This window comes from Engystomops pustulosus, chromosome 3 (genome assembly GCF_040894005.1).
Source record: "Engystomops pustulosus chromosome 3, aEngPut4.maternal, whole genome shotgun sequence".
NCBI classification, from domain to species: Eukaryota; Metazoa; Chordata; class Amphibia; order Anura; family Leptodactylidae; genus Engystomops; species Engystomops pustulosus.
In genome coordinates, this window is record NC_092413.1 from 132401247 (window position 1) to 133351820 (window position 950574).

At 39.9% G+C, this 950574-nt stretch overlaps 4 protein-coding genes and 2 long non-coding RNA genes across 13 annotated transcripts; 3 read left to right on the plus strand and 3 right to left on the minus strand.

Moving 5' to 3' along the window:
- Positions 1-6394: 6394 nt before the first annotated feature.
- Positions 6395-14733, minus strand: SDHAF4 (succinate dehydrogenase complex assembly factor 4). Its single transcript, XM_072142174.1, has 3 exons — positions 14577-14733; positions 12881-13033; positions 6395-7866 (listed from the first exon to the last, which is right to left on the minus strand). The coding sequence occupies exons 1-3, from the start codon at positions 14635-14637 to the stop codon at positions 7757-7759; spliced, it is 324 nt and encodes a 107-aa protein (XP_071998275.1). The 5' UTR covers positions 14638-14733; the 3' UTR covers positions 6395-7756.
- Positions 14734-22003: 7270 nt separating this feature from the next.
- FAM135A (family with sequence similarity 135 member A) lies at positions 22004-95571 on the minus strand. Of its 5 annotated transcripts, XM_072142179.1 has the most exons (23): positions 95373-95568; positions 67409-67482; positions 65148-65252; positions 56393-56472; positions 53157-53296; positions 51782-51852; positions 49348-49521; positions 47852-47978; positions 47413-47566; positions 45246-45323; positions 43435-43484; positions 43088-43243; positions 41983-42056; positions 40574-40728; positions 38787-38945; positions 36626-38354; positions 34106-34266; positions 33382-33473; positions 32298-32395; positions 31041-31192; positions 30640-30750; positions 28198-28311; positions 22004-26209 (listed from the first exon to the last, which is right to left on the minus strand). In XM_072142179.1, the coding sequence occupies exons 3-23, from the start codon at positions 65222-65224 to the stop codon at positions 26004-26006; spliced, it is 4158 nt and encodes a 1385-aa protein (XP_071998280.1). In that variant the 5' UTR covers positions 65225-65252; positions 67409-67482; positions 95373-95568; the 3' UTR covers positions 22004-26003. The 5 variants fall into 5 exon arrangements, with proteins under 5 accessions (XP_071998280.1, XP_071998278.1, XP_071998277.1 ...); XM_072142177.1 differs by having other exon boundaries at positions 36626-38945; positions 67409-67476; positions 95373-95569; XM_072142176.1 differs by having other exon boundaries at positions 36626-38945; positions 95373-95569.
- A 42066-nt stretch (positions 95572-137637) lies between these two features.
- On the plus strand, positions 137638-242303 carry COL9A1 (collagen type IX alpha 1 chain). Its single transcript, XM_072142181.1, has 38 exons — positions 137638-137706; positions 137951-138024; positions 139297-139374; positions 140757-140889; positions 141778-142174; positions 159082-159165; positions 161535-161555; positions 162698-162772; positions 162946-162981; positions 163064-163126; positions 170797-170850; positions 171372-171407; positions 176788-176811; positions 177354-177407; positions 182571-182624; positions 183483-183515; positions 183606-183662; positions 186244-186297; positions 187649-187702; positions 187795-187848; positions 191361-191414; positions 191965-192018; positions 192401-192454; positions 193747-193800; positions 195715-195768; positions 200730-200774; positions 203661-203714; positions 203905-203958; positions 205611-205664; positions 206122-206193; positions 225220-225255; positions 226113-226157; positions 228945-228977; positions 233072-233218; positions 233315-233369; positions 233991-234179; positions 237712-237789; positions 241237-242303. The coding sequence occupies exons 1-38, from the start codon at positions 137693-137695 to the stop codon at positions 241431-241433; spliced, it is 2778 nt and encodes a 925-aa protein (XP_071998282.1). The 5' UTR covers positions 137638-137692; the 3' UTR covers positions 241434-242303.
- Positions 242304-270758: 28455 nt separating this feature from the next.
- On the minus strand, positions 270759-823816 carry COL19A1 (collagen type XIX alpha 1 chain). Of its 4 annotated transcripts, XM_072142182.1 has the most exons (53): positions 823686-823816; positions 806243-806359; positions 757221-757289; positions 753114-753213; positions 707377-707500; positions 705705-705977; positions 703014-703094; positions 698933-699046; positions 694600-694662; positions 688572-688625; positions 676403-676447; positions 664047-664091; positions 646022-646075; positions 640830-640874; positions 638519-638554; positions 619069-619098; positions 618469-618513; positions 555051-555104; positions 482034-482078; positions 473541-473582; positions 465217-465252; positions 456830-456865; positions 455447-455482; positions 454252-454305; positions 452291-452344; positions 449310-449363; positions 448571-448660; positions 447691-447735; positions 444619-444696; positions 444049-444084; positions 443660-443704; positions 440790-440843; positions 440048-440089; positions 435325-435420; positions 432834-432887; positions 431993-432046; positions 430598-430651; positions 413722-413775; positions 411220-411264; positions 374976-375026; positions 371546-371590; positions 367869-367895; positions 356795-356848; positions 353256-353300; positions 346029-346073; positions 341247-341309; positions 324939-324974; positions 324772-324816; positions 318720-318890; positions 313731-313797; positions 303682-303813; positions 283812-283889; positions 270759-278737 (listed from the first exon to the last, which is right to left on the minus strand). In XM_072142182.1, the coding sequence occupies exons 2-53, from the start codon at positions 806319-806321 to the stop codon at positions 278616-278618; spliced, it is 3396 nt and encodes a 1131-aa protein (XP_071998283.1). In that variant the 5' UTR covers positions 806322-806359; positions 823686-823816; the 3' UTR covers positions 270759-278615. The 4 variants fall into 4 exon arrangements, with proteins under 4 accessions (XP_071998283.1, XP_071998285.1, XP_071998284.1 ...); XM_072142184.1 differs by lacking the exon at positions 698933-699046; XM_072142183.1 differs by lacking the exon at positions 456830-456865.
- Positions 362045-371437, plus strand: LOC140121951 (uncharacterized). Its single transcript, XR_011854226.1, has 3 exons — positions 362045-362821; positions 364375-364472; positions 370834-371437. It is a non-coding gene; the product is annotated as an uncharacterized lncRNA (long non-coding RNA).
- On the plus strand, positions 659350-688667 carry LOC140121952 (uncharacterized). Its single transcript, XR_011854227.1, has 3 exons — positions 659350-659425; positions 664833-664934; positions 688592-688667. It is a non-coding gene; the product is annotated as an uncharacterized lncRNA (long non-coding RNA).
- Positions 823817-950574: the final 126758 nt, after the last annotated feature.

The window sequence follows — 950574 nt, forward strand, 5'->3', positions numbered from 1 at the left end:
TTACTTGTGGCCTTCAGCATTAATTACAGCTTGACAATAAAGTCTCATGCTTTTCACAAGTCAACTAAGTGTCTGCTGAGGAATGGCATCTTTTTGAAAGGTGGCTCTTGTAATGGCCCACCAGATGGGTCACTTTTGGACCTTTATTGCCTTATGTGATCTTTAGTTATGTAGGTTAAGAACAGCCGACTATATCCTATAGTCTAAATAGTTCTATATGAAGTTTCTTTCAAAGGAAATCTACCATTTGATTTCATGCATTATGAACCAAACATATTTTGAAAATGCTGTAGGTACAGTGATGTGGGCACATATTTTGTTTAATCCCTGTGCTGAGTGGTGTTGCTGAAAAAACAATTATAAAATTCAGGATAATGAGGATCTTTCGCTCCATTGCCTGGCTCCACGCATCTCCCCTCACATTAAGTATGCACTTCTCCAGAGAATTATGGAATCACTGTGTTGTGCCTGACAGGCACACATAATCAATCGCTACAGCTGCTGTGTATGAGTCATCCAGCTCAGGTTGATTAGTCCTGTCTGAACAGTTCAGAAAACTACATGTAATGTATTTATCAACGGTAGGCTGAAGCAATCCATCTTTTCTAAGGCCTTGAATGTTATAATTGTTTTTTTTTTCAGCAAAACCACTCACCTCTGGGATTAAACAAGATATGTGCCTGCATCAGTGTAGCTACAGCATTCTCAAGGTATGTTTTGTTCACAATGCATGAAATGAAGTAATAGGTTTCCTTTAATGATATTTTTTTCTTCTAATGATTAATTCCTTGGTATGGATGCCATTTACTGACCATAACTGGTAATGCATATAATCATGTTATATGCCTGGAAAGGAGGATCTGTTTGTTAACCAATTAAAAGTCCATATATACTCCCTCTGGCTGGAAGTTCTAAAACAATCTGAGAAAAGTCTGAGACTCCAGTGAAGATTCTTAGAGTTCTTCCAGGGAGGACATAAGGTCTGCAGACAGATGCCTGCTGCTGTTGTCTCATACCTGAGGATAATCTCCCTCCTTTAGGCCTGCAGGACTCTACAGTACATAGCTTGCTCTAACCTTGCTGCCAAAGCAGCTTCAACTTTCTTTAGCTCAAAGTTCCTGAATCTGGACTGTTATTTTATTTAACCAGACACCAGAGTGTAAGTTTCATGTTCTACATCTTGTCTCCATGTGTGATTCCTGGCTGCAGCTATCATCACAAGCCTCCCCTTTAACAACTCCCAGGGATGCTTACATCATGCCAGAAGCTCCCCAGGGGAAACCTTCCATCTTGTCCCGACCTCCCCCTCTTCTTGCACCTCCTTGCTAGGTTGCGCTTAAGTCAGCCAGTCAGGGGAATCCAGCTGCTCCCAAGCCATTAGGACAGGAGCCAGTGTGAGGACGTTCCACTCTCAGATCATTAAAGTTCTGGGTTACAATTCCTAATGGCACCCCTCACCCCTAACCATGATCATCACAACAATGAAAAGACAAAAACTATTTGCTCGCTAAACACCAAAGATCTGACACTTACCTTACATCTACCATGTCATTCCATTTCCATAGGTGTTTTAGGATCCTGACAGAAGGATGGAAGAATGATTTCTTGGGCCTTAGGAAAGTTCAAAGACAACTTTTGAATAAAATTGGAGTCAATAGTCAAAGAAATTCTGTCATCTAGAATTTTACATACTCGATTACAACTCGATTCAGAAATAGGTTCTTTATTAGAGCATTTACAACCAAAGAAAGATCCCAGGATGGGGTATGTTATAGAACTTGGGGTCTAAGTCTAGAAGAAACAGTAATAAAACTTCTTGCCCATCTATGACCAGCCAGAGAGCTATCACTGCAGATACCTGGACCTTCAAAGTGTTTGTTGATAGCCCTATTTCCAGACCAGCCTATAGGAATTCTAAGACCTTAGATGGAGGTTTATCTTTACAGAAGGAAACAAAACTCTTCCAGATCTTATGATACATAGCACAATCAACAGGTTTTCTGCTTCCTTTCAAGGTTTTAATTACCTTTATAAAAAGATCTAGAAACTTTAGGAATTAACCTTCAGGATCCATACTGAGATGTCCCATTTGTGATGAAATGTATCCAGAATCTCTTTGCGCTCCCAAGCGTCTAGCAAAACGAAATGATGACACTTTGAATTCTTCCTTGACACAAATAGGTCTACTTGCGGTTTTCACCATAGGGAAATTAAATCTTTCTGCTTAGGAAATCTGCTGTAACATTCTCTATACCCGAAAGATGAGTGGCAGGTAGTATTTTGGTTTCTGCCTAAAGAAAGATTGTGTGTAAGAGAGAAGCGAGCATGATTTTGTCCCCTCTTGTCTTCTTATATAGGACACTGCTGTAGTGGTGTCTGAAAGAATGTGGATGTGGTGCTTCTTTATGAAGTAAGCATTTAACTTCAATGCTTCCCAGACAGCTCAATGTTCTTGATAATTCAACTATTTCTCTCTGATATTGTCTGGCCAAGTCCCCTGAATGAGTTGGTTCAGGAACTGTGCTCCTTTACGGACTGTCCCAGGTCACTCCAGTGCCCTTGCTTGCCTTTCCCCTTGAAGGAGTCTTTTTGCTCTCTGAAGTTCTCAAAGGAACTTTCCTTCTGATTTCCTTTAATATCTGGGAACCCTTTCTTTTTTATCTGCTGCTTTCTCTAGAAAAGCAACTTATTCTGGTCCACAGATGTATTTAAAAGAGAGAGATACTGCAGTGTTTGTCCTTAGAACGGAAATCACGTCCCCACTGTTTTAGAAGAGGGCATCTTTCACTCTGAAGATGCATCTGCTAGGAAGGCAGTTGCTGATATGAGAAGAAGAAGGTTTTCTAGAATGATGTCCTTAAAAGTATCTTACATTTCTGTAAGATATGGCACCTTTTTATAATGCCCCCTTTTTATAATACACCCTCTCCTTATCCCCTCTATACATAGTCCCCCCGGTCCTTATGCCCCCATATATAGTGCCCCCTCCCCTTATGCCCATCATATATATTGTCCCCTCTCCATACGCCCCCCTATATATTGCGCCCTCATTCCTTATGCCCCCTTATATAGTTTCTTTTACAGTGCCCTCTCCATTATCCCCCATTTGTAGTGCCCCTTCTTATAATGCCCTCTCCTCCCCATAATGTCCCCTCACTTAGCTGACCTCAGCCCTGCAATAAGGCGCCCAGCTCTGATGACAGCATTATGCTACTGGTGATGGGAGCCATGCTGTCCATAATGGCAGAACAGGGAGTGTATTCCCTGCTCTGCCACTGCACGAACACCAGTCAACTACAGCACATTAGCGGGAAGCCCTACTACTGTGTGGTACCTGCATAGTATGTTGCCTCCACTATGTGGCAATAGTGGTCACAGGTGATGCAATTGTGACAGGCTGTCACACAGGCTGCACAAAAATAATCAGCGGGGCGGATGTGGCCTGCGGGACACACACTGACTGGTCCTGATCTAAGTAATTGATAGAGAACAAGTATTTTGTTTCAAAATCCTGTGCATATTCCCGAGGGTTATCCTGTTCATTAAAATCCCTAAATGAACAGGAGGGGGCTTCCGATTCCACATCAGACTCAGAGTCTGAATCCACATTATATATGCAGGGTCTTTTGCATGGAGGAGCCGGAGCTGAAGCTGCCAAAGACGCCACCTTATCCTCTATACAGGATTTCAATGCATCCATAAGGAGGTCTTTTCCTCTCATTATATTGGCAATACAGGGTTTACAAATAGGCTTTTTATAGGTGCAACATCCCCAACCGGGGCCTAGCCATTTCTTGGGGCCTGGAGGCAGCAGGGGCCCAGAATACAGGAGTGGCTGGCGATTGCGGCCTAGGGTGCGCTGATGTCACAGCTCTTGGTATGGGGACCGGAGGGCTGTCATACAGCCTGGCAGGTCTCCAGCAGGTGGAAATATGGAGAGAGAGAGGCTGATGTACTGGTTCCCCCCAGGGCAACCACTGAGTGTCTGTAAAGTCCCTGGGAATGGGGAGCCCATGGTGGTAGACAGCCGTATCCAGGGACCAGGCGGAGGCAACGTTATGCAAATTAACTTGCGGATCTTTATTGAGAAACCGGTAGCAGGCAATGGGCCTAAACAGTCAACAGCAGATCTGGTACTGGAGTGGTCTTGGAGAGGGTCCTCAGGAATAATGCACCAGCCTGGAAGTGGATGTAGGCTGGTAGAATTTGGATGGAGCTGTGTCCAAACTGTGGAAGCTGCAGCTCTGGATTAGAGTCTCCTGACCCTGGGATTAGGTTCTGTATCAGTACTGAAGGTGTACTGAACCCTGTCTCTCTCTTCACTCAGACTATGTGGTTTGAACTGTTGGCAGACTCTAAAAAGACCTGTGTTCCCACTGCCCAGAAGTTTTATGCTTCCCCTGGTCAGGTGGTAACACCTCTCCAATCCCACTCCAGTTTACAATACAGCCACATAATTGGATCACATCTTATACCCACTTAACTGGCTGTCCAGGCAGAATCTGCAGCTGCTATTACACACTGACCCAGTGCTAGAAACTTACTAAAGGGTTTTTGACTCCCTCCGACAGCTCCTAACAGCTGTTCGCAACTACCAGCCTGCCTATGTATTGGCAGGGATGTTTCATAACAAACCGCCTATGGTCGTAAGCCTGCGGTCAGGATTTAACAAAGATAAAAGGCGTTCCAAAACCGTCTTGGCTATATACCTGAAAGACCTAACAAAAAGGTTACATGCAAACTGACATATGGTATAAACACCATAGTTGTGCAAACATATAAATCACATTGGCTTAGACAGCCCAATGGGTGCAGAGTTTGAAACTTTATATAACGTTACTTGAAGCAACATAACTACCTTGGATAGCGAAATATCAATGTCCATTTTCATGTGGAAGAATAGGCACACAATGCATACAGAATGTCCATTTTCTAAAAAGAAATGCATTAAGTGCAAACATAAGAAATTTTTTCCTTAGGGTAACCGACCATAAGTCTCTCAGAGAGCTCTTGTGGTTACAGTCCATTCTCTGGGCACAGTCCTTGATGCAGGAAAAAGGATATTAACAACAAAGGGTCTCCTTTTCAGATGAAGGACACAGTCCTATCATAGCACAACTCAGGAAAAGTTCAGGAAAGTTTGACTTTTGAATAAATAAGGGTTAAGTCCCAGAAAAGTTTCTGGCTCTTAGGCAAGGGTAGGTGGGCGCAGCCTAACTTGGAGTAAAAAAACTAAATATATAAACAAGGCAGCAAAGTACTTGATTGTGGGCTTCAGCCCATCAGGGGATTACTCACAGTCGGAGTCCGCGACAGGGGTGAGGACCTCAGGGTCTGAGTAGCGTACCCGTTTGGGGTTACGACCCTTGTGCTGGGACAGCTGGTACTCCTGCAGGTATGCAGGAGTCTTCCCTCTTGTCTCCTGTTGAGACCTCCAGAGTACCTGTTGGGAAAAGATCACAGTCTCGTCTTTGTCATCTTTTGAATCAGGCACTGGAGCTGGAGTCGAAGGTCCCTGAGATGCGATGAGGGCAACAGGCTCCTCTACGGGCAGCAGTATCGGGGACTGCTGCAGGGATGGTGGCCTCTCTGGAGTAGCTCTCATCAGGATCAGTTGCGATGACAGGACAGCTCCGGTGCATGATGATCTTTTTTCCCAATGCTCTCTTCCGGTGGCAGGACACGTGCCTCGGCACTCTGGCTTGTGCGCACACAGTCGGTCACCCCTGGTCAGGTGTAAGCACCTTTCCAATCACACTACAGTTTACAACACAGCCACATAATTGGATAACATCTTACATCTTGCCCGCTACAAGGACAGACTGGTGGGAGAATACTTTTAACCTCTCTTCTGCTTCCTGTGTCTACAGAGGTTGAAGGGCACCCTCCCGTTGGCTGTCAAGGGGGTGCTTTGGAAATCAATAGTAGTAGTAAAGGATGACAGATTCATTGTCCCCTGACCAAGATCACATTGCTATGTTGTTCTGTTTTCAATAATTTGTCCAATGAACTACATCATTACTGTGAATGGCAAGATTGACACAAGGAAAGACACCAAAATAAAATTATATACTTTTATTGTACATTGTTAAAAACACAACACAGAAAATAGTAAAAATTAGGCAGTACAGAATACCACAACTAGAGGACTGCAAGGCAGGAAAGCAATGGATATCAGATTAATATCAATCAACTGTGAAGCATCACTCCATAAGATGAAAAAGTCAAGTTTTTTTATTCCACCATAGTGATTGCGACATTTCGCCTGTTCAATCAAGGCATTCTCAAGCAGAGCGAATAGGAAGTCGACAGACCTAGCGTCCTCTCATAACTCCATGTGCTGTCTTGACTGTTTCATCTTATGGGGTGCTGCTTCACAGTTGATTGATATTGATGTTTGGGACCCTCGTCAGAAGACTTGCACCCATTGTTGTTGTTTTTTTTTTTTTTTTTTACACGGTACCGCCCAACTGCATCTTTTTTAGATATCAGATTAAAGTGCTTATGGCAAATATGCACCGTTGCTGAAGTAGTTGCATAGTTAGAATACTATGTCAGAATACCCATTAACATAGCATTATGATAGCATTATGACAAATGTGCAAACAATTGTGTATAAAAATATACATCAGGTAATGTTGATAATTATTCAAATGCGGCATGGAGCAAGTGCAATACAAGCTAATCCTAATGTGCCAAATGTAATTCACAAGAATCATCGTAAGCAAAGTAATGACCAAGTTAATAATATGCACAGAGAAAAGCCAAGCTGCCCAGCGTCCGTCCCAACACGTGTTTTGGTAGCAAACATTTTTCATAGAATTACTTTGTCCAATGTGTATAAAAATGTGTTCTATTCAGATGTCTTACAGCATGTTTGATGAAGAGACCTGGGTAGTTTGTCTCGAAAGCTTTCAACTGCAATCACATTTTTAGTAAATAGCCGTAAAAGGTAACAACTGGGGGTGCAATACAGTCACACACACAATATATACACATAGAATATACACAGATACAGCACCGTATTGGCTGTGTTCTGTCCAGACATGCAGCATATATACATCACATCGACGCACACATACAGACATATATACAATACAAGATACAGAAAATAGAAAAGAAAAACCTGCAGCACAGCAGGTGATGGTCTGGGTGCTATCCTAAGGGTGATGCCACACGTTTCCATTTTGATTCTGTTTTGTAACAGAATCAAAACACCCTGGGGCGGTGTGCAGACGAGCACATATAACTTTCCATGCAAATGGACGCAATCTGGAATTGGGGCCAAGTGTCTTATATTGAGTAAATGCAAGACACCGGGTTCTGATCGCTGATCGCATGCATTTGCATACAAACGCATATGCAATCGTCCATGGGCCATCCCAGTGCGCTTTGATTCCATTACAAAATGGAATCAAGTTGCTAACGTGCGACACCACCCTTAGGAGTAATCCAGAAATCCTCTGTAGTATAGTAGAAAGCAGGGGCAGCACTCCAATAGCAGCAAGAAGCAACAGAAGCAACAAGTGTTACTAACAAAGCCACCATGCAGCTCTAACCCATGATTGTACAGCTCTGAACATCTTTATACATGTGTTCTTATTGAAGGAACAGAATTGATAGAGCTCTTTAGTTGTTTTAAGAAATATTTATTACAATCTATACAATTCTGACAATTTCTTATATTTCATTATTTTCTTGCTGCTTCAACAACTGATTTATTTACAAGTGGTACAAAACATTTATAATAATTTCACTAGAAGTCTATACATCTCCCTTTCCTCTCCCAATCTCCATATCGAGTAGGTTCTGGTCCCCTAGGGCCACCTTTCTCTTTTGTGATGGGGTTAATATCGTCAGGGAATCCTAGAAAAGAATGTAAATTAATCAGATTGTATAATATTGGTTTTATTGATAATCAGAAGCACAATTAAGTGGTTTTAATAAAACTAACATTAAAGCACAGTATTCCATAGTTTAAATTATATCAACCACCAGGATGAAGGACTGCAATCAAGTACATGCTGATGTGTTCCCCCTCTGGCAGGATCTGCTTTTCTTTTAGCTACTTATGCCCTTTTCTTCACAAAATAGCATTAGAAAATATGCAAATGAGTCTGAGAGACTATTTTTTTTTTTTCAGACAACCATGTAGTGTTGCACAATGCTTCGGAATCTCGGTACTTATACAATAATTTCAAAGCCAGAAGGTTCAATACCAGGTTTCAGTTACTTGCAGTACTGAATGACTTCCACAGACTCCTTGCATCTATCTGCAGAGCAGACATTGGGCAGGGAATCCTTTTGAGAGATGTGTCAGGTTAGTGCAGAGCAGGAACCACGTCATCAGGGAGACATCACTATCTGTCCACATATGGCGTCTACATCTCCCAGGGCTTCCCCAGACACAATGTCTCTATTTAAAGGACACCTGTCATCAGGTCTGTGTCACTAGTCCTGTCACCACTACTTGTTGGAGCAACTCACAAGGATCCATCCCAGCCTTTATCTAGTCAATTCATACATTAATCATTGTAAAATCATCTTTTCTTTATTATGTAAATGAGGCTGGTCACATGGTCAGAGGCAGTGATGTCACCCCTGTTCCCCCTCTCCTCCCCCTGCTCACTTCTGTGTGTAATGTATAGTAAAGCATTGCTAGTGTGTGTGCTGCATCTGCTGACATGCTGCATCCTCCTAATACATATGTGACATCCGACATCAGCTACACAAGTACCTGACATGCTCTGCTATAACATGGCTGCCTGGAGCTGTTGTATCTCTCCTATACACACACACAGGCTGCAGAGGGGCGTGGCCACCAGCTGATGTCTGTGTCTCTGTGTATTAGGATGATGCAGCATGTCAGCAGATGCAGCACACACACCAGCAATGCAGTACTATACATTACACACAGACATGAGCAGGGGGAGGAGAGAGGAGGGGTAACAGGAGTGACATCACTGCCTCTGACCATGTGACCGGCCTCATTTACATAATAAAGAAAATATGATTTTATAATGATTAATGTATGAATTGACTAGATTAAGGCTGGGATGGGATCCTTGTGAGCTGCTCCAACAGTTAGTATTGACAGAAATAGTGACAGATCTGATAACAGGAGTCCTTTAATTTTCCTGATGGGTTCTCTTTAATTCAATTAAATAATATTTTGTCCAGCTTGGGATTTGAACCTACAACCTCCACACTCTACCTGCCATAGAGGATGATTTTTATTATTAAGGAGATTATTATGAAGATAATGATGATTATTATTACAGTATATACTTGTGTATAAGCCAAGTTTTTCAGCGCAAAAAAATTTGCTGAAAAACCTCACCTCAGCTTATACACGAGTCAATAAAAATAATAAACTTATATACTCACCCTCAATGCACCCCCTTCTGGCTTCCCCGTGGCTCCTCTTCTGTCTTCTGTAACAACCTGCAGGGTGCGGGAAATTATCTCCCGGCCGGCGCATACTATGACGTCAGCAGCGGCCGTGCCATAGTATGCGCCTGCTGGCAGATAACATGGGCGCGCCCTGCAGGCTGTTACAGAAGACAGAAGAGGAGCCACGCCGACATCAGGGAGCAGCGCTGCGCATCGGGGCCACCGGAGGGTGAGTATATAAGTTTATTATTTTTTAAGTGCTGGGCTGGCTGTATACTACGGGGGGCAGGCTGGCTGTATACTACGGGGGGCAGGCTGGCTGTAAACTACGGGGGGCAGGCTGGCTGTAAACTACGGGGGGCAGGCTGGCTGTAAACTACGGGGGGCAGGCTGGCTGTAAACTACGGGGGGCAGGCTGGCTGTATACTACGGGGGGCAGGCTGGCTGTATACTACGGGGGGCAGGCTGGCTGTATACTACGGGGGGCAGGCTGGCTGTATACTACGGGGGGCAGGCTGGCTGTATACTACGGGGGGCAGGCTGGCTGTATACTACGGGGGGCAGGCTGGCTGTATACTACGGGGGGCAGGCTGGCTGTATACTACGGGGGGCAGGCTGGCTGTATACTACGGGGGGCAGGCTGGCTGTATACTACGGGGGGCAGGCTGGCTGTATACTACGGGGGGCAGGCTGGCTGTATACTACGGGGGGCAGGCTGGCTGTATACTACGGGGGGCAGGCTGGCTGTATACTACGGGGGGCAGGCTGGCTGTATACTACGGGGGGCAGGCTGGCTGTATACTACGGGGGGCAGGCTGGCTGTAAACTGGGGGGGGCGGAGGGGGGTGTCTGGGACCAATGCATTTCCCACCCTTGGCATTTACTCAAGTCAATAGGTTTTCCCAGTTTTTGGTGGTATAATTAGGGGTCTCGGCTTATACTCGAGTATATACAATACTAAGAAGATTATTATTATTATTTTTATGGAGATTATAATATTTTAAGCATAGAATACAGTTAAATTAAATGCATAAACGTGTGAAAGACAAAAAATAAGAGCTCATTCAGACGGGCGTGTCTGCTGCTCATCTGCAAAAAATGCGGAAGTGATGTACACCATCTGTTTTTTTTTTTTACATATGCAAAAGAAAAAAAAAAACTGATGGGTTTCTAATCTACTTCTTGCCCAGTTGGTTGCATCACAACATTTGAGAAGCAAACACTCTGCATATGGATGTCATGCATGTGCCGTCTCCTATGGATGTACGTGATCCACATGCGAGAGAAAATAAGCCCATCCGTGAAAAAATGGACATGTGAACAGACCCATAGGAAACAGTGGGTCCGTTTGCCATCCACAAAAAAAGGATAGCACATGGACATCAAAACACCTGTCTACATGAGCCCTAAATTATACTATTTAGTATACTATTTTATATTAACACCAGGACAACCTTTACAATACGTACATATAATACACTGTCATAAAACATTAAATGTGCATGTGTTTCATGGAAATGCAAATGTGATTAGGCTGAGACCTGCCCCAGACGTTTGTATTGTATTTCTAAATGCAATTTAAACGCCCCATGTGACCGCACCCTAAACATTCAGATAAACCTTTTTCATTTTTTGAAAGTATCAGTATCGCAATACTTTTCTGGGTATCGTATCGAACTCAAAATTCTGGTATCGGTGCAACCCTACAACCATGCAGAGTCCTGTTTTTCAGATGGACTCCATACATTATAGTTATATATGATGCAAGGAGTCCCTTATTCCCTGTGGAACTGTGCAACATACATGATGACGAAAGCGTGAAAGAAGGCACTCCTTGTCCCAATTATTACTGTGATGCATAGATTCCTCTCCTTTGCATGGTTAACTGAAAATGCCCTAATATTTATCAAGCCTTAACTACATCAAGAGCTAAAATCTTGCTGCCTAAATGTTATAGGATGCTTTTCAAAATCAGTGGATCCCATCTATGACATGAACACCGCATAGAAACAGAATGAAAACTTAGAATGTAGCCTCAGCATTAAACTGACCATTATTCTCCTTCTTCTAAGTCAGGTGAGTAAATAAATGGCTCTGTGGTGTGACATTATACAAGTCATGTATTCTGCCAAGAAGCTGCTGAAGGATGTTCTCTCCTTGAAGTGGATGCTGAATAATTGAAATAGGTTGAGCTGATGAAACTACAGCTCTGTTCCTCTCTAAGACATAGATCAAGAAGCTGCCATGCGCCATGTGGATGTCAGGCCTGTTTAGCCACATATCTCATTCCTGGGTGACTTGGAATAGAACATACAGACATATGGTCATACATGTTAAGGAGTGTACAATCAGGAAGAAAACAAATCATGTTTTCTCTCAAAGGACAATTATACACGTGATCTACGTGACACATGGATCATATATGCCAATGAGTGCCAAGACCGTTCCACCCAATGCGCTCTAGACGATCTCCATAATATATAGCAAGAAAACGTCTATAAAACTAACAAGTTATCCTGAATACCTCATGTGAATGGATTGCTTGACCAGCGCTTCATTCCCTTTTTTTTCTGGATGCCATTTTTACGAGACTTTCAGAAATGAATGTAGCACTACATGTGCACTACCAATTAACTGACATGGGGCACACTAGGGTAAGATCAGTTGTGACCAGACAGTTATCTGCCATCCAGTAGAAAGGGGAAAAAGTTACTACCGTATATACTCGAGTATAAGCCGATGTACCTAACTGGAAAAACATATTGACTCAAGTATAAGCCGAGGGCGGGAAATGCATTTGTTGCAGCATCCAGCCAGTATACAGCGAGCCCCCTGTCCTCCACTATATAGCCCCTGCCCACTGTGTATAGCCATTCATCCCCTGCCCACTGTATATAGCCATTCAGCCCTCAGAAAAGCGAGTAAAGTGTTTATTTTTTTTATTGACTCGAGTATAAGCACATTTTTTGTGCCGGAAAACCCAGCTTTTACTCAAATTTATATGGTAGTAAATGCACACTTTGTGTTGTCGCTCCTGTGTGAGATCACGTGATTGGGTCGCCATGACTACCACACTCACACTGGATCATGTGACTCCCAAGCTGATCGCAACATTGTATCCGGTTGTCCGATTGGAACACACGCCCCCCCCCCAAGGCGTGGTTCACACTTTACTCATGTCCTGCTTTCACTATAAATTGTTTGATGTCACTGTGTCAGATTGTCCATGATTAAGGGCACAACTGGCGCCTGAAACGCGTTGGATATTACACAATGTTTGTCCATTAACTATTTTTACATGAATCTAATAAAGAAAGAAACTTTTATCTGAAAACAACGTCTGATTCTGGTGGATGGCAGCCGGATTAACACGATTGCTACCAACAGAAACACATTAAAGCCCCCACTTGAGGAAACGCAGCACATAACAGCATAAAGGTACTGCCTGCAGTAGTCTGCACTGTTTGGTGACCATTGATGCACTCACTTTCTAGTGGTTCTTTCTCCTTTGAAGCCGCTTCAGTTTCATCAAAACGTCCTTGAGGGGTCTTTGGTTTTTTCAGAGGAAGTTTGGTAGAGCTATTACTTTGAGTGGGACTATTGCTACCTGCTCTTACCCAGTCCAATCCTCCAGCATATGCTACAATACGAACAGAAAAAGTTATCGTACATTTCCTTTTATATGTAACTTGTTAACTAAAAGAACATAAGTAATCAGGTCTCTGTAACTAATTCTGTCACCAATTCCTGTTAGAGCAGCTCATAATCAACTTTTCTTTATTATGTAAATGAGTATGGGCACATGGAGAGAGAAAGTGATGTCACCCTTGTTACCCCTCCCCTCTCCGCCCCCTGCTCATGTCTGTGTGTAATGTATAGTAAAGCATTGCTGGTGTCTGTGCTTTATCTGCTGACATGCTCTCTCCTCCCATACACATGTGTGAGACACAGACATCAGCCAGACAAGTACATGTCATGCTGTGTTTTCCTATACATCCTGGAGCAGTTGAATACACAAACAGGATGAAGGGGGCGCCAGCACCAAGAAACACATAGAGGAGCCAGTACCAGGAGTATCACATCATTATACAGGCTATCATTCATGTGTATAGGAGTATCTCATACACACACAGGCTGCGGGGTGTGGCCACCAGCACCAGGAAGCACAAAGTGTCAGCTAACACCCGGAGTGTCACATCATTATACAGGCTGTCAGTCATGTGTATAGGACTACCTTATTTTAATACAAAAAATGGACCTATTGTCACGGCAGGGAGTTTATTGCTCAAGAGAACACAAAGCTGCCACTGGCAGAAAAAGATTACCCATATCCGGACAGAAATGTATATAATAACACGTCATAAGACATCACTTTTATTTTTCACAAAACTAAAAAAATGTGTAGTAGCATTGCTACAAAGTGCTCTATGGGAAATATGCTAAAAGCACAGTAGGGGTACTCAGTGAGTCAAAGATTAATAATATTTTTCTGACAGTGGCAGCTTTGTGTTCTCTAGGACTACCTTATACACACAGGCTGCAGGGAGCCGCCAGCACTAGGAAGCACATGGAGGAGCCATTACCCCATTATACAGGCTGTCAGTCATGAGTTTAGGAGTATCTTATACACACAGGCTGCAGGGGTGTGGCCACCAGAACCAGGAAGCACAAAGAGGCAGCTAACACCAGGAGTGTGACATCATTATACAGGCTGTCAGTGATGTGTACAGGAGTATCTCATACACACACAGACTGCAAGGGGTCCCAGCACCAGGAGTGTCACATCATTATACAAGCTGTCAGTCATGTGTATAGGAGTATCTCATACACACAGACTGCAGGGGGTGCCAGCACCAGGAAGCACAGAGGAGGCAGCACTAGGAGTGTCACATCATTTGCAGTTACTAAACAGCGCATGCATTAACATTGCATTAACAAATGTAAACAGTAATGCAATTAGGCAGTTCATCTCAGCTGCGTTTCAAAACGCGATGAAAATGCAATGTGTAAACACGCTCTAAAGGGTGCTATCCCTGCAGGGGGCAGAATGGCAGGTAGTGTGGGGAGGAGTATAACTGCTCATCAGTACGGAGCTCTGGGCCGGTGTGCGCTGTGCTCGACTGCCTCTGTACGGGTCACACTATGCTACACGCAGCGCCCTCCTCCAGGCCCGGGTAACTCACTGGGGTGAGGGCGCAGCAAGAGCCGGGCCGCTCCGCTCCATCTGCTCAGCATGGCCGTCATACTGCTCCGGGTACTCCACAGGACCTTCTGTAAGGTTAAGTATCTGTCATGTGATCAGTCACGTGGTGGGAGGAGTCAGAGTCTCCGCCGCGGTCATGAGAGTTCTATGTATTCTTAATATGAGACGGCGCCCCCTGGTGGAGATGTCATAGAAGCACAGCTGTCTGTACAGTGACAGTCACTCTGTCTCACCCTGTTTTCTGCGAGGGCATCAGGTTGTGGGCGAGACGCTGCAGAGAGAGCTGGCATCCTACTGGGAGGAGCTTCATTATTAATAACCTCAGCGCTGCAGAATGTTCTCTAATTGTGTTACTGAACTACTATTCCCTATGTCCAGGGCGGCTGTCACCACAACAGCAGTGGCTGTCATGTCTGCCCATAAGATCCCCAACATTGTGTAATCTAGGAAAGGGAAATAGCAGAACAAGGAGAAGGGCGCCCCCTAGTGTGCAAGAGGAAATGTATAGGACCTCGGGGTGAAAGTGCTCACCTTGTTCTACAGCAGGCACACAACACTCTAGCAAATTCTGTACATGTTCCAAATGCTTGCAATAGTGCCATGTGCAGACAGACCTGACAAAGAAAAACAAACCAATTCTATTGGGTTTATAAATATTATTGATATCTTTAATTGATTCAATAAAAGAAGTTGGCATCTAGTAAACTATTATCCATTGAAGCCATCTCTGATGCGTCAACGCCCTTTTCTGTAAAAAGAACCCGCCAAGGACAGAGGGACACATAGCCCATAGCAACCAATTACAGCAAAGCTTTCATTTTAATGTAAACTGTGCTGTGATTGGTTGTTAACATCATAGACAAAGGGGGGGGGGGTGCATGAAGTGGAGCTTGATGAACTCTCATCAACCTGCCGCAGCAGTGTACAAGGACGGAGCACATGAATAAGAACACTGCTGCAGTTATGATGGTCATAAATGGTACAATATGTATAAGTTCGAAACCTGCTCCATCTTGTGGCACTTGATCAAAACAAGTTCAAGAATGTAGCTCTTCACAGAAAGGGCTAATGAAATGAAACACCTGTTCTTAGGATAAGTGACCAGTGCCAACACCTGGCACCACTGCCAATCCATTGACCACAGCAGTGATCCAGGGAAATCCCTAAGATGTCTGGAATTATCCTATGGTACATAGAGAAGTAGATGTTGTGTAATAAAATATACCATATATACTCGAGTATAAGCCGACCCGAGTATAAGCCGAGACCCCTAATTTTACCACAAAAAACTGGGAAAACCTATTGACTCGAGTATAAGCCGAGTGTGGGAAATGCATTGGTCACAGACCCAGCCAAGTATATAGCCAGCCAGCCCCCTATAATATACAGCTTGCCCCCAGTAGTATACAGCCTGACCCAGCCTGCCCCCAGTACTATACAGCCTGCCCCAGTAGTAAACAGCCTGCCCCCAGTAGTATACAGCCACCCCAGCCTGCCCCCAGTTGTATACAGCCACCCCAGCCTGCCCCCAGAAGGGAAGCCAGAAGAGGAGCCGCGATGACATCAGGGGAGCAGCGCTGCGCATCGGGGCCACCGGAGGGTGAGTAAATAGTTGGGTTTTTTTTAGTATTGACTCGTGTATAAGCCGAGGGGACGTTTTTCAGCACATTTTTTGTGCTGAAAAACTCAGCTTATACACGAGTATATAAGGTACGTTCATTATAATTGTGTGTTGGATATTGTTCTTGAGCTGTGGTGGTGATGACTTACAGGAGGGTGTTTCTGCTGCATTCTCAACACCTCCTGTACATATTTAGTATGATCATAATCTTATAGTGCTCATAAACATTCAATGGAGTCGGTTGGACATTCTATAGAATAGACCTATACCTGCCGCCTATTGGTTCCTCACTCTCTTCAGATTTTGGGGTACAACACCCAGCATGTTGGATTTCAGCATAGGTTATACTCTGTTCCCACTGACTATTCTCTTCTTCCCCACCGAAAGAAGAGAAATGTATGTGAGGAAGTTAGAAGGCATCTGCATCTTTAAGACCCAGACACTACTAACCATGTGAGTGCGACATCGCCAGGACCCTTTTCCTGGGGCACATCTCACTGGACGGTGTGAAGAATCGCATCGCAGACGCTTGGCATAAACAACACAAACCCTGCTCGGCTGAGCAATAACTAATATGGGTACCTGGTTCCCAGGCTGTGCTCTTGGCCAGCAGGATATTAAGGCACTTAGTTACCTTTTCTGTATTAATACAGTCCGGCATTCAGCACCCCAGGAGGTTCCTCACCTACAGATTCTGTCATGAAGAGTGGTCCTAACTAGTCGCAACACCCCTGCCAACGTAAAGGCAAGGGGATAGTTGCATATGGGACCCTCTACCTGTCAGGATCTGAAACACCCCTGCCAATACATAGGTAAGCTGGTAATTGCGAATAGCGCCCTCTCCAGCTTAGGAGCTGTCGGGGGAGTCATGAACTCTTTAGTAAGTTTCTAGCACTGGGTCAGTGTGTAATAGCAACTGTAGAACAGGCAACAGTTAAATGGATGTAAGGTGTTATCCGATTATGTGGCTGTATTGTAAAGTGTGATTGGAGAGGTGTTACCACCTGACCAGGGGGAGTATAAAACCCCTGGGCAGGAAGGAGCACATGGTCTTTGAGCACATGCTTTTTACCAGAAGGTCCAGTCCAGACTACAGGAGTCTGAGAGTGTGCAGAGAGACAGTGTTCAGTACACCTTCAGTACTGATACAGAACCTAATCCCAGGGTCAGGAGACTCTAATCCAGAGCTGCTGCTTCCACAGTTTGGACACAGCTCCATCCAAATTCTACCAGCCTACATCCACTTCCAGTCTGGTGCATTATTCCTGAGGATCCTCTCCATGACCACTCCAGTACCAGATCTGCTGTTGACCGTTTAGGCCCATTGCCTGCTACTGGTTGCTCAATAAAGAACCATGGGTTCATTTGCACAATGTTGCCTCTGTCTGATCCCTAGATACAGCTGTCTACCACCACAGGCTCCCCATCCATTACCCAGGGAACTATATTACATTCAGGGGTTGCGCCAGGGAGAACCAGTACATCAGCCTCTCCCTCCATATTTCTTGCACACACCACCTGCTGGAGACCTGCCAGGCTGTAGGACATCCCTCTGGTCCCCATACCAAGCACCGTGACATCAGCGCGCCTAGGCCGCAACAGCTAGCCACTCCGGTATTCTGGGCCCCGGCTGCCTCCAGGCCCCAAGAAAAGGCTAGGCCCCGGTGGGGGATGTTGCAGATCCATCTGGTGAGCCTGCGCAACTCAACCAAGGGATATTGCAGGGAGAACTCTAGTAATCTGCAGCTGTAGCCTATGCCTGGAAAGGCAATAGTTAAATGGGTGTAAGATGTTATCCAATTATGTGGCTATATTGTAAACTGGAGTGTGATTGGAGATGTGCTACCACCTGATTAGGGGGGAGTATAAAACCCCGGTGCAGTGGGAGCACATGGTATTTGAGCACCTGGACAGAGTGAAGAGAGAGACAGTGTTCAGTACACCTGTAGTGCTGTCACAGAAACCAATCCCAGGAACTGAGTCAGGAGACTCTAACCCAGAGCTGCAGCTTCCACAGTCTGGACACAGCTCCATCTCAATTATCCCAGCCTGCATCTACTACCAGGCTGGTGCTTTATTTCTGAGGACCACTCTCCATGACCACTCCAGTACCAGAATCTGCTGTTTGACCGTTTAGGCCCGTTGCCTGCTACCTGTTGTTCAATAAAGAACCACAAGTTGATTTGCACAACGTTGTATCCGTCTGATCCCTGGATATGTCTGTCTACCAGCACGGGCTTTCCCATCCATTACCCAGGGACCTATATTACAGACACTCTGGGGTTGCCCCAGGGAGAACCAGTACTTCAGCCTCTCCATCCATATTTCTTGCACACACCACCTGCTGGAGACCTGCCAGGCTGTAGGACAGCCCTCCGGTCCCCATACCAAGAGCTGTGACATCAGCGCACTCTAGGCCGCAATCGCCAGCCACTCCGGTATTCTGAGCCCCAGGTCCCTCCAGGCCCCAAGAAAAGGCTAGGCCCAGATGGGGGATGTTGCATAGTCCTGTGACCTCCACCTGTGGGCTATACAAACAGAGGACTGAGCATGGATAGAGTAGGCATCCCACTACCTGCACCTATTCCATAGTAAGCAGGCCCAGGACAGACTTTAATAAGGATCCACACTGGCTAAGCCAACATGAACAATCAAACCGCTCCTGCTTACCATATGTCTGCATTAACCCTTAGGCTACTGCAGACAAGCCCAGACCTTTTACCAAAAACCCTTCAACTGCCTGTACAGCAGATACCTGTGATCCCAAATTAAACCTTTCACTTTGTCACAGTGCGCATCATGTTCCTGGTAAGATCCAGAGGATGCTGGAACGCTGCTATAGTTGAGTACATGATTTTTTTTTTATTTTAATGGCCACAGTTTATGGGACCTCCTATTATCTAAATTAATTATTTGGGGCCACTATCTCAGAAATAATAATTGGGATGGACTCTATATAATACAATAACAGAATTATGTGGGGGGGACTCTATGTAAAATAATAAGTTGCAGGAGCTTTATATAAATCTATAATATTAGGGCCATTATTTGTGAATAATTCATTTGGAGGGGATTATATATAATAATTTAAAACGAGCTGTCCGGTCACCACATATTCCCGAAATTAATAATTGTTAGTAATTGTACATAAGAGCATCTAATAGCTATGAAGGCTTCAAAATGTTTAAAGATTGCCTTAACCATTTACATATTTAAAGGGAACCTGTCACCAGGAGCACCCCCCCCCCCCACTCCCCATAGAGCATAGTATATACACTGCCAAAGAATGTTTGTATAAAAAAATAGGTGTTACAGAACAAAAGATATGTTATATAGTACCTTTCAATTCCATGTGCTCTGTAACTAGGCCATTTGTCAACTGGGAGAGGCTATAGAGGAGCGGTATCCCCCCATCCACGGGAAACCACTCCTTCGGGTGTAGTCACACGTTGCAGTTAAATCGGCATCACAATCAGCTTTGAGGTGGTTTTAGGTGCAGTTTTGTCAATTTAACAGGTGAAAGACATGAATTGAACAAGTAATTTTGATTTTGAAGGAGAAACCTGCTACACAAATGTCATTCAGTTCATGTCTTCCACCTGTTAAATTGACAAAACTGCACCTAAAACCACCCAAAGCTGATTGCGATGCAGTTTTAACTGCAACGTGTGACTGCACCCTCCTTTCAAAGATATAAATGCCATCACCCGACTTAGCAACACCCCCTGCAGTATTCCCCCTGTGGACATCTTGAAGCGATGTTCCGCCCGCTGTCATCAACTCTCGCTGACCGAGTCCAGTATCCTCTGTTATGGCAGTGCAGTAACAGACACCATAAAGGAACCGGTCACCAAAAATGGACCTAATTAACCATTACTTGTTTGTTGTGAGGGGTTATGAGGTAGAGTGCCAGTATTTTGGTCGCGCTGCTTAAACGGCAACTAGGTAGTTAATGTACACATACATTTGATTGGTACATATTTAAAACATTTATTGCATATTCAAAACAGTAAAGCTTCAAAGGTCAACAATAAGATTTGGACAATGCGTTTCAGGGCGGAATGACCCTTCTTCTGGTCCACAAGGTTCTTTCTATGTGCAGGGGTTGCATATGAAGCGTTCTAGAAAGAAACTGTCTTATAGATGCACTTAATGCTGGAGTTGATATATGAGCCGGAGGACAGAGTTTTGATCGGCAGGAGTATCTGGTCCGGTCAGCCAAATGGCTCGCTGCTGCTGACCGGACCAGACAACTTAACAATGCCACAGCTACTCCTGCCGATCAAAACTCTGTCCTCCGGCTCATATATCAACTCTACCTCATAACCCATTGTAATATCAGGTTTATCCTGCAAGCCAGAAGCAGCAGCTTCAGGTATATATTCCTGTGGGAATTAAAAGAACCCATACCTCTCAGAGGAACATATACTCTTACATCATTCACGATTTCCTTCCAGTCCCATGGAGCGCGGTGTAACTGCATAAAGAACCATTGTATGTTGTGAAGCACATAAACATGATACATGTAACACATTACAACAGCTGAGGAGAGGTGATTTGCCTAATTATATTACCGTTAACATTTACAAAGCGCAATGTAAGCCGGATGTTAACATATGCATTAACAACGTGTCAACACTTGCATTTTTTTGCATGCTTTTTGTAAACGCAATGTAAACAGTAAATGTAATTAGACAAACCACCTCTCCAAATCCTTGTCCCCATGATATCCCAAGGCTATGAAAATCCTATTGTCACAGGGTCTCAGTGTGTTATGCCTCTAGCAGGGTGTAATGTAAGTACCAGTATGGCAGGCACGAGGGCCTGCCTCTGCTGACATGGAGACCCATAGACACATGAACATGGGGTACTAATAGGTAATATTAGGTATCTTCCTCCATTGGCCTCTAACCTGGGATGTACATAGCTCTAGTATGTATAACTGATAAGGCCAAATGGTAAAGGGGTTGGCCACTCTTTAACATAAATGTGCCTTTACTGCCTTAATAATAATCCCTGAATGTTCACCAATTCATTCATCATCCCTGATGCTTCCTTTATTGCAGTAGGCAGACTCTCTGTGCACTCTACATAGACATGTAAAGAAAGCTACAACACTGATAAATAGGAAGGACCTGTAGCAGGAGATGATTACTCATCCAGCTGCTTCCCCTCCCACCTCCCTGTATATGTCAGTGAGGGAGGGAAAATAGACACACTGGAGGCTGCCATTAGGACCGGCTGAAGGAGCGAGTAACAGGAAGTGTTGTAGATACAGAGTGCAGCATGGACAGAACAGGGAAAGGCTACATGCATATGAACATTTGACCGCCCGGCCATAGCTGTGCGCCATAAAGAGGAGGAGGGGTGACCCCCTCCACTTTCCATAGAGATCCACGGCCTCCGGGCCGTAACACGGGAAAGATAGGACATGTCCTATCAGTTTTTCAGATGCCCAAACAAATGGACAAAAAGTGACGTGAAAAAAAGAGGAGGAATAGGTTCTCTCAATTAAGTGTTCTCACCCATTGGGGCACATATACTATGGTGTTTCTATCAGTTGGCTGCACATCTTGCAGTTGGAACCTGCATTTTTCTTACATTTATGAAACATTTGGCCCAGATTTAAGGGGTTTTTCCCAGAAAGTAACCCAACTTGCTGATCAGTGGGGGTCTCAGGCATGACCTGAACAACCTGGTGCTACTAAATATGCAATTGTGTGCATTTGTGATATATTTCTATTAAAGATTAACAAATGTCCAACTTGTTAATGAAAACAATAACACGGATAAAAAGAGTGAAATATTTTATTAGGATGATGAAATATCTAGTAGGATGTTAAAACGAATAATGATTTCACTATTTGATCACAGTAAACCATAAAAGGATTATACCGCTACGCTCAATTTCAAAAAAATCAGCTTCAAAATGTTAAAAAAAGGAACATACAAATGCAATTAAATTACAAAACAATGTTAAACATATAATAGACAATGGCAATATGTCCACTGCTCCCAACCCTGCAGCTTTCTGCATTACATGCCAGCAGTGCCCACATTGTGAGACCGCACAGAGGAAAGTAAATGGGTCAAACACTCAATGTTTGCAGATGCAGCAACTTCGCATTGTTCATATTTCTTAGTGTAAAAGCCTTTGGCAAATGGTTGAAAGACTATTTCGGCATATAAACATTTCCTTGTGCCCTTAGATACCTGCTAGATGTGCTTCTATTCAGCTGGATCTGTTACCTAACTTAAAGGTGAGGTTTTGGAAAACTTTACTTGGCTACAGCAATAGTTTCATATAAATGATGCGACAATCATGTAGATCTTCCATCATCATTTTGTTCAAGAAACATTGGAGAGCTGCAGGAGATTTACCAGGTAGGTACCTGTCCCAGATAATTTTATTCCATGTTTGCAATACCTAAACACCTCTATAATAATGTCTGCATCAATTCATGAACATTTACATTGAACGTTAAAAAAAACAGGAGGAAAAAAAAATCCAACAGTTCAAAGTAAGTGATGTATGTATCCATATAAACCAGATTGGGGAACAGAACAATACCTCGAAACATGCATGAGTTTTACACAGATTTATATTACAATTCATAAGTACACAGCTCAATCCTCAGTGCAATTATTCCCAAACACTAGCATGAAAATATTGTTCTCCAATGCTATTAAGCACCAATAGTAAGTCAACAGACCGATAACATTCTTCAATATGAAAAAAGACATTTTATCCAATTCACCAAACAAGTTGTTATTGTTCTGCACAATCCTAATATTTACAATGCCACAGGAATCATAAGCCCAGAAAAGTATTGCAGGAGGGGAGGGGATGGGCTGATGATGGACATGGAAAATAATGCACAAATGTCACAAAAGTGTGAAGTTCCAGGTGTATGTGCCGTCTACACTGGGGAGCTCCACGTCATGTATTATACCCTCAACAGGAGCAAGAGATCTTCACTTGTGACAGCCAAGAATGCAGCAATAAAGGTTTCCAGTTTCAGAAAGATATTGATTTTTTCCTCTTACTTGAAATAATTGTTAAGAAGGTTTTAGATGATTTATTTCACATCAGTACCAGTACCCAGCCTAGAAGTGGAGGACATGACAAATGTACAAAAAAAGACCAATGATGTGTATTTCTCTATCAAAATGTGGAGCTGAAAACACAAATGTAGCAGATAGAGATGAACGTGAATCATTGATTGGAAATGCACTGTCTAACATCAGGGAATGAATGAGAGAGACCTGGCAAGACCACATTACCTTTATGATGATGTAGGGTGTGACGCAGGATATTACTACTGTACTCTACTGCTGGAGTAGCAAACACAGGAGAAGCAAAGGTAGTAATAGCATCCAATGGGAAAATAGATTGTATAATCCTTAATCCCTTCTCCACTCCATGTATATAGGGGAAATGGAAACAACTAAGTGCTGTACTTACCCATCTCTGTCAGCTAAAAAAAAACTTTAAACTGAGCAACTACTTGCAATCTTAAAAGGGAACTTGTCACCTGGGACCCAATCCCATTACAAATATGTCTTTTAGCTTTCTCTAAGCATTTGCCTTACAATATTATTGTGCGTTTTTACTTTCCTGTCTTTCTGACAGAATCCTCTGTGTAGTCTCATGGGTTGGTCTTTGGTAAAAAAAAAATGGTAACTGAATGGTAAAAAAAAAACATTTGACTTGTCTGTGCTGCAGACTGCTCAGCTCCCATCTTTGTGCTCCTGTACAGCTCCCCCCTCCTGCTCCTTTATAGAGCTCACAGCCTGGTGAGCTGACATCAGTGGGAAAGGGAGGAGCTGCACAGGAGCACAAGGGTGGGGGCTGAGAGCTGAGCAGTCTGCATCACAGACAAGTCACATGTTGTTTTTTTTTAAATGCATCCAAACCAAAGCCCAAACCCTGGGACTACACAGAGGGTCTGGGACTACAGATGATTCTGTCATGAAGCCAGGCAAGTTAAAACACACACTTATATTTTAATGCAAATGCTTAGAGAAGGCAGAAAGACCACTTTGCAATGCAGGCGTGATGGGCTCCTGCAACCTGTCTTTAGTGAAAATGTTCTTAACCTATCAAGTTGTAATGTTCTTAACTCATTGAGCAGAAAATAAAGTTTGAAAATGGCTCACTGCCAATGAAGCTCTTGAGTCATGGGGGGGGTGCTCATTAGGTGTGTGTATCCCATCCTTTGAATTCTTTTGCTCGTCTCCTTCCTCTACCCCTCCCTGTTAAAATCCAGCATGTGTGTTGAGTGTATGGAGACAGTACATGCCTCATGCTGATTTGAAAAGTGAGGGGGAAAATTCAGAGAACCCATACACCCTGTGGGCGGCCCTATGACTCGGGTTCTTCGTTGGCAATGAGCCAATTTTTGCTACATAACAGTAGAGGGAATTTTATGAGTAAACTGGTTTTGCTTTCTTGCGGTTGTAAGTTATAGGAACCAGTCATTAGATTGATGGGTGAAAACCCGATGACAGGTTCCCTTTAAACAACCTCTCTATATGCTGGGATGAGAAATGGTGAACTGCAGGAAATGACTGTGGGTTCTCAATATTCATCACTTATCTATTGGATAAGTGATAACTGTCTACTTTGGGAAAATGCCTTTAAAGCCAATTTCCACAAAAAAAATTTCTACAGGTAGAACAGATTTTAATAACTAAAGCAAGCTTCTCTTGCACCATCCAGCCGTTTATGGCAGAATGTGAACTTGGGTAGGCTGTCTTCTCCACAATCTAGATAACCAAGACTAATATGTACATACTGATCATACTGGAATAAACATGCTGCCAGTTACCAACTAGTGTGAATAGGATTTTATCTTATTCACTACAATGGTAACTCTCGCATCATTATAAAAGCAATAGTGAGTGCTGCCAAGTCTGGTTTCGTATATGTAGATCTACAATATCATTTATAAATGGTTTAATACACAACCAAATCTAGACTGGTGGAAAAATATCACTGAATTAGTGCAACATTTGTCTACGAGTATAAGCTCCTGCTCTCACCGTCTTTAGTGGAGAATGTTCTGCAGGTAAATGTGGGGACATGCAAGCTTCATCATCAGCAGTCCTTAAAGCCTTATTTACAGAGTAAGCACGTGAGTAACTTTGGTACACGAAGGACAGCTGCATACTGTCACGCTGGTTGAATCTCAACAGTGTTTATCGTGGCTCAGACAAATGGTCTTTATCAACCAGGCCCGCATCACATAGTCGTTCAATGTGAAAAAGAAATAGTTTAAGACCATACATGTGAAAGCCAGCATTACATGGAGGTGAAAAATAATGTTCAACAATACATGTTATTATGTGGCCAGGCCAGCTGACCATAACCATCGTGTCAGGGTCTGGATCTAAGCAGCTTGCTACATAAACTGACAGAGATGGTACACCTAGTTGATGGTGCAGACTTAACAGCATGAAGAATCCATAAAAATCATGGCCTAGGAGAGTTACAAATTTCAATAGAATTCATTTTGGGGGGAAAATAGGAATTAAACTGTAGGAATCTGATGAGGTGGCAGATTTTTCCATAAATATAAATAACAAATCTACACTGCATTTGTACTCACAAATTGGATGATATAAATTATTTTCCAGTAAAAGAAAAAAAAAAAGGAAAAAAATTAAAACCCAAAAACATATAAATACAGCTCAAAATACAATGGCAGCTAACACTTTATAACCACATACTTTGAGATTTATTGTCAATGAGGTATTACAAAGATGTCTGGCAATGTCCTATCTCTACTGGAAATATCTAAGGCCAGCAACCAGAAAGAACTTCTCCAAAAAGACTTCAGAGTCAAGGACCGCAATGTGGGCTGCTCGACCGATAAGAGAATTTGCTGTGTTGGGTAATGCGTGAATGACGTCATATCGCACTAGATTGCAGTCCTTATTCTGCAGAACGGGTAAGAGGAGGTTCTGAATCATTTCAGCATACACTGGCCCTAAGAGAAAGATAATAATAGTCAGACATGACTGCAAACAAGTCTCCTGAATCGGTTTATCAATAAAATGCTAAAATCTATATTCATTAAAGGAAATCTTCCATCAAAATTGAGCATGCTAAACTAGGGGCACATACTTATAGATTCAGGTACTGTAACTGTGGTAATCTTCTACCAGGTGTTATCCATGTTATTCTTTCAAAAATCTACTTCTAAAATTATGCTAATAAACCAGAAGGATCTTGGGTTGTTACCAGAGCACCTCTGTACTGTAGGACTGAAAGACTGTCTTCCCCTCACACTCTCACCCTCAGTACTTACCCCTCCCTCTGCCTGATGTAATCTCACTGCAGAGGAGGTTTTGGCACAGAGTTGGAGAGGGAGGTCCTCCTGCATACTGTAACAGCCTGCAAAGCTACAGCATGGAGGGGGTCTGGTAACACCCCGCAGAGCCCTTCTGCCTAAATACCATAATTTTAAAAATTGGTATGTGAAGGAAGGAGGGCATTGATAACAAATATAAGAAGATTACCACAGTCACAGTGCCTGGGTCTATCAGCAAGTGTCTCTGGTCTATTCACACTTCATTTTGATGGTAGATTTCCTTTAGACTGTTGCCACACGCAGCGCTTTTTCTGCGTTTGAAAACGCAAGCGCAGACAAAACCTCGCCTACCGGGGCGGTCCGCGGCCCAATCGCATCGGTGTTTTTGCGATCGGGAACATGCCGCTGGTGCTTTGCATTAAATTAACGCAAAACATTGGCGGCTCGTTCCTGATTGCAGGCGTTTCCAAAGAAACGCTGATGCGATCGGGCCACGGCCCGCCCCGGTAGGCGAGGCTTTGTCTGCGCTTGCGTTTTCAAACACAGACAAAGCGGTGCGTGCGGCACTGGCCTTAGGCTGCGTATACACGTTGCGTTTTGTTTGCATTTAATGCATGCGATTACAAACAGATGAAAAGGAGATTTGCCCGACGAGATTGTTGTGAACATTGTGTTTACAAAACTTGAATGTGTTGTTAACACACATGTTAACATTTTGTTAATGCATGTGTTTACATTTAGTTAACACACACGTTAATGTCAGGTTTGCCTGACAGCACTTACTGCCAAAAATATCCCATATACTTAAATATCAGATTGTGGAGGGTATAGGAAACCTAGGAAATCCCCCAATTCGTTATTCCCAACTGCCTTGGCAGAATGATCACCACAAATGGATTCACATGAGAACAGAGAACAGCACTGTGCTTATTACTCCATTCTCTACTATAGTTCTGGTACAGGCGGAGATTATTTGATTGGAACCCACAAGTATCTGATACTGATGATTAATGCTACACAACAAGATAGCAATAGATATTAATAACCATTTAACCCCCTTTATAGAAATCAGGCTCTGAAATGCACACCTGACAATGAGCTGCTGTGTATAGTTCATACTATACGGTACTATATTGCAAGGCTGTGTTCAGCTCTTGTTTTACTGTATGTTAGGATTCCTGATGTATCCTTACTACAGAGGGCAGCAGTACACTGTTCATACAGTGCACACATCCTTCATTAGCAGCTGTCTCCTGAGTGAGCTAACTGTACATATCTGGAAGTTGCATCACTGGGGAAGCAGCATAAGCTCTGAAGAGGCCGGGAATGGATGCTATTATGGCCTCTGCTGAGTGTATACTGCGATCTCTACAAGGAAGAAGAATGAAAAAATGAAAAACTTATATTGAACAAAAAGGGTTCAGGGCATGGACATGCTCAGCGCGACAATAGCAACTATTACACAGCAGCATCACATGGTCAGCTCATCAGTCCACAGAAGAGCAAATCTGTGCATCATTCTTATCCTTTGTGAAGATTCAACTCTTTGTTTTGGATAACAAAAAGTGATGCAATATATAGTAAATACTGACTGCTTGATAGGGCATAAAATATTCCCAAGATACTACAAAAAATATACAGAGGTAACACCAGGAATATCATACCTGACTGTTTGTCCTTCACAGCAGTTTTGCACATTTCAATACGGGCCGAGTGGTACGGTACATATCGATCCTGTAATGAACTGACCAGAACAACATTTCTAAAGTATTCCAGCCCTGAAAAAAGACAACATAGAGTATAAAAACAGAGATAAGAGCATGTATAAAAAGGTTTTCTGGCTCGTACCTATTAATGATGGGTGGGGAGAAGACAGCTGAGTGCAGCCAGGAGCCACTACAATATGGCCGGAGAAGGAGGCAGACAACCATGTCCATAGTGTAGGGGTTGTCAGGGCTCACGGCAGGCTCCTCTCTCATTCCCCTATAAAGGCAGATACACTACAGACAGAGCAGTCTCCTTCCTGCAGTCGTCACCGCTGGACCCTACTGATCAGCCTCATGTAGGAAATCGCACTCCAAATGATCACCTACTGATGACCTTATCCGTGGATAGGTCATCAATAAGTTAGGGCTGGAAAGCCCCCTCCCCAGACAGAAATAATGAGGTACTGTAAAAATTGTCATATCTGAATTGTAAAGAAGTGCCTGTAAAGGAGTGCCATTTTGTACTAAACTGTATTGTTTAACAATGTGCATTTTCCATTGTATACAATCCACATGTGCCGGAGGGTCATTGGGTATTGTAGTTGAGTTTCGTAGATTTTAGGTTACAGCTATTCCCGATGCTGTCTATGCCCCAGTGATCCAAGGAACAGGGAGTCCTGTTTTTACTAATGGGAGGAAGAACGCTGAGGATAAGGGAAATGTATAAACTTGCGGCAAACCCTTAAATTTTACTTTATTGTACAAATCACCAGTCTTTGCCATAGACTTCATCTGAATGAAGGCCAGACAGCCTATGCCAATATACAAAGGGTCTGCCCAATATGCAGATACAGATGTGCCACTGCAAAATGCTGACATGAACTGCTTAAACTGCTTTCAGAAAGGACAAACCCAGGACTTCTACCCCTCCTTATGTCACCAGCCTCAGATGTCACCATGGTACCTAATAATAATCATTTATTTAGAGTCTATGTTTATAGACCAACGGTGGAAGTTCATAGGTTAACAGATACAATTCTAAAGCCACCTGCTAATGACTAATGTGTGCTCTCAGGCCGAGCTAGAGGTCTGAGGTCCGCTCACACACCGTTGACACTAGAAAAGGTATACCCGAGTCAAAAAAATCAGGTAGGAATAGGAGATGCTATAAAATTTGCGGCTCATGCACAGGGATGTGGGAAACCAAAATGTGGGTATGAGCACATAGAAATTCATAGCATCTAGCAATTGTTCCCAATATACGGTTGTGTACATGACAACCCTAGGTTGTCTGATCGATCCTATCATATACTGCCATACTACTGTATGGCAGTATAAGCCGCCGGCAGCAATCGGCAGGTTAACATCCGCCCGCAATCTGTGCTAGCACCGACCGCAGGTGTTACCGGTAAGCCTTTGCTGCAATATACAGCAAATACTTACCGCCTATGGAGAGGACTCAGCCCGTGAGCCCTCTCCATGCACCCGCACCTGGCATGTGACGTAATTCTACGTCACATGTCGGTAAGGGGTTAATGAAGATCTTAAAATATCAAAAATAAAAATATAAATGTATACAAGATTATTTTAATATACATATATACTGATTATAGTAGATATGCTGCTGCAGCAACAGTAGGTTTTGCAGACACTGTAGGATAAAATTCTCATTGTACCAAAATAAATAAAACTATAAAACAATATTGCACTGACCCTGTAACAATGTGCAATAAACCAACATTGCAGTGACCAGTAAAAATAAAACAATATAATCTTATAAACAACTGTGCTCCAGATATAACTATCTTGTATCAAAGATGAATGTCAAGTTTATTAGTTAAAAAAGTGAAAAATGTGACATGACTTGTCGCCATGAGCATCTGTAAATCAACTGAGCTATACACGTTTCAGAGCATCTATCTCCTTCCTCAGTAGCAATATTGGTTCTATTGCACATTGTTACAGGGTCCTAAAATGTTATAATTGTTTTGTCAGCAAAACCACTCAACTCAGGGAATAAACAAGATATGCTTCTGCATCAGTGTAGTTACAGCATTATCAAGGTATGTTTGCTTCATAATGCATGAAATAGATTTCCTTTAAGTATTGTATGGCAATGCCACTCAAAGAAACGGGTTTCCTTAAAGAGGATTCCCCACATAGCAACAGAGCAGTAATACAGGATAGGTGATCATTGTGGAAATCCTCACAGAACACAACAAAAGGGGTACCTCATGTTGCATAGGTCAAATAATCACTTATATCATATGTTGCTATAGGGAAATTCCAAAAATTGCTAGCTTTTTGAACTTTTATTTTGTTCCATATATCTATATCTATATGTATGTATATCTATAGATTTCTCCAAGCAAAACATTTTATTTTATGAAGACTTTATACCCGGTTTCTTGCTAAGCTTGTACAGGAAAGTCTGACGGGGATCAGAGTGGTCTCTGCAAGTAAGTTGTAGAAGAGAACCAGACTTTTTCCACTTCTGCATGAACCACAAGCCTAGAATACAAAAAGTTACTTTTGAGAAATAAAAAAATACTAGACTTAAGCTCTTGTTTTTAAGAGTCTTTTAATGCCACATTCAAAATACAGTAAAATTATTTCTTTGGAAAGGATTGGCATCCAATGCAGATATGGACATATTGATAAACCATTAAAAAAACAAAAAATGAAAGACACTATGCTAAATATTGCTAGAAAACGTGTTGTTTGTATTAATGAACATATTGATCATAGACTATTTAACAATCTGAGGACAATCTTATGGCCAGTGACATGAGAAGACTCACCTGTATTGACAAGTGCACTGCTGTTGTACAGGGTACCTAAATGTGGACCAGATAAGGAGAGGAAAGTGTGCAGCTTGCCAAGGTAGCACTTGAATCTCGGTCTTGAAAGAACTGATCGTATGATTAGGTTTCCTAAGGAGTGACCTATAAAACTAAAACAGGATAAAACACATGAACACAGAAAGCTGTTATACTATAAATCTATTTTTCCCCCAAGTGTGGATGTTAGAAGTAGGTGGTAAATGACTTCACAGTGGGATCATATCATCCCTGGATACCATGTGAATACATATCTGGCTTTTATGTGGGACTCACGTCTTATAAAGTACAGGCACATTGCTAGGATATGTTCAACTTCTTGATCCTCTACAAAACTAAACCTGTGGTGGACCTAATATTCAGACTCATTATGCATATATGCATCTATGTACACACACATGCTTTCCAGCCACTTATCAAGGTAAGTCTGTTTGTGATACAGAGCACTTCACCTATAAGGCAATATGTATAATTTATAAGTGACCCAGAAACTGACAGTCTTCCTTTTGTGCACATACCCGTGCAGATAGCACATGTGCATAGACATCAAGAAAGTGGCCAACTTCAAACAGTTATATCTTCTGAACCCTGACACTCACCATTAATATCATATGTAAATAAATGTTTCTAGGTGCCACAGAACTGGAGATACGCACTGTTGAAGTTGCTGTAAAAAAGCGGTTGTAACCGCAGCCAGAATTTTTTTGGTCTCTGCGACAATTGCATTTTAAAAATGTTGGGTTGTCATAAGAACCAGGATTAACAATAAAGTTTAATTACAGACATTATTGATAACTGCTTTAGCTGTTTATTGTAGCCTAGGACTAAAGTACAGTAAATTACCAAAATCCATAAGTCTGTTTGTAACTAGGAGTCGCCTGTAAGCCTGGAGTTCTTAAGTAGGGGACCGTCTGTATCTACTTTATTATTTCAATTGCCCAGTATTCATTTATAGAAAGTTTAACAGCATGATAAAAAAAAGATAATTCTAAGAATAACGTTATAATAATTATATATTATGTTATTCTGAATATTGCTGGGTGTTGTCTTTACTAATGTAACTTTTCAGCATTTTCTTACCGAACTTACAGTCAGAGGGACGATTAAGCCAATTAATTCATGTCAATAAATTACATCCCATTGCTGACTATGACAAACAATCTAAATGGCAGAAGATAAATAGAGCTATATAGGCCGAGATCACAACCCGTCTCTTACCTGATCCTGGAAATAGCTAGATTGTATATCTGGATATACTGTATGATTTCATCCAGGAGACGATCAGTCATTGAATCAAAGTCGGCAAAGGTATCATTCTGCGGGGAGAAAGTAAATGATTAATGTACTCTCCCACTTTTTACCTGGGATCTTTCACCACCTCCATCCTCTCTGTTGATTTTAAATTTATAATCAATGGTATTATATTCAGTTCTGTACTGTCAGAGCAAAGTCCAAACTCTCTCATTATACAGCAGAGAACCGAATGTGCATATCATCTACTTAAACACTTAGAGAGGTTGCCCCAAGTATTTAAGTCATCCCCTATCTACAGCTAGGGTATAACTCTGATCAATGAGGGTTCATAAAAAGTACAGAAACAGCTGCAGCTTTAAACGGGTTGTACCAGGATAGCTAACTGGTGAGGGTCCAACTGGCCAACCAATCACAAGAACAGGACCTCTAATGCTCAAGAAAATTGGGATCCCATTCTCACTCATGGGTGGAGCAGTAGGACAAACATGCAGCCTGCAGCTCCATTCACCGTCTATGGGGGCTGCTGGGGATAGCAGATTGCTGTATTCCATCGTTCACAACGGAAAGGAGTGGAGACTGGAAAGTGTGGGCATGGACAAAGGATCCAGGAGCTTAGGTAAGCGATGGGTAGCAGCAAGTTAAGCCTGTGTGAGGAAGAAGGAGGGACTGGACGGTGCGGGCATGGACGAGGGATCCAGGAGCTGACAGCAGTTGGGATTTGAAATGTTTGAATATTACTATTTGAAGCAGTTTTTTCCACACAAAATTCTACACTGTGTAGTTTTACTTTTTTTTTCCAGGAAATACAAATTATATTTAACAGGATCTATAGGACTCACCATATCAGTGAGGCTATGCCACCTCCTCTGTAGTTTGCATATAGTTCCAGGACGTGGGGAGTGGTGTTGGGTCACTGATCTACTAGAGAAACCTTTTCAATATAATTTTTATTGTCTGGGAAATCACTTCTAAAAATTAAGACATAGCCCTCTTTATCCTCCTTGTACAATGAAATAAAATCTGTAAATAAGACTGTTGAATACACCACCTGATTCCTCTCCGACATAAGGAAATCTTTTCGCCCACCCGGAAGTCCAAGTTCAATGTATGTCCTTACTAACCGGAGGTCAGCACTATTACCTGCCATACAAATAGAGAAGGGAAAAAGCGAAATCAATTTTCATGTACATATTGTTCCCGTGAAAGGGTTCAGCACATCACAGCATCAAAAACAAGTAAAGAGGTTCATCTGCGGGAACTTTCGCCAGAGCTCCATTTACTTCAGGAAATTACAGACAATCAGAGAGCAATCAGTTGTTGGTATCATTCTCTCCTATTCTTATATCTCACTGGCCTCCTACCAGGGGAAAGATGTTGTGTAAGCACTTGCCAGGGTCTGAACATACTAGACCCCGGAGCTGAGGAGGATGATTTGTGGGAACATCAAGGTGTATGCTTCTCTGAATTAAGAAGTGTCAAGACGCAAGAAACAAAAGCACGGTCTCAAATACTGAATTTCTTGCGGATATTTTGATAACTTGTACTTTGCACCCCCTATTAGTTGTTCTAGATTGCTGCACCACAATATTCAACTTTCTGGCGCACAGGAATTTCAAGTGCAAATTACTACAGTTCTCCAGGCATAGACAGATTGATGCATCTCCCCCAATGATTAATCTGGCACAGTAGAGAACTGTCTAGTTCTACTCAGCACTTGTCCAAAGACCAACACATCAATACATCTCCCTCATAAACTACAACATAGCATTTACCATCCAATCCATGAACACAAACAATCAGATGGATTCCATCATCGGAGTTGTCATCTTCCTCCATGCTAAAGTATGGGACTGTAGAGGCCAACTGAGGCACATCGCTATACAAAAAACCTGGGAGTCTCAGCTGCTTTAGTTCTTCTTTGGCCTGGAGGAATCTGTAAAGTACACAAATATAAATATATAGTACATCAAAATGTCTTAATATTAACAGAGAAAGGATAAGAAAATCTAGAGAGGAATAGTGTAAAATAAATAAAATGGATCCACTTCCGCCTTCAACTTGACAATAGCAAGAAAGAAGTGGTGACGGAAAAAAAAAAAACCCTGGAAGACCTATTTATGTAAAGCTTTTGAGGTGGTGTGTAGTTTCTAGTTTGGGAATAATTGCAGCAAACAGCTAGAACATTGTCCCAGGCTATTCACATCAGATCCTGAATGGAGACTGAATAGGGTAGCAATGTCCTCCAATATTGGAATGACAGGGCACCATGTTAGATATGGGGTCCCACAGTTGGACCCCCCCAATCTAGCAGTTGTTACTTACCAAGTCAATAGGTTAGAACTTCTTATTAGTGAAAAGCAATGAAAGCCCTGTGTAAGAAATAGACTTAGACAACAAAAGGAAATGCACAGATAATCATATTTTAATGGATATGTAAATTTGCCAGTGAGTACATTAGGGGTGGGCCTCACGTGCACACTCCTCTACCTGCCTCATAGCTGTCTTTAGGCAAATTGGGACTTTGTACCATGTGAATTTATAGATCTATGAAAAGATAATCTCTGCATCCACCTACATATACTTCTGATCCTATAAAAAGGGAAGAGTTTTATCATTCGCTGTGCAAGGAGCCCACAAAGATCATTTAAAAATAAGGGGCGGGTCAGAAAACAGGAGATGATCCTTCTTTATACACAAAATTCTTCCAGATAGTTTAAGGAGTAATTGAGAACACAATGGGACACATTTACTAAGAACAGGGCAAACCACACTATGTCCAGTCTGCCTGCGTAGTGTACAGGATGAATCTGGTGCTCCCTGCACTGCCCGACAGAGTGCTTCAACTTTTTTTTTTGTGCACCTTTAACATGAGGTGTGTGACACAATTCTGTCATACTTTGCATGATAAATCTGGTGCACTGTCTGACTGAGCACCAGAACACCCCCTAATGTGTGTCGCATAATGCTTAGTGCAGCCGCTCCACAAAAGGGATAACTGCGCAAGAAGTTTACACCTAAAAAAACATGCAAAGTCTGCCAGAAAACTGGCACAAGGGCCTTTGTGCCCCATCACATCGGGAAAGCGCTCCCGATAATACACTGCCCTAGTAAAATGTTAGAGAACATAGGGACATTAAATAAAGTGTCATATTAAAAGCATTCATAATTTAAAGTTCACTTTTTAACTGTGTGGACTGTCCCTATGATTAACCTAGTGTGAGCTGTGCCTTTGTGTGGCCAAGTAATAGCCATGTCACAGCCGCCACTTATAGCAGCTATCATTTAGTCAGTCACTGAAGCGTAATACTGACAACTCTCCTTTTTCTTTTATAGATGAGGCCATGTATTGAATCACATGTAAGAGTTAAAGTATAACAGATACAGGACTCAAAGGATAGAATTGTCATCACATGATCACATGCACACCCCAATAAACTACAAGCCCCCTCAAGTAGGGATTTCTAAATTTCATGTGAAATCTCACCCATTTACTCATAAAAAATCTGTTCCAAATGAAAATGAACAGAGAATAGTCATATTCGCTTGAGATGTGTCAAGTCTAGAGTCTGCAGCGTGCAGGTCGCTTCAGACACCCCTATCTTCAGTTCTATAGCACCTAAAAACATTTCTTTTGGTGACATATTAAAAGAATCTCATCTTTAAGATAGTATAAGGCGTGTGGTGTTGGGAACTAGAGAACCAGAGACACAAGCAGTTAAATAGTTAGAAATCTGAGCTGCAGATAAAGATCCAGATCCCACCTATTTATTTAACAGTTTGGATCTCTGGTTTAATATGACACCAAATGCATGTTTAAAGGCACTATAGAACCAATGATAAAGGCATCTAAAGTGACCAATCCCCCAGAGCTCATTTCACAAAAAAATATGACTCTTCTCTGTTCACATGCCTTTGAAGTAATTCTTTTAGGTAAACAGACAAGATTTTACATAATTTAGGAAAACCTAGAAATTACATTTCATAACCTACCTTAGGGGATTAGTAGTCTAATGGGGTAAAATCTGGTAAGAGTTTCCCTTTAACACACAGGTTTTAAGACTGGCATTAAAAACACTAGTCTTAATGAGTTCCCCACATTGTATTTTAATGGCAATAATTTGTCTATCCAAACAATGGTTCCACTCACCAAAACTTACAGCACCATAAACCCCTGTGGTGCTGTTAGTTTAGGTAATTCAATCCGGTGTGGCATCTTGTTATGCAGCCAATATATAAATAGTATGATGTAGACACAGTGCAGTATATGTCAGGCTGAGATGAATAATACTCACGCTAGCATTAATGGTTTTGGAGAACTCTCATACCAAGCAAGAGACGTTGATGGGTCAAGCATGGCACCACCTGGTTGCTTTGTAATAGTGTCAAATGTGCTCCTTGGAGAATATGCAGTGCCACAAGGGGAGTCTTTTAATGTATAGGAAAATGATAAACAGCTGGTCGTGCAGACGCCTGGCATAGTTACGGCATCTTTAAAATATTCAGGACCAAGGCGTTCAGATCTTAAACACTTGTCAGTAGCTGAATCATGGATAACTTCACATTCGGGATCTTCTGACTTGTACAGGGGGCCGTCGGTTTCCTCATAATAGCCATTTTCAATCATTTCTTCATCCTGTTCCTCTTCATCATCATCTTGTAGAAGTGGGGCAGCCGACTGCAACTTTGAAAGTTCTTTTTCAGGACTTGGGTATCTCAGGTCGTCTGCGGGGCTTATGTCAGAAATATCAGTGCTACTTTGAGAGCCAAAATAATTTTCTACCAAGCCTTGTTTTACAATGTCGGTGCTGGTTGTAGAAGTAGGTATAGCAGCAGAAGGACTTCTACTCACAGCCTCAGGTAAGCCCTGGCTAGTCTCTTTTGGTTCCATGCCAACTTTGTCTTTCTGTGGACCAACCTCATCATCCAAAACAACAGAGCCAGAAACTACAGACTTTTCCCCTACTACAATAACTTCTGGATCAAGCGCAACATGGGAGCTAAGGCGTTGAGTTTCTGGAATTTGAGGTTCTCTAAAAGTGGTTATGGTGCCTGGTTGTGGAATAGGAATACTCTTCACTTCATTTGGAGTTTCCTCATCAGAAATCGCAAACTGGAAGAGGTCTCTTATGCTTGAAAGGGAGGAATGCACTGGAACATTTTCACTTTCTGAAAATACAACACATTGAGGCTGGGCAAAAATATTGGACTTTTTAAGATCGAACTTTGGCACATCAACAGTTCCCAAGTCGAGGGTAGTTTTACTATCTTTAACCTGGCCCTCAGGTACAACTGAAATTTTCGAACTTTCATCTGGTGAAAGTTCATCATCATCAGAAGGCAAGGAATTAATAGATGTCAAAGACGACTGGATCTCACTCAGAGCACTGGTGCTTTCCGTACAGTGGCTCTCGACTGTAGTTTTCCGGTTTGATTCTGGTTTTAGCAATAATTGTGAAAAGGCTTTCTCATTTGATACACGGTCAGGCTCAGTTACATTTTCCAAGCAGCATTCTGGATTTGGATGAGTTGCAAAAGAACTGGGTTCGCTTTCTACACCAGAATCTGAAAATCTTGAAGAAGCGCAGGTAACACTAACATCAGGTAACTTTATTGTGTCCGCACTCACTACAATGTGAACCTCTTTTGAGCTGAGATGTGGCTGGTTTTTCAGCTTGAGCAGAGAGTCTCCATTTCCGGTTAATTTTATATTCATGCCCACAGCAACATCTTTTTCAAACACTGAATCTGTTTCTAGTAATGGAGTTACTCCAACAGGCACAGCCGATAAACCATGTCCCTGAATACCATCCTTAGCACTTACATCTCTAGAAACTTCAGACTTGGATGGAAACATAACAGTTACTTTTTCACCTTCATAGGAGTTCTTGGTTTTTGGTTTAACCTCTATTGTCCTTACTCCAGAAGGTCCTGTGGACTGACCACCACTGCACCTTTCACCTTCTTGAGGTACTCTATCCATTTGCGTAACCACAGTACCTGACTGCTGCGTGTTGGGAGTACCTGAAATAGTGGAGAAAGGGATTAGATTACCAGAATCCAAGGGGTTACTGTGGCTTCCCTTGGAACTCTCACCACTTACAGAAAGTGGCTTGTTTGTGACAGTGTTTGAAGACAAAGAGTTATGTCCCTTTTGCCATGTGTGGAAGCCAGATGACTTGGCGTCACTTGGTGGAAACCCTTGACTAGAATAAACTCCATCCTTATGGCAATGTGAAGGCCTGCCTTCAAATGGTTTAGACATAACCTCTGCTGTAGCAGCTTTTAAACATTTGTAGCTCACTAAAACCACAGAGTCTTTTGAGTTCTGCTTAACTATCTTTTTGGGATTTTCAGTTTTCATTGTCCTCATCAATTTATTTACTTTAGCTTTTGACTTATTGTCATCTTCATTTTTAGACTTTAGAGACAGCATTTTACTTTGATGCTTTTCACCTTCAATACACCAATGCGGACCAGAAACGCCTTCAGCAGCGACTTTTAGTTCTGGGCTGATCGGACCATACACATATCCATCTTCATTTTCAGGCTTCTCCATTTTATTAGAATCTGATTTTTGCAAGTTATTAACACCCAGCCATGGTCCATCCAGATCTGCAGTATGGAAAAAAGAAGCATCAAGATTTTTCAACTACTTTTTTTTTTTTTGTTTTGCTCAATCATAAACCTACCCATAGCAGATGAAAACAGTTCTAACAATATTTCTAAACTACAATAGAATCTACATTTGTATTAAAGTTCAACTCCAGAGTAACGTGGCCAAAAATAGTTTTAGCACAGCTGGAGAGTCTTTAAGGACAATTCCAACAATGCCTGTATCATGCTGCTGACTTCTTCCTACCCGGAGATCCGGCCTAATACATCCATCATCCCTTCTTATACAATCATGTCCAGCTTCTCCTGAAGTGGGCAGGTACTTCCTGGTTGTGACCTCAGCTAAGAGGGCACTGAGGCCAGAGAAACTTCCCACACTTCCCATAATGCTGAGCTGTCCTCTAATGAATTATCAGTAGAATCTCAGGCTGAAGCTTCTCTTTGTCATTACTGTTGAGGCATCTAGGGCAGAGCAAGGCAAGGGAAACACAGAGCTAGCAGCACAGATCACTGGATTCCTAAATCTTTCACTGCGAATACAGCAATTAAATAAATCAAATCTCCTTATTGTGTCCCCAGCACAGATGTCACAGATGTGTATGTCAGTTTTACATATTCACATATATACTAACATACTGTAGTGTTACTGTAACCTAAACGTGCTGATTATTACACACACTCACACATATACACCTGTGCACTTTTACACAGAAAAAGACTCTATTAAGATACATACATGACTGCTCTGCTCACTCCCTGCTATGATGGTTGTGTCAGCCAGGTTGTTCAAATCTGTGAGGGATTTTCTTATGGCTTTTACTGTGCGGTCCAAATGATTCTAAATTATTATTTTGGTCATTGAAATCATGGAGAAACCCAAATTTATATAGTATTTTTTTTTATTAGCTTCCAAACAATTCTAAACTTTTTCAAACTGTTTATGGAGCAGAGTAAGATGGTAATTTTCATTCATAGAAATTTGGGAACTGTATGTCAATTTCATACATTTTAAAGATTTTTATTGGTGGAGAGGTGGACGAAAATGCTTCACAGCTTGCAAGTCTTAGAAGCAGGTGTCGTGTTGTATAATACAGAGGTGGCTCGGCCCCTACATCGATAAAATGTTAAACAATAAGTGACAATGTCATATGTTATTTCATAAATTAACACCTCCATGAATAACTTAACATTCATCCTTAAACAACTACTAAGTTTTACATGTATTGTCCTCTGCTGGAAAAAAACAGTCTAGATAAATGCTCAGCCTGAAGTCTAGGGGAGTAGTGAGAAATGATCAGCAGTTGTCTAAAAACATGGCTAGATGGGACATATCACATGCTACAGATGTGTTGCAGAAATTTCATCATTGATACAATTGAGGGCAGTAGACGTCCAGGTGCTTGCCACTAACAACCACACTGAGATTTATGGGACAGATTTTCCAGCAATAATTTCTTCATCATCATCCTGCTGTACAAAGCTATGCAACATCTTCCGTCTGCCCGTCCTCCTTATAAGAACCTTATTAGTACACATTTCATGGCAGAATGCAGGTCCAGACAGCCTGTCCAACACAGAGAGAGGAGACGTAATACATAGTTTTGTGCACGCTTATAACCTGTACTTACCTTCTGTAATGTAATCTAAATACCGATCTTCAAAAATAATAGGCAGAGAGTTAAAGTCTCCATCTAGCTCACAGCACTCTATGGGCAGAGGAGGAAGAGAACTGAAGTAGGTGGAATTCTTTATAGCTGTGGACATTTGGAGATGACTTTGGGCGCTGTGGAAATACAAACAGCTTCAATAATGACATATTTCATTCAGGTGCATATTACCTTTGAAATGTGAAAATACTCATACTAGTAGAAAACAAACTACACTATAGTAGGTATCTGAAAAACTGTTTATCCCTTACTGCTGAGCATTTAATTACATTTTTCATTGTAACAACTTTTTAATTTTTTTCTGTTCTCCATGCTGTATGAGGGGATGTTTCTTTTTGCAGGACTAGTTTGTGTTTAGTGGTACTTCTCTGGATGTTGGTAACTTACTGTATTTTAGTCCCAGGTTACAATGATCAGCTGTTATCATTGCCAAAGGTTTCTGCATTTAATGCTGGTTCTTAAGACAACCCAAGATTTTTAATATACAATTGTCAGAGACCCAAACATTTTTTACTGCTAGTACAATTATAAAATATACAGTTCCAACTTACATACAAATTCCATTTAAGAACAAACCTACAAAACCAATCTTGTACGTAACTTAGGTAACACCTGTATTCTGTTTTTTTAATTTATTTTTTGTTACTTTATTCCCATCTGGGCATTCATATTTAATGTAATTCATTTGCCATATGTAAACATTTCTTTAAAAAAAAAAAAAATGTTCCTGTGTGAAGATAATTTCTCATAAATGAGATAGCTTCCTTGGATACGACCTCCCCGCACTCTGGCAGCGGTGGCCAGACATGGGCTATTGATTCCTGTCTGACCTCCTGAATTCAGCGATGATTACCACAGGACGGCAGTGGGACATGCAGCAACTCCCGGACATTTCATATACAAAAACTTTTTGTTTCTTTGTGCAATCACTTAGCAGAGATGGTTGTATAAAAGACACAGTCTTGTTTCTAAGGGACCATATCGCTACATTTATGAGATATTATCTTCATACAGGTAAAAATTTTAATAACATCTAATTGAAGAAATCTATATACATGGCAGATTAATGAAACTGAATGTGACTGCCCAGATGAGAATACTCCTTTAAGTTAGACAATGCCTTTCATAGGACAGGTCAGTGTACAATATACAGTACTCAGCCCTTTAACCCAGATAAAAGAAATTTCTATTACTATAAAAGTGATACAATATTCTTTAGTCCCCTGCCAATTAACTAAATTAATTAAATAGGAATGAATAATTGAAACCAGTCTTATTACAAGAATTGCATATTTATAATTGCTTGCATTCCAAGCTGATAACTGAGAAGAAATCTTACAAGCTATTACTTGCATAATTTGCATACTCACTGTAGTTCTTGGTATGCCAGGGCTGCTTGTCTAGGATGCTCAAGGCAAAAGAAAGCTTCTGCAAATCTACGTACCTACCAAACAGACAGACAAGGAGACAAGTAGTGAAAGACAAGAAGCTGCAGGGTAACTTTTAGCTATCTTAACCCCTATATGACTAGACTTACTTGGGCATAAGGAACTCTACTTGGAGCCCTGTATAAGGCTGTCTTCACACAAACAAATGTGAAGTGTGTGAAAATGGGCCTTTAAGTCGGCCTGATGCCAAGGACTGCACACATTGCACAGAATGGGAGCCTCTGCATTACACAGAAATATAATACAATGATTCCTGTCCTGTGCAAGGTGTGCAGTCCGTGGGATCGGACCAACATACAGGCCCATCACCTCAAGCTGCACACAATCCTATGAAGACAGAAAGCTGATAAATCCAACTTTTCACTACAGGGAGGAGTAGGGACAGAATACAGCTAGTTACCCTGCTCCGACTCCTGATTGCTCCGTGGTAGTGAAACTATGCCACGGGTGACAAAGGTGGCACTCAGACTCTCAGGCTGTTGCCCCATGGAAGAGTTCGCCAGACAGGGAATCTCCTGCAGTCCCAGGACTTGCCATGCTTAGCATTATTTTAATATGAAGCATCCTGGTCTACCTGAGACTGCAGGAAGAGAGAGGAGGTATGGATAGGGTCAGGTTATCATTGGAGCTCCTTCTTTGTGATGCCTGAATCTTCCTGTTCAGGGTGCTGTAAAGGGAAGCTCCAATGGCAATCCAGATTTCTTCTCCTTCTAACAAAGATATTGGTGCCCTCAGGCCCATTGAAAGCTGTGGTACAGCACGGGGCTAGATGATTGCAATAAGTTACTGCATTGCTGTGAATTGCTGTATTGGCACTTTGCAAAAAATATGCAGGTTTTGGGTTGGAGTTTCGGCATTTGACCTCTAAAAGGTTCGCCATCACTGTCATAGATAGTAGATATCATGCTAAATCCGAAACAAGCATTAGGAAACTTTATAGAAAGATCTACATAATAATTGCTATCATATTTACCCTAGTGATAAAAAGCTACTGATCAATAAGACAAGACATAATATGACTGCTCACCCTAAGCGTATGATGTTCCTGTGCAACAATGCTTGTGATTTCATCCTGTAAAACTATGATTTCAAGAAACTGTCCCCAAAGTGCCATCAGCAGTGAACAAAGCTGTGCCAGGTTCATGTTAATCAGTTCTGCCAGTTCATCGGGATTATCGATTTTCTGATGAAAGATGGAACATGTTATTATTCGGTATTTATTTCTACTACAGATATCAGATGCATGGCCAGTAATCTATGAGGAGGACTATTACAACAGTGATATTGATGGATGGGAAATAATGATCTTCGTGGCAGACCAAAGGGCGTGCACAAATGAAGCAGTAAAGAATTTACATGTATATAGATATATACCTTAACATCTTCACACAGTTCTGCGAGACGAGCATCCACATCAATTTTTTCTGAAGAAATAACATATGATGTATAAGATCTTGTGACTTCTGCTCAATAGTTTTACTATGAACCACATTCACATTACAGCAGATATGATGATGACATGATATGATGAATATGTAATGATTGAACACTAGATGCATTGAACATGGTGGGCAGTGGTACACCTTTAATGACTACATATAACTATAAGGTTCACATATATTTCAGGATTATCAGACATCATACAAAACAGTTACATGTTAAAATACAGATTAATGACTTATGAAAAAGGAAGTCTTATAGATGTCATAAGATGTTGTATAAGAATAATAAACATGCAACTCTTCTTAAAAGGGCAGAGCCAGTAAGCCTTCTAGACTCTAAGTTCTTAAAGGACATCTACCATCAGGATCAAGGATTGTAAAGCAAGCACACTTACATGCAGGATCTGCTCTTCTTTAAGCTTTCTATTCCCCTGCCCTTAATAACAAAAAGGCTTTGAAAATTATGCAAATTACCCTGAGGAGCTCCAGGCTCCATAGATGTTAAAACATTAGAGGCTAAGAGATCCTGCCAGGGAGGGGGGGGGGCACACACCTGCATGTAAGTGTGCTTGCTTTACAAACCTTTATCCTGGTGGTTGATGTCCTTTAATTCTTTCTGGGAGTATATAAATAAACTGTCAACTGGGAGTTACCATTCTCTTGTTGATATAGCGTGTCCTGCTATAGTTTATCTAGTAGTGTCAGCGCTCACTGCATTTATAGCAAACAAAATAAACTTTGCTCAATTGAGTAAAAACTCCTCTTCTATACAAAAAAGAAAGGCCTAATGCCAGGTTCATTTAGCTTACACTGCTCTTAGGTTACAGACACTGGGCAAACTTCATATAGAATCACTAGTAATATAACAGAAAAGATTCTTCTAGTCAGTCATTTCACTATAGGCGCCACATTATTACTGTGTTTGTGCTGCAAGTTTTTTCTTTCCACAACCACAAGTAAGCATGAAAATGCCCTCACTGGCAACATATAAAAGAGTTGGGTATTGTACCCACCTCAGTAAATTTGTGTGCCCATTGGGTCTGTGTTAAAGTACACAACGGGCTAACTCCCATAAATAATCCTATAGAAATGGGTTTATTGTCTCACAATTCATTTAGAAATAAAAAAAAAAAAAAAGACTCCCCAACAAACAATTCATCCAGATGGTCCATATGACAGTGCTTATGCAGCATAGGAACATCTAATGTAAAGAAAAGAGTATCCAGTACATCTATTTATAAAGGTTTAAAAAACCATAGATCCATGACTTTTTCTATATGACCCATATGGTGCCGGATACTACAAACTGAGAGTTACAGCAATTTTGTTTAAAACTGTAATAGAAAATGCATCACACAGGAAAAATACACATATGGCGGAGTCATCATAGCCCGCCATAAATAATATAGTTGTTAAATAAGTGTAGCATAAATATTGGCCATAGGTCATTTACACCCATGAATTTTTAACCCACAAACAAAAGTTGACCCTTTTGTATCAGAAGAACTATACAACTATACTGAATACATAAAGCAGCAGAGATACATTTTAATCTACTCAAGCATTAAATCCATAGCCATGGTGGACAGTGGAGCATTGAGCAGGAAACCCTCTTTTCTTCTGCCCTTGCTAAAACGGGGAAAAATGTTGCAGTGCGTAGATGGCTACACAAGGCTAAGGTATCCATAAAGAAAGAAAACACTTATGTACAATATCAGATCCTTCATACATGATGAAACATACCGAGAGCGTCGTCTCTTGTGGGCCACGGATATTTTCTTCTGAGAAGACGTTCATAAAGGACCTGCATGCGGGGCTTGGCTGATTGTAAGGATGGCACACATATGTACTTATTACACTCCTGTCATATCTGTGCTTTATGACTTAACTTTGTGTTAGTGCGAAGACTGACAGCAAGTGAAAGAAAGTTGTCAAGTAAAGCACAGAGATCTAGTAGATTTAGACAGCTTCTCTATGATGTACATTGAAGGACTTCTGTATTTAGTACACTCCAACCAGACTGCATAGTAAGGGGTGGATATCGGTTTAGAAGGTTAGGTACAGGACCGTGCTCGACAAATGCACTTTATAGTTTCATTTTTTCATGTTGCATGGTGAGATGGTTAAATGACACAGAAAGACAAATGTACATCATAATTAAGCATGGAAAAACAAAAGAGGAAAGAAAAGAGATACTGATAAACTAAGAGGAAAAAAAAGGACAGAAAAGTCTGTGAAAGGTCTACCCTCCGCTACACTGGCCGACTACATGCACAATCCCTGAAATGTGATTGGAAGAGCTCAGGCGTGTTCCCACTGTGGCCTATAGTAAGAGGACACCCAACCACCAGGGTCTCAATATGAGCAATGTTAGTAATTAGTATAAATGAAGGCACCATTTTCCCAAACCAGAGGTTATTTTCAGCTCTATCCTAAAAAATATCCAAGCAACATTATGAGACAAGCAAATGTCTACTATCAAAATATTACAATTTCATAAATTATAGAAGTATATACATGGGTGCTACAGAGTTTGAAAGTCCTTAAGAATTATATGAAATTCTGCATAAATATAATAAAATATTAAAGGGGTTTTCGGGGACACAGCAGTATTTGGCACCAGTGGTTACAAGCTGTGGACGTGAAATCACCCATGTATCCTCTGTAAATAGAGACTGGGAACTACAGGAGCTTTTTCTACCGTATGTTGTACCATTCCCCTGTGATCTCACCTGCAAATGTTCACACGGCCGTTGGGGGGCGTATATACGCCCCCCATAGGCTGGCAATAGGCACACAGCGCCGTATGGAGCAGCACACGTATGGTACCGTACCATTCCGTACATGAGAGAAAGTCCTATCTTTCCCCGGAATACGGTGCCGTGCGCCATACATCGCTATGTAGAGAGGCAGGGGTGAGCTCCCGGGCACCGATGTGTACCCGCCATGCTACAGTACGGCAGGCACACGTTCATGTCAATGTAGCCTTAGTCATATTTTTATAAACTGAGGAGTCTGTTTAAAATACAATTTCAGCTACAAAGTACAAATCATGTAAAAGGGAGTCTGTCAGCAGTTTTGACCATACAAAGCTGTAGACAGTGTTAGTAAGCATCCGTGGACATCTGTGTAATCATATCTTTGTGTGTGAAAAATGAAGTTATGATCCAGCTCTGCAGCTCTTGCCAGGGCTGTCTTTCAGCCCGAAGAGCTTCCTGCTCTCTGCTTAGAGTCGGAGCTGTATCAGGATTTTTGTTGGACACAGCAGAGGGGAGGGGCTGTGGAACAGTTAATTACAAAAAGCAGAAAGCTCTTCAGACTGAAATACCCGCCCTGAGCACTTGTAGGACCTGCAAACCATGTATAAAATGTCCCTTTTCACAGTCCTGCTGCTACTTACTACACACACAAAAAGGAATGATTACACAGCTCTCCAGCACCTATAGCTAGCGCTGTCTGCAGCTTTGTACGATCAAAACTATTGAAGGATTCCCTTTAAGATTCCCTTCATTCTTCTCATTTTCTCCAACATTATTTTCCTCCATACATTCGCATTTAAATAATTTCAGGCAATGCTCCATGGGACAGCAAGTATACATATTAACCAATAACAGACAAACAGGAGACACTTATTTAAACAGAAATTCAGATAATTCTATAAGGATCACAAAAGTTCCTAGGACCACTATATATGTATAAAATGATTTTATAAAAAATGACACAAGCCAAAAGTAACAAAATATCAAATTAGATGCAGACTGTGTATTGACTACTGGATTTAGGTCTATAGCATTAACAATACTTCCCAAGTGAGTGAAGAGAGACAATGATTGATTCCAGAAGCAAAGCAGGTAAATGAAGAAGACAGCAAAAGCCTCATATGCAAAGAGTAGGTCATTATCATACTTACCCAACTCCAGCTTTAGTGAGGAGGGCAGCTCCTTGGATACAGCCATGAAATAACTGTATAATCCCTTAAAAGACGACAGCAAACAGGCACAGAGTGTATAGTGAAAGTTGTAGGCATGCTGTAGGAAACATTCTTGGATCACAAAGCTGTTACCCTGAAAGATATATAAACATATTACCCCAAGTAGTGTAAAACGGAATACATGATGGTAATATACAGGCCAACTAAATAGTAAGTCGCTTCCCCATTGCTGCTACAATCCGTTTCCCCCTTACAGTGTAGCCTGAAATCCAACACACATCCAGGAACTTAACACGACTAAATGTTATATTTACTATCACATCTATATTGTCATATTTATTTCCATCCTAAAATGACATCATCATGTAAGAGTAGATCGGGTGGGGGAGACGGGATGAGAACCGGTAGCATTTCTTACATCTGCAGACAGCTGCTTTGTGTAGTTGCTGCCAAACACTACACTTTCTAGAGTTGGGATTGCTGACTCCTTGTTCTGGGCTGGGGCATTTCTGTTCAGCCAAGTGTTCTTCATTGCACGGTGAAAGCTGGAGGTAACCGATAAAGAAGAGTGAAGATATGCAAGACATATTAAACATGAAACAGAACTGAAGTAAAAGAATAGAAGGAATTTTCATAACATACTGCACACTTCTGTAAGTACTAATCAGCAGCTATATTTTAGGCATTGTAGACAGTTTTTTGTGTTGTGAAGTGATTGATTACTAGGTCCCATTGTGGCACATCTTAAAGATAATAGAAATATGTAGGTTAAATGTTTAGACATTAAACCAATTATAAAGAATCTACTACTAAATATTCGTACAGTAGTAGGGTTATACTTTAAAGGACATCTACCACCAGGATGACAGATTGTAAATCAAGCACACTGACATACTGGGGTGTGCCCTGTTCAACAAGATCTGCTCTTCTTTTAGCTTCTTATGCTGTGGTTTTAAAAAAGGCTTTAAAAATTGTGCAAATGAACAAGAGGGGCTGCAGGCTCCATTAAAGGGGTTATCCGGGTTTAAAAAATTTCTTATGGCCGGGCTGGGGAGGACTATTTAAACACAATAAACATGTAATTACCTCCTTCGGTGCTGCCGATGTCCCGCGCCGCGGCTGGTCTTCTCTGTGCGCTGGTTTCATTACACCGGCGCACAGGGAGCTTCCGGCCGGCCGGATGCTCCCATGCGCACCATCTCCCAGCGCTTCCAACGCTGAGAGATAGGGACGCATGGGAGGAGCCGTCCACATCGCGGACTGGAGGCTCCCTGTGCGCGGCTTCCATGCCCCTGTAAACAAACAGGGGCACGGATCGAAGATCCCTGTGCGCGGGACATTGGCGGCGCCGGAGGAGGTAAGTACATGTTTATTATGTTTAACTAGCCCTCCCCAGCCCGGCCATAAGAAATTTTTTAAACCCAGATAACCCCTTTAACACTTATGGATCCTGGTGCCCCTCAGGCTCCTTTGCATAATTTAAAAAATCCTTATATTCCATATACTAAAGCACACTATAGAGCACTATAATCCTTATATTTCCTTTACTAGAGCACGAGTCTTTACAAAAGCTCAAGACAGGACAAAAATGTGCAGATTGCAAAGACTTTAATGTAAAGGGCAGTGTTAAAAAATAAGCAGATGTTGATCTCTCTCATGACTCCCTGTTACACACACACATAATGAATGGAGAATATTTTCAGGATATCCCTAAAACAGGCAATTGAATTTCTACTTGGCTGATACTCTGCTGTTGAATGAAAGTTGGGACACGTATTAGAAAGTGGAAAGTGACTAAATATGATGTTTTTTTACATCATTGATCTTCGTTCCTTCTTATATTTTAAATGTTCTATAAAAAAAAAAAACACACATGCACACAGACACCAAAGTAGATTTTTTTTAGATACTCACCTGATGAGTGGCTGATGCAACGCAACCAAGGAGCCATGAACTACGACAGATATGACTGAGAGGTGAAAGTAATCAAACATTAAATTGATGTGGTGATGAAGGCCTCTATGGAGGTTAAAGTGCAACTTCAGATTTCGACTACTAATTAGTTGCAAGGCGTTAGGGTCATTTGGTCTGTAAAAAGAGAAACAAATGTTTTACTTTATGAAATGGTTTATTTATTTAAAATACGTTGGGGGAATTTATGGGGACCAGTGTTTTAAATACCAGTCTTACCAATCAACTTAGAAGCTCTGGCCTCTCAGTACATCCGGATGCAATCCCCACCAGGTTGTACCTGTTTAGACCAGATATGACCATGCAGAGATTTCAGCTATAATCTTTGGGGAGATTTTAATGTTTTCTGGTGCATAAGTCATAGTAAATCTCCCTCATGATATTTACCCACCTCCCTCAAAATGTAAATTTTGAATTGTTCCGCCCCCTCCCCCCAAAAAAAAGATTTTGAAAACGAGATTGCAGATGGGTGTTTGGAAGAAGCATCACTTTATCACAGCAGCAGGTCCTTTCAGTGCACAGGTTACATATGCAACATAATCTAGTGCAGAGTTCTTTAATAAATGATAATGTGTTCATTTAAATAGGGAAGACGTTTTCTCGGTGCCACTTTTTGGATTTTTCTTCTTGCATATTTTATGTTGGGTCCTCAGACTCTCCCATGTCTTATCATGAGCAAAATCCAACAGTCACTAAGAAACAACACAGTTCAGCACAAACAGGAATTGTGAAAAAATGACCCTTCACATAGAAAACAAAATGTGACTCGATGTAAACCGTCAACAGAACAAGTGCTCTCTGTCCTACTTCAGATGATTGTGCAGCTTTATTCAATTCCCCCATAGTGTTTCTGAGTATTTGGAAATTAAGGGGGTTTCCCTAAGTATTTAAAGGGAAATTAACCTGTCACCAGGGACCTCATTTTCACTGAAGACAGGTTGCTGAAGCCCATCACACCTGCAGTGCAAATATGCCTTTTCTAAGCATTTGCATTACAATATAATTGTGTGTTATAACTTACGTTGCATCCTGACAAAATTCTGGGGTGGTCACAGGGGTTGGGCCTTGGCTTGGATGCATTTCAAAGAACAACACATGGCTTGTCTGTGTTGTAGACTGCTCAGCTTAGCCCCAGGAGCACAAAGGTGGAGACTAAGCTGAGGAGTGAGTAACAAAGACAAGTCACATGTTATTTGAAATGCATTCAAACCAAAGCCCAGACCCAAAATTTTGGTCAGGGTGCAAGGTAAGTTATAACATACAATTATATTGTAATGCAAATGCTTGGAAAAGGCAAAGTGCATTTTTGCACTTCAGGTGTGATGGGCTTTTTCAACCTGTCTTTAGTGAAAATGAGGTCCCTGATGACAGGTTCCTTTTAAGTTATCCTCTATCCATAGAGGCCTGACTACTGGAACTCCACTGATCACTGGAACGGGACCCTATTCTTATACAAGCATGCGCTCTGACACTCTATTGACTGTATGGGAGTGGTCTGAGAGAACCTAGCACTGTGGACGGATATTATCCATAATTTCCATACAACTGAATGCAGTCAGGTCACATGCTCATCCAGCTGCTCCAAACATGAGTAGGAGCAAGACCTGAGTTTTCCGGACAATTTGGGGTCCTATTCTTGTAATCGGTGGAGATCCCAGCAGTCAGACCCTCACCAATCAGCTAGTTATCCCTAATCCTGAAAATACATACTTGGGACAACCCAAGGGTAAACCATAGTGTACCTTATAGGAAATATGTTGCCAGCAAATGACCAAACAAGGTACAGTATTATGTGCGCTCAAAAATAAACATACATTTTGGCTTTCATGGTCTTTTTTGGATTGGATGGATCATTTGCAATTTTTTGTTGTGTTTTGGTTGTCATTACGATTTAAAAAGAAAAAAGCAGTAGTTTGACACCAAATGGCTTTATCCAACCACTAACCATGAGTGGGGGGAAAAAGATTTTATGTTATCAGTCATATTCTCTAAAAAAAAAAAAAAAAAAAATGCTCAAGTGCATATATAAATGAATTTAAAAAAGTACTCTATCCTGCAAATTATACTACGTCCACTAAGCCTACTAATAGATTCACTTTTGATAACCCTATAGGGCTATTTATGCGGCAGTCATTACATTTACATATAGAAGATAACACCTCTATAGAAAACACTAACATTACATCAATAATGACAGTAGAGATGTCATAGCCATTACTGGACAATTTGGCAGCACTCATAATCATGGACAGAAAAGAGAGGGAAAATATCTTCAATAAATAAAAAACTCATTATAAAAGGTTAGACTTTTTGTTATATTTTTTTAATCAGTCTAAACAAGCATTAGAGATACATTTCCTTTATGTTCTGTACTTACGAATAGTCTGTGTCTGTGAAGTACAGGTCAACAGAAAGTTGAAACATCAGCTCATTTAACGTTTCCTCAATCTGTGAACAAGACATTTTGTTAGAAGTATGTTCCCAAGTAGATATAATATATTCTCGAGTATAAGCCGGAGGAACACAGAGCCGGATGGGGGGTATATACTGGGGGGGCAGGGGGCTGGCTGCCCTCATACTGGGGGGGCAGGGGGCTGGCTGCCCTCATACTGGGGGGGCAGGGGGCTGGCTGCCCTCATACTGGGGGGGCAGGGGGCTGGCTGCCCTCATACTGGGGGGGCAGGGGGCTGGCTGCCCTCATACTGGGGGGGCAGGGGGCTGGCTGCCCTCATACTGGGGGGGCAGGGGGCTGGCTGCCCTCATACTGGGGGGGCAGGGGGCTGGCTGCCCTCATACTGGGGGGGCAGGGGGCTGGCTGCCCTCATACTGGGGGGGCAGGGGGCTGGCTGCCCTCATACTGGGGGGGCAGGGGGCTGGCTGCCCTCATACTGGGGGGGCAGGGGGCTGGCTGCCCTCATACTGGGGGGGCAGGGGGCTGGCTGCCCTCATACTGGGGGGGCAGGGGGCTGGCTGCCCTCATACTGGGGGGGCAGGGGGCTGGCTGCCCTCATACTGGGGGGGCAGGGGGCTGGCTGCCCTCATACTGGGGGGGCAGGGGGCTGGCTGCCCTCATACTGGGGGGGCAGGGGGCTGGCTGCCCTCATACTGGGGGGGCAGGGGGCTGGCTGCCCTCATACTGGGGGGGCAGGGGGCTGGCTGCCCTCATACTGGGGGGGCAGGGGGCTGGCTGCCCTCATACTGGGGGGGCAGGGGGCTGGCTGCCCTCATTCTGGGGGGGCAGGGGGCTGGCTGCCCTCATTCTGGGGGCAGGGGGCTGGCTGCCCTCATTCTGGGGACAGTGGCTGCTGCCCTCATTCTGGAGACAGTGGCTGCTGCCCTCATTCTGGGGACAGTGGCTGCTGCCCTCATTCTGGGGACAGTGGCTGCTGCCCTCATTCTGGGGACAGTGGCTGCTGTCCTCATTCTGGGGACAGTGGCTGCTGCCCTCATTCTGGGGACAGTGGCTGCTGGCTATACACTGGGGGACAGGAGCTGGCAGGCTATATACTGGGGGGCAGGGGCTGGTAGGCTATATACTGGGGGGCAGGGGCTGGTAGGCTATATACTGGGGGATATCGGGTGGTCAGCTTTATACTGGCCGGAGGCTGTGACAAAAGCATTTCCCACCCTAGGCTTATACTCAAGTCAAAAGGTTTTCCCAGTTTTTCAGTTAAAATTAGGTAGTTCGGCTTATACTCCAGTATATATGGTAAGTCTGCTTAAAATATTCTTCATAAGAGTAAGCCTCTTACCTTCCTTTCATCCAGAAGCATCTTTACTTTAAAATTCATCACATCGTTGACGGCTACCTCCTCATTTTTGTACAAAATTTGGAAAATTTTACTGCAGATGACAGTATCTTGTACTGATGCTGGGAAGGCCAAGTCATCGCCTATAAAATAACAGTGATTTACATTATTTTCTATTGAGGAAATAGACTACAGAGTGAAGAGAATGTAAACATTGCTACACGTTTGTAAAAAATAAAAAATAAAAAATGTTATCACTTCCAGATGCCAATGTCTCAACAAATTTTAAGCAAGTTCTTGTATAGTAATAATAACTTTAAAAAAGTGGTGAAATGTATAATTGTTGCTTTACTTTATTCATCTAATTTTTTTTTTAATTTTACAAATGACAAAAATGAACACTCAGCAATAACAGGCACTTTGTGCTGCTGCTGGAGACTGTTTGTGGACTTTGAGAAGTTCTCTCAGATTTTGAAGGTAGTTTTGTAACCCAGTGGGGTCTGTCTGACATCATCAGGACCCACTGTACAATAAACAGTGTTACTGGCTCTAGGAGATGTGCAAGGGCCTTTCCATAGAAGCCTCTGTTTATTTGAGTCATAGTCTAGCAGATTGCCCATTAAACATCATGAGGATGGTTTATTACAATTGAGGTTTCATATACTACTCGTAATGCTAATTGTAAAGAGTTGCAGGGGGGAAAGAATGTAGGAAATTAAAGCAGAAATATGGTATGAAGGAGTCACTATGAAAAATCTGCCCCCCATGTGCCTTAACATCATCGTTTACTCAATGCTTCATTGAACTTGATCTCATAGAAAACAGCTGCAGGAATGTTAATAAATAATCTCTATCAAGTTTTTGATTGAAAGGATCACAGATAACAAGACAGCTCTAACCGTAGACTATGCAGCATCATAAAATAACATATGCTATGATTGTAAATGATACACTCATCAAAAGCAAGGATTGCTATTTACACAAGACTCTGAAATAGTTTTTAACGTGTCTCCAAAAATCAGTTAAAGGGGTATTCCAGGAATATGACAACTGCTACAAAAACATGTGCTATAAATAAGTGAATACAACATAACTCAATGTCATTAATCACAAAATGGAGCTTTAAAGATTCACAAAATGTTATGGGCTTTCTAAACTAGGCAGAATTATATTCAAGATGGCCGCCACTGGAAACTACAACTACATGATGATGTAACACACTCTCTTGCTCTGTTACCATAGTAATGATGTGTGTAACTACCATCACTGCTTATTACTTCATTGAGATGGGTCTCACCACAACACTGGTCATACGGAATGCACTGCAACCAACCGACTACAGCCAAACTTAGTGATGATCACATGACATGGCCAGGCAGGTGCAGGACACGTGATGTGGACATGTCTTCGGTCCTGTGTCTTCTCTCAAAGGGTCACAGGACTGATTAAAGGGCCAGTAGCATTTTAATTCTTCATTACAGTGTATGTCCACAGCATTTTCTGCTGAGGGGAGCAAAATTTTACAACTTATTACACATTAGCTTATCTTTTAATGACCCATTTGAATATTAATTATGCTTATTCCTGGAATACCTCATTAACTTGTCTTGCCTTTAAATAGGAGAAAAGAGCTAATGAAATCCTACAAGAACTCAATTTCAAGCTCCCATTCTGTCCTCACAATCTATTTCAGATCAGATGCAAAATACAATCCCGTCACCCGGTGGTCTGCTGTATTACTCTGTACACAGAAGCTTGGGTTGTATCTGCAGCTGGCAGTGTACAGCTATTCCAGGCATCCCGAATATCATTCTGTAAAGCTTGACTGGCTGCGAGGAAGCTGCTGGAAGGCATGTACTGTCTGAAGTCCTGTAATTCCCCGATTTGATTATTATTGTTGTTTTCTAGAATAGATATGCCTTGGGTTTTTTTACAAACCGCTGAACCAGACCAGAATCAATGATAATCCCAGCATTCTTGCTTTTATATGATGTTTATGTCCATACTGCTTCTGTCTGATATAAAGCTACATGTAACACTTTATTGCATCGGGATCGGGAAACTCCAATCTGAGATGCATATACAGGATATCAATGTGGCCTTGTCAGGGAAGAGAGAGAATGCGTTTGCTGGAGGTGCATGTTATCCAGAGTGTAAATCATCAACACAATAATCAAATGCTGCCGACCTCTGTCCAATAGATCATATCCCACTTAGCAGAAACAAAAGTGCAAAACATATTGCGCTCTCTAGTATCTATCAGTCACTAGGAGTATATGGACCCATTTACAAGCAAATTAACAAGAAGCTGAGGAGACTGTACATGGTGTCCTACCTGCAGATAGCATGTTATAGAGCAGACTATACATCAGGTTATAGAGCAGAAGGCACTGAGCAGATTAAACATGGTATAGATCAGGAGGAGCTGAGCAGATTATACATAAATTCTTACTTGTAGGCAGCAGAATCATTTCCCAGAAAACTACATATCAATTTGCTAACCTACCCCTGCTCCATAACATGCTACCTGCAGAAAGGACATGAAATATGTAAGGGAAAGGAGACTGTGGTGATTCCGTTTAATACATAAATCTAGTTAATAACTTTCATGACAGATGAATAGAGTTACACCTTCCCCACCTTAGCTTTATGACATGGCTATTTTCACATATATTAGCATTGTGTAAGGCTATGGTTGTTGATGTCCCCGATGAACTCCGATATAGAAACCATAGTGTACTGTACTAAGTGTGTCTAAGATATAAGATATTGGGTAGTGCTAAACTGGAACACTTTATTTTAGGGCATGTTGGCATCCTGTCAATCTGGCCCTTTAAACTTAAAATGTTAAACTATCTTAGTTATGGATCAATTATTAGAAGGAGTATTAAAGGTTAATGAAACATAAAGCTATGTCTGAAGCGCTACAAGAGGGCAGGTATCATTCCAAAGACTCCAACAAGGGTGCTGTCAGGTTAGAACACTAAACTTACCATAGAGAGAAAAGAAAAGTATAACTAAGAGATGCACATCGTGATTAAACACAAGATGTAGAGTACAGATATTCTATTGAACAATGTAAACAAACACTACAGCGGTCATAAAATATGACACTTAAAACAGGTTATGTTTTTCTTTCCTCTCGCTTTATTATACGATTATTAGATATTTGTTGTAGATCTGAGACTACAGAGAAGAAAGCTGAGCAGTCACAACATATGTAACATGTACATACACACCTGTGACACGCTGAAGACTGGCTTCTATCTTGTTAGGAATTCGTGGTGGAATTTTCATAGATGCTCGGAGCTGGTAGAATCTGAAGTAACACACAAAGTACAATTTATTATTAGAAAAAGTTTAATAGATTTGAATCCCTACAAAAGGTAATGGCTATAATGTTGCCTACTCTATATCCCAAATTATGATGGGATTGAACTGTGTAGAAGAGGGAATGTTCTGTATTATAATAAACTAATTTCATTATTTAAAGTCCTCTATTCACTTGTATAGAGCATACATGTAAAGCTGCCTGAAAAGATTGCTGCTTCTGTAGGACTGCTCTATAACAAGCTACCTGCAGTATTTTCTAGGTCACCAGTTCGCTTTAAGGGAAGGCCACAAAGAAGTGCAATGACATTCTAACAATAAAGCTAAAAAATTTCACATGCGCTTTTCAAATGGCCATTTTTATTTTAACCCTCCAGCAAAAGCAGAGAAAATATGCTGGACAATGGACACTATAATAAAGGCAACTTGAAAAGTACCAGGAAGCATTTAAAAAAAAAAATGAACATGTGAGTAACCAAATAGGAAGCGGAGAGAAATATTCTAAAGGTTAGTGAGAACACATGAGACTTATGAGATGGGTCGGTATCTCATTCACAACTAACAATCACTAGTAGTTAACAAGACATAGTTAAAATACATTAAAGGGGTTGTCAATAATAATATATAATGGGATTTATATCTACATCCTACATCCGTTCTCACAAATAGTTCATGGACTGTTTAATGACAGGAAGCTGCTTATGGATTCTGGAGGGCAGGAGGGTCCTGGAAGGGCATTTACATTCTTCAGATTTAACCTAATGAATGGAACAGCAGGTCGATCACACACCTTGTCATAACTCATCATATAATGGCTCTAAGTGATATGCTAATAAGTGAATCAATATGTACTTATTCAGCCTCTTCAGTTTTATTAGCCATACTAGACAATATAATATGATAAACTCTATAAAGTAAGCCAATACCGGTATATATGCTAATGGAATATAAAGGCTACCCATACTTTGCCCTAAACAATGGGGCAGATTTATCAAGCTGTCTGAAACTCAGAATGCTCCTAGATGCCCATGGCAACCAATCACAGCTCCCCTTTAAAATATTCATGAGCACTGGTAAAATGGAAGCTGAGCTGTTATATTCTGACTTTCAGACAGCTTGATAAATCTGCCCCAATGTCTCACCCAACCCCCTGCTCTCACCCTCCTCCAAGTGTAATCTAGTGGCAGCCGGAATTGTGGGAGGGGTGGGGGCAGAGACTTGCTCTGCTCCTTGTAACTGCCTGTGAAGCTACAGCACTGAAGGCTGATTAGCATAATTATAGAAGTTGATTTTAGAAGAAGAGAGGCCATGGATAACAAATTAAAGAATTTAAGAAAAATTGCCACAGTCACAGTGCCTAGATCTATGAGCAAGTGGTTTATGCTGGATTTTGATGATAGATTTTCTTTAATTACATTGTAAGCGTAAAGTAACCGTCATTCTGAGCAAAAAAAAAAAAAAATAAAAAACATAATTCTGCTCCAGGTGTCCCAGGGAATCATTCCTCAAAGTATTTTGCCTCTCAGTCCTCATTTAGTACCTCTTTTGGCCGATAGCAACCATGGTTTCCAGCTCTCAAAAAAACTACAATCAGCAAGAAGGAGGGGTGAGGCCTGACTCCTGTCACCTCACAAGCGCCTGCTGACCAATCAGACCGCAGCTATCTATCTATCTCTCGTATCTAATTATCTATCCATCTATCTCATATCTATGTATCTAAGTAAAACTCCAGCACAGCACATGAGGGCACAGAACATGAGAGGACAGCTTGGAAAGTGACTCTTGCCACTTCCTTGTGTGAGGCGATGGGGGGAGGGGAGGCTGTAGTTTCTGTATATGTGGATTATTTATTTATACACAAGTGTAGGGAAAGCTGAGGGAGAGATAAGAGTTCAGGTGTTTGGTTATTACATTAGTCAGTGTTCCTGTCAGCACATAACTGCTGGAGCACTAAGCCATGAGGTGAACAGCTGACTGCAGGGAAGGGGATGGGGCATGTCTCTAGCTCCCTAGTCTGCTCCACTGTGAAGACAGAATGTGCCTAGCAACAGCCATACAAGAGATCACTGACATCTAGGGGAAATGTGCAGAATACAAGATGAAGGAGCAAAATTCGGGTGACTAATCCAATTGCAAAAGGGCTTAAAATTACCTGCCCTACAACATATCAAGAGTTTTTTTTTAAAATGGTTACACTTTAAAACGAACCTGTCATCAGGATTGTAATTTTTAGCTGGTGTCAGGTACAATAGCCTATGTTTTGCTGATTTTGAAAAAGCCTTTGTCAGCATTCTGAATAATTTCAGTACTTTATAACAGTTTATTTTACATTACCTGTCTCGTGCCAGCAGCACGTGGTGAGCCTAGGGGGAGGGGCAGCTGCAGTCTGTGTTTGCCTGTGTCTCCTTATATTCTTCTTCTTCTCTTCCACACCCTCCCCCCACCTGCTGAATGCAGATGACAGGAAGTGGGGAGGGAGTTGGATGAGTGTGGAGGAAAGGAGCCTGATATGAACACACACAGGCTGCAGCTTCCCCCTCCCCCGAGACTCATCACATGCAGCTGGCAGGGAACCAGGTAATGCAAATTAAACTTTTATAAACTACTGAAATTATTCAGAATGCTGACAAAGGCACTTTTAAATCTGCAAAAGCATAGGCCAGTAGTGTTGAACCATTGGCACGCAGAGCCCTCTCTGTGGGCATTTGCCCTATCACCCTTGTCTTCTCTATATTCAGCATTGGAGCTCAGGCCAGGCAGGAAATTCCTGCTCTGTGCTCACTAGTGCTGTCTTGGAGAAAAAGCAGCAGGTCAGTGCCTGCCCTTCTACTCCCTCCCTCCTTCCCCCTCCTCCTCCTCTGCAGCCTGGGAGGAGCATGAGGCGGAACTGCGGGATCTGCGGAGTACAGATAAGTCATAAGTGCAGTCACTCAGTAGGAGGGAGGGAAAAGGAGCTGCTCTGTGTGTTTTTCACAGGCTGCAGTTCAGTGTTCAAAGCTGTAAATTCTTAAAGGGGACCTGTCAGGTGGCTTTATTGTTTGGTGTCCCAAATTGCCCTGTATGATAGCTTTCCATGGCCACATATATGTTCAGTGTGTGTGTGTTGTGCGTGTGTGTGTGGCCAAAGACGGCTGTCAAATGTGGTGATTTGATCCAAAATTCACAAGACTGGTTCCTTGTAGCTTTCCTGCCCACATCCTCCATCCCACAACACACACTTTACTCCACACACCCCCTGCCAAATAGATTCCCAAATTCTTCATGTTGCCCCTGATACTGGTAATATTTGACCTATTAGCAGCTAACAGCATCACTGTATTCGTGCAAGATTAATAAAGGTATGGTGGTAATAATATAGCAGAAAATTATTCACGGTAAGGTTAAAATACATCATGGTATGGTGGTAACACTCCTCACAGTATGGCGGTAACACTCCTCACAGTATGGCGGTAACACTCCTCACAGTATGGCGGTAACACTCCTCACAGTATGGCGGTAACACTCCTCACAGTATGGCGGTAATACTCCTCACAGTATGGCGGTAATACTCCTCACAGTATGGCGGTAATACGGTACTCCTCACTGTATGCAGGGAATGTTCCTTACAGTATGCAGGTAATATTCCTCACAGTATGCAGGTAATATTCCTCACAGTATGGCGGTAACATTTCTTGCTGTATTTGCTTCTACCTAGAGATATTATTGGTGATGTTGGCCTTTCTATGGGGTTCTGTTTATTATCAATGTGATTGTATCAGTAATTATATTTACCTTGTTGTACTGGTAATACAGCAGTATTGTATGTCCCTTATAGATTGGTATTGTCGATAATTTAGGTTAAATAGTCTTGATGGTACTTTGCGATAATTACATGGACTTTGATTTGGGCACTTGATCTCTAAAATGCACTGGCATAGGTTATTGGAACCTGTCACCAATGAAAAAAATCACATTTCTTGTGACAGGTTTACATTAATAATGCTGATGACAGGTTCCCTTTATCACTAAACTGACAACACCCTCAGGTAGAGTATAAAGTATTTACTAGGATGAGGAAACTTATTCTACACAGGAGAGCTCAGGTCTATTCATTTTCTTTAATGGTTAATTTTCTTTAATCCATGTCTTATGAATGAAGATTTACTACACGTGTTCCCTTTTAAGATTACATATGTTGGCATTTAGTGTGTTAGCAGACCCTTGGTTATTTGAGTTTTGCCCCATTCTGACACCAATAACCCACTCTTCCATACTTTTGTGGGCACAGGGCTGGGTAAAAAGTGTAATTTTCTGCAAGATTAGCTGATGTTTTCATTATTAGCGTTTTGGTGGCTATACAAACTTTTGATCACTATTATTTAAATTTTAATGTATGTTGAAATTAACATTTGGATGTTTTATTTCCGTTAAGAGTGCACCATACGTGATAATCATTTTTAGTTCATTTTTAGTTCATATAGGTTGCCTAGGGTACTAGAGCCCAGGGAGGTTTGATCGTTGGAACAATGTACTGCACTGAAGAATGTTAGCAATTCACTAGATCTATATTAGTGCATTATGCAGCAGACACCCGCAATGTATGGAGAGGTCATTATGTTTCCACCGCTAAAGGTGGTTGGTTGTTTTTTACATAAAGCACCCGTATATACCGGCGTACAAGACGACTTTTGAAGACAGAAAAATCTTCTGTCTTCTCTGGGGTCGTCTTATACGCCGGTAATCGTCTTATACGCCGGTAATGACGGCGTATAAGACGATCGCGGTCGGATCGCGCTGCATGGAGAGGGCTCACGGGCTGAGCCCTCTCCATAGCCGGTAAGTCTTTGCTGCATATTGCAGCAAAGGCTTACCGGTAACACCCGCGATCGGTGCTAGCACCGATCGCGGGTGTTTTCACAGCGATGGCTGCCGGCTAAGCTGCCGGCAGCCTCAAAAAGATGCGCATGGGACATACTCACCGCGCCGTCTTCTTTCTTCTGCTAGGCGCGGAACACTGAAGACGAGCCGTGCGAACATCGGGGCCACCGGAGGGTGAGTATATAAGTTTATTTATTTTTTAATGCTGTGCTGTATACTACTGGGGGCAGTGCTGTATACTACTGGGGGCTGTGCTGTATACTACTGGGGGCTGTGCTGTATACTACTGGGGGCAGTGCTGTATACTACTGGGGGCAGTGCTGTATACTACTGGTGGCAGTGCTGTATACTACTGGGGGCAGTGCTGTATACTACTGGGGGCAGTGCTGTATACTACTGGGGGCAGTGCTGTATACTACTGGGGGCAGTGCTGTATACTACTGGGGGCAGTGCTGTATACTACTGGGGGCTGTGCTGTATACTACTAGGGGCAGTGCTGTATACTACTAGGGGCAGTGCTGTATACTACTGGGGGCTGTGCTGTATACTACTGGGGGCAGTGCTGTATACTACTGGGGGCTGTGCTGTATACTACTGGGGGCAGTGCTGTATACTACTGGGGGCAGTGCTGTATACTACTGGGGGCTGTGCTGTATACTACTGTATGCGTTGGAAAAGGGGTAGTCTTATATGGTGAATATTTCTTAAACTCTATATTTTAAACAGGAAAGTAGGGCGGTCGTCTTATACACCAGGTCGTCTTATACGCCGGAATATACGGTATTGAAACCACCATACATTATTACTGTATGAACACATAAATACTAAAAACTAATGATTCAACAGATGGTTTTTCATTTACTTTCCTGACAAATGTTTGATGATTTGATTACCAAATGTATTTGTAATTCTATCTTTCCTTTCAGACTAAATAACATCTCATATAGAGTGGGGCCTGTTAAAATGAAAGCTGATCCAAGCAAGAGGACAAATAGCTATCATTTCCAAGAGTCTTTCCAGCTACCATTTTAGCAGCACACATGATAGTTATAATTAAGTTATGTCTTCTGCAACGTTACACCTGTCCTGACATTTAACAGTTGTTTCATAATTTACAACAATCTCAAGTAATACATATAATGTAACATGCCAGACAGCATCTGAATATGGGAAACAACCAAGCGGCTGGAGTAAGAAAGAACCACTCCGCACCCCTGGTTGCTTAAATACTTCCGGTTTTGGGCCCTGCGTCTTACCAGATGTTCTTGGGGATCACAGGACCCGCTTCATCCAATGACTGGCACAGAACGTCCATCATTGGAAGAGGTGGGTACCGCGACCCCTTGCTACAGGATCCAGAAACAAAAGTACTGGAGAGACGTGGGAACCAATAGCCGAAGCAGGGTAACCCCCCACACCCCTGGGGTTATTCATATTCATACTCATGTAAAACCCCCTTTAAGAATTACTGCTATTTAATGGGGTTACCCTCATGGGACAACAATTTTAGATTCGTGGAGGTCCAACTCCAAGTATTCCTTATCACAGTCATGGTGATAAGGAACACTAAAAGATATGGAGATAAACAGTGAAGATTAACTACTTTTTTATTTCCCAGTTTAAAAAGAGCCTATTAAGGCAATTTGGGGCACTAAATCAACTATAGTTCTTTAGTGTCCTAAATTTGAGGTCCCTCCATCTCTGCTATAAAAAACCTTTAGGGTGGGGTTACATTTTAGAAAAGCAATACAAAAGCCTGGGGCTAGGCCTTGGAGGGAAAACTACAGGGTGACGCTAAACCATCGGTCAATAAGCACCAGTGGGTAGTTTAGTGTCAGGAATTGCTCTGGCAGGTTCTCTTTGAAGAGCTGTATGAGCACTAGACAAATTGTACTTCCCAAGGCCTCATTCACACAACCGTGTGCTCACCTGGGCCAGAACCCCAGCATAGAACATGTCTAGGTGGAAAAGGGGGTTTGGGGGAAGTGCTGCATTTCTCTCTCTCCACATGATGTATGTAAGATTTGCTGAAAATTTGCTGTATAAACATTATGTGGACAGACTTGTCAGAACTAAACAGACACAAACTGCTTGGTCACAAAAAGATAAGAAAAATAAACCAGTTCAGTAAACCTGTTCATTTTACATAAGCATCTAATAACAACAAATACGTAGAATAGAACATCTCAGACTTGAGAAGTTCATCAGAGTTCTCCATAGAGTATATTCAGGCAGTCACAGTGAGGTACATCAACATTATGATCTCTCCAACATTATACTTCTATATCGACTGAATATACCATTATTTATATGCTGGGCATGTTCTATGGGTCTAGTCACACCTTCTACAAATTGGGGATTACATTATAAAACTACTCCAGCACTGAGTCATATTACAGATATGTGTACAGGTCATACGATTGCTGACTACTTTTTATTCCACATAACATCCTTCAAAACTTGTCACGCAATCAGGGTGACATCATCCAAGGTACTTGGGCCTCCTAACATTAGCAAACTGTTCCCCATGCATATACCTGATCACATAAAATCACAGCATATGCCTACATGGAATTCTATTCCTCCCCAAGCCTCAATGGAGGCAGCTGTGATTTCATGTGATCAAATATATGCACGGGCTACAGTTTGCTAATGTTAGAAGGCTAAAGGACCTTAGATGGATGAAGTCACCCTGGTCACGGGACATTACGTGCTGAATGCTGAGAAGGGATGGGGAATGCCCTGCCATGCCCCCTCTGACTCACTGTAGATTTGACTATATTTATGCAAGGCAAGTTTATAAAGTTGTGTTTATGGGGTCTGAGGAAAACAATTTTTAGCTAAAAGAAGGGTGTTAGTTAGTTATATGGGCTCTATAGGGAGCTGCCACTAGCTGTATTTGTGAAAAATGGGGCGTCAGGTTCCGTTTGAAGAATCCAAAGTGGGGAGGTATAGTATTAATATATTTGCTATACTGTGGATCTTACATTTCATCAGCACATTAAATAAATGTATTGCAAACATAAATGGTAATCTAAAAAGAGAAGTGAAAAAAAGCACAGCAGTAAGCAAGCCGCTTGAGGTGTTCCTGATTTAGATTTGATTCTTTGCGGCCAATTATGTTTTCCAGTTACTATGTAAAGCCAAGAATATTACAATAGAAGAATTAACTAAACCTACACCTCTGTGACTGCAGGACAGGTCTGGCAAAAGATTAACAGTCACAGGGAAACTGCATTTCTCCTTCTGCCTCTAATGCAATTATTTTATTCTAAGAAATCAGCTTGTGTTATTTTTATTTTTTGATGCTGTTTATTCCTAATCTTAAAAAGATTTACTTCATGGTTTCTAAAATGTTATGTACATTTTAAACAAGATACTTTACATGTGCATTAAAACACACATTAAAACAAACATACAACGGCACATAAATGGGAAATGAATGGCAATATCACAGTACAACAAAGGTGTCGGGCTGGCCATATTTTAATTAACAACCAGCGTTCTTGCCAGAAACAAAGAACCAAATACAGGAAATGCATTTCTTGTGTTAATCTCTTCATGACTGTGCTGCCACGCTTGTTGTTATATTTGTGAAATAATCTCAATAAAAAAATTTGGAACCAAAAAAAAAAAAATAGTTAGCTGGGGAAATCAAGTATATTAAGAGAACTTATGCAATGTAAAAATGTTGCAATTTCGCAACCACGTGCCGGAAGGCGCATTCTCATATAGGCAATAAGCACAGAACTAAACATACAAAAAACAGGAAATAAACCAGATTACAAACCAGAGTATGATACTCACCCTCTCTGAAATAGATCCACATTATAAAACTTTTGGAGCTCCACTGAAAATTCCACAGTTGCCTGAACATCACTCATTTTGATTCCAGATAAGATTCGCTATTCACTAAATGAGAGTGAGAACACATCAGTGAATAACATCATAATTTTACCTATAACATTTATATGCAAGAATTACAAGATAAAGACCTGGATTGATGCGATTAACGTGATGTTAACACATGCATTAACATAGTGTTAACGCATGCGTTTTATATAAGCAATTTTGACAGCAAAGTAATTAGGCAAATCTCTTCTCAGCTGCTCTGATGCGTTTGAAAACGCATGTGTTACGGCCATGTGTGAATGCAGCCTCATGACTGTGACTATTGTCCTCTTCTTATATTTGTTATTCATGGCCTCCTTCCTGCTAAAATCAACTGTAACATTATGCTAATGAGCCTAAAAGCCTACTGGGAGTGTTACCAGAGCCCCTCCATGCTTCAGACTCATAGGCTGTTACAGGGTTCTAGGAGCACTTCCCTCCTCCCACTGTTTGCTGAAACTTCCTGTGCTGCAGTGAGATCGCATCAGGCAGAGGAAGGGGAGAAGAGCTGCGGGAGCAGAGGCAGTTTATCAGCCTGTGAATCTGCAGAAAGGAGACGATCAGGGAACCATCCCAGTATCCCTTCTGGCTCATTTGGATAATTTTCCCATTCAATTTTAGAAGGAAGGAGGCCATGGATAACAAATATAAGAAGATGACCACAGTCAAGTTGCCTGGATCTAACAGTATGGTTTATTCATGCTTCATTTTGAGGATAGCTTTCCTAAAAGATATAGATGATAAAAAAACACACACACCTCCTACCATGAAAGTCAGGTAAATGAAATTAGGGTGTTTCAGAAATTATGCCCAGACTGCACATGAAAACAATCTAGGTATGTTTCAAAGGTCATCTACCACCAGGATGAAGGACTGTATGCAAATGAGCCAGAGGGGCTCCATAGGCGTCAATCTCAGAGGCTCATTTGCATACAATCCTTCATCCTGGTGGTAGATGCCCTTTAATAACATACGGCAATTACACAGTGTATTTGGACTGCTGCCCGGGATCAAAGGACATAATGTGCTCCCCAGTGGTTAACAGACAATAATAACATATATAACTCTACAAGCAGAAGCAAAACCCCAGAAAAACAATTCCATGAAAATTTGTGTCCTTCATTGTGTAAACTAACTGCAACTCTGAGAACTCAGCAGCCGCCAAATGCTGTAGGGACCATCTTTCCTCCATGGCTACACATCTGCCAGGAAGGAAATGGGGGTTTTATGTTTGTTTTTTTCCCACTAACATCCCTCTCCTATGTCAACATAGACTTGTTATATGTGCTGTCCTACACAACTGGTTAGTAAAAGTTATGTTTCTTCTCTTAGATACTGTAAAAGCAGAGTGGAAAATCACTAAGCTAAATACATATGATAGGCTGACCACTCCTGTGCTCTATTCAGCTTTACTGTGTAGACTGCGGTTACATTATCACAGACGGAGGTGATAACCCTGCCGCTAACTCATGGGACAATCAGCAATAAGAGAATATCGCCAGAGAATGTAGCATTACGTGTTAGGCATGAATCAGGAATACAAGGCCTACCCATGTCCATCTGCTTGAGAGGCACTAAATCAGAGCAGCACCCTTCTCAAAAAGAAAAGTGTATGGACAGGAGACACCCTCCCCAATGATAAATGGAGGCCCATAAAAAGCTCAAGTAATGCAGTGCACTTCCTCTTGTAACCAGCAGACAATGATCACTCATGTGCCAGGAAACTGGGATAGATCCAGGACACGACTCACTGTGTGTACTATGCCCTGATAGTTCTACTGGGCTGCAAAAGGTAAAGCCTCATTAAGTATACGTTTCTGTAAAGATATTATTTCAACGAAAAAGCTGCTTTCATACCAAAAAATGACATTTTTATAAATCTAATCTGAGACATATTTCAAGAAAATAACTGAAAAAACCTTTCATCGGAAGACATAAAATACTTTTGTATCTTCTATAATAGCTTGTGGTAAAGTTTACTACCACTAGCTTACTATTATATAGTCAGCCAGCTGAATGCATGGTGTTACATATACTAGTAAATGGATATCCTTGGCTGGTCTGCGTCACTGCACCAGCTACTACATGTAGTGACCTAGTGTGACAGGAGCCCAACGTGTTAGGTTAACATCTCAGAAGGTTTAGCTACATACAGATACATTATTAAGCAGTCTTACCTCTGACAAAGGAGTTTCCATTGCAGCTCATTTCCAATTATCCATGCTTGCTGCCATGAGCACATTGTCTGCACCTCCAAAGGAAAAACAGGAATTCCTTACTATTAATATTTCAGGACGCATGCACACACTGATCAATGAACACTAAAAGCTTCCTGCCTTTCCCTCCCATTCGCTCCACATCTCTACTGTCTGTGCTGGGATAGCCAGAAATGACCAATAGCCCAGGCCATCACAGGTTCATTGCTATTAGGACCTTGCAGCATACACTTCAGTAAACACGGATTCTGGGCATTATGTGATTTATAATATTTATTTTCTAGCACTTCCCACCTCTGAAGTGTCTGTGAGTTTGCTGTACTCTCACAGTTTGTGGGAGGAGACTGCTCCCATCATTTACTGCTCGCCCTGCATACAGCTTCTATGTAATGTCACCTCGGGGATTCAGGATTCAGGGTAATGAAATGAGGGAAGAGGAGAATAATGCGCTATGCTGTGATAATATATACAATAAAGCTTCTTATACTCATTTATGCACAGTTTGTTGAAAAGTTATTTTCAATAAGAAATTGTATCAAGAAAAATTTATGTACCCGGGTAGAAATATAGAATTTGTTAAAAAGAGAGCGCCCATAGGGGCATTAGCCAATAATAAAGCAGACATATGAAATTGCAAGAAGCTTAAAGTACATCTACCACCAGGATGAAAGACTGTATGCAAATGAGCCGGAGGGGCTCCAGGCTCCATTAACATCTGTGGAGCATGGAGCCCCTCTATATGCAAATGAGCTAGAGGGGCTCCAGGCTCCATTAACACCTGTGGAGCACGGAGACCCTCTATATGCAAATGAGCCAGAGGGGCTCCAGGCTCCATTAACACCTGTGGAGCACGGAGCCCCTCAGGCTCATTTGCATACAGTCTTTCATCTTGGTGGTAGATGCCCTTTAACATCCTACTTCTGATGATCTAACTCCTTACAAAAGGGAATTATTAGTAGAATCCTTTCCTATCTATCCACTGTGTACACACTTTTAGACAGCTTTTACAAACACTTTTTTACACAGGGAAGAGGGGAGTATCAGCCAGTGAGATTTTTAGATTTTTCAATGCCAGAAAACTAGAGTAATTTGCACCTGAAATGCCATGCGCTACATTTACTGAGACCAATTTTAGGCTGTTTTCCAACACCTACAAAAAAGGGGAGTCCCCTCGGTAAAAGGAGGTGTGTCTGCGCCAGAATATTCAGTAAGTGCGTCAGAAAATTCAATATTGTGGCGCAGCAAACTAGACAAACTAAGGCTACATTCCCACGAACGTATGGGGGACGTGTATGTATGGTCAGACTGTATGTCCATTCGGGCCGAGGACTGCCCCCTGTTTGCTAGCATCGCGTTATGAATGGACGCCTAGCGGATTGTGTTACCGTGGCCTTAAGGCCCTTTTGATAAATCTGCCCCGTTGTGTGGTGAACATGCTACTAGTTTAGAGCTCAGGAGGAGTAGTATATAAGGATGCTGGCCAGCAGAAGGTGTAATAGAGAGATGGGCGTCTGTTTATCCCCAGCATCTATGAACACATGCTCGCTTCACTGAGAATACAACGTAAGCATTTCAGCCTACAATATGTGATAAATGGAACTAAGGGGAAGTATTTAAGGCTCCTGCAATGAAGCCAACACAATTATTATAATCTATGCAGCTGTCAAGGCACAGCAGACTGTGAAACAAGACTAGAGACGGTAACCGTTCTGTAGAAATTACACGTTGTAGGACTGGAAATGGCTTCTGAAAGCAGAGGTTCTTACGGGATATGGATGAGCATCATAGCACAAGGTAGTCACTAAAAAAGGAATTACTGATGAAATAATCCATTACATCCCAACAGTATAGGGCCACACATCAGGGTTTTCAGGATTGGCTTCTTCTGTGACAGTTGTCATGAGGGTCTGGGCTTGCATTGAAGGAATGCAGATCTGTCCTCAAACATGAATTACTATGATTGACAGCACCTGACTTCCACATAAGGGCACATTCACTTTGTCTCTATTTTGCCTCCATGCCCACAAAAATAAAAATGAACCAATTAACATTGTTTGAAAATATAACACCTGATTTTTCCAGCCTTAAAGGACACCTGTCATCAGGTCTGTGTCACTAGTCCCGTCACTACAACCTGTTGGAGCAGCTCACAAGGATCCCATCCCAGCCTTTATCTGGTCAATTCATACATTAATCATTGCAAAATCATATTTTCTTTATTATGTAAATGAGGCTGGTCACATGGTCAGAGGCAGTGATGTCACCCGTTACCCCTCCCCTCTCCTCCCCCTGCTCATGTCTTTGTGTAATGTATAGTAAAGTATTGCTGGTATCAGTGCTGCATCTGCTGACATTCTGCATCCTCCTAATACACATGTGAGAGACACAGACATCAGCTACACAAGGTACCTGACATGTTCTGCCATACACATGGCTGCATCCTGGAGCTGTTGTATCTCTCCTATACACACACACAGGCACACACAGGCTGCAGGGGGCGCCAGCACCAGGAAGCACATCATTATACAGCCTCACATCATTATACAGGCTGTCAGTCATGCACTGGGGGTGTGGCTGTGCCTCCCACTCATGAATAAGCTGGACAGCTTGAATATGCTAATGACTCATTGGACATTTCACAGGTCATTTGCATACAGCTTTAGGACCTCATTGCTTAGGTTTACAGGCATGTAGAGGGACAATGAAGAGATAGGGGCTCTCTAATGGCAGTTTATGGAAATATATTTAGTTTAGGGGGTTATTTTAACAATGGGGAAAAAAAACGGACCTGTCATTTATTTATTTTTTGTGCAAACCCATAGACTTCCATGATCTGCAGCCATGAATAAAAAATAGGACAGGTTTCAAATTTATTTTTCCACAGGCCAACGGAATAAAAAACAGCCAGCATGAAAACACACCCATGAAAAATCACTGAACCACAGACTGGAAAAACAATGCCAGTGTGAAAGAGCCCTAAGACCAGACTTTTCAATAGAGCTGATGGCCTTCAGAAAATGGTATAAATCCACATGCTTTGTTTCCTGAAATCTGTTGTGTATGTCAAGCTTTATTTTGAGCTGAATGTAGGTGTACACTTTTTTTGTTTTTGTGTACAGTCACACAGTGTGTTTTTGAAGCGTTTTTAAAAATGCATTAACCCCTTCACGCTCCGTGACGGATATATCCGCCACGGAGCGCAGTGACTTAGCGCTCAGTGGCGGATATATCCGCAACGGCGCTTATGCCGGCTCGGCTCTGGATCAGAGCCAAACCGGCATCGGGAAACACGGGGTGCCGGCTGTAACTAATAGCCGGCACCCCAGTGTAACACCCGCGATCGGAGTTGTCTCCGATCGCGGGTGCTTAACCCGTTAAATGCCGCGGTCAGCGTGACCGCTGCATCTAACATGCATCTGGGGGGTCTTTCCCCCACGATCGCCCCCCCCCCCCCGAACCTTTTTCGGGGGGCACCGATCGTTGCTATAGCAACTCTGGGGTCCGATCTGGACCCCAGAGTTACTTGCAAGAATTGCCGGTAAGATGGCGTCTGTGACGTCATCTTACTGGCACAGTGCCAGCCTATGCAAGTGTATAGGCTGACACTGATAATACTCTGCAATACATCAGTATTGCAGAATATTATCATGAACAAGAAATCAGATGATTGCTTGTTCATGTCCCATGGTATAAAAGTGAAAAAGTAAAAAAAAAAGTTATTCAATAAAAAAAGAAAGTCATAAATCACTAAAAATGCCCCAAACCCCCAAAACATATCAAGAGACATATAACTCAAAATAAAAGTCTAAATCATAACACAAACCCCACATATATAGTATCACCGCGTCCGTAACAACCCGTAGAATAAAAGTAAATCATTATTGAACCCCCACGATAAACGCCGTAAAAAAGTACAACATGTCCCGCAAAAAACAAGCCATCAACCAGCTCCGTAGCCAAAAAAGTAACAATGTCATGCCACTTGGAAGACGGCAATACATAAATGATAGATTTTTCCCCACATTAGGGTTTTGTTTGACAAATTTAGTAAAACGTAGGAAAATATATTCATGTCTGGTATCCCCGTAATCGTATCAACCCATAGAATAAAGATAACATGATTATTAGGCTATACGGTGAACACCCAAAAAAAAAAAAAAAAAAAGTAAAAAATCCGGTACAGAATTGATGCTTTTCTACTCCTGCCCTCAAAAAAAGTTCCTAAATTTTCAACAATAGGTGTTACCAACCCCAAAATGGTAACAATGGAAAAAGCATCTCATCCCGCAAAAAAAATGCCGTCACATGGCCCCAATAACGAAAAAGCGAAAATTTTATAGCCTTCAAAAGGGGGCAACGAGAAAACTAAAATCCTGGCCGCTGCAGGGCTCTCCTTCCCTTCTGCACCTCGCTGTGCGCCCATAAAACAAGTCACAGCCACATGTGGGGGGTCTTTGTACTCAGGAGAAATTGCAGAACAAATTGTATGGTGGGTTTTCTCTTTTTATATTTTGGAAATGTGTAAATTTTAGTGCTAAATTAACGTATAAGGGAACAATATGACCATTCTAAATTTCACCTCCATTTTGATTCAATTACTATGAAGATCTCAAGGGGTTAACAATCTTCGTAAAAGCTGTTTCTGATAGCTTGAGGGGTGCAGATTTGAAAATGGGTAGATTATATAGGGGGTTTTGATGCTAAATATGTAAAATTTCATTCACAACTGTATTTATCCCCAAAATAGTCAATATTCCGGAAAAGCAATATTCTATTTGTAAGCCGCGTGACATCAAAATAAATTATCCAGAGATTTCAGAAATTATGAAAATGTAAAGTAGACAAATGGGAAATGTTATTCAGCAACTTATTTAGGTGGTACATCTATCTGCCTGAAAACGCAATGATTTAGAATTTCGAAAATGGCAAATTTTTCATATTTTCATATTTTCTTTTTTTTTGTAAGTAAACGCAAAACTTATCAGCCAAAATTTACCACGAAAATGAAGTACAACATGTGGGGAAAAAACAATCTCAGAATCGCTTTGATAAGTAACAGTGTTCAAAAGTTATAACCATATAAAGCGACGCAGGTCAGAATCCAAAAAATCGGGCTGAGCCTTAAGCTACAAAATGGCTGCGTCCTTAAGGGGTTAAAAACAAATGTGTTTTTGTAAGTTTACTATGCAACTGGCTCCGTTTGCATCAGTTTCTCTTTAATTCTCTTTAAAAATGAATAAAAGCGGATTCAAAGCAGCTAAACCCAACAAGACCCTCTGAAAAAATTACATTTTTTTTATTGCGCTAGAGAAAATTCATAACGTTTGTGAAAGAAGCCTAAGGGGGGTGACACACATGGCGTTTTTAGGCAGTTTTTAGCTTAGTGCATTTTCAGATCGTAAAAAACACATGCATTAAAAAACGCATGCGTTTTTGGCCAGTTTGAATTAAGATAATTGGCCAAACCTGTCAAAAACGCATGCGTTTTTTACAATCTGAAAATGCACTAACCAAAAACGGCCCAAAAACACCATGGGGGACACTTACTATGGTGTTTCCGCCAGTTTTGTGGTGCTTTCACCGCATCTTCTGCTCTCCTACCTATTTATTAGCTGTCGGGGACAGAAAAAATGACTTTTTCCGCCTGCTCCGACTCTTCTCTGAAAAGGGGCGTGGCTTTGGCGGAGTGGAAACTCAGACACAATATGTGTCACAGCCATTTTTGGACGCTGTAAACTGGCGTTAAGTAGACCAAAAGAAATTTGGTCTAGCAGGGACACAAATCAGTGCTATTGCACTGTTGCCTGTTCTCTGACTGTTGGACGCATTTCTGGTTCTCGGGACAGATTTTGGTCCCAGGGACAGAAAATGGTCTCGGCGCCAGAAATTTATCTGCACAGCTCCACAATATTAAATGTGTATCTTCTTACCGAGAGCAGGTTGGTAACAAAGCCAATGCAGACACCATCACTTTATGTAAATGTCCCCCCATGTGTGTCACCACCCTAAGGCCGGCGGCACACGTGGCGCTTTGAACCTGTTTTTGGGCCGTTTTTAAGCAGTCCATTAAAAAACGGATGAGTTTTCAAAAACGTATGCGTTTTTTAATGGACTGCTAAAAAACGGCCCATAAATGGGTTCAAAACGCCACATGTGCCGCCGGCCTCACTGCTTTTGCCTCGTTTGCAGTGAATGCACACTTCTTGGGTTCATTAGTGTATTGAATTCTGGTAGGCTACCCGCACACAATTGTTTTATTAAGTCCACAATCTACTCCTGCAAATTCAGTATTTGTGGGCTGTGTTTAATCCGTATTATACCTGTGTTACAGCTGTATGTCCACAAAGTTGTGTTTCCATGATTGAGCTTGGCCAGCCTATAAGGCCATGTGATTTTTGCCCAGCAACCAACCACAAACTCGTCAAAAAAACCTAGTACAACCGTGTGCAATCAGTTATTTTGCAGCCCATTGACTTCTATGTGACTGTGAGCCACAAAACAGATTAGAATAGGACTTGCTCCGAGTTCTTCCTCAGAAGCACTAGGCTCAGACCTGGTGCTGAGGAGCCCATTGATATACATTGTGGGAGATTTGTCCCAGTAGAGACTGTGGTAGCGGGGTGCTGTGATGCAGTTCACGACAGTGACACCAAAGTACAGTCCAAAACAGGTCTAGCCTGCGTTTATTTCAGCAGGAATCCAAATAAAACAGCCTTCACATTCAGGCATCAAAACAAAATAATATCCTACCCGTCAGGGTGCTAACTAAACAATGGTTCTCTGACTCACCACTAACAAAATCACTTGGCTGCTCCAGGCACAGAGGTCAGTGCTGTGTGCTCTCCAGCCTCCTTCCAGAGAGAGACAACATTCTGAGCACTACTGAGCGGCTTTATTAGCCTGATTGGCTGTTCCCACCACCTGTGTCCAAGGTGCTGGACAACACAACCTCAGCACTAAGGCCTTGCATAATAGCAAAACCTAGGGGAAACATACCGCCCATCCACAGTTAACCCCTTCAGTTTCTCACATACCCTCCCCCTCTGTTTGACCCTGTGGGGGCGAACACTTTTGGCCATCAGACAGTGGGTACGAGACAGGGCATCGGCATTCCCATGCAGCTTTCCTGCTCGATGTTCCACCGTGAACTTGAAATTCTGCAGCATTAGGAACCACCTTGTGACCCTGGCGTTCCTCTCTTTGGCCTGACTCATCCAGGTGAGGGGAGAGTGATCGGTCACTAGTGTAAACTGTCGCCCTATCAAGTAGTATCTCAGGGATTCCAGAGCCCATTTTATCGCCAAGCACTCCCTCTCAACTATACTATAGTTCTTCTCAGGGGGTGTGAGCTTGCGGCTCAGGAATGTCACAGAATGTTCCTCACCCTCCACTACTTGGGACAGGACAGCCCCTAAGCCCACGTCAGAAGCGTCAGTCTGCACAATAAAGGTCTTGGTGAAGTCAGGGGTGATCAGTACCGGTCCCTCGCATAAAACCGTCTTAAGTCGCTGAAACGCCCCCTCAGCCTCTTCACTCCACTTTACCATCACCGCCCTGCTACCCTTGGTCAGGTCAGTCAGGGGTGCCGCTATGGTAGCAAAATCGGGGATAAATCGGCGATAATAGCCCACTATGCCTAGGAAAGCCCTCACTTGCTTCTTGCTCATAGGTCGTGGCCACTGCTGGATCGCCTCCACTTTATTTACTTGGGGTTTGATGACACCTCGCCCAATACGGTACCCCAGGTAACGGGCCTCTTCCAGACCCAGTGCACATTTTTGGGGGTTCGCTGTCAACCCTGCTGCCCTCAGGGAGTCTACCACTGCTTGCACCTTGGCCAGGTGACTCTCCCAATCGTTACTATAAACTATGATGTCATCCAGGTAGGCCGAGGCATATCTCCGGTGAGGTTTTAGCACGAGATCCATTAACTTCTGGAATGTGGCAGGAGCCCCATGTAGCCCAAAGGGAAGTACCACGTACTGAAAAAGCCCATCAGGGGTAACAAAAGCGGTCTTCTCTTTGGCCCTGTCAGTAAGGGGTACCTGCCAATACCCTTTCGTCAGGTCAAGGGTGGAGAAGAACCTAGCCTGTCCAAGTCGTTCTATCAACTCGTCAACCCTGGGCATGGGATAAGAATCAAATTTGGACACCTCGTTCAACTTCCTAAAATCATTGCAGAACCGTAGGGAACGATCAGGTTTGGGAATCAACACAATAGGACTCGACCAGTCACTTTTAGACTCCTCGATAACCCCCAGGTCTAACATCTGCCTGACTTCTTCGGATATGGCAAGCTGGCGCGCTTCAGGGACCCGGTAGGGTTTTTGGTGTACCCGGATGTGGGGTTCGGTTATGATGTCATGCTTGATGACTGAAGTACGTCCCGGTAACTTAGAGAACACATTCACATTTCGGAGCACAAACTCCTTCGCTTCCTGAATCTGGGCCCTGGAGAGGGACTTCGAGATCCGTACTTCAGGCACCTTGGCATCGGGTACACCTACCTCCGGTGTCCCCTTCTTGGGGACAGACGCTTTTTCTACTCCCACGGCCATCAGGGACTCTCTTTCCCTCCATGGCTTTAGGAGGTTCACGTGGTATATCTGTTCGGGTTTCCTCCTCCCCGGCTGAGATACCTTGTAGGTTACCTCCCCCACTTTCTCCATGACCTCATATGGTCCTTGCCATTTTGCCAAGAACTTGCTCTCAACGGTGGGCACCAGAACTAGCACTCTGTCGCCTGGGTTAAAGGTCCTGAGTCTGGCTGACCTATTGTAGACCCTAGACTGGGCCTCTTGTGCCCTTGTCATGTGCTCCTTTACAAGGGGCATTACCGCCGCTATGCGGTCCTGCATAAGGGAGACATGTTCTATCACACTACGGTTGGGGGTCCTCTCCTGTTCCCAGGTCTCCTTGGCTACATCCAAAAGCCCACGTGGGGAACGGCCATATAACAGATCAAAGGGTGAGAAACCCGTGGAGGACTGGGGAACTTCACGTATGGCAAACATCAAATAGGGCAACAAACAATCCCAGTCCTTCCCATCTTTGCTGACCACCCTCTTTAGCATCCCCTTCAATGTCTTGTTAAACCTCTCGACCAGGCCATCTGTCTGAGGATGATACACAGAGGTGCAGAGCTGTTTAACCTGCAGTAACTTACACATCTCCTTCATTACCCTAGACATGAATGGGGTACCCTGGTCAGTCAAGATTTCCTTGGGGAGGCCTGTGCGTGAGAATACCTGGAACAGCTCCCTAGCAATATTTTTGGAGGAGGTGTTCCTTAATGGAATCGCCTCGGGATACCGCGTAGCGTAGTCCAGGATAACCAGGATGTATTGGTGCCCCCTTGAGGATTTGACTATGGGGCCAACCAGATCCATGGCAATCCGTTCAAATGGCACCTCTATGATTGGTAGTGGGACCAAAGGACTCCTGAAGTGGGACACCGGGGCAGTAAGTTGACACTCAGGGCAGGAGCTACAATACCAGTTTACCTCCTCCCACACCCTGGGCCAGAAAAATCTCTGCAGGATCCTCTCTCGGGTCTTCTCAGCACCTAAGTGCCCTCCCAGCACATGTTTGTGTGCCAACTCTAGCACCAGCCTACGGTGAGATTGGGGTACTACAAGTTGCTCAACCTCCTCACCCCGTATCTGGTCGACCCTGTACAACAGTTCCCCAACAATCACCATTCGGGGGTATATTTTGTCAGCCCCTGGTATTTGGAGTACCCCATTTATCACCTTAACATTCTCCCGTGCTTTAAACAAGGTAGGGTCCTGTAGCTGTGCAGCCCCAAAATTTTCACGGGAGATCTCAAGGTCCGGCATGTCGGCCACCTCCTCGTGGCCCTCGACCTCACCAGCTAGGACCTCTAGGGGAGAGAATTCATCACATGGGGTCACCCCTACTGCTGGCGTGGGTACATTGGCCTCAAAGGGTTCAGGGGCCAAGGCCGGACACACGTGATGTCCATTATCTGCAACAGCACCTGCGGTGGGTCTTCGTCTCCAGAGGTCCCAAAACACCGGTAAGTCTCTGCCGATAATAGCCTCATGAAACAGGGTCCCCACCACCCCCACTTCATGGGTAATAGTACCACAAGGGGTACATAGGATGATGACAGCAGTGGGATATTCGCGAGTGTCCCCATGTATACACAACACTCCCACTTTCCGCCCACTGTATAGTCCAGGATCAACCAAAGTTCCCCGCACCAGGGTGACCAGACTCCCTGAGTCTAGCAAGGCTTCCACTGTGTGACCCCCGATTGTGACCATACACACTTGGGGTTCTGCATCCGTGATCGACTCGGCTGCCAGAACCGGCCGGGCAAACAGTGACACTCGCGGGGTCTGGTTGCAGTCCATCGGCTCCACTGACAGTGGACAGTTGGCAGCAATATGGCCCATTTCATGGCATCGCCAGCACTGGATACGGCTATGACCTCTGTCACGAGCCTCACTGGGTTTCTGGGAATCCACGCCCCCCAATGAACCCCCTCCCAACCTGACATGTCTCCCCTTTTCCGCAGTAGCAGTCTTACCAGATGGTTTGGTGACCCTGTCACTGGCACTGCTTCGCATGGGAGAGGTAAGTAGAAGGTCCTCCGTAGCCCGATACCTCTCTACAAGGGACACGAGTTCCTCAGCTTTTGTGGGACCGGCCTGTCCAACTCACCGCTGGAGCCGAGAGGGCAGAGAACGGGTGAACTTGTCGAGAACCACTCTCTCTACCATCTGTGCTGGGGTGCAGTCCTTTGGTTGTAGCCACTTCCGGACAAGATGGATCAGGTCATGCATTTGGGAGCGTGGGGGTAGTTTTTCTGAGTAAGCCCACTGGTGGACCCGACTGGAACGAACTTGAACGGTGACCCCAAGACGAGCCAGAATCTCGGCCTTTAGCTGGGGGTACTCACGAGCTTCCGTTTCACTCAGGTCGTAGTAAGCCTTCTGCGATTCGCCTGTCAGGAACGGTGCCAGGACATCTGCCCACTGCTCAGCAGGTAACTCCTCTCGCTCAGCTACTCACTCGAACACCGCGAGATACGCCTCCACGTCGTCAGTCGTCGTCATTTTTTGTAAAGCCTTTTGTACTGCAGCCCGTGCGGAACGCTGGACAACCGGGTACCCTTGCAAACCAGTATGGGACCCCTCAGTAGTCGTCGCTTGTGGTGCTGCCATAACGCCAGAAAATGTTTCCATCATCAGCTGGAACATGGCTCGGGACTCTTCCTGTTGTTGCTGAAGCATGGCTTGCTGCTGGCGGGACCTCTCCTGCTGCTGGAGCATGGCTTGCTGCAGCTGTCGATTAGCCTGGGACTCTTCCTGCTGCTGGCGGGACCTCTCCTCCTGCTGCTGGAGCATGGCTTGCTGCAGCTGTCGATTAGCCTGGGACTCTTCCTGCTGCTGGCGGGACCTCTCCTCCTGCTGCTGGAGCATGGCCTGCTGCTGCTGCCGATTAGCTCTGGCCTCCTCTTGCAGGTATTTAATAAAGTCCTCCATCTTGGCTTTAGCCTGCTGCTTTCACCCAGGCCATGCAATGTTGCAGGATGTAGCCAGCCTTTCAGGTGTGTGTCTTTTTTGAACTGCCCGCAATCCGAAGCACCATATGTGGGAGATTTGGCCCAGTAGAGACCGTGGTAGCGGGGTGCTGTGATGCAGTTCACGACAGTGACACCAAAGTACAGTCCAAAACAGGTCTAGCCTGCGTTTATTTCAGCAGGAATCCAAATAAAACAGCCTTCACATTCAGGCATCAAAACAAAATAATATCCTACCCGTCAGGGTGCTAACTAAACAATGGTTCTCTGACTCACCACTAACAAAATCACTTGGCTGCTCCAGGCACAGAGGTCAGTGCTGTGTGCTCTCCAGCCTCCTTCCAGAGAGAGACACAACATTCTGAGCTCTGCTGAGCGGCTTTATTAGCCTGATTGGCTGTTCCCACCACCTGTGTCCAAGGTGCTGGACAACACAACCTCAGCACTAAGGCCTTGCATAATAGCAAAACCTAGGGGAAACATACCGCCCATCCACAGTTAACCCCTTCAGTGTCTCACAACATGGAGCCGTGTTACAGCCGCTAAAAAAACCTCCGTAGCACGATTGTATGCAGGAAGGCTTCAGCCAAGTTCTTCCATACCATGGCGAGCACCCAATGTTTTGCATTGTTTTACACATAAAGCACCGGGTGCACGTTTCCTATTGCATGTGGAACATTGTCCCTCTCTGTTCCATATTAAAATACATATACGATTGGGCCAAGCCCTGTCTGGAACGTGAGAACGCAGCCTTAGGGTGATGTCACACATGGTGCTTTTTAGGCCGTTTAAAAAACGCATGCGTTTTCTAACTAAAACGGACCAAAAACGGTCTAAAAACGCCATGTGTGACATCACCCTTACTGTCACATTACAAACTTAATCACACACACCACCAGTAAACGCATTCTGTTTCTTTACATGGTCGCATTAATGAGCTTTCAATGGATTTATTTAAGGATAACCTGGAAGTCATTTTGTTGGCCTAAAAGTGCATGCTCCAACATATGTAACATATGAATAAAAGTGGATAAGCTGAATGATTTCAGCCCGATTTAGCATTTTGCCAGAAACTAACAATTATTATAAATAACAATAATAATGAATGGGGGAGCTACAGTAGTATAAAGAGTAAATGTGCTTCCCCCAATTAACCAAGCATATAAAATAATACACCAAGTAGTAATGTTGGCACTGCAAGTCCTATTTAGTGATCCTTCATATAGAAATAGCTGTCAATCATCTAGTACACTGGACTCCAGCCCACTCCTGCTCTATACCACGCTGCCTGCAGGACAGGTTCCCTTAACCAGCTGCTATGGTTTCTGCTCAGTGATGCAGACCGCCTCATTAGAACCACAGGAACAATATAAAAATAGAGCCAATAACATTGAATGCATCAGTATGAAAAATATCTCCTCTTCATAATGCAATGCATCAAGGATTGGAAGTGTTTCTAAATATTTCTACATGCACCAATTAAAACATGAGTTTTAGGACTACGGTACACAGATTTGTGTGCGCTATATAAAGGAATTATTATTACGGTGTAAAAATCCCAGGCAATTAAAAAAACTAATTTCCAAAAATAAGATGCATAGTGAAGGGTCAAAGAACTACTGAGATGTGTTCTGCTTTCTACTTGCAGAAATCCTTTCCATGCCTTGCAGGGGCCCATACATGTCACATAGGTCAGTGGAGGCAAACCTGTGCCACTCAAAGCACTTTCTGTGGGCGTCCAGGCTTTCAACCCAGCACAGAGTTTACCAGACAAGACTCAAGGTCTCCTTCTGCAGTCCCAGGCGCGCCCAGGATGGGCTATTTTAAAGTGACACATTGATTGCAGTCTGGGACTACAGAAGGAGCGAGATGATGTAGACAGAGCTGGATCAATGGAGCTTCCGCGCTGGGCCCCACAATTGGAGAGAGGCTGCAATAATAATTAAACTTTCTCCTCCTCCTTTCTACTGTATTGGTGTCCTCAGGATACCAATACGATTGAAAGCTGTAACAAAGAAGGGAGCAATAAGTTGCTGCTTAAATTGCCATGTTGGCACTTTGCGATAAATAAGGGGATTTTTCTTGTAGTATGGACACTGTCTGTAAAAGGTTCACCACCACTGATATACTGTAGGTGTTGTCTCTTGTCTCAAGCTTTATAAGCCAGAGACACAGATGTTCTCACATTTTGGGGCAGGCGGTGGCCTGTTCATATGCATATCAAAATCATTTACAAGTGCCTAAACTTACCTGCAGTATATACATTGAAATCACACAGTCCCCTAAAGAAGCTGCAGCTTAGAGAGGGATATAAGCAGGGCAGGAGGCAATGCCTGTCTGCCTTCCATCTGTCACACTGGGGGGGGGGCGGGGGCTGCCAGGCCATATACTGGGGGCAGGGGCTGCCAGGCCATATACTGGGGGCAGGGGCTGCCAGGCCATATACTGGGGGCAGGGGCTGCCAGGCCATATACTGGGGGCAGGGGCTGCCAGGCCATATACTGGGGGCAGGGGCTGCCAGGCCATATACTGGGGGCAGGGGCTGCCAGGCCATATACTGGGGGCAGGGGCTGCCAGGCCATACACTGGGGGCAGGGGCTGCCAGGCCATACACTGGGGGCAGGGGCTGCCAGGCCATATACTGGGGGCAAGGGCTGCCAGGCCATACACTGGGGGGGGGGGCAAGGGCTGCCAGGCCATACACTGGGGGGCATAGGGGCTGCCAGGCCATACACTGGGGGGCATAGGGGCTGCCAGGCCATACACTGGGGGGCATAGGGGCTGCCAGGCCATACACTGGGGGGCATAGGGGCTGCCAGGCCATATACTGGGGGGGCAGGTGCTGCCAAGCCATATACTGGGGGGGCAGGTGCTGCCAAGCCATATACTGGGGGGGCAGGTGCTGCCAAGCCATATACTGGGGGGGGGGCAAGGTGCTGCCAAGCCATATACTGGGGGGGGGGGGGCAGGTGCTGCCAAGCCATATACTGGGGGGGGGGGGCAGGGGCTGCCAGGCCATATACTGGGGGGGGGGGGGGTGGCAGGTGCTGTCAGGCCATACTCAGATGGTGCTGCCAGGCCAACCTGGGGGGGAAGGGGGGTGAGCAGGGGGCTGGCATGCCATTTACTGGGGGGGCAGGGGCTGCTTTATACTGACTGGAGGCTTTGACCAATGCATTTCCCACCCCAGGCTTATACTCGAGTCAATAGGTTTTCCCAGTTTTTTGTGTTAAAACTAGGTACCTCAGCTTATACTTGGGTGAGCTTATACTCAAGTATATACAACATGCAATTTATGGTGTAGAACTGTCGAGAAAATTGAACACAAAGGCAAAAAGTATCGGAGTCATCCGTGTGAGAATATTGTGCAGTATTTCAGAGAAAACTAGCAAAGAGTATGGAAAAGAGGCATAAGGGCAACCTCCCACAGGAAGGGAAGCAGCCAAATCTAGTAGTCCCCCTTAAGACACCATGAATTATCTGACAGGACCACTTTAATAAGATATGACCTTACTGAGGTCAGACAGCTTCTTTACTATGGATAACTTAAGGAGGAATATAACATGTGATAGCAGCTGAGGATGTGAAGTGTTGCTTTATGAACCTCAACCACATGGACATGAAAGCAGGAAAGAAAACGGATGCCTTTGTATCTATCAGAGCATCTGCTGTTTACACATAAATCCATCCATAAAATGATCATGTTGTTGTGCATGTGATCAGCACCCGTATAATAGGTTATGTATTTGCCTGTGTAACAAGTCTGGCTGTGTAGCTCACACAAGCAGTTCTTCACCAGTGATCTGGCTTATCCAGCATATGACCATCAGCTCTTCTCCAAATCATACCGGTGCACAGCACCCAATCATACACTTTCTGGATCAGTTCCTCAGTTAAAATTAAAATAAATTTAAAAAAATAAAATAAAAATTCTAATTACCCCCCTTTCCCTAAAACACTTCTAAAAATAAACAAGTACAGGGGGTCCCCTACTTAAGAACACCCGACATACAGACGACCCCTAGTTACAAACGGACCTCTGGATTTTGGTAATTTGCTGTACTTTAGTCCTAGGCTACATTATTGTTAATCCTGGTTCTTATGACAATCCAACATTTTTAAAATGTCACAGAGAGCCAAAACATTTTGGCTGTGTTTACAATTATAAAGTATACAGTTCTGACTTACATACAAATTCAACTTAAGAACAAACCTACAGACCCTATCTTGTACGTAACCCGGGGAGTGCCTGTACAATAATAAACAGGTTAGGTATTGCTGCATTCCATAATTTTCGACCAACGTATAAAACAGTTATTCCCAGCAGTGAACCCCTTAACGGATACCCTGTTTCCCCAAAAATAAGACAGTGTCTTATATTAATTTTTGCTCCTAAAGAGGCACTGGGTCTTATTTTCAGGGGATGTCTTATTTTTCCATGAACAAGAATTTACATTTATCATTGAACAAAAAAAAATCGACTTCTCTAACATCATTATGACTCTCCAAACTCTGAATTTCATGCTGTATTTCTTGTGACTTCATTTTTATTAGAATCAGTGGCCCCAATCTCTCATGTTTAGTAAAAGCACTTTCCATAAATGACCCTTCTAATCCTGGTAGCTGCTGGTATCACATTTACAGCACAACAGCCAGTGATTTACTTCCATGAATTCTTCCCCATGTCACAACCTTCTGCCGCATCTAAAAGATTTCCATATACTAATGTATGGCGTGGGGGGAGCTGCTGCAATGACTGCCGCTAGGTCTTATTTTCAGGGGAGGCCTTATATTTCTAAGCCCGAACAAAATTGTACTAGGTCTTATTTTCGGGGGATGTCTTATTTTAGGGGAAACAAGGTAGTAGTTCCTTAATGCCCAAGTCACCACTTTTTTTTGCCATTTTGCCACCAATAGGTCATCCCATCCCATATACAGTGATACCGTACACTAGGGATGCAAAATGCATCAAAACTTCAATACATTTTCGGTTTTCAAAAAGGCAAAACTGTTCAATACCAGGATTTCTTGCAGCTCGATATCCCACGTGATCCCTGCTCCACCAATCATAGGAAAATGACATGCTAAGCGAGTGTGGCAAAGGACACAGCAGGGAGATATAGAGCTGTGGAAGGTATTTAACCCCTCCTTTAACTCCTTCCCGCAATCTCCCTTCACCCCTAGTGATGGCAGTGTAACACTTGCCGACAAGTTTAACCTGTTAAATGCGGTGGTCAGCCCGACGGCACCATTTAAATTACTTCTGGGGTGTCCCCCTTCATGAAAAAGCCCATCACAATATGAAGCAATATTCCACATTTGAAATTTTTTCTAGCTTCCAAGTATAGCTCAGAATATTAAATGCCCGCAAATAAAATTCCCTTGTATCGGTGGTTCCAAATTCAGAAAACCTGACTTACCGACGACCCCTAATTACAGATGGGCCTCTCTGCCCAATGTGGAAGGACAGGGAGAAAAAATAAAAATGCAAAAAAAACAAAAAAAAACCTTGGTCTTGAAGAGGAACCTGTGACCACATTTTTCACAAATACAGGTAGTGGCAGGTTCCTAGAGAGCTCTAGTAACTATCTGACAAACCTGCTTTTAGCTAAACATAGTTCTCCTCAGATCCCCGTAAAATCAGAGTTATAATCTTGCCAGGGATCTATGCAACCTTGTCGAGGGGCGTGACCTAATGTCATGTGACCAGGGTGACATCATCACAGTTCCTTAAGCTACTTAACATTAGCAAACTGTACCACATGTACATATCTGACCACATAAAACAATCACAGCTTGCCTGCAAGGACTCCTCTCCATGCAGGCTGCTGTGATTTCATGTGATACAATATGTTGTGATTTCATGAGATATGTGCTTGATGTACAGTTTTCTACTGCTAAAAATCTAAAGGACCTGCGATGATGTCACCCTGGTCACATGACATTACAGTTGCATACAGAGAGAGAATGGAGAGGAGCTACTGGATTCAGCCCGAGGAGGCCACACCCATCTCGACTCGCAATAGCCATGCTTAGATACTAGGTAAAACTATAAAGTTGAATATATGGGAATCTCGGGGGAATCATTTTTAGCTAAAAGAAAGATTACTAGGGCTCTATAGGAACCTGCCACTAGCTCTATATGTGAAAAATGTGGTGACAGGTTCCCTTTAAAGAAGTTGTCTGAGCTTGTAAAATGAAAAGACTTCACCACTGGTAACCTTTTTTTAAGTTGTAAACCTCAATTGGTTACATGTGCAAAGAGTTTCAGAAAGTTTGAGAGTGTGGTCACACGGTGCATTCTTGAGGCATTTCTTAACGCATATTTGCATGTTCACCATGCGTTTGGCTGGTTTGAGTCCATTATTCTTCATTTGCGGAAGTTTAATCACCTGTGAAAATGTTAATATAGCTGCTCACACTCCCGCTATAAAGAAAAACTAATTCACACCAGCCAAACGCATGGTAAGCAACGAAAACCTCACACCTTTTAAGTGTGTTTAAAAACCCACCAAGAACGGTCTAAGAACTGACCAAGAATGCACCATGTGACCGCACCCCAAGATGTAGCTAGCAAGCCACTTCAGAGACCTGTGTTGGGAATTTCCCAAAAAGTGCAGAGTTAGGCAAGGCTAGTCTTTTGCAGTGCTAGATTTAACTGTGATTTCAATTGTGGTGCAGTGTGAGGTCATGTTCATACACAGCATTTCCATACCATTTACATTGTGTTAAGACACTGGGGGAGGTGTATTATTGTGGGCGTCTTTAGACCAGTGCAGAGTAGATCTCTGCTGTGCCAGATTAATCATTGTGTCTGCTGGATGATTAATCTGGTGCAGAATAAGACTCGCGGTTGTACTTTGCACCTGCTGTTGATTCATACTTTAGACCTTTTATTTAGAGAATCCGGTGTGTGTGCCTTGATTTTTAGCTCACGCCATCATTTTTCTTGGCCAAACCAATATCTTTAAAACAAAAAATGTTTTAAAAAAATTTTATTCCATTCCAGTGACTATTTCTTGGTGTGTTAATTTTTATTAAAGGACATTTGCCACCAGTCTATCGGTGGTAGTCTGTCCTATAATGTCTGCTTGTTACCTCTAGGGCAGTGGTGGCGAACCTATGGCACGGGTACCAGAGGTGACACTCAGAGCCCTTTCTGCGGGCACCCAGGACTTCACCCTGACACAGAGTTTGCCAGCTAGGACTCAAGGCTTTCTCCTGTGGTCCAATACATCCCAGGACGTGCCAAGCTCAGCGCTATTTTAAAGCAACATCCTTGACTGTCAGGACTACAGGAGAAAGAACGTATGGACAGAGATGGATTGTCATTGAAGCTCCTGCTCTGGGTCCCCTGATTCTTCCTCTTTAGGGGACCCTGGAGGGAAGCTACAATTCAAATTTTTCCATCATCTTTCTATTGTATTGGTGAACTCAGGACGCCAATACAATTAAAACCTGTGATACAGCTGGGATCAATAAGTTACTGCTTAAATTGTCAGGTTGGCACTTTACGACATATAAGTGGATTTTGGTTTTAGCTTGGGCACTCTGTCTCCAAAAGGTTCGCCATCACTGCTCTGGGGGATGATGATCCCGTTTTCAGCTATTTCCTGAGGGTCTGTATAATGCAGAAAAGAAGGTTTTAAAAATATGCAAATTAGTCTGAGGCTAAGCACCTCATAGATCCTCCTGAGCGCCTCATAGCTCCTCCGCTACTTAATTTATGCATGCCCCCCCCCCCATACATTAATATCACCCCTCCTACTGCTAGCTCTGGCCAGACAGTCGCTGTTTGGACATCTCAATGGATTCCTTGTGCAGCCGCATCTGAAACCTTCAGGCTACGCAAGGTTTTTTTTGCAATTCTTTTTGCAACTTAGGCCACTCTCTTTAAACTGTGACCATTCCCCGTTTTGGTGAGCCAGGCGCAAAAACTGTCTGAAAGATTTTGATAAACATGGGGAAAAGTGTTTTGGTACAAATTGAGACAGAATTAAAGCACAGTTTGATAAGTCTGGCACAGTGACTGTAGAAAAAGAGGTGCTGGGCAACAGTTATTCAACACCTTGAAAAAAAAAAAAAAAAAACAACTAAGCAAAAAGAAATTCACATATCCACACACAGTTGCATTAGTTATTGTCCTTACAATTTATATTGCCTTTGATTGCATATAATGCACTAAAACATTTTGGTAAATTCTTTTCTTTTTTCCTTACTGAAAACCAAAAAATTAAAAGAAATTCTAATAAATTATAAAAGAATTATCATAAAATACAATGTTCATAAAGCCAGTGTGAACAGAGCCTAGTGGGGTTTGACAACTGAACATTACACAATAAGATTACCTGTGCTTATTCTCCAGTGTCACACTACCTGCAGACTTGGCTGTACAATCACCCATTTTAAGCCCCCTGACACCTATTATTTCTCGTCTTTGAAGAGAATGTTGCACACTCCTGAGTCCAATGCGTGTAAACAACATTTCTAATATGTAACTGTAAGGACCCGAGGAAAGAAATTAGTATCAGGTAACTTAAATACATCCACAAAGGGAAATCTAGGGCCGGATCCCAACAATATAATATTTGTAAATTATAGAAAACCCTTTTATGCTTCTATATGTAGTTGACTAAGGACAGAAGGAAAACCTACTGGAATAGACGGCATGATAAATAAAACCCAATTGTTTTATTTGTTTGTGGCTTTACACTTTAAAGGAATCCATTGACTGAAAAGTGCACTTTTAATCCAGGTCTGCAGCTCCAGCAAGCGCTTTGGTGCAGTTCCCTTAACCCAGTGATTTTCAACCGCGGCACACTTTTTATACTTAGGAAATCCTGGGGCACACCACCAACCAAAATAACACAAAATTACACCAAAACAGTCATATTATACATATAGTTAATAATATAAATTCTACATTTATTTTACTCACTCAGTGTGAACCCTGGGCCTGTTTCGATGAACACAAAAGGGATATCCTGGCAGGAATGGTGGCCATGAGGCCAGAGTACAAGTGCCAGCTCGTATACTCAGCATATGAGCTGGTACTTGTAGTACTCCAGCCTCATGACTATAGTATTTCTCATTTTACATTTCTTATTGTTATATGCAGTATACAGCTGGAGTACTAAAAGTACCAGCAGTATAGAGTATTCTGCCAACAGTTCATATACTCAGGCAAAAGCTCATATAGTCAGCATTATTGGTGGGCATTACCTTGGCGGTGGGCAAATGCGAGAGTCTCTCTGCTCTCAGGATGATGTGCCGGCCTCGGTGACGTCATTTTGTCGCATGAGGTTCAAAGCTTGCGCATGTGTTATTGTACACGTCTCCTACATTGTAAGAAGCCGTGACTGCGCATCACTGTGCATTGCCGGGAAACAAAACACGGGGGGCACCATAGTTTGGGGAACTTTCCCCGCGGCACACCCGACCATGTTTCGCGGCACACTGGTTGAAAATCACTGTCTTATCCTGGCTTATACTAGTCAGCTGGCTATGAGTGTGAGGGTAGATATATCGTCCCCCCGCCTTGCCACAGCACACACCCCCTTGAGGAAGCGACGGCGAAACGCGCGTCGGGGTGCTGTGGTGGTGGTCTGGGGCTAATCTGATCTGAGGCACAGGTATATTACTTTGACACTTGTGTTTTAATTGAGATAGAGTTTATATTTTCTGTGCCCGGTATAGCCCTTGTTTTTACACTTATGGATTGATGTTGTATAGTATTATGACGTGGTACTCTTTACTATGGTTAATGGATTGACCACCACCATGCTGTTTGTTCTTGTGGTTTTAATGTGTATGTTTTTAATGTCCAATTTTGATTGTCTATATGAATTAATAAAGATTTATATTTTGAATTAATTTTCGGTACTTGTAGTATGACTTATGGTCTCATATGTTTTCTGTTGGTATTTATTATCCTGAAGAGCTTTCTGCTCATTGCAATTAACTGTCCCACAACCCATCACGTCACGTCACTGCCCCTCAATTAACTGTCCCACAGCCCCGCTCCTACATGTAATAGAGGGAAAGGTCTGTAGAGCAGCACAGTGCAGAGAGCAGAAAGGTTTTCAGGGTGATATACTTCTGTTGTGGTAGTCTGATTACACAGCTCTTCTGGCCTGCTCCCTACCACTTTCTGTAGCTTAGTATGGCCATAACTGCTGACAGTTTCCCTTTAAAGGAGTTGTACCGAATTATCCCTAACCCTAAACTTGGCTTATATTCGAGTCTGTTAAATGAAAAAAGGGTACTCACCTTCCGACGACCCTCCGGCAGGTCCTCTTCTATACATCAATGCTCCGGCATTGGCACCGTGTCAGCGGCTGACGTCATGGTGTGTGCGACGGACCACGCAAGAACACGGAACCGATGACAGAACATCGATATATAGAAGAGGACCTGCCGGGGGGCAGGAGCTGCAGGCTATATACTGGGGGGGGGGGGGGCAGGGAAAGCAACCAATATACTGGGGGGGGGCAGGAGCTGCAGGCTATATACTGGGGGGGGGGCAGGAGCTGCAGGCTATATACTGGGGGGGGGCAGGAGCTGCAGGCTATATACTGGGGGGGGGGCAGGAGCTGCAGGCTATATACTGGGGGGGGGGCAGGAGCTGCAGGCTATATACTGGGGGGGGGGCAGGAGCTGCAGGCTATATACTGGGGGGGGCAGGAGCTGCAGGCTATATACTGGGGGGGGGCAGGAGCTCCAGGCTATATACTGGGGGGGGCAGGAGCTGCAGGCTATATACTGGGGGGGGGGGGGCAGGAGCTGCAGGCTATATACTGGGGGGGGGGCAGGGGCTGCAGGCTATATACTGGGGGGGGCAGGAGCTGCAGGCTATATACTGGGGGGGGGGCAGGAGCTGCAGGCTATATACTGGGGGGGGGGGCAGGAGCTGCAGGCTATATACTGGGGGGGGCAGGAGCTGCAGGTTATATACTGGGGGGGGGCAGGAGCTGCAGGCTATATACTGGGTGGGCAGGGGAAGTAGGCTATATACTGGGTGGGCAGGGGAAGTAGGCTATATACTGGGTGGGCTGCTGGACATATACTGGGGGGGGGCTTTGAGCAATGCATTTCCCACCCTCAGTTTATACTTGAGTAAATAATTTTTCCCAGTTTTTTGTGTTAAAATTAGGGGTCTTACAATCTCAGACAATCCCCTAATAATGAATGGCAGGATGCATGCTCCCTTGTCACTCAACCCATTAGTAAAAATGGGAAACCTGTCCTCCGAATAAGCTGATTGTATTGCCTTCACTGATCAATTTACTATCCACTTGTATAGGAGAAAACTTGTTAACTTTGTTCCAGCCCTTTAAAAAGGACCTGTCACCCCCAATACGACCCCACCAAATATCCACCCCAATAATCCCCACCAGCCCCTTTCTATTGGTCTTGATAAACAGGAAATTCAGCCATTTTAATTGTGATGACATTAAAAACTTTAAGCTATTTTATACAAGCCACATACAAAAAACAGGATAACCACAGGATAACCACACCGGATGAAAAGTCAATTTGTAGTGGTTTGCAAAGTAGTTGCGGTTGTTAACAGAAAATTACTCTTAATTACGTTAAGCCTTTAGCCACAGCATGCATTGAGCCTAAATATCCAAGCACTTTTTGTTGTTTTTTTCAGCTCATATTTCAAAGGTCGTAAAATTAAAAATTGTACTTGATCAAAGCAATATGAGGGCTTGCTTTTTGTGTGTTGAGTTGAATTTATTAAGTGGCACCTTCCTGGGGTACATAAAACATAATGAAGCTATATTAACCCTGTTTGGAGAAAAATACATTTTATGGTTGCAAATTTAATGTCCATTTTGAGCTAAAAATATCATAACTTCTGGGTCAGTACAACTTTGGCGAAAAAAAAAAAAATACCGTAAGTAGATTTTTAAAAATTGCATATTCAATTTACTTTTCATAAAAATGATTTAGCTTTTTATGGTACAGTTTTTATTAGTGCCATATGGGGACTTGAACAAGCATTCATTTTGTCTCCTGTATAAAACACTGCACTTCTGATTTCCAGTAATTGATTATACCTATCAGTACTGATAGGCAGACTAAAGCAGGGTATAATAAGCATGTGGAAAGGACAGATTTGGTCACTTGCTGTTCGAAGAATGCAGCACCCTATAAACGCAATGTGGTGTGCTAACCGAAAATGTACTTACCTCTGCCTTTTACATGCTTAGCACAAAATGGGGTTAGAAAACCAAGAAAAAGGCTGGCACGGCGCTATTATGGAGAGAGTCTTCTGGTAAGTTTAAATTATTTATTCCAAAATAAACAATTTAAACTTACCAGAAGACTCTCTCCATCTCTAACCCCATTTTATGCTTGTGACACCGGTTCAGCCTTTGCATAAAGCGAATACCGGCAAGCTGTTGGGCAGCTTTTGGAGCATCTCTACGCACGATTTAAGCTATTTAAGGTGAGCGCGATTCTCAGGGGGGGGTACTGTCCATACCCTCCCTCTCTATACATATCCCTTGGATATTTTAATTTCAATTTAATTTACTTTTTCCCCATTTATCCTATGATAATACACAAGGTGCCGTCCTCTTGTTTTGCCTCTTTTTTTTGTTTTCGTTATAGTATTTTACATGCTTAGATCCTGCAGTAGAAACTGAAGAGATCTGTGGCCTGCACTCTCCTACTTGCCTCACTGCCTGCTCCTTGCAAGTAAGAAGTTTGAAAGACTTCATCTAAGGCCAAGGTCACACGTTCCGCTAGGCGTCCGTTCATAAGGTGATGCTAGCGCACAGGGGGCGGTCCTCGGCCTGAATACACTTGCATTTCCAGGGAAACGTATGCGATCAGCTTATCAATTGTATGTGTTTGCCTGGAAACGCATGTGAGTTAGGGCCGAGGACCACACCCTGTGTGCTAGCGTCGCTAGTTTAAAAACATTTTTTGGGGGATGTTGCCTTTTTACATTATAAATGGCACAAGTGTTAGGATGTTAAAGAGGAGCTTACAGGGCGGTCCGTCGTTTTCAAGTGTACAGCGCTGCAGTGTTTGTTAGTGTTATCGGAGGTTTCCAATAACGCTAGCAGTGTAACACAGCCCAATTTTTCAAATCTGCCCTGTGTCACTATAAATGGTTAGAACTTTGAAACGCTTTAACATATCCAAGTGATTTTGAAATTGTTTTCTCGTGACACTTCACGTTACTTCATGTTAGTTGAAAAATTTTGGTGGTATGTTTTGCATTTATTTATGAGAAAATCAGATACTTGGTGAAATTTTTTTAACGTCAAAATGTTCTACTTTTTCCACATATAGTCATAATCGCAAAAAAACTTGATAACTAACATTCACCAAATGTCTGCATTCTCTCATTTTTGTAGGACGTTATGGGGCTTTGCATGCTAGGTGCGATTTTTCACATTTTCATAAAAAACTCAAAATCCTGCTATTGAGGGACCTGTTCAGGTCAAGTCACTTAGGCCTTAATAAAAGTAAAACCCAACGTATGTAAAACAACTTTCATGAAGTTTGTTAACCCTTTAATTGTTTTACAGGGGTTAAAAACATAATCGGATGCAGTTTTGAAAGTAAAATTTTTTTTGGTTAACATCCGCAATCGTAGAAATCTCCGATCGTGGGTGCTAGAGGCGGGTGACAGCTATAATATACAGCCGACACCCGCAGCCTCTGGCGCCGGTTCCGCCATGCACACAAATCCAGTTTCACTAGTTACACACACATAACAATAGGTTAGAGGTAGCGGTGACTGACAATACTCTCACTATTCGGGAAAATTTCTGTACAATCCGAGACCAAAACTCCAGACGGAAGGCCATGCAAGACACGGTATACTGAGACTCTGGCACATAAGAAAACAAGCAGGCCTTCTTATTCCCACCAGACACCTAGGTCACCATAGCCACAATGAAGGGAGAATATCCTTTACTTGTGCTTACACATAAGTGGCCCTGGCGACCTCTGGAGGTGAAAGCTACAGGGAGTCAGGGGGCATACCATTAATTCCAAAATGTGTTAATGTCCCTTTTGAGACACGGATGATCCAGGGACATTGTTCTCTTTTGGCTAATATACATGTGACTATGGGCTACTGTGGCCTCACAAGTGTTAAAGATAAGAACATATCATGTGGCCATACCGGATGGAGCTGTCACTTAAAAGAGGGAGTGCGTCTTTACAGGGAAACAATTCAGCAAAGAGATTGATTTGTAAGCCTTATATTATTCATTTATATAGTTTGTATTGTGAATTACGATGAATGTTACTCAATGGGCCACTTTCTGTACATAGGATAATGTATGTCATCTACTTTTATCACTGACTGAGAGGAATGGATGAGCCCCTTCACGGCTTCTGAATTCTGCAAAGTTCTGTTTACCCTAGGATTTTGCCTGTCAAAAAAGGATAACATCTGATGATCTAGTACAGTGGTGGTGAACCTATGACACGGGTTCCCGAGGTGGCACTCAAAGCTGTCTCTGTGGGCACCCAGCCAATTGCCCCAGTGCAGTTCAACAGACAAGACTCATAGATAAGACTTGTCCAGATGTTGCTTTCAGTGCAACTGTAAAGCGACAATTCCTCTGTTGCTTGGGACTGCAGGAAGAGTGAGAAGGTGTGGACAGGGCCTATTTATATTTGGAGTCCCTCCTGCTGACCCCTTGAGTCTTCCTGTGCAGAATGACCCTCGGAGAAGCTACAATAATAGCTCCTTTGTTTCAACTTTGTTGGTGTCCTCAATGCCGATATGATTGAAAGTTGAACAAGAAGCAATAAGTTACTGCTTAACATCCTATGTTTCCATTTTGCAAAAAGTAAGTGAGATTTGGGTTGCAGTTTGAGCACTCGGTACTTCAAAGGTTCGCCATCAGTGATCTAGTACTTAGAAACTACAAGCCCCCTCTGGTAGGGAATGAAATTTCCTTCCTATAATTCACTCTTTTTTTGTCCAATTTCATCCGTTTACCTATAAAAGAATCTCTCCCAAAGTCAGACAAATATGACTCTTGTCTCCTCATCAGAGGGGTTAAAGGGGTTTTCCAAAAGCACAAAGTATAGGGCCCAACTTGCTGATTGGTGGGGGCCTCAGTGATGCGACCCCAAAGATCATTAGAACGAGGGTTCCGGTGAGGTCTGATGTCCCCCAGTCGGACCCCTTGTTGCTCCCCAAAATGAGCGGTGCAGTTGGGTGCGTGTATTAGGGTTTCCCCATTCATCCCTATGGTGCTGACTGTGACCGCCGAGTACAGCGCGCAGCAATCTCTGTCCGCTCTGTAGAGATCAATGGGGCAGCCCAGACACGTGCGACTGGCTGCTATGCGGATCTCTTGTTGCTCCCTGAGATGAGACTGGGGTCCATTAAATGCCCTGTTCTTGTGAAGATCTCATCTCTGAGACCCCCACGATCATCCTGTTGATAGGGCCTAACTTATTTTGTGGGAAAACCCATTCAAGTTTAGTGGTTGCAGGGGTAGTGTCACTTCAGAAGACCCTTCCATCTGGTTTTGTGAGCTACAGAGATACAGGCTGCTAAAGACATAGTTGGAAATGCAAGCTGCATATGAAGATACAGTTCTCACCTATTTTAATTGCCTGTAAGTCCAGTTGTGTATCTCACAGAACCATAAGAACCATGATACAAAACACATGTTCTCAGTACTATAGAACAGAAGACATGTTATGGATAAACAAGTGAGATTTCACATTCATGAGGGAATTCTAGAAGCCATTTCATACTCTTCCTGATCCCTTTAAGGGGGTTATAAAAAGAACATGACAACATCTGTATTGTGGTATTATACACCATGAAATGAGTGGAAATCCGGCCCTGTGATCGTCCTAGTGATTGTGAATTCTTCCTAGAAGTTATAGCCGGAGATTTTCTGTGGTTGGGAAAGTTGGACTCTTTGTGACCTGCAAGATATCCATGAGATTTTGTAGGTGCATAGACAGAGTGAGTGATGGTCCTCACAGGAGACATGGGAGGGCTGAGGGGTCTGAGGCATATGACTGGACCACAATTCAGAAATCATTTCCCCAGAGCAGGTGCCTACTAGGGATCACTGTGCTCCAGAGACAGGGACATGGGCTTACAGGTGGCACTGCTCATTGTGCCCGACATGGAGGGGGAGATGTACAACTCGTGACATGGCACAGGGACCTGCCTTGCCTATAGTGGGTGCACTCAGCAGTAGTGCCAGTTCCAGCGCTGCCCCCTATATACACATGGCTCCTGGCAGTGGGCACAGGTCCTGTCACACCCTGCACACACATAGTACGCACAGCTGTGTGTCCCGCCAGGCCTGGTGCCGGGCCTACTCACCCCAAGCCCTCGTACACACACACACACACAACTCTTACCGGCCGCCGGTGATCGGGAATCCACAAGCCGCTGATACCCGGCCAAAGCCCCGGCCTGGAGTAGGACATCCATCCGGCCGGCCACGGACACACGGAGAGGAGGAGAGAAGCACAGAGCTCCGCCTCTGGATGACAGCCGGGAGGAGGGAGCAGCCGCCACACTGACCCGCACCGAGGGCGCCCACACACTGCAGGGCACACAGATGCACAACACCGGGGGAGGCTGAGGGGCCATATCCAGGCTCGTGCCTGGTCACTAACCGGGAGCTCACGATAAGCCCCGCTGTCATCATCAGTGTGAACAGAACCATAGATCCCTATAGACACATTGACAGTGTAGAAAACATTGAATCCAGCCTGTGTGACCAGGGATAGTTTATTTATTGTGAATACATAGTCCGTTCCATAAAAACCGCTTCATTATTGTCAGGTGCTTGCTACAGGCTGCATGGTATAGTCTCATACAAGATAGGGTCCGGAGGTTTGTTCTTAAGTTGAATTTGTATGTAAGTCGAAACTGTATATTTTATAATTGTAGATACAGACAAAAAATTTTTTTGCCACAGTGACAATTGGAGATTAAACATTTTTTGCTGTAATGGGACAAAGGATTATCTATAAAGCTTCATTATAGACATATTACAGCTGATCATTGCAGTCTGGGACTATAGTAACATCCAGAGAGCTTCACCAGAGGTCACAGTGGACAGGGGGGGTCGTCTGTACGTCGGGGACCACCTGTACTGCAATGACTATTCACATCTCCAGACATTTCCACATAAATGTGGTTGTCAACAGTAATGACGGTTGAGCGACTCGGTCACATGAACGTCAGGAGTCTGGTTCCTTCATTGAGCTGGTAGCTCACTTAACCCTGCCCTAATTTGCTCTTCACCCCCCCCCCTTTATTCTGATAAAATTGGGTTAAAAGTGGCGTGGAGTTTGGTGACTGACTGGCCTAAGGCCGGCGCCACACAGGGCGCTTTGTCTGCGCTTGCAAACGCAAACGCAGACAAAGTCGCGCCCACCGGGGTGGGCCTCGGCCCGATCGCATCGGCGTTTCTATGGAAACGCCTGCGATCGGGAACAAGCCGCCGGTGTTTTGCGTAAATTTAACGCGAAACACCGGCGGCTCGTTCCCGATCGCAGGCGTTTCCATAGAAACGCCGATGCGATCGGGCCGAGGCCCGCCCCGGTGGGCGCGACTTTGTCTGCGTTTGCAAGCGCAGACAAAGCGCCCTGTGTGGCGCCGGCCTAAGGCTCCCTATTATACATTTAATAGAGAGCCAGAAGAGCCGTCTCTTCTTAGTGAGCAGAGCCTAACGATCCAGCACACTGAGGGTGATGCCACACGTGGCGTTTTGAACCCATTTTTGGTCCATTTTTAAGCAGTCCGTTAAAAAAAACGCATGCATTTTTGAAAGGTTTTACCAATTATCTTAATTAAAACTGGTCAAAAACACATGCGTTTTTTGCAGTTTTAATGCATGTGTTTTTTGATGGACTGCTTAAAAACAGACCAAAACGGGTTCAAAACGCCATGTGTGGCATCACCCTCAGTGTGCTGGATCGTTAGGCTCTGCTCACTAAGAAGAGACGGCTCTTCTGGCTCTCTATTAAATGTATAATAGGGAGTCCGCGGCCTCTTGTGTGGGCGCCCACTGACTGAGTCTCAAATTTTAGAGCAGGTCCTATTCCTGCCCTTTTTGCAGCTCTAAAGTCATTGGCGTATGTGTGGACCTCACAAGTGGATGACAGATGGGTTGCAGATAAGGGACCCCTTGTCAGTCTGTGAGCAATCGTCTGGCCTTGGACTGAGGCCACATTCATGTATTTCAATGGGGAGGGGCTCAGGCCAATCACATATGTGTTTCCTTGCAAACAAGCGGATGCTACTTTGGCTGGGTTCACATGTGGCATTTACATTGTGTTTTGAAGCGCAATGCAACAACTAAGGAGACTTACCTAATTAAGGTGTTAACATTACGTTAACAATTGTATTTTGGAAACACAAATGTAATCAGGCAAATCTCCTCTGCTGAATTGTTGTTTTGCGTTTCAAAACGTAATGTGAATGCTACTGTAAATGCAGTCTCACGACCACCCAGTGTTTTGCTTGTAAACAATGAAAAACAGCAGGTACTACTTACCGATCGCATGCGTTGAACTTGAAACGCACGTATGAACAGGCCCAAACCTCCCAATGTACATATGCATTGATTACTAAACACAATGCAAGCAGAACTTGTGAATGCACATGAACAAAGCCGATTTTTTTACGTCTTCTTGTGTTGTGGTTGTGGCAACATTGGGGTTACGATTCCACCGTATTTGGTTATATGACACTTTAGAGCTCATCAGCACAGTGTAGGGACTGGTTTTGCTAAGTGAGAGGCAGGTAGCTTTGAGTATCAAAGTTCTTTATCGCACCCTGGGAAACAGTTGCATATTTCCCTGAATCCCCAGCAGAGCATGCATGGCCTTTAAGTCTCTGTTCACTGACAAACAGAGCCGGATTATCATTGGCACTCTTGGCCCCCAGCATCGGTTCCAGTGATCTGGATCGTCTTGAGGGATCCCCGGACTGGAACTCCAAGGCCTCCAATCCTAATCCAACTCAGGGTTCAGTGTTTGATAACTTGCATGCAGTGGGCCCCTGTCTATTAAATTAAGGGGATCCCTGTTTAATGAATTAAGGGGGTCATCTAAGACCCTATGAAAAATAGATGTGGCTGGGGGCTCCTTAAAAAAATAAACCTGTACTTACCTCCGCAGTCCCTCTCAGTTCTGCCTTCTCTCCGGGGCACGTTAGCTGTGCTGAGACCAGTTTACGGTCAGCCGCGCCACCTGACACCACTCCCAGTGCTGTATCAGGCTCTGAGATATGGGGACGGGTGGGTGTGATGGCCACATTGGCCAGCCGGAAACTGTTCTCTGTTCTCTCGGACAATCCCTTTAAGGGGGTCCCTGCCTAATGGATGATTAAATGGGATCCCTGACTAATGGATTATGTGGGCACAGTGTGGTTAGTTGTGCTGTGAGGGAAATATGTTTGCTGGGCCAACATAGACCAAACAGACTATTCCTGCTAACCACATGTCTGCATTAACCCTTTGGTTACTGCAGACAAATCAAGGGACTTTACCAAGCACCTTTCATCTAACTGTATGACAGATAGAGGTTCTCCCAAACAAAACCTCTCACTTTCTGACACTGATCAGTCAAAATATAAAAGAGGTTATTCCCGGCAGTAAACCCCATAATGGAAAATAGCGCCCAAATGTCCAAAACACCATTTTTATTCCATTTTACTTTATATAAAAATGTAATAAAAAGTGATCAACAGGTCACACAGCAATGGTAGCAATGAAAGCATCATCATTTTACACAGCTCCATACACCAAAGTATGAAAAAGTTACTAGCGTCATAACTACCACACCAAAGAATAAAGTAGATCTATCATTTGGAACGCAAAGTAAAAGCTATAAAATCTTAGCTCACAAGAAAGTGATGCAATTTCAGCCCATATGTAATTTTTCCTAGTACATTGCATGGAATAATAAATAACATCACCGAGAAGTTCAATTTGTTACACAGAATATAAACCCTCACACAGCTCTGTACATGGAAAAATGTGTACAGAGGAAAAGAAATTCCAGTTAGTTGGATGATACCACCTCCTGGGCAGTAATCAATTCACAAACACCACTTAACCCCTACGGGACTCAGCCTCTTTTGGCCTAAAGGACGCGGCCCCATTTTTCAAATCTGACCTGTGTCACTATAAGTGGTTATAGCTTTGGAACGCTATGAGATTTCCAGGTGATTTTGAGATTGTTTTCTCGTGACACATTGTACTTCAAACTAGTTTAAAAATTTGGATGAAATCTTTTGCATTTAGTTATGAAAAAAAACAAAATTTGGCAAAAATTTTGAAAAATTCTTTATTTTCAACGTTCTAAATTCTCTACTTTTGATGCAGATAGTCAAAGCTCCCAAATAAATTCATAACTTACATTTCCCAAATGTCTGCTTTATGTTGGATGGTTTTTTAAGATTCCACATATTTTACTAGAATGTTATGAGGCTCAGAATTTAGGTATCATTTTTCACATTTTTTGTAAAATTACCAAAACCCGTATTTAGATGGACCTGCTCAACTTCTAATTGACACTGAGAGACCTAAATAATAGCTAGATTCATAAATTACCCCATTGTGGAAACTACACACCTCAACGTATGAAAAACCACTTTTAAGAAGTTTGTTAACGCTTTACGTGTTATATAGGGGTTAAAACAAAATGGAGGTGCAGTCTGCAAATTGTTATATTTTTTCACAATACACTCATTTTGGGTGGAAAATTAAACATTTACAATGGATTAAATGAAAAAAGGCTCCACAAAGTTTGATACCCAATTTCTCCCGAGTACACCGATACCCCATGTGTGGTGGTAACCTGCTGTATGGGCACACGGCCGGGCATAGAAGGGAAGGAGGCGCCATCCAGATCAGATTAGCTATGTCACATTGTACAAGCTATAATTTTTTTCTTTTTTTTTATTGTGCACCTATAGGAGCTTATTTCTTTTGCCACATGAGATGCACTTTTCTGGTACGTAATTTTGGGGCATCTATAGCTAATTGGTGAGATTTAATTAACTCTTTGTTGGTGGAGGAAATGAAAATCATCAATTTTTAGTAAAATTTTTATGTGGGTTTTTTTTTTGCCGTTAACCATACCATGAAAATAGTATATTATTTTTATTCTATGGGTTGCCACGATTACGAAAATACTTCATTTATATATATTTTTTATTTTTTCCCATTTTTACTGAATAAAAAGTAATTTGGCAAAATTGTTGTTAATTTTAGCATCACCGTCTTTCATATGTATAATTTTTTTATTTTTCACCTCACAAATCTGTTTAAGGGCTTATTTTTTGCAAGAATGATAGCTCTTTTTAGTGGTCTTATTTTAGATTGCGTAACTTTTTAAAATTAATAAAAAATCATCTTTTTTTCAGAGAGAGTTTTTTGAGGTTGTTTTTTACGGAGTTCACTTGCGGAACTAATAACGATTCAGTTTTTTTATGCAGATTGTTACGGACGCAGGGATACCAAATATGTGGGGGATTTGTGTATTTTATTCAATTGTACTGAATAAAAACTAATTTAGAGAAAATCTTATTCATTTTAGCATCACCATCTTTTCATATGCATAACTTTTTTATTTTTGGGCTGACAAATCTGGTTAGGGGCTTATTCTTTGCGAGAACAGTTGTTCTTTTTAGTGGGCTTATTTTGGAGTGCATAAAATTTTTAAATCACTTTTTAGAGCATTTTTTATAGGGTATTAATTAAAAATTATCTTGTTTTTCTGAACATTTTTTGCGTTGTTTTCCTCCGGCGTTTACCGTGCGGGTCCAGTAACAATATCAATTTTATTATGCAGATAGTTACGGATGCGGCAATACCAAATATGCAGGGTTTTTTTGTGTTTTTATGTTTTTTTATACTTTATTAAGTGTTTTTATGGGAAAGTGACATTTTAGGGGCTTATATTTTTATGTATTTATTTTTTATTAATTATAATGTGTAGTGTTAAGTGTTTTTGCATATTTTTACTTGTACATACTTGAACTTAAACCAGTGATGCTCTGATCGCTGGTTTAAGTTCAATACACTGCTCTACAATACTATTTTATTGTAGAGCATGCTCAGACAGTTTACAGTCAGACCCGGAAGGGGTCTGACTGCCATGGAGAGCGGGCAGCTCCGGGGCACATGCCAGTCCTCGGAGCTGCCCAGAAGAGGATCGGATCCCCCGTTAAGCGGCACGGGGGATCCGATCCATAGGGGGAAGACCCTTACACGCCGCGGTGTCAGCTGTGATAGCTGAGAGCCGCTGCTTCTGGTACCGGCTCCGTTCGTGAGCAGGTCCCAGAAGCTGGATGTTATACTACATCCCGGTGCGCTAAGCATCTAGCCCCGGGACGTAGTATAACGTCGTGGTGCGCCTAGGGGTTAAATATTGAACTGTTTACCTAGTTATTGTAGCCAATTTTTGCAGTGCTGAACAATATCCCTTCTATTATCAGTGGGCGTAATGGGGCATAGGGCAGGCTGGTGCGGGGATACCAGAATCCTGGTGCTGGGTGCAGCTGAATTCAACACCAGGCTGCTGTTTAGCATCATTTTACCCATGTCCACTGCACTGTGCTTGGTTTGTGGGATCTGACCAACACTCAGGTCCATGTCCACAGACTGTGCACATTTACAGGCGGTCCCCTACTTAAGTACACCCGACTTACAGACTGACCCCTCTGCCCACTGTGATCTCTGGTGAAGCTCTCGAGATGCTTTACTTTAGTCCCAGACTGCAATGATTATCTGTAAGGTGTCTGTAATGAAGATTTATTGATAATCTTTGATCACATTTCCCCATCTTGTATGTAATCTGGGGACTGTCTGTATATGGAGGGGGCCTTAAATAGATTTTTTGTTCATCATTGCACACTTTAATAAATCCAATGCAGTTTAAATCTGGCTGTCTAACTTAGATACTGTTAATAAATTTGCCCTGCTTTTAACCCCTTCCTGACGTTCGCCGTACTAGTACGGCGCCCGCCGGGTCCCGGTGCATGGAGAGGGCTCGCGGGCCGAGCCCTCTCCATAGCCGGTAAGTCTTTGCTGCATATTGCAGCAAAGGCTCACCGGTAACCTCCCCCGATCGGTGCTAGCACCGATCGCGGGTGCTTTCACAGCGATCGCCGCCGGCAATGCTGCCGGAGGCTTCAAAGAGATGGCGCCGCATGGGCGCCGCCATCTTGCCGCGGATCGCCGCTCCCCGATGACGTCACGGAGAGCGGTGATCCGTTGCCATGACAGCATCGGGTCTCACGATGGCCCGATGCTGTCTCGTTTTAAACCATTCATTACAATGTGCTATCATATTGCAGTATGGCAGTATATGGTAGGATCGATCAGACAACCTAGGGATAAAGTACCCTAGGGAGTCTGAAAAATAGTTAAAGTAAAAGTAAAAAAAAGTTAAAAAAAAAAAATTATATTAAAAAAACCTAAAAATTCAAATCACCCCCCTTTCCCTAGAACTGATATTAATATTAATAAACAGTAAAAATCATAAACACATTAGGTACCGCCGCATCCGAAAATGTCCAATCTATCAAAATATAATAACGTTTTTTCACTGCGTTTAACCCCGTAACAGAAAATAGCGTCCAAAGTCAAAAATATAAAACATTAATAAAAAGTGATGAAAAGGTCGTACAGTCCTAACAATGATAGCAATGAAAACGCCATCAAAAGTCGCAAAAAATGACACCACCCACAGCTCTGTACACCAAAGTATGAAAAAGTTATTAGCGCCAGAAGATGGCAAAATGAAAAAAAAAATTTTTGTACAGGAGGTTTTAATTTTTTTAAATGTATGAAAACATTATAAAACCTGTACAAATGTGGTATCCCTGTGATCGTAGCAACCCAAAGAATAAAATAGACCTGTCATTTGGGGCACACAGTGAAAGCTGTAAAATCCAAGCCCACAAGAAAACGTCGCAAATGTGTTTTTTCACCATTTTCACTGCATTTGGAATTTTTTTCCTGCTTCCCAGTACGCGCCATGGAATATTAAATACCGCCACTACGAAGTGCAATTTGTTACGCAGAAAATAAGCCATAACAGAGCCCTTTATGTGGAAAAATAAAAAAGTTATAGATTTTTGAAGGTGGGGAGTGAAAAATGGAAGTGAAAAAACGAAAAAAGGCCAAGTCGTTAAGGGGTTAAATTTAAATAATAAATTTTAATAATTATGAACGCAGCTCTAAACCATTATGGAAACCATAACACGGATTCCTTTTTATATCACCACGTGAGCCTTTAGTCTTTAAATAGGAGAAATAGTGAAATAGTGTTTTCTGTGCCATTTGACTTCACTCGTTAAAAAGCTTCTATTGCACTTCATTAACAGATATTTTAATAACATTTTCTAGAACTGGTTCATTGCTGCAAATTCCACATTATTTACTTGCGGTAACAAGGCCCAAGGGCACATTAACGCTGAGAATTTTTCATAACACGTAAGGTTTTCAATGGCCACAGACAGAAGTACTTCTTTCTAGCCATCCATCCATCCATGTTAAGCCATCTTTCTGTCCATATAACAAAGTCACTCGAGGCAGCAGAAAATGCATGAAATGAGGGTTTTTCCCTGGAGCTGAATATTAATACATAAGCTGGCAGAAAGCTGGGGGATGAAATGTTGCTTTAATCATCGTTGCTTACATGATTTTGCGAAATATCTGACAGTACTGGCAGTCATTGGGTAAAATGTTTAAACAATAATAAAAAAATGCAGGTCGAACATCTAATCCCCACTGCTTATCTGACAAAATCATGACCACGAAAGATGAAAGAAGACTGTGAAAAATAAATGCTCTCTGTATCCTCACATTAGGTAACCGTGTTGTAAATCAAATCCAACATTTAGTACTGTAATAGTAATTCCTGGTTACAGACAGAACCCAATCATATGCACATAACACTTTCCCTTCTTCATTACTGCCACGGGTTTCTGAATCGCCAGCCTCCTTTACATAGTGAAAAAAAAATCAATTTTTAACTTTTTTATCCTTGTATCAATGCAATATTATAAATATAACTAAATTATTAGGACAGAAGTGTTTGCTCTGTTTAAGGCCCCATGCACAGAAACATAGTGGGTCCCCTTAGAAGTCTATGGCGCCCTTGCAGGGCAGTGAGCACACTTTCGTGTGCATGGAGCCTTAATGGCAGTTTTATCAGAGAAAGGGTATGTGCAAACTAGCTTTGGACGATGATGGGCAGCACACAATGGGGCACATTTACTTACCCGGTCCTGTCGCGATTCCCGCAGTGCGTTCCCCAATGAGGATGAAGTCCAGCGCGATTCACTAAGATCCCGTGCCCGAGATCCTGCATGTGTCACTTCCCCGCTGAGGTCCCCAGAGTTCACCTTCTTCTTCCTGGTGCAAGTGAGTGCATGTATTGCGACACAATTTAAATGTTAAATCCTGCGGTTTGTCCGAATCAGTCGGGTTGTCCGGCGGCCACGCCCCCCAATTTGTGTCGCGTCAAAATCCGGACACGTGCGCCAAAAACCCCAGTTAAATGCGTCGCAAAACGGAAAAAGTCGGGAAAACCGGTGAAAATGTGGTTTGCGGACCCTAAGTAAATGTGCCCCAATGGGATTGTGGTCCTTGTTTGCAGCTCTGTAAGTGGTGTGTGAGGTGAGCTCACACACCAACGACAGTGGAAGAGACTGCTGAGCTGCAAACTCATCCCTGAGATATCTCTACGAGATTTAGTTTTTAGATTATGGTCAGTTCTGCAGGATATTTTCTTCTGTTTGTTATATCTGTACAAAAGTAAATTCAGGAATGTGTTCTATGTTTTCTTAAGCAATGGATCAGTTGAAAAAAGTTTTTTCGCTGACTCAAAGGCATGAATAGAGCAACCCATTGATTTGTTGAGTTGTACAAAAAAATTAAACCTCTACCTACATTTTCAGGTGTTCCCGGTGTCCCGCGCCGCCGTCCCTTGGTGCCGTGCTCCTGGGTGTTCACCTCGTCGCCAATAACTTCTGGCTGCTTGGCACGACGACCCATCTCCTGTTCCAGTTCTGTATCAGGAAGTTTGTTAATCCTTTACATAGTTAAGATGTCATTAAGAAATTTAAATTAAAGTATTTTTAACAAATGTAAAAATTCATAATGGATGAGATGCCTAAAAACTTCACAAAGTTTGACACCCAATTTCTCCCGTGTATGCAAATACCCCATATGTGTATGGCCAAACAACTGGGTATTGAAGGGAAGAAGCGACATTGCAGAGCAAATTTGCATTGTCACATTGAACAGGCTATATGTGGACATATGAGAGCTGATTTTTTTGCAGGATGAGATGCACTTTACAGATATACTTCATTTTGGGGGCATCATTAGCTTATTGATGAGATTTTATTAACTCTTTCCTGGTGGGGAAAAAAATCAATTCTACTCAACTTTTGGATATTAGCATCTTTTCTTGGAATTGTGGGACACGGTCCGACTAAGAGCACTAAAACAACCTTTTGCTGCACATTGTTTTCTATACAGGAGGTCCCCTACTTAAGAAGACCTGACTTACAGACGACCCCTAGTTACAAATAGACCTCTGGATGTTAGTAATTTAGTGTACTTTAGCCCGAGGCTTCAATGATCATCTGTAACCGTTATCAAAGGTGTCTGCAATCCTGGTTGTTATGGCAATCCAACATTTTTAAACTCCAATTGTCATAGAGACAAAAAAATTCTGAGTGGGGTTACAATTATAAAATATACAGCTTCGACTTATATACAAACTCAACTTAAGAACAAACCTACAGAACCTATTTTGTACGTAACCCGGGAACTGCCTGTATTGTCGAACACAGTGGAGCCGCAACATTGGCGCAGACACTTTCTAAATACATGTGCAATCAGTTTGCACATTCCTTTCAGTGCAAAGTGGACAGAAAACATTAAAGTGGACTTTAAAGTGTAAACACTTTAATAAATATGGGCCTACTGTATATGTGTTATATATGTAATGGTTATGTTTGGTGTAATTTATTTATTTTTATTTACGTTTTTAACTTCTTTTTTTTTCTCACAGTTTGGCTTAAAGGAAACCTACCACTTAAAAGTGGTATGTTTAGACACATATACATGGCACCAGCTCAGGGTAAGCTGGTGCCAGATCAAATTTTTGTTAGGGGAATAAAGCCCCTATCGCCGTTTTATAAGTTATATTAACTTATAACTCGGCGCACCGCACTTGGGCACGGCGCACCATGCGCGTGCCTGTGCGTGCGCCGGATTCTAACGTGCTGGAGAGGCGGTGACGTCACCGATCTCCCCGGCACACGGGGAAACAGGCCGTGCTAAGTTGCGCAGGCGCGCGTGTGCCAGAGAGCTCGGTGACGTCACCGGCTCTCCAGCACTTTAGAATCCGGTGCACGCACGGGCACGCGCCTGGTGCGCCGTGCCCAAGTGCGGTGCGCCGAGTTATAAGTTAATATAACTTATAAAACGGCGATAGGGGCTTTGTTCCCCTAACAAAAATATGATATGTGTCTAAACCTACCACTTGTAAGTGGTAGGTTTCCTTTAAAGACAACCTGTCATCAGTAATTGGTGACATTGTCATATTGTAGTATATTGTCAGGCAGTGTAACACCTCCTCGTTTTCGTTCTTTCATGGTCCAATGAGGTGGAATCATTCAGAAAATCAACTTTGAAGTGAGATGTAAATTGGTTGAATAAAGTCAAGGATGAGGAGAGTTTAACACTGAAGTCAAGGTGGGGAGCTCTGAACGCCTCTGTGATTGATATCATGCATAGGACTTCAAGAGATCTGGTTAGTGGTGTCTCTGGATGCAGGACCATCAATTACAGTGAGGAGAAAAGCAAGAGCTTGAAGTCACTGTTAAACTATCCACCTCCTTGGCTTTATACAGCCAAGTAGCATCTCACTTCAAAGTAGATTTTCTGATGCCACCACACTGGGTCACGAAAGAAACGTGATCTGGAATGTGTTCAGCTGCTTAATGACTGGTAGTAGGTTATTAGATCAATTTCAGCTTCCCTTTAAACAAGCGATTCACTAATACTTATACTACAATACTAATACTAACGCATGCTCAGTTAGTTACAGTCAGGAAGTAGGACCTGATGTCACAAAGCCTTGGGCCTCATCGGCCTGTGGCTGCCACAGGAAAGATCAAATTCGTCCTGGTAAGCTCACATGGGAAAATTAGGCACAATCCCCTTAGACGCCATGGCCATGCTTGACCATGGCATGTAAGTGGTTAAGAATTAGAATGTGCTTAGTTGCCCATGGCAACCAAACTCTGCTGAATACTGGTTTTAGAATGTACACAGCAAAGGTTTTCCCAAATTTCCAATGCAAATGTGAGGCTCTGTACAAAATTGCATAGTGAACTTTCCTATCAGCAGAGACTAGGACGCATAGCCATATTCGTGGACACCAATTCATATAATGCTATTCCTTTTGTTAAATCTGCTGTGACCCCTGACAATGCCTTTATAAAAGAATGGTCAGTTCAAACCGTATAAAACAGGCTATGAAGTCACTACCCCAAAAGTATTTGTATTTATTAAGACTCCTTGATCAAGAATATTTGAAATAGACATATTTCATCACTATAAGGCTACATTCACACGATGTATGCCCGCCATACTGTAGTACAGCGGGCATACATCGGCCCCGGGGAGAGGAGGAGGGGGTGAGCGCTGCTCACCTCGCCCGTCACCATAGAGATATATAGCGCACGGTGCCGTATTCCAGGGAAAGATAGGACATGTCCTATCCCGTATGGTGCCGTGTGCCCATTGCGTGTATAGGGGACGTACATACGCCGTATATACGTCAGCCATATATATGCCCCCATACGTTTGCGTGAATGTAGCCTAAGATTGTAAAACCTCCTTAATGCACTCGCAAGTGACAATACAATAGAACAAAAACAACCTAAAATGGCCAAGTGATTGCACTGAAAGAAGCTTAATTTGTCATAGTAACTAGGAAATACCTCACAATCATTCTGGATTCAGTGGAAAAGTCCTGGATATTTAAGTTTGTTGTGAGCGGGAGAAGTTTTATTGCATTATGAAATCTTGGCAAGCAAACTAGGTGGCATGAAATTTGTGAAATTTCATATATATCTTATCGCCTTATCTCCCATAATGTACAATTTTCAGGTAAATATGTAAAAGTAATTGACTGCACAAATGTTACAGGTAAAGAAAATTGTCTGCCATGAATAGTACTTTAGTCGCCACCTAGAGGTTAAAATACAAAACTGCAGTAGTGCTAATATTACATGAGACAATATTACAAATCGGATGCAATTTTGAAAGTGACATTTTTTTGGCTAAATGAATGTATTTTTCAAAAAATGTACAAATTTTCAGTGGATAACATACCAAAACACTCCACAAAATTTGATACCCAATCCCTCCCGCTTTTAACAATACCCCAAATGTGGTGGTAACCTGCTGTATGGGCACACGCCAGGGCATTGAGGGGGGAGCTGCGCCATTCAGAGCAGATTATGCATTGTCACATTTAATTGGCTATACAATCTTTATTTTTTTGGCAATTGGCACACATAAGGGCTTATTTTTTGCGACATGAGATGCACTTTACAAATACTTCATTTTATTGGGTCATTAGCTTTTTGATGAGATTTTATTAACTCTTGAATGTATGGATGAAAAGAAAATTGTCAATTTTGGTTTATTTTCTTTTTGTATTTTTGGGGGGTCGTATACACAGTACACTAAAAATACTATATTATCTTTATTCTACAGATTACTACGATTATGGTGATACCTCATTTATATAGTTTTTCATTTATTTTTTACAATTTTACTGGATAAAAACTAATATAGTGGAAATCTCATTTGCTTTTGCATCGCCATCTTTTCGGAGACGTAACTTTAATATTTTTTTGGTTGACAGAGTTAGTTTAGGGCTTATTTTTTACGTGTTGAGTTGTTCTTTTCAGTGGTACCATTTTGGCGCACATAACTTTTTTTGATCACTTTTTAGAACATTTTTGTGCAGAGATTTTATGAAAAATTTACATTTTTGCCATGTTTTTCGGGTTTTGTTTTTACGGCGCTCACCGTGCAGGTCCAATAATGTTTCTGAGTTATTGGATGGATTGTTACGGACGTGACGATACCAAATATGTGGGGGTTTTTGGCGATTTTGTGTTTTTCTCACTTTATTGCATGTGTATTGGGAATATTTGTGTTTAGGGGACTTTCTTTTTATTAAAAAATGTTTTTATTTAATGTTTTTAACTTTTTTTATTTACTTTTACAGGTAAGCGATCCACTGATGTATACAGATACAGATGTATTACACTGTGTAATGTAACACACATATAGCCGACACCCGCAGCTTCTGGCCAGAAGTTTGCAGGAATGCACCTCCCGCGATGCAGTACTATTACGTCAAATGTCGGGAAGGGGTTAATAGTACCATGATTGCATTGGACAAGTTCAATAACATTGGCATCTTTAAGATGCCGGGATCTGTCTGGCTCACGTCACACTCTGACCCCGTATACACGGCTGCGCCGTGCCATCATCACGTGGCCGCATCATGATGTCACCACGCGGCCTCGCATCAATTTCCAGCCTGTATGCAGCAGCAAAAATAGGACGCGGCAGAACAAATGGAGATACTGTACAGGTGAGTAATTTTTTTTTCAAAGCTACAGGGGGCTTAGAAGTCATTGAGACTTATCTACTAAGGGTCCCACGGCCGCATTTTCGTCGGGTTTTCCGCGCTGGGGGTTGTGTCGGGTTTTGGTGCATCGACGCCGCCTTTCATGCGACAGAAATCGGGGGGCGGGCCATCGGACGATCCGATGGATTCAGACAAACCACAGGGTTTAACTTCGAATTTGTATCGCAAGATCAAGCACTTACAGGCACCCAGAAGAAGAAGGTGAACTCGCAGCAGCTGTGCATTGGAGTCGGGGTACGCACCTCGGGGATCGCGCAGGGATGGTTAAGTAAATCTGCCCCAATGTGTTTAATTATTATTATTGAAGGGGCCCATTGTATTTATTTAATAAAGGGGGCCCATTGTATATAATTAATGAGGATGGGGCCCATTGTATATGATTAATGAGGGGAAGGCATTATATATAATTAATGAGGGGGTCCCCTTGTATATAACAAATGAGGGGGCTTAGTATGTATATTTCATAAGAAGGGGCCTAGATTGGAAAATGCAAAGGGATAACATTTATTAAAGAGAACCCGTCATGCAAAATAACCCCCCTAAACTAAATATATTTTCATAAACTGCCATTAGAGAGCATTGCCTCTATCCCTTTATTGTCCCTCTACATGCCTGTAAACCTAAGCAATGAGGTCCTAAAGCTGTATGCAAATGACCTGTGAAATGTCCAATGAAGCATTAGCATATTCAAGCTGTCCACTCTATTCATCAGAGCACATAAAGAGGGGGGAGGGGCTCCAGTGCTCAGTCAGGCTGTGCGCCACACTTATCATGCCGTCTGACGTGTTGCTATAGAAGTGCTATAGATATAGAAGAAGCAAGTGAAGGTGATGTATGTCAAATTGCAAAGGTGCACATGCTCATTTAACCATTTCATTAACAGGTCATTTCCACTAGCCATATCTTTTTGTACTTACCATTTACAGAGACATAGGAGGGCTTGTTACCTGTAGAACAAATTGTAGCATATTTTTTTATTATTTTCATTGTGCAAAAACACAGGTGCACAATATTCTTATAGGATTTTTTAAAATATCTTTTTCTGTGCGGTCCAAATAACACCTCACCTTTATTCGTTGGGTTGGTACCATCACAGTGATACCAAATTTGTGCAGGTTTTATTATTATTAAGATATTATAAAAAATCTTAGTTTAGCCATATTCTCACAGCAATTACTTTTTCATACTATGGTGTCCAGGACTGTATTTTCATTTATATAATTTTGGGGATGGTAACATTTTTTATGTGTTACAAAATGGCAAAAAAGTGGCGATCTAGGCATTTGGGCACCTGTTTCCGTTAGGGGTTCACCATCAGGAAAAATTATTTTTCTATTACAAGCAGTCCCCGGAATACGTACAAGATAGGTTCTGTAGGTTTGTTCTTAAGTTGAGTTTGGATGTAAGTCGGAACTGTATATTTTACAATTGTAACCCCAGCCAAATATTTTTGGTCTCTGTGACAATTGGATTTTAAAAATGTGGGGATTGCCATAAGAACCAGGATTAACAATAAAGCTTAACTGCAGACACATTTGATAGCTGTTATAGCTGATTATTGTAGCCTAAGGCTAAAGTACAGTAAATTACTATTTACCAGAGGTCCATTTGTAACTAGGGGTTGTCTGTAAGTCGGTGTTCTTAAGTAGGGGACCACCTGTATTATAGATTAGGTATCTTGAGATGCTGCGATACCCAACATGTTTATGATTTGACTTATTTATTTTTATATGTGTTCTAGGGAAAGGGGGGGGGTGATTTGAATTTTTATATTTTTAAATATTGTTTTAAACTTTTAAAGACAATTTTTACTGACCTCCTAGGGTAATTTAACCCCAGTGCGTCTGATCACTCATACAGTATTCATACAGTATATGTGATTTAAGTGATTTCATCTGAGACATCAGTGTTTGCCTAGAACTGAAATTGTGTGGTTAGGGGATGTGGGAGGAAATATCTTAAGTATTGACACCTTGTCAGAGCAAATACTTGGTTAGAGCTCTAAATGCAGTCATATATACATATGCAAAAACTTGGCAGTGAAAAATCTATAGAAAATGAAAAAAAAACAGACAAAAATGTCTCATTTGGGTATAATTGTACCCCATATATATAAATGTCTGCACTATTTCAAAAAGTGTAAGTGATGTTTTGTAATCGCTAAGACCTGAATCCTCCCTAGGGTCCTAGCTAAAATAGTTACTGCTATTAATGCTAAGAAAGATGGTACATTTACAGCACCCAAGCCATTCACAAGGTACCTTTACACATTGACACATGTTCTCCCAGACTCATAAAATACTAGTAATGGAGAATTTCTGTCCAAACCTCATCTATAAAAATATTTATGTTTAAAAGGAGAGACAAAAATCTGGGACAGTCTATTGCTAATATTAAACTGAAATGGCATGGGATTAAAGAATACTCAAGACAAAACGGTTTTATAGAGTTTCAAAAATGTGTAAACTGTATATGACTTTCACCCGCAACAATGTTCGTAATTCTGTGATAAATAAGACTTTATTTTTATGCCATTTGTATTAGAACTTTTAGTGAAAACTGTAATTAGAATGTTACAACATTGAACCCATCTTTCCATTAAGGTCTTTAACCCCTTAGTGACGTGGTCTGTAAAAGCTCTAGTGACAGGGAATTTTTAGCAATTTTTTTGTAACCAGCGGTTTAAGTGCCATAACTTTTTTTTTTAAGCGTGCTACCTGAAAAAATGTTGCTGTGTTTCTTTTGGAACACATAAAGCAAGTTAAAACATAATAAAAATGTTAAATATTTTTTATTTTATATTCTTGTTTGGGATTACAAGTGGAAAAAAGTATTTTTTTGCAATTAATAGTACATTTTTTTTAAATGAACTCAAAATTAACATTATTAATGAATCCCCTATTTTATTCTGGTCCTTTTGAAATTTTATGTATAGTTTTGGGTAAACAGGGCGGCTATGGAGGTGTTTTTTGTAGCGGGGGGGATTTTTTTTTTAGTATATGGGGAAATGTGGATGTATTTTTATGAATATTTATGAATATTTTTTGTGTATGTGTGTTTTTACTTTATATGTCCCCCATGAGGTCATAAAAGACCCCTGGGGGACATTTTCACTTTTTTTTTCCCTAAGCTTACTTTTCTTTTACAAGTTTTCACCTATAACTGGGGCATCTATAAGAGCGGTAATAAACCACATCTCCCCTCTCCCTTGGGTTTACTGGTGTCTCTGGCACTTCTAAAGACGTCACTGCAGACTCCAGACCTGTGCCCGCTGAGGTCAGCGCGTGATCCGAGAAACGTTAATTATGTAAGGAGATTTATATTTTTTGGTCATCGTTAAGCAGTGCTAGAAAATGCATTTACGCTTAGAGGGGCTTTTTATATGTTTGTTTTATATTTTTTTGCTTCTATTTATTTTATTTCCCATATAACTATGCAACATCCCCCACCGGGGCCTAGCCTTCTTTTGGGGCCTGGAGGCAGCCGGGACCCAGAATACCGGAGTGGCTGGCAGTTGCGGCCTTGGTATGGGGATCGGAGGACTGTCCTACAGCCTGGCTGGTCCATCACCGACTGCGGGTAGGTCCGCATGACGGAGGCTCGGGTCAATCCGCGACGCAGACAGTGCCCAGCATAATGCCAGGGGGAGGAGTCCAAGCCTTTCCCGCCAAGAGCTGTGGAGCTTGATGAGTCATCTGGTTTTCCCACCAGTCAAGGTTTTGGCGGGCAGGAAATACTTGCTGCGCCACAATCTCGTGAGGTAACCGCTTCAGGCACTGCAGGGCCGGATGTAGCAGAGCTGGTAAAGTTCTGTGTCAGAGATTAACCTCCAGAGCACTGGAGCGATGCTTCGACAGCACATGGTAATGCAGTATAACACAGTCAATGTGGAAAATAGCACAGAGTCACTTGGGTCTAACCCGGATGGCAGCAGGGTTAGGCAGCACAGTAGTTTTTCAATAAAGTACAGTCTATAGTGCTAGTATAAGGCAAAGAAGTAGAAATCCTGGTCGTGACGCCACTTGCAACATCCCCCACCGGGGCCTAGCCTTCTCTTGGGGCCTGGAGAAGGGGCCTACAGCCTGGCAGGTCTCCAGCAGGTGGTGTTGGCAGCTGCCTTGCATTGACAGGGATGTTGCAACTATATCTAGTTTCAGGAAAATTGTAGCCTTTTGAGAAATACTGTGAAGTCAGTCTTGTTCTAGCGGTTCAATGAGATACCAGATACACAATGAGGGAGATATATAACAAGTGTTGGTGATTAGATCAGTGAAGTCATACTGTGGAGTTCTTCTTTAGACCAGCTATTAGTCAGTCTAGTTTATGTCAGAATTTCTTCACATTCAGCTGGAATATTCTGGGGTGGACTGGATAGGAAATTTTCCAAGGTCACTCTCCCTTTTGGACAAGTCTTAAAACAGCCCACAAATGGTAGAAGACTCCCAATAAATGTTGTGCACAGCAAAGGTGGAAATCAGCCCAGAATTATGGCAGATACAGGTTGCTGAAGGCCCCCCCCCCCAATGTTTATATGATTGCCGGTACTACAGCGGGAAGTGTCATTGCTGTATCCTGATCTCCGCAGATGGCACTTAGTAATGTGTAGCATTGTTTACCTAGAGAGACACAGTAATAGACTTTTTCCCTCTTTTCTATAGTCTTCCACCTATACTGCCCTTTTTACTATAGCCTTACCGATTGCCCCCTTTTCTTTTTGCTGCAAACATTTCTCTTACATTGCACCTCCCACACTCCGAGCTGCAAACATCATCATGGATGACTGAAGAGCAGAGCACAATAGATTTAGAGTTGAAATCCAGAACATACCTCAAGCTTTCCAGGGAATCCAAAATCGAAATTGTACTGCCCAACATAGGATGGTTGGAAGGTATATGAGAGGGACTATGTAGGAAGAATGAAGTGATGGTGTCTTAAACCCATGTCATGGGCCTTGTACAGTGGAATTGTCCTTGTTGGTGTTTGTTCAATTACAGTAGGGCGGTAATATTTAGTAATTTCCATGTAAAGTGTTTTTTTATTTAAATAAAATTGGTCTGTGTACTATGTTTTTGTTATCAGTATAGTACAGGTCATTGTGTGGCAATCAAAGGTAAAACCAGTTATCATAGTTCCTCTGCTACTTAACAACCTACCCTAAGGTATTATCATCATGTATCAATTTCTTGGGGTGTGTTCCCACATATTGGAAAGAATGATAACGATTCTTGGGGTTGATCCCTAAGTGTCATCCTCTATATGGACGGCAGGAGCCATACAGGAATTCTCTATATTTAGAGGATAAGATCTATGCCTGCGACCCCATGTCCCCTGCCTATTTCTCACATCGCTTGTACCGTGATATCTCCTTCAACCATACATAACCTGCATCCTCATGCATTCTCCTCCTAATACAGCCACCAGACTCTAGTTTACTCCTCACTCTTCCCCTCTTTACACCCAGTCAGCACTCCCATATACTCCTCCTAACACCCTCAGGTCCTCTTCTCACACAGCCATCACCCCATGGCAGCCTCTTTACAGAGCCAGCACCTTCAGGTCCCTCCATAAACTTGTGTGTCCCTCCATGACGTTGTATATATTCCCTCGTAGGTGGAAGGACCAGCAATAATGTCATCACAGGTCCTGGAGAGCAATTCTGTGTGCTTACTGCACAAAAGCTTTATTGCGTTTTTGTACCAAATTAAATGCGATTAGCCCATTCCCTCTTCAATGGAAAGCATGGTTGCATTCCATTCATGCACTTACCCTTGTCAAACCCACATTCTTGCCCTGCAAAATAGAATTGAATATGAAATACTAAAAAACAAAGACTCATTCTTATATTTCCTGTATACTGTGGAATTCAGAAGTCATCTTATCAGTTCTTAGATACTTCAGCTGCTGTTTGCTCTTCTCTTCAAATAGAATTCTGGTTTTATGTTTACTGCGTTCAAATGAAAAGAGCTGTTTGTTGCAATGTGCAATGAATGGGACACCTTAAAAATAACACACGGTCTGCAGACATTCTACAGCTTGTAAAAAGACGCATTTCATTCTATCATAAACCAAATTCCTCAAAACAGTGAGTAACCTGTCAACTACCACAAATCTGCAAGTCTGCTTACTATTGCAAACATAAAGTTCTTTGTTAGGTCATTTTTAAGCTGACCATGTATATCTGTATATACCTATTCAATCTGGTTAAACTTTTTGTGGTCATATGTTGTGATTTCAGCACAGGAGTTGTGATATAAATATGGCAAGAGGACATTCCAATTTTTCTTCCAATAATGTGGATATAACTTTTGGTTAACCCACTTAAATCTGCGGGTAGTGTCCGACTGGAGTATCCTGGGCCCACCAGAGGAAATTATTCTTGGGGACCACCCTTCAACTACTGTATATACTTGTGTATTAGCCGACCAGGAGAGTAAGTTGGAGAGGCAGGGCCCCACAGCAGTTTTCTGAATGGGGCCCCCCTTTCACCTTTTAAAAACACATGTGAATTACAATCACACATGTATAAACTCATGCGCATGTATAGAGCATATACACACAGTGCAAACTGCTTGCAGTGCGTCCGTGCCACCCTTTTGCAGTGTGTACGCGCCACCCTTTTGAATCTCGACTGCACTATTCATCACTGAAATAAGTGTTTGGGTGCACATTCGGACCGTGTGCCACTTTTAACATGAAAAGTCTGACTGATGAAAAGTGTGTCGCACACCCCAAAACTTGGTGGACTCTGTCAGGGCAGTGCATGGAGTGCCATATTCATGATGAATGGGCCCCATAATTCATGAATCTGGTGCCCTCTGCACACTACACAGGCAAACTGGACAGTTTGCACTGCTTTTAGTAAATGTGCCCCATTATACTGTACAGGACGAGGGCTGAGTGCATGGACCCATTCCTGTGCGTGCTTTTACACATAAAAACGAGAGAGAAGAGGAGCTATGGGGAGCAGAGGCAACTACTAAGTTAATTTCTTTATATATACTCAAATATAAGCATACTATAATTGTGCTGAAAAACTTGATTAAACTCAAATATATATGGTATATAGAAAGAATGCATCATTGATTTGTTTAAAAATAAATAACTTGATAAATAAATAGATCCCAAATCATTATAGAAAACGGCAAAGTGCCATTAGACCAGCTTCACAGACATACGGCTTACAAACTAATTACATACAAATTACATGTGCACTGCAAAAACAAAGAGTGCCAAAGAGAGGATAAATTTAGCAAGACATGTATACCTAATGGAGAAATAGAAGGTACCTGGGGTACATGGGGTACCTAACTACTTAGGGGCAGCCTGTGGCTACCTGGAGGCAGCCTATGACTTTTGGGGGTAACCTGTGCCAGGGGGCAGCATTATGGCTACTTTGGCACAGCACTATTGCTACTTGTGGGCAGCCTGTCACTAATGGGGGCAGCCTGTGACTATTGGGGTAGAACTGTCTACTAGGGCATGGGGGTAATGCTGTGATTACTTGGGAGCAGCACTGGCTACTGGGGCATGGGGGCAGCGCTGTGGCTACTTGGAGGCAGCACAGGCTACTGGAGCATAGGTGCAGCCCTGGCTATGGTGCATGGGGCAGGGCTGTGACTACTTTGGGCAGCACGGTGAATACTTGAGGCTGCTCTTTGACTACTGGCTACTGAAGCATTAGTGGCTACTTCTGGGCAGCCCTGTGACTACTTGGCGGAAGCTCTGTGACTACTGACCACTGGAGCATTATTGGCTACTGGGAGCAGCCCTCTAACTAATTGAGAACAAGTCCTGTGACTGTTGCCACTGTAGGGGTATTATTGTGATATCTAAGGGAACCACCAAATGATATTAAATTTGTCATAAGAAGGTGGAGGAGATTATGATAAAATGACAAACCTCGTATCCTATCCGCCAGAGTAAGTGCTGGTATTATTATCTCACAATTCTGTACTCACTACACAACGCTAAGCTTGGTTTTGGTTCTGTTTTTGTGTACTTATACTGTACATGTCTATATATGTACATGTACAGTATACTTATACATGTCTATAGATATATATACATACACACACATGGCCTTCATGAATAAAGGGGTTCGGAATGGGGAGGATGCAAAAACAAGAAAGCAGTGGTACTTACCCTCTCTGGTGCTCTGATCCACCGCTATGCTTCCCATCTATATATAAATACAGACCAGGGGTGACTGGACTGGACTGGAGTACCAGAAGGGGGGTAAGTATAGCTGCTTTCTTGTTTTGACACCCCCTCAGCTCAGAATAAATTATAATTATAACATCTTTTTTGTGACTATACTATCGTTTTTTGTCCTTAACCAAACAATGTGCTGGGATCAGTAGTACAGAACCTGGAGGGTGCTGTGCTCATGTCATTTAAGCCTGGTAGTGGTAGATTTCCTTTATAGAAGAGAGAATTCGGCACTCATATGTTGATCAAATTGATTCCATCCAAGTAAATACAATCCACTTAGTTTTGATGTTTCGGTCAATTCATGACCTTCCTCAGAAAAATGTGGAATGTATACACATAGTACTGTAAGTACAAAAGTATCAACAGGGTATGAGAAAGATACACAAACTGGACACACTAGCCCCCAGGGGACTCAATAGGAAATATGAACTTCACAACCTTGTTTTAAGAATAACATTTTTTATTCATGATGGTCATATGAATTTTGTCATCAGCAGCTTTGTAACATATTTTTTCTTTATTTTCAGAATTGATGATGACCCCACACTGCCTTGTGTACAGATTCTCTGGAGTGGTATATTCTCCTCCTCCTGTCCTTTTCACTTTACCTCTTATATCATTATCTCTTTTTGTATCATGGTACTTTCATGACAATACCCATACCTCTCCTTTCCATACAGGACATAACCTACATCTCTTATTTTCATTCAGATCTTATTCCAGATCATCCTTGCCCTTTTTTCCAGTTTCATCCCTTTTTTCCATTTCATTTGTTTTTCTGCTCATTCTCCACAGATCTGTCTTCTTTTTCACCTTTTCCTATTTCTTATTATAATATTTTCCATACTATCTTCAGATCTGTAGTTTTACATCCTTTCTTCTTTTATTCTTACCTTCCAGGCTCAAATGTTGTCCTCCGCTTGACTTCTCCCTCCCTTTCTATCCCGCCTACTACATTCTCAATCGTCGCTCCATCAACCGGAAGTAAGTGATAGTTGGCATGACCTCACATCCAGATAATGGATGCCCATGATGCTCAAACCTCCAGTGACGACTTCCTGTTCTCTGCTCTTTTATTTCTGGTCTGATGCCCGTACTGACAGCGTTTTTCACACACGGTGAGCCACGCTACCCACCACGCTGTATACTCAAACTGAGCCACGTAGTGGCCTATATCTCTTTATCACCTCATTCATCCTATTTGCCCTCCAGAAGTCCGTTAGGTGTTCCATTATCCCATCCTATGCATGTATACATATATAGTAGATTTCTTTTAGACACCGGTGGCCCACCATCTTGAGTCAAATCTTCACTCCTGTGACGTCTCTGGGAAACAGCTATCTGTGTCCATTACAACCAGGTATCTATTTGACTCTCCAAGACCTGTCATATGCAGATCTGTAATAGCATTCCTGTGGCAGGCTGTTACAGATCATTAGCAAATCTACCATATACTGCAATATATGGTAGATAAAATAAATAAAAACAAAAGTTGAAATCACCTCCTTTCCTTAGAACTTACAAAAAATGTAAACATGTTACTTTATTGCCAGAATAAAAAGTGATCAAAAGGTAGTACAGTCAAATGCAAAGAAATGACATATTACACAGATATATATATATTAAATATGTGGTCAGTTATTGGCGTCAGATTTTAATGAAATGAAGACATTTTTTCATACAAAAAGTTTTAATTTTTAAAACCTAATAAAACCTGTATACCTTTGGTATCTACATAGCTCCCAACCGTCCCGATTTTGCCGGGAAAGTCCCGTTTTTCTTACCTCTGCCCCGCGTCACGGGCAGCTATGAGATTGTCATGGATTTTCCCCCCAGGTCCCGCTGCTGTGTCCGCATAGTAAATACTTTGAAAGCCAGAACTGATAGTACAGAATGGCTTCTACAGACATCGGGCAGGGAATCCTTTTCAGAGAAGTGTCGGGCTTAGCGGAGAGCAGGGACCACATCATCAGCTTCAGATCAGCATCTGTCCATATATGGTCACTGCATCTCCTAGGGTTCCCCAGAGCAGACATCGGGCAGAGAATCCTTTTCAGAGAAGTGTCGGCTTAGCGGAGAGAGCAGGGACCACGTCATCAGGTCAGATCAGCATCTGTCCATATATGGTCACTGCATCTCCTAGGGTTCCCCAGAGCAGACATCGGGCAGGGAATCCTTTTCAGAGAAGTGTCGGCTTAGCGGAGAGCAGGGACCACGTCATCAGCTTCAGATCAGCATCTGTCCATATATGGTCACTGCATCTCCTAGGGTTCCCCAGAGCAGACATCACGCAGGGAATTCTTTTCAGAGAAGTGTCGGCTTAGCGGAGAGAGCAGGGACCACGTCATCAGGTCAGATCAGCATCTGTCCATATATGGTCTCCAGGGCTTCCCCAGACACAAGCTCTTTATTTAATTAAATTAAAGTTTTGCCCAGGCTGAGATTCAAACCTGGGACCCTCTGCACTGTAGACAGGAGCTTAACTAACTGAGCTATAAACCCAGTGATACAGAGCTGAGGATTTCTGGTAACTAAGAAGTGTTATCTGCCAGTTACACTGTGACACAGACTTACTGCACTGATATATAGAGAGGGATCTTCTCAGAGATTATTTATGTTAATTATTGAAACTATTATTATTATTATAAATTTTATTATTTTTATTATTATGGAGACGATTATTAATAATAGTAAAAATAATAATAATCATCTCAATAATAATAATAATCTCCATAATAATAATAATAATAGTCTCAATAATTACAATAATCTCTGAGAAGATCCCTCCCTATATACCAAAGCAGTAAATCTGTGTCACAGTGTAACAGTAGTCATAGTTCTTAGTTACCAAAATTTTAGACCTAGATAATCACAGAGGTCATAGCTCAGTTGTTTGAGGCGCTGTGACATTATTGTTCATGGACACTGCAGGTTCTGGGTTCAAATCCCAATGAGGATAATTTTTTTTTTATTATTATAATATGGCTAAAATTTGGGGCGTGGCCAGGGAGTGATTAGGGGTGTGGCTTAGGGGGATCGCCCCTCTATCCCTTTCACAAATGTTGGGAGGTATGTATCTATGTTATCCTAGTGATCCAGACAATAAAGGAGAGGTGTCATTTGGAGCTCACAGTAAAATCCATAAAAAAGAGCCCACAAAAAAAAAAGTACAGATGCGTTTTTGTCAAATTCACCGCATTTGGTATGTATTAAGCAGGACAGGAAGCTTGTTAGGTGGGGCTGTAGGACCTTTAGTGATGTCACAAGCATGTGACTCATCACATGCTTCAGGTTGTCCAATTATAAACCTGCTGCTCTGCATCATTTGAAAGTACTTAGTGTTCTGGCAATAGTCCTTCAGTGATTCCACAACCATATAACCCGTCACATGCTTCAATTCGGCCAATTACAAACATGCTGTCCTGTTTTGGATTCAGTGCCCTGAGCTGATGTCATAATCTGAAAGTGCCCACCCACATCAGCAATAGCTGAATCTGATTTAATAAGAAATAACGTTAAATTTACCAGCTATATCTCAGGCTAGGAAGAAGCCAACAGCATGATACAGATATCATTGTAATTGTTACCATGGAAAGAATCACTATAGGGCAGTGATGGCAAACCTTTTAGAGACCGAGTGCCCAAACAACAACAAAAATCCACTTATTTAAAGTGCCAACATGGCATTTTAAGCAGTAACTTATTGCTACCTGTTTTTCAACATCTTTCAATTGTATTGGCCGCCTGAGGCCACCAATACAGTTAAAAGAAGGAGGGCAAATTCAGACTCTCATTTTAGCTTCTCTCCCAGGTCTCTCTGTACAGGAAGAATGCTGGACCACAGGAGGACGTCCAGAGATAATCCAGTTCTGTCAGCACCTTCTCACTTTTCCTGCAGTTCCAAAGAAACAATGAAGTGTCGCTTTAAAATAGCGCTCAGAACAGCATCTTTTATGTTGCCTGGGACTGCAGGAAGATTCAGCTCAACCAAAGTCCATGTAAAAAAGTCAAATAGAAAAAAATGGCAGGCAACAGGCCGTTTCGCGCACCCGTGTGCTTTCTCAAGCCAGTTCCTGAGACCAGGTATAAAAACCTCCCGAAACAAGTGTAGTCATAGCAACCATTAAGCAAATGTGTGGGTGTCCTCCAGAATACTCATAAAGTGCAAAAGTTGCAGTAAAAAGAACATACAATGGTTGAAACACATAAGTTTAAAACAATAATGCACATGGCAATACATCTTACATCAATTAAGCCTAACTTTAACTCACATCGTGTATCATGAGCCTAACTCATCTAAGATGACGAGACAAGGAAAGATGGAAGAGCTAGTGCAAGGTAAGCTGCATATTCACAAAAATACAGATAAGTCATTACGATCATTTAAACCCATAGTCCCTAGAGCAGTGGTGGCGAACCTATGGCACGGGTGCCAGAGGTGGCACTCAGAGCCATTTCTGTGGGCACTCAGGCCATCACAGGACAGAGGTCATCAGATAGGAACAAATCCACCTAATCTTCCTGCAGTCCCAGGCAACTTAAGAGATGCTGCTCTTAGCGATATTTTAAAGCGACACTTCATTGGCTGTTTGGAATGGTGGGAAAAGTGAGAAGGTGTGGACAGGGCTGCATTATCTTTGAAAGTCATCCTGCTGGACCCACCGTTCTTCTTCTACAGACCATAGAGAGAAGCTGCAATGATAATCGGAATTTGCCCTCCTTCTTTCAACTGTATTGGTGGCCTCAGGGGCTGATACAATTGAAAGATGTGGAAGAACATGTAGCAATAAGTTACTGCTTAAAATACTATGTTGGCACTTCGTGAAATATAAGTGGGTTTTTTTGTATTAGTCTGGGCACTTGGTCTGTAAAAGGTTTGCCATCACTGCCCTAGAGCATCACTGGTGCTTTCATTTGAAGGAAATTAAGGGTCTATTTAACACTACATATCCCACATGGGTCTCCTCATGTAAAAATGTATTGCTGTCCTAAAGGGTCCTTCATAAGGGCTAAAAGCAAACGTAAAGGATAATATTTTCCCTTGTATAGAACTATCCTTTTTTCTCTTTCTTTCATGACCTTCAACTTTAAATAGGTGGAAACAATTATAATTCAACAGTGAATAGGTTGCTGTTGGTATTCTGAAGGCAGTAGTATGTAGACAGCCATTGCTAATAAATACCTGGAAATCTAGGAACTTAAGGCTATCTCCCCTAAACACTGAAGTAAAGCACATATTTAAAGAGTTCACTGTGTTAAGATGTTCTACAAAATCTGAAAAGTCCTGTTGAGTACCCTCCCAAATCATTAAGATGTAGCGGCTCTCAAAGCTGTCCAAGTAGAGATTGTCTAAGGTGCGAGCTACCGGAGTGCCCATACCCACGCCAACTCTCTGAATAAACCATGATTTGCCAAACATAAACACATTATGGGACAAAACAAAAGAAGGTCCATCACAAACAAAATCAATAAACTATCCATCTCCATTGGCATTCATGAGTATGTGCCTTACACTCTCAACCCTTTGGTCGTAAGGTATACAGGTGTATAAACTCTTCATATTGAAGGAAACCAAGCTGCCTTCCCTCCAGTCAAATCCTTGGATGGAGGACAGGAAAGAGACAGTATCCTTCAAATATGATGTGATATCTGAGAGTAAGGGGCAGAGTAGCCAATGTAAATACTGGGATAAAGGCTCGGTAAGAGAGCCCACACAAAAGAGACACAATCGGATGACCTGGGGGGCCGAGAGTGTTTTATGCACTTTTGGTAAAAAATACCAACACAGATATTTAGGATGGAGAAGATAAAGCTTTGTGGCGGTCTTTTTGTAAACAGTACCTAATTCTACATTCATCCTAAAAAATAATTGAAGGAGAGATTGGAACCTGTAGATTGGATTCTCTAAAAGGGAATAGTACGTGAAGCTATCACTGAGTTGCTGTGCAGCTTCTGCAACATAATATTCACGGCTCATCAAAACCACATTGCCCCGTTTGTCGGCCGGCTTAATCATAATCTCTTTCCTGGAATGTAGCCAGTCTAGTGCTTTTTTCTCACCAATGGTGATATTGTCAGGGGCCTGTAGATACAACAGCACCCTGACATCATCCAATACCGTTAGTAAAAGTTGTCAATAGGTGAGCCGTCCGGCATGAGGGGACAAAAGGTGGAACGCAGACCACCTCTGAAGTCGTCGTAATTGTTGTCAAAGGCTCTCTCCAGCTGTGCTAAAACTATTTTTTGTCAGTAACTTTACAGTTACGCTTAAATACTGTCACCTCATACAGCTTATACATATGGTTTTTTAAAAGGGGGAGTGTGAAAAAAATAGAAACACAAAAAAGGGCATCAGCAGGAAGGGGTTTGAACTGATTCTTTAAAACATCTACTATTGGTTACCATTAAGATCTTAGCACAGCTCTACATACACCCATAAATACAGTGCCTTGCAAAAGTATTTGCCCCCTTGAACATTTCTACCTTGTGCCACATTTCAGGCTTCAAACATAAAGATATAAAATTGTCATTTTTTGGTGAAGAATCAACAATAAGTGGGACATAATTGTGAAGTGGAATGAAATTTATTGGATATTTTCAACTGTTGTAAAAGTGCGATATTATTCGGCCCCCTTAAGTTAATAATTTGTAACACCACCATTTGCTGTGATTACAGCTGAAAGTCGCTTGGGGTAGGTCTCTATCAGTTTTGCACAATGAGAGACTGAAATTCTTGCCCATTCTTCCTTGGAACCCATATATACGGTAATACAAATAACTAATATAGGACCCTACTGTTCTATGGGATATCAATCCTATATCAGTTAATTTTCAAGATGCCCTACGGACAATATACAAAACACACAAATAAAAAATGAATGTGAATGCTATTATATCTAGGGCATAGTTAAATCCATATAGACCAATATTTTTATAATGTGCTTTATTAATGTACTACTTGTATCTTCCACAACTTGATATGAAATGTATCCTCCTTATGCAATTGCAACTCTATCCTTATTAACTTTAATTAACAAAATATCAAGTCCCGGAATATCAATGTCTTTGTGATTGCCGTAAGCACTCAAAGCAGCAATAATCCACAAATTGCACAAAAGGCAGTAAAAACAGGATAAATATCCACTTTACAATGCCAAATGTTTTAGATATTTAACTTAGTTATACTTGCCACTTGGTAATAATATCTTCATAAATAACCGTCAGACCGGACATTCCAACCTTTTTAACACTTTCAACAAGACATAACTGGTAGTTGCTCATCAAACGCGTTTCGGAAGTATCTTGCTTGCTTCCTTAGTGGTAGCTACTGTTCTTTTTGGCTTTTCTTTATATAGTTTATCAAAAAAGGTGCTACACAAAACCCGGCCTGGGTACTTCAGAAAAACCTGGTAATAGGAAAAGAAATCTGACCTGAATACTTAAAAAAATTTTCTTTTGTTCATATGAATCTTTGCTGTCTATATAACTAGAAAGAGTTTATCTCATATGTACAAGGGATCATGTTCACATTAAAAAGAATAAAAATATTAATAATATAAAATATATAATTAAAACAAAATATATCTATAATATCTATCCCGGCATCGTCCTCTGTCTGCAGAATTTGGCTGCTAATGTCTGTTTGGGTTTTCTTCCAGGATCTGCCTTATATATCTGCCATCAGACCTTGTTTGTTATAGGTTTACCTCAGCTCTGTATCTCCGTGTACTATTATGCTCTTGCTTACTCTGGTTATCTGATCTCGGTATCTAGTTGTGACCCAGACCACTGACCTCGTTTTTTGTGTTGTTTGTTTGTCAGTCTCTTTTTGTGTCTGCACTGTGGCTTAGAGAGGGATCAGCGCCCAGTTACTGCCCACTGCTTCGGGTGAGGCCAGTAAGTAAGGAGGTGACAGTTTGGGGCACTCAGTTATGGGCTCATTATCCTGTCTATACTTTTGCACTCTCTTTCCACCCTAATAATATTACTAACTCATAGACACATATTAAATGGATTATATAAACATCATAACATTTTCAAATATAATAAGATAGAATGGACTCATAAGAGGTATAATCTCCTCAAGGAATAAGCACTCGGTCTAACTCCATAGCTTGTAAAGCATGAAACAGACTGTTGCTTGTAATGCTTTCCCCTACTCCTACTCCACCTGATCGGCTGCTGTTTTTCATGGAGGACTTTTGATTAAAGATTATGGACTTTTAATCAATACTTTATAGCAGCCTGGTGGCCATAGACAGCAATGGTCTAGAGACGATTTATTTAGGTCTTGTGTTTCGGAGAGTGTTCCGAACATGCTCTGGGAGCATAATGGTCGTAAACAATGATATAATTTCTTGCCTGTATTGGGGGTAATAATGGAGTTTTCTATAGAAATGCTATCTTCTGTAGTGGGGGTAATAGAGAAGTTTTCTATAGAGATGTTATCTTCTGTTGTACTGTAGTCTGGGATGTAAATGAGATGAATGCTGCATAGAAAAGCCCTACAGAATCAGGAAATATTTATTATATTTCTTTTATTGAAGAACCATTAAAAAGTCCTTATGCTTCGTGTAAAAACTTGGTTAAAAGAATAGGTCATTTATATAGCTACATATCTTCACCATTCACATTGTTTAGTAGATAAAGGATGCAACGCATAGCCTGCTAGTACATGCTTGTGAGGTACGAGTATTAGGAAGACAGCTCTGTTTGCAGTGCTTCTCTGTCATGCATGTAAAATATGTTTTCTTAAGGTTTTCAGGAAGGAAAGGAAATTAGTTTTACATAGTGCCATCATGTTGACGCATTACATCTCACAGCAAAGAAAGCATTCAGTGGACGGCAGGCTAGGAGTGTGTTGACAACATTGATATTTTCACAACTTGTAATGTAATGAAATTGAAGCTTGGCTGCAAACACTAGGTGTCTTTATACGCACTATTAACAAAACATGGAGATTTCAGAATCTATCTTGAGTAATGGTTTTCATGAACATAATGCTAAAATGTTAGACAAACTGTCTACTCGTACAAAATGTACACAGAAATATCAGACTGGTAGTAGAACTTACACAGAGAAAAGGTATAAAGGAAAGTTCTGCATCTCTTCTGTGTTTTTGCTTTTGCTTAGAATTACTGATGCAAAATACTGAACAAATGCTGACTGTGTGAAAGTGGCCTTAGATATCTGTGTAAATACTGTAATATTTATATATATGAAATTCTGTATACAATAATATCATTTGTGTAGTTATACCGACAGCTTCAGGTGTAAGGGTCAATGATTGTACTATTAATTCAAAGCTTATTGTAAATATTAATATTAAATAGGTGTTCTAACCAATACAATAGGGGGAATGTATAAAGCCATTTTTTCCAGATTTGCACTGAAAAATGCTTTCTGCCACATTTATCAAGACTTTTTTTCAACACTTTTACGACTTTTACGACTAAGGGAGCATGACCTGTGAAAGAGACGTGATCTTTGAAAAGGGTGCGAGGTTTGTGGAAAATAAGCTGTGCGCAAAGTTTAGTCCAACTCTAAAGAGGTGGAAAAAAGTTTGACTATGCACTGGAGGACACTGTGCCACATTGATACATCGCCTAAAACAAAGAGTAAGTACAAGAGGGTGTCCATGATACAGTTTCATAAATCTTTATTAGATAAGTCATGATTAAAAACCATTAAAAAGCACTTATAGTGCATAAGACAAAAGACAAAACAATAGTCTCGGTATATGTAAAGAAGTCGGTCAGGAAATATAGTAACAAGGCAAAAAATCGAGTTCAAATGGGTAATATGAGCATACATTCATCTCCAATAATATAGATTGAATAATAAGGGGGATTCCCTCTTAGTCCCTGGCTTTCATGACCAACCAACTTTGATTATGTAGGTAACATTGGCAATATGACTGTCCCTATACTTATTATTTAATCTATATTATTGGAGATGAATTTATGCTCATATTACCTATTTGATCTCAACTTTGGACATACCATCTATTTTTTGCCTTGTTACTATATTTCCTGACCGACTTGTTTACATATACCGGGACTATTGTTTTATCTTATGCACTATGAGTGCTTTTTAATGGCTTTTAACCATGTTACCGACTTATCCAATAAAGATTTATGAAATTGTATCATGGACACCCTCTTTTACTTAATTTGTTTTAGGATTCATACCGGGTGTTACTCAGTTACTTTTTTGGCCCTTCATCCTTTTCCTTTGTAAGATTGATACATCCCCTCCAATGTATCAACTTTCAGTAGCAAGACACAATTCTCCCATTGGCAATGTCAGGCTCCAGAGGTAGGGGACCCACTGGACCACCACAGACTGTATCTAAGTGGCACCCGGTTTTCACCAGAGCCCGCCGGGTGAGGCTTGCTGCGGCGTGATACCACCAGTTCATTCCACAGGTGGGACTTTGTGCACGGTGGCAGCCAAGGCGAGGTACACAGGCAGGATGCCAGGATAGGCAGCTTGGGATCGGAGTCGGAGACGACCGAACAGGTTAGGGCAGGCAGAACAGGATCAAAGTCTAATACAGAACCGGGGTCACAACGGGAAATGAAAACACAGGAACAAGGCAGGGACACTAGCTTTCTCAACGGCATAAGCACGAAAATCTGTCAGGGTATGCTGGGAGAAGCCGGCTTTTAACCATATCCTGGAATGGCCACCACCAAACAGCGGTGCACGGGCCCTTTAAATCTTCGCGAGCTGGTGGCACACACATCCACGGGAGCCAGAGCAGGAACGGGGTGAGTGGCGCGAACATTGCGCTGGTGGGGCAAGAGGGGCATGTCTGAGCCCGTGACCCACGATAAAAATATGCCATATGATCTTATCCCTAATACCATTGTGTTTCTTAGTCAGGGAATACCAAATTTTGCTTTTTATGTTTAAATGGAAACTGTCTGAACCAAATAATTCACAGTTTCACCTATTGAGACACAGGTAACTTTAGTATACTTCCATGTGCAGAGTTGTATTTTCATTACTACTGATTTGGGACCTGTTTATCAATATGTATTCAAAGTGTTCTGGGTCGTCTAAACAAATTGGACATGGCTTCACAGGCAGTAGTAGAAATGATTGAAATACATTGATGGGAGCCTTTAAGAGGTTTCAAGTTGTCTCTAAGAGGCTCTAAGTTGTCAGCCAGCAGAATCACAGAAACTACTATGGGGGAAAAGTCTGGTCATTATAGCTTATTTTTTTTTTCTTTACCCTTGCCCTGGAATCTCGGGGGTTTGCCCTTTAACTATTAAGTAGAAACTGTGGCCCTGTACCTCCTGACCGCATCCCCTGCCATCTGGTTATTTGTAGCTACCTTGCCCAAACCTGTCTCTGCAAGCCCCTGACTTGTACTCATCCTTCATCTCTGGATCTGCAAGCACACTCTCTCCATTTTAATGGGCCAACATGTGTTGCCTGCATCAATCCTCTGCTTGTCTCCTGGCTTTGCTAGTATACTGCATGCCATGACTTATAATTGTACTATTCTTTGAATTTTTCTTTAGTGCCGTGCATAGGTCTCTCCAGGCTTTCTGGGTTAGCTTGTATTTACAAATGGACCTCCACAAGAGGTAGTGGCCTTGTGCTGTCTCTGCAGCAGAGACCATGTCCCTGTATAAGGCTAGAAGGGTGAAAATTAGAGACTTGCATAAATAATTGGGGACATTCATTATGCCTTTTGTGTCAGGGCACGTCAGGGCAGAAAGCAGGGCAGGTTAAGGGTGGGTAGGGGCACCAGCCAGATTTACTATAGTCTCTGCAGAACTCTACTAGTTGTGACCAGGTCTACAGGTCAGAGCTGAAGGATTTTACACCTGTATCCACTATCCTTAGTGGATACAGGCATCAGAGCTTCAGCGAGAGGAATTTTCAGACTTGTTGGATAGTGGTCCACATCCACTGGGTATAACACATACAACAGATTTCATTCAATTAGACTACATGTGTTGCAGAATTGTTGCAGAATTGCAAAAAGTCACATTATCCCTGGCCGAAGAAATGAAGAAGAATGAGCAGTAGTATAAGACGAGCACCAGGGACCAACACTGGAGATAAAACCTCTTCTTACTGCTTTATAATCTTTGGTAAAATGATTTTCATCTTCAGCACAATAATACTATTATGTAACGTTTTCTTTTATCCATTGAAACAGAGAATTTTATGAACTTAAGATGAATTCTGTAATTTAGTGTTATTTTAAGACACAGCGGTGCTACCAACTCCCTAAGTTGATATTTTATAATTATCTGTTCCAAACAATATTAATAAAGCAGCATATCTGTTTGCATTGTAGAACATTTAGGTCCTCAAAAGGCAATTTGTTCTGTATAATTGTATATCAAATTGAATATTAAATTGTAATTGAAATTTTATTTGAGATTTTTGAATAAACCTGTTTTACGGATAATATCTAACACAGCGGCTAAATAAAGAGTTTGCATTGAAATAAATATCACACCTTTATTTCTTCAATCATTATACATTACATTTCTTCTATTATTATCTCTAGGGAATGCTTACATACACTGTAACTCTAGAATAAAACATATAGCTTTTTGCATATAGGGCACATTTGTTAGATATGTACAGTATGTGAGCATGTACAGTAGATTTGGATTGTTGATGATAGAGATCTAGAGCCAAAAGCACACATACAATTTCCTGCCATTAACCATCTTAAAATATCCTCCTCCTTTACCCTAAATGACTTATTAGTGTACAGAGGAACAATGCAACGCTGTATCCCAGAGTGTTTACACTGAAAACTTCACTGAGATTAAGCTGTAACTTATAGTTGGCATGCTACAATTACAATTTTAATTGAATTCTTTATTTAGCACAGAGGCAGATAAACAAAGGCGTACAAAGAAGCCCCCAAATATCCATGGCATTAAAGTGTACATATGGTAATAAAAATGATTAATAAGTAACAATTAAGTGAAATAAAAAAAACAATGGTGCTCAGCTTAAAGCAAAGGCTTTTATAGAAAAATAATTAACTTAATGCTAGAAAAAAGGTCAAAATAGCTTTTCTGGACAACCTACTGTTGAGATGAAAAAAAGAAAGAAAAAAAGAATTTCTAGAAGAAAGGGAAAGGGTGAAGCAATTATTTGTACCCCTCACAGCAGTAAAAGGCAAAGAGGCCAGAAGTGAACCTATGCCGTATTTATCAGAAAAAAAACTTGGCACAAAAGTTGGAACTTCATCAAATAATACCAAATCTTTTAAATGGCGTAATGTATTGTGTTATAAGAATGCAAAAGATTATGGATTTCAGAGATTCAGCAAAACTAAGAGATTGTCTTGCTGTTTCCTGCAGCAGATAGATCCACACCCAAGTCACAGTTTCCAAGCTTTATGAATGTCCACAGATGAGTATAGGAATCTCTCAATGATGGAAAAGGAGGAATGGTGCAGCCCTTTGGTCCAGTGTAAAATCTATAACCCTAAAAAATACTTTACATGACCATTAGCGAGCATTTTCCACTTCTAAATTACAGTGAAAGAACATCTGAAATGTGAGAATTTGGATGTGATAACACCCAGAGCAACTGATTGCCACTTCAATTGAGATCACAAGGAGCTGCCATCAAATCCAAAATGTGCTGATGTTAAGTGCTATGGTTTGGTTCAACTTCATTAAATGGTTAATTCCAGCACCAACCATGCTATGTAATACAGTTGTCACCGACCCCACCTAGCCCTTGTACCCTCTCCATACAGACTTAAAGGAAATTTACCATTAACCATCCAAAATCCATCATAAAAAACCAGGGACACTCACTTATAGATTCGGGCATCATGACTGTGGCAATCTTCTTATGTTTGTTATCCATTACCTTGCTTCCTTCTAAAAGCAACTTTTATAATTATGCTAATGAGCCCGGGTGTTTTCAGAGCTACTCAGTCCTGTATCTTCCTAAGCTTCTACAATAAGCAGAGCAGGTGTCCCCTCTCTCCCTGCACTTTCTTCTGCTACTAGATTATACAGACAAGGGGAGGAGGGAGAGAGCGGGGGGCTGGGTCAGACATGTTTTGTTTATTGTAACAACAAGTAAAAAGAGATCACTGAAGGGCTCTGGTAACTCCCAAAGAGCCATTCAAGCTCCTTAACATAGTATTAAAAGTTGATTTTAGAAGGAAGGAGACCATGGATAACAACTATAAGAAGATAACCACAGTCACAATGCCTGGATCTATAAGTAAGTGTCCCTGGTTTATAATGCTTTATTTTGATGGTAGATTTTCTTTAAATGGGTTTTCCCATCAACACTATTTAAAACGTAGCTACAGGATATGTCATAAATAGATGAAAGATGCAGGTCCTATCCCTGGGACCCATACCTATCTTGAGTATTGAGGTCCGCTGAACATCATTTTGCTGCTGGGTTGAACAGAAAGTGAGCATATAGCCCCAGCTTTTTTCTTTGCTGCCATAGAGTTGAATGGAGAGAGGTCACATATGTGTTGCAAACTCTGTGTTTAGGAAGAATTTCAGCAGACCACCATTTCTAAGATAGGTGCGGGTGCCAGAGGTAGGACCCGCATCTATCATCTATTAATGACAAAAGACTAAGAAAATCTTATTATAACAGTCATGGAGTTATGGTCCATCTCAGCCAGAGGACAAATCCATATCTGGAATCAGGACAGCGAGACAAAAGCTTAAATGGGTCATAGTAGCTGGTTATGGCAGTCAGGGAAAAGGAGTTATAGATAACTCTCAATGGGAGCATAGTAAGTGGTGCATGTCTGGTCTCAATGTAGACTTAAAGCGGATGAGGTCAGCACTGACTTGTCCATGAATAATCACAAATCCTTTATTGGTAAAGGTAAAGCATGGTAAAGCATGGTAAGAACAGCAGTTACAGACTCATACACATGAGTAAAATGTCAAGCATAACTGACGCGTTTCAGACCTGTTAGTTTTTAGTCATAGATAGCAATCATAAATTCAGTCTGAGCAAATATACCCTGTTCACCAGAAATAATCTGAGAAAATTCTAGGTCAGTACTGGTGAGCAGATATTTACCTCTTAACAATGCATACCATTACATAAGAAAAAGTCATATATTAAAAACATAAAAATCTGTAATTCACAAGCAGATTATTGTGAATCATTGAAACCTTTGGGATGCATACAAGCTTTGGTGAGGATCCAAAATCCTTCACGATTGAGTAGTTTTTTTTTCTTATGTCTCCTTCCCTATTGTTAAGTTTACCCTTTTCCAGACCGCAAAATAAAAAACTGGACAAATCCCTGTTATGACATTTTATAAAATGTTTGGCTGCATTAAATGGATTGTTATGTTCTATATTAGTAAACCCATTAAGATGTTGAGTTTAACCCTTTCAGGACCTGGCCCTTTTTTGTTTTTTCATTTTTTACTCCCCATGATCAAAAATCCATAACTTTTTTATTTTTCCATGTACAGAGCTGTGTGACGGCTTATTTTCTGCGTAACAAATTGCACTTCATAGAGATGGTATTGAATATTCCATGCCGTGTACTAGGAAGCGGGAAAAAAATTCCAAATGCAGTGAAATTGGTAAAAAAATGCATTTGTGCCGCCTTCTTGTGGGCTTGGATCTTACGGATTTCACTGTGCGCCCCAAATGACATGTCTACTTTATTCTTTGGGTCGGTATGATTACGGGGATGCCAAATTTGTATAGGTTTTATAATGTTTTCATACATTTAAAAAAATTAAAACCTCCTGTACAAAAATTTTTTTGGGGATTTTGCCATCTTCTGGCGCTAATAACTTTTTTATACTTTGGTGTACTGAGCTGTGGGTGGTGTCGTTTTTTGCGGATTTTGATGACGTTTACAATGTTATCAATTTTAGGACTGTACGACCTTGTGATCACTTTTTATTGAATTTTTTAATTTTTTTAAATGACAAAAAAAGTGCCATTTTCGAATTTGGGCGCGATTTTCCGTTACGGTATTAAACGCAGTGAAAAACCGTTATCATATTTTGATAGATCGGGCATTTTCGGACGCGGCGATACCTGATGTGTTTATGATTTTTACTGTTTATTTATATTTATATCAGTTCTAGGGAAAGGGGGGTGATTTGAGTTTTTAGGGTTTTTTATTATAATTTTTTTTTTTTTAACTTTTTTTTATTTTTATTTTTAGTACTTTTCAGACTCCCTAGGGTACTTTAACCCTAGGGGGTCTGCACGATCCTATCATATACTGCCATACTACAGTATGGCAGTATATGGGGATTTTACTCCTCATACATTACAATGTGCTGATAGCACATTGTAATGCATGGGTTAACCAAAAGTAGCCTCGGGTCTTCGCGAGACCCGAGGTTACCATGGCGACGGATCGCCGCTCCCCGATGACGTCACGGGGAGCGGCGATCCTCGAAAAGATGGCGGCGCCCACGCGCCGCCATGCTTTTGAAGCCGCCGGCAGCATTGCGATCGAGGTGAAAACACCCGCGATCGGTGCTAGCAATATGCAGCAAAGACTTACCGGCTATGGAGAGGGCTCAGCGCGTGAGCCCTCTCCATGCACCCGCGGCCGACCCGTGACGTGCTATTACGTCACGGGTCGTGAAAGGGTTAAGAAGAAGGTGGATCTTATCGAAAACATGCTAAAAAAAACAATGACATACAAGATGGAATCTAAATAGAGCTAAGAAAATTTGCTCAGATCGATCCAGAAAAGACTTTCTTTCCATTTCTGATAAACCTTCTTCTATACACACACAGAAATCTAGACCCACCTTTGTTACCACCTACAGTGAAGAACTCAAATACATACAAAATATTATTAGAACACACTTATCAATTTTTCATCAGGACGATGAATTGTGTGAAATTTTACAGGAAGACTGTTCTTTCTTCACCAGAAGAGCTCCCACCAAGTAATGTAGGCAAAACACAGTTCAAACGTACGTGGCTAAAGAACAGGGATTTCTTCAAATGTAGAGCCAACATCTGTAGGTGTTGCCACTTTGCATGAAAATGTAAATTTACTCTCATCAAAATAGATAACACAGAATTGGCCATCCGTGACCTCATTAACGCAACACTAAAAATGTGGTATATTGCATTACTTGCACGATATGCGATCAAGATTATGTAGGTTGCACTAGTAGGATGCTCAAAGAAAGTATTCGAGAACATCTTGATGGGGTTACTAGTATATAACATAACAATCCATCTAATGCAGCCAAACTTTTTATACAATGTCCAATTTGACATGCTTTGTGCAGCGCTGGGTAATCTGTGTGCGCTATATAAATAAAGAATTATTATTATTATTATTATAACAGGGATTTGTTCAGTTTTTCGTTTTGCAGTCTGGAAAAGGTTAACTAAACAATAGGGGAGGAGACATAAGAAAAAAACTACTTGGATCCTCACCAAAGATTGTATACATCCCAAGGGTTTCAATGTCAGAAACGATCTACCTGTGAATTACTGATATATGACTTTTTTCTTATGTAATGGTATGCAATGTTAGGAGTTAAATATATGCTCACCTGCACTGACCTAGAATTTTCTGAGGTCATTTCCGGTGAACAGGGTATATTTCTGAATGCTATCTATGACTAAAGACCAACAGGTTTGAAATGGGTCAGATAAGCTTTACCATTTTACTCATGTGTACGAGTCTGTAACTACTGTCCTTACCATGGACCAATAAAGGATTCACATTTATTCATGAACAAGTAAGTGCTGACCTCATCAGCTTTAAGTGTATGTTACTTGGGAAAAGAAAGGCGTTCCTGGAGGATTGTGCATCTGGAGCTGAGCGGGTATATTGGTGTGTGTACATACACATTAGTGGCTGGTCTCAATGTAATCCAGGGATTTATCTGGATCCAATGAGACCAGAACTCTGACACTATAACTTCCCATTGATAAGCTACAACTCCTCCAAGGAGATCCAGATCGTGGATCTGTTACAAGGTAGAAAGGTTCCTAGAGCATTCTCATGGGTGTGAATGGGTGTGTTTGCACCTAATATAATCAGGACACCCCTTGTGTATATTGTGCTGCTCTGTGAGATATTTTTACCATTTAAGGCAGCACAAGGTGACTAACTCACTGCTTGCTGATACTTGTAGTCCTACACTTGTAATTTGTATTGCTAACCTGTATAAATATATATATAAGGCAATTAAATATAAAATGTTACCTGCATTGATCTTTTATATCATCTCGATCTACGGATCCCCATGTCAGTTTCTTCGGGTATATTCAGGGAGTGTCTATAAAAACAGTAATTAATTGACCTTGTGTACCCTTCTAGGGTCTGGAAAACTTCAGACCTGTATATACATAAATAAAGAATATTATATTTATAGAACAATAATCCATATTTCTAACATTATACATGACTTATTGTCAGAAAAGATGGATTATTGATTTGACAGTCAATATTTAGCCAAAAGCTTTTGCAAATGTTTCCAGGAGGTAAATGAACTGTCCTAGTGATGGCCACCAGAGATGTCTCAACTAAACCAAGCATTTTTGTAAGAATGGCATAAGAGAATCAATATTTTTCTTGGATTATAAATTAATATCATTTATAGATTTTCTAGCCAGCAACAATGAGCTGAAGGATGGCACCTGGAGGTCAAATCTCAGTTCCACGGATACAATCTAGCATGTGATTGCCAATATTTGAAAGAATGGCTAGAAGGAAAAGAAAGAACATATACCATAGCTGGTGAGGAAAATACTTATAAAATACCTAACATTAGGAGCTTATTGCACAAAATTAATCCAGCAAAAAATGCAACTTCTCGGATTTTATACTACTAAATGACACCATAGTTGCATGGCAAACCATACAGAAAGTATATGCAAAAAAGCTATCCTCCTGCAATGCCTAGAAAGAGAAGCCCCCAAGATGGATCAGGTTGTCAAATTATACAAGACATTAGAGGAATTAGAAACAGAATAGGTTAAAACATACTATTATCACCAAGACACAAAAGATTTGTTAGATGCCGTAGCAATAAGGGGGTGGAGGACAGGAATGGGGGGCAGGGGGATGAACTCATTTGCTATTATCTTGTGCTGGATCTACTGCTGCTTATTTACCAGATATTATAATTTATGTATGTATTATCTCTGCACAATAAATAAATAAAAATAAATCCGTCAGTTCCAAGTTATCAGTTTGGCTAGAAATTGACTGACCTTTTTTATTTGTATAAACTCTATTCTATGTATCATGTGATTTAACTGTTCTTATTGAATGTATTTGACAATCTGATGAGTGAAGTAATGGATATCACACTCTTGTGTTTACTTATCACTTGCATTGTTACAATTCATTATCTCATCTTTTTGCAAGATGACTATTAGAAACAAAAGTTTTGTATTTCTTTTTCAGTTCTTGTGAAATAAAATAAATGTCCATCTACATCAATTCACTCCATAAGCACAGGCACAATGGGCAAATGTCAGTAACAATAAGTTAGAAGCAACAGGGAAGAACCCATACTCCCATAACCTTCACAGAAGCTCTTTAGTGTGCAGACCCCTGGCTGAGCCTCCTGCACTACACAAGCTGTACACTGTACACATGCAGAGGTGGAGCCCAGGGCTAACCAAACATTTTCTCATTGGCGTGGAAATGCTAAAGAATTATGCTGCCTATAAATAATTAGATCCCCTCTGAAAAATCTCAGTGCCCTTGGATAGCAGGAAGCTAATGCCAAGGAAAAAGGAACCATGAAGGGCATCTGGTAAGTAACATGATGTTATAACCAATGTAGAGTAGTAGAAGTACCATTGCCACTATAGTAAATAACAATTATGTGTGATTTTAAAGTGAAAACAACTTGTAAACAGCTGCAGAGGTCCAAATACAGGGGCTACATTTAAGGCAGGAGCTGTTGAACTATTTTGCAATATATATATATATATATATATATATATATATATATATATACAGCAGCATTTGTCATCTAATAAACTTTCTTTTAATAGGAGCTTTCCACTTGCCCTGTATACAATCAGCTGCCTGGGAACCCTGGTATATGGCACAATTGAACACTACACAAGTAAGTGATCTCAACTTATGTTTACATGAAGCAGCATGTAACTATGACAAAAGATAAAGACAGCAATAATACAAATTAAAAAACCTGACATGAAATGATATGTAAAGAAATTATGAATAGACAGATAGATAATGGACTGATAGTGAGATAGACCCATGTGTATAGATGAGACAAAAATACAGGTGTAGTCAAGCTAGTTTTTTATTTAATTGGCTTCTATTGAACATAATTTGTTTCAAAAATTTCTGTCTGTGCTTTACAGAAAAATAGGAAATTTTTGAACCAAAAGCTGTTGTACAGTTAGTATGGATAGGTATAGTATAAGTATATAATATAAGCACCTATCTATTCAGAATATTCGTGTCTTTTTGTTTTATTTTTGTATCTATTATATATATGAAAGATAAGACTGTTCAGTTTAGAGATGGATATGACAGATTGATAAGATGTTAGATGGATACTGAATGTATAGAATTGATGATGTTAAGAAATATCAGAACTTCCATTACCTGTGAATTGAAAGTTAGAAACCATTTAGATTTTTTCTAGCGTTTAGCTTTTATCAAACACATTTTCTTGGGAGTTTCTCCTGTCAACTACCAACCCGTGCCTAGAATACACTGGCATGAATTGCCCTTTGATCCTATATAGATGGCTTGTAGCCAAATAACTGTAATTGCAGATACAGTACATGTTACATCGGGACTGAAAGGGTTTTCTTTTGCACTGCTAATGTATAAAGCAAAGACCTGCACAGACTAGGCCACTGTGTGAAAAAAGAGCCCTCTGTGTAAAAGTGGGTGCTCTGCCCAGAGGCCACATCTCAAGCCCCTGTACTCACAAACCAGACCTGAGTAACATTTTCCAAAATGTTCTTTAGTCATATTGAACTCGTTTGTAAAGAAAAATGTTTATTTTTCCTGCACACAGCGAGTGCTTTCAGAAAAGCAGAGCATTGAGTGTTTAGATTAAGGTGGTCGTCTATTTGATCTCCCCTCTCTACTTCTTGTAAATGTCAATAAACCACAACCTGCCTGCAGCAAAGCCACAATCCCTCCAGACATTCCTTCCAATAATGAGGGAGGGGTGACGACTGGCTCCCCCCTTCCAGTCTAGGCCTTAACAGTCCTACTGTAATGGATGTGGTTACAGTATGAGTTCTACAAATACAATAAGGCCTGTTCTTCTTTGACAAATGATTAATGTCACAGATACACATCTCTAGAATATATTCATATTGAGAATTTACATTGAATTTGTGTTTCTTTTTAGGATTTCCATTTAGCTTAAAATTCAACAATGTCCAGCACAAATGTCCACCCATCAATAATGGACAGGATGACCTACCAGGTAAAAGTGACAACTTTTCATCAAAACCCTTAAACCCCATGTGTAGATATATGAAACAGCAATAACAGAGTTATTGACAATTAAACTTTTTGGGGGCTTCTATATACTATCATGCTATGATATCAGGGGGCTGGTTGGATAACACTTGTTCTATTTCAATATAAGTTCTGATATTGTCTTCTCTAAAGTTGATGATTTTGTTTAGATGATATCCGGGGTTTCCCTTTTTTTGCAGTACTCACCTATCTTTCCCAGATTTTGCTGTGACAAATCAGCTTACTGGTACCATTCTCCACTATTGCTAAATTAAAGGGGTTTGCCCATGAAAGCAAATTCTCATTTTTCAATCATCTAGTGATGTTTACACAATAAAGATAATAAAATCAGTTTTATTGCTGTTTAAGATCCTATTACTCCCTAGGCTGGTCAGTGTGGGCAGGGACTCTCTAAACAGACACTTCATGATTCCTGTGTGCTGAAAGTGTGGTTAGAATATCAGGGCACAAGGTTTATATACATTTTCATTTAGCTTCTGAACATCTGACAACTTTGAAAGAGAGATGAGGCAGATCAGAGATGAGAGATGATGAGATCCATGAGATGCATATTACACACGACGTTCTCCCCTCTATAACAACCATTACATACTTCAGCTCTACTATGTACATCCCTCCCTCTCCCCTGGATAAAGATCTTGCCTGAATCTTTACTCTCCTCGAGATGCTGCTGTTGTTTGCGACAGGAAGTCAGTGTGTGAACTCGTCCTTGAATGTAAGGGTGGGGGCTAGAGGCAGAGAGGAGCTCAGCTCAGTGCAGCGTAAGACAGGACTACAATATGTCCTCCTGTCCCTAAACCAGAAGATCCAAGGTCGGATCCAGTGGCAACCTAAATTGTGTACACCAGGACTGATAGAGACAGGTTGGAATTATATCTGTGAAATTCTGTATTTTTGTTAATAACATTGAATTAGAGAATGTGTTATTTTGTTATCCTGAGTACAATTAAGAATCTTGTCTACGTGGGAATACCCCTTTAATAACCAACCAATGCACTATTCAGAAGTGTGGGAAAGCTGGGTGATGGGCCTTTTAAAGGTTCAATAGTGGCCTTTTCTTTTATTCTTGCAGAAACATAATACAAAAATAAATTATCTAAACTGATGCATTGGTACATATTGATTATATTAATTGTTTCCAACAACTTTTGATACACTTTTGAACTTTTGAATGCTTGTACTGCAAACTTGCCATTCCCCAGGAGCACACCACAGTTTACCTTTCTCCTGTTTAGAGAGCTAGCGATATGTGCAAGAGCTCATTCACCTCACTTGAGTTGTTTATCCTCTCCTCAATTAACAAGTGCTTCTCATTTCCTGGAATAGGCTTTGATCTGATTTCCAAGTTTCAGATAGACAAAGCGGCTTCAGTGGGAGCTATACAGACTGTGGTGGGGACATCACCTTTCCAAGTGGCCTATCAGTTGGGACCAAATGTTGACTTCAGGATTCTGACCAGGTGAGTTTCCTATAAATTGGCTGTGAGTATATATGTGTGTTATAGTACAGTTTATATGACAAGGGTGAATAAATAGAAATATTTGCTGTGTATTCCTTTAGTGATGTGGTTACACTTCAAATTGTTTCCTGCTGACACAAACTACTTCTGTTCTGTTTATGTTTAGAGCAAGTTTGTAGATACAAAGGGCAGTATAAACAAATGCAAAGGCACATAGATGACTGTAAAATGTGTTGGTGGGCAAACAAAGACAGCATTCGTTTAATTCTCCCATTAAATGTATTCGGTTTTAAAATATTAGCAATTGGCTTCCCCTTGTGTCATAACAGAAACAATACAGGCGCTGTTCTATGGGAATGGTACTGAAATTGATTGGAAAGATATAGTTTCAAAATTATTGCTGTAATATTATTACTATAGTTACTAATTTTATTGTAAAGAAGAATAACAATGTTAATAGTAATGATATTATCATCATGATCTGGTGAGCAGTGCTGTTATGTCAGTGGTTGGGAGTTGTCTTCCCTGCATACTAAAGACATCCAGAATATGGTCATAATTAGCGCAAGTTCTGATCACTCACTTGACTGTGGCGCCTCCATCAACTATGAGAGGGGGCAATTAATGTGAACAGCAGTTTTCTAGATTGGACGAATTAATAAAGGTAATTGGGCCAATTTACAATCTGTACAGAATAAGAAGTCTTTTATGTCTAATTGCTCTCAAACTTGTTAAGAGTGCTAAAACAAGTTGTTCATTTATGAGAGTAAATTCACAGTTTTGATGCTCAGTATTAAAGCACATTAGGAAATATATTAGTAGAGTATTTTCTAGATTGGTTTCTTGGGCATGGAATAGTTTACAACCACTATCATGTTATGGTTCCAGGCACATTTATGGCAGTGGGCTACCAGAGGAATATTCCTTTATGTTTACTTTCCGGATGAAAGACAGCACAAAGAACAAATACTGGAGTATCTGGCAAATTGTAGACTCGGAGGGAAAGCAACAAGCAGCTATCAATTTCAATGGTCCTAAAAAAGCCCTTGAGTTCTCTTACAAAGGAGTAGATGGAAGATTGAACACTCTCACCTTTGCCCGTCTCCCCTTCCTGTTTGATACCAATTTCCATAAAGTTCTGTTTAGCGTCCAAAAGGATAAAATCACACTTTATATTGATTGTATTAAAGTGGATTCATTCAAGCTGGTTCCAAGAGGCAAAATTAGTGTTGATGGCTATACTATCATTGGGAAGCTGAAGAGTAATAATGAAATTTCTGTGCCGGTAAGTGCATTTTACTTCTGTTTTAACTTTATATCATGTAAGGATTATTTAATGTTACTATGTATTTTATGTTTTGCTTACATGTCTAAACTCATGGGAATTACACTATCATTCTCTCCTGCTAAGGCTCCTATCAAAGGCAGGCCCTTAAAGTAGACAGCTATTTTTCAAGCAGTGTTTGTGGGTCCCCATGACACATTATTCAGATTTTTGCAGCATACATGTCAGACATACAGACATACCAGAAAAGTATAGAACACACAAGGACATGGCAGCTCATGGCAGCCTTTCGATGAATCCTGCGGCCACCTGCACAGTGTATATATTTCTACGTCAAGCCCATTTTGGCATAGTAATGAATGCAGCTGGGAAATTTTCACATATGACAGAAACGCCCCGCGCTGGCCCACTAGCCACTTTCCGCACCCACCTCTTTGAGAACACATGTAAGCTTTCTCAGTACATGTGTAAGGGCTATTGGAAGCAACAGTAGAGAGCTGAGTGTTGGTTAGGCTGACAGATATTGAAGGTGGCCACATACATAAGACATGTATCTGCACATAATCAGTAGATCCTGTTTTTTATGAGATCTGCTAACTATTTCTCTTCAATTCCACGCAAACTTCACAGAAAAGGGAATATGTATTCAGGACCCCTAAGTCAATACTTTATACAATTAACTTCAGCTGCAATGAAATGCAAGTCTTTTCACATGGGGTCTGTGGCACCTGGTCCTGGTGCAGTGAGGACAATGAGTGCCGGTGTATGATAGAGGCCATGACCCCCATCATCCCGCTGGATACTTCTAGAGGCTTATGCCTCTTGATGTATCAGGTGGGCAGCCTTACCACTCGGCAAAACTATGGATGCCAAGTGCCCGCCTACTCCGCCAGAAGCCGGGCCCCTCTACACCCCCTCCATGCCCACATGGCATGGAGGTAGAATAGTCTCGTAAAAATCACAAATTCTCCAAGTGAGCAAGAATTTGTGATTATCTCACTGCTTCTATGCCAATCGTACTTACAATGTCCTCATGTAGGTTAAGTTGTCTGTACAGTGGGGACAGGCTATAAAAATCATGTATATAAAATGGTAGTAAATATTGATTCCAGTGTCCTGAATTCCACATAAGGGTTGTTAATGAGGAGCTTAATAAGTAGGGTTTGAGGATCTAACCCATTTGTTTTCATGATTTGAAATAAGAACAAAAAAGTGAAAAAAGCTATACTGTGATGTTCACATTTTGCTTTTAATAAGAAGACTGAACAATTTCCTTACAGGCAATAATAATTGTTGATAAAGATTTTGTTAAAGGGGTTTAAAATAAAAAATGGAATGTATGATGGCAGATTCATGATAACAATCTAAATACACTTCTTAAACAAAAAATGCTCATTCTTCGAGAGAAGTCATCACTTTTTAAGTATTATATCACCAGGCTTCAAGGTGCCCAAAATCTTTGTAGAGGAGTTGGACATAAGGTTGATGTTACCATGCTCATCACTCCTGTTGGACTGAATGACAGAGAGCCCGGGCATGGCTGCATGGATATTTGGGGCAGTGTAGGGAACCCATCAGCTGCTGATGCTGAAGCTGCTGTCTCCAACATCCACGCAGACTGACTGTGCACCACAGGCACACTCAGATATGCTGCTAGCTAGCCTTACACAAATGATGAACAGAGACATGACCACTTAGATAGATTTTAAATGGCAAGTCAGAATGACCTCTCCTAGTTACACTCCTGCATGGGTTACTAACTGCTAGGCCAGATAGCAGCCCTTTGAAGTAAGGAAAGCGATGTTAATTTGCATTAAGAATTATGGTTTTATTTACTTATTTTTTGTTGGAGAACACTTTTTAAGGAAAAGTCTTACTATGTTTCTGGGTGATGGTAGTGCAAGCTGGATTTCTGCTGTAGTCTCTGCTGGTCTATAGCATACATGGCCTGACCATCTCCCTGTCCCAACCCTCCCACTGGAGGGTGGGAGAGTTTCAATATCACCAGGAATTGCATATTTTTCCCTCCTGTGTTTCTAATCTTGGTTTTGGTTTTATCTGATACATCCAAAAACCTGACCATGGGTCCTTATCATTTGCTTATTCTTTTTTAGTATGATTTGCTGATATATGATCCAGGATGGGGCAATCAGAACATGCACCTTTTAGCTGGTGGTCAGAGAGGGTGTTGACAAGTCGCGTTTATTAAGATGGCACACGCCGGCCAAACTTCATTGACCGATAACGGTGACATTTGGGAAACACTCTAAGCCTCGGAAGCAGCCAATCACCAGCCGTTGCCCATGTTCACTCCTCCCCCACATTCAGTTAGGATAAGAAGGCAACAAGCAATGTTTACCACTGCATATGCCCCACATGTCTTAACAATGTAGGGAAAAAAAAGAGATGTGAATGTAACCTTATAGAGGACCTTTCACACAACATTCTAAATAAAATCCCCCATTTGGCTGCTGCAAAGGGCTGATCAATTCTGTATTCATAATAAATCCATCCATCTTTCCAAAATATGGATTTAGCTGATACAATAAATAGGCGTGTAACCTTTCATTTTCTCTAAGGGTGTGTCCCTGTGTGGTGTATGAAAAGCAAAGGTTTGAACCCCTGGTCTACCATTTCACATATAAACATTTGGGTACCATATTTTTCATACAACCCCTTAATCTTCAAAAGTGCAATGCTCAAGCATAAAGAACTACTGTCGCAGGCAGAAGTGATCCTTTGTGGTAGATTATTGGTGAGGCGCAGGGAGAAACTACAAGATATTGCTAGTTAGATGTTCATACCACATACATGATGGGATAGGAAATATTCATACATAAGGGGAGATTTATCAGTGCTTCTACTCCAGTTTTCTGGGGTAGAAGCGCTGAAATAATCACAATTTTTTGCAATACACAAAAAATAGTGATTATTTCAGTTAATTATGTGACTATGCCATCTCCATGCCATGTGGGCGTAGAGGGGGGCGTGGAGGGGGCATGGCCGCTGGCAGAGTTGGCCCTGCACCTGCGCATTCAGATCGCCTGTGAACATTCAGGGCTCCTCAGTTTGCTAGTTCTTACTCAAAACTATCTGCTGCCAGATACATACGGAGGTCAAAGCCTCCCGATATATCCACCATGGCACTGGGGGGGAAGATGGGGAAGGGCTTCTTCATACATTGATGTATGATAAATCTGTTCAATAATATCTGTCTGCTTTTGACCAAGTCAATGTAAACTCAGGATTCAGGATTTTGGCACTGTAGCAAACTTTATTTCCTCTTCCTGGAAGACCTGACAACTCTTTCCTCTGTGTTTGTGCAACATCTCCCACCAGGGCCTGACCATTTTCGGGTGGCTGGAGGAAGTCTGGGTCCTGATTACCCAAGCGGCTGACATTGCGGCTTTGTCTGCTAGCAATGATCATGGGGCTTGGTATCAGGAGCGGAGGCCTTGTCCACAGCCTGGCAGGTCTCCAGCAGGTGGAGTCTGCAAGAAAATGGAGGGGGAGGCTGACAGAGTAGGTTTCTCCCTGGGGCAGCACTGATGTGCAGAAGGAATCTCTGGTGGTGGAAGATGGGGGCCCCCTTGGTGGTGTACACCAGATCCAGGGATCATAAAGAGACAAGTTGGTGAAGAATAACTTCATAATAATAACAGTTCTTTATTCAGTAAACAGGCAATGGTCTTAACATCAGCAAAGTTTCAGCTCGTTAGAGGTAGCTGATTGCAGCAGGTCCGCAGGAAGGTGATTGCTCACAGCCTGGTAATGTATCTTCAGGTTGGATGGTTGTGGACCTCGGTTCTCGTCTGGTGTCAGGGCAGCTTGCCTCAGTTATTAGTTCTTCCTGGGCTGAATTCATGTGCTGACTGAGACTAGCTTTGATCAAACAGCACTTCTGTGTCATCTACTAGCCTGATGGCACCATAACAAAACCAAATTGATTTAATACATGTTACATTTTCAGGCCTGTGCAACAAAGCAAGTTTTTATCAAAGACAAACTGTGGATGGCTTGATTATTGTATACTAGACTTGAGACATACTGAAGTAATTTTGGGCAATTAGCTTTTCTTCTGTCTGGGCTACACCACTTCCACAAGTCTAGGCTAATTCTTTAAGTTTACATTTCTTCCCTGCCTGCAGGGTGAAGTCGATCTGGCTACCTGCAATATGCTTTGTACACGTTATTGCCCCCTGAAGCCACCCTGCTGCATGGATCCTAGCAGTGCCTTCTACATTATAGGCCACTGCCTAGACTGCACCAGTCTATCTCTCTTTCACAAAGGCTATGTACAGCTGTGACAATATTATTTTTTATCTTTATAAAGTGATAGAAATAGTTCACTAGTATGGGTATGTTACACATTCACAACCCTTTGTGCCAGACAGTTTGCATGAATGACTGTCCATTTTTAACTAAAGATTTTTTAACTAATCTACAGAGATGTAACTCCTGAGCCCTAACGTAACAGAGCCAGGTATCAGGTGCTATTCATATTATGTTATCTTATTATCTATGTGGTAGAGCAGCCACTCTTTTTATGATATTCCCCCCATTAAAAATGCAACCCTGAGAATGGGTTCAGATATGTCATTGTTCCCCAACACCAGCCTGTGGTGCAATGCCAGCCCTGGCCATAGGAGTGGCTGCTATGTTATTTCCTTTGTAGGGATGGGGATGATCTTTTTTTAAAGATTTTTTTTGCATACTCTCATAACTGACCCCCATTTGGAAATATACTGGATCTGCGTCAGACCTGTGACAACTATGGGAGCCTTGGATAGTCATAGCGATAGACTACTGACCTAGTGACATCACAGGGAGCAACAGCGAAATGGTGGTGGAGCATGCCCTGGTCGAGCACTTAAACAGTGTATGGATGGCCTGTGAGTCCTTTCCATACACCCTTAATGTTGTTGCACCATGCTATTATGGCATACAAAGTTAAGGGGTTGAAGTATTTCTGCCTGATATAAAGAAAATAAAATATGAAAAATTATCAACCTCCTGCATTAGGCAGAGGCACCTTCCAAGCTCATTAACTTTTAATCAGGTTTTTATATTCATAGAGGCACATGTATGATGATTTCTGCTGCCACTTTTTCAAGTTTCCTGATGTAGGCCTACTTAAAGTGTAACCGTCATTTCAGATGATTTTTGATATTGTGGGGAGGGGCGATTGTGAACATTTGTCTTGTATACTTCATTAACAAAATTCTCCTTAGTTTGTAAAGTAACAGGCTCTAAAGTACCCCTCGTTACAATATTACTTCGTTGCTAGGGAAAATCTGTCTACAGGATTGAAGACAGATCTCTCTCTTCTCTCCTGTTTTCTACATAGCTCTGTTACCCCTACATAGAGTGTTAACCCTTTCTGCTCTCTCCTTGACTGCAGTATGCTTTGACCATAATTTTCAAACATCAAGATGAAAGTGAAGGGGTTAATCCTCACTGCCTGAGCTGTTTACCAAAGACACGGATATTAGAGGTGCCTTCATGAGCCCCCATTGACACACACTGTACAGGCTGAAATCCACATCTCTATGGGAGGGAGTAGTTTGCTTTTTTACAAAGTAAAATTTGTTAATAAAGTGTATTAGAAAAATGTGTACTACATTACACTACGGTTACACTTTAATTCTTACATTATACATGTCAGGAAGCTGTATATTGATTTTTACTCTTTAATATTCAAATCACAGTTCCACAAGTGGAACTGACAAAGTCACTTGAGATTTATTATAATGATGATTTTTAGTGCAGACCCTAGAGCACATTTACTAAGAACAGTGCATACCTCACTACATGCAGTTTGTCTGTGTAGTGTTCACAGGGCGCCAGATTCAGGAATTATGGCGCACATTCTTAATGAATCTGATGCCCTCTGCACTGCTCCGACAGAGTTCCCCCCATTTTTTTTGGTGCACCTTTAACATGAGATGTACAACACATTTTTGTTGGACTTTGCATGTTAAATCTAGCGCCCGGTCTGATTGAGCAAAAGAAGTTTCCCTTGGTGCAGAAGTTTGTGTCGCGTGAAGACTAGTGCAGCCATGCCACAAAAGGGTTGTGTGCTACACAAATGTGACGCAGGTAAAGAAAGGTAAAGAATGGTAAAGAAAGGTTAAACCAAAGCAGAATTTAGGAAATGAGTTGAGAAGCTACTACATGAAATTATCATTCTTTACAGTGTAAACTAAAACAGAGCTCTGCATCTTTGGCTGAATAATTAGTCTATACAGTATTTTTTAAAATTGCTAAAAACTGAAGGTAATAACTTTCTCAAAAATATTGGTTTCATATTAAATTGAGCATAGTAAAGGGTCGAAAGAAATAACTATTTTTAATGCTGCATCCTCTAAAAAGGCCAGTAGATGGCGACCATCATTAAGCAGTGCAGCTTTTTTTTTTTTTGCTATTTTTGGGAGTCAAGGGAATACAAGGCTAATTTTGTCTTTAAGATTCTAAAAATATTTTACAATAAACTTGTTTCGGCTATTATTAAATAAATAAAAACCCTAAAAAATAGTTTGTGTTGAATGTAGTATTCCAAGTAGATGTTGTCACAATAGTTGGATGTCTTTATACCCAGTTAGTTTTCTGCCATGACATTGTCACGTTAGTCTGTCTTTATACCCAGTTAGTTTTCTGCTATGACATTGTCACGGTAGTCAGTCTTTATACCCACGTTGTGTTCTATTATAAACAATGTGGCAATTTTATTTCCTATGCAATGTTAATGATGTCACAATTGAGTATTGGATTAAGATGATATAATTTTTATTCCTTAGATGTTCTCATTTGATGTAACATGTTTGCCAGGGCTTACTAGGCAATGGCCAATTTTCTGGCCAAGCGGTGAGTGGTGTCAGTGCTAGGTCTAGCTAGGTGGTCAGGGCCGATTCTAGCATATTTGCTGCCTGAGGCGAATATTAAAATGCTGCCCCCCCCCCCTCTACCTGTTAAGTAAATCCTTAAACTTTACTAACAATTAACAACCCTACAGACAGCTCCCTGACACTGTGTGACTGACTACAGGATCTGAGAGGCATTAGTGACATCTAGTACCTTATAGATGACAATCTCTTCCATCAGGAGAACTTTATTCTGGTTTCTCCAATCCATGATGTATCACTGCTGAGGTCACGGCCGGATATCTTCAGCTCCGTGCAGCATCTCCACCCGGCGTCCCTAAAAATACCACAGTCACTTACAGTATGCCCCTCACAACACAACTGTCCGCACGCTCCACACATAAAACATCCCTTCATTATCCCTGCTCTCATATATTTAAAGGCCTCGTTATTCACCACCCAATTAAATTATATACAGCTCCCATATACAGATCCCCTACAGCTTAAATAAAATCTTGCCCCACATATGCAGCCCCCCAGCTTAGTAATGTACTGTATCCCATATACAGCCCCCCAGCTTAGTAATATACTGTATCCCATATACATCCCCCCAGCTTAGTAATATACTGTATCCCATATACATCCCCCCAGCTTAGTAATATATGTATCCCATATACAACCCCCCAGCTTAGTAATATACTGTATCCCATATACAGCCCCCCAGCTTAGTAATATACTGTATCCCATATACAGCCCCCTCCCAGCTTAGTAATATACTGTACCCCATATACAGCCCCCCAGCCTAGTAATATACTGTATCCCATATACATCCCCCAGCTTAGTAATATACTGTATCCCACATACAGCCCCCCCAGCTTAGTAATATACTGTATCCCATATACATCCCCCCAGCTTAGTAATATACTGTATCCCATATACAGCACCCCAGCTTAGTAATATACTGTATCCCATATACAGCCCCCCAGCTTAGTAATATACTGTATCCCACATACAGCCCCCCAGCTTAGTAATATACTGTATCCCATATACCCATATATCCCATATACAGCCCCCAGCTTAGTGATATATAATATATAGCATCCCCCCCAGTATAAAATAATTATGGCCCCATATAATATATATAGCATCCCCCCAGTATAAAATAATTATAGCCCCAAATCCCCAAATAAAATATAGCATCCCCTCCCCCTAGTATAAAATAATTATGGCCCCAAATAATACATATAGCACCCCCCCCCTAGTATAAAATAATTATGGCCCCAAATAATACATATAGCACCCCCCCCCTAGTATAAAATAATTATGGCCCCATATGATATCTATAGCGTCCCCCCCCCAGTATTAAACGTTTTCTAGCCCTATATAGTACCCCCCCTCCCAGTATAACATGAAACCTCCCCACATTTAATTAAAGTACATGAAAAATAATAAAATCATACTCACCTGCAGGCAGCTGCTCCCTCGGCGCGGCTCCGGTCTTCACGCGGCTCTCCTGTGAGCCGCGGCTCCGCACAGTGACACAGGCGCATGATGTCATGACACCTGTGTCACTGCTTAGGACGGAGCGACGCAGCTGCCGGAAAGGCGCTGCGTCGCTCCGCATATAAATCGCGCCTGTGTCTTAATGAGACAGGCGCGATTTATTTAGCTGGTGGGCGATCCATTAACGCCCGAATCGTCCACTTTAGAGCAGAAAATTTCGCCGCCCTTTACAGGGACCCGCATTCTGCCGCCTCATGGCAGATGCGGCCCTGTACATGGTTACGGTGACTCTTTCCTGGCAGATGGCACTTTCTCATCTATTGGGGCTATCAGGGATGAAGCAAGAAGGGGCCGTACGGCAGTAATGGGCTTTAGTTTAAGATCTGCTGAGCTACCCTGTAGCTATTAAAGGGGTTTACCCATGAAAGAAAGTTCACAAATTTTAAGCCCTTGGGATGTTTACACAATAAAGACAAGTTTTAACCCCTTAACCTTATCTTGCCTGTAGTTTATAGAACACCACAAAAAAGGGGAAACAAAAACCAAAATGTAGAATGCATAAAATTACACTTTATTAGATCAATTAAAATAACATGCATAGAAAAGGTCCACCAATGGTCAAAATAACTAACATAAAATAACTATACATAAAAATAAATCACAATAAGCTTGAATATAAGGTACAGTCCTCAGAACTAGTGGAGGGATCCGATTACAAATAAGTATTGCACATTACCCAGAGGAATAACAGAGGGCAAGGAACACATATACAGTTATATATAGACCAATAGTGTTACAAAAATGTTACCAGGTAATAGAACAACCAACAGGTTGTGGTACATATCATATGTGCAGTTAATAATGCTATTAGTCCTGAGCTGTGCCTCACAACTGACACATGGGGGGGGGGGGGTAATTTACTAAGGGCCAGAATCGTGCATGCATACGACGGAAATTGGGGGGGGGGCGTGGCAGTTGGAAAACCCGACGGATTCGGAAAAAACGTTGTATTTTTTTTTTTTTAAAAAGTGTCACTTACCTGCACCCAGGATAGGATAGTGAACTTCCCAGAACTCCAGCGGACGTCAGCGCAGCAGCGACACCTGGTGGACATTGGGGGCACTACCTTGGTGAATCCCGGTCGGACCCGAATCAGCATCGGAGAACCTGCCGCTGGACCAGTAAGTAAATGTGCCCCATGGACCAGTAAGCATGGCAGTAAGCATGGACAGGAACATTAAATCTCCTTATATGTCCCCACCCAGATTGCCTCTTCTTCCTACTCAACTTCATCCTATTGTGCTTCCTCATCCATTCAGTGCAGTTCCCACACCACCAATTTTAGCAAAGCCATGGGGAAACGGCAGTAGACCATGCTAAATATCATCTTCCTGGGTGACAGATCAAATATTGATAGGGATCTGTGGACTGGGATCCCGGAGCAGACTGATGAGTGGTTGATACTGCTGAACCTCAAGCTTGCCAAGGTGGTGTGCGACAACTGCTGGGAACTTGTAGCAGCTTTGGGCCAAGCCAGGTTGATGCATATCCCATGTTTTACTTATTTGCTCAACCATGGTGGTGCAAAGGTTCATGGCCACTTATAGACCTGCCAGAGCTGCTGCTAAGGTGTGTACCATGTGTTCACATTTTCAGCGTTCCTGCTGCTGCCCATCTATCTACATTGCTGAGGAGATATGTCATGCCCAGCCACCCCTTCATATGTGATGTACCATCTAGGTGGAATTCTACTTTACATATATAGGAAAGGGTATGTCTGCAGCAGCAGGGAATGGTGGAATTCCAGCTCCAGAACGCCCAGGTGAGTCGAAATAGTGACCAGCAGAACTTCCAATATGCCACCAAAAAGGTCAGTGCCGATAACTCTATTGTCAACTGTACCAACCCCATCTTTCGCATGCGTGAAATAGCTCTTCAAGCTGGATCTACACATACTGTGGGTCCCTTTAAGGGCCGCCCCTATAATCTGGCCCTGGAGTTCCCATAACACATTGAGAGCACAGTGGCAGCATGAGCAGGAGGATGTGCACCACCATCAGATGTAGTACCAGGAAGCATGTTATGTAACTTGACGGTTGACTTGTCTCCTGGTACTAAAGTAAGGGCCCTTCCTGTTCCTTTTCTGGGTGGGAAAATTGGACGTGTTGCCAGAGCAGGTGCTGTCTTGCTCTGCAGCTAGTGTGGTGTTAGAGGACATGTTTAGCACCGGCATGTTCACCTACAAGAGGATCCACCACTTTACAGCCAACATGGACATCCCAACATTCAATAAGATAAACAGAGCATGGATAGCAAGCAACTTGGTTTTGCCAGGGTCTGAATACGTCCCACATTCCCGGGAACTGCAACTTGAAAATTTTCACTTCCGCATTTCCTGAAAATCAATAAAAAAATTTTCAATTCTACATTCTTGGAGCACCTTTAACTGCAGGGAGAGGAAGGGTCTGTGGTTTTCCCATTGCTTCTTTTACCACAGAGAGATTAGAGGGGTTTAAACACCCAGGACACCTTTAACCGCAGTGAGAGGAAAGGTGTGTGGTTTTTTCATTGCTTCTTTAATCCTTATGTCACATGTCACCGCGATCCATGCCGCGGATCGCTGGCACACCTGTGTCCCTGTCGGTCCCCGCTGTCACTGTCGTTCCACTGTCCCGCTCCCCGGCCCAGACCCACCTCTCCACGCTCCTGGCTGTGCTCCTGGTTCCCAACTAGGAGGTGTACTCCTGCTCCTAGGGCGTGCGCCAGCTCTCCTGGACTTAAAGGGCCAGTGTCCTTCTGATTGGAGTTCGTTAATCCGGCTCGCCCTTATAATGTGGCACCTCCCTTCCTGCCTTGCCGGATCTTCAGCATCATTTCCTGCTAAGTGAAAGCCCTCCAGCATTCCCTGCGTTACCAGTGTACCTCTGTGTCTCTGGTTGCCAGTTTTCCTCCATGTTCCTGCCATTCCTGTGTGCTGCTGTGCCTTCCAGGGTTCCTGTCCTGCTGTGCCTTCCAGGATTTCTGTCCTGCTGTGCCTCCCACGGTTCCTGTCCAGCAGAATCTACAGTCCGTGCCAGCGTTACCAGTGTTCCTCTGTGTGCCAGCGTTACCAGTGTTCCTCTGTGTTTCTTGCTGTCATTATTGGACCGTTTGGTTTGGACTGTTGCCTGCATTTCCTGCCGTACTACCTTGGCTGCCGCTGCATTCCTAGTCGCACCCGTGGAATGACCTGGTGGCACACCGCCACAGCAAGACCATTGGCGGCTCTGGTGAAGACCAGGTGCCACTTAGACTCCGGTCCCGGGTTGCGGCTAGCTCCATTACCTTCCACTGTGGTCCAGAGGGTCCACAGCTCTCTCCCAAAGAGACTCTCAGACAGTACATCCCCTCCAAACTGTGATACCTTAATGTAAATAACTGGGTCTGAACACCCAGTGAGCCTCTAACCGATGCAACAACTTTTTAAGTATATTTTTTTATTATTTATTTTTAAAATGTTATATTATTTCAAGTACTTTAACTAGCCTACCATTTTCAGCCCTATAGCTCCTACTAGCATAGCACAAAGGAATCAGGGAGTGTCTGCTCTGCAAGTGCCTACCCACAGAGCTGAATTTTACTGCTAATGCAGTGATAAGATCAAACGCAGTAATGTGAGTGAAATGTTATCTTTGTCATGTTAGCATCACTAAGGGATTGAGATTTGAGGACCTTCTTTTACGGGAAAACCTGTTTAACTAAAAGAGGCTGGGCCCCACTGCAGACTTCTGGATAAGCCCCCCCCCCTTCCCCTTATACACGCACACACCACATAGGGGCACATTTACTAAGGGTCCGAACAGCGCATTTTCTTCGGGTTTCCCAACTTTTTACCATTTAGCGCTGAATTGCCCCAGGTTTTTGGCACACGCGATCTGATTGTGGCACATCGGTGCCACCTTGCATGCGACACAAATGGGGGGTGGGGTGTGGCGGGGGGGGGGGTTGGACGTCGGACAAACGGCGGAATTTAAAAACTAAATTGTGTCGCAAGATCAGCACTCACATGCGGACAACTCTTTCATACATCTATACACATATACAGCATACCCATACATACAGCACATATTCACCATATACACACAGTATACACACATACAGTATATACTCACATACATCAAATACACACATACAGCATATATTCACACCATATTTACACACATACATTATATACACACCATATACACAAATACAGCATAGGCACATGATATTTACAATATACAGTAAACATGTAGTACGTGCACATCCATACAATTATACACAGACATATTTATACACTCATATACTCATATGTATTTATAGATTCACTGTCCGACCATCTTCTTATCAATGCTCCCATCTTCTTACAACAGGAAGTTACAGGCCACAGATAAGAAAGCAGTCCAGTAGCTGCTAACCACATTGAGGAATTTTGAGATTTTAGAGATTCCTGGTCCTGCTGTCCCCTCCTCCTCTCTGAGAATTTCTACTGGCTCAGCTGTGTACTGTGGAGGATGTGCATCATAATATGTGATAAGGCACATCTTCCATTCTTTAGTTTGTCAGGTCAGATGGCTAGGCCCTCTGACACCATGGGCCCTATCGCATCTGCTATGATTGCTATGGTGGTAGTTACTCTAATTTGCCGTTTTAACTCTCGTTCTGATTGGTTTTGCAGCCACAGTGAATAGAAATTACTTTTTTGGCTACAAGAATATTGTTGACCTTCTTTGGTTGTTGGATAATGTAGCTTTATAAAAGTGCTATATTTAGAGCATAACTAAATGTTTAAAACATGTTATAAATTAATAGTGCAAATGATTATGGTACACTTTGTCAAAGACTTAAAAAGGCTTATAATATGAGAATGTCTTTTTCCAACATCCACACATCATACAATGATCTATTGCCGCTAGGCTACATTTTCAAAACTAAATTGAGGTTCTTAGTTACATTTTGATCCAGTTCTATAAACCACTTCATGGTAACCTTGTTGTAGTGGGTCCATACGCTATTGTGCACGGCATCACATGGCATCCACCACCGCTGTAACACAGCACCAGCAGGGACCAAGACCCAGTTGCCCCCTAGCACCCATACTGGCAGGCATAGCCCCCATGGCCCTGGACCCTGAGTCCCCACTAGTACCACACCACAGAAGCAGCAGATGTCATGCATCATCATTAGGCTATATTCACACTGCCGTTGCCCGCCGTACCGTAGCACAGCAGGCACACGGCAGCGCGCGGGGAGAGGAGGAGGAAGTGAGCGCTGCTAACCCCTGCCCCTCTCTATAGGCATGTATGGCGCACGGCGCCGTAATACTGAGAAGATAGGACATGTCCTATCTTTTTCCCGGGTACGGAGCGGTACCATACCGCACCGTACCGCTCTCGTAGGGCGCCGTGCGCCCATTGCCGTCTATGGGGGACGTAAACCGGCCGCATATACATCGGCCGTATATACGTCCCCCTTGTGGCAGTGTGAATATAGCCTTAGTCTACATTACTTATCTGTGTGCTTTGTACAGGACTTCAGACTGCAGCATCAAGAAGCTGTGCCAAAAATCAGAGAAGCTGCTTTACTTATTGAAAAATATTATGGTACAAAGTTTACTGTTATCACCTGTACTATTTACTTCTGCAATTAAAAAAAAGAATTCAAAGTTTAGTTACTCTTGTTTTTTGAGCAATGATTCAAAGGAAGGATTGGTTTAGAAGAATGGAACAAGAATGCATGGAATGTATTTGACATTATCATGTAGGTGAGTAAAAAGAAGCTATACCACACAGCGCAAATTATATGCAAACATATAAGGGAAGGTTTTAATGTAGTGAAGTAGTTAATTTGCTAAAGGGTTTGCTAATAACGCTCCAAATATTCCACTTTGAAGATTTCCATAACATTCTGACATTTGAGAAATATTTGCTTATCGTTATGGTATGAAATATTGGTATCTGTTTTATGATCATCAAATATTTATCCTTGTTCGGTTGCTAATATGACAAAAGGTAACACTGAAAATGATCCTATACTGATGATTCTTGACATTGGCCAAGGGCCAAGGTTAATAAGTGCACTATTAGTCTACTGTTCACAAATCCTGGACTCCAAGCTTAACATTAAGACAAATAAGTCATTCCCTGGAGTTCTGGAGTACAAGTCCAGCTTATTGAGGCTTAACATGATACATAAATGTGAAAGTGTCTCGGACTGATCTTTGTTTCAATAAAGTAATTTCCATAATATTTGAAATCATAACTTTCTTTTCTTATACTACCATGAGAGGATGAATTTGTAAATGTCAATTAGGCTAGCCCAAGTGAAGAGCGATGAAGCATGGCTCTCTGGCATGCCGAGCAATGGAGGGCAGCCCATTACATTGCACTGCTGATTTCCTATGTGGAAATCCGAATAACCATCATGCACACAGAGGGCAGCAAAGTCTCAGTTTAATGACCATGATTTTGCAGAATGATCCTGTCTGGTCGCATAAATGTATTTTTCCTGAGCATTCCGTTCTCTGTAGAAATAATGTGCACGCCATTTTCAACTGCAGTGTGTTCAGTCTTCTAGTTTCCATAGCAATGATCATTTATGTATGAAAGGAATTCATTATCTCCCATAGCAGTTACCGTACAGCAGGCAGTTGCAAGAGACTTTAGCTCTTCATCATAGGTCACATTATAGAGGCCAGTCTACATATCTCACAGTGGTGAAACATTTCACAGGATCATAGCAGTCAGTCACAGAGAGCCCCTTGTGAGTCTGCCTGCATGCAATGCATTCCACCCGCACAGTCTGTAAGCCTTCCATACAGCAGTGTCCTTCCTATAGCTAATCCAATGTACATGCTGCTTGTAAGGCAATGCGGGCTAAATGGATGCAAACATTTTACAGCAGATATATTTATATTTATATGTATATATAGAGTAGCTTACAATCTGAATCCAAATAGCTTAAAGGGAAACTGTTAGGTTGTTTGGGGGTCATTAAACCACCTAAATGCCTCTAAAGAGATGGAGCTTTCGCTCACAAACAGTACTCGTCATTAGAATGTGAACACAGCAGAGAGGAAAGTTGCTGAGGGTCTGCCGACTTGAGTTCACATCAGTCCCCTGGTGCATTTAAAGTGAAGCAAAAAGTATTGACCTTAGGCACACCTAACGCAATGTGCATGCACCAGTGGATGGACCCATACTTCATTCAGTGGACCTCTGGCACCTCTACCCTCTACCTTAGATTCTGGAGACTGGTGGTGATATATTGAATAGGTGAGGGACCCTAAATCTCAGCCTCAGAAAGACATGATGGTATGGTCCCAGATAACTTGGCACGTTTCCCTTTAAATTAAGCCTAACCTTTTAATAACCTTTGCTTAAGTCAAAAGTACAGTGTATGAACATAATGATCGACATTATTATTTTGGGTAATAGATGGACACAGGCTGTTATGGTGTCTCCCATAGACAGCACACAAAGGAAAAGTGAATATGCACCATAACCCTGTCTTGCTCTCTAGTTTCTGTATTTGCCTTTGTTTTTCCTCTCTCATGTTAACTTCTCTATAATCTCAGATCTCTATGAAGTGCAGTCTATCATGCCGTTGAAGATGGATTCAGTTTAGGTTTAGTTTAGTTGAGATGTCAGTTGAGGTGGGAGAGTGGGGTTGGGGGGTGGTAGCGGTGGAAATGCAAAGCAACAGATAAGAATAGGAATAAGCCCTTATCTTTGAAAAGACATATGACATAGTTTGGGCCCTTAAACCAAGGTGATTCACAAGCTGCTGTACAACACTTTGATCTCTTTGGAGGTCTATCAATTTAAAAGACATCTACCATTACATTTAGGAGTGGTAGACTGTCCCCAAACGGATACTTGTTATCTTAAGGATGATGGGGGACTCCTGCTGGCATGCTCCGGGCCGTCTTCTATAATGAAATACCGACTTATAAAATATATGCAAATGAGCTGGAGGCGCTAACCGCTCTACTAGCTGAGCGCCTCCTGGCTCCATCGGAATCTAATTTAGTCATGCCCCTTCTGTTTTCCCCTCCCATGTAGGCCACAAGCGCAGCAGACAGCCGGTGATGTCATCCGCCTGCACGAGGAAGGTAGCTACTGCACATGCGCGAGATTAGCAGACAGTCATGTGACGTCACCGGTTGTCTGCTGCCCTTGCGGCCAGCCTACATGGGGGGAGGAAAACAGAAGGGGCATGAATAAATTAGATTCCGAAGGAACTAGGAGGTGCTCAGCTAGCCGAGTGGTGAGCACCTCTGGCTCATTTGCATAGGTTTTATGCATTCATGATTATGGTTTAGTTAAACTTTTGATACTTTATTTGTATTTAGGCTGCAGACTTGAAAAGACCTGGTATTTTGTTGTTGGTGTGGCTTTATATGACTAGATGCTTAGAAATGTGTAAAGTTCAGACACTTGATTTGCTTCCATTCATCAAGACTTGTTTAGCATAGCAAATATTACATAGCAACTAAACCTGATACACATTGGTTTTCTCCAACAGTTTGACCTTCAGTGGATGTTAATTCATTGTGACCCTCTAAGGCCTGAGAGAGAGTCCTGCACAGAGCTAGAAGCCATACGAGGGGTAAGTGTAAGTTGTAAGATCCTTAATGGGTATAATAAGACCAACCACAAGTATGTGAGCAGGGGTTGGGCTGAGTATTAATTAAATAAACAATCTAATGCATTTATGTGTGGGCAAATGTGTTTGAACATATGCATTATTTTACCTACTGTTCTCAAATAAAAGACTTTCCTTAAAGTTCCTTACCATTGCTTCAAAGTTGCTTCTCCTGTCAGAAAGCTAGTTTTAAACTTAACAGCTGAGTGGGCAATGAATATCAAGATTTAGTGGATGTATTGGAGATGAATTTTAATATATACATTAAAAATGGTGGGCCACATTTACTAAAGCCCCCGTGCCAGTTATCTGTCAGATTTTGCATGTTTTGTATGTGCAACCTGCCTGCACATGTCTTTAAGAAGTGTTAGTGCCACATTTGTGTAGCTCGTGACTCATTTGTGTCTCAGCTGCACTATACCCGATGTGACACATTATTTTGCACTGAAAGGGTGTTCTGGTCAGGGACCGTGCACCACATTTAACATGCAGAGTCTGACAGAATTGTGTTGCATGCCCCATTGTTAACGGTGCACAAAAAAAGTTGGTGTTCTCTGTCGGAGCAGTGCAGAGGGCGCCAGATTCATGAGGAATGGGTGCCACAATTCGCGAATCTGGCGCCCTCTGTTCAGTACACAGCCAAACTACACATAGCATGTTATAGCTATTGTGCAGGTGAGGGACAGCCTACTCTGCTTCTAGGCATACCCCTCTTCAAACCTCTCCACACCCACTCTGCGTGGAGGTAGGATAAACAGGAAATAACTGCAATTCCTGGTAATTTGCAAGTAATTGTGATTATTTTGGGTAACAAGCCCTGATAAATGCCCCCAAATAAGTACAATTCAGTAAAAAATGTGTAGTATGCTAGATTCATTCATAGTTTTAGATGTGTTTGCACCTAGAGGTTTCTAAGCAATGCGAGGGGAAGGGGCCGGGTGAGGACACAGCCATGTTGGCCAAATGTATCATTAAGTTCACCTGTTTTCTGGCGAGCATGATGAGTGAATTCCATGACAACTTTGAGTTGCACAGGTTGTCAGAGCCTAATTTATTGAAGGAATTTACCATATAATAAATGAATCTAATGGCTCAGACAGCGCAAAATAATCAAGGACAATGTACAAAATATTATAATATTACAAAATATACCAATCTGGTAAGCTTGCTAAGTACATCACACTAAGTTTAAGTGCTAAGTTCTGTTCGCATCATATCCATGGCTTACATGTAACACATACATTTGATCTATGCCACTGAACGTATGATCCTTACCACATAGTTAAAAAGATCTGCCGCTAATGTTGATTGTTGAAAAAGCTAACTATATTTTTAATTACAGAAAATATAATATATACTAGCATGTGCTTTATTTTGTCAGACAGGTTTGTTTAATAAAGGTCTATGGGCAGGTCAAAGGTCAGACCAGTTTCTTCCTGCATTATTGTTGAATGCATAGAAAATGTAAAGTGAAGAGAGCTTTATGAAAATGCATTGATTGTAGAACTCATTGAAATTCCATGTTCACATCAAGTTTTGTTAGGTGTGGACTTCATATGGGAATGAGCACAACTTTCATTGTCTCTACTGTCAACCATTATTTATGAATGGGAGGGGGGAAATTTATCAGTTGGGATACAAGGCAGAGTTGAAGGACCCCTTATTTTTAGTTCAGAGAGGAGTCATTGTAACCCAGCTTTGCTATATAAAGATATAAATAAAACTGCAGTGAACTTTCCCTGAGAGGACAATTTGTATAAGTGACAATGTCCGCTAAATGTGCATAAGTAGAGGGTCTGGTCATGTAAATTCATAGAAGCGGTGGCTTCCTGATAACATGTGGGTTACAAGGTGACTGCGTGGGAATTTCATATTGGGCCAATAAAAATGAAGTATTATACCTGAGTGAAGATGTTTTTCTGGGAGGTCAGTAACCCTTTCCAGGCAGTAATATGTAAATGTATTAGTAGTATTGAATTACAGTTCAAGCTTAGAGAGGAAGGGTTAAGGGATCTTCACCATCCCACAGCAAAGGAATCCTCCAATCATTACTGCCCTCCTCCCAGAACATTAATAAACATAAGGATGTGAGTCTTCTCCTGGGCTTACCTTGCTACTTGTGTTAGCTCATTCACTTGGGGGATTTACTTGTGGGTCCTAATATTGGACAAGAGCTAAGGATACTGCGTTTTCTTCCCTGGCCATAGGTCCCACTATGGCTAAAAGTGTCAGGGATAGCAGTGCCCTTCTGCTGGTGCTAGTGTTACACCTCATCAGCATCTCCTTAGCTCAAGTAAGTGTTAACTAACTTCCTTCATTTGTCTTCCTTCCAGGTTACCCAGGTATTGATACAGGTAAGAGATAGCTTTACTTTAGTTGTAGAGGGCTAGTGTTTCCAGATGTATCAGTGAGTCGGTATTGTGTACTTCCAGCAAGGAAAGTGTTAACTGATGTGTCTGGCTACTTTGTAGAAAGTTTACAAAACTGTATACCTGCATTATGCATGTGCTGACTGCTGTGTAAATGATACAATGTATGTGTAAGGGATTGATATTACACAGTGTTGTTCACTTATTAACAATCATTACTGGTTAAGTAGACTAAAACATTTAGCTAGTCTCCCCCATGAGCATGCCAATTACATGCTAATTAAACACAAGTTTCCTAACTGGGACAGTGATGAATCTAACATGGATAGCCTTACAATATACACCAAGTTATAGGAGTACAGTACAGGGATTTATGTGAGCAAGGGGTTAAATAGAGGCAGAGAGAAATGAAGGTGCAATAGGTTAACAAGAGGGCAGGGGGTTAAGGTATGGCAGGGTTTATATAGACACAGAACAGGAGGCTTACTTATACAGGGTGAAGAACAGATAAAGGGTACAGTATGGGGTTACATTAATACCTGGTGAAGGGAGGTGCATGAGCAGGTTCAGGTGGTAATAAACGCTTAATAGGGAAGCACAACATAGGATTTCAGGGATGTAGTGAGAGTGCAGTGTGTAGTGCAGAAGTTCAGTCAGTTCACATCCAAGGGGATGGACTTTCAGTCACCCACCCCCTGCTTTCCTGCATACAGAAGAGGGAGGCACAGGAGAGACCTCCACCTCACAATGCCCTCTTTGTAGAGCCCCTCACAGCCACTGTAAAAATAGATGGAGAAAAAAAAGAAGTTGAAAACAAGAAAGCACATTCATCCTGCCTGCAGAGGCTGAATCCTGAACACACCTCACTAGCAGAATATTTATTAAAATATCATATGTAACCTGTAAATGATCCCTATTTAACATGCTGCCATAATGAACTATTCCAGATTCCATATGAAGATAAATATCCTACAGTGCAACAACAGCTGTCAATCAAATGATGAAGAATTATTAAACTATGACGCTAGAATGCATTAGATGTCATCTGATGCATGCATTGTAGCAATCTACCAATAGTTGTATATATACAACTATACAATACCTAATTCTTCCTATTGTTTTATCAGAGAGGGCCCCCAGGACCCCCTGGACCAGTAGGACCACCTGGGACTTCTGGAGTTCCTGGCATAGATGGCATTGATGTGAGTATCATCAGGTTATATTCTATCATTTAGAAACAGGGATCACCTGTAATTCCTTTTAGTAGAAGTAGTTACATCAATAGTAAGACTCATTTTTTTCCTGTAATCTTTTGCCTCTCCTCTTGAATATATTTGTCAATAGAAATGAATTTTCTGTTCTTCTTTTGCAACAGGGAGATAGAGGTCCAGATGGTCCTCCAGGCCCTCCAGTAAGTTTTCTAAATGTCTAAATTTGCTTTTTAATATTCTGTGTCTTTTCCAGTTGCTAATTGTGATATTTTCTCTTATGAGGGTTTAGATGGGGATGCAGGCAAACCAGGATCTCCCGGGTTACCAGGCGAGCCAGGAGCCGATGTGAGTACAATCTGTGTTACAAGGTGTTTATGGAGATGTAGAGGCTGTATTAGGGGGAGGGAGGTCCCTGTAGACATCTCCTCTAAGTCGATTAAGGATAGAGGGCTTGTTGTCTGCATATAGTGTTGGAGAGGATGACGGGCTCTTATAACATGGCAGAGAGTGTGTGAGCTCCATTCACCAAGAAGAACAGTCACAGTGTTCTCTTAGACTTACGTTAATGACCAGGTAGTAAGATCGCAGTGCCTATATAGATTTTCTAATCCAGGGAATGCCATGTGTTATTTTTATGTTGCACATACAGAGCAGAATCTGTCATTTGGTACAGACACTGAAGACTATTCTACACTTGGCAGTTGCTGATACTGTATAGTATGTCTGGAGCACTATGAAAGTTTTGTTTCTGATAACTATTTCCAGATAAGATGTACATTGCAAGAGAAATAACTTATACCTGGTATTCTTCTGTATTTGAGAAACTTGTAAATGGCCTGGGTCATTGGGTTGTCCTCTTCTGTCTAGTTGCTAGTTGTCAGTTTTATTCTTCTGATACTTGAATGGTTGTGCACACAAATACTGTGTTATGGATGCATCTTGCCTGTTTTTTCTGGCCCCAACATATGGTTTATGGGAAAGCTGGGTGGCAACAATAGTAGCCCTTGGAGATAACTAAAGAAACTGAGGGACACGTACTACCTACCTGTACTTGGTGCTGTCATTATAATGACCAGGCAGTTTTGTGATGATGCCCATATTAGTTGTCACACAGCTTTCCAGGAAATGATGCTGACTATAAATGCTTTGTTGCAGGCTATGTGATTATCCATTAGTATACTGATGGCTGTCTAGTCATGTACATTCTGATGTATAAGGAATCCTGTCTTACACATGATGCATTTACATATGAATGACAATATTCTCTGTATCATAGCAGACATTTCTATGTGACTTTATTTGAGAAGTCGTACAGCTTCCAGCATGACAGCGTCATGTTTGTCATGTTGTGCTGATGGAGTAGCTTTATACAGGATATGTTAGGCCTGCGGCTGGCTGTAATTATTACAATTACAAGTTATGGATACACAAGGTTGATAGTATGTGAAACCTTAATGGCTTGTAGCCTGAATATGTTTCTTCAGTGGCTTTTATGATCGGGAACAAAATTTAAACATCATTTTTTCATGAGTCTTTGGTATTTTTGTGAGCTCCAAGAAAGAACGTCCTTGGAAACTACTGTTCTAGATATAAAAGTACACATATAGCAGGGCTGAATTTGTTGCTCACCTTCTGGGTTCCACCTTTTTCACATATTAAGCTCTGCCATACTTATATGATAAGGAGAAGCATTTATAATGTTCCGGTTTTGTTAATTAGGACTAAAAGTTCATAAAACAAATCCCTGGATAGAATAAAAACATTTCCCAGAATCACATGGAACACAATTAAAATTCCCAGCATGTTGTAACACTGTGCAGTGCCCGTTAAGAGACTGACCCTGGCCTTGTCATTTCTAATATGTCCCATTTTCAGCACTTTGGCCTTTAGTAGTATGTTACTTCCTGTTACCTGTTGTGGGTCACAGTGTTCCCATTCTTTGATGTCTAATAAAGCTTCAGCCCCATGGAGGGAATGTATTTGTACAATGAATCACTTATAAAGCTTCAGTAGTAGATTCAGAAATGCACAAACTATTGTTTACTCCATGCTCTGAAGTTGTAAATATTCTCCAGGAATGTGTTAGTCTTCACATGTTTAAAGAAAGGCACTGTGCTGCCCCTATGTGATATAGTGTCCCCCTAGAGAGATTTCACCATTGAGAAACAAGCAAAAAATTGTTGAACTTACATGATACATAGCAAAGCATATCAAAATCTCTCAATCATAAGCAAAAGTTAGGGTTTTCATAAAACAAAGTATAGATTGTATTAAATGAGTTAAAAGGGTAAAATATTGCTAACGTACCCTTAGGATGGGTTATCATCAATTTCAGATTGGTGACTTTCCAATACTGAGCACTCCCCAGCCCGCCACTTCTCATTTACTGATAATCAGGAAATGCTACAGGAAGAAGACAACTCAGTTCTGAGATTAGTGGCTGAGACTTAAAGGGGCTTTCCCATTATATCCCCTAACTAATCCCCTAAACACATGAATCTTTGATCATACAGAGAGAGAGACTACTGGAAACTCCTCTATTTTCAACTTAATGGGTGACTATAGGTACCCCTTAGTGGCCATGTGATGCAGACATCTGTCGTTGTCCTATGAGCTGTACTGAATGTCCCATTAAAGTCAATGGATAACGGAATTAGTTTCTTTCTATCCTCCATAGAATGCTATGGGACACTGGATACAGCTCAAAGGATGTTTTTAATGTTGCAACTCCATTTCACAGGGCAGACAAGGGGGACAAGGGGGACTTATAGTATTTGCATAGGGATCCCAGATTAAAAATGATTACAGAAACAATGTAATTGTACAGAAATAAAGACAGAAACAATCAGTCCCTAATTGTCCTTTATACAAGCTTCTTAAATGGTCTTGTATAAATCTATGAAAACGAAAATAGCAATGACCATTCTCATGTTGTTTCTCCATTTGTGAGAGGTGGGGCTTATTTATAGGGGCAGGGCTTTGAATCATGCACAGTTAAAGTAATCTACAACTGAAGTATAAATATGGAATTTGTGGACTTCTAATGAGGAGCCACTTTGCTGTCAAATGGTCATTATTTGTTCTTCTGCCTTTCTTTTGCATATGTTGTCATTCATTTTATACCAATCTTCACTTATGTAGAAAATTGTCTGATTCTTTCTCTTTGTTATAGTATCTTAGTTTCACTAATGCAGTATACTGGAAAGATACGAGAATGGGAAAGGAACAGAAGAAAAACACAAAACTTTGTATTTTTGAATATTATGTTGCATGTAAAGATTATGTACATGTTTGATCAATATGATAACATGCTGTCTGAAAAGAAACACAGGGTAACACATTATGAAGGCACAAAGTACCTTCGGATATAACTCAACACTGCCACTTCATATATATTGATGTTTTAACAGCTGCAAGTAACTAAGTAAAGCCATATGGTGTCAGCAAAAGCTAAATCTACTAAGGATATGAGCTAGTAAACTAAACAGAGAGAATTCTTCTAGTGCTTCTTACATCTGATGCTCATGTTTACAAAATTATTTCAGGAGGGACTTTTAAGGGAATTTTTCAGTGCAAAAGAAAAGTACTTTATCCTGTAGTTTTAACTCTGAAAGTTAGATCTTTTAAATCAGGATATAATAGAAGATAACATGGCTACAGAAAATACCTCCAATACCTCCACTACTGACAATAGATAGTTATCGGTTATCGGCATCTCTTAACTGCAAGGAACATGCCAAAAAGCTCTCCATAGGCCTCAATGAGAATATTGCTGCCCATGGCCATGACACCGCTGTAAATTGCTCTAAATGCTATTACTAGGTCAGCCCCTATAATCATAGAAAGAAAACACAAAAAAAAATAATACAAAAAGAAAAAAATAAGCATTAAGGATTATTTTGATCTGGTTTTCAATTAGGTCTAGAACTAAAAATGGTGACACTTTTTTTCTCTAAAACAAAATGCTCTTCTATTGGGCTTCTATAGTACATTTATGCAGCAATTAAACTAAAATTAGGCAGAGCTTGGTTGGTATGAACAACTTAGATGGTCACTAACTTTTCAACTACACCCTAATTGTTCAATACCTAACCCTAAACTAGTCCCACCTTTTTGCTAGCCCCCATTTATAGTGCCCCCTTGTCTATAGCCCCCTCCTTATAGTCTCCCTTTTTCCATAGCCCCTCCCTTTTCTATTACCTCCTTTATAGTGTCACCTTTTATAGCCACCTACCTTTTCTGTACCACCCTTTACAGTGTCCCTTTTACTGAAGCCCCTCCTTATAGTGCTTCCTTTACTGTAGCCCCTTTATGGTGCCATCTTTTCTGTGGCCAACTTAAACTGCCCCAATTCCTTCAGCCCCCTTCCTTATAATGCCCCCTTTTCTGTGTTCTGTCTTTTAAGAATGGGCTATATAAAAAGGGACCTGATAATACTTTTTTAAATAGCCCAGTACACACAGATATATTGGTAAGCCTCAGAAAGGTATCACCTGATTTCTTCATTCTTCTTCTGCTCTCTATGGCTAACATGGTTCAAGTCTACACATAAGTGGGGGTAGTGAGCCACCACAGCTAGACTTCCACCCTACAGTTCAGACAGAGAGTATGAAATATTTAAGACACAGAGTACATGAAGAAACTACTAGAAAATGAATACAAGGTCTGAAATAATATGATCTCATGGTCACAACATTGATGGGTTGGGGTCAGACTCTCTACCCAGTCTCAATGTGATCTGTTGGGAATCAGCATACTGTTAAATGCAATATCCATCCTTGTTGGTTGTGTTACAAGAATGAAGTGCAGACTAGTTGCAGATATTTTATGAACAGATTTGTAGTTAAAGATGCACTGCAGATGATGCATGTCCTGGATTCTTTGTACTTCAAAGTGTATCATTTCTTCAGAGCTTAATTTGTGTGTAGTGTCTTCATTTTCCATTAGATGGCACTCAGGTTGTACGCTTCCCTGTTCCCTATTGCTCGGTTTGTTCTAGTCTTGTCCATGGTAACTGGTCTTTTGAGACTCTTCATGTTACTCATCTAGATTATAGATATTTCAGTTTTTAGACAACAGTGATATTTGTTATTTTTTTAGCCGAGTTCTCTTACTTGTGAGTTATTTTTAAAGTTTATTTGATGACCTTGAGCTTGTGTCAGGAATACACACAATGTGGTATAGATATGCTTGACATTTGGGCTATTTTGGCCATATTTTTCTCGAACTGTTGTTCACTGCTCTTCTACTGTTGACTTTTTTTTCCACAAATATTATATTTGATTGGTCAATGTTAGCATTCTTTGCATTATTAATGTCTATTTTACCTGCAGTCCCAGTAAATTTATGTGCAATTTTGTGCAAATACAATCTATTTCTCTGAATGCAGTCGGCAATGTAAACACAGACTATTTCCATCCTGGTTGCCATGGCAAAGTCACATGTATACCCCTCTATTGTATTTTTTTCTTTTATCCTTAGTGCTATCTAGGTGTTTTCTATTATGTAATATAGTAGATGCATGTAAAGATACATTGACTCCACGTCTTAATATGGTTAGAGAGCTTTCATTTTGGGCCAGGCAGGTTCCTTCTCAGCACCAAGGCCAACTCTAAACTCTTAGGTTGGCGTTACTGCAACTCTGAGCAATGATCATTTTGTTGAACTTTGTTAGGATCATTGTAGCAAGGCTTGGACTGCCCATAGGTGAATAGGTGGATCCTTGGTGGGCCCTGGAGCTAGGTTGTTGCCCAGTCCTTATATGAGTAGTACATGACAAGATATCATCTCTGTACTCCATACAGATATACAGAATTTCAACTTTCCTAAGTGTTCATATTATTATATGGATAGATAATGTAACAAACTACCCGGATTATTTTTATACACTGTAGATGGATGACTGAGCTTACGTGTACATTTACCAAGCATTGGCATATTGTGCACCCACACTTGTTATTAACCCCATCCCCCAAATAGCACCAGGCTCCAGTCACCTTGCAGCATCTTTTTGTTGCCTGAGGTATTCCTACCTCACAGAACAATAAGCCTTAGTTAAAGGCAAGAGACATCAGGTTAGTGACATGACTCCTAAGACCAGAGCTGACTGTGGCAAGGACTAGGAAGCAAGCAATTATCACATGACCAAATTTTCCTGGTTGAACCTTGGCAGATTGCAGGGGCGTACCTTGAGGGGGTGCAGAGGTTGCGATCGCACCCGGGCCCAAGAGGTTTAGGGGGCCCTTATGGTGTCACTTTCCCATATGAAAAGACTATTACTATAAACAAAAAATTAAAGTCGGGGGCCTGGCACAGAATTTGCACTGGGGCCCATCAGCTTCAAGTTACACCACTGGCAGAGTGTAATACGACCCCTATAAGGGCAATTACATTTATAAGGCTAGGTCCTCAAGGAGTCTTCCTTGAAATAAACAGGATACTATGGCAAGGCATACAGTAATTTTTTTTTCAGAGAAACTGGCAAAAAAATGAAAGACTCCATTTTAGTCATAAAGGCTTCCATGCCGTTGCAATGGATGTGTCATTAGCTTGTTTTTTATTCTTGCTCCTACAATTCAACTGAGAATATAACCATAGAGGAATAAACTAGTATGCTGTATATTATATTCTCAGAGCTGAGTTTAGGGATACTGTTTATCACTACCTACAGTAATTGGGCATTTTATACTGATAAAGGCTTTGTCACTGGTTCATTCTAATCAGTATAGATAAGAATTCTTTGGTTTTGGCAGAGGGGCTACAAAAATTTTATCTTTCAAGCTCAGTAAAACTCCGTAATAACTTTTTATATCAAAATTAATTTACGAAAAAATGTATACAAATATTTAAAATATTCACACATTCCATAGTATTTGCTAAAAATATAAATAAAGTTAAAGAAATCCCCAAATTCTTCTCATTTTTTAGCATTATTTTTACACCACTGGCACGTTGAAGCATTCATTATGACACATTAAAATTTCCTTTTGCAGAAAAAGAGAATTGTCTAATTTATGTAGGTTGTTGGTGCACCCAGAACATTGGCTTCACTCCTGGACACCCTCCCTAGCGTATCTCCCCCTACCATCCTTGTTTAGTGTTACCCCCTCTTTGATACTAACCCTCACTCACTTTACCTCACATTGCAATGCTATGTATTGAAATCCGTCGTATGCATGACTTGCCAGCACATGCACACTGAGCCAGTACTCATGTGCTGACTCATAACTAGTGGGCATAGCAGTTGCCCCGTTGGCTAGTAGTTGAATTCTTGTGTATTGGAAGTAGTTTACTGCTGCACAGGCATGACCTGTGCTGGATTTCAACATTCAGACTTGCAATTTCACGGCTAAAAGAGTGAGGATGATTTACAGGGCAACGCTGTAAAGAGATAGAAGTAAAGAGTTGCACCAATGAGATGCTCCAGCAGCAAATCCAAAGGCTCAAGTGTAAAAACGAATTTACATAACCACATTGCCAGAGGCTTAAAGCATTGTGTGGCACGGTAGCCTCATTTCAAAGGGATTTTTTAGTCATTAAAAAGTGTATCTAATAGAAATTTACATTCCATTTTTTACTTTTTTCAATAAAGTTTTATTTTATGTTACAGGGCTTTTTTTTTACAGAAATTTAAAACATATAAGCAAATTATGATGTTCAATTTTCAAGATCTACCAACAAACCTCTATTGATAAACGTCTAAAAATGTAATCTTCTACTAAAGATAGGCAAAAAATGTCCCTGTTGAATCTTTTGCCAACCACTTCCTTCTACTGGGGTTAAGTTTCCAGATCTAATGCTGGAATAAAAGGTGTAAATACACTGTGAGTCAGTGTCAGTGGTGAAGGCAATAAGGTGTTTTCTGCAAAAAATATCAGGTTATTTACCTAATTGTGATTTTCTCTATATATTTAATTCTGTTTACTACCCTAAAACTTTATTCATGATTTCTTCAGGTCTAAATGATGGAGGCCATAACTTACATGTGATATGGTTATTCTTGTTTTTAATTACAGGGACTGACCGGACCTGAGGGAAACTCAGGCCCACCTGGACAAAGAGGTCAAAAGGTAGGTATATTTGGATTCTATTCTGAAGGAATTAAAGACATTTAGTTAATAGGGTCCAGTGAACATGATTACCTTTCATCATGGGGCAGATTTGTCAGAGCACTGAATTCAGTTTATCAGAACTGAAAAATTGTCACCATAGATGTAAAACTAGAATTTATATGAATTTACTGCAGTGCAAATTGAAGTAAGCCAATGTTACATACAAGTGATTAGTGTTAAGTAGGATAGTCTCAAATTATTTGTATTTATTTCCATTCTCCCTTTAGGAGTAGAACATGAAAATAATAGAATTAATGCGATAGTGATGCTACAGTCCGTTGGGCTTGCGTTCTGGTGTCTATTATTTTACTGGGAAAAACAAACTTTAAAGAGCATTTAAATGGCTTCAAATATATTCTGGTAGTGACAGTTTATTAGGTGATTGTCATTTTTGAGGAAACATTACACCTGTTGTTATGTTGTGTTGTTTTTATTCATTACTTTGTACTGTAACTAAATACTTTTTTAATGTTTTTTAGGGTGAGCCTGGATTGCCGGGTTCTCGCGGTTTGTCAGTAAGTTACATTCCAGCAATTAACTTTATCATTCCATGTCTAAAAACACCTTAACATGATTCAGGGTAAACTGGGAAATGATGACTGCATGTATAGGAATAGGAATCTATTAATACTATATTATCCACCATGGTATTTCTGCAGCCCTTCTTAGTAGATCTGGAAGTGATCTCCTCCTGGTCAGAACAGTTTAGATTATGTCTGATCTGGCAGAGATTTCAGATATAGTCTCTGGGGTTTTCTGGCATAGTAGTCCCCACAGTTAATTTTTTTTTATTACTGTACAAAACAGGCAATGTAGAATATGTGTAGTTTATCACTTGTTGAAGTCATTATCTTACAATGAGTACAAAGCACACAGTACAATGTGGTTGTCTAATAATGGCGGTGAATTTGGAATGAGTGTTAATATGCAGCAGTAGACACATAGATGTCTGTCAGAAAGTGACAGTATAATGCATTGCATTACATTGGGACATTTTTTAATAATCCATCACAGATGTTCATAAATGTGAACAAATGCATACTACAGGTCTTTACACAAAAAAATCATAAGACGCTTGGAAGGCAATGATGGAAAATGTTTTCTTTTCCCAAAAGGCTTTACTTATGCCAATGTGGGTCATTTAAAAAGAAAAACCATATAAAATTGGTATCACTGTGTGTATTGACCCAGAGAGAAAGATTTGTATGTTATTTAGGTTCCACAATAAATTCAGAATCTTTTTATTAAAAAAGAAACAATGACAGATTTGCATTCTTTTTTAAATATACTGCACAGAAAGGATGAATAAAAGTTAAACATTACAACATATAAAACTTCAAATTGTGCTACTAAAAACTACATTTTGTCCCCAAAAAACAAGACCCCATGTAGCTATGGTGACCGGAAAATAAGAAAGTTATAGCTTGTAGATGGTGTCATCAAAATAGCTTGGCATTTACATGGAAAATAGGTGCGGAGATAAGGGGTTAAACATCACCCAGTAATGTTTTCTTTTTTTCTTAGTTTGATTTAATCACCACTCTTATTTGGTCCTTGCTTGTCTAAAAATATCTTTAGATATTTCAGCGGTTATAATTAATATGTAAAATGTTTTTCATCATTGTTTCTCTGGTAACAAACCTTTGTGGCCATTGGAATCTATTATTGTTTAATTCTTTGTAAATACTGTAGTATTTTCATATACCTGTTCAATTTATTTACATATCAACTCTAAATAATCATCAGAAAAATATATTTTTCTACTAAACCTTCTTCATATAATTAACTAAACACACATTTGCAGACAACACATGGCTGAGCTAAGTGCAATACTTTTTAATGGATCAGTCCCCACGGAATGAACTGTGTGACCGATCTGTCAAAAAGTAGACCATATCCTAGTCAGAACCTTTTGTCAAGGATCACTTATAGACTATAGTTAACAAAGATTTTTTGAAAAAGTATAATCAGACTGATGCAAATGGAGTGCAAAAAAAGGACTTTAATGTCCGTCTATCACTGCTGATTTTGCAACGTATGTGTGCAGATACCCTGGAAGTCACAATATAGGAAAAACAGGGGTACCGCAAAAGTTGTACGGTGGTGCTCTTTTTGGGTTCTCAGCCCAAGTATCAAAAGTAAAAAACATAGCACACACCTGTTAAAATCTTTTGAATTCTTCTTTTCTTTTTTAAATTCAAATTCTATATCATATGCATCTGTAACGCATAATAAATACATTTTGAAATAGAGAAAACAGATCACATTGTACTTAGGCACGTTTCAGTCGTCCCGACCTTTAACAAGCTAGATCTGTATTGTGTCTGAATAGAAGAGGTAGCATGATGAAGTAAAGACCATGCTGCTACCATGCTACCTCTTCTATTCAGACTCAATAGAGATCTAGCTTTATAATGGTTCGGGACGACTGAAACGTCACAAAGTACAATGTGATCTGTTTTCTATATTACTGAAGTTTTTATTATGCGGTGCAGAAGTAAATGATACAGCATTTGAATTTACAGTCACAGACATGGCAAGAAGTTTTTTCTTCTATCCCTTATTGCTCATTTCTTTTAAATGCTTACATATTGCACTGAGATGCTTGTATTGGACAGAGCATAATAACCGTCATAGTCCTCTGTCTTTGTCAGTATTCTGTTTGACAGATTTTTATACTTGACTCAAAGGCCATTGTGAGGTATCCAGTCAACCTTAACAACCATTGACACCTTATAGTAGCTTCAGGCAGTGTGCCATAGGGAGTTCTTTTGCTGCCTAAGATGCAATGGAAGCTATTAAGTAAAGCATCTAAGAGGGAAATAGCTAAATGTTCTGATCCCAGATATTGCAGTGAGAACCCATCTGTATGTGGTAGTCAGATCTTGCTCCTGGTTTCATGGGCATGGCTGTTTTGCAATGCTAACCTGCCAATACAGCTGTATGCAGACAGATGATATTTATCCTTACCATGACATACAGTTATGCAATAGCCCACAAAGAGGTTTTTGGTAAATCATGTTTATCCTTGGAAAACCCTTCTAATACTATGGTGAAAAATCCTTTTTTTAACATAAAAGCTTAATATCATGAAAAAAAAACCTTTCTCAATTGATCTGATAAGTTAAGGAGAAGGAAACACCTACATTTCCATTTAGAAGATGATTTGCTGTTCCACTTCAGTCTGTTTTAATTTGCTAAATCCTTCTTAATTGGATAAAGGTAGAAATTTTAGTGTCTGCTTTAGACAAAAGCTGATCAGCTATGTCTCATAATTTAATTTTGCTTCAGTTTTAACTTTAAATGAAAATGAAATGTAGTGTGAATGTCAAGGTATATATAAAGCTGATGAGAACTATACATTATATTAACAAATGAACTATGTGTTGGTTCAGTAATTCCTTAAAAATAATACAATAAGATAACTTATTAAACATGTGCTATTATTAAACATAGACTCTTATTAGCTAGTCCTGAAGTATGGAGTTCCCTCCTGATTGTATAGACAACCTTAATGGGGTATTCTCATGTGGGCATTCACATTAAATTCAGTTCACCTGGCATATAGATACATTTCTTCAATTGGATATTAGTAAAAAAAAATTGACCTGTGTAAATATAATTGCCCATAAATTTAGCCATGTTGTCCATTAGAAATTAGATTATTGTTCTTGGATATGACCACCACTGCTGGAGTGATTGCTCAAAAAAGCAAATTTGCATACAAAATGGCCAAAAGATACTCCATGACTCATAGCCGTCATGTGGTAATGAACGCTGAGTGCAGGTGGTTTTGTGGTCATATCCAGGGACAGCTATCTTGTTTGCGAGGGACAACATGGTCACATTTATGGGACTTTATCTTCACACATATTTATCTTCACACATATTTTTAGTAACATGCAATGCATATGTTCCAGTATATGTTCCAGTATATTTCAAATGTTCCACAGAAATGTAATGCACATGTCCTTAGAAATAACAACTGGTAGTAAAGTGTTGCATATAGTCTATATTGGAGGCCACTCATTGCATATACAGTACATTTGCTACTACCAATAAAGGGGTTTCTGTTGCTTGCAAAACGATTCACATTGCTTACAAATTATTAAAAAAATGTAACATACAGTACCTATGTCTTCTCAATCTTTAGCCATCCCTACATGCTGCCGGGAGAGCATACATCCATGTGAAGGCTTAATGATAGCACTGGCATCTTGTCAGAAGTGATCTATTCCTAGTTGTTTAAGTTCTGTGATGTTGGGATAGAATATAACATTTATTTGTAAAGAACAGCCATACATATTGATAAACCATAACCATAACACCCCTGGTGCAGTTAGGAGGAAAATTTAATAACAAACTTAACCCCTTAACAACTTTAACCCCTTATGTGACTTAATAGTACGTCAGATGTCAGTTGTGGGTGTATGGAGAGGGCTCACGGGCTGACAAAAAACAAAAAAGGGCCTCAGTGTTAAGGGGTTAAACTTCACTTCACTAGTGGTTGCAACACTTAATGGTTACATTACAAGGCACGAAAAATTTTGCAATTAAAGTCACATATGGGTGAAAATCCTCGAATCTACATTCCCAAAAGGAAAAAAGGCTTGACACAGTCTATGGAAGTCATAGAGCATAGCAGTCACAGTTTGAGATGGGCACAATGGGCACATAACCAATGTAATGGCTGCAGTTTCTGACAAAGTACTGGTTACAGTTTCCAGTAGGCACACAGTGTAATGGTTACCTTCTTTGGGAGGTATAAAGATGAATCGCTGCAGTATGAATAAGCCCCATTGTGTTGACACATCCTCAGTTTCTAGTCTGAGAAATCCACATCTGTCTTAAAAAAACAGATTACAAAAATGCATATTTGTAATTTCAATTATTAGTATTTCCAAAAAAATCGTTATAGGGTCAAAGGTGTTACAGTAGTCAGCACACAATAATGATAAGTGACGGACACAGTATTTCTGTATACAGCACTGCCATCACAGTCCTCACCTTACAGCATGAACATCTGGTCAAGTAGACAACATTCAGGTGCCCTTTATATATGTTTCATCCTTGTGAAGGTAAATCTATGTGAATTAGTGCTAGATTCTAGGCTGTATCCATGCTGAATATTTTTTATTTAGTAGGCACAGCCTGGCAACTAGTGGTAATTCATGTACATATACTACTGCAGTGCTTCACATGGCAGACATGTAACACTGTGGGCTTCAGCCTGTGATGTTCGTAGTGATGTGTAGGGAGACCTAACACATTTTTGATATAGGATCTAGCCTTTATAAGTTATAACCCTGCCCGAAAGTTTATGTGTTAGATCCCTTACATGCTTGATTCAGAGGCACATGTTTTACTTTTGTGTTCTACATTACTCTCCTAATATATGTGACTGTTCTAATCAACTTTGGAGAGTGCTGTGTAGTTCCTTCAGTTTTGAATGCGCTTTTCATCTTGATCATGTACATCTTACATCAGATTAATGTTTTTTTTTCTTTTGCACCTGATGGTCTGTACATGCTGCACTGCTCAGTCCACAACTACCACAAGTTTTGTGAAACAGGCCCATTATACAGTAGAGTTACCCTTCGTAAAGAACCCTTGTGGCACCATGTCGCCCACCTGTGATGAGGCACAGTGCCAACAAGGAAACAGTCCTCACTGCATGACTTGGTTTGTCAAGAAAACAACAAAACATGACAACGATATAACATTGAGCAAATAACTTCACTGGTTTGTAACAGAATAAGAAATGCTATTCACCTACCACCTCTAAAGCACAATACACAAGACTATAAATGACTAATAGAACATTTTCCATGGCATTGTCTTCAATTTGTAAAAACATATAGAATGTAATTATGATTTGTGTCCTTTTTTTCGCAGGGTGGAGGAGTTTCAGGGCCACGGGTAAGCACATTGATTCTGAAATATTGTCATGAATTAAGTATTGTATTGCACAAAGTAATTTTGTTTGTAGCTAGAAATACTTTATTAAAACATTGTATATGAATAGAAATCCTGCTGCCTCTTGTACATTTAGCTGCCTGTCTATACATCATCAACGCTCTGTTGCTGTATTCATGTAGATGATAATGTATGTGATTTTCTGCTGCATGGTATTATGCCAGAATGAGTTCTATTCATAGTTCAAGCATAGTAATAACCTGTCATGTAGCACAAGGTATACTATTCCTCAGTTTTAAACAAAGATTTTAGCTGACTGCGATTCATAGCGCAATCCTTTTGTTAATGAAAATTAGACACTAACCATTTTTTGGAGCTTTTTAAAAATATTTTAATGTAAATATAAAAGCAACAAATTTATTTCTGCACAAAACATAGGAAAACTGACTAACTCTTTTTTTTATTTGCTCCACTAAGAGGAGTGAAAGTAGAGGTTATATATGCTCAGTTACCAACATCATGTAATTTTCTAATTCTCATTACAGGGCGCACCTGGTCCTTCTGGGCTTCCAGGAGAGTTGGGTCGGGCAGGTCCAGTGGTAAGAATCTCTAGACATATATATGATGAAAATGATAGAAAATATATTTTCTGAAATGTTTTACTCAGAGCATTGACAGCTTTGTTTTCAGTCATGCTGGCATTTTTCTCCATGCACTCCGCTCAGCTCACTTCAATAGCAAAAATTACATCAAAACAACATGCTGCCTCCATTAGCATCTTTCTGTTAAAAACTAATCTCATATATAAAGTTGAGTCTATGTATGTGTGTGTGTATGTATGTATGTATGTATGTGTGTGTGTGTGTATGTATGTATGTATGTGTGTGTGTATGTATGTATGTCCGCTAAAGGAATCTGAACTGTCACATTTATAATCACCAAATATTGCACAGCCACTCTCTGTGACTCAGGAAACATCATAGACTAGGTTTTAGCCGAAATTTTCACCCTGTGCTATACAATATCTACTTATAAACCACAATTCAAAATCCAAGACAGGGAAGCAGCACTCCGTGAAAACTAGTGTTTTATTTCACCAGTGAGAAAAGTACAACGTTTCAGCTATCTCAATGTAGCCATTTTCAACTTTTCTCACTGGTGAAATAAAACACTAGTTTTCACAGAGTGCTGCTTCCCTGTCTTGGATTTTGGATTGTGGACCTTGGGATCGTGAGTTGGACCCCTAGAAGCCTGCACCCACACGGATTTGAATCCGATTTTCACAGTGCTGCTCTACTCTTGTGTTGTACTTATAAACCACCATATATAGGAGCTATTTTCTGCTGCCTGCTGTGGCAGTTAGAAGCTGAGCTGTGATTAGTTGCTGTTCTGCCACAAGTCATTAATATTAGCTCCGAGCTTTGATTGGTTACTATAGGCATTGAGTATAAGACACTTATGTGTGAGGTAAGATAGTATAGGGATACAGAAAAAGGGGGAGATTTATCAGAAATGTCTGAGGTTAAACTGTTCCAGTTGCCCATGGAGCCAATCAGAGAACAGCTGTAATCTGCTGTGGGAAAATGAGAGTCAGAGACAAAGACAGAGACAGTGACAGAGAAAACTGGAGTCAGAGACAGAGATAGTAATACACAGACAGAGGCACAGTCAGAGGCAGAGATAGTCAGAGGCAGAGACAGTTGGAGACAATCAAAGACAGGCAGAGATAGTCAGATACAGACAGAGATAGAGACAGATAGAGACAGTCAGAGAGAGAGAGAGAGAGAGAGTCAGAGACAACCAGAGACAGTCAGAGATAGAGACAGTAAGAGAAAATCAAAGTCAGAGACAGTCAGAGATAGAGACAGTAAGAGAAAACCAAAGTCAGATACAGACAGAGATAGTCAGAGACAGACATAGACAGTCAGAGACAGAGACAGTCAGAGAAATCAGAGATAGTCAGAAACAGTCAGAGACAGTCAGAGACAGACAGAGAAAAGCAAAGTCAGAGACAGTCAGACAGACACAGTTAGAGACACTGAGAGACATAAACGGTCAGAGACAGTCAAAGACAGAGACAGTCAGATTCAGAGAGCTGAAAACGACAGACATGATCAGAGACAGTCAGAGACAAGTAAACACAGAGAGAGAATGTCACATACACTTAGAAACAGAAATGGTCACTGAGACAGTCAGAAACAGCCAGAGACGGTCAGTCAGAGACACAGAGACAGTCAGAGAGGAAGATAGATACATATAAAATATTTTTTGTTAACCCATACCTAGAGTAGTTATTTACTATCCTGTGCAATGTCAGCACAACTAGTATATAAATAAAGGGAACCTGTCAGGGCAATTTGGGACACTAACCTTTATGGACTGGTTGTTTAGTGTCCCAAATCGCCCTGTATCAGTTTTCTATGTAGGTGTATAAAAAAAACAAATATTTATACCAACCTAGTTCAGGAACTATCAGCACCTGTGCTTTGCAGCAAGTGGAGCCATTGTGGTGCCATGATCTTCAGTTGTGAGTCCAATGTGCCTCATCGGACACACATCTAAGTGTTTATCAATGTTTTGTTTTTTTTTAATTGCACCCACGGATTGCTGTCACACAGATCGATTTGGACCTTTAACCACAGGTTTGTATGGACTTGTAGTTGGTTTGGAGCCTCAAATGGACCAATCAAGATGTATGTCAACAAAATTGATCCATAAGGCTATAACTACATTGCGGTTTTTCAGTAACAGATCACACAAAGCGAAAGCTTGTAATGGTCAACTACATAATTTGCATCTAATAGAATGGAATATTGTTGCACTGCAACCCACAAGTTGACTGCAACATCTCAGTCATCACAAATCCAAATCTTCTGGATTTCTGTTAATTTTCAAAGTTTCTCTCTGTGCTTATCCCTAATGAATCTTTGTGAACTTCATTGGTAGCTAGGCCACGACTGCTACAACTAAAGATTTTAGGGTACCTGTCACCATGGACCTCATTTTAACTAAAGACAGGTTACATTACATCTGCATTGCATTACATCTGCATTGCAAAGCTGCCTTTGTCAATTCTCTGAGCATGATTGAGTAGAAAGGAGGGATTGAGAGCTGAGGAGTGTGGAACTTGGAGGCTGGATTGAGCCGAGACAAGACAAGTATTTATTTTTGAAATGCATCCAAACCATAGCCCCCCACCCCTCCGGGACTCAGCACAGGATTCTGGCAGGGAGCCAGGTGAGTTAAAATACACAATATATTGAAATAAAACTGCTCAGAGAATGGACAAAGGCATTTTTACAATGCAGGTGTAATGAGCATTTGCAATCTGTCTTTCGTGAAAATGAAGTCCCTGGAGACAGGTTTCCTTTAAAGATTATATACAATATTGTAAAACAAAATATAATATATTAAAGTTGTAATATAGCTACTATATTTATGCTCTTTTTGTCTCATTCAACCCAACCTCAGAAGATAAGACAGAGGTTATGTTTTGCATTCTTCATTATCTTGGGTCACTGAATTAAACACCCAGGAAACATTCACTTCAAATTTTATTGGTTGGCACCATTAAAAAAATTTAAAGGCTGCATAAAATCCTGCAATAAAAAGTAACTTTTTGGTAAACTCAGGTAGAGTTTACATTTGTTTATTACTTACTGTCCCTTTCTTCTCAGTGGTAAGCTTATCTCTATGCACATCTCTTTAACAAGAGTGTTCAATCACGGCTCAGCTACAAATACTGTAGCCATGGGAGTAATTGTTGGAAAATAAAAGATGGAGCTGATGCACTTGTTAATGAAGTGGTCTGCTTGGAAAATATAACCTATTGACATTACAAGCACAACCTGAATGCCCACAAAGGTTATTTTCAATGCGGCATTGAGCTATTGATTAAATTGTTCAATATAAACTGAGACTAAACAAGGCTGAGAACATCAATGTGTCTAGAAAGACTGACTATTTTGCAAGCAGGCAGCATTTCAGATTGCAACTTTCCCTAACGGACGCTGGAAAACACAAGAAAAATCACAGAATTGCAAATTGACAAGTACTGGCATTGTTGAATAGAGTCTCCTCTGCTGCTGTTGGCCATTCAGTGCTGAATTATATTCCATTCACAATTAAAGGTTGTCTGAGAATTCAAAATTCTTTTTGAAACACAAACAAATTTTGTAATAAATCCAAATCTTGACAGATCTCTTTCATTCAGTAAGGGATAATGGAGGGCTGTAAATTGCACAGAAAAGTGCAGAAGTTTGTATTAATCTGTTCATGTTGGACTTGAAGTACTGTAAGTTTTCATTTCTTCATTGTTCAAAACTTCTTATATTTAAGGGGTATTCCCATTTCAGCAAATAAAAGTTATTATTTGTATGATGAATAGTTATGCAGTTATCCACTATACTTTCTGTATCAATCTCTGCTTGCTGTCATTCTATAGGAAGCTTCTATGTTTACTTATTGTGGATAGAAATCAGTCCCTGGTCATGTGATGTCACACAAGTGCACGGCTCATTTCATCACAGAGAGTAATCATAGCTGTGTGTTATATGATCATGGATAGATTCTTATCCACTATAAGAAAGCATAGAAAATCTAGAAAACCATGAGGAATTTATACAGAAAGTAAAATTGTAATTGTAATGTAATTGGAAAACTGCTTCACTTTTCATTATACAATAATATTTATTTTCTGAAATGAGAAAAACAACCTTTGAAGAATATCTACCATCAGATTCACTAGTCCTACTGGCCGGCTTAGAGGTTGTGGATCCTCTTAACCACTGCGGACAATGACACAAGCCACTACCTGGGAGTCTGAGTGGCACCCGGTTTACATCAGAGCCTGCTGCAAAGCGGGTTAGACTTGCTGCAGCGTGGTATGCCAAGGTCGTTCCACAGGTGTGACTTGTCCGCAGTGGCAGCCAAGGTCGAGGTACAGAAACGGCAGGCAATCTCGTAATTGGGGGCAGGCAGGGGGTCAGGACGGGCAGCACAGGATCGGAGTTGGAGACGTAGCAACAGGTCAGGGCGGGCAGCAAAGGAGCGAAGTCAGAAATGGAACCAGGGTCACAACGGGAATTCACATAGCACAAGGCATAGACACAGCTTTCTCTAAGGCTCTACACCCGAAGATCCAGCAAGGGTAACAGGAAGAGGCAGGGTTATATAGTTTACCATAGAAAGGCCAGCGCCAATTAGTGGCGCGGTGGTCCTCTAAATATGCAGAAGCCAGTGCGTGCACCCTAGGGGTCGGGAACACGCGCACACAACCGTGGAGGATGGAGCAGCAGCAACCAGAACCGGACAGGATGGAGCAGGAGCCCGGACCCGTAAGTTGGGCGTGGGTGAGAGGCACGGGTGAGCGGGACCACCCATGGCACCAACCGATATGGGTCGCAGGTCCACCCGTGACAGCTACAAGTCTACACTGGAACTGGAAGAGTGATGAGGAGTGAAGAAATTATAAGCTGAGGGGCTCAGAGGTGTTAAGAGTCGGAGCACCTCAAACTGATTAGCATCATTTTTACAACTCTATATCAGTGAAATTGTAGTGCACAGGGTTATAATAAAAGTGTGTAATTTCTAATATATAGAAACATAAACTTGTATTTTTACAAATAGGAATAAGCCTGCAGATGATAAACCTAATCCTTGCAGATGAGATTTTATTTATTTTACATTAATTCCCTGATACAGTTTAAGGAATGGTTCACATGTAATTTAATAAAGCGATAATTAATCTTTGTCTCATTTAGGGAGATGTCGGTGGAAGAGGACTTCCAGGACCACCAGGACCACCAGGACCACCAGTATGTTTTCATTTAAAAAAATACAACTCCAATGGGAGTTTTATCATTATGATGTATAGCCTTTATTTGTACATGGTTACATTACACAAAGTTATATAGGAAATGTTTAGCTTGCACTTTTCTATGAAATGGATGGGTAACAACTACTCCCTTTATACCACAGCCATAAGTCCATGGCAAGGAGGAGTTGAATGGGTGTGGTGATTGAGCATTCATAATGCTGTTTCATTAAATCTTAGACAGCTAAGTCTAATGATTGGCTCTCTTCATCATGCTCATAGGTTGGGAAGTAACCTATAAGGACACATTACTATTAAAAGCCACCTCTGCATCATGTTATAGACCTTAAATCGAGTAATAAGACACATGCAAGACTGATGCTTTATTTAATTTCTCCCGGCCATGTTCATGCCACTGGGGCCCGTGTTTTAAAACAGTTAGACCAAATAAAAATTTTTAGTGGTTACATTCCAGTAGAGGAACTACAAAAGAACATTGATTATCTTGAACTAGATGTTTCTACACTTGTGTAAAATAAATTATGAATCATACCCTGGAAGTCTTAAAACAGCATAAATAACATAAACATGAGGGAGCCACCTCACAAAGTAATTTATGTTCTACATTATGTCAATATAATTATTCCACCGCTTTTTCTATATAAATGGACACGGTTTTGATATCTTATCTGGTGGTGGAAGAGAAAAAGTTTTCAGAGCTTTAATAATATGACTGGACAAGAAACATTGAGAGAATTTTATTTTCTACAGAATTGCAATTACAATTGATTTCCTTGTGTTTTCTCATGTGATGTGTTTCTGACTGACTACAGAAAATGCCTATTTTTGTTTTCAACAGGGGACAGTTGCTCTGCCTGAAGGAGAGCCCCTGGTGAGCTCTGCGTGAAAAACATTAACAGTTGTAGCCATGTTCTCCTCTCTTTCAATTTGTTATTTATCAAAACTGTGATTTTATTTTCAGTGCCCTAATGCATGCCCACCAGGCCGTCCAGGATATCCAGGTTTGGCTGGAATGAAGGTAAAGTAATGTCCTGGAATAGTTTCTTCAATTTTTAAAGTTACAAATTAAAAGACTTTTGAGAATGAATATGAAGCCAGAAAGATAATTTGTTCCTAGCTGTAGAAAGGTACAGATGTTTGCCCTGACTCACATTTGATTAAAGTCTTTCACATATAACCAATTCAGTAAAATATTGTAACCAACAATTTAAAACACTGCTACTTTCCCATGTACTTGTTTTAGAATTCTGGTTCCATTTGCTCCAAAATGGCTTTGTACCATTTTTGACAATTTTCCAATGAGTACAACAAAGGGGACTGAGCCTCTGAAAAGATGGTGAGGCCTCAAGGCAAAAAGTCATTGAGCAAAAAAAAATGAAGTTTCTGCTCCAAAATGGGGTGCAATAAACTAGAATAAACTAAGTACAACTTGACAGTGTTAAACTATGTCAGTTTACTGTCCCAGCATCAGAAACAGTGATACATCCGGTACAGCAGAAGACTGGTTTAGCCATATTCTGCACTGGTCTAATGTGTAAAACTTTGATAAATCTCCCCCACATACGGGGAGATTTATCATGCCCCTCTGGCACCACCTCATACATAAAAGCTTAGTTCTCTTGATGTATTTGGGAGGGCAGCTGCACAGTGTATATTTATATACCAGGTCCTACCTGCCATAGAAATATGCAGCATCCTGCTAACTTTCACTTGTGTCCTTCTGGTGGAACTGACATAAGGGAGATATTAATCCCAATGCCTTAGGAGTCACCAGGCATTGCGATTATTTCAGGACATTATTTCAGGACATTTATAATAGTGTTCTGGTGTAAAAGCACTGATAATGTTCCTCATAGACACATTTAGAATAGGCATTGTGAGACAGTATCAAGAAAACTTGTGGTTTCAAAGTGCCACTCTTGTGACTTGGGTATCTGAACAGTTTAAAATGTATCAAAAATAACTTAGTGCAAATACTCAGGGTTGAACTACAGCTACATGAAAATATGAAATGCACACTATTAGGCCATGCTAAAACAGTGAAATGTATTTATTTTTTTAAAATGCACTGAAAACACATCAGGCACAAAAGCATTATTAATGATGGTAAGAACACAGATGTGTTTTGATTTGAGTTTTTTCCATTGTGTTTGCAGTGTGTTTTAGTGTCCAGTGCAAACACATAGTGAGCGCTGCATAAGCTTGTGTTCACAAGATTTGACTGATATGCATTTTGAGACATTTTTCAAGGGTTTCCAGAATAACCCTTCCCTGAACACAGATCTGTCTAGACCTAAAGGCTTGCATCCAGTAAATAAAAAGCAAGTGTTTTTTTTTAACTTGGAAAAACATGTTACTTCTTACCGAAAACAAATGTTTAGGTTTAAAACAAATCTAATTGAAATATGTTTCAACCCACAATTCAATCATATCTCGTGTACAAGGTCAAACATAAAGCAGGGCCTTTTATTAAAGGACATTTGTGCCTCCCCAACCCCCCCCTCATATTCTGGCCCCTCTCATGCTGGAGCCAGAGGCTGTGGGGTCACTTGTGCATACATGGATATACCGGTAGGAAAAAAAAGTGAAGCGTATCTGGTCAAATAAAATTCATTTACATAATAGGAGGAATTGACGGAACAAATTATTTAATACTCTGTAAAGGGTAAAGATAAATATATTAACATTTAAACTCCCAGTCAGATTTCAAGCTTACATATAAAAACATGGGGCTCATTTAATAGATATGTGACAATATATGACTCATTGTGCTTTTTTTTTTTCACTTGTTTGGTTTATTATAGGGGGTGACATATCAGGCATGTCAGTCTGTTGGTTTTTAGCACCTTTTTATTTTTAAAGTCACACAAAAAGTTGCAAAATCTTTTCCTACGCATGCTCACTAATGGAGTTTGTGTGCATTTGTTTTACTGTGATTTGTAGCAAAGTTAAAACTTTTTTTTATCTGTACACATCCTGATTCTAACGATATCAGGTGCAAAACTGTGCTAGGCAAGTGCAAAAGTCGCAAATTTTGGCGCAAATATGCATATGTTCCAAAAGAAGCTGCAAATATAAAAGGCACAAAGAGAAAAGACTAAAATAAATGACCACATTGTCTATAGAGAAGATACATTTCTTAAAGCTGAAGCATGAGTCCATGAAGGCAGAAAGCCGTATCAATGTGTGATCTATGCTATTAAAGTAAAACTGGTTTCTGCATTGGATATTTAGAAACTGATAAATGTAGCCTGGCTGTGTTTCGTACAGAGATAGTTTTCTTTCTATTTTTTTCATGAAATAAGCCATGAAATAACTAAAATCTGCTGAGAAATGGAAACATTTTAATATGTTTAAATTAAGCTGTTTAATATATTATTAATATATTCTTATATAGTTTTGATATAAAAATTAACGGTAAAACCTTTTTCTAACCTTGGGACTTTCTTATTTTTCATTTTCCTGTGGTCACAACAAAATTACTAGATCTGAAAAGGGAAGAGCTTGATGACATGAAAGCAACATGTATAACCATTAAAAATTTCGTTTTCATTTAACCTCTATACTAATTTTTGGGTGTATTATGTTTCAAATCTTAGGGCCATAAAGGTGTTAAGGGAGAAGCTGGTGAACCTGGAAAACAAGGTCATAAGGTAATTATTCATTTTAAGTTGGATGACTATATTGAGTTTAAGATTTTGGATCCAGCAAATAAGTAGAAAATTGTGTGATTTTTAATGGTGAAATAAAATAACAGAATAATTTTCTGGGATTATATCTCAAAGACTTATTGTAGTACACTGTATGGGGTTAGCACTCTCCCATACAAGGCAAGTGTCTGCTATATTATACAGCACCCTCCATTAACATCTTTGATCAGTTCTTGAACAGATAGTCTCACATGCATTCCTGTGAACTTTTGAATTCTCAAATATTTTATGGTGAGGAAATTTGAATAGATCTTTGTTTTTTCCCACAGTGGGACAGGGAGAGGCAAGGGCTGCTGGGTGGGACCTGTGGGTACTAGTGGGCAGTGTGGCAGCTGGGAGAGCACTGTGGCAGCTTGGTGGCCACTGGGTGCCCTGTGGCTACTCAGGGAGCACTGTGGCTGCTGGAGAGGCACTGGGAGCCCTGTGGCTGCTGGGGGCACAGTGGGGGTACTGTGTGGGTACTGTGGCTATTGGGGGGCACTGTTTGGTCACTGTGGCTTCTGAGAGGAGACTGTGGCTACTGGGCCACTGTGGATGCTGCGGTGTGGCACTCTGACTATTGGTTGCTGTGGGTACACATACAGGCCATGCAAGTGTCTCAAGTTATTGTTACTGCCTGCTGCCTCAACGATCACTCCAGCAGCCTCTGAATAAAAAGGAATCCAAAGTTTGCCCATTTCCCAAAATGGTATAAATGAAACAACAGCTGGTTCCGCAAAAAATAACATATTACCCAGCCCTACACACCTATGAAAATATATGGTTGCCTAAGTATGAACATAAAGATATTGGGGCATATTTACCATACGCTGGCGCTGCATGTTTGCAGCGGGATACATCAAGAGGCTTCCGCCTCTTGATGTATCGGGGCAGCCAGCCGCGTAGCGTTTATCGACGCCAGGCAGGGCCTGGCATAGAAAAAAGCGCATATGTGAAAAGTCGCCGGCAGCAGCGAGTGCGCCGGCGTGGGGACAGTAACACCCTGTGCAGGCCCACTCGCAGTCGGCCATGCCCTCTGCAAGGCCGGTCGCTCCCCCCCTTCACGCCGCTTTGTAAAAAAGTTGGAGAAAATGGTGCTATTTCATGGTGCTTTTTATTTTATTAGCAACGATAAATGATGATAGCACAACACCACAACACAATGCTATCTATTGCTAATCTATTTCTCTACATGTGGTATTCCCTACACACTATAGAAATATGTGAAGGGTGCCCTATTCTACTAGTTTCTACACTTTAACTTTGTTTTATTCTTTGAATCACTCTAATCTTGTGTATTATTATTTAATTTTAGGGGGAAGAAGGTGAACAAGGCGTGATTGGTGAAATTGGTGCCCAAGGACCTCCAGTAATGCTCTTTTATTTGCATTTTTTCTAAGTAAGACATCTAAATACATGTACAATTGATATTATTAATATGTATATTTATTTGTCTTTTAGGGACCTCAAGGCTTAAGAGGAATCACTGGCATAGTGGGACCAAAGGGTGGAAAGGTATATTTTTATCTAGGATTTTGATATGGATGACCTATCTTTAGAATAGGTAATCAGCATTCGATTGTGGGTGTCCGGTGCCTACCAGAGCCACCAATCAGCTAGTAAGAGGTGCAGTTTTGGCAAATAGTTTATGTTGCTGGAAATGTATCAGTTTGATACAGTATGATTGGGAATAAACAATCCTTATTGTGAGCTTCCCTACTATTCTCCTACAGTGAGATAAAAGCTACAGTGGATCTCTACTAACACAATGACAGTAGGTGAATTAAATAACATATTAGGAGCTAAATCTTAGGGTGCTGTTTGTGAATGGTGGGTGCTATGGAAAATAATTCCAGCTATGCTTTAATCTGTGGAGTTTCAGGTTTCAGGTGTAAGTAGTAAAAGTCTAAATGAATTAAATAATGCATTTATTTTTAATGCAGAAATCTAAACTTGTATGTTGGTTTAAGTTAAATAAGAATAATCGCAAAATGACCCAGTTATCTTTGTAAAATAAATGCCTTGGGAATCACCAAAGCTCCTGCAATTCTAATGTTTGGGAATGGGAAATAAGATGGAAAACAAAAGAGAATACATTGATAGTGAGCCCTAAAGCTAAACCTACTCAGCTGTGCCTATCCTGCCCTAGACGGTACCCATCGGGTCGATGTTCCCTTCCTGTAAGAACATCAAGACAAACACAACAAACACAGAAGAATGTTTTTTCAAATTTGGGTCAAAACCAAGAGGACAGAGCAGTACAGGATAAAGAGACAAATGGATGGTCAGAAGACATGGGTCAAAAAGTAAAAAAATTCGGAAGTCCAGAAAATTCTTTCAAGCTCCGAAGAAGATTTATAGCAAGTACTTGGCAGTGAGCAGAAAATTCTCTTATGAGATATCACAGTCCTGGTACAAAGGCAGATTAAACAAGTTCCCTACATCCAGACAAACCGGAATGCTAATGCAAACCAGTGGAGGAGGCATCTGCTCATCACAGCTCTACAGTTTACAGCCCAGAACAAAGTCAACAGGAAAGTAGAGTAGAGGTCTTGATACAGAGGCAATCAGTGACTGCTATGTGGCCCTCTAGAGTCTAGATATGTGGCCCTCTAGAGCTGTGATATGTGGACTACGAATTGCACAGCATCACCGGTAAAAGGGAAGCATGTGATTTCTGAGATGAGGGCAGTTTTTTAAAATTTTATTTTACCTGAACAATCTTTAAAGGTAATCTACTATCAAAATCAAGCAGGTCTCTGGAGGGGAGTGCTACCAGAGCCCCCTCATGCTCTAGCTTCACAGACTGTTACACTGTGTCACCCTCCCCCTGCACCTCCTCCATGATCTGCTTTCTTTAATCATACAGTGGGAGGGGAAAGTGTAAGGCCCCTTCCACACTAGCGTTGCATTTCACGTCAGGGTGCAATGCGTGAAAAACTGACGTTTTTGGCTGCGTTTTTGTTCCATTTGTCCTTGGAGTAATTAGCGTTTTTGCGTTTTTCACGCGCGCGTTGTTCGCGTTTCTTTGCGTTTTCGGTGCGTTTTTCACACGCGTTTTTTTAAGTCAATTGGACTTTTTCAAAGGGACCATGGTTCGGGAATATTTTTTACATTTTTTATTTAATTGAAAAAGAATGTCTTCAGATAAGTTAGCAGATGTATGCAAACATCTACAATCTTTTCTTCACTATTCCGCGCGTATGTTATCTCCCGACAAGTTAGCAGATGTGAAGAACAGTGAAGAATAGAATAAAAACAGTGAACACAGTGAACACAGTGAACACAGGATCATTTAAGAGAAAAACACAGTGCAGAACACAGTGCAGAATAGATTAAAGATATTCGGCACATCTGCTTACTTGTTACAATATATATGTGTGAAGAACACATTGCAGATGTATTTAAACATCTGCAATTTGTTCTTCACACACATATATATTGTTCTTCACATGCTATTTTGGGCGCACCGTTCCGCGCGTATCTCCCGACAAGTCAGCAGATGTGCCGAACATCTGTAATCTATTCTGCACTGTGTTCTGCACTGTGTTTTTATCTTAAATGATCCTGTGTTCACTGTGTTCACTGTTTTTATTCTATTCTTCACTGTTCTTCACTGTGTTTTTTAAATTAAATGCGCGATCGCGAGCAGGGGAATTATTCATGTCACCTAGCAACCCATACATTTAAAACGCATTGCACTCGCATTGCACTTGCAATGCTTGCGAGTGCAATGCATTTTTGATGCGTCTCCATAGACTTGAATGGGGTGGGAAAAAGGTGCGTGAAACGCAAAAGTAGAGCATGCTGCGATTTTGACGCGCGTCAAAACAAACGCAAGCACGCGCGTGCAAAACAACGCAGATGAGGAAAGACCCATTGGAAACAATGGGACAGAGTGCAATGCAAGTTCTGCGCGTCAAAAGCGCGCGCAAAACTCGCGCGTGAAAAACGCTAGTGTGGAAGGGGCCTAAGAGCCTGGAGGGGCTCTGGTAATACCTAATTTTAAACATTGATTCAATAAGGAAGAAAGCCATGAATAACAACAATAAGAAGATTACTGAGTTAGTGCCCTTGGTTTATCCATGATTGAGTTTGATGGTAGATTTCCTCAATCACCAGAGCATTGGGATAGGTTGTGTAAGTGCTCTGAACTAATTTGTTCCATGGAGCTATATGTGGTTAAGCTGAAGGTTGAAGGCTAAGGTGGACACTATTAAAAGTGGGATATATTCCTGTGACAGGCTTCTGTGTTTCTTTTCATTTATTCAATGGAAGGGCACACATTTACTGGCTTTAATACATAAACCGTGCATGTATGGCATCTCCTTCAAGCTTGGTTAGTCAACATCTCTCTATATCTCTAGAGAAAAATATAAGAAAACGTTCAGATTTCGGATAATGATATTGTTTTAGCAGATTTCCTGTGCTTTATTTTTCTCTGTCAGTCTGAATATGTAGCTATATTTTTCTCTGTAATTGCTTTTTTGTTGTATTTCTCACATGCAAGCAAGTAAGGAGCAGTGGATATATGCACTTGTTTCTTTCTCATTTCCCAAATATACGCATGAAGAACACATTATACATGAACATTTCAATGGGATATTCTGTATGTGTGAAAAACTTTTTACAATTAGTTTGGCCAAAAACATAAAAAAGGTAACAGGAGGCGATAACTAAAGAATAAATAACCTTATAGTAAATAATTGTGTAAACCTGTATCTCATTCCCTATAATTTATGAAATGTTATCTCACAATACTTTGTACATTATATGACAATGGCTTTGTGCTGCTTGAAGGTTATAGTATAATGAGCAACTTGAAGGGGTGCAGAGGGCATGTTGCATCTACGCCCTGGAGATTTAGGGTACCAATAAAACATCTAATCCCTATAGAAAGATACCAGGACTATAAACAACACATTATAGTATGGGAGGTTGGTACAAATTTTGCATTGAGACCCAGCAGCAATATGTTAAGTTATAGTTTATTACCGTAAGTTTGATATTACTTTTCTCTTTTTTAGGGCGGTCGTGGAACAGATGGAGAGCCTGGTCCTCGAGGCGTTGCTGGTGCCCCTGTGAGTTCTCCCGTCTATTAGATGATTGCAAAGACTGTGAATATTTATAGTTTACGTACCTGATTTACCATACTTTTTGGACTATTAGACATCTTGTTCTTTAAATCTGTGAGACAAGAATGTCCTACTTCAAAGATCTTTGGGGATTCAGTCATGGTCAGGGGGCACTGTTACATTTTGGTGTTATGGCTGAGATTCTTTTCTTTTATGCTTCTAATCCATCAAGTGTGTCCTATAGTCCATAAAATATAGTATATTGCTGTTGAAGAACTTTTTGGAGTCTTTTCTTAGAAACACACGTAAATGATTAAATACTTAAGTTACAATATACATGTAAATAGTTTTAATAATTCATAAAGGTCAGATTAATGTATTCAACATTATAAAATAATAACATTGGTTTCATTTTAACTTCTTATTTTTAATATATTACGTTATTAAAAAACATCCTATATTTTAATATCATAAAGGTAAAGTGCCATCATACACTTTCATATTTAGCATGTTGGTTAACATGCAATCTGTATCTAAGCTTCTCTTTTCTCTCTAGGGTGACGTAGGTCAGAGAGGTTCATTGGGAGAAGCTGGACCAAAAGGTGAAAGGGTAAGCATATTATCACTATATGTATCTCTTATAATACAGCTGAAACTAAAACTTTTGCAGATTTATCCAACAAACATTTCATCCACCCCCCGGCACATACAGCTGACTGACCTGGGGAATACTGCTTCCATTTCCATTGTAGTAGCTTGACAGGGAAATAATAGTATTGCATTGTAGCTAGTCATGTGAATGGCTGACCTTATATACCTGGTTTGCACAAGTCTGCCATAAAAGGCTCCCTCAGAATGGTCTTGTTTTCTGGTTAATTGAAGAAGGGAGGTTTACAGTAGAGAACATCCAAAATGCCATAACAAAACACCTTAATATATTTAAAAAAGTGTTTCAGTCATTTTTTCTAATATCTCTTAATATAATCCTGCAGGGACCTGTTGGACCAAGAGGTATCACTGGAATGCCAGGATCAAAGGGGGAATCGGTATGTGCTTCATGGTTTTACATTAAAATACAGTACATGGTGGAAATTGTTTGTAAACCTGTCATTGTTTTAGTTGTTCCAACCACTCCTGTTGCTAAAAAGTTAATAAAATGAAGCATACATTTTCTATAGACATCAGCAACAGAGTAGATCACACTTAGTTTCTTTGAAGATGGAACTATCATAGAATATCATGATCCCTACCAATATTTTCATTTAATATTTTACCAGCTAGCGGTTATTAGTGAAACAATGAGCACTTAAAACTCAAGTTTTCATGGTATCCAAAAAGCCTTTGTTAGAAATTGTGCACAAGAGGTCTTAAGGAAGTCATTGAGCTTTTGTGGAATAGCAGCCTCCCTTAGCAGATCAATGCAGTTGTGTGTCCTTCATGATCTTATATTTTATCATTGATCACTGTGGGGAGTAGCTTTATGGTCACCCTCCCCCTTCAGCTACAGATTTCCTGCTTATTAGACGATCCATGTTTCCATCTTTCTCAACTTATCTGGCTGCCCCCTCCTTTACTCAAATAACATTCCATTTGAGGTCTCCCCTGAATAAAGCAATTTATATCTTAATATATGCATCTTAAGGTGAGTATCAGCTGAATAATAGAGGAAATACAAAGAGTCGGCTGCTGCTAAAAACAAAGTTTCTAACTGTTTTATTTACATCAGTACAGTCAGTGCTTTTCTATAATGCACTTGATGACAGCTCAGATGTAGAGATAATGCCTCCAGAGAACTGGTAGAAAAACAAAACTATATAATGATAAAAATAGTTTTACTTATTATTTACTTATAAATAAACACTATACTATTTATTTATGAGGCGTTTTCTAATGTTTTTGAGAAATGATTTAAGACTGAAACCTTAAAGGGAAATGGTAATATGGAAATGCTATCAAAACTGGTTGCAGTACGTTATAGAGCAGCAGAGGCCAAGCAGATTCATATTTAAATTGTCATCAGAAGCCCTTTTTTGGCTTCCCCAAGTCCCCTGGGAGTGGCCAGTGAAGAGTCGTTTACCCCCACACCCTCGGGAAACTGCTCTGTCATTCAATTTTCCAAAAAACTTCCCATGTTCCCCATATTTCTTCACTCCTAAAAGGCACTGTACTGCTTGGTTAAACTATTTCCTTTTCCTTTGGATCTTATGTACTAGTGTGAACCCACTCAGGGAATGAGACGAGTAATTCATAACTCAAGTTTCTTAAATTGAATACACATGACTGCTTATACAGTAGTCTAGGAAATTACCTGTGCTCTAAGAACTTGTGTTTCCACTAGGGATTGCCAGGAGTTGATGGCCGCGATGGAATCCCAGGAATGCCAGGATCAAAGGTAATGATGAACAATGAACACTCAGTATGGTTTTACTGGCGTATGAATAAAGCCTTCATCTGTCCACCTTCTTGCCTATGGTAATGGTATTGAGATCCACTAGAAGAAGATAATCTGTGCACAGTTTGTTAAATTACATGTTTGTTTTTTCACACATTACAGAAACAAAAAGCAAAAATGATATGGATATTGTTTGATAATTTACAGTGACACGAAGGGAATTCATTGAGTGGCACTTATCCTCTGAGCACCTCGTTGCAGTCAGTGATAATAATGCTGTCATATATCAAGTACACAGCATTAATGTCATGAAACACATGACTTATTTAATATCCCATTCTATAATGCTTATGCCAAATGAAATGAGTGTTATAAAGTGTGGAACGTTTGATGCGGATTTCTAAAACTGACAAGGTTAATGACAGCTTCGAAGTGTCACTAGTCTATGAATAGAACTTGATTGATCCTTCCCATTATTATACCATTAGAACCTATTCTGGCATTACGAACTGATGATAATGACTTAAAAGAGGTATAAAACACTTTGATACAATGATCTTACAGGCCAATAACCAATATGATACCTAACACCATTAGCATAATTAAATGTGCATGTTTTGCATTGATTCATGTTAATGAGCTCTTAATTATTCAGATATAATTTGCACATTTATAAATATGGTGGTGCAAACCCTAAACACCATATCCTGCAAACTGTCACTTGTTTAGGTGCTTGTAAACTCAAACCATCATAGGTCAATTAATCTCAATGTTGTACAAGCGTGAGTAATTTGCCTTGTGTTATACAAAGAACAGAAAGTCCAGAGCAGCACAGTGGCCTTATAAGAATGGTTGTTACGCCACGTGGTTTGTGGCAACAATAGTAGTATAGTAATGTAGATTCCAGCACAATTCATTGACAGTATTCAAATTTACAAAACTGATGAAGATCTATGACTTCTACAAACAAACCCATCTACCCCTATTTGAGATTATCAATTCTGACCATTTATTACACAACCAAACTGTTCTCCAAAATCCCTTAGCAAAACCTCTTGTCAATACCCCACATTTATTCAAAACTGATGCACGTTCTTCATTAATCTTGGGCCCCCTGCACTTATTTGGAATTCTGCACCATTTTTTGGTGCATTTTGTTCATGCTGCAGAACTGTGGTGCAGACTGAATTGTGGCGCTTGTCAGTAATAAATGTGTTGCAGACTAAGCACTACCGCGCCCCTTTAGGTGCACATTTTTTCTGACTTGTCTGACACTGCAGCCGCGGCACAAAACTGGCGCAGACTCTTTATACATAAACAAGCAAGCAGTTTGGACATTCTTTTCAGTCCAAAGTCATACAGAAAACTGCTGCAAATGCTTTAATAATTGTAGTAAATATGTTATATATAAGAAGAATGGGAGAAAAGTATTATTGTAAGTACAGCAGTTTTCTGTTGTTTGATTATGGCAGAATTGTTTCATTGGCTGATTTGCACCATATTTTTGCATTTTCTTCGAAGTTTGCTTACCTTTTCCACTTTCCACTTCTTTGTTCTAATGCCAAACTTATCAAGGAAATCCATATGTGCACGTCAGATTTATGTAGTATAGTACCAGTTGCACCTAAATCTGCATCTTTTGTGCAACTTTTCAATAAAAAAGTAAACCGCAGACCTTAACACCTCATATGCCAGGTTTATCAATCAGTCACAGCCACTGTGATAAATCAAAGGTTCGACACAGCTCCTAAAACCTGGTGCACAATGTCTGCCTAATGATACTCAATTGAGTTTTAAGGCACAAAGTATGTTTAAAAATGGTTTTAACCACATGGACCTTTTTTGGCACCTAGGTACTAATGCATTGTGTATGCATATTTATTTCACATGATCATCTTCTCTATTTATTCTTAGGGTGACTCTGGAGAACCTGGAGCCCCAGGAGAAGCAGGTCTTCAAGGATTACCAGTAAGTTTGATGTGTATATATATATATATATATATGTATATATATATATATATATTTAAGATTTTTGGAAATATCAACTTATTGTGATAAAAAAGAAAACCCTTAAGGTGTATTGCACCCTCTAGTAAGTCACAGGATGCATAGTAGGAATAATATGGCCTTCTTTAGATGTCAGACCTAGAGACCATTGCCCTTAACTGTAGTATGCGGTTAGTAGTAATTGGAGGATCCCGTACAAACAATTCATGGCTGCAAAATGATTATCACACAATATATTCATGAAGTAATTCAGAAGTGTAATACATTTTGATATATAATTAGTGGTAAGCATTCCCTAACGGCAAAGTTCAGGTACGTTCTGAACTTCACAAGTACAGGTTTACCAGACCCGAACTTTGTTAGACTCTGTTAACTCTTTTAATGCTGCTAGCAAAGTCATCAGCAGCACTTAAATTGCTGTTGCCATGCACGACCACCAGCATGTTGTTGCTGACATGTACACTGCAACAATTTTAACCCCATAGCGCAATAAGACGTACCCTTACGTCTTACTGCGCATGGGGGAGTATGAAGAGGGCTCACAGGCTGAGCCCTCTTCATACTCACCGGGCATTTGCTTCATAATGAAGCAAACGCCCGTCGCTAACACCCGCGATCGGTGCTTGCACCGATCGCGGGTGTTAACCCTTTGATTGCCGCCGGCAAAGCTGCCGGCGGCATTAAAGAGCCGGCGGCGCGTGGGCGCCGCCATCTTGGCTCCGATCGTCACTCCCCGTGACGTCACCGGGGAGCGGCGATCCGTTGCCATGACAGCCTGGGATCACACAAAGATCCCAGGCTGTCATGATCGAGGCTATCTATTATAATGTGCGATCTGCACATTATAATAGATGGTATGCAAAATCCCCATATACTGCCATACTGTAGTATGGCAGTATATGGTAGGATCAATCAGACAACCTAGGGTTAAAGTACCCTAGGGAGTCTGTAAAATAGTAAAAAAAATAAATAAAAAAAAGTAAAAAAAAAAAAATTATATTAAAAAAACATAAAAATTCAGTAAATCATAAACACAATAGGTATCGCCGCGTCCGAAAATGCCCGATCTATCAAAATATAATAACCGTTTTTCACTGCGTTAAACCCCGTAGCGGAAAATAGCGCCTGAAGTCGCAAATGGCATTTTTTTGCCATTTTGAAAAATAGAAAAAATTCTATAAAAAGTGATCAAAATGTCGAACAGTCCTAAAAAGAGAAGCATTGAAAACGTCATCAGAAGTCGCAAAAAATGACACCACCCACAGCTCCATACACCAAAGTATGAAAAAGTTATTAGCGCAAGAACACGGCAAAATTAAAAATTTTTTTTCTGTACAGGAGGTTTTAATTTTTGTAAATGTATGAAAACATTATAAAACCTATACAAATTTGGTATCCCCGTGATCGTATTGACCCAATGAATGAAATAGACATGTCATTTAGGGTGCACAGTGAAAGCTGTAAAAACCAAGCCCACAAGAAATGGTGCAAATGTGTTTTTTCATCATTTTCACTGCATTTAGAATTTTTTTCCCGCTTCCCAGTACACGGCATGGAATATTTAATACCATCACTACGAAGTGCAATTTGTTACGCAGAAAATAAGCCGTCACACAGCTCTGTACATGGAAAAATAAAAAAGTTATAGATTTTTGAAGGTGGGGAGTGAAAAATAAAAACGCAAAAACGAAAAAGGGCCTGGTCCTTAAGGGGTTAATGTCACTGCCAACTTTACACGGTGCAGTTAAATAGCTACTGATCACGGTTGTTACTGGTGGCTCCGGTTGCAGTGCAATAGAAAACATATTAGAGAATATTTCTAGAATGACATTGTGTTTGTTGGTTACCAATAACCCAGTTGCTGGATATTTGTATAAAATCTGTATAATAATAACGATACATCTTTATTTACATAGTGCCATCATATTCGGTGCACTTAACAAGTTATGGGGGCCACATATAAGAATAAAATAAGAGATCTGTATGTAATATTGTGGCAAGTTATGGTCAATGTAAATGAATATGTACTTTCTAGTTGAGTTACGTTGATGTTTAATTATCTGCTTTAACATGTTACATTAAGGTACATAGGGACACACTAGCTTAATAGTATGTATTTTGTCTGATAAATTGAAAGTGTATGAGCTTCTGCAGTAGCTATAAGAGCATTTTAGACAGTAATCTGAACATCTTCCAAATAAAAATGCTGTTTACTCTGATGGAGATCATTATAGTCATGTACAATAAAACCTTAATACTTTGACAGGTACTTGTGACATAGTCTAAATAATTTTCACAGAAGAATAATTATCACCTGTCTCTTGGTACACATCACTTCCCACTGTCGTCACCTCATAAGCAATAATTATCTGCCTCTCTGTGACAGGGGTCCAGTTGGCAGCTATTGTATCGGCTGAAGAAAATAGACACGCACAAACAAGTTTTCAATTATACGTTCTTTATTTTTAGATTTATGGCTCATAATGAGTAAACACATGGGTACTTTAATATGTATAGAAGTTTATTTAAGACAGTGATTTCCACAGGCTGAGGTTTACGAAGGATGTTGCAAGCCTATGCCAGTATCTCAGACATACAAATTATAGACATATAGGAACATATAGACAAATTAGAATGGTGAAAATTATAGAAACATATGTAGGGACCTGCAGGAATTGGGGTTCTGTTACCTTAAATGGTCAATTAAAAACGGCTGAAGGAAGCCATAAGTCTATTATAAATTCAAAGTCAGTAGACATTGGCTTACAAATGTTTCTGTAGTGAAAGAGCAACAAAAACTTGGTAGTCACTATAATACAGATACTCCCTTATTGATGGAGAATGGAGAAGTGATGTTCTGCGCACATTATGGCTTTTGTGTGAACTCTTACAGCTACTTTATGATTGGTCCACTTTCAATCAGATACCAACAAATTCTGACTGAAGTCATTCTGTTCAGTCAGCCAATAAAGCATCAGAAGCCAAAATGTAATTGTTGTGCACTTTTTACCAATATGTATTGAAAATTCAAAACCAAGTTCATTTATAGATTATATTATATAAGAATATTATGATTATCGGAGGATAATCTATAATTTTTCACTCATCTCTGCACTCATCTTTACTTGTAGAACAATGTTACAATCTGTTTTAAGAATATCATTAAAACCACTTATCATTTCTCACTTCAACTGCTCCAAAATGTTCCTATTTGGCAACTGAATGAACCTTATGTTCCCACTTGTGTCTATTAAAAACATTGCTTCTGTGCTCATCCATCTACAGCACCACAAGAATCATGTCAGCCCACCATAGAAATGTGTGCAGTAGTTTCCAGTTATCTTCTACGTTACAATTCACATCCACTTTTTATTTGCAAATGTAAAGTACTGGAATATGAAATTGCAACCTGTAATTTTAGTAAACATCACCGGTATCCAGGTGAAGGTCTAGTATTTACATTCAAGCATTTCAGGTTTAAACATATACCATTAACTTATCCTACTTATATTAAGTTATATTACTTTTCATCTCTATACGTAACTGAAAAATTCTTAATTACATTTTCAAGGAAATTTTGAGAACATTTTAAATGCAAGAGATTTTTTTTAAATGATTAGAATACTAATAATTATCTACCATACAGTGGCAGATGAACTGTGATTGTGACATAGGAATTTGTATCCAAAATTTGTATACAAACAGGCTGGAGGCAATGGCCTTCATTACGTTAAAAAAAAATGTAAATCAAAACATACAGTATTTATATAGGTGTTTTCATGTTCATAATAACCTGAACTATAAATATATAAAATTAATTTATGTAATGTAATGCTGTTTTTTGGTCATCTGACTTACACATACAACTAAATAAATAGTAAAGTAAAAATTGTTGGGGCCTCACAATAGTTAAATGAAAATTAAAGCTCATCCTGCAAAAAAAAAAGCCTAAAAATAAAAAGAACATTTCAAAAGAAAGAGTTAAAAGGGATTGGCCAATCTTTTACATAAGTTGAACATATGCCTTTACTGTCTTAAAAAAATAATTCCTGAATGTTCATCAAGTGATTCAGCAGTCATGCTACTTACTTTAGTGCTTTCTGCAAACTCTCCATGGATATTTGTTTACATGTCTGAACACTGATGCATAGGAGCAGGCCTGCAACATGAGTATGTCAGCGAGATGGACTGTGAGGGAAAGAGGCACAGTGGGTGATGCCATTAGGATGGACTGAAAGAGTCAGAAACAGGAAGTTATGTTTATCTGCAGAGGGCAGCATGAGGCTGAAGATGAAGCATAGCAGGCAAATGTACATGCAGAGATATGTCTAATGGAACACATTTATATATAAGTTGCCAACCCCGTTAATAGAATTCAATCAATAAGTTATAAGAACTTCAAATGGAGACCATAAAAAGTAACAACCTGCCTGGCAAAAAAAAAGACATTAAAGGGGTTATCCTGGATTAGAAAATTTTATACATGTGGACTGTGGAAGAGGGTTTTCCTTCTGTGTTTATACACAGAGATTGACAGTAATATCAGGTTGACAGTGCCCATGCCTTCTACCTGTAACTACTGCTTTAGTATAATATTAGTATACAAGCAGTCAGAGGATGGTAGTAATGGATGGTTGCGCAGCTGAACAGGAGTAATAAGGTAAACATAAAATTTATGTACAGTAAATATAAAGTTTAACATACAAATACATTTGGGACAGCTTCTAGATCTCAGAGTAATAAAATTGAAAGAATTGTTCTGTGCTTAAGGACAAAATTGGGCAAAATTGGCTGCAACCTTCTAGTGAATAATAAAACTTTGATTTAACTTTGCTTAGGACTAACAATGCTGGTTTTATTTTATGTTTTTAACACAAGTGACCAAAAGTATAACCTTTCCTTTTAATTTTCGTTTTTTTTAGGGATTACCAGGCAACCCAGGAGCAAAAGGATTATCTGGAGAGAAGGTAAGAATGTCTCTCTTTATAACTAGACTTAAAGCGTAACTGTAAAGTTATAATGATTTTACTAAATTATTATATGTGATTCCCCTTTTGAAAACAAACAAAACAATGCCTACTTTGTGCTGTTCACCTTTTTCTTTCCAAAGTTATGGCATTTACTGTTCTGAAAGAGTTTGACAAAAATCTTTCTCACTACAGGTGAAGTGGAAAGAAACTACTGTCTGTCAGTCTATGCCCTCAAGTTGAGGCCAGTTAGCTTGCCCACAGATCCCATGATGCCTTGTGTTAAAGTAATATAGCATTAAATCCATTTAGTTTCCCACAAGTAAATCCACTGAACACTGCAAAGTGCACATACAGGATGCATATGGTGACAGCCTGGCACCTTCCATCACATGCAAGAGCAGGGAACATGTAATATGTAAGAAATTATTAGTACATGAAGTCACAGCCTGTGCTGTGTGACCACTAAGGGTTAATAGCTTATTTGCAAAGAACTGAAACTGCTGATGACAAGGTGGAGGAAGTGAGCAGCATGAGGTGCTGACAGAGACAGAGAAAGTTCTGTAGAATCACAGACTGGGATGGAGGGACTGATAGGGACCAGGGGGGATCTTGTATCTCACTATTCTGTGCAGGAGACATTTGCATTCACACATCCAGCTCTGCTTCATGCACAGAGAGAGCTCTGTCACATTGAGCAGGGAGCAGCAGCTCCTCTCCTCCCATGAAACGGTCAGATAAGCAAATCTACGTTGGCTTATCAGCAGAGGGAGAGGAGGCAGCTACTGCAGCACTGAGATAAAATGAGGGATATAGCAAAGAAACTATTGTATATAGGTAAGAAAGATAATAGTCAAAATTGTTTTACATCCCAAGAGCTATTGATTTGTGGAACAAACCCTTTATAGTTACTCTTTAATGTTCATTTCAAAATTTCATTTGGAAAGATTTTTTCCCGTGCATTTTGTATGTTACTTCTGGCAGATCACTCTTGTAATCTGCATTTCACATGCAATTTGTCTTCTGTTGATAGTTTGTTAGCTAGAAATGTTTTGGACATTATTTTTTGTGGAGGCAAAGATTTTCAGTCATTAGGGTTCATGAATATTACTGCAGAAAGTAATAATGTAGCCAATAAAATAAATTATTCAGAGATAAAAATGTAATGTATTCATCCATTTTGAATGATGTTATTTTAAACATGTCAGGCAGATTGGCAGAGAGAAGCAATATCCGGTTGTTACATATGCCTGTAAATTAGATGCTGAATGTTTGATTTAGACAACTCATAGCCTGCGTCAGATTTCCAAATAGCCTTAACCATTAGTATTATTGTTGAGACTTTTATAGAAGTGTATTATATGCTAAATTAATTGCATTGCCATTTACATTGTGTTGTCTCTATTCACTACCCTATGTTGCCAGCTACAACATGACATGCTACTCAAATAGTGTAACATGCTGTTCATCATGTTAGCAACTGTTGCATCTGTATTTCTGTTGTATAGCATGTTATTGTTGTCTACTTTTAGCACGTTACAGCAAATAATTAATATTGTTTGTGTAATGAAAAGTTAATCAGTTTTCCAAAATTTTTTTAAATCTCTGCTTGCCGTTTTCTTGCTGTCATGCAACAGGAAGCTTCATTGTTTACTTCCTGTAGATAAACACTGGTGAACGCCTCATTATAACACACAGCTCTTATTACTCTCTGTGACTTAACAAGTCGTTAATCTGTGTGACGTCACATGACCAAGGACCGGTGTTTATCTACAGGAAGTAAACAATGAAGCTTCCTTTAGAATGACAGCAAGCAGAGATCTAGAAACCTGCGAGGAATTGATACATAGACTATATTGGAAAATTGTATGCATTTTATTTACACAAACAATATCAATTATTTGCTGAAATGTGCTGAAAGTCGACAACGCCTTTACGGGAGTGCTGTAGGTCTCTGCTAGGCTCTTAAGACACAACAGTTGTGTGTCCAGAGGGTTTATAAAGTTACACCATGCACCATTGAGGCACTCAATGTATTGATTCACAGTACAATGTATGACATCATTCTATATGACATGTCTGTATGACATCAAGTGTATATATCTGTGATATACCACCTGATAAATTCCATACTGTATAAGGCTACATTCACACTGCCGTGGGGGACATATGTACCGCCGACTTATACATGGTATATTTACGTCCCCCATAGATGGCATTGGGTGCACGGCGCAATGTGGGAGCAGTACGGTGCGGCACCATACCGATCCATAGCCTGGAGAGAGAGATAGGACATGTCCTATCCATCCCCGGAATACGGTGTAGTCCCCCATGTTTCTCTATAGAGAGGGGAGGCGGCGCTCACCCCCTCCTCCTCTTCCCAGCGCCAACTTGTGCCTGCCGTGCTGTGGTACGATGGGCACACGTTAGTGTGAATATAGCCTAATTTTAAACCTTGAACAAAAGAGGGTTTATGGGCTCCACCTATGGCTGTATGTATCCATTCCACTTGGAACAATAATCCTTAATTAGGCATCATGATATAACTAGTTTGTAATTATACATGAGGACTAAAACTGTATGGTAAGAAAGCAAGTCCAAATATTGAAAAGAAAAAGAGAGTTTTAATTCATTTGCATTGAAACCATGGGAACTAAAGTGTAGATTTGTGTGATTTTGCTGTGTGCTGGAATTTTCCTCTAAATATTCTCTTTTATTTTCTATGTTTTATCTATAGATGTGAGTGACCTCCTTTATTATGCTCATTTGTATTGCGCTTTGAATTACCTTGAATATTGTTGAAATAATATTGTACTCTTTTTTTTATAAATATTACAAATTATTGAAACATTGCAGCTTCTGATTTCCAATTCTTTGCTTTCTTAGGGAAACTCTGGTGCTCCAGGTGTAGCTGGATTAATGGGAAAATCTGGTAAACCTGTAAGATTTAATTTTATTTTCATTTTCATTTCATTTTTTTAAAATAAATTTTACATTGACCAAATGAAGTATGGACCTTGGATATCCTTGGATAATAATATGCAAAAATTACTGTAGTAAAAACTTTGAGTAGTTTTGTTAAATGTTACATATAAGGTCAATGACTTCCTGCTTTTAATTACTTTTACAGGGTGATCAAGGACCTCAAGGGGAAGTTGGCCCAAGAGGACCTACTGGACCTTCAGTAAGTACAGCTAAGTGGTTCTTCATGTGTTGTATTGGGTAGAGCAAATGAAGCCATTGTTATGAATACAGTATATGGTACACTGATCTGAAGGCACCAACACGTTTCTACCAGCTGTATGTATTCAGGCACATTCTAAGTGTACAAGGTCAAACTGATAGTGGTTTGTCTCAAGCATTCTTTTTTAGATATATTGGGGGAGCTTTACTGTGTGCCCCAGCTTCCCCTCACCTCTCCTTTGCGTGCATCCCGGTTGTTGTAGGTAGATACCCTCATTTATTTTCCATATATTCTTTCATTGTATTTTTTTTACAGATATTTCTGTGGCATGGTTGTTGTTTAAACATTTATGGGGGTCCCCTTCCGGGATTCAATGTTTTGATTACATTTATTGGCATGACTTTTCAGCATTCATCATTATATCTATTTTTCTATTTTGTGCAGCTAGGGGAGTGTTATTCTAGTAGGGGGAGCTGGAGGTTTGTAGGGATGACCAGCACTATCATATGCTAGGTCTCCCTGCTGGATTGGTTTTGTGTGTTGTTCACACTTTTAAATGTTTTTATTGTCTTTTTGTGTCGTGGTGTATTATAGTACCAATAAAATTTGTTTATATTTCATTTTGGGTCCTATAGCATACTTCTTGTTTTCTTGTGAGTTCATTATAAACCAGTAAAACAGGCACTAATAAAAATGAAAAATGTTTCCCTACTTATATATAAATGCTGATAGGACATAGGAAGATAGGACATCAATAGCAGATCATGTGGGTCACGCTTTGGCCCCTCATCAGATTTTGGCTGCCTTCAGCACTTAATGCAACACAGACAAGAGATCCAGAAGTATATTTTTATTCTCTGTGTAGTTGCTGGGTTGTATAAATGCAGTTCAGTTCCCATTCACCACCACTACAAAAAATTCCTTTTATTTGCCACATGCTGTGATTTTTTAACATAGCTGGATTTATTAAAGTATTTTTTTGTGTAAACAGTGTATCTCTCTTTTTATCTCTCATACTATTTTTAAAATCTCATTTATGCATAATCTATTTATGGGATTTATGGGATGTTCAGTATCAGATCATAGGGACCTGATGCTCAATCCCCAGCAAAAAGCTGATTCTGGAGTTGGTGGGTCCCTGACAATCTGATATTGATGAGTCATATTATATTGAATTATCATTTATATAAAGCTAGAAAACCCTTTTAAGCGTGACAGTAAGAATGATATACAGGAAATAGAAAAAATAATAGCCAGAATAAACAGATTATACTGGTGGAACACCATAGCCCTCTATATAGGCCCTGTAACTCTAAAAACATATATATTTCCCCTTTCGTACTGGGCTTGTCTGCATGTTCTGATTGTCTGTTGCGCACAGTTCTCCTCAGTCCATAGATGAGAGTTGCACCATGTAGAGAAAATATTTAGCTGCCCTTGTTCCTTTTCTGGTATTTTGGGTCTACTGGCTATTTTGGGTCTACTGGCCAATGGCCCACCATTGATCAGCACGTATTCGCACATCCTACTGATCTACTGATTTGAAAGCACATGGCAAAATGTGAAATGATATTTTATTTAGTCACTTGTATGACTTTTGACTATGTAATGTGTCATTATGGCTTATTTATATCATGTCTCTTTCAATTAAGGGTGACAGGGGAGAAACAGGTCCTTCGGGTCCACCAGGACCACCTGGAAAGCAAGTAAGTAAAAATATATTTTTTTTGTTAGCAGAAACGAAATAATATTCTGTTAATATACTAAGATATTTGTAAAAATCTGAGAAAAACTGAAACTGATAGAGATAAAAGCCGCTTGGAATAATTACCTAAAGCATTGAACTTTCTTTAAGGAATTGCAAGTTTCTGAGCAGGAATGTGAGAAGATGTTCTCTGTCTGGAAGTAATGAGCAGGGCTATGAATGCCCTCTTTCTGTGCAGACTAGCCATTATTTACATAGAGAGGGTCCTGTGTGAAAGAATGCACTGTTCATAAGGAATGTAAACCTCGGGAATTGTAGCTCACAGAGGATGCCAAGAGTAAACACTGCTCGCTGTCATTTCCTTTTTGCTTATTTAAAATAATATCATTTGCATGTGAAGAACAACACAGTATCCACTGTATGTGAGTGTTCACTCATGTGCTTGTGATTTTTTTAAGGGTCCAAGAGGTGATCCTGGATTTTTAGGTCTGCCTGGCCCCCCTGGTCTTCCAGGACTTAAAGGTGACAGGGTAAGTAATAAATAAATAATTAAAAATTTAATTGTAGCATTGTAGTTACAAAAATATATTGCAATTATGTGATCTGCTAAAATCAAGATTTTTTTATAATGAAGAATAATCACAATGTTAGTCTTCCATTTATTTGATAGGAGAGGTCGCTGCAGATTATGACCTATGACAGTTTACACTACAGTATGTGGCAAATGCAAAATAAAATCTGTCTCTGACATTTATAAGAAAGGGGATATCTTCCTGCTGGCTAGACAGCAAGTAACAACTAGGGCATGTAATTAAGAGAATGAGAAGGAGCACTTCTTGGCCAGAAATGTATAATTGAGGTAGAACTGGAACATTTGCAAATTATGCAGAAATAATGATAACGGTGAACATAACCATTGAATTCCTTCCAATTATGTGTCTATGTACATCAAGACAGAGGAACTTAAGTATTTGGAAAAAAAACACATTTTAAGCCTTCAGCTTGATATGCCACTTTGCATGATGAAAATGATGATAGCTGGACTTAATATTTTCATAGCAGTCAATTTGGCATCTTATTATATGATAAGAACTGGGTTTATCTGAATTTTTAATTAGCATTTTTCATCTAAAAGCACTGACCATTATGTCCAGTTTTTACACCACTAAACATACATACTTTATGGTCACTACTTTCTTGTGTTAATAATTTTTGTACAGGATTAGAAAATACTTCATATCCGGATAAAACCATTTAAAATATGTATGAGGCATGTATTATAAATGATTCTTAAAATATGACTTGCATTTAATAACATTTTTCAATATACCTTTTACAATCAGTTCTTCATTGTTCCTAGATCACCGCTTCCTGTCATTAAATAGGAAGATTAATTGATAGCTTCCAGTGGATACAAATCCGTCCACAGTCATGTGAGGTCACACAGGTTCATGGGGTAATCAGAGCTGTGTGCCATAACGAACCATGCACCTGTGTGACACCTTAACAGCTGTAGTGGGTTCATGTAAGACCCTCAAGCTCTGCCCACCCATAGACACTTGGTGATCGTGTGTTCGTTGGGTCCAATTTGATGCAGCACCATATAGTGACAATAGAAAACATAAGCAGTAATGAACTGTTCCTGTCCACTCTCACAGACCTAACCTGTTCCTGCCATCTATGCAGGAGCAGAAGAGAAACATGGACCCATATGTATAAAAACTGCTGCACTATGCCTAGTTTTAGCTTGCACTTTCTTTGTGAAAGTTGTTCCACATTACAAATAATGTCTCAGGCTCTTAGTTGAACTGGTCAGTTTTTAGGATGTGCAAACACTCTTACTTGCACGGGGTCATGAAGTAAGAGTTCTCCTTACGGAGACTCCCAATTAAGGCCACAATGTAGGCATGTGGAGTCTTACAGCCATGGATAATCCACTAGGGTAATTCTGGGAAAATATGCAAAGTTTTCCTAGATGGGATAAGGAAATCCATGCCTCTTTTAGCTACCTTGTAAGGCAGCTCCCTTGACATCAAGCATGACCTACAAGAAGCCTAATGTCATGATGCAGGATTAAAAACAAACCAGTATGAGAAAAACTAAATAAAAATACAGTTAAATTAAAAAAAAACAGTTTATCTTTTCCAGATATAGCAGGAAAACCAGGAACTGGTTTGGTTTTAATCCTGCATCATGTCATAAGGCCTCTTGTAAGTCATGTCTTATGTCAAGGGAGCTGCCTTACAACTTAGCTAAAAGAGGCGTGGTTTTCCTTATCCATCAGGGAAAACTTTGCATATTTTCCCAAACAGTTGCACCTACACTCACCGGCCACTTTATTAGGTACACCATGCTAGTAATGGGTTGGACCCCCTTTTGCCTTCAGAACTGCCTCAATTCTTCGTGGCATAGATTCAACAAGGTGCTGGAAGCATTCCTCAGAGATTTTGGTCCATATTGACATGATGGCATCACACAGTTGCCGTAGATTTGTCGGCTGCACATCCATGATGCGAATCTCCCGTTCCACCACATCCCAAAGATGCTCTATTGGATTGAGATCTGGTGACTGTGGAGGCCATTTGAGTACAGTGTACTCATTGTCATGTTCAAGAAACCAGTCTGAAATGATTCCAGCTTTATGACATGGCGCATTATCCTGCTGAAAGTAGCCATCAGATGTTGGGTACATTGTGGTCATAAAGGGATGGACATGGTCAGCAACAATACTCAGGTAGGCTGTGGCGTTGCAACGATGCTCAATTGCTACCAAGGGGCCCAAAGAGTGCCAAGAAAATATTCCCCACACCATGACACCCCCACCACCAGCCTGAACCGTTGATACAAGGCAGGATGGATTCATGCTTTCATGTTGTTGACGCTAAATTCTTACCCTACCATCCGAATGTCGCAGCAGAAATCGAGACTCATCAGACCAGGCAACGTTTTTCCAATCTTCTACTGTCCAATTTCGATGAGCTTGTGCAAATTGTAGCCTCAGTTTCCTGTTCTTAGCTGAAAGGAGTGGCACCCGGTGTGGTCTTCTGCTGCTGTAGCCCATCTGCCTCAAAGTTCGACGTACTGTGCATTCAGAGATGCTCTTATGCCTACCTTGGTTGTAACGGGTGGCGATTTGAGTCACTTTTGCCTTTCTATCAGCTCGAACCAGTCTGCCCATTCTCCTCTGACCTCTGGCATCAACAAGGCATTTCCGCCCACAGAACTGCCGCTCACTGGATGTTTTTTCTTTTTCGGACCATTCTCTGTAAACCCTAGAGAGGGTTGTGCGTGAAAATCCCAGTATACCAGCAGTTTCTGAAATACTCAGACCAGCCCTTCTGGCACCAACAACCATGCCACGTTCAAAGGCACTCAAATCACCTTTCTTCCCCATACTGATGCTCGGTCTGAACTGCAGGAGATTGTCTTGACCATGTCTACATGCCTAAATGCACTGAGTTGCCGCCATGTGATTGGCTGATTAGAAATTAAGTGTTAACGAGCAGTTGGACAGGTGTACCTAATAAAGTGGTCGGTAAGTGTATATTTTCTTGGTTCACTTTGTTTCATGCTGCAACAGAATTGTGTTTCATCTTAGCAATAAACATGGGGCAAACTAGGAACACACACTACCATGCTGTTTTTGGTGCACATTTTTAAAAAGTGTTGGACAAAATGCAACCGTGACGCAATTGTGATGCATGAACAAAAATACATCTGTAAGATCCAAAAACACCTTTTTCCTGCAAATGTGGACAGAATCATGGACATAATATATATAGGCCACTGTGTGGTTCTAATCAGGATAAAAATATATACTGAACAGTTTAGTTTTTACCACCTTAGACATGAGTGAAACAAAATTTCTGTACCCAATGTAGGTTTCTAGAAGGGCTACAAAGCAACTTATAATTAATGACTAGAGATGAGCGAACACACTCGTCCGAGCTTGATGCTCGTTCGAGCATTAGCGTACTCGCAACTGCTCGTTACTCGGATGAATATTTTGCCTGCTCAAGAAAATGGCATCTCCTGCCGTTTTGATTTTTGGCGGCCAGAAACAGAGCCAATCACAAGCCAGGAGACTCTGCACTCCACCCAGCATGACGTGGTACACTTACACGTCGATAGCAGTGGTTGGCTGGCCTGATCAGGTGACCCTGGAATAGACTAGCCCCTGCCCGCGCTGCTCGCATCATTCTCTGTCTGGATGCCATTAGGGAGAGAGCTGCTGCAGGGATAGCGTTAGGGTGTTATATTAGCTTACTGTTAGGCAGGAGTGAGTCTACAAGAACCCAACAGCCCTTGTTAGGGCTAGAATATATTTTTTTTTCTTTGCTTGTGGCTGGGCTTGCTGGCACTAGTAGTGCAGCTAGTACCATATTGTGAGGAATTTGCAGGGAGACTTGCGAACGTTATATTTAGCTCTTAGTGACACACATATCCATCTCAAACACCTAAATGGGACAATTTATTAGGGGTTTGATTGAATTAGGCACAGTCTGACGATTTTTTTTTTTTTTCACAACTTAAAGTGACTTAAAATCCAGTTGTGTGCTGTCAGTGTAGGTTAGAAACTAGGCATACAAGAACCCAACCGGCTTTCTTAGGGCTACAATAGCGTTATATATATATTTTGTTAGGAGTCTGCTGATTTTTTTATTTATTTTTTTTCAAAACTTAACCCCTAGGCGCACCTGGACGTTATAGTACGTCCCCGGGGCTAGATGCTTAGCGCACGGGGACGTTCTATAACGTCCTGCTTCTGGCACCGGCTCACGAACGGAGCCGGTACCAGAAGCAGCGGCTGTCAGCTGTCTAGTACAGCTGACAGCCTGCGCTAACACCCGCGATCGGAGCCGGCTCCGATCGCGGGTGTTAACCCCTTACACGCCGCGGTCAAACATGACTGCGGCGTGTAAGTGTGTTTGAGCTGTGGATCGGATCCCCCGTGCCGCTTACCGGGGGATCCGATCCACTTCTGGGCAGCTCCGAGGACTGGCATGTGCCCCGGAGCTGCCCGGTCTCCATGGCAGCCAGACCCCTTCCGGGTCTGGCTGTAAACTGTCTGAGCATGCGCAAGCTTGCTCAGACAGTTTACACTGCTCTACAATAAAATAGTATTGTAGAGCAGTGTATTGAACTTAAACCAGTGATCAGAGCATCACTGGTTTAAGTTCAAGTATGTATAATTAAAAAAAGTCAAAAACACTAAAGTTAACACATTAGAATAAATAAAAAATAAATACATAAAATATAAGCCCCTAAAATGTCACTTTCCCATAAAAAAACTTAATAAAGTATAAAAAACATAAAAACACAAAAAAAACCCGCATATTTGGTATTGCCGCGTCCGTAACAATCTGCATAATAAAACAGAATTGTTACTGGACCCGCACGGTAAACGCCGGAGGAAAAAAACGCAAAAAACATTCCGAAAAAAAGATAATTTTTAATTAATACCCTATAAAAAATGCTCTAAAAAGTGATTTAAAAAATGTTATGCACTCCAAAATAAGCCCACTAAAAAGAACAACTGTTCTCGCAAAAAATAAGCCCCTAACAAGATTTATCTGCCAAAAAATAAAAAAGTTATGCATATAAAAAGATGGTGATGCTAAAATGAATTAGATTTTCTCCAAATTAGTTTTTATTCAGTACAATTGAATAAAATACACAAAACCCCCACATATTTGGTATCCCTGCGTCCGTAACAATCTGCATAATAAAACAGAATCGTTATTAGATCCGCAAAGTTAACCCCGTAAAAAACAAAACAAAAAAAAGCTCCAGAAAAAAGATCATTTTCAATTAATACCCTATAAAAATGCTCTAAAAAGGGATTTAAAAAATGTTATGCACTAAAAAGAACAATCCTTCTCGCAAAAAATAAGCCCTTAAACAGATTTGTGAGGCGAAAAATAAAAAAGTTATGCATATGAAAGACGGTGATGCTAAAAGTAACAACATTTTTGCCAAATTACTTTTTATGCACTAAAAATGGGGAAAAAATAAAAAATCTATATAAATGAGGTCTTTTTGTAATCGTGGCGACCCATAGAATAAAAATAATATACTATTTTTATGGTATGGTAAACAGCCAAAAAAAAACCCCATAAAAATCTTCCTGAAAAGTGATGATTTTCATTTCCTCCACCAACAAAGAGTTAATAAAATCTCACCAATTAGCCTATAGATTCCCCCAATTTACGTACCAGAAAAGTGCATCTCATGGCAAAAGAAATAAGCCCCTATAGGTCCACATTAAAAAAAAAGAAAAAAATTATAGCCTGTACAATGTGACATGGCAAATCTGATCTGGATGGCGCCTCCTTCCCTTCTATGCCCGGCCGTGCGCCCATACAGCAGGTTACCACCACATGTAGAGTATCCGTGTACTCGGGAGAAATTGGGTAACAAACTTTGTGGAGCCTTTATTCATTTAATCCATTGTAAATGTTTAATTTTCCACCCAAAATGAGTGTATTGTGAAAAAATATTACAATTTGCAGACTGCACCTCCATTTTGTTTTAACCCCTATAAAACACGTAAAGCGTTAACAAACTTCTTAAAAGTGGTTTTTCATACGTTGAGGGGTGTAGTTTCCATAATGGGGTAATTTATGAGTCTCGCTATTATTTAGGCCTCTCAGTGTCAATTAGAAGTTGAGCAGGTCCATCTAAATACAGGTTTTGGTGATTTTACAAAAAATTTGAAAAATGATACCTAAATTCTGAGCCTCATAACATTCTAGTAAAATATGTGGAATCTTAAAAAACCATGCCAACATAAAGCAGACATTTGGGAAATGTAAGTTATGAATTTATTTGGGAGCTATGACTATCTGCATCAAAAGTAGAGAATTTAGAACGTTGAAAATAAAGAATTTTTCCAAATTTTTGCCAAATTTAGTTTTTTTTCATAACTAAACACAAAAGATATCATCCAAATTTTTAAACTAATTTGAAGTACAATGTGTCACGAGAAAACAATCTCAAAATCCCCTGGATATCTCATAGCGTTCCAAAACTATAACCACTTATAGTGACACAGGTCAGATTTGAAGAATGGGGCCGCGTCCTTAAGGCCAAAATAGGCTGTGTCCCCTAGGGGTTAAAGTGACAGGCACACCACAAAATCCAGTTGTGTGCTGTCAGTGTAGGTTAGAAACTAGCCATAGCAATCATCATCATCTTTTGTGGTTGCTATGTGTTTTTCTTAATTGTTTTGTTAAAAAAAAAACAAACACAAAAAAACACAAAAAAACCACAAACATTTTTTACAGTTTACACTTTAATTTTGAAAATGTTGAACCCGAGGGCTAGGGGTTGGGTAGAGGACAAGGGTGTGGGTGTCCAACTACTGCAGGGGTCAGAGTCTGTGGTCCTGGGCGGGGTGAGACACCACCTGCTGATGAGGGAGCAGGTGAATGCTGCAGAGCTACACTCCCTAGGTTCATGTCTCAAGTTACTGGGACTCATGGTAGAGCACTGTTGAGGCCAGAACAGTGCGAACAGGTGATGTCGTGGATTGCGGGCAATGATTCTAGCCATTTGTCCACCAGTCAGTCTTCCACGCAGTCCACCCATGTCACCGAAATCAGCACTCCTCCAGCTCCTCCACCTCAGCCTCCTTCCCCCCAGTCTGCCCCCTCCCAGGAAAATTTGGCATTTGAACCGGCATACTCTGAGGAACTGTTTTCTGGACCCTTCCCAGAGTCACAAACCACTTGTCCGGTTGCTGCTGAGCTCTTTCCTGATGCCCAGGTTTTCCACTGGTCGCAGTCTGTGGGTGATGATGACATTGTTGACGTAGTGGAAGAAGTGTGTAAAGAGGTGTCGGACGATGAGGAGACACGGTTGTCAGATAGTGGTGAAGTTGTTGTCAGGGCAGGAAGTCCGAGGGGGGAGCAGACTGAGGGATCGGAGGATGATGAGGTGGCAGACCCAAGCTGGGTTGATAGGCCGGGTGAACACAGTGCTTCTGAGATGGAGGTGAGTCCTCGATGAGAACAGGTTGGACGAGGCAGTGGTGGGGCCAGACGAAGAGGCAGGGCCAGAGTTGGTGCATCAGCGCCAAATGTTTCACGGAGTGAAGCTCCCGTGGCGAGGGCTAGATATTCGGAAGTCTGGAGGTTCTTTAAAGAAACACCGGATGACCGACGGACTGTGGTCTGCAACCTGTGCCACACCAGGATCAGCAGGGGTTCCACCACTACCAGCTTAACCACCACCAGTATGCGCAGGCATATGAATGCTAAACACCCCACTCAATGGAAACCAAGGCCGTTCACCTCCGGCCGGGCACACCACTGCTCCTTTCCTTGTGTCATCTGCTGCCTCTGCTAGTCAGCCCCCTGGCCAGGACCCCGGCCCAAACACCTCCCGTGCGAAAACCACACCTTTGCCTCCACGATCCTCCACAGCATCCACCAATGTCTCCATGCACAGCGTCCAGCTCTCTATACCCCAGACGCTGGAGCGCAAGAGGAAATACAGTGCAACTCACCCACACGCCCAAGCCCTCAACGTCCACATCTCCAAATTACTGAGCCTGGAGATGGTAGAGACCGAGGCCTTTCACAACCTCATGGCGGCCGCCCCTCGGTATTTGGTCCCCAGCCGCCGCTACTTTTCCAGATGTGCCGTCCCAGCCCTGCACCAGCACATGTCAGACAACATCATCCGTGCCCTGACCAACAACATTTCTGACAAGGTCCACCTGACCACGGACACGTGGACGAGCGTTGCCGGGCAGGGCCACTATATATCGCTGACGGCACATCGGGTTAACTTGGTGGAGGCTGGGACCGAGTCTGACCCTGGGGCTGGTCATATACTGCCAACGCCGAGGATTGCAGGGCCTACCTCGGTCCTGGTCTCTCAGGCCTACTATGCCTCCTCCTCCTCCCACCCCTCCTCCACCTCCTCCTCTGAATTACCATTCCTGGGCATGGCGCCATCAGTCGGTAGCTCTAGGCACAGCAGCAGTGCTGTTGCTTACCGACAGCAGGCGGTGCTCAAACTGCTGAGCCTAGGCGATAAAAGCCAAAGAGCTATTACAGGGCATCACGGCGCAGACTGATCTGTGGCTGGCACCGCTGAACCTGAAGCCAGGCAAGGTTGTGTGTGACAACGGCCGTAACCTGGTGGTGGCTCTGCAACTCGGCAGACTGACACATGTGCCATGCCTGGCCCATGTGTTAAATCTCATAGTTCAGCGGTTCCTCAAGACATACCCCAATCTTACAAAAGAAAAAGTGTTTTTGTGATGCATACTATCCCCTATAGGAGCTGCCAAACAGTCACAGATGGATCCCACATCTAGCAATTAGTAAAAATAAAACAGTCTGACCGGAGCTCCTTGTGTGTCCTTTTATATATCTTTTGATAAATCGACGATTTCACTCCTTTCCCAACTATGTTCCAAATTCTTCAGTACACTTCCACACAAACGGTATTTGGATGGGAATAGATCGCTATTCAGACAGTTTTAAGCTGCGTTTTCTTGCATCCTGTAGCCAAATAGTGTACAGCTACTATAGAAGAGATTAAGCAGCAGATAGGGTAGTATGTTCAAATATATGGAATTTATTTTATTAAAACATAGTCATAAAATAGAATAAAATCATGCGCATATAAAATCCACCATGTGGACGCCAGACTCGCTAGTTCGCCCGACCCAGGGTTTCGCTACCACGGCTTCTTCCGGGGCGTTCCAACTAAACTATTAAAAATAGAACCGCTATGCTATTCCATTATTCCTAGATGAAATATTCAAACGACCCCGCCTGCTTTGAAAATTATAATTTTTTCAAAGTAAATGCTTCTGGCCCCCAGGCCCATTTTGGGTGGGGAGGTGCCGAGAGACAGGGGCTTGGACAGGCGAAAGCTCACCTGGCAGCGGACCGCCAGCTCCATCCCAAGATTAGGCAGCCTCAGAGGCATCCATGCATACTGCCCCTGCTGTTTTCTCTCCATTTCGCCTCCACGATCCTCCACAGCGTCCACCAATGTCTCCATGCGCAACTTTCAACTATCTATACCCCAGATGCTGGAGCGCGAGAGGAAATACAGCACATCATCCCCTTATCAAACGAGCTGTGTCAGGCAGAATTTTCAGGTGTTTCACCAGATACATAATGGAACTCGGCGCATCTGTCACCACCATGCTGGAGACCTGAAGTTGCAATCATAGCAGCGCAATATGGATGCCCCATACTGTCACTCTTAATCATGGAAGTCGTCTCCATGGCTGCCTCCACATGTTGACCCCTTATCAAACGAGCTGTGTCAGGCTCATTTTTCAGGTGTTTCACTAGATACGTTATGGAACTTGGTCACTATGTCGCCACCATGCTGTGTTACCTTTTGTTCACATAGGAAATCATTTCAGCGCTTCTTGCTCACCTCCGTTGGTTTCTCTCTGCCACCTTAACCATTGAAAAGCAGAAAGTGGCTGTGTTAAAATATAACTTTTAATAGGTCAACCAATAAAAAAATAGGACGTACAGATCACACACACAAATAACATTGAATGACGCCGCTCAGCCATAGGCCACCATTACTAGATAGAATGTAATCGTGTATAGCCAAAACATGAGTCACAAAGATTAGTACTCATATACACAGGACATAACTAGACCAGCCATTAAACACTACTCTTAGACTTATGGTCGTATATAACGAAACCAATTGTGTATAGTCAGAAGAAGAGTAGCATAAATTAGTATTCATATAGACAGGGCACAGTTGGTTAAACCATTTCATGAAACAATATTGTTACACGATGCTCTTATAATACAGAGAGTGGATCACTAGAGCCTTGCGTATATAACCACGAATTACATAGAAATGAAAAGATGGAATGGTCTCACCCAGTCATGCAGCTTGATGGACAATGGCTCGATTGTGGTGATGGGATGACACGGGACAAGTAGCTCCGATGGAGAGGTATCCCTATTCTTCACTTCTCCTGTCACCCCTTTGCTCCCGCCCTGACAAGGGCGGTCCCACACTTGCCCTGGTGTCTATGCTGTCCCTAGATGTCCATAGGGTGTTGAAGGACCTTTCAGGCAGTTGTCTTTAAATCCCTTTCAGGCAGTTGTCTTTAAATCCCAACGCGTTTCCCCCCGTTTCTTACGGGGTTCATCAGGGGATATCAAGCACGTGATGACTCGGCACCGGATAAGGTTACCGGAGTCAATGTCTGACAGATGCTTCCCCGAGTGCAGACATTCAGACATTGACTCCGGTAACCTTATCCGGTGCCGAGTCATCACGTGCTTGATATCCCCTGATGAACCTCGTAAGAAACGGGGGGAAACGCGTTGGGATTTAAAGACAACTGCCTGAAAGGGATTTAAAGACAACTGCCTGAAAGGTCCTTCAACACCCTATGGACATCTAAGGACAGCATAGACACCAGGGCAAGTGTGGGACCGCCCTTGTCAGGGCGGGAGCAAAGGGGTGACAGGAGAAGTGAAGACTAGGGATACCTCTCCATCGGAGCTACTTGTCCCGTGTCATCCCATCACCACAATCGAGCCATTGTCCATCAAGCTGCATGACTGGGTGACACCATTCCATCTTTTCATTTCTATGTCATTCGTGGTTATATACGCAAGGCTCTAGTGATCCACTCTCTGTATTATAAGAGCATCGTGTAACAATATTGTTTCATGAAATGGTTTAACCAACTGTGCCCTGTCTATATGAATACTAATTTATGCTACTCTTGTTCTGACTATACACAATTGGTTTCGTTATATACGACCATAAGTCTAAGAGTAGTGTTTAATGGCTGGTCTAGTTATGTCCTGTGTATATGAGTACTAATCTTTGTGACTCTTGTTTTGGCTATACACGATTACATTCTATCTAGTAATAGTGGCCTATGGCTGAGCGGCGTCATTCAATGTTATTTGTGTGTGTCATCTGTACATCCTATTTTTTTATTGGTTGACCTATTAAAAGTTATATTTTAACATAGCCACTTTCTGCTTTTCAATATTTGAATTATAGTGGTCAGTACTTTGCAATCTTTTGGTATCCGCTAAAATACCAATTCAGGTCTACAAACTGCGGTACCAATTAGAGATTACCTGGTGCATACAGTTGACTATCTACCTTGGTGTCTCCTTAGTGGATTGTTTTTGTTGCTTATATTGCCACCTTAACCAGGCAAAATACTGATACATACAGTGCTACACGTTATCCTCGCCAAAAGGATTTTTTAAAATTGGTTTGAAGCCTGAGTCCATTTGGGGTATGTCGCCCTGCCACTCTCTTGCCTTTTGCTGCTGCCACTGCCTCTGCATGCCGTCTTCTATAGTGTCAGGGTCAATTATTGGATGTTTTAGATGCTATCTAGCCTCATTCGGTCACTCTGTCATCGCCATGCTGTTGCCCATAATTTTGGCATAATGGTGCGATTAAGCAGCCTCAGAGGCATCCATGCATGCTGCCCATGCTGTTTCCTGTCCATTTCTGTGGTGTTTCCATAATTTTCTGAGGTTTCCAGGTGTTTGGCCAAGCTTCCCTGTGCACACCCTTGGTCTCCTTGAAAAATGCTCGAGTCTTCCATTGACTTCAATGGGGTTCATTATTCGAGACGAGCAATCGAGCATCGGGAGAAGTTTGTCTCGAATAACGAGCACCCGAGCATTTTAGTGCTCGCTCATCTCTATTCATGACATATAAAATACACAACATGCCAAAATATTGAGACTTTGTACCTTCTGTTGGTGGAGGGAAAACTGTTTTAGGTGCCCATGGAAACCAATCAGAGCTTAGATTTAATTTTATAAACAGCTGAGGAAAAACAGTAAAAACGAAAGTTGAGTTCTGATTGGTTGCCATGTGCAACTAGAACAGTTTTGCTCTAAGACAATCCTGGTGAAACTCCCCTATTGTGTCACAGCTGTCAGCCGAGTCACTATTGATGAAAGTAGTTCCATCAGTGATTCAAAGACAGAGCCTGAAAGGCCTTTGATTTTTCAGAATACAAATTATTATCTTTTTATAATTCTTTTAAATAAATCAGTAATGTAAGTGATGATATAAAACTTTCTTTTATATCATATTTTCCCACATTGTCCACTTACCAGCCTCTTCTTCTACAAGTGCCTCCTTCTATACAATGCCTCCCATTATACAGCAGCCTCTTCTGACCCCCTCTATCATACAGCATTACAATACAGATGACCCCTAGAGGAAGCAGAGCATCTGTAGTGGCAAAGCGGCTGTAGGGTTTAATAAGGCACAATAGAAATCACACTATATGTATGTTTGTCTGTATGTTTTATAATTTAATAAAAGTTACATTTTACTTGCCACTTTCCTTTCTCACACCTTTCCCCCTTTGTTTACATTAATGTTTCCCAATGGTGGTGTACACCCTAGCAAGTGAATACTCCCCTGTCCCCTATTCTATTTACCTCCCCTCCCCAGCTATACTGTGACCCTCATACTGCCCCTTTTACTCATCACTCCCCAGCTATACTGTTCCCCTATTTTTCCCCCTTCTATACTACACCCCCAGCTATATACAGCTATACTATGCTTCCCCATCCTGCCCTCTTTTTAAGCCCCCCCTTTAATATAAATTAACCCCCACCATACAGCCACACAGCCATACAATAGCTCTGTATCAGGCAGGGCCTAGCGTAGAAATAAATGCAGCCAGTGACTTTTCACATGTGAAAACTCGCTTTCAGTAGCAAGTTCGCCTGTGCGGGGACAGTAACGTCCCCACTCCCAGCTGGCCGTGCCTCCCTCTTCACGCCCCAATGGTGTGAAGGTGGCAGATTGGGGCAAATAATTATCGTTTTGGACTTTCACACCATCAGCCAACATATCACAGATTCTTAGAACTCATCCTTCAATAATGTTTAGCCATTTGCAGAAAGGCTTATCAAGCCAAACTATTAAATTAAGATTATTTTCTACAATTTTTCTAGGTACTGAAGTGTGTTAGGGCTTTTCTTCTGTGTAATAAATTGTACTTCATAGTTATGGTAACTTAAGAGCACCTGTCAGTAAATTGAACCCCCAAAAAGTAAATATATTTTCAGAAACTGCCATTAGAAAACATTGTTCCTATCCCTACATTGTCCCTCTACATCCCATCCCTAAAGCTGTATGCAAATGACCTAAGACTTTTCTTCAGTAGTCCAGATTACTCATAAATCTTAGGCACAGCCACATCCCCCAGTTCTTGACTGACAGCCTGTATAATGATGTGACACTCCTGGTGCTGGCTCCTCTATGTGCTTCCTGGTGCTGGCTCCCCCTGCAGCCTGTGTGTATGAGATACACCTATACACATGACTGACAGTATGTATAAGGATGTGATACACCTGGTACTGGCTCCTCTATATACTTCCTGGTGGTGGGGCCCCCTACAGCCTGTGCGTGTATGAGAGATACAACTGCTACAGGATACATTCATGTGTATGGGAGAACAGAGCATGTCAAGTACTTGTGTATAATATGATTTTAGAATGATTAATGTATGAATTAACTAGATAAAGATTGGGATGAAATTCTTGTAAGATGCTCTAACAGGTAGTGGTGACAGTGGTGGCCCATGTATAAGAATGGAACAAAATGAGTTGTGCTGTAGTGCTTGAAAACTCATTTTGTGATCACTGTTTCCGTGTGAACAATTAAAAAACTTGTCAGATTTGTTTTCAGACTTCTTCAATGACTATCAACAACACTTTGCCTGTTTGGGAGTATTTCTAAAGTAAATCATGTGATGCATGTAATGCTTGCACTTTAACAAATCTGCCGTAAAATGATGGGTTGAGATGAATAAATCAAATATTCACAGTCAATGCTGTTATTAGCTATCAGCAAACTGATTGATTTTGGGATTTGCTTTTCTGACTTTGAGCTTTGAAACCGTTGTGTAAATGTGAACTGTAAATTAAAACTTGAATTGATCTGTTCATCCGAGGCTTCTTGTAGTACTCTTATGTTTGATGTCACAATACTGCAAAAAACTTGCTTATTATATGTTGATTTCAAGTTTATACTTGAAATCAACAAGGATGTATACTTTTCTTTAAGATTTTTTAGAAATAATATTTTAGGTGTACATTTTGATCTTTGGGGCTGACACTAGTAAGCGGAATTATGGGTATCACAGACAACAAAACCTGGCATTACCAGCTCTAGACTTTTATCCACAGTGTTGCCCATGTACAATAAATTTTGCACTGTCATACTATGACAAGGGAGCACCGGTCACTAGAGATGAGAGATTTTATATGTATGTTTTAAGATAATAAAGAACGTAAACCTCCTAAAAAACGAGTCAATTCAAAATGTTCAAGACTTTTTCCAAGTGAATCCTTAAAATGACCAAAACCATATGAGGCTATATAGAATGAATGTAATGCCTTCTTTTTTTTTTTTAGTTTTGATAGCGAAAACAGGGGGACTAGCTAAAGGGTGATTTGGGACACTAAACCACTGGTTGATAAGGTGGTCGGTTTATCACTTCATAATGTAATGAAAAGCTCAAAGACATTATCAAGCGCTGGTGCTTTGTGCGTCACGACTTGATGTTGGTCCCACCTCTTGGCCTGTTGTGGTGGGCACACTATTGTTCACCTGGCACAGTTCTGCACGAGGTCCTGCCTGGCATAGAATTGTGCTAAATTCTGTGCCTGAACCTGGTGCAAGCAATAGCTACTGCACAGGTGTGTGGTGTAACTGCACCAGTGCAATCCTCTGCCCGTTAAAGTCGTGCCTAGTTCACGCCCCAGGAGTTGCAACAATGTCATGGCTTGCACGCCACAATACTGGTAAATTCCCCCTATTATTTCCACATAAATTTCTTCACGGCAGGCTGTGTGGACATGCTTTCTACATAGAATTTAATACCTTGTCTTTGCCAAAAGGCTTAGATGTGTGAAAGTGTGTGTACAAATACATATATCTATTGGGGTTTGATTTCTGCTGAACATACATCTTATAACTCAACAGTTTTGTCAGTGAATCATTTGAGAATGAATTATTAATCTTTAAGAAGCCCCTTTAAGGGATGAACTAGTGCTACTCTGGCAGTCACATTCCTTTTTGGTATAATTGGGTCATAAAAACAGGTGAAACACAAATGCAGAAAATGTCAGTTTAATAGAAAAAGAGCTTGTACTGCCTGCTGTGCCAGCCTCCAACAGCACATGTGTACGTCTGTTTCTACAGTCTGTGGCAAACAGCAGGCTGTCTACTAGACATCCACATACATATCAGACATGAATAGACTCCTCAGAGACTGCAGTCTTGAGAACTTCATCTCTGTTTTCTCTGTATGAGGGAATTATGTATGTCACTCTAAAAGCTGGTAATAGGTGGCATAAGCAATTATTGTACATTGAAGGGAAAGTGACATTCTCCATGGGTGTTGGGCATCATATTTTAGAATTAGCAACCCTAAGAAGAGGAAATGTTTCACCTGTATTTGATGTTGGCAGTTCCTTTTTCTTTTGACATTTTTTTTGCCAGCACTATAAATGGGGACTAGAAGAAACACAAAGCATTAACAAGGGAAAATACCGGGACTAAGGTTATCTCTAAACATTTATGCCAACCTATAGTAGACTTGAGAAATGACAGACTGCAAGTACCAGGCTTGATACTTTTCAAAGTTTTAAAATCTCCATAGAAATGTAAATTTTGTTGTGCTTACTGTGTGAAGTACAGGAAGGAATCCAACACCACTTTCTTAAAGTTGTCTATACAGGCGGTCCCCTACTTAAAAACACCCGACTTACAGACGACCCATAGTTACAAACGGACCTCTGGATTTTGGTAATTTACCGTACTTTAGCCTATATCTACAATAAACAGCTCTAACAGTTATCAAAGGTTTCAGCAATTAAAACTTATTGTTAATCCTGGTTCAATTTAAAATCCAATTGTCACAGAGCCCCAAAAACATTTGTCTGGGGTTACAATTATAAAATATACAGTTCCGACTTACATACAAATTCAACTTAAGAACAAACCTACAGAACCTATGTTGTACGGAACCCAGGGACTACCTGTAAATACAATTTAATGAACACCTTAAATGCAAAATTAGCCATATTTAAAATCTTCCAGAATAACATATTATATGGTACTAGTTTTAAAAAAGTTAAAATCATTAGTTTTAATGATAAAGCCTTATATAGAAAAATGCTGCCATTAACGTTGGTGTTTTAACCTGTAGCATTTCAAAACCTCTGCATTCAGAGTATGTGTCAAGTTTTAGTGCAGTTGACCCAACTTGAGTGAAGTTGCCCCCCCCCCCCAACTTGTTCAAATCAAACAAAATTGGTGTCAAACATTTGTGCTGGTTTGTGCTGCTCAAATTTTTGTTTGTGCTGCTTTTGTTTTGAATATATGAACAAAAAATGAAAGGTCAAAAGTTCAACAAGCCCCCCCACATTAACCGAATCGAACGAAACTGGTGTCAAATGTTAGTGCTACGTTTGTGCCGCTATCATTTTTAATATATTCATACTTTTTCCAGAGGTCATCAGAGTTCATTTCTTCCAAAGTATAATGTGTTTGCTAGCTCCCCCTGGTGATCAAACCAGGGAAGTGTCACTTGGTTTGTTTTTTACCAGTTCATACTTAACACTTTTAACTTATGTAAACACCTGAACATACCTTAAAAATTATAGCTGCACAAACGAAAATTTTTGCTGCACAAACCAGCACAAACGTAGCAATAACATTTGACACCAGTTTTCTTTATTCGGTTGATGTGGGGGGCTAGTTGAACTTTTGACCTTTCATTTTTTGTTCATTTAGTCAAAACAAAAATTTGAGCAGCACAAACCAGCCAAAATGTAGGCAAATTGTTCGGCACCAGTTTGGTTTGGGCAATGTGTGTGTGTGGGGGGGGGGCTGGTGGACCTCTGATGACCTCTGGAAACTTTCATCAATATCTAAAAAACGATAGTGGCACAAATGAAAATTTCTTCTGCACAAACCAGCACAAATGTTGCACAATCGTTTGACACCAATTTTGTTTGATTTGAACAAGGAGGGGGGGCAACTTCACTCAGGTGTTGACCAAGTCTAAGTTATACTATCATCTGTGAACTAAACAAAGCAGCAACACAAATCCCTCTCTGGGTCTGAGCTAAATGTTATAAGATAATAACAAAAATAAAACAATATTCATTTCTACCATCTGTCACTGTTTCAGCACAAAATCTTTGATGGAGCTAAATATGGCCCAAGAACATAAACACAATTCTCCAATTGGCTAATCAATGGTGCTATTGGGTATCTGTTTAAAATTGTGTGGGACCTGTATTTGTAGCATCCTGACTCCAATTGGTGAATAGTGACAGTTATGTTGTTAGACTGCTAAGACTATGGATTGACTGAAGCGGTTATGAGTGTACATGTTATTTCAGTTCGACAGCATGGTAATTTTGTAGCAGCACATTCATGATTTTGTAGCAGAAAACTGAAAACTGAATATGAAAAGAAACTTTACAACACCAAAACGGAGCACACTTGGTGCAGATGATTCTAAAGACTATGTTTATCTGTTCCAACTGTTCCATCTGTTCTCATTCAGGTTGGGTGTGTTGTCTATTCCAGTAAAGTACATGCTTTGTATTTCTATGCCACCTGTAGATGTTTTCTATTTTATAGATACACATTTTGTTATATTTAATGGGCAGTAAAATCTGATTGCCGTTATCCATGCTTCATATGACCCAAATCTCTAGTGACAAAAATGATTTTGTTTATAGCTTCACATCTTATAGTCGTTTGTTTACTTAGTGTCAGATCACGCTCTCTCTATGTAATTATTCTGACAGGTCTTTTTTTCCAATTTATTTGCCATAGTTTGTTTAATTCTCTATTACCTTTTCAAACCGTCTTGAAGTTTCTTCTATGCAGCTGCAAGGCAACATGGGATTTGTAATAAAATTACATTTGTTTGATTTGCAGAATTCAGACTGTTGTAGCTTTAATCCAGCACTGGCAATTCCTGACTGCTCTGATTAGTAAACATATGCAAATACATGCTTAAAACATCTCCTTGTAATTGTAGGATGCTTGGGATATTTTCAAAAGTAGCTTAACTCCCGGGATTTAATCCAGTTATCTCAACTGAATCTTATGATATTCTCTGACTCCTTCTCAGTTCTTTTTATGTGTGTTTATTTGCATACAGTCGCTGGAAAGAGATATTTTCTGCACCAAACAAACATGGTAAACAAATACTGTCTCAAACCCAGAATAATACTTGCAGCCTACAACCTGTCAGCAATTACTTAAATGTATCTAGCTGTGCCACATTTAGAAAATAATATTTGCTACAAGCTATGGATTCATGAATGCTTGTAATGCAAGAGCAAAATGCTCAGCTACAGACCCTGACAGGTATAGATCTGCAGAATGGTCACTTCGGTCTTGGATAAAGATGTGGGTTTGTGAGATTAGTCATGAAATGGGAAATCTAAGCGTCTCTTGGCATATTTGTCTTACAATGTTCATCTAGTTATAATAATGCCTCCTTTCTATTCTTTTAGGGTGGTGTCGGTGAGACTGGACCAAAAGGAGAACAGGTAAAATTGTAGTATATTTGTATAAAAACATATACATAACTGTGAAATAGCACTACCAACAATGATAAGTATATAAACTGAATAATGATATACACATCTTCGTAAATCCCGCATCCTCCCACCCTACTGACAAGAGGGAGAGGAGAGAAATAAAAAAGCACATACCATGATTGTATACAGAACCACCAGACTCCTATCCTAGAAACATATCAACTCTGCAAATCTACATCCACTTTTATCAGGTTTTGGCCCATTTCCCTAAAGTGCACTTCTAATTTGCTTGAAGTTTTTCATACTGCCTGATGGCTATACCAATTTTTCAGATTTGGAGTCTTTCTATTACCCCAATCCCTAATAATAAGTTCCTTAGTTATCCTCAGAAGACTGAGGGGGGATTTATCATTGCCAGAAAACTGGCGTAGAAGCAGTGGGATAATCACAAATTCTTGCGTAGTGCAAGAATTTGCGACTAAAATTGTGAATACGCCACCTCATGTGGGCATGGAGGGCATGTGGCAGGGTGGAAGAGGTGTTCCCGCCCGTGCCTGCGTTATTTTGCAAAACCAGCAAACTTTTGTTTGCTGTTTTTAACGCAAAACTATGTAAGGTCCAACCTGGTGTATTTTTGATTGCTGTGCCGCCCACCGGATACATTAAGAGGCAGGGGCGCCGTCGTATGATAAATCTCCCCCTGATACTCTATAACAATTTCCCTAGCGTGTAACATGCTAACAATTGGAAGGGGTCAGAGACAGACCCAAAATTCTACACAGGTAAATTTGTAGTATAAAAATACTGTATTGGTTATAAATTGGAAGAATTATGCAGGGTGTTTTATGGTATGCTTTTTAATTCAGGGTGGATCAGGAGAAGAAGGATTTGGTGGAGAAAAGGGTGAACAGGTAAGAGGTTACACTATCAATATTCTGAAGTACCACACATGCAACATTTGACTTTTAATTTCAGTCTTTTTCTATATTTTTATTTACTGTTTATAACAGATAGATACTTTTCCAAGGTTGTAAAGTAGATATATATGCTGTATACACCCTGTTACTGAACCAGCATAGGCATTATAGCCACGCTATAGCCATCTATGGTCCATATGCTGACACTGAGATCCAGAAGCACTACACTTGCTGAGTCAGGTGCCATCAAGTGCATCATTAATAAGAGGTAACACTATGGTGCACATTTTTTTACCCTTAAAAATGATTTAAGGACATATTTCCTTTTTATGTGACTCTAGGCATGGGGTACAAAAGACTTGCATGTTTAAATAGGCACAATCGATACATTAACTCTAGGGATAAACTATGGTCACTTTTTTATTTGCCAACCTGCTCCAAAATAGGTACAAATCAATCCGAATTTTGGAGCAAGCGGTAAATAACACATCCTATTAATGTGCATGACTATCTATATGGCCATACAGTGCTACATTGTAACTTGTAGACTTTGTTGTAAAATTATTCTTAGAATTGATTGGATTGGTCCATTGCAGGTTTTCAAATGTATTCAAGCTCACATACATAGATTTACACATAGAACAACCATTTACTTGCATATTATTAAAAAATAGCCATATTGAAGACCATTGCCCAAGTGTTTGAGAAGTCATTTATGGCAAGGATGAATATACTTGACCTATGGATACTGTGTAGAGAAAAAGTGACTTTTACCTGTGACATGGGGTTTGACTACTGATAAATACAACAAATAACCATGTCCTGCTCAAGCTAAGTGTATGTGTGTGTGTGTGTGTGTGCATGTATACCCACTAAACATGTTTACAATCAACAAATTTTGCAATGCCGCTCTCTGTAACTCAGGGAACATCATAGACTAGGTTTAAAACCGAAATTTTCACCTTGCACTTTCCAAAATCCACTTATTAATCACCATATACAGGAGCCATTGTCTTCTGCTGCTGGGGCAATGAGTTCTAAGCTTTGATTGGTTACTATAAGCAATGAGTATAAGATACTTATGTGTGAAATAATATGGATATAGGCAGGGAGACCTTTATATATGGAGAGACAAAGAAAGAAAGAGACAAAGACTGACACAGAAAGCCATTGGCAGAGACAAGCAGTTACAGAGAATGACAAACACAGGCAGTAACATACACTGACAGAAACAACCTTTGACAGAGGCTGAATGGCAGTCTGTGACAGAGACTGACAGAGACAGCCAGTGAAAGAGATTGACAGAGACAGGCAGTAACATGGACTGTCAGAAACAGCCTGTGACAGAGACTTACAGTCAGTGACAGAGACTGACAGTCAGTGACAGAAACTGACAGAGACAGGCAGTGACAGAGTTTGATCGTCTGTGTCAGAGACTGACAGAGACAGGCAGTGACAGAGACTGAAAAAGACAGTCTGTGACAGAGACTGGCAGACACAGCCTGTGACAGGACATAGAAAGTCAGTGACAGAGACTGACAAAGAGAGTCAATGATAGAGACTGACAGAGACAGTCAGTAGAGACAGTAGGTGACAGATACTGACAGAAACAGTCAGTGACAGACACTGACAAAGACAGCCTTTGCCACTGACTGTCTCTGTCAGTCTTTGCCACAGACTCTCTTTATCAGTCTGTAGTTGACTAACAAAAACAGTCAATGACAGACACAGACAGAGGCAGTCAGTAGAGACAGTTAGTGACAGAGACTGGCAGAGGCAGTCAATGACAGAGACTGACAGACAGTCAGTGACACAGACTGACTGACAGACAGTCAGTGACAAAGACAGTTAGTCAGTGACAGAAATTGACAAGGACAGTCAGTCAGTGACAGACTGACAGAGAGAGTCATTCAGTCAGTGACAGAGACTGATAGACAGTCAGTGACAGAGACTGATAGACAGTCAGTGACAGAGACTGACTGAGACAGTGAGGGACAGAGACTGACTGAGACAGTCAGGGACAGAGACTGACAAAGACAGTCAGTGACAGAGACTGACAGTCAGTGATAGAGACTGACTGACAGTCTGTGACAGAGACTGACAGTCAGTGATAAGGACAGTCAGTAAAAGAGACTGCCAGAGATAATTTGTGACAGAGACTGACAGTGAATGAAAGGGACAGACATAGACGGTCTGAGACTGACTATGAAAGTCAGTGACCGAGACTGACTATGAAAGACAGTCCGACAGTCATAGACAGTCAGTTAGTCACAGAGACAGTCAGTGACAGATAAAATATTTTTAGTTTAACCCATTCTATTTTGTTATAGCTAAGAGCAGTTATATACTATCCTGGAAAACGCCGGGAGCTACAGCTAGTACTATATTAAAATGTATTCAGAGGATTTGAAGGAGTTTGTTTGCCTCAAATTCGAATCAGTTTATCAATCAGATGTGAATTAAACATCATCTTCCAGTATTTATGGCTTATGTATCTATAATTGCTTCATTCCTCATACATTATTTATGGCAACATGAAAACTAAATTTCAGACTTCCTCTGCAAGGCTTTTCTATGTGCTGTGACTGTGCCAATTTACTAACAAGACGGATAAGTTTGTAGGCGACTCTCTAATTGTTATAATTAATGAGTAGTAGTACAGTGGAAGTCATATGTCAAAGAATGAGGACAATTCTACTGGGGTCATTATCCATTTAAGTTATTATGATATAATTCGGGCGGCTGATAGTTTACTGTGTCTGTTTGATGTCTTTTATTTAGGGTGAACCTGGAAATCCAGGACCAAAGGGATCGGTAAGTAGCAATGTTCATACTTACAAATACCATAGTAAAGTAATACTACTTCATAGAGAAAGAGTGGTAGATTCATCATTTGTTTTAAATAAGTGTTATATCCTGCAACAGTTTTGATGAGTTTTTACTAACAATTACATTTATTCATACACAATGATTTCCAGCAATTTAAACCCTTATATATAAAAATCTTGCAGTGTGTTTGTAGTTTAATTTCTAGAGTTTTAAATGCAGTATTATGTGTAGGGAGCATATTATAGAGCAGGCATATATAGGTTTCCTGGATTTGATATAAAGTGACATTTTTTCATTTAGATTTAGTTTCTAGATTTAGGTGTCCAGTAGGCAGTCCTAAACCTTATTTGGCTGCTATACTTCATCATATTGTACTAAGGAAATAAAAATAACTATTTTATCACCTGAAGCTTTTACTAAAGCTATTGTAGAGCATCCACTCTATTGCTCCGTTCAGTCAATTCCTGCACAGGGCTCTTTCTACGACTCTCATACTGCATTTCATTGTGGGATGGACCAGGTTTATCAAGTCTCATACACCATTGATACATTATGGACAACATTTGGTACATTTGGCATCCAACAACATTATTAATAAGCTTTCTCCAATAATTTCAATCTCAATGGCACCCTTTATTTCTGTAAAACTCACTTTATAGAGTTTTTCATATTGAGGTAGAGGCTCAGTTATTGAAATACATAAATTAGATATATTTTAATGTGATGGATATGAAATTTTAAGAATCCCGTTGACGTTGTTCCTTCTTCAAGTATTTGAACAGATTTTATTAAAGATTCTAAAGATATCACTTTTCTTACCTGCGCAATATTCTGAGAGCTCCATCTGTTTGTATCATGATGTATCCTGTGACATTTTACACAATACAATAATTAGTGGTCAGATTTCATCTAAATCTTATGTTTCAAAGGCAACATAAAACCAAAATTACTATCATTCCATTATGTTAAATGTATCCACAGTAGTAGACTGTTCAGAACAGTATAGAGAATCTGTAGTACAACCTACTATTAAATACATGACCTCCTAGATACCTGACTATAAGGGCTCTTTCACATTGGCGTTGGTGGTCAGCGTCAGTTGTGCATCGATTGCGTTTTGTCTCCGTTGTGTCTCAGTTTTCTTTGGTTTTGTCTCTGAGTCCGCAAAAAAAAAAAACCTGAAGGTTTAACATTGCTTTGAAAACATCACACCTGGTTTTTCAGCCTCATCAGTGATAAAAAACCCTAATGTTTCATGAGGTTTTTTTTGCAGACTTCTATTGCCTTCCATCATCTGCATCTGTGAAAATACAAACCAATGTGAAAACACCCATTGAAAACAATAGCTTTGAGAGGCATCCATGGAAATCACTGAACCACGGCATGAAAAACAACCCCCATGTTAGAGAGCCATTTGTCTTTAACCAAAATACAAGTGGTTCCCTACTTACAGACGACACTTCACTTACAGACGACCCCTAGTTACAGACAGACATCTCTGCCCACTTTGATTTCTAGTGAAGCTCTCTGGATGCATTACTTTAGTCCCAGGCTGCAATGATCAGCTGTAAGGTCTGTAATGCAGTTTTATTGCTAATCCTTGCTCAGATTACAGCAAAAAATTTTGAAAATCCAATTGTCACTGGGAATAAACAAAAATTTGTCTGGGGCTACAATTATTTAATATACAGTTCCGACTTACATACAAATTCAACTTAAGTACAAACCCAAGGAAGTTATCTTGCCTGTATTATCAATTATACTCAATATAAAAATGGAAAGGATACTTAACAATTAACTATGGAATACATTATTTGTGAATCTAATATTTATACAAATTATAAACGCACATACATATTAATAGGAAAAATAAAATAAATTGATTTAATTAAACCAATAAATTGTAGTAGGGTCCTGCAGTGCTGTGTTTGATGCATTTCTTAAGATATTAATTAATCCCTTCGTAATTATGTGATAACAATCATTGAGTTTTATGACTCATATAACTCCTATGTTTTTAAAACTGGTGAATCACTAGGGCTCATTCTCCTCATTATATCTGAGACAAAACATTGTAATAGTTTTTACTTCATGGTGATTACTAATCTCTACATTATAATCATTCTACCTATGCAAAAATACTGTATAAATCAGCTCTCCATGTGATGACTTCCCTGTGAGCTTATGATAGACTTATACAAGCATCCAATCTGGAGAGACAGAGCTGCAGGGGAAGGAGGTAACAGAAGCCTTAACCAATCATAGGGAAGAAGGTGTGTCTTAGACTACGTAAGGCTTTCAGTACTACTATAACTGTAGTTATCAATTACAGCTCTGTCCCAATGGAACATAAAAGTAGTAGATCATCAACATCTGACAAAAATAATGCAGAAACATTTCTTCTAGTTAGTAACAATTACATTGTAACAGTTTTTGAGCTTATGACTCAGCAGTCTCTGTAAACTACCTTACCAGAGTTACCAGAAGATTAAGTGACTGCAGCCAACATTTATACAATTGCATTAATTAAACATTCTCTAGTGAAAATGTATTGCATATACTCGAGTATAAGCCGACCCAAGTATAAGCCGAGACCTCTAATTTTTACCACTAAAAACTGAGAAAAACTATTGACTCAAGTATAAGCTGAGGTCGGGAAATGCATTGGTCACAGTCCCCCCACATTATATAGCCAGAAAGCCCCCAGTAGTATATAATCAGCCAGCTCCCAGTAGTATACAGCCTGCCAGCCCCTAGTAGTATACAGCCACCAGCCCCCTGTAGTATATAGCTAGCCAGTCCCTAGCAGCATACAGCCAGCCAGCCCCCAGTAGTATACAGGCAGCCTGCCCCCATGCAGTATACAGCCTGCCCCCCAGCAGTATACAGCCAGCCTGCCTTCAGTAGTATATAGCCAGCCTGCCCCCAGCAGTATACATCCTGCCAGCCCCCAGCAGTATACAGCCTGCCTGCCCCCAGTAGTATACAACCAGCCTGCCCCCAGTAGTATACGGCCAGCCAGCCCCTAGTAGTATACAGCCAGCCAGCCCCTAGTAGTATACAGCCAGCCCCTAGTAGTATACAGCCTGCCAGTCCCCAGTAGTATACAGCCAGCCCCTAGTAGTATACAGCCTGCTCCCCAGCACTTAAAAAAAATAAACTTATATACTCACCCTCCGATGTCGGCACGGCTTCCCGATGTCCCCGATGTCTGCGCGTCCCTTCTTATTTCTTCTCCGCAACTCTTCTTCTTTCTTCTGTCATGGACGCGGCCATGTTTTCTTCCTGCAGGCGCATCTATGACGCGGCCCCTGCTGACGTCATAGATGCGCCAGCCAGGAAGAAAACATGGCCGTGTCCATAACAGAAGAAAGAAGAAGAGCCTCGTAGAAGAAAGAATACAGGACACGCCAACATCGGGGACATTGGGGAGCCACGCCGACATCGGAGGGTGAGTGTACAAGTTTTTTTTTTTTAATTGGCGAATTTTTTTGTAAAACACTCGTGTATAAGCCGAGGGGACGTTTTTCAGCAAATTTTTGTGCTGAAAAACTCTGCTTATACACAAGTATATACGCTAAGTTCCCCTTTGAGAGAAATGCTGCTTGCCTAGGCAACCATTGTTATATTATGCCATGGAAATAATTGGGCATGCATTTCCAGTTTTTTGCTACTTCTGTAAGATATAGTGATATGGAAAATTATGTAAATGTTTTCTTTTTGTAATTATTTAGTTAATTTTTTCAATTTTATAAACACTCTCCATAACAAGTGGAGAGTAAACAAGGAAAAGGGAAGGAGGAAAGAGGATGAAAGTGTAGGAGGGTATAGGCAGGGGATCAAGAAAGAGTCATATGTTACAATGATGGATGATTCTTATACATATATTATGCTAGACAGCCCTGATTATTCACAAAGAGCCATTCTCCAAGATAGGCCGACATATCTTAGCAATCTTGACGGCAATTCCAAAAGAAACACAGGTGGATGTTGGGTTTTGATTTTGAACATTTTTGTCACTTGGTATACATGTATGTAGATATTTATCTAAACAAATAGAGATGTAACTTAATGTCTAGACTGGAAGTCCTGGAGAACCTGGTAATCGTGGTCCTGAAGGAATTCGTGGTATCCCAGGTGTAGAAGGTCCTCAAGGTTCCCCTGGTCCTCGTGGTATGCAAGGTGAACAGGGTGCACCTGGATTACCTGGAAGTCAAGGCCCAGCAGTAAGTGCTTATTTGTTTCTTTGAATTGGTGTTGCTTTGACAGTTTAGAAATTATATTCTTATTTTTTAATGTACTTTACCTGTTTCTTTTCGTAGGGTAGAGAACCAACAGATCAGCATATTAAACAAGTCTGCATGAGAGTTTTGCAAGGTACGTTAAGTCTTAATGTTAAACCAGGCATATCCGATATCCTGTAGTCCTGGCAGCGAAGGATGTGTTGCTTGAGAATAGCACTGAACATGGCATGCCCTGGGCTGTCTCAGATTTCTGCCTTGATTCCAGTCTGGCAAACTCTATGCTGGGTTGAATACCTGGGTTCACCACCACTGGCATAACGCTTAAGGGCTCCTTCAGGTACCAGGATCTTAATGCAGCTGTTATGCCTATGGCATAGCAAAATATTAAGCAAACATAGATCAAGTTATCAATTCAATATATTTAACAAATGAGACTGGCCAGTCTTTTATTATCATGGCAAATGATAGTAAAACGGATACACTGATGCTGATTTGAGGATATAAAATATAGTGCAACTGATGTCATATGAAATATGTAAGTGCAATCTTATAAGAAAATGCTACATGTATTGCTACACCTCCTACACCACCCCACTCTCCTGTGCCATGACTGTAGCAGCCAATCAGTACATGATCATTCCTGTGCTATATATAATGTCTATACAATGTATATTGATCACTATATATCTACTTCTCTAAATGAAAATGGAAATTATTGTGTAACAACTTTTTATTTTATATATTTTTCTCACAGAACAGTTAGCTAGCTTAGCAGCAAGTCTTCGAAGGCCAGAATCTGGCGCTGTTGGTTTACCAGGAAGACCGGGTCCACCAGGACCACCTGGACCACCTGGAGATAATGGTGTCCCTGGACATGTTGGAACAAGAGGTCTTCCTGGCCTCAAAGGTCCTCCTGGAGAAATTGGTCTGAAAGGTCCCAAAGGTAGGAAATTAAACTCAACTTATTTCGATTGACCTTGTCTCATCAGTTTATGCCAGTAAAGGGGTCATGTATACTTTGGTTTTCCATGAAGTTCCATACTCTACTCATAATTGTTTAAAATGCTGAACATGGCAACAACTTTACAAGTGAGACTAACTTTACATGCCCATTTATAGAGTATATACCTCTTTAAAGAGGAACTGTTCCCCTTTACCCCCTCCAAATATGTTCCCCACAACCCTCTCCCCTGCCCCTTTTTTATTTTTTAAAATTTAGTTTGGCAGAGTTAGTTTTAATCGATCTGACCTCTTACCATATAAGAGGTCGGATCCTCGTATACTGTCCCCTGGCAGTCAGCCGTGTTCATGAGGGGGCTGGCCAACACACCCCCTCTATGCCCCTGTCAGTGGGGACCTGAAAGAATAGCCTGCAGCAGCGCATATATTGCACAATTGCTGCCGGCTCTCTGTGATGCAGCCCTGCCGTGCTTATTCAAAACACCGTCAAAATGCTATATATATTTGGCCGGCGCTGTCAAAAAGCATGGCGAGGCCGCTGTCAGTGCAGCCGCAACGCAGAGAGCCGGCAGCGATTGTGCAATATATGTGCTGCTGCTTGCTATTCTTACAGGCCCCCGCTGACAGGGGCGTGGAGAAGGTGTGTCGGCCGGCCCCCTTATAAATACTGCCGACTGACAGGGGACAGGATACCAGGATCCAACCTCTTATTTGATAAGAGGTCGGATCAATTAATACTGACTTTGCCAACCTACATTTTTAAAAAAATGTCATTGCCAGAAAGGGGTTGGGGAGAGGATTATGGCGGACATATTTGGTGGCCACAGGTCCTCTTTACCATCCGTTAGGCAATTGCCAAATTCCTGGTTCGTGCCTGATGAAAGTGACAAAAAGATGTAATAAATATAATAATGAAAACACCTGGAAGTTGCAGATGTGTTACTTTCTTATCTCTCTTAGCTTCTACTCAAAATTACAAAGAAATCTAGCAGGAAAAAAAAATTCTATGTCTAGCAGCTTTATAATAGTGAGCTTGGTGCGCTCTGATGCTTTTAATTATTTCTAGTGGAGGAGTCTGGCTGACATTAGCACAATCTTCTGAAATGTACCACTTCTGTCAGTGAGAATTACTATGCTGTGAGTGATTGTGCAAGTATGTCATTACATAATAGAAGTTTTCAGGGTTATTAAGAAAAAAAAATAAACACATGTTTAGAACAAAGCTTTTTAACACCTATTGTTAATTTTAGCAAGGTTATTTATTAGCTGTTTAATGGCATTATCCTGGGGGTTTCTCGCTGTTGCTCAAAATGCACGTACTACTTCTGTGTTAAATATCCAAGATGATTATTACAACGCACCTGTTGCCTAGTAACATTGACAATCTGCCAAGGGCATCAGAAGCAGTTGCTAGAATGATTTTGTTAGAACCTATTACCTGTGCAACTGGACTTGGCAATTTCCATGCTTCTTTGTGCCAGCAGAACAAAGCTGGAAGAGTTATACAATATTAATACATATGTTTATTCATAACTGTATCACTAAACTACTACGGGTGTATGAGAAAGTTCTTCACAATGAATATATTAATATTCAGTTCCTATCTTTGTTATTCAAACAAAACTATTTTAAATGACTGAATCCCAAACACATGTATGGATACACAGTGCTTGGGGCTTCATACTTCAGAGCCATAGGCACTTCATATGGTTCTTCCACTTGATAATTCAGCTTTAAGTAGATAAGTCAATCTGGGAGAAGTTAAGTTATTAGAAACTTTTCCTTATCTATCTGCTGTGTGTTCTGCTGTGTGGGGAGAAAGCTGTTTTACTGATAAGTGGAAGAAGAAATGGTTTAAGATTCTTACTGTGTGTTCCAATTACCATTTATGCACCTATAACACCTGAATGACAGTCACCAGTAGTTTGATAGAATTTTCACTGGGTGTTTTAACTTATTAGTCTTAAATAGTTAGAATTACCTTAATTTCCATAATTGTGTAAACACAATATAAGCTCTTTTTCCACCTGCTCCATCAATTGGGTGCAGATCTTTACAACTCCCAGTTTTTGCTGTACAGGTTTTCTCCCCATACGTTTTAGGGTTTTGTAGATCTTCTCCAAGGAATTACTAGAATAAGTATACCCTACACTGTGCTCCAAGATAATATGTATCCCACAAAACACAACTGTCCCCCACATGTATGAGAGAGTACAATGTTCACTGTGGGGCCTTGTCATGGATGCCCCTGTGACCCATATCCTGGGTCCCTGACGAATCTTCGTGCCTTGTGCCTTAGAGAAAGCTTTGTTCCTATGCCCTGTGCTCCTAGCGCTACCCCATTATTAGCAGTGTTAAACTGCTAGTTTATCAGAACCTGCAGTACCGTACCCTGGGAACACTGGACCGACCTTACATCAGTCAGGCATATTCATGAGGGAGTGGGACCAGACTGTTGTGAGCTTTGAGTTATGAGTGTATGGCAGTGCAGTGTTCGCTAGCTTTATTGGAAGGTTCGGATAAAGCTAGCAGTTTAACACTGCTAATAGTGGGGTATCGCTAGGAGCTGCTTACATTAGTAAGCAGCAACAAGAGCATTTTTTTAGGGTGACAGGTCCTCTTTAAGAGCACGCTGAAAATGGCTGACAGATTTTTATTAGGCACTTTGACATCTATGTTGTTAGTTCTCTCTTTCTGTATAATTATTTCATCATGATTTTTATTTTAATAAAAAAATCCACTGTAAGGGTATCTGCATAGTCCTAATAATATATGCAGACTGTAAGACTGATGTGAACGGGGACAAGCTCTTTATGGCACCACGGCATATGTACAGGCGAAAGGACATAAATATAAACTTAAAACCCTTTATAAAATCTTGTTGATACTAGAAATGTCTTTCAACTCATCATAATATATGGGATATCCTATTAGCATAAAGGAGTTACATGCTGTACATCAGCTTAGCAGCACAGTAAAATTGGCATTATTGTGTCAGTCTGTGGACAGCATCAGGCATTAAAATGCAAGCTTAAAAGGTTTGATCTCTTTTCTGTCTGACACTTCCGTGCACCATCTTAAAAGTGTCAATACATCATCAGAATCCTATTTTCATTCATCAGGCAGCAAGAAACACACAGAGCGAATATTTGTTGTCAGGCTATTTACAAAGCTGAGGGATGGAGAGGATCAGAATATATTTCCTTTTCAACATGATTCTTAATTTGTATTTTAACCTCTGCTATATTTATTGTGTGAAAGGAGAATCTAATTTTTCATATTTATATTCTAGCACTGCTTTCATGGCTGCTTTGCATAATTGCATAAATGGCATATGATTCATATTTCCAGATCTCCAGGGAAGAGTCATGCGGTGCAAGCTATTGTGTGTGCGAAATACAAAAAGCGTTTTATAGTAGAAAAAAAAGGCCATATTTTCCTGCTATAAGAGGAGTGAATAAAGGACACTGTACTGTAACTGTACCATCCATTTAAATGCTACCATTTGCTTTTAGGTGATTCTGGTGAACGAGGAGAAAGAGGATTACCAGGAAGAGGTCCAAAGGGATTGCCAGGAATACAAGGACTTACAGGTATGAAACCATAGTTTGTTTCTATTGGGCATATCGTAAACATTATGATGGAATTGTGTGTATTAGAAGGAAACAGATAGACCATGGATAACATATGGAGAAAACATAAGGTAAAGGAGACATTGTCAATACCCAGACGACAAGCAGAGGATTGCTGGGCAGAGCTACTGCCAATGTTAAGATGAATATTGATCCGCGTAACAGGGAGTTCTCCATTTGTTAGAATGTATCCCACTTCTGAGGCTCCATTATTGTAGGCTACATCCACATATAAGATAGAATTTATGAATTACATATCAGAAACGAACAAGATGGAAACCTTTTAAAAACTAATTAGGAGTTTCTTGTTTTTGGACACTCATCTTGCTGGAAAAATGTTATGCATGTAGACATTTATTATACTCATTGGTGATAATTTTCAGAATGTTGTATTAACACAAAAATATCATATTAAACCACTTTTAATATTCATTACACTTCAACAGAAAAGCTATCTGCACTTGACTTGCTGCTCTTTATAGTTTGGAAACATTCCCTTTACAGACAGAATCATCTCATAAAATAGCTGGTCTATCTGTGACAGAAAGAAATGTTGTTTCAGGCGGAAGGTCTGATGAGGTTATGCCTGAATGATTCAACAAATCAATACTGCTCCCTCGTGGACAAGTATTTAAGTCATCAGCAAACACAACATTAAGGGCAGATGGCTTAAGAGCAGAGAAGTTTTCTCCTCCTTGACCATACCACCAGAATGAATATCTGCCTCTGATGGCACACTTCCTATTTCTTTTCTTAAAAGAGAAAATATCTGAAATGATGGAATAGTGCTATATTTCAGGAAATCTTCTATACTAAGATACTCATATACAAATGAAATTGATAAAACATTTTAAATTCCACATATATGCTTATTTTTAGCTGTATATTTATTATTACAATTATTATTTACAAATTATCATTAATTGCTCATTTTCATATTTATTGTGGTGGGTTTTGATCAGTTAATTATGAAATATTACTCATAAAATCCATACATAATACAGTACTTACCACTTGTCCCATTAACTACCATTCTTAAAACTACCAACATATGTATAACCTCCTTATATCCTGGAAAGGTATAAAATGAAATGGGACACTCAGTGGCCTACAGTGCTCCACTACAGCAGTGTGTACCAATTTCTTTCCTTCCAGTCACGGCCCGACCATGGTGAGGCAAGATCACATGCACAAGCATGGTTTAAACAGTGACATCTTCATTCTTGCACATATGGGGAAAGATTTTCTGTGGCGTATGATGAACCCCCACCCCTCTGTAGTTCTCGGACACATTCTGGTACAAAGGTGAACTTTGACATGGTCTACGTAGTGCACAGGAAAGCCCTATGCTGCCATACTCTGCCCCCGGCTGTGCCCCCTTCATGCCCCTCTACGTCCCTTTGGTAGTTTTCTGGTGTAGAAGCCCTGATAAATATCCCCCATGGTCTTTGAGGCTATTGTGCGGCTTCAACAGGCACAGGAGCCTAAGCATTTTAAAACTTCTTCATTCATTGTAAATGTACCAATGATACTTCATCATATTGGGAAAACATAATTGGTATATTATGAAGTTACTACTTAACAACCATACTATTACACCTCAGTACCTTTAAATGTGTATCAAGGGTGCTCGGGAGCTGAATTTACTTCATATGCAGTTAATAGCTACAATCAATGCAAGCACCAGTTGCAGGTTTGCAGGATTTAACATGTTAGATGCCAATGTCAAATGTTGCCATGGCACTTATTGGGCCGTGTTTTAATGAGGCCACCAGATAAGCAGCATTTCCCATCCACCTGAACATATTAGAAGCCAGCAATCAGTTGACATGAGAAGAGTCTCTCAAAGGCTCCCAAGCCAGTCATTCTAGTTTTCTCCTGCGTGATGCAACTCTCCATATTCGGACAGCTTCATCACTGGAGAAACACTCTCCACACTCTCTACTCTCAGCGGAAGCAAGGAATGGATGCCATACTGCTCAGCATATATAGCAGGAAGCAGGATGAAGAAGTGTAGACTGTTGTCCTTTTTTTTTAGTGTTTCCTGCTAAATGTGATGCATACCGAGCAGACGGAGGCAATAAGGATGCCTCTGTCACCAGTATAAGTCTGTGGACTTGTTCTTTGTGCATGTCGGCAGCATTTTCTGGTGTATATATGCTTAATGTTTGCCTACAATGAGGTGTGAAAGTAACCTTACAATGATCAAAGAATTACAAATGCAGCATGAATGAAGTAAAGGTAATGTTAAGGCAAGTGCCACAGATTAACAAAAGCAATAATAGGTCAGACTGTACAGAAAAATTGCATTTAGACCAACCATTGCATGAACATTTTACCTTGAGTGAGTGCCGGCTGAATTTGTAATAAATTGATCATTGTAATTGGGAACACATTTGGGCATTATGATGATTGTTACACATTTCACTTATGATTTACTTTTGCCATGTATTCTTGACCACGCTCCCTGGGTAACAGTTTCATCACTGAAGTCTTTGTCTTTTTTAATGATTTTAGTGATTTTAATGATATTTAATATTTTCTCTTTTGGTAATTTTTAGCTTAAATTGTTGTTTTTTTGGTATTTAGTATCTGGATATGAAAATGAAAACTCAATATGTCCTCCATAATCTGATATTTAAAACTGCGTCCCTTTCAAACAGTTCCAGACTTTTTGCTAAATAGATGTATAGTAGCAGTTGGTGATCATTTTCTTTTGGACACCATGAATACATAATACAGGCGGTCCCCTACTTAAGAACACTCGACTTACATACGACCCCTAGTTACAAACGGACCTCTGGATATTGGTAATTTACTGTACTTTAGCCCTAGGCTACAATAAACAGCTATAACAGTTATCAGAGGTGTCTGTAATGAAGATTTATTGTTAATCCTGATTCTTATGACAACCCAACATTTTTAAACTCCAATTGTCACAGAGACCAAAAAAGTTCTGGCTGGGATTACAATGATAAAATATACAGCTCCGACTTACATACAAATTCAACTTAAGAACAAACCTACAGACCCTATCTTGTATGTAACCCGGGGACTGCCTGTACTTGTGTTCACTTTTTATTGGAAATATCTGTAAAATACATGAAGATTTCATTGCAGGCTTTTAATATACATGAGAAATAAGTTCCTGTAATTATGTTGGACTTAAGCTTCCAAGACCTAGCTAATATATATAATAATGTTAAGATTAGCTAGATTTTGTACTCAAGGTATAATAAACTGTATGTACTGGTGAAATATAGCAAATTTAAAGCAAGGGAGAGATCACAGCACGATATTGAATTATAATGTCACTCACCAAAGAATATAATTGTCACCGTATTTTTGCAGCCCTTCTGTACTGTCAAAAATAGCTTGAATTCTGATTAATCTTTTTCTTCCTTCAAGGTGAGCCAGGAAAGCCGAGCTATGGGCGAGAAGGTCGTGATGGAGAGAGAGGTCCACCCGGCCCTGCTGGACAACCTGGAATTCCAGGACCACCAGGTCCTCCTGGACAAGCGGGATTCTGTGATCCTTCCTCTTGCAGCCTTCAGGCCATTGCTGCTCCCCAGTCTGCTAAAGATTCCAACATGAAAGGACCTTGAACAACTAATGCAATGTTACTGCCTGCAATTACATCCAACATGAAAGAGTGGATTGAACGGGAGAAATTGTAACTAAAGCTCTTTTGCATTCTACACGGCAGACATTAGCAAACTGTGACATTTATAATTTAAATGAAATAACTACCAAAATTGGAAAAGAAAGATGGTGCTAAAAATACTCAGTGAAGATCTCTATAAACAGCCTTGAAAAGTCAGAAATATAGCAACCTAATAAATGTGTAATTGGCCACTACCAGTGCGTGCAGGTGATTCCATGGATGAAGAAATGCCTTGTATATAACTCAAGTATTAGTCACCATCATAGTTATTGTTTATAGCCCAGCTGACGACATAAGGGTATACAACAGTGACATATGGTACAATATTAAATGCATCAAAATCTAAAACAAGTTAATGTGATAGCACTGTAAAGCCCCAGACCAAAGACCTCAGAAACTGCTCTCTGATCTATGATCAGTCCTTTGTGTGTTTTGTATGTGGTTCACAGTATATCCATGGAGAGAAATTGTTCCTGTACAAAATGTGGTACACTGAGTACACAACATGTGCTGTAAATCTCTGTAAATGTGCTATAGGTGACTCTGACAGCCAGTGTGCCTTCAACATGCATTGTAATTAAAAGTAATTGATGTTTTCCTTCCTGATTTTATGTTTTTTTCATGCATTGTGGGTAAGACAGATTCGATTTGACTCCACCTTTATGTGACATCATCTCCTCAATGTCATGAAAGCAAATCACAGATTTTAATATCCAGAAATAAAGTTGTTTTATAACTGAGAATATTTATTTTCATGTGGCATCTCTGGTTGTTTGAGGAAAAAAAAGGAAGAATAAATTCTGTTTCGTAACCCTGTGCTTTTTTTCAATGTATACTTTAATTAAGTTAAATGAGGAAATTGAACCGGACCCCTGAGGAGACATCTGGCTTCCAGTTTCAAACATTTATTCTGCAAATGGGATAATTCAAAGTTTAGATGTATGCTTAATTTATCAAACGCTATATAGAAACTACAGGGGTTATATATCAAAGTAATGGCACTGACTTTAATTAATGTTAGGAGACCTATTATAAACATATGGTAGATTGTTTTGTGTCAGTCTTCTCTCATGTTCTCTGAATGACTTGCAGGTAGCTACAAAGATCAATAGTGTATCTAAGAAATAGACAAACTTTGGAAAATTTTACTTCTATAGGTTTATAAACTGGATGAGATATCACACAACACTTAAAAAGGCTCTCTTATCTTTCCCTAATAGGACCTACCAGGAGTCCTCTTAAACCTTTTTTGATAAAGTAAATTGAGAGGGCTCCTGGCCTGTCTAAGTATTATATATTACAGGCATTCATTTTGTTTGTCAAAATATTGGATATTTTTCTGTGCCAGCTGCTGTATGCCAAGTGACACCTTAAAGTAACAGTAGCAGCTGAAAGCCAAAAGTTTCTGAAGCTTTCGGAGTTTATTACTTTATGGGAACATGCCATTTGGCATACAGAAGCTAGCACAGGGAAAATGTAAAAATCTACATGTTAGAACCTTCTTTTGGAAAACCTTTCCTCGTAATTTTACATTTTACCTACTAGCAGTACATAATTTCTGAAAATGTTTTTAGAAATGTATAAATACATTGCCAAAAAGATGTTACTATTTTCCTAGTTGAAAGGGTGTTCTTTTACAGTCAACAGCGATTGGACAATGTCACATTGTTTCATAATATCATTGTTTATAATGCCAAACTATTTCCTGTTCCTTTTCTGTTTCATTCTCTGATAGTCAAAGGGATGATTTGTTGGAACATGCGCAATCTGAAATTGACAATCTGTTCTGTAGATATTTTATCAATAATTTTAGCCTGGAAACCCCTCGAAAGATATACCTTCAAATGGTAGCAATGAGTCATCAATGTATCCATACACTTGTAGAAATAATAATAGGGCAACAGCACAAAATAAAGTTTCTTAAGGGAGGCTCCATAAGGAAAACCTCCCAGGACACATGCAAGTTAAAAATATGTTACAATAATCCTAGATAAAAAGTTGCATGCTGCATACTTTGCGTAGCACTTTTATTAGGTGCAAAATGCCCGCTAAGTAGGGTTTGGCCACTTATCTCATTTTTTTGTGTGTGTAAGTGTAGGGGGCAAAATATAAGGTAATTTTCCATTACATATCTATTAAACATTCTGTTGATATGCAAAATAGATCTCCTGTTTTGGAATGTCTTTTTAAAAAATTTCCAATTTCCTCACAAATAACGCATGGCTGAATAGTGTCCAAGAAATTACCATGAAACTTATTCAAAAATTATTCATCATTTTACTTCATAGATTAGTTTTCATATACAACTCTTCCATTCACAAAAACATGTAATTGCTCCCATAGCGACAAACTCAATAGTTTAGCTTGCAGATCTTATACTTTGAAAAAGTTCCTTTAGTAATTATTTTTAGTTGATCGCCAATGACATATGTCTTATGTGACATAAGACTCTGTGATGATAATAATAATAATAATATAACTTTATTATGATGTGTCTCGAGTGTGTGGTCTCTGCCCGAGGTAAAGACATGTGAGTTTCACCTTTCTCATTAATTTTGTTCAAACCAGTCATTGGCAATAAAATAAAGAAATTTACTAAAGGAACTTTCTCAAACAGCTATATTCACATGGACTATGGTTTATAAGATCAGTAAGCTATACTATTGTCAGAAACCCAAATAAAAGCATCAAATAAACTCGAAAGGCAAGGCCCATCACATGAAAAGCCTCCTCACAAATACCACAGACCAACTCTGTGCACTGTTTTTGGGGCTAAAACTGTTTGCACATGTATTTAAGAAGTGTGTGCGCTGGGATTGTGGCGCATGTGACCCTTTTTGTGGTGCAGCTGCACTGACTTCCATGCAACACAAATTAGAGGGTGTGCCATCGGATGGTCCGACTGGTTCGAACTGAGCGCGGGATTTAACTTTCAAATTGTGTCGCAAACCCAAGCACTTAGATGCACCACTAAAAAGATGGAGAACTCTGTGGGACCAGAGCGGGGAAGCGACACAGGATATCGGACACAGTGCATTATTGACAGAGTTCTGTGAATTCCAGAGGCATTGTAAGTTAATATACCCCACTGTATTGATCATGAGGCCATGGAGGAGAGGCACCCGGCGTGCATTTCACGTGTTCACGCTTCCTCAAGGGGATGACATCCTCTTTGTAATTTGGGAACCTGATGGTAACTCCATTTTTTTGATTGATTTTGAAGCTATACTATTGTGTTTGTCGCTATGGGAGCAATTACATGTTTTTGTGAATGACGGAGTTGTATATGAAAACTAAACTATGTAGTAAATTGATGAATCATTTTTGAATACATTTCTTTTCTTGGACACTGTTCAGTCAGCAATGTCTTTTACTTAACTGGCTGCCATTCCTGTCCATAAAAAGGCCAAATTCGGAGGGCCATGTGATCATTACTGTCCATGACTAATCACTATTCCACGAGCTTGAGTTTGAATTCGTTAAAGCTGTCATAAGGTCCTGGAAGGTAGATTTAACAAGGACAACGCCTCTTCTTCCAGAGCAGGGAAAATGACCTGTGAATGTATCATGATGGTGGAAGAGCCAGGTTGCAGCAACCAGATCAGCACAGTTCGTTGTTCTGCATCTTATGTTTTCAAAATTTCATCACTTGGTTTCAGGAGAACAAAAGAAGAACACTCACATCATCAAAGGTCCTTTCCATTTTTGATATAATCACTTTTTTTCAACTTTGTGGCATTGTACAAGTACACAGAGAATGTTACCGCTATCCAGCAATTATTATATACATATGAAGTAAAAAAAAAGGGAAGGTTAAAAAATAACTTTCTTTTAGCGTCTGTTGGGAAAGGGAAGGAGCAAACATGTGTAGAGCACTGGGCCAGTAAGCTGCACCACAACACATGAATGAGAGGACTTGAACAGTTGTCAAGGTGTCCATGCCATCTCTTTTATTTGTGTTATTAGTTTACGTTAGAACAGAATGTAATGGGGAAAATTATAGTTTATGCTCATTTATGCTTAGTTTTATGTCATATGTTATAAAATCTTACATAGCTTGGGCATGAAACACATAAAGTCATTTCTGTTTTTTGCTCCCAAAATCCAGAAATTGTTTTCCATTTAAAGAGCTGTATAAGGGCTAGTATTCTGTGTAACTAACTGGTGGATGGTGGCGACTCTGGCCAATCACAGGCATAGCTAGTAGGTAGGGGTGTCAATTTTCATGATTGGCTGCATGTCCGCCAATCCAACAATATGTCCGGATCACGCGCTTGTTAACTATTTAATTATCTAACATAAAATAAAACTTGAGGTTCCAAATTTTGACTGTAAAATGTTTATTTAACCCTAAAATTTTAATGTTCATTCAGTATAAAATGAGAAAACACATTTTAGATTTTTTGTGCAGTGCAGAGTATGGCAATACCCCACATGTGGAAGTAAACCACTTTATGAACCCATAACAAAGCGCTGAAATTGGGCAAATTTAGCTGAGACAAATTTCAACTAGGTGTAAAGTCAGACTAGACAGTTTTTTACACTACTTGATGTATCATTCAGTATTACACGGGTTAATATGGCACAGTACAGGACTCTCTAATCTAACTGTGTACTGCCGTTCTTTAAATGGAACCTGTAATCACATTTTTACAAATACAGCTAGTAAAAGGTTCCCAAAGAGCCCTGTTAACTGACATCCTTCCTTTAGCTAAAAATATTATCTAAGTACCGTTAGCCTCCTTTCATTAGCAAACTGTTCCCCATGCAAATGTCTGATTGTATGAAATGACAGCATGCCTCCATGAAGGCATTGGGAGAAGTAGAAGTCCACGGAGGCTGCTGTGATTTCATGTGATCAAATATATGCATGGGGTACACTTTGCTAATGTTAGGAGGCTAAAGGACCTTATATGATGTTCTCTGGTTACATGAAATGCATTGCTGATGCTGAGAAGGCTTGGAGAGGAGCTGCTAGATTCAGCCAAAACAGACCAGGCCGTCCCTGACTCAACCACTAGCTGTATTTGTGAAAAATGTAGTGACTCTATGACTAAGAGTCATAATGACTCAAAACACGTAAGACCTGTAAATCTTTGTAGTTATATTTGTATGGTTTTATTAAGGCTAAATGAAGGATTCGTCTATTTTTTTTTAACTTCCCCAGTGGTTTTTCTGGTCCATTTCCTGTGCTGACAGGCTTCCTTTAATAAAATTTTCATAAATCTGCCCAATGTTCCTTTGTTAAGAAAATATTTTTAATTTCTAGCCCTCCACCCCTAGTAGCACACGTGACAATAGTTTTAATTTACAATATTTTAACAATTTGTTTAAAGTTCATTTATGATAAAAAAAAAACTACACCAAAAAGACCACATCGTAAACCTGCTTCATTTGGTTTAGCATGATAAGATTCACAAATAATTGATACAGTTTCGTGCAGCATCTGGCTTATCTCCACCAAACATAATTAGTCCCACTAACATGTGCTTAAGCTCACTATGTGAGAAATGAGAGCTGTCCCAGGTGTTTACCTTATTTCTTGCTCAATCACTTATGTTAATAATGACTGACAATTGTTTTGACAGCTTTTCAAGTCTTCTCAATTATCCGCAGGCCATTCCATTTCCATAGACTGTGCTGTCTGCCTTAAACAAGGGAAAAAATGAAGAAAGTAATTTAAATGAGTGTTAAGAAAGGTCTATAAGCACTAATAATTCTCTTCCTATTCTTAGTTTATTATAATGTTTATAATACTGTATATACTTGAGTATACTTTTTTCAGCCCAAAATAAGATGGTGAAAAATCCTAACATGACTTATACTCGAGTCTATGAAAAAAACTCTGTACTCACCTTTCCACGCCCCCTACATATCCTTTTCTGTCTTCAGCACCATCTGCGGCTCCCCACTCAGTCCCATTGCATACACCATGACATCAGCTGCTTGCCAAAATCATAGTGTGTACGCTGTCATCGGCACACACTATGATGTCAGCAAACTGCTGACGTCATGGTGTATGCACTGGGACAGCATGAGGAGCTGAGCCGGAGTTGAACTCGAAGCTGAAGACAGAAGAGTTCTTTGTTTTTGTTTAGGCTGGGTATTGGGCTGTTGGCTATATAGTAAGGGGGCAGGCATTGGCTATATACTGGGGTGTCTGGCACTGGCTATATACTAAGGGGGCAGAAACTAGCTATATATGAGGGGGTGCACTGGACATATACAAGGGAACTGCTAGCTGTTTATTAGGGGGAAGGGGGCTGGCTATATACTAGGGGGCAGGCTATATACTAGGGGGTTGCTGGCTATATACTGGGGCAAAAAGCTGCTGGCTATATATTGGGAGGCATGTGCTTGCTGGTTATATTATACTGGGTTGGCTGTGACCAATGCAACCCAAGGCTTATACTCGAGTCAATAGGCTTTCCCAGTTTTTTAACTCAACTATATATTTGGATATGCATTCTATACCACTATTCTGGCATAGATTGCACATAAATACATGTGCAAACTGGCAAACTGCACGCCGAGACACAAACCAGTGCACAGAAAGCAGCATTCCAGTTGTGCAACAGACACAGTCATAAATTTGGCTTATCAGAGAACTGTCTAGTTCTACTCTGCATTGGTCTAAAGATGGACACATTAATACACCTCCTCCAATATGGTATGAGAATCGTCTGTGTGCAGCTAGCCTTAATCTGGGTTTTTCGTCATTTTAGAAAACACAAGTGTGACTATTGAGGGTCCGAGAGGGGCTATGAAGAGCAATTTAGGACACTGCTTGAAGTGACTAACAATTCTAGGAATGCTAAAATGTCTCATCTCTCAGATAAGGTTACACTGACAGAGCTTTGCATGCAGTTGTGTAGCATCAGCATTCAGCGATCACTCAGCATTGAACACCACACTTATTGTACGAGGAATAATAGGAGAACTGTGCCATATATTTATCTGTGATTTATTTGATAATTCTCAGGCTAATCATCTCATCCTGGGCTATAGGTATGGTTATAATTTACACATTTTTCACACTCTGGTAATCTAAAGCTGAGCCGCATGGAGAGAATCAGCTCTCAATGACGTGATCCAACAATGGCATCACAAACTAATGAGGAACCTGTCAGAAGTACTGCAGTGTGTGGGAGGAATAATATGTTTCGATCACCAGATGAGATGAAAGCAAATCAGAAAAGTTCTTTTTGACATATGGCTATTAGTTCCTCTGGTATGTCAAGAGGTCTGTGTTTATCCAGTGAAAGGTACAGTCTGCAGCACAATCCAATTCTTAGGCCCTATTCATTTAACATAGCCGGTATGTTCTAAAGCTTAGTTCTCAGTAGGTCAATATCAAATATAATGAGGGGAACATAGGAATAAGCCAAAATGAAATGTTCAGGACTCTCTTTAGGACAATGTCTCTCTACCTGCAGTGCTTATTGCTAGGTGCAAATTACTTTTCATGAATAGTATACATCTGAAAAAGTAATACCTAGCATTCTATGGTGCTTGTTAATGGAGATTTGAAAGACGTTGACATAAGTAGACACAAGATTTGCATATTGTACTAACATACTTGCTTGCGACATGAAATGGTTCAACCTCCTGCCAGCCTGAGAGCTCTTAATTATCTCCGAAAAGATCTCAGCAGGCTATTTATACCAACATGATCCCGTCAGGTATCATGGGATAAAAAGAAGTTTGTGTGCTCTTTCAAAACTAAAGTCACTTGAGCTAAATCATTCCAGATATGCTATAGTAAATTATTATCAAGAACCAGAATGTAATAGCATATATAATGAGATGTTTTTTGAAGCTTTATTAAAGGAAAAACTAGCCAACATGCTATATATATATATATATATATATATATATATATATATATATATATATATATACATATATGAAAATTACATTTTTTAGGATGTCTGTGATCTTACATTTTGGCAGCAGTTTACTATACAATAGATCTTGTGTCAGGGTTCGGGGTCAGTGGACCCTCTGGACCACCACGGGAGATGGTACTAGCTGATACCTGCGACTGGAATCTAAGTGGCACCTGTTCTTCACCAGAGCCCGCCGCAAAGCAAGATGGTCTTGCTGCGGCGGTGTGCCACCAGGTCGTTCCACAGGTGCAACTAGCCCATGGTGGCAGCCAAGCATACAGTACCAAATCGTAGTACAGGCTCAGGGTCAGAAGCAGGCTGGTAGTCAGGGCAGGCGGCACAGATGCAAAGTCTAAGTCCATGTCTGGGGTCAGCAAAAGGAGATCACGTAGGAGGTATGGGGAACACAGGAACACTGGAACAGGAACGCAGGAACGCAGGAACAGGAACACAGGAAAGCTTTCTCTATGGCGTAAAGCTCATAGATCCGATGGGGAGTCATGGAAGCTGCCGGTTTAAGTAGGAAACTCAGAAGTGCCAGTGCCAATCAGCGATGCGCTGCCCCTTTAAATCTCAGAGAGCCGGTGTGGCCTAGACCGGATGGGAGCAGTACCCTGAAGAGATGAATTCAGGCTGGGGGGAGCCGCGCCATGGAGACCGGCACAAGACATGGATTGTGGGGGCACCCGTGACATCCTGTAATGTGGGGACCTGAGGTTGCTGCTGCTGCACTTATGGGGAACTAAACATGCCTGGGGAAGAAATTTCACAGATGACTGATGATGAGGAGAAGTCCTTATGGTGGTCTTTATTGGATAAAGCAATAAAAGGAAAGGGTATAACTCTATCCAGGATAGTATCAGAATTAGCAATACCGAAAGAGGAAGGAAAATGAGCACCAATGGTAATAGTAAAACCACAATTTTATTAGGTATGATTAAAAGAGTAACATATAACAAGACAAGGTAACGTTTCGGCTGGCTCAATGCAGCCATCTTCAAGCCTGCATTGAGCCAGCCGAAACGTTGCACTGTACTTTCCACTTGTGAATAAATTTTGAAAACCAAGGAGTGCTGCTCTTCTGCTTCAATTTTCTGGATATCCGCTGGGGTTTTAAGTTGAATCCCTGGAGCTTGCACCCACTTTGGATTACAATCCTTCAGTCTCACTGTGCCACCTGTATTTGTTTATTGGTAACAAGACAAGGTGATTACAAAGCAAGCATATGTGGGTGCTGAGCAGCAGGAAGCGTTCAGTGAGCTATGAAATTATAAATATATAATAAGCAAAGTGCCAAAGTGCATAGAACTGAACATAAAATAAAGGAGTATCATTGGATCACAAATATTAGTGGTACAGAAACCTAGTGGTAATACCTCAGATCCAGTGACAATAAAGTGCATAGAGGAGCCGATGCTCAGCACCTCCCCGACACGTGTTTCGTCCTCTCAGGACTTTGTCAAGGGGTGGTGCCAGATAGGTGTGAACAGATTAAAAACTGGAACTGACCAATAGGGATTAAGAAGCATCTGTACAAAATAAGGAGATGAAAAGACGTAGGAGGTGGTGAGATATATGGGGCATGTCCGGAGGCTTGTGCGCCAGGACGAGGACGGGGGGTGGGACAAGCGCATCCTCCGGAACAGTCATGTGATCCGGACGATGCGATGGCCGGCCGGCCGCCCGCCCATGCATACGCACAACCACCTGTAGAAGTGGGCGCCATCTTGGGAATGGGCATAAGGTGATGTCATTTTGGCTGCAGCATCGTTGCATTGGAAGAGGACATTCTCAAGCTCAAACCCATTCCCCGCCACTTCAGGCAAGTCCACAACTCAGATCCGTCTGGGTTCAAAGTTACTGGGATTGATCATGTAAGGTTGGACCTCCGGGGGGCTTTAAAACGTAAATTGCTGCAGCTCGAGTCCAAATGGATTTGGACATTACAAACTGTGTCACCCCAGGGATTAAATGAAAACTTTGGGTTCTCTGCTTTTCACTGATTTGATCTCTTATTCACTGGGTCTATCTGTTGGTCTCTGCATTCTCTACCTGTGGTGCAGTCCTTGTTTTTATTCTTTTATATATGATTTTACTAACATTTTTTCTTCTCTTTTTCATAGAATAGTATTGTTTTTGGATGAGCTGATCTATATACCACGCATTCTATCTGTCTCCGAATTGGTATCCGTATTGCCATTACATGGCCGTCCACTTATTACGGGTAGCACTCTTGTCCTATATATGCTCCGACACACAGCACTTTATTATTATCACACAGTTTATTATTACCATGCATTATTGTTCTTGTAGATGTATACACTTGCTATTTTGTTATTTTGTATTCTAATGTGGCTATTTTTTAACCAACATATAGATATATATTTTTTTAGTGGATTAGTATTTTCTTTTTCTGGCAATATATTGACTTACCTGTATTTTTCACGTTTGTTTTGCACTTTATATTTGCATTGCATCTCTTGTGTTTCTGAAAACCAAAAAGAAGGGGGGGACATGGGATCATGCGCTGATGACTGTGGCCCTTAGAAGAACCCAGCGAAACACGTGTCGGGACACTATCAGTTTATCCTTAGTCACAGCTTAGGGATAGATTTACTTAGGGACAGCAGTAATCAATACTCACAGAGATACAATACAGTCATCAGCGCACGATCCAACCGATAACAAAATAGCTGACAGTCTTAGCGGCGTGGACGCACGCCAGCTGAGACAATCGTACTCACGCTGCGGCAGTGAAGGGAGACGCGGCGTATGCTCCTCAGAGCCGTGATCCCATCACTAAGTGAAGAGCCGACGCAACACGGTGTCACTAGTCAGGGAGCAATAAACCTTACTGTTCATCACGATCGCTCCCCTGACAGTGGCAGCAGACATGATCACAGTACTGTATCATGCTGCCAAGTAACGCTGGGACTGATTATTCTTAAATCCCTATCTCTAATTCCTCAATTCCCACAACAGAGTAACGTGGGAAAGAACTCGGGAGGGCACAATAAATTATAAGGGCACCCATACCCGAGCGTAAATCCCAGGGTGTCTTTATATCACCCATGTGACAAGGATGAAAGTACGGCAGCTAAAATCACTGCCATACTAGAACTTTTTACACATCAGTATGAGAATACACTCAAGATTTTAAGAAATTAATAAAAGTTAATTTTTTTTGTTACACTCACATTTTCTTTTTCCAATCCCTTCTTCTTTTCCCATGTCCCCCCTTCTTTTTGGTTTTCATAAATTTCAATAGGTGGTGCACATTGTGAGTGTTTGTAAATTGGAACACTATAACAATCCAATCTCTTGTGTTGGAAAAGGACAAATATTGTGGTGCCACACTAAAAAAGCAGCAACAGACATAGCTGGGGCAACAAGGCAGCCCCCCCCCCTCAGTTTTCTTGTGGAAAGTCAATAATCAATACCCCCATAGTATGTGTGGAGTACGTGTGGAGGTGTCTACCACTACGGTTTATGGAGGTAATACTGGTCTTTGTAAGATACAATTTCAAGATTATGTTTGGTTGGTCATAATGTAATAATGGTCATGCCATGGAGCATGTGACCTCGTAGTTTTTACAACTCAATGAGGTGCATATCTGGCTTTGTACACCTTCTTTTTCTTTTTTTGTTTGCCTTTTCTTCTGTTCAGATGTATCTAAGAGGTTTTTACTTATTAATACATGTGGTATTTGAGGGGTAAAGGTCTTTAGTGTGTTTGAGACTTTTATCTTAACAAAGGCCACCAAAAGTTGCAAACAGCTCTATGCTATTTTCTATGCCTGGCAAGGGGCAGAAATGGAGTTGCACAAAAAATTTGAACTTAAAAAATTCACAACTTTCATATCTGGAAATGGGTGATAACTCTGAGAACACTGCAGATAACTTCGAACTTTGAACGGAGATTGTCTTGGGGCAAAACAAATTTGCAAAAGTGCACATACACCATGAAAAGTCGCAAACGAAGGAAAAGCCAATCCAAAAATTAAATACATGGGCCTCAATGTCAATACAATTCATTCTTATAATGAATTATATCAAGTTGAGAATAACCATTTTTTACCTTGTGTCAGGGCTGGGAGTCTGTGGACCCTCTGGACCACTGCGGGAGATGGTACTAGCCGACCTGGGACTCGGTCTTCACCAGAGCCCCCCACAAACGCAGGAATCACAGGAACGAACTGGCACACGGGAATCATAGGAACGCAGGATTCACAGGAACGCAGGAATCACAGGAACGCAGGAATCACAGGAGTGCTTTCTCTTCAGGGGAAGACTTGAAGATCCGGCAAGGGTCACAGGAAGAGGCAGGCACTTATAGCAGGCCACCACCAATTATCGGCACGCTGGGCCTTTAAAACCCATGCGAGCTGTCGCGCGTGCGCCCTAGGAGACAGGGACAGGTGCGCCGAGCCGCGGGAGCATGAGAGGCCACCACTGGAGCCAGGGATGGTAAGAAATGCGGAGCTCCAGGGGCACCCTGAGGGACACGGGTGTTCCCACGATCGGAGACAGGGATTGCGGGAGCACCAGTGACACCTTGGAACTTTCCGAGTAATACAATTATTAAATATAGGACCAGTATTAGCTACATGATGTATATATTTTTGGCCTTCTGTGTGCCTTAGGTTTTCAGTCTAGAGATAACACAGATTTTATAAAAATGCAACAGATAATTCATGAATTAATTTCAGTGTAGTACTCCCTCAGTTTCCATAATGGCTTGACCATTCATATGGCACTTGATTGTATACTTGTGTCATTAAAGGAAATCTACAACCAGATTCACTGATAGTAGATCCCTAACACTCACCTGACATGTAGGTTTGATGAAGTGGAGTCCAGTTCTGCTTTTCTTATATCCAGTGCTAATCAGCCGGCGGCATAACAGACATTGTATGCACAAGATTTACAGAGAACCGGTTAACGTCTTTGGCTCTCTGCACTTAGTGTGGGTGGGACCAGGCAGGAGTGAAAAAAGTAGAAGATTACCGAGCATTACCAAGCATGAAAACTATTTTTTTTCATATAGTGGGAATTGCTGGATATAAGAAAGTTAGTACTGTATGGCATGTTAGTGATTGAGAGGGATCTACCATCAGTGATTCTGATGGTAGACTTCCTTTAAACTTCAGCATGATTGAAATATGAAAAGGTATTAAATTTTGTTTATTAAAGGTGTTTTCCAAAATAATGATACTGATAATTTTATACATTGATGTATCTGCTCTTTCTTTGCTGTGAAGTGATATTGAAAGTTTAGCTTGGCAGCTATTTCTGAGCATAGACTCATACATTTAGGGATGTAAGTTTGATAGGACTGACTCATGATATCACAGTCTAAAAAGAACAGAGATTTAAGCAGGGATGCTTGGCCTGGCCCCATATTGATATATTTGGGCCGAGAAACCCTTTACATAATAATGAACATCATAGGCTGAAACCCACAACATTCTAAGTCAGTGTGCCCCCGCAGTAATAAATACATAAGGACTACTACTTATTGCTAGACTGTACCTGATATTCATACCATAATCTGGTAAATAGCAATAATTTCCATGCATTTAACTCTACAAAGAAATATTGTACACAGGCACCAAGTTGTGTTAAAAATAACCTACATTATTGTCTTCTTGATCACCTTCATAGATGTATATGCTGGAAGAAGAGAACTGAGGAGGAAGTGATGTATAGAGCAATTTTGTGCATATTTTACTTCTGACTACTGTGCACTACCTCTTTTGAACTACGGGTCCCCTGACACTGTGGGCCTCATAGAAGCCACTATGGATTTAAAACAAAATAAATAAATAAATAAAAATAAACACAAATACATATGAGTAGATGTATATTGAGTAGTAATAATAATAATAATAATAATCTTTGTTTATATAGCACCATCATATTCCATAGCACTTTAAAAATTAAACAGTTCCGCATAAAAGGTTGGTACATAAAATGAGAATGCTGAGACTAAGAGAGAATCGGTGTGCTAGTGAAAGAAAACAAAGGGTTGTCATCAACAGCACATTGTCAGATTTGGTTGAAGTTACCAGTGGGGTGCCACAGGGGTGAGTATTGGAACCACTCCTTTTTATTATTTTTATTAATGACCTCTTGAAGGGTTTGCAAAGTAGAATTTCTATATTTGCTGATGACACTAAGCTCTGTAAAGTAATTAATATAGAGGAATATAATATAACATTACAGAGGGATTTGTGGAAAGTGGAGGAATGGGTGGAGAAATGGTTGATGAGGTTTAATGTAGATAAATGTAAACTTATGCACTTGGGTCGAGGAAATGAAAATTATAATCAAAGAGGACCTGTCAACAGAGCTTTTATAATGGTCCAGCAATTTTTTTTATAAGGGAACATAGTCAAATAATGTATTAAATAAAGATGCTGCTGCTTTAATATGGAATCAGTCGCCATCTTATATACAAAGTCCAAGTTCAATGGAACTTTAGAGAAGCCTTGAGCTTGGTATCTGGTGTTTGCTGTAAACACAGGATGGATAACTAATAATAATAATCTTTATTTATATAGCACCATCATATTCCATAGCACATTACAGATTCTGGGAAACATATACAAATAAAATAAGACATTACAGAGTAATAACAGTCATATGAAATCATGGGAATGAGGGCCCTGCTCACAAGAAAAAGCAAGTCTATCAACTTCTAACCCCTTCATGAATGTGGGTTGTCAATTGTTCTGGCTGTACACCAAATATAAAATTACATTGCAAAGCACATCAAATATTAGGCACCACAAAAGAGACCCTGTGACGCCCATTAATAAATGTGCCCAAATGTATACATTTAATGGCATGGAAAGACTTAGAAGCAAGAGCGATGGTACAAATTCAGCTTAAATATTGACATATTTACATATGAGCAAACCTATGCTCACAACATTGAAATAACAAGCCAGGAACAGATGCTCAATGCATTGTCTGAAAAAAACTACTAAAATATATTTTAAAAAATAAACATAATTCTGTAATAGAAAACATTTGTGATAAATTCACAGAGGATCTGTTACTTAGCTGAGCTGACATTTGTTCTAGTGCATGCTAGGTAGTAGGAGGAAAACTCCTACCCCAGTAACTTGGGGTCCTATGGGCAACGTATTCCACTGTATCCCTCTGCATCACATGATTTTTTTTGATTCAGTAGTGATGAATCTGTAGGTTTAGGAGCCAGTACATCTCTTATCAGTAGCCTACTAGCTATAATTAGTATGTGCTTACTTTACTTTTCCTGTAATTATAAGTTCTCAAAGAAGAATAAAAGAAGAAAACATTTATATATTACTTCAGCTATTTGTGCAGATCTCAGGAAAAAAGGGGAAATGATATCAGCACATAGAATATGCGCGTTCTAAGCAAAATCGTGAAACCACCAGATGGCAATGTTCTCTTGAGAATCACTAAATGCTTTTATATTCTAATACAACCAAAGGCATTTGCTCATGTCCTCAAAGGATATGAAGGGCTGATTAAATTGAAACAACTACAGTTCTTTCTAAAAGATGCTGATTTGCAGGCATTAATAAATAAGCAGTTCGTGTTTCCTTTCCAAGCTACCACCAAGCTGAAAACAATATGACAACTTGGAAGAGCGTTATTTGCTAGATGAACCCAGACACAAAATGAACACAGACCATTTGTCAGTGGAAAACATACTTGCCGGAAATGCATTGGGGAATGAGAATGTCTTCATAGATGCAATATGGATATTCATACTCATATTCTATTAAAGGATAGAAAAGAGTCTGCATTGCCTAAAGATAAAGAGCCTTAGTATGGATATCAATGCTACTTGGATGCCAAATGTTATGTTTTTGGATGCCACTTATCAGACCATATTACCGTATTTTATCTTTGAGAATGTATTGTCCATGTTGTGTTCACTCTCAAGTATTTTCCAAGTTGAGGAAAGGTGTTCTAAACTTTGAATAAATCAATAGTACAATGTGTATATACACCGGTTCTGGACTTTATGCAACTTGTGTTCTGCGTTTCTTAGCAGTTTTCTCTTAGGCTCTCTTCTTCTTATTCTCAATGAAATCTCACACTTTAGGAAGTTTCTTTACATGAAATATAATACAGATTTTGAAGAACACCCAATTTTATCAGTTAGGAAGGGAACATGAAATGCTAAATTATAAAGTTTATTATATACCGATGTGCACTATTGATGTATGTAAAGTTTGTGGAAACCTATGAACTATCTTTGCAGAGTAATAGATATTTCAGAGTAAAAGTTTTTTGTAAGCTTTTAAAAGAAAAGAGGAATGTGAAAAAGCACTACACTGGGTCCCCTGCATCCCCTGGGTTACAAGCAGGATAGATTTGTATGTTCGTTCTTAAGTTGAATTTGTATGTAAATAGAACAGTTATATATTAAATTGCAACACCAGACAACATTTTATATTGTCCCTGTGTCAATTGGATTTTCAAAATTTTGGTTTGTCATGGGAACAAGGATTAACAATAAGGCCCCTTCCACACTAGCGAGTGTGATGCGATGAACTCGCATCACACTCGCAACGCAAGCTGCCGGGAACGCACGGCCCGAACGCTGCACCGCGGGAGTGAACTGACATGCTGAGTTCACTCCCGCGGTGCAGCGTTCGGGCCGTGCGTTCCCGGCAGCTTGCGTTGCGAGTGTGATGCGAGTTCATCGCATCACACTCGCTAGTGTGGAAGGGGCCTAAAGCTACACTGCAACACCTTTAATAACTTTTACATCTGCCTAGGGCTACAGTTCAGTAGCATCAGAGAGTTTCACCAGAGGTCACTTTGGACAGAGAGGGCCTTCTATACCTGGGAGTAGAGATGAGAGGAGCTGTACTTTCAGTTCGGGTTCTACTGCAAACCACGTGTGAAGTACTACTGTATGATTAATACTGTATAATAATTATTATAATTAATAAAAATGCTTTTATTTTTTACATGCTTGCTAAATGCTTGAACTAAGATGGTGCCTGCCTGTGGATTGACCCTCAGTATGTGCCTTATAGTAGCAGCACATTTCCTGGAATAGATGGATGTCTTGTACCCAGACAGTTCCTGGAAACCACAGAGAAGTTCTGCTACCAACGTCAAAGATCCACTGAGCATGATCGGAACTTTAACAGCCATATTTGGACTATGCGGAAATAATGCTACAGTGCTACGTGCATGTGATAATCAGACAACCAATCAGCTATGTAGTCACTCCTTACTAACTGAAGTCCCCCTCTCCAAAGTAGTTTGTACTGTATATAATGTTATGTGTTGGCAATAAAGCACATAACTACTTCCTCTTTTGGTTGGTACCACTTCCTGCTCAGGAAGATCTTTATACCATACTCCAGTTTTAGTGTGATTTCTTTGAGTAGCGTATATGTAAATTGTGAGAATACCTGATGTTATGTAAGAAAGGGAAACCTGACACATGTGAGTAGAGGCAGATTGCTGAATAGGCGGCCAAAAACCAATCCAGCAAAATGACACCCCTGGCCAACAAGCCATGGCTGTGATTGGCCAGGCTGGACAGCAACAATTTATGGTTTGGCAGCTGAATTCGACATTATTCCCTTTCTTACTTTTGTTTAGGTTGCTGGGCAGTTAATTAACCTATTTGAAGGTTTGTACAGCAATTGAGTTGAGTGAATCATTTTGACATGGATCACTTTCAACCTAAAATTACCAAAGAGTTGTTTGATTACATGACCTCAGGTGGCAACCAGATAAGGGTTCCCATAGTGCCTTGCAGACACAATAAAGCTGCTTAAACTGGGAACCCTGTCATTTTGTGGGGATTTGGAGAGAAACTAGATGTTTTTATAAAAATGGCACAAAGAAAGTTGCATAAAAGTCACAGATTTGGTGCAAAAACTCATCTGGTCCCCACCAGGCATAGGAAATAGCATGGAGTAGATTGTGACTTCTGTGTGACTTTTAAACAAAAAGTCTCAATTTAAGTAAGACTCTGACCAGCAGTAAAGCAGGAAACAAAAGCAGGGGTACAATCCCAGACTAACGATACATGTGTCCTCATGTTTCTTTTGGGAACAGTCAATTTTGGGATTGTGATGAGGATGATCAGGCAAAGATAAAGAAGGAGATTTTGGTGATGGTATTAACACATGGGGCCGCAATTACCAAAAACAGTGCAAACTGCACTAGTTGCAGTTTGCTTGTGAAGCGTCAGATTCAGGAATTGTGGCGCATGTTCTGCATGAATCTGGTGCTCCCTGAACTGTTCCCACAGAATGAACCAACTTTTTCTTAACATATGGTGTGTGAAACACTTCTGTTTAGCTCAACATTATAAATGTGACGCACGTTCTGACTGCAGACTTCAACGACCCTTTTTTGAGCAGAGATTTGTGTTGCATCAGGTATGGTACAGCCACGACACAAGTGTGTGAAACTTATGTGGTGCTGATACTTCTTAAATATATGTGCAAGCAGATTGCACATAAAAGAATGTGCAAAGTCCGACAGAAAACTGGCATAGGGTCCTTAGTAAATGTGCCCAATGGTGTGCTGTGGTACTAGTGCAAATCTATAGGAAATCATCAGTTCTGCAACCATGGTTTATTTACCTGAGGGCTCATTCACACTGCCGTCTGCGGGGCCGTACATGCGGCCGCAAATTTGCGGCCGCATGTACGTCCCCAAAGACGGCAATAGCAGCACGGCGGGGATCCGGTGCCACACATGTGTAGCACCGATCCGGGCCGCACACCGCAAAAAGATAGAGCAAGCTCTATCTTTCGGCGGATGTGCGGCCGTGTGCCGCTATTTCCTATGGAGGGAGGAGGGGTCACCAGTTTCCAACAGCAGCGGGGCACAGTTTTTCATGGGCAAGAAGACATCAGAGAAATTGCCTTTTTGCGTTGAGCAGAAAATTTTCCACTAGATAGGGAAGATTTATCAAGCTGTATGAAAGTCAGAATATTTCTAGTTGCGCATTGCAACCAATCCCAGCTCCCCTTTATAATATTCATGAGCACTGGTAAAATGAAAGCAAAGCTGTGATTTGTTGCCATGGGCAACTAGAAATATTCTGACTTTCAGACAGCTTGATAAATCTCCCCCAATGTTTTCCCAATAGCTACAACCAAGCAACCCAGTAAACAAAAATGTCAGAATCATACCAAGTCATTTATGAATTTGGGTGCAGGGTCTGTGTTTTTGTCAGACGAATCATGCTATGTTTTGCATCTGGATGCAAGGTTGTGACGCAAGTGATTAATGAATTGGTGCAAAAATGAGGTGCACTAACTCCATATTCATGAAGGTGAAATAGAACGGCGTAGCTCTAAGTGTGCACCAAAAATTGTGCCAAAAACATGTCAGAAAACTAGAAGCGCAGGAAAAGTATGTGAAAAGCACCAATATTGTGGCACCAACAGTTCATAAATAAGGCGGAACGGGCAATCTTAGGCAGACTTCATCATCACTCTGATATAGTGACTACTCTCCAGGGCCAGTTTATGTTTTTTAATCAGGGAATGTTTTTCTTTTTTTCAAATATTATAATAAAATGTATGTTTTAATTGGTGTTGAATAAGCATGTTTTTGTCACTTTAGGGTGATTTATGTATACCCTTGTACCAATCCTATTTAGTAGTATGTCTTTGCGGTTGTTTTAGTCTTTGTGATAAACGTAGTTTTTTTGGGCTATATAAACAAATTAAAATTTGAACTCCTGTCGCATGTACTGTACATCCTTTTTATTATCCTCTCATCTATATCTGAGGGCAGCAGTTATTTATTTAAACCAGAATTAACTGGATTAATGCATACTCACTTTTAATGTGCTTGTGGTAAATATAATGCTATCAGAACGAATGAAATAAATGGAAGAGCAGTAAATCAAAACAAATGTTGTATTTAATCAGAATATACCAAGTCAGTGGCACAGGACTAAATACCAAGGGCAATGTTCAGCTAAAAAATAAAAGTGACACTTAATAGGGAGAAGATTTTGCAGTACATTTTGTTCCAAACACTGAGGAGAGTCTCACATTAGCATGCTGATTCCTAGCTACGCTTCTTAAAATCACTTATTAAAATTCATTAAGTCAAAGTCTCCTATCTTGCCTGAACTCACATAATTTTTTACTTTCATTGTTTTCGGTGAGTTGTGCTGATTTTTAATGTGCATGTAATAACATTTATGCTTTATGTATTTGGAAATGAGCTGCAGCTTATTTCATTATTTGTGCAGCCAATTCATCTTCTAAACAACTTTAGGGCTTTTCCCAATCGTTCACATGAAATATACAAGGCAGAGTTCATTTATTCATATTACACTGAGATTTACTTTGTTATAGCTTCTGTATTTTTAATAAAGCCTAACAGTAGACTAATAGCTGTGTCACTGATGAAGAATATCATTAGGTCAACACAGCAAGTTCATGTTTTGTTGCAAATGGCCAAATGGTCCATACCACATTGTTCTATTCACATATTTTGCATAAAAATAAAATTCTTTATTTATATATTAACATAAACCTGGTCAGATTTATTACCATGAATTGCTGAACGACAGATAGCCAAGAATTTGCTTTAGACATGAGAATACCATAATTAAGAAAATTAACAGTTTTAAAGGAACATATAAGACAATTATTCATTGTTTAAAAATGTAGGATGGGACACACCAACTTCAAACCCTAAAGTTAAGCTTTGTGGTTGTTAGGGTGAAAATCATTAATTTATTCCATTTTGCCCCATTTCTCCACTTATTCTGAGGATCCATGAATATGGTCTGTAAATGTAGTAGAATTTTGCATAATTCTTGCAGGAAATCTGCTGCAGATTATAGAATTACAATCACAGTAGGATTTCACAATTTTACAATCCACAAAAGGTCAATTAAATTTTTTGTGGAAAATCTACAGTATAATACTTTATGTTAAAATTATCAAGTTCGCTGCAAGAACTTTCCTTCAAAGAAATGCACATGACATGCGGATCTTAAAAATCCCCAATAACTCAGATTTTACCACCTTCAAAGAGCGAGGTAAAATTGGCACTAAAATTAACAGTCAAATAGAAATCATTTCACTTTTCTTGAGCTTCTAGGTTCCTGACACTTTTTTGGCACAATTTTTGTCGCGCATATACATGAGCTAAAAGGTGCTCTCCCAAGTTTTATTTCACCTTCAAGAATGTGAAGACATTGGAGGTCATTTACTAAGGGCCCGATTCACCTTTTCCGGATGTGTTACCCGAATATTTCCGTTTTGCGCCGATTTCCCCTGAATTGCCCCGGGATTTTGGCGCATGCGATCAGATTGTGGCGCATCAGCGCTGGCATGCACGCGACGGAAATCTGGGGGCGTGGCCAGACAAAAACCCGACGGATTTGGAAAAACCGCCGCATTTTTAAAAAAAAGTGTCGCTAAACTTGCACTTACCTTCACTAGGAATAGGCCGGTGAACTTGAGTGCATTTCAGCGGACTTTAGCGCAGCAGTGCCACCTTTTGGAAGTCGGAGGAACTGCCTTAGTGAATCCCGGCCGGACCTGAATCCACCGCAGAGAACGCGCCGCTGGATCGCGAATGGACCGGGTAAGTAAATCTGCCCCATTAACTTCTTGAGTCACAATCTTACATGCAAGTGTAAACTACTGCACAATTTGTGTGGACCTTACACCACAATCGATGAATGCCCCCCACTGTGTCTTCAGGTGTCTTCAAGTGGGGCATCACATCCCTTGACATGTGAGTGCTCCATCTAGCTTTCACTGGACCAAACATTTAGAACAGTCATGTATGAAAAATGCATAATGGCCCAGTTTTACTTTGCCCTCCTAGTCAGTTTATTACCATCCCCATCCGAGCCACTTTTTAAGCTTTGCAGCCCCACATGCCACTTTGGTCCTGTTGGGGCAATGAGCGAGTTTAGCAGGAGGCTCTCTTAACAGGTCTAACCTGCTGTATGAGGTTTCCGGATCTAATAAGAGGTCAGTATCAATTAGTAGATATAGGCTGGGTGGTGTATGGAGAATGTGTTTCGTACATTACTCTTTGTAGGATTTGTTACTCTTTGTAGGGTTATCCTCCAGTCACACTAAATATTTCTGGTTTCCCTGGTCATTGTAATATCTGTGCTGGCAATGTCCTCTGTCCGCAGATTGCGGCTAGGAAGACATTAACATCTGTTGGTGTCACCTTATGTGCACTGTGGTTTAGCCTGTTTGTTTATTCAGCCACACCAAGCCCCCTCTAGCTTAGTGCTGTCCAGCAAAGGGTTACTGGTGTGATGGACAGCTCCTCCACTCTGCTGTGGGAGCTGTGTGCGGCAGTTCCTTTATGTACCTGCCCAGTCCCATCAGACCTTGCTGGTTATAGGTTATACCTCAGTTCCGTATGTGTTTGCTATTGCTCATCTATCATTTATTCAGGTTATCGATCTCGGATATGTACCCAGGACTATCCTTTTTGGACTCCTGCTATCTTGCTGTGACCCGGACCGCTTGTGATTCTTCTGTGTTTGTACGACTTGTTCTATGTCTGCACAGTGGCTTTAGGAAGGACCATCCTCATGGTTGTCCTGTGCCATCGTTAGGGCACGTGAGGCAAGTAGGTAGGTGACAGCTTTTGGGGGCTTACTCAGCTTAGGGCTCACTGTCCTATCTGTTCTCACTGCCCCCTTGCCTCCATCCTAATAGTCATTGATTGCAATGTTTCCTGTAATATAATTATTTTCCTATAAAATAACTATTAATTAGATGTCTTAAATTGAATAAAATTATGAGCCACTTTAATGCAAGCTTTATTAGTTTTGGTTGAAATATTTAATGCTCATTTTGTTTTAAATATAGATATAACAATAATGAAAACATTCAAACATCCAAATAAGAAATAGTTGTGTAATGAAATGTATTTACTATGGCTACGGATTAAACATATTTCTCCTTAAATATCAATTTTTATAAAACCAGTTTATGGTATATTTTGCTAAAACCTTTTCAACATTTGTCACTTACTTTAAAAAGTAAAATAAATAAATAAAAGTCAATTGAACATAATACAAACATTGAGATTGGTTTCTAAATGAAATGCAACGTGCTGCTGTGCCTTTAAAGTAATAACGTACTACTAGGTTGGAATTGAAAGTCGCAGAAGAACCTCAGCATCAAAAGAATTTCTGTAGCATATACAAACACATCAGACCATTCACTACAGCTTGTAAGCAGAATAGTTACCGCTCTATGGATAGCATTGCACTAAGGAATGGCGGCCAGATAAGATGCAAAGGAATTCCATTCACATTGTATAGAAGCACAGAATGCTTCTAGGTACCTGAATTAGATAAGTGACCTTGGTGTTGGATGTCTCGATTGCATGCACACTTAGAACTTCAGGGGGGACTTGAGGCTTTTCATATATACCACTGGCAGTACAACAAGCATGTGCTGTTCATCTTGTAGCATTTGCAGGGACAGACGGTTCTACTGTAGGTAGGTCTGTATGTGAACATATTGAGGGAATGCCTGTATGATTAACCAGCTTTCTAATGCTTGGAACTTGTCTCATTTAGAACAACATTTTTGCAAAGATTAAAATAGATAAAACTGCTAAGGGGATTTATTCTGCTGACTTATTTGCACATTGATTATTGACCCAAGCTAACTTACAGTACTGGTTATTGCTTATTAACAACTTCTTGACAGTTAACTGGTTACATAGTAGATGCTATGTTGACACAAGGGGATCAACACAAGGAATTCAATTTTAATTCCCTATTTTCTTAAAATAAAAATAATTCAGGGAAAGCTGCAGTTCATATTGGTATCAGTTTGGGGAAAGTATAATGCTTGGAAACAGCTATAAGAACAGATTTAATCCCTGCTACAATGTCATACTTATATGAAACTACATTTTTTGTATATTAATGCATTTGGTATTTTTGGATGCAAGGGCAGGTTTATCAATCTGTTAACTGACACACCACTATGACTTATATTTCTAATTGCTTTCTATCCGGGGCGGATTAAGGGCTCTCTAACATTGCTAAATACACTGGCTTGTATTTTCACTGATCCATTGTCTGTGGGAAAAATTATGAAACATGTCCTTCGGAAGGCAATAGAAGTCTATGGGGGACATGTATCATTATTTCTGCTAGTCAAATTGTCTAATCTTAACGACTTTTGGCAGAATTTTTTGACTTTTCACTTGTTGTTTTTCAAGTACGCCTTGGTCTGCACCTTGTGCAGTGCGCCTTATGTATCTTAGTTTTCCAGATGTTCTGTGCGACTTTTCACTTATATATTACTTTTTTTGCTTATTTTTGCTACTTTTTAGGCTCAAATCTGTACCTGGTCCAGGGCAGGTGCAAAGGAAGAATTTTTTCCATGGACCCTATTTTAACATGTAAATTGGAATTATTCAACATGCTTTAAATGTTTAAAATTTAGCACAGTAACCTGTTTTTTGAAAATTCAGAAATTTTTACATTTACATTTTTAAAAAATGTATTGGTTACTTCTAAGGGTGCGGTCACACGTTGCGTTTTGATTACGTTTTGAAACCTATTACAACAGAGAGGTGATTTGCCTAATTACATTACTGTTAACATTTGCATTTACAAAACACCATATAAACGTGATGTTAACACATGTGGTAACATCACGATTACTATGCGTTTTGTAAATGCAAATGTTAACAGTAATTAGGCAAATCACCTCTCCTCAGCTGTTGTAATAGGTTTCAAAATGCAATCAAAACACAACGTACCCTTAATACCACGTGTGACCGCAGCCTCCTGTGTTGTCATCTCCCTGGGGTATGACTAGAGTGCTTAAAAATGCAGGACACAGCCTCAAATCACAATAGTGTCCACTCCTGCATGTAGTCCTCTCTCATGGCTTGTGTCCATGTGGATTTGAGACATTTGCAACAAAAAGTCTCAAAAAGAAGCCAAAATTTGCGCCCGCCAGGATAGGAAAAACTGAACGTGTATCGTAAATAAGGGTGATGGCACACGTGGCGTTTTGTACGCATTTATGGCCCATTTTTTTGCAGTCCTTTAAAAAACGCATGTGTTTTTTGAAAACACTGCATTTTTGACCAGTTTGAATTAAGAAAATTGGTCAAACCTGTCAAAAACAGAGGTGTTTTCAAAAAATGCATGCGTTTTTCGAAAACACATGCATTTTTTAATGGACTGCTTGAAAATGTTAAAAACACCACATGCGCCATCACCCTAAAAAGACATGATCATACATAGGGCATAAAAAAGAGCTTCCAAGTGGCTAAAAAATTCACCACAGAGAGACGAAACTAAGATACATGTCCCCCTATGTTTCCATGGAATCGCCTGCGATCGGGAACGAGCTACCGTTGTTTTGCATTAAATTAACGCAAAACACCGGTGGCTTGTTCCCGATCGCAGGCGTTACCATAGAAACGCTGATGCGTTCGGGCCGCAGCCCGCCCCAGTGGGTGCGGCTTGGTCTGCATTTGCGTTTGCAAACACAGCCAAAACGGCATGTGTGCCACCACTCTATGGGTCCACAAAAAATTGAAAAGACATCTGTTTTTTCACTGATGAGGCTGAAAAACCAGATGTGATGTTTTCAAAGCAATGTTAAACCTTCAGTTTCTTTGCGGACACAGAGACAAAATGGAAGAAAAACAGAAACACAATGGAGACAAAACGCAATGGATGCGCAACTGAAACTGAGCACCAATGCCAATGAGAAAGAGGCCTGAGGCTACTTTCATGCAGCGATTGTGGTTAGATATACATCCCCACAAATGATTATGGCACCAGATGGTGCTGTACAATATCATGGGAAAAAGACTGTGCATGCTGTATCTTTTCCTGTGGCCGGGTGCCATGACTCACTTTGGAGAGAGAAGGGTTGACAGCCCAGGATGTCATGGGTGAAAGCCCTTTGCCGTATATAATTTGGTTTGGGTGGCCATAGGCCCCCTTGAAAGCTTGGGCCCCAGGTACCACCTATATTATAATCCACTACTGCTTTCTGTTCCACCATCCTGATGTACTAATAAATCACGTAGCAGCAAAGAGTAAAAGACAAACACGCAGACAAAATATTATAATCTCAGTACAGCTTAAAAGATACCTGACATAAATGCAATCCTATTTTTCTTGACTGGTCCACAGCTGTGTCATGTGACCAGCAATCAAACTCTCCACAGACACAGCCTGGGCCGGCGATCAGTTGTTTGCAATTATCTATCTTCTATCTACATCTGTGCCTGAAAGTCTGAACGTTTTTGTGCACGTTTTTCTTAAAGGAGCAGTATTTGTGACATAAAAGGCAATAGGAGGGGGATAAGAAGTTAGAGTAGAGGCCATTATTTCATCTTCTATCATCTCATTTTTTATAGTGTAGAATTCTGGATGAAAATGTATTTGATTTTTTCCAGTTTCAGACTGTGGTGCTGGGCCTGCAATAAAATTAATTCAGAGCCCACTCTATTGTGGGTTCTTTATCAGATGGTGTTGGTAGGTGCACCCCTCTGGCAAGACAGATTTATCAGTAGGCCCTGGCTTCCTGATGTATCTGTCGGGTGACTTTGTGTGCAGCCATGTCAGTCGGAAATTGTTGAATCAATTGAATTACTTGCTGCTTATTGGGTCCCCCAATAGACTTTTATCCCCTTCCATGATACACATCCATGAAAAAAATAGGACGTCTTTCATAATTTCTTCCACAGACAAGGGATCAATAAAATACAAACCAATCTGAAAACATCCGTAGAAATCAATGGCCTTGTGAGGCATCCATGGAAATCACTGAACCACAGAAATGAAAAACAACCATAATGTGAAAGAGCCCTAACTGGTTCAACACTTTGCCCCTATTACACACATTCCTCCTGCTGTATTAAAATCTACACTCACCGGCCACTTTATTAGGTACACCATGCTAGTAACGGGTTGGACCCCCTTTTGCCTTCAGAACTGCCTCAATTATTTGTGGCATAGATTCAACAAGGTGCTGGAAGCATTCCTCAGAGATTTTGTTCCATATTGACATAATGGCATCACACAGTTGCCGCAGATTTGTCGGGTGCACATCCATGATGCGAATTTCCCGTTCCACCACATCCCAAAGATGATCTATTGGATTGAGATCTGGTGACTGTGGAGTCCATTTGCGTACAGTGAACTCATTGTCATGTTCAAGAAACCAGTCTGAGATGATTCCAGCTTTATGACATGGCGCATTATCCTGCTGAAAGTAGCCATCAGATGTTGGGTACATTGTGGTCATAAAGGGATGGACATGGTCAGCAACAATACTCAGGTAGGCTGTGGCCTTGCAACGATGCTCAATTGGCACCAAGGGGCCCAAAGAGTTCCAAGAAAATATTCCCCACACCATGACACCACCACCACCAGCCTGAACCGTTGATACAAGGCAGGATGGATCCATGCTTTCATGTTGTTGATGCCAAATTCTGACCCTACCATCCGAATGTCGCAGCAGAAATCGAGACTCATCAGACCAGGCAACGTTTTTCCAATCTTCTACTGTCCAATTTCGATGAGCTTGTGCAAATTGTAGCCTCAGTTTCCTGTTCTTAGCTGAAAGGAGTGGCACCCGGTGTGGTCTTCTGCTGCTGTAGCCCATCTGCCTCAAAGTTCGACGTACTGTGCATTCAGAGATGCTCTTCTCCCTACCTTGGTTGTAACGGGTGGCGATTTGAGTCACTGTTGCCTTTCTAACAGCTCGAACCAGTCTGCCCATTCTCCTCTGACCTCTGGCATCAACAAGGCATTTCCGCCCACAGAACTGCCGCTCACTGGATGTTTTTTCTTTTTTGGACCATTCTCTGTAAACCCTAGAGATGGTTGTGCGTGAAAATCCCAGTAGATCAGCAGTTTCTGAAATACTCAGACCAGTCCTTCTGGCACCAACAACCATGCCATGTTCAAAGGCACTCAAATCACCTTTCTTCCCCATACTGATGCTCGGTTTGAACTGCAGGAGATTGTCTTGACCATGTCTACATGCCTAAATGCACTGTGAGTTGCCGCCATGTGATTGGCTGATTAGAAATGAAGTGTTAACGAGCATTTGGACAGGTGTACCTAATAAAGTGGCCGCAGAGTGTATAATAGCTCCCGTGACATTTCGCAACCTAACATGGCACCCTCAGGACTAGCGGAGGCTAAAGATGGCACATGACCACTTGACATTACTTAACACTGGGCTCACAGTCACTTAGATATTGTTAAGTGCGACCCCTTTAGGGATAATACTAAGCCATGGAATAAATTAATCAATTAATGTGATGCTTTAACCACTTTAATGAAATTGGCCCTTTTTTATTTTTTGTGTTTTTCACTATAACTTTTTTTCCATGTATAGAATTGCGGGAGGCCTTGTTATCTGCTTAATAAATTGTACTTCATAGGGGCAGTATTTATTATTACTAGGAAGTAGGAAAAAATCTAAATGCAGTAAAATTGGTTAACCAACATGCAGCATCTCATTCAGGTATCTAAAAAGTCATGCTTAATATTAAGGGGGATAGGATTAGAGACATTGGGGATCATTTACTAAGGGGCCGATTCGCAGTTTCCCGACGTGTTACCCGAATATTTCCGTTTTGCGGCGATTTCCCCTGAATTGCCCCGGGATTTTGGCGCACGTGATCGGATTTTGGCGCATCGGCGCTGGCATGCACGCAACGGAAATCGGGGGCGTGGCCAAACGAAAACCCGATGGATTCGGAAAAACCGCCGCATTTAAAAAAAAAATGTGTTGCGAAAATTTGCACTTACCTTCACTCAGCCCAGCTCGGTGTATTCCAGTGCGTTCCAGGGAACTTCAGCGCAGCAGCGCCACCTGGTCGACATCGGAGGAACTACCTTAATATATCCCGGCCGGACCCGAATCCAGCGCAGAGAACGCGCCGCTGGATCGTGAATGGGCCGGGTATGTAAATCTGCCCCATTGTTTTACTTATCCCATCCTGGAAAATGTATATAAAGTATGTGCCACATCTAGTCATGTGTCTACGTTAACATAAATTTTTAATGTTTTTTAGAGTGTGAGGAAATATTAAAGTTGCAGCATCAATTGTGGTATTACTGCAATTGTTATTGCAAATACATGTAGCAAGCCCTCTTTTCTGGATGTAACATTAATAATTGTAATAATTATATCTTCATAATTTGCTTGACATTGACTATTGTTGTTACACAAGACTAGTTTGACGGTACATTATATTCATTTTATTGTACCAGTCAAATTAATTCATAAAATCTGCTACACACAGTACAATCATCTATTATTAATTATGTGATTTTATTTTAGATTTGGCCTGCTTTTAAATAAGAATAAAGCCCATCACAATTTTGTAGTAAAATTATTTTATTGAAACAAAACTTCAAATTGAATACAAATGAAGGAAAAAAACACAACATAAATATACAATATTGCATTTCTTACATAACAAACAATAATAAAATATGAAATATCAACAATAAATGTGTATTACTATGATCATTAAAGGGAACCTAACAGCAGGATTAAGCACTTTAAAGATTTACTAAAGTAAATCCCATGGACTTTAAGCAAATCTCCACCTTGCAGACATATTATATTAAGTGTCACTGTCTGTTTCCCCCACCACACCCAAGCTACATCATGTGCATGTTCCAGACATGTACATTTTGGCAATGGACAATGTATCACAGCTGAGGTCATCATACATAGTACATGCCCTGCAGCGCAGGTGCTTGGAGCATTTGCAGGATTTGATTTTGGTGCAGAAGAAGTTAATAGGCAAGACATATACAGGGATATGTTGTGTCTGGCATGGAGAGCTAGGGTTAATAAGGTGCAAGGTTGTGTTTGAAGTGACAAAGATGGGGTGCAGAGCATCCTGCCGATGCTTCAAAATCCTCATTTATATAAAGAATAAAAATGCTATTTCCTGTTTTAGTGGAGTCAACCTGCAAAAAAAAGAAAAATGCCTGCACTCAGTAGAAGGAGAGATAAAAGAAAATGGAATTAGTTTGGGGTGCTTGAGCCTGCTGTCAGATCACTTATCTGCTAATAATCCAGAATTCCACATTTACCACATCTGAATCACAGCAGCTATATGAAACAATAGTATGACCTGCTCTTCTAGTTTACATATTCTCACCAATTACAGTACCACTGTTCTGCATATTTTTAAGCAGGTCAAGTAACAAACAGTAAGTAAAAATAGTGTGACTTTGTCAACAGGAATCTTGTTCATTTTAAATTTCGAGGTACATAACACTCAGAAATAATTTGTGCTTTGAATACGGATGTCCTAGATAAAGCAAACAAATGTATTTATATACTGTATACTTATACTCACAGAAGACTATAAAGCAAGAGAAAACAATAAAGATGTAATGTTTGGAACATTTTTATTGCATTGCTCTAAAGGAAAGTAATTGTAAAAGCGAGACCATATTTTAGAAACCATTGTGGTCTACAAGGGATACAGTACATGAAAACAAGAGAGCAAATTCAAAATCACAGTTTGGCACTTTCACTCATGGTTTAGCAAGAGGCATTAAACTATTGTACCAGGGAATGAGATAAATCAGTAAGAAAGGAACCCATTCAGCTAGATTTTGCACCTGGGAAATGTGAAAGATTATTAATAGTGCATTAACATTGCTCTGCTGATGGATGGTTGACATGAAGCTACCTGTTGCAGACAGATAGTACGTCAGAAAGACAATTGAATTTAAACCAAAAACTACACCTTTCTTTGTCTTTGCTTCCAACTGCTCTATTTCTAGTTTTATATATTGCTGGAAATGCCTAAGTTTATTTTTAGGAAGGAAAATAAACTGTATTCCTTCAACAACATACTGTAAATGGGTGGTGAAAAGAACCTAATTAGCAATAATTATAATAAAACAAAGAACCACTCAAATAATTTACTATTTGTGTTATAAATAACTGCTCAATGAGTGGTCTTTTGGAACAAAATACCTCATGTTCTATGACTATGAAACTTGCAGATGTACAGAGCCAAAGTTTAGCTTGAATTCAATGAGTTTCTGTAGAAAAATATCCCAGAACAAAAGTACCGTAACTGAAACTGATGCCAAACACATGTACTTCCAACAATCTGTTTCAATGGTACAGCCCTTTTCCCTCTGCACCCTGCTCTTGTGAGCCTTATGACCAATATCTGGCCTCAGCAGTCACGTATAGAAGTGACTACACTACTGATGAAATGCTGTTGGTGCACATGTAGCCACTTATATATGTATGTATAGCCAGTAATGTAACAAGAAGAAATGTGGGCTTTATGTGAAATGTACACTGAGGGTATGCTTCTGAGAATGTCTTTATTTCACATCCCCAGAAGGTCTTCTGGTTAGCCCAAATATCCTTTAAATATTTCCTAACCAACTGGTTCAGGTAATCTATGGATACCAGGATAAACATAACTGGGTGGTAGTTGATTACTGTGGGGCATATACCAAAATCCAAAAGAGGTCATTAACTCTAGACTATACAACAAAGAGTAGTAATAGTGCCCAATGACAGCAAACAGCTGTACTAAGTCACCCTGCAATAATATATAGCTAATATTATACAACCAAATGTAGCCTGAACAGTATCAATAAATATACTACTACAAAAATTAAAGAAAAATTGAAACATGATTAGTGTCATGCATATAGTCATATTGCAGCTCCATATAAATCATTGGGGTCAAATAACTGTGTGCATTTAGGTGCTTTCATCTGGAATCCAACAAAATGTTGGAATGTTTCATTGGATCCCTTATTTTGCCTTAGAATCAAATAGCTATCTGCATCAGATAGCAGGTAACATCTGCATAACATATACAAGCATCCTACAGCAGCTCAAGTAAAGGCTAGAGCAATGAAGTGCATAGCCATAAAGAAGTTTTTAACTTTCTGCACGTTATTTAGACACATCTGAACCACATAAAGCTTAAAAATAAAGCAGTAGTAAAATAAAATGAAGGATAATGGGTAGGTCATACCTCAATAAAAAAATAAAACTAAAGAAAGTGAAAAATGCTCAAACTTATAGTTGGAAAAAAACACTAACATTAATAGAAAGCAAAAAAAGAGCAATGCCAGTACTAGTAGGTTTTGCCAATTACCGGCACATGTTACGTATGAGTCATCTTGATTAGAGAAAATGAAAAACAACCTCATACCCTCCCATACACTGTAATTACTGGAGTCGTTGAACTCCCGCTGGAGTAAGCAGATTGCAGAAGAAGATGGACAGAGTTGTAGGGACAATATTGGTTGACATTGTCAGTAAATCCACAGAGAAAACTCACAATTATAACAGGACGTGTCATATACACCTATTGCCCTGGAGCTAAACAAGGGATATAGTAATAACACTAACTACACACATATGTGCACACACATAGCACAATGTAACAACTCTGCTATCTCTCCCTACAACATTCACTCAGTCTACTAAGACATCTGGCCACGAGCCAGCAGACTCATTTGTCTGAGATCCTAAACAAGTGTGTGTATTTGAATTCCAGTTTATAGATTTTCCCAATGGTGTAATTAATTAAGTGTCCATAAATAAACACGTAGGAGGTAGGCATTTTCTTAACCGGTGCAGGAAACAAATACAAGCTCCTGATAGACAAAGCTCAACATATTGCTAGCAATTCCTATGTTAAGCTTTTAGCAAGCCGTTAAGTGGATGACTTGAATTTACACTGCTGGAGCACTTCTGCAAATATCAGCAATAAAAGCTTTGCTAGTAATACTCTGTAAAGATTTATACAAGCATTTGGTTACAGTGTATAGTCCTTTCCTAGCACAAGTAAAAGCATTTTTGCCATTTCTTTCTATAAGTAAAATAATGCTTGCTGTGTTATTTTACTTTTACACACAAAAGGGTAATAAGAGTTTTGTTTTTACTGCGCCTACTGTCTCAACTGGTATGTTAATAGACAAAAAATAGAAGTCTGGTGAATTTGAAAGTACACACTTGACCATGATTGTGATTACTGGGTCAAAGGAGGGAGTATTGGCTTTGTCCACAGTTGAACAATATCTTTAAAGATTCATTGTGCTACTTTTATCATCTTGTTATCCTCAATGTGTGTTATTATTGTAGCTTATGGAGACATGAAGGCCTAATAACAGATGTTTTATCAAATAACAAAAGTGCAATAGGTATAAAAAAAACTGGAGAACAATGAAAATAGAGCAAACAAAGACTCTAGAATAATCTGTGAAAGTGACTTACGTCCAAGAAAACTGCCAATGTAAAGATTGTTAAAAGAAACTCTTTTGTAGTCAGCAAAAGAAAAACTACATGTCTTTAAACTTTTAAATCTCAAAGAAATTTTCTTCATATAGGCAGCCCCTGTCTATAGTCCTAACAGGGCATGAAGATATCATAAAATGGAGTGGTTGACTTTGAATTGTTCTGGCAGACTTGACTGCCATTAAAGGGAACCTGTCACATTTTTACAAATACAGCTAGTGACAGGTTCCCATCCTTCTTTTAGCTAAATCAACTTTATCTTATATTACCGGGCATCAGAGGGGGCTTGTCCTGCTCAGCCAGTGCCTCTTATCTACTCCACCCCATGACCCGTGCCTCTTCGAAGCTTTCTATGTGACCAGGGTGATGTCATCTAAGGTCCTTTAACCTAGTTACGTCTACCCCATGTATGAATGTGATCACATGAAATCACAGTGTGCCTCCATGGAGCAGAGAGCCAGGTACTGGGAATTAAACTTTTATAAACTTTTGTCAACAATCAGAATTCTGGCAAAGGCATTTTGAAAATGCAAGCATAGCATTTGTTTGGCAAATTGCTCTGATTTGCAAGATTATGGCCTACTACAAAAATAAAGCTTTAATTGATATTGTTTGTGTAAGAAAAAGTTATACAATTTTCCAATATACTGTTTGTAGCAATCCCTCATGGTTTTCTAGATCTCTGCTTGCTGTTCTGCTAAAGAAAGCTTCTATGTTTACTTCCAGTGGATATAATCTGTCCATGGTCATGTGAGGGACATGCAGGCACGAGCCATGATTATCACACAGCTCTGATTACTCTCAGTGATAATAACAGTTTGTGCATTGGGTGTCCATGACATCACATGGACAGAAATAAACATAGAAGTTTTCTATAGTAGGACAACATGCAGAGATATACAAAACCATGAGGAATTGATACAGAAAGTATATTGAAAAATTGTATAGCTTTTCCTCACACATCCAATATCAACTGAAAGTGGACAACAGTTTTAACAAAACATAGTGTTATTAATAAGCTAAATATATTCAAACACAAATTATATGCTACATTTACCAAGTTTTAATACTGAAAATAAAAAACATACAGAAAATTCTTTACAATATTTATGTACACTCCCTGCACTCATGCAACGTGCAGCATAACATTTCCTGATTGTGAATATAAACTCAAGATAAAAGGAAAACATTTATAATTAAGACTTTAGTAAGAGAATACAGTTTGACCATGTCAATAGTTAAACACACAGCTATAGTGATTCTAACTTTAAACCTGAAACAAAACTTTATGAACTTTAAATTTTCTGTACACTAAAACATTTACAACAAATTATATTTTTCATTTCAGTTTCAATCGGGAAAAATCAGTCTTGTATAAAATTTAAGATATTTCCTCTATGTTGTCCATTATCTTGTTTTCTACTGATGCTTTTTACTTGAAACCCTGAGCGAGACAGTTTGTTCCCCCCCACCCACCCCCTAATGCTCTTTGTTGTACTAAACAGGCTTAGAAGGTTACCAAAGAGCCCGCAGAAATGGAGAGAGAAACTAAGGTAAGGATGATGACACTATAACCTAATAGGACATATAGTTTAAGTTCAGGATTAATGCAGATCCATATAATAAAATTGATCTTAAAGAAAGTTACAACAAAAATAAAACTCCCTACACTACCTCTACACTACTTCATTACTAAATTAATAATATCTTATGTGTTGATGTTAATTCTGTAATAAATTGTACTTTCTATCTGAAATATATGAAGAATTTGTCTATATGTGTCACAGGAGATAAGCCATTTGCTATCCTCCTCTGAGCAAACCTGTATCTGCCTGTAAAACAAAAAACGGCCACATTTATCAAAGCTAGTGCAGTCTGTACTATGTGCAGTTTACCTGTGGAGTGTGCAGAATGCAACAGATTAATCAAAACTGATGCATGTTCTTCATTATTCTGGTGCCTGCACTGCTCTAGAAGTCTGCACCATTTTTTTGGTGCACTTTGTTCATGCTGCAGAATTGTGGTGAGCGTCAGTAAGAAATATGGCACAAACACCGACTAAGCACAAACACACCCATTTAGGTGGACATTTTTCTGTCGTGTTGGATACAGTGCACAAAAACTAAACTGGCACAGACGGTTTATAAATACAGGTGCAAGCAGTTTGACATTCAGTACAAAGTCAGACAGAAAAACTGGCACAAACACTTAAATAGATGTGGGCCAGAGAGTTTCTTCTATTGTTATTTCTTTAATAGAAGATCCAAAATTGTAAGCATCTATCCTATTGACTAGATCCAGCCATCTCAACTGAAGCCACCAAAAATGGAAGAGATTGCTAGGACATTAACATTTGTGCTCTATGCAATGTCTCAAGCTATAGACAAAAATGATATCCTATGGGGGAAAATCATCACAAAATAGGGGTTTAAGGAAAAATTTTACATAACTTAGTACGGTTTTAAAAAAAATGGGTTGGAAAGCTGGTGTAGTGTAGGTAGTTTGACCAGATCATCAACTTAGACAATTTTTAAAGATCAATTAAACTCCAGTAGAGGTGCACTAAATTTATAAAACCGTTATCTTTGAAGCATTATACATTTACCATATATACTCGAGTATAAGCCTAGTTTTTCAGCACAAAAATGTGCTGAAAACCCAAGCTCGGCTTATACTCGAGTAAAAAAAAATATAGGTTTTACCAGGTTTTTGTGGTAAAATTAGGGGCCTCAGCTTATACTTGGGTCGGCTTATACTCGAGTATATATGGTAATTTAATTTCTAGACTTAACGTCCCTTTATGGTTGTTTCGCTATTATTTAAGTATCTGTTAATTTCAAATGCAAAACTAACACTATTAGCTAAATGTCAATGATTATTATATTTGCCAATGCTTCAGCCATATGAAATATTTAAAAATCATTAAAACACAATAATGAAATTGCTGTAGTATATCAATGCTGTGAAATACTATGCATGGACAAACAGTTCAGAAAAATCAAAGGCTTAAGACTCAATAATATCTCAATGTGCAATGAAGAAAAACAGTAAAATACACAAATGCAAATTAATCACTGTCTTAAAATTAAAATATTTTCTTATGTATATGAAAATAGATATGTGCACAGTATAAAAACTGCAAATCAATTACATTAAATTATTTATATGTACACCAAGAAGGTCAGCAACATTGGCATCAGTGCAAGCTTTATTAAAACTTGGTATATGAATTATCTCAAGCGGTTGCTGACCTTGCAGCTCGTGGCTCCAGTGTTTTGCAATAAAATAAACAGTGTTAAAGATCCACATTTCCTTGACCATCAAACTGTATGTAGACTTCACACCACTCTTCTCAATGAAAGTCTACTTACAACTTTTTCTGGAAATTTCTTAAAACATTTTACAATATAACTGTTTAAAATGCAATAAGTAGACCATATGATATATGTAATAAATTTGCAAAAAATTAACATTAGTGAAATGAGCATCTGGGAGCGATTCTGAAATTACAATAAAATGTTTCATTCTTGTGTGGATCAACGAAAAAATGGTAAGAAAATATTGTATAGCTAGGGACAATGCATGGAACCTTGCTGAGGTGTACAGTATTCACATTTCTATGAATTTTTCTTCTGTGTAGTTACAAAAATCTAAACTTAAACAAAGTTTGTGCTATCAGAATCTTAATCTGATTCTCATCCTGATCATGCAATTATTTTTAATGAAACAACTGTCCTTCTTGATTTGAGCTTTACTGTGTAATGAATTACAAGATATGTAACATTTCTTAAAAAGAAATAAATGTCCCAGGACCAAATAATGTTCTGTTTTACCACCCAGTGAGGACAGCTTTCTAAAGTGTTTTCCATATCTTCACTGTGCCACATTCAAGGGACAGAACTGGTATGTTCAATACATATTGAGGAAGTGAAACTATCTTCCATTCAATCTTGCTCGACCATGTGCAGTGGGATAATAACAATCCGTGGGGCTACACCGTCCACTTATACCAGGAGTACCAGGCAGTCCTTGATCTCCTGGTGGACCTGGGTCACCTAAGAAAACAAAAGTAATTAACTTATGGTACTTACTAAAAAGTATATTCGAAAAGTTGTAATGGAGTCAATGGAATCATAAAATGGAGATCACATATGCTATATGTTGTTATAGATGACAAAGAACCTTAAAAGGGGACCCGTCACCCTAAAAAACCCTTGAGGAGCTGCTTACTAAAGTAAGTATCACATATGCTATATGTTGTTATAGCTGACAACGAGCCCTTAAAGATGACCCGTTACCCTAAAAAACCCTTGAGGAGCTGCTTACTAAAGTAAGTATCACCCTAGCCCTACCCCAGTAATAACAGTGTTAAACTACTAGCTTTATTGGAACATACCGATAAAGCTCGCAAACACTACAGTGCATAGCCCTCCAAACACCGGACCAAGCTTACAGTGGTCTGGCATATTCATGAGGGGGTGGTACTAGGAGACGGTGACTGCCACATGAAGCCTGGCAGTCACCGCCGGCAAATGGTGTGGGAGGGTAAGCTTGGAACGGAGTTTGGAGTTGAAGCATCGATGGACAGAAGAGGACCTTCCGGGAGGCGTCGGAAGGTGAGTACACTTTTTTTTCCCTTATAGACCCGAGTATAAGCCGAGTTAGGGTTTTTTAGCACATTTTTTGTGTTGAAAAACTCGGCTTATACTCGAATATATACGGTATATCAAAAAGCAATTCTACAATTTGTCTGATTTTATTTTTACTGCAATAATCATGGCATATGGTGTATTACTAAATGTAATGTATTTTCCATTTTGTGGCCATATTGTGATGGAGGTTAACTTTTTGATTACTTTTATAACATTCAATAGCAATTAGCAACATTACCGTTTAACCTTTTTTTACTGCAACATTAACTATGACAGGTACATTTTGTGATTGTATGGTTCCAGCTGTTATAGACATGTTGATAACAATTATGTATGTTTTTCTTTCCAATAATAAGGCAATTTTGTTCTTTGGATTTTTTTTAAAACTCTAACTTTTCTTATCGTTATCATTATAACTGTTACATAATATATGTGCTTCTGCGCTTCAGCGTATTTTACATGCCTGTAAGATTCTGTTTGGTGTTTTAACCCTTCCCCTCTGACATACCTCTAACAGGCAAAAGTTACCTTCAATCTTAAAGGGGTTATGCCACAAAACTAATTACTTCAAAAAGCTCCCAAAGAGGTTAAAATATTTCAAAAATCTATTCATAATGGTTACCTGGAATTATAAATACTTTTTTATTTGTTATTTTGATGCTTGTGCAGCATCTATTCTGTGTCACAGAAAAGCAGATGTGGGAGGGGCCTAGCCAGGCACATGCACGGCACTGACAGCGGCAGTTCAACCACAAGTCCTATAATGCTTTACAGGTGTCTCTCTCTCATAGGGTATGCTTCCACCTGATGTGTTAAAGTAGTCCCTAGACTTACTACAGCTGATTCTGCTAAAGAAACGCCATGACTCCTCCACCAAAGCCATTACACTGTTTCGTTCACCTTTCATCACTGCATATGTGAGATACATAACAGCTAAGATATACGTTTTTCAAACACATATAAAAAAATTAAATATGAGCTAGGATTGACTGCGAGGGGCAATATAGACAGCTTTTATAAATATTTTTTCTCATAAAATATAACAAACTTGTGATATATATACACACACACTATGGGGGGTGGGAATAAAGAGGAGGTGTTATTTGGAGCGCACAGTGAAAGTCGTAAAAACGGACCCCTCAAGAAAGTGAGGCAAATGCAAAAGTGGTGCATTTTTTTTTCTAATTTCACCACATTTGGAATTCTGGCAGTACACAGAAAAATAAGCCATCACACAGATCTGTACACAGAAAAATTAAAAAGTTATGGATTTTTGAAGGTGGAGAGTGCCTGTGTCTGTATAATGATACCAAACGTGTGTGAATAGGAAATCAGAATAGGTAATGATAGGAGATTCCACTACCATCTACCATCTTAATCCATCCTGATAAACCATAGACATTACTCATAGATCCAGGCACCGGGACTGTGGTATCTTCTTATATTTGTCATCCATGGCCTCCTTCCTTCTAATATCAACTTTTAAAATGATGTTAATGAGCCTGAAGGGTTCTATGGGGTGTTACCAGGATTCCCCCGTGCCTCAGATTCATAGGTTAGATGCATAGATAGATAGATATGAGATAGATAAATAGATAGATAGATATAGGAGATGGGTAGATAGATATAGGAGATAGACAGACAGATAGACAGACAGACAGACAGACAGACAGATAGATAGATATGAGATAGATAGATAGATAGATAGATAGATATAGAAGATGGATGGGTAGATAGATAGATAGATAGATAGATAGATAGATAGATATAGGAGATAGATATGAGATAGATAGATAGATAGATAGATAGATAGATAGATAGAAGATAGACAGATGGATAGATATAGGAGATAGATAGAAGATAGACAGATAGATAGATAGATAGATAGATAGATAGATAGATAGATATAGGAGATGGATGGATAGATAGATAGATAGATAGATAGATAGATAGATAGATAGATAGATAGATAGATAGATAGATAGATATAGGAGATGGATAGATAGATAGATAGATAGATAGATAGATAGATAGATAGATAGATAGATAGATAGATATATAGATAGATAGATAGATGGATGGTCTCCTGCTAGTCAGGGACAGGGGTTCTTTGTAGGACAGCAGGGTAGTAGAGAGGGATGCTCAGTAGTCAGGACTTATAGGAGGAGGGTTGCAGGACATGTGTGAGATGAAGTGAGGTCAGGGCTCAGCTCCTTTACTTGTTTTGACTAATGGTGGCTACATGGGGAGGGGAAGGGAAGGGCTGCTACACTGTAATATGTTAGATCTACAGCCATGTTAGGGGCAGTCTGTGATCTGGATGGACCCTCTGTATTCCTGGGTGTATTTACCTTTAACCCCTTAAGGACGGAGGGTTTTTCGTCTCATTTCTCGCTCTCCAACTTCAAAAATCCATAACTTTTTCATTTTTCCGTGTACAGACCTGTGTGAGGGCTTATTTTGTGCGTAACAAATTTTACTTTTCCGTAATGTTATTTATTTTAACATGCCGTGTACTGCGAAGCTGAAAAAAAATTCCAAATGTGGAAAAATTGAAAAAAAAACGCATGTGGGCTCAGTTTTTACGACTTTCACTCTTCGCTCCAAATAACACGCCTACTTTATTCTTTGGTTCGGTGTGATCGTGGTGATACCAAATTTATACAGGTTTTATTGTGTTTTAATACATTTTCAAAAATTAAACGAATGTGTACAAAAAGAAAAAAATTTTTTTGCCATCTTCTGAGGCTAATAACTTTTTCATACTTTGGCGCACGGAGATGTGTGAGGGGTCATTTTTTGCGAAATGAGGCAACGTTTTCATTGCTACCATTTTGAGGTCTGTTCGACATTTTGATCATTTTTTATTTCATTTTTTATGTTATGTAAAAAGGTGTAAAAGTCGCATTTCGGACATTTGGGCGCCATTTCCTGCCTCGGAGGTCACCGCCGCCTGTAACCGTTTTTATATTTTGATAGATCGGGCATTTTGGGAGGCGGCGATACCTAATATGTTTGTGATTTTTACTGTTTATTATGTTTTATATCCGTTCTAGGGAAAGGGGGGTGATTTGAACTTTTAATATTTTATTAATTTTTTTTATTTTTTAAACTTTTTTTTTTCTTTTTTTTTCACTATCTTTTAGACCATCTAGGGTACATTAACCCTAGATGGTCAGTTCGCTCCTACCATATACTGCAATACTTCTGTATTGCAATATATGGCATTTTTGCAGCACATTCATTACAATGAGCCACTGGCTCATTGTAACGAATCTGCAGCTGCCAGATAGCCTCGTGTCAAAAGAAGACACGAGGCTACCATGGCAACCGATCGCCGCCCCCCGATGACGTTCGGGGCGTGGCGATCGATAAAAAGATGGCGGCGGCAACGGGGGGGTTAATAGCCGCGATCGGTGCTAGCACCGACCGCGGTTATTAGCGGTGGGGGTTTTATGCATTATGCAAAAACCCCCACCTTTGTATGAAGAGGACTCAGCCCGTGAGCCCTCTTCATACATCCCTTATACCTCTGCGCCGTAGAGCTACGGCGCAGAGCGTTAAGGGGTTAATGTGCCCCTGTTTGCACTGGTGGAGCCTGATGTTATCACTGAGACATTCAGTACAGACCACACTGCACTCGGCGGCACAGCTCATTCGGCCCATCCCCTTCACTCCCATTGGCTGCTCCCTGTCAGCTGGTCTCCTTCAGTCTGAGGCAGTGGAGGAATCTGCAGTCAGATATGTAAACAGACGAGCAGAAGGTGATTCCTTCTGCGCAGACTCGACCAGGGGAGAAGGCAGGCAGGACGGGACACAGCTACCAGCAGGGGGAGCCAGCAGTCACCTTACAGCAGAATAGCTCAGTAAGACTGCATATTTTCTAATAACAGTAAATGGTGAAATTATAGCTTACAGTGCACTGAGCTAGAATATGTCTTTCTGCTATGGTGACACAACCCCTTTAACCACTATAACATGGTGTTACAGCTAAGGTTTTTCCATCAGCACGTTGTTCATGAACAGCCATTTACCAGCTAAGGCTACATTCAGATGACCACCCGTGGGACGTATGAACAGCCGCAAGCTTGGGGTCACGTATGTTCCCATAGATGGCAATACAGTGCCGCACACGTACGCCACTGCGTACACGGGGAAAAGATAGAACATGTCCTATCATTGCATCTTGGGTGTAAGTCCATGTGGATGTAGCCTAACTCTGCATAACTTGATTTATATCCTTTTTAATATATATCCTTTTTAATAAACAAATTTAATTCATGTATGGTTTAATTCCTAATAGAATAAGTAAAATACTATTGATTTTAGATAAATTTCATTAAAATAAATGAACTAGATTTGTTCACATTCCTTGAAATATCTGACTCACATAATAAAACATCACTTAAGAGAGGCCAACAGAACTATTTTAGTAAAGAAATACAGAAAAACACAGAAGGCAATGGGAAGTGATTACCTGTAGGCCCTGTGGGGCCTGGACTCCCTGGAAGACCAATTCCAAATTCACCTCTTTCACCTTTCTGTCCTCGTAAACCTATTAAAAAGAAGAAACAAATAATACATGAACACCAAATGTGCACAGAATGCCTCTTTAACTGCTTCCATATAAATGCAATGCAACTGGATGCCAACAATAGAAAGTAAGAGACAGTAAATAAAATAAATGGAAAGCAGCAATATCCAATGATTGAATGACTGACATACAAACAAAGCAATAACATTTAAGAAGCTGAGTATTGCACTATGCTTTATAATTTAACCTTTTAGCAACACTGGTCATCATAAAGTGCCAATTTATACTGAATGTTAAAAGTCTTCAGGGAGCAACATAATATTATACTTTACACACATAAGGTTTTCCTTGTGTGTTTATTGCTGTATTATTACTCATATATTTCATGGCCAATGTTATGCAAACAATAAACTTGTAATAACAAAACTGACAAAATACTGTAACATAAATATATTACGACATCTGCAACCATAAAACATATAAAATCTTACTAGTACAACAGTGCACAATACAATGCTTATAGTCATGTATTTTCAGCTTATGGTACAGTGCCTATTAAAAAGTATTCACCCACTTTATTTATGATTTACATATACGGATATATTGGGGACCATTAATTATTTATGGTGGTGTTTTTGGCACCCGAATTTAGCAGTGTTTTGCACTGTGATTTTATATTGTGACACACCCCTTTAATTTATTTGCCCCCCCCCATAAGATGAACCACATTCAAAAAGGGGTCTAGAAGTTGGTAGACTTGCATTTTCTTGGTATGCTTGTGCGCCTAGAGTTATATAAAATTGTTGAGTAACTAGAAGTGCAGAAAGAGAAAAAATTGTGATTTTCGGAAAGCTGAGGGTTTTGTGGCACTGACGCTCTGTAAATCTGTTAAGACAGTATCAAAAGAAAAAATCCTGAGATTAATTTAATCAACAAAGACAAAATCATTAATAAATGTACCCCATTCTTCAAATACCATTTTTTCTAAACTTAAAGAGTAACTGTAAAGGTTTTTTTATTTTTTACAAATTAATAGCTCTTGGGATGTGAAACAACTACTTGCAGTAGAGTTATATGCAGTAGTTTCTTTGCTATTCCTCTCATACTACCTCACTGCTGCAGTGGCTGCCTCCTCTCCATATGCTGATAAGCCTTATGAAACTGTATGTTGTTTACACTACAGATTCATAGGAGGGGATTTGCTGCTACAGTATATAAAGATATTGAAAAATGAGTGACAATAGATGACTAAGGAATTCATAGGTCTGTCTGAAGCTATTGGTTATAACAGCATGTTTGAAGCTATGGTGGTTGGGTATTATTCTGATAGTCCTGCATAGAGCATTCCAGAGAATCAGTACTGCTCAGGAGAAGTCCTGGAGACGTGCAGGGTAGGTTTGAATTAAAGAAGACAATAATCTAAGATCACTGGAAGATTGAAGAGCATAGGTTGGGTGATAGATTGAGATGAGGTAGGGAAGGTAGGGATAGTCTGATGCCACAGACAGAAATGAACATGTCAGTATTGGGTTGGTTAGTAGATGGTGGAAAAACAAGAAGTGGAGAGTTCAGGGTTGGGTCAGTTAGTAAGTGGAAACATGATGTTAGAAACAGCAGAGATACAATCACTGCTGTCCTGCATAATGTAGGGGGATGTTATATGCAGAATTTTATAGTTGGGTAATATCAGCATAAAGATGATACTAAAAACCAAATCTGATGGTTTGTCCAATGGGGCTCTGTAGAGTGAAAAGAGAAGATGACCTAGTATTGAGCTTTGAAGAGCCCCATCAGTAAGAGGAGGAGGGGTGAGAGAGATCCAGAGAAGGAGAGGAAAAAAAAGAGAGTACATTGTCTTTCAGGCCAATATGAAGCATCCTGCGGAGGAGCTGGTGGTCCATAGTATGAAAGAGAAGAATTATGAAGAAGAATTAGGAAAGAGTCACCTTTAGATTTAGCACTAAGATAGTTGGAGACTTTAGAAAGAGAAGTTTCAGTGGGGTGCACAGTGTGGAAATCAAATTGTAGGCCATCAAGAAGTCAGTTAGCAGAGAGATTAACGGGGGTAAGGGGATATTGGATAACTAATATTAGAGGCTGGTTGGTAGTTAACAGCACTAGACAGATCCGAGGAAATTTTTTTTTTATTAATGGAGTTACAACAGCTTGTCTGAAAGAAGAGGGAAACACACCAGAAGAAAGAGAGAGGTTAAAGAATTTAGTGAGGTGAGAAGTGACTGCTGTGGGGAGAGACTACCCAAGATGTGAGGGGATGGGGTATGGGGATGCATGTAGCAGGGCAAGAGGTGGAGAGGAGCCCGGACACTTCTTCCTCTATGAATGGCTTAAAGGAACAGAGCAAACAGTGGGCCAGGTCCTCCACCCAAAGGCCAGGTGTGCACCTTTTTGTGTTGGTAAGGAGTGAAGGGAGCCTTCTAGGATTATTAGGGATAGAAGATATTAGATTGGTGTTCATGTTTAACTAGGTGAAGGGCAGAGTTATAGGTTCTGAACATAAATTTATATTGAAAAATGTGTACTGATCTTCAGTATTTTCTCCACAGAAGTTTGCAACTCCTAGGATACTGCCAAAGGAAACAAGTTTGGGGTGTGTACCAAGGTTGCTGATGTCTATGTGGAGATGTTTGGTCTGAGGGTGGAAAATTGTTGTGGTTAGTAGCCAAGTTAGGACAGGTGAAGGATGCGATAGGGGATAATGATGACTGCAATGTTTCTGTGAGATGATGAATATTAATGGCATGTGCGTTCTGGTTTGTTTGATAAGTGGGCATATTCTTTAAAGGAGAGAAACTATTAGCTGTTAAAAAGAGAAGCTTATGGTCTGAGAGTGGAAAAAAGTATTATTGAAGATAGAAACTAAGAGAGCTATAGAGTCCTACAGAGGTAGTTAGTGATAAAAGCTGAGAGGCGGGAGGGAAGATGGGAGTGTAAATAGTGATGTGAAACTCTCCCATAATGAGAGATGGAATATCACAGGATAGAAAGGGAGGAAGCCAAGAAGCAAAGTTGGGTTTGTATAAGTCACAAATTACTCTAATGCATCAAAAAAGAGACAGCAACAGCAAAAGCGGAAGAAAAGCGGGTGCACACAAATGGGGCTTTGACATACCCCTGGAACATAAAAAGCAAAAAAAGGCAACAAAGCAATATAAAATACCAAATAAATATAAGGGGGTAATGTTTTAAAAAAAGTTTTTTGGAAGTGTTCAAACCTGTGTGAAATAAAGAAATAAACGGAAGTAAAACACGCTGCAGTACACACTTTCTCTAAATGTGCCGATACTAAAGATTAACTTAAAAGTGAGAATTATCCATTAATTTATTTCATCTCACAAAGCTGTTTTTATACAAAATCACATGAAACACAAGTCTAAGGTGGAGGTAAGAAAGGATGGTTCATTTTACAACCTTCAGAAAACAAAATGCTTAAAATGACAGGGAAAGAAGCAAAACTAGTTTTATCTATTATCACAATGACTAAGTCTATAGGTGCAAGTTCTTTTTATGTCCTTACAGATGAACTGGTGGCAGAGTTTAATGAGGTAGTCCTTGATACCAGCTCTTTGATACCTCAATACAACTAGAGCAAAAAACTGATTGCTCTTAGTGAAAATATGTTGAGGTTAACTCATGGCACATCATTTCTGTATCTGCAGGTACTAGCAGTGACTTGTAGTCTGTTTGGACCACTGTTAAAGGAAATGCAGCAAGGATTTAATTTTAGTTTCATTAATTAGACATAAGTTTGTAGGAAGAAATTGTGGGTGAATATTCAGTAATTATGGTAACAGCTGAATCATATAGTATTAATTATTATTTTTAGATACACTAAATGAAACTTTCAAATAGTAAAACAATTCTTGTTTTTTTCTGGTTTCAACTATAAAGTTTTCTCAAGAGCATAGTCAACTAAAATGGTCAACTTTAATGAACAGAAAGAATATATAACTCTTGGATTCTTGCCGAACTGCGCTTTCTACCTGTTTCCTCACACCACAGAAAACACTAGAGGAGGCCACTCAGTGGTTGGAGCAGTGACCTGTGATCATCTTCACCTAGAGTTTCCTGTTGTGTCAGCAGACACCCAGGAGGTGCAGTGCAGCAGGGACTAGGAACATCCATGTAGGGTGACAGGTGAGCGGTAAGTACAGTTTTATTATGTTAGTAACTCTCACCATAACCTTTCTACTTATAATTTCAGTTTGCTAAGGCTTTCTAAAGCTTTCAAGTATTTTAAAAAATTTGTACTTTAAAATTTTTACATTTCTTTTAATGTTCATAAGACATCGGACATCAAACGGAAGGTAGGTATGGACTCTCTGAGGAGAAATCACTGATGATTGATCCGATCCAGATCCAGATCAACATTGGGTATCAACACACAAAAGCTCAAAAGGAAACTGCAATCTTAACATCAATTCACCATGATGTGTGTCCCCTTTCATTCTAATCGCATGTGGAGGTTAGTTACAGCCTTGGTAGTCCTAATAGGGCTATTTTTGACACACGTGTATTATATTATTATTGTTTAATGTATTCCCTTAAAGTACTGTCACAGCATTTATTCTGCAACCACAAAGTGACCTCGTAATCCAAGCAGTCAATTCATGTCACATTTTTCCCAGTTTAGAAATCTTTAAAACATCACATCTTGTTACTGAAATTCAGGTCTCCATAAATCTTTTTTTTCCCCCCAAATAAAAAAGTAAAGTTTCAGGCCTTTGGAGCACTTGCTCAGTGAATAGATAAAAATTGAAAGTGAAAGACTGTGAGTGACCATGCGGTGCAGTCAATTCATGTAACTTGAACTAAAATGTGCTCTGGCAGATTTCTGTCAAGTGAAGCCCGCAGCAGCATAGCCTGCATTCCCAGTGTGACTCTACCAGGGAAGAAGAAAGCTTGGATATTGACGATCTAAGACAAGTGCTAATGTCTGAAGAATATCTACATTCCTGCTATTTACAGTAATACAACCGTGCCTGATGCAAGCATGCTAAACGTGTAAATCTGATTATCTTATCACGATGGAAGCTCGTGCAGGTTATAAGCCACAACCACATACTCCCCAATATCATGCTGAAGTTGGCAGTTTACATCACTGTGTACAGAAATTGACCATGTTTTTATATGCATACACAATGCAGCCACAATATCGCATTTACAGCAGCTGCATTTCCACAATACATTCTCCAGTACATATTATCAACTACAGCAAAACATAGAATAAAGAGAATACTAATTTTATTCCCAGACACCATTTTATTGCCCACAGCACTCGTGGGCCCCATTATTGGTAATGTGGTAACATGTTATGTATGCAGAGACTGGTGAGTGATGATTTTTATTATTTAGGTTAAACCCTTTAATGAAGCTTGGGAGATTGAATTTATACTCAGCAGGGTTGTTGACAAAATTTTAGAGACCCTTAGATGAAAACTAAGGTTTAAAGAAATCCATGCAGATGCAACAGAAACAAACAACACTATATACTTTCTGCTAAATCTGCTGAATGTGGATATATGCCTAAAAGTAGCTTGCCTGGGTAACTCATACATAGCACACCATAGACATTAAATATTTGCAGATTTGGTATCTATCTTGTAGCAGTATCCTCCAATGCCTGCTTTATAGATTCAATACTTTCCCATCCTGCACTCATGGGGCATAAAACTGTTGTCAAAATAAGTGTGAGAAACTATACACTCAGGGACAAATTATAGGGAGGGCTCCAGTGGTGCATGCCCCCGGCCACCACTACCTTACGCATAATGGGGTTCCCACCAGAAACATATGTGAGCTGTGAGCTGGCTGTCTCTAGGAGTGATGGGCAGCAGCAGTGCATGCGCTGCACATGCGCCTGCTTTCTAGCTACTACAGTGATTCAGTACCGACCCAGTTACACTCAATCGCATTCTGCATTCAGTGTGCTTTTCAGGAGCTGTGCTCATGCAGATTGACACCTGATACCCCCCTTAGTACTTAACACTGGTTGGCTGAACTACTTGCCAGACAAGTCCTAGCCAGTCAATGTTAGGTTTACTTCCTCACAGATCACTTGGCTAAATCTGTGAGAGAAGGATAGAGAACTTTCAGAGAAGTAGTGGTGTGCGGGGCTGGCGTAGGAACTAAGTCTAGTGGTACTACTGCCACTGTGCCTGTTAGGCCAGCAGATAGGCCAACATGTAAGTATGAGAAAGTTTAGAATATTAATGATAATTTAGAATATCAATGTGTACCACTGTCTGGGCTACATTCAGTGGGGGGCCCCACCAACCTAAATCTGGCCCTGTATACACTAGTGGTTCTGACTGCATACTAGGCCACAGAATTTACTGTATGTATTTAGTAATCATTCTATAGGATAGATAATTGTATCAATATATTGAATGCAAACACTTTCTAATGTTCGATGGCCCTCCTGAGTTTTTACTGAAACTACTAAATCTAAATTGGGAAAATATAAACTAGGCATAGATGAGTTTTTCTTCTGATTTAATTGATTTATTCCCCTGAGTTAAGCACCAATGGATGTGTCTGGAGACCCCTAATTTTCTGTAGCCATAGTAATGAATGTACCTTTTGGGTTTGCACTTTGAGTTGTGAGCTGTACAGCAGCAAACTTAATAAATAACATAATTTGCTAAATAGATTTGACTAAATGCATGAACATCCAGGAAACCAGTTACATCAAAGCATTCAAACTTTATTTATTGAATCGGAGATATACACTTCATTTTAGGCAAGAATTTCTTTAAAACAAAACAGCAAGTTCAACACACATTTAATATTCTTTTCCCATTCATTAAGCTACACTACTCATAGTAAAACATTTAAAGGGTATTATCACCAGATCAAGGATTATAAATCAAACATTCAGACATACTGATGTTTGCCCCCTCTGGCACGATCTGCTGCTCTTTTTAAAAAAAGTGCTAACTTGCATAATTGTAAAAGCCTTTAAAAAAAGAAGCTAAAAAAAGAGCAGATCCTGCTAGACAGGGCACATGCCAGTATATCAAAGTGCTTGTTTACAATCCTTGATCTAGTGATAGATGTCCTTTACACTGACTGGCAAGTGCAGGGGGCCAAGGCTGCTGAGGGGGCCCACATAAGGCTGTACATAAGGAATCCATGGGGGTGAGGGGGGTAGTTATATAAAATAACCATGTGGGGGCTTTACATAAAATAATCATAAGGGGGTTGTTACAGGGATTTTTAATTCTGCCATGTGAGTTCCCTGCAAATGGGCCCACTGAGGCTCTGTCTCTGAAATCTGGGGCTGGCCCTGAGTAGATCATTATTAACAGTACATTCTTACACTGTTGGATTAAGAATATAAAATACAAAACAACATGCTAGAAAATGAACACCATCTTATGATTTGCACACCGGTAACCAATATTGTAAAAGCACACATTTATTAATAAATCTAGAGTGAAAATGTAAACAGAATCAACTATGAAAGTAAAAGGAATATCATGTATTATTATGAATTTCTTAATTTTCATTTTCATATATATATATATATATATATATATATATATACATTTAACTGTTACATGAGTTACTGGCAAAGGGCATGTCCGGACAAGTGCCAACTGCTGGCAATGGAATAAATCTTTTAAGGTCACTAAAGATACTTGGACTAACAGCTGCAACTTAAACAGTGTAGTTAAGGCTAGGAACTGACAGGACATAACCTGACATTGCATAGTGGTTGTGAGAGCAGCATAAAAAACTGAGGGGGAGAACAGTGGCTGAACACTACAACAGTGCAGCTTCTTTACTGCTTATAGTAGAAGTAGAGGTAGGGATGTAGATCAATGAAAAACTTTAGTAGTTTAAACTACTACTACTCAACTTAAAGGGGTTGACCACTTTCAGAAAATGATTGATATGGTTTGTAAAAGGACTAGTTATACAATTTCCAATATACTTTCTGCATCAATTCCTTACAGTTTTCTTGATCTCTGCTTGCTGTCCTGCTATAGAAAGCTTCTATGTTACTTCCAATTGATAGAAATCTGTCCATCGTCATGTGATGTCACACAGGTGCACAAGCCAATATGATCACAGAGAGTAATCAGAGACATGTGATACTAACAGTTAGTGCCTCATGGATGCAGTGGAAGTTAACATAGAAGCTTTCTATAGTAGGACAGCAAGCAGAGATCTAGAAAACCATGAGGAATTGTGAAAGAAAGTATATTGGAAAATTGTATAACATTTTCTTTTCTTTTATTATTTTTTTAAACATTTCAGAATTTTTAACAGAAGCTACAAATGGTGGAGTCAATGTGAAAGAGAAAAAAACTCCAATGTGGTAGGGGAACAAAACACAGGTCTCGTATTGTAGATCTTTGCCTCTGAAAATTTTTGGTATTTCATAGTCCTTTGCATATTTCCTTGGATGAACATTATTCACATCCACTTCAACATTGTAACTGTTTTCCTATTTGATGCTACACAATCCAATATATATTTTTACATGCTTGTCTATTAAAAGTATAGCATATTGTGGAAAGATCATTTGTTTAGAAAAATACAATTACAAGCTATTGTCACAACTTTTGAAAAATATGGATTTGATTTTCCTTGTGAGTATTTAATAATTCAAGAGAATGTGATACAGATAACAAGCAAAACTAGAGGAGTAGGCAATCGCAGAAGAGATTAATTTGTTTGTAGCCAAAAACACAATTTTCTTCCTCTGTATAGTATACATAGGCTGCATTTACATATAAAGAATGCATGCTGCTTTTGTTTTTAAATCCTGACCTTGAGGTGATAAAATGTGTTTAGTTTTGGTTATGTACTTTGTCACACTGCTTGCCCACATTTCATGAGAAAATAAACTCTTCCAAACAATACAACAGGAACCAAGTAAAAATAAGTATATGGAAAATAATGTGACATTTACTTAGCCAACAACCTGACATTTGGATCCCGCAGCTATATAGGAACCATGCTAAAATGCAGCGTTAAATAAAGGATTTGTTTTATTGCAACAAGTACCAGCATGGTTCTAAGAGTACCGCAAACCTGCCACATTTTTTTACATTCTGGATTGTGTGTGTCAAGGATTTGGCAGCCTGCACCACCAAAAAGATGGATTGGAGGATAACAGGCTACGGGTGATTGGGTGAGCTAACCTATTTGTATCTACCTATTGACATTTATCTATGGTACCGCTCTGGCCCTAGAAAGTCTTCAAGGCTTCATCCTCCTAATCATATTCTGGACTATAAGTAATTTTGCTCCTCACTGCTTTTTTTTCACATACAGTATCACTTATAAACCCTTCATGACTATGGTTGAATTAATGTTCAGTTGTTCATAGGGCAACTGATTATGGATGTAAAAGATTAGGATTCTTTGCTCAAGATCACCCTCTATTTGGTGGTTCTCAAGATAAGTATGCCAGTGGAAGAGGTCACGCGTTTTTGCTCGGTGTCTTCCTCTAGCAATTTTGTAAGCCTTGCAAAATTTTGAGTTTAACTTGGACATAAAATGGCCAACAGCTATATTTCAAACCTCATCATAAACAAGCAAAGTAGGCTTGGTTAAGGACACCCATTTATTTAAATAGAACGATATGACATCTCTAGTATCATACATACCTGAATCTATACTTGAACTTTCTTTTTCTTGATACATATCTTCAGTTTAGAATCAGGAGATCCCCACACTTATGTGTATAAATGAGTGAACCTATTAGTTGGCTTGTAGATACTGTAGAAAATGTTAATGTTTATAAAAAAGTTACTAAACTATTTTGTTTTAATAAAAATATGAGTTTTAGAGGACTAAAGGGGGTTATTTAGCAATTTCTAGGACAATTGAAGCAATTAGTTTGGACAAATTTGATTCAGACACCAAGGGCCATATGTATCACAGTTGTGCTGCACTTGTTCTGTTTTTGTGCCTAAATGAGGCACCTGAATTATCACAAGCTACTACAATCAGTGATGAGTTGAGTTCATGCCTCTCATTTATCACTTGTGAGACTTGTGATTTTGCGGCTGCACTTTACTTTTGGTGCAATATAGATTTGAGCTGCATCCAGTGATCCTCCTCAGCAGTGGCTCCTATCATCTCCTGGAGGAGATCCTCCAGTTCTTATCTTCTGCTGCTCTCCTGTAATTCAGGCCAGTCCACCCCAGACACTGCTTCACGGGGACACTTCTCTGTACTGTCTGTCCCGCACACACTTCTTTTCTATCCTGCTCTGGGCTGCTACTTTCGCAGATTATTTGTAAATAGAAGATCATGAACTATAAACAGAGGCAGAGGTAGTGTAAACACTGGCTGAGCTCTGCTGCTGTGATATACAGATACTACATTGCTCTGCAAAAGAACTCCCAGTCTACACCCCCTTCGGGCTGGAGTGTTTTTGCACCAAAATTGCACCTAAATCAAAAAGTTGCTAGTTATGAATCATTAGTAGACGCAGCAAAATATCTGGATTGATAGAATAAATAAGTAAAACATGGTTATTTTTGTAACGCTGCCAGTTGGGTGTTTGGGTGCAAAATGACTCCAACAAAATGAAATGTTGCTAAAACAACAAAATAAAGTGATGCATCTAGCCTCAAATCTTTTAAAAAATTAAAAAAAGATGCTATGAATCACAGCTTTGGTTATTTCCTTATCTCTACACATGTGTCTTGTCAGTTTGCTAAACAAACATTTAGTAAGGGTCACAGATCGCACTTTCGTCGGACTGTGCACCATTTTCAGGGATTGCAAGGCTTTGACAGCTATTTGACAGGTGTCTCTGTTGGAATTGTGTCACACACGATCGTTTTCTGGCTTCCATACAACAGAAATTGGGGGGAGTACCGTCGGATGATCCGACTGATTCACACTGAGCGCAAGATTTCACTTTCAAATTGTGTCGGAATTAGATATGGGTGAATTTAGGTAAATTCAAATCGACCCAGTTTGGCGAATTTTCACAGAAGATTAGTTTCGAACCGAATTGAATCATGGCATGTGACATAACGTACATCACATGCCGGTTGTGGGTACATGGAGCTCACGGGCTGAATCCTCTCCACAGCCGGTAAATCTTTGCTACATATTGCAGGCTGACTGGTAAAACCCCTGTCAGTGCAAGCACAGACCGCATGGGCGCCACCATCTTGCCAAGGATCGTCGCTCGGGGAGCGGTGATCCATCGACATGACAGCCTCTGGACTTCCAAAAACCTAAAAATTCTAATCACCCCCCCTTTCCCTAGATCCTTTGAAAACTATGAAAAATTCAATAAAAAGTGATTAAAAGGTTGTACAGTCTTTAATGTGATAGCATTGAAAATGTCATAAAAAGTCGCACAAATTGACATCACCCACAGCTCTGTACACCAAAGTATAAAAAAGTTATTAGCACCAGAAGATGGCAAAATACATTTTTCTGTACAGGAGGTTTTACATTTTTGTAAATGTATGAAAACATTATAAAACCTATACATATTTGGTATCCCTACCGCCATACAGTGAGGAACACTACCGCCATACATTGAGGAACACTACCCCCATACAGTGAGGAACAGTACCACCATACAGTGAGGAACACTACCGCCACACAGTGAGGGACACTACCTCCATACAGTGAGGAATACTACCACCATACAGTGAGGGACACTACCGCCACACAGTGAGGGATACTACCGCCATACAGTGAGGAACACTACCACAATACAGTGAGGAACACTACCCCCATACAGTGAGGAATACTACCACCTTTCAGTGAGGGACACTACCGCCACACAGTGAGGGATACTACCGCCATACAGTGAGGAACACTACCACAATACAGTGAGGGACACTACCTCCATACAGTGAGGAATACTACCACCATACAGTGAGGAACACTACCGCCACACAGTGAGGGACACTACCTCCATACAGTGAGGAACACTACCACAATACAGTGAGGAACACTACCCCCATACAGTGAGGAATACTACCACCATACAGTGAGGGACACTACCGCCACACAGTGAGGGATACTACCGCCATACAGTGAGGAACACTACCACAATACAGTGAGGAACACTACCCCCATACAGTGAGGAATACTACCACCATACAGTGAGGGACACTACCGCCACACAGTGAGGGATACTACCGCCATACAGTGAGGAACACTACCGCCACACAGTGAGGGATACTACCGCCATACAGTGAGGAACACTACCACAATACAGTGAGGAACACTACCCCCATACAGTGAGGAATACTACCACCATACAGTGAGGGACACTACCGCCACACAGTGAGGAATACTACCACCATACAGTGAGGAACACTACCGCCATACAGTGAGGAACACTACCACAATACAGTGAGGGACACTACCTCCATACAGTGAGGAATACTACCACCATACAGTGAGGAACACTAGCGCCACACAGTGAGGGACACTACCTCCATACAGTGAGGAACACTATCACAATACAGTGAGGAACACTACCCCCATACAGTGAGGAATACTACCCCTATACAGTGAGGAACACTACCACCATACAGTGAGGGACACTACCGCCACACAGTGAGGGATACTACCACAATACAGTGAGGAACACTACCACAATACAGTGAGGGACACTACCTCCATACAGTGAGGAATACTACCACCATACAGTGAGGAACACTACCACCACACAGTGAGGGACACTACCTCCATACAGTGAGGAACACTACCACAATACAGTGAGGAACATTACCGCCATGAAGTAAGGAATACAGCCATACAGTGAGGAACACTACCCCCATACAGTGAGGGACACTACCCCCATACAGAGAGGGACACAACCCCATACAGTGAGGGACACTACCCCCATACAGTGAGGGACACTATCGCCATACAGTGAGGAATACTACCCACATACAGTGAGGAATACTACCGCCATACAGTGATGAATACTACCCCCATACAGTGAGGAACACTACCCCCATACAGTGAGGGACACTACCCCCATACAGCGAGGGACACTGCCCCCATACAGTGAGGAACACTACCCCCATACAGTGAGGAACACTACCGCCATACAGTGAGGGACACTACCCCCATACAGTGAGGGACACTACCTCCATACAGTGAAGAATACAGCCATACAGTGAGGGACACTACCCCCATACATTGAGGAACACTACCCCCTCTACTTCCATACAGTGAAGAATACAGCCATACAGTGAGGAATACAGCCATTCAGTGAGGAACACTACCCCCACACAGTGAGGAACAGTACAACCATGTTCCTTTCTTCTTCCCAAAATTTGTTCCCACGAATCACTGTAAATCGATTTTTTCTTGAAATTATAAACAAATTTAGAATTGTTAGAATTTCCATTATATCTTACCATTATATAGTTTCCAGAAAGACTTGAACCTGGACTGGGTGTAGGTGTGTGTAAATAACTTAAAAACCTAGAGGAGATGTGAACTGGGCCTTAGTTCCATGCTCTCCTAATCTCTCCATTGATAAGGTGCATATTGTTGGTATATTACAACATGTAACAGATCACTTCTTAAAGTCTACAATGAATAAACCTTTCAAGACCAGGGAGGGATAGGTGGTGGTAGAAGCTCAACATAATTATTTGATCACCTGTATGTCACTATCTATGGAAACCATAAGTTACAAACAGGTGCACCGGTTAAAATGCCTCAATAGTGACCACCATCTGCTAATTTATTTCAGGTACAAAATGAATTGTGTTTTATTTGGTTTGCAGTACATTTTTACTTTATTTTGGCAATTCTATAGATGTTGAACAACCTTCTTAAATTGTGAAGTTCCCTGGGCTTACAATCATGTCTGACAAAATTTGCATTTTTAATTAAAAATTTTGTATGATTCCTGTTTGGTTTTACAGTATATCTACAATCCCAACCACATATCTTTCTGTTATTATGTGCAGTAATTTACTGAATATGTGGCTTTCAATCATGAAACTAAGTTGAACTTATTTCACAAGATCAAAAAGGTTATACCTCTTCCTTATGTGCTCAACCTGGCACAGGCTGATGAGGGAAAGAGAAGAGCAGGTAAGTGGCCACTAAATACATTAGAAACCATAGAACCAATAAAGATTTATCACTGTGTTTGGTTCGTTTTTGTTGTTTTTTCCTGACTGATCTAAGCAAAGTGTACTCCCCCTCATTACTTGTTACAGTAATCACTGGTCTTTGGGCCTATAATGTTGCAAATTAAATCTCGCAAGCAGGGGATATTAACAATGTTTTTGGTGCATTTTTGTGGTAAAATGTACAACTTTTGGGGGAAAAAGTCACTATTCACACTCTCTACATGCATACGTTGACACAAGCCAAGTGCAAGAAAGCACTCAACAAACCCAAAAAGTGATAAATTCCCCTAAAGTTTAGTAACATCCTTTGGAAGAACAAATGCTTGAATACAATTTCAATACAAAACCCCCCATAGTAGCAGGACTCAGCCTCTCACTCAGTGGGCACCAACCAAAACTTCAGTTAAATGAGCAACCTTCATTTTAGATTATTATTGATAGTGTGTATGTAGGGGGATGTTTTGAACATTTTCATTATTTAAAGGGGTATTCTCGTCTGGGCATTCACATTTAGTTTCATTAATGTTCCATAAACATTTCTTAAATTAATGTTATTAAAAAAATGTACATGTAGATAATTTCTCATTAATGTAGTCACATGGTCCCTAAGAAACAAGACTGTGTCCTTGGATACAACCACCTCTGTTGGAGGAATTGCACAAAGAAACAAAAGTATTTTGTATATGAAATGTCTGCAAGATACTGCAGGTCTGACAGCCGTCTTTGGTAATGATCGCTGAATCCAGGTGGTTTGGCAGGGCAACATGGCTATATTAATGAGAAATTATCATCATACAAGAACATTTTTTTTAATAACATCCAATTAAAGAAAAGTTAACATATGGCAAATGAATTAAATTAAATTTAAAACCCCAGATGAGAATACCCTTTTAATTAAGTCGTGTCAATGACCTTTGACCTACGTGTGGCGGTAAAACCTTTAACATAAAATATTTTTGCACTCATCCCTCCACCATTCCATCCTACATGTGGGCCGGGGACACATGTAGCATCCTTTTTTTTTTACAATCTAAGCAGAATTTATTAATGAAGTATATTGGAAAAATGTTCAGCACATTCCCCAGGGCATGCTTTAAGCTCAGTATAATGGTTTAGGCTCTTTAATGTGCAATCACTAGAAGAGCTAATGGTTTAATGCAATTTTATACTAAACATAGCAACATAGCAGCAATTTTATACTAAACATAGCAGCAGGTTTTTCCATCCTGCTAACTACAAAGTCTATATAGAGATGGTTAAACCTTCTACTAGGTATAGCTTGATATTAAAATTTGGATGTTACCAGTATTTAACTATGTGTTTCTCAAAAGTATTTAAATTGGAAATCCTAATTGTAATATAACACATGGACATATATAGGAGCTGCCTTCTTAAATCATGTAACTACACTACACATCATCATAGCCAGTGTCTAATCCAATCCCATCATTTATGTGCAGTAACTTTAGAATAGCCATGCCTGGGTCACTCATTGTAATAATTAAGATGAGATGCACAGCACACATTTATTTTAATAAATGGGTTATGAACCTCTTTCATTTTCTATTTTTATTTTTCTGTATTTTTAAAGGAATGAAAAAAATGATCACATATGAAAAGGTCTTCAATACAAAGCACCAAATTCCTACATTCTTAGCTAGAAGGTAAAACGGTATCTCTACAAGGGTACTATTCAATAGTACATGTACATGTAAACATAAGCACCTGATCCTGAATTAATGATGAATGTGAAATTAGCGGAAATTTGTTATTACTTAGTTATTCATTTAATAATGTGTATTCAAACTAATACTATCAGAATTGTAGTAGAAAGTAGCAATTAGAGTTTAGTTTCCACATTTTGGTGAATTCAATGAGAGCTCAGTAAGCAAAATTAAACTGGGAAGGTACATAACTACAAATGCAGTGGCAACTATGGTAAAACCTAATTTAAGGGGGGTTCCAAGCTCATAGAATAGTCTTAGAATAGTCTATCGGTATCAAATTGGTGGGGAATCATCATCTAGCACTTACCCAATTCAGCTATTTTCAGCAGATGATAAATAAAGATTGGAAGAAGAAGCAGGCAGATTTTTCTCAATGTAGCAGTCAAATCAGGTTATTATAGATCATCTCACATGAATATCAATGGATGCTAAGCTGCAGTGGGTCAATCCAGCCACTGCAATGAAAAAGGGGCTGCCTGCTTCCTGTTCCACTTTCTGTGAAGCTAATCTGAGGGCTGCCTGGCTTTGAATCTCGCCAATCTGATATTGATGACTTGTCTTAGGGATAGTAGCTGTGGTATATAGTAGCACATAGAAAATCCCTTCATATACAGTCATCAGGTATCCCCACAGTCTTGACACATTGGTAATATGAAGTCTTTATTCTAACATAATGCAGAGATGTTGTTATAATATTAGTACCTGTCAAGATACAACATCTTTCCTATTCCTATTATTGATTTTAAAGTATAGCCCGCCATGTTTTTAGGATCAACCGGGGCAAGAGTACAGTGATCTATACTAGCCAAGAATCATCATGGCATAGTGATGACAGCCTTTGACTATACAAGAAATAATGACCACACAACATTATCAGTGCCTTAGCTTAGTGAATAAACTATGTAGGGTTAAAAAAACCTTTAAGAAGTAGGTTATTACCATGGTCCATCTAAGTGTATATAGAGACTTAAAGTAGACCTCCATGCTTGAAGATTACTTGTAACTACTAAGAGTAAATGTAACTACAAAAAAAGCTTTAGTTTACTAATAATGATGTTTTGTTAAGGTGGAAATGTCCATTAATTATGTTTTTTTTAAAGATCTTCAACTTCGTTATAATGATTATAATGTAACTATAATGGTCATCATAATCCACTTTGTAACAAGATAATGAATGATTTAGAGGGAGTAAGATAAATCATTTAGCAGCATATAGCACACTATCTCCTAACAAGAATGTTTTTTTTTATTATTGGTATGCCTAAATTCCATTTGTCTCTTCATCTCAACTAGTGTTGAGTTGAGTTTTCTATGGAAACTACATAACATTGCTTGCTTTTAAGCATCCAGCCAAATCATAAAAGAATACAGTACTAAAAGTGATGCACAAAACACTGCATTAACAGATAACATCACATTAGAAGGAACCTTTGGTAAGTGCAGATTAATATTTTTTAAAACTTTTACTTCCAATAGAATTGGTTATCTTCCCATGTCAGTGTCAGGATTTTGGTGAGTCCCGCACAACCAGAACATATTTCCAGGTTGGCTGCCACACAGCCGATACAGCATATTAACACCCCTAGCTATGGCGTTAATTGGCCAGGGGCTGGCTGGTAACTAGGGGCATTAATTTGACACATTGGCTGTTCTACAGCCAATCCGGCAATATGTCTGGTTCGTACGGGAAGTTTGGGTCCGTAATATACTGTACAATATGTTGTCTCTTCTTAAGAGAATTGTGTAATTAACCTTTAAAAAAATACACATTCACGGGATTTGTAAACAAGTATAAAGAAATTATATTAATATATGCAAACAATAGAAATAATAAAAACACACACACACGTTTATGCAAAAGAGAATTCTGTCAAATACTATCAACTAAGTTCTGGATCTTAAAAGTTTTCTAAGGAGATCAATACATTTGAGCATCAGCAGAACTGAACTTGGGCTTGTACACAGGTAGCACTGGATAACATGAACTAATGGTGTATGCATGTTTCATGCTTGTGGAAGGTCCTAATACGTTATAAATATATGAATAGTTTGATTAATCTTTAACCAGACATATTCTGTGATAAGTCATGTTAAACAGCTGCATCTGTACTTCAACACATCACAAACTTTACTGGTGTTAGGTTTAGGCAAGTTTTAATTTTTTTATTTTTCTAGTTTCCTCTGCTGCTTGCCAAAATGTATTTATCGCAGACAACCCCTAAAAGGTGGGCAAATACATACTAAAGTGGACCTATCTTGCCCATTTCAGTGGGACCACTCCATCCTTCCAAGTGACTTACTCCATCCTTCCCATACACTGCTGAACAAAGAATGTATGTGTATGGTGTGGGCAGGAGAAATAGTTGTCAGCCTAACAGACAATCCAACATTTCACCAACAGATAATTAATGTGTATTATCTTTAGAAGACTCCAAGAATCCTTACTTTGACATTAACCATTCATTGTTAGAAACATTAATCACATGATGCTCATACAGTACATAATTTAATTCACAGTAACATTATTGAGTAAACACCTTGTTAAAAAATTAACACAACTATTGTCCAGAACATGTCTAATAATAAGCTTTCAGCCCATAGTTGTTTACATGATCTTTTTCATTTTCATATCAGTAGATTTCTTTTAAACATTGTAATTGTGTTTTTTGCATTTTTTTTTTGTTTCTTTCCCAAGTAAGACTCCATACGTCTTCTAGGAACCTTTGCGGTGTCTTCATTCCAGTCTTATTCTGATTCCACAGAAGACCAAACTACCGGAAAAAAATAATAGATAGGAACCACCTATCAAGAAACTACCAAAAGACTGGCATTCTCATGTTCATCAAACCAGCTAAACACATTCTAAATCACTCCATAACTATGGGCAAAAATGGAGTTGTCTATAGCAAGTAATCAGATTGCTGTTCCCACCAAACCCTTGGAAAATGAAAACAGCAATCTTGTTGCTATGGGCAATCCTATGATAAAAATTCATCATAGCCATGTACTGTATATAACACGTACATGACAGTCCTGTATCACACACGTTAGGATGCAAGAGGGATGTAGGCAAATTATAGTATAAATTGCAGTCTAAAAATTATTGAAACACCTTCCGTGCACCTCTTGAACAAAGTTGAATACTTTAAACAGAATAATGTTTGTTCACCATTTATTTCCATGTCCTAGATTTTCTCATTAATTTTGGATAAGCTTTTTTGTCAGTAGAAAAGCTTTGTGTTAATGTCAATTAAGTATCTGCATATCATATTCTTACTTTGTTAATTATTCAAAAGCATATGACTTAGCATACACATATTGAAATATTAGTACTTAGCATGGTAATGCACAAATACAATGTAGCTAGAAACAAAAGCCAAGGTCAAAAATGTCTAATTTTCAGATGAATAACAAACTGTTGTTAGATCTATTGTTAGTGCTGTCTTCCTTTTAAATGGAAATGAGTCATTTTAGAGTTTGATGCAAAGTTTTCTAGAGTTGTTTAAGATGTGTGACTCATACTTAGTGCTGTATCAGTTGTTTTATTATATCAGTAATGAGGATCTCATATATGTCTACATGTTGTATAAAGTCATTCATTGTTTCTCTAAGGACAAAATTAAGCATAAAATTTCATATTTTTCAAAGCATTATAAATTTAAAAACTATATACAGTATATACTGTGTCATTTTGCTTGATGCATTCCATCCAGGAAAAAAGTCCCATAGAAATGTGTGCATATAAACACAAGAATAAACAGTGCAGGAAACCTTGGCAGTTGTATGTCTGGACTACATTGGTTAGACATTGCACCTTCTGAAATACTGCAATGTATAAGTGCCTTGTATGTATAATATACAATGTATAATATAAGCAGCAATGTAGAAAATATAAAGTCCTTTTCCGTAGTTAAGCCTTAGATCCACAGAGAGATATTTTTGAATTATGACTCGCATTATTCTGTTTACCTTGAGGACCAGGAGGACCAGGATCTCCAGGTGGTCCCGGAAGCCCATCTTTTCCTGGTGGACCTGGTTTTCCTTGAGCAGCGAGTAAAGCAGCTGGTGTTTTCAGTTGAGAGAGGAAATCACTCATTTTCTCTGAAGGAATTAAGTGTAAAATGTTTAATAGAAGCATTAAAAGGGGTTCTTCACAGAAAGTCACAGCTTGTTCAGTGAAAAAAGTCATTAAAATAGTTTTTTATTCAGTAAATTCCTTAATCTATTTCATAATCTACATACAATTTGTCCATTGTACGAATCTGAAATTTCAATATAATAGACGACTACTGACCCAGTAAAGCAATATGTAAGTAAAACTATAAAAATTACCAAAGATAAAGATAACAATGAAGGCTTCACTCTGTGGGACTGGGTTATTGAATTCTACAATGCATCCAAAATTAAATTACAACTTTTTGTAACAACTCTTTCTTTATAGCTTGTTGATGGAAATGGTGAGTTGTCTGCAATTTAGCCTTAGCCCAACTTGTTGTACTCTAAATGATTACAACTTTATACATTTAATAAAAAAATATTCGTTGATATTCTAGAGAGCAGACTTCCTATCCACATTTCGAGAAGATTCTATTAGCTTTGTGCAGAAACTGTCTGCTATCAGTATGTGTAGTACTTTGTATTCCCTGATTGTCGACAGCTTAAAAATAGGTTATCATTATATAAATAATCAATAATATTAATTAACCTGATATACACATAATCTAAGTAGACAGCCAGCGCTAGAGAAAAGACATGGGAGCTTTATGAAAAATGAAGTACAGTGCCTCTCCCCATATGTTTCAAGGTGCTGGTAGATTATGTATGCAGCAGCAACAGCATCAATAATTAATGCTTGGGTAAAAATTTCTCTCTCTAAGGATCGTTTCCTTAAACTCAGTTATGATTTTAATAAGTAATTCCACAAACACTTATCTCTTCATGGAATTAGCTATATGGAAAGTGATGAGATACAATATCACATTCAGAACATATGGCCTTCTCAGTGACAGCTAATCAAGTAGTCCATGTTGTGTAGATAGGGAAGGAAAATATGCATAAAAAGTCCATCAAAAAGATAATACTTTATTGAGACCCTTCTTTTTCTATTTTATTTTTTTAGTGGAAACTTCCAAATTTAAAGGTGCTTGACTATAGAATATATATATATATATATATATATATATATGGAACAATTTGTGTAGAAATTAAGCATTAGGCTTTAGTTGAATGCAGGTTACCATTTTTCTTAAATGTATGACTTGTGTATTTGCAAATGTTTCCATGTTACACTACGATTGTTGCACTTCATTGGTTTGTCAAGATAAAAAGCTCTCTTGGTTCTTGTAAGAGATAAATCAAATGTTTTGTGACAACAAAAATTATAATTATTTTAATCACTCAACGACTTCAATGACCATGCCATTTTAAACATGAAATTAGAATGTGTAGTAGAGCAAAACAGTGAACTTGTCACATGTGCTATGATTCTGCGCTAAAAATACAGATTCAATTCATTCATGGAATTCAAAAAGAAACAGAAGTTATAGCCTTCGAAACCTAAACATCTAACCAGCTACATTAAAATGAGAAAATAAGAGGTTTTTTACCATGTTAATCAAGAAAAAAAATGATATTTGTGTCATGTATGTTTTATTGGAAAAATATGAATAAAAACGACTGAAAAAAAATTGAGGTCCATTTACAACCCTGATCACCGCTGTAATGTGCTACATTGAGATACTGTACCTTTATACAATCTTTGTATATGGTTGTATATGTGTCACGGTTCGCGGGCACACCAGTGCCCCTCTCCGTGGTGCTGACCCAGCTCCAAACTTACCTCTCCACACTCCCATCCGGCCTGGGGCCCGAGCACTTCCTCGCTAGGGTGCATGTTCACCGGCACTCGGAGACTTAAAGGGCCAGCGCACAGGTGATTGGTGCTGGTCTCTTCCGGGCTTGCTATATAATCCGGTGGCTTCCATCATTCCCCGCCGGATCTTCAAGCTATTCCCTGTGAAGTGAAAGTCCTCCTGCGTTCCGGTGTTCCTGTGCTCCTTTGTGATCCTGCTCCTGTGTTCCTGTTCCTGTGTTCCAGTCTGTTTTTGCATTTCTGTTCTGTGTGCCTGCTCCTGTGTTCCTGCCGTGAGTTCCAGTGTTTCTTCCAGCGCTGTTCTCCCGCTGTCTCCCCAGGCCCGGACTGTGTCCTGCATTACTACCTTGGCTGCCACCGCGGGCTAGTCACACCTGTGGAATGACCTGGTGGCACTCTGGTGAAGACCAGGTGTCACTTAGACTCCGGTCCCAGGTGTCGGCTAGGTCCAGAGGGTCCACAGACCCAGAACCCTGACTGTTAGATCCGGCCATGGACCGCACCAAGGAGCCACTCGGTTACGTTGTCCCCCGACAGTCTCAAAAGATTGCTTTTCAATGAGAACTACTAGGTCAAGTTGCTGCCATGCTACAACAGCTGCTTGACTCCCAGCACCAGCATCAGGCTCCTGTGACTACTCCTGTGGCAGTTCCCGTGACCACTCCTGCGATTTCTCCAGTCATCCCAGCTTGTCCACCGCCAGCAGAACCAAGGCTCAGACTTTCTATGCCTGATAAATATGATGGCGACCCCAAACTGTGCAGGGGCTTCATTACACAGTGCTCTCTGAATATACTGCTGATGACATCTCAGTTTGTCACTGAACGATCCCAGGTGGCATTCATCAGCAGCCTTCTTTCCGGGAAAGGCCTAGCCTGGGCTATCCCTCCATGGGACAGAAACGATACAATCATGACTACCCTTAATACCTTTCTGGCTGCATTCCACTCTGTGTTTGAGGAACCCGTACAAGCCTCCTCAGATGAAACAGTGCTGCTGAACCTGCGCCAAGGAGACTCATCTGTGGGCGAATACGCTATCAAGTTCTGCACCCTAGCTTCTGACCTCTCCTGGAATAACACAGCCTCATCAACAACCTTTAAAAAGGGACTTTCTTCATGGGTCAAAGGGGCACTCCCCGCCCGTGACCTGCCGGCTACTCTGGGTGGTCTCATCACCCTGGTCATTCAGATAATCTCTACTCCTGGGTCTTCAATGGCTGCAACTCCATGCTCCGGTCCATAATTGGAGAACTGGTGAGATCCTGCGTTGGGGCCCTGAATGCCACTCTTGTTGCATGGCGGCACCACTTCCGGTCCTGGCTTCTTCGGTGTCTCTTAAGTCTCTGGAGGGTCTGCCAGCTTGTTTCCGGGACTTTGCGGATGTTTTATCCAAAAAAAAAGCAGAGACTTTGCCATTGCATCGTTCCTATGATTGCCCTGTGGATCTCCTATCAGGTGCCTCTCCTCCCAGAGGCCGTGTTTATCCTCTTTCTGTTCCTGAGACAGCTGCCATGTCTGAGTACATCAAAGAGAGCCTTCAAAGGGGTTTCATACGCAAGTCCTCCACTCCAGCTGGCGCAGGTTTACTTCTTTGTCACCAAGAAGGAGGGCTCTTTACGTCCCTGCATTGACGGGCTGAACAAGGTCACGGTTAAAAACTGCTACCCCCTGCCGTTTATTACAGAACTCTTTGATCGCCTGCACGGTTCCAGGGTATTCTCCAAGTTGGATCTCCTGATGCTTATAATCTCATTCACAGGTGACGAGTGGAAGATGGAAGATGGACTGTGTAATGCCCCTGCTGTTTTTCAGGAGTTTGTTCATGACATTTTCCGAGACCTTCTCTATACTTGTGTTGTGGTCTACCTAGATGACATCTTAGTGTATTCTCCAGACCCTGAGTCCCACCAGGCACATGTACATCAAGTTCTTAGCCGACTCCATGCCAACCGTCTCTACGCCAAACTGGAAAAATGTCAGTTTCACAAACGCAGCCTTCCTTTCCTCGGCTACATAATTTCTGACAGAGGTCAGATGGATCCTGCGAAGCTGTCTGCAGTTCTACAGTGGCCACACCCAAAAGGTCTACGTGCCATACTGAGGTTCCTGGGTTTTGCAAACTATTATTGGCAGTTTATTCCTCATTTCTCATTTCTCTCCCATCGCGGCAAGAAAGGTGCCAATCCACGTGCCTGGTCTCCTGCAGCTGAAGAGGCCTTCTCCAGTTTGAAATCTGCTTTTGCCTCAGCTCCCATGCTCACTAGGCCTGACATGAATAAACCCTTTCACCTTGAGGTGGATGCATCCTCCGTAGCAGCTGAAACGGTGCTCACCCAGAAAGGGCCTAAAGGCTGAACTCTCTTTTGGGGCTTCTTTTCAAAGACTTTTTCGAGAAATTATTCAATTCGTGACAGAGAACTGTTAGCCATCAAACTTGCTCTGGAAGAATGGTGGTTTCTAGTGGAAGGAGCTCTCCATCCTGTTTGTGTGAATAGAGACCACAAGAACTTACTGTACCTCCAGACAGCCCAGCGCCTGAATACCAGGCAAGCCCGTTGGTAATTGTTTTTCTCTCACTTCAACCTGCTGATTTATTTCTGTCCTGCAGACAAAAATGTCAAGGCTGATGCACTGTCCCATCTGTTGGATATTGATGGAGAAGAACCAGCTCCTCGGCACATCATATCTCCTGACCAGCTTGCTGTTGCAGCTCCGGTGGATCTTCGGCAGCTACCTCCTGGCAAGACGTATGTTAGACCAGCTCTCCGGAAAAGGATTCTGTCTTGGGGACATTTTCCATTTATGGCTGGCCACCCAGGGGTGCAACGTTCCGTGGCCCTCATCTTCCGCTATTACTGGTGGCCAGACCTGTTCAAAGATGTTTGGTAGTTTGTGGGATCCTGCTCCTCTAGTCTCAAACCGGCTGGACTGCTACTTCCGTTGCCAATACCCAATCGCCCGTGGTCTCACGTGGCAATGGACTTTATCACTGATCTGCCTGTCTCCTTTGGCAATACTGTCATCTTGGTGGTGACTGACCGGTTTTCCAAGATGTCCCATTTTGTTCCCCTTCCAGGTCTACTGTCTTCTCCATAGCTTGCTAGGTTATTCTTCAGACATATCTTCCGGCTGCATGGTCTTCCACTACACATCGTGCCCGACCAAGGTGTCCAATTTGTGTACAAATTCTGGCGTTCCCTGTGTAACCAGCTGCAAGTCAACTTTTGCCTATCACCCTCAGTTGAATGGTCAAGTAGGGTGATAGGCAGACTTTGGGCTGTTACCTCCGCCACTTTGTCTCTGCCCATCAAGATAACTGGGCTTATCTGCTACCATGGGCTGAGTTCTCCTACAATTCCCCCGACTCTGGGTCTTCCGGCTCAGCTCCGTTCTTTGTGTTCTTCGGACGAATCCCTTGTCCTCCTCTTCCGCTGGCTACTCCTTCTGATGTCCCTGCGGTAGAGGATCTAATGCAGGACCTCAAATCAATTTGGGACCAGATCCGCCAGTCTCACTTCAGAGGAACAGACCGCACCAAGACCCAGGCTGATAAGAAACCTCAAGCTCCTCCTGTCTTCTATCCAGGTGACAAAGTGTGGTTACCCTCCAGATACGTCCGGCTGGAGATACCCAGCTAGAAAACTTGGTCCCTGGTTCTTTGGTCCCTTTGAGGTAATCAAGCGCATCAATCAAGTGGCTTACCAGCTCCGCCTCCATCAATGCGCATCCTGAACTCCCTCCATGTCTCCCTCCTCCAGCTAGTCACCTTGAACCGCTTATCTCAGCAATCTCCTCCTCCTGCTCCTGAGGCTGACTCTCCTGTTGTCTATGTAGTTAAGGAGGTCCTGGACATGAAGACTGTGAGGGGTAAGTGGTTCTTCCTAGTAGACTGGAAGGGGTTCGGGCCTCAGGAGAGATCCTGGAAGCCCGAGTAGAACATTTTGGATCATACTCTCCTGTAGAACCAAAAAGAAGAGGGGGAGGCCGGAAGGGGGGGGGGGCTGGGTACTGTCATGGGTGCACGGCACACCCGTGTCCCTCTCCGTGGCGCTGCCCCAGCTCTGAACGTACCTCTCCACGCTCCCGCTCTTGCCTGATCTAGGCCCCGCAGGCGTCTACGCTCCCTTGGGTGCACGCGCATAGATTTAAAAGGCCTGCGCACAGGTGATTGCCGCTGGTCACTTCTGGGTTTGCTATATAATCCAGTGGCATTCCCCGTCGGATCTTCAAGCTATTCCCTGTGTGTGAAAGCCCTCCTGCATTCCAGTGTTCTTGTGCTCCTGAGTGTTCCGTTCCTGTGTTCCAGGAACTGCTCTGGGTTCCCGTGATCCTGCTCCTGTGTTCCTGTTCCCATGTTCCAGTCTGTTCCTGCATTCCTGTTCCATGTGCCTGCCATGAGTTCCAGTGTTCCTTCCAGTGCTGTTCTCCTGCTGTCACCCCAGGCTCAGACTGTGTCCTGCATTACTACCTTGGCTGCCACCGTGGGCTAGTTGCACCTGTGAAACAACATGGTGGCACCCCAACGCAGCAAGACCATCCTGCTTTGCCACAGGCTCTGGTGAAGACCAGGTGCCATTTAGACCTCGGTCTCAGGTGTTGGCTAGTACCATCTCCTAGGGTGGTCCAGAGGGTCCACAGACCAAGAACCCTGACAATATGTGTTTGAGACTTTAAGGTCAGAAGATATTATATTCTTAATTCTATCCCACATAAGTCTGATGTACTCACACCTATATTCTATACCTTGTGTCAGATACTCTTGTACATAGAAGTTACATTGGAATCATTAGTTATTGGCATAAGAATTACATTATAATTGTTTGGTTGACGTTGTACAGAACTTAAGCTCATCTGTCCAAGAATATCCTATAGAGTTGTCAGGGTAATGTAAAAAATCTAATTGCAAATTGACCTAGGGCAATCAACATTATCCAAAAAGATGGCTTTATTCAGAAATCATACATGTATTCAATGGTTAAATGCTACGATCAACAATGTTTGTATGTGCATTGTCATTTAGGTAAGTTATTGTTTATTAAGTTAATGGGGTTCTCCAGTAACAACAAAGTAGCCCCTATCCACCCTATGGATAGGGGCTAACTTGCTGGTAGGTGGGGGTATCAGTGATGGGACTCCCACGGATAATGAGAATGGGGTCCACTGTACCTCATATGAACAAAGCAGCCAGTCACTCATCTGCTCTATCCATCTCTATGGTGCTGACGGAGATAGTGGAGTAGCGCATGTGTGACTGGCTGCTCTGTTCATCAGGGGTACAACCCTGTTTTCATAATGAATGGGGTCCCATCACTGAGACACCTACCAATCAGCAAGTTAGCCCCTATCCTGTGGTCAGCGGCTAACTTTTTGCAACTGGAGAACCTGTTTAAGCTGTACAGAAAGTAGAAATGTGAGAAATGTGTGAAGAATACAAGATTAAATTGCAGAAGCTTTCTGCTTCAAAACAAAGTTTTTCCATTTTTCCAAGAAATTGTAATCTAACTCCACCTAGTCCTTTCATACAAAAACTTTTCATACAAAACTCTTTTCTTGTAAGTTTTTTTTAAACAATCTTTTAAAATTTTCCCTCACTCCTGGGTGATTGACAGCATTTACCTGAAGTGAATGAATTTTTACAGATAAGATAATCTATTTATTGGTGGGTAGATTAGGTATGAATCTATCAGACTACTCAGGTGTGCACCTGCATGTACATACAACTAGGAACTTACAATACTTGAGCAAAAGCATGTAAAAATGGGTAAATATAATACTGATTTATGGAGTTTATTGAAAGGTTAGGTACATTTTAATCTCTAATAATTCATCACTCCTGTACAATGATATAGCAGCAGTAAAATTCTTATGATAACAATTAAAAGCTGGTGATTATAATATGTTTAAATAAAAAAAGGATAGATTGTCAATAGAGGTCTATAAGAAAACTATTGACAGGGGATCTACCAGGAAAAATAAATGAGTGATCAGTACAAAGATCTCTTCCCTTTAAACATATGACAAGAATGACATTACAAGTCCGTCATTTTTATATTTAGTTTGTTGGCTGACTACAGTAAGGTATAAGAGCAATTGATTTCTGTTAATTTACTCAAAACTGGTTTTGAGCAACATTCATTAAATCAATGCCTGAAGCAGTAATTACCTGCTATTAAAATGCTTTTAGAGATAACTGTTTAGCACTTGGCTCTGCATTATTGAGTTATTTCTTTAATGTGCTATCAGAGTTGTCAATTAGTTGTACTAAGCTATGGGTTTCACAGACTACACAAATGAGCTGCAATCGGAGGCTTTTAAAACCCCTTTGTAGCCCAATGCTTTGACCACACACAGTAATTGATTGTACCACTACAGCATCTCGTACAAAAGACAAATTATTTCCACTTCATTTTTATTCAAATTTGGAATATAAAATCCTGCAGGGCAACACGAATGGATGCTTTGAGCGGCAACAACCCAGTTTTGATATTAAATGATTATATGCACAATGATGCAAGAAATTGTATTTAGCTAAAGACGTGCTTTTAGCTTTTAAAAATAGGTTATAACATGCATCAACCAATAATTTCTCAGGTTACTCAATTAAATGTAGAGCAAAATGAACTGGCTATATATTTATTTATTTCTACATGGCATACTCTGGCATTTATCTATTGTAGATATAAGGGATTTGGGTAAGATTATGAAACCATACATGCTTCACTACATGCATAAATTTAAGGTTGCTGATTTACGCAGAAATTTTTCTATTTCTGGGCCTGCTCTGGTTAGAAATAGGTGCACTTATCGCTGTGTTTTTTACCCCCTGAGATATGATTAATTTTGGAGAAAATAAAAAAGACAGAACATTAAAGACAGTGTGCCACTTCCCAAGTCATCTACAAGTCAAAGCAGCATTATGCACAGAAATTCCCACACACGTGCTACATTTGTAGTTTTGTTTGCTTTCACATTTCCTTCCAGTTCATACCAAACTTGTTCATTGGTTTTTGAATGTGGGGAATGAGCAGATCATTTTGTTCTTTGGAGTCTATTGGCTTTATTTTATCTTTGAGGTAGTTCTGATATAACCAAAAAGTGTTTTGGGATTACTGTCTTGCTTTTTGGGTCTATAATGAGAAGCTCTATATGTCTTGTGATTATATATCTTTCTCAGCTAGTTTAATGAGATTAATTTAAGAGTGATGTCCACTTTCAGCAAATAATTGTGTAAGCAAAAGTTATACAATATACAACTTTTCAATATACTGAATCAATTCCTCACAGTTTTCTAGATCTCTGCTTGCTGTCCTTCTATAGAAAGCTTTTATGTTTACTTCCAGTGGATAGAAATCTGTCCCTGGTCATGTGATGTCACAAAGGTGCACAGCTTGTTATCATCACAGAAAGTAATCAGAGCTAACACCTACGTCCATCACATGACCATGGAGAGATTTCTATCCACTGGAAGTAAACATAGAAGCTTTGTATAGAAGGACAGAAAGCAGAGATCTAGAAAACCACAAGGAAGTGATACAAAAGGTATATTGGAAAATTGTATAAAATATACAAATATACAAATATAGATATCAAATATTTGCTGAAACTGGACAATCCATTTAAACTGACATTTTTAGATATATAGATTGATTTTTGGTTTATGAACTAACATCTGCTGATTTATTAGGTGATGAAGTGTGAATATCAAGAGAAATACAGGCCTGGTTTGCAGCTATGAGGATTTTAAAATAAGTGTTGGTTATCATTTATATCTTACATTATTAATGCATATTTAATTGAATTGATGTAGAAATAATTGTCATAAAATTACATACATATAATGCATAAATGGTAGGAATTGTAGGTTAAATACATGTCATACACTACATATAGGCTAATATGCTACTGTGAATACAGTTAAATAGTTTCTTAGAAATCTGAAAGATTGGGGAAATTCAGACTTATTTTATGTAACAATTGATAAAACCGCTTACAGAGTAAAACTAACACAGTATGGTATATAATAACTCAGGACGTATGTGAGGAATAGCCTAACTAATGGCAGCATACAGAGACTGCATGAATAAAGGATGTAATGATAGGTAGCTCAGAATAGTTATTCTTTGCTTACATGAGCTCTTTCTTACCTTCAAATATTCTTAAAACTTCAGTTCTAATATATTTTTTCATTTCTTCAAATGAAATATCTCCTGTCTGTGGAGAAAGTTATTGTGGTTATTTGCATAATTGCAAAAGAAAAGCATAAAATACAATATATCTTTGTATCTGAGATGGCATAGTGGTATCTTTAAAAGTTAATATATCCATACTACATTTAGATTTCTAACAGTTCATTCATGGACCTGTTTATTAACTACTCTACATGAATGAATTTACCTGACAATGCCCGCCCCACTACATAACAGCAGTCCATTAAAGGAGTCCTATCAAATCAGATTTAACCTGTGACTGACTTTGACCATCTTAATTGTTTGTGGGGGAGATGTGTCCAGACTGTCACCCAATGGCAACTGCCAGAGGTAAGATGATTATGGCATACTGAATTTCAACATTGTTATATGTCCTTGTTATATGAATGTTCTAGCGGTACCTGGCAGTGGCTTAGTCTGCTCTTGGTACTGAAAACATAAATGCTTGGCTGACCCCTAAGAAACATATATAACTTAGGGATATGTAGCTGTTGAAACCACCACTACTGCTTCACAGGCAATATAATAATGATGGCAGGTAGGTGGAAGCATTGCACAGTGATGTTGTCTCTATTTTCCTGAAATATCCAAAAACCAAGCCAGCAAGATGGCGGAGATAACAAAGGTATGTCCCGGCTCTCTTCTTTCCCAATTCTGCTACTAAGAACCTCCTTTGTGGCAGGTAGGTGGAAGCATTGCACAGTGATGTTGTCTCTATTTTCCTGAAATATCCAAAAACCAAGCCAGCAAGATGGCGGAGATAACAAAGGTATGTCCCGGCTCTCTTCTTTCCCAATTCTGCTACTAAGAACCTCCTTTGTGGCAGGTAGGTGGAAGCATTGCACAGTGATGTTGTCTCTATTTTCCTGAAATATCCAAAAACCAAGCCAGCAAGATGGCGGAGATAACAAAGGTATGTCCCGGCTCTCTTCTTTCCCAATTCTGCTACTAAGAACCTCCTTTAACTCTGATATACTTTAGTGGTGAGCTTACTTCTCATATTTGTATACTATAGTTACTTTTTGGTGATGCTATAGAGTGAGAGGGGTTGTGGATTCATTTACTCATTGGGAGCGTGTCTAATGGTCATAAAAATCCATGTTGAAATCTGCTAGAACCTGCTTCCCATTTATTAAAATAAACATATTTCAGCAGCCTATGTCATTTGCCATTATAAAAAACTGAAATAACCATACAGAAATAACCTTCTTTGCATATAATGCTAAGGGAAACCTTGGTTTTCATTATGCTTTTACAATGGAGAAACATTACAAGAATATGAACAGATGTAAACTGGGCCTAACATTGCACAATGGACTAATGTAAACTTGGTGACCCTCTTTCTTTTACTTTCAATAATCCTTCACCTTCTCAGAATCCTTCCACCCATTGTACCAGAACTCGCGTGCCATTGATACTCACCAAGTCACAGAAACCTTGCAGTCTTAACTGTCCCCCATCTCCTTTTTCACCTGAACAAACCTGGCTACTACCCATTATAATCATACTGTCAGAAGTGCCCTAGGTGAGATGGCACCACTGAAATTTTTGAAATTTTTAACACAGACACAGGTAACCTTAGCACATGGAAAAAACGTGCTTCCTTCGGCAGTGCTCCAGGAGTGCTGAACGTCTGCGGAGGAAATTGCGCACATCTACAGACTTTCTGCTCTTCAAATTTATGTTCAAATCCTATAACTCTTCCCTTTACCTTGCTAAACAGGTCTATTTCACTAATCTAATATCTAACATCACCCTTGCCTTACTCCCGAACACTATTGACTGTCTCTAACATCATGTCCTCTCTCTTCTTGAAGCTTAATCTTTCTAAAAATAATAACCTCATCCACAAAGCTCTGCATATTGCTGCATCTCCTTTTCTCTGTTCTCTCATCCCAGTCTATCACCCAACCCAACCCAAATCTTCGCTCTGCCAGTGATATTAGATCAATCTATACTTTAATTCTCATACACGTCTCCAAGATCTCCTGAATTGCACCAATTTTCTGGAACGACCTTCCCCAGACTATCAGATTAATATCCAACCTCCAAAGTTTCAATCATGCTCTTAAAACCCATCCCTTAAGGCGGGCCTATAACACTAGCTAACTGCATGATATCTCTCTTTACTACTCCATCATATGTCCGCATCTTGTCAGTTATGCAATAAACACCTATATACAAAGCTCCAGGCTTCTCAGCAGTCACTTTCACCTTGGACTTCGTACATAAGATGGCGGATGATGGCTGGTTGAAGCAGCAGAGTTTTTATTTATTAAATTATTTTATACTGTTCCCTTTTTTAAAAAAAAGGCCAGACCATTATACAAGCTCTTATACCTCTTGTGTCACCCCCTACATACACTTACAAAGACAGTAAGCTTTTGTAAGCAGGGTCCTCACTCCTATTGTTCCATTTGACTCTAATGTAATACTATATTTTTATATGTTCTCTATGAATAAATTATGATTATTATTATTGGTTCAGGAATTGCATCTGTAATTTGTAGGATTCTAGTTCTGGTTCTGTATATACAGTCATATAAAAAGTTTGAGCACCCCTATTAATCTTAATCATTTTTAGTTAGAAAAAATTGTTTTTTCTGCAACAGCTATTTCAGTTTGATATATCTAATAACTGATTTTTACTGACTTACTGGAGCACTAAATTGGTTTAGTAACCTCATTGAGCTTTGAACTTCATAGCCAGGTGTATCCAATCATGAGAAAAGGTATTTAAGGTGGCCACTTGCCTCCTATTTGAATTTCCTCTGAGGAGTGGCATCATGGGCTCCTCAAAACAACTCTCAAATGATCTGAAAACAAAGATTGTTCAACATAGTAAAGAAATGGAAGACCACATGGACAGTCCCTGTTAAGCCCAGAAGTGGCAGGTCAAGAAAAATATCAGAAAGGCAGAGAAGAAGAATGGTGACAACAGTCAAGGACAATCCACAGACCACATCCAAAGACCTGCAGAATCATCTTGCTGCAGATGGTGTCACTGTGCATCTGGCAACAATATAGCACACTTTGCACAAGGAGAAGCTGTATGGACAAGTGATGCAAAAGAAGTCGTTTCTGCAAGCACACCACAAACAGAGTCGCCTGAGGTATGCAAAAGCACATTTGGACAAGCCAGTTTCATTTTGGAAGTAGGTCCTGTGGACTGATGAAACAAAGATTGAGTTGTTCGATCATTCAAAAAGGCGTTATGCATGGCAGCCAAAAAACACAGCATTCCAAGAAAAACACCTGCTACCCACTGTAAAATTTGGTGGAGGTTCCATGATGCTTTGGGGCTGCGTGGCCAATGCTGGCACCGATAATCTTGTTAAAGTTGGGGGTCACATGGATTCCTCTCTGTATCAGCAGATTCTTGAGAATAATGTTGAAGAATCAGTGACGAAGTTGAAGTTACGCCGGGGATGGATATTTCAGAAAGACAATGATCCAAAACACCGCTCCAAATCTACCCAGGCATTCATGCAGAGGAACAATTATAATGTTCTGGAATGGCCATCCCAGTCCCCAGACTTGAATATCATTGAACATCTGTGGGATGATGTGAAGCGGGCTGTCCATGCTCGGCGACCATCAAACTTAACTGAACTGGAATTGTTTTGTAAAGAGGAATGGTCAAAAATACCTTCATCCAGGATCCAGGAACTCATTAAAAGCTACAGGAAGCGAATAGAGGCGGTTATTTTTGCAAAAGGAGGATCTACTAAATATTAATGTCACTTTTCTGTTGAGTTGCCCATACTTTTGCGCCTGTCAAATGTTGTTTTAATGCATATTGCACATTTTCTGTTTCTTTTTCTGTACAATAAACCTCATTTCAATTCTGAAATATTACTGTGTCCATCAGTTATTAGATATATCAAACTGAAATAGCTGTTGCAAAAACCCAAATTTTGATAACTAAAAATGAATAAGATTAATAGTGGTGCCCAAACTTTTTCATATGGTAAGGTTGGCTCTAGTACTGAACCTATGTAGCATGCTGGATTTGCTAGTCTATGTCCATAGTTAGCCTGTTTCTGGTACTATCTCTTTGTAGTAAGTTTGATTCTGGTATTGTATTTTTGTAATACGTTTGATTTTATTTCTGCAAGGCATGAGAAAAGTAGAAGTTTCCAGCGCACAACATGAAAATTTCAACACTTTGGCTTTTTGAGTCTTGCTTGCCCTTTTAGTGAAGAGTAGGTAGAGTAGTGGAGGGCTATGCGAGCCATGAAAAGTATGTCCTGTCTCAACAGATCCATTATAATCTGTGCCAGAAAACTATTTATTGCTGAAATCTGGATTTTAATTCTGATGCAAGTGATGCACCAGAATAATTAAAGGTCGGAACCTCTTCTTCAAATGTCTTGCAACAGCAGGTCACGTAGTTAGTAGGCTTCCATGTAGGTTTACTCACTTGCAAAACCTTCTCAATAGGATTAAATTCTGATTTGATTTAGTGAAACTTAGGTAAAGTAAGAAAATAATAATCCTAACAAGTATTGCTTTAGTTTTCTTTGGTTAAAAACATCACTGCTTAGAACATAATGTCTTGTTCCGTAACTACAATGCTTTGTGCAATTCAGTCATCCTCCTATACATACATATATTATTTCAATTGAAGACATATTACCATAGCAACAAAATACTAGAAAATTTGTAGCAGGTACCATCTACTATATCACACTTTTCCTTTTGAAAAAGCATTTTGCAGTTAAAATCTGAAGTAAATATGCAGTATCCCCGTAGGCACTCATTATAATGTTTATCATTTTTTCCAATGGTGCTTTTATATATATTTCTATGACAGTATGGCTTATCTTTGACTGTATCATTGTCATTTGAGCTTCTGTACTGTCCTCAAGAATTCAACACAAATAAAAAATACAGATTATATTATGTGATATACAGGTAACTAACCATTATTCCTGGTGGTCCAGGGGGTCCAGGTTGACCATCATTGCCTGGGTAACCAGGGTAACCTCTGTCTCCAGGTGCTCCATGTGGTCCAGCAGGTCCCATATCTCCCTTTTCTCCTGGTGAACCTGTTTTTCCTCTGGGACCTTGATCTCCAGGAATACCAGGATCACCCTTAAAATATATAGTATTTAGACAGCTGAGTCAGTACCTACAAACTTTTCATTGCCTTCATATATATTTGACACGGGGGAATCAAAGAAAAGATTTACATGAACAATTGACATATTTTAATGATACATTTAATTTGATGCATACTTTTTTTCATGTTATGTTCATGGAAAGCAGTGCAGTGTGATAAATTCATTGTGAACACAGTTTTATTTAAGTATCACAATAAAACAATGCTTCTATAAAATGTGTTGTAATAAGAACAATAGAGGAAACTGACCTTAACAGCCTCTTCCAGAAGAATTTTTCTGGTTGCTATAAATGATTAATCACTTTGCATGTATCTCATTGTAATTCAATAGAAGCCTAAAACTACACAATAGATACACATATGGCTAATAAATAGAGCTGTGTAGCGTCTAAGCTGCAAGCCTCAAAATGTTATTTATCTTGTGACAGAGTTTGTGCTGCAGTACATCTTGAACAGCGCTTTTCCTATAATTAGCTGTGGGAGCAACTGGTTTCCAGGATATTTACCGGACCAGTGTTGTTGCTGGCAGGTCTTACTGGGTTTTCAGAGATGACACTGCTATCAGCTAATAGGCTGCTTCAGTAGCATTCCCACATGAGGCTGCAGCATCCTTATTGACCAGCAGGATCCATATTCTTGGGTAAATATTTGCAGATTTATTTCTAAATGAAAGTCTGCAATTCCTACTCCAAATTTTGCATACATTATTGTATGTACAAGGAATATATCAAATAACTTAAAGTGTAGTTTTTACAGCACAAATGTAAATAGCTATGGATTCCATGGACATCTATAATAGGAAGAAGCTAGTCAAGACAATGAAAAAAGCAAAACATAAAAGTGGAAGATAATTGGATTCAATACCACCGGAATTTTTCAAACACATCAGAACACAATGGAGAATACATTGTAAGTCATAACAAATCCTTTATTACCGAGCATTGCTGCTCCTATGTGTGGCTGAATCAGCCTGTGTTGTCATTGGTGGCTGGGAATTTGGCTTAAACAAATTGCCAGAGCGATTTGCTATATGGTTAGGAAAGACAGTAATAGTTCTGTAGTTAATAAACCCATGTTTCTTTCAAATATACCAGTTTAAATGCTTGTCTATGGACTTATAGCATATTGTACATTTTGTAATGTAGACATAAGCCCAGAAAGAGGCAAACAGAAATATAAGAATTCATTTTACATTCAACTGTAAATAAACAAAAAGCACAGATCACCATTCAACATAAACGAGGACAATTGACTGGAGACCTTGAGGAGCCAGAGCATGAGGGAAAGGTTTTGGGACATGATTCGCCATCATGACAGTGTGACTAGTTAAATGTTTGTAATAGTGTTTCTATGATTGGCTTTGGGACATAGTGATGGCTGCTTGAATGGCCTGACAGGTTGTCTTTAAAGACATTACCTCACGTCTCCTTTACCAGAAGTCTAATATATATAATAGCACATGGATTGGCAGTTACTGTATATGCATAGCATTCAGTTATTACTTTCACAAGACACTTACAGTTGACATTTGTTTCCTGTATCTAACAGAGGAAAACCCCCTTTGTGTTTTTAATGTAAATGCCTATTTAAATTAATCTATTATAATATACGTGATAAGTATGTAACACCTGAAATATACTTGCCCCTGTGACTGGTGTCCCATTTTGTGCAGTCTAAAATGGCTATTGTGGCTTATACTTTTGCTTTTTAAAGTATGAATATTAGGTTTGTGTGTACGGGATTTTCCTTACTGTTGTATCCAGATGAAAACCTGATGTAAATCATCAAGGCTGCTTAGGATATGTCCCATACGTCAGAACTCTACCTGCATAGGAAATAATCACACCACTTCTGCATCATTGCTTTATTCTCTCAGCACTTATTGACATAGCCACTTAGAAAGCTTTCTATGGAAACCTGATCATTTACGTCAGCATCTTAAGCTGCAGTAGTGAAGAACTTATTTATCTTTAGAGTGTTTCCCCTGGATCCTAGAAGGAAGATTATAACATGGGAAACAACGTGTCTCATCTATTAATGAATCTGATGTAAAGGTCATATAATAAAGAGTTAAGATAATATGATATTTGAAAGGCATAGGCATTTCTGCACATAGGACATAGTAAGTAAATGGGAATATGGACATGTAAGCCTCCAATGTGTTTTACAGCAATTTTAAATGGGTTCATTTTTAGTTACTGCCAAAGAAATCTTTTCAGGAATGAACATAACATAAGAAAACCCTCACAAGTAAAGTTATGACTTATAAGTGACTGTTTCCTGTTCCTAAAGTCGTTAATTATCGGTGAAGCAATTGCAATGTTTTTTTATTCTACTTGGAAGGCACTTAAATGGCACACAAGCCTTTACTTTGAGACTTTGCGGTGTTTTATGTTCTGCACAGAACATTGTGCTCTTACCCTGGTGATCTATAGTTCATTCTGTCTTTATGGAATGTTACATTTGGTCAACAACTTTGTTATTGCTGAGCTTGGTTGAAAAAACGGTTTCATAGTTCTATATTTTGTCGGATTATACTTATGAATGGCCATCTGACTGCAAAATAACCATTCAGTTCAGATGTGAATAGACATTGCGGCATCAATATGATCAATATATAAACTAATGAAAATTACAATGGACAAAAGTGTATCAGATTTCTGTGTGATATAACACAAGTGATCTTGTGCACACTCATGGCTTAAAGATGAATCACTTCTTTATAATCATTGTACACATAAGTATACAATAATTATTATCAAGACTGTTCCCATGGTGTGCCAGTATTGACAGTCCACCTGCAAGTGCACAACGTGCCACATATACTAAGGGGCTCCAGCCTTTCAGTACATATGGAGCACAAGTATGCATCCGGATAAATTTTACGCCAAGTCCTGCCTAGGGTACAGTTCATGTACAAACTGAACCAGGATCCTGGGCAGGCTAATATAACTTGGACCTGTCACACCCATTTGGCATGATGTTGGTTTAAGGGGAGGGATGAATTAATAATTTCTCACCATGTGTGAGAAGTTGTGACTTTTTCGTGCTTTGTATACCAGAAAACTGGTGTACGAGGTACGATAATGCCCCACAGAATTATGTTTCAGGCCTCTCCTTTCTGCTCTGAGTAATGGCTGAAGTCCCTTCCTGAGTAAATACAACAGCTGTCAATCAAAGCAGAGGATGGGAACTTTGGAGATGCTTAAAGCAGGATGAGGAAGTGGCATTTTGTTATCAGCATTACAAAATGTATATTAAACCACATCACCCTTGCTGCTAACCGATGCTGCCAGCATTTCTGCATGGCCATATAGCTGCCATCAGACTCCCTTTGACGGTTTTCTACCAACGTCTAACACTACACAGTACATTTCACTAAATGTGCTGCAGATCTGATTAAACATCTAAATTTGGCAGAGCATCATAACATTTAATAATGAGGAGCACACTGCATATAGGTTTATATATTTAATCTCACCCTATGCTTTTTAAGAGGCTTTAAGCGAGAGGAGCAATACCTGTGGTTATCTCATTCCCTGGCAGAGACATGTAAGTCTGGATCCTATGATGAAGCAAAGAGTATTTATCGAGGAGAGCACTGTGTACAAAGGCTAGCAGAACCACAGCCACCAGGGATACACAAACACTGCTAATTACACATGCATCAGCGTGCTCAATGTCATGAATTAATGAGTCATGAATTGGAGCCCAGGGAGTCACTAAGCTTTCTAATTTGGAGCATCCATCTCTACCAGCTTCATTGTCAATAATGAAAGAAATCAGACAACTCAAACAACACTTCTATAGAAAAATGGAGCACAACAGAAATAAAACTTGAAAGCCCCCTTTAAAATTACACTAATTAAATAAAGCAGTTTCATATTCATTTACATTTGTAGCTACAGACAAACGGTCATCTAATGAGACCACATCTCCTGGAACTGAACATACAAATTATTCACAGCAGGCCTGCTCATCGCCCTATTTACTGAAATCTAACCTACTATGAATTTTGCATGAATTTATCTGGAATCAACTGTCCCATAAACATTTCAGTTAATATTGTATACAACTAGAGCGTGATAGAAATAGAGTAGAGTATATTATAGAGAGGCTGAAGACCGTTAATCATTCATATATACTCTTCCCTACATATTGCTACTAGATACAGTACATCAAAGACTTTGCCACTAATTCTAAATCTCAAATGTAAAACACTACTAAACATATGCCCAATTGAGATGCAAGATATTTAACTAAAATTACCTTTTTTATTGATAAATAAATTAAAAAAATATAAGTCAAGGCACCAAATGAATATTGGTGTTTCTGAGGATCAGACCGACCTACTCAATTCTTGCGCATTGCCAATACAGTAGAAGGAGGGGGTAGGATGTGAAACAACTGCTGCCTATTTGATCCTTAGAGGTTTTGGAGCAGCTAGTTAGATTTGAATAGGTAGCATAGTAGGCGCAAGTGGATAAAAAGTGCTTGTCACTAAATGATGCACCTCATTTGATTGGCGCCATGGTCATGATTAATTCGACGGCTATTTTATAAAATCCTTCCAATCCTTATTTCTCTGAAGACATTTGTGGGTATGCTATATGGTATGTATCTGCTTATTCATATAATTATAAACCCGGGGCAATAAAATGAAGTAAATTCACCATCTTTTCTAACAAACTTTTTTTTTCTCATTGTATTTAAATTTTTACATGGCCAAAGCCACCATTTTCAGTGTGTTCAGTTGACCATCTTACATGTACAGTATGGTCACTTAAGGTGTCTCCTATTCATATGTGTAGTGTAAGATGGCATAGAAGGTATATTAGTCTGTACAATACATGTGAATTGAAGCAGTTGGCTGTTCCTGAGCTGATGTGAATCAGGCTACAACACCCCCTTCCTCCTCTGTCCTCCTGTAAACTCGCCCCCAGGCTTAGCGGGAAGTGTGTGCAAAGGCCGTGTTTACAAGTGGACAGAGGAGGAAGGGGGTGTTGTAGTCAACTCACATCAACTCAGGAACACCTAGCTGACTCAATTCACAGGATTGCATTGCAGAATAGGGAGTTCATTTTATAATTCACAGGAGCTGCTGACTTATTTCAATATCATCATGCAAATCAACTCAGTACAGTAAATGAGGTAGGACTTTGGTTTGGGGGCATGATGTGCCTAACAGGTTCCCTTTAAAGACCTCCTTTTTCCCAAACTGTGTATATTTGCTACCAACATAGAAAATATACAAATATATAATATGCAAAACACCTGTGCTGATTAAAAGCAATAAAACTGATAGTATCACAGTGGTGGTACTAGAGATAGTTCAGGTCTAAGACCCCTTTTACACATGCCATGTGGGGTCGGATTTCTGGCCTCAAGTTTGCGTCTACATATATGTCTCCATAGGCGGCTATAGTGACACGATGGCACTTGTGTGGCACTGTACTACACTGTACACAGGGAAAAGATAGAGCATGCTTTACCTAACTCCGGCGCTGCTTCCTATAGAGAGGGGAGCGCACTGCTGTATGCTACAGTGTGCTGCTGCATGCTCCCCCCGTATGCACTGTACTATGTTCAATTGGTGCAATAGAAAGTCAAATTTGCACCACAACTACACCAAAGCAACACCATAGATAGATAAAAAAATAATGATATATCACCGCACTGTTCCTGTATTAGACCTAAGCTCCCATGAGTACTACTACTAGGTATATTTTCTAAAGTAACTAGAAACTAAAAAGTAATTAGAGCTAATTTTATTTTATGTCAATTGTGTCAATACTGTGCTAGAATCTCTGCTGGTTGTTGGTATTAGTGGAGAAAATCATTTTAAAAACTTACACGCTCTCCTTTTGGACCTCTGTCACCTGGCCGTCCTGGGGCTCCCTGACAAATAGAAAGAGTCATTTATTTAAAAGATTTTGGAGAAAAAAAAGGAAAATTGCAACAGAAATGTTATTGTTTGTTCACTGAAGTTATTACAAGCAATGAAATTAAACATGACTCACCGGTGAACCTGGTAATCCATCATTTCCGTTTCTTCCCTAGAAATGATATATGGAATTTTAGTTGTTGAATTGCATTGCATAGCCGCACATGAGTTTTAGATCATCAGTTCTCCTTCCTCATCAAGCTATGAAAAAGCGCACACTGTGTACCCAGTAAGGGTGATTATAGGGACTATTCATCAAAGTCTGCAAGTTGCAAAACTGATAGAAATCTTGTTCAACAAACAAAATAGAATTTATCAAAAAATGTATTTTTTTTCCCATGGAAATAATTCAGCAACTGTTACTTTATTTAGTAAACAGAAAAAGCTTACAGTTGAAAAAATGGATTGGATATAAAATGTTTCCTTTAGACTTTGGAAACTCCATTAAGTGTACTTCACTAAACGCTTGTTACCATGACAAAGTCCATTTTTTGCTGCTGTTTCAGAAGCATTTCCCAAATGTTTTTTTAGAAGTTCAAATATATATTACTAGATCTGTATTAGTAAAATGTTTTATTACATTGTATTTTTCCTTTCTATACAAAAGAGGTTGTCCCACTATAATTTAATGTCCCCTATTATAGAATAGGTAAGAGATTGCAATCATATGGCACGGGTGTCAGAGGTGGCATTCCGAGCCTTCTATGCAGGCATCCAGGGCCTGACCCCATCGAAGAGTTTGCTCAGCTGGGATTGCAGCAAGAGTGAGACAGTACAGAGAGGATTAGGCCCCTTCCACACTAGCGAGTGTGATGCGATGAACTCGCATCACACTCGCAACGCAAGCTGCCGGGAACGCACGGCCCGAACGCTGCACCGCGGGAGTGAACTGACATGCTGAGTTCACTCCCGCGGTGCAGCGTTCGGGCCGTGCGTTCCCGGCAGCTTGCGTTGCGAGTGTGATGCGAGTTCATCGCATCACACTCGCTAGTGTGGAAGGGGCCTTAGATTATTAATGGAGTCTCCTCCTTAAGGTCCCGGGATTCTAGGTGTTTGGAGGCCCCAGAGAGAAGCATCAATCAGAATTTGGATTCCTTTCCTGAGAGAAAATTTGCCTATTTTAGTATATTTGTGAATAAATGTTGCTCAATTTAAAATTAAATTAAAGGGGTTTTCCCATTTCAGCAAGTAATTGATTTTTTTTGAATAATGAAAAGTTACACAAATTTCCAATATACTTTCTGTATAAATATCTCACAGTTTTCTAGATCTCTGATCTCTGTGATTCTATAGGAAGCTTCATTGTTTATTTCCAGTGGATAGAAATCTGACCATGGTCACACAGGTGCACGGCTCGTTATACCACACAGCTCTGATTACCCTCTGTGATACTAACGAGCTATGCACCTGTGTGACCATGGTCAGATTTCTGTCCACTGGAATAAAACATAGAAGCTTTCTTTTGAAAGACAGCAAGCAGAGATCTAGAAAACCGTGAGGAATTCATACAAATTGTATCATTTTCCATCATACAAACAATAACAATAATTTGCCGAAGTGGGAATACCCCTTTAACTGAAACTGTAACAACATGCAGAATAGTTAGGCGAAAAAGGACTTATATGCCCTTTTTCTATATTTGTTCCAAAAATCTAGAAGTGATAGGGCTTTCAGACTCCATCCATTCCCAATAAAAATTCCTTCTTAGAAAGGTTGTAAATGGGAAATATACATAGAATAAATATAGTATAAAGCCTCCACTTGTTTAAAATTTAGGCAAAAGTTGAATAAATAATGTTTAATAACTGTAAATATAGGCTATCAAAGTTGTGGTTTAACATGTTACTGGGAAACATACTTACTGATATAAAGTTAAATAGTTATCATTTGCAAGTAAAATTGATGCATAACTGATCAATTATTGTTCACTGTATGTGAGCAATTCTTAGATACAATGGAGGACATAAAAGAATAATAAAAAAGGTATCCAAGACCCCCTAAGTTAATAAGAATGCTCGGGGTGGGAGTCTAGCACCAGTAAATCTGGTGGTAAATTTCCTTTCATTAAATAGTTTTCATTGTTCATACAAAATGGTCAAATGGGCAATGGTCTGTCAGTCTACACATATTGATGACCTATGTTGGTAGTTCCATGATTTGTTTGTGGGAGTGTGGCACCATGCCCCAGCTAATTTGCCTTTTCAAGGGCCTCTTCTGGCATCTGTAACACATCATCACAGTGGGTATTGGATGTGCTTAGCTCAGCACCCATTACCTAGCTCTTAAGATCTACACTTACACTTTCAAATTTTTTTTATTTTTATTTTTCATCATAGTCCCCTTTTAGAAAGATACACTTCTCCCAACGTTCCTGCCATTTTTTTGACCTCTCCAAAAAATAGGATTTTTCAAACTCTCCAAAATATGCCTCTGTCTCAGCGATGACTTCCTCGTTTGACAACTCCATGCAAAAACTCCTTCGGATGTCGCTTAAATTGCTCCAAACACTGCTTCGAAGTTAACAGCCACATTTGCTAGTTGTCCATTGTGAGCAATCACGGCACCCATCGGGCCATCAATTTTTTCATCGCCATCATGTAAAATATTAATTGCCGTTCCAGTCGATACACGTATGGCCTCTGCTACTTCACGCACTTTCGTTTGTCGATCAGCGAGTATCATGTCGTGTATCATGATTTCCTCGGTTACCACGTCTGCCGGGCGTCCTGGTCACTCCTCATCAAAAAGGATGCTCGCCAAGATTTAAATTCGTTGAACCAATATCTAACTGTGGTCATAGATGGCAAAGTGTCCCCATAAAGAGAATGCAACTTTTCTCCTTGCATTTTTTCCCATCCAAAAACAAAAAGCGAATTACTGAATGATACTGCTATTTTTCCATCTTAACGAGAATCGTGAAACACGTCTTACTCAAATGGCTGCCAAATCCATACTAACCTATCAATCAGTCTGCAATTTGTTTTGCCGTCGTTTGATAGATGGCAGCACATGATGATAACACCAACTTCCCCTCTGTCGTCAAACACGGGTAGTTATTGACCCGCCCTTGTTTGTGTCCAGTTTGTTATAGGCACATGCAGATCATCTCCTGATGTTTGACAGAGGAAGTGCAGGTTTGGGAATTTCAAGCATGTTTTGATTTATATCAATTCTTTTCATACATGTATATGTTATTTCTTTGTTTCAAAACAGCTTGCCTTTATTTGTAAAGCTCCAATTAACATACATAAGAAAAGCTGTATTCTAATCCTTTTTTGTTTTAAAGCTTTTGACAGTTCTCTTTTCATTGAAACATTGCACTCCCTGGATACTGCCACAGAGACGCTTCTTGGATCGTTTACAGTGTGGTTTAGTGTTTTCTTTTGTTGGCCTAAATACTTGCTTCCTCGTCCATGGAGATAATCTCAGGCTCCATATTATCTTCTTTGCTTCCCTTGCAGACTGTCTCCAGGAGACTCCATGTGTTCATTTAGATTATTTGTATAGAGACCAGTAGACACCTTTAATTGCTTTCACTACATAAAACATCCCTCCACAAGATCAGTAACTACGTATGATTTCTCCTGGCAAGGATGATACTTAACTGCTTGAAATCAAAGCGAACTTCCAATCCTTTGGTATAAAACACAATTCCTAACATTATGGTCTCTGTCAGTGAATCAGAGGTAACTGCAGTGGTACTTTGATACCATACTATATATGGATTAGACTTGACTTCTTTTTTTCTGTTTTTACTTAATCTGCCACACTGTGCCCAGAAGAGTCAAGTCTATTACCAACATTTCTTATATAGTTATTGTCTTCACTAGAATCTTCAACTGCAGACTTCACTGCCTGGATCCATAATACTCTTCATTATTTCTACAGAGCTACAGATCAGATGTAACATTCTCTGGCTATTGTGAAGTATGAAAACCTTCATTACATGTTTTCTGCATTTCAAAACACCAGCTAATATATAAAGCGGAATGTATGTGTGTGTGTGTATGTATGTATGTATGTATGTATGTATGTATGTCCGCTAAAGGAATCTGTACCGTTGTGTTTACAATCACCAAACTTTGCAAAGTTGCTGCCTGTGACTCAGGGAATGTCTTATACTAGGGTTTGAGCCAAAATTTTCACCACACGCTTTCCAAAAATCACTTATTAACCACCATATACAGAAGCCATTGTCTAATGCTGCTGCTGTGGCAGTTTGCAGCTGAGCCGTGATTTGTTGCTGTTCTGCCACAATTCATTAATATTAGCTCTGAGCCGTGATTGGTTACTATAGGCAATGAGTATAAGACACTTATGTGTAAGGTAAAATGGATAGGGATACAGAGATAGATGGAGATTTATCAGAAATGTCTGAGGCAAAACTGTTCTAGTTTCCCATGGAAACCAATCAGAGATCAGCTGTAATTTTATAAAAAGCTGTGCAAAAATGAAACTTGAGCTCTCAGACAGTCAGTCAACAGTCACTGAAAGAGACTGCTTGCAACAGTCAGTCACTGAAAGAGACTGCCAGCGACAGGCAGACAGTCACTGAAAGAGGCTGCTGCTGACAGGCAGACAGTCACTGAAAGACTGCCACCAACAGGCAGACAGTCACTGAAACCGACTGCCACGGACAGGCAGACAGTCACTGAAAGAGACAGTCTGAGGCAGTATATAGATACATATAAAATATTTTTTGTCAACCCATTCTATTTTGTTGTAGCTAAAAGCAGTTATTTACTTTCCTAGACAATGTGGGGAGCTACAGCTAGTAATAAATAATTCTCAGTGGCTTGTTAAAAAGAAAACTATTTAAGCTATTTTCTAAATAATAAATGTAGAGCTAAAATGATATTTACCAAATTGTCAAATTATGTGATTTCCCCTTTTATAACAAACAGACTGATACCGATATTCTGTTGCTCACACCTTTCTCAAAAATCTCATAGCAGCACTGCAGTAGCCAGTGACTAATCTCTTCCTATATCTGCCCTGAAATGAGGCAAAAATTGTCTGCCCCCTGTCCCCATGATCCTTGTGTTCTCTCAAGTAATTTAGCAGCAGATCCTGTGAAATTCCCACAGGATCCATTTAGTGACTAGCCTAGCAGCATTCATCACATGAAGGCACATGTAGTATGTAATAAGTAGTAGAAACCCAAAGTGAAACAGTTACATAAAGTGTATAGTCCCTGCTGTGTGAGCACTAAGGTTTAATAGCTCCTTCATGTGCAGAAACTGCCAGCTTGAGGTGCTGAGAGAAATTTCTGCAGAAACACAAGGATGGAGGATCTGATGATGGAGAGGGGAGATCATTTACCTTAGTTTTGTGTGTAGAAGATTTACAGCACTTAACATAATCAGCTACATATAGAGAGCACCGTCACATGACTTGAAGGAGTTTTAAAGGAGACACGGCTAGCGGGTTCAGGGTGTTTCTGCCTTGTGTATGCGAAGTAGCTATAGTCTGTGAAAATGTTTACACTCACTACAAATGGAATACAGAGGTAAATTAAGCTTCTCCTCACTCATAAACCACAGACTAAGGATGATGCGGATAATACTAGACAATGTTGTTCTACATTCCAAGCTACATTCCGAGCTATTGATTTGTGAAAAAAAATATCCTTTTAGTTGCCCTTTAATTTCAATTGGGTTGTAGGTAAGTCGATGCACAGCCAAGAGTGCTTTTTCTCCATGTCAACATGCTGTTCTTCAGTATTTAATAAATATAATATATGATAATATCTATAAAACTTGTTTATCTATTCTTATCTTGTACACTTTTAGCTTTTTTACATGATAAACCATACATTCCTCATGGATTAAATTGTTATCTTTGTTGCACACTCCCTTATCACTGGTCCTGCCTGGTAATCTCAAAAAAGTAGGACAAACAGCACAGGTGCCACATGTGTGAAATCTCTGAATGTAATGATAATCAATTATGCTCACCTTATTGGGTTATTCAGTTGGTAAAGCACAGATACTACTCTGCATGGTTTAGGCAGCTCTTCATGGGTTGCTCAGTGTGTATGTCGTGGGAATATAGATGAATTAACAGTGTTTCAGGGGCGTAACACCACCAATCACTTGAAAATCCTTTGTTATAAAATAGGCTTCTTGCATTTATTAAAACGTTTTTCAGCCAAATAAAGTGCATTTCGAGTCCGGTCCAGACTCTTCATCAGTCACATACAGCATATAGTTTAAGCATAAAAGAGTGGCTTAAATGCATGTACGTTTGGCTGGAAAATGGCCCCACATCATCTTCAACACGAAATGTATGACAAGCAACCTATCACAATGCATAGATCTGTTCTTACAGAAATATGTAATAAAAATACACATTTGCCTCATAGACTCCTCCCAGCTTATAAACATTCTGAATGGGCTGACCTGGGAAGGAGACTATACACCAGCCACCCTTGATGTTACAGTCCTGTACGCCAATACTGTACATCACTGAGTGCTAACATGTATATAGGTTATTCTGGAGGGGGAGCCAAATATCTTACATTTACAAAGGCTTCTTTTATTTGAAGAGCTATCTTTTATTTTGAAAAATAATTTTTTCACATATGGCAATTGCATAATTCACCAACAGAAGGGGACTGCAATGAAGACAAAAGTGGCTCCATCTTATGAAAATTTGTTCATGCAAATATTTGAAAATACCTGAAAACAGACATTTAGGAAGATTAAGATTGAACAGATTAAAATGATTGGGGTCTCACTTTCACTCTAAGCTGCTGTATAGAAAGACTTTAATTTTTAGATCTCATAGTAAGACACAACGTGGACAGATTCACCACAGAAACATTTTTTAAAAATGTAGATGTCAATAGGTATCTGGATTATAGAAGCAACCATCAAAAAAAAACAGAACATCCCATATAGCCAATTCAGACATTTAAGGAGGAATTGCTCCGATACCCATTGATTTAACAAACAAAGCCTTCCCCTGAATGAAAGATTTAAAGAGAAGAAATATCTGCAAAAATAGATTTTTGATGCAAATGAGAGAGCGAGCCATTGTAGCCAATCTGAGAGCCATAAACCAAAAGAAGTTGCAGAAGAGCAATTACATCAGCTTAAGTTTATCACCACATATAGTAAGAATAGTAATAGTATCCTCAGATCCTGAAAAAACATTGGGATATTATAAAATCAGATCTGATTCTAACCAACATCGTACCGGATAACATATCTTGCATATATAGGTATAGATAGCTCCAGCGCTAAAAAATGTATTTGCTCCAAGTATACCTAGGCAGCACAAGAAAAAAATTAGGTAACACTGATTTCCAAAAAAGTTGTTGCAAATATGGGATCCCACAGTGCCTTTGTTGCAAGATAATAAGAACATCACAAACTTTCTGATCAAATACTACAGGTGAAGCCATCTTAAATCCATCTTAAATCCAACCTAAATTGCCACAAATATGTCATCTATCTGATTGAATGTCAATGCAATTTACAGTGTATAGGCAGGACAACTCAAGCTTTACACTGTGGGGTGAACCAACACAGGTACATTATTAAACATAAGATCCTAAAACTTTTTAATAAATGCAAGAAGCCTATTTTCTATGAAGGATTTCTGAGTGATGCCATTATGCCCTGGGAACACTGTTCATTGATGGTCCTACCTGGTACTACAGCATTGGTGAGTAAAGAAGTCTATTGTGGATCTTTAGCTCTCTCCCTTCACTCTTTAAAACAACAGGCAATTAGTGAGGCTAAAGTTACAAAAAGTAGAAAAAGTCTCTTTCATTGTAAAAGTCCTCTTAGTAGATATAAGAAGCTTTTTCCACCAAATTGGACCTGTTTACCTGTAGACAGAAAAGCTCAAAAAGTGGTGGCGATGGGACTTATTACATGCCTTTACCTTCAAATATCTTGCAGAGAAGGTATAGTAAAATCCACCCATTGTCATAAAAAGCTAAGAATGATTAAAAATTAAAGGTAAGAAAGGATGCCCTTTCTGTATGTATGTATACAAATGCATACAGAGATAAAGAGTAGTCTCCCATCAAAACTGCCCCATTTGAATAACAATTGTATATAATATCAGCTACTCCTGTTACCTACTCACTGTTACCTTCAGAGCCTGGCATATCCATTTTCACCAGAAATTCTTATTCCCAGAAAACCACAACATACATAATCCTATATTATTTTAGGGACTCATTTTTTGCTCATTAATGTATATTCTGCACCCCATCTCGGCAGAAAAAAACTGAAATGTAGATATTTTTGCTAATTTAGTAAACAAGAAAAACTGAAATATCACATGGTCATATGTATTCAGATCTATTGCTCAGTATTGTGTATTGAGTAGAAGCAGCTTTTGAGCTAGTACAGCCATGAGTCTTCTTGGAAATGATGCAACAAGTTTTTCACACATGGATTTGGGGATTCTCTGCCTCTTCCTGGCAGATCTTCTCCAGTTCTCTCAGCTTGGATGGTGAATGTTCCTCTCCAGAGATGCTCAATTGGGTTTAGGTCAGGGCTTTGGCTTTACCCAGTTATGGTGAAAAAAAAACATTTGTTTAATTCTGAAAGGTTGGACTTGATGGACTTGCATCTTTTTCCAGCCTTATATACTATGATACTATGAAGAATGGTCACAGAGTTGTTCTGAAGCCTGTGCCTTATTTTAGCTGTGTGCATAGGGTCACTGTCTTGTATTTGGCAGGTGATTAGCATTTCCTGGGAGTCCTTCAAGTGTTGTATTGCAAACTGTATGCAGGTTTGTGTATATCTTGCACTGAGGAGAAGACTCTGTCAGCAGACTCTGCCATAAAGCACCAACTGGTGGAGGGCTGTAGTGAAATTTGACTTTGTGGAGATTTCTCCCATCTCTCTATTGCATCTCTAGAACTCAGCCACATTGATATTGGGGTTCTTCTTTACCTCCCTCACCAGGGCTCTTCTCCCACATTTGCTTAGTTTTGCTGGATAGCCAGGTCTAGGAAAAGTTGTGGTTGTCCCAAACTTCTTCCATTTAGGCATTAAGGAGACCACTGAGTTCTTAGGAACTTTGAGCGATGCAGAAATTATTTTGTTACCTTAGCCAGATCTATGCCTTGCTACAATTCTGTCTCTGAGTTCATTGGGCAGTTCCTTAGACCTCATGATTCTCATGTGCTGTGAGGTCTTATATAGACAGGTGTGTGCCTTTTCTAATCAAGTCCAATCAGTTTAGTTAAACACAGCTGGACTGAATGAAGGAGTAGAGCCATCTCAAGGAGAATCAGAAGGACAGAGTAACAGCAAAGAGCCAGAATACTTTTGGTCATATTTCAGTTTTTCTTGTTTAATAAATTATCAAAAATATCTACATTTTGTTTTTTTTCTGTCAAGATGGGGTGCAGTGTGTACATTATTAAGCTGGACATTCTGGCTGGACTTTAATTACAATAGCTTTGTAGTTACCAAGTATATACATTAGTTATGTCCTGTCACTACTAGAACAGTGTTCTCAAAGCATAAAACAGTTTGTGAGATCAGCCAAGAACACTGTAAACGGAAAACTGCATTGTGGGTGCCAGTAGAGAATAACAGGATTGTGTCAAAATCTCCAATCTGGTGCATTATATAACATCCTTTTCATATGTACATAGAAAGCCACTAGATGGTAGTGTTGGATATATGAATAAAATTACTCTGTGAATTGAAAGCAATGAATGTCTGCAATGGCTAGAATACCGTGGAATCAAAGTTCATTGCAACTTTCTCCTATTAAATCATCAATTGATACGCTTGTGGGCTAAATAAGAAGTGTAAGGTCCCTGCGTTTTAGAGTTTTCTATAGTTAAGCGGCTGAGGATTACTGCATCACTGTTACATTGCCTGCAATTTTGCAGCTGCAGAATCCAGCCCCTGAAATTCTATTTTTTCACTCCTATAGAAGGAACAACATTCAGTGCAGTTCATGTTTTCAGCCTCTCATCTGTTGGTAACTATGGCTGACAGGAAAATAATAGCATTTGCTGTGGCCTATAATACATTACTAATGTTTACATCTCTGTCACACAAGTAAATGCTTTATAAAGTGCTCCGACCATAATGTACAACACTTAACACAATAAAACATAGATAATTGCCCTTAAAAGCCAGATAGTTCATGACACCGGGAAGATTACACAATTAGGCTTAGAAATGTGTCTTCCTCACTCTTCATTATATAGCAGAAATGAAATGATCAATTAACCCTTTGAATCGCCAGTATTCTTACATTTAGAATATTGCAGTATAATGAGTTTGGTTATAAACTGGAGCATGAAACTTAACAGATCACTGAAGGATCATATTAAGCCTCATTATAGAAAAAATATCAACATTTCTGTCTAAAAAAGACCACTATCACATAAAAAGGGCTTTGCTGAGTATATGCACAGAACAACACGTCCTGACCGAGACCAAACAGGAAATAAGGTGATGTAAGATTGTTCCCGCCTGACAGAATGTCAGATGGGATCAACAAAGAGATTAGAGGGAAACAAACTGGGATGTCAGCCAAAAGTCTGCTGATGGAGCAGGGAGGATTCACCGGATTTTGGATTGGAAGGCGCAGGACTAGAGGAGGCCTGTGTAAATGAATGTCATTTCAGGAGACTAAGTGTAGACATCATTTCAAAAAACAATAAGAGGACAATTTATCATAGACTTGCGGCTGCATAGCTGGTAACACTGATAAAAAAAAAAGCACATCGCTCTGCTGGCTGGACTGTTTTCGTGCAATTTGCGCACCTGCTTCCCAGCTGGGAGAACGTGTTGCTTTGTGCTGCCTAATTGAAATGTGATATTGATCTGTGCTCGGCGTAATAATGTTTTTCATACTATATCTATACATGGAGCATACAATCTGGCACACTTGCTTGTTTGTTTCAACAGGAAAACAAATGACCCACATAGACCGGGATGATGGGTAATGAAGCAAATCCAGAGCTGTTTCAACAGAGGGGCGAATTTCACAAAGTAAACAAGCACATTTAATGGAATATTCAAATAAGACAAGGGAGAACAGGAAGCATTGGGAAAAAGCAATCTCCAACAAGGATAGGAATGCATCTGGCCTTCTATTTGTAGATTGCCATTTGAGTCTAGGTAAAATGTGCATGTATTATACATGTATATCAATATACTGTATGTTTATATATCCCCCTCTTGGATGTATTCAATTTCAGGAGAAATAGAAATTAATGACCCATGGTCAATATGACCAGGTATTCTTACACTGTATAAAAAAAATAGAGAATATTCTGGCTACAGTAGAGATACTAAAGAATCTGGCCTTCTATCATGAACGCGAAAAAAAGTAGCCATGACCAAAAGTACCCAAACAGAAATCACAGATAGATGGGTTCTTATGCAGTATACACAGGAAATGTCAAACACATAATAAGTGCAGGATCCATCTCTAGGATCCACACCTATCTTTTGAATAGAAAAAAAATGTTTAAGGTTTCTGGAACTCTGAGCTCTGAGTTGGGTTGTGTTCACACGTGACGTTTACATTGCATTTTCAAACGCAATACAACAGTTGCGGAGAGGAGATTTGCCTAATCACATTGCTTTCGACATTAGGGTTTACAAAACACAAATGTTAACACAACATTAACAAATATGCCAACATTACGTTAACAAAATGCATGCATTAACGTGATTTTTACATCGCTTTCACATTGCATTTTGAAAATGCAAACAGCAATACAATTAGGCAAATCTCCTTTTCTCAGCTGTGGTATTGCTTCTCAAAATGCAATGTAAACATCACATGTGAACACAACCCCAGAAACCTATTACATTAGAATTAGCAGGCAGTAAGAGCTAAGTAGATATTTACATAGTTAGTGGAATTAATTCAGTACTATATATAAAATTATGTTAAAGATGCACCACACAAAAGATGGTGAACTCTGTTGGACCTGTGCGGGGAAGCGAAACATTCATTATTTCAAGCGCACGTTCTTAGTGTATCGCCGCACGCTGCATTATAGACGGACAATTCATACTGCAGACACAACACAATGCTGGTGCAAACTGTTTAAATACATGTGCAAAGTCAGAAAGAAAACTGGCACAAACACTTTAATAAGTGTTGTCCAGAGTTTGTGTGTACAGATGGCACTGTTTACACACTTGGGGTTGATTTATCCTAGGTCTGGCTTCTATTGATTAAGTTTAACACGCTTGGGTTTGATTTATCCTAGGTCTGGCTTCCATTGATTAAGTCTAACTTTTATTGTTGTGGCACTCTGTGGGGGTACAAAAACTGGTAGGTTAGTTAGCTTATCTCTAAGGGTTTTATTGTATAACTGGCACAAGCAGAAGTTCATGCTAATACATAATGGCAATATATGATGGTCTTAAAATGGCACAAGTATAAGTGCATTAGCTGCCCATATGTATGGAAAACTATGTATGTGGGGGGGGGGGTGTTGTTGTATGGCTTTGAGATCTTTGAGTCTTTTTATTTGGTTATAATGTTGCTGAAGGTGAGGTAGATTAGGGGGATAGGCTATGACTGTTTACGTATGGGTGCATGTGTAATTGTCGATGGTGTAGTTGGCAGAAAATATGCATGTTGAAAAAATAGTATAAAGAAATAGTATGGTTAGAGTAGTATAATATAGTTAGGAAGAGAGTGTGGGTTATATTGTTTATTATAGGGTAATTTATGGTAAATGTGGATGGAGTTGGGTTGGATGTACATTAGGTAGGGATGTGGTATAGGTTAAAGTGTTGCTCTTAAGTCAAAGATGTGGTATGAAATCGAGAAGGCAGGGGCTGGGGGAAGGTGAGAAGATGTGGGGGGATTTCTGTGGATTTATATAATGGATTTATCAAAAGGGGAAGGTCGTCAGGGATTGTTTATATTGGGCTGAAGGTTTTTATCATGGTAATGGGAGATATTTTGAAATGCTGTGGCCATTCTCTCAGTTTGTGGTTTTTCACCCATGTTTGTCCATTCTCTGTCCTAGAGATTGGGCAGTTATCCCTATGTAATGTGAACCACATGGGCATTCAAAGAAGTACTACATAACATGAGACACAGGTCATTCAGCTCTTGATTTCGAAGATTTATTTAGTAATATCACTACGAATGGATCTTGTAACTTTAATCAAGTGTGTGCAGAAAAGGCATTTGCTACATCCCCAGTTGTATTCCCCTGTCCTTGTAGTGTTGCCTCCATGGCTGGAGAGTGTTGTCTGTTTCCATGAGATGGATAGATCTACTTGGTTTTCCCTTTTCTGAAGGTCAATTGAGATCTTGGTGGTAAATTGACATGGTTAGGGTCTTTTTGGAGGATACGCCTGTCTTTGGTCATGTTGGTACGGATTTGTGAGGGTGCCACTTTGTAGCTTGTGATAAGGTTACATTTCCTCCTTTGACTTACTGTTTCTTTTTAATTTGTTTTCTCTGTAGGGGTGACCAAGATTTTTGTGTAAGTAAGCTCATACGCTCTCTTTTTGGCTTCTTGAATTAATTTTGTTGAATATCTTTGCTGTTTGAAGTAGGTAGAGAGTACTGTTGTTTGGACGTTTAAGTTTACAGCAGTGGTGCAGTTCTTTCATACTCTATGAAATTGATTAAATGATATGTTAGTAAGCCAGAGTTTATTTGCACAGTTTTAAAATGGATTTGGTGTTTTGTTCTTCATGAAATACAACAACATCCAGATATTCTTCCTCCTTTTCTGATATCATGTGCGTAAATGAAAAGCCTCTAAAATTCTGGTTTAGGTATTGTACAAAATGTCTAGCTTCTTCTTTTGTACCTTTCCATATAAAATAGATATTATGATGAATCTTCAATATGATGGCGTTTGAGAATGTTGAACTCTTCAGGATGATTTTCAATGCAATGGTAAAGGAAGTATGAAGTCTTGGTTATGGGGAATGTTGGAGTAAAAGGCACTTACATCTAAATTGAGGAGATGACATGTTTCCTTCCACTGTATTTACGTATCAGCACATAAAAACATTATTACAGTTTTCTCCATGTTAATAGCTGTAAATGCTATTTTCATTAAACACTAAGATATATCTATGGGATTTGTTAAATATCTGAGTAGTATCCATTTAAAGAAAATTGTTATATCCTGCTGACAATCAAATAAGGTAAGGTAAGTTGGATTGCATTTGTGGCTAAAATGGGAACAATATCATAAAGCACAAATAGAAGTCTGATATCAGCTAAAAGATACATAATGATGCAGTAAAATATGAGTCAGTCTAAAGTTTGTATGACAAGAGGCTCTTTTGTAGACGTTGGTGTACGTGGGTGGGCAATATGTCCGTGAAGACAAGCTTTGTGCACACACTGCTAACATTCTTGTTTATCTCAGGTTCTGCACAAAAGAGTTTTATTTTATAACCTAATTTTAGAAATGAGTCATACAATGCTCGATATTCACTGCTCAAGAATGATAGCTGTACTTCATCTATTTTATTAACTTAGTCTCCCAGAGGAGGTTTACCAAGTCGTGATATAAAGGTGCCTGACACTTTCACTCCAGTGCTCAGGGGTCTCTCGATGCATAGATTCCACTGACTACGCCTTCCATCAAATTACTTATTATTTTTCCTTATATATGCTTTATATAGAACCATACAGAAACATCATTTTCAGCAACATATTAAAAAAGACAGCAGTCTGTGAAAGAATGTTACCAATATCTGTGAAACCCATGGAATATCAGTGAATATCAGGTAGCTTGTCCAGAATGAGATTCAGAGAACCATACCACTTTAACTTATTGTCAGTTGGTTAAGCCCCATAATGCATGCTCAGTAGCATAGAGCAGACCAGAACAGTAAAGTTTGAGTTCATAGTTTGGGTCTCCAGGACCCTGAACTTCTTTAGGACCCCCACTGTTTACACCTGCGGTTGGGGAAGATGTTGACGTCATAAGAAATGCGTTGGGCAGCTCCGTCTGCAGGTTAGCGATGGCATGTGCATGGCTGCAGGTAATTTAAATCCTACTGGTGACTTTGCAATCAGAATTTAAACAGTTAAAACCTGCAATTACTGTCAACATCCATTGCAGGTGTTACTGTTTGAGGTCCAGGTTTGATACCCAAACCTCGAAAGCTTTCTTAAATTTTAGTTTGGCTGAAGAGTGATGCAAATATACATACTCCTGAATCCATGAAATTAAAGATTGAGAAGTTAAAATCCAACTAGTACTTTTCATTAGAAAACATCTACCTCAAGGTGAAAATCAGGATGCATCTATACAAATTAGATGAGGTAGGTCAGTTCTGCAGAATTGGTAGGTTCAGAATGCATGTTTAATTTGCATGTGCAACATCCCCCACCGGGGCCAAGCCTTTTCTTGGGGCCTGGAGTCAGCCGGGGCCCGCAGTACCTGAGTGGCTGGCGGTTGCGGCCTAGGCACGCTAGTGTCACGGTGCTTGGTATGGGGAACCGGAGGGCTGTCCTACAGCCTGGCAGGTCTCCAGCAGGGTGGTGTTGGCAAGAAATGATGAGGGAGAGGCTGCTATAGCTGTTCTCCCTGGGGCAACCCTTTGGTGTCTAGAGTATGAGTCTCTGTGTGGTGGACAGGGTGCCTGTGATGGTGACAGCCGTAGTAGCAGGGACCAGACGGAGGCAGACGTTGAACAAAAATAACTTACAGTTCTTTATTGGAACTGACAGGAACAGTAGCAACGTGCCTCAACAGGATGGTGGAGTGCTGGAGATGTAGTTGGAGGGAGCCACAGGATGTAGATCATCAGCCTGGATGCAAAGGGCAGGCTGGGAGGTAGCTGTGTCCTGGAAGGATGCTTCAGCTTTATCCTGGATTGCTTCAGGTATCACCCTTAAAGGTAGGATGATAACCCTTCCCTCACTAACTAGCTATTAGCTCCACTCTTCAGGCAGGGAGCTGGCTCACCTGCTCTTGGTCTGGTATGCTGGCTGCACAGACTCCTCAGAGTCTGTACTGGATTAACTCCAGTCTGCTTCTGAGCTACTGCTCAGCTAACTGCTCTCTAGAACTTTCCTAACCAGGGGGTTTTGTTACTCCCACTGGTCAGGTGGTGGCTACTCCTCCAATTACATCTCAGCTCACAGAAACAGAATGTAACACATGTGATTGGCTGAAACATATGACATCACACAAAACACTTAACTCCTGCCTTACCAGGCAGGTTCTACCACTGCAGTGTTCCCCTGTGTTATCTAGGGACTATGTAGTGACATGCTGTGGGGCTAGCCAGACCCTATACAGGCTGCAAGCTACATGATGGGACGTATTCGCAAACACAACTCTGCCTTGCATTGGCAAGGGTGTTGCACATGCACTGATGCAATTTAGGGCTGAAGAAGATTATTCTTAAAAAACAAGTAAAGTATAAACACTTACTGTTGGGCCTGGAGGTCCTTCAGGTCCTGGAAAACCAATATCTCCCACTTGGCCTCTTTCACCCTAAAACATATATCACTTCATGTTAAACTAACTTTGATCAAATACTTTGAAGTAAAGAATGAACATTGTCTGTTTGACACAGTTTATAGGTTAAGGGCAACATTAACCACACCCATTTTTACCTAGGTCACACCCATTTTGTCTTAACAGTTGCAAAAGTGATTAAAAAACTGTCTAAAACCCTTGATAAATAAGCTGCAAATTCAATAGTTAATGGATTGATAAAGTAAGACAGCTAAGAAGTGGTATAAACTGAGGTTAGACATCCTAGATTTATTATCCAGCATCAGTCATTGATAAATCCAGTACATTTTTAGACTGTCTAGTGTCAGCTTTAGTCCTGAAGACAACTGCATGTACACTACTTGTGAGGCTTTTTTATTTAATACCATACATATTGTTTCTATGGCAACAGTTCTAATGTAAAGTCATCTCAATCACAAAAAAAGTACAAGTCAAACATCAATTTATTGCTCTATTGTGTTTTGTGCAGTTCGTAACTGTTCTACAATCGCTGTGTGCGAACCTGTCTATAAAAAAAAGAGCATGAAAAATATAACATTAAATACAAAATCACTTTACACTTTAAATAGTGATGTATATATCTATAATACTCCTTAATGTGAATAATATAACAAGAGCTAAACTGCATCTGAAAAGTGGTATGTAATTGAGCAGATATTCTGCTGCAGTATTCAGAAATCAGGTCATGACTCATTAGTAATTGCAGTCAGATTGTCAATTTATTGCATCCCTGTAGCTTAGCTAAATTAACCAGAAACATAGAGGTATTAAAGGACAAAGTACCTTACAAATCTATCATAAAATGTAACGTTACTTTAAATATAGAAACTTATCTGACTATTATGTAAAGGAAAGCAGAAACATGAATAATCTCCCATAATACATAGAATGGACTCTTACTTAAAGTGTAACAAATTATTTTTATTTAAAAAATGAATAGAGCAGATTATAATAGTAGTTTGTAATAAACTTCATTAAAGAAAACAGATTTTCTGTGTCTTTATTCTGCTTCTTTCTCCTATAGTGGGCAGTTTATTTGAGAGCCTTCTGAGGTCCCTCCACTTCAGACAGATAAGGAGGCTAATGATTTACTCTTTCATACCTAAAAAATATTTTCCTTAAAGATTTGGATCTATGAAGAGATTCGGCTATTCAGTGACTGCCTATATAGAGTGAAGTCAATGCAAACTTATCAGGATTCTTAAACTCTCAGGAAATCAGAGAGAGAGAGAGCTGATTTACACAAAATTCTTAATTACAGGGAACCACTGATGCCCCCCCCCCAAATCCCTTACTTTTATTGATTTCATCTGGTTCTAAAGATAAAGTCAAGAAGGCAGGGTAACTAAGTCATTAAATCAACCCCCCCGCCCCTCTCTACTGACATCATCCTACTCTTGGACAAATAGTTGTGCATGATCAGCAAGTCTGTGAGCTTTGTCACCCTCACAGACACACTATGCCCACTACAGTATGCATCAAAAAAGCACTTTAAGAACCACATGAATGTTCAGGGGTGGTGCACATATGAAGTCAGCAAGAAATGGCAAGCCCAGTGCTGGGCTCACAGGTCCACTGTGTTTTTGGAAGCAGTGGAAGATGATAGTGGGCAACGAAGGACAGGGTTAGGAATGTTAGCAGCCAAGATGAGTCAGAAGAGCTTGACTGCATATCTGAGCTCCCCCACATCATTGACTTTATCTTTAGAACCAAAGGGCGTCAAGAAAAAGTCATTTTCACAAGAAAAGTGTCTGGAAACCAAATATATACGGCATCAATGGAACACTTATAAAGTGAACTAAAAGATAGCCCTTGTGCACACAACCATATATGACCCATAGAGCAGTGAGTACACAGTGTTTTACCACATTATGCCTAAACCATATGGCTGCTCAGCTCCTGTGGAGCACACCCATCTCCACCAGGCCGAACACACATGTGAGGTTTGTGGTGACAAGTTCCCTTTAATGAAGAAATACAGCAGAATGACAGACAAAGAAGCCTATGTCTTTAAGAAAGTATAATACGAATTTTAATGTATAAAATGCTTTTGCTTGTTTTTGATCCTTTTTTTTGTTTGCTTGTTTTTGTACCCCTACTGGTAGAGATATCTGTTGAGTAGCCCCAAATTTCTTATCTTTCATAATACAAATTTTACTATTATCATCTGCTCTCATGATTTATGCAAGTTCGTCAAAATTTTAGTTAAGCTTAGTTAAGGTTTAGTTAAGGGCTTACAGTATTTGCTATATTTTTTCTTCCTGAGCAATATCATTATTTCTCTTGAGTGTATGTGGAAATACAAAGATGTAGGTATTGCAGCACATTATCTTATTCTTAATCTTAGTCTTTTATTTTTCTCTTCCATTTGCTCCTTTATTTGACCTATATTTTTGCCACATTTTTGCTAATTTTTGCTACTTTTCCATTTGCCTTACAAAATTTGCTAGATATTTTCAGCATTGGACCTGATATATCTTTAGAAACCAGATGATGTTCCAATTTTCTCTGAAAATGGGGTAGACAAAAGTTTTGATGGGGTTGCAGAAGAGTTTGACTTTTGTGCGATTTAAAAAATAAATGACCACAATGTATTACATGTTAGAGGCATAATTTAAATAGAAGAAATTGAGGATATACCACAATTCGGTCCATTGATGTTTATAGTTTATTCTAGGACAAAATAATGAGTGTTCCCTATTAAAGTGGTCAACTTGCTATAATAAATTAGGTTAAATACATGACTAGTGATTATATATGACAATGAAAGTTTTGTAAAAATAAGTTCTCCCTGTTAATAAGAAGCACTTTTATATGGTTTAGTTCCACTAGGATAATGTATACACTGTATTCTGTCTAAACAGGAGAACCCTTCTAGCAACCACTAAGATACTATGTGCATCATTGATAGAAGCATCTAGGGGGTTAAACAGTTGTGATCAGTGGTAACACACACCATGGCCTTTAGAAGAAAATTCTGAAGAGCAATCTGTTAGTTTTAGGCTCCTGCTGTGATCAAGTAGGCATAACTTTTGTGCTTGCACATTCACCAAGATCTAGCCATATGTTCTCATGTAGAAAATACCTCCTCTACCCCTAGGTGAGCCAAGGGGTGAAAATTTGAATATTATCTGGATATTCTATCTCTGCATGTAAAGTACATTTTCTACATCCCATATACATGCATTTACCTTTTTGTTCTTTTATAATTTAGTATGGATTTGCAATAACCGAATCTGCCATGTGTGCAGATGACCTCAAAAGATGGCTCCATCTTGGAATCAGTCATAACTGGGATTAGATTGGACGGGAAATGAAACAAAGGTAAATCACTGCCAAACCATTGAAGAACAGGCTGTCTGTAGACAGCACCTCTGGCAAGGGCTAATCTGCCTTCAGAACAAAGTATTTGGCACTCTGAATTTCAACACGTTTTCTATGACATCTGCCTAACAAACATTGTCTGAACATCTACTCCAAAACACATAGCATGGTTGTTCTGTCTGGCGATAATTTGCCTAGGTATACAGTGTAACTTTTTCATTACTCACAATGACAGCCCTGTATGATGAATCAATATGATGTTTCAATGGACTCTTCTGGTTAATGTTAGTTTTACACTGATTTTATATTTCATCTATTAGGTCCAACCTTTAAATCTCTGTCTTAACATTTAAGATTCTCCATACTTTTACAAAATGTGTAGTTGAGCACTGGCCATTTCACACATTGCTTCTAGTTTGATACTTCCATTTATTGAGTATATAGTATTTGTTTCTGTATTTTATAACTTAAGCCAAGTTGTCACTGAGAGTAAATACCATTACCCAGCAGAATTTTGGATGGTGTCCATTTGTTGACATGAATATTTAACAAAATTTCTACTCGCAAAAGCAAAGAAGAAGTAAAGAAAATAGCCATTCAGGCTTTTGTCATAGCATTGTACACATAATTGTGTAAACAGTTGATTAAGATGAATGTTGCTACCTGTTGTTTTTGTTTAGCGTTACCCAGAATGTATGAATAATAAACACGGTTTCTACACAATACCAGACCTGTAAAGTATGGTTGTATAACAAGCCTTCATAAAACACAAATAACTAAATAATGTCATAATCACAACAATGGAGTACTGCAGGCAAAAGCCTTTAAAACCCATTTACCTAGTATCAGTAGTTAAGCTGCTCACAAGAGGTGAACAACTATATAATTATATTTTATTTCAATTTAACCACATTTTATTATGTAATACCAGGGGGCAATGCAATTTGAACATTTTCCATTTGGAGCTTACGAAATGAATTCTGCATGGTAAAAATTGAGTCTTTGACTTACCTGACAGGAGAGGGGTTAATTAAGACACAGCACTTAACGTAAACTTTGCCTTTCTGGAATTAGCGTAATAAATAAGTATTTATTTGTGCTCGGTGTTAATGCTGTAGTAAGGGTCCATTAACATGCAGCACAAGCAGAAACATATGGTGTGCCTCCCCTGAGCCTCTTCAGTTATACTGGAAAAAGCGTGTCGGAAATTTCCTGGGATTCCTAGGTCTCCAGTCACCTATACTTTGTACCTTAGGGAAGCACAGCTACCAAATTGAGATCAGAAATGACAGTTCTTAGGGCTTTGAAATGTCTATCTTCTCAATTCTGTAGAATATTCAGTAGCAAAGCACATTTAGTATGCATACTTACCGGTTCACCTGGAATTCCTGGAGGACCTGGGGCTCCGTTCCTTCCCTTTTGAAATGAAGAAATATGTTTTAATCAAATTGTATGATCCAACAGAAAGCACATTCAGTTGTTTCTGATTTCTAATGCAATTGCTTTACTGACCAGAATAACATTAAACAGCATGCTCCAATGCAATAAAAGGACTTGTAAATCATGTTTGCCTTTAAATCAGAATAACAAGGTTTTTAAGTAGAATAAACATTGATGGATTGATATAGACAGTTTTTGCAGTGTTCAAGTACAAGTACATCTTCCCTGAATACTATGGCACAATGTTTAATTTACATAATTATTGGTGTGGGTGTAGATTTAGTCACAGTGGAAACCAGGTAATATGCTTCATTTCATGAACAGATTTACTAAATGTCCAAACACTCCTCAAACAATGCCATCAATGTTCTCCACCAAATAATAGAATCCTGTTTTGGAACGTTCCGTTTTGTTTCAATCAATGCTTAACTGCTGAACAGAGCATTGTTCATGCTACTCCACACATCCAGCATACTTATCTAGACATCATAATCTAGAGGACAGATTTCAAAACATCACATATTTTGCTGCAACCGATACTTTTTACTTTTATTTACTTTTTGTTTACTTTTGAATATTTTCTTTTAAAATAAACTGTTTAACCCCTTATTTCAGCACCGGTTTTCCATGTTAATGGTTGGGCAAGTTTTATGTTTTATTGTCAATTCCTCTTACAAGCTACAACTTTTTAATGTTTTTGACACTATAGCTGTATTGGGTCTTGTTTTTTGGGATAAAATGTAGTATTGAACTATTGAACTTTTATCAACACTTTCTGTCCAGTATATAAAAAATGCATATCTGATATAGTTTTTTCTGCCTTTTCTGCCTTTATCATCAAACCTAAATAACATTATAACCTTTCTCTCTGGGTCAGTGCGCATACAGTGATACCAAACCTTTAGTATCTTTTTAAATGACCTTTGCATAAGAAAAAACTTTAAAAACTTTTTGCAATACCACCTTCCAAGCACCATAACTTTTGAAATATTTGTCATATGGCTGTGTGAGGGTTTATATCATGCAAAAAGACCTGCAGATTTTATTTGTGCACACTAGAGGCAGGGCCACGGGAGCAGCAGGACCCGATGTCCTGCAAACTTCTGTTGATGCAAGGCCATAGAAAGGCAGCATAGATACACAAAAATAATAGTGGAAGTCTCTGCAGTATCTGGATAAACAATATTACATGGCCAGCACACTAAATCCAATTTATATTCATAACAAGGAACAAGCCAGTGTGCATAGGCTAACTCTTAAATTACTTTATTTCATATACAAAAAAATTGTCAAGCATAGAAAATAATGCATGAAATCAATTAGAAATGTGAAAACATGTGGCTCAAAGCCAGGTCCCAACGAATTACAAACAGCCACAAGTGGACAAAAGGACATTCTCCTATCAATAAATAAACAGTGATAGTAAGAAATGTTAAGATTAGCCCCGAGAAACCCACATGCAAAAGATAAAACATATGGCCTCACACAGAGACCACAAATAATCTCCAAAAGGAAAATTCTGGGGACTGAAAGAGGTAATGCAAGTCAAGTGAGCTCCCCTCGGGACCAAATCTTTACAATGGTAGGAAATCAATATAGGACTAGTGTCGGAAAAAGGTTAACCAGAGTCCTACACTTGCGGCCGGAGACACCCCACATGTACCGTCGCTGTCCTTCTTACCCCAGTCAAAACTTGTCTGGAACACCACATCTCACTGATCTCAATTATTCCAGTTCATAAAACATCTGTATTCCTTACAAAGCATGATAATTCGGAGAGTTTTATTATATTAAGTAATACATTTAGCAGTAATATAATAATATATATATATATATATATATATATATATATATATATATATATATATATTCTTGTTTTTCTTTTTTTTCTACTATTCTTTGACTGCTGTTTATCCTGTTGACTGGGTGAGGAGAATGTGCAGTAAAAGCTTGTTTTGAAGATTTTCTTGAAGAGGTTCATAGGTTCTTTGCCACTGACAAGCTTTGAAGAGTCAATTGTGGGTCATCTAACAATCTATTTTGATTATTTGGTGTTTTGACAACTGCTACTTGAAAGCCTATGTACTGTGTGTTTACTCATTATGTAGTCTTTTTGTTCAATCCTTACAAAAAATGTGGTGATAAATTTAGAGTTTACAGAGCCAAAGTAAAAAGAAACACGTCTTAGGTTTTGATGAAGATTTCAGAGCTTCTGCTCTTATCACATTTATGTAGATGAGATTGAGTCTGATTTTGTCATTTTCCTAACCTGAAGAAAGAGAAGTGAATTTGAGCGCAATAGTCTTGATACTGTGTCATGTAATAGAAATTGCAACACTTTATTTGTGCTTGTTTTGTTCCGGATGATGGATTAAAGGATTGTAGTTGATAATTTATCAGCACCATGACTATACTCGCTTGAGACTGTGTTGCTAATATTATCAACTCCACTATTGAATAAAATAATTCATAGTTCAGATGGAAACTCTCCTGGAGACCTAGATGGGAAGTTGTAGTATTGAGTATACCTAGTAATAACATTTTTCCCTTATTTTCCACAATATTGATGTTCCAAAATACTGAAAGAATTTTGTTTTTAATCGAATCTAGGTCTACTGACACTAGTGCTCTAACTCCACAATAAAATGTTAAAATTGAGAGTTCCACAGAATGGTCTCACCCAGTTCCTTATAGATCGGAGATTGAAGAAATTTCCTCACTAATTCCTCCTGTCACGATGTTCACTTCTCTATACTGGATCCTTTGGCAGACCACGCTACACTGTTCTGCACGCGATCACAGCACAGGTCCTGTATCAGGAAGAATGTGGACAGATGGTGCAGATCACCAAGGATAAGAGTAAAAACAATTTTATTCCAGCATACTCACAAACAATATTAAAAGCGTGCATATCACAATGATTAAAAATGGAGGCCCCAGATGAAGCTGAAAGAGCTAAACCTAGGTCGGGCATGAGGTCCTCTGGCGTTTTTTAACCATTGTGATATGTGCGCTTTTAATATTGTTTGTGAGTATGCTAGAATAAAATTGTTTTTACTCTCATCCTTGGTGATCTGCACCATCTGTCCACATTCTTCCTGATACAGGACCTGTGCTGTGATCGCGTGCACAACAGTATAGTGTGGTCTCCCACAGGATCCAGTATAGAGAAGTGAACATCATGACAGGAGGAATTACTGAGGAAATTTCTTCAATCTCTGATCTATAAGGAACTGGGTGAGACCGTTCTGTGGAACTCTCAATTTTAACATTTTATTGTGGAGTTAGAGCACTAACATCGTTTTTTTATGTGTGTTTTTTTGACTAATTTGGGAGTTTTGCCAAGTTAGTAGCTCCTCCAGTATTTGCCTCCCTTTTTCCGGATACTGCAAACCAATTTTTTAATGATATAAAAGTGTAACGGTAAAATATAAAAACTTTTGCATTGCTCTGCACTAAGCCAAATAAGCAATTTTCTAATTTACACTCATTAGCTATCTGCACCCATTTGTCAGCTAGAAGGCAGGAAGCTAGTAGTACCTTATCTCTATGACTGTTTTTGTGTGGATTAGTTGCCATGTCATTCTGTAGCTAGAAGGAGCAGAGGAGAGGAGGCTAGGGGGAGGGGTTACTTGCACATGCACAATCCTTATCAGTAAAATCTCCCAGCAGTTCCAGGACCTGCCATGATGTCATAAACATGTGACTGATCACATGCTTCAGGTTATTCAATTACATATCAGGGATGGTATGTAGCAGTGCTGTTTGTTTTTGAAAGTATTGATATAGTAGAAAAGTGCATGTATGAAAGTGTGAATGCACAAAGAAAGCCATAGTTCTGGCTCCACATCAGTTCTAATGACTGGCATCAGATCCTGCACACACAGCACAGTGTATATGCAGTGCAAACTCTGTGAGCAGGAAAGTGGTGGTCTGCAGATAGGAGGCCGCTTCCATAGTGTATATTGGCAAAAAAAGAAAAAAATCAGTGATTGAATAAAAAAAGGATTTTTGGGAGCGTGTGCTTTCAGAGAGATGTTCTTCTGGAGGTGTTTCTGTGTGTGTGTATCTATATATGTACACATATTGTGATGCTGCCATGTGTTCATCTTTTTATTCCTTTGTAGGTGATTTATAGTGTAGGTGGACATATATTAGGGTGCGTTCACATGTGGCAGTAGCACATGTGATACAGAATCAGTGCTACTGCTTGTACAGAGATCTAGTGCAGGTCAGGCAGGTAAGACAGATCACTGGAGCTCTGCATCACAAAGTTATCTACTACATCAAAGAAAAGTTATATTAAGTATGTTTTCACATGTGGCAGTAACCCATGCTTTTTTAAATGCATCAGAACAACTGATAAAAATGCCTATTAACGTCATGTTAACACCATGCTAAAATATGTTAACATTAACACGTGTTTTCATAGTGTTAACAAACACATATGTTAACTCTTCAGGAAAAGCTGAGAAGATATAACAGACAGCCTCATATACCTAAGAGCCCCATATCTTAGGATAGGAAGAAGCTAGAAGCATGAAACATGTATTGTTGGAATTGTTCTCAAAGGCTGTGCTTAAACTATTTTTTGTCAGTAACTTTACAGTTACCCTACTGGGATAAAGTGGGATATCTAAATTCATGCACTGAAATGGAACATGACTACCCTGACCAGTGATTTGCTTCAGTGCTCAAATCTATGATGAACATGACTTCATTGATGGTGGACCAGAATTGCATAACTGCAGCGATGGGGGTTTAACAGGTAAGTATTGATTACTCCTTACTATAATTTCCTAGAGACAGTTTTTAAAATCTACACGAAATAAAAAAGGTATACTATCAACATGGAGCTACCATGAAACTAGACTGAAGTGCTGGACTGAAGTGCTTCCATCTCCAGTGAACAGATAGGGAAAGCTGTTACTCTACAAATTAAGTATCACATGAATCCCATTCAAATAAATGGATGACCATGTAACAATGATGCTGTGCCTCCCAAAGCACAAATGATATGAGTAGGCTCCTTTCAGATAAGTGACCACAAACTAATGATGCAAAGGAGAGAAAGTTATACTTTATGGGTATATAAATCAGCCTGCAAGTGTATTGTGTCAAGCCTGATTGGCTTAGGGACAGACATAAGTGCCCCATTCATCCTCTGGAATTAGATCTTTTTAAGCCTTGATTGACTTTTCACTCTGCATAATCTCATATGGTTGTTAACAAAATGGAATGTTTAAACATGGAGATGTTTTGGTCCTGATAGAGTTCCTTTTAATGGAAAATATCACCTTAATTAATAACGAAAAAAGATAATCTTAACCTGAACTTTAATTTTTAATCTGTTAACAATAAACTATTGCCAGACAATATATTCAGTTCAAAGTACTGAATTAAAGGACATCTACCACCAGAATGAAGGATTATAAACCAAGCAAACTGACATACTGGTGTGTGCCCCTCCTGGCAGGATCTACTGCTCTTCATTAAGCTTTCTATGCCCTTGTTTGTAATAAAAAAAGTTTTTAAAAATTGTGAAAATGAGCCTGAGGGGCTCCAGGTTCCATTAACACCTAAAGAGCCCGCAGCCACTGAGGCTCATTTGCATAATTTTAAAAGCTCTTTTTAAAGCCTTTAACTACACAATTCATAATGAGTACAGTCACATGTGGCATTTGCATTGTATTTTGAAATGCAATTCTACAGCTCCGAAGAGGAAATTTGCTGCATGGTGTTAACATTTTATTAACATTACATTTTAAAAAGACACAATGTTAACACTGGTGCATTTTTTCCCCTCTTTATCTTGTTTCTTCTACTACTATTTTTGTAGTCTCACCTGAGACAAATATGCATCAACCGAGATTAAAAAGCCTCAACAAGCAGTAGAATAAACTACCACTGATAAAGTGGTAATAATTCCCACCATTGTGTTTACATTGCATTAGCACTGTATTTACATACATGCTATGCTAACACAATTTTAACACAATTTTTTTCGATCCTAAATCTAGAAAGCCCTTTTTAGTAAATACAGGATGCCCAGCACTGATTGAGGTTGTGTATGGCCAAATGCCAAATTTGGTGTTGCCCACTATTATGGCACTACATCAGGGGTAAATGAAAGGAATTATACAATACTTTGTATTCTCCATCAATATCATTATTAAAAATATTGTTTTGGCTTCTAAGAAGCCACTTCTTTCTTCCCCATCATGAGCACTTCTAGTGAGTAGTTTGAAGTAGTTTCAAAACTTTCAAGAGCTATTTATTATATATGACTGTTCAATGGAGAAGTTTAATTAGCAATAAAGCCAAGGTATGGTGACAATAAACATGCTAGGACATGGAAATGACAAAAAAATAGACTGTTGAATTTACGGCATAGGAGAAGAGCAGACATTGGTCTTGCTGCCTTTTGAGGATGTAAAAATTATGTAATATCCACCCCTTCTCCCATGCAACCTTTTCTTGGGTTCATCAATGACATTTTGTAGTGAGTGATGAGCTGTTTGGGTCACATCTTAGTGTGGAAAAATTGGAGCAGCGAGTACAAGGACAAGCAGGGGAACCAGGAAGATGCAGGAGTGTTGGGGTACTAGAAAGCTATTAGTTTTTTAATACAATATGCAATAGGATATTTTAGTAAATGATTACTTATTGTGTAAAAAGACAGTCACTGATTTGCAATAAACCCAGAAATCAATACTAAATATCCAATTAACTAACCAAACAAACAGAATGTGCCAGGAAATTACCATTTAGCAAAATAAATTACAATGTTTATTTTTTTGGACATTGAATTAGTGCCTAAATCTTGTATGGACGCATTTAGATGATTTTTCATCTTACAATATTAGTAAGACTATTGAATACTGAGCTGGGCTTATAAATTAACGTAAAATCTTTTATAGATTATGTTACCATTGTGTGCCTCATGTGTTTAGACTTATAAATATCACAAGCAATTTTCATAGAATTCAAGAAACAAAATTTAGGTAATAAACCGCAAACTGGAATAACTCATTGTATATTTAAACAATACATATTTTCCTCGATATAGCTTGGTGAATTTAAGTTAGAATAAGCGTCATTTAAATGTGTTTCAGCATTGTTCACTATTGAATTGTAAAAGCTGCCAAATCTACTCACCGGTATCCCAGCAATTCCCGGTGGACCAATTTGTCCTCGATCTCCCTAGGACACAAATAATATACACAATCCTGTTTAGCTATACAAAGCATGCCTTATTTATGAAACAAGAGAGACAAATGATATATTTATGGCTCAAAGAACAGCAGTTTGTCTTATACATTTTGTCAATGCTTAGTCAAGAATATAATTCATTAGCTAATCCAGCTGACACTTCTAATCTCTCCAGTCGGAATCCTCTATCATGTCTTTGTTCTACAGATATGTAAACATTATTGCATGAGGATAAGTGAACCTCAGGGGAAGGAATGCAGCTCTGAATCAATTTAACATGCCAAAAGGTACTATTGCGGTGGATGCGCTCCATTATAATGCAGACTAGTACAGTGGAAAATAGACTCTGCATTGTGCATGTTCAATTATAATGTAATAAACAACCAAGTGCCACATCTATATCTTTAAGGAGCCCTCAGGTCATAATATGTTGCTTAAGGGATAGCTTCAGGATAAAAAGATTGACTTATAGTAACAATTCCTATTTCAGTTTATGATTATTAATACTGAATAGGAATGAAAGTGTGTTTGCATATATCTACTCTATGTCTGTCCAGTATAAATCGATTGATTATGCAATAGTGTGCAAAATGTATCTATACCCTAGTGCAGTGATGGCGAACCTTTTAGAGACCGAGTGCCCAAACTACAACCAAAATCCACTTATTTAAAATGAAGTGCCAACATGGCATTTCAAGCAGTAACTTATTGCTAACTGTTCTACAACAACATTCAATTGTATTGGCTCTCTTAAGGCCACCAATAGAGTTGAAAGAAAGTGGGCAAATTTAGACCATCATTGTAGCTTCTCTCTAGGAAGAATGGTCGGTCCAGCAAGAGGACCTCCAAAGACAATGGAGTTCTGTCCAATGACCACCTCAATTTTTCGGCAGTTCAAGCTGCCAATGAAATGTCGCTTTAAAATAGCTCTGAGGGCAGTATCTTTTAAGTTGCTTGGGGCTGCAGGAACATTTGGTGGATTTGGTCCTGTTTGGTGAATGTGGGATAATGGCCTGAGTGCCCACAGAAAGTGCTCTGAGTGCCACCTCTGGCACCCGTGCCATAGGTTCGCCACCACTGCCCTAGTGCCTGATAAACAAGGATTAACAAAGGAAAAAACTGTCAAAAAGTGTGAATGATACATGCCCCCAGTATATTAAATATACCATCTATGTCATGGTTGCCAGACATCAAGACCTTGGCCTTCAACCAGAGCATCATAAGTTCTTACTGTAGACATTCAACACACTACAAACTTTTCACAATTTAATCATGAAATATGTTGATGGGATGTGAAGTTGACTTCATTTTGATAATTCTGCTGCTATAAAAAATATTCTAATCTTCTGACAGAACCTCTTGATGATTTGATTAATTTTGGTTCAGCGCTTTGGATGTGGGAAATTGTTTAGTGGCCTTGGAGATTATCCATTCTTTGCAACATAAGCTACTAAAACATTCATTTTTGCATTTTATCTAACTTATTATCATTTATTATTGTTATACATCACTTATCACATAGAATTAGACAGTCATTTATGTATAGACATTGGGGCTTATTTACTTAGGGTTCAGCGGAATCCACTTTAGTTGGATTTTAGAAACTTTCGGATTTTGCGCAGCTGTGACAAGTATTTAGCATGGGATTATGTTGCACGCGATCGGATTTTGGCACAACTGCACTGGCTTTCATGTAACAGAAATGGGGGGGGGGGCGGCGGCGGACGATCCGACTGATTCGGACTAAGCGCGGGATTTAATAGTCAAATTGTATCACAACCAAGGCACTTACATGCACCAGGAAGAAAAAGGTGAACTCCGATGGACATGAGCGGGGAGCGACACATGCAGGATATCGGGCGCACGGTGTTAGTGAATCGCGGCACAATCCATGATCGTTGGACATTCCGGATCGTGAATCACGACGTGGACAGGTAAGTAACTGTGCCCCATTATCTACTAATATGAGAATATTTGTTGTATATGAAAATATATTATGGAAATACATGTACACTTCACAGAAAACAAACAGATTTGCTTAGTGTATGCTGATGTGTCATCTTCTACTTTTTCCCTTGGCTGGATATGTCCAGATATATGTGTCAACAGACAATACTTTCATGTGACATTGCTTCACATAGAATATTTTGTGTTTCTTTTTGATTTGCAGTATAGGTTTTATTAGCATATTGTACTTTTGTAGATAATTGGTTTAAAGAAAAATGCAAATCTTATACTAAACTTAAAGGGTGTTTTTCGTGTTGCAGCAAATAATTGATATGGTTTGGGTACTGAAAACTTATATCATTTTCCAAAATACTTTCTGTATCAATTCTGTAACAATGCTTGTTATCATGCTATAGAAAGCTTCTATGTTTACTTCCGCTGCATAGAAATCCACCCATGGTCATGTGATATCACACAGGAGCACAAGCCATTATTATCATAGAGAGTAATCAGATCCACCTGATACTAACACCTCGTGCACCTACATCCATTAGATGACCATGGAGAGATTTCTACCCACTGGAAGTAAACATAGAAGCTTTCTATAGCAGGACAGCAAGCAGAGATCTAGAAAACAGTGAGGAATGGATACAGAACATATATTTGGAAATTGCATAACTCTTCATTACACAAACCATATCAATTATTTGCTGAAAGTGGACAACCCTTTTAATATAGGTTTTTATAATGTCTTTTAATGTATTTGAAGGGGTTTTCCATGTTGCCAAGTCATCACCTATCCATAGGAAAGGAGATAAATAGCTGATCAGAAAAAGTTCGATTGCTACAACCCTAAACAATCAAGACAATACAGAAACCATGTTAAGATTTAGGTCTAGCATATGGACTGCTGCTTATTTTCTCACCCAGGGACAGCAGAACATAGGCAAGTACTACACTTGGCAACACTCTGCCAATCTATTGTTCTCATTGGGACTGTCAATGTGCCACAAGTGACCGTACACCCCATTTTGTGGGATATTCCCGGCCAAGCAGAGAGGTGTGGAATGATACAGCTTTTGTTTGTTGATAATGTGGGAGCATGTTGGATTTTGATGCAGCTGTGATGTGGTGACAGATTAATTTTAAACCTCTGTAGAAACTATTTTACCTCCCCTAAAATCATTAATATATAGTGTTCACTGAAACATACTATATAACGATTAATTCAGTCTGCACCTATACATCTGTTTGAATCAAAGTCATCAAAATTATTTTATATACAGAGGCAATAAGAGGTTGTAATAGGATTATGGAAATATGGAAATTGGGTGCAGCTTTTTAACTTTCTTCAATTGGCTGAGAGATAGATTTGTTGATATAAGTTACAATATGGCTGCATTAAAGACTATACTAATAGGCATGCAGCCTGTAATATTTCTCTGTAGCACTAAAAGAACGTGTCACTTTTATGAAAAAAAAAAGCTAGAAAGATGCAAGACAATAATACTGTGAGAGCAAGGAAAGAATTCACATACCTTCTCCCCTGGGAGACCTTCAAGCCCTGGCAGTCCCATCGGTCCAGGCTCGCCCTAGGATAAAAGAGACTTTTACAGTGTAACCTGCATGACATTATTCCAAACAAAGAGAGATAATTGTACACTTACAAGGTACCTAATAAATCTGCCACTTTTGTGTCACTGTACATAATTTAAACATCCGCAGTTCACTCTTTTTGCTATTGTTAGAGATGCCTGAGTGACGGTTTTAATTATCCTCCTACATGTTTATTTCACAATAAAGTTTAAAGAAAGGTTATCTGAAGCAAAATATAATTGCTGTAAAAGTCCTATTTTCTGATACTGCATCTGAAGATCCCAAATTTATGGGCCCAGGCAACATCTATGAATAATTTTCACATTGGCCCAATAAAAGGTACCAAACATATAAAGGGTTCACTTTTCCTCTGGACAAATAGGTATAATAAAACACGGTAATAATGCAGTGTTAAAATACTACATTACCCAAAGCGTAGGATAAGAGGGCATCAAAGTTGCTTGAAATATGATATGAACACAAGCACCTCCAGACAGAGAATATAGAAAAGGCTATGAAGCGTGAATTCATTTTTATCTCTAGCTAAGCAAAGCAATCGTTAAGGGCTAATTTTTCCTATTTATTTTCTCATGGAAATATAGTAAAGTTAAATCAAGTCTACAAGACTCCTGCTTGTAAGTAAAATGGGAAGGATTTTACTCAATATAAACATACAATTAAGATCATTTTACAAGAAAATAAAGGAGGTTTGTATTTTGTTTAACACCCAATTTATTTCTAATGTTGGAGAAATGTAGAGGAATAGCTGTTAATAAAATAAAGGCTGCTTCTTGGTGGACATCATGTAAACACTGTCGGGTTTTATATAGGTCATGTATGATACACTTAACACTTTTGGCATTTTTGGAATTGTAGCTTATCTCTTTTCACTTAACCTCTTAACGCTCAGCGTCCGATATATCGGACGCTGAGCTCAGTGACTTAGCGCTCAGCGTCCGATATATCGGACGCTGAGCCGATGCCGGTTCAGCTCAAGATCTGAGCCGAACCGGCATCGGGAAACACCCCAGTGTAACACCCGCGATCGGAGTCGTCTCTGATCGCGGGTGATTAACCCGTTAAATGCCGCGGTCATCGCGACCGCGGCATCTAACATGCATCTGGGGTGTCTTTCCCCCACGATCGCCCCCCCCCGAATCATTTTCGGGGGGCACCGATCATTGCTACGGTATCACTGGGGTCCGATCTGGACCCCAGTGTTACCTGCAGGAACTGCCGGTAAGATGGTGTCTATGACGTCATCTTACTGGCAGAGTGCCACCCTATGCAAGTGCATAGGCTGACACTGATAATGCCCTGCAATACATCAGTATTGCAGGGTATTATTATGAACAAGCAATCAGATGATTGCTTGTTCATTTCCCATGGTGGAAAAAGTGAAAAAGTAAAAAAAAAAAATTATTCAATAAAAAAATAAAGTAATAAATCACCAAAAATGCCCAAAAGCCCCAAAACATATAAAGAGACATATGACTAAAAAAAAAGTCAAAATCATAACACAAACCCCACATATATAGTATCACCGCGTCCGTAACAACCCGTAGAATAAAAATAAATAATTATTGAACCCGCACGATGAACGCCGTAAAAGAAAACTGTTATAAACCCTCCAAAAATTATGATTTTTACCTATTCAATCCCACAAAAAATGCTATAAAAAGTGATCAAAAAAACATATGTACTCTAGAATGATATTGGTGCAAAGTACAACGTGTCCCGCAAAAAAACAAGCCATCAACCAGCTCTGTAGCCAAAAACGTAACAAAGTTATGCCACTTGGAAGATGGCAATACAAAAATGATAGATTTTTCCCCACAATAGGGTTTTATTTTACAAATTTAGTAAAACGCAAGAAAATATATTCGTGTCTGGTATCCCCGTTATCGTATCGACCCATAGAATGAAGATAATATGATTATTAGTCTATACGGTGAACACCACAAAAAAAAAGTAAAAAAACCAGTAGAGAATTGATGCTTTTCTACTCCTGCTCTCAAAAAGAAGTTCCTAAATTTTCAACAATAGGTGATACCAACCCCAAAATGGTAACATTGGAAAAAGCATCTCATCCCGCAAAAAAAATGCCATCACATGGCCCTAATAGCGCAAAATCGAAAATTTTACAGCCTTCAAAAGAGGCCAATGAGGAAAGTAAAATCCTGGCAGCTGCAGGGCGCTCCTTCCCTTCTGCGCCTCACTGTGTGCCCATAAAACAAGTCACGGCCATATGTGGGGGGTCTCTGCACTCGGGAGAAATTGTAGAACAAATTGTATGGTGGGTTTTGTATTTTTATCTTTTGGAAATGTGTAAATTTTAGGGCTAAATGAACGTATAACCGGCACAATTTGACTATTCTAAATTTCGCCTCCATTTTGATGTAATTACTATGAAGATCTCAATGGGTTAACAATCTTCGTAAAATCTGTTTCTGATAGCTTGAGGGGTGCAGATTTGAAATTGGGTTGGTTATATGGGGGGTTTTGATGCTAAATATGTAAATTTTCATTCAAAACTGTATTTATCCCCAAAATAGTCAATTCTGAAAATCCGGAAAAGCGCTATTCGATTTGTAAGCCGCGTGACATCAAAATAAATTATCCAGACAATTCAAAAATGGTGAAAATGTAAAGTAGACACATGGGAAATGTTATTCGGCAAGTTATTTAGGTGGTACATCTATCTTCCTGAAAACGCAATGATTTCAAATTTCAAAAATGGTAAATTTTTCAGAAAATTCATCATATTTTCTTTTTTTTTGTAAATAAACGCAAAACTTATCAGCCAAAATTTACCACTAAAATGAAGTACAACATGTGGGTAAAAAACAATCTCAGAATCGTTTTGATAAGTAACAGTGTTCAAAAGTTATAACCATATAAAGAGACGCAAGTCAGAATCCAAAAAATGGGACTGAGCCTTAAGCTGTAAAATGGCTGCGTCCTTAAGGGGTTAATGTTACTTAAAGAGAACCTATTACCACATTTTTACAAATACAGCTAGTGACAGGTTCCTATACAGCCCTATCAACACCATTCTTTTAGCTAAATTTTTTCCCTTACATCCACTTTAATTAACCTTATCTTATATTCCCTGGTATCAGAGAAGGTTTGTACTGCTCAGCCAGCCCCTCTTATCTATACCTCCCCATGTCCCATGCCTCTTTTCAGCAAGTCATGTAACCAGGGTGACATCATCACAGGTCCTTTCGCCTCCTAACATTAGCAAACTGTACACCATGCATATATCTGCTAACATGATATCACAGAAGAATCCATGAACTTCTACTTCACACCATCCTCCATGGAATTCTTCTTCTCCCCATCCTAAATGGAGTTTTACTCCTCTCCTTCCTCCATGGCGGCATGAAGTGTAACCCCATACATACATGGGGTTAATGTTGTAGATAAAACATGACCGAAGATGATGATGATGTTATCTTGGTCACATGACTTTAAATGCCCAATGATTTAACAGAGATCTCTTAATGTTTCACATATCAAAATATCCTAGCACTCAGAGCTGTCAACCAGGAGCAAGAAGGCAGGGCAAGGCAAATACATTTTAATATGCATTACTCAATTATTATGAAAAACCTACATCGGGTTATTTGCATAAAAGTTTACAAACTGATTTTTGTTACATTGCAGCCACATAAAGGAACCATTTGGGGATAAGGGCAATGTTTTTTAAACATAGTGTTTGATGAAGTAGGTTAATTTGCATAATAGGTTCTCTTTGAAGGGTAACTGTAAAGTTTACAAAGTTTTTCCTAGAGCTGCAATAGATGAAAACTGCCATTTTTACAACATACGTTCACTACTTTATTCCAGTTATGTTTCTGATAATTCTCCGGTTTTTGTCTCTACAAACTGTCCTTAGCAACCAAAATGCTTAGAAAAAGGTAGAGTAAAACTTTATGGACCTGAGGATCAGGAAAGGGTGAGGGGTTGGAGCTATGCAGTGTTCTCCTCTGTCTCTGCTCACCCCATCGTGTCTGCTCTGTGTACACTCTGCTCTTATATACCCACAAACAGCCCACCTCCTTCCCCTGCAGATTTAATAATCTAGTGTGCACATAATATCATCCAAACACCTGCTCTTCATAGTTGGGTCTGTGAAGAAAAGGGGTACGATCAGCACAGCAGTCTGTTACATAGGACGAAGACTCCTTACTTCTGTGTGTACTATTTCTTTCCTGCGATGAAGGGACAGTGATAGAATTTGCTGAAAAGCCTGGCTGACACATCCATACATCATAGCAGGTAGAGTGTATAGTAGTCATAAGGCTGTAATAGATCAGAGATCAGTCTATAGATCAGTCTACCTGTATAACATTTCATATATGTATAAGTAAGTGGGTATGTGACTTGTTTGTATAGGTCACTGTAACTGTAATGCAAATTAGTATGGATGCGAGGATGGAATTTATCTGTCAGTTGTTGTGTCCTGATTGTCAAGGATGCTAGTGGTAGAGAGGAGACCTCAACCTTAAAAGGGTTTTCCCATGAACTAAAGTTAGACCCTATCCACAGAGACCCCCACAGATCCATTAGACTAATGAAGGAGATGGCTGAGCATTCTGCTCCATTAATCTCTATGGAGCTGACGGAGATCGGTGTTGGGGATGACACATCCTTTTTTAGCTTCCTCCAGGGCCTCCTCCAGGGCCTCCTCCAGGGTCTCTGTCAAGGCCAGAAAATAAGATTATAAAAATATTCAAATGGGCTGGAGGCACTCAAGGTTGTGTCTGCCGAGCTCCTCCTCCGATACCCAATTTATGCACGCCCCCACACTTCATTGTTATGCACCCCTCCAAGCCCTCTTTATGGCCGGACAGCCGGGTGATATCACTGGCCGATATACATGTGACTGATCACATGGTCATGACATCACTAAAGGTCTTTTAGCCTACTAGTGGCTACAGAGTGTTCTGCTGTGCGGCAGCCTCTGCTTATGTGTACTGGAAGCTACGGCTGTCCGCACATCCTCTAATATAATAATCCTAGCATCCCTCCCAGCGCTCTCCCGTGACAGTTGGCTGCCGCACAGCAGAACACACTGTGCCACTAGTAGGCTAAAGGACCTTTACTGACGTCACAACCATGTGATCAGTCACATGCATGTCAGCTGATGAAGTCACCCAGCTGTCTGGACGCAGAAAGGGCTGGGAGGAGTGCATAACAATGAAGTGGGGGGCATGCATAAATTAGGTATGGCAGGAGACAGGAGGTGCTTGGCAGTCGCGACCCTGAGCTGAAATTCACACATTTTTCATTTTTGTATTAATGGAACTTGAAATTCAAAAATTTTAACTTCAAAAATGTAAAAAGGTAAAATGATCAGCTGGGCTAACACACTGAGAGTGCCTTTGACCTGTGCCCCTCTCCGTGGCCCCGCTGCAGTATCCCTGGGCCTATAATCACCACTCTACGCTCCTGCTCCGGATCCAACTAAGCTGTGCGCGTTCCCACTCTCTAGGGCGTGTGCGCGCCAGGTCTTCGAGGTTTAAGGGGCCAGCATACTGGTGATTGGCACTGGCTAATCCTGCTCGGCCTTATAATCCAGCACCTCCCTTCCTGCTGTGTTCACATTTCTGCTGTGTTCCCGTCATCCATTCCTGTTCCGTGTGCTAGTCCGTTCCTGCCTGCCTGTACCAAGTGCCAGCTCCTGTTTTCCTGCTGTGAGTTCCAGTGCATCTTCCTAAGCTGTTCTCCTGGTGTCACCCCAGGCTCGGACTGTCTCCTGCATATCCAGCCGTACTACCGCGGGCCTAGTCGCACCTGAGGAACGTCCTGGTGGCACCCCACCGCAGCAAGACCATCCAGCTTTGCGGCAGGCTCTGGTGAAGATCAGGTCCCAGGTGTCAGCTAGTACCATCATCTCCCGCGGTGGTCCAGAGGGTCCATAGACTCTGTCTCCAGACCTAGTACCCCGAGAACTGTGACAGGTATGTGGTTGTTCCCATTGCTTATTTTACCAATATGAGAATAAATATAACACTTACTAGCTAAGCAATCAATTTAGGTGATTCCATGCGCATGGAATCATTAGAACACAAAAATTATCTTATTAAATTGAAGTTTAAAAGGAAATCTATCTCCAGGACCAACTATTGCAAACCAAGCACACTGACATCTTGGTGTGTGCCCCCACATTAAAAACTATGCAAATGAATTAACAAAAGTTTTAAAATTATGCAAATGAACCTGAGGGGCTCCAGGGTCCATTAACTCCTATGCAGCACAGAGCCGCTTAGGCTCATTTGCATAATTGTAAAGGCCTTTTTGGAAAAAACAGGGCATAGTAAGCTAAATGAAGAGCTGATCCTGCCAGAAGGGGCCCAGACCAGCAAGTAAGTGTTCTTGGTTTGCAATCCTTGATCAATGTGGTAGATGTTCTTTAAAGGAAATCTACCACTGCTTGCATGATGAAATCATGCGAGCACACCACCCTGTAGGCTATTCAATACTGATTTCATTTCATACTTTGGTTAGGGACAAAAACCTTTAGTTTAGCTTAAAAAAAAATCGATTTACTTACATATGCAAATGAGCCTTCGATGCTACCCCTACATCACTGGCCACCTTTCCTTCCCTTCTGAACGTTAATTATGCATACCTCCGTCTTATGCGCCCACCTTCTGGTGCCGAGAGCTGTGATGTCACATTGCTCTCAGCACTTATTGTGCATGCGCAGAGACAAACTATCGCACAGCCTACCACTTCTTACTGCACATGGGCAATAAGTGCCGAGAGCAATGTGACATCACAGCTCTCAGCACCAGAAGGAGGGCGCATAAGAAGATGGAGGCATGCATAATTAAAGTTCGGAAGGGAAGGAAAGCTGGCCAGTGATGTAGCATTGAAGGCTCATTTGCATATGTAAGTAAATCGATTTTTTTTAAGCTAAACTAAAGGTTGATGTCCCTAACCAAAGTATGTCCTGTAATCAGTATGGAATAGCCTACAGGGTGGTGTGCTCGCATGATTTCATCATGCAAGCAGAGGTAGATTTCCTTTAATCCTTTAATATTTAGGATAACAAAGGGGTTATCCTACAAAAAGGTAACACAAAATAAATAGACTTCTGAAGTTATCAAGGGGGGATGGGGTGTCTACTTCTACTCATAATTTTGATATTTCTCTATCTTTATTACCACATGTACATGTCTGCAGGTGAAAACCAGTGGTCTGAAGCCACTTCTATTTCTGTAGAGTATATAACTATAAATATATACATCTGTCCATCAAGCTGGTAAATGTAAGGTGAAAATCATCATCACCTCCTTGTTAAGTTTATTACCTAATAATGGTCAATGACATAAACATAATCTTGAAGGTACGATATAGAAGTGGATTGACAAAGAAGTACCTTGACCTTGCAGAGAAATGTTTTGATGAACAAAGCTTTGTGTGATGCATGGCGTCATTTTACAAGGCATTTCCTTTAATGTTACCACACAAAACCCTCCATGTATCTTCTTTTTATGTATGTATAAAGAGTACAGCAAAAGAGTCTAGGCTGAGAAAAGCAGACGTACTTGCACTAAAAATAAACTTACCAGTGGCTATAAGACTGAAATAACAGATCATCAAACTGTAAGTGTTCTTTTAATTATTTTTATGCTTTGCTTGCCTGTGTGTTCAATTGCTCAGATTTTTCATTTTAATTTGCAAGAACACCATGTGCCTCCAGGTTGCTATTCTGAAGCAAGCTGGATATGATTTACACTTCATCAGATGGCTAACGTGATACACATCTAATGCCTACAAACAATTCGAAAAGTGAGGAATTTTTCCCCTTTAGAAAGACACTTTCTTAGATGTAAAGGAACATTAGTATTATAACTGCTGGTGGGAAATAAAAGCTTTTCAAGGTAAAAATGGTCAAAGGTGGATTATTGATTACATTTCTTGATGTCCCTGAACTAAAAATATAAAAAAAAAACAGAGAATTGTCAGAAATTCTAGTGCAGCAGAAAACGGGGGAAAATATAGCACACATCATTGAGTGTTCCTAATGTTATTATTGACTGTTAATTTAACAGTTTGACTGTTTTATTTCTGTGGAACAAATTGTACATAATTTAAAGGGGTATTCCGGGAATAAACATAATTCATATTCAAATGGGTCATGAAAATATAAGCTTACATGTAATTAGTTGTAATTAACAGAAAAATGTTGTGGACTCCATAATGATGAATTAAAATGCAACCAGCCATTTAATTAGTCCTGTGGATTTTTCCCAGTGTAGCAGGTACAGAACTGAAGATGACTGCCCTATGAGCTGGACACATCACGTGCCCTGCAACTGCCTGAGCAGGTCATGTGATCATCTCTATTATTGGCTGTAGTCAGTTACTTGCAAAGGGCTTCATGTCACAAAGGGTACAGGGCCTAACGTGATTAGGAAGCATAGCCATCATCAAGGAGAAGAGAAGCCTCCGATATCTGTGAAGACAGTTCAGTTCATGAAGGAGAGAAGTAAAGGTGTGTGTGGCAGGACAGCACAGTGTGTGCATGTGTTAGAAGGGAAGATATGAGGCAGGAGCAGTGTGTGCATAAGTCACAAGTGAAAGTGTATGTAGAAGAATGGGATGGGATATGTAAGGGGAATGGACAAAAGTGTCATTTATTTGTGGCTGGAGGGACAAGAGGGGTGTATTTACATGGGGCTGCATGTTAGGGGCTGAAAAAAATGTAATTACATAGCACTCAATTAGAAAGCTGGAGGGACAGGAGGGATGCATTTACATGGGACTGCATGTTAGGAGGCTGGGGGGAGGGGCAGGAGGGATGCATTTGCCTCATATGTTCTAGGGTATGTTGACCAGGTGAATTTATTTTTTTTAACTTTGCTTGTTGGTGGATTTAAAGGATTTGAAAAATGTGTGTTTCCTTCCAAAAACAGATAAAGCTCAGTTACATTAATTTAGCTACAGATGAGCTGCAATACCAGCACAAACTGTAATCAAACAAACAGCGTGGCACTGTTTGTGGAAGAAAGTACTCATGCTAAAAGCCAGAGAGAACATTTTAACCCTTTCCCTGCAAAGGACATATTCCATGCAACATCACATGGTCAAAGATGTATGAGATAAGTACTCGATACTAGGATCCCTAGAATCTCACAATTTGTCTCTTAAAGAGGACAATCTCATAGAAAATTGTGTTTCAAGGCAGAAATATTCATGTTTAACCCTTTAAGGACCTCGCCCTTTTTTGTTTTTTCATTTCCATTTTTCACTCCATATAATTAAAAATCTATAACTTTTATTTTTACACGTAAAGAGCTCTGTGACTTCATCAAACCAGAGGGGCGGGCACAGCACCAATACAGTAGTAATGTATCAAAACTAATTATCAATACAACAAGAGAAAAAAAACGATGCAGCATGAGACCAAAAATGAAACAATATTTAACAATCTTTATTAAACATGTTACACCACACACAAAAGATTAAAACCACTTAAAAAGTGCAACTAGTATGTTGCAACAATTACTGGGCACGTGACGGTACAAAGCCGTGTGGTTTTAATATTTTGTGTGTGGTGTAACATGTTTAATAAAGATTGTTAAAGATTGTTTAATTTTTGGTCTTATGCTGCATCGTTTTTTTTCTCTTGTTAAATTGCACTTCATAGTGACGGTATTTATTCTTCCATGCCGTGTACTGGGAAGCAGGAAAAAAATTTATGCTGTAATTTTAGTTTTATGTGAGATATTTGTGTCAAAATTGTAAAAATTGCTCTGGACAATATCACCGCAACATTTTCAGAAATGCCTGGCAGTGACTGTTACATGGGACTGTATGTGGAGTGGAGAGATTGCTTTTAAAACAGATTGGACTGGACCTGCTGCCTTTGCCAATTAAACCGTTAGAAACCCTGTATACATGCACATACACATTCTGCAAATGGATGCAGAACGCCTATACACTTTACACATACATGAACACACTTGTTCACAAAGAAGTAACAATGTACCGTATATACTCGAGTATAAGCCGAGTTTTTCAGCATAAAAAAGAGCTGAAAAGAGCTGGTGTCTCTGCGCAGCACTGCATAATCTGTGTGTACTATATAAATAAAACAATTATTATTAGCATTATTATACTGGTAGGTTGATTAGATTGTGAGCCCCATTGGGGACAGGGACCGTTTTGGCAACCTCCGTGCAGCGCTGCGTAATCTGTGTGTGCTATATAAATAAAGGAATTATTATTACTATTCATCAGGTCCATGCCTCCCCATGTATCTGTTTATTTTTTGCTCAATAGAGTAGAAGACATTTTAGAAGACATAGTAAGCTACATGGACCTGTTAGTAGGTTGATAGGCCAAAACCCGATGACAGGTGCATTTTAAATAGCACTAGTTATTTGCAGTACTCAAAGCTACATTATAAATCTGGTATAGTTTAACACTGCACAGTCTACATTTTTTGGTGGCTAGGTTTGTTTCTGAAAAAGCACAAACATGAGAAAGCCTAAAAAAAGTATATTGCTTTTGGAATGCATAAAGGGAAAATGGAAACGCAAACACAGATAAGAGCCTGGTCCTGCAGGGGTTAATGATGTTGCATGATTTTAAAATCTATGTATTTCTATAAATTCACAATGTAAATATTAGATTAATAACAATAACATGATTGCATCTTCTTTTCCGCATTTTAATTTCCTTTTTGGAGCTTTTTTATGGAAGCTCTAAGAGTCTTGTGCTCTATCAGTTACTTACTCAATAGAACAGTTAATGCATGCAACAGCTAAATGAACATGTCAGTGGGAAAAGAAGCTACTTACACATAATCTATTAATGTGCAAATAGCAAATAACATGTAGTTTGTAATTTGTGCATTTATTTGTTTAATAGTATAGCTCCTTAATCTTACCCATTTAGATTTCTAATTAGATATTGCGCCTTTACATATTTATCTATTATCAAAATGGTTTTATAATTATGACAAACTCAGATCTTCATTTTGAATTTACATACCATTGGGCCTTGTTCACCTTTTGGTCCCTGAAAATAAAATGCATGTATAATTACAGACATACTATTATGCATTTATTTATTCTACAATTTTCACATGGTGTCAGATTGCTAAATGAGATTTACTATTAACATCCTAGTGTAAGTGCATTACTACTGTTATGTACTGGCTTCAAATGTTACGGTGTACAGATTCAACATGGCATCAGCAATCATATGTATGAAAGTGTTAGCAACCATATGTATGAAAGTATTATCTCCTCAAGGCTTTATTTTATAGGAAAAATATCTTTGGAGCCAGTGGGATTCATAAAGCGAACCTGATACCACATTTTTCACAAATACCGCTAGTGGCAAGTTCTTATAGGGCCCTAGTAGCTCTACCAGCCTTTTCTTAGCTACTTTTTCCCTCAGATCCCCATATAATCAGGGTTATAACTTTCCTGGTATCCATGTATCTTCAGAGTGATTTAAGGGGCGTGGCCTAATGTCATGTGACCAAGTTGACATAATCACAGGTCCTTTAGCCTTTGAACATTAGAATACTGTAAACCATGCATATATCTGACCACATAAATCACAGCAACCTACATGGACTTCTACTCCTCTCCATGTAGGCTGGTAACATGAAATTTCTGCTGCATGTAGAGATAGCAAGGGGAGAAGCTGCTGGATTTAGCCTGAGGAGGCCACGCCAACCTCAATTTGCTATAGATATGCTTGGACACCAGGAAAAATTATAAAGTTTAATATATGGGAATCTGTGGGGAACAATTTTAAGCTAAAAGAAGGGTGTCACTTAGTTACTAGTCAGAACCTTCCAATAAAACTAGCAAACACTTCAGTGCCATACCTTGAGAACGCCAGACCAAGCTTACAGTGGTCCAGCGTATTCATGAGGTGACTGTCCGAGTCACACCCCTCTTCTCTGCTTCTCCCTCGGACCGCAACTCCCATACCATAGGCCTGCAGTGACTGCCATGCGACAGTCACCGCCTCCTAGTACCACCCCCCTCATGAATACGCCAGACCCCTGTAAGCTCGGTCCGGTGTTCTCTGGGCATGGCACTGCAGTGTTTGTTAGCGTTATCGGAAGGTTCTGATAAAGCTAGCAGTTTAACACTGCTACATCTGGGGTAGCGTGTTTTTTAGGGTGACATGTCCTCTTTAATGCTTTTTAGAACTTAAAATTAAAGGATGATGTGTATAAAAATGTTTGTACCTCCCATGTGTATTATGTTTATATCCCCCATTTTTACTTTCAAGATGAAAAAAATCAGTCAATTAATACATAAATAATAAAACCTTGAACAAATAACCAAACATATGTATGTGAATGATTCCTGTTACATGTTGCATTTCACAAACATGTAAATATGTTCCAGAAAATAGAGAATGCTATATCCTGTGCTGGTAACATTCACATATTTTATCATTTTTACAGTGTTTAAGCCATCTACAATCAATGCTGGACATTTACTAACCTTTATTTCAAAGAGGAAAACTGAAACCTAATACATTGCTTCTGCAACATATGTAACTGAATTTGTAATGTTCTGCCAACCGGTCTTTCAATGCATAAGTGCTCTGCATGATTTATATAGGACTGTTAGAAGGCTATGGCAGTACTGACAATCAGTTTGGGAAAAAAACTGAAAATCTTTGAAAATTGCTCATTTAAATGTCTGTAGGAGAAATGTTCTCTGATCTTGACATTCATTTTACACACAGTGAGAAAAATTATCTTTGGGGTAAAAAATGGCACGTCATAAAATATTGTAATTAAAAATGTCTGTGGTGGGAATATTAATACCCATGATATCTTAGTGTAGAAAGTTTAAGTATCTGCACTATGAAGGAGAATGTATTAAAGAGGTTGTCCACTTTCAGCACATAATTGATATTGTTTATTTAATAAAAAGTTATAGAATTTTCCAATATACTTTCTGCATCAATTCCTCATGGTTTCTCTGCTTGCTGTCCTGCTATAGGAAGCTTCATTGTTTACTTCCAGTGGACAGAAACCTGAACATGGTCATGTGATGTCACACATCTGAAGAGAGTAATCAGAGCTGTTGGCTTTAACGAGCCAGGTACCAGTGTGACATCACATGACCAGGGACAGATTTCTATCAACTGGAAGTAAACATAGAAGCTTCCTATTGCAGGACAGCAAGCAGAGATATGGAAAACTGTGAGGAATCGATACAGACGCTATATTAGAAAATTGTATAACTTCTCATTATATGAAAAATGTTAAATATTTGCTGAAAGTAGACAACCCCATTAACCATGACTAGCATGTGGTATTGTATTTCCCTCAGACGTCCTGTTGGAGAGTTAGCACAACAATAAGTAATGATTTCTTTTCAATAATGCCAAAGCTACATAGTGTCTATATGAGAAGGCTTTTGTAGATGTTTGAAAGAGGAAAATATCATTTTGTTGTCAAGACTAGTGATGGGGTGCTGCTGTTTGGGATCTGGGTCCATGGTTGGACCCAGACTTGTCCTCTGTAGGAATGACTGTGATTGCCCAGCCTGGACATGTGACTGTTTCATAATATCAGGCTCACCTATCCAAACATCATTACACAGAGTAGCCAGACTAGGGAGAGGTTGCTGCTTTGGCCTGCCTATCCACTGTCTCAAATTTTGACTTTCCACATTCCTGTAACTTGAAATTTTTGAATTCTGTATTCCCAGAACTTGAACTTTTGACAATCCTTATATCCGGAACTTGAACTTGTAATTTTGACAGTCCATATACCCGGAACTTGAACTTTTGACCATCAGCATTACCAGAATTTTAAATGCAGTGAGAGGAAGGGTGTCTGTTTTTTTCAATTTCACTTAAACATCTAAGTAAATACCACTAAAGTCAGAGGTCAGAAAACAGACCTTGTACCGCAAATGCATACATTTCCTCCAATATGTCTATTTAAGCTTTTCAATATTTCAAATTTCAGGGACATCATTTTGCCAGATCCAGCATGGCCGCCAATCCAGCATGGCTGATGATCCAGCATGGCCGCCGATCCAGCAACATTTCCGGGTAGCATGGGATGCACCCGAACTATGGACCCCAGAAAAAAGAATCCTGCTCATCTCTAGTCATTTATAAAATGAGCTAAACAAGCAATGCATCCAACAAACACAACACATTGAATAGACCCCTTTTCTGAAAAAGATATGCAATGGAAGTACAGTAATATTGAGGCCTTCCAAATGTATATTGTATGCAATATCAGTTAGAGGGGAATACAAATACAAGCGATGGTGTTTCTATAAAACTGCGAACATTTTTAAGGCACAGCCAAAATAACACACATTGTAAGTTAAAAGCTAAAATTGTAGATGGAGTTCCGGGGCATGGTTATGGTAAAGATCTCTTATGTATGTGATAACTGAGGACATTGAACATTTTATAGTTGTCACTAGAACAGAGAAAAAAGCGTCAGGCCTATGAACGCCTTGATGAAGGAAGTATGGCTTCCTGCTGCAGCACTTAGTTAATAGAGCATGCCATGTTATGCAATTACCTGCAGGCATTGTTTTTACAGACTCAATAAAAAGACATTCATTAAACAAACTTAATATGTTATGTGTTGAATGGAAATGAATAACATCTTCTACATTGTAAATTACAAAATGAGAATGACTTTCAAGTTGAATACAAACCTGAGGGCCAGGTTGTCCGGATGTCACAGCAGCAGAGGTAGCACCCTGAAAAAAGTGTGATATGTATTTTGGAATCAATACATAGAATTGAAGTGAACAAAAGTTTAGTGTACTTTACCCAATATTTTCATTTACATTTCTAACTTAAAGTATCTTAGTAGTTAAACAGCTCTACAGATAAAAAATATATATCATATTTTAGGACTATTATCATCCAAAAAGAGGAATTATATATCTCTGACACAGCTCTGCTACATCTATACACTCACACACAGTACTGCTAAAACCATTCACTCACACACAGATCTGATAGAACCATTTACTCACTCAAATGAACACACTCAGAATGGCTCCATCTGTTCACAAACACATACCTCTTCCTCATAACTAGTTCCAGACACAATTTCTTCTTAACTTGTCTGGTCCCATCTCCTGGCAGCAAGAAAGGGCTTTAGGACCTTGGAGTGATGCAGGATCATATATTAAGTTGCATGCTTCTGACATCACGCCAGATCCTGCAGCTCTGTGCCAGAACTTCACCAGATCTCCAGAACAGTGGAATGTGTGGAGACAGAGGCATTTTTAGCAATTTTTTCTTGCTTAAAGTGTGTCTTAATAGTCCGAAAAATAGTTATATAAAAAAGAGAGAGAGATGTAATCACTGAAGTAACCATGATTGTGGCTACAATGATTGTTACTATAAGAGTGCATTCCAGTACTCTGGGAATTGTTTTATATTATAAAGATTAGTTTTGTTTCATATGTCTTTAGAGTCTCATTGGAGAGAAACTCTTTAGATAGGTGGATATGCTCTCTGCCAGTCTCTCCACTGGTTACCCATAGCACAGTGAATTTAATTTAAAATAGTAACCACGAATTATGAAGCCGTCCACTAGCTGTCCCCTCCATATATCTCTGCCCCACACATAATCTCTGTTCCTCTAAGGACATTCAGCTTCACTCTATACCCATCCACTCTTCTCACAACCGTATCCAGGACTGTGTCAAACTGTCCCCACTTCCCAAACCGTCAAGCGTAATATGAAAATCCACCTATTGGAGATCGCCTACAATGCACAACAACTGGACTGCTCTGCTCCCTCACCTCCTGTCTACATCTTCGCTCCCATTTAGATGTGAGCCCTCTCAGGCAGGGTTTTCCTGACACTTGTCTCCTGATCACTGTAGTTTTGTACTTTAATTTGTTCTTGTCTTTATGTAATGTATGTGAACCCCTTACTGATTGTACAGCACCATGGAATTAATGGTGCTCTATAAACAGATAATAATAATAATTAATAGTAATAATAATAACACTAAGAGGCTCCAGACCAGTTTACACCAGGTCTAGCCAGAAAACCGACGGACAAGCCATTTTAAATTTCCCATTGTATTTCTGCTGGTGAGATGAACCAGAAAGTCTAATAATATCCAAGTTTATACTATACGTAATATGAACTATAGTAGTGCCTGCTGCAATTTATTGCAAGTAGTGCTGTGAATAGCTGACTATGTGAGGTCTAATTTACACTGAGAATATTGGTCTATTAGGCCTATTGCTGCAAGAATAATTTGATGATATGAAAATACATTGAAATCTTCATACTTTATGCTGAAGTGAATAGATATATCTGGAAACATTACATTATTTCAATCTTAGAAATTAGTTTAAATTAACCAATTAAACCAATTAAATTTTAACTAATATCATGAAAGCAGAAGAGATTATCTAGAACTTTGAATGCATTTATATTAAGTCTGAACAAAGCAATATATAGCAAACTAAGCTCTAAATACTGTTAATAAATGTACAACATAAAACATATCATACAAATGTCTTTTTATCTTTGCTTTAATTTGGTAAAATTATTCATCAAAGGTCTTGTCCAGAATCAAACTTTTTTTTGGTTATTTGTCCCAGGTGGTATAAAAATAATAAAGTACTAACTTACCTACTTGCCTCTCCTGTTACCTCTGGTCCGACACAGTATTTAAGTCAGACTTTGGCTGCTACAGGTACAGGTCTGTAGCTGCTTCATGAGCCTTCTGAGCCTTTGTATCCCAACAAAAGCTGGCCCTGATGGGAGACAGCTTCCTGGATCGGGGGTCAAATTTAAAAGGGTATTCCCAACTCACTATATGCCTTTTATTTAATTTCTAAACTGTAGACATAAATTTCTTCAATTGGTGGTCATTTTTAAAAAAGTACCTATTTGGTGATTATTTACTGTATATGTGGCTTATATACCTTAGTTGCAGCCTCCGCCACACACCAGTAGAGGTGGCCGTTCAGGCGCACTGAGAGTAGGTTTTCTCACTGGTACTGGCAGGGATTATGTGAACGCGCCTAACTCACGCATGCACCATTCACATTTTCCCAACATCCTCGCTTCTGCTTGCTTACTAGATAAGAGAGGCTGCTATGGAGTGCACTGTAGCGTCTCAGAAGCGTTTAAGCAGGACTGCTGCATTGAGACCTGGATAGCTGCAGCTAGTTGCCGGGGCACAGTACAGCAGCAATCAGGTTGGCTAGGAGGTGAACTGGTGTCTCAGCCAAACAGGACAGCGAAGAAGCTACAGCAACCCCCCCCCCCTCCCAGCCTCTCTTATCTAGTGAGCAAGCAGAAGCGAGGATATCAAATGAGGATGTGAACGGCGCATGCATGAGTTAGGTACGTTCACATAATCCCGGCCAGTGCCAGTCAGAAAACCCACTATCTGTGCGCCTGCGCAGCCACCTCTGCTGGTGTGTGGTGGAGGCATTATCTAAAGATAAATGGAGGCTGCAACTAGGAAATATAAGCCCCATTTACAGTAAATAATTACCATATAGGTACATTTTTTTTAAAATTATAACCAATTTATATCTACAGTTAAATAAAAGGGATTTAATGAGTTGGGAATACCCCTTTAAGCTGTTAGTTCTTTATTATTTTTAAATAATCTTTGGGCCTATAGTAAAAAAAAATGACCCTGGCAACCCTTTTTAACAAATTTTAATAAAACATTTTAACAAACAATAGCCTTGACAGGTGGCATATTATGTCAAATCCACTAATGGTTCTAACATAGACACTCATTCTTTTAGAATGTCTAGTAGGATATTAGAATATCTCACCAATTCTGTAAATTGAGTAGATAAAGGTTTGTACCCATATCATTTGTAAAATGTTAATGTCCTAATTTGGAATCAATTGCTGCAAGATGTAAATTTAAGGAGCTAAGATAGGGTAGCTTACTGTAGGGACACTGAATTCCAGAAGGTAAGTAATACCAAATACACAGCAACACTAGTAGGCACATGATATGTGTTTAATTTGTTTTAAATATTTTTTTTTTAATTTACATGCAACAGAATATGACTTTGAGATACAAAGTACATTTAACATTTTTATTATCCTGACACATGGCACTCTAATTTCTGAAATACCTTGTACATGTACAGGCTGCCCATCCCATTTCCTTCAGAGAGTGGTGCTCCCTTAAAAAAAATAAAGTTTCCATCAGATGACAAGCCTTGGTTTTATATTTTTTCATATGCTCATTAAGAAGTGTCAAAATGGTACAAATTCATTGGCGGGTTGGAAAACAGTTTAGGCAAATAACATATCAGCAATATTTATTTTAGTGAAACCTTTTGTATATCAAGTCCCAGAACAATAGTATCTATTTATGAATTTTAATCTGCATACTTTACAGTGTTTAGTGATGCATTAAAATACATGGGTTTATGGTTCTATGGCAAATCCAGGGGCATAACTAGGAGAGGCAGGGCCCCATAGCAGACTCCTGAAACTTCTATATACATAAAACTTACATTTCTTCACTTATACACACACATTTATACAATCTTACATACATTTACACATGCATACATATAGAGCTTGTGCACATCACATATGAACACATACATTGCCATATAGAGATATAAAGCATATAAACAGTATATACACCATATACACCATATACACATCACAGATACACACACACACAAAAACAGCATGTATACATCACATATATGTTATATAAAAATTATGATGTGGAATATATAATGGTGCACATCCTACTTTCTTTAGTGTCAGATCAGATGACAGGGCCCCCTAACACTGTGAGCTCCGCTATGGCTGTTACCACTGTAGTTACGCCTGTGGGCAAATCCATTGAATATTTTACTGCAGGGTCCATGCCTTGTCAATATCACATAGAAATGCCTGTATAAAAAGCAATAAGAACCACTAACAACATACCAAAAGATACAAGATATTATACGCCACCACTCATTCACCAAGTGCGCAGGCGTGGGGATAGTAACACTCCGCTCCGGCCCACTCCCAGCTCGCCTGGCTGCACCCCCTCTTCTTCACGCTCCTTCATGCCCCACTGGCGTGAAGGTGGCAGTTTGGGGGAAATCATCGCAAGTGCTAGCAATAAGCTAGCATTTGCGATTATTTCAGGGCTTCTACACCATTGGTGCAGAGGCCCTTATAAATATTCCCCAAGGAGTCTGTCTTTATACCAATAATGTTTTTATTCTGTACAAAAATCTAGTATGATAATAATCAGGACAATTTATAATTGAGGACACAGAGCCCAAGATGGTAAAGGCTTATAAGAAATATACAAGCCCCCTCCAATGTCTGAACACTAAAATCACATCATGTAAAATAAATATCCTCATCAATACTTAATAATGTTTAATATTAGTAAAGTACTAGGAAAGTACTAGTAAAGGTGAGTCCTGATGGTCATATACTAGTCAAAAATCCCACAGAGGTAGCTTCTGGTCTGTACATAAATTCTCATAACAGCTAATATGCACAAGTAGACATGATGGAGGGTTAGGAGTAGACTCGCAAGGTCATTAAGACACACCTTGACGTGAGTTTCGTGGCAACTGCTTTGTCAGGATGCAGTATGTTTATGTCGTTTCCAGATTTATATATCCGCCAACTCAGACATCACTTACTGGCATGTCCCCCACATGACGTGCTCAAACCATGAGGTTGCACATAGGAAGCACGTCATCTGAGTGCGCGTACCCATGTCACATGAGTGGGAAGAAGCTACCAAGGAGATGCATCCCATCAATTGCGCTTCCACATAGACGAGCGTGGCGCACGCGCTAAGGTGTGCTAAGGTCTAAAAATAATGTTAATTCATGGGAAAGTATTTGTCACATAAACATGGTGATTAAAAATTCCCTATGTAGAGGTAGTCTTAGCAATAGTGACTCTAATAGCTATCCTGTAGAATTTTACCAGTGACATTATGGTACAGTTACACATATATCCAAGTGAGCTGTTCTTATACATAATTCACATAAATAATGCAATTGGATATCATGATTATCGTGCAGTAGGTCTATATACATATTAAATAAATAAATAAATACATACATTGATACATAAATATGTATATAAATAAATACATAAATGGATACATAAATATTTAAATAGATACATTATCAATAAGAGTAGTGCATTGACTGTGCTTGTATAAAAACTTATAAAAGATATGTCTTAAATAGAGATGAGCGAACACTAAAATGCTCGGGTACTCGTTATTCGAGACGAACTTTTCCCGATGCTCGAGTGCTCGTCTCGAATAACGAACCCCATTGAAGTCAATGGGAGACTCGAGCATTTTTCAAGGGGACCAAGGCTCTGCACAGGGAAGCTTGGCCAAACACCTGGGAACCTCAGAAAAGGATGGAAACACCACGGAAATGGACAGGAAACAGCAGGGGCAGCATGCATGGATGCCTCTGAGGCTGCTTAATCGCACCATTATGCCGAAATTATGGGCAACAGCATGGCCATGACAGAGTGACAGAATGAAGCTAGATAGCATGTAAAACATCCAATAATTGACCCTGACACTATAGGGGACGGCATGCAGAGGCAGAGGCAGCGGCAGCAGGCTAGAGAGTGGCATGGCGACATACCCTAATTGGACTCAGGCTTCAAACCAATGGGTGTCAGAGAGGAACCAAAGGAGGTGAGCAAGAAGCGCTCAAATAATATCGGTACATGATAAAAGTTTGCCAGTATATTTTGTGGATTACACAGCAGGGTGGCGACAAAGTTAACATGGAAGCCATGAAAACAACCCAAAATTCTGCCTGACACAGCTCGTTTGATAAGGGGACCATGTATGCTTACAGTTCATGCCAGTCGCTGCACTGGCTGCCAGTCTCCTTTCGAATACAGTTTAAAATAATAATAACCCTCATCCATAAAGCTCTGTATAATGCTGCACCCCCCTACCTCTCCTCTCTTATCTCAGTCTATCGCCCAACCCGTGCTCTTAGATCCGCCAGTGATCTTAGATTAACCTCTACCCTAGTGCGGACCTCCCACTCGCGTCTCCAAGACTTCTCTAGAGCTGCACCAATTCTATGGAATGCTCTGCCCTGGACTATCAGACTAATACCTAACCTCCAAAGTTTCAAACGTGCTCTTAAAACCCATTTCTTTAGGCAAGCCTATAACACTCATTAACTGCATGAAGTTTTAACTCTTCTACTAACCCGTCCTGTGTCGTCCTCCCATCTGTTATCCAGCAACCAACAGGCACCAGACTTCTCTGCAGTCCCATTCACCCTGGACCTGGTATATAAGATGACGGCTGAGTGGTTCAAGCGACAGCAATTCCATTTATTATATTTTGTTCTATTCCCTAAGAAGAATGGCTTGACCGTTAAATATTCTTTTACCTCGTGTTACCCCATCATCTTCATAAACCGTAAGCTCTGGCGAGCAGGGACCTCACTCCTGTTGTTCCATACAAATGTTGTGCTCTGTTACAATACATTTGTATTTGTTTCCTATGATTTGTAAAGCGCTACGGAATATGATGGCGCTATATAAATAAAGATTATTATTATTATTATTATGGAGGCAGTGAACTAGTAGTAGATTAAAGGTGCTGCAACTATGTTAGTTGGATCTTGGGATGGAGCTGGCGCTCTGCAGCCAGGCGAGCTTTTGCCAATCCAAGCCCCTGTCTCTAGGCTACTCCCCAAACAGCACTTCTAAGAACCTTTTGTATAAGATCAAGTGTAGTAGCGTTCTTATAAGTTTAGGATATGGCGGGTGAGGGGAATGTAAACAGATGCGCAAGAAGCGCTGAAATAATATCCCTAAATGGTAAAAGTTTGCAAGTATATTTTGTGGATTACACAGCAGGGTGGCGACAAAGTTAACAACTTTGATGTGGAATGCCCTGTAATAGCTCTTGGGCGGTGTGCCTTTTATCGCCTAGGCTCAGCAGTTTCAGCACCGCCTGCTGTCGCTTAGCGACGGCACTGCTGCTGTGCCTAGAGCTACCGACTGATGGCGCCATGGCCACGGATGGTAATTCGGAGGAGGAGGAGGTGGAGGAGGGGTGGGAGGAGGTATAGTAGGCCTTTGAGACCTGGACCGAGGTAGGCCCCGCAATTCTCTGCGTCGGCAGTATATGACCAGCCCCAGGGTCAGACTCGGTCCCAGCCTGCACCAAGTTAAGTGTAGTAGCGTTCTTATAAGTTTGGGATATGGCGGGTGAGGGGAATGTAAACAGATGCGCAAGAAGCGCATGATGCGCATGGAGCTGGCGCTCCGCTGCCAGGCGAGCTTTCGCCAATTCAAGCCCCTGTCTCTAGGCTACTCCCCAAACAGCACTTCTAAGAACCTTTTGTATAAGATCAAGTGTAGTAGCGTTCTTATAAGTTTAGGATATGCCGGGTGAGGGGAATGTAAACAGATGCGCAAGAAGCGCATGATGCGCATGGAGCTGGCGCTCCGCTGCCAGGCGAGCTTTCGCCAATTCAAGCCCCTGTCTCTAGGCTACTCCTCAAACAGCACTTCTAAGAACCTTTTGTATAAGATCAAGTGTAGTAGCGTTCTTATAAGTTTAGGATATGCCGGGTGAGGGGAATGTAAACAGATGCGCAAGAAGCGCTGAAATAATATCCCTAAATGGTAAAAGTTTGCCAGTATATTTTGTGGATAACACAGCAGGGTGGCGACAAAGTTAACAACTTTGATGTGGAATCCATGAAAACAACCCAAATTTCTGCCTGACACACCTCGTTTGATAAAGGGACGATGTATGGAGGCAGCTATATGGACGACTTTTGGAGGTAGCAATGGAGACAACGTGTGGAGGCTGCTATGGAGACAATTTAATTTGGATAGTGCCTGTATGTGGCAGTCCCAAACATTTTTCAAACCAGAGGAGCAGGTAGGTGGCCCTCCAGTAAAATGGAATAGATTGAGTGCCTGTATGTGGCAGTCCCAAAAATGTTTCAAACCAGAGGAGCAGGTAGGTGGCCCTGCAGTAAAATGGAATAGATTGAGTGCCTGTATGTGGCAGTCCCAAAAATTTTTCAAACCAGAGGAGCAGGTAGGTGGCCCTCCAGTAAAATGGAATAGATTGAGTGCCTGTATGTGGCAGTCCCAAAAATGTTTCAAACCAGAGGAGCAGGTAGGTGGCCCTGCAGTAAAATGGAATAGATTGAGTGCCTGTATGTGGCAGTCCCAAAAATGTTTCAAACCAGAGGAGCAGGTAGGTGGCCCTGCAGTAAAATGGAATAGATTGAGTGCCTGTATGTGGCAGTCCCAAAAATTTTTCAAACCAGAGGAGCAGGTAGGTGGCCCTCCAGTAAAATGGAATAGATTGAGTGCCTGTATGTGGCAGTCCCAAAAATGTTTCAAACCAGAGGAGCAGGTAGGTGGCCCTGCAGTAAAATGGAATAGATTGAGTGCCTGTATGTGGCACTCACAAAAATTGTTTCAAACAGAGGACCGGGTAGGTGGCCCTCCAGAAAAATTAAATGCATGAAGTACTATAGCAAGAGCCAGTGGGCCCTGTCAAAAAATAGCCATTTTCCTCTGCTTTACTGTACAAAGAGGAGGAGAAGGAGGAAAATGAGGAGGAGGAGGAGTGGATCAATTATTCAGGTTGAGCTTCCTTCACCTGGTGGAGATTGGAAATTCTGAGAAATCCAGCCTTTATTCATTTTAATAAGCGTCAGCCTGTCAGCGCTGTCAGTCGACAGGCGTGTACGCTTATCGGTGATGATGCCACCAGCTGCACTGAAAACCCGCTCGGACAAGACGCTAGCGGCAGGGCAGGCAAGAACCTCCAAGGCGTACAGCGCCAGTTCGTGCCACATGTCCAGCTTTGAAACCCAGTAGTTGTAGGGAGCTGTGTGATCATTTAGGACGATGGTATGGTCAGCTACGTACTCCCTCACCATCTTTCTGTAAAGATCAGCCCTACTCTGCCGAGACTGGGGACAGGTGACAGTGTCTTGCTGGGGTGACATAAAGCTGGCAAAAGCCTTGTAAAGCGTACCCTTGCCAGTGCTGGACAAGCTGCCTGCTCGCCTACTCTCCCTCGCTACTTGTCCCGCAGAACTACGCACTCTGCCGCTAGCGCTGTCAGAAGGGAAATACTGTTTCAGCTTGTGCACCAGGGCCTGCTGGTATTCATGCATTCTCACACTCCTTTCCTCTGCAGGGATGAGAGTGGAAAGATTTTGCTTGTACCGTGGGTCCAGGAGAGTGAACACCCAGTAATCGGTGCTGGAATAAATTCTTTGAACGCGAGGGTCACGGGATAGGCAGCCTAGCATGAAATCTGCCATATGCGCCAGAGTACCAACGCGTAAGAATTCACTCCCCTCACTGGCCTGACTGTCCATTTCCTCCTCCTCCAACTCCTCCAACTCCTCTTCTTCTGCCCATACACGCTGAACAGTAAAGGACTCAACAATGGTCCCCTCTTGTGTCTCACCAACATTCTCCTCCTCTTCCTCCTCATCCTCCTCCACCTCCACCTCCTCCGATATGCGCTGAGAAACAGACCTGAGGGTGCTTTGGCTATCAACAAGGGAATATTCTTCCCCTGTCTCTTGTGACGAGCGCAAAGCTTCCGACTTCATGCTGACCAGAGAGTTTTTCAACAGGCCAAGCAGCGGGATGGTGAGGCTGATGATGGCGGCATCGCCACTGACCATCTGTGTTGACTCCTCAAAGTTACTCAGCACCTGACAGATATCAGACATCCACGTCCACTCCTCATTGTAGACTTGAGGAAGCTGACTGACCTGACTACCAGTTCTGGTGGAAGTTGACATCTGGCAGTCTACAATCGCTCTGCGCTGCTGGTAAACTCTGGATAACATGGTCAGTGTTGAATTCCACCTCGTGGGCACGTCGCACAACAGTCGGTGAGCGGGCAGTTGGAGGCGGCGCTGCGCTGCCCTGAGAGTGGCAGCATCTGGGCTGGACTTCCTGAAATGCGCACAGATGCGGCGCACCTTCGTGAGCAAATCAGACAGATTGGGGTATGTCTTGAGGAAACGCTGAACTATCAGATTTAACACATGGGCCAGGCATGGCACATGTGTCAGTCTGCCGAGTTGCAGAGCCGCCACCAGGTTACGGCCGTTGTCACACACAACCATTCCCGGCTTGAGGTTCAGCGGTGCCAGCCACAGATCAGTCTGCGCCGTGATGCCCTGTAATAGCTCTTGGGCGGTGTGCCTTTTGTCGCCTAGGCTCAGCAGTTTGAGCACCGCCTGCTGTCGCTTAGCGACGGCACTGCTGCTGTGCCTAGAGCTACCGACTGATGGCGCCGTGCCCACGGATGGTAGTTCGGAGGAGGAGGTGGAGGAGGGGTGGGAGGAGGAGGAGGCATAGTAGGCCTGAAACACCTGGACCGAGGTAGGCCCCGCAATCCTCGGCATCGGCAGTATATGAGCAGCCCCAGTGTCAGACTCGGTCCCAGCCTCCACCAAGTTAACCCAATGTGCCGTCAGCGATATATAGTGGCCCTGCCCGGCAGCACTCGTCCACGTGTCCGTGGTCAGGTGGACCTTGTCAGAAACGGCGTTGGTCAGGGCACGGATGATGTTGTCTGACACGTGCTGGTGCAGGGCTGGGACGGCACATCGGGAAAAGTAGTGGCGGCTGGGGACCGAATACCGAGGGGCGGCCGCCGCCATGAGGTTGCGAAAGGCCTCGGTCTCTACTAGCCTATAGGGCAGCATCTCCAGGCTAAGCAATCTGGAGATGTGCACATTAAGGGCTTGGGCGTGCGGGTGGGTTGCACTATATTTGCGTTTCCGCTCCAGCGTCTGGGGTATGGAGAGCTGAACGCTGGTGGATGCTGTGGAGGATCGTGGAGGCGACGATGGGGTTTTTGTGGCAGGGTCCTGGGCAGGGGGCTGACTAGCAGCTGACACAGGGGAAGGAGCAGTGGTGTGCACGGCCGGAGGTGAACGGGCTTGTTGCCACTGAGTGGGGTGTTTAGCATTCATATGCCTGCGCATACTGGTGGTAGTTAAGCTAGTAGTGGTGGAACCCCTGCTGAGCCTGGTTTGGCAAATGTTGCACACCACAGTCCGTCGGTCATCCGGTGTTTCCTTAAAGAACCTCCAGACTTCTGAAGATCTAGCCCTCGCCGCAGGAGCCCTCGCCACGGGAGCTTCACTAGTTGACACATTTGGCGCTGATGCACCAGCTCTGGCCCTGCCTCTCCGTCTGGCCCCACCACTGCCTCTTCCAACCTGTTCTCGTCGAGGACTCTCCTCCGTCTCAGAAGCACTGTGTTCACCCGGCCTCTCAACCCAGCTTGGGTCTGTCACCTCATCATCCTCCGATCCCTCAGTCTGCTCCCCCCTCGGACTTCCTGCCCTGACAACAACTTCCCCACTGTCTGACAACCGTGTCTCCTCATCGTCGGACACCTCTTTACACACTTCCACTACGTCAAGAAGGTCATCATCACCCACAGACTGTGACTGTTGGAAAACCTGGGCATCGGAAAATTGCTCAGCAGCAACCGGACAAGTGGTTTGTGACTGTGGGAAGGGTCCAGAAAACAGTTCCTCAGAGTATGCCGGTTCAAATGCCAAATTTTCCTGGGAGGGGGCAGACTGGGGGGGAGGAGGCTGAGGTGCAGGAGCTGGAGGAGTGGCGATTTCGGTGACATGGGTGGACTGCGTGGAAGACTGACTGGTGGTGGACAAATTGCTCGAAGCATTGTCAGCAATCCACGACATCACCTGTTCGCACTGTTCTGGCCTCAACAGTGCTCTACCACGAGTCCCAGTAACTTCAGACATGAACCTAGGGAGTGTAGCTCTGCGGCGTTCCCCTGCTCCCTCATCAGCAGGTGGTGTCTCACCCCGCCCAGGACCACGGCCTCTGACCCCTGCAGTAGTTGGACGCCCACGTCCCCGCCCTCGTCCTCTACCCCTAGCCCTCGGGTTAAACATTTTTAAAATGAGAGTTATAACTTTATTTTTTTTTTACTTTTTTTTGTTTTTTTTTGTGTTTTTTTTTTTTTTTGTGTTTTTTGTTTTTTTTTGAGTTTTTAAAACCAAACAATGCTATCCTATTGCTATGGCTATTTTCTAGCCAAGTATCAAAGCACACTACTATGCCAGATGAGATGACACTGAGTTAGTGCCTAATTGAAATCCAACCGCTACTAAATTTTCCCACTTCGGTCTTTGCTATGGATATGTGCGTCACTAAGCGCAGAACACAGCGGTCGCAAGTCTCACTACAAATTGCTCAGAATTGGCTAGTACATGCACTGCAGAAAGTACAGCCACCAGCAGATCAACCAGAAATCAAATATATAGAACGCTACTGTATGCGTAAGTAAGCTCTTTGTATTCTCCTATGGCTATTTTCTAGCCAAGTATCAAAGCACACTACTATGCCAGATGAGATGACACTGAGTTAGTGCCTAATTGAAATCCAACCCCTACTAAATTTTCCCACTTCGGTCTTTGCTATGGATATGTGCGTCACTAAGCGCAGAACACAGCGGTCGCAAGTCTCACTACAAATTGCTCAGAATTGGCTAGTACATGCACTGCAGAAAGTACAGCCACCAGCAGATCAACCAGAAATCAAATATATAGAACGCTACTGTATGCGTAAGTAAGCTCTTTGTATTCTCCTATGGCTATTTTCTAGCCAAGTATCAAAGCACACTACTATGCCAGATGAGATGACACTGAGTTAGTGCCTAATTGAAATCCAACCCCTACTAAATTTTCCCACTTCGGTCTTTGCTATGGATATGTGCGTCACTAAGCGCAGAACACAGCGGTCGCAAGTCTCACTACAAATTGCTCAGAATTGGCTAGTACATGCACTGCAGAAAGTACAGCCACCAGCAGATCAACCAGAAATCAAATATATAGAACGCTACTGTATGCGTAAGTAAGCTCTTTGTATTCTCCTATGGCTATTTTCTAGCCAAGTATCAAAGCACACTACTATGCCAGATGAGATGACACTGAGTTAGTGCCTAATTGAAATCCAACCCCTACTAAATTTTCCCACTTCGGTCTTTGCTATGGATATGTGCGTCACTAAGCGCAGAACACAGCGGTCGCAAGTCTCACTACAAATTGCTCAGAATTGGCTAGTACATGCACTGCAGAAAGTACAGCCACCAGCAGATCAACCAGAAATCAAATATATAGAACGCTACTGTATGCGTAAGTAAGCTCTTTGTATTCTCCTATGGCTATTTTCTAGCCAAGTATCAAAGCACACTACTATGCCAGATGAGATGACACTGAGTTAGTGCCTAATTGAAATCCAACCCCTACTAAATTTTCCCACTTCGGTCTTTGCTATGGATATGTGCGTCACTAAGCGCAGAACACAGCGGTCGCAAGTCTCACTACAAATTGCTCAGAATTGGCTAGTACATGCACTGCAGAAAGTACAGCCACCAGCAGATCAACCAGAAATCAAATATATAGAACGCTACTGTATGCGTAAGTAAGCTCTTTGTATTCTCCTATGGCTATTTTCTAGCCAAGTATCAAAGCACACTACTATGCCAGATGAGATGACACTGAGTTAGTGCCTAATTGAAATCCAACCCCTACTAAATTTTCCCACTTCGGTCTTTGCTATGGATATGTGCGTCACTAAGCGCAGAACACAGCGGTCGCAAGTCTCACTACAAATTGCTCAGAATTGGCTAGTACATGCACTGCAGAAAGTACAGCCACCAGCAGATCAACCAGAAATCAAATATATAGAACGCTACTGTATGCGTAAGTAAGCTCTTTGTATTCTCCTATGGCTATTTTCTAGCCAAGTATCAAAGCACACTACTATGCCAGATGAGATGACACTGAGTTAGTGCCTAATTGAAATCCAACCCCTACTAAATTTTCCCACTTCGGTCTTTGCTATGGATATGTGTGCCACTAAGAGCTAAACACAACGGTAGCAAGTCCCCCTGCTAATTCCTCACAAAATGGTACTAGATGCAAATTAAAATAAAAAAAGTAGAACGTTATTGTAGCCCTAAGAAGGGCTGTTGGGTTCTTTGAGAATCACTCCTGCCTAACAGTAAGCTAATAGAACACCCTAACGCTTTCCCTGACCAGCAGCAGCTCTCTCCCTAGCGGCATCCAGACACAGAATGATCCGAGCAGCGCGGGCAGCGGCTAGTCTATCCCAGGGTCACCTGATCTGGCCAGCCAACCACTGCTATCGACGTGTAAGGGTACCACGTCATGCTGGGTGGAGTGCAGAGTCTCCTGGCTTGTGATTGGCTCTGTTTCTGGCCGCCAAAAAGCAAAACGGCGGGAGCTGCCATTTTCTCGAGCGGGCGAAGTATTCGTCCGAGCAACGAGCAGTTTCGAGTACCCTAATGCTCGACCGAGCATCAAGCTCGGACGAGCATGTTCGCTCATCTCTAGTCTTAAACAATATATGTATATATAACAGGTAATCAATTTGTTATATAAATGGAAAAAAGAGTGGGATTTGTATTTGGGGATCAAACAGTCCGTTTGAGACATTGCTTTGATCCTACGGTAGGTGCTTTTTAAGATGTGAGAGGGGTAACCCTTTTCTTTGAAGCTTTTCTGTAGGATTCCTGCTTGGGAGATACATGTAGAGTTGTCTGTACAGTTTATGCTAACTCTCCTGCAATGACTAAAGGGGACATTGTCCTTTCACCTCTGTAAGTGTGAGCTCTTACAGTCTAGGTAACTGTTTGTATCTACCTTTTTGAAGTGGGTGGATGTAATTGTACCATAATGTCACAGGTAAAACTCTACAGGATAGCTATTAGAATCACTTTAACTAGGATTACCTCTACATAGGGAATTTGGAATCACCATGTTTATGTGACAAATGATAAATTATCATTATTTTTAGACCTGAGGAAGCACCAAAAGCAGGTGCAAAATGCAGTGTCTTGTTTTTGCTTGTCTATGTCATGAAGAAAAACGGATTCTACTGTGAAAGAACGGACCTTGCCAGCATCATCTATATACATACGTTTTTCCAAATATTGGTACGTCATAAGACGCACCACTATACATTGGTTTTGGTCTCTTTTTCTCTATGTCAGATACTAGTGGAATCTTCAGAATCTAAATAAATGTGTAGATAGACCTATACGCACATTTTCAGCACACAGCATCTCATAGCACAGAAGAATCATGAAGTGTCTGCTTAGAGAGTCCCTACTTACACTATGGAATTTTACAATGATCATCACTGAGTTATAGGAGGTAAAACAGGAATAAAACTGATTAAAATTTTCAAGTAAGGGGATTAAAACTTACCTTAATTGTGTAAACATCACTAAGGGATTCAAATTTGAGAACTTTCTTTTATGGGCAAACCCCTTTAACACTTTAAGTCAAACATAACTTCATGATGGTTTGATTAATTGCATTTCTCCCAGACCCTTTTCTTGCAGATTGTGCATTTCTATCTCTTTTGACAACATTTTTTATGCATATCACGTAAGCCTCTGGATGGTTAATTTCTCTTTTAGGTACTGGAAAGCTGCCACGACCAGTCCTGAGCAACCGACAGTCTTTGATTTACTCTTCTTTAGATACATGAACAAATTGGCTTTGGATAAAAATGCATCCAACTGTTCACTGCTTTAAGCATAAAAATGAATATTCTGTAAACCTGACGCCAAAGATGGATTCCCTGCATTTCAGTCTCAAGATAGATTTATAAAGTAAATTGTTTGTAAGAATATGTCAGTATGCCTTATTCCACATACCACGGCTAAGCCTGGCAGCTAGCAGAACTACAAAGCCATTTTTCTAAATTTTATCTATAGTCAACAAAGCATCTCAACATTTTTAGTCTTCTGACTGAATTCCTTTTTGTTACAGTTTTAATACAAGATAGAAAGGGGTCATAAATAAACCAAACATTTTTCCTTCCATGTCATCAGTGGATTTCACACATTATATTTTGCATAAGATAGGAATTTATACATAGTTCATGCAACATGTGCTTGATAGCAGGTCGTATTACTATCTACGATGTGTGAAAACTAACGATTCAACCCACACTGTTCCAAGATACATATGGAACAAACGTATGACTTGTTTTCATCAAAAAAGATAGTGACCACTTTTTATTCTAAGGAGCACAGATCTCATAATCTTATTTTAATTAGTTGTCTAAAGTGCAGTTAAATAAAACAACATATGGCTAGTAACAAAGCCAATAGCACTTTTCATGTGCTATACTAAACAAGGTCTATATGATTGATCTCATCTCTAAAGGAAGCCACGGGCAGACAGTTCTGTCCAATCAATACTCTAGTGATGACCACACATAACTCTAGAGGCTTCTATATTGCATCTGGTGGATGGCAAAGTTCATGTGACAGTAAAATATGCACAGCACAGGTTAGAATTTCTAGTATTTTTACAACTCGCAATAAAATAGTGCTTCATGAAGAAATTAAAAATCTAAAAGTACAACAGATAGTTTTCATCAAAATAATTACATCTTTACAGGAAACTAAATGTCAAGAAGACAACATAAAATATAGTAAAGTGAACAAAATTTCTCCAGACATATGCCAAGCATCAACAGCAGCTCTCTGGTTTATAAATAAGATTTCTTTAATAATGGTTGTAATATAATTGTTCATTGTTTTCTTTATTTTATATAATACATTGCTTTGATGCATCATTATGACTACCTTATTATGCATCATTGTGACAATCTTTGCTCAGCTTTCAGATCTTCGCAGCTACAGTATATTGATATATATCTACATGTCTCCATATGGCTCTCTATTCCTATTACTTTAGGTGTACCTCTCACTCTCCTATTTTACTCTCTTTCAAACATCACTCACTGTTTACCCCTCTCCTTAACGTGATACCAATATACAGCACAAGTAACTCTACAGGCTCATGCACCTTAAGCTCTGGAAACATAGTATGGGGCTGGACCATTCCAGGAATAAGCATAATTCATGTTCGACTGGGTCATACAAATGTAGCTTCCCTTAGCAGAAGAATGTTGTTGACATACACTATTATGGAGAATTAAAATGCTACTAGTCTTTTTATTCAGGCCTGTGTTGAGGAGACACAGGACAAGAGATGGCTGTTAGTCACATGTCCACATCACATGTCCCGCACCGGCCTGTGCAGGTAATGTGATCATCTCTATGTTTGGCTGTAGTCGGTTAGTTGCAGTTCATCCAATATGGCCAGTGTTGAGGTGAGATGCCATCTAAGTTACACATCATTAGTATGGTAACAGCGCAAGACAGTCTGTTACATCATCACTGGGAGCAAAGCCTGAGAGGGAGGAGCTGTTACTGAGAACTGGAATTTGTAGTTGTAGATGGCTGCCATTTTGCAGAAAACTCCGCCTACTATATTAATTTATTCATAGCATGAAGATTTTTTTTGTATCAGAAGGTCATATTCCTGGCATGCCCCTTCAATTATTTTAAAATCTTATAGTCTATTGTACAAACACGTTTAACTCCTGTGTTAGCCATTCTTCTTTTTATACTAGTGTGCCTATAATGGTGAATATTTCTATTGGGTCTTTTAGGCTAAAACTATCCTCTCTTTGGTAACAGGGGAGTTTGGGGCTTACCATGTTATGTTGCTGCCTCAAATACTATGGCCCTTTATTCATTAACAATTTACCTGTAATATTCATAGGTGTTGTAAGTGGAGCCTTTCCACAATGTCAACATTGTCAGCTCTTTTACTTTGTAGCTGAAGTTTATCTCAGCTGGGTTAGGCCTTATGCCATGTACTGCCATGGATAGGATTCCGGGTGCACAACCGGATCTCACCCATCCCCACTCCATTAAAAGCCAAGTGTCAGCTCAGCAAATACAGCAAAATATAGGACATGTTTTTATTTTGCAGTGCGCCTGTTTAGCTCTGTCATGGTGCAGTGAGACACTGGGGCAAATTTCATAAGAACTTTGCCTCGCACTTCTGTCGGACTTTGTAGATTCTTGCAGTACGGCTTGCACAGGTATTTAAGAAGTGTCGCAAGCAACCCTTTTGTGGTGCAGCTGCGCTTGCCTCCATACGACACAAATTAGAGGGCTTGCCGGGGCTCGTTCAATCTAAGGCACACTGAGCACCGTATTTAACTTGTAAATTGTGTTTCACGCCCTATATTAAGGGTGCATCACAAAGTTGGGCCAGTGCAGGGAAGCAACAAATTCATGATTTCTGGTGCACGTTTTTAATGAATTGGTTGCATCCAGCATTATACACAGAAAGTACACTTTTTTTTTTTTAACAAACTTTATTTTACAACATTTACAAAATATTAAAATCACATACATATATCTTCATGCAGATGTCAATACATGACAGAATATACATATAAACTTCTTCATATAAGTGCAAAATTTCAAAAATTCGCTATCCACATGTGATTACATATATTATCTGCGGATATTCGCAAGAGTGTCCCCTACCTCCCACCTCTCCCCCCCTCCTCCCTAATTGATCCGCTGGAGAACGCAGAAGAAAGAGAAAAAAAAAAAAAAAAAAAAGGATAACAGTATGAACCCCTCTTCACTCCCATTTTGCCCATATCTTTTCCCATTTACCCAGGGCACCGTTCTTCCTAGATATATTCTTCTCAAAATTTTTAATACGAAGAATGTAACTATGCCAAGCTTCATTCGAAGGAGGATTTTCCGAGCCCCATTTTTGTGCTAAGCAAACACAGGCCACGTTCATTAGTCTAAGAATCAATCTTCCGTATTTCCTTTCTATTTCTGGGTTCTCTATTAATCCAAATATGGCCGTTGAGAAGGACCTAGTTAGATTAATTTCCAACCTACCAGAAATGTTCCTAAAAATTCCTTCCCAAAATTCCCCTATTAGCTGACATCCCCACACCAAGTGATAAAAATCAGCATCCAATGCCCTGCATTTCCAGCATCTGGAATTCGATTTTACTCCCATTTTTGACAAACTTAGTGGTGTATAATAAATCTGATATACTATTTTAAAGTGAATAATCCTATGATTAGCATTAATTGACCCTTTTTTTGTGTTTTTTTGGATTTTTATCAAGTCTGCTCCTTCAATATTACCTACTACTCTTTCCCATTTATTTCTTGCTTTACATTTTTCCATTTGTGCTATCCCCACTACCACGTGTCTGTATATTTTTGATACCATCTTTCTATTAGACCCTCCCTTCCTTATCAACTCAATCCCTGCATGTGTTTCAAATCTTATTATTAATCTGCGTGCCTCCTCTTTTAGTGCATGTGAAAGTTGCAAGTAACGAATCCAATCTTTATCTTTTAACCCGTATGTGTCCCGTAATCTACTAAATGATTCTACCCTATTATCCTTCCAAACTTGTGCAACCTGTCTAATCCCCAGGTTCCCCCAGAATATTCTATCCGGAATTTTGTCTGCTTCTGTTAATTTCCTATTGAACCAGATAGGGGTCTCTTCTATAAAGCCACGTATATTTAGGAGTTCTTTATATAACTTCCAGGATTTTATTAATGCTCCACAGAGTGCCCATCTGTCAAAAGGTTCTTCCATACCTATATAACTTTCTAGAAACTCCAGGACGGATTTCACCTTGCCCTGTGAACTTAGTACCATCTTATTTAACCAGTATGTCTCTTTCCATTTTGCAAGGCGAGCGATCTGTGAAGCAATAAAATATCCTTTGAAATAGGGGATCCCCAACCCTCCTTCTCCAACTGGGCTATACAGGAATTTCATTTTCATTCTCACCTTCTTTCTACCCCATATAAGTTCATTCAAGATGGATTCCATTAATTTGAAGAAAGAGTCTTCAATCCATATGGGGGAAGAGGATAGAACATACAAAACTTGTGGCAACACTATCATCTTCACAATCCCAATTCTGTCCGCCTGCGAAAAAGAGAGCTTGCTCCAGCATTTAATTTTTGCCCTCATGGACCCAATCAGAGGATGCAGGTTCAGCTTATAAAATTCTGATATGTCTCCAGATATTTCAACCCCTAAATAACGGAATTTATCCCTGCACTGTATTTCAAAGTTCTCCTTCGCCCACTCTTTGGTTTCCGAGTCTAGGGGCATAATAACGGATTTACTCCAGTTTATCTCCAATCCCGATAAACCCCCATATTCTTCTACCACTTGAATGGCTTTGGGTACCGAGGTTGGGGATTTACTCAGATACAAAACTAAATCATCTGCATATAAACATATTTTGTCTTGGGGGTCCCCACATCCCCCCGCCCACACGCCCTCCTCGCTTCTGATTTTAATAGCTAGGGGTTCTATATAAATGGCAAACAGAAGGGGGGATAGGGGGCATCCCTGCCTAGTACCCCGGGATAGTGAGAAGGCATCCGATTCTCTTCCCATTGCTCTTATTCTGGCTAATGGTGCGTTATATAGGCATTTTATATATCTGATAAAGGCAGGGCCCACTCCAAACCCTTCAAGGGCCTCCCAAAGGAAGCTCCACTCCACCCTGTCAAAGGCTTTAACCGCATCCAAGGACAGGATGGAGCGGAGCTCCCCCTCCCCCATTTCAATGACAGAGTGCATCCTCTGGATGCAGTCCCCCGTGCTTCTGCCAGGAATAAATCCATTCTGGTCCTGATGTATAATGTCCTTAATTACCTTTTGCAGTCTTATCGCCAATACTTTAGCCAGAAGTTTCACATCGGTGTTCAACAAAGAAATAGGGCGATAGGAGGCTGCATCCAGAGGATCCTTATCTTGCTTTGGTATCAATATAATACCTGCCTCAGCCATCGACCTCGATACTGACCCTCTTTGGAATATCTCCCTGCAAACCTTCTCCAATTTTGGAAGTAGAAAGCCATGATATTTTTTATACAGAGCAAATGGTATTCCGTCTGAACCCGGGGAGGAATCTTTGCTAAACGAAAAAAGTGCTACCTTTAATTCCTCCTCTGATATTGGGGCATCCATACTTTCCCTGTTTTCTTGTGAGATCCTTTGCCCCTGTATCTTACTCAGGTATTCCTTAATCCTTTCACTCGGAGCTTCAGTTTTAGAATGATATAATTCTTCGTAAAATTTCCTCAAAGTTTGTACTATTTCAGAAGAGTCCCTTGTTACTTTTCCATCCTGTCCCCTAAGCGCGTTTATCGTTTTGTTTTTCCCATTCTGCTGGATCATCCTAGCTAGATTTCTACCGGATTTCCCCTGTTCTAAAAACTGGTTCTGATCCCTAAAAAAGGACTTGTGTTGCGCTTTTTGTGATAAAAAACTATTAAGGGCTTCCCTGCTTTTAGATGCTTTTTCCCTGAGGCTCTCCGTTGGTGATATCAGTAATTCCTGCTCAGCTGCCCGCATTTCCTCTTTCAGTTTCCGCTCTTCTAGCCCAAATTGTATTTTTGCGTGTTTGATGTTTTTCGAGTATATACCCTTTAGATATAGTTTATAAGTGTCCCAAACCGTTAATAGGTCTGCTGTACCTAAGTTCTTCTCCCAGAACCATTCCGACTTCCCAACCATGTCCAACTTGGGCTCTAATAATGTTATCCAATATGGGTTTAATTTAAACCGTCTGGCGCACACTTCCGGGTTTTTTAATATGATCATAACTAAAGCGTGGTCAGAGACCACAATTTCCTCATATACCATTTTTCTAATAAGCCTTAGGAATTCACTATTCACTAGGCACAAATCAATTCTGGAGAGAGTGTGGTATGTCTTACTCATACATGAGAATGCTCTCTTATTCCCGTAAAGTGATCGCCAGACGTCCACCCATCCCAGGCTCTCACATAAGTAGCTGAGTTTGCCTTTCTTACTTAATGCCGGTTGTAGCCCCCGTGAGAGGTTAAACCGATCTTTATATTCATCCATTACCAGATTAAAATCACCCATAACCATAAGTGGAGCGTCATCTAGGTTTTCCAAGAACTTTACCAGAAGGTGGAATACCTCCAAGGATGCTGGCGGTGGGAGATATACAAAAGCCAAAGTCGTTTTTCTTCCTTTTAGGCTACCATGGAGGAAAATAAACCTACCTTCTTTATCTATTCGTTGCTTTTCTATCCTAAAGTCAATGTTCCTGTGTATAAGAACTGAGACCCCTCTTGAAAAAATATTACCAAAGGAATGAAATTCCTCCCCTACCCAGCTCTTCCTAAATCTGAAAACGTGTTCTTCTGTAAGATGAGTCTCTATCAGTGAGACAATTGCTGGCTGATGTTTACTGATAATGTCAAATATCTGGCATCTTTTAAGCTTTTCGCTACACCCTCTAATATTGCATGCTATTATTTTAACCTCGGTCGAGTATAGCGCAGACTCGATGTCCACACACGTAGTCCACGCCAGCTAATACTGGAATACTGGAGGTCAGCGATCCAGCGCACCCCAACAGACAACGGCAGGAACACACCAAGACCCCGACGGCAGCGGGAGTTTCGACCTGAGGTGAGGGGAAATCGAGGATCAGATGGCCATCTGAAAAATCGCGGGCTGGAGGAAAAACAGGCTGTGCACTGCCGTGTCAGTGTGAGGAAGCCAGAGGAAAAGAGGAATCAACGCTGTAGAAGAACGGTGGATGACCGTATATGCGTGAGTTCTCTGCCCCCCTGAGATGGCTGATTTAACCCCTCTTATGCTTCCCGTCTGGTCCCGCTATGTTGTAATCTGTTGCCTTACATCCATCTAACCCACTAACTTGCATGGTGGTGTCTTGAGCTGGCTGCTTCACGTCTACTTAACCCACTCTCTGCTTAATGCTTTTGTCTGCTGTATGTTGGTCACCATATGATCGTAGAACCGACTGGTCCTTGTCTGCTACCCACGTGTTTAAAAACATCACTTCGGTGGAGCTAAATAGCGGAATTATGGAAGGAGAGGCCGGTCTAAACTGCAGTGAGTAGTGGAAAAGGAGCCTTTTGGCTTTGGCTTATATTGACTAACTGGCTAAATAACCCACTAAATACTGCCTTTGCACAGTGTGTAAGAGAATACAAGGCGCAGCACGCTTTGGAAGATAAATACCTGGCCTATCGCTTGTTTGCAGACAAGAGGGTAGGAATTGCTTGGCGATACCAACTTTCTAACCTACCTGATACTGCGGCTGTTGGAAAGGACTAACTGCCTTTTACTACTAGAGAGCAACTCATTGGTAATGCTCCGTGATTTGAATGAACGCAATCCAAGTACGGAGCTCTCCCTCAATAATAGCGGGAAGCATAAAGGATTGTTTGTCCTATGTCTGTTGGCAATTAACCCAGTAAAGTCGCTCTGAGTTTGCTATAATTGTTGTGTCGGCTCCGGGCCTGTGTTAGAGGTATAGCTAGAAGGACGCAAGAATTGGACTCTTTTATCGCAGTTGAACCTGGAGATTCTGCATTTTGATATTAGTTACTGCAGGGTACCCGTATGGTGAACTGGTATATCTGCACATCTAACAACTCTTAGAGGGGGCCTGCCTTGTATGTCATTAACATCTATTGTGCGCTGGATATTATTTACTCCACAGGTCTTGCGGTGTTAAACTGTGTCTCCTAGTGTTATACCTCACAGGTTACCAAAATATATTGCTTATTAGACAAATTCAAGACAGTATATTGTATTGCTATTGTTTTCTGTATTTAGTTTGCAATATAGTAGTTTGGCACATGATTAAATATTGAGATCATACATAGTGCTGAGAAGAAGCATCGAAGCAGGGGAAAGACCCCAGTTGATCTGTGCCTGCGAGCGAGCCCCTGGAAAGGGCGAGGGAAGGACAATGGGTCCCAAATCCGCTCAGCGGAAATCAGGGGGGGGATTGACAAACTATGGAAAGGATCCCCTGCAAAAACTAGACAAAACCCCAAAGAATCGGAGGGAGGAGCAGAAGGGGGCTCAAGGTTTATGGCTCTGCAGGTGGAGGAATTACCAGGGGATCTGAAAGAGACCCTACAAGAGATTTTGGTAGCAGTTAAGGAAACAAAGGTGGCAGTAGAAGAATCGAAGGGGGCAATAGGAGAGCTAAGTCAACAATTGGGCTCCTTGCAGTCAGAGGTAATGGTTATAAGAGATGAAATGAGTAAGTTAAGGGAAAAATCCAAAGAGATGGAAAAGGAATGCAATAACCTGGCCCACCAGATGCAAGACCTAAAAAAGGAGATGGAGTTGAGTAAACAGAAAAATAAGAGTATGCAGGAAAAAATAACAGATTTGGAGGACAGATCTAGAAGAAGCAATATTCGCATAGTCGGTATCCCGGAGGATGAAAACAATAGAGAATTGCCCCAGATTATACAAAAAGGTCTAATAGAATCCTTTGGTAGCGAATGCCTCTCATCTGTTTTTGGGGTGGAAAGAGCACATCGTATACCCCTGCATAAACCCCCACCTGGCCTACCCCCTAGAGCAGTGCTGGTGAAATTGATTAACTCACAAGATAGGGACAGAATTTTGCATGAAAGTCGTAAGAAAACTGAAACCGTCCTAAACGGAGTTAAGGTTTCCATCTATCCAGATTTCTCCAGGGAAACTCAACTGCAAAGGGCTAGATTTAAAGGGGTGAAAAAAAGGTTGGCTGAAGCACAACTAAAATATGCATTATTATTCCCTTTCAAGTTACGGGTTATTTATAAAGACAAAGCATTGTTTTTCTCCACACCAGAAGAAGTGGGAAAATGGCTGGATCAGGAGGGTGTGAAATAACAGTTAGGGCTGTAACAATGGAAAGGACACCGAAAATGAAATGCAGATGAAATATGGTTTAGGTCGAGGGTGGGGCGGGGTATTCGTGGAAGGGGGGGGATGGCGTTAGGAGGAAAATTAGAGACCCGGAGTAGTAGGAGGAGGTATGAAATCGGGTCAGTTGGGGAAGGGGGGGGGGGGGGTTGGGTGTCCGCTGGAGGTTTTTTTTTTTTTTTTTTTCTTCTTCTCTTTCTTTCCTCTCCTTCTCTCCCTCTTTCCGTTTTTTTACTTTCCCTTCCCTTCTTTCCCAGAAAGTACACTTTTAGTGAAGTTTGTGCTCACTGCATCGTGACTGGGTGCCATAGATATCTATGGGCGATGTGATGTGACCACATATTATGTGTCAGGATCTCGGGTCCCCATACGGTTGTTTGCATGAAACCTTTATGTCAGAAGTTTGTACAAAACTTTCGATATAACACTGTTGCATCTTGCAAAGCTATTGCAAAAATTCCCTACTAAATTACTCCTCATGTAAATGTTCCTAAAGCCCAAAACAAATGTGCGGAACAGCATGTAGGTAAATTAGCATAGCAAATCTCCGTCAATGTTTCATTATTATAAAAAGGTGTGGGTGGCTTTTTAAACGGTTTTCTGTTTGAAAGACTGACATGAGAAAAGAAAATAGAAAAAAGATTTGGGAAGGTTTCATAGACTGCTAGAAAATCACAATTGTGCTGCAGACAAAAGGAAGATATAAGTGAAAATAATACAAATACGTACCAGCCAATATTTATGAACAAGTAATCTTCTTTTATACAAGGACTGCACCATGTAACTTAGGGCATCTGACAGCATCAAGAAATAAGTATGGAGTATGTTATATAATAAGCATATTCCATATTTTTGCTATTGTTGCTGTTTGTAAACTGTAAAGCTGCAGAGTGACTGCCTTTAGTTTGGGTTCACAAAGCAGTTTTGGATTTTGAAAATAATTTTCTGACTTACATTCTTATTAAAAAAAATGAAACGCCCCTTGTTTCTGTGTCAGAAGACCAATGCAGTGTCTCACCAGAATTGGCCCTGGCACTGGTTTAAATGCAGTCACCTGGTATTCTACCATTGAGACTGTGACAAGATGGGGCCATGTCTGATTCCCACGGGAAAGAATTAGAAATCGAGGCCTGTCTGGTTTAGTCTAAGATTCTCTACCAGAACATCTTATATTAAAAGTCCAGTGTATTCATATCTTTAGATATCTTATTAAGTGTTTAGTAGAAGAATTTCAAGCTCCGGCTCATGAGTTTTGTTAATCCTGCGGTGGGCATCATAGCTATTGTGTCGAGATATGCTTTTGGAACATAACATTTCTTTGATCAAGACCACTTCAAAAGATACTTTTTTAGCTTCTTATTCTTAACCCCTTAGTGACTGGGCATTTCTAGCAACTTTTCATAAGCGGCAGTTTAAGGGCAATATTATTTTGCATTCTACTCACTAGTGGTGCTGATCAGATTTGTACTGGGTCTAATTAGACCCAGCAGCTCTGATTAACTATATAGTTACCCACAACTCCCAACTGCCCCCTCCCCCTGGCCACATATCTATTTTTCACAGGTCTCAGACAACCCCTTTAATTTTCAAAGTTTGAAATGTTCTGCTTTCCAGACAGATAGTCAGACCGCCAAATGGCTTGATAACTAACATTTCCAGAATGTCTACTTTATGATGATTTGGTTTTTTTTATGCGTCCTTTCATTTTTAGGCGGCTTAGAACTTTAGGTGCAATTTTTTGAAAATCGCCAAGACGTTTTGAAGGACAACTCAGCTATCAAGTGATTTTGAAAGCCCTCTGTAAATTACCCTACACTATAGAAACTATGCCCCTCAACATATGTAAAAGAATGTTTACTGTCTGTTAACCCTTTAAGTGTTTCACAGGGGACTGTACTCTTTTGGAAAATAATTTCATTAAGGCCAAAAATTACACTTTCACAATGGATTAAATGATAAAATGCTCTGCAAAGTTTGGTAACCAATTTTTTTTGATAACCAACTTTTTAACCAAAGTTTGATAACCAATACAAAATGTATTGCAGTGTGTAATGCAAGTAACTGAGCATGTTGACGCATGATAAATTAGTCACAGCCAGGTTCTGTCAGGAAGCAGAACCCAGCTTGTAAGTGACCCGACATCCTTTGGACACACACAAATCTTGAGGCTGCTGCAGGACAAATGAATCCCCTGGTAAGCTCATGGGGGAACTGATCCAGGGGGGGTTACACTTACACTACACGGTCATGCTTAAAAACCCAGGATCAGAAGATTATGATCTCAGGTGTTAGCGCTGGATCTGGGCTGTGATTAAACGGCCTGGATCAGCCTTGCAGAACATTAGGTCCTGCAATTTTCTTCTGACTTTCAGATGAAGGACCCTCAATGATCTCCGTAAAAATACGATACAACGATCATTTAGGGGTTAAATAGTCATGTTATAATGCTATTAATACAGTATTAATATTTAATATGTTAATTCAACCTTTAGTGCATTTAGCAAGCTATATATTTTAGTGCAAGGTAATATTTTGCTGTTACCTTTAAGAACGCTGTATTGTAAAGCAGTACAGACGCATACCCTGTTCTTTGCCCTTGGGCATAAGAAAAAAATATTGTAGACCGAATATTTAATTTGCTTGGCAAAATACTACCATTGTAGTGGGCATAATCTACAAGGTAATCTATACTGAAGTTCATGTTAAAGTTTGGAGACTGCTTTATTCTTTTGAACAAAACCAGATAAAAGCCTATACACAGCTAAGATCCGTTGAGATTTTTTCCCATCCTGACTTCCTACATGCCCAGCATAAATTTTCTGTTGAATGTGAAATGTAGACAGGAAAGAAAAATGCAAAAGGACTTTGTATGAAGTGGAGAATAATTAGGCATGAACAAAGTACATATTTAACCAAAGAATTAACAATATGCAAGTTATGGAACACCAGCTGTTTCAGTAATTTTCATTTCTGGAGACAGGCATTGTTATCGTTATGAATTTTTGTTTTCTTTTTATGAAAGAATGTGTCATACTTTTCACTCATATACATCAGTGCCATGTAAAAAGAATGAATTCATCAATTACAAAATCTAAAGAAAAATTAACAGTGACTTAAATATTATGATTTAAGATTAATTTTAAAATAAAGTTTTGTTACTAAGTCTCTTTGAAACAAATGCAGCATTTTGACACATTATTTTGCGATTATGTAAAACATGAAAAGTTCACAAAAAAGTGGGTGGGTCAGGGTTGCCTCAGCCCATAAGATGTACCATAACCTGCCCAAATAGAACCTGTTCTATTTTTTTCCATTGACTGTACAATTCTATAGGTTCATTAAAAAAGCTAATGACATTTGTGTGCTGTCAGTTTTTTTCACTGATGATGGTGGGAAACCAGGCATTTTGTCTTCTAATCAATGTAAACTTTCACACAATCCTTAATAAAGTCACAATTTAATGGACATGGACTGGGCCTTGCACAGGTTAAAGCATGATTATACACCAGGGCCTGGTGTAAAATTATCCATCTAGAGATATACAGTCTGTCAGATATCCTGAGAGGCTATAGTCGCAAGAAAAGGTGTGGGGGTACCATCAAGTGCTTGCCCAAAGAATTATATTGTCATCAGTAAACAAAATAGAATAGGCTCCAAATTGTTTTCCACAGACCACGGATCAGTGGAATACAACAGACTTTCCGAAAATCACATAGAAAGGAATTTCAGTATTATCAGTGAAAATCACTGAAGCCAAGGAGAGAAAACAAACCTCAGGTATGAATAAGCCCTTATTCACAAATGATTACCTCTTAATAATTCTTAATAATTGTTACCCTTAAAAGGGGTATTCCAAAGGGCCAGTATTTGAGAGTACATAGAAACTGTTCTTCAACTGGGGACTATTTGTTAGCCGCAAAAGATCTTCAAAGGAGGTTTGCTGATAAGAGATATCCACCTCAATTATTAAAAGAGACACATCATAATGCATTGAATAGACAAAGAAATAGATTGTTTAATCCTAAAATACGAATGGACGGAGACCAAAAATTATGGAAGTACGGCAAATTCTCAGGTACAATTGGGGAATTTTAAAGATGATAGGGACATTGGTGATGCGATCAATGACTATCCATCAATCACATACAAGAAGGGCTACAATATCAAAGACATGGTTGCCATAGCCATCATGGGAACATGGCTCCCTGAGAAATCTAAGGGTATGTTTCAGTGTAGGGACTGTAAGGCCTGAAAGTACATTCTGCCAGGCAAATCTTTTCGGAATATCACTACAGGTAAAGTCTTTTGGATATGCCATTACAAGTACTGGAGTTATTTACCTGATGATTTGCTATGTGGCATCTTCTCAGTCCTCTATGTATACGCAATTTTGTGTCTATTCTATTGAGGATACAATATCCCTTGTTTAACGTGTGATTATTCAAATTAATACACATGTTTTCTATAGTTTATTCTGCAGAAAAATTACAATTTCTTGATACATTGATAAAAACGTGTAATGTTAGTTTGGAAACTGAGTTAAATCAAAAACCTACATACAGGAACATTTTGTTGGATTTCCACAGTGGACATCCTAGGAGTATGATACGCAGTCTCCCTAAAAGTCAAATGATGAGCGTACAGAGGATAGTAAGGGAGAAACTGAATTTTGAAGAAGCCATGAGTAAAATTTGAGCGACTTCTTTTAGAGCAAAAAGAGTTAGTGAAGAACATGGACAGACAGGAGCTGATTAATGATAATTAAAAAAAGAGAGACAGGTGGGTTTAAACGAATTTCACTGATGAGTACCTATACTGAGGACATTAATCAATTTGTGAAAAAACACTGGCCTATATTGGGAAGCAATTATACTGATGTATCAGAATTCAGAGAACCACCATTATTCTCATACCGGAGGGCGAAAAACATCTCAGATAGGGTAGTAAAAGCAGATTTGGGGCCTGGTAAAAAAAAGTCATCAGACGTTCCTGAGTAAACCGAAAATGGGAAGCTTCCCCTGTGTGAATTGCGTCAACTGTAGTTTGATGTTGAAAGGAAGTACCTTTGAACATCCCTTAGGTGTATTTAATATATACCATTTTTTAACATGTTCCTCTGAGTATATTATATAAGCCCTTTATATTATATATGGCCTTGTAAACTGTTATATGTTGGTGAGGCAATTAATGAGTTTAAAGAAAGAATTAACCAGCACAGATATACCATCAGAAAAGGAAAAGCAGATTTACCAGTTTCATGTGACTTTAAAGAAGCGAAACACAAAGAGAGAAATTTGAGGTTTATGCCTATAGACCACGTCCCACCCCTGAGGAGAGGAGGGGATAGAGAGAAAATAATAAAAGAAAAAGAGTTACAATGGATTAAGAGACTAGGAACTTTGAAACAAGGTGGACTGAATGTAGAGTATTCATTCATACCAGTCCTGTAAGATCTCCCTCATACACTAAACCAGTGATACCAATGTTAGCCTCCTCTAATCAGTATAGCCATTTGATAAATCTAAAAGAGATGTACCAAAGTTTTTTATGAAAAGTTCTTGGAAAATGGTAATTGATACTTTTAATTTTGTTTTTAACAGACATCACTTGAAGAGAAGTCACATTTATACAGAACACTTATGGGTTATTCACTAGGAACACACATTAATATCTCCAATGGCCTATATTGGTCTATATATTTTTTTTAAGATGGGGGCTATGTACTTTGTAATCCATTCCATGATTTTCTAGAGAAATAACCCCTCCTTGAGGATGTATGTTGGAGGAGCGGAGGGTCATAGTTTGTTTCCGCTGTGTAAGATTAGATACCCAGCTGTTTAATAGAGAGCACAGAAGGTTGTATGAAAGTACGACACACTGTGCATAACTCTAAAGTTGCAATGTGCCTTTTGGCTATAAGCCATAAAATAAATGGGCAAGGTGGACTTAAGTAAAATGGCGGTGTTAGAAATGATCAGGTGATCTTGACCCATTGAAACTGCTTGGTATTGGAGGCGGAGAATGAATAAATGTATGCACCGGAAAAAAGTGGCACATGCGTCGAAAATTTCCTGTTTTGTGTTGAAGGAAGGAGGTGGTTTAGCACTATGTGGGGTAAATGATAGGTGAATGGCTCCCTGACATCATAGGGATCTGCGCACATGCGCACCTTTTATCATTGAATGCAGAGGAAGATAAGAATATTGTTACTAAGTCAGAAAGGTAAATAAAGGGGTTATTACACATGAATATATTTAATAGACAGATGGATGTTGTTCACTCTATTATATATGTTTGTTTTGAAGTGTAATTTGGTTTTAAAAATACACCTGAAATGATCACATGATTAATGTGATCATTAATCTAATGATGATCTAATTTAATTTATTTATTTATCACATTGCTTGAAAAAGGATCCTGAAACATTGCATTGGGTAAATAAAGCACCCATCCATTTTTTTCACATTGAATTTGGAGGGCAGTCTTATTTTTTGGAGTACATTTGCCTGGTGTGTCAAGACCAGTTTTGGGGTTTGCATCCACAAAGTTTTTTAGCTATTGCTTTAGTGCTGCTGGACTTTCTAATGTTTTTATATACATATTTCCATGTGCTAATATATATACCGTATATACTCGTGTATATACAAAAAATGTGCTAAAAAACCTCACCTCGGCTTATACACGAGGCAATTAAAAAAAAAAAACTTACATACTCACTCTCCGGCGCCACGATGATCATTGTGGCTCCCGGTCCTCATTGCGGCTCCTCGTGGCTCCTCCTCGGTCTTCTCTCTGCTCCGTTAGCCAGCAGAGATGCTTCCTTGCAATCTGTACCGGGCGGCAGATTGTAAGGGCGTCTCTGCCGGCTAATAGAGCAGAGAGAAGACCAAAGAGGAGCCGCCAGGAGTCGCAACGAGGACCGGAAGCCATAACAAGCATCGGGGCGCCGGAGGGTGAATATGTAAGTTTGATTTTCTTTATGTTCTGGGCGGGCTGGCTGTACACTACTGGGGGCAGGCTGGTTGTATGCTACTAGGGGCTGGCTGTATACTACATGGGGCTGGCTGACATGGAGCCTGGCTGTATACTACATGGGGGATGGATGTATACTGCATGGTGCTGGCTGGCTGTATACTGCATGGGGACTGGCTGTATACTACATTGGGGCTGGCTGTATACTACATGGGGGGTGGCTGTATACAACATGGGGGCTGGCTGTATACTTCATGGGGGCTGGCTATATACTACATGGGGGCTAGCAGGCTGTATGCTACTTTGGTCTGGCAGGCTTTATACTACTGGGGGCTGGCTGGCTATGTACTATAGGGGGATGGCTATATACTACTGGGGGCTGGCTATATACTACAGGGGGCTGGCTCGCTATATACTGGGAGACTGTGACCAATGCATTTCCCATCCTTGGCTTATACTCGAGTCAATAGGTTTTCACAGTTTTAGGTGGTAAAATTAGGGGTCTCGCTCGTATATATGAGTATAATTAAAAAATGAAAAAAAAATATTGATGGTTACATTCAGAACAAAGGATTGATACCAGGTCAACTCATTAGGCACAACATCCTTGATATTATATCAGCATTGTATCAGTGTGTTTATTCTGGATGAAGGCTTGGAATTCTACAGTAGAATTCTACAGTACTGACATATATCAGTTTTTTTATATACTTATAATCTATTAATTAATGTTATATTTATTTATAAACTGTGTGAAAGATCTAAAAATATAGGGGGGCAACAAGGACAAGTATTTTGTGCAAAATTATTACACAACTTAAAAACAATAAAGGAAACACTAAAATAGCTTAATAGTCACACTTCTGTGGAATAAAACTGTCCAGTTATGAATAAAAACATTGTGAAATAAATTACCATGTTTATACTATTTGCTGTGTTGTGGAACAGACAACAGTTGGAAATGACAAGCAATTAGCAAGACAATATATATATAAAATATGTATAATAATAATCTTTGTTTATATAGCGCCATCAAATTCATTAGCGCTTTATGTATATACATAAAAAAGGAGTGGTTATACATGTGGTGATCAGAGACCATTTCTCTGTTCTCATCCAATTTGCTGTTGCTTTATATTTACTTATACCTTCAAAAGTAATAGACATTGCACTTCCATATGCTCAATGATGTTGTTGCCCTCTCTCCCACATGCTTCCAATGTATTGAAGGTACCTTGAAGACTAAGAGCTCTAGATGACCTTTACAAGTTTATATGATTTGCTCCTGGCCCATTAACGATAACAGAATCAGTTGACCATCATAAGCCTTTATACAATTTGCCACTAATGGTAGCAGGTACATTTAAACACAGGCAAAGAAACAATCTTCTCAGTTTTGTATGGAACCCAGAAGGGAGATAGCAATTCTTAGTGGTCTGACATTACAGCTCACAACTGCTTCTTCCTACTTTGGGGTCCTGATCTACTACTTGACCACAACTGTAGGTAGTTGAGAGAGTGAAGGTGATCTTGAGAAAGCAAAGTGTATCTTTAGGTCTATTTCAAAGTAGGATACATGAGACATAGGTTTACGTAATTGGGGACAAAAAATATTAACTCATCTGCAAATGAATGTACACGGGAGCTGAGCGGTAGAATGCAGTCTCTGACCTCGGTATAGTTTGCAGAAAGCAGCCAGAACAGCTGATAACCTGTCCTGTGGTCATCGGTATAAAAACCATTAAACTTTAGGCTTGATTTAAGAAAACATTTCTTTGTACAATTATTTAGACAACAAATGAGAAAGATAATATTATTTTTTGATGTAAGCAGAATTTCACTGTATTTGATACCTATACCAAAGAGTCGGTACATTTCAAAATAAAATAAAGAAGTGCTGCACTTAATGGTCTAACCTGAAATTCCTGTATCCTAACCCTTCTAGATTAAGACATTTTCTTTTACTTTATGTGCCATGTATCACATTATTTTCCTCTGTTGTTGTTGTAAAGGAATCATTGGATCAAAATAACTAAATTATAAACTGCTCAATTGCTGAACATATATTTTTAATCTTTTTTTGCTTACCCCATTTAAGTGACCAGGCTATCTTGACAGAATACATGATGTCACAACATTAAAAGTCTATAATGAAGAAGCAGCACATGCATGACAGTGACAATCACGTAGAGCAGGCACTGAGTTTGTTGGAGGAATCTCACTGTGTCTTCATGCCACCATCCAAAGGATCTTAGAGACTCCTTGTGGTGAGGCAGTAATAACTAATAAAAGCAATGTTTACCATTAAAAGCATATTCACTTTATTCCCTTTCCATTAAAAACAGAGGAAAATAGAGAAAGTACTGCTATGCCACAAAAAAGCTGTTATTTGTGATACAGTCTCCCTTGGCTGCCTTGAGTTTTCAATTGACATAGAATTAGGTGAAGATATTTTTTTTTTTTTTTTTAAAGAAGAAATTCTTTATTCAGTAATTAACATGTTACATAAAAACATAGACATCTATACAATATAACTTCCACTGGTTGTTACTCGTACAAAAATTCTCCTCAGATAATCCTTATACAGACAATTATCCCAACAGCCGTCATTACATCCTTCTTACATTGCATAACTGTCTTTTTACCCAAAATGTTGATGCAAAAACCACTTAGAACGGCTTGTCCCCCTGGTTATCAACAACCGGGGACACAACCTTGTGCAACCATAATTCCTCTAACCCCCACACCCCCCCACCCAACCCTCCAGCAGGAGAGAGGAAAAAAAAAAAAAAAAAAAAAAAAAAAAAAAAAAGAACCTAATGCCACTTGGACCAAGTTTTTTCCCATTTGATTCTCCGACCTTCAACCTTAGACCGTATTTTCTCGTATTGAGCCACTTTTAATGTTAAATTGTACCAAAGAGTTTTGGAAGGAGGTTCCTTGGCTCCCCACTTGCGGGCTACACAAACTAGTGCTAGATTCATCACCTTCGCTATTAAATTTCTTTCGGCGCTGTCGACCCCCTCGTGGTCAATTACCCCTAGCATAGCAGTCCTGACTGATGGAACACATTGCCAGCCCAAGTTAGCAGATGTATATTCAAAGACTTCTAGCCAAAATACCCTCATCTCTGGGCATTCCCAGGCGACATGAAGGAAACCAGCGTCCAGCCCATTACACTTATAGCAGCCTGAATCTTCACGGACTTTCATTCGGTGTAGTGACCTCGGAGTGTAGTAAATTCTATAAACCATACTGAACTGTATCACCCTAAAATTCCAATTGAGTGAACAACCCTTCATATTCCTATAAATCTTCGCCCAATCAGTGCATTCAAGTGTCCCAATCTCCTTCTGCCATTTTACTCTCGACCCATGAACAAATTTATTTGAGTACTCCTTAGTGACGTGTCTATAAATTTTAGATACTATTTTACTAGTGCTCGTGGCTGTTCTAATCAGCTCTAAACACTCGTGTGTTTGTTTCCTTAGTTTAATCCCGTGTTTGCCCCTCTTAAGTGCATGAGCCAACTGCATATACCTAAATATATGGTTCCCTTGCAACCCGTGTTTAATCTTTAATTCTTCAAACGTAATCACTTTATCCTCGAATACCACTTGTGATATGTGCTTCACACCTCTTTTAACCCAAAACCCACTATCCGGTAGAGATTTCAACTCTGGCAAATTGTTATTGAGCCACAATGGTGATTCATCTAGAAAGCCTTGGATGCCTAGCATCTCTTTTACTGATACCCAAGATTTATGAAAGGAACTACAGATATCCCATTTAGAAAACGGTGCCTCGAGAAACAAAGAGGACTCCAGTAGCTCAAAAATGCTGCCAATTTTACCCTCCGTCAGATCTACCAAATTCACCAAGGTAGAGCTCTTCTCCCATCTGACGAAATTAGCTAACTGGGCTGACAAATAATATCCCTTAAAGAACGGGAGACCTAAACCCCCTTCTCCTATTGCTTTGTATAAATAGCTCATCTTTATCCTAACTCGTTTCCTGCCCCACATCAGATCGTTCAGTATGGCCTCCAGTAGCTTAAAAAAAGTTTCATCTATCCAAATTGGACAGGCAGTAAGTGTAAACAAGATCTTGGGGAGCAAAATCATCTTGATTAACCCTATCTTGTCGGCTTTGGTAAATGGCATTTTACTCCAAGTCCCAACCTTGCGCCTAACCTCCTGAAGTAACGGCCCAAGGTTGGCGCTCTCAAAGTCTCTTAATTTCCTGGTAACCGTCACGCCCAAGTATTTAAACTGTTCCCTGCACAGTAATAACTTATTGCTGGAGAAATATTCCTGGACCTCTGGGCTTAGTGGCAGGAGTATCGACTTCTGCCAATTAATATCCAGCCCTGAATATCTGCCAAATTCTTTAATTAAATCGAATACTCTCGGGACCGACCGCAACGAGTCGCTCAGATATAGTACCATATCGTCTGCATAAAGACAAATTTTGTCCCCCATGCCACAAGCCCCACCCCCCTTTATCCCAGGGTCCTTCCTAATCATAATTGCCAGGGGTTCTATGTACAAAGCGAACAAGAGTGGGGATAATGGGCACCCCTGGCGGGTGCCTCTAGATAGCGAAAAAAATTCAGAAAAAAAATCCCCCACTTTTATTCTGGCTATAGGACAACTGTGCATGCTTTTAACGAACCCAATGAAACCCCCCCCTATGCCAAACCTGGCCAACACCTTCCAGAGGAAACTCCACTCCACCCTGTCAAACGCCTTAACCGCGTCTAAAGACAGGATGGAGCGGAGATCCCCCCGGCCCATATCTATAGCTGAAAAAATCCTAAGCATACATTCACTAATCCTTCTATTGGGGATGAACCCTTTCTGATCGATGTGGACAATATCCTGGACTACCTTCTGTAATCTGCATGCCAAGGCCTTCGCCAATATCTTCAAGTCAGTATTTAATAACGATATTGGACGGAACGAGCCCACTTCCAGCTCATCTTTGCCCTTCTTGGGAATTAATATAATATTGGCCTCCGTCATCGTCCTAGATACTGAACCAGAAAGGAACCCTGCCTTGAAGGTATCCAGCAACCGTGGCAGCAGTGCTTTCTCATGTTTCCTATAGAAACTAAAGGGAAGCCCATCGGGGCCTGGGGTAGAATCTCTGACGCATAAATTTAATGCCGCAGAGATCTCCCCCAGCGTTAACTCAGAATCCAAATAGTCCCTTTGGGCTTGGGTTATTGATGGAAATGACACCTTTCCTAAAAAGTTGTCTATTTCTGCCCCTTGTGCTGCTGTCTGTGTAGTATATAAGTTAGAATAGAACTCACTGAACACCCGTGCAATCTGACCCGAGGTATTCTTTATGGTGCCATCCTGATCCCTAATAGCCGTAATAACTCTGCCACCAGCCCCAGAGGCTTGCACCATACCTGCCAGCAATTTACCGGGTCTACTTCCATCCACAAAGTGTTTCTGGCCCTGGAAAAAGATTCTATGCTGGGCTTTTTGATCCAAAAACTCCTGTAGTTGCGCCCTTGCCTCGTTAACCTTTACTCTATTTGCTTCCCCAGGTAGATAGATAACCGCTTGTTCTGCCACCGCCAGAGCTTCCTTTAACCTTTTTTCCTTAGCTCCAAAGGTCTTCCTGGCGTAGCTGATCTTATTGCTATACACTCCCCTAATATATGCTTTAAAAGCATCCCATACCACTCTACTGTCCTGCTCTTGCGAGTTTCTGGACCAGAATTCCTGGGCGATGGTCTCCATATCTATCTGTGATTCCAAAACCGGAATCCAATAAGGATTCAGCCTAAAACTGCGTATTTTATCTCCTTCATGTGCCTTAACGGAGATCATAACGGGACTGTGATCTGATATGGGGCAGGCCTCATATGACATTTTTAATATCCGCTTATAGAAGCCTGAGTTGACTATACACAGGTCAATACGGGATAAGGTACCATAAGAACGGCTCATGCAGGAGAAGGCCCTGCGATTCCCATAAAGACTGCGCCAAACATCTATCCACTCCAACTCGTCACAAAACCTAGCCAGTGGAGCCCTACACTCAATCCCAGTAGTTAACTGACTATCCAGTGTCAACTTATCTCGACTTTTATCCATAACGGCATTAAAATCACCCATGATCATTAGGGCACAATTTCCTTTGTCTTCAATAAAACCCAGAAGGTCTTTTAGCACGTTAAAGGAAAAGGGGGGCGGGATATAAATAAATGCCAATGTAAAGTTTCCCAAACAAAAAAATATATCTACCCTCTTTATCCACCCTTTGCTGATATATGTCAAAGTCGATACTTGCGTGGATCAAGACTGTGACCCCTCTGGAGTAAATACTGCCAAAGGAATGAAATTCACGAATTGCCCATTTCTTCTTAAATCTATACGAATATTTTTTAATTAAATGTGTTTCTAATAGACAAATAATAGCCGGCAAGTGTTTATTCACCATATCAAAAATTTGACATCTTTTGACCCTGTCACTGGCTCCCCGGATATTCCACGCCACTATCCTAAAAGTGTCAGCCATTCAAGAACAAACAAACAAAAAAAAAAAAAAAAAAAAAAAAAAGGAAAAAACCCTCCCTCTCCTGCTGGACACCCCCCCCCACCCTTTTCCCCATATCCCCCACCATGACCCATCCAACATCTTCTCAATGGGTCTCTTTACACCTCGACGCCTACCTCCCGCACCCTTCCAACCTCCCAGCATGTTGGTATCTCCTTAGCTTCGAATGCCTTGTCTGTCTAACCATTCAGATGTTTCCTCTGGGCTGGTAAAGAACCAGGTGCGCTCCTTAAAAATGACTTTCAGTTTGGAGGGGAACAAAAGAGCATATTGTATCTCAGCCTCTGCCAGTCTTTTCTTAACTGTTTTGAAGTTTGCCCTTGCCTTCTGGGTCACGGTCTTGAGAGCTAATTAGCTTGGCCAGTATAGCTCTAGGAGGAGAGCCTGGCGCCAATTTTTTAAAAGGAATCCTGTGTGCCCTCTCAACACCGAAGACTGAAGAAAAGTCTCCTTTCCCAAAGGTGTCCTCCAGCCATTTCTGTATCGTTTTGGATAGGTCCCTAGGTTCATCTCCTTCCGGATAGCCCACTATTCTTATGTTCGACCTCCTAGACCTATCCTCCAGATCTGTTAGTTTTGACTGTAGGCCTATGTTTTCCTTTTTAATTATGTCTAGATCAGTTTTAAGATCTTTAACCTGTACCTCCAATTTCTTATAGCTGTGGACCATGTCTTTGCTCTTTTCGTTTATTTTATTAATTTCTTCACGAATCAATTTAATATCTATATTTAAACTGCTGATCTGTTCGTTAACACTTTCTATCGCCACCTTTGATTCATCCACTGAGCTTTTAGTGTCTCTGACCGTTGTCAAAATTTCAGTCAGCAGCACATTTAATTCTTGAGGGAGACCTTCCCTCTGCATGGTCTCCAGGGTAAGACACCCCTCCCCTCCTGTAGCCCCATCTCTCACTGTGTCCTTTGCCCCTTGCTTAGTTTTAGAGGGGGGTGATTTCCATATTTTATCCAGACTCCCTCCAGGTGAAGATATTTTTAATCGTGAAGGCCTATTGATTCCTCTATTTTTACATTTTTCTGTACAGACCCCTTACTTTAATTTGTAAAACAATGGAAACTATTTACATCTGTATTGTACTTTTAAACATTAGTGCATTATACTTACAGGTGGGCCGGGTGGTCCTGGTCTTCCTGGTGGACCTTCATTACCCTATAAAGGAGAATGACAAAGATCATTTACTTTAGGATTATCCAACTATCTTTTATAACATTTTCTAAGGTATATAGTGATGAGTAAAAGGGTTTTGAACTATTGACTTTCAGGTTACATAGCTCAGGTCATTGACCCTACTGGAACACCAAGTACAAAGTAAATTTTGTAGGATACTAAAATATAGCTCCGTACGGAGACCACCTGGTCAAGTTTCCAATGCCTTTGGCAGTAAAGCAACTTAACATCATTGGGTTTCCTCCACAGAACGTCACAGTTCTTTAAATTTCTGGATTTGTTAGTCCCCTCTTCCCTTGATTGTTCCAGTTCCATTTGGACCTATCAGGGCCAAGTCTTTTAAATTGTGTTTCATCACTCCAAATCAACAATTTCCATTCTTCTACTGTTTAATTTGCAAGTGGACCTTCATATGACGGTATTGAAGTCTAGGTTTCTCCATACTTTTTTCAAACCACTATTCCTATATTGCTTGGTGCTTGCATGGGTGTCTGTGATCTTACTATTACAAAGTATACAAGCCACCACAACTGAGTGACCTTCCTGACTCTGATATTTTCCTAGAAGTCCACCTTGGCTTTGGAATAGATGGACTTCATTTTGTATTCTTTTAACTCTCTCTGATGCAGTTTGTCAATTTGCTTGGCTGAGAGATTGCTATCAATGAGTTGAATAATTGGCTGTTTCTTTTATCTTGGGAAGTCCTCTTCATGCCACTTGTTTCAAACCAGTGACTTTTTGTTAGGGAATCAAAATATATAGCTATAAGGAAACGGGAAAACAGGTTGTAATTTGTAGCAATAAGGGATTTTTTTCCAGATCCAGGTGTAAAACAGTAACAATGCAGTTACATGATAGGAACCTGCTTACCTAAGCATATGCTCAATAGTAGCAAGTCAAATTTAACAATAATATAACCAAGATAATTGTCTATACAACAATGGTAGTCCAAGGTTCAAAGATATGGAGCATGACACTCTTATACAGAGTAGACTTTGTAGTACTTTTGCTTATAAGTGTACACTTAGTTGATCTGGCAGCATTGTACACAGTATCTAAACCCAGCTCTAAACATTTTTTTGTGAATGCTGTAAATACTTACTGTTCTTCCAAAGTGAGAAGAAATCTTTTTCCAGCATCCCGTGCAAATAAAGTAAGTAAAAGTGGAGTGCATTTTGATATGTCAGATCATTCAAAGAGCACAGTGGGACAATAAATCACTGTGCCTTGGCTGCCAATGCAGTCGGGAAGTTCCACTTAGTAAATGAGATGCAGCAAGGAGAAAGGAAAACTCCAATTTACTTGTTGTGTGTCATAAGACACTGCTTGGGGGCAGGTACACTGCCATATGAATATATGAGTACAGGAAGTCCCCTGGTTACGTACAAGATAGGGTCAACAGGTTTGTTCTTAAGTTGAATTTGTATGTAAGTCAAAACTGTATATTTTACAATTGTAGTTCTGGCCCCTTTTTTTTTTGTCCCAGTGACAATTGGAGTTTCACATTTTGTTGCTGTAATGGGACCAACGATTACCAATAAAGCTTTATTACAGACACCTTACAGCTGATCATTGCAGTCTGGGACTATAGTAAGGCATTCAGAGACTTCACCGGAGGTCACAATGGGCAGATGGTCCGTCTTTAACTAGGGGTCGTCTGTAAGTTGGGTGTCCTTAAGTAGGGGACCGACTGTATATGTATCAATAGGGCACTTGAAAGTGAAGACAATGACTTGGACAGACAGTCCAGCTGTCAGTGCCTTGCTGGAATATTGGTCCTGGATGTATTTGACACCACATGAGGATGGAGACAAAATAGTGTCAAATTGATTCCTCCAGACACCAACAGAAGCTTGAATTCATAAAAGTGTCATAAAAGAGCAGTTTGGTTGAGACAGCCAGAGGAGGAGGACACAGTCATAGACAGAAGTGGGATTATAAAAGGAATGAGAGACAGTCTAAGGAATACTCATATATAATTTATTATACAACTCAAAGAGCACCCTATAATATTAAGAAAACTTTATATTGTGGTCAAGTGCATTAAATTTATCCCTGCAATAAAACAAACAAGTGTCTTGTTGGACAATTATTAAATTGTGGATTACAGTTTGGGCAATACATCCTCTGCATTAGAAGTAAATCAGTCTCCTGGGCTATTATAAAAACAGTAAAGGAGCAATGTGGGCTATTGTAAAGTATCTATGTAAATTGGTAAATTGGTTAAGCTAGATTAAATATAGATTCAAAATGTCAATGTATACATGTATAATACATGGAAACAATGCAACATTGACTTGCATGGATATTAATACAAAAGTTAAATAGTAAGCCTATAATACATGATCTAATGTAAACAATGAAAATAAACAATGGTTACTTTTTATTTTAGTAACATAAACGCTGTATTTCCTGAATGAAGACATGGTTTTTCTATACCTTTTCTCCCTTTGCCCCTGTAGGTCCTGGATGTCCAGTTCGTCCAAAATGCCCCTGTGAAAAGTAAAAATGTTTGATTAGTAAACAACAATAAAAAGCTTTCCGCAACACATTTGCTTTGAAAAATGCACTTTCGAGGTCAGCCTAACCAAATTAAGTCTTCCAAGAAGCATCTTCTCTTCTGACTGATAAAACAGCTGCATCCCACTGATAAGCAGGCAAACTGAGAGGATACAATGCTGCTAGTGGTTGCTTTTTCACCTTGGCAGATCAAATGGAAAGACCCTACCTGTTGTATATTAATACAGTGACACATTCATTTTGCTGCTTCAGTTGAAATCTGCATATCATTATCAATTTATTTTGCATAAATATCTGTACAGGAATTGGAACAGGTAGAACAAGTAAAAAGTTTGAAACACAGTATAATATGGAATAAAACTATCTACATGTACTTTTAATATACTATAGTAACTAAAAAGAGTACTAGACCATATTTTGTTCTTATACAAAGTGTAATTAAGACAACTTGTATAGAAATAGTGTTTTGTATAGAAATACTGTATTTAGAACTGTCACGGGGAGTGAACACAATGGGGCAGATTTATCAAGCTGTCTGAAAGTCAGAATATTTCTAGTTGCCCAATTTCCCCATTTTAAATTATATACAGTTATGGTTACAGTTCAGGAATCTTTTCACTTTTTAATTGAATAAAAATGAAAATCTAAATTTATGGATATACTGTGTAGTTCATAAATAACTTCTGGGTGTTCATGGTTAAATAACGACTAGTTTAGGAACAAGGGACTAGCTAATAAGCTTAAAAGCAGCAGTTCCTATGTACAGTCGAGATAGCTACTGTAAGATGAACAACACACACACTATGTAGCAAGTGTTGCAGTATTTTGTAGAGGTTATTTCTGGCCATTACTCCTCATATTGTAATAACAGACATGTCAAAAACAAAAGAAAGGGTACCGACTTTCATCATTAAGTGATGTCTAAAGAGCCGCTGCAGAGTACATTTTACAGGTAGGTAACAACATCAAGGACGTTTCATGGAGCTTCACTCTCTCTAATGCATTTTCCATTGTTAATCTGTTTAGTTAGGATAGAGTATGCTACTGCACAATACAGAACTGACTGCAATGTGATTCCATTAGTGAGGTAAATAGGGAAGCAAACTTGAAGGCATCATTTGTACTGGAGGAAGACATTTCACATATAGAACTCTCTAACCTTTCATTTAATCCTAGTTTTCAGGACACACGAATGTCCCTAGACTCTAACTCTGAACTAAAAGCAGTTTTTCTTTTCAGCCTTTATAAAGGCACAATTTAAAGTGTCTCTAGGCATTATGTGTGGACCCTTTAATGTTGGGTTTTATTTTTTTTTTTATTTTGTTTTATATTCCTTTTTTAAAAAAATAAAAAGCATGACTTTTTTTCTTAGTTGCTTTTGAACACATAACATTATCATATGTGTTTCTAAAGAAAGCATACTAGTATAATAGGATTTGATAATGATCAGTCTAATAATAAATTGATCTTGCGGAGACGTACAAAGATTTTGAGACAAGGGGATAGGGCATTCGTCTCAGGTCTCTGGTTGATCGGGTCCTATACACGGTGAGACATCCAGCAGTGTGACCTACTACACATGGGTAGGCTGCAGCACATCTTCGTAAAGCCCTGCTTCACTGCATATCATCCCCCCTCAAAGGAACAACAAATGTAGAGTCTGCCACAGTGTCAGATAGCCTCAGTGGCTACCAGAAAGGTGAGAGACATCTCTAACCTAGCATATAGCTCTGCTGCTGCTAGATCCCAGTTTCACTGGCCTTGTCTTAAAGGGATAGCGCCACCATCCACCTTACTCCCTGTTCTTCAGATAATGGATCACTTTGCCTGATCTGTCTATCCATTTGCTTAGTGATTTTGTACTGCATTACCGTCTTGATTCTGACCTGTATTTGATGACTATCATTTGCACTGTCTGCGCCTTATGTCCGTGTTTGCACTTTGGCACAGTAATGGGAATATCAACCAGTTGTCTTGTATTGCTTAGGATAGGCTAGGCAATTAGGTAGGGACAGTCAGGAAAGGGGTTTAGTCTCAAGGCCCACTGTCTGTCTGTTTCCTGACCCTGCATAACACCAACCAACATAATCTATTTCATGTGTGTAAACCAAGAACTACCTAAAGGATGGATATAATTAATGCCATGCTCCAATAGACTTTAATCTTTTAAACAATTAGAAAAAAACCTTAGTAAAATTTATGTAATCGTCATTAGAATTATTTTAAGAAATTCCCAACTCAAGAAGTCATAAATAATATAACTTATAATATGATTAGCATATAAGGAAAAATACATAGAAGTTGAAAATGGTCCAGCACAAGGTACTGTATTATGTTATAAAAAAAAGACCAAGCTGTCTAAAAGAGAAGTAAGGTGCACAGCACTAGAGGGTTAGTAAAATTTGTATTCTACAAATTTGAACATATACAATAAAAATATCTAGTTCAAAATATTTGGTAAAACTTAAAATTAATGTCTTATAAATTACAGGAAGCATGGGTGTTAATCATGTGAAAAAGCTAGATGCAAATAGATAGCGATGCAAACCCTTCAAATTCCTATGTAAAAACATATACCGATAGACACAATTCGTGCTAGAACACACAACGCTAATGCACATTTAAGCATTTGAAAACCTTCTTCGAAGGAAAAATAATAATAATAATAAAAATACCTTGTACTGAACACATTTTACTTGCTATGTGGATTGCCTATATTTTGATAATTATTTATGGCATCTTGTGTATTAAGTTTTCAAATTATTTTAAGAAAAACTGTGTATTTCAATGTATATACTGTATACAGTTTGTATATCAATGTTATTTTAGCTGGTGACAGGTTCTAATAGCCTATGCTATCCTAATTTTAAAAAATGCCTTTGTCAGAATTCTGAATCATTTTGGTAGTTTAGAATAATTTATTTAACATTACCTGGCTCCCTGTCAGCAGCATGTGGTGAGTCCCAGGATGGGGTAAATTGCAGCCTGTGTATGTCTGTGTAATTAACTCATCCAACTCCCAATACCCTCCTCACTTCCTGACATGTGCATTGAGTAGGCAGGGGTGGGGGATGGTGTGGAGTAGAGGAAGCATGCATGAGCAGACACAGGCACACACAGGCTGCAGTTTCCCCCACCCCTTCCACCAGGACTTACCACACACATCTTGCAATAAACTATGATAAATTAATGAAATGATTCAGAATGCTGACATTTTTATAATCAGCGCAGCATAAACTATTGGAACCTGTCATCAGCTAAAAATCACATTCCGGGTCACTTTAACTACAAATACTTCTAACAGAAGCAAAGCATTTTATTATAAATATTTCCCCTCACAAATATAGAAACTTGTTGCTCTTCCGACAGTGTTGCTCTTCCGACACATACAAATTTAGTGAAGCAACTAACTTAATAGATATCGGCCTTTTGTCAGCAACATATAAGATAAGAAGGAACTGACATCCTAAATTGCAGATAGAGCTTTACAGAGATTTCACAATGCTCTTAGAAAAAAGAGCAACTGTTGTGCTGCCAAAAATGAGTAACTACACCAAGAGACTGTTAAGTGAAATTGCATTTGCCAGTAAAATAAATTACCCATACATCCTTAATTCTAGAAGGCATTTAGCAATTTCAGTGTTTCTTAGAATAAATGTAACCTTCCTATTGGCACCTTTTAAAATTGAGGTCCTGAATAAAACACACATCAAGGAGCAGCCAGCAACATAGCATTAGAGAGCTGATTTATCATGGGTGTCTTATCATTTGAATTAAACACATTAAAAAAGAAATTAATTAGTATTTGCTTTAATAACATAACGTGAACATTGTTCAGAAAAGTGCCAAGTTAATTATCAGAACCCATTGATCATTTGGTTTGCATTTGATTTTCATCCACCCTTGAAATAAATAGCAAAGCAAGAGTTTCAAGCAGAGCTGTTCAAACGCATCCTACTGTAGGGTCTAGAATTATCAAAGGACTCATTTCTAACTCCGTCTATTGTCCTTTGTGGTTTTATCAATGAAGGCTGCATAATAATGAGTACAGGCTTACAAGTGGTCAATTGTCTTTAACTCAAAAGAGGGACAGTTGGGAGCTAAGCAAAGAAGATAATAAAACACCCTGAAACACTTACATTCCCAACATTATAATGATCACAATGGAGAATCACAGAAGAGGTCTCACTTTTGAAATCCAAATATTGAACATAGAGACATGCTCAAAATCAGATTCATGATGAATTTAAATTGAACAATAAACTTTTATTTCCTACATCAATTACAAAGGAATGAAGATGGTCAAAATGACTAATGGCATCAAATTTTAAGTATCTCTACTTAAAGAAGAGATCACTTCTAGTGTGAGGGTCAAAGTAATGATTATGTGTCCATAATAATTATATGCTTTATGATTGTATACATGTGCCCTTTGCCCTTTATTTTTGTACACTGTTCGATATGAAATACAGAGCTTTTCCCTTACATCAGTTTTAACCAGACATGCAACTATCAGCGAAACTCAAGTCTTGTGATGGAAAGCAGAAGATGGAAGAGCAGATGTTACTCCAAAGATAGTACCAGGTTTTTGGAGTGAAGGTTAACTTCCTAATCTTCAGGCTGCAGAAGATGACGCCTGCATGGCAACCATAATCTAAGTTGGAAGACCAATCAGCAAGAGCTGAGGGCCAGACATATATGCTTAGCTATAACCAATTATAATGATTTAAATGTATGTAACCACACCTTTCCCTGTGGGTATAAGAAGCTATGTAATCAGGAAATAAACACAGTTCATTTCTCTTTTCTGTACGGCAAGTTAAGAGCATGAACTTAGGATAAAACAGAATCTCAGTCTTCTGTCTTTTCTTACCAAAACGTGCACGCATGCTCAACCAATTTGGGGTGTCTGAGAGAAGAGTGTAAGGCGGTCTTAAGCCTGCCCCGAAAATTTGGCGCCCGAACAGGGACCATCCCCGCTGATACCGTACACCCGAGGACCCGAACCAGAGGACGGAGGACGAACGCTTGTCCACACCAATAGAGGACCGCGGCCTCACTGAATCACGGTAAGTTGATGCATATTATATATGTGTTGGACTTCCCTGTGATCATTGGTGTGGAATAAGTTAGTAGCTTCTGATACTTTTCGGGTCTAAGGGCTGATTGTCTGAGTGGTGAGACTCATTTTCTTTACGGTGATCGCTGGGGTGGTTCAGAACTGATGTATAGTGACACTTCCCTATGGTGTGTCACTGAATCACCACGCCTCATTCTCTCAGGCACTGAGTCAGACCTCTGGGTGGAAAGTGAAAGAAAAAGGCTTCATTGTGACATATAGAGTCTCTGCCCCCCTTCTGTAGGAGCTGGGGAGGAAGTTTGCGGACTGAGAATAGTACAGATTGACATCCTCTGTTCTGTGGACACTGGCTATTAGGTGTCCGGGGATTGTTTTTATTATTTTATACGGGGGGAGGGAAAAAGGGGAAGTAAGGCGGTCTGGGTTAGAGACCGTGAAGATAAGCATTGGCTCACTAGGAGACCGGCTGATTGGGGTACCGAGGGAAGCACGGTTTTTGAACTTTAAATAAGTTCTAACGGGTGTGTGTTCAGTGGTTTTTGGTAGGTTAGGGACTTTGTTATTTTGCTGGCACACGACGGTGAGCTGGGGCCCCTGCGTTGAGTGAGTAGCTACACCAACGTGTACCTTGTGGAACATGATGGTAAGTGTGTTTAAGAAAGTGCATACCCTCCCCGAGGGGGCAGAGACTGCAGTCAGGCTTGTTGAAAAAAGGGAAGGAAAAAAGTACGTTAATAATTGTGCGAGGTTGTACAAGTATGTTGATATGCCCTCAAAGGGAAGGCTACAGCCTTCAGTGTGGAAGCAAATTCTAACCACAAGTAGAGGTGAGTTAGAAGATAAGGGCATACTGGAAGCTGCTCAGGCCCACTACAGAGTGTCCAGAGCATTGCAAGATGAAGGATGGTTAGAAATGCAGGGAGATGGCGGTTCAGCAAAAGCGGAAGTGCTATATGGATATGTGAAGCTTTTAGAAAGAGATGTGAAATGCGGAACCAAAATGGCGACAGTGCCATGTGCCCAGCCACAGCCCTATAATGGCGGCCAGCCCGGTCCGGAAGGGTGGACCTGTAGAGTGTGTGGTTTACAAAACCTGGAATGGGCGGAGTCATGATAAGAATTAGAAGAATTAGAATTAAAAGGACGGTGAGAGGAAAAAAAAAAAAAAAAAAACTTGATTAGATTGTTAAATAGACACTTAGAGCCTCTGACTTTGACAGACGGACACCAGGACAGAGTGACAGGAATTTTTCAGAGTGCCCGTTGAGAAAGAGACAGGTGATAAGGGACATTTTAGAGATTTTGATGTGTAGAGAATTTGAGAAAAAGAGATTTTATTCCTTGATGACTAAATTTCTCCATAGCTGCTTGCAATCTGTGTCTGAGAACTGGTCTTGGAGCGATCTGTGCTGTGCTTGGGAGAAGAACAGACAGTGACTTTGCAAGTGCAAGTTTACAAGGGGGGGGGGATAGAGGGAACTGTGATTGAAAGACAGAGGGAAACAGAGACTAGTGTTTCACAGACCACACCAAAGTATGACTGACAAAAGTTTCGATTCCGGAGGAGCCCAGTTCAAGGGGGCGTGCTTCCACTTGCTGGGAGGAGACATTACTGAAGTGACTAAAGTGAGTGGCCATATTCTAATAGGGGGGCGGTAACTAACGAGGACGTCAGCAAGTACATCCCCCCCCAGACAGCTTCTCTTATTGTCAAACCCTCCCCTGCTAGCCCAGTGATGATTTTAACCCATTCACAGTCAAGAAAAAGACCCAGAAAGAACAACATACATGTAGGATGGTCCATGATCTCCAAGCTGCCAATGAGTGTCCCACACTGGCAGCAGCCCCCGAGAGTGACAAATTATTCACTGTTATTGATTTGGCAAATGTTCTACTTTCTGTGCCCCTGCATGAAAATTGCAAGGACCTATTTGCCTTTACCAGTTCAGTATTCCAGAACACCTGATGTAGACTCCCACAAGGGGGGGTAAAACTCACCCAGCCAGTACCCCACGGCCCTACAGGGAGTAGACTGACAGACTAGCCCCTTACTGGATGTTCTCCTTTTCAGTATGCGGATGACCTACTGTTTTTGTTTGCCAGGATGCATTTATTGACCTTATGTGTTTTCTGTTCCAGAAGGGTTGCAAAGTTTCCAGAGATAAACTGCCAGGAGAAGGTGGTCTTCCTAGGCCACTGCCTCTCAGCCACAGGCAGACACCTGACAGAGGGAAGAAAGCTGGCAGTCCAGAATGTGCCCCTGTCCTGAGGCCCTGAGCCTCTTTACATGTTTCTAGGACTGGCCAGCTCCTAGAGGCCTAGGATAAGGTCTGCTGCCTCCAGCCTGATGTTGCCCCTTGATAAACTGAATTGCCTCTTCCCCATTTGCCCTTAGTCAGGAGGCAATTGATGCATTCCATAGCCCTAAGCTGGTAAATCCTGTCTGCCCCGGCCCTAGGCACATTCCACTGAACCAGACATTTTATTTTATTTCGCTTTGAGTATCCAGTCCATGCCATAGATGTTTTAGCCCAGGAATATGGTGGCCTCCCCAGTGGCCCACTATTAGGCCCGGTTAGACTCCGTTGTGAGGGGGGCCCCTCATGTGTCAGTAGCTGCAGCCAGCAATCTGCTTAGCAAGGCCAGTGAGCTGATCCTAGACCCTAGATCACTCAGTTACAGTGCAAACCCCACATGACTTGCACAGTGTCCTTACCCAAGTACAGCCCAAGCATCTGAAGAAAGGAATCACAGCTCAGACTCCAATGTGCACTCCTGATGCCCCAGGACACACTGATAAGGTGCACAGCTCTGAATCCTGCCGTTCTGTCGCCAGTCTTCCAGGATTCAGAGAGGGGGGGGGGAGAAGGGTGATTAACCCAGATGTTGAGTTTTTCTCATAGATGGCTCCAGGTCTGCAGGAGAAGACAGACGGTTCTACACTGGATATACAGTGGTCAGTGGTGCACATGAGGTAGTACAAGCAGAACCACTCCCTCCACACAGGTCAGCGCAGGAGGTGAAGTGACGGCACTCAGGGAAGTGCTACAGCTGGTGGAAGGTAAAAGGGCAAACATCTATACTCAAGGTATAGTCCTGGGGTCTAAACACGACTATGAACCCTTATGGAAGGCTAGAGATTTCCTCACCTCTGCAGGGACCCCCTTTAAGCATGGCACGCTGGTTATAGAGCTCATGGATGCTCTCTTACTTCCAAAAGAGGTGGGGATAGTAAAAGCAAAAGCACACACAATTTGGTAACTCCACAAGCCAAGGGCAAGGATGTGACTGACGGGATGGTGAAGGCAGCTGCACAGATGGAGCCCAGAGACTGTCCTGAAGTCTCAGCGGTGAGTTCTGAGCTAAAAGTTTGATCCACAGGTGTTCCAGTCCCTGGTGGCCCGAGAGTCATCAGAAGTGAAGGAAGTGTGGAGGAAAGCTGGAGCCCAGATGACGATGGGACCTGGATGCTGGGAGAGAGGGTGTGCCTGCCAGGAGCCCTGCACCCGACAGTAAGTCAAGTAGCCCACGGAAACACACACATATCTAAAATGGCCATGCTAGTGCTCATAAACCATAAGTGGTTTGCCCGGGCGTTACTACCTGTCACTAGACTAGTGAAAGCCTTTATAGTCTGTGCCCGCCACAACCCGGGTAAGGTGGTAAAGACCCCATGGAAGGTGACACCCAAGCTGCTGTATCCCTTCCAAAGACTGCAGATGGATTTTATCCAGCTACCAAAAAGTGGTACGTAGGAGTACGTGCTTGTGTGCATTGATCTCTTTCCAGGGTGTCCAGAAGCTTCTGCCATGACCAAGGCTATTGCCAGAGCCGCAGCCAAGAAGTTGGTGAGTGAGATTTTTCTGCAGGTTTGGACTTCCAGAGACCATAGAGTCCGGTCTCAGAACCCACTTCACTGGACAGGTAAAGACCTGAAACCTTGTCCCTCCTGGGTGTAGAACAGGCGAGTGCTTTCCTGCTGCCCACCATTCAGTTAAGACCACCTCCAACAGAAAGATGGGATTGCCCCCTTTGAAGTACTTTTTGGCTGCGCACCCAGACTAGGCCCCTACTTTCCCACAGACCCTATAGCTGATGGCAGGAAACCAGGTGGAACAAGCCACACAGTTGAGCCAGGCCTTGGAAAAGGTCCGCAAAAGTGTTTCTGATTCCTTTTTCAGATCCAGACAGAGACCTCAGGATGCATAACCTGGAGCCTGGAGACTATGAGGTGGTAAAGAGACACCAGAGAGAGAGTCTGGAGCCTCGCTACGACGGTTCTTTCCAAGTCCTGCTGACCAGTGCCACGTCTGTGAAGCAGGAGGGAAGCCAGCATGCTGCCACGTTTTTTTATTGCAAACTTACTTATTCTTCCTGCTAGCTGGTCTCTACCATGACTATCACTGTATCTGTAGGGCTGACCACGATGCCCCCAGGGTAGGAGACTTTACCTACGGTTGGTGCAACAAGACAATGACCTTTTTTTAACATTGACAGCACAGGTAACCCTGTATTAGCAGTGTCTGATGTGTACAGGATTTGTGGGGATAGGAGAGTCAGGTCAGGCCTAGAGGCTGGGAAGGTGAGTGTACGGTGATAAGATTTGTGCATTCCTTCCTCGTGATCCCCAGGGATAAGGTTGATCAGACACATAAGAAAAGGTAGAGAATCCCAAAGGATTCTGAAGGTCTAAGAGAAGCACCTAGATGACAACGTTTATATAGATACACCAAGGGAGCCACACATCGGGGAAAGAACTAAGCTTACGCCTGCATCCAGAGAATCTATTACGCCCCAGGAATCACACCTGCCATTGCTGCATACAATCAGGCCTGTACTGTATGCGCCACCTGCAATCCCGCCCCTACAGCAAAAGTACCCCAACAGCACCTAGCCAAGCCGGAGTACCCATTTCAAAGGATCCAAGTGGATCACATCCAGTTACCCAAGGAAGGAAAACATGAATATGTACTTGTAGTAGTAGACATGTTCTCCGGATGGCCTGAGGCGTACCCAGTAGCTAACATGACATCAAAAACTACGGCAAAGAAACTGATCACTGAGACAGTCTGCAGATTTGGAGTGCCACAAGTTATAGAGTCAGACCAGGGCCCTGCTTTTTCTTCTCAGATATTCAGAGAATTATGGAACATGTTGGGAGTAGATTTGGGTCTACACACACCATACCACCCACAGAGTTCAGGAAAGGTAGAGAGGATGAATGGTACCCTAAAGAACAAGTTACTCAAAATGACCCAGGATAGTCCCCTCCCCTGGCCAGAATTGCTCCCCATTGCTCTGTATCATGTTCGACACACTGCCCAGGCCAAACACGGTCTCACCCCCTATGAGATTTTGTTTGGCAAACCACCAGTTTTTCCCGCGATAAGTAAGCAGGAATTGTCTGAAAGTCATGATAAGACTGTACAATATGTAATTGAATTGTCCAAGGAATTAACTAATCTGCATGCTGCAGTTGTTGCTTCTCTTCCAGAGTCATCAGGTGACATAGTTCACAACTTCCAACCAGGTGATCAAGTGTATGTGAAGAAGCATATTAGGAAAGACTGCTTCCAACCCAGGTTTGAGGGACCCTACACAGTGGTCCTGGTAACGCCTACAGCGGTGAAACTTGAAGGGAAACCCACCTGGATACACGCGTCACACTGCAAGGGGAAGACAAAATGAAGTTCTATATCCTTTTCTGTCTAAGTTGCTTAATAATCACAGATAATTGCCAAATCACAACTTTTTGGGTACACACCACAGCCCCATATGAAGAGTATTTCTTTGATTTTTGTGATGTTGTAGATTGTCGGGGGACAGAGGACATTAGATGGGATCCATCATATCAGTATAAGGGCGAAGCACAGTTCTATATTTGCGTAACCCGACCCGGAAATGAGAACTGCAATTCATGGTCAGATGTAGGGTGGAACACAGGGAAAAAGTGGGGATACCAACCCCGAGAAGGGTTAGAAAAGAAAGACAAACATGGTAGATCCCTCCTGGATCGGATGACTATGTATTTAGGGGGGTTTCCGACCAGGACATGTACATACCCAGGTAACTGTCTCCCTTTGTTTATAAGAATTATAATGCCTTCCCCAGGAGATTTGGGGAAATATGTGTTGGGATGCCACAGGGGGATATTAAATGGGAAGCTTGGGATATTTGAATTGCGGGACGCTAAATTGAGACCCACAAGTGCCCCAGTAAACTACATAGCAGGAGCAGATCAAGAACTACAGAAAGTAGTAAGCGAGGTAATACCAGTTCCCGGGTTAAAATGGGAAGAGGTTTTCTCTATGGAAACTCAAGTCGTCCCAAGAAAGAACTTATGGCTAGAATGGGTAAGGTATACTGTAAAAGCACACAACATGTCAGTCGGATGCATAGCTTGTGCAGGGGCGAATCCTCATCTAACCACTCAACCTTATGTGATCCCACACATAGATAAACTGACCTGTTTGATGAAACTCTTAAAGGGCCAGAATACCTCTGATTGTTTGGAATATCTACCTTTAGTTCATGTTAAGTCTAAGGTAAGACCCCCAGGTGAAATCTGGGTGGAGCAGGGGAACTATACCTGTGTATCCTCTGACATCATTAATGCCAAAACTCCCCTGGGGGTGTTTGAAAAAGGTTTCTGCCAAGAGATTGTCACCATAGACTCAGATTTATTGTCCGACCATACTTCTTTCCTTTATGATGTCTTTTGGCTTTGTGGGAACGGTAAGCTGAGGAACCGCCTCCCCCAATCATGGAGGGGTCAATGTGCCCTAGTTAAATTAGTCCTGCCTTTCTTGATGTTACCCTGGGATCCGACTCATAAAAATAAACAGGTAAAGATAAAAAGGTCACTAAGTAACACTGTTTATGGACAAGACCCTGATGTTTACATAGATAGTATTGGTGTCCCAAGGGGGGTCCCAGACCGATACAAGGCTCAGGATCAGATTGCAGCCGGATTTGCTTCCATAATTCCCCAAGTGCAAATCAATAAAAATGTGGACTGGATAAATTACGTTTACTATAAGGAACAGAGGTTTGTAAATTATAGTAGGGATGCTTTCACTAGTATTGTGGAAGAACTGGGCCCCAATACTAGAATGCCTTTACAAAATAGAATGACCCTAGATATGATACTCGCAGAAAAAGGTGGAGTGTGTGGAATGATAGGAGAAGACTGTTGCACTTACATCCCTCAGAATTCAGGTGCTGGTGGTAAGACACTGATAGCAATAAAGAAAATTACAGCATTGGCGGCCGAGATGAAGGAAAATGCAGGGGTAGATACCTCCTGGGCAGCATGGTTTACTAGCTGGGCAGGGGGGTGGAAGGCCCTTTTCCAACAGATAGGATTGGTACTACTCGGGATGTTCATCCTGGCTCTATTTCTTTTATGTTGTTGTATACCATTGTACAAGAGGTTGGCCAAGAAAATTGCGAAGAACAAGGCTAAAGGAGTTTTTCCGAATATCGATAAACATTCTGTTTGTTATATGTCCATGAGGAATAGAAATCTGCCCGATTTGCCTGAGATCTCAGTTCTGTCAGAACAGCCTGATGTTCCAGTTCTGGAACACCCAAATTCTTCCCCGATAGATGACCTACCTACCATTGTGATCTCGGAATACTCAGCCCCCTCCCCAATAGTGGAAGCTTTAGTGTAAGGGAAAGAAGGAGGACTCCATGTGTCAGTAAGGTTAGTGCTGGGAAATTGATCCTGGTGTCACAAGGGCACGTTGGGTCAATGACTCAGTGAAGCAATCCACTCCCCTCTCCCACCACATGGACAGCCTATAGGAAAAACGAATTGCAGCGAAGTGTAGGGAAAAGCTCAGTATTTAGGAAGGAATTGTGAGGGTCAAAGTAATGATTATGTGTCCATAATAATTATATGCTTTATGATTGTATACATGTGCCCTTTGCCCTTTATTTTTGTACACTGTTCGTTATGAAATACAGAGCTTTTCCCTTACATCAGTTTTAACCAGACATGCAACTATCAGCGAAACTCAAGTCTTGTGATGGAAAGCAGAAGATGGAAGAGCAGATGTTACTCCAAAGATAGTACCAGGTTTTTGGAGTGAAGGTTAACTTCCTAATCTTCAGGCTGCAGAAGATGACGCCTGCATGGCAACCATAATCTAAGTTGGAAGACCAATCAGCAAGAGCTGAGGGCCAGACATATATGCTTAGCTATAACCAATTATAATGATTTTAATGTATGTAACCACACCTTTCCCTGTGGGTATAAGAAGCTATATAATCAGGAAATAAACACAGTTCATTTCTCTTTTCTGTACGGCAAGTTAAGAGCATGAACTTAGGATAAAACAGAATCTCAGTCTTCTGTCTTTTCTTACCAAAACGTGCACGCATGCTCAACCAATTTGGGGTGTCTGAGAGAAGAGTGTAAGGCGGTCTTAAGCCTGCCCCGAAACTAGTGTCTGCTTGTCAGTTGGGAAAGCAATACAACTGTGTCTACTAGTTTAACTTTGAACTTTTACTGAATTCTCCCTTTCATGCATCAGCTATATTTCTCCAGTTCTCACATATAATCCAGGGGGAACGGGAATCTACCATCAAAGTCATGCATGATAAACCAGGGAGACTTACTCATAGATCCAGAGACTGTGACTGTCGTAATCTTGTTATATTTATTATCCATGGCCTCCTTTCTTCTAATGAAGAACGTTTATAAATATGCTGATGAGCCTGAAGGGCTATGGGTGTTGTTTAGAAGCCCCCTGTGCTCTGGATGCAACAGTATCTCTCACCATCCTTCTCCTCACTTTTTGTCATCTCAGCAGCAGTGAGCACACATTGCGAAAAGGGGAAGTGCTCCATTAGAACGTAACAGCCTGTAGCACGGTCAGCCTTTCTGGTTCATAGTCATAATTTTAAAAGTTGATTTTAGAAGGAAGAAGGAGATGGATAACAAATATAAGGAGATTACCCCAGTCACACTGCCTGGATCTATGAGTAAGTGCCCCTGGTTTATGCATGTTTGATTTTCATGGTAGATTTTTTTAAAGAATGCATATTAACAGGTCTACACACTTGAAGGGTGCTTTCCATCTCCTAAATTCCCCCACTAGTAATGACAGCATTGTGTATGGCAAGAAAGAAGATTGTCACCTCAATCTATATTTGAATGAGGTTTTCTGTGCACTAGGGGTATAGCAATGCTTCTTTTACTTTACAAGTCTCCTTCCATTGAGGGAATGTAAGTCATTGTGTAAAGTAGTGATGACAATTGACATACTATTATTCATTAAAAAAAGAAAATAGGTATATCAGCCGGCATGGCCACACCTCTGGTGCACTGAAATATTACTCCTAATGTGGGTGTTTACTTCTAAAAAAATATAAAACTTATATGTAATTAACTTTTCTTGTTAAAGAACACATATAATAAATATATATATAGGGTTGAGGTTAGGGGACACCATGAGATTCTCTCCTTTTATGCCTATAGCAGATAGGTATTCTTTGCATGAAGATGCATGAAGATGGTTTTGCTCCGGAAGGCATGATTCTTCTTTTTGTACCATAGAAGAAAGTGGTCACTATATAATTTGTTGAGGTCATTTTCACACCTTCAGGAACCCTAAAGGGGCCTATCAGCTCTTTCGCCATGATTCCATCCCAAAACATGACTCCTCCTTGCTGACGTTGCAGCCTTGTTGGGACATGGTTGCCTTCACCAACCATCCATTACTCCATCCATCTGGACCATCCAGGGTTGAACGACATTCATCAGTAAACAAGACTGTTTGAAAATTAGTGTTCATGCATGTCTGGGCCCACTGCAACCGTTTCCGCTTGTGAGTACTGGTTAGGGGTGGCCGAATAGTAGGTTTATGCACCAACAGCTTCAAATATCTGTTTTCTGGTCTGTAATGGCATTTTCGCAGCTGCTCTCTTACATTCACTACATATAGCATTTCAATTTGGTTCCAGTACAATTAAAACTAATTTTAAATGGATAAACATGGGGGTCCTAATATATTTATATGCGGACCCTAACCTGTAAATATTCTCATGTACCAGTGTAAACAATGCCCACTTCCCTGCTGTTGTTTGCTTTCTGGTTTCATCTCAAAGTTCCCTATGTTAAGCCACTTTAACTATATTTTTTAACAGATTGAAAATAAAAACTTTATCATTTCATATTCTGCTGCTTTCTCATTTTAAGACACAGATTAATTAGTTTGTTAAAATGGTCATAAATACAAGTGATTCCTCCAATGTAAAGAATGTTGAGCTCACAGCTAAACTCTAGCAGGTGTGTTAAGACATCCACAGTATAAACACATCAGTTGGAAAGAAAGACATAATGACAGTACATCACATAAAGCTGCTAAAAAGACATGCAACAAGACAAAACTGACATATCACAGCTGCTATAAATGTGCCATCACAGCACCTTGAAGTATCTGCTTATCTATTTAACTAGTACAACATTAATATTTACAGTGTATTAATTGCCAAATCTGATCGTCTGCTCACAGCTACCATTTACAGAGAAGTTTTCATGGTTGTAGCAAAGTTTAAGTAAAGAAAGTTGAGCTTTGAATTAGGGCAAGTTTACATCTCTGTTTCATCTATCTTGAGTTATTTGATTCAGTTATTTTGTGTCTAAGCCAGGAGTGGTGGAATATGCAGAATAGGTGCAAGTCTTTTCAGTGACTATGCATAGTGAATTCACAAAGAAGTGTGTGTTACATGTTTCTTGTGTGTTGTCTCCGTTTTGATTCCCCTTTGTCTTTGTGTCCATGAAAAAAACGAAATATTTCACACTGATTAGAACGCACAACACCAGGTTTCCCAGCCTCATCAGTGGAAAAAACTCAAAAAGGACAAATCATCATTTTTTTGCAGACCAATAGACTTCTACTGCCTTCTGTGGTCCACATCTGTGAAAAAAATAGGACATGTTTCATGGTCAATGTGAAAATTTGTGTCCATATGTCCATGACAGAATTCTGTCGTAGTTTGCACTAAAAAACTGTCTGCACCACATTTTTAAAGGGTTTTAGACAGTTTTCTAACTCTCCTACGACTATCTCCACAAAAGGGGCATGGCCTACAAAAGGGGACGTGGCCTCATGCCAAAAATGTCTGTGTGCCAGAAATACAGCTAACCCGGCAGAATTGTGTCCTAACTTTCTGGCGTAAAGTAAGATAACTAATAGGAGGTGCAGAGTGTGACTAGACAGTCTTCTACTAGGACAGATTTATAATCCAGCATTAGAAACTTTTATAAATCTGGTACAGAAAACATCTGTCTAGTCTAACTTTGCACTGACCTTAGGACACTTTTTATAAATCTGCCCAAATTCCTCAGTAAGCCTTCAGTGAGAATAACGGAACATGAAAATAACTGAAGTATTAAAGAGCCTTTGAGGTACACCTGTTCTGTGTGTTTGATCATTCCTGGTTTTAGATCAAAATAACTGAAGGAAATAATTGAAGACTTAACAGAGATGTGAACTAGCTTGTAGTTGTAATCCAGTTTAATACATACTTTAAATGAGTTTTTAGTTAAGTTAAACCTGAGGAAGTCAAAAACCAGTAATTTGTGCACAACAATGTTGGGAAGCACCCACAGTCTTCTCCATTGTGAAAGAGCAATTAATAACGTTATTTTTGTTAACCTTAAAAATACTATATAAAATATAAATTGTTAAGTAAAAATCTTACAGGGGGTCCAGAAGAACCTGTGAGTCCAGGTGTTCCAGGAATTCCAGGTACTCCCTACAAAAAAACAAAACAAAAACAACAACATACATTTACATACGTTTTACATTTTGTAAAATTGAAATAAGATGGGTAGTGAGAAGTAAAAAAAAATTATATTACAAATCAAACCCCACATTTAACAAGAATTAATAGATTACATGGAATCTACCTGCAGTTTTGACAAGGCTTAAAACAATGTTAGGGAGCAGCCCTGGAGAACAAAGAAGAGGAGATTCATCCAATGTTCCAAGTCCCGTTATAATTCTGGAATATACAGGCAGACCCCTACTTAAGAACACCTGACTTACAGACGACCGCTAGTTACAAACAGACCTCTTGATGTTGGTAATTTACTGTACTTTAGCCCTAGGCTATAATAATCAGCTGTAACAGTTATCAAAGGTTTTTGAAATTAAGCCTTATTGTTAAACCTGCTTTTTATGACAATAAAACGTTTTTAAAATGCAATTGTCAGGGAGACCAAAAAAATTCTGGCTGGGGTTACAATAATAAACTATACAGTTCCGACTTACATACAAATTCATCTTAAGAACAAACCTATAGAAGCTATCTTGTACGTAACCCGGGGACTGCCTGTAAATTCATTTTTCACTGTCCTGTTGCTATACACAAAGGTCTCCGGGACTGCTACCTAACCCTATCCGCAGCTCTCTAAGGTCAAAACTGCAGTCAGACTTCTTTTATCTTACAGTGAATATAAGCTCATTTCACTGAAAATAAGACTTGCACTAAAAACTTTTCTGTGTAGTTTTAAGCTGAGGTGTTAAAATGTTGCTTTAAAATAACATATTTTCAGGTCTTAAGTTTGCATTATCACATTTATACTTATTTTGGTATGGTATAACATCGTGACCTATTTTTTATAATCTATAATTTGTATTTTTGTTTAATTATTGTAACTCGTAAACTATGGTATATGTAGTAAGGTCAAATGTTTTTTATTTTGTTTTTACAGCCTGGTTTCAATGAGGTGGCTTGATAATCATATGAAGTATTAATAACCTGAATCGATGCTGTCACTCCCCTTCGATGTCTACAACAGGTCACAATAGTCAGCAACAGTTTTGTCCCCTTATTGCAGTCTATATCATGGCAATTATTTTAATTATATACAATAGTTAAATTTGCAGAGACATAATGCACACTTTGTTTGGTTCATAAACGCCCATGATTGGAAAAATGCAATTATATTCTCTACGGTGGTTACAAAATAATTTCTGTATTTTTTCTCTGCTCCATTGGGCCCAATGAGACTAGTTCCTATTTACAGTACAAACAAACTCTTGATGTTCATTGCAGTAAGAATATTTAGATGAAAGAATGAAACATCAGTACCTGGTCACCTTTCTCTCCAGACAAGCCCGGAAAGCCACGTTCACCTTTGATACCCTAGAAAGAAAATCCAACAGCCAAGCAATCATTGTATTTCATTTCAAGCTCTGCTAACTGTATTGCTTCAAATGAACTATGCAATTCATTTTTAGTAGCACGCAGAGTTACTAGGGAATCTGTCATATAGTATTCATACGCATAAAACCTTTGGACCAAAAATGTTTTTAGCTGTATTTTTTCAGTTATGCTATAAAAAACATCTAGGGTCTAAAACTGATATTTTAGCATGGATTGTACATTCAATTCAAACAATATTATTTATGAAGCACAGTTACTCATGACAACAAGAAATGTCAATGTGTATTTACATGACCAAACACTTCAGCATAAAAATCAAGGAAAGCTAAGACGTCTGAGTATATACTGTATATTTGTTGATATATATACACAATAGGATGAAGCTGTGATTCATTATTGCCCAGACATCTGGATTAGAATCTGCATTCTGCAATCTGAGTCAATGTCTTCCTGAACCGGATACACTGTATGATAGATTTTCATGCTGTCTTGTGTGATCAACAATCTGTTTTTTATTCTCCTCACATTTTTCTTTTTATCTTTGTAGAATAAATGCATTGCAACTGAACTGCTGTCAGTGTCATTACAAGTCCCTGACAACCTGTTTATTTTACAAATGGTGATCACTTCATTGGAACTGATCGCTAAGATTTGTTTTTAAGGTGAAATTCATTTAAGGTATTCATAAAATTTTCTTTATAACTTTGGAATACAATGATATATGTGAGAATATTACTTCTGGTTAGTACTCACTTTGTCAACTTACCTTTGGCCCTTCTTTGCCAGGAATTCCAGGTGGGCCTCTTGGACCTGGATCACCCTGTTAAAGATACAAATCATATATTTATATGTAAATAGATAGATATTGAAGCAATTGATCATCAATGTGTGGATCTCTTGCCTATGTCAAGCATTAATAAGAGAAACAGGACACGTCATCACCTATTGCCCTACACCTTCAACTGTTGCTAAGTCCTTAGTGATGATTCACCCTGAGATAGTCACAGGGGCATGAGTGTGAAACTATGAGTAGAACCACTGCAAGCAATGACGTAAGCCGACACCTGGGAGGGGAGTCTAAGTGGCTGCAGAGCCCGCAGACAGAGTCAGAGTCAAAGTCAGGCAGGAGGTCAGGACCATCGGCACAGGATCAGAGTTGGGAACGTAGCAGAAGGTCAAGGCAGGCGGCAGAGAATCAAGGTCAGGAAACGAAGCAGAGGTCACAACGGATAAATCACAAGAGTTTCAATAACAATGATTTTTCTAAGGCAACTGGGCACAAATAACCATCAGGAGTCATAGGAAGAGGCAAGCTATATAACAGGGCAGCGGCTTGCCAACAGCAATTAGCGGGGCACTGGCCATTTAAATTTCACAGACTCAATGCAAGCAGAGCCTACGAGACGGGGATGCATGCACTGGACCACAGGCGCCATCGCTGAAGCGCGAATGAGTGAGTAAGCCTGCAGCTGCCAAGATTAGGTACTGCAGCACAGGGGTACACGTGTGCATCTGCGACCCAAGACATGGGTTGCAGGAGCAAGCGTGACAGGTGCCATTTCACAAGCATAGCTCCATAGTCATTTATTGTGACAGGATGGCCATATTAATGACAAAGCCTAATGACTTCTGAAATTTTGTGACTAAAATGTATACAGTACATCAACTTTCGTAAAATTGCATCACAAGTTATTAAAATTCTGTGGCTATTCTTAAAAAACTTGCAATCATGGAAAAATCATATAAAACATATAAGCAGGTTGACTGATCTATTAAAAAGTGATGTAAAGAAAAAAGGTAGTTAATCCCTTTAACGAAAGCTGTAAGCTGATTCATGCTTTAGCTCTGAGTGCCAGAGGAAACCAGTCTTCAAAAGATCCCTGTTGAGAGCTACAAGCAATTTTGTTTTACGCTCATTTTGTCGTCAGTATAACTTTAGCCATGGCAAGAAGGATTTCATCTGGATACTGGATTGTAGCAAAAGATGAAGTCACAATATCTCGTTTCTTTAAATCCAGCTTTGAGAAAGTAAAGGCACAGAAGGGTAGATATTCTCCAGAAAGGAAACAACCAACAATATGTGTTCAAACTGGGTATTAAATATGAAAGTTGTTCAAGTTTAAAGTGTGGTTAAAATATTGAGATTTGATATATATAATGGCAGGAGTCCGGCTCTTCTACTTTAAACTGTTTTTGTAGGTATGAACGCATGGAAAATATTGTGTACACCATGAAAAGCAAAACGCTTTGCAACCGTTTTATTTTTATAAAATACAGTCAAGCAGAGGTTACATTAAAGCCTGCAAATGCATCATACAGGCAATATTGTATATAATATACAATGTAATGTATATTATATACATTAGTATGTAATATTGTACAGTCAGTCAGTGTGACAACCTCATTCTTTACTATGACAGGGGAACGATAAAATTACTTCCCTATCACAAAAACCCTTGATTACAGTGCATGACTGCTGTGCTCCTGAATGCCAGGGGATCCCATGATGTCATTTGTGATGTCACTGTGATTCCTGGAGCAGAGGGGGCTCCAAGACATCCAGAGGAGAGGCTATGTGGAACTTCTCTGCATGTCTGTATACAGATCACTGATAATATTGATCCAATGGTGTAGATCACTGTTATATGTGATCTGTATATAGAAACCACAGAGTACACATATATAATCTATAAATATATGATGTGCCCCCTGTATGTAAAAACTACAAGTAAAATAAAAGAAAAAGAAAATTTAAAAGAAAAAAACGTATCCAACAGTGGGGTGGGATCCTTGGTAGCAGTCACCATCTCGTCTTTGGCGTTTGCAGTGGCAGATATTGCAAGGTGTTCGGCCTGTGGCGACAATCACTGCAAGGTGAGGCGGTCTATGTTGGCAGTTGCTGTCTGGTCTGCTGGGTTCTGCAGCTGCAGTCACCACCTGGTCTGTGTGGGGGGCCTGTGGGGACAGTCATTGCAATTTCTGCAAGATCTGTGGCACACTTGCTGTCTGGTCTGGTGTGGTCTGTGGCGGCACTCGCTGCCTGTTCTGGAGTTGTCTGTGGCAGCACTTGCTGTCTGGTCTGATGGTGTCGGTGGTAGCCATGTGCACCCCATGTTTAATGCTTCATGATAGATTACTTAAATTACTGGCTATATTATTGGTAAAACCTGGTAAAATAAAAACCTGGTAATGATTATTTTCTTGCAAAAATTGCTATCTTTCATCAATAATTTTATTCTACTTTCTTAAATGTGTACCTTAATACTGACTTGTCCAGCAATACCAGCTGTGCCTTCCTCTCCCTTGGTGCCTGCAGATCCTGGACCACCAGAATTACATTGACCACACACATTCTTAAAAAGAAAACATAAAGAATTCAAATTTGTTATTTGTTTAACTGAAGGGGTTAACTACATGCAAAAATGACATTTTGATTATTGCCAAATGCCATCTTGAAAAGCTATGAAAGAGAAATCTGTAGACACGCATGATACTGGGTTCCTGTAGTAAAAATGGTTGCACCTTGCATACATTGCACTGAGATGTCCTTGTCATGCATTCAGGTTTTGGCTGTGGGGTGTTTCCTAGCACTGGTCATGTGTTCTCTTCTGCCTGTTTGTATCTCAGATGAACTAGCCTAGGCCCTGCGCTGCTCTCCCTTCATTTATTACATGCAAACTGACTGGCACAAAAGTTTCGAAATTTTTAATACATCCCTATTGGTGAAATAATTTCAGTATCTATAAATAAATTGACAGAAAAGAAAAAGAAATTAGCAAAAGATGTACATAGCCTTAAAACCCTGTATTACCTCCATATAGCAGTATGTACCCTTAATAAATTCGTGCACCGTGCTATTTAACCATAGCTGAAAAATTGGCCAGCGTTTTTCCCCATACATATTTCTAAATTTGTGCCACCTTTAGGGTTTACTAGGTGTAAAGGGTTTGGTTGCGGTTGCCAAAGGGGTAGATCTGGAGAATTTAACACATTATATCCCAGATGCAATATACAGGCAGTGTATTTGTTTAAAGAAAAACAGCAGGAAACACTTCATAATCATATGTATTTATAGAAATGCTTTCCAGAAATTGTCATATTCTGCTGTCCCAAGGATTTGTCTCCACAGGCTTGTATTAAGCACCCAGCAGTAACCCCCACATTCTCTTGTTATCAAGGGAAGAAAATCCTGGAGTTTCATAAATACATAATAATGGTGAGCTACTGAATGTAAGCTATATAGAAGTCATTCCCTGTGATATGTGGTAATGCATAAAGTAAGTGATAGGTGAAAATGTGGAATATAAAAAGTGTTGTCATTTATACAGCCTTTTTCTATTGCGAGCTGTTAAAGTTATTTCTGAATTTAGCCTGCTAAAACATTTGTTCAATAATAATATAAGGATTAAAGCAGGATCTTTTAATTCAGGAATCAGCACCAATATGATCTGCACAGTGTATGCTTAAAACACACAGGTAAATTCCAAATCTGATGGTTGGAAATGTTAATTAAACAATCGTTCTGAGGACTATTGTAATCAATTGTCTAACTCAATAAATCCTCTGACCTGACAAACACTTGTAATACAGAAGACTGTTTTATCGTGTTTAAGTTACTCGTGGTTCTGGTTGGCTGGCAATTATTGCATTCAGAAAAATAAACTGATGTGTGTTGCCTTTATTAACCTTGATGGATCGATACAGTAATAGCTGAACTGGCTTTTATTCATTGCTAAACACACGTTGTATATATTGCCAAATTGTCCAGTATGAAGCTAAGTGAAGTGAAATAGTTCCTTACCGGTTGCAGTTTATGTACTAAATTTGTTGTTCCTTTCCTATTGCCTTAAAATGTTGAATTGCTGACATAGCTGTAAGAAGTGGAACCAAAACTAATAGCCTGGGAAAAGAGTCTATCATGTTCTTGCCTGCTATGTGGACAAAAGTTACACTGTGGATATAATGTAGCATTGTAATGGAAGCACACTTTCCTGGAGTGAGGTGAAAACCCCTGCCAGTCAGGGTAGCTCTGATGTAAGTAACTAACTGGGCTTTTTCAAATATAATACTATTGAAGTTGTGTTTGTATGGATGTTGTGATTTTCCTTTACTAGAATACATAGAAAGGAGACCCATTGCAAAGATCAATCTGAGTGCCCATCACACTACAGGTTATGCTACATTAAATTATACCACTGGTGCCAATGTGGAAGGTCTCCACTGCTAAAACAAGACATATTTCAAAAAGGATGGGGGTCTGGACATTAGACTGGATGAAGGGAAATTTCCTTTGGGGAGGGTCATGTTAAGATTTAGGTTTAGGTCTAGGTTCATTAAGTATGTTAATTGTATGGGGCACCTGTACAATCAGAATTGTATCAGAGCTGGGCCAGAGTTTCTGATTTATTTCATTTATCACAAGGCACCATACAGGGTTGACCTCTGTCCCCACACTTGTTAGTGAGCCCTTGGCTTTAAGGATTAGTAATGTGGTAGATATCCAAGGAGGAGAATGGGTTCAATAATAAAATTTGCCTTTATGCCAATAAACTAAGTCATTCGGATTGGGGTGATCACACTTTGATGCCCAGAGACATGGAAGTTAAGGATGTTTATTTGGAAGATAGGAATTTGGCTTATACAGATCAGTTTCAGTATTTAGGGATAGTGGTGTCTGATAAGATAGGGGAATTTTATAGATTGCATCTTCTTCCCCTGATAGAGGCCTTTAAGGGGAACTTGTCCTTCTGGAGTATGTTACCATTCTCTAGGGCAGATAAATTGGACTGGTAAAGTGTATTCCCATTAGAACAATAGACTTCATATGTGGCAATGCTACACAGTGTACATCCTGTGCCATGTTTGCTTTCCTTAAGCATTAAGCATTTCCTTAAGCAGTTCGAGGGGGAATACTGCTGTGTGGGATGTGTGAAAATTGCTCATCTGGAAATCCAGATTCTGGTTCTAAATAAGCAAGTTTCAAAACTTCAGGCAAATGACAATATGGCGCAGAGTTTGCTGCTCCTTGAGAATTAATTCACTGGGGAAAATGGGTGTGGGATGGTAGTGTGGAAGTTCAGATTTAGGGGGCAGCTAGTTGGGTAACATGTAGAACATGCAGTAGAGGAAAGAGTTGCAGGGAGTCTACTCCTGATCTGGTGCACCTCAATAAGTTTGCCAAGCTGGTGGATAAGAGAGTTAGCGATGCTGCAGCAAGACATGCCCTCGAGAAACCAGGGACTGTCTGCAACAGTAAGAAGGTGAATGGGAGCACATGCAAGGTCAGTGCACAAAGATTGTGTTTTCCAGGTGCTCGAGTTCGGCATGCTGCGGATCAGATTGACAGATTACTGGGAGGGGCTGGTGAGGAACTAGTGGTTATGGTCCACATTGGCACCAAAGACAAAGTAAGAGGTAGCTGGAAGGTCCTCAAAAATTATTTTATGGACTTATGCAATAAGTTCAGGGCAAGGACCTCAAAAGCCAATTTTCTATGAAATACTGTTGGTGTAGGAAGAAGGGGTTTGGTTTCATGGAGAACTTAGCTCACATTGCTGTAGGCTACAGGCTCTATAGTAGGGATGGCTCCAAATATAATAGAGGCAGCAGAGGAACTGCTGATAATTAAAATAAATGCAGACTCAAAGCATGGTGAAGTACTTATCATGGGGGACTTCAAATAACCCAATATTGACAGGCAGCAGGTTTTTATCAACAAAAGACAATTACTTCTTGCAACAAGTACTCGAGCCACTTAGGCCATGGAAACAAAAAGTACAATTATGTTCTAAACTGTCAATTAACTTAAAACTTAATTTTAGTGATCAAAGCCAGGCAGCTGCTAATAAAGCAAATAGAATTATGTATCAAGAGAGGAATAGATTATTAGGACATAGTTTTTCCCTTACAAAAAAAATCATTGGTCAGGCCACACATCGAATATTGTGTACAGTTTTGGTCACTAGTATATAAAAAGGACATAGGAGAACTAGAACGGGTGCAGAGGAGAGCAACCAAGATTAGTAGGGGAATGAGGACATCCTCTGTGTCTAGAGGAAAGGCAGTTCTACCATTACCATACACAGGGATTCTTTACTGTAAGAGCAGTGAGACTATGGAGCGCTCTACCACAGGAGGTTGTTTATGGTGGATAATTTGTACATGATCAAGAGAGGCCTGGATGCCTTTCTGGAGAACAAGAATATCATTGGTTATGGGAAAAAAACATTTGCTTAATTCTTAAAGGTTGAACTACATCGACTTTTGTCTTTTTCCAAACTTACATACTATGAAATAATTATTTCCCTCAAGTTTTCCACGTATTCCCCCCATATGGATTGATCAGACGTTATTTAGGTTGGAGGAAGCAATTTTTAATGATTTGATTTGCGGCAGGAAAAAAGTGAGGATGAAGATGCTGTATTTGTACATGTACAGGCCTGTTGGGGATGGAGGATATGGCTTACCTTTCTTCCAGGGCTATTATTCGGCTACCCAATTGACTAGTTTTAGATTGGTTGATTGATCATAATGAATACTGCAACTGTATAGCACGTAAACGGGGAGTAAATGAGAAAAAGATGGCTACTTTGGAAGCAGATAATTGTGTTTTTACTTTATCACTGCCAGGGGAGGGGGGAGTAAGAACATAGTGTTATAATTATGTAATTCTATGTAGACATATTGTTCAGGTATAATGGAAAACATTTATAAGGGCAGTGCTCCAGTTTTCTTTCGGACTTTGCAAATTCTGATATTGTGATCTTTTTTATATGTGGACAATTTTTCACGTATAATATATATTTAATATTGTGATTTTATTGTATTTTTGGTATGATAAAGGATTTATTTAAATAAAATACGTCACTGACAATTGTGGCACCTAATGTGTATTTTCATCTGTATTATCTCCTTGTTCCTTTAAATGTTATATAGTTATAGAAACACACAAAATAATGTATGAAATAAGATTATCTGTACCTTAAGAATTGCTCCTATATCCCCAAGAAGTGGAAGGGCAATCTACAAGTGCAAAAAATAACAACGATTAGAAAATGTAAATAGAAAGATTGGATAAAATTCTATCCATTATTATATTTACCTTTGATTGGAATACCCTCCCTTTTGGTATTTTAAAAGACATTAGAGAATTATAGTAAATTAAACAATACTGTACATAAATGGGGATGAGCAGACTCAATTAAGTATGGGTTTGTTGAGTTTAGCCGAACCTTCAAAAAGTTTTGTGTGGGTTCCTGAACACACCACTAACACCACTGTCTCTCATAGTTGAGGTCTACCTATGATGTCAAACACAGACCTCTCTCATCTTTTTAAGTGGGAGAACCCACATAATTAATGTCTGACTAAATCCCCCCCCCACTGTATATATTCAATACACAATTGTGCTGTACCAGTAAAACCCAGAAAAAAATTCACAAATCATAACTAGTAGATGGCCAAATATAGAAACATATAAAACAAACATCTCAGGGAGAGGATATCAACAGGGTTATTTTTTCTTCACTGCTTAGCTTAGGATATTTAGAGCAGTGAGGAAAAGTAAGGGAGAACACATATATAGTGTCTTTCCTAAAACAAACACTTCTTGTGATGGTTACAGTTAAGAACTGGTAGAAAAAAATTTTTTCAGCTAAATGAATCAAGCTAATTGTTGATTTTAAGAAATATTGATGGCCACAATGTCCATGCTTTCACATACTGGGTCACCTGGTGGACCTGGAAGTCCTGGTCTGCCATCTCTGCCTGGGACACCCTGTTGAAACAAATCATGATATGGTGGCTTGAACAACAATACAAATCCATAAATTAATATATCACTGTTAAATTAAGTATTTAAAACTTAACCCCTTCCCACTAATGACATTTTTCAATTTTGTATTTCCATTTTTTATTCCCCTTCTTTAAAAATCCAATTTCTTAATTTTGACATATTCTGACACTAATAACTGTTGCATACTTTGGCGTATGGAACTGTGTAAGGTGTCATTTTTTGAGGGACATGTAAATGTTTTTGTTGCTATCGTTTTGGGGTTTGTACATGCTTGTAATCACTTTTTATGAAAAAAAAATTGTTTTGCAGAATTACAAAAAAGTCGCTTTTCTGACATGTGGGCACCTTTTTTGTTACAGGGTTCACCAATTAGAATAACTGTTTTTATATACTGATGGGCGAGGCAAGAGTTAACATGTTTATGAATTTTATTCAAAGATATAAAATTAGTGCTCTAGTCCTTATATTGTTTGTCAAATGGCGAGAGCCTCTCACCACCTCTTCATGGACTGGAAATCAGACAGTAGGTGTTCTCCTTAAGGAGACAATGCCAATTAAGGCCACCTTAAAGGCGTGTGGAGACTTAAAGCCATAGATGCTCCACTAGGGAATTCTGGGAAGAATGCAAATAAGTTTTCCAAGATGTTAAATGGAAAACAATACCTCCTTTTGCTACCTTGAAAGGCAGCCCCCTTAACATCAAGTATGACTTACAAGAAGTCTAAAAACATGATGTGGGATTAAGCCAAACCAGTATATCTATTCTATAAGGAACAGACTCCCAACTGTAGACAGCACTGTTTCAACCTGTTGTAGGTCATACTTGATGTTAAGGGGGCTGCCTTTCAAGCTAGCAAAAGGAGGTATTGTTTTCCATTTAACACCTTGGAAATTGGCATTGTCTCCTTAAGGAGAACACCTACTGTCTGACCCTAGTCAATAGCCTCTCACATAGCCAAATCAGTTCCCTACGCTGTACTGAGGAGACCCACCAGGTCGAAACAGTGGTGTCTACAGTTGGGAGTCTGTTCCTTATGGAATAGATATACTGGTTTGGCTTAATCCCACATCATGTTTTTAGACTTCTTGTAGGTCATACTTGATGTTAAGGGGGCTGCCTTTCAAGGTAGCAAAAGGAGGTATTGTTTTCCATTTAACACCTTGGAAAACTTATTTGCATTCTTCCCTGGACTGGAAATAAAAGATATCCCTGACTCCTTGCATCGCCAATCGTCCTCCTTTAGTGGGTTGAAACACAATCCTCGTCTTGTTACAGTGTCCGCGGTGTGTTCCCGATCCTACATCAGGAGGTATGCAAAAGGATAGTGCAGATTGGGAAATAGTATTTATTATATATACTCACACATTCCAATTTAAAAGCGCGCATATAGTAAAAGCATAAGACGCCTTAAACACCTTGCCCGACTTATGCTTTTACTATATAGGAGAACAATCCGCGATGCAAGGAATCGCGGATATCTTTTATTTCCAGTCCATGGAGAGGTGGTGAGAGGCTCTCGCCATTTGAAAAACAGTATAAGGAGTAGAGCACTAATTTTATATCTTTGACTCTGTGACTTTGTGGCGTATACGGGAGTATGCCATATTAGTGTCTCCTCCATATTTTGTATGTTACATTTTCCATCTTTCCCGGATATTTAATTATTTATTTCTGTGTACTTATGATTTTTATTGTTTATTTATTTTTATATAACTTGCAGGGAAAGGGGATTTGACCTTTTAGCTTTTTTTTTTATTTTTGGCAATGTCCCTTGAACTTCAGTCTAGATGGAGTAATGATAGCCCAGAAAAGCTGCAGCTTTCTGTATTTCTATGGGTCAGCTAGAGATAACCATTTAATATCAGAAATAAGGAATAAGAAGCATATATAGGCAAATCCCTTAAAGGACACCTACCATTCATTCTACTTTGAGCTTCTTATGCCCAGGATTTTTTCCTTTTTTTAAGTTTTTTTTTAATTTTGCAAATGAGTTTGAGGGGTTGTGGGCTCTCTAGTTGTTAATAGAGCCTGGAGGCCATCAGACTTTTTTGTTCCTTGATGGTAGATCATTGATCGTGCTAGAAGGGACACACACCAGTATGTCAGTGTGCTTGATTTACAGTCCTTGATCCAAATGTTAGGTGTTCTTTAACCTACATTTTTATGCCGAGTATTGAAGATAGTCTTGTTTAGATGTCTATCATAGATTTAACTTTTTATTTTTAACAATACATATTTGAGATGCAAAAGAAAATGCCATTTTAGCAACTGTCCCTCTCTATGCAAATAAATATCTACAACAGATTGCTGATCTTATTCAATGTGTCATCCTTGCAGACGATGCTTTTTAATTGTGCCATTTTTATTTAGAATTACAGATGTTATCAAACTAATTAGTGGCTTTTATGTAAAAGGGAGTATGTAAGCTAGCAAGCTGCAAATACAGTATATCTTATTAATGCCAGTTCTAAAAAGCTTTGTTTGCAGTGACGCAATCTTACCATAGCCAAATAGTCCTTTCATTATCAAAGACCATATTATTTAAATTAATATGGATGAAAATTGAGCTTGGTATGTATATATAGTACACTATATACCATTATGTGAAAGGTCCTACTGTACAGTTTAGTGATTTCATTAGTAAACATTTTAACTGTATTTGTTCTATAGTCTATAAATTTCTCTATGTGTACAGTGGTATGGAATCAAAGGTGCACAAAAACAAAATAATCTAATACAAATGAAGTTAAAAGCAAAGTACATGTTTTAAAAATTTAAATTTAATGCTGCTACTTACGTGTGGACCAGGAGGGCCTGGCAACCCTGGAAGACCCTGTGGACCCTAAAAACAATACAAACATATTTTAAACTTTTCAGACTTTTGAAATCCTTGGTGTTAGAATGTTAAAAAAGAGCATGAATAAGTTGTCTGAACATACACTGTAATATAATGCATTCTTGTGTACTACTATGGAAATGAAATTTTCAACAGTTATTTACAGACTCGTCAGCAAGTATAAAATGATGAATGACAATTCTCTGTTGATTATTGCTGTGCCATAAGTAATGTAATTTAGCGATTTATTTTTACTTTGTGGCAGGTCTAAAATGTACCAATAGTGAAGGCATGAACTTTATTGTTGCTAAAACCTATACATTGTATATATTCAAATGTTTCATACTAACCTGTATACCTGGGGGACCTGGTGGTCCTAGTGGACCCTATAAATAATAGAAAAAAAATCTGAGAAATTAAGTAGTTACAGTTCCTTTTATATAGTTTTTTTATGATACATTCTTGATTCTACAAAGAAAAATACATATTCTGCCATTCTTATACTGCCGGAGCAAAACAAGAAGCCTATAGCTGTTATAGTATGACAATCATCGGGAAGTTTCGAATAAATGCTGATTGGTTCATATATTTCAATATAGTTGTCTAAAACAATTATCTATTTGTAAAAAAAGGAAAAGATTTACTTTTACACAGATTCTCTGAACCTCTGTATTGTCAACAACAAACTTCTCAGATTCTGTTCAGTTATACTTAGTTGGATAGTTTTGCTTTGTGTTAGAGTTTCCACTGCAAAAAAAGCAGTTAAAACTGAGCTGTTTGGGGCTCAGTATAGCACACTCACAAATCAAAAATCTACCTTTTAAAAGAAAAAAAGCAGCAAAAGAATTTCACCATCAATTTGTAAAAAAAAAACTTTGAGAACATTCTTCAACATACAGAGATATATGGACTTCCTGTACCTGGGGACCTTCTGTTAGTGTTCCAGGTAACCCTGGCTCTCCTGGGGACCCTTGCACACCTGGTAAACCTCTTTCTCCCTGTTACAGTAAAGAGATGAAAGGTAAATCAACGTCTGCGGTAGTATTAGAGAAAATATACAATGTTTTAACATTTAAGTCCACCTTTTGTAGTACAATCCTAATTTGCAAATTCTAATGATACTTTAGGGCCCAGGCATAGATTTGTCATAAAGAAAACCTTGGTCTGGTTCCTGCAGACCCCATGGGTCAAGCTTCATTCCAGCACAACAAAAGCAGTAAAAGTTGAGACAACAGAAAATATGTATTTTTCCATAACAGTTAAAACATAAATAGTAGTTATTAGCCCCCACCAACAGGATATGGTAAGGCAAAATTATCCCACATTTCTCCCAAACCTGGTCAGATCACATAACCCCCTTGATTTTAAGCGTAGTACTCCTGACTTATGGGGTGGTAGAGAATGATGTACCCGCTAATTAAAGATGGTTGCAACATTGTAACCATTTTCTGTGAAGAGTTATGAGTTTTTAACACAATTCACTTACAAGATGTACCTCACTGAAGGACAACTAAGTTAAAATAAGCAAACTAACATCCCTCATTCAGCGACATCACAAGCAGTAAAATCCATATGTTCTTGTAATCATTTTTTATTTGACAGCTAAATGTTTTTTGTATGCACTGCACATCTGTGTATTACATATTTAAAACTTAATGGGGCAGATTTACTTACCCGGTCCAGTTGCGATCCAGCGACGCGTTCTCTGACGCTGATTCGGGTTCTGCCAGTATTCACTAAGGTCATGCGCCCGATGTCCACTAGGTGTCGCTGCTGTGTAGAAGTCCGCTGGAATTCACCTCCTCCGTCTCGTTGTATGTGAGTGCTATTTTTGCAACACATTTTTTAAAAAAATTCTGCGTTTTTTCCGAGTCCGTCAGGTTTCCCGAAGGCCACGCTACCCCATTTCTGTCGCGTGAAAGCCGGCGGTGATGCGTCACAATCTGATCGCATGCCCCAAAATCCCGGGGCAATTCGGTGCAAATTGGAAAAATTGGGAGACCCGGCAAAAAAAAAACGTGATTCGGACCCTTAGTAAATGTATAAGTCTCAGCTTGTCGCCCTAAAGAACTTTAGTTTTTGAAGAGAAAGTGTTACCTATATTAATCATAAGGAATTGGATAGCTAATTGGCTAATGTGTAATTTGGGTTTCCAAATTGTTGAGGGATTTATGTAAACACCTATTTGCCTACTTATTGTAATAAATAAGTAAATTAATTATAGGTGGTAGCAGTGAAAGATTTGAGTAAGTGTCAGAGATAGGAGATTAGAATTTAGTGTAAAAGCGCCATATGCATGGGTGGGCGGGACGTTTTTCCTAAAATGTGAGGCTCTCTAGCATTGGTCCACCTTGTGATGTGACTTGGGAACGGGGGTTCATCACAATGTCCATTAAAGGAAAAATGCAGTTGTGTTTGAAAATTTTTTTTCAGACATATTAATTACTGTTATGGGTTGCTGCATTGTAGTTCTTTTCCATTAATGCAATGAATTACAATGAGAAATTGCAATGGTGGATATTAGTAACCTGACCTATAAAATTTATGTTATGTTAAAAAAAGGCAAAATCATACATTCTGTATAAGGACAGGAGGCTGCATTCCTTAACAAGTCTAGTGGCGGACAGGTTATACATTAAAGGTATATAATAGTATAAATGTAAAATAGGAAAATTGAAATATTTTATCCAAAACCCCATGGAGAACTTACATTAGAAAAAAATTATTTATGACAACCTCAGTATCTCTTCTCTGTTGTTTCATAGACTATTGTTGAATAGCTCACTCCTGAGGTCAGAGATTATAAACATTGTGGGTCTTTGGCTAACTTGAATAATGACATGCAGAAAATGCCCTAGTGCCCAAAACCGGCTATACTTCTGGTCACATATTTGTTTGGCAGGCCTATACTGTTTTCCCTTTGCCAGCTTTATACAAATTTTTGGTAAAAAATTCATGTGTTCTAAATCGGGAGTGAAAAGTAAGGCACCCCAATACACAGACAAATTTTTTATCTAGTGGTCTATAAAATTTATGTCAATAAAACGTCTATAGATGTAGGGTCATGTGATCCCTAGCTGTTCACGAGTAATGACTCTTTAAGCACCTTATTATAGCATTCATGAATATAAAATTAAGGTTAAATTGGTTGATGTGTGTTTGGGATGATTATTTTGCTGAAATGCCCACCCTAATTTTATAATCATTTTTTCTGTGTACAGAGCTTTGTGTTCTCCAAAATGATGGTATTAAATATTCTATGCTGTGTACTGGAAAGTGGCAAAAAAATCCAAATTGTGTGAAATTAGTGAAAACTCGTTTGCAGCATTTTCTTGTAGGCATGCTTTTTTAAGTTTTTCATTGTGTGCCCCAAATGACACATCTACTTTATTCTTTGGGTCGGTACGATCACAGGGAGTGCCAAATTTATATAGGATTAATTATGTTTTAATACATTCTAAAAATGAAAATCTGTATCAAAAAGTGCCTTTTTGTATATTTGGCTTCTATTTCATTGCTGGGAATAACCAAGACACTGTAACAGATCTTCAGAAATAACACAGCTTATAATGAGACATTATATATATATATATACACTCATATTTTTGTTGTACTATTTATAACAATAGTTACTTAAAGGCGATTTTTTTCTGTGGTTTTTCTATTACCCTATATTCCTGTGCACTGCATCACTTTGCTCTCTATCTCTCAAAATCTTAAGAGGCTACAACTATGTGCTCATGTCCCACTTTGGGTACATTAACAAAAGCTTTCAGGCAAGACAAAGAAAGTAGCTTGATAAATGATGAGGAGGATATAATTTTTTATACATTATGATACATGTAAAAAAACGTTTTTTCTTTTTGTTATGTTAGAAAAAATAAGTAACCCTAAATATAATATCATTAAACAAAGACATGCTTTTTATTTTTGCACATAACTATATGATCAAACACAAGTTATAAAAACAAATCTCCTTAATTTACACTTACCTTGGGGCCCCGCGGACCAGGCACACCAGCTATCCCAATTGGTCCCTAATGAAAAACAGTAAGAAAGAAATTCTTAAGAAGGTTTATAATGCATCAGCTTTGTTATTCAGAAATTCTCAGAAACGATAATATTATGTTATCAAGTTTATGCAAAGTATTCCTGCCATTATGAAATATTACTAAGTCAGAGAGAAGCTCATTCCAGCTTATCCAAGACATTTTGGTGATTAACAAATACAGATCTCCCAAAATGTCAGGTATTTGAAATTGAACACCTGTGTAAACTACATATAGGGGCACATACACACACCTCGCCGCTGGAGTTCACCGAAAGTGCATTGTCCATCTATAATGCACTGTGCTGCGATTAATTAAGATTGTGCGCCCAATATCCTTCAGGTGTCATTTCCCCGCTCAGGTCCAACAGAGTTCACCATCTTTTTAGTGGTGCATGTAAGTGCTTGGGTTTGCGACACAATTTGAAAGTCCGACGGCACGCCCCCTAAAATGTGTCACATGGAAGCCAGCGCAGCTGTGCCAAAAAGGGATCGCGTGTGCCAAAATCCCAGTGCATGCACGTGTTAAATATCTGTGCATGCTGTGTAAACCCCGACAAAAAAATGCACAGTCTGACGAAAGTGAGCAGCGCGCCCCTTAGTAAATGAGCCCCATAGAGTCAAACATTTTTTATTTGGCAATCAGTTTACTATTTTACCAATATGCATAGTCTAAAGTAAAGAATTAATAGATTCATAATTTCGTGCCAAAAGAATTGTGTTGGAGAGTTATGATATAATAGTGCACGTGTAAAGTGTAAGGCAGCATATGAGTTAATCTATTGTTGTATATAGACACTTTGATAGTAGGGTAGGATGCTTACTGGTTCCCCAGGTAATCCGTATCCTGGTGGTCCTGGATCTCCTTTTGGACCTGGGCTACCAGAAGGTCCTATAGGGCCACCTGAATCTCCCTTTGAAATAAAAAACACTTTTGCAAGGTCATCATATTTCACACTACATATTTTACCTTTACCTTAGGTTGATTGAAAGGACTCCAATAACTCATAAAATCTATTACTACAATATCACAACATTTTAGCAAAGTTCTTAACAGTTTGAATATTGCAGAAAAACATAAACAAATTTAAGATAGGCATCTTTTGAAAAATATACTGAAACAATGTTGTTTTGAGAAGCTTATCTACCATATATTTATTAAAAATGTTTTTGTTGACTACTTCAGTAGTGGTTTATTAAATATTTACAGAGCTAGTAAATAGCATATAACCACCATGGAAGAAAAGGTAACCAGGCAAAATAAATATTTATCTGAAACTTTAATCCATCTGGCAGGTTGTGTGATAAAAAGAACAAATCAGTCATTGTTTTAAGACAAGTGGGTGTTAAATGTGAAACAAATATTTCTGAGCAACTATTTCTATTTATTCCACTTGTAATTACATCTTACTCACACAGTTCAGGGCTCTATTCTTAAATTTCTTTGTTTTAAAATATATCAATGAATCACTAAGCTAGAAAATGTTATATGAAATGATTCATCAAATTCAAAAGTAACTTCAAAAAATTTCATAAAATAAAGTTAATTTAAAAGGAACGTACCTTGTCTCCTTTGGTGCCTGGTTTTCCAGGTATTCCGTGTTCTCCAGGTAATCCCTATTGCAACAGTACATAAAAACATAGCCACGTTGATTTATCACACACATACATTTTTAAAGCTCTCACGAAAACGTAAAATTACAAAAAAAGTAAAATTTTTAGGTAATACATTAAGTCCAGCAATCGAACCAAATCATATCAGTTTAAGCAAATGGTGTATTTTGTTATTTAGTGGTGTTATCTTAAGCCTTGTGTTTCTATGTTCTAGTCTAGAAAACCTATTTTTAAGGAGGGTGTTGTTCAGTTACCAAATAGTGGTTCATTGATGGCTCTATCATTACGAACCTTTTGAAGAGTAGCCACACCAGTATTCACTTAGACAAAGTCACCTACTTCCAGGTATGGCAGTTTTGTAGTTGCAGTGAGCTGATATTGATGACTTATCCTAAGCAAAAACCCCATTAAAGGAAATAAATTATCATACCATCAAGCATGTTACACCAGGGGCATTCATTCATAGATCCAGTCACTGTGATGACCCTCTTATATTTGTTATCCATGGCCTCCTTCTTTCTAAAATCAAATTTCAACGAGTCAGAAGTGTGCCTCCATGCAGTAGTCTCTTACACTGTGCAGGGAGGGGCTCTGGTAAAATTCCCATAGTATTTCTGTATCGTTAGCATAATTTAAAAAGGTAGTTTATAAGATAGGAGGCCATGGATAACAAACATAAGAAGAATACCATAGTCTGGTAAGACCGTGCCTGGATCTATGAGAAAGCATCCCTGGTTTAACATGCTGGAGTTTGGTAATAGATTTGCGTTATACAACCCTAGGGCTGTCCATAGTTAGAGCTAATACGATCCTGTCACATAGAAATTATCTTACAGGTACTGCAAGACAGTATCACTGAAAAATGCATCTCATCCCATAAAAAAATAAGCATTCACACGGTGAAAAATCTGATATTTTAAAGCTTACAAACGTAAGCCATTGAAAAAACTTAAAATCTCTGTGTCTCTATAGAAATTGGATTACTAATTTTAAGATGGGGTATATTCTTTTATTTTTTGCAAATGTGTAAATGAACATATAACAGACAAAATTTGACAATTCTAAATTCCAGCTCCATTTTGTTCCAGTTATTATGCAGCTCTGAAAGGGTTAACAAGTCTTGTAAAAGCTGTTTCTAATAGGTTGAGGGGTTCAGTTTTGAAAATTGGTCGATTCATAGGGGTTTTCTATTTTTATTTATTTCAAAACTCATTAAAAACAAAAATGATCTCCAAAAATTCAATACTGAAACTTCCATGAAGATCTGGTAAATCACTGTTCACTGTTTTAAGCTGTGTAATAAAATATGAAGACATTTTTAAAAAAATCATCTAAATATAAATCAGACACATGAGAAATGTAAGTTAGTAACCAATTTGGGTGATAAAACTATCTTTTTTGAAAGGAGATAATTTGGAATGTTTAAAATGGGAATATTTCTATTTTTTTGTCAAATTTTTATTTTTTTTATCAATAAATGCCAGAAATATAAACCAAAATTTACCACTAATGTGAAGTACAATGATGCCTCACAAAACTATTTCAAGTTTACTTTAACAGCAAGTTAAACTGTTTAGAAGTCATATAAAGCGACACATATCAGATTACAAAAAATGGGGCTAAGTCTTAATGAACAATCCTTCCCCTATCTCCTTTATATTTCGACTCACATGCATTCCCCCTTTTTATTTTTCGACTCAGGCTCAGGTTCAGGCTGATGCATAGATTGTAGACTTCTAAGCTTGTGTCATATAATGGAGATGATGGCTTTGACAGTATTCAATAAATTAAACTCTTGTGAGCAGACAGCTGGGAAATACAATTTTTTATTGAAGTGTTTTTAAACACCTGTAAATCTGTAACATTGTAGGCGTAAAACTGTAGGTGTAAATTATATAGTCCAAAAAACCTTCAAAAGGCTATTAATGATGCCAGGTGCCCAGTGTACATCCCAGCAGAAGTAATACAGTTTTATCTGTTTAAAACTAAAATTAACTAAAGGAAAAAAATGAAGTGAGCCCAAGCAACTTCAGTAAGAGCAATAAAGTTTTAATAGCTGTTTTGATAGAACTGCCTGGTCTCATACACCAGGCAAGAAACCACCTTTGGTCTTCTTAAACTAGAAATGGCTGACCAAAAGTGCCACACCTGCATGAAATTTACTTACTTTTATGCAACTGTTATATTGCTATTTTCATGTAATAACAACTGCAAACACACCATATGCATACAAGACTATGATCTGATTCCAATGTTTATATACTTAGACTTTCCAACAAAATGCAATTCTTTTGACAACTATTTTGCAGCATGTTTGTCCATCATACTACAACCCAATATACTACAATTCTCGGACAATACTATAAGTATACACGTTACACCTATCATCAATAATAGCCTTTTGGAGGATTTTTGGATTGTATTCACCTATTAAGAAGAGATGTACAGATTTTTATCAACATCTGATTAAAGCATAACATCATAATGATTTTTACCAAATTCTCATGTGTTCCGCCTTTAAAAAATAGAACAATGCCCATTTTGTGTTTCTCACTTGAGATATATGGCATTTTCTGCTCTGAAGATACTTGTCAGAAATATTTTCCAGCAGAAATGAAGTGGGTGGAGATTAACCTCTACCTGTATCTGCCCTGAAATTTAGGCAGCCCACAGTTCCCATGATACTTTGTATAAAACCAGTGCGATTCCTACAAGTAAATCGACTGAGCTCAGCATATTGCATGCAGTATAAATGATCTATATAGTGACTATCTTGACAGCTTTTATCACATGGAGTAGCATGGTGAAATGTAACAGGTCTGCTCATCACTAAAGATAACCAAAACCCAAAACACATGGATCAAACATGAACAATGATACAGCATGTAACCTATATAGGAAAAGAATGGAACTTGTAAAACTATACATACGACTTCTCCTGGTGAGCCTTGTGGTCCTGTGGATCCAGGTTCCCCTTTTGGCCCCTAAAGCATTCAAACCATATTAACAAAGGTTAATTAAGGGAAAATAATGCATTAATACTGTACCTTGTGACATGCTACACATACACAGTGCAGAGGTAAAAACTCTTTTACCTTTGCATTATGAAACTGGGTGATTTTTATTACCAATGATAATAAAGAAACTTAGAACTTAAAGGGGTATTCCCATTTCAGCAGATTAATGTAACTGTTTGTATGATGAAAAGTTACCGTGTATACTCGAATATAAGCTGACCCAGGTATAAGCCGAGTTACCTAATTTTAACACAAAAAACTGGGAAAACCTAATGACTAGAGTATAAGCCGAGAGTGGGAAATGCATTGATCACAGCCCCCCCCCAGTATATAGCCTGCCTACCACCCAGTATATAGCTTGCCAGCCCCTGTACTATTTAGCCTGACAGCCCCTGTAGTATACAGCCTGCCAGCCCCTGTAGTATATAACCTGACAGCCCCTGTAGTATATAGCCTGCCAGCCCCTGTAGTATATAGCATGCAAGCCCCTGTAGTATATAGCATGCAAGCCCCTGTAGTATATAACATGCCAGCCTCTCTAGAATATAGCCTGTTAGCTCCTCTAGAATATAGCCTGCCAGCCCCTCTATTATATTACCTGCCAGCCACTGTAATATATAGCCTGCAGGCCCTGTAGTATATAGCCTGCCAGGCCCTGTAGCCTCCCGTAGGTCCTCTTCTTTTTTGAGATCCTCTTTGGGTCCTTCGGATCCTCTTCCGGTCCATTGGTCTTCTTTGGCTCCTCTTTGGGTCGTTCATCTCTCTTTAGGTCTTCGTGCTCGGCTGGCACACACAATTACGTCAGCTGCTTGCCGACATAATTGTTTGAGAGCTGCTGGCATCCCGAAGAGACCCTAAGAGGAGCCAAACGGCCTGAAGAGGAGCTGAAGAGGAGTGGAAGGACCTGAAGGACCCAAAGAGGCACCGGAGCATCGGAAACAAAAAGAAGACCTTTGGATGGCACCGGAAAGGTGAGTACTGTGTTAATTTTTTTAAAGTACAAGCTGAGTTTTGTGCTAAAAAAAACTTACTCACGTATATATGGTATCCGATTTTCTAATTTCCTTCCGGTGTTAATTCCTCATGGTTTTCTAGAATTAAGCTTACTATCATTTTATTGGAAGCTTCTTTGTTTACTCCCAGTGGACACCATTTTCACATAGATGCATAACTCATTAAAAAAACAATATTGACTTGCTGAAATGAGAACACCCCTTCAACTTAGTTTTTTTTAATTTTCAGAAGCAAAAAATTATTACTTATTGTTCCAGGCTCTCCATTCCAATATTGCCCTGTTGTTCTGCTATGTGACCATTGCTGTAGTGTAAACATATACAAAACTTTTGGCCTCAAAATGTCATTTGTGATTTGCTGATCATGCATTCCCTATTTGGAGTATGCATTCCCTATACATTCCCTATACATAAGAAGCATAAGAAATTAGGCACCATCAGAATGCAGCTGCTAGGGATTTATAGAGGGGAGCAGTGTTTTTTATGCTTCCATGATCAATTTTTTAAAGGATTTTCAAACTGAAAGAAAATATTGTGGCCAAAATGGGTGCAGGGGAAAAAAATTGAATTCTCAAGCTTTCTGCCTCCACCAGTTGTGTGGGAAGTGTTGATGGTCATGTGTTTACTGAAGTCACATGAATGAGTCAGTTACATGCAATTGTAACATAGTACTTTTCTCCAAAGGAGTTGGTGACTGGCTATGGCATTCATGTGACCGCCAACACATTTGGCTCAGCTGGAGGGGTATAGAGAAGTGTCACAGAAACATAAACACACAGAATGAGGTATTTTTTTAAATTTCTCCTTGCTTTCTCTAGAAAGTATTTTTCACTACAAAATATTTACATAATAACACATTACCTGAATACCAGGAGCTCCCGCAAATCCCGGTAATCCAGGATGTCCTGGTTCACCCTGGATAAAAAAATAAAAATTAGCATTAGAACTTGTGTTGCTCAAAATATTGGATGTAAAGCAGGTAGAATATCTAATGTAGTTTACAAATACAACTTCCCAACAGCTTGTTTTTTATGTACCCCTAAAATGAGTTCTTCTCCCCACACAGTGCTCAGTGGTGGTGTATTTCCAATGGAGTCAGATCACACCACTTTGTTACAGTGGACCCAAGTACAGAGCTGCCAAATACCATAGGCAGGTCTGCAACCCCATAACCCATCAATCTGTATTTTAAAGATGAAGATATCATTGATTTAGAGAACATTGCATAAAGTTCCCCTTGCATTCACACACTTTATAACACAGGCAGTGCAATAATGTCATCATGCCGCCTGCATCTCTATAGATGCTTAATTTTATTAAGAAATCTTGTGTAAAAAGAAACTTAAGATTAAGTACGTCACTTAATCAGGTGGCACTTTTCATAAATTCATCATGTTATAGACCACTAGTTAACAAGTTAAGCTAATGATGTCTACCAGTGCTACATTGGTATAAATTCTTTATGGGGAACACTATATATAAATTTATCATGAGGTGCCATATAAATTCATTATGAAGCAATGTATATACATACACCACTGGGGGTCGCTTTATATAAATAAAGGCCACATTTTCTAAATTCAATACATTGGAAAAGAGAATACTGTTAACTTGGTTTTTGGGAGAAGGGGACTTACCTAACTTTAACCATGGGGTTCAATGAATTCTATGTATACCACTGGCATTTAGTATGGCAAATTGGTTAAACTGTGCACAACATTTGGAGGAGATTTATCAGAAGTGTCTAAGGTAAAACTGTTCTAGTTACCCATGGAAACCAACAACATGATAATGATAAATCTCCCCCTTAGTATAAGACAGGTCTAACAGCTACATGTATAACCCATTTTTCTCAGTTCACACTGGTGTCATGGTTGCTAATTTTAAAGGTTAATTGAGTTCAAAGATCAAACCCATTGAAATATTATTCAATGAGTCAGGTTTTCTGTGTTAATTTTTTTCTTTTAAATGGCTTTAGAGTTTAGCATTAATGTACAACGTGGTATTCATCATGTCAAGTGTAAAATTCAACAACACATTATGCACATTGTATTACCTTTACACCATGTTCTCCTTTAGCTCCAGGCTCTCCCTTTCCAAGAAAGCAAAAGTTATGTTCCAAGTTCTAATTATTAAGACTTTTTCAAGAGAAATAACTTGAATTACATTGACAGTATACTTAATATACAATAGAGAGCCACAAAACATTTCATAGGCAAATATATTCTATTTGATACTTGCCATTAATATAACATAATGAAAAAATATTATGATATATTTTGTGAACCTTAAATGGTTTAAAATCTTTGTCTAGAAGCATAAATCTGATATATTGATATTTAACCAATGCCACCATTTATAATGTTCTGAAAAATTATGCCTATTTGCCTGTAGTTTTCTTCAATCAGCACTGTTATTAATCATGATGACACAGCTCAAACTAAAGCTTTTTACTTTCATTCTCTTCTCAATTTTAGTCTAGTCTGTGCTAGAATTTCTGTATTGGTACTTTGTGATAAAATGTAAAATGTTTTATATACTCGAGTATAAGCCTAGCCTATAAGCCAAAAAATGTGCTGAAAACCCAAACTCGGCTTGTACTTGAGTAAAAAAAATATATATCAAAACTTACTTTTCCGGCTTCCCCCGCTGCTGGCTATATACTGGGGCAGGGGGCTGGCTATATACTGAGGGATATGGGCTGGCAGGCTATATACTGGGAGGCAGGTGCTGGCTATATACTATGGGGCAGGGTCCAGCAGGCTTTATACTGGGGAGGCTGTGACCAATGCATTTAACACTCTTGGCTTATACTCGAGTCAATAGGTATTCCCAGGTTTTTGTGGTAAAATTAGGGGCCTCGGCTTATACTTTGGTCAGCTTATACTCGAGTATATACGGTAATTGACATCTATTTACATTTTTGGGCCACTAAATGGATAGGAGAGTTTTGAAAGTCTTTTGGGTTTATGTTATATCCTGTTAATTTTGTAGGGTAACCCCATCTAAAACCAAATAAAGCTATTGATATTTATAACGTTTTTCTTAAAGCAAAATTGCTCTCAAAATTTATATATTCAATTATGGTACCAGCATTCTGTGTGCAGATAAACACACAAATTACTAAGCAGGGTGGTAATAATTCTCCTCTCATAATAAACATGGACTGGCTTTACCAGATTCTTCTAAACACTTAATAAAAAAGCTACATCCATCCTTTGCGGTTGGGGAAAAGAATTTGTGTGTTTGGAACTGATTATTTCCTAATCAAACAATCTCAGAGTTATATTAATTCAATCGTATTCTTATATCAGTGCAGCTGTTATAAAATACTTGCAAGTAAAGCCAATAATCAATAAAAACAAATTACAATTTGAAACAGATTAATTGATTCACTTTCAATGCCAAAAACTAACTGATGTGTCTCAGCCTTACTCACAGGGTCACCTCTTTCTCCTTTTGTGTCTGATGTAGTCTGTAGAAGAAATGTGATGAAAAATTATTACATAGAAATTTCAAACTATAACATAAACCAAAAATAAATAGATCTTTACAGTTTGTACTCTCCAGCCTCTTGACAATTCTCAGGTTATAGAAAGTCTGTTAGGCTGATAAATTCTTTCTCTGATTCACCCAATTTTTATGAGTCATGAGCAGATTGAAATATGTCTTATATTCTTGGCATGTTTTAGAAATTGCAACATTTTACATAGCTTACTTACCAGGTTTCTGGTGTGCAAGGTATGATATATTGGTCTTATTATTTGCAACAAAACCATATTGCCATTGTAATATTAGCTACTTTACATGGTTTCTGGATTACTACAAATATTCAGCCTCTTAGAAACTGAACATGGTACATGTAGGTCCTTAAGAAGTTGTGGTTGTATGAATAGATCTCATGTTGAAGCAAACACCCGTAACTAACAGATTGGTGCTGGCACATATAGCAGCTTTTAACCATTTAAATGTCACAGCCCACATTTAAATGCAGGCGGTGCATTAGAGCCACCATCTTGGGCTGGGTTGTCATCCACTGTCATCGGGAGCTGTTGTGACTGCCAGAAGTCTATTACCGTATTTTCCGGACTATAAGGCGCACTTAAAAGCATTGGATTTCCGTGGAAATCCAAAGTGCGCCTTATAGTCCGGTGCGCCCTATGTATGGCGCTGGGCACAGGGCAGCGGACCATACTTACATAGGTCCCCGCTACCGGAGATCTCCAGCGGGAGATCTGCTGTCTCCGGTAGCGGGGACCTATGTAAGTATGGTCCGCTGCCCTCCTCCACCTCCCCCTCACCTTCCCCGCTCACCTTCCCCGCTCACCTTCCCCGCGTTCCCCGTCGCGTCTCGGCGTCGCGTCCCGTCGCTGCGTCCCGTCGCCGCGTCACGTCATGTCGGCTCTCCGCCACGCCTCCGCCAAGCCCCCGCCACGCCCCCGCCACGCCCCCGGCCCCCGGACCCCGCGCCTTATAGTCCGATGCGCCTTATATATGTAATTATTACATATATAAGGCGCATCGGACTAATGCGCCTTATAGTCCGGTGCGCCCTATAGGGCAGAAAATACGGTAGATACTCCCAGGCCTGTTATATAACATGATCTATCTGTATGGAACTCCCAAAATATTGCAACACTGTAGTATTAAGTATACTAGTATAAGTTTAGATCAGACCCACTAGGGTTCACTTAGGGGGGTCTAAAAATACAATAAAAAATAAAAAAGGTTTTAAAAAAAAATTAAAATCTAATAAAAGCCTAAAATTTTAATTCACCCCCTCCTTTCCTTACAACTGATCTAAAAATAAATAAACAAATAAAATCATAAACGTTTAAGGTATCACCACATCCCAAAAATGCCAGATCTAATAAAATATATCTATTAATATTCCCAGTGATAATGGAAAATAGTGCCCAAATGTCTGAATCACCACATTTTGCCATTTCACAACACATCATAATGGTAATAATGAAAACTTCAGATTGTCCTGCAACAAAGGACACCTTACAGAGCTCTGGATACTGAAGTATGAAAAACGTATTGGTATCAGAATAGGGCAAAATGGATTTTTTAAAAAAACCTATTAAAACCTAATAAAATATATATTAATTTGGTATCTCCTTGATTGTACAGAACCAGAGAAAGGGAAGATGTGATTTGGAATGCACAATGAAATCTGTAAAAGCAGAACGCACAATAAAATGACATAAATGCGTTTGTTTGTTAATGTCGCCGCATCTGGAATTTTTTTCCTGCTTCCTAGTACATGACATGGAACAAAAAATACTGGCACTAGGAAGCACAATTTGTTACTGAGAAAAAAAGCTCTGTACATGGAAAAGAAAAAAAGTTATAGATTTTTAAAACGGGGAGATAAACATGGAAATACAAAATATATCTGTAAATAACTTCATAACCAGTAATATTTGCAACCTGGTGTTTCTTTTAATTTCATGTTAGTCTTAAACAACATATTGAGTAAATTCCTAACCCCTGCAGAGATGACAGTGGGTATATTACATAGAATCTGCTACCTGCTCATTACTAAAAATGTAATTGCAGTTACTATAATAGTTACCGTGGAGAATTGAAAATAGAATAGGCTGCTTTACTAACTGTGATCTGGAACCCCATGGTTTCATAGTAAGACATTACTACGTGTATTATAATTCTACTGTTGAATATGTTTTTGGATTGTTGCCTTTTTCTAAAAAAGTAATAAAAGTAATAAAAAAGAGGAGTCCACAGAACTCTAAGTATTCTCAATTTTATGTCTCTTGATTTAAACACTCCCTACAGCTTTGTAACTGGGATATGGCTAGCAAGATTAGTGGTATGCTCCAGTGCACACTCTGCTGTATGTATACACTGGTGTAGCAGGAGTTCCAGGTTGAATACCGCTGCAACAGGTGTGCCCATATTTTTCTCCTGAAAGCTTGAATTAGAGATCTGGAGGAAGATATTGCACGTCTGTGAGCAATCGACAATCTTGAGAGGAGCATTCTGCTCACTGTGCAAACAATAAGTGGAGGGTAAAGAAATAAGCCAGGAGGACCTGGTAGGTAGCTGGGTTACTGTAAATAGAGCGGGTAGAAAGGGGTCCAAGAAAAGGAAGGCCGCCTTCTGACTCTGAACGACCGAGCAAAAATGAAAAATTGTGCAATGATGTAAGGAAGTCAGTGTCAGAAATGGCAGCCCTACCAGATGTTGCTCTCTGCTTGTAGTAGGGGGGTCGGTAGTGCAGGTAAGCCAAGTCAGCTAGCGGTTGTCGGGAACTATATAATCAGAAGGACGGATAAAGTAATTGGTCGCCAAGACTGCCTCAAGCGAATGGTTTGCTGTCTCCCTGGTACAAGGGTTCAGCATGTGATGGAAGGGGTAGAAAAATTACTTGTAGGGGCAGGGGATCACCCAGCTTTCGTGGTCCATGTTGGAACCAATGACAGAAAAGATGGCAGGTGGAGAAGCCTAAAGAATAGTTTTAAAGAATTAGGTTCAAAGCTTAAGGGAAGGACCTCCAAGGTAGTATTCTCTGGAATACTACCTATGCCATGCGGTACACAGAGAAGACAGCGGGAGCTCAGGGAGTTAAATGCGTGGCTCAGATACTGGTGTAGAGCAGAGGGATTTGGGTTCCTAGAGCACTATCTGACTTTTAATTGGGGTACAAGCAGTTTTCCGCAGAGAACTTGCACCTAAATGGAAAGGGGGCTGCTGTGCTGGGAGAGAAGAACCTAGTAGAGGCGGCGAAGTATTCAAACTAGGATTGGTGGAGGAGGAAAAGGAAGACACTAAGGGGTAGACAGGTAAGATAGGTGGCAGCCTATGTTGATGGGTACAATACACAATAAGAGAAAGCTGAACAGCTCAATACCAAAAAAGTAGTGTGTCATATAGTATAAACAGACCAACACACTAAAACAACTCCTGAACCATTAACAAGAAAGACAAAGAGCAGTTGTATAGTATAACCAGCATGGGTTTACTAAGGATAGAAGTTGTCAGACTAACCTGATCTGCTTCTATGAAGAGATGAGCAGATCCCTGGATTGAGGAGCTGTTGTGGATATTGTTTTCTTGGATTTTGCAAAGGCATTTGACACTGTACCTTATGGATGCCTGAGAGCTGTGGTCAATGATTCCTACTCAGAATGGTCACCAGTTATAAGTGGTGTACCCCACGGTTCTGTGCTTGGCCTACTACTATTTAATTTATTTATTCATGACATAGATGTAGTAATTAATAGAACTGTGTCTATTTTTGCAGATGACACCAAGCTGTGGATTCAAATACAGTCTGTGGAGGATGTTCATAGGGTGACAAACTGAGTGTTTGGTCATGCACATGGCAAATGAGGTACAATGTTGATAAATGTAAGTTTATGCACCGTTGGGGCTAATAATCCACAGGCAACATATGTCCTTGTTGGAGTAAATCTGGGAGAGTCCCTTCTTGATAATGACCTATGTGTACTAGTAGATCATAAATAAAATAACAGCACGCAATGTCAATCAGCTGCCTCTAAAGCCAGAAAGATCTTGTCATGTATCAAAAGCGGTATGGATTCTCTGATAGGGATGTAATATTACTACTGTACAAGGCATTGGTGTACGCTGCCCAGTTCTGGCCACCGGTCAATAAAAAGGATGCCCTGGAGCTGGAGAGCATTCAACAAAGAGCCACAAAAATGAGGGGTATGGAGGGTCTCAGTTATGAGGAGAGATTAAAACAGCTAAATTTATTTAGTCTGGAAAACAGATGACTATGACGGGACATGATTAATTTATATAAATATATAAATAGTTCATACCAAAAATATGGTGGAAAGTTGTTTCAGATTAAATCAAATCAAAAGACGAGGGGGCACTGTCTCCGTTTGGAGAAATCAAGGTTTAATCACCGGGGACTACAGGGCTTTTTTACTATGAGAATCGTCAATCTGTGGAATAGATTGCCTCAGGTGCTGGTCACAGCAGGGACAGCGGAGAGCTTCAAGAAGGGTCTAGATGCCTTTTTTACACCTAAATAACATTGATGGTTATGTTATATAGAATTGTTTCTCCTACATCTTTTCCTTATCCAATCCCTTCCCTTTCTTGTTTGAACTTGATGGACATGTGTCTTTTTTCAACCGTATAAACTATGATACTATGATACATGCCTGTGTGTTATGTTGTTACTGTGGCATCACTGTGTTTATTATCATGTTTAGATGTTACACGCCATTGTGTGATGAGATATTAAATTAAAATACTTGCTGATTGGTCAGCTATTGGGCATTTAGCTGCTTTGGAGCTGTAAGAACTGTTTATGACAGGATTGTGGGATAACCTGTGAAATCAAGCCTGGTTTCAGTAAACTTGAAACAGACGCATAGACATCTCTTCACCAACCCACCTACCCTTCCTCTATCAGTACTTAGAGACAAAAAAACATTTACATATTACTTGACTCTCCCCCTTCATTAATTCTTTGTCCAACACTTTTTACTAATTATATAATTGGTTGTCCTTAAATCTTAACTAAACACAAAACATATAATTTAATGTTTCATAGTTGAATACTTTGTTCACATACTAGAGGCAGCAAAGCTGCCCTGTTTCTCCCACCTCTGGGGAAATCTAAATTTATTTTACTTTGTAAGTTTCTGTTATTTTTCTCCCTTTTTATTTAGGTACAGCTTTGCTGTGTAATTTAATTTTGTAAGTTTTTAACATCTTTTTAGAAGCACTGAATTCCTTTAAGGTTGATTCTTATATGCTTAAAGAATCCATAGCCTTGTAAAGTGTGGTTAGCTGCGTGACTGCTAGAGTGCTGGGCGTGCATGTCTAGTGTGGTGACAAGATGAGTGCTTGAGAGGCAAGAGCGGATGTAGAGTGGGGGTACTAATGATCCTTGTTTTAATCCGATAGGTGGTGGCAGCATACACTCAAATTTAGAGTGTAAGGACGGTTTGGGGTTTACTTTTTTCTCAATTTGTGTCCGGGGTGAAATGTGAACCCAAGATTGAGTGAGCTAAATAAATAAACTAAGTCATGTGACGAGGCAGCATGTCTCCGCGACATAAAGTATGTTATCTTATCACAAATTTTATCCTCAAAATACAATTAAACTAGAAATAATTTTGAGCTAAATCTTGATGGAGTAAGCACAACACTGACCAGACTGCATTAAAAAACCATAAGGACATGCCTCTCTTGAAATATGCTTTGTAGGATTAATGAAAAAAAATTGGCAGGTTGTACAGTCATCCAAAAATTAACAACACCTCAATATGCACTTTCAGTGGGGAAAATATAAAGTTTAACACTTTTGGTTAAAATCCATAGAAATTGAGGTCTGCTAAGCTTCATATAACTTTGTAATTATTATGCAATGATATATCTACAGGGACCAATTTACATTTTGCCTCTAAATAAGCCTGACTATGGAATTGGATAGTAGACTTGTTAACACCATTTTAAACAGAAGAGATCTCAATAATGGATTTTGTAGGAGATTTGATGCCAGAAGGAAAGTGCATGAAATACAGAAAAGCTTAACATATCACTATTGGAGACTGGCATTCTGCTCTTACTGCCAATTTGGCCTACTCTTTGTTTAAATATTTTCTTCAGTTCAGATAATTACCTTATCCTTATTACTCAAACTTTTAAAAATGATTTTCTTCTACTTTTCTTCCTAATGTTTATATCTCCATTTCAAATGATACTATATTAGGAGTATATATTGATTACTTAGACCTTATTGGAGGTTTCCTCAATCTAAGAGGGTGTAGTGAAGTCTACACTGTATGTAAAATAATATAACTGAAAGCATCACATACAGTTTCAGATCCATGTCACCTTTTTAGATGTGGAGGATTTAGCACGGTATCACTATTGGTTTATCAGTTGAAGCACAACTTGTTTTCACAAATCAATATCGCTTGTCATGTAGGATAACCTTGTCAATTACTTGCATTACCAGTTTACTTTCAGTCCTCCTCAGCTTAGCTGAAGCCTATCGTTCTTATTCCCTTTCCCTCTGCTGATCTCTTTGAGTCTGTAAATTGTTTACACAAAAGATACAGGACAGTTTCTTAGAGGGGAGGGCTACTGCTCCTCACTCACTCTGGAGGGAGTGGGAGATAATGAAAGGCTTCTTTGTCTAGCTAACAGGAGAATAGTGTGTCAGTGTCTCTCTGTGGATGCAGAAATCTCCTGCAAAGAATAGTGTGGTAGAAGGGCTCCAGTGTCAGTCCCTCTATCCAGTCTGTGATTCTGCAGATCTTTCAATGTCTCTCTCTGCACCTCAAACTGTGTCATAGGTCCCTCCTCCATTCAACCCTCCCCCTGCCTCTGCTTTTAGAACACTATCTCCACAGCAGTGAAGCTATTAACCCTTAGTGCTCACACAGCACTATACACTTCATGTAACTATTTAAGTGCTGGTTTCTACTACTTATTTCATGCTCCCTGCTCCTCCATGTGATAAAAGTTCATAGGTTAGTCACTATGTAGATCCTGTGTGTACACATTATGCAGTGTTTAGTGGATTTACTTGTTCAAATATCATTGGAATTATGAGAGAACACAAGGTAAGGAGTATGTGGGCAGCTTTTAAATGAATCAACTGTAGAGCAAAGGCAGAAAGAGGTAGGTCTCAGCCTACATTACTGCTGCTGAGAAGGATTTCTGACAAGTAGATTTAGAAAAGAAAAATGTCAGAGCTTTGGAAATGGATATACAACATTCTGGGTTGCAACAGAGATATTGAATCAGTACAGAATCAGAGATCCAAAGTCACAGAAAAAAAACAAAATCGGATAACTTGAAATACAGAATAGCTGAACATATCTCTTACATAACCTGGGAACGTCCTATATCAGTAAAACTATTAAAATATTATTTCTTATGCAACACTTCCTAATATGAACTATATCATCCCAATATGATGTCTTTCATTTGGGCTATGGGGTCAACTGGAAATCCATAGCATCTTTTTGATTGCATACAGAGACTGTTCAATGAAATAGCGGGCATCATATCTAAATGAGCATCAATTCAAAAATGTTGCCCATAATTAGCAAAAAAAGAATCTGCTCTATTTCCAGAAACATTACCGTTTTTGTATAAAGGCTGCAACTAGAACCTCAGCCCAATTCACTTATACTGGGGAGGCTGTGACCAATGCATTTAACACTCTTGGCTTATACTCGAGTCAATAGGTATTCCCAGGTTTTTGTGGTAAAATTAGGGGCCTCGGCTTATACTTTGGTCAGCTTATACTCGAGTATATACGGTAATTGACATCTATTTACATTTTTGGGCCACTAAATGGATAGGGGAGTTTTGAAAGTCTTTTGGGTTTATGTTATATCCTGTTAATTTTGTAGGGTAACCCCATCTAAAACCAAATAAAGCTATTGATATTTATAACGTTTTTCTTAAAGCAAAATTGCTCTCAAAATTTATATATTCAATTATGGTACCAGCATTCTGTGTGCAGATAAACACACAAATTACTAAGCAGGGTGGTAATAATTCTCCTCTCATAATAAACATGGACTGGCTTTACCAGATTCTTCTAAACACTTAATAAAAAAGCTACATCCATCCTTTGCGGTTGGGGAAAAGAATTTGTGTGTTTGGAACTGATTATTTCCTAATCAAACAATCTCAGAGTTATATTAATTCAATCGTATTCTTATATCAGTGCAGCTGTTATAAAATACTTGCAAGTAAAGCCAATAATCAATAAAAACAAATTACAATTTGAAACAGATTAATTGATTCACTTTCAATGCCAAAAACTAACTGATGTGTCTCAGCCTTACTCACAGGGTCACCTCTTTCTCCTTTTGTGTCTGATGTAGTCTGTAGAAGAAATGTGATGAAAAATTATTACATAGAAATTTCAAACTATAACATAAACCAAAAATAAATAGATCTTTACAGTTTGTACTCTCCAGCCTCTTGACAATTCTCAGGTTATAGAAAGTCTGTTAGGCTGATAAATTCTTTCTCTGATTCACCCAATTTTTATGAGTCATGAGCAGATTGAAATATGTCTTATATTCTTGGCATGTTTTAGAAATTGCAACATTTTACATAGCTTACTTACCAGGTTTCTGGTGTGCAAGGTATGATATATTGGTCTTATTATTTGCAACAAAACCATATTGCCATTGTAATATTAGCTACTTTACATGGTTTCTGGATTACTACAAATATTCAGCCTCTTAGAAACTGAACATGGTACATGTAGGTCCTTAAGAAGTTGTGGTTGTATGAATAGATCTCATGTTGAAGCAAACACCCGTAACTAACAGATTGGTGCTGGCACATATAGCAGCTTTTAACCATTTAAATGTCACAGCCCACATTTAAATGCAGGCGGTGCATTAGAGCCACCATCTTGGGCTGGGTTGTCATCCACTGTCATCGGGAGCTGTTGTGACTGCCAGAAGTCTATTACCGTATTTTCCGGACTATAAGGCGCACTTAAAAGCATTGGATTTCCGTGGAAATCCAAAGTGCGCCTTATAGTCCGGTGCGCCCTATGTATGGCGCTGGGCACAGGGCAGCGGACCATACTTACATAGGTCCCCGCTACCGGAGATCTCCAGCGGGAGATCTGCTGTCTCCGGTAGCGGGGACCTATGTAAGTATGGTCCGCTGCCCTCCTCCACCTCCCCCTCACCTTCCCCGCTCACCTTCCCCGCTCACCTTCCCCGCGTTCCCCGTCGCGTCTCGGCGTCGCGTCCCGTCGCTGCGTCCCGTCGCCGCGTCACGTCATGTCGGCTCTCCGCCACGCCTCCGCCAAGCCCCCGCCACGCCCCCGCCACGCCCCCGGACCCCGCGCCTTATAGTCCGATGCGCCTTATATATGTAATTATTACATATATAAGGCGCATCGGACTAATGCGCCTTATAGTCCGGTGCGCCCTATAGGGCAGAAAATACGGTAGATACTCCCAGGCCTGTTATATAACATGATCTATCTGTATGGAACTCCCAAAATATTGCAACACTGTAGTATTAAGTATACTAGTATAAGTTTAGATCAGACCCACTAGGGTTCACTTAGGGGGGTCTAAAAATACAATAAAAAATAAAAAAGGTTTTAAAAAAAAATTAAAATCTAATAAAAGCCTAAAATTTTAATTCACCCCCTCCTTTCCTTACAACTGATCTAAAAATAAATAAACAAATAAAATCATAAACGTTTAAGGTATCACCACATCCCAAAAATGCCAGATCTAATAAAATATATCTATTAATATTCCCAGTGATAATGGAAAATAGTGCCCAAATGTCTGAATCACCACATTTTGCCATTTCACAACACATCATAATGGTAATAATGAAAACTTCAGATTGTCCTGCAACAAAGGACACCTTACAGAGCTCTGGATACTGAAGTATGAAAAACGTATTGGTATCAGAATAGGGCAAAATGGATTTTTTAAAAAAACCTATTAAAACCTAATAAAATATATATTAATTTGGTATCTCCTTGATTGTACAGAACCAGAGAAAGGGAAGATGTGATTTGGAATGCACAATGAAATCTGTAAAAGCAGAACGCACAATAAAATGACATAAATGCGTTTGTTTGTTAATGTCGCCGCATCTGGAATTTTTTTCCTGCTTCCTAGTACATGACATGGAACAAAAAATACTGGCACTAGGAAGCACAATTTGTTACTGAGAAAAAAAGCTCTGTACATGGAAAAGAAAAAAAGTTATAGATTTTTAAAACGGGGAGATAAACATGGAAATACAAAATATATCTGTAAATAACTTCATAACCAGTAATATTTGCAACCTGGTGTTTCTTTTAATTTCATGTTAGTCTTAAACAACATATTGAGTAAATTCCTAACCCCTGCAGAGATGACAGTGGGTATATTACATAGAATCTGCTACCTGCTCATTACTAAAAATGTAATTGCAGTTACTATAATAGTTACCGTGGAGAATTGAAAATAGAATAGGCTGCTTTACTAACTGTGATCTGGAACCCCATGGTTTCATAGTAAGACATTACTACGTGTATTATAATTCTACTGTTGAATATGTTTTTGGATTGTTGCCTTTTTCTAAAAAAGTAATAAAAGTAATAAAAAAGAGGAGTCCACAGAACTCTAAGTATTCTCAATTTTATGTCTCTTGATTTAAACACTCCCTACAGCTTTGTAACTGGGATATGGCTAGCAAGATTAGTGGTATGCTCCAGTGCACACTCTGCTGTATGTATACACTGGTGTAGCAGGAGTTCCAGGTTGAATACCGCTGCAACAGGTGTGCCCATATTTTTCTCCTGAAAGCTTGAATTAGAGATCTGGAGGAAGATATTGCACGTCTGTGAGCAATCGACAATCTTGAGAGGAGCATTCTGCTCACTGTGCAAACAATAAGTGGAGGGTAAAGAAATAAGCCAGGAGGACCTGGTAGGTAGCTGGGTTACTGTAAATAGAGCGGGTAGAAAGGGGTCCAAGAAAAGGAAGGCCGCCTTCTGACTCTGAACGACCGAGCAAAAATGAAAAATTGTGCAATGATGTAAGGAAGTCAGTGTCAGAAATGGCAGCCCTACCAGATGTTGCTCTCTGCTTGTAGTAGGGGGGTCGGTAGTGCAGGTAAGCCAAGTCAGCTAGCGGTTGTCGGGAACTATATAATCAGAAGGACGGATAAAGTAATTGGTCGCCAAGACTGCCTCAAGCGAATGGTTTGCTGTCTCCCTGGTACAAGGGTTCAGCATGTGATGGAAGGGGTAGAAAAATTACTTGTAGGGGCAGGGGATCACCCAGCTTTCGTGGTCCATGTTGGAACCAATGACAGAAAAGATGGCAGGTGGAGAAGCCTAAAGAATAGTTTTAAAGAATTAGGTTCAAAGCTTAAGGGAAGGACCTCCAAGGTAGTATTCTCTGGAATACTACCTATGCCATGCGGTACACAGAGAAGACAGCGGGAGCTCAGGGAGTTAAATGCGTGGCTCAGATACTGGTGTAGAGCAGAGGGATTTGGGTTCCTAGAGCACTATCTGACTTTTAATTGGGGTACAAGCAGTTTTCCGCAGAGAACTTGCACCTAAATGGAAAGGGGGCTGCTGTGCTGGGAGAGAAGAACCTAGTAGAGGCGGCGAAGTATTCAAACTAGGATTGGTGGAGGAGGAAAAGGAAGACACTAAGGGGTAGACAGGTAAGATAGGTGGCAGCCTATGTTGATGGGTACAATACACAATAAGAGAAAGCTGAACAGCTCAATACCAAAAAAGTAGTGTGTCATATAGTATAAACAGACCAACACACTAAAACAACTCCTGAACCATTAACAAGAAAGACAAAGAGCAGTTGTATAGTATAACCAGCATGGGTTTACTAAGGATAGAAGTTGTCAGACTAACCTGATCTGCTTCTATGAAGAGATGAGCAGATCCCTGGATTGAGGAGCTGTTGTGGATATTGTTTTCTTGGATTTTGCAAAGGCATTTGACACTGTACCTTATGGATGCCTGAGAGCTGTGGTCAATGATTCCTACTCAGAATGGTCACCAGTTATAAGTGGTGTACCCCACGGTTCTGTGCTTGGCCTACTACTATTTAATTTATTTATTCATGACATAGATGTAGTAATTAATAGAACTGTGTCTATTTTTGCAGATGACACCAAGCTGTGGATTCAAATACAGTCTGTGGAGGATGTTCATAGGGTGACAAACTGAGTGTTTGGTCATGCACATGGCAAATGAGGTACAATGTTGATAAATGTAAGTTTATGCACCGTTGGGGCTAATAATCCACAGGCAACATATGTCCTTGTTGGAGTAAATCTGGGAGAGTCCCTTCTTGATAATGACCTATGTGTACTAGTAGATCATAAATAAAATAACAGCACGCAATGTCAATCAGCTGCCTCTAAAGCCAGAAAGATCTTGTCATGTATCAAAAGCGGTATGGATTCTCTGATAGGGATGTAATATTACTACTGTACAAGGCATTGGTGTACGCTGCCCAGTTCTGGCCACCGGTCAATAAAAAGGATGCCCTGGAGCTGGAGAGCATTCAACAAAGAGCCACAAAAATGAGGGGTATGGAGGGTCTCAGTTATGAGGAGAGATTAAAACAGCTAAATTTATTTAGTCTGGAAAACAGATGACTATGACGGGACATGATTAATTTATATAAATATATAAATAGTTCATACCAAAAATATGGTGGAAAGTTGTTTCAGATTAAATCAAATCAAAAGACGAGGGGGCACTGTCTCCGTTTGGAGAAATCAAGGTTTAATCACCGGGGACTACAGGGCTTTTTTACTATGAGAATCGTCAATCTGTGGAATAGATTGCCTCAGGTGCTGGTCACAGCAGGGACAGCGGAGAGCTTCAAGAAGGGTCTAGATGCCTTTTTTACACCTAAATAACATTGATGGTTATGTTATATAGAATTGTTTCTCCTACATCTTTTCCTTATCCAATCCCTTCCCTTTCTTGTTTGAACTTGATGGACATGTGTCTTTTTTCAACCGTATAAACTATGATACTATGATACATGCCTGTGTGTTATGTTGTTACTGTGGCATCACTGTGTTTATTATCATGTTTAGATGTTACACGCCATTGTGTGATGAGATATTAAATTAAAATACTTGCTGATTGGTCAGCTATTGGGCATTTAGCTGCTTTGGAGCTGTAAGAACTGTTTATGACAGGATTGTGGGATAACCTGTGAAATCAAGCCTGGTTTCAGTAAACTTGAAACAGACGCATAGACATCTCTTCACCAACCCACCTACCCTTCCTCTATCAGTACTTAGAGACAAAAAAACATTTACATATTACTTGACTCTCCCCCTTCATTAATTCTTTGTCCAACACTTTTTACTAATTATATAATTGGTTGTCCTTAAATCTTAACTAAACACAAAACATATAATTTAATGTTTCATAGTTGAATACTTTGTTCACATACTAGAGGCAGCAAAGCTGCCCTGTTTCTCCCACCTCTGGGGAAATCTAAATTTATTTTACTTTGTAAGTTTCTGTTATTTTTCTCCCTTTTTATTTAGGTACAGCTTTGCTGTGTAATTTAATTTTGTAAGTTTTTAACATCTTTTTAGAAGCACTGAATTCCTTTAAGGTTGATTCTTATATGCTTAAAGAATCCATAGCCTTGTAAAGTGTGGTTAGCTGCGTGACTGCTAGAGTGCTGGGCGTGCATGTCTAGTGTGGTGACAAGATGAGTGCTTGAGAGGCAAGAGCGGATGTAGAGTGGGGGTACTAATGATCCTTGTTTTAATCCGATAGGTGGTGGCAGCATACACTCAAATTTAGAGTGTAAGGACGGTTTGGGGTTTACTTTTTTCTCAATTTGTGTCCGGGGTGAAATGTGAACCCAAGATTGAGTGAGCTAAATAAATAAACTAAGTCATGTGACGAGGCAGCATGTCTCCGCGACATAAAGTATGTTATCTTATCACAAATTTTATCCTCAAAATACAATTAAACTAGAAATAATTTTGAGCTAAATCTTGATGGAGTAAGCACAACACTGACCAGACTGCATTAAAAAACCATAAGGACATGCCTCTCTTGAAATATGCTTTGTAGGATTAATGAAAAAAAATTGGCAGGTTGTACAGTCATCCAAAAATTAACAACACCTCAATATGCACTTTCAGTGGGGAAAATATAAAGTTTAACACTTTTGGTTAAAATCCATAGAAATTGAGGTCTGCTAAGCTTCATATAACTTTGTAATTATTATGCAATGATATATCTACAGGGACCAATTTACATTTTGCCTCTAAATAAGCCTGACTATGGAATTGGATAGTAGACTTGTTAACACCATTTTAAACAGAAGAGATCTCAATAATGGATTTTGTAGGAGATTTGATGCCAGAAGGAAAGTGCATGAAATACAGAAAAGCTTAACATATCACTATTGGAGACTGGCATTCTGCTCTTACTGCCAATTTGGCCTACTCTTTGTTTAAATATTTTCTTCAGTTCAGATAATTACCTTATCCTTATTACTCAAACTTTTAAAAATGATTTTCTTCTACTTTTCTTCCTAATGTTTATATCTCCATTTCAAATGATACTATATTAGGAGTATATATTGATTACTTAGACCTTATTGGAGGTTTCCTCAATCTAAGAGGGTGTAGTGAAGTCTACACTGTATGTAAAATAATATAACTGAAAGCATCACATACAGTTTCAGATCCATGTCACCTTTTTAGATGTGGAGGATTTAGCACGGTATCACTATTGGTTTATCAGTTGAAGCACAACTTGTTTTCACAAATCAATATCGCTTGTCATGTAGGATAACCTTGTCAATTACTTGCATTACCAGTTTACTTTCAGTCCTCCTCAGCTTAGCTGAAGCCTATCGTTCTTATTCCCTTTCCCTCTGCTGATCTCTTTGAGTCTGTAAATTGTTTACACAAAAGATACAGGACAGTTTCTTAGAGGGGAGGGCTACTGCTCCTCACTCACTCTGGAGGGAGTGGGAGATAATGAAAGGCTTCTTTGTCTAGCTAACAGGAGAATAGTGTGTCAGTGTCTCTCTGTGGATGCAGAAATCTCCTGCAAAGAATAGTGTGGTAGAAGGGCTCCAGTGTCAGTCCCTCTATCCAGTCTGTGATTCTGCAGATCTTTCAATGTCTCTCTCTGCACCTCAAACTGTGTCATAGGTCCCTCCTCCATTCAACCCTCCCCCTGCCTCTGCTTTTAGAACACTATCTCCACAGCAGTGAAGCTATTAACCCTTAGTGCTCACACAGCACTATACACTTCATGTAACTATTTAAGTGCTGGTTTCTACTACTTATTTCATGCTCCCTGCTCCTCCATGTGATAAAAGTTCATAGGTTAGTCACTATGTAGATCCTGTGTGTACACATTATGCAGTGTTTAGTGGATTTACTTGTTCAAATATCATTGGAATTATGAGAGAACACAAGGTAAGGAGTATGTGGGCAGCTTTTAAATGAATCAACTGTAGAGCAAAGGCAGAAAGAGGTAGGTCTCAGCCTACATTACTGCTGCTGAGAAGGATTTCTGACAAGTAGATTTAGAAAAGAAAAATGTCAGAGCTTTGGAAATGGATATACAACATTCTGGGTTGCAACAGAGATATTGAATCAGTACAGAATCAGAGATCCAAAGTCACAGAAAAAAAACAAAATCGGATAACTTGAAATACAGAATAGCTGAACATATCTCTTACATAACCTGGGAACGTCCTATATCAGTAAAACTATTAAAATATTATTTCTTATGCAACACTTCCTAATATGAACTATATCATCCCAATATGATGTCTTTCATTTGGGCTATGGGGTCAACTGGAAATCCATAGCATCTTTTTGATTGCATACAGAGACTGTTCAATGAAATAGCGGGCATCATATCTAAATGAGCATCAATTCAAAAATGTTGCCCATAATTAGCAAAAAAAGAATCTGCTCTATTTCCAGAAACATTACCGTTTTTGTATAAAGGCTGCAACTAGAACCTCAGCCCAATTCACTTATATGAGGATTTATTGCAGTACTAGACACAGTCATTGTACAAACAATGAACTATTTCAAGAATAGACACAGATATTTTATGCAATCCCAAAGAACCCCTGGTATAAATTATTTTGTTTTTAATTTAGATGATAATTATAGGTTCAAACATTCTAATTGTTGTAATACACACGTCTTGTACTGTTAATTTATAGATGTTTATTATGGGTATCTGTATACTGCAGTGTGGATAGCTAATGATAAAGCAGAAGTTGTACAATGTTATAATAAAAGTTCCTGACAACACTAACTGTCTGAGAAGCAGTGTGCTATAGAGAAAGGCAGGAGAAGGATAGAGTTTTATTGGAAATCCTGACAACTGTAGATTTACTCATTTAGACTTCTTGAGAAACAACACCGTTTTTTTAGATGGTTTTATGATCATGAACCATGCAGAACAGCATCCACACTAGACTATTTTGTTTCAAAATAATGATTTTACAGAAAGCCATTTGCCTGTATTTATTAGCTTTGTTCCTGCCTGCTCTGCTGGCTAGGCACTAAACCTTATGGATTTTATGGCACCTACTTCACATGCTGTACAATTTGAAACCTAATTTGCGCTGTTATATAATTACCAATCCTGGCAGGCCCGGCAATCCTCTTGGACCGACGTCCCCCTACAAATCAAAACAATAAGAAAACAACTGGAATAAACCTTGTAAAAAAAGAAAAAAACATTTACCAAGTCACGGCAAGCGTAGGGGAAAAAACATCAAACTAATGTATTTGGAGCAGGGATGATAAGAGCTGTAATTTCTATAATGAGGATGGGTTGACTGTACAAAACAAGAATAAACGACACATTAAACACTAATCAAGTTCTTGCATTGGACAAATTAGAATTCATCATAAATGTGCATTTGTTATGAAAGAGCAGTAAATGTAATAAGGAAGAGCCTGATAAGATCATTATTCTTCCCGGCAGCATTCTCCATTGTATTTACTTATCTTGTATTGCTTTAAATCCACACGTTACTCACGGACATATAGCACCAGTGATAAATTATACATAAAGCAAGCGATTCAAGTTAAAACACTGTGTGAAGGGCTTTGTGTGAGGGGCACGTGACAAATCAAAGCAGCAAAAAGTAATTTGTGGTCTTCGACAAGCACTTTATTTTTTCATGTAAAGTACATTATTTTGCTGACACATCCATACACCTCGGGTCTGAACAGAACAAATGACAACATGTTTGGAAAACAATTTATCAAAAGTAGCTTACTGTAGTTATTTTAAAATGCAAATGAGACTCTTGCATCAAATGCTTTGAGATGGAAAGCAGACATGTCTCAAAGTAAAAAATGCAATATCATTTGTCAAGTTGCATTTGCATTATCACAGAAAATCATGCTTCTGCAAAAAAAAATTTAGATTTCTAATCTGAAAATGCTGTTTTCAAAGCTTTTCACCTGTGTTTCCCGTGATATGTTATTCTCATGGTATAACATTTCAGAAAAGCAAGCCTATTTATTCTCTGAACATTAACATCCTAATAATAATATGTCATTCATTTTTTACACTTAGATCTGTTACAGTATATATAAATAAAATAGCAGGTACAGTGTGTGTGTGTGTGTGTGTGGGGGGGGAGGGGGTTGATACATGGCTGGTTTTACAAGATTTTCCACCTACAAAGAATTGAGAGGCCTGTTATTTTTATTGTTGGTACACATCAACTGTGAGAGACTGGATCTAAAGAGAGTATCCAGTAACATTGTATGAGTTTTAAATAATTCATTTGCATTTTTGTTGCATGAAATTCTTCCTCTCATACTTGTTAGATTTTGATGAAGAAGCTCCTCCTCCTCTGCACTGATTACCTGTATTCATTGTTTTTGTCTGAACTCATTTTCAGCATAAAATGCACTTTTCCATACACTCAATCATACGACAACCTCTCGACCATAACCAGACTAAAGAGCTGTCTAAGAACACCAGAGACAAATTTGTAGCCCTTTACAGAGCCACATGGGATACAGGACAAAATGCATGCAGCTTGGTGGAATTAGTAGAAAATGGAAGAAACACAAGATGGCTTTCAATCTTCCTTTGTCTGGGGCACCCAGCAAGATCTCGATTAATAGGGTACAGAAGGGTCAGCCCAAAAATACAATGGACTGGTGAAACAAAGAGTCGGGAATCAGCCCAGAACTGAATTGAACTGTCAATGACTTTAAGCAAACTGGGACCACAGTATCAAAGATAACTGCTAAGGACTAAAATCCTGCCGGCTACACAAGCACATGTCCAGGCCCTTTTGAAGATTGCTAATGACCATCTGGAACATTCAGAGAAGGTATGGGAGGAGGTCATGTGATCAGATGACGACCAAAATAGTACTTTTTGGTATCAACTCCACTCACTGTGGAGAAATAAAGAAGACATGTCCAACCCCAAGGGGGACATCTTACTTTGGGGTATATTTCTGCAAAGGGGACATGAGGTCTGTGTCTTAATGAAGGGAGGCTTGATGAGACCATGTAATGCAAGATTTCAGCCAACAGCCTTCTTTTCTCCATTAGAGCATTTCAGATGACTAAAAGTTACAAATGTTGTTGTAAATCTACACCTACCAATACCAGTTGTAGGAGAATGCTTGGAGCTGTTTGCAACTTTTTGGAGACATTTTTCCCTAAAGTCACTAAAGACCTTAACCCCTTAAATGCCATATGTATTAATAAGAAAAACACTAACATACATCTGTAGAAAAGTCAAACAATAGCAGACGTGATAAACCAAATTTAACCCCTTCGGGATTAAAATATTTTAGGGTTTTAGGAACAACCCTGATTTTTTAAACCTACCTTGTGACAGTATAAGAATTTATAACTTTGAAACGCTTTAATATATCCGGGGTATTTTGAGAAGTAAACATTGTACTTCAAAGTAGTTGAAAAATTTGGATGATATTTTTTATGTGAAAAAAAATTTGGCAAACATTCTAAAAATTCTTCTTTTTAAAAGTTCTAAATTTTTTGCTTTTCAGGCAGATAACTAAAGCAGCCAAACAACTTAATAACTAATATTTCCCAAATGTCTTTATATTAGCAAGGCTTCTCTTCATGGGGAATGAGCTGGAAGCATAACTCAGTAGAAAGGACATTAATATGCCAGACACAGCTCAGAGGAAAGATGATGATTGGACTCACATGGGGTCATTTGCATAGAAGGTGAGTCTGCTGTATAAGCAGACTGTGTGCCTTTATATGGATATCTACACTGCTGAAATAGCAGTTTACAAAGATATGCTAGGTTAGTTCAAGTAACAGGTTCCCTTCAAACTTAAATACAATGCTGTAAGTAAACTCAATTAACCCTGCATCATAATAAACCACTAGGCATAAGGTTGGTAACATTATAATTCTATTTTTCAAATTCACCAGCCTTCCACAATAGTGAAAGAGGGTTCTGGCCAACACCCTCTGTCACAGATAAACAGTATAGCAAAAGAAATAGCAAGAAAAATATAGAGGGGATTAACAAAACCGGTGTAATAGAACTAGGCAGGTACTTGAAGGAGTTCCTGGATGCCACCCACAGCGGCTGACTGGAACTGCCATCCATCACTCAAGTCACGGGTGATACACAGCTGAGCTTCAAAATTACAGCATATAGCTTTCCCAGGCAAAAGACACTGCAAGGCAGTTGTCAATCAAAGCTTCCAACAAACCGTCCTGGGTGTGGCTAAACTCACAACACTGCAGCAACATTGGCAAGTTCTGACAAGAGGCTGTTTTCCATCTCCACTACAGCACCAAAACGTTTAGTAAAAAAAATGCAAAAATTCATATTTTTTTCTCTCATTCAGCAAGTTTGGTTAGTGTTATATTGATAACACCCAACTGGTAAAACCTTATTAAATATGGACAAACTGCAATTATTTATTTATACTGTGGTACTATGGGAATATGAAAATCCGATTTAAAAAGCCATAATACTATAAATAAATGAATACAACAAACTCAATGTCATTAATCACTAAATGGAGCTTCAAGGGGTTGTCCACTTTCAGCAAATAATTTATATTTTCCAATTTCTAGATCTCTGCTTGATGTCCTGCTTTAGAATGCTTCTATGTTTACTTCCACTGGATAGAAACCTGCCCATGGTCATGTGATGGAAACGCAGGTGCATGAGCCATTATTATCTCAGAGAGTAATAGGAGCTGTGTGATTCTAATGGCTTGTGCACCTGCGTGTCTATCACATCACCATGGACACGTTTCTATCTGTTGGAAGCAAACATTTGATCTTTCTATAACGAAAGCAAACTGAGATCTGGACAACTGTAAGGAATTGATACAGAAAGTATATTTCCTTCCACAAACCATATCAATTATCTGCTGAAAGTGGACAACCCCTTTAAATAGAATAGATGTTGTACTGGATGATACAACTCCCTTAAACACTCAGTTCTTAGTAATAGCTCCTCCCTCTAATGCTCTGCTCCCAGTGATGACCAACCAACAGACTGTCCTGCTCAGTTACCATGGTAATGATGTGTAACTGCCATCACTGCACATTGCTCCAGTAAATTCTCACCCTAACACTGGTGATGCTGAATGTGATACTTTAACTCCTTAACGCTCTGCGCCGTAGCTCTACGGCGCAGAGGTATAAGGAGTGTATGAAGAGGGCTCACGGGCTGAGTCCTCTTCATACAAAGGTGGGGGTTTTTGCAAAATGCATAAAACCCCCACCGCTAATAACCGCGGTCGGTGCTTGCACCGATCGCGGCTATTAACCCCCTAAACGCCGCCTGCAAAGTCGCAGGCGGCGTTTAAAAGACGGCGGCGCGTGGGCGCCGCCATCTTTTTTTTGATCGCCACGCCCCCGAACGTCATCGGGGGGTGGCGATCAGTTGCCATGGTAGCCTCGTGTCTTCTCTTGACACGAGGCTATCTGGCAGCTGCATATTCGTTACAATGAGCCAGTGGCTCATTGTAATGAATGTGCTGCAAAAATGCCATATATTGCAATACAGAAGTATTGCAGTATATGGTAGCAGCGATCTGACCATCTAGGGTTAATGTACCCTAGATGGTCTAAAAGATAGTGAAAAAAAAAAGAAAAAAAAAAGTTTAAAAAATAAAAAAAATTAATAAAATATTAAAAGTTCAAATCACCCCCCTTTCCCTAGAACGGATATAAAACATAACAAACAGTAAAAATCACAGACATATTAGGTATCGCCGCGTCCCAAAATGCCCGATCTATCAAAATATAAAAACGGTTACGGCCGGCGGTGACCTCCGAGGCGGGAAATGGCGCCCAAATGTCCGAAATGCGACTTTTACACCTTTTTACATAACATAAAAAATGAAATAAAAAATGATCAAAATGTCGCACAGACCTCAAAACGGTAGCAATGAAAACGTCGCCTCATTTCGCAAAAAATGACCCCTCACACATTTCCGTGCGCCAAAGTATGAAAAAGTTATTAGCGTCAGAAGATGGCAAAAAATTTTTTTTCTTTTTTGTACACATTCGTTTAATTTTTGAAAATGTATTAAAACACAATAAAACCTGTATAAATTTGGTATCACCGCGATCGCACCGAACCAAAGAATAAAGTAGGCGTGTTATTTGGAGCGAAGAGTGAAAGTCGTAAAAACTGAGCCCACAAGAACGTGACGCACGTGCGTTTTTTTTTCAATTTTTCCACATTTGGAATTTTTTTTCAGCTTCGCAGTACACGGCATGTTAAAATAAATAACATTACGGGAAAGTAAAATTTGTTACGCACAAAATAAGCCCTCACACAGGTCTGTACACGGAAAAATGAAAAAGTTATGGATTTTTGAAGTTGGAGAGCGAGAAATGAGGCGAAAAACCCTGCGTCCTTAAGGGGTTAATGATGTACCAGCAGGTGGTATATCTCCATCTAAATCAGTATGACCTGCCATGTACATCGTTATTCATACCTCTCCATGTCAAATCTTTCTCTTCCATCCAACATACAGTCCCATGTAAAGCAACCCACTCATCTGTTTAAAGGTTCTTTCTGGCATTTTACATGGCTACTTTCTTCTATAAACGGAGTCACAGCAGTTGGAAACAGTTTGTGCTGTAGAAAAGTTAAAGGACATCTACCACCAGATTACAACAGATTACTGGTGGTAGAGTGTGCCAATTAGGCTGCTCGTACCGCCTAGGGCAGTGATGGATAACCTTTTAGAGCCTGAGTGCCCAAACACAGCAATTTAAGCAGTAATTTATTTATCCTTGTTCATTGTCAACTTTCAATCCTTCACCCTCCTAAGGACACCAATGCAGTTGAAAGGGGGAGGGCAAATTTGCCTATCATTGTAGGAAGATTCTTTGAGTCCTGTCTGGTGAACTTCATTCTTGGGTGATTGCCTGGGTGCCCATAGAAAGGGCTCTGAGTACCGCCTCTGGCACGCATGCCATAGGTTCGGCACCACTGGCCAAGGGGAAGGGGGAGGGTTTTTTAGGCATTTTTAATGAAAAACTATTAACTTTATAAAACAGCCAGAGGCGCTCAGGCTGACGGCGCCCAAGCATCTTTTGGGTTCCTTTGGCTTTTAATTTATGCATGCCCCCACCAAAAGCCTCCTCCTGCTTCCAGCTCGGGAACGCGGAAAGAGCACACACCCCGCTCTCTCCACGCCCCGGCTCTGTCATCACTGGCCAGATCCAATTACCCAGCCGGGATCAGAAGGAGGCTTGCAGTGGGGGGCAAGCATAAATTAAAAGTCAGGGAAACCAAGGTGCAATCGGGCGCCATCAGCCTAAGCGCCTCTGGTTTTTTTACAAAGTTAATATTTTGTTATTAAAGATGCCAGAAAACATCTAAAAACCAGTCCCCCATTCCCTAGGTGGAAGGAGCAGCCTAATTAGGGCACTTTTCCGGTAGATGTCCTTTTATGTAGCTGAGCTGCAATACCATGTATTACCTGTTCATGGAAAGTGTTTCAAATCTGAGACAACCCCTTTAAATCCACAAATAAGCAAAGTAAAAAAACACACCCACCAAACATGCAGTGCTACATATAAGGCCTGAATCCTTTCAATATAAACCCACATGAATGCATCCCTCTTGTCTCCCCAGCCTCCTAAAATGCAGTTCCATGCAAATATATAATTCCTGTTCCTACAGCCTTCTAACATACAGACCCATGTAAATGTATCCGCCCAAGCCCCCCCCTATTAATATGCAGTCCCATGTAACTACATCCATCCATTGTCCATTGCACCTCAATAAATTACATCACTATTGTCCATTCACCCTGCATATACAGTCCTGTCATGCCTAACGCACCTGTGCATTTTTCTTCATGAAGTGACCAGTCAGGTGGTGTATGCCCAGAACATTTATTTGTTAGGGGGGCCAAAATTTTAAATAACATATCAGCTAATATTTTAATGAACCATTTGAAGATTAATTATGCTTTTTCCTGGAATACCCCTTTAAGAATATGCAGATTAACTGCTACCAGAGCATAGTGCATGGTGGGAGTTGAGATGTTACAGAACTCTAAGCACTTATCTAACAAAAGAATCAAGCTAAATCTCTGTTTCTAAGGGTAACCAGCATTTCAGAAAACAAGCTACTTTATGTGTGGCATCTGAGAAAGAAAAAAAAACACACCAGAAAAACATTTATTTGTATTATTTTCCTAGAACCAAATTGAAAATATGTAAAGATTATTGTGATAGATATAAACACTTTGCTTTAGTATTTTTCCTTTTCTTTTTGTTTTGATTTGGCTTTAGAAAAAATAGCATCTTAAATTTTTGTTATAGAAAGTTGCAAAGACACAAGCTGCTATTGATATTATATGTGTGATTTGATCCCCTAGGGAGCCATCTGCCAATCTGGCCTCAAACACTGACAAATTTGTTTTCTGACACTACTGACTAGAAGCGGAGATTCCTAGGTAAGTGGTATAATGCTCTGTAACTAGTAATGGCATTCCATTTGGCAGTGAATAGAAACTACTGTCAAATGGTAATTTCTAAGAAGTAGAAATGATATTCCATTTACTAAGGATAAGAATAGAATATAATAAGTTGGATAGAACTATCATACTTTACATCACCTATAGGTATAAATAGGGTTAGGGCTTCCTAAATACATACTGAATTAAAATGCTGGATTTATCAGGAGGCCGGAGCTTCCTCGTGTACCTGGTACAACAGGAGTTGCGGGGTTGGGTGGGGGGGATAATGCATTTTGTGCAAGCAACTTCTATTTCAAAGTGAATTTATTTGGCACAATGGAAAGTGGACAAACAGCAAATGAACCACAACTGCATCAAATATATATATATATATATATATATATATATATATATATATATATATATATATATAGTTTATTCATTTGGAAATTATTGGTGCATTCCTTTCTATTGTGCTTGATGTGATGTGTGTATCACTAGGGAATTAGAATATGGTCCAGATATTTCACTGCGATGATTTTCTACCTAATTCAGGGGTTATTTGGTTTACTTTGCGAGCCCATAGTATAAAATTAAATATAACTGTACAATCCCTTTAAGGGTAGATGGGGCTTTATTCAGCCTTGCACAAACTCTATTACATGTTATTCATAATGTGTACTGTGTAGCAACAGCTTATGTATACTGTTATAGTGTATTATACAAAACACAGGGGGGGGGCTACGTATTGATACCACAGCTTTATCATATATATGAGGAAAACAGTCCAACTTATTTACAAAAGTATTTCAAAAACTGAGTGATGTTCCCAGGGCAGTGGGGAAAGACAAGTTCTCAAAATGTGACCAGTTGTTAATAAAGAAAATTAGCACAAAACAATTTGCCTCTAAGATAACAAGTCTATGAAAAACACTATAAAGTTTAAAACAGCTGTATCCACATGGTGTTTTAATGTTACAGTGATTTACAGAGTGACTTTATAGACTAGAAAAGAGTCACCCGTGGAGTAAACTGCTGCCAGGAGAAGACAGCACATTAACAAATAAGCTAAACACAATTACTAGACATTTGTAACAACAGAACAGGGGAAAACAGTGGAAAACTAAGACTGTGCTTTGTCATACGTGTGATGTGTAGTTTTACCTTATCTCCTTTTTCTCCAGGTGGTCCATCCTTTCCCTGTGATCCCTGAATAGAAAAAAAAAATCAATATTAGTGCCATGCATTTTATATTTTTTAATTGGAGAAAATGTATATTCCTTGCCTATAACAAGATTGGAACATTTTTTTACAGCATTTATCTAGATATGATCACTTCACACCCTTATTATGACGGTTTTATGGTAGCCTATTAATTGTCATTTGTGTTGCTTGGAAGATCTATGACTCTTTTGTAACACCAAAATTCTGATGTAAACATGACATTTGATATAGCAAGTTGACATTATTCATCTTGTCAATACTTGTACAGTACATTTACATGACATGGTTATCCAAGTTTTAAAAGATTCGCTGTCAATGTCTATCAAAGCATATGGTTCACTTAAACTCTGCAGTAAGTCATCCCTTAGGTGACCGTCGTTTAAAAAAAAAATGTATGCATAAAATTACATCTGGGTGTTTCCATTCCTCTCAAATGGGTGTCCCCACTACTGTCAGCTTATATCGGAGCAATAGTAGAGTAACTTCACAACACAGAGATGCTTCAGGATTACCATTTCAAGATAAATTCAGACAATTACTAAAACTCCTTTTACCATAGTGAAATACCCTTTGTAAAGTTAGGGTATCAATACAGGCAGTCCTCAGGTTATGTACAAGATAGGTTCTTTAGGTTTGTACTTAAGTTGAATTTGTGTCAGGTTCGTTCTCCGACCTCCGGCGCGTATCCGCACAAACTCCATCTCTAGTCCGCTACCAGCGGTCTCTGGCGTGCGCCCTGGGCAGCGGCTGCTAAGATCTTGCGCTGTCTAGGAGTTGTGTTCGGAACTGCTGGGACTTGTAGTACCTCTGCATGGTGCCTGCTATTGTGCTTGGTTATTCTGCACCAAGAGGGGTTACCACAAGTCCCATCAGTTCCGAACACAACTCCTAGACAGCGCGAGATCTTAGTAGCCACTGCGGAGAACGCTGCTAGCACCACCTGAAGAACCAGAAGCCCCAGCATTCTCCCTAGCGAACCTGACAGTACCCCCCTGTGGAGAACGCTGCTAGCACCACCAGAAGAACCATTAGTCCCAGCATTCTCCCTAGTGAACCTGACAATTTGTTTGTATATTGGAACTGGTATATTTGATAATTTTAGCTCCAGGCAAAAAAAAAGATGTTTGGTCTCTGTGACAGTTGGATTCTTAAAATCTTTTGCTGTTATGGGAACAAGAGCTCACAGTCGGCAAAGAGGTCTATCTTTAACTAGGGGTCATCTGTAAGCCGGGTGTCTTTAAGTCAGGGATCAACTGTATTCCATTGGTGGCACTCCGACTCTCACATGTTTGAATCAATCTTTATGCTTGCAGAAGATCGTCTTACATTGGTCAGTATCTAAAAGAAAGAATCTATTTCTGCAAATCTGTGTTTTTGTAATTCAAAACAAAATTATGGATTTTGGACTGGTCCTATCCCTATAGAACTTAATTTGAGGTCAAAGTGCATGTGGAGGAAAAGGTCTCCATCTGCTGTTGTGATTAGATTTCATAATATGGAGGTCAATGGATGACATATCTGAAAACTGATGCAAACTGTTTTGGTTTTAATCATTTTGGAACAGTTTCAGAGCAAATATGTGTGCCTGGCTTAATCTCAGTTGCAATCTAGAAGTATTTTTCATCAAATAACATTTTCAGTTAGCAACAAACACAATGCAGAATACACAATACTTGCATCTTGCATTTCTCTGCACTATGTTTAGCTTTAATAAATAGGTCATCAATATCACATGAAACCACTTAAAGTAAAAAGAATTCAGCTTTGCAATATAAATTTGAGCTATAGTTAAACTATTCACAGTTAGATTTGGAACTGTATTCCTGGCAGGTCTGGTATAAATAATTTGAGGAATGATAATTTTGAAGCTCTTTTGAGTAAATGTGCAAAGCCATTTATAACAGTTGTTCTAAATTTACAAGCACCAACTCAATGAAACATACCTGGAAGTCTGCAATCTACTGTACATGATCATTTTCATAACAGTCATTTGTATAATCATTTCCATTTATAGCAGGCCATTAATTGGCAGAAGTTTAGTGACGGGTCTAAAAATTGTTCTTTATAACTTAAGGCTTAAAAAAATTCTCAATTAATCACTTTCACAGTTCTTTGCGCATAAATAGTAAACATGTAACTAAAAGAAAACTTGTGTTGGTGTCCAACAAATGAGAAAAAAGAGACTTGTCAAAGATATCTGCTTCTCTGTGCTTGGTTTTAGTGGGAAATATTAAATACATCTTCCAAGATGTCATAAGGAAAACTGACGAGAAGTAAAGACAAAACAGTGCTAACTACACTTGGGAATTTGTTCTTTACGGAATAAATACACTGATTTAGCTTTTTTCCTGCATCATGTCATAAGGTTTTCCGAAAAAGCCATGCTTGATGATAAAGGGGCTGTCTTTCAAAGTATCCAAGAGGCAATGTTTTCCTTATCCTATCCTGGAAAACATATTTGCATATTTACCAGAATCCCCGAGTGGAGCAGGTCAGGAAAGACGCCGCAGGTGTATTGCCTGTCAAGAGGTCTCTGGCTAACCATATACAGGTTTCTGGCTAACCATATACATGTTTCTGGCTGGCTAGCCATATTAGGTAATACATTTTGTACACTGTATGTAGGCATTCTATTCTCATTGTTATTAAATTGCTTTAACAGCAGCCTGTAGATATTCACAAATGTATCCTCACCTATTTAGGCCATTATACGTTAATGTCCCCACACTAAGGCTATATTCACACTGCCGTTGCCCGCCCGTACCGTACCGTAGCGGGCAACGGCAGTGTACGGGGAGAGCAGGAGGAGGTGAGCGCAGCTCACCCCCGCCCCTCTCCATAGGAATTAATGGCGCATGGCGCCGTACTACGGAGAAAGATAGGACAGGTCCTATCTTTTTCCGGGTACGGAGCAGTACAGTGCCGCACGTGTGCTGCACTGTACCGCTCCCGTAGGGCGCCGTGCGCCCATTGACGTCTATGGAGGACGTATATCGGACGTATATACGTCCTCCATACGTCAGTGTGAATGTAGCCTAATGCCTCCATATTGCCTATTGTACTCTATGTATCATTACAATTTTCCTTGCCAAACCAGTGGGATGAAGGTTGTTTGCATAAAACCATAGTCCTCCATTTTTGTGTGTTTTTAAATTGTGTTTTTATGAATAAAAATATACCGTTTCTTATATTAAGCCAATCTACTTGAGACATTTTTGCCTTTTGGTGTTTTGTGGTGGAATTTTTGTGGTGTGTTGTTTGGAGTAGATTGGGGCAGTCTGAAAAGTAGCACGAAAACCCACAGAGAACATAGCTTTAAAAAACAAGACATATCAAAAAAAGGTAAATCAGACTCCTCACTGGCTCGTTTGGTGTGGTCAGTTTTAAAAGGTGCATTACTCTTAAACTTATGAGACAAATTGAACAACAGCAGTACAACATTTCAGATTAAACAGAAAAGTAAAATGCTTAAAAGTGACTTAAAAAGGTAACCTTGATGATACATCAGCCCCTACTTATTTTTTAAATTCAATTTTGTTTTTGACTTTGTCCTGTGTATGATTATGGAGGAAGTAATATTCTCTGTCAAAAGTCGTTCAGAGATAAGTTTTACAATAGCATGGAGCTTGTAGTATGGATATGACATCTTGGAAATGTTGTGTACATGTAAAGGCAGTCCCCGGGTTACATACAAGTTTGTATGTAAGTGGGAACTGTATACTTTATTATTGTAACCCCAGTCAAAATTTTTTTGGTCTCTGTGACAATTAGATTTAAAAAATGTTGGATTCTCATAAGAACAAGGATTAACAATAAAGCTTCATTGCAGCCTCCACTGATAAATATTAAAGCTGTTTATTATAGCATAGGACTAGTGCAGTAAATTACCAAAATCCAGAGGTCTGTTTGTAACTAGGGGTCATATGTAAGTCAGGTGTTCTTAAGTAGGGGACCACCTGTACTTGTATTTGAGTTCTTTCTGTAAGGGGAGGGAATAGGTGACCAATCACCATACCTCACAGTCTATCGTGGATTCTGTGTCATCATTGGGACCTTATTTAACAAAATTCTTATCACCCAATGAGAGTTCAGGTTTAAGTTATAAAACTGCCATGTAATATGTAACATTTCATTGCAAGTGGAAATTATAGGTAATAAGATTATTTTTATTTTGACAAATGAAAGCAACATTAAAAAAGGTTGTTGATAATAACAATACACATATAGTTTTTCCAGCTTTCCTTTCCTCTCCCTGCCCAATAACTTAAAGGCAGGTGCTTCGGCACTGTCAGTCATTAGTAATGAGAAGTGTAGGGAGCGATGGGCTTATGGATATAGCAAACTCATCAACTTCCATTGTATTGCTTCTTCATTTTCACCTATACTTCTCATTTGTTCCAGCCAATTAGGTCAAACTATGTTATATTAATTCTCTACTCATATATAACTCAGGGCCCAAGGATCTTAATTGCTGCTTAAGAGTGAGGATATAGGGAATGATGTGACAGATGAACAGAGGCAAGAATTATATCTCACAAGGAACTTCTTCATACCAATAAATCTGCGGAAGTCAATAAGACTATACAGGTCCATTAACTTCTATGGAGCTAACCAGCTAATCTACATGAAAAAGACAACCACATTCAATGCATTGGTAACAGAATTGGTTTTCAATTAATCACTTATCCCTACCAGTCACTAATAAGACCATAAAAGCAACAACATGACATTGTAAGAAAATGGCAATCCACAATTATGTTTGTGTATTTAGTCATTTCTTTCTGTATTTTTAGGCTTTAGAAAAATGAAGCATCTGTGCGTGACTATATCTATACACTAAGGGTGAACTCCATCTGTGCCACCTGAAATATGCAGCTATGACAGGGATCATTTAACTCTGCAAGGTGCCTTTGCCTGTCCATGCATTCAAGGGCTAAATCACAGCTACCAATCTGCCAAAGCCTAAATAGTGCACGCATGATCTATAGTGCAGACAGGAGACTTTCTGTTAAAGGACTCATACATTTTTGGTTGGTTGGAAAGGAGGTCAGGGAACAGACAACCGATAAACTGTATAAAATATATCCATGTAGATGGTGTCTATGAAATGCCCTAGGCAAATAAATAGCAGGCTGGCATTGAACTATGTGTCTGTAAATATAATACTTTGATGATTTATCATCGCTAGCTTTTCTTCATACTGCCAGTAAGTGTTCTAGTCATATTAAATAGTCAAATAAAGTATCTAAGTATGGATACCTTATTAGTAAAGTTATGAGGTCATGTGTATATTATAAAGGGTTTAGAACAATTTAGAAGCTAACATTAGTGATGCCACTGTGAAAGGAGAAAGAATGACGACTAACAATTGTTTCATATAATATTTAATATAAAAGCAATATATTTTAACTCAAGGATCTGTTACTAACATCCTAACTTGTATTTCTGGAGTTATATTTAAGCAGTTGGCACTACTTACACATTGCCAGACTGCAGTTGTATGGAGCTAGGGGGTATGCAATACATAGGAAAAATGGTATTTATGGGATGGTCATAAAAACTACCGTATTTTTCGGATGATAAGGCGCATCGGAATATAAGGCGCATTATGAATAAAGGCCAGCTATGACGTCTAGGTGCATATATAAGGCGCACCGTACTATAAGGTGCAGGTTCCTGTCCGCGGACCGTATTCGGCACCATCCTCCCAAAGCAGCAGCAAGGACACAGAAAGCAGAGGTGCAACAAGGAAGATGGTTAGAAGGGTGTCCGTGCACGCGGCAGAAGTTGGTTCGCGCTATGGTGCCTGTTGTTCGTGCCCCGCATGGTCTGCAGTTCCCGCTTGAGATCTTCTGTGAAGGGTCTCCGGTAGCGGGGACCTATGTAAGTAGGGTCCACTGCCCTCCTCCGCCTTGCCTCCTCCAGTCACTGCCGAGTTCCCCTCTGGTACTGCCGGCCATGCAGGGCTGCAGCCGTGGCTCTGGGGCACGATGTTGTTATCGCGGTGCCAGGGCACTGATGTGGGGTATTGTGCCCTTGTGCAGGGTGTTGGCAGGATATTGCTGGCGTGGCCCGGAGCTTGTTTCATATATAAGGCACACCGGACTATAAGGGGTGCTTTGGATTTCTAAGAAAATCTTAGGTTTTTATGTGTGCCTTATAGTCCCAAAAATACGGTAGTCTATTGTGATATATAGTAAGACAACACCTATATACTGATATTATACAGGGAATTCCAGATTTAACATACCGATTGTTGTTTTAGGTAGGGGATGGGTGCCAAGCACATCAACTGGGGTGCTCTAAGATGGTCTGCTATATGGGGCTATAGACTATTTGAAAATCAAAGATACATGCATTTCCCATGTTACGTACAAGATAGGTTCTGTAGGTTTGTTCTTAAGTTGAATTTGGATGTAAGTTGGAACTGTATAGTTTATAATTGTAACTCCAGACAAATTTTTTTGGTCTCTGTGACAATTGAATTTTTAAAATGTTGGATTGTCATAAGAACCAGGATTAATAATAATTCTTAATTGCAGATACCTTCAATAACTGTTATAGCTGTTTATTGTAGCCTAGGGCTAAATTATAGCAAATTACCAATTACCAGAGGTCCGTTTGTAACTAGGGGTCGTCTGTATGTCGGGTGTTCTTAAGTAGGGGACCGCCTGTATAGGCTTCAGGTCAGGTGATGGTTGGGTAAGAGTAAGTGAGCCCTGATACAAATCTCGTCTTAAGAGGTTTTATACCTAGCTAATGTTTTATACCTACCCAAGAAGACTCATGGCTCTACTAGCTCAAAAAGTGTGTCTACTCAATACTGGGCAAAGGGTCTAAATACTTATGACCATGTGATATTTAAGTTTTTCTTGTTTTATAAATTAACAAAAATATCTAGATTTCAGTTTTTTTCTGTCCATATGGGTGCATAGTTTAAATTAAACCATGAGTGGTTTTACTCAGCTGCCACTCATTTACATTTGTTTTTTTATGTCAAAAAGGCGTACAGAGTGTACAGTAAGGCTACAGTCACACGAACATATGGGAGACGTATATACGGCGTATATAGTCCCCCCTACATATCTATGGGCTCTCGACCCTGTATGGGAGCGGTGCTGCACACATGCGGCACCGTACCGCTCCGTAGCCCATAGAAAGATAGGACATGTCCTATCTTTCTATGTAATACAGCGCCGTGCACTGTATATTCCTATGGAGAGGGGCAGGGGTGAGCTGTGCTCATCACCTGCTCCTCTCTCCGCAGCGCCGATGTATGCCCTCTGTACGGTGGGCATACATCATGTGGCTGTAACTACTGACTTTAATGCTATGCAAAAACTCAACATAAATGTCTACAGTACATTACAGGTTAAAATGGAACGTTAGATAGAAAAATACCTCTCATTTGTCTGAATTCGGTGCATGAATTCAAACACTGGCTCCAAAATACAGTTTTTAATTACAGCAATTTAGCATCCATTTTTATCTTTCTCTCTTTTTAGAAAGTGACAATAAGAATCTTTTATTCGTAGTAAATTTTTGTGTACCTTCAAAATCTAGTTACTTCAGAAAGGCTCACCATGTAGCCACTTTGCAATTGCTCGCTTTTCATTGTTCACACATGAGCAACCTTTTTAAAGGCTCAAAAGATACATCCCCAATTATTCTTTGCAAATTCTGCATCTTATTTGATTTAGCTCATTTTGTTACAGGTCTCTAAATTATGTCTCTCTTTTAACAAGTCTCCAAATCATCACACATCCATGATGACAATGACCTATGCTTTGTACCAATCAATCAAGCGCGGTAACTCATAATCACTACTGCATTATTTAAAAGACTAGACCACAAAATGATAATTCTATATAAATGTGCACATTGCACTGACTCATTCTACATGCAGTAAATCAAAATGATGTTATAAAAAATACATCTATCTAGTCTCTGCAGTGACGAGAAAGAGTTAATGAGTACTCTTAAAATGCAGAAATAGATATATAATTTATAGACATGGCTTAAATTCATCACAAAAATGTACAAAGTATCAAGTTTAAATGTTGGATGAGGCAATACTAAAACATAAAGCAATCATCACTATTTGCTGATATGTTCTGCAGGCTGTAATGCCAAGCTGTGACAGGGAGCATGAATTCTAATGATTTTTTTGAGTTAAAAGAGAAACTCATCCAGGCTGGTCATATTTTCCCTGTCTCCTTCCTGTCCACACTTTAGTTTTGCCAACAATTACAGCAACCATTAAAGCGAATGTCTAGCCAGGAGCTGAAAAACAAGCTGTTTATTATACTCAGGTCTTTGCCTTTTTGTTGCTTTTTAGCTCATCTCTATATGGGAAGAGCTGTGATGAGTGACACCAGTTTTACTAAAGTACCTATAGAGGGTCTTATGTTGTCCTAGACACACCTCCTGTCTCTTTTCTTTCTCTCGTTTCTCCTCTAATTCACTGTTTTGAATTTGTCAGTAAATGGAGAACTGTTATCTATTATAAGAGAGAACAAATGATAATAAAATACAGACTACGACTGACAGCACATGTCCATGGTCGGTTTGTGAAAAATGGACCAGGTACAGATTTTATTGATTGTTCACAGTGCAGAGACAGGACCTTATACATAATTTTAATGTGTAATATACCATAAGGAGACCCTAATTACACACAAAAGAACAGCACTGTACTGTAAACATGATTAAATTTCAGTACTGCTGCTCCACAGGGAAGAAGGGATTCCTTGCATCATATATCTTTATGATTCATGGAGTTTCATCTTCTGCATTGTGGTTTATCCGTCAAACCCTGCTGGTGCGCAGTTTTTTTATGGACCGACCATGGTCGTGTGTAGAGAGCCTAATAAGCTACCAATGAGTCTAAAATTAACATGGAAAAATTAACAAAGTCACATAAAGCTGAAAAGGGAGTATATGGAAGATTACTCTAAAGTTATCATTTGAGCGCAGGATACGATAAATCTTTCCCATAATATTGAGTGGACCTGGTCAAGGGCAAACTGTTTAAATGCTGCTGGGATTTAAATTTGTGTGGCTGTGATTGTTAGTGCATGCCAGCGGTGCAGGGTGCCGCCACTTTGGAGAGGATCGTTGCTCCCCAATGACATGTGCATGCCTGCAGTAATTTACATGTTTTTGGTAACTTTGTCATTTAAATAGTAAACACCCGCAATCGGTGCCAGCAGTGATCACAGATGATACCGGTGGAGGTTCATGGCCAGGTTCGGTACTCAGATCTGAACAGATTTTCAAAATTGGGGTTTGGCTATCACTATAGACAATTTCAAGATTTTGAAATCCTCAGCATGCCAAAACAGATTGTTTTGGTCTTCATGGATAGGGTGTTGAGAACTATTTTCACAATTTACTCTATAAATCCTTTGATTTTCGGAATGATTTTCGGAATGATGATATGGTAATTCAACCATATCTGAACATACAGAACAGCATTCAAAACAAGACACATGTACAATAATAATGGAAAAATATGAATCCTGTAGTTTTGGTTGAATATTGCTGAATGAGTGTTAGCTACATCTATAGGTTTGTGTTATCAAATCAAACAAATCTGAAAATAATCCAACATACTCAGATACTTAATTTAAAATGCAGGAACAGTCACCACTCTTCATGTGTATTAGAGCTAAGCAATTGGAGGCTGTACTGAGACACATGGGGTCTCCAGAGAGCAACTCAGAGGTTGTAAGAGCTACGCGACCATGAAACACATAAAGGAAGGTAATGTCTGGATAGGATGCTCTCATAATATCATCCAGGCAGCTAAAAGAGAAGTTGACACTGCAAAACCTCCAATGTGACCTGAATATCCATTCCATTACTGAAGGGACCTGGCCTGGTAACAGGCAAGTAAAAAAGAGATTTGCTAATAGAAGATGTAAAATCATCATCATCATCATAAGTTTTTTCATCTAAGTTACTCTGAAACCAACAGGTCATGGCATATCTCCTTTGATATTAGGTATGATAGATATAACAGCAGTGCCTTCTGAATTAAGTCATATTTCCTTTCAAAGATACTGTGGGTAAACCTTGTATGAGTATTTCTGGGACTGATACTGGAGTGATAATGCTGCATGGAAAGTTGTGAAGGGTTAAAGAAGACAACAGTTTACATTGATAGAAAGTTTAATTTGTGCTCTGCTTTAGGCAATTAATGTTAGTATTTCCTCCATGTCACCTTCTTGCTAAAATTTGTTCTCTCCAAACACATTTTTTTGGAACTTTACTTTGAGAACAATGACACAATGTCAGCCAGTAATTGCAAAGTAAACAGGAAAAAAACGTGCACCTTGACATCTATGTCATTTATAACTGATATTTTTATTTCATTGTACACAGCTAGTCAAAAAGAAAGCTTTCAAGCGCAGACACTGCGTACATGTATTTTAATGTTGCTGTATGGTTTGGGCTGCACTATATTTTTTCTAAAATATAATTTCAAAGAAACTGCTATTGCAATAACAGCAATACTCACATAGTAAATAATATTATTTTCTCACTCACAAATAATAACCAGACAAAAAAGATAGTTACATTCAATGAACAATTGCACTTACCAGAAATTACAGTTTGCCTCTAACCACCACTGCTGTTATGATTTTATTCAGTAGTACTACATGTACAAACATGAATCTTTCTAAGGCAGATGGGACCAGCTTTATTAGGGTTGTCCGAGAGTTATGAAAATAAACTAAAGGTGGCCAGAGGGGGCTGCTTTAAAAAATAAAGATCTACTTACCTTCCGGTGTCCCTTCGCTGCTGTCGCTCCGGTCCGGGTGCCATATAAACAAACATGGCCGCCGGAGCAGCGCTGGACTCCCGACAACCTTCCGGCCCGCATTCACAATGGTAGGCGTAGGACGGATAGGCGTGGCCGGCCACGGCTGGCTGGAAGCTGAGTCCAGTGTTGCTTAGGCAGCCATGTTTGTTTACATGGCGCCTGGACCGGAGCGTGGGACACCCGGAGGGCACTGGAAGGTAAGTAGATCTTTATTTTTTTAAAAGTAGAGATGTAGGGGAGACAAGGAGAGACAAAAGAGCACTCCTATAGTTTGTTACCCTCGTTAAATTTGGATTTATTGTGATGTAGTGATACACTCACCTTTTGGAGTTGTGCAAGTAGGGCACAACTCCTATTGATGCTTGGTATGAGACTCAATGCCGCTGCCCCGTTCCCCCGCTGGCTCCCCAAAGGTCCATATGCAGTAACTTGAAGAATAAACAAATAGCATCCAGAAAGGGTGCGGGCAGGCGTGGCCGGCCACGGCCGGCTGGAAGCTGAGTCCAGCGTTGCTCAGGCGGCCATGTTTGTTTACATTGCGCCTGGACCGGAGCGACAGCAGCGTGGGACACCCGGAGGGCACCGGAAGGTAAGTAGATCTTTATTTTTTTTAAAGTAGAGATGTAGGGGAGACAAGGAGAGACAAAAGAGCGCTCCTATAGTGTGTTACTCTCGTTAAAATTTGGATTTATTGTGATGTAGTGATACACTCACCTTTTGGAGTTGTGCAAGTAGGGCACAACTCCTATTGATGCTTGGTATGAGACTCAATGCCGCTGCCCCGTTCCACCGCTGGCTCCCCAAAGGTCCATATGCAGTAACTTGAAGAATAAACGAATAGCATCCAGAAAGGGTGCGTTGCTCTCATATTTGGAACCTTTGTAAAGGAATCGGCGCTGGCTTGCTCAAAAAGGACATTTTTTTAGAATAAAAAGTTTCTTTTATTTAAGCCAATTATGGCAATAAAATATGAAAGAATTATAACAATAAAAGGAATGACGCATTGCGCGCTCGCGCTGAGCGCTTCATCAGATTCAAGAACGCACCCTTTCTGGATGCTATTCGTTTATTTTTTTTAAGCAGCCCCCTCTGGCCACCTTTAGTTTATTTTAGAGGAGAGGTTAGAGGAGACGGCAGGAGGAGACAGCAGGCGCAGACGTGACACTTATACTCCATTCTCCAATACTCCCTTCTGCCGTGGCACCGTGGTTTGATGAAGCGTCACCACCTACCTTCTGTATGCAAATACAGCTGATCCACAGCAGAATGGGACCAACAGAGAATTTGAGTATAAGCTATAAAGCCATATACAAAACCTTTTTTTTAAAATCTTGGTCAACCCTATTAGCACATTTTGGTTAAGTTAAAGCTTCAGTGAGTTTAGCTCTTTATTCTGCAATGATCAGATTGTTGCTCACAGGGCATACTAAAATATTGTGAGATATTACATGACCATATTCTTTGAAAAAGCTGGTTATCTTGTGAAAACATATGTCTGGAAATGTCAAGCCAAGAGGAGAAGTGTGGAAGGAAACATCTCAATGGTAGATTAGGGTAACCCTGCAGGATCATAGTATATTGTTTTGATGTTTCATTCACCTCTAAAAATCCATCTGCAGCAATGTAGTAGTAATACGGTAAGTAGAAGGCAAGATAGTAAGAGAGTTAAATCAGAAGGGATGTGTTCTGAATAATCAGCATGACACCGCATGTTCAGCCTGTTCTGCTCCACTATTGCCCAGGGAGTACAGAAAGGGATCAGTTACAGAAAAACACAAATTCTTGCTCATGGGTTGTCAAACACCCCAGAAAGTGCCCATCCACTGTATAGGCACTGAGCCAGAAAATAAGCATTTTCAGGATACATACAGGATAAATACTACAAAACACAAATAAGCCATACAATTTCTGGTTGCACTAGATTTTAAGATAATAAGAGTTAGGAGTAATGTTGACCTTCATGAAATCACCTATCCAAATAATACTATAGTGTAATGACGATTCTGCACCAGGGAAGGGCAGACAGAACATTGAGCCCTAAACTGAGCCCCTCCAAACTTTTACATGCCTGCCTTTACGTATCCTAAGTTTATATGGTACAAGTCGTTCCTGCCCTATGCCAAGTTGCCAACACAAAACAAAATAGGCACATGGAAAACACCATAACGTATGGTCATAGGTTCAAGTCACAGCAGTAAAGGTACAGAATAGCACAGGCAAAAGGAGAGTCAAAATATGAAAGCCTAGATCAGAAAACCAGAAATGAATGAGGATGGAAACAAACCCCTCTAAGTATACTATTCCAGGTGATTACATTCTGCAGACAGAGGAAGACTTTGGTACAGATATTACAAATGATGATACAAAACCGTAGCAATTAATAATCAACTGCATTGATGACTCCTGCAAAAATTTAATCTGCATTTTCCCCTTCAGTTGTTAAGACCTTTACCCTATGAAACTCAATTTTTGTTATGCCTCTGAGCCTTGAAAGTATGGTATCGGTACAGGGAAATTAGCTCTTCAATTGTAAATTAGAACATTCTAAAGAAAATAAAAGAAAAGAATTGATTACAGAGACTTGAAAACATTTCACAGACAAGATGAAAGTATACATCTCGAAATGACTTGTTTTTTTTCACAAAACAGTAGGAACACCTTGCTATTTATGTCAGTGAAATGAACAAGATATTTCCAATGTCTGTATAAATGTCATCAAGATGTTACTTCCACGGGTCTGCAAACTTCTTATTATTCATGCTGCGCAAAAGTCAAATGGTCAAACATGTAACACTTTAGAAAAGCAAACACAAAAAGTTGACAAGAAATTGTTGTAAGTTTGTCTTCAAACTTTATCTGTATATTCTTGTTATTTTACTGTCTCTTTACCCCTAAAGATGGCTTATTCATTGACAAATGTGATTTTATTTAATATTTCCACATATGAAGATGTCTGACTTGATTGTACCATCATACTTAAAGGAAACTGACCATTTGCTTTTATGCATTATGAACTAAACATACCTTGAGAATGCTGTAGCTACACTGATGCAGAAATATATCTTGTTTAATCCCTGAACCGAGTGGTTTGGCTTAAAAAACAATCATAACATTTTGCTAATGCGGCTCTCCTGCTCCTGTGGCTGTCTGAATACTTCTCTTTACCCTAATGAACTTATTCAGCCTTGTCCTGCCATTCATAAGCCAAGAATACATCATCACTGTGTTGTCACTTACAGGCAGAAGTCATCAATCACTGCACCATCGCCCAACTGCTGTGTATGAGTCATCCAGCTCAGGTTGATTCTGTCCTTTCTGGACAGTTCTGGAAGCTCAATGTAATGTGTTTACATAGGCACCCAGCTTTCCCAAGGTCTTGATTTCCTATAAAAAAAATTTTTTTGAGCAAAACCACTCAGTTCAGGGAATAAACAAGATATGTTTCTGTATCAGCGTAGTTACAGCATTATCAATATATGTTTGGTTCATAATGCATAAAAACAAATGGTAGATTTATTTTAAAGGGTTGTCACCACAATTTACCTACCCAAACTAACTGCTAAGTTATGTTGGGCTATGCCAGCCAAAACTTCACTTTAAAAATATGCAAATAAGGCTGAAGTGCTTCAGGCGACAATGGCAGAGTTGTTCAGGAATACAGCTCCACATCTCGCTAAACCTAGGAATGATGTTGGTGACAGGAGACAGATGAGAGAAAGTGCAGGATGATGGAAGTGCATTTGTTATTATGGTGAAGATGGTCTCTCCTAATGCCCCCAAAAGGAATGCACATTTCTAATATTTCATAACTTTTCGTACAGAGGGAGCAGTTAGAAAATAAAAAGAAAGATATAGGGGCATGTGTGCGCATCTACACTCACCGGCCACTTTATTAGGTACACCATGCTAGTAACGGGTTGGACCCCCTTTTGCTTTCAGAACTGCCTCAATTCTTTGTGGCATAGATTCAACAAGGTGCTGGAAGCATTCCTCAGAGATTTTGGTCCATATTGACATGATGGCATCACACAGTTGCCGCAGATTTGTCGGCTGCACATCCATGATGCAAATCTCCCGTTCCACCACATCCCAAAGATGCTCTATTGGATTGAGATCTGGTGACTGTGGAGGCAATTTGAGTACAGTGAACTCATTGTCATGTTCAAGAAACCAGTCTGAGATGATTCCAGCTTTATGACATGGCGCATTATCCTGCTGAAAATAGCCATCAGATGTTGGGCACATTGGGGATGGACATGGTCAGCAACAATACTCAGGTAGGATGTGGCATTGCAACAATGCTCAATTGGTACCAAGGGGCCCAAAGAGTGCCAAGAAAATATTCCCCACACCATGACACCACCACCACCAGCCTGAACCATTGATACAAGGCAGGATGGATCCATGCTTTCATGTTATTGACACCGAATTCTGACCCTACCATCCGAATGTCGCAGCAGAAATCGAGACTCATCAGACCAGGCAACGTTTTTACAATCCTCTACTGTCCAATTTCGATGAGCTTGTGCAAATTGTAGCCTCAGTTTCCTGTTCTTAGCTGAAAGGAGTGGCACCCGGTGTGGTCTTCTGCTGCTGTAGCCCATCTGCCTCAAAGTTCGATGTACTGTGCGTTCAGAGATGCTCTTCTGCCTACCTTGGTTGTAACGGGTGGCGATTTGAGTCACTGTTGCCTTTCTATCAGCTCGAACCAGTCTGCCCATTCTCTTCTGACCTCTGGCATCAACAAGGAATTTCCGCCCACAGAATTGCCGCTCACTGGATGTTTTTTCTTTTTCGGACCATTCTCTGTAAACCCTAGAGATGGTTGTGCGTGAAAATCCCAGTAGATCAGCAGTTTCTGAAATACTCAGACCAGCCCTTCTGGCACCAACAACCATGCCACGTTCAAAGGCACTCAAATCACCTTTCTTCCCCATACTGATGCTCGGTTTGAACTGCAGGAGATTGTCTTGACCATGTCTACATGCCTAAATGCACTGAGCTGCCGCCATGTGATTGGCTGATTAGAAATTAAGTGTTAACGAACAGTTGGACAGGTGTAATAAAGTGGCCGGTGAGTGTACATAACATAGCAGTTAGTTATCTACTTAGTAGGAAGGTAAATCATGTATGTATTATAAAAAGTTATACAACCTTCCAATATACTTTCTGTATTGATTCCTCACGGTTTTCTAGAACTCTGCTTGCTGTCATTCTATAAAAAGCTTCTAGGTTTTCTTTGAGTGGACAGAAATCTGACCATGGTTACACAGGTGCACGGCTCATTACATCGCACAGCTCTAATTACCGTGTTTGACACTAACGATCTGCACCTGTGTGACTATGGGCAGATTTATGTCTACTCAAAAGTAAACCTAGAAGCTTTCTATAGAATGTCAGCAATCAGAGTTCTAGAAAACCGTGAAGAATTGATACAGAAAGTATATTGGAAAATTGTATAACTTTTTATAATACATACAATAACATTAATTTGCTGAAATGGGAACACCCCTTTAATTTGAACTAAATGCATATAAAGGTGCAGAAGGGCCATTGTGTGTGGTCTTGTTGCTAAGTGTGACAATATCTCTAAGACTAACCACAGTCCAATATCTATAAAACTAAGCTCTGATGTAAACTTGTTTCTAACATCCCAAATAATTAGGAGCAAATTAAGCTTGATTACTAATAGTGGTTTACATAGAGATATATTAGGAAATCTCTGGCCCATTGTATGCGGAATTAAAAGTAGTGAGCGGACAATGCTAAACCTGCTTTTTGCTCTTATTAGATGGCAAAAAAACACGAATGATTGTCCTCATTAATGTCTTTCGACAGAAAATCAATATAGCAGCATCTTCCTGCAGCCTCTGGCAAATAAAATGATTGCATAGCTGAAGAGATTAGGGAAATCTGATTATATGCTCTTCCCTCAACAAAGTCTCCTGCATCTTTATGTTGAAATGGATTCCTACTTTCTTACTAACCATTTAATGTTACCATTGTAAGCAGTTAGAACAGTTTTCATGTATTTTACATGTAAAGAAAAATGAATCCAGTGCCCATAGGTCATTTCTTTTCTTCTGTGGGAAGCATTTATAGTAGGATTGTGTGACTTCTGCAAGGAATGTAAATCCATTTAACCAATTTCAAATTTTTTTAAGGTTGAATATAGGATTTATTATGGTCTGTTCCAATTTGTAGCTAGTTTTTACATAAAGAAATTACTTATAGGAATAACTGACTATAGTTTATATATAGGTTGGAAGTATTGCTAAGCTTGGATAGTGAGAATCTATGGTTAGAATCTGGGCTGGGGGAATGTGGATGGCAGCTCATAAAATTTGTAATTATGACACATTTTGGAAACTCTTGAAGCCATATTCACATTTTCCTGGTACTCTTATAGTATTTAGTACAGAAAATAAAACTACAATGGTTCTTTGAGGTGGTACATGAGTATATTAACATTAAGAAAAAGTCAATGTTATACATTCATCATACATCTGTGTGCTATAACATAATATACAATAATGAACACCATGGGGGAATGTATCATATTTTTGGCTTTTTTCCTGTTCATTTTGTGGACAGACTTTGCATTTTGTCCAGGTTTGTGCCTTATTTGCCTGGTTCTAGTGGAAATCACCTACTAGATAAAACTAATGAGCTGAAAAGCTCACCAATAAAAAAAAAAGAGGTGCACAGCTCCTGGCTAAAGATAAATCACCCCCAAGCCACAACCAATAGCTTTGTAAAAAATTGAGAAGAAAACATAGGGTCAGGAATTCAGACAAGATAGTACAGTTTTAACAACATATATCAAATGTGTGTCTGTAGAAGATGCTGAAACACAAAAACCAATGTATACTAATTGGTTGAGTGGTCCATGTTTGTTTTTTAATTATTGGTAGTAAAATCAGTGATGTGAAAACTGTATTTTTCTTATTAATAGAAGATTATTTACCACCAACTACCTGCCTAGTTTGTCCTTAGTTGGTGCCCCTTTGCTTTTTTTTTTTCACACTAACTCATAATAATGGACAAGGATAGCAGATGACAACTACATCTTCCATAGTCTTCTCTAAAGCAACAAGCTTTTTATTTTCGATATCACAAACCATAAAATTTGCTGTTGTAGTAATAGTCTGGGATTGCACTTAGAGGACTACCTGTAGTCAAATGCTTGTAGCATCCTAGAGTTTCTTAGAGGTGTGTAGGTCTGGAGTTTAGAGTGCTGTTTCAAGTGCTCACCCCAAAATAGACTGGACACTACAGCGTGGTTAGTTCAAGTGCAAAAAAATCATAGGGAGGAGCACCCCTGTAGAAAATGGGATCTTATTCAACTATTGCTTTAAGGAGTAGCTGAAACGTTTTACTGGACCATGAGTGAATAAAAATCTCACTTTCTTCAGGAGTGTCACTTGGATTTTCTACAGTTTTGCTGCAGAAAGAGCTTGAGTCTTATAAATGAGAATAACTACAGGCTGTAGAAGATGAACAAAAACACATTGTTAATTTTTTAAAAAACTTAGAAAACGCCTTTTCTAAGAATGTACCTAACATACTACATTCCATACAGTTCCATACAATCCTGAATCTAAAATGATAAAATAACATATCCTAATAATAATGATAGTAATAATAATAATAAAAACAATAATAACCTTTATTTATATAGCGCCATCAAATGGGGGCATATACAAATATAATATTACATTATAGGAACAATAGTTGTGAGTGAGCAAGAGCTTACAGTCTATGAGGATGAAGGGGGTGAAACAAGAGGTAAAAGATATTGTGCAATGGTCCAGCCATTCTTTATAAGGGAACAGTATAAAATAATGTAAGAATAATAAATGATAATAATAAATAATGTGATAAATAAAAATTCTGCTGCTTGAACCAGCCATCAGCCGCCATCTTATTTACTAGGTCCAAGGTGAAAGAGACTACTAAGAATCCTGGATAACAGATGTGAGGAGGACACAGGATGTGTTAGTAAAGGGAGAGTTGACATTTCAAGCAGTTAGCGAGTGTGATAGGCTTGCCTAAAGAGATGGATTTTAAGAGCACGTTTGAAACTTTGGAGGCTGAGTATCAGTCTAAGAGTCCACGGAAGGTCATTCCGGAGAATTTGTGCAACTCGGGATAAGTCTTAAAACATAAATATTTATGGCGCATGGTTTAGGTTAAATAATGTAGAGCGCAGATTTTGGTTATCCTAGGATTGGGTTCTTAATGTGGTTTAGTAGTAAAGCTAAGGGATATGATTATTTTTTTTATGCTTCTTTGATGTTCACAGCTTGGAAAGGTGAATAAAGAGAAATCCTCTAGCATTGATCTATATTCTATAACAAGACATTCTCTTGAGTAAACATATTTACTTAATACAATTCAGAAGGCTTTGTCAAGTTACTTTCAATCCAGGAGCAATATTGTAGCAATCCACATTTCATACATATCATTCAAACGTGTGCTTTGAAAAAAATTGCATTAAAGTCTTTCATTCAATAAAATTGTAAAGCAATGTTACTTAGGATGACAACAATGAGACAAAATCATTATCAACTGTGACAGTGAAAAGCTTTCCTTTCTGTACACTGACTGTATAGATCAATGTTAGCAGGATAACACATACATGCTAAATTATTACTGTTTAAACTGGGACGATCACCTTGAAAAGGAGCGCAAATAAAATACTTGATTGGATTTTGGAAAGTTTATAGACTCTACCTGGAGAAAATTCTAGGTTCAATATTTGAATCTCTGGAGACTTTTCAACTAATATTTTAACTTATGAACTGAGTCTAATTTCACTCAAACATTTTGGTAAGAAAATGGATATGTATGGATACTATATTTGTGTCCAGATACTCAATCCTTTACTAAAGTAACAAAAGCAGGTCACCATGAATTGAGGAATTCAATAGTTTTAACACATGATTTTAAATAGTATTCCCTAAAAAAGAAAAAGACATTTCACACATACTGGGGCATATTTACTAAGACTAGTGCAAACAGTTTACCTGTGTAGTGTGCAGGGGGCACCATATTCACGAATTGTAGCACCCATTCTTTATGAATCTGGCGCCTTCTGCACTGCCCCGACAGAGTCCACCACCTTTTTTGATGCATCTTTAACATTGTGCATGTAACACATTTATGTTGGACTTTGCATGTTAAATGTGGCACACGGTCTCACTGAGCACCGGAACGCCCATTTCAGTGCAGGAATTTGTGTTGCACAGGAATAGATGGAAAAGGGTTGCGTGCTACGCACTTGTGGCGCAGGCACTTCTTAAATACACATGCAAGCAGTTTGCACTACAAAGAATGTCTACCGATACAAGTAATAGAGAGCACAGACACAATGGGGCTCATTTACTAAGGGTCTGCGGACCGCACTATCGTTGGAATATCCGACAATTTCCGATATGCACCGCATTTAGAAGGGCCGGCTTTCACGCGACACAAATTGGGGGACGGGCCATCAGACAATCCAACGGATCCGGACAACGCTCGGGTTTTAACATGTCAAATCCCGGTGTATGCACTCAAATACACCAGGAAGAAGAAGGTGAACTCCTCAGCAGGAAAGCGACACATGCAGGATATGAGGCGCATGATCTTGATGAATCGCGCCGGACTTCATCATTGTTGGACAGTCCGGATCAGGGATCGCCACAGGACCCGGTAAGTAAATGTGCCCCAACTCATCCCCATCAAATCAAATGGGTTGCTACCAAAATCAATTATTTTTATTAGTTATTTATTTTATATCTTTATTAGATCAAGTAAAATAAATCAATTAATGAAAAACAACATACAAAGAAAAGGTCCACCAATGGTCAAAATAACAAAATATACCTAATATAACTTATAAATCACAATAAGCATGAATATAAGGTCCTCAGAACTAGTGGAGGGATCCGATTACAAATAAGTATTGCACATTACCCAGAGGAATAAAAGAGGACAAGGAACATATATATAGTTATTACAGACCAAAGTTTTTATTTTGTCAAATGTTTTGCTATTATAATATTTTCTGATTTGTAATTGGAGTCGAAAGAGTGGACATTTCTATCCATTTTTCAAAAGTGCAGCTGTTTGAAAAGTTGATTTAATTGTAAAGAAGATTTATCTATTAAATTACTATGTGATAAAATAGAACATTTTGCTTTAAAAAGTCACATGCACATGACTGCATTGTAGCAGTAGTGGAGATGCATTAGCAGAAATATCACAGTCTGCTTTTCTAAGAATTTTCTACAAAATTGTTATTTTTTTTCTTTAAAAAATTTTATTGAGTAAAAAAAAAGGACATACAAATTACATAATGTAACAGTAAACTTGCAACCGAGCAGAAAACAAGGACGCATTAAATTATTACACATTACTTATTGCATATCTGCAAAATACAGCCTTTCATAACATTCATGTTGCCCCTCTGAATCAGGGGACCTTATCTGATCAACAAATTATTACTATCTGTTTCTTCTATGCAGGTTCACGTGACTATCTTACACAACTCCGAATACCCTACTTCTTCCATCCCCCCTCCGGCTGCTAGTGGCGATGTTCCTCATACACATATGGTTCCAATCTCATTGAGCGTAAATTTGCCCCTATTTCCCTACATCTTAAGATTCCTAATAATTAAATTATATCATCATTCACTCCATTGACTCCACATTTCACTGGCTTCTAATACTAGCATATAATTTATTCTATCTTTCCAGGCTTGCATGCTAGGTGGATTATTATTTTTCCAGTTATAAATAATTAATATATGACCCTTCATAGCATAGATAATATTTTTTGAACCCCTTATGCCAATTTTGGTACCCAAAATGCAATGCTTAATTTCATATGGGATGGTACAACCATACAATACCCTTATACATTCTAATATTTCATCCCAAAAACGGTGCAATTTTGGGCACCTACAAATCATATGGATCAGGTCCACATTCACCAAATCACATCTGAGGCATTTTTCTTTTCTATGACGCCCAAACATATTCATTATTTTAGGGGTATAATGCACTCTGTGTACCAAGAACAACTAGGATACTATATAAGACAACTTCTTTGTAATTTGCCTAATCATACCCAGCAAATCATCCCATTCCTCCAATTGAATTGTTAAGTCCTGTATATCTTTTTTCCATTTTTCATAGCAGTATGGGGCATAACACTCCCTTGCATCGTTATGTAGCAGCTTATAAATTTTTGACAATGTACCCTTCCGATTCCCTTGCGTTCTGAGAAGGCTGAGCAAAGGGTGCTGTACTTCTCTGAGGTTACCATGAATCAATAATGCACCGAAGGCATATCCAATCTGGGCATAGAATAACCAGTCCCTTTGCTGAATTCCAGATTGTTGTCTCATTTCTCATTTCTTTGTGATTTTAATCTATTCCCATTTACTATCTGGTGCACACACACAACCCCTCTATCATACAAAATTGTTATTATAAGAACCAAAAACATCTCAGGTTTTCTTTTACCCAGAGCAGAGATACAATTTGGTGTCTCTTCCATGCAAAATAATCCATGCAAATGCCTATATACTGATGGAGATACAGATGTTTGTAGAACAGTGGCTCAATCTTCCGCCTGCTCACATCACTATGTTTTTATTTAATCTAAAAATCATCAATGACAAATAAAATGAATTTTGACACAAAGCACAAAGCTTTCAGTATTTGAGGTTCCCATTAGAACCTTAATGGATTAGGGTTGTTATTGTTTGTTCTGATGAAGAGCTGATGTTGACTGATGTCTACAATGAATGTGAAACTCATTGTGAGTACCTCACACTTCTGATACCTACTACAATTACAATGTAATATTTTATTACATACTCGGAACTATAACATTACATTTTGAGCACATCTACATCAGTAATGTGTAGTATAAATTTTGGTTTTATTTAATCTTTATTGTTCACTCCAAGAATATGCAGTATTACCTTGATTAGTTAGCATTATGTTTTACACATAGGGGAGATTTGTCAGGGCTTCTATGCCATTATATCCCCCTATATGTTATCTCTAAGCCAAGGGGACGTGAAAGAGATGCGGCCTGTGGAGGTGGGGCCCTGCGTTCAGTGTGCCCGCCCCCTTGCCTGCACATTAGCTATAGCAGACAAACTTTTACAAATGCTGCATATAAATGCTTCACAGCCTGGCTCGATAGATACTTTAAGAGGTAGAAACCTCTTGATTTATGCAAGGGCACGGAGGGACGTGGATTTTATCATATGCCAGCACACGAGCGCCAGCATATGATAAATCCCCCCATAGAAACAATTGGATTTTTTTTACAAGCACCCCCTCAAAAAGATTAAAAAGATATATTAAGAGGGACCTGTCTTCTGACCTGTGTTCGACCCATTGTTGCTTTCACTATTCTGACACAGTTTTCTATTTTCCAAATATTACATGTGATAATTACTTGCAATTTTTTATTTTTTCTCAATTTTTTTCTTCTGGGGAGGAATACATCATTGTAATTAATTAAGTTTTCTGCAAGACTAGTCACTCTAGTCTACCTATGGCTCAGGAAAAACTGGCTGAGGACATGAGAATGAAGTATGCATCAAAGTGAAACCAAATTTAAAAAGTTGTTTAAGCCACTATAATAACTCTGACCTACAGTATATACAAAAAGAGCTCCAAAGGCAAGATGTTCCATTGTGCATTATGTTAGTTGAAAAATGTGGATTTTTCTATGAAGACAATGACTATTTGGAAAAAAAATGTGGGAATAATGACTCTCTTCCAAAATTCATAATTTTTTTTTAGTTAGAAAGTCAGCCAAATTACTTGATTACTAAAATTACCCACTATGACCATTAGTTGTGTTGTTCCCTTCTTTTTACAGCAAAGGAATTCCCTGCACAGTATGATTAAGACTCAGGTGAGTGTAGGAACCAACAGCTACCAAAAGCTCATTAAAAAAAAATATGGAAGTATTGATGAATACAACTAAACTTTTAATGTCTTCTAATAAAAAGATTATGACTGTCATGTTTTTGATTTTACCCTGCCTCTGCCAAACACAAGAGAGAAACAGAACATTGGTAGTTGTCCTCAGAGAAATCTTTGTTCTGAGTTACATTGGCTCTCAGTGTATTCTTCAGGAGATGCTAACACTGAGGTACTAAGATTCTGAATACTCCTGTGAGATGCCTTCAGGCTGACCCAGTAAGATAGTAGGTTTCACTCAACCAATGCTGATAAAATCTGTCACTACATTTTATCATCCGCTATGTTGCATCAGTACATTATAGCCATCTGAAGGAAAACCTTTGTTCTGGTACTGGTGCATGCATATTGAATCATCTGCCATGATAGGCAATGGCCCTTGTTTATCAAAAGAGTGGACCCCATTTTTAAATACTGGCACACAGTCTTCATTAATCTGGTGCACCTTGCACTACTTGCAAACTTTTTTTGGTGCACCTTAAATATAGAGTGCGACACAATTCTGTCGAGTCACAGCAATAAATGTGGTGCACGGTCTGAATAAGCACCAGAACACCCCTTTAGATGCATTAAGACGCAGTGAAGCTGTGACACAATGCTGGCGCAAACACTTCCTAAATACATGTGCAAGCAGTTTCTACGTTCTGTTCAGAGCAAAGTTTGACAGGATACTGGTGTACTGACTCTTCTTTTGGCAGTGCATTGCTCATGGTCTCAAGCAATAACCCAGTATACATTTTTTTGTCATTGTCAAGGCAAGTAAGATGTATGAGCCTGTGGTTCCTCCAAACTCTGTCCCTACCTACTTACTGGGGACTGCGGTAAGAAAAAGGTGACAACTTGGCGGCAAGACATATATAGTAACAAGCAAAGTTAGACAACCAAAGTAGGAACCAAGATGACTGAGAGATAGAAATAAATTATAATAAATTACAAGAACAAATTTAAAAGTCCTTTAACCCCTTAAGGACGCAGGGTTTTTCGGCTCATTTCTCGCTCTCCAACTTCAAAAATCCATAACTTTTTAATTTTTCCGTGTACAGACCTGTGTGAGGGCTTATTTTGTGCGTAACAAATTTTTCTTTCCCATAATGTTATTTATTTTAACATGCCGTGTACCGCGAAGCTGAAAAAAAATTCCAAATGTGGAAAAATTGAAAAAAAAACGCATGTGCGTCACGTTCTTGTGGGCTCAGTTTTTACGACTTTTACTCTTCGCTCCAAGTAACATGCCTACTTTATTCTTTGGTTCGGTGCGATCGCGGTGATACCAAATTTATATAGGTTTTATTGTGTTTTAATACTTTTTCAAAAATTAAACGAATGTGTACAAAAAAGAAAAAAATTTTTTTGCCATCTTCTGATGCTAACAACTTTTTCATACTTTGGCGCACGGAGCTGTGTGAGGGGTCATTTTTTGCGAAATGAGGCGACGTTTTCATTGCTACCATTTTGAGGTCTGTGCGACATTTTGATCATTTTTTATTTCATTTTTTATGTTATGTAAAAAGGTGTAAAAGTCGCATTTCGGACGTTTGGGCGCCATTTCCCGTCTCGGAGGTCACCGCCGCCCGTAACCGTTTTTATATTTTGATAGATCGGGCATTTTTTTCTTTTTTTTTTCACTATCTTTTAGACCAACTAGGGTACATTAACCCTAGATGGTCAGATCGCTGCTACCATATACTGCAATACTTCTGTATTGCAATATATGGCATTTTTGCAGCACATTCATTACAATGAGCCACTGGCTCATTGTAACGAATCTGCAGCTGCCAGATAGCCTCGTGTCAAAAGAAGACATGGGGGGGTTAATAGCGGTGGGGGTTTTATGCATTATGCAAAAACCCCCACCTTTGTATGAAGAGGACTCAGCCCGTGAGCCCTCTTCATACATCCCTTATACCTCTGCGCCATAGAGCTACGGCGCAGAGCGTTAAGGGGTTAAAAATTAAACTGGATATCAATTTTTATATACTGATGTTAAGTACGGGTTACGTACAGGATAGGTTCTGTAGGTTTGCTTTAAAGTTGAATTTGTATGTAAGTCGGAAGTGTATATTTTATAATTGTAACCCCAGGCAGATTTTTTTTGTTTTTTGTGAGAATTGGATTTTTAAAATGCTGGGTTGTCATAAGAACTAGGATAAACAATAAAGCTTAATTGCAGACTCCTTTGATAACTGTTAGAGCTGATCATTTAAGCCTAGGGCTAAAATACAGTAAATTACCAACATCCAGAGTTCCGTTTGTAACTAGGGGTCGTCTGTAAGACGGGTGTACTTAAGTAGGGGACTGCCTGTTTATAAATATTTAATAGCTTAACAAATGGGCGTGGCTTCTGAAAATGATGTAAGGCCTCAGTGTGCCAAAAAATTAAGTCTGAACTAAAATTTAGACCAATTAACACATGGTTAACAACAATTGCATTTTCTTGTGCCAATCTAATGTGGGCTAGATTACTAATCATAAACCTCCCATCATAAATATGTACCTACTCTTACAAAATATATTTCACCAACAAATGGAGTCAGAAGTACATTTTATTACAATATCTAAAAGTTAGTGTAAAACAGTATCAAGATTCCAATACAAAAACGCCATCAGGTGGATGCCTCATAAATTTGGGAAGGATATGGACCGATTCTATGAATCAAAGAGAGAAGGGAAGATTCGGGGCGCTACGACTTAGGTGTAGTATTAGATTACGGCTATCTTGTAGCCTAGCATGTAGTCCGATGGATGTGGAGTGCTGCCTGTGGAAGAATGAGTCCACGAAGATTAGGCGACGAGTAGCTAATCCCGCGGCTAGAAGAATTTCTTGTTGGCAAGGCTGAAATATCCACAAAAATGGCGCATCTTCACTTAAAAAGCGTCTTTATTATTGTAAAAAATAAACTACGCGTTTCTGCGCTGAACTAGCGCCTTCATCAGGTTCGGAGACAATAAAAAGATTTTTTTATTGTCTCTGAACCTGACGAAGGCGCTAGTTCAGCGCCGAAACGCGTAGTTCATTTTATACAATAATAAAGTTGCTTTTTAAGTGAAGATGCGCCTTTTTTGTGGATATTTTAGCCTTGCCAACAAGAAATTCAAACATTTGGGTAATAACATAAAGATATTAATAATGAGTGCAAAGTTGCAGCCAACTGTGCGCAACGCTGTGGTCCTATCAATAGGTTCTCACTATTTCCACTCATACCTTAATCTCACATTGTAAGGAACACACGTGGCAAAAGAGTAACATCCTTACCCATATTTGAATTACAGCACCACCAAGCGCCCTAACACATAGTGTAAAGTATAACCAATTTATCTTATGCTTTCCTTTATTTTATATTTGCACATTTACATGTTTGCATATTTGCACCAATATATGCACCAATATTTGCAAATTTTCACTCGGATAGTAAAGTTCACTGTTCCTAAGTTTTTAAGGGTTCTGTCTCTATAAGTGAACATATGAAAAAGTCACACTTTTTGAGCCAATCATGGTACAACTATGGCACAAATAAATTCCATTTACGAGTAGGCATAGGCAAAATTTTAGAAGGGGTTGCACTTTTTTTTAAGAAAAGCCGCAAAAAAAAAAAAAACAGACTCCGTTTCCTCATATAACACCTTCTAAGATAAATCAACAAAGTCCAAAACCCAGACAAAACAAAAAAAGACACAAACAAATGCCTAAATATAAATAACCCGTCTAAGGGGGTCATTTATTTTTACGTAATTTTTAGGGAATTTAAATATTTAATAAACCACATTGCTTGAGAATGTAGATTGCATTTCATCTTGTATTATTTATTGCACTAATCAACATGGACATTAAAGGAAGACAGCATGTTAAAAATATTATTGTAAGGGAGACAAAATATATGATAGGAGATTCTAACGTAACCTCCGCTGGTGTGGTGTTAATACATAGCAGCTTAAAATGCCCTTTTGAGTCAGTAGAATGTCAGATACATGAATGATCCTTTTAATCTCAGAAAGTCACATAATGAGGACGACAGGACAATGTCTTAGCTAACGAACGATATTAACAAATGAAGGAGATATGATACATTGTGAGGGAGGCATATTTAACAGGAAGCGGAGACTGTATCACTAGCATGATTTAACATTTATATTCCAGAGGTTATAATACAGTCTGAACTTTTTCTTAATAACCATCAGTCGGGTGAGGTTTCAGCTGAATAGTAAAGTGAGGGTTCATCTCGTGCAGTAAATGTTAGTCATCTTGATTCATATTCATATGTTTCCAGGACATTAGGTATTCATTTACCTCCAGGGACAATATAAAAGACATGTAAAGTAAAATATGTTAATGTATGTGGCTCCTATAGCCTGAAGCAAAAAAAAAATCTGTTAAGTGATAGAAAGCACATACACGTGTAAGCTCAAAAGGTCGCAAGCATGTGCATGCATTTTTAGTTCTTGTTTTTGTCACTGGAGGCAAAAATACAGGTGACAATATATTAAGAATATGTTCACACTGTCAATGCCTGTCATTTGTTCTGATTCGTCAAAACAGTGGAGGGGAAAGTTTCCATAATTAATGAGTACAAATACTAAAGTTTGTGTTTGTATCTATGATTGATATTAATGTTCAATTAATAACAGATGGTCTCTCATTTGGTTTCCATTCACTTTTTTAATGCATGTGACACTATATACAGTAAATATTATTTTCTTGTTAGTTTCACACTAAACAATTGATGGGGTGTATTTTGTTGTCAAACCTTTCATGGCGTCCTGCTATGCATTTTTCTATGCACGTGTGTACTGCAATCTTTTTAATGGATATCTAATAAAATTATTATTTTATTCTAAATGTGATCCGGCTTTTTTGAAAAAAAATTTTGGACTTCCTCGATATGCCAGACGCCGTAGAAGCACTACCTTGAAAGGATCCATCCCGTAGACAAGCCAAAGGGTATGTGAATCTTTTTTCTCACTACATATATGCATTATGCATATATGCAATTACACTATATTTAACTATAATTAATATAATTGCTAAATTGTACAATGAGAAATGTATGAAATTTGCTTTTATGCATTATGAACCAAACATACCTTGAGAATGTTGTAGCAACACTGATGCAGAAATATATCTTTTTAATCCCTGTGCTGAGTGGTTTTGCTGAAAAAACAATTATAAAATTATGATAATGAGGCTCTGTCGCTCCTGTGGTGCTCTCCACTTACCCTTACTATACACTGCTTCAGCCTTGTCCTGCCCAGCATAAGCCAATAATACATCATCATTGTGTAGTTCCTGACAGGCAGAAGTAATCAATCGCTGCACCATTCCCCAGCTACTGTGTATGAGTTATCCAGCTCTGGTTGATTAGTCCTCTCTAGTCAGTTCAGGCAGCTGAATGTACGGAAGCCAGTCTGCACCCAGAATTTCCAAGGTCCTGAATTTTATTGTTTTTTTTCAATTTTTTTTTAGCAAAATCACTCCATTCAGGGATTAAACAAGTTATGTGTCTGCATTAGTGTAGCTACAGCATTCTCAAGGTATATTTGGTTCAGAATGCATAAAAACAATGGCTGAAGAATACTATGTAAACTGTGCAGATGGAAATATTATCATCATGAAAGATATGGTATATTATTTTCAAGTGATATTCTGAGAATATTTTGCTCTTGGTTGTCAACATGTGCCTGCTTTGGGTTCCTGCAATGTCTGTATTTGTGTAGAGAAAGTACTCTGGGAAGAATCTTTTGATAAAAAAATATGTCTATATATGTCAGGTGCTTTCAAATAACTTCGATCTCTCCATTAAAGTAGTTTTTTAAAGCTAGCAAAAAATATTTTGCTCCTTTTTACCAAAAACACCAAAACATCTATCTATGGTAAGTGTCTGGTATCTCATCTCATTCCTGAGCAAAAATAGCAGACCCCTTTTTCTAGTTCTGTACAATGTTTTTATCTTTCCTACAGACAATTGGTGTTTTTTTAGATATCACTTCTAAGAAATCATCTTATTGTCATCCGAGGCAGGATTTCAATAAAAGATAACATGCAATGATATAGCCCAGGATCCACCTAAGGCAATCATTGAAGGTCGCAGCTCCCCTACACACAGACATCTATAAAGGTCACAGAGCATTCTTAAAATATCTGCACGTTGGAATCAATAGGTTATCCTCCTACTGGTGATTTTACTAACATATGGTTGCTGTGAAGCAAATATTGGATTTAATGTTCAAAGCTCATTAATTGACAAAAAGAGTAAAGAAATTCTTTATAAATTTTTCATTTTTAACAAATAATATATTGTATGCAACCATTTCTATAAAGGATTATTTCCCCACGTTCATTCTAATGGTGTCTATGAAGAGCAAACAATCAGAGCATGTGGCCTTCTCATCAATAGCCGTCAATTCTTCAATTCTCAAAAAACAATTGAAGTGTTGCATAGTGGTCCCAAAGGAGGCGTACCCATATGCTTTGTTGTTTTCAAATTGTATACTTCAATAATAACACATTTAAAACAGAATGTACCATAGCAAGACAAATCTCTAGAGACAACGTAATATTAACTGAAAATGGAGAGAGAAGATCCGGATACATTTTTTTTCACTTCTATGGTTGCAAATTATTGTTTATAATTTATCACCTATAACAACAAATGTGAAAAAACACAAGCTATTCTGGTGATTTGTCTCAATTAGTGGTGAGCAGACCCATTAAAATGTTGGTTCACTCATCACGGAATTTTGAAAATCTATTTTGAAACCAGTTACACCTGCTATCAGTGCTGGCATGCAGGGATTTAAATGCCACTGGCGACACTGCCCGCTGATGGAGGGCATTTACAGTCGGGGGAAGGGGGAACCAATCCTGGATCCGAACTCCTAACCTAGGGGACCCAAATGTGCAAAGTTCAGTACCAAACGCAGCTTTGGGGGTTCCGATCCACTCAACACTAGTCTTAATATAAATTTAAAGAAAGTATAGCAAAATTATAATGACGAACAGAAGAATATTGATATGTATATACAAATCCAATCATCAGTTTATACCGACCAACAAAAGATCATAAATGTTAAATAAATGTTAAACAGAGGTTAAATTATTTCTGAGTAAATAAATGTTCTAAGAGAGAACTTTTTTTCTGGGATCCAGTCCCATTTTGGTGGCAAAAACAGAAGGATGATGATGTTAAGCATCATGATCTAGCAGAGAATGTTCACACATAAAATAATAAATAATTAGTAATCCAAGAGGGGTTATGAAGTTTTTTTTAATATATTTAAGGTCCCAAAATGTATTTAGATAACATAATTAAGTGTACTTAACATGTTTTCCTCTTTTGATCCAGCACTGAAACTCCAGTGGGGCTCCCAGTCCTTATTATAAACCAGATAGCAGATGACTGCTGCAGCCAATTCATAGCTCAGCCATAAGGGGGCATATTTATCTGAAGCGATGCGCCAGTGTTGTTTTTATGATGCTTCTTTTTACACTTTCTTTGCTGCATTTTTGTGAGTTTTCTGGTGAAATATGATACATTTGAAATTATTTATTAAATTGTGCGCCAACATCTGGATGCAGGCAACGGATTCAGACAAATACACCGTAAGCCTGGTTTACTGGTGCACTTCTAACTTGGAGGTGTGCACAAAAAAAGTTGCCAAAAATACTGTAAACAATCATCTGCGCCAAAAAAGTCCTAAAAAACTATGATTTGAGTATATAATAATATCACTCAACCACTGATTGGCTGCAGCGATCAGGCGCCACTTGGTTTATAACTGTTAAGGCTGCAGTGCTGGACAGACAGGAGAAAAGGGTGAAGGGTGAGAACTTATTTTTGGTCATTACAGAAAAACTTCCACTACCTTCACTACTTTATAGCTGTTTTCAACATGAATTATAAAACATCTCTTAAGCCACTTTATACTCATTTCTTTCCTACTCCAGCCTATTTTAGAAAAATTTGTTTGTCTTTGTGTGTTTATCTTTCTCTGCTCTTTTGCTCCTGCTGCCTAGAAAAACCTTTGTCTATGTCCACAATTATTACTACAAATTGATACAGAATTGCCTGCATCTTAGCGGGTTGAGGGGGAGGGTCATTTATCTTTAGTCAGAACATTTGTGTGCATATTTTCTTGCTTTTTTATGGGTATTGGACTTGTTTGATTTATCTTACAGGTTTATATATCAGGCAGCTGAGTCTATAGGGTGTTGCGACGTTTTAATAAAACGTTGTATAAAAGTTTTCAAACTCTTCTGCAACTTCTTCTAAAGTCTCTCCTACATCTAGTCACGACTGGAGTTTATCTGCGACTTTGTGACTTTCATACGTTGACATCTGGATTTTAAAGATATATTAGGACAACACTGAACTAGCTAGGCGAGTGGTCAAGTCACAAATTTAGGCTCAAAAATATATCATATGCGGCAAAAAAGTTGCAAAAATAGAGAAAATTCCCAGGAGTGTGGAAATAGTAGAATATTTAATGACCTTTGTGTACATAGAGTTGCTCTAGTTCATAGTGTCGGAGCTGACTATAGGGGTAGCTGCAACCTGACCCCTGAATTGCCGCATTTTGTTGATCTCTATGTTTTGTTTATTTTTGCTGTAATAAACATGAGCCTTTTTTAACCAGAAGCCTGGGTGATGACTTTTAAGAATGGCAGAAATCCAAGTTGCTTAAAAGGAAAATTTCCAGGAGGTTAAATAAATCCCCCCCCCCCTGTATTTTCTCCAAACTACTTTTTAGAATATAACATTTTTCATTGTATTCAGAAAACCAGACCATATTTCATTTAGCCCGTTAGTGCAGTGGTATATAACTACGTTTCTTTAATATAATGGCACATACATTGCATAATTAATGGTAAGAATTGCTGTATTATATAAGCCATAAGTTATAATATACAAGCTCTACAGATCAGTAAGACTCAAGGTTGTTTCTTTTTATCGATATGTACACAAACATTTATATATATATATATATATATATATATATATATATATATATATATATATACACTCACCGGCCACTTTAGTAGGTACACCTGTCCAACTGCTCGTTAACACTTAATTTCTAATCAGCCAATCACATGGCGGCAACTTAGTGCATTTAGGCATGTAGACATGGGCAAGACAATCTCCTGCAGTTCAAACCGAGCATCAGTATGGGGAAGAAAGGTGATTTGAGTGCCTTTGAACGTGGCATGGTTGTTGGTGCCAGAAGGGCTGGTCTGAGTATTTCAGAAACTGCTGATCTACTGGGATTTTCACGCACAACCATCTCTAGGGTTTACAGAGAATTGTCCGAAAAAGAAAAAACATCCAGTGAGCGGCAGTTCTGTGGGCAGAAATGCCTTGTTGATGCCAAAGGTCAGAGGAGAATGGGCAGACTGGTTCGAGCTGATAGAAAGGCAACTGTGACTCAAATCGCCACCCGTTACAACCAAGGTAGGCAGAAGAGCATCTCTGAACGCACAGTACGTCCAACTTTGAAGCAGATGGGCTACAGCAGCAGAAGACCACACCGGGTGCCACTCCTTTCAGCTAAGAACAGGAAACTGTGGCTACAATTTGCACAAGCTCATCGAAATTGGACAGTAGAAGATTGGAAAAACCTTGCCTGGTCTGATGAGTCTCGATTTCTGCTGTGACATTTGGATGGTAGGGTCAGAATTTGGCGTCAACAACATGAAAGCATGGATCCAACCTGCCTTGTATCAACGGTTCAGGCTGGTGGTGGTGGTGTCATGGTGTGGGGAATATTTTCTTGGCACTCTTTGGGCCCCTTGGTACCAACTGAGCATGGTTGCAATGCCACAGCCTACCTGAGTATTGTTGCTGACCATGTCCATCCCTTTATGACCACAATGTACCCAACATCTGATGGCTACTTTCAGCAGGATAATGTGCCATGTCATAACGCTGGAATCATCTCAGACTGGTTTCTTGAACATGACAATGAGTTCACTGTGCTCAAATGGCCTCCACAGTCACCAGATCTCAATCCAATAGAGCATCTTTGGGATGTGGTGGAACGGGAGATTCGCATCATGGATGTGCAGCCGACAAATCTGCGGCAACTGTGTGATGCCATCATGTCAATATGGACCAAAATCTCTGAGGAATGCTTCCAGCACCTTGTTGAATCTATGCCATGAAGAATTGAGGCAGTTCTGAAGGCAAAAGGGGGTCCAACCCGTTACTAGCATGGTGTACCTAATAAAGTGGCCGGTGAGTGTATATATATATATATATATATATATACACACATTACTGTATTATCATCATTCCTTATTTGCTAAGAATGCATTGGAATCCATATCACTTAGCGTTATGCTTCCGTTAATAAATGCCTGATTAAACATCCTAGGAGCCTAAATCTCAGAATCCTTTATTCTATTCCAAAATCAGTACCGGTACAGTCCACAGGTGCCAGAGTAAATTCCACTTTACATGTCTGACAGTCTCCTGCAGCACTTCTACCTGCTTTTTCATGGAGCAAGCCTTTGGCCTGTATAATATGAAGTGCTGAAGAATACCTTTGATGGCATTTCATCATGTCATTCTTTTACCCGGTTGTCAAAGGTTCTTCTCTGTGAATAATGGGATTCGTTGCAGCTAGGCTTGTTTGTTTTAAGCTGGCACACTAAGATTACTAAATAAGAATAACCGGAGCTGCGAGTCAGTGCATGAATAATACAAGCTTTCTGCTGCAGAATTAGTCATATCATAGTGAACCTGGGAACCAATGGCTGCTAAGCAATTCTTTAAAGATGCATATGTTTTCAGGAATTATTTAGAGGAGCATTAAAAGTGTCAGCTTTGTAATAATTCAGGGCGTAGAAGCTATAAAGCTATACTCTGTTATGTATGAGAAGCATAAAAACACATATTACTCAGTAATTGTATGATAACTTTCTTTTCCGAGGATAAGGGAATAGTGTTAACAGATGGGAATAATTGGAGTGGCTGCCAAATCATTATACCATTTTGATATATTGCCAAATATCAAGGCCGACTTGGCAGACATGAAAAGCTTTTCTTGCTATTGGCAAAAGTTCATCATACTGAAATTTTCAGGTATAATATTTTATTTACAACCTCCAGACAGATAATGAACCGCTGGAATTTTGTCAGATTTGTTTCAATGTCTTATAATGAGTAAATTTACATGTTGCATTTACCAACGCTATTAATTCATCTGTAACAGACCATCATTAAGTTTAATGTTTGCTCCGTGGGCCAGTAGTCCACAGAAAAACTAATAAGGGAATAAAATGAAAAATGATTTCTTACTTCAAACATTTATGAATCTGGCATTTATTCTCCAGGTGAAGAAGTAAGGAGATACTGAGATTCAAAGCTATCATTTACACCAAAGCAACAACACAGCCAGATGTTACATGCAACCAAATGGGATTTTAGAAAATCCCATTCACACTAAGTAGTTGTGAACAACATGAGTTTCTGTTTTTTTCACATTTATGATCTATATTTTACGTAAATTTTATCCATATTGACTTTTATTGGGGGAAGGAATGCATTATAAATATTGCATTTTTTATGGTATGGGATTGAGAAATAAAACATATTTGGAATGATTTTTAGAATTGCCTTAGAAATGCTATACAACTTTTTCCTTTTAAAAAGCAAATGCCAAAAAAAATGTTTTGAATATATTTTCCAAAGCTTAAAACCTTGAATAAATTAAGGTAAATGGGAGATAAGGCCACCGCCCCCCAAAACTCCGGTGCAGTTTAAGATTCTTTATCAAATGCTGGCACTGAATTCGGGATGGTGACTGCACTGGGGTACAATTCTATGTCAGGCCTTGTCTGGCATAGAATTAACCAATTACCATCAACCGGTCAAGCTTGATAAATGTTCCTCATTGCCTTTATCCTACACTATGTTTCATGCAGCATCTTGTAAGGGGTAGTATCCTATTAGAAGTTTATTTTGCTCAACTACTATCTTTTGTAAAGCAATTGGTATATAAACTTGGTAGTAACTGTCATTACTGGTTGAATAATACATTTGAAGAAACTGATGTTTAGCTGGTAGTAGGCTACTGTATCTGGAAGACTAGCCCTTCATAGACTTCTACTGACAAAGCATCAGCCATTTGCTTTAAGATTTATGACACCCAGGATGCAGTTGCTTCTTTTCATACTTGTCAAACCAGAAAAGAAAGTGAGGGGCACACAAATTAAGGGACACGCAGGGAGAGACATACAAGTGCTTATGAATTAGGGGCCCTAACACTGTCTGTAACTTATAAAAGTATTCAATTTAGTAACCTTATCTACATGCTGATTGACAATTAGAATGAACTCTTAAACTCAATTTAAGTTTAAGAGTCCAAAATAACTTTACTATCTTCTTGTATTTATAAATAGACAAACCCCACAGACTCATTTGCATCTATGTGAAATGTTTTTAAAAACCTCCAACAGGATGTATCAAATTAAGTAACAGCATTAAACTGACTCGCCAAGAGGATTTATAATTGAAAGATGATGATTGATCCTCTTAACATCTTAATATTTTGTCAGCATTTGTTACACTTTATAAAATCAACTAGAAAGGATAAAACATTTTCATTATATGTTTTAGCTCAGGGAATTAATTTTTTTTATTGAAACATTGAGATACAACTTAAAGGACCTGTCTATAATACATACTTTATGAAGAAAATATTTATGAGCTAAATATACTGTACGTGTATGTATTTCTAAGCCTCTAAGCAAAGTTTTATGGTTACCATCAATGCACAATTCTGCCTATAATGACAGACAGGGAGCTATCTTAGTTTTATAGTTGGCGTCCCGTGATCATCTTTAAAGCACACTGTGAGAATTCCAGTAAGCATCCAACTTACTTTATTAACTAATTTGAGATAATTGGATGTATTCTCTTTATATAGAATATATATATAAAACAGCAGAAGCACGGAGTGCTATCCAAATACTGTCACCAGAATCCAACACAGCTTCAAAATGGTGCTGCCTGTGTACTTACTCTAACCTCCCTCTTCTCATTTCCCCCTATTCCCCGATGTTTTTTCCATGATCTGGTCAGCTTCTAATTGAGGTGCCATGTTCTCATTCACTCCAACCAGCTTTGAAAGTCCAGGCCACAAAATGCAAAGGAGCAGCATAGAAGCAACAGGAACAAGTTGTGCTCAAGTTCACAGCTTTACTGTGGACCCAGTAAGCAGCTCCCCATTGGCCCATCGGACATCACTCAGATACCACTACACCACCTGGATGCATTCAACACCACCACGACACTCCCGACAACCACCGTCTGTGTCCACAACCCAATGTCATCACAGCCAGGCAGGTCGGAAATGTGGCCCACTGATCTGGATGAATAGCCGTTAGATAAGGTGCTGGAGCTGCCTGTAATCTCCTTCGATCACCCCACCAGTGCCATACCTGCCAGGATTTGAACCAGCGTCCTGTTGCCTTTCTAGTCAGTTCTCTACGACTGTGCAATGTAGCCTGATTGTTTTTACCTGTCTTTTTGTTGCTGGTGTTTCTGCATTACCTGCTGGTGTTAAGTCTCAGCTGTGTTAATTTTTTTATTCTTTCAGGAGTGGCAAGGCTCCATTTAATCTCTGGTTAGAGATTTTGTGAAGTTTGTCTTTTCTCTTGTATTCACTCACCACTTTCGTGTCTGTTCCCCTTTGTCTGTGTTTATTTTCAAGTGAGTGTTTTTTGGACCTGCTATGGTTGCTACCCGCTATTTCTGCCCACTGTATTACCCTTCTTCCTGCATTCAGTCTCAGTTGTGTGTTTGTGTGCACGATGGGATTGCTTGTTCCATAAGTTTTACTTGCAGCAATTGTTTTGTTAGTGGGACCCAGATTTAGTACACCACACCCTAGTATCCTTAAGTCCTTTTCCCAACTATGCGGAAAGGTCTTCATGTTCAGAGAGAGAAGTTGTCGGGTATGGAGCTAGCCAGAAGTTGACCATCACCTGCAGGAAGGGAGTAGCTTAGCCTAGATAGTTTTCCCTTCCTGGTCTCCTTATTTCTTGCTGCTATCTTTATATGGTTTCCTTTTTCCTTGTAAACCATAACAGCAATGACCAGCTGCATGTTTGTTGCAGTTTACAGCAGCTCACCTCCTGATGCCGCCAGACTGCCTCCAAATGTGCTCTGATGCCAGTGCAGCTGGGAGCAACATGTGTGGCATACCAAGTGGGGTCGGCAGCCCACTCAGTGGTAATGAACATGAACCACTGGTGTAGGCCAGAAGTCCATGGAGTCCATGCCCACATGGATGTAGGTCTATTTCCAAACTGGGTATGGAAGAAGAGACACCGCTGCTGCTTTATAAGGCTACCAGTACCTTCACCATTCAGGTACCCCCACTTGCCACCGCTATTTTAGCCCTGCACCCCACAACCAGGCTCCCCCTCCGTTACCAACCCATGTCGGCACCCATTTTGTCACCAGCACTGGGCAGCTTTGGGTCACCACACTGTGCTCTGCACAGGCAGCCAGTGCCGTTGATACCAAAGAACTCAGATGAGGGTGAACCCAGCACATGGAGCTTGTACCCAGTGCCAAGCAGCTTAAGCACCGGTAGCGGCACCATTGAGACTGTGCATCGCACCTCCAGCTATTTAGCAATCTACAAGAACCGGCATATAACATTGGAACCCATGATGTATATCGGGTCTATTGGAATGTTTCATGTAAATCCCATAGTATGCTTTCAAACTCATTTTGTTTGTAATAAGTAACCAGTAAAATGGGAAAGTGCCTATGTCTAGTGACCAGTATGGTTTTCCCAATACTTGATGGCTAAACGCCTGTATTTTTATATCTGCGCTAAACATCTTGTATTATAGTGTATGTCAGTTTTTTGACATGGACTCTATGCACAAAATAATTTCCCTTTCAGGGAATCAATAAAGTTGCATTGTATCATATCACATGGTATCGTAGATATATATTCCGATGAAAAATGGCAGCACTCCAAAATAGTGAAAAATGTGCAACAATGTCAAGTAAAGCTGTTTATCAGCTGAAAAGTCGCTGAAAATGGAATAAACACTTTTGCATTTTTCCCAATTTCTTATTGCTGCCTTTTTTCATTGGAATATATGTATGCAGGGGTGTAACTAGGAGAAGCAGGGTCCCATATTAGACTTCTGAATGGACCCCCACTACCACCTCATAAAATAAACATATTTGTAAACTCACTCTTACGCACACATTTATGCTCTGATATATAAATTTATACACTTACACAAATATGTCCCAGTAGCCGCTGACCATATGGGGAAAGTAGACGTCACAAGTTAGAGATGAGAGATCTTGCCTTTTTCTTTTCCCCCAACATTTCTTACCTGAGTTGTCGATGTGCTGTAAAGTTGTCATGCTGTGTACTGTAGAAGACACATATTATGCTGTACAATGTGCTGCATAATACATATACAGGCAGACCCCTACTTAAGAACACTCGACTTACAGACGACCCCATAATTACAGATGGACCCCTCTGTCCACTGTATTCTCTGGTGAAGTCTCTGGATGCTATTACTTTACTCCCAGGCTGCAATGATCAGCTGTAAGGTGTCTGTAACAATGTTTTATTGATAATCCTTGGTCCCATTACAGCAAAAAATTTTGAAACTCCAATTGTAACAAAAGAAGTTACAATTGTCTGACGTTACAATTATAAAATATACAGTTTCGACTTAATACAAATGCAACTTAAGAACAAACCTATGGAACCTATCTTGTACGTAACCTGGGGACTGCCTGTATAATGGTCACATCCTCCATTCTTCAGTGTGCCAGGTCGGATGCTGGTGCCTCCTGACACTGCAGGCCCCATAGAAGCTGCTATGGCTGCTACTGTTATTTTAACGCCCTTGTATATATGTATATAAATTGTTGAATATCCACTAAACAGAAGTGTGATGTTCATAACTGTGATACAAATAAGGAAATCTGGGAAATAGCTCAGTCTCAAATTCCCCAAGACTCAGCAGTTTTGAAATCACCATAGTAATTGGACTTAAAAATCCCACAAATGAAACTAGCAACTTTGGGAGATAAAACATATGTGGTGACTGTGAACATAAAGAATATGACCTACATCCATATTTTATTGATTAGAAAAGTCTCCAGCTGCAGTTAGCAGTAGATACACATTTCATTCATAGAAAGATAGATGAATTGTGAACATAAGAGAGATGTGCTTATTTGTCACCCACAACACAAATAATAGCCATTTTTGGACAATTAATCTTTTATACTAGTAGTCCCTGGCAGGAGAACATAGGATTGATACTAACTGCATTGGTTTATATATTTGCACATATACTGCAAGAAGCTTTGTTCAGAAAGGCTTTATGTATGAACATAAATGTGTTTTCTTGGATGTTAATTGGATGACTATAATCATTAGGAGATTGGTGGGTCCCCCCACCATTCAACTTCATAGGAGGAAGCTTCTGTACCAATTTCAATAACTTATAACTGCACAATATATAACGTTGTGCTTGTTGTGAACAGCTTTGGTCCTTTTAATGAATGTTTTGTATTATGCAGTTTCTATAGTGAAAGAGCATTAAACCTGAAACTTGACCTAAGGACCTAAAATGACCTGTAAAGTTTGCCAGGTTATGAACGGTGCAGGCAGTTCCTGAGTTACGTACAAGATAGGTTCTGTAGGTTTGTTCTTAAGTTTAATTTTTATGTAAGTCGTAACTTTATATTTTATAATTGTAACCCTAGCCAAAATGCGTTTGGTCTCTGTGACAACTGGATATAAAAACTTTTGGGTTGCCATAAGAACCAGGATTAACAATAAATATTAATTGCAAACACCTTTAATAACTGTTATTGCTGATAATTGTTGTCTAAGTCTAAAATACAGTAAATGACCAACATCCAGAGGGCCGTTTGTAACTAGGGGTCGTATGTAAGCCAGGTGTTCTTAAGTAGGGGATCCCCTTTTTTTCTTAAAAGTAAAAGGAATGAATTGCCTAAAAAGCGTCTTTCATCAAACTGATGGTTTTATGTGCGACAATTCGATTTCGATTGTAAATTTTGAACTTTTTACATTATTTTCAGGTGTTCTTATGCATCTGTTGCATTTGCACATTTTTGAGCGACTATTCCCTACCCATGCCACTTTTCAATTCACCTACCATGCACCTTATTTATCGCTAGGGTACAGATGTTAAAGTCTGATTTATGACATAAGTGAAAAACAAAAAAAAAAGTCCATTTAGCTCACCTACTCAGCTGTCCCAATGAGCTTCCACATGCTATGGTGTCATAACTTTTTAACCTTATGAATTGAACTGTTTTTTTTTTAAACCACGATTTTTCCACAAGGATTTGGCTATGTGCTGGATATCTTCACCTTCCATACTGATTTATGACATGCAACATTTCATGTAAATTTAGGCGCAAAACCACTCCATTCGCCTCCTGGGATGAACACTTTTGTGAAAAATTGTGCGATTTAGACAAGCTGTCTTAGCCACTATGATAAATCTCATGTGCAGAAGGGCTCCCAGGACAGTCAAAAAACTGACGCACTTATCCTGCCAAATGTTAAATTCCCCTCTATGCGTTCTGTGACACCATTGATAGATTTCCACACTGCCCTGGTAATACAATTGTGGAGATATATGTGTAATCTTATATGAAATAATCTATAGTGCTAACATTAAGATAAAATTGAAATAGTAGTAGTGAAATTGGACTTGCCAGCTAATAGCAGTGTTATGGATGTTGATGTGTACTGTAGCCTGTGTTTGATTGTAAGGTGTTGATTAGATAGCCTCTGTGTTTTGTGCATAAGCTGTCTGCCTTTGCTTGTCTTCACAGTATTCTTGTTGGGACAAGCTATTACTGTGCTGAGCAAAGCCTTAAAGTGTCTGCAGTTAAAGACGGCAGTGCTGCAGAGGGGAGATAATTACACAGACGTTGGAGTTGCTAGACAACCAAGACACCAGGCACCGGTGTGTGCATCCCACTGGCAAGTCTTCAGTTGGTACCCAGTTAACACTTTTCATGCAGCCCAACCTTCTGCTGGGAATGCAGCCAACAGGACATGACACAATTATGGAATATGTGCCAGCAAGATGGAGAAATGAAAATGTTGCCGTTGTTTATGAAGTAAAATAGCCCACTTTAATTACTGCTTATGTGTGACTATAAATGTTTAAGATTGCATGATTTTATTACAATATTAAACAAAAGAAGAATCAGAAAACATGGATACATCTATCAAATATTGCATTTCACAACTATATTGCAGTATATCTGATTTCTATTAACTGCAGATAATGTACAGATATCATAAATGCTGTACATTATTTATAGAATTCATGCTTCACATAGAAATGGTCTGATTCTTGAATCCTATAGAATCCTGCTAAGAATTAAGAATCTCAATTCTTCAAGACACAAATCATGTAGGTACAAGTGTAAATTTGGAGAATGTTGTACCATATACCATATCATTATCTAGAGACTTATAAGTGAAATCTTGCCTAATCTTGTTGCCCAAACCACTGTATAACTTTGTTCAGTTACAACTATTCTTTTCAGGTTCTGCTGCAAAACATCTTGGGTTAATTATTATATTTTATTAAGCTCACCAACTACTGAACACAAACTCCCCATCATTGGGCAATAACAATGTCATTGCTTCTCCTCGTATGTCCACATTGTCACATAATGGTCTACTTGGAAAGGAAATGTCTACTTGGTAGGCTATTTTTAATTTGAGCAAGAGGGGGCTAACTAGCCCTAAGGCACCATAAACAAGGAGTAAAACTTAACCTTTATTAGTATTAAATAATAAATGATGACCAAAAACTGTAATTTAAAAGCACAGGGTTGCGCCGATGCCGCGTGTGAAAGTATCCCAGCGCTGGTTTACTGGATTCCCCAGACTGGGTGTCATATATGCCACATAAATGTTAATGGGGCGAACTATAGTTGTGGGTAGTAGATTTGCAATGTCAGGTGAGACTCCAATGTGGGTTATATATACGTAATCTATGCAGGTAGATGAACTCAGGAGGGTGCAGTCCGCACCTCCTGGTCAGATCAACAGGCTTTATTTCACCATATTGCCCAGATGGGTTACTGTGGAAACCTTTCTTTTGCGTTATGATATTGCATAGGTCCTGATAGTGTGACCCAATGTCTCATGTTTCAACTGTAGGATTTTAGGGAAAGGTGAAAAGATGGTCCCCAGTTATACAATCACTAAGATGGGCTGCTTTATTAGCATCTATGCGGTGATGCCATGTTGTTAAATCACTCTACATATTTTGATTATCAGTTGACCCAGTCGTCCCATACACCTAGAGAAATTCATTCACACCACACACTACTAGTATTGATTCTATACTGCCTCCTTATGTAGTTATATATTAAATTGAACACTGGATTGGCGTGCCCTGCTGACTAAAATTTAGCTACCAAAGCCCCCAAGGGGCTTTCAGTATACAATACAATCTAGAATAGAATAGTGAACACAGTGGGGGGAGAGGGGGGATTTAATAATGTGTCTTAGGTTCCACCAGTTTCTAGCTGGAAAACAGTAGTCTTTTGCTGCGCCAGATTTATCACTGTGATAATGAATTCTGGTGCAATATGAGACTGTCGGTACCTACTTTTAGTTGGTCTAAACTTTGCGCCAGAATTTTGAGCGCACGGACAGTTTCTTGCAGGCCATGCCCTGTCTCGCAAGGCCACTCCCATTTTGTCTAGGACCACGCCCCCTAAATTGGAAAAGTCCGAAAAGTGCTAAAAAAGGTCTAAAAGCCCTGATAACTGTGGTGAAAGGCATTTTAATCAGTGTTTTTGGCGCAAAACCACCAGAATTGTAGTGCAAGTGGGTCTATAAATCCCCCCAGTATGCCACTAAATAAGCTTAAGGGGTTGTCCAGCCTTTAAAATAAATGATTTATCCGGCTGGGATAAACTTAAACTTATGCTTACCTTCTCCATAGCTCCCGATGTCCCGTGCCATGACCTTGTTTGTTTACAGGCGTTGCCATCTGACTACTTTTGCTTGCCTTAAATTCAGTGCTGTTGCAGGTGCACATCATTGGATGGGTGGGCATGGCTGCCCCTGTGAACAATCAGTGGCAGAGCACTTAAGAGCAGCGGTCAATGGGTGCAACAAAAATATACCCTTTTTTGTTTTTACAGTCCCCCCAACTGGATATATCAATTTTTAAAGGCTGGACAACTTCTATAATGCCCCACACACTGCCACCAACAATTATAGTGCAAACAGATAATGCTATTTCTGACATTTGAAATAGAATAGTCCGTTATACAATTCTCTATGGAAAAAAAAGCAGATATGACAAATAGGATCTAATTAGAGATGAGCGAACATACTCGTCCGAGCTTGATGCTCGATCGAGCATTAGTGTACTCGTAACTGCTCGTTGCTCGGACGAGTATTTCGCCCGCTCGAGAAAATGGCAGCTCCCGCCGTTTTGCTTTTTGGCGGCCAGAAACAGAGCCAATCACAAGCCAGGAGACTCTGCACTCCACCCAGCATGACGTGGTACCCTTACACGTAGATAGCAGTGGTTGGCTGGCCAGATCAGGTGACCCTGGGATAGACTAGCCGCTGCCCGCGCTGCTCGGATCATTCTCTGTCTGGATGCCGCTAGGGAGAGAGCTGCTGCTGGTCAGGGAAAGCGTTAGGGTGTTCTATTAGCTTACTGTTAGGCAGGAGTGATTCTAAAAGAACCCAACAGCCCTTCTTAGGGCTACAATAACGTTATAATTTTTTTTTTTTTTTTTTTTTGCAGCTAGTACCATATTGTGAGGAATTAGCAGGGGGACTTGCTACCGTTGTGTTTAGCTCTTAGTGACACACATATCCACCTCAAACACCAAAGTGGGAAAATTTATTAGGGGTTTGAGTAGAATTAGGCACAGTCTGCCAGTTTCTTTTTATTTTACGTTTATTGTTTTAATAACTCAGTGTCATCTCATCTGGCATAGTAGTGTGCTGTAATACTTGGCTAGAAAATAGCCATAGGAGAATACAAACGGCTTAATTACGCCTACAGTAGCGTTATATATATTTGATTTCTGGTTGATCTGCTGGTGGCTGTAGTTGTTGCAGTGCATCTACTAGTAAATTGTGAGCAATTTGGAGTCAGACTTGCGACCACTGTGTTTTAGTGACGCACATATCCATCGCAAAGACCGAAGTGGGAAAATTTATTAGGGCCCGGGGTTGTATTTCAATTAGGCACAGTCTGCCATTTCCTTTTTTATTTTACGTTTATTTTTTTCATAACTCAGCGTCATCTCATCTGGCATAGTAGTGTGCTGTAATACTTGGCTAGAAAATAGCCATAGGAGAATACAAACGGCTTAATTACGCCTACAGTAGCGTTATATATATTTGATTTCTGGTTGATCTGCTGGTGGCTGTAGTTGTTGCAGTGCATCTACTAGTAAATTGTGAGCAATTTGGAGTCAGACTTGCGACCACTGTGTTTTAGTGACGCACATATCCATCGCAAAGACCGAAGTGGGAAAATTTATTAGGGCCCGGGGTTGTATTTCAATTAGGCACAGTCTGCCATTTCCTTTTTTATTTTACGTTTATTTTTTTCATAACTCAGCGTCATCTCATCTGGCATAGTAGTGTGCTGTAATACTTGGCTAGAAAATAGCCATAGGAGAATACAAACGGCTTAATTACGCCTACAGTAGCGTTATATATATTTGATTTCTGGTTGATCTGCTGGTGGCTGTAGTTGTTGCAGTGCATCTACTAGTAAATTGTGAGCAATTTGGAGTCAGACTTGCGACCACTGTGTTTTAGTGACGCACATATCCATCGCAAAGACCGAAGTGGGAAAATTTATTAGGGCCCGGGGTTGTATTTCAATTAGGCACAGTCTGCCATTTCCTTTTTTATTTTACGTTTATTTTTTTCATAACTCAGCGTCATCTCATCTGGCATAGTAGTGTGCTGTAATACTTGGCTAGAAAATAGCCATAGGAGAATACAAACGGCTTAATTACGCCTACAGTACCGTTATATATATTTGATTTCTGGTTGATCTGCTGGTGGCTGTAGTTGTTGCAGTGCATCTACTAGCAAATTGTGAGCAATTTGGAGTCAGACTTGCGACCACTGTGTTTTGCGCTTAGTGACGCACATATCCATCGCAAAGACCGAAGTGGGAAAATTTATTAGGGCCCGGGGTTGTATTTCAATTAGGCACAGTCTGCCATTTCCTTTTTTATTTTACGTTTATTTTTTTCATAACTCAGCGTCATCTCATCTGGCATAGCAGTGTGCTTTCATACTTGGCTATAAAATAGCCATAGCAATAGGATAGCATCGTTTGGTTTTAAAAACTAAAAAACACAAAAAAAAACAAAAAACAAAAAAAAAAGTTAAAAAAAAAATACAAGTTATAACTCTCATTTTCAAAATGTTTAACCCGAGGGCTAGGGGTAGAGGACGAGGGCGGGGACGTGGGCGTCCAACTACTGCAGGGGTCAGAGGCCGTGGTCCTGGGCGGGGTGAGACACCACCTGCTTATGAGGGAGCAGGGGAACGCCGCAGAGCTACACTCCCTAGGTTCATGTCTGAAGTTACTGGGACTCGTGGTAGAGCACTGTTGAGGCCAGAACAGTGCGAACAGGTGATGTCGTGGATTGCCGACAATGCTTCGAGCAATTTGTCCACCAGTCAGTCTTCCACGCAGTCCACCCATGTCACCGAAATCGGCACTCCTCCAGCTCCTGCACCTCAGCCTCCTCCCCCCCAGTCTGCCCCCTTCCAGCAAAATTTGCCATTTGAACCGGCATACTCTGAGGAACTGTTTTCTGGACCATTCCCACAGTCACAAACCACTTGTCCGGTTGCTGATGAGCAATTTTCCGATGCCCAGGTTTTCCACCAGTCGCAGTCTGTGGGTGATGATGACCTTGTTGACGTACTGGAAGAAGTGTGTAAAGAGGTGTCCGACGATGAGGAGACACGGTTGTCAGACAGTGGGGAAGTTGTTGTCAGGGCAGGAAGTCCTAGGGGGGAGCAGACTGAGGGATCGGAGGATGATGAGGTGACAGACCCAAGCTGGGTTGAGAGGCCGGGTGAACACAGTGCTTCTGAGACGGAGGAGAGTCCTCGACCAGAACAGGTTGGAAGAGGCAGTGGTGGGGCTAGACGGAGAGGCAGGGCCAGAGCTGGTGCATCAGCGCCAAATGTGTCAACTAGTGAAGCTCCCGTGGCGAGGGCTCCTGCGGCGAGGGCTAGATTTTCAGAAGTCTGGAGGTTCTTTAAGGAAACACCGGATGACCGACGGACTGTGGTGTGCCACATTTGCCAAACCAGGATCAGCAGGGGTTCCACCACTACTAGCTTAACTACCACCAGTATGCGCAGGCATATGAATGCTAAACACCCCACTCAGTGGCAACAAGCGCGTTCACCTCCGGCCGTGCACACCACTGCTCCTTCCCCTTTTTCAGCTGATAGTCAGCCCCCTGCCCAGGACCCTGCCACAAAAACCCCATCGTCGCCTCCACGATCCTCCACAGCATCCACCAGCGTTCAGCTCTCCATACCCCAGACGCTGGAGCGGAAACGCAAATATAGTGCAACCCACCCGCACGCCCAAGCCCTTAATGTGCACATCTCCAGATTGCTAAGCCTGGAGATGCTGCCCTATAGGCTAGTAGAGACCGAGGCCTTTCGCAGCCTCATGGCGGCGGCCGCCCCTCGGTATTCGGTCCCCAGCCGCCACTACTTTTCCCGATGTGCCGTCCCAGCCCTGCACCAGCACGTGTCAGACAACATAATCCGTGCCCTGACCAACGCCGTTTCTGACAAGGTCCACCTGACCACGGACACGTGGACGAGTGCTGCCGGGCAGGGCCACTATATATCGCTGACGGCACATTGGGTTAACTTGGTGGAGGCTGGGACCGAGTCTGACCCTGCGGCTGGTCATATACTGCCGACGCCGAGGATTGCGGGGCCTACCTCGGTCCAGGTGTTTCAGGCCTACTATGCCTCCTCCTCCTCCCACCCCTCCTCCACCTCCTCCTCCGAACGACCATCCGTGGGCATGGCGCCATCAGTCGGTAGCTCTAGGCACAGCAGCAGTGCCGTCGCTAAGCGACAGCAGGCGGTGCTGAAACTGCTGAGCCTAGGCGATAAAAGGCACACCGCCCAAGAACTATTACAGGGCATCACGGCGCAGACTGATCTGTGGCTGGCACCGCTGAACCTGAAGCCAGGCATGGTTGTGTGTGACAACGGCCGTAACCTGGTGGCGGCTCTGCAACTCGGCAGACTGACACATGTGCCATGCCTGGCCCATGTGTTAAATCTGATAGTTCAGCATTTCCTCAAGACATACCCCAATCTGTCTGATTTGCTCACGAAGGTGCGCCGCATCTGTGCGCATTTCAGGAAGTCCAGCACAGATGCTGCCACTCTCAGGGCAGCGCAGCGCCGCCTCCAACTGCCCGCTCACCGACTGTTGTACGACGTGCCCACGAGGTGGAATTCAACACTGACCATGTTATCCAGAGTTTACCAGCAGCGCCGAGCGATTGTAGACTGCCAGATGTCAACTTCCACCAGAACTGGTAGTCAGGTCAGTCAGCTTCCTCAAGTCTACAATGAGGAGTGGACGTGGATGTCTGATATCTGTCAGGTGCTGAGTAACTTTGAGGAGTCAACACAGATGGTCAGTGGCGATGCCGCCATCATCAGCCTCACCATCCCGCTGCTTGGCCTGTTGAAAAACTCTCTGGTCAGCATGAAGTCGGAAGCTTTGCGCTCCTCACAAGAGACGGGGGAAGAAGATTCCCTTGTTGATAGCCAAAGCACCCTTAGGTCTGTTTCTCAGCGCATATCGGAGGAGGTGGAGGTGGAGGAGGATGACGAGGAAGAGGAGGAGAATGTTGGCGAGACACAAGAGGGGACCATTGTTGAGTCCTTCACTGTTGAGCGTGTATGGGCAGAAGAAGAGGAATTGGAGGAGTTGGAGGAGGAGGAAATGGATAGTCAGGCCAGTGAGGGGAGCGAATTCTTACGCGTTGGTACTCTGGCGCATATGGCAGATTTCATGCTAGGCTGCCTATCCCGTGACCCTCGCGTTCAAAGAATTTATTCCAGCACCGATTACTGGGTGTTCACTCTCCTGGACCCACGGTACAAGCAAAATCTTTCCACTCTCATCCCTGAGGAAAGGAGTGTGAGAATGCATGAATACCAGCAGGCCCTGGTGCACAAGCTGAAACAGTATTTCCCTTCTGACAGCGCTAGCGGCAGAGTGCGTAGTTCTGCGGGACAAGTAGCGAGGGAGAGTAGGCGAGCAGGCAGCTTGTCCAGCACTGGCAAGGGTACGCTTTACAAGGCTTTTGCCAGCTTTATGTCACCCCAGCAAGACACTGTCACCTGTCCCCAGTCTCGGCAGAGTAGGGCTGATCTTTACAGAAAGATGGTGAGGGAGTACGTAGCTGACCATACCATCGTCCTAAATGATCACACAGCTCCCTACAACTACTGGGTTTCAAAGCTGGACATGTGGCACGAACTGGCGCTGTACGCCTTGGAGGTTCTTGCCTGCCCTGCCGCTAGCGTCTTGTCCGAGCGGGTTTTCAGTGCAGCTGGTGGCATCATCACCGATAAGCGTACACGCCTGTCGACTGACAGCGCTGACAGGCTGACGCTTATCAAGATGAATAAAGCATGGATTTCTCCTAATTTCCAATCTTCAGCAGGTGAAGGAAGCTCAACCTGAATAATTTATCCACTCCTCCTCCTCCTCCTCCTCATTTTCCTCCTTCTCCTGCTCTTTGTACAGTAAAGCAGAGGAAACTGGCTATTTTTTGACAGGGCCCACTGGCTCTACCTATAGTACTTTATGCATTTAATTTTTCTGGAGGGCAACCGACCCGGTCCTCTGTTTTAAACAATTTTTGGGAGTGCCACATACAGGCACTCAATCTATTCAATTTTTCTGGAGCTCCACCTACCTGCTCCTCTGGTTTGAAAAATTTTTTGGACTGCCACATACAGGCACTCAATCTATTCCATTTTTCTGGAGGGCCACCTACCTGCTCCTCTGGTTTGAAAACTTTTTTGGACTGCCACATACAGGCACTCAATCTATTCAATTTTTCTGGAGGGCCACCTACCTGCTCCTCTGGTTTAAAAACTTTTTTGGACTGCCACATACAGGCACTCAATCTATTCCATTTTTCTGGAGGGCCACCTACCTGCTCCTCTGGTTTAAAAACTTTTTTGGACTGCCACATACAGGCACTCAATCTATTCCATTTTTCTGGAGGGCCACCTACCTGCTCCTCTGGTTTAAAAACTTTTTTGGACTGCCACATACAGGCACTCAATCTATTCCATTTTTCTGGAGGGCCACCTACCTGCTCCTCTGGTTTGAAAAATTTTTTGGACTGCCACATACAGGCACTATCCAAATTGAATTGTCTCCATAGCAGCCTCCACACGTTGTCTCCATTGCTACCTCCAAAAGTCGTCCATATAGCTGCCTCCATACATCGTCCCTTTATCAAACGAGGTTTGTCAGGCCGAAATTTGGGTTGTTTTCATGGATTCCACGTCAAAGTTGTTAACTTTGTCGCCACCCTGCTGTGTTATCCACAAAATACACTGGCAAACTTTTACCATTTACGGATATTATTTCAGCGCTTCTTGCGCATCTGTTTACATTCCCCTCACCCGCCATATCCCAAACTTATAAGAACGCTACTACACTTGATCTTATACAAAAGGTTCTTAGAAGTGCTGTTTGGGGAGTAGCCTAGAGACAGGGGCTTGGATTGGCGAAAGCTCGCCTGGCAGCGGAGCGGCAGCTCCATGCCAAGAACCAACTAACATAGTTTTAACTGCAGCACCTTTAATCTACTACTAGTTCACTGCCTCCATACATGCCCGCCTTATCAAACGTGCTGTGTCAGGCAGAATTTTGGGTTGTTTTCATGGCTTCCACAACAAACTTGTTAACTTTGTCGCCACCCTGCTGTGTAATCCACAAAATATACTGGCAAACTTTTACCATTTACGGATATTATTTCAGCGCTTCTTGCGCATCTGTTTACATTCCCCTCACCCGCCATATCCCAAACTTATAAGAACGCTACTACACTTGATCTTATACAAAAGGTTCTTAGAAGTGCTGTTTGGGGAGTAGCCTAGAGACAGGGGCTTGGATTGGCGAAAGCTCGCCTGGCAGCGGAGCGGCAGCTCCATGCTAAGAACCAACTAACATAGTTTTAACTGCAGCACCTTTAATCTACTACTAGTTCACTGCCTCCATACATGCCCGCCTTATCAAACGTGCTGTGTCAGGCAGAATTTTGGGTTGTTTTCATGGCTTCCACAACAAACTTGTTAACTTTGTCGCCACCCTGCTGTGTAATCCACAAAATATACTGGCAAACTTTTACCATTTACGGATATTATTTCAGCGCTTCTTGCGCATCTGTTTACATTCCCCTCACCCGCCATATCCCAAACTTATAAGAACGCTACTACACTTAACTTGGTGCAGGCTGGGACCGAGTCTGACCCTGGGGCTGGTCATATACTGCCTACGCAGAGGATTGCGGGGCCTACCTCGGTCCAGGTCTCAAAGGCCTACTATACCTCCAAATCCTCCCACCCCTCCTCCACCTCCTCCTCCTCCGAATTACCATCCGTGGGCATGGCGCCATCAGTCGGTAGCTCTAGGCACAGCAGCAGTGCCGTCGCTAAGCGACAGCAGGCGGTGCTCAAACTGCTGAGCCTAGGTGATAAAAGGCACACCGCCCAAGAGCTATTGCAGGGCATTCCACATCAAACTTGTTAACTTTGTCGCCACCCTGCTGTGTAAGCCACAAAATATACTGGAAAACTTTTTTCATTTACGGATATTATTTCAGCGCTTCTTGCGCAGATGTTTACATTCCCCTCACCCGCCATATCCCAAACTTATAAGAACGCTACTACACTTGATCTTATCCGAAAGGTTCTTAGAAGTGCTGTTTGGGGAGTAGCCTAGAGACAGGGGCTTGGATTGGCGAAAGCTCGCCTGGCAGCGGAGCGCCAGCTCCATGCCAAGAAACAACTAACATAGTTTTAACTGCAGCACCTTTAATCTACTACTAGTTCACTGCCTCCATACATCATCCCCTTATCAAACGAGCTGTGTCAGGCTGAATTTTGGATTGTTTTCATGGCTTCCATGTTAACTTTGTCGCCACCCTGCTGTGTAATCCACAAAATATACTGGCAAACTTTTATCATGTACCGATATTATTTGAGCGCTTCTTGCTCACCTCCTTTGGTTCCTCTCTGCTACCCATTGGTTTGAAGCCTGAGTCCATTTAGGGTATGTCGCCATGCCACTCTCTAGCCTTCCGCTGCTGCTGCTGCCTCTGCATGCCGTCCCCTATAGTGTCAGGGTCAATTATTGGATGTTTTAGATGCTATCTAGCTTCATTCTGTCACTCTGTCATGGCCATGCTGTTGCCCATAATTTTGGCATAATGGTGCATTTAAGCAGCCTCAGAGGCATCCATGCATGCTGCCCCTGCTGTTTCCTGTCCATTTCCGTGGTGTTTCCATCCTTTTCTGAGGTTCCCAGGTGTTTGGCCAAGCTTCCCTGTGCAGAGCCTTGGTCACCTTGAAAAATGCTCGAGTCTCCCATTGACTTCAATGGGGCTCGTTACTCGAAACGAGCACTCGAGCATCGGGAAAAGTTTGTCTCGAATAACGAGTACCCGAGCATTTTAGTGCTCGCTCATCTCTAGATCTAATAGAATCAATTTCTATTGATTGAAGACTAATCTGATCTGTGTTGAGATCTATCAGAGACAGAATGCTTGCCACAGATTTGAAAAGACTTTCATTGGATAATTATGATAATTATCATTATCACTCTGAAATTAGTAACCCTGAAAAGTAAACTAAAGCCTTCCAATGATGAGGGTCATTCAGAAAACAAAATGACATTGCAACCCATTCTGACAATTTGAGGATCATATCCTAACTAGGTACTACAGTACTCTGTGTGACGGTAATGAAAAAGGAATATCATTGGAAGATGAGTCATATGTGTTAGTTCTGTTAAAGGGCAGCCTCCGGCATATAAACATGCAGTCAGAATGTTTAGTATTGTGTGATTACAATGGTTTAGCCAAATGGCTCACTTATAATATGAAACTAAAATGATACTTATAAAATGTTTATATATATATATATATATATATAATTATAAATGTTTATATATCATATTCCGCAGCACTTACCAAACCATACATACACATATATATATATATATATACACACAAATGTCATATGAAACAATATGAGTGGAACTCACAAGAGATAACCATCTATGAGGACAAAGAATGACAAATGAGGTGACATTTATTCCAGGAATAAACAGAAAAATGCTGTGGACATATATTGTGAAAAAAATTCTACTGGCCCTTTAGTTCCTCATGTGCCTTGACCCACTGTAGTAGGCACAGTACAGAAGATGTCTGCTCTCTGAGTTGGTCACATGTCCACGTCAAATGTGCTGCGCAGGTCATGTTATCACTAAGTTTGGCTTTAGTTGGTTGCTTTCAGTAGAGCTCATGTCACTGAGGGGACAGAGACCATCACAATTTTGGGGTGAAGCGATACAAAGGTGCAGAGAAGCCTGAAAGATCTGCATACCGGCCACTTTACAGAGAAGAGAAGGACAGGAAATGTTTTTATTATTATCAATTATGTTTAGGGCTGGAAGGATCTTTCTACTATCTACATTCTGCATGTGCATGGCCTCTCTACTTTCTACATTCTGCATGTGCATGGCCTCTCTACTTTCTACATTCTGCACATGCATGGCCTCTCTACAATCTACATTCTGCATGTGCATGGCCTCTCTACTATCTACATTATGCATGTGCATGGCCTCTCTGCTATCTACATTCTGCACATGCATGGCCTCTCTACTATCTACATTCTGTACATGCATGGCCTCTCTACTATCTACATTCTGTACATGCATGGCCTCTCTACTATCTACATTCTGCACATGCATGGCCTCTCTACTATCTACATTCTGCACGTGCATGGCCTCTCTACTATCTACATTCTACATGTGCATGGCCTCTCTGCTATCTACATTATGCATGTGCATGGCCTCTCTACTATCTACATTCTGCATGTGCATGGCCTCTCTGCTATCTACATTCTGCACATGCATGGCCTCTCTACTTCCTACATTCTGCACATGCATGGCCTCTCTACTATCTACATTCTGCATGTGCATGGCCTTTCTACTATCTACATTCTGCATGTGCATGGCCTCTCTACTATCTACATTCTGCACATGCATGGCCTCTCTACTATATATATTTGCACCTGCATGGCCTCTTTACTTTCTACATTCTGCACATGCATGGCCTCTCTACTATCTACATTCTGCATGTGCATGGCCTTTCTACTATCTACATTCTGCATGTGCATGGCCTCTCTACTATCTACATTCTGCACATGCATGGCCTCTCTACTATATATATTCTGCACCTGCATGGCCTCTCTACTATCTACATTATGCACATGCATGGCCCCTCTACTATCTACATTCTGCACATGCATGGCCTCTCTACTATCTACATTCTGCACTTGCATGGCCTCTCTACTATCTACATTCTGCTCTTGCATGGCCTCTCTACTATATATATTCTGCTCCTGCATGGCCTCTCTACTATCTACATTCTGCACATGCATGGCCTCTATACTATATACATTCTGCACGTGCATGGCCTCTCTACTATCTACATTCTGCACATGCATGGCCTCTCTAGTATCTATATTTTGCATGTGCATGGCCTCTCTACTATCTACATTATGCACGTACATGGCCTCTCTACTATCTACATTCTGCACATGCATGGCCTCTCTACTTTCTACATTCTGCATGTGCATGGCCTCTCTACTTTATACATTCTGCACATGCATGGCCTCTCTACTATCTACATTCTGCATGTGCATGGCCTCTCTACTATCTACATTATGCATGTGCATGGCCTCTCTACTATCTACATTCTGCACATGCATGGCCTCTCTACTATCTACATTCTGCACGTGCATGGCCTCTCTACTATCTACATTCTGCATGTGCATGGCCTCTCTACTATCTACATTATGCATGTGCATGGCCTCTCTACTATCTACATTCTGCATGTGCATGGCCTCTCTACTATCTACATTCTGCACATGCATGGGCTCTCTACTTTCTACATTCTGCACATGCATGGCCTCTCTACTATCTACATTCTGGATGTGCATGGCCTTTCTACTATCTACATTCTGCATGTGCATGGCCTCTCTACTATCTACATTCTGCACATGCATGGCCTCTCTACTATATATATTCTGCACCTGCATGGCCTCTCTACTATCTACATTCTGCACATGCATGGCCTCTCTACTATCTACATTCTGCACATGCATGGCCTCTCTACTATCTACATTCTGCATGTGCATGGCCTCTCTACTATCTACATTCTGCACTTGCATGGCCTCTCTACTATCTACATTCTGCTCTTGCATGGCCTCTCTACTATATATATTCTGCACCTGCATGGCCTCTCTACTATCTACATTCTGCACATGCATGGCCTCTATACTATATACATTCTGCATGTGCATTCTGCACTTGCATGGCCTCTCTACTATCTACATTCTGCACATGCATGGCCTCTCTACTATCTACATTCTGCATGTGCATGGCCTCTCTACTTTCTACATTCTGCATGTGCATGGCCTCTCTACTTTCTACATTCTGCACATGCATGGCCTCTCTACTATCTACATTCTACATGTGCATGGTCTCTCTACTATCCACATTATGCACGTGCATGGCCTCTCTACTATCTACATTCTGGATGTGCATGGCCTTTCTACTATCTACATTCTGCATGTGCATGGCCTCTCTACTTTCTACATTCTGCACATGCATGGCCTCTCTACTATCTACATTCTACATGTGCATGGTCTCTCTACTATCCACATTATGCACATGCATGGCCTCTCTACTATCTACATTCTGGATGTGCATGGCCTTTCTACTATCTACATTCTGCACATGCATGGCCTCTCTACTATCTACATTCTGCACATGCATGGCCTCTCTACTATATATATTCTGCACCTGCATGGCCTCTCTACTATCTACATTCTGCACATGCATGGCCTCTCTACTATCTACATTCTGCATGTGCATGGCCTCTCTACTATCTACATTCTGCACTTGCATGGCCTCTCTACTATCTACATTCTGCTCTTGCATGGCCTCTCTACTATATATATTCTGCACCTGCATGGCCTCTCTACTATCTACATTCTGCACATGCATGGCCTCTATACTATATACATTCTGCATGTGCATTCTGCACTTGCATGGCCTCTCTACTATCTACATTCTGCACATGCACATGCACATGGCCTCTCTAGTATCTATATTTTGCATGTGCATGGCCTCTCTACTATCTACATTTTGCATGTGCATGGCCTCTCTACTATCTACATTCTGCATGTGCATGGCCTCTCTACTTTCTACATTCTGCATGTGCATGGCCTCTCTACTTTCTACATTCTGCACATGCATGGCCTCTCTACTATCTACATTCTACATGTGCATGGTCTCTCTACTATCCACATTATGCACGTGCATGGCCTCTCTACTATCTACATTCTGCACATGCATGGCCTCTCTACTATCTACATTCTGCACATGCATGTCCTCTCTACTATCTACATTCTGCATATGCATGGCCTCTCTACTATCTACATTATGCACGTGCATGGCCTCTCTACTATCTACATTCTGCACATGCATGGCCTCTCTACTATCTACATTCTGCATGTGCATGGCCTCTCTACTATCTACATTCTGCACATGCATGGCCTCTCTACTTTCTACATTCTGCACATGCATGGCCTCTCTACTATCTACATTCTGCATGTGCATGGCCTCTCTACTATCTACATTCTGCATGTGCATGGCCTCTCTACTATCTACATTCTGCATGTGCATGGCCTCTCTACTATATACATTCTGAACGTGCATGGCCTCCCTACTATCTACATTCTGCACATGCATAACCTCTCTACTATCTACATTCAGCATGTGCATGGCCTCTCTACTATATACATTCTGAACATGCATGGCCTCCCTACTATATACATTCTGAACGTGCATGGCCTCTCTACTATCTACATTCTGCACATGCATGACCTCTCTACTATCTACATTCTGCACATGCATGGCCTCTATACTATATACATTCTGCATGTGCATGGCCTCACTACTATGTACATTCTACATGTGCCATAAGCCATTGGCTTTAGTGAGAAATGTAAAAAAAACTAGTAACCTAATACCGCATATCTAATACTAGAAAATCTGTATACATCTGTGTATACACTCTTCCACATATAGGGGGGTATTTATCTGGGCTAATGCGCCTAAACACTGCTGTTGAAACCCTGAAATAATCCGAAATGGAAGCTTATAGCTAGCACTTGCGATTATTTTCCCCAATCCGACAAACTCAAGGTGTCCGTAAGGTGTTCTTGTCCCCGCATCTGTGCACTTGCTGCAACCAGCAACTTTTCATATATGACTTATTTCTAGTGTTGAACTCTGCGCAGAACGCCGCCAGATACATCACAAAGATGAAGGCTCTTGATGTATCCGACGGTGCCAGAGCAGCGGCAGGGCACAAGCACCAGCATATATAAATAACACCCATAGACTGAATTTAAAGCTTTGGTAGTTTGCTATTAGTCTCATAGTCTAGGAAAGATTAGTGGGAGATGTAACATATCGTGGCAGATCATAGATCAGGGGATGAGTGATAGACTGAGATGAGAGAGGATAGGTAGGGAGGTGCAACAAAGTGCAGAAGTTTATGGAGGACAGGCAACCAGTGCAGTAATAGACTGAAGGCATTCATGTAGTGGATTGCAGAACAAGGTGGGATACAATCCCACTGAATAGATTGTAGAGAAGAGCGTTTAATATTTAGTAGACTGATAAGCCAGAAGTTACAGGAGTTGAAGTAAATAAGAGTGAAAATAAGTATTTACAGTTTTCCAATGTAAAAAATGGACACAATCTGGAAATATTTTGAGGTGCATGTGGCAGGAGCTTACATGTGATTAAATGTTCTGTGCAAAAGAATAGTCAATGCAAATTCAGAAAATCCTCCGGCACAATGGTTCTGATGCAGTATAAAGTCTTTTTTGGAGCTTAAAATTCATATGCATATCACAAAAGGTATAGGACTGATGCATTTTGAGCTAACCGCTCTTAATCATAGTCACAAGAAAATAAAATAAAACACTGACATTTAACATACAATGGAAAAATTCTTGACCAATAGACAAGGGGCATTGGTTGACATCACTTCCTTCTCACATTCCGATAAAGGTTTTGCTTGTAATCCTCAAGTTAGCAATCCATTGGCAGTGTCCAAACATTTTTTACAGGTTCACAATGGAGATACTAGAGGTTTTAGGTACAGGGGTATCGGAAGGGTTATTCGCTAATAAAGATATTTGTATACAAATTTTATAATTATGTGAATCTAACTGCGTTTCATATCTGAACTGTGGCGTATTACTTACCATTCCATTTCATGTCTTCCAACTTATGAGAAAACCTTTATCGGAATGTGAGAAGGAAGTGATGTCAACCAATGCCCCAATGTCTATTGGTCAAGAATTTTCCCATTGAATGTTAAATGTCAGTGTCTTATTTTATTTTCTTGTGACTATGATTAAGAGCGGTTAGCTCGAAACGCGTTAGTCCTATACCTTTTGTGATATGCATTTGGATTTTAAGCTTTAATAAAGACTTTATACTGTATCAGAACCATTGTGCCAGAGGATTTTATGAATTTGTATTGATATTTACGCTTCCCTGGTGAGCCTGCTGTGAACATAGTTTTTGCATTGCCTTGATTTGAACTGGCTTTGGAGCTATATGCTCTAACTGTGTAAAAGAATAGTCCGGGTTCAGCACAACCCCAAGACAGTGGGGTCTGCTACCTTGGGAATATGGTGATAACACAGACAGAAATGGAGAGATCAGTGTTGGGTTGGTTAGTAGATGGTTTTAACAAAATGAATGCCAGTAAATTGCTCAACAATATGCACTGTAATGATCCCTCCAGGGGAAGGGGAAGATAAACAGTTTTCTAATATACTATGCCAGTATGTTTTTTTATAGGTGAGCCTATAAGCAATGTTGTATGCCCATTCAGTGGGCAATGTAGAACAATATGATATCATGTTATATTCACATGCTGTTGAACCTAAGCATAATTTGAATTCTCTTCAGTTGCCCTATTCTGTGTATGCAGCAGGATTAATTTAGATAATAAAACATTAGGACATCACAAAAAGAAGATGAAGAGTATACCTTAAGACTTCACACAGCCCTAGATGTGTGTTACTATGCATTGAGATGAGGACTGTGTATTCAAGACATGTGGATGTCTGGACTGTCTGATTTCAGAAGAAGATCCTGTATATTATGAGGCTATTATTTGGCTTTTACCATTTCAAATTGCAGAAAAAGACTTGCTTATCCAGATAAGCACATTGCTATCTTCCTGCAGTACTTTCATTTCACATGTAAGCTTTGCTGTATGTTGAGATATGGTAGAAAGTAGCAATTTGTGAACGCTGGCTGTAGTGTTTGCATTTGTCAGAATGATGTAAAGGAGGACGTAATTATAACACTAATGCTAATGAATTACTAGAGACAAAATTGAGTGATCTGTTCATCATATGGATTGCAAAATATGGAACGAGAATAATAAAGAAAACCACAGCCGGTAGTTGTGTGTTGACATTGTCTGATTATACAGGGGAATTGGAGAAATTCCCAGTTGTAGACGATGCGGGTTGACATTTGTACCAGTATGCCTATGAGAATAGCTGAGCGCTGTGAAGTTAATCATTATAACCCCAATTTAATGATGCTTAATAAAAACCTTTTAGGACAGGAGGGGTTAAAAGTAATATGTTGCAGCTAATTGGTTGATCAGTTTTATTTAATGTAGAAAACAAGTAGTCATATCAAAAGGGCAATATTTTACATTGTCTGGCAGGAAGGTTCAGAGAATACTGCAAGAAGCACAGAGGAGACATACAGATACAACTGCAGCAATTCTGTCCTCCAGGTTCACATGGGGCACTTTGGAGCCCGGTCAGTGCAGGAGCCTTCATGAGATGGAAGGTTTGTTTTTTTATTTTTTCAGTTTAGATTGAGTAGAGCACTCAGAAATGAGAGATGGAGGGTTGATCCAAAATAAGAAACCGATATCTAATAACGCAAATCACATTGCAGAGATTTCATTCTGCTCAATTTAAATAACAATGGATGGCTTGTTTCATAACATGGAGATGTCCCAAGTTATTTATTCATTAAAAAATTTTTTGTTGATGACCTACATAATCCATATTGGATCAATGGGGTTCAAGGCTCTGGTAATTTTACCCATTAGCTGTTTGAGACATCTCTGAGTTCTGAAAGTAACAAAGAGGAGGCAGTGCTAAATGACTCGTGACCCCACTAATCTAATCTGACTTATCCACGGCCATCAACTTCAATACGCTCTCTCTGAAAATTCTAATGGAAAACTAGAAATTTCTGAAATTCAAGTTATGTGCTGTCATTGACAATGAAATGGGGGGGGGGGGGAGTCAAGCAGCTGCCTTTAGCAACCAATCAAATTAAAATAATGTTCATTATTTTATATTTCAGAAGGCCTGTGGAAATGAAAACAATAGTGTGTTTGATTTCAATAGATAACTAGATTAATAATAATAATTAAGGAATAATGCATAAATAGATAAACATGCTTCATTTCTCTCTTACCAGTTTTGATATATTCTTCCACTGTGAAATAAGGTTTCCAATAGCATTGGAAACAAATACAGTGTATTTCATAATACAGGCAGTCTCCGGGTTATGTACAGGATAGGTTCTTTAGGTTGAATTTGTATGTAAGTCAGAACTTTTCATTGTTCAACTAACTCCAGACAGTTTTTTTTGTCCCAGTGACAATTGGATGTTCATCATTTTTTACTGTAATGGGACTAAGGATTATCAATAAAACTTAATTGCAGACACCATTCAGATGATCATTGCTGTCTGTGACTATAGTAATAGCATCCAGAGAGCTTCACCAGAGGTCACAGTGGGCAGAGAGGTCCATCTGTAACTAGGGGTTGTCTGTAAGTCGGGTGTCCTTAAGTAAGGGACACCTGTATTAAGGGGCAATTTCTTAATTTAAGACTTTTATAAGTCAGAAATGTCATGCTAGTTGTCATTTACCTAGTCCGTTAACATTATACTATTCAACATTAGGAACATGAATTTTTTTTCCCACATTCTCCATTCTCTTTCACTACTCCATTTCCTGTGAAATTTGATAACAATTTCTTAATTCATTTCCAGATTTACTTCAATACTATTCATAATATTTCTATATGACAAGGTCAAACCTAATACAATCATATTTTGGGGCTCTTTAATATCTGTGTGTAATAAGTTGATCATGCAGATTCTGGTTGCATGATACATGTATGTACGTCTCTGATGTCTGTATTGTGTATGCTGGCACACAGAGAACACCAAAAAAGCACTAGAGGGAGCTGTTGTCCGCGTAATAACTAGAATCCTAGCTTTATTGTTCTCTTTTTAAATTGCAGTGCATTCAAGTGTATCAAGTGCAGGTAGTAAAGCAATGGCAGCAAGAGAAGGAAACAATGTGGACACCAACACAAAAAATAAAGAGTTGCAAAGTCAACAAATGTTAGACAAGTTTAGTACATAGTGGACATGTGGAGAAGCATCATTGATGGGGAAACATCATGCAGATAATATAAAACAAATCATGTATTTCCTGATGGTAATAGAAACTGTCTACAGTATTTAGTGTTTAACCTGACAAGAAGGAAGTGACATATTATATAGCACATTTCCTGAGAACTATCAACCTGTCAAGTTCATGTCAGTTGAAGATCTCAATAAGTAGTTAACGAAATTGAAACTGTAAGGGAAGGATCACTGAATGACTTATTAACGTCATGGAAGATGGTATAAACTCTTACAACTAAAGGCTCATCCGCTATTCTGTTACAATGTCACACATGGTGGATATGTCATATGCTCTAACAAAAAGTAGACCATGGTCCAGATATATGAAAACTGGTGCAATCTGCCTTAGTGCAGTTTGCACTTTCTTTGTGCAAGTTGAAAGACATTATTTAATAATGTCTCCGACTCTTAGTTGATCGGGTCAGTTTACAGGATGTGTAAACAGTTGCACCTTTTTTTCTTGGTGCACTTTTCTTAATCCTGTTGTGACACAATGGTGTTGGACTCTAAACATAAATATGGAGCAAACTAAGAACACACACCACCACGTTCATTTAGGCGTTCCTTCTCTTGTGGCGCACGGATACAATAAATACTGTACATCTGAGAGCTACAAACACACTTTTTTTCATGCAAACGGAGACAAAATATTGGCGCAGACCCAATAAAGTATCTGGGCCCATTTATTTGGTGAAAAGGTCCCAGAGGAAGCTGAAATAGAAGTAAAGGGGTTTAGATAAATGAAGTTCTTTGTATAATAAAAAGTTATCTAACTGTCAATGCTTTTAATTTTTCACCCAACAAGAGACTGTGGAAGAGGAGTCTCCATTGTGCGTATGTCCTAAGGCAATAGTGGACTTCAAAGACAGCAGAAAATAACATGGAGCTTGCAATGCAACAAATAATTTCTCTGTTTCTTATAGACTGACACACATGTAACGTTAAGTGTTTGGACCTAGAGTCTGAAAACATATCCTGATCATGTCCAATGGTCCAATTCAATCAATATGGCTGTACCTCTTGATGAAATGCCCTCCCCCCCCCAAAAAAAAAAAAATCTATATCACTCTATAAAGTTGAGGTCGGTGTTAATGTCCCTCCTACTAAACTTAGTAAACTAAGCAATCAATTGTCTAAGATTCCTTTGGAGTTTGTAGCAATCACATTACCCAGTGATAAGAGACCTAGACCAAACCCTGTAAAACATCATTCCATTCTCATTCTATTATCACTACTACATCAAATTTAAGTGACAGATTTCTTTTGATTCTTCAAGGCTTCAGTTTGACATTCTGCATGTTAATTTTAAGTTGATTTCCAAATGTTCAACCAAATTCATTTAAGAGTCTGTTATCTGGCAAACACTAAATACCAAGCTCCAGGCCTCTCTGCAGTCAAATTGACCTTGGACTCCGTCTATACGATGGCAGCTGATGACTGGATCAAGCAGCAGCATTTTTTTTAATTAAAATATTTTATTCTGTTCCCTTATATATAATAATGGCTGGACCATTATACAAGCTCTTATGCCTCTTGTGTCCTGCCCCTTACTCCTCATAAACTTTAAACTCTTGCAAGCAGGGTTCTCACTCCTATTGTTCCATACGACAGTTTTTACTTTGTAATGTCTTTTTTTATTTCTATGTGTCCCCTCCCCCCACAATCTGTAAAGTGCTACAGAATATCATGGTGCTTTATAAATAAAGATTACTATTATTATTACAGATTTTTTTACATTACATTTGCTTACTTGTGTGTGCTGTGCATGTCCATATACTGTATATTCTGCATGATTTATATAAAGCTTTTATAGTTTTAACTTAATCAGGATTTTAGTTGGGTTTTCCTTAACTGTAGGAAAGGATGCAAAATAAGGATGCATTGACCTTAATGAGCTGGACTGTTTCACATATTTACTAAACTGATGGGTCGCGATTGAATTCAAGCAAAATACTGGAGTAGCCGTGCTACATTTTAGCACTAAAACAAAAGTCTGCCTGTTTTACTCAACTATAAAATTCATGCTTTTAAATGTAGATACTAATTCTTCATGTTCTGACAATTACATCTAGCATTTGCATATTTCTTCTCATAATTCTTTAATAAATTAATCTCATTTACAGCTGAGTGGCTCTCCTTGTTATTTCATAGTCTAAGCTTGGGCATAATCCTTTTTTCTGTTCAGCTCAGGCAGTCCTTTATCTTTCAAATTAATTAGATAAAAAAAGTTATCCTATCTTAAATACTGGCTCATTTAGCCTATGTCAACCTTTGCAGTCTGTCCTTGTTTAAAGAGCTGTGCAATATCGCCTGATGCTAATGGGCTTTATGGTGATTTGGATTTTCGCTTTTCATTTAAATCATGTTACCTATTCTTTAGAAGTTATGTTAGGTATTCTGAACACCTTTTTGTCCAATCATAATTACAGAAGTCAACTACAGTGGCTGACTACTCTTCTGACCTGAAGGAAGAGGAGAAATAGTTGACACTCATTAGTCACCTTTCACTTTAATTAAACCCTCCAATTATTTATTTTTAGCAATTCTATGCCCTAAACATGGATGTAGTTTCTGTTATGTTAACCCTTATTTACATTTAAAAGCTCAAAGCAAAATTACATTTTATTTTGATGTGTTTCTGACTTGTCTACTAATGAGAAAGAACATTTAGACTTTATACTAACCCATATGCGATATGTAGAACTATGCCTGACTACATATAACTACAATGTGTACCTGCATTGTATGTTATCTATTAGCAAAATTTGGAAACAATAGTTATTGGCTTAGAGAAGCTCAATAACACCACTGCACACTTATCATTCTTTACCTATCCTCTCTCTTGCACACTCATTACTTAAGGTTATCTCTTCTTCCGGTTGCAGTATATTCTAACAGTTTCTTGGAAAACATCCAATTAACTTCTTCACCTTATATATGCAGAGTACAGGGTCACATATGACCTTGATTTCTTATTTGTATCTTATATTTCCACTCTACACATCCTTTGCATACTCCCAATGAAAACTTATTTCCCATAAAAACTTGATACAAATTGACTATTTCATTGCATTTCATTAAACATGTTTCATGCAAGTAGTCATAGCTGTAGACTATTTTGAGATATTATTATTTTTTTTTAAAAAGACAAATGTCTCCCTAACCTGATATATGTAATAAAGATTAAGTAGAATTTAGAAGTTGAAGATTGCATATGACTTTTCATTGTAAAATCTAAAGAGTTCTTATATTATCATGAACTATTATGTAACTTAGAAATGTTTAAGAAACAATGTTTTTCACCATCAAGGTTACACATTAATAGACAATAACAGATTAAAATATAAAAGTCAGTTGTATTGTAAAGCACAATGGAAAAGCTTATTATCTAACTTTTATATAAAATATAAGAACATTGTGGTGCTTTCCTGCTAGCAAGACATGTCTATTGTTATCTACAATACACAAAGCCTAAGAAAATAGTAGACTGCCTTCATAATATACCGTATTTTCCGGACTATAAGGCGCACTTAAAAGCCTTGGATTTCCGTGGAAATCCAAAGTGCGCCTTATAGTCCGGTGCGCCCTATCTATGGCACAGGGCACAGGGCAGCGGGCCATACTTACATAGGTCCCCGCTACCGGAGACCGGAGATCTCCAGCGGGAACTGCAGACCACGCGGCATGAACAACTTCTGCCGCGTGGTCTGCAGTTCCCGCTGGAGATCTGCTGTCTCCGGTAGCGGGGACCTATGTAAGTATGGTCCGCTGCCCTCCTCCACCTCCCCCTCACCTTCCCCGCTCACCTTCCCCGCGTTCCCCGTCGCGTTCCCCGTCGCGTCTCGGCATCGCGTCCCGTCGCGTCCCGTCGGGTCTCCGCCACGCCCCCGGACCTCCGCCACGCCCCCGGACCCCGCGCCTTATAGTCCGATGCGCCTTATATATGTAATTATTACATATATAAGGCGCATCGGACTAATGCGCCTTATAGTCCGGTGCGGCTTATAAGGCGCAAAATACGGTACATGTTTAATGGCCTTTAACTTAAAGGAAATTTGTTAGAAGTAAATCATTAAAGGAAAACAGGCCTAGAAAAAAACTTAACAGGCCAGAGCGTAGAGACAAGATGTCTGGCACTCTGGGCCACTAACTATGTATGCCCCACACCTAGGGAAGTGCAGGGGAGTGCATATTGTCCCAGCGCTCCGGCCTGCTAATTATAACATTTTTTCTAGGTGATCCCAGCATGACAACATAAAAGAAGACCAGCAGCGGGATGGGAATAAAAATGAGCACAGGTGAGTATGTCTGAGTTTTTTTGCTTAACAAAATAGTGGTTTTCCTTTTAACCTCTTCAGTACCGATGGTCATTGGTGCCAAAAAGACCAGGTCGTTTTTTGACATTCTGCTATGTACTTCTTTAAAGCTTTACATATGATAACAAATTCAACCTTGTTTTTTTTCAAGACATACCATAGTTTTAATAATTACATATTTTATATTTGCCAATAATAGACTACAAATGTACATTTTTTTTATTTTCTATAATTTTTTCAATTAAAGCATTTTTTAAAAAGTAGTACCTTTCACCAAACTGTGTTATAAATATGCACAGCAGTATTCCATCACCTTTTCCCAGGTTCAGATACACATGCAGAGGGTGCATGTAGATCGGCAATAATGCAGCTTCTTCTATATTCTGCCTTCTGATGAGCGTCTGGGGATGAGGAGGGTACTGCAAACGCCTATATCTCCTGAACCCTTGCACCTAGAAACAAAACTCTCCTGTCATATTAAACAGGCAAGTTAACCCTTTCATAAGATTTATATGGATTGTGTATGCATGCTCAACAGAACCAGAGCTATCCACTCTTAAAGTTACAATCAGCAATAAAAAGCTGTACATAAAAATCAACTTTTTTAGTACAAATTTAAGGGTGGATATCTCTGGCTCTGTGAAGCATGCATACACAATCCATATAACATATTAAAGGGGAGATTCTCCTGTTCAATTTGACACCAGAATTGTGTTGCCAGGTTTCAGGAGATATAGCTGTTTGAAGTTGGGTAATATCTTGTTGTAAATTTACGTACCTTCTGCAATCTGTCACATTAAATGCTTCAGTATATTTACATGGTGTGGTACTGAAGGGGTTAAATTACTGATTCTTAAAATCAAGGTTCATGAACACGGTTCAGTATTTTGTTGCTCGCTCTGATTAATTGTTTCTATGTGGAGAGGCAGGTTTTATATATTTTCATCTACATTATTGTAGGAAAACAAAAGTAAAATTTCAGCATCAAGACATTCTTCTGTAACTAGGAGCCATCTGTGAGTCAGATGTACTGAAGTTGGGGACTGCCTACAACATTGCCTCTTTTATGTGAAGTCCTTGCTGTTTACCTATAAAAAAGCTCCTACAAATTTCGATAAAAATGAGCAGAAAATTGTCATCTTTTTTCAGAGATGAGTCGGACTGAAAGTCTGGAGGAGAACATTGCTGAAGACACCAATATCTTGGCTTCTATAGCAGCTAGAACCATAGTATTAAAGACGAGAATGTCGTCTTTAAAACCTCGTCAGGCTTGTGGTTCTGGAATCTACAAAACCGGAGATAGAGACAGGTAGTGTCATAGTTGGAAATGCAAGCTGTAGTTAAAAGTTCCTATCAATTTCATTAAAGTGCAAATCTTGTTTTGCATCAAGCTGAAGGTTTTTTTTGGGCTACCGATCTCAGCTTCAAATTGTAGAAGACCTGTGATATTGGCTTTGGACTACAGAACATTAGGCAGCAAGTATCTGCAGCTTGAATGTTCAATGACATTCCTTGCCCATATCAAAAGAAACTACAAGTCAGATGTGGTTTAAAAAAATGAAATTATCTTTTTAATACAACACTAGAGTCGAAATGGTTCTAGTTGCTGCAGAGCCAAATATATCAACATGTAAGTAATGTTCCCCTCCAGCCTCTGTGGCAGTAGATGATAGTTTTCTGCTGATTTCACATAAAAGAGGCCGAAAGAACATATCATACTCTGCTGCTAGTTTAGTGGGGGTAAAAACTGGTGACAGGTTCCCTTTAAGCAACTGCATTTCCATCAAAAGCAGTGTTTTGCTCCTCGTTTTATCACCATTACTTATTATACTGCATGTGAACGATAGGAGATGAGCAGATTACCAAGAACGGTGTCATACATTCTGTACTGCCCATGATATTGAAGCATATCTACTAGAGCAGTGATGGCGAACCTATGGCACTAGTGCCAGAGGTGGCACTCAGAGCCCTTTCTGTGGGCACTCAGGCCATCAGCCTAAATCTGAGTTCACCAAACAGGAACAAATCCATGAAATCTTCCTGCAGTCCTGGACAATTTATGAGATGCTGCACTCAGCACTATTTTACAGCAACACTTCATTGGCTGTTTGGAACTGCTTGAAAATTGAGAAGGTGTTGAAAGAAGTGCATTATCTTTGGAGGTCTTCCTGCTGGACCCACCATTCTCCCTCTACAGAGAGACCCTGGAGAAAAGCTATAATGAGAGATTGATTTGGCCACTTTCTTTAAACTGTATTGGTGGCCTCAGGCGGCCGATATAATTAAAGAAGTGGAAGAATAGGTAGCAATAAGTTACTGCTTAAAATTGCACATCAGATTAAATAAGTGGGTTTTGGTTGTAGTTTGGGCACTCAGTCTATAAAAGGTTCGTCATCACTGTACTAGAGACTGAGCTGCAAACAGGTCACAAAACCAAGATATGTGACATCACAGGCCTGTAAAGTGGCAGCACTCGCTGGAGTATGTTGACTACTTCAAGCAGCTGATTGGCTGGATCATCAGGTGTTGGACCCCAATATCCTACTGATATTGATTACCTATTCTAGACATAGGTGATAAAAAGAAAAGGCCCGGGAACATCTCTTTATATATTAGAGGTGAACAGCCGTACTACAGAAAAGATTTTCTTTATATGTTCATGAGTGGTATAAACATTTCTGAAACAGATCCGTTATTTTAATGAAGTAACACTTTACTTTTCTCCTGTTCATATTCTCCTTCACCCATGACATGCTGTCCATTTTACAGGCAGTTTTGTTTTGAGTTACAAGTTTCTGTACTGTAAAAGTGATTTTTTTCTGTAGCAGTAAATTCCTTCTAGGATTATATATCCTCATTCTGAGCTTCAGGATTTCTGAGAACAGAATTCTTCAGGTTTAAGTCTTATAGGTAGGTAAATGAGCTTATTCATGCCTTAGAAAGATGCTACTTTACAACTTGAACTATATCGCATTAGTCTCCAAAGAAAAAGTGCCCCAGTTTCTCATATATTAAGCAGCTAATATTTTGCTGTTATTGCTTTTTTAATAATTCAAGATATATTTTTTACATTTAATCAGTAGGTACCTTTTTATTAGTCTCATGTGCAGAAAGTAGTCTCACTTTATCATGTTCAGAGCTATAATTCATTGACCAAATATGCTGAAAAGCCTCTAGGTGCTAAAGTGATCAATTCCATGATGGCTTTAGTGTTTCTTCATCGAATATATTTCCTTACTCAATGTTAAAGCACAGATTTTCTGTTTGATTTACTGCTTGTATTTCTCAGAGATCTGAGAGAGTCACTGATTTTGTCTCGATATTATAACACAACTATAATATACCTCCAAAATACATGGAGATACCATAAAAACACAGAACAATATTACTTAAGTTAAATAGATGGTTTAAGTTAAGGAAACTGACCTGTAAAAAATAAATCTGAATCTTGTGCTCTATTATTAGGTTTATATACAATCTATCTTAGTCATATCAAGGATGAGCTGTAACATATCCAGTCTGGCTACAATTACAGCTCCCACAGGACCTCTCATTTGGCTTTCCAAGATTACTAAATGCCAAATATGCCTCATTGACTGCTACAGGCAAATTGACTCCTACATGGCTTTCAAAGAAACATATATACGCTTGAAATGACATATGCATGCAATATTTCCACTGAATGATATTCATCCTACATAAACTCTTCTGTGGGATAGTCACTTTAGATAAATGATATCAGAAACTAGCTTCATCCTGGTGGCTATGGAGAAAATGAGAAAAAATATGAATGCATCATTCCCAGTGATTCTAGAGTGGTAGCTGCAAACAAAGTGTTGTATTGTGTATCCCCCCAGTGATAAAAAGGATTATACAGATTACAATAAAGAATAATAATAGCCTAAAATAAAAGAATGTATACATATCTGTGCATCCCCCCAAGTATCCAACATTGCTTTCTGTAGGTCCACCTAACATACTGTTAAGGTAAACAATGAACTCAAGATGGCGCCGAGATCTTAGACCGCAAGTCAAAGTTTTGAGGCTATGTGGAATGTGAGTGTGATGTCAATGTGCGACAGCAAAAAACTCTCCAATCAAGAGAAGATGTCTGATATTCTTATGCTTTATAAGCTCCTCCTTTTCTACTTTTTTCCTACTTTTCTGTATAGATTTGTGAAACCTGTGCAGTGCTGATTTTTGCCCAGGGCAATAGCATTAGCAAGTCTTGCATCAGCAGTCATTTTCAGATGACGACTGCATCTGCTTATTGGCTACCTAGACTAGGAGGACCAACACTGATTGCAGATAGGATGGGCAGTAGGTGTGAGAGAACAGAATCCATTATCTGTATGTGTTCTTTATCTTGTCTCTACATCTCAAATATTAAAGAGGACTTGTCACCCGAAATAATGACTCAAGTAGCTGCTTACTAAAGTAAGCAGCTCCCTAGTCCTACCCCAGTAAAAGTTACTGGGGTAGGGAAAATAAAGAGATGAGGGAAGGGAAAAGTCGTGAGTGTCTACCCCAGTAATAGCAGTGTTAAACCGCTCTATCGGAACATACCGATAAAGCTAGAAAGCACTGCACTACATAGCACTCTGAACATCGGACCAAGTTTACATTGGTATGGTGTATTCATGAGGGGGCGCCACTCCCACGGCATATGCCAGCAGTGACTGACAGGCTTCATGCGCCAGTCACCGCCTCCTCGTATCACCCCCTAATGAATACACCAAACTGCTGCAAGCTTGGTCTGGTGTTCATAGTGCTATGTAGTGCAGTGTTTACTATATTTATCACTATGTTCGAATAAAGCTAGCGGTTTAACACTGTTATTACTTTAGTAAGCTGCTCCTTGAATCATCAAGGACACTGACAGGTCCTCTTTAATGTGCAAGCTACAACGGTGTATTGGCCCTTCCCCAACACATTCCAGAGTTGTCTCAGAGCACACATTCCTGTTCAATGAAAAGAAATGTGAAAAGTAGCACTAAAGCACAGTTTTAGTTCTTATTCAGAGTGTATAAAAGCCACCCCCCAGTGCAAATAAAGGGGAATCATCTTGGGAGACACAAGTGTGTGTGTGTTCAATCATGATTTCCCAAGCAGTTCCCTATATAGACCTATTTTGACTCACATCACATTAGAGTTATAGACAATGGGGCATATTTATCAGGGCCTCTGCACCACGTCAGCTTTTTGCTAGCACTTGTGAGTATTTGCCCCAATCCGCCACCTTTACGGCACACGTTACTGTCCCTGCGCCGACACACTCGCTGACGGTAATTTTTCACATGTGGCCTGGTGTAGAATAAACGCTGCACAGCGCACTGCCCTATACATCAAGAGAAAAAGGAAGGCAGACAAGGACAGACCGAATAGGGCTCATACGGTAGTCTTGTTAAAGTATAATATGGTGGTATTAAAGATATACGATCAGAGGCTCACCAGATCTGGTTGTGCTGAATTAGGCACAACACTATTTGTCGCTTGTTAGGGTCTGGTGAGGGCATCTTAGGTGCTGCCATAAGACCAGGATGGTCTGGATCGAAATCTAATGGAGTGTGTGGGGGACTGTCAGGGAGGGTGCACACAGTGAATCGAAAGCTTCACATCATAAGGTTTGGTGAAACACCTTTCAGAGTCATAAAGACTCCTTTATGAAGTGAAATGAGACTGCAGCGTGGGAGAAATCAAGATTTCAATACAACAAGAGGCTAAAGCCTCTGACTGAGGCTGAAGCTGAAAATGCAGCAGCGGGGCTATCATACGCCGTGCACGTCGGCGTATGACAAATATCCCCCAATTTCTCTAACATAGGTAGCATCTTTCCTTCCTTACTTCCATTTTTATTTTTATTTTAAAGAATTTTCAATGCAACCAGAACAACCCTTCAACTTATTTTATAGGGAGTTCTACAGTAGTTGCATAAATACTACCACTTAGCATGTAACACATGGCAAAAGTAATGATAACCAATATAGAAGTGAACAAATGGTACTATAGTATTGTCCTTACTATTTTGTACATTTCCACTGAAATAATAGAACCAAACTTATGAATTTAAGAAATGGCATTAAAATATAAAAGGCAGAGCTACCAGGAAAAATAGGGAAACAGAGGGCAAGACCACGGCCAGGCTAAGCATTTCAATAGAAATAACTTAGTCATGGCTTGGTGTAGGTTACACCAGGCAGACATTTAAAAGATCCACATATAGGAACACGTGAGATCCATACCCAATCAACTTGGATCATTGGGTTTCACGTATTCCTGTGGATCAACTTCTGTGGATCCCAAAACACCAGTACAATTTTTATCACAATATTATCATTATATACAGGTGTATTAGGAATAACACATGCTATGATGCGCATGAATACGACTTAACATATCTAATAAAAACAAATCACATCTTGTTTTCTATTTAAACCATGTGGGTTACGAGGTTTCAAAGAAAAAATCCAAAAAGTTCAGTTTGATTTCAATACAGCACAAACTGTAAGTGAACTGGTATCATTTTTGTGTGTATCGCGGAAATGTTTACTGCATTATGATTTGTAATGTCCGATAAATGTTGCCTAATTCTTGTCTTTATGGAGTTAGTGGTGCAGCCTACATATTGGAGTCTGCATGTGTTACATGAAATTAAATAAACCACATATGTTGTGTTACAATTGATATATTGTTTGATATTAAATTGCTGACTTGTAACAAGTGATATAAAAGTTTTGGTTGGAACAACATGTTTGCAACACTTACAAATATCGTGTCCACATTTAAATAAACCTATCTTGATGTCCAGGTGAGCTGACTCTCTGTAACTTTTTTATATATACTTACTGGAGGTCCAGCTAGGCCATTTTGCCCAGGAGGTCCTGGTTTTCCTCGTCTACCCTGTAAAATAAAAGAAATACTAATTAGAAATTCCCCAAAAATAATTGTATTGTATGGAAGATAACAAATTAGAAGAATAAATTAAAATCCATTCATTTTATAAATTGATTGATTTAATGAATCAATTATATGAGTAACTATAATCCTAACTCAGAAAACAATATAATTCAAAGAACTGTAGAATGCAAGTTCCTAAGAAAGTTCCTAAGTTATTAGTTGCATTAATAGCGTTTCAATGTAGTATTATCAATTGACAAAGATTTTAAAAATAAACCTTACTGAGCATGGTAACCCTCTCCCTTATAATGATGAAACTAAACAATATCAGTTAAAAAGTATCTCTGCTATTTAATAGTCATTGAATTATCAAAGAAAGGGATCATTTTCTGACACAATCGACCTGAAATACATATTTTCTGTTATCTGATGTCCAAATTATCTTGGCTAATTTCACAACACAGTCACTGGCGATATACTGAACAGAAGACCTGGCTGAAGCAAATGTTCTAAATCCAGATGGTATTCTGATATCTGTGGTTAACTTCTGGCCGTGACAAGGTAGATGTCCATAGGGAGAACAAAGAGCACAACAATGCAATGTACCAGAGTTTCTATGCTTTGTCACTAAATGGTACAGCCTTTGTAGATGGGAAATGTGATTAGATACATTTTTTTGTTGTAAAATATAATTAAAATGATTAAAAAAAGCTATGATCATAATTGTGCTCACGCATATAACAAATTTATCATTTAATTTAAGTGAAAACTTCATTAAATTCCAAATTATCCTACTAATAATAAGGAAAATTTCAAACAAAACTGGCTGTAGTTTTAGGGGTTTTAAATGTATAAAAAAATTAAAAATAAATGTGGTCAGTTTCACGCGGCTGTCTTTTGTTAAGTATGGGCATCAGTTTTTGGAAAGTAAAATCAGAAATGGAGCCCTTACACAGAAGGAGACATTATACTTTTCTATACCCTTTACTCCTGGTTTTGGCTTACTGTTACTGATGATAAATATTGACCACAATACTGCAAAGGAAACTGCTCCTAGCTAGAGAATTTCAGATAGATGCATCCTTTATGCATCTATCAGATCAATTTACATTGTTTACTGTGGAAAATAAAGAATTGAAAGACACAAAAACTTGAAAATTGAAAGATGGAAAAATTACATCTTCCATCCTCCTCTCTTCTGCTGAGTGACACATAATTCCCCAGTCATGTCACTGTCCATTTGAGGACAGTGATGTCACTGCAGAAATCACCATGAAGATCACAAGCAACCAATTACCGGCTTCTGCTGATATTCCCTCCTCCCACTTTCAGAGAGGAGGGGTAGGAACAGGATGACATATCCCGCTGTACATGCAAGAAACGAGATGCGTCTTTACTCTCTGTTGTATAAAAACCATCCGACAAATCCTTCCAACAGATTCCAAAATGAAATGTGAATGAAGCCTTACTTTTGAGACTTAAAGGAAATCTACCACAAAGATTGAGGATTGTAAACCAAGCACACTTACATGCTGGTGTGTGACCCCCTCTGTCAGGATCTGCTCTTCTTTTAGCGAACTTGTTTTTATTAAAAAAAAAGTTTTTAAAAATCATGCAAATGAGTCTGAGAGGCTCAGTTGACATCCATGGAGCCTGGAGCCTTTCAGGCTCATTTGCATAGTTTGCATAAAAACAAGGGCATAAGAAGCTAAAAGAAGAGCAGATACAAACACAGCATATACGTGTGCTGGGTTTACAGTCCTTCATCTTTGTGGTAGATTTCCTTTAACCCTCTCTACATTTACAATATATGTATTAGAAGGCATGTATATGGCATTAGAATGAGCTTTATAGAGGATACATATTTGTAAAATATGCCATAATATGCCATAAGCTGTCCTAAACCAACAGTTATTTTATGTCTATGGGGGAGATTTATCATCTGTTTTCATCTGCTTTTTTTCATACCACATTTTTTGTGACTTTCCACTGTCAAAAACTTGAGTGAGGTATTTTACAAAAGCACATTGGGACAAAGATATTTATTTGGCGCAATGTGTAAGGCTTTGCGAGGCCAAAGTGCTACTTTTAAAAAAGTCACAAAAATGTTGCAATGCCACTCCAGTCCCCCCAAATGCACCAAAAAACAATACAATGCCCTATGGTGGAAATCGTGATAATTTAGTGGACGATTATATAAATTTTGTGACTCGCTTTACTCTTGAATATGTTTTAGACGCATTGTTAACAAAGCAGTGCTGTAGAAGGAAAGCCTGATTTGCGTGAATTCATCAGCAGCTGCAGACCTGAACACAGCAAGTTTCCATTAATGTTTCAGATTCTGTTTCTGCTGCCTAATTAAAACCACTAGTATTTGAGATCCTGCTGCCTCTAAAAAATATGCCAGAAGTTAAAGTATTACTGCTCCATGGAATATTTTCATTAGGAGAAATAATAACAAGAGACTGAATAAAGTAATTGGATAATAAGGGTTTTTTTTTTGTATCAATCAAAGTATGTGGGAATTAAGCATATTTAATAAATGCATTCACTAGTCTATCATCTGTATTTAGAAAATATGTTATCTACTACGGACTCTTCATATTTAATCAACAGGGTTTACATAGAACTTATATGTAACCCAACAACTCTTATAAACTTCTGTCCATCTTGCTACTAACAATGGGAGTATATAGGATGCCTCAGTAACTGAACATAATTAATTCAAAATTCCAATATAGCTTTATTTAATCGGCCATCAAAAAAACATACAGTTAAAAAACACACACTTAAAAACCACAAAAGATGTGATGGTGGTCATAAATAATGCAGTACATGTTAAATACATCCAAAATTGCAAACACCAGTATATACACAATCAGGCTATAACCAATAGTATTACCCACCAGTGTGTAATGAGCAGCCAACAATTGTAAAGGTAGTAAGTCTGACCACCGCCACAGCACCCCGACGCGCGTTTCGCCGTCGCTTCCTCTAGGGGGTGCGCGTCGGTGTTTGCAATTTTGGATGTATTTAACATGTACTGCATTATTTATGACCACCGCCACATCTTTTGTGGTTTTTATGTCAGCACACCCCCTAGAGGAAGCGACGGCGAAACGCGCGTCGGGGTGCTGTGGCGGTGGTCAGACTTACTACCTTTACAATTGTTGGCTGCTCATTACACACTGGTGGGTAATACTATTGGTTATAGCCTGATTGTGTATATACTGGTGTTTGCAATTTTGGATGTATTTAACATGTACTGCATTATTTATGACCACCGCCACATCTTTTGTGGTTTTTATGTGTGTGTTTTTTTAACTGTATGTTTTTTTGATGGCCGATTAAATAAAGCTATATTGGAATTTTGAATTAATTATGTTCAGTTACTGAGGCATCCTATATACTCCCATTGGTATTGCTGGTTTATTTGTTAGTAGTAGGACGAGTACATAGGGGACTGGGATATCTTATGTTGGTATTCATCATCTTGCTACTAAGACAGGTTCCAATAGCCTGTGCTATGCTGGTTTTAAAAATGTTTTATTTAACATTACCTCTCTTCCTGCCAGCAGCATGTGGTGAGTCCCAGGGAAGGGGCATTCTCCTCATGCATTCTTACTCACCTCAACACTATCCTCTCCTCCACATATCCTGCCTGCTCAATGCACATGGTAAGGGGTGAAGGAGTTGGATGACTGTGGAGGAGAGGAGATGGGTTATGGGGAAAAACATTATTATAGGTTGGACCTGATGGACATGTGTCTTTTTCCAGCCTTATGTACTATGATACTATGAGACAGGCACCGGCTGCAGCTGCCTCCGCCTCCCCTCCGGAGACTCACCACATGCTGCTGGCAGGGAACCAAGTAAAGTAAAACAAACTATTATAAACTACTGAAATGATTCAGAAGGACATAGAAAGAGAGATGAGACTGAGATGAGAGATGATGAGATCCATTAGATGCATATTAAACATGACATTCTCCCCTCTGCTATCACAGCCATTTGATTCTGTCATCTCTACTATATTTCTCCCTCCCTCTCCCCTGGATAAAGAACTTATCTGCCTGTGGTTTGTGGGCCACGCTGCCAGCCACAATGGAATACATACCCTGGTGCCAGAAAAAACAGTTTTATAGTATTTCTATTTAGCTTTATTTTCAGCTGTATCCTATTTCACTGGTGTGTGATTAGAATATGATATGAAATAAATACACTGAAGGAAACTTATGAGCTCCAAGTAGACCCCAATAACATTATCTGAAATGAGGGCATACACATTTTTAATTTGAAGCTTTGGACCACATAAAGGCACAAAATTTACTCAACGGGTTATATAACGTGTCATATGCAATGACAAGTAATACTAATGAAATATACAAATAATGGTAGCATGACATGAAAAAACACTCAAAAATAAGTAACATTTTGAAAAATAATTGTTTTTTTTTTCTTTCTTTTGAAAAGTCAATATATAGAACTCACTTTTAACATGTATTCAACTTACTGTCTCTAGTAGATGTTTGAACACAAGAAAAAGAAAAGCTTAATGCTTAGGAGATATAACTATTGTAAAATGTTGTATTGTTCCCATTAGGATCTAGAGTAATTTGGTTTAGTAGAGAAAATGTGTCAGATATAATTTGAAATATAATACATCTTTACCTAGTAGCCGACATCTTCCAATTTGATGTCATGTTTTAACTTTAAGTACCAAGAACTTCACTGCATTATTTCAGAGAGAAGCTATTATCCTCACACTGTGCATCAAAAGTAACTACCTGCAGATAGAGCATCCACCCTTTGTTAGATGCAAACATCTTTCGAGCAGCACTAGAGAGATCAGTTCAGTGACAGGGTAGGGACAAATCCGAGACAAATTACATATGTTCAGTGATGCTCCTGGCGTTATCATTTGCTTGTGCATGCTATTAAAATGAAAAGAACACTCTGGTATTATGCTGCACACCAGGCTGGAGTCTGACTCCGTCACTTTATCTGTAATCTGTTGATGTCTCTTTACATAGAGGACACTGTAAACAACAGGAGATTAAATCAATCAAGTGACCAGTTTATGCAAAAAGAAAGAACATGGTACAGTCTCAATTCATATTCATCAAAATTGATTACAGCCGCTTTCAACTGGTTATGTAAAATCTGCAAAGACGACTGGATGCCAACAGCAGTGATGTGCAAGGGTGATTTTGCCAAGACATAATATATGTACATGGTTAATACCCTGAATAATATTTGTAGGTCATTTTATGATGGAGGGATTGCAATTTGTTAATTTATTTATTTTTATGCTTATATAGCACCATGATATTCTGCAGTTCTTTGAAAAGTGAGAACATTCAAACCCAAGCAGGTATAGTCCTGTATCTGATAGGAACCTAAAACCCTCAAGGTTGTACAGCAACAATTCTTGCTGTTGAACCTGAAACCAACATAACCAATACATGGTATTTCTGAATTAGAATTGACTAAATTAAATTAATAGCCTATAACCTTAATAGTCACTATAACCTCAAGTCCATACCAGTTGCTCAAACAGTTTACTGTTGTTTGTAGCCTCATGTCACTTATGCCCATACATAAAAAGAGTTTCTCCCACCAAGCATCCCTGAAGAATTTCCATTTAAAAAGGAAAGTAATATGTTGGTATGTTCATATAGAAATAATAGGTTGAGATACTAAGAGGCAGGTAGGTACTGCCCTTGTAAGGGTGAGAGCCCTATAAATGGTTGAAGAGAGAGTGGTCACTTCTCTAGGGCCTAATAAGGTATTGGTGTCACGTTGCTATTGGCACCTTGGACAGATTATGTGTAAAAGTGCTATATACTGCTATGCTGTAGGATGGTAGGAGGGGTGAGGGGGAAATGTTTTCTAAAGCATGAGTTGGACTACATGGCAGAGTGAATGCAGGTGTGTATCAGAACCTTCTTCAACAAAACATGGTTCTTTCTTTGCGTTCCTCACACAATTGGTCGGCAATTTTCATACAGCAAATCAGGTAAAGCAATTCCTTAAAATAAAAAACTTTAAACAATGACATAACCAGCCCACTGTCCTGATATAAACCCGGTAGCAAACCTATGGAAAATCCTTGATGACAAAGGTATGGCCAAGAAACCCCCAACATTCACAGAACTGTGGAAGACACTGGAAGAAGAGTGGACCAAAATCCCACCAGAGCAGTGTGACCAGCAATGTCCTGTGGCAGCAGATGTGCTCATGTCATTCAAAGGAAAGGCTTGTGCATGTCCTACTGAATAGTTACCTTCATAAAAGGTTTCTCTGCTACAGTCATTACTGTTCTCTAATTATGATCATCACTAGAGATGAGCGAACATGCTCGTCCGAGCTTGATGCTCGGTCGAGCATTAGGGTACTCGAAACTGCTCGTTACTCGGACGAATACTTCGCCCGCTCGAGAAAATGGCAGCTCCCGCCGTTTTGCTTTTTGGCGGCCAGAAACAGAGCCAATCACAAGCCAGGAGACTCTGCACTCCACCCAGCATGACGTGGTACCCTTACACGTCGATAGCAGTGGTTGGCTGGCCAGATCAGGTGACCCTGGGATAGACTAGCCGCTGGCCGCGCTGCTCGGATCATTCTGTCTCTGGATGCCGCTAGGGAGAGAGCTGCTGCTGGTCAGGGAAAGCGTTAGGGTGTTCTATTAGCTTACTGTTAGGCAGGAGTGATTCTCAAAGAACCCAACAGCCCTTCTTAGGGCTACAATAACGTTCTACTTTTTTTATTTTAATTTGCATCTTTTACCATTTTGTGAGGAATTAGCAGGGGGACTTGCTACCGTTGTGTTTAGCTCTTAGTGGCACACATATCCATAGCAAAGGCCGAAGTGGCAAAATTCAGTAGGGGTTGGATTTCTATTAGGCAATAACTCAGTGTCATCTCATCTGGCATAGTAGTGTGCTTCCTTTGATACTTGGCTAGAAAATAGCCATAGGAGAATACAAACAGCTTCTTGAAGCCTACAGTAGCGTTCTATATATTTGATTTCTGGTTGATCTGCTGGTGGCTGTAGTTTCTGCAGTGCATGTACTTGCCAATTCTGAGCAATTTGTAGTGAGACTTGCGACCGCTGTGTTCTGCGCTTAGTGGCGCACATATCCATAGCAAAGGCCGAAGTGGCAAAATTCAGTAGGGGTTGGATTTCTATTAGGCAATAACTCAGTGTCATCTCATCTGGCATAGTAGTGTGCTTCCTTTGATACTTGGCTAGAAAATAGCCATAGGAGAATACAAACAGCTTCTTGAAGCCTACAGTAGCGTTCTATATATTTGATTTCTGGTTGATCTGCTGGTGGCTGTAGTTTCTGCAGTGCATGTACTTGCCAATTCTGAGCAATTTGTAGTGAGACTTGCGACCGCTGTGTTCTGCGCTTAGTGGCGCACATATCCATAGCAAAGGCCGAAGTGGCAAAATTCAGTAGGGGTTGGATTTCTATTAGGCAATAACTCAGTGTCATCTCATCTGGCATAGTAGTGTGCTTCCTTTGATACTTGGCTAGAAAATAGCCATAGGAGAATACAAACAGCTTCTTGAAGCCTACAGTAGCGTTCTATATATTTGATTTCTGGTTGATCTGCTGGTGGCTGTAGTTTCTGCAGTGCATGTACTTGCCAATTCTGAGCAATTTGTAGTGAGACTTGCGACCGCTGTGTTCTGCGCTTAGTGGCGCACATATCCATAGCAAAGGCCGAAGTGGCAAAATTCAGTAGGGGTTGGATTTCTATTAGGCAATAACTCAGTGTCATCTCATCTGGCATAGTAGTGTGCTTCCTTTGATACTTGGCTAGAAAATAGCCATAGGAGAATACAAACAGCTTCTTGAAGCCTACAGTAGCGTTCTATATATTTGATTTCTGGTTGATCTGCTGGTGGCTGTAGTTTCTGCAGTGCATGTACTTGCCAATTCTGAGCAATTTGTAGTGAGACTTGCGACCGCTGTGTTCTGCGCTTAGTGGCGCACATATCCATAGCAAAGGCCGAAGTGGCAAAATTCAGTAGGGGTTGGATTTCTATTAGGCAATAACTCAGTGTCATCTCATCTGGCATAGTAGTGTGCTTCCTTTGATACTTGGCTAGAAAATAGCCATAGGAGAATACAAACAGCTTCTTGAAGCCTACAGTAGCGTTCTATATATTTGATTTCTGGTTGATCTGCTGGTGGCTGTAGTTTCTGCAGTGCATGTACTTGCCAATTCTGAGCAATTTGTAGTGAGACTTGCGACCGCTGTGTTCTGCGCTTAGTGGCGCACATATCCATAGCAAAGGCCGAAGTGGCAAAATTCAGTAGGGGTTGGATTTCTATTAGGCAATAACTCAGTGTCATCTCATCTGGCATAGTAGTGTGCTTCCTTTGATACTTGGCTAGAAAATAGCCATAGGAGAATACAAACAGCTTCTTGAAGCCTACAGTAGCGTTCTATATATTTGATTTCTGGTTGATCTGCTGGTGGCTGTAGTTTCTGCAGTGCATGTACTTGCCAATTCTGAGCAATTTGTAGTGAGACTTGCGACCGCTGTGTTCTGCGCTTAGTGGCGCACATATCCATAGCAAAGGCCGAAGTGGCAAAATTCAGTAGGGGTTGGATTTCTATTAGGCAATAACTCAGTGTCATCTCATCTGGCATAGTAGTGTGCTTCCTTTGATACTTGGCTAGAAAATAGCCATAGGAGAATACAAACAGCTTCTTGAAGCCTACAGTAGCGTTCTATATATTTGATTTCTGGTTGATCTGCTGGTGGCTGTAGTTTCTGCAGTGCATGTACTTGCCAATTCTGAGCAATTTGTAGTGAGACTTGCGACCGCTGTGTTCTGCGCTTAGTGGCGCACATATCCATAGCAAAGGCCGAAGTGGCAAAATTCAGTAGGGGTTGGATTTCTATTAGGCAATAACTCAGTGTCATCTCATCTGGCATAGTAGTGTGCTTCCTTTGATACTTGGCTAGAAAATAGCCATAGGAGAATACAAACAGCTTCTTGAAGCCTACAGTAGCGTTCTATATATTTGATTTCTGGTTGATCTGCTGGTGGCTGTAGTTTCTGCAGTGCATGTACTTGCCAATTCTGAGCAATTTGTAGTGAGACTTGCGACCGCTGTGTTCTGCGCTTAGTGGCGCACATATCCATAGCAAAGGCCGAAGTGGCAAAATTCAGTAGGGGTTGGATTTCTATTAGGCAATAACTCAGTGTCATCTCATCTGGCATAGTAGTGTGCTTCCTTTGATACTTGGCTAGAAAATAGCCATAGCAATAGGATAGGATTGTTTGGTTTTAAAAACTCAAAAAAAAACAAAAAACACAAAAAAAAAAAAAAAACACAAAAAAACACCAAAAAAAACAAAAAGTAGTAAAAAAAAAAAAAAAGTTATAACTCTCATTTTAAAAATGTTTAACCCGAGGGCTAGGGGTAGAGGACGAGGGCGGGGACGTGGGCGTCCAACTACTGCAGGGGTCAGAGGCCGTGGTCCTGGGCGGGGTGAGACACCACCTGCTGATGAGGGAGCAGGGGAACGCCGCAGAGCTACACTCCCTAGGTTCATGTCTGAAGTTACTGGGACTCGTGGTAGAGCACTGTTGAGGCCAGAACAGTGCGAACAGGTGATGTCGTGGATTGCTGACAATGCTTCAAGCAATTTGTCCACCACCAGTCAGTCTTCCACGCAGTCCACCCATGTCACCGAAATCCCCACTCCTCCAGCTCCTGCACCTCAGCCTCCTCCCCCCCAGTCTGCCCCCTCCCAGGAAAATTTGGCATTTGAACCGGCATACTCTGAGGAACTGTTTTCTGGACCCTTCCCACAGTCACAAACCACTTGTCCGGTTGCTGCTGAGCAATTTTCCGATGCCCAGGTTTTCCACCAGTCACAGTCTGTGGGTGATGATGACCTTCTTGACGTAGTGGAAGTGTGTAAAGAGGTGTCCGACGATGAGGAGACACGGTTGTCAGACAGTGGGGAAGTTGTTGTCAGGGCAGGAAGTCCGAGGGGGGAGCAGACTGAGGGATCGGAGGATGATGAGGTGACAGACCCAAGCTGGGTTGAGAGGCCGGGTGAACACAGTGCTTCTGAGACGGAGGAGAGTCCTCGACCTGAACAGGTTGGAAGAGGCAGTGGTGGGGCCAGACGGAGAGGCAGGGCCAGAGCTGGTGCATCAGCGCCACTGTCAACTAGTGAAGCTCCCGTGGTGAGGGCTCTTGCGGCGAGGGCTAGATCTTCAGAAGTGTGGAGGTTCTTTAAGGAAACACCGGATGACCGACGGACTGTGGTGTGCAACATTTGCCAAACCAGGCTCAGCAGGGGTTCCACCACTACTAGCTTAACTACCACCAGTATGCGCAGGCATATGAATGCTAAGCACCCCACTCAGTGGCAACAAGCCCGTTCACCTCCGGCCGTGCACACCACTGCTCCTTCCCCTGTGTCAGCTGCTAGTCAGCCCCCTGCCCAGGACCCTGGCACAAAAACCCCATCGTCGCCTCCACGATCCTCCACAGCATCCACCAGCGTTCAGCTCTCCATACCCCAGACGCTGGAGCGGAAACGCAAATATAGTGCAACCCACCCGCACGCCCAAGCCCTTAATGTGCACATCTCCAGATTGCTTAGCCTGGAGATGCTGCCCTATAGGCTAGTAGAGACCGAGGCCTTTCGCAACCTCATGGCGGCGGCCGCCCCTCGGTATTCGGTCCCCAGCCGCCACTACTTTTCCCGATGTGCCGTCCCAGCCCTGCACCAGCACGTGTCAGACAACATCATCCGTGCCCTGACCAACGCCGTTTCTGACAAGGTCCACCTGACCACGGACACGTGGACGAGTGCTGCCGGGCAGGGCCACTATATATCGCTGACGGCACATTGGGTTAACTTGGTGGAGGCTGGGACCGAGTCTGACCCTGGGGCTGCTCATATACTGCCGACGCCGAGGATTGCGGGGCCTACCTCGGTCCAGGTGTTTCAGGCCTACTATGCCTCCTCCTCCTCCCACCCCTCCTCCACCTCCTCCTCCGAACTACCATCCGTGGGCACGGCGCCATCAGTCGGTAGCTCTAGGCACAGCAGCAGTGCCGTCGCTAAGCGACAGCAGGCGGTGCTCAAACTGCTGAGCCTAGGCGACAAAAGGCACACCGCCCAAGAGCTATTACAGGGCATCACGGCGCAGACTGATCTGTGGCTGGCACCGCTGAACCTCAAGCCGGGAATGGTTGTGTGTGACAACGGCCGTAACCTGGTGGCGGCTCTGCAAATCGGCAGACTGACACATGTGCCATGCCTGGCCCATGTGTTAAATCTGATAGTGCAGCGTTTCCTCAAGACATACCCCAATCTGTCTGATTTGCTCACGAAGGTGCGCCGCATCTGTGCGCATTTCAGGAAGTCCAGCCCAGATGCTGCCACTCTCAGGGCAGCGCAGCGCCGCCTCCAACTGCCCGCTCACCGACTGTTGTGCGACGTGCCCACGAGGTGGAATTCAACACTGACCATGTTATCCAGAGTTTACCAGCAGCGCAGAGCGATTGTAGACTGCCAGATGTCAACTTCCACCAGAACTGGTAGTCAGGTCAGTCAGCTTCCTCAAGTCTACAATGAGGAGTGGACGTGGATGTCTGATATCTGTCAGGTGCTGAGTAACTTTGAGGAGTCAACACAGATGGTCAGTGGCGATGCCGCCATCATCAGCCTCACCATCCCGCTGCTTGGCCTGTTGAAAAACTCTCTGGTCAGCATGAAGTCGGAAGCTTTGCGCTCGTCACAAGAGACGGGGGAAGAATATTCCCTTGTTGATAGCCAAAGCACCCTGAGGTCTGTTTCTCAGCGCATATCGGAGGAGGTGGAGGTGGAGGAGGATGAGGAGGAAGAGGAGGAGAATGTTGGCGAGACACAAGAGGGGACCATTGTTGAGTCCTTCACTGTTCAGCGTGTATGGGCAGAAGAAGAGGAGTTGGAGGAGTTGGAGGAGGAGGAAATGGACAGTCAGGCCAGTGAGGGGAGTGAATTCTTACGCGTTGGTACTCTGGCGCATATGGCAGATTTCATGCTAGGCTGCCTATCCCGTGACCCTCGCGTTCAAAGAATTTATTCCAGCACCGATTACTGGGTGTTCACTCTCCTGGACCCACGGTACAAGCAAAATCTTCCCACTCTCATCCCTGGAGAGGAAAGGAGTGTGAGAATGCATGAATACCAGCAGGCCCTGGTGCACAAGCTGAAACAGTATTTCCCTTCTGACAGCGCTAGCGGCAGAGTGCGTAGTTCTGCGGGACAAGTAGCGAGGGAGAGTAGGCGAGCAGGCAGCTTGTCCAGCACTGGCAAGGGTACGCTTTACAAGGCTTTTGCCAGCTTTATGTCACCCCAGCAAGACACTGTCACCTGTCCCCAGTCTCGGCAGAGTAGGGCTGATCTTTACAGAAAGATGGTGAGGGAGTACGTAGCTGACCATACCATCGTCCTAAATGATCACACAGCTCCCTACAACTACTGGGTTTCAAAGCTGGACATGTGGCACGAACTGGCGCTGTACGCCTTGGAGGTTCTTGCCTGCCCTGCCGCTAGCGTCTTGTCCGAGCGGGTTTTCAGTGCAGCTGGTGGCATCATCACCGATAAGCGTACACGCCTGTCGACTGACAGCGCTGACAGGCTGACGCTTATTAAAATGAATAAAGGCTGGATTTCTCAGAATTTCCAATCTCCACCAGGTGAAGGAAGCTCAACCTGAATAATTGATCCACTCCTCCTCCTCCTCCTCATTTTCCTCCTTCTCCTCCTCTTTGTACAGTAAAGCAGAGGAAAATGGCTATTTTTTGACAGGGCCCACTGGCTCTTGCTATAGTACTTCATGCATTTAATTTTTCTGGAGGGCCACCTACCCGGTCCTCTGTTTGAAACAATTTTTGTGAGTGCCACATACAGGCACTCAATCTATTCCATTTTTCTGGAGGGCCACCTACCCGGTCCTCTGTTTTAAAAATTTTTTGGGACTGCCACATACAGGCACTCAATCTATTCCATTTTACTGCAGGGCCACCTACCTGCTCCTCTGGTTTGAACAATTTTTGGGACTGCCACATACAGGCACTCAATCTATTCCATTTTACTGGAGGGCCACCTACCTGCTCCTCTGGTTTGAAACATTTTTGGGACTGCCACATACAGGCACTCAATCTATTCCATTTTACTGCAGGGCCACCTACCTGCTCCTCTGGTTTGAACAATTTTTGGGACTGCCACATACAGGCACTCAATCTATTCCATTTTACTGCAGGGCCACCTACCTGCTCCTCTGGTTTGAACAATTTTTGGGACTGCCACATACAGGCACTCAATCTATTCCATTTTACTGGAGGGCCACCTACCTGCTCCTCTGGTTTGAAACATTTTTGGGACTGCCACATACAGGCACTCAATCTATCCCATTTTACTGGAGGGCCACCTACCTGCTCCTCTGGTTTGAAAAATGTTTGGGACTGCCACATACAGGCACTATCCAAATTAAATTGTCTCCATAGCAGCCTCCACACGTTGTCTCCATTGCTACCTCCAAAAGTCGTCCATATAGCTGCCTCCATACATCGTCCCTTTATCAAACGAGGTGTTTCAGGCAGAAATTTGGGTTGTTTTCATGGATTCCACATCAAAGTTGTTAACTTTGTCGCCACCCTGCTGTGTTATCCACAAAATATACTGGCAAACTTTTACCATTTAGGGATATTATTTCAGCGCTTCTTGCGCATCTGTTTACATTCCCCTCACCCGGCATATCCTAAACTTATAAGAACGCTACTACACTTGATCTTATACAAAAGGTTCTTAGAAGTGCTGTTTGGGGAGTAGCCTAGAGACAGGGGCTTGGATTGGCGAAAGCTCGCCTGGCAGCGGAACGCCAGCTCCATGCGCATCATGCGCTTCTTGCGCATCTGTTTACATTCCCCTCACCCGCCATATCCCAAACTTATAAGAACGCTACTACACTTAACTTGGTGCAGGCTGGGACCGAGTCTGACCCTGGGGCTGGTCATATACTGCCGACGCAGAGAATTGCGGGGCCTACCTCGGTCCAGGTCTCAAAGGCCTACTATACCTCCTCCCACCCCTCCTCCACCTCCTCCTCCTCCGAATTACCATCCGTGGGCATGGCGCCATCAGTCGGTAGCTCTAGGCACAGCAGCAGTGCCGTCGCTAAGCGACAGCAGGCGGTGCTGAAACTGCTGAGCCTAGGCGATAAAAGGCACACCGCCCAAGAGCTATTACAGGGCATTCCACATCAAAGTTGTTAACTTTGTCGCCACCCTGCTGTGTAATCCCCAAAATATACTTGCAAACTTTTACCATTTAGGGATATTATTTCAGCGCTTCTTGCGCATCTGTTTACATTCCCCTCACCCGCCATATCCTAAACTTATAAGAACGCTACTACACTTGATCTTATACAAAAGGTTCTTAGAAGTGCTGTTTGGGGAGTAGCCTATAGACAGGGGCTTGGATTGGCGAAAGCTCGCCTGGCAGCGGAGCGCCAGCTCCATGCCAAGATCCAACTAACATAGTTTTAACTGCAGCACCTTTAATCTACTACTAGTTCACTGCCTCCATACATGGTCCCCTTATCAAACGAGCTGTGTCAGGCAGAATTTTGGGTTGTTTTCATGGCTTCCATGTTAACTTTGTCGCCACCCTGCTGTGTAATCCACAAAATATACTGGCAAACTTTTATCATGTACCGATATTATTTGAGCGCTTCTTGCTCACCTCCTTTGGTTCCTCTCTGCCACCCATTGGTTTGAAGCCTGAGTCCATTTAGGGTATGTCGCCATGACACTCTCTAGCCTGCTGCCGCTGCCTCTGCATGCCGTCCCCTATAGTGTCAGGGTCAATTATTGGATGTTTTAGATGCTATCTAGCTTCATTCTGTCACTCTGTCATGGCCATGCTGTTGCCCATAATTTTGGCATAATAGTGCGATTATGCAGCCTCAGAGGCATCCATGCATGCTGCCCCTGCTGTTTCCTGTCCATTTCCGTGGTGTTTCCATCCTTTTCTGAGGTTCCCAGGTGTTTGGCCAAGCTTCCCTGTGCAGAGCCTTGGTCCCCTTGAAAAATGCTCGAGTCTCCCATTGACTTCAATGGGGTTCGTTATTCGAGACGAGCACTCGAGCATCGGGAAAAGTTCGTCTCGAATAACGAGTACCCGAGCATTTTAGTGTTCGCTCATCTCTAATCATCACATTTTTGCTAAATAAAAGTTTCATGTTTATATACTGTGGTAATATGTAAAACACTGTTCTAGTGGAAAGGTGATCAATTCAGATTACTTTATATTGATGTACATTATTTCTGAAAAGTGATATCAAGTGATATACATAGAACGATCCAAATGAGAGGGGCAGCACACCAAAATAAGGTAAAAGCAAAAATTGGGTTCTTTATTCCATAACTTCTTACTTTGGTGCAGAAAGAAAGTCCAGGCAGCACGCTGCAGAAAAAATGGCGGTGGGTCCAGAGTCATCCATGGATAAAATTTAGAAAATAAGCAGCACTCCAGGCATAAGATGCGGTGTAAAAAAGTGGTCCTTCTTTATTCCATGTCAAGTGGTAGCATGGAATAAAGAAGGACCACTTTTTTACACCGCATCTTATGCCTAGAGTGCTGCTTATTTTATAAATTTTACTTACTTTGGTGGCTATTTTTTGTAATTTTGGCTAAATATTTATATACTAAATACTGTGTATACTATACTATATATATTAAATATATACTATATCTACAAATCATTTACTTTATATTGATATTCATTGACGTATTTACTATCATTCATAGCTCATTAAGAAAGCTATGGCCATTGAAAATCCTACAGAGTTCTTTTTACCAGGAAGCTTTGCACTGCAGGACCTCATAATACACTAACACTTGCTGGTCGTGTTATAATGGTGTCATCTAAGAGTGACTTGGTGACTTTTGCCATTGGTTTGAGTGGTCTCATAACTTGTTCCATAAGTATTTCTGTATTACAGAACACTAGAAAAGACTTTAGGTACAGAAGAACCTCTGAGATTTGGGCAATTATCATTATGTCTGCTATAACAGTTGGTTTTACTCTATGGAAATGTATTGAAGTAGTATAGTTATACTGAGTCATTACTATTTTAACACAACAGTAAAACCATTAAAGTTAATGAGCAGGAAAATAGTTATACAACATAGAATTTGAATAGTGTTTGCCACAAATTGACTTATCCTGATTCATATAGCGATGTTGTAATGTATGCACCAGTATGTTTAATACACCAGGACACAGGCAGAAATGGATGATCAGGGCTGCTATAAGAGACTGGCAGCAAATCCTACAGAGATAATCCAGCAAGAATTAGTTCACAAATTGAATTCATTTAAAAAAATGAATTTGACTTTATGTGTCCCCAAGAATCCAGGATACCCACATTCTACTCCCTACCGAAAATTAACAAGGGGATGTCTCCCCTAAAGGAAAGCCTATTGTACCATCCTTACTTTTACATTGGGTAAAAACACAGAAAGCAATCAATGCATTCAAGCTGAAAGCCTTAGTCTTGATATAACAAACATTCAACAATGCTTCTTAAATTAAAACCCCTCACAATAGTCACAAGACCTAGGAGGGAGGAGAAAAGGTAAGGTTAAAAAGTTAACCCTTAAAACCCAAGACTACTTCATGTTCATAATGAGTGGAAAAAGAACCACTTAAGTATGGCAGAAAAATATATAGGAAATATGGTTCTGACATTTAGAATAAATTACTATGCATCAATAAACATTTGTCATGCAATATTGTAAATTGCTATCAAGATACAACATGCTACTTATACCGGTATGAGTTGGTTACAAATTACATATTTAATGGTCACTATCAACAAATAGTTAATAACTAGTGGTGAGATCATGCTGAGAATTCATTCCAGTAGGTTGTCTGGTACCAAAGTCAAAAATCCAATAGGACTCTCTATTCAAATGCTTATTGTGGTGTTGACGCTCTCTAATAGGTCTGTGGACCTTTTCTATACCAGTCTATATAAGATTAGTAACATTCCCTTTATTTATTTAGCAAAAATGCAATGTAAAAGAAGTAACACCTTTGGAATTATATACTTAACAAAAAAGTGTGAAACAACTGAAAATATGTCTTATATTCTAGGTTTTTCAAAGTAGCCACCTTTTGCTTTGATTACTGCTTTGTACACGCTTGGCATTCTCTTGAAGAGCTTCAAGAGGTAGTCACCTGTGTTAATAGAGCAATCACTGAAATGATGTTAGCTGCTCCTTTTAAGGCAGGCCTGCACTGGAGTTGAAATGTGTTTTGGGGGAAAAAGTTCATTTTCTAGTTAAATATTGACTTTGCAATTAATTGCTGTTAAGCTGATCACTCTTTATAACATTCTGGAGTATATGCAAAGTGCCATTATAAAACCTGATGCAGTAGACTTTGTAAAAATTAACATTTGTATCATTCTCAAAACTTTTGGCCATGACTGTAAAATGATCATGATGGGGCTATTTAGTAAGGTAAAATAGGAAATATTTTATGACTGAAGACTGTTTTAGTTTCTTAATTGAATGCTGCCACATGAGTTCAATGCAAACTGCCCCACTGAGGCTCTGTCGCCCAGTGGCCTACTGAAACCTGGTGCCGACCCTGGTATCAGGTATCCTGTGGCATGTTATAGGGAGTTTTCTAGTGATGTAGGGCTCTCCCATGACTCACCTTTTTAGGGAGAACTTAACTTTTAAATAGTCTGGAATACAAACAGAACGTTTGGCCATTCTAACAGGTGTGAATGTAAATAGGTGTTAATGCACTCATAGGCACGCTCTCCTAGAATGTATGAACCAAATAACTTGACAGGAGATGTGCTAGTGTTTTCCAATAGGAGGGATGAGCCTATTTGAACAGTAAAATGGGGATAAGATATATAACATGGGGAGTGAAATGACTGAATAAAGACTCCGGATGTTAGGTTACTGAGTTCCCAACTGTAAATGTGGGCCTTATCTTTTAAGCCTGTGTTGTTGAGTTATTGGTCTTTTTGTTGAATAGTGATATTATAACAGCCCATACTAATTTAATATTATTTTTTTTTATAGCTAGAGATGGGTGAATCGGTTCTAATGAAGTGGAGTTTGCTCGGCACAAATCCGAAGTTTACGGTGATTCGTGGGAACAAATTTTTACACCCTTTATTAGAAAAATGGCTGCGATCAAAACGTGTTACATGGGGCAGAGAACTTTGGGAAAAGAAAGGAACACCCTTGATCACATGTTCAGACATGCAATTCAATCAGTGACCGGCAGGCTTGTGTGATGTCACAGCCCTATAAAAACAGACGGCCATTTGCAATCCTGTCATTTCAAACTGCATGTGCTGTCTCTAGCATCTAGCTGCTTGTACTCAGTAGCTGATGGGAAGTCCAAGGTGTACGTTTTGGGGGATCTGTATACCCCAAAATTCAATTTTTTTTTGTTACCAAAGTTATAAAAAAAACAAGAAATCTGTGTCAAATCAACATAGTTGCTGGAGTGATTTATTTTCACAAAGTCCAGGGTGTCAGTTTTTGGGGTTCTGTATTCCCCAAATTTCTATTCTTTTTTGTTGTCAAAGTAGGCATCAAGAAACCTGTGTGAAATCCACATTTTTTTATGGAGTGATTTTTTCTCAAAGTCCTGAGTGTCAGTTTTTGGGGTTCTGTATTCCACAAATTTCAAATCTTTTTTGTTGCTAAAGTTGATATCAAGAAATCCATGTAAAATCCACATAGTTGGTGGAATGATTTTTTTCTCAAAGTCCAGGGTGTCAGTTTTTGGGGCTCTGTATTCCCCAAATTTCAATTATTTTTTGTTGCTAAAGTTGATATCAAGAAATCTGTGTCAAATCAACATAGGTGATGGAGTGATTTTTGCTCAAAGTCCGGAGTGTCAGTTTTTGGGGTTTTGTATTCCCCAAATTTCAATTATTTTTTGTTGCTGAAGTAGATATCAAGAAATCCGTGTCAAATCCATTTAGTTGCTGGAGTGATTTTTTCTCAAAGTCCAGGGTGTCAGTTTTAGATGTTCTGCATTGCCAAAATTTCTATTATTTTTTGTTGCTTAAATAGATATAAATAAATCCATGTCAAATCTGGGGGCCATCGTTACCCCAAGGAGAACCCGCTTGTCCACCCGAAATGTGGAGAGACTGACCTTTGTCAAGATGAATCAGGCGTGAATCGGCCAGGATTTCAACACACCAATGCCTTATGCATCAGATTAGATCAGCCATGATGCCTATCCCAAACGTTGAGAAATGAGTATGGATTCTAACTACCTGCTTCAACCCCTATTCTGATGCTGCAACCTGTATATGCTGTCAGTTCCGTCATCTGCCTCCCACCATCTTTACCAGGGACTGGAATTGTTTCCCACCTCCACACTCTGTCATTGTGCCACTTTCTGACCTCCTGCTGCTGGCACCTCCACACTGTCATTGTGCCACACTGTGGCCTATTATGTTGCTGCCACCACAAGAAATTGTCACTGTGCCACTCTCTGGCCTCATGCTGCTGCTAATGCTGCTGCCCACCTACACACACGGTGATTGTCCCACTCTCTGACCTCCTGCTGCTGCTGCCGCCACCTCCACACTCTGGCCTACTATATTGCTGCCACCACAAGAATTTGTCATTGTGCCACACTCTGGCCTACCATGTTGCTGCCACCACCAGAATTTGCCATTGTTCCATTCTCTGACCTCATGCTGCTGCCACCTCCACGCTCTGTCATTGTGCCACACTGTGGCCTACCATGTTGCTGCCACTTCCATAATTTGTCAGTGTGCCACTGTGCAGCCTACTCATACTGCTACCAACTGACCGCTGTCTCCCTGGAACACCCTATGATTTCCATAATGCTGTTTTCACCCTCCACCAATCTATGACATTGCCACTAAGTTTGGTTTTTCGCTTCAGAAGGAATGAAAATCTTCAGGATTGATAGCCGAAAGCAAGAGTGGATATACTGTAGAATAAAGAGGACATGCAAATATCCCATTTACTGCTCATCTCTGTTTTGGATCAACTCCTGTTTGTTTTTGGCTTTAGCAATATTGATGGATTATTGATGAAAAGAAGGGCAAAATGATCCGTTATGCAAAATTACTGCCGACATCCTCTCCAATCTTTTGGGGGCTTTCTACATGTATCAGCGTTTAACAGAACAGGTTCTGTCGTAATCTATGGAATAATCTGATGTCAGTGTAATACGAGTGCACTCTTTGATATTATAGTGGGATCTTGGCCCTCAGCTCAGTCTTTTCTAGCTGGCTCAGACGTTACCTTGTCAGGCCGCATTACCGCTTCTACTTATTTGGTCAAGTTGGCCCCTGTAAGTGCCCATGGAATTGAAGAGTGAAGTGTTTCTAAGAGCGGTGGCTGTCATGTGTGTGTCATACTAAAACACAGCATTGTTTGAAGATCAAACCATGCTCCCTATGCCTATTTGAGCATGGCACAATGTTCTACAACACCCTACAGGCTCTCTGTAGCAAGGAAATAGCTGTTTTTTTAATGTGGTTTGCCATGATTCGATTTGGGTCCAATCAAATTTTGTCTGAAAATTTGGCGAACTCGGCAAATTGAATTTTTGAAAAATGTGCTCATCTCTAGTTATAACTTATTTGTGAATAAAATTATACATTTTATAAATGTCCTTTCAAACAGGCAATATTGTAAAGTGAGTTTTTCGAGGACATAAACCCAAGTACTCTATTGTGGATTAAATTACACAGGCAGAATTGGAAGCAAACTGTCCTAGTCTATGGTGTTCAGTAACTTTGTATTTAAACAATGGAGCATCCACCACTATTAAAACTGTTTAAGGCTACATTCACACAAATGTATGCCCGTCGAGCTATAGCTGGGCTGAATATGTTCGCCACGATGGAGAGGATGAGAGTTCCCCCCTCCCCTCTTTATAGCAATGCATGGTGCAAGGCGCTATAACACGGGGAACGATAAGACATGTCCCATCTTTTCCCTGTGTGCGGGGTATTATGGCGCCGTATGTGTACTCCGTGTGTGCTCCGTGTATCGCTCCTTGCACCCATTGTCGTCTATGGGGGACATATGTACAGCTGCAAGCTTGCGACCATACATATGTCCCACATATGGTCGTGTGAATACAGCCTTAGTGTGCAATGACATGCGCTGATACTTCTGTACAACAGATATTAGATACATGTTTGGAAGTAACAGCAGAGAAGATACATATTTTGTAATAGTCATCTTGATTTCATAGTACAAATGAAAGGATGAAGGATCCATGTCATTCTACTTGTTTCCTCAGGCAGCTGAATGAATAAAAACACCTATGATTTTGAAATTAAAACTGAATGAAAAAATTGTCCAATGGAAACTCAGATACAGCTGCTATTTTACTATTTTTGGAACATAACCTCTGGTATAATAACTTCTTGAAGAAAAATAAAATGCTTTTTCAAAACTCCTTTTTGCAATTTAAGAGGTAATTACATTTATGTACATACTCCAGAGCACCATTCAACACCACGTACTGTAATGGCACTCTGCAGATAATGCTAAATATGTAAGTAAACATATTCACAAACAATCAAATGTCTTGTGGTTTATCTCTGAAAAAAGCAAGAAAAGGGTTTAACTTGTGCAATTTCATCCCCCATTACCTTTCTGCCCAAAACGCAAGATGATTTAAATTCAAATGCAAAATATGCACCACCTGGAAACTCATAAAGAAGTCTAAACCTTTCAAAGTCTCTCAACAGGGGAGCACTACAACATCAAAGGATGCATATATTCCATGACAAAACATCACTAAGAAGCTGAAGATGCAGTGACTCAGAAAGTGCAGGCAAAGCAAAACAGCACTACACTCACATATGTATAATTTATCAAGTCCTTTTTTCTGTTACTGGAACTACTAACCTATTCTTGTCATGGAATTACTTTTTATTCCTTGAGGAGTTATGACCCAGAAAGTTCAGGATAAAACAATGAGTATCCCACCAAACATTCTTTCTTACTCCAATCAACCAGAACTTATTTTTGCTTTGCTTGGTAATTTTGCACATGCATAATGCATGATGAGAAATATACTGCCATCTCTATATCTATATGCTGCAATATGTCTACTGAACCCCCCCCCCCCAATCTATATCATATTAATATTATTATTGTAATCAGTGTGCATTATATGGTTGGTACCTTAACAAAATTATGACATCAGTGAACAAAGATAATCCCAGCATGTCATGATAAAAACCATATGTTTAAAACATGAAGTATGGATGGAGCTTATGACCCATAAAGCGTTAGATGTCAATTTTTCATCTTATAATGTTTTAAATGAAGAAATAACGTCATTTTATTTTAATTACTGTGTTTTTTTTGTTTCAACAATGTAGGTGTTCCATGAAAACGGAGTAATGGGGTATTTCTCTGTTGGTAGTTGTCTGATCTGATCTGTTTGTGGGACTTTCATTTTGATGGAAACAAGTCATTTTTGTATTAATATGTATTAATATAATTTGTATTAATATATATAATGTATATATATATATATATATATATATATATATATATATATATATTCAAGTTCGCACAGCCTTGTGGAACCACTAAGGAGGGGGGTGCAAAGCCCACCAAGGTCCTGGCTTGTTCCATATGCAGATACAAATTGGAAAACTGGAGTGCTGCTTGTTTTTTCCAATATATTTAGTGGCCAGTGATAGACAGATGCTGCAAAGTAAAAGAGAGGAATAGATGCTCATGATAAGAACATAGTTTTTCCCTTGTACAAATCATTGGTCATGTGTAACAGTGTATACAAAAGGTCATAGTTTAAAAAAATTGCTACATTACAATGTACAAATATCTGAAAGGACAGCAATGATTGCCATAGACAGGGATTCTTTACTGTTAGAGCAGTGACTCTGAGGAGCTCTCTGGCTCACACTAGGGGTGGAGATTTATCAACATATTGGAGATAATTATCAGGGCTTTTACGCTTTTTGGCCTACAAACCCTGAAATAATACGGCAATGGCATAAATTGTAATTATTTCTACCTTTATTTCACCTCCAAGTGGGCATGGACGGGTGTGAAGGGTAATGTATCTCCCAGACGCTGTGTGGCATTCATGCCTGAGAATTAGCCTGTGCCTTTTAAGGGCCAAATTTCTTCCTGAACTACATCAATGGCCAATTACCTAGCCAAATCAGTATATACTGACTAGAAAAGACTGACTGGCTTGACTATTATTTCATTTCATGTCATAAGGCTTCTTGAAAGTCAGACAATGATTTATAGGAAACTGTCTTATTTAAGGTAGGACTGAGGCATTTTATGTTTCCCAAAAAACTGGAAAACTTTTTTGCATATCCCTTTTGCAGAATCCCTAACAATGCATTACCTTTTTTTGGTTTTATTTACCTTCTGCATTTATTCTTCTGCAACCCCCTTCTTTTATCTGCACCTGCTCAGGACAGTTTACTGCAATTTGCACCAAAATTGCTACTTTTTTATATGTCCATATCTGGATTTTCAAGATATAACAGGTGCAGCACTAAAAAATTCTAGCACGGCTAACTTTTCTAGGCAGGTGGAAAAGTTGCAGATTTTGACTCAAATATTCAAATTCTCAAAATAAAGCAGCAAAAAGAAAAGTAAATGGCTCCCTGCATGCCGGAAATGGTGGTCTTTAAAGCCATTTGTCATAAATAGAATCCATTCTTTACACAGTAGCCATGCAGCCTTCAAAATGCTTCTTTTAAAATACTTTAGCTCTTGTGACTTTTCCCTTATATCTTATTCATAGTCTATTCTTTTGGCAGATTGTATATTTTCTTAGATTTATAAATGAACAATATGAGTGAAGTTTTATCACTTATATTTGCTACAATTTTGCTACAGGCTTTCTGTTCAACAAAGTGTTTATATTTTCAACAGTCAACAGTCCAAAATAATTGACAACTAAATTATTGATCTGATATCCATGTGTCTTAGAGCTTTTAAATGGAAAATTATTTAAATGTTGTTTGCAAGCCTAAGAAGCTCAGGCAATCCATCTTTTCCAGACTGAAAGCTGGTGAAGACTTTACTGACAGGGAGAAGGATAAAAATAATCTGTACAATGTGAGGATTAAAATTAATTCCCCATTAATATAGGATAATGACTACAGGCAGGTTGCATATTTAAGCCAACTGTCAGTGAAGCCAGATAACCACATATCACTGCACCATTGTGACAGCATTGTTCAAATACAGAATTGTCCAATTATTATATTCTGGTCACTCAGTTGACGTGAAATTAAGTCATTTGTGTTTCACGTAGCACATGTGACAAAAATGATATCTAATGAATCAGATTAGAGAAATGGAGGTAAGGGGACATAACCATCCTTATATCATGTATGTTTAAGAAATATGTACTAACTGCAGCTTCACCTGACGCAAGGAACACTAGTGCACCCCTGGTCGGTCACTGGACCTCTGATAACTTTCTCCCCAGGAAAAAGCACCAACAATTGTTTTTACACATCCCATAATTGCATAAAAAAAATATTGCACAAAAAATATACTGGAGTTTAATTTATTAAATAGGAAATATTACCAGTAAATAAATGATACTTGTTAGTACAAGAACTATTAGATATTTCACATCTTATGCTACACTAAAGCTAATTGTTGAAAGGATAATTACACTCTACAAAGATCCACTATCAGGTTTTCTACTGTAAGTCGCTAGAGGAATGGCACAACTTAAGCTTTCAAAATGTAACATTCAATAGTCTAGATTTTCTCATAGGCAAATAAAACTCTGTAAATTGAAATGTATGTAAGCATGAAACAAGACACTTAAAGAAGTGACTGCTAGTGTGGAGTACAGAAGGTCAGACCCGGACAGCTCCTGAAAACGCCACTCATAATAAAGTTAGATGTTTTATATGATTATTTAATTTTGAGGTGTCCTCCTGCATGTCTGTTCCCAACAAAAATGTTTCTGTACTTTTCCAACTCTCACTGCTGCAGCATTCCCAGTTTATGTGTAGAACTATACATGTGCACTAGTAAATTACCGCATATACTCGAGTATAAGCCGACCCGAGTATAAGCCGAGACCCCTAATTTTACCACCAAAAACTGGGAGAAACTACTGACTCGAGTATAAGCCGAGGGTGGGAAATGCATTGGTCAAACCCCCCCAGTAGTATACAGCCTGCCAGCCCCCAGTAGTATACAGCCTGCCAGCCCCCATATAGTATTTAGCAGCCCCTAGTAGTATACAGCAGCCCCTAGTAGTATACAGCAGCCCCCTAGTAGTATACAGCAAGCCCCTAGTAGTATACAGCAAGCCCCTAGTAGTATACAGCAGCCCCTAGTAGTATATAGCAAGCCCCTAGTAGTATACAGCAGCCCCTAGTAGTATACAGCAGCCCCCTAGTAGTATACAGCAGCGCCCTAGTAGTATACAGCAAGCCCCTAGTATACAGCAAGCCCCTAGTAGTATACAGCAGCCCCTAGTAGTATACAGCAGCCCCCTAGTAGTATACAGCAGACCCTAGTAGTATACAGCAAGCCCCTAGTAGTATACAGCAAGCCCCTAGTAGTATACAGCAAGCCCCTAATAGTATACAGCAAGCCCCTAGTAGTATACAGCAAGCCCCTAGAAGTACACAGCAAGCCGCTAGAAGTATACAGCAGCCCCTAGAAGTATACAGCAGCCCCTAGAAGTATACAGCCAGCCCCTAGTAGTATACAGCAAGCCCCTAGTAGTATACAGCAGCCTGCCCCCACGGCCCTTAAAAAAATAAACGTATTTACTCACCCTCCGATGTCAGTGCGGCTCCCCGATGTCAGTGCGGCTCCCCGATGTCGGCGCGACTTACCGATGTTCCCGATGTTAACGCGTCCCATCTTCTTTCTTCTCCACGGCCCCTCTTCTCTCTTCCGGCATGGACGCGGCCATGTTTTCTTCTAGCATGCGCATACTATGACGCAGCCGCTGCTGACGTCACAGTATGCGCGGCCACTAAGAAACCATGGCCGCCTGCATGCCGGAAGATAGAAGAGAGAAGAGGAGCCGCGGAGAAGAAAGAAGACGGGACGCGCTGACATCGGGGACATCAGTAAGCCGCGCCGACATCGGGGAGCCGCGCTGACATCGGAGGGTGAGTATTTAAGTTTATTTTTTTTTTAAGTGGGGAATTTTTTTTGTTATAGACTCGTGTATAAGCCGAGGGGATGTTTTTCAGCACATTTTTTGTGCTGAAAAACTCGGCTTATACACGAGTATATACGGTAATATTAAATAAAATAATTATTAAATAAATTAAAGTCTTTGTTGCTCTTATTTGCCCCCATGGACATTAGGAAACTGTGGAAACTGTGGAAACTATTACTTTGTGTCTACTGCATCTATTATGTTTGAGACCAACTAGGGCCCTGAAAGGCTCATATTTCCTATTATTGAGGCCATTATACATAAGAGATGAAGAACATTGTGAAAATTTATAGAGGTTTTACAGTCTCATACAGTTTCATTTATTCATATATTGATATGATGTAAGTAAAAAACTGCTGTCAAAGGTTGGATAGTGAATATATAAGAAATATATAAAATAATACATATGATAACTTCTATGGCCTTCTGGTAACAAACATCACTTTTCTAATTTCTACAATTTAATCTGCATATTAAGAAAATAAAATTATTCTTAAGGTAAAGACTTCCATGTTAACAATTTAAAAAAATAAAAAAAATGTTGAGTAAATTATATAGAGACATCAGACATTACAATTTCCGACCATACAAAAGTGTGAAAAATGTATTTCAGGAGAATGACTTAAAAATCTTTATTTCATTCCCCTTAAGCAAGAATACTATATGAGAAAAACTGATCAAAGAGAAATGCCCTTTGAACTTAAAATACAGCAATTGCTTCTTCACATGTTGCCTGTTTTAACATTTCATATGCTTCTAAATCACACAAAATGCAGAACTACCACAAGCTGTTGACTTCCTTAAATCTGAATTAAAACAGAATAATCTTTGAACACAGACGTTGTATTTCTGGCAAGGCTGTCAAAGGCCAGAAACATCTGAAATACGTGGTACTAATAGATGTGAACTATGTCATCTTTAATAAATATCTTCCAGATAAAAATGAGTCACCACCCCAAAGAGAGAATATTACAGTCACTGTGGGTTCTCTCAGCGGCAGAGATGTTAATAATGAATAGAATAAGGTATATGAACGCTAGCTTTGGTCATATCTAAAGCTGATGAATCCCCCACAAGCAGCTAAATCATGTGCTTGAATCTCATGCCGATACGGCTAAAACCACTTAAATGTCAGCCTTCTGCAGCTATACGTAACTGAGAAACCCTTTATCAGCTTTATTAGACCAAGAATCAGGCAATATCGCAGTTAAAGGATTTCTTAGCGATAACATCTTTTTCCAATAAGTAACACAGAGCTGTAGAAAAGCTACACAGCAGGAGTAAAGGAAGAGTAAGGAAAATAATTGTCTCTAGGTGCTTTGTGCAAAAAGTTAACTATATTTTATGCACTATACAGACGGTAACTTTGCAAGAAGTTAATAATATTAAGTTTATTTTGTTTCTTTCACATGGAAATTTTCTTATTTTACCTTTTGTTATTGTATGTCCAATGTATAGGCACTGTCCTGATGTGAATGATCTGGATGCTTTGTTTTATGCCCGTGTTCGGGCTGATGTTTGTGTGAAAAATGAAAATAAAGAGTGGGAAAAATGAATAATATGAAGTTTGATTATAATGTAAGAATAGACTGTAATCTCTTGTCTGTATATACCCCACAATCTGTTAAGTGCTGCAGAATACAATGGAGCGAGTTAGCAGCTTTACAATTTGTTATCAACACATTTTACATGTGTACAGATTGTGTAACTGGCAGGACCTTGACAGGACCATGAAAACAATATTAGTGTTTTTTTTATTCAACTAGTTTTTCTTGAAAGCACTGTACTGTTATGATCGGATAGTGGGTCTGTGTTGCTGCTTAAAAGGGAACCTGTCACCAGGGACCTCATTTTCACTAAAGACAGTTTGCAGAAGCTTATTACACCTGCAAAGCAAATCTGCCTTTCTCTCTTTTCTAAGCAGTTGCATTAAAATATAATTGTGTGTTATAACTTACCTTGCTCCCTGACAAAATCATGGGGTAGTCACAGGGGCTGGACTTTAGTTTGGATGCATTTATGAAAAAAAAACATGTGACTTGTCTGTTACTTACTCCTCAGAGCTTGGCCCCCACCTTTGTGTTCCTGTACAGCTCCACCTTCTGCTCCTTCTCAGAGGTCACAGCCTGGTGAGATGACATCAGTGGGGGAGGGACAGAGCTGTACAGGAGCACAAAGATGGAGACAACCTGCAGCTCCGACAAGTCACTTGTTGTTTTTTGAAATGCATGCAAACCAAAGTCAAGCCCCTGTGACTACCCCAGGATTTTGTCAGGATGCAAGAGTAAGTTCTAACACACAATTATGTAGTAATGCAAATGCTTAGAAAAGACAGAGAGGCATTTGTGCACTGCAGGTGGGCTTCTGCAACCTGTCTTTAGTGAAAATTAGGTCTCTGGTGACAGGTTCCCTTTAATCTCCTGCAATATTACTCATTAACCATCTAATGTCACAGAACATGCATGTTTGTCCTAATTAGGGGAAAGAACACACCCCAAGATGAAAATGAATGTCCTAGAGATCACGCTGGTGCAGTGAATGTAGGAGAATGGCTGCAAAATACTCCATGGCTTCTGCTTCATCTACCCTAAATGAAAAAAGCTCTGTTCAGGGAAAATAAACCTTGTAACTCATGATCAATAATAATCATTGCAGCAAAGGAGCTGGCATAGGAAAGGGCCTTAACTCTGTCACCCATATAGACCCCGATGATGCAATTGCAGGGTGCCATGTGGCTGTCATGGCTGTATGAGGCCTCCAGGTCTCATAGACAGAGGAACAATAAAAAAAAGTTAAATAAAGTTTAATAAAATAATATTAAAATAAGAAATAACACTGCCCTTCTCCCTTTATTAGTTAATTTATTCAATACAAATGTAGAAAAAGCCAAAAAGGACCCACAAAATAGGAATAACTGAGCAAGCACAAATCTTGGGTACTGAACCTACACAGATTTTTAAAATCTGTGGTCAAACTCGGCCGAACCTGAATTTTAATGCGTCTTCTCATCACTAGTATCTGGAGTAGTTTAGAACTGTGGAGTCATACTTTAAACCGGCTACTAGTTGGTCTAGTTTACGTCGGAATTTACGTCTTAGTCCTTTTTGGGACAAGCCTGGAAATTGTGCGAAAAGTGGTCCCTTTATAAGTGAAAGTGCACAGCATTTGACCCAGCAATAATTCTGCTGTAGTAAGTATGATGCATTTTCCCCATTCAGTCTAAAATTAAATAAGAAAGATATGCTGCATGTTTATTGTTTATATGAGTAAACTTAGATATTGGGCACAATTGTTGCCTAAGGTACAGTTAAAGTGCACTTAAAGTATCGCTTCAGTGGCACATAGATTAGAGATCAGTATTTCATTAAGTGATAATTAACAAGCATATGATTCACTAGCACATTAGTAGTTCTCCTGAGAAAATACACAGTTCTCACAATAGGTCAAATATGTTCTACATAATTAAAACTATATTAACACATTTAACATCAAAGAAAACCAAGTCATACAATCTTGCAAGGAAACGACACTGATTTTGATTCCAAGGGGAACCAGCGTGGAAGGTAACGTACGCTAAAAGTTAGGAATTGATCTAATTAAAGAAATTAACCATGTTGCCCTCAGCTCAAATATTTTTAGTTGGCTAGCCAAAGTAATTTATTAGCGAGAGATGAGAAAGGAATATGCGGCCAATAACTGCAATGGCAATTGCACTATTGTTCATATAATATTTTATCACTGTATAAATCAGCAGAGATATATTAGAATTGTGTTGATACGATTCAATTTGCTTTGCACTGATTAAACAGTATCTCTCGCCAGCAGTAGACATTATGTTCCTTTCTTCGTGTTTTCACACTTATCTATTTTCCATATCATTAATTCTTTCTCCTACTTGGCATAAAAATGAGCATGAATACGTCTTGTTAATTAGTAAGCAATGCTGGTCCTGAAAGGAGCATTAGAGATTACATATAGGATTTTAATTATCAGAAAGACAGTAAAAGATGATTGTTCATTAAGATGTAATAAGATTTCTTTTCTAAATAATATCTCCTCTTTTTGTATAAATAGCAGTTTGACAAGAGCATGATATACTGGTAACTCCATCAGTTTTGTGACTGCAAGGCTACATAGTGTATCGGTACTGACAGAAAAGCTCTGATTCTCAGGGAACACCTTGACTTTGAAGTAGGGTCTGATTTTTATACTATGTAGCAGGTTGCATTTTTACCATGTAAGGCAGGAGTTAACTTTTTTCACCCTAACCATTGAAAGTGGTCCCATAGTGGGCCATAGTTATTTTGTCTGTACTATTGGCTGCAGGTTGTATGAATAACTGAGTATGCTCTCCTTTCTCTAACGGTACAGTGCAGCTAGGTTCCTCCTAACTCTGCCTTCTGTCTACAGCCTAATACGTGCCATAGTTGCAAGCTGTAGCTTGACTTTATGATGTCATCTCTGAGTCATGGGCCTGCACTGGAGAATGAGACAGAGGTGAGTACACCCTGTTTTTTAATATTTTTTTTACCACATGGGCTATTGTAAAAAAAAATCCAACCCCTTTAATTGGGTGCCATTGGTGCATTGATAACTGACCATATAACTCTGATGTTAGTAAGACAAATTTCTTATTGTTTGGCTAAGAGTATTAGGGCATATACAGGCGGTCCCCTACTTAAGAACACATGACTTACAGATGACCCCTAGTTACAAACGGACCCCTGGATTTTGGTAATTTACTGTACTTTAGTCCCAGGTTAAAATAAACAGCTATAACAGTTATCAAATGCATCTGTAATTAAGCTTTGTTATTAATCCTGGTTCTTATGACAACCCAACATTAGAGATGAGCGAGCACTAAAATGCTTGGGTGCTCGTTATTCGAGACAAACTTTTCCCGATGATCGAGTGCTAGTCTCGAATAACGAACCCCACTGAAGTCAATGGGAGACTCAAACATTTTTTAAGGGGACCAAGGTTCTGCACAGGGAAGCTTGGCCAAACACGTGGAAACCTCAGAAAATGATGGAAACGCCACGGAAATGGACAGGAAACAGCAGGGGCAGCATGCATGGATGCGTCTGAGGCTGCTTAATTGCACCATTATGCCAAAATTATGGGCAACAGCATGGCGATGACAGAGTGACCGAATGAGGCTAGATAGCATCTAAAACATCCAATAATTGACCCTGACACTATAAAAGACGGCATGCAGAGGCAGCGGCAGCAGCGGCAGGCTAGAGAGTGGCATGGCGACATACCTCAAATGGACTAAAACCAATTAAAAAAATTCCTTTTGGCGAGGATAACGTGTAGTACTGTATGTATCAGTACTTTGCCTGGTTAAGGCGGCAGAGAGGAACCAAAGGAGGTGAGCAAGAAGAGCTGAAATTATTTCCTATGTGAACAAAAGGTTGACGGTATATTTAGTCGATAACACAGCATGTTGGCGACATATTGACCAAGTTCCATAACGTATCTGGTGAAACACCCGAAAAATGAGCTTGACACAGCTTGTTTGATAAGGGGACAACATGTGGAGGCAGCCATGGAGACAACTTCCATGATTAAGAGCGACAGTATGGGCCATCCATATCGTGCTGCTATGATTGCAACTTCAGGTCTCCAGCATGGCGGCGACAGATGCGCCGAGTTCCATTATGTATCTGGTGAAACACCTAAAAATTCTGCCTGACACAGCTCGTTTGATAAGGGGATGATGTGCTGTATATCCTCTCGCGCTCCAGCGTCTGGGGTATAGAGAGTTGAAAGTTGCGCATGGAGACATTGGTGGACGCTGTGGAGGATCGTGGAGGCGAAATGGACAGGAAACAGCAGGGGCAGTATGCATGGATGCCTCTGAGGCTGCCTAATCTTGGGATGGAGCTGGCGGTCCGCTGCCTGCGAGCATTCGCCTGTCCAAGCCCCTGTCTCTCGGCTCCTCCCCACCCAATATGGCTACAAACAGCAATTCTAAGAACCTTTTGTATAAGATCAAGTGTAGTACTGTTCTTATAAGTAATTGGCTTGGTTATGGTGGGTGAGGGGAATGTAAACAGATGCGCAAGAAGCGCTGAAATAATATCGGTAAATGATAAAAGTTTGCCAGTATATTTTGTGGATAACCCAGCAGGGTGGCGACAAAGTTAACAAGTTTGATGTGGAAGCCATGAAAACAACCCAAAATTCTGCCTGACACAACTCGTTTGCTAAGGGGACGATGTATCAAGGCAGCTATATGGACGACTTTGAGAGGCTACTATGGAGATGATGTGTGGAGGTAGCAATGGAGACAACGTGTGGAGGCAGCTATAAAGACGACGTTTGGAGGCTGCTATGGAGACAATTAAATTTGGATAGTGCCTGTATGTGGCAGTCCAAAAAAGTTTTCAAACCAGAGGAGCAGTTAGGTGGTCCTCCAGAAAAATTAAATAGATTGAGTGCCTGTATGTGGCAGTCCAAAAAAGTTTTCAAACCAGAGGACCGGGTGGGTGGCCCTCCAGAAAAATTAAATACATAGAGTACCTGTATGTGGCACTCCCAAAAATTGTTTAAAACAGAGGACCAGGTAGGTGGCCCTCCAGAAAAATTACATAGATTACTATACCTAGAGCCAGTTGGCCCTGGCAAAAAATAGCCAGTTTCCTCTGCTTTAGTGTACAAAGAGGAGGAGAAGGCGGAAAATAAGGAGGAGGAGTGTATACATTATTCAGGTTGAGCTTCTTTCACCCGGTGGAGAATGGAAATCCTGAGAAAACCAGGCTTTATTCATCTTGATAAGCGTCAGCCTGTTAGCGCTGTCAGTCGACAGGCGTGTACGCTTATCGGTGATGATGCCACCAGCTGCAATGAAAACCCGCTCAGACAACACGCTAGCGGCAAGGCAGGCAAGAACCTCCAAGGCGTACAGCGCCAGTTCGTGCCACATGTCCAGCTTTGAAGCCCAGTAGTTGTAGGGAGCTGTGTGATCATTTAGGACGATGGTATGGTCAGCTACGTACTCCCTTACCATCTTTCTGTAAAGATCAGCCCTACTCTGCCGAGACTGGGGACAGGTGTCAGTGTCTCACTGGGGTGACATAAAACTGGCAAAAGCCTTGTAAAGCGTACCCCTGACAGTGCTGGACAAGCTGCCTGCTCGCCTACTCTCCCTCGCTACTTGTCCCGCAGAAGTACGCCCTTTGCCGCTAGTGCTGTCAGAAGGGAAATACTGTTTCAGCTTGTGCACCAGGGTCTGCTGGTATTCATGCATTCTCACACTCCTTTCCTCTCCAGGGATGAGAGTGGAAAGATTTTGCTTGTTCCGTGGGCCCAGGAGAGTGAACACCCAGTAATCGGTGCTGGAATAAATTCTTTGAACGCGAGGGTCACGGGATAGGCAGCCTAGCATGAAATCTGCCATATGCGCCAGAGTCCCAACGCGCAAGAATTCACTCCCCTCACTGGCCTGACTGTTCATTTCCTCCTCCTCCAACTCCTCTTCTTCTGCCCATACACGCTGAACAGTGAAGGACTGAGCAATGCTCCCCACTTGTGTCTCGCCAACATTCTCCTCTTCTTCCTCCTCATCCTCCTCCACCTCCTCCGATATGCGCTGAGAAACAGACCTGAGGGTGCTTTGGCTATCAACAAGGGAATCTTCTTCCCCCATCTCTTGTGACAAGCGCAAAGCTTCCGACTTCATGCTGACCAGAGAGTTTTTCAACAGGCCAAGCAGCGGGATGGTGAGGCTGATGATGGCGGCATCGCCGCTGACCATCTGTGTTGACTCCTCAAAGTTACTCAGCATCTGACAGATCAGACATCCACGTCCACTCCTCATTGTAGACTTGAGGAAGCTAACTAACCTGACTACCAGTTCTGGTGGAAGTTGACATCTGGCATTCTACTATCGCTCTGCGCTGCTGGTAAATTCTGGATAACATGGTTAATGTTGAATTCCACTTCATGGGCACGTCGCACAACAGTCGGTGAGTGGGCAGTTGGAGGCGGCGCTGCGTTGCCCTGAGAGTGCCGAAATGCAGAGCCGCCACCAGGTTACGACCGTTGTCACACACAACCATGTCTGGCTTCAGGTTCAGAAGTGCAAGCCACAGATCAGTCAGCGCCGTGATGCCCTGTAATAGTTCTTGGGCGGTGTGCCTTTTATCGCCTAGGCTCAGCAGTTTGAGCACCGCCTGCTGTCGCTTAGCACCGGCACTGCTGTTCTGTCTAGAGCTACCGACTGATGGCGCCATGCCCACGGATGGTAATTCGGAGGAGGAGGTGGAGGAGGGGTGGGAGGAGGAGGCATAGTAGGCCTGAGAGACCTGGACCGAGGTAGGCCCCGCAATCCTCGGTGTCGGCAGTATATGACCAGCCCCAGGGTCAGACTCGGTCCCAGCCTCCACCAAGTTAACTCAATGTGCCGTCAGCGATACATAGTGGCCCTGCCCGGCAGCTCTCGTCCACGTGTCCATGGTCAGGTGGACCTTGCTAGAAACGGCGTTGGTCAGGGCACGGATGATGTTGTCTGACACGTGTTGGTGCAGGGCTGGGACGGCACATCGGGAAAAGTAGTGGCGGCTGGGGACCGAATACCGAGGGGCGGCCGCCGCCATGAGGTTGCGAAAGGCCTCGGTCTCTACCAGCCTATAGGGCAGCATCTCCAGGCTAAGTAGTTTGGAGATGTGGACGTTGAGGGCTTGGGCGTGTGGGTGGGTTGCACTGTACTTCCTCTTGCGCTCCAGCGTCTGGGGTATGGAGAGCTGAACGCTGCGCATGGAGAGATTGGTGGATGCTGTGGAGGATCGTGGAGGCGAAGGTGTGATTTTCGCACAGGAGGTGTTTGTGCCGGGGTCCTGGGCAAGGGGTTGACTGGCAGAGGCAGCAGATGACACAAGAGAAGGAGCAGTGGCGTGCCCGGCCGGAGGTGAATGGCCTTGGTTCCATTGTGGGGGGGGTTTAGCATTCATATGCCTGCGCATGCTGGTGGTGGTTAAGCTGGTAGTGGTGGAACCCCTGCTGATCCTGGGGTGGCACAGGTTGCAGACCACAGTCCGTCGGTCATCCGGTGTTTCCTTAAAGAACCTCCAGACTTCTGAAAATCTAGCCCTCACCACGGGAGCTTCACTACGTGAAACATTTGGCGCTGATGCACCAGGTCTGGCCCTGCCTCTCCGTCTGGCCCCACCACTGCCTCTTCCAACCTGTTCTCGTCGAGGACTCGCCTCCATCTCAGAAGCACTGTGTTTAATCGGCCTATCAACCCAGCTTGGGTCTGTCACCTCATCATCCTCCGATCCCTCAGTCTGTTCCCCCTCTCGGACTTCCTGCCCTGACAACAACTTCACCACTGTCTGACAACCGTGTCCCTCATCGTCCGACACCTCTTTACACACTTCTTTCACTACGTCAACAATGTCAGCATCACCCACAGACTGCGACTGGTGGAAAACCTGGGCATCGGAAAAGAGCTCAGCAGCAACCGGACAAGTGGTTTGTGACTCTGGGAAGGGTCCAGAAAACAGTTCCTCAGGGTATGCCGGTTCAAATGCCAAATTTTGCTGGGAGAGGGCAGACTGGGGGGAAGGAGGCTGAGGTGGAGGAGCTGGAGGAGTGCTGATTTCGGTGACGCGGGTGGACTGCGTGGAAGACTGACTGGTGGACAAATGGCTAGAAACATTGTCCGCAATCCACGACATCACCTCTTCGCACTGTTCTGGCCTCAACAGTGCTCTACCATGAGTCCCAGTAACTTGAGACATGAACCTAGGGAGTGTAGCTCTGCGGCTTCCCCCTGCTCCCTCATCAGCAGGTGGTGTCTCACCCCGCCCTTGACCACAGCCTCTGACCCCTGCAGTAGTTGGATGCCCACGCCCACGCCCTCGTCCTCTACCCCTAGCCCTCGGGTTCAACATTTTCAAAATTAAAGTGTAAACTGTAAATTTTTTTTGTGTTTTTTGGGGGTTTTTTTGTGTTTTTTTTTTTTTTTTTTAACAAAACGATGCTATCCTATTGCTATGGCTAGTTTCTAACCTACACTGACAGCACACAACAGGATTTTGTGCTGTGCCTGATGACTTTTAGTTTTGAAAAAAAAAAAAAGAAAAGAAAAAGCAGACTGTGCCCAATTCAATCAAACCCCTAATAAATTGTCCCACTTAGGTGTTTGAGATGGATATGTGTGTCACTAAGAGCTAAGCAGAACGTTCGCAAGACTCCCTGCAAATTCGTCACAATATGGTACTAGCTGCACTACTAGTGCCAGCAAGGCCAGCCACAAGCAAATCAACCAAAAATTAAATATATAACACTATTGTAGCCCTAAGAAGGCCTGTTGGGTTCTCGTATGGTTAGTTTCTTGCCTACACTGACAGCACACAACTGGATTTTGTGCTGTGCCTGATGACTTTGAGTTATAAAAAAAAGAAAAGTAAAAAAAAAAGAAAAAGCAGACTGTGCCTAATTCAATCAAACCCCTAATCAATTGTCCCACTTAGGTGTTTGAGATGGATATGTGTGTCACTAAGAGCTAAATATAACCTTCGCAAGTCTCCCTGCAAATTCGTCACAATATGGTACTAGCTGCACTACTAGTGCCAACAAGGCCCGCCACAAGCAAACAAAAAAAAAGGTAAAATATAACGCTATTGTAGCCCTAAGAAGGGCTGTTGGGTTCTTGTAGACTCACTCCTGCCTAACAGTAAGCTAATATAACAGCCTAACGCTATCCCTGCAGCAGCAGCAGCTCTCTCCCTAATGGCATCCAGACAGAAAATGATGCGAGCAGCGCGGGCAGGGGCCAGTCTATTCCAGGGTCACCTGATCGGGCCAGCCAACCGCTGCTTTCGATGTGTAAGGGTATCACGTCATGCTGGATGGAGTGCAGAGTGTCCTGGCTAGTGATTGGCTCTGTTTCTGGCCGCTAAAAATCAAAACGGCGGGAGATTTTCTCGAGCTGGCGAAGTATTCGTCCAAGCAACGAGCAGTTACGAGTACGCTAATGCTCGAACGAGTGTGTTCGCTCATCTCTACACAACACTTTTAAAACCCAGTTGTCATAGAGACCAAAAAATTTTGCCTGGAGTTATAATTATAAAGTATACAGTACCAACTTACATACAAATTCAACTTAAGAACAAACCTGCAGACCCTATCTTGTACATAACCGGGGGACTGCCTGTAATTTAAAAATTAATCATGTCTTTTATTTAGTTCCATAGCCACAGGTGTATAAAATCAAGCTTCTAATCATGGGGTATGCTTTTGTGTGTGGTAACACACGGGACTTGCATTGCATTTAAAAAAACAAGGATCCAGGGCTGAGTATTTCAGGTGCTCCCGCAATTCCTGTCTCGGATCGCGGATCGTGGTGTACCTCCATGTGACCCCGGGAGCCCAGCGAAACTCACCTCTCCTGGCTCCAGAGGCGTTCTCCTAGGGCACATGCACGCCGGCTCGCAAAGATTTAAAGGGATAGCGTGCCAATAATTGCCACTGGCCTGACATAAATTCTTGCCCTTTCCTGTGACTCTTGCCGGACCTTCAAGCCTTCCCCTGAAGAGAAAGCTCCCCTTTGAATCCTGTATTCCTGTGTATCCTGTGTATCCTGCTGTCCCGTGTGCCAGTCCGTTCCTGTGTTCCTGATCCATGTGCCAGTCCGTTCCTGTGTTCCTTATTAGTGTGCCAGTCCATTGCTGTGTTCCTGATCCGTGCCCAGGTATCGGCTAGTACCATCTCTCGCGGTGGTCCAGAGGGTCCACAGACTCACAGCCAATTATCGCATGCTGGCCTTTTAAATGTTTGTGCGGCCTACGAGACTAGTAGGCACGTACCGAACTGCGCTGCTGGAGCCAGGAGAGGTGAGTTCTGTTGGGCTCCGGGTGCACACGGAGGGACACGGGTGCGCCTGTGATCCGAGACAGGGATCGCGGGAGCACCTGTGACACTGAGCCTGATTGCATCTTTGTTTCCAGTGAACTGCACGTGATCGGCAAATGGCACTCAGTGCATTGCATTGTTTACGTGCAAAACTCTGGGTGCGTGTTTCTGATCCCATGTGCACATGCAATGCAACTGCCCTTAGTAAACCCTTGTGAAAGAATGGCTTGTCCTGAAGAACTCACTGCATTTAATTGTATTAAAGTGATACAATGCAATCACTGATACAATGTCAGTTTATAACAATTATGTACTAAGCATTCTACAATCAGATGTTAGGCATTAAATGGATATTTTGGGAATATGAGCATCTGATACAAAAACCAATTATGCTATAAATAATTTATAAATGTGCTTTCTAAAATAGACGGAGTTATCACCAATATGGCCACAACTGTAAACTACAGGTCCCTTGATCCTTTTGTTCTCAATAACTCCTCCTTACTCTTATGCGCTGTTCCCAGTAATGATGTAACAGACTGTGTGCTCTGTTACCATAATAATAATGTATAACCATCACTCCACATTACCTCACTGAGATGACGTCTCACACTACACTGGCCATACTGGATGCACTGCAACCAACCAACTACAGGCAAACATAGTGATAATCACATGACCTGCCTAGGCTGGTGCAGGACATTTGCTGTGGACATGTGACCAGTGGCCATCTTCTGTCCTGTGTCTGCTCCACCAGTAGCATTTAATTCTCCTGTACAGTGTATAGAATTTTTATGCTAAAGGGAGTTAAATTTTAAATAACAACTCATCACATGTTAGCTTAACTTTTAAGGACCCATTTGTATATGAATTATGCTTATTCCTAGAATAACCCTTTAAAAATAGGAAGTGTTTAGAAATCACAGAGAGAGGTGAGAAACCGGAATGTGCTTTATCAAGCTGAGTTGTTGTCACGGGTGTCCTTGCGATCCATGTCTCAGATCGCAGGCACACCCATGCCCCTCTCCGTGGAGGTGCCCCCGACCCTCAATTACCTCTCCTTGCTCCTGCTCCTGTCACAGCTAGGCCGCTTGCGCACGCCGGCACTCAAAGATTAAAAGGGCCAATGCACCGCTGATTGGCGCTGGTCACTTCTAGGTTCCTATTTAAACCGGCAGCTCCCATCACTCCTCGCTGGATCTTTGAGCTCATTAATGATTAGAGAATGCTTCCTGTCCCTGCATTCTTCCTTCTTCCTTGCACCTGTTCCCGTTCCTCATTGATCTCCTGTGGTGACCTCGGACCTGACCTCTGCCATTTGCATCTCTGCCATCTGCCCTGACTGCCTGCCTGTGCCTGACCTTCGAGCCTGGGCCACGATTCTGTACTTCAACCTTGCCCGCCACCACGGGCTAGTTGCACCTGTGGAACGATCTGATGGCACGGTGCCACTTAGATTCCCAGGTGCCAGGTGTTGGCTAGTACCATCTCCCGCAGTGGTCCAGAGGGTTCTGACAGCTGTCTACTGTGAGATACGATGGGGATGAGAGGTGGCTAAGCTGTAGGATTGCTGGAGCTTCTGAGTCTCGTCTGTGAGGAGAAGGAAGAAGTTGACCACGTGAATGTTACACACACTGATTTCAGTGTTAAAGAAGCAGTCGAGCTCTGCTGTATATAACCATATTTGCAATCTGCCTGCCACAAAGAGTAGGACATTTTAATATATTCCTATTGATAAAATGATTATAAAATAAAAAATAGAAAAAAAGTTGGCAAAGGTGTACATAGCCTTCAGGTCAACATCTAGATAATGCATATGACCTCTTAAATCCATTATACTATGTAAGTTCATAGATGGAAGCACAGCTGTTAATGTCTCCATATTCTCCATTTTTAGGAGCATCTTAGGTTTACATGACCGTAACATAGAAATATTTTTGCAGCTATTTTATGCATATACATTTCAGACTTTTTAATGATATGAATTAACAGCATTCGGGATTCCAATAATTCTGTTAGTTCAGGTCATGGGACCCAAGGTCAGGCTCGTATTTGTGATGATAAAAAAATGCCTACATATGAGGCTTTAATGAAATGAGCATTACTGCTTACCTATTGAATACGATTTCAAAATTTTGATGGAAATCTAAATTATTGTTATTTTGGTGACTGACCCCTTTCTATAATAAATGAACACCCTTTTAAACATTTCAGTCAAATTTACATCCTTCAACACATCTCATTCTGGAAGACCCAGACCTTTGCATTCTACTCAGTCAATTTACTCCGACTATATCCATATACAGTAAAAAATTAATGGTGTAATGAGTCAGCTGAGTTAACTATAAATTAAAGATGAGCTGTACAGTGAGCCCTATTAGGATGAAAACTATTTTTGTTCATTTAGGACATACAGGAAAATGTTAGTACTATTTTTATGCCAACATTTCATGTAAATCCCAGTTAGACTGTGAGTCAGACATTGCATCTGTTGTAATCTTATTTTGAACCAAATTTGGGATTTGTGACTAATAATGGCAATAGAGTGGACAGAATTACTTATATGCATAGTGAATGGAAGCTAAGTGGGTAATGTGCATTAGTAGGGAACTTACCGTATATACTCCAGTATAAGCCGACCCGAGTATAAGCCGAGGTACCTAGTTTTACCACCAAAAACTGGAAAAACCTATTGACTCGAGTATAAGCCGAGGGTGGGAAATGCATTGGTCACAGCCTCCCAGTATATAGCTGCCAGCCCCCTTCAGTATATAGCCTGCCAGCCCCTTTATGTATACAGCCTGCCAGCCCCTTTATGTATACAGCCTGCCAGCCCCTTTATCTATACAGCCTGCCAGCCCCTTAGTGTATACAGCCTGCCAGCCCCTTTGTGTATACAGCCTGCCAGCCGCTTTGTGTATACAGCCTGCCAGTGGCTGACATCACAGTTGAGTGCCCGGCGGGCCGTGCGCACGGAGCTGTAGCGGCCTCGAGCCGGCATGAAGACAGAGGAGGCGCGACCACGGAGCTGCCACGGACCTGCGGCATGAAGATGAAGATGAAGAGGAGCTGTCCGGGCCGTCGGAATGGTGAGTTGTAAGTTTATTATTTTGTATACCCGAGTATAAGCCGAGTGTTGAATTTTTAGCACAAAAGTTGTGCTAAAAAACTCGGCTTATACTCGAGTATATACAGTAATATATTAAACAGTGAGTGACTAGTAAATAGCGTTTTGACTCTGACAATTTCTTATATGCAGTGTTTTTATTGTTTATGAGGAGTTGCTCTGCTAAATTAACAGCAAACATTTATAATGCATTTTTTTCACATATTCTGCCTCTAATAATTAGATCCTCACCGAGATCTTCAAGTAATGAAAACATCAACTCACTGGCTGGCTTTAAACTCGGAGCATAAATGGCAAGTGAAAATTTGGATTCATTTGTTTAAAAAATCTACCATATGCTTTTATGCATTATGAACCAAATATACCTTGATTATACTGTAACTACACTGATAAAGAAATATCTTTAATCCCTTCAGGGAGAGGTTTTGCTGGAAAAACAATTATGAAATTATGATAATGAGGCTCTGTGTCGCTCCTATGGCTGCTCCGCTTGTCTTCTTACCCTAATTATGCACCAGAGAACCTGTATTCACTGTGTTGTTCCTGACAGGTAAAAGTAATCAACTGCTGCACCATCCCCCAGCTGTTGTGTATGAGTGATCCAGCTCAGGTTTATTAGTCCTGCCTGGACAGTTCAGGAAGCTCCATGTAATGTGTTTATATAGCAAGCCTGAATGCAATCCAGCTTTTCAAGGTTCTGAATTTTATAATTTTATAATTTTATATAAGCAAAACCACTCCGATCAGGGATTAAACAAGATACATTTCTGTATCAGTGTAGCTACAGCATACTCAAGATATGTTTGGTTCACAATGCATAAACAAAAATGGTAGATTTCCTTTAACCATAATTCAGAGCAATTTCTTGCCATTCTGTAACTCGAAAAGGAATCCATGTATTATGTTGTTAGATTTTTTTCTTAATTTACAGAATTAAGAACATCTTATCACAAGAAGAAGTTTCTCAGTGGAGATCTTGCAGGAACTATTCCTGTTTAAAGGAGATCTTCTGATTTACGGGGTTAGTCTGTTTTCTCAGTGGACACAATGGGGCACATGTACTTACCCTTCCTGCACGATCCCCGAAAGTGCATTGTCCGACTGGAATGCAAATCTGCTACGATTCACTAAGATCGTGCGCCGATATCCCTCATATGTCGCTTCCCCACCTTCTTCTTCCAGGTGCATATAAGTGCATTGTCTTGTGACACAAATGGAATGTTAAATTCTGTGCTCAGTCCGACGGCCCTCCCCCATATTTCTGTTGCATGAAAGCCGGCAAAATCCGATCACGTGCAACACAATCCCTTGCTGTCACAGCGGCGCAAATCCCGAAAATGTCGGGAAGTCCGATGGAAATGCGATCCGCGGACCCTTAGGAAATAAGTTCATCATCTTTCAATAGTTTCCACAATTCAAGCCTCATCACTAAAACAATGATTTAAACAGATGATACTCATACATTAAATAAATCATCCTGAGATTGTTGTTTTTTCTCCCTGACAAAACCAGCTAAAATGGTCCGGTTACTGATTCACAGTGGATGTTTGCATGAGGGGAAGCCATCGAAGTAATTGGGGTATTCACCAGGTGATATACTCTAACAATTACAGTTCACTTTAGGTCATAACAATTTGTGTTATTCTGTAGGTTTTTATTTTGAATAGGTTTTTATTTTTTTGTCATTATAGCTGTAAAAGCATTGAATTGTGGTCCATTGAATTGTGTGTTCGAGTGTGAAGTTTCTTCAATGAATGAAGATAAAAGGGGAAAGCAGTACTTCATGTGTAGCCTCTTTTACTATGAATGAGGGCAAAGATGCACCCGTACCTATTTTCATTGTGCTAATCGGCACTACTTATTATGCACGTCTGTGATCATTTGTCTGCAGCCAATGAGGGGTTCCTCGGAACCAAAATCCTGTAGGCAGGGCAGTATAAAGCAATAATCCTTGGGTAAATCTAAGTTTAATGGTTTACATATTTTCGTTCCATAAAATATCAATAAAAAACAAAAAATGTTTCAAGTCCAGAATAGATTATTCCTCGGTTTCTGCCTGTAGTAGCACTGTTGACTTGTCATTTAAACATGAAATAGTGCAAAAAGATACATCAAAAACATTTCATATAATTAATAACACACATTTATTCTCCTTTTTTGAATGCAGTTGTTACCTTGTTTCCATGTGCACTTATTTCTCTAATGTATCAGATTTTTTTTTATTTTTTTATTTTTTGCTTTAAGTAATTAAAAAAAAAATATTTAGTGACTGATTTTTTTTATATAACAATGTAGATTTAAACCTGTTTACCTCTATAAAGAAGAGGACTGCACTGTAAACTCTATGGTGTGCATTAGAACTACAAGTCACATTAGGATTCTGAACTACAAGTACGGAGGTCAGTCCAGGACAAAAAAAGGTGACTAATTTCTGATGCATATTGAACAAAAGTGGTTTACAAGCCCTGTCGATTTTTAAACAGATTACATGAAGAGATGTTTTTATACATTCTGCAAATGATAAGGTCATGATATTTTTAATTAAGTCAATTGCTTGGGGACTCATTGTCGCATATCTATGTTACAATAGTATCCAGCATATCATTTAAAACTTTCAAGGTTTTTATTTTATAGATCCAGAAGTTTTCTCACTTTTTAAAAGCCTCAAATCTATTGGGATTGCATTCTGGAATGTGATCAATGGGGGTAATATTCAAGATGTTATTGCCTTGACAATATATAGGGCAATGACTAGATAAAACATACTTTATATTTTTATGATTAATATTGAAACAACGTTGTTTTAAATATTTCACCAGTAAAGACATACCTTATACGTCGTCACAGGGTGGCATCCCTACGGTCAAGGACATATGGCATACATCCTGGGTTCTAAGAGCCATAACTTTGGATCCCTGACACCTAGAATCTTCTCTGTCATATGAAATTAGGATTGTTTCTAGATGCCAGACACCCAGAGATATTTGCGCTTAAACAATTTCAGGTGTGATTTTTATATATAAAAAAAATCACTCCTGACTGCACTTTAACAGTTTATATCTCCAGTTCCCTGGTACCTATATACACAATCCTATAGTCATATATAAATAGGGTGTGTTATATTACAAAATTTGTACATTTCTCTTTTCATTTTGTTCTCCTTTTTTATTGACTGGGCGCTTACTTATTGCCTCACTAAAGTATATTACAGGTATGGGAACCTTTTGGCAGAACAAATGGTAATTACTCTTTACAGCCTGTCAGTGTTAGATACGGCCTGACCACCCCACTATTGCAAGCCCATATCCTGAGAAAGGGAGATCAAAGAAGAGAAGATGTGTGTTGCTTTCCCACCGGAACAAGATAAAGAGATAACATAGCTGCCCCCTAACTATGACATAATTCAGAGAGGATCAAGAATCAATATACACCGACACCCTGCCTTCTAAGAATCTAACTTGAGGGGAATCCAGTCCAACTGCACAACACCCTTAGTGTTAGGCCTGAACACCCCAAATTTTGTATGAGGTGAGAGGTAGCGAGGTACTCTGATGATTGGAAGCAAAGGTTGTGCCATCTTCCTATCAAAAGTTTAGGGAGTTTAATAAAAAACAGACACAGAGGGTACCTCTCTGGAGGGAGGAGGAAATGCAGACCTCTCCCTCTCAGTGACATCACAGCCAAGGGGAGAGGGTCAAAAACCCACTGGGTTTAAATTAGTGAAACTGTAAAAAGGTTACTCAGAACTCCATGCTGTGTTCCCCTGCCAAAATATCTCTCTCCATCTCCTAGTAAGGATATTATGTTTCTTTATCTCATAACTGTTTGTATGTGTTGTATGCATATTGTTTTTTCACTTTTTCTTTTTTAAATTTAACAAGTTTATGTTTTGAGTGTACTGTTCCTCATTACGTTACCAGGTTCTTTAACATAGGCTATGTAGTGATTGCATGTTCTGTGTGAATCATCAGTGTGCATTGTGTGTGTGGTTGAGGTGCCTATGGCCTTCTTATTATAAGTAATGTGTAGGTGGTAGCAGTAAATTGGTCTGGGTGCTTGGGGTGCTTGGGAGTAAACTTAGCATAAGGGTGGGCATTCACATTCAGTTTCACTAATCTTCCATATATAAACATTTCTTCAATTGGATGTTATTAAAAAAAATGTTCCTGTGGGAAGATAATTTCTCATAAATGTAGTCATTCTGTCCCTTAGAAACGAGATGGCTTCCTCGGATACGACCACGTCACACTCTGGCAGCGGTGGCCAGACTTGCGCTATAGAGTCCTGCCGGACCACCTGGATTCAGCAAATCATTACCACAGGACGGCTGTGGGACCTGCAGTAACTCCAGGACACTTCATATACAAAACCTTTTTGTTTATTTGTGCAATCTCTCAGGCAGAGGTGGCCGTATCCGTGGAAGCCATCTCGTTTCTAAGGGACAGAATTACTACATTTATGAGAAATTATCTTCACACAGGAACATTTTTTTTAATAACATCTAATTTAAGAAATGTTTATATATGGCAGATTTATCAAACTGGATGTGAGTGCCCAGACGAGAATACCCCTTTAAGGTGTAACCGTCAATGTGAGCAAAAAAAACTAAAAAACATAATTCTGCTCCAGGTGTCCCTGGGAATCATTCCTCAAAGTATCTTGCCTCTCAGTCCCCATTTAGTACCTTTTTTGGTCCATAGCAACCATGGATGGTTTACAGCTCTGAAAAGAACTACATTTGGCAAGTTGGAGGGCTGATTCTGTGGCATCATCACATGAATGTGCTGCTGACCAATGAGAGCACAGCCTGTGCATCTTAGACAGACCCCAATAGGAGAGTGTTGAGCTTGTAAGGTTGATGTCACAAAGTGCGTTCTGGGGCCATTATTGGTGCCTTTTTAAATGCATAGAAAATGCATGCAGTATTAAATGTTGTGTTTTTGTATGTTTACCATGCATTTGGCTGGTTTGAATCTATTAAACAGCTGCTTACACTTCCAGAAATTAAGAAAAACAGGTTCAAACCAGCCAAACCTATTGTAAACATACAAATACACACGTGTTAAATAACAAATGTGTTTTCGGTGCGTTTAAAAATGCATCAGAAAATGGTCCAAGAATGCACAGTGTGACTGCACCCTTAGAGGCTGAATAATATACATATGTGAAATGTGAAGGTTTCATTAATGACAAGTTTCAGTATTATAACTACAACTAAAGACGAGTGAACACGATTAAATAGATTGTTCCCAAAATCATATAACACCACAAAAAAAGGAAACAAAAACCAAATTTTTGAAAAGTTAACACTTTATATAGATCAACTAAAACAAATCACCCAGATTACTAAGAGGAGTAACAGAGGATAAGGGACACATACACAGGTCTACATACATACCCCTGATGAAACAAGGCGAAACGTGTCGGATGCGGTCCACCCTTAGGCTACATTCACACTACAGTATGGGGCACGTATATACGGCCGACGAATATACGGCGGATATACGTCCCCCATACACTTCTATGGGCTCACGGCGCCCTACGGGAGCGGTATGGTGCAGCACACGTGCGGCACCGTACCGCTCCATAGCTTGGGAAAAGATAGGACATGTCCTATCTTTTCCCGTATTACGGCGCCGCAGCCATATATCGCTATGGAGAGGGGCGGGGGTGAGCTGCACTACGGTGCGGCGGGCTCACGGCAGTGTCCATGTAGCCTTAGTCTGTATGTACCTGTATATGTGTCCCTTGTGCTCTGTTATTCCTCTGGGTAATGTGCAATACTTGTTTGTATACCTTAACTTTTTCTGAGGACTAGACCTTCTATACCTCTTTACAGGTTACTGTCATCTATTTATCATGTATATTTAGTTATTTAACCATCGGTGGACTTTTTCTGTGCATGTTATCTTTTTAACCCCTTAGAGACGTGGCCCTTTTTCGTTTTTGCATTTTCATTTTTCACTCCCCACCTTCAAAAATCTGTAACTTTTTTATTTTTCCATGTAAAAAGCTCTGTTTGGGCTTGTTTTCTGCGTAACAAATTGCACTTCATAGTGATGGTATTTATTATTCCATGCCGTATACTGGGAAGCGGGAAAAATTTCAGAATGCAGTGAAAATGATGAAAAAACGCATTTGCACCGTTTTCTTGTGGGCTTGGATTTTACAGCTTTCACTGAGCGCCCCAAATCACATCTCTATTTTATTCTTTGGTTCGGTACGATCACGATGATACCAAATTTGTACAGGTTTTATAATGTTTTCATATATTTAAAAAAAATTAAAACCTTCTGTACAAAAAAAATTCTTCATTTTGCCATGTTCTGGCACTAATAACTTTTTCATACTTCAGTGTACGGAGCTGTGGGTGGTGTCATTTTTTTGCGACTTTTGATGACGGTTTTAATGCTTTCATTTTTAGGACTGTATGGGCTTTTGATCACTTTTTATAGAATTTTTTATATTTTTCAAAATGGCAATAAAGTGGCATTTTCGACTTTGGGCGCCAATTTCCATTACCGGGTTAAACGCTGGGAAAAATCGCTAATATATTTTGATAGATCGGACATTTTGGGACGCGATGATAGGGGACCGCCTGTACTACTGTATTATTGCAGTATATAGCTATTTTACAATGATTTTTAATAGCCTGCCCTCTGGTGGCTATTAGAAATCATTGCACCTGGCAAGCCTACGAGTCTCAATGAGACTCTAGGCTGCGATAGCAACCGATCGCCGCCCTCCGATGACGTTCCAGGGGGCGGCGATCGGGCATCCAAGATGGCGGCGCCCATGTAAAGGAAAGTTACGTGCCACGATCGGGTTCGACCACGACACTTAACAGGTTAACTGCCGCAATCGGTACCAGCACTGACCACGACAGTGACAGGCGGGTGTTGGCTGTTTTATACAGCCATTACCCGCTGTGTATGGAGAGAGCTCAGCTCCTCGGTCGGCAAGGTGTTAAATGGATTTGTTTTAATCTATGTATGTATTTATGTATCTATCTATGTATAGCTATCTAATAAAACAGCAGCATAGAACATGGGACAGATTGAAGAGCTGAGTTTCTCTCTCTGTTCCCTGCACTGTAGCCCCGCCCCCTGTAGTCCAGGACAGAGCTCACTCACTGATGCTGACTGTAATTGAATATAATAGGCATCTTATGGATCTCATCATCTCTGATCTGTCTCATCTCTCTTTCTATGTGTCAGATACTAGTACAATGTCAGAAACCAGATGAAAGTGTATATAAACCTGGACCCTGATAATCTAACCACATTTTCAGCTCACAGAACTAGAGGGATCCTAATGTGGCTTATTTACTAAGGCTAGATGAACGCACTTTAGTCAGACTTTACGACTGGCATGTCTTTAAAAGGTATTTAATAGGGGATTGTGTTGCACGTCATCAGATTGTGCGTCAGGGGGGGGGGGCGGGCCATCGGGCGATCCGACAGATTCGGAATGAGTGCGGAATTTAACTTTCAAGTTGTGTCACAAGATCATGCACCAGGAAGAAGAAGGTGAACTCTAGCGGACCCTTAGTGAATCGCGGCCGAGTGCATGATCGTCGGACAATGCACTTTCTGTGAACTCCTCTGGATGGATAAGTAAATGTGCCCCAATGTGTCTGCTTAGCGAGTCCCCGCCCACACCCTGGAAATTTACATTGACCATCAATGACAGCAATAAAACTGAGTAAAATTGTATAGTAAAGGGTTAAAAATGATTGTGTTAACATCACTAGAAGATTGAAATTTGAGAATTTTCTTTCATGGGAAAACCCCTTTAATAGCAAAAGGGAAACCCCAAAAACCCTAATCCTTACAAAGAATAATTTAGTAATATTACAGAATCAGAATTTTATAAGCTTTTCGAACACATAAGAAAATATATTTCTGTTATAAAGTAGAAAATGGGTGTTTAGTATTAAAATAATCACGTCATTTCGTTATTGGTCTTTGATATGATCTTTTATCTTCTCCATACACTGAGAAGGGAGGGAAGACACTTACAGTAGATCATCAGTGTGCTGCCAGAAGTTGCCTTTTATACCTAGTTTCAGAACACCTTTAGTTCAGTAACAAAAGAAATTAATAATGTTTTTCTCAGCTTCTTTTATAGAATTTGAGTGTACACACTGCTGTAAATGGAATTTTGCTGGCACAATGATTTTCTGCCCTGAAGAGCTCAGTAACAGCTTGCAATGCCCCTTGCTACTTCATTTTGAGGATTTGAGACTTCACATTTCAGAGAGAAAAAATACTGAGAGACTATGAGAGGCAATTGTTGAAAATTAAACTGTGCTGTACATAGAACTCCAATATCTTTATGTGTTCTTATTGCCTTAAAAAGGGTGAGGGGAGAAATATTTATGCTATGGCTTGCAATAATCTGACTGCACCTTTTAACCCTTTAACTCACAAGATTTGAACGTATGAGACATTTAAGTTATTTATGAAATAACTACCCTCCTGTGCTCTGATTAACTTTGTATCGTATGCAAAAAAGGTGATTTCTTGCACATACTGTGCTGTGCAAAATAGGATTATACAATGGCATTATGAATTCATGTTAACACATTGATTGCATTTTTTAAAGAAGATTCTACCAGAAGTTCTGAACATACAAATCTGGAGGCATTGATAGGTATTGGTCCTGGAGCTCTTTGTAACCATATATATGTGTGGTATGTTAGTAGCAGCAGGACTGTGAAAATGCATTTATATTCCAGGATTGAAGCTGGGCTTGGTATGTTCCCTTGTGAGATTTCTTCATGGAACACAGGGGAGGGAGTATAGAGACGTTTAAAGGAAACCTACTACTTAAAAGTGGTAGGTTTAGACACATATACATGGCACCAGCTCAGGGTGAGCTGGTGCCATAGCATATTTTTGTTAGGGGAACAAAGCCCCTATCGCCGTTTTATAAGTTATATTAACTTATAACTCGGCGCACCGCACTTGGGAACGGCGCACCATGCGCGTGCCCGTGCGTGTGCCGGATTCTAAAGTGCTGGAGAGCCGGTGACGTCACCGATCTCTCCGGCACACGCGCGCCTGCGCAACTTAGCACGGCCTGTTTCCCCGTGCTAAGTTGCACAGGCGCGCGTGTGCCGGAGAGCTCGGTGACGTCACTGGCTCTCCAGCACGTTAGAATCCGGCGCACGCACGGGCACGCGCATGGTGCGCCATGCCCAAGTGCGGTGCGCCGAGTTATAAGTTAATACAACTTATAAAACGGCGAAAGGGGCTTTGTTCCCCTAACAAAAATATGCTCTGGCACCAGCTCACCCTGAGCTGGTGCCATGTATATGTGTCTAAACCTACCACTTGTAAGTGGTAGGTTTTCTATAAATGCATGTAACATAAAAGAAAGCAGTTTGGGGAGACTCCCACAGGTCTGGGTAATCCTCCAGCTCTGGGTAATCCTTTCTAAATGATCTGAATCTTGTGTGGGGCAGTATCTGTACTCAATATTTTATCGAAAGACAAATGTTTCCTACACACGACTGCATATATTGGGTCAGTTTTCTGTGGAAATAACTTGTCCAATACCAGTAGATTTCGCCCATACACCTAATGGTGAACTGTCTAGGACTCCCATTACCCCACAAACCCAGGGGGAAGCAAGATCTCTCCAACTTTCTTGCAAAGAAGGGAGTTATAAAATGGATTCAGGATGACAAGGTGAATGTTATGCAGGGGTATCAATCTCCAAACTAACAGCCAACAACCAATAGGGCAAAATGTGTCCAGAAACAGCTGTTTGGACACACTTAAAAAGGGGAGAAATAGAAGCAAAAGGGGAAGGAGATCTGGAATTGACCTTACAACCTCAATTGCCAAGTACTTACACATCTACCATCAGTTTTAGTAAGAAGTTCCTGAGCAACTATTCTCCTGAGACTCTTATGGCACAATTGCACTCTGGCTACGTCACTAGAGCGCCTCAGGGTGACATGTCTTATAATTTATTCACTCCAATACAAGTACCGCCTGTCCACAGTGCATAGAGCAGCTGACGTGTGGAACCTGTATTGTACGAGGGAGTAAATAAATTATAACACAAGGTGCTCTAAGGGACATAGCCGGAGAGACCCAGACTGATAACAATAATTTCTATAACTCTATATATCCATGATCTCAGCATATAAATTTATTATAAAAGAAGTCCTGAGGAGCAGAGTTCTTCAGGAACTTCTTAGCGGGACACGTCTTCTGTTAGTAAACTGATTGTCGATGTCTCTTAATGGAACTAACACATTGAAGTAGAAGGCATTTCTGACCTTGCTTTTTAGGAATATTATTGGAAATTTCCCTCATAGGTACCTAATTTTTGTTTATGGTGTAGTATAGAGAAGAACTAACTTAAAAATCTTGTTGTCATGTAGACCTTGTCGTCATTACTAGGGCAAGGTTAAGAAGGCCAGTCATTAAGGGATTGTTGCATAAGGTTTGTGTAAAACAGTATACAGGAAAGGGCAAAGACTACACACTCAATGGGTTCCATGATGTGGAGGAAAGGGGTAAAAATGCCAGCCATAAACACATGCTAAGTCCTCAAAGGCCAAAACTAACAGCTAAACCAGTTGGGTCACCCACTTTATCCCCAAAGCCTGTAAAACACAGGTGGAAAATTGACAGTATGAAAATTTTAGCAGCGTTTGTGAATTATTTTTGAGGAACATAATCCTGAAATAAATGTTAGTGAGACTGTGGTCAGCAGTATTAAAGCTGCTTCTTAAATGGCACATAGTGGCAAGTAGTTATTTTATGAGATAATTGATGTGCTTCTTTTTCACATGCTAAACAGTTTCATGGTCTTCCATGATGGTCTTCCAATTGTTTCATGCTGACAGATAATCTTATTATTTAATTTTTATTTCCTTATTAAAGTCATGTTGCTTTTCCTAACCAAGATCTAAGAGGATAAACCCAATCTACTGCATTACTATCTGGGAAATCATCCACTCTTACTGCACAATATGATTTTTCTATTGCAAACTGTGAGTAATGTTCCTCTGACCAGCCTGAGGAGATCTGCAGCAAACATAATGGGAAAGATTTATCAAACTGGGCACGGTTTTAGACCATTTTTTGACAAGAGGTTATGGCATGTGAAAAGGGGTGTTTGCCAAAAATTATGCAGTTTTCAGTCTTTAACTATGTCAGATTTACCATAAGACTGTCTAGGCCAAATATGCACTTTTCACCTGTATGAGACTTTTGATAAATCTCAGCCAAAGTGTATAAATAAATAAAAGCAAGAAGTTGCTAATTATTGATGCAGCCATGATGGCCACTAAGGCCAACTAGGATTCGCCATGTTAGAAAGGTTTTCCAGGATAAACATATTGATTACTTATCTTTTGGATAGCAAAAACATAAGTGGGAATCGTCTTTTGTAGTTGGGAAAGTGAAAATGATTTTTTTTCTAGAATCCAACGAAGCAGACAACTAAAATCTTTAATATTTTAATAAAGTTGAAATAATAACATTGTACTGGAATGTGCTATGGTACAAAGTAGGAAGATATAATGGCTCATCCAGCTACAGGTGGTAATTTAAAATATATGAGCTGATTAATATGAATCTAACATACATCAACTCTGCAGGTGTGGAATAATTTTCTAATGTTTTCTATAGTTCTATAATTTTCTATTATCATATTTTTTTATCTGTATTATTTTTGTAAGAATTAAAAGCTGAATTTCTTTATTGTAAGAATTTTTTTTCATAGAACTGGTGCTGAAAGTAGTTGTTTTACAATCTTTAGACTGGTTGTTATGGCAACGTGTGGCAGATTTTGAATGAAGTAAAACTTATTTAACTCAAACCTCCAATGTAATTTGAACATTTATGTGAATTCTACCTTTGCAGGCACACAGATGTTATGCAGGATGTCAACTCCTCAGCCCACGTCTTGCACTTCCTACTTACCATTGGAATCTTACTATTCAAAGATGGTATATGTGAAATTCAGGATGTTCTTTGAACAATAATTGGTTAGTGACACAAGCTAATAGCAAAGCTTTCACGTTTTATAGTTTTATTTTTCTCTCTTTGATAATTACTTTATAGACTTAAGATATTTCCAATCTCTCTGCATTAATGACATAATGGGCCATTAAATTGGTGTCACCAGTTTGCTGTCTGACTTTGCACTAGAAAGAATTTTCTGGCACATGTATTTATGAAGAGTTTGCGCCAGTATTGTGCCCCACAAAAGGGATGTTCTAGTGCCCACATTTACTAACATGACTCGAGTAATGTGGCACACACCCATTAAACCGAATGCACCAAAATAAACTGGTGCACTCAGTTTAAGATTGGGCCATTCCAGATTATTGAAGACTGTGCGCCAATAAGGCATATTAGTGTGAAATAGCGTAGATTGCATCACTATTGATAAATGTGGCCCATTGTCTGCTAGGAATGGTAACTGTCTGCGATAGCTAACCTGTGTCATCAAGTTTATACTTCCTTGACTGCAATAGGTATATTGACAGCCTTGGAACTGGTCCCTGCACCTGAAAACAGGGTATCAGGTGCTTAAGAATTAATACTTTTGTATCAAACAAAATGTAATTCACCCTGCACATTAAGTTTAAGTGTGGATTAACTGATCCCTATCTACTGTAACTAAAGCTAAGCTTAGTAAGGGATATTCTTAATACTGAAATACATGTTTTGCTCTCAACACTTTAGAGATACAAGACTTAACCCCTAGGGGACACAGCCTATTTTGGCCTTAAGGACGCGGTCCCATTTTTCAAATCTGACCTGTGTCACTATAAGTGGTTATAGCTTTGGAACGCTACGAGATATCCAGGGGATTTTGAGATTGTTTTCTCGTGACACATTGTACTTCAAATTAGTTTAAAAATTTGGATGAAATATTTTGCGTTTAGTTATGAAAAAAAACAAAATTTGGCAAAAATTTAGAAAAATTCTTTATTTTCAACGTTCTAAATTCTCTACTTTTGATGCAGATAGTCATAGCTCCCAAATAAATTCATAACTTACATTTCCCAAATGTCTGCTTTATGTTGGCATGGTTTTTTAAGATTCCACATATTTTACTAGAATGTTATGAGGCTCAGAATTTGGGTGCCATTTTTCACATTTTTTGTAAAATCGCCAAAACCCGTACTTAGATGGACCTGATCAACTTCTAATTGACACTGAGAGGCCTAAATAATAGTGAGACTCATTAATTACCCCATTGTGGAAACTACACCCCTCAACGTATGAAAAACTACTTTTAAGAAGTTTGTTAACCCTTTACGTGTTTTATAGGGGTTAAAACAAAATGGAGGTGCAGTCTGAAATTGTAATATTTTTTCACAATACACTCATTTTGGGTGGAAAATTAAACATTTAAAATGGATTAAATTAAAAAAGGCTCCACAAAGTTTGATACCCAATTTCTCCCGAGTACACGGATACTCTATATGTGGTGGTATCCTGCTGTATGGGCGCACGGCCGGGCATAGAAGGGAAGGAGGCGCCATCCAGATCAGATTTGCTATGTCACATTGTACAGGATATAATTTTTTTCTTTTTTTTAATGAGGACCTATAGGGGCTTATTTCTTTTGCCACATGAGATGCACTTTTCTGTTATGTAATTTTGGGGCATCTACAGCTAATTGGTGAGATTTAATTAACTCTTTGTTGGTGGAGGAAATGAAAATCATCAATTTTTAGGAAAATTTTTATGTGTTTTTTATTTGGCCGTTAACCATACCATAAAAATAGTATATTATTTTTATTCTATGGGTCGCCACGATTATGAAAATACTTCATTTATATATATTTTTTATTTTTTACCATTTTTACTGAATAAAAAGTAATTTGGCAAAATTGTTGTTAATTTTAGCATCACCGTCTTTCATATGTATAACTTTTTTATTTTTCACCTCACAAATCTGTTTAAGGGCTTATTTTTTGCAAGAATGATAGCTCTTTTTAGTGGTCTTATTTTAGATTGCGTAACTTTTTAAAATCACTTTTTTTAGAGCATTTTTAAAGGGCATTAATAAAAAATCATCTTTTTCAGAGAGAGTTTTTTTAGGTTGTTTTTTACGGGGTTCACTTTGCGGATCTAATAACAATTCTGTTTTATTATATAGATTGTTACGGACGCAGGGATACCAAATATGTGGGGGTTTTGTGTATTTTATTCAATTGTACTGAATAAAAACTAATTTGGAGAAAATCTTATTCAATTTAGCATCACCATCTTTTTATATGCATAACTTTTTTATTTTTTGGCTGACAAATCTGGTTAGGGGCTTATTTTTTGCGAGAACAGTTGTTCTTTTTAGTGGGCTTATTTTAGAGTGCATAAAATTTTTAAAATCACTTTTTAGAGCATTTTTTATAGGGTATTAATTAAAAATTATCTTTTTTCGGAACGTTTTTTGCGTTTTTTTCCTCCGGCGTTTACCGTGCGGGTCCAGTAACAATTCTGTTTTATTATGCAGATTGTTACGGACGCGGCAATACCAAATATGCAGGTTTTTTTTGTGTTTTTATGTTTTTTATACTTTATTAAGTTTTTTATGGGAAAGTGACATTTTAGGGGCTTATATTTTATGTATTTATTTTTTATTTATTATAATGTGTAGTGTTAAGTGTTTTTGCATATTTTTACTTATACATACTTGAACTTAAACCAGTGATGCTCTGATCACTGGTTTAAGTTCAATACACTGCTCTACAATACTATTTTATTGTAGAGCAGTGTAAACTGTCTGAGCAAGCTTGCGCATGCTCAGACAGTTTGCAGTCAGACCCGGAAGGGGTCTGGCTGCCATGGAGACCGGGCAGCTCCGGGGCACATGCCAGTCCTCGGAGCTGCCCGGAAGAGGATCGGATCCCCCGGTAAGCGGCACGGGGGATCCGATCCACAGCAGGAACACCCTTACACGCCGCGGTCATGCTTGACCGCGGCGTGTAAGGGGTTAACACCCGCGATCGGAGCCGGCTCCGATCGCGGGTGTTACAGCGCGGTGTCAGCTGTGATAGACAGCTGACAGCCGCTGCTTCTGGTACCGGCTCCGTTCGTGAGCCGGTCCCAGAAGCTAGACGTTATACTACGTCCCGGTGCGCTAAGCATCTAGCCCCGGGGACGTAGTATAACGTCGTGGTGCGCCTAGGGGTTAAAGGGGTATTCCCACTTCAGCAAATTAATGTTATTGTTTGTATGATGAAAAGAACTACAATTTTCCAATATACTTTTTATCAATACCTCATGGTTTTCTAGATCTCTGCTTGCTGTCACTCTATATAAAGCTTCATTTCTTACTTCCCATGGATAGAAATCCGACAATGGTCACACAGGTGCAAGGCACTTCAGTATCATAGAGAGTAATCAGAGCTGTGTGATAACTAGTCGTGCACCTGTGTGACCATGGTCAGATTTCTATCCACTGGAAATAAACAATGAAGCTTTTTATAGAAGGACAGCAAGCAGAGATCAGAAAACTGTAAGGAATTGATACAGAAAGTATATTGAAAGTTTGTTTAACTTTTTATTATTCCAGCAATATCAATTACTTGCTGAAATCGGAATACCCCTTTAAGGCAAGGTATACATACATACATACATTTTATTCACTGGGCAAAGTACTTCAAACTTTTGGAACTGTTTTCCATATTTGTACATTTGTTTTTAACTTACTACCTGTAAGAAGCTATAACTTTTAATTTTACCCTGTACTGAGGCTTTTCTTAGTGTCAGTATTTTATATTCCATGCAGTGTACTGGGAAACTGAAAAAAAATCCATATTAAAATTAACTTACCGTATATACCGGCGTATAAGACGACTTTTGAAGACAGAAAAATCTTCTGTCTTCTCTGGGGTCGTCTTATACGCCGGTAATCGTCTTATACGTCGGCGGTCCCGGTGCATGGAGAGGGCTCACGGGCTGAGCCCTCTCCATGGCCGGTAAGTCTTTGCTGCATATTGCAGCAAAGGCTTACCGGTAACACCCGCGATCGGTGCTAGCACCGATCGCGGGTGTTTGCACAGCGATGGCTGCCGGCAGCCTCAAAAAGCTGCCGGCAGCCTCAAAAAGACATCGGGGTGCATACTCACCCTCCGTTGGCCCCGATGTCCGCGCTGTGCTGTCTTCAGTCTTCCGCGCCGTCTTCTTTCTTCTGCTGGGCGCCGCCATGTCTTTCCCCGGGTCGGCGCCTAGTATGACGTCAGCAGCGGCGCGTCATACTAGGCGCCTGCCGGGGAAGATCAATGGCGGCGCCCAGCAGAAGAAAGAAGACGGCGCGGACATCGGGGGAGCAGCGCCGCACATCGGGTGAGTATATAAGTTTATTTTATTTTTTTAATGCTGGGCTGGGCTGTATACTACTGGGGGCTGTGCTGTATACTACTGGGGGCTGTGCTGTATACTACTGGGGGCTGTGCTGTATACTACTCGGGGCTGTGCTGTATACTACTGGGGGCTGTGCTGTATACTACTGGGGGCTGTGCTGTATACTACTGGGGGCTGTGCTGTATACTACTGGGGGCAGTGCTGTATACTACTGGGGGCTGTGCTGTATACTACTGGGGGCTGTGCTGTATTGGTAATGTTGTTGTTGTATGCCTTATGTTTATGAGCGATAGTTTTCCTGCTATATACCTGCATGTCATAAGAATTTACATTTAAAAAAGGACCATGTTAAATTCAAATCTGTTTTTTTTTAAATTTTTACCGGTGTTTTGTATGCGTTGGAAAAGGGGTAGTCTTATACGGATTGTAGTCTTGTACAATCATAGAAAATTTATATACGTTTTATTATGTTTTAGTAGGTTTAAGCATTAAGGTCTTCCATGTAGCTTTGTATATTGTCTCTGTTAACCATCTCTTCCACAGTCCTCATGTCATTAGTAGTTATTGTTTAGCATTTTAGAACAGGAAAAGGAAACTTCTAGAAATCAAGTATCTCATATTATTAGAACTATACATGCTTAAAAGATAAGTCTTCCATCAAGGCTGTTATAGTGATGAACCTTCTTACTGGTATGAATGCTGAATTTACTGAATCATATTCTATACGCCTAGTCCATTTTCAGTAGCTATTCAATCTGTTTAATCCAATTAATCACTTCCAGGTGTTGAAAAGTAAGAATTATAGTCTAAAGTGAATACAATTCCTCCCAGCATTCAACATTTACTCTTTTGTATTACTGCGGTGATTGTGTACCAAGGAGCAAGGACATCTGCGAGTGCTTGGTGCATTGTCATATTAGATGCTTTGCCCACTCATGAATTTTGGTTGGTGAAAACCTTGACATCATACACATTCATTTATTCAGAATATAAACCTTATTAATAACAGGTGCTTTGAATCTAAAAAACATACACGATTTGATAAAAATATTTCATTAAATGCAATCGACAATTTGAACAATAAGTTTATCACCAGGTATAGAGGTTTCTACCATTTATTGTCCGTGTTATAAGAAAAAATTCAACTTCTTGTTACAATTTATCATCTGGTGAAAGCTTAAAGGTGTACATACTCACATCATCCTAAAAGATACTATATAGTATTGTATATAATAGCTTATGCACACAGAAGAACCCTGTACATGCCCCCTGTACATGCCATGCCTCCTAAGACTGGTGCCATATGAAAACACCAGAGGGCTCTGGCTATGGCAGCAGTATTGTACCTTCTTTCAAAAAGTAGTTGGAAAACTGCCATAAGATTGTGGATGCTGGAAAATAAAGCCAGGCTTAAATCAAAGTTCTAAAAATATGTAGTTCTAAAGTTCTATGTAATTTTCCAATGTCATTTTATGGCCTTGCTAGTTTGCTAATGATTCCCCTAACATCTGAGCAAAGTCTGAGCACTAAGGAGGGTTGGCCAGTGTTTATAAAAGAAACCACTTCTAGTAAGAGTATCACCCAGACAAGAACCCATAAGTCTAAATGCTTCGTCCCTGTGAATATTTAGAGACCCTTACCACAGGAACAGTGGAGTGTGGCAGTTTACATACAGGGCAGTTAGGAGTGGAGCACTATTTAGGGCAGTTTGTAGAATATTTGGGCTTGGAACCTAAAGGTACAGAACTGCACGTGCGTTGATTTTATATGTCTCAATTTTATGGACGAGAGTAACAGGAAAATTTTAAGTAAATTGAGTCCTGTTCTTGCCTGTTGGATCGCTTGTTCCTTGTCCTTATTTCTATCCACATCAAGGACAATCATTGGCCAAGGGGTTCCACTATTAATTAGCCTCACATCATTTGTCCTTCTGGGGGCATTGTAGTTTTTAGATTAATGGTTGTATTTATGTTCTAGACAGCATATCTAGGATGTTAGGTAGGTTGTGTCCTTCATTCAGTTTTCTTCCAGTTGGACTAGTTCAGACAAGTGTGTAAAAAGTTAGCAGCTAGCAGCTTTTAAAGCAACATTGTTTTATGATATTAAATCATAATGTCATATATCATATCTGAATATACAGTATAAGTCTATTGGTTTAATAGAAAAAGTACAGTTATGGGGGTAATTTATTAGTAGTGACCGAGAGCAGAACTGTTCTAGTTCTTATGATAAATCACCCCATAACTCTATGAGATCTAACAGAAGACACACATTTAACTGTTGACCAACAGCTTTTCCTCCTAATGCCACTCTTTCATATTCAGTGAACGGACAAGATTCACAGAAGCTTTGCCGAAATTTTCAAAAGATTCAGTTCAGATTTTTCTCCAGTGATGTTTCTCCAATTGTTCTAGAAATATGTATGTCACCCCCTTTAGTCCTCTAAAACACAGATTAATTTTAAGATCATAAATTTAAAAAAAAATTTTGTTCGAATTTAATCATTTTCTATCAAGTTTTTTCATCAAGGTTAGAGCTAGCATTAGGTTAAGAATTATGGATATGGTTAACCCCTAAGGGTAACCCTACCCATACTAATAAAAGTCTTAGAAAATAAACTAAATGTGATTGAACCTTTTTATGAAAAAAATCTGTGTTTTAGTGGCCTAGAGAGAGCTATATACAGTACCAATTTCCATCATAATTGAAGCAATATCTGCTCGTCCAAAGTGAATCAGAAAGAATCAGTACATGGATCTGTGATGGAAAATCATATTAAATCTACACTCACCGGCCACTTTATTAGGTACACCTGTCCAACTGCTTGTTAACACTTGATTTCTAATCAGCCAATCACATGGCGGCAACTCAAACAACTCCTGCAGTTCAAACCGAGCATCAGTATGGGGAAGAAAGGTGCTTTGAGTGCCTTTGAACGTGGCATGGTTGTTGGTGCCAGAAGGGCTGGTCTGAGTATTTCAGAAACTGCTGATCTACTGGGATTTTCACGCACAACCATCTCTAGGGTTTACAGAGAATGGTCCGAAAAAGAAAAAACATCCAGTGAGCGGCAGTTCTGTAGGCGGAAATGCCTTGTTGATGCCAGAGGTCAGAGGAGAATGGGCAGACTGGTTCGAGCTGATAGAAAGGCAACAGTGACTCAAATCGCCACCCGTTACAACCAAGGTAGGCAGAAGAGCATCTCTGAATGCACAGTATGTCGAACTTTGAGGCAGATGGGCTACAGCAGCAGAAGACCACACCGGATGCCACTCCTTTCAGCTAAGAACAGGAAACTGAGGCTACAATTTGCACAAGCTCATCGAAATTGGACAGTAGAAGATTGGAAAAATGTTGCCTGGTCTGATGAGTCTCGATTTCTGCTGCGACATTCGAATGGTAGGGTAAGAATTTGGCGTCAACAACATGAAAGCATGGATCCATCCTGCCTTGTATCAACGGTTCAGGCTGGTGGTGGTGGTGTCATGGTGTGGGGAATATTTTCTTGGCACTCTTTGGCCCCCTTGGTACCAATTGAGCATCGTTGCAACGCCACAGCCTACCTGAGTATTGTTGCTGACCATGTCCATCCCTTTATGACCACAATGTACCCAACATCTGATGGCTACTTTCAGCAGGATAATGTGCCATGTCATAAAGCTGGAATCATCTCAGACTGGTTTCTTGAAAATGACAATGAGTTCACTGTACTCAAATGGCCTCCACAGTCACCAGATCTCAATCCAATAGAGCATTTTTGGGATGTGGTGGAACGGGAGATTCGCATCATGGATGTGCAGCCGACAAATCTGCGGCAACTGTGTGATGCCATCATGTCAATATGGACCAAAATATCTGAGGAATGCTTCCAGCACCTTGTTGAATCTATGCCACGAAGAATTGAGGCAGTTCTGAAGGCAAAAGGGGGTCCAACCCGTTACTAGCATGGTGTACCTAATAAAGTGGCCGGTGAGTGTATGAATACATTTATAGATTTGTTTAGATTTGTTTCTGTACTGCGCAAACATTTGGCTAGACACACTTCAATGTTTCTGTAAGGAATTTCTGTTTTGATAAACATTTCACAACAGATGTTATGTGGATTGATGTTACATAAAATGTTACCATGGATTAGAATTGGGGAGAAATGGCTTGATACTAAGTAAAGCACTGACATCTTATTTACTATGTTATGTTTATGGTCATTACTAATATTAAAAATTTGAAGTACAGACAAAGCATTTAGAGCAACTAAAATATGTTAATATGTTCTGAGATCATGGACTTCTTTCACTGTCAAAACGTCCCTCTATTCATAGTTGGCATAATAGATAATTTGTTTGTGTTTTGTGTGTGTAAACTGTGGCTTAGTTTTCTCCGGTGGTTGGATTTATCGAGTCATACCCTGCCCTGTGCGGTGCAGCCCTGTTCTGAAAGGGTTACTAGCCTGAGGGACAGCTGCTGCCATTCAGTCTCCTGTGTTCCCTAGTGCTCTTGCTATTCCCTGTATTTGACTTCTGCTTTGCCTACCGACCATTCTATTCTGTACCTTGGCTGCCATCTTGGTTTTGACCCAATTTTCTCTGTCTATATCTGTTGTTTGTCCCTCAGTATCTCCCAGTGTGATCCTGCTTTCCCTGTCTTAGACTTGTGTTGGTTTTCTGTGTACCAGTGTAAACACTGGTCTATACCTGAATTTCTATTACCTGTAAGATCCACTATACAGCAGCTGCCAGATGGAGTCTTCCCTGTCTCCTTGTTAGGTCTCTCAGGGACCGGTAGTTATGTTCCTAATAGCGGGTTTGCTCTTGTAAGGACATCTTATCTGCTTAATCTCTACTTTACATGCCACTCTCTTAAAAAACAATAAGTTACCTCATACATAAGCTTTAAGGGCTGAGTGATATTTTAACTGTTTAGCACTATTTCCTGTTAACATTGGGGTTCTTAATATAAATCTAGAGAGCAACACTTCTTTTTTCTAAAATTATACAGATAGATGGCTATACATATGAGTCAAATTTGTGTGTATGTACAATATTTGTATGTGTGAGCATAGCCCCATATATACACTCATCAGGTCTCATTGCAACAGGTTATAGAGATTTTTAAACAGCCAGCGTACCAGTAATTGGCGCAGGCTGGCTGCCCTTGCTGTTTAAATCCCTTTCTTGTGTCCCCTGCTGGATCTGCATGCCATGTGCCCTAGAGAAAGCTTGTCCTGCATGCTCCTTGTCTGTATTGGGATTTCCTATTGTGACCCCGGTTCCATTACTGACTATGATCCCATGCTGCCTGTCCTGACCCCCTACCTGTCTCCAACTACGATACTGCTACACGACTTAGTATTTCACCTTGGTCACCATCGCGGACAAAGTTGTTGGTTTGCTACCCCTGGTGCCTGACACTGCCCCATTCAACTCCCCCTTATACAGCTAGTTGTTAGAAACTTAGAGACTCCTCACATCACTGCTGAGGTTTGGAGTCCATGAAGCAGGAGATTATTTGGCTCTCTAAAGTCCAGACTGATAACATTGAATAATACAGTAAGTAGTTATAGATCATTTAGCTACAATTATTCAAGGGTCAAAACATATGAGTAAGCAATCATGCACATGATAAAAGTTTTAGTCCGCCTGCTATGTGTTTACTCACCAGATACTGTAGCACATGTACAAATTAATTCCTACAATTCAATACAATATCATTGATTTAATCATATACTTTATTTGACTCACCCTTTGCCCTTCTTTTCCAGGTGGGCCTTCTGGACCAGCAGTTCCCTATATATATAACAAATATTCAAACACAATACGATTAGAATGCTTTAAGACTGTAAAACTTTGTAAGGCTGTAAGACTTAAATGTATGAAAACACCAACGTTGCACACTGCATTCTAGTGTAAGTGTAATCTAAAGTAACATACAACATCATTTAAAATCTGAGCTATGCTATCGTTTCAAATAAAATGATATATAATACAAAAACAGTAAGTGAACAATAATGTCCAGTTTTCTGTACATTAGTTTACTAATGCAAATCCTTAGTTTTATCCATCTAATAAAATAACAGCTCAGGTTACACTCATAGAGATTGTTACTCCGCTACCTTGAACTTCTGAGCTAGTTATGAAAAATTAATGTAGAAATTGATAAGTACCAGTAGATGTGTAAATCTTGGTCACATTAGAAAACCGCACATTGCATGTTGTTGTTCCGCAGTGACAAAGAGCATATCTTTGCATGTTAAAAAAACACAGTATAATTATTGTAATGGAGAAAAATGTCAACAACTTAATATATAAAATGACACAACTGAATGTAATTTGTGCACTTACACTCTCTCCCTTTATGCCGGCTGCATAAATCTGAAATGAAAAAGATTACATAAAATGAGCTCATTCAGACATTGTTCACAAGTTTATGAAGAAACATTTATAATACATCATAACAATATACCAGATAATCCCTTTATACTATTTACTGTATAATTAATAATAATTCAGCCCCACTATATAGGTAAGAAGCAAGTTGTGATTATTCTGCTATGTCTGGATGAACTCTGACAGTGAAGAAGTCATCAAAGATTTTCCACTATCAACTGAAAGCCTAGAGACTTGAGAATAAAGCATTTTCCCGGGTGATTTAACATTTTGTTACAGCCAAATTCGAGACACCGTGGCTCTCTGTATGCTATTGGTCTTTAACTCTACATTTTATAATAACTACCTTTGCATGTTGCTAGGAAGTACAAGCAAGTTTTCCAAAATGATGTCCCATTTTAGCACCTGTATTTAGTTTTTATTCAATCTAATAGCTTTCTGGAATGCTTATAGCACTGCATTTACAACTGCCTAGAAAACCTGCTCAAGTGATGGTTGAAAATGAGACCTGAAAATTAGTGATTTACTAAAACCCTGCCCCCAATCGGTTCATGACACCCCCTTTAACCCAATGCAATTGGGTTGAAAGTGGAGTGGCGTGGGGTGATTGACTGCCCTGCAGCTGCCTATTATATATTTAATAGGGAGCCATTTAGAAGCGTGAAGAGCCGGCTCTTCTTAGTGAGCAGAGCTTAATGAGCCAGCACACTGAGAAGAGCCGTAATTTCCATCACTACTGACAATCATCAAACATCATACCCCAGGATCAGGCTCAGAAACTTGTGTAAAAAACACATTGTATCCTTCTACAAACTGTGGTAGTCAATGAGAAAGAGAGCAAGGGGAGGAGAAATAACCAAGCATCCAGTGCATTGGTTCCTCATGGGCTCCCTGTGCCGGGGAGAGCAGTTCTCCGGCTGTCTTATGACAGCTGGGTCCTGCTCTAACAGTCTGGTGTGCCGTCTTCACCACCAGGCAGCCAGGGTCTTAAAGAAGGTCTCCGGGTCTGCCATGCCAAATGCATAGGCTGACACTTCTAATGCACTGCAAAACATGGTTATTTCACTGCATTAGTATGAACTAGTGATCACATGATCATTAGTTCATATGATAGTAATGCGTAAATAAAAGAAATAAAAAAGAAATAAACAAAAAAAAATAAATAAATAAAAAGAATGAAAAACAAAATTCATAAAAATGTTCAAAAGGCTCCTAACACATGTAAAACAATAAATAATAAAAAAAAAAATACATATGAGGTATCATAGCATCCCAAAATGTCCAATCTAAAAAGATATAAAAACGGTTATTCCCGGCGGTGAACCCTGTAACGGAAAAATGTGCTCATGTCTGAATTGACACTTTTTGCCGTTTTGCAACACATAGATAGCATAATAAAAAGTGATCTAAAGATTGCACAGTCCCCAACATGGTAGTATGCTCTGGAAAAAATGGCACCTTAGTCAACTCCGTACTCCTTAGTATAAGAAAGTTATTGTTAGAGTCAGAATATGGTAAAGGTAATAATTATGTTTGGTCACATAAGTTTTAAATTTTTAGTAAAATCATTAACATCTAATAAAACCTATATTGTTTCATAGTTTATACAGTTGAAAAAAGAAACTTTTCAAGTTCAAACAAGGAAGGGAAGGGATTCGATGTGGAAGGGATTTAGGGGAAACTTGTTATCCCTGTGATCATAATGAACCAAAGAATATATTAGAGATGCCATTTGGAGTGTACAGTGAAAGACATAAAAAACAGAGCTCACAAGAAAATGGCGCAAATGCGGTTTCTTGTAAATTTTACCAAATTTTAAATTGTATTTCCACTTCCCCGTACAAGGGATGGAATATATAGTACTGTCACTAGGAAGTACAATTTGTTCTGCAGAAAAAAAGCCCTTACACAGCTCTGTACACGGAAAAATTAAAAAGTTATTGGTTTTTGAAAGTGGGGAGCGATAAAAAGAAATTCTCTGGGATTAAGGTTTGTAGTACCTGTGGCCACGTTCACACATGACATTTTGGTTAAGTTTGGAAAGGCAATCCAAAGGCTCCACTTGTGGCAACATATTTTGATAACATCGTGTTTCCAACACGATAACTAAACGCAAATGTAAATGCAAACGTAAATGCAATCTTACCTCAACATGCGATCGTGGGTGGAGCGCCTGGATTTTGTTTCAAAGCGCAAATAAAATGCCACGTGAGAACGTGGCCCAAAGGGGCTCTACAAGCACGTCATGGCACCTGAAAACTATTCTACCCGACAAAAAAAAAAAAGCTGCCCAATATATTCCTATATGCATTTTCTACAGTTTTTTCAGTTTATGTGGGTACATTTTGTGGCTAAAAGAATGTACTAATGATAAATATTAGTGAATTCCAAATCAAAGCTTCATTTTGTTTGAAAGGGTTAACAAGCTTCCTATGAGCTGTTTTAAATAGTTTGAGGGGGGAAGATTATAGAACGGGGTGATATGTGGGGGCTTCCAAAACCCATATAGAAATGAAATGGTCCCTAAAATAATTGATTCTAACATTTTCTTTAAAATTTGAGAGAATGCTGTTCTAAACACTTCTAAAATAACGTCAGCACAAAGCTGAGAAATGGTAAATGTTAGTCAATCAGTTTTTCAAGATGTTTACCAAAATCACCTTTTTTTCATAAATAGATGTTAAATGAATCAACAAAAATTTACCACTATTTTTAAGTACAAAATGTAACAGTAAAATAATAGAAAAAAAACTTGTGTAAGTTAAAGCCTCCTAAAGTTATAACCGGATAAAGTGACACATGCTGGTTTTGAAAAATAGGCCTTGGTCATCAAGCCGCAAATGAGCTTGGTAACTATGGGGTGAAAAAAGCATAATAAGCTTGTGTATGTTGTTTTGAGTTGTACTGTGGAACTTTGACACTCCCCTTGAAAAAGCGCCATACGTGAAACACGTATTGGGGCATTGTCTGTGTGTGGTCCTTCTTTTGGTATGGTATTACAGCCTGTGTTTTTATGTCGTAGGATTTATTCATAGAGCTTCATCTCTAGATATTACATTGTATTTTTGTCTATTTTAGGCTGGATTCACATGACCGGTGCCCGCCGTTCCATAGCACGGCGGGCACACGGCAGCGTGCGGGGAGAGGAGGAGGAGGTGAGTGCTGCTCATCCCTGCACCTCTCCATAGGGATACATGACGCACGGCGCCGTATGCCCTGAAAAAATTGGACATGTCCGATTTTTTCACGGGATACGGAGCGGTATGGTGCTGCACGTGTGCGGCACCGCTCCCATAAGGCGCCGCACGCCCATTGCTGTCTATGGGGGACGTATATCGGCCGTATATATGTCGGCCATATATACGTCCCCCTTGCGGTAGTGTGAATGCAGCCTTAGACTATATGATCATACTCTGTATTCAGTGAACTTTTGTGCCATAGGCTGATTTCAACCCTGATTTGCCATATACACAGTTTTAATCCGTTGTAGTCCGTCCTAGCTTGCTTTATTATTATGGGAAATTTTAATATATGTACCAACTCGAAATAAAGTGTAATTTGTATATAGTATTATTTTGTGTCTTTCAAACTTTTTTGGTATTGCATTACATACCCATTGGTAATTTGCTTACTTGCCCATACCAAATGGGTTGTTTGTTTTTGTGTGCTGTACTGTGGAACTTTGTAGTATAGTGTTTCATACAAAATCATGCAACTCCATGCAATGTATGAATTATCTTACAAGTAGGTTTATCTTTGATGTCTGTGGGATACGGACTGTGTGGTGATTAGATATCACTGGTCCTACATTTACCCAGGAAAATACTCCAAGCATTACGGTTATACATGATACAGGGTGTCCCTGTGCTGTCCGTCTCTGCCATGTCTCTGTTAGTATATACAGGCTGGCGCTGCCCTGTTTGTCTCTGTTAGTATATAGAGGCTGGCGCTGCCTTGTTGGTCTATGATAGTATATAGGGGTTGGCACAGCACTGTTGGTCTCTGTAAGTATATATAGGCTGGTACTGCCCTGTTAGTCTCTATTAGTATATAGAGGCTGGCGCTTCCCTGTTGGTCTCTGTTAGTATATACAGGCTGGCGCTGCCCTGTTGGTCTCTGATAGTATATACAGGCTGGCGCTGAACTGTTGGCCTATGTTAGTATTTACAGGCTGGTTCTGCCACGTTGGTCTCTGTTAGTATATAAAGGCTTTCGCTGCCCTGTTGGTCTATGTTAGTACAGGCGGTCCCCTACTTAAGGACACCCGACTTACAGACAACCCATAGTTACAGACAGACCCCTCTGACCTCTGATGAAGCTTTCAGAATGCTTTACTATAGTCCCAGACTACAATGATCAGCTGTAAGGAGTCTGTAATGAAGCTTTATAGATAATACCTGGTCCCATTACAGCAAAAAATGTTTAAACTCCAATTGTCACTGGGGCCAACATTTTTTTTGTCTGGAGCTACCATTATAAAATATGCAGGTTCGACTTACATACAAATTCAACTTAAGAACAAACCTCCAGACCCTATCTTGTATGTAACCCGGGGACTGCCTGTATATAGAGGCTGGCGCTGCCCTGTTGGTCTATGTTAGTACATACAGGTTGGCACAGCACTGTTGGTCTCTGTTAGTATACAGAGGCTGGTGGTGCCCTGTTGGTCTCTGTTAGTATATACAGGCTGGTGCTGCCGTGTTGGTCTCTGTTAGTATACACAGGCTGGCGCTGACCTGTTGGTCTCTGGTATTATATACAGGCTGGCGGGGTCCTGTTGGTTTCTGTTATTATATACAGACTAGCGGTGCCTTGTTAGTCTCTCTGTATACACATAGACAATGGCAGTGACAGACTGCACAGAAGCATATTTCCAGTGATAAGAGATGTGTGTAAATGATTAACATGTACAGCGGCAAGAGGTATTTGGAGAGGGCTCTCGGGCTAAGCCCCCTCCATACATATTCCGGCATATTGCAGGAGACACTACCATTAGCACCCACAATATTGGCTCTGACTGTGGCTCCGGCCTCCTGAAAAAGCTCCAAGCAGGAACATGTACGTCAGGTCTGACTGGTGTGCAATTGTGCCTTGTCTTGCACATTAGTGGGTGCAGGCTATAGATAGTGAGTAGGTGTTGGTCTTCTTTTTTAAAAGAATGGACTGTATACAAAGAGATGACTTTCTAGGTACAGACATTTCCACACACATATACTGGGGCAGATTTACTTACCCGGTCCATTCGCGATCCAGCGGCGCGTTCTCTGCGGTGGATTCGGGTCCGGACGGGATTCACTAAGGTAGTTCCTCTGACGTCCACCAGGTGGCGCTGCTGCACTGAAGAGCATCGGAACGCACTGGAGTACACCGAGCCGGGCTGAGTGAAGGTAAGTGCAAGCTCCGCAACACTTTTTTTTTTTAAATGCAGCGGTTTTTCCAAATCCGTCGGGTTTTCATTTGGCCACGCCGCCCGATATCCATCGCGTGCATGCCAGCCCCGATGCGCCAAAATCCGATCGCATACGCCAAAATCCCGGGGAAATACAGGGAAAATCTACGCAAATCGGAAATATTCGGATAACACGTCGGGAAAACGCGAATCGGGCCCTTAGTAAATGACCCCCACTGTGCAGAATGTTACATATAAATTCCCCTTTATAGACTAGATCTGTACTTTATTACATAGGTATAATATATACTGGTACATTACTGGAATCACAACTGTGCATTGAACAAACTTATAGGGATTTCTAGTGATAAGAGATGTGTGTTCATGATTAAAACATACAGTGGCTATAAGTCATTTATTAATTACCTGCCTTTAGCTAAAAAGATTCTAGCAGCCGCTTCTGCAAGTGTAAGAAACTAATGCACTGAAAGCTTGGTTATTGCCCCTCCCCTTGCTCTCTGCCTCATTGGCTGCCACAGTTTGTAGAAAGATACAATGTATTCTTCACACACGCTTCTGAGCCTGATCCTGAGGTATGAGGTTTGATGATTGTCAGATCTTATTTTTAACCTTCATTTGCTCAGGTTTGCAAGGCAGTAGTAAATGCAGTGTTATAAGCAGTGTAAGTCTATGAACCTGAGGTATGAGGTTTGATGATTGTCAGATCTAATTTTCAACGATCTTTTGAGCAGGTTTTCTTGGCAGTAGTAAATGCAGTGTTAGAAGCAGTGTAAGTCTATGAACCTGATGTATGAGGTTTGATGATTATCAGATCAGATGTTTAACCATCATTTGACTCAGGTGTCAGACTCAGGTGTCAGACTCAGGTGTCAGACTTTGACTTCTGACCACGTCCTAAAATGGACAATGTACAATAGCATATCCAGGGAAGTTCCATTATTTTGGGGAAATATATGCTAGGGACACTAACCAAGGGTTACAACCCTCCTTTTCTTATAGTTAATTAAGTGATGGCATATTACTACAACTTTATAGGATGTGAATACCCCTTTATAATAAACTTTAGTTCATTATTTTATATTTACTAGAATTTTCTTTTAAAGAAAAAAAGAGAGAACCTGAGAGACCTGAAAGCAACTCAAACCTTCACATCTCATTGTATAAACCACTTGCAAATGAGTTCCAGAACCATTTAAAACTTACGCTATTATGTCTGTCTGCAGTTTTCCTGTCTTTTCTGTGCACATTTCTGTATTATGCAGTCATACTACAGCTTATTAATACTAAAAGAAATGATTGCTTGGATACCAAAGTAATTGTTTGTTCGTAAACGACAAAAAGGCAGTTTTCAGCTCATTCTTTGACTTATCTCCAATCTTATCGTTTTAACTATACCCTGAAGAGTTTAAATACAAAGTTGTTAAATAATTTAATACCAAATTTATGAAAATATTGCTTTAACCATTGTTTACCAAGGAGCTAGTACAGAACATGATAAAAAATTGGGGTAAGAGTGTGTGAAGGGTACCTTTCACAGTCAAGCTTTGAATTTTTTTATATTGGACATAGGTTGAAGAACCTTTTGGTATCCATTGAAATAAATGGACCAGTGGGGAGACATGCATAATCCAGTTATATTAGGGGACATTGGATTCCCCATTCTCATAAGGATGAGACACCCACATTGAGACACTGTATATACTGTACATTTTACAAATAAATAAGACAAAATAATTTACATCTCCTTTGATCAGGTAAGCACAATAGTTATTTATGCTACTACTTGCAAGTAACTAATGCATTTGTGACTGTGTCTCAGAGTACATGACTGTTCTGCCTATCTATATGTACACTGTTTTGTACTATATTAACCCCTTAATGACCGCCGTATCGGCTTTTTACGGCGGTCATTAAGGGTACTTCTTCTGACGCCTTTCTACGGCGGCGCGTCAGAAGAAGATTTTGGGACACCGGGTCCTGCAAGTGCCAGTGTCGGGCTGTGATCTTACAGCCCAGACACGGCACCAACACCCAGGATCGGAAAAACTCCGATCCTGGGTGTTTAACCCCTTACACGCCGCGGTCACGCATGACCACGGCGTGCAAGTGTTTCCCCCGTGGATCGAACCCCCGGCTGTGCTTACCGAGGGATCCGATCCCTCCTGCTACAGCCCCGGGTTCCGACGAGTGACCCGCCGTCGGAACCGCCGGGTTCTGCCTTCCTGTATTGCAGTGTAAAGGCTTGAACAAGCGATCGGACGATCGCTTGTTCAAGCCAAGAAGTAGAAAATGTAAAAAAGTAAAAAAAAAGAAGATGAAATCATTTTATTATATAATTAAATAAATAAATAAAATAAAAGTCCCATAATCTCCCCAATTACACATGAAATGCAAATAAAGTATATAAAACACAAAAACACGTACATATTTGGTATCACCGCGTCCGTATCAATCTGTACAATAAATCTAAATCAATATTGAACCCGCTCGGTGAACTACGTAAAAAAAAAACTCGAAAAACTTCACTTAATATACAATTTTTCATCAAACAACATCACAAAAAATGTTCTAAAAAGTGATCAAAAAAAGTTACATTCCCTAATATGATACGACTGAAAAGAACAACTCTTTTCGCAAAAAATAAGCCCTCAACCAAGTCCGACAACAGAAAAATACAGAAGTTATGGCCCTAAAAATTTGTCAATAGTAAAAACAATGCGATATTCTCCAATATTGGTTTTTCTCAGGAAAATTGAGCAAAGATAAGAAAAACTATATAAATGAGGTAACACCGCAATCGTAGTGAACCAGAGAATAAAGATAAAATATTATTTTTATGTTACGGTGAGCGGGGAAAAAAAAAACAAAAAAAAAAAATTGATGATTTTGTTTGTGTCCCCCTTGAAATAGCTAATAAAATCTCATGAATAAGCTATAGACCCCCAAAATGAATTATCTATACATTGTATCTCTTTCCATAAAAAATAAGCCCTCATATGTTCGCATTACCAAAAAAAATAAAAATTTATAGATAGTACAATGTGACAATACAAATCTGCTTTGAGTGGCGCCTCCATTCATTCTATACTCGGCCGTGCGCCCGTACAGAAGTTTACCACCACATATGGGGTATCAGTACACTCGGGAGGAATTGGGCATCAAACGTTGCAGTGCGTTTCATCATTTAATTTATTCTGAAACTGTCAGTTTGGCCTAAATTAATGTATTTTCCCAAAAAATTCCATAGTTTCTAAATCGCAGGTCCATATTGTTTTAACCCATTTGAAACACTCAAAGGGTTAATGGACTTAATTGAAGTTGTTTTACATACGTTGAGGGGTGAAGTTTCTACAGTGGGGTAATTTATGTGATTTTACTATTATTTAGGCCTTTCAAAGTCACTTGAAAGCTGAGTTGTCCTTCAAAATGTGAGTTTTGGCAATTTTCATGAAAATGAGAAAAATTGCACCTAAAGTTCTGCACCTCCTATCATCCTAGAAAAGTGAGAGAATGCATAAAATATCATCTCAACATAAAGCTTATCAAGCTTTTTGAGTAGTTTTACTTCCTGTCTGGAAAGCAGAACATTTCAAACTTGGAAAATGAAGAATTTTTACAAACTTTTGCCAAATTTTCACTTTTTTTCAGAACGAATCGCAAAACTTATCACTTAAATTTTATAACTAACATGAAGTACAATGTATCACGAGAAAACATTCTCAAAATCACCAGGATATGTTAAAGCGTTCCGAAGTTATAACCAATTATCTTGAGACATGTCAGATTTGCAAACAATCGAGTCTGGTCATTGAGCTGAAAACTAGTGTCGGTGATAAGGGGTTAAAGAAGTTGTCAAACCGTGTAAGGGACCCTCGCCAACATGTAGCACTAGTGAAACCTCACTTAGCCTTTGAGAATGTAACCTGGATGAACCCTTACTTCTGAGTTGTATGGGTTACTTGATAATAACTTAAAATTTAAGAACTCATATACAATTCAACTTAAAGGGAACCTGTCTTTCACATTTTCACCTAATGACAGGTTTCATAGTTTTTTAATACTAATTCCCCAAGTACTTTTATAATTATCATTGCTGCTTCCACTCAGGAAGAGGGGGCAGGGAGCAGGAAGTAGAGTTGTGAGAGCAATGTGACGATAATGATGAATTCTCCATGGCTTGCTATTTGCTGGTGGGGAACCGAGTAACTTTTATAAACTTTTAAAAATGGTGGTTAATGATAAAAGCAGATTGATAAATAGTATTAGAAAGGCTATGGGAAATAGTGAACTCCTGATGACAGGTTCCCTTTAAAAAGGCTGTTTAATGGAGACCAATCATCTCCAAATATGCACTATTTCTGGATTTTGCAGGGATTTTCACAGAGATATGAGTCATTGTGATGTAGCATCCAAGACCAGCTATTTACTAAGTGAAAGTAAAATGAAATATGAAATACATCTTGCATTTGTGGTCCATATCTGGACCAGCAATAATACTGAGAAATAACAACTTCGCACTATGGTTCCATTAAGATTCGGAAAATGTTATATGGCAAGTAATGATATTATGCTGATGAGGTAAAACATACTGTTAGATTTTCATGCCACAGAAGAGAAATTGCTTGTGTGAGAAATCATTAAGGGGAATACCTATGATGAATGAGAACAATTTCAGCCTTTCCTTGTGGAAGTAACGCAGTGTGTTTCAGGAATGATAACATAGAGATAACAAAACACAACATACAAAAATACAGTTATATAAGGCAGACAGTCATGTTTTTTCTTGTTGTTTTTAGTCAATGGCTCTTGGGTAAAAGCATTAGCCATATCATAGTTCCTTAAAGGACAGATTTACTGATGGTAGACTGTCCTTGTTACCTTTTCTAGGGGACAGCCCAACAAAGCATGGCTGCAAATGGAAAGTCTTTTCGTGCAAAATATCCCTGCAAAATATTTGTGACTAGCAAACAGCCGGGTGACATCACAGGGGCATAGTTACAGCGGTAGCAGCCATAGCAACTTGAAGAGGGACCACAGTATCAGGGGGCCACGGCATCCGATCTGACACACTAAAGAATGGACGATGTACATTATTATATACACTCACCGGCCACTTTATTAGGTACACCTGTCCAACTGCTCGTTAACACTTAATTTCTAATCAGCCAATCACATGGCGGCAACTCAGTGCGTTTAGGCATGTAGACATGGTCAAGACAATCTCCTGCAGTTCAAACCGAGCATCAGTATGGGGAAGAAAGGTGATTTGAGTGCCTTTGAACGTGGCATGGTTGTTGGTGCCAGAAGGGCTGGTCTGAGTATTTCAGAAACTGCTGATCTACTGGGATTTTCACGCACAACCATCTCTAAGGTTTACAGAGAATGGTCCGAAAAAGAAAAAACATCCAGTGAGCGGCAGTTCTGTGGGCGGAAATGCCTTGTTGATGCCAGAGGTCAGAGGAGAATGGGCAGACTGGTTCGAGTTGATAGAAAGGCAACAGTGACTCAAATCACCACCCGTTACAACCAAGGTAGGCAGAAGAGCATCTCTGAACGCACAGTACGTCGAACTTTGAGGCAGATGGGCTACAGCAGCAGAAGACCACACCGGGTGCCACTCCTTTCAGCTAAGAACAGGAAACTGAGGCTACAATTTGCACAAGCTCATCGAAATTGGACACTAGAAGATTGGAAAACCGTTGCCTGGTCTGATGAGTCTCGATTTCTGCTGCGACATTTGGATGGTAGGGTCAGAATTTGGCATGAAAGCATGGATCCATCCTGCCTTGTATCAACGGTTCAGGCTGGTGGTGGTGGTGTCATGGTGTGGGGAATATTTTCTTGGCACTCTTTGGGCCCCTTGGTACCAATTGAGCATCGTTGCAACGCCACAGCCTACCTGAGTATTGTTGCTGACCATGTCCATCCCTTTATGACCACAATGTACCCAACATCTGATGGCTACTTTCAGCAGGATAATGCGCCATGTCATAAAGCTGGAATCATCTCAGACTGGTTTCTTGAACATGACAATGAGTTCACTGTACTCAAATGGCCTCCACAGTCACCAGATCTCAATCCAATAGAGCATCTTTGGGATGTGGTGGAACGGGAGATTCGCATCATGGATGTGCAGCCGACAAATCTGCGGCAACTGTGTGATGCCATCATGTCAATATGGACCAAAATCTCTGAGGAATGCTTCCAGCACCTTGTTGAATCTATGCCACGAAGAATTGAGGCAGTTCTGAAGGCAAAAGGGGGTCCAACCCGTTACTAGCATGGGTTACCTAATAAAGTGGCCGGTGAGTGTACATATTATCCTGAACAATGCATAGCAAAATATGTATATAACAGTGCACATCTTCAAGGGCACACAGCATTAATCGACAGTTTAGATAAGAAATGTTGAGGCAGATAGAGGGGACAGCAGAATGACAGGACTAGGGATATTTCAACTGTAATTCCTGCTGTCTACTTCTACCATGTGGTCAGCAGCTACTGGGACAGATCTGTGTAAGTATATAAATTTATATATTAGTGCATAAATGTATGTATGTGTCACAGAGTAAATAAATGTGCAAGTATGCAGATATATCTATTTTCTGACGGGGTACGGGGGCCCCATTTTGAAGTCTGCTATGGGGCCCTGTCTCTCCTAGTTATGCCCCTGAATCATAGATATAATGGACAGAAAGTTGCCTGAGTTTGTTGTACAGCTATATGTAATAAGAGAATTTTCTAACCATATGCCAGAATAGAGGTTAGTGGAGGATACTTCTTTCTACAAGAAACATCATTCTGTTTTTTTATAGTTATTTCCTTCCTTGCCCGCCTCAGTTATGTCCCATTGTGCAGTATTCTTTCCTCACCTGTCTTCCTGAACCAATGCATAGAATCAGATGCAGTGCATCTCTATAACAATAACTGAATAATGAGTAGTTTGATCTGTCCCTGTAGAGCAATTAAAACTCTGTGGCAGATCTGTGCATTGAGCCCATGAAATCTTTGCCTTAATTAACTTCGGGACTGTCTGAAATTACTCTCAACAGGAATTCTGTGGACAGAGATCTTCAACAAGAGCTGACATTATAGACCGCATGTATTCTTATAAGGAAATCAATAATTAAGCATATTACAAAATTTACATTTTGAAAAAAAAAGTTTTTAGAAACATTTCAGCAAAGGCAAAATATAATAAAAATGAATAAAATGACAGATGTTAGGCGCCTTGAAATTTTTAATAGAAAGTACCAGTTGATGGATGGTACTAAACAGACAAAGGTCGAAAACCAGATGTAGATGTGTCAGATGGGATTTTATGTTGTCACATCTGTTGCAGAAATTAACCATGATATATTAAGCTTAGAATCTATAACCATCATGATATTTTGTTACAAAAACTGCAACCAATTAAACGTGTAAAAATGCAATTTACAGTGCTACATATTGACCCACGTTTATTAAAGTGTTTGCACAAGTTTTTTGTCACAGTTGTGTCTGCAGCATAAATAAAGATCACACTTCCAGAGCAGTGCAGGGGTCGCCAGGTTCTTGAAGACCAGAGGCCACAATTCATGAATCTTGGGTACTCTGCACACTCCACGGGCATTGCCTCTTTAGAATGAAGCAAACATTGTGCATGAAAATGTACCCCAGCAAAAAAAATGTGAAAATATATTTGTGGCTGCTTTTTGAAGCAGAACTCTCGCAGAGCTCTGTGCACATGCCTACTTTACTGGATGTATTGTGTTGAATTTAAAGGGATCATTCAGGAATGATTTCTTTTATACACAGCTAGGTGGAAGGGCTGTAAAAATAGCAAAGACCTTATACTGACCTGCTCCAGCACTCCCATTCTCTCACGGCAGCGTCGTCACTGCCGGCCCTCTGTTTCTTAGCAGAGGTTGGGACTCCAGTCCCAACCACTGCTTTATAAGCATTGAAAATAATACAATAGCAAATACTTGGCTGTGGTCTTGATGGGAGCACTGACCTCTGTAAACAAATAGAGGCCTAACAGTGACGGGAGGTACCACGGGAAAAAGGGAGCATAGGAGGATAGTATAAGCTTGTTGTCATTTATAGCCCCCCAGCCATGTATAAAAATATTCTTTACTGGGCAACTCATTTAAGAGCACAAAGTTACATTTAAATGTTTTTTTCCTACAAGGGGAGCTATAGGCATTTTACTCTGTGATGATTAGTTTCCTGCCTTGATTTCCTGCTGTTAAAGCTCCATATTGCAGCCTGCTGCTCAGTGACATGGCCACAATGACCACCACATCTGCCCCCTGAACTGTAAAAAAAGAAGATTGTTACAGGGTCTGTGCTGTGCATATGATTACATTGGTGTCTCCCACCATTGATTACAATTCCGTAGCTGAAGAAATACAGTGTGTACAATGAGTTTCTATATCAGCTTTGCCCATAACCCCCTCACAAATAATAATGGAAAATATATAAATCATGGGGTACATATGCAAACAAAATGAGACAAAAAAGTAATAACATTGTTATCTGAAATAACCGGTGCGAGAGTGCTTCTTACAAGACACAGGAAGGTTGCACAATGATCTAGCCATTATTATAAGGGATAACAATAAATAGGTAAGTAAATTAAATAAATAAATGCTTCTTTATGAACCTGTCATTAGTACCGCCTTGTATATAGAGTCTGAGGTGAGTAGGACTGCATATTGGCATCTATTGTAGAATAATAGACAGGATGAGTTGTTTGTGGAGAAATAGTTGAGATTACATGCAATTAGGGAGTGTGAAAGGCCTACCTGAAAATATTTAGGTTCAAAGAGCATGTTAAGGGCATGTTTGAAGGTTATAGTGTGAATGACCATGGTAGAATAGAATTGGTGCAGCTTGGGATATGTCCTTAAGTCATGTATGGGAGGTTCGAATTCAAGGTTGTAATCTTAGTCCACTGGCAGATCGAAGAGTATGGGTTGGACGATAGGCTTAGATAATGGAAGAGAGTTAGGAGCTAGGAGCATTTGAAAGGAGAAGGAGTAACCAGTGCAGTCCGGGTAGCAAACCCACACAAAAAATTGAGCACCAAATATAATACCAAAAAGTAACAAAATGTATATCAACTTTATTAATCACTGGTTTAATAAAGTTGATATACATTTTATCACTCAATGGTATATATTTGTGTTGGTGTGATGCTTTTTGATTGTGATCTTGACATCTAAGAGTCTACCAGGCCTGAATAGTCTGTTATTATCACATTGTATTTGGGTCATGGCCTTTTTGGCAAAGTTATCCATCTTGTGTTGATAAGAGATACATTAGTCTATACAAGAATAACCCAGACCAACAATTAGGGTTTTAGAGGATCCAATTGTAATAAGAGGGCAGATCCAGGAAATATTAGGTTAGAGACCAGCACAACCTGCTGCCTGCTGCTTCAAGGTCATACCACAGATGGAGATTGATTAGTAGAGTTGGTTAGTAGATGGTGGAAAGAGAAGAAGTTCAGTTTAGAGAGGTTAAGTTTCAGTTAGAGAGAGGACAAATCAAAGAGACAATCACTGTAACATCACCCCTGACTTACTTCAGAAGTATAAATCTGAGTATCATCAGAGTAAAGATGATACTCAAAGATAAATCTGATGATGGTTTGTCCCATGGGGCAGTGTAGAGGGAAAAGAGAAGACAACTTAGCATTGAGCCCTGAGGAACCCTGACAGTAAGAAGAAAGGAAGAAAAAAGTGATCCATAAAAAGAGACGCTGAAGGTGCAGAGAAAAGAAGAAAGCCAAGAGAGAACAGTGTCCTTCAGGCCAATAGAGTGACGAATCCCAAAGAGGGGTTGGTGATCCCCAGTATCAAAAGCTGCAGAGAGATCCAGAAGAATGAGTAGAGAATAGCTCACTTCTGCTTTAGCAGTAAGGAGATCATCGGAGACTTTAGAAAGAGCAGTTTCAGTGGAGTGCATAGTACGAAAACGAGATAGAAGGAGGGAGTTAGAGAGATAATGGGTTAGTGGAGAATAGACCATATGCTCCATAAGTTTGCATCTGAAAAGGAGCTTATAGACATGTCAGTAGTTAACAGCAATAGGTCCATGGAGGGCTTCTTTAGTAATGAGGTACTAACAGCATGTTTAGAAGACAAGGGGTATTCACCATGTTAGTAAGAAAACCGAAAGAAACCAGAAGGAGAGAGGTTAAAAATTTTAGTGAAGCGAAAAGTGACTGAAGGTAGTGGGGCGAGAGGAGGAGAGGAGCCTGAACACTTCTACCTCCATAACAGGCTCAAAAGAATAAAGTGAATAGGGTTAGGTTAGTGGATTGGGAAATTATTTCCTGACAATGCAGTCAATTTCCTTCATGTCTTGAATTCATGTATGCACCAGATAACTACACTGGCCCTTATACCTTACAAGTTAACATTTCAGCTCTAGACCTCTTCTAAAAGTGATCAGCTTACTACAGTGCTTACTTCATCAAACATGCCCTGTCTGTACTGAAAGGAGATGGTTTACTGACTTTAAGAGGAATCATAGAGGTACTTAGCTGAACCAGCATTGCAAAACATGGGGTGTCAGTGGTAATCTATCACTGACATCCCCATTTAAAAATGGTGGATGTTCAACCTTTAAATGTTGCGGTCAACGTGACTGCAGTATTTGAATTCCTGCAGGGGGATTCCTTGCACAATCAGTGACCCCGTAAAGCGTTTTCAGGGGGCTATGGCATGGACCCCAGGGTTGTCCATGCTAAATGCCTGTAAAGTCCTGTCTTTCACAGGACTCTACAGGCATTGAGTTAGCCTATGCATCAGCATAGGCTGACAGTTTGAATACTAAAAAAAGTAATACATTTTTTAAAATTAAAAAGAAACTAATACATTAATAAAAAGTCCTGTTACATACAAGTATAAAGGAAATAAAGTCAAAATCACCATACAAACCCCACATATAAGGACCCGTACTATACAAAAAATCACTAATAAACTCGAACAATGAACAGTATAACTAAAAATTTTTAAAACCCACCAAAAGTTATGATTTTTACCAATCTTATTCCACATAAAATTTTAAAATAGAGTGTTATATAGGTGGTTTATAATATTTTATATTTCAAATCTCATTACAAAAATGATCACCAAAAAAGTCAATTCTGAAATCTTATTGAAAATATGGAAAACCGATGTACAATTTGTAAGTTGCGTGACATCAAAATAAAATATCCAGACATTTATAAATTCTGAAAACATAATGGAGACATAAGGAAAATGTTATTTAGTAAGTAATTTAGGTGGTAAAACTATCTGTCTAAAAATGTGATAATTTGGAAAATGGTGAATTTATAAATTTAAAAAAAAAATAAATGCAAAACTCATCAGCCAAAAATTACCACTAAAATGAAGTACAACATGTGACTAGAAAACATTCTCAAAATCGCTTTGATAAGTTAAAGTGTTCAAAAAGAATAACTAACGCATGTAAGATTACAGAAAGTGGGGAAGAGCCTTAAGCTATAAATTGGCTATGCCCTAAACGTGTTAATGTATCTGTTCTGTAGCCTCTAATCCACAAACAGTCCTTCATTGTAACCTACTGAAAATATTCATGTATCCTATTGCTTGTTCTCCCTATATAGTTCTTCTTGCTACTGGACCAAATTATGGCTCCTAAGGTGTTCCAACTCTTAAGATTTAAAGAACCAGTGTGTCCAAACCTTGAGTGTCCTATATTAATGAAAGGGAGCGCTGTGTTATGTCCCGTACAAAGTTGTTTGATTTTCAGTATTCCAGTGTTTGACACCACCTGTGGTCTAGGACCCAGATCTGAAAATTTGTTTTCTATTCTGGGGATAACCACAGCTTGTCCTGACCCTGAACGGTATCTGGCTGCATTGACCAATCTGACCAACAGCCTATACTATGGTTATGTCTGTTTGTTGCCTAATCTAACCTATGGTATACATCTTGGTGTCTGCCTGATTGTGTCTGCCCTGACCACAAACAGTCTTAGACTATTCTCTGCATAATAAATGTTGCATTGCACTAGTGTTCTCTGACCTGTGTGAACCAGTTGCCCCCCACACGAGGGCTACTTGGAGACCTAGTAGCCTTGTGTCCTTGTCTCAGTGAAGTATGGGTAAAAACCCACAGGAAAACTTGAATACACTCAGGATAAACCTAAAGTAAAAGCAGCTGAAATGGTGGATCCATATGCCGTTGCACATTGTATCCATATAATATGGAAAATGTATTTTAATCAGAAACTACCTTGTATTAATGGGAAGCTGAAAACATGGAGACACTTGATTTGTTTGTCTAGCTCTTGCATACCTTTCAAATGTGAACCAAAGCCAATAATAGAAAGAGAGCTGCAGTGAGACACTGAAATTCTCTGATATATAAAGAGAGAACAGTAAAAGCCTTCTGATGGTTCTCAGAACACAATACCTCACATAAAGTCTTTATCAGTAGCTAAAAGCCATAGCATGTATTTTTCTATCCCATTAATCAATCAAACATACAAGTATAAAAGTAATATTCCACATACAAAGAGTACAACAGCATAGATGAGAACCATGAACTGAAACAAAAATCTGCCACGTGAATCAGGACTCAGGTCAAGTAGTTTGACAATTTTGCCTCAATCAATATGTTAAAGGGTGCACCAAAATAGAAACTAAAGGGTGCGCCAAAATAGAAACTCCTAATCCACAGAATGAGTCTCTGAATGCTAGGGGTCATATCTCTATAATGCACACATTTACTCATTCATGGAAAAGGTTTTTTAGGGGAAATTCAGACCCTAATTCTTCAGTTCTTTGGGTGCATAGGCAATAAGTGATTGTGATTATTTAAGGTAAATTACTACCTTCTTAGTCCTGATAATCATTGTAGCTATACATTTAGTGTTCCAGTATACACTTTGAACAAACTGTACACTTAAAAGTGCACACTTTAAAGGGAGTCTACCTTCTCCCTCTTAATACAGCTATCAGCACTGTGAATTTGATGCCTCTGTGCACATTACAAACATATCTTCATACCTCCATTCACTCCGCCTGAGAAAGGCACAAATGCTGAAACGCATGTTGAGGTGCCAACTGGTCTGGCATTTGGATAAAGGTATGTTTTACTATCTTAACTTTGTGAGGTGTCATTAAAGACTTTGGATAGATTTATATTAAACTATTGCACTTTATACTTACCTGTTTTAACCCCTCTTTAATGTATTACTAGTGGCTTAAGTATAGTAGCCATTTCAGATATTGTGTTTGCACAGTTAATTATTAGAAATGTGTTTCCCCTTCCTTTTGATTTATTTTACCTAATATTGTTACATGCATCCCATATTTATATTAATATTCTGCTCTAATCATAAATGCATTATCTTTATCTTTTTAATTATACTATTGCCAAGCAGTTTGCATTGTTGTAGATTCCACCCTATCATGTGTGTATACTTGTCATGTTATGCTTTAATGTAAAAATTGAATAAACTTGCAACATTTATTATTATTTTAAGAGGCATGTTTTCTCACTTTCCAATGTTCTTTTTGTAGGTGTAACAGTTCTATTTATTGAGGTCCGATCTAAGGCTTTTGTTGGCATTTGGTTGCCATTAAGCAGTTGCTGTTGCTTATAACTTTATACCTACAGACAGTTCAGACATTAACCAGAAAAATAACTTTCACTGAGCTTTTGGGTCAGGGGCGTAACTACAGTGGTAACAGCCATAGCAGCTTTGGGGCTCGCAGTATCAGGGGGCCTTGGCATCTGAACTGACACACTAAAGAATGGAGGATGTGCACCACTACATACATATTATGCTGCACATGGCATGTATGTAACAGTGCACATCTTCTACAGTATACAGCATGATTTGGTGGCTCAGATAAGAAATGACAGGAGAAGCAGGATTTGGCAGCTCAATTGCATACACCTTGGAAAGGCTCCCTTTAATATTTTTACCTTGTTACCTTGATAGACTGCATTTCATGTATATACTTACTGGTGATGCTGCGGGTCCAGGTGGTCCAATTTCCCCCTAACAAAGAAATAATAGCTTATGATAGAGGATACATTTTATTTGAAAAAATTAAAAAGATGACTATAATATGTCATATACAGAAAATGACCTACTATCAAAATTTCAGGAATTCCTTAAAAGTATTTAAAGCAGATTTATGGAAGATAATGCATAACTAAATGTCTTGGCCTGGATGAGCTATATATATATATATATATATATATATATATATATATATATATATATATATATAATATATATACACTGTATATATATACACTCACCGGCCACTTTATTAGGTACACCTGTCCAACTGCTCGTTACCACTTAATTTCTAATCAGCCAATCACATGGCGGCAACTCAGTGCATTTAGGCATGTAGACATGGTCAAGACAATCTCCTGCAGTTCAAACCGAACATCAGTATGGGGAAGAAAGGTGATTTGAGTGCCTTTGAACGTAGCATGGTTGTTGGTGCCAGAAGGGCTGGTCTGAGTATTTCAGAAACTGCTGATCTACTGGGATTTTCATGCACAACCATCTCTAGGGTTTACAGAGAATGGTCCGAAAAAGAAAAAACATCCAGTGAGCGGCAGTTGTGTGGGCGGAAATGCCTTGTTGATGCCAGAGGTCAGAGGAGAATGGGCAGACTGGTTTGAGCTGATAGAAAGGCAACAGTGACTCAAATTGCCCCCCGTTACAACCAAGGTAGGCAGAAGAGCATCTCTGAACGCACAGTACGTCGAACTTTGAGGCAGATGGGCTACAGCAGCAGAAGACCACACCGGATGCCACTCCTTTCAGCTAAGAACAGAAAACTGAGGCTACAATTTGCACAAGCTCTGGAAATTGGACAGTAGAAAATTGGAAAAACATTGCCTGGTCTGATGAGTCTCGATTTCTGCTGCGACATTCGGATGGTAGGGTTAGAATTTGGCGTCAACAACATGAAAGCATGGATCCATCCTGCCTTGTATCAACGGTTCAGGCTGGTGGTGTCATGGTGTGGGGAATATTTTCTTGCAACTCTTTGGGCCCCTTGGTACCAATTGAGCATCGTTGCAACGCCACAGTATTGTTGCTGACCATGTTGCTTACCTGAGTATTGTTGCTGACCATGTCCATCCCTTTATGACCACAATGTACCCAACATCTGATGGCTACTTTCAGCAGGATAATGCGCCATGTCATAAAGCTGGAATCATCTCAGACTGGTTTCTTGAACATGACAATGAGTTCACTGTACTCAAATGGCCTCCACAGTCACCAGATCTCAATCCAATAGAGCATCTTTGGGATGTGGTGGAATGGGAGATTCGCATCATGGATGTGCAGCCGACAAATCTGCGGCAACTGTGTGATGCCATCATGTCAATATGGACCAAAATCTCTGAGGAATGCTTCCAGCACCTTGTTGAATCTATGCCACGAAGAATTGAGGCAGTTCTGAAGGCAAAAGGGGGTCCAACCTGTTACTAGCATGGTGTACCTAATAAAGTGGCCAGTGAGTGTGTATATATATATATATATATATATATATATTGACATGCCATGTGAAATGGCTTTATAATATTATTTGAAAGTTTACTTACCTGGTCATATCATGAATTTAACTACAGACAGAGAACTTATGTCCAGATGTACTCATGACCTTTGCTCAGTCATTAACCGCCAAGTATATTTGCCACGCTCAATTTTGTGTCCCTTCCCGGAGTCTTACACTGCTCAATACAATGAACAGACTACTTATGCATAGACTGATTTTGCTTGTGAATACACTGGACTCATGATCCATTTAATTCTCTTGCTGCACTCTTAAAATGGACAGAGTTAAGGGTGTCCTTCAATAAACTAATAAACCTTCTATAGATTACACCAGAAATTACAAGGTAAATAGATGCCAGCTCAGAGACAACATAAATTTAGTTTTCGAGAAAACAGATGCCAGAAGGTATGTGAAATAATAAATTGCAGTAAATTAATCTTACTTAAATGGAATTCCCTTTTAGTAATTTCCCTATACTGTTAATCTGCACAAATTTTAAGCAAGACTATCCCCAGGAAGTCTGATGTCTGATGTCCATGCTGTCACATTAGAGGTCTGTAACAATAGCATGCATTGCTCACATTTACTGAACTGAGCGAAGTGCAACCCAAATGCAATTCCCTATCATTATGATGTTCCAGACACATTTATACCCTTCATAAATGAGTATCTTTGAAACAATGATTGCATTTTTATTCGAGCTATTATTTTCTTTGCATCTGAAATTTAATTGCAAGTGTACTCTACCTTTTCTCCCTTGGGACCAATTGGACCTGGAATACCATCCAAACCCTGTGGACAAAATGTACATATTTATAATTGAAAACTGTGTGCATTACTGCTGAATTATTAACACAGTGATAATAATGAAAACAACTTGGATGTTCAGTACCCTCCAATCTTCATTCCACAGATCACAGTAAGTGGAAATATAGAGACAGGCTGGCACTAAAATGATAAGCAACATCTGTGCATTGGTGGGTGCACAGCATTAAATCAGTGAGTGTTCTAAATACTAGATATCTGTGAAACTTCTCTTCTTGCTAAAATTACATTAATTTACCATCTGGAAGAAGCATCATTTAGAGTTATGAGATTTTAAATACCCACTTGAATTAAATTAGTAGAGGAATAAATAGTTCTGATTTAGCTGTTAGTTGGCCTTTAACAAGCTCACAAAATGCTTCATGAGGTAAATTGGAAATTTAAGTTCCCTTGTTCATCCATAAACACTTAAAAGTAAAAGCAAATAAGGTTCATCGAGTGTTTGTTTTATTTATAATATTAGCGACATTTGTAGTTTAATTTACAGAGACTGAGCAAATGCGAAAGGGGAGCAGGCAACACATCATCTTTGAAAGCACTCAGAGGTAATAGTATTCTTCAATGCCAAAAAATATTTTAATAGTCCCAAATAAGGGCTTTTTCACATTGGCGGTGTTTTTCACCGAAGGTTTACTGAGCCATTGTTTTCTATGGTTGTTTTCACATTGCCTTTTTTTGTCCCCGATCCTTGGAAAAAGTTTTTTAAATCTGTCCAATTTTTTTTACAGATGCGGAGCACACAAGGCAATCGGAGTCTGCAAAGTGTGCGCATGTCACGGTATTGTCTTTTCTACCCAATGTCAAACCTTCAGTTTTTTTTGTGAATTCAGAGACAAAATGAAACAGACATGCAAAAGAGTTAAGCAAAGAGAAGCTACAGTACATGTCAAAATGTCAGCTAGCAGTACCATTTACGACCATTTTCTGAAAACACCTTGGATGCAATGTGTAGAGCTCAAACTTGCCACTTGCCACTTGAACTTGCCACTTAATACATCAAAAGCTTAAAATAAACATAGCTTAAAAAGTCATACACAAAAGTATTTTTGCAACAGTAAATTCACCCTTTGCACATACATGTGCAATATCAAGCTGCAAACAAAAAGTAACACACTCATTTCGTACCTGAAAGAACTCTCTGAACGGGTTCTTGCTGCATAATTCTAAGGCTACATTCACACCGATGAATGCCCGCATGGCTACAGCCGTGCTATAGCCGGGCGGGCATACGTCAATTGCGATGGAGAGGAGGAGGGGTGACCCCTCCCCTCTCCATTTAGATCCACGGTGCACGGCCCGTAACACAGGGAAAGATAGGACATGTCCTATCTTTTTCCCATGTATGGAGCGTTACAGTGCCACACGTGTGTGGAACCGTATTGCTCTGTGCAGCCATTGCCGCTCTATGGGGGATATATGTATGGCCGCAAGCTTGTATCTATAGCCAAACTAATCAGCGGCTGGAGCAGCATCCAGGAACTACATGTATATCTGCAACTCACTTACTTAGATATTGGCTATACTGGTCTTTATTTACTTCTGTTTCTAGCTCTTTTCTTGTACTATTGCTGGTATTCTGATCCCTGCTTCAGTTTTTGATAACTGTTTGGCTCTCAATTCTGTATCTCACCATCTTGGTGTTGACCAGGTTATCTTGACTTCACTTGTGTTTGTCTATCTTTCTGTCCATCTGTCTCTGCTCATTTGTAATCCATTCTGAGAACATACTAAAGGTATGTAGCTCAGTGTAGGTTAGCTCACTGTGCGTAAGTAAGCAAGGACAGAGGTCGTGAGTGATCTCAGATCTCACACTTCCTCTGTCTTGACAATCCCCTTATAATGTATGTACGAAAATAAAGGAAGAAGTGTGTCTTTATCAGGGACATTTCTTTAGACGAGTATTCACATGTGCTGTAGCACAATGTAGACAGTTTTTGTTATTTATGTGGATAGGTACAAGATGGAAACAGAATATGCCTAAGATTTTCATATCAGAAATCCCCCCGGTAGGCAAAAAACCCTCCATTACTAAAAACTGAAATGGGGGGAGTAGAGATTAACGCTTTTTGGGTATAATTAGAGGGGACCCAGAGGCCTCTAGTTGGGATCCATTATATTGCGTTAGCTAATGTCACTGAAAATCGTAGTTTGACCTGTCAGCTTGGGTCAATAAATCTGTTTGGAACAGTAGACATGCTTGGGTCAGCCCAGGATTTATGGCATAGAATGGGTACAATACAGCAGTCTTACAATGAAAATGTTGAGTTTCAGTTTGTACATGTTGGTAATGTATTGCAATGAGTATGGCAAAATAGATGCAAACTGTTAAAAGGGAATTTCCACATATTAATAAATTTCTTTTATTTTCTGCAACATTTTAAGAGGTGCAATAGTAAGTCTTTCGTCATGTGTAACACAACCTCCTGGCATATAAATCACATATGCTATGAATATTTTCTATAAACTTATATAACACATTTCATTTCCTTTTTTTTTTCACAGTGTGAAAGTAAAGTTTCGTTAATTTGTCACAAACACTTGATACCCATCTTATTATCTTGGGGCTGTATAAAATGTTACTTTGTTCTTGCTGCTGTTACACTTCTCAACAGCAGCACAACAGCTGCAACCAGCTGAGATTATTGCCTTTCACCATGCGTCCTCTTCTCTTTTATATAGCACATTAGATTCCATCAATGTTAGCAGCCACACTTGATTGTAGCATTCATAAAATGGGATAAGGTTACAAAAGCCACATCAGACCTCATGCAATTGGCACAAGAGCATGTAATTAAATATATATTAACATAGACAATGAAAACTGAGAGGGATTTCTTGCTAATACTTGGATAAATGTATCATATTATGTTGTAATTATATCAGTAATTCTACCAATGATTTGATCTAGCTGTACATACATAATATGGAAAAAGGTTGTTTTCCTACTAAATTTCAGAATGATATGGGAACATTTTAATTGCGTTTGGAAAGATCCTATTTTGTCCCAATAATGCAACAGAACAGTTATCAAATGTGTTATATTATGTAGCATAATAAAAAGGGAAAGGACATCTGAGATGTCCCCTCCTATCTTTAACTGTTTTTCTACTTGAATGGTGGTAATATTCATCACAATTCTTTAGGATGATGAACATTTTATCCTCACTCACCTGAAAGCTAGGACAAGTAATATTGAAGCTGTCTGCATATTTTCTGTTAATAATAATAATCTTTGATTATATATAGAGTCATGATATTCCATAGCGCTTTACATAACACAGGGGACATATTCAAATAGAATAAAACATTACAGAGCACAAACGTTCACATGGAACAATAGAAGTGAGGGCCCTGCTCATAGGAGCTTATAGTATATGAGGATGAAAGGGAGACAAAAAAGGTAAAAAGCTCATATAATGGTCCAGCCATTCTATATAAGGAAGTAGATCAAAAGAAAATAACATAATAAATAAAGGTGCTGCTGCTTGAACCAGCCATCAACCACCATCTTATATACAAAGTCCAAGGTCAATGGGACTGCAGAGAAGCCTGGAGCTTGGTATATATCTGCTGTTTGCCGGATAACAGATGGGGGATAGGACATTGGATGGATTAGTAAAGGGAGAGTTGACGTTTCAAGCAGTTAGCGAGTGTTATAGGCTTGCTTAAAGAGATGGGTTTTAAGAGCACATTTGAAGCTTGGGTCTGTTGGGTCTAACTAGTCATACTACATTATTGCTTACCGACTACATAATAGGCATTTGTTGAATAATAGTTATGAATCAGCCGGAGTCAACAGTGAAAATGGGTAATATCATCTCAGTGTTGGTAACGGGGTAAAAAGTGGGCTATAAACATGGGTATCAAGTTAGACAGACCTAACTGAAAAGCAATGGACACTTAACATCAGACAAGATTCTGTCTGCTACTTAAGATGTTGTTGACAATATTTTGTTATAGAACCCAGAAATGTCAGCCATGCTTTCTGTAGTAAATATGGAAAGCACTTCACTTGTCTTGTAGTGAAGTGGTCAGTAAACACTTGCTACCAAGTAACATTTCAAAGTCTCTGCTAGACAGGGTACTGAATAAATATGTTTTCTGAACAACTTATAGTAGGAGATGACTGCTTCATACTGATATTATACATTAGGTGTATGGAGATTTTCAGACAATGCTTATTGGGAAAGAAATATGTTCATTAATTCTATCCTTTATTACCTTAACTCAAATATTCCCTAGTTCATCATTCCCAATCAGACCTGTCATGGTTATTTTATATACTGCCCTCTTTATAGTTTAATTATATATATAGCCCTATCACGGTTCTATTATGTACAGCCCGTACAGGCACTGCCAGGATGCTGGGGAAAGAGATTCGGCTCTGTGCCCCCCCCCCCCCCCCTAGCAAGAATGGGCCCTGTCACTTGCCCCGGTATGCTTAGTACTAGCACTGGCCCTGGTAATATGTTATTACAAAGAGAAATAATAACAAAAAGTGTTATACTATCTATCCAGTATAAGTTTACGTTGGACCACCCAGAGATTGTGTTGCGGGTGGAAGCCTGTCAGAGGTTTTGTAAAATTGGTTTATGTAAAATTGGAGAGGAGAAAGCCTGTCAAACTAAAAAAGCTTTTGCCAATTCATGACCGTGCCCCTTCCTTTAACATACACATTAGCTGTTCTTTTCTGTATATAAGTACTCTTAAAATGTAGAAATAACACGCATAAAACATTGTGGAACACCTACTTTTCTCTGTAAGTATCCCTTTAATGTATTTATGTGGTAAATGTATGCAACAATACAGCTCACACACAAAGCTTTTATGGCTGGTACAAAACTGTATGTAAGTAAGGAAGAAAAGCACAAAGCCTTCCACATATAAATTCAGCAGTGAAAGCAGAAATGTCAAAATGATATTATGTCTGTAGTTTCTGACAGGTCACTATCATTATATTCCTTTTTCAAGGTAAAGAAATATTTATTCAGTTACTCCTGAAAGCTTATACAGTGTGATAAGAATTACATGAACAATGAATGTACAATTCATAGAGAGTAATGCATATGTAAGTGATAAGTAAAATCAATGAGATAGAATCATAATTAACTTACATCTTTTCCTTGAGGGCCAACATGACCGCTTTCTCCTTTCTCCCCCTTTTCACCCTTCAAGTAAAGCACATATAAATAAAACAGTTAAGAAATGCTGAACAATGGAAGGTTAATATTCACTGTAATAGATGGGGAATTAAATGTGATGCTTTCTTTAAAAATACATGCAGACAGAGATTGAAATTGAGATTATTTAATATTTGTTATATTCAAGCAATGTTATAGTTACTTTTTCCCAGTCACTAACTTGAGGTGTTAGGGATAGTCACTATATATACACTGGAGATCAAAATTATGCTGCACTACTGGGGAAGTGTGCACCTGTAACATAGAGCGTGCAACACAATTCTGTCAAGTCCCTATAATAAATGTGCAGCAAGGTCCAAATCGGCACCAGAATGCCCCATTAGTTGCAGAATTGTTTGGCGCGGTGGACACAGCGCAGTCATAACACAATACCGGTGAAAACACACACACACACATATATATATATATATATATATATATATATATGAGCCACTGTCTCAAAGGTCACCTCAGACATATGAGGGGTCAGATGTACATCCTAAATACTGCTTGTTACAGTCGGTGTCAGTGACTAGATACACCTTGTTTGAAGTATTGCTATTCATATAGGAGGCTATTCTGTATTCTTGATTATTCACTGTTCATGTAAAATTGCACATATCAGAACAGGAGATGCCCCTAGTGTGCTCACACCTGTAGGAGCCTTTGGTTTATAGGTTAAAAGAGTATTCTCTTGCTTTTAGTCCATAAAAGGCTAGGAGATAGCTTACAGCCTAAGTAGGAGCCTGTCTAGAGGAAAATCTCACCCAATTCAAGTAAATACATTAAACATGGCAGGAACCTATTGAGGTAAGAGCTTCCTGACTTTGTGAATATCTTTACTATATAGTCTGCTATAAGCAGTAGTAAAAGCAATTCTGTTGGTGGTGTGGCGAGCAGCCAAGCTGGTAGGTTGTATATGAGTTGAACTTCGCCATAACATGTGCTTCATCCTGAATGATATTTGTACCTGGCACTAAAATCCATCCTGGGTGTTCTCCATGACACCCATATAGCCCGAGTCACCATCTCAGCACCTCTGGTGGGATTCATCTGCAGCACGCTATCCAAGCTGAACTACCTCTTTAATCAGGATGATAGAGGAGGTTAAGGTGGACGATAGCCTCCTGTGACAAGATCTATAGAATGTAGTGCTTTTTTAATGATATTAAATAAACTTGAAGATTTACTCTAGTTGGTCATGCTGGTGGAAACCTTCAATTTCTGAAAATCTTACAAAAATGTCACATAAAATATGCAACACAATTTTTTGAAAAAATGTTAGAAATATAAATGTTACAACTGTTACAAATATAGTTGTTCTATAAAAGGGTTTTTCCCCAAGAGTCCTGGAAAAGCCTCTCAGGAATCTGTCTCCCAATACCAGCAATAGATAGGTCTATAGTTGGAACTGTGACCCAGAACAGGGTAAATATACTAGAAATCCCAGAAATCTTCTTAGATCTAAGTACATCACACAAAATGTAAATAATAGTAATCATTAGAATGAATATCATTTTCTTAAGGCTTCAGTATAAATAAACAATATAGACATTTAAAAAACTATTCAAAAAATTTTATTATGGTCAAAATAATTTCACAATTAATAGATATTTATCTCATAGTATAACTTCTGGAATTGAGGTCAGGATTGGAGGTGACACCTCTACTACAGTATAAAACTGGAGGCTGATAACAATGGATCACAAATGACAATTGTGATGGTCACATCCAACCTCTCCCTCCCTCTGTATGTAGTGACCTCTACACAGGTCATGGAGCATGTATGCAAAGGTCTCTTTATTAAGTTGTTTTGTGTGATCTTATAACATTTGTAGCTGTTTACAGACAGATTTGCTATCATATACCTTATCCTTTAAGTATCATATCCGATAGATAGATAGATAGATAGATCGATCCTTTAGGGTATTGTCTTTATCCTGTTGTTTTACATCTACCAACTACTGCCAAGTAGGTAAAAGCATAACTGAGAGATCAAGAGCGCCCTTGTATTTCACTAGGTTTGTGCATTTAATCCATCCTGTTATGACAAGGGTATGAAGAAATGATGGATAGTCACAAAGAGATCCATCTCTGTTGAGAGTTACTAATACAGTGCTGACTTAGCAAAGCAGATGACAGAGATTGTTTGTGGTTAAGTAGAACATGTCCTATTTTTCTCTCTCCTTGGGACATCGTCCACCAGGAGGAGCAGCATACATGTCTATAAGGCCTTCATCTGAAAATATTCATTTATTTTGTACACAATAATCAAATATGAAGGCAGAATAAAACATATGTGTGTATATATGTGCATTGATGTTATAACTGAAATATACCTATACAAAGGCAAAAAAGCACTGAAATAAAGAGAAAATGGTACATATTAACCCACGCAGAAACACATTTAGCTTTACCATGCATTCTTTTAAAAGGAACATATTAGTGAACAATATCATATAAAACCAAGACTATATATAAATGATGCATCAACAAGTGTTATAATGTGAATTCACCAACTTATATTTGTGAAATTGATGGCAAATTAATAAATATACTATAGATCAAGTGTGTACATTAAATTAATATCTAATAAAATCTTTTTATCATAGAGTGAATAGCTGTTAATGAATTAGAAAGCATATCTGAGCAAATCCAATTTATGCAAATAGTACCTCAAATTCTCCATCTGCATCTAGCCAAGCCTACTGCTCATGCCTATGCCTCGCATGCATAGTAAAGGGAACCTGTCATTTTCCCGAAACACATGTTGCAGAAGCCCAACATAGCTGGATGGAAAATGTCTTTCTGCCTTTTCTGTGCATTTGCATTACACAATACTTATGGGTTTTAACTTACCTTACACCCTGACAGAACAGTCCCAGAAAATAAATGGGAGAGGGCAATAAGTAGAATTCATTGAGGGCCCATTACGTAAAATTAACTGTGGGCCCACTATGGAATTGAATGGGGGGAACAGTATTAAAATTAATTGGGAATGGAAACAGAATGGAAAATTCACTGGGGGACCCAGTATAGAAAGTGAATGCACTTGTGCATCATGAAATTTGTCAAGTACTGATGGAGAAAATTCACTTTTAATCCATGTGGTAAGGAACACCACAATGTCAGTGAGGTGGGAGGATAATGCCAATGTCAAAGCGAGTACCCCTTTAACTGGGATTGCTCGCTCTACTGCCCCTCAATTCTGTAGTGTTGCACATACGATGTGTACACTGTGTGTATGCACCACACGGCACCTGGCAATAAGCATTCACATCACATGTACAAATCATGAGGAAATCTTGGTAGTTTTAGATGCTACAGAAATGCATGGAAGCTTGAAAGTAGAGACGTCAATCACAATGGAGGGGGCGCACTGAACTTTACTTTGGAACAGAACGTGACAAATAGTTATAAGGAAAGCAGATTATATTCTACACAAAGTACTACTGCTAATTTACTGGGGCAATCTTAGCTGATCCCTTTAATAATTTGGGGTGCTCTCTTTAATAAAAGAATCCAATAATGTAGGGAAACTATTTTTAATTTTATAAATAGAGCCACATTGTATATATCAGTGATGGCGAACCTCCAAGACCCACTTATTTATCGCAGAGTGCCAACACAGAAATTTAATTTGTGATTTATACACCCTTCTCTGTCAAAGCTTTCATTGATACCATCACCCTGAGGACGCCAATAAAGATGAAAATAGAAGAAATTTGGAGGATCATTATAGCTTCGCTCCAGGGTCCCATAAACAGGAAGAATTGTCAGAGTGGCAGGAGCTACAATGATAATCCAGATCTGTCCACACCTTCCCACTCCTCCGGTAGTCCCAGGCAGCCCTGTCACTTTAAAATAGCTCTGTGCACAGCAAGTCCTGGCCTGTCTGGGACTGCAGGAAGATTCCTGCAGTCATCTCTGGTGGTGGCCTGAGTGCCCACAGAAAGGGCTCTGAGTACCACCTCTGGAACCGTGCCATAGGTTAGCCACCACTGGTATATATGAATTATTTAAGGGGTGTTATATGCACATTAATAATTGGAGGAATTGTATGTATAAAATAATAATGGCTCTACATATAAAAATTTATCAGGACATGTGTAAAAAAAAGAAGCAGCACTGTGTATAAAGAAAGAGTATGAAGAGTGTTATATAACACATTCTTAAGTATTGGCACTATCCAGTGGATATTATACTGTAAGTAACTGTTGTATTTTAAGTGTTTAGGTGACATCTTCTGTTCAGGAGATGAAGACATCTGCCAGAAGATGTCACCAGTGAGGTACTAGTCCCCACTTTTGCCTGGGTCATATCAGTATTGTATTCACTGACTAACCTTCTAGTGCAGTGGTGGCGAACCTACGGCACTGGTGCCAGAGGCGGCACTCAGAGCCCTTTCTGTGGGCACCCAGGCCATCACCCCAGCATGAAGTTCACCAGACAGGACTCAAAGAATCTTCCTACAGAATCTTCCTACAATGATAGGCGAATTTGCCCTCCTCTATTCAACTGCATTGGTGTCTTTAGGAGTCTGAACAATTGAAAGTTGTCAAAGAACAAGGAGAAATACATTACTGCTTATATTGCTGTGGTGGCACTTTGCAATAAATAAGTGGCTTTTGGTTGAAGTTTGGGCACTCAGGCTCTAAAAGGTTCGCCATCACTGTTCTAGTGTAAGACAGCTCTCAGCTTATATACTTTTATATTCATAGTGACTTGCCTATGTGGTGCGAGAACCCCAGATTGGGGAAGTGATTGTGAAGTTTTCCCCATTTTCTTATTGGTATGTTGATGTGAACTATTAACACTTAACTCACTTAACACAGCCCACAAGCAGAAAGCCTAAGAAGACAGGTATGATTTGGATTAAATGTGGTGGAGGCCCCTTGGTGAAAAAACTGGTGGGGGCCCCCAATTAATGCCACATAACAGTAATGCCTGTAAATGGACACTGAATACATTATAAATAAAAGAAAATTATTTATTTCTATAATAATAATAAAATCACTTTATTGTTCTCAAAGAGGAACAGTTATTGCATGCTACTCCTTAAAAAGAACAATACAATAAATAAGACAAATATTAATACATAAATACTCAACCAGATAAAACATAATTAGAATTATCCCTAAAACATAATCATAATTTGTTCTATATTAAACATCATACAATTACTGCATACAGGTTTTACCATCACTATACAATCTAATAGAGAATGGAAGAAAACTGTTCTTCATTCTATCCTTTTGCACATCCAGTGATTATATCTACCACTAAATGCAGTTTGCTGACCAGCTAATATGTCATGATTCAGGTTTCTCAAGTCCCTTATAGTTTTACTAAACCTGCCGAGCACTCTATGTGTTTATTCAACGTTACCTCCCTGGACTCCATCAAGATTGCTACCACAGACCAAGCTTTCCTGACCTGACTATCCAGTCTAGACCCATCACAAATTGTGATTCCTGTACCCCATGCTGAGGCTGTAAAAATAACAAATTTTCACAGATCAATAAAACTGTACAACAAGCGACTGAAAACTTTAAAAGATCTGAGAGAGCGCAAGCAGTACAACCTGCTTTGAAATGTCTTCCCCTGTTGATTAACATGAAATAATCAACAGGAGAATTTTGTATCTACATAAACCCCCAAGTACTTATGTTCGACTACAAGCTCATCTATACAAACAGGTAGACACACAGCACCCCTTTTTCGCCCAAAATCAATAACTAACTATTTAGTTTTCCCAAAATTAAGCAGTAGCTCATTTTCCTTACATTAAATTGAAACTTCATCTTTATTATGGAAACATGTTCAATTCCAAAAGGTAAAAAAACGCTTATGTCATGTCAATTGACTGCTACAGGGTAGTAGATATAGCCTGGCTTGACTAACGTGTTTCTAGTGTCATCCGACATCCGCCATGATTAAAAGTGTCGGATGATGCTAGAAACGCATTGGCCGAGCCAGGCTATATCTACTACCCTGTAGCAAGCTATTGCCATGGCATAAGCGTTTTTTTACCTTTTGGAATGGAACATGTTTCCATAAAAAGATGAAGATTTCATTTTCTCTGGACTTGGACGCTGGATTAATTGCTTCCTATCCCTTAGTACAAACGCACCTGGTCCGTGTGGAATCTGTGATGTGCATCAAACAGAGGCTGTATCGAGTGAGCTTCTACAATCTTTTTTTAATACTTTTTCACAACCTCATTTTGAAGCATTAAAGAAGTGTCATACAATGCAGCTGACAGTTGTATGTACACAAGTACCAAAATGACCGCTGTAAGCTTCAAAGGTCTGTAATACGGTCTAAGTGCAACTGCTAATAACTCAATATCCTTACTGCAAAACTCTGACCTAATAGTTACATGATCTAGCGCACACAAACCATTGTTAACATAAATTATTATACCTCCTTCCTTCTTCTTACCACAAGAACTACCCCCATAGCACAAACAAATCACAGCTAATCGAAAAACTCCTACAAACCACTAGCAAAGAAGGAAGGAGAAAAGGATTAATGCCTCTCTGAAATAAAATACATGATACTACTGTAATACAAGAAATAATATTAACTGAACTGAATGGGTGACATCTATCAGGGCTTCTATGCCAAAAAACTGGCGTAGAAGCCCTGAAATAATCACTAGTGAACCACGAGAAATGGCGATTATTTTCTCCTTAGCGCCAAGCCAAGGGGGATGAAGGGGGCATGAAGTGAAAGTCCTCCGGCTGCAGAATATTTCTAAGTGAGGTAGGGACCTGGCGAACAGATATACATTGCGCAGCCCGGCCAGCAGATGCAGTAAGAGGCCAGAGGTTCCTGATGTATCCGGCAATGTTGGAGGGGCAGGTACTTCATTAGAGAACGAGTGCCAAATTAACCTTTATTAATTTAGTATCTGTAATCGTACCGGCCCAAAGAATAAAGAAAAAGTGTCATTTAGAGCGCAGAATACAACCCGTAAAAACAGAGCCCACAAGAAAAGGCCACAAATGTGGTTTTTGTCTATTTCACTGCACGTGGGATTTTTTTTCCAGCTTTTCAGTATTTTGCATGGAATATTAAATGGCACCACTAAAAAGTACAATTTATCCCACTTATAACAAGCCTTCACATATCTCTGCAAATGTAAAATTCAAAAAGTTATTGCTTTTGGATAAGGGGAGTAAAAAACAGAATAGCAAAAAAGAAAGTCATGTAAGGGTTAATACATGGGTTGTGCTAAAAATGGGCATTTCATCTTTCACTTGTTTTGCATGACATAAAATTTAATTGATAACCTCACCGGGACTTCCTTCTATAAATGCAATTAAGAAGCTTGGAGACACTGCAAGGATCTATTTTTGATTTCAAAGAAGATCAAAAAAGCATTAAAATAAAAACCTGGGCACATTTTTATAACTTTAAATTGTCCTTTCTTTCCATGATGTATAGACATATATATATATATAGGTAGCATTGAGCTGAAGCCAGCTAAAATGTTCTTGTGTTTTATTATTCTGTTTTATGAAAGACATGTTTTCCTGTTGTGTATTATAACAATGTAAATGAATATTTGTAACTGGGCCACACAGAACAAATACTAGCATTTCCCATTCAGTGGAGACATTCTCCTGTGTATTGCTTATACTGTACCTGTTTTTCTATAGTAGCATTACAGTATTGGCTGAAATATGATTATGTAAGGGGACTCAGGTGCAACCTATATTCCATAGACAGTCCATCACATTCTCAGACAGATACCTGTTTCGTTAGATAAAATACTAATTTGAACCTGGGATGTAGAAAGCATTTTATTTCCTTAACTTACTGAAAGGAGAACAAGGTAAAATTGTATCTAGGACAATCATATTTCACAAAGACATGAGGAATTCCTGGTAAGTCGGTGACAGAAATATGAGACAGAATGGCATGTATACAAGGTATAAACTTTTAGATCTAGCATAAGAAAGCAGCCAGATGTGAAGTTTGGCTTCTGTAAATGTGTAAGCTAATTTATTTACAAAATGTAGTGGCAAGTAAGAACCATAGGAATTGTGTAGCTACTTTAGGATCTGGGATCCCTCCTGACATGTTTGTTCAAGTAAAGAACCAGACTTATATTTTACCATTTCACTATTATTATACCAACTAGAAATGTAGGCATCAACTAACAAATTATGCCTACATTTACCAGTATTCCCCCATTATTGATTTCCAGCCTGTGATGTATCCGTAAATATTCAGGAGAAATAACAAAGGAATATAACAAATCAGAGTAGAGAAAACGTGTAGACTAAATAAGGTCTAAAATTTTTATATAATTGGGGATACAAGTGTTTCTAAAAGACAAACGTGCCAGGAGAGGTGAAAGGTAATCTTCTAGTATGATCTAACTACAACAGCATGGTTTTTTTGAACCAAATAGAGAACAGTACATTGGTGGGATTTATAACAACTCTGATGAGTCTGATGTACTTGTTTTTGCACCAGAAAAATCACGCCCATAGTTGAACCATTTTTGCGCCGTTTGTTGCTGAAAAAAATGGCACAGAAATGGCACAATAATGAACATATGACTTTTTCATTTCCAAAACAAGCACATCAGATCCATCAGAGTTGTTATAAACCCAAGGGTGCACATGCCATGAGGTAACTTTTGGATCTAGCCATGGGCGGCGCCTCCTGCTGGTTGATGTGGGGCGGTTTATTCACGGCTACTACTGGGATATGTCACTGTAAAATATGTCTGAATGGCATGTCCTGGTTGCAAGTGACTACAGAAAGATCAGTCTGTCCATAAAGGGAACCTGTCATCAGGAGCCGTTTTTCTGGCTCCCCCATGTCCCCATAGAGAAAAATGTGCACATTGCCAAAGTGAATTTGTAATAAAAGTGGCTTTTTCAGATAAAAAAAAAAGTTAAATGAAAGTTTACCTTTCTCTCTGCAGAGCAGTGTCCTATATCCCAAGGGAGTTGCCAGTGAGAACCGTCCCCTTCCCCCCCTTCCCCCCTCGGGAAACTACTCTGTCATGCATCTATTTTAAAAAGAAGGGAGATAGGTATTTTAAAATTTGAAATAGATACATGATGATGTGGTTTCCCGAGGGTGAGAGAACCACTGGCCCATGGGACACAGCACACTGCTCTGCAGAGAGACAGGTAAACTTTCATCTTACTTTTTTCATTTAATCAGAAAAATCCAGTTTTACTATAAAAACACTTTGGCAAAGTGCACACTATTCTAGAAAATGGGGTCCTGATGACAGGTTTCCTTTAACTACAAGCTGGGGCCTCCACCATGTTGTCTCCCTCCTTTATCATCAGGACCCCATGCTCTGAGACACTGCTGGAAAGAATGTCTGTGGCTCCATGGGTGCAACTAGCCTTTCTGCTGCAAACTTTAGAACGATGACCCCCCCATCTGAAGTATACAGTAGGATGCGGTGCAAATACTCTAGCCATATCCTTACACCAGAGGAGAGAATGCAGACAAAATATACTTCTCAGTGGCAACATTTCATATTCCATGCTGTTCTACCAAGAAGGTCAAAATAAATTTCATATGCAGTACAATTTAAAAAAACACAATTGAACAATTTTCTTACAAAAACCATAACTCCATGTGATTTGTAACCAGCACTGGGTGTCCTGCATTGTTTACATGAAAAACACCGGACCTTGTGTAACCCCACCAACTTAGCCCTGCTACACTCCACCAACCCTGCCCTGCTACACCCCACCAACCCACCCTGTTACACCCCCCCCCCGTTACACCCCACCAACTCAGTCCTGCTACACACCACCCACTAATCCCTGCTACACCCCACCAACCCAGGCCTGCTACACCCCACCAACCAAGGCCTGCTACACCCCACCAATCCAGTCCTGCTATGTCCCATCAACTCAGGCCTGGTACATCTCATCAACCCAGCCCTGCTATACCCCACCAACCCAGCCCTGCTTTACCCCACCAACCCAGCCCTGCTTTACCCCACCAACCCAGCCCTGCTTTACCCCACCAACCCAGCCCTGCTGTACCCCATCAACTTAGCCCTAATACACCTATCCAACTTTGATATCTTCCTGATGTTGCTGACCAAAAGAATAAAGGGGAGCATGGAATATTAAATGGCAACACTGAAAAATACAATTTCCCCCGCATACATCACACATCTCTGTAAAAGGAAAAATAAAAAATTATGACTTTCGGTGAAAAATTGGTGCAATTGTGTTTTTTTTTTATTGTACTGCATATGGAATTTATTTCAAGCTTCCTGATACACAACATGGAATATGTTGCCACTGAGAAGTATAATTTATCTCTCCTTTGGTGTAAGGACATGGTGAGAGGAATTGTACCATATCCTACTGTATACATCGTAGCCTCAGGCAGCAGAAATGCTAGTTGCACCCCTGGATAAGCTCCTCTCCCCCACTATGTAAAAAAGCAGCCCTGGCACACAAACATCACATGCACATTCAATATGCCCCCTCTCATACCCAATATAAAATCATATCATTACAGTATATTCTTTTATACTTCTCTCTACATAGCTGTGTAATGTGAAATCAGAAGTAAGGGTTATGTACACTGGCATTAAAATATTACTTTTGTTAGTTATGTATTAATAAATGAAAAACACCACAGTGGTATGATTGTGCATTAAAAAGCAAATGATAATTGCCAGAGTTAGGCTAAAGGTTAATAGGGGATCAAAACTCATGAACCAAAGTGGATTCCCTATACTCTCAATTATGTGGAGTAGTCCCCTTTAAAGGAGTAATAAAGTGCCCATTGCTGTCCTATGTTAGTGTTGTGTGATTTTACATTGTATTCTATTTGACTTAATTCTGGGTAAATTTGTGGTTTTGTTTCTGCAGTTTGCTGCTCACTGGTTACCCTGACTTGTGCCTTATTCACCTTGCCGGCATCCATATGTGCACTTTAAAAGTAAAAAAAAAAAAACAATGGGGCAGATTTACCTAGCTGCCTGAAAGTCAGAATATTTCTAGTTACCCATGGTAACCAATCACAGCTCAGCTTTCATTTTACCAGCGCTCATGAATATTTTAAAGGAGAGTTGTGATTGGTTGCCATGGGCAACTAGAAATATTCAGATTTTCAGACAGCTTGATAAATCTGCCCCAATATCTCAATCCTCAAAAAAAATATGCAAAGATAAATCAGTCTAGTCCGGTATATATAGGACTTGCTGGATCTTCCTGGATCTTTCCTAAACACCCTATTTTACCCTTTTATACAATGAAAGTCATAAAAACAAAGTCAGTAAAAAAGGATTTTTTTCCGGGAGCTTTCCAGTAGATTGCACAAAATGTTATATGGTGCCGCTACAAAGTTCAATTTGTTCCACAGAAAGTAAGTTATCAGTGAAATTTAAAAAAAGGTATTGCTTTGGCATGGTAGAGAAAAAGAACAAAAACAGAAAAGGGATAGGGTGTTACGGAATCAAATGTAAACTGTAATATATAGGTTTGTTCTTAAGTTGAATTTGTATGTAAGTCGAAACTCTATATTTTATAATTGTAGATCCAGACAAAATTTTTTTGCCTTACTGACAATTGGAGTTTCAAAATTTTGTGCTATCATGGGACCAAGGATTATCAATAAAACTTCATTACAGACACCTTACAGCTGATGATTGCAGCCTAGAACTATAGTAAAGCATCCAGAGAGCTTCACAGAGGTCACAGTGGGCAGAGGGGTCCGTCTGTAACTATGGGTTGTCTGTAAGTCGGGTGTCCTTAAGTAGGGGACCGCCATATACATGTTAAAATACAATATGCACTGTGTATACAGAAATAGTAAGTTATTTTATGGTAAATAAATCATATTATAAATCAGTTACAGCAAAACTATGATTTATTAGGTAATTTTAATTATAATAATCTGTAGACCACAGCACACTAAAGCTTTTCAATGCTCTAAAAAAGAACCAAAAGCCGTAGGAAAGAATAACAAAAAAAAAAATATTGATATCACATAAATGATAATCCTGAATCTAGATATGAAAATAGGAACACAATGTCTCAAACTAAACATGATCTCAATCTGAGTAACAGAACAATAAGAGAATGGCAGCAACAACTGCAAATTCATATCCGTGACATCAGCCAACGTGTCTCAAATCTCCGAAAAATTTGACACAGCTGCTAAGGCACTTGTAAATAATTAACAAGTCATTCCAAGCTGAAGAAAGGTGCCCATCTCAAGAAATCAAAACCTATTTGCAAAGCTTAACAGATACTACAGATAGTCAAAAAGGGCTATTTTCGGAAATGCAGATGATAACACCATGAAACCTCTTGAAGCTGGAATTATCTTGCCTGAAGCTTTAGGTCCCTCTAGAGAGGTGCAGAAACCAAGTCGTTTCATATTACTCTTCTCTTTATAGTTTAATATGGATATTGGAATTTGCATTCCTATAAAAGATAGCAGCTCCAGTAGTAGAAGTTTGCCAGAAGCATAAAATAAAATATAAATACTTGAATCAATTTCCAGCCATGACGGCTCAAAAAGCAATTTAGCAACTATTGTGGTATTCATGTGGATTTGATAAATGGTGTATTGCAGTGTACTTCATTCTGATCTATGGTGTTACAGTGACTTATCTCACATTCTATTGCATTTCTAGGAAGTGTAGCCTTTAATTCTCATCACAGGGCCACATAATATATTACCTTATTAATATCTCATAAGTCATACATTGTACACATCTTATTGGCCTGGTGGTATCAAATGTCAATCAAAATTATTATAGTAATATATAAGATCTTATCATACAGTATATCTTTATATATTTTGAAACTGTTAAAGGCCACCATTTAACTTGATAGATCAGTGTATGGAAAATATGTGCACTGTACATTTTGTCTTACACCATTGATTTGGCTAACTTACGAAAATCCAGAATTCATTTTTACTAACCCCTTTGGGATTCTTCTTATTTTGGCCTCAAAAACACAGCCCCATTTTTCAACTCTGCCATGTGTTACTATAGGTAGTGATAACTTTGTTACACATTAATATATCCAGGAGATTTTGAGATTGTTTTCTATTGACATATTGTGCTTCAAATTATTTTAAACATCTTTGGTGTTTAGTTATGAAAAAACAGATAGCTCTAAAATTCTACTATTCAAGCAGACAGTCTTTCCACCCAAATTAATTCACAACTTAAATTTCCAAATGTCTCTTTATGTTGACATAGATTATTTTGCATCCTCTCATTTTTCTAGGATGTTATGAGATTTAGAATTTGGGTGCGATTTTTGAAATTTTTGGGAAAATCATCAAACCTGAGGCACCTGCATCAGAAAGGTGAGTAAAACTGTTTTTTTTTTGGCTGGGCAGGGAGCTGCTGGTTATATACAGGGGGCGCAGGCACAGCCTATATACGGGGTGGGGGCTATATACCGGGGGAATAGGTACTAGCTATATATGGGGGGAGGGACTGGCTATTTACTGGGGGGAAGGCACTGTCTATATACTGGGGGCAGGCACTGGCTATATACGGTGAGGAAGGCACTGGATATACATGGGGGGCTATATACTGGGGGGCTGGCACTGGCTATATACTTTGGGGCAGGTACTGGCTATATCCTGGGGGGCAGGCAGTGGATATATACTGGAGGGAAGGCACTGGTTATATAGTAGGGGGCTGTTTGCTATATACAAGGGGGCAAGGGCTGCTGGCTATATAAAAGGAAGCAGGCACTGGCGTTATACAAGGGGGAGGCTGTGACCAATGCATTTCCCACCCTCGGCTTATACTTGAGTCGACAGGTTTTTTGTGTAAAAATCAGGGGCCTTATACTCGAGTATATATGGTATGTGGGTTTTTGTGTATATGTGTTTTTTATATTTTATTAGGTTTTTCTAAAGGAAAAGAGTCATTTTAAGGACTGACTTATTTTTTTTATTTTTTAACTTATTTTTTGTTATATAGACTTATATTTGAATGCTCTGAAAGTTTGGATCCTTATGGTAAACAGCATAGGGGGGTCTGATATCAAGGGTAAAGTCCTTACACACTGCTACCCCTACTACTGACCTGTGGTTCTGCTGCTGGGTACGTCCCCTCCTCGGGGCCGCGTGTTGAAACGGAGCCTCTCAGTACCAGAAACTGCAGCAATGTTGGACTACATCAAAGAGGACCTGCAGAGGGGATTCATACACAAGTCCTCTTCTGTGGCTGGTGCAGGCTTTTTCTTTGTGACCAAAAAGAACAGGTCACTCTGTCCATGCATTGACTACCGCAGTCTTAACAAGGTCACAGTTAAGAACCGCTATCCGTTGCCGATGATCACGTTGTTTGATCGTCTTCAAGGAGCCAAGATCCTCTCCAAATTGTATTTTCGAGGGGCCTACAACCTCATTCGTATCCATCAGGGAGATGAGTGGAAGACCGCTTTTAATACCCGTAATGGACACCTGGTGATGCTGTTTGGACTCTATAATGCACCAGCTGTCTTCCAGGAATTCGTTAATGACATCTTTAGAGACTTGCTTTATGTCTGTGTTGTGGTCTATTTGGACAATATCCTGGTATTCTCTCTGGACCTTGAGACCCACCAAGTCCACGTATGGCAAGTCCTCAGTCGTTTAAGGGCCAAGCACCTTTACTCCAAACTTGAGAAGTACCAATTCCCTCAGCGGAGTATTCCATTTCTCGGCTATATTATCTCCGACAGAATTCTCCAGAGGGATCCTGCCAAGATGTCTGCGGTTCTTCAGTGGCCCCGTCCTGTAGGACTATGTGCTATACAGCGGTTTCTGGGCTTCGCAAATTACTAATGGCAAGAAAGGTGCAAACCCCCGACTCTGGCCTTCAGCAGCTAAGGAGGCTTTCATGAACTTAAAGTCTATGTTTTCTTCAGCTTCAGTTCTGGTGCGTCCTGACACAGAGAAGCCTTTCTATCTGGAAGTAGATGCCTCCTCAGTAGGGGCCAGTGTTGTTCTCATGCAGAAGGGTCCCAAAGGCCGAACCCTCACCTGTGAATTTTTCTTCAAGTCTTTCTCCTCCGCAGAGAAGAAATTATTCCATAGGAGATCGAGAAAAATTGGCGATTAAGCTTGTCTTAGAAGAGTGACTCCATAGACTTCGCCTGCACATCGTCACTGACCGTGGGGTTCAGTTTGTCTCTAAATTCTGGTGTTCTCTCTGCAACCAACTTCAAGTGAAATTGGACTTCTCTTCCGCCTATTAACCCCAATCTATTGGGCAGGTGGAAAGAGTTAATCAGTCCGTGGGCTTCTATTTGCGTCACTTTGTTTCTGCCCGTCAGGATTATTGGTCCACTCTGTTGTTCTCTTACAACTCCTTGGACTCTGCATCCACGGGCTCGGCTCCATTTTTTATTACCGTATATACTTGTGTATAAGTCGAGTTTTTCAGCACAAAAAATGTGCTGAAAAACGTCCCCTTGGCTTATACACGAGTCAATACACTTAAAAAATACTTAAAAAATAATAAACTTATATACTCACCCTCCAGTGGCCCCGATGTGCAGCGCTGCTCCCCCGATGTCTGCACGGGTCCTCTTCTTGCTTCCACGCCTGTCTTCTTTCGCTCTGTAACATGCACCCAGCACGATGTTACAGAAGACAGAAGATAGGCGCGGAAACCAAAAGACAAGCCGCGCGGACATCGGGGGAGCAGCGCTGCACATCGGGACCATCGGAGGGTGAGTATATAAGTTTTTTTTTTTTTAATGCTGGGCTGGCTGTATACTACTGGGGGCAGGCTGGGCTGTGCTGTATACTACTGGGGGCAGGCTGGGCTGTGGTGTATACTACTGGGGGCTGGCTGGGCTGTGCTGTATACTACTGGGGTCAGGCTGGGCTATGCTGCATACTACTGGGGGTAGGCTGGGCTGTGCTGTATACTACTGGAGGCAGGCTGGGCAGTGCTGTATACTACTGGGGGCAGGCTGAGGTGGCTGTATACTACTGGAGGCAGGCTGATGTGGCTGTATACTACTGGGGGGAGGCTGGGCTGGCTGTATACTACTGGGGTCAGGCTGGGCTGGCTATATACCACTAGGGGCAGGCTGGGCTGGCTGTATACTACTGGGGGCAGACTGGGCTGGCTATATACTACTGGGGGCAGGCTGGGGTGGCTGTATACTACTGGGGGCAGGTGTATACTACTGGGGGCAGGCTGGGCTGGCTGTACACTACTGGGGGCAGGCTGTATACTACAGGGGGCAGGCTGTATACTATAGGGGGCTGGCTGGCTATATACTGGGGGGGGGTCTGTGACCAATGCATTTCCCACCCTTGGCTTATACTCGAGTCAATAGGTTTTCCCAGTTTTTGATGGTAAAATTAGGGGTCTTGGCTTATACTCAGGTCGGGTTATACTCAAGTATATACGGTAATTATGGACTGCATCCTCACCCTCCTCTTCCTCTGCCATGTCATCGGATGTTCCTGCTGTTGAGGAATTGGTACAGGACCTGAAGACCATCTTGGAGCAGACTCGTCTTTCCTTATTACAGGCTTCAACCTGAACCAAGTCCCAGGCCGATAAAAGATGCAGGCCTCCTCCTGTCATAGCTCCTGGTGACAAAGTCTGTCTGTCTTCCAAGTATGTCTGGTTCAAGATCCCTGGCTACCAGCTTGGTCCTCGTTTCCTGGGTCCCTTCGAGGTGCTGAGTTGCATCAATCCAACATCTATGAGGTAAAGGAGCCTTGATATGAGGACTGTGAGGGGTAAGCGGTTCTTCTTGGTTGACTGGAAAGGATTCAGGCCGGAGGAGAGATCTTGGGAGCTCGAGGATAATATCCTGGACCAGGATCTCCTGCAAAGATTTCGCCAGCCCAGGAAGAGGGGGAGGTCGAAGGGGGGGGTACGGTCACAGGTGGTCCCTGCGACCCATATTACAGGTGGCGGGCTCACCCATGCCCCGATCTCCTTGCCAGCGCATCGCGCGCTCAACTCACCAGATCCTGCTCCATCCTCTTCGGCTGTCGGTGTGCATTCCCTACTCCGAGGGTGCACACGCTGGCTTCAGGAGATTTAAATGGCTAGCACACCACTAATTGCCTCTGGCCATTTTCAGGTAATCCATTTAACAATGCCTCTTCCTGCAAACCCTGCCGAATCTTTGGGCCTATGCCCTAGAGAAAGCTCTCCAGCGATGTTCCTGTGTCTCCTCCGTTCCCGTGTATCCTGCGTTCCTGCTCCTAAGTTCCCGTGTCCAGCATTCCTGTGTGTTCCCGTGTATCCTGCGTTCCTGGTCCTGTGTGTTCCTGCTCCTGAGTTCCCCTGTCCTGCCTTCCTGTGTTCCTGTGTCCCGTGTGCCTGTGTTCCCATTCCCATCTGCCTAGACCTCCCGTTGCTGACCCCGGATTGGACTTGACATTGCATCTCTGTCGCCTGCCCTGACCCTGTGCCTGAACATGAGACTGTCTTCCGCTAAGGTACCTCGACCTCGGCTGCCACCATGGGCTAGTTGCACCTGTGGAATGACCTGGTGGTAACCTGCTGCAGCGAGACCATCCTGCTTTGCGGTGGGCTCTGGTCAAGACCAGGTGCCACTGAGATTCCGGTCCTTGGTGTTGGCTAGTACCAGATTCCGGTGTGGTCCAGAAGATCCACTCATCCTGAATCCTGACATACAGCTAACACAGCTGGTATGTCTATTTGCGGGAAGTACTTTCCTGCATGGATGTACTATTATGTTGAGGTGCGAGAATGGGTAAGTTATGCCTAAATCTGAAAATGCAGTCTGAGAAATAATTTCTAATCAATAAAAAAAATTAAATATGTAACTCGGGAAAAGGGTCTCCCATAACCACAGTGTGGGATAATATTTTTTTGAATCACCCGTTACAATTGTACATTAGTTGAAGTAAAGCCATTGTATAAATAAAGTTTAATATTATGTAAAAAATAACAAAGTGTGGTTACAAAAAGTCTTGAAGATAAACCTACCATTTCACCTTTTTCTCCTATATTGCCATCAATTCCAGGTTCTCCCTGGAAAACAAAAGTTCAAATAAAATTTCAACAGTCATAAATGAAATTTTTCATATAAAGATTTACAACTCTTAGAATTAGCATAAAGATGTTTACTTGTTTTAAAAAATTACTGCAAATATGAGTAAGTTGAAGTATCAGTTCCCAAAATGGGCCACTGGCTCTATTGAGAGGGCTTGTCACCTACCACCCTGACTGTTATGTGTTTAAATATATTCAAGGAAATCTACAATCAAAATCAAGCAAATCTAATCAGAGATTGTTTAGTTTTCAGCAAACAGGATTTTTATCTTGGGGTCCAACAGAGTTCCGCCAACTAGGGTCCGCTCATCCCTAGCTCTGAGCTGTCTTGGCAAAGAATTTCCCACCACCGATGACTGCCTGCGGGTGGTGAAGATGGCACTAAAAATGTTAACACCCTGGATAAATATATAATACGAAAAACACCCACTCTGTTTGAAGATAGTACAGCCAGAGTATCCTCTACATATAGATTTAATCCCTGTGTGCCATAAATTTACATGTATTTTTATTTTATTACTAACTTCATTTACATTTTCAGATCAGTTAGAAAACATGCAAACTTTCTACATATTCCATCTAGCAATTTCTAAAGCACCAAATGAATGTCTCATGTATTTTTAGATTAATAATGTGAAGGAATAATTCCATTAAAAGACCCACTACCTGTATTTAAGCTAAACTTTGCTTTAATCTATGACCTTTCCTTTGTGAACACAGAAACTAAAAAGGATCTAACTACAGGAAAATAGAGAGCTATAGATAGCAGATGAGGTTTCAAAGAGGCACTACTTCATAACTCTAAAAAGACTAGTGTCAAAGGTAAGTGCTAAATGGAGTCTCTTGAGTATTTAGATGATTCCTCCTTACAAAATATAACCTATGTGATGGGCTATCACATAAAAGAAATATATAGGATTTAGTAATGGATAGTTACATGAGGACCAAATGTCACATCACATGTTCATTATGGCTGGTTATTCACATGTAATTGCATTATAGGGCATGCTATGTAAAGGATAAGACTAAAATAATTATGCTAATATAACTAATGACATGTCAGCCGTTCTACATAGTATAACATAAACCCGATTTTCTACATGATCTAGGGAGAGGAAATGTCGGACATGTCACAAAAGCCACATTGGTGTTCCATTGAAATATGGAATTCCATCTTTCCAGTGGGAGATGGAAATCAGTAGGTAGAATTTATTGCAGATATTTATAGCTCACACTAAGAAGTTATCAAGCCAATACAGACATTGGGAGGTATTTATCATAAGCTGCTGCTCTTGTGCACCCCAATACATCAAGAGGCTCCAGCTCGTGCGCAGTGTTCATCTCCTGGTGTAGAAATAAACAGTGCCGGCGAATTTTCACATGTGAAAATTTGCCAGCTGCAGCGAGTAACTCCCCATGCCTGCCCAATCCTGGCCATCCGCACCCTCCACTTGAATGGCCACACCCCTCTGGTGTGAAGGTGGCGGATTGGGGTAAATAATTGCAAGTGCTAGCAATAAGCCAGCATTTGCGATTATTTCAGGGCTATTTCATGCCACTGATTTTTTTTTTCTAGAAACTTGTACATTTAATAAATATACATTTTAATAAGGTGTCTGAAACTCCTACACAATAGTGCACCTTTAGTCTTTTGGTAGTGATCCTCCCAAAGTCTTCCAAGTATGTGCCTGGGCAACTCAAAGGAGAAGATAAAAGGATATAACAGCTTCTATCTTTTCCTTTTCACACTAGTGCTCTACTTGCTTGTCTTTTTCTTTATTTTCGAGACTTTTCATGGCACATGTGCTAATTTAAAACTTTTTTGCATCTAAGATAGCCTCCCTTTAAAGTTCACCATTGTCTATTTTTCTGCAGTGCTCCTTGAATTATTACCTAAATCCAGATGTGAAAGTTGTGAGTTTTAAAAAAAAATGGCAAACTTTGGTGCAAATCTAAGGCTTTTCCTGACTAGGCGTAGAAATTAGCTTCAAGCTGATTGCAACTTTTGGAGACTTTTTTGCAATTTTTGTTTTACGAAGTTGCAAATATCAATACGTCAATACCTGTAAGAAATGTCTGACAAGGCCAGATTAATTATACATGTGCCCCACTGAGTTCCATGTTGAGAACATAACTAATATAGCAATCTCTTCATGGATGTGTTACAGGAATCCTTGGTGCACCCCAGCCACATATACCCAACAATATTTCATATTCCATTTGGCTTAGGTATGTGGCTGATATTCTTGTCATCTGGATCGATGACCAGGAGACTCTTCATCTCTTTGGAGAGCAGGATTCAATAGACCGTATTGCCAAATTCACTATGGTTAAGCGCTGAATTAAGCTTCTTGAAAACATTAGTGTATGTCTGTGATGGTCAATTTTTGTTTGATCTATTCACTAACCCTACAGACAGGATTTCGCTATTGACATTTGATAGCTTTCATCCATGGTCGACCATTAAAGCTCTACTTAAGAGCCAATTAGAGAGGGTAAATCGATTTGTGACAGATACATCTAAAGGAGAGATGAGATGGTAAGATGTTGAAGAAATTAATTAATACTGAATAAAATAGCTACACAGCCACATTACAACATTCACGACCCAAAGGTGGGTGGGGTAAAAGAATACTCTTAATCAAAACATTTGGCACTCGTGGGAACCAACGTCTAAAGGTTATTCATAAAAACAGCACTGCACTATTGTAACTGTGTTATCAGTGGTAATACATTTGTTTGTGCATTTCAGTATATAAATATCAGATTAAAGGTTACTATGGATGTAGTTCTGATTATGTAATCTATTAATTGTGCTATATAATGTGTAGTGAGTTTAATCTTCAGCTGGAGATAGTGGGTACTGCAAATTGAGGTTGGGGAAGAGGCAGTGGCCATTGCCGTACGGGAGGAGGGATTAAAATATTGTGTCTTTGTTAGGCCTGTATTTATCTATTTCTGCTTCACCAAGTTTACATTGGGTGTCATATTACCTTTCAGGTTGTGAACTGCTGTCTTTATATTCTCCTGCAAAAAGTGTAGAACCTGTTGTTCCCAAAAATTGAACCAGCAAAGTCACACTAAACCATGCTGCTCCTCTATTCATGCATCATAGCTACTCGGTTACCCGGTTTACGTTCAAGATAGGTTCTGTATGTTTGTTCTTATTTAAGTCAGAACTTTATATTTTATAATTGTAACCCCAGCCAAATTTTTTTTGGTCTCTGTGACAATTGGATTTTAAAAATGTTGTGTTGTCATAAGAACCAGGATTAACAATAAATCTTATTTGCACACACTTTTGATAACTGTTACAGCTGATTGTTGTAGCCTGAGGCTTAAGTAGAGTAAATTACCAACATCCAGAGGTCCATTTGTAACTAGGGGTCATCTGTAAGTCAGGTATTCTAAGTAGGTGATCGCCTGTAGAGCTCTTTTTACCCAAACATAGCATTTTGCTTTTGTGCAAAATTGTTCCCATTCTGAATAACAGAGTGGGGCAGATTTACTTACTCGGTCATGTCGCGATCCAGCGGCGCGTTCTCTGTCGAGGATTCGGGTCTTCCAGCGATTCACTAAGGTAGTGCGCCTGATGTCCACTAGGTGTCGCTGCTGCGCTGAATCCCGTCGGAGTTCACTGAAGTTCACCGTCCTATCCTGGGTGTAGGTAAGCGCGTGTCAAGCGACCCTTTTTTTAAAAAAATGCGGCGTTTTTTCCAAATCCGTCAGGTTTTCTTACGGCCACGTCCCCCGATTTCCGTTGTGTGCATGCTGGCACGATGAGCCACAATCCGATTGTGTACCCTAAAATCCCGGGGCAATTCAGGGAAAATCGTCGCAAATTGGAAATATTCGAGGAATGCGACGGAAACCGCGATTCGGGCCCTTAGTAAATGACCCCCAGTATGTCCACAGCACATTTTGTATGAGGTCTTTGACCATTTTTATGGTGAGTCCCCAAAGCTTCCTTATTAAATTACAATATCCTATCACATTTTAAAAATCAATATAGCATAAACAGTGGAAAATAATCGGCATCCACAAATGAACAATTGCTATATATAAAAATTTTCACTGACTACTGCACTAGCCCCCGTGTTCATAAGATAGATGTGAAATATGAAGCTTCTTCATTACTCATAAATGTTGTATTGCCACTTATTATTCTGCTTTAGTTTCCACTAAACTGGCAAATGAACACAAGACAGACTGGACCTGTCATACAGCTTCCCTTAGTTTGAGTCTAGACAGATTTATGAAGAAAATAAAAAAAAGCTGAAAAAATGTGTCACAGACATGGCCATCGGGGGCTAAAATAAAAAGCATGTTGTTCTATTTAACCTGACTGCAGTGCTCACAGTGATGTGAAGAAAGATTTATCTATTAAATATAGATGAAGCAGCTCGACATCAACCTGTGAAATATCTATTTATAGTAAGTCTTGCAAATCCCAAGGAACACAACAGTGATTGCAACTATTCACATTGATCACACTGCCCTGACCAACATGTAGACCTCTGGAGGACACCGATATTGCTGATAGAACTATTGCAGAACCCGGATGTTTACACACTGGGGAGCGAGAGGAGGCAGAAGCTGACACCGTCTGTAGAAACACTTTGTAACAAGCAAATAGTGCGATTGTGAAGGACAGCTCGATATTATTTCTGGGAAGTACATGCTCACACAATTTGTGAGGAGAGAACAATCTGACCTAGCTGTAGATCTAGCAGGAATTCTTTCAAATGAAAATAAATGTGAAAGAACGAATGCAGGCGTGTTACTTAGCAAATACCATAGAAGAAGACAGAATAAAACAAGTGTTTTCTCTGGAATGGAACAAAAAAAAACAGCAATGTGCTACAGAGAATATAAAAACAATAGTCACTGCTGGGGTTTTCTACACAAAATTGATTTTCTTTTTGTTGTAGCATCGCTCATCCGAGTTTGTCAGATATTTAGGTTAAAGGCAACCTGAGAAGAAATCATGATGTAACCCAACATGATGAAGTAGGGGATCAATCTAATTTCATTTGTTTTGCTGTCAATTATTTTGCATATAGTACTGTATGATGACTTCTACCTATAGTCTATTGTAAGAAACCTGCTAACCATACACAGTTGATGAAATCCTACTGCTTCTTCATATATTTAATGTGCATGTAAGGACCACTTTAACATTCCCAAGTGACCCATTTAGGGGGAAAGATGGATTAAAAGTGTTCAGCTTGTGTTGGGCACTGCTTCTGGTGATCCAACAGGGATGATCCAACAGGGAGGAATTACCAAGGATTGTATGCTAGTTTTCTGGCATACAAGCCCTAAAATAATGTCAATGCATAACACACCACCAGGTATTGTGATAGGCGCAGCCAGGAAAAAGAGGGGGCCAGCGCAAGTTGTTCCTGCCCCATGCCTACACACTCACTATAACCTGCAACCATTCAGGGCTGAAGGGTCGCTGTAAAGAGCTCAATTCTACACCAGGACCTGGCATAGAATTGCATGCCAGAGCAGCCACCCGCCAGTTACATGAGAAGGCCAGAGCCCCCATGACTTATCCAACGGTGCCAGAGGGGCAGGGCTTAATCATACACTGGCACAGAGTGCTGGCGTATGATGAATTTCTGCCAACGAGTCGCATAGCGGCTGACTACTCTCTCTGTTGGGGAATCATTTGTATTCAATATCATTAATATTTCTACTTACAATGAAAAATGGGATCTGTTGGGCCAAAGCATTGTTATTTCTCTTAGAAATACATGACTAAATTGAAAACTGGATGTTAATATTCCCCTACTGTGAGGAGGTTATACCCTATTCATATAGTACTTCAAATATTTGTAAAAATAAACTATTTTGAGGCTTGATTTACTAATAGCACATACAGTTAAAGAGATAGTCCTTATGTTTTGACCTTTAGTGTAGAATCTGTGCCCCCCTCTTATTTGTCACTTAAAATCCTGGGGACCTACCATGTAGTGAAGGGACCTTTTAATTGGTCCCTTCACGCCAGCGCGTCTCACCTGGCCCGGCTCCCGGCTCGCTTCCCTCCGCGGTCCGCGCGCGTCCCCGACTGCTAGGGCGCGCGCGCGGCTCCTTCTCAAGATTTAAAGGGCCAGCGCGCCATTAATTGGCGCTGGCCATATTGCCAAATCTATGTAAGCCTGCCTCTTCCTGCAAGCCCTGCCGGATCTTTGTGCCTCACAGCCTGAGAGAAAGCTTTACTGCGATTAGTCTGCGTTCCTGAGTCTCCTGCGTTCCTGTGTCTCCTGCGTTCCTGTGTCCCTCCGTGTTCCTGTGTTACCTGAGCTCCTCTGTGTTTTCCGTATACCTGTGTTCCTCCGTGCTGCTGTTCTGTGTTCCCGTACCCCCTGCTTGGACCTCCTGTTGCTGACCTCGGATTGAACCCTGACGTTGTATCTCTGCCGCCTGCCTTGACCCTGAGCCTGGACTTTGACCACGAGATTGATTGCCGTTCTTGTACCTCAACCTTGGCCGCCACTGCAGACAAGTCACGCCTGAGGAACGACCTGGTGGTACCACGCCGCAGCTTGTCTAACCCGCTTTGCGGCGGGCTCTGGTGAAAACCGGGTACCACTTAGACTCCGGTCCCAGGTAGTGGCTTGAGTCATCGTCTGCAGTGGTCCAGTGGATCCACAACCCGCAAGCCTGACAATATATATACACATTTCTTCAATTAGATGTTATTAAAAAAATGTTTCTGTGTGAAGATAATTTCTCATAAATGTAGCCATGTTGTCCCTTAGAAATCTGCTAGAGAGATTGCACAAACAAAACAAAAGGTGTTTGTATATGAAATGTCCGGGAGTTACTACATGTTCCACAGCCGTCCTGTGGTAATGATCGCTGAATTCAGGTGGTCAGTTAGGGCTCAATAGCGCATGTCTGGCCACTGCTGCCAAAATTTAAGGTGGTCGTATCCGGGGAAGCTATCTTGTTTATAAGGGACAACATGGCTACATTTATGAGAAATTATCTTCATACAGAGACATTTTTTTAATAACATCCAATTGAAGAAATGTTAACATGTGGCAAATGAATTAAATTAAATGTGAATGTGCAGATAATAGTACCCCTTTAATAGCAATGTGTTGAATCAAATAAAAGTGTAAAAAAAGTTAGCAAATACTATGATGTATTTCTAGACAAAGGATATTTTAATTAGACCATAATACATCTAGCATAAACTGCCAAATCTGTTTAACGTTGTAGCGTCTGCTTGTGTGTATTAAGTTTACACATTAACATGATAATACCCTTAGGAAAAAGTGATTTGCTGAAGGGCTGAAGATTGTTTACTAAACCATTGAAGGAGAAACAAGTTCCATCTAACTAGACATAGGTTTCACAGCTACTACTGTCATTGATCTGGAATATGCAATGAACAAGCAATAGAACTGTATCTGTATTGTATTAATAGAAAATTATCATCTGATAATTTAATAAACGTAAGATATTCCAATGTATATGAGCATTGACTACTGTATACATTTTGAAGACATTTGAGGAGACTTGGCTTATAGAAATAATTTTGCAGGTGTGTGTTCCACTACAAGTCATATTTATCTAGCGTATAAGAATCATTGTCCCATGAATTGGGAATGTGTCACACCTATCCCTTCTGCAGAGAGGTTTGTAAGTTTTTATTGCTCAGTAGAACAAAGTAGTAGACAGTGAAGAGACTCACTTCCTGCTGTCAACACCAATACAGGCGGTCCCCTACTTAAGAACACCTGACTTACATACAACCCCTAGTTACAAACAGACCTCTGGATTTTGGTAATTTACTGTACTTTAGTCCTAGGCCAGTGGTGGCGAACCTATGGCACGGGTGCCAGAGGTGGCACTCAGAGCCCTTTCTGTGGGCACTCAGGCCATTATCCCACATTCACCAAACAGGACCAAATCCACCAAATGTTCCTGCAGTCCCAAGCAACTTAAAAGATACTGCCCTCAGAGCTATTTTAAAGCGACATTTCATTGGCTACTTGAACTGCTGAAAAATTGAGGTGGTTATTGGACAGAACTGCATTGTCTTTGAAGGTCCTCTTGCTGGACCCACCATTCTTCCTGGAGAGAAGCTACAATGATGGTCTAAATTTGCCCATTTTCTTTCAACTCTATTGGTGGCCTTAAGAGAGCCAATACAATTGAATGTTGTTGTAGAACAGTTAGCAATAAGTTACTGCTTGAAATGCCATGTTGGCACTTCATTTTAAATAAGTGGATTTTGGTTGTAGTTTGGGCACTCGGTCTCTAAAAGGTTTGCCACCACTGTCCTAGGCTACAATAAACAGCTTTAACAGTTATCAAAGGTGTCTGTAATTAAGATTTATTGTTAATCCGGGTTCTTATGACAATCCAACATTTTTAAAATCCAATTGTCACAGAGACCAAAACATTTTTGTCGGGGGTTACAATTATAAAGTATACATTTCCATCTTACATACAAACTCAACTTAAGAACAAACCTACAGAACCTATCTTGTATGTAACCTGGGGACTGCCTGTATTACAAAAAACAAGGAAAAATCTATGTACACATAGGGGGAAATGTATCATAATTTTTTCTTTCTGTGGTGAATGTTTGAGACATTTGGCAGCTATTTTTTTTTTGCGCCTTATGTATGATCATGTCTTTTTACTTGTGATACTAGATTTCCCTATCCTGGATGGCACAAATTTAGCTTCTTTTTGAGACTTTTTGCTGCAAATGTCTCAAATCCACATGCACACAAGCCACGTGAGGGGGTTATATGCAGGAGAGGACACTACTGTAAATTTTGGATTTGAGGCTGTGCCCTGCGTTTGTAATCACTGTAGTCACACCCCAGGGAGATGACGACGTATGAGGCTGCGGTCACACGTTGCATTTTGATTACATTTTTACATTACACATTACAACAGCTAAGAGGTGATTTGCCTAATTACATTACTGTTAATATTTGCGTTTACAAAGCGCATAGTAAACACAATGTTAACGTATGCCTGTTATCTGCCAAACAGGCATAGCCAAAAAACACTTCCTCATAAGATGTATATGTAGTATAGTAGTAAATTTAAACTATCTGCATACATAGGCTAGATATGCAAGACCTAGTCCTAGTCTCTTTCACAGAGTTTCATTAGTAATTAATTAGTTATTGTAATAAACCCTCAGGGTGCAATTTGTCTGGTAATTTTAGTGAACATGATAGTGTAGTGTGTGTAAATGCACTGTATAAAATACATTAATCACCGTTGCAGCCCCTGTTAACACCACAAGGAAAGGGGGGGGTAGCACTGAGAGAGTGAGTGCCTAGATATTCAGATCCCAATCTAGGAAATCTAACTAATCCCCCCAAAATAAATTTTAATGATAGGCCCTATTGATAGGTTTCTAGTAGTAGATTTCTGGCAGTAATTTTGACTGTAACTTTGATTTTTACTTGGCAGACTGTAGAGCGGCATATATTCTATCTGCCTGGTTTCCTAAAAGTGTTTATTTCACCCTCAGTTTAGCGCTGGTTAAAGGGGTATTCTCACGAAGACAAGTTTCTTAAATATACTTGGGATAACAAAATAACATATTTTCTAATTCACTATTAACAAAAAATACAGAATTTTACAGATTTAAATCCAAACTGTGTCTATCAGTCCTGGTGTTTACAATTTGGTTGCCCCTGGATACGACCATAAATATTCTGATTATAGTCAGATTTTTCTCATGAATAGCTACTCTTGTCTGCACACTGCAGTGTTCTCTGCCTCCAGCCCTTTTATTCCCTGTATTACAGGACCAGCTTTGACACAGGCACTTACTGTACTACCGGCAAGCAGCAGTGCCCTCTATTAGCAGTTTCCTGACCCCTTCTTGACATTATATATAGTAGTATGTCACAGTCGGGAGTGACTTGCCGACATGTGATGTACTACTATGTCCAGCTTCTGGCACCAGCTCCAGAACAGAGCCAGTACCAGAAGCTGCTGGTGCTCAAATAGCAGTTTACGACTACATTTGGGGTATTGTTATACTTTTGAGAGATTAAATATCAAACATTGTGAAGCATTTTGGTATTCTGTGCACTGAGTATACCTTCATTTAGCCAATTTCAAAATTGCATCTTTTTTTTTAACCTTTATGAAAGTTGTTTTACATACGTTGAGGGTGTAGTTTCTAAAATTTCTGAAGTTTTACTATTATTTAGGCCTCTCAAAGTGACTTGAAATCTGAGCAGGTATGACTTTGAAGTATGATTTAGCATTTTTATGAAAATGTAAAAAATCACACCAAAAGTGTGACATCCTACAAAAATGAAAGCCAGCATCAATAAAACATGTCAACATAAAGCAGACATTCGGTAAATGTTAGTTATCAAGTTATTTTGCTGTTTTGACTACATGTCAAAAAAGTAGATATAGTAAATATTGAATTTCAACTAACATGAAGTAAAATGTGTAACGAGAAAAAAATCTGAAAATAGACTGGATATGTTAAAGGGAACCTGTCATCAGAAATCGGCCTAATAAACCACTAGCAGTATGTTGTCAAGCAGCTGAGCAACTTCTAGATGATGTTTCTTTTATGACCCAGTGTGATGGCATCATCCAGAAAATCAACTTTGAAGTGAGATGTAAAGTGGTTTTATGAAGTCAAGGAGGTGGAGAGTCTAACACTGAAGTCAAACTTTCCCTGCCTTAAAAAGCCCTTTTGACTGTAATTAATGGTCCTGCATCCACGGACATCATTGATCAGATCTCCTGAAGTACGGCCCATGATGGGAGGACTGGTACAGAGGCAGGGAAAGCATGACTTCAATGTTAAACTCTCCGCCTCCCTGACTTTATGCATCTAACTTTAACGTTGGTTTTCTGGGTGCTGCCACTAAGCAATAAACATGATCTAACTGCCTGACAACATGCTGGTATTGGTTTAGTAGGCCAATTTCCGATGACAGGTTCCCTTTAAAGTGTTTCAAAGTTATAACCACTTCTAGTGACACATGTCAGATTTGAAAAAATGGGCCATGTCAGGTAGGTGAAAAGTGGCTACGGCAACAAGGGGTTAAACGTTTTGCTTGGCTGGTAGCTTACCATGTTAGAGAGACCTTGTTTTATGAGTTTCTGGTGTTTTATTTAGGCTATTGTTCAGACAACTCTTCTTCTTCTGCGATTTGGTTCTTTATTGGTTTCTGTGACGTGAAGTTTATGGCTTGATGTCTTTTTTTGTCACCCCTAAACTTAGTCCCACGACCACAAACATATTTTGTTAGGTGGTTTTGTAAGTTTTCATGAAAAATCCAGCTTGTTTCCTTTCCCCTATTCTCGATATTTCTGTTGCTATAGAAAGGTTGTAAAAGTCGCTACTATAGAAAGATGACTCACTGTTAAAGTATTTATCAATACTTTGCTATCTCTGCTGTTGTCTAAATCTATGTATGGCTATCTATAATCTCTAATAAGTATAGCGACTTCTGAAAGAAGATGTAAGACTTATCTCACAAAGTAACCACATTGTGGTGAGAGGATGGAACTGGACAGTCATCCACTATAGGCCTCACTGTAAAAGTCATTAAAATTTCATTTTACATCTAAAATTGCATATTGCAAATATATAACTCATAACTATAATACTGAGTGCTCAAACATAGGACAACCCCTACCTAAACCTACCTAAATCCTTCTCTTTGACCCCATCCAACACCCTTCATTCCTCCTATTCTCAGATTTTTCCAGTTATTCCTTGTGTTTTTAATTCACTCTTAATAAAGAATATGCTTAAACAGGTATCCTACGTTTCAACCTTTAAAATTGTTATGTGGATAAGGATTATCCTATGTTTTGTATCCTAGAAAATGTCATTGTAAATCTGCACTTTTTTATCCGACTGCCATTCGACTCATTTCCATCTTATGTGTATGTGTTAAGCCTAGTAGGCTTATGTTTGTACTTATTGTCTTGAAACTAAATTAAAAACTTGTTTAAAGACACATATGGACATCATAGACATATTTTGCATTTAACTTTGTGATATAATATTGTCAACCTTGTCTTGAAAATCAAATAATCTAGTGAAATATTTAAAGTGTAGAGCCAAAAAGAAAGGCAAGGAACGTTGCATTATACCTGCCACATGCATGTCCTACAGATATAGCCGTGGATACTAGAGACTCAAATTCTTCATCATATAGTTTTAAAAATCAGCAAAAATGATATTGTTTCCAGAATACCAATAAGTTTCATCTATGAATTCACCATTTAAGAAACATGAGATATTATATTCTTACCTTGGGACCATTTGTGCCAGGAAGTCCTTCAAAGCCTCTTTCTCCCTGATAAAAAATAATATAAAGGTTACTAAAGTTGTATCTACAAAGAAGCCCCCATTGCATCTTAAGTCATAACCTTAAGGGAAGAGTAATTTTGCAACCAGGTTATTGGGAGTTTTTGACCTCTTTATTTTTTTTTTAAGTCTGAGTAATTATAATTTATCATTTTAATGTGTATATATATACTTTTAATGATGGTTTTTGGTCTATACAAAAAGTATTAAAAAGGATTAATGACACTTTGAAAATAACAGTTCTTTAAGCAATAGAATGTGCATTTACAACATGCTCTAAAATGTTTCAGAACTCCCATGTAAGACATGTATTATAAATATATCTTGGCTTTTAATTTATTTCCGATAAACAAATTGTGCAGCCCTTTAACATTAGCCTGAGACACTTCTTTAATAAAACTGTCCTGGGATATACGGCATCCCCTGGAAAGCAAAGCAGTCTAAACACTGATTACATATTCATTAGCTTGGGCACAGATGGAAGAGTCATCATTTTAACTGCAGTAGTATGGCATGGTTAGGGTTTCCATAATTCTCAAATACAGAAAAAAATAAGGAGAAAGTCCAATCACATGAACTTCAGTTTTATAGAATGCATCAAATCCAGCCAGCACTTCCTTTTCATAGCAGTTATTCCCTTACTTCCTGCACAATGCCTGTAATTCTGGTTTATCATAAGCTTTTCACTGCTAAGCTCTGTTAACACAGTGTTTATTGGTAAATTAAATTCAATTTGCAATAGCATCTGTACTAGCCTCAGGCTTGACTGATGGAGACAGTGACCTTAACATATGTTATTTACTGAGATGACCAAAATTTGGGAATCTAAAGACTATGTAGGTCATAATTTGACAAGTGTTCTCTAAGATTGAAACAATTAAAGTAAAATCTAAATTGTAAGAGAAAAAAACATTTATGTTAATAACAGTGGGACTCCTAATCTACTACCAATGTATAGAATCTTATCAAATCATTTTCCCAATTTTCTACAAGGAAATTGCACACTTGCTGCCAGGACTTTTTATTAATTTCAGTTGATTGCAGGGAGCTCTAATAGCAGAATTATACTTCAAGTAAAACGAAATGTAATCAAAAGGTTTCTAGGATTTATACAGGATAATAATCCCCTCTTCAATCTCCAACCCACTTCAGTGTGTCTGCTGCGGTGACCCCAAATTGTCTCTAATTATTTCCTTAGCAGTTACTCCTGTGACCACACACTGGACTCCATGGATGCATCATGAAAAAGGGCCAGTAATTTTCGGCACTGATCATGTTTATGGTACAGCATGCGAACAAGGGAGGTAGGGATCACCCTTGGACAACAAGAGATTTGAACTGTGATAATTTGTTTCAATAATTTTATCATTTAATCATTCATTGCCCAAAATGGGATTCATTTTTGAAATCTCCATTAACATTTGGGGACTCCTGAGACATAATGTAGTATATAGTTGACTAATAAATTTGTTTCTGTTTCAATTTTTTTTTTGTATCAGAAACAGAGGATTGTCTATTAAGCTGCATTTTGTTACTCCTTGTATTTTTTATACAGGCTTAATGTAACCAAAGCCTAAATATATCTCAGTATTTTCTTAAAATGAAGAAAAATATAGAAATAAATTGTAATTGACTGAGTAGAATACTATTCTCTACAGAATGGGAACTGCAATGCAGCATACAGAAACATTAGGTTGACATGTGTGGGAGCTATGGAAGGCGGTCATTATAGGTGAAGAATATAAAATGTATTCATGACATTTGCAGTATGCAAAAAGTATGCCCAAATGTTGAACAAGTACTTTTTGTAGAAATGAACAAACATTAATTTTGTAGATGCATTGATCAATTCTTGTGCGTAATAATAAGAAGACTTAAAATTCTGTTCAGACCTCGACCTAAACCACATCTTCCATAACACCGGTTATAGGTGCTGACAGAATTCATGGCTGTAAAATCTTTAAGAAACACCACAAAGTCGACTAATGTGGCAGCAAACGATGAATGCCGCCATTTTAGTGAAAATCGGTGCTCCCCAATGATAACCAAAATAGCAAAAGCACAGTGTTGTCAGCATGTGAGTGTGCGCATGCACACGCTGGCCACATTACAATTGGTTGAGCAGGAACCAGACCCTGGATGAAGTTTGGGCCTGGGTCAGTGGACTGAAACTGCCAAATTTCGGCAGAGACCAGAACTTTGTGGTTCGGATCCAAGAGCATTATGTTAGCAGAAACAAGTTCTGATACCTAACAAAAACCTAAAGGCAATGCTACAAAGACATGTTGCTGTCAATGTATCCAACTGTATCTTCGACCTAAAGTTGCAAATACAGTTAAAATCAGGACTGACAGAACTCCTGCCACTGCTAAACTGCTTGTTGCAGTTCCACCATTTCTCATATGAGTAAATTGGCCCAGTATTGACATCAGGAAATAAATTCAGCATTGTAATTGTAAAATATAAGTTCTAGTCTTTTTGCTCCATATGTATAAAACATGTGGTAAACCATAATATCTTGAAATATTGAAATGTCCGGTATTAAAGAAACACACACACAAGACCAAAATACTTTATATCACATCGACCCCTGTTATATACAAGAAAATCCTTGCAGCCTTGTATCATTTTTCATATTAACCAAGAGACTTGCCCTTTCTTAACATTATCCTGATTCCTGGCATTATTCATAACTTGTACATGTATATTTTCAACCAGACATCCCAGAGCAAATTCTCCTCGCATTATATCAAGTAGTGGTGAGCACAAGGGTGATGAATATTTTGTGACTAGCATTGATAATACATGAGTATTTTTAGCCACACAGATGCAAAGCATTATTCGTCTGCAGATGACAAATGACACTGTAATCTGCAGTTAGTATATTTCTTTATTTCAAATGTTACATTAAGCATTATAGAAAGTGGCAGCTCAACAAATGAACACACAGAAGACAAGTAAAAAACAACATTACACAGAAAATGCTCTTTCTAAGGTTCTGTATAACACACAAAACATACCCTACAATCAGAGAATATTTAGTCCTTTAAAGTATTGTCTAGTCCTGTCTAAACGGAACTGTTTGCAGGGAGTAAACTTTGGAGCCATTTTTTTCAATCAGAAGCAAAATCTTTCACTCTCTCTTTCAATGGACTTTCCCTGCAGCTCCACTTATTCAGGTTGTCTATTGTGTATATGCATAATCCCACCTCAATCCTATTGAGAAGCCTGAGAAAAATTGACAGAAGGTACAAAGTACTACTAAGCCACAATTATCATCCAGACAGAGATAAACTTGGCATAACATTATCTAGTGCTCCAATGTGTTCACTGCATTTGGAGATTGCCCCATCCGTGCTTGACACTAACGGCCGCTAATGTACAGTGAGATTGAGTGTTATCTGCAAAACAAGTATTCATTAGGTGCTTAAAGGGGTTTTCCTCTTTCGGCAAATATTTGATATGTATATTTGGGTAAGGAAAAGTTATACAAATATACTTTCTGCATCAATTCCTCACAGTTTCCTAGATCTCTGCTTTCTGCCCTTCTATAGAAAGCTTCTAGTTTTACTTCCACCAGATAAAAATCTCTCCATGGTCATGTGTTGTAATTATCACAGAGATTAATCAGAGCTGTGTAATAATAATGGCTCGTGCACTTGCATGTTCATCACATCATGACCATGGACAGATTTCTACCCACTGGAAGTAAACATAGAAGCTTTATATAGCAGGACAGCAAGCAGAGATATAGAAAGGAATTGATACAGAAAATATATTTAAAAATTGTAGAACTTTTCCTTACACAAACAATAGCAATTATTCTGGTGAAGCTCTATGGATGCTTCACTTTAGTCCCAGACTTCAATGATCAGCTGTAAGGTGTCTTTGGTCCCATTTCAGCAAAAATTTTGAAAATCCAATTGTCATATTGTCAAAAAATTTTTTGTTTGGAACTACAATTATAAAATATACAGTATCGACTTACATACAAATTCAACTTACCGTATATACTCGAGTATAAGCAGACCCGAGTATAAGCCGAGACCCCTAATTTTACCATCAAAAACTGGAAAAACATATTGACTGGAGTATAAGCCGAGGGAGGGAAATGCATTGTCACAGACCCCCCCAGTATATAGCCAGCCCCCTGTAGTATACAGCCTGCCCCCTGTAGTATACAGTCTGCCCAATTTGCCCCCAGTAGTATACAGCTTGCCCCCAGTAGTATACAGCTTGCCCAGCTTGCCCCCAGTAGTATACAGCCAGCCCAACCTGCCCCCAGTAGTATACAGCCTGCCGCCAGTAGTATACAGCCTGCTCCCAGTAGCATACAGCTTGCCCCCAGTAGTATACAGCTTGCCCCCAGTAGTATACAGCTTGCCCCCAGTAGTATACAGCCACCCCAGCCTGCCCCCAGTAGTATACAGCTTGCCCCCAGTAGTATACAGCTTTCCCCCTGTATACAGCCTGCTGAACTTGCCCCCAGTAGTATACAGCCAGCCCAGCTTGCCCCCAGTAGTATACAGCCAGCCCAACCTGCCCCCAGTAGTATACAGCCTTCCCTCAGTAGTATACAGCCTTCCCCCAGTAGCATACAGCTTGCCCCCAGTAGTATACAGCTTGCCCCCAGTAGTATACAGCTTGCCCCCAGTAGTATACAGCTTGCCCCCAGTAGTATACAGCTTGCCCACAGAAGTATAGAGCCTGCCCCCAGAAGTATACAGCCTGCCCCCAGTAGTATGCAGCCTGCCCATCATTAGAAAAATAAACTTATATACTCACCCTCCGGTGGCCCCGATGTGCAGCGCTGCTCCCCCAATTTCCGCGCGGCTCCTCTTCTTGCTTCCGCGCCCGTCTTCTTCCTTCCCGGGGGAAAAACATGGCGGCGCCCAGCAGAAGAAAGAAGACGGGCGCGGAACCAAGAAGAGGAGCCGCGCAGTCATTGGGGGAGCAGCGCTGCACATTGGGGCCACCGGAAGGTGAGTATATAAGTTTATTATTTTTTAAGTATTTTTTACTCTGCATAGACTCATGTATAAGCCGAGGAGACATTTTTCAGCACATTTTTTGTGCTGAAAAACTCGACTTGTACACGAGTATATACGGTAAAAACAAACTGACCGATCTATCTTGTATGTTACAAGGGGGCCACCTGTATGCCTGTTGTAATGAGTTAAATCTATATATTGTTCCAAAATATATATACACTCACCGGCCACTTTATTAGGTACACCATGCTAGTAACGGGTTGGACACCTTTTGCCTCAATTCTTCATGGCATAGATTCAACAAGGTTCTGGAAGCATTCCTCAGAGATTTTGGTCCATATTGACATGATGGCATCACACAGTTGCCGCAGATTTGTCGGCTGCACATCCATGATGCGAATCTCCCGTTCCACCACATCCCAAAGATGCTCTATTGGATTGAGATCTGGTGACTGTGGAGGCCATATGAGTACTCATTGTCATGTTCAAGAAACCAGTCTGAGATGATTCCAGCTTTATGACATGGCGCATTATCCTGCTGAAAGTAGCCATCAGATGTTGGGTACATTGTGGTCATACAAGGCAGGATGGATCCATGCTTTCATGTTGTTGACGCCAAATTCTGACCCTACCATCCGAACGTCGCAGCAGAAATCGAGACTCATCAGACCAGGCAACGTTTTTCCAATCTTCTACTGTCCAATTTCGATGAGCTTGTGCAAATTGTAGCCTAAGTTTCCTGTTCTTAGCTGAAAGGAGTGGCACCCGGTGTGGTCTTCTGCTGCTGTAGACCATCTGCCTCAAAGTTCGATGTACTGTGCGTTCAGAGATGCTCTTCTGCCTACCTTGGTTGTAACGGGTGGCGATTTGAGTCACTGTTGCCTTTCTATCAGCTCGAACCAGTCTGCCCATTCTCCTCTGACCTCTGTTTTTTCTTTTTCGGACCATTTTCTGTAAACCCTAGAGATGGTTGTGCATTAAAATCCCAGTAGATCAGCAGTTTCTGAAATACTCAGACCAGCCCTTCTAGCACCAACAACCATGCCACGTTCAAAGGCACTCAAATCACCTTTCTTCCCCATACTGATGCTCGGTTTGAACTGCAGGAGATTGTCTTGACCATGTCTACATGCCTAAATGCACTGAGTTGCCGCCATGTGATTGGCTGATTAGAAATTAAGTGTTAACGAGCAGTTGGACAGGTGTACCTAATAAAGTGGCCGGTGAGTGTATATATATATATATATATGTATATCCATGACTGGTTAACATGACCTTAAGAGCCTTAACTTATTAAGTTCAAGATTTTCTCATATGGCATGCTTATGATACAGAATACTACATCTGCAACGCCATAATTCAAGGTTCGGTTATCAGAACAAACAATAAAACACAACTGTTTTAAATAAATGTAATATATTAATATCTAAATCCAAATATTTAAAAACTCTTCTACAACCTTAAGATTTAGTGCAAACCCTCCAGAAATTGTTCTACTTAACAAAAGGCTGTATGTATGTTTTGTTGGTATGGTTAACAGACACATAAGGAAATGTTTAAACCCAGCTTGGAAAAATGTGGGCAAACTTCAAAGACTTTTGTTCCATGAATTCACAAATTACTTGTCTTGAGCATTTCTTGGTTTACTGATGTTATAAACAAACCCATAACCGTAGAACAAAGTATACATTTATTATATGTTGGTACATTTACATTGATGACTAAACCCTAGCAATGCCACATATTTCTATTATATACATCAAACTTTTTACACTATGTATATTCATTTAGAGGCTTTCAGATCGAGAATAGTGAAGGCGATTTAAAAGTTAAAGGTAAATTACTGATTTCCTGAGACAAGTAAGTAGGGCAAGTTGTATTTGAAATTTACTCAAACAAAATTGTTTAATTCTGAGGAGTAAATGAAAGCTCTTCTTTTTAAGAGGATTTCAATTATACAACACCGACAAACAGAACATTTTTACCTTGAGTATTTTTTATTGAATTATGCTCTCCTTTATTTGTTTTTTGCTAAATGGCTTAATACCAACTGGCAAAGCAGGTAAATGACTAACAGAAAATATACAAAATATCCAAATAAGGTTTTACTATTGGAACAGGAAATTTCAAGGAGCAGTGAAAGATGAATAGGCCCAGTATTGGTCCAATGAGTGATATATTTCTTCCCACTGGAATTATCTGAATCACAAGATGACAAGAGATAAAAACTCATCCAATAATACAACCAAAATTCTGCTATTGTTTTAGAGATAAGCAACCCATTTAAACAGGATAAGTGTTCATAGATTCTAATTTTTTATGGTTTCATGAAAAAAATGTGCAGAATATGATTATTCAGATATAATCAGATATCATTTATTCTTCAAAATGTAATTGCTTAGTTCATAAACATTGGTTAACTCACCAGAAAGATTACAATTTTACTTTTACTCGGTTTTACCATCTACTTTTTATTATTTTATGAGAGAAAATGATGTTACCAAACACACAGTTATATTATAAATACATTAGTTCTGCTGAAACGCTATTTTCATGGCAACAAGTAAAAGCAGAAAGAAGTGCTTCGTAGGGATCAATGAATGGTATATTTATGTGGACTGCAAAATACACTTTAATGGGCACTATATTAAAATTAGGTACTGTGAACACTACGTTATGCTATGTGATGGTAATTCATCTCTAGACATGATATTAAGATTTGTGTGGGGGCATACCTGTATGGGTTGTTCACTATTTCTATAGCTAAGTAAGTCATTAGTCTCATTGAGATTGGTGTGAATTGCCAGTTATTTGATTACATACTCCCTGATATGGACTTTAGTTACCTAACATCTGCTTTCTGACTATCCCTTACATATCTGAATTTTTACTATGCTGCTATATTGTTGCGACTGCAGTCCCTACTCACCCAGTGGGGAGATTAGATTGAGGGCTCTTTCACTATCAGGAAACACTGACCTAACAATCTACCATATCTTACTAGAAAATAATTCCAACATGGGAAATGTCTGAAACTAGGAACAGGATGCTACTACAGTATATAGGACACATAACTGACTGGATCAATATTTGTAAAATCTTTTTTAATAATCAGTGAAAATAATTTTCCATGTCCAAGTTTCCATGGTCTTAAAATATCATATTGCTTTCATACACTATTATAACATTTTTGAACAGAAAAATATTCTGTAAAATGACATAATAGATGCAAGTCAAAAGGTATCATAAATTCTTCTTTATCAAAGTCATAAATGTCCAAAAAGAATAATTCTCTACCAATCCATTGGGTCAAACAGGTTGTTTCTGCAGTTATTTATTGAATGACTTCATTGTAAACCCAATCTAGCTGCTCTACAAATGAATGTAGCTTTAATATCTATTCATTGCACTAATTACACATGTGAGAAGAGAAAATTCATTTAATTTGGATATAATTGTATAATCGTAACTTGTTAACTTTCCAGGGAACAATATGAACGTGTGGCAATATTCAGTGCAGTCCATTTACCTCAAGCAGTTTTTCCCAACTAGCTATCGGGAAGCAGAGCTATAAAGCCCCAAACAGTTAGTAAGATGCCTAAGGATTTCCAATGTAATCCCTTAGTTTACCGAGACATCACACAGCTGTGAATAAAGATACTTTGTTGGAAACAATATTCAATGCCGTTCTAAAAGCTATTTCCCACCAAATTCTTTTCTTTTAAGGTGGCAACAGAGGTTATGCTTAAACAAAAAATATTCACTTTTTAAGCAAGGTTTTAAATAGGGACAAAATGATCAGACATTCTTGTGTTCGTAATGCATATGTTTACAAAATACTCTAAACAAACACTCATGCAGTAGCTAAAAGTGTAGATTGCTTCATTTATACCATTTTCAGTTTATGAGTATTTTCAATGTCATGAATTTTAAGAGGAGGCAATGAACTCTTGAAATCCTTTGATATTTTCCAGTAAGCTAATCCCTAGGTAAATACACCGAGGACTCATGATTAAGTATTATCGTGGTGCTGCATAGTGTTATGTAAAAAATAATTCCATCCTTAAATAATACACGCCAAGTGTTTATATGCCCATTGGAACAACTTCACACAATTTGCTGGCTTGATGAAAGCCAGGGCTTCCCCATAAATACATCTCCTGAGCTACATTGTCAGCAAGGATGTAGGCTACATCAACAATCATTGCCATGCCTTGGTGGTGTTAGAAGACATGTCTGAGCCAAAATCCTAACAATGGAAGTACACAGATTGAAAACACAAGGTACAGAGAAAAAAAAGGCTTCAATACATTTTTCAATTAAATCCAGATATACCCCAGGGGTCTTCCTTCTCAAAGTTTAAATATTTTTTTTTTGTAAAATGATGAAAGGTTTTAGGCACATCAACTTAACAAGAAACAAATTTTAACTAAAGCTGGAAAAAATGTACAGAAACGAAACAAAACATAAAGTATACACAAATTGTTTTCAAGAGTAACTTAAATGAGTTTTCAAAAAGGAATCCCCTATCCTCAGGTGAATATGTCCTGCAGGTGATATATGTCTTAACTTTAGAAGCCCCACCTATCATGAAGGTAGCTAGTAACCAATTCCTCCATATCATTTTGCTCATTCAAGCATCCATTTTTTTCCACAGGGATTTTTCACTGAAGACTTACTGAACGATTATTTTTTACATTTCATATTTTTTTCCACTTTTCAGTCGTCCCTCGAAAACATTTTTAAGAAGGGTTTTTTTTACTGATGACATTGAAACGGTGAAAAAACACATTGAAAAGAATGCTTCAGTATGGCATTAGTGAGAAAATACAACATGTGGATGAGCCCTGAGAAGGAGTTCAACCCATAAACACTGAAGCCCATATTCTATCTTTACCGGGAATCTGGAAAATTCCAAATATGCTACTACTGACAAAATAATGCCGTTGTACCAAGTTTTGTACAGGCATTGATTTCCAACTTTCATTGTGGGGTCCAAATGAAACATCCTTTTATTTTGTGGGTCAGTCAGATCACCTACGTACCAAATTTATATAGTTTTTGTTCTGTTCTAATATCTAATAAAATAATTTCTGTATCACCATATTCTGATGGCAATAACTTTTTGCAGACGTTGATGCAAAGTACTGTATTGCAGTATATTGGCAATATACAGTATCTGTATATAAATACTTCTATGACATCTATTAGAGCCTTGCCTGCTTTACCATGATTTAAGTGCGGCATCTACGTGATTAACACTCTCTGTGAATGCTGTTGTTAGCAGCAGTTTTCTACTGCATAATGCCCTACACACATAACGTCACTGCGTAGTAACATTCCAGCAAAAAACATTAAAGGGTTAAATAAAACCTGAGTTGAATATGCTTATGGCCATTTAAAGTCTGTAAAACTGATGAATGCAGTGGATTACTGCAAAATTTGTCAGCAAGTAACAAAGAACATAGGGTTCCATACCCCTGAAGGTCCCCAGGGATCAGACATTTACCACCTATAGTGTGGATAAGTGATAATTGTCAATTCCAAGAAACCTCTGTTTATATCAACATCTGTACAGCATCTGTAGGGCTACAATGCAGTATAACATAGAGCTAATATAAATGAAAAGCTGGCTGTATGATACATTGGGGCAGATTTACTTACCTGGTACATTCGCGATCCAGCGTCGCGTTCTCCAATGCTGATTCGGGTTCTGCTGGGATTCACTAAGGTCATAAGCCCGATGTCCACTAGGTGTCGCTGCGGCGCTGAAGTCCGCTGGAATTCACCTCCTTCGTTCCGGTGTATGTGTGTGCTATTTTTGCGACACATTTAAAAAAAAAAAAAAAGTTCAGCGGTTTTTCTGAATCCGTCAGGTTTTCCGACGGCCACGCCCCCCATTTCTGTCGCGTCAAAGCTAGCGCTGATGCGCCACAATCCGATCGCCACAATTCGATCGCTCCTATCCCGGAGCAATTCGGCGCAAAAAGGAAATATTTGGGAAACTCGACGTAAGTGCGGCGTTCGGACCCTTAGTAAATGAGCCCCATTGTTGTATTGGTGGAGAAGGTTGTATCATTGCAGTTACATCAGTTTTCTGTCATTATAATGTATCAAAACTGTCGCACCTGCCAATATGTGCCAAATCTGAAACTTTTTGTCAACCCAGCCATGGCTCAACCCAGCTATAGATCCACTTGAGTACCACAGTGGCTCAGGAAATATACTACTGACATAACTACATGATTCCTGGAAAATAGTTAATAATTATTTATCATTAGGCCAACTCTAATGATATCTCATTGGAGCTCCGCTGTCTGTCTGATTCATTAAAGTGGCTTTAACCCTTTGATAAATGGTTTTATGCTCTACTCGCTGTTTGGGAATTTTTTTTCAAATATTTTTAAAAAAAGTTTCCAAATGTCCCAGCAGGAGATTGGAGTGACTAAGTGACTTTTTAAAAAAATTGCAAGTTATAAATCTGGCTTTGCCCGGTGTTGCACAGGCATTTGTGCTATGGTTACGTCAGTACAGTGAAGTGAGAAGTGAAAGTCACACAAAACCTAAATTCATCTTTTTGGAGACATTTTATGCCAAAAGTGCCCAGCAAAACCAATGATAAATAACATACAATTGTTCATTTTCTGGTGATACGTTAACTCTTAACTATGGCAAATCTTGCTAAATAGGGGATGGTCTAGTCTAATATTTCATCTTCTACTTGTTGGCTGACTTTTAATGAAGCCCCACCTCTTTCTTGAAAGTTTAGCATGATAAATGTAGGGTTTAGCATTTTAGATTTTTTTTTGGTGCAAATTAGGGCAGATTTTTGTTACACAAAGAATTAAATGAGAGGCTAAACAATAATACATGTACATGTGTACAACCACAAGTTCTGAAACATACTGTATTACTGTTAAATAAAATGTACTACTGTCAGGCTTTTATGTGACATGCCAAATGTTTGAAGATGGGAACAGGAAACCTGTACCAGTGCTACATTATAAAAGACAAACTAGAGCAGTTTGTGTTTCATAAATATTTGCTTTAAAAGATCAAGAAAAGAAACACCATATAAATATTTGATTAAAGAAGATCAGATAAAAGCATTTTAATGGATACCTTTTCTCCAATTTCTCCAGGAGTACCATTTTCACCTTTGCTTCCCTTCTCGCCCTGCAAAATACAATAAAGGAAGAAGTAATACCTTAATATACAGCTGCACTTTCTGTCTGCATCATCTATTGTGAGTAGCATCCAAATAATCTCCACACATGTAGAAAACAACATATCCCATTTAGAGCATGAAAGAAGCATTTTTATTTATTATCATATGCATTTAATATTCTGTTGTATTTTACAGATTTAATGGCTATATTCTAAAATCATGCACCGACCATTTCTAAATTCCCCATATAGTAATGATGTCTTTAAATATTTTACATGTACTAAAATCCAAACTGGAGTTAGAAAATCATTAATGAAAAAGAGCCAGCGGTAAAATGACAGAGGGAAACAAGTGTAAAATTCACTTTGTCATGTTGTCTAACGGCATAATCCTTAATTTCCTGTGCCATACTATTTCTGGAGGAGCAACAATTTGGGTTGGCTCATAGATAAATTTAATCTCACTGCAGAATGAAACCATAGCCTGTCTATCGCATGTACAAGCAAAACCCCAAGGCATGTGTTACTTACTTTTCCATCTGACAATCTAAATTTATAACTGCAGTATAGTCTTATGGTTTGTAATACATTCAAGAGGGTGATAACTTCCCTAAAATAGTTGCTGTTATTCATGGTTAATTTGATATCTGTCCTGATTAACTATAAATGTATTATAAATTTACCATAAACAATTATTTAAATAATAACTAGCTGCTGCCATTATTGGTGGTATTGTTTAAAGATATTATATTAAAAAATCAAAGACCTGAAAGGCCCCAATGGGCAGTGTCTTCATTTTAAATTTGTACTGGGTTTGATCGCTCCTCCCTTCTGAAGTGATTAAGTTTGACCTGAAATGATTGGTTTGTTTATTTCTATGAATTTATTGACTTTTTGTTCTTCAACCCCTCTGGGATGCAGGACAAGATAGTTGTTCTAATTAGTGGATATTTCCTGCATTAGGATGAATTATTTCATCCTGTTGACCACTCTGGCACTGCCCTTGTGCCAGCATGCTCCACAGCAAGAGACTGGCCGTTACATACAGTTTAACCCCATAACCCCATACGATGAAGCAAGTAACATGGTCCCTCTGCCACCCCCTGGCCCGCTGCAACGCAATCGTGGGGTTCCAAGGGCTTACCATATCAGCTGGAAGCAAAATGAAGGTCTTCATATCTGCCATTTATGGTGGTATATCAGGCCCAGTACAAGACTGGGCCTAATATGCAAACTGTCAGTAAACCATTGATGAAAAAAAGTGCTGTGTCCTTATGGGCATTTTATGCCTTGTCCTTAAGGGGTTAATATAAATTATATAATATGTGAACACACTCTAGAACATTCTGCCACACAATGGAAATTCACTGTAAACCTAGCAACCAGGTGTCAGGTTCGCTAGGGAGAATGCTGGGACTTCTAGTTCTTCTGGTAGTGCTAGCAGCGTTCTCTGACCCCCGGCGCGTATCCATGCAAACTCCACCTCTCGTCCCGGGCAGCGGCTGCTAAGATCTTGCGCTGTCTAGGAGTTTTGATCGGAGCTGCTGGGACATGTGGTACCTCTGCATGGTGCCTGGTTATTCTGCACCATGAGGGGTTAATTCCCAGAAGTTGTCCAGCTCCTATCAGGTTCTGGAGGTGGGGTTCTGGCTGCATAAATTGCAGCTTCACTAGTCACCTGTGCCAGTGTTTGAAATCCCTTCATCGCTCGCTCTCTGCATTAGGTTTGACTTGCTCTGTATCAGTATTGTTGTGCCCTCTTGCTTTTGCTCTTGACGTACCCTCTCGTTGTGACTCCGGCTAGTTTACCATTCTTTTGTGCTTTATGTTTGTCAGTCTGTTTGTGTTTTCCCTTCCCACACTTATACAGTGTATCTCGAGTCTTCAAGTAGTTGCCCCACGGTTTAGCGTGGGGGGGCTATAGGAAGGGACAGAGGTTGGGGCAAGCTCAGGGCACACTATCCCCTGTCTTCTGTGTTTCCCAATCCTAACACCAGGGGAAACAAAGTGTGATTGTACAGTATATCATGCCCACTACCAACCAACACATAAGTGTATTTGTTAAATATTTAAAACATCCGCTTGATCTTTTATCAAAGCCATCACCCTTTGACAGGTTTCCATTTGGTAAATGACTGTCAGCTGACACGGTACTAAATTAACTCACTCACTTAGTATGTTAAGAGTAGTAAAAGACAGTCAGCAAAGCTTAGCATGAGTGGAGTGACTTTATAACAGTAAGTAGGATGACAGTCATTCCCTAGATGCTATTTAGTAATAGAGAACTCAGAGGTCATGTTGAATTGCACATGCTATACAGAAACAGTAAGTGGGGGATATAGCCAGAATTGTAACAATGTAAAGTCCCTTGAGTATCAAAAAAGTGTCACATTTCTGAACCGTCTCAATATATAACAACCAAAAGGATTATTTTATTGAAATCTTAAGAAATCTTTTTTAAGAAATGTAATATACATTATATACTAGCTGTAGCACCTGGCATTGCCCGGGATATTACATAACTGTTTTCTGCTATAAAAAAATACATATGTCTGTCTATCTGTATGTTTGTCTATCTGTGTGTTTGTCTATTTATCTGTATGTCTGTCAATCTGTATGTTTGTCTATCTATCTATCTATCTATCTATCTATCTATCTATCTATATGTTTTTCTATCTATCTGTATGGCTTCATTCACACGCTGTGCGGGCATACAGCCGTGTGCTGGAGAGGAGGAGGAAGTGACCCCTCCTCCTTCCATAGGAAAAAGCAGTGCACGGCCCCATCCCAGGGAAAAGATAGAGCATGTTTGAAAATGCTTGAAAATAGCTCCATTGAGGGGCTGAAACATCACACCTGCACCTTGGGTGAATAGACACCTTTTTTTTACATGGATGTGCTGCCTCAATCGTTTTGTCTTGGGATTCCCTGTGTTTTAACTGTGAGTCATGTGAACTGAGGCTAGCACGTATGTCTATCCATAGATAAATAGAGGTTTATAAAATTACCTCACATATTAGTTTGCATCTTACCTTACGCCTGACCTGTATTAAAGGCATTGCCTATAGTAACCAATCACAGATCAGAGCTCATATTAATGACCTGTGGCAAAATAGAAGCTGAGCTCTGATTGGTTGCTTATTGCCACAACAGAGAATGGCTCTAATCTCATTGGTGTCAACATTGCATTAACGTAATATTAACACATATGTTAACATTTTGGTATCATATATATATATATATATACATACACTCACCGGCCACTTTATTAGGTACACCTGTCCAACTGCTCGTTAACACTTAATTTCTAATCAGCCAATCACCTGGCGGCAACTCAGTGCATTTAGGCATGTAGACATGGTCAAGGCAATCTCCTGCAGTTCAAACCGAGCATCAGTATGGGGAAGAAAGGTCATTTGAGTGCCTTTGAATGTGGCATGGTTGTTGGTGCCAGAAGGGCTGGTCTGAGTATTTCAGAAACTGCTGATCTACTGGGATTTTCACGCACAACCATCTCTAGGGTTTACAGAGAATGGTCCGAAAAAGAAAAAACATCCAGTGAGCGGCAGTTCTGTGGGCGGAAATGCCTTGTTGATGCCAGAGGTCAGAGGAGAATGGGCAGACTGGTTTGAGCTGATAGAAAGGCAACAGTGACTCAAATCGCCACCCGTTACAACCAAGGTAGGCAGAAGAGCATCTCTGAAGGCACAGTACGTCGAAATTTGAGGCAGATGGGCTACAGCAGCAGAAGACCACACCGGGTGCCACTCCTTTCAGCTAAGAACAGGAAACTGAGGCTACAATTTGCACAAGCTCATCAAAATTGAACAGTAGAAGATTGGAAAAACGTTGCCTGGTCTGATGAGTTTCGATTTCTGCTGCGACATTCGGATGGTAGGGTCAGAATTTGGCGTCAACAACATGAAAGCATGGATCCATCCTGCCTTCTATCAACGGTTCAGGCTGGTGGTGGTGGTGTCATGGCGTGGGGAATATTTTCTTGGCACTCTTTGGGCCCCTTGGTACCAATTGAGCATCGTTGCAATGCCACAGCCTACCTGAGTATTGTGCCTGACCATGTCCATCACTTTATGACCACAATGTACCCAACATCTGATGGATACTTTCAGCAGGATAATGCGCCATGTCATAAAGATGGAATCATCTCAGACTGGTTTCTTGAACATGACAATGAGTTCACTGTACTCAAATAGCCTCCACGGTCACCAGATCTCAATCCAATAGAGCATGTGGTGGAACGGGAGATTCGCATCATGGATGTGCAGCCGAAATCTGCGGCAACTGTGTGATGCCATCATGTCAATATGGACCAAAAGCTCTGAGAAATGCTTCCAGCACCTTGTTGAATCTATGCCACGAAGAATTGAGGCAGTTCTGAAGGCAAAAGGGGGTCCAAACCGTTACTAGCATGGTGTACCTAATAAAGTGGCCGGTGAGTGTATAATATACATATAGTGGGGCAGATTTATCAAGTGTCTGAAAGTCAGAATATTTCCAGTTGCCCATGGCAAATTTCACAGCTCCCCTTTAAAATATTAATGAGCTCTGGTAAAATGAAAGCTGAGCTGTGATTGGTTGCCATGGGCAACTAGAAATATTTTGACTTTCAGACACTTGATAAATCTGCCCCAATATGTGTTAGCGTCGCGTTAAGACTTGCATTTACTAAATGCAATGTTGACAACAATGTAATTAGGCAAATCTCTTCTCAGCTGTGAAAAAACGCAGTGTGTGAACACAGCCTAAGCTGCATTATATTCATTGCCTATAGTAACCTGTCAAAGTTCAGAGCTTATATTAATGACCTGTGACAGAGCAGCAACCAATCATGGCTCAGCTTCCAACTGCCACAGCATACATACCCACAAACACACATACACTCAGTTTTATATATTGGATAAAACCTTTCAGAAATGCTGCAAATGTTTAAAATAGATTGTTTCCAAAAGTTGAAGTCATTAGTCACTTGCCTAACATTTATGTGTAACAAGAATAATACATAACCTTTTCATAACTGTTTCTAATTTATTATTGAACTATGTTCTGTTTTCATATTGTTGCTAAACCACCAAAAAGGCTGTACAACATCTGCTAAGAAGACATTGTGAAACAACATACATGACTGTAGTTAGAAGTTAAGCTGTTCACATAATGACATATCAAAAATGGTGTAAATAAGGTGTAAATAAAGAGGCAAAAGGAGATACAATATCACCAAAACTTTATATGGGATTTGTACTGTATCTGTTTTACACCATCACTGGCACCATTTTCCAAATCAATCTTCAACTAATGTTGTTTGATCACCCACACAAAGGAAGAGTATGGATAAACTGAGGTCTGCTGACAAGGGCAATTAGACACCTAAATAGGTTGTCCAGTCATAAACATTGTACTTCATCAACATTATCTCCTCAAATAATACACTTTTCTAATCAAATGTTATTAAAAGTTCTAGATAAATTTATACCCCCTGCCTTGCTTAGTTTACAAATTGATCATCTGGGTAACGACCTGTATGCTTTTCACAGTCTGCTGTTGCACATGCATGCCCCTCTTCTCATAGGGATGCACGGTCACTCACTCCTCTGAGAATGATCACAGAATGGGTGCACTGTGTCCAAGCTGAGGCATGCTTAATAGCACTCTCCCCTTTCTCTGCTTACAGCTAGGCAGAAGAAGAGGATTATGGGAAATGTAGTTTTTGAATGGGGCGGCCATCTTGGAAAACAGCAGCAGATGTCTTAACTTTTTATATAGCTATTTAGAATAGTTATTTCTACAAAGTATATGTTATTTGACAGTGAATTGACATAGTGATATTTTGTGATAAAAAGTCACCATTCAGAAGATAGTGTTGAGAAATGCAGTTCTACATCATAGCATATGTGGGTCCATAAGCACCCACTGTATATGTTACCATCTACAGAATAAAGTTAATAGATGTCACTTCAGAGCTTACCTGAATACCTTGGTCACCCTTTAGTCCAGGCAAACCTGTGATTCCTGGTAAACCTGCTTCTCCCTAATATAAAAAAAATGTTTTTTTAGTTGAATGACATAAGCAGAACTTTAATGTACAGTATGCATTCTCCTAAACATGCTAGGGACTGTGATAGAAATATTTTGCTACTGAAGTATCATCTATAAAACATAACTATAGCAAATGCTGTTCATCCGTGTTCATTTCTATAAGACATATTCATGGTTTAATATATTATACAAAGAAAAGTATGGAGACTGGAACCACTGCCCTCCATTATTTCTTATCTGCCAAAGGTATACTGTACTTAATGGCCAATACAAAAAATTATAACCTGAGCTCATATGATGAACATTCTATAATACATTACCACTACCAGCCTGCTGTCAAGTAGCTGAACATTTTCTATATCAAGTTTCTTCATTATTTGGTGTGGTGGCATCATCTAAAAACTCAACCTCGAGATGTAAATTGGTTTTATGAAGTCAACGAGGTGGAGAGTTTAACACTGAAGTCCAGTTTTCCCTGCCGTAGAATGCCCCCTTCACTGTAATTGATGGTACTGCATCCAGGGACATCATTGACCCCAGCGTATAATGTCAAAGCACATGGGAAGACGTGTTTAGAGGCATAGAAGTTTGACTTCAGTGTTAAAGTCTCCGCCTCCCTGACTTTACACAACCAATTTACATCTCACTTCAAAGTTGATTTTCTAGATGATGCAATCACACTGGGTCATGAAAGAAACTCAATCTATAAGCTATTTAGCTGCTTGACAATATACAGGTAGTGTTTTTTTAGGCCATTTTTTGATGACAGGGTCCTTTAAGTAACCTGTTTACAAATAAAATATGCAAGTAAGTGGACATGGCAGCCTGCCTGTTTCTGTTGATCTAATGACTAAATGACTTCTCTATAAAAAGTCAAAGCTCTCATACTGTATGTCAGCTTACCAGGAAAGATCAAAGGAAACTATTAGAAATATCAACTTGTCTGTCTGTGTGTGATTTTAGTAGTCTCTGGCATCATTCTGGAGGAACTTAGGCCACCTTTTACTTACAAAATTGCTACAATTCCATGTTATAATCTGAACTTATATGATGCACATTTTTCTACAACACAGTTTTGGACGAATAATATTTGTCAGCAGGTTCCATTGACACTGCATCTGCTTTAATCCTGCTAATTCAGAATCAAAGGGCCTCTAATAAAGTAACCGCTCACCTCGGGGGGAAGGCTATCACTCCACTGATCAAGGGAATATCGTTGCTGCAGCACTTTCAGTTTTCAACACTGGTTTGAATTGAACAAATGAACAAATGTGGAAAGCATTGCACAGTCTGATCTTGGTTTGCATTCACCTGAATGTCCAGCCCATTGGAGATTGTAAAGTGTTAAATGAAATATTTCACTTTTGAATTATCAATGTCATTCTAAAATGATTGGCTTTAAATTGCTCTGTATTACCCTTTTACTTCTCATAGAAGTTCATCAACAATGACTTCATTAACGTATACTTCACCTATTCTGTATTTTTGAACCATTTTGGCTTTTGGTACATAATCACTGATGGAAACTACTAATCAAAACACTGATGTGTGAATAAGACTTGTATTATACTTATTCAAAAACTCCTTTCCACAGTCTACAATTTTGTTGATATCACTGAAATTCAACAGATTTTGAAACTGTTGATGTAGCAAATTCATTTACCTCTTCTTTCTACTTCTAATTTAGACATCGACATTTCCAGGTTCAATGTACAGGTCATCATACTTTATGTTGCTTCACATGTGAAAGGTCAATAAGGTAATGCTAACTTCTTGATATACTATCCTATCAGCTATACACTTTGCCACTTTAAACCTTTAAAGACCAAAGGTCACTGGTACTAAAATGTCCAGGTCATATTTTGCAGTTCTGTTATGTTCCTCTTTAACCCCTTAAGGACCAGACCCTCTTTCGTTTTTGCGTTTTTATTTTTCACTCCCCACCTTCAAAAATCTATAACTTTTTTATTTTTCCATGTACAGAGCTGTGTGATGTCTTATTTTCTGCGTAACAAATTGCACTTCATAGTGACGGTATTAAATATTCCATGCCTTGTACTGGAAAGCGGGAAAAAAATTCTAAATGTAGCGAAAATGATGAAAAAACACATTTGCGCCATTTCTTGTGGGCTTGGTTTTTACAGCTTTCACTGTGCGCCCAAAATGACAGATCTAATTCATTCATTGGGTCAATATGATCACAGGCATACCAAATTTGTATAGGTTTTATAATGTTTTCATACATTTACAAAAATTAAAACATTCTGTACAGAAAAAAATCTTAATTTTACACTGTTCTTGCGCTAATAACTTTTTCATACTTTAGTGTACAGAGCTGTGGGTGATGTCATTTTTTGCGACTTCTGATGACGTTTTCAATGCTTTTATTGTTAGGATTGTGCGACCTTTTGATCACTTTTTATTGAATTTTTTCTATTTTTCAAAATGGCAAAAAAATGCAATTTGCGACTTCGGGCGCTATTTTCCGCTACGGGGTAAAACGCAGTGAAAAACGGTTATTATATTTTGATAGATCGGGCATTTTTGGACGCGTCGATACTTAATGTGTTTAGGATTTTTACTGTTTATTTATATTTATATCAGTTCTAGGGAAAGGGGGGTGATTTGAATTTTTATGTTTTTTTAATATAATTTTTTTTTTTACTTTTTTTTATTAATTTTTTTTACTATTTTTCAGACTCCCTACAGTACTTTAACCCTAGGTTGTCTGATTGATTCTACCATACACTGCCATACTACAGTATGGCAGAATATGGGGATTTTGCATACCATCTATTACAATGTACAAATCGCACATTGTAATAGATAGCCTCGATCATGAGAGCCTCGGATCTTTGTGTGATCCGAGGCTGTCATGACAACGGGGAGTGACAATCGGAGCCAAGATGGCGGCGCCCACACGCCGCCGGCTCTTTAATGCCGCCGGCAGCTTAGCGACGGGCGTTTACTTCATTATGAAGCACATGTCCGGTGAGTATGAAGAGGGCTCAGCCCGTGAGCCCTCTTCATACTCTCCCATGCGCAGCAAGACGTAAGGGTATGTTTTATTGCGCTATGGGGTTAAATGATGATATATATAAAACAGCTTTGCATATCATAAGAATTTTACTTCGTTTTTTGATGACGTGCAATTTAATATGTTAGAATATTTTTTTAATATGTATTTTGTTAATAGACAAGTGACTAAAATGTGGAAAATGTTTTTGTCAAGTTTCTTATTAAAGACATTTATTAAGCCGTAAAATTGAAAAAAACCTTTAACAAAATATGTTAGTAATATGTATGGTGTGAGATGTACTTTGCAAACTGCAAGTGACCCTGCAGCTCTCTCCTTCTCCATGTTACAGGCTGCTGACGGGCTGGAGGGAAGGAACATTTTAAATAGCTTTAATTTTTGAAACACAGTTCTGGTGTACTATTTAAGAAGAAACCTTCCCCTTAAATATTGTTTAAGGACTGTGCCACAGACTCTGAGATATTCAAAGTTAAAGTCTGGATTTGGAGCTGTATTTAAAATTCACACTCCTGACTAACTTTAACAGTGTATATCATATATCTTTGGTACTGTGGCCTAGAAACACAATCCTTATGTATTACTAAAGGGGATGTGTGCCTCTTTAAAATGACACCAGTGTTTCAAGGTTCCATCATTCAGAAGATATAGCCATTTTATATGTACCCCTGCATGATGCCAAGGTATGTGGAATCAGGACGTATATATATAGTTGCATGGCAGACATGAAAAGGATAAAGGATAAAAATGTAACTCCATGATATTAACCAGACTGTCATATGTAATTCCCATTTTTTAAACAAACAGAATGATGTCGCTATATCAGTTGCTCCCCTTTTTTCTTTCCAGAGTGGTATTTTTCAATTCTAAAGCTACTTGTCAAAAATCTACCTCAGCAGAAAAGTTGGTGGAGACCAACCTGTATTTGCCCTGAGCTGAGTCAATTAAATCCTGCCCATGGTTCTCATGACATCTTGTGTTCTCTCATGGGCTAATGTGGCAGCAAATTCAGCTCAAAGAGCCAATGCTAAAATTATAGACCTAGAATATACATCTTTTCTGTCTATGGATGGGCACAAATCCTAAATACAAAGCATAACAAAGTCTTGATCAAAACTGAATATCCAAGTTCAATTGCCAATATTACAACTATTTATTTCTTATAAATAGCATATATGTGTATTACAACAGATACATTTTCTCAAATGTATATATCACATCCACATACCTTATTTGGAAAACAGTGACATTTTTCTTCAGGCACTGAATCTGTGTTTTGGACAGAATGAAGCTTGCTAACAGATGATGGAGGAGAAGATTGAAGGTTTCTCTGGTTATCACACTAAAATTTAGCAAAAAATATCTAAAGTTATGCTAAAAGTAGCATTTTGCAATGAAATCCATGCATATGCTTACTTACAGTGTCTAACCATGATAAAATATGCCTGCAACTAAATTCAATGCAAAATGTAGAAATATTTATTACTAACATATTTTGCCATGGATTACATAGGATTACAATCCTATGTAGTGAAATTAAAATCTGTAAAAACTTAGAGCAGTTGCAATTTCCACTTATGTGTGCAATTGGAATTCAATGCCATGTGAAAAAGTAAATTTCTCAGAATTTTTGGTACATGATATTATTCCACCTTATTTTAAATTGAGTGCAGGGGCTACTGTGGGTATCTTATAGTGTCTGTGAGCTCTGGGGGCTATTCCTATTACCCTCCCCCCAGAGCTCTACAGACATGCCCTCTTGAGCACTCACAATGTCTTTTATGCTGGTAGCACAGGCCATAAGCAGTAGGTCCCTAACCACCATCTTTATTGAATGCTCGGGACATCCCTGAAGCCGGTGTTGCGGGAACTACTGTGCATCCATGGACCCTAACCATCAGCAAAGGTGACATAGAGGACACACTGCAGGTTCGCTAAAGTCGACCATGAAGGAGCTACTGCGAATGCACGGGCTTTTATTTCTGGAGACATTGTGAATGCACAATGTAGCATCTAATAGCCATAGCCCCGGAGCTTGCAGAGGCTATGGAACACCCACAGTAGCATCTACACTTCATTTGTAAATTATGTAATGATATGATATGAAATAAATTATTTGATTTGTGTCTTAATACATTTTATTGATTCAATTTAATTGTATTAATTATGATGTTCGCCATTATTTGGTTTCATGTATATTAAACTACACTACTTGTATATTGTCAGTGAGATGAATGACATGCACTGTATTAGGCAATGCCTCTCGACTAATAGGTGTACGCTACAGACGGAGCTATGGATCATTGATTGGACACTGAGCTGCAGAGTAAAGCCATGAGGATCCTGTAATAATCGCTTTATACTGCCAATACTTGAACCTCATGCCATTAAAATCCCTTAGATGCCATGGTGAATAAATGCCCATGCCATTTGCCAAATTGTGATAATGCATATCCTGCATAACTTCTTTAGGGCATGCTATAGGAAGAAAGTGTATCATAAGACATATCCTTACTAGCTTACATACAGCAGTTTAAGGCATTTGAAAACTGTTTTTATGTTCATTCATTCCTACAGTGTTATGGTCCAGGTAAAGTTTGTTACATCTATGTATGATATACAGGCAGTCCCTGGGTTACGTAAAAGGTTCTGTAGGTTTGTTCTTAAGTTGAATTTGTATGTAAGTCGGAACCGTATAATTTATAATTGTAACCCCAGACAAATATTTTTTGGTCTATGTGACAATTGGATTTTAAAAATGTTGGATTGTCATCAGAACCAGGATTAACAATAAAGCTTCATTACAGGCACCTTAGATAACTATTCTAGATGTTTATTGTAGCCTAGGGCTAAAGTACAGTAAATTACTAACATCCAGAGGTCCATTTGTAACTAGGGGTCGTCTGTAAGTTGGTTGTTCTTAAGTAGGGGACCGCCTGTATTGACATGTCTAACATTCAGTTTATTAAATATATAGCAAAAGTTTATTTTTAAATTAGTAATTACAAAATGCAGGGGAATAAAGATTGTAAACTAAATATAACTGAAGTGTAGGCACGAGACTACAATGTACATGAGCTGTCACAGTCAGGGTGAACTTTTACCTTCAGCATTAGAGATGATGCATGAAGATGATTTCTTGACAAAGAAAGAACATCTAACTTTTATCATCTTAGTTCTCAGAAATGGCAAATATATAACAGCAAGCTAGTTTCTCTCCATTCTCTGTAACAGTGCTTTTCAGTCCTGAGGGTCAGCGTATCAAAACAAGGTCATCAGAAGTCTCATGCTGACTTTCTCTATCTGTGTAGTCATCATATGGGAGCCCTACCCCATTCCCCTTTGACCTGGACTCTACTGTTATGGATATGATCATACTCAGACAACAGTCACTCTAGGGATATTTGGCCTTTTATCTTACTGTCAAAATAATAACAATTCACCAAGAAGTTTAACAGTATAATTATTATGTTTTGGATTTATTTTATAACTTCAAAAGAAATCTACCACCAGGATAAAGGATTGTAAACCAAGCACACCTACATGCTGTGAGTGCCCCCTCTGGCAGGATCTACTCTTATATTAGCTTTATATAACCTCATTTTTACAAAAAACAAAAGGCTTTAAAAATAATGCAAATGAGCCTGAGGGGCATTGGGCTCCATAGCTGTTAATAGAGCCCGCCCCTCATTTAAATAATTTTTATAGCCATTTCTTGTAAAAAAAGAGGGCAGAAGAAAGTCAAAGAAGAGCAAATCCTACCAGAGGGGGCACAAACCAGCATGTCAGTGTGCTTGGTTTACAATCTTTCATCCTGTTGGTGGATTTCTTTTAAAACATCAGTGTATGCAATTATGTTAACATTACAATTTACCTTTCTCTACAATGTACAGTGTTTCTCCTGTATTGTGACCAGTGCACTAAATGAATGCAAATTAGTTTTTGAAACAAAGTATTTTGATATTTAACAAACTATTTCCTCATTAATACTTTGTAAGTGTCCCTGTTACAAGTAGCAGTAGATTTGGAGAGGTATCTATGTTACCACAACACTATTGACTAAAGGCCTCCTCAGACTGTAATATTTTGCATGTTTGGGCTTGATAGCCATCCTCTGCAAGGAAGGCAGAAGATGCGCTGCTGACTGTGAATATGTACTCAGTTTGCATTATTTCCTGCACTATTCTGAACACTGCCATATTTTATTCCTAGCTGTTTTATTTGCAGCCCTGAACAAGTTCAAAAGGAAACAGAAGGATGTGGTGGAAAACAAACATTTAAGCTAGCTGTGATGGACAGATTTCTCCTCCGCTCCCATTCCTTCCCATCTAGTCTGGTCCTATTGGACCAGTCCAATCACTCTTTGGACTAAGAGGATTATCTTTCCACTTCACACTGCCTGCTATATGTTTTCGTTGGAGCTCGCTATCATTTTCTGGACTTCAGTATATTTGAACTGACCCTTGCTATTCTTCTGATCATCTGTTTTTCCCTTGATTCTATTTAGCATTTTCTACTTGGTTTTGACCTCTATTTATATGATCATTCTATTGTGTTTGTTTGTCCTGATTTTGTCTCTGTGTTTTCACTTTGGAGCTAAAATGGAATGTCAGCCAGTTGTCACTTACAGTCTAGGTTGTAGGATAGGCAAGTAGGTAGGGGGTGCTGGGAAGTCTAGCTTAAGTGTTTAATTCCCATGTCTGCCCTTTCCTCATATTTGTGTCCGTTTCAAACAGCAGCATTAAATATATGTTTTTATTTATGTTTATTGATGTTTTGGAGGGAAAAAAAATTACTACAGGTTTTTTATATATTTATATTTTTACTTTATGATAAAGTAAACATTGACATTCATTTTTCTGGGCACATTTGTTTTTGTATTCATGTTTATTCAATTGAGTACTACAGTGTGTTCTGTACATATATTTGCTATGACCACTACAGATCCTTTTCTAATTTTGTGGCTTATGTAATTGGTTGCCAACAGAAATGACAGAAATTTAAATAGTTTGTAGACTGATTAGTGAGTACAATCTGAAATGTCTTAAAGGTGCATTTTGTTTTTATAGTGACCCTAAAAAAAATGTAAATGTAATTCCAAGTTTCTTTACTGATAAAAGATGTCTGGATCCCATGTCTTGATTTTCAGGTAGATAGAGCTGTTTATCTTAAACACAGTTCAAGTTTTCCTCTACTGAAAATTCTTGGTTCTCAATGCTTTTACTACAGATTGCATCACGTACAGGTACACAATATGACATACGGTTTATACTGAAATGACAACATACATTTACAGAAAGTAATCTTACCATTCCATCAGATACCTCACAGCAGTTTTCTTGAGCCGCCTGTTTTGGACTGCAGTAAATTGTTATTCGTTGAAGTTCAATCTATGATAGAAAATAATAAACGGAAATCAAACATCCATCTAACTATGAAGAGGAATGCAGATCTAATTGCAGACGAGGATATTCAAAGAATCTTTAAAATGTGGTTTACAGCTTGGATATAACTATAACCATACAATTTTGGGATTATCAGAACTCATCTGTTTACATGGACTGTAGCAAAGTTTTTCTTAGCTATACTTAACCTTATTATAATTTTCCATTTATATGTATTTTTAAACAATGCATGGTATTTGGCATCATAAATAATACGGGCTGGTTTAATGTGTATGTAAATTACAGTCTATGGATCTTTTAAACTTCTTAAAATGTGCATTATTATAATTCATGAATACAATTATGATATTTGTCAAATTGCCATTTATTAGTGTCTGGAGATATACAAAATTCATTTGACTGTACTATACAAACTTTGAATTTTTGTAACTTCTTTCTCTTTTCAAGGTAATAATTTTAGAATGTCAGCCCATATTTTCTCTAAAAATTCCAATTATCTGTAAACCAGTTGTCTCCTAATCTACTTAAAAACACTGCTGCAAGTGCAACAACAAAAGTAGTACTGAAATTTGCTCTATCAATTTTTGTAAATTCTGTCTCACTGAGAGATTTAACTTGGAAATTTGTGGTAGTTAGTCTAGGGACATATGGCACAAACAGGGTTTTTTTTAACAAGAAATTTAAAGCGTAACAACCATGCAAATTAAATAATAACATAGAACTCTCCTATGAAAAACCTTCCTTCCTGTAAATGGATGGGTTCTGATAAGCGTTAAATTGTATCCAGGGGGATTCTGGAGGGAGAAGGTTCTGGTGACACCCCCAGGGCCCCTCAGAGTGATTTCCATAATGTAAAAGCCTTTTTTGTGGCAACGAGGACACAAGAAACTAAAAGGGCAGATACTGATTGAGGGGGCACATAAAAGCATGTGAGTATTCTTGGTTCACAATACCAGATTCTAATGGTAGATTTTCTTTAACCCATATAATTTTATTTATGAATACTACACATGTGTACCACTTATTACACAATTTCTAACTCAAACTGTACAGAACCCCAATGAATTTGTGGTAAAGCCTCTGAGACCATACACTACACCTTACCTCATTCAACTTTTGAACTACGGTACTTGTAAAAAATTTTACGTTTTGCACACTTACCGTATATCACAAACATTGGAGTAAGTGACTTTATAGATTTCCCTCAAAGTGGCCAGTAAGCTATATTAATGTGAATAGGAAAGATACAGAGGGATGCAACTTTATATTAATTGTAGTTTTATTCCATGTGAAGGCTTTATTTACCCAATGTAATTATTTTACCCTTTTTAAGACTTTAATAAATGCACTTCTAGCTATCAGCCTGAAACACAGGATAAACAGCTTCTGCAGTCAACAGGAATTTAATGTTCCTTTGAAACATTGGAAAGCATATATCTAAACATTCATTCACTTAGAGAGCTGAAAGGGCTTATCTCCTAATTTATTGCCATGTTGCCTATTATTGCTCATGTCTGTGCTATAAATAATGTGAGGAAAGCAACAAATAATATGTGTGTGTCCACTTTATACATCTGATAGATTGTTGCTGGCTTATATTTTATCAGTGACAGTAATAGTAGGTGAGGTGGGAGATGAATATCCAATGCCTAGAATGTTGACTCAAGAACTGCAGTCATAATCAATGGGTAAGAGACAGTTTATGCCTTAGCATAATGTCAAGCATTCTGTATGTGACTTGAAGTTCTTCACATTAAGGAGGTGTAGTGTACATATATCATATGGCTCTATACAATATGTGTGTTGCTTTAATCTCAGTCTTTATAAAATGACATTTGCATTGCTTACTTTCCAAGATGTATGTGTATGATTATGTCTAATGCTACAGTGGAGATATATGTACTTTATTATAGCATATAAACAACACTCAATTGCTGTTATATAAAAATAAATTTAACCTGATAGGGTAAATGCATTAATAGAAGTAAAACTATGAACATAGGTACAGTAAAATTAAAATAAACCCTCAATCAGAAATATTGTTGGTTTTAGTCTGCAAAACAACTTTTATAAGACAAAATTGTCACGGTGCCCCTGCAAACCCATGTCTCGGGTCGCAGGCACACCCGTCTGCCTCCATGTGTCCCTCCGTGCAAGCTGCAGTCTCACTTACCTCTCTGTGCTACAGTGGCGTCTCCTGTAGCTTGGGGAGCGTGTCCCCACTTCCTAGAAGATGTGCATACTGGCTCTGTTAATTGGTGCTGGCCACCTGATATTTAATAAATAGCCAGCCTCTTCCATTATGCCTTCGTGCCTTGGGCCTCAGAGAAAGCTTGTGCCCCATGTCCCCTGCAATTATTGTGATTTCCCGTTGGGATCTCAATTCCGTTCCTGAATTTGCTCCTGTGCTGCCTGTCCTGACCTTCTGCTTGTCCACAACTCTATATCTGCCTCGCGATTCTGCACCCTGCCTTGGCCACCACCGTGGACAAAGTCTTGCCTGTGGAGCAATCTGGTGGCACCAAGCTACAGCAAGTCCAACTCGCTTTGCGGCAGGCTCTGGTGAAAACCATTTTTGGTTAATAAAATACTTACGTCAACAGGTCTGTCATCAGATGCACGACCTGCAATAATGGAACTTCCTTGAAAATCAATATGGTCTTTCGTAGATATCTGTCTCCTTTCAATTAACTTGCAATCTACATAAAGTGAAATAATATCGTGCTGGATGGAGATTCCAAACTTGTGCCATTGACGGTCAAAAAGAGGATGAAGTTCTCGACTCTTGAACGTGTAATGCAAAGGATTTCCACTCTTTTTAGCTGTAAACTCCACAATTTTCTTTTCACCATCAATCAAAATAATATCCTGGAGAAAAAAAAAGATATTTTTCCATCCACATTCCTTACAGTTCTTCATCACTGAAGAACCTTGGGTTAGGATCCTAAGGTATAAAATTACAAACTTTGCTGTTTGTGAAAAATTAAGGGATTTTTAAAAAAAAAGTTTTACAAGCATTAATCTCTCCAGGGCATGAGATACATGAAACATTAGAATTATTAAACAAATCATGAAAGGTAATGTTGACATTTCAAAGTATTTAGAATTTCTGATGGTAGACTGCCCTAACTTACTTTGTGGTTCCAATTTCTAGTTGCAGGAACCTTTTTTCTTAAATCCTGGAACAGCAGCAGATGTAAAAAAAGACTTTATAAAAATATGGTAATGAGCAAGAGACGCTTTGGTGACTCCAATAATGACTCTAATCATTTATGTATGCCCTGGTCCTGCCTGCTGAAACGCACACAGCTGGTGACATCAGCGGTGCGCAGGACCAACCGATGATGTCTCCGCCTCTCTCCACATCAGCAGGAAAGATCAAGCTAAAAGTTAGAGAGTGGAGGCATACATACATTATTAGACATCGGGGCCATTTGGCTCGTTAGCATATTTTTTATAAAGTATATTTTAGATGTCTTGCTGCTCCAGTATTCAAGGAAAAGGGCTCCTGGTAAATTGAACCACAAAGTAAGTTAAAAAGTTCTGATTATAGATGTCCTTTAAGTTTTAGGCTACATTTTTTAAATATATTCACTTAAAGGGAGTCTGTCAGTAGATTTGATGCTACCCAGCTTACAGCACTTGTTATATTATTTCCATATTTAACATCTGTTCACGGAAATAAAATATATTAAGTTTAAACTATTCCTTATAATGGTGCTTCCACAAATATAATAATTAGATCACAATATGGAAACAACCAAGTGAGACCATTTCGCTAGTTTTTCTTATTTTGCTTTCAATTATATAGAAATATATCAGTGGGAATTAGAACCACACCTTTAGTACCTTACAATGTTACTTATAGTTTGGAACCCAATTACATGGTAACTGCCAACTTAACAAAGTATGAGCATATTGCTATCCTCATTAATTTATGATTTGACCTCTAGGACCTCCATTGATCCTGAGAATTAAAGGCTCACAGTATTGGTTTACTGTTTCACTGTTTGTCATCTTGGTGAATGGCCCAGTATTCAATTTCATGTTCTGTTAATGCAGGGTAATGAAAGAGGCCGCCTTTATTTTCAGGTTCAGTGGGGTACCCACACAATCTCAGAGTGATACTATATTATAGAAATGGTACTATGAACATCAAGTAATTATTCATTGTGATGAAAAAATATCATATTTAAATTTTACAGAGATCAAATTGCATACTGTAAAAATATAAATTTGTGTAGAACAGAAATGTAACAAATCCCACCTGTGGACTACCTGTGTGGGTCAATGTTTTCCACAAAACCCAGCGTTCTTTTTTTGTGCTGCGTCGAACACGAAAAAGAGCTGACATTGAGTATTCTTCTGGAAGTCCAGAGGAAAATACTTGTCTGTGAAGAATGTTAGGACAATGTAAATATGACAGCAATCTGCAATATGCAATTTTTATCTGCTCACACTCTAACGATAATAAGAACAAATCTAGTCTGCTATTGTTAATTGTGTAATAGCAGTATAGAAATTTCAGATGGACAATATAAAGACTTGACTGTGATAATGAAGCCTTATTACATGTATATAGCCCTTTGCAATAATAATAATAATAATAATAATAATAATATAGCCCTGTACAGATGTTATCTTAAAGCTGCCTTTTGTTTTCTGACAATAGTTGTCTGACAAGTCTTCTGCTCACCCACGGAGACCAACTCCTTTCCTCTGGTGTCTTTCTAGCAGTAAATAGTGACAACATAGCCAACATAATCCCATGTGTTTCTCATTTCTTTTATTCACAAATTATAGATAAAGACACCTATAAAGATAGGTTTTATAAATTCTCCATGAAAATACTATGCAGATAAAAATTTTTTAGCGTACACAGTTGAACACTTGATTTTAAATTCATAGTTTTTTTTATAAAGCATTCATTCAATATTTATTTTAATATATTTTGAGAAATATTATATAATTTTATATTCTGATGTGGATCAGACCCCTTTATGCTCTGTGTACTGTGTACAAATAAAAATGTTAAAATTATACCTAATTATGTTTTAATCCCTGTGAAACAATAAAAGGGTTAACAAACTTCATAAAAGTTGTTTTACATACCATAAGAGGTGTACAATTTATGGGGTTGTACTATTATATAGGCCTCTCAAAGTGACTTGAAAGCGGGGCAGGCCCCACAAACATACGATTTTACATTTTTTATGAAAATGCCTCATAACTTTCTACAAAAATGAGAGGACATATAAAAAACCATGTCGAAATAAAGAAAACACTTGGTAAATGTTAGTTATCAAGTTATTTTGGTGTTATGACTATGTGTCAACAAATTTCGAATTTTGAAAATCAAGAAACATATTACCCAGGTTTTTCAACTAACATGAAGTGCAATAAGTCACAAGAAAACAATCTCAAAATTACAAAATTACCTGGATATGTTAAAGCGTTCCAAAGTTATACTCACTTATAGTGACACATGACAGATTTTTAAATCTGTGAAGCTACAACACTGAGGGTCTCTGGAAACAGCGCCTTCAGCCTTATTAGCATAATTATGAAAGTTGATTTTAGAAAAAAAAGAGGCCATTGACAAATATAAAGTTACCACAGTGACAGTACCTTGATCAACGTGTGCTGCCCAGATTGCACGGCCCGAATGCTGCAAATCGGCATGTCCCTGGTTCATCATGCTAGATTTTGATGATAGATTTCCTTTAAGCATGGAATGAGCTAATTTATTGGCAAAGATGGACAAAACCCAGAGCAACTAAACACATCCAGCAAGTTGCTTCACCAAACTGGTACCATTTTTGACCGGAATAAGTAAAAAGTTGCAAAAGTGATGTAGGCCAATATGTTCTAGAAACTTTAGAAATGTTCACACATAAAGGCCCACTTTTAATTCTAACATGGGTGTATGTTAGCAACAGGGCCGGATTATAGGCGGGGCCCCCACCATCTTGCCCCCCCAAGGGCCCCCACCAGATCGCACCCCTGCGATGCCGCGTCCCCGCTCCTGAGATGCCCGCTGCAGCGCGGCTGCATCGCTCCCCCTGGCACAAGGGACACTGCCTCCGCCTCTCCGCCCGCCCACCCTGGCACAGTGACTCCCCCCCTGGTACAGATGATACTGCGTCCGCCTCTCCGCCCCACCCCCCTCGGCACAGATGACATTGCGTCCGCCTCTCCGCCCGCCCCTCTCGGCACAGATGACACTGCGTCCGCCTCTCCGGCAACCGCCCGCCCGCCCCCCCACCCCACCCCCGGCACAGGTCACCGCCTCCCGGCGCACCCATACCCTGCCTTGCATGCCCGAGCTACCAACCCACAGCCGGCCCGCCCAAACAAGCAGCCCCGCTCGACCCCCCCGCCCCCCGCTGGAACAAGCCCCCCCTCCTGCCCGGCCGAACAAGCGACCCCCCCCTCTGCCCCCACCGCTCGAACAAGCACCCGTCGACTCCCCCGCACCCCCTCCCCCGGCCGAACAAGCAACCGAAAGAACCCCCCACCCGTCTGAACAAGCACCCGCCCGACCGCCTGCCTGAAGCCACAGCCGGTCACCCCAAAATGTAAGTATATACATGTATTTATCTGTGTGTATATATGTATATACAGTGTATATATGTATATACAGTGTATATGTGTATATATGTATATACAGTGTATATGGGTATATATGTATATACAGTGTATATGGGTATATACTGTTTATTATATATATATATATATATATATATATATATATATATATATATATATATATATATATAATAAACAGTATATACCCATATACACAGTAAATGCATATATACACATATACACAGTAGATGCATACATACACATATACATATACCCTGTATATACACCTATACACAGTATATACACCTATACACAGTGTATATATATATATATATATATATATATATATATATATACACTGTGTATAGGTGTATATACTGTTTATATGGGTATATATGCATCTACTATGTATAGATGCATATACTGTATTTATAAACGCATATATGTGTGTACATTTAAATATATATATACATAATGCTGGGTATATGGTATGTATGTATATGCTCTATATACTAAATGTGCGTGTGTATTTCCCGTATGTGTGTGTATATGCTGTATATACTGAATGTGTGTGTATTTGCTGTATGTGTGTATATACTTTATGAGTTTGTGTATACTCTGTGTATTAGTGTATAAATGTATTTGAGTGCATAAATGTGTGTGCATAAGTGTATACTTGTGTGTATGTATGGGTGCAAGCATATGAGTGTAGAACTTTATGTGTGTGTATATAAGTATATGAAGGTGTGTATATATCAGTGTATAATAAATGTGTGTAATTGTATAAACATGTCTGTATAAGGGTACATTCACAAGAACGTATGGGGGACGTATATCTGGCCGCAAATTTGCTACCGGATATACTTCCCCCATAGGCTTCTATACCGCCTGTGCTCGGTACGGTGAGCACAAAGAGTACTCACTGTTTCGTGCTGCGCCCGCAAAAGAGATAGAGCGTGCAGTAAGAACGACCATGCAGCTCTATTGTCTATGGAGAGGGGAGTGGTGAGCTGCGATCACCTCTTCTCCTCTTCAGCACGCCTAACGTGTGCCTGCCAGGCTGTAGTCAGCTGTGTTACTGGGGGTGAGGTGGCTGTATGTAGCTGTGTTACTGGGGTGAGGCGGCTGTATGTAGCGGTGTTACTGGGGGTGAGGTGGCTGTATGTAGATGTGTTACTGGGGATGAGGCGGCTGTATGTAGCTGTGTTACTGGGGATGAGGCGGCTGTATGTAGCGCTGTTACTCGGGGGGAGGCGGCTGTATGTAGCGCTGTTACTCGGGGGGAGGCGGCTGTATGTAGCTGTGTTACTGGGGGGGAGACGGCTGTATGTAGCTGTGTTACTGGGGATGAGGCGGCTGTATGTAGCTGTGTTACTGGGGGTGAGGCGGCTGTATGTAGCTGTGTTACTGGGGATGAGGCGGCTGTATGTAGCTGTGTTACTGGGGGAGAGGCGGCTGTATGTAGCTGTGTTACTGGGGTGAGGCGGCTGTATGTAGCTGTGTTACTGGGTATGAGGCGGCTGTACGTAGCTGTGTTACTGGGGATGAGGTGGCTGTATGTAGCTGTGTTACTGGGGGCGAGGCGGCTGTATGTAGCTGTGTTACTGGGGGCGAGGCGGCTGTACGTAGCTGTGTTACTGGGGATGAGGTGGCTGTATGTAGCTGTGTTACTGGGGGCGAGGCGGCTGTATGTAGCTGTGTTACTGGGAGCGAGGCGGCTGTATGTAGCTGTTACTGGGGATGAGGCGGCTGTATGTAGCTGTGTTACTGGGGATGAGGCGGCTGTATGTAGCTGTGTTACTGGGGATGAGGCGGCTGTATGTAGCGGTGTTACTGGGGGCGAGGCGGCTGTATGTAGCTATGTTACTGGGAGTGAGGCGGCTGTTTGTAGCTGTGTTACTGGGGGTGAGGCGGCTGTATGTAGCTGTGTTACTGGGGGAGAGGCGGCTGTATGTAGCTGTGTTACTGGGGTTGAGGCGGCTGTATGTAGCTGTGTTACTGGGGTTGAGGCGGCTGTATGTAGCTGTGTTACTGGGGATGAGGCGGCTGTATGTAGCGGTGTTACTGGGGAAGAGGCGGCTGTATGTAGCTGTGTTACTGGGGATGAGGCGGCTGTTTGTAGCTGTGTTACTGGGGGCGAGGCGGCTGTTTGTAGCTGTGTTACTGGGGGCGAGGCCGCTGTAGGTAGCTGTGTTACTGGGGATGAGGCGTCTGTATGTAGCTGTGTTACTGGAGGTGAGGCGGCTGTATGTAGCGGTGTTACTGGGGAAGAGGCGGCTGTATGTAGCTGTGTTACGGGGGATGAGGCGGCTGTATGTAGCTGTGTTACTGGGGGCGAGGCGGCTGTATGTAGCTGTGTTACTGCTGGGATAGTGGAAAGGCATCAGGAGGACATGTACACACAGTGGGGGCCTCCACCAGATTTTGCGCCCAGGGGCCCCCACCAACCTTAATCCGGCCCTGGTTAGCAATATCTTTTTTTTTGTTATTAAGAATAATTTTAAAAGATAGCATTCTCACCAGTATTTTGTCAGACAAAATCAGAAATGGATCCACACAGATGACATATAGGTTGTTTCACTTTACTTGACTGTAAGGTCCACTCTTGGTTTTGGCTAACAAATACTAGTAAATAAAAATACTGACCGGAATATAGCCATGTGTTAAATAAGCTTCTTTATTTTTGATAAAGAAATAAAAAAAATTGTTGCCAGCTCGACCTTACTCACATTTCCAGTCTGTTGTCTTTCAATTTTGGAGTGATTTTGGATAATATGTTAACAATGTAATTTTTGTCCAATTCAGGTGTAACCTGAATAAAACAAATACAGCTGCTGTACTTTGCTTCATAAATTCAACAAATGTAAAACCAGAGCATCAAAGTATTCATCTGAACTTAAGTATAACAAAAGTAATGTGCCCAAAATAAAAATGAGAAATTCCCAGGAGAACCTCATATATCAAAGAAACAATCACTCAGATCAAGACGTAAAGACTGACCCTGATATATTACTTGACAATCATCACTGTCATTTGTCTATATCAGATAAAACTTTCTTTTTTAAAACACTGAAACTTGACCTGTCAGTTAATGTCACTTTCCTAGGTGTTTTTAAAAATCAGATAGTAACTAAACCTTAATTTACATTGATTTCAAATTTATATTAAAAAGTACTTGTATCTGATAAACAGCAAGGCACTTACTTCTAAATTACAACAATAGTAATTCAATATCTTCAAACTCGAGAGTCACTTGTACTTTTTAACCTCTTAGTGCTCTGCGTCCAATATATCGGACGCAGAGCGCTGGGCTTTAATGCTCAGCATCCAATATATCGTACGCAGAGCTGATGCCGTCATAAAAAATGGGGTGTCCACTGTAACTAACAGCAGACACGCCTGTGTAACACCCGTGGTTGGAGTGAGCTCCCATCACAGGTATTTAACCTGTTAAATCCCACAATCGTCCTCTCCTTAAAGGCACAGCTTTAGCCAATTCATATGTATTGCAATACATGAGTAATGTAGGGTTTTATCATGAACAAGCAATCAGATGATAATGTGAAATGTGAAAAAGGTCAAAATCATAACACAGTCCCCACACATACTATCACCACATCCATAACTACCCATATTGAACCCTCATGATGAACACCATAAAAAACCCTTAAAACCTACTAAAAATTATATGATCTGTACCTATTTCATCCCACAAAAAAGGCCATAAAAAGTGATCAAAAAACATATGTATCCCAAATACTGGTGCAAAGTACTATATGCCCTGCAACCAGACAACCAGACAAAAAAACAAAAGTATTATGCCACTTGGAAGACGGCAATTCAAAAACGATAGATGTTTTCCCCAATTAGGTTTTATTGTGAGAAATGTAGTAAAACGTAACAAAAAATATCTAAGTATGTCATCATACTGACTAAAAATGGTATCTCTGAAAAATGCATCTCCTCCCGCAAAAAGTTTTTCCACGTGTGGCCCCACTAACAGAAAAGCTTCAATTTTATAGCCTACAAAATGATGCCATTGAGGAAACTAAAATACACTAAATTCGATAGGATAAAACTAGCAGATGCATGATGATGCTTCCCTTCTGTGGCTCACGGCATGCCCACACAACAAGTAACGTCCATATGTGGGTTTGCATGAAAATTTTTTAGATGGGTTTTCTCTTTTATCTTTTGGAAAAAATGTAATTTTAGGGCTAAATGAATGTATTACCGACCATTCTAAAAACTATTTTGTTTAAATTACTATGCAGCACTCAAAGGGTTAAAAATGTTCCTAAAAGCAGATTTTAATAGTTTGAAGGGTGTATGTTTGAAAATGATGGGATTCATAGGGGGATTCTAATAATTTTTTTAAACTCATTTAAAGGAAACCTACCACTTTAAAATGACCCTTCTGACCCACAAATACCTTAAGCTAGCTCAGGATGAGCTGATGCCGAACCATATTTTCAATTAAACCAGAAACCGCTGTATTTGTAGAAAAATGATTTTCTTGTGGTAGTAAAATCTGTCTTCGGCGCTTCTGTAAGCGTCATGCGGCGCGCACCCCGGACCCTGCTCCGCGGTCACGCTCTCGTCAGCGCCGCTCCCGTCACTAATTTTGCAGTGCCCGAGAGCCGGTGACGTCACCGAGCTCTCGGGCACACTAGCGCATGCGCACCACCTCCTCCCGGCGCGTCGCGACCGGATCCCATTGCGCATGCGCGAAGTCCCGAAGCCTCGTAGTATCGTAGTATTTATTTCTACAAATACAGCGGTTTCTGGTTTAATTGAAAATATGGTTCGGCATCAGCTCATCCTGAGCTAGCTTAAGGTATTTGTGGGTCAGAAGGGTCATTTTAAAGTGGTAGGTTTCCTTTAAAGGACATCTACCACCAGGATGAAGCATTGTAGGCCAAGCACACTGACATACTGGTATGTACCCCCTCTGTCAGGATCTGCTCTTTTTAAAGCTTCCTATGCCATTGTTTTTAGGAAAAAAGGCTTCAAGGATTATGCAAATGAGCATGAGGCGCTCAAGGCTCTATTAACATCTATGTTAACATCTATATTTGCATAATCTTAAAAGCCTTTTTTTGCAAATACCAGGACACTCGATGCTAAGAGAAGAGCAGATTATGCCAGAGGGGGGCACACACCAGCATAAAAGTGTGCTTGGCTTACAATCCTTGATCTTGGTGGCAGATGTCCTTTAAAACAAAAATTTCAATGTAGAAATTCTGGCGAAAAAATGTTAAACTCTATTTTATTTGTAATCTGTCTACCATCATATAAGAATTAAAGGACTTTTTAAAAATGCTAAAAAAAATATAGAAACGGGAAATGTTATTAAGTAGCTAATCTGGGTGTAAAGCTATCTGTATAAAATTTTGAAAATAACAAATTTCTTAAAAGATTTAGCAAATTTTTGTTTTTTTCATGAATAAACACACAACATATCAACCAAAATGTACTATTTGCATGAAGTGCAATGCGTCACGACAAAACTATTTCAAAATCATTTTGGTAAAAAAAAGTGTTCAAAAGTTATAACCAGATTGTCAGGCTTGCAGGTGTGGATCCTCTAAACCACTGCAGACAGTGACTTAAGCCACTACCTGGGACCGGAGTCTAAGTGGTACCCGGTTTTCACCAGAGCCCGCCGCAAGGCGGGTTAGACAAGCTGCGGCGTGGTACCACCAGATCGTTCCTCAGGCTTGACTTGTCTGCAGTGGCGGCCAAGGTAGAAGTACAGAGACGGCAGGCAATCTTGTGGTCAAAGTCCAGGGACAATGTCAGGGCAGGCGGCAGGGATGCAACGTCAGAGTCTGGTCCGTGGTCAGCAACAGGAGGTCCAAGCAGAAGGGTACGGGAACACAGCAACACGGAGGAACACTGGTACACGGAAACACGGAGGGTCTCAGGTAACACAGGAACACGGAGGAAGTCAGGAACGCAGGAGACACTGGAACGCAGAAGACACTGGAACGCAGGCAAATCGCAACAGAGCTTTCTCTAAGGCTGTGAGGCACAAAGATCCGGCAAAAGTGTAAGGAAGGTGTAGGGTTTTTAAAGGGGAAGTGATCAGCCGGTGCACCAATTAGCGGTGCACTGGCCCTTTAAATTCCCTGAAGAAGCCGTGTGCGCGCCCTAGGAGGTGGGGACGCGCGCGGCCGGACCTGGCAGCGATTCCGGAGCGGGGAGAGGTGAGTCGCGCCTGCACCATGCCTGCGAGCCCCGGGGAGCACGGGTGAGCCCGCGACCCGCGATATGGGTCGCGGGACCACCAGTGACACATATAAAGCAACACATGTCAGATTACAAAAAAGAGGCCGAACCTTAACAAACAAACTGGCTGCCTCTTGAGGAGGGTTAAAGTCTTAATTCTACTTTCACATTACAATACCATGTCCCCTTCTCCAGCACCGAAAACAGACAGGGCTCACTTCTACTTATAGCATAATACTATATCATATAGTACTATTGCATAATAGCATAGTAATTCACAGCAGGTTTCTTACAGTCTCTGAACATAAATATGCTCAGCAGTCAGACTCCTTTATATCCCATTTTATTTGATAAAACTTAATGCATTTTAGTAAGAATGGTGCAAACAGCAAAATGTGGAGAGTCATGATTTCTGGCGCATGTTCTTCATGAATCTTGTGTTGCCTGCATTGCTTCAACAAAGTCAACAGAATACCCCACTTTTTTTGCCCCACCTTTAACATGGGCTGTGTGACACATTACTGTCGGACTGTGCATGTTAAATCTGGTGCACGGTCCGACTGAGCACCTAGACGCCCCCTTCAGTGCATGAAGACTATGCAGCTGCGACACGAAAGGGTCGCGTGCAACACAAATGTGGCATGGTCACTTCTTAAATACCTGTGCAAGCAGTTTGCACTGAAAAGAATGTGCAAAGTCAGACAGAAAACAGGCGCACTTAGTAAATGTGGCACCTTAGTAAATGTGCCCCTATGTGTTCTTTTAACATGGATTCACCCAGATGTCCTATTTAAACTTTTATCCCCTGTCTTCTGTCTTATATGGAGTGGTTCTACACTAGAAGAAAGAAAATTTTGGAAATATTGTAGACAATTTCAAGGTAACACTATGGGCAAGCAGTTTTACACTTAAGCAGTTTTGCACATAAAAGTGGCTTTCCAACTCCAGGACTTTACTGAGATGAAAGTAGTAAGTGCTTGTTGCCGTCTGTTTCTCCTTACATTGGTTTATAACTCTTACTTAAAACTCATTCTTTATACATGTTTAACAATTATATATAAGCCCTGCAATGTGTACCTTATTGTGTGAATATATAAGTTGTCTCCTTGGAAGGAAACAACCAAGCAGAGATAATAATTAAATTTTCACTCGTTTCATTGGAGCAATTTCACGAAGCTCTTATTTTATGCTCATTAATGTACACCCTGCACCTCATCTTGACAGAAAATAATTGTAGCTTTATCTCACATGCTGTCCATTTCCTTCTGAATCACCTTGAGATGGTTTAAATCTTTCATTGGAGTTCAACTGTGTTTAATTGAACTAATTGGACATGATTAGAAAAGGCACACTCCTGTCTATATAAGACCTCAAAGTGCATGCCAGATCTTAGAGACAGAATTGTGGCAAGGCACAGATGTGGCCAAGGTTACAAAATAATTTCTGCAGCACTGTAGGTTCCTAAGAGCACAGTGGCCTCCATAATCATTAAATGGAATAATTTTGAGAGGATCATAACTCTTTCTTGACCTGGCCATCCAGCCAAACTAAGCAATCGTGGGAGAAGAGGCTTGGTGAGAGAGGTAAAGAGTAACCCCAAGATCACTGTGGCTGAGCTTAAGAGATGCAGTAGGGAAATGAGAGAAAGTTCCACAAAGTCGACTAACACTCCTGCCCTCCACCAGTCGGGACTTTATGCCTGAGTGTGCTGATGGAAGCCTCTGCTCTACAAATGGCATCCCCCAACATTCACCATCCAACCTAAAGGGACTGGAGAGGATCTGCAAGTAAGAATCGCAGAGGATCCCCAAATTCAGGTGTGAAAAATTTGTTACATCATTCCCAAGAAGACTCATGGCTGTATTAGTTTAAAAGGTGCTTCTACTCATAACTGAGCACAGGGTCTGAATACTGTGACCATGTGATTTGACCAAGTTTTACTTTTGTTTAATAAATTAGTAAAAATATGTGTACATTAATGAGCAAAAAAAAAAAAGAACCTGTAATCAGAAACCCTTTTTCTGGCTCCCCCATGTACCCTTAGAGTATAGCATATACATTGCCAAATATTTTTTATAGTAAAACTTTTTAAAAAAAAAGATAAGTTGGATCAAAGTTTACAATTCTGTATGCAGAGCATTGTCCCTAGTCCCATGGGAGTGGCAAATGAGGAGTGGGGCAGACATGGATGATGTCTTGAGGGAATTGACTGGTGGGAGAAAATATGGGGACAAGGGAGTTTTTTTCAATTATAAAGCCCAGGCACTATACATATGTTTTATGTATAGTTTATGTGTAATGGGGCCTTGGGGACATTTTTATTATTATTATTTTTTTTTAATTTAAAAGCATTATTTTTTTACTCGTCCCGCTATAGTACATGAACAAGCAAACATTCACTGCTTGCTTATTCATCTTCTTGCATCTGTGGAGTGGGGAAGAAATAGATGGGATGACTCTAGGTTGAATGCAGGGGCTTGCCTAGAAGAGGAAAAACAATGTTACAGAGGCATTGTAGAAAGAGGAAGGTATGCAAGGTGGCATTCAGGGAATCTGTATGTCAAAGGCTTATTTGTACAGGGCAGCATAAGGTGGTGCGTAATGGATATTTCTGGATTACTGAAAACAAATACAGTAATTAAAAATCAGCTGCTGTTTAAATAACAAAGATTGGCTTCAGCTGCAAGTCCCCTGACCTTCTGGCTTCTAGCAGAATCTTAAGATTCCTACCTAAGCAAGACCCTACGAGGGTCAAGCCTGCAAATTACCTGAACATAGAATACCCAATGGTCCACATTTATCAAAAACATAGGGCGTGCAACACAATTCTGTCAGACACTGCATGATGTAGTACATTGGAGCGCCCCTTTCAGTGCAGAATTTTGTGTTGTGTCGGGTATAGTCCAGCCACGCCATAAATGTGTCTCGGACACTTTATAAATACATGTGCAAGTCAGACAAAAAACTGGCACAGGGGCTTTAATAAATGTGGACCAATGTATCTGGAAAATATTCCAAGAATCCCCCTAATGGAGCATCCATGGCTATAAGACATACACATGGTGGCCTTAATTGGCACTCTCCTTAAGGAGAACTCTTCCGACAATAAACACAAGCCTCTCACACAGCCAAACCAGTTCCCAACGCTGTACTGAGGAGACCCAATCAGGTAAAAACAGCGCTGTCTTCAGTTGGGATTCTGTTCCTTTTGGAATAGATATACTGGTTTGGTTTTAATCCTGCATCGTGTCATAAGGCCTCGCGTAGGTCATGCTTGATGTCAAGGGAGCTACCTTACAGAGGCGTCTTATGCTTAAAGAGGCGTGGTTTTCCTTATCCCATCCTGGAAAACTTGCATATTTTCCCAGAATCCCCCTAGTGGAGCATCCACGGCTATAAGACTCAACACGCCGACATGGTGGCCTTCACTGGCAGTCTCCGTAAGGAGAACTCTTACTTCCCAGCCAATGTATCGAACATTCACAAGCTCATACACATTGGGCCACATTTATCAAAACTGATGCCCGGGCTCTGTAAGTGTGCCCATTGCTGCAGAATTGAGGTGCATGTCAGTAATAAATGTGGCGCAAACTCCAACTAATCACTAACACGCCCCTTTATGTGCACATTTTCTCTGTGCAGCTGCAATGCAGAACTGGCGCAGACACTTTATAAATACATGTGCAAGCAGTTTGCACATTCTTTTCAGTGCAAAGTCAGACAGAAAACTGGCACAAACGCTCTAATAAATGTGGCCTATGGTCATGAGGACATGCAAAACCCTGCCCTTCATTCAGTATGCATATATGTGTTTTCTAAAGGATGGGTTATGACCACTAACACCTCTCCTTTTTGTATATTACTGAATAATTTTTTCATAAATTTTAATAACACATATAATAACAGTAAAATAAATCACTTCTGATGGTGAAGCCTTTGTCTTACCAATTTATTGTTGTAATTATTGCAGAAATATCATACACTGAAAATTGAACTTTAATAGCATATTAGGAGAACGCTGGATGTGTTGAATTTTTATGCATAGAATTCAATATTAAATGTTTGTGGAAAAATACTTCTCAGCTTCCCACTGTCATAAACGCCTTACAAATTTCTGCCCACATTACTACGAAAGTGATCTGAGGAGCAAGTATGCTGCATATCATTAAGACTAAAAATAGTACAGGAAATACTGTAAATAGTCACTCTTTAAAACAGGAGGCCGTCAACAGCGCTGCTGAGTTAACAGAGAGTTTAATCTTTTTTCCAAGCCTCTATAAAATTTCCTTGCTAAAACAGTATCTACCTAAGAGCCCTGTAGTTTATTTTGCATTTGGCATTTTATATTAAATTTATACTGTAACAGTAATATAAACTGTTATGGATATAACATTTATGTAAAAGAGGGGAACAATAACATAAATAAGCATGAAAAGCAACTATTAACCCCTTGCCATTCTGCTAGTAGTATGGCACCGGCTCCCGCGATTCTATGTACCGGCTGTGTGGTTTGACAGTGTAGTTGGGTGCACATTATATAATTTTTATGGTGTATGTTATCTAATTTTTTTGGTGTACATTATCTCATTTTTCTCTGTACAATGTCTTAGAAGATGTACACTGTGTTAGAGGCATACAATGTGCTGGTCTCTGACACAGAGTCAGCTAGTGGGGATGATGTCCCCTTTTACCTTTCCTCTTCCTCATTTTCCAGTGACCTGGAAGAACCCCTGAGAAGGTGCCGTAGGATTTATGCTGGAGAAGTGCCTGGGACTTCTGTGGGAGAAGTGCCTGGGACTTCTAGGGGAGGTGTGTCTGGGACTTCTAGGGCTCAGTCAAGGTCCCAGACTTTTTGGGCCAACTTAGAATTAAATTTGACACAGCATGGCTTAGAGATGTGGACTTTTTAAGGTATTTTGTTCTTTGAGGAGCTATTGAATTTAATTGTAGGCCAAACAAATCTCTAAGCTGCAAAGTATATTTCCACAAACCCCACTTCATTTTATGCACAACCCCACAGGTGGAGTGCAACAGAGATGGAGAAGTATTGGGGCATAATACATCTTATGGGGTTTGTAAAAAAGCCATCAATCATGGTCTACTGGAGCACAGACATTCTGTACCACACCCCGATGTTCTGCACGGTGATGATCAGGATGGCCATCCATAAGTTTTTACATTACACCAACATTACATGACATACCATGTTTAAGGTCAGGCCCATATTAGATCATTTAAGAGCCAAGTTTGCCCAGGCATATACCCCCACAAAACATGTGGCCATAGACTAGTCCCTGGTACAATTTAAAGGGAGAATTTAATTCCTCTGGTACCTGCCCACTAAGAGGTCAAGGTATGGCGTGAAGATGTATAAGCTGTGCGAAAGTACATCAGGGTATACCTACAAGTTCAGGTATATGAACTATAGTGCCCCCAGCATGGCACTCCAAATCCAAACTTGTGAAAACGGAGCTCAAAAAGCTAAATTTTAATCCTTCTCTTCTTAGCCCTGCAGCCCTGTCGATTATTGCCACATGTTGTGTATTGCTGTACTCAAGCCAACCAGCAGAATGATATTTGGGGTGTTTGTATGAGTGGCATGAGTTGGGTACAATATATTTGGCACTAAAATGGCATATTTGAGAAAAAATGCATTTTTACTCTGCACCATTTACTTTGTATTATATTTTGACCAGCAAGTTGTGCTCAGCATAACCCCAGATAAATGCTTTCCAAAATGGTGTCACTTTTTGGGGGTTTCTATTGCATTGATTTGAACAGTTTCAGATGTTAGATTCATAAAATTGTGTTACTTGTGGGGATTTATAAGCCTTTATAGGGCATTTGCAAACTAAACTGGTCACCAAATATTCAGCGTTTTTCAAATTTCATAAAAATTAAAGAACTTGCTACTAAAACTATAAACCTTCTAACATCCGTAGAAAAAAAGAAATGTAAAACAAACTATGGAAATATAAAGAAGACAAATAGCAAAAGGTTTCTACCCCCAAAAAATTGTGGTATGACTTTTTGTATAAAAAGCAGAACTTTTAAAACTTTGAAAATTGTAATTTTTTTATATTTTTCGTAATTATTGAATATTTACCCCCCAAAAAAGCAACTGATCAGTAAAATTATACTACTAACATAAACAACAATGTCTCATGAGAAAATAATCTCAAAATCATAGGGATATGTTAAAGTGTTGAAAAGTTATTACCACAGAAAGAGACACTGGTCAAATTGAAAAAAAAAAATGGACTGAGCTTTAACGTACAAACAGGCAATGTCCTTAAGGGGTTACAAATGCTCCAAGAGGAGCTAAGGTTGATTGACATAACAGAGCTAAGAAACAATGGAGGAAAGTTATGGATAGTGAAACAATGAGACAACAAACAAAACTGTTGATTGCTGAATCATAAATTATATTTTGAATTCATGACCAAAAAAATCATGCCTATACGAGCCTGATTGAATGAGCCTGTTCCTCAACAGAGTGGTCAGCTGATCACAGACCTCTGTGAGACAGCATGGAAACTGGAAAATTATTTTCTAACATGAAGATCCTGGGACATATTACCCATGTTTCCTTCCTTTAGTTCAGAGATAATAAAAGGCACATACCGCAGAAATATTAAAAGAGATTATTCAAAATACTCTTTTTCATCTGTCAGAGTACAATTAAGAATCCACATGTGCCCACAATGTCCAGCCTGTTCCTGTGGAACCCCCTCAAATCTAAGCTAATATTGTTTGATCTTTTCTTTTATCTAACACCAGAACAATTACTTAACGCTAGTCTAAAGATTAAATAGGAAAAAAAACACATTAAAATTTTTGACATAATAGGTAGGTAACAAGTTTTAAATTGCTTTTGCTGAAATAGGTTTATCCATTCTTTTAATACATTTGAACTAAAATCTGTCTCATTAAAGTATTAAAGTAAATTTTCTAGAATATACACCATGCACAATTATATAAATTCAAGGTTGTGCTAGTGATTTTCATCTTTTCTATTGACACATACATGCAATTACATTCTTTCTCAAACTTCTATAGTAACTAACCATGACAATCCTTAAATCTTGATTAACTGCATCATTATTTGACTACTTGCTGTTCATAACTTCTTCCTTTTCAATATTGTTATAACAAATAAAGAACATGTTGTATGAGGGTTTATTCGAATGGCTGACCATCTCAATTTTTTCTTTTACAACAATTAAACAATTGGTTGAAGGTCATAATAAACCATTTGTAAATTGGCATGTTTTTGTTTTATGTCTTTATTAGGTTTATTATTATTTAATAATACTTTACTTATGTTACTTAAGGATAATCTAAGTTCTATTTACAGTACTTTGCATGCAGTAAGTCTGTCTAGAAGAATGTTCATAAAGAATTACTGTATTCAACTGTACTCAACTCTACTCAAAACAGACACTCACCTCCACTGGGGGCCCATCAGCTGCTAGGATTGGAAGTTATGATGTTAAATACACTGCACACCCCATTCCCATTGTTTCTGTCAGTAGTGTTGTTCATTTAGAGTTAACACAGTGAGTGGCTCAGCCGATATGTGTACAATGTATCTAGAAATGTCATCACTTCCAATTCAATTGAACAAGAAACCCTGTGAAATGCAGGATGAGAAGGGTATTTTTGAGAAATAATTTGCTCTCTACTCTGGCCAAGGACTTTGGAACAAGGGGTGATATTTAAGAGGTCCAGAGGATGTAGTTGTCAACTGGCCCGAAAACCTTATGGTACCAATTATAAAGTCTTACCAGTCTGAGAAGTCCAATAATATAATAAATATACTATAGTTGAGGGGTCTGTTACAGATTCTACATTGTGGGGCAGCAGCTATGGCTCTGTTGGGCATCCTGTAGTATACTTGTTATTGTTTGTGTTGTATTTGTCTGGTTCATTTTGGAAGTAAAGTATATTATAAATGTTTTTGTATACATAAATGAAATAAATAAAAAGAAAAAAATGTATATAACTCTTTGCTCCCTAATAAATGATATCAGGTACACCAGGTAATCAGAAATCAGGTACTTGTTAAAAAGTCCAAGAAAAAGAAGTAGGTTTGCTAGAATTACTTTTTACATTCAGATTCTATACTAAGCTTTCAGTCTAATTACATTTGTAGTCAGTAAGGAGGGGACTGCTATGACACAGTTTAGATATTGAATTCTATGGTTTCTTAAAAATCACTAGTTAGACCTAAAATTAGTCAAAAGCTAGCTCAACAAATAAACACTGATAATATAAAAAGAGTTTACTCTGATATTCAATCTGTATAACACATGGAATGAAAAAAATAAAGTTAACCCAAGTTTCTTAAATTTACACCTGCTAACCTTCCAGCTGACATTGAGCACATTACTGCAGGTTCTTCATTATATTGTAATATAAGAAAACTACTAATTGGACACAATTTATAAATGTGAGGCATTTGTAAGGCATGTCCAAAAAGCCACAGCACTTTTCTATTAATGACACCACCTGCATGAGCAAATGTAGGCATATTTTAAGATAGTAAGAAACCTGATCACCAATGTTAACTAGATCCACTAAAAATGTATATGAAAATTTGCAATGCAAAAATGTGTGCCCAAGTGTTCCAAGTACTTGGGTTTCATTTAGGGAAAACAAGGCAACCTAAGGGTGGTAAAGTTGAAAAAAGCTTTAAAAGATGTATGAGACACATGAGACACTATAGCATGAGACACTATGGCCCACATTCATTAATAGTGAGGCAAACTGGACTACGTGCACCCAATTGAAGACATAAAGACCAGACCACGTTTTGACTTCTGACATAAATGTGGTGCATGGTGCAAATGCACACCGGACCGCCCATTTATGTGTACAGTAATGTGTTGCAGCGTACATAGTGCACCTGTGACACAATTCTGGTGGAAGCAAGCAGTTTGCAAATGTATTTATTTGCAGAATACTGGTTCACACTGCTTAGTAAATGTGGGCCTATGATTAGCGATGATCAAACCCAAAGCACACACATTTTGGTTTTTACCAAATTTGGGTGGTTAAGCACCCATGGACCCATTTCCATGTTTTGGAACTTGTGGATCATCATACTCAATAGCGCTCTTCTCAGTGAATAGTGCACGGTGATATATTGCTCTTCATAGTGAATAGTGCAAAGTAATACGTGGATCATAGAAGTGCTGCTTTTCAAAGTGAATAGCAAGCAGTAATATGTGGATCATAGAAATGCACTTTAGAGTGAATAGCAACAAGTAGTACATGGATCATAGAAGTGCTTTTCATGATGAATAGTGCACAGTTATATGTGGATCAAAAAATGCTCTTCTGAGTGAATATTGTACATGTTATATGTGGAATATAAAAGTGCTCTTTAACCCCTTAACGCTGAAGCCACTTTTCACCTTCCTGACACGGCCCATTTTATCAAATCTGCTCTGTGTCCCTACAAGTGGTTATAACTTTAATATATCCAAGTGATTTTAAAAAAAATTTCTGGTGACACTTTGTACTTCATGTTAGTTGAAAAATTTTGCTGGTATGTTTTGCATTTATTTATGAGAAAATCAAATTTTGTGAAAATTTGGAAAAATTCTCGATTTTCGAACTTCAAAATGTTCTACTTTTTCCATACATAGTCATAACCGCAAAAAAATGTAATAACGAACATTCACCGAATGTCTTATTTATGTGGACATGGTTTTTTATGCATACTCTTATTTTTGTAGGATGTTATGGGGCTTTGAACGTTAAGTGCGATTTTTCACATTTTCATAAAAAACGCAAAATCCTGCTATTGAGGGACCTGCTCAGGTTTCAAATCACTTTGAGAGGCCTAAATAAAAGTAAAACCCCATAAATTACCCCATTATAGAAACTACACCCCTCAATGTACGTAAAACAACTTTTATGAAGTTTGTTAACCCTTTAATTATTTTACAGGGGTTAAAAAAAATCGGATGCAATTTTGAAAGTAAAATTTTTTTGGCTAAATTAATGTGTTTTTCAAAAAATGTACAAATTCTCAGTGGATAAAATAGCAAAACGCTCCAGAAAATTTGATACCCAATCCCTCCCGCGTATAACAATACCCCATATGTGGTGGTAACCTGCTGTATGGGCACACGCCAGGGCATCGAAGTGAAGCTGCGCCATTCAGAGCAGATTATACATTGTCACATTTTATTGGCTATACAATCTTTGTTTTTTTGGCAATTTGGACATATAAGGCACGGACCAGGCTCACAGAGGAAGATCGCGCAGCCCCAGACACTGGCAGACCCGGGGCTGCGATCAGAGCAGCGGACCCCCCCGGTAAGCGTCACGGGGGGTCCGATTCTCCTCAAATGTCCCTTGCGCTGACCGCGGCATGTCAGGATTTAACACCCGTGATTGGAGGAATCTCCGATTGCGGGTGTTAGAGGCAGGTGTCGGCTATAATATATAACTGACAGCCGCATGACGTAATAGTACTGCATTTTGTGGGAACGCAGCTCCCGCGATGCAGTACTTTTACGTCAAATGTCGGGAAGGGGTTAAAGTGAATGGCCCGCAGTAATAAATGGATCACAGAAGTGCTCTTCAAAGTTAATAGCACACAATAATATGCGGATCATAGAAGTGCTCTTCATTGGGGATACCATGTTGTAATACATGGATCCTAAAAGTGCTCTTCTCAGTGAATAGTGTGCAGTAATACATAGATCATAGAAGTGCTCTTCTCAATGGATAGAAGGCAGCAATACATGTGTCATAAAAATGCCAGTGCAAAGGGCTTGGTGGTAGAAGAAGCAAGGATTGATCATAAAGTCCCAGACCTGAAAGTGATACTTTGGAGAAAGATTTGGTGGCCAAGAAGCCACATGCAGGCTGCAGAACAAAAGGGCCAAGGTGCAGTGGTCCGCCCATAGCCACATAGTTGAGTGCAACAGCCCACGACTAGAGGTGGGTGAATTTGTTGAAATTTGGCTCAACCCAATTGGCCAAATTTTTTGAAAAAATTTGATTCGACTTGAATCCTCACAAATCACATTAAAAAACAAGTATGTCCTGGCTGCAGAGAGCCGGAAGGGTGATGAAGAACATTGTGCCATGCTCAAATATGCATAGGGAGCATGGTTTGGTTTTCAAATGCTTAGTATGACATGCACATGACAGCCGTTGCTCTTATAATCGCTTCACTCTTCAATTTCATGGGCACTTACAGAGGCCAACTTCCCCAAATAAGTGAAGCAGGAACGCAGGCTCACAAGGTAATGTCTGTGCCTGCTCGAAAGGACTGAGCTGAGGGCCAAAATCCCACTACAATATCAAAGAGTGCATTTTTTATACTGACATCAGATGATTCCATACAGAACCTGTTCTGTTAAATGCGGATACATGTAGTGGAGAGGGTGTCAGCAGTAATTTTGCATTGACGTCACTGATCATTTTGCCCTTCATTTCATCCGTCAGTGTCCGCTTTCAACCGGTCAATAATCCATCATCAGTATTGCTAAAGCCAAAAACAAACAGGAGTGGATCCAAAACAGAAATGACCTGTAAATTAGATATTTGCATGTCCTCTGTGTACTGTATTAACTCCTGCTTTTGGCTATCAATCCTGAGGCTTTTCATTCCTTCTAAAAGATGAAATATGCACAGCTGGGCCAGGTATTTAACTGGGGATTGTGTCGCACGCGATCGGATTGTGGTGTGGCAGTGCTGTCTTTCATGCAACAGAAATCGGGGGGTGGGCCGTTGGATCCGACTGATTCTGACTGAGTGTGGGATTTAACTTTTAAATTATGTCACAAGATCAAGCAGTTACATACACCAGGAAGAAGAAGGTGAACGCCGACGGACCTGAGCGGGGAAGCGACACATGCAGGATATTGGGTGCCCGATCTTTGGGAATTGTGGTACAGTGCATTATTGTCAGAACAATGCACTTTGGGTGACCTCCTCGGACGGGTAAGTAAATGTTCCCCAATGGCTCCCATATATGGCGGTTAATAAGTGTATTTTGCAAAGTGCAGGGTGAAATTTTGGCTCAAGTCTATGGAGTTCCCTGAGTAACCGAGCAGCTGTAAAATTTGGTGATTGTTAACACAACGGTGCAGATTCTTTTAGCGGACATACATACATACAACCAGCTTTATATATTAGATTATATATTATTTATGTAAATAAAATAAATGTTCAGCCCGATATGTAATTTAACAAAGTGAATAGAAAATAAAATAAAAATAATATAAAAAAGTAGCAAAAATGTAATAGATTCTAAATAAAAGGAACTTAGTAAATTGTTTACATATCTGCTTTATGAGGGGTTGTCTGAGACTAACTAAAAAAACCAGGTGGCAGGGATGGGCTGCATATAAAAAAATAACTAGTACTTACCTCGTCCAGCGGTCCAACAATGCGCTCTCTTTGGTGCCCTGCCCCCTTCTGTTTACAGGAGCAATAAAACTCCGCTCTTACAACTTCCACCTGCCTGACATAATTTCCAGCGCTGTATTAGGCATATGGTGACGCATGGGTGTGCCCGGGCGGAAGCTGCAAGAGTGGAGCTTCTGTGGTCCTGTTTGTTTACACAGAGAGCACCTGATAAGGTAAGTGCTAGTTCTTATTTTATACAGCCCACCCTCCGGCCACCTAGTTTTTTTAGTTAGTCTCGGACAACCCCTTTAAGTTAGATCAGGTCCTACTCTGATCTATGTTTGATTTAGGGAATAGTACAGTCACCTGAATTCAGGCAGATTAGATGGAATAGCCCTTGGGGTCCAGAAGTTAATCTGAAGTGTTTTTGTGGCAAGTCCAAGTGATGATAGCTAACTACAGACACTGAATTGTGAAAAAATGTTTTGCCCTGTGAAAGAAACATTCTGTAACTTTAGGTTTCTTATTCTTAATTAAAGATGAGCAAATCTAACAAAAAATATTGGTTTGTAGAATTAGCTGTCAGATTCTATTAGTCTGAATCTAGACTGAATCATAATTGACTTAATTGCCTGGAACAGTGACATATGATATGATCTCTATCTCTTGGGACTGTATTTGATTTCTCCCAGTAAAAGCTGTGGCCTGGGGCCTTTGGTTGGTTGAGAGATCCTGGACCACCCACTATGGGACCTATGACCATGGTCCTCAGATCAGTAGTGAAACAGCTTTCCAAAAGTTTATAATTTTTATAACATTGAGGAAAGTGTGGGCCTATTTTAAGACTATTATGCACAAACTCAAGTTTTACATTATGTTTTGATTGGTAATAAAGAGGAGTGAATCATCCAAGATTTGATTAACATAAACTTTGTTGAATTATTGAGAAGTTCCGTTTTGGGTCAGAATCTATTCAGTCCAAACTGCTGTTGCTCCAGTTATATAACATGATCTATTCCCCTAAAAAACAGCGTTTATATTACATTTTGAAATATTTCGTATGGTTAATTTTTTACATATTTTTTTTCCCTTTTTCTTGCCTGTCCACCCTCTCTAAGCTCTTGGATGACTGAAGGAAATTAGCTAGTAGCAGTTCAGTCTAACCTCGGTTTGGAGGTTAGTCCAAAGTGAATCAGAAAACGTTCAGATTCAACTTGGTGCCAAGTTTATAATGAATGTAGGAACCAACAAGTTCATTGATCTAAATTACTAACCATATTTTGGGTGAAACTTTAAGTGCTTGTCTGGGCATATAAGTGGCTTTGGGGGACTGTGAAAAATCCTACTCTCTCGGTGTCCTGCGCACTGCCCGGCGGTGCAATGTCCCTGTTTGTTTACAGAGCCTTGATCCAGTCCACTTTGCACACCCACCTGTCGAACAGTTTTCAAAACATATCAGGGGCAGCAGCAGTGGATGCTGTGGACATGCCAGGCAGGCAGAAGTTGAAGGTTCCAAGGGTGCCTCATATAGGTGGCCTGGGGGGAACAGTGAAAAAAAGCCCTTACACTAATCTTCTCCGGTGCTCCCATTGTCCGGAGCACCATTCGGTGGTGCTATGCCCCTATTTGTTTACAGAAGCTTGCATTCTTCAGTCCAGCTTACATGCCCACCCATCCACTACTGCCACGCCTGATACAGCACCAGTTTCAATGTGTACTAGGTGCTGCGGCAGTGGACGGGGTGGACATGTGAGGCAGGTGGAAGTTGTCGGATCAGAGGGTGCCTTCCTCTGTAAACAACACACATCATCAACATGCAGCAGCGCCTCACAATGGGTGCACCAGAGGAGGTAAGTATAAGTTTTGGGGTTTTTTTCACAGCCCCCCAGGACACCTATATATATTTTTAACACACAGACAACCCCTTTAAGTCTCTTAACGTTGCCAATTAAGATTAAAAAATGTTAAAACAAACCTCTGTATTTACAAGTATTAACGGGACTTTTTACTTGCTGAATGTTTTCCAGGAAAAGAAAAATGATCCAACTTACATTTCCTGAGGGAGAAGTGACAGATACTTGGAGTTTGTGGCACGCTATGTCTGTTCCAGCTGACACACAACATCACCTGTCATGTTAGAAATAATTTGATGACCAGAGCTGAAGGAGAAAAGCTAAACAGACTTTCCTGTGGTGGGTGATGATGTATTTGTCATTGCTGCTACTGAGCTCTCTGAAACCTAAGCCATTTGGAGTTTGCCTCTTCTAGGCCGTAGTGTGGTCACTTGTTAATGAGCAAACAAAGACACATTTGCTAATAAGATAATCTGATATAATTGTCAGCTCACACAGAATTAACACAAAGCATTAGAGATCACATAGCTTCTTTTCATCACACTCATGTAACTGTATAGTTTAATATCCGTCACTGGAATATATCCTCCTCTAACCTTATTGATGAATATGTAGCAGTTCGGAGGAATCTACAGGTTCAAAAGCAGGTCAGTGTTCAACAACATGTTTTCTCAGAGAAAATAGAAGCATAATGTAGTAATGCAATTTCATGTAATTCAATCTCTGTGGAACAAGTGGTAATTGACATGTTTACATAAAAGATCTGGAGAAAAGAAAGAAACTTCTGTTTAGACAGTAATTATGGTGAACCCTAAAGTTGAAAATTGGATTTATTGGAAGATTCTATAAAGAGGTTATCAGTGTCATGATTTCTGTTTTGAGGAGCAGTTTTTGATTTGAGAGGTAAAACATGTTAAATAAATGTATTTTATTTGTAAAATAAAGAAGTTTTCCTAAATATAATGTCACCAGTGTTGTCCAGAAGGCCACTGATTGGCCAAAGTGGGTCCCATGACTACTGGCACTTCCTAAAGCATCCCTGAAAACTGAAGCCAAGGTAAGTACAATTTCTTTTTTTTTGTATCCCCTGCCCAAGACCCCAAGGGGTTTCAAGATTCCATCCATTGACTTTGGATGGAAAGTGCACTAAGCCACATAGAATTGTGGCTACTTAGATTTACTGTAATGAGAAAATACATTTAATTACCCTTTGAGGAAAATTCTCAGAAAAAGTAGGTAATGTACCTGTGATAGCTCTAATAACTTCTTTTATATAACATATCATGCATCAATGTCTCTACATCTCATCAGCCTGATTCCATAGCAACTTCACTATTATATTTAATCTATATGTAGAATGATGTTACATACTTTTAGTTTCCATAGCAATGTGCTTATTACTAGCATACATATAACGAACCCAAACTTAAAATAGTTACATATGTATTTGATGATTATGTTATCTGGATACATTTAGCCACATAGGGAGTATTGAATTACTTTTGTGGTATTTTGCAGGATTTCAACAATATATCTAAATATGCCTGCAGCTCGATGAAATGACTCTTCACTAAAATGTTACAGGTATGTTAGATAAAAATAGCAATAGCTATGAAAACTTTAAAGAACTGAGCAGTAAATTTACACAGTAGAAAATGTAAGCTTGGCAAAACTCAAATGAATCATCATTTCCAGGATAAACTTTACGGTTTGAACCATGGCCTTTTTCCTTCAGAGCTGTCTAGCTATTGCATGTTTAATTGCAATTATTGGAATAGCCTTTATTGCTCGGTTTGATAAAGTTTTATACAAACATACTTAATGTAGATTTCGAAATGACATTGGTACATTTTAAGGGGAAGGTTAGAATTTTTTTATCTTTTTTTTACCAATTTCAAAATGCAATTTCAAATTTTTCCAGTCCTAACAAGCTTCTGTTTTCAGACTCTTATCTTGTGTGCATTTCCCTCCTAACAGTATATACTAGATGTTACATATGCTGGATGTAAGGTCACCAAGATTTTGCTGCCTTCACTTACTCACATGTAATATATCAGAGCTTTATTGTGGGAATACTTCCTCCTTTTTCAAACAACCCCTAAGGGTAACCAGGTATAACTTCCTTACTCTACTCTGCTAATTGTAAAACAACAAGTGGGTGAAGCTAAGAGAGCAAAATCGTTGTCCGTTCTGAATAAGAACTACAGGCAGTCCCCTATTTAAGAACACTCGACTTACATACGACCCCTTGTTACAAACGGAACTCTGGATATTGGTAATTTATTGTACTTTAGTCCTAGGCTACAATGATCAGCTGTAACAGTTATCAAATGTGTCTGTAATGAAGCTTTATTGTTATTCCTGATTCTTATGACAACCCAACATTTTTAAAATGCATTTGTCACAGAGACCAAAAAAGTTCTGGCTGGGATTACAATGATAAAATATACAGTTCTGACTTACATACAAACTCAACTTAAGAACAAACCTACAGACCCTATCTTGTATGTAACCCGGGGACTGCCTGTATTTGGAACATTGCTTTGTTTTTTATTTAGGCAGTAGGTAAAGCATAACAAATAAAATTGTGTGTAAGGTATCCTTTAATCAAGTAAGCAAGCGGGCCTAGAACACAAATATTGCAGGGTTAAAGATAAGAAAAACCTCCACACTATAGCCCTGTACCTCACCAAACTGTGACATTAGATCAGCATAGGTGGAAGAAAAATAAAACTTAACTTTTACTAAAAATTGTCTGAAATTAAAGCACCAATGGGTACCCACATAACAAACACAATAGATAGCAACCTTGAACTGCCACAATGGTCCACACAGTATTTGCAACAGCATCAAAGCTCTTGGAGTGTAGGGTAACATATATAACATATATATAGGCAAAATCAAAATACAAATATAGACAGGAGCGAATACACCCATTCAGTGATGCTTGGGGATGGTTGGTACGCAGCAGGGATAGAGCCTGGAGTCCATGACCATCTATTGAGCCGTCCATCCAATCAATGGTAGTCCCAGAAGGGTAGTATCAAGCAATACTAATAAGACCCTCTCCATATACACTTGCCTTTGCAGTCCCCAAAGAATCCTGTCCTAACAAGGACAGTCCACAGCTTATACTAAGACACCTCGCCCTACAATTCAGGAAAATTTGCCCTTTTCCAAGTGCGTTTCTTCCACATTGAAAGCGGATTCATCAGGGGCTAGGATATTGTTGCTGCATGTCTATAAGAGAACGGGTCAGCTGCCTCATATGTTACTGTATGAAGGCAATACCTTACATGGCAGACAGTTGACAGTGGTCCTATCTGTCTAGATACAGCGACAGATTCCTGCTGCTAGCTGTATTAATAATAATAATAATAATAATAATAATTCTGTATTTATATAGCGCCTTCAAATTACGCAGCACTGCACAAAGCATGACAAATTGGTCCCTGTCCTAAACAACCTACCAATATGCTCTGGAGTGTGGGAGGAAACCAGAGGAAACCCACGCAAACACGGAGAGTACATACAAACAAAATTTGCAGATGTTTAGCGCTGCAAGGCAGAAGTGCTACTCGCTGAGCCACCATGCTGTATTCGGTGTGCACGCCACAATCCTGCACATGTGCCAGATATGGCAGCTGTCCGTCACATCATCAGCACGGGACCGGAAGTAAGAGGGAAATTATTGGGCAGTAAGAGGCAAAGTGTGATCTCATAAACAGATAGATAAAATACAAGTAAAAACTCAAAACTCAGACATATAACCAATACCTGAGGTTATTATCAATCCAGAAAGGGGCATAACTTAAGGACTCATTTAAACCACCAGGGGTCACTGTTTGAAGACGGAAAATCCTTCTACCTTCACATTGGAGAACGCTTTAGTCCAAGTTACCACCTCGGGGGTTATGTGGAATTTTGGTGATACCATGAAATTTAATTGCATCCGTCTGACCATTATGTTGACTGTGTTTTTTCAACCGTATAAACTGTGATACTATGATACTATTCATTATAAGGTTCAAATTGCAAACTGTAATGAATACATTTAAATTAGACAGCCTCAGGCCATAGACTATAAGCTCTTGCGAGCAGGGCCCTCACTCCTGTCGTTCCATATAACTGTTTGTAATGTTTTATTTGTATATGTCCCCTATGATTTGTAAAGCACATATGATAGCGCTATATAAATAAAGATTATTATTATGAATAGGGTGATACCCTCTTAACTTTATAAGGCTCTAATAAAGTTATGTCATAGAATTCAAAGCATTGAGGCACACAGAATAAAGTAACGGGAGATAAATCGACAATGTGGTAATCATATTCAGATCATAAGACTATTGATGGGCTATAATGAGCTCCCCTGCCCAGACAAATTAAACTGCATTGTGTTGTAACTCATATTATTGTTAACCATATTGATCATGTAGATAGCAGAAATAGTCTACTATCTTTTGCAGTAAACTCAATAAACTGCAATCATTTCCTGCTCAACTAACTTACTTAAACAGTGTCCCAAATTTAAAAAGGGTACAAAAAGCGTAGAAAATGTTTATAAGTCACTGTCATAGCTTTTTCTATGAAACATGTCATTGAGACAGGAGATATAATTTAAAAAAATGAAGTGAAGCAAACAAAACTGACAAGATAGGTGGAAACACTAGTGAGAAAAGATTTTCTGACTTTCGGAGTGTAGTGTTTAGCTCTGACATACAACTAACTTTCCCCAGTGCTTCATTTCCTCCTTTAGCCTTGTGACTGGAGACTAAAAGCTTCTTGTTTCACACTACAGTTTCTTCAATATTGGAACAAAACATCCACAAAAAAAGAAAAAATGCCCAATTTTAATTTTAATTGCACATGGTCCCCACACAGGATACAAGGCATCTTTACCCAGCACATGTCACGTTTACTGCTATTTTAAAGTGCCTGGAACTGCAGGAGGATTGAGTAGGTATAGAGAGGGCTTGATTATCATTGCCTGTCTGTTATTCAATGGGAATCTGGGGAGAAGCTACAATGATAATCTTTTTCACTTCTTTCAACTGAATTAGCAACCAATCGACAAGCTTTCAGTTCCTTAGCAACCACAATGACGACATTTAGCATAGCTGTGATTGGCTAGGAGGGACCTGTGACTCTGATGCATAAGAGACAGGGTCATATGTCCCAGCACCATTTCAGAGAAGAGAGAGCTAATGAGGGGCTGCCGATTGAGATAGGGTCAGTCAGACAAGCAGGGGCTTAAATAATGAACGATTGCCACTTTTTAGGGCATTAAGGTAAAGAGAGGAGGCTTCTATCATAAGGGAGAGGTGGAAATCTTAAATAGTTGCCCTTTTTAGGGCACTCTGAAATGTTGCTACTCATATGCTGCTATAGAATGGGGCCAGTTGCCAATGGGGAAGTCGCCAAAAGATGCACCAGCATTGCCACAATGTGGAAGGCCTTGTACAATTTTCCTTAACATTCGCCACAAATGGGTACAGCGCATAGTAGGAGGTAGACTGTAACTTACAAAGTGAAATGTTATCGGTCTGCATGCCTCCTAATGATGAAGGATGGGTCCGCTCTGTTCAATATACAGGTGGAAAAATTGGCCACGTAGCTAGATCTTGCCCTGTATGCCTGGTGCTGTCCTGCCCTGCAGCAAGTGTGCTGTTTGAGAGCATGTTCAGCACCTTAAGGGAAGTCAGGTCCCTCCAACTTTGTTCATGTTTATCCTCCTGCCTGTATGCCAGTCTGCTAGGAGAGATATATAGGACTTACTAATTTTACACTGGATATCCATTTCAGGCAGTGGTTACTTAGACTATGTCGTGACTATAATGGTTCTCTTGCATTGCCCTCGATGGGTATGTTTGTGGTATCTGGTATATCACGGTGTTCTTTATGGATTTGGCATTTATCCCTATGTAATATGATGTGCTGATAGACCATCACACCTGCAGGTCCATTACTTTTTAGTAATCTTGGGCTGGATAATATATCTGTTGTATTTTTTCATATGTTTCTTTTTCTAGGCATACATACATACAGAGAGTTACAATCATTACCAAGTAATTGAACAGTCGGTATTTAATGGTTGACCTATACCTTGGTCCCCATGTGTACTCAATGTATATTACTTTTTTTTTTTGTCTGTCTTTAAATAAGGATGATGATTTACATTTTCTATTGATTTTGAAGAGCCTCTTGGTGCATTTTGGTTGGTTCATATACTTTTGATTGCACTGGCTCATATGGACATTAGGCTGGGATTGCCACTCTATATCAATTCTGAGCAGCACCATCACTGACTAGAGGATCCACCAGTTCACAGTCAATGTGGACATTCTCACATTCGTTTAGATGAACTAGGCATGGATCCGATGCTACTTGGCTGTGCCAGCAACTGAGTGAGTGGTAAGAGAGTCCAATTATGTCAACTTTTTGCATTTGCTGGATTCAAAATTGAAATAGTAAAGTTCCACATTAGCTAAATTTAAATTGTCTAATAATGCTGTTGCAGGATTTTAACCACAGTGAGAGAAAGGGTTTGTGGTTATTCCGTTGCTTCATTTAATCCTATAAAAGAAGTGAATAAGAGAATAACTGTGTCTGAACACCCAGAGGGTATCTAAAGGGAACCTTCATCAGGAAGCTCATTTTTACATGATGACAGATTTCAGTAGCCTCCAGTAGTGGCATTTTGATTTAAAATATAACTTTGTGGGGCATTTGAATAGTTCCAGTGCTTTTTAATAATTTCTTTAAGATTACATGGCTCCCTGCCAGCAGTGTGTGGAGAGTTCCATGGGAAGGGGCAGTACATATAGCAAAAGTCAACTTCTATTCTATTTTCCTCCCCTCATCCTCACTCATTGCTGCCCCCCCCCCTCCATAAACCTTTCCCATTCTTCCTCCATCTGCTTAAATCAGCTCACTGCCACAACCAATTCTCATTTGAACTGAAGGTGGACTGCTGGCAGGGGTAAGTTAATGCTAAAGAAACTATTAAAATCACTAAAATTACTCAGATGTACTACAAAGGCATTTTTGAAATCAACATGCCAGAGGCTATGCCCCCATGTTAAAATGACCATCCTCATGACAGGTTCATTTCACTGTAGTGAGAAAAAAGGTTGTATATTTCCTGTTGCTTCATTTATACGATATGAGAATAACTGGGTCTGAACACCTAGAGCGTCATTAAACTCAATGACATTAACAGCATGTCAAGAGGGGTAACAAATTGTATTTAACCCCTAAGGACGCAAGGTTTTGTCGCTCATTTCTCACTCTACACCTTCAAAAATCCATAACTTTTTCATTTTTTCGTGTACAGAGATGTATGAGGGATTATTTTGTGTGTAACAAATTTTACTTCTCTGTGGCATTATTTATTATTCCATGCTGTGTACTGGGAAGCTGGAAAAAAATTCCAAATGTGGAAAAATTGGAAAAAAAAGTGTCACGTTCTTGTGGGCTCAGTTTTTACGACTTTTACTGTGTGCTCCAAATAACACCTCTACTTTAATCTTTGGTTCTGTATGATCGTGTTGATACCAAATTGATGTAGGTTTTATTGCGTTTTAATACATTTTCAAAAATTAAACGAATGTGTACAAAAAAGAAAAACAATTGCCATCCTTTGACGCTAATAACTTTTTTATACTTTGGTGCACGGAGCTGTGTGATGTGTCATTTTTTGCAAAATGAGGCATTTTCATTGCTATCATTTTGAGGTTTTTATTCAATATTTTATGTGATATAAAAAGGTGTAAAAGTCGCATTTTGGACATTTGGGCACTATTTTCCATTATGTGATCCATAACCGTTTTTATATTTTGAAAGATCAGCCATTTTCAGATGAGGGGATACCAATTGTGTCTGTGATTTGTATTGTTTATTACATTTTATATCAGTTCTAGGGAAAGGTGGGTGATTTTAACTTTTAGGGTTTTTTTACATTTTTAAATTATTTTTGAAACTTTTTTTATTATTTTTTAGACCCTCTAGGGTACATTAAACCTAGATAGTCTGATTGTTCCTACCACATACTGCAATATTACTGTATTGCAATATATGGCAATTCTGCACAGAATACATGGCAATGAGACACTGGCTCATTGTAACGAAACTGCAGAAACCGACAGCCTTGGGTCTGAACAAAACCCAAAGAAGTCATGGCAAACAATCGACGCTCACCGATGATGTTTGGGGGAGTGACGATCAGATTCAAGATGGCGGCACCCAAACACAAGCACTAACTGCGGGTGATAGCGATGGGTCTTTGCTGCCATATGTAGCAAACCGTACCTCTGTATGAAGAGGGCTCAGCCCGTGAGCCCTCTTCATACACCCCCGCACCGTACATGTACACCACAGAGTGTGAAGGGGTTAAGTAGATCATACATGACATTTAAGATGTTTTACAACACTTAATAGATAGAAGCGTCAGAGAGAAAAATTGTTCCAGTCGCTCATGGCAACCCATCAGAGTTAAGCTTTCATTTTCCCACAGCAGGTATTAAAATTAATGCTGATTGGTTTCCACGAGCAACTAGAACAATTTTGCTCACAGACAATTTTGATAAATCTCCAAAATTGAACTTTTTGTGCCTCCTTTTTATTTGCTGTGAGACATCCCGCATCATTCATATCGCAAACCATCATAATATTCATTTATTTTAGCACCATTACACACTTTATAAACTGTATCTATTGAAATAACATTTTTATTAATAAAAATATGGTCTCAAAAATAAAGTTTTACTCCTGAAGAAGCAGAAGAGCATGTAGTGGTATAGAATTTAGTCTAGGAGGTGTCAATATCCTCTGAATGGACTCATACTGTAGCTTGTGAGCACACCTAGGGCTGCCTTGCTGGGAGCTGATTGAAAGCTACGTTGCAGTATCTGATCCCTGTAAACGTGAGTTGTTGCAGTTGGTGTCAGTTAGCAGTTAATAAATGTAGGTCATAGCCAATAAGCTACTAGTGGTGTAATTCAGGACTGGTTATTGTTTCTTCTATGACCTGACTCAGTGTACCTCAGCCTGATTCGGTACTTCTACGACCTGCGGTACTCCTTATCCTAGCAGATTTGTAACCCTGTGTACTTCCAGCCTGAGCCAGTTTCTTGAACCCAAGTCTGAACTAGAACCTGTAATTAAGTGTGTATCTAGCCTGAGTTGGTACCCTGAACCAAAGTCTGAACAGTAACCTGTACCTGACCTCAGCCCTAAGGTGAACTATTACTTGTACCTGATCCAGAAACCTGTTTCCTGCCAGATCTAAAACACTAGACCTCAAACTGATGCAGAACCCAAACCTTGTATCCTGCCTGATCCAGAACCCAAAACATTGTATCTTGCCTGAACCCCAACCTGATCTGGAACCCTGAACCTTGTATGTTGTCTGATACTCAAACCCGTGACCCTACCCTGATCCGATATCATGAGCCTTTTGTCCTGCCTGTTCCAGAACCCCATACCTGTATATGAGTCTGTTCCCTATACCTTATTCTAGAACCTGCACCCAGATCCTGAACCCAATTTCAGAGCTTGTATTATTTATTTATTTATTGATTGATTTGAAGTCTATTACCATTGAAATATGTAGATGTGCATTTGACCTACATACAAAACAGTACTTTTTCAACTTATAGGAGTTTTAAAACAAAATTGTAAGTATACCTTTTAGATAAAATATGACAGCATGAGACATTGGTTATTATTAGACATTATTGTGCTCAACAATAATAATCTGATATCTCAACGGATTGCTAATTTCTACCCCCACAAATAGGCTGTCTGAATATTGGCTAAAGGTCTGAGTCATAAAACACATGTTAGTATAAAATATGCATCGTAGTACTACACTAAATGTTGATGAGATTTTTATTGATTAACCATAATGTGCCTAAAGAGCCCACTGCTGCTGTAAATAAAAGCAGACTCAAAAGAACATTTGAAGAGCTATTTACATGCATAAATAATATTTCCTTTTCTGACGTTTTAATGATGAAACTATCAATTATCTCTGTGTGGAGCAAAACGCATTCCAAGGATGTCTGAAATCCTTCTAATACAGAAGCAGGAATAAGTGCATAGCTGACCAATTAAAGGGATACAATCAAAAGGTCCAACTGATCCGTTATGTTGCAGACAATTTTTGTTGTGCTTTTCATACATTATTGGCATTAGAGATCAATACTCACAATATAGTTTTGTTTATAGTAGACAGTTCTGAATGGGAAAACAAAAGTCCACAAAGCATGTGAATTTGAAACAAAACTTAAGAAATGACTCCACTGTTCCCAAATGTAGCAGATTATACTAAAGTCAGAACAAACTCAAACTGATGAGCCATAAATACACTGCGTAGCTTTGTGTGCCATGCTTAATGATCACTTGGTGCACAACATACACAATTTACTGATTGAAATGAAAATATACACCAGGACTAGGGTGGCCATTCCCCACTCACCTTTTTAATGCCTTTTATGTCAAAAAAGTTTGCATACAAGACATGATACATTGGCCACGCTGCACGCTGACCTATGGTACTATATCACAGACATTATTAATACAGTATTAATACAATACAATTTGGTACAACTGATTCAACATTCTATAATTTCCAATAAAAACCCCTGGATGGCCACTCAATAAAGCTTATTGCATAAATTGAGTTGTTTTGAAAACCTAGTCATTTTTCTGGCTGTATTTCTCAATTTATTCAGCCATTTAAAAAAATTAAGTTTTTAAAATTAATTTGTAAGGGAATGATATTGGAAAGTATCAAATTCAATCAAATGTTGCTAAAGCAGTATTCACAATACAGAAGAAATATATGATGGTCTTTGGAGAACATAAAATTGAGGTTAAATTCATTTCCCTATCCATTTCAAACGATCAAGTTATAAAATGAATATTGAAGCAGAAAAGGCATTTAGCTTGATTATTCTTATGTTATGTATCTTAGAATCACACAGCAGAGAACTAACTCTGACATTTGTTAGGTTGGCACAGCTTCTGTAAAACTCTTACTGCCAGTATTGACTTGTGTTTGTATTAGTATTGACAGTTTCTTGGAAGCTAAGCATTATGTAAGACAGAAAATGGAACCGGCGCACACTTAGCCAAGCAACTATAATAGAACAGGTAGGATGTTTCAGGCCTAAATCTTTGGCCTGCTTACAAAGCTTCAAAACTAAACCTGGTATACGGTATTTATTATTATATTTTAAAATATTTTGGTATTATTATATTTCTAGAATGCAATATACATATTATGGCAACCGGTATAAAGAAGCATAAATAATAAAAAAAAAATCTAAAGTCTACTTGCGGCATTGGCTGGTATTCAACAGAAAAAAACTAATAGAAACCTGTACAGTTCTTCGGCACGTTATTGTACTAAAGCATATAAAGATGCCAGTATTTTTTTTTATTAGTATTTGGCTTGAGGAATCAATATGAGGAATCAATCATTTCAGCACAAATATTTAAATTAATTGCACATATTTAGAAATATGACGCTAGTATAGCAAAGTGTGAAGATCGGATAAGAAAATAGGTGGATCACTTGTACAGTATGAGCTATCAGGTAGACTGTACAGTAAATGTGTTTTTATCTTGTTTACTATCACATGAACTTGAAGTGAATGGCTGTAACAAGAGATGCAAGCAGAGTGTTCACACTTTTTCTTAGTCAGCTTAATCAGATACTCTGCATTTCCTGTCATGGGTGTATACAACTTGTATCCTACTATTCACAGCCTGTCAAAAGCAGCTCAATGTGATAGATGAATTAAAGGAAATTATATTTCTAAGCTCCACATTGTATTTATGTATACAGGATACAAGAACTAGAGATTAGAATAGAGATTAAAAATAGAGCAGCGTGAGCTTTATGCTACTAAACATCTCAAATAAAGTAATAAGGATACAGGTCAGAAACAGCAATGACTTTTATTATTAACCCAGTCCCTGGGTTACATACAAGATAGGTTCTGTAGGTTTGTTCTTAAGTTGAATTTGTATGTAAGTCGGAATTGTATATTATACTAATTTTTTTGCTCTCTGTGACAATTGGATTTTAAAAATGTTGGATTGTCATAAGAACCAGGATTAACAATAAAGCTTAATTACAGACACCTGTGATAACTGTTAGAGCTGTTTATTGTAGCCTAAGGCTAAAGTACAGTAAATTAACAAAATCCAGAGGTACGTTTGTAACTAGGGGTCATCTGTAAGTCGGGTGTTCTTAGGTAGGGGACCACCTGTATATAGAATCTCATAGTTTCCATTATTTCTGTTATGCATCAAAATTTACAACATTACATTTATCCCTTAAATATTTCGAGAAACATAGCACCTTATAATATAGTTTGTACTATGGCAGTATAGGTTCAAGGGAAAGCTAGATGTAAATGGAAGGTTGTAAAACACAGAATATGGGACAGTTAAGTTGTTTCTTATCCATGCTATGACATATCCACAGGATAGACAAGGATACTACCTTTGACCTCCTTCCTGAGCTAGGCTGAGCATAGAGTGTGCCTGACATGCACAGCAATCCTCCATTCAACTCTATGGGAGCGATGACAATATCTGAAATTATAGGCTTGACGCTGCCATACAGTGGAATGGAGAGGGTGCTGGGCATGTATCTCCTCGGCCCGGCTGCAGGAAGGAGGTCAGCATAGATAGGTGTGGGCCCCAGGGGGAAAACACCTTTGATGAACAAAAATGTAATTATTAAATTTCCCACAATGGCTCTGCCCTGGGGAAGACACATGCCATATTATTTGTTAAAATACAATATTGTTTATGGGCCTGGCTCCGGTGAGGTTAAAAAAATCTTAGGTCCATTGCAGCCACATTATATTTTGAAGGTAAACAAAAGAGGAAACAAAACTGCCCCCTTTGGTGCACCTACATCGCTGATTATTTGTACAAAGTCATTTTCCAATGTGAACAGGCCGTAGGCAGCTTGTCTGTTATCCAACTCACTACATGTTCTCCTAGTCCCATGTTTCTAAATTCTTAACGATAAAAATTAAACTCACTTGAGAAGTTGAAAAACCTAATTCTGATTGATACACCTCAATCAAGTTAGAATAAGCGCATTTCAGCTGCTAATAATAGCATTCTCAATCACTCAATTTGCTGATAAGCCAACTGTATATTACTAATAAGAAAATGAGCTTTAATCGTCTACACAGCAACCAGTTGTGGATATAATATAGATAATTGCTGCATTTAATTGGTTTCTACTCATAGCAGACATTTCTGTTAAGGTGATCCAAGCTGTTCCAAATGTTGATTGTGGAAACATTAAGAGAAAGGTTTACACCAGTAATGTTTTCTTCCCATGGTAATCAATCACTGCATTGCACATGAAGCAAACTTTGACTTATGATGCATTAATAACACTGTAGGATAAATTCTTAACTTTACGCTTTCAATAGCTCTTCAATGCAGAAAGTCATGTTAACGTTTACTACGATTTTACTTCTAAGCAACCCCGAGACTGCATGTATGCCGAAGGATATAGGTGCAATATCGTAGCTTACCAATCAAAATGATCATGATCTGGTAAATGTTAAGTGACCCAGAGTAAGGGCTTATGCATATGGACATATTGGGGGTCATTTACTAAGGGCCCGATTCGCGTTTTTGCGACGGGTTAACCAAATTTTTCCATTTTGTACTGATTTTCCCTGTATTGCTCCGGGATTTCGGCGCACGCAATCGGATTGTGTCGCATCGGCGCCGGCATGCACGCGACGGAAATCGGGGGGGCGTGGCCTTAAAAAAACATGATGGATTCGGAAAAAACGCCGCATTTAAAAAATAGTGTCGCTCGGCACGCGCTTACCTTCGCCCACGATGGCTCAGTGAACTTCAGTGAGTTCCGATGCTCTTCAGTGCAGCAGCGCCACCCGGTGGACGTCGGAGGAACTGCCTTAGTGAATCCCGGCTGGACCCGAATCCACCGCAGAGAATGGGCCGCTGCATCGCGAATGGACCGGGTAAGTAAATCTGCCCCATTATCATTTCATACAATCTCTTTGCACAATCTCAGAAAAAAAGCAGTACAGCAGGGCACTAAAGAAGTCTAATTGTATATTGTATAACTGTCTTATACAACTCACTGGTCATATGGTATAAAAATGTAGTTTAGAGCCTTCTACTCTAAGAAATATTGTTCTGTAACAAAGGCTATAGAAAGTCAAATTTAATTTTACAAATGAAAAATACAAAATAATCATATCAAGCTACGATAAGAATAAGACTATTATATTTTTTTTATCTTTAGTCCATGTACTACCCTCACTACATTACAATGAAAAGATTGTGATTTTACAGGTGACAAAAAGTGTACAATTGTGAAATCTATGTATGAGATGTGTGATACAGATCCTAATAGTAAGCAACCCCTTAATGGAAACTTGCATAATGTTTCCGTTTTTTCCTCCTCTCATATTTCCCTATGTATCAGAGTTCAAATAAGGACTTGCAAGAACCTTACCAGGGCTTTGAAACATATTAAATATGGTGATACCATTATATTTTATTATATGGCTTAGACAAACACACTAGAGTGCAGATATTTAAGTTGTCAGCGCCTTTATTTGCTCATTACAGTACATGTGTGCTTTGTAGCAGAATAGATATATCTGTATTTTTATACAAACCAATGCTATTATTACTCCCAGTAGAGGGAAACCTGCCCTGAAATATTGAACTGCTGGTTTTCTAAAGAAAAAATATTACACGAACAGAGATTCATAATGGAGCATGTGAAAAGTTTTTAAATCACCAATCTAAAAGCGAACAAAGAAAGACTGTTTATATGTGCAAGATCATATTCAGTTTAGTTTAATATAGTGCAATTTCCTGGGATTCAGAATCATAAAAAAGCTGTTACTTATGGCACAGTGGGCAAATATCAATACTGTCTAGTAAAGTATTTATGGTAGGGACATCACGTGCATTCTGATCATTGCAGATTCCAGCATTCCCATATGTTCGGTTTCAGATTTGATGCAAAAAGAATATAGTTGTACATGTGTCTACATTTCATATATCAATCTGCAAAGGAATTCTGACACAGTAATTCCCTTTCATTAATCATTTTTTATATAAAATATGTCTCTTGCTGGACAAAACAAATTGGTACATGCAATTTAATTTGGCTATGAAAAATTTTAATTTAAGTTTAATAAAATTCACATATTGAAATGGTGTAAGCTATACGGTACACTAAATATACAGATTTGCACAACAAGTAGCACCTATTGAAAAAGAAGAAGGAAGATGGTATGGTATGGCACAAACATCCATAATTTACACAGCTTTATGTAAATGAAGCACAAGTGCTTTGGAGGCATCACCAAAGCCACTCTGCCAGAAAACCGATGTCCCCCTTAGTGTCTAGTAAAGAACTGGATTGTAAAATAACCATATTGGAGTACTATAAGATGCACCTTACTATAAAACACACACCATATTTAGTCATCCAGAGAAAAGGAAAAATATATTTGACACCAATAAAAAATTACCTGTTGGTCACACACAAGCACAGTAAGTGTCAGGATTCAGGGACAGTGGAGCCTTTGGACCACCGCGGGAGATGGTACTAGCCGACACCTGGGACCGGAGTCTAAGTGGCACCTGGTCTTCACCAGAGCCCATCATAAAGCGTGATGATCTTGCTGCGGCAGGATACCACCAGGTTGTTCCACAGGCGCGACTAGCCCGTGGTGGCAGCCGAGGTCGAGGAGCCTTAGCAGGAGACAGTCTTGTAGTCAGGTCCAGGCACAGGGTCAGGACAGGCAGCAGAGATGCAAGGTCAAGTCCAAACCGGGGTCAACAACGGGAGGTCCAGGCAGATGGGAATGGCAACACAGGCACACAGGAACGCAGGAGACGGGAACTCAGGAGCAGGAACGCAGGGTACACAGGAATACACAGGAACACATAGGAACGCAGGAATATACAAGAATGCAGGAATATCGTAGGGGAGCTTTCACAATGGGGTAGGCACAAAAAGATCCGGCAAGGCAGGAAGGGAGGTGCCGGATAATTAGGAGAATGTTCAGCCAGTGCACCATTGAGCTGTGCACAGCATTCTGCTGGGGGACCGGAGCCGGGGCAAGTGAGTCCGCGGTATGGCACCCGGAGGAACATGGGTGCGCCTGCGATCCAAGACAGGGTTCACGGGAGCACCTGTGATAGTAAGTATCTTTTTTACAACCATTTACTCACATGCTTCTTGCTTTATTAACTCACTCATGGCTGCTAAATACATTCACTCTCAATAACACTCTAAACACTGCTACATACATGTTCTCTCTTGCACACAGCTCTTCTTCATGCCCAGTCCTAGTGTAAACTTCGTTACTGGCTTCTGTAGAACTTTCCTGGCAGCTTGAAATTATTAAAGGATCTTGCATTGATGCAGGAAGCATGTGAACAATCATATACTACAGACATCACTCTAGGTCTTGCAAAAATACTAATGATCATTCTAGGAGGTCCAGTGAAATGCTTTGTCACCATTTCACCCAATCTCCAGGACAGTGTTCAGGAGGGTCTGACAATGCTGGATCCTCAGAACCTGTTCAAACTGGAAAGCTAAATGAACACTACTGTGTGCTGTGCCATGATCTGGCTGCATTATTTGAGGCCAGATCATGTTTGCCTTTGTAATCAATTCTGTCTCACTGAGTCTGATTTGGCCACACCCCAAAAGATAGAGCATGACCCATCCTTGTTTTGGGCATGGCCATCTAGCATCCTATGTGCTGGCTCATGGGGCATAGCACATGCACTCTGCTACTGCACTTTTTAGCAAGATGTTTTCTATTTAAAACTTGTAGTATGAAAAATATGGCAAAAACATAAATATAAAAAAATCCTTTCACTTAATTAACAAAATGATTCACCCCCAGTCTGCGCCACAATGAAATCAGGAAAAATCAGGAATGAAAAATTTTCTTCAGACAATATTGTCTATATATGCTTTTTTATTACCCAATTTTCATCATTTACCTTCCCACAACTACCAATGAATTTATATAAATTCCCGTCCGCCACAACAGAATGAAATGAGAATGATTGATTTAGAAACCAAGTGTGTTTTTAGTATTTATATATCCATTATATATATTACCATAAATAGTTCTCAGAAAAAGCTTAGAAATCCTCAGGGAAAACATACTGCAATCTACCAGGAAACTGCAACCTGAGTTATTTCCAGCAAGACTGTTTTCACAAACATAGAGACCATTTTTGTTATATTTGTTAGAGCAGTCAATGCTATTTGAACCCCAATTCAATTGAGAATTTTGACATATGGCATGAACATTTCTGTGGAGTCACAGCCTTTATGCAGTTGTGGCTAAACTGTTATTCCAAGAAAAATTGCAGCTTTCATATGTGCAAAGCTTATAGAATACCTTACAGTATTGACAGGGATTAAAGAATGATTGCTTTGAAAGGTATCTATAAAAATACCAGCATAGGGGTGATACCTTCTTTTCTTCTTCCCATTGAATAAGACATCTAATATCAATGGAAAGAGTATATAATCGCCTCCTTGATTGGTATCTGAAAAATTTATAACCATAATTTATTCATCATACAAGTAGATACCAACTGTTTACAGACAAGGAACAACAAATCTAAAATGTTTCATGTTTGACAGTTAGGTCATATTTTTAAAAAGCCTGGACAATAACCACAATATAGCCCACTATAGATTATTTTTACATGGAAGAGGTTTACATTTCAGAATTGTATTAGACAAAGTTTTCACATTTTCATTTAAAGGGTTACAGGCGGTCCCCTACTTAAGAACACTCAACTTACATATGACCCCTAGTTACAAACGGCCCACTGGATATTGGTAATTTACTGTACTTTGGTCCTAGGCCACAGTGATCCCCTGTAACAGTTATCAAAGGTGTCTGTAATTAAGCTTTATTGTTAATCCTGGTTCTTATGACAACCCAACACTTTTAAAATCCAATTGTCACAGAGAGCAAAACATTTTTTACTGGGGTTACAATTACAAAGTATACATTGCCGACTTACATATAAATTCAACTTAAGAACAACCCTACAGAACCTATCTTGTACGTAACCCGGGGACTGTCTGTACCTGGGTTCTAGTAATTAAAATTGATGTGGCCTTTGTTTTCTAGAACTAACCTTCCGCATTCTGCACCACTAACCCCTTATTTATGGACGGTGACTAGGTAACTTAGTGGCAGCGCTGAGCTTAATCAGCGGCATTTGACTCCTACAGCAAATTTTTGCCCTCAGCAGTAACTTTTTCTATGTCACATCAATAGAAAGGCTGCCGCAGTAGCTGCTGTCAACATCACCAAAATGTGACCCATTAAGGAATTGATACCATTCATGGGTTGTATATACTTATATTTTAGTCACAAGGAAACAATTTTGAAAAACAGTAAAAAAAAAAAAATCCCAATGAACTCTGATACCCTATCCTTATAATCACACCACTCTTCTTTGTTGAACAGAAGTGTAAATTAACCTATATATCTAGCTGTCTTATATTTGATCCTTAGAATAAAGCACACTTAGGAGGTAATGTGCAATACAACACAATATTTTTCAAAATTGAAAGAATCTTCAATATGTACATTTTTCTATCTGTATTTCAAGGGTTATTTTCAAGGATCATGTGAATGAATCTCAGTATGCTCCACAGTACAGGGTGGATAATATATTGTGAAGAATATAACTCCATATTGTGTAACTGGATTATTTATATAGTGAATCACATGGAAACACTATCGAAACGGCAGTAGCAGCACGGTATATGTTCCGAAAAAAAACAAGAACAACCAACAAGAGTATGAAAGCAGAAGCCAAAAAGCAGTTAGAGAGATAATAATTGAAGTTTGTGTAAAATCTAGAAATATTGGATCTAAAAGTACTGTAGTTGAGAGAGGAATAACATCATGTTATCAAACAAAGTTTTCTACTGTTGGTGAGGTGGAAAATGTGACTTAATTCTTTGGAAAGCTACTCCTAAACCAAGGTTTTCTATGCCAGGCAGCTCCTTAATCACAGAAATATAAATATTTTGCACAGGTAAGTGTTCCTGCATACTATAGTGTTTCATTCATTTAATTTGCTTGAAGTGGTTTATTTACATATTCAAAATTGTTACAAAGGAGTCCTGTGTGCTAATCGAGTATCATTAACAGAAAAAGTAGATGTCACTAGAAAAATTGCTATTTTACAATCAAGTTTTTACATGAAGTATATTTTTCTTTTCAAATTTACGATGATTTTATTTTTATTTTTCAATATCAATAAGCATATGTGAAAGAACAATATTCTGCTTTTTACTATGGAGACTTGGCCTAATAAATGAATGACACTTATTCTGTTGGGTTTTCCTATAGATCAGTCGCCTCTGTTACATTATAGATCGTAGATGATGTCACAGCATATCTATACCTATAGGTCTAGATGTCTAGAAAACTCTCCATAGACCTCAGGAAAATGACTGCATTTAAAGTACGGTATCTAAATGTGGTTACTAGAGCTCAGACAAGATTGGAGCCCCTATAATAATGTGCAGAAAACAGAAAGGAAACACCCTATACTAAAAAAATAATAACCATGGACACTTAGACCCTTCCACACTTGCGTTTTTCACGTGCATGTTCTGCGCATGCTTTTGACGCACAGAACTTGTATTGCACTCTGACCCATTGTAATCAATGGGCTTTTTCAGACTTGCATTTATTTTCACGCGCACACACATGTTTTTTTAACGCGTGTTTAAATCTCGGCATGCTCTACTTTTGCAAGTCACGCGCGTGAAAAACGCACCATACAAGTCTATGGAGATGCATCAAAAACGCATTGCACTCTGAGACACATGCAAGTGCAATGCAAGTGCAATGCGTTTTTCACGCATCAATTGCCATAGAAAAGATAGAGCTTAGTCCTTTTCACGCGCGTTATCTGCATGTGAAAAATGCATTGAAATTGCATTGAAAATGTGCGTGAAAAACTGAGACACTGAACAAACTCTGACTGAAAACTGATTGCACTCTGATGCAAAATGACAGTTTTTCACTGACCAAACCCTGATCGCACCCTGATCAGACTCTGACGTGATCTGCAATGCAAGTGTGGAAGCAGGTTAACTCATTGATCCAGGAACTGCAACAATGGTAATCTTATTTTGTTATCCATGGCCTCCTTCCTTCTAAAATCAATAAAATTAAATAATGCTAGAACCCCTCCATTCACAGGCTGTTACAGCGTGCAAGGAGCACTACTCCCCCCCACCCCAGTATGTGAGACACTAACAACTTGTGAAGCCGCAGCATAAAGGTAACATGTCAAAAAGCCCTTCAGGCTTTTTCAATTTGATTTTAGAACTAAGGAGGCCATGGATAACAAATATATATTGATTTTGATCGCGGATCGCGGGTGCACCCGTTCTCCGCTGTATGTGCTGCACTACTCCCCCCACCTGTACTCCTCCAGGCTCCTGGCTCTGCTCGGGTCCCGGTGTGTAGGCCCAGGAATTTAAAGGGCCAGCGTCCTCCTTATTGGCGTTGGCATTTCCAGGTTCCTATATAGGCCGGCGACTCCCAGCATCCACTGCCAGATCTTCAGGTCATTCTGCTGAAGAGAAAACCTCCTGAGCATTTCCAGACGCCTCCGAGTTTCCTGAGCGTTTCCAGACGCCTCCGTGTTCCCGTGTTCCTGCGGTGTTCCCGTGTTCCTCTGGTGTTCCCGTGTTTCAATCCTGTGGTGGTCCTGAAATCCTGTGGTGGTCCTGTAATCCTGTGGCGGTCCCGTAATCCTGTGGCGGTCCTGTAATCCTGTGACAGTCTGGTTATCCTGTGGTGGTCCTGTATCCCAGTGGCCTTCCGAGGTCCTGCCAGCCGTCCATCCAAGGTCCCCCCAGCCGTCCTTCCAAGGTCCTGCCAGCCGTCCTGCCGAGGTCCTGCCAGCCGTCCTTCTGAGGTCCTGCCAGCCATCGCCCCGAGGTCCTGCCATCCCGAGGTCCTGCCTTCCCGGGGTCCTGCCTTCCCGGAGTCCTGCCTTCCCGGGGTCCTGCCTACCCGTGTCTTTACCTTGGCTGCCACCACGGGACTAGTCGCACCCGTGGAGCAACCTGGTGGCTCCCCGCCACAGCAAGACCATCCTGCTTTGCGGTGGGCTCTGGCGAAGACCAGGAATCCACTTAGACTCCGCTCCCGGGTTGCAGCTAGCATCGTTATCCCCCGTGGTGATCCAGGGAGTCCACAGACTCTGCCCATAGTCTCACAAATGGTTCATCCTTACAAACCATGACAGTATGGTACAAAAACAACAAGTTGTATTATAAGGGTAACATAATATTTCTATATAAAGCCTATAATACTGTAATATATATAGCACACCAATATGGCATACTACAAGGCAGCACTATATAGTCATGGTTTGTCACCCAATCATGATTTCTGTTGGTGGTGTGAATCATAGAGTAGAGCTTAAATAGGTTTGAGTACATACTATGTTGCTGTATATTATATCAAACTTATTTTCCTCATTATCTTTTTTCTTTAATATATACTTTTCATACTGTATTTATGTAAGACGAGTTTACAGATTTGGGACCTTATTAATAACAAATAGAAGAACGATATTCAGTTTACCCTTACTCGCAAAAAGGATGGAAAAAAACGGCGCAAGGAGGATACAGGTTAAAAAGATCAAAAAAAATAACCAGTAAATGTTAGTACAAAATTGATTAATCCTCCGCCTCTATGTTCATCCACTCCACATTTAGGAAAAAAAGATGCAGTACCTTTCCAAGCAGAGATTGTTGGTACTCACAGGGACAGTCCTTAGTCCATACCCAATGTCCTCAGCGTTGCATGCCTAGGGCATGAAAAATCCTCATACTGGGTACGGTAGCTCGGCATGGCGTCCCTCCTGGGGATTTTCAAGGTAGCTCGTAGCTTCTGTGATACTCCTAATTGTTCCCACCCGAGCGTGTTTGTTTTATCCATAAGGCCTTTTTAATCTTCACTCTTGTGAGTATTACCATTAAAACAATTTTAACGATCAAAAAAGTACTGCACCATCGTTTTTTTTCCTTTCTCTTCCCAAATCGAATAGTAATTAGAAGAAGGAATGAAGAAAGTGGAACAAGTAGTGGAGGAACAAGTTCCCAGGTGGGAACAATTAGGAGTAGCACAGAAGCTACGAGCTACCTTGAGAATCCCCAGGAGGGAAGCCGTGCCGAGCTACCGTACCCTGTATGAGGATTTTCCATGCCCTAGGAATGCAACGCTGAGGACATTGGGTATGGACTAAGGACTGTCCCCGTGAGTACCAAAAATCTCTGGTTGGAAAGGTACTGCATCTTTTTTTCCTAAATGTGGAGTGGATGAACGTAAAGGCGGAGGATTAATCAATTTTGTACTAAGATTTGGGACCTGTTTCCTACATCCAATCACAAGCAAGATATGAAACAAGAGGAGAGCCCCAATAAAACCCGATGATGGAAGTAACCAGCACAGGGACACAATTGCATTGCTTGATGTTTTAAAAGCATAACATAATACTCAGTATTAATGGGATAAATCCTACACACTTTATGAGAAATGTAGAAATTATCTATACGTCTTCTTTGAATTCTGGTGCTAATTGCTACAACATAAACTCTCATCCTTGTTAGACCTTCTGCTCTCTGCTCTTAAATTTAATTATTTTATATAATATATAACTTATATCTATGTGCAACTGATGCTATACAAAGCAAGTCAAAACTACATTGTGCTTCTATGCTTTAAAATAAAGCCATTCCCATGACATTCTGACATTGAAAAGCATATTCCAAATAATAAGCATTTCATTTAGATTTCCTCAAGCTTATTAGAAATACATATTCATAACGTACTGTGTGTCTTTGATCAGAGGAGTGCTTCCTAGCTTAAAACATGTCTTTTCACCTCCACAGGATGTCTTTCTCAGAGAAAACTGCTCAGCGAGGTCATATCCTGTAGAAAGAGCAATTATGTCATTAGGGATGCAAAGCATTGGGCATAAAAGTACTTAATGACATGGTCCAAAATATTTCCAATTATTCTGAAAAAAAACCCAATAATCTGTACTAACAAAAGATCCGCTGTTTGTAAGCCATATATAACAGAATATTCATAATCCAGATGAGAGTCATCCAGTAAGCAGTGTTCAACAGGGAGATTCAATCTTTGATACTTTAAGAACATTGACTGAGGGTCAAATTTTCAATAAAATAAACAAGCAAAACAACATATATTTGTAAAGTTATTAGCTAGAACCAGGGCTGATTCTTGCCTTTTTGGTGCCGGAGGCAAAAATTTAAATTGCGCCCCCCTCCCATCATAAGTAAGAAGTCCAAGCAGGCTTGTACAAGACACATCTTTGGCTACTGAAGAACAAAGGTAATGTTCACACATTCTGGTTGAACTACATTTCTAAATGCAATCCAACCGATTGCATATGCGTTTCAGTTGAAAGACATACAATTGGTAAGGAGCATCACATGTTTTGCATTGTTAAAATGCAAAACACATGGTGCTCGTTACTGACGCATGTGTTTCACTTGAAATGCATATGCGATTGGGCCAAGCCTCTTCCCCTTCGGGTTGGATTGCACACACTCATCGTATATAGTCTACACATACCATATACTGTATATGATACAATTAAACACACAGCATATACATGCTACACAGACTTTTAGACATACTGTATATAAGCTATGCATATACCATATATATTAAACATTAAAATATTGGTACCCATAAATTCCTACTCATGTCATGTTGTCTGTCAACTTAAAACAAAATCATAGCACTATATTTCTTCACTATTGTCTGTCACTTATAATAAAATCTGTAATGGAGGTACATAACTGATAAACAAATCTTTATAATTACACCTATATAATACACACCTATGAGTACAGGCGGTCCCCTACTTAAGAACACTCGACTTACATACGACCCCAAGTTACAAACGGACCTCTGGATATTGGTAATGTATTGTACTTTAGTCCTAAACTGCAATGATCAGCTGTAACAGTTATCAAATGTGTCTGTAATGAATCTTTATTTCTATTCCTGATTCTTATGACAACCCAACATTTTTAAAATCCAATTGTCACAGAGACCAAAAAAGTTCTGGCTGGGATTACAATGATAAAATATACAGTTCCGACTTACATACAAATTCTACTTAAGAACAAACCTACAGACCCTATCTTGTATGTAACCCGGGGACTGCCTGTATAAACATGCTTTAAGTATATAAAGTATATATATATATATATATATATATATATTAGCACACTCATGTAATACACACAAAGATCAAATGTATACACTCATATTCACCCACTTATCTCCATATACACCATCCTACATGGTCCTTGACCTACCATGCTGAACCAGGTAAGCAGTGTTCTTATAAATGTTTTCAATCCCATGTGAGTCCAGGCGAAGCCTAAATTGTTTACTCACAAAGTAATGCAGATCATTGGAACAAGCACTGAGAGCAGAGCACAGTGCACAGCAAGAGGACATGGGTCTGGATCTTTGACCTGTCTCTCCCCAGGTCCTGACTCTGACTGTTCTCATAATCAATTATATGTATATCTTGAAGATACACAAATAATTGTTTAATTCTCCCTCTTGGACCTGTAATCTCCCCTCCAGATCTGTTTTTTTAAATCCCTGTGTCTTACCTCAGACAAGTAGTACGGAGCCGGCAGATGAGTCAGAACACTGCTGCTCTCACTGTCATCCTCGAGCAGCCACGACTATGTACAGACTCACATGCTTCTGCAGCCAATGGGAAGTGCGGGTGGGTCGCAGGCGGCACTTTAAGGTGGAGAGGTAAGTTGTACAAGTGCAGTGGTGTACTAGTAATGTGACAAAAATGCTCAGGGCTGTATGCCGCTTCCCAAAGGGCTCTGCGATCTGCCCCCTGAGGCGAGATTTTCAGCTCACCTCATGGCAGATGTGGCCCTGGCTAGAACTAGCCTTAAAAAGGAATCATAAAATAATTTATGAAGAGCAAAATCAACTATCACCATATCTTGAGATTACATAGTGCAGCATTGTGGAGCTAGTGGCCAGATTGGCTCAAATCCTCATTTTAAAACAACTTTTTTCACTCCATCCACTCTGGTTTGGTTTATTGGATATGGTTCCATCCCATCACCTGGCTCTTTGAATCTTGTTCAATTTATTCTATAATGCTATTCAGTCTCGCCAAAGCTTAGACCTAGTGAAGGCAGCATCATAGATCCACAGAATTCCCACCACTATTAGGGATGAGCAGACCTGTTAAGGTTTGGTTCAGGTGGTTGAGCTAAAGGTCAACTAATCAATACATCATTGATAGGAAAACACTCACATAAGAAAAGATTTAAACTTGGGGCAGGATGAAAACAACATGTCAGGTTGTCTACACTGTTATCCAAATTTTTATGCAAAAAGTGTTAGGAAGAGTGATAAGGTAAGAATCTTGTTTGTTTATGTCACTGAAAGCAATTGCAGACACCTGTTTGGCAAGTGTGTCCAATTAGAGGCAAGACTACTTAAGAAGGGGAAAGAAAAAGAATGTGTCGGCTGCTGAGAAGCAACAAATTGTGGACGTTTAGGTCAAGGCATGACTACAATCAACATTGCCAAGACACTTCATCGCGATCATTGCACAATCAGGAAGTATGTAGCTGATTCACAGCAGACACGTTTGAGTGCTGATAAGGGAAAATTAAGGGCTCTTTTCAACTGGCAATTATGTCAGGTTAAAAGAGCAGCTGCAAAAATGCCTTGTCATAGCAGCAGACAAGTTTTTGAAGCTGCTGGTGCCTCCAACGTACCCCAAACAACAAGATGCAGGGTCCTTCAGAGGTTTGCAGCTGTGCATAAGCCATCCTGTCAACCTACTCTATCCACTGCACACAAGCAGAAATGGCTCCATTAGGCCAAACAATACACGAAGAGTGACTTCAAAACTGTTTTGTTCACTGATGAGTGACGTGAATACTCAATGGTCCAGATGGATGGAGTGGAGCATGGCTGGTTAATGGACACCCCATGCAAACCCGACTACGGCGCCAACATGGAGGAGGTGGAGTAATGGTTTGGGCTGGATTCATGGGCATTGAGATTGTAGGCCCTTAAAGGATCCCTGAAGGCTTAAAGGTGAACTCCATAATGTATGTGCAGTTTCTCTAACAGCACTTCCTGTCATGGTTCAAGAAGAATAACCGTGCATTCCCCAGCAAGATAATTTTCATGCATGATAATTCACTCTCTCATGCTGCAAATAACACATCTGCATCTGGCTGCTATGGCCATAAAAGGGGACAAACTTATGGTGTGGCCCCTAAGCTCCCCTGACCTCAACCCCATTGAGAACCTCTGGAGGATTATCAAATGGAGTGTCTATGATGGCGGGAGGCTGTTCACATCTAAGCAACAGCTCTGGGAGGGTATTCTGTCCTCATGTAAAACAATTGAAACCATCCAAAAAATTACAAATTCAATGGACGAGGGAGTTTAGAAGCTCCTTTCGAAAAAGGGGTCCTATGTGCAAATATAACATCACCTAGAGTAAATTTTTGATTTCAGTTTGTAATAACCTGCTAATGCTTATAATGTCACAAATAACCATTTGTTCTTAATAAAAATGAAAAGGTTGAAAACTCTGCTGTGCATAATAATTTAGACCATGTATTTTGAGTGTTAATTTTTTTTTAAATATACTGTTATCATAGGCAGTTTGTTCAAAAACATTTCAATTATACTTGAATAGTTGATGACTGGAAAGTTACAATGACTGCAATTCATGTAGGTAATTTTGGAAAACATGAGAAAATATTATTTGCATAATAATGTGGAACACAGTGTAGAAAATCCAGGTTAATGGAGATTGCTATATGAAAATGTGTGTGAAAATTTAACTCAAGTCGAATATATGCATAGCATTTCAATCATAAAATGTTACTCACCTGATGCATCTATATTGTCTGTATAACCTTGTCTACTGTTCAGTCCATAAATTCTGAGGCTTGGGCATACTAAAAGAACAACAATAACACATGCATGTTACTTACTCTTATTTGAGCATTGTTAAGCATTGTGTAAAAGATTTCTGAAACATTGTTAATTACTTTGAAACTGGAAATCTAAAATGGCACTTTAAATGGAAACTGTTACCCAGTTTTACCCCACTAAACCGGAAGCACCCTTAAGCAGGGTATAAAACATCCCTTCTAGAATTCCCTATTTTATGTTAAATCTCACCCATTAACCTACTAAAGAGATGATTCTCTTTTCAATGCTTGGTTCTAAGTACTTTAAAGACCAATATATGGGGATGTAAAATGATGCCACCCCTTTAGTAGGTTGTAGGGTAAGAATTAATGTAGATGCCTAGCTTGGGTTCTTTAGCAGCTTAAATCATGGTTCATGGCACCATATTAAACAAGATGGAGGCGTTCATCAATTTTGGCACAAGGTCTGTGTTTTTGATTCACAAATTATGCAGTAATTTACACTGGGATGTTAGGTTTTAGCGCAAGGGCTTAATGAATTGATGCATATATAGGGTTATAAATTGTCTCCACATTCATGAAGTTGAAATAGAATTTAGTAGACCAGCTTTTAGATCATCTATTTGTGCACCAAAAATTGGTGCCAAAAAAGTGTCAGGAATAGAGATGAGCGAGCACTAAAATACTTGGGTGCTCGTTATTCGAGACAAACTTTTCCAGATGCTCGAGTGCTCGTCTCGAATAACAAGCCCCATTGAAGTCAATGGGAGACCCGAGCATTTTTTTGCTAAAACAGAACAGTAAAAGAACAGTGCTTAATTAAATATTCCAGATGTTTCCAGGTGTTTTGCTTGTTAGAACACATTGAAATAACACTATTCTTCACTTTGCAGGTGTTCGTGCGTGTCTCACGCTAGGCACGGAGATGTTCAGAACATCTGGAATCTGAAGAATATTGTTCTTTCAATGTGTTCTGCACTTAAATGGTTCTGTATTCACTGTTTTTAATGTTTTCATTCTATTCTTCACTTTGCGGATGTGCTTGCGTATCTCCGAACCTATCGGAAGACACGCGCGCGCATCTGCAAACTGAAGAATAGAATTAAAACATTGAAAACAGTGAATACAGGACCATTTAAGTGCAGAACACATTGAAAGAACAATATTCTTCACATTCCAGATGTTCTGAACATCTCCGTGCCTAGCGTGAGACACGCGCACACAACTGCAAAGTGAAGAATAGTGTTATTTCAATGTGTTGTTACAAGCAAAACATCAGGAAACATCTGTAATATTTTATTAAACAATAAAAACACTGTTCTTCACTTAATTTCATGCTCGATCGCAAGCAGGGGAAATACTCATCCGAGTAACGAGCCGGTCCGAGTATGCTAATACTCGACCGAGCAGTATACTCGGATGAGTATACTCGCTCATCTATAGTCAGGAACCTAGAAGCTCAAGAAAAGTGCTGGGATTGCCAAGCTGCACCCAAATTGAGAGACCAAAAATAATAAGTAAATAATTAAATATATCATAAAAGGTGTGGTACCAGCACTTCAAAAATGGCGTACAGGGCGCAGCAAGGTAATAAAAACACAAAGAACTGCAGAAAAGCCAATAATGAATGCCCCCAATATGTTTTTCTTTCAGGTTTGCAGAACTGGAGATACAATCAGTCAAAGAAAAGGGTGATAATTTGATCTTACTCTTCATTTTGCATTCCTAACAATTAATTGCCTGATGTGGTTTGAAAGATAAAATCTTCCATCCTCTGAGCCTCACTCATCACTCATCTCTGGCAAAAGATGTTAATTTTTTACATGACTGAGGGAGATTTTTTAAAGGCAAACATGGGAAATTGGACATAATAGAGACAATGCTAAAAAGGATATTTCATCGCTGAACAGAGGAGGCTGCTAGCTTAGTGGGGGTAAAAGTAGGAGACGGAGTAAATAGTAGAGTGCGTAGAATATTGTATGTCAGAAGATGATTAAAAATGAATACATTTTCTTCTAAAAACTAACCTATAAGTAAATCTACAGATCTCAGCAGTACTCTTGGACCACAACCGCAACTGGTCAATCCCAAACAAGGAAATTTGGAGAGAGAAGTTTGCATCACATCCAAAGATTTGACAATCAAAGTTGTTCAAATATATCACTCTGGGAAGGGTCGTACCCCCGTGTATAGTGCATATTGATGCTATAAACTACACTGAGTACTATTATATCCAGATTGAGACTTGGAACAGTGATATATTTTACCAGAGATGGTTGGGTTGCAAAATTACACTAGAGTAACAGCAGTAAATTAGCCAGGAAATTGTAAAACATCCCATGTACATTGAAAGAACAGAAGACTCACTAATGGTATCTCATTATTCATATCCCTGTACAACAAGGAATAGACTGGGGAAAAACTTTGATTTATAGAAATCTACTGCTATTCAAAAGAAAGCAGCTTTCTACTCAGCTGATTCCAAAGCTTTATAAAAAAAATATTACAATGGAAAAAAACTTCTGTTAAAAAACACTTTTACATGGACTGTAACATATTTCATCAGTATTTGTATGACACAATGAGAAAAGGCAAATATACATAGAAAAAGTAAAGCACAGAAAGACTTGCATATTTCCTATGTTTTAAACCAATTTCTGGTTCTAATTCTGGTTTTACTCATTTCTTACTAATAGTAATGCAAAATGCTAACTAACTTTTTTTTTAAATAAATAGATCGTCAAAATCATTTATTACATCATCAAATACAATACAAAACATGTAAGTACATTAAAATCAAGACAAATTTACAAGTTTTCACATCTTCCATACCTTATTGTCTGACCAGGAAGATCATATTATTTAGCACTTGATACAGGTTATTAATTCCCTATACCCTTCCCCCATCCCTCCCTGGCCTTCCACAGAGAGAAAAGAAGAAAGAAAAGAAACAAAAACCTCTCATAATAATAATCACCAACCATTCTTTCTTATTGCCATAGTTTTCATATTTTTATCCATTTACGGGAAATACTTCTTCCAGAAGCACTTATTATATCAAACTGCTTAACTCTTGTGTCCAAGTTTAACCATTGTTTTTGGGTACATCATTGTAAAGGACATCTATCATCAGTTTAATTGATGTGTCCTAATATTATAACTGTATACGCAGCAATTGAGGCAATATAGAATTTGAAAATTATTTTAAATAGCCTGGGGTGCTCTGGCTTTGGCCGGCGTCACACAGGGTGCTTTGTCTGCGCTTGCAAACGAAACGCCGATGCGATTGGGCCGAGGCCCGCCCCGGTGGGCGCGACTTTGTCTGCGTTTGCGTTTGCAAGCGCAGACAAAGCGCCCTGTGTGGCGCCAGCCTATGGCTTGGAGCGCCTCAGAGCACCTTGTCCAATTTATTCACTCCCTCCATTGCGCTACCAATCTCGTCTGGTCCTGCCCCTCCAGAGTGCAGATAGTAGGTGACGGGTGGGACCGAGCAGGACTGCTAGCGCAACAGGGGAAAGGGAATACATTTTTGAACAAGGTGTTCTGAGGTACTCTGATGAAATAGCAGGAGCGTAATTAGCATATTTTTTTATAAGTCTATATTGCCACAATCGAGGCGTATAGTGTTTTAATAAAAGAAGTCCTGAGGAACATTGTTCCTTGGGAATTTCTTAATAGGATACATTTACCCTCAGTAAACTGATAATAGATGTCTTTAAAGAATTCAGTGAAAATAAAGATGCCATTTAATTGGAATATTTCACCACAATAATGCAGTCCAATATGCTGACCAGATTTTTTGAACCGGACTTAGATTTTTATGACATATGCCATAAACAGTTAAGATGGGAATACCCCTGTTTCACATGACAGTCTGTGATCTACAGATTTATCAGATACAAGCACTGTTTTATGTTGATGGCTTCTTTCTACTGTGAGGACTCCTACTTATCAAGGTAGTGCGTGTTTGGGGTGTGGACTTTTTACAACCCATGTGTTTTTTACCAAGTAAAGACCAACCTATATTGTAATTCACAACTGCATTTCCTGGATTAAAAATCAAACAGGCCCACATGAATCAAAAATCAATGCGATCTGCAATAGGTGCAGTATGCCTGTGAAGTGTGCATGGTCTGACAGATGACAATGAAGTGTGACGGATGTTCTTCATGAAACAAATTTTGTGTTGCGTCGGGTATGGTGCAGCACTTTGTAGCTACATGTGCAAGCAGTTTGCACTGAGAAGAATGTGCAAAGTCGGACAAAAAACTGGTGCATGGGCTTTAGATGTAGGCCTTATTGTTCTATTTATCCATGAAAAAAACAAAACAAGAAACAAACAGAACAGCTGACATCTGGGAAGTAGAATCATTTACCACGAAGAAAAAACGGATATTGCTTTCAGAACCAATGTCATATGCGATCCTGAGGCAAGTAACAACCATAGATCCGGCTCTATAATGTGGGCAGCATTGCCACATGTTTCCTAAAAGTTAGTTTGAATCTGCTATTACACTCACTCAGAAATAACACTGCCTGAAAAGAATATAATACAGTTTTCTACTTTAAAAAATATTGTTTTGATTGAATAAAGCGTCATACACTAATTGGTGTAGATACCAGGGGAGTTGGAAAAACATACGGAAAGAAACATAAAAGCAAATTAAAACATACTTAACTTTTAACAAATGCAATTCCCTGGACAGCAGAATTCGAGTAGAACACCCTGTTCTAAGCAAATTATTACTAAATTATATCACATTTATGCCACTGAAATTTCTTTCTGCTTGAGGCATTTCTAGTAAAGTATTAATATTCCACTTTTGTGTGTAAGCATTTTAGTCTGAGAGGAAGGCTCTATAATTACACTTACATGTAATTACTTCATGCAGAAAAATGCATGGATAGCATGTACTGTACTATCACTAGAATATTCCACCCACTTCCCACTCCATGTAGATAAAAGGAATGGCTTATTCTTCTATCCTTAACTAAAGAGGCTATTTGTTTTCAATTTGGTATGCTCCGATGGATATCAACTCAGTCTCTATATCCTTTCATTTCATCAACCAGATATGGCTGTAAAATGCAAAAAAAATCGATTTGCTGTGCACTTTATTTTCCAAATAATCATGCATTCTTCTTGTTATCTTTTTTGATTAAGGATGAATAAGAGTGTTCCATTTATTAATTTTTTTAAAGGAAATCTACAATCTAAATGAGGCTCTAACTAGTCCTGTGTCCTGGGCCGTGGGCTATACAAACACAGAGGACCGAGCCTGGATGGAGTAGGCGTCCCACTACCAGCCTACCCCTACTCCATAATAAACAGGGCCAGTATGGACCTTTTTAAAGGTGTCTATGCTAGCTAGGCCAATGTAGACTAAACAGACTATTCCTGCTTACCACATGTCTGCTCCCTTACTACATGTCGCCATTAACCCTCAGGTAACCCTTAGCTTACTGCAGACAAATCCAGGGCTTTTTACCAAACCCCTTCACTTACCGGCATGACAGATACTGGTCCTCCCAAACTACACTCCTCACTTTCTCACAGCATATATAGAATTTTAATGCAAAGTATTACCAGGCAAATCTTTTTTGGAAGCTGTACTGGAAATTTTCTGCAAAAATGTTCTCAATAAAGTAATTTCAATTTCCAAAGATATATTCAGCTATGTATCTAAACCATTTTAATATAAGTTTATTAGCTTGAATTGCATTTGATGTTTTTGTAAAGCATCTGTCTTTTATGAATTAAAAAAAACACTTTGGGGACCATGTATCTCTGCTTGTTTTTTTCTTTCATTTTAGAGACTTTCCTTATTTCTGCAACTTTTCCCTAGTTTCTCAAGTACACCTTTGTCTGCACCTTGTGCAGTTGCCATATGTGTCTTTATTTTTCAGATGTTCCATGCAACTTTTCACTTATACTGTATATCACTTTTTATGCTTACCTTTGCGACTTTGTAGTCGCAAATCTGCACCAGTTGCAGAGAAAGGATGGTAAATGTAAAAAGCATTTATTTCTTCAATGCTTTTAAAAACACAAATGCCACGTGTGACAGCAGCCACACAGGAAAAACAAAACATGTATCACAAGAAAAAAGACATGATCATACATAAGGCGCAAAAAAGACCTTCCAAAAGTCTCAATTATACACCACAGAAAAAAAAGATACATGTTGCCCATTTTGTTGGTCACTTTTATGAAGTAATTTAGATTTTTCCTCAATAGTGCTGTAATCAGGGGCGTTACTTTTTGGTGGGTGGAGAGGGTACAGTCACAACCAAGTTCAGAAGGCTTAGGGGGCCCATAAGGTGTCACTTGCCCAAATGAGAAGACTATTACTATAAACCATACATTACAGTTGAGGGCTGGCACAGACTTTGCATTGAGACCCATCAGTTTCAAGTTACACCACTTGTATGAGTTAACAGTGTATGAGATACTCCTATACACATGACTGACAGCCTGTATAATGATATGAGGTATAATAGTGTAATGTATCCTCCATGTACTTCCTGGTGCTGGCGCCCCCTGCAGCCTGTGTGTATGTGATTCTCCTATACACATGACTGGCAGCCTGTATAATGATGTGAAGTATAATGGTGCAATGGCTCCTCTATGTGCTTCCTGGTTCTGACGACCACGCCCCCTGCAGCCTGTGTGTGAATGAGAAACTCCTATACACATGACTGAAAGCCTGTATAATGATGTGACAATCCTGGTGCTGGCTCCTTTATGTGCTTCCTGGTGCTGGTGCCTCCTTCAGCCTGTGTGTATGAGATACTCCTAAACACATGACTGACAGCCTGTATAATGATGTGACACTCCTGGTGCTGGCTCCTCTATGTGCTTTTTTCTTCTGGTGGCCAATGCCCCCTGCAACATGTGTTTATGAGATACTCCTATACACATGAATAACAGCCTGTATAATGATGTGAGGTATAATGGTGTAAGGTCTCCTCCATGTGCTTCCTTGTGTTGGTGGCCCCATGCAGCCTGTGTGTGTATAAGATACTCCTTTACACATGACTGACATGTATAAGGAGGGAGAACATGCCAGCAGATGTAGCACAAACACTAGCAATGGTTTACTATACATTAAACACAGACATGAGCAGGGGGCAGAGAGGGGAGGGGGGTAACAGGGGTGACATCACTTTCTCTCCATGCGTCCATCATAATAAAGAAAAGATGATTAATGTATGAATTGAGATAAAGACTGGGATGGAATCCTTGTGAGCTGCTCCAACAGGTAGAGGTGAGAGAAATAGTGACTTGACGACAGGTGTCTTTTAAGTTGAATTCATATGTAAGTCGGAACTGTATATTTTATAACTGTAACCCCAAACAAATATTTTTTGGTCTCTGTGACAATAGGATTTTAAAAATGTTTGATTGTCATAAAAACCAGGATAATCAATAAAGCTTCATTGCTGAGAGATTTTATAACTGTTATTGCTGATTATTGTAGCCTAAGGCTAAAGTACAGTAAATTACCAATATCCAGACGGCCGTTTGTAACTAGGGGTCATCTGTAAGTCGGGTATTCTTAAGTAGGGGAGCGCCTGTATAGCTATCTGGCATTAACTCTATCAGGGTGTGTTATTATTGGGGGTTTTTTTGGTTCATGAGTGTAGTTAACTTTTAAGATTTTACCACATTGTATTTGCAATTATTTTTGTATATAAGAATCATTTTTTTATTCTTTCATATTACAAGGACAATAATGAAATGAAAAAAAAAGAAATAACAAAACAATACAAGTGCTTCACTGTCTAAATAAAAGCCAAAATGTGTTTAGTGTTATTAGCATTTTCTCACCTGTTGCCAAGCAACAAGACGTCAAAGATTTTGCAATTAAGACCTTTGAAGAGTCAGGTCAGCAACCTTCTCTGTAATTTATAGTAAAGAAGTACAATTTATTACCAAAGATCCCTTACAGGTCCAGAAACTATATTCTATCCATAAAAAATAAGATTCTTTATGACTCAGGATATAATTAGAATATCACTTTATTTCTTTGTATAGCTCTTGAAAATGTTGTCAGTGTTAAAGGGAACCTGTCACCACATTTGCACATATACAGCCAATGACAGGTTCCGATAGAGCTCTATTCACTGACTGACACCCTTCTTTTAGCTAAGAATAGTTTTGCTTACATCCACAGAAATCACCTTTTATCTTTTATTACCTGGCATCAGTGGGGACGTGTCCTGCTCAGCCAGTCCCTCCCATCTACTCCTCCCCATGCCTTATGCTTCCTTACTGGTCACAGTTCATGTCATGTGACAAGAGCAACATCTCAGGTAATTCAGCCTCTTAATAATAGCAAACTGTTCCCCATATATGTATCTGATTACATGAAGTCACATCAGCCTCCATGGACGTCTACACCTCCTTATCCACCATGGAGGCTGCTATCACTTCATGTAATCACATACATAGTGTACAGTTTGCTATCATTAGGAGGCTGAGAGACCTGCGATGATGTCACTGGTCACATGTCATGAATGTAACACAAGGCACTGGGTAAAAAGATTGACACAATATTTCCCATCTCAACATTGAGCTTTATATCTCTGTAGTTGAATATTAGCAGACGGTCCCTAAATACAAGGAGGCGTAGCAGGGATTTGAAGAGACACAGGGCTGTGAGTCAGAATAATGGGGCATGGTTCACTAATCTCTCAGGCTCCCAGAGATGAGTCAGAAAATCTAATTTGCATATCAGAAAAATGGCTGAAATACAGCCCCTGGCAGCTAATTTTAGGTGATATAGGGAAGACTTGTAACCCTTTATCAGCAGACATTGTTAGTCAGGGAGGGGCAAAATCAGGTAACAGGCCCTCTTTAACTTCTTTCCATTTTTTTTAAGTGTATTTAAAATGTTTTATTACAGAAAACATACAGTATACTTGTTTTGTTAGTTCGTAGATATCAAATTTCATAAAAAAAACAGAACTGCATATACAATGCAGATATCATTATTTACATTTTCATCCTAAAAGAAATGAAAATATTAGTGTACACAGAGTATGCAGCGCTGGACAAAGCTTGGCAAATTGGTCCCTGTCCCCATGGAGCTCATAATCTAAACAACCAACCAGTATGTTTTTGGAATGTGGGAGCAAACTGGAGGAAACCCATGCAAACACGGAGAGAATATACAAACTCTTTGCAGATGTTGACCTGGGTGGGACTTGAACCTAGGACCCCAGCACTGCAAGGCAGAAGTTTTACCCACTCAGCCACCGTGGGGCATAGTTACCAGTGTTTATCCCCCTTTTCACCACCTCCGCACCAAGTAGGTGTGAAGGGAGATCTCCTGGTAGTGGAGTGGGCGACATCGGGTTCATGCCCCACGCCTTTGCAAAAGCTATAGCATGTGCCTGTTTAGGCACAGCCTATGATATAGATCATAGCCAGGCTGGATCTGGTGTAAAACTGTCCTGGTGGTGCTGTACAGTACTGTATCATGATTTATCAGGAGGCCACAGCCAGTACTAACATTACAACACAAAACCAATGTCTTTGTTAGGTATACTATAAGAATGAAAGACCCCGGTTCACCTCCTCTGCATCATATAATCAATATCACAATCTGTTGTGTGTTTACTTATCATAATGTGAGATAAACAAAATCCTTCTATTAAGTTATAAATCTCCCAATCTCTATGCTAGTTTTTGCAGGCGGGCAGGGGCACGAAAACAGACAAACACTATAGCAGAAATCTCCACCTGGTCAGGCCTGGTCTTACCAGGTCTGACCTTGTGCAGACTGTGCCCACATATACAAAGAGGCCAGATCCTCTTACTAGATACAGGTTGAAGGCAGGAGTTAAGATATTAGTGTTTTCTCAGCTGTTACCTATTTTACTTATCATCCTATAAGCTTCCCTGTTCCAAGATTCCCTTGCATGAAAGGTTTTTTTTTTCTGTAGCTCAATCACTCCTTCTGTTTGGTCTATGGTATTGGATTCTTGATTATTTTGTTGTGACTTTGGACCAACTATTCTAGACTGATGAGCAAAAGGGTATCCTACCATTCATTTCAGCTTTAAATGTAAGCCAAATTCATATATCAATTCCAAAATGCACAGATTCCATTAGACAACGCTGTTTCAATGTCTATGCATCTCCTCAGTAAAGTTTAGGGAACTGGTTTAGCTGACTGAGAGGTTTTTAAACAAGGAACTGGAATTCATAATATTTCCAATAAAAAAGATTTACCCCTAAACAAGGAAGTGGAGACTTACACTAAGGGGGCTGCCTTACAAGATAGCCGAAAGAGGCAATGTTTTCCTTATTCCATCTTAGGAAACTTATTTGCATACTGAAGAGACTCTCCTAGTTGAGCATCAAGGGCTGTTGGTCTCTACAAACCTGCAAAATGGCCATAATTGGCAAAGTCTCCATTAGGAGAGCTCTAACTTCCTGAACCTAGTCAAAAACCTCTAACTCAGCTAAATCAGTTCCTTACACTGTACTGATGAGATGCAAAGTTATCAAAACAGCACTGTCTATAGTTGGGAATATGTACCTTTTGGAATATATACTGGTTAAGCTTTAACCCTGCATCATGTTATTAGGCTTCTTAAAGGCATATGTCAAATCCTGGAAAACATATTTGCACATTTCCCATTTCCCAGAATCCCACAATAGAGTGTCAATGGCTGTAAGTCTCGACAAGTCTGCAAGGCAGCCTTAATCGGCAAAGTCTCCGTAAGAAGATCTTTTACTTCCCGATCATAGCTGGGAGTACCATCAACTTATAGACAATAATCTTGACTATAGTAGACCAAAATTTGACTTGCAGCTACTTAGTTTTGCAGATTCTTGTTATGTAACTTATGTTAATATTTTGCTGGTTGTTGAGCAATTGTATTCTTCTTGTATACTACAATTCTGTTCTCACATTCTCTAATAGCTCAGTAAGTTTTAAGTTTTAAACCTAAGCAAAAGGTGACTGGTTCAAATAAAGGAAAATCCATTAAGAAAATTTCTCAAGAAAAAAAAAAGAATTATCTAAGTCATCTACAGCAGTCTCTTAGCCAAGAAAATTAGCAAACTGCAATGAAATGATGTTTGTCTATCCAGTATAAAAGAAGAGTGAAGAATTCAGGGGATAACTTTTTGAGTCTGAGTATATTTGATGTTGAGCTTTCGAGAATACTAGTTCCCTTTGTCAGACATGATGTTAATCATGTCTGGCGAAGAGAACTAATATGATCGAAAGCTCACAATCAAATATACTCAGTTAGCCTCAATAAGGTATTGCCTGAATTTTTCACTCATCTTCTGCTCTCTATGGCTAACACGGTACAAATCTACAACATCCATCTAAATCCACAATAAGTCAACCAGGAAAAATACTTTACATACTGGAGTATAAGCCGCCGACCCGAGTATAAGCCGAGGTAACTAATTTTAACACAAAAAATGGAAAAACTATTGACTTAAGTATAAAGCCGAGGGTAGGAAATGCATTAGACCCAGCCTGCCCCCATTATACAGCCAGCCAGTGCATGCCCTCCAGTATACAGCCTGCAGCCCCTGTCCCCCAAATATATAATTTGTAGCCCCTGCCCCCCATTATACAGCTAGAAGCCCCTGCCCCCAGTATACAGCCTGCAGCCCCTGCCCCCAATATACTGCCAGCCAGTGCATGCCCCCCAGTATACAGCCTGCAGCCCCTGCCCCCCAAATATATAATCTGCAGCCCCCAGTATACAGACTCCCACACCCTGCCCCCCAGTATACAGCCTGCAGCCCCTGTCCCAAGTATACAGCCAGCAGCCCCCTGTCCCTAGAATACAGCCTGCAGCCCCCTGTCCCCTAGTTTATAGCCTGCAGTCCCTTGGGGGCAATATACAGCCTGCAGCCCCCTGCCCCCAGTATATAGCCTGCAGCCCCTTTTCCCCCAGTATACATCCTGTAGCCCCCTGTCCCTAGTATACGGCCTGCAGCCCCATGTCCCTTGCATACAGCCTGCAGCCCCCAGTATACAGCCCCTGCCCAGCCTATAAGAAAAAATTAAAGTGTACTTACCTTCCAACGCCCCCCCCCCCCTGGGAGTTCCTCTTCTTCCATCGATGTTCCGGCCTTGGCTCCCTCTCTCCATGCAACTGACGTTCTAGTGTGTACACCGCCATCAGCACATCACATACTGTGATGTCAGTAAGCCGCTGATGTCACAGCTCGAGTGACAGCACCGCACAGAGAGAGGGAGCCGGAACATCAATGGACAGAAGAGGACCTCCCGAGGGGTACACTTTTTTTTTTAATAGACTCGAGTATAAGCCGTGTTAAGGTTTTTCAGCACATTTTTAGTGGTGAAAAACTCAGCTTATACTCGAGTATATACGGAAAGTCAACAAGTTGGCTCATCACAAAGCGTATCAGTACTAGTGCAACAAGCACAGCAGTCGAGATGACCTGTATGCTTTGTAATTGTGAGCTCACAGACATCCAGGCAAGCACTGTTCAATGCGTACTACACAATTCTGGAATGGTGATGAAAAGCAAGATGAAGAAGCCTCAATTTTAATTTTTTCATTCTGAAGTTTGCAAAAAAGCATGAAATGTGAACAGTATATGATTGTAGATCGGTGATTTAAAACGATGAGACGAAAGTCAATAGATTGGGCTCCGGTCCGGGAGAAGGGCATATCTTCACTATAACAAAAGGTTATCTCTATCTATTGTACACTTTATCATATTTTATTAATTCATGATAACAATGGTAATGTAGGAAGCCAATAGGAACTGGTCATTACTTAGCTTTGCACTGAATGCTTATATCCTTTAGTCCACACACAAGACAACAAGATTAGAAAACTGAAAAGTAAATTGAGAAAAAAGTAAAAGAAATATGTTGCATGCTTAATTCATATTAAATAACTATGGTAGCAATTGATCAATAAGAATAAGCAATAATGGATCAAAATAGCAATATATTCTGCATATTCTGCATGGGGGGATTTATCATACACTGGCGCTTGTGTGCTGTAGCCCTGCCCCTATGGCACCACTCTGATACTGCTTGTGCCCCCTTCATGTCCCCGCCATGCCCACACTGGCATTTTGCAAATAATTTTGATAATTTCATGACTTCTACACCAGTTTCCCTGAGCATATCAAACATATGAATTTTGTTGTCTTCTTTTTAGTTCTCTTTTTAACTGTTCTACTTTCTTATAATTACTGCTTTATATAGTTCGGTCCTTCTTACAGTTGGAGAAGTACTGTAAATAACTAATAAATATTTTCTAATACTATCAGAATGCTGTAGATATTTCTAATTAACCTTTATTACTCTAGACATCACATCCTCTAGTCTACTGCTATCTTAATGTAGACATTGTGTAAGTACAAAGAAAATGCATTCTGGGAAACAAGTGTCAAATTTAGTGTAAAACAAACCACCTAATAAATTTAGTCATGAAACATAAGAAGGCAGGCCACAGACCACCCTGATTCTTTTCTAATAGTGAAGCCCATACGGAGGGCCCTAACATCCCCACTGTCTCTGTCTATAAGGGAAGTGTAGTTTTTAGCAATTCTGGTGAGTGCATTAAAAACATGACACATACATTTTTATACATTTCCAACATCTGCGGTTTTGTCATACTCCTCGCTAGTAACTGAAGTCACTTTTAATTGTGGTGTGGCATACAGAATATAAAATGATTTCAGTCTCCATAGCATCAGAATTATAATTGAATTTGTCTTGGCAATGAAACTGCTACTAATTTTGTAAAACTTGAGAAGTTTCACTAAGTACTTAGAATATTCAGCTGCACATACAGAGGTCTTTCCAGGAGAATCTGATTTGTGCAATGTATTAATGCAACAGACATATAAATCCCTAACATCAGTTTTAGAATTTAATTAATGAACACTCAGGACCTTAATATGTTTATGCACATAAACTGAAGGGCAATTAGTTAGGAAAGAAATGTAAAGAAATTATTATTGAATAACTGCTTGCCACTGAAGCTATTTAGATGGTCTCATCATGAGACTTGTAATTTATGTTACCTACTCATACTGCAGTAAAATGAACCTATCTATTCTGTAGTATAGCTGGACATCAGACTCAATAGTCTGTTAACTTGTCCCATTCCAATCACTCTTGTAAGTCACTGGAACTAAAAAAAAAATCAAACTGAAATTTTTTGTTCAAGCTGAAAAACCCAAACAATTGACATTAACAAATATAGTCAGTAAGTTAATACCACGACAGGATAACATCTGGTATGTAATTTCATAGGTTTAAAAGGATCTGTTTTTCTAGTCAAGTTACATAGACTAGCTCAATTACAGGAAGGTTGGCCACCAACAGAATAGTCTGAAGCCCCTGTATATATATATATATATATATATATATATATATATATATATATATAGGATAGCTGTCAGCTGAACATTTATTAATCAGATTTTTTACCTCATTCCATGTGTCGTGAATGGAGAAAGTTGTGGGCAGATACGCCTGGCAGAGGATGAATCTTTGGATGAAGGCCTTAAAAGGAACCTGTCACCACATTTTCACATACAGCTAGGGACAGGTTACAACCCCATGAATCAATTTTATGTTATATTACCTGGCATCAGAGGTGGCGTGTCCTGCTCACTCCTCCCCTCCCATCTACTCCTCCCCATGTCCTATGCCTCTTCTAAGTATCCATCTCTTCATGTCATGTGACCAGTGATATGTCATCTAACCTCCCGTTACATCTGCGACATATACCCTATTTATGTATCTGATCACATGAAATCACAGCATGCCTTTAAAAGTAGCTAAGGAGATGCAAGACAGGAAAAAACCCTATGTCTCAAAGAAGTAGATTGAACAGGGGGGCAATGAAGGTTCTTTTAACATATAAAATGGAGCAATGAAAAAGAGCTGTCCAAAGATATCCTGAGCCCCAAGGGAAAGCTTTACTCCACATTAGAGAACAAATATTGCTGTAGGTAGACAAGGATGCTGTTAATTAGTGTGATTAGTACAAGTCTCTTGACGTGTGCTGTTTGTCATTCCAGGTTCCCTACTTTTATTTCATCCTAAAGGCAACACTTAGTATGCCGTACAATATACTAGTAAAATTTTTAAAAATTCAAAATGGCATTGGAATGGAAAAAAATATAATTTCACCAATTAGCATTTTTAACTGTGTTTTAACATGTTACCTTTATTCTGTGGGTCAATGAGCTAACAGTTACTTTGTTTCATAGTGTGACCTCCATAGCATTTTTCTATTATTTATAAATGAAGCTGTGTAAAAGTAATGAGATGTAGTTTTATTGGTACCAGCTGAATGACAGATTGGTGAGAAAATATCAAGAACTGGCAAATGAATGTTTCCCCCAACGAACACGTCTCACCTGTTAAACTAAGAGGCTCTAGAAAAAAACATCCCGTTTTGTTCTGGTCAGTATTAATATTGTTAAAAGTAATTAAATGATAGCAATTAAATACCAAAAAATCTGTATCAGGAACTGGATCCTAGCCTCTATGTTCCTCTCTCTTATGCAAACATTGTAGAAATATTTTTCTCAATCTGTACAACAGAGTTAAATTCGTACAAGACTATTGAGAGACATAATTTTCACACACTGAAATAGATTTGCCATGCTTTAATAACATATGGAGAGGGTCAATCTATTAACTTTTGCATATGCAAAAATCAACATCACTGTTCTTTTTCCCAGCATGATCTTTCTAATATATGCTTATGATATTCAATAAAAATATTCAAAAGAGTGCACTTTATCCTTACATCCATGTGCTGCACAATATGTTTTCATCATTGGGCAACATTTTCCACATAAAAGTTATCAAAGGGTGAATGTATATTCAATCTTTTATTTATATTCTACTTACACAGTTCTATATGGGTTATACCATGTTTACCCAGGATCAGGTATAAACCAAAGATTACCTGGATCACAATACTGGCACAACTACTGATCGTGTGTACATCGGCCCTCTCTTTTCCTTTCTGAATAGAATAGAGGTCAAACAGGTTTGCTACAGATGCATATTGCCGACATCAATGCTAAGCCTCTGTATGCCAACAGAGGCCAGCAGTCACTGGAGAAGCCACAATGTACCAGGGCATATGGATGAGGTAAGTATTACGTATTAAATGGGTTTACCCACGAAAGAAAATTCTCAAATCTCAATCCCCTAGTGATGTTTACACAATAAAGATAATTTTAACCCCTCACTTTACAATTTTAACCAGTTTCATTGCTGTGGGCGGGAACTCTCTAAGCAGACACAATGGGGCTCATTTACTAAGGGCTCCGTGGCCACATTTCCATCGGGTTTCCCAAATTTTTCCATTTTGCTCTGAATTCCGACGGGATTTTGGTGCACACGATCAGATTTCGGCGCAATCACGCCAGCTTTCACACAACAGAAATCGGGGGCCGTGGCCGTTGTACAACCCGACGGATTCGGAAAAAGCACGGAAATTTAAAAAACGAAATGTGTCGCAAGATCAAGCACTCACATGCACCGAGAAGAAGAAGGTGAACTCCGATGGACCTTAGCGCAGCAGCGACACCTACTGGATATTGGGCGCACGACCTTAGTGAATCCCGGCAGAATCCGAGTCCTCTTCAGAGAATGCGCCGCTGGATCGCGACTGGACCGGGTAAGTAAATGAGCCCCATTACGATCCATTTCGTTCTGTGGGTTGACAATGTGGTTAGGTTATCAGGGTACAGGTGTATTTACACTTTCATCTGGCTTCTGACATTGTACTAAGGAGAGAGGAGAGATGATGAGATGCATGAGATGCCTATTAGACAGAGGCTGACAGACTTTTACACTGTCAGCTACATATCTGTTCTCAAAGATATGTTCCTGCCTCCCCTTATCTGCCTGGAGTTTGTAGCGTGCATCTTCTCTTTCCTCACAATGTGGTGCTGTCAGGAAGTGAATCAGTGAGTATCTGAGCTCCATGCTGTAATGAAGGGGGTGGGACTAAAGGCATAGAGCAGAGAGACAAAAATCTCAGGTGCAAGGTATCACACAGGAATCCAAGATGGCAGCCACCTGACCCTAAGTCAGAAGTTACAGGGTCGTGTCTAGAGGAGCACAGACTGAAATTGTGCACACAAGGACTCTTAGAGACAGGTTGGACTTATATCTGTGAAATGCTGTATTGTGTTTATAACAGTGAATTAGAGAATGTGTTATTTTGCTACAGAAAATACTTGTCTTTGTGGGAAGTATCCCCTAGGGGCTTGTTTTAAAATGTTTGCTACTCCATGCTTCTCCTTCAATATAAATTAAGGCACATACTTATATCACAAAAAACATTTTTTATTACATTTTAAAATTTACACTAACTCTGTTTCCAAAGTTTCTCAGTTCTTTAGTTCAGTCCCTTTCACACAAATGTATTAAAAAAAAGGCTAGTGCTACCTGTACCATAGCATTTTCATGTGGTTAGCATATGGCCACATTCACTACAGTGGGCAATACGAGCATCCATTTAAATACCTGTATTTTCCACCATTCCGTACCGTGAGCAAGACGTAAAAACAATATAGTGCATGTCCTATTTTCTCCTCTATTTCTGTTCCATACAATTCATAGAAGTCTATGGGGACGTGCTTCTGTATATAAGGGATTTTAGAGTTGAGTTAGCTTTTGTATGGATACGGTGACATATGTGCAAATGCAGTTAAAAAGCATCATGTATACGCGGCCCTAATATACATTACCGAAAACATTATACATTTATGTGAAAGGGGCCTAAGTGTTAAAGAAAATCTATCATCAGAATCGATCAAGATAAATCACTTCTATCCTCCTGCTATGTGCTAAAACTTACTGCTGCTATAAGACTACTGCAGACAGAGAGAGAGGAAGTGTTCTTGTACAGTGTAACAACCTGTGAAGCCAGAGCATGGAGAGGCTCTGGTAATGTCCCCAAATCAAATTACTTGGAGCTCATTAGCATAATTGTAAAAATAGATTTTGTTTTCTTTTAAAAGACGAGGTCAAAGATAACACATATAAGAATATTACCACATTCATGGTTCCTGGATCTATGAGTAAGTGTTGCTGGTTTATCATGCTTCCTTTTGATGGTAGATTTCCTGTAAAGCATTATGCAAATTTGACACCGTGATGGACTTTGTCATCTTACCCAGTTCTAAAATGAGTTCCAGACAGGAAGTTATCTTCCTACATACTTTTACAGGATGCACAGTATCCAATGTTAGTTTATGATGGGAATCGATGAATTCTAATTTTGGCAAACAAGCAATACATGTTCCAATGCCACACACACACATATATATATATATATATATATATATATATATATAGACGAAGAAAATGGCAGCACTCCAAAATAGTGAAAAAAACTTGGTGTTTATTCCACCTCCCGCAACGTTTCGGCTGTTGTTCAGCCTTTGTCAAGCGAGGTGTGTCTAGTTACATACAGATATTTATAGTCGCAGTGCAGTGACATCATGTGCAGTTGTAAACATTACATGTGTATATACAATCGTGTTTTCTTTTAATACAATAATAAAAAGGCCAATTGGTCAATAAGTACAACAGTGAAATCGCAATCCTTAGACGGTATAATATCAAAACATCTAAATTGTGACATGAATAAGTGAATATAGCTCACCCATGTGGAGCCTCCTTTGCAGAAAAAATCAAAACAACGCGTCAATCGCGTCTCAGCAGCGCTACTGCGCATGCCCGTGACCCGTAGCGGGGAGCAGATCCGTTGTGCGCATGTCACGCATGCGCAGTACTATTAGACCAACTACGGACGCCATCTTGAAAGAGGGTATCTCCGCATAGTGTAAGATTAAAAGGTAATGTATTACCATTGGTCAGTGGCGCAGCCTCGGTCTTATCATAGAGTCCGTAAGCGCCATATTAGAAAAGGGAAACGGTCTGCATTCAATGGTATGGAAAAAAGGTCCAATATATAATAACGGTACCCTATGTTGATAAACAGAAGGGGTATCATATTGAGTACCACACCGGCCCCAAAAATATGGGCAATTAGGGAAAGGTCCCACAAACTATAAGTATATTGTCACAGACAATGTGGGTAACAACGAGTGCAATAGACTGCACATCGTGTAAATGGAGAACCGCAGCCTATAGCGACAGAAATGAACCCATCTCGATCGCTAATCTTCTGCAGTCAACCCCCACTAGTGACTAAAGAGATGTAGCCCTGGTGGTCGGTGTGAACTGCTTGCACCAAATAGAATATAGAGATATAGGACCTTAAAAATGAATCCAGTTGGAAGTTCAGATGGTCAAATGATCTGCTACCCCAGTACATTGGTCACAAAAACAAGGTATTTAGAAAAGAATATGCAATATTTTATTATACAGATAAAAATTAAGAAAACAAATTAAGAAGCATATAAAAAGGCTCTAAAGGAGGAATCCACAAAAGGTGTCCAATATAGTGTAGTAGTGGGCACGTGAAATAGTGCGGAGCGTGATCTAGGGAAAAAGGAAAATCAGAATTAGTATCATATGGTAAAGACACCATAACCAACAAGAAGGACGGCAAGTTTTTTTCACTATTTTGGAGTGCTGCCATTTTCTTCGTCTGTATATCCAAAGAACCCTGACTGGCCAGGGACAAGGATAGCACCCATTGCAACTTCTTACCTGGACTGTGCTGCTGCTTTTCTTGATTTTATATACTTCACCATTGGAAGCTTTGCACGTCATTATGGCTGAAAACCCGGACATTCCACCTCATACTTTCTCCTTCACGGAGGATGACATCGCAAGGATCATGGGCGGTATAGGAGGAGATGCCAGCTTTCTAAAGAAACCATCTGCGAACGAACTTAAGAAAAGGTACGAAAACCATTCTAAGAGAGCTTTGAACTTAAAACTACATCTTATTACATTGGGAGAGTATTACAAAATGGGCAGGATACCAAAGGGTATGCGCTCAAACGTTAGACCCAACTTATTTGCCATGAATACCGTATTTTGTCACCGGTTTGAAGAATTGTCAAACAAATATGCATCGGATTTTCTTCTGCTCAATTTAGAGTTTTTGCAGTTAGAATTAAAGGAGATCCTAACTAGGATACAAGACACAGAGATGGAACTTAAAGAGTTACTTACGGAGGAAGAGTTCACATGCTTTAAGGAAAAGGTCACTAATTTTTTGTCTAAGCTACAGGGTGAACTTGAAAGCACGAAAAGACAAAAATGGAACAGAGACGCCGAGGACTACCAGAAAGGAACCATATATGCCTGGCAAAGTGACCCAACAAACTTGGGCCCACCAAGACAACGGGAATATGCTCGTAAAAACAAAGGCAGAAACCCGACTATCAACAGTGTCAGCAATCGAGGAGGAGGAGACGCATCCCCCAGCTCGGAATCTTTTTTAGGCGAGGACATAGGTCCACAACATTCAAGGACAAACCCACAAGGAGAGGAGGTGCCAGACATTGGCGCTATAGGAAAAACAAGGAACCAAAAAGAGAAGGTGGCTGCAACCAAGGTGTCAACCAGAAAGAAAGAGAAACACTAGTTGTTAACATTTCCTCCAAAATATTGTCTGCGGAACAGATTTCACTACTGAATAGAGGACTATCATTTTGTCCAGCAGCACCCATTGACTGGTTTAACATTGAGATTGATCTTCAGAATTTTTTCCGATCTGTGAAACTGAAAACATGGTTCGCTGATAAACCCACTGTACCGAATGTGAGTAATGTACCCTTTTCTCCTGTACTTAAACTGAAGGACTTTAACTTGCATGTTAAGAGTAATTTCACTCCAAACGTGACTAACATAGCAGTGGATTCCTTTATACAAGGAGTCAAAAGTGGCATACAGAAACTCAAAGATAGCAATACTTTGGGTATGTTGAAACACCCAAATGTTACTAGTCAGGAATGGCGGGCTCTGCAGGATCTTGCCCATGACGGCGACCTCATCATCAAACCCGCTGATAAAGGGGGTGCGGTCGTCGTCATGGACAAGCAGACTTATGTTGCTGAAGTGGAGAGACAGCTAGCAGATACACTTGTATATAAGAGGGTTAATTCGGACCCAAAATTTGAATTCATTAGGAGAATCAGAGGTGTTCTTGATAGAGCCAAAGAATCGAATCTTATTGATGAAGCTCTGTTTAACTATTTGAAAGTGGATTATCCTGTTACACCTGTCTTATATCTGCTGCCTAAAATACATAAATGTCTTGTGAATCCGCCAGGGAGACCCATAGTAGCAGGTATGGGCTCCATTTTCAATACTATTGCTATTTTCCTTGATAAAATTCTGAGGCCATATGCCATCAATACTGCATCATACATAAGAGACACATCAGACTTTCTACAAAAATTGGAGAAGGTAGATGTCACTATAAATGAGAATATCATCTTGGCCTCTTTCGACGTGGTAAGCCTGTACACGTCTATTAGTCACGAAAGGGGCTTAGCAGCAGTTAAGAGCAAACTTGTCAAATCGGAGTATGGTATAGAAGTCATTAAGTTGATCATGGAACTGCTTGAACTGGTACTAACGTGCAACTATTTTCTTTTCCAGGACACGTTTTTTGTACAACTGAGGGGTACGGCAATGGGGGCGAATGTAGCCCCCACGTATGCCAACATTTTTATGAATGTTCTTGAGGAGGATTCGGTCTATGTGTCCCACCACTTCGGTAATGCGCTGAAGTGGTGGCGATACATAGACGATATCTTCCTGATATGGAAGGGGACAACTGACGAACTATTGCTTTTCCAAAACTTCCTTAATGAAATAGACATGAATGTACAATTCACTTTAGTATGGTCAAGGGAAAAGGTTCAGTTTCTGGATGTGCAGGTAGTGTTGAAGGACAAGAGACTGTACACAGACCTTTACGTTAAGCCGACGGACAAGAACAACTTGTTACATTTTAGTAGCAACCACCCCAAAAAAATGATTAGATCTCTTCCCTACAGCCAGTTTCTTAGGGTCCGACGTATAGTCTCCCTAGACTCCGATCTTCAAAGAAACTTCGATGGTTTAACAACGAAATTTAGGGACCGGGGTTACCCTAAACCATTGATAACTGAACATAGTAACAGGGTTCTTGACATGCAGAGGGAAGAACTTCTACAACCTAAAACGCAACAGATTAAAACTGACCGTATACCATTTGTCTCAACTTATACCCAAATCAGCAGGGAAATAGGGCAAATTATTTTGAGAAATTGGCACATACTTTCAGATGCCTTCCCTAGGATCCCTGAACTTGGTATTCCACCACTCTTTTCCTACAGGCGTACACCCAGCCTCAAAGATACATTGGTGAGGGCCGATATAGGCTCCAAGAAAAAAGAAACACAGACGTTCCTTGCCCCTCAGAAAAAGGGTAGTTTCCCCTGCAGACAGTGTGTGAACTGTAGCCTGATGATTAAAGGGAATAAATTCACTCACCCGGTGACTAATATGACATATGAAATTAAACACTACTTAACATGTGACTCGGACCATGTTGTGTACCTTCTACAATGCCCTTGCAATCTTTGGTATATTGGCGAAACCACCCTGGACTTCAAAACCAGGATTAACCAACATCGGTACACGATCAGAGTGGGCAGAAAAGATCTCCCAGTCCCCAAGCACTTTCACGAGTGCAAGCACAGAGAGGGACAACTCAGATTCCGTATAATTGATAGGATTCCACCCCTGAGGAGAGGTGGGGACAGAATGAAGCTGCTCAAAAAAAGAGAATTGGAGTGGATTTTCAAATTGAATACATTAAAGCCCAATGGGCTTAATGTTGACTTTAAAACTAGTGGAATTGTTTAGATGACTGGTTTGCCATACTGTACCGCTCAGATCCATATGCCTTGCCGTCCTTCTTGTTGGTTATGGTGTCTTTACCATATGATACTAATTCTGATTTTCCTTTTTCCCTAGATCACGCTCCGCACTATTTCACGTGCCCACTACTACACTATATTGGACACCTTTTGTGGATTCCTCCTTTAGAGCCTTTTTATATGCTTCTTAATTTGTTTTCTTAATTTTTATCTGTATAATAAAATATTGCATATTCTTTTCTAAATACCTTGTTTTTGTGACCAATGTACTGGGGTAGCAGATCATTTGACCATCTGAACTTCCAACTGGATTCATTTTTAAGGTCCTATATCTCTATATTCTATTTGGTGCAAGCAGTTCACACCGACCACCAGGGCTACATCTCTTTAGTCACTAGTGGGGGTTGACTGCAGAAGATTAGCGATCGAGATGGGTTCATTTCTGTCGCTATAGGCTGCGGTTCTCCATTTACACGATGTGCAGTCTATTGCACTCGTTGTTACCCACATTGTCTGTGACAATATACTTATAGTTTGTGGGACCTTTCCCTAATTGCCCATATTTTTGGGGCCGGTGTGGTACTCAATATGATACCCCTTCTGTTTATCAACATAGGGTACCGTTATTATATATTGGACCTTTTTTCCATACCATTGAATGCAGACCGTTTCCCTTTTCTAATATGGCGCTTACGGACTCTATGATAAGACCGAGGCTGCGCCACTGACCAATGGTAATACATTACCTTTTAATCTTACACTATGCGGAGATACCCTCTTTCAAGATGGCGTCCGTAGTTGGTCTAATAGTACTGCGCATGCGTGACATGCGCACAACGGATCTGCTCCCCGCTACGGGTCACGGGCATGCGCAGTAGCGCTGCTGAGACGCGATTGACGCGTTGTTTTGATTTTTTCTGCAAAGGAGGCTCCACATGGGTGAGCTATATTCACTTATTCATGTCACAATTTAGATGTTTTGATATTATACCGTCTAAGGATTGCGATTTCACTGTTGTACTTATTGACCAATTGGCCTTTTTATTATTGTATTAAAAGAAAACACGATTGTATATACACATGTAATGTTTACAACTGCACATGATGTCACTGCACTGCGACTATAAATATCTGTATGTAACTAGACACACCTCGCTTGACAAAGGCTGAACAACAGCCGAAACGTTGCGGGAGGTGGAATAAACACCAAGTTTTTTTCACTATTTTGGAGTGCTGCCATTTTCTTCGTCTGTATATCCAAAGAACCCTGACTGGCCAGGGACAAGGATAGCACCCATTGCAACTTCTTACCTGGACTGTGCTGCTGCTTTTCTTGATTTTATATATATATATATATATATCTGTGTGTATGTATTAGATATGTATCTTAAAGATGTGATTTGCAGTTGATTCCTAAATTTTTTAAAAACAGGTTTTAGATGAAGGGCGTTTTAATAAAACATAATCTTAGTTGGAGAATAAACCAAATAATTAGGGCTCAAGAGCCATAGCGTAACATGAACTTTACAAAGAATGCAAAGCACAAGAATATGTCCGGTGTCCTGGATGGACGATCGCCGCCCCCCTGGAAAGTCATCGGAGGGCGGCGATCGGTTGCTATGGCAGCCTAGAGTCTCATTGAGACTCGTAAGCTTGCCATGTGCAATGATTTCTAATATCCAGCAGAGGGAAGGCTATTAAAAATCATAGTAAAATAGGTATATACTGCAATACAGTAGTATTGCAGTATATAGTATTAGCGATCGGAACCCTAGAGGGTTAAATTACCCTGGAGGATCTAAAATAATGGTAAATTTTTTTTTTTTAAATTTAAAAAAATATGAAAAAATAGCAAAAAAAGTAAAAGTTTAAATCACCCTCTTTCTCTAGAACTGATATAAATATAAATAAACAATAAAAATCATAAACACATTAGGTATCATCGGGTCCCAAAATGTCCCATCTATCAAAATATATTAGCGATTTTTCCCAGAATTTAACTCCGTAACGGAAATTGACGCCCAAAGACAAAGCTTTTTTGCCATTTTGAAAAATATAAAAAATTCTATAAAAAGTGATCAAAAGTCCTCAAAATGAAAGTATTTAAAACGTCATCAAAAGTCGCAAAAAATTACACCACCCACAGCTCCATGCACTGAAGTATGAAAAAGTTATTAGTGCCGGAACATGGCAAAATGAAGAATTTTTTTTTTTTGGAACAGAAGGTTTTAATTTTTTTAAATGTATTTTTTAAACGTCGCGAATGCATTTTTTTCATCATTTTCACTGCATTCTGAATTTTTTTCCAGCTTCCCAGTACACGGCATGGAATAATAAATACCATCAGAATGAAGTTCAATTTGTTACACAGAAAACAAGCCCAAACAGAGCTCTTTACATGGAAAAATAAAAAAGTTACAGATTTTTGAAGGTGGGTAGTGAAAAATGAAAATGCAAAAAACGAAAAAGGGCCACGTCCCTAATGGGTTAATGAAGATGATTAAAGATTCAGGTGTTATACAGTATAAGGCTACATTCACACAACCGTATGGGGGACGTACATACGGCAGACATATATACGGCCTATATACCTCCCCCATAGACGGCAATGGCCGCATGGTGCCCAATGGGAGCAGTACGGTGCAGCACACAACCCTTTTAAGATGTGAATGTAGCCTTAGTGAAAGTTTACTTTTCTTACCTAGCACGATGGAACCTTTGTACTAGAGTTTCAGTAGAGTCTTCTCTAGTACAGACTGATGTGATATATAGACAGAAGTCATTACTTAGTCTATTGGGAACAATTCTTTTGATCGTTTCATGCTCACGTTTGTCATATTTTTTATGTTGAATCATTTTATTGACAAAAGTAATAAACAGTAAACAATAAAACCATATATAACCACAGGGAGACATAATGTAGTACATCATATATCATACATGGAATGAAACATTTCCCCATAGTATCTCACATAACCCACTCAAGGAACCCCAATTTTAAGGCAATTTTAAGGCAGCCGGTAAGGTCCGCGGGGCTGCTAAGGAGCTGAGTTGTGCAAAAACGGTCTAATGCCCCAATGATCGTATTTCCCTAAGGTGCCATTCTGGTACCCAGTGCAAAGGATAGGAGCTCACCTTACCGTTGGATAGCTATGTCAGACCAAACGGCACACCTTCCTGAGCCCGAGGTTCTCCTAACTGGCCAAAATAGCTACATATTTTTTTAAATAGCAGGATAGATGTAAAAAGATGGAAGGCAACACTTTCTCTAGGAAAAAAGTTAATTGAAGCAGTTCATTTAGACCTCTTGGAGCCTTGATATTCCCAGCTACAAACACAGGACAATGTCAGGGGCAATATCAGTTATTTCAATATGATATTAGAAAAGCAAAACATATGAGAAAATAGCATTTTACACCTTTTTAAAACCTTTAATATTTTCTTCTATGATACTGAATAGATGATGAATGGCTTTCAAAAGATACATTGAAAATATAAATGTAAAGCTCACGAACTGGATCCCAATAGTATCAACTCTGTGTTTCGGAAGATTTTTAAGCTATTTCTGGCCATTATGTTCTACAATGTGGAAAAGCCGGCTACCAAAATGAAATGAAATCCTTTTAAGTTTCTTCCTGACAAATCAGAGCTTACATACTGAACAATTAATGGGAGAAAATACAGACAAGCTTTTTCCGTTAAGCAGGTTAGGAAATGCCCTCTTTTGCCCTATGAAAAAATAGACTGCACGATCAAAAGGAAAAGTGAGAAGAGGCACAGAGGAAGAACAGATTGCTTTCTACATATGAAGTGTGTGCATATATATATATATATATATATATATATATATATCAGCTATATCAAAACCTAAAACTATTTAAAACATCACATGTGTGATATATAGTATATACAGTACATCATTAAATTCGAGAAAAAATGCAGAAAATAAGTCAATGATGTCATTTAGGTCATAGAGGGGAATAGGGATGTATATAATTTCTTTCAAATTTAACTTTTAGTGATAACTTAAATAATTAAAAGAAGCCAAAGGACATTGAAATGATATACAAAAATGAATAGTGTCCTTGGTGAACAAAAACCCCTAGATTGCTGTGTACTGCGGCAGAATACAGGGATCAAACCTATCTGCATATTGGACTGACCTCAATAGTATTGGATTGCACTGTTGTTAGTAAATGTGCCCCAATAAGAGTCTTTCCTTGTGTGAATAGTTTCATAACACAGTAATCGTGGGGTTATTGTTTGCCAAGGACACTACTCATCTTTGTGCATAATTTTGATGTCCTTTGGCTTCTTTTAAAGAATTATTTATAAAAGTTAATCTACATATACTTCCCTATTTCAATAAATGATCTACATAAATGGATGTTCATCTGTAAGTTTAGCGACAGAATTATGTCATTTAACATCAAAATTTTGCAATTATCACATCTGTTTATATCACAGATACATTTCATTTTTACCTACCTAAAATACATATTTGTATTTTAGTGTCAGTACTGAATAACTGCAACACAATGCTGTTTCCTAATCCAATTATTCACATTACTGTAGTGACCTCACAGAATTCTTTCCGTTCTGATACATGTAGATTTTTTTTCATGTTTATGCCATACGTTTGCTTGTTTAGATAGGTTATAAAAATAGCACACTGTCATTCATTTATTGAACTCTTATAGAAATAGGTTCACAGGGCTGATGGGGTTAACCAAACTTGACAGAAATATGAGATGTAAATGTAGATGGTCCTGATATTTTTAGAAGTAATTACTTCCCTCCTGTAAAGCATTTGCTAACTTAATACACAAACAGCAATTGCCTCCTTAGCTGAAAGACTCTGGGTAAGTGCACAAAGGTAGTTGTTGGAACAGAAATAGCAGAGCTCGTAAATGTTTTCCCAAATGTTGCAGCAATATTAAGTTCTATGAGTCACACTGTAAAATAGTAAACACAGGAAAGACTTCCGTGTTGTGGGACTATATTTCACTGGTATTAGTATCACACACTATTCAGCAAACATGATTTCCTGAAACTGTACTATATGTCTGACAAGTTTATTGAGAGTATCACTCAATGTGTCAGTATCACTAATGGTTCCGTGTAACTATGCACTGGTACGATTCTGAGAGCAAGGGGCATTTGTTTAAGGAGAAGATTACCACGGATGTCTTGCTAATGTTATCAAATGCAGCAGTTACATTACATGTGAATATGTACAGTGTACAGGGAATAGATATAATTTAATCTCTATACAGGGACTACGGCCTCTGTCAAGAAGAGAATCTTGAGATACCACTTACAAACTGTGACATCTCTTTCCACTGCATTATAGACAGACTATGCTCACATTTCCATATTTTTATCGGGGCTTCTATTGAGCTGTTCCTTAAAGTGGCATAAGGACCAACAACCGTGCCTAAAATACCATAAGTCTTTTAGACTTTCATTTATTTTTTTATTGCTTATTTATCTGCAGTGGCATCTATATAGTCCACCCTATATTGTTTCAACTTTTGTTTTAGTTTTTTTGGAAAACAATTTTATATGTTTAATTCAATCAGATGACATGTGAAAAAAAAATTTGATAAGCCAGTTTCATGACCACGTTTACAGAAAATGACTAATTTAGCTTACTACACTACATAGCCAATCTTTCAAGCTGCCACCACCATGTTCTTTTTAGTTGAACTTGCCCTCACTGTATGGTCAATACCATCATCTGATATAAGTACCCTTTGCAATTAGTGTCATCTTCGCAAAAATCAAATTGAAGGTTGGGTATCGGAGGCCTTCAGTACAATAAAGATGATGGGGCCCCCACCATCCACCCACACCCTTCACATCAGGAGATGGATCTGATGGAACTGGAAAAGATGGAAACCAGGATTCCTGACTCTGGTCACATGATGAACCCTATCGGCATCCTGGGAATACTGATACAGTTAAAATCTGTGCAGTGCAAAGATTCATAAACATCCTGTAAAATTGATGCTGGTAGATTATAGGTCATACAGTATATAGTAAAACCTCATGGGAGAAGGTTGTGAGCTTCGCATTAACAGGGTTAGGGCTCTTAAAATCTCATCACTGTGGGCACAACAGAAATCTTTTTTTCTAAAAGAGATTGTTTGTTGGCAAGCATATTGCAAATATTTTCTCATAGGACGCTATTTTAGAATGAACTAAAAGAAAGGGGAGTAATTATTGTATTTTACACGACAGTCAACTGTCAAATATGTTATATGGGACCATATGTTGGTGCATAATAGGACAGAAACTATATATTGTATATGGGACTGTATATTGGAGATCATAGGACAGAAACTTTATATTTTATATGGGACTGTATGTTGTGGATAAAGAGATTCTAAAAACACATTTCTTGTTTCTTTGTAATAGGGGCCTGAATGGATAGAAGCAATTGTTTTACTCTGCAGGCGTATAATGTAGCAGCTGAGGGATATTCTAACTTAGGTTTTTAAATTGAGTTTTAGCAGTAGTTAAGATGTGCATGATGATGTTTGGCAGAAGGATCATAATGGAATGATAATATTCTATATTAGCTGGAGTGTGATTATGATATTATGATTAACAGTTGAGGTGTATAAAGATGTTCAGCAGCAGCTTAGTTCTTGTGATGATCTGCAAAAGCCTAGGTTTGTTGGATATCTGTTAACAAAGGATATCAAGTATAAGACTACATCTAACCATTCACTGTAATCTCCAATATAACACCCCACTCCTAAAGACTATAACCGCTTGTGCCGCTTCAATATATTATTACCAACTACACCTCCACTTCTATTGACTTATTACTTCTACAGACTATATATACTATCAACACCATGGCTCCACACCTTTAAATTAAATTCTGATCCCAACTTTATTGACTATTGAAATTTGTGTCTTAACACCTATATATTAGCCCCATTCCTTTACTCCTATATATTCTCCTAATAGTTTATGACACACTGCCAGTCTGGCAGCAATCTGTTGAGAGACTAAAAATTTTTAAAAATGGAAAGAAATGGAAAAAAAAAATCACAGCTTGCAATTGGACAATCTAGGCAAGGGCCTTCCAAGCCCTAAGGATAGTGGTAGTCCTGAGGTTCTGAAGCTGATAAGGTATGAATCTTTAGTTTCTATAGCAGCTATGTATTTTCACATTTGGAAGCAGGTGAGATGTGTATTATGAGGTTTTCCAGCCGCAGTGGTGTTAATTATGACATTCTCCAAAATATGAGATGTACGTTATGTTGTTCTCCAGCTGCTGAGGTGCGTTTTATGATGTTCTGAAGTAGATTAAGTATGTAAAATGAGGTTATTCAAAAGTTAAAAGATGTATTATAAGATTCTGCACCAGGTGCCTATTATGAGGTTCTGCATTAAATTAGTTGTGTTTTAGGAGGCGCTGAAGCAGATAGGATGTGTATTATGATGTTCTGCAGCAGATGAGGTGTGTATTTTGATGTTTTGCAGCAGATGAGGTGTGTATTATAATGATCTGCACTTGTGAATTTTATTTATTATTAGTATGGGGGAAACACTGCAATTTAGTAGTTCCAGAAGTGCTATTATTATTTGGGGCAACATCTACTTTATAAAATTACATTTTGGGGCCTCATAAGTTTTTTTCAGCCAGTGGCCCCCAATTCCACCCTTAATCCAGCTCTGAAATTTGCTATTTGTTCCATTATACTGTTTATGCATCAATAAATAAAATTACTGAACAATTTTCAGTCCAGTGTCATACAAGTAGTTGGTCTTTGATAGGAAGCAGTAAGGGAAATATTACATTTCTGCATCTAAAACAGAATACCTGCTGGTAATGGAACCTCAGGAAACCAGTGTAATCCTTGGTTGGAATGTAATTTAAATATATATTATCAATGTAAAAATTTAGAAAACATTACTGAAATGTGGAAGCAACAACCTCTTCCACAACCTTGTCCTCCTCCTCTTCTTCAAGATTTAGTAACAGATGAAAGTTTATAATCATGCATCCTAATATATATATATATATATATATATATATATATATATATATATATACATACATACACACTCACCGGCCACTTTATTAGGTACACCATGCTAGTAAAGGGTTGGACCCCCTTTTGCCTTCAGAACTGCCTCAATTCTTTGTGGCATAGATTCAACAAGGTGCTGGAAGCATTCCTCAGAGATTTTGGTACATATTGACATGATGGCATCACACAGTTGCCGCATATTTGTCGGCTGCACATCCATGATGCGAATCTCCCGTTCCACCACATCCCAAAGATGCTCTATTGGATTGAGATCTGGTGACTGTGGAGGCCATTTGAGTACAGTGAACTCATTGTCATGTTCAAGAAACCAGTCTGAGATGATTCCAGCTTTATGACATGGCGCATTATCCTGCTGAAAGTAGCCATCAGATGTTGGGTACATTGTGGTCATAAAGGGATGGACATGGTCAGCAACAATACTCAGGTAGGCTGTGGCGTTGCAACGATGCTCAATTGGTAACAAGGGGCCCAAAGAGTGCCAAGAAAATATTCCCCACACCATGACACCACCACCACCAGCCTGAACCGTTGATACAAGGCAGGATGGATCCATGCTTTCATGTTGTTGACGCCAAATTCTGACCCTACCATCCGAATGTCGCAGCAGAAATCGAGACTCTTCAGACCAGGCAACGTTTTTCCAATCTTCTACTGTCCAATTTCGATGAGCTTGTGCAAATTGTAGCCTCAGTTTCCTGTTCTTAGCTGAAAGGAGTGGCACCCGGTGTGGTCTTCTGCTGCTGGACCCCATCTGCCTCAAAGTTCGACGTACTGTGCATTCAGAGATGCTCTTCTGCCTACCTTGGTTGTAACGGGTGGCAATTTGAGTCACTGTTGCCTTTCTATCAGCTCGAACCAGTCTGCCCATTCTCCTCTGACCTCTGGCATCAACAAGGCATTTCTGCCCACAGAACTGCCGCTCACTGGATGTTTTTTCTTTTTCGGACCATTCTCTGTAAACCCTAAAGATGGTTGTGCGTGAAAATCCCAGTAGATCAGCAGTTTCTGAAATACTCAGACCAGCCCTTCTGGCACCAACAACCATGCCACGTTTAAAGGCACTCAAATCACCTTTCTTCCCCATACTGATGCTCGGTTTGTACTGCAGGAGATTGTCTTGACCATGTCTACATGCCTAAAGAGTTGCCACCATGTGATTGGCTGATTAGAAATTAAGTGTTAACGAGCAGTTGGACAGGTGTACCTAATAAAGTGGCCGGTGAGTGTATATATATATATATATACATATATATATATATATATATATATATATACATACATCCATTGACAGGTAGAAATGAGCACATGTTTGTTGGTTTTTAGAATCATTACAAATCTGACATTTTTCAGGCACCAAATAGAATCCAAATCTTTTCTGCTTAGTGTCAGAAAAATCTTTTAAAATAGTGTATAACTACTACTGTCAATCACAAGAGAGCTTACTGATGTTTGAGAAAATTTAAATTAAATTTTTCATGAAAAATTATTTTTTTAGAAGATTAGAGAGTATAAAATTTGTTTAAAGTTTTTCACATGAACCTACCGGGCATTGAAAATTTGGGTTGTTTTTTAGCATTCACATTTTATTGAAATTTATTGGTTACTTCTAAGAGTTCAGTCACATGTGGCGTTTGAGATGTGTTTTTAAACGCATTGCAGAAATGCATGTATTTTACATTTTACCATGTGTTTTCTATAAGCAGCTGTCAAAATGTTGACACAGCTGCTTACACTTGCAACATTGAAGAGAAAATCTTTCAATCCAAACACATGCATGGTAAAATGTAAAATGCATGCAATGCATTTAAAACACAACGGGAATACACATGGAAGCCATGATCAGACATACAGATATTCAATGTAGCATTACATGCTTAATAACAGTGCATGTCACATATGGATTTGAGTGGTAAAAAGTAACTCCTACTAAATTTTGCGGTAAAAAATATATATTTTAATTTGCAATAGGTGTATGATTGTTCCATTGAGTAAATAATAATACGTACACACTCAAAGATAGTCAATCAATACTTAATACACTACAAGTACAACTAACACTATAGAGTTTCAAAAACACATTAACATAGTAGGCGCTGATGAAAATGACTTCGAAAAGTTATTCCCCTTACCTAGAACAACTAATATACTGTAAACCAGTGATAAGCAAGACAAGCAGGACGAAAGAGTACCATGGGGAAAGAGGTTAATAAAGAATGTATGATTTCAGAGCCTCTCTGGACACATATTGTGAGATGAGAAATAAAAATGCAGTAAAAACTGCAAAACGGCAATAATTATTTGCAGGGACAACATGTATTATGAAGGTGACCTTATTCGGGCTGAAACACTAAGGATTTGAAAATCTATAAAAAATTTGAAGAAGAAAAAAGTATAGAGCTTAGAAATACCATTACTTTGTCCTTCATGTAAAATACATTACACCTTAGGAAGCCCATTTTAATAACAGAAAAGACTATGTCCTTCTAAACACAGTAAAAGCTTCAAATATTCTATTGTCAATGGCATTTTTATACTACTACTACTAATAATGTTTTGATCACCAACTCCCATTCAAGGAAAGAAAATACCAAAGGGACCTGGTTATGATACCAGCAACATATGTCTAATTTTACCCAGATGAAATGCTGAATTTTAAATATTATATTTCCTTGGAAGAATAGGTAATAGAGAGTAATTGTCTGACGCACAGGTTGAGTCAGCAACTGAGCTAGTATTTATTGTGTGGTTTTCTTTTTGAATTTCCTTATGATGAATTTCTTTTTCATGAAAAATATTGAATAATTAAAATTAAAGGTTCATTGGGGGACAGGTCTGTTCTGGATAGAGTTAACTCCTCATCTATAGGACTGATCAAATGGTCAGACCATTCCCCGGTGAAAATCTCCTTCTCAGATTCATTTCCAGAATGTAGCGATTTTATCTGGAAAGCAGATATGTCCACAATTTCACCCCCAATTCACTCTCAGGGAATTCTTCACATTTAATGATAATGGAGAAGCAGACATTTCTTCCATATGGATTACCCATAAGGGTTATATGAAAGATGAATTAACCAAATTAAAGGGTAAAATCAGGAAAGCTAGAGAAAAAGAGATCAACACCACATTATCCAAAATCCGCCAATTAGAACAAACCAATAAGAAAGCGGTAACCCAATCGGTAACAGATTCACTAAATAGAGAAAGGGACCATCTGAGAAACCTATTGCTCCACAATTATGCACGCTCCCTACAAAAAATGAAAATAAAATTCTATTCTCAAGACCAGAAAGCGGGGGCATTACTAGCTAACAAACTTAAAAAGAGGCTACTCAAAGCTAAGATACCCCATGTATTCCACCCCCAAACAGGAGAAAAAATAATGTCACCAAGGGACATAGCCAACGCGTTTATGGCCTACTATTCAGAATTATATAACCTCAATAATGACCCATCCACTCATATCCCAACCTCGGAACAAATCCATCAATTTTTAGACAAACTTCAACTTCCTAAAATCTCACCAGAAGAACTCATCAAACTCAATACCCCCATCGAAGGAAAGGAAATTTGCAACACTATTAGGAATATGCAGGCGAATAAGGCCCCCGGCCCAGATGGCTTGCCAGGATGGTATTATAAAAAATACGCTCATATACTCACGCCATATTTAGGCAAAGTATTGAGAAAGCAGCACAAACAGGGAGCTTCCCAGAACAAATGCTCTCAGCACTTATAGTAGCTCTCCCAAAACAAGGAAAACCGGCGGACAGACCTAGCAACTTTCGCCCCATTTCCTTATTGAATGAGGACGGAAAGTTATATGCAAAAATTTTGGCTAATAGGCTAAAAGCTATTATACCAGGCATAATATCCTACGACCAATCAGGATTTACTCCTGGCAGGCAAGCCTCAGACAATTCAAGAAGACTGATAAATATTTTACAAATCTGCGAGATTAATAAAATTCCCACTACTTTCCTTACAGTAGATGCCGAAAAGGCGTTTGACAGGGTGAACTGGGAGTACGTCTTTCAAGCTTTGCAAAAATTTGGACTAGAGGGACATATATTGATGGCTATTAGAGCACTCTATTCATGCCCATCTGCAAGGGTGTTCATTAAAGGAGCGTTGTCCCAGCAGTTCACCCTGTCGAACGGCACTAGGCAAGGTTGCCCCCTGTCCCCTATAATTTTCGTTATTACAATAGAACCACTGGCAGAAGCCACTAGAAATAATTAGAATATAACTGGAATACTGATAGGTAAAGAGGAACATAAAATAACCTTATTCGCATATGACATTATAATTACATCTAGAAACCCAGAAACATCCCTACAAGCCATATTTGATATCCTAAATTTATTTGGAAATATTTCATATTATAAAGTAAATAAAAACAAATCTCAAATTCTCCCAGTCAACATTCATCCAGCCATGTTACAAAAATTAAAAAGAGACTACCCAGTAGATTGGCAAAATGAACACATTACCTATTTAGGGATTGAGCTGGCTTACCCGACGAGCGACCTATATAAACATAACTATATCCCAATGTTAGAAAAAATAGGGAAAGAACTAACGGAATACTCCAAAGGAATCCTTTCATGGTGCGGTAGAATAGCAGCATATAAAATGATGTCCCTTCCTAAACTCTCTACCTATTTAGAACTCTCCTTATCCCAATACATGAAATATACTTTAGGAAAGCGAGATCCCAAATTAGGAAATTCATTTGGAAAGATAACAACCCCAGGGTCTCTCTCCACACCTTAATTAGGCCCAAAACCTGTGGGGGTTTAGGAGTGCCAGAAATTAAAGACTATTATACGGCAGCTATACTTGACCAATCGAAAAACTGGTGGAAGACATCAAACAATAATAAATGGTCATCTTGAACAGAACTATAATAAGGAGTTTCCACTACAAATGAGAATAATTAACACACTATGGCAAATAAAGCCTCACCAATCCCCTTTGCTCATGATGCAGGCAACGGATAAGGCATGGCAAACTCTTGCTTCAACCTGCCCTGGCCCTAAACAACTGTCTCTCAGGCTAACTCCCACTAACTTTCTAGACTATAACATTCAAAATCTAAACCTAAAAAGCTGGAGGGATCAGGGGATAGGCAACTTGGAACCCTTAATCCAAAAGGGTAAGCTAGAACCTTTCACCACACTTTCTAAAAAATTTTCACTAACACAGGAAGAGGTATTTAAATACCTTAAGATACGAAACTATCTACACAACAAACTAAACAAATTGTCAATGGTAAGCGAGCAGCTGCACTCCTGGTTAGGAAACAGAGTTTTAGGAAAAAAGGGAATAACCTTCTTTTATGATTGTTTGGGGAACAAAAACTCAATGGAGAAGCTCCCACATATGTTAGCCTGGGAAAAGGACCTTGACTCCACATACTCGACCACCCAATGGCAACAAACCCTAACACTGGCTCATAACACCTTTCGCAGCATTCCCAACATAGAGGCAATAGTCAAAACCCACATGAGGTGGTATTTCACGCCTGCTAGATTAAGTAAAATATTTCCTTCTACACCCCCGGGGTGCTGGCACATTTGTGGACAAAAAGGCACCTTATTACATACCCTTTGGTCGTGCCCTAAGATTCAAAGGTTATGGACCCAAACCTTTGACCTAATCAGGACTCTTGGCATAAATATATTTCCCTCCCCCGCAACCGCACTGCTCTTGATGGACTTGAAGGAAACCCCAGCTAGCGATAGGACAATAGCGGCCCACATCTTACTCGCCACCAAAATGGTACATACAAGACATTGGAAGGAACCAGTATGCCCAGAACTAGGAGAGGTGACCGTTCAAGTGAATAGGATTTGTGGATATGAAAAGGCTATAGCTACCCAAACAAACAAAATAAAAGTATTCCAACTCCAATGGGACAAGTGGACACAAAGTCCTTATTATCAAGAATAAGGTACAGCATGTAAATGTCTCTGTTTTCTTTTCTTTTAGGCCTAATTGCTTGTTTAAGTGTTTGGAACTGTTAACTGTCTAATTAAGTTACGGTATAGGTTAATAACAAAGTAATTCTTTGGCCCTTGGGCTAAAGAAGGACAAGTTATTCTAGCTCTTACAGTCTCACTGGCCCCCTTGCCCATGACTTGAAGGGGTACCACTCTGGGACTGGAACAAATGAGCAACACCAATCAGCAAGATAACTGTGAACTGTACAACCCAACTGAACGCCGTTTGCTGCTCATTTGTAAATAACAAAATGTGGCCCTTCGGGTCGTGTATTTTGTATGTTAATACCTTTGTTATGGTATGAAAATTCAATAAAAATTGTTTAAAAAAAAAATTAAAATTAAAGGTTCATTAATAATCATTTCTTATTTTGATTGGATAATTCAGCTCACAGTGAATAATCTTATAATAGACAAGACATATGTTTGTGTATACTCTTAATCTTAGCCATCTTCTCTCCTTGAATAATTACAAGAGTGCCTCAACCGTCTACTATTAGCTCATTCTTTTCTGACCATGGATCCCATAATCTAAAAGTGCTATCCCACTGTGGAGAAGCACATTTAATGAAAAGCACATTTTATACTTAGAAGGGCCTTCACCCATGAAATCCTCATTCATCTGTTCCTGCTCTCCGATACAAATGCACGCAAGAGCCATTTGAGAACCTTTGAAGGCCCAACAAAGGTCCTGAAACCACAGATTGAAAGCAGTCAGAAGGGACACAACCTCCATTCTCTAAGAAGCGGATTCTAGTATCATATGTAGGAAGTGAATTCCAGACTTGTAGGTTCTATAATGTTCACACAGCCCAGGGCCCATCGCAGTCTTAATCTGCCCCTGCAACCAAGTTGTGAACAGTCTTTCATGTATAAATAGATGACACATTGGATCCCCAGACTGGAAGTATATCCTCTCAATAGAGGTGCAGACCGTACATTTATTTTGAGGTATTCTAAAAGCTTGTCATGAAGCTCCATGTTTTGTTTTGTACAGGACAACACTGAAGTTAAAGTAATTTCAAATGATATAAAGAATCTAAGCAAAGCCGCTTTGACGGATATTGGACAGTATTTTGCATCCAAATCTATAAGCCAATGCTAGGCGTATAGAGAGAAAAATGATCATGTAAAGAATTACATCTCTTTTGTGTTTTTGATCCACTACTGGCTTTGGCTTATACATATAGTAAGTAATGAAGCAAAATATTGACCAGAATATCGCTATGTAACAGGAGGCTTGAGCTGTCTCCTAAGGATGAATTCTGAAACAAACTCTGGAGTATAGGCTAGATTACAGAACTGTTATATTCCATGCGCTATATTCTGAATCTGTTATTGATTCAAACATTTTAATACATATGATCTTTAAAGCACAAATATAGTATAGATCTATTATTATACATTATACACTGTATATACTGCCATAGCAGACACTATAAGTTTCTCGTTACTGCCACATGGGACATAACTAGAATTGACAATGCCCTCTAACAGCACGATGAAGGGCCTTCAGGAAATTGCATTTAGTGACAGTTATTAATACAAAATAGACAGATCAGAAAAGCTCATATATGACAAATTACAGAATTAAGGGCAAAACATAGAAGCAAGAAACTAAAACAGGTGAATATTAAAAAAATAGTAGACACATGGGAAAATCAGGACTTATGTCTAAGAATAACACAAGGCCGAAGGCTTCCTGTTGTTTTATTTCAGGGAGTTGCACAGAGGAAATTTATGCCCTTTTGCCTTCCTCTCCACTACAGTGATGACAAATCTACCCTGGGGTAAAGGATAGAATGGCTAATGTGTAGTTTTGCTTCCTTATATCCCACAGAACCCCCTGCATCTTCTCTTTATCATCTGTTTTCTTTTTTCTTAAAGGAACAAATTTTGACACAATTTGACACTCCCTTTCACTAACTCCTTGTTCACTGCAAATGAAGTTAAGAAACTATCATGTGTTTTAATCAGGGCCGGATTAAAGGAGGGGCTCCTAAGCTCTAGCCCCGGGGCCCCCACCACTTTCACTTTTTAAGGGGCCCTCACCAGTTTCTGACAGTCAGCGACTCAGCTCAGCTGCGAGGAAGAGCATGCAGCGTCGTGGGATCACTGGAAGGGAAGGTGAGGTAAACATGAAGTTTATTATTTTGTGGCCATTTTCTACAGGGGGCTGGTGGCTAAATTCTACAGGGGGCTGGTTGCTGTATACTACAGGGGGCTGAAGGCTATATACTACAGGGGTCTGGCAGGCTATATACTACAGGGGTGTGGCAGGCTATATACTACAGGGGTCTGGCAGACTACATACTACAGGGGTCTGGCAGACTACATACTACAGGGGGCTGACAGGCTATATACTTCCAAAAAAGGGCCCCCACCAGTTTGCGCCCAGGGGCCCCCACCACCTTTAATCCGGCCCTGGTTTTAATAGACATTTTTAATGTGCAAGTATTTGCATGGAAGGTGATTGAAGAGACTTCCTCTTTATTACTATCCCTATAGATGTTTGATTCACTCAAGGTTAACTAAAAGCTCAGTTACAGCTCATCTGCTCTCTTTGATACAGATGTAGAAAAATGTAGCCAAACAAAATTGTATTCTATTCTGCAATATGGCAATTGCTCAGCAACACTTACTATTTCTTAAAGGGGGATTGTCAGGTTCGCTAGGGAGATTGCTGGGACTTCTGGTTCTTCTGGTGGTGCCAGCAGCGTTCTCCGTACCCCGGCGCGTATCCGCGCAAACTCCACCTCTCGTCCTGGGCAGCGGCTGCTAAGATCTCGCGCTGTCTAGGAGGGGCTGGGACTTTGAACCTCTGCTGGGTGCCTGGTTATTCTGCACCGTGAGGGGTTAATTCCCAGGTACTGTCCAGCTCCTATCAGATTCTGGAGGTGGAGTTCTGGCTGCATAAATTGCAGCTTCACTAGTTCCCAGTGCCAGTGTTTGAAAATCCCTTTCTCCCTGGTTGCTGCTCGTTTGTATTGCTCAGTATCTGTATCTATATTGTTGTTTACTCGGCTAGTTTTTGGACTTTGACTCTTGCTTACTGATTCTGCCTTTGACGTTCCCTCTAGTTGTGACTCCGGCTTGTTTACTATTCTTTCATGTTCTATGTTTGTCAGTCTGTTTGTGTTTGCCCTTATCCACACTTACTCAGTATATTCCGAGTCTTCAAGTAGTCGCCCCACGGTTTAGCGTGGGGGGGCTATAGGAAGGGACAGAGGTTGGGGTAAGCTCAGGGCTCACCTTCCCCTGTCTTGTGTGTACCCTATCCTAACAGAAACACTGGCCTAACATAGGTCTGCATCCTGTATCCGACCTGCTACATTCTCTCCTTCCATGGAGCCTTTGTCAGCTGTGGTCGCTCAGGTCCAGACCCTAACTCAGCTTGTTCAGGATCTAGCTTCCCGTCTCCAAATTCAGGAATCTATGCAGGTTCCACGGCAGACATCACCGCAGGATCCACTGCCACCCATACCTGAACCTAAGGTTCCTCTCCCTGACGTGTTTTTTGGTGACCGTAAGCATTTTTTTTCATTTCGGGAGGGCTGTAAACTTTACTTTTCTTTACGCCCTCGTTCATCGGGCACAGAGATTCAAAGGGTGGGCGTGGTAATTTCCCTGTTGCGTGGGGATCCGCAAAATTGGGCTTTTTCTCTCCCACCTGACTCTCCATCCCGTTCTTCTCTTGACGCTTTTTTTTCTGCTTTAGGCCAGATTTATGACGAACCTGACCGTCGAGCACTTGCAGTTTCCCACCTTAGATCTCTGTGTCAGGGAAAACGGACAGCAGAAGAGTATTGTGCCCAGTTCAGACAGTATGTGACTGACTCGCAATGGAATGACTGCGCTCTAAAAGACCAATTTATGTCCGGACTGTCAGACCGAGTACAGGACTTAGTCTTAGCTTATGCCGAGCCTCAGACATTAGATGATGCTATGACTCTGGTCATCCGAGTTGATCGTCGCCTAAGATCCAGGCGATCACCTCGGGTGTCCTCGGACTGTCAGCCAGCGGCCAGTCCGTCTCCGGGTAGTCCAGAATTGGAATCCATGGAGCTGGATAGCATCTCTCCTGCACAGCGGAAGCAACGTCGAGTGAGACGCCATCTTTGTTTCTACTGTGGAAGTCCTGATCATCAGATCAACACCTGTTCCAAGAGGCAGCAGCAGGAAAACTTCCGCTCCTAAGCAGTAGTCGGGGGGACTGCTTAGGAGCTCAGGTACTCCCTATTGTGGCTAGAATGTATTTACCTTGTACGGTTAAGTTTCAGTCTGTTTCCTGCACTGGTCGCGCCTTTTTGGATTCAGGTGCTGCGACTAATTTAATCGATTATAATTTTGTCTCTCAGTTTGGCATGTCATTGATTCCATTGTCCACTCCTATCCAGATGTCGGGTGCGGATTTGACCCCTCTACAGGCAGGGTTGATCAAATTCCGAACCCCGCAGATGAAGCTTATGGTGGGAGCTATGCATGAAGAATGGTGTTCTTTTCTAGTTATGGAAAACCTGTCTGAAAATGTCATTCTTGGTCTACCCTGGCTCCGGATCCATAATCCGGTAATTAATTGGGAAACTCTGGAGCTGGTTCATTGGGGTCCTCTCTGTAAGGAACACCTGACCAGAGTTTCACTATGTACAGTAGTGACGGAAGATCAGAGTCTTCCAGGTTTTCTCTCTGACTACTCAGATGTGTTTTCTAAACCCTTGTCCCAAGTCCTTCCTCCTCACAGGGAGTTTGATTGTAAAATTGACCTTCTTTCCGATGCTAGATTGCCTAAGGGTCGTATATATAACTTGTCGGTGCCAGAACGGGAGGCACTAAAGAGCTATATTGAGGAGAGTTTGGCAATCGGACATATTCGTCCCTCTGAGTCGCCCACTGGGGCCGGGTTCTTTTTTGTTGAGAAAAAAGATGGTGGTTTACGGCCGTGTATTGATTATCGAGAATTAAATAAGATAACGGTAAAAAACTCTGGTCCCCTCCCCTTGATCCCGGATCTCTTAAATCAGGTTTCTGGGGCCCAAGTTTTCTCTAAATTAGATCTCAGAGGGGCTTATAACCTGATTCGGGTCCGAGAAGGGGATGAGTGGAAAACCGCATTTAATACACCTTTGGGGCACTTTGAATACCTGGTTATGCCTTTTGGTTTGAGTAATGCCCCAGCGGTTTTTCAAGGTTTTATGAACTCCATCTTTCATGATTACATCGGTGTGTTTATGGTGGTGTATCTAGACGATATTTTGATTTTTTCTCCTGATATGGTTTCTCACCAGCAACATCTCCGCCAAGTACTTACCAGGTTGCGCAAAAACCACCTCTTCGCTAAGCTGGAAAAGTGTGTTTTTTGCGTCCAGAAGGTTTCCTTCTTAGGTTATGTTGTGACTCCCTCTGATGTACAGATGGATCCGAGTAAGGTTCAGGCGCTCACGGACTGGGTTCGGCCTACAAATCTTAAGGCCCTTCAACGATTTTTAGGTTTCGCTAACTATTATCGGAACTTTATAAAGAACTTTTCTGTGATCGCCAAACCCCTCACGGATCTAACCCGTAAGGGTGCTGATCCAAACAACTGGTCCCCTGCCGCTTGCTCAGCGTTTGAAACTTTAAAAGCGGCATTCTCGTCAGCCCCAGTTTTGGTTCAACCTGACCTCTCTCTACCGTTTGTTGTGGAAGTTGATGCCTCCGAGGTAGGAGTAGGTGCAGTGTTGTCTCAGGGGTCCTCCACTCTCACCAGACTGAGGCCCTGTGCATATTTCTCTAGAAAGTTTTCCTCTTGTGAGAGGAATTATGATATTGGTAATCGAGAGCTCCTTGCCATTAAGTGGGCATTTGAAGTCTGGCGACACTTTTTGGAGGGAGCTCTTCATCCGATAACTGTGCTCACAGATCATAAGAACTTAGTATATTTGGATACTGCTAAGCGTTTGAACTCACGTCAGGCTAGGTGGGCCTTGTTTTTCTCTCGCTTTAATTTTGTGGTCACCTACCGACCTGGGTCAAAAAATGTGAAGGCTGATGCCTTGTCCCGTAGCTTTGGGACTCCTGAGCTTCCAGCGACTACGGACTGTAATATTTTGTCTCCAGGTGTTGTGTTGGCAGCTGTCTCCTCCCACCTCTCCTCTCAAATTTTAGCAGGACAAAAATCTGCACCCAAAGACCTTCCGGAAGGCAAATTGTTTGTTCCTATTTCTTGTCGTTTGAGAGTGTTGGAGGAGACGCATTGCTCAGTATTGGCAGGTCATCCGGGTAAGCGGAGTACCTTGGATCTCGTAAAGAGAAGTTACTGGTGGCCTCACATGACTAAAGATGTGCACACATTTGTCCAAGCCTGTCAGGTCTGTGCGCGAGGAAAGACTCCCAGGAGACGTCCTGAGGGGCCTCTTCTTCCGCTTCCAGTTCCCACCAGGCCATGGTCTAAAGTGTCAATGGATTTTGTCACTGATCTGCCAGCATCTCAAGGCTATACAGTGATTTGGGTGGTAGTGGACCGTTTCTCCAAGATGGGACACTTTGTTCCATTAAAAAAGTTACCCTCAGCTGAAGAATTGGCTGATTTGTTTATACAGAATATTGTACGCCTCCATGGTATACCAGATGATATTGTGTCTGATAGGGGCGTACAATTTGTTTCCAAATTTTGGCGAGCATTCTGTTCTAGACTGGAAGTTAATCTGTCGTTCTCCTCTGCGTTTCATCCTGAGTCTAATGGTCAGTCCGAGAGAATGAATCAGGAGATGATTCAATATCTGCGACTCTTTGTCTCGGACAGTCAGGACCAGTGGGTGAAATTCCTTCCGTTGGCAGAATTTGCTATTAATAACCACTGTAGTTCGTCCACACAGGTATCTCCGTTTTTCTGCAATTATGGTTTTCATCCTCGTTTCTCTTTTTCATCTGTGCCTGTCTCTAACATTCCTCGAGCGGAAGCTATTGCATCCAAGTTACGCTCGCTCTGGTCACAAGTTCGGGAGAGTATTCGGAGGGCACAAGATTCTATGGTCCAACAGACTGAAAGAAGGCTCACTAACTCTGGTACGTTTGTGGTGGGGGATAAAGTGTGGTTATCCACGAAAAACCTTAAATTGAAGGTCCCCTCTTTGAAGTTTGCGCCCAGGTTTGTGGGTCCGTTTGTTGTCACTCATATGGTTAACCCGGTTTCCTTTAAGATTACACTTCCAGCGGGGTGGCGGGTTCATAACACCTTCCATAAAAGTCTTCTTAAGCGCTATGTGGAGCCTGTGTTGCCTCTTCCTGACCCTCCTTCTCCATCTATTGTGGAGGGGAATCTGGAATTTGAAGTGGAAAAAGTGGTGAATTCCAGATGGGTAGGTAACTCCCTGCAGTACCTGGTCCATTGGAAGGGTTTTGGTCCTGAGGATAGGTCTTGGGTTCCGGCTAGAGATGTTCATGCTCCACGGTTGCTCAGGTTGTTTCATCAGGCCAACCCTCAGAAGCCATCTTTAAGATCTAGGGGTCCGAAGGCCCCCCGTCAGGGGGGGGGTACTGTCAGGTTCGCTAGGGAGATTGCTGGGACTTCTGGTTCTTCTGGTGGTGCCAGCAGCGTTCTCCGTACCCCGGCGCGTATCCGCGCAAACTCCACCTCTCGTCCTGGGCAGCGGCTGCTAAGATCTCGCGCTGTCTAGGAGGGGCTGGGACTTTGAACCTCTGCTGGGTGCCTGGTTATTCTGCACCGTGAGGGGTTAATTCCCAGGTACTGTCCAGCTCCTATCAGATTCTGGAGGTGGAGTTCTGGCTGCATAAATTGCAGCTTCACTAGTTCCCAGTGCCAGTGTTTGAAAATCCCTTTCTCCCTGGTTGCTGCTCGTTTGTATTGCTCAGTATCTGTATCTATATTGTTGTTTACTCGGCTAGTTTTTGGACTTTGACTCTTGCTTACTGATTCTGCCTTTGACGTTCCCTCTAGTTGTGACTCCGGCTTGTTTACTATTCTTTCATGTTCTATGTTTGTCAGTCTGTTTGTGTTTGCCCTTATCCACACTTACTCAGTATATTCCGAGTCTTCAAGTAGTCGCCCCACGGTTTAGCGTGGGGGGGCTATAGGAAGGGACAGAGGTTGGGGTAAGCTCAGGGCTCACCTTCCCCTGTCTTGTGTGTACCCTATCCTAACAGGGATTCCCCACCAATCCACTGGATAGGGCCTAACTTGTTGATCGGTGGGGTCTCAGTGATGAGACCACCACAGATCACAAGAACGAGGGGTCCAATGGCGTCCCAGGTACCTCTGTCAGACCCCTTGTCATGCAAGAGTGAAGCAGACAGCCGTGCATGACCGTCCTGCTTGGCAACATCTGCAAGTTGTTCTCTACACATATTATTCTTCAAATACTATTGCGGAAAACACCGTTCTGCACGCGTGTCTCCGGAGCAGATCGCAGATGTTCCGGAGACACGCGTGCAGAACGGTGTTCTCACACAATAGTATTTGAAGAACAATATGTGTGAAGAACAACTTGCAGATGATTCCAAACATCTGCAAGTTGTTCTTCACACATATTGTTCTTCAAATACTATTGCAGAGAACACCGTTCTGCATGCGTGTCTCCGAAACAGATCGCAGATGTTCGCGAACATCTGCAATCTGTTCTGCAGCGTTCTTTCAGTGAAAACATCTGCACTGAACAGTGCTCGTTCAGTTTGTAATTTTACTGAAAAATGCTCGGGTCTCCCATTGATTTCAATGGTGCTCGTTACTCGAAATGAGCACTCGAGCATCGGGAAATGTTCGGCTCAAGTAACGAGCACCCGAGCATTTTAGTGCTCGCTCATCTCTAGTTAGAACATTTTACTGGGACACATCTACTAACACTAAACTGATGGTAGATGTCTTCTAGAACATTGTTTTGATGACACCAAATTAGAGCTCTTGAGCAATACATACCAGTGATGCATTTATAGGCAATGGAAATGAAGAAAAGTAGGTTTGTGTTGCAGAACTTTGGCCTACAGCAGGATAATGGCCCAAAGCACACATCCAAATGTACACAAGAATGATACACAAAAATGGTCATCAATGAGTCCTGATCTTATGGAAAATCTTTTCAAAAAGGTAAACTCTTCTATTGGGAATTGTGCAAAGATTCAATAACTTGAGAGAATTTCCATGAAGGAGGGAAAGAAACTACCAGCAGACAGATAAAAGCAGGTCAACTACTCAACCATTTGAACCTTCATATTTTTGGAGGGGAATCCCAATAAAAATATTGCAATACTTTAGATTCCAAGATAAAGTCCTCCTGAAATACATTCCCTGCAGATTGCAAGGTTGTAAATGGTCACATCCATATGTTTATTATCACAAGATCAGCACTTGCCTCTATTAGTTCAGCTTTATACGGCTATCATATGCGTTTAAATAACAGTGATACTACAGTACATCTGGGAACAAGAGGTATTGTAATGTTTTTAATAGACATGCATCAATAATATTAAAGTGTTATTCATTTTACTCATAAAAATCTAATCTTTGTATTATTTCAGTTTAGCTATTTCACCATTCACTAAACTTATAATTTCTTTTCTAGTGAACACTAATAGTTTGCTTTATATCTTCAGTATCCTAATAGGCAATATCAGTAAAACAGTATACAATGATTTTCCTCCCTGCAGTCTTTTCCCTGTTTATGGCATCATAGCTCTAGAGCAGCCTTAACAGCGGCTGCTTGGCACAGTTCATTCATATTCAGCTTGTTATCCACAGACATCCTCAACGTTAATCCATCATGGCACACTGGCTTATTAGTCACATAAAAAGAGAAAAATGCCTAATGCGGGCATGAATCCGCCGCTATAACAGACAGGCAGAATAGATGGTCATTTTGACATTTTAGAACATGTTCCAATATAATATTATTATTCTATTTATTTTACAATTGTAACTGCTTGAGAAATGTCCTCAACAATATGCTGTAGGATGTGTTTACTTTTAGATGGTAACCAAAATATGAATGGGTAGTAGTAATCGTGACAAAAATCCCAAAACAATTTCAGTTTTTCTGCTGGTTTAGTGCAGTTTAAAGGGTTTAAATAGGCAAACATAGACCCCAATATACCTATAATTTTTTTCTGTAAAATCTCAATAATAGAGACTACTTGTAGAGAAAAAACCCATTGATCAAGCACGACATGAGTTGGCAGTAAAATCAAATCATCTTTTTTTTTCCAACAAACATCAAGAAATCACAGGCAAGCGTCACAGACCAACGCGTTTTGACACACAGAGTCTTTATCAAAGTCTGAGTACAATTCAACCCCCTACACGATTTTTATAGCAGGGAGAAACTCTACCTACCATCAGCTGATACACCGATCATGTGATTAACGGTCAATACAGAAATAGCATGTATGACACTTTCTTTGCATTTAAAAATCCAAAGGATAAAAGAATTAACATCTGGAGACTACAATATCACATGTAAACACATCTTGGAGCAAATAAGAAAGTCATTCCTACATTGCACAATAGAACTATATGTTGTAAGATTTCACAGAAGTTAAGTAGAAATGCAATAAGAACCAAGTAGGATAACATTAAATATGTAGTATATTTTTACTGAAAACTGACAAAATTATGTCGCAGACTGTGAAACACAGCCGCACAGCATAATCTTGATACACGGGTATGTTATAAAGTTCTGCAACATAAATATATATATTACATGCATGTAGTTACATCAGATGACCTTCGATATTACGTTGTCATTATATTATATTATTGTCTCAAAATGAGTATTTTTTTTTACGTTCATATACTATAAACATATATTAGAAAATATTTTAAGAAGATATATTTTGAACTACTGATCCCTCGCCGATATTTTTGGCCATAAACATCAATAAGGTGATACTTCAGATTTTATGGAGATAGAAATGAAAAAATAAATTACATACCAAAACTGTTGTATTGTGCTGCTACTGTGGCTGTTAGCTTATGAAACTCCTCAAAGAACAAGCTTCCATATAATTCAACTAAAGCAGAATCAGAGAACATTGGGGCTAGTATATTGTGCTTTCCTTACCCGGAAACTATTGATACTTTGCCCGAAAAATGGAAGTTGAGTAGTGTTCAACTAGAATGAGTATGCATTGGCTTGAGAGATTTAAATTATTCCAGGCACTGACAAAGATTTGAATTCAGGTGCCCAGGATGTGCCAATATTAAAGGGGTTATCCTGGTGTAAACATTTACTTAGGGCCTTCCCGGTTGGGCTATTTAAAAATAATAAATGTGTACTTAACTCGTCTGGCGCTGCTGATGTCCCGCGCCCCGGTCCGTCTCATCTGTGTGCCGGTTTCTTTACAAGGGTGCACAGGGAGCTTACTGCCGGGCGGAAGCTCCCATCTGACACCATCTCCCAGCACTTACAACAAGAGATAGGGATGGATGGGAGAAGCCAGCCACATTGCGGACCAGAAGTTCCCTGTGTAAACAAGCAGGGGCACAGATCGTGGCGTAGGACATCGGTGGCGCCAGAGGAGGTAGGTGCAAGTTTCTTATTTTTAAATAGCCCGCCCCAGCCCGGCTCTAAGTAATTTTTTATAACCGGATAACCCCTTTAATAAAAGGCCATAGACTCTTAAAGCAAAATTTATCATCAGTTTTGACTGTAATATCACATATAGGGAACATTGTAAACATAAAGGCATAATGCCTTTAAATGTATGTATTTTAATGCTGCAAGTCAAGGGACATTTATTAGTAGGTAAAATACAGAAAATATGTTAACCACTGCATTATATTTACAGGATTCACAACTTCTTATAATCTGTGAAATCTTGAAATAAAAATGGTTTCCAACTCTCTACCCTGCAAATCCAATGATCCAATGAATAAAGTAATTATACCACAGTTGGACCAGACACAGTATCACTCTCATGGCTACACTGACTGCAAAAGCAGCTTAGTAGAAACAACTCCCGTGAAATTTCAGTAATAATATATTGGCAATAACCTATCAACACAAATACAGTAATTAAAGTAAAATTCAGTATATAGTAAATAAACATTGAATACCTGTTTTATTGGTGACTGCCATTGATGATAAACCACGAATCAAAGCTAAATAAATCATCCAGAATAAAACAGACCTCATTTTGAAGAGGAATCATGTGATCCAACATTGAAATAAACCTGTGTGAAAATAAAGTAATAGGAAGTTTATCAATACTGAGTTTTTAATAGGAAATCATAAATAGCATAATTTATTCTGAGCAATGATTTTAATGAAAAAGGGAATAAAACATATATTTGAACATTTGGGAATAAATATGTGAAATCCAATTTTCATAATTACTATGCAATTTAGCAAAAAAAATAACAAATAACAAAACAGCAATAATTGAACATAAATAGTAAATCACAAAATGTCAATTGTAAAGCAAAATGAAAATGTAATTATTGTATGGTTGCATATTACAACTACAATTTGGATTTCTCTGCAGGGTTTGTTTCAATTACCTAACAAAGTTGTACAACAATCAACTTAAAGTTTATTCTACAAAGACTTTACAAATAACACATTAACTATTTAAGTGATACAACAATATTAATATGCAAGAATCTTCAGCCTTGATCACCAGTATCACTGCAGTAATTTTGTAAAGTTAACGAAACCCTTGTTCAGGTGGCCATACCCATTATTAAGAAGTAGGTTACTAACTGAGAAGAAAGCAGAGCATTGATGCTGATTATATTACAATACAAACCTCTGTAATGTACTGTCACTTTTAGTATGTGTTTTAGGTTAGGATCTTACTCCTAAAGATGATGTTGAGTTCACTTTACCCGCTGCTCTTCCACCTGTTCACCATCAAAACAATCTCTCTCCTCCCCACAGGCATTCAGACTCTAGCAGTCAGACAGTGTGTCTCTGCCAACTGTCACTTGCTGCCATGATGCTTTTGTACCATACAGTAGACGAATGTGCTATAGCTGACAGACATACTAACACAACGTTTTTCATAGCCCCGTAGAGAAGTGATATTCTAACCAGCTTTTACTTGATAACGAATGCATTCTCACTGCCTCCAAACTACACCCAATAACTGTAGGCTACATTATTTACTGTGTGATCACTTATTGTATAGGTTAGGCAAAAACTGATAGACTTGGCAAACACAATATCAACCCAAAGAAATCATGATGCACTGAAAATTATTTTCAAAGAAAATGTCAGGGGAGGAGTCATTTTTTCTTGATCATTCACAGCACAGCTTGTTTAATTGTAATAAAATATTACATACTTACGCATTATATTACACCTTTTTTTACTCTAACTTAGGGGCTGGACCTGGTGACCTTGTATACATTGTGGGTATCCAAAGGAGAGGTCACAGGCAATGCACCGGCGCTTTAGGTTAAAAAAAACCTAACTAGGAACCAGGCTGATTAAGTTCCAAAAAATGTTAGGTTTTATTAAATACATGGATATATATTCTTTTAACTCTACATGTTTTATACTCTCATCCATGTATTTAATAAAACCTAACATTTTTTGGAACTTAATCAGCCTGGTTTCTAGTTAGGTTTTATGAACCTAAAGCGCCGGTGCATTGCCTGTGACCTCTCCTTTGGATACCCACATTCTTTCACCGCTACCCCGCCGTCTGGATCGGGCAAAACGGACAACAGGAATCGACTGGCAGCTATACGCTTTATCACTCCCTGGACAAGGTGAGCGGCTACACAGCCACACTTTCTCACTTCTACACGCTAATTAGATATACTTCACGAGGTTAGCGCCTCTTGTCTCTCTCCTTACCCCCCTTATATCCTACCGGACCCACCGCCTCCGGAGTGCATGAGGGGGTAATCCTACACCGGACTCCTATAATCTTGTATACATTGTAATGTATTGTTAAAGCGATTTTCCCATGAACAAAAGTTAGGTCCTATCCACGGGATACGGCCTAACTTGCTGATCAGTGGGGGTCTCAGTAGTGAGACCCCCACAGATTACAAAAATCAGGGGTCCAATGGAGTCCCAGGTACCTAGCTCTGTCACAGTAATGGAGTAGATGGCTGAGCATGACCGTTCTGCTCCATTAATCTCTATGGAGCTGATGGAAATTGCTGAGAGCAGCACTCACCGATTTCCATCAGCTCCATAAAGGTTAATGGAGCAGAACCGTCATGCACGGCTGTCTGCTCCATTACTCTGACGGAGCGACGAGTTCCCTCGTCGGACTCCTTGTTTTCGTGATCTGTGGGGTCTCATCACTTAAAACACGACTGATCAGCAAATTAGGCCCTATCCAACTTTTGTTTGTGGGAAAATCCCTTTAATGTTAGGCCTTTCAGAGAAACAATAGAGAGGCATGTAAGCCTAATGCTAACAGGCTTCTTGCTCCACCCTGAGAAGGTGTACAAAAATGGCTTTGACTTTCAGGATAACACAACGGCAATCCATAATCGAACTTGGACAATGCAGCAGTGCATTTAGATCCGGCTGTACATGTAAAGTACTGAACATTGAGTATTTTTGAGTGTTTCTAAACAATGCCTTACCATATACTGTAGATTATGACCCATTAAGGCCAGGGTCCTCCTTCAACTTAACATAACTCAATGTAGTTTATGTTTTTTTGTTTTAATGTGTTCTTATCTTAATGTTATCTATGTAAACCTCTTTTACAACACCATGTATAATATAATAATTATAATAAAAATAATAAAGTTGATGTCCACCACTAATTTCCTCAACAGAATTTATCTAGAAGTTAAAATCGAAACATTTTAGGCAGGGGAAATTATGAGAGGGCATGTCATCTTGATGCTGTGTAAGGTGTGAGCAAGCACAGTTGAAACAGAGAATTTACATTATGCAAAATAGTGTAAATCTGTAACAAAGGTTAAAGAATACCTAGCCACTAAAAAGGAACCTGTCACAATGACAATACAGGTAGTCCCCTGGTTACGTACAAGATAGGTTCTTTACGTTTGTTCTTAAGTTGAATTTGTATGTAAGTCGAAACTGGTATATTTTATCATTTTTGCTCTAGGCAACATATTTTTGACCCTGTGACTGTTGGATTTTCTAAATTTTGTGCTGTCATGGGAACAAGGATTATGAATAAAATGTAATTCCAGACACCTCACAGCTGATCAGCCTTGATCACAGCCTTGGAGTAAAGTAAACCATCCAGAGAGCTTCACCATCATCAGAGAGTTCCTTCTGTAACTGGAGGTCGTCTGTATGTCAGGTCTCCTTAAAGGGGTATTCCCACTTTGACAAATTAATGTTATTGTTTGAATGATGAAAAATTATACAGTTTGCCTATATACTTTCTATAGAAGGCTTCTATGTTTCGTTCCAGTGGACAGAAATCTGAGCATGGTTACACAGGTGCAGAGCTCGTTAGTATCATTGAGAGTAATCAGAGCTGTGTGATGTAATAAGCCTTGCACCTGTGTGACCATGGTCAGATTTCTGCCCACTGGAAGTAAACATAGAAGCTTCCTATAAAATGACAGCAAGCAGAGATCTAGAAAACCGTGAAGAATTGATACAGAATGTTTGTTGGAAATTCGTGGAACTTTTCATTATTCAAACAAAATCAATTACTTGCTGAAATGGGAATACCCCTTTAAGTTGGAGACATCATGTACAGTCTTATCAGCAGGCAGCAATTTAAGGATCAAGAAGAATTTAGAGGCTTGATATTTAGTTTTTATTAGCAATAGATGATGTATCATGTATTTAACTATTTCTACGTATGTTTCATCGATTAGTGGTAGACTTATCAGTGATAGGTAGCCTTCTCTCAAAAACTGTGCATAGCTTATGCAGATTAGGCTACTGATGATTGAATTGTGTGATGGGTTCCCTTTAAGTAAATGGTGATTGAAATGAGCAGTGGTATTCTTAGAATAGTGTGCCTGGTTCTTCAATGTAAGGACTGTGAGAAAATTTATTTTTCAAATTGGCATAGTATTATAAAGATTTTTTTTATTATTCAGAAGATATTTATCTGCAAATGTGTTATATTCAGGTAAATGGAGGTTGTTTTTCCAGCATGTATGTGGATTTCTACAACAAATCCCCAACTCAGAGAGAAAGATGAAATTAAAATATTTCAACTTTGTAAGAACTTTATACAATATTAAACATTCTAGAAAAAGATTAATAGCACCTTAGTTTTTCAAACAAGAAGTGTTAACTTAAGTGTGAAGAAGCCTTCGCAATACTCCAAAAGCAAACATTTAAAATAAATTGTAGATGTAAAATAGCTAAAATATTTATTCCAAATTACAACAGAAGATAAAAATGTGCTGCTGCAATGATTCTTCCCTGTGGAAAACTGTGAAAAACTGTGTGCCTGCTTAATCGTGGTCCAAGGGCAATTTATTTCTACTTGCCATTTATATAGAAATGCTTTACCCTGAAGGGCATCCAGCTATGCTCAACTGACCTCATGGAGATCAGTCACTCTGTCCACTATTTACTAAATCAGGCATTTGCTTCTAGTGGTTCATAGTAGTTCTTGGTGTCTTGACAGTAGTGCACGTATTTGTCACACAGTAGCTGCACATAGGCCAGTTGCACAGCACCAGACATAATGGGGAACATCTAAAAAACACTAGGTTCAGTTTGTCTTGAAGTATGCAGGGTGCCTGTGGTGCCTGTTCTGCATGAATCTGGCGCTCCCGTGCAAGGTCCGCAAGTAAATGTGCCCCAATAGGTCCTCCCGCCATCAGGGGGGAATAGTGAGGTTCATTCAAGGGACTATCCAGTTTTATCATGAAGGATCTTTATGACACAGATGAGATCTGGAAGAGTAACCTCTCTCTGAGCAGAGCAATTTCTGCTGCCTCCATCTCTATCACCTGGGAAGACCAACAATAACTGGTGTTCTCCTTGCAGCTCTCTTAATTCCTTCGTGCCTCCTCTGCTCCTGTGTTTACTTGTTTCCTGTCTAAAGGAGACCAGAGCTTGTATCTCTGCAGTCAGCACCAAGAGGGAGGGGGAGGAAGCTGCAGTGCAAAAGATTTGTCCTGCTATGTATCTCCTACTCATTCCAGCTCAAAATAGTGTAATCATAGTGTTTGTAAATGTGGTCAGATGTCTGTCCACTGGAAATGCGTTTATGTGTGTGTGTTTATGTTAAATGCACATATATGTGTGTGTGTATACTGTGCAGTATACATAGCCCAGTCACGTGTCTATTATGTAAATGTATTTGTGTATACTGTACAGTATACATAGCCTAGTCTTGTGTTTATAAGATATATGTATGTTTATCCTGTGCAATGTACATAGCTCAGGCATGTGACTATAATGTATATGTGTGTTTTTATGGTGTGCAGTTTCCATAGCCTAGAGAGGTCTATACTGTATGCTATATGTCTACACCAAGAAACTATGGGGCACATTTACTAAGAATGGTGCAAACTGCACTAAATACAGGGTTGTGTGCTGGGTGCATCTTCAACATTGGGCGCACAACACAATTCTGTCGGACTTTGCATATGAAAGCTGGCTCACGGTCCAACTGAGCATGCCCCCTAATTTGTGTCAATGGATGCCTAGTCCAGCTGTACTACAAAACGATCGTGTGCGACACAAATGTGGTGCGGACACTTCTTAAATTCTTGTGCAAAGTCCGACAGAAAACTGGCACAAAGCCCTTAGTGAATGTGCCCCAATGTGTCCCAGTGACTGGCAGGATCAGGCAGCACCACTGCCTAATTTTTTCAAAAGTAGAAAGTTAAAACTTTCAAGAGAAAAAAAAAGTGAAGTATAAATGGTCAACCACAAAAAAAACAGATTGTCTTCAACAATTAAACTCCAAAAAAGTGGCATAATTGTCCTTTTTTTAAAAAAAAAATTCAGCCTATGGTTGTTTTCTATTTCTCAATGTCACAATGGTGGCATTAAAATTACAACTTTACAAAAAAAAACCATACAGAACTAAAAACGGCAAAAAAGTATGGTTCATGAAAGGTGGGGAGGAAAGAACAAAAATGAGAGAAAAATGGACAATGCCCATCAGGAATAGATGAGGATAATCGTTTGAATTTCTCATGCAATGGATATAATTTGTGCTATGACTGGGTCACTTCAGAATAGAACAATTTTTCAAATATTCCAAATCATATAACAAAATCTGTGTATGTAACTTTTTATATAAAAAATACATCAGAAACCTAGTCAAGTCAAAGAAAAATGTTTTATCTTTCTTTTGTATTCATTTAAGTATCAGTTGACTGTTTCTAACACAGAAGCGCTAAAAAGGTAGGCCATTCTTGTGACATGTTCAGAGGGAAGAAAAGCCAACAGTGACAATGACAGCTTCAAGAGACTTTCACATTTATTTTACTTCTTATATGGACAAGAAAAGCATGTTGAAAGAAATAAAAGATTCACACAGCCACTTCTGTACAATTATCCTGTCTGTGTCATTTTCAGCATTTGCTTTTTAATTTGTGAAATTCTATGTGATTTATTTGTTCCATGCAGTCTCAGATGTACCATGCAATGAAATTGTGTCCGACATAGGAGAAATCTTTCAACTGCTGTGTTTTTGTATAGACCCAAGTTATCAGAGGCTGTAAAATAATCCCAGCTTGATAACTCCATTCTTGTGAATTACACAGTTCTCAATGATAGATACAATGACACTGCTCCGTAATGGAAGGGCTTTGATATAAATGTATTATGTCTTGTACATATTTGTTGAAAAATATATTCTAAATATCAGCCGTGCAAACGCCACCAAATTGCTCTCTATTTATTATGGTAACAACGTAGCAAAAATCTATCAAAATAATTAGGTAATTGAAGCCATATTTACATATCTAACAGATTTTCACAGCTGCCACATTGTCACATTCTTGAACAATGAATGATAGGAAGGACAAGCAAGCTGAACACTTTCACAAAGACATTATTTATTTAGAGGTCTTTTACCGATACCTTCTGTGACAAGTAGCAGTGTACCGGAGAGGTTAAAGAGACATTTTTAATACAGGCAGTCCCCGGGTTACATACAAGATAGGGTCTGGAGGTTTGTTCTTAAGTTGAATTTGTATGTAAGTCGAAACTGTATATTTTATAATGGAAGTTCTAGACAATTTTTTTTCTTTTGCCCCAGTGACAATTGGAGTTTCAAAATTTTTGGTGTAATTGGACCAAGAATTATCAATAAAGCTTCATTACAGACATCTTACAGCTGATCATTGCAGTCTGGGACTATAGTAAATCATCCAGAGAGCTTCACCAGAGGTCACAGTGGGCAGAGGGGTCCGTCTGTAACTATGGGTTGTCTGTAAGTCGGGTGTCCTTAAGTAGGGGACCGCCTGTATACCTATTAACCATTGGACTGATGACATGACAAATTTGGGATCATAAAGTCACGGCAATGCATTAAAAGGTCATTAACCTGTTTCCTATGGGAAGTCCCTGCTATGTTACAGTAAATGTATTACAATGTACAACTCTTCCCTAATAAGGCCTTCTCTTGTAATAGCCTCAACTACTCATGGCCCCCAGGAACCAATGTCATATTATATTAGATTCAAAACAACCATCATGAAATTTTATGAAGTCCTGAAAGAAATACGTCCTTCAAAGATCATAGCAAATAAAATCATATAAAGATGTATGGAATAAACACTGAAAGCATAAAATACACTGAACTGACAGCACAAGCTCCAGGAGGACAACTGTAGGCGATCTGCAAGTGTATATGTTCTATTACTAGTTCTATTTATAATAACTTGTAGAAAATCATGTTTTATTATACTTTTCCCATGAGAACACAAGGGAAATGAATATTTAGCAAAATTGTCCTGTAATAGGTAGCACTTACTGGTTAAATGAAAAAAAAATGGACAGAAGGACACATGAAAGTAAAATAATCTATAAAATTGTTCAGTGAGCTGTTTAAAATAAAGATAAAAAAAATATCATTACATCGAATGGGTCTAGAAGAAAAAAACTGATCCAACATCAGTGAAATAAACAAAGCAGGATTTATCTAATTATTTAATATATTAAACATCTATCAATTTATCTATTGGTCATCTATCTTATTATCTATGTTGTGCTACTTATCTATCTATATTTCCATTTATCGCTGTGTCAGTTATCTATAGCTATTTCATATTTAGTAGTTTCCTGTATTTAGGACAAATTAATTCGTTAGTATACAAACAAGAACATTCGTTCCAAATAGGCAATGAATTTTATTGTACAAGAATATGATTACAGGAGTACAAGTTAAAAACAATTAAAAGGTAAAAAATGCAGACATTTTGTAAAAAAAATTTGTAGTTTGAACTTATGTAATATAATAAAATTCATTGCCTCTCGTTTGGATATATATCAACTTTAGTATGTATGGTTGTTTTTCATTGGATTATGGGGATCCTTTCCTTTTTTAATATGTACAATTTAATTAATACGGACATTTGGAAATTCTCTCGGCATCAAAAAAGCTCAAACAACTAAAACAACTGCTGAAAGATGGTCACAAGAAATACAGCACAAATATTGATAGTAGCATCTATGTCTTTCTGGTCCCATAAAAATTGAAGTAGAGGCAAATAGTTAACCAGGTAACCAGGCAGAGAGTCTATCGAGTCGAGGTAGGCGGACACATACGTGCGAGTCCCGCAAATTATAACACAAATGCCTACGGCACATGCGTGGCTTTACTGCTTAGCTTCCTGCTTCCGCGCATGGCAGCCTTAGGCATATGAGTTATAATTCAGCCGACAGCCGCATGATGTAGGGAAAGGAGGTCTGAGCAAGCCGTGGGACTCGCACGTATGTATCCACCCACCTGGTTACCAGGCAGAGAATAAATGTAAATGTTTTCCTTTTCTGCGCAGCGATGTTATTTGCTGAAGAAAGGTTGCCCTTATGCTCTATGGGAACCTGGCCGCAACTTAATTTTTTCAAACAGCGGTGACAGGTTCCCTTTAAGGAAAACTTAGAAAATGAAAAAAAGTGACATTTGTGCGACATTTTTGAGAAATTTGTAGCAAAAAAGTGGAATACAAAAAAAACAAGCCAAAACAATCAGAGATAAGATAAATGACCACCCCCAATGACTGCAAGTAGCCCAGACCATTTCACTGCAGAACAAGCATAAATATTTACCCCACCACAAGAGTTTGCATTGATCACTATCGGCACACATCTGAACTCTTGCTTTAAAAGTCATGTGATTTATTCAGACATAACATTGCAAACTTAAACTGTGCTGCTATGTATGTTCTTTAAAGAAAACATTATATAGAAGCTATTCTGCATACCGTTTATGATTATCATGTGCTCTGGATAGGGTACCAATCCTATATGGTAAATATATAAATATATATAGTAAATATATATAGTTTAACAGGATCCAGTCACACTGACATAAGTCTCAACTAGAAATGTTATTGTTGCAAATGGCAAACACAAAAATTGTGAAGCTTCACAATTTACCTTCTTCAGGCACTGTTTGCCAAATAGTATGCAAGTATAGGGCGAGGAGATGCCACATGAGTGGAATATGTATTTTTTCTGTCTTGCCGGACACAGACACACGCCATGACATACAACCGGCGCAGACACGTTATAAATACATGTAATACATTCAAGCAGTTTGCACAATCTTGCAAAGTCAGATAGAAAACTAGTGCAGAGGCTTTAATAAATGTGGGCCAATAAGTTTGAAACAACTTATAGATAAAGGAAAGTGAATTCAATCTCCTTATGTGACACAGGAGCACCATTTGGTTCCAGTACTATAATTAGGCATTAAGTATAAAAGGATTTTTAGAAAGTGTATGCTTTCGTTGGGCAACCACAATGTTTATGCAGCCCCAGGTACATTTAACATAGAGGTTTTGTTATTGGTACATGGGGGTTACAAGGTGGAATATTGTAGTCTGTGCAAGTGCTTTTAATATTAGTTATTAAAAGTCAAGTTTTATTCACTCAATTTCCTGGAATTCCATCAGAGGATCACAAAAATAGAACAGACATTACAAATACCAGACCGATGAATACAAAACGAATATTTTCTATTCTTTAATATTTGACAGCAGTGTTGAAATGAAAACAACATACTCCATTAGCGTTTTGTCTTTTTGGACAGAAACTGTGGCACACACTTCACTTTTTTCAGTCTACCAAAAACTAAGCTTGGTTTAGTTTTCATATTGGGGCAATAGCTTATGGGGGTTATTTATCTTAGTATTCTCCTTTTTCCTCATATTTTTGTAATTTTTTTTGGCACATTTATATATTTGTGCAAAACTTTTAGACCTTTTCACCTGCCCAACAAAGTTTGCCACAAACTTTAGTGTTGTGCCTGATATATTGCTAAAAAACTGATTTGGACGCATGTAAAAGTTTTGCACAATTTGGTAAAAAAAGTTGCAATTTTTTGCCCAAATATAAGCCAGTCTCGAGCAGACGTACGCAATAGATGGAAAGGATAGCTCAAGACTCTACGACTTTTGTGCAACTTTTTAAAAAAGCTTCAAAACTCAACAATCTCAGCTGCCATATGTATCACTCCCTAAGAAAGATCAAGCCAAAACCCAAAAGCAAAAAAATTAGAAAGGCTGTCCCAGAAGAATATCCTAGACTAAAGATAAATAATGCTGTACAATGTACAATTATAACCTGTACAATGTCCCCCAATGTGTTAAAATGACCCAATTTATTTTTTTATTCTTACACAGAAGGCATCAACGTGTTTTAAATGTCCCCTGAAGCAAAAGGAAGGGTAAACAAAACTATGTTCTTATGATGAGGAGATGGGAATCTATCATACAGTGGTGCCCCATGGTGACTGTGATTCATCATCATACAGTTGTTTTATACAGTTGTGAACTAAGAACCCTTCCGACAAGACTTTTGTGACTTGTCCTCATGTCAGAGAACATATCCTTTCCAAACAACTGTAATAAATTCAAATGAATGAATTCCACAAATTAACAACATTTAGAGCTGCAAAATTAGGCAAGAAGGAAACTTCAGTGAAAAACACTGCTAGTTCCAGCAGTGCCATAAGGGAAATGTAAGGTGTTGAAATTGCACACTTGAAAGGCTGCCATTCCTCAAATCTGCCTGCTTGGGACAGCTGCCTCATTATAGGATCGTACCCAGCTTTATCAGCAATGAGTGAATGCATTCTGAAAAGCTGCCAATACATATAATCATGACAGTCACATTGCTAGCATTAAGGGCGCAGCTTTTGCCCCTTCGATGTACCCCATGATCTTATAGCACCTAGTAGCGTTATTTACAGTTGTGTAGGCATTCCTTTCCATCCACATCACAGCTTATGTGTGCCAGATAATCTAGCAAATATTATCACCTACTGAATACAATTAACCATCAATGCAATCCACTCATTTCCATTGGTGGTGTTCAGTGACTCAATTCAGTTTAACATTCTTCAAGACAAGTATCAACTCTACAAATAGTTTCCTGTTATAGAGTTTAGATTGATTTCAAGCCAGATTAATGTATGTAGCATCCAGATGATCTGCACATTACAAAATTAATAACATGTAAATATTTCCCCCAGGCTCGTTATTTGTAGTAAAATGATATAAGCTACTAATTACACAAAACTTAACGGATGAGGAGTTTAGAGGAGCTTGTAGACTACTGGCAGCTGTTTTCCTTGAGCAGGTCCCAGAAGTGCTGATCTGCTTGTGCCTAAGTTTCCTTTCCAGTGATCAGATGAACCGGCTGGCATTCCTGACAGTTCATGAGCAATTTCTAAGATTGTTCCTATTCCTGCTTATTTTCTGTAGGGGTTTGTACCCTATGCTCCTGTCAATAAAAAGGCACTTGCTTCCTCCTTCACTTTTAAAGGACATCTGTCACACTCTAGGTGTTGTCCAATGTCATACTGTCACTGGCCAACGGGAAAATGCTCTGAACATCTGATTACATTTGTAATATTCTTATTCCTGTTTGACTCAACAAATCATTGCCTTGAGGGTACATGTATGACATCAATTATGTGGTACCATCAAGACATATCTTTGTCATGTATGTACATTACTGTAAGAGCATACAGATTTAACAAAGCAATACTTGTGCTATAATGCTGTGGTGTAGAGTTAAAGGGAATATGTCACCTCATCTACCCCCTCCACCCAAAACCCCTAACAGTACCTTAACCTGCAGTTTGGAAGTCTTCAGAAGGTGTTTTTTAGCTTTTCAATGTTGCATCATGCCTCCAAAAACGACTTCATTGCAAAAACCTACTAATTCATGCCTAAAATGCATGAATGGGGGTGGGGTAGACCAAGCAGTCAAGCTACCCTACCTTTAGACCTCTGTTTGTACTGCCCACTTCAACTCCTGCTGGCCTTTTTGCACCATCCCACCTCGTATGGCAGATTCTCCTGCTATATGAATTTCTCATTCATGCTCAGTATGCTGTTTTACAGCATCGCAGGAGAATCGCAGCAAACCATTAGCACTCTGACTTGTCCTGCAGGACAAGGTACTGTTTAGTGTGGTCAATGAGGTGACTTGATTCCTTTAAAAAGTGCTATATCTTTACAAAAAGAAGTATTCAATCTCAATGTGCCACTTTCACATAGGCAGAATAATTTATTAATGTGAGGTTGTCAGCTATACATACTTTAGCTGACAATAGTCCAGTTTTTTCTATGGAAGGAGCTACAGAAACAACCAAACCTGGCTGAGCTATGCTGTTTCCATAATTCCAATAGAAGTGTATTGAAGTTACAGAAACAGCCTAACTCAGTGTGCTAAGCTATTCCGGTATCAACTATTCATTTCTATGAGAGATATGGAAACAGTTAGATTCATATGTTTCTGGAACTCTGACCACCCCATTGTGACACAGACAGTGCTATTTTTGTCTCAACTACTAAGGATTAATTTAGTTGTTGAATTTCATGAAAGTTTGGTATGTAAAATGAGCTGACAATGATCATTCATAAACATGAGTATAATTGTTTCTAGAATTAGTGACTAGTAATCGTTGGGGACAGACATATTCACTTCCTATTAGAGATTCTAAGGATACATTCATTTCTTCGCCAGCAGGAAATGAATCAAACATTGCATAAAAATTTACTTATTGTATAATAGACTATTTCACTATAAGTTACAGGATGTCATTTATACAATATGCATATTGTGAGAATAATGACTGATGGTGACATATGGAGACGTTTGAGAAATAAGGTTGCTGTAGGGCAATGAGAAGACTAGGACTATAAGATGCTAACAAACATTTGACATAAAAAAAACGAAAAAAAATTAAAAACCTATATTTTACAAATTCAGTTTAAATGGCCTTTCCAATTTTCACTAGGATATGCCATCATTTATTAATGGAGTAAAGTTAAGGATGGCATCAGTTTTACAAGGAGCTATACTTTATCTACATTGCCAAAATCACCTATATACATCCCAGCTTTAATTTCTAATGGCACTTTTTAACCCCTTCACGTCTCAGTCTTTTTCGTTCATTTTTCTGTCCCCACATTCAAAAATCTCTAACTTTTTCAATTTTCCCATGCACAGAGATATGTGAAATGCCAATTGTGGTGAAATTGGTGAAAAAATGCATTTTGACTTTGTGCTCCAGATGATTCATCTACTTTGTTCTTTGGGTTGGTACGATCACAGTGATACCAAATTTATATAGTTTTTATTTTATTTTTACATTTGAACTATGGCCCATATTTACTTATAGTAAGGCAAACTGCACTAAGTTTAGTGTGACTTACTATTGTGCAGAGTGCGCCAGATTCATGATTCATGGTCTTCATGAGTCTGGTGTACCCTGCAGGCGCCCAAATTGAATGACCTGAGTGTACCAGTTTATTTTAACTGGCATGCATCACAATTATCTCAGCCTTCTGACATAAATGTGGCGGCTGGTTTGAATACGCACCAGAACACCTCTTTCTGTGCACAGTATTGTGGCAGGAGGTGAATAATGCAGCAGTGACACACTACTGGTGCAAATACTACTTAAATACATTTGCAACCAGTTTTCACATATATTTATGTACAGTCTGTGCCGTATTCTGGTGCAAGCTGTTGTGGACTGTTGTGATTTTTACTGTTTAAATCTTTTTCTTTTTTTTTTATTTATTTAACTGTTTTTCATTTTTATTTACTATTTTTTAGATGATCTAGGGTACTTTAACCCTAAACAGTCTGATTGTTCCTACCATATATTGCAATAATACTGTATTGCGGTATATGGAGTTTTTACACACAATTTATTACAATATGCCACTGGCGTCAAAAGGAGCAACTTTCAAAAATAAGATGGCACATGCGCCACCGCATTTCAACTGTCACCGGCGGCAATCAAAGGGTTAATTAGATGACAGATGTTAGCAGTGGGTGTTTGCAGCAAATCCTATGACTGTATGACAAGGGCTCAACCCTAACTAGTATTTAGCGTATACACTAGAGCATAAACTGAGTTTTTCAGCAAGAAGACCCAACTCGGCTTAAACTCAAGTGTATAAAAACAAACTTGTATACATATCCGCTGGCACTCACCCCCACCATCCTCTTCTCCTTGCTGCTCGTCTTCTACTTGCATCTCTCGCTTCCCAGCAGTGCAGGCGTTTTGTCACCGAATTATCTCATAGTTTGTGCGTAAGAGCAGATGCAATGCCTCTGTCCACACTTTTGGGAATCCGGATGCAGGTAGAAGGAGAGGAGGATGCCAAGGATGCTGGACATTTAGGGGGACTCTGCTGCTGGAATTTTCATTAAAGAGTAGTTTCTGCATTTCCCATCCTAGGCTTATACTCATGTTGATAAGTTTTCCCAATTTTTTGTGTTAAAATTAGGTACTTTGGCTTATATATGGAATCAGCTTATACTCAAGTATATACGGTACTTAAAATTAGTGTTGCTTTGTAAGTATAGTAAATAGGAGCTACAGTTTTAGATATACAGGCAGTCCCCGGGTTACATACAAGAAAGGTTCTGTAGGTTTGTTCTTAAGTTGAATTTGTATGTAACTCGGAACTGTATTTTATAATTGTAACCCCGGCCAGAATTTTTTTGTCTCTGACAATTGGATTTTAAAAATGTTGGATTGTCATCAGAATCAGAATTAACAATAAAGCTTAATTGCAGACACTTTTGACAACTGTCATAGCTGTTTATAATAGCCTTGGACTAAAGTATTGTAAATATCCAAAATCCAGTGGTTCATCTGTAAGTCGGGTGTTCTTAAGTAGGGAACCACCTGTATTTTAAATAATATAATATAACCTTACAGAAGGAATGTTCTTCCATAATGTTCTATTATATCCCTGAAATAATGGTGAGAAATTTCAGCTTTGAAGCCTGCAGAGTTGTGAATGCTTTTCCAAACTCTGATTGACTTGCATCAGTGTAAGATAGAGATTACAACCCTGAAGGTTCTTTTTTCTTTAATATCATTTGTCACAAAATTCACATGATAGACAATACCTTTCTGCTTATGCAAGGTTTGAATTCTGAGATCCCCCCCCCCCCACTCCCAAAATATGCAGAAGGGGCTACTAAAAGTCTTCTGTGCTATATTGCTTGAGACTAGTACATAGGATCATGCTGGAGGTCCAGCACCCTGTGCTTCATTCATTGCTATGGAACTTTGCAAACAGCTCAAGTTCTTCTATTTTATCACAGAAAAACCTAATGGTCCCTAAGGATCATCTACAAAATGGTTTAGATTTGTTAAAATAGATAGAGGGGACAGTTACAGACACATGCATACACTGAAGACCACCCACAATAAACTCCTTTAACCAAAAATGCCTCATGTAATAAATTCCCACCTGTCTAACATAGTTTGGTTAATGGGACTTTTGTTTACTTCTGTCTTAAGAAGTAAAACTTGCTTTAGAAAAAATCAGGATGATTGTAATTTTGGGAAATGATTGCAATATTTCACCATGTGCCTACAGGAATATTATTAGAGCAGACAAAATGTATTAAAAAATGTTGTTTTTTCCTAGGACAGCATCTTGTGCGTGACTGTGTGTCTCAGTTCAGCATCGGCTGAGTGACTTCTGATGGCTGGACCCTTTGGCTGAGAGTCAGGAACTTTTAGTAGTATCAGATGGAAGCCTACATGTGCAGGGCTGTTCCGGATCCTGTGCCATCACATACTGCTCTGATTAGCTGAATCTCGTAGAATCACTCCGCTCATCGCCCAGATATCTGCCAGCCTCATTAACCTTTTCAACATTAAACTAGAGATATCACTATATGTGAGATGCCTCTCGGGTTGTTAATTGAAAAACTGCAACATCGTCTCTTCTGTCATCATAAAAGTTCTGTACAGTTGTCATTTTATGACATGAGCTGAAGAGTTAAATCAATGGAGAAAGGCCAATGTCTTGGCTGCTGCAGCACATCAATAAATAGTGATTAGCACGTGAAGAGGATGGGAAAATAGCCAAATATTTGGAAAATGTGACATTGAGGAGGAACCCATTGGAAGGAAATGATCAACTGGATTTTCTCTTGGGACAAGATCAAAGAAGCAGAAAACCATTAGCATTTATTATAATCCTTGAAAATTTTATGGGTTCTATGTGTCTAAATATGAACTATGAATAATATTGCCACAAGACTGTCAGATGTACAGTAGCAGAGCTGAGTCTAACAAGCAGAAAAGTTATTAACTACAGTAAACCTTCCATATCATCTTAGCTGAGTGACTGGTCACAATCCACCAAAGAAGCAATTACATGACAAAGCTCACCAAAATCTGAGCAGATGAAATAGCAATGTGGTTTTACATAGCTTTTCCAGTACATTATTAAGTTATCACAGTACACAGGAGTTCAGTGACAAATCCAGCTCTGCTACCTCAATCCATCCACGCAACTTCTAACGTAAGGACATAATATATTAACACATCATGTTGTGGAATATCCCATCCAGATGTGTGACAGCTGGGGAAAGTAGTAGGTAATGATGTGTGGCAGATTACTGTTTACATGTAATCCAGTTATTTGGGGATTTGCTTAGTGCTGCTAGAATAATCAGATGACATCTCTTGCAGCGCCATCCCTTCCCAGACCTGCCACTAATCACTGCTGTGCCCCCCAGTACACATCAAGAGGGCAGACACATCAAGATCCATAGATAAGATGACAGCAGGCTTGGATCTGCTCATTGTACTACTGCTCTGCCTTTACACTTTCTATGTCTAACAGGCATCACCAATCATTTTTCTCTGCTTAATGAATTACTTGACACTTCTTCTTTCCAATTAAAATCCTCAGTCTGGGCCTCTCTAATGACACAACTTCAGGCTGACATTAATGACTTGCACATAGCACATGCATGTATGGAAAGCTGTGATCCCAATGTCATGAATGACTTATTAATGCCCAGCTCTTATGGACTGAGAATGTATCACAGCAATGATCTGAAACTTTACAAAGACACATGATAAAGAGCAACATTTCAGTCTGTCTGATAGTAGCTTACCTTTCACGTGTATGAGTAAATCCCACAATGCAAAGATACAAAAGCTGCAAGTGCTGAACTTATCAGGCTTCAGACTCCCAAAGAGTGGGAGAGGGTAGAAGGAGCTGTGTCCTTATTAGTCTCCCAGTGTGATCCTCCCACTCAGTCAGCAGACAGGACGGCCACCAACACAGATAACCAGCACATTGCACTGCTTAACAAATTCACAGCAATCTCCCCTATTACTAGCAGCTGGATATGTATAGAATCTACTGCAGGCCTGCCTTACTACAGCACTGCCCAGTCTGTCACTAGCACAGGTGTTAAAGGGACACTAAACCTAGAATAGTCTACCTAGCCTAGTCCATTGCACTCTGGTTGTCTCTCTTTAAGTCATTTCAAGTTGGAGTCTGACTAAGAAATCTAGGGAAAAACATACCTTAATAAGCACATTCATATTTGCCAATACAGAATTTAAGTAATTCAGTATTTAAACATTTGCTGTTTAGGCATGGGTCATGACATGCTTTTAGATATAACCGTTCTTGCTGCTCAAGTACCCAGTAAATAAGGGAGCCCCCTGTCACCTTAGAGTCAATTTTGTTATGTCAGTGAGGTTGTATATACAGTAAGTGCCAGGACTATTCAACAAGTACTCAAAGGAAAGTGAGAAGATATGGAATAATGAAAGGTCCATTTACTCTCTAATTACTATAGTTGGGTAACCAAATTTTAATTATAGCTATTTCTGTGTGAGCAGTCATAAAACCAGGATTTTTACGACATGCATACACCGTGAGCTGTGGCCGTATGCCGTTGTGTATATATCCTGATTTTTCTTCTATACTACAATAAAGAAATTACTCTGCTTTTAACTACAACCGGAGTGTCTTTGAGCTGGATTTCACATATTTTTTGGATAGTATATGAACGTTCCATAGAAAAAAAAGTTCTGACTAGGACATGCTCTAATTTTAATGGATCTTTTCATGGTCCATTATAATAACACACTGATACAAAAGAAAGCATGGTATTAAGTGCAGACATGTGCTATACGTTTAAAATACTAACAGAATGCAGCCGATTTTCCCTGTCCGTCTGTTTTTTTCCCTTTCTTGGCTTGCACAAGAGATTATATAATACATACTACACTGAGACTATGAATCACTGCAGGTTATTTTCAAGGGCGGTTTCAACCTATTACTGCTTAACGTGGAAGAACTGACATGCAGGATCTCAAAAAAACTGGATGTAGCCAGTGTGGAAGCTACAAATCGTCTGTAGTTAAATCATTCAAAGATCATTTAAAGCATATAAAAGTACCAACAAAGTAGATTAAATTTTACTAAACCTTAAAAACAAGTTTCAAAATTTTAATTCATGCAGCATAGACTTCACTCTTTCTGTAGGGTTATGTATAGGGTTAATTCAGAGAAACCCACAGCAATTACAATAAGAATCCCATAGCAAAAATTGGACAATTTGGTGCAATGTGTGCAGCTGCAGATTTTTACTGATGGATAAAATGTCTATAACAAATCTGCCATGTGTGACTATACCTTCATTGTAACCCAACACTGTCAATGACTGATATATGAAGGTGAGTTTTTAATTTAAGGGAAAGAGCCCTTTAAGTAAAACACAGAGCTGTAAGACGAGTGTGATATCTACGCCTTACCCCTTCACACTTAAGCTGTCTGTGGTTTGGAAAGCAATGAAACATACCCTGGTGTGTGGCATTAACTTTACAAGCGGCTCTGGGGACTAATGGCATTTATAGGTTTCCCATTAAAAAGCTATTCTGCAGGAGCAGGCGCTGCCTTACCCTGTAATCTCACCCCAGCTCGAGTATCTGACATCCAGTCTAGCAACTGTCTCCCTAGGATATTCCAAACTGTACTTTTCCTGGTTCCTATGACAGGCTGTTCAAACCAGGATCCGGAGTATTTCTGCTATGACAGCTAGAATGTTATTCAGAGGTGTAAGAGGGGAAGTGTCCTGTCCACTGCTTCCAAAATAACCTTATCATGTGACAAGGATTATTTACGTTTTATAGTAATAATTCATCTTTGGTAAACAGTTAATATTCAGTGTTACAAGGTAAAATTGGTATTAATATATGTTATAATGAGGTTCGCTTTATGATTTTTGGAGTGTACACATTAGGGAGACATTGATCTGAGATACTGTTACAGTAATAAGACAAGTTGTGACTCGATAGTAAACGCTTTGATCCTTAATATTGGGGACTTCTGTGCATTCAACAGTCACTTGGTGTCCTATTAGAGACACCAGTAAAACTCGACATGAGAATAAGGCTACACTGCGGCTGCTACATTGGTTGCTTGACCAAATATCGCCATGTCTCCTTGCAATATCTGAATTGATCTAAGTAAATGAGGTAACATTTGGGGATTGCAATTTTTTAGGTTCAAAGTTATGGCTACAGTATTCTAGATGTCCCAGAGTGACATGGTGAGATTATAACCCCAGTTTAAGAATAAGGGAGCCTGTAAAGCCGGATCGCAGAGGGGCTAATTTTAAAAGTTGATTTTAGAGGGAAGGAAGCCATGAATAACAAATCTAAGAAGATGACCACAGTCACAGTGTCTGGATCTATGAGTAAGTGTCCCTGGTTTATTGTGCTTGATTTCGATGGTAGATTTTCTATAAGCCAAATTTATGTTTTACTGTACAAATCAAGAATGCAGGTGATAATATATAATAAATATATAAGTAATATCTTTTATTAAAGAAAAAATTGTCTCTTAATAAGCTTGTTCTCTTTATCCACACAGGAAGCAAATAGATGAAGAGTTTCTAATGACTTAACCCTTACAGAGCTATGTTATCAAAGGAAATATTCTCCTATGTAAGAAGTTCATCTTCAGCTTCCTTTCCTTTTCTATCTGCTGTGAACAGCTTTCAGAAACACTGCTCACGGCAATGGAAAAGGGGAGCAGGAGGAATAATAAAAGTTTAGTTATTCCTTAAATGCATCTTAGATGGGATGTTAAAGGAGTTGTCCACTTTCGGCAAATAATTGATATGGTTTGTCAATATACTTTCTCTATTGATTCTTTACAGTTTTCAGCATCTCTGCTTGTCATCCTTGTATAGAAAACTTATACACTCACTGGCCACTTTATTAGGTACACCTGTCCAACTGCTCGTTAACACTTGATTTCTAATCAGCCAATCACATGGCGGCAACTCAGTGCATTTAGGCATGTAGACATGGTCAAGACAAGCAGGTCAAACCGAGCATCAGTATGGGGAAGAAAGGTGATTTGAGTGCCTTTGAACGTGGCATGGTTGTTCGTGCCAGAAGGGCTGGTCTGAGTATTTCAGAAACTACTGATCTACTGGGATTTTCACGCACAACCATCTCTAGGGTTTACAGAGAATGTTCCGAAAAAGAAAAAACATCCAGTGAGCGGCAGTTCTGTGGGCGGAAATGCCTTGTTGATGCCAGAGGTCAGAGGAGAATGGGCAGACTGGTTCAAGCTGATAGAAAGGCAACAGTGACTCAAATCGCCACCCGTTATTTGCACAATTTGCACAAGCTCATTGAAATTGGACAGTAGAAGATTGGAAAAACGTTGCCTGGTCTGATGAGTCTCGATTTGTGCTGCGACATTTGGATGGTAGGGTCAGAATTGGCGTCAACAACATGAAAGCATGGATCCATCCTGCCTTGTATCAACGGTTCAGGCTGGTGGTGGTGGTGTCATGGTGTGGGGAATATTTTCTTGGCACTCTTTGGGCCCCTTGGTACCAATTGAGCATCGTTGCAACGCCACAGCCTACCTGAGTATTGTTGCTGACCATGTCCATCCCTTTATGACCACAATGTACCCAACATCTGATGGCTTCTTTCAGCAGGATAATGCGCCATGTCATAAAGCTGTAATCATCTCAGACTGGTTTCTTGAACATGACAATGAGTTCACTGTACTCAAATGGCCTCCACAGTCACCAGCTCTCAATCCAATAGAGCATCTTTGGGATGTGGTGGAACGGGAGATTCGCATCATGGATGTGCAGCCGACAAATCTGCGGCAACTGTGTGATGCCATCATGTCAATATGGACCAAAATCTCTGAGGGATGCTTCCAGCACCTTGTTGAATCTATGCCACAAAGAATTGATTGAGTTCTGAAGGCAAAAGGGGGTTCAACCCGTTACTAGCATGGTGTACCTAATAAAGTGGCCGGTGAGTGTATGTGTATTTCCAGTGGATAGAAATCTGTCCATGATGATGGACAGACAGGTGCTCAAGTCGTTACTATCACAGAGAGTAATAGAAGTTGTATGGTATTAACGGCTTGTGTGCATGCGTGTCCATCACATCACCATGGAGAGATTTCTATGCACAAAAGTAAACATAAAAGCTTTCTAAAGGAGGACAGCAAGCAGAGATGTTGAAAACCCTGAGGTATTGATACAGAAAACATATTAGCAAATTGTATAACGTTTCTTTATACCAACCATATCAATTATTCGCTGAAAGTGGACACCCCCTGCATTTTATAAAGAAATAATTAATATTTAAGAAATAATTATATATTATATTATAGGATTGCATGCTGGTTTTAAATATAGTTTTTAAAAATGTTGGGGACACACTGAGTGTAAATAGAGCAGGTTTGTTGCCACTATCTCACTCGGTGTTAAGGGATGATATGTAAAGGAGTAGATCAAGAATTAAATATTGAGATCTGATCCTTCGAATAGTTCATTAATATAAGATCTAACACTTAGTAGCCAAAGGAAATCAACCACTTCAAAAACATTTAAAAAAACTATTAATACTCACCTCCACTCCTCTTCTCCCTGATCCCCTCGCTTTATTATACTGGGAGCATGGGAGAGCGAGGTGATGTCACGAGAGAGGCGTAAGATGGCGAGGATGTGCATAATTAGCAGCAAACTTTCTTTTCTAGGTGATCCTGGCGTGTCAAGATTAGCAACATACAGCCCCGGGATCAAGGTGAAGAGCAGTGACTGTGCAAAGTTGTAGGTTTTTATATGTTTTCATAGTGGTTGATTTCCTTTAACTGATACTAGATGCTCTGGGTAGATCTACCCAACATGTTGAATTTGAAGCAAGCAGCCCCATACACAGTGCAATGTCCTTTCAGCGGGGCTTTAGCTCCGCATCCAATTAAAGTGATTTTTCAGTTGCCAGATCTCAGAGCAGTGACCACACATTCTTAGGTGCTGTCTGTTTCTTGTTATGCACACTTTGTAATGTCAGCTGGTATGTGACAATGCTATGAATGGTTCTTAATTTTGATTGAGTAGCATCATTTTCCAAATTCTACCCATTTTTTTTACAAATGTAAACACAGTTAGTTTGTTTTCCATTGAGAAATATTATCCAAAAACATTTTGTACAATGCAAGTTGTGCAAGGAAAAAACTAAAAACTCAGCTACTTAAAAATGTACAGTGCCCTGCCCTTTAGTATGGGTGAAATAATTAATTAATTATTGTTCTGGTATTTTGCATGTGAAACAATGTACTGTACTTGGAAACACTACAGAGGCATCCTGTGTGAACTTGGTTTTAGATTGTTCACTGTACTATATATATAAAACAATAAATGAAAGGCGTAAACTTTATGAAACATGTATAATAGAAACAACGATTCCCAGCGCGGACACAAACTCTAAGCCTAAAACAACTTTGGATAATGAATTAGTAACACTCAGGCCTCCAGAGTATCAGTGGCACATCAGTTGTCAGCATGTATACATCAGCTAGCTTAATTTATTCTGAGAATTTAAAAAAAACGGACAGCTTTAATACTTTTCTTAAAGAGCTTTTTCTTACAGTGCAAAATATTTACTTAGACTGTCTAAGATTTAGACTAGATCAATAAGTTTAAAAATGTACTAGATTTATCACAGAATGTTGCATGCAATGTTTCTGTAGACTGTTAAGTCAGAGTTTATATTAGCCGTTAAGTGGCTCACTTTACATCAAAACGCTGGTGGATTATAAGCCACACCCCATTTACAGAAAATATATTAGCAAATTGTATAACTTTTCTTTATACAAACCATGTCAATTATTTGCTGAAAGTAGACAACACCTTTAACTGAATTTTTAAAGTATATACTCGAGTATAAGCCGACCCAAGTACAAGCCGAGGCCCATAATTTTACCACAAAAACCTAGTAAAACCTATATTTTTTACTTGAGTATAAGCCAAGTTTTGGTTTTCAGCACATTTTTTGTGCAGAAAAACTAGTCTTATACTCGAGTATATATGGTAATTAATATTTAAGAAATAATTATATATTATATTATAGGATTGCATGCTGGTTTTAAATATAGTTTTTAAAAATGTTGGGGACACACTGAGTGCAAATAAAGCAGTTTTGCTGCCACTATCTCACTGGGTGTTAAGGGATAATATGTAAAGGGGTAGATCAAGAATTAAATATTGAGGTCTGATCCTTCGGATAGTTCATTAATATAAGATCTTCTTATAGATCTAAGAACACTTTGTAGCCAAAGGAAATCAACCACTTCAAAAACATAAAAAAAAACTATTAATACTCACCTCCACTCCTCTTCACCTTGATCCCTGGGCTTTAATATGCTGGGAGCATGGGAGAGCGAGGTGAAGTCACGAGAGAGGCGTAAGGTGGCGAGGGTGTGCATAACTATCAGCCCGGAGCGCCGTACATCTCGTCCCCATGCTCCGTGCTGCTAATTATAACTTTCTTTTCTAAGTGATCCTGGCGTGTCAAGATTAGCGACAGACAGACAGTTTTTGTTTGCCACACTAAGAAAAGCTAAGAAAAGGTCTGTCATAGGAAACAATAGCATGTGAGACACTTAATGAATTTGCATCAATGGATTTTAATGAACAAATCCGAACCACCAAATTCTGGTCTGTACCGAGGGGCCAATCAACCAGGTTGTAGACACATAGCAAACACAGCCATACCCCAATTTGAGCATGGCTGTGACTAGCTCGGTGGGGCATGTGAGCCTGCTGTAAAATAGCTGTATAAGAGGCAGAGTCACATGTCCAGCCATTACACACAAAAGACAGAGCTAGGGAGAGGCTACTGCTCTTCATAGGGTCAGTCAGACAGACAGGGCCGTACCAAAAACAAACTTCCAGGACAGTTAAGTAGAGAGAGGAGGCTACTGTCATTAGGGACAGGTGATCTGCATGTTGCTACTCTAAGATGGCTATAGTGCAGAACCAGTCCTATTTGCATCACACAGAAAAATCTTAAAGGGACAGTCTTAGTACTATATGCATTTCTTGCATCATACAACAATATAACAGAAATAATCAATCTCTGCACCATCCCCCAGCTGTTTTGTATAAGTCATCCAGCTCAGGTTGATTAGTCCTGTCTGGACAGTTGAGAAAACTTTGTGTAATGTGTTAGCCATTATGCACCCAGCTTTCCCAAGGTCCTGAATTTTATAATTGTTTTTTGAGCAAAATCACTTGGATCAGGAATTAAAAAAGATATGTTTCGACATCAGTGTAGCTGCAGCATTCTCTAGTTATGTTTGGTTCACAATGCATAAAATCAAATGGTAGATTTCTTTTAAGGACCAGTGTAAGTACTATTTGCAGTTTCAACATCATACAGCAATACCTTAAAGGACCAGTGTTAGTATTTTTTGCAGTTCCAATATCTGGCAATCCTTAGTGGTGGGACTATTTTGCTACAGCGATTCCTGCCTAGTGCATAGTCACCACTACATTAGCCCAGTGGGCATTTAAAAGAAATAATGTCCCTGTTCATGCTTATTTGTCCACCTATCAATTGTGATGTGCACCCAAGTGACAAGACAGGTGGTCTTGTCATTCAGAACGTGGTGGTAGAAGCTCAGATAACTAAAGCAGCAGTGGGAGCTTCAGGTGGTTCCATGTTGTTTTGGTGTCATCCACTGCAGATCTTTTGTCTTCTGAAAATCGCTTCAAAACATGCCATGCCAGCGAGATCCTCTGGGGCAATCTTTCAGATATTTTTACGCCAACCCCTTACCGCTGCCCTCCATGTCAGTCTCCACACGGCAGAAATCCAGCACTTGGGTTTCATCACCATCATGGTAGATGTCCTTCGTTGGTCTACTGTCTACATCCTCATCCTCCAACACAAGTTCTTGGGCATCAGGGAACTCTATGTCTGCAACTGGGACAGGGCCAGGTGAACAGAATCCAAACTACGAGAGTTATCATAGAGCATTAGTGACTGCTCCGTGACCTTTGGCTGAGACGTCCTTGCTGTTTTGAATAAGGGTGAGGTGGAGGGTTCTGCACTGTAAAATGAGGTAGAGCAGATTGAAGACAACCTGATGGAACTTGAGGCACTTTTGCAATGTAATTGACCAATAGCTTAATTACATCATTCTGGGAATAAACACACTCATTGTAGCTGCCAAATATATACATAAACTTCTACAAACCCCTCTTGGATTAAATGTATAGTCACTTTCCATCTACATGCATACATATATACATGTGTATACATTTCTGCAAATCTATCCTTAATCTATCCTCATTTAGAAAATATTGTAAATATTGCTCTAAATTTTAATTAATTTTAGACTACAGTCTCTAGGAAAGGAAAAACTATAATATGGCATGGAAACTATATAGGAAAAACCCATAAATGCCTCTCTATGAAATGGGGACCTATCAAATAGACTTTTATAGATTTTGGATTACTTTCCTTCCCCATAAGAACTTTGTAGAGACTTGAATTAACCACTTGACTTGAAATGATGTTGTTGTCCAGTAGATAAAGAGCCAGTTACTGTGCTGTCACAAAAAATCCCTTGATGTTTTACTTGTGGCAAACGGTATGTAGGTCATATTGACATTTCACATACAGTATCTGTAGAATGTGTCAGTCACATCATGGATGATTGATTCATGTCACCTCCACTACTGTCTGTCCTAACTCCATGCAATGTGCGGCTGGAACAGTGATTCAGCTTCTGTGTGAGTGGACAGACAGGAGCAGCTGGCAAGAAATTCATGGAATACTACAACGTCTCTCTTTTCAGGTGCCTTAAAAGCTGTGTACATCCAGCGAATGCTCCATGGCTAAACTGTTGATTTATCTAATCTATAGTGTTAAAGCGGACCTGTCATGGTCAAATATTTTCTTATTGTATACATCATATGAAACTGCTAGTTAGGTCATGTTCACACTAGGCACATTGATGTAATTTTCTAGTTTTATTTAGCCAATGTCATGAGTGAATCATAAAGGAAGGTAAGTATAAAAACCTATTTTTCATCTCTTTTTTATCTGTTACTCAATGTGCGGTATTTATACAATCTGTAGCACGAAGCCCTGAAATAATCGCAAATGCTAGCATATCGCTAGCACTTGCAATTATTTACCCATTTCCGCTAACACCATGCCAGGGGGGTGTGGAGGGGCGTGAGACCAGGTATGTCACAATTACCACTAAGAAGCCTATGTAAAATCAGTAGTGGCTACCTCACTGCAATACACTATAATAGTTGTGATGATATACACTCTCCACATAATATAGATTCTATACCTCCAAAATTCCAATAATTACTGTGGGTCTCATTGATGGTTTTAAACCCTTGCAATACAAAGCCGGTGGTGGAGGGAAGGCGATAGGTAGGAAAACCCATCATTAGTCTATCCCAATTTATTAAATTTTAGCAAGTGCTGCCGTAGAGTCTCTTCAATTGTTATGCAGCTTACATTGCTTTGCAGGAAAGCTCCATGTGGCCCCAGCATCAGGTGTCATACACATAGTTAATGTATTGTTTGTGAAAACCCTTAACAGGTCATCCATGGGTTTTGAAGGAGCCCTAACATCTACTTGATAATTCTATAGATTTTGTATAGAATAAAATTTAGGTATAATTTCTTCAGAAATAAGATAGGCATTGTACATTCAAGTATTGTTTCTAGAGGAAGACTACATTTGAATATGATCCTCATATAATAACATACAACAATATATCAATCCATCTTACTAGAGCAATGATGGAGAAATTTTTATGGTAGAGAGTCATGCAGGCAAAGCTTCTATACAAATATCTAAATCCGTAAATACATACCCAACAAACTCTGAATGGATCTGAACTCCTGGGCTGAGTTGAATCACACGCTAAATTACAAGGTGAAAAAGGGTATCCTGTAGTAGCTATTGTTCTGGTAGAGCTGAGATATAACATACATATACCATAAAGGTGTCATGTAATGATTATGCTTTAAGGGAAAGAAATGTATATGGTGTGTTTTACCAAAAAAAAAAAAATTTACTACAGTTTTTTTTTTATAGTAAAAGATGAGATGATCAATAAAGTTCCATTTTTCATCCTTTCGTTTAGACCTGCATAGTACTGATACAAATGTCTGTATTAATTTCTGTAAGTAGCAAGAGAAGTGACATTTATCAGTTCACCTCAGGCAAGGTGGCTCATCATTGCTTGTGACTCTGTTCTAATGCAATTATGTAAACCAGTCCATTATCATATAGATGACTGTGTGAATGATACCGTCTTCACTCCTGAGAGTTGAGTGGAGGAAGAGTTCCATTTCCTTCTTTATTGATTCCATTTTATTCAAGCTCCTTTGTGTAGGGCAACATTTATTGGGAAAAACCTTACATGGTTGGGCTTGTGAATTTCTTAAAAAGTGATTTTAGTTGGATCACCTGTAAACCTTTTATGGATATAGTTGATAAGATCTACCATAACATCAAAATTTCACAATTAATTTTAGCATTGCAATGATGCTTAATTTGTCATAGAACTTTAGATTCTTTCACTATAGAATCACATTATTAGGCATTTTAGTGCTGAGATAACCTTTCTTGTCTATTGCTTAAAAATTGGCACAAAAAATGCACAATTATGGGGATACAATGTTTTTGGCGCACATCAGACTAGTAAGAGTTGTGATAAATCCCACCTGATGCAAAATAAATGTATTGTCAGTGGTTTGTCCTGCCGATCCTCCAGAGGCAGATAGAATTGAGTGCTGTGGAGATGCAGGGAGCGAACAGATCTATGAATCACTATTGAACCTCTGAGATGGCTAAGTGCAGAGGCTGGCAAGCATCATGTCATAAATCATAGCTCTTGCCAGCCTCAGGGCAGTGAGTATATGATTTTTATTTTTCTAAATAAAAAAAAGTTTGAGGGGGATCCTTGGTGGAAAAGAGAAATGGAGGAGCTACCAAAATGGGGACATAGAATGTGGGGGTAATCTAAATAGGGGCACAAAGTGGAGATTGTGGAAAGGAAAATCCAAAAGCAAGAAACTCCAGCACAGTCACAGAAGATGTTAAAAACGTTGTTTAAAATCCATAACAGTACAATGGCAGCATACAGACAACACCAAACAACCAACGTGTTTTGTCTTTACAACTTAATCATGGTTGTGGAAAGGAAGGCATGTGGTAGGGGAGGGTACAAAGAGAGGGACATAAGATAAGTATGGAGACTACACAAAGAAGGACATAAGTTTGGGAGGGAGTGTACAGAAAGGGGGACATAAGTTTGGGAGAGAGCCCACAGTGAGAATGACAAGTGTATAACAATAAACAGCACACCATATACATATATAAATTACATTTATTTTATTTCATCAGATTAAAGAAATACAAACAATTATCTAAAATTCATTAAAATAGTAAATTAATTAAAACATGTAAACAGTAGAAAATGCAAGCAAAAATTAAAATTGTGCATGTGCAATGGCTTCTTGGGGACTTGGTCCCCACCAGGCGGAGATCTAAACAGCCATGCACACTTGCCACTTTTAATTTAACAGGCAAAAGAGTGGAAGTAAGGTATGAAATAGAGCCATGCAAGAATAGGTGACAATACAAGACATATGTACCTTTGCAAATACTAGTTTATCAATACTTGGCACGTCCAATGCTTAATATTATGTATTCTTTTTTAAATATAAGTATATATAAATTATTGTAATATTTCTAATTCTGTGAATGAAAAAGTGCAGCAATGAATAATTCCAACTACTGTATATACTCGAGTATAAGCCGACTCGAGTATAAGTCGAGACCCCTAATTTTAACACAAAAAACTGGAAAAACCTATTGACTTGAGTATAAGCCGAGGGTGGGAAATGCATTGGTCACAGCCTCCCAGTATATAGCCAGCCCCTGAAGTATATAGCCTGCCAGCTTCTTGCAGTATGTAGCCTGCCATCCCCCTGTAGTATTTAGCCTGCCAGCCCCATGTAGTGTATATTCTGCCAGCCCCCCGTAGTGTATAGCCTGCCAGCCCCCTGTAGTGTACAGCCTGCCCAGCCACCTGTAGTATACAGCCTGCCCAGCCCCCTGTAGTATACAGCGTGCCCAGCCCTCTGTAGTATAAAGCCTGCCAGCTCTCTGTAGTATAAAGCCTGCCCAGCCCCCTGTAGTACACTGCCTGCCCAGCCCCTGCCCGCAATATAATTCCTGTAGAAAAAACACTGTACTCACCTTCCGACGCCCCCAGGCTGGTCCTCTTCTATACTGTGATGCCCCGGCATCGGCTACATGTCCCTGCGCGGTCCATCGCAGGGATCATGATGTTAGCCGCTCGCTGACATTGAAGTGTGTGCCAAGCAGCCAATGTCTTGAACCTTGTGACGGAAAGCACAGGGACACGGAGCCGATGCCGAAGCATGGCGATATAAAAGAGGACCTGCTGGGGGCATTATGTTTCAAAAAAGCTTCCTGCAACCTATATTTGCCCATAAACATTTACTTGTAGCTCGGCTTTCCTACTGTTTACTTTGACACAGGTCGACGTTTTGGGTATTTCTAATGAATTTTACATACTTGTGTGTAATTTTTTAATGTGATAATTCATTTATTTTATATATGTATATGGTGTGTCTGTGATGAATACATTATTGTTATAGGAGAAAGGGGACATACATTGGGAAGAGAGGCTACAGAAAGTACAGGATAATTTGGGGGGGCCATAAAAATAAGTTGGGGTTACAGCAAGGGTACTTTAATTTGGGGTGGTACAGAAAACAGATAATTTGGGTATTGGGTTGGTTATTTTTAATGAGGGCCCCATAACAGAGGTACTACAAGTGGTGGGAAGGTAATATCAGATGGGGCTCCAGAAAGGGGGGCATTATGCAATGTGGATAGGCAACAAAGGTGGGTATTTTATTTTGTGAGCACACTAGGGGGTGGGGTTGGGACTTAAAAATTTTAATTTAGTAGAGAGATAACTGATGGCCTGTTTATTAGCACACCTCAACACACAGTTTGGGTGGGACATACCCTGAAGTTTGTTATGGGGCCCTATCCGTTCTATCTATACCCATGAACTAGCTATACCCATGAGTCTTGGCAGTGGCTATTTTCAGCCTACCAAACAAAGCTACTGTTAACTGTGTATGACCAATTTAATGTGAACATATTATAATGCAATTCTGTAGTAATTTTCACACTCTGGCAATGTCACTAGGGCATCATGACACTATCAAGACTATATGATGGTCGTATCTTTGTGTGACACTGTAGTGTTATGCAAACCAGATTTACCGTTTTTGGCAAATCCTTTTCAGAAAGCAGATATTTGCCTTAAATTGATGTCTTGATGGGAGAAGGAATTGTTAAGAACCTACTTTTGACCATTTTCACTATTGGTATTGTAGTAATATGGCTAAAACCCTTGTTAGCAATGTCATGCAGTAAGAATACTGATCAAGCTGTGTGCTTTACATCTAATAGGTTTGGAAAAAAAGCTATACATTTATTTCTAGCTACATCCGAGTGTGTATTTTAGGAATAGAGATCATTAAACAGCTCAGCAAAATATTATTACATTTTAACAATCACTAAGTGTAGAATGTGTATAATCGCCTTCCGCTTGGAAGTCCCCTCTAAACCCCTCTGTATTCGAATTAAATAAAGAAAGTGAACTTGTTAAAAATAGAAAAGGTAACAGTATATCTTGTGCATTAGTTGGAATCTATGTCTCAGAATTTGCCTAGCAGGAAGGCACTGTGGTTTGCGAAAAAAATTTACTGTAAATCAGTGAACCTTTTTGTTTTGAAAATTAGTAACAGCAGTTGCAACTTAATAAGTTTGCGATGTTTACAAGATAAAATTTAGAACATTTATAGTGTTATTGTTGGTAAAACAGACACATTTCCATAATCACTAACACAACAGTGTTTATTTCTGAATTATTATGTTCTAATTTATTTTACGGAAACATTTTGTAACTGCATAGCAACACATTTATGGACCTTAAAGGGGTGGTCTGAGATTAATATTGTTTCTTATATGTACCTCTCATATACTCCCCTCTCTTTGGTGCTTCTTTGCAGCATGGCACCTCCCATCACTGGTGGTCTCTGTTTGTATACAGAGGTTCAAAGGTGATGTGACATTGACAGCGTGTACCCGCTATAGCCTCTGTGGCCTGGTTTAAGCTGTACTGGAGCCTACTGACACCTTGTAAACAAAGACCAGTAGTGATGGGAGATACCACAATGCATAGGAGCAAAGGGAAGTGAGTTAAGCACTATGTTATTTTATATCCCAAATTTGGGTCCCAAATCTATAGACGCAAAATACTGGTGGAACCTGTGATGATGTCAGGACCATGTGATCATCAAAATCAGGTACTCCACCTTCACCATTTCTGACCACTAGACAATGATGTCATCGTGGCACATGAAAGGGAAGTAAAGCACATGCAAGGGAAAGCAGCTTGCAAAGTTGCTGTATTCTTAACCCCTTAAGGACGCAGCCATTTTACAGCTTAAGGCTCAGTCCCATTTTTTAGATTCTGACCTGCGTCTCTTTATATGGTTATAACTTTTGAACACTGTTACTTATCAAAGCGATTCTGAGATTATTTTTTCCCCACATGTTGTACTTCATTTTAGTGGTAAATTTTGGCTGATAAGTTTTGCATTTATTTACAAAAAAAAGAAAAAAATGATGAATTTTTAGAAAAATTTGCCATTTTTGAAATTCAAAATCACCGCGTTTTCAGGCAGATCGATTTACCACCTAAATAACTTGCAGAATAACATTTCCCATTTGTCTACTTTACATTTTCATAATTTTTGAAATGTTTGGATAATTTATTTTTAAGTCACGCGGCCTACAAATCGAATAGCGATTTTCCGTATTTTCAGAATTGACTATTTTGGGGATAAATACTGTTTGAAATCAAATTTTACATATTTAGCAACAAAAACCCCCTATATAACCAACCCATTTTCAAATCTGCACCCTAAAACTATCAAAAACAGCATTTACAAAGATTGTTAACCCCTTGAGATCTTCATAGTAACTGAATCAAAATGGCGGTGAAATTTAGAATGGTCAAATTTTGTCGGTTATACGTTCATTTAGCCCTAAAATTTACACATTTCCAAAAGATAAAAAGAGAAAACTCACCATAAAATTTATTCTACAATTTCTCCTGAGTGCAGCGACCCCCCACACGTGGCCGTTACTTGTGTAATGGGGGCACAGCGAGGCGCAGAAGGGAAGGAGCACCCTGCAGCTGCCAGGATTTTAGTTTTCTCGTTGCCCCCTTTTGAAGGCTATAAAATTTTCGCTTTTCCGTTATTTGGGCCATGTGACGGCATTTTTTTTGCGGGACGAGATGCTTTTTCCAATGTTACCATTTTGGGGTTGGTATCGCCTATTGTTGAAAATTTAGGAACTTTTTTTGAGGTCATGAGTAGAAAAGCATCAATTCTATACTGGATTTTTTTCCTTTTTTTTTTTTTTTGTGTTCACCGTATAGCCTAATAATCATGTTATCTTTATTCTATGGGTCGATATGATTACGGGGATACCAGACATGAATATTTTTTCTTATGTTTTACTAAATTTGCCAAATAAAACCCTAATGTGGGGAAAAATCTATCATTTTTTCATCGCCGTCTTCCAAGTGGCATAACATTGTTATGTTTTTGTGAAAAATAGGAAGAAAAAATAGGAAGAAAAAATAGAGCTGGCACTCACCAAATAAAATACAATTCTTTATTCCGGCACTTTAAAAAACATTGTTGCGGGAGGGAGCAAGACTGCGGGGAACTGACCACGGGCGACGGTCCGTTTCGCGCTGTATCAGCGCTTACTCCTGCCTGGTTAGCCGGCGTCCGCACCTGCGCTTTAATTGCGGGTGCCGGAACTAATGTCATAGCAACCCATAAACAACATTTCTGAATGGTTAACTAGAACGGAAGGGGGAGAATACAACAGGGAATGTAACATCCGCTGAACAGAGCAGATGCATAGGCTGAGCAGATGCATAGGCTGACACTTTGCCTTTAAGATGACGTCACAGACGCCATCTTAAAGGTAAACCCTCCAGGCTTCTCTGGGGTCCCGATCGGACCCCAGAGGTGCCAAAACAGCGATCGACCCCCCGAAAACGGTGAGGGGGGGCCGATCGTGGGGTAAAGACCCCCAGAAGGCATGTTAAATGCCGCGGTCGCGTTGACTGCGGCATTTAACGGGTTAAACACCCGCGATCGGAGCCCACTCCGACCGCGAGTGTTAGCCGGGGATGTCAGCGGTAAATTACCGCTGATATCCCATGGCTAACGATGCCGGTTCAGCTGCTGTGCAGCGCTGAACCGGCATCGTCTCTGCGCCGTAGCTGTACTGCGCTGAGCGCTATTCGCGGGACTCAGCGCAGTACAGCTACGGCGCAGAGCGATAAGGAGTTAAAGACCTCTTAACTAATAATTATTTTAATCACAGTACCTTTGATGGCTACTTGCGTACTATTACAGCAGTAAATTGGAGCACTTAAGAAAGAAGGTTTTAACAATGGCTCCATCCCTTTGCACTGTGACATGTTCTTTGATGGCAGAACTTCCAGTACTGCGTTAATGTCAGCCCTTAAATAGGACCTAGTAGAAAGATTTGAGACACTAAACTGCCCACAGGTCCTTATGGACAGATGGTTTAGTGTCCCAAATCACCCTTTAACTAGCCCCTTTGTTCCCACTATTAAAAAAAAATGCATCCTTACATTGGTCCAAAGTGTGGGGACACCTGCGCAGTCACACATATGCATGGTGTGTATGGAGCACAATAAAGCCAGGTTGTGCTGCTCCGGCTTCAATGAGTTACTGCACAGATCCGGGAGCCCGGTGGCCCGGAGGGGACCGGTGCGCTTCATCTGACCAATCTCTAAATAAGTTCTTTTTTTTAATAGAGGGCACAGAGGGAATAGAAAGGGTGATTTGGCACACTAAACAACCATTCATAAGGAGCTATGGGTGGTTTAGTGTGCCACATTTCCCTGACAGGTCCCTTAGACAGCAGTATCTATTTAGTGAACTAGCCTTGTAACTGTACATATATGGGAAAACCTTACAGCATGGAAAGAGGAGTACAAAACTACAGTAAAATTATAAAAAGTACAGTTTAAATGGTATAAATGTAGTGTGTAAGATCTGTGGTGCTGAGGGTAAACAGCTGTTTAGATACAGTATAAGGAGAGCAGGGATGATGGCAGTGGAAGAATTCATGGTGCAGTCTGAGCTGCAGAGAGAGGGGCACAGACTTAGGCTGCATTCACACACATGTATGGGGGGACGTATATACGGTCGATGTATGTACGGGTGATATACATCCCCCATACACTTCTATGGGCTCACGGCATGGTACTGGAGCAGTACGGTGCAGCACAGGTGCGGCACCGTACCACTCCGTAGCCCGGGAAAAGATAGACGGATGGTTTTTTTATAGTATTGAAAACTGGTTTTCTGTAACTCTGGTTGTGGTACATTAGTTTCCTGGTTGGTAACCATTGTGGGTATTTCAATTGTATAAAAGGTGTCACTGACCAGCAATCTGGGGGATTATGATTGTGGAGATTTGTGTTTTGCCTTCTGCTGGTCTGTGGCACTACAAGAGCCTGGTGTTTATTGAATCTATTATGTTATATATGGACTTTTCAAAATAAACTCCTTTGGATTATTTTCATCAAGCAAAGCCTGGTTATGCATTGAAAAGCTTATGCCTCACAGACATGTCCTATCTTTTCCCGTATTACGGCGCCGTGGCCCATGTGTTCCTATGGAGAGGGGCGGAGTTAGCAGCACTCACCTTCTCCTCCTCTCCCCGCGCGCTGCCGTGTGCCCGCCGTGCTACGGTGCGGCAGGCAACGGCAGTGTGCATGTAGCCTTAGATGGAGAGACTCATAGAGAGCCACTCTGCTATCCCTATTCTTTGCAGGAGACCTCTGGACTCACCGAGTGCAACTCTTGCAAGGAACAGCATCAGCCCTCCCCCAGAGCAACTGTAACTGTCTGCTAGCAGAAACAGAGTTACAGATCAGAAAATCAAAGCAAAGTTAAAAATACTAAAAAGCAAATTGATCCAGCATGTGCATAGCAATTCAGTTGTAAAAAAAAATATTACTGGGGGTTAACTTTAAAGGATAGGCAGCGCTGAATATATCCCATTAGAGATACTAGGGGGAATTTATCATACTAATAAATGGCCACTCCCCCCATTATCCAATGGATACATCAAGAGATGTAAACATCTTGATGTATCCGTCAGGCGGTGTGGTCGCCAGCAAAACTATGCCAGGTCCCATTCGTGTAAAAACCGGTGAACAAAAAAGTACGCAGCTACAGGGCTGGAACGACCCATGCCCACCCACTCCACCAGCGGGCCCACTGCTCCTCTCCCCCAGGTTGTGGTGTAGTCACAATAATAATCACAAATTCTTGCAGTGGGCATAGATGTACTCCCCATTCAGGAGCTTAACTTGAGGGGGAGCAGAGGCTAAGGTAGCCCATAAGGAGTCACTTTCCCATATGAGAAGACTATTGCTATAAACCATACATTATAATCGGGGACCAGGCACAGACTTTGCATTGGGGGCCAACAGTATCGAGTGACACCACTGCCCCCACTGTTTCTAGAAATAGCTAGAGTTTTTGGAAGGCGTCGCAGACATAATGCAAATAGTCATAATACAGATGTCTATGGTGAATGCTTATCCTATATCAATGGAGACTGTAAAATTGGATCTGTAAAAATCTCTGCTCAGCTAGTGTACTTCAAATAAATAGGTAAATAGCAAGATATCTTCCAAGGAATATCACATTAACCTTCCCACAGGAATGAATACAATACAGAGTGAGTACAAAGAATATGGAATAATCTGGTAAAAGCTCCATGAGAATTCCCCAAGGACAAGAACACCTATGGAGGTAAACAGATAAAGCGTCTTACCATCTGATGCTGTGAGGTATGTGCAGATGGGCTTTCCTCCACAGCTCACCACTAATGGAACCAAGATCTTTTGCTTTTTGTCTAATTTCTCTTAATCTCTCTCAATTAGACCCAAAGCTTTGAACTTCGTAAAAGAATATATTCATCTCTAAAAGACATTTTAAGAAATTTCATTAGGATCGTATAGGTTATGTTTGAAACTTAAAGGGAATATACTTTATTGCCATTTTTATTTTGCCTTTTAAAATCAGATAGTAAAACATAATACTTTTTGCATTCAGTATTTTAGTAGATCTGCTATTTTCTGTATTTGACTATTTTACAGCATTCTCGTGAAATAAGGCAGCATTAGACTGGAGCTTACAATGAGGTCTATAGTAGAGTTTTTAAACATGTTTTTTTGCAGGGAAGGGGAGTAAATAAGTTGTGAAATTATCTACTATTGTCTAGATAATAATTATTTTTTTATTAGAGATGTTATATTCTATTATACTCTATTATATATTCAATTATATGAGTGATGTAAATGAAGTGACTGCTGCTTACAGATTTATCAAATGTCAATCTATTATAAGGCCATAGTATATAGTACTTTTTTCTATTTTTTTTTCACTTTTTATACTTAAAAAAGATTCTATTAAAAGTAGTAAACCAGTATTCATTATTTCATCACAGCATTTTTTTTAATATACAAGTATTTATCATTCTGCTCACATTTACTTTCTCTCTGAGTGTTGCTGACCCCTATCTGCACAGTGGAATATGTCCATATTTCAAGAGACCAATGAAAGAAGTTCTGTTTTCTCCAGTAACAGATTGTGTAGAGGAAACCCTTTTGTGGTGGAAAATAAAAATATAAAAAAATAACTGAAAAAAGGTTCCTAAAGGTGAATATTAACCTTTGAGGGATATAAGGTAAAATAAAACTAAAAAAGGTCAAATGTCATCCTATATGACACCAAGCCATATGATATATATCAATTTGAAACAAAAAGTACAAAACACTATTATAATGTCTATTATAGAGTTTGTTTGTCAGAAGAAAATTACATGTAAAACATATGTATATATATATATATATATATATATATATATATATATATATATATATGCATATATATATATATATATATATATATATATATATATATATACACTCACCAGCCACTTTATTAGGTACACCATGCTAGTAACGGGTTGGACCCCCTTTTGCCTTCAGAACTGCCTCAATTATTCGTGGCATAGATTCAACAAGGTGCTGGAAGCATTCCTCAGAGATTTTGGTCCATATTGACATGATGGCATCACACAGTTGCCGCAGATTTGTCGGCTGCACATCCATGATGTGAATCTCCCGTTCCACCACATCCCAAAGATGCTCTATTGGATTGAGATCTGGTGACTGTGGAGGCCATTTGAGTACAGTGAACTCATTGTCATGTTCAAGAAACTAGTCTGAGATGATTCCAACTTTATGACATGGCACATTATCCTGCTGAAAGTAGCCATCAGATGTTGGGTACATTGTGGTTATAAAGGGATGGACATGGTCAGCAACAATACTCAGGTAGGCTGTGGCGTTGCAACGATGCTCAATTGGTACCAAGGGGCCCAAAGAGTGCCAAGCAAATATTCCCCACACCATGACACCACCACCACCAGCGTGAACCGTTGATACAAGGCAGGATGGATCCATGCTTTCATGTTGTTGACGCCAAATTCTGACCCTACCATCCGAATGTCGTAGCAGAAATCGAGACTCATCAGACCAGGCAATGTTTTTCCAATCTTCTACTGTCAAATTTTGATGAGCTTGTGCAAATTGTAGCCTCAGTTTCCTGTTCTTAGCTGAAAGGAGTGGCACCCGGTGTGGTCTTCTGGTGTAGCCCATCTGCCTCAAAGTTCGACGTACTGTGCGTTCAGAGATGCTCTTCTGCCTACCTTGGTTGTAATGGGTGGCGATTTGAGTCATTGTTGCCTTTCTATCAGCTCGAACCAGTCTGCCCATTCTCCTCTGACCTCTGGCATCAACAAGGCATTTCCGCCCACAGAACTGCCGCTCACTGGATGTTTTTTCTTTTTCGGACCATTCTCTGTAAACCCTAGAGATGGTTGTGCATGAAAATCCCAGTAGATCAGCAGTTTCTGAAATACTCAGACCAGCCCTTCTGGCACCAACAACCATGCTACGTTCAAAGGCACTCAAATCACCTTTCTTCCCCATACTGATGCTCGGTTTGAACTGCAGGAGATTGTCTTGACCATGTCTACATGCCTAAATGCACTGAGTTGCCGCCATGTGATTGGCTGATTAGAAATTAAGTGTTAACGAGCAGTTGGACAGGTGTACCTAATAAAGTGGCCGGTGAGTTTATATTACTATTTGTTTTGTTTTTACTATTTGGGCAAGTCTAAAATGTTGTTTAAAAGTAGAAATTCAAGCCAAAAGAATAACAACAATGCAGTTATTTTTTTAAGCAAAAATCTTTTCCCCAAAAAGTACATGTCATAAAAATGGAAAATTGCAACTGAACCCCAGTGCAAGGTATCTTATTCTCAAATATATGACATCATGAAAACTTCCCATCTATTTTCATTCCTGTAGTGATTGAATATGTATTTCAAATAATACCAGCAGAAGCAGTTTTATAACATGAAAGGTGATCAGCTATGTGGATTTTTTTTGGTAAAGTATAGAAATACCAAATGAATCTTAAAGGGGTTTTTCTTTGTAGAATATTCATGGCAAATCCATAGTATACATGATATATGTGGTGCTATTGACAACACTCCCATAGAGTTGAATGGAGAGTAGCACACTCAAAACTCAGTCTGGTTGAGGGAAGGTGGTAAGCAAACCTCCATTCCCAAGGTGTAAGTGGGGCCCTCACCTATCATGCATTTATGATATACTGACCTGTTCTGTGGATATGTAATAGGTAATCTACAGGTGAACACCCCCTCAACCCCTTTCATCATCAAAGTATGTGCTAGTTAAACACAACCTGTATTTGAGTTTTATATGAGCATTTCAGTAAATGTTATGTTTATGTATCATATCAGCTTTTCTATCTCCCTAAGGCTTTCACACCATCATATTGGGGGCTGTAATCTGGCCACTCATATTATGGCCATACTATGGCCCCTTTAGAATTCTATTATACCCAGTCATGGTGTCGGGAACACACATTGTCTCACCGCACCATGACCCCCTGGGTGTCCATGCCACAAAATACAGAGCAGATCCTATTTTTGGCCTGAATTGGCCGCTCAGCTTCCTATGTCGTGGAGAAGGGTGATGAGTTCTGGCCCCCCTGGCTGTGTACTGAGTGCTCAACAGGCTGTGTGCTTCATCAGGCCTGGAATCACACAGTTATGTGAATGGAGCCTTAATTTCATGCTAACAGATACACAGATAAAGAAATAATTTGTTTACTTCTCAGGTATTAGAAAAAGTTTTTATAGTCCCAAACTTCCGATGTAGTTACCAGAGGAAAGATTATTTACTATGGGGGACCCAATGAGCAGCAGGTTATAAATGGAATAATTGAAAATATCCATCATTGGAAAATGTCATGGTAATTTGTACATATATTTAAAAGGGGTGAATCTAAAGAGCATAAAGTGGTTAAAGGGGCTCACCACTCTTTTATATAAGTTATCCATGTGCCTGCATTGGCTTGTTGATAATTTCTGAATGTTCATCAACTGATTCAACAGTCCAGCTACTTACTTTTGTACTGTGTGCAGTCTCTCCATGCTTGTTTATTTACATCTGCTGAATAGATGGAGGTGCAACAAGAAAGTAATGACTCATGATAATCCTCCTCCGCTCATCTCCCAGTCTCCATCAGTGTGTATGGACTGTGAGGAGAAAGATAAAAAGGGTGAGACCATTCTGGATAACCTGGAGCAGAGACAGAGAAGGCAGCTGTGTGTATATGCAGAGGGCAGCATGGTGAGAACAGGGAAAGCCTGAAGCTTTCAAAGGAGGCAAAGACACATATACATATACATGCAGAGGTAAATCCATTAGAAGAGATTTACTGAAAAGTGTCAAACCCCTTTAAAAGTGGACCTGAAGTGGTTAAACAACCAGTGATATAGTAAAGATACTTTATCTAATACATGTATACATCTTCATTATTTTATACAAAAATCCAGAATCATGAATGTTTGATCTGAGTTTCAGTAAAATTCTATGAAATGTTAAAGACATTCAGGTTACACTCAGCTTTTGAACTGCAGCTAATATTTATAGCTGGCGGAATTATCTGGAGAGTGTACATAATGTAGAGAAAGCATGGGTCACTGAATGGTTAACAAAAGTACACCTGTAAGTGCTTTATGACGCTACTACTCCGGTATTTGTGCATACACTTACAAAAAGAAAAAAATGGAATGTATTATTAATTTACTATGGATTAAATGTGGGTAGTCCAGTCTGTTTGCACAAGCTCAGTTTTATAGTTGTCTTATCTCAGAACATTGTCTCTTTTTTTTACATTATCTTTCGTTGTCACAGTTCTTTTTAGTCTACTTTTGAGAATAAGTTCAGCAAGTGATGTACTGGAGAAAACAGAGTAAACAGTATCTGGAAGATAAAAAAAAAGCTTAGAATGTAAGATTTTAGAATGTTTAAATTGATACAGTAAAGCTCTTAGATATTTGTTACAAAACACTGCTGGAAATGCCTTTACACTTTCAAAATCAAATGAAGCATTTTTATTTTACTGAATTCATCAAGTAACCTGAGTAAAATAATGCTGTAAAATACTGCTAAAGATTAAAAGTCAATTCAATCTACATGATTTGCAGCCCATAGGAAATCCCATGATGACCTCTAGAATACAATTCCGGAGATGAGAGCTGATTAACTGATTACAGAGTTAAAATAATCATATTATAGACACTTTGCTAACTTTGTTTCAGAGTTATTAATGTATTCTTGTTATTAAAATATTTGCACTTAATAAATTACATTAAGACTTTAAGGGCTTATGAGGGAACAAAGTATTGTATGGAGAAGTTTGGAGATGAAAATTCTATTTCAACTTAAAAGTTTACATTTTTTTGCAAGATAGTGATAGTTTTTTATGCAAAATGTCTGGCAAAAAAATATAAATGTATCACACACATTTCCATTTGAGCCTATTTGATGAAATGTATCATTTTAACACAAAAAAAGTGTAATAAGTCTTACCTATGCCACCCTGTAAAGGTCTGTGCATAATTAAAACCCCACACATTTTGGCACAGGCACTTAACCAACTTATAGATGGTGCAGAGTTGGACTTGACAGTCTTTCACTGCGCCAGATTAATTAATAGAGTGATAAATGAGAAGAGAAGACTAGTCTTGTCTAACTCTGGCATACCCTGCAACACATTGTTGCATTTCTTCCAATTTGTTTATTTTAGCGTTATTGAATAAAAAATATTTCAAGAATAGGTAGACAGTAAATATTTAGTTTGGTTTCTGTTCAATAAATGCTCCTTCCCAAAAGCCTGTACAGAGCAAGACCTGAAAGTCGGAAAAAACAAACCTGACAGCTCAGTGTCCAGTATATTTTATTTGCTGGCAGCAGTAGGATACAAAAAATGGAAATTATAGAAATTTTCCAGTTGTTTTCCAATTGTATTGTATGAACCTTCATTCAGATTATAGGGGGTTTTTTATCATTAGGCCAGGTAGTTGGGGCAGTTTTATGTCTGTATTTTGTGGCTCTGCTGCCCATCAGATTCATTAACTTATGCTGGAAGTAATAGCATAGCTGGTGCCAGAAGTTGCGGTTGTCAGGTGTATATTACAGTTGACACCCACCTATAACACCCACAATTGGAGATCCATCCAATTGTGGATGTTAATTCCTTACACCCCGACAGTCAAGCATGACCGTGCCTTTTAAGAGGCTCCCTATCTTGATTCACCCTCCCTGGGGCTGCAAGATGACCTCCGAAAGCCAGGTTCTGCCTCCTGCTCATAATCCAGTGCAATACATTTGTATTGCTCTGCGTTGGCTCATTGACAACCTAAATAAATAAATAAAAATACGGTATATAGTCATGTATAAAAAATTGCTTTAAACCACAACTTGGCTTATACACGAGTGTGTATAAAAATAAAATCACATACTCACCTTCCGATGCTCCCCAATGGTCTGCGTGGATCCTCTTGCTTCTCTTTTTCACTGGCAACAAAGGGCACAGAGATGCATCAGCTGCAACATGATGACATCAGCAGTGACAACACTGCATCATAGTGTGCATTGCAGGGCAAAGCACATGGATGTGTCTATGCCTGATCTGTTACCAGTGAAGAAGAGAAGCAAGAGGAGCCACGCAGACCATTGGGGAACATTGGAAAGTGAGTATGTAAGTTTATTTTTTTATACAATGTGGGGCTGTATTTCATTATTTGGGGAACTGCAGGGAATTACATTGTTAAGGGGGCTGCAGGCATTTCATTATTACGGGTGCTGAAGGCATTTAATTATTTGGGGGGCTGCAGGGAAATTTATTTTTTGGAGGACTGCAGGAATTTCATTATTTGGGGGACTTTATGGAGCATCTCTTTACAGGTGGAGGGCTACACAGGGCATTTCATTACTAGAAGAGGCTCCTATTCATTTCCTATCTTGGGGAGGCTGATGGACATTACATTGCTGGGGGAGGCTGTTGAGCATTTTGATAATGAGAGAAGGCTGCTGGGCATTGCATTACTTGGGAAGACTGTCACCAATGCTTTTCCCCTAGGATTATACTTGAGTCAATAGGTTTTCACAGTTATTTTTGCTTATACTCGGGGCGACTTATACTCCAGTATATACGGTAATGAAATAAAGGGAAAGTGCCCTAAACACAAACATTTCTTAGGCACATCTAATAAATTACAAAATACACAAAATCACCCCCCCACCCCCCAGATATTTGGTATCACCACGTCAATAATAATCTGTACAATAAACTGGAAACCTTATTGGATCCACTTGGTTAACACATTTTTAAAAAACTGAAAACATGGCAAAAATGTTATGTTCCCTTCAAATCCCTTCACTAAAATGTGATAAAAAGTGAGTTTTTTACATGTGCAAAATGGTACCGCTGAACAAGAACTTCTCATTCCACACAAAAAATAAGCCCTCAACCAGCATTGTCAACTGAAAAATACTAAAGTGTTGTCTCCAAAAAGATGGTGATACTAAAACAAATGAGATTTTTAGTTTAGATTATATTACCGTATATATTTGAGTATAAGCCGACCCAAATATAAGCTGAGGCACCTAATTTTACCACCAAAAACTGGGAAAACCTATTGACTCTCGTATAAGCTGAGGGTGGGAAATGCATTGGTCACAGCCTCCCAGTATAGTATATATAGCCAGCCAGCCCCCTTTAGTATACAGTCCCCTTTAGTATATAGCCAGCCCCCTATAGTATATAGCTAGCCAGCCCCCTGTAGTATATAGCCAGCCTCCTATGGTATACAGCCAGCCCCCTGAGGTATATATCCATTAGCCAGTAGTATATAGTCAGTCCCCTATAGTAAATAACCAGCCTGCCCCCTTTAGTATATAGCCAGCCCCCTGTAGTATATTGCAAGCCAGCCCCCTGTAGTATATAGCCAGTGATCCCACTTTAGAATACAGCAAGCCCCCTTTAGTATATAGCCAACTCCCTTTACTATATAATAATAATTCTTTATTTATATAGCACCTACAGATTATGCAGTGCTGCACAAATCATGGCAAATTGGTCCCTGTCCCCATGCGGCTCATAATCTAAACAGCCTATCAATATGTTTAGGAGTGTGGGAGAAAACCAAAGGACCGGGAGGAAACCCACGCAAACACGTAGAGAACATACAAACTCTTTGCAGATGTTGACCTGGGTGGGACTTGAACCCAGGACTCCAGAGCTGCAAGGCAGAAGTGCTACTCACTTAGCTACCATACTGCCCTATAGCCATCCACCCCCCTTTAGTATAAAGCCATCCTCCAATAGTATAAATCCATCCCTGTGTAGTATAATGCCAGACGGCCCACTTTAGTATATACCCAGCCCCTGTGTAATATATAGCCAGCCCCTGTGTAGTATATAGCTAGCCAGCCCCCAGTTTGCACAGCACAAAAAAAAATAAAGTAAGTACTCATCTTTCCGACACCACGGGCCGGTCCTCTACTTGCTTCAGCTCCAGTAATGCTGACCTGCGGGAAGTGGCAGAAAGGTGACTTTATTTGTTTTCTTGATTTGAGTATAAGCCGAGTTTGAGTTTTAAGCACATTTTTTGTACTGAAAAACTCGGCTTATACTCGGGCATATATGGTAGTTTTTTTTTCCTGGAAAATTGTAAAAAGGTATTTTAAAAAAACTTTATAAATGAGGTATGACCGCAATTTTAGTTATCTATAGAATAAAGATGGTCCAAAAAAATGCAAAAAAATTAAACCAGAATTGATGATTTTTTTTCCTCCATACATTCAAGAGTTAATAAAATCTCATCAATAAGCTAAAGACACACTGAAATAAAGTAATTTTAAAGTTCATCTAATCTTGAAGAAAATAAACCCTTATATGTCTAAATTGCCGAAAAAATAAAGTTTGTGTAGCCTTTTAATAGTGACAAGGCAAATCTGCTCTGAATGGCACAATTTCCCTTCAATTCCATGGCATGTGCCCATACAGCAGGTTACCATCACATTTGGGGTATTGGGTATCAAACTTTGTGTAGCGTACTCCACTTAGGATGTGTACATTTTTGGAAAAATACCTTCATTTAGCCAAAAAAATTTAAATTTCACTTCATAAAAGTTCTTTTGCATACATTGAGGGGTGCAGTTTCTAAAATGGTGCAAATGGTTTTTGCTATTATTTAGGCCTCCCAAAGTAACTTTGAAAGCTGAGCAGGTTCCTCAAAAGAATGATTTTGTGTTTTTTCTGAAAATGTGAAAAATTACACCTAAAGTTCTAATTAGAGATGAACGAGCATTTCGCCTGCTCGAGAACGAGCTTTCACTTAAGGAAACACAGTGAAGAACAATGAAGAACACGGTGAACACAGGATAATTTAAGTGAAGAACACAGTGAAGTACACAGTGAACACTGGATCATTTAAGTGAAGAACACAGTGAACACAGTGAAGAACACATTGCAGATGTTTCCGTACATCTGCAAACTTACCAGAAGACATTAGTGCAGAACGGTGTTCTTCACAATAGTATGTGAAGAACAATATGTGTGAAGAACACATTGCAGACGTTTAACCCGGGTCATTCTCCTTTTTGAAGTTCCACGAATATTCCATTGAATAAAAAAAATGAAGAAACTGGACTGACTTCCTTATTTCTCAATAAAATGTCACATTTTATTGGTCCCCTTGAAAAATGCTCGAGTCTCCCATTCACTTCAATGGGGTTCGTTATTCGATACGAGCACTCGAGCATCGGAAAGAGTTCGACTCGAGTAACGAGCACTCAAGCAATTTAGTGCTCGCTCATCTTTAGTTCTAATCCTCATAACATTCTACAAAAATGAGAGGATGCATAAAATCCATGTCAACATAAAGCAGCCATTCTGTTATCAAGTTATTTTGGTGTTATGACTGTATGTCAGAAAATTAGCAAATTGAGAATTTTTCCAAATTATTGTCAAATATGCTTTCTTTCCAAAAATAAATGCAAAACATATCACCTACATGTTTCAACTAACATGAAGTGCAATGTCTCATGAGAAAACAATCTGAAAATCCCCTGGATATGTTAAAGCGTTCCAAAGTTATAGCCACTTATAGTGACACATGGCAGATTGTAAAAAATGCTCTTTGTCAGGAATGTGCAAAATTACTAAAATTACCTTTGTCCCTTTTACAAATATTTTTATGTTCTAATTGCTGTCAAGTGTATAAAAAGTTCCAGCACATACGCCAGCAAGGTGCTGGAATGACAACTGCTTGCAAAAGTCCCAACTCATGAATCTGGCTATGCACAGTGTTACACTAGCAGTAGTTCTATGTTTACACCATATTAATGAAGTGGCAGAAATAGTCCCGTGCAACTTTTAGCTGAAAGAAAAACAAAAAAAAACTCAATGCAACTTTTTAAAAACTTTTTTAGCCGAAAAAAAAGCCCAACAAAACAAATTGATAAATAACACCCTCTTTGCAGCTGAAAAAATCCCTAACTCTTCCATCCAGTGACTGCAGGTTACATGTCCGCAGATTGTAGTTATTCTCAGCATCGCCTTGTCTCCTCTTCCAGCCACGTCTTGGAGTTTACCACACAGACATGTTCTATTCATCATTGTTGCTACATCTTGGTCCCCTAACAGTGTTATCTTATTCTTACTCCCAACACTCCCTCTAATACTATAAAAGTTCTACACAGAAAATCCTCCTGAAAATATTAGTAACACACAAAAAATGCTTCCTAGAATGGATAGTAACATGTTGTTAAAACCTCACTTCATTGTAAAACGTCCTTTATAATGTCCCCTAATATGGGACTCAATAATGCCAGCATTTATGGCAATATACACCTTAGTGTCCTGATTTTGCCCCTAAATCATACACATATATATATATTGTCCCCTTTGCCCCCCCCCACACTTAATAATGACCCTGACAACTACTGCCTCCACAGTATATATACCATATATACTCGAGTAAAAAAAATATAGGTTTTACCAGGTTTTTGTGATAAAAATAGGGGCCTTGGCTTATACTTGGGTCGGCTTATACTCGAGTATATACGGCAGTATATACTGCGCATGGCACACCCCTCATTGTTCCACTTACCAAATAATGTTCCCTAAACTAACCCAAACATGTAATAATGCAATACACACTGAATAACTGTAGCCTCAACTAATGCTCCCTCAACACCCCAATTATTGTTTCCTTTTTATGGTCCCTTTCTAATTATTCCTACTAAAGGAGCTTATATCTAATAATGCCCACACCAAATAATGTCCCCCCATGGAATAATTGCTCCACCCTAAAAAAGTCTTCCCGGTAAGTAATGTCCCCCACAGCCCCAATAGGTGATAACCCCCCCCCCCCCCACAGTCCATAGTGAGTAATGTCTCCACAGTCCCCCCAATAAGTAATGTCTCCACAGTCCCCAGTAAGTAATGTCTCCACAGACTCCAGCATTTAATGTCCATACAGGCCCAAGTAAGTTATGTCCCCCACAGTCCCCACTAAGCAATGTCCCCCACGAATGATGGTATCCCACAGCCCCCACTTAGTGATGACCCCCACATTCCCCACTAAGTGATGGCGTCCCCAAAGCTACCTCTATGTAATATCCACCACCAAGTAATGACACTACAGCAATTAATGTCCTCTATACTCAGGTCCCCTACCCTATGCCTCCCCCCTCACACTGTATAATTAAAAAAAAAATAGTACTAAACATTTAATACTTACCTGTATTCCCTCCTGCTTCTCCTTGTCATCTTGGCATCACCTCCTGCTCCTGGCAGTCATACTAATCTGCTTGGAGTAGGAGGCACAGTGTGTCTTCTGCTCTCTGTAGTGGAGTACGGAGCTCGATGCTCTGTTCTCCACTACAATACTCATATCTTACTGTGTCCTTTGAACACAGATGGAGGTGAGAGTGGGGAGAGCTGCCCAGACAGCGGGACAGATGTCCTGCTGACCGGTGAAATATACAAATAAGCCCCCTTAATACCAGACATGACTTTCAGGAAGCCTAATGACATATGTCTACAGTTGGGAATCTGTTCCTTCTGGAATAGATGAACTGGTTTGGCTTTAATCTCACATTACATCATTAAGCTTCTTGAAAGTCATAATAATAATAATTCCTTTAACTATATAGTGATCACAGATTACATAGCGCTAAACAGAGCTTGGCAAATCAGTCATGTGTTAAAGGGGTTGACTTACAAGGTAGAAAAAGTGGCATGGTTTGCCATGTCCCATCTTGGAAGCCTTATCTGTATATTTCCCAGAATTCCCTGGTGGAGCATCAATGGCTATAAGTCTTCACACGCCTGAAAGGCAGCTTTATTTGGCAAAACCTTTGTAAGAAGATCTCTTACTCCCTTACCCTAAGCAAAAGCCTCTCACACGGGGGGGGGGGGGTTAGTTAGGGAATGAGGCTGTGAGGAAGTTCCATGTGAGGAAGATCCATGTGGAGCGCCGTTTAGCCTGAAGCCCAGAGTTCGCCAAGCCCGAGGACATTACCTGCCTGAGATGCCCGCAAGACGGGGAGGCCATGCTGGTGGAGGGTCCAGGGCAGCGAGTGCGGCAGGCGCGCGCCGCTCTTTGGATATAGGGAGAATGCTCTCCCCAGCAAGCAGACACGCTGTGCCGGCGTCCTACAGTACAACGCCGCCACCTACTGGTCGAATGGAACAACGCGGCAAGTTTGTAGCTGATCAACTGCAGACGCCGAGAGCAGCTGACTCCGGGGAAGCAACGGACGCCAGTCTCGGTGAACGCCCGGAAGAACAAACCGTGGGACGATCGGCTATTGAGGCGGGGGACATGGCTGTCGCAGCCCGGAGCAGGCAAGGAACCCCTACACCACCAGGAAGAGACCGGCAGCACCCTGGGAATCGGGTAGCAGGTACTGGTGCAGGGGAGCCACAGCTGATGTTGATGGAGCAGAACAGGGGTCTACAACAGGACCACACTAGACTGACCCCCCAGGAATGTCTGGAGGCCCAGGGAGGGATGACATCAGGGGGTGATATGGGGGTCTTACTGCCTCAGAGTGAAGGTGCTATGGAGCACAGGGACCAACTTGATGTGACTGTACAAGAGGGTCAGGCTCCCCACTCAGTGGATTTGCATGATCTAATGCAGTTAATCAGGGCCCTCCCCAGCAAAGGAGATCTAGATGTAATAGTAAAACGTTTGGAGCAGTCCCAACGTCAAGCACTGGACTCGGTTACGCAAGATGTTGATTATTTAACTTTACGCTCCCTAGATGTCGAACATACTCTTAACTCCCTGTCCAGTAGAATGGAAAGCCTTGAAAATGACTTGGTAACATCATAACATCAAATGCAGGCCCTCACACTACAGATTGATGATCAAGAAAATAGGGGTCGCAGGAATAATGTGAGGATTAAGGGAATTCCTGAAAATGAGATGCAGGAAGACCTTATGAGGAAATTTACATCCATCCTCAATCAGCTTACAGGAAACCCTATAGAGAACACCTATGTCATAGATAGGGTACATAGGGTATTTCGGCCCGGAAGAGGCTCACGGGAAAACCCTAGAGACGTGCTGTGCCGGTTGCATTACTTTAGAGATAAAGAAAGAATTATCCAAGCTGCTTGGGCAAAAGGGACGATACACTTTGAAGGGGCACAGATAAAAATTCTCCCAGATGTTTCTGCACGGACACTATTTATGAGGAGGACCCTACAACCGGTCTTGATTAAAATCAGAGAAGCAGGTGGTACCTATAAATGGGGACACCCGTTCCACCTCATAGTCAAGCTGCCCTCTGAGACATACGTGGTGAAACACCCTAGAGACCTGAGGGGGCTCTTCAGTCTTTTAGACACTCCACCAATTCCAATAGCAAACTGGCTCCAACCACAAGAGCACTTATGGAACTTAAGTTTAAGAGAACGGAGACAGGGAAACGGGAGACATACGGTGGAGGAGAGGCCTGAAAGGGCACAGCAACCAGCTGGGACAGAGGGAGAAGGGACTGCTTTTCAGCCAGAAGACTTTCCAGATCTTTCTGTAGCATACCCAAGAATGGCCTAAATGGCTAGGTTAAATTGGCTGAATCATGTATAGAGTATGGAAGAAATAGTAATAGAAATAATAATAAGTATAATAGATAAGTTGTACAGCTTGCCCTGAAGGGGAAATATGGATGTGTACATGGGTGGATGATGGGAGGGGGAAGATAGGGCTGTAACACGGGCATTAACATTGATATATAAAATATATGGAATACATAAGAACAGGGATTACAAAGTAGGGTAGGGGCGGGGAGACACAGCACTGGGGGGGAATTTTGATTTGTTTCACGTCAACAAGGGAATGTCGTAAATACTTTAAGCACAATGAACACTCAGACACAATAAATATGCAAGTAATGGGGTTTGTGGGGAAAAGGGGATGTAGGAGTATGAATATGTAAATTAAGTAGGGGGGGGTGGGGGGACGAGGGGGGGAGGGAGGGAAAGGGGAAAGAAAAAGGGAGGAATCTCCCGCAGGCACCTCTGGTATACACTCACCGGCCACTTTATTAGGTACACCATGCTAGTAACGGGTTGGACCCCCTTTTGCCTTCAGAACTGCCTCAATTCTTCGTGGCATAGATTCAACAAGGTGCTGGAAGCATTCCTCAGAGATTTTGGTCCATATTGACATGATGGCATCACACAGTTGCCGTAGATTTGTCGGCTGCACATCCATGATGCGGAATCTCCCGTTCCACCACATCCCAAAGATGCTCTATTGGATTGAGATCTGGTGACTGTGGAGGCCATTTGAGTACAGTGTACTCATGGTCATGTTGAAGAAACCAGTCTGAGATGATTCCAGCTTTATGACATGGCGCATTATCCTGCTGAAAGTAGCCATCAGATGCTGGGTACATTGTGGTCATAAAGGGATGGACATGGTCAGCAGCAATACTCAGGTAGGCTGTGGCGTTGCAACGATGCTCAATTGCTACCAAGGGGCCCAAAGAGTGCCAAGAAAATATTCCCCACACCATGACACCCCCACCACCAGCCTGAACCGTTGATACAAGGCAGGATGGATCCATGCTTTCATGTTGTTGACGCCAAATTCTGACCCTACCATCCGAATGTCGCAGCAGAAATTGAGACTCATCAGACCAGGCAACGTTTTTCCAATCTTCTACTGTCCAATTTCAATTAGCTTGTGCAAATTGTAGCCTCAGTTTCCTGTTCTTAGCTGAAAGGAGTGGCACCCGGTGTGGTCTTCTGCTGCTGTAGCCCATCTGCCTCAAAGTTCGGCGTACTGTGCGTTCAGAGATGCTCTTATGCCTACCTTGGTTGTAACGGGTGGCGATTTGAGTCACTGTTGCCTTTCTATCAGCTCGAACCAGTCTGCCCATTCTCCTCTGACCTCTGGCATCAACAAGGCATTTCCGCCCACAGAACTGCCGCTCACTGGATGTTTTTTCTTTTTCGGACCATTCTCTGTAAACCCTAGAGATGGTTGTGCGTGAAAATCCCAGTATACCAGCAGTTTCTGAAATACTCAGACCAGCCCTTCTGGCACCAACAACCATGCCACGTTCAAAGGCACTCAAATCACCTTTCTTCCCCAGACTGATGCTCGGTTTGAACTGCAGGAGATTGTCTTGAAAATGTCTACATGGCTAAATGCACTGAGTTGCCGCCATGTGATTGGCTGATTAGAAATTAAGTGTTAACGAGAAGTTGGACAGGTGTACCTAATAAAGTGGCCGGTAAGTGTATACTTGCACATGGCACTTTAATATGGACACTTGAATACATATAATTGAGTACGGTAATCACAGGAGGATAAAAGGGAGGAATGCACATATGGGTATAAAACAATAAGGTAAAATATACCCTTGTAAATATGTTCACTATTAGAAATGAAGTAGGGTGAGGAATGTTATACCTGTTTTGTAGGGTGGAATGGGGAGGTCACCAATACTTCCTTCCAAGAGGAAGAGAAAGAAAGAGGGAAAATTGATTTATTCTAGGTGTTTCTTTTTTTTTTTTTTTTTTTAATTATTTATTTATTTGTTCTCCTTTTTTTCTCTCTCCCCCTATTTTTGCATCAAGTCACCCCCATATCAGGGAATAAATATAAACCAGCAAATATGTAGATGAGGCATAATTCTCCCTGTAGATGTCCGAAAAGGTTGGCGTGATTTCAATAAAATATACGTTTTTTTTTTTCTTATTTCATCAGGCCAGGGCGCAACACAGGCGCAGTTCTTGTAACCTCTCTTTTCACCCCCCCGGAACAAAGTAGGTAAAGAAAGAAACCTACGTAACCCGTGAAATCTGAGGGTTAGGGTACCTCAAATTTTTTTCTTTCATTTTTTTTTTCTTCTGGCCCCAGTCCCCATTCCCCTCCCAAAGGAGGTGATGTGCCAGGCCTCAAGCCCCTCCTTTCTGATAGGCTCATTAAATGTTTAAGGGTTACACGCCCAGGCGCTTACCATGCGCGCGGCTCTCATTCACTTGCTATGTAGCCGCGCGCACGGTAAGCGCCGAGCGCGTACCTGCCTGCGCCGACTATAAAGTTTAAAAAGTGTTTTAAACCGCGATACCGCGGTTTAAAACACTAACGAAAATAAGCTCCGGCACCAGCTCACCCTGAGCTGGTGCCCGGTATTTCCATCAGAAACCTGCCACTACAAGTGGTAGGTTTCCTTTAACGTTTCACTCCTAGAGGATGCACAAATTATAACGGAAGTCAAACAGGCAATAACAGAGCATTTCTCTTCAAGCCAAGTAGATATTACATACCCATACATCAGATGGGAAGCCCATAAAATAATTTCTAGAGGTATATTTATCAAACATGGGGCAAGATGAAAGAAAGAAAGAAAGAAAGAAAGAAAGAAAGAAAGAAAGAAAGAAAGAAAGAAAGAAAGAAAGAAAGAAAGAAAGGGATAAAAGATTGAACAAGCTTCTTGAAGAAATAAGGGTTCTCGAAACTAAACATAAACAATCATTAGATAATGATACTAAAAAACATCTGATACAAGTAAGAGAGGAATTAAGATCCCTTGTGTTATATAAAACTAAAAATATTGCCACAAAATGTCACCACTTTTATTATGAATATGGGAATAAATGTAGTCGGGGATTAGCTAAAGCCCTACGCAATCAGAGGGCTACTACATATGTCCCCACTGTTAATGACTCCCAAGGGAATAAGGTAAATCTCCCAGAGGAAGTGGCGGAAGCGTTTAGAGAATACTATGCCTCATTATATACAGTAGATGACTCTAATGCCAACACACTACGTCCAGATTTTAGGACACAAATTCAAGAGTACATAAGGAGGTCAGGATTACCTACTATATCAGAAGGGGAACTGGAAGACTTAGAGAGACCGATTACAAAAGAAGAACTAGAGACTGCAATCGGCAACACCCCATCTGGTAAGGCTCCAGGCCCAGACGGGTTTTTCTTAATATATTATAAAAAATTGCTTGAGGAACTGAGCCCTCATTTGATTGAAGCCTTTAATTCAGTCACCACAGGTAGAAAACTACCTAATGACTCCCTTAGGGCATATATTACAGTCTTGCCCAAATCAGGCAAGGATCCCACGCAGTGTCCCAGCTACAGGCCAATTTCCCTGCTCAACATAGACACCAAATTGATGGCAAAAATTTTGGCTGATAGATTGATGCCTCTTGCAGTTAAACTTATCCATTTAGACCAGACTGGATTTCTCAAAGGCCATGAATCCAGAGATAATACAACAAAGGCCATCAACCTGATCCATTTTGCGCACATACATAAACAGGTGGTCGCACTATTGTCAACAGATGCAGAGAAAGCATTTGACAGGGTAAATTGGACATATGTGGCTGAGACACTGCATGGAATAGGCTTGAAGCAGAATATGCTACAGTGGATCCTATCCCTATACTCTAACCTGACAGCAAAGGTGAGGGTCAATGGTATTTTATCAGGAGACCTACAGATAAGAAATGGGGTTAGACAGGGCTGTCCACTATCTCCCTTAATTTTTGTGTTGGCCCTAGATCCATTTCTTAGGAGAATTAGAGCAGATCAGAACATTACAGGCATAGTATCTCAGGGAGAAGAAAATAAAATAGCAGCGTATGCAGATGACCTATTGTTCTTTGTGTCCAAACACAGGATCTCAATCCCCAACCTGATGGAACAACTAAAAGAATAACACCAAGTATCCAATTTCAAAATAAATTTTGCGAAATCTGAGGCATTAGCGGTAAACATCCCCCTTGAAGATCTAAGAGGGTTGGAGGAGTCGTTCCCCTTTAGATGGCCAAAAAGTGGACTCGCATACCTGGGAATTAAACTTACATCTAATCTAAGAGAGCTGTACAAAATGAACTACCTCCCAATGATTAATGCCATCAAATCAGACTGTGAAAAGTGGAATAAGGGTAGGTTCTCATGGTCAGGACGGTGTGCTATATTTAAAATGAATGTATTACCCAGGGTTCTATATATGTACCAAGCCCTTCCGATTAGTTTACCGGGAATTTTTTTCCAGCTAATAGCATCTATACAAAAAAAATTCATATCGGCAGGGAAAAAAACGAGATTAAAAAAAGAGATATTATATAGACCAAGGGACAAGGGAGGTCTGGCCCTACCTGATCTTAAATCGTACTATAGAGCGACCCACCTGGTCAGGGTAATAGACTGGTGTAAAAACACTAAAAATAAATTATGGGTCATGTTGGAGCAAAGTTTTTCAGCAGTATCTCTATCTAGTGTACCCTGGATTGAAAAAAAATATACGACTCAACTATTAAAACATCCAACAATAGGGGCAACTTTAAGGGTGTGCTTATCCCCCCAGGTTAGGGGTAAGTTAATACCAACATATTCAGTTATGTACCCGGTCTTGAACAACCCAAAATTTCCACTTGGATTAGACGATACAGCTTTTAAGGAATGGAACTCGACAGGAGTAAATAGAGTGCAGCATTTTCGAAATGGTTTAATTTCAAACGAGATGGTAGAAGTCTGGGGGGTCAGAACATTAACACAGTGGAGAGCACTCTTTTTGCGTTCTTATCTGGACTCACTCCCACGACTAGAAAACTTTGAAAAGGAATGCTCTGACTTTGAAAAATTATGCTCAAGTATAGAACCAGTACAACATCCCTTATCTAAAATTTATAATATACTACTTAAAGTAATGAACCATATACTCCCTGCATTTACAAGGAAATGGGAAAGGGAATTGCAAATTAATTTGTCGGTGGAACAATGGGGGCGTATTTTTGAGTTTACATACATATCCCTTACCAACTCTACATTCCAAGAAAGTAATTATAAATTAGTAGCTCAGTGGTATCAGACACCTAAAAAAATTTATGCTATATTTCCAGAAGCCAGTCCACAGTGCTGGAGATGTGAATCAGAAGAGGGATCATATGTCCATATCTTTTGGTCTTGTTCTTTATTATTACCATTTTGGAAAAAAGTACAGCACATAATTCAACAGAATCTAAATATTAACTTCCCATTCGAACCAGCTTTTGTTTTACTTCAACACAGTGAAATCCATAAACAGACATATATAAGATCTTTATTAAGATTCCTTTTGATAGCAGCGCGCACATGCATTCCAATCTTATGGAAACAAACACAAGCACCCTCAATATCCCTCTGGCTTTCGAGAGTGAATGATATTATGCATATGGAAGAAATTACTTTAGTTGCAAAAGGGGCAAAAGATAGATTCGATATTACATGGGATAGATGGATAGGGTTTAGAAATTCAGAGCAATACATTACCCTGATGGCAAGCGATACTGAATAGGGGCTGGGAAAAAGGGTAATGAGACTACTGCTAGAGCATGGATGGGTTTAGAATGTAAAGAAAGAGAAGAAAAGGGAATTAAAATAAGAAAAGGAAAAAGGTAAACGTTGAAGATAGATGGGTCTGAGGAGGTAGTGGGAAGGGGGAGGGGGAACTCCATCCTTTTCTTTGTATGGTTTTGTGTATGAATTGTAGTGTAGAGTTGCATTCTTATGTTTATTGTATGTATTTATTTACCAATTTTTTTTTTGTTTTGTTTTTATGTCATGAGAATGAATGTATATACTTTTCTTAAAAATGTTAAATAAATGAAAATTTCAAAAAAAAAAGCCTCTCACACAGCTAGACCAGTTCCCTACACTATACTGAAGAGATTCAACCACATCGAAACAGTGTTCTCTACAGCTGACCCGTGGACATTTGGGACTTCAGCCAAACAATCTGGGACATGTGCCATGGATCTTCTGGCCAAGCGCCTCGCCTGGATGTCATCTCTATAGATGACATAAGCAGCGACTACCGGAAGGGGACTCTGGAGGAAGGGAGAAATATCAGAGATTAAAGAGGTTATCCGGGTTTTAAAAATAAGTGAGGTCCGGGCTGGGGTGGGCTAGTTAAACATAACAAACATCTACTTACCTCGTCCGGCGCCGCTGATGTCCCGCTCCGCGGCCGGTCTTCTCTGTGCGCCGGTCTCATTACAGGGGTGCACAGGGAGCTTCCGGCCCGCTGGAAGCTCCTATCCGACACCATCTCTCAGCGCTTACAACGTTAAGAGATAGGGACGGATAGGAGGAGCCGGCCACATCCCGGACCGGAAGCTCCTAGTGCACGGCTTCGAAGGGACCGCGGAGCGGGACATCGGCGGCGTCGGAGGTGGTAAGTACATGTTTATTATGTTTAAATATCCATCCCCAGCCCAGCCATAAGAATTTTTTAAAACCCGGATAACCCCTTTAACATCTTTTTTTAATTTTATGTTTGTCTTGTTCTTTCCAATCCAATATAATGCTTTTAACTTTTCTACTTCTGCATGTCAGAAATTGTAGGACTAAGAAACACATTTTAAAAATGTGGAAGTAACAAGAAACGTAGATGCTAAATTCTGGGGACTGTCATGCTAGGGCAGGCCAACTACATTACAATTTATCATCTTGACAGTTCTCTTATTAAAATATATTAGATTTGCGTTCTTAAACCCATGGGTGAAATCTTGCTACCTCCTTAATTACTTACTACACTAATATAGTAAGTAGATTTTTGCAGCTATCTTGTTTTTCTGAAGTGTTATTAAATATTCAATTTTTTTATTAACATTTTCAGGAGACTCTCAGTTCCGTTTTATTTTCATGCAATATAAATAACTTAGCTTACACAAATAACAGATTTATTTGAAATATGTTTATACAGCAGCTATACATAGCATATAATGTCCCTGATCATTTTAAGAATATTAGAAGTCACTGGGGAGTTCAAAAAGGTCTATTCTATAGCCTGAGTGAGCTATTTTGACTGGTATATGTATTTATTCCAATGAGAGAACTTGATATGTCACTTCTTCCACGCAAAACAGCAGCACCAAGCTGTTATCATGATTACAGTGTCAGACCTGCAGTTCTCCAGGAAAGCAGGGACTCCCTCAGCACTGTGGACAGCCTGTGAGATCTGGTCTTTCATGCTCGTCTGAATGAGCTCTCAGATGCTCCAAAATTTTGGTCTGGAGCATTTCAGGAGGTCCTATGTACCACAGTACAAATGTATGAATTAGGAACTGGCGCATAACTTATGCTAGACCATGCTCTGGACACTTCGATGACCAAGCATCCCCGCCTAAGGCTGCATTCACACTGCCGCAAGGGGGACGTATATATGGCTGACGTACATGTGGCCAATATACGTCCCCCATAGACGGCAATGGGCGCACGCCGCCCAACGGGAGTGGTACGGTGTCGCACGCTTTCTCCGTAGTACGGCGCCATGCGCCATATATTCCTATGAAGAGGGGCAGGGGTGCCCCTCCTCTCCCCGGGTTCCGCCGTTGCCCGCCGTGCTACGGTACGAATGTAGTATGAATGTAGTATGAATGTAGCCTAAGAATGTTGTTTTAACATTGTTGAATGCTATATGTATAAAACATGCTGTAGAACATGTAAAATATTAGAATAAAAGCCGGAATTTACAGTTGGTAGTTGACTGTTTTCAAGTGGTCAAATATGTTTTGACCTAAAAGTATCTACTGCAAGGCCTCATGCAGATGGCTGGGCAAGCAAAGGGCTGGGAGGAGGAATGGTGAGCGCTCTCCACCCTTCCTCCTTCCATAGGCAGATGAGTGGCCATGCTCGACACAGTGGGGCTTATTTACCAAGGTCCCACGGCCGCATTTCCGCCGGGTTTTCCAACATTTACGGGCATTGTGACGGGGATTGTGTCGCACGCAATCGTTTTGTGTCACAATCGCGCTGTCTTTCACGCGACACAAGACATGAGTGTCACAAGACATGCACTCACATACACGGGAGGAAGAAGAAGGTGAACTGCGCAAGGAAGCGACACTTGCAGGATCCCAGGCGCACGATCTTGATGAATCATGGCAGACTTCATCCTTGTCGGACAACGCACCTCGGGGATCACGCAGGGACCGGGTAAGTAAATGTGCCCCAGTAACTGTGCAGTGAGACACCATGTGCTTACGGAAAAGTTACGAGCAGACAAAGAAGTCAATGGGGGCCCTCATTATGGCTGTCTGAATGAGACTTAACTTTGTGACAGGTATCTCAGTAAAAATATACATATTCATCAGCAGCTAATAAAACATTGATGGAACAAAGATTATACGGTCTGAATCTGAGGACTGTACATCAATTCTTAGATCAAGTATCCGGACGTCATTTTGTGACATGCCAGAATACCATGCTGTCTGTCTGTTTTTTCTTCTGAGCCTTGTAAAATTTTATTTATAACCACCAGCCAGCTCATAGAAATCAGGTCACAAGAAATGTTAAGGGCACACTCTCTCACCTTGACTTTTATCTTAATCTGCGCAAAATACAAATTGTAATTTTAATCCGCTTGCTCTAAATATACAGGGTAAGCGATTTGATCTAATCTAGAGATTAGATCAAATTGCTTACCCTAAACTACACAACATTTCATATGATCTTTAATGATTGGTGGTCAACCTGTCATGTTACTGTAACTTTAGATATTAAAGGGGTTATGCCGCAAAACAAATTACTCCAAAAAGCTGTCAAAGAAGTTAAAATATTTCAAAAATCTATATGTAAAGTAAAGATACCTTTCTATGTGTTATTATGATGCTTTGTTCAGCCTCTACTCTGCTCCACACAGAAGCAGATGTGGGAGGGGCCAGGCACATGCACAGCACTGACAGCGGCAGTTATTGCACAACTCATTGGCCTCACCTTTGTGAATCATGGCAGATGTGTATTGTAGTCGGACAATGCACTTTTGGGGATCTCCAGCTACTTGGTTGCACTAACCTTGCTCTACTTGTATAAATTTATTGTACCATTGAGTCAGAGATCTTTCTGATTTCATGTATTTCTCATACCATTTATTCTGAAGGTCCAGTATCATGTTTGATTATATTTGACACTTGGCAGGAGTAAGGGGTGTTTTCAGGGAAACTGTTTTGTGCTTCTCTGTCCCTGAAATGAGGTGCATTAACATGGTTTTTATCATTTTTATTAATAAACATTTGCATTTTCGTATGTTACTTTGGGGCAGTTGATTGCTTCTCTTGTGTATTTTGTAAGGAATTGTGATTAAATCACAGCTTGTATGCCTGCTTTTTGGCGTACAAGCTGTAATAAATGTGTCCCTATCTATTGTGATAAGATTGCTAGATAGAAGCTAGATAGGAAAGGTGATAGATAGATATGATATAGATAAATAGATAGAAAGAAAGACAGATATGAGACAGATAGATAGATAGATAGATAGATGATATATAAATAGGTAAGAGATGGATAGATAGAAGATAGATAGTAAATAGATGACAGATGATAGATAATAGGATTTAGATAGGACCTACTTCCCTGCTAGTCAGACCCCTTTGCAGGAGAGGAGTGTAACATGGAGGGACAGTGCATGGTGGAGAGTACAGGAGGAGGGCTGCATCAGGAGAGGTCAGAGCTCAGCCTGTTACTTGTGTTATCTCTGCAGCCTCCTGTGTGACCTGACTAATGGTGGAGGGAGGAGAGGGCTGCTCTCATGGATCCATGTTAGAAGAGCTCTGTCCTCTGTGTATCAGACACCCAGGTCTGGCTGCAGTTACCTGGCATGTGATGCAGGAAGCCCTGGTGAAGCTGAGGCTTGAAATAAGCAGTGGAGATCACAGGCATCACTGGTATCACTATACAGCTAAGCTCTCTGCCCCTCCTCCTCTCTCCTATTGGCTGGACTGTGTCAGCTGATCTCTCAGTGTGGAGAGGAGCTGTGAGCCTGAGGAGGAATATGCAGCAGCTGGCTGACTCCTTGTGCGCAGACTCGGCCAGATCAGCTGTTGCTCAGGACGGGACACAGCTACCACTAGAGGGCGCCAGCAACTAGGACAAAAGGAGTTATCTCAGTAAGGCTGCAGATTTTGTAATAAGTGTAAATGGTGAAAGTACTTGTCACAATGCACTGGGCTCAATTACAGCAATGTGCTATGGTGACACAACCCCTTTAAGCTTTAGATTGCGGTTTTACCTCTAATCTGATAAAATACGTGCTGTCTATTTATTGTACTGTGCAAAACTTTTACACAGGTGCAAAATGTTTTAATGCTTCATACTAACAATCCTATAAAAGGTGTTAATATAGTAATGTTTAGGAATCTACTGTAAATTAAGTCAATAATTATCTTATTATCAGATCTAAATACACTGGCACAAAGTTTGTGAAAAAAGTGCATGTATACACTGTATGTGTATTGTGAGTAGGTTTTTAGTAAGTTCTAATAAAAATCAGCATACACTTTGACGCCAGTGTGTGAGCGCCATTCTGTTTCACCTTTATTATAATAGAACTTAGCAGGAACACAAATCTTCTGCGTATTAGGTAGTTGTTGTGCTGCAGAGAAACTTTTGAAAACTTAAATTCTTACATTTATCCCTACTTTTATAAAAAGGCTTGAGAAACCAACAGGCACAAACGCCTGATATATTACCCTCTAAGATAACTATGAAGATCCAAGAGGTATTGTCCCGTTCTGGTAGGTGCTGCTACACTCAGTGAATGGATCGTACTCTTATATCCATAAAATATTTTTAATAGAAAGGTAAAACACAACGCATTTCGGCTCCGGGCTGGAGCCTTCGTCAAGTGAAAAATTACATGTAATTTTTCACCTGACCAAGGCATGTAATTTTTCACCTGACGTAGGCTCCAGCCCGGAGCCGAAACGCGTTGTGTTTTACCTTTCTATTAAAAATATTTTACGGATATAAGAGTCTGATCCATTCACTGAGTGCAGAAGCACCTACCAGAACGGGACAATACCTCGTGGATCCTCACTACACCGCCAAGTTCGCCACCGCTGGATGAACGGACCTGTGTCCCGTCGGCAGCAGCTCCTCTTCTCTAATATATCTATGACATGCTCTATTTCCTACTGGACAAGGTGAGAGTCATTCTATCATATATATCTCGCTCCCAATAGATTGCACTTGAATCTTTTTATCTCCTCTCTACTATTGGCCCTGTTGGTGCATGCCCGTGGATCTCCACATCAGCGCACTCATTGCTAGCCTTTTTTCGTCTCTAAGATAACTGAAACAAGACTAAAGCTCAGAAAAAGCAAAAAACACACACATAAATAAAGATGGAAGACCCCCACTGAGTCATTTAACCCTTCCATCAAAACAACTTTCCAATAAGCCAGTCAACAATGTCAGGTCAACAAAAAGCTGTCTCCTGGTTCTAAATTTGGGGGAACAAGTGTGGTTATCTACCAAGAACCTGCGCCTTGAAGCTCAGTCTGAGAAATTTACTCCTTGATATACTGGGCTGTATGCTCTTATTGGAATTGTTAATCTTGTGTCAGACTACAATTTCCTAATTCTTTTCACATTCGGTAATGTTTTTCACAAGTCCCCTCTGAAAAAGATACCCTCTAGCTCCATTGTGGTCTGGGGTGTACTGGAATTTAAGGTAAAAAAGATTTTGGATCCTTGCATGCTCCAAACTGATGTCCAATATCGGGTTCATTGGAAGAGATATGGTCCTAAAGAACACATCTCCTCAGATTATACCACCTCCAGAATTCTTCCAAGCCTGGGCTCCTTACAAGTTCTGGGCTCACTGTCTTATTTGTCCTTCCCGAATCCAGTCCCTTTATTACTCTTCTATCTATCTACCTCTAGTAGTGATTGATCTTATGAATATAATAGCTAACTATACAATGTATGACCTGGATATATAAAACAAGATCTTAAAGTATAAATATTAAAATGCATCCATGGTAATTATACATCAATGTCCCTAGGCGGAAAAACTGCTTTGTATCTCTGTGCTATGAAAGAAGGTTGATTTAAATATTGCTGGTAGTTAGATGATCGGACACTGAAGTCTACTCACACAAGCCTTTTACGTTTCTTTTACAAGTAAAAATGAAAAGACTCATAATTCATGCGTAAAATATTTTATTATGATATAATTAAAATGCAATGGAATTCTGAGCTTTGAAGTTTTTACTAGGAAATTGTATCATTACTCTTTCAATGCATTGTAATGTAGTGTGAGCCTTTGTACAGTTTCTGCGTGCCTGGAGTCATGACATGCTGTTGTTGGCAAGAGAAGTTCACTTAGCTTTGGAGGTGTTTGTTCAGTTGTGTTCTTGTGCTTGGGGATGGCGCACTTCCATTTAAAAATAAGATACAGTAGAGAGAGTTCTAGGAATGTTTATGTCATGCTACATGAAGAGAGCTATCTTGTTATTACATATGGAATCGGCATGCCATAGTTCCTTTAATTAGAACATTTAATTTTTCTTGTGTTACAAATATTTTCACATATACTTGTCATTTTCATTAATGATTTTTCAGAGAATAATATCATTTAAATCAGATATTTTTATTCTTAAATTGGTGTGATGCTCAAAATTCACACAGCCACAATTCACTAGAGATTCTGCTGAAAAATCTTGAGATACATTTTTAAGATATTGCTTGACAATATTACACTGCAACATACACTGCACTGAGTTTTCAGTGGGTAATAAAAGGGGAAATGTGTATGTAGATTTTTTGTTGGAAATTGATAGAATTCTGCTATTTACCTTTTGTTTAACGAAAAAAAATTACCTGTTCACCATATTCTGACAACAGTAAACTTCAGACCTGTGTGTTGTATTTATATCAATTTGGGACATATATGACCTTTTGATTACTTTTGATTAAAATATTTATAGGTGAAAAAGTTACAAAAAAACACTGCTTTGGATTCTTTTTTTTTCATTATGGCTTTTACGGTATGGGATAACCATTTTTATATTTTGATAGATCAGGTATTTTGGGATGCTGGGTTCCTTAACATGTCAATTACTTTTTTGAGGCTTATTTTTATATGTCTAGGGAAAGTGGGTGATTTATACATTTTAACATTTAGTAAAAAATATTTTCTTTCATTTCTTTTTCCTTTATTCCACTTTAATCCTATTGCTCATACAATATACTGTAATATTACTGTATTGCAGTAAATTGAGCATATGCCGCTGTTCAGGTGGCCCTAGGAGTCTCTATGAAACTTCAGGCTGTCATGACAAGCAACCAGCGGCCTTCAATGATGCTATGGTGGTCTCGGATTGGCTATCCAAGATGGCAGAACCCACTGTTTGGTGCCCTGATTGGGTTCAACCACATCGCTTAACAGGTTAACTGTTGCAATCAGTGCCATAATTGACCAATCAGGTCAATTAAAGAGAGGAGTAAACTGTATAAAACAGCTGATTCCAGCTCTGTAAGGAGAGAGCTTAGTCTGTGGGCTGTCTCAATATAGCCCTTACTGCATCACAGAGTACTATAACGTTTTGGGACATGTAGTTGTAAATCAGCCCGATTTTTCAAATATGCCTGTGTCAAAATATACAGTTATAACTTTGGGATGCTTAAACTTACCAAGTTTATTTTCAGACTGTTTTTTCATGACATGTTGTACTTCACATTAATGCTATATTTTAGTTGTATTGTATTGCACTTATTTGTAAAAAATTAGAAATTTGGTGAAAATATTTAAAGATTTCCTATTTTTCTGATTTCTAAATGTTATACCTACCATACAGTTAGTATAACCAACCAAATTGGTTGGCACATAACATTACCCATATGGCCGCTTTACATTGACATAATTGTTTTATATGTTGATTTATTTTATTAAGCTGTTAGGAAACTTACAGTTCGAATTACAATTTCACAAATTTTTAAGCAAATTTCAGATTCAATATTTTTAGCGAACAATTCATCTACGTAAGGGTTTTCAAAATTCTATTTAATAATAACTCCCCAAACATCACCCCATTTTAAAACTGCACCCTCAAACTATTCAAAACAGCCTTTGGTAGGCTTTAAGCTTCTCACAAGAATTAAAACAAAATGGAAGTTCTCTTTGGAATTTACATTTTGACAATAAAAAAACACATGTGTATTTTCTGATGAGTTGGGCAATACTCCACATGTTAATGTAAAATACTTTAGGGGAGCACAGCAGAGTGAAAAACGGAAGGAGGCATTGAGCTTTTAGAGGGCAGATTTTGATGATGTTGTTTTCAGGTGGCATTATATATTTAAAAAGTTCCTGAGCTACAAGAACAATGAACTCCCCCCACAAATGATCCTATTGTCAGGATGCAGGGGTAGTGGACCCACTGTACCACTGTGGACGATGACGTAAACCGATACCTGCAATCTAAGTGGTACCCAGTTTTCACCAGAGCCTGCCACAAAGCGGGTTGGACTTGTTGCGGCGTGGTAACACCAGGTTGCTCCACAGGCAGTGGTGAATAAGGCAAAGTACAGATTTGTGAAGCAGAATCGAGGTCGGGGTCAGGCAGCAGATTGAGACAGAAAGCACAGGTTTAACATCAGAGGCAGAACAGAAGGTCAGGGCAGGCAGCAGAGAAGCAAGGTCAGGAACAGAATGGGAGACAGCGCTGTATCCCAGACAGACGAGTGAGTCTGCCGCACAGCTGAGGGGACACAGGGAGGCACACGGATCCGCCTACGACCTGAGAGGGGGGGTTGCAGGAACACCCGCGACACCGATTTTGGAAACTACACCACCCAGAGAATTTATCTATGTTGATATTGAGCTTTTTACCACTTTTTATAGAAAGTATTTACTTTGGCTCATGTGAAGTGAAAATCTTTTTACAAAAAACCTATTTTAAGAAGGGGTTAAAAAAGTAAATGCACCCCATTGTTTGTTACTTAGTTTCTCCTGAATGCAGAAATATCCCACAAACTTCTGTATGGGCACACTGCAAGACTTGGAAGGGAAGGAGCGTCTATTGGGGGATTTAGCTGGAACAGTCCCTAATATAGTAGGGCAGTAAAAACCTCCATTTTAAAAACTAGACCCCTCAAGTAACACTATATTTGGGGGTGCAATACCCCATTGTTTAACCTTTATTAGCATTTTTTGGGTTGGGGTTGCAAAAAAAAAATCTATTCAGTAATTGATTTTTACGTGCTTTTTTGTGTTTTATACACCAAATAGCTTAGATAACATGTTACTTATGTTCTATGGGTCAGTACGGTTGTGGAGATATCCCATTATATAGCTTTTTTATGTTTGACTTGTTCTAAAAACATTAAAACTCATTTGGAGATCGGCACCCCTATACTAGGTGCGGGGGTGGCCGATCACTGGGAGGAGAGGTGGGGCACACTTTTACTTGCTGCTGCGCCTAAAGGGTTAAACAGCCAGAATAATGACTATCACAATTCCGACTGCTCGTGCAGAGACTCGGCTGTCACATACAGCCAGCCTCTTGCATGGAATACAGGCTCTGTGCCTGTGTGATCCACATGACCTTGGGGAACGTCATTGGCGCAAACAGAAAGTCACCATGATGTTCCACATGATGTTCCACAATGTCACGGGGGCTAAAGGGGTTAAAGTAAATCTGCATAGTATTAGCAGCAGTATTATAAGACACAGGGATGTTTACTGCTATCAAGTCTGTCTGAGGCAACTTTTACTCTAAAGAAAGAAGTCAATATAGTCACCAATGGCCTGGTTCCTGGAACTATTACCTTTTGTTCGCTTAATACCCAAAATGGGCAAAAGAAGTATTTGTGCGGTTCACATAAATTAAAGCCCAATCACATTATTTGTTACATTTCTTTATGAGATCATTCCATCAAATGTATATCTGTACACTGGGGATATTTATGTCTTGATGTGTCGGGCTGGCGTAGAAACAAACACAGCCGGCCACGACCCCCCCCCCCCCCCTGCGCTTCACACCCCTTTATGCCCCACTGGTGTGAAGGTGGCGGAAAGGGCAAAATAATTGCAAGTGCTAGCACTGACATGGTGCAGAGGCCCTGATAAATATTTAATTTAACCCCTAGGCGCACCAGGACGTTATAGTACGTCCCCGGGGCTAGATGCTTAGCGCACGGGGACGTTCTATAACGTCCTGCTTCTGGCACCGGCTCACGAACGGAGCCGGTACCAGAAGCATCGGCTGTCAGCTGTCTAGTACAGCTGACAGCCTGCGCTAACACCCGCGATCGGAGCCGGCTCCGATCGCGGGTGTTAACCCCTTACACGCCGTGGTCAAACATGACCGCGGCGTGTAAGGGTGTTTGCGCTGTGGATCGGATCCCCCGTGCCGCTTACCGGGGGATCCGATCCACTTCCGGGCAGCTCCGAGGACTGGCATGTGCCCCGGAGCTGCCCGGTTTCCATGGCAGTCAGACCCCTTCCAGGTCTGACTGTAAACTGTCTGAGCATGCGCAAGCTTGCTCAGACAGTTTACACTGCTCTACAATAAAATAGTATTGTAGAGCAGTGTATTGAACTTAAACCAGCGATCAGAGCATCACTGGTTTAAGTTCAAGTATTTATAAGTAAAAATATGCAAAAACACTTAACACTACACATTATAATAAATAAAAAATAAATACATAAAAATATAAGCCCCTAAAATGTCACTTTCCCATAAAAACACTTAATAAAGTATAAAAAACACAAAAACACAAAAACCCCGCATATTTGGTATTGCCGCGTCCGTAACAATCTGTATAATAAAACAGAATCGTTACTGGACCCGCACGGTACACGCCGTAGAAAAAAAAACGTAAAAACGTTCCGAAAAAAGATAATTTTTAATTAATACCCTATAAAAAAATGCTCTAAAATGTAATTTAAAAAATGTTATGCATTCCAAAATAAGCCCACTAAAAAGAACAACTCTTCTCGCAAAAAATAAGCCCCTAACTAGATTTGTCAGCCGAAAAATAAAAAAGTTATGCATATGAAAAGATGATGATGCTAAAATGAACAAGATTTTCTCCAAATTGGTTTTTATTCAGTACAATTGAATAAAATACACAAAACCCCCACATATTTGGTATCCCTGCGTCCGTAACAATCTGCATAATAAAACAGAATCGTTATTAGATCCGCAAAGTTAACCCCGTAAAAAACAAAACAAAAAAAAGCTCCAGAAAAAAGATCATTTTCAATTAATACCCTATAAAAATGCTCTAAAAAGGGATTTAAAAAATGTTATGCACTCTAAAATAAGACCACTAAAAAGAACAATCCTTCTCGCAAAAAATAAGCCCTTAAACAGATTTGTGAGGCGAAAAATAAAAAAGTTATGCATATGAAAGACGGTCATGCTAAAAGTAACAACATTTTTGCCAAATTACTTTTTATGCACTAAAAATGGGAAAAAAATAAAAAATCTATATAAATGAGGTCTTTTTGTAATCGTGGCGACCCATAAAATAAAAATAATATACTATTTTTATGGTATGGTAAACAGCCAAAAAAAAAACCCCATAAAAATCTTCCTGAAAAGTGATGATTTTCATTTCCTCCACCAACAAAGAGTTAATAAAATCTCACCGATTAGCCTATAGATTCCCCCAAATTACTTACCAGAAAAGTGCATCTCATGTGGCAAAAGAAATAAGCCCCTATAGGTCCACATTAAAAAAAGAAAAAAATGATAGCCTGTACAATGTGACATAGCAAATCTGATCTGGATGGCGCCTCCTTCCCTTCTATGCCCGGCCGTGCGCCCATACAGCAGGTTACCACCACATATAGGGTATCCGTGTACTCGGGAGAAATTGGGTAACAAACTTTGTGGAGCCTTTATTCATTTAATCCATTGTAAATGTTTAATTTTCCACCCAAAATGAGTGTATTGTGAAAAAATATTACAATTTGCAGACTGCACCTCCATTTTGTTTTAACCCCTATAAAACACGTAAAGCGTTAACAAACTTCTTAAAAGTGGTTTTTCATACGTTGAGGTGTGTAGTTTCCACAATGGGGTATTTTACGAGTCCCACTATTATTTAGGCCTCTCAGTGTCAATTAGAAGTTGAGCAGGTCCATCTAAATACAGGTTTTGGTGATTTTACAAAAAATTTGAAAAATGATACCTAAATTCTGAGCCTCATAACATTCTAGTAAAATATGTGGAATCTTAAAAAACCATGCCAACATAAAGCAGACATTTGGGAAATGTAAGTTATGAATTTATTTGGGAGCTATGACTATCTGCATCAAAAGTAGAGAATTTAGAATGTTGAAAATAAAGAATTTTTCCAAATTTTTGCCAAATTTAGTTTTTTTTCATAACTAAACACAAAAGATATCATCCAAATTTTTAAACTAATTTGAAGTACAATGTGTCACGAGAAAACAATCTCAAAATCCCCTGGATATCTCATAGCGTTCCAAAACTATAACCACTTATAGTGACACAGGTCAGATTTGAAGAATGGGGCCGCGTCCTTAAGGCCAAAATAGGCTGTGTCCCCTAGGGGTTAATCACCTGAATGAAGTATACAATGCAAAACTCATTAGGTGTTTTAAACACGTTTTTATTTCAAATTTCCTCATTCCAGCTTGAGGTAATACAGAAAAGTGTAAAATGCCTAGCAGGTTTGGCCACTTAAACACAGATAGCATTTATCTTGTTTTGATGATATTTGCAACATTTTGACAAATTTGCTAATTTAAGCATTTCAAGCCATGCTTAAATAGAGTTATATAGGAAGCCATATGCCAACATTTCGATAGAGATACAGTAACAGAAGCAAAATTGCTACATACAAAGTTGCCACAGCCAAGATTGCCATATAGATATTGTGATAATATTACACAAGTTCTACATTTTTCACTTCTTTTTTTATTGATTGTGGTCCACATCCTCTCATATATTACTTCACCAAATTGCATTTATTGACATGCAATCAACATTCCTCTAAGGAGCCGTTTCTCCACAGGGGGTAACTGGGTAGAGAGTGACTTTAACCCCTTAAGGACGCAGGGTTTTTCGCCTCATTTCTCGCTCTCCAACTTCAAAAATCCATAACTTTTTCATTTTTCCGTGTACAGACCTGTGTGAGGGCTTATTTTGTGCGTAACAAATTTTACTTTCCCGTAATGTTATTTATTTTAACATGCCGTGTACTGCGAAGCTGAAAAAAAATTCCAAATGTGGAAAAATTGAAAAAAAAACGCACGTGCGTCACGTTCTTGTGGGCTCAGTTTTTACGACTTTCACTCTTCGCTCCAAATAACACGCCTACTTTATTCTTTGGTTCGGTGCGATCGCGGTGATACCAAATTTATACAGGTTTTATTGTGTTTTAATACATTTTCAAAAATTAAACGAATGTGTACAAAAAAGAAAAAAAATTTTTTGCCATCTTCTGACGCTAATAACTTTTTCATACTTTGGCGCACGGAAATGTGTGAGGGGTCATTTTTTGCGAAATGAGGCGACGTTTTCATTGCTACCGTTTTGAGGTCTGTGCGACATTTTGATCATTTTTTATTTCATTTTTTATGTTATGTAAAAAGGTGTAAAAGTCGCATTTCGGACATTTGGGCGCCATTTCCCGCCTCGGAGGTCACCGCCGGCCGTAACCGTTTTTATATTTTGATAGATCGGGCATTTTGGGACGCGGCGATACCTAATATGTCTGTGATTTTTACTGTTTGTTATGTTTTATATCCGTTCTAGGGAAAGGGGGGTGATTTGAACTTTTAATATTTTATTAATTTTTTTTATTTTTTAAACTTTTTTTTTTCTTTTTTTTTTCACTATCTTTTAGACCATCTAGGGTACATTAACCCTAGATGGTCAGATCGCTGCTACCATATACTGCAATACTTCTGTATTGCAATATATGGCATTTTTGCAGCACATTCATTACAATGAGCCACTGGCTCATTGTAACGAATATGCAGCTGCCAGATAGCCTCGTGTCAAGAGAAGACACGAGGCTACCATGGCAACTGATCGCCACCCCCCGATGACGTTCGGGGGCGTGGCGATCAAAAAAAAGATGGCGGCGCCCACGCGCCGCCGTCTTTTAAACGCCGCCTGCGACTTTGCAGGCGGCGTTTAGGGGGTTAATAGCCGCGATCGGTGCAAGCACCGACCGCGGTTATTAGCGGTGGGGGTTTTATGCATTTTGCAAAAACCCCCACCTTTGTATGAAGAGGACTCAGCCCGTGAGCCCTCTTCATACACTCCTTATACCTCTGCGCCGTAGAGCTACGGCGCAGAGCGTTAAGGAGTTAAGGACCCTAACACATGCTGCTTAAAATAGCTAGGTACCAACATTCACCTCTCATGAACAAAGAAGGCTTCATTAGTATGCAAACCTTTAAGAGACACACTGGGGCAGATTTATCAAGCTATCTGAAAGTCAGAATATTTCTAGTTACCCATGGCAACCAATCACAGCTCAGCTTTCACTTTACCAGTGCTCATGAGTGTTTTAAAAGAGAGCTGTGATTGGTTGCCATGGGCATCTAGAAATATTCTGACTTTCAAACAGCTTGATAAATCTGCCCCACTGAGTCAGCCTTTAGACAAAAGGGGCTTTACTGTACCTGCGTTTTAAATTTCAAGACTTTAGCTATTCGAGAACATGGTCAAATCACGGAACACCCCTAATTTTAAGCCTAGCCACCCCAAGTTTGGCATGGGTTGAGAGGTAACAAGATATCCAGATGATTAGCGGTAATTGCATGGTTATGACATCTTCCAATCAAGAGTTATGAGGTTTTCATAAAATCATCAACAAAAATGTACCTCACTGAAAGAAGGGGTAGGCAACATTAGCATGCAAACCTCCTCCTCTCAATGATATCACAATCAGGTGGTGGGAGCAAAAACCCACTGGATTTAAATTAGTGAGTCTGGGAAACCCCCTTTGTCAGTCTTGGGAAATCCATCTTCACTGGAAGGCTGCCTGATATGTATGTACTGTGCATATATTTTGTATACACTTTTTTCTTTTTCTGACAACTGCATATTTTATTAATGCACTGCATGTACATGTATTAAATTGCAAAACTCAATAAGCCTATGCTTGCAGTCATTTCTGAAGTGATCAAAGTTAACAAGTCTCTTATAGAATAGCATATTTAGTTATTGTATATTCTTCATGATTTGCCAGTGTGAGTTGTGGGAATGAGGAGCCTACTGCCTTCGCAGTAGAAATAAATTGTGGGTGGTGGCAGCTTCTGTGGGTGTTAAGAGTCTTAGATAGTTGGGCGAGATTTGTGTTGTAAAATATATATATATATATATATATATATATATATGTATATATATATATACTGTAAAGGGTCATACAGACAAGGGAACTAAAGTCTCTATGGGAAGAGTCTGGAGGGAGGAGTCTGTGGACCAGTGGACCCTCTGGACCCCCCTGGGAGATCGTATGAGGCCCACGGTGGCAGCCAAGGTACAGGGATGTGCAGGAAACAGTCCAAGCCTGAGATGACAGTAGCAACACCGAGGAACACTGGTAACGCTGGCACGGACTGCAGACACCGCTGGACTGGAACCCTGGGAGGCACAGCAGGAAGCACGGAGGCAGACTGAAGACTTGAGACAGAATGGCAGGAGCACACAGAGGTACCCTGGTAATGCTGGAGACAGGAACACGGAGGAACACTGGTAACGCTGGAGACAGGAACACCAGGAGCGTATGGGAACGCTGGAGACAGGAGACACGGAGGCGTCTGGAAACGCTGAAAGACAGGACACACCAGGAGCGTATGGGAATGCTGGAGACACACAGGAAAGTTTCTGGAAACGCTAATGGGCTTTCTCTTCCATAGGAGAAGATCCGGCAGGGAGTGAAGGGAGATGCCGGATTATAAGGGCGAGCCGGAATTGGCAGGAGCCAATCAGGAGGATGCTGGCGGGGGCACCCCTTGCTAATTGTATGTGCACCCCTTGCTAATTGTACAGCACCATGGAATTAATTGTGCTCTATAAATAAATAAAAATAATAAATTAGGAGACTCCCTAGTTTAAGTGTACCCCATGATGGGACTCAAGAGTGGGGGTTCATCACAGATATTTTACCAGAACTAAGCCTACTACATAGAAACGGCACCGGAACCAATCTTATTATATTGATACATTACCACAATCAATCATTTTATAACGCACCATATTTATCATAGTGTCTGATGTTGTATGATAAATCTCATTTAGTATAAGACTGCCTCCGTGTAGCTTCTTTTATAGGAGAAGATAGCAGAGAGTCACAGCACACAGGAGATGCTACAGAATTGTAAGGTCATGAGTAATACAGGAACTTGTAATACTTCTGGTGACCCACAGATGATGGGGTCATTTATCTTATCTCTGTTTGTTTTGGCTAGTTTTTGCATCTGATACCTTGGTAATTTATCAATCTCACTTTTTCCTTATGTCAAATGGGCTTATTTTTTAGATCTCTTTTTGAAACATTTGTTACAAATATTGCAAAAATGTTGCACAAATGTTGCAAGTCATTTATTTCCTTGTTCTAAGTTTTCTTTAAGTATGGCTCCGTCTAGAGTTTTTTGCGCCAAAAAATGTCACATATTTTAGACAATTTGAAATGATAAATATCATTTGCGACATTTAGCACATCTGGAGTAGAAGATAATGGGGCAGATTTATCAAGCTGTCTGAAAGTCAGAATATTTCTAGTTGCCCATGGCAACCAATCACAGCTCCCTTTTTACATATTCATGAGCACTGGTAAAAATGAAAGCTGAGCTGTGATTGGTTGCCATGGGCAACTAGAAATATTCTGACTTTCGGACATCTTGATAAGTCTGCCCCAGTGTGTCTTACTGACGAAAAACAAATATCCTCAAAAATTCCAATGTGCCAAAAAATGTCTTAAGAAAGACAGAAAAAAAGGAAGAAAAATAAAGATAAATGATCCCTGATGTCTTTGATTGGAAAAGTTCTTTCATTATCTTTTTCAACTTACCTGCCATGTAAACTACTCCCAGACATGACTTGTGTATGCAGATTTAGCAACACAAAAAATATAAAATATAATAATATAAAATAAACTTAATACTGTTCCCCTAAATATTCATATTATTTCCCTACAGTAGCCAATATAGTAACAGTGCTCCAAAGTAGCCAATATAGTCACATGACCACAAAAGTAGGCAATATTATAACAGTTACTATCTCTATAGTAGCAATACAGTAACAGTGCCTCCATTGTAGTCCCCACTTGTAGTAAATTGTACTCACTGTTGCCAATATAGTAACAGAGCTTGCACCAAAGCTTATATAATCACAGGCCCCAAATATTATCCAATATCATAGAAGTGTCTCTACAGTAGTCAATGGGGATCCCACAGTAGTCGATATAGTAATAGTGCAAACATATTCACAAGGCTCCCGCAGTTGCCAGTATAGTAACAGTACCCCCACAGTAGCTATTGTTGTAACAATGCCCACTCACTTTATCCAATAGCCACAGTGCCTCTACAGTGGCCCTTAAAACATAAATACTCACCTTCTCTGTTGCTGGTATCCTCTGTACCTGTTAGACATAATCTCTTCATCTCACAAGCAGCAAGCCACAAGCTCCTGTGCTCTGTCTATTCCATAGGTGAGGATCTGCACCACAGATCATTGTGTTGCATGCACCAGGGAATTGCAGTATGTGCAGGAGCACCATGGTAATCAATTGTATGAAGATGGTATGCTCTGACTCCGGGGCGCATAACATACTGTTAAAGGAAATCTACCATCAGCAGTCCAGAACTGTTATATTCTTGAATCCCTGGAATATGCTAAAAAATAGATTTTATAAATATCCAAATAAGCCTCAGGGGCTCTGGGAGCATCATCAGTGCTCCTCCAGGCTCTTCCAGGTTTTAATTTATTCACTCCTTGTCCCATCTCTATCCAGGCAGAGAGTTGGTGATGTCATCTGGCTCCCTGCAAATATTGCACATGCATGGTAGTATATTCCAGCTGACAAGGAAAATACTACAACGCAATCAGGGGATTAAATTAAATGTGGGTGAGGCCGGAGGGACTTTGATGATACCCCTTGTGAAGCTATTTTTTAGAAAATTGCAGGGATACAAGATTATAACAAAAACAGTTCTGGACTGCAGGACAATAGCCGTGCATGGAAGTATAAGTGATTCTGACAGTAGATTTACTAGCAAAGAAATTATGTAGCATGATTGTAGCATCAGAACCTTGTCTTGATGGCTATGACTACACAAGTAAAAGTTAGGTTCTAGTTCTGTCCCCATCACTCTGCCATGCTAATTTATTTTTAGACTTTTTTAATCCAATGTGATTCAGCGTGAGTCAAATGGGCATTAAGCATTGTATGGATGGAACAATGGAGAGTTGTAAGGTAACTTCACCAACATCAAAAGCCATCAATGTTTCCAGACAACCATTACCTCTGGGATTAAGTCCATACAGCATACTGGATTTAGACCCAATGGTGATGCCTAAGCAATATTCTCTGTGCCATGCTGATAGACAGCCAAAGTCCTTGCCTCAAGGAGCCCTCACTGTTCCGCATTGTCATGAGATTTCCAATACATTTGTTATGCAGCACATTTTTAGAATGCAGCATATGCTTTCCAGCTTACCTTTCTGTCACATTCTTTCCCTAAGAAACAAAAACAAAGGAAAAAAGTAAAATGTATTTTTCTTTTTACATTTTCAAAAGTGATGTCTATAGAAAAGCACAGAATTTCCATGAAGCTCTTAAAAAGTCTATACAATTTGCCAAGGCTGCAGAATAAGAAAGAGCGCAACGTCTGTCACACTGACTACTTGACTAACATATTATAAGTGAATAGAGATCTACAGTGAAAAATAATAATAAAAATGTAACTGCCAACTTGACTCGACAAAGGGAAAATAGCTCTTCACTCCTAAATGCAGTTTAATTAATCACTACATTAGTCTGCTGCATCTATTAAACTTAATTAGATTAATTATCTGAAAGTGTGCAGCTTAAAAGGCATAGCACTTTATTGCACTGCCTTTGTTCAGCCATCAACAAAAACTTGGTTTTGCAATATTCAAAAACAACTATAAATGTTCCATTTTAAATTGGATTATAGATTATGTTACAAGGAAAAACACATTTTGCTTTCCACTTAGTATTTCTGCCTAATAACATAGAGCACTGTAGGTCATCAATGTAATTTTAATTTCACTGTTGTCTCATGAATGTAATGTTAGTCATAAGCACAGTAAAAGATAGATAGGTTTACACATAATGAATAGATAAATAAGTAGACAAATCACCTCCAGAATCATATTTAAATAAAATTAAAATTGTCTCCCAGACTTAGTCACTATAGGGCAGGTAGTAGATTATTGCATATAATTTCTGTAATACACTTAAGTTTAGGTATAAGTGTATTCTTAAATGAAACAAAAGGTATCAACTATTCAACACCCCCCTACCATGCCATGTGTCCTATGCCCCGTGCCCGATGCAGCATTCTGTATCAAACGGGCTGAAGTAGTCGAATGGTAGCGCCTGCCTCTGTAAAAAACAGGGGCATGGCACAGATCGGCGGCAGCAAGGACCAATGGGAGCAACTGAGGAGGTAAGGATAATCTCTTTTTATTAAAATTTTAATGATACAAGATAAGAGAATCTTACACAACAATGTGGTACTATGTCTGGCGTCCATCCTGAAACATGTTTCAATGCACAGATCTTTTTCAAAAATCTTGAAAAAGATCTGTGCATTGAAATGTACATTGAGGTGGACACCGGACAGAGTACCTAATTATTGGGTAAGTAGCCTTTTTAGTTTTACCTTGTTACTACTGGAGACTTGCGTCATAGTGTGATTTTTGGCACTCTGCCTGGGCAGTCCTTTTTTTCTATCTGAGACTTCTTTCATATCCTTGTATTCTTTTAACTTCTAGATGATACAGTAAGGGAATCCAGCATTCTTTAAAAATATCTTGATACTTTATTTATCCATTTTAGAGAACAAGGTGCTTAAGTCCATACAAAAAGCAATGTATTTGCAGTGACATGCACTCTTCATCTTGGCCTAAATGGACTCAAACACATTGTACTAAGCACTTTTAAAGGATGCTGGATTCCCTTACTTTATCGTTTAGAATTTGACTTCTCCCACAGCCAGATGGATAAGGATCTGCTTCAGATATTTTGTGCAGGTATGAATTGACTGAAACACACATGGAATGCCAAAGTTGTTTCTATATACATATGGACAACAATCTTTTAACTTGTCTTTAATAACTTGTCTTCTTCCGTCTTGAAGAAGAGTGCAGCGACATGAACACATCTCTGACAGCTTTGTTACACATGAATAAAAGAAGGAAGAGGAGCCGCACGGAGCATCGGGGAGTGCCGGAAGGTTAGAATGTAAGTTTCTTTTTTTATACAATCAGGGGCTGCAAGGCATTTCATCAATAGGGGGCTGGCTGCAGGGCATTTCATAAGTAGTGGGGCTGGTTTAGGGCATTTCATCAATAGGGGGGGCTGCCTGCAGGGGGCAGGGGGCTGGCTACAAGACATTTCATCAGTGGAGGTTAGCTGAAGGGCATTTCATCATTAGGGGCTGCAGGGTATTTCATTATCAAGGGGGCTGCAGAGCATTTCATCACCAGAGTGGCTAAAGGGCATTTCACCATTAGGGGGTCTAAAGGACCTTTCATTATTTAGCGGGGGCTGCACCATTTCATTACAAGGGGAGATGCATCAGCATTTCATTTCTAGGGGGCTGCATGAGGCTTTCATTACTAGGGGCTCTGCTGCAGGACATTTCTTTACTGTGGGAGGCTGCTGGGCATTTCATTACTGTGGGAGGCTATTTGGCATTACATTACTGGGGATGGCTTTGACCAATGCATTTCCCTCCCTAGGCTTATACTCAAGTGAATATGTTTTCCCAGTCATATGTGGCTTAAAATCAGGTCAACTTATACTTGAGTATATACAGTAATCCCAAATTATTTTTCAAGTGTATAAATGGCAAGAAACTAAAAACAGAAAGTAAGGGCCCTCTGAGGAATGAGTATGAGGAATAGACAGAGAAATGGTTGATGAGGTCTAATGTAGATAAATGAAAGGTTATGCATATTGGCCATGGAAACAAAAAGTATAATTATGTTCTAAACAGTTAATTACCTCGTAAAACTGCAGCTATTCTTCCCATGATAAGGACATAGTTTTGCCCTTATGCATATCACTGGTCAGATCACGCATGGAATATTGTATAAAGTTTTGGGCACCAGTGTTTAAAAAGGACAAAGTAGAACTGGAACGAGGAGAGCAACCAAGATTATTAGGGGAATAAAATGATAGATTACAAAACTTATTATTTAGCTTAGAACCAAAACGATTATATGTAGGCCTGTGGCCAGGACAAGGGGGCATCCTCTATGCCTAGAGTAGAGGCGGTACTACTATCACCATAGATAGGGATTCTTTATTTCACGAACAGTAAGACTGTGGAACTCTCTGCCGCAGGAGGTTGTTATGGTGGACTCTTTGTACATGTTTAAGAACAACTTGGATGCCTTTCTGAAGAGCAAAAATATCACAGGTTTTGGGAAAAAACCTTGTGTTTAAACTTCTAAAGTGAACTTAATGGAGCTGTGCCTTTGCCAACCTTATATTATGGTACTTTGAGCAACTAAGTTACAGAAGTCTACCATCAGTAAATCTTATGGTAAATGTCCTTTAAGAAAGGTTACAATACCATTGAGGTATATTCCCTGTTCAGAGCTGCTGGGCGGTCTGTCTGATCTAATAGTATAAGCGTGGCTGATATTAGCATGGTATGTTGCACATGACCTTCATAAATGATGTGGCATGTGAGTAGCTGTTCATTAGTATTTGGCACCTGTTATTCTTCTATCATATACCACTACCTCTACCTGTCTGTTTCTTACAGTTAAATGATGTAAGGTTGGGATATGTGCCAGGAGTAATATCAACATGACTAAGACCTATCTTTTCCTAAAACAGAACTTCACATTGCCTTTGTTGCCTTTCTTCTTCTAAGTATCCTCTCGCCTGCAATGCACTGGCACTTCATTTGCTAGCAATAAAGCTTCCTTGCGACTGGTTGTTCCAGCCGGTGAGTTGGCTTTCCTCGTTGTGTGTTGTTCTGCCTGACCTGGAGTTGAGTTGCCTAATTTCTTCATTGCTTTTGAACCACTTGTTGTCATTTGACTTTGCACTCCTTTTGCCATCTTTTTGCAACTTCGGTTTTTATCTCTGACTTTGCTTACAATTTCCATTCATTTCATTATTTCTCACCCTTGCATTATTCAGTGTAGGGAACATCTCCATGTTTAAGACCATCATCTATGGTGATCCTCAAATAGTGTGTCAGGGCTCACTCCGCTCCTCCCACTCCTGATCTGTCAATCTTCTTCTACTGATCCATGGTTTTACAAGCTCATTGGTTTTCATAATCATGGCCAGTTTCAAGTTGCATATCTCTATATGTAGCAAGCATTAATGCCTAAACAGGTTATTCTTTGCGCCTCACATGCTTTATTATGTCATTGGCACCCAAGTTTTCCTGGTCATACTTGCTTGGAGTTCTAACTATATTTATTAATCACTCCACAATGGTAACTCCCCCTAAAGATCAATGTTTTTGAGATGCTCTGAGTTATCTATTCATTACAAGATAGAGCACGCTCTATATTTTGCTGTAAGAACAGCACTGCAAAACGTCTCCCTAAGGACAGGGATGGGTAGAGGAGCGCTCTGGGTAAGGAGCCTAAGCTGAAGAAACCCATCACCAACAGTGGAAAATGTAAATGTTATAAAAGAAGATGTATGTACAGCTCAATCATACATTTCCTATTTGTAAATATTGTTTGTTTTTTATTACATCTGAATTGTTTTGACTACAAAGGATTTTGTTTATACTTAACTGTCAGCAGGAAACATTTGGGTATATAGACAGATAGTGACATTCTTAAAGTCTCCTTAAGTATTGCAGATTTCTGATGAAATGAAAATGACTGGTTTCTGAACATGAAGATCCATTAGCTGACTTTTCATGTTAAACACTTGCCAAGTTGGTGGTTGGAAAGCACTGAGTGTATTCACATTTCTGCATGAAATGGCTTTGTGTTCATACTGTATTGCCCCAGGTCAGCTTTTATTATGCATTAATGAATCAGACTTTAATCTGTCTACATTGGAGCATGGCCTGTTGACATGCAGAGTTCAGTGTTTGAAATGGATTTCAGGCTCCACCAGTTAGTCATTTATCTGCCTGCTGCGTGTCTGTGTCTAGCCCCTGCATGTGACATTTGTTTGTAGTAAAGTCCTAATGATAAAATCCCTGCAGGTAGTATCTTTCTTTTTATTGTATTCGTGAAACAGTGTCGGCAATCTTTAATGACCATTTTATATTCTCTTAAGACTTCCTATAAATAGGCACAATATAAGGAGCGTTTTAATTAAAATATTGATTATCTGCATTGTATGTATGTATGTTGCACTTTAATATATATTTTTAATTTTACTTTCGCTGATGTATCTCACAACACATTCACTTCTCCATTCTCTGCATCGCTGCTGCTCTGCTCCTGCATTTGTCTTTGACTTCTTTGACCAACAACCAAGCAAATGCCACAATAGTCAGTAATAAGCTTTCAATTCTAATTTTATTGGCATTTGCAATGCCAATAAGGCATTCTTCTGCAGCTGGGTGATTGTTTTTGCATGTGACCCTAGCTGCACCATGGGAGGTCTCTCTGACCAGAGCTAGAGGTTGTGCTGAGTAAAGCAAGCCTGAAGGTACGGACTGCCTTTATGTTTATTACCTGTGTTTAGTAGCTAGAGAGAAAAAGCTACAGTGATAGCTAGCGCCCAGATGGGCAGGTCTTTTGTTTGTATTTTTTTTTGTTTCACGTGACAAGCCTGTATATATTTTGCCGGTGATTAATCTTCTAATAAAGACTGGAAGACACTGCCTCTGTGTCTCTGTGAACTGCATTTGCTCTCACCAGTGAGCTGAACCCCTACAACAGTGGTGGCGAACCTATGGCACTGGTGCCAGAGGCGACACTCAGAGCCCTTTCTGTGGGCACCCGGGCAATTACCCCAGCGCACCAATCAGGACTCAAAGAATCTCTCCTGCAGTTCCAAGCAACTTAAAAGATGCTGCATTCAGAAAGAAGCTAACATTTTCCATCTTTCTACTGTGTTGGTGTCCTCAGGAGGCCAATATGATTAAAAGTTGTTGAAGAACAGGGAGCAATAAGTTACTGCTTTAAGTTTTGGTTGGCACCTCGCAATAAATAAGGGGGATTTGGGGTTGCTTTTTGGGCACTCGGCTGCTAAAAGGTTCGCCATCACTGCCCTACAACTTGAATACTCTAAGTAACAAAACACTCGTTACTACTCTCAGCAGGTTCATTGTACTCCTAATGCTGAAAGGAACCATTACCCCTCTGAGCACTTCCATGTGGATTGAGGGTTATTTATGACCCTGTTTGGAAGTTGCTTATTTTAAGTATTACTGTTACCTTGCCTCCGTCTGTGTGTCTGAGCACCTGCACTAACTACTAATGTCTTGTGTACGACCCATCTAGGCCACACCCCTACTCCCACCATACACCAAGGCGAGTACCCCAGGACACCTGTCCAGAGAACTGACCATCTCGGTGCGCTCTCCCTCCACTGTCTTTGTTGCACCTGAGCGAGAGATCTCGGAGATGCATGCACCATGACAATTACTCTCAACATCTACCACTCAAGCCACTATTATCCTTTGAGGAAGTATCTGACAAAAAATTGTGTGACTTGTGTGTGTGAGGTTTATAGGACTTCCAAAATAGAGATATGGTTTATGTTAGTTAGTAACTATATTGGGTAGTAAGACTATCTGTTTGAAAAGTAGAACATTTAGAATTTTGAGAATGGGAAATATTTTGCCAAATTCTCCTTTTTCAAGCATGTTAACTAAAATGTATCCTATTATTAAGTAAAATAAATCAGAAAAAAACTATCTCTACATCTGAGCAAGTTAAAGCAGTTGGCATCAAATATGGCTTTGTCGTTAAGACACAAATGAGCACAGGTCACTAAGGGGTTAAAACAAAATTTATTTTGCCTTGGGTCACCTTTTCTAAAACCATTCCTCTAAATAACTTATTAAGAATACAACATAATCAATAATTGTCTATACCCGCAAGAATTGTGCCTACGCAGATGACATAAAAAACATAATGTAAAACAAAATCCCGATGTTGCTGGCTACAATTCAACATTGACTTCTGAAATGTAATTTGCACCACAGTAAAGAAGCATACATTGTGCTTTATTTATCTGTCACTATGTTTTAAATAGAGGTCACATAATTTTCATCACGCTGCCTTATTTTCTATATCACAGGGTACAACACAAGCTATGCAGGCTGCTCTTAGTTGGTATTCTCAAGTAACTAATTACTTAGATTCTACGGTAGCTACAACACATTGTCATTTTGCAGCTGTCCCTATTATGCATAAAGTACATACTGGTATGCATAGCTTGTGCCCAAACCTATATAAGAGGGTGAATATACATGTGGCAGCCATACTCTCCACAGCCTTGTTTACACTAATACTATTTTTGGCAACCCCTAATTTATGTGTTAATTGATTGACAGCTCATGCAAAGACTCACATTTAGTTCACACTGTCTTACATGTTGTACCCATCAACCAAGCAATTCAGCGTATTCCAAACTAACCCTCTGAGGTTGTTCCTAAATATCACATTTCTTGTAGTGTTTTCTTCAAGTATAATACAAAAAGTTGAAATATAAAATATTGAAATATGCTTGCAATTATTAAACTATTACTACTATGTGTAGTAGATGACATCTACTCGGCCTACTGCCAATTCAGTGTTTGGCAATAACAGAATTATAAAGTAATGTGGTTGCTAAACTGTTAGGATTATTAAGACTGGAAAGTGTTACTGCGCTGCTAATATCGTTCAAGGTTGTATCTGTGCCTTCCACCTGTAATCTATACTGAAATTGTTGAGAGACAAAAGCCATGATAAATTTATCTCATATACTGTAATACAATCTAGTTCTGCTAGTTCAAAGAGAAAATGCAGTCACATTTAAGTAAAACATATAAGTAAAACATGTGTGCCTGTCTCTGTATGTGTTTATACACTGTGTGTATATATATATATTTTGAATAGTATACAATATTTTCATATGTTATATGAAGGAGTCAGGTTGTTTCTATATTGACACTATATAGGCAGTTCCCAAGTTGCGTGCAAGATAGCTTTTGTAGGTTTGTTCTTAAGTTGAATTTGTATGTAAGTCGGAACTGTATAGTTTATCATTGTAGGCCTAGCCAATTTTTTTTGTCTCTGTGACAATTGGATTTTAAAAATATTAGATTGTCATAGAAAACCAGGATGAACAATAAATGATGATAATGTTACCAGGATGATAATGTTACAGCTGTTTATTGTAGCCCAAGGCTAAAGTAGAGTAAATTACCAACATCCAGAGGTCCGTTTGTAACTAGGGGTCATCTGTAAGTCAGGTGTTCTTAAGTAGGGGACCGCCTGTGTTTAGTTGAACAGATATGCTATAAAGAACTAGCTCCTAGGACATGTATGGATATACATTTGTTTACAGCATTGAGAACTGCAAATATAGCTATACAGTGATGTATGTTGGAGCCATACAACATGTATGAAAGTATATAACAATATCTATTTGAAGATGGGTTATAACAAATTTGTGTTATTATAGCTTAGCAAGTCAAGTAAAATACTAAATGTATACAAGTAACTTTACCTTTAACCAACTTGGTCAAGCACAGAAATAATAAATATAATAGCTTTTTGGAATGTATGGCAAAGTAAGTGTCAGCTTGTGCTTCGCAGTGGCATTTAGTAGTTTAATACCTGCGATTGGGGGGATATTCATTGGCCATGCCACCATGTCCTGCCAGATACCTTGAGAGACTTAGGGTATTGTCACACGTTAGCATTTTTATTGTGTTTTGTAACTCAATCAAAATGCACTGGGGCGGCCCGCAGCCAATTGCATATTCGTTTGTATGAAAACATATGTGATCGACAATACACACCCAGTGTCCTGCATTTACACAATACAAGACAACGGGCGCTGATTGCCGATCACAACTGTTTGTATACAAATAAATACGCAATTGGTTGCGGGCCACCCCAATGCGTTTTGAATCTGTTACAAATCCGAATCAAAACCCTAACATATGACAGCACCCTGAGGCCTCTTGATGTATCTTCTGAAAAAAGCAGTCACCGGGCAATACCATAGCAGGTCCAACCTGGTGTAGTTTTGCGTTAAAACCAGCAAACAATTTGCAAGTTTTTTCAAAAGAATTTAGGAGCGCCCCGTGTCCAACCTACACCACTTCACTCCCACATGTCATGGAGGTGGCGTAGTTGGTTTTATAATCGCAAATCCTTCATACACCCCCTTCCCCAGGTATGTATGAAGAGGACTCAGCCCGTGAACCTTCTTCATATACAGGAAGTTCCAGAGTAATTTACAAAGATAGGTTCTGTAGATTTGTACTTAAGTTGAATTTGTATGTAAGTTGGAATTGTATATTTTATAATTGTAGCTACAGACAAAAAAAAAATTTGTCCCAGTGACAATTGTATTTTCTAAATTTTTTGCTGTAACAAAACCAAGGCTTATCAATAAAGCTTTATTACAGACACCATACAGCTGATCATTGCAGCCTATAGTCCAGAGACCATCACCAGAGGTCACAGGGAGCAGAGAGGTCTGTCTATAACTAGGGGTCATCTGTAAGTCAGGTGTCCTTAAGTAGTAGACCACCTGTACCTGAAACCTATTAAGGACATATGTGTACCATGTGCAGTCCTTAAAGGACATCTATCACCAGATCAAGGATTGTAAACCAAGCACATACTGGTGTGAGTCTCCTATGGCAGGTTCTGATCTTCTTTTAGCTTCTTATGCCCTGGTTTTTTTTTAAAAAAAAGGCTTTTAAAATTATGCAAATGAGCCTAAAGGGCTCAGGCTCCATAGGAGTTAATGGAACCTGGAGCCCCTCAGACTCATTTGCATCATTTTTAAAGCCCTTTTTTCTTTAAAACAAGGGCATAACAACCTAAAAGAACAGCAAATCCTGCCAGAGGGGACACACAACAGTATTTCTGTATGTTTGGTTTACAATCCTTGATCTGGTGATAGATATCCTTTAAGAGGTTAAATAATGATTCCAGGAAGTAAAACAGTCCGGCAGGTGCAAAGCCTCAGGCCCCCATTCACATATTGCAATTCTTGATTTGTTTAATTCCATTTAAAAACGCAACAGGAAGGGGCTCATTCCAGAACAAAAGTGATTCAGTAGAAAGACTTATGTGTTCTGGCTAAGCCCCTCCCTTTTGCGGTTTCCAATGCAGCACGTTTAGAAACACAATGAAATTATATATATACATGGGGGTGGCTTGCCCGTATCCATGGAGCAGTTGGTGGGCCCCCAGAATAAATTTCCCTGGAGGGCCCTTGCACCCCAGTCCGACCCTGGCAGTCAGTGTCCAAGAAGTGGAGACCACTATACTTTTCCTTTTTAGTTATACCTGCCCTGGGTCCTTGGGGGGTTTCCGGGTTTCAATCCCACTTTAAAGTGCTTCTTAATAACGCTATTTACAGAATCAGGCATTTTGGGGCATGCAGTACATTTCAGTAGGCTTCTGTCATTTGGAATATCAATCATATAATTTGTTATTTTCTTTGTGGAATGAATAGAATGGTCATGTAGAAACTCTGTTGATGTTCTCTATGCAGCTGTTTTCTCTTGTAGATTATGCTTTACATAATGCAGCTCTTGAGTCATGAATGTTCTAATTTCTTTACATTTCATAAAACTCAAAGTAAAAGAAATATATATATATCTATACTCACACATTATAGGTCAATTGTTACTTACAATTTCCCCTTTGTTCAACAAATGATAAAAAAAAAAACTTTATTGAATTTTTTAAATCATAGTACATAAAAGTGTTCTGATGCAAAATCATCTGCAAAAAAAAATCGATAAAACAGCTGGACACAACAACTGTTCTTTTTATGTAACATCTGTTGGGGCATGTGTTACATGTTGTGTTAAATGGTCCTTAAAATGTGATCCTTTTTTAATGACTTCTGCACTGCTATTGTACTATCATGGTAAACCTTCCATTACTTAATCTTTATTGCACCACCGACACTGTTCATTCTAAATACAAAACATTGTAAACTTTCTTATTTTTAGACTGGTGACTCCGGATGCTGACACCCACTGCATGGCAGAAAATACTATGTAGAGCTATAAAGAGTCCTTTCTACATATATTCTGCAAACCGCATAGAATCACTACATTAAAACATCCCTATCAACTCTTTCTTCAGTCTTAGGGCTTGTTCATGCCTCCATTTTTTTTCTCAGTATGCTATGTGTGATTTTAACTCATAGTATACTGACCCATTATTTTATATGTGTTTTTTCACATAAATTTTTTAATGGGTAATTGGTCTGTTTAACATATTTAAGAGCCTGTCATATTTTTTTCCCGCTATAAAGCCAAAAAAAAATATGTGCAGTATTTTTTTCACTGATGATGCCGGGGAACCATTTTATTTGCCTTCTAACTTATGTTAAACCATCAGTATTTCTTGCAGATGTGAAAACGGATTCCATATGGACATGAAAATGGATGCCATATGGACATGACCATAGAGGTGTATACTAAACAGAAACAAATAAGCCGTTTGTGGGAATGAGCTCTTATTCTTTTTAGAAGCAACCCCACAACATTTTAGTGAATAAATTGAAAGACAACAAAGCCAAAAAAATTTCCATGAGCTTTTCCATGTATTACTGTACTTGACACTAAATTAAGTAATGCAGGACCCAAACTTTTGTTTAATTTGAACTCAACAACATAATTTATAATAATGCATAGACTGAGCAGAGGAATGAAGATTTTAATTTATGCATAAAACATATGTATATATTACGTATATGCTTCTTCACCCATGAGTAAGCAATAATTTTGAAGTGAGACAGTGCCTACAAGTAGTATTCAATCCCCTGAAGATTTAGCAGGTTTGATAAGAAGCAAATAAGTTAGAGCCTTCAAACTTCAAACAAGAGCAGGATTTATTAACAGATGCATAAATCTTACAAACCAAAAAGTTATGTTGCTTAGTTACATTTTAATACATTTTAAACATAAAAGTATGGGTCAATTATTATTCAACCCCTCAAACCACCAGAATGCTGTTTGGTTCCCCTAAAGCAATGGTGGCGAACCTATGGCACGGGTGCCAGAGGTGGCACTCAGAGCCATTTCTGTGGGCACTCAGGTTGTCATCCCAGGACAGAGTTCCCCAGACAGGAACAAATCCACCAAATATTCCTGTAGTCCAAGGAAACTTAAGAGATGCTGCTCTCAGCGCTATTTTAAAGCAACACTCCATTGGCTGTTTGGAGCTGCGGGAAAAGTAAGAAGGTGTGGACAGGGCTGCAGTATCTTTGGAGGTCATCCTGCTGGATCCTTCATTCTTCCTCTGGAGAGAAGCTACAAATGATAGTCTGAATTTTCCCTCCTTCTTTCATCTGTATTAGTGGCCTTAGGAGCTAATACGATTGAAATATGTGGAAGAACAGGTAGCAATAAGTTACTGCTTAAAATTCCATGTTGGCACTTCATGGTAAATAAGTGGATTTTAGTTAAAGCATGGGCACTCAGTCTCTAAAAGGTTCGCCATCACTGCCCTAAAGTATTAAGAAGTAGTTCAGGCACAAAGAACAATGAGCTTCACATGTTTGGATTAATTATCTGTTTTTCCGGCCTTTTCTGACTATTTAAGACCCTCCCAAACTTGTGAACAGCACTCATACATGGTCAACATGGGAAAGGAGCATTCCAAGGCCATTAGAGACAAGATTGTGGAGGGTCAGAAGGCTGGCAAGGGGTACAAAACCCTTTCCAAGGAGTTGGGCCTACCTGTCTCCACTGTTGGGAGCATCATCCGGAAGTGGAAGGCTTATGGAACTACTGTTAGCCTTCCACGCCTGGACAGCCTTTGAAAGTTTCCTCCCGTGCCGAGGCCAGGCTTGTCTGAAGAGTCAAGGCTAACCCAAGGACAACAAGGAAGGAGCTCTGGGAAGATCTCAAGGCAGTGGGGACATTGGTTTCAGTCAATAACATAAGTAACGTACTCCACTGCAATGGTCTCTGTTCCAGACGAGCACATAAGGTACCTTGCAAAGCGTCATGTCAAGGCTCGTTTACAGTTTGCTCATGATCACTTGGAGGACTCTGAGACAGACTGGTTCAAGGTTCTCTGGTCTGATGAGACTAAGATCGAGATCTTTGGTGCCAACCACACATGTGACGTTTGGAGACTGGATGGCACTGCATAGGACCCCAAGAATACCATCCCTACAGTCAAGCATGGTGGTGGCAGCATCATGCTGTGGGGCTGCTTCTCAGCCAAGGGGCCTGGCCATCTGGTCCGCATCCATGGGAAGATGGATGGCACGGCCTACTTGGAGATTTTGGCCAAGAACCTACGCTCCTCCATCAAGGATCTTAAGATGCGTTGTCATTTCATCTTCCAACAAGACAACGACCCAAAGCACACAGCCAATAAAATCAAGACCTGGGTCAAGAGGGAAAAAATCAAGGTGTTGCAGTGGCCTAGTCAGTCTCCTGACCTTAACCCAATTGAAAACTTGTGGAAGTAGCTCAAGATTAAAGTCCACATGAGACACCCAAAGAACCTAGATAATTGACCCACACTTTTATGTTTAACATTTATTAAAATATAACCGTTCTACCGTATTTTCCGGGCCATTAGGCGCACCGGAATATAAGGCGCATTAGTCCGATGCGCCTTATATATGTAATAATTCCATATATAAGGCGCATCGGACTATAAGGCACAGGGTCCGGGGGCGTGGCGGAGGACCGGGAGCGGAGCGGAGACGCGACGGGACGAGACGCGACCCGAAGACGAGACCTGACGAGACGCGGCGACGTGGGGAAGGTGAGTGGGAAAGGTGAGGGGGAGGTGGAGGAGGGCAGCGGACCATACTTACATAGGTTCCCTCTACCGGAGACAGCAGATCTCCAGCGGGAACTGCAGACCACGCGGCAGAAGTTGTTCGTGCCGCGTGGTCTGCAGTTCCCGCTGGAGATCTGCTGTCTCCGGTCTCCGGTAGCGGGGACCTATGTAAGTATGGTCCGCTGCCCTGTGCCATACATAGGGCGCACCGGACTATAAGGCGCACTTTGGATTTCCAAGGAAATCCAAGGCTTTTAAGCGCGCCTTATAGTCCGGAAAATACGGTAACTTATTTGCTTCTTATCAAACCTGCTAAATCTCCAGGTGGATGAATGCTACTTTTAGGCACTGTATATGATATTTTTGCAGTCACAAATAAATGATGGATGTGCGGTGGTAATGGTAAAATCTCTTAGGAGAAATCATTGCTCGCCAAATGATTTTCATACTACTATAGTGCATTTCACTAATAAAAAAGGCACATCAGTGAAGTAGTTGATCTTAGTGGAGTGGTTGGAACGGACTGCTGGGCTGCCTTTTGTGATCACCTGGCTGAGCACTGCATCTAAGCCATACATGCTGGAATCTATCTATACCACAAATTGAAGGTTAAAATCTGGGCTTTCCTGGTGAGCTTGCCAGGGCCTATTTATAGCTGTGAGAGAATGTATACAGTCTGAAGTCCAATCGACCATCTGGGGCAGTTCTTATTTGTGAGCTTTTGCAAGGGTGCTGTAGTTAGGGATGAATTTTTTATAGAATTCTGCTTTCCTAAAAAGCCAGAGCCAGACGACAATGGTGTCTACCTTTTTGGGTTGTTTTTTCCTTTTTGGGAATGAAACACATGCTTCTAAATCATGCTTGAGCCCTTTCATTTCAACTATCTCCCTCTTAATGTTGGCCTGCACTTGACTGATTGTCCGATGGTCTATCGGATAGTCCATTTGCTGGATGGTGAGCCGGGTTTTCCCTGTGAAGTTGGCTAAGGGTTAATTACCTGACTGAACACAAATTACTGGGGTGGATTCACAAGGAGTTATAGACATGAAATGATTTCCAACAATATTAGAACTTACATACCTGGAGATTAAGTGACTAAGATCTGTGCGTAATAGGACAGTAGTTAGAATATTGTCAGCCACTTATAGCTCCCTTACTACACTCCCCATACCCCAATTCAGATATACACTCACCGGCCACTTTATTAGGTACACCATGCTAGTAGCGTGTTGGACCCCCTTTTGCCTTCATAACTGCCTCAATTCTTCGTGGCATAGATTCAACAAGGTGCTGGAAGCATTCCTCAGAGATTTTGGTTCATATTGACATGATGGCATCACACAGTTGCCGCAGATTTGTCGGCTGCACATCCTTGATGCGAATCTCCCGTTCCACCACATCCCAAAGATGCTCTATTGGATTGAGATCTGGTGACTGTGGAGGCCATTTGAGTACAGTGAACTCAATGTCATGTTCAAACCAGTCTGAGATGATTCCAGCTTTATGACATGGCGCATTATCCTGCTGAAAGTAGCCATCAGATGTTGGGTACATTGTGGTCATAAAGGGATGGACATGGTCAGCAACAATACTCAGGTAGGCTGTGGCGTTGCAACGATGCTCAATGACACCACCACCACCAGCCTGAACTGTTGATACAAGGCAGGATGGATCCATGCTTTCATGTTGTTGACGCCAAATTCTGACCCTACCATCCAAATGTCGCAGCAGAAATCGAGACTCATCAGACCAGGCAACGTTTTTCAAATCTTCTACTGTCAAATTTCGATGAGCTTGTGCAAATTGTAGCCTCAGTTTCCTGTTCTTAGCTGAAAGGAGTAGCACCCGGTGTGGTCTTCTGCTGCTGTAGTCCATCTGCCTCAAAGTTCGACGTACTGTGTATTCAGAGATGCTCTTCTGCCTACCTTGGTTGTAACGGGTGGCGATTTGAGTCACTGTTGCCTTTCTATCAGCTCGAACCAGTCTGCCCATTCTCCTCTGACCTCTGGCATCAACAAGGCATTTCCGCCCACAGAACTGCCGCTCACTGGATGTTTTTTCTTTTTCGGACCATTCTCTGTAAACCCTAGAGATGGTTGTGCGTGAAAATCCAAGTAGATCAGCAGTTACTGAAATACTCAGACCAGCCGTTCTGGCACCAACAACCATGCCACGTTCAAAGGCACTCAAATCACCTTTCTTCCCCATACTGATGCTCGGTTTGAACTGTAGGAGACTGTCTTGACCATGTCTATATGCCTAAATGCACTGAGTTGCCGCCATGTGATTGGCTGATTAGAAATTAAGTGTTAATGAGCAGTTGGACAGGTATACCTAATAAAGTGGCCGGTGAGTGTACCTGGTCCATAGGATAGGCCGGATTCACTCTTCCAATCCCTTTAACAATCTGTGTTTTTCTTGGCATTAAATTTGCATCACTCATCAGTTCTGGTTGGACCAGGGTCGTCTCTGGCTCAGTGTCTCTCAGTCCCAGAGTAATGGTGTTACCCACAGTAACCCACTGAATGTTATCACTGGGCTACCTTTCTTGTTCACCCACATATAAAACAGTGAATGGTTTAGGCACAGGGGTGGATTTCCTTTTTTTCAGGACAGGTAGTGCTTAGTGCATATTTAATTTAGAGGAAAAAAGACATAAATCAGTTGGATTAATACATTTTGGGAACCCCCATGCCTATTTGAATCAAACTTTCCATGCCATACCATTCTGTTCTCAAACATTGTTCTAAACATTACAGTATCTTAACATGTAAATATATTTACCAGGGAAATCATAGAAAAGGTGAGTGAATGTCACTTTAAGAGGAAGAAGGGAAGTAGAAGAATTGTGTAGGAACACATGCTGGTAAAAAGAATACAGATAGTTATCAGTTGTGGACTTCCTGTATACTTTTTGGGGCATTCATCCAATTACTCAATCAGAAATGTCAGGAGACATGACAGCTTCGCCATTAACATAGTAAAGTCGTGTCAATTTTGTAATTACTGCCAAAGAAAACTGTCTAAAACACTTTTCACCAAATTATATAGGGTACTGGTATGACAAAAGGGGCTTGACCGTGGTAAATGTATTAGACAGTGCCATTAATAAGGTGAAATAAGGTGAAACAAACATTTTTTAGCTAGCAGGTAATTCTATCTTCTATCTAGCAGGAGTTCAAACACTGAACTTCTTTCCGATGTGAAACTTAAATAACAACCAGAAAGAGTGTAAAGCATCATGTACATGAATGTGTGCTAAGGCTATGAGCTATGTGTACAAATTACAGATAACTCACAGCCCCATAGTCCAGGGTGCATGCCCAATGCCTGGGCGCACCAGGAACGTGGCAACTGCTTGTACCACAAGAAATAGGGTAGGTCCTATTTCTTCCCATCTTTACTGCTTGCACAGCAACTGCCAATGTCATACGGGCCGTTCCTCACAGGACAGAAAATGCACACGTGTGCATTAGTCCTCACTTTTATACAAAGTTTATTGAAAGGTGACATATACTAAAAACTTGCTGTCACCCCACCACACTTTTTTGTGGGTTGCTAATATCTACATAGGAAAATACTATTCATAGCACAGACATTCATTGAGATACAGTATAATATGGGAGCATGGTCAGAATGCCCCTCAGCTCTATTAACATGGATAAATATGTTTCTAACTGTGAGATGAAAAGAATACCAAATTTATGACCATGTCTATTTCCACGCTAAGGATTAAGGTAGGAGGGAATAAAGTAGGAATTCTGACTATGGAACAATATAAAAAACAGTTGGAACAAGGGTCACAGAACAATCATTAGGTTAACCCCTTCCTGACATTTGATGTACTATGTCACATTTGGCAGGGACTTTCCGCAATCTGATGTAAGACTACTATTATGTCCCACTTCAGGAAATGGTTGCTGATTGGAGTCGTGCCAGAAGCTGCAGGTGTCAGATGTATATTATAGCTGACACCCACCGGTAACACCCGCAATTGGAGATTCCTCTTACACAGCTCGGTAACACATGACCATGGCATGTAAAGGGCTTCTAAGCAAAAAATGGAAAAATAGTTATGCACACAAAAACCAAAGAAATAAATGTAAAATGCTAAATCTGAATCTTTATTAATGCCACAATGCTACAAAAAGCACACCAAACAATGAAAACACTTAAAAAGGGATGCAAAGAGTAATGCAATCAAAAAGGGGGAAAGAACAAGTACAAAGCAATACAACTTTTTAAGTGTTTTTATTGTTTGGTGTGTTTTTTTGTGGCATTAATAAAGATTTAGATTAAGCATTTTACATTTATTTCTTTGGTTTTTGTGTGCATCATTTTTTTCCTTTTTTTTTTTCTTATATTGCTGGTTGATGCACAACCTCTAATCATTTGGCAGTGCCTGTCCGTTGTGTAAAATATTTTAATGTAAAGGGCATCTGAAGTGAATTTGAAACTGGGTGAGCAGATCTTACTTTTCTTAATATTATTTTTATGTTATTATGTACGATCTGTATGATGTTCATGGAGTCTTCAAAGTGATGTGACTGTACTCATATGGACTGTTACATCACTGGAAAAATGCCCAGTGTGTCACCCCAGCTGGCGATGTATACGATACAGTTGATTCTGTCCCCCATGAGCATACACTGCACTCTCCAGGTATACAACCCAAAAAAATACAAAAAGAAAGGAAACTAGAATTCACAATTTTCTCCATACATTCAAGAGTAAATAACATGTCATCAATAAGCTAATGACCAACTAAAATGAAGTATTTGTAATGTGCATCTAATCTTGCAGAAAATAAGCCCTTATATGTCCAACTTGCCAAAAACATAAAGATTTTATAGCCACTAAAATGTAACAATGCAAATCTGCTCTGATTTGTGCACCATCCCTTTGTCAGGGTAATGGCACAGTTCGTAGGGACAACTGTCACAGTCCTGGAGGGTACTAGGGAGTACCAGGAGGAAGAGTCTGTGGACCCTCTGGACCACCTAGGTAGATGATGGTACAATTCAACACCCAGGACCGGAGTCTAAGTGGCACTTGGTCTTCACCAGAGCCCACCGCAAAGCGGGATGGTCTTGCTGTTGCGGGGTGCCACCAGGTCGTTTCACGGGTGCGACTAGGCCCTAGCCAAGGTAGTACACAGATGCAGGACACAGTCCGAGCCTGGGGTGACAGCAGGATAACAGCTTGGGATGATACACTGGAACTCACAGCAGGAACACAGGAGCTGGCACACGGTAAAGGCAGGCAGGGGCAGACTGGCACATGGAACAGGAACACTGGAACTGGCACAGGGTAGGCGGGAACAGATGACGGGAACACAGCAGGCACAGGAAACACAGGAAACATGATACTGGAATCTCAGGAACACTGTAAACACAGAAAACACTGGAGGGATTTCACTTAGCAGGAAACGATGCTGAAGATCCAGTGAGGCAAGAAGGGAGGTTTCGGATTATAAGGCCGAGACGGATTAGCCAGCGCCAATCAGGGGGACGCTGGCCCTTTATGTCCAGGGGGGACATATGGCCACGCCACAGGGAGAGGCACGGGTATGCCCGTGATCCACAACAAGTAGTGCGGGTGCATCCGTGACATCCTTCAATGCCCTGGTGTGTGGCCATACAGCAGTTTAACACCCCAGTGACATACTGAAATTGGCGATCAAATGTTGTGGAGCATTTTGTTATTTTATCCACTAAGAATGTGTACATTCTTTTTAAAACACATTCATTTAGCCAAAAAAATTACAATTTCAAAATTGCACATGATTTTGTTTTATCCCCTGTAAAACAATTAAAGGGTTAACACACTTCAAAGAGTTTTTTATGACATACATCAAGGGGTGTAGTTTCTATAATGGGATAATTTATGGGTTTTTATTATTATCTAGTGACTTGAAATCTGAGCAGGTCCCTCAATGATTTAGCGTTTTTTATGAAAATGTGAAAAGTTACACCTACATTTCTAAGCCTCATAACATCCTACAAATATGAGAAGATGCATAAAAACCATATCAACATAAAGAGGCATGTTTATATGGTTAGTTATCAATTTTTTTGCTTTTATGACTATGTGCTGAAAAAGTAGAACATTTTTAATTTAGGAAATCGAGCATTTTTCCAAATTAGACCAAAATTTTTTTTTTTCATAAATAAATGATACCACCAAATATTTAATCTAACATGAAGAACAAAGTGTCATGAGAAAACCATTTCAAAATCCCTTGGATATGTTAAAGCGTTATAAAGTTATAACCACCGTGTCAGGAAGGTGAAAAGTGGCATTCGCGGAAAGGGGTTAAGGAGTTAAAACTAGGGACTGAAAAATTCTTGTCTTCTTTTACCAAGTCAATGGTACAAAGTGGGGCTTATATACTAAGGGTCGCAGATCACACTTTCAACGGACTGTTCACCGTTTTCGGGATTTGGGCAGCTTTGACAGGTATTTAACAGGGGTTTGTGCTGGGATTGTGTCTCACGCAATTGTTTTTTGACTGCGCTGGCTTTCATGCAGCAGAAATTGGGGGGCTTGTCATCAGATGATCCGACTGATTCGGACTGAGCGTGGGATTTCAGATTCAAATTGTGAAGCAAGACAGTGCTCTAACATACACCAGGAAGAAGAAGGTGAACTCCAACAGACCTGAGTGGGGAAGCGACACAGGCAGGATATCGGGCACACGATCTTATTGAATCGCAGCACAGTGCATTATTGACGGACAATGCACTTTCTGTGAAATCCGCAGACCGGGTAAGTAAATGTGCCCCAATGTCTCATAATTGTAAAAAAAACTAAATGTTTCCCCTGTGTGTGAAAAACCACAGTGGCAGATGGACTAGAATGGATGTTTCATACTGTATATGAACCTTTTCTACCGTCCATGTGCCCCTGTGATAGTAATTTAATGTTCCTTCATGTTCATACAGTGAAATATGTCCTCCAGTTCATCTCCTCCCCACAGAAAGTGGGAGGAGGACTGAACATCAGGAGCAGCCAGTGATTGGTTGCTGCTGATGTTCATGGAGTCTTTAAAGGGATGTGAATATACTCATATTGACTGTCCCATCACTGGAAGAATGCCCAGCATGTCAGCCCAGCAAAGGCTGGCGATGTATACAGTACAGTTGATTCTGTCCCCCATAAACTATTAAGGCGCTGAGCATACACTGCACTCTCCAGTAGGAAGCAAGATGGAAAACCACAGCCTTGTGCGTTATTTTCATCCAGTGTTTTCTGCTACTGAGCAGACAGAAATGCCATCTTCTGGCAGTATATAACTATAGACATGTTTAGCATGTACGTCACAAGCTTTCTAGGCATATACGCTAGACATGAAATGTGCAAAAAATAGAAATGTGAAACCAGCCTTGGTTTACAGCATTGACAATCTGTGTAACCATACCTTTGTTTGTGTTGTTAGTAGCATTTATATTATTGGAATGCTACCTAACAATGTATGCAGCTTTTATAGTCAAAGCTTCTGGTCTCTTGAGCTCGAAAGAACTAAATTCAAGTTTAAATTTGAGAAGGAAATGGACCTGTTGAAAAAACAACTACAAGTTTAAAAATGTTACTTCCTACTCCAAACTCTACAAATGTAGCTAAGGAGTTTACAAAAAAGAATCAAACTCCTAGCAAAAATCCCAACATACACCGAACCTTGCATAAAAAAGTGGTCCCATGTTGGGAGATAAGGAATAACACGGAAAGAGACAAAAAGTTAAGATTCCAAGTAAGTGAATAAGAGAGCACAGAGGATCATAATAATATATATTAAAATATGTATACATTTATATATATATTGTATATATGTCTTATATTCTAGGTTCTTCAAAGTAGCCACCTTTTGCTTTGATTACTGCTTTGCACACTCTTGGCATTCTCTTGATGCAAGCTTCAAGAGGTAGTCACCTGAAATACTCTTCCCAACGTTTTGAAGGAGTTCCCCGAGATACTTAGCACTTGTTGGCCCTTTTCCTTCACTCTGCGTTCCAGCTCACCTCAAATCATCTCGAATGAGTTCAGGTCTGGTGACAGTCAGGCCAGGTCATCTGGCATAGCACCCCATCTCTCTCCTTCTTGGTCTTGGGAACCAGGCATGTAGAGTCCATTTGTTCACCTTTTCTGTGTTGCACAAAGACACGGTAGTTGGAACCAAAGATCACAAATTTAGATTAATCAGATCAAAGCACAGATTTGTCCATTCTTTGTATTCTTTAGCCTAAACAAGTCTCTTCTGCTTGTTGCCTATCCTTGTTGCCTGCTGTGTGGCATTGTTCTGGTCTCTAATCGATTTCTGAGGCTGGTGACTCGGATGAACTTATTCTCCACAGCACAGTTGGTCTTCCTTTCCTGGGGCGGTCCTCATGTGAGCCAGTTTCTTTGTAGCACTTCATGGTTTTTGCAACTGCACTTGGGGATACTTTCAAAGTTTCCCAATTTTTTGGACTGGCTGACCTTCATTTCAAGTAATGATGGCCACCCGTTTTTCTTTACTTAGCTGTATTCTTTCTAGCAATTATACAAATTCTAACAGTCTATTTATTAGGAATATCAGCTGTGTATCCACCTGACATCTGTACAACACATCTGATGGTTCAAATCCTATTTATAAGGCAAGAAATCCCACTTATTAAACCTGACAGGGCACACTTGTGATGTGATAACCTTTCCTGGTGACTACCTGTTGAAGCTCATCAGGAGAATGCCAAGAGTTTGCAAAGCAGTAATCAAAGCAAAAGGTTGCTACTTTGAAGAACCTAGAATATAAGAAATATTTTCAGTTGTTTCACACTTTATTGTTAAATATATAATTGAACTTCTAGCATCCACTTGAACTATTGATTTAGGCAAAGTTTGTTGAAAAGTAAATGACCATTAATATCTAAAGCCAGAAAATGGTGCATAGTTTGGCCAAAATCTTCAACACAATACATTTTATTTGCAATTCATGTTTTGACAGTCCAAACACAAAGGTGGGAACATTTGAGTGAAATTTCACACAAAAAATAAATGGTCCCATATTGTTGAATTATATGTACTGTGTCTAAATGTTCAGTATGAACAATATAGCCCATAGGAAATGATTTGTAAAATATGTCCTTGAAAAGCCAGTACAGTTTATACTGAGAAATATAATGTATTTTTCTTTTGAGAATATAAAATATTTTATTATCTGAATAGCAATTGCCTGACAAAAACCCAGGCTCTTGAAAGCTGACAATCTTTTAACGCTTTTTAATTTGCAAATAAAAGTATCACTTAAAATCGTCTCTTCTTTTATTTATACAAACTTCAGCTCAATGTGCATAGGTTTTTCCTGAAAACTTTCAGAGGAGAAAATTATAGAAGTGTCAAAATTCAACTAACAGTAGAATGTTGTTGCTATGGGAACATGAAAAAAATCAGCAGGGGCAGAGACCTCCATCACATTATTGGATAAGTGAAATCATGACATGCAGGTTTCAGTGCTTAAAAATATAGAATACAGATTGTTCTACAGTCTTTTGATTCAGCATTGAACTGAGGGTCATTTATCTTCAAAGCAATGACTCTGAATCTGGGTGATGCATGGGAATTGGTCTACTTTGAAAGTATCAACTAATTTTTCAGCTAAATATATTGCTAGAATCTATACAATAGAATAAGAGTCTGATGGATAAAATGCTGAAAACTTGCAACTGAAACACAGATACAGTAAAATTATAAGGTCATGCTATTGCGACCTTCAAGTAACTAGATAGGAATTGGTATTCTTTTTGGGTTATTGGGTTAGTTTTTCTAAACTTTATGTATCATTAGAAAAACTTTCTTGGTACATACATCTACCTCCTCTCACGGGTTACACCTATACTAGGAAGCATCTCAATTTATCACATGAGACTCTGGCCACCTATCTCAAATGGCATACTTATGCAAAATTTTACTCTCCTAGCAAGTAGTGTCCAACACCGTTTAAACCTTTGCAGATTGCACTGCCAGCACTTACACTTTACTAAAGTAACAGATGCCACACCTTACACAGATTCCTAAAACAATTTTTTTTTGTAATTTTTATTTGGCTAAAGGAGTTAAACCATCATACAGTAAAGTTTACAATCAAGTTGATGTTGGAGGAAGTCATGAAACAATATTATCAACACGTTACAAATAAATGTTCAGCGAACAATTTACCTCCCTGGCCCGTCCCATTTTCTATAAATTTTCTTCCCAGAATAAACACCCTTGTGCTCTCTATTACAAGGTACATGTACATTTACACATACATGTCTGTTGTTCTGCACCTAAAAGCACTAACAACCATAAGAACCAAACAAACCAAATGTGGGAAATGTGAATTCCTCTCCTCTACAGGTGATAGATACATCAATGAGAAGCGCTCTTTACAGTAGTTTTTCAAAGACCTACATATAGCCTACCCAATGTATCCTTAAGGTTTTCTGTATGATACCATATTGAGTTGTAAAGCCCCTGAGTTCCTCATTTGTCAGCTGCGTTACTATGAATTTTCTCCATCTGCAGAAAAAAAGTCTAGTTCGCCACATTGCCTCTACATTCTGCCTCTGTTCTGTCAATTTTCAAGCACATCTTAGTCTGAGTTAAGACCTCCTGAACGGAATCATTTTGCTACTAGTAATAGTATGTGGCCTATGGAAGGCAACATGGTCTCTACCTCTCAATCTGTAATTGCCGAGGTGACTGAAAGGAACAACATTAGGGCATTTTGTCATACTATCCAATCTCCTTTCAGATGTCGGGATATTAAAAGCATATATGGCTGCATGTAAGAGTTTGAAGGTCTCTCACCATTTTTCGCTGATGTGCTTGCGTACCCACCCTAGGCCCCGTAAAAGTGTTTTACTGGAAAGGTTAAACCCTCTCAAGGGGACTCCCCCCTGCCACCTATGTCCTTGTACTCGTAAAGGTGGGATATTGACCTTTTCAGAGTTGGCACTCCCAACCATTGACATTGGTTGTCAAAGGTGTTGGTTCCAATTAATCCTGCTAAGTTACGCAGCCTAGTATTACTATAGTATTATTATAGGATTTAACTTGGTTATAGGAGAATTCCTTAGATGCTGGGTGACCAAACTGTTGTGATAGCTCTACAAATGATTTTAATGATTGGTTTCTACGAGGAGGTAAGTTCAAGACTGGATCTGGGGGACACTGTGGATGTTGTATATCTAGACTTTTCAAAGGCATTTGACACTGTGCCACATAAAAGGTTGGTATATAAAATGAGACTGCTGGGAATAGGAGAAAATCTGTGTATTTGGGTGAGTAATTGGCTTAGTGATAGAAAACAGAGGGTCGTCATTGATGGCACATTCTCAGATTGGGTTGACATTACCAGTGGAGTGCCACAGGGGTCAGTATTGGGGCCACTTCTTTTTAATATTTTTATAAATGACCTTGTAGTGGGTTTACACAGTCAAGTTTCAATATTTGCAGATGATACTAAGCTGTGTAAAGACCTCATTACAATGTACAAATACCTGAATGGACAGTACAAGGATCTCTCCAAAGATCTTTTTATACCTAGGCCTGTGACCAGGACAAGGGGGCATCCTCTACGCCTAGAGGAGAGGCGATTTTACCATCAACATAGACAAAGGTTCTTTACTGTACGAGCAGTGAGACTATGGAACTCTCTGCCGCAGGAGGTTGTTATGGCGGACTCTATGTACATGTTCAAGAGAGGCCTGGATGCCTTTCTGGAGAGAAAAAATATCACAGGTTATGGGGATAAAACATTTATTTAATTCTTAAAGGTTGGACTTGATGGACTTGCGTCTTTTTCCAGCCTTATATACTATGACTATGACTATGAATCTCAGTTCTTGGGGGTGAATGACGTGTTCCATCCAAGTTGCCGATGTGTCTTTTACTAACACTGACTGTTTAATATGTAGTGGAAATTTAACATGTGGGGTGTGTAGAATAGCTACCAAGTTATATGGTGCCAGCAGAGCCTGCTCTAGTTGGGTATTTGAAAAATTTGATGTGTTATGAAGCCAATCAATCATATGCTTCGCTAAACAAGCCAGATAATATTGCTTGACATCTAGCACTCCTACCTGTTTTGGGACCATTAACCGCTGGAAAGATATTCGGGGCCTTTTACTCTGCCATGTGAATTTAGTGAAGGATTTAGTAAGGTCTCCTGGGTCTTTCGTTTTTAATAGCATATGTAATGTTTGGAGTGGGTATAAAAGTCTTGCGATACTTATCATCTTGATAAGATGAACCCTTCCTGCCAAATATTTAATATTAGATTGTTTTACTGGTATCCCGCTAGATTTAATGGAGTTTTGTTCTGAAAATAGCATGCGGTCAAGAGGCAGGAGTTTACTCTTAATTTTGATACCTGTCAGAGCAACAAAGGTGCGTAGATGTGTTAGTATATTGGGAACAGTCCGAACTGGATCTGCAATTAGCAATGAGATATCATCTACGAAAAGAGCAGTTTTTACTGTAGTGGTACCTACTCTAATGCCTGGTACATCATGGGCCGCTCGGAGGGTCCACACCAGGGACTCCAAGGCCAGGTTGAATAGCAATGAGGACAAGGGGCAGCCCTACTGCATGCCTCTCTGCAGGGAGAAGAGAGGAGAAAGGTATCCCGGGGAATAGATGGACGCTCTGGGAAACGTCTATAAGGATGTCACAAATACGTGAAAGCCACCTCTAATTCTGAAGTGGCTAAGGGTTTGACCCAGCCACTGCCAATGGACACTAACAAATTCTCTCTGGAACCCTCCTCCCCCACTAAGGCGCTTAAGCAAAATTTTAAGATTACCACAGTCACAGTGCCTGAATTTATGAGTAAGTGCCTCTGGTTTAACATAATTAATTTTAATGGTAGATTTTCTTTAAAGATAATAGACATTCAGTATATACTCACATCTAGCCATGAAAACAGAATATCACATCAAAAACTCCAGTAGTTTCATCTGATTATGATATTACTCTGTAATGTCTTATTTTATTTGTATGTGTACCCCATGGTCTGTAGAGCGCTGCAGAATATGATGGTGCTGCTTATCATTGTGATATTTCCATTTCTGTTCTCCTTAAGTCAATTGTCTTTTTCCATTTATAAATGTATAGCCTAACTTTTCAAGTACTGTTCTTTTTTTTCTCACATACAAATAAACCTGCTTTTTTAAACTTTTTATTTGCTTTCCTTCTATCCTCAGTGTTTCTTGCTACCCTATGATTATTGGTGTTACAGGTGAGCAGTGAAATTACATGCTTTACCTATTGGTTGGTAACCCATTTGTTTGCTTCTAACATATAAACTGAATTGTTTCTTGGAAAATAGTTCTATCTCTCTTCCCCATAAGCCTTCTGAGCTGTACATTGATTAAAAGCTGACAGTTAAGTCATGCAGGAAGCGTTCACAGTGCTCAAAGGGTCAAGAAAAGAATAATCCACTTTATCTTTGTCTTCCTGCTTCTCTTTTTGTTACTTTTCTGTTTGTTTCAGTTTCAATCACCAAGCTCTGGCTTACAAGATAGTTGGATTTTATGTTTCTCACATATTTCGTACAACAGAATGCTGATGAAAACTGTAGAAAAACCCTAAGCATTTTTATTTCTACATAAATAAACTTTTTACTTTTTCCCAGTTTGGTACCAACTCAGCAGGAAGTGTCCTAAGGCAACAACATAACCTTCATTTTTGGAAAACAATGTTAATAATCAGGTCATTGTGTGGTTAATACCAAATGCTTAATGCCCAAGATGGACAAATATTGATAGCGGTAATCAAAATAAGACAAAATATATTTATATGTCATCTTAAGGGAACTGAGTCCTCCACCTCTGGTAGATCCTGATTGCTCATCCATTGTATTCAGTCACTTGCCATTATTTATATCAATATCTTTTTTTGTTTGTTATTGAATCTAATATAGTTTGGGAAAGTATTAGACTAGTTTGGGAAAGTATAGGCCCTCTCTATAAACTGCTGATGTCAACTGTATACAGAGCAGACACCAACCACTAACCTTTTAAGTGCTGTGGTCAAATACAACCAAGACACTTAAATGGTGGCGGTACATGTGTGCCGCCATATTAGAGGAGAATATGGCCCCCCTGTGATGTCATCAGGGAGTGGCGATCTGTTGCTATGACAGGTGGAAGCCTCTCTAAAGCTCCCATAGCTGTCATAGCAAGAGCTGTAATAGACCATGTAATTGTTCAAAAATTCCCAACATTACCAGGAATCATATACTGTATTCAATCGGCACTTATTAATTACCATGTGGTAGGATAGGAACGATTTCAATACCAATGACAGATATTTATACAGAAACAAGACAACTATGTTCAGATAGCATGTGTTTTATGCTATTAAGATGAATCTCTAGTGAAAATATACATTTCTTCTTGAATTTCTTTATTTAGAGTCCCTAATGAGTAATTCTTGCAAGCCTTTATGAGCCAATTCTCCCTTGTCATTGCTAGGCACTGAGAGGAACTTTGATCACATAGCAACAGGTGTCCCCCAGCAGAAATACAAGTGGAGTTGCCAGTCGCTGAATAATCTTTTTATGTCAAAAGTTAAGATGAATCACTGTAAAATGAAAAGTTTTACAGGGTTCTAGTATAGTTTTTTTTTATATTTCTAAAAATTTCAAGAACTAAGTTATTGAATGATAGCAACTGGCAACAATTTTGTAACTCCAGATAACCTGCACAGCCATACTTCTAACAGCTAATCATTTCTATAATAGTTTATTAACATTTTATTATACAAGCAACCATGGAATGCAGAAGGAAATGGCCTCCCTATGTAGGTGTATGAAATTTAGGGGTTGTCCATTTTATATTAATCTCTTGCTGTATATCACCATAATAGTAAATCGGTGGGTGGCTGGTGAGTAGGGAGAGGGCTCACAGTCTGAGCCTTCTCTGTAAAGCACTGGTGTTTGCTGCAATATGCAGCAAACACTCTGGGCTAACACCCCAATAAATGCCGGAGCAAAGCCAAGTCTAACCTAGGATTTCATTTCTGTCATAAAGGATTCTGTAAAAGAGCCAGCTGTTAGAAGGCTCTTTTACAGATCCAGTTATTTTACAATATAATGCAATACTGTAGTATTGTAGTATATTGTATAAATCATTAGAACTAGGTTCAACTAGGATCAAGTACTATAGAGGGTCTAGAAATATAGTTTAAAAAACTTTAAAAATACAAAACAAATTAAAAAACAGAAAGTAAAAAGTAAGGTACCAAGCAGTCCAAGGGTTACGTACAAGATAGGGTCCATCCGTTTGTTCTTAAGTTGAATTTGTATGTAAGTTGAAACTGCATATTTTATAATTGTAGTTCCAGAAAAATGGGTTTTTTGCCCCAATGACAATTGGAGTTTCAAAATTTTTTGCTGTAATGGGATTATCAATAAAACCTCATTACAGACCCTTTATAGCTAATCATTGCAATCTGGGACTATAATAAAACATTCAGAGAGCGTCACCAGAGGTCACAGTGGGCAGAGGGATCCGTCTGTAACTAGGGGTTGTTTGTGAGTCAGGTGTCCTTCAGTAGGGGACCGTCTGAAGTATGAAATGGAGTGAGTGTGTTATGGAAATGGCATATGGAATAAGTATAGTAATATAATTTAATTTTAAATTATTATTTTTTTAATATACCGTGTTGGGGGGATTGGAGGTGGTATTTGCTTTAAAGGAAAGTCATAGGACCGAAAGCTACAGGGGTTCTATTTTATTGGAGGAAAGTGTTGCAGTTTTACTTCCATTTCCCATAAATGAGAACCCCTATAGATTCCAGTCTAATGGCTTTCCTTTAAAACTTTAAAATTTCCTATAACACTTTTATTTATGGCTCATTTATTAAATTGTATTCAGTTTCATCAGACCACAGGACATGTCTCAAAAAGGAAGGTCTCTGTTCCTATGTGCATTTGCAAAATCTGTCTTTTTTATGTTTTTTTTGTAGTAATGACTTCTTGGCCATGGCAGAGAGGCCTTCACCCCATGTTGATACAGGATGGATGATTAGCCAGTGCAGAAGTGACTGTATCTCTATATGCTTTTGTGGTCTAGATTATCTAGCCTCATTTTGCTGGAAGGAGGGATTTCCAGAAACACAACCAGCGAGGGTACCAAACACACAGACACAACCTTTTTCACTTACAGCACTGCCCCAGTTAGCCCCACTTTCACAAGTTGTTTGTCACTCTCCATGGCTGCGGCCCTTCCTGTTCTCGCCTACCTCCCACGTTCCTGCACCCGCTCTGACTTCACAGCGTGCATCCCTGTTCCCTAGGGCTTGCGCTCATGACCTCCTCTGTCCCAAACCCTGAACTGTTGCCGCCTGGCTTGACCACCTGCCTGTTCCTGACCACGAGATTGCCTGCTGACTTTGTACCTCAACCTTACCTGTCAACGCGGAGAAGTCGCACCTGTGGAACAACCTGGTGGTACCACGCCACAGCCAGACCAACCGGGCTCTGGTGAAGACCGGGTGCCACTTAGATTCTGGTCCCAGTTGTCTGAGGTGGTCCAGAAGCCTGATGTTGTTAATTAGTTAAAACATCTTTTCAGCCAATAGTCATGATCAGAGGTTTTAGTTGTCTCTGGAAAGCATTTTAATACTCTACATTTTAATGAAGAAAACACAATTTCTATTCTCATCTGCTTTGTTTGTTATATTTTAGTAAAAATGTGACAGGGGTATATTGTGCTAACAAGCCCTTAGATTGTATACATTTTTTCTCATTGTTTACTTCTAAATGTTTTGTACAAATGTTCTAATCATCATAATGAAAATCAAACAAGATAATAAACAGTGTCTACTTGGAAGACAATAAATCCAACATTAAGGTTCACATTTGTTATGATACTGAATATTCTCATTTGACAATACCAACAATTGACCAAGTTTCCTAAGTTTGATTTATGTATCTAAAACACATGGTTTTCTTAAATTGTGGTAAGCTGAAATAATACACAACATATTGATCACAGTCTATCCTGACCCTCAAAACTTTCAATATAGAAATTGGTTTGTTGAGGCTCAGCTTACAGAGAATACTGTTAGGGCACGTGTACAGTATGTACAAGTAAAAGTAAGCATCTGGGAGTTGTATTAGCCCCTTCCCGCCGCAGCCCTTTTACGTTTTTGCGTTTTTATTTTTCACTCCCCACATTCAAAAATCTGTAACTTTTTTATTTTTCCATGTACAGAGCTATGTGATGGCTTATTTTCTGCGTAACAAATTACACTTAAAAATGGTGGTATTTAATATTCCATGCCGTGTACTGGGAAGCTGGAAAAAAATTCCAAATGCAGTGAAATTGGTAAAAAACCTCATTTGTGCCGTATTCTTGTGGGCTTGGAGTTTACGGATTTCCCTGCGCACCCCAAATGACATGTCTACTTTATTATTTGGGTCGGTATGATTACGGGGATACCAAATTTGTATAGGTTTTATAATGTTTTCATACATTTAAAAAATTAAAACCTCCTGTACAAAATTATTTGGGGGCTTTGCCATCTTCTGGCGCTAATAACTTTTTCATACTTTGGTGTGTGGAGCTGTGGGTGGTGCTGTTTTTTGCGGATTTTGATGAGGTTTACAATGTTATCATTTTTAGGACTGTACGACCTTTTTATCACTTTTTATAGAATTTTTAATTTTTTTTTAAATGGCAAAAAAGTGCCATTTTCGACTTTGGGTGCGATTTTCCGTTAAGGGGTTAAACGCAGTGAAAAAACGTTATCATATTTTGATAGATCGGGCATTTTCGGACGCAGCAATACCTAATGTGTTTATGATTTTTACAGTTTATTTATATTTATATCAGTTCTAGGGAAAGGGGGGTGATTTGAATTTTTAGGTTTTTTTATTATAATTTTTTTAACTTTTTTTTATTTTTACTATTTTTCAGACTCCCTAGGGTACTTTAACCCTAGGGTGTCTGTACGATCCTATCATATACTGCCATACTACAGTATGGCAGTATAGGTGGATTTTACTACTCATTCATTACAATGTGCTGATAGGACATTGTAATGCATGGGTTAAGACCCAAAGCTACCATGGCGACGGATCGCCGCTCCCCGATGACGTCACGGGGAGCGACGATCCTCAGAAAGATGGCGGCGCCCGCATGCCGCCGTCTTTTTGAAGCCCTCTCCATGTACCGGGACCCGACATGTGACGTTCTTTTACGTCACATGTCGGGAAGGGGTTAAAGAAGCTTTTTGGGATGTGTACTTCCTTAAAATGGACCTATGGTTTACAGCATTGTGTAAACATTTGATTTTCACATACATTTAAAGTGGTAGAATACGTTTTTCATTGTTCTGAATGCTTTTTTTCACATTACAAAATCATACAAATCTCTACCACTCAAGATTACTAAAAGTGTGATTTATAATATTGTGTGGCCAGATATCAGTCCCTAGAATGTCCATGTAAAAGGTGCCCAAAGCTTCAACCCTGTTACAGATGATTGCATTTATATATGGTCTATATACTTGTACTTCTGGGTGCTTACTCAACTAATATTAATATTAATTTTGAAAGTGGATACAGTGGGTGTGACTGGGACCTTAATCAATCATAGTTTTTATTTATAAATAAACTGTAAAGGGTTTATATGCCCGTCATTCAATATACAGAAACTAATAATAGCAAAGTGTATGTAAATTAACCATATATTGGATAGCTATAAACTTTAGTAATGAAATGATACAATAATGTACCATTGCAGGTATTTGGTGATTTAGTAAAAAGACTTATCTCACCAATCCAGCTCACCTGGTGTTGCACGGATCCAAAAGGCTGGAGTGCTGACAGCACATGAACAATGGAAAAAGTTTGTGAGGAATGAACCAGCAAATCCACAGGGATAAATTGTTAAAAAAAAGCTTTGTTTCTTTATTGCCTCTTCATAAAACCAGTAACAGACACAATGGCAACATCAGAGGGTAGTAGATCCATTACCCTCTTCTGCCCTCTGATGTCTGTTACTGGTTTTATGAAGAAGCAATAAAGAAACAAAGATTTTTTTCAGAATTTATCCCTGTGGATTTCTTGGTTCATTCCTCACAAACATTTTCCATTTGGTGATTTAAATGTTACAATTACATTCACTGTAACAAACATATTAGTAATAAACTAATAGCACATGCGCCATATTTTATTGAGCACACAAATAAACATACATACTCCAAGCAGAAAAGATAAGTGAACCTAAAATTAATAATATTTAGATTAAGTAGTAAAAACCTCCAACAAACATTCCCTGCAACTAATAATAGAATGTGTTTAACACCCCTTAAGGACCAAATCCTTCTTCATTTTTGCTTCATTTTTCACTCCCCACCTTAAAAAAAATATATAACTTTATAGTTATTTGTCAGTCGCCAGGACTGCGGGATGAATAACGTCATTCCACTGCTTCATGTCCTGGAACTCATGCTGCAAAATCTGTCTGGTCAGGGCACTGGAGAAGTAGAGACTGCATCTCATGGCCACATGAGTCCGCTGGGGGCTGAACTGGAGGAGGAGGAGGAGGACATTGGAGCACAAGCAGAGTCTGGTGCAATTTGTGGTTTTTCTACTCAGGTGACAGGAGAGGAGGAGCAGGAGCATCCGGAGGAGGTAGAAGACGAGGCAGATGACCCAGAAGCACCGTGGCAGTATACTGTGGATATGGAGACCGGGAGTACCTCAGAGTCACTTGCGCAGATGGCCAGCAGCATGCTGCTTTGCCTAACTAGTGACAGCCGAATAGTCAACATCTGGCATAGGGATGACTTTTGGCTCTCCACCCTCTTGGACCCTCGCTACCGGTCCAAAATGGGTGACTTTTTTTCCTGCTGCTGAGAGAAAGGAACAACTGGCATACTATAGAGAAATACTGAGCACACAGTTGGCCGCTGCCTATGTGCGCCATTGTCCATCCTCTGTCAAGTCTGACCGGGGGATTCCTGGCAGTCATTGCTCACATACTACTACCACGGCTGCTGTGGGGAGCTGGGGGGGTAGGAGCAGTAGCAGTTCCATCAACGCCACCGTCAGCAGCAGCAAGACATGAAGCAGACCCTGCACCAGCAGGTGGTGGCCTACTTGGACAGCACTTTACCACCTGAGGTAGAGGATCCCATGGACTACTGGGCGCAACTTGCGGAGTTGGCAGTAGAGAAGCTGTCCTGCCCGGCCAGTAGTGTGGCATCAGAGCGGGTGTTTAGTGCGGCGGGGGCCATTGTTACCCCCAGGAGAACCCGCTTGTCCACCTGTAATGTGGAGAGACTGACCTTTGTCAAGATTAATCAGGCTTGGATCGGCCAGGATTCCAACTCACCAATGTCTAATGCATCAGATTAGATCAGCCATGACGCCTCCTCCAAACGTTGAGAAATGATTCGGGGTTCTAACTACCTGCCTCAGCTACTATTCTGATGCTTCCACCTGCCTGATGCCACACATCTGCTGCTAGTTGCACCATCTGCCTCCTACCATCTTTACCAGGGACTGGAATTGTCCGCCACCTCCACACTATATCATTGTGCCACTCTGAAGGCTCCTGCTGCTTCTGATGCCACCTTCACACTATATCATTGTGCCACTCTGCGGGCTCCTGCTGCTACTGATGCCACCTTCACACTATATCATTGTGCCGCTCTGCGGGCTCCTGCTGCTACTGATGCCGCCTTCACACTATATCATTGTGCCACTCTGCGGGCTCCTGCTGCTACTGATGCCACCTTCACACTATATCATTGTGCCACTCTGCGGGCTCCTGCTGTTGCTGCTTTTGATGCCACCAACACACTATATCATTGTGCCACTCTGTGGGCTCCTGCTGCTGCTGCTGCTACTGATGCCACCAACGCACTATATCATTGTGCCACTCTGCAGGCTCCTGCTGCTTCTGATGCCACCTTCACACTATATCATTGTGCCACTCTGCGGGCTCCTGCTGCTACTGATGCCACCTTCACACTTTATCATTGTGCCACTCTGCGGGCTCCTGCTGTTGCTGCTTTTGATGCCACCTTCACACTATATCATTGTGCCACTCTGCGGGCTCCTGCTGCTGCTGCTGCTTCTGATGCCGCCTTCACACTATATCATTGTGCCACTCTGCGGGCTCCTGCTGCTTCTGATGCCACCAACACACTTTATCATTGTGCCACTCTGTGGGCTCCTCCTGCTGCTGCTGCTACTGATGCCACCTTCACACTATATCATTGTGCCACTCTGCGGGCTCCTGCTGCTTCTGATGCCACCTTCACACTATATGATTGTGCCACTCTCTGGGCTCCTGCTGCTGCTGCTTCTGATGCCGCCTTCACACTATATCATTGTGCCACTCTGCGGGCTCCTGCTGCTTCTGATGCCACCAACACACTATATCATACTGCCACTCTGTGGGCTCCTCCTGCTGCTGCTGCTACTGATGCCACCTTCACACTATATCATTGTGCCACTCTGCAGGCTCCTGCTGCTTCTGATGCCACCTTCACACTATATCATTGTGCCACTCTGTGGGCTCCTGCTGCTACTGATGCCACCTTCACACTTTATCATTGTGCCACTCTGCGGGCTCCTGCTGTTGCTGCTTTTGATGCCACCTTCACACTATATCATTGTGCCACTCTGCGGGCTCCTGCTGCTGCTGCTTCTGATGCTGCCTTCACACTATATCATTGTGCCCCTCTGCGGGCTCCTGCTGCTTCTGATGCCACCAACACACTATATCATTGTGCCACTCTGTGGGCTCCTCCTGCTGCTGCTGCTACTGATGCCACCTTCACACTATATCATTGTGCCACTCTGCGGGCTCCTGCTGTTGCTGCTTTTGATGCCACCTTCACACTATATCATTGTGCCACTCTGCGGGCTCCTGCTGCTGCTGCTTCTGATGCTGCCTTCACACTATATCATTGTGCCCCTCTGCAGGCTCCTGCTCATTCTGATGCCACCAACACACTATATCATTGTGCCACTCTGTGGGCTCCTGCTGCTGCTGCTACTGATGCCACCAACGCACTATATCATTGTGCCACTCTGCAGGCTCCTGCTGCTTCTGATGCCACCTTCACACTATATCATTGTGCCACTCTGCGGGCTCCTGCTGCTTCTGATGCCACCAACACACTATATCATACTGCCACTCTGTGGGCTCCTCCTGCTGCTGCTACTGATGCCACCTTCACACTATATCATTGTGCCACTCTGCAGGCTCCTGCTGCTTCTGATGCCACCTTCACACTATATCATTGTGCCACTCTGCGGGCTCCTGCTGCTACTGATGCCACCTTCACACTTTATCATTGTGCCACTCTGCGGGCTCCTGCTGTTGCTGCTTTTGATGCCACCTTCACACTATATCATTGTGCCACTCTGCGGGCTCCTGCTGCTGCTGCTTCTGATGCTGCCTTCACACTATATCATTGTGCCCCTCTGTGGGCTCCTGCTGCTTCTGATGCCACCAACACACTATATCATTGTGCCACTCTGTGGGCTCCTCCTGCTGCTGCTGCTACTGATGCCACCTTCACACTATATCATTGTGCCACTCTGCGGGCTCCTGCTGTTGCTGCTTTTGATGCCACCTTCACACTATATCATTGTGCCACTCTGCGGGGTCCTGCTGCTGCTGCTTCTGATGCTGCCTTCACACTATATCATTGTGCCCCTCTGCAGGCTCCTGCTCATTCTGATGCCACCAACACACTATATCATTGTGCCACTCTGTGGGCTCCTCCTGCTGCTGCTGCTACTGATGCCACCTTCACACTATATCATTGTGCCACTCTGCGGGCTCCTGCTGCTTCTGATGCCACCTTCACACTATATGATTGTGCCACTCTCTGAGCTCCTGCTGCTGCTGCTTCTGATGCCGCCTTCACACTATATCATTGTGCCACTCTGCGGGCTCCTGCTGCTGCTTTTGATGCCACCTTCACACTATATCATTGTGCCACTCTGCGGGCTCCTGCTGCTTCTGATGCCACCTTCACACTATATGATTGTGCCACTCTCTGGGCTCCTGCTGCTGCTGCTTCTGATGCCGCCTTCACACTATATCATTGTGCCACTCTGCGGGCTCCTGCTGCTGCTTCTGATGCCACCTTCACACTATAGCATTGTGCCACTCTGCAGGCTCCTGCTGCTTCTGATGCCACCAACACACTATATCATACTGCCACTCTGTGGGCTCCTCCTGCTGCTGCTGCTACTGATGCCACCTTCACACTATATCATTGTGCCACTCTGCGGGCTCCTGCTGCTACTGATGCCACCTTCACACTATATCATTGTGCCACTCTGCGGGCTCCTGCTGCTTCTGATGCCACCTTCACACTATATCATTGTGCCACTCTGCGGGCTCCTGCTGCTTCTGATGCCACCAACACACTATATCAGTGATGGCGAACCTTTTAGCGACGGAGTGCCCAAACTGCAACCCCAAACCTCCCTCATTTATCGCGAGGTGCCAACCAAAAATTAAAGCAGTAATTTATTGCTCCCTGGACAACTTTCAATCATACTGCAGGCTCCTGCTGCTGCTGCTTTTGATGCCACCAACACACTATATCATTGTGCCACTCCTGATGCCACCTTCACACTATATCATTGTGCCACTCAGTGTAAAAAGAGTGCACTCTTTGATGTTATAGTGGGATGTCCATGTCATACTAAAACACAGCATTGTTTGAAGACCAAACCACGCTCCCTATGCATATTTAAGCATGGCACAACGTTCTACAACGCCCTTCAGGCTCTCTGCAGCCAGGAAATGCCTGGTTTTAAACATGATTAGTTTTGATTCGATTCGGGTCGAACCAAATTTTTTAGAAAAATGCGGCGAATCGGGACGAAACAAATTTTAACAAATTCGCCCATCTCTCTTTATAATACATTTACAAAAATGAAAACCTCCTGCACAAAAAGAAATTCTTCTTTTTGCCATCTTTTGCCGCTAACAACTTTTTCGTACTTTGGTGTACAGAGCTGTGAGTGATGTAATGTTTTGCAACTTTTGATGACGGTTTCAATGCTTTTATTTTTAGGACTGCACAACCTTTCGGTTACTTTTCATTGAATTTTTAATATTTTTCAAAATGGCAAAAAATGCCATTTGCAACTTTGGGTGCTATTTTTCATTACGTGGTTAAACACAGTGAAAAACAGTATATTTTGATAGATCGGGCATTTTCAGATGCGGAGATACCTAATTTGTTTATGATTTTTACTGTTTATTTATATTTATATGACTTCTAGGGAAAGGGGGTGATTTGAATTTTTAGGTTTTATAATATTTTTTTTTTTTTTTTTTACCATTTTTCAGACTCCCTAGGGTACTTTAACCCTAGGTTGTCTGATTGATCCTACCATATACTGCCGTACTACAGTATAACAGTATATGGAGATTTTGTACATCGTCTATTATAATGTGCAAATCGCACGTTGTGATAAATAGCCTAGATCATGATAGCCTCAGATCTTTGTGTGAGCCGAGGCTGTCATGGTAACGGATCGCCACTCCCCGATGACATCACGGGGGGGCGACCATCGGAGCTAAGATGGTGGCGCCCACGTGCCTCCAGCTTGTTAATGAAGCCGGCAACTAGCACCGATCGTGGGTGTTAGCGATGGGCGTTTGCTTCATTCAGCCCGTGAGCCTCTTCATACTCCCCCATGCTCAACAAGACGTAAGGGTGCGTTTTATTGCACTACGGGGTTAATATTGTGAAAAAATTCCTGACCTTTTCTTGTACCAAATGTCATGCCAGAACATCTAGAAAGGGTGAAGATTAGACAATTGTCTGAAATGAAGCATAGTGCAGTTGTGCAAAAAATGTCTGCTTTTGCCTAATCTATTCAGAAAACAATTTCCCAGTTATCCATTGTGCACTATATGTGAACACCAAAAGCTCATCCCACCTGGTAAGAATTAAGAAGGGATTATTCAAATTCAAGGTATCCCAAAAGTATTGAAATCTAATTTGCAGGGAGGGATCATGTATAATGAAGGTGAATGCTGCTAAAGGACAAGCTATATGTTATAAAATTGAAGGTATTCTTCAATTGGGGATGTACTAAATAAAAGACATAAAGATTTAAACTGTATGTGTAGCACAGTATTAGTTCAGTTAAATTGTATGCATGAATATTTGTAATTGAATTTGTAATCAATACACAAGTCTACATACTTTCAAAGAGTTTACTTTTTCTTGCAAACATGTAGCCCTTTTAATTAACATAATAATAATCAGTCTTATAGAGTAATTGTCATTTAAAAAATAACTTTTGATATGTTGTAGGGCATCCAAATAAAGCCCTCCTGCAAGTGAATTATTAACCTGAATCTTGATCCATGCTCTTCTATACTGCAGTTTTCCCCCTGCTATCAGCCTTTGTCAGTGATCCCTCAAATGGCCGTTTTCTCTCCATATACATCCTCAGCTTTCCCTACACAACTTTCCCTCAAACAGAGGAGATTCCCCTTCCCCTTCACCTCACTCTCGGCAGCAGAAAATGGCAGACAAGAGAGAGAGAGCAGTGATAATGTGCTCTGTGCTTTTCTTTAATCTGCCCCATTTGCTTTGTTGCAGTTCAAGATAGACAGAGATACAGACAGACATATTCAGAAGATGGATAGATAGATAGATAGATAGATAGATAGATAGATAGATAGATAGATAGATAGTTTATTCAAGTGTGGCAATGTTTCGGGGTGACTACACCTTTGTCAAGCAAATTACGAATAAACTCTATTGAGTTATATTGAGTTATAGGAAATAAATCATAACATAGCAGTGGGGGTGAGCATTTTCTGTTGAGTACCCAAACTTAACTTTAGTGAGTATGTAAAAACCAATTTATAGCAGTCAATTAGCTTTCCCAAATACCAGCCTTTCTCAAATAGCAAACATTTTTAACCTATGGATAAAAGTGGACAGGTACAGAATTTATCCACTGATGATTGTTTTATTCTCTGTAGCAATAGTCTACAGTTATGTTCCATATGTTGTTACACTAGTTGTACACTTTTGCGGCCGGTTGATATTCCTTGTAAGTGGGGAAAGGATAGCATGTTGCTCAATAAGATAGCCTTATACTTCCCACATGTATAATAGTATTGAAATTAAAAAGCAATAAGCTAACACAATAAGAAACCAATCTTCTAGTGTTTGACTCCCTGTAGAAATAAAATTTTGTTTTTCTCAGTTGTATTCCTTCTAATCAATACTCTCTGCTTGAGACAAAGTGTCAATATTTCTTTTTTGGTTTAATTCATTTCAAGATGTTCATGTTTTTTTCAACTGAGTAATATCACAGTAATCTCTGCTGAAATGCTGCAGTAAGCAAAGAGTAAAGAAATAGACATTTGCAGAAGCAGAAACCCACATTCAAATGTCTGGAATGGAAAACATAGGGAAATATGTACTTTTCATTAAAGCCTAACTTATAAAATGTAATTTTGAAAAATGTGCTATTAGCTATTTTCATATGCAAAAAGGCAGCTTACTTCCAATTACTTTCCAATTACTGATTTTAAATTATAGACTAGAAATGAGTGATTGCTGAAGGGTGTTATTTGTGCATAAATCAAAAATTCAATCTGAAATATAAAGTTTCAATTTGATGCTGTTATGTAATTATGAGCTGTTGTTTCCAATAAGCCTTTATCTTTCCAGGTTCAAAACAACACTTATTTGGTTCAAATGTGTGCTTTAGTACAATTCTTAAAATATTTATTCTAGGTGCACAAACAATGAAACTAAATCTATCCAATTATAAAGTTCTGTGTGTTCATCAGATATATAATGGTGGTATCATCCAATATATAAAGCTGACCGTGTGTGTATATGCATGTATGTATGTCCACTAAGGAATTTGCACCGTCGCTTTTTCACTTCATAACTAAATTTTGCAAAGAAACCTCCTGTGACTCGGGAACATCATAGACTCGGTTTTGCACTTTCCAAAATATGCTAAGAACTCTAAACACCAAACTACAGGAGCCATTGTCTGTTGGCTTTTGTGACAGTTAGCCTAGATATTTATCTGCTTGCATGTAGCAACCAATCACAGCTCTGATTCTGTTTTAGTTCAGGTCATTAATATGAGTTCTAAGTTCTGATTCATTGCTATATACAATGAGGGACATTCTTAGTATCAGACAGCTTATGTGTGAGTCAATATGATTTTGAATGGGACACTTAGTCAACTAGTGGTAGAGGCATTAGATCATTTCTGATATTGCTGTCACATCCATGCCATCATATCATCACAGATACTCTACTCTGGATTTGACTGGAGTATCAGTCTGTCATTATATCATCTCTGATACTCCAGTCATATCCAGAGCTACAGTCTTATATCTGCAAGTACTTATTGAATTCTCTCCCACAATCTTTTGCTCTGAGGGATGAAAATAACACAATAAAAAATAAACAGTGGCTATTTATCCAATTTTGTTAATTAATAACTAGAACAGCAGAACTACAGTGAGGACTGACACAGGAGCAGAGCAGCGTGAGTGTAAGACACAGCGATGCAACCCCCTCTGCAGAGGGATGAGTACAATAACACCTCTCCCTAGGCAGGGGATCGATTCCCGACATGTGGAAGCATGGTGGAATACACATGATGCCACTGCAGGGTCACCTTCTAATGTCCCCTGTAATAACTGTTACAGTGCCGATGCTGCAGTCCAGCTGGCAGACAGAGATTCTTTGCATCATACTCCTGTATAATGCAAGAACTCCTGCCCTGTGCAGTGTGTGGAGTCCTTGGGATCGGGGCAACATATGGGCCTATTTCCATGGGTTGCACACGCTTGTGTGTGTCTGAACTAAGATATTATTTGAAGTAGTGTTATAATGTAAATGTTTAAATGTATACCAGTTGTAAAGGAGCTGTAAGACATTGGGGCACATACTTTATTTTTTTAATTTTAAAATGCTTTATTGAAAAACTCTAATTTACATATACCATATACAATCTCAATATATATATATAACAATAAGTACAATATAAGTACCAGATAATTACACAAATAACTATAAAGAACAACAAAACATAAAATACCCAAAGAGAGAGGGCAGCCCAATCCAAGCCGGCTTCTTCCCCCATATCAGATCTCTAACCAGACCCTCCAGAATTCCAAACGGCGTCTTGGAAAGCCAAATCGGGGATACTGCTAAAGGGTAAAGAAGTTGCGGGAGGAGGATCATTTTAACAATACCTACCCTGTCAGCTGTAGAAAAGGGCATTTTTATCCAACCCGAAATATTCCTTCTTAACCTATTAATAAGCAGGTTAATATTCAATTCCACATACCTTCCAAGATCCCCAGAGATCCAGATTCCCAGATATTTAAAGGAATCACCCCTTTCTAAACAAGATATTGGTAGATCTTCCTCTCGTCCCACACCATCTATAGGGAGAAGGAATGATTTTCCCCAGTTGATCTTAAGTCCCGAAAAAAAAATCCAAACCCATCTAACAACTTAATGGTCTCCTGTATAGAATTATCTGAACTCTGAACTGTCATCAGGATGTTGTCCACATACAGGGATATCTTGTCCCTCTCTCCCCCACACCCCCAGCCGCTAATCTGATCAGATTCACAAATCAGGATAGCCAAAGGCTTGACAAATAGGGCAAAAAGCAGGGGGGAGAGCGGACAACCCTGCCGGGTCCCCCTATGCAATTGAAAGGGCTCAGAGAGCAGTCCATTGACACACATTCTCACTATAGGGGAGTGATACATTATCTTAACCCACTTAACAAATACCCCACCTAGCTCAAATCTACCATGACCCTCCATAAATAGCGCCACTCCCCCCTGTCAAACGCTTTAACTGCATCTAGAGACAGGATGGAGCGGTCACCTTTGGTCCCCAATTGCATATCTGAAAACAGTCTATGTAGATTATGGGGCACATTCACTTACTCCATCCCCGGAGTTCACCGACTCCAATGCACAGTATTGCGATTCACTAAGATAATGCGCCCGATATTGTACAAGTGTCGTTTCCCACTCAGGTCCGACAGAGTTCACCTTCTATTTTGTGGTACATGTAAGTACTTGGGCTTGCTTCATAATTTAAAAGTTAAATCCTGCACTCAATGCGAATCTGTTGGATCGTCCCGCTGCACGCCCCCCCAATTTGTGTCGCATGGAAGCCGGTTCAGCTGCAACAGAAACTGATCATGTGCGACACAATACCAGCACAGGCACCAAGCTGTGTAATCCCTGAAAAAAATGCAAAGTGCGCATGCGACCCTTAGTAAATGAGCCTTATTGTTTATATATATTATTATATATTATACCCATATATATATATTAACAGAAGTTACATGGGATCCTCATATAACTGGATAACAGATCCTGATATTATCAGGTAAACTTGTCCTGCATGTTCTTATCCCTGAACAGGGTAATATTTGAAAACTTGGAAAAACCTCCAGCACTCCAGCAAGGTTATAGCAGACAAACTCTTCTTTATTAAAAGCTAAAAGTCACAAGAACAGTCAGGTAGGACTGTACCTGACTGTACTTGTTGCTTTTATCTTAAGAGTAATTGTCATTTCTCTCATTTATAATATTGTGTGTTTATGTGTAGGGGTATCTTGAACATTCTATCAATATACTTTATAAATAAATTTTGCTTAGTTTGTAAAGAAACAGACTGCAAAGTGCCTTTTAGCTACAATGTTACTTCTACATTGCTATGGCAAATCTGTGCGCCAGATTGAGGACGAGTCTCTCTCTCCTCTCCTGCTGTTTACACAGCTGTGAGTGTCACTTCATCCGGCTTTCTCCCTGGCTGTAGTATGCTATGAGCACTATTTTCAAAGATCAAGATTACAGTGAAGGGGTCAATCCTCCCTTCTTGAAGCTGTTTAACCAAACACAGGAAGATTAGATGTGAGCTCATGCAGCCTCCATAGACACACACTGTAGGGACTGGAATACATATCTCTATGGGATGGAGTAGCTTAATATTTTTTTGTACAAACTAAGCAGAAAACTGTTCACCGCATCCCTCCACACACAATACAGTATACAAAATTATATCAAATGATGGTTATGCTTTAATTTCTTAAAACTGGCACATTACAGTGATAAATATTGCACATTTGAAGACTTAACATGACCATTCTCTTTACCTTTTGAAAAGCAAGTCATTAGTAAATATGTCTAAAGTAATTTGGACCAAAAGAAGGTATATCTTAAGTTGGAATTTTCTAAGTTACTTAGTAAAGGTGGGCCTGTATGAAATTCCAGTCTTAAACAGTTATTATTGAGAGAGAGACAGACAGACAATGGTTGTGACTCAGCACTGCTACATTATTAACCACTCCCTCACAAAGGTGGGGGCTGAGGGAGACCTGGCTATTTGAAGAGAAATCAACCTCAAGCTGCCTTCAGGAGTGTCTTTAGAGAGTCACTTGTCTGTCTTATTCATTAGGTGGGCTGGGTTAGCAGTGTCAGTGAGGAGGTGGGGTATATAGACTGTATACTGCCGCTCCCTGCCTCTATGACCAGAACAGAGGACATCAATAAAAGTGTTTTTTTTAGAAGAATAGAAGAATGGTGACTCTAATCCCATGGATAGAGGGATAGAGAGAATCATTGGAACAAGTATAAAGACATCTAAAAAGGTACTGCGCGTGGTTTGTGGGGTTTTGGGGTCCCCGGTGACAGTTTGTCTTTAAGAGTTAGTAACTTTACAGCATTACAATAAAAAACTGCTGCAACACAAAAATCATATTTATATGCACCCAAAGTATCATTCTGACACTATTGGAATGGTACAAAAACTACTTAAAATACCAGACTATGAAAATGAAGTCTTTAGCCTCACCTCTGCTAAAAAAAAAAACCTATTTAAAAGCTGTTTAATGTAAAAGGTATACACTTTTTCAAAACATTACATTTTTCTATTTGCTTTTTATATAATGTAACAGTTGTGAATATCCATTCTTTCTGCCACAACAAGAAACTTTATATTGAGGCTAAATTGCTGTTTTTAGTTGCTCCTTCCATCAATAACCTGACTCAAACTGTTGCAGAGCCGCGGCATTACTAATTAGTGACTATATTTCTGTTTACTATTCTGCACAACATTTTAAGGCCACTGGAACTAACAGAGCAATCTTGTAGAATAAATGGCAGTATATTTAGATTTGTTGACAAATAATAAAATATTAATTATGGTAATGGTTATGGTAATGTATTATCATTGAAATACTTGTGTAGTTGTTATTGCCTCATTATCACCACAAGAAAATAGGAGGCCTTATAACAATCACATGAACAGGCATTCTTGGACCTCCATCTGAACCTAGTGGTTATTGTGCAACTGCACAATAATAAAATGTGTGACTCCACTCAGAAAAAGTAAATCAGGGTAAAAAATTTTTTTTGCAAAACCTATTAAACATTTTCTAAAGAGGGAAAATGGGGAAAAAGGTAAAAACTATGTGGTTGTTGAGCATTTGTACAATAATTAACAAGATGCAGCCAATTTGCATCTATGTGGCCAAATTTGGGACATTTGTCTGTTTCTAAGGATCAGGTACATGAACTTTTAAATATAAATGGTTATATGAATAGATATATAGGGCCAGATGTATCACTTGTTTTTTCTGTTGTTTTTGCGCCTTTTCATATTTGTTGGTCTGTTTTTGCGGCAGTTTTGTGACTTGACACCAAACTAGCCACGCAGCAAAAATAACCATGTTTTCTTAATTTATCCTACCAATCAAGATATTTTGCTGTTCCCAATAATTATTCATCATTAGAAACTTGTTCTTTTAGGTGCAATATAGGTGCAAAAACACTCCAGCCTGAAGGTGTTGTAAACTGAGAAGCAAGCACTGAGCTCTTGTGCAGAGCAGCCTTTCCCCAGCAGCAGAGCACAGAAGACACTACAGACACTACGTGTAGTCTCTGTTTACAGTTCATGACCTTCTATTTACAAACAATCTGCAAACTCAGCAGCTCAGAGCAGGACAGCAGAGAAGTTTGTAGGATTTTGCAGATAGTACCGAGAAGTGTCCCCGTGGATCACCACTCTGGTGTTGGAAGAGGATACTGGCCAGAATTACAGGGGGGCAGCAGAAGATCAGCCCCAGAGGATCCCCTAGCGGAGAAGCCACTGCCGATGAGATGACTGGGTGCAGGGTCACACACCTGTGCTCTGCTGTGATTGTTATCTTCATGCTGGGGTGTGGGAGAAAAGCAGAAAGGAGCTTGTAGCAGGAACACATGTAAAAGCCTGAATCTAACATTGCACTTATATTGCGCTAAACTGCGCCTAAAGTAAAGTGATTATTAACCCCTTCGTGTCTATGCCATTTTAGACCTTTAGGACCAGGCCGGATTTTTAAAATTTGCCCTGTGTCATTATAGGAGGTTATAACTTTTTGACACTTTAACATATCCAGGGGATTTTGAGATTGTTTTACCGTCACACATTGTACTTCAAAGTAATATTCAAATTTTGATGATATCTTTTGTGTGAAGTTATGAAAAAAACTTAAATTTGGCAAAAATTTCTAAAAATTCTTCATTTTCATAGTTCAAAATGTTCTGCTTTTCAGGCAGATAGTCATAGCACCCAAGTAACTTTATAACTAACATTTCCCGAATGTCTGCTTTATATCGGCATAGGGTTTTATGCATCTTCTCTCTTTTCTAGGTTGTCAGGAGGTTCAGAATTTTGGGAGCAATTTTTCTCATTTTTATGAAAAACGCCAAAACCCTTATTTAGAGGCACCTCCTCAGCTTTAACTGACTCTGAGAGGCCTAAACAGCAGTAAACCCCCATAAATCATGCCATTTTAGAAACTACACCCCTCAATGTGTAAAAAAATCAACTTTAAGAAATATGTTAACCCTTTAGATGCTTCACAGTGGTTAAAACAAAATGGAGGTCTAATTTACAAGCTGTCATTTTTTTTAGACAATATATTAATTTTGGCCAAAAATTAAACCGTCACAAAGTATTAAATTACAAAAAACTCCACAAAGTTTGATACCCAATGTCTCCCGAGTATGAGGATGCCCCATATGTGGTGGTGACTGCTGTACGGGCGTACGGCCGGGCATAGAACGGAAGGAGGCGCCATTCAGAGCAGATCTGCAATGTCACATTGTACAGGCTATAAAATGTTAATTTTTTTGTAATTTGGACATATGGGGGATTCTTTTTTTGTGGATGAGATCCACTTTTCAGGTACATCATTTACGGGGGGGCTCAATAGCCAATAATCAGATTTTATTAACTCTTTCATGGTGATGGTTAAAAAAATCATTAATTCTTGTTTATGGTTTTTAGCATTTTTTTCCTCGGACGTTCACCGTACCATAAAAATAATGTGTTATCTTTATTCTACGGGTCATCACGATTACGGCGATACCCCATTTATATGGCTTTTTTATGGTTAACTTGTTTTGCAGAATATAGAACTCATTTTGTGAGACATTTACTTGTTTTTGTATCACCATGTAACAATGGGCAGAACATTTATATTTTTTTGTTTACAGCGCTGGTTTAGAGCTTATTTTTTGCGGGACAAGCTGTACTTATTCTTGGTATCATGTCGGGGTAAATTTTACTTTTTGATCACTTTTTATGCACTTTTTATGCGGTCAGATGTGAAAATTTAATAATTTTTGTGAGGTTTTTTTCTGTTTTTTTTTACAGCGTTCACCGTACGGGTTCAGTGACCATTTTATTTTATTTGACGGGTTGTTACGGACATTGTGATACCCAATATGTTGTGGTTTTTTTGGTGATTTTCACTTTTTTTATGTTTTATATGATTACTGCATGGGACGGGACTTAAGGGGACTTTTATTCTTTTTAAATCATTTTTTTTTAGTTGCACCTTTTTTTTAAACTTTTTTTTTACTGTTTTATTTTGTCCCAGGGTGGGACATGAACAAGTGATCATTTGATCACTTGTTCATTGTAATATGCTGCAATACTAATGTATTGCAGCATATGACATAGTCAGCCTATGCATTCTGCATAGGCTGACAGCTGCACTGTTAGATCGTGCACAGTGCACGATCCTAGCAGGCAGCTGCCATAGGCAGCCCAGGGGACCTGATCGTGCCTCTAGGTTGCCATGGCAATGACCGCGGCGTCTATAGGGTTAAACAGTCGGGATCGCGATAGTCGCGATCCCGGCTGTTACTGCGGGATCCCAGCTACCGCGTACCGCTGGGATCCCGCGGCGATCGCAAGGGCTCAGCTTCTGAGCTCGGGCGATCGCCATGACGTGATTCTACGTCAAGGTGCGGGAACTACCCGCATCCTATGACGTAGAATCACGTCAGGGTGCGGGAAGGGGTTAAGAGGCAGGAACACAACTCATCACAGATGGTTGTAGCTTGTGATAATTCATGTGCAACAATGCTTTAGGATATAGGCGCAACAAATACATTCATCGACAAAAGTTTTGAGAATGATACAAATTAACTGCATCAGGTTTTATAATGGCAATATGCATATACTCCAGAATGTTATAAAGAGTGATCAGCTTAACAACAATTAATTGCAAAGTCAATATTTGCCTGGAAAATGAACTTTTTCCCCAAAACACATTTCAACTTCAGTGCAGGCCTGCCTTAAAAGGAGCAGCTAACATCGTTTCAGTGATTGCTCCATTAACACAGGTGTGGGTGTTGATGAGGACAGGGCTGGAGATCAATCTGTCATGATTAAGTAAGAATCACACCACTGGACACTTTAAAAGGAGGCTGGTGCTTGGCATCATTGTTAACCATTGTTATCATTGTCTTCTGTTAACCATGGTTATCTCTCATGGTCATCATTGCACTGCACAAAACTGGCCTAACAGGGAAGAGTATCGCAGCTAGAAAGATTGCACCTCAGTCAACAATCTATTGCATCATCAAGGAATTCAAGGAGAAAGGTTCCATTGTTGCCAAAAAGGCTCCAGGGCGCCCAAGAAGGACAAGCAAGCACTAGTGCGGTCTCTTAAATGTGTTTCAGCTTTGGGATTGGGCTACCAGCAGTGCAGAGCTTGCTCTAGAATGGCAGCAGGCAGGTGTGAGTGCAGAGTGTAAGGCGGACACTCTTGGAGCAAGGCCTGGTGTCAAGGAGGGCAGTAAAGAAGCCACTTTTCCCTAGAGAAAACATCAGGGACAGACTGATATTCTGCAAAAGGTAAAGGGAGTGGACTGCTGAGGACTGGTGTACAGTCATTTTCTCTGATGAAAATCCCCTTTCCGATTGTTTGGAATATCTGGAAAACAGCTTGTTCGGAGAAGACAAGGTGAGCAATACCACCAGTCTTGTCTCATGCAAACTGTCAAACATCCGGCAACCATTCATGTGTGGGGTTGCTTCTCAGCCAAGGGAATCGGCTCTATCACAGTCTTTCCTAAAAACACATCCATGAATAAAGAATGGTTAAGTGCCGATATAGTGAAGAGTAAGGGGATGTGGGCAACACAGGCGGTGCAATCAGCCTTATCCCCACTCAAAATACCATATGTCAAACAATATTCATAAAAAATTCAAAGAAGATGTAAACTATATATAGAAATATAGTCTTTATTAATCATGATAAACACAAAATCAATAGGAATTCATAGGCACATAACATAGGAACAGTTAAAAACGAAGAAGCAATGCATGAGAATAGTAAATAGTTGTAAACAGTAAATGTAGGTAAAGGGTACGGTGGTAAAGTGCAATAGGCTAAAGATCAAGTAGAATTACACAGCATATCATAGATACATAGTGAAACAGTGGGTACACCTAAGGCATAGTTACCATACCAAACAATCAAACATGCACTGCACGACCCCGACACATGTTTCGCTAAGGCTTTCTCAAGGGTAGTATCTGGTGATGGGAAGAGGAGGTATATAAAGATCGACTACCCAATAGGATGGAGTCATCAATAAGTGGACGTAGGAGGTGACAGAGTGAGTCGCTCCAATAAGGAGGGTGCGTCTAAATTAGTCGCACGCAATATGTGGCGCATGCGAATGAACCGCCAATGTGGCGCATACAAAGATGTTCTCGTAGTGAGGTATCGTGAGATGACGGGGATCAGCGCAGCCGGAAAACATCGCGGCATGATGGTGATGTCAGAAGGTCTGTGCATGCGCCATACAGGGAATTTGGAGATGAAAAGTGCGCATGCGTGCATCACAGCCAATGATGAATGGGCTATAGGCACTGCTAAGAAAAAGGTTATTAACCCCTTAAAGTGAGTATAGGGCTCCAAAACGGGGCAAAAAGATGGCAGGCATAAAGTGCACAATGCATACAAAATGAGAAGGTGCCAATAAAAAGTATATAAGAACACATAAACCACGAATAATTACATAGTGATGAGGGGACAATCAATAGTTAAAAACAGATACATATAAGCAAGTAGAATAAACATATAAGTATATCCACATAAATAGGGTAAAAAGTACAAGTATATATATATATCATACAAAATATAAATGACCATGTAAGGTGAACAGTGCCAAACCAGTGCAAAAAGTGCAAAGTGCAAGTGAAGTGACATGCAAAGTGACATGCAAAGTAGGGAATGCAGCGAATGATGGATAATGGAGAGTAGATAATTTGGGAAGTGCAAGCAGTACTGGGGAGAAGGGGTAATTTTTTAATGTACTGTTATCTGGTTTGTAATATTTTATGTGATAGTGTTTTTATTTGTCATCCCTCTTGGGATCACATTGCATGTGTAAATATGTATAATTGTCTTTAGTTCTGTGTCTGTCACATTTTTCTTTTTGTTTTACAGATATTTCGTATTTTCTACCCATCCTGTGGACGTTGATTTACCCCTACTCCCCAGTACTGCTCGCACTTCCCAAATTATCTACTCTCCATTATCCATCATTCGCTGCATTCCCTACTTTGCATGTCACTTTGCATGTCACTTCACTTGCACTTTGCACTGGTTTGGCACTGTTCACCTTACATGGTCATTTATATTTTGTATGATATATATATATATATATATATATATATACTTGTACTTTTTACCCTATTTATGTGGATATACTTATATGTTTATTCTACTTGCTTATATGTATCTGTTTTTAACTATTGATTGTCCCCTCATCACTATGTAATTATTCGTGGTTTATGTGTTCTTATATACTTTTTATTGGCACCTTCTCATTTTGTCTGCATTGTGCACTTTATACCTGCCATCTTTTTGCCCCATTTTGGAGCCCTATACTCACTTTAAGGGGTTAATAACCTTTTTCTTAGCAGTACCTATAGCCCATTCATCATTGGCTGTGAATCACACATGCGCACTTTTCATCTCCAAATTCCCTGTATGGTGCATGCACAGACCTTCTGACATCACCATCATGCCGCGATGTTTTCTGGCTGCGCTGATCCCCGTCATCTCGCGATACCTCACTACGAGAACACCTTTGTATGCGCCACATTGGCGGTTCATTCGCATGCGCCACATATTGCGTGCGACTAATTTAGACGCACCCTCCTTATTGGAGCGATTCACTCTGTCACCTCCTACGTCCACTTATTGATGACTCCATCCTATTGGGTAGTCGATCTTTATATACCTCCTCTTCCCATCACCATATACTCCCCTTGAGAAAGCCTTAGCGAAACACGTGTCGGGGTCGTGCAGTGCATGTTTGATTGTTTGGTATGGTAACTATGCCTTAGGTGTACCCACTGTTTCACTATGTATCTATGATATGCTGTGTAATTCTACTTGATCTTTAGCCTATTGCACTTTACCACCGTACCCTTTACCTACATTTACTGTTTACAACTATTTACTATTCTCATGCATTGCTTCTTCGTTTTTAACTGTTCCTATGCTATGTGCCTATGAATTCCTATTGATTTTGTGTTTATCATGATTAATAAAGACTATATTTCTATATATAGTTTACATCTTCTTTGAATTTTTTATGAATATTGTTTGACATGAATAAAGAATGGTACCAAAATGTCCTCCAAGAGCAACCTCTCCCAACCGTCCAAGAGCAGTTTGGTGATCAACAATGCCTTTTCCAGCATGATGGAGCACCTTGCCATAAAAAAAAGGTGATAACTAAATGGCTCAGGGAACAAAACATAGAGATTTTGGGTCCATGGCCTGAAAACTCCCCAGATCTTAATCCCATTGAGAACTTGTGGTCAATCATCAAGAGAGACGGGTGGACAAACAAAAACCAACAAATTGTGACAAAAAGCAAGCATTAATTGTACAAGAATGGACTGCTATGAGTCAGGATTTGGTCCAGAAGTTGATTGAGAGCATGCCAGGGAGAATTGCAGAGGTCCTGAAAAAGAAGGGTCAACACTGCAAATATTGAGTTGCTGCAATAACTCATTCTGTCAATAAAAACTTTTGTTACTCATTATATGATTGCACTTGTATTTCTGTATGTGATAAAAACACATAAAAACCAGAGGGCAACAGATCATGTGAGAATATAATATTTACTCTAAAGCCCAGAACAGTGATAGACTTTATAAATTTTTCCGTGCCCCACCTTAACCCCAACCCCTTCCGTGTATCATTCCCCCTTGCTTATATTGCCCCTTTTCCTGCAGTATGTCCTCCCTGCATATATTGTGCCTTTTAGGCAGCATACCCATGTTTATATTGTCCTCTTTACTGGGGCATGACCCTCTGTTTATATTGCCCCATTTCCTGCAGCTTACTCCTTCGTACATTGCCCTCTTTCCTGCAGCATGACCCCACTTATATTGCTCTCTTTCCTACACCATGCCCCTTGCTGATATTGCCCTATTTCCTGCAGCATTTTCCTCCATTTACCCACATTTATATTTCTACCCTTAATGCAGCATGTCCCCTCACTAATATTGACTCTGTTGTCCCCTTTCTTGTGAAAGCCATCTGTTAATAATGCCCTCTCTCCTCCAGCATGCCTCCTGCTAATAATGTCCCCTTTCCTTCAGCATTCTCCTTGTTTATACTGCCCCCATTTCAGAGCAACTCCCATTCAACTTTCTCTTCCTTTTTGGTATGCAAAAAAATCTCTCTGATACTCACGATTGCCCATTCCCCATACAGCAGTGCTCTCTTCTCTTCACTTGTCACTGAACACGTCTCTGTTCCCAGCAGGTACAATGTGATGTCATCATCATGCTTCAGAGGAGCGCACAACCACGAAAGATTGGTAAAGAGAATAGAGGACCACTGAGGGGAAATGTCAATGCTGAGTATCAGATTTTTCTTTTTTATTTAAAGAGTTTGGCCATGCCCCGGGGCCTAGGATCCACAGGCCCCGATCTCGGTCTTGAACCACATTCTTTCAATTAGGGACCCGTGTGTTAGAATAATGGACAGAACAAAAACATTTTTATGTTTGTATGAACAAGGCTTCTACTGCAACAGAATCCAGCTCACAAAGGTTGCAGAATAACCGCTGTGTAAATAATGCAGCTGTCCCGATACAATAGTTCCACTTTATTTATGAAAATTATTTCTAATCTTGAAAAAGGTAATGAATTCACAAACAAAGTATATTACTCAGTTGTATAATTTTTCATTATGCTGTGTTAAAACCCCCTTAATGTTATTCTGTCTGTTAATTCACCATGTATTTGAATGGCAAGAGACTATATATCTAAACGTCTGACTTATACATGAAGGTCTGTGAGAAATGTATTTGAAGCTGTTTTTAGCAGCATATTGATTGGAACATTTTTCAAAGGTAATAACCTGGGTTGGATATGCTAAAATGGCGCTTAAAAAAGGTACTGAAAGAAAAATAAATAGTCAGAGCAATGTAATCAAAGTAAAAATCCATTTGAACACTAGGAATTTGTGTGAGCAGAATGATGAGAAGATGTTTCATAATAATGTAGTTGAATTTTTATAGAATTACTTGGAGTTTTGCGTTTTAGTGACCTTGCATAAATTTAAAGATCGATACAAAGTTTTGCAGCACTGAAGCTATATAATTTGTTTTATGACACATTATTATTTCAGGTTATAGTATTTTCTGCTTAGTAATCTCTAAATAGATCACGAGGAATGTTTCAGTTGCAGCCCTTGGAAAACGACTGCAGTGGTTGATCTACCATAAGTTGTTCAATAGCTAGAAGATTTCCAGGCTTATCATTTTCATGATTTTACTTTATGCGTTTACTTCTCATATTCCAACATCTTGCTGAATTTAAAAAGTTCTTATTCACAGACTAACATGGGGACCATACTGATATAGCTAAAACATTCTAAGTCAGATACTTACTTTATATTATAGAAATGTAACTTTCATAGAGGACATTAGGTCACATTTACAAAGCTATCAAAGAGCAAAATCTACTTTGATGCCTATCGCTAGCAATCTAATCATTTATTAAGAACACTATGGGAAATGAAAGCGGGTTTATTATTGTTTGCTATTAAAAAAAACAACAGATCCCTCAGTTTTACTTCTATGAATGCCCCAATTAACTAAACTCTTGAGAATACAAACATTGTAAAAAGCATTGACCAGTCATGTAAATGATATCCCTTCATGATAAAATGTTTTTAATCAAGTGAATCTAGTCTAGGTTGAACCTTTTATATTACTGGTGGCTATGTAGGAATCTGTGAATCTGTGAAATAGCCCAACCCAGGAGCTTGTCACAGCAGGAACTGCAGAAAGCTTAAAAAATACACCATCTTGCAGCAAAATAGCATTGATGGTTATGTTATCATATAGAATTGTGTTGTCTTATATTCTTTGCCCACAGCCTAACTACAAGAGGCCTTATGACATAATGTGGGATTAAAAGCAAACCAGTATATCCATTCCAGAAGGAACAGACTCCCAACTGTAGACAGCACGGTTTCGACCTGATCAGGTCTCCTCAGTACAGCGTTGGGAACTGGTTTGGATGTGTGAGAGGCTTGTGTCGAGGGTTGGGTAGAAAGAGTTCGGAGTTAAGTCAGTTTTCCTTATCCTATCCTGGAAAACTTTGCATGTATTAAAGTAAGGTAGGCTTACATACATCATACATACATCAATACAGAAAAATAGATTTCGTCCAAAAACCTTTAAAGTCATATAAAGATGGAAAATCATCTGTATTGCCCAGCACCTTTTTATAAGATAGGGCATAGTTAAGTTATTGCTGGGGGTCTCAGCGCCGATGATGAGGATGCTTACATGTGTCTCCTTTTCATAAATCAAACATGTCTCCTGCCCCTTCATTAAACTCAATGGCATTCAGCAGGCTCGGACTGGCCTGGCGGGGGGCCGGGGTATACCCCGGTGGGCCCCTGTCCCAGACACCCAGAGCCGGATTGGCGCTATTGTAGCACCAGCGCCGGGCCCCGTGACCCGGACTATTTTGCAGAGGCCCCGGCCTGGCGTTGCAATAGCGCCCATGCTAATCTTCTCGGCGCCACCATGGGCCCGGACAACACCCAGTAGTAAGGAAGGGGCCTCCGTCCATCCGGACAGGAAGCTCCTGCCTGCGATACTATAGTGCTTGCTGCAGCCATTTCCGGCCGCACGAGCACTATTACTAGAGTGATGTGGCCGGAAGACAACCCCGGCGCACATCGCTCTTTGAACTTGGATGCGCGGCCGCGTGGTGGGGCCCGGGGGGCAAATATATACAATAGTTCATTGAGGGAGCGGGCAGCATATCCATTCATTATTGGGGGCAGCATATCCATTCATTATGGGGGGCAGCATATCCATTCATTATGGGGGGCAGCATATCCATTGATTATGGGGGGCAGTATATCAAATAATTCATTATGGGGGGCAGCATATCCATTCATTATGGGGGGCAGTATATCCAATAATTTATTATGGGGGGCAGTATATCTAATAATTTATTATGGGGGGCAGTATATCCAATAATTTATTATGGGGGGCAGAATATCCAATAATTTATTATGAGGGGAAGTATATTCAATAATTTATTTATTCATTATTTCTGCATCCCACACCCATTCATATTTACCTCATACACCCGACCTTCAGCCCCACATCCACACTCATTTTTTATCTTCAATTTACAAATATCACTTATTTTATCTGAACATCTATTTAAATCTAACGATCAACAGGATTAATGATGAATTTTTTCACTTCTGTACTTATTTATTTATTTATGCAATTGTGTATATAGATAGTATGTATTCAGAAATCTTCATATTTTTTTATATTTTATACTTAGTCATTTATATATAAGTCATGAATTTATCTTTGGTCTATGTCAGCCCTTCACTTGTATTGTAAAATTTTCTATCATGTTATTTACTGCAAGACAGTTCTTTTCATTGGTATTCAATCAATATGTTGCATTGGGTTTATACTACTTCCACCTATATCGTCCAACTTACTGTTTTGAAAATCGGCATCTCCAATAGGTTGTTATGCACCGCATGTTACCGTATCATTTGACATCCCATGCCTCCTAGGATGCTTCTGCTTCTACTTTTCTCACAAATTCAACTAGTGCGCATGCCTGCCTGCCTCTGGTCCGTGCTGGGTGGTGTGTCGCAGAAGTCACATGACGCGGTCACGTGTACCGCCTCGGTGACGTCAGCGCCCTTCCCGGCCGGTGACGCGGATTCATGCAGACAGTCATGCGCCGCGATTACAGGTGATTTCCATCACATTAACATACTTTGAATTCTCATTGGTCAGTTGTTGTTTATATACTGGGCTGGTCTCATTTAGCATTACCCCTTGAGAAACGCTCGTTGGGGTATTTCTACTGACCAGGTAACTATGAATACAGGTTTTCGGTTCATAGCTATTTATATTGTACATGCCCATGGATTAGTTTTTGTTCATGGTATCGTAACGTTACTGCTGTTAACCGTTTGGGCACACACAATGCTGTAACTCACTATTGAGCTTGTTATCAGCATGCCTCTCACTATTGTTCATTTACTTCCTGTACTTCATATGTCCTGGTCTTTGTGAACTTCTGCCTCTCCTGTAGCCATCCTTTTTATCTATTATGTTTTTATAAACCCACATTGTAACCAATAAAGTATAAATTTTCACTTTCACTAAACGTTTCTCAATTTTTATTGTATTCCCCTTTCTTTTTTGTGTTTTTTTATTTACATACATTTTTTTTGGTCTCTGTGGCAATTGTATTTTAAAAAGGCCACATTTACATTACAGTCCATGGGATGTATATGAGGCCTCAAGCTTAAGTTCGTATATATGTCCCCATATATGTCCCCACATGTGTGGCATCATACCTCTCTGTGCACAAGGAAAAGATGTCCTACCTTCCCAGTTTGTGCAGTGTACATCCCTCCTCCTCACCAGCACTGGACAGCGGGCATACGTTCATGTGAATGTTTTCTAAGTATCTGGTATCTTGTTACAAATATTGTTTTCAGAGGTGCTCCATACTGCTGGGACCCTTAATCTGGCCCTGCAGATACCTGAAGCTATTGCAGGGACCTCCATTTGCATGGCTGCCATAGCAACGATCGGCAAGTTAAGGTAGGTGGGCCCCCAGAATCTATTTCACTGGTGGGCTCTAGGCCCCCCAGTCCGACCCTGGTATTCAGGTACGCACAGGTCTATAAATTCATAAATTGGATGAGGAGGTCAGACCAAGCATGTATAGTCTGTGTATGTTAGAGTAAGGTTGGGAAGAAAGAGTTCTCCTTATGGAGACTGCCAATAAAGGCCACCATGTAAGGGTGTGGAGTCTTACAACAATGGATGCTCCACTAGGCGAATTCTGGGAAAATATGCAAAGTTTTCCAAGATAGGATAAGGAAAACCATGCCTCTTTTAACAACCTTGTAACGCAGCTCACTTAACATCAAGCATGACCAACAAGAGGCCTTATGACATAATGTGGGATTAAAACCAAACCAGTATATGCATTCCAGAAGGCACAGACTCCCAACTGTAGACAGCATTGTTTCAACCTGATCAGGTCTTCTCAGTACAGTGTTGAGAACTGGTTTGGATGTGTGAGAGGCTTGTGTCGAGGGTTAGGAAGAAAGAGTTCTCCTTACGGAGAGTGCCTATTAAGTCAGTTTTCCTTATCCTATCCTGGAAAACTTTGCATGTATTAGAGTAAGGCAGTCTGGGTCAAACAAGGCAAATCTACAGTATCAATAAAACAGGCCCATCTAATCACCACAGGCATTTGCCCTGTTTCTTTGTAGCGTAGTAATTTTGGTAGTTACATAACAAGATTATATTATCAGAATATGAATCTCTTCAAATTAAATGCATGCATAAGAGAGGAGCTAAATATGGGTTAAGGTATGGGTGGGATGTTTACAAGCAGCTCTAGCTAGTTGAGAATATCATTATCCTCCTAATACAGTTATATGATATTGGGCCCCAGGAAGTTTAAAAAATAAAAACAAACCTATACACCAGCACTCTTGTCCAGGAATCCCTTATCCCATTATGTTACATGCTCTATGTATTTTAGTAATATGCTGTTTCCACTGTTTTTGCTAATACCCCATTGTCGTCAAAGGAAATATGTGAACAGAAATTGACCTAATAAAGCACTGTAATTTTGTTCTCAAGCTGAATAATACCTCTTAGATGATGTTTCTTTCTTACCCGTCATGTGGAGCATCAACTCTGAGACTCCACAGACTTGGAGAGTTCAGCACTGAAGTCAAGCTCTTCCCTTCTCAGAATACTTCATTCACTGCAATTGACAGCCCTGCCTACAGGAACATAAGTAACCTACTCTTCTGAAGTCTGGTGTATCATGTCCCTCATAGCACAGGGGCATTCTGAGGCAAGGAGAGCTTGACTTCAGTTCTAAACTCTCTACCTCCGTGACTTTATCCAACAAATTTACATCTCACTTTAAAGTTGATTTCTGCATAATGCCACCATGATGGGACATGAAAGAAACAAGGAACAAGCTAAGCTGTTGGAGAATATACTGAATGAGATCTATTAGGTCAATATGTGCAGACAGTTTCCCTATAAGGCATAATTGACTTTTTCAATTTAAAAAGAAACATAAAAATCAAAATCTCATTGAATTTTACAAAATTGAATTGTTTTATAGGTTACATATGTTAATATGTATGGTGAATGGGTCAATTGTGCCTTGATGGGATCTGAGTGGTAATTTACTGAATAATGCCCCAATCATACATGACAATACATTCGTGAAAATTGTTACACATTATTAAATTACCATATAAGCTGAGGTACCTAATTTTACCAAAAAATAAGAGAAAATCTATTTATCCAAGTATAAGCCTAGGGTGAGAAATGCATTAGTACCAGTCCATGCCCCCAATACATAGCTATCCCATGCCCCCATGTATATAGCCAACTCCTGCCTCAGCTGCCAAAATTTTATTTTGTCATATGTTGTTTTTTTCTAATGCTGGGATGACATTTTGGGAAAGAACCAATTATAGTTTTCCATGTTATTTAAAAGAACAATCGTTTTATGTCAGCTTATAAGATTCTTCTATATAGTTTTATGCAAAATTAGTTTTGAGAAATGTTAAATGATCATTCAGGAGTCACACAGATGGAGAGGAGTCATTCTGGGATGCCCCATAGGCCAACTATATAATCACAATACAACTGCTAGTCTTTTCCATCCCCTGTGACTGTTTACAGGTATTTTGAACATATGTTTCTACATAAAGGTGAATCTCCCAGAATATTTAAGGACATATTGTGATCATGTTGCCATTTTTGGTAACAGGTTTGTGGCAGTTTGTGGATCTAGATTTGTATGACAGATTACCTTTAAACCATTATCTATAATGGGGCCAAACATCTACTATTAACTATGTAATTAGTTTTGATGTGCAACATCTTTGCAGGGTCCCATCAGTGGCTACTGGTAATCAAGCCAATCCTCAATATGTCACAGTAGAGTGACTAGAAGACTTTTCAGCAAGAACAAAAGACTTTTCAGCAATGTGACAGAATGGCCAACCTGTTCAAGTATATTCAAATGTTTTTAAGCTTTTATATGATGAAAAGCTTTCATTTACAAATATCCTATTCAAAATTGTGTAAGAGGTGACTGAATCACACATTTTAATTTGTTGACACAGATGAACCAAAAGTCTCAGTATTTAGTAGTGATTCAGAGTAAAGGTTAGAAAGCTCATTAACATACAGATTACATGCTTAAACCAAGAAAGTTGAAACTTATATTTAGTTTCTTTCTTTAGAATGTGTTTAAGCCTAACATATTATTGTTTTTCATTATCCCCACAATAGTAAAGGTGTTCTCATTTGGCAAATGCTATGTTATTCAGAAAACTCAAACTGTGTGATTAATTACCTTGCATAGGGAATATAATGTTTGCAGCTATTTTGGGTATTGGAAGGTTTTAATCATAATGCTAGTTTAAAATATCATGGAGTGTAAAAGATGCCACTTTTGCTTAGTAAACTAAAATATTATAAAAAAAACATGCAAAGAGAAAAAAATAAAGAAACTCAAACTAAATAAGGTACTATGTGATGAATATCTGCTCTTAGAGATACTTTAAAACGTAGCTCTGAGTTACCTGGCCAAAAATAGTTTAAGCATAGCTGGAGAGAGCCCTTGACAACAATTCAATCAATACCTATATATTGCTGCTGACTTCTTCCTAGTCTGAGATCCATCTTTTTCTATCAGCACTGATAGACTGGCAATTCCTGATCGTGGCATTAGCTAAGGGCACTGAGGCCAGAGTAGCTTTCCATTACTTCTCAATATACGGAGCGCTTTCACGTGCACTATTACTAGCAGCCCAGCCAATCAGGACACAGAATGTCAGCTGACTATATACTGGGGGATATGGGCTGGCAGGCTATATACTGGGAGGGGCAGGTCCTGGCTATATACTATGGGGTAGGGTCCAGCAGGCTATATACTGGGGAGGCTGTGACCAATGCATTTCCCACCCTCGGCTTATACTCGGGTTAATAGGTTTTCCCAGGTTTTTGTGGTAAAATTAGGGGCCTCGGCTTATACTTGGGTCAGCTTATACTCGAGTATATACGGTAAATGTACAGTTAGTTTGGCTACTATTTTTATAGTTCTACTTGCATGTTAAATCAACTTCAACATTGAGAATACTTTTACACAGAGGTTGCTATGTTCCTCTACATGTCTTGGCTCCTTTGATTTTCTGACCACAGGGTACAGAAGGATAACAGACCCCACATCGATAACCAATACTGGAGAACCTTCAAGTCACCTTCATAAGAAACAGTCTCAGGACACAGGTTACTAAAATAGAGAACACATCACAAATTACATTCTGTGAAAGCAGCAGATAACAGAGTTAGAGGAAAGTACAAGTGTGTTTTAATTACTGGATTTAATGTCTATTAGATCAGTATTTCATGTGTAATTCTTTTAATGTAAATGCTTTATAAACTATTTATGAACACAAACCAGAAAGCATAATAATAGCCTTTAGGGAAAATACAATTTTTGCACTGTTTGTAAAAGTTTTAAATTCTTTATAGTATCTGAAGAATTTATTGTTTCTGTACATGAATAATTGATAACATTAAAGAACACATTTGCAGCCACCAGGTTAAATACATATGCTATAAATAATGCATATGAAATACATTGATACCAGGGGATTTCGACAAAGCTAAATTAGTGAATTACTGCTTTAACTAATTTTATAGTTACTGAAGAACATTGATTTGAACAACAATTTATGTATTCCAAGTTACAAAGAAGTGCTTGTAGCAACTAAACAATCAGTTGAATGAATGTATCATGCACATACCGGGTAAGCTATAAGGGATTGCTCAACTAAGGGGAGATTATTTGATATTCTTATAGGGGAAGAGATACTGTAAAGGCTTTTAGGCTATACCATCTAGTAAAAAATACATGTGAAAACACCAAAGAACATATGGGAGACAGTAGCCAGCTCATAAAATATTTAACATTTTTATTCTTTTCTCATGTGTTCTCAAAGAATTCAGGTACTACATAAGTTATTATTAGGTCTGCAAACCTTTACTGTGAAAACAAAGCTGGTATTTTCAGATCTGCAGATCATAATATCGGCTCTTTACATTGTATACTAAAGTTATATGTAGTATTTATGCAGTATTTCTGTAATTTAGTGGCATAAATGAAATGTAATGTATTATCATGGCACGTATGGGGGCCTGCGATCCGGGTGCACAATTTGAAGCAAGATCATGACCACCATACAGGTCTGTGGCATTTGGTCACAATGTGATGATGACACCGTGTCATGGAGAGGAAAGGGGCGAGGAGCGCTCAACCCCCCCACACTCTTCTCCACTCAGTCATTTGTTATGCTGGGGTTACGGCCCCAGTGAGCATACAGTCATATGCATGTAGCCAAACAAACACAGATTTAAGTATATATGTATCAGCTCTACATATACAGCACACATGATTGCTGTTACTCTGATTTTGGAGTGTAGATCTTCAGTTCCTTTAAAGAGTCACACAGCTACTGTATATTAAAAATTCCTGTGTATATTACTCAAAAAGACTATGGATGGGAGCTAGAAATAACAATTTTGTAAACTATAATTGAAAATAGGTAGGAGCAACCAAAATTTTACTCTTTCACTTAAAAACTGTGGACAATCTGGAAGTCAGCAATAGATAGGTGAAATAGATAAAGGGTTTCCAGTTCAAACTTATTAGTGGCTTATCTATAGGGATTTATGTGGGGTTACATACTGAATGAGGCGAGAAGCAGACAGCTCCAGTAGGTGTTGGTTCACAGCATGATCAGCATCCACAGGAGTGAAGAGTGAAAAAAACTTCACCAATTTCAGATTAATGCCCTATGCTATACAATAGGCCTATAGAATATTAATACCGGAAATGCAATTTTTAAATTGTTGATCAAAAGTGAACAGTTATTTTAATAAACTAACATACTCTTAGTCAAAATTTATTTATGTGGTTTTCAATAAATTGTAAAATCCAAAAATTCATTTGAAGCAGAGATTGATAGCAGATGTTGTTCAGAATTAAAAAGAACACAAAACAAAAAATCAAACATAGGATGGTAGCTTTCATCCTCATACACAGGTTGTATGTGGCATTGACAATCAGCCTCATTTGGTTATGTAAACCTCAGCTGCAATACCAGATATATCTTAGGGAGAAGTGTTTCTTTTTCTGAAATAAAAAGGTCATGTTGTTCTTATATGGAAAAACCCATAGATCACTATAATGCTTACCAGTTTAGTGTAGATGTTAGATTGACATTAAAGGCTACCTACCACCAGGATGTATGCAAGTGAGCCTGAGGGGCTCCAGGCTTTACAGGTGTTTCATCTTTTATCTTGGTGGTAGATGTCCTTTAAAGTTTGTAGAATATGTCCAATGTAAAACCTGACATGATCCAGATTATTTATACAGATATCCTGGGAATAAGTTTACATTTGGTAGTGTCTCCCACTCCATGCAGAGGCAGAAATTGTATAATGTGCTAGCCCCACATTCGACATACAATATTGTGTGTAAACCCTTCAAATTGTGTGGAGGCAAGAAAAAAGTAGGGCAAATTTCTGCATATGGCACATGATCATGGCGTCCACTGGCTATGGTCACAGACCATACCATGTAAGCAGAGATAAGGAGGGCTAATTATAATAACCGTATCCCTAAACAAATTACATCTATTAAGTATAAATTATTTAAAAAATAATTAAAAACTGAGTAATCATACTACTCTTCAAAAAGATTACATTTGTAATAAACATTAGTTTTAAAAATATGATGTAAGATGGGACATCGGAAGGACAGAGTACGGGGTTATATTATGCTACAGCCTGATTTGTAGGGAGAAGGGAATTTACAAGTGCATGAGTAATTTATTCTCCACCTCAAACTCTGAGATCATCACTTAAAACATAGTTCTAGCTGGTACAAGTTAAAAATAAAATTTGGAATGTCTTTTATAAATGAAAGGAAAAAGTTATGGTTGTGATGTCCTTTATTAAATCAAGATTTTAATTTAGCCAAACCACAGTTTTAGCATCTATAATCCAGACAAAAATAACCCATGAAAAGCAGCAACTGTTTTCCTCGCAAGTCAACACGTGACGCCACAGGACAGCTGGATTATTTTAACCAACAAAAGTGCTGCATAATTGATCTTCTGTATGAAAATGTCTGACAGCTGTTTGGCTCACATGAATCACTGTCATGCCTGAAGTCACACAATGTATAGTTACAAGTGACATATTACACAGTTAGCGATTAAGAGACCACAGCCTCAAATAGATGGGTTACAGAAGACTTGACACACCATTGTTGCTATCATATAAAAATTTCCTATGATGGGAGGAGCTTGTCTCTCATGTGACTGTGTGCATCATACAAGCTCCACCTGTGCAGAGTGATTAATGACCTCTTAGTGTGGGAAAATATATGTCACAGACAGTACAGCCTTGAGCTATTTAGAAACCAATGTTACAGGGGGCACAGTGCTACCATAATATCTATACAAATTTCAATTTCAGAAGGATCATAAATATATATATGGGGTAAAAGCCTTCCTCCGCATTGTAGTATAGATTGGGTTTAAATTACATGCATCTTTATTCAACCTTAAAGGGCTTGGTCACTTCTTTCTGTAATATGTGTATAAGTGTGGAAGACAGGATGTTAAAGGGGTATTCCGGAAATATGAACGTCTGATACTAAAACCCATGATGCTATAAATAAATGAATGTAACAAAACTCAATGTCATTAGTCACAAACCGGAGCTTAAATAGTTTGATTTGATGATTCACAAAATTGTATTGCCTCTCTTTAGCATGCACAGTTATCACCAAGATGGCTGCCACTGTAAACTACAAGTCCCAAGATCCTTTAGTTCTCAGTAACCCCTCCTACCTCTTATGTTCTGCTCCCAGTGATGATCTAACAGGTTTTCTTGCTCTGTTACGATAGTAATGATGTGTAACTGCCATCTACACTATACTGGCCATACTGGATGCACTGCAACCAACCGACTACAGCCAAACATAGTGGTGATCTCATGATCTGTTCAGGCAGGTGCAGGACATGTGATGTGGACATGTGACCAGTGGCCATCTTCTGTCCTGTGTCTTCTCCGTGCAGAGGAAATTAACACACTGATTAAAGGGCCAGTAGCATTTTTATACTTCAATATAGTGTATGTCCAGAGCATTTTTCTGCTAAGTGGAGCAACATTTTAAATAACAACTAATTCTATATTAGCTTATATTTTAAGGACCCATTTGTATATGAATTATGCTGATTCCTGGAATGCCCCTTCAAGTAATTTACCAATATCTATTTCAAGTTCTGCACTGCTTTCTTGATATGGAAAGTGAACCCTGTTGTCTTTTGCCTCCTCAGCCAGACGTTCTTGACCATAGAATGGTCGCAGATGGAGTGTGATGTGATTTCTGACTGTATATGAGCAATTGCCCAGCCAAGATCTTAATCATATATTCATGAATACTGTGATAAGGTCCTGGACAGTTAGAGATCACATGGCCCTCCATCTGCAGCCATTTTATGGTCAGTAATCTCTGGCTGTTAAAGGGGTTTGCCCATGAAAGGATATTCTCAAATTTCAATCCCCTTGGGATGTTTATGCAACATCCCCCACCGGGGCCTAGCCTTTTCTCGGGGCCTGGAGGCAGCCGTGGCCCAGAATACCGGAGTGGCTAGCGGTTGCGGCCCAGGCACGCTAGTGTCACGGTGCTTGCTATGGGGACAGGTCTCCAGTGGGTGGTGTGTGCAAGAAATTGTAGAGAGGGAGAGGCTGAGGTACTGAATCTCCCTGGGGCAACCTCTTAGGGTTAGTGGGTAGTGAATGGGGGATCCCTTGATGTTACAGCCGTATCAGGGACCAGACGGAGGCAACCTTGTACAAAAATAACTTACAGTTCTTAATTCGACCAACAGCAGGCAAAGAGCCAAACGATCTTGTACAGATATTGGATTATTCGATAGTCCGGATTACTGGAGAGTGGTCATGGAGAGTGAACCTCAGGAGTTAGGTCACCCACACCATTACACCAGTGCAGAGTTCGCCAGACAGCACGCAAGGCCTCTTGCAGTCCCAGGCAGTCCCGGACCCGAGAAGGAAGCTAATATGATAATCCAAACTTCTTCTCCTTCTTTCTACTGTATTGGTGTCCTCGGGTGCCTATATAATTTAAACCTGTGACAGCGCAGGTCTAAGAGCTCCTCATGTGGTGAGAGCTGGGCCTAAAGAGACCTTGTCACTTCCTGTCCAGGGGTTTTGTTACACTCTGGTCAGGTGGTCTCACTCTCCAATCAAACTCCAGTTACAAAGGTGGAACATCATTGGATAATAACATTGAATAAGATTAAGGCCCCTTCCACACTAGCGCTGCGTTTCACGTCAGGGTGCAATGCGTGAAAAACTGACGTTTTTGGCTGCGTTTTTGTTCCATTTTTCCTTGGAGTAATTAGCGTTTTTGCGTTTTTCACGCGCGTGTTGTTAGCGTTTTTTTTGCGTTTTCGGCGCATTTTTCACGCGCGAGTCAATGGGAGATTCGAGCATTTTTCAAAGGGACCATGGTTTGGGATTAAAATGTGTTATTTAATTGAAAAATAATGTCTTCTGATAAGTTGCAAACATCTGCGATCTATTCTTCACTGTTCCCCGTGTATATTATCTCCCGACAAGTTAGCAGATGTGAAGAACAGTGAAGAATAGAATAAAAACAGTGAACACAGTGAACACAGGATCATTTAAGAGAAAAACACAGTGCAGAACACAGTGCAGAATAGATTACAGATGTTCGGCACATCTGCTTACTTGTCGGGAGATACGCGCGGAACGGTGCGCCCAAAATAGCATGTGAAGAACAATATATATGTGTGTGAAGAACAAATTGCAGATGTTTAAATACATCTGCAATGTGTTCTTCACACATATATATTGTTCTTCACATGCTATTTTGGGCGCACCGTTCCGCGCGTATCTCCCGACAAGTAAGCAGATGTGCCGAACATCTGTAATCTATTCTGCACTGTGTTCTGCACTGTGTTTTTCTCTTAAATGATCCTGTGTTCACTGTTTTTATTCTATTCTTCACTGTTCTTCATTGTGTTTTTTTAATTAAATGATCGTTCTCGAGCAGAGGAAATACTGTTATTCTGGTCACTTAGCAACCCTTACGTTTAAAACGCATTGCACTCGCATTGCACTTGCAATGATTGCGAGTGCAATGCGTTCTTGATGCATCTCCATAGACTTGAATGGGGAGTGAAAAACGCGCGTGACTCGCAAAAGTAGAGCATGCTGCGATTTTGACGCGCGTGAAAACGAACGCAAGCACGCGCGTGAAAACCAACGCTAATGAAGAAAGACCCATTGAATACAATGGGACAGAGTGCAATGCAAGTTCTGCGCGTCAAATGCACGCGCAGAACTCGCGCGTGAAAAACGCCAGTGTGAAAGGGGCTTAACCCTTGCCTATCCAGGCAGTATCTACCGCTGCATAATTACCTCTATCTAACTATATGACCCTGAAATGAGTTTTACAGGCTCACCTGCTGGGGACACACAGACAAAGGGGCTTATTTGCAACTACTCCTCTGCCTATGCATCGGCAGGGGTGTTGCATTTACACAATAAAGATTATTTTTAACCCCTTACTTTACAATTTTAGTCAGTTTAATGCTACTTTAGCTTCTATCACTCAGTGATGGTCAATGTAAGATTCCAGAGAGTGGGCGGGGACTCTCTAAGCAGACACTTCATATTTTCTCTAGTGCTGTGTGCTGACAATGTGCTTAGACTATCAGGGTACAGGTTTATATACACTTTCATTAAGCTTCTGAACATTCTACTAGTATCTGACACATAGAAAGAGAGATGAGACATATCAGAGATGATATGATGAGATCCATGAGATGCATATTACACATGACTCTACTATCACAGCTATAAAATACACAGCTCTGCTATATTTAACCTATAACACATACTGACAGATGTGCTATGCCTCCCCCTCCACTGGATAAAGATCTTATCTATCTGTAGCTTTACTCTCCTCACATGCAGGCAGGAAGTCAGTGTGTGAGCTCATCCTGGAATGCAAGGGTGGGGGCTAGAAGCAGAGAAGAGATCAGCACAGCGTCAGACAGAAGAACAGACAGGTCGTAGGCGCATCCATGCCCCTCTCCTGTGTGGCCACCCGGATCTTTGTGCTTCTATGCCTGGGAGAAAGCTGTGTTTTCGTCGCACTGTGCATTTATCCTGATTTCCTATTGTGACCTTGATTCTGTTCCTGACTTCGCTCCTGCGCTGCCTGTCCTGACCTCCTGCCTGCCCCCGACCATGCCTTACGACTCTGTACTATGCCTGGTGGTACCACGCCGCAGCAAGTCCAACTTGCTTTGCGGTGGGCTCTGGTGTAAACCGGGTGCCACTTAGACTCCACTCCCAGGTATCATCACTGTGATGGAACAGCGGGTCCACTACCCCTGAATCCTGACAAGAGGTTGGAATTATGTCTGTGAAATTCTGAATTTTTGTTAATAACATTGATTTAGAGAATGTGTTATTTTGAGTACATTTAAGAAACTTGTCTTTGTGGAACTACCACTTTAAGGAAAAAGACAGGAGTCTTCACTTTACATGTCAAGAAAGCAGTGCAGAACTTTTTAAAGAAGTATATTGGTAAAGTACCTAATACCTAATCTCTATGGAGCTGATGGAGATCTTGGAGCGCAGCGCTTGGCAATTTCCGTTAGCTCCAAGGAGATTAATGGAGCAGAATGGTCATGCGTTAGCATCTGCTCCATTAGTCTCACGGAGTGATAGGGGGTCCGACGAAGGTACGTGGGACCCCATTGGACCCCTCATTTTCGTGATCTGTGGGGGTCTCAGCACTGTTGTGGTTTGTCAATTTTGCACATCTAGATGCTACCATTTTCCAATTTTTCTCTGCACAACTGCTATAGGTCAGTCAGATTGGTTGTAGAACATTTGGGAACAGCACAGACAAGCCAAAGATTCTTAGTGCAATTTAGGTCAAGGTTTTGACAGGGTCATACATAACACATACATATAAGGAAAGGAACCATTTAGGGATAAGGGCAATGCTTTTTAATTATGTTTTTTTAAGTATTTTTTCTGGAGGAGGGGAATGTACCATTGAATGGTATGTCCCCTTTAAGCCTTTTGCAGCTTCTGACAGAAATCCTCCAGAATCTCCCATTATTTAGCTCCATCCATTTCCATCAAATCTGACCAGCTTCACAGTCCCTGCTGAAGCATGATGCTTCCACCACCAGAGTGGGGATGACAATTGACCTTTCGGCAGTTATGCTTGCGTTGTCATAGCTTTTGCCAACAAGATTATTTCTGCCTTGCTTTTAGAAATGACTTCCTTCAGGGTGTTGAATTTATATGCACACCTCAATTTCTTCTTTTTAACTTATAATTTTCTTTACACTTCAAAAATAATTGTTTTTGTCAATCCATCACATAAAATATCACTGAAATACATTTAAGTTTGTGGC

Coding starts and splice junctions, on each gene's coding strand:
- SDHAF4 (XM_072142174.1), bottom strand. CDS start 14,637: ATGACGGCCATGCTGAGCAGATGGAGCGGAGCGGCCCGGCTCTTGCTG. Junction 13,034..14,576: donor CTTGCTGCGCCCTCACCCCA/GTGAGTTACCCG, acceptor TTCGTATTGTAG/CATATGCTGGAGGATTGGAC. Junction 7,867..12,880: donor GGAGAAAGAACCACTAGAAA/GTGAGTGCATCA, acceptor ATTCTTTTCTAG/GATTCCCTGACGATATTAAC.
- FAM135A (XM_072142177.1), bottom strand. CDS start 65,224: ATGAGTGATGTTCAGGCAACTGTGGAATTTTCAGTGGAGCTCCAAAAG. Junction 49,522..51,781: donor TTCACAGACACAGACTATTC/GTAAGTACAGAA, acceptor CTCTTTTTACAG/ACCAAATGACCCTAACGCCT. Junction 43,244..43,434: donor AACTGTGTGAAGATGTTAAG/GTATATATCTAT, acceptor ATCTTTCATCAG/AAAATCGATAATCCCGATGA.
- COL9A1 (XM_072142181.1), top strand. Junction 170,851..171,371: donor CTGGACAAAGAGGTCAAAAG/GTAGGTATATTT, acceptor AATGTTTTTTAG/GGTGAGCCTGGATTGCCGGG. Junction 228,978..233,071: donor ATCCAGGACCAAAGGGATCG/GTAAGTAGCAAT, acceptor CTTAATGTCTAG/ACTGGAAGTCCTGGAGAACC.
- COL19A1 (XM_072142182.1), bottom strand. CDS start 806,321: ATGAGGTCTGTTTTATTCTGGATGATTTATTTAGCTTTGATTCGTGGT. Junction 465,253..473,540: donor TGCCGGGCCTGCCAGGATTG/GTAATTATATAA, acceptor TTTCTTCTACAG/ACTACATCAGACACAAAAGG. Junction 353,301..356,794: donor AAGGTCTCCCAGGGGAGAAG/GTATGTGAATTC, acceptor TTTGTGTCCTAG/GGAGATCGAGGACAAATTGG.